Source organism: Canis lupus, chromosome 11 (assembly GCF_048164855.1).
Source record: "Canis lupus baileyi chromosome 11, mCanLup2.hap1, whole genome shotgun sequence".
NCBI lineage: Eukaryota > Metazoa > Chordata > Mammalia > Carnivora > Canidae > Canis > Canis lupus.
In genome coordinates, this window is record NC_132848.1 from 2973887 (window position 1) to 4094312 (window position 1120426).

Sequence of the window (1120426 nt, forward strand, 5' to 3'; positions counted from 1 at the left end):
AAGAGGGTCCTCAGCAGAATCTAACGGTGCTGGTAACCTGATCTCAGACTTCCACCTTCCAGAACTGTGAGAAATTTCTGCTTATAAGCCACGTAGTTTATGGTACTTTGTTATGTTTATATATTATATCTTTTTTTTTTTTTTTTTAAGATGGAGGGTGGGCACCTGGCTGGCTTGCTCGGTTAAGTCTCTCACTCTTGGTTTTGGCTCAAGTCGTGGTCTCAAGGTCATGAGACCGAGCCCCCCCTCAGGCCCTGCCCTCTGTGTAGAATCGGCTTGAGATTCACTGTTCTCCCTCTGCCCTCCCCCTGGCTAGCTCAGTCAGAGCTTGAGATTCTTGATCACAGGGTTTTGAGCTCCAGCCCCACATTTGGCACAGTTTCCATTATAAAAAAAAGTAAGATCTGTCAATAGCCATATTCAAAGACTTTTGGTAAGTCCCCATTCTGGATCTTTTGAAACATTTGACATAGTCTACCCACCATTCCTGTTTCTTGAAATGGCTTTCTCTGGGTTCTTATCAATCTCTGACTGACTGACCTTTCTCTGTCCTTCACAGACTGCTGTCCTTTAAATATAGGGGATTTCCCAAGTTCTGTTCTCAGATCTCCTTTCCATCACTAGTAGTGGCTAAACGTTCTTAATCACAATAACTTATTGGGGGATATATATATATATATATATATATATATATATATATATATATATATATATAGTTTATTTATATATATACAATAAGGATTCTCATTATTTATAGTAGTTATGTTCTGTAAAGTCACCACAAACACTGATTTAGTGAAAACTGAACCATTGCTCCTAGGAGAAATACAGGTTAGGTTTCTAAAAGCTTCTAGACAGATGCCTGGGTGGCTCAGCAGGTTAAGTGTGTCTGCCTTCTGCTCAGGGTGTGATCATGTGATCCTGGAATTCTGGGATCAGGTCCTACATCCTGCTCCCTGCATGGAGCCTGCTTCTGCCTCTGTCTCTTCCTCTTTCTCTGTCTCTCATGAATAAATAAAAGTCTAAAAAACAAGATAAAACCTTCTAGTCACATTTTCATTACTGATTGGTACATGATCTTGTTTTATATGTGTTTCTGTTTAAAGACACTTAGTTTGGGATGCCTGGGTGGCTCAGCAGTTGAGCATCTGCCTTTGACTCAGGGTGTGATCCCGGGGTATGGGATTGGGTCCCACGTCGGACTCCCTGCATGGAGCCTTCTTCTCCCTCTGCCTATGTCTCTGCCTCTCTCTGTGTGTGTCTCTCATGAATAAATAAATAAAATCTTAAAAAAAAAAAAAAAAAAAGACAGTTTAGGGCAGCCCCGGTGGCTCAGCAGTTTAGCGCTGCCTGCAGCCCAGGGCGTGATCCTGGAGACCCTGAATCGAGTCCCACGTCAGGCTCTCTGTATGATGCCTGCTTCTCCCTCTGCCTGTGTCTCTGCCTCTCTCTCTCTGTCTCTATGAATAAATAAAATCTTAAAAAAAAAATATATATATATATATATATACTGTTGATTCATTAACATTGAACTCACAACCAACAGTGCTATAACTCATGCCTGAACAAAGCTTATCTAACACCTGTATTTTCCCCAGAAGTTATGTCACAGCCTTCTTGCACCTAGGAAAGCTACACATCACTTCAATACACGTGAGGGCTACTTTAAACAGTGCAATAAAAGAATGCAAAAAATGTGTGACTATACCACAAAAACATGTTTGCAGTCTGAGATCTGAAACAAAACAACTGTGCCACAGTTCAGTATGTGCACATCAGGGAACTTTTTCACTGCTCTGCATGTCTGTGGATGATCATGAATTCACAGATGTGGAATCCGTGAATAATGAAGATTGACTGTATATGCATATGTATATTTACAAATTAAAAACTTTAATTTAGAAATTAAAAAAGCACCCAAGTGGTGCAGTGGTTGAGTGTCTGCCTTAGGCTCAGGTCATGATCCTGGGGTCGTGGGATGGAGTTCCACATCAGGCTACCCACAGGAAGTCTGCTTCTCCCTCTGCCTATGTCTCTGTCTCATGAATAAATAAAATCTTAAAAAAAAACCCAACTTGTATTAGCAGTTACTAATGTTATTAATGTACTTGTCTTAAGTACCTGCCTCCAAACCAAACCAAGCAAAAACTCTTGAATTCCTCGAGGCAGGGAGACAAACTTATTTTTATATCTCCATCCCAACAGCACACTACTGAGGTTTTGAGGGTGCTGTCATCTATTACTGTTATATATAATCCAAAGGTTCCTGAGAAGACGTAACAGTAGGGACCTACCATCAAATGCACAATATTTTTGAAAAGAGTAATCTTGTCCACTATCTTTACCTCATTTTTTAATCTTAGAGAAAATCCTACGGAGTCAGGTCCCTATTCCCTCTTCTCTGGGCCCTACACAGAGTTTTCTCTCTCTCTCTCTCTCTTTTATTTTTATTTTTTTAATTTCTTATTTATTTATGATAGTCACAGAGAGAGAGAGAGAGGCAGAGACATAGGCAGAGGGAGAAGCAGGCTCCATGCACCGGGAGCCTGACGTGGGATTCGATCCCAGGTCTCCAGGATCGCGCCCTGGGCCAAAGGCAGGCGCCAAACCGCTGCGCCACCCAGGGATCCCTCTCTCTCTCTTTTAAAGATTCCATTCATCCATCCATCCATGAGAGACACACAGAGAGAAAGGCAGAGTCACGGGCAGAGGGAGAAGCAGGCTCCATGCAGGGAGCCCGACGTGGGACTCCATCCCTGGGCCCCAGGATCACAGCCTGGGTGGAAGGCGGCCTCCCAGGCGGCCCTCTGTGGCAGCTTTAGTACAGACCATATTGTAATTCCTAGGTGGTTACATGGCCCCTCCCTGAGATGGAGGTTGGGAGAACCACTATAAAACTTCAAAATGTGATTATATTTTTTGTTTGCAAGGGGGAGGAGAAGGACAGCAGAAGGAGGAGCTTTGCGGGACTTAGGGGCAGAGGCTTGTGTGAACTTCAGCTACTTCGTTTCTAGGTCCCCTCTTTATGGCTTTCTCCAGGTCCTCTATTCTGCAGATACCTGTGACAACTAGAAGTTATCGGTGTTCAGTATTTGATGTTCTTCACCCTTCCTGGGACAAGAGTGAGAGCAAAGAAAGAGTTTTTAAGAAAGAAAGGGTGAGACACCTGAGTGGCTCAGTGGGTGAGCGTCTTCCTTTGGCTCAGGGCGGGATCCCGGGGTCCTGTGATCGAGTCCTGCATCAAGCTCCTTACTGGGAGCCTGCTTCTCCCTCTGCCTGTGTCTCTGCCTCTCTCTCTCTCTCTGTCTATGAATAAATAAATAAAATCTTAAAAAAAAAAAGTTCAGCAAATAAACAAATATGGCAAAATAATAGTTGTTGATTCTGGAAAGGAATATAGCTATTCATTGTACTAATCTTTTTACTTTATGTATAAAAATTTTCACATTATATGTAAATATATATATATAAACAGTTCTTACACATGAAGAAATCAAGAAAGTAATTCTCACACATTTTCCTATGCCTACTTTAACTCCCTCACAGAAGTGAGAATCCATTTTTTAAAAAGAACCATTTGGGGATCCCTGGGTGGCGCAGTGGTTTGGCGCCTGCCTTTGGCCCAGGGCGCGATCCTGGAGACCCGGGATCGAATCCCACGTCAGGCTCCCGGTGCATGGAGCCTGCTTCTCCCTCTGCCTATGTCTCTGCCTCTCTCTCTCTCTCTCTCTCTGACTATCATAAATAAATTTAAAAAAAATAAAATAAAAATAAAAAGAACCATTTGAATCGACCTACTTCCATCACCATTTCTCCCCTTCACATTTGTCTTTGGAAAGAAAGTCAATGCTTCTCCTTTGTATTTAAAGATCACCTTTTGGTTTTCCTTTCCTTTAGCCTCCTTTCCGCTACTTCATGAGAAACAACTCTCAATTTCTTACATTCCTTTTCTCTGATAATTGTGAGTAGGGGAGAGGAAGAAGAGAGGAATTTTTTTTTTTTTTTTTTTTTTTTTTAATTCAGACAGAGAGAGATTGGCAGAGACACAGGCAGAGGGAGAAGCAGGCTCCATGCAGGGAGCCCAACGTGGGACTCCATCCCCAGTCTCCAGGATCACACCCCGGGCTGCAGGCGGCGCTAAACCTCTGCGCCACTAGGGCTGCCCGAAGAGAGGAATTTTGTATCTTGATTTTGTCACAATCTAAATCATGAGATAGATAGCTAGTAAAGTTGGCACTCAGTACTCAAATTTTATTGTTGAAACAAATTTATTTTTAAAGATTTTATTTATTTATTCATGAGAGACACAGAGAGAGAGAGAGAGAGGCAGAGACACCGGCAGAGGGAGAAGTAGGCTCCCTGCAGGGAGCCCGACGTGGGACTCGATCCTGGGACTCCAGGATCACGTCTGAGCATCTAACTCTTGATATAAACTCAGGTCTTCAACTCAGGGTCATGAGTTCGGCCCCGTGTTGAGCTCCATACTGGGTGTGGAACCTATTTAAAAATAAATAAAATAAGGTGAATTTTTCTCCCCCTAATACTTTGGGGCCTCCTTTCTCTATTGGGCTTAAGGAGAATGGGATGTCAAATTTAATAACATGCCATGAGTAAAATATGAGAAAAGTGAACCTCAAGATATTCCAAAATAAAAACATTTTCCTCAGATAAGTTTTAAACTATATTTTACTGGCTTTAACTTCCATTATGTGGACAATTGGGAATTGACTGCAGTTCTAAATGCAGCTTCTAAGAAGCTTGATATTTTGGTATATTCTCCATCCTGTAAGTGTAGGCTTCTAACTCTCAGAGGAAGGAAGCAGCCTCTTTGCACCCTAAAGCCAAATTCAAGGAGTAAGAATGTTTATGTCAGACCACCTGTTTTCCTGTTTGGCTCAAGTCCAATAGATGGAATATTGGGCAAAATGAGACATATTCATATTTTCTTATATGTGGTCAGAAAAAAAATAAAAGACTTTAGTATCTAGTTTTCTTTTCTTTCTTTCTTTCTTTTTTTTTTTTTAAAGATTTTATTTATTCATGAGAGACACAGAGAGAAAGAGAGAGGCAGAGACACAGGCAGAGGGAGAAGCAGGCTCCATGCAGGGAGACCTTCAGCCTAGGTCTCCAGGATCAGGCCTTGGGCTGAAGGCGGCACTAATCCGCTGAGCCACCCAGGCTGCCCTAGTTTTCTTTTCTTTACGCTAGTCGATCCAGAAATGGATAAGACAGGCCCAAATCAGCCACACATTTTACTTCACTGCTTCATGCTCTTTTGTAGATCACAAAAACAGTCATCTCTTTAACTGAAGATATCTCCCAGTGATGTGACTGGCCTTTCTATCGAAATGTTTCTAGCCATCATGTTGCAGTTCAGTAGCTTTTGCAGCATAACAAACCACCACAAAGTGGCTTTAAACAACAATTTATTATTGTTATTTTGTGTGTTGGCTGGCTACAACTATGTGACTTTTCTGCTCTATGTGTTATCAGCTGGGTTTACTCATATGACAGTCATCTAGAGTCTTGACGAAGTCTGAGTGATACAATATGGCTCACACATTGGTCAGTAGGTTCTTGCTATTGGCTGGAACTTTTCTCTCCACCTAATCTCTCCAGCAGGATAGCTGGACTTCTCTACAAGGCTCCAAGAAGGTGAAAAGTGAAAACTACCAAGTCTCTTAAGTCCTGACTTTCAGGGCAGCCCCGGTGGTGCAGCGGTTTGGCGCCACCTGCAGCCTGGGGTGTGATCCTGGGGACCTGGGATCGAGTCCCACATCAGGCTCCCTGCATGGAGCCTGCTTCTCCCTCTGCCTCTCTCTCTGTCTCAATAAATAAATAAAATCTTTTTTTTTTTTTTTTTTAATTTTTTTATTTATTATTTATGATAGTCACACAGAGAGAGAGAGAGAGGCAGAGACACAGGCAGACGGAGAAGCAGGCTCCATGCACCGGGAGCCCGACGTGGGATTCGATCCCGGGTCTCCAGGATCGCGCCCTGGGCCAAAGGCAGGCGCCAAACCGCTGCTCCACCCAGGGATCCCAATAAATAAAATCTTAAAAAAAAAAAAAAAGTCCTGACTTTCAAATTGTCACAGTTTTATTTCCACCATATTCTCATGGTTAAAGCAAGTAGCAAGGCCAGTCCAGATTCAAGGGTTGGGGAAATAAATGCAACCTCTTAAAAAATAAATAAATAAATAAATAAATAAATAAATAAATAAATAAATAAATAAATAAGTGCAACCTCTTGATGAGAAGAATAGGAATGGCAGGAACTATATTGCTAGTCACCTTTGCAGACAATCTATCACACATGGGAAAAGAGAAGACTAAAGAGACAGAAAAGAACTTTAATTGAGAAAAGAGGAGAAATATGAGATGAAACAGAGAAAAAACAATATAGGTGTGCTTCTACAATGCTTTTGTCAGCTGAATTTCTCCAGGAAAACTAACTGAATGTACAAATGAATGAATATATGTTTGTCTTAGTAAAGGAAGGAAACATCATGCATTTTGTCTGTCTTGTTCTTTTTTTTTTTAAGATTATATTTATTTATTCATGAGAGAGAGAGAAAGAGAGAGAGAGAGGCAGAGACATAGGCAGAGAGAGAAACAGGCTTCATGCAGGGAGTCCGATGTGGGATTCGATCCCGGGTCTCCAGGATCATGCCCTGGGCTGAAGGCGGCGCTAAACGACTGAGCCACCCAGGGATCCCCCGGTTAATCGATTTCTGACAAGAGTGTCAAGACAGTTGAATGGGGGAAAGAATAATCATTTTTAAAATTTTTTTTTATTTATTCATGAGACACACAGAGAGAGAGAGAGAGAGAGGAGAGAGAGGCAGAGACACAGGCAGAGGGAGAAGCAGGCTCCATGCAGGGAGCCCGACCTGGGACAGGATCCTGGGACTCCAGGATCCTGCCCCAGGCCAAAGGCAGGCGCTAAACCGCTGAGCCACCCAGGGATCCCCAAGAATAATCTTTTTAATGAATGATGTGGGGACTACTGGATATGCAAAAAAAAAAAAAAAAATTTGGACCTCTACCTTATATTGTATATAGGGATTAGCTCAAAATGGGTCAAAGGCTTTCATATTAAGAACTAAAACTAGGGCAGCCCTGGTGGCACAGTGGTTTAGCGCCGCCTGCAGCCTGGGGTGTGATCCTGGAGACTAGGGATCCAGTCCCACGTCGGCCCCGTGCATGGAGCCTGCTTCTCCCTCTACCTATGACTGCCTCTCTCTCTGAATAAGTAAATAAAATCTTTAAAAGAAAAAAAAAAAAAGAACTAAAAGTATAAAATCCTTAAAGAAAAACATAGGTGTAAATCTTTGTGACATTGCATTAAGCAATGGCTTCTTGCATTTTACACCAAATGTGTAAGCAACCAAACGGAAAAAAATTTTATAAATCAGAATTGAGCAAAATTTGAAAATCCTGTTCTTCAAAGGATACTCTCCGGAAAAGTGACAAGACAACTCAGAATGAGAAAAAATATTTGTAAATCATATATCTGCTAAGGGTCTAGCATACAGAGTATATAAAGAACTATTCCAAGTCAACATTAAATACATAAATAACTGAATTTAAAAAATGGACACAAGGGGAAGTCCCGATGGCTCAGCAGTTTAGTGCCGCCTTCAGCCCGGGGTGGGATCCTGGAGACTAGGGATGGAGTCCCACGTCGGGCTCCCTGCATGGAGCCTGCTTCTCCCTCTGCCTGTGTCTCTGCCTCTCTCTGTGTGTCTCTCATGAATAAATAAATAAAATATTTTTTTAAATAAATAAAAAATGGACACGGGATTAGAAGAAGACTTATTCAAAGATGATACACAAATGGCCAGTAAACACATGAAAAGATGACATTAGTCATTAAGAAAATACAAATCAAAACTACAATGAGATACCAATTCATACCCATTAGGATGGCTAAAATAAAAATGAGATACAATAACAAATTTTGGTGACTATGAGGAGAAATAGGAACCCTCATACTTTGCTGGTGGGACTGTAAAATAGTGGAGCCACTTTGTTTAACATTTCAAGGAAGTGTTTTCCAGAGTTACCACATGATCTAGCAATTCCACTTCTAGGTATGTACTAAAGAAAGATAAAAACATATATTTATATAAAAATGTGTATGTGAATATCTAACAGCATCATTCATAGTAGTAAAAAAAGTGGAAACAACACAAATGTCTATCAACTGATGGATGAATAAATAAAATGTGGTATGTTCATGTAATTAAATATTATTTGGCCGTAAAGAGAAAGACATACTGCAATATAGATGAAATTTAAAACCATTCTGGTAAGTGAAAATAGCCAGACACAAAAGGCTACATATTGTGTGATTCTATTTACATTAGATGTCCAGGATAAACAGAGACAGAAGGTAGATTTGTGGATATCTTGGGTTGGAGTGGGGAGGGTTGGGTAGAAATGAGTAACTGCTATTGGGTATAGGGTATCTCTTTGGGCTCATAAAAACATTCTAAAATTGATTGTGGTGATGGCTGCACAATCCTTACTAAAAACCGCTGAATTGCACGCATAAATGAGTAATTTTTATTTTTGAAGTAGGCTCCATGACCAGTGTGGATGGAGCCCAACACGGGGCTTGAACTCACAACCCTGAGATCGAGACCTGAGCTGTGATCAAGAATTGGATGCTTACCTGACTGAACCACACAGGTGCCTCATAAATGTGCAAATCATATGATATATGAATTATGTCTTAAAATAACATAAGTCAGATTTATAGAACACTCCACCTAACTACACCAGAATACATACTCTTTTCAGATACACATAGAACTTTTACCAAGATAGACCATATTCTGGGCTGTAATACAAGGCTCAATAAATTTATAAAGATATCAGTATACAGGCTATTCTAGGGCCACAATAGAATTAAATTAGAAACCAGGAGCAGAAAGACATCTAGAAAATAGCCCAGTATTTTAAACCAAATAAAACAATTCTAAAGAACCCACAAGTCAAAGAAAAAATTGAAGGGGAATTTTAAAATAATTGAACTAAAGTTTGTGGAGATTTGTGGACTCCAGAAAGGCAGTAGGCAGTACTTTTGGAGGAAATTTGTTCTAAACTTACCAAATACTCAGTATTTAACAGAAACAAGCTATTGATTTATACATCAACATAAACGAATCTCAGTTACTAACGGTGAAAGGAGCCAGTCAAAAAAGTGTATCTTGTATAATTACAGGTCCTATTTTTTAAAAGATTTTATTTATTTATTCATGAGAGACACAAAGGGAGAGAGAGGCAGAGACACAGGCAGAGGGAGAAGCAGGCTCCATGCACCGGGAGCCTGATGTGGGATTCGATCCCGGGTCTCCAGGATCGTGCCCTGGGCCAAAGGCAGGCGCCAAACCACTGAGCTATTCAGGGATCCCCAGGTCCTTTTTTTTTTTTTTTTTAATTACTATTTTCTTTTTTTTTCTTTTTTTTAAATTTTTATTTATTTATGATAGTCACAGAGAGAGAGAGAGAGAGAGGCAGAGACACAGGCAGAGGGAGAAGCAGGCTCCATGCACCGGGACCCCGATGTGGGATTCGATCCTGGGTCTCCAGAATCGCGCCCTGGGCCAAAGGCAGGCGCCAAACCGCTGCGCCACCCAGGGATCCCCAGGTCCTATTTTTTAAAAAGGATTTTATTTATTCATGGGACACACACGGAGAGAGAGGCAGAGACACAGGCAGAGGGAGAAGTAGGCTCCATGCAGGAAGCCCGATGTGGGATTCAATCCTGGGACTTCAGGATCATGCCCTGAGCCAAAGGCAGACGCTCAATGGCTGAGCCACCCAGGCATCCCACAGGTCCAATTTTTAAAAATTCTGGAAAATTCAAACTAATCTTTTTTTTTTTTTTTCAAACTAATCTTTAGTGACAAAATAGATCAGTGGTTACCTGGTGCCAAAATTTGGGGTGGGGGGATCCCTGGGTGGCCCTGCCTTTGGCCCAGGGCACGATCCTGGAGACGCAGGATCGAATCCCACGTCGGGCTCCCGGGGCATGGAGCCTGCTTCTCCCTCTGCCTGTGTCTCTGCCTCTCTCTCTCTCTGTGACTATCATAAATAAATAAATAAAAATTAAAAAAAAAAAGAACTGCTTAAAACAAAATTTGGGGTGGGGAAAGAGGAAGGATTACAAAGGCGCATTAAAGAAGCTTTTTGGAGTGATTGGTATGTTTATTTTTATTTTGGTGATGGTGTGTGGGTGTATAAATATGTCGAAAATTATCAAATTAAACACTTTAAATATTAAATTGAAAAAGAGCCCAGAAATCTGTATAGAGATCTTGAATCTTCGATTGAATTCTAAGCTGTGCACATGAGAATAAGTTTCTTTCTTTCTTTCTTTCTTTTTTTTTTTTTTGTTTTTTTTTTTTTGAGGATAAGTTTCTACTTAGTTTTAGCTTTCTGTAAAACTTGCCTGATGTTGCTTACTATGCCTCCAGTGTTGATGTGATGCCAAGATTTGAACCACTCTTTATCCCTCTTATGGGACATGTATCAGGGATGCAAAAACCAATGAACTCTATTTCCACAAGGAGTTCTCATCAGAGCATGGACCCCAATCTTCAGGAGCCAGGCACGTATATATGTGTGTATAGCTATTAGGCAAGAAAGTATAAAGACTAAAAGCACTCTAGAAAGGCCAAATGCAAAAAGCAGTAAAATCCAAGTGCTATATTTAAACATCTCCATACTAATTAACTAATTAAACATTTCTGTGGCTGACCATTTTATCACTGCTGGTGTAGATGGATAAGGGCAAAAAGTATGGCAAGATCAAGGTATGAGGATATATCAGGGAAGAACATAGGCAAAGGATTGCAAAATAAAAGTTTGATTTAATTAAATAGTTTTATGTATTTGGGAAGACTGGAACATAAAGTATAAGTGAGAGGCCAATACTTGTTCCTTTATTTTTTTTAAAGATTTTATTTATTTATTCATAGACACAGAGAGAGAGGCAGAGACACAGGCAGAGGGAGGAGCAGGCTCCATGCACCGGGAGCCCGATGTGGGACTTGATTCCGGGTCTCCAGGATCACGCCCTGGGCTGCCGGGGGCGCTAAGCCGCTGCCCCACGGGGGCTGCCCTACTTGTTCCTTTATAATATATATTGAAATTTTCAATAGTTTTTGTAAGTATTTGCTTAGTTATGTCACCAGACTGGATGGTAACAGAGGAGGAAGGGTCTTGGAAATTCACAAGTGAGTTGTTTACCTATAGAAATACCATTCTGAATACTAATTTCATCAGAAGATGTTTTACGCTCATGAGCCATTCCTTCCCTAAGCCGGAAAACAGATGCCATTCTTGGATGATTAAATCAAACAACCTTGATATCTACTCTGGACAATGCTCAGAAATTGTGTGTCAAATCATAATTGGTCTCAATTGCTCTTGAATTAGTTCCACTATATTTTGAAAAATGGTCTGTATCCATATGTAGTATCATCAAGAAGCTTTAAAGCACTAACTTTTTAAAATTTTTTAATTTTAGGTGGTTACTGTATAGTGCAATACTGGTTTCTGGAGTAGAATTCAGTGATTCATTATATGCAACACCCAGTGCTCATCGTAACAATGCCCTCCTTAATTCTCATCACCCATCTAGCCCATTCCCCACCCACCTCTGTCCATCAGCCCTGTTTGTTCTCCATTATCAAGAGCCTCCTATGGCTTGTGTCCTTCTCTCCTTTTTTTCTTTTCTCCCTTCCCATATGTTCATCTGTTTTCTTTTTTAAATTCCACATATAAGTGAGAGCATATGGTATTTGTCTCTCTCGAGCTGACTTATTTCACTTAGTATAATACACACTAGCTCCATCCAAGTCATTGCAAATACCAAGATTTCATTCTTTTTTTTAGATTATTTATTTATTTATTTATTTATTTATTTATTTATTTATAGACACACACACAGAGAGAGAGAGAGAGAGAGGCAGAGACACAGGCAGAGGGAGAAGCAGGCTCCATGCAGGGAGCCCGATGTGGGACTCGATTCTGGGTCTCCAGGATCACACCCTGGGCTCAGGCGGCGCTAAACCGCTGCGCCACCGGGGCTGCCCAATATTTCATTCTTTTTGATGGCTGAGTAATATTCCATTGTGTGATGTGTGAGTGTGTGTGTGTATGTGTGTATGCATATCACATCCTCTTTATCCATTCATCAGTTGATGGACATCTGGGCTCTCTCCATCGTTTGGCTGTTGCTGATAATGCTGCTATAAACAATTAGTGCATGTATCCCTTCAAATCTGTATTTTTGTATCCTTTGGGTAAATACCTAGTGGTGCAATTGCTGGATGGCAGGGTAGTTCTATTTTTAACATTTTGAGGAACCTCCATACTGTTCTCCCAGTAGCTGCACCGGTTTGCATTGCAAAAAGCATTAACCTTTGAAGTTAAAGACTGAATCTAAATCCTTCGTTAATGTTATTCTATAACCAGATACACCAACTTGATTTATTACCATATCAATAATCACAGTATTATTCATTATATTTCAACTACAGTTCTCAAACCACACTTTTTAAAAAAATATTTTATTTATTTATTTTGGATTTTATTTATTTATTCACGAGAGACACACACACACACACAAACACACACAGGCAGAGACACAGGCAGAGGGAGAAGCAGGCTCCATGCAGGAAGCCCAATGTGGGACTCCATCCCAAGACCTCGGGAATCACAACCTGAGCCAAAGGCGTAGACGCTCAACCACTGAGCCACCCAGGTGTTCCTGAAAATCTCTCTCTTTCATTACCCCAACAGAAATAAAACAATAATTGGAGGCTGTTCAAATGCTGAATACTCCTTAAATGAATAGGTTAAAAGATGTGTAGAGAAAAATATGGAGACCAAGCTAAGGATTTAGAATTTCATTATTTGCCTTTCCCATTAGACTAATTTCCAGGAGGGCATATCCATGTCTTATTCTCTGTTGGATTCTCACTGTGTAGCTAATGGTAGGAATTGTGGAATTTATTGAATGAGTGAATACTGATTCCCATTTTTCAAACTCTATTCCAATGAGAGGGATATGTAAGGCTGAGTAGGCAAGGCTCCAGAATAGTTTCTTTAATCAGTTTGTTAGAATTTTAATTAACTTATATGGAACAAAGGATTTCGTGACTAAAGTTTTAAAGTTGCTGCTTTATTCAACAGAGCTTTATGTGGGAGAGGATTTTACTTTAAAATTTTGTTTTAGTTAATTAATTAATTTATTTATAGAGAGTGAGAGAGAACATGAGCAGGGGGAGGGACAGAGGGAATGGGAAAGAAGGAATCCCAAGCCAACTCTGCACGGAGTGTGCAGCCCAACTCCGGACTCGATCCCAGGACTCTGAGATCATGACCCAGCCAAAACTGAGAGTTGGGCACTTAACTGACTGAGCCAACCAGGAGACCTGGGAGGTTTTACAGTCAACCCACCTTACGGAGGTAAGTGTAGAGGGATTCTTAGTGGAAAGTAGAACAGTTAGGAAATTATGTCAATAGCCTGCTCAGGGTGGTCTTTCTTTCTTTCATTTGAGAGAGAGTGAGTGAGTGGGGGTAGAGACAGAAGGACAGAAGGACAGGGAGGAGAGAATCTCAAGGGGATTCCCCACTGAGCAGGGAGTCCAATGCAGGGCCCCCTCTCATGATCCTGAGATCATGACCTGAGCCAACATCAAGAGTTGGTCACTTAACTGACTGAGCCACCCAGGTGCGCCCTAGGTGGTTTTCAATTAAGGCATTAGGAATGAAGAGAGAGGGGATAGACAGAATTTTTTTCTTTTTCTAAAGATTTTATTTATTTATTCATGAGAGAGAGAGATAGAGAGAGAGAGAGAGAGAGAGAGGCAGAGACACAGGCAGAGGGAGAAGCAGGCTCCATGCTGGGAGCCTAATGTGAGACCGGATCCCAGGTCTCCAGGATCATGCCCTGGGCTGAAGGTGGTGTTAAACCGCTGAGCCACCTGGGCTGCCTCAGAAATTTTTTCTTAAAATAATTTTAAAAAGCCAAAACACACACACACACACACACACACACACACACACACACAAAGCCAAAACACTTAACATAGGGGCGCCTGGCTGGCTCAGTTAGTAAAGCATGTGACTCTTAATCTCAGGGTGTGGCTCAAGCCCCATGTTGTGTATACAGATTACTCAAAAATAAAAAATCTCAAAAAACCAAAAATCCCCCAACAAAGCCTTTAACATAAACAAATGATTACCATCCTAACCATTTTTTAAGTGTAGTTAGTTCAGTGAGATTAAGTATATTCACATTGTTGTGCAACCCTCACCCTCTATCTTCAGAACTTTTTCATCTTCCCCAATTGAAATTCTGTACTCATTAAACCAAATTCTTCCTCTCCTTTCTCCAACCCCTCGCAAACACCATTCTATCTTGTCTCTATGAATGTGACTAATTAAGGTACCGTATATAAGTGGAATCATACAATATTTGCCTGTTTGTGACTGGCTTATTTTACACAGCTTAATGTCTTTAAGGTTCGTCCATGTTGTAGCATGTGCCAGAATTTCCTTCCTTCTCTCTTTTTTTTTTTTTTAAGATTTTATTTATTCATGAGAGACAGAGAGAGAGAGGCAGAGACACAGGCAGAGGGAGAAGCAGGCTCCATGCGGGGAGCCCAATGGACTCGATCCCGGGTCCCCAGGATCAGGCCCTGGGCTGAAGGTGGCGCTAAACCGCTGAGCCACCAGGGCTGCCCAGAATTTCCTTTCTTTTTTTTTCTTTTTAAAACATTTTTTTTTTTTTTTAATTCATAGAGACAGAGAGAGAGGCAGAGGAGGCAGAGGCACAGGCAGAGGGAGAAGCAGGCATCACACAGGGAGCCCAATGTAGGACTCGATCCAGGGTCCCCAGGATCACTCACTCCCCGGGCCGCAGGCAGTGCCAAACCACTGCGCCACCGGGGCTGCCCAGAATTTCCTTTCTTTTGAGGCTGAATACTATTCCACTGTGTAGATATACTGCTTTTTGTTTATCAATTCATCTGTGAGGGTCATTTAGGTTGCTTCCATCTTTGGGCTATTGTGAATGCTTCATGGATATACAGATGTCTCTGAGGCCCTGATTCCACTGGAGTCTATACCCAGAAGTGGAATTACTAGATCATATGGTAATTCTATTTTTAATTTTTGATAACTACCATACTGTTTTCCATACCAAAGACACCATTTTACTTTCCATTAATGATGCACAGCAGGGAGCCTGGGTGACTCAGTTGGTTAAGCCTTCGGCTCAGGTCATGACCCCAGGGTCCTGGGATTGATGACAAGGAGCTCCCTGGTCAGCGGGGAGCCTGCTTGTCCCTCTCTCCCTCTGCTATCCACCCTGCCTCCCCCCTCCCTCCCCCCCCTCCGCCCCCTGTGTGGGCTTTCTGGCTCTGTCAAGATTTTATTTACTTGAGAAAGAGCGAGCACAAGAGGGGTGGGGAGGAGGGCAGAGGGAGAAGCAGACTCCCCACTGAGCAGGGAGCCCAATGTGGGGCTGAATCCCAGGATCATGACCTGAGTTGAAGGCTGAAGGCAGATGCTTAACCCCAACTGAGCCATCCAGGAACCCTTTTTCAAATTTTTGAAAAAGCTTTTCTTTTGATAGTAGCTATTCTAATGCGTGTGAGGTGCTCACTGTAGTTTTGACTTGCATTTCCCTAATGATTAGTGACAATGAGCATTTTTTCTTGTGCTTATTGCCGATTTGTAGAACTCCTTGGGGAAAGATCTGTTCATGTTCTTTGCCCATTTAAAAAAAAATTTTTTTTTGTTCACCTGTAGTTCTTTATATATCCTGAATACTATTCCCTCATCAGATAGGTCATTTATGAATATATTCTGACAATCTGAATGCTTTTTTTTTTTTTTTTTTAAGGTTTTATTTATCTGACAGAGCACAGGCAGGGGGAGTGGCAGGAAGAAGCAGACTCCCTACAGAGCAGGGAGCCTGATGCAAAAATTTTTTGAGGGGTGCCTGGGTAGCTCAGTTGGTTTAGTGGCTGCCTTTGGCTCAGGTCATGTCAGGTCATGACCTCCGGGTCCTGGGATCAAGCTCCTGTTAGTGAGTCTAGCAGTTAAGCAGTTAGAGTCTGCTTCTGTCCCACCCTGCCCCTCACCCCACCACATACTCTCTCTCAAAATCTTAAAAAAAAAAAAAGACTTTTTTCTGAGAGAGAGAGAGAGAGAAGAAAGCACAAGCTGATGGGGGTGGAGTGGGGTGGCAGGGTGGGTGTAGAGGGCTAGGGAGAAGACTTCCTGCTGAGCAGGGAGCTCAAGGCAGGGCCCGATCCCAGGACCCTGGGATCATGACTTGAGCTGAACACAGCTGCTTAACCAACTGAGCTGCCCAGGTACCCCTGTAGGTTGCCTTTTTATTCTGTTGATTTATGTCCTTTGTTGCAGAGAAATTTTAAATTTTGGTGAAATCTACATTTACTTTTTTTTTATGGCAAGAGATTTATATTTAGATTTATTGCCAGCTGGACTCAGTTCAGATGATCCCAATTTTGTTGGCAACATCCAAAGCATCAGTCAGGAGCTAGTGGAACATATGGTTTCTTCTCTCCATCAGGCTTGAACAGGGTGTTATCTTGGCCACAGCAATATTGTAGAGCTTCTTCACAGCCTGATCTGGTGCTTGTTGGCCTTAACATCCACAATGAACACGAGTGTGTTCTCTTCTATTTTCCTCATGGCTGACTTGGTAGTCAGGGGGGACTTGATGATGGCATAGTGATCAAGCTTGTTTCTCCTGGGGGTACTCTTTTGAGGATATTTGGGCTGCCTTCTGAGATGCAGGGTGTGTTGGGTCTTCGGAATGTAGGCATTGTGCAGATCTTTTTTTTGGATGCCTTTCAGCACAGCTTTCTTGGCTTTCAAAGCCTTTGCTTTGGCTTCTGCTTTGGGAGGGGCAAGGGCTTCCTTCTTCACCTTAGGGAACATCTTCATGAAAGTTTTTTTTTTTTTTTTTTTTTAAGATTTTATTTATTTATTCATAGAGACATAGCTGGAGAGAGAGGCAAAGACACAGCAGAGGGAGAAGCAGGCTCCATGCAAGGAGCCCGACGCGGGACTCGATCCCGGGTCTCCAAGATCACGCCCCGGGCTGCAGGCGGTGCTAAACCGCTGCGCCACTGGGGCTGCCCTGTTTTTGTTTTTTAAGGTAATCTCTACACCCAACGTGGGGCTTGAACTCACCACCCTAAGATCAAGAGTCATATGCTTTACCAACTGAGCCAGCCAGGCACTCAAACCTATTTTGCTATTGCCTATGCTTTTGGGATCACATAAACCATTGCCATATCAAAGGCACGAGGCTTTTCTCCTGTTTTCTTCTTAGAGTTTTATGGTTTTAGGTCTTATAGTTAGGCCTTTGATCCATTTGCAGTTAATTTCTTTATATGGTAAGGTGAGAATGCTTTGTCATTCATGAGCTGTGTTAACACAGGGAAAACACAGGAAAATTCTGAGAGGGTAGACAGATAATGGAATTAATTTTGGGGATGTCAAAACTGAAGATGAAACAAATTTAAGAGGAACCAAGGGGATGTTAAGGAGACTAATTTGAAGACAAATATAGCTATGCATCAAAGCCCATTGGAATTAGCAACTAGGTGAACTTGAGAGCTATTTGGTGGAAAGGTACAGATAAAAGCCTACTATGGACTAGAAAGGGAATGAATGTAGAGCTACATCTATCATCATAGAGAGATCATGGAAACAAAGTTGAAGTGAAAAGAAATCTGCAGGAAGATATATAATGTACAAAGTTTTTTCTTTTTTTCACATTGTTTAAAGTTTTAAAACTTGTAAATCACTAACTTCTTTGGGTATATAAATATGTATTGAGAAAATATCAACTTAGGTAGAGGAATTATAAAACTAGTTCATGATAGTGCTATCTCGGAGGGAAATAGATCTGAGGAAGGATATACAAGGGTCTCTATACCTATCTGTAATGTTTAATTTCTAAAAAACAAAATAGCAGGAGCCTGGGTGGCTCAGCAGCTGAGCATCTGCCTTTGGCCCAGGGTGTGATCCTGGAGTCCTGGGATCTGGTCTCACATTAGGCTCCCAGCATGGAGCCTGCTTCTCCCTCTACCTGTGTCTTTCTCTCTCTCTGTCTCTCATGAACAAACAAAGTCTTAAAAACAAAAAACAGGGATCCCTGGGTGGCGCAGCAGTTTAGCGCCTGCCTTTGGCCCAGGGCGCGATCCTGGAGACCGGGGATCGAATCCCACGTCAGGCTCCCGGTGCATGGAGCCTGCTTCTCCCTCTGCCTATGTCTCTGCCTCTCTCTCTCTCTCTTTCCGTGTGTGACTATCATAAATAAATGAAAAAAAAATTAAAAAACAACAACAACAACAACAACAAAATAGCTGATGTCAGGTGCACAGTTCTCTATCTGCACGTTTGAAGTATTTCCCCAAATAAGAAGAAAGTCTGCTAATGGAGAAACATGGTGAGAGAATACAGCTAACTGGCCTACTTTGTTTTCTTCATCTTTTCCTTTATAAATCAGAAGGGTCATTCAGTAAATAACCAGTGGGATCTAACAATCCTATACATGTTTTGGAAGTATCAGTTTGTTTTTATTCCCTTTAACAGATGAAGTCAGAGGTTACTTAAAATATCACTGTTGGGACGGCTGGGTGGCTCAGCGGTTGAGCGTCTGCCTTTGGCTCAGGGTCTGATCCCGGAATCCCAGGATCGAGTCCCAGGTTGGGCTCCCCGCATGGAGCCTGCTTCTCCCTCTGCCTGTGTCTCTGCCTCTCTCTCGGTCTCTCATGAATAAGTAAATAACTTTAAAAGAATATATCACTGTTAAATGGTCCTTCGGGAGCACCTGGGTGGCTCAGGTCTTGATTTCAGGTTTCTGAGATAAAGCCCCAAGTTGGGCTCTCTGCTCAGCGGGGATTCTTCTTCCTGTTTCTGCCCCCCACACCCCATACTCAGGCTCTTTATTGCTCTGCTTTAAAATAAATAAAACCTTAAAAAAAAAAAAAAGGTCTGGTGACTATTTGAACAGAGACTTAATCATTTTAAGAACCAGGAAAGAGGGGATCCCTGGGTGGCTCAGTGGTTTAGCACCTGCCTTCGGCCCAGGGCGTGATCCTGGGGTCCTGGGATCAAGTCCCACAACAGGCTCCCTGCATGGAGTCCGCTTCTCCCTCTGCCTCTCTCTGTCTCTCATAAATAAATAAAACAATCTTAAAACAAACTATATATTCCCTAACTTAAGAACCAAAAATTTGAAAAAAAAAAAAAATTTGATCATTCTGTGACAGAGGATGTTAGTGATACATTTCAAGTGTGTTGGAAAAAAAATGCTTGAAGGGAAGGAAATAATGGTTGAAGAAAAAAGTAGCGATAACAAGGTTCTTGAGATGGGAAGAAAGCACTATAGCACTAGTGGCAGTAATAGCCTTGAACAAGATACTTCTCTAAAAGTAACCAAGAATTGGCAGTTTAACACTGTAGAGAGGGAAAGGTGAGGGAACTAGGAGTTAATATCCCTGAATTTCTTCCTGAAATGAGAATTACAGAGCTAAGTCAGATTTGGCAACCAAGGGGCCTATCTTCAGCCTCATGAGCAAATGAACTCTTCTACCCCAGTAAAATGGAAGGTCACCATTCTTAGCGAGATATCCATTTGTGGTTCTTCAGTACAGCCTACGACTTCTTACAAATATAGCCTACCCCAATGAAAAGACACTACTATTCAGTGGCTGTCTTTGGGGGAAGTCATTTAACCTCTTTGGCCCTCAGCTTTCACTCACATCTGTTAAAATATCTACTCTTAGGAATCAAGAAGACTGAATTCAAGGGGCACCTGACTGGCTGTCAGAGGAGCATACAACTCTTGACCTCAGGGTTGTGAATACAAGCCCCATGCTGGGTGAAGAATCTTACATAAATAAACTAAAAAAAAATATTGAACAGTAATATAAATGTAAGTTTCGTCCCCAAAGCCTTCCACCATGTTAACCTCCCATCCTAACATTGCTTCGAGTTGTATTATCACTCGTTTTAGGATTCTTATCTCTACATTTACTTTTAAGCCTTCCTATTTCCAAATTTCAGTCCTCAGCTTTTCCCCCAAACCATTTTCTAACAATTCAAACTCAGAAGCTTTACCCTTCATAGGACTTCTATGGAATTAGGTATATTTTTCATATACTGGCTAATTATGTATCAATTTACCTGGTTTCCACTCACTGCCTTAGCGTAAATTATGGCTACTCTAATTATAATTTATTCTGTACATTAAAATGTCTGTATAATGAGAGCAGAGGATTTGCACTGTATACAACAGTCAAAAACTCCCTTCATGAGGTACCTTTTCATTTTTAGTCTTTTCATCTACATCCATTATGTTCCCTCTAAACCCTGTATCAAGGGATCCCTGGGTGGCGCAGCGGTTTGGCGCCTGCCTTTGGCCCTGGGCGTGATCCTGGAGACCCGGGATCGAATCCCATATCAGGCTCCCGATGCATGGAGCCTGCTTCTCCCTCTGCCTGTGTCTCTGCCTCTCTCTCTCTCTCTCTCTGACTATCATAAGTAAATAAATAAAAATTAAAAAAAAAAAAAAAAAAAAAAAAAAAAAAAATAAACCCTGTATCAAGCTTTTACGTATCAAGATGTAACCAGTGTGAACTGCTTCTCAAAGGCCAATATATATATTCAAAAAGATTGTGGGCCACCTGATTTTGGGCCAAAAAGAAGTGGCTGAGAGCCTCTGCCTTTGGCTCATGGTGTGATCCCGGAGTATCGGGATTGAGTCTCACATCGGGCTCCCTGCAGGGAGCCTGCTTCTCCCTCTGCCTGTGTCTCTGCCTCTCTCTCTCATGAATAAAGAAATAAAAATCTTAAAAAAAAAAAAAGAAAAAAGAGGGATCCCTGGGTGGCGCAGCTGTTTGGCGCCTGCCTTTGGCCCAGGGCGCGATCCTGGAGACCTGGGATCGAATCCCACGTCAGGCTCCCGGTGCGTGGAGCCTGCCTCTCTCTCTCTCTCTGTGACTATCATCAAAACAAAACAAAAAAGAAAAAAGAAAAAAGAGAAAAAAGAAAAAAAAAGATTGTAGGCCAGAAAAGAGGCTGATGATTATCAAATAAAGAAGAGTCACGGGCAGCCCCAGTGGCACAGCGGTTTAGCGCCACCTGCAGCCCGGGGTGTGATCCTGGAGACCCGGGATCGAGTCCCACACGTTGGGCTTCCTGCATGGAGCCTCCTTCTCCCTCTGCCTCTCTCTTTGCTCTCTTTGAATGAATAAATAAATAAATCTTAAAAAAAATAAAAAAAATAAAAAAAGAATCAGGATTTGCTAACAGTTAACACCTGGGAAAGAAAATGGAAAGGAGAAACTTTACATGTAAGTTGTATTCTCTGAAGACAAGACAGTCCTAACAGCCTAATATAGCATCTTCTTACAAGAGTCAAAAAGACTGAGATTTTAAGTGGGGAATATGTGGCTTTAAACCTTTTCAACTAAAGCTGAGGTCTGAAGAGTAATTATGGATTTTTCATTCTAGAACCTTCATGTTTTTTTTGGGAGGTGGGGTGGGGGGAGGGGGGAAGAGACCAAGCACCCACTGAGTTCATCCAACAAGAAGCCATAACTTTATTAATGATAGAAACAGTACAAATTTCAAACCAAGCTGCAGTTATTCTTTTGAAACACCAAAAAAAGTCCTCGTTTTCATACGGTTACATTGTTAATTCCTGTAAGAAAAGAGATCATTAGTAGTAGTAATAAGCAAATTGAGAATTCAGGCCATTAAAATATGAAGTAACTCAGAATAGGCTTTGGGATGAAGCTTCCTAACTGGCTAATATTAAACAGAGAAAATAAAGTCACCCATAACTGGTCGGGGCAGAAGTCAAGGAATAAAGGTTTGGACACTTACCATAATAGCATTTACAATATCATTACTGTTGTTCTTCAGGGCTCGAACTGCCTTTGCTCTTGACACATTTGCTTGTGACATGACCAATTCTATGTCCTTAACCTCTACACCCGTTTCATCAACCTAAGAGAGGGAAAAAAATACACAATAAATTAGAAGGCCAAGAACAACTCCAGTAGTTCTTTGGAGTCAGGAGTCTCTTGAACCTAGATAATATAATTCAGAAACTATTGAACTCCATTGAATTAGATAGTCTAAAGCAATACAGAATCCACTCATCAATACAAACATACTACTATCTGGAGAGGATGAAAAGTATAAAAGATTTCCCTATATACCTCTTCTTCTTCACTCTCCTCTTGTACAGTTGGAGTCTGTGTGTTTTCTTGAATGTTTGAGACAGCTTCACCTTGAACTTTGAATTTCTCAGCAGCTGCTAGTTGTGCTTGCTGAGATAAGTCCTCAATCTATAGGGCAGAAAATACAGATTTATGTAAATAGATCAGTCTGCAGTAAATGAAATACATCATTTTTATCTTTTCTAAACTCTCACTCTAAAACCATTTCAGGGTAACTTACTATATGGCTATAAATGCTTGCCCTCACCAAGATTATAGATCACTGTACAAAGAGAAGTAGTTTAGGGACAGTTGGGGGGGGGGGGGGGGGGGCTCAGCGGTTGAGTGTCTGGCTTTGTCCCAGGGTGTGATCCTGGAGTTTCGGGATCGAGGCCCACATTGGGCTCCCTGCATGGAGCCTGCTTCTCCCTCTGCCTGCATCTCTGCTCTCTCTGTCTCTCATAAATAAACAAACAAACAAACAAACAAACAAACTCTTAAAAAAAAAAAAAAAGCAGTTTAGGTATAAAGCAGTGGTTTACAACCAGGAGGTGGTTTTGTCACCAAGGGACATCAATGTCTTGAGATCTTTTTTTTGGTTATCACAACTGGGTAGGATGCTGCTAAACATCTCTAACACTCAGGAAAGCTTTTCTACAATAAAGAATTACCTTATCCCAAATTCCACACCAAAGAATTATCCAACGGAGTATCAATAGGGCTAAGGTTGAGAAACCGTGGTCTAGAGCACATCCAAGAAAACTTTCTTTACCTTGGCTTCCCCAAAAACTATGTAGGTATCTGAAGCTGGGCTCTTGTAGACATCTGGTTTTGTGATGACAAACAGGATATTCTTAGATTTCCGGATAGTGACTCTTGTAACCCCTGTAACCTGTCGAAGACCCAGTTTGGACATAGCCTAAGGAATAGAAAAGAACATCAGATCTTTAACTTCTCTAGAAGCAGGTTCAGAGGGGGATCTGGGTGGCTCAGATGGTTGCATGTCCAACTCTTGATTTCAGGTCAGGTCATGATCTCAGGGTTATGAGATCAAGCTCTACTTCGGGCTCTGCGCTTGGTGGGGAGTCTGCTTCTCCCTCTGCCCCTCCACCTGCTCGTGTGTGAGCTCTCGCTTTCACATAAATGAGTAAATAAAGTAAAATATTAAAAAAAAAAAAAAAAGAGAAGTAGCTTTAGAAAGTAAAAAACATAGTAATAACTACATCCAAAGCAAAGCCTTTTCCTAGGCTAACTTTATATAATACTGAATTGGTTTTCAGGACTCCTGTTTTTTTTTTTTTTTTTTTTGCCATAGTAATTTCTATCACTTTAAGTATGATTTTACTACTATGGTTCCTCCTCTCTAAAGCTGCTTCATCATAACTTTTAATCATCGTTTGTAACTTAAAAAATCTTACCTTTCGTGCCTTCTTTTCACTCCGGCTCTGTTTTGCTTTACTGACTGGTTCTTCATCGATTTCAGCTGCTGCTGCCAGCTAAGATAAAACAGCTATGAGTAAACTGGAATATAAGGCCTGGATAACAGAATCCCCATGAGGTTTTCCGTTTATTAAGGTTCACATTTCCTAATATTTAAGTCAGCTCTCAACCCTCGTTTTCCAATGCTTCCTTGACTCAAGTACTTTGACCAGCAAGTAAGAGAATACCCACCTGGGCTTGTTGTGTGGTTGCTTGTGTGGAATCCTGTTCCTCAAGCTCTGGTACTGATTCATCACTGTCAGATTCTGTTCCAGACCCTGAGATGACAAATAACTTTTATTATTTTATAATAGATTATAAGGAGGCACCTCACCACAGCCTGCCTGGATTAAAGGTCACTGGCTTATGCTAGACCTCACAAAGTTAAATGTAAACCAACTGACTTGTGTGAAGCCAGCCTGACAGCCTCCAACTTAGCTAAACTAGTGTGTACACATCCATTAAAGACCCAGCCCCAGAAATAAGAGGTGATAACTAGTTACAGCCAAGCAGTTTATCAACTGTAACTGCTTCCTTTCTCTCAAGGTCTTCACTTGGCACACGCCAACACCAATGACCTATATAACTCCAAATTCTACCCAACAGCTCAACCACCCCCCAAAGGTTCTAGCAGACAAGGTATCTCCAGATAAATAAGATTACATTGTGGAAGTAGACCAGGGAGGACACTTTCCCTTCATCCTTTATATTGGTTTGGGGAAGGCCAGAAGCAGTTGTGTACACACATTCAGCTTTACTTTCAAACTACTTACCCTAGCAATTTGGTTTCATCAATATAACTTGATGATTTTCAATGATTGCCAACCTACAATTCTAACAGTCACCTCTGTTAGAGCCTATCCTGTGACCTCTCCCATTTCTTCCAAATATAATTTACATATTTTACATTTACCTCAATCACAAGGCCAAGCATCAATAAAGACTACTGAGAGAAAAAAAGCATACACCTGCACCATTCTCAGGCTAGGAAAAAAGTCTTGAAAAGGAAGTCCCTTGGGCACTGGTCATTACTAAATCGAAGATGTGAAAAGAAATTCAAGTACTTCCATATTTCCCAACATTTTAGCAAATCCCAGGCCCAGGGACAAGGTTAGTTATGTGGTAGAGATTAGAGCAAATTAAAAGGCCTAATAGGTCTTGGTTTTCAATGTCAGATCATTCAGGTAGAAAAGATGGCAGATTCGTAGTTAGCTTGGACTGTATTATAGATGATGATACAAAACAGACTATCTGAGGTGATGAAAACCAAGATTATTACACATTCCTAGAGCTTTTGCATTTAAAATTATCACTCTATGTTCTATGTCCAAACACAAGCAGATATACTGGAGAAAGCGGCGCATCCTAGGGTTAGTATTGGTGGGTAGCCCCAGGAGGGGTGTGGGCGACACACCATGCACACAGCAAACCAAGGCAAATACCCTTGTTGTTCTTCAGAACAGGCTGCTTGGCAGAGGGGGTTGGGGCAGGGATCCCAGCAGGTTTGGGGGTGGGCATGTTGACGAGGACCGACTGGAAAGGCACTCCCCCCGAGATTGGTTCCGGGGGAATCAGAGGCGGCAGCTCATCCTCATCAGCAGGGGCTGAGGGCTTACAGGGTGATTCCAGCACCAGCCCAGGTGAGGACGGCAGAAATTGCTGTTTAGGAAGCAGAGGGGGGACTGGGGAGGGAGCGAGAGGCAGAGAGACTGATGGGGTGGGTGCTGGAGAGACAGGTGCTGATCCAGCTTTGGAAAGGACTTTCTCAGAGGAAACTGTTGCTAGAGGAGGAGACATCAGAGACTCAGGAGGAAGAGCCAAAGGGCTTTTTGGGGAATGAAAAGAATCTTTGCTTTTTAACGGAGAAACAGGGAGGGTTTTGGGAGTCTTTGAAGAGACTTTCTGAGCAGAAACGGTCTCTGTAGAAAGGGGTCCTTTAGTACCATTCTTAGCTGAGGGATCTGGGCACACAGGTGAAGCAGAATTCTTCTTGGCCAGGAGACCTTTCTCAGAGGGAGCTGTAGAGCCTTTCTTTACTGGTAGGCCTTTAGAAGCCTGAGGGGCAACGGACCCCAAGGGACATGTGACTGAAACTGGAGACATAGGGGCCTCTTTGGGTGAGGGAGGAATCTCAGATGAGGAAGTGGGGGCACCTTTGGATGGGGTAGCTGGGGCTCTCTTGGGGGATGGAGTTGCTGAGGCACCTTTGGAGGATGGGGTTCCTTTAGAGGATGGAGTCATAGCTGGGGGAATGGAGGCCCCCTTGGGAGATGGGGTTGCTGGGGCCCCTTTGGGGGCTGGAGTTGCCAGAGACTCTTTGTGGGAGGAAAGAGCCACAGTTGAGGGAGGGGGAACCCCTTTGGGAGGTGGAGTAGCTGGGGCATTTTTTGAAGGAGTCATTGCTGGGGGAATGGGGGCCCCTTTGGGAGGTTGGTTAGCTGGAGACTCTTTGGGGGAGGAAGGAGCTACTGATGAAGGGGTGGATGTCTCTTTAGGGGATGGGGCTGCCGAACCCCCTTTGGGAGAAGGAGGAGCCACAGCTGGGGCAGTGGGGGCCCCTTTGGGAGGTGGAGTAGCTGGGGCATTTTTTGAAGGAGTCATTGCTGGGGGAATGGGGGCCCCTTTGGGAGGTTGGTTAGCTGGAGACTCTTTGGGGGAGGAAGGAGCTACTGATGAAGGGGTGGATATCTCTTTAGGGGATGGGGCTGCTGAGCCCCCTTTGGGAGGAGGAGCCACAGCTGGGGCAGTGGGGGCCCCTTTGGGAGGTGGAGTAACTGGGGCTTTTTTGGAGGCTGGAGTTGCCTGAGACTCTTTGGGGGAGGGAGGAGCTACAGCTGGAGGAATGGTGGTCTCTTTAGGGGATGAGGTTGCTTGTCCCCCTTTGGGAGATGGAGCTGCTGGTGTTCTTTTGGGGGCTGGAGTTGCTTGGGGCTTTTTGGGGGAGGGAGGAGCCACAGCTGGGGCAATGGAGGCCCCTTTGACAGGTGGGTTAGGTGGGGCTCTTTTGGGGGCTGGAGTTGTTTGGGACTCTTTGGGAGAGGAAGGAGCCATAGCCTGGGAAGTAGAGGTCTCTTTAGGGGATGGGGTTGCTGGGCCCCCTTTGGGAGGTGGAGTAGCTGGGGCTCTTTGGGGGTCTGGAATTGTTTGGGACTCTTTGGAGGAGGGAGGAGCCACAGTTTGGGGGGTGGGAGCCCCTTTGGGAGACTGGGTAGTTGGGGATTTTTTGGGGGAGGAAGGAGTCATAGCTGGGGGAGTGGAAATCTCTTTAAGGGATGGAGTTGCTGGGCCCCCTTTGGGAGGTGGGGTAGCTGGGGTTTTTTTGGAGGCTGGAGTTGCTTGAGACTCTTTGGGGGAGGAAGGAGGTACAGCTTGAGGCGTGGTGGCCCCACTGGGAGGATGGGTAGCTGGAGACTTTTGGGGGGAGGAAGGAGCCACACTTGAGGGAGTAGAGGTCTCTTTAGGGGGTGGGGTTGCTGGGCCTCCTTTGGGGGAAGGAGGACCCACAGCTGGGGCAGTGGGGGCCTCTTTGGGAGGTGGAATAGCTGGGGTTCTTTTTGGGGCTGGAGTTGCTGGAGACTCTTTGGGGGATGAAGGAGCCACAATTGAGGGAGTGGAGGTCCCTTTGGGAGGTGGGTTAGCTGGGGTTCTTTTTGGGGCTGGAGTTGCTTGAGAGTCTTTGGGCGAGGAAGGAGCCACAATCGAGGGAGTGGAGGTCTCTTTTGGGGATGGGGTTGCTAGACCACCTTTGTGGGAAGGCGGAGCCACAGCTAGAGCAGTGGGGGCCCCTCTGGGAGACTGGGTATCTGGAGATTCTTTGGGGGAGGAAGGAGTCACAGCTGAGGGAGTGGAGGTCTTTTCTGGGGATGGGGCTGTGGGGCCCCCTTTGGGGCAAGGAGAAGCTACAGCTGGGGCAGTGGAGGTCCCTTTGGGAGGTGGGTTAGCTGGGGTTCTTTTGGGGGCTAGAGTTGCTTGAGACTCTTTGGGGGAAGAAGGAACCACAGCTGAGGGAGTGGAGGTCTCTTTAGGGGATGGGCTTGCTGGCCCCCCTTTGGGAGATGGAGGAGTTGTGGCTTGTCTGGGGGCTAGAGTTGCTTGGGACTCTTTGGGGGAGGGAGGAGTCACTGCTGGGGCAGTAGGGGTCCCTTTGGGAGATGAAGTAGCTGGGCCTCTTTTGGGGGCTGGAGCCGCTTGGGCCTTTTTGGGGGATGAGGTTGCTGGGGCTCCTTTGGGGGAGGAAGGAACCACAGCTGGAGGAATGGAGGCCTCTTTGGGAGATGGGGTATCTGAGTTCTCTCTAGGGGATGGAGTGGGTGAATGCTTCTTGGCCAGTGACCCTTTAGGGGCTTGAAGGGAAAGACTGGCCTCTGGAAGAAAGGAAGCTTCAACCGGAGAAACAGGGGATGATGAGTGATTTCCAGCAGGAGTATCAGGGATAGCAGGAACACTTTTAGAAAGAGAAGGAGAAAGAGTTAAGGTAGTAGGAGCTGAACCCTTCTTGGTTGGACGTCTTTTAGTTTGAGGAGACACCTTAGTCCCTAAAGGAGATGAGGAGTCACCTAAGTAAGTTCCTTGAGAAGATGCATTAACAGAAAGACCAGAGTCCTTAGTTGGGTGCCTTTCAGGAGAGGAAGCCACAGGTGCCAATGCTGAGGTATGAGAAATACCATGAACTTTCTTTGTACCATGAGGAAGAGAGGGAAAGGGCTCAGACTTGAGAATTTCAGGGGCTAGTGCCATGGCAGCTGGAAAAGCAGAAACATTCTGGGAGGATAAAGTCACAGCTGAAGCCACAGGGCAACTTTCTGACGCTGGAGGAACCAAAGGTAAAACAGAAAGAGTGAAACTACCCTTCTTATCTGGATGGCTTTTATGAGCTAAAGAGACATCTCCTAGATTAGGGCTGGCTTTAGCGGCAGGAGTGGAGGCATCTTTGGTAATTGTAGGGACCACCCCAACAGCTGCATCATGTTCCAAAGGAAATGTAGCTACGGCTGGGGTAGTGAGAGAACTTTTGAGAAGCAGACTAGAGGAGTCTGTGCTTGAACAAGGATCTGTCTTGATTACAGAGGTTGGAGAATTAACATCCAGAGGAGAGGGAGCAGTACTGGCTTGTGTAACTACAGAGAGAGGCTCTACAAGGTTTCTCTTTGCTAAGGTGGCTTCAGGAGAAAGAGTTCTCTCCAGAGATGATGATATACTTTGGGGAGTGGGGAGATTTTTAGGGGTTGCCAGGGCCAGTGGTATTAGAGTAGAGTCTTTCTTGGTAGGAAGTCCTGCCTGGGCTGGTGAAGCAGGGGTTCCAACAGCAGAGAGAGGTACAGTTTGGAGATCTTTTTGTGTTGGTAACTTTACCAAGGCTGATGCAGGGAGACTTTTGGGGTTCTCAGGGGCTGACAGAGGAGAGACTGGTATTCCCAGAGGGGTCACTTGAGGAATAGAAAATTCTTTGGGAGCCACAGGAGCCATAACCAAGGAAGCATGGGAAGCTGAGTCCTTATTACTTATGGGACCTGATGAAGTTGGAGGAGACACACAAGTAGTCACTTCAAAGGTAGTAGGTGCTGCAGAAATTTTAGAGAGGTTAGTCATAACAAATGGGGTGGTTGCAACAGAACAAACAGAAGTTTCTTTCAAGCTTGGACTCCCTGGAGGAGGAATTTGGGTCACCAAAGGCTGAGGATGAGTGACATTAGGAGAGCCTTTGAGAATGACAGAGCCTGTAGGAGATAATGGAGAAGAGGTATCTACACTTGAGCCAGAAAAGGAGGCTATGTCAATGATGGCAGAGGGATCTTTGTCAACAGAAAGAGCCAGAGGGGAAGCTGAAGCCCCCACTGGAAAAGTAGCCATAGCAGCAGGAGCCACCTCATTTCTAGAAGGCAGTGGAGGAATTACAGATCTCTGAGAAGGATAAGAGGCCCCTATGGGAGAATGATCTGCAGAAATGGCATCCACTTTAGGATTTGACAAAACATTAGGGCCTGTTTGACCTAAGGTCTGAAGAGGAGAACCAAGAGAACTCTGATGTAAAGGTGTAAGATGAGAGCCTGGAGAAGTGAGGGAAACTGGAGGGATACTAGGAGCCACAGATAGAGACTGAGTTGAAAGAGATAACACAGCAGGTGAACTAAGGGGTCCCTTTAGGCTGAGGCTTTCAGGGTTTTGTGGAGAAGTCAGAGCTGAGGAAACAGGGATGTCTTTGAACTGAGGAGGAGTGATGGGTGGCATCTGAGGACTTGAGGCTACTCCAGACTGAACAGAGGCCAAGGGAGTTCCAAGATGGGAAGGTACAGTACTGACTATACCTGGAGGGATGGGGGTGCCTTTTGGATTAGGGTCTACCTGCAAGGGAGCTTGAATAGGACAGGTCTTTGGATCTAAGAAAGCAATGGGAGGGGACAGAGATGTCACTGACCCAGATTCAGCCACAGCAATCAAAGGAGGAGAACTAAGAGGGTTAAGTGGATAAGCAGAACTCTTTTGAACTGAGTGGGGAGCCAAGGCCACCAGTGCCAAGGGAGCTGAAGAGGAATGGGCACCTTTCATTGTCGGAGTTATCATGGGAGAGGCCAGAGCTAAGGCAGCTGGGGAGATGGGAGGCCCTCTTAGGTTGGGTAGGAAAGCTGGGGTGTCAGTGGGGGAATGGGCAACTCCCAAAGGCAGGGTTGTCCCAGAGGATGACTGGGGAAAAGGAGCTTCCAAAGGGGTTGAGACAACACCAGAGGGAGAAGGGAATGGGGAAGGCTGGTTAGGGGTTGCCAGAGGGCATTGCTGGGGGGCCAGGGAACAAGGAGGGGGAAGGGTAGATTCAGACTGCCCTAAGGCAGCAGTGACACTCAAGGCTGAAGACACAGGAAGCACAGCTGGAGGAGAAAAGCAAAAAGGGGAATAAAAAAGGGAAGGAAAAAAACAAAGGTGAGTTATGCAGCCCAATTTGGTACAACATGCCTCATAGGAAACACGGAATTTTTAATCTGAGAATGAAAGTCACCACACAGGATTAGACAAAGGTGACAGGCAACAGCAACCTCCCCAAACATACTTCAATGGTTGAATAAGAATACATCCCTCTCTCCATCTCCCACATTTCCCAAGTTCTACCAAAAAGAAGCAAACTATTTTAAGGTGGAGATAACAGTCTAAGCAGCCTATTAGTCTCTAAATGGGGGAGCACCAGGCCTAGGAGTGGGTTGGGAATACCATGCTTTCCACCCTTTGTCAGATTTGCCCTCCCTTCCCTCCTTGAACAAACCCAAAGTATCTCTTCAGGCCATAGAATACCACTAGGATAGCTGCTCTACTGTCAAGGATGACAAACTGAAACCACATATTGAAAACTGGAACAAGGAAAGTAGGGACTGGTGATGATGGGAGTTGGATATGAATGAAACAACAAACAAACCTAAGTCTTTATATGCTCAGGCTTTTACTAGGTCAAGAAAAATCTGACTCGTAGAACAAAGTTTTAGGAAGGTGGTGTCGACGTACAATTCTATATGAACTATTAAATACTAAGTCACTTTGCCTCCCTGTGCCTGTTTACCTACTCCCCTAAAACAAACAAGCAAGCAAGCAAACAAAAAAAAACCCAACTCAACCACAAATGGGATGTACTTCATAATCTCTACCTACACACTCTCCTAGGTATAGTTAGCTCTTCAGACATCAATTTAAGATGAATCAGACTGCCAGGGAGAGAGTTTAGTCACAAGGGTAGGGACTCTATTATGAAATCGTAGCCCAACGTGTTAAACCAGACTGTGGTTCTATTTTGGAAGTAGGGAATTGGAGTGGAGAATATATTGGCTCTCCACCCCTTAATCTGGATAAGTATGTCATCCTGCCAAAATAGACCAATGTTCCACACTACAGTAAAGCTCAGCAAAAGATTTTCTGAATGATAAAAATTTACAATTTATTCAACCAGTAATCCTGAAATTGTGAGAGAAAAGACAAGTGGCCCAATCAGTTTTTCCCGGAGAGTAGGTAGGTCAAAGTCTTAGGATTAAGGTGCAAATGCCTCCAAACATATTAATCACAATTTGAAACTTAGAATGTTTCTTCTGACTAGAGTTCAAAATAGGATAAGGCCCAATTTTCTTGCTTTAGACACCATAACCAATTCCCGGGGCTAGTTTTCGCATTTGTTGAAAGAAAAAATTCAATGTTTTACCACTGGTACTACCTTAGTATTACAAAACCTATTGTGCAAGCTCAAACTATTCAGAAACAAACTTAACAGCACTAAGAATGACTTCAAAAGCAAATAGCATTTGTTTTGAGGCTTGAAACCAGATTATTCTACATTCATCTGAATTTCAGTCTCCACATTTGTAAAGCCAAATTGTTCAATAAGGCTCTGGTTAGCACTGAATTACAGGATCTTTAGAGACCAGTCCTTTATTTTCTCCTTCTGTTAAGTCCCTTGAACTTCAAGGATGTCATATAGCTTGTTCACTAGCTTAGAGGCCCCCTCCCTTTCTTTTCTAGCAGCTGTATTAATCCCTTCAGCTGCTAAAATCAGACAGGTGGGGAGAGAGAACCTCAATGCTTTCAACTATAAACAACTCTATTTTAATTCCAGAAGAAGAAAGAAATTGCCCTTAAGTGACAGGTGGAGTTTAAAAAAAATTTTGCATTAAGAAAAAATGAGTATGGAAGTTACAGCCTGAAGATTTCCTTATTTCAACACAACTGACGCAGCAAGAATATCATTAAATATTTTTCAATACCTCTCAAGTTTTCTAGAGAAGTATTTTAACCAGAATTCAAGACTTGCCTTTACACTACGTTTATATCCATCAATTTCAAAGCTGAAGAGCAAAGGAAAAGTCTTATTTCAATTTTGGGTTCCAGGCAAGCTGTTGATGCAGGCACTATTCCAGCACACTAGAAACATCTTAGCACCAACCCATAAAGTGAGTTAACCAACCTAGGAGGGCGGGGGGCCCAGCGGGGCACATTTACCTCCAGCACACATCTCATCCAGACATGTGATGAAGGCACAGTGCCAAACTCTGCCATCTAAAACCTTGATGCAACTTGCTGGCTGGAACTTCACAAAAGCTCAGGTCTCCTTGGCCTGCAAGTGTGTCATCCAGTTCCAATAAGTAAGAATCACCAAGCCCCTTCCCCGCTCGGTTTTTCTCTGTGGGTTGAGGGTTGGTTCTGCAGAACAGTCTGTGAGGCAGTTGTCATACACTACAAAGCAGGCCAGGGGGCTTTTAATGCTCCTGGATCTTAAATATACGGTTTATATTCCATTCCCTAATTACGTCCCTCCAGGACAGCAGTTAATACCATGGATTCTCCTCCCTGGTAAAGCTACAGCCATCGTCAAGGAGTTAACCCTCAAAGACCTCGTTTTACCCACCGAATGCTCTTAGGGTCAATCGTACATTTTAATGCACAGTAAGGGGGGGGGGAACCTACCTGTCTCAGCCTGGGGCTGTGGCAACTCCTGCTCTGTAGCAGGGACGGTTTCTGTGGCTTCACCAGGCATTTCTGAAGGGAATAAAAAGGAGGCCTGAATTGACTGGGATCCGTTCTGCTACCCAACCCAGAGTCAAATATCCTTTAAAAACTCTGCGAAGGGCTGTTAAGAAAAAACAAACAAACAAAACCATCAGGGTGTTTGGGGACAATCTTCCCCACAGCAGCCAGGAATACGTAAACAAGAAGCCGCGAGCCTCCGATCCCGGATCCAGCGGATCACCTTCCTCTACCTCTCTTCACTCCGCAGGGCACAGCCTGCTAGCGCCCGGGAGTTCCTTTCACACCGCACTCCACATGCCACAAAGGCGACAGCCGCCACCGCGTTCTCGGGCCGAGGCAGAGGCTCCTCGGACGCTGCCCTGCAGCACCTCCCCTCCGCCGCTCACGCCGCCGGGACGCCCGGTGGCCGACATCGCGCGCCTTAGGTCCCCGCACTCGCTTGCCACAATTAACGGCGTGTGCGTGTGCGCGGGGGGGCTGTTCCCAGGCTGTGACCCCCTTAACCTCCTTTAGGTCTCGTGAGGCCGGCCCCAGCCGCAGACGCGCTCCGCTTCCGCCCCCAACACCGCAGCGGCTCTCCTCTCCCCGGCCTCGGCCTGCGGGTCCGGCGCGCGGACCCCCTGCCCTGCTTTTGCCAGGACGTCAACCGCAGACCCCATTTTGTCCGGAGGCCCCAAGGCCACACTTCCCTGGGCCGAGCGGGGACCCAGTCATCCTGCAGAGCCTCCGGCTGCCCTTAGCTCTCAGGCCGCGGGCCGGCTTAGTCCGCAAGAAAGGCGGATGGCTGCGGATAGAGAGTAGCGGCGAAGACAGGACTTACTGTGCGCGGAACGCGGAACCAAGATGGCGGCGGAAAGAGAGCGAGCGAGAGCGTGACCCACGCCTGTTGCAGGAGGAAGCCTGGCGGCGGGGGCGGGACCACAATGCGATTCCGGGTCAGGAGCGGCCGCAGTCACTTCCGGTAACGGGTGACCCGTCCGAGTGTTCGCGGGTGGAGGTGGGACGAGGTCTAAATAAGGGTAAGAGCTGGGAACGCGGCGCGTCGGCCTGGCGGGACCCGTCGTCCCGAGCTCTGCGGCCCTTCCCGTCCGCCGCGTCCAGGCATGTTTGACACCCGAAGGGAAGCTGACGACGGAGCCGCCTCTGCGCGCTCGGCACTGAAGCCGCGCGGCGGTACTACGTACAGTGACTTTTCATTTCCCCTTTTCAACGAATGCAGGGATATAGGAGACACTAAATAATACCGGGTTCCACGGATCGTGGTCACATTATTGCAAGGCAGCGGTGACTTAGGTTAATCCTCCGCTATTTTACTTTTGGAATACACGGTTTAGACCGGTGCTGAAGCTAGTCGATTGCACTCCTCGGAAGAGCGATACTATTTTTTTTTTCTTTTTCTTTTTTTGGCCTCCTTTTAGGTAAACAGATACTATTCATTCTAGTAGTCCCAGCCCTCACGTTAAGAAATAATGCTTTAGGGGCAGCCCAGGTGGCTCAGCGGTTTAGCGCCGCCTTCAGCTCAGGGCTTGATCCTGGAGACCGAGAATCGAGGCCCGCATCGGGCTCCCCGCATGGAGCCTGCTTCTCCCTCTGCCTGTGTCTCTCAAGAATAAATAAAATCTTTAAAATAAGAAAATCAGGGGATCCCTGGGTGGCGCAGCGGTTTAGCGCCTGCCTTTGGCCCAGGGCGCGATCCCGGGTCTACAGGATCGAATCCCACGTCGGGCTCCCGGTGTATGGAGCCTGCTTCTCCCTCTGCCTGTGTCTCTGCCTCTCTCTCTCTCTGTGTGTGTGACTATCATAAATAAATAAAAATTAAAAAAAAAATTCTAAAAAAAAAAATAAGAAAATCATGCTTTACACGGTAAGAGTCTGGACAGTAGGGTGTAATTTCAGTGTTTGTGTTAGTGAAAGCCCATGGCGCAAGTACCCTACCGAAACCAGCCTGCGCTGTTCGCGTTGTGGCTGCCTTTTATTTTTTTTATTTTTATTTATTTATTTTTTTTGTGGCTGCCTTTTAAGGGAAGCAGCGACTATGCTTTGGAAACTACTTGTGAAGTGAGGATTCATAAATTAGAATTCAATTAAATAGTGGAGTTTACCGGGAATGAGAAATTCTGAAACTTTTTTCCGGTAGGGGAGGCAGTACCGCGGAGTGGTAAGAGCATGAACTCTGTAGGGGTGCCTGGCCGGCTCAGTTGTGAGCACACAAGACTCGATCTCAGGGTCATGAGTTTAAGCCCTACGCGGGGTGTAGAGATTGCTTAAATAAACTTAAAAAACATATATATAAAACATGAACTCTGTAGCCGTACTCCTTGTCTGAATCACAGCTTGTCACCTCATAGTGACCTTTCGCGATTTAACCCATTTGTGCCTCAGTTTCTTCATTTATAAAATGGGGCTATAGTAACTACTTCGTAAGATTGTTAGGAAGACTAGGTAATATATGTACATTACTTAAAAAGTGCTTGTATTACTTTTTATGAGTAAATATGTGATCTGGAAGATTTGTCAGCACAGTCCATTTATTTACCTTCAGAAGAAAGGGCCAGCAATAGCTTATCATCTCCTTAGACAAGTAAATATTTTGACCATTTCCTTTCCTTTCCAATCAAGCCCACTGACCCTTCTGTTGTGAATGACTAAGGAAGGATATATTTTCTTTCTTTGGATTTTTTAATAAATTGGCAAGTTTGGAGACGAAGACAGTTTTGTGCCCTTTGTTTCTACAATTCTCATATATGTAGGAGTTGGTAAAATCAGAGAATAGGGAAGTCAGTATAGTTTTTGAGCATGTTTCTGCTGTCTTCAAGAACCACATTTATTTATTTAGAAAAAAAGGACTTTATTTTTTAAAAATTCTTTAGGTTTTAAAAAAAATTTTTAATTCAATTTGCTGACATATAACACCCAGTAAAATGAGTGGGGAGGGGCAGAGGGAGAGGGAGAAGCAGGCTCTTTGAGCACAGAGCCTGATGTGGTGCTCAGTCCTGGGACTTGGAACACCAGTATCATGACCTGAGCTGAAGGGAGACGCTTAACCGACTCACCCAGGCATCCCTTTAATTTTTAAATTCCAGTTAGCATACAGTGTAAAAACATTTATTCTTTTACATGAGTACAATATGTTCAGCTTTATCCAAGAACTTTAATATTAAAGCATTAAAAGACTTTAAATGGTAGACATTTTGGAAGCTTGAAACCTCTCTTGTTGAAGCATAATACCAGTTCTTACACTCTTGTTCTGAAGTCTTTTTTTTTTTTTTAAGATTTTATTTATTTATTCATAGAGACAGAGAGAGAGAGGCAGAGGGAGAAGCAGGCTCCATGCAGGGAGCCCGATGTGGGACTCGATCCTGGGTCTCCAGGATCACACCCCAGGCTGCAGGCGGTGCCAAACCGCTGCGCCACCAGGTCTGCCCAAAGGTCTTTTTTTTTTTTTTTTTTAAGATTTTATTTGTTTATTCATGAGAAACAGAGAGACAGAGAGGTAGAGACACAGGCAGAGGGAGAAGCAGGCTCCATGCAGGGAGCCCAACGTGGGACTTGATCCGGGGTCTCCAGGATCATGACCTGGGCTGAATACGGTGCTAAACCACTGAGCTACCCAGGCTTATTCTGAAGTCTTAAAATGGACTGAGTCTTTAGTAATCTTGTATTCAGGAATTATAACTGACCCCTTTTCCAGACCTAGAAACTGAACAATATATAGTAATTAGAAGCTTAAATAATGAGGAATTTTGCACAATGGCCTTTAATGTTTTTTCTTAAAAAATTAGAAACGAGAAGGAAATGCAAGGCATTGCAATATGTTGACTGCATTGTAAAGTCTGTTTTATATATATAAGCCAAAAGATTAAGAAAAAAAAAGGCTGTGTGGGTATAGAGAAAACTATGTTAAAGGAAATGCAAAGGAAGGAAAATTTTCATAAATCACAGAATGCACCAGCCTGATAGCTTGACTTCTCAGTGTTTCTCAAAAGATGGACTGTAAACCAGAATGACTGTTTTGTTTCGATTGGTTGTAAAACTAGGCAAAAGAAATCTGACACTTTCAGAAAAAAAAATTTTAATATGGTAGAAAAAAACCTTTAAAATTAAGTATCTGGATATGTAGAAAGGGAAGTGTTTTGACAAGTATAACAAGTTTTATGTCGGTGAAACTGGTTATTCTAAGCTGCTGCTTTATGGTGCAGCCTAATCCAATTGTTTTCTGAGGAAGGAAGTTGGTAGCTACAAATGCAACAGTTGTAAAAAAACACTCTACTATCTCCTATTGTAATCTAGTAACATATTTTTTGAATTGAAGTTTCCGTATGTTTAGATGCCCAGTATAAAATGATTTTTAAAAGATGGGCAGTGGGGTGTGGGCTGACCAACAAAAATATCAGTAAGGCAACATTAAAAGTGATGAAATACACACTCCAGGTATAATTAAGTGTCTAAGACTTAAGGACAAAGCTCTCATGCACCTAGAATATTCATTCAGTTCATTAATTAGGAGGCTGTATCCAGTGAGCTGAGATTAGAGTCTTTGGGATATTACTGCTCACTTGCCCCTACATGTGGCAACTGGTAGAAGTATATCAAAATACATATGGCAACTGGTAAAAGGTATATAAAAAAAATCTTAGCATTATCTTTGTATGATATTAACTTTTACAAATGTATCTGCAATCCACTTATTTCTCCCATTATTCTTCCTTCCAGAAAGCTGGACACTCTCCTTTGGTAGTCTCAGGAATCTTTTCAACATAATCATTTTTCAAGAAAAGGAAATTTTGCTTTGAGCATTAAGACACATCTATGGTTCTACAATATTTATCAAATGGCTCTTGAAATATCTGATTCTTGGTTGAAGCTAGAAGTTATCTACACTGGTTTGAGGAGAGTTGTTATCTTCAGAAGTCTTTTTGTAAATCTGAAAGAGAATAGATTCTTATCAAAGGATAGTAAAGGAAAACAAGACAAATCCCATTTATTTTCACATTCTGATTTGCTTAATGCTTCCATTAAATTCACATCATGCATAAAGATTTGTTTTCACATTTGCTGAAGCCTACATTATAGGCTGAGCTAGTACAGAAAAAGAATACAAAGGACTTAACACAGCCAGTTGGAATGGCAGGTTCACTGAGGCTTTCCAAGTTCAGAGTCATCATTGTTCATTCAATAAGCACATATTTGAGTGTCTACTATGAGTTCAGCATTATCTTGGGCACTATTCTTTAAACATTATGCATATTATTAAAAAATGAAGTGGAAAGGGAGTTTGTATTTCTATAACCCTACTACAGTTGCCTATGGTATCTATCAATTTCCTGAATAATATTCACTGCTGATTTCATTTGGTTTATACATATGTTCACATCTCTCCTATTCAAAGAACTTTTTCCTTTGATACTGCTGTCCTCTTACTCTTAGTATCTCCTTTTAGTTTCAGTATCCAACAGGATCTTAACAGTTCTCTACTGCATTTGACACTTGATAATCTCCTTGAAGTTTTCCTTTTCCCTGGCTTCTGTGACACTTTTAACTTTCCTAACTTTCCTCTTTCATCTCTACTTCCAAATCATTACTAACTCTCAAGGATGGCTCTAGTATTTGCACCTTTTGGAGATAGCGGGTACTAGTGTCCTAATGGTAACAGCCCAACTGGCCTCTTGCTCTCTCTATTCTCTCCCCTTCCTCTCCTCAGATATATTGTTGTTAGTTTTATTTTGCTAGATAAAACTATAAATCATGGTACTCCCTCAAAAACCTTTGCTAGCTTCCTTGTCCCCGTTGAATTAAGCCCAAACTCTCAAGACTAGAATTCAAGGCCATTGATACTCTGGCTTCAGTCTGCTTTTTCAGAATTCTATCCTATCACTTCCTGACACATCTTTGTTCCAGGTTAGCTGTACTACTCGATGGCCTCCAGAGTTACCTGATGCTTTCCTAATGCCTTTACCTTTGCTATTCCTTCAAGAATGAACAACCTGTCTCCTTTTTCCATTCCTGTACCTTTATCAAATCTCTGCTTGTGGAAATCCTACTCATACCTCAAGGCATGGTATAATGGCATTGGGAATTAGAATCTGCATAGCAGCTCACTGTAAAGCATTCAAATACCACTCTTCATATGAAATCTCAGCTTCTCTCAATCAGATGAGATCTTTCTTAGCATTTTATACTTTTTTGTTTTTATCAGTGAGTACTTCCTAAGGGCAGGGAGGCATGGTGTGGAATTCATTTTTATAATTAATCTTTGTTTCCTTCATATTACCCAATACACAGAAGTGTTTAATGAATATCTGTTGAATTGAATTAAGGGAGCTCAATTTTTAAAACACCAAGGATAGTAAGCTAAATTATTAACTTATTTTAGGAGGGCAAAGGCTAGAGCTCTAAAATTACTCACTTGCTGGATGTTTTCAACTTCCCACACTAAGATCTAAATGGCTAAAAGGGAAAGGTATAGAGTCTTACCACTCTTCTTGAGAAGTTCTCCTTTTCGGGATTTATCCAGGTTTTCAAGAAACTGTTCAAAAACTTTTATATAAGGAGCTAGACTAGTCTTCTTATAATCTAAATCATAAAGGCCATGCATTGTAATTAGCATTTTGGAAGCAAGAATAACATGACAGTATAACTTTAAGTTTCTTATAAGAATTCTCTAGAACAACACAATTCTCTATTTTTTAAAAAAATATTTTATTTATTTATTCATGAGAGACACACAGAGAGAGGCAGAGACACAGGCAGAGGGAGAAGCAGGCTTCACGCAGGGAGCCCAACATGGGACTCGATCCTGTATTTCCAGGATCACACCCTGGCTGAAGGCGGCACTAAACTGCTGAGCCATCCGGGCGTCCCAACAACACAATTCTCTAGTACAGTACTTCCAACATAATGATAAATGTGTTGTTTAACTACTCTAGTAGCCACATTTAAAAGGTAAAATTAATTTTAATATTTAATCCAGTGTATCTAAAATATTATTAATACACCATAAAAATGGAAATATTTTACATTCTCTTTCATAGTCTTTGAAATCTAGCATTTTGTACACATCTCAATTTAGATGATACATTATGAGAAATATTTGATTTATATTTATATTTGAAGTGTAAAATAGTATAAAAGTAGGCTCATTTACCCAAATTTCCCAAACATTAAAACTTTTAAATTTTAAACATTAAAACTTTTTTTAAAAATTTATTTATTTATATTAGAGTGTGTGCACACACTTGTAAGAAAGTGAGGGAAAGGGCAGAGGGAGAGAGAGAATACTGAAACAGACTCCTCCTCACTGAGTGTACAGCCTGATGCAAGGCTTTATCCCCCAGATCCTGAGATCATGACCCGAGCTGAAATCAAGAGCTGGCCACTTAACCGTTGACTGAGCCACCCAGGCCTCTATCAGTTTTAAAATTTAAAGCAATTAAAATTAAATTAAAAAATATCAGTTCCTGGGGATCCCTGAGTGGTTCAGTGGTTTAGCGCCTGCCTTGGGCCCAGGGCGTGATCCTGGAGTCCCAGGATCGAGTCCCACATCGGGCTCCTGGCATGGAGCCTGCCTCTCCCTCCTCCTGTGTCTCTGTCTCTCTCTCTCTCTCTCTCTCTCTGTGTGGGTCTCATGAATAAATAAATAAATTAAAAAAAAACAAAAAACAAAAAACAAAACACAGGCCACAAAAAAAAAAAAATCAGTTCCTTGTTTATACTAGACATTTTTCAAGGGCTTGATAGCCATATGTGGCTACTGTATTTTAAGAGAGTGCTGCTTAAAAATATCCAAGTCACATGTACGTATCTACTTTAGTAGTCAGGCTTTCTAGTGTTAGACTGACATAATCTATTGCTCTTTGTTAAGTCTCATATATTCCTTTCTTTAGAAATTGTGGCTTCAGTAATAATTTTATTAACAGAGCAAACATTAAAAATGTGAAGCTAGGGCATTTTACCTGGGGACAAACTGAAGTTTATAGTCATAGTGACTTAAGTATAGGTATTCTTTGATTTATATAAAATTTAAAAGATGTACACAACAAAACTTTGAATACAGAATCTTATTCATTTATTTAGTTACACAATCTATATCTGTTAGGGGAGAAAATCTGAGAACAAGATGAGATTTGGATTTCGGTAGCATGCTATGACTGCATGGAATATTCCTCATAATGGTTCATTTCAGAGTGAAAAAAATTATACTTAAAAAAATTTAATAAATATACTTGGGACTAGAAAAGGAATTTTGATGAGGATATTAAGGATAAATATCTGAACTGTGGCAATTATAAAAGCACATTATAGTTTGTCTTAAACTTTTATATATGAATTTTCTTTTTTTTTTTTTTTTTTTAAAGATTTTTTATTTATTTATTCATAGAGACACAGCTAGAGAGAGAGGCAGAGACACAGGCAGAGGGAGCAGCAGGCACCATGCAGGGAGCCCGATGCGGGACTCGATCCCGGGTCTCCAGGATCACGCCCCGGGCTGCAGGCAGCGCTAAACCGCTGCGCCACGGGGGCTGCCCCTGAATTTTCTTTTAATAATAAAATGTATAACAAATAAACAGTTTAGTTTGGGATCAACCACATAAACTTTGAATCTTTAATTCAAGATTCTAAGCTCCTTGTATATAAGTCATATAGGACAACCCCAGTGGCTCAGCGGTAAGTGCCACCTTCAGCCCAGGGCGTGATCCTGGAGATCTGGGTTCGAGTTCCATGTTGGGCTCCCTGCATGGAGCCTACTTCTCCCTCTGCCTGTGTCCCTGCCTCTCTCTTTCTCTCTGTGTCTCTCATGAATAAATAAAATCTTAAAAAAAAAGAAGTCTATATGTTTACTTCACCATTGTGGAATATATAATAGACACTCAATAATTACTTAAATATTTACTAACTACCTATTACATATTAAGTACTATGCTAAATTCTATATGTGCTGCTGAAGTGAGCACCAAACTCCTTGGTTTTAAGAAGTTTTTAAATGAACTGGAAAAACAAGTCCCGTATGTAGTAATAGAAAACAATATAAAATTAAAAGACCAAACAGGCATATTGATAATTATAAGGCCAACTAATCCATCAGTAAAGGGTTACTGAGGTGGCTATGAAGTGGATCTTAGGAAAAAAAAAAATAGAATTAGGGACACCTGGATGGCTCAGTCAGTTAAGCATCTGACTCTTGGTTTCCACTCAGGTCATTATCTAAGTGGTATGACTGAGCCCTGGATCGGGCTCCATGGTCTGTGTAGAATCTGCTTGAGATTCTTTTCCTCTCCCTCTGCCCCTCCCCCAACTCATGCTTGCAACCTCTCTTTTTTTTAAATATTTATTTATTTATTTATTTATTTATTTATTTATTTATTTATTTATGATAGTCACACACAGAGAGAGAGAGAGAGGCAGAGACACAGGCAGAGGGAGAAGCAAGCTCCATGCACCGGGAGCCCGACATGGGACTCAATCCCGGGTCTCCAGGATCGCGCCCTGGGCCAAAGGCAGGCACTAAACCGCTGCGCCACCCAGGGATCCCCTGCACCCTCTCTCTTAAATAAATAAATAAAATCTAAAAAAATAATAATAATAAAAAAAATAAAATCTTTATTTTTTAAAAAGAATTTATTTATTCATGAAAGACAGAGAGAGGCAGAGACATTGGGAGGAGGAGGAGAAACAGGCTCTATGCAGAAAGCCCCATGTCGGACTCTGTCCTGGGACTCTGGGATCACACCCTGAGCCAAAGGCAGATGCTCAACCACTGAGCCGCCCAGGTAGTCCCTAAATAAAATATTTAAAGAAGAAAAAGAAGGGGCACCTGGGTGGCTCGTCAGTTAAATATCTGCCTTCAGCTTGGATCATGATCTTAGGGTGTTGGGATTGAGTCTTGCATTGGGCTTCCTGCTTCTCCCTTTCCTTCTGCCCCCTCCCCTCTGCTTGTGCTTTCTCTCTCTCTCTCAAATAAATAAAATCTTAAAAAAAAAAGAAAAAAGAAAAAAGAAAAAAAAAAAGATACAATGAGAGGAGAGGAGAATATTCCAGGATTTGGGAAGAAGGGCAGGAACAAATGGTACTAGTATGAAAAAGGACAAAGGCTTCAAATCACAGAAACTAAAACAATAGTAGGGAACTTACATATCACTTACTCCAACCCCCCACCATTTCTAAAGCACCTCTGTTGACTATTTATGAATACTTGAAATGATAGTTTAGTTTATTTTTGAATAGTTATATTAGAAAATTTCTCTTTAAAATATCTGAATAAAAAAGATGTCTATCAAGAGATTAATATTAAAAAAATTGTGTTAAAGTAATCTATGCATAAAATAATACTAACAGGCTGGAAAAAATAGCAGCTTCCTGCTCTAATTCTGACCTCTCCATCCTCTTGAATGGCAACCACTTTTTCTTTTCCAGTATCTACTTCTAGCAAATGAACACTTCAATTGTTTAGAAATTCGAGGCCATTCTTAGGTCTGTGGCTTTTGTGGGGACAAGTAGGAAGGGGTCAGAAAGCTCTTTTCTTAATTCTCAGTGTTTTGAGATTTCGAAATGATGTGCCTTGGTGCTGGTTTGTTTTCTTATGCTGAACCTTTTCAATAAAGGGCCCATTTTCACAATGGTTTCCTATATAATTGATATTTTTTCCCTCCTTGTTTGTTATTTTTCTGAAACAACAGGAGATAGGAGACCTCCTGAACCATTCTTCTGATTTCCTTTATCATTTTCCTCTTTAAAATAACAACAAACTTATCTTTATCTTTTTTGTACTACTTTCTTCCACTGAATTTTGTATTCTAAGGATTATGTTTCTGATTTCTAAGACCTCTTTGTTCTCTGTTTCTTTTCATAGTCACACACAGAGAGAGAGAGAGAGGCAGAGACACAGGCAGAGGGAGAAGCAGGCTCCATGCACCGGATGGATACATCTGATCTTGCTTCATGGATACTCTATCTTCCCTTATCCTCTGAGGATATTAATTTCTTAAAAAAAGGTTTTCAGGGTACCTGGCTGGCTCAGTTAGAACATAGGACTCTTGATCTCTGGGTGGTGAGTTTGAGCCCCATGTTGGGCACAGAGATGACTTAACCCATTACTTAAAAAAATAGGGGTTTTCGGGATCCCTGGGTGGCGCAGCAGTTTAGCGCCTGCCTTTGGCCCAGGGTGTGATCCTGGAGACGCAGGATGGAGTCCCACGTCAGGCTCCCGGTACATGGAGCCTGCTTCTCCCTCTGCCTATGTCTCTGCCTCTCTCTCTCTCTCTGTGTGACTATCATAAATAAATAAAAATTAAAAAAAAAAAAGACACACCAAAAAAAGACCGTGCTCTTTAAAAAAAATTAAAAAATAAGGGTTTTCTTTATTCCTTGCATTATCTGTTTTCTCTGAGTGCCTTTTTCCAGTTTATTCTGATTTTTCATGTTGGAGACATTTTTTAAATACTTTATTTACTTACATTAAAAAAATATTTATTTTTTCATGAGGCATACAGAGGCAGAGACATAGGCAGAGGGAGAAGCGGGCTCCCTGCAGGGGAATCTGATGCAGGACTCAATCCCAGGACCCCAGAATCGTGACCTGAGCCAAAGGCAGATGCTTAACCACTGAGCCACTCAGGTGCCCCTAACTACTTATTTTTTAAAAAGGTTTTATTTATTTATTTGAGAGAGAGAGAGAAAGTGTGGGGGTGGTGGCAGAGGGAGAGGGACAAGCAGACACTGCGCTCAGTCTGAGCCAGACTCAGCTCGATCCCATGACTGAGAGCATAACCTGAGCCAAAACCAAGAGTTGGGACACCCAACCAAATAAGCGACCCAGGTGCCCCTCAAATACCTTACACAGAATGCTTGTAATCATTCTACAAACATTAATAATGAAATGTACTATGTTTAGGTATTATGTTAGAGCTGGAATAGATGAAATGATTTTTTTTTTAATGGAGTGATATTTGAGCTTGGATTTTGACAGAAGGTAGCATCATTTGACCAAGAAAGGTCAGAGATCACAGATCTGCACTATTACAATAGTCACCAGCTACATGTGGCTATTTTAAATGAAATGAAATTGAAAATCCAGTTTTCACAATTCAGGTGGATTGTGCCACATGTGGCTAGTGACTACCACACTGAGCAGTGCATTAAATTTCCATCATCACAGGAAGTTCTATTGGCTTTGTGGCTATAGAGTGTCTCTTGGGTGTTGTTATATAAAGATTTGGCTTCTATTAGCAGAAGATTTATAAATTCCCTAGCTCCTTCAAAATCTTGAATATATAATTCAACCACAGTTTAGATATATATTACCATAACACTCATCTATCTACATCAAAAACAAAGAACAAAAGTACTGCATACATAGTAGTTGTTAAATAAGTAGCTGTTGAACCTAAGATTGTGAGAGTCAAACAACTATCAACACAAATTGACAATTTAATCTTATAGTATAGATCCTGGCATTTAGATGTTGCTTGGTAAATATCTGTTGATTAAATTGGATTCAACAGCACCTTCCGGCTAATTGATGAAGAATGGACATTGCTATGATATTATTTGTTAACATGATATCATGTTACATGATATTATGATATTATATATTATTATTTGGTGGTTTCAGGATAAATATTGATCCATTCTGGGCTGAATCCAAAGAGAATTAATTACTCGACTGACAGAAGGATGTCTATATAAGAAACATGTTAGGGCAGCCCTGGTGGCGCAGCGGTATAGTGCTGCCTGCAGCCCAGGGCGTGATCCTGGAGACCCTGGATCGAGTCCCACGTCAGGCTCTTTGTATGATGTCTGCTTCTCCCTTTGCCTGTGTCTCTGCCTCTCTCTCTGTGTGTCTATCATGAATAAATAAATAAAATCTTAAAAAAAAAAAAAAAAAGAACTGCTAAAAAAAAAAAAAGAAACATGTTAAAATGAGACTTCAATATATTAACGTACCTCTGGTTCTATGTTTGATATCAGATTCAGCTTCGTTTCCCTCCTTTCCCTCATCATTAGTGGAAACAGCATCCAATTCATGGCAGATAGAGCTACAAATAATAGAATAAGATAATTTTTTAAACTTTTTCTTAACTCTATACTTAATGTGGGGTTTGAACTCATGACTCCAAGATCAAGAGTCACATGCCCTACCCACTGAGCCAGCCAGGTGCCCCAGAATAAGAGAATTCTAATTTTTTAAAAGATTTTATTTATTTATTCATGAGAGAGGCAGAGACACAGGCAGAGGGAGAAACAGGCTCCATGCACGGAGCCCGATGTTGGGACTTGATCCCAAGACTCCAGGACCTCACTCCCTGAGCCAAAGGCAGACGCCCAACTGCTGAGCCACCCAGGCGTCCAATTTTTTTTTTTAAGTAGGCTCTATGCTCAGTGTGGAGCCCAGTATGAGGCCTAAACTTATGACCCAGGGATCAAGACTGGAGCTAAGATCAAGAGTTGGATCCTTAAGTGACTGAGCCACCCAGGCAACCTAGAATAAAATTTTTTAAAGTTGGTTCTTGGTCAACATTACCCAGTGTGTGATAGCACATGAATCCCACAAGATTTTCTGTAAAAAAGATGTGACCAACTAAATTTGGGATAGTCTAAAAATCACAATCTCTTGTTAGAATTTTCCATGCATAATGAAAATTAGGAAATCTTACAGTAAAGAACGTTTTATCTGTTTAAGTTGTTATTTCCCAAACTTATTTGAACTTGTAATCTTTTTATTAGAGAAGAGCAGCTTGTGTTCTGTGGAACTCACTAGGAAATGTTGCCCTACTAGGGCATCATCATATAGCCTCAGAACAGCTGCCTCTCTGGAAGGGATCTAATTCAATCTACTTCAAATTTAGAATAACAATCACAAATTTAAAAAAAAATCAATAATCTAGAACATACCTTATGGTTGGAACAGTAAATGGATCAAACTGATCTACTTTCTGTAAATCAATAGGCACAGAAATTCGACCTGTAAGAACCAAAAGTTATAAATTGATGATTGTAAAATACAATCTAATGTGTTATTTTGGCTAAACTTTAATCTAAGGCTTAGAAAAAGGGTTAGACTCATCTGTTAAAAAAAACAATAGTTAGAAATTACTTACACATTAGCTGCGCTTTTAATTTCTCTTAAAAAATAGGTATGAAAGACTGTTGAGCTATTACCTAGTGCTCTTATCTATCTATCATCTATTTATTTATTTATTTATTTATTTATTTATTTATTTTAATGAGAGACACAGAGAGGCAGAGACATAGGCAGAAGGAGAAGCAGGCTCCCTGCAGGCAGCCTGATGCAGGACTTGATCCTAGGACCCAGGACCATGACCCAAGCCAAAGGCAGATGCTCAAGCACTGAGCCACCCAGGCATCCCTCTACTTTTATTTCTATCTCCTTCCTCCTAATATCCTTTTATATATAAGTACAGAATGATATCAAATTAGTGAGTCCTGAAAATGAAATAACATAGTTATAGTTCATTTCATTAACTTGGTTTATTTGGTGAGATCAGAACAGACACCTATATGTTGGGCATCTTTGGAAAGCATTTTAGAGATAAAGTCGACAGCATTATACTACCATTTCATAATATCCACACCTGGGAACACCTCATAAAATTCATCACATCGCAGAAATGAGATAATGAATCTAAAAGATGCCAAGTAAATAGCAAGTAAAATAATTAGGAGAATTGAGAGTTGCTGCTTGAAGACTGCAGCTGCTTAATGGGAAAACGATATAATCAAAATGTACATACATATGAACATCATTATTTACCCAAACCCTGGATATTAGAATAAGGGGATACCCACTAAAGCTCTAGAATTAGGTTTAATAAATATTAACAAATATAGGGACGCCTGGATGGCTCAGTGGTTGAGCGTCTGCCTTTGACCAGGGCCTGATTCCAGGGATCGAGTCCCACATCAGGCTCCTACAGACAGCCTGCTTCTCCCTCTGCCTGTGTCTCTGCCTCTCATCCTCTCTCTGTCTCTCATGAATAAATAAATAAAATCTTTAAAAAAAATTAACAAATATATAATGAGCACTAGGTGTTATATGGAATTTATAAATCACTGAACTCTACTCTGAAACTAATCATATACTATATGTTAATTAATTGAATTTAAATAAAAAATTTAAAAAAAGAAATATTAAGCTTATTACCAAAAGAAGCTGAAAACACATAGTTGATAAGTTTGGAAAGGGGCTTATTCTAATATATGGACTAGAGAATCATTACAGATCATTAAAGGAAACTAGGCAAGTTGGGAGAATTGAATGTGTGACACTTTTTCCGAGCACTTTACATTTTAGATCTTCATAAGGGATCCCTGGGTGGCGCAGTGGTTTAGCGCCTGCCTTTGGCCCAGGGCGCGATCCTGGAGACCCAGGATCGAATCCCACGTCGGGCTCCCGGTGCATGGAGCCTGCTTCTCCTTCTACCTATGTCTCTGCCTCTCTCTCTCTCTATCTCTGTGTGACTATCATAAATAAATAAAAATTAAAAAAAAAAATCCATGGAGGTAGGTAGGTACTATATTATCTCCATTTACAGATGAGAAAACCAAGGCACAGAGAGAAATTTGCCTAACATCCCACACGAGTGACAGAGTTGGATTATTGATGCTAAAAAGGACAACTATATACAACTATGTATGTTTCCTGGGTGGATGATGCAAAGTTTATATCAATATAGCACCTTTTATATTTATTTTAAAGTCAGTTTCAGTCTATCAAAACATATTTAAGAGAAATGTGAAGGAAGAACGCTAAAACTGTGGAAAAAGAACTGAGGGAGGAGGCATAGTGGGCAAAGCACAGAACTTTGAGTTTTAAGAACTGAATTCTGTTCCTAGCTCTGACACAATTTATTTTAAGACAAGTCACATTAACCTCTTGGACAAATGTTTTCTCATCTGTACAAGAGCTGTTGTTCTGTGATTTCTAAGTTCCTCTATAATTCCAACACTAAACCTCAGAAACCCAGATGAAAATTATTATGTAGTGAAAACTCATCTGGTAGCTACTAATCAACAATTAAAAAATAATTTAGGTATTACCTAATAGTCTTTCAATTTTTCATATATCTCAGATGTCATAATGTATTCACACTGAGTGACATGCTTACTAAAATAAAAAAGAACTCATTTTTCTTCTAGTTTTCTTTACTTTCTTTATACTGTACCTGTTTTAGGATGAACACTAAAAGGGCTCTTCAATAAATGATTGATTCCTTTGCTAACATTGATATCCAGCCGTGGAAAACAGTACTGAAGCATGATTTCCAATTCAAGCCAGTGCCCACATTTGTCATTTTTGATATCCTAAAAGCAGAGGCAAGTCTAGTGTGAGGATCAGTTAGGAATTTTGAGGATTTCTTTAAAAAATGGCTTCCAATGCTCTTTAACTTCTTTAACTTACTAAGCAAAACAATCAGAATTTAATTAAGAATTACATTATTATATTTATAATAGAGATTTCAATGGAATATACCTGAGAGCTGATGGCTTTCTTTAAACACTCCCAACGCTGAAGTGAATTGTGATGCTTCTGGAAGTTTTGTTGAAGTTTCTCATGAATTGGTAATGAGTCATTAAGGAAACACTCATTTAGGGCACATCAACGAACAACTTGTTTTCAGTATGTATTACCACAAGGATTTCAAAAGTTTATTAGAAAGTAATTATGGTTTTCTAAAATGCAAATTTTAAGATTTTATTTATTTATTTATTTATTTATTTATTCATTCATTCATTCATGAGGGTCACACAGAGAGACAGAGAGAGAGAGAGAGAGAGAGAGAGAGAGAGGCAGAGACACAGGCAGAGGGAGAAGCAGGCTCCACACAGGGAGCCTGACATGGGACTCGATCCGGGTCTCCAGGATCAGGTCCGGAGCTGAAGGTGGCGCTAAACTGCTGAGCCACCTGGGCTGTCCTCTAAAATGCAAATATTAAACACATATCCTTAAAAAATTCCCTGTAAAAATATATACTGATATGACAGAAATAATGCCAAAATAACTATATGGTTTAATATAAAAGCCTTCCCTGATCTGTACATATTTTGACTAAATGATTCAGCATTCTTTAAGTATCTATTAATTCTATGAGGATCAACTTCCAAAAATGAAATTTATTTCCAGAATGGCCTCATTTCTTATTGTATTCCAGACTAGAATGCAGAAAACCAGTTTTGTGTAAAAAGATTAAACTTATAAGAGTAAATATATGAGAATATGTAGGCAGAACACATAATATCATAGATCAATACATATAGCTGACATAGAAATGGCCTTGAGAAAGGATATTTTCAGGAACAAGGGCTAAAATTTTATCCCAGGTTTCTTTATTTTCAAGAATATCTTGATCAACTAAGGCATATTCTTCAAAGTATTTTTTTATTATGTTTATAGATTTGCTGTAGGAATAATAATAGCACAGTCCTAATACTATTGGCAACATGTACATTGCGTAGTTTTTCTTGCCATTTGGGAGACTAGTGCTTACTTCTATTGAATTTTTTTAATGAGTATATACTAGTCTAATAAGAAAAATACAAACAGAAATTAGCTATGTAACGTGGGGATAATACACCTTCACAGGATCATAAGAGCTAACTAAGACATTCTAAGGGGGAACAACCTGGTACAGTACCTGGCTTAGAATAGATTCAAGAAATGTTTACTTCTAAAACTCCACAAATTAGAAGGTTAATAGCATCATAAATATGTAATAAGGTAGAAAGCAACCAGGCCAGGACAACATAATAATACATCAGTAGCAGAGTATGGGACAGAATCTGAATAGCTTCCACTGAGAAACAGAATAGTTTCTACTGAGGTACTTGCTTTAACACCTCAACAATTATGTAGTGCTTAGCAATTTGCAAATAGACGTCACACCTATTGTTTATTTAATCTGTGCCACAACTCTGAGATACATGGAGCAAATGTTATTTTCCCCAACATATATATATATGGAAATAGAGGCTCTAATATTTTATCATGGTCTTAGAAAGCCACAGAATAGAGATTCTTACTCTTAATACGATGCTCTTTTCACCTAGAGAAGTAATGAATTTAGTGGAAAGACTATGAGTTTTGAAATTAGGCAGACCAAGACATGAATCCTGAATTTAACAATTACTTGTGTGGTGCCAAACAAATTATATAATCTGTCTAAATCCCACTTTCTTCATCTATAAATGGAGATATCCCCATGTCCCTCATGAAGTTGTTGTTAAGGGCAATGAGAACATTTGTAAAGCATGTCATGCATACTGCAGCATAAAACAGCCATTCAATTAACTCTTGCTATTATTATCTATAAAATGCTACCCCAATAGAGAAAATTGGTAATAGTGTAACTGTAAAAGCATGTTAGGTAAATCAGACAAGAACTGCATGGAGTCTTTCCCAACAGACCTGACAAAAGGGTGAATTTTTTCACTTAGGTGGACTTTCTTTTTAACGTCCTGACCACCCTGAAAAATAAACCATCAAAAAAGAACTTCATATATATGACACAAATGAAATACTAAAAAAATTTCTTTAATGTGTTCTACAGATATGATTAAATTGTCAAAATACAAAAATTTACATGCTATTTTATATAGTTTCAATACCTGTAACTTTCTGGGTTAACTTCACTTGATATAATTGAACTAGAAAAGCAATTTTTTCCTTTTGTTACAAAGGAGGATATTTACAGTAAAATATGAAAGATCTTAGAAAATGTAGCTACTATGATTATTTGATCTGCTGGTAAGATCATCTACTCTGGAATATGCATATAAAAGATAGTTTCATTTTTTTCACTAAACATTTCAGGCTTGGAAATATCTGGCAAACAAAAAAATGTAAAATATCATTGAGATCTTACCTTTACAAGACTCAAATACTCAACTATCCCAGAACGTACTGCAGAGGACAATTTTCTAACTGATTCATCACAGACCCAACAATGAACACCTCTCCTTCCAGAATATACCCAGAGACGATGCTTAAATCCAAAGTCCTCTGAGGAGGGGAGAAATACGTTTTAAAATCTATAAATAAACTGGTTCTTGCTTACTTCCTTGGTTTCATTTTTACCTCTTATTCACATGTACTCACCTTAACTATACTAAATTACATGTAGTTTCCTGTGTCTATGGTCTTGCCTTCATGTCTATACGTATCGTGGTCTCCTCTCTCTGCCAAGAATTTCTTCACACTCCAGCATTTCCATTTTTCTCCTTGACCAATTGCCATTTATCATTTAAGACCATGTCTAGGGGGACGCCTGGTTGGCTTAGTGTGTTAAGTGATTGCATTCGGCTCAGGTCATGATCCTAGGGTCCTAGGATTGAGCCCAGCATCAGGCTCCCTGCTCAGCAGGGAGTCTACTTTTTCTTCTCCCTCTGCCCCGACCCCCACTTGTGTTCTCTCTCAAATAAATAAAATCTTAAAACAAAACAAAACAAAAAAACCCTGTCTAGGGACATTAAAAAAGTTAATAAATTTAAAGTGTTTAGAACAGTGCCTGTACACGATACACAGCCTATATAGAGTTAGCTTATTTATTTATTTATTTTTTCGGAGAGAGAGAGAGCATGTGTGTACAGGGGCAGGGAGGGGCAGAGGGACAGAGAATCCTAAGCCGGCTCCACACCCAGCACGAAGCCCAACGTGGGGCTAGATCCCAGGACCCTGAGATCATGACCTGGGCTGAAATCAAGAGTTAGAGGTTTAACCAACTGAGCTACCCAGGTGTGCTGAGAGTTAGCTATTTTTAACATTATTATCATCACCTTTTCATTTTTTTCTTTTTTAAAGATTTTATTTATTTATTCATGAGACACACACAGAGAGAGAGAGAGAGAGAGGCAGAGACATAGGCAGATGGAGAGGCAGGCTCCCTGTAGAGAGCTGATGCGGGACTAGATCCCAGGACCCTGGGATCATGACCTGAGCCAAAAGTAGATGCTCAATCACTGAGCTATTCAGTTGCCCCTGTCATTACCTTTTCTGATGCAGTCTCTTTCCATTCCTGTATGTACTCCTGCTGTTCTATATCTCCAGGGCACCCTGTGTGTATTACTTAACATAAATGTAATCCTCAATTTTGTCTCCTTCCTAGACTGTATAACCTACTTGAGGTAATCATCATCTTTCATATTTCCCTCATCTAGGACAGTTTGTAGCACATACAGCTGCTCGACAGATGACTGAATTGGGAAAAAACTCACTGGTTTGATCAATAGCTTTATTAGAGTTTCAACTACAACTTTATTCTAAAAATCTCTTATTTTCCGGCCATATGTTTCAAGGAAACATGTTAGAAATCTATGAGATTTGATTATAAAATGGTATAGACAGATAAATATTCACAGGAAAACAGATTATTGCATTTGACCCCACTGCCAATACTTGCCCTTCAGTGCTCGGTCGATTATGCGTATGGCCATCGTCATGAGGGTCCAGCACTTAGAACATATGTCTGCAGAACTGGAGCAGAGGAATCATTACTCATTGTCAGTGATATCACCCACCCTACCAGCAAGGCATGCGGCACTTACCTACAACATCTCCTCACATCGTCATAGTCTGTCATGTCAATGTCAAACACCAGTTCTTTTTCCTGAGCCTGGAAAGCTCCCAGCTTTACTGTATTGTGTTGATTGGGCTACAAGTAGAAAATATCAATCATTTTCTATAAGAGCTGTCATGCTGCCAATTATGCTATTTTCTAACCACACACAAAAAAAAGTGGCCGAAGAGCAATGAAGAAACCATACTATAATGCCAACTCTCTATCAGTTAAAATTCATTAATTCGGATTCTATGCATCCAGAATTGATGAGTGTAAATTTCATCTACCTAAAACAGGTTTTGATAAATATATATTACCATAGATATTTTTTCTAGTTCTACTGATATAATTGACATGTAACCTTGAATAATAAATATTTATTAATCAGTAAGAGATCATAATAAAGCTTTTTTAGGTTTCTGATTAGGAAAAGCACATACAAATAATGCCCTATTGCAAGCTGTCTTAAAGACCTTTAATTATTATTGGACATATAAGTAATAAAAATGTATTTAAAATATTTCAATAATTCAAAAGATCTCAATTAGTTTGAACTGAGCCTTTGGCTCAAGCTGTAAGTAGCCTCCTGGCTACTCTATACCTGGCTATGGGCCACCAGGTATAGAAAGTAGGCTACAGATACCTATCTTGGTCTTTCCAAACCTGCACAAAAATGATAGTAAAGGTTTTCTTAAGAAAGGCATAAATCTTTTTAAAAAGGACCAGAGGAAAAAATCTTTTTAAAAATCAAAAAGTTCCAGAGAGGAGAAAGTATTACCACAATTTTTATAAGGATACCCATAAGAGCTGAATCTTAAGCTCTCAATAAGGAAATTACACCTCAGCATCCCCCCAAAATTCAGGTGACAACAAGTATCTTAGAGTGAGAGAGTAAGAGTGTGTGTTTGTGTGGTAGAGGTGAAGCTATGATTAAAAATATTATCAGTTAAAAATCTATGAAGCAGTTAGTTCCTCAGATTCCTCCATTACTCTGCAGAGCTAGGTGACTGCACTTTTAGTTTCCTGGCAGATACCTAATTATTATGGGGAGAACCTCAAACAGTGGGTCTCTTTGGATTGGGATGGGAGGCAGGAACAACAGGTACTGTTGAAGAAAGTGTATTGTACTGATATACAGGGGATTAAGTGGGTATTTACATATGGAAAGCTGAGACCCAGTGCTCTTCTCCACTTCTATATCCTATCACTGCCACCCCAGGCAGGAGATCAGAAGATTCCTCTCTGAAGAATCTGATCAGGAGTGTCAGGCATTAGGAATAGAAGATGAGTGATCAAAACAAACATCTCTGTGCTAGTGGAGTTTTCATTTAAGCAAAGTTCTAGAGAAATTGACATCAGAACTTCCTTCCCCAAAATTGGTCCAGCCAGATCACTCTGTAATAAATCTTAGCCATGTATACACATCTTCCAATCAGCTTTTTTAGTACTTTATTTAAAAAACATTTTATTTATTTATTCATGAGAGACAGAGAGAAAGAGGCAGAGACACAGGCAGAGGGAGAAGCAGGCCCCCTGCAAGGAGCCCAACAGAGGACTTAATCCCTGAACCCGGACTACGCCCTGAGCTGAAGACTGATGCCCAACTGCTGAGCCACTCAGGCATCCTTAGTACTCTATTTTTAAATATAAACAACATGCAAGAAATTACCAGACTTGAGGAAAGCCTCTAATATGAAAGAGGAGTTAAAACGGGGAAAAAAAAGCAACTTTGAGAAAACACTGTATAACAAAAAACTTAAACTATCATTGATATCCTCAGAAAGATATGACGTATCAATGAAAAAAAGTATTGGATGCTCTAAAAAAAGTTCTTGGAAATTAAAATAGCAGAAATGAAAACCTCAATGGAAATTCCCCAGAAAGGAGAGCAAAAGGACAAAAAAATAGAAAATAGGATTAGAAAAGAAGTAGTGGACCAGTCCAAGACATATAACATCTGACTTAAGGATTTCTAGAGACATCAGAGAAAAATTATAGATAAAAAAAATTGTATTTAAGAAAAAAAATGGGGTGCCTGGATGGCTCAGTCAGTAGAGCATGAGACTGTTGATCTCTGTGTTTTGTTTTGTTTTGTTTTGTTTAAAAGATTTTACTTATTTATTCATGAGAGACACACAGAGAGAAAGACGCAGAGACACAGGCAGAGAGAGAAGCAGGCCCCATGCAGGGAGCCCAACATGGGACTCGATCCCAGGTCTTCAGGATCACACCCTGGGCCAAAGGCAGCGCTAAACTACTGGGCCACCCGGACTGCCCGATCTCTGTGTTTTAAGTTTGAGCCCCACATTGGGTATAGAGACTACTTCAAAATAAAACCTTTTTTTTTTTTTTTTAAGATTTATTTATTTATTCATGAGAGACACGGAGAGGCAGAGACATACACAGAGGGAGCAGGCTCCATGCAGGGAACCCGATGTTGGACTCGGTCCCTGAACCCCAGGATCATTCCCTGGGCTGAAGGCAGATGCTTAACCACTGAGCCACCCAGGTGTCCCCAAAATAAAATCTTAAAAGAGAAAAAAGAAAATTTCCTAGAATTGAAGGACATGAGTTCATGATTATAAGAGCCCATCAAGTATCTAGCACAATAGGTGTAAAAACATGCACACCAAGGCACATCATAGTCAAATTTTAGAACATTAGGGAGACGGGGGATAGGTAGAAAATCCTAAGAGCTTTCAAATCCAACATAGTGGAACAAAAATGAGAATGCATTAGTCTTTTTTTTTTTTTTTGAAGATTTTATTTATTCATAGAGACAGAGAGAGGCAGAGACACAGACAAAGGGAGAGGCAGGCTCCATACAGGAAGCCTGATGTGGGACTTGATCCTGGATCTCCAGGATTACACCCCAGGCTGCAGGCAGCGCTAAACCGCTGCGCCACCAGGGCTGCCCTGCATCAGTAGTCTTTTTTTTTTTAAATGCAGTTTATATAGATAGTTATTTTTTTTTATTTTATTTATTTATGATAGTCACACAGAGAGAAAGAGAGAGGCAGAGACATAGGCAGAGGGAGAAACAGGCTCCATGCACGGGGAGCCCGACGTGGGATTCGATCCCGGGTCTCCAGGATCGCGCCCTGGGCCAAAGGCAGGAGCCAAACCGCTGCGCCACCCAGGGATCCCCCTGCATCAGTAGTCTTAACAGCAACACTGGAAACTAGGGGAAACTGATTTACAAACTCAACCATTACTTAAGCCTAAAGGTAGAATGAAGACATTTTCCAGATACAGAAAGTGTCAAGTATTTTCTTTTCCATGCACCTTTTCTCAGGAAGCTCCTGAAGGATGTGCTCTACCCAAACCAGGAAGTAAACCACAAAGAGAACAAAGGATTCAGGCAACACAGGATCCAAAATAGGAGAGAGGTGAAAGGAAACTGGGGTGATTACAGGATCATATTTATCCATGAGGCTTAGAGGGAGCAATCAGTCCAGCTTGGAGGTTGGAAAGCTCCAGTGAAATTTCTTTGGGATGAAACTGACCAACTACCTGGTGTGTCTGAATACATTAGGAGATTAGACAATTGGCAAGAAATTTGGGGTTGACTTAGTGATCTAACCTGATTTTTAAAAAATATTTTATTTATTTATTTGAGAGAGAGAGGGAGAGCATACAAGTGGGGGGCGGCAGGTGCAGAGGGGGAGGGGAAGCAGACTTCCTGCTGAGCAGGGAGCCCAATGTGGGGTTTGATTCCAGGACCCCGGGAACATGACCCCAGGGAGCCCAATGTGGGGTTTGATTCCAGGACCCCGGGAACCAAAGGCAGATGCTTAACTGACTGGGCCACCCAGATTTTTAATCTAACATATTGGGACATGTGGAAATGGGAAGGTGAGGTGAAAAAAAAGCTAAATCCTCACTTGCCAGAGTAGAAGGTCAAGTACATTATGCTTAAAATGGAAAACAGAAGAAATACAAAAATATTATTTACACACGAGGGGCAAATACCTTAAGAATCAGCTAAAAGAAAGCAGTTGGCTCTGGGGAGCAGAAAATAATAGGAGTAGGAAACACTTAAAAAAAAAAAAAAAAAAAAAGCCTGGGGCGCCTGGGTGGCTCAGTCCATTAAGTGTCTGACTTCTCATTTTGGCTCAGGTCATGAGTTCAAGGTCAGAGGATTCAGCTCTGTGTTGGGCTCTACCAGTAAGTCGGCTTGAGATTCTTTGCCTCTCTCCCTGCTTGCACACCTGCACTGTCTCTCTAAAATAAATAAATAAATCCTGGGAAGAAAGAAAAGAAAAAGCTCCATATAAAAGCTATTATCCCATAAGCGTATTTCTCCCCCTCATTTGTGTGTTTTTAAGGAGAGAAAGAATGGCAATTTTGGTATGTTCACTCGTTCAACAAATGTTTATGGTGCACTCTCTCTGCCAGGCACTATTCTAGCATTTAGACTACATCAGTAGCGATGGGTAGGAGCGGCAGGTTACAGTAGGCCTCACTGAGTGAAGACTTGAGTAGGTGAGGGAGGGAACCGACAAGATACCTGGGAAAACGGGATTGGGCAGTGGAAACTGCTTGAGCAAGGGTTAGTGTGGCTGGAGTGGAGGGAGTGAGGGGGAGAGTGGGGCTTCTACTCTGAGTGAAATGGGGAGCCACTGGAGAATGGTTTTGAGCAGAGGAATCACAGATTCTGACTTGCTTTAAAAGGACTGCTGTTGGGCAGCCCGGGTGGCTCAGCGGTTTAGCGCCGCCTTCAGCTCAGGGCATGATCCTGGAGACCTGGGATGGAGTCCCACGTTGGGCTCCCTGTGTGAAATCTGCTTCTCCCTCTGCCTGTGTCTCTGTCTCTCTCTCTCTGTCTCATGAATAAATAAATAAAATCTTAAAAAAAAAATAAAAGGACTGCTCTGGCTACTCTCTGAAGAATAGACTTTAGAATCTATAGGGGCAAATTGTTAGAAAGTTTTTACCATAATTCAGATGAAAGATGATAATGGTAGTAGCACCGGTACCCGTGGTTGGATTTCAGATACTATTTTAGTAGAGCTAAAGGGATTTCCTAATGGAACAGATATAGAGTGTGAAAGAAACAGAGGAATCAAGACTCCATGGGGTGCTGGCCTGGCTCTGCCCATGGAGTAGGTGACTGTCGATCTCAGAGTTACATTGGATAAAGAAGTTACTTAAAACAAAACACCTCCAATGCTGGAAGACAATGTAATTGTTTAAAAATACCGTCCTTTAAACCATGCTGACTTCCTCGTTTACTCTTTCGGCCAGATACTCAATATTTTTGTCCGAGTGAGAATACAACCAACTCACTTCCAAATGTAGAGTATCAAGGAACAAAAAATACTGCAATTTACTTGCAAGAAAGTTAAAGTGGGGTTCCACTAGAATAAGCTCTAAAAATTAAATCTCAGAACGATGGGGGCACCAATCCATTCTTGGTTTATTTTACTTATTTATTTTTAAAGATTTTATTTATTCATGAGAGACACAGGGAGAGAGAGAGAAAGAGGCAGAGACGCAGGCAGAGGGAGAAGCAGGCTCCATGCAGGGAGCCTGATGTGGGACTCGATCCCGGGACTCCAGGATCAGGCCCTGGGCCAGAGGCAGGTGCTAAACCGCTGAGCCACCCAGGCTGCCCCGTTCTTGGTTTATTTTTTTTTTTAATTTTTTTTAAATTTTATTTATTTATTTATGATAGTCACATAGAGAGAGAGAGAGAGAGAGGCAGAGACATAGGCAGAGGGAGAAGCAGGCTCCATGCACCGGGAGCCTGAGGTGGGATTCGATCCGGGGTCTCCAGGATCGCGCCCTGGGCCAAAGGCAGGCGCCAAACCGCTGCGCCACCCAGGGATCCCCCGTTCTTGGTTTAAAAACAAAACTACAAAATACACAAAAGACTTCTTACTCTGTGGGAATATACCGCGCCTATATCAATCTTGTATGGGTTCATTTTCTGCATCTCCTTTTCCAGATCCCTCTGGTTGCTGAAGGATTGGTAGCGAATGTAAATATCATCTTTCAATGTGAATGAAAATTCACGGTGTTGAAAGTAATTCTTTATTACTGCAAAATAAATATACAATTTTAAAGTTAATTTGGTACTTTTTGTTTTGTTTTGTTAATTTGGTACTTTATTCAGCTCGGGGCATTATAACTCTGACCCATGAGAAGATAATTTTAATGAGCCCTCTGTGCCTAACACTGTGCTACATGTTTTTTTTTTTTTTTTTTTTTTTAATGATAGTCACACAGAGAGAGAGAGGCAGAGACACAGGCAGAGGGAGAAGCAGGCTCTACGCACCGGGAGCCCGACGTGGGATTCGATCCCGGGTCTCCAGGATCGCGCCCTGGGCCAAAGGCAGGCGCCAAACCTCTGCGCCACCCAGGGATCCCCTGTGCTACATGTTAAAAAAAAAAAAAAAAAAAAAAAAAAAAGACCTAGTCCCTGACTTGAAAGGGCTTACCATCCTGCATCTGATAGGAAAAGTAAAAATGGGGGAAAAGCAGAAATATTTAAAGGTGCAATGTCACCCGCGGCTCCTCAGCGGGCCGCAAGCAGCTCAGCTGCGAAGTCGGCAGCTCTCCCCTGCCGGGAGCTGCCCGCGCGCGGGCCCTGAGGCGGGAGCCGCCTCTGCAGCCTGAGGCTCGGACCCAGTCGTCGCCCGGGCTCAGGCACCGCGGCCGGCGAGCGCGGCCCTGACCGGAGTCCGACCGCGCAGGGGCCGAGGCTGCTTACGCTCGCCCGCTCGGCCCCTTTACACCCCTGAGGTGGTGGGAGCGCGCGACAGGACGCCCGGCGCGCAGGAGGCGCCCTCCCAGAGCCCCCTCCTCACCGCCCCCCGGACCACTCCCCTCTCCGCCCCCGGCTTCCATCACCTCCGCCATAGTTGAGCCAGCGGTAGTACTGGGCGTAGGGGAAAAGCCTCCGGTAATAAAGCTTAAGCAGCTCGGGCAGCTCGGCCGGGTCAAACGTCGCCATGGAGCACGGGACTCAACCTCTGCAGGATTATCGCAAGAATTGGCGGGAAGCACACAACCCGGGCTTCGGCCACTGCGCAGGCGCGCTGTGCCCACGCCCCGGCCTCTGCAAGGGCCTCTGGGAATTGTAGTTCCCTCTTGGGGGTTGGCCTGGGCCGGCGGGATCTCAGCGAATCAGCTGCCTCGCTAAACTCGGCTGCTCTGGTGGGCAGAGGAAAGCCGCTTCCGTTCCGGGAGGGATCCCGTGCAGAAAGGTGAGCCCTTGGGCTTCTGGAAGTAGGTGCTAAGATGAAGTAAGAAATGATGTTCCCCGCTAACTTTATGAATGTTTCAGAAATAACGCATTTAAACAGTGTAAGCCAGTATCTTTTAAAGAGGGTTTGGAAATTAATTCTTCATAGAATTACTAGGTCTAATATGTGGAAATAAACGAAGACCAAGCAAATAAGAAAATCAAAGCCTATTTACTCAGAGTTTGCTATATGGCAAGGGGTCAGCTGCAGACACTGGAGTTTTGGCAAAGACTCAAAGGCGGGCAGAGGCAAGGGAAAGCTTTACAGTGGGGGGAGGGGAGGTTTCAGGTATACCTCGATTCAAGGCTGTTTGCAATGGGAAAGCTGTAGTTGGGCTATCCAGGAGTAGGGACACATATTTGACTTTATCTGGTTGGTCCTAAATTGGAAGTGGCCACAAAATTTAGGGAAGCTGGTATTTATTAATCAAGGGCTGGCCATTTGGGGCCAGTTGTTATAGGGGCTATTGTTTGGCTTCCTGGACTATTACTACAGACAGTGATCTGACTTCTGCAAGTCTAACTTACAGCAGGCTGGCTTCCTGAGGTGTTTATTATAGATAGGGGGATTGGTTTTCTGGGTTGGCTTCTTCAGGTTGTAGGTCAGGGTTCTGTTTTTAAGTAAACTCTACACCCAACATAGGGCTTGAACTCCCAACCCTGAGTTGCATGCTCTTCCACCTGAGCCAGCCAGGGTTCCTCAAACTTCTGTCTTTACATATGGCCACTGTTTGTATACTCAGTCTCTCAAATAGAACACCCAGGAATCCTAAAATCTGAATTAGAGAAATCTTGCAGAATCATGGAGAGCTTTGAAAGGAGTCTGCTACTAACGTGCCGATCTGCCAATCAATCTTACCTGGTAAAGATACACCTCATTGCAAATGTGGAGTGGGGTGGGAAGTCTATAATTACAAAGTATGTTACTTGAAAACCATCATTTTCATGAATTTTATGTTTGCAGTAACAGTAGAAGAACAAGGAGAGAATAGAGTCTCTATTAGCCTAATCTCGAAAATGATCACAGTCTTTTAGCTTCTGTGGGCAAAGTGGTCAAAAATAGACTCTGGGCAGATCATACTTATTTGAATATTCCTTGAAATCTAATTTCGTGCACAAAGTTAGTTGATTTTCACAATCCTTATGCATCTTGTTTTGAGTAGGGTGAATTTTGTTACTGGGAAGATCTTCTCTCTAATAAGAAAGGCAAGAGTGCCATAGGGAGTGCTCTTTTCCAGAGCCGTCTCTCTCTGGACTTTTTTTTTTTTTAATATTCTATTTATTAACTCATAAGAGACACACAGAGAGAGACAGAGACATAGGCAGAGGGGAGCCCAACATGGGACTCAATCCCAGGACTCCTGATCACCACCTGAGCCAAAGACAGACACTCAAGCGTTGAGCCACTCGGGCTTCCCCTCCCTCTGGACTTTTTAATGGAGGTTTCTCAGTTTTTGCGTTGCTGCCTTTAGGAACTGACTTCTTTGGAATATTTGAGAGTCCCCTGTTTGAATTTCAGAACCACTAAGGAGCACAACACCTGAGAGAGCTAAGATGTAAGGGAAAAAAGCAAAGGAAGTTATATATATATATATAAATTTTTATTTATTTATGATAGTCACACACAGAGAGAGAGAGAGAGAGAGGCAGAGACACAGGCAGAGGGAGAAGCAGGCTCCATGCACCGGGAGCCTGACGTGGGATTTGATCCCGGGTCTCCAGGATCGCCCTGGGCCAAGGCAGGCGCCAAACCGCTGCGCCACCCAGGGATCCCAGGAAGTTATATTTTTTTAAGTTACTACTGTGTACTCAATTTATTTAACATTGATTTTCTCATCAGAAAAAGGGAATAATAATAGCTACTATTTATATAGCATTCGCTATGCTGTCAAGTACCCTTTTGAGAATTTATTTTTCTCCCTTACACCTGTCAGAAAGGGTAAAATTAAAAGGACAAGAAATAACAGGTGTTGGTGAGGATGTGGAGGAAAAAGAACCCTTGTGGACTATTGGTGGAAATGTAAATTGGTGGAAAACAGTATGGACTTTCCTCAAAAAATTAAAATTGAAATACCCTATGATCAAGTAATTCTATGATTGGGTATTTACTCAAAGAAAATGGAAGCACTAATTAGAAAAGATATGTGCACCCCTATGTTTATTGTAGATTATTTACAGTAGCAAAGATATGTAGGCAAGCCAAGTATCTAAAATAGATGAATGGACAAAGATGTGATATCACCTCACCCCCCCAAACACACACAGAGGAATATTACTCAGCCATAAAAGAGAGTGAGGTCTTGACATTTGCAACAACAGGAACGGACCTAGAGACTATTATGTTAAGTGAAATAAGTGAGACAGAGAAAGACAAATACCTTATTATTTAACTCATATGTGGAATCTAAGAAACAAAATGAAGAGACAAACAAAAAAAACCCAGACTCTTAAATACAGAGACCAAATAGTGGTTGCTGGAGGTGAGGTGGGTAGGGGGATGGGTGAAATGGATAAAGGGGATTAGGAAGTATTAACTTCAGTTATAAAATAAAGAAGTCACAGAAATGAAAAGTACAACATAGGGAATATAGTGAATAAGATTTTTAAAAAAGATTTTATTTATTTATTCACGAGAGATACAGAGAGAGAGAGAGGCAGAGACACAGGCAGAGGGAGAAGCAGGCTCCATGCAGGGAGCCCGATGCGGGACTCGATCCCAGGACTCCGGGATCATGCCCTGGGCCAAAGGCAGATGCTCAACCACTGAGCCACCCAGGCGTCCCAATAGTGAATAAGATTGTAATAACACTGTTTGGAGACAGACGGTGACTACACTTACTATGGTGACCACTGAGTAATGTATAGGATTGTTAAAAACAAAAAAAAAAGAACTTAATTGGGGCACCTGGATATCTTAGTCCATTGAGAGTCTGACTTTGATCCCAGTTCAGGTCTTGATTTCAGGGTCATGAGTTCAGGCTCATTGAGCCACGCTCGGCATAGAGCCTACTTTAAAAAATTTATCCCTCATAAGAACCCTATGTGGTAGATAGTAGTATTATCCTATTTTATAGATGGGGAAATATGCAGAGAACTTAAATTCTTGGTCCGAGGTCACACCACCTAGTATGTTGGGAAAGCCAGAAAGCTCTCTGCATTTAACTGCTAAGCTACATGTTGTGTCTCTACAAGGAGTTGTTGTCAGAATTAAGTGAAATAAAGTGAGAAGTCCCTAGCACAGTTCTTAGGCCACAACCACACTCTATCAGAAAGTTGTTATTCTGTAAAAGTGCCCTGCTTTAGAGGCTGTTATTTTAGGTGCCACTGGGAGGCAGTATTGCCATTCAGTTGGTTTCCCCTTGTGCTTTCATCCACAAAGGTGCAAAACCCCTTTGTCCTTCAAGCCATAAACCGTCTGCCATCCTGTTTTCTTTTACTACATACATCTACCATCATCCTCTTTGGGTAATCCATCAATCCTAGGTCTCCGCAAATTATTTGCAGACTTGGACACCTACTTCATGACTTCCTTTCTAGTTCGACTCTTGTTATTTCGGATGTTTTTAACATATAAAGGATGATCTATTTGATTGATAGATCCACAGATAGTTAATGAACATTTGTGTTGAGCACTTAGCTAGATTGTAGGGCGAAAAAAATTAATGACATAGTTTTTGTTTCTGAGAAAGTTATAACCTAATAGGGGCAATAAACACAAATCAAAAAATGTAATGAGGGATCCCTGGGTGGCACAGCGGTTTGGCGCCTGCCTTTGGCCAGGGCGCGATCCGGAGACCCGGGATCGAATCCCACGTCGGGCTCCTGGTGCATGGAGCCTGCTTCTCCCTCTGCCTGTGTCTCTGCACCTCTCTCTCTCTGTGTGACTATCATAAATAAATAAAAATTAAAAAAAAATGTAATGAAGTGTTATAGGTGTATTTATAACCCAGCTGTCTATAGGTATCAGCATTTTCCTTAAGAATTGGGTAGGATTGGTACAGGGAACACAGGCACAAAATTGTAAATGGCATGGCACTTTCCAGAAACTGCTTGAGTTCCATATGGACAGAGCTCAGACTCAGACTTGAAGGGAAGGCCTGATGAGAGGTGGAGCTAAGAGGCAAGCCATAGCTAGAGCATTGCATGTGGAAATAGAAATGATTTATCTTTTGTTTTTATTCTGCTTTGGTTAAAATTAAGATAAAATATTGATCATATTAAAATTTGATGAGCCGTCTTAGAGTAAATAATCTTTTTTTTCTTAAAGATTTTATTTTATTTATTCATGAGAGACACAGAGAGAAAGAGGCAGAGACAGGCAGAGGGAGAAGCAGGCTCTATGCATGGAGCCCAAAGTGGGACTTGATCCCGGAACTCGGGATCACGGCCTGAGCTGAAGGCAGACGCTCAACCGCTGAGTTATCCAGGTGTCCCTAGAGTAAATAATCTTGTTGAAATGAGTAAGTTGAACATTTGAAATACTCGGGGCACCTGAGTGGCTCAGTTGGTTGAGCATCTGCCTTTGGCTCAGGTCATGATCCCGGGTTCTTGGGATCGAGCTCCAGAGTTAGGCTCCCTGTTCAGTGGAGAGCCTGCTTCTCCCTCTCCCTCTGCTGCTTCCCCTGCTTGTGCTCTCTCTCCCTCTGTCAAATAAATAAATACATTTTAAAGGAGAAGTCGTCATTACCCTTCCTCTTCTTTTTAAAAAGATTTTATTTATTCATGAGAGACACAGAGGCAGAGACCTAAGTAGAGGGAGAAGCAGGCTTCTCACAGGGAGCCCAGTGCAGGACTTGGTCCCCAGATGGGATCACGCCCTGAGTCTAAGGCAGACGATCAACTGCTGAGCCATCCAGGTGTCCCATAAATAAAAATTAAAAAAAAAAAGAAATACCTCTGCACCAGTTGTTTTCCTCTTTAATAAGGTAAAAAGAAGTTTAGAGAATGTGTTCTGATGATGCAAGATCATAATAGAGACTTATCTAGTTGTGGCCAAGGTCATATTTAAGTTTAATTATGATAGATTTTGTCTCTTGTTATCATGAACTACTGAAAAATAATAAAGAGAACCTTCATAATTGTTAAGAGCAAAGTTTTAGTTTGGATGCTTCTTCTAACTACAAAGCAAATGATGACCATAAAGCCGATATATTATATATTAACATATTAAACATGCAGGTTTTTTTTTTAATCTCTACACTGGATTTCATATATAAAATTGATTTTTTTTCATCTAAACTGTAAATTAACCCATCAGTTTTTTGATAAGTAATCCGCCAGTGTGCATATTGTGTAGGTTTTCTTTTTTTTTTTTTTTAATTTATTTGTGATAGGCACACAGTGAGAGAGAGAGAGGCAGAGACACAGGCAGAGGGAGAAGCAGGCTCCATGCACCGGGAGCCCGACGTGGGATTCGATCCAGGGTCTCCAGGATCGCGCCCTGGGCCAAAGGCAGGCGCCAAACCGCTGCGCCACCCAGGGATCCCAGGTTTTCATGTTAGTCATGAAGCTACGTACTCTTTGGGTCTAGCTTTCTCTTCGCAGACTGCATAAAATAAAGGATGACAGATTCAAATGGAAACACATCAAGCCTTGTTCTTCCACAGGAATTTGGATTGGTGGGAAGACAGTGGGGAGCCTTGGAAGTCTTTTAAGCAGGAGAGAGGCATAAACAAAGTTGTGTTTTAGAAATAAATTCTGGAGCTCTGAGGAGGGCAGATAGGAGGGGAGAGAGCAACCAGAGGCAGAGCAGTCCCCAGAAACTGTTGCTGGAATCCAGGTGACAAATACTTGGGGCCTGAACTAAGACAGTAAAGTGTAGATGGAGGGGATTGGGTGGACATAACTGACTTAAGGTGGTAGAATTAATATTGATTGGGTGTGGGAGTGAGGAAGTGGTCTAGGATGATTTCTCAGGCTTCAGGCTTGGTCAGCTGGAGAGAAGGGGGTTGTCTGGCACCTAGTGTGAACTCATTACATTTGTTGAGTGGATTAGATTTAGGGATAGGAAATAAGATGAAAATGAGGAGGACCAGGGCAGCCCCAGTGGCGCAGCGGTTTAGCGCTGCCTGCAGCCCAGGGCGTGATCCTGGAGACCCAGGATCAAGTCCCACGTTGGGCTCCCTGCATGGAGCCTACTTCTCCCTCTGCCTGTGTCTCTGCCTCTCTCTCTCTCTCATGAATAAATAAATAAAACAAAATCTTAAAAAAAAAAAAGAAAAGAAAAGAAAAAGGAAATGAGGAGGACCAGATTGCAACGAAGCATCATTATTACAGTTTTGGAGAGTTACTGCTGTGATACTCCCTAAGCACCCTGTGCTTTTCTTTCATAGTTCCCATCAGTATGTAATGATATATTTATTTGTGGGATTATATATTGAATGTCTGTTTTTTCTGCTTAGATTGTAAATTCTAAGATTTCAAATATCATGTCTACTTACTCACCTCTAATCCCTAGCTCACAATAGGAACTCTGTTTATGGAATGTATCGGTGAACCCAGTGGAAGATGTCTAGCGGGCATTTGGATTTGAGGAGCTAAATCTCAGGAGTCATCCGGACTGAAGATCATAGTTGAAGGCGATGATTACTGAGGATGTGTTCAATGAGAAGAGAAGAAAGGCCAGGATAGAACTCTTAAAGATACTGACTTTAGAAACTTGGAAAAGGAAGAGGAGCCAGCAAAAGACAATGTGAATGAATAGGAATAGAAGCAGAAAAGAGCTGGGAGAGGGTGATTTCATAAGAGCCAAGGGAGGAGAGTTGTGAGAGGATGCTGATTCCCATTCCAATGTGGGTACAGAGTGTTTCCCACATATCCAAACCAATTCTTTAGACACTAGCTGGGTGTCCTACAATTCAACTCCATTACGACACTATCTACCTGGAGGTAGCATCAGATTCTGTAGGTTAAGGGTTCAATCACTTAAGACTGCCCCGCTTCAGATGCTGATTGCAAGCCCAGCTTGTCACTCGTGCTTCTGACCAACTGGCTACAAATCAGTGTCCCACAGATCGCTCCTTGGGTTTGATTAATTTTCTAGAGCTGCTCACAGACCTCAGGAAACCCATTTACTCACTAGATTACCAATTTATTACAAAGGATATGAATCAATAGCCAGATGAAGAGATACATAAGGCAAGGTACGTGGGAAAGGGCATGGAGCTTCCATGCCCTCTCCAGATTCTTCCTGAATCGAATCTACATGTGTTCACCAACCTGGAAACTCCCTGAACCTTGCCCTTTTTGGGTTTTACGGCAGCTTCATTATATAGGCACAATCAATTAAATCGTTGACCTTTGGTGATTAAACTATCTCTGGCCCCTTCTTTCTCCCTGAAGGTCTGGGAGTGGGACTGAAAAAATCCCAACCTTCTACTCCTGGTTGGCTCCCCTGGCAGCCAATGAAGTGCTTTTCAAAAATCACCGCATTAACATTAACCCAGTTGTGGTAGAAAGGGGGTTGTTAGGAATAACAGTATACCCACTTTACCTTCTTGACTCTGAAGTAATTTCAGGGACTGAGGAGAAAAGGCCAAACAATGTAAGGAAAGATGCTCCCGTTGCTCTCATCCCTCAGGAAATTCTAAGGGCTTTGGGACCTGTGAGCCAGAAACATTGACGAAGACCAAACATTTATGAAAAATATGTTTTTGGTCATCTGAAAGACCAAATGTATATTTCTTAACAAATTACAGTACTGCATACTGATACACACTACTGTGTGGAAGAAGCTTGAAACCATTCTACATGAAAGGAGCCAGTCATAAAGGGCCATGTATCGTGTAATTCCATGTATGTGACATTTTCAGAATAGGCAAATCCATGGACGTGGAAAGTAGACTAGTGGTTGCCTAGGGCTAGGGTAAGAAAGAAGGGTGATTGCTAAGGAGTACAGGGTTTCTTTTTGGGGTGAAGAAAGTGTTCTGAAATGAGATGCCCTGTGAATATACTAAAACCTACCAAACTGTATACTTTGAAAGGGTGAAGTGTATGGTGTGTGAACTTTGTCTCAATAAAGCTGTTATTAACACACACACACACACACACACACGCACAAAGGCACATATCCTGGCTGCAGGGCCTGAGACTAAGCAGCTGCAGCTCTTTGGAAAGGTGTCTGACTACTTGAAGGCTTAGATCCCAAGTGTGAAGCAGCTAATCTCAGGTTGGCAGGCTTGTGGGCTCTGGTAAAATTAGCCAGCCTCCTTACTCCTTACTCCAGCAGGGGTTTGCAGTGTAGTATTCCAGCTTAAATTGGAGGATGGAGGACTGAAGAGTATGGGAAATGCTCTGGTTAGCCAGGGCAGCTCTTTTCTTTCTGCTTTTTGTTTTGGTTATAACAGATGAGCAAGGATGACACTGGTCATCCTTGAGAACTGCGTGTCCAGCTGAGCAAGGATGACACTGAGTGTCCAGCTGAGCAAGGATGACACTGGTCATCCTTGAGAACTGCAAGCTTAGCTCAAATAGTGGAGTGGTCCCGGCTCTTCCCACAAGAGGGAGACGTTGTGAAAGCAGTGTATAAGGTGGAGGGTGGGCAGCACTGGGGTGGGAGGGGGCCACTCCCCGTGGGGATTCAGGAAGTCCTCTCAAGTCTCCGGGACTAGACTTTTCCTAAGCTGTGTGTGTATATGTGTGTGTGTGCTGGGTTGGAGACAGGGAGGAGATAAGGTCTGTGTGGAGAGAGGTCTTGATAATGATTTTTTTTATTTTCTGCAAAGATCTTTCAGCTTTCATTCCTGAAAGACATTTCATCAGCATTATTCTTTCTGCTTTTTAAATCTTTACTCTTGGGGCACCTGAGTGGCTCAGTGGTTGAGCATCTGCCTTTGGCTCAGGTTGTGATCCCGGGGTCCTGGGATCGAGTTCTGCATCAGACTCTCCGTAGGGAGCCTGCTTCTCCCTCTGCCTGTGTCTCTGCCTCTCTCAGTGTGTCTCTCATGAATAAATAAATAAAATATTAAAAAAATATTCAGTCCTTTGGAGTTTGGGAAAGTATTGTTTAAAAGTTGGGGGTGAAAAAAAAAGTTGGGGGTGATTTTATCCTTGCAAATAAGAGCTCCTGGGTATGTTCTATAAATTAAGATTCTTGACAGTGGGGAAAATCAACTCTTTCATAGTTAATACTGGTAGCTGTGAGGTAAGTTCATGAAACTGTGGGTAAGCAAAAGGAGCCTTCTCTAATTAAATCAAGAGAATTGTGTTGCTGAAGCTTGACAGTCTAGTTTGGGTCTTGCCTTAGCCAATCCCCACTCCCCCACCCCAAAGCCACCCTTTCTCCCATTTCTAGCAAGCCCTTTGTAGTGGGAGTGGTAAATTTATTCTTTCTTTCGTTCTTTCTTTTCTCTTTCTTTCTTTCTTTCTTTCTTTCTTTCTTTCTTTCTCTTTCTTTCTTTCTTTTTCTTTCTTTTTCTTTCTTTCTTTCTTCTCACTTGTCCAGTAAACACGGTTTAATCATCCCATTATTCTTTCCCACTTGTTAAATTTCTAATTCTGTAGGAAACAGAGAAGTAAAATTCCAAAGGCAGTTAAACAAGGAGTATTTGAAATCTGACATATATTCCCAAACAAGAATTCTTCAGGTAACATTTCTCCTTTCTCTTTGTGGAATCTTATATACTGATATGAAATGAAGTGTGATATTAAAAAAATGCCTGTCCAAGGCATCAGTTGTTGGAGTATTTGCTTATTTTTTCCCCTTGGCAGAGTGAAGTCAGTTTTTGGAATGAGGCTGAGATTGGAGAATCTTTTAAAGTTTTATTCTTGGACAGATGCAGCATCTTCAAAAAGAGTTTGAGGTAACCTAAAGTGAAAGACATATATACACTTAGGGATATTAAAATGCAAATTGAGTGCTCGCTTTGGCAGCACACATACTAAAATTGGAGTGATAGGGAAGATTAGCATGGCCCCTGCACAAGGATGACACGCAAATTCGTGAAGTGTGCCATGTTTTAAAAAATAAATAGCCAGTGGAGTACAAAAAAGAAATAGAAAATTAAAGTGATAGAAGAGAGAAGAAAAAGTGCTGTCGACAAAGGCTAAGAGAATTACTCTGATTGATCATTAATTAAATTTGGCTTTGAACTTTTTTTTAAATTTTTATTTATTTATGATAGTCTCACACACACACAGAGAGAGATAGAGAGGCAGAGACACAGGCAGAGGGAGAAGCAGGCTCCATGCACTGGGAGCCCGACGTGGGATTCAATCCCGGGTCTCCAGGATCGCGCCCTGGGCCAAAGGCAGGTGCTAAACCGCTGCGCCACCCAGGGATCCCTGGCTTTGAACTTCTAAGATAATATGAAAAACTAAGTAGTTTAAAAATAATCAGTAGCATACTCTTTACTTAGAAAAGACAAAGTCTCTCCTGGTAGTAAATGCATGACAGCATTTATTATGTGGGGTCTTGCATAGTGTACAGATGCATGCTGTTCTTGATAAGAATTTTTAAAAATATTTTTTATTTAAATTCAATTTGCCAACATATAACACCCAGTGCTCATCTCATCAAGTGGATAAGAATTTCATAAGCAAATGCAGAGGCAATTTTCTTCAGACTTTTTTTTTTTTTAAACCAAAGAAGTAATTTTATTTATCTAATTTGAGTCAAAAAGATGCAGGTCATAAGTGGACAATTCAGTGAATTTTTACAAAATTAATACTTCTATTACAGCCACACAGGCCAAGAAATAGAACATTACCAGCACCACAGACAACCCGTAAAACCTCGCTCCATCTTTCACACCACCCACCTCCCCATGGGTAATCAGGAATCTGATTTGCAGCAAGATAGATTAATTTTGCCTCTTTGTATTAAGTTTGTGAGATTCATACATCTAATTGTGTAGCTGTAGTTCATTTTTGTCACTATATAGCATTACATTGTATGAACATATTTCAACTTACTTAACTGTTGTTACATATTTGGTTGTTTTCAGCTTTTGGCTATTGCAGATAATGCTGCTATGAACACATCTTATGATGCACATGTGCACGTATTTTGTTGTCATTGTTATAATGTACCTAAAAGTGGAATCAATTAGTATAGGGAAGGTGGATCTTTATTTTTGGTAAATAAGGACAAACCATTTTTTCAGATTGATTGAATCAGCTCTTTGAATGGAAATGATTGATCCATATTCTTGTCAGCACTTGACATTGTCAGCTTTTTTTTTTCAGTTAAAACATTATAGTGGGTGCACAGTGACATCGGATTATGATAAACAGTTATTGACTTGAGCACCACCTAGTCTGTATGTCCAACATGGGAAGAAAGAATGTTGTGGTGGATCAGTCCATGATTCCATGTGGTGATTATAGACACATCATAGCATCAGGGACTAGACTGATAGGTGTCTATAGACAAACCCAGGTCTGAAGATTTGAAAGGAGGGAATAAAGGCTACTCCTTATTTTGCTGTGCACCATATTGCAGAGAGATATGTCCTCCGCTTGAGATTGAAGAAAGTCAGGGTGAACTGGCATTGTCTAGTATGGGGATAAAGGGCTGGTAGAAATGATGAAGGAAGTTGCAACACATGGAGTTTCGTGTACTGTGAAAAAATGGTAGCTGAATGCACCAGGTAGTTTGAGTTCTCATGGTGAAATTTCCTTCTGTTAAAGCCTGAAGGAAGAGGTAGGACTCATAGAGAAAGGTGTAGAATGGCACTGATAAAACAACAACAACCAAAATAGTGCTAATAATATCTAATAATTTTATACTGTTTTATGTGTGTTAACTCATTTAACTCAACAAATCACTGAGGTGTCGTTTTCCCATTTTGAAAATGAGCATCCAGGTATAGAGAGGTTAATTCACTTACCCAAGGTCACAAAACAAGTAAAGCCTGAATTTGGACCCAGGTAATCTGGTCTCACCATCCAGGCTCAAGACTTTATGATATCCACAAAATTAGGGTTGGGGGCAGGGGAACTCATGCAGAAAGATTCTTAGAAAGGAAGAAAAGGAAAAGTAGGCAGGGAATTAGCAGGTAGTCTCACTGGTATCAACTAACAGGCTCCCCCCAAAAATGTTCTGACAAATGGAATACATTCTGCACTGTTGCTGAAGAGGGACATCATGGAAGCTTGAAACATCGCCAGGTTGGGATGTGAGAGTTTTCAGAACACAGCAAGCACAATGGCTAGGTAGGGAAGCCCACACAGCAGGGAGCCTAACATTGAGGATTGCTAGTCTTCCCTCCTTCTCACATCTGTATCAGGTTTTTATGGTTGCTCTACTGAGGGATAGATATAAGAGTATCGCTGCTAGTTTCTTTAGGGTTTCCTGGTTGTAGAGAAACCAATCAGGGGCGCGATTGATACTTACATTTTTAATATCCATGCCAGTGGCTAGGGACCCTGTGGTTGTCCTAGATTCCAAGACAACTGGAGAGATAATTCATGGGGCTTCAAAGGAGCCCTGTCACTAAGACCTGGGCTGAAGGGTGGGATCTGGAGACTGGTAATGGGGAGAGAGGAACAATGGAGGGACAACCTAGTGGGTGCTTAGGTGTAGATTAGACCATCTCTACTTCTTCTTGGAGCCCCTGGACATGTCCCACTTCCCTACATCCTTTTATACCTTTGTTTCCTCTTCTGCTAGCTTTTCCCTTTTTTCCTTATACTTACATTGCCCCACCCAAAAATATAAATAACCTTCTCTGGGAGAAGAGCTCACTCTAAATGGGGAGAAGAGGAAGGAGATCTCAGGCTGGGAAATGGCCAGATGACCTCTGTCGTTTATGTGGATAGTCTCAGGACCAAGTCCCCAAGACAGAACAGGCCAATGACTGCACTGTTGGTAAAGAAAAGGCTCTGTAGGTGTTCCCTGCAGAGTCATGTTTGGACTCCAGCATCTCCAGCCCAAGGACGTAGCTCAGTGAAGACACTAAGCAGAGCCCGGCCCCACTGTTGCTCATCTCCCTGAGACTTCACTCAGGCTTTCTGTTCTCTCTTTCCAGCTTCCTTCAGGTTGTTCCCCATCCTTTCCAACACTTACTATTTCTTGTCTTTTTGGATCCTATATATATGTTGACTGTGTATATGTGGGTTTGTTTCTGGGCTCTTGATTCTGTTTCCTTGGTCTCTGTGTGTTTTTATGCCAGTAACATACTTCTTTGATTACTGTAGCTTTGTAGTATAGTTTGGAATCAGGAAGTGTGATGCCTCCAGCTTTGTTCTTCTTTCTCAGTATTAATTTGGCTATTAGGGTCTCTTTTGCTTCCCTAAAAATTTTAGGATTGTTTTTTCTACTTCTGTGAAAAATACCATTGGAATTTTTTAAAAAAGATTTTATTTATGTATTCATGAGAGACACAGAGAGGGAGAGGCAGAGGCACAGGCAGAGGGAGAAGCAGGCTCCATGCAGGGAGCCTGATGCAGGACTCGATCCTGGGACTCCAGGATCGTGCCCTGGACTGAAGGCAAGCACTCGACCGCTAAGCCACCCAGGGATCCCCCAGGATTTTCTATATATATTGACCATGCTTGCATCTCAAGGATTTGAAAATGGAAATCATCCTAGGACTCCCCCATCTAATCACTAGGTCCTAGGGCATCTGCCTCTTATATTTCTAATTGCTCCCTTCCTCTTCAGATCCACTGAATGCTTAACTCTTTCATCTCCTGTATATCTTTGTTCAGATGTTGCTTTCTCCTTGAGGCCTACTCTGACAACTAAATGCTATAAACTATCCTCTCTCCAGCCTTCTTGATCCCCCTTATTCTGCTCTTTTTCTTTTTTCCAAAGTGCATATCCTCTTCTAACCTATTTATTATGTCTATTGTTTATTTTACTTTTTTAAAAGCTTTATTGAGATCTAAGTCACATACACAGTTCACACATTTAAAGTTTACAATTCAGTCACTCTTAATATATTCACAGAGTTGTGTGATCATAACCAAAATAAATTTTAGAATATGTTTATTACTCTCTTTCACAGTCACTCCCCATTTTCCCTCAACTCCTTCAGCCCAACCCTAGGTAACTACTCATCTACTCTTTGTCTCTATAGATTTGTCTATTCTAGAAATTTCATATAAATTGAATCATGCAATATATAGTCTTTCGCAACTGACTTCTTCCACTGAGTATAATGTTTTCAAGGTGCCAAAGCAACTGCACCATTTTACATTTTCATCAGCAATGAATGAGGGGTGAGCACTTAATACAGTACCTGGCACATAGTGGGTGCTCAATAAATGTTTATTAGATGAATGAATGAAAAAATGTAGGACACAGTCTACATTTTTTAAGCATGCCAATTAAGGGCTTTCCTGATCAGGTCCCTACTATTTTTCTAGCATCATCTCCAGCCTTACAAACCTCTCTGCCTTCTCATTTCCTGTTCCTGCTGCCTGGGGTATACTTCTTGTCATTCTGCTTAGTGTGCTGAGCTTCTGTTCACTTCTAACACTACCTCTGCCCTTACACCTTTGGCAAAAATAGGTGCTTTCTCTTCCTGTCCTCTCCACATTTTCTTAGTGAGTTATTTCTATTTCTATATCCCCTACTTGTTTTGTGAGTTTCTTAAGGGTTGGCACTGTTCTACTCAGTGCCCTCAGTCCTTACCCAGGGTTTGGCACAGAGTTGGTATTTAATAAATGTCTGTTTCAGTGAATAAGTAGAGGAAATGGCAAGAGCAAAACCCCAGAGGGAGAAACTGAGTTTTTCAACTTGACTGTTAAAAAACAAAATTCAACAGAGTAAATTTGAGGATCTAATTGACTTTATTAAATAATTCATGAATCAGGCAGTATCCCATTTAGCAAGTAGAGGGGAGCTGCACTGAGCTTGGAAAAGGAAAGGTTTTTAAGAAGAAATTTTTTAGCAAGGAATGCATTCTTTAGGCAAGGTTGCCCTCCTAAGGGAGAAAGGGTCTATGGGAGATTATCTCCTAGTGTTGACCAGGAAATTCCATTTTGGCTGGTTAAAGGTTGCATTCCTCGGGAGGTTGAAACTGTAGTTAGCTTCAGTATTAAATCATGGTTTACTGACATGGGATCTTAACATAAGTGACTCCATTTGGGGCCTGAGGTTTTCTTTTTAACGTTCCCCCCTTTTGATCAGACTTTGAGTTTAAGTGAGAAATGTGATTTAAAAAAATTGTTTTTTGAGATGTGATAAAAATTTAAGGCATTAGCGCCACCCTCAACTACTATTCTGCAGTTTTTCACAGCTGTTAAAAAAACAAAATTCAACTGAGTAAATTTGAAGATTTAATTGGCTTTATTAAATGATTCATGAGTCAGGCATCCTCCCATCTAGCAAGTAGAGGGGAGCTCAGAGGAGTTGTACACAACGGAAGGTTTTTATAGAAGGAGGGTAGGGCAAGAAAATTATTAACAAAAGAAAAGGATTATTCTAGGCAAGGTTGCTTTCCCTTAGGGGGAAGATTAGGGGGGTTTATTATTTTTTTTTTATTTTTATTTTTTAAATTTATTTATTTATGATAGTCACAGAGAGAGAGAGAGAGAGAGGCAGAGACACAGGCAGAGGGAGAAGCAGGCTCCATGCACCAGGAGCCCGATGTGGGATTCGATCCCGGGTCTCCAGGATCGCGCCCTGGGCCAAAGGCAGGCGCCAAACCGCTGCGCCACCCAGGGATCCCTAGGGAGATTATTATAATTATTTTAAGGAGGATAATTTCCAATGTTTGAAGTGTACTTTGAAGCCATAGTCCCTGGGACCCAAACCAATCAAAATCAAGTAAGTCAAACAAAGACTTTATGGAAGGAGTCACCTTTTTAAGTCAAGTGGCTTATTCAGTGATCTTATGTAGTTGAGTTTTAGCTTTCCCACAAGTGTTAATCTAGATATCACATGTGGTGTTAGCCACAACAGAGACACCTTGTTCAGCTAACAGATAATCAAGGACTATCTTATTATGAAGAACAACTTTGAGAGTCTAAGGATCCTTGTTGGACAGCTGTTGTTTTAGCAAAATTTTGCAATATCTTCAAGAGTTAAGGAGAAGTTTCTGATCATATTCTCATTTACTTTTACTCCTAATCAGGGAAGTATGACTCTGACAAAGAAAGTGAATCCTGAGTCACGAATGCCTCCTGGTAGGTTTTTTCTAACTTAATAATGTCAATCCAGGGAAACCGATCATTGAGATGTCTTATTTCACTTGTGAAAAATTAGGGACACAGTTAGAAACCCTAAGAGGCATCGCCCAGCTACGCTATTTAGCCATTCATAGACTCAAGGGGAATGGTAATCACCACAGACAGAGGCAAACTCTGAGAAGGCACAAACCAATGCCAGTAACGTGGCATTGTTAATGGACAGATAGAAGATTTGATGACAAATCCAGTAGTCTGAAAGGTGAAGATTTCCACTCCTAGCCATGGCCTTTCCAGGTCAGCACCAGAGGAAAGAAAGGGAAGAAGAAAGCATTTCATATTTAGTTAAAGTATGAAGTCTTGATCTGATGTCTTAGGAGAGAAGCAGTCTATCTCAATGTCAGCTTATTTTCCTACTCACTTTCATTTGGAAGTCTCCACTGCTTGTGTAGGACCAGATGTAAGTGGGGCCTTCTTCAGCTGTGGATGCATTTTCAAGGTTTAAGTCCCTGAAATCTGGCTGCCCTTTAAGTAATGAAGAAGACCTGGTAAAGTCACTTCCAAGGAGATTCAAAAGGCAGTCTTTGCTCTTACCTGTTCCAAATCAGAAGGATGGAAGAAAATTGGAAGCTAAACAAAAAGTGTCTAGTCATGGGCCCCTGGGTGGCTCAGTTGGTTAAGCGTCTGCCTTTGGCTCAGGTCATGATCCCAGGGTCTTGAGATCGAGCCTTGCATCAGGGGCCCGGCTTCTTCCTCTCCCTCTGCCCATTCCTCCCCCTGCCTGTGTTCTTTATGTCAAATAAATAAATAAAATCTTTTTTAAAAAGTCTAATCATATCTGAGTCTAGGCCCATCTCTTTAAGATATGATATTCTGAAGCACCTGGGTGACTCAGTCATTTAAGTATCTGCCTTTGGCTCAGGTCATGATCCTGGAGCGGGGGAGGGGGGGGGTTCCTGCTCAGCAGGGAGTCTCTTTCTCTCTCTCCCTCTGTCCCCCGCTTATGCTCTCTCTCTCTCTCTCTCAAATAAATGAATAAAAATCTTTAAAAAAAATAGGATATTCTAGTCAAAGCTTTGGTAATACAACCAGTCTTTCTACTTGTGTCCTGTTAAAAGGAGAACAGATTTTCACTGAATTTATGTAAATGACTATTTTGTCATAAAAAGAATACTCAAGAGCTTTTGAACTATGGAGGGATTAGGTAGGGAGAGAAAGTAAATTTCTATATCTTACCAAATTTTTGGTAAGTTACAAGAAAAAGAGAAGTTTTCCTAAAATATGAAAAAGCAAAATTTTAGAGAATGAGTGATGTTTTAAACAAGAGTCATAAAAATTATAATAATCTTCTTTAGTTCATTAGTCCCATGTTATTAATTCTAATTCTTGTTCTGTTTAAATCCAGTTTTCCCACCAGTTTTGGAAATTCTTACTCAGTTCAGTTGTATGATCTGAAAGTTATCAGAAATCTGTATTCTAGAGTACTTGTCAGATTCCTTTCCATGAATTTCTCTGAAGATGAAACATTTGCTGGAAGCTTTTGTAAAGACATCTGAGTAAAGCAGTAACTGTTTGTAAATGGCTTAAAAAGGTCATGGTTAACAATAGCCAAATTATGGAAAGAGCCCAGATGTCCATTGACAGATGAATGGACAAAGAAGATGGGGTATATATAGTCAATGGAATATTACTCAGCCATCAAAAATGAAATCTTACCGGGACATCTAGGTAGCTCAGCAGTTGAGCATCTACCTGGCTCAGGGCGTGATCCCAGGGTCCCGGGATCGAGTCCTACATCAGGCTCCCTGCATGGAGCCTGCTTCTCCCTCTGCCTGTGTCTCTGCCTCTCTCTCTCTCTCTCTCTGTGTGTGTCTCATGAATAAATAAATATTTTTTTAAAAGATTTTATTTATTTATTCATGAGACACAGAGAGAGAGAGAGAGAAGCAGAGACACAGGCAGAGGGAGAAGCAGGCTCCATGCAGGGAGCCCGACATGGGACTCAATCCTGGGTCTCCAGGATCACGCCCTGGGCTGAAGGCAGGCGCTAAACCACTGAGCCATCCAGGGATCCCCTAAATCTTTAAAAAAAAAAAAGTCTTACCATTTGCAATGATGTGGATGGAACTAGAGGATATTATGCTAAGTGAAATAAGTAAATCAGAAAAAGACAGTTATCATATGATTTCACTCATATGTGGAATTTAAGAAACCAAACAGAGGATCATGGGGAAGGGAGGGAAAAATAAGACGAAATCAGAGAGGGAGACAATCATAAGAGATTCTTAATCAGGGATGCCTGGGTGGCTCAGCAGTTAAGCCTCTGCCTTTGGTTCAGGGCATGATCCCAGGATCCGGGATTGGGTCCCACATCGGGCTCCTTGCAGGGAGCCTGCTTCTCCTTCTCCCTCTGCCAATGTCTCTGCCTCTCTCTGTATCTCTCATGAATAAATAAATAAAATCTAAAAAAAACCCCAAGAGATTCTTAATCATAAGAAACAAACAGGGATGCTGGAGGGGTGGGGTGGGGGGATGGGGTAACTGGATGATAAACATTAAGGAGGACATGTGATGTAATGAGCATTGGGTGTTATATATACCTGATAAATCACTGAACTAATAATACACTATATGTTAATGAATTGAATTTAAATAAAATAAAAAAATTTAAGTCATTAAGGTCTGATTAGAGTTCATTACTATGTCATTGACAAGATGATAACTAGAATTACAAGTGATAGCATATACTAGGACTTCTCAAATTTCTAGGTTTCATACAATTTGTAGAACACTCATTTTCATAATGTATATCTACATAAATATAATCGACGAAGGGTTAGCATCACTTATTTTATAATGTTTCCCATGAAATATAACATACCAAATAAGCCTAATTAGTTTCATATCTCTCTTTTATGAGGAGATCAAATCTTTTGAAATGTTCCAGGAACCCTCAGGAAAACTTAAAAGTTAGTTTGTGATCAAAAGACTTCATTTAGAATTTGATTCTGGGAAAATTATCAAAAGATACTAAAGGGGCTTTAAAATACTTGGTCAAATAGGATCATAGGTCACCGCGAAACAGTACTTAGTTATCCATTTAACCGAAGTGACATTAAGACTTTATGGGCCAATACAGAAAGTTAAATAGTTGTAAAAAGCCTTAGCTCTTTTTTTTTTTTTAATTTAAGATTTTATTTTACTTATTCATGGAGGCAGAGAGAGAGAGAGGCAGAGACACAGGCAGAGGGAGAAGCAGGCACCACACAGAGAGCCTGACGTGGGACTCGATCCCGGGTCTCCAGGATCATGCCCTGGGCTGCAGGCAGCGCTAAACTGCTGCGCCACCGGCGCTGCCCCCCACCTTTTTTTTTTTTTAAAGAATTAAAAAAAAAAGATTTAATTTATTTATTTGAGATAGAGCATGAACTGTGGGAAGGGCAGAGGGAGTGGAGAAGCAGGCTCCCCACTGAGCAGGGAATTCTACACAGGGCTCAGTCCCAGGACCTGGGATCATGACCTGAGCCGAAGGCAAGCACTTAATGCATGAGCCACCCAGGGACCCCCTTAGCTCTTTTAATATTAAACTCAGCTTTTTTTTTTTTTTTTTTTTTTTTATTCATGATAGGCACACAGTGAGAGAGAGAGAGTCAGAGACACAGGCAGAGGGAGAAGCAGGCTCCATGCACCGGGAGCCCGACGTGGGATTCGATCCCGGATCTCCAGGATCGCGCCCTGGGCCAAAGGCAGGCGCCAAACCGCTGTGCCACCCAGGGATCCCAGACTCAGCTTTTTTCTTCTGAGTAATTAAAGATCCGATAAAGACAAAATGTAGAATCTTTGTTTTTCTAGGCAGATTACATTAAAGGTAAAGAAAAACCCCTTTTATCGGGTTTTTATTAAGAACAGACCAAAAAACAAAACAAAACAAAAAACAGACCAATAATCTAAGGAAATCATCCTTTAAAATTTTTTTAAATTTAAATTCCATTTGATTAACATATACTGTATTATTAGTTTCAGAGGTAGAATTCAGTGATTCATCAGTTTCATACAATACCCAGTGCTCATTACATTGCATGTTCTCCTTAAGGCCCATCACCTGGTTACACTGTCCCCCCACCTACCTGCCCTCTGGCAACCCTCAATTTGTTTTCAATAGTTAGGAGTCTCTTGTGGTTTGCCTCCCTCTCTGTTTTTGTCTTATTTTCTTCTTCCTTCCCATCCCTTATGTTCATCTGTTTTGTTTCTTTTTTTTACTTTTTAAAAAATTATTTATTTATTTGAAAGAAAGAGAGAAAGCATAGGCTGGAAGAAGGTACAGAGGGAGACGAGAAACAGACTCCCCACTGAGCAGGGAACCCAATGTGGGGCTTGATCCCAGGACCTTGAGATCATGACCTGAGCTGAGGGCAGATGCTTAATGGACTGAGACACCCAGGCACTCCTGTTTTGTTTCTTAAATTCCACATATGAGTAAAATCATATGGCATTTGTCTTTCTCTGACTGACTTATTTCCTTCTAGTTCCATCCATGCCATTGTAAAAAAAAAAGATTTCATTCTTTTTGATGGCCACTATTCCATTGTGTGTAGGCATACTTTATATACTTATGCACATATATATACTTTTATGTTAAGTGACTCCATTTTGGGTTTGTAGTTTTCTTTTTAAGAACCGCAGACTGACATTAGTAGGTTGGACTTTAGGTCCAGGGCCTGAAATCATCTGGTGAGGTTTATACTTTGTCTGGTGGGCCACTGGGGACTGCTGAAGGGGAATAACATGACTGAGGCTGGGCCTAAGAAAAATGAACCTAGCAGTGATGTGTAGAATGAACTGTAAGCTGGGAGACAGATTAGCTGGGTGAGAAGAGTGAAGGGAAAAATACCTTCAAAGGTAGAGTGTCAGGAAGAGCAGAGGAGTAAGAAATAGTAGTAGAGAATTTGTAGAATGTGGTTTCCTTTCCAACCAGGACCTAGCAGAGTGGCTCCCACAAAGAAGGACTGTTGTGCTCTCAACATGGTAGTGACCAGAGAACACACCATCGACCTTCACTAGCACATCCACTGAGTGAGTTTCAAGAAGCATCGCCTCTGGTACTCAAAGAGATCCAAAATATTGCCATGAAGAAGATGGGAACTCCAGATGTGTGCATGGACATCAGGCTCAACAAAGCTCTCTAGGCCAAAGGAATAAGGAGGAATGTTCCATTTTGTATCTGTTTGTGTGGTTGTCCAGAAAACATAATGAGGATGAAGATTGACCAAAATAGCCCTATATGTTGGTTAACTATGTATCCGTCATCACTTTCAAAAATCTACAGACAGTTAATGTGGATGAGAACTAACCAACTGCTGACTATCAAATAAAGATATAAAATGCACCAAAAAAAAAAAAAAAAAAAAGAAGAAGAAGCTGTATGGTTTGAAAAGCAACTGAGTGTGAGTGAGGAATGATGAAAATGGAACAGCCGAAGACTGGACAAGGCTTTGGACAAGCCCAGTTCCTGGCAGAGTGGTCAGGTTGAGTAGGAGAGTCTTGGCTTATTATATTTGCTTCCATGCGTCTTTGTGGAGTTAGATACTTTCTAACTATCTACAGAGGGGAAAAGCCTGTAGAAACACTATGTATTACCATTGCGGCCTTTAAGAAAAACAAAAAGGATCCCTGGGTAGCTCAGCGGTTTAGCGCCTGCCTTTGGCCCAAGGCGCGATCCTGGAGTTCCAGGATCGAGTCCCATGTCGAGCTCCTGGCCTGGAGCCTGCTTCTCCCTCCTCCTGTGTCTCTGCCTCTTTCTCTCTCTCTGTCTATCATAAATACATCTTAAAAAAAAATTAAAAAAAAAAAAGAAAAACAAAAATACTGCAGGGGATACATGACATATAATTATAGCCGATCAATTAGGTGCAGTGGCATTGTTTTTCAATTGTGCCGAAAACAACAGGCTGGGGCACCTGGGTGGCTCAGCAGTTGAGCGTCAGCCTTCAGTTCAGGGCATGATCCCAGATCCTGGGTCCGGGGATCAAGCCCCACATCGGGCTCCCCGCAGGGAGCACCTGCTTCTCCCTCTGCCTGTGTCCCTGCCTCTCTCTCTCTCTCTGTGTCTCTCATGAATAAATAAATAAAATCTTAAACAAAACACAAAAAAACAAACAGGCTCTTCCAGAAGTGGTAATTGTTTATTCAATTCAATTACATACTGGACGAAAGCCCTGAGGTGGCTGCTGTGTCACTTATAAAGATGAATCACTCACAGAACTGCACCAGGGATACCAGTCCTGTTGGAGAGATGAGTTATATGGGAGAGGTATGAATAGATGTTATGGGAGAACAGATCTATCTGCTGGTTGATGCTTCAGAGGGAGCTTTATATGGAGGAGGTATGAATTGCTGAGCATTGTGGGAGGACAAGATAGTATTTGACGTGCAGAGAAGAGCAACAAGGGCATTTACAGGAAAAGGAGTGGTAAGAGCATGGACAGACCAGAGCACAACTAGGTGGAGAGCGGCCAGTTCTTTCGTTTGGTTGCAACATAGGCTCTATGAGTGGGAGGAAAGGGAGATAAGTTTGAGGCCTAATCATGGAAGGCCTTGTACACCCAACTAAGGTTTTAGACTTAGAATATTTTTAGTAGGTTCAATGCTTTACATGGAGTTACATCAGCAGAGCCGTGCTTTGGGGAAGTTAACCAGACAGCACCATGTGGGTGAGAGGGGAAGGGACTGACACCATGGGGACAGCGAGAAGTCGTCTATGATAGGCAAGCAAGAGGCACTAAGTGTTGAAGGCTTGAACAATGGATGCAGCCATAGGAGTGAATAGGAGGGAACAGGTGCTCCAGACACAACAGAGCCGGACTCTACAGCCTCATCTCAAGGAATATATGTGGCAAGGAAGAGAATGTCAGCACATTAAGGCTAAAATGTAATACAAATAGAAATTGGGAATACTGGAGGAGAAGCACTTTTAAGAGAGAAGATGATGAGTTCTATCTTGGGTATATTGAGTATCGGGCTGGAGAGTACTTAAGAAAATTAGAAATACAGGACAGGGCCTTAGAAAATGGTCAGGTTGGGGATACAGATATGAGCAGTTGTGTGGAAGTGAGAGTTGAGAGGGGATAAGATTGCCCAGGAGAGAGTGAGGAACAGGCAGGGAAGGATTCTGGGACAGAACATTGGGGAATCTTTGCATTTAGGGCATAGGAAGAAGGGGAAGGGCAGAGGAGGAGGAAGGGAAGGAGCACTGTGATGGAAGCAGGAGAACCAGGAGAGTGGAGTATCTCAGAAGTCAAGGGAGGAACATGTTCCCAGAATTGGGTGGTTAAGATGGAGCAGGTGATGGCTTCTGCCTGTGAGAGCAGGGAGCTTAAATGGGAAAAGTAGACCAGGGCCAGACCATGGGAAGTCTTCTAGGGGAGAGAGAATACTTGATCCTGTCTCTACTACTCATTTTCTGTTTGACTTTGGACAATGCACTTAATTTTTGCCTTAATTTGTGCCTTGGTGTCCTCGCCTGAAAAATGGGCATAATGATTGCACATACCTCACGAGGTGGTCGCATGAGGATCACATATGTATGTGTTGCTTTGAACAGTGCCTGGAACAAGATAAGTTCTTAATTACTGTTCACTATTATAATTATTTGCCACGCTGAGGAGTTTTGACTGTATCTGTGGGTGATAGGGAGCCATAGAGAGTCTCCAACAAGGGCATTGGCGTGATCTGAAAGCAACCTCCTCCTTCACCCAAGAGCCAGTTGGAATCTGAGAATCAGGTAAGATTACTAGAAAAAAGGAAAGTGCTAACTATTGCAGTGATATCAGAGAAGGAGGAGAGATAAAAGGTCTTGAAGATTGGCTGCCAGGTTCTTGGTGAGCTCTGAGTTTCTGGAGAGTGATGGGAGTGGGAGGTGGAGTACAAGGGGTTGGGGAACACAATGGGTGGTGGGACAACAGAGGACCTGTTCATAGGCTTTTTGAATATTTTGACCATATGAGGTAAGAGAGGATGGTCATTTAGAGGGTAGCAGGGTAGCCTGGTCTCAGGGAGGAAGGAAGACAGAAGAGGCAGCCCAGAGGACAGAATCAAGAGACATTTAGAGTGGGGATGTCCTCTGTGGATGTGGCAGCCTGAAAGGAGAGGTAAAATGTGGGTATGAATTAGATTGTGCCGGCCATTGGTTCAATTGTAAGGAGGATGAGCTGGTCTGGATTTTGGCGGAGGCAAGAAGGGAGCTCATCTGTGGAAGAAGAACCCCGGTGAATGGGCAGTTGGGAAATTGAGAAAGTTAGAGAAGATTTGGAGTGGGTGTTATTGGGAAAACAGGAGGGAAGGGTCAGATGCAGGCAAACAGAAGGTCTGCCTTGTATCAGCGAAAGTCCAGCCGAGGAGGCCTATCATTGATTTGATAACAAATTGACAACAAATAACTTGTTTGTTTTATGGCCATTCCCTTGTGCCCTTTGACAGCCGCCAGTGAGGGAAGGCAGATGGTACAGGCTTTGGGAGGCCAGTAAAACATCCCTCAAGTGGCTGGCCGTGGGACCTACACTGAACAAGGCGGTAAGCCTTAAGAGGACTGTAATAATAGAGACGGAGGAAAGGGAGGGCACAGTAGGAGGAAAGAGACCGGAAGAGGTGAGGGAAGAAGGGGGAAGAGCCCTAAAGATACAAAGGGCTGTAGTCAGAGAGGACAGTTTCAGCTTTCAAGATCTTTGTGGGAGAGCAGCTTCAAATGCTGATGAAGACGAGGGTGGGGTGGGGGGTGGGGTTAGGCCTGGAGTAAATGGTTAGATCTTAGTTGTGCATGTGTTTAGGAAGGTGTTTTCTGAGTTGCACTTCAAAACTCCTTAAAGAAAATTAACCAGGTAGCATCATGTGGATGAGAAAGAGAGACTGACGATGTAGTGTGAGAAAGAGCTAAGTTCCCCTTACCTCAACAGGAAGTCGGTTGAAATTGTCTAGGGTTGATAAATCCAGAAATAGTATATCAGTCTATAAATCTCCTGGGTCAAAGGCGGAAGCCTAAGTGATTGCCCGGCTTTTGCAGATGGATGGTTGTAAAACAGGCAGACCACTTGGGGTTTGATATTTGAAGCAGTCAGGGCATCTTTAGCTCGCGTTTAGGTGTGGCCGGCGTCTGGCGATTCTGTTTGGCCTGGCATCTCTCTTCTGCAGCTGTCTTCTTGCTGCTGGGTATGCGGTGCTTGAAGAGTAGGACCCGGGGAGTCGGTGCAGCCTGAGCTGCTCTCTGATGGGGAAGTGGATTTTCATCTTTGATTAGCGTGAGGAAATTACTCTTTTAGTGAATAAACAGGCAGGCTGAAGCCATCCGTAGAGTGCACCAGAGAATGCCAGGAAGGCAGAACGGAAGCAAGGGCTAGAGAACTCAGAGCTCCCAGATTGGAAAAAGACCGAAAGCTGGGGGTGGGAAAGAGTGGGGAGGTGGAGGGAGAGGGAGAGGGGAAGAGAGGTGTAGAGAGGGAGGGAGCGTTAAACATCTCTGTCAGTTATTTTCTCCCCACGCATTGGCTCCTTCAGTTTTACTCCCCTACACCCTGAGTGGCTCTGCACCCAGTTACAGTGTGTTGGCAGGGGGAGGGGTGTTGTCCCCGCTGACAAGCAATTCTCTGTGACACCAGCTGGGTGTCCTCCAGTTCAGCTCCATTCAGACATTGATGTAGGAAAGATGTTGGGCTTCAGAGCCAACAGCCAAGGAAGAATTCTTGAGATGCCTTTGGGGCAAAAAGGTGGTTTTATGAAAGCATGGGGGCAGGGGCAGGGCCTGTGGACAGAAAGAGCTGCAATGGGGTTATTAGGGGTGGCAGTTTATATACTCTCAAGTTGGGAAGGGGCTGGGGATATCATAAGTCTCTAAGGAATTTTGGTAGCAAAGTTTCCAGGACCTTGAGGGGGCTATCTATTGTTGGGAAAAGGTCATTTATTACTGTCTGATAAAACCTGAGTCATGAGACCCTTCAGATGCTTACCAGTGGTTCAAATGGCTGGGGGATGATTGCCAACAAGTATCTTGGGAGGTAGAGATAAAGGACATTTCCAAAGGGATTTTTATATGTTAAAGAAGGCTTCAGGGTCCTGGGCTAAGATTGCCTTTTGCTCTTAGCAAAATACTAACATTTAGGCAGCTGAATCCCTAGAGGCACATCACTCTGTCTGTTTCAAGGACTTGTCAAGGGATTGTAAATAATAAGGAAATCTAATAATTTTCCTTCTGCTTTGTTTCCCACATCATCACTGTCTACCAGGAGATAGCATCAAATCCCAGAGGTTAAAGGTTCAGTCCTGCAAGACAGTCCTCCTCCCCCCCAACTGCAGATGCCAGTTACCAGCCAGGTTAGCACCCGTGCTTCTGACCGACTGGTTACACATTGGAAGTTCCAGTGATCCCCTTTTTGAGTTATATTAATTTACTAGAGTTCCTCACCAAACTCATAGAAACGCTTAACTATAGAGAACAAACTAAAGGTCACCAGAGGGGGGGTTGGTGGGGGTGGGTGAAATAGGTGAAAAGGATAAAGAGTACACTTAACATGATTAGCACCAGGTGATGTATAGAATTGTCGAATCACATATTGTATACCTGAAACTAATATAACACTGCATGTTAACTATACTGGAATTTAAAAAAAATTTGCAAAAATATTGTATGTACTAGATTACTGGATTATTATAAAAGGATATAAGTTAGGAACAGCTAGATGGAAGAGATGCCTAGAGCAAGGAGTGGGTAAGAGCTTGCATGCCCTCTCTAAGCATGTAGCCCTTCCGGAATCTCCCAAGTGTTCACCAATTCATAAGCTCTCTGAACCCCATTCTTTTGCTTTTTTATGGAAGCTTCATTACATAGGCATTATTGATTTAAATCATCGGTCATTGGTGATTGGACTCAATCTCCAGCCCCTTTCCCCTTCCCAGAGGTGGAGGAGTGGGTGGGGTTCCTTCCAACCCTCCAATCACATTATTGCTTCCCTCATCCTTAGGTGCGGTTTGCAAAGTAACCTCATTTACATGATAAGACAGCTTCGTGTTCTCCTCACTTAGGAAATTCCAAGTGTTTTAGGAACATTGTGCCAGAAATGAACAAAGACCATATGTATATATTTTATTATAAATCACAGTATCATAACCCTTCATTCCTCTAGAGCTATTGCCTTCTTTCCTCTCTTTCCCAGACTCTTTTGAAAGGCTCTACTTTCTGCCCTCCAGTCCATCCATCAGCCCACTGCAGGCTGGCGTCTTTACTCTTAACTCCCTAAGAGTCTTGTTTCGATCGTCAGTAACCTTCTAGTATTCAGTGAACCTCCATGCTGCGAAGTTGATCCTCATGAAGCCCCTCTAACGTTGGTTTCCTTGGGCTTTCTTTCTATTACTTCTCTGGCTCATTCTTCCTGTTGTTCTTTTCTCCCTTTGTCCCTCCACCCCCACCCCCACCTCGGGATATTTTCATTTAATTTATCTAACAGCATTTGTCTTAACAACATAGCACCGACTGTGTACCATTTACTGTGCCAGGTGCAGATGAATACACAACCCTGGGCTCTCCAGGGTGTTCATCTAAAAGTGGGAGGAAGCCTTGCAACAAGTTGGTGAGTGCCACGATCCACTCAAGTGCAGGCTGCGGTGGGGATGCCAGGAAGGAAGCAGTCCATTTTGTCAGACCAGGGGTCAGGTCAAGAGGGGTCAAGAAAATCTTATGCCTGGACCACTCTCCCCACCACTTTGCCTGAGCTATCCTTAATCTCTCAGTGCTCATCTATAAAGTAATGTGGCAGTTGTGGAGGTGCATTACTCAGATGTCTTTTTTGCTTTAAGGAGTGCAGTTGACTGGCAGCCTCCAGCTGTTGCTTTTGGATCGGCTATGGAATGTATACTGAGGCACACTTCTGGGCACCCCCAGCCAGTGACTGGGCATGGCAGCAGCAGTAGAGCCCAGCAAGTTCTGCCCAGTGCAGGATTCTACTGGGCAGTCTGTGCTCAAGGGCCCCCCTCTGGCCTGGTTGAGACCTTCCTAAAGTGTAGGCTGTCCTACACTTTAAGGAGTTTCCTCTCAAATCCTCCCTTCTCTCTCTCCTTTCACACCCGCATTACCATCTACTCCTGCACTCCTGCACTCCTCCCTTTTCCCCCACTGAATCACTTGCAATACTAATTGTTTTGGCATTTGAACCTAACACAGGGCTAGGACAGGACTGTGCCATAGAGTGCTGTTGTGAGAATTCAGTGAGTTAATATATGGGAAATGCTTAGAGAAGGTCCTGATACACAGCAAGTGTTATGCTATTGTTGTTAGCTATTGTATTTATTATTATTGTTTTATTATCCTTTAGATATCAACTTCTATTTTACTCTCTCAAGAAACCTCAGATCTGCCAAGCGCATCTTGTCCTTAATTCTGTTCCATTGCTTTTTCTTGTTGGCCTTCACACTTAGATGGTGAATTCAATGAATAATGGAACATTGTTGGGTTTACTGTTGTTTATCAGTGCCTAACATTGTGTCTGACTCGTAGTAGATATTGAATTGATGTTTCTTGAATGAAAAATGATGATTCAGCTAAGTATTAACAGATGAGCATTATTTGTCAAATGGATTAGGGCTGGAAGAAAGGAATTGTTGAGAGAATTGTCTACTGTGGTGTGAAAAGCCTGTACTGTGAATTGTGTACTGAAAGCTGCTAGTTATGATTGAAAAATAGGGTGCAAGAGAGATGTGGCAAGAAAGAAGCCTAAGGAGTAAGTCAAGGGCCAGACCGCTGGGAAGGCCTGAATGCCAAGCCAGAGATTTTGAATGGCAGAGTCACCTCATGCAGGTGTCATGCAGGTGTCATCCAGGCCTTCCAATGTCCTAGTGGGCTCACATCCATCTTTGTTAGTGGTTATGTGCTTACAAATCATATGTTACTTCACCCAACACTAAAGATTGCCCCCCAAATGGTGGCTCTTTCTCTAGAACTACATGAAGAAATGTGGGCATCTTTGAACACTTATTTTAACAAGGCATCTTAATTGGTCTTTATTTACAAACTGCTTTTTTTTTAAGATTTTATTTATTTATTAGAGACACACACAGAGAGAGAGAGAGAGAGAGGCAGAGGGAGAAGCAGGCTCCATGCAGGGAGCCTGACGTGGGACTCGATCCCAGGTCTCCAGGATCACACCCTGGGCGGAAGGCGGCGCTAAACCACTAAGCCACCAGGGCTGCGCTACAAACTGCTTTGGCTGCTCTATTTCACCCAAACAGTTGGGTCTCTTAACTGGTCTCTTTGCCTTCCTCAAAGCCCTGTTAAATATACCTTCTACTCCCACTGTGAGACAGATCTCTCTAAAGCTAAATCTGTTCATTTTACTCCTTAATTTAATACTTCCCAATAATAGCAACAAGATAATGTCCAGATTCCTTAGTGTGGTCCACAAGGACCATCATGGTCTGAGCCTTTCCTGCCTCTCTGTGCTCTGTACCGCACCGTGCTGAACTGCTCGTAGGCATCAGGAAGTTACGCTGCTCACCATTTCGTTCATGTACACACTACTGCTGCCTGGAATGCCCTTCATCTGGGTCTACTTTTTGAACTCTTATAGGAATTAGTTCCAAAATCACTGTGTCCGTGAAGCCATTTCTAACTTTGTAGGCAGTGGTCATACTCCTTTGCAGCCTCATTAGACTGCGTTTATATTGCTATGGCACTCACCTCACTGCATTGCACTCATCTGGTTACCTCCGATCCCCTCTGTAGATTGTGGCTCCTTGAGCATTAGTGACTATGGAGTCCCCAACACCTGGTGCAATGCCTGACATGTAGATAATAGATAATTGGTTAAAGAGAAAAGGACAAAATGAAATAAAAGCCATTCTCTTTCTTTTGAAGGGGAAGGAGGTCCCCTCACCATGTGGTGGTCCCTGGCAGTCCTCGTGGGCCTGTACTGCCTCCTGCGCTGGTACCGGGAGAGACAGGTGGTGAGCCACCTCCATGACAAGTACGTCTTCATCACGGGCTGTGACTCGGGCTTCGGGAACCTGCTGGCCCGGCAGCTGGACCTGCGAGGCTTGAGGGTGCTGGCTGCATGTCTGACGGAGAAGGGGGCCCAGCAGCTGAGAAGCCAGACGTCAGACAGGCTGGACACGGTGATCCTGGATGTCACCAAGACAGAGAGCATCTTGGCGGCCACCCAGTGGGTGGAGGAGCGTGTGGGGGACAGAGGTATGGAGAAGTATTTTCTCCTTTTATTTACTTGGGCATGAAGATGTTAAAATTTTCTCTCTCTATATAAAATCTCAAAAGCAGGGCTTAAAAGACAGCAGGCTGTCTTTTTCATTTGAAAGATGATCGTGCTCTTTGGTAGTGTTTCATTTCCTTAACAATGTTTACCTTGAAAAATGAGCTGAATAGATTTGAAGCTATTATTTCACCTTGTCAGTGGGGTATTTATAACATAGTTATTTATGTTTAAACAATTTTCAAGGTATTCTTAAGAAACTGATTCTTTCCCCCTTTGCTACCATTTAAAATATAGTCATTCCTGGGCCCCTGGATGGCTCAGTCGGTGAAGAGTCCAAATTTGGCTGAGGTCATGATTCCAGGTCCTGGGATTGAGTCTTGTGTTGGGCTCCCTGCTTGTTGGGGAATCTGCTTCTCCCTCTCTGTTTGCTCCTCCCATTGCTTATACTCTCTCTCTCAAATTAAAAAAAAATAATAATATATACATATATTTAGAAATACATAGTCATTCTTTGAAGTCAGCCTTTGGTCCATTTCTTTCTAAAAAATATTTTTTTCTGATCGATAGACTGTATTTCTTAGAGATATTGTAGATTGACAGAAAAATTCAAAGTGAGTACACAGTTCCCATATACAACCCCTCTTACAGTTTCCTCTATTATTAACATGTTACATTGGTGTGATACGTTTATTACATTTGATGAGCCAATATTAATATGTTATCATTAACTAAAGTCCATAGTTTACATTATGGTCCAGTTTGTATTGTACAATTCTGTGGGTTTTGCTGAATGTCAAATAACATGTATCCACCATATAGTATGATATAGAATAGTTTCACTGCCCTAAGATCCTGTGTTCCACCTGGTTGCCATCTGTGCCCTCCAACCCTGCGAATCCTGGCAATTACTCATCTTTTTCCTGTCTGCGTAGTTTTGCCTTTTCCTGAATGTCATTTGGTTGGAATCACATTGTATATATGGCCTTTTGAAATGGCTTCTTGCAACTAGCAACATGCATTTAAGCTTCCTACTTGTCTTTCTGTGGCTTGATAGCTCATTTCTTTTTATTACTGAATAATATTCCACTGTATGTATAGCAGTTTTTTGTCATTCACCTCCTGAAGGACATCTTGGTTGTTTTCAGTTTTTGGCAATTGTGGATGAGTCTTCACTTCTTTTTTTTTTTTTTAAAGATTTTATTTATGTATTTGAGAGAGGAGAGAGCAGGAACAGGGACAAGGGCAGAGGGAGGAACAGACTCCCCACTGAGCAGGGAACCCATGTCAGGGCTCTATCCCAGGACCCCTGGGATCATGACCAGAGCTGAAGGCAGACACTGAACTGACTGAGCCACCCAAGCACCCCACGAGTCTTCACTTCTAAGTTTAATTTTTATCCAGATCCTCTTCATTCCCCTTCCTGTCTCTCCCTCTTGTTTTCTGATTCCATAGATCTTTTTCATTGACCTTCCTAAACCTCTCTTCACCCCAGGAGTTGCAGACTAGCAATAACATTGTTTTGCTGGGTTGCAGGAGGTTTAATTTTTTAAGAGATTGACTTGAAAGTTGACTTCAACGTATTATATCCTCTCTGAGGATGTATCCCAGGCAGAGTCAGGAATTCTGGGGAGTTACAGCCTCTGTGCTGTGCCTTGCAGTTTATTTCTGTTGTATTGTTACTGGTTTCCCATCTGTTAGAGTGTGAGCTACCTTGAAGACATGGGCCTTCCTTACCCATTATTGTACTTCCAGTTTCTGGCATATTCTCTGGTACCTGTTAAGGGCTCAACAAATGCTGAATAGATCCTATCTACTCATAGTTGTTTGTTTGTTTGTTTTTTTAAGATTTTATTTATTTATTCATGAGGGACACAGAAAGAGAAGCAGAGACACAGGCAGAGGGAGAAGCAGGCCCCCTGCAGGGAGCCTGATGCAGGACTCGATCCCAGGACCCCAGGATTACGCCCTGAGCCAAAGGCAGATGCTCAACCACTGAGCCACTCAGGTGTCCTGAAGAAACTATTTTTTATTAGAATCCCTACCTTAGGTGGGCTCTGGACTTCATATCTTATTGAGGCTATAAATACCGAAACCCGTATTCACATTGGTTGGCAAATTCCCTCAAATCAAAGCTGGTATCAGTGTCCTCTTTATTGTTTCTGGATTCCCGCCTTTTCTTAGTTTTTGGCCTGACCTTTCTATACTTTCTTGTTATAAACTGATGGACTCAGAAACATTAGAGAATATATTTTGTCCAACATTTTTTTAGTTGTCAGCAGGAAGATGATTAAGGTAAAAAGTTTGTCAGTTTTGTTTGAAACTGAACTTCTGCTTTGACTTTGTTCTAGGTCTCTGGGGCCTGGTCAACAATGCAGGCATTTTTCACCCACATTGCTACAGCGAGTGGCTGAAGATAGAGGCCTATGTGGATGTCTTCAAAGTGAACCTCACTGGTTTGATTGAAGTGACCTTAAGCATGCTTCCCTTGCTGAGGAGAGCACGGGGGAGGATTGTTAACGTCTCCAGCATTCTGGGAAGACTTGCTTTCTTTGGAGGAGCCTACTGTAGCTCCAAGTACGGAGTAGAAGCCTTTTCAGATACTCTGAGGTAATGCTCTTAAGTTAAAACAAAAGCAACTCTTGAGCACTTAAATATGTTTTAGCCATTGTGCTGATTGCTTTCACCTACATTATCCCGTTTCATTACTCTAAAAATCTTGATTTGTAGATATTATTACTAGTCTGTTTTATATAGGAGACTGAGGCTCGTGGGCGCCTCGGTGGCTCAATCAGTTGAACGTCTGCCTTCAGCTCAGGTCGTGATCCCAGGGTCCTGGGATTTAGCCTCTCCCTCTGCCTGCCGCTCCTGCTGCATGTGCTCTCCCTCTTTCTCTGTCAAATAGATAAACAAAGTCTTAAAAAAAAAAAAAAAAAAAAGGAAACTGAGGCTCAGATTTAAATCTCTTTTCCCAAGTTCACCTGCCACAACCAGGGTTTGGCATAACTGTGTTTCGACCCTAGGTCTTTGTCTCCTGCCACCAATCACACTTTAATTCTCAAGAGTTATCTTTGATGAAATTTCATTTCTGAAGAGAAGGTGACTGTCCTCCTTCCTCCTTAACGTGAGCCTGGCCTTGTCTCTCCCTGGTGAGACTCTCTCTCTCTCTCTCTCTGGGCGCTCATCTCCTTACTCTGTATATCTTTTCTATTTTTTTTTTTTTTTTGTATATCTTTTCTTTATCTAAGAACTTCTTTTCTTAGGACTTCAGTTCACCACAGCCCTTAATTGGCCCTGCCTCTACCTCCTGGCTTTTTTTCAGGCAGTGTTTTAGCTTCATGTTGCTCTGTCAGCTTCTTCCTTTTTATATTTCCCTTTACATTTTCATTCCCAAGAGAGACGACTCTATCAGCTGTGTTTATTTTCTGTGTGTGCCAAGTGACTTCTTACGTGACATTTTTGTGTACTTATTGTTGTGCCAGACACTGTTGTAGGTACTTGACATCTAGCAGGTCATTTAATTTTCACAGCAACCCAATGAGGAAGGTATTATTTGTATCTTTATTGTAGGTGTGAGGAAACTGGGGCACAGAGGTTAGTAAGTCTTCATAGTCATAACACAGGTAATAACAGGCAGAGCCATCCCATCCCAGGCAGGGCTTTCCTCCCCATCCAGTACCTTCCCTGGTCCAGTTAGCTGTGGACATGATGGTGTAGTCACATGGCACGAAATATTGCTGCTTAGTCTCCCCATTAGTGGGGGCTGACTTTAGGGCAGTTATTGGATATGAGCTGTGAATATTTTTAGGCACTATGGATTAGCTTCCTATAGCTACTGTAACTTTTTTTTAAGACTTAACTTTTTTAGGGATGCCTGGGTGGCTCAGTGGTTTAGCGCTGCCTTCAGCCCACGTCGTGATCCTGGAGTCCTCGGATTGAGCCCCATGTCAGGCTCCCTGCATAGAGCCTGCTTCTCCCCCTGCCTGTGTCTCTGCCTCTCTCTCTCTCTCTCTCTCTCATGAATGAATAAATATAATCTTTTTTTAAAGAAAAAAAAGACTTAATTTTTTTTAGGTAATCTCCATACCCAACGTGGGGCTCGAACTCACAACCCCAAGATCAAGAATCGCATGCTCTACTGACTGAGCCAGCCAGGTGTCCCATACACATTGAAAGCAACACATATTCGTTTCCTCACAGTTCTGGAGGCCAAAGTCTGAAATCAGTGTTACTGGGCCAAAATCACGTTGTTGTCAGGGCCAGGTGCCTTCTGAAGGCTCTCGGGGAGAATCTGTTCCTTGCCTCTTCCAGTTTCTGGTGGCTTTCAGCATTCCTTGGCTTGTGACTACATCACTCCAGTCTCTGCCTCCAAGGTCACATTGCCTTCTCATCCCCTATGGGCCTTCAGATCTGCCTCTGTGTCGCTTATAAGGATAGTTGTGATTGCACTAAGGGCACACCCAAATTATCTAGCATAATCTCCCTATCTCAAGATGCTTAATTTAATCACAACTGCAAAGTGCCACATTGGGTGACATTTATAGGTTCCAGGGATCTCTGGGGGCCGTTACTGAGCCACCATGTGCCATAACTGGTAGATATCTCTTATAACACACACATTGTACTATCTGCCTAGGAAGAGAATAGGGAAATACCTGAGGAAGTCATGTGAGTCGTCACCGTGTAGCAGGCACCTTGCCTGGCCTGCAGCCTAACTGACGTTCTGCCTGCCCCCACGTGGCTGCTTCTGCTGGTTTACCACCACTCATGACTGGTGTCTCGGACCCCTTGACTCATTCGCAGACCAAGAGCAAAGAATGTCCTTCCAATGTTCAAATCACAAATTCCTTTAGAAAATTGCAATGTGCCTTAATTGTGCTAAGGCGGAACAGGGAAAGGAAGTTCTGTCCCACATTTGAGTTGGAGTTTTAAAGGGAATGTAGATGTTGTGTTGTGATGGGGATCACAGTGAGGAAGCTGCAAGGGGAAGTGAAATCTTAGGGCAGAGGTGCCACTGGCTTGCATAGCCCTCTCTTCTCCAGCACACGCTGGCACCTGGAGGATCTTTCACTGAGGCTCTACCACGGAAAGTTTTAGGTTTTGCTTTGATAAAGGGAGGCTTTTCCTTTAGAACAGTGGTTTTTAACCTCTAGGATGTCTCAGAGCCACTTGGACGACTTATTCAAACAGATTGTCGGGTCTCACCCCCAGAGTTTCTGACTTTATAAATCTAGACTAGAGCCCAATAATTTGTATTTCTAACAGGCTCCCAGATGCTGGTGTTGCCATTTATTTGGGGACCACACTTTGAGGACCAGTCACTCACTGCTTAGAGGGTCATGATGCTTTGTGTTTTACTGTCTTATGGATTATTATTTCAGACATTTCTCTTTTTTAAAAAAAGAGATTTATTTATTTATTCACGAGAGACACACAGAGAGAGGCAGAGACACAGGCAGAGGGAGAAGTAGACTCCCCATGGGGAGCCCGATGCAGGACTCGATCCTGGATCCCGGGATCACGCCCTGAGCCAAAGGCAGACGCTCAACCGCTGAACCACCCAGGTGTTCCTCAAACATTTCTTCTTGATATCAGCTTGGGCTTCACCTTCTCCAGTGAGGCTACTTGAACCTCTAGATTAGGGAGCACCCCTCATCACTGTCTCCTAAACACCTAGAGGATACCTCCACTGTGGTCACGATGCCATCTTCCTTCACTTGGTGAAGGCAGCACCTAGCCCCATACCTGCTACTACATACTCAGCCCCTGATAAATATTTTGGAACTGTTTGTTGAACTAACCTGAGTATTCTAGAGCGACCAGTGACTTGTAATCTTAATGCCCATGTCATATTCCACTAATGGTCTCTTGTAGTCTTTGAATATATGGCGATTTTTCAGAAGCCCATGCTCTTGTGGATACAATTCCACTACTTGGTATTATGTTCATCCCCTTTCTTTACTCAGAAATTCCCTCTTTATCCTTCAAGGCTCTACTGAAACATTCTCTCCTCACTGAAGCCTTCTCTGACTCCCTCAGAAATCTGTCTGCCTCCTCCTCTCTACTTATATAGCCCCCCGAATACCTCTCCTTTATAATTCTTTTGAGTTGTATGACAATTATTTGCTTACTTGTTGGACTCCCCCACTGTGAGCTTTTTGAGGCAAGCAACTGAGTCTTAATTTTCTGAGATCATGCATGTGAAATACTTAGCACAATATCTGTCATAAGAATGCTAACTTTCGGGATCCCTGGGTGGCGCAGCGGTTTGGCGCCTGCCTTTGGCCCAGGGCGCGATCCTGGAGACCCGGGATCGAATCCCACGTTGGGCTCCCGGTGCATGGAGCCTGCTTCTCCCTCTGCCTGTGTCTCTGCCTCTTTCTCTCTCTCTGTCTCTCTGTTACTATCATAAATAAATAAAAATTTAAAAAAATAAAAAAAGAATGCTAACTTTCTTTATTATGCAGGTACTTAATAACTCTGAAAAGAGTGGATGTAGAATTGAATGGTTATGGTAGTTTGTATGATCATGTCCCGATTTGTTGGACCTAGAGATACTAAAAAATTTTTTTCCTCTCCATTTCTTTATCCTTTAAAATATTCAGTAGAGATGTTTTTATAAACTTGTTCTTTTTTGTTTTCCTCCCTGAGAGCGTTGAAATTGTGGTGTCTTTCAATCAAAAGAGTTAAATCGAGGGTTTTTATTTTCAGGCGTGAGCTTCGACATTTTGGGGTGAAAATCAGCATAGTTGAACCCGGCTACTTCAGGACCGGAATGACACATGTGGCGTGGTGCCTAGAGAGACTAAAGCAAGCCTGGGAAGAAGTCCCCACGCATATTAAGGAAGCCTATGGACAGAAGTTCTTTGATGCTCGTGAGCTTTTTTTTTGGATGGGATAATAGATAACCTTGCATGAGAAGGGAAAAAGAGGGTTGGTGAGAATGGTTGGTAGGTCCTCTGAGAGCAGAGGTCCTTAAGCAAAACCTTCCCAGGACAGGAGGGGTTTGGGAAAGTCCCAGTGCTCTCATGGTTGTTGGTGATGGCTGCCATGGCTGAGGAAGAGGTTATTTATTTTTTTTTTAAAGGATTTTATTTATTCATGAGAGACACAGATAGAGAGGCAGAGACATAGGCAGAGGGAGAAGCAGGCTCCATGCAGGGAGCCCAATGCGGGACCCGATCCCAGAACTCCGGGACCACGCCCTGAGCCAGAGGCAGACACTCAACCACTGAGCCACCCAGGCGTCCCGAGGAAGAGGTTATATAGATAGCCAAGGACCAAGGCTTGTGCTGCTTTGTCACCTGTGGGCCTGGCCACCTGAGCAGGAGGGAGGGATTACATGGTTAGAGGCATGGTACCTCTGGATCTTGTGTGGCCCTCTGTAGTTTGGTGGGGCTGGTGTGAGAGGCCTGCACAACTAAAGTCCAGCCTTCAGTATTGTCCACCCTTTTGGTAACAAAGGGCCCAACCGCAAACTCCATGTCTTATTGTAGGAAGAGGAAGGCTGTGTGTGGGCAGAGGGAAGTGGGTGAGGGCTAGCTTTGCAGGGCCTTATTGACTGTGTCCAGAGACTAGACCTCATATGCAGGTCTCAGGAGCTTCATTGGAGTGAGATGGTTCAATTTCTTGTAAGAATGTCATTCTTATGACCTGGAAGAGAAGGCAGTTTGGGAGTGGGTGCAAGGCAGTCATCTTCATAGAAGTAAGTTAGGCACATTGGTGTGGGGTTCCATCTTCCTGGGAGAAGCAATGCTTTTTCTTCACACAGAGAAGTCAACAACTTGCCAAGGCCAAATGGAGCAGCTCTCCTTTCATAAAGGGACCCCGTGATGAGTAGGGTAGCAGCAGCCTTGTCGCTGGCTTTGAGTGGTATTGTCATCCAGCGAAAAGGAGGTAGACAGAAGTCGAACAGAAGACTCCTGACCTGCAGCACTGTCTTCTGGGCGCATACGGCCCAAGAGGGTCATCATTAGCACAGGGGAGAAAAAGTGGATCAGGAAAAAACTGGCACACAACAGTGCCTGAGCTTTTCCGAACTCGCTAGTTCCCAGCATGCCAGGGCCAGCCATAGCTGTAAACTCTTCCCCATCTAAGGTTTTAAACTGTGTATTGGGAATTTTTCCCCCTCTGGATACATACAGTTTGATGATAGAAATTAAGAGGAAAATAGAATTTATTGTAGTGGCTATACATGAAAGTATATATAGATATAAAAAGATATATATATTTCATGATTTAAAAGGAGTTGAAATGTTCATAGAGTTGTCATGGATCAGGATAATTTACAGTGCTATCCAATAGAAATATAACGAGAGCTGTATATGTAATCTTAAATTTTCTAGTTGCCACTTCAAGAAAAGGAAACAAGTGAAATTAATTAATTCTAATCCAGTTTATTTAATTGTACATATCCAAAATACTATCATTTCAGTATTTATTATCAATATAAAGTTGTTAAGGTATTTTATATTCTTTTTTCTTATTAGTCTTTGAAAATCGGTACATATTTTACATTTACAGCATATTTCAACTTGGATGCTAAATTTTCCTAGGAAATACTTCATCTATAGATTAAGAAAATTTAGTGTTGCCAGCAGTATTATTCATAATATCTCAAAAGCAGAAACTACTTAAATGTCCATCAACTGATGACTGGGTACGCAAAAGACAATAGTCATACAATAGGATATTTTTTGGCAATAAAAAGGAATGAAGTACTGATACATGCTACAGCCTGGAAGAGGCTTGAGAATGTTTGGCTTGAGAACGTTTTGCTTAGTGAAAAGAAGCCAGTCCCAAAGGATTACAATGTGTAATTCTATGTATATGAAAGGTCCAGAAAAGGCAATCCACAGAGACAGCAACCCTACAGCTGGGTTGGTGATGCTGAGAGGTATAAGTTTTCTTCTGGGGATAATAAGAATGTTGTACACTTAGACTGTGGTGATGTTACATAACTCTGAATATACTAAAAGCCATTGATTTCACTTTAAATGGCTGAATTTTGGGATGCCTGGGTGGCTCAGCGGTTGGGCATGTGCCTTTGGCTCAGGGTTTGATCCCGGGATGTGGGATCAAGTTCCGCATCGGGCTCCCTGCAGGGAACCTGCTTCTCCCTCTCTGTGTCTCTTATGAATAAATAAATAAATCTTAAAAAAAAAATAAATGGCTGAATTTTATGGTATATTAATTATATCTCAACAAGATTTAAAAACTTTCCAGTTGCAAAGGTAGATTCACATATCTCTGTTATTCCAAAAATACTAAAACGTTTTACAACAATGGATTTGAGTTTTAAAATTAAAATTTTTAAATTCCATTTTTAGTTATACTAGCTATATTTTAAGTTCAGTAACTACATTTGGCTAGTGGCTGTCACTGGGAAGCATAGATCTAATCAGCCTAATTCTTGTAGAAATAAAATGTAGTTAGACTTCTATGAGAGTATAACAGGATCTTAACATTAAAATGCAAAGATTGGGACGCCTGGGTGGCTCAATTGGTTAGGTGTCTTTTGGTTCAGGTTGTGACCTCAGAGTCCTGGGATGGAGCCCCTGTCCTGGGATGGGCTCCCTGTGCTCAGCAGAGAGTCTGCTTCTCCTTCCTCAGCCCCTGTCCCCCACTTATTCTCTCTCTCTCTCTCTCTCAGATAAATAAATAAAATCTTAAAAACCCAAAACCACAGGGAGTAAGATCGCTAACCGTCATTTCTCTTTTTGTATACAGATCACAATGGCGTCAAACAAGGGCTCTTGAAATGTAGCACAAACCTGAACCTGGTCACTGACTGCATGGAACATGCTTTGACATCTGTGCATCCCCGCACTCGATATTCAGCTGGTTGGGATTCTCAGTTTTTCTTCATTCCTTTATCTTATTTGCCTACATCACTGGCAGACTACATATTGACGAGATCCTGGCCCAAACCAGCCCAAGCAGTCTAAGAAAACTAGTTTGATGGCTCTTGAAATGAAGAAGAGGAAAGTCTGAAATTGATCATTAGTATCTCAGTAATCCTTATTTGGAATTAACATGTTTATATTATAGATATCCAAAGCATTTTCCTTTAGGTAATAAATTTTTACTATTTTAAGCGTTTTTTCATTAGAATATTTCCAAATACATCGTTTTTCTTTGCCTGTTAAACAGAGTGGACTGAAAACAATTGAACTTGTTTTAATATTATTTCTTTACAAAAATGAATAGTTTTCCTGTGCAATTATACAATTGCTTGAGGACTATTGAGAAATATATGGGCCTGTTTATTTGAAATGGATCTGTACTATGGTACTTTAAATAAATATTTCATTTATTTAAATGAAATATTTCTGCCTTCTCTCTGTTGCCAGCTGTTTTTGAGGATGTTTCTTCTTTGTTTAAAAATAAGTGGTTTTTAATGTTTTTAATTAAAATAATATACACAGGGGATCCCTGGATGGCTCAGCGGTTTGGCGCCTGCCTTTGGCCCAGGGCGTGATCCTGGAGTCTGGGGATCGAGTCCTGCGTTGGGCTCCTGGCATGGAGCCTGCTTCTCCCTCCTCATGTGTCTCTGCCTCTCTCTCTATTGTCTATCGTGAATAAATAAATAAAATCTAAAATATACACACACACACATAGTGAAATGTTCAGCTAACATTCAAAAGCTTAAAAAAAAAAAGCCAGCAGTTCCCAACCCTTCATTGCTGCTCCTCAGAGGTAAATGCTTTTAACTTTTAGCTACTTCTTCTGGTAGTAATCTCTGTATTTGTAAATAATATACTGTTACTTCTTGATTTATTAAGTTTAGACATTCTCAGTTGATTTCTTGTTAAGGAAAATCCTGTTGATTTTTCCTATTAGCTTATTTATACCACTTTCCTGGCCATTTCCTATATTTCCATATTTTTAATAAAGTTTTATCTTATTTTCAGTCAAATTAATAGTGTTGACTTTGTTAAGTATGTTACTATTGCGTACTGTTTAGTCAAATATTTTTCCTTTATAGTACCATGATTTTTTTGGTTGTTTTCTGAGAGTTCCTCATTGCCTTGGTTTTTTACTTGCACTGTTTTTATTTTTTACTTTTGGTTGTCCCAAATGTCAGAACACTATCAGTAGTATTTTTTAGATAGTTAAACAGATTATAGAATTATCTATTCCATTTAAACAGATCCAATACAGGGTCATACTTTGATTTAGTTGTTATCTCCCTGTACTCTCATTTACCTATAATAGCTTCTTAACTGAAAAAAAAAAAACAAAAAAAAACAAAAAACAAAAAAACAACTTTTATGATACTGATATTTTTGAAGAGTACTAGTTATTTTGTAAAGCATCCCCCCCATTTGGATTGTATGGCCTGTCCTCATGATCAGATTCAGGTTATGCATTTTGGCAAAAATGCCACAGAGGTAATATCGTGTCCCTCTCAGTGCATCATATCAGTGGTCATAGATGTCAGTTTATCTCATTATTGGTGATGTTAAGTTTGAACCCTTGGTTAAAACAGAGTCTGCCAAGTTTCTCCACTATAAAGTTAATTTTTTTCTTTTGTAATTAATAGGTAATTTGTGAGGATATTTTGAGATTATATAAATATCCTGTTCTTCATCAAACTTTTACCTACTAATTTTATAATTATTAGTGATTCTTTTTACAATCAGTTATTACTGTGATGATTACAAATGGTGATTTGTAACTCCCTCATTCCATCTACAACTTGAAATTTCCATCTCCTTTATTTTTTAATTTATTATAAGAATGGACTCATGGATTCTTATTTAATTAGTTATAAGCCATTGCTGTCATTATGTGTTTCATATTTTTAGAATTCTTATACCCGTACAACTTTTTAAAAAATCTACCAGATGGAGTTCAATATTTTTTTAAAATTTTTTATTTATTTATTTATTTATTTTTATTTATTTATTTATTTATGATAGTCACACACAGAGAGAGAGAGAGAGGCAGAGACACAGGCAGAGGGAGAAGCAGGCTCCATGCACCAGGAGCCCGACGTGGGATTCAATCCCAGGTCTCCAGGATCAGGCCCTGGGCCAAAGGCAAGCACTAAACCGCTGTGCCACCCAGGGATCCCTGGAGTTCAATATTTACGTGTGTGTGTGTGTGTCTGTTTGTCTTTAAACAGAAAATATATAGTCAAAGTACTCCTTGCAAACATTAGATTTTTTTTCTTCATTCAGTGTATTTTTATTCATTCAAAACACAGTTTGGTGTATTTCTTTCCTGTTAGTATTTAATTTACCTTTTTTCCCCGTGCAAGCTCATTGATTTTATTTTTTTAAAGAATTTATTTATTTATTTATTTATTTATTTATTTATTTATTTATTTATTTATTTGAGAGAGAGCATGAGTGGAGTGGGGGGAGGGGCAGAGGAAGGCGGGGAAGCAGCCTCCCCACTGAACAGGCTCAATCCCAGGACTCTGAGATCATGACCTGAGCTGAAGGCTTAGTGCTTCAGTAACTGAGCCACCCGGCTGCCCTGATTTTATTTTTTGAATATGTAAAACATTAACATGATTCTAAATTCAAACCTGGTTTATATTGAAGGAAATCTCAGACATTATATAGGAACTGTAATATAAAAAGCTATCATTTGCAACAGCAACAAAAAATATAAAGTACCTAGGAATAAATCTAACAGAAGATATGCAATGCCTTCACTTGGGAAATTATAAAATTTTATTGCAAGACATTAAAGAAAGCCTAAGTAAATGTAAAAACATACCATCACTATGAATAGGGAGTCTCAATATCAGAAAAAGATATATCAGTTTCTTTCAAATAACTTATAAATCCAATCCAGTTAAAATTCCAACAGCATTTTATTCAAATTAAAAAGCTGGTTTTCAAATTTAATAGTAAGAGCAAAAAGGTATGCACTACCAAGAGACTTTTGAAGAACAAGATAAAGGAAACTTGCCTCCTCTGAGCATTAGACTTACTATAAAAATAATATAAACAAATAAATGCAAAGCAAAGATAGACCAATAGATGTAAAGAGCTGAAAAAAAGTGGAGGGGCACCTGGGTGGCTCAGTGATTGAGCATTTGCCTCTGGCTCAGGTCGTGATCCTGGGGTCCTGGGATTGAGTCCTGCATCAGGCTCCCCATAGGGAGCCTGCTTCTCCCTCTGTCTCTGCCTCTCTGTGTCTCTCATGAATAAATAAATAAAATCTTAAAAAAAAAAAAAAGATGTAAAGAGCTGAGTGGAGGGATTTGGGTTAAAACAGTGGAGTAGTAGGACCCTCTATTTACCTCATCCCTAGGACATAATTAGACAAATATCAAATCATCTGAATACCCAGGAAATCAATCTGAGGAGTGAGAGAACAAATTGCACAACCAGGAGAAAAGAGGCCACACTGTGGAAGGTAGGAGATGCTGAGACATGATTTGGGGGAGAAAACAATCACTGTTGCTGCAGAGAGAAGGGTGTCCTGATCAGGGAGAGAGGGGAGAGTGACAAAGAGAGAACAGAGCTCAGGGCATTGCACAAGAAAAACACTTCCCCAAAACCACTGATGGGGAAAATGGAAGGGGCTGAGTATTGCAAGTTTTTACAAGCAGCAGAGCTCAAAGACTAAAGTTTTAGAAGTCTGCACATCGCTGGGTGGACCCTGGCAGATATATTGGTACTCCTGTGGAGAAGGATGGGAGAGGCCCAGGAGCGGATGCATGGTTTGAGGATCCCCGGAGTTGCACTGGGAAAAACAGTTCTTCTTGGAGTGCATTTGGGAGAGGTGGCACTGTCTCTCCAGGGGACAAAAGAGCGACAAAAGAGCGAGTGCCATTGAGCTGCCCCACTCATTAGCATATGAATAGAGATGCTAAGGGCAGCTAACCTGGACACCAGCTTTTTTGCTGCACTTTGCCACAAACTCCAAGCTCTGTGCATTCGTGTGACTGCCCTTCTAGGACAAATTGGCACCAGCTATAGTGCAGTGAGACTCTCCTCCAGAGAATCAGGGAGGGTCCATGCCTCCCTAGCTCTCTAAAATTTGTTTTTGTTTTTTTTTAAAGGTTTTATTTATTTGACAGAGAGAGGGAGAGAAAGCACAAGCAAGGGGAGCAGCAGGCAGAGGGAGAGGGAGAAGCAATCTCTCTGCACAGGGAGCCTGATGTGGGCTCAATCCCAGGATGCTGGGATCATGACCTGATCTGAAGGCAGATGCTAACCCCATGAGCCAGCCCAGTGCCCCAAATTTGGAATTTTGAAACCCAGCCAGTGGACCTGAGATAAAATGCAGGAGCACTGCTCTGTTGGGGGAGCAGATAGCTTAGACACAGACAGGGTGAAGGCAAGGATCTGAGGGAAGCCTGGGACACATGAGGGGAGATGGTTCACTCTTCTGTGAGGGCTTCCTGAACAGCAGGGGTATGAACTGCCTCCTTTCCCCACCCCATCAGCATAACACCCACAGTGAGGGCTTGAGCCAATTATACCAAGCTATGCCCCCTTAACTTGGGCAAGGGTGCCTGAGAGAGTAGCAGTGGGTCCTTCCCCCAGAAGACCAGCGTAAACCTGCGGGACTCACCAAGTCTACGAGCAGAGTGCTGCCAAACTTAAGCTCTAGGGGGAAATAGAATCTAGCCTCTTAACAAGCAAACCCAAGCACACCTAGTTAGAACTTGCCAACATTGGATAAGGTCCAAATACTCAACACTGCAGGCAAGGAGAAAGAAAATCCTAACTTACAAGGGAAGACAAATAAAGTTAGCGGCAGATCTCTCCACAGAAAGTTGGCAGGCCAGAAGACAGTAGCATGATATATTCAATGTGCTGACCGGCAAAAATAGGCAGCCAAAGATACTTTACCCAGCAAGGCTGTCATTCAGAATAAAAAGAGAGATAAAAGAGTTTCCCAGACAAACAAAAACTAAAGGAGTCTGTGACCACTAAACCATGCTCATGGATTAGAAGAACAAATATTGTGAAAATGTCTATGCTACCGAGAGCAATCTACACATTCAATGCAATCCCTATCAAAATACCATCAACATTTTCCACAGAAAATACAAAATACAATCCTAAAAATTATATGGAACCAGAAAAGATCCCGAATAGCCAAAGGAATGCTGAAAAAGAAAACCAAAGCTGGTGGCATCACAATGCTGGATTTCAAGTTGTCTTACAAAGCTGTGATCATCAAGACAACATGGTACTGGCACAAAAACAGACACCTAGATCAATGGAACAGAATAGAGAACCCAGAAATGGACCCTCAACTCTATGGTCAACTCATCTTCAACAAAGCAGGAAGGAATATCCAATGGAAAAAAAGTCTCTTCAACAAATGGTATTCGGAAAACTGGATAGCAATGTGCAGAGGAATGAAACTGGACCATTTTCTTATATTATACACAAAAATAAACTCAAAATGGAAGAAAGACCTAAATGTGAGACCGGAAACCATGGAAATCCTAGAGAACAGAGGCAGCAACATTTTTTACCTCAGCCTTAGCATACTTACTAGACATGTCTCTGGAGGCAAAGGAAACAAAATTGAAAATGAATGATTGGGACTTTATTAAGATAAAAAGCTTCTGCACAGTGAAGGAAAGAATCAATAAAACTAAAAGGCAACCAACAGGAGAAGATATTTGCAATGACGGAACTGATAAAAGGTTAGTATTGAAAATATATAAAGAACTTATCAAACTCAACACCCAAAAACCAAATAATCCAGTTAAGAAATGGGGAAAAGACATGAATAGACATTTTCCCAAAGAAGACATACAGATGGCTAACAGATACAAAAAAGATGCTCAACATCACTCATTATCAGGGAAAACAAATCAAAACCACAATGAGATACCACCTCACATCAGTTAGGGTGGCTAAAATTAATAACACAGAAAACAACAGATGTTGGTGAGGATGTGGAGAAAAGGGTGGGAATGTGAACTCTTACACTGTTGGTGGGAATGTGAACTGATGCAGCCACTCTGGAAGACTGCATGGAGGCTCCTCAAAGAGTTAAAAATAGAACTACCTTATGACTCAGGAATTTACCCAAAGGATACAAAAATACTAATTTAGAAGGGGCTCAAGCACCTTGATGTTTACAGCAGCATTATCAACAATAGTCAAATTACAGGGGCAGCTAGCTGGGTGGCTCAGTGGGTTAAGCATCAGCCTTCAACTCAGGTCATGATCCCAAGGTCCTGGGATCCAGCCCTGAGTAGGGCTCCCTGCTCAGCAGGTGGTCTGCTTCTCCCTCTCCTTCTGCCGCTCCTCCTGTTTGTGCTCTCTCTGTCAAATAAATAAATAAAAATCTTTAAAAAATAATTAAAAAACCCAAAAGTCAAATTATGGAAAGAGCCCAAATGTTCATCGACTGATGAATGGATAAAGAAGGTGTATATATACACAATGAAATACTATTCAGCCATCAAAAACAACAAAATCTTGCCATTTGCAGTGATGTGCATGGAGCCAGAGTGTATTACGCTAATTGAAATAACTCAGTCAGAGAAAGACAAATATTTATGATTTCATCCATATGTGGAACTTTAAAAACAAACAGATTAACATAGGGGAAGAGGCAAAAAAGAGAAGGAGGCAAACCATAAGAGACTTAACTATAGAGAACAAACTGAGGGTTGCTGGAGGGGAGGTGGGTGGGGAATGGGCTAAATGGGTGATGAGTATTAAGAAGGGCACTTGTGATGAGCGCTGGGTGTTATATGTAAGTGATGAATCACTAAATTCTACTCCTGAAACCAATATTATACTATAGATTAAGTAACTAGAATTTAAACAAAACCTTAAAAAAAAGAGCAGATTAGAGAGCTGAGACATGTGGAAGCTTGACACAACAGTATCATAAAAAGGTAGTGGGGAAACAATCTGATAACAAATATTGGAGAATAGTTTTTTTTTTTAATGGATAATAATAAAATTTGATACCTATTCCATACTACACACAAAAATGAGTTCCAGAGGAATAAATACCTAAATGTGAAAAGCAAAACTTTCTAATGATCTAAATAAAACATTGAGAGCATATTTATATATGTAGGCTAGGGAAGACTCTTTAAATAAGATATATATACACAAAAACACAGTCGTAAGGAGGTATTAAGTCTGACTGCAATGAAATTAAGGACTTCTCTATATCATAGGCCAAAAGACAAGCCACCAATTGGAGAGATGTATTTACACCATAGGTAACCACAAATACACCACAAATTTTTAAAATTAAAATTTTTTTCCAGTTTTATTGAGAAATAATTCACATACATGACTGTATAAGTTTAAGGTATATCGCATGATGGTTGAATTTACATATAGTGTGAGATAATTAACCACAATAGGTTTAGTTAACATCTATCATCTCATATAGATAAAATAAAAAGCAGTCTCCTTGCGTTGAGAACTCTTAAGATCTACTCTCTTAATAACTTTCCTATATATTATACAGCAACATTAGCATCATATTTATATTATAGTCTAGTAGTTATTTATCTTATAAGTGGAAGTTTGTGCTGTTTTTTTTTCATCCAAGGGAGGATATTTAAATTTTAATTATTTTATTTTATTTTATTTTATTTTAATTCCAGTATAGTTAATATACAGTGTTAAATTAGTTTCAGGTATATAATACAGTGCTTCAGCAATTCTACATATTACTTAGTGCTCATCAAGATAAATGTACTCTTTTTTAAAAAAGATTTTATTTATTTATTCATGAGAGACACACAGAGACAGGCAGAGACATAGGGAGAGGGAGAAGCAGACTCCTTCCAGGGAGCCTGATGCGGGACTTGATCCCAGGACCCCAGGATCACGCCCTGAGCCGAAGGCAGATGCTCAACCACTGAGCGACCCAGGTGCCCCAAGATAAATGTACTCAGGACTCTTGAGATCCACACTCCAGGCTCCACACTCAACCAGGAGTCTGCTTTTCCTCTTTCTTCCCCTCTGCTCCCCCACCCCCTGCTCATGTACTCTCTCAAATAAATACATAAATCTTTTTTTTAAAAGATAAATGTAGGGATGCCTGGGTATATATATACATATAAATAAATAATCATATAAATAATAATAATTATATATATAAGCAGGCATCCATATATATACATGTACCCATATATATAATATTATATATTATATATACATATCTCACAACTTTATCCATTGTTTGTCTTGGCCAATGTCAGTAGTGTTGCTATGAACATGAGGGTGCAGATACCTTTTCCATTAGTATTTTTTTTTTTGCATTAGTATTTTTATGTCTTTTGGATATATTACCAGAAGTGGAATTACTGGGTCATATGGTAGTTTTATATTTAATTTTTTTGTGGAGGTTTCATGCTGTTTTTCATAGTGGCTGTACCAACTTACATTCTCACCAATAGGACATAAAAATTCCCTTTTCTCCACATCCATGCTAGCATTTGTTATCTCATATCTTTTTAATGATAGCCATTCTAACAGGTGTGGGGTGATATCTCATTGTGGTTTTAATTGCATTTCCCTAGTGACTAGAGATATTGAGGATCTTTTCATGTACCTGTTGGCCATTCATGTATCTTCTTTGGAAAAATGCCTACTCCATTCTTTGCCCATCGTTAAAATTGGATTATTTGTTTTTTTTTTTTTTCCTATTGAGTTGAATGAGTTCTTAATATATTTTGGATATTAATTCCTTTTTTAAAAATTTTTTTATTTATTTATGATAGTCACACAGAGAGAGAGAGAGAGAGAGGCAGAGACATAGGCAGAGGGAGAAGCAGGCTCCATGCACCGGGACCCTGATGTGGGATTCGATCCCAGATCTCCAGGATCGCGCCCTGGGCCAAAGGCAGGCGCCAAACCGCTGCGCCACCCAGGGATCCCTGGATATTAATTCCTTATCAGATATATGGTTTGCAAATTTTTTTTCCATTCAGTGGGTTGTCCTTCCGCTTTGTTGATTTTTTTTTCTGTACAGATGCTTTTTAGTTTGATGTAGTCCCACTTATTTATTTATTTTTTTCTGTTGCTTGTGCTTTAGGTGTGACTTCCAAAAAAATCATTTCTAAGACCCATGTCAAGAAGCTTTTTCCCTTTGTTTTCTCCTAGGAGTTTCATGGTTTCCATCTTACATTTAAGTCTAATCCATTTCAATTTTATTTTTGTGGGTAGTGTTAGATAAAGGTCCAGTTTCATTCTTTACAAATGAATAGCCAGTTTTCCCAGCACCATTTATTGAAGAAACTGTCTTTTATTCATTGAATATTCTTGGCTCCCTTGTCAAATATAAGTTGATTGTATATCCTAGGGTTTATCTCTGGACTCTTGATTCTTTTTCACTGGTCTAGTTGACTGTTTTTATGTCAGTACCATACTGTTTTATTTTATTATAATTATTTTTTAAGATTTTGTTTATTTATTTGAGAGAGAAAGAGCCCAAGCAAGGAGAGCAGCAGAGGAAGAGGGAGAATCAGGCTCCCTACTGAGTAGAGAGCCCAATGTGGGGCTTGATCCCAGGACCTGAGATCATGACCTGAGCTGAAGGCAAATGTTAACCTACTGAGCCACCCAGGCGTCTCAGTATCTTACTGTTTTAAACCCTATAGCTTTATAGTGTAGTTGAAATCAGAAAGTGTGATGCTTCCTGCTTTGTTTTTCTCAGGATTTATTTGCCATTTTGGGGTCTTTTGTGGTTCCATATATATCACAGAGTTTTACTGTTAAATGGAGAGAATTTGAAATTATAACCAAGAGAAACAGTGATGGGGTACCTGGCTGGTTAAGTTGGTAGAACATGCAACTTGATCTCAGGGTCATGAGTCTGAGTCCCACATTGCGTGTAGAGATTATTAAAAAAAAAAGAAAAAGAAAAAGAAACAATGATAGAAAAATGGACAAGGGAAAAAGGTGGGGAGGGAGGGGAAGACAAACCAAAAAACAGACTCTTAACTATTGAGAACAGATGGTTACCAGAGGGGAGGTTGTTGGGGGTGATGGGTGAAATAGGTGAAAGAGATTAATAAGAGTACACTTATCTTAATGAGCACTGAGTAACACATAGATGATTGTTGAATCACTGCATTATATACCTGAAACTAATACAACATTGTATGTTAACTATACTGGAATTAAAAATAAAAAAAATAAAGAAAGCCACAATATAATGGATAGATACACTGTTTATGAGTAGGTCAGAAGACTCAGTATAATTGTTAATTCTCTAAAAAAAAAAAAGAAAAGAAAAGAAAAATGAACAGAGGAAATGAAAATATGAATGACTAATACATATATAAAATATACTCATTTTCACTAGTAACCAGAGAAATGCAAAGTAAAACCACAGAGAGATACAATTCCACATCCACGATACTGCCAAAAATTAAAGTCAGCCAATACCAAGCGGGAAGCTACAGATCAATGGTAGGTTCCACACTCCTGTGCAAGATTAAATTTGTAGGGATCCCTGGGTGGCGCAGCGGTTTGGCGCCTGCCTTTGGCCCGGGGCACGATCCTGGAGACCCTGGATCGAATCCCACGTCGGGCTCCCGGTGCATGGAGCCTGCTTCTCCCTCTGCCTGTGTCTCTGCCTCTCTGTCTCTCTCTGTGTGACTATCATGAATAAATAAATAAAATCTTTAAAAAAAAAAAAAAAGATTAAATTTGTAGAGCCATTTTGGTGAGCAATTTGGGAAATATCTGATAAAGTTGAAATGCAGTTGCCCTATGACTCAACAATTTCACTCCCAGATACAGATCATAAATATCATACATGCACACAAGAAGATCTGTACAACAAACTCCATTATTTTATTGTTTGAATTATGATAAACTAGAAACAACTTATCTGTTGATTTACAGGATAAATGGATAAATTGTAGTATGTTCATACAATGGTTGGATGACTACTTATCATCCATTCATCTATCATCTATCTATCTATCTATCTATCTATCTATCTATCTATCTATCCAACCATCCATCCATCTAACCATCCATCTGATGGTTAACATGAATCCTCATGAGGATTAAGCTACATATATCAATGTAGATAATATTTAAAAACACAATGAGTGACAAAAATAGGTTGCAGAAGATATGAACAGTAGTATGATATCTTTTGTTTAAAGTGTTAGAACTTGCAGAAAGTGCTCTATATTGCTTATGGACATAAATGTATATAGTAGAAGTACTAGCATGTTTACTACCTGATGGTAATTACCTTTGGGGATTGAGGAATTACTTTTGGGGATTGAGGAAGTGTATATTGGAGATGTCAATTGAACTAATGTTATATTTCTTAAGCTAGGTGTTATATAGGTGCAGGCATTAGTTAATATTCTTTTTAAAAAAATATTTATTTATTTATTTATTTATTTATTTATTTATTTATTTGAGATTAAGAGAGCAAGGCAGGGGGGTGAGGGGCAGAGGGAGAGGGAGAGAGATAATCTCAAGCAGACTCCCACTGAGCCTGGGAACCTGATGCAGGGCTTAATCCCAGGTCCCTAAGATCATGACCTGAGCCAAAATCAAGTGTTGGATGTTCAACTAACTGAGCCACTCAGGCACCCCTAATTAATATTCTTTATACTATTTTGTAGGACACAAATTTTAATAACAAAAATAAAATTTAAAGAAATTATAGTCTGTATAATCTCAAATTATAGGAACTGCATCTTTAAACACCTATTACTATACCTCATGTTCAGTAACAGTAAAAAAGTATTTGTTGAATGTAAAAAAAAAACCACATTTTTTTCAATAGGGAGTAATAATTTGAATCTACTTTTCTAGGTTCTCATTTTAGTAGGTATTGTTAAAAATTGTATTGTGGCCAAACACTGTTTCAAAAAAAATATGTTCAAGTAGATCATTTACAGAAACTTCTATTTATACTGTCAGTTGATTTAGTAAAGTGTAGACTGTTTAGAGGGCACCAGCATTACAAAATAGTTTAGTCCTTATAGAGGAAATCAATCAATAAATGTGTCAGTAAAACTTTAGGACCTTTCATCTAGTAGTCATTAAATAAATATTTGTCGAATGATGCAAATACAGGAAATATAAAATTATCTTTTTTTCTGATGCTTTGAGGGGAAGGTTTTCTTGAAGAGTTAGCAATTGTAGGAACAAAAATCAACTTAGATTGCTGACTGGAACTCAAAAGAGTGATAGCTCTCTCTGCACGTTTAGGAGTTTTTCCCCCATGAATTACACTATTTTGTACCGTTGGAAGCCTCTAGACATTCATTTAGATGTGCTGTACAGGATAAATAAAACATTAACCTTCCTGTTAGTGAATTGCTTAAACAAAACCTCTAAATCATCAAGTTTTTATCTACATAGAAAGCTGTGTGTAAGATATATTATCAATTAAAAAATATAGAGTAGCATGTATATTATGAAACCTCTTTAAAAATAAATTTATATATGTACATATACATACATGCATGCATGTGAGGGGCAGGTGTATGTGTGTGTAAGAGAGAAATAATCCCGGTTGTTGGTGTTTGTCTCAGAGGCAGGATGGGGATTGATTGAACCTATATTTTCTTTCTTTTTTTTTTAAGATTTTATTTATTTATTTGACAGAGAGAGAGAGAGAAAACACAAGCAGGGGGAGAAGAGGGAGAAGCAGACTGCCTGCTGTGGGGATCAATCCCAGGACCCTGGGATCATGACCTGAACCGAAGGCAGATGCTTGACCGACTGAGCCCCCAAGCACCCTGGACCTATACTTTCTGCATTGTACATGTTTGTAATGTTTTAATTTTCTATAATTTATGTTGTGTTTATGATAGGAGATATTTATATGTATATTTCTGGCAGGCCAGAAAACCAGTCTATTAATCAGTGTGATGAGGTTCCTGTTCTTAGGGAATAGGGGAAAGAAAGCACTGGGGTGCCTTCAACTAGGGGTAGATGATAGGATGGGAGTTGGGGACAGCATTACGCAAAGCCTCTGTAATAATTTAAGGGCCAAGTTGACATTCTTACCACCTGTATAGTTTCTTATTGCCAGAGGACAAAGCAGGCAACTCTAGATGTTTTCGTACTTTCACTTCCAGTTAAAGGAATGGTTTTCAGAGTTTTCCTTGACGAGGACTTCTCACCTCCGGTCCAGCAGCAACTAACAGTCTCCCAATGAGGGCAGTGCGTCCTTAAGGAAGCCTCAAGTCCTGGCTTAGGGCACTTTGACCCACTGCTTGTGAGAATGTAAATTGCTTCAAGCCTGTTGGGGGCTAGTTTGATTATACATCATTAGAATTTGTAATGTTATGAATACCCTTAAATCCAGCAATTTATTTATTTTTTTAAAAGATTTTATTTATTCATGAGAGACCCAGAGAGAGAGAGAAAGAGAGAGAAAGAGAGAGAGGCAGAGACACAGGCAGAGGGAGAAGCAGGCTCCCCACCAAGCAGGGAACCCGATGTGGGACTCAACCTCAGGACACTAAGATCATGAACCTGAGTCAGGCAGACACATAACCAGTTGAGCCACCCAGGTGCCCCTGCATTTGGCTTTTAAAAAGGAAACACCTGTGGGGCACCTGGGTAGCTGAGTCGGTTACTCGTCTGCCTTTGGCTCAGGTCATGATCTCAGGGTCCTGGGGTTGAGCCCTGCCTTAGGCTCCACCCTCAGTGGGGAGTCTGCTTGAGATTCTTTCTTTCTCTTCTGTCTTCTCTGCCCCTCTCCTCACTATCACTCTAAAAAATAATAATAATAAATTTAAAAAGGTTACACATGTGCATACATATACTCACACAAATAAAGAAAAGTCTAGGGATCCCTGGGTGGCTCAGTGGTTTGGTGCCCGCCTTCCGCCCGGGGCGTGATCCTGGGGTCCCGGGATGGAGTCCCGTGTCAGATTCTCCCTCTGCCTGTGTCTCTGCCTCTCTCTGGGTCTCTCATGAATAAATAAAATCTTAAAAAAAAATAAAGAAAAGTCTAAAAGGATACACATTCGAGTGTTAACATGGGTTCTGTCCAGTGGGATTACGGATTGTTCTTTCTCCATCCTTTGCCTGTCTGCCTTTATTTCTCATTTCCTTCCTTGTTTTATTCCTGTAAGTCATACTTTCTAAATTTTCTACAAAGAGCATTGTAAAAAATTAAAAAGAATCATTGTAAGAGTCTCAGTTCAGGTTGCACCATGTGGATATCCTTATTGCCACTTAACTCTATACTTAAAAATGATTAGAATGGTAAAATTTGTTACGTATGTTTTATCACATAAAAAACAAAATAAAATCTCAGTTTAGGTATCACTTCTAAGAACACTTCCCTGACTCTGTTCTCTTGCCCTTAGTCTGAGGCATGGCTTTTCCTCTGGTTGGAGCACAAAACATCAGAGGAACCGCCATCCCAGCGCTCACCACATTGTGACAAATGTGCAGCGTGATGTGGCTGTCTCTTCCCCGGCCTGTAAAATTCTGAAGACTTCAGTTTCCCCTGGAGTTAGTTGGTACATGTCACATAGAGGTTTGTTGAGGCAGTGAATAGAAAACAGAAGAACACCACCGGTTTAGTTATCCCCCTTACATCTTTTTTTATTTTTTATTTTTATTTTATTTTTATTTTTAATTTTTTTTTTATTTATTTATGATAGGCACACAGTGAGAGAGAGAGAGAGAGAGGCAGAGACACAGGCAAATGGAGAAGCAGGCTCCATGCACCGGGAGCCTGACGTGGGATTCGATCCTGGGTCTCCAGGATCGCGCCCTGGGCCAAAGGCAGGCGCTAAACCGCTGCGCCACCCAGGGATCCCTCCCCCTTACATCTATGGTAAATAAAGATTTGGAATTGGATTATGGTTTTAAGTAATATTCCAAAACCTGTACCTTCATACATGCTATCCCTGCCCTCTGGGAAGACCTGCCCCAGTGACCTCTCCCTCCTAGGGATTCTGGTGACACTTCATCAACACTGTAACTATTCCTGAGCTGTTTTTTACTGTTTTCTCTCCACAGACTTCTCTCTCACAGTGGATTATAACATTCTGGAGAGGTACCAGGTACACAGGGTACTTGGCCCTGGGTCTAGCCAGGTACAAACACGGTAAATATTTGTGGAATGGGTAGATATCAACAATTTTAGAGCACCATTACATCAGTTGAAAAGAATAAACCTTAACATGGCAAAACATATTAAATCTTTGTCTTTGACTTCCAGATAAGCTGTTCATTTTAAACTCTTAGGAAAGAAGGACAAGGACAAGTGCAGAGTGGCGGGTGTGCACATCTTCAATAGAAAACCCAATAGGACGTTTGAAGATTTTGGACAACATTTCCAATGTTGATTGGAAAAAGAAAAAACCCATGCAGTGTATATAATTCCAAATATAGGGTGACTGCATAATCATTGTTGAAACTGGGGCATTTTTGGGAATGAAAGTTGATGCTGAAATACTTAAAATTATATAATTTTGTGTTGGTTTGAAACCCTCACAGGAGCTTCCTGGGTGAAATCTGAAACCACCTCCGTACTCAGAAGGCAGAGAGAGCATCTTCTTTATCCATCATCTACTCTTGGACATTTGGGCTCCTTCCATAATTTAGCCGTTGTAAATAATGCTGCAATAAACATAGGGTGCATATATCTTTTTGAATTCGTGTTTTTGTATTCTTTGGGTAAAATACTCTGCAGTGGAATTAGAACAAAGTATTTACTTTTTTAAATTTTTATTTATTTATTCATGAAAGAGAGAGAGAGGCAGAGACACAGGCAGAGGGAGCCCGACGTGGGACTCGATCCAGAGTCTCCAGGATCATGCCCTCGACTGAAGGTGGCGCTAAACCGTTGAGCCACAGGGGCTGCCCCAAAATATTTACTTTTAGCATCAGTTTTGCCACAACACATTTGTAGTTCAGCTCCTCTGTATATAAATTAAAACATTTGTGAAAGTTGACAGAACTTTTACTTTGGTTGGTAGAAGATTCCAGCTTGTTTGGAAACCATCATTAATGATTTGTGTGCCACAACCGAGGCCAAGTGCATTTCTCCTCCACAAAATTTTAATTTAGTCAAAACATTGTTCTCATTATGACATTGGACTCTATCAACTTTTGTACTTGTAATTATTACCACCAAAAATAATGACTTTATCTTAACGTTGAACTTTTAAGCTGAATTTACAGTTATATTTACAATGTTGCATGTTTTCATCTTTCATAGTTTTGAATTAACTCCAAAAACTTTACTTTCATTTTATTAGTTTGATAAAAAATCAAAGCATTATTGTAATTTTTTTTATTTTTATTTTTTTAAAATTTTTTAAAATTTATTTATGATAGTCACAGAGAGAGAGAGAGAGAGGCAGAGACACAGGCAGAGGGAGAAGCAGGCTCCATGCACCAGGAGCCCGATGTGGGATTCGATCCTGGGTCTCCAGGATCGCACCCTGGGCCAAAGGCAGGTGCCAAACCGCTGGGCCACCCAGGGATCCCTGCATTATTGTAATTAATTCATCTTCTACTTGAATCACATGATAATACTGACATAAAGTGACATTATTAGCCATTTGTGAAATTCTTCTGCTAATGAGTTGACACATCAACAGCTTTGGCTTCATTTATCACATGTGGACAAGAAAACTTGGAATCAAAATTGTCATTTGTTCGAAATGCAAAGTGATTCTTCACAGAGTGATGTGGGAAGGTGTCATCTGCAATTGCAGGTGTTAAGTCTTTGTCTTTGGGTAGAGTCTTCATAAAATAATGGCTAACTTATTTTTTTTTTTTTAATTTAGGGATGCCTGAGTGGCTCAGTGGTTGAGCATCTGTCTTTGGCTCAGACCCTGTGATCGAGTCTGGCATCGGGCTCACAGAGGGGAGCTTGCTTCTGCCTCTGCCTATGTCTCTGCCTCTCAAGAGACACACAGAGAGAAACAGAGACATAGGCAGAGGGAGAAGCAGGCTTCTCGCAGGGAGCCCAATGCCAGACTCGATCTCAGGAGCCCAGAACCATGCCCTGAGCTGAAGCTGGACGCTCAACTACTGAGCCACCCAGGCATCCCTATAAATAAACTCTTAAAAAAAATAAAGATTAAAAAGATTTTCTTTTTAAGTAATCTCTACACCCAACATGGGATTCAAACTCACAACCCCAAGATCAAGAGTCTCATACTCTACTGCCTGAGCCAGCCAGGCACCCCTCCAGGTGCTATATTTAAAGAGGAAGAATTAGTAGTCAAAAACCAAATGCCCACCACATCCATTATGTTTTTTCATCTGGCTTACTATGGTCTTCTCCATCACAGTTTTATCATCAGTCTAGGTGTCTTCTGTATCCATGATGATGATATAATATCCTAGTTTCACACTTTTTTTTTTCTTTAGGGAGGGAGGGACTGAGAGAGGGGCAAGAGGAGAGAGAGAGAGAGAGAATCCCAAATGGGCTCCACACTCAGTGCAGAGGCTGGCTCGGGGCTTGATCTCACAACCCTGAAATCATGACCTGAGCCAAAATCAAGAGTCACTTGCTTAACTGACTGAGCCCCTCAGGCGCCCCCACACTTTCTCTATCTCCCCAACTTTAGTGACTATTTCTATTTCAGGCAGCCAGGTCATCAACTCAGACTTTTAACGTTCAGAGGCGTTTCTTCTCTGAAGCCTCAGTTTGTTTCTTTTACAAGATATTTCCAGGAGTCTCCATTTTCTCTTCCCAAATCCCTTGCTGTGGCCTCATGTACTCTGCAGGTCCCTTGACCCTTTCCTTCACTTCCTTCAATCAATCAACCTGTCCTTGCCTTCACTTTCTTCCCGGGAGAGGACAGACAGATGGTCCATTGTAATAGTCAATCTTGCTACTGTAATATTGAGGTTCCAGTAGTACACTGAGTTAGCTTACTGCAGCATCGTCTAAGTCCCTAACCACCTGTCTCCCATTTCCCTAGGAGTTCATTTAAACATTCGCCATTATTCTCAAGGCTCCAACCCCACAGTCTACTAGTTATACTGAAAATTGAGGAATGAGGAAAGTTAGAAATGAAGAACCTCTCCATTTCCTGTGTTTCCCACTCACTGACCAACATAATTTCCTTCCCTGTACTTTTATGGGAATAAGCGTTCCTCCTCTTGTTGTAAGGCTAATTCCTTCTCCTGTTCTGACTCCAATCCCTCCTGTATCTTACTCCCGCAGTTATTCCTTCCCTAGCCTGTGTCCTCAACCTCTCCTGTCCATAGGCTCTTCCTTCAGGCCTAGAGACACTCTTCTATCTGCCATCTTGAAAAGACTTCTTCTGCACTTTAGCATCTCTTTCTAGATATTGCCCTGTCTTGCTCTTCCCTTTGAATTCAAATTCTTCAAAAAGAGTAGTTTATATTCCACTCTCCACTTTTTTTTTGAAACAAATATTTCAATGACTCCATTTTATTTTATTTAACTTTAAAGATTTTTAATTTTTTAATTTTTATTTTTTTAAGATTTTATTTATTTTTTTAAAAATTTTATTTATTTATGATAGTCACACACAGAGAGAGAGAGAGAGGCACAGACACAGAGAGAGAAGCAGGCTCCATGCACCGGGAGCCTGACGTGGGACTCGACCCAGGGTCTCCAGGATCGTGCCCTGGGCCAAAGGCAGGTGCCAAACTGCTGCACCACCCAGGGATCCCAGATTTTTTAATTTATTTGAGTGAGAGAGATAAAGAGAGCACGAGCTGGGAGGAGAGGAAGAGGCAGGCTCCCCACTGAGCAAGGAGTCCAACGTGGAGCTCGATCCCAGGACTCTGGGATCATGATCTGAGCCGAAGGCAGACACTCAAACAACTAAGCCACCCAGGTGCCCCCACTCTCCACTTCTTTACCCTGTGCCCTCCTCAGCCTAGTGTAAGTTAGCTCTTTGCCAGCTCCTGTAACTTCCAGATTAAAAAACTAACGGATGCTAGTCAGCTCTGACGTCACTATAGTATTCGCCTGTCCCTCTTTCTTGAGGCTTCCTCTTAACACTTCACCTTCCTAAGTCTCCTCTGAGGAGGGCTCCAACCTCTGTGTGAGCCCAGGCTCCTCCACCTCACACCAACCCTCTTCTCTGCACAGAACCAACTCTGTACACTTCTTTATTGAGTTGGAAACTGAACTTCCATTTCTATGCAATTTAGTAATATGAGGAAGAGCGAAGCAATTTGTTACAGCAGCCAAGTTCTTCGGTTCCGCTGGTCTAAGGACACATTCTACTTCTCACGTATTGTAGTCACTTCTCATTAGCCATAGAAGCTGAAATGAGAACATACTATGACCAACAAAGTTTTCCTAAACTTTAATAACCTGACTTACAAATGCTGATTCTAGATGGCTTATATCATGCTTACAGCCCAAGTTAGAAAAGTTTAAAAAGCACAGGGAAAGCTGGGACTCAGGAAGTACAGGATGTAATCATTTTGAAAGCACAAATTGCAGAAGTAAAGCACCCTCATCCGTCATTATTCAGTGTCTGGGTGTACATTTATAATAGTGCCTTTGTTTACTTCTTGCATTGGGCCTCAGGGGGGTTGTGGGGGACGTCAAAAGACATTGTTCCTTGAACATAATAGTTGCTTAATAAATATTCATTGAATGAGACAGCAGAGACAGACATTCAGAGCTTCACAGATATGAAGAGTTCTTCATTGAGATATGCTGCAGGATTTTGGTGTGGGTGGAAGTGGTAACAAAGTGGTGGTTTTATGTGGAAAAGCCAGGGCACAGGGGTCAATGAATAGAAAATAGCGCCATGAAAAACTTTTAATGTGATTATGTAACAAAGTTGACGTCTCTTTAGTTTAGACCCAAGGACACCTGATGTCCCCTAAACCTTTTTTATATTATTTTAGCTTTAATTTTTTAAGTTGGCATCCATGTAACACAAATGAGCTCCTTGGAGCCAGGCAGTGAGGTCACAGAGGCAAGGAGACTCACAGTCTAGACCACACAGGAGGACTGAAGCTTGTTTAAATATGAGTGAAAATGCATATAAGGCCTCTAGTGTTTAGCAATAGGTTAGACTTGAGGACTTGTTTTTGTTGATGAACCCAGGTATGGTGGTCTTTTGTGCTCTTGCTCAGGTAGCCAGAAACAGTTTCTGCCCCACATAAATCCAAAAGCAGGATTCAGAATCCCTCCAATATTCCCCCAAAGAATCCATTTACAAAAGAGTAGTGAAGGATCTACTCTTCCTTAGGTTTCATTGAAGATTTTGTAGGGAGAAACTGAAGGGCCTTCACATGCCTCAAAAAAAGCAATTAAATATCCTTAACTGGCTTGATCCCCCAAACTTGACTTCTCTTTTACCTTTATCATGGGGCCTTCTCTCTCTGATGCTCTTCCACCTGCACCCAGCCTCTTGACTTCTTCCCATTGCTCTGGGGATTTCCCATGGGAATGTCAAAGTCTCCATCATGCAGATTGATTTAACTTGGTCCTATTTCCTGTTCCAGGTGTACAAATCCATGTCTCTCTTGGTGTTCAACAAACAAAAGTTTACTCAGATCTAATCTTATTTACTTATCTAATCTCCTATTTTGCCAGTTTTTACTCATATTGCCTCAGCATGATTATTAATATCCCTCTCACACTCTCAAAAATGACTTGGTTTGGATAATAAATTATATGTTCTAAGTTGTACATAACTTTTCTCCCTTGAGTAAGCTAGATCTTTCTATTTTCTCAAATGAGATTGATAATGCTTTATTCTTCTTTAAGTAGGCTCTACTGTCCAACATGGGGCCCAAACTTATGATTCTGAGATCCAGTGTTGCGTGCTCCGCTAACTAAGCCACTCAGGTACCCAGATATTGGCAACTCTTTAGATAAAGGACTCAATCTTCTATACATTTGTATCATTTATCTTGGTAGCTACTCAGTAGGTACTTGTCAAATTGGACAATGTGAGTCAAAGTGTATGAGCAGCCTCGTGCAAGGGTGTGTATGGACAGGACTGTCCTTAAAGAGAGTGTTCTTGCTAGGGAACTCTGGTGGGAGATCAGGTTGCTAGAAAAGGTAGGACCTATAGGGGGCAGGAACTGTTTGAAGATTAAATGAGATTGTGTGTGTGTGTGTGTGTGTGTACACATGTGCATGAATGTAGAGAGATCCTAGTACTGTGGCATGAATACCAAGGTATTCAATGAATGTTAGTTTCATTCTCTCATATTTGTATCCCATTAGCTTTTTCTTCTCATATTTGTATCCCACTAGCTTTTTTCTTTTTCTTTCTTTCTTTCTTTTTTTTTTTTTAAAGCTTTATTGAGGGACTCCTGAGTGGATCAACAGTTGAGTGCCTGCCTCTGGCTCAGAGTGTGATCCCAGAGTTCTGGGATCAAGTCCCACATCAGGCTCCCCGTAGGGAGCCTGCTTCTCCCTCTGACTGTGTCTCTGCCTCTTTCTTTGTGTCTCTCATGAATAAATAAATAAAATCTTTTAAAAAAAGCTTTATTGAATTATAATTGAACATAAGATCGTAAGATCTTTAAAGTGGACATCCTGGTGAGTTGATCTATTTCATTAGCTTTTTATGTGACTTTACATTTGCCTAATATTGGGCAGTTTCCAAAATGTTGGTAAAAACATTGTCTAATTTTAAGTCTCAACATCCCTCTGAGGGTGTATTATTATTATTATCCCCATGTTACAGAGGGGATAATAAGATTCAAAATGTAACAACTTTGTTTTCAAATAATCAATGGCTAGATTCTTTAAAAAACAATTTAGAAACTGCATGAACAGCATTCACTCAAATGAAAATAAAGAAAGATAATAATCCAACTAACAAGAGTTCAGTCACCCTAACAAATTAAACCATTTGATTTTTTTCCACATTTCACTATGCAGACATACTTTTAACATTTTAAGTATAGTGTCAAAACAATGCCCTTTTTTCACTTAATATACTGTCTCTCTACATAATCTTTATATATTTTAATGATTTGAATTTTAATCTGTAATTCATGTAATTCCTAGGAATTGGATATTTAGGCTGTTTAAAAAAATATTTGTTTTGGGGGATGTCTAATTTGACATTAAAGACCATAACTATTTTGATCACAATAATATCTCCTCTCTGGGCATAGAAGCTGTAGCAAATATGACAAACAAATACCTAATAGCTATGTCATATAAATGCCCACATATGTTGGTAGACAAAACATCAAGACTCCATTAGATAAAAGAGCACAGAACTGTGTACTGTGGGACAGAAAAGAAACGGATCTACAGAGACATCAGGCGCCTTTGCCATAATTTACAGGAGTTTTTCTATCTTCAAATTACCTGTTACGGAGCCTTGAAAATATGCTCCCTGACCTCCTCCCCTCCCAAATTAATACAAAACAGAGATCTAAAGTCCCAGTGCTGCTAATTGCAGTAGCATTTACAAACACAAATATATTTTTTAAAGATTTCTTTTATTCAGAAAGAGAGAGAGTGTGTGTGTTTATGTGTGTGTGTGTGTGTGTGTACAAGCTGGGGGAGGGGCAGAGGGAGAAGGAGAGAGAGAGAAAGAATCCCCAGGCAGACTCCCTCACCCCGCTCCCCACTGTCCCACCCCTGATCGCAGAGCCCCAACGCAGGCCTTAATCTTAGGACCCTGAGATCTTGACAAGAGCTGGCCGTTTAACCAACTGAGCCCCCCAGGGGCCCCAAACACAAATATTAACTGACAAAATGCATGAAATCCAGCCAAGGAAATATCTAGCTCAACTTACATAACACATAACACTGACACCTTTTTCCAAATATGATGTATTGACAAATGTATTGAAATAGATTATTTTGACAGTATTAGTCATGGGAGTCACATTGCTCTGGGCAGAGATATCACAAGGCATCATTTAAATTAAAGAGACTCTTTTAATATCAAATATCTATCAGGTTAACATTCAGAATTATTGTTTTCACAAAATGTCAGATCAGTGTAGTTAAGAAACAAATAAGGAACGGATTTGAGAAATATTCCAAAGTTTCAATGTGATTGAACATAACATCTCCCCTGGGGAAGTGATTGTACTAAAGTACTACTTATGTACAATCTGTTGACTCACCTGCTCAAAGGTACAGGCTGTTCTGGGTTAGCCTTGGGCCTGCTTCTATCTGCCTTCCCAGTGGAACTTAAAGGTCTTTTAGGGCCAACCAGTTCCACCAACCATAACCTTTAGTAGAGCCCGGTCCCCGCTCATATCAGTATCCAGAAACTGAATAGCATGACTTTGCATTAAATGCAAGTAAGAATGAATCAAAGAAGTCTGTGCTGATTGAGATGACTGGGTAATTGAAAAATTCATGATAGAAAAATGACTACTTGTGATGGACTTTGAAGAGGATTGGGATGGACTTTGAAGAGGATAGTGATTATGTCTCTTGGACAAAATTAAAACTTGATGGTGTTAAAAAGAAAACCACAGGCTCCAAATGCTGTCACTTATGTTGGGGGCCTATGTCATGAAACCAAGACTTAATACCTAATCTAACTGCAGTTTAAACCACCCCCACTCCAACCCCAAATGTAACCCTAACCAGCCAGAACTGAATTTTCTGATAGGTACTAGGAGGTAATTTCCTAGCAGCCCCTTTGATTCCCCTTAGGAGGGTGACATGCCTAAAGCTATGCATTCCTTGGTAATACATTCCTTTTTTTACATCCCTTCTCTGCTTTTAAAACCTTTCCATTTTGGGCAGTTCCTTGGAGCTCCCCTGTGTTTGCTAGATGGGATGCTGCCTCATTCATGAATAATTTAATAAAACCAATTAGATCTTCAAACTTACTTGGTTGAATTTTGTTCTTTAACAGTGGAAAATTGGGGAACAATTTGCCTAACCTAGATAATAAAAGCAAAAAGTCATAACCTTTTTTAAAATTTGTTTGTTTTTTAGATGAGCTGGGGGAGGCTGGAAGGATAAAAATGAAATGGGAGAACATGGAAATCTGTATTTGGAACATGGAAAAATGTCCTCAGCCATTAAAAACAATAATATTAATCCTCACTGTTTTTTATTTTATTTTATTTATTTTTATTTTTATTTTTTTAATCCTCACTTTTAACTACATCATATAACTTGACTACTTTTTAGAGAAATTGAATTTTGTCTAGACTATTGGATAATGTCTGGAAAAATAAATAATTTCTCCACATGAAGGCCTTGGATCATCAACTTCCATCTATGCTTTTGATCAAATGCTATTTGGCTGATACATTACAGGAGTGATTTAAGGTGTTTGCCTTTTATTATAGTCTCAGTCATAAGGTTGGTTTATTATTAAGTAAACAAATTAAAAGCTTCCCTGAAAATCTGAGAGAGAAATGTTGAGGAAGGAGTTCATGCCATCTGTGGACCATTGGTTGCACGATTTACTCTTCTTTTGCAGGTGGAGACATGTGTTTGCCATGAACATGGCAGCTACCAACATGACTCCACTGTCAGAGGAAACACTAAACTCGCAAAACCTTTGTTTCAGCAGCAAAATATATAACCAAAAAGTCAGGAGTGCAAAAAAGTTTTTAATTTGACATAATCCAATATATCTATTCTTTTGTTGCCTGTGCTTTTGGTGTCATACCCAAGAAATCATTGCCAAATCTAATGTCAGGAAGATTTCCCCCTGTTTTTTCTTAAAAGCTAAGAGTTTTATAGCTATATCTCTAAATCTTTTATTCATTTTGAGTTAATTTTTGTATATGGCATAAGGTAAAGATCTACCTTCATTCTTTTGCATGTAGATATTTAGATTTCCCAGCATCATTTGTTGAAAAGACTACCCTTTCCCCTTTGACTGGTTTTAGTGCCTTCATCAAAAGTCATTTGACCATGGGGCTCAGTCAGTTAAGTATCAGCTCTTGATTTCAGCTCAGGTCGTGATCTCAGGGTCCTGGGATGGAGACACCACCCCTCACCCCCTCCCTCAGTCTCTGTGCTCAGCAGGGAGTCTGCTTCTCTCCCTCTGTCTTCCTCTGCCTCTGCCCCTCCCCCTGCTTGTGTGAACACGCTCTCTCTCTTTCTCTCAATAAATAAACAAAATCTTAAAAAAATCATCTGACCATATATGCAATGTTTTATTTCTGGACTTTCTATTCCATTCCATTGGTCTATATGTCTATCTTTATACCAATACCACACTATTCTGGTTATCTTAACTTTGTAGCAAGTTTTGAAATCAGGAAGTGTGAGATCTCCAACTTCATATTTTTTTTTCTTTTTTTTTCTTTACCAACTTCATTTTTTATTAAAATTGTTTTGGCTAGGGGCTCCTGGGCGGCTGAGTGGTTGAGCATCTGCCTTTGGCTCAGGTTGTGGATCAGGTCCTGCACTGGGCTCCCTGCAGGGACTGCCTGTGTCTCTGCCTCTCTCTCTGTGTCTCTCAATTTTATTTATTTATTCACGAGAGACACAGATCGAGAGAGAGGCAGAGACACAGGCAGAGGGAGAAGCAGGCTCCCTGCGGAGAGCCCGACATGGGACTTGATCTCGGGTCTCCAGGATCACATCCTGGGCCAAAGGCAGACCCTAAACCGCTGAGCCACCCAGGGATCCCCAATAAATAAAATCTTAAAAAAAAAGATTGTTTTGCCTATTCAGGGTCCCTCAAAATTCCAACTGAATTTGGGATGGATATTTTTTTTTAATTCTGTAAAAAAACATCATTGGGATTTTGATGGAGATTGCTCTGATACTACAGATCTCTTTAGGTAGTAGTAACATTTTCCAATCCATGAACACTGGATGTCTTTCCTTTTAGTTATGTTCTCTTTAGTTTCTGTCAGTACCATTTTAGTGTATAAGTGTTTTGACTCTCTGCTTAAGTTTGTTTCTAAGTATTTTATTTTTTTTTAAAAAGATTTTATTTCGAATTTATGTATGTATGTATGTATGTATGTATGTATGTATGTATGTATTCAGTGGGGGAACAGAGGGAGAAGGAGAGAGAGACCCAAGCAGACTCTGCTCAGGAGCCTGATGCCAGGCTTCATCTCCTGACCTTGAGATCACAAGCTGAGCCAAGACCAAGAGTCAGATGCCTAACTGACTGTGCCAGTTAAATAAATAAATATTTGTTTATTTTAGAGAGGGAGAGCATGAGCAGGGGGAGGGACAGGAAGAGAGACAAGCAGACTCCCCCTGAGCATGGTACTAAATGTGGGCCTCAATCCCAGGACCCTGAGATCATGACCTTAGCCAAAATCAAGAGTCAGCCACTTAACTGACTGAGCTACCCAGGTACCCCCTAAGTATTTTGTTCTTTGTGATACTACTATAAATGGGGTTGCTTTCCTAATTTCCTTCTTGGGTTATTTATTGTTAGTGTATACAAACACAACTGATATTTTTTGTGTTGAGCTGTATCCTACGACTTTTCTGAATTTGCACATTAGTGTTAACGGTTTTTTTTGTGTGTGGAGAGCCTTTAGGGTTTTCTCCATATAAAATCATGTCATCTGCAAACAGAGATAATCTTACTTCTTTTTCTTTTCTAATTTGGATGCCTTTTATTTCTTTTTGGCTAATTGCTCTGGCTAGAGCTTCCAACACCACGTTGAATAGAAACAGTGCGATTGGGCATCCTTGTCTTGTTCCTGATCTTAGAGGAAAAACTTTCAGCATTTCACCTCCGAGTATGATGTTCGCTGTGGGCTTGTCACATATGGCCTTCATTATGTTGAAGTGATTTCCTTCTATCCCTAGTTTGTTGAGGGGAGAATAATTTTTTTAAAGGGAACTTTTTTTTGAGTACTCATTGTGTCAGATACTATGCGAAGCTCTTCACATGTGATCAGTTAAATTGATGCTTCCCAGGGTCTTTGGGCTAGGAAAGCTATTGTTGCTCTTTCAGCGATAAAGAGACTGAGGCTCAGGGAAGTTTTACAGTTTATCCAATGTCACTGGATAAACTGAGTGAGGAAGTTGGCTCAAGTTTGAATCTGGAATTGTGTTCCTATGTTCTGCTTATGCTACTACTTAAAGTTCTACTCTTTGATGTGTTTCACATACAAATCCAGGGGTTTGTGAATTTTTTTTATAATAAATTTATTTTTTATTGGTGTTCAATTTGCCAACATACAGAATAACACCCAGTGCTCATCCCGTCAAGTGCCCCCCTCAGTGCCCGCCACCCAGTCACCCCCACCCCCCGCCCTCCTCCCCTTCCACCACCCCTAGTTCGTTTCCCAGAGTTAGGAGTCTTCATATTCTGTCTCCCTTTCTGATATTTCCCACACATTTCTTCTCCCTTCCCCTATATTCCCCTTCACTATTATTTATATTCCCCAAATGAATGAGAACATATAATGTTTTTTATATGTTTTGTGAATTCTGAAGGTTTTGTGAATTCTGATGTGTGAGCTGCGGGCTGGGTTGTGCTCTGAGGAGGAAGACAAGTGCCTTGGGAAGGCCTGAGTTACCTCAGGGAGAAGCTACACCTCCGTTGGTTAGACCCAATTCTTCCCAGCTCAGCTCTGAGGAGCAAATAATCCGTAGAGCTAGATTTTAGAAATGAATTCACTCAGACTGTGGTAAGCTGACGTAAAGACAGTGTTAGAAGAGATGTGTTAACACATGCTTATGAAAGCAAGTAAGAAAAACGCTAAGAAACAAAACAAAAAATGTATCCTCTGGAGCAGGGAGAAAAGGAAGTTTATCTGTGTTCCAGGTCTAATGTGTGAGGAGAGGCAGCAGTATGCTGGGTTACAAGCACAGGCTTGGCAGTGAACGTCTGGATCCTATTCCTGACTTGGCTACTGACTTGCTAGGTGATCTTGACAAGTAACTCGACGTCTTTTACCTCAGTTTTCTCATCTACAAAAGAAGAATAATTAGACCGCCTACCTCAGGGGTTTGTTGTGAAAATGTACTGAGTTATTCTTATAAAGCGGTTATAATTGGCCTGACATGTAGCTCAAGTGTACTAGGTGTTGAGGTACCGGGAAAAGAGATCCATCAAAGCGTGAAGGAGAGGCAGCAAGTGAGCCTGGAAACAATGCTCAATAAATATTGTCCGAACAAATATGTTTGCCACCCCACTCTTGGGGAATTGAGGAGGGAATCTATAGCCTTCAGAGAACTTTTCTCCAAATTCTCCTTTGCCTCTGGGGATGCCTGGATCCAGCAGCCCTGGAATATCCTATATGTTGTCAGGGTTTGAGAGACCTGTTCTGGAGCTGCCAGGCTCTATGATAACCACATGAATTTCAAAAGGACAACTCTCCCTTCTGAGAGGTGAGGCAAGAGAATGTGAGCCAAGGTAAACCTGGGAGTAACTGTGAACAGTGCCAGTGCCAGCCTGTCCTCACAACGATGCTCAAGGCAAAGTGCTTGAGAAGAATAGGAAAGGGGAAACCTTAGAGGGCTGGGGAAGAAGTCCACTCAAAGGCATGAGATGGAAATAAGTTTCCTTGTCAAGCCTGAAGATACTTCAGGCCGAAGGAGGCATTAGTGCTGCCTTTTCCTGCCCAGTCACACACCTCTCTCAGGGACCCTCCCCCCACTTCTGTGACAGCCATGATGAGCACCATGTGGTTCCCTGGACTCATGAGGGCTTTTTCTTTTCTTTCTTTTCTTTTCTTTTCTTTTCTTTTCTTTTCTTTTCTTTTCTTTTCTTTTCTTTTCTTTTCTTTTCTTCTTTTTTTTTTTTAAGATTTTATTTGTTTATTTGAGAGAGAAAGAGCATGTACAGAGGGAGGAGTAGAGGAAGAGGAACAAGCAAACTCTGTGCTAAGTGTGGAGCTCAACACAGGGCTCAATCCCACAACCCTGAGATCACAACCTGAGCTGAAATCAAGAGTTGGGTGCTTAACTGACTGAGCCACGCAGGCAACTCTGTCATGAGGTCTTTTATTTTTTTTTATTATTTATTTATTTATTCATAGAGACAGAGAGAGAGAGAGAGGCAGAGACACAGGCAGAGGGAGAAGCAGGCATCATACAGGGAGCCTGACGTGGGACTCTATCCAGGGTCTCCAGGATCACGCCCTGGGCTGCAGGCGGCGCTAAACTGCTGTGCCACCGGGGCTGCCCTGTCATGAGCTCATTTAAACCTTCTTTCCATGTCTTTGCAACAGAGGTTTTCCTCTGCCCAGAATGCCCTTCCTCCCCTTGCCAACTTCTCAGCTTAGAGTCCAAGTCGTTTGTGAATCCTTTCTTGACCTATTGTCCCAAGGGAAATTTTTTTTTAAAAGATTTTATTTATTTATTCATGAGAGACACACAGAGAGAGGCAGAGACATGGGCAGAGGGGGAAACAGACTCCCTGCAGGGAGCCTGATGTGGGACTCGATCCCGGGTCTCCAGGATCATGATCTGAGCTGAAGGCAGATGCCCAACCACTGAGCCACCCGGGGGTCCCTGCACCAAGGGAGATTAAGTATCTTTCTCATTGTTTCTCTAAGGACTTGATATGTACATATCTGCATTTTTTTTTTCCAACAAACACTTGTATTCCTCTACGCTAGGCCTTGGGCCAGCGCCTAGGAGCAGTCACGAATCCACCCTCAGGGAGATGATTTTATGATTAATAAGCCAGAGGTCACACAGTATAGTTACCTTCTGAGCCATAGATTCTGTTTTCTGAGCTCAGGGCCCAGCTGGATTCAGACAGTGAGGGCTTGTTGCATAGCTAATTAATCATTGATCTGCTTGTCTCTTCTGTAAGTCATGAACTCCTCAAGTCCATGGGATTCATTTTCCAAATATTCAGCTGAACACCCAGCATTATGGAACAGCACCGAGCCCAATGCAACAACAATTGGAAGTGTCTGATGTCTGAAGCTCTTGTTTGATGAAACTTTCTCCTAAGATGGTCTATGAAGACGTGTGTATGTATGTCAGAGACTAAGGTCCAGACTGACGGGAGAATGACAGAGCCCAAGCCATCGCATCATGTGGAAGAAGGTGAGAAGATTGAGAGTGTTGAACAGTGCAAACCACATGTGTGGAAATACTGTCACCACCTCCATTGTACTGATATCCACAAAATATGAGTATAATCTGAGAGGAAAGGGTCCTTAGAGAATTTTGGTAGGATTAATACTTCAGTAATTGTTCTTCTAGAAAATCCTGACAGTCAGAACTTTGGTGAAGGACTGGATGGTTTCTTATTAGGAAAAAACATGAACCCTTTTCACAGGCAGATCTAGGTTCAAATTCCTACTTTGCCACATACTTAGATGGGAAGGACATCACACAATGAATGCACTGAGTTGCTGTGATGAGTAAAGAAAGTGCTTGGAATAATGTTTCTTTCTCCATGAAAACTTTGAGAGAAGATTAGACGTAAGATAGTGGCCTCCAAATTCCTTTGGTTATAGACACTAATCGGGTTGACATTTGAGCACCCCTGTGTGTATATTTATTTATAATTTATATACATATATTTCTGGAGACTTTTCTATAAGCATGTCACTGGTTACTAGGTACTTTTTTTTTCATGTCTAAGGGGGAATATCAAGAGTTGGGTTTTGGAAATGTGAAATTTGAGAAGTCGAGGAGGCAGCTGAAGTAGTTGAGGTTAAGCTGGGGAGAGAGGTGTGAGTCACAGATACAATATGAACTTGGAATTTGTCAAGATATGGTCAGTACATCAGCTCACCAAGGGAGTGGGTGAAAATACAGATGGAGAAGTCCAAGGACTGAGTACAGGAGTATGGCAACACTGGGAGCTGGAAGGAAGGACAGAGTCACCAATGGAAAAACCAGAGAAGAAGAAGGAAAACCAGGTGAAGTGTGGCATCCTGGATTCCAGGAAACAAAGCATATTAAGGAGGGAGTGATCCACTGTGCCAAATGCTGATAGGTCAAGTAAGATAAAGGACTATTCGATTTATCCATGGTGATTGGTGGCTTTGCCAGGAGCACTTACAGGGTAGCCGTGAGGCAAAGCCTGGTTGGAATAGGTTTAAGAAAAAATGGGGAGAGAGAAACCAGAGACAGTATGCACCCTTTGGAGGAGTGCTCGATATGGGAGGACAAAGAAGTAGGGTGGTTCCCAGTGGGGAAGAGTCAAGAGTTTTCTTTCTTGCTTGTCTTTTGTTGTTGTTGTTGTTGTTGTTTGTTTGTTTTGTTTTGGTTTAAGGTGAAAGAAACAACTGTGTTTGTGTGCTGACAGGCTGGCTCAAGTTGGAGAGAATGAAGTGTCATAGGAGTACCTGGGAAGGATTGGCTGACAGACACGTGGAGAGATCACCTCTGGTGACAGAAGAGAGGGCGGCATATGTGCTCAAAGATACTGAGACTATGAGGTCCTGGGAGTGGTGGAAATTCTTTGAAAATGCTTCAATTCACTAAGTAAAGCAGGAAGCAAGATCACTCCTTTAAAATGAGCTAGGGGAGACATTGGAAGTTTGAAAAAAGAGGACAAAGTGTAAAGTACTCGCCTAGGAGTGTGGGAGAGAATGGGCTAGGGCAGGATAATGTGCTAGCTGGGTAGCAGTCAAGGCCCAACAGAAGTTTGTCAGGTTTTTTTTTTTTTTTTTAAGACTTTATTTACTTATTTATTTGAGAGAAAGAGAGAGCAAGAGAGTACAAGCAGGGAGAGCAGCCTAGGGAAAGGGAGAAGCAGACTCCCTGTTGAGCAGAGAAACTGATGCAGGGCTCGATCCAGGACCCTGGCATCATGACCTGAGCCAAAGGCAGATACTTAACCAACTGGGCCACCCAGGGGCCCCAGAAGTTTGTCAATTTAAATACATCAGCTTAGCTCTTAGCTGTTCTTCAGCCATGTTCAGCATGTGGAGCAGACACAGAGTTGGATTCAACTAGAGCTGTGGTTTGGCTGAGTGAGGGCACTTTTCCTGAAGACAGACAAATGAGTTGAGGATAAAGGAAGGGATGATTAAAATGATTGTCTAAGTGGAAGTGCGGTTTCTTCCTTTCTGCTGTAGGCTCAAGTGGCTGGTGCTTAAGATGGGCGAGTTCATGAAAGCCGGGAAGGCGGTGCTGGTCCTGGCTGGATGCCACTCTGGATGCAAACTGGTCATTGTGAAGAACATTGGTGAGGGCATCCCAGACTGTCCCTATAGCCACACTCTGGTGTCTGGAATTGACCACTATGCCCACACAAAGTGACAGCTGCCATGGGCAAGAAGGAAATCGCCAAGAGGTCAAAGATAAAATCTTTGGTGAAAGTTCACAACTACAATCACCTCATGCCTATGAAGTACTCTGTGAATAGCCCCTTGGACAAAACTGACCTCAAACAGGATGTCTTCTGAGACCCTGCCCCTAAATACAAGGCCTGAAGAAAGGCCAAGATCAAGTTCAAGGAGAGGTACAAGACTGGCAAGAACAAACTTCTTCCAGAAGCTGCAGTGTTATATATGTATATCTGTTTTGTTTGCAGTCATTAAAAAAAAATTTTTTTGTTCATGCAATTTAAGCTGGAAAAAGATCAAAGTGAATACATCGTGGTAAGGAGCCAGGGAAGAGGCAGTAGACCCAATCTGAATGTATATCCTGGTGGGATCTAAGGAGATTTATTTACTGGAGGGAGTGAGCTGGAAAGATAGGAGTAGGATTCGTGGGTCAGAGATTGCAGAGGCTTCTCTAGGCCAGGGGGAAGTGATTCCAGGGCTACTGTGTTCGCTGCCAAGAGTGAGGCTGATCCTGTAGGAATCTTGCTGAGCTCGGGAAATTGTGGGAAATCACCACTGCAGGAGGCACATGGCTGGCATGCCTCCCCCCACCCCCCCATCCTTCCCAAAGGTGTCCCAATTCAGAGTACATTGGTTCTGGACCCAAACAGAGAAAAACCATGAGTTGAAACTTAAATAATTGTAATGCTGGTAGATGATTTGCTTTTAAAATAGGTGTTGGGGGCAATGTTCCTAGGGCAGTATGTACCTTGGATCTTCACTTTTCTCTCCAAGAGATGAAGGTCACGTATGTTACCTACATCCGGGGAATTTCCAGCTGTGTAATCTATAGCCCTCTCGTTTTTATTTATTTTATTTTTTATTTTTTTATTTAGACAGGCTTTATTTACAGTACACATGTTTTCGGCTCGTTATTCTGGAAGTGGGAATGGAAACTGGGCAGAGCAGGAGCTCTCCCCGTGAGCCTCACGTTTGGAAGGGGCTGAGGCTCGGCGCAGTCGAAGGATCCCTCTCTGGCTGGCGAGGTTCCCTAGTGAGAGGCTTTGGAGGAAGCAGGAGCATAGAGGGCGCTGGGGCGCACCCAGGGGGTCAACCCCTCCCGCAGGGCCACTCTTCAAAATGCAGAGCACCCCAGAAAGGTGACACACCCGCAGCTCATTTCACAGACTTCAGGGAGGGCGACGGCTGGCGGGTCACATGGACACCAGTTCAGTGAGGAAAGCAAGCGTCTTTAATTTCATTTCCTAGGCTGCCTCCTTATGCTTTGGACCTCCGGGGTGACCCAGATCCTGGTCGCTCTGGATTCTGTGAAGTGCCTTGTCCAAACTCCTGAGTGCAGGGTACAGGCCGGCCAGGCCGCTAGGGGGCCGGGGGTTGCCAGCCTGCAGTCAAGCCTGCTTTTTGGCAGCTGTTCAGTAAGTGGGGTGGGCCGGTTAGGGACTGCAGGAAATTGTCTGAGTTAGATTAAATATTTTACAAAACCTTCGGGGGGCCCACGGTTGACTTGAAGCTGGCAATGGTAAACCAAACAAAAGTTAACGAGTTCTCTCTCCTGACTTTTTAGGTACAGTTCAGAGAAAACTGAGGGTAGTGCTCTTTAGAGGAAGTAAGTTTAATGGCGTTTCCTCTCATTTTTCTCCACATTGAGATGTAGTCTTCCTGCTGCTTGCAGAACTCAGTAGCTTCTCTGGAGTTGGGGTGTAAGAAAGGCCTCTCTAGGGTCTCTCCTGGGGCAGGGGGCAGGGGGAGGGGTGCAACTGACTTGATCTCCCCTGGCCTCTGAATTCTAAGTCCTAGGCCCTTTGCTTGCTTCTGACTCCTGTAACCTGACCGGAGGAGGTGCTCCGGCCCTCGGCACTGCAAGGGACACAGTGCATACCCGGGAGCCCCTTCTCCCAGCCTTCCTATAACTCAGCCCCTGGGAGAGAATGGCCTACTCTTCAGGGGTCAAGGCCCAACAGCCTGTGCCTGGGTTTCTCTCCCTTTCTTCAGTTTCTGGCTGCAAAACCTGAATTGCTTTTTGGGGTTAGTCTGCAGGGTTCCCTTTTCTGAATCTCACATCCCTTGGTCCCTGCCCTCTGGCTTGCGGGGGGTGCTGACTTTTCCCTGGTGTGGATACCCACCCCAAGCCCATAACCAAGCTGCAGCATTTGAGCTCCGCAGGCCAGAAGTGAACCATGGTCCTGTGAGAGGAGATGGCTTGACCTTTGCAGGAGGGGAAGAGAATGGAGATTCACAGCTTGCTGCCCGCATGGCGGGGAGACCCAGTGTTGCACAGGGAGCCGCAGGCAGGCTTGCCACAGCCCTGGCGGCTGATAGGAGTCTGTAAGAGGAACCCAGCTCTGGGAGGCAGAGATCTTCTATGCCCTGGCGAGGTGCACAGACCACTCAGCCAGTAGAGCTGCTTGGGGGTGGGGGCTGTGGCTGCTGCCAGTGGAGCCGGGTACGTGTGTGGGAGTGGTTCACAGAAGCTGGGGCCAAGGTTGAGGCTGCAGTGGAGGATGGGGCCTCTGGAGAAGACAATGGCCAAAGGAAGCTGCTCTTGAGGCCCAGCCACCTGGAGACTGGCTCATTTGATGAGGGGGGGCCCCGCTGCAAGAGCCTAGGAAGGTTAGAATTGCCAAAGGATCTAGAGCCTGGAGCCTGGTTGGGTCTTTAAACATGAATATTTGGGGTGATGTCTTCCATACAACGCCTTTCCAGGGGGAAACAGGCCCTTTATCTGTAAGTCCCCAGAGACCTCAGGCACAATGACCTCAGGGCTAGCATGCAGGTCCAGGCACCCCTAAGGGTGTGTGTCTCAGGAAGGGGCAACCCATGCTGGATCTTTCCTAGGCTCTGAGGGAGGGGTGGGCAATGATGGGGTGCTCCCACCTGATGCTGAGGCTGCTGCCGTTGCGGGTGAAGCGGGAAGGTGCTGCCTTTAGCTTCGCTGCTGGAAACCATTGTTTGAGTCTGCACCCAGAGCTTCTCCAGCCGGGCTAATTCTCCACATGTCCAATTTTCATGTCGCGGGGTACGAGCCCTGGGCCCCCCAGAGTGGCGGCAGGTTTGTGGTTTCACGTGGTGGCTCTGGTGACGTTCCAGGCATGCAAAAGCGAGGTTCGTGTGTGCTGTGAAAACCCGCACATTTCCTGGGCCTTCCAGGAGGCCAGCTGACTGGAAGCCTCAGGCTCTAGGCAGCCCAGGGTCACCCTCTGTGCCCGGCACCCCTGAGAACCCAAGCATACACTCAACCACCGAACTCCCTGTCTGCATATTGTTAAATCACGTACACCCTTCTAATCTTCCCTATTTATTTCCTGGGCCTGCCTGGCCACAGATTTCTGCAAGACAGAGCAGTCTTCGGGTTCCTCCTGCTTCCAGAAGGGCCATAAAAAACAGATGGTCTCATTAGGAACAATTTATGCATATATATTTCGAAGAGTTCAGCAGAGCCGGGGTAGGTTTCCCTCTCTTGTTTTTAAAATCCCAAACAATCAAACAAACCGGATAATAAGCAAAAGAGGCTTATGTTGTTGATAAGTCTGCCTCCTGCTGTAGATTTGTAATTAAACACTGTAAATTGTGATACCACAACTACTTTTTATTAACCAATGTCTTGACACTCCAGCAACTGGGTGCAGTCATGCTATGCTTTCAGAGGCCCCCTTGGAGCATACCTGAATGGGCAGAGAGGACAGACCATTGGCCCTGGAAACAGCGTGGGGGTGTTATGAAGCGACGCTGCAGCTGGGGAGTGAGTCTGGGAAAGACTTTGATTTCCACAAAGATGTGGGAGAAAAATAGAAGAGAGAGAAAGAAAAGGAAGTAGGTGAAGCAGAAAGGAACGAGCAGAGGAGGAAGAAGAGAAGGCAAAGAAGGAGGAAGAAGAAACGAAGAAGGAGGCAAAAGAGGATCAGTCAGGATCCTAATCCTCACGTCCAATAGTCAGCCCATAGCATCCGTCCTCCTCATGACTGACAAGGTGGGGGTCGTCGGGGAGGAAGACCTCCCTCTGCTCTGTGGTCTTTCCAGCTGGACTTTGAACCTGATTGGCAGGAGACAGATTAACAGGAGAAAATCAAATTTAAAGTGTATACAGATGGGAATCCAGACAGACATGAAGCTCTGAAGATGATGAGGCAATGGAAACTCGTGTGAGCTTAAACTTAAGGCCTGAGGTCACAAAGGCGTGAAAAGAAGTGAAAAGGTGAAAGGAGATGTTTGCAAAAACAGGACTGTTCTATCAAGCAGCTGAGTTCCTTTGGTAAAGGGGGTCTTTGTTAGTACTTCTCTTCCTGGTACAAGCTGTCCCTTCTCTTCTTTTTTTTTTTTTTAATTTTATTTATCTATTCATGAGAGACACACAGAGAGAGGCAGAGACACAGGCAGAGGGAGAAGCAGGCTCCATGCAGAGAGCCGGACGTGGGACTCGATTCTGGACTCCAGGATCAGGCCCTGGCTCAACCGCTGAGTCCCCAGGTGTCCCATGGCTCTCCCTTTCAATGTAAATTTAAGCAGTGATGGGTTGGGGGCAGAGAGACTTTCCTGCATATGCTGGATTTTTATTACTTTTTTTTTTTTAAAGATTTTATTTATTCATGAGAGACACAGAGAGAGGCAGAGACACAGGCAGAGGGAGAAGCAGGCTCCATGCAGGGAGCCCGACGTGGGACTCGATCCCAGGTCTCCAGGATCACACCCTGGGCTGAAGGCGGTGCTAAACCGCTGAGCCACCCAGGCTGCCCGATTTTTATTACTTTTAACTAGAAATAATTTTTATGCCAAAGTGGCATATGTGGGGTATCTCATCCTGTACCCCTCCAAGATGGTCACTGGTGCTCAGATAGAGGATCCTCTCAGCTTGCTTTAATTTTTAAATTAACTGCCCTTCCCTATTTTCATTTTTGAAGAGTTAAAAATTCATAGGCCAAGAGGGCAGCCTCTTGCCAATGTATGGTTTTGGCTCTACACTCTCTCTAACCTCTCACCTGTTACTGAATTTTCTGTTCAAATGGGAAAGGACAAGGGGTCTTGTCCTGGTGTTGTGCCAGCACCAACCTGGGCAGGAGGTATTAGCTGATTGTTCTATGCTCAGCACCACTGAGGGCTCCTAAGAAAGACCAAAAGATTGTTTATATGCATATTAAACACACACACATATTTATGGCAACATTCCTTCTCTCAAAAAGATTACAACTTGCTTGAAATAACAGCCATATTAAGCAAGTACATAAAATGTTAATTGCTAGACTTGAATATGAGAGTTTTGAACAGGGTTATAGGCTCGAACCATCCCAGAGGTGTCAGAGGAGAAGGTGGCTTTTATAGGACAGACTGTCACCAGCTTTGAAATGACTTCACCTGCCAAGTCTCAAAGGAAGATATTTTACTTTCCTCAAACAGATACAGCCCCCGAGCTAACACTTTCACTTCCTACATCATGCTTGGGGCCCAGGGCTATTGGGGATGAAAGGCTTGTAGAGTGAGGCAGAGAATATTAATACCCTGTTTTCTTCTCAAGACTGGGAGTGAAAAAAAAAAAAAAAAAGACTGGGAGTGGAAGGGAGATGCACAGAAGGAAAATGCAAGAGAGCTACAGAGTGAATTGCAAAGAAAGCAAAAGTTTAACCAAGTCCTTGTGTCACTTGCCACCTGCTCCCCTACATCCCCCACATCCTGCTCTGGTCCTTGAGAAAGTAAATATTAACCTGAACTGAGAAAGTAAATTTCTGCTAAATTTCTGGCCGAACATTTTCCAAAGGACATGCTGCAACCGTGAAGTGTTTTAACAACCCCTTTGTTTGAGCGACTACTGTATTTTTCACTTACTGAGAAACCTTGTTCTCTAAAAGAGCATCGATTATCAAAAACCTTGCTGTTTAAAATTATATCAGTAAAAATGAATATCCCATTCTTACCTCTGAGTCACTTTGACACAGAAGCAGCTTCAATATACAATTCAGATGCAGAGTTTCAGATGACGGGGGCTAGACACAACATTTTGCAGCTATTTTAACTGTATGTTTGACCCTTGAGAAACATGGGTTTGAACTTCATAGTCTACTTATATACAGATTTTGAAAAATTTGATAAACACAGTATAGTACTGTAAATGTAATTTCTCTTACGATTTTCTTTACTTTTTTTGCAACATATAAAATTTATTTGAACATTTGCTATTCTTAAAATTAAGGGGGAGCACCTTTGGAAAACATTGGCATTTGAAATCAGATCCTTGAATTTACATAATAGAACCTAGGATTTGATATAGATGCCTGATCTGAACTGATCAGATGTCTGGAGGTGGGAAGCTCTGCTTTTTCCTTTACACCACCTGTAAAGTGATTCTTTTCCAGTGGAATTCAAGCCAGACCTTCAACTTGGCAGCTGGAAGTTGGTGTATCAAATGGCCTTGTGGATGTAGCAGGTATCTCCCTGTACCCAGGACTAAATACTCTGAAATTATGATATCTTCATTTGTAGCAGATTCTTTACCCAAGCTGGGAAGAGGCAAAATTGTGAACCCTGGAGAAAAGAGAGTGGTCCCCTCAGTTAATGCAATATTATGTATGGTATAAGCTTCCAGTTATGGAATAAATAAGTCATGGGAATAAAAAATATAACAGAGGGAATAGAGTCAATGCTATTGTAGTGTGTTGTCAGATGGGAGCTGAAGGTAGCCACACTTGTGGTGAACATAGCATAGTATAGAGATGATAAAGCACTATATTGTACACCTGAAACATTGTGTGTCAACTCTAAAGACTTTTAAAAAATGTATTCTGTAGGGTAGTCAGGATAAGGATATGACATAAGGATATTTTATTTGTAAATATTTATGAACCCATCATAGGATCACTGAATGCTCTAGGTATGAATCTGCTTCCAAGCCCTTTTACTTTGTTGGTCGAATTCACTTCTTGTGGTTATAGGATTGAGATCTTCAGTTTCTGGCTGGCTATCACTCAGGAACCAATCTGTGTTCCCAGACCTGTCTGTGTATGTTCTTTGGAGAAAGTCCTGGAAGCCTCTCTCTGCAGTAATTAATTGTACAGGGCTTACATGGTCTCAGAGCCATCACAGCATCTCAAATACCTATCACTATCGAAGTCTCCTTGACTGCTCTTCTGGCATTTTTTGCACTTCCCTTATGATTTTCTTTTCTTTTCTTTTAAAGTTATTATTATTTTTAAAAAATTTCATTTATTTATTCCTGAGAGACACACAGAGAGAGAAGCAGAGACACAGGCAGAGGGAGAAGCAGGCTCCATGCAGGGAGCCCGATGTGGGACTCAATCCCGGGTCTCCAGGACTATGACCTGGGCCGTAGGCGGCGCTAAACCGCTGAGCCACCCGGGCTGCCTGATTTTATTTCTTTATTCATGAGACACACACACACAGAAAGGCAGAGGCAGAGGGAGAAGCAGGCCCCCTGTGGGGAGCCTGATGTGGGACTTGATCCCAGGACCCTGAGATAACAGTCTGAGCCAAAGGCAGATGCTCAACCACTGACCCACCCAGGTGCCCTTCATTATGATTTTCTTAATAACACTTTCTTTTCTCTAGCTTGCTTTATTATAAAAGTACAGCATATAATGCATATAATATACAAAATACGTGTCAGTTTACTGTTTATGTTATCACTAGTGCTTCCAGGCAACAGTAGGCTATTTACAGTTAAGTTTTTAGGGCATCAAAACTTAGGTGTGAATTTTCAACTATGCAGGGGGTTAGCGTCCCTAAACCCCTATGTTGTTGAAGGGTCAACCTTCTAAGATGACCCTAGGTCTACTTTGCAATTCAGACACGAGATAGACCTCTTTTCACACAGCCCTGCTTGCTTGGAGCCTATTAAAACATTGCTTCACTCCTAAATCCTGTACTAACTCTTATCCTTTGTTTGGTGAGATGAGCCATGGGTCTCCTGGGGTGCAGCCTCCTTCATGGCAATAAGTCAAAAGGCCTGACCATGCTGGACTGCAAGTTGGTTCGGACCTCAAGCTGATTGGGCTAGGACACCTTTTAATTTTTTTTTAAAGATTTTATTTTTAAGTAATCTCCACACCCAAGGTGGGGCTCAAACTCACAACCCTGAGATCAAGAGTCACACTCTCTACACTCTGAGCCAGCCAGGTGCCCCTAGGACACCTTGTAGCTTTAAGACTCTCTCCATGGAGCTCTGTCTTTCTCCCCTCAGAGCACTTGTCCAGGATGCCAGCTGGCTCTCAGGCCTGTGCCAGGTTGGTGCAAGGATGAAAGAGTCATGAGAATGTGTAAAATTTGCACGTGGCACTCTTGACTGCAGCCGGTCCTGCTGGGTGTACTCTCTTCTCCTTGGAGGGCATGTCATGACTAGCTTTGGCATTTCTTGCAGGAAACTAACACCTGTGTCTCTCCTCAGTTGATCTTTGATCAGATCCACAACGTGTCTACTAGTTCCTTGGGCTGCCTCACAAATTCTCCTCACAACTCATGAGGAGGAAACACTATGCAGAAAAACAAAACAGGCCTTAGTGATCAAAATATAGCTGTGACTTGATGCCTGATACTAAGACTTTACCAAAGATACTTTTTGAAAATTAAAACTTCTTAAGAATTACCTTGGATTCAGTGGGAATGATTTACACAATGATCTGCCTTCAGGAAAACATAAAATAAAACGATCTGCTCACTAAGGTTAAAGCTGAGATGTCTCCTAGGCTTTCAAGTGGAAATGTGAGGAGGCCATTGGGAACGCGGGTCTGGAGCTCAGCAGAGAGGTATGGGTGAGATAGAAGTATAGCTGCACGGGGTGTTGAGGGCTGAGCCCCGAAGGCACTCTGCATTAAGGATCTGGGGAAAGTTGGGGAGCCAGCAAAGGAAACTGAGAGGAAGCATTGAGATAAGAGGAAATAAGTTCCAAGAGCTTGGTGTTATGGAAGCCAAGGGACACCAAGTCTATCAAGAAGGAGACAGAGAGAGTGGTCAAATGCTTCTATGTAAAGCAGGGTGAGGACACGAAGTGAACCCTGGCAGTCCAGATGGAGGTCACTGGACACCTCCGTGGAAGCAGTTTGGGAAGAGTGGTGGGTGTGAGTGCGTCACAGAAATATTCAATCGAATATGGGAAGAGGGTTTGGAGGCAGTGAGTATGGACAAGTCTAGAGAGGAATTTTGTGGCAACAGGAAAAAGATGTGGTCGTGGCAGTGGTGATGAGGGTGGTGAAAGGATAACAAGAGGGAAAAATAAATAAGTAGTGGAAGCAAGAAAGTGATGATTCAGGAGAGGTGGGAGAGGGTGGGATTGCTGGAGGGATGCTGCAGGGGCCCAAGCGGCTGTGCTCTACTGCATATGCGCAGACAGGGCTGCAAGGGTGGCTGGGAGAGCGTGGGAGGACCCTCCACCCAAGCGTGGAGTTCTCCTCCAACTGCTCCAGTGTTCCTGTGGTTTGGCCAAGTGAGTAGCGTTAAGAGGATTGGGGCAAGAGTCTCAGGCATGGCCAGTGGGGGAGAGGTCACAGTAACAGATCGGAGAGTGTAGGTGGGGAACAAAGGAAGAGATGAGGGTTAGTGGAAAGGTGGTTGTTGGGTCAGTGGCACTGGAGTCCGGGTGGGCTCAAGATCCTGGGGACAGGGGAGAGCTGGAGTGAGCTGGAAGGAGCTGGGGTGGCTCAGTCGGTGAGGCATCTGGCTCTTGGTTTTCAGCTCAGGTCATGATTTCATAGGTCATGGGATTGAGGACCCCATTGGGCTCGGTTTGCTTGAGATTCTCTTCCTCCAACGCTGCTCCCCCCATTCACTCTCTCTCTCTCTCTCACACACACACACACACATACATGCACACACTTTCTAAAATAGATCAATAAGTCTTAAAAACAAAAACCCACAAACCCTCTATTGATTGGAATGTGACCGACCTATAGGGAGTGAGGTCAGAGGTGACCTCAACTCCTTTCCAAAGTATCTTTTCTCAATGTATTTTTGAAGGGAGCCTGGACAACCTCTGCCGCTGCAATCTTACTTGTTAAGTAAGAAACTGCTGCATCTCCCCATGACTTGACACATCTCGGTGCTTTCACATGCCTCTGATTGAGAAATGCTGATGTAGGGCCACATGAGAGTGGACCCACCCAGGTGACAGGGTCCCGTCCTGGACAGTGACTCGGGCAAAAGGTGTCCAGGAAAACAGACCGTCATTTGCAAAACTGCACAAAGGGGCAGGGTCTCCATTTCCACATAGACCCGCCAGGTCACAACGGCCGGCCTTCTGGGCCCCAGCCTCACTGCCCCGGACCGCCCAAACTCCCTTGCTGCTTAGTGAGGCCGGAGGCCAGGAAACCACCCCCGGGACCGACATTGCCTTTCTTGTAGAATAACGACACCCTTTACCCTCGCCCCTCAGACTCTGGGTGTGCGCGTGGGCGTGGGCGTGCGCGGGCTGCCTCTGGCACAGCCTATGGCCCGGCCGGCTGGCTGCCCCAGAAAGGCCGTCCCCGCTGAGAGAGCCTTCTGGAAAGGCAGAGGCGAGGGCTGCTGCGGCCCTGCCAGCGCAGAGCTCCGGGGAGTGGCGGCTGCCTCGAGGGCCCAGGCCGCCCAGCCTCTTAGGGGAGCGGGTGTGCAACTAGAACGGGTGTCAAGCTCTTTGAAGACATCTGTCCCCTCCCGGGAGACCTAGAACTGCTCAGGTAACTCTTAGGACCCAGTTAGACGCCCAAGGAGCTAGGAGAGTGCGTGCAACTCGCTTTGCAGAGAAGGTTCAGGCTGCGGGCTGCGGGCTGCGCTTCAAGAGCAAAGTCTCTGACTCAGGAAGGCAGAAAGGGGCAAAGGTGACCCCGGGGCACTGTGGTCCCCAGCGGTCCCCAGCACATCACATTTAGCTCCTGAAGTGTAAGAGGCTTGTTTCAGACACATCGAAGGGGTGAACCCATGCAGGCGGGTCTCCGGGGAGCCAGGAAGGTCTTTCCCCTTCCTCTGTCTTCACTGCAGGAGACAAGGACAAGGGACACTTGGCAGGAGCCGCGCTTCCTGGGGCCTGAGGGCTTGTCAGTGTCTGACAAGTGTTCACCCCAGGATTTTGACACAAATTGCCGAATAGGACCTTTCTGAGATAAGCGACTGCAGGGAGGCCTGGGTGGCTCAGTCAGTTAGGTGTCTGCCTGCTGGTTTGGGTTCAGGTCCTGATCTCAGGCTCCAGAGGTGGAGCCCTAGGGAGAGGGGGTGGGAGCTCAGCAGGGGCGCCTGCCCCTCCCGCTGCTCACATGCTCTCTCTCTCTCCAAAATGAATCAATACATCTTTTTAAAAAATGAAATAAATGATTACAAAATATATGCCACCTCGTTAACAGTCCATTGTTCGGTAAATCATGTAGGGATTAAGATCTCTCAGGTCTGGGTCCCTGGGTTGCTCAGCATCCTGCTCTTGACTGGGGCTCAGGTCATGGTCTCAAGGCTGTGAGGTGGAGCCCTGAGTCGGGCTCTACACTGGGCATGGAGCCACCTTGGGATTCTCTCTCTGCCGCCCCATGTCCCTCTGCCCCTCTCCCTCAAAGTAAGTGAATGAAAATAAATACAAAATTTCTCATGTCAACAGAATTTCTGAGGGTGATGATTGCTACAAAGACATCGCCAACCACTGACTAACATGAATCATGGGTAGTTGTGATGATTTCACTTTGAGTTCCATTAATTTTTTTTTAATTAAGTAAAGTCTACCTGCAACGTGGGACACCCCCTCATGAACCAAGATCAAGAGTCCCATGCTCTGCTGATTGAGCCAGCCAGGTGCCCCTAGAATCCATTTTTTAAGTAAAACGCTGTTTTGTTTTATTTTTTAAAAAGATTTTATTTATTTGACCGAGAGAGAGAGAGAGAGAGAGAGAGAGAGAGCACAAGCAGGGGGAATGGGAGAGGGAGAAGCAGACTCCCCATTGAACGGGGAGCTGGATGTGGGGCTTGATCCCAGGACCCCGGGATCATGACTTGAGTCGAAGACAGACGCTAATTAAGAGCCCCTCAGGTACCCCTAAAACTCTATTTTAAAAGAAAACTGGCTGGGGCACCTGGGTGGCTCAGTGGTTGAGCATCTGCCTTTGGTTCACGGCATGATCCCGGGGTCTTGGGATCGAGTCCCGCATCGGGCTCCCTGAATGGAGCCTGCTTCTCCCTCTGCCTGTGTCTCTGCCCCTCTCTCTCTGTGTCTTTCATGAATAAAGAAATAAACTCTTTAATAAAATAAAATAAAATAAATAAAATAAAACTGGCTGAAGCAAGGCAGTATCACATGCTCTTTTGGGGGAGCCTCAGTAACCACGAAGCTCAGAGAAAAGATTGAAGCAGTTTCTTGTCTTGAATTTAAGCTAGAAAACGATGCCGCTCTCATCAACTGTGAACAAGCATTGTTGCCAAAGCCCCCAAGGAAGGCCTGGAACTTTGGCCCTAGGAGGGGGCCCAGTGCCTTATACCGAGTGGTGGGCAAGGGTTGTCTTCCTCTCCAGCTGCAGGAGCCCTTGGAAATGACTGGGGGGAGCCCCGGTGTGGGCAGAGGAAAGGAACTCTGCATTTCCTTCCAGAACTGGGAGTGGGAGGGCCCTGCAAGGTGGAGCAGTAGGCCCTGCAAGGGGGAGGGCTTGAGCGGGACTTGCAGGGAGCAGCAGGCCCCTCAGTGTGGGCACAGTGGGTGGGGGGGACAGGCAGTGTGCCCTCCCTGGTCACAGCCTCTGTCGGGGATCCCCGTGCTCCCACTCAGAGCTCTCACCTGGGGGCGTCGGGCCGGCCAGGTGAGTGTCAGGTGGGCAGAGAGACTCTGACAGCTGCTATCTGCAGGCTGCCTGTTGTGCCTGTCACTGCTGGGTGCCCCCCTTCTGCTCCCAAATGGTCCGACCTGGACTCTCTTCCAAGAAACAGGGAAATTTGGCTGCTCCCTTGCCAGGGGTCAGGAGCCTGCTAGGGTCACAGGAAGCTGTGTGTGCTATTGGCCTGGGCTTCCTCAGAAAGCCTTCCCGGGACTGATAAGAGGAGAAAACACACAGGGACTCTGAGTCCTGCTGACCAGATTAGGGGCATGACTTGGTCTCACTTATTTTCCTAGAATTGTCCCATTTTATATTCATTCATAAATGAATATTTTTATATTGATTTATATATGTGGGCTTTGACTAAGCAATAAAGTCATCCTAGAATGCTGCTTGGATGCAGGAGGTTTTCTGATTATCATCTTGTGATTGAGAAAGACAGGTTTATACTGTTCTCAGGAAAAGATAACACAATGACATGGGCAGCACAATGGCTTTCGGCTTGAAGGAAACCAGAGGAATATTTTCACCCTAGATTTTCAGAGGCTACCATGCATGCACCTTAGAGTTTCTACTCCACAGTCATCTCTTTCTTTTCCTTCCTTGCCTTTCTATCCTTTATCTACCTTCCCTTTCCAGGTACATATTCTTGCCTGTTAAACCTATTTCCTCACTGCTAGTAAACTTCCTTCCACCCTCCACCTTCCACCCTGAGACATATAAATTCCACGCAACCCGATTTTGTTTATGGCAGTCCCAAATATATTTACTCTATGAATACTAATGTATATGTGGTTCCTTTTTTTTTTTTTTTTTTTTTTTTTTGTGGTTCCTAATGTAAAGACAAACAAGTAAAAACCTCAATGTATCTCCATCCTGATTCCTGAGACTTTTTACTGGACATGTTATCTGGTAATTCTGAAACCTTGAGGCTCAAGCAGCCTATATAATGGACAGTCGCCCCCAGGTGTTTCTTTGTCTGTTGCGTGGCCATAGTGATGCTCTCTGTCTTGGGATATCCGTGGTCACCAGCTCCAGCCTGCCTGATATCTGGCTGCTTGGCCCCTTTCCCAGTCTGACAGTTCCTGAAAGCCTATGTCACAGCTGGTGATGAAGGCATACTGGTCTAGAAGGTGGCTTGCCACCTGCTTCCAGTACCAGGGCAGAAGGAGGTAGAGGCCCATGAGGTCCAGGTGGAGCCACATGGCCACGGTCTCTTTGTTACCCCTGAGAAAGAAGGAAGATCTTCTATACTCACCTAGTTAGAGTTTGGATTTGCCAGCGTTAGAGACACACATCTCAGGTGCCTACAATTTAACAGGTCATCTGTTCTAGCATCTAGCTATTAAATTTTGTTATTGTGACAGTTGTCAACATAATTCCTATCTTGTAATACTGGAAGTGGTACATGTAAACTGCCTAATTCCTAGGTTCTTTGAGGACTATTTCAAATACAGGAATGCAAACTAATTTCTTTTGGATTATATTGACCATAGAATGTCGTTTTGTGGTCTATTTGGTTTAACAATGATGTTTTTTGTCCACTGATTATTTCTGTTTATGTACAAGATGGCAATGCAGTAGGCAGGAAGAGATTGCTCAACACAAAAAGCCCCAACTTGAAATCTATAGAAATCAAATTGTCTAGTTTCTCATGCAATAAATTGACATTCTCTTCCTTCTTTCCTTTTATATGTAAACAATTTCATAGAAAAAACCTACTTGGAGCAGCCCAGGTGGCTCAGCGGTTTAGTGCCGCCTTCAGCTCAGGGTGTGATCCTGGAGTCCTGGGATCGAGTCCCATGTCAGGCTCCCTGCATGGAGCCTGCTTCTCCCTCTGCCTGTGTCTCTGCTTCTCTCTCTCTGTTTCTCATGAATAAATAAATAAAATCTTAAAAAAAACCCAACTAAATAGTCATTTAATTCAACCCAATTAAGATTTTTATTTGACTAGAAAATTCTCTTTAATGAATGTAGATTAGTTCCTACATTTTGAAGGCAGCATGGGGGAAGGAAAATGAATAAAATACATACTTTGTAATCCAGGTGTATAAAAATAACTATCAATGATTAGAATAAGTTAAATGTTAAGAGAAATGTACATCATTCAAAGGAGTAAAAGAGTAGTTTGTTTGTTTGTTTGTTTAATTCTTTGAATACCTTTCATTACCTGGCTTTTCCCAAGTAGGTTATCAGACAGCGCACAGGTCTTTTACACTCCAAACCTTGTGTAGCTCATTACCCAGCTTCATGCCTCCACTTCCATGTCTCGTGGGCACATCAATTCCATTCTTCAAAAAGTACAAAATATACCACACATGCAGACAAGGTGTAGCAAATTTAATTTGTGCAGAATGATTTCTTACTCTTCACCCTCCTGCATATCTATTTCTTCTGCAGTTTTCCCTTCTTAAGAAATGTCACCTCAGGACACCTGGGTGGCTCAGTGGTTGAGTGTCTCCCTCTGACTCAGGTCGTGATCCTGGGGTCCTGGGTTTGAGTCCTACATTGGGCTCCCCGCAGGAAGCTTGCTCTCCTGCCTCTCTCTGTGCCTCTCATGAATAAATAAATAAATTCTTAAAAAGAAAGAAAGAAAGAAAGAAAGAAAGAAAGAAAGAAAGAAAGAAAGAAAGAAAGAAAGAAAGGTTACCTCAATCCATTCCATTGGTAGGAGCCAAAACCCAAGGGGTCATTCCTACCACATTTCTCTCTCTTGGATTTCTACTCAATCCATCTCTGTGTCCTGTTTCTTATGTTTCTGAAATAAATCTGGATTCCCACTACTTCTTTCATCCCTGTGACCATTCATCTGGCCTTCTAACCAGCCCCTGTATCCTGCTATACCTCCTACAATCTGTTCTCCAGCCAGTGATTAAAGTGATCCTGTCAAGTGTAACGCATGTCTTCTTCGGTGGCTTCCCTTTGTCCTCAGCGTAAAACCCTCAGCCTCTCCTCACCCCTGTCTGCCAGCTGGTCCCTGCACCAGTCCCACTGGCCTCTTTCATGCTTAGCTCTTTGCCGTGTTTCCTCCTTCCCATCTACTTGTTTCTCTCTCTACGTTAAGCTGTTTATCTCAATTTTTTTTTTTTTACCTGATTTATCTCCTGCTCATTCCTCAATGGGCAGCTTGGAAGTCACTCCCATACCATAGCCTTTCTGTATTCCCCTCTATAGCAGGCAAAATTCCCCTTATTGCCAATTAATAAGCTTTATTCTCTTTATATCACATATCACAATTAAAGTTGGACATCTGTTTGTGTGATGACTTCTCTTTTTAAATAAAAATATTTGAAACAATTTCAAGCCCACAGAAAAGATGCAGAAATAATACAAATAACTCTAGTATCCCTTCATCCAGATTCCCTCTTAACATTTTACCATATTTACTTTATCATTCTCTATCTTCCTCCCTCTGGCGGTTTGGGGATAAGCTGAGAGTAATGATGCCCTATTACCCCTAAACACTTCAGTGTATGTTTCCTGAGATAAAGAATCCTTCCACATACCTACAGTAAAACCATCTACATCAGGAAATTGATATAAAGTCAATACTACCATCTACTTCCCATTCAAATGCTGTCAGTTGTCCTGACAAACTGGCATCGGTGTATATGTGTGTGCATACCTCCAGAACCCAACCCAGGATCATGTGTTGCATCTTGTTGTCATTTCTCTTTGGTTTCTTTCCATCTGTAGTACTTTCTCAGTCTTCTATCTTTCATGTCTTTTAGTTATGAAGAATATACGGCTTTTATTTTGCAGAATATTCCTCAATTTATATTTGCCTAATGTTTCTTTGTGATATGGTTCACCTTAGGCATTGTTGGCAGAAATGCCACAGAAAATGTAAGAAATAGTGAAAGGGACTATAAGGGAAAGAGGGGAAACTGAATGGGGAAAATTAGAGAGGGAGACCAACCATGAGAGACTCCCAACTCTGGGAAACAAACAAAGGGTAGTGGAAGGGGACGTGGGCGGGGGGGGGGGGTAAGTGGGGGACGGGCACTGAGGGGGGCACCTGATGGGATGAGCACTGGGGGTTACACTGTATGTTGGCAAATTGGATTTAAATAAAATGATTAATTAATTAAAAAAAAGAAATGCCACGGCAGCAATCCTGAGCCCTTAGAGGGTCATATCAGGAAGCACGCGATGTGAATTTTTACTATTATGGCGATAGTAACTTTGACCATTTGGTGCTCTGCTTTTCCGTTTTCTCAATGGTAAAATTTACTATTTTTCAGGATGCCCGGGGTGGGGGGTGGGGGGGTAGCTCTTGGCGGTGGAGCATTTGCCTCCGGCCCAGGGTGTGACCCTGGGGTCTCAGGATCAAGTCCCACGTCGGGCTCCCCACAGGGAGCCTGCTTCTCCCTCTTCCTGTGTCTGTGCCTCTCTCTCTGTCTCTCATGAATAAATAAAATCTTTTTAAAAATTTACTGTTTTTCTCTTTGTAATTAATAAGTATTTTGTAGGAGACACTTGAGGGCATGTAAATACCTGAATTCTCGTCAAATCTTCACCCACTAGTTTTAGTATCCATTTACCATCCTTGTGTGGATTAATTATGATGGTTGCAAAACCATGATGTTTCTAACACGATCATTTCTTCTGCGCTTACTAGTTGCCACTCTATATTAAAGAAGGGAGAGAATCAGGAAAAACAGAGTCAACACATACTAAGGCCTGGGCCTACAGACCCCTTACCTGACCGATGTCTCTAATTTCCCCAAGTTTGGTAAGGCCTGAGTCCTCTGTAGATAGTAGAGCAGAAGTAAGAGCCCCACCCGGACAGAAAGTAGGAGGGAGAATCAAGTCCTTAGGGAGATGAGCTTGCGCTCAGCCATGGCACCATGTCTCCTCAGGAAAAGGAGATGACACTGTTGTCTTACTCTGGCAACTACAAATGTGCGCCCTAGACTAGAACCCCCGGCCAGCATCATAATTCCTAGGTGGTGAAAGAGGGAACAAAGAGGAAGTTGAAGCCCCAGCCCGTCCCCTACCATCAGGCCTAGCAAATCCCTCCCCTCTTCTCTGGGTCTGTCTTGTTCCATTCCTACTCTTCCATTGTATCACAGGAAAATCCTAGTGCAACTTTCTGTCTGTTCCACCTTTAACCAACACATTAGTTGGGTCAACCTTTACCTTCAGGAGAGCTCAGCTTGGATCCTACTAAAGCCATAGCTTTTAAAGGCTTTTAAAATCTGAAATTCTTCAGGAAGTTATGCTAAATCTCAGGGATTTATACTCTTAGGGTCTCCCCTTGTCAAATGAAGTTTTCCCACATAATGCCTTGCATGAACTCAGCCAAAAGGATTGAATCCTCGAATCCTCAGCCAAAAGGATTCATTTTTACGAAAAAAGAATTAGTGAGCAATGTAGCTTTTATGAACGGTACGGACAATCTTTAAATGTCTCATGGTCTCTCAAACTGCTTGTTCTTTTATATTGATCTTGTCTTCTAGGATTGACTTCCTAATTTCTATACATATGGCAGAAATGCCCATCTTATCCCTACCCGGTCTCTTAGTCCAAGAACTCAGGAGAGAATTGGCTAGAGGCTCTGAATCCCAATTACAAGTCCTGGGATAGAATCTGATAGCCTGATCGTGGGAAAGGATTGACCAGGCAGGCTCACTGAGGAGACTCAGAGGCTGGGCTCCACAGCTAATGATGGGAGAAGAGGGATCTTGTGGCTCCTTCCTCTGTGGAGAAGCCAATAAGCGTGAGGGATGTGTTGACACAGAGAGCGAGGCATAGACACAGGCAGAGGGAGAAGCAGGCTCCATGCTGGGAACCTAATGCAGGACTCCATCCCAGGACCCAGGGATCATGACCTGAGCCAAAGGCAGACACTCAACCACTGAGCCACCCAGTCATCCCCTTTATGTTCTTTCTTCACTTGGCACCCTGGGTAAGTGCTCTGAAGGATGAGGATGGAAAACCCCGGAGAGAAGCTGCAGGTAATGGGTCAAAGCTGGACACAGGGAATGGTTTGAATGATACATCATATGGTCACTATGGTCAAAGCAAATGCAGCAAAAGTACATCCATGAATACGCAATATGTATCACCATTGTCAGGTGGGAGAGCAGGAAAAAGTTAAGATCTGAGACACATTAACATGCAATTAGAAACATTCCTACCAAACTTTATTATTTTCATACTTTTATAATGATTTCTCTGGTTGTACAGTTGTGGTTACTCTCAACATTGTTTTGCCAGGCAACTTTAGTCTAAGCCAGCATGTCTTTTGGGGGAGGTGAGGATGAGGGCATGTTACCTCCCAGCCTGAGAAAGGGACAGTAGGTCAGAAGCTAGTTATAATACAGCAAAAACTGCTCCGAGTCACTCCGGTGTCTCCCTGTGGGCATGGACTGTTGAGAACCTTAAAAGTCGTGGCCTCTGACTGTATAATTAATATCTACTGACTGCATGGGATTTTACTAAATGCAAGGGAAGCATACATGGAGATGACTGGTTTAACTCTAGGATAGGGGATCTGGGAACTTCACACAGGAGCTGAGCTAAAGCCTGAAAAGGCAGGCGAGAAGGTGCGAGGTGTTCCAGGCAGAGGGAACAGCCTGTGTAAAGGCATAGTGGATGTAAAAGGGCTCAGGTGCCCGAGGACCCAGAGGCGCTCCACCTGGCCCCAGGGTTAAGGTGGGTTAATGTGAGTGACACCAAACTGAAAGAAAAAAGAAGCAGCCCTAAAATCTCCCTCCACCTGAAGCATCTTCACTTCTAGTAAGAGATCTAGTGTCTTGGTTTGGATCATATTACACTGCCCATACACAGCTGTCTTTGTCTTACTAAAATGACCAACGCATATGATTGAGCTAATAATTAGTCTATTTGTGCTCTCCTTGGGCATCGTCTCCAGCTACTACGGGATTCATACTGTCACCTTCCCAGACTTCATGTTGATGTGCCTCATTATCTTCGAGATGGCAGGATGGAATTATTAGACAGACGCACATCATTCTCGTAATACTTTCTTTCTTTGTGTTTCAGAGGGGAGCTGGTCCTTTGGTCTTCATGTTCATGTCGGAGACAGAGGAAACCAAGAACGTCCATCCTTTGCCCTGACCATATATAGGACATATGCAAGGAGACTGTAGTCAGTGTCCTTGGTGGTGGAGGAGAGCTTTGGAGACATAACTGGAAGGTTATAAAATTGCCCTCAAGACCATCAGAGCAAGGAGGTAAATTCATTAATCTCATAAACCCTCCTGAGCACCTACCGTGTGCCAGGCATGGTTCTCAGTTTGCCCAGTGTGCTTCTTGCTGAGTGCCTACTTCTCCCTCATCCCAGTTAGCTCCCTGCCACCCACAGAGTTCCTTTACCTATGAGCCCTACAAGGGAGAGGGTTATGACTTTTTATACATGAGGACACTACAGGGAGGGAAATTGAGTTAATCCCCTGATGCTCCAAAAGGCAGGAAAGCAGGATTATAAACCAGGGCATCCTGCCCAAGAGCCCCCTCTGCACTGCAAGGTGCTTCCTTTCACACACTCTGCAGCCGGCTGGTCCAAAATCAGAACTAGTGTGAAGGGGAAATTCTTGGCCTTAGCAGTTTTCAGAGGAAAAAAATACCCTGCTTGGTTTCATGGTGTTTTCTGTTGCTTACGTCCATATCCCTGTGTTGACATATTTTGCCCAATTTTCCTTTGTGTTTTCTCCTCTTATCAGTCCCGGGAAGGCTTTCTGAGGAAGCCCAGGCCAATAGCACACACAGCTTCCTGTGACCCTAGCAGGCTCCTGACCCCTGGCAAGGGAGCAGCCAAATTTCCCTGTTTCTTGGAAGAGAGTCCAGGTCGGACCATTTGGGGAGCAGAAGGGGGGCACCCAGCAGTGACAGGCACAACAGGCAGCCTGCAGATAGCAGCTGTCAGAGTCTCTCTGCCCACCTGACACTCACCTGGCCGGCCCGACGCCCCCAGGTGAGAGCTCTGAGTGGGAGCACGGGGATCCCCGACAGAGGCTGTGACCAGGGAGGGCACACTGCCTGTCCCCCCCACCCACTGTGCCCACACTGAGGGGCCTGCTGCTCCCTGCAAGTCCCGCTCAAGCCCTCCCCCTTGCAGGGCCTACTGCTCCACCTTGCAGGGCCCTCCCACTCCCAGTTCTGGAAGGAAATGCAGAGTTCCTTTCCTCTGCCCACACCGGGGCTCCCCCCAGTCATTTCCAAGGGCTCCTGCAGCTGGAGAGGAAGACAACCCTTGCCCACCACTCGGTATAAGGCACTGGGCCCCCTCCTAGGGCCAAAGTTCCAGGCCTTCCTTGGGGGCTTTGGCAACAATGCTTGTTCACAGTTGATGAGAGCGGCATCGTTTTCTAGCTTAAATTCAAGACAAGAAACTGCTTCAATCTTTTCTCTGAGCTTCGTGGTTACTGAGGCTCCCCCAAAAGAGCATGTGATACTGCCTTGCTTCAGCCAGTTTTATTTTATTTATTTTATTTTATTTTATTAAAGAGTTTATTTCTTTATTCATGAAAGACACAGAGAGAGAGGGGCAGAGACACAGGCAGAGGGAGAAGCAGGCTCCATTCAGGGAGCCCGATGCGGGACTCGATCCCAAGACCCCGGGATCATGCCGTGAACCAAAGGCAGATGCTCAACCACTGAGCCACCCAGGTGCCCCAGCCAGTTTTCTTTTAAAATAGAGTTTTAGGGGTACCTGAGGGGCTCTTAATTAGCGTCTGTCTTCGACTCAAGTCATGATCCCGGGGTCCTGGGATCAAGCCCCACATCCAGCTCCCCGTTCAATGGGGAGTCTGCTTCTCCCTCTCCCATTCCCCCTGCTTGTGCTCTCTCTCTCTCTCTCTCTCTCTCTCTCTCTCTCGGTCAAATAAATAAAATCTTTTTAAAAAATAAAACAAAACAGCGTTTTACTTAAAAAATGGATTCTAGGGGCACCTGGCTGGCTCAATCAGCAGAGCATGGGACTCTTGATCTTGGTTCATGAGGGGGTGTCCCACGTTGCAGGTAGACTTTACTTAATTAAAAAAAAATTAATGGAACTCAAAGTGAAATCATCACAACTACCCATGATTCATGTTAGTCAGTGGTTGGCGATGTCTTTGTAGCAATCATCACCCTCAGAAATTCTGTTGACATGAGAAATTTTGTATTTATTTTCATTCACTTACTTTGAGGGAGAGGGGCAGAGGGACATGGGGCGGCAGAGAGAGAATCCCAAGGTGGCTCCATGCCCAGTGTAGAGCCCGACTCAGGGCTCCACCTCACAGCCTTGAGACCATGACCTGAGCCCCAGTCAAGAGCAGGATGCTGAGCAACCCAGGGACCCAGACCTGAGAGATCTTAATCCCTACATGATTTACCGAACAATGGACTGTTAACGAGGTGGCATATATTTTGTAATCATTTATTTCATTTTTTAAAAAGATGTATTGATTCATTTTGGAGAGAGAGAGAGCATGTGAGCAGCGGGAGGGGCAGGCGCCCCTGCTGAGCTCCCACCCCCTCTCCCTAGGGCTCCACCTCTGGAGCCTGAGATCAGGACCTGAACCCAAACCAGCAGGCAGACACCTAACTGACTGAGCCACCCAGGCCTCCCTGCAGTCGCTTATCTCAGAAAGGTCCTATTCGGCAATTTGTGTCAAAATCCTGGGGTGAACACTTGTCAGACACTGACAAGCCCTCAGGCCCCAGGAAGCGCGGCTCCTGCCAAGTGTCCCTTGTCCTTGTCTCCTGCAGTGAAGACAGAGGAAGGGGAAAGACCTTCCTGGCTCCCCGGAGACCCGCCTGCATGGGTTCACCCCTTCGATGTGTCTGAAACAAGCCTCTTACACTTCAGGAGCTAAATGTGATGTGCTGGGGACCGCTGGGGACCACAGTGCCCCGGGGTCACCTTTGCCCCTTTCTGCCTTCCTGAGTCAGAGACTTTGCTCTTGAAGCGCAGCCCGCAGCCCGCAGCCTGAACCTTCTCTGCAAAGCGAGTTGCACGCACTCTCCTAGCTCCTTGGGCGTCTAACTGGGTCCTAAGAGTTACCTGAGCAGTTCTAGGTCTCCCGGGAGGGGACAGATGTCTTCAAAGAGCTTGACACCCGTTCTAGTTGCACACCCGCTCCCCTAAGAGGCTGGGCGGCCTGGGCCCTCGAGGCAGCCGCCACTCCCCGGAGCTCTGCGCTGGCAGGGCCGCAGCAGCCCTCGCCTCTGCCTTTCCAGAAGGCTCTCTCAGCGGGGACGGCCTTTCTGGGGCAGCCAGCCGGCCGGGCCATAGGCTGTGCCAGAGGCAGCCCGCGCACGCCCACGCCCACGCGCACACCCAGAGTCTGAGGGGCGAGGGTAAAGGGTGTCGTTATTCTACAAGAAAGGCAATGTCGGTCCCGGGGGTGGTTTCCTGGCCTCCGGCCTCACTAAGCAGCAAGGGAGTTTGGGCGGTCCGGGGCAGTGAGGCTGGGGCCCAGAAGGCCGGCCGTTGTGACCTGGCGGGTCTATGTGGAAATGGAGACCCTGCCCCTTTGTGCAGTTTTGCAAATGACGGTCTGTTTTCCTGGACACCTTTTGCCCGAGTCACTGTCCAGGACGGGACCCTGTCACCTGGGTGGGTCCACTCTCATGTGGCCCTACATCAGCATTTCTCAATCAGAGGCATGTGAAAGCACCGAGATGTGTCAAGTCATGGGGAGATGCAGCAGTTTCTTACTTAACAAGTAAGATTGCAGCGGCAGAGGTTGTCCAGGCTCCCTTCAAAAATACATTGAGAAAAAAAACAAAACAAAACAACCACTTTGGTGCTCTTGTCCAGCAACCCAAGATGTTGAAAGAAAAGAAAGAGGAAGAAGGTAGCCCTGGCCCCTGCTGCTGTGAAGGAGCAGGAGACCAAGAAGATGGTTAGTCCCCTGTTTGAGAAAAGGCCCAAGAATTTTGGCATCATACAGAACATCCAGCCCCAAAGGAGCGTCACCCACTTTGTCAAACGGACCTGACACATCCGGCTGCAGTGGCAAAGGGCTATTCTCTTTAAATGTCTGAAAGTGCCTCCTGGGCCTGACCGGTTCACCCAGGCCTTGGACCCCCAAACAGCTATTCCACTGCCTAAGCCAGCCTGCATGTACGGACCAGTGACGAAGCAAGAGAAGAGCTTGTTAGCCCAGGCTGAGAAGAAAGCTGAGGGCAAAGGCGATTTCCCCACTCTGAGGCCGCCTGTCCCTAGATCTGGGGTTAACACTGTCACCACGTTGGTAGAAAACAAGAGAGCTCAGGCGGCAGTGATTGCACATGCTGCGGCTCCCCTGAGCTGGTTGTCTTCCTGCCTGCCCTGTGTAGGAAGATGGGGGTTCCCTGCTGGATTATCAAGGGACAGCCAGGCTGGGGCGTCTGGTCAGAGGAAGAGCTGCACCACTGTTGCCTTCACACACACGTTAACTCGGAAGACAAAGGAGTCCGGCAAAGCTGGTGGAAACCATCAGGACCAATGACCATGACAGATGCCCTGGGTAAAAGTCGGTGGCTCTCATTGCCAAGCTGGAAAAGGTAAAGGCTAAAGAACTGCTCACCAAACTGGGCTAATTGGATGCTGTTGAATTTTCTGTACATAAAAGTAATAAAGTTTACTTTCAGCCAGTGTCAATTGGCAAAAAAGCAAACACAAAAACTTTGGAAAGGAGTTGAGATCACCTATGACCTTTCTATAGGTCACTCGCATTCCAATAGAGGTTTTATTATTATTTTTTAAGATGTACTGATCTAGGGGATCCCTGGGTGGCTCAGCAGTTTAGCACCGCCTTCAGCCCAGGGTGTGATCCTGGAGACCCCGGATTGACTCTCAGTTCGAGTTCCCTGCATGGAGCCTGCTGCTCCCTCTGCCTGCATCTCTGCTTCTCTCTCTGTGTGTCTCTCATGGATAAATAAATAAAATCTTAAAAAAAAAAAGATTTATTGATCTATTGTAGAAGATAGAGTGTGTGTGAATGGAGGGAGGGGTAGAGGGAGAGAGAGAGGGAATCTCAAGCAGGCTGAGCGGAACATGGGGCTCAATCCCAGGACCTGTGAGATAATGACCTCAGCTGAAACCAAGAGCCAGATGCTTAACCAACTGAGCCACCCAGGCGCCCCAGAAGCCAAGAGATCTTATATGTGACTGAGTAGAATGGCTCTTTGGAGGGGATAGTTGGGAAATTAGAATCTGAGAATCACAAAAATTATTATTCAAGGTTCCTGGTCAGTGGCAATAAGAGTAAGGCTCTTGTATGAATAATGCCTTATCATTTACTAGGTGCTTTCAGATAGTTTCCCACGTGCTTTTTGACAACCACCCAGTGGGGGAAACAAGCCAGATGTTCTCTCTGAGGAGGAAGTTAGCCCCTGACCTGGTCAGGAGCTCCTGCCATCCTGTAAAGCATCCAATAGGGGGCGCCCGGGGGGCGCGTTGAGCGGCTGCCTTCTGCTCAGGTCAGGCCGGCCTCGCCCATCCTCCCAGGCCCTTCTCCCTCTGATCTCTGCTCAGCGGGGAGTCTGCTTCTCCCTCTCCATCGGCCTTTTGCCGCCTGCTGGTGGTCTTTCTCCCATGAGCTCTCTCAAATAAATTTTCAAAATCTTAAAACAAAAACAAAACCAGCCAATAGTTGTCCCGCTTCATTCCACACTTCCTCCCAGTGGGCAAGACCCATTCATTGCCCAGTTCATTGCCTGTCCAGGGAATGGCCAAAGCTAGCAATCTGAGAAGAGCCACCCAGCTCTGAGTGCCTTCCAATGACCTTCCCCTTGGAGGACTTTGTATTATCGAAGGAGATACGCTCGATCAGCTGATATCCTCAGATACTGTAGACCTTGGACCAGGTGACCTTACAGTTTTATAGTTTTGATTTAATAAGGCAACCCTCCCCCTCTCCTTCTCAAATTTGTCCTTTTATTTTTAAAAAGATTTTAATTAATTTATTTATGGGGGATGGAGCAAGGGAGAAGCAGAGGGAGAGGGACAAGCAGATGCCATGCTGAGTGTGGAGCCAGATGCAGGGTTGGATCCTACAGTCATGATCTAAACCAAAATCAAGGATCAGATGCTCAACTGACTGAGCCACCCAGGCACCCCTAGATTTGTTCTTTTAAATCACTAGTTCTGGGACGCCTGGGTGGCTCAACGGTTGAGCCTCTGCCTTTGGCTCAGGGCGTGATCTGGGGTCTGGGATCAAGTCCCACATCGGGCTCCTTGCAGGGAAGCTGTTTTTCTCTCTCTGCCTATGTCTCTGCCTGTCTCTGTGTGTCTCTCATGAATAAATAAATAAAATCTCTAAAAAGATATCAATCAATCAGTAGTTCTTCACTGGGTGTTATATACAACTGATGAGTCACTGGGCTCTATCTCTGAAACTAATAATACACTATATGTTCATTAATCTAATTTAAATAAAGTCTCATCCATCCATCAATCGGTAGTACTTTTTTAAATCTAAATTCAATTTGCCAACATATAGTGTAACACCCAATGCTCATCCCCTCAAAATCAGTAGTTGTTAAGGAAGTAATTTTGCTCACCAAGGAACATTTGGCACTGTCCAGAGGCATTTTTGGTTGTCACAGGAGAGGAAGTGGCCTACTGGTATTTGGTGGGTTAGAGGCCACAGGCGCTGCAAAAATCCTATAATATACAGGATAGCCTCCTACAACAAAGAATTATCTGGCCCAAAATGTCAATTGTGGCAAGGCTGAGAAAACCTTGCAGATTAACTTTATTATCAATTTGTCAAGATCTGAAATAATTCAAACTTGAATTCTGAATAGGATTGCATTAACTTTGTTTGTTCACTTTGGCAGAATGATACTTGTGTGTCTTCCTAGCCAGAGATACTCAGCTCTGCAGTAACTCAATACATAGCTCCTTAAAAATCACTGTACTAAAAAAAAAAAAAAAAAAAAAAAAAAAATCACTGTACTATGCAAAAGTACATGGTGCAATCCACAGGGCTATTGGGAAATGGGTTTAGGGACAACACTGAAAATCTTTTTCAAAACACATTTCTTAGAAAGAGGAATCTAACAAAAACGATAACACAGTTTAACACATGTGAAATGGCTAAGAAATACATAAATACTGCAATAAATATGGCACCTCACCTTGAGAAAGACGTGAAGTTTGCCCGTAGAAGAATTGTAGCTTGTGAGTTATTGTAAGTGGTGGAAAGAGGATTATCTGAAATATGATGGAAACACCACATCTAACAGCAGATGCAGAGGAGTGTGGCTCATTGCCCTTGGTTTGGCATTGAGGTTAAACAATATAGTTAAGCCATCTTTCCTAGCCTTAAATCCTGGGACTTTGGAATATAGGTTCTTTGAGGCATGCATTTATAATAAATAGCTGTTTCATAGAAATCGAACTTTTGATCCAATGTATAAACTTTGTCTCAATTAACCTCTGTATTAGTGCTGGAAATCCTTTCGTGGCTTTCTCATCTGCATTTTTGGTTTTGTCAGACAACTGACTGGAAGTTGTAGTGGGATCTGAACCCACTAAACCAGCCACTTGGAAGAGCCATTTCTGCAGGATTTTGTGATTTTTAATTTAATTATCTATTAAGTTCTTAATAGAAAATGCTTTCTCTTTGATTATTGGATAGGTATTCATGACTGTTGTTTGTGAGCATGTGTTCCTGTGTATCCTACGCAGCTGGGTTCCATTGGATGCGGTTTCTGTGTTCGCCTACTGTTTCTGGGTTTCTGGCACAGGACATTGTGCATTAGCAAATGAAGATTTTGGATTTTGTTCTAATTATCCTATAACATATTAATCTCATTGAAATAAATTCACATTTTCAAAACAAGTGTTCACAGCAGAACGGACTGTATTTTCTTTTTTATAAAAGTGAAATTATTTTTAAATGAAGTGTATTTTATGTTAATTATAAATTATGTATGAAATTTTGTATGTGCATTACAAAAAACACAAAATACAGAATAGTCGTGAAGAAAAAAATAATCTACAATTCTACTAGCAAGAGGTAATTATGATTTCTTTATTTTTATATATTTTTTTTAAATTTGGGGATATAGGGATGCCTGGGTGGCTCAGTGGTTGGGTGGCTGCCTTTCGCTCAGGTCGTGATCCTAGGATCCAGGATTGAGTGCCGCATCTGGCTCCTACGAAGAGCCTGCTTCTCCCTCTGCCTATGTCTGTCTGTCTCTCTCTCTGTGTTTCTCATGAATAAATAAATAAATCTTTAAAAAAATTTTTGGAATATGTTTTATTTATTTACCTTTAAAAAAAATAATTTTCTACACCCACCATGGGGCTTGAACTCACAACCCTGAGATGGAGTGCCACATGCTCTACTGACTGAGCCAGCCAGTTTCCCTGAGATAATTATAATTTAAATTTTGATATATTTCTTCCAGATTTCCTTATAATGCTTATGTTTATGTAGTTGAACTCATACTGTATACACAGGTTTATATCCTGCTGTTTTTCAGTTAACAGAAGCAATTCTCTATTTTAATATTTATTTTTTCATGCCATGAATTTAATAGCTGTATAATAATCTGTTAATAAGTAATATTTTTCTTTTCTTTTTTTTTTTTAAGAGGGCAAGTACAAGGGATGGAAGGATGGGCAGAGGGAGAAGACGAGAGAATCTTAAGCACACTCCACACCCAGTGTGACCCCAATGTGGAGGCAGATTTCATGATTCTGAGATCATGACAAGAGTCTAGCGTTCAATGGACTGAGCCACTCAGGCATCTCTAAGTATTTGTCTTAAAGTACTGTAGACTGGGACCCCTGGGGCCCCAGTGGTTGAGCATCTGCCTTTGGCTCAGGGCATGATCTGGGGTCCTGGGACCCAGTCCCATATCAGGATCCCCATAGGGAGCCTGCTTCTCCTTCTGCCTCTCTCTGTTTTTCTCTAATGAATAAATAAGTAAAATCATTAAAAATAATAATAATAAAGTACTGTAGACCATTTAGGTAATTACCAACTTTTCACTACATACATAATGGTTCAACGAATATTTTTGTGCAATTGTATATTTTGTCCATTTGTATATTTTTAAAGTTTGGATTACAGAAAGTGAAAATGCTGAGGCAAATGATAAAACATGAAGGATCTTGATGAGTGTTCTCAAAATATTTTTTTAAAGGATTGTACTAATTTACACTGCCTGTTGAGTTTAATTATACCAGTTTACCTCTGATTCATTGGCATTTAATTAAAGATATTAATCTGAATGGGCCTTTACTTTTCTCTTAGCCCTTCCCTGACCAGTTGAAGCCAGACCCAAAGGCTCTATCATTCTGCAAATCCTCAGGAAGAATATTTCACATCCTGGAGCCACTTGCCAAGGAAAACCCCAATTCCAATTTAACCCGTTGGCCCTCTTCTCTACCACAATCCCCACTGCTGAGTTCTGAGAGAGGAATATTGTATGTGGACGTCAAGGTCATTGAAAGTTCCTAGTAGGGACCTCAGTTGTACAATACTACCTCATGTGCCTAGTCAGGCTATCATATTCCCAAACACCAGTTTCTAATGTTCACTCTCCTTCCTTCCTCTCAACTCCACCACCCATTTCTCTTCTCTTTTAGGAGACAATTTGCCTTCTAATTCACTGAGAAATCAAAACCATTGGTTTGGATCTGTTTCCCTCCCCATATCCCACCACTTGTTAGCAGCTCCTCACACTTACTGGCTTCCCATAGAAGGAGGGAACAATAGGTTCTCTCTTCTATCCCCGGATATGGAACCCAAATTTTCAGGCTCCTTAGTGACCCTGACTGATTAATTCTCTCTTCCTTCATTGATACTGCCTCGTTCTTCTAATCCCCTATTTCAAATCCCCTCCTCTATCCCCTGTCGTTCTCCATTTTCACTCTCCACCCCCAAGGTCTTTATTATATAGATTGTTTTATGCTTTTTCCACTAATTTCTTCTCTTCCTCCTACCAGGCAGATCTATGTCCTTCTTTGCCCAGTTTGCAGGAATACATTGTTGTGGTAATAGGTTGACTTGATATTTCTGTAAAACAATTTGACAATAAATAACAAGGCTAAAACATGGCCCCTTGGCCGCTCTTTGTCAGATAAACACCATTCCCATCAAAACCTTGCTCTTTGGGGCACCTGGTGGCTCAGTGGTTGAGCATTTCCTTACTTTCTGGCTTTTCTGTACTTTCCAGCATCAGCCCTGAAATCAGTATCTTGTTTCTTTTTGGTGGAAAATCGTATTTAGAGCCAGGATCTGGGTGCCAGGTGCTTTATGGTTGTTGGGATGTTGCTGCTCCCAGGGCCCCACAGTGAGAGAATTAGGGAACATAGGCATATGTTCACATATACACACAAACATACTCATTTGAAAATTCTATCTATCTATCTATCCATCTATCTATCTATCATCTACCACCATCATCTATCACCTATCTACCACCTATTGAAAAACTTGATTTCACTCAGATACCTTCAATTATAGTCCAACATCTCAGAGTTCATTCTAGTTTTCTCCTTTTCCATATTTCTCACCCTCTTCTCAGTGAGAACTCTCATTTTCATTTTCCTTAGTAGATTTTACTTGAGCAAATCCCTTGTATATAACAAAATTTCCCTTTGTCCCTTCCCATCCTTCTTTGGGCTCCAATATTTCACACCAGTCAGCCTTCTTTTAACGATCCCCTTTTTAACTAGTTTGGGTCCTGCCATTTCTTTCTGGCCACTGTGGCTCCTGCAGTATACCACCACCACCACCTAGTGTGCATGCTTACCTTGCTTTAGGACTAAATTATTCAGGGATGGGCTGGTGCAGAATAGGAAAAGTGAAACTTGCTTTTAAAAATTGTTATTTTAGGGGTGCCTGGGTGGCTCAGTTGGTTAAGCATCTGCTTTTAGCTCAGGTCATGATTCCAGGGTCCTGGGATGAAGGCCCACGTTGGGCTCCCTGCTAAGCGGGGAACCTGCTTCTCCCTCTGCCTGCTACTCCCTGTGCATGTGCTCACTCACTCTCACTCCCTGTCAAATAAAGAAATAAGCATCTTTTTAAAAATAAAAATAAAATTGTTATTTTATTACTAATTTTAAAATCACAACTACATCTACATTGTTATGCTTTAAAATGGAACATTGCAGAAAAAATCAAAGGCTCTTTAGATCATCACCCCTAATTTTGCTCTGCTACCTCTGTCTCCAGAAGTAACCCACTATTATTAGTTGGATGTGTATTCTCCTAAACTTAAAAAAAAAATAGTTTTACATTCATGCATATGTTCCTCAAGAAAAAAATATGTTAATCTTTTACATTTTCTTTTCTCTATTTTAAGAAAAGCCACTGAGACCTTGAACAAGGCTTACCAGGAGCATTAGTCAGGTCTCTTTGTTTGCCAGTGACAGAAATCCAACTCAGAGTAGTGTAGGCAACAAGAAAATGTATTGGCTCATATAATTGGGAAATTCAAGGTACAAGGACACTGGGCAAATAGCAAGGACACAGACCAAGTAATCATGGGCATCTAGGCCAGCAGGAGTCAATGCAACTCCACCCAGAGCAGTGGGAGTGAAAGAGCAGTAGTAGCAAGATATCCACATACTGACAACATACAATCACATGGAAAGAGGATATGATAAACATTTATTAAGAAGAGATTTTGCAAATTCTAGTTAGTATCCCACAGAACAAGTTTTTGGTTTGCTGAATAAGGCTACCCCATTGTGCAATTCTAGGTGCACATTGAAAGGTTGGATTCCCAGGAACATTCCAACGCAGATAGTAGAGAAACCACAGATGAAGCCCTAAAGATCTTGGCACACAAGATTTTATGTTTTGTTGTACTTTGTTCAAAGAGAAAACATTTATGATGCTGATACCTGACTTTCCTAAATTATACTGACATATCTTAGACTTTCTAATTTTTGTTAATATCTTTCTAAGTTGTAAATCTTGGTGCCAGCAAATCATTGGATCGCTTAAAAATATCCCTGGTTTGACACCTGGATAGCTCAGCAGATGGGCACCTGCCTTCAGCTCAGGTCATGATCCCAGGATTCAGGATCAAGTCCAGCATCCGGCTCCCTGCATGGAGCCTGCTTCTCCCTCTGCCTGTGTCTCTGCCCCCCGCCCTCTTCAGTCTGTGTCTCTCATGAACAAATAAATAAATCTTGAAAAAAAATCCCTGGTTAAGTCTTCCTTTTAAAAAATTTTATTTTGGGATACCTGGGTGGCTCAGCAGTTTAGTGCCTCCCTTCAGCTCGGGTCGTGATCCTGGAGTCCCGGGATCGAGTCCCACATAAGGCTCCTCATAGGGAGCCTGCTTCTCCCTCTGCCTGTGTCTCTGCCTCTCTCTGTGTCTCTCGTAAATAAATAAATAAAATCAAAATAAAAAAATAAATAATAAATTAAAATTTTTTTCTTTTTGTACATGAGAATTAATCCATTTGCATTGAATGCTCTATTTTAGAGACATTTTTACTGCCTTCCATTCTTATGGTGGTTTGCTCTCTCCATTCATTATGTATTTTCTATATGGACTTAGAACTCATTTTTCCTTTCACACAATTATAAAGCAGGCTTGTCTGAACCATGTATTTTTCCATGTCAACTTCAAACATTTAAAAATAATCGTCATAATATTTTTTTCTAAGCAACCTTTGAACTTATTTCTGGAAATGATAAAGCACAGAGGTACCTTGGCAAGCTGGCCTCCCAGCCAACCGGCATCCTCTCTTGCCAATTGCAGCCTGGTAGACAGTTTGTCTGGGCGGCTCATAGGCTCGGCTCTGGGCGCAACCTCTCTGCCAAGTGCTTTGGCAGTGAACGCTCATCCCTCTCCTGCTGGTATTTCAGAGTCTTGTTTTTACTTTTGTTTCTTTTGGTGTCATATCCAAGAAATTGTGGCCAAGACGAATGTCAAGGAGCTTTTCTCTTATCTTTTTATTAAGGAATTTTAAGGTTTCAGGTCTCACATATATGTCTTTAATACATTTCAGGTTAATTTCTGTGAATGGTATAAGACAGGAGGAGTCCAATTTTATTCTTTTGCACGTGAATATCTAGTTTTCCCAACACCACTTATTGAAGAAACTATACTTTTGCCATTAAGTATTCTTGGTTCCCTGTCAAATATTTGGCTATTTATGTATGAATTTATTTCTGGACTCTCAATTCTGTTCCATTGATCTATATGTTGGTTTTGATTACTCTACCTTTATTAACAGTAGTTCTTATTTTCTCACTCCACAATATAGCAAACATTCCCATGAATAACAGTGGCTCCTACCCTCCAAAGGACCTATGTATTTCATTACACTATTACTAATTATGCCAGGACAATCATGAATCAGTACTATTCCAGGCACACTGGGACGTGTGGGCAGCCTAATTACAGTAGTGATCTTCAACTGGGGAAAGGGGTTTATCTCCTAAAAGAGTGTGTATGCCAGAAAAGCCAGAGGTATAAATATCAGTTAGGACCTTAGTAGAAAAATAGAAACCACTGCAGTTATTTTATTTTATTTGTTTAAAGATTTTATTTATTTATTCATGAGAGACACAGAGTGAGAGAGGCAGAGGCAGAGACACAGGCAGAAGCTCCTTGGGGAGCACAATGCAGGACTTGATCCTGGGACCCCAGGATCACGCCCTGAGCTGGAGGCAGATGCTCAACCACTGAGCCTCCCAGACACCCCATTAAAAGAGAGAATTTAACATACAGAATTGTTAACCAGTGATTGAGAGATGGAAAAGATGAAAGGGAACACTGAAATTTTCTGGAGGTGGAATTGCCTCTCCCAGGGCTGGGAAAGAAAAGATGTTGGGATAAATGTGGAGCTTCATGCTCCTAAGGAGAGACTCCCAAGGAGCTGGAACTCAGTTGCTGGGGGATGGGGCACTGGCTGGGTGGTGCTGGTGTAATTGGAGCTCTGACGAGGTCTCTGCGGCCCAACTGGCTGGTAGTGGTATCTCGGAAGGGGATAATCAGGCCTATTTAGGGAGTGTAGGAAAGGACGACGACCTACAGGCAAGTATTGCTGAAGTCAAGAGTTGATGGCACAGGGATCCCTGGGTGGCGCAGCGGTTTGGCGCCTGCCTTTGGCCCAGGGCCGGATCCGGGAGACCCTGGACCGATTCCCACATCGGGCTCCCGGTGCATGGAGCCTGCTTCTCCCTCTGCCTGTGTCTCTGCCTCTCTCTCTCTCTCTCTCTGTGACTATCATAAATAAATAAAAATTTTAAAAAAAAATTTTAAAAAAGAGTTGATGGCACAGTGCAGACTGGTTGCTAGGTGGCACTGACAGGAACAGAAAGCAAACAGAAAGGAACAAACCCTTCACCCCTCCAGCCTCCTAACCTCCCTCCAGAGCCTCTATTTGATGACCCCAACAGGGAGAGCTGGCAAAGAGAAATATGGTTTGCAGAGTTCCAGGTACAGCAACATAAAGCAGAGCACAGAAGGGTAGAAGCCTAGAGAAAGTAACTCATCACCAGCACGTTCCATCCCTTTAGCTACTGAGCATCCACTCAATCCTTCTATGTATATTGAGCTTCTTTCTTTCTCTTTCTTTCTTTCTTTCTTTCTTTCTTTTCTTTTTATTTATTTATTTATTTATTTATTTATTTATTTATTTATTTAACAGAGAGAGATAGAGAGAAAGCACAGGCAGGGAGAACAACAGGCAGAGGGAGAGGAAGAAGCAGGCTCCCCTCCAAGCAGGGAGCCCAAAGGGGGCTTGATCCCAGGACCCTGATATCATGATCTGAGCTGAAGGCAGATGCTTAACCTACTGAGCCATCCCGGTGCCCCTATACTGAGCTTCTACAAAAGAGCAAAACAACCTTATGCCTTGGATGACAAGATACAACTTCCTTTGTACAAATGAAGACATCCTCCTCTCTCTCCCTTAACACAAAGCCCTAACACTTACTGTATCCATCCCTGGGTGACAGATAGGTAGCCTTCTCTGGAAGAAAGTGCCCCTTCACCCCTATGCTATCTATACTTTGTTAGACTGAGGACTCAACTCACTTTCCATCTTCCAAGAGAGAAAAGGATTCCATTTTGAACAGGGTTGTCTCTGAAAAATAGCTTCACTATGCTTCAGGTGCTAGTGCACAGTGACTATTCCACTCAGATAAGGCTATGTTGACCAAACTTCGGCTTTTCTAGTTAGACACCCTGTCCTGAGAAAGCATTCCCTCCTTCTCTGGAACTTGTCCAGTGGAACTCCCCAACAGCTAATGATCTGACCCCAGGTAGCTCTTTAAAGTAGCTACTGCAGAGTGCACAGGAATCCAAGGAAACCTGGTCTCTGTCTGGTGCCGCTCTCCTCCATCTCGTCATGCCTGGTCCAGCACCCCTCTGACACCCCCTTGAACAAGGCCTTCTGCTGGTGTCCTTTGCCTCATCTAGTCGGCTGCGCACTGGCATCGTGTTTTGACTGAACACTCCCGCACGAGCACCAGCCCTGGCACTCTCCTGCAAATGGCATGGTTCTCTCTCTGTTTACGTAATGTCCATCTGCTCAGGTAAAAACCCCTCTTGCCGGGCTCAGCGCAGGACTCTTTCAGCTGAGTCAGACACTGACAACGTCCCTACGTCCCTACGTCCCTACGTAGTTTCACAGTGATGCTTCTATCCACACACTCCCCCTGCTTGCATTCCCAGACCGATTCTACGCAAGTGCTTTGCTCTTCACCGCAGCCATGGTTTGCAGTAAGTCATGTCAGCCAGGGGACTCTTATGATTTCTGCCCCCATGGCATTAGCTTGTCCGGCAAACTTGACGGTCTCCCTTACCCCAGATAATTGGCTACTCTTACTAGCCTTTAGATCACTGATGCCAGCTTTGCTCATTTAAGGTCAATGCACTCAATTTGTAGCTATCATCCCTATTCTTTTTTCTTTTTTAAATATTTAATTTATTTATTCATGAGACACACACAGAGAGAGGCAGAGACATAGGCAGAGGGAGAAGCAGGCTTCCTATGGGGAGCCCAATGCAGGACTTGATCCCAGGACTGTGGAATCATGACCTGAGCCAAAGGCAGATGCTCAACTACTGAGTCACCCAGGTGCCCCATCCCTTATTCCTAAATGCTATAGAGCTAAGAGCTGCATCCTTCCAGCCCTAGGAGATTTCCTGGAGCATACTTCCTCTCCCCTCCATGCCCTGAATGACCAAATTCAAATCTGTGAGCTTCTCTTTTAAGGTTTAATCTCTTGGGTCTGGAAGGGACCTGGATTTGAGAGAATAAGATGAATTTATTTTCAAAGCAGCGAGTGCTTCCTTCTAATTCTTAGAAGTCAAAGTGTTAGCAAAGGCAAGAGTGAATTGACTATTTTCATCTTTGTCAATATCGTTTACTTACCAGTATCTTATAATAAGAACCTATTCTTTCTTTTTAAAATTCAATTCCCGATAAGATGGATACGACATATATCACTTTTTTTGCTCAAAGTAAACTACGTCTGTGTTTGGCAATCTTTTTTGAGTAGCCTAGACAGTCTCTACCCTGCTAATTAGCATAATTATGGTCAGAGCTTGAAATCCCTGGACCTATTCTGGATCATCACTCAATTTGTGTGACTAACCATTGTTTCCCTTAGGTCATATCCCTAAGGATAGTTGTGTTGAATTTAAGGTGAAAGATCCTGGCCAATTGATTTTCAAACATAACTTAATACTGCTGAATTCATTGATAAGGACTATTGTTATGGACCAGTGCTTCTCAGCTTTTCATTTGGCTAGGAATTAGCTGGGGATCTTGTTAAAATATAGATTATGATTTAGGAAGTCTGATGCAGAGTCTGGGATTTTGCATTTTAAAATAAATTCCCAGGTAATGCCAATGATGCTGGCCTACACAACATGTTTTGAATAGCAAGATTCTAGACTGTGTGATAAGCAGCCTCTCCCTGCTTTTCAGCGTATTCAGAGTAGATGTTATGAACATCTTCAAAAGCAGTTTACTAGAACTTGTTTGTGTACATGTTATGACTTTTGTAATTGAGTAATAAGAAAAACAATAAATATTGACAGCTTTAGCACATTAATTTGTATCTGCTCTCTACTGAAAATCCACTAAAATGATAGTAAAATACCTTTTAAAATAAGACCATAAACCCACAAGAAAAAAGAGAAGACTCATAGCAATGAAATTTTATGAGAAGAATGCAAGTGGACAAGCAGTAAATGATTTAGCAGAACTGAAAATACTGACTAACATGGCAATGGGGAACCTAACAAGCAATTCAATTTAATGGAAGAACTCCCATAGGGCTGAAGAATTGGGGCCCTAGAAGTCTCTGGAAGTGGGAGTAGAGGAGGCCCTGAAAAAAGATGGTGTATTTGGAAAACCTATTTAAGAAACAGACCATCAGACCTCCTCTCAAATATGTACAGCCACTGTTCCTCTCACACTTGGGAAGAGGGGGTAAAAACAATGAGTATGTAGATAAGAGTGGGGGGTGCATTTGGCAGAGCTGAGGGAACGGATATTGTTCTGGAAACGGAATGAAGTGAAAATGTACATGCTGAAAGCCTGAGCTCAGTTTTCCTGTATTTGGCAACCAGAATGGTGGCAGCCAGACATATGCCTTCCAGCTGGGAGATTGGAGAAGTTTCTCTGGGGAATCTGACAAATCCAAGAGAAACAAAAGTTCTAGGACACTGGTATCAGGGATCCACTGAAACAGTCCAGTGACAACAAAACAGTGAAGATCATAATTGATAGGCACCACCAATTTGCAATTCTTTAGTTCCCTACCCTTAAATGTGAGCAACTAGCTAAGGATCAACAGACATGAGAAGAAAGCATCTAGTATGAAAGATAGAGACTAAAGTGACCTGACAGCATAAAGTCACCTGCAGGAAGCAGAAAATGCAAGGGGGAAACATACACAAAACACTCTCAACATCTTCAGAGAGATAAAATATTCCATACGTGAAACAAGAAGAGGATGCTGTTAAAAAAGGAACATTCAGAGAACAAAAAAGAGCTCTTGGAAATGAGACTAGCACAAATGAAAATTCAATGAAAGAGCCAGAATATTAAGTGAGAGGTAATTTCTATTTAAAATAGAAAGGTGGTTGGGGCAGCCCTGGTGGCCCAGCGGATTAGTGCCCACCTTTGGCCTAGGGCGTGATCCTGGAGACCCAGGATCGAGTCCCACATCGGGCTCTCTGCATGGAGCCTGCTTCTCCCTCTGCCTGTGTCTCTGCCTCTCTCTCTCTCTCTCTGCCTCTCATGAATAAATAAAGTCTTTAAAAAAAAGTTTTTAAAAAAATAAAATAAAATAGAAAGGTGGGACACCTGGGGGGGCTCAGTGGTTGGGTGACTGCCTTTGGCTCAGGGCATGATCTCAGGGTCCTGGGACCAGGCTCCTTGCAGAGAGACTGCTTCTCCCTCTGCCTGTGTCTCTGCCTCTCTCATGAATAAATAAATACATGAAATCTTTTAAAAAAATAGAAAGGCAAAGACATGAAATACAGAAGAGAAAATTAAAGGAGTAAGGCCTGCAAATCTAGAAATTCTAGAAAGAGGACACAAAAATAATGGAAGAGATCAAATTGTCAAAGAAATATTCAGTAGGATTTTCTAGAAATGAAGGATACATGTTTCCAGATTGATAGGGCCCATGAAGCATCCAGCATAGTGGTGAAAGTAGATGCTTACTGTGGCACTGGGGTTTATCAGAGTGAAAGTCAAGAGCAATGGAGACAAAGAGAAGATCCTACGACTTCCAGAGAAGAAAACATGATTCGTGTAAAGGATTGAGAGTCAGAATGGTGTCAGATTCCTCACCAGTGATGATGGAGGCTAAGAGCTATGCCTTAAAAATCTCAGAAAGAAAGGAATTTCCATTCTGGAGTTCCACATCCTGCCAAGATCAATTAAATATGAACATAATATAGACATTTTCAGACAAAATTCTCAAAACATTGTCTCCCAAGCAAGCTAGGCAGCTACCCCAAAATGAGGGAATTCACTAAAAGAGAGGAAGACATGAGGATCCTGGCAACAATGGATTCAAAATAGGAAAAAGGCAAAAGAAATCCCTAGGATAGCAGTAAAGGGAAATCCCAAGATGGCAGCTGTGTAGCAGGCCTAGAGAAATCAGTCCAGATTTGAGGAAGTCCAGAAGCCCCAAGAAATCATCCTAGAAGATGAAATTATAGAACACCTAAGGTGTTTGAACATACTGAGAGATGATTCACAAAATTGGAGGGAGAAGCAAGGGAGGTCAATTTAATGGTGAAGATATAAAAAAAACTGAGGAAATAAAAAGATAATTAACTCTAGAGAAAATAAAATGTTGTGCAGGGAATCAGAAGTAATTGCTTGCATCGTCAGCATATGTCAACAATGAGCATCAATCTGACCAAATTTCTAAGCAACTGAACTGGAAGGAGGGGTGAGGTACGATTGGAATGCACCTGGGGGATGGGATGGGAGTGGTGGTTAAATGGATTAAAGTCTTATCCCCCATGGTGAGATCCCACAGTGAGAATGAATAGAAAATATTCAAATCAAAATCGAGCAACATAAGCATGTTAGTGACACATAGGGAGATAAATACCAAAAATTGACTCAAAGAATCCAAAGTGGTGTCCTCAGTGGATTGATTGGGAAATAGGAGAGAAGGGCAAGGAAGTCCTGTTGGTTTTCATGGCAACTATTTGGTTGTCTGTGTGTCCATATAATTTTTGTAAAAATAAAAACCACAATTTAAAAAGGAATGAGATAGAAGAGTTCTCATTTCTATAAGCAATCATCTGCTTCAAAGACCAAAGCTGTGATTTGGGGGAAATATCAAAAGCATAAAGAAGAAAATAAAAAACACTAGAATCTCACCTCCCAAAGATAATTACTGTTAAGAGTTCAGCTATAAGATTCAGTATATGTCTTCCCAGTTGAGAATTTGACTTGGCACGCTTCTGTTGTACCCTGTGGGTTTAATTGAATGGAACAAGCACGAGCTGAGCACCTACTATGTGTAAGATGCTAAGAATAGAGACAAAGCCACAGTCCCTGGGCTTTAATTCTGTTATGGGTTAGAGTTGCTCTAATAGAGCCAAGAGCCACATGGAGTGTTGATTGCCTACAGAAGTCCCCCTCCTCTGCTTCTCGCTAACAAAACAACGCTGCACTTACTAAACTTAATCTTTGTAGCTCCAGAAGTTCCAGAAAGAGAAGAAAACTTTGCCAAGGCCAATAATATACATTCAAAATGAAACACACTACGGGCTAATCAGGAAATTACCAAATTTAATTCTTATTTCTACATTTGCTACAAGCGCCCCCGACCCCTCAAAGTGCCAAGTACAGTCAATGTTTCCAGTATAACTAAGGGGGACCTAGTTACCCCGGGGTGGGTTCAGCAGAGAGCTGGGGCAGAGCAGTGGCCTGAAGGCTGCAGGTGCTTTCTTCCTCCCAGCATTATAATCCTAAGAAGAAAATGAACTTCTGTGCACATTAAACCAACTTGGGCAAGGAAGTTGTAACTTCTCTTGCACCCATCTGATGAAGGGAAGAGTTAAACAGCGCAAGCTGGTGAGCAGATGTTTGGCACCGCTGGTTGGTGTTGGGCTCCAGCCTGTGTGGGTCACTCGCTCTGCACTTACAGTCCTGTCTGAGCGAGGAGGTGGGCAGAGCCTACCTGCTGCCCTAGGAAGCCCGCTCTCCTCTCTTTAGGTTCCTCATCTGTAGAATGGGCATGTTAATAACAGTGAAGGGGTATCGGGGAAGATTAAGTGAGTTAGTATTTGTAACCCACATACACCAGTGTCTGGCAACTGATAGATGCTGTGTAAGCATTTCCTGATTGTTTGAAAGGAATCCTGTCTGAATGGGCTGAAAAAAACTTAATGCCCTTTACTACCCCCAAAAGATTACAGATTTCTCCCTCTTTATGCCAGCTTCTTAACAAGCTGCTGGTTGGGTTTCTTTCCTATCTACTTCAGGAGAAATAAGCCATTCCACAATCAGCAGTGGATGACAATAGTGTATATCTTAGCAAACATCAGACACAGCTTTAAGCATTTTGTGTACATCATCTCCTTTAATCTTCCCATTTAATAAAACCAAAGCACGGAAAAGTTAATTCCATGCCTAAGCTGATGCAGTTGGTAAGTGGTGGAACCAACAACATTCAGTCGGAGAAAAGCTGGCTCCAGGGACCGTGAGCTTCACGGTTACAATGGACTGCCCCTCAGAGAGCATGTTCCGTTAGGGATAACATGCAATTTTCAATGCCACTGGTCTTCCCTTTGTCTCTACTGTTGATAAAAACCACTTATTCCCCAAGTCTCAACAAGGCTCACCAGTTCCCGACGTGATGGTGTTCTGACTGACCACACAGCCACCCAACTTCTTCCCTATCTGAATTATTCTTTCCACTTTCATCAAAATTGATTTTATTCCACAGAATTATCAGAACCTACTGATTCTGAATTCTATATTCACTAAGTTCATAGTCCAAGTATAGCTAAAGACAAATTAGCAGGGAGGTCAACTGGCCACTTGCCTCAGGTGGAACTCCATTACAGCAGTCCCAACCTTATCCATGCTTTCACTTTCTGTGGTTTCAGTTACCCTTGGTCAACCTCTGTCTGGAAGCAGATGGTCCTCCTTCTAAGCATCATAAGAAGATCAAGATAGCCTAGCACTACGTCGCATGCCTACATCATTCACCTCACTTCATCTCATCACATAGGCATTCCTTAGCTTCCTTAGGCATCAACTGGGGATTCAACATTTATAAGTCAACTGATAATATGTGATTGTGGTGATTTGCCTAAGAGAGAGGCAAAGAAGAAAGAAGGAGGACTCTGTGGTTGAGTTAAACCTGGATAGTTGTCAGTGATTACTTACTCAACTAACTTTAGAACTTTTGTATTTATCTTGTTTTATCTGCCTTGCAGAAACAAAACAAACAAAACAAGACATAATTTGTCATTCTGTTGTTACAAAAATGACCTTAGAATTGTTACCCTTGAGTAAGGCAGAGGTCAATTTAACAGAATCTAAACAGGGTCATTTGAATATCTGTAAGATTTGTAGCATTGCAGATAGGAAAAATATGAAAATAATACAGCTTATAGTATAACTGGAAATGATCTATTAGATCCACTCAGTTTGTGAATCAACATGGGTGGGTTGGCAGGCTTAAGTCAGATGTGACAATTAGAGGTTGCACACTCAAATACAGAGTTAGGGGACTGTACGAGATCCTCTTATCTGGCATAGAGATATTGAAAGAGCCTTCTTGTAGTACTTGTGGGCTTGAGATAGAGCCATATTTATATGTTGCTATTTGATTTATAAGGCTTATTTTAAGGTTTGTTTATCAGAGAGAATTAAATATGTTAATTTTCCTCTTCTTTTTTATTTATTTATTTATTTATTTATTTATTTATTTATTTATTTATGATAGTCACACAGAGAGAGAGAGAGAGAGAGAGAGAGGCAGAGACACAGGCAGAGGGAAAAGCAAGCTCCATGCACCGGGAGCCCGACGTGGGATTTGATTCCGGGTCTCCAGGATCGCGCCCTGGGCCAAAGGCAGGCGCTAAACCGCTGCGCCACCCAGGGATCCCTCCTCTTCTTTTTTTTAAAGTAGGCCTGATGTCCAGTGTGTAGCCCAATGCCAAGCTTGAACTCAGGACACTGAGATTAAAACCTGAGCTGAGATCAAGAGTCAGATACTCAATGGACTGAGCATCCAAGGCACCCCTAAATATGTTAATTTACTGATGCAGTTCAAATTTCTCAAGGGAGTTTAAATAGCAGAATGCAATATTAATCAAACTCCCCCTTAAAAACTAATAAAATTGGCTAAATAGTGTGGATAAAATAAGGTCTATAAATCGAATAAATTATTAAAGAAAAATGTTTGGGCAGCCTGGGTGGCTCAGTGGTTTAGGGCCCCCTTCCACCCAGGGCATGATCCTGGAGACCCGAAATCGAGTTCCACATCGGGCTCCCTGCATGGAGCCTGCTTCTCCCTCTGCCTGTGTCTCTGCCTCTCTCCCTCTCTCTCTCTCTGTCTCTCTCTGTCTCTCTCTGTGTGTCTCTCATGAATAAATAAATAAAATCTTAAAAAAAATTAAGAAAAATGTTTTTAATTGCAACTTTAATAAATCAGACATGAATTTTAATAACCAAAGTGAGGTAGGGAAGCTGAAAGGACTCTATTTCAGAAAGGCTCAGTCTCTGCTATTTTTCTGCTAGGCCCCATTTACTCGTGTTCTATAGTTTGTCTCTGAAGAAGCCAAAGAAGCTATGTTCCTACTTCAAGGGGAAGCAAGAAAGTTAATCATTCTCTGTGTTTTGTCCTAGGCCCCAAACACTGGATAACATCCAAGAAGAGCTGGATCCCAAACATGTTCCAGGACATTAGCTTTGAATAAACCTTGGCTGAGGTTGGCATCAACATCATCTACCTTCAGTGATTTATGAGATAACACCCATCTGACACTTGACACTTGCCTTTGATTGACCCTACACTGGATTCCTAAAGGTACACGTACCCTAGACCCCAATATAAACTCTTAACCCCAAGTTATGATGAGACTCCTTTCCTTTCTGAGTCTCCCAGACACTCATCCACTATTCTCCATCACTCACACTATTCAATAAACTCTGCTTTCACTTCTGCAGCTTGCCTTGGGTTTCTATCCCAGGAGAAGCCAAGGATTCTCTTGGCTGGTCCTGTAGGACCTCCTCTGAGTGCTCGGACCCAAACTGCCTGCATCAAAAGTAACCCCAGAAAAGTCTTTTCTGCAAAACCTCATTTAACACCTATCATTACAAAATGGGCTTTTATTCCAAGGGATCCTGGGTGCTGATCTCTCACCTATATGAAACAAGACATTCAAATTACTCAAAAGAAAAACTGCGGACACCTGGGTGGCTCAGTGGTTGAGCATCTGCCTTTGGCCCAGGATCCCCAGGATCAGATTGGGATGGAGTCCCACATCAGGCTCTGCTTCTCCCTCTGCCTGTGTCTCTCTCTGTGTGTCTCTCATGAATAAATAAATTTTAAAAAGAAAAGAAAAACAAAGGATGAGAATGCTCACTTTACAAATCAGGAAAGCATCCATACACATAGGAAAAGAAATGTAACCTCCCCAGTGTTTAAAGAAATGCCAAGTAAAAAAAAAAAAAAAAAAAAAAAAAGAAATGCCAAGTAAAACAAGAATGACTTTGCAATAAGCAAGTGTCTTATTTGCTTTGTTTTATTTTTAACATCAGTGTCCAAGGTTAACAACAACTCCGGACCATCAAGGCCTAAGGGGAATTTGGTAGCTCATTAAAAACCCATATAAACCTTTAAAAAAGTTTAATAACTTTTAAACCCATATAAATTATGTATGCCCATTGGACCAGTATTTTTATTCTCAAAAATTTATCTTAAGGTAACAATAGAATAACAACTTACACATTTAACCACCTTGCAGTGTTGTGGATAATTGCTAAGAATTGAAGAGAATGCAGCCAGCCAACAATAAAGAAAATGTGGCATATTAACACAATAAAAACGATGTGATCTCTATATGACATAAAACATATATAGTACTTAAATATATATTAAAATATATATATATTAAGAGAAAAAGTATCATATGAACACTGCAACCTATTTTATTTTATTTTATTTTATTTTTTTTGCAACCTATTTTAAAAGCATATACATACATAAAGAAAAGTCTGCATTTGTGGTCCAAAAAATAATAGTGGTTATCTCTCAGTGGTAGAACTACATTTATTATCATTTCCTCCTTTTTTTGTTATTCACGTGTTATAATGTCTTATGATAAGCATATATTGCTTATATAATAAGGAAAAACAATAAAAATGTATGCGTGCACGTTTTGCTTGTTTGTTCATTTGTGTCAAGGTATGAGCAAACCTTAAGGTCAAAAGGGAAAAACAGATGAGACCTCAGGATCGACAGCACAGGGAAGGTTTACTAAATGTATAATTGAGCACTCATTTTGAAATCTGCTCAAGAATAATCAGAAAATACACCTGACAATGCACTTTTCCCTCAGAAAGCAAATTAAGTGTGACATTTGCCCCACAAACATGATTGAAAACTTCCTATAAGCAGGGCATGGTGCTATGGATGGAGTACGGAAATGAAAACAATGTCTCCGACCTCAAGGAGCACAGAGTCTATAGAGGAAGAGCTTCAGGTGAATAAGTAAAGGATGACAAGCATGCAGGCTATGGGAACTGAGCAAATAGTCACCTCACATGGGAGGGATCCAGGAAGGCTTTCCAGAGTAAATGATGCTTAAAGGGACCCTCAAATAGCTAACTGGAAGGGCTTGGGTGTAGAAGACATTCTGGGACATGGTCTCCCCTACTGCAAATGTTGTCTAGGATAAGTTTTGATCTCCAGAATAGAGATTGAAAAGCGAGGTTGATTCTAACCTGACCTGAAGATCCTCCTTATGGAAATTGGACTCCTAGTCTCCCCAGGCTCCCACTGACAACCTTTCTAAAAGTAAATGAACGATGCAGGGGCAACGAAGAACCCAGCATATTTATGAATTTGCAAACCATTTTGGTTTCATGGGAATGAGAGATGGGCAGTGGTTAGAAAATTGGATGTTTTTAAGCAAACTCGATGCTCAACATGGGGCTTAAACTCACAACCCAGAGATCAAGAGCCACATACTCCACCAACTGAACCAGCCAGGTACCCCTAGACAACTGGAGTTTTAAAAGCCTGCTCCAGGGGCTCTTGTGTAGTTCAGTTGGTTAAGCATCTGCCTTTGGCTCAGGTTATGGTCCCAGGGGCCTGGAATCCAGTACCAACATCAGGCTTCCTGCTCAAGGAGGAGCCTGCTTCTCCTTCTCCCTCTCTCTCTGCCTACCACTCCCCTTGCTTGTGCTCTCTCTCTCTGTCAAATTAATAAACAAAGTCTTTAAAAAAAGAAAATAGGGATCCCTGGGTGGCGCAGCGGTTTGGCGCCTGCCTTTGGCCCAGGGCGCGATCCTGGAGACCTGGGATCGAATCCCACATCAGGCTCCTGGTGCATGGAGCCTGCTTCTCCCTCTGCCTATGTCTCTGCCTCTCTCTCTCTCTCCGTGACTATCATAAATAAATAAAAAATTAAAAAAAAAGATTTAAATAGAATCTTAAAAAAAAAAAAAAGAAAAGAAAATAAGGGACACCTGGGTGGCTCAGTGGTTGAGCATCTATCTGCCTTTGGCTCAGGGCATGATCCTGGGGTCCTGGGATTGAGTCCCACATCAGGGTCCCTCCAGGGAGCCTGCTTCTCCCTCTGCCTATGTCTCTGCCTCTCTCTGTGTGTCACTCATGAATAAAATATTTTAAAAAATAAAAAATAAATAAAACAAAAATGAAAGCCTACTCCAAAGACCAATTAAAAGAAAATTTATGGGAGAGGGAGGGGAGGGGAGGCACCTGGGTGGCTCAGTCAGTTAAGGGTCCTACTCTTGATTTCAGCTCAGGTCATGATCTCAGGGTTGTGAGGCTGAACTCCAAGCTGGTCTTGGAGGCTGCTTAAGATTCTCTCTCTTCCTCTCCCTATGTCCCTTCCCCACATCTCCCTCTCTTAAAACAAAAAATTATGGCATCCTAACTTTCAAGGGGAATTGGCTTAGAGCAAAGAAGTAGACAAAAACAGACACAGGTAATGGAGGCCCCAAAGAATCAGGAATAGGACTGATTGTCTTTAAAACTACCATTTAGCCCAAGCTTATCATGATGCTCTGCTCTGAGGGAAACTCTTTGCTAACATGTTCTCTCTTAATCCTCAGAATGACTCTGAGAAGCAAGATATAATTATCCTCATTGTACTCATGGTGACATGTGGGACATGATGATCTGAGATGGGGAGGTGTCATGAACCCTGAGGAAAGGCAGAAGTGGCCACTTGAGCAATGGGGTGTTCCAGCCCTGAGAGGACAGTGACCCCTGTATTTGCTCACGATCAAAGTACAGAGTGCCATCCAGACAAACTTGGCTCAGATCAGGGCTATTGTCTGTGTGACTCTGAACAAGTTATGCAACCTCTCTGAGTCTGTTTCCTCTTCTACAAAATATGAGAAATAAATCTCCGTAAGTCCAAAGATGATAATGTATGTAAATACTCACCCCAGCAATTGGCACATAGAAAGGGCTCAACAAATGTTGGCTGCTAGTATTATTTTCTTTTTCTCCTATCTTACTGAAGGCTTTCAAACCTAGGGCAGTAGGAGACTCCTACTTTGAAAGAGCTAGTGACCTGACACTAACTTAAAGGTATCCTTTTCTACTGGAGAGACAAAAAGATACCACCACTGGCAGGCTAGGATGAGTCTGTGGTAAACACTTCCTTGTATCATTGTCACTTATGAACAGCTCAGCCATTCACATTTAATTTTCCCCAAAAGGTATGAAAACCAACCTGACATTGCTTGTCCATTCCCTCTACCCCCCAACACGTGCTATTGGCTATGAATGTCTCACATTCTTGGGCTACTCCTCCCCTGCTCCCTGGATCATATCAGAACTCTGAGCTTATGCTGAATGAAAAGGTTGTCTACCATTTTTCACTCCCAGCAGGACTGTCAATAGGAAAGCCATTTATCCTAAAACTAGAAATTAGAAACCGGAAATGTTGAGTTGAATCTTCAAGCTTACTTAACATCTTTGTATTCATATCTGTTGTGGGATTTGTCAGGACTTGACGTTATATTGGTCACCAGTGCATTTAGCATAAACTTCCATATAGCATCTGGACCCCTTTAGGAGACCATAGAGTGGGTCTACCTCACTTTACCATATAGGTTTTTCCTAGTTCCAGTTAGACACAGGGGTTCTTCCAAGAAAGCTAGTGAGAGAGAGTGTGTACCATAACTTGATAGAGTAGTGAGTGTGGGGATATGAAACAGTCAATATCTGCCTCTTGCTGTCTGTCCCTATGGACAGATTGATTTGCTTCAATCAGTAACATTTATGAATAGGTACAATCTACAGGGACGCAATGGAAGTCTTCTTCAACAACATGCAAGAAAGAGACCTCTGAGAAAAAAGTATGGGATAAGCCTGGGAGCTGCTGGGGGTAGATTGCCAGCCCTTGAGTTCCATTCCTAAACCCTACCCTGGCACTGGAGGTAGATGCTTTCTCCTTTGAGTAGGGATCTCGGCTTGCTTTTCATGACACCACCCATTCTAGATCATTTCTAGTTAGCTTTGCAAAATAACCAAATTCACTTCATGTTAGAGGAGGAAGGTAACTGAGGACTGACTTACCCCTCCCTTTACACTAAAAGAAACAAACAAACAAACAAGGAAGCCCAGAGATGTTAAGAAACTTGCCTGACATCACCCAGTTAATCAATAGTAGACCAGAACTAGAATTTCAGGGCTATCTAGTCCAGCCTTCATGAAGGGCATGAATCTCTTCTTTAGATGGTCTGTCAACTGGTTTTACACAACATGCTCAGATGCTGCCAGGAAATAGGGATTTTGTTTCTCAATCATCAGGTCAAAGATTGTTTTAACTGCTGCATACTGATCTTTCTAAATCTATCTGCCTCCAATAAATATGAAAGTCAGCTGGCATTCCTGGAAGATCACAAAGCAAATTACATAGATAGAGTGAAGCAAGGAGGCAGAGGGCGATCTAGAAGAAAGATGAGTGGGTGGGAAGTTGAGTTAAACTTGACTCAGTTGGAACATCTGTGAACAATACAGTGTCAACTAGCTGCCTGCCCAACTCAACTCATTCTTTCGACTTGGTTCAGACATTCCTGCTTCCAAGAAGTCTTCTCTGATCCCCTAGTTGGTCTAGACTAAGTGTTCCCGTCTTATAGGAGTTCCCCTTAACAGTCTGTACCTCTGTCATTGAGCTCATCACACTTTAATATATATATATATATATATTTTTTTTTTTATGGAAGATTTTATTTATTTATTCACCAGAGACACAGAGAGAGAGACAGAGACACAGGCAGAGGGAGAAGCAGGCTCCCTGAGAGGAGCCCAATGTGGGACTTGATCCCAGGACCTGGGGATCATGCCCTGAGCCAAAGGCAGATACTCAACCACTGAGCCACCCAGGAACCCCTACACTTTATTTTTTTATTTTTTATTTTTTTTAAGATTTTATTTATTTATTCATGACAGAGAGAGAGAGAGAGGCAGAGATACAGACAGAGGGAGCCCAACATGGGACTCGATCCCGGGTCTCCAGGATCAGGCCCTGGGCTGAAGGAGGCGCTAAACTGCTGAGCCACCTGGGCTGCCCCCCTACACTTTAATATAAATGCTTATTTCTGTCTGCTCCCTAGATACTAAAAGTTCCTCGAGGGTGGGAACTGTGGCATGTTCACCATCATATCCGCAGCCCCCAGCATAGAACTGGGCTCCAGTAGGTGCTTCAACACAAACCAGTTGAATGAATGAATAAGGTATGGCCCTGGACTTTTGGCACTTGGAAGAGAATGTCTTCAGAGCCTCATCTAGGGCCTACATCGGGGCACCTTGGTGTTGACACTTTGAGGGTCTTAGCCTGACCCTCCAGGATGCTGTGAGTCTACTCTAAACATACAGAAATTCCTTTGGAGGCTCCATTCCACCACCACCCCCCACTCCCCCGCCCAAGATACTCATTAAGAATCATCCTCCAAGCATATTGAGTAAGGAACAGGCAGGACTGGTAGGGAGAGGAGATAGGTAAGGGGCTGTGTGATCAGGCTCGCAGGAATTCCCAAGATGTGTAGTGTAAGGAAACCAGAGATAGGGGAATAAACCAGACCACCCCGCCCTAGGTGTTGGGAGTGGGGGGGGGGGGTGATCTTTATCTTGTGACAATCACCTATGACCAAAAAAGAATAACCAGACCTGATGAAGTTTTGAAATATAGGTGAGGTCCAGAGCCAATGGCCAAGAAAGAATTCTTGAGACTTCTTTGGTGCAAAATGGTGGTTTTATTAAAGCAAGGGGGACAGGACCCTGGGGGCAGGAAGAGCTGCTGTCCCAGGCCTGTGAGGGGTGGCTGAGGGGTGACCAGGGAGTTGGGAGGGGTTTGAGGATAGTGTATTCTCTAAGGAATTTAGGAAGCAAGGTTTCCAGGACCTTGAGGTAGCTGGCTATTGTTGGGGAAAGGTCACTTATTACCATCTAATAAAACATGAATCATGAGACCCTTCCGATGTGTATCAGTGGGCCATGTGCTTGGGGGATGATTGCCAAAATGCATCTTGGGGGTTTAGAGATAAAGGAAATTTCTAAAGGAATTTTTATATGTTAAAGTAGACTTACAGGCTCCTGGGGGTCGGGCTAGAATCGCCTTCTGCTCTTAACAAAGTATGAACATTGAGGCAGTTGAGTCCATAGAGGAATGTCCCTTTGGGACTTGTCCATGTGCTGCCTCAAGCTCGTGCCTTGTCCTCAGCTAGCCCTGTGTTCCCTGATCAGAACCCTACTGTCTTTTCCTACATCGTATGTGTGTGTGTGTGTGTGTGTGTGTGTGTGCGAGCGTGCACACATAGGGGAAGATGGGTCAATGGGGGAAACCAACAAGTTAAAATATAAAACTTTAGGAAGCTAGTTCCTTGGATATTAACTCTTTTTTTTAATATTTTTTATTTATTATTTATGATAGTCATACAGAGAGAGAGAGAGGCAGAGACACAGGCAGAGGGAGAAGCAGGCTCCATGCACCGGGAGCCCGATGTGGGATTCGATCCCGGGTCTCCAGGATCGCGCCCTGGGCCAAGGGCAGGCGCCAAACCGCTGCGCCACCCAGGGATCCCTAGTTCCTTGGATATTAAACCAGCCAGTTGAGGGGCTTGTGCTACCTGTGATGTGAGAAACAAAGCAGAAGGAAATGTAGGTAAACTTAAATGTCCTTATAACCTGCAGCCCATTGACAAATATTTGAGGCAGACAGAGTAGAAGGTTCATCCAGGAAGCTCCCAACTGTCTTAATGTGAATGTCTTGCTTAGAGGGAAAAACCACCTTAGCTTGACTATAGCAAGTCCTCTAGGATCTTCCGGGTCTCCTTTAGCATATGAAAATCTTTTTGGAACTTCCCTTATCATTACTTCCCCCAACCCCAAAGAATCTAATCAATTGCTCCTCACAGTTTGGAGGGGGAGGGGGTACAGCAGCTCTTCCTGCCTGTGGGTCCTGTCCCCATGCTTCAGTAACACCACTTTTTTACAACCAAGATGTCTCAAGAATTCTTTCTTGCATTGGCTCTGGGCCCCAACAACACTACTCCAAAAAAATCACATCACTTGGATCAGAGCCCTGGTTGGGGCTCAGAATTAGTTGTTTTGAACCAAAGGTCAAAAATACTTGCCTGGGGCGTCTGGGTGGCTCAGTCACTTAAGTGTTCCAATTGGATTTCAGCTCAGAGTCGTGAGATCAAGCCCTGTGTTGGGCTCCACCTTTAAGGCGCTCTCTCTCCCTCTCCCTTTGCTCCCCCATCACCAAAAATGTACTTGATTGTTGGTAGAAGAGGGACTACAGTCTTCAAAGAACTTCTAGGGATCCCTGGGTGGCTCAGTGGTTTAGCGCCTCCCTATGCCCAGGGCATGATCCTGGAGTCCCAGGATCGAGTCCCACATCGGGCTCCCTGCATGAGCCTGCTTCTCCCACTGTGTCTCTGCCTCTCTCTCTCTCTCTCTGTGTGTGTGTCTCTCATAAATAAATAAATAAATAAATAAATAAATCCTTTAAAAAAATAAAATGACTTAGATAGAAATAAAAATTTATTTAAAAAAAAAAGAACTACCTTTAGTTTTCTGTGCTTTCCAGAGAAACGCATGATACGAGAGCTTGGTTCTTGTCTCACGGAGTCGAAGAATGAATCTCACAGACACAGGAGAGTGAGTGAAGGATGGAAGTTTAAGTAAAGATACAGAGAAAGCTCTCAGGAGTGAAAGGGGTCCCAACAGGTTGCCACTGAGGGTTTGTATGATTGGTCTTTTATTGGAAGCCAACCAGCGAACCTAAATCCTTTCAACATTATCTACTGATATCACCATGGAGTAAGGACTAGTGGTAACGTCTTTAAGGCCTTACTTCTTCTTTGGGATCTGGTTATTCTTTGTCGGTCACAGATGACTCTCCTCATAAGACACCTTCCCCACACACACCTTAGGGCAGGGTGCTCTGGCTTGTTCCTTTATCTCTGGTTTCTTTACACTTCAGCATTTGGGGATTTTTGTGAGCCTACTTCCATGGGCCCCTACCTAGCCCTGCCTACCCCCATTTGTCCCTAACTCACAAGGACCCAGATTTTCCCTAAGGACACTATTTACCCTTTTGGAGGTGAAGGTGCTGCTCTAAAGTTGCCAGGTTTCAGGATGCAAACTTTAACTCCGAAGTAGTGGGGGAACCTCCAACTATGGAATGAAGAGATGAACAAATCCTTTCCTCCAAAAGCAAGTGTAAAATTGGACAAAACTGTCAGAAACAAATTAACCAAAGGTAAACAACAAATTGAGAATCATTTATTCATGAAAAACCTTTAGCTCTTCAAATGAGATCAGCAGGAATTAGTGACCTCCTTGCCTGGGGCCATTCCCTCCCATTCCCCACTGGAGCTCAACAGGCTTGACTGGCAGAGCTGCCCGGAAAATTAGCATCGTTGCGGCCTGAGGGGGCAGGCTTCATTTCAGGTAGAAGACAGAAAGACACCGCAGCATTATCAGCAAAGCAGCAAACCTGGTAGGACAGGAACAGGGAAAACTCATAGCTCTTCTAACCTCAGCTTATGACCCCACTTGAGGCAAGCAGCAGACCAGCCAGAAATTTAGCAGTGAGGTCCTGGAAGTAAGAGAGCCACAGAAAGGCTGGACTAAGCTCTCCACACACAGGCAGCTGGCTTGGAGCACTACTCACATGGTGGGGAGAAGGTGGGAGCCAAGCTGAAAGCTAAAACCCAGGCTAATTTGACAAGTGATTGACCTCTGAATGCCCTGCCAGGCTGTGACAATGAAAAATGTCTGCAGACATTTCTGGATATCCTTTAGCAGGAATAGGGGAAGAATATTGCCCACAGTTGAGAACCACTGCTCTAATTATTTAGGAAATAGCATTTTTAAAAGTCTTTAAAAATTAATGGAATTAGGGATCCCTGGGTGGCTCAGTGGTTTAGCACCTGCCTTGGGCCCAGGGCATGGTCCTGGGGCCCTGGGATCAAGTCCCACATCAGGCTCCCTGCATGAAGCCTGCTTCTCCCTCTGCCTGTATCTCTGCCTCTCTCTCTGTGTCTCTCATGAATAAATAAATAAAATCTAAAAAAAATTATAAAAATTAATGGAATTAAAATGGTATACTAGGGATGCCTGGGTGGCTCAGCGGTTGGGCGCCTGCCTTTGGCTCAGGTTGTGATCCCCAGATCCGGGATCGAGTCCCGCATCGGGCTCCCTGCGAGGAGCCTGCTTCTCCCTCTGCCTATGTCTCTGTCTCTCCTCTCAATCTGTGTCTCTCATGAATAAATAAATAAATCTTTGAAAAAATGGTATACTAGAAACTCTTTTAACTTATGAAATGACAATAAATGAGGAAAGAGGAAAAATGACATAAGACCTAAGAAAATAAATAGCAAAATGACAGATAGGAATCCAATGACACTGAGGGGCATCTGGGTGTCTCAGTTGGTTAAGCATCTGACTTGGGACTTTGGCTCAGGTCACGGGATTGAACTCTGCGATGAGCTCTGCACTCACTGCAGTCTGCGTAAGATTCAATCCCTCTCCTCTGCCCCTCCCAGCCCCACTCATGCACGCATGGCGCATGCTCTCTCTCAAAAGAAATCCCAATAACAATAACTACATTACTGTAAGTGAACTGAACTTTCCAATCAAAAGTAGAAATTGTGGGACTGTATACAAAAACAAGACCCAACTATACACAGTCTATAAGAGACATTTTATTTATTTATTTATTTATTTATTTATTTATTTATTTATTTATTTATGTGAGTAAGCTCTATACCCAATGCGGGGCTTACGCTCATAACCCTGACATCAAAAGTTGTATGTTCTACCAACTGAGCCACCCGGGTGCCCCTGTAAGAGACATATTTTAGATCCCAAAACATAAACAGATTGAAAGTAAAAAGATCAAAAAAGATATATATACAAATAGTAATTGTAAGAGAGCTTGAATAGCTATATTAAGTGACTTTAAAAATACAAATATTACCAGAGACAAATAGAGACATTTTGTAATGTCATTCCATCTAGAAGTTATAAAATTTATAATGCACATGCACTGAATAACTGAACCCTAAAATAATAGGAAACAAAATGAGCAGAACTGAAAGGAAAAATAGACCACTGAAGAATTAGAGTTGGATATTTAGATGTTCCTCTCTTGAGTGCTGATAAAACAGAAAATTGGTAAGATAAGGAGACTTGAACATTATCAACCAATTTCACCTACTGGTAGCTATAGAATACTCAACAAATAGAATCATTTTCTTTTTAAGCACACATGAAACATTTTCTAGAATAAACAATATACTAGGCCAAATCTTGGTAAAATTTAAAAGATTGAAGTCATACAAAGATTGTTCTACAACAAGAGAAATTAAATTGGAATTCAACAGCAAGAAAAAATTTGAAAGCCCTCCAAATGTTTGGAAATTAAACAAGACAGGTATGAGTAATCCTTAGGTCAAAGGAAAAAATCACGTGGGAAATTAGAAAGGATCTTGAGTTGAATGAAAATATAAACAAAACGAAAAAAACAAAACAAAAAATATTTATAGGATGCAGCTAAAGCTGTGCTTAGAGGAAGATTTATAACTTTTCGTGTGCTCAATATCATTAATTATCAGGGAAATGTAAATTAAAACCATAAAGGGGGGCAGCCCGGGTGGCTCAGAGGTTTAGTGCCGCCTTCAGCCTAGGGAGTGATCCTGGAGACCCAGGATCGAGTCCCACGTCGGGCTCCCTGCATGGAGCCTGCTTCTCCCTCTGCCTGTGTCTCTGCCTCTCTTTCTCTCATGAATAAATAAATAAAACCTTAAAAAAAAACATAAAGGGATCCCACTGCATGCATACTGGTATGACTGTAATCTAAAAGACTGGCAATACTAAGGGTTGGTGAGGATGTAGAGAAAACAGAGCTCTCATACATTGCTGGTGGGAATGTATAATGACATAAAGTCTTTAGAAAACAGTTTGGCAGTTTCTTAAAAAGTTAAACATATCATATGATACAGCAGTTCCACTCCTAAGTGAAATGAAAGCATGTGTTCACATGAAGGCTACTTGAATTTCACAACAGCCTTATTTACATTAGTTCCAAACTGGAGGCAATCCAAGTGTCCACCACTGGTTAATGGATACAATGTGGTATGTCCGCATTATAGAATACAACTCAGCAATAAAAAAGAATGAACTATTGAGCTATGCAGCAGCATGGATAAGCCCCAAAACATTATTCTAAGTAAAAAAAGCCAGACACAAAAGACTACATGTTGTATAATTCCATTTATACAGGATTTCCAGAAAAGGTGGTCTCTATAGAGATGGAAAGTACATCAGTGGAAGTGGGAACTGACTTTAGGCACAAGAGAACATTCTGGATGAAGAACATTTTTTTTATTACTGGATTGTGTGATGGTTGTACAAACAGTATAAATTGAGTAAAAAAATATGGAACTGTACACTTACATAAAATTTAAGAAGTGAATTTTGTCAATTATACCTCAACAAAACTATTTTAAAACAAAAGGTAAGGATCTCTATCCTGCAAAGCAATCAACCTGAAGACCAAAGCTAATTGATTCTAAGAAATGTCTCCAAACTCTTCTCACTTCTCTGCTGTTAAGAGAGAGCTGAGTACCTAAGAAAAGAATTCCTGGAGTCTCCTAGAGACATTCCAATCATTTGACCCATAGATTCAGGAGTGTAATTATTAAACCCATCACACACCAAAGACTACATAAAGGAAGAAGCTGTTGCTGAAGATCCTCCAAGAGAATTGACTTACTCTGTGTGGCAGAGACTGCCAGCTTTCCCACAACATACATTCTCCCCTTTGTCCACGATAATTGGATTTTTAGCTGAATGCCTGGCTACTCAGAATGAGAACCAGAATTTCAGCCTGCCTTGTAGCTTCTGACAATGTGACTAAGTTCTGGCCAAGGTATGTGAGCACGAGCAAGATGTGCAAAACATCTGTGCTCTGCCCTTACGGGATAGAGACCTGTCCTTTCCCCGTTCCACTGCCTAGAGCCATCTTGGACTGTAGGATAGCAGAGCAGGAAGCCTAAAAACATCTGAGCCCCTGACAAATCAACAGAGAGGAGATACCATACATACCATGCCAGGTTTTTCCACAAGGGAAGAAAGAAATATCTGTCTTGTGTAATCCACTGTTAATTTTGGCGTCTGTGGCATGCAGCTGAAACTGAATCCTGCAATAAGAATATGATCTGTTGTATGCAATCCAGAGGCTGTAGAGTGTGACAGTTATTTCCAAATGTATCCATTAACCATTCAGAAGTAAAGAATGAGAAGGAGGGACAAGAAAAGGGGGAGAGTGAGAGAGAGGAGAGAGAGAGAGAAAGAGAGAGAGATTTTTATCCAGCCTTAATATCTGGAGCATTTTCCTGCTAAGCAACAAGGAGACCAGTATATACCTGGGCAGGATGGTTATGATTGGCAAATTTCTTTTTCTTTCTTTTTAAAATTATATTTATTTATTCATGAGAGACACAAAGAGAGAGGCAGAGACACAGGCAGAGGGAGAAGCAGGCTCCATGCAGGGAGCCCCACGTAGGACTCGATCCTGGGACCCCGGATCACGCCCTGAGCCGAAGGCAGACACCCAACCACTGAGCCACCCAGGTGTCCCCAAACTTCTCTTTCTTCATGTAAAGGAGAACAGAAGCCAATGTGAGAAGTTCCAGGACCTACGGAAGCTGCTCTGCCATGGGAGGGGAGGTTCTTTCGGGCTCCTGCTTCCAGGTCTGAGCCCCTATTAAAGAGGCACCCTAGGTCCTCCTCTGTCTTGTCCCCCCTCCTTGTTTTCCAGGCGCTTACTATTGCAGCTACTTGTCAATGGTTTCCTTGTTTTTCTAGTTCACAGTGAGACTCTGCGGGACACTGCCAGTAGACAGAGGTCCAAAGTCCAAGAAATTAGGTGGATTCAGAATGGACAAATGAAATTTGGGAAAGACCAGGAAAAGAACCACCTTCTTCCAGAAACTGCTACGGCTCCCCATTGCCCAGAAGACAGAGTACTCATTCTCTTGCTTGGCCTGTGACTCAAATTGCCAGCTCCTTTATCTGACTCCATCTCTCCTTTTCAAAGGTTTTCATGTACATCACCTCATGGATGCTTTACTAGCCCTTTGGGGAGGTGTTATTATTCCTACTTTACTGAAAAAGACATTGGATCATTGAGGGGTTAGATGACTTACCTGAGGTCGCACAGACTGGAGCCAGGATGTTTTGCAGGTAACCAGACTCCAACTCTCATCCGTTCCATTGCACCAACATGTGCAAGACCTGTGGGCAAAGACCTTGTATGTGGACAAGCAAGACCCATTCAAAAATGTTCAAATGAGGGGCACCAGGTGGCTCAGTGATTGAGCGTCTGCCTTTGGCTCAGGGGTTCTGGGATCGAGTCCCACATCGGGCTCCGCAGGGAGCCTGTTTCTCCCTCTGCCTATGTCTCTGCCTCTCTCTCTCTGTGTCTCTCATGAATAAATAAAATATTAAAAAAAAGAATTTTGTAAAATTATGAAGTGCTATACAAAGATGACTTACTATTAAATAATTTTTACCTAATGAAGCATGTTTATATGGCCATGGCTACATATTTTGGATCCAGATCATTGTTCCTTGTGGTCAAAGTAGATAATTAAGGGTAAATTTTGTAATGTAATAGTATCTCTCTCTTATTTAGTAGGCTGCTGTCATCTTCTCATGGGATCAGTACCTGGAATAAGAGGACATCTAGATTAAGAGAAATTTATCTTATGTCATACCTCTGTCCTCACATACTCCTTCACCCACTGGGTGCTCCAGTGATGCTCTCTGTCTTGGTGACATCCAGGACCACAGACTCGAGCCTCTCTGATGTCTGGCCTCTCAGCTTTTGGACCTTCTCCTTCTGACACGCAGCCAGCACCCTCAAGCCTCACAGGTCCCGCTGCCTGGCCAGCAGGTTCCCGAAGCCCGCATCACACATCACAATTAAGTCATTGTTGTCTTGGAGGTGGCCCACCCATCAGCTGCCTCTCCTGGTACTGGTGGGGAAGGTGGTGGAGCCTCACAGGGGTGGGGAGGGTGCTCCTCCTTCTTCAGTAGAAGGAGAAATTCAGACCTTTCCTTTCCTGGCAAGCTTAGGAGAGTTGGCATTTATTTTCTCCTTATTTCGAAGCCCTCTTGAAATTCCACAAGACAGTGGATTATGCAAGATTTCCAAGGAGAGTCTCATTTCTGCCTTTGAGGTTGTTTGCTTCCAGTTCATTTTCATATCCTGGTTGAAACTTGCCCCGACTACTAAAAAAAACACAAACAATTAAAAACAAAAAACAAAAAACACACAAACAATTTTAAAAATCCTTATACGGCGTGCTCCTCTGTCAGAAATTCCCAAAGAAACATTTTGTTTGTTGTTCCAAGTTTGGCATTAAAATTCTCTGTATCGTTTGTTCTGGTCCAGACGCGGTATTTATACTTTTGTTGTTCAAGAATGTTTTAAATGGTCTGGCCAGGCAGTACTTCAGTGACCAGCCAGCCCCCTGAGACTCTGGATCGCTCTCTCTTTTCCCACCTCCCCTGTGGGGTTCACTGGAGAGCCTGCTGGGCCTCAGGGGAAGGGCAGGGCCGTCCTATGGAAGGGGAGGCCTGCAGATGACAGAAGCTTCTCCGCCTTCGCAGAGAAAGAGCTGGAAGAGAGGCCCAAGCAAGGCTGGTTAGGGGAGGTTTCAGAAGGTTCAAGGGAGCAGAAGCGAGCCACACCGCAGCTGCTGGCCAGAAAACCCTGCAGCAGGTGTGTGCGTACAGGGACGCTCCCTGGGCTGAAATAAACAACGACACATCAAGGAATAGGATTTTAAAACTAGAAGGACCTGCTCTGCCAGTTGCCTATAGGGTATAGGGTATGTACTTATTCACTCTGGCCTCTAGTTTCCTCCTCATTAAAACTGGAATAATACCTATGAAGGTGAATATTAAGGTGCTTAGCACAGTGCCCGGCATGTAGTAAGTACTACGTAAATGGTGCTATTGCATTGTATGTGGGCTGGAATCCCGACTGCCACTTACTAGCTGTGTAATCTTGTGCAAATGACTTAACTTCTCCGAACCCTTGTTTGCTCCTCTATAAAATAGGGGTAACCTCACAGGGCTTGTCATAGAGATTAAATTAAAATTAAAACACTAAACACTTAAAACACTCCATGCTTGGGACTGAGTAATGTCCAATAAATGCTAATTATTTCTATTATTTTATTGGTATACTTCTCTCATCATCTCTAGTCTTGCTCCTCTCATGTCCCTCCAACTAGGTTCATTCCAATTAATTCCCTAATGGCAGCCAAAAGTGATCTTCTCTAAAAATAAGTAGCCTCAAGGGGAACCCTCTTACACTGTCAATGGGACTGCAAACTGGTGCGGCCCCTGCGGAAAACAGTATGGAGGTTCTTCACAAAGCTAAGAATTGAGCTACCCCAGAACCCGGCAATTGTACTACTAGGTATTTATCCCAAGAATTCAAAGGGGCACACCCCCCCAATGTTTACAGCAGAAATGTTCAAATAGCCAAAATATGGAAAGAGCCTAGATGTCCATCGCCAGATGAATGGATAAAGATGTGTTGTATATATACAATGGATTATTACTCAGCCATCAAAAAGAATAAAATCTTGCCATCTGCAGGGCACCTGGCAGCTCAGTTGGTTAAGCTTCTGCCTTTGGCCCAGGTCATGATTCCAGGGTCCTGGGATGGAGCCCTGCATTGGGCTCCTTGCTCATTGGGGAGTCTGCTGCCTCCTCTGCCTCTCTCCCTGCTCATGATCTCTCTCACTCTCAAATAAATAAAATTTTAAATAAAAAAAAGAAATCTTACCATTTGCAACAACGTGGCTAGAAGTAGAGGGTATTATGCTAAGCAGAATAAGTCAGTCAGAGAAAGACAAATACCATAAAATTTCATGCATACATGGAATTTTTAAAAAAGATTTTATTTATTTATTCATGAAAGACACACAGAGAGTCAGAGACACAGGCAGGGGGAGAAGAGGCTTCCTGTGGGGAGGCTGATGTAGGACTCGATCCTGGGACCCTAGGATTATGACCTGAGCCGAAGGCAGGTGCTCAACCACTAAGCCACCCAGGGACCCTTCATAAGTGGAATTTAATAAAATAAATGAACATAGGAGAAGAGTAGAAAAAATAAAATAAGATAAAAGTAGAGAGAGAGGTAAACCATAAATAACTCTTAACTATAGGAAATAAATTTAGGGAAGGGGAGGTGGATGGGAGATGGGGTAATTGAGAGATGGGCATTAAGGAGGGCACTTGATGTAATGAGCACGGGGTATTATATGCAACTGATGAATCACTAAATTCTACCCCCAAAACTAATAGTATATTAACTAAATTGTTTAACTAATACATGTTAACTAAATTGAATTTAAATTAAAAAATATTTTTTAAAGAAATGAAAAAAAGAAAGTAGCTTTAAAGCAAATCTATAGGGACACCAGGCACATCAGCATTCGTCTGGAACCCTGGCAGAAAGTAAGGAAAATAAACTACAAGGAGGCACCAGGGAGATTCGGGGATGAGAGAAATGTTCTATATCTGGACTGATGGTGGATGGTGGTTGCACAGGTATATTTATAAGTCAAAACTCATCAAACTTTATGAGGGCTTTTTTTTAAAGATTTTATTTCTTTATTCATGAGAGACACAGAGAAAGAGGCAGAGACATAGGCAGAGGGAGAAGCAGGCTCCCCATGGGGAGCCTGAGGCGGGACTCGATTCCAGGATCCCAGGATCATGACCTGAGTCAAAGGCAGGCATTCAACCACTGAGCCACCCAGGTGTCTCCAACTTTATAGTTAAAAAACATTCATTTTGTTTAATATCTATTTTATCTCAATAACATTGGCTTAAAAAAAAAGGTAAACAACCTCCCTGGTCATCTATTACATTACTAAATTTTCTCTTCCTTTTTTTTTTTATAATTTAGGAAATGAGAAACTTCTTTTTTTTAATTTTTATTTATTTATGATAGTCACAGAGAGAGAGAAGCAGAGACACAGGCAGAGGGAGAAGCAGGCTCCATGCAGGGAGCCCGATGTGGGATTCGATCCCGGGTCTCCAGGATCGCGCCCTGGGCCAAAGGCAGGTGCCAAACCACTGCGCCACCCAGGGATCCCTAAATTTTCTCTTCTTAATGGCATTATCAGCTTATAAAATTATTTCATTCATTTTTTTATTTGTCTATTTCCCTATAGCTCCACCCCATCAGAATATAAATTGCTTGGAGGCAAAGACTCAGTCTCCTTTACCACCCTAACCCCAACATCTAGAACTACACCTGGCACATGGTAGAAGCATAATAAATTCTTTTTGACAGAGTAACTCATTAAAATCCTTCAATGGTTCTGCCTCCAAATTATATACTGATTTCATCCATTCTTATCATCCTCACTACCACCTCTCTGACCTACACTACCATTATTTCTTGCTTGGATTATGTAATTGTTCCCTTGCTTCCACCATTGCCCCCTCATTTCAGTCTCCACAGAGCCCCTTTTCAAAACTTAGATTACATTACTTCCCTGCTTAAAATCAAAACAAAGCAAAACAAAAATGTGTGGAGCTAATTTAAGAGGCTGAATAAGTAAATAAGAAAAGGAGATTCACTCTGCCTTCAAATTGAAGACAGAATTGCCTAAGAAAAGGCAATTTTTTTTTTTTTTAGAAAAGGCAATTTAAAACTTCAGGAAAATACAAAAGCTATACAAGAAAAGTTACAATTGTAACAGGAAAGAAACTAAAATGTAATATTGGAGCAGATCTGAATCTCAGCCCACAAATTTAAAAAAAGCAAGCAAACTCCTTAACTGTTAATGATAGAGTCGGGGAGACAACCCCTAGAGCAAAAAAATCAAGTCTTCTATCTGCATGGGTATCCTCTTAAATGTCTGCCATTCCAGTCTACATGCTCTTTATATCTGGTGAATCTCTACTGCCTTCCTGCTATGGGAGGAAGTGAGACACAGTCTTATATGAAGTCACCCAGGGTCTCATCTGCCTAAGCACACAATGCAACTGTCACTCTTTTGAGTCTTGCCACCTGCCCAAGGTGCTTCCACAAAGTGAATGGTACTTCGTGCTTTGGACCGAACCTCACTCTCTTCTCTTATCAGCCAGAGTGAATCTCCTTCTTAGGGAAAAGGCCCTGCTTCTCTGAGACACTGTGTACACCCACAAGTCACAGTCCCTTTTGTTTCTTTCCCTAAATCCAATAATTTCTCTAAAAATATTAAGGTTAGAGAAAGAAACTAAAGCTGGAGAAAGTGCAGGAAATGTATTTCAAGTATCTCACCCTTAAGTAAAGAAGTATCAAATTATCTCCCCACTTGAGTAGGGAAAGGGGAAACGGAAGACAGGGAGCAAAGATCATGTGTAAATTAATGTCTCAAAATATCACCTAGTCATGGTCTACCCCTAGTATATTTTGTGTCTTTAAGAAAGAAAATTTGAGGGACGCCTAGATGGCTCAGCGGTTGGGCATCTGTCTTCGGCTCAGGGCATGATCCTGGGGTCTTGGATCAAGTCCCATATCAGGCTCCCTGCATGGAGCCTGCTTCCCCCTCTGCCTGTGTCTCTGCCTCTCTCTCTCTATGTCTGTCATGAATAAATAAAGAAAATCTTTATTTATTTTTATTTTTATTTATTTATGATAGTCACAGAGAGAGAGAGAGAGAGGCAGAGACACAGGCAGAGGGAGAAGCAGGCTCCATGCACTGGGAGCCCGACGTGGGATTCGATCCAGGGTCTCCAGGATCGCGCCCTGGGCCAAAGGCAGGCGCCAAACCGCTGCGCCACCCAGGGATCCCAAAGAGAATCTTTAAAAAAAGAAAGAAAATTTGGTTTTGACCTAGATTCAACCTTTTAAAAAAAAAAGATTTATTTATTTATTTATTTATTTATTTATTTATTTATTTATGATAGACAGAGAGAGAGAGGCAGAGACCCAGGCAGAGGGAGAAGCAGGCTCCATGCTGGAAGCCCCATGTGGGACTCGATCCCGGGACTCCAGGATCATGCCCTGGGCCAGAGGCAGGTGCCAAACTGCTGAGCCACCCAGGGATCCCCTAGATTTAACCTTCTTAATAGCAGAGTCTAAGTTTTGAGTTTTCCTGGGCAGTGACTGACTCCCCAACATGTCCCAATTCATCTAAACTATGTCAATTTACCTTCTTGTCAATGCTTGGTTCAGGGATGGACAAACCTAAGTCAACTTGGGTCAATGAGATTCAAGGAGAGCCTTGTTGAGGGCTCTGGGAAATAGACTTCCTTAATCTTTAATGCCATGGAAAGGCAGGCTCTTTCTTCTCTGTTGTGTGAATGAAAAAGCGCAGAGTTCCCAGTGCCACTGGCAATCATAGCACAACAATAAAGATAAGTGGGTTAAAGCCAAAACCGTGGATGGCAGAGCAAAGTAGAATGAACCTGCATCCTCGATGCCATCATTCAGCCACTGAATCCTGTCATCTTTCTTTGTTGTTAAAGCCAATGTGAGTTGGCTTTTCTGTCACTTGCTATTCAATGCATCCTACCTGATACACAATTTGGTGTCAGGAATAAAAGTGCTGCAAATAACAGACTGAGGGGGTTGTACAGTGGCCCCCTCCAAAGATATGTGCACATCCTAATTCCTGGAATCTGTGAATGTTATATTTTTTTATAATATATTTTTTTATTTTTTTTATTTTATTTTATTTACTCATGAGAGATACAGAGCGAGAGAGAGAGGCAGAGACACAGGCAGAGGGAGAAGCAGGCTCCATGCAGGGAGCCCGATGTGGGACTTGATCCCAGCACCCCAGGATCACACCATGGGCTGCAGGCGGCACTAAACCGCTGAGCCACCGGGGCTGCCCCTGTGAATGTTATCTTATTTGGAAAAGGGGTCTTTGCAGAGGTAATTAAGTGTTCATTTTGCTATTTTCGAGTTCAATTGGATATTGAAGAGACACAAACTGAGGACATTTTAATTTAAAAAATTCACATTTGACCTTTATTACATAACCACTCCTCAAAACCAAAAAAGTCTTTTCTTTTTTAAAAGATTGTATTTATTTATTTATTTGAAAGAAAATGATAGAGAGCATGGGGGGAGACAGGGGGTGCCAGAGGGAGAGAGAAGCAGACTTCCTGCTGAACAGGAGCCCGATGCAGGGCTGGATCCCAGGACCCTGGGATCATGACCTGAGCTGAAGGCAGACATTTAGCTGACTGAACCATCTAGGAGTCCAAAAAAGTCTTTTCAATAGAATTTCACATGACTTAGAAGTTTAAGGTGTTTTAATACAGTTTCATGACTTATTTGACAATGTTGCTAATGTCAAAAATGTATTAACTCTGCTTTGGGAATCTGAACCCCTGAATTTTGTCTTGGCCACCATGCTGAGAAGCCTTGGTCAGATCACTTCCTCCCCTGAGCGCTCAGTACTGCTATGGAGCTGTCAGTGGTTCCCAGGCGGCCATAGACATCGGAATTGTCACCTTGTTACGAACACAGATTCCTGGGGCCCATCTCAAGCTACTGAATCAGATATTTTAACATTGAGGCCAGGAATCTGTATTTTTAATGAACTAGGTGATGATGAGGTACAGTGGGAACTACTGGATCAGATGGCCTCTGGGTTCCTCATAGCTCTAAAAATGTGATTTTCTGATTTCTGTTTCTTCTATCACTGTTTGTCCTATCTCTGCTGCTAGATATCGTGCTAAAAAAACAAAACCACAAAATAAACAATAAAAAAAAACCAAGACCATGATTTAATCATCTTTAGATCCTTCCAGCACTTACACAGTGCCTGGAATGTTGTAGACAATAAATATTTGAAAAATTAATCAATGGCGATTAAATAAATAAATGTTATTTTATGTGAATCCCAATCACCTGTGAACAGAGAAATGTATATAGAAAGAAAATATGAACTTTTACCTGATACAATCTTGCACTCCCTGTCTGCCCTACTACATACTTCAAATAATGGGTTGTGGGAATGAGGCGAATACGTAGTTAGAGACCCAGGCGGAAAGTGGTTGACACGATGCCTCTGCGGGCTAGATTATCCTGCAGTGTTTCCCAGCGGTGGTGGTAACTGAGAGAGGCTCAGGATTCAGCAGGGGCTTGTTTTCCTCCCCTTGACATTTCCAGGTCCAGAAAAAGCCATATCTTGAATGAGTGACAGATGTTCTTGGGGTCTTTGCCCCTGGAAAGGCCACCTCAGGTGTCTGTGGAGGCCCAGCGAGTGGGAAGAGGCACTTGTCTTCTGCTAGAAGTTATCCATAAATTCTCCAGCAGTGGGTGTCACCCGAGCAAAGTGTCCACCAGAATGTCTGATACCACTCTTGTGGCCCTACAGACTCTTCTCCTACCCCTTCCCTCCTCCACACTCCCCAGACCACCCCTGGGCTTCCCCAGCTCAGACACTGTCCGCTGGCCTTGGAAGGTACCGGCTCAGGATGAAATCTGTCACAGGGGTGGGCAACTTCGCCAGTGGGAGGTAGAGCAGTTTGGCATCGAGGCCAGGGTTGTAGCGGACCCGGGGGCTCCGGGAAACGATGGCATGCTCCATGCTGTTGGTGACCTCGCGGATCCGCGGCTCTGCCGACTGCATCATGTTTTTTAACTTGTCAGTATCTGAGGGTACAGGAGGGCAGGAGAGTCAAGGCTCTGTTACTCTTCGGGAAAGACGGTTTCTTCTGAATTCTAGCCAAGCTCCCTTTCCTGACCCCTGAGCCCACATTTTGGGGCTCGGACCTACCACACCCTCCAGGTTGTCCCTCACGTAAACACCCCCAAATAATCCTATTTCTCTTCCTGAATCCAATAATTGTGTGTTGAATTCCTACAAGCAATGAGAACTGTGTCCAGTTCTGCCACTTATTAGTCATCTCTTTGAGCTTAAACCTCCATCACCTGTCAAATGAGGATAATAATACCCACTCTAGAGAATAATAAAGATGAATAATAGCAGAGTAGACAGTGGAGGAGGACAGAGTAGAAAACAAGTGTGTATAAGTGAATGGGAAAAATTGGAAGAAAATAAGTAAAAATACTGTCTGGCTGGTGGGATTCCTAATCATGGGAGGCTCTCTTTTTTTTTCCTCCTATGTAGGTCCTACAGTTCCCAGATTTTCTACAAAAGCATGTAAGAAAAAAAATGTTATTAAAAAATAGTAACAGTGCGCTCGCCTTGGGCTCCGGGGACCTAAGGCACAGGCAGGTATGTTGTAAGGCTCTAACAAATGTGAGGGGCTGTTCTGTTAGCCTTGAGCCCACAGGTAGGAGGAAACGGCGCCTGAGGGTCAGACTTCCCAATAAGGGATTGAGAGCAAAGGAGCAATAGCTGGCCCAACTTTGGGGATGGTCTAGGAAGGCAGGCAATTCACCTCCTCTGTGCAAAATACTTGTGGGCAGTTGATGAGGGCAGGACAGTATATTCAAAATGCCCTTCACCCCCAACTCCAATGAACCCCATTTTTGTTTCCTAGAGAAAACCACTGCAGTGAAGCAGCTGTGCTCTGAACAACCTCTCTGTACTCATGTCAGTGCATTTCCACCTGTTTGCCTGCAGAATAATGTGTGCCAGGTGCCAGGAGCGGGCCCCATCCCTGGGCAGCACCTCCCTAATGCTCTTCTTTCCACAAAAGCTATCTTTCTGCTGTTCTGAGCAGTTGGGCCCTTGGTCTCTATCCTTAAATCCCAGGCCTGCCACCAGTTGAGTGACCTTGGGTCCTTAATTCCTCTGAGCCTCCATCCCCATTATCTATGAAATGAAAATGAGTCAGCGATCCTCAAGATCTAGCTGTTCTCTCAGAGACCCCTCTCCCTCCTGGAGAACTCACAGTTGCGGAAGTACTCCTCTCCGTAGCTATCCTTGGTCTCCTGGGGCAGCCGCTCCCACAGCTTTCGCATGCGGGACACCATGTCCTCCTTGCCCAGGATGGATGTTCGATAGTTCCCTGGCTCAATGATGCTCACTTTCACCCCAAAGTAGTGGAGCTCACGCCTGGGAAAGGAGAGTTGGGCTCAGTCTGGGGCCCCAAGATGACAATGGATCATGAGGGAGGGTCACTTCTGACCCCTGTGTAGGAGCTTATGTCCCCAGGAACCTAGAAGAGCTCCCCTACTTCTGTGCTAAGCTGGCACTGGCCTCATGCAAATAAGGGCCTCAGCCCTTTCCTAAGCAATTTGCATTAGGCAAACACCCAGCAGGAAAGAAGTCAACAGAGAATCTAGACCAAAGCCCTGCCGGGTTCTCCCACTCAGCCCCACACCCAATACTCACATGGCAAAGGGAATGAGGGGATCTGAGCAAGGCCCGAATCCTCCTCTGAGCGTCTCCCCTGGGCATGTCTGCCCCCACGCCTCTCTGCTCGAGAGACTCTCCCTCTTACTCCCATAGGCCCAAACATGTTTTACTCATTTGGGACAGCTCAAGGAAAGGCAGGAAGACAGTCTCCTATCACTACCCCACCTCCTTTTTTTTTTTTTTTTTTAAGATTTTATTTATTTTTGAGAGAGAGCATGCACACAAGCAGGAGCACACACATGAGTGGGGGGGGGGTTGGGCAGAGGGAGAAGCAGACTCCTCACTGAACAAGGAACCCAGTGTGGGCTCGATCCCAGGACCCTGAGATCATGACCTGAACCGAAGGCAGATGCTTAACTGACTGAGTCACCCAGGCACCCACCACCCCACCCCTTCTCCTCATCCCTCTCTTGGTCCTTGGGAAAGGCCCCTTGAGGACTAGCCTTCTTCCTGCTATTGTGTTAGCTCCCTCCCTCCAGTGCTCCCTTGCCTACATGCTGTCGTCCCTAGCCCTCTCTTCCTGGGGTGAAACCCGCAGGACTCCCACCCAGAGTGGTTTGGCACTGGGGCCCAATCACCTGATGCTGTCAGAGAAGGCCTCGACACCAAACTTAGAGACGCAGTAGCCACCACCAATGAGAGCCACACGACCACCAGAGCTGGACATGTTGACGACCCTGCCCCGAGCTTTTTTGACCATGGGCAGCATATGGAGGGTCACTTCGATCAGTCCCACCAGGTTCACATTGATCACCTTCACAAAGTCCTCCTTTGTCAGCCATTCATTGGGTCCACTGGGCAGGCCTATACCAGCATTGTTCACCAGGGCCCAGAGGCCTGGGGGTGTGATGGAGGAAGAGAGAACCACATAGAAATCATTAGCATCTCTGGAAAAGCATTGGGGTCCACCACCCATCAGTTCAGGGCTGCCAGGGATGGTTGAGCAGGTATATAAGGTCACAAGATGGCCAGGCTGGTGGTGAGCAGTGGGGAGCTATGACAGCCCAGAAGAAGGTCTGCCTTTTACTACTAATTAGTTTCCCTAAAGGGCCATTTTTTCTGATTCACGTAGCCTGTCACTGTGCTAGCTGGGGCCCTGTACCAGCCACAGTCCAGGCCTTAGCTAATAGCACCTAAACCGTTAGCTCTGGGAAAAGAGATACCATTTTCATACCAATGAATTAATGGTCGAAGTCCTTCACCCCTCATGCTTCCCCTTCTCTAGTCACCTAAGTGTAAGAAACCAACTTCATTTTGTGCATTACCAAAAGCAGTTCATCCATTCACACATTCATCCGTTCACATATCTATTCTCTGTGGGTTACAGAGAGGAAGGTGCTAGAGACATAAAATGGACAAGATAGGGTCTTATCCCTCAAGGAGTTCACAAACCAGAGGACATTAATAATATCCGTAAGTAAATATATAACATATTTAAGTAAAACAATCATGAAAAATTGTGATAAGGGCTCTCTTGCAGATATTTGATCCGAGTTAGTATAAGTGGAGAGAAATAATGCTAAGTATTGTCATTCAACTCTGCAGGGCCTCAAGTTCTAGTCTTGGTTATACCTCCAGCTTTGGACAAGTCACTTCCTGTCTCTCGGCCTCAGGTCCTTCATAGACTCAGTGGAACAGATGCTTCCAGCCTGCAGTTTGCAATCCTGAGACCCTTCCAGGCTGAACCCCAGAACCTGCTCAGGAAGAGAGATGCAGGGGAGGCTTGACTTGCATTTGTTTTACATGTTGAGTCTCCAAGTGAAATTCTACTTGGAGGAGGATGTTTGATGAAAACATGTTGTAAAAGTCCCTAAATGATACCTAAGGACACTTTCCAGCTCTTTCAATCAAAGATTCCCTACCCTGGCTCTTTCCCGTCCCCTTCCCTCATCCCAGTAGCCCACCTTGACCCCTGCAGCCTGGAGATACTCCTCCCAGCACAATTCCACTCTCTTCCGACGGCAGGTCTAGATTTAGCACTGCTCTTGGTCCACTCCTCTTCCTAGGCCTGGGGTCCACACACTAGCCATGCCCCCATCATAGCTTCCTGCTTTCCTCCAACTAGAGAGACCCCAGGAAACCAGCTGGCTGGTAAGACTCGAACCTTTGCAGCCAGAGGAGGCTCTCTTGTCTTACAGAGGAAGAAATGAGGCTCCTGTGACCCAAAGAGTATAAAACCCAAGAGGTCTCTGTCCATGAAGAAGGGATACACACTTGCCACTACCTATGATCATCCTGGCAGGCAGCTGTGCCTGTTAGCAAACCAGGACTACCTTCATTTTGTTCCTGCAAAGAGCAACGAGAGAACTACCAGAGCAGTGTGAATAGCTTTAAGGCTGTGCCAACCTGTCATGTCCAGAGACTCTCAGGGGCAACAGCAAAGTGTGCCAGGAACCCTGCCCCCTCTCCTTTCCCAGTGCTTCTTAGACCAAGGGTGTTGCCCAAGGAGATAGGGAGAATAATGTCCTCTCAAAGATGTCCCCATATTAATCCCTAGAACCTGTGAGTACGGTGGGTTACATGGGAAACAGGAATTCAAATAGCAGATGGAATTCAAATTGTTAATCAACTGACCTTAAAATGGGAAGATTATCCTAGATTAGCCTGGTGAGCCCAATATAACCATAGGGGTTTTTTAAGTGGAAGAAGCAGGCTGAAGACAGAACCAGAGAGATAGCAGCGTGAAAAGGACTTGGCCCTACCTTGCTGGTCTTGAAGATGGAGGATGAGGGTCATGAGCTAAGGAACGCAGGAAACCTCTAGAAGCTGGGAGAGGCAATGAAATGAATTCTCCCCTTGAGCCTCCAGAAGCAACACAGCTCTGTTGACACCTTGATTTTAGCTCAGTGAGACCCATTTTGGACTTCTGATCTCCATAAGTATAAGATCATAAATGTGTGGTGTTTTAAGCGACTCAGTTTCTGCCTTAACTTACTACAGCAGGAACAGGAACCTAATATACCCAATGAGTCATCAATAACATAAGTGCCTCAAGGCTGGATGTAGGGCACAGGGCAGGGCGGCCTACTGAGAAAGAGACCGACTCTCATTGAATTATTCGTCAAATAGTTCATTCAACAAAATTTATTGAGCACCTCACTGGAAGCCAGACACTGTTTGGGTACCAAGGTTGTATAGTAAGAGAAAGGGACAAAAAGCCCCTCTCCCATCCCACCCCTGCCCCACCCTGGAAGCTTTATTCCAGCAGGGGAAAACAGACAATAAATAAGAAAAATAAGTAAAACATATTATAGGGGCTCCTGGGTGGCTCAGTCAGTTAAACGTCTGCCTTCGGCTCAGGTCATGATCCCAGGACCCTGGGATCGAGCCCCCACATTGGGCTCCCTACTCAGCGGGGAGCCTGCTTCTCCCTCGGCCTCTGCCCCTCTGCTCATGCTCTCTCCTCCCTCTCTCTCTCTCTCAAATAAATAAATAAAATCTTTTTAAAAGACTAAAGTATATTATCTTGGATCATGGTAAATGCTAAGGAGAAAAATAAAGCAGAGAGTTACTGTTTGACCCCTCCTGGGCCCCAGGGCTCTCCGGCCCTCACCTGTGGTGGGACCGCCAGACGAGTCCCCTTAGGGGTCAGAGCTTCCCTGAGGGTGCTGTTGCTCAACATAGCCACCCTGTTCCTCCTCTTCTGTGCCCATGCCCTGCGTGCAGGAAGCTTCCTGTGCAGGTCCGTATGCACGTCTGGTCCAGCCTAACCAGCCCAGTCTTTTTTCCCAAAAGGAGTGGTCACTCTGATGTCAGCACTTAACCTGAGGTCAACCCAGTATCCACCATGATGTGAAGAAGAGGACAGATCTCTCTCTCCTGCCTTCTAGCCTGACCCAGTCAAGGAGAACAAATGTCCCCACTCAAGGAGTCCAACCTCATGTTCCCTTCCCCTCCCCCATCCCGATCCCAGCAAAACGTGGTCCCATGTCTATAGGAGCTGATGGTTAGGAGACCCAAGTCCCAGGGAGGCCCCTCCGTCTTTGGTGGGTTGGGCATACAGCACGCACCTTCCCTCTCCGCATTCTATGCTGGTCTCCCCAACCCCTCCGAGTCTCTGGCAGAGAAAACCTCCCTGGGAAATCACAGGAGTGAACCCACCAAACCACACAACGGTTTCCAGTCCCACCGAGCAGGGCCCCAGCCCCCTTCTCTACGTCACCCCTCCCGCTGCACCTGAACCCGGTGGCCCTGATCACCGTCAGATGCCCGGGGGAGAAAAAGAGGGGGTAGCCCCAGAAAGCCAAAGAGGCCGATTTGCCCCACCTTGCTCGCCTACTTGGTCCCTCACCCACTGGGTCGCTGCCTGTATGCTCTCCGTCCTGGTGACATCCAGTAGGGTGGTCTGCAGCCGATAGGACGTGTCCCGTTGAAGCTTCTGGGCCCCCTCCTCGGTGAAGCAAGCCGCCAGCACCCGCATGCCCCGGTTTACCAGCTGCCGGGCCAGCAGGTTCCCGAAGCCCGAGTCACAGCCCGTGATGAAGACGTACTTGTCCGAGAGGTTGCGCACCAGATTGCAGTTCTTGAGCCAGCGATACATGAAGGACAGGTCCGTGATGGCCGCCATGGGGGGGAGGAGATGGCCAAGGAGGGTGCGGCTCAGCAGCCCGCAGGAGAGGCTGCTCCTCTGAACCCCAGGGGGTCTGCTGGGTCCCACTGAGAGCAGCTCTCCTCCCTCCACCGCTGGCAACAGACGCAGGGCTCCTGGGCGAGCCACTTTATAATTTCTCTAGGTGGATGCATCACCACGCCAATTAGCCTCGATGCAAGAAATTCAAGTCCAACCTGAAGCTTTGTGACCTCAGACAGCCCTGGTGGCTGCCTCCTGCTCCCCCCCAGCCCTGGTGGGTGAAGCTGCACAGGATGGGAAAGACCCTGCTGGTGATGTCGATGCCGAGACGTGGCTCATCTGGGTGGTCTGAGTGGGGTAGGTGAGAAAGGAGGACTCAGCCCAGAGAGCCTCCCCGGAAATCCCCACCTCCGGCTGGGGCTCGAAATCACTTGTCATGAGTGCAGACATGTAAATAAGCTTAATTTTTATTTTCGGGGGAAAAAAACTAAGACAAATTCATTAATGTAAAACAAACAAAATTGGTTTCATGCCCCCCCCCAAACCCCAAAAGAAATGAGTTTCAGAGTACTAGTTGTTCAGAATTCTCTGCCCTTGGGTGAATGTCCATTATAAGAAATGAAGAAAAAACGTAAAATCTTTAAGAAAAAAAAGGGGGGGGGGATCCCTGGATGGCTCAGGGCGTGATCCTGGAGTCCCGGGATGGAGTCCCACACTGGGCTTCCTGCGTGGAGCCTGCTTCTCCCTCTGCCTGGGTCTCTGCCTCTCTCTCTCTCTCTCTCTCTCTCTCTCTCTCTCTCTGTATGTCTTATGAATAAATAAGTAAAATCTTAAAAAAAAAAAAAGAAATGAAGAAAAACAAAGGGGCTCCCCTAGGGTGGATGTGTCTCCAATGTCTGAGGCCAGAGGCAGCAGGGCCCTCCTACAAGGAGGCTGTGTCTTGGGCAGCCCGGGTGGCTCAGCCGTTTAGCGCTGCCTTCAGCCCAGGGCCTGATCCTGGAGTCCTGGGATCGAGTCCCACGTCGGGCTCCCTGCATGGAGCCTGCTTCTCCCTCTGCCTGTGTCTCTGCCTCTGTGTGTGTGTGTGTCTCTCATGAATAAATAAATAAATAAAATCTTAAAAATAAAAAAGAAAAAAGGAGGCTGTTTCTGAAAACTGGAAAGAGGAAGGAGGAAGGGCTCCAGGCCTGGGTCCTTGGGAGGTGATACTCAGGTCACCAACAAGGAACCCCTGCTGCTCTCCAGGCAGAGCCAGCTCTCCTCACCCAGTGACCAGGCAAATGGACAAAGTTAAGGACAGAAGACACATCAGCACCACCAGCAGCTCCCCCACCCCTGCCCCACAGTGGGCATTCCCTTTGACCTCTGGGACAAGGCACATACTAGGTGATCTGGTGAGCTGAGAAGCCTGGAGGGGGTGCGTAACAGGGGAAGGAAGGGACTATGAAGCCAACTGGCACCGTGGCTAATTGGTTGTATTGAGATAGGGGAGACCAGGAGTCCAGGGGTTCTAACATCTGGGGCTGATAACAGGTAGAACCACAAGTAGCAAGAGAAGTTGGGGGTGGAGATACTTTGGGCACAGGGAAGGAAGGCAGGAGGAGAGAGAGTTATGATATAAACATCACTGAGATGAGGTCTGGCCCAATGATGGGGACAGGCCATGAGTTCCCTGGGCAGCTGTAGGAAGGGCCTGGGGCCAAATCTTGGCTCTGAGAAGGGATGACATTAGGAAAAACAGAAGACTAGAATCAGAGATTTGGAAAATTCTCAGTATCAGGACTTGGAGGGGAGGGAGAGTTTCCAGGAAGCGGGGCAAAGAACTCACAATAGTTAGGAGGGAAGCTGGTAAAGAAAAAGAAGTAGGGAGATGAGACAGAGAAGCCACATCTAGGAGCCTAAGATGCAGGGACACAAGGATGTTGAGGTCTATGGTGGCTCTTGGAATAAACCTCTAGAGACACAATTCCTCAAGATGAGCCTGGCCACCAAGGTATCCCAGGGGACTGGGGGGCAGCCACCCACACCTTCCCTGTCCAAACAGTCTGACAGAAATGGGGCCACGAATTTTCCAAGGTGAAGAGGCAAGGATGCATCTTCATGCTTCACTACCTACCAAGGTTGGTAAGCTCCAGAATAAAAAACAACAGGTGTCGCAGGAAAGGCCAGAGAGCTTGGCCATTCTATAACAAGGGTGGTAGGAGTGAGAGGTCAGATGGTGGGCACACCCCTGGGATGCAGATCCAAACCCTGTATGAGACAGAGATGGGAAGTGGTGGAGGCAAACCTTACTTCCGGCACACCCAGCCCAAGGCACAACACCTATGCTCAATCTGGGAGGCATGTCCTAACTCTACCTCCTGGTTAAGTGAACAGGGAAATCTTGGCTAAGGGAAGTAAGACAATGTCCTCAAGGGCTGAGCAGTCCCAGGAATATCCCTGTCCTTGAGAAGACAGGCGACATCCAGGGGTTGTCTCAGGATTTAGAAAAAGATGACTTAGAACTACCCCAACACAGGACCAGGCCTGAGTCACCATTTCATGGGCTTCTCTGTGCCTGATGGTCAAGGCAGTGCTCTCCTGGGTTCAATCTCCCCATATTTACAAACAGTAGGTCATGTAGTGGGTGATGGGAGGGCCGCAGAACCACGCGGAGGGGCTCTTTTCCTAAGGCTAGAAATGCCCCCTTGTCTCAGATGACAAGTCTCCCTGCTAAGTGGGCACCTGAGGCCACCAGATCAGGCTGGTGTTGCATTCCACCGTGCACACCTCTGTGCACTGTATCTTTCAGGAGAGAGGGGCCTTCTGCTCCTCTGGGCCATTTCCAGCAACTCCCACAGGGTGACAATGAATGACACAGTGACATCTGACCTCGCTTCTGTTTTCACCAAGAACACCGATGTCATTCTCCAGGATCAGATCCCCCTAAAGGCTCCACAGCCTGGGTTTGAACCTGAGGGAAGAAAACTAAGACACCTGCCGAGGCAGCTCCCAGCTCCAGTTTGTCCTCAGCTCAGGGACTTATGTCACGCTCTGCAAATGCTTTCTCTGTTTGGTCCATACTTAGGGCGTCGTCAGAATAGTGGAGATGCAGAGAGCCACGGGCTCAGGAAGTGCTGGGGGCTGAAGGGAACTCCTGCTTGAGCAGGTGCTCAACAAAGCTTAGCAGAAAACAAAAGATGGGTCCAGAAGTGACTCTTACTGCCCCCACCCCCCAGAGGATGTGGGAAGTGGGATCTGGGCTGGGGAACTTGAGGATGGCCACAGTTGGGGGCATATCTCTAAAGGATGGGACAAACAGAGGGGCACAAAGAGGGTGCTGCTGAGGGGAGAGGCTTGATGTCCCTGGGGCCTGGGGCCTGCCAGAGCCTCAGCAACTTCTCCTTGTCTGTCCATCCTTGGGTTTCCTGTGACCCCACATTACTTGATAAATCCTGGAAAGGAAACATTAGTCCCCCACTTCTGTGGAAGGAAGGGGGTGATCTAAAACTCCCTCCTTGGGATCCCCCCCAGGGCCATCACTATGAAGGCACCTGACTCCTCCTCTCATGGACCTACACCCGCTGCTCCCCAAAGCCACAGTTCCAATCACTGGACTTAGGTCAACTTTTCAACTTTTATTTTGAGGCAAACACAATCAATGAACATCAAAGTGTCAAGACAACTCAATAACTGGTTTCTGTGTCCTCTGTCCTGATCCCAATTATAGACACGTCCTTTCAGCCAAGGTCTGTGAGTTGGCCTTTCAGGCTAATGGGTCAGGCTGGTGGTCATCATTCACACCTCCATCCCTGTTCCTCAGCCACAAAACAGTTCTTTCCTCCTGATATCCCAGAGTCCTGAGTAATGTCCCCGGGAAGCCTGGGGAGGAGGTGGGAAGGTGGGAATGGAGGTGAGATGGGCATGCTTGGTGACAGGAGATCCCCTCTCTCCCTCTACCTCTCTCCCCCTGAGGTGTTCCCATCCTCACACGGTACCCAACTCCCTCCTACCACGCACCCTAGTCCTTCTTGGGTTACACAGCCTTAGCCGGGCGTGGAGAGTTCCAGTAGATCATGGTGTCCACCAGCAAGGTGGGCAGGTAGCTCATGGGGAGGTAGAGGAGCTTAGCATCCCAGCCAGGTGAGTATCGGGTACGGGGGTGGCAGGCTGTCAGGGCATGTTCCATGCAGTTCGTCACCAAGTATAGATTGGTGTCACACATTGACTTCAGCTTTTCAATTGGCTTCCTGGCTGCCCAAACAGAAGGACATATTCTCACATTCCAATCTTCTTGCTTTGGGATCAACTTCAGAGAAAAGTCTCTAAAAGTACCCCACCTCCCCACCTCTCCCGGGTCATCTCCCAATCCATGGATTCCATCCGAGGGCGTCCCGCCTCCCACCAGGGAACACTCTGGCGCTCGGCCCCTGGGCCCTACCCCTGCGCAGACGTGCTCTGCAGACACTGAGATGGCCACACGCCCTAGAAATCTCAGCCCCCGAGAACCAGCTCTTTTACCGCCAGCTTGCCAGGGGTCCGTGCGTGTCTCCCCCCCTCTGGCTGCACTTTCCTCCCTTAAATAACGAGGGCATTAGGGGAAAGTGCCGTCTCCAGGTCTAGCAAGCCTGGATCTGCCCTGAGGTCACCAGCTGACCACACGGGACCACAGGATGGCCCCACTGTGTAGGTGACTCTGGGCCTGGAGGGGGGTCCCGAGTCTGTAGAAGGCGCTAGTGATGGGCCAGGTTTGCTCCCCTCTCCCCAGTGCGCAGCTCACTCACCAGAGGCCAGGAACTCCTCCCCATAGGCCTCCCTGACCTCCGGGCTCAGCCGGTCCCATGTCTCCTGGAAGCCCCTGGAAATCTTCTCAGGGTTGGTCACGTTAGTGCTGAAGTAACCAGGCTCGATCACAGCTACCTTCACCCCGAAGTAGGTGAGCTCCCTCCTGCAAGCAGACAGGCAGAGGGGCCAGGGCTTCAGGGGCCTCACGGACAAACACAACAACAAACCTGCTATAAAACCTACCTCGGGGTTGGGGTGGGATAAACTCAGAAGCTTGGAAAGGTCCATGAGCAGCGGCCAGCGGGGCGGGGGGCGGGAAGAGCGATGCGGCCAGTCTGTGGACAAGGGGCCCCGTTTCCAGTACCGTCGGCCTCACGCTGAGGAGCTCCCGGGCTGCCCAGGCTGCTGCGGGCACCACTCTCCTACCCTCTCCACCCGTCTCCCCTGCATCCAGTGGGCTCCACACGTGGCCCATGTCACCTCCAGCACACCCCTCGGACTCCTCCCTTCCTCTTCTGCCTTCCGTTCTCTAAGGAATAGAGAACTGCCTACCTCTTGGCTCCCTCGGACCCAGAGCCAACCTCTGCCCTCCAGCCAGTGGGTGCTCCAGAGGCTGACTGGACAGGGTCGCTCCCCACAGGGTCCTGCTGCCAACGGCATGAAGGGGTGCGGCCTGCCCCCCCACCCCCGCCAAGGGCCCACCCATGCCCACCTGCCTGGCCGGGCCTTGTCTGATAGCCTGGAGGACCACCACCACCGTGGCTAGCTGACTTGGTCACAACCGCAAGAGATGGTCACTACATTTGGGTCTCTCAACTCTTTCTCAGCTGTCAGACTCTTTTTTTGTTTTTGTTTTTTTAAGATTTTATCTATTTATTTGAGAGAGACACGGCACACGAAGGGGAAGGGATAGAGGGAGAGGGAGAAGCAGGCTCCTCACTGAGCAGAGAGCTTGGTGCGGGGCTTGATCCCAGGACCCTTGAGATCATGACCTGAGCTGCGCGTAGATGCTTAACCGACTGAGCACCCCAGGGGCCCCTCAGCTGTCAGAACTTTTAGGTCGGGACCTAGTCTTGCTGTCCTCGGACATGTATGTTGTATGTTTATAGAAGTGCTGAGAAGTAACTATTGAACTGAGTCAAATGCTGGACCCCCACACCAGGGCCCCCGACACTGAATATTATAGGAATTATGGGCATGAGCTCTGTAGCCAATTGATCTCAGGTCCAGTTCTGCCTCAGTCGCTTCCTTGCTGTGGGCCCTCCCCCAGGGCAGTGATGGATGAAACCAGTTCTATAGCCCCGCGGCTCGTTCCAACACCCAGGACAGAGGAAGATGCTTCCCAGTGAATGTCTGGCACAAAGCAAGAGAGAAGCATCTGGAAGGAAGAGCCTCTGAGGCTGTAGAAAATGAACCCCCTGGAAAATCTGCCCCAGAAGCACGGAAGCAGGAGGATGGAGGGAAGGCCTCTGTCCCAGTTCATTACCTGAGGGAGTCCGAGAAGGCCTCGACACCATATTTGGAGATGCAGTAGCCCCCACCGCAGAGAGACAGTCGGCCCATGATGCTGGAGACGTTGACCACACGGCCCCTCGCCTTCCTCACCAGGGACAGCAGGCTCAGGGTCACCTCCACCAACCCCAACAGGTTCACGTCAAGTATCTTCATGAAGTCATCCTTGGTCAGCCATTCATTGGGTGCCGTGGGCCAAGAGATGCCAGCATTATTCACCAGGCCCCAGAGCCCTGGGCACAGGGTAGGGAGAGAGCAACATGGTCTGTGCGCCTGAGGGGGACGCAGCTGCGGTCCCAAGTCACCTTCCAATGCACTTTGTTACAGAATCAACAACAACATCTACATGGTATAAAGGAAAAGAGCACAGAAGAGAACTAAGGATGAGGCGGCTACAGAGCGTCCGGCTGTGCAGGCGCACGGAGCTGCTGGACCAGGAATGCTCCTTCTCATCCTGCTCACTGCTCCTCAGTGCCTGGCATGCAGTAGGTAACAAACCCATTTTTGTTAAGGGCACGCCCAGAGTTCCGGAGGATAGTGTGGTGTTCACAGCTCTCTGGGAAAGAGACACCGAGAGGTAGACAGGAGTGGGTAAGTGACAGAAATGAAGGGGGGACTGGAGAAGAAAAAGGAGAAAGACAACTTAAAAATAAAGAAAAAACATGAAAAATGCCTGCCCGTACTCTTGGGAAAGACAGCCGTGGAATCCCAGCAGCAGGTAATGCAGAGAACAGGCCTGCATTGGCCACCACGGACAAGCTTTGAACAACCTGCCACAACTGCAAGGCAGGATCTGCTCTGGAAGCCGAGTCCAGCCTTCGTGCTGGGGAATTCCAAAGCTCACCCTGCAGTGACCACCCAGGCTCGTCCGGGGTGGAGGTGACCAGGCCTCATGCCACACACTAGTGTAGACGGCACCTTAGCTCCAGAAAGTGTCACCCTCCCAAAAGGTGACTCTTACCCTATCCCCCCTAGGTCCCCAGCCCACTCAGCTTTCAGGAAACCCCTCCAGAAGAGATGAGGAGAAAAGTCACCATAAGAGATTTGAAATAGTCAGAGGTACAGACCCACAGACCTCAGGTCAGCAGATGCCAGGTCCTCAGTGACAAGGGGCTGGTGGGGGGAGGGGTAGGGTACACAGGGTTTGGCCCTGGGAATACTGGAAAAAGAAGACGGCCTCTTGTGATACTTGTCCCCCCCTTCAGAAACCTTCCCTGGCCTTAAAGAAATGCAGGATCTAGGGGCACCTGGGAGGCTCAGTGGTTGAGCGTCCGCCTTTGGCTCAGGGCTTGATCCCGGAGTCCTGGGATTGAGTCCCACATTGGGCTCCCCACAGGGAGTCTGCTTCTCCCTCCCTCTGCCTGTCTCTGCCTCTCTCTGTGGGTCTCTCATGAATGAATGAGTGAATGAATGAATGAATGAACGAACAAATAAATGAAATGCATGCTCTCTGATCCAATTATTTTACTTTACTTAACTTGACTGAGAATGGAAACAAAGCTTTATTACAGAAACCTTTACTGAGATGTTATTTCTGCCAGCAAAAGTGGAAAACATGTCAGCAGACAGCAATATGGGAGGGCTTAAATGAGTGGTGGCCTCTCCACATGCTTGGATATAAAGACATTGAATATTACGTTTTGGTTTCTTGTCTTTGTTTTTTTTTTTTAAGATTATTCATTTATTTGAGAGAGAGAGAGAGAGGGAGAGAGAACAGGAGCAGGAGGGAAGGGTAGAGTGAAAGGGAGAAGCAGATCCTCGCTGAGCAGGAAGCCCGATGCAGGGTTCGATCCCAGGACCCCGAGAGCATGACCTGAGCCAAAGTCAGATGCTTAACCGACTGAGCCACCCAGGCGCCCTGAGTATTACATTTTGTAAAAGATTGTCTGATGAAAATGTCAATCATTGGCTACATAATAATGTAGAGAGTGACTGACTCTGGAAACTGGGCTTTGGGAAATGTCATTTTATCTTTATCTTCTTCTATGCTTTCTACAATGAGCGTGTTTTACATTTTTAATACAAAAAAGACACCAATGATTTCCTCTTTCCCGAGAGGGGCAGGCACCATAAAAGAGGAGATAGAATAGGATCCCTCACCTGTATTTGACCAAAAGTCCCTTCAGCTCCCTGAGCCTCAGTGTCCTCATAAGTCAAGTGGGGCCCATCTTAAAGCCCTGCAGAGGGCCAGGTGTGAAGGAACCATCAAGAAAATGTGCACCTATTGAGATCAGGAGGCTGGGTCCAGCCTGGCCCAGCCCCAGCTGCCCCATAACAAGCCTGGAGAGCCCTATACCTCCTACAGACGATTGGTCCTAAACTCGGGCTGGGCTTGTCTAACCATGGTCTCCGACTCAGGCACTCCAGGCCTTCTGCTCAGGAAACTCCAGAGCCTTAGGCTTTGAAAATCAAAACCTCTTGGGAATCTTACCAGTTTCACAGAAGAGAGGTTTTCCCTGGGCAGAGGGAAGAAATACAGAGACACAAAGAGGACAATGGGCCATACCTCTGTCCCCCACATGCTCCTCCACCCACTGGGTGGCCGCCAAGATGCTCTCTGTCTTGGTGACATCCAGGATCACTGTGTCCAGCCTGTCTGACGTCTGGCTTCTCAGCTGCTGGGCCCCCTTCTCCGTCAGACATGCAGCCAGCACCCTCAAGCCTCGCAGGTCCAGCTGCCGGGCCAGCAGGTTCCCGAAGCCCGAGTCACAGCCCGTGATGAAGACGTACTTGTCCTGCAGGTGGCTCACCACCTGTCTCTCCCGGTACCAGCGCAGGAGGTAGTACAGGCCCACGAGGACTGCCAGGGACCACCACATGGCCTTGCAGGGAGCACAGGCTGAAATGCAACAAGAGCACAGCCAGTGTTCCGGCAGGACGATGTGAGCACGCACGTGTGTGAGCAGTAGGCCAGCCTCCAGACTCTGACATAGAGTCCTCGAGGACCTCCTGGTCACTTTCTCTAGTGAGTATTATTATTATTTTTTAATTTTTATTTATTTATGATAGTCACAGAGAGAGAGAGAGAGGCGCAGAGACACAGGCAGAGGGAGAAGCAGGCTCCATGCACCAGGAGCCCGATGTGGGATTCGATCCCGGGTCTCCAGGATCGCGCCCTGGGCCAAAGGCAGGCGCCAAACCGCTGCGCCACCCAGGGATCCCTCTAGTGAGTATTTTTGATACTGGCTCCAACTTACACACTCTTTGGTACACTTATGCCATTTCTACTGGGTGCTATTGGATTTCACAAAGAATCCTTTGACATGAAGATACTTTTCCTAGTCACCTTCTCCTGGTCCACCCACTCCTCCCATTTCCCCCTGCCCATCTACACACACACACACACATACACACAGAGGCACACACCCCTATGTCCTAGGTCTCATGGTTCAGAACTGTCTTCTTACCTTGTTCTTGTTCAAGGCTGGAAGCCGGGTCCGTCTCCCTGACTTACTGGACACTCTTACAAAGATAGGCTGTAAATCAACACTCATGTGATTTCAAAACACAGCTGTGCTACCAACCAGCTGTGTGACCTGGGGCTGCTGGCTCACACTCCATGCCCGGCTTCCTCATCTGGCTCAGGATACCGGGTTCACATCTCAGAAATCTAAGTCACTGGCGGCCTCTCTAGGGGGAGAAGAAGGCAAAGAGCACAAGCTCCCCTCCCGCTATAGAGGGTCTCTGGGGCAGATCGGTGTTCAGAAACTAATGGGGTACCTGCCCCCAGAGGTGGAGAAAGGAGAGAAGGGACGGGGTGGGCACAGCAGCACAGAGGCTGCCCCCAGTTGCCGGGAGGGTCGAGAGGAAGCGCTTGGCCAAGCGGGTCTCAGCAGTGCCACCCCCTGCTCCGTGGAGATGGCCTGTCCCCAGCCCTGGGTGGTGCTTGCATCCCGCCCCCCACGTCCAGAATCCAGAGAGCCAGGGCCGGACTCCAAGGGCAGCACAGGCCAGTTTGCCAGGGACCGCGGCCCGGGTGTCCTAGGCCTCCGAGGTGGGGCGGGGAGGCCCAGGGCCTGCACACATGGCCCTGGCCAAGTCTGGGAGCGGGGAGGGGGGGGAGCTGCCCGACTAAACAGGGAGGCCCCGAGGTGGACACAGGCTGTGCGTGGGGGGGCTTCAGGCTGACGCAGAGGCCAGCACTTCACAAGAGGAGGCGCACAGGGCTGGGGCTGGGGTGCCCAGAAGCCGGTCTGGCGGCTCTGTGTCTCCCCGACTGTCCACTGAGCCCTGGTCAGGGAGAGGAAGGGGCCCTGGGGAGCCCGAGGCTTCCCCGCAGTCAGAGGCCCAGCGCCCACTCCTCCCGGCACCTGAGGAACAGAGAGGGGCGCCCACTGAGCCTGTCTCTCAGGGTGGAGGCGGCTGCAGCAGCATGGCCAGGCCTGGTCCTGCAGAAAGCAGCCTGTCCCTGCTTCCCAGGTGTGTGTGTGCACGTGTGCCAGGACCCCCTACACGGGCTTCCCAAAGCCCAGGGAGGAAGAAGCCAAGGAGGTAGAGGGGAGCCCTGGAACCCCCCGGGGGGTCCAAGGCACCGTGCACATCCTCACTGGACACCAAACCCCACTGGGCACAGGGCCATGGTCTTTACCTGCAAGGAACTGGACGCCTGTCCCCTCAGTGACGACAAGGTCCTTCACCACCAATTTGCAAGCGGCCTTGCCGCGGAGACCCCTTCCAGCCCTCCCCTCCTGCGAGACCTCAAAGCCGGTGACGTCCAGGCAGGACAGTCACAGCAAGGTCGGAGGGGCCGTGGGACAACAGGAGGCTGGGGTGCCTCTCACGCACCTGGAGCCGTGGGACCAGAACGGGACGCCCCGCAGAGGCGCCGAGGCGCAGACTCGCTGCTGCGGGGGTGTCCCGGCGGCCGCACCGACGAGTCCCCGCGCGGCTGCACCGAGGTGTCCCCCCCCCCCCAGCGCGGCCGCACCCACGGCGTCTCCTGCGGAGGGGGTGGGTGGAGGCGGCTCCTGGGCGGCAGCCGGGCCGGGGCCGGGCGCCCCCTGGTGGTGCCCTGCTGGGGGCTCCGCGGGGCCGCGGTCCAGCCGGCCGCCCCCACCGGGTCCCCCTTCCCCACCCTGGGGGCCCGTCCGGAGAGGGGAGCCGTCGGAGCCGCCAAGGGAGCTGCGAGGGGCAGGAGCCTCATTGTGCAAGCTGCCTTCCGCTCCCTCCTGGACTGGGGACCCCAGAGAGTAGAGACACGACCCTGCCTTCAGCGGGGACCTGGCACGGGACTCCATCCCAGGGCGTCGGCGTCCCGCCTCCCACCAGGGAACACTCTGGCGCTCGGCCCCTGGGCCCTACCCCTGCGCAGACGTGCTCTGCAGACACTGAGATGGCCACACGCCCTAGAAATCTCAGCCCCCGAGAACCAGCTCTTTTACCGCCAGCTTGCCAGGGGTCCGTGTGTGTCTCCCCCCCTCGCTGCACTTTCCTCCCTTAAATAACGAGGGCATTAGGGGAAAGCGCCGTCTCCAGGTCTAGCAAGCCTGGATCTGCCCTGAGGTCACCAGCTGACCACACGGGACCACAGGATGGCCCCACTGTGTAGGTGACTCTGGGCCTGGAGAGGGGTCCCGAGTCTGTAGAAGGCGCTAGTGATGGGCCAGGTTTGCTCCCCTCTCCCCAGTGCGCAGCTCACTCACCAGAGGCCAGGAACTCCTCCCCATAGGCCTCCCTGACCTCCGGGCTCAGCCGGTCCCATGTCTCCTGGAAGCCCCTGGAAATCTTCTCAGGGTTGGTCACGTTAGTGCTGAAGTAACCAGGCTCGATCACAGCTACCTTCACCCCGAAGTAGGTGAGCTCCCTCCTGCAAGCAGACAGGCAGAGGGGCCAGGGCTTCAGGGGCCTCACTGACAAACACAATAAAGCAGTTTACCAAGACCTGATGTGTACTGAATGCGGGGGATACAAGGTAGGAAACGAATTTGTAGCGAACCACGAGGTATTGTTGAAGTGCTGAGAGCAAGACAGGCCCCAGCCAAGTCCCCCGCCACCAATGCAAGCCTCCAGGCAGGGTCCCCCATCTCAGCTCCTCCTCCAGAAAGTGAGCCTGCCTAATCCCTCAGCATCAAGAAACCCAGAACTTGTGCTGAGAGAGAGGGGACACCGAAAAGAGGAATTCTGGGAGGGCAAATGCTCCTCAGGGCACATTCTCCCCAAAACTCCAGAACTCCAAGGTCTCGAGGTGAGGAGCAGTGGAGAGAGAAGAGGCTCTGATGATGAGCCCCGTGAGGCGAAGAAAGCTCGTATGACTTCAGGTTCTGAAAAACACCCTGGGAATCTTCCCACTTAGCAGAAGAGAGGTCACCCTTGCACAGAGAGAATCAATAAAGAGACACAAATGAATCTGGGCCATACCTGTGTGTCCCCCACACGCTCCTCCACCCACTGGGCGGCCGCCAAGATGATCTGTCTTGGTGACATCCAGGATCACCGTGCCCAGCCTGTCTGACGTCTGGCTTCTCAGCTGCTGGGCCCCCTTCTCCGTCAGACATGCAGCCAGCACCCTCAAGCCTCGCAGGTCCAGCTGCCGGGCCAGCAGGTTCCCGAAGCCCGAGTCACAGCCCGTGATGAAGACGTACTTGTCCTAGAGGTGGCTCACCACCTGTCTCTCCCGGTACCAGCGCAGGAGGCAGTACAGGCCCACGAGGGCCGCCAGGGACCACCACATGGCCTCGCAGGGGACAGATGACAGGCTGCGATCAGAAAAGTCTGTGGCCTCCTCAATCTAAATGACTGTGAAGGCAGTCTGGCCTCCGGGCTCCCTGGCATGAAATCTAATTTCCCTCCTGGTCACTATCCATCTGGAACATTTTTTCCTCTCCCTGACCTGTCTGCTCTTTGCACTACTTTTATAAGTGCTGACACAGGCCCTTGACAATCCCAAATCCTGCCCAGAAAGAAAACATGCCTACCAGCAGTGCTCCCCGGCCCTATCACTGCCTTCTGCTGTGTCCCTGTGGCTGCAGGCTGAGCGACACAGGCCACGCTGCTCTGGGTTCCAGGTTTAGGACTGCCTCACTTGTCTGCTAACACGCAAGCTTCATATTCCCAAGCTCAGGAAGGCTCTTAGGAGGGAGATGCGCTTTGATTCAAGACATGTTTGCATTCAGCATGTTCCCTGAGCCTGGGCTTCCTCATCCGGCTCAGGATACGGGGTTCATGTCTCAGAAATCTAAGTCACTAGTGGCCTCTCTAGGGGAGAAGAAGGCAAAGAGCACAAGGTCCCCTCCCGCTGTAGAGGGCCTCTGGGGCAGACCGGTGTTCAGAAACTAATGGGGTACCTGCCCCCAGAGGTGGAGAAAGGAGAGAAGGGACGGGGTGGGGGGTGGGGGGTGGAGGGGGTGGGCACAGCAGCACAGAGGCTGCCCCCAGTTGCCAGGAGGGTCGAGAGGAAGCGCTTGGCCAAGCGGGTCTCAGCAGTCACCACCCCCCGCTCCGTGGAGATGGCCTGTCCCCAGCCCTGGGTGGTGCTTGCATCCCGCCCCCCACGTCTAGAATCCCACACGTGGCCGCGGCCGTGTCTGGGGGGTGGGCAGGGCGCCGAAGCTGCCCCCGGCAGACTAAACAGGGAGGCCCCGAGGTGGACACAGGCTGTGCGTGGGGGGGCTTCAGGCTGACGCAGAAGCCAGCACTTCACAAGAGGAGGCGCACAGGGCTGGGGCTGGGGAGCCTTCCTCAGGGCACCCCAGTGTCCTCTGACAGGGTTGGGCGCTCGTCCCTGCCCCCACACGCTGGGCCTCTCCCAGAAAAGAGGCCCGGGAGGGAGGGGAGTCATGGGAGGCTCAGAGGGATACTGAGGTTGGCTTCCTTGGGCCTCTTGGTCCACGTGGCTCTCCTGCCCTCTTGCTGGCCCTGAGGCAAGGCCCCTCAGGAGGCGTCAGTGTTGGTGTCCCTCAGAAAGCACGCGCAGAAATCAGCCACCTCGCTGTTGCACAGCTCCCGACACTCTGAAAAGACATCTAGCTGTGGTCCCAACCCTCTTGAACACCTGTCCCCAAGGGCCCGCAGCACGGCTGGATCATCACTGTTTGGGGGAAGAGAAACGGTGGAGATCCGGAAGCTCCAGGAGAAGGCTGAAGCGATGACTTCATGCGAATGAAGCGGGTGGGCCTCACTCCGCGCACGCCTGGAGCCCTGAGGCCGCACAGCGCCCCGCGGCCGCCAGATGAACGCGTGCGGACCTAGGTGACTCTGCCGCACCCCACTTTGCTCTCCATTTTCACCTGCGGTTCTCACGTTGGCCGACCATCTGAGAGTCCCCACAGCCTCCATTCCCTCTTCTTCACCACGGCGGAGACTCAGGAGGATCTCGTGAGTCCTCTCAACTCCGGCTCTTGGGGAGTCTAAGCACCCCTGTGTTGTCATCAGGCTGCAGCCCTAGGAAGTGGAGGCCTCCAGAAACACTGGAGAACTCAGGACTCCTTTCTGCCCAGCATGTTAGGTGCTCGACAAAGGTTAGTAGAAACTGAATAAATCTAGAGTCAGCAAGGGACCATCAGCACATGGACAGAGGCCCCCGGGAGGAGGTGACAGAAACCAGGAAGTGGGGGGCTCCTGAGGGAGGAACAGAGGCCAGGAGATGGATAGGAAATTGCAGAGCCAGGAAGAGCCGAGCCAGTTTCCCAGGGGGCCTTCAGCCTGCAGTCTCTCCAAGCCTCTCTTCCTTGCACTGACCTTGCACACCTCCACATACACTCTCTTGGGAAATCACAGGGAGGAAACAGTTGTCCTTCATCTTGTGGAGGCAAAGACAATTCACCTGCACTTTCTCAACCCCCACCCAGGTCATCCCAAAGGGATGTCCCCCAAAGGGGACTTTGCCCTCACTCAAGAAATTTCCCAGAATTCCAAAGGCTCAGTCCCTTCCATGGAAGTGTAGGCCATACCCCACTTTTTTTTATCCCAGCCCCATCCATGAGAGATGCTTTTTTTTTTTTTAAGATTTATTTATTTATTTATTTATTCATGAGAGACATACACAGAGAGAGAGAGAGGCAGAGACACAGGCAGAGGGAGAAGCAGGTTCCATGCAGGGGGCCTGACGCGGGACTCGATCCCAGGTCTCCAGGATCAGGCCCTGGGCTGAAGGCGGCGCTAAACCGCTGAGCCACGTGGGCTGCCCATGAGGGCAGTCATTTTTAACACTTTGGACATCATGGACCCTTTTGAGAATCTAAGAAAACTCTGCCCCATAAAAGTGACTTAACACAACATATGGGATTTTGAATATACTTTTTGGGGAGTTCACAGACCACCTAAAGCCATTAGGTGCCAAGAATCCAGGTCAAGAATCCCTGTAATAAGGGCTTACTGAAATACTAGCAGTGGGACTCAGGCAATTTGTTTAACCTCTCTGTGCCTCCTGATGTGATAGAGACCTTGTCTATGATGGTGGCCACCTCGTTAAGCTGTTATGGGGATTAGATGAGGTGGTACACGACAGCCAAACTATGGAAAGAGCCCAGAGGTCCATCAACAGATGAATGGATAAAGAAGATGGGGTGTGAGTGTGTGTGTGTGCACACACACACTTACACCCCGGAATATTACTCAGCCATCAAAAATGAAACCTTGCCATTTGCAAAGATGTGGATGGAACTAGAGGATATTACGCTGAATGAAATAAGTCAGTCAGAAAAAGACAGTTACCATACGATCTTACTTATATATGAAATTTAAGAAACAAAACAGAGGATCATAAGGGAAGAGAGGAAAAAGTAAAACAAGATGAAATCAGAGAAGGAGACAAAGCATAAGAGACTCTTTTCCAGAGGAAATAAACTGAGGGTCGCTGGAGGGGAGGGTGTGGGGGGACGGGGTAACTGGGTGATGGGCATTAAGGAGGGCACGTGGTGTAATGAGCACTGGGGATCATATAAGACTGATGAAAAAAATAAAAATAAAAAAAAAAATAAAAAAAAGACTGATGAATCACTGACCCCTACCGATGAAACCAGTAATACATTACACATTAATTAATTGAATTTAAATAAAATTTTAAAAGAAAGAAATGAGGTGGTACATATCAAGCACCTCGAAAGCATGCTTGGTGAATGATAAGTATGCGATGAATGTTTACTGTTAGTATTACTACATCTCTTTTGTGGTAGTTCGTAGTGGCACCAGGATGTTCTTGACCTTCTATGTAAGAAACACAACACCAAAAAAAAAAATTAAAAATTAAAAAAAAGAAAAAAGAAACACAACACCAGACAACTAAATAGAAGAGGAAGCCAGTGTCCATCCATTTCAGAGGAAAATGGCTCATCATGGTGAGACTAAGGACAGGTATATCTCAGGGTAATTCCACAAGAAGGGATCTCTTCTTCCTCATTCCCAAACAGTGGGAAAGGGACATGCTTATGCCGGGCACTGCACACATCTCATCTCACGCATCCCATACAATAACCCTTATCCTCACTTTGCAAATAAAGAAACTGAGACTCAGAAAGCAAGGTGGTTGCACAAGGTCACACGGCTACCAAGTGGGGGAACAAGGTGCCAAAGCCAGGTCTGGCCCCCAGACTAGTGTTACCGCCACCGTGGCTCAGAGAAGAGTGCTCAAGTAGGAAAGAGCTGAGCAGAACCAAGGACAGGCCCGCGGGACCACATCCTTCTTTGGGAAGCCGGGGAGCCCTTTATCTGGTGCTGTTGGGCAGACGAGGTGTGGGGAAGCTGGCGCAGGAGGGCAGAATGACTTCTGTGGCTGGACGTGGCTTCTGCCCTCGTGACCTCCTGGAAGCTAGGCTGGGGATGGAAGTACCGTGGTTGCCAAGCTCCTCTCAGCCTAAACCAGCCCACAATCCACCTGCCCTCCACACACGAAGGAGGGTCCACGGCCGTGCAGGCCGGCCAAGTGGGGGGATTCCTGGGACAGCCCGCCCAACCCCTCCCTCCAGGGTCCAGGCACAAGCCCTTGGCCCCCACCTGACCCTGGGAAGCTGCTGCTTTTATCTGTGTCTCCAATAACTCCTCCCTGGTACCTTCCTTCCTTTCTGATTGTTGATTACAATGTCTTGTCTACAGTTTTTGAAAAAAAAGTTAGAGGGGGGTAGGAAGGAGAAAGAGCAAATTTCCAGGAATTGTTTTGCTGCTGCTGTTCCTGTTACTTGGAGCAAAGCTATTTGCCACCCCCCACTCCTGCTCAGGTTGGCAAGAAGCCTGGGTCCTGCCCCCTCTGTCTTTCCCTTCCTTCCAATCTCTCTTTCCAGCTGCACACCTCCTCCCTCCAAAGAAAAACACCACATGAAAACTGCAGAGCTGTCACTTATTGCTTCCTGAGGGAGCAGCTTTCCCTCTGTGCCTCTGCCAGGAGGTACCACCGTCATTTCCTCCTGCTGCAAATTCGCATGCATTCAGTGAGATGGGGGAGGGGGGCCCGGGAGCAGGTGGAGATGAGGCCACGGGGAGTGATGTCTCAATGACAGGGGAGAAGGTACGGGGGTGAAAGATTGAGACCCAGGAGACATGAGCTGCTAAAATGCAGTCTTGAGAGGAATGAAAATGGCCTTGAGCCAGAATGTGTAGAGAGAAGAGAGACACAGAACGAGGGTCTTCCTGGAGGGTGCTTGGTCTAGTAGAGCCTCCATCTGCATGGGTCAAAGGCATGGAGAAGGAAGTGAGAATTCTCAGAAGGCTCCCTATTGACAAACAATACCCATAGGATAGAAATCGAGATCCTAAAGAGAGAGAGAGAGTAGAACTGTCTGGAAAAAAATCAAAGTAAACCACATTTTACATCATCATCATAGCTCATCATGACAGATTTCTTGATCAAGGCCGGGTCTGACGTTTGGGTAGAAGTGTGACATAATAAGAAACACATCTGCTCCCTGAGTTCCTAAATCCCTTAGAAAATTTCCTAGATGGCTTCAGGATGGGGACTGGTTCCCAGAAAGACCGAGCCTTGATTAGAAGCTTAGAACTTCCAACCTCACCTCCTGTCCTCCGGGGAGAGGTCAGAGACTAGAGATTAAACTAATAATAGATCATGCCTATGTACCGAAGTAGCCATAAAAATTCCTAAACTATAAGCTTCAGAGATCTGGGCTGGTGAACATATCTCCATGCCGGGAGGCCTATGTACGCCAGCTCCATGGGGACAAAGCTTGGGTGGGACCCTTCCCAACCTCACAACTATACCTCTTTATCTGGCTGTTTATTTGCATCCTCTACAATAAACCAGCAAACAAAGTAAATGTTTCCCTGAGTTTTGTGAACCACTCCAGCAAATTACTGAAGCTGAGGTGGGAGGATTGTGGGAACTTTGTAACCCCGTTGGACAGAAGTGTGGGTGCCTTGGGGACCTGTCGTTTGAGACTGGCATCTAAAGTGAGAACCATCCTGTGGGACCCAGCCCTTAGACCTGTGGAATCTGACAGTAACTTCAGGTTGGTGTCAGAAATGATAGATTTTAGGACACCCACTTTGTGCCCAGGGGTCAGGAAATTGGTTAGTATGGAGGGGAAAACCCTACATGTTTGGTGTCAGAAGTGTTGTGAGTAGAGAAACAGTTTTCCTAGAGGAGGCCTTAAGAAAACTGCAAAGGTAAAAACATCCCCTCTCATGGAGATGGCTGGTGGTGATGGTTGCGCAACAATGTGAACATAGTTATTTTATTATTTATTTAAGTAATCTCTGTGCCCAGCGTAGGGCTTGAATTCATGACCCTAAGATCAGGAGTTGCATATGCTCTACCAATTGAGCCAGCCAGGCAGCCCTTACTTAATGCTACTGAACTGTAAAATTAAAAATAGGGCAGCCCAGGTAGCTCAGCGGTTTGGCACCTGCCTTCAGCCTGGGGTGTGATCCTGGAAACCCGGGATCGAGTCCCACGTTGGGCTCCCTGCATGGGGCTTGATTCTCCCTCTGCCTCTCCCTCTGCCTGTCTCTCTCTCTCTCTCTCTCTCTCTGTCTCTCATGAATAAATAAATAAAATCTTTAAAAAAATTAAAATAGCTAAAATGGGGGCAGCTGAGTGGCTCAGTGGGTTAAGTGTCTGCCTTCAGCTCAGGTCATGATCTCAGGGTCCTGGGATCCAGCCATACGTCAGGCTCCCTGCTCAGTGGGTAACCTGCTTCCCCCTCTCCCTCTGCCCCTGCTCATGCTTTCTGTCCCTCTCAAACAAACAAAATCTTTTTTTTAAAAAATAGCTAAAATGGTAAATTTGATGTTATGTTTATTTCACTACAATAAAAAACTAATTAGCAAACCTTAAAAAAAAAAATCCCATCCCTGAATGGATACACAAAAGGTGGCACAGCCACACGATGGAATATTGCTTAGCTGTGAAGAGTAATGAAGTACAGACACATGCTACAGCATTGATGAGGCTCACAAACATTGTGCAAGTGAAAAAGAAAACAGACACCAAGGTCACACATTGTATGATTCCATCTATATTAAATATCCCTAAGAGGTAAATCCCCAGAGATGAAAGCAGAATAGGCATTGCCAGGGGCTGGGGGAAGAGGGCAATAGGGAGTACTTGATGGGTGTGGGGTTTTCCTTTGGGGCGATGAAAGTGTGAGCACCTACACAGAGGCGGTGGTTACACAACTATGTGAAGGTACCAAAAGCCACTGAACTGTACGCTTTGAGCCGGTTGATACTGTTACGGGCACTTCTACCACACCTGGTCCTCTGCAGCCTCGCCCTGCAGCCCACAGAACATGGGCCCGGTGCCGGGTGGCTCTGCCGTCTGCACCGTGTGGCCTGAGAGGCGACCTCTCTGGGATTCACAGAGGATAAAAAAGCCCCTCCTTGTCCCCACCGGGTATCTCAGGGATCCAATGATTAACTGAGGCAGAGGTGCTCTGAGAAGCAGGAAGCTCTGCTGACACCAGGTGTTCCCCACCACACAAATCCACCGGCCCTGAGCCTTACCCTGTGGCTTGGAAGGAGAGAGAAGCTTGGTGTCTGTCTCTCTCCAGTCGATTCTTTTTTTTTTTTTTTTTCTTATTTTTTGAGATTTTATTTCTTTGTTCATGAGAGACACAGAGAGGCAGAGACACAGGCAGAGGGAGCAGCAGGCTCCAGGCAGGGAGCCCGATGTGGGACTCGATCCCAGGACCCCAGGACCACGCCCTGGGCCCAAGGCAGATGCTCGACCACCGAGCCACCCAGGCGCCCCTCTCTGGACCATTCTTTTTTTTTTTTTAGGTTCTCTGGACCATTCTTGGCCACACCTCATGCTGCTCCCCTCTCCGCATCTAGGAGACTCCCCGAAGCTCAGCCCAGCCCTCCTCCCCAGCCCACCCTGTTCAGTCTTCCCTCTCTGTCTCTCAATTCCCCCTCAGAGCACAAGTGCAGGCCGGGAGACCGGCAAGGGGTGGGTGCGAGCCAGTTGGGAAGGGCAGGGTGGCTGAAAGCGTGGATGACTTTCAGATTTATTTTAGCCTGCCCGCCCCATCCAGTTCTGCTTTCGTCGGAATCGACAGACAGGGGAGTGGGATTCTAAGCCCGCTGGGAGTGGAAAACACACATACGGAAAGCACCTAGCACAGGCCTGGCCCTGTGCTGAGCACTTCACTTTGTGGCCCACTGGATTCTCCCAACACCCCCATTAGTGGACGTTACTGTCCCATTTTGCAGAGGAGAGAGCTGAGGCTGAAGGATGGACATTACGTAGCTAGTGAGTCAGGAGTCTGGGTTTTCAATGCTTGCAGCCCTGACTCCTCCCTGCCACGGGCACACTGGGTCATCTCCTGTGACTTCCCCTCTATCTGGATTGGGGGAAGGCAGGAAAAACCCTGACCCTCTCCCACAGAGCCTCAGCCAGTGATACTGCTTCCCGGATGAGAAGGACGGCCCCGAAGCCCACAGGCAAGCCAGGCCCACGGCCACGGTCCCTCCAGTCTCCTCGCAGCTCCCCAGCAGCCCAGACGACCCTGCGGGGACCAGAAGCACTCCGGGCAGAAAGGCAGGTGGGTGTCTCCCTCTCAGGAGAGAAGGGAATCTGAGCCTGAGGACAACTGGCTTTCATGCATGAGCCACTTATGTCCCCAGGGATAAAATGGGGGGGGGGGGGTGCGTGCATGTGTGTGTGTGTGTGCGTGCGTGTGTGTCCCACATCCATAACCCAAATGAGAGAGAGTAAGACTTCCTAGGAAGGCCCACGTCAAAGGGCCAAGGGGTGAAGCACCAGGAGAGAAGTGGAGAGCGGAACCAGCCTGTGGCTGGAGCTACCGGGGCACCTGGCTGGGGGCAAAGCCGGCCAGGGCGCCACGTACTATTTCCTACCGTCTGAATGTTTGTTTGTTTGTTTGTTTAAAGATTTTATTTATTTATTTATTTTTGAGAGACAGAGAGACACAGGCAGAGGGAGAAGCAGACTCCATGCAGAGAGCCCGACGTGGGACTCCATCCGGGGACTCCACGATCACACCCTGGGCCAAAGGCAGGCGCTAAACTGCTGAGCCACCCAGGGGTCCCCCATCTAAATGTTTAAACTCCTCCTCCTGGGACGCCTGGGGGGCTCAGTGGTGGGGGGACTGCCTTTGGCTTAGGGCGTGATCCGGGGTCCTGGGATCGAGTCCCGAGCCCTGCCCTTCCCTCTGCCTATGTCTCTGCCTCTCTCTGTGTGTTGCTCCTGAAAGGATAAATTAAATCTTTTTTTTTTTAATTAAATCTTTTAAAAAAAAACTTAAAAAAGGGACACCTGGGTGGCTCAGTGGTTGAGCGTCCGCCTTTGGTCCAGGGCATGACCCCGGGGGTCCTGGGATCGAGCCCCACCTGGCCTGCTTCTCCCTCTGTGCCTCTCCGCTATGTGTGTTCTCTCTCCCTCTCAAATAAATACATATTTTTGAAAAAATAAAAAGTCATGAATCCCTCTGTCGCCTCTTCAGACCCAGAATCGCTTCCCAAAGCCTCCCGGCCCCTGTGGCCCAGGGACTTGAGACGCCAGCCAGGCGGCTTTCGGGGTGTGTCTGCCCGATGCCCGCCCGGGAGGACGCGGGGCCTGCGCCCCCGGGGGCCGTCACCTCGGCGCCCGCCGGCGACCCTGGGGAGATCCGCAACTGGGACGAGCTGCTCTACTTCTTCAACCACACCCTGCCCGAGTGCCACGTGGAGCTCAGGGAGGACGCGAAGCAAGTGACGCTGTTCGTGCTGTACCTGGCCATCTTCGTGGTGGGGCTGCTGGAGAACGTGGTGGTGATCGGCGTCAGCTGGCGGCGCGCGGGCCGGGGCCTGCTCAGCCTGTACGCGCTGCACATGGCCGTGGCGGACCTGGGCATCGTGCTGTCCCTGCCCGTGTGGATGCTGGAGGTCGCGCTGGACTACACCTGGCTCTGGGGCGGCTTCTCCTGCCGCTTCACGCACTACTTCTACTTCGCCAACATGTACAGCAGCATCTTCTTCCTGCTGTGCCTGAGCGTCGACCGCTACGTCAGCCTGGCGGCCCCCGGCCCGCAGCCCCAGCAGCAGCGGCTGCGCCGGGCCGTGTGCGCGGGGGTCTGGCTGCTGGCGGCCGTGCTCCCGCTGCCCGAGGTGGCGCACATGCAGCTGCTGGACGGCGCGGAGCCCGTGTGCCTGTTCATGGCGCCCTTCGAGGCCTACAGCGCGTGGGCCCTGGCCGTGGCGCTGTCCACCAGCGTGCTGGGCTTCCTGCTGCCCTTCCCGCTCATGGTGCTCTTCAACGTGCTGACGGCCTGCCGCCTGCGCCGCGCCGGGCGGCCCGAGGGCCGGCGCCACTGCCTGCTGGTGTGCGCCTACCTGGGCGCCTTCGCCGCGTGCTGGCTGCCCTACCACGCCACGCTGCTGCTGCTCACGCTGCACGGCACGCACGTGTCCCTCCACTGCTACCTGGTGCACCTGCTCTACTTCTTCTATGACATCATCGACTGCTTCGCCATGCTCCACTGCGTGCTCAACCCCCTGCTCTACAACTTCCTGAGCCCCAGGTTCCGGGAGCAGCTGCTGAGCGCCGTGGTCCATTACCTGCCCAAGGCCCGGGCCCGGGCCCGGGCGGACAGGCGCGCCTCCTCCTCCTCCTCCTCCTCCTCCACCCAGCACTCCATCGTCATCACCAAGGAGGGCACCCAGCCCACCGCAGCCGGCGCCCAGGCCCACCCGGGAGGCCCAAACTAGCCCCCCCCCCCCCCCCGCCCTCCCTAGGGTCTCCCAGGAGGCCCGGAGAGCCCGGCTCCCAGGGGGGTAGAGAGCTGGAGGCCGAGGTGAGGGCGGGGGCGGGGGAAGGGTCCCAACACTCCTGGTCGACCTTGAGTGTGTCCCTCCCAAGAAATGGAGATGGGGAGGCGAGGCGGCGGGGAAGAGCGGGGAACAGGCCTTTGGTGGCGTCTGCCGGGTGTCCCGGTCCTCAGGAACATGGTGAAATAAATTACCCAGACAGCCACGACTCTGGCTCCTTCCAAAATCTGTACTTCCAGCCGGGACAGGCCAAAGAGACGCTGGCAGAAACCAGACGCACTCATTTCAACAGCCACCCTGGCCCGAAAGAGTGTGCTCCGTAGGGACCTCACACAGCTTTCCTTTTGTGTTTGTGCACTTGCCGACGCCCCCGCACACTGCGCAGGCTGGGGGGACAAGGGATCAGAGGCCGAGGAACGAGGAGGCGACGCAGGACATTCCCTAGCATCCTCAGTGACATGGTAAACAGAGGGAGTGAAGCACAGGGCTGGGTCCCGCCCTCTGCCCCCACCCAGATCCTCTCCCCTTCATCCATCCTGCTTCCCTCCCCACGAAGCAGAGGAGCCAGCCCACAGTCCACGCTCCTCACAGCCCACCTGCCCCTGCCTTCAGATCTAGGACGTTTCCAGACTCCCAGGAAGAGATGCTCTTGGAAATGCACCATCCCTCCCTTTCTTTCCAGATCGTGGGCAAACATCAAGGGACATCCATCTGAGAGCAGACCTTGGGACGGCCAGCAGCAGGCCCTGACACACGCTCTGTCCCTCAGCCCTTGTCCCTGCACGGGATGGGGAAGTAGAAATTTCTGAGCCAGTCACAGGGCAGAGCTCCAGTATTCCAAGTCATTCCTGACCCTTCAACTTCATCCTCCCTGGCCAGGGTCTTTCCATTAATTTTCCCGTCCAGCCACTTACTTCTAGTCACACTTGTCCTATAGATAAGAAAAGAGGTCTTCAGGTTAACAAGTAGGTCTTCTGGAAAATACTCATTTATCAGTTTGGGAACCTAAGAGCATGTCCAGGAAGGAAAAACCTATGAACAGGCCCCAGCCCACTAGTTCCAAGTCCTTGGCCTCCTAATCCCACCTGTGGAGAATGAAGGGTTTGTGAACGTAAGCACTGGGAGCCTCTGTCCTGATCGTGCACGCGGTATTTCTGGAATGTTTCACTTGGAGTAACCACTCACTGATCTGGGGCGCCGTCCCCTCTGTTCTTAGAAATCTGAAACCGTATTCATCAGATGCATTAAACATGTGCTCCGATAGTGCATGTGCCCGTTTGTCAGGAGCACAGTGGGAGAGACCCCGACAATCTTGCTCATTGTACCCCAATCTGAAAGGGTCTCAAGCGATACACAGCTGCTCTGTGGCACAGAGCCGAAGGCTTTTTCAACCAGGACAGTCCGGGGTGTGACTTGGGGTTGCAGTAAGGGCTAAACCCAGCAACACAGAAGATGCACTACAGACATTCCTCCTTTGTGCTCATATAAAAACCAAGCCATAATCGAATGTCCTTACTACTCCCTCCACTGACTTTAGGCTCCAGAAGTTTCCTAAAGGGAATCCAGTGTCACACGTGTCACATCCAGGTTGCCTCAGAGGCCAGCCCCCCGGGGGCTCACTCTTCTGATTTCTCTGGCAGTGGGTTACAACCCTAGGCCGCATGAATGCCTCCTTAGGGCCTTGGGAGGACAGAGGCCCAGCTCTGCTCACTACAGCAAGGCTGTTCCTCCGCTCAGCACTCACCGAGCACTGACAGGCACCAGCCTGGCCAGGGGCTGAGACCACATGGCCCACGTCACACCCCAACTTCTGAGGTCTACCTCCTTCTCTGTGGAGTTACATTTGTTGTCGACCTCGTGGCACTGGCAGGACCATCTGAGGCCGGACCTCGAGTCCACCTAGATAGGAGCAGAGTCCACTACTCTCTGTGCCAACCCAAGATCCCCTCGGGGAGGCTTCCCCTGGAAAGGGTGGGTTATTGACTTGATTTGCCACTAAAAACAGGTCAACAGGTTAAACCTGGGGAATTCCAGCTACAGGAAAGGAAACTGTGCTACCTGAAAGAATCTTGGCATCGGGGACGCCTGGTGGCTCAGTCGGTTAAGCGGTTGCCTTTGGCTCAGGTCATGATCCCAGGATCCTGGGATCAAGCCCTGAGTCCGGATCCCCGTTCAGCAAGGAGTCTGCTTCTCCCTCTCCCTCTGTCCCTCCTCTCCACTCGTGCTTGCTCTCTCTCAAATAAATAAAATCCTTAGGAAAAAAAAAAAGAAGAAAAAATAAATAAAATAAAATAAGAAAAGAAAAGAAAAAGAATCCTGGCACCTGCTGAGCAGAATGCTGCTACTACCAGGTGTTGGGCCCTGACCTTCTGAACTCAAGGGATAGCATAACCCCAGTCATAGGAAAAGAATTCCCGTTTCAAATTTCCTTTTTTTATTCTAAATAAAAACCACACTTTGTGCCAAACAATGGAATATAAAAGAATCAGATGTACAACGATTTTAGACATCTACTATTTGGGAAGAGAAGTTTACAAAATATACAAAACTTTACAGCAATAGATAGTAAACACTTAAATATTAGGAGGTCAGTACTTATTAATTTAATGGAAGGAAGTTAGACGTCAACAACTCTTGGTTTTATAAGAGACTTTCGCTAGTGGAGGTGGGAAGGGGGTTGGACTGGACAGGGGCAGGGTGTTAAAGAAACATCGAAATCAAAACAGTTTCATTTTCATTCTGATGTTAAGTTTTACGAAGAGTGATCACCAACGGTGTGTGTGCCCTGCACGTCCCGGGTCTCCGTGCGGGGCTGAGGCAAAAGGACACGTGGGGGCCTCCAGATGGCACAGACTTCTCCGCACAGCCCACTCCCACGCCAACAAAATCAGTGTCCACCTAGAAAAGGATTTCAATTCACTTCCAACGTTGAGTAGTCTCAGGGATAGGGCATGGCAAGAGGCCAGAGACGAAGAAAATTCATCAGTAGCAAAACCTGACTGGGGAGAAGGTAGTTAAGCCCAGAGGTCTGTCCTGGAGACAAAGGGGTGCTGATGGGGCAGAAGGGAAGAAAGTCCAAAAGAACTTTTACCCATTTCCTGGTTCTTAAGGGTCACCGGGGCCCAACCCGCACCTCCTCTCTCTCCACCTGGCCGTGAACTATAGAGACCCCCTCAGTCTTAAAACATAGAACCAAATACTAAAATACAGCAGAGCTTCCCGGGGGGCACAGTGGCATCAGCGAGCCACCAGGGGGTCACAGGAAAAGCGGGAGACGGGTCCCCTCCCGTGGCCACAGGCAGCCTCTGCTGTTGATCCAATGCGCCACACGAGTATCACCTTCTGCCCTTAAGAAACGGGTTGGGAATAGCCTCGTGCTTGCTTTAATGCTCTACAGTCGCCACCTTGAAATTCTTCATTTTTAAACAGAGGGCTCTGCAAATTATGTAGCTGGTCCTGAGTGCAGAACAGGAAAGAGGAAACAGGGAGAAGACGAGACATTCAGGGGACAGACAGAACCTCAGAATGACACAGCAGGCTGCTAAACCGGGCTCCCGAGGCACAGGGGGCCCCACAACAGGGGGTTGACAAAAATGTTAAAAACCCAAGATATAACGAACACCTTCGACCAGGTATCCCCAGAGTGCCCTTTGCCACAATACCAAGTTTCAAGTAAAACAGTTGAGAAAAGGGTGAGCTGGAGGCAGAGGCAGCAAACATGGACCCCAAGCAGAGGGAGGGGTCGGGGGCGAACAGGGGGACAAGCAGAGGAACAGGGTTCGGTCAGTGAGCCTCACGAGCTACTGACCTGCTACATGTCTGATTGCAACCAGCCAGGCCACCCTGATCAACCAACCACGTGGCCTCAGGAGGCTCAGGGGGTGCAGTTTTTTTTTTGTTTTTTTTTTGTTTAGTGTTTCGGGGGCAAAGGTTCAAGGATTTGCTTTTTTGGTTTACTGGCAAAAGGGAAAACTTCACAGTTTCGGATTAAGTACACAGACTACCCAGCATCCAAGATGCCACCTGCTAAGGAAAAGGGTTTCTCTGGCATGCTGACGCACTCGCAGCCACCTGGCTGGGTTCCAGTAAGTACCGCCTCTCTCAAACCTGACCACTGAAAAATCGGTCCTCATCGACGGTCTGGGAGGAATCACTTAGACTCGAGAAGCTTAGCAGATACTGGACTGTGGTCCCTTGCACGTTCTCCTTCTTAAATTCCCAACGGTCAGTGTGGGCAAGAAAGGGAGAAGCCCGTCAGGAATGAAAGGGCTCAGCACTGCTTTCCTGCCAGGAATAGGGTGTAGACGGTGAGAGGTGGCCACTCGTACAAATCCCTTCGTGTACCAGTCACCAGAGAGCCACGCACCCCAAATGGGAGGCTTCCCGACTTAGGGCCAGGGAGGAAGGCAGCCAGTCCGACGGGGACGGAGCTCTGGCTTGCCTGTGTATCTCAACAGAGCTTCCCAAGTTTAGGAAGGATGAGGCAAATGTGCAAAAAAGGTCCTTCAGTTAACTTGTTCCCCTCAACCCAAACCCCAATCTACTCCATCGCAGGGAGGAAGGGCCTAGGAATTCAATCGGCCCCAAGGGTCTAGGACTCACAGCCATTACCTACGGGCTTCGTTGGGCTTATTCTTCAAGAGACTATCTGGAGAGAAAGTAGAGGATTTGCTTATTTAAAGGCATGACACCGCTCCCCTCCCCCCCCCCCCCCCCCCCAGTTCTAGCCCCCATCTCCCAAATCTCTGGCCAAGACTGTCCCCAGGAATATGGCTACTTGCTGGGGACAAACTCCTTTTCCTGAAGTCACTTATCTGAAAGAGATGCTGGGTAACATGTATATAAAAGCAAAAATAAATAAATATCAATGTCCAAAAAGGCTTTGTGAGTTAATTAAAACCACTTGCTTGTGAAACAGCCCAGGGTGCTGCTGAGTCCCACCAGGGGCAGTGTCAGGGCCTAGGCCAGGGACTCTCAGAGCTCCCCGGGGCAGCGTGAGGTAGAATGAGTTACTGAGGTGCTACCTTGTGAATATGCGAGATCCGAGGGCCTCTCCCTCAGGCTTTCTTGGGGCAGGAATGGAGCCCACCAGCCCCAAGGATTGGGCCCACTCCACCCCAGCCACCTCGGGTGGACCCGAACCAGCTGCCGTCCTGTGGCGCCCCCTGGTGGCGATGCAATGACAGATCAGGATAAATTCCAGCAGGTCAAAGGTGAGCTGCCAAAGCTGCGGCCAGTTAGCACAAAGTAAACAACAGGTTACCCTGGGACAGACAGAACCGGAACGCACATCCCGCTACACACCCCCAGTTACTCGGGTCCCTCCCACCCGGAAGGCCTCACAGTCCATCACTCCTCCACCTCACGGGGCTTCTCGTCTACACCACAGGTCAAACACACTTCTAGGTGGGAGACTGGATGTCGGTTAAGGCAAGGCTGCTGCTGTCGAGAGACATCCCCTCCTCTCCACCAGGAAACTCAAGGTCGACGGAGGTAGCCAGATGGCAGATGACCTATCAAAGGGGCTCCCTGTCCTCTTGGCCACACAGGGAAGGCTTGACAGCCTGGCTATAGCTCCATAAAATCAAATTTCTTTGGAATTGAGGAGAAAAGAGACACCTCCCTTCCTGTCCCAGCAGGCTGCCACTTCCGGCGGCGCCATAGGACACCTCTTCTGACTGGCAAGGACTCATCCTGAAGCTTTCTGACCTAAACAGAAAGCTCTGTCCCCAGTTTGGATCTAGCTGCCGAAAGATTTTACCATCCCGTCAGCAGATGGGAGCAGGCACCTCCGGCCCACCTGCCCTTCCCCTGCTGAGGGCGAGGCCTAGACCCGGAGGCGAGCTGCCCTGCTGACGAGTCTCTTCTCAATGACCACATTCCCAAAATCTCTCATAGCTGGGTGTCCCAGTTGGAAATCTGGCGAGAATACCCACAGTGAAAACCTCTCTCCACCTTCCTCTATTCAGTGAGGCTGTTGGTTGGATTCTTAGCAGCATAAAACCTATCAGTAAACTAAAACTTAAGAGGCTGGGAGAGGGGATCCAGTTGACACCAACTGCCTGACCAGATCCCAAAACCATCCTCCAAAGAATAAAAAACACGGCCCTTCGTGGGCAAGAACAGGTAAGGAGGTAAACATGATAGGGCCGTTGCTTCTCAAAAAACAGTAACAGCTCGTGTGCTCTTTCTTCTTTTTTCTTCTTTCAACACAAGACAGAACAGAACTCCTAGCAAGGCAAAATCGAAACTTCGGCTGGAGGGGGACCAACAGCCATTAGAAAACCTACGTCCTGGCTGCCGCCTGGGAGCTCCCCCCAGCCCTGCTGGGACCCAGTCAGCTGTCCGGGTTCTTTTCCGCCTCTTTGGAATGGATAATGTACATGAAGGTCTGCTCGATGGTGAAGTCGGGCGGGAGGCTGCCCTTGTGCACGCCCACATGCTTGCTCATGAGGTTCAGGGTGGAGCTGTAGTGGCCACAGACAGTGCAGCGGTACATGAGGGCCCCTGAGTGTGTCTTCAGGTGGCACTTGATGGTCGAGCGGCCTCGGAAGAACTTGTGGCACACCTTACACTGGTACGGCTTCTCGCCCGTGTGGATCCGCCGGTGGTAGTTGAACTCGCTTGTGTGGGCAAACCTTTTGCCACAGACCTTGCAGCTATACTTGCTGTTCCCAGGCTGGCCCTGCAGAGCCAGCTCCTCACTCAAGAACTCCTCTGCTGGCAGCTTCCGCTTCTGGAAAGCTGGGTGCTGTAGCCCCAAACCGGGCCGCGCGTCAAGGCCACTGTTGCATTTGTGCTGGCTGAGATGGTAGCGATAGGCAGCCTCCGACTTGAAGCTCTGGCTGCACAAGTGGCAGCGGAAGAGGGCGTCTTCGAGGCTTTGATGCACGGCCATGTGCTTCTCTAGGAGATGCCAGTCCACAAAGCTGTTTGCACACACAGAGCAGGAGAAGACTGAGATGCCCAGATGGGACAGCGTGTGCCACATGAGGCTGCAGAGGTTGAGGTGGCGCTGGTCGCAGACGCTGCAGGCCTGGCCCTTCAGGTTCAGATGGTCAAGGACGTGCCCCCGCACCACGTGGAAATCTTTGGCCAGCGCCTTCCCACAAGCAGCACATTTCAACTCTGCCGAGGCCGCCCCCGAAAACAAACCCAGCTTCCCAGACAGGGGATCGTTGGGGTGGACGATGATGTTGTTCTCAAATATCCCATCCCGTCGGTGGAGGGTCAGCTGCCACTGGGTAAAGAACTTAGTTTCACACATGTCGCAGGAGAAGAGGAAAATGCCAATGTGGGACAGAACATGGGTCACCCGGGAGTTCCGGTCCTGGAAGTGGGTCTCGCAGACCTTGCAGTTGCCGGTCAGCAGGTCCACGTGGTCCCGAGCATGCTGTCGGATCAGCTGAATGTTGGGCTCTAGAACTTTCTTGCACACCTGGCAGGGCATGGCCTTATTCTCTCGGTTGTCATTCTCTCCAAAAGTCAGCTCATCCTCACTGTCATCACTCAACTCAATCACCTCCTCGGCTGTGCCTATCTCCTCAGTGGGGTCTTCAAACTGCAAGTCATCATCCCCCAGGTCGTCCAGCTGGAGCTCATCCATCTGACCGAAGCTGGGGTCTTTGGAGTGGTCGCTATTGCTCAGACAGGAGTTGGTCCCGGTGGTAATGTCGATCGCGTTGTCCGGGGTGAAGAAACTGCTTTTACTGAAGTCTCCGTTGCTCTGAACTTTGTATGGCTGGCAGGAGCTCGTGCTGGTTTGGATGCTCATGTTGACAGTGCCCAGGACCGGCTGGGTAGTCACCACACCAGGAGCGGGGGTGAAGGGGGCAGGCGCATCGTGCTCTTCCGTCTTTGGCGGCAGTGGCTGCTGTGGCAGAGGCAGGCTCTGGTTAATGTCACCGGTGACGTTTCTCTCTTCCTCTTTACAGCTTCCCCCACCATCACTGGGCAACACATAGTTCCTATCAGGCCCAAAGTGCTCCCCCGCACCCCGGAGGTCTCCGAGGGGATAGGCGGGTTCTGCTGAGCTACAGCTCTGGGTACCGGGGTGGCTCTCACCGGTGCCGCTCAGGGGCTTGGCCACGGCAGTGCTCTCCAAGTCAGGAAAGGTGGAGTGACAGGCCCGGAGCAGGTCCTCCATACCCAGGCGCTCGGCAACCTCGTAGATGACCCCAACGTTGATCAGGTCTGTGAAGAGCTCTGACGTGTAGACAAAGCTCAGGATCTTCTCAAAGTTGGCGGGCGTGATGAAGTCTACCACGTAGGTCCTGGCGGCATCGAGCCCCGTATTGAGGAAGAGGTTCTGGAAGTAGCCGGCCGCACAGGCCAGCACGGCTTTGTGCGCCGGGAAGGAGCGGCTCCCCACCACAATGGTGACATCGCACATGGTCTCGGAGAGCCGACACTTGTTGAGTTCCTTCAGCAGGTTGTTGGGGTGGTTGGTGCTTTGCAGTTTGATCCGCATGCCCATCTTAGCAGCTCCGATGAAGTTGCCTCTGTATCAGCACAGTTCATCTGCGGACAGTAAAAGGAAGAGATGGATGGCCAAACACATCCCTGCAAGTGAGGAGCTTGGCGGAAGAAAATACCACCGGGTCGGAGGGTCTCCAAGCCCTGGGTGGGGTAGGAGTGAACGGGCTCGGGGTTCGGGGCTTGGGGTTCGGGGCATGGCTGAGCCGCTCAGCGTGCACAGCAACCCCTCTCCCCGCATACTCCCCAGGGCAGAGCTGTTACATCGAGATCCCAAAGTACTAAAACAAATCGGACAGCGTCTTTAAGAGTCGGGAAGAGAGGTGGTGGGCCTGGGGGGACAGAAGCTAGAGCCCCGGACCCTGGACCCCGGCCACAGGCAACCGCCCAGACACAATCTTTCACTTCATTACCCGTCAGGGGGCTCGAATTAATGTCCTAACTTCTTCCCCAGTGTGAGCCCTCCTATCTCACTGGGCACATTCACTTCTCTTACGATGCCAAATGCCATACAGGTACTTGAACACGATTATTAAAGTTCCAGAGCTGCTGAGGGCAAGATAAGGTCGCTTTCGATCTTTCCGTTTCTTATCGATGCTCTGTCCTTGCAGTCCCTAGGTCAACCTCTCACTCATTCAGGAGTGTCGACCTCTCCCTAACCTAAGCTACCTGCCTCGTTTCTTGTCCTACCATAACCCAGGGCCGTCCGGATACTGCCGTGACCGCCTCCCGACGCTGTGGATGAAGCCAAAGTACCCGGGGCCCAAAGCAAGCAAGCTGCATTCACCACTGATGGACTCCGGTTTTTTCCTGCCCACCCCTTTTGGGATCTACGCGTATGTGGACCAGAACTGGAGACTTACTAGATGCCCTAGGAAGGGCATCTAATCCTACAGGCAAGACTCCTAAGGACCTGCGGGGTCCCACTGCCCCCCTTGGAGTCCCGCCTGCGGACGAGCTCGTCCCGCAGCCTCGCCGCTCGCCCGCGCGCACAGCCCCGCACCTCACCACCCTCTACTAACTCCCAACTTTTTCTGGGGTCCAGGAAGCTTCTGCGCATTGCTGGGGTGGCAGCCAAGCAGCTCCCCGACCCCCAGGCCGCAATCAGGCGGGGCCCCGGGAAGCGGGGGGCACTTCCGAGCGGGCCCCCCAGCAGCCCGCGGTGCCGCAGGCTCCCCCCGGGGGCTCGAACCCAGGAAGGCCGCTGGGTCGGGCTGGGGCTCCATCGAGGGCCACGGAGCACCTCGGTGCGGCCGCACTCGGCGGGGCCCCGGGCGCCCCCGGAGCCAGGGGATGCGCGGCGGGGCCGGCGGGGGGGGGCGGCCTGGGGCGCGCAGGGGGAGCGCAGCGGCGGGGAGCAAGGCCGGGCCGGGCGGCGTCGGCGGGGGCAGCCCTCGGCCCGGCCGCGCTTACCGGCTCCGCGGGGCCCGAGCACCATCGCCGCCGCCGCCGCACACAAAGGCCCCGGCCCGCCGTGCCCGGCCCGACGAGGAGGCGGCGCCGCCGGCCGCGGCCAGACTCTCCATCCGCCGCGCCGCTCGCCGCGCCGGCCCGGGCAGCCCCCGCCGCCCGGCCCGCAGCGCCCCCCGCCGTCCCGGAGGAGGCAGCGCCCCCCGCCGCTCGGCCGCAGCGCCCCCCGCCGCCCGGGAGGAGGCAGCGCCCCCCCACGGCGGGGCCGGGAGCCCAGGGGGCGGCGCCGCGGCCCCACACTCCGCCGCCCCCAGCTGCGCGGCCCGGCCCCCGCGCGCCCCGGGACCCCCGCCCGGCCCCGCCTCCCCCACCCCGCGCGCCCCGGGACCCCCGCCCGGCTCCGCCTCCCCCACCCCGCGCACCCGGGGACCCCCGCCCGGCCCCGCCTCCCCCCCCACCCCCCGCGCACCCGGGGACCCCCGCCCGGCCCCGCCTCCCCCTCCACCCCCCGCGCACCCGGGGACCCCCGCCCGGCCCCGCCTCCCCCCCACCCCCCGCGCACCCGGGGACCCCCGCCCGGCCCCGCCTCCCCCCCACCCCCCGCGCACCCGGGGACCCCCGCCCGGCCCCGCCTCCCCCCCACCCCCCGCGCACCCGGGGACCCCCGCCCGGCCCCGCCTCCCCCCCACCCCCCGCGCACCCGGGGACCCCCGCCCGGCCCCGCCTCCCCCCCACCCCCCGCGCACCCGGGGACCCCCGCCCGGCCCCGCCTCCCCCCCACCCCCCGCGCACCCGGGGACCCCCGCCCGGCCCCGCCTCCCATCCGGCACCCGGGGACCCCGGCCTCGCCCCCTTCCCCTGCCCCCCATCCCCACCCCCACCCCGGCCCCGGCCCGGCCTCGCCACCGCGGGGACCTACCTTCCCACCCGTCGCGCTCTGATCTACCAGGCGGCGGCCCTTCCCTCCTGACCCCGGGCCCTGGAGGAGTGAGCAGCACTATCCCGACTCTAAACTCTCATCCTCTACCCTGTCCTACGTCTCATAGTACCAGAAGCTTCTCAGAACGTCCACTATTGTGGTTTTTTGGGGGAAAAAGATTATTTGATTAATTCGTGAGCGCACTGGACTGAGAGCGTCCTGGAGACAGGGCTCCGTCGTTCCGGTCCTACTCGTCGAGGTGCGCACCACAGCTTCCTGGGCCGCGACAGGTGCTTCGGAAAGTGAATGAACAGGTCGTTGAGGCCTGGGCCCCTGGTTCACCCCCTCCTGAAAATTTCTGACGCCCCTCCTCCCACCTAGCTGGCCAAGGAAGGAGTACGCGGGGTCCCACTGCACCTCGAGAGCCCAACCCTGTTTCCTGAAGCCTGTCCTCCCTAAGGGGAACAGCATTTATCACCCCAAATATGCCTCTTTGGCATAAGGACTATTTTAGGCTGCTTATTTTTAAGAACCAGCAGACACAGGAGAAGCTCTGAAATCAGAATAAAAATTACATTTATGAGGGAAACCTCCATTTGTAAGGGTGTCTCTGCCCCGGAAGAGAAGGACCACTAGATCTCTAGAAACTCTCCTCGTTGGAGAAGGAGAACTTCAATCTGCATAACCACCATCCCCTTATTTGCTGTGCTTGGCCTGAAAACCCACCTTCTCGGGCTCCCCACCCCCAATATCTTCTTTTGTCTTTAACTAGATACGGTATTTAAGGTGGTGACTTAGGCCATTTTAGGGCATTGCAGAGTTTTCCTGAGCTTCTCCCATGTATATAGGAGGTATACTTGTCACTAAACTTCTGTTTTTCTCCTGGTAATCTCTCTTTTACTGCAGCATGTCTCAGCCAAGAACTTAGAAGGGTAGAGGAGGGTGGCCTGGATGGCTCGGTCAGAGAAGCGTCTGATTCTTTAGTTTCAGGTTCAGCCCTGGTCACCATCTCAGGGTCTTGGGATCCAGCCCCATGTAGGGCTCCACGCTCATCATCCGGGAGTTAGCTGAGACTCTCTCTCTCCCTCTCCCTCTGCTCCTCCCCCCACTCATGCTAGAGCATGCACACTCTCTCTTTCTCAAATAAATAAATCTTTAGGAACCCTGGGTGGCTCAGCGGTTTAGCGCCACCTTCGGCCCAGGGCCTGATCCTGGAGACCCGGGATGGAGTCCTGCATCCTGCTCCCTGCTCCCTCTGCCTGTGTCTCTGCCTCTCTCTTTCTCCATGTCTCTCATGAATAAATAAATAAAATATTTTTTAAAAAGTTTATACAGTTTATACTTGCGATACTATGATTTATAATAAGAAATATATATATCTGATGTTTGTGCTCATTTCTGACAAAGAGCTCCTAAAACCATTGGAATTTCCTAAGTGATGAATATCATAGAAGTGTCTTTTGTTATGTTGTTGGGTGGTTTTGGGCACCCAAGGATGGGGCTGGAGGTTGAATCAATTGCTAATGGCCAATGATTTAATCAATCATAACCATGTAATGAAGCCCCATAACAATCCAAAAGGATGGAATTCAGAGAGTTTTCTGGTTATGAACACATGCATGTTCAGGGAGGGGAGAGTGGTGCACTCAGAGAGAATGTGAAAGCCCCATGCCCCTTTGCCTGTGCCTTGCCCTATGCATCTCTTCCATCTGGCTCTTCTGGAGTTACATCCTTTTATAGTAAACTGGTGATTTAGTAGGTAAACACGGTCCCTGAGTCCTGTGAGCCACTCTAGCAAATTAATCAAGCCGATGGGGGGAGTTGTGGGAACCTCCAGTCTGTAGCCGGTAGGTCAGAAGCATGGGTAATAGCCCAGACATGAGATGGCGTCTGAAGTGTGAGGGGTGGTCTCAGAGGACTGAGCCCTTAACCTGTGGAGTCTGATAAAATCTCCGGGTAGATGGTGTCAAGGCATTGCTTGGCGTGGCGAAACCATCCCTCCACGTACATTGGAAGTAGTCCAGAACCTTTAAGACCGAAGTCTTTTTAAGGTAAATCACCAAACAGGGCTCCAGGATGGCTCAGTCATCAGACTTTGACTCAGGTCGTGGTCTCAGACTCCTGGGATCAAGGCCCTGCCTTCGCATCCTGCTCCTCACCCAGCTCCATGGGAAGTCAGCTTGTCCCTCTCCCTCTCCCTATGCTCCCCTCCTGCTAGTGTGCACTGTCTCTTCTCTCTCACAAATAAAAAAATAAAATATTTAAAAATAAATAAATAGGGCAGCCCTGGTGGCACAGTGGTTTAGCACTGCCTGCAGCCCGGGGTGTGATCCTGGGGACCCGGGATCGAGTCCCACATCAGGCTTCCTGCATGGAGTCTGCTTCTCTCTCTGCCTCTCTCTTTCTCTCTCTCTCCAAATAAATAAATAAATAAATCTTTAAAAATATATATTTAAAAAATACTAAAAAAATAAAATAAAATAAATAAGGAGCACCTGGGTGGCTCAGGTCACGATCCCCGAGTCCCCAGATCAAGCCCCACAGTGGGCTCCCTGTTCATCGAGGAGCCTGCTTCTTCCTCTCCTCCTGCCCCTCCCCCCACCCACCCTCATGCATGCGCGAGCTCGCGCTCTCTCTCTCACCCTGGCTCTCTCTCTCTCTCAACTAAATCAATAAAATCTTAAAAATAAATAATAAAATAAAATAAGTAAAGTCAATCACCATGCAATCCCAGTAACGCACACACACAAAGCTAAGTGGAGAAGGGCCAGAGATTCAGTCAAGGTCTTTTGGGTCAGGTCTCCTTAGGTACAACCTCTTAACAACAGGAAGAGAGCCAGGATTTCTTCACACATTCTCCAAGTACAAAAACAAAACAAACAAACAAACAAAAAAACCAGGAATCTGGCTTAAAATTTGGCTTCATTTTTCCTGGAATCCCCAGGATTGCAATTTTTGTCAGTCCCACCAGAGAGCAACCTTTCTGCATTTATGCTCCTACTTGGCAAAGCACTCGAGTCCTCTCAGCACACACGCCCATCTCCTGAGTCTGAGCTGTACCAACTCTTGAAGCTTTCATGACCCAAATAAATTCCCTAGAATCTGCAAAAGCTAAAACCTTGTAGATAGATACTTTTGAAAAGCCAGCACGATGATTCACTGAAGAAAGGCTTGAGGCTCCGACAAGAACATTCTTTGACCTCTAGCAATAAACCTGACCCAGGGGACACTGAGTTGGACTTTCTCTCCACCTCCCACCCCACTGTACTGCCGTAGGTCCAAAGTTGCCCCATTTAGGTTCTTGGAAGAGAGAACTTTCACTGGGGTGAAGGACCTGTGGGAAGTGACCTTTGGCTCAGTGGCGCTGTCTCCTCACTGCCTTGGGCGAGTGCAGTGTTGACATAGTATCAGGCGGTTTGAGAGCATGGCCAGGCCCTGCACCAGGCTAAAATAAGGAGTCTGAGGATTTCCCAGGCTTTCCCTCCGGATACAGAACACCCCTTCGGATCCCTGGGCTGTGGTAGTTGGCACATGAGATACGTAAAAGACACTCACACACCTCATCTCAGTGCCTTGCATATTCTGTGGACCTCTAGACCAGCGCTACGGGGGCTGGTATCGGTTGCATTGCAGAGGAGTCTAGAACAAATGTCTTCCCCTTCAAACAACTAAGATGGCCAGTTAACACTGAAGACAGCTGCTCCCTTCTTTCTCAGTCTCTGTAGTCACTTCCCAATCCACGCCCCATCCTGGCAAGACCAAGCGTTGTTTGTTCGTCCACAACCCCACTATACCATAAACCATGTATGGGTCACTGTCTGTTCCATGACCTGTTCCCGGACCCCTGCTTGACATTTGGAGACAGAGAAATGGTGCAATTCTATAGATTAATCCTCCTCTGTGGCTGGGTTCTTGCACAGCCTTGACCGCTTTGCACCACCCACGCCTTCACCCTTCTCTACCTAGAGTCAGATTCAAGATTGCTGTCTCCTAGTCCCATCCTAGAAATACAGACAAGCCATTCGGAATATGTTTTTCCTTTATCCAAAGCTAATCTGTGAAAGTCTTTGAGTGCTAGACACCATCTTCCAAATTCACTGATTTATTTTTTAATTACTAAATAGGTCTTCTAATACTACCTGTATGAAGCACTGACTAAGGCACTGTTGGGGAAATCAGTACATGTAGAAAATAAAGATGCTTCCATTTATATATGATACATGTATGTGTGCACATCATAAATGTGTATGTGTGTATGATGTAGCTGGAAGAGTCAAGAAAGAGAAAAACCCACCCACTGGCCAAACAATTGCATCACTCTAGGTCACATGTGAAAATTCTTTATTGTTGAGTAGAGAGAGACATCATATTTTTAACAAACGACACTCCAGAAACCCCGGGGAAATGTATAGTCAATGCCCGCTGGGGCCAAGGATGCTCACTCTGCGGTTTCTACATCACAGCAGGATAGAGGGATGGAGAAGGCATCAAAGCACAGCCGTGTTACAAGAATGGGGAAAAAGGGAAGGAGGAGCGTGTGCAGTGGCAGTTGGGAGAGCGTAACAGGTGTCTTCATGATGCAGTCCAGAGGTCCAGAAGTAGAGAGCTGAGGACAAAAAAAAAAAAAAAAAATGAAATCACATGTTCTGTCTTGTAAAATTCCCACCGACCACCAGCTGGGGAAGTAGGGGTATGTGAGTGGCAGGGGAGATATGTAAAGGGAGGAAAAGAGAACAGAAGAGAACAGAAGTCTTAGCCCTCAGCTTTCCCTGTAGTCTTTGAACTAGAGGACTGAACCCTTCTAGCCACAGGAGCTTGCCCTTTCCCTGTTCTGTGTTTACCGTGCTACTTAGAAACACCCCTGTGCATGGTCTGTGGGTCCCTACACTAGGTTCCTATCATACTCGCATCCCTGTGAGCCAGGCATACACACAGCCCTATCCAGTGTGCTCTGGTGCTAATGCTCCCCCCAGGCTCACCCATGGCCTCCTCTTTTCAGAAACCTCCCAGGGAAAGCACAGGCCCAGGGATCACCTCCTGTGTTAGCAGTTTCACATGAATGAAATAAGATGACACAATGATCTGTGTTGCTCCGTCTCATCTAATCTTAAATGCCAGGCCCCAGGGACTTGACGTGCTGTTCCTCCTGGCGCCTCACGGGTTGAGAACGCTCCATCGGTGGTGAGATTATGCAGGCTGCGATTATGCCAGCGGCCCCTCTGAAAGAGCCTGGATTCACCAGCGAGCATTAAAAGAAAGTTTCTACAATGCACTTGTTTTCACCATTTTTATAAAATACTACGGCAAAATTGCACTGTAATTATCTTTATGGTCAATGCAGAGCGCCGGGGAGAGTGTGTCATCCAGATATAGCTGCCCGTGTAATTATCTGGCGGTCGCAGCACTGAAATAAGCATCTAATGAGAGCAAAATGATACGGTGAGTACCGTGTAATCAGCGAGTTACGGTTATTACGGCTGCGTGGCCCTCTCGCCCGACCGAGCGGGGCCAGACCCGGTCTCCGGGCCCAGGGGCTGTGCGCCCGCAGCCCAAGCTGCCGTGGAGAGCTCCTGCTCCTTGGGTCTCCCCTGAGACCGCAACATGCATGCCCAGGCCCCGAGGGGGGGGGGTGCAGCGGGAGTCTCCCCGTGGCCACCCGGCTCCCACTCCCGCGCTTTCTCCCCCCACACCTGCTCCTTCGGATCTACTGCAAAGAAGCCGTGGGCTGGGCTGCGAGGCCTGGGGGGAGCTGGGGCCGCGACAGCCCTTCCGTGCTGTGACTAGACGCTTCCCGGGGACTCGCCGACAGGGGACCAAGCGAGACATCCGTCAGCCCACTCGAGCCCAGGGTCCAGCCCAGACAGCTCCACGCAGACAGACCAGAGTCCGCCAGGGGCGACACTGGGGCTCCCCCAGCTCCGGACTGATTCCAATGCTGCCAACACACAGCGCCGTGCTCCGTGTGCCAGGCCCCATCCTGAACACTTTACCTACGCTCCGTCCTCAAAACCACAAGCCTGCAACCTAATATGACCCTCATTTCTCAGATGAGGAACCTGTGGCACAGGAGGGTTATGTAACTTGGCCGAGGGGACACAGCCAGGGAGCTGCAGATCCCGGATTTAAACCCAGGCTATGCTCTAAGGCGTTAGGCTACGCGGAGGTACTGAGATACGGTTTCTGATTACTCCCCATTAAATTTCAGAGTTCCTTGCATTTCTTTCTAAATCACCCTTGTGACGAATTACACACTAGACCCAGTCACCCGAGATTCTGAATGATCCGAACAGTTTCTGCCTACCTAGGAGGCCGAACACTCAACCCCTGTGAGTTGGATGTGGTGCCTGTTACTACCGGGTGCTGCTCCCTCCAGCTTGTACAAGACGATTCGAGAACGGAGCCCGAACAACAGGAGCTGACCATCCGAGAAGCCACAGGGTCAACCCCTCGCTCCCGTGGCCCACCACCCCTGCCTACTCGGGAGTCAGCCAGGGTCCATGACTCAAGGGAAACAGGGGCGTGTGTGCATGCATGTGAGTTCATGTGTTCTTGCAGACAGGTTCGCAGCTCTGGGGGCTGGCGTGTTGGACCAACAGTGTGCTGGCCGCTGGCCATGTATTTTAGGGCAAATTTATGACTATAAATGCCTGTAGCATCAGACGAAATGTCTCTCCGGCTCCTCCCCCCTTACACATGCACAGTCCCCTCTCCTAACCAATAATCCTTACCTTATTCCGCACTGGGGGGATACTGGAGGGTGCCAAAGCTGGGGACCTTCTCTTGGTTTACATCAACAGGAGTGTCTGAGGTAAAATAAACAGTGTAGTTAGGAGGGGTTTTTCTGAATGTGACCTTCACCCTGACCCTTTGATATTATCAAAGGGGCTAGCCATGAAGGGCAGCATCAGGAGACAGAGTCGGAAAGCAGAGGCATGCTGTGTTTGGGAGATGGGGGCAATAACAGCCCCCACCCCTCCAACTCCTTCCCAGCTGCAGCAGGACTATCTTATGAAGGTCTCCCCGTTGTGTTCCTAGGGACATCTGGACTGTGGCTCCAACCTGATTGGGTAGAAGGGCCGAGGAGCCCTCACTATAGCTAAGAAAAGTCCTGTCTTTCCCTCTGGTGACAACTATGAGGCACTTGACTTCTGCCGAATCTTTGCTAGTACCCTAACCCCTCCTACTGTGCCCCCACACGCTCCTACCTGGCTGGATGTTCCTCTTGCCCATAAGTCCCACGAAGAAGTCATGCATGTCACCTGTAGAAGAAGGGCCAACATTGCCAACAGTGATAATGGGGGTAGGGGAGTGTCAAGACTTCCAAGATTGGGTTTCTTGGGTCTTTATCATGCCACAACTGGACTCCCCAGTCAGCAGGCTATTAGCCACCCTCTCTGCCCACCTCACCCTCTCCACAGTGCAAGAATTCTCTGCCCCCCAGGTGTCTGGCTTAGAGTCTTCACAGCCACCAAGAGGTTCTCTTGCTTCTCAAAGACCAGCTGATGGAGAAAAAGTCCACCACGCTCATCACACCTGTTTCCTCCTGGTATCCAGTGGAGCCCATGAGCCCATGCCTTGGTGCCCATGAGCCGTTGCAGCTGGCATATTGTTTGTGCCAGCTGAGACGGGGCCAGCCAGAATGGCCACTGGGCCCCATGCCCATGGAGCTCTAGCAAACGGTCAGCAGAGACAGGGAGGGAGAAGAGGCTACTCACGTTTCTGGGGAAGTGGCGATTCCTTAGGATCTGTGAAAGCAAGAAGAGTGTGTCATTGGGGAATGGAACCTGGAAAGGAATGGTCAGAGGGTGTTCAGAGCACAACCCCCAATTATTCACCAAGCCATCGCCCGTCTCCATCCCACCTGAAGGCTCTTCTCAAGCCTATTTAATCATCAGAATCCTGCCCCCCACCCCCTTCTCCCCAGGGCTGCTTCCTACCCACGCTAGCCTTGCTCAGCATTTTGAGCAATCCTTCCAGAGAGACTGAGCCGCTGTCATAAAGCTTCCGGAGCAATGACGGGGGCAACTGGTAGAGGTCCGAGTCCTTTTAAGGGACAGAAACAAAGAGGGCTGAGGCAGGAGGCTCACACCTGATCCATTCACCCCTCCCCACAAACCATGGCCTCTTCTTGAGCCCATCACAATTGAACCTGACATCCTGTATCTTTTGGGATTTCTTCTGGTTTACAATGGAAGAGAAGTGGGCTCTCAAAGTGTGGTCCGGGGACCAATAGCATCAATAGCACCACTGCCATAGGCTTCTTAGAAATTCCTAATCTGCATCTCCGTCCTACCTGAGACCTACCGAGAAGATCTGCATTTCAACCCGGCCCTTGCGGTTATTCACCTGCACAGCAAGATTGGAGAAGTAGGGGTAGAAGGAGCACATCAGGCATCCCTGTAGGCACACCAACTGTCCCAGTTTGCCTAGGACTCAGAGCTTTCCTGGGATATGGGCTTTTCAGTACTTAAACAGGTGGTCCTGGGAAAATTGGGATGGTTGGTCACCCTATCTCCCAAGCTCAAAGGGGACTGCGTCTTGGGGCTCTCTCCCAACTGCTGCCACCTCCCAGTGAGAAGGGCCATTGGCTCTGCTCTCCTTGGCACATCAGGAGCCAGTTGCCCGGGGATATGGTTGCCCTGCTATGTGAGGGAGCCACAAAGTCCGCCACTTTCAAGAAAGGAAAGGACAAATAGATAAATTTATTTATTTATCTTCTCCCCCACAAATAAACCCCATTCTGGACCTGCTGCCAGGCAGGGGCTCTTCATTGTGTTGGTGATTTTTTTTTAGCAGTTTGGGCACCGCAGGATGGTTGGTGGGCACACATCCCACAGCCAGTTAACTGCAGCTGCAGAGAGACGATGCCAATGATCACGTTCGGAGATCCTCACCTTAGTCTCAGCAGTGCCTCCCTCTCCAGAGCCCAGCTGTCCTTGGGCTGCCGAGCACAGAGCACATCTACACAGGATGCACCCGTGCACACACCAACCCCGTTGCCCAGCACACATACCTCCTACCCTCTCCTCACCCCCACTTCCCCCGTCCTCATGCACCACTGGGGAGAAGGGGTAGGATGACAACCTCTCCCTTTCATTGACCAAGGGGAACCAGGTCTTGAAGTAAGCTTGTCTTAGAAAAATATATCCAGGGGTGCCCAGGTGGCTCAGCGGTTGAGCGTCTGCCTTTGGCTCAGGTCATGATCCCGGGGTTCTGGGATCGAGTCCCACATCGGGCTCCTCCTCGCAGGAAGCCTGCCTCTCCCTCTGCCTCTCTCTCCGTGTTTCTCATGAATAAATAAATAAATAAATAAATAAATAAATAAATAAATAAATAAAATCAAGAAAGAAAGAAAGAAAGAAAGAAAGAAAGAAAGAAAGAAAGAAAGAAAGAAAAATATATCCAGATATTCCGACTCTCTCCAGATGAAACTTTGGGCTCCAAACATAATGTCCAATGCATACTTGGCATTCCTTGTGTATTTTTTTTTAAGATTTTACTTTTTTTATTTTTTATTTTTTTATTTATTTACGATAGTCACACAGAGAGAGAGAGAGAGAGAGAGAGAGAGAGAGGCAGAGACACAGGCAGAGGGAGAAGCAGGCTCCATGCACCGGGAGCCCGACGTGGGATCCGATCCCGGGTCTCCAGGATCGCGCCCTGAGCCAAAGGCAGGCACTAAACTGCTGCGCCACCCAGGGATCCCTAAGATTTTATTTTTAAGTAATCTCTACATCCAATGTGGGGCTGGAACTCAAGCCCGAGATCAAGAATCGCATGCTTTCCCGACTGAGCCAGCTGGGTGCCACTATTTTTTTGTATTTTTGAAGTGGTTCTAGTCTTTTGGATCTGGTGCAACAGCCACCGCCTATATGTATGCATGCCTATCATGCCCTGGGATGCGTAGGGTTGAAGACTGACTCCTCTCTTTGCCCTGCATACAGCTTCCTAGGCAGCCACTTTTCCCAAATTGTTCAAATATCCTGCCCACCTCCTGTAATGAGATGCTAAACTGATCCTAGCTGGAGAGGCAGTTGGACTTCACACACTGAATTTGTAATAAGTTCCACCTATAATCATCTTAAAAGCATGTGTACCAATCTAATTGCTGTCATTTCAAAATCTTAAAAAGAGGGACAGAGGTTCTTACAGACGTGCCTAGAGACACCCTCAGATGGATACATAACTCAGGTGGCCCCAAGCTGCCTCCCAGCCTCCCCTCAACAGCCACAGGCCAGGCAGAGTGCAGCTCTCTGCCAGGTGGGCACTGCAGAGGGGCGCCTTACCTTGCTGTGGCCCCCACCAGGCACCACTTGCTCCTGTGAGTCCTCACAGACAGCCCCAAAACTGGAAGCCAGGCTGATGGCCAGGATGGCTGCAAACAGCAGGGCACTCCGCATGGTGCCTAGGAGGGCAGAGGGTCGTGACAGGAATGAGGGGAGGAGGTTACAACACAGGTGCAAATGCAGGAGACAGTTGGCACCTGTCCCGAGCCTGTTTCCCCAGCGCCCCGTCTCTCTGGCCAAGCCCTGGTCTGGGGGAGCATCTCTGAGCAGGCGGGCCAGCCCCTGGGCTCAATTGCCCTGCTCCCCCATCACGCATCTCCCGACGCTGAGCACCTGGCAATGGGCAATGTGGCAATAGTGCCAGACTCTCATCTCCAAGCAAGAGAGATTCGCAGGACACGCACGGTCTGGTCTGTCTTCTTAGTTAGCCTGAGGAGGGACTCGGGACTCTGCTTTCCAGCACCAGGTAACCCAGGACTTAGGCAAAAGTTTCTAGGATGGGAGCAGTCTGAAGCCACAGGCTCCAGACAGTCCTGGTTCTCTGCCCCTGTGGGCGCTTTCTTCTCGTACCAGGGCCCTGCTCCCGGGCCCTGCTCCCAGATCAGAGGCCCCACCTCTGTTCCCTCGGGTCCTTTATCGTCTCCCAGCTCTGGCCTCTGGCCTCTGGTGCCAGCCCCAGCCCATCCAACATTCTCCCACTCGTGCCTACCTGTGGAGCAGTCCTGAGCCGAGGGCAGCTGGTCTAACAGGATGGGGGGCCGACCGGGAACACTGGCCACTGCCCACGCACAGCACACCACCTGGGTGGAGAGAGCCCAAGTGGAGGGGATCTGAGGATGTGGCAGGAGCTCCCGGCTCCCAGATAAAGGCTCTGGGAGGGTCTGGGGGAGCCGGGGGAGGGGCTGTGAATCACCAATCCCAGGGTGGCTGGAGGGGAGGGGGGAGGCTGGTGGAGAAAAAGGAGGATATAGGCTGCAGACACACACACACACACACACACACACACACACACACACACACCCCACACCCCACAAAGCCTGCAGCGTCCTGGAGTTAGCCAGCAGCCCACTTTCCAACAGCCCCTGAGCTGGGCATACTAAGGAATGATGTCGTCTATGCTTTGTACCAAAATTTCCACGCTCAGTAGGAGACGACTCTGTTTCCTCATTATTCACCCATCAGCTCCTCGCCCTTTAACCCTTCAGACTCTACTGCCAGGCCCGCAGAATTTCAGACAGGTACTTCTCTGGCCAGGACCACCCCCAGGACAACCAGACCCAGGCCCCTGAGCAGTGGGAGGTGAGTTTGGCTTCCCTTCCCGCCCCCATTTCTCCCTCTGTCCTCCTTCCAGCTGCAGCTGACCCCTCATCTAGGCCCTCAGACCAAGTGAAGGTCGGTACTTCTCCCCTGCTACCAATGCAGAAGCTTCCAGTGTCTGTCTCCCTCCACCACTTCTCCAGAGCTAACACCTCCTTCCCATGCCACTGCTTCTCGACCCCTGAATCAACCTGATTTAGTCACATCCTTCTAGAATTCTACCTTCTACCCCTCCTGCTAGGAAAGGAGGAACAGAACACGGCGGCGAGCTGTCTCCCCATCCTCCCCGCCCTGGCCAGCCCAGCACTGATCTCGCATTGCCTCTTTTTATCATACGGTTCCGTGTTTTCTCCTCTCTAATCTACCTCCCCGCAGCTCAGGCATCTTCTCCCTGACATTTCAAGTCTCTCTTTCATGGCCCACTCTGTTGAGGGGGCTCATGGGGCTCCCTTTGTACCCAAGGTAGAGCCCCAGGGGACAGTCAGAGCCAGAGTTGGGACAGAAGGAGAACCGGAGAGAGAAGACATGCTCAAGGGAACGGGCTGGGGGTGGGGGCAAAGTGAAAGCACTTTCAGAGCCATTGGGCATTTCCTATTTTTCAGGTGAGGAAATTGACTCCCTCCAGAGAAGGTGAGACTCTTGATCTCAGGGTTATGAGTTCAAGCCTCACGTTGGGGAGAGAGATTCCTTAAAAATAAAAAAAAAATCTTTAAAAAGTTCAGTCCTGTGCTCCACAATATATAGCTACTGGAGAAGAGCCACAAATTTGGGGGGTGTTGTTGTTTTCATTCCAAACCTCCCCTTCATTTTACTGCACTGGTAGGAACTTTGACCAGTAGGAGAACAGTTAACTCTCCCAGAGGGAGTGGTGGACCCTTCTCTGCGAGACCTGGAGACCTGGACCTTGTGCTCTTCTACCGCTTGGGCTGGGAAGAGAACCGGCCGTTGCGTATTTGCTACAGAGACTCCCGCTCACCACTGCCTTCCCCAGTTACCCTACTTAATATGACCACCCTTTCACACTCCATATCCCTCTTCTGTTTCTTCTCTTCATTTATTACATCCAATATTCTAAATGTTTCACTTATAGCCTGTCTACCCGCACACCCCCCTCCCCACCTCCCAGAATGTCAGCATTACACTGGCAAGGACTTTTGTCTGTTCTGGTTACTACTGGATATCCCTAGCTCTATAGTGTTTGGCATATTTTAGGTGCTCAGTAAAATTGATTTAACAAAACAGGAAGCCCGAGCCTGCCTTCTTGCTCTGCAGCCCACAGGGTGGATCCTCCTTAGAGCCTCTCAAGGGCTGTTAGGGTCCTGAAATGCCCTCTACACTCCCAACACCCCCACCCTGGGACTTGAGCCATACGGAAAGAAGTCACTCTGTACATGGCCCCATGGTCAAGCCGCAGTGAGGGCAGCAGCTGAGTCTCAAGGCCCCTTTATTATGTGAGAGGCTAATGGGGTCTCATTGGGAAGCCCGAGTGGCTCAGCGGTTTAGCGCCGCCTTCAGCCAGGGGCTGATCCTGGAGTCCCGGGATCGAGTCCCACATCAGGTTCCCTGCATGGAGCCTGCTTCTCCCTCTGCCTGTGTCTCTGCCTCCCTCTCTCTCTCCCTCTCTGTCTCTCATGAATAAATAAATAATATCTTAAAAAAATAAAGCTTCCCATTTTCCAGCTAATTACAGCGCTGTATGGGCCAAGCATGGGCCAGGACCCCAGGTTGGGAGCCTTTGGTGGGATGAGGGGTAGAAGCTAGAGCCTATTTACATGTAAATGGCATGATAGGGTCATGCCTTTGAGAAGCTCAGGTGCAGTCCTAATTGGATGCAGCCATCTCCTACCTCCTCTCCTCCCCCTATCAATCTTGGGAAGTCCAAGCTGGTCCGGCTGGATGGAAGGGGAGGAAGCAGGGAGGGGAGTGTTCGACAGAGGGCTGAGGACGAAAGCCTCCAGGGTCCCATCTCTGAGGTCTGAGGCAGCCTCTCTCCACCCCCAACCCCCCATCCCTGCCGCCATGCCCTGAACCAGACAAGCAGGGCTTCAGCAAAGGTCCGCCATGAATAATGTCCTTTGATGATGCAGCATCTCACAGAGGATGGCAGGAGCCAAGGATGGGGGGAGCAAGGGGATGGCAGGGAGAACTGGTCACCCCTTGATCTCTGGGATTAGCAAAGACTTGAAAGAGCTAATGCTAAACTAAGCCAGAAAGGTGATGAGGAAGGGAGGCTTTGAAGGCCTAGGCAGGGCTTCATCCTGCCCACAAACCGTATACCAAAGGCGTGGAAAGTGCATGTTGCAGCTCCAGAGCACCTAGGTGGTTTTTCCCTTGACACTTTTCCTTTGAGCCACATCTCAGACAGCTGTCAGTGACCTAGAGGAGCCGGGTCCCTAGCAGGTCCTCCCTCTGGAGCTCCCCCTCTTCGTTGCTGGGGTGGGCTGGAGATGAGGCCAGGAAAACGTGTGTTCCTTGAGTTGCGCTGTGATGGGGTTTGTGGCCCTTCCTGGGGTCAAAGCAGGCGAGGTGAGCATGTTGTGCAGGCAGGATGACCCGCAGACGTCCAGCACATACACAACCAGGGTGCAATGGGGACGGAGGCCTCGGCATCCTGGGGGCAGCCTGGGGGGAGCCGTGGGGTGGGGAGGGAGAGGCGGGCGCGCAGGACCAGGAGAGTGGGAGGAGGGCAGCTTCGGGATGGGGCCAGAGGCTGTCCACAGCCCTCAGCAAGGAACTGGAGGAGCCTCTGCTTTCCTGCAGAGGAAATGGGCTGAGCCAGGGAGACCGAGGAGAGCTGGCCTGAGCTGAGGTGGAATGGCTCCCCGGGGGGGGGGGGGCTAGCCAGGCCTTGGGGTCGCAGAACTGCACCTCTGGGGAAACGCTGCAGTGACCCAAGCTCTGCAGCACAGGTGGGGCACCTGAGCCCCTGGAGGCTCCCCCCTCAAGTAGGCCCCAGAAGAGAAGAGGGGCAGAGACAGGAAACTCAGGAGCCCCCAGCCTTCCTCAGAGGAGCACCACCGGGTGGAGGGAGGGCAGGGGAGACTCCGCTGGCCTTCCCACCCCCCACCCCCACCGCCTTCCCCAGCCCGAGAGCCCAGGAAGGGCAGCGGGATGGGGAGCAGCAGCTGCACAGCCTCCTGAAATTGCTTCTGCAAATGACCAGACACTTCACTGGGTAAGTGACGACAATTTGGTCCCTGGGAGCAGGAGGCGAGGCAAAGCGGGGGCGGGCAGGCTCTGGTGGGCACCCCTGCCACACTGGCCCTCCAGCCCGGTTCTGGGAAGTCAAGGGGGGGCTGCGGGGAGGCTGACTCAGGACGCAGCCCCCCGTAGGCCGGGCTGAGCCGGCTCGGGCTGCTCCTAGTGCTCCCGGTGCTCCCAGTGCTCCCAGTTCCGGGGGGGGGGGGTGCTGGCAGGGGGGCTCGGCGGGGCGAGGCTGAGGTGCAGGCCTCAGGAGATGCTCCTTGGGCTCCCGCCGCCCAGGCTGCAGGCAGAGGGAAAGCTGGACCTCAGGGCTCCGAGAGCTCGGTGGGGGAGACGGGGAGGGAGGGAGGGATGGCGCCAGGAAGGAGAGACATCCAGAGGCAGGAACAAAGGCCTCACGGAGCAGGAGTCTACATTTTACTGCAAACGCAGGAGCTGCTTGTTCCCTAAAGGTAGCGACGACAGGGGTGGGAGAGCCTGAGCCGAGGAGTGTCTATAGGAAATGGAGATTAAGGGGGAGGGGAGATGTTCAAAGCATTATACACGACATTACGTGTCACTATTAGAGCCCACGGAGACGGGACAAAGAGATGGTGTGAGACAGCTGAAAATCAAGGAGAAAATAATGGCGATGATGATACAGAGAAAATAAATAAATGAAGACAAGAGGGAGGAGACTCGTCATAAGGGTGGGAGCGGCTGGGTCCAGGAGACCCCCCCCCAGCCGCAAGTGGCAAGTGCCACCAGCTGCAGCCCCAGCTGCGGGGGCAGAGATTAGCAAAACTGTGGGCAGAAGCCTGGCATCGCTGGTGTGTGGGAAGGAAGAGGATGCTGGGGGCAGAGCCCAGGGATGAGCTTGAGGATGGAGGGGGCAGGGAGCTCTTGGGTGCAGGGGACCCTGCATTCCCCAGCTCACCTCAGCTCACATAAGCCCTCCAGCCTTGGGCCTCTTTTCAGGCTAAATCTCCAAAGGATCCTAGTTTCCGACAAGACAGGGATCCTCACTTCTTCCCTCCAGGGACACACTTAATGAATCAGCCCATTGGCCACCTGGGACCTGAGCCCCATAGCTAGCTGCGCCACCCCCACCCGAGTCTCTCCAAACCCTGCCAGAGCGCAGCCGGTCAAGGAGCCCGGAGACAATTTCCCTTCTTTTCCATTCTTATTATCTGTATTTGCTAGCTCCAAGGAGCCCAAGGAGGGGAAGGGGGTGAAGGCAGACAAAATACAAGCCCTGCAAAGGTGGGGGAACAGGGACCCACCCACATTAATCAAATGTTTGGGAAGTCACTTGTTTTATTAGTGAGCAAGGAGGTTGAGGGTGGGAGGAAGCTAAGTTCTAAGGGAGAGGGGACTGGAAGAGCTTGGGAGAGGAAAGGTCCTCTTCAAGGGTTCTTCAGTCTCTGAGCCCCATACAAGGGTCAGAGGGGTTGGACATGAGATCCCCCCACAAACGTGGGTGGGTCGGTGGGTGAGTGGGTGGGTGGGATTGGCCCTGATCCAGGAGACAAAGCTGCAGTCTCTGTGTTAAGCCTCCACCTCCACGCTATACAGTCACTTCCAGGCAACGGCTCCCTTTCTTCTTGCAGCTTAGCTTGCCATTTTTACCACCCTCAGGGCCCTGGATGACCTTGACATCCACTCTGTTCTCCTTGAACTTCAGTGAGAATCTGGACGGGGAATAGAGAGGGGTAAAGCCCATCCCCCCCATCCCCTCACCCCTACTCCCATATTTGCACTATGGCTTTCCCTCCCCTTCCTGAAGGTAGTACATCTCCTCCCCTCGAGTCAGAAGACTCAGGGCCCCAGAGAACTTGGGTGGGGAGACTAAGAAGCACCTCCGAGCCTTGCCCTGACGGAGTGTGCTTCAGTTTCTGACTACACAAATTCTCCTGGTCACAATGACCAACAGCTTGGTCATCTGTCCCCAAGCTGGCCCTCAGCACCAGCTCATGGCCTTACTTCTCAGTCACGGTGACTGGAAGCTGCTTCTGTGTGGCATCCAGCACAGCCTGGTACATTTTGGTTAGTAGTTCAATCAGATGTTCGCTGACCAGCAGGAAATCCCCCTTGGAACCCACTGATGATATCTTAGGAAGGGGGAAAAGAATGAGGAAGGGATTCATTTTTCTTCCATAGGAGCAGGCTAAGAGGTATTGAAGGCCCAGAGTGAGGGGTCTGGGCCCCATCACCTCCAGCCCACCCCGACCCTGGGATGCCTACCACCTCCAGTGTGAGGGCCTGCACCCCTGGAGCTCTGATACCTCACTCAGATGTAAGCTGAAAAGCCCATCCTTGAAGCTGGTGACTGACACCCCAGCCACATTGTCCAGCGCAATGACAGTTCTGGCCTGGGAACTCTTGGTGTCTATGAGAATCACATGCCCCTTGGTCAAGAGAAGAGTTCGAGAGGAAGTCTAGGGACAGAAGAGGGAAGTGTGAGGAAGGGTGAGGGCTAACCCCCACCCCTCCAGCTAGCAGCCCCAAGGCTCTGGAGCAGGCTCAGGACGCCAGCCTTCACCTTGCCGTTGCCACGATTGACCTTCTTCACAGTCTCCGCCATCAGAATGGGCCCTTCCGCCCCACCCTTCAGTTTCTGCAGCTTGGGGTTCCCTTGCAGCCCAATGTAGTCACCGTGGAATGGGATCGGGACACTGAGGACACACAGGAGGTATGCAGTGGAGCCTCAGTCCTTGCCCCTGACCCCCAAGGCCCAGCACCTCCTCACAGTGAGGCCCCATCCTAGTCCTCTTGTGCTTCTTTTCCCATCCTCCACCCTATCCTCTATCTCAGTGGTTCTCAGAGCATGGTCCAGGACCAACAGCTGCGCCCCCTGGGGACTTACTAGAAAGGCAAATTCTTGGGCCCACAGCCCCAGACCTTTTGATTCAGAAACTTTGAGAAGGGGGTGGAGCAGTCTGGGTGTTATCAAGCCTGCCAGGTGGTGCTGATGCACATTCAAGTTTGGGAACCACCACCCTATCCCACCTGGAGGATCCTCTCTGTGCTCTCAATGGACATGCACAGGGCCTGAGGGGCTCTCACCTCTGGGGGTAGGAAGCCTTCTTGTCCTTGAACAGTTCGCTGGCACAGAGCTTCTCCTTCAGGATCTCTACCTGCTTCAGGGACAGCCGATCCCGGAATCTCTTGCACTGTGAGGGGGAGGGTCGGGGCTAAGCTCAGGGAGGCAAGGGGCTGGGGGGTTGGGGGGGTACTCAGAGGTGGAGGGAGGGCAGGGACTGGAGAAGAGGAGAGACAGGGAATGGAAGAGGCTCTAGCACTTCAGAGAGGGCAGGGCTGGGGGAGGACTGGGGGCTGAGGGACTCTGGGGGAGACGGATGGAGATGATCAAATGCCAGCCCTAGGAGGGAAGGCTGTATGCCCAGCACACAGCGCAAGGCCTAGTCTAGAAGGTGCTCGATAAGTATTTCCCGATGGCAGAACACTGTGCTGAGTGCAATAAACCAGACATAAAAGGACAAATGTATGATTCTACTTATATGAGGTGCCTAGAACAGTCGGACTCAGAGAAAGTAGAGTCTACATGCCAGGGGCTGGAGGAGTGGGGGGTTACTGGTACCGGGTACTGGTACAGTACTGGGGGTTACTGTCTAATGTGTTCAGAGTTTCAGTTTGGGAGGATGAAAAATAGTATGGAGATGGGTAGTAGTGATGGTGGCACAACAATATGAATGTGCTTAATGCCACGGAACTGTCTACTTAAAAATGGTTAAAATGGCCAGGTTTGTCATGTATGCTTTAAAGAAAAAAAAAAAGTGGAAGAGGGAGGCAGAAGAGGAAAATCAGAGGGAGGAGGGGAAAAAGACAAATGAGAGGAGAGGCTCCCCGGCCCCACTCACCTTCCAGTGGTAGAAGAGCTTCTGCAGCTCCTGGTTAGCCGTGTGGAAGTACCTGTATGGGGCAGCTGGCCACGTTCTGTCCAGGATGTTGGTAGATGGCAAATTGTTCTTTAGCCCCAGCAGGAACTTCTGTGTCTAGATTGGGAATGCAGACGGTGGGGGCGGGGGCGGGGGGAGATTGGGAGTGGACTGATGAGAAGAAAGACCTCCCAACAGACAAATTCTCATCCAGATCCTGCTACTAAAAAAGAGGGAGGCCACCCAGAGGGAGAAGCATGGAGGCTGGCTAGTAAGAGCATGCATGGGAGACCGAAGGGAGGGAAGGATTAGTTCCAAGTAGAGACCTGCTGCCCAGGGTCATGAGGTGAGAGGAACCAAGATGAAAACTGGCCTCCATATTTTGCCCCTATGGCTGTCTCACTTCGCACATGCCTACAGCTGGCCGCCACTGTCTGCAGTGGCCATCTCCCCTCCTCACTCATCAGTCAAGCCCAACACCTCAATCTGGCATTAGAAGTCTTCTACTTAGAGCCCAGCCTCGTGCTGCAGGATCCCCTGCACCATCTCGGCACACCTCTGAGACAGGACTCCTCATCGTGGCCTCCGACCAGCCCATGCATCATCACTCTGTGCCTTAGCCCATTCTACGCTCAGCTCAGCTCTGCCCACTCAGATCCTACCTGTCCTTTGAGATGTAGTTCAAAGTCCTCCTGGATTCCCCAAACCAAGGCTGCCTCTCCTTTCTCTGAAGCCCCATGGCACTTGGTCTATACTTCTGTGTTTGGACTACTGTTATTTGCATGGAAAACTTTTTCCTCTTCTAGACAGCGAGTCCTTGGGGGTCTGGATCCCCAGCTGAGTTTTTTTTCCCTCACCATTCCACATTTATTGAGTGTCTGCTCTATGCTTGACACTGTTCTAGGTATGGAGACACAGCAATGAACAGAGCAGGGTCTCTATTCCCATTGAGCTTACTTACACTCTACTGGGGGTGGGAAAGGAGACAACCCACAGCAAGTGAACATATCATGGAATGTCAGATAAATTTATATGCTATGCTGCAAAAAAAAGCTGGCCCTGAGACAGAAAATGAGTGACAGCATATTCCAGAAACAAAAAGAGTGACTGGATTAAATCGAGCAAGAGGAGATCAGAGAGTTGGCTGGTCAAGTACAGGTCATGAAGGGCCTTGTAGGCTGAGATAAGAACACTGGCTTTTATTCGGAGTGAAACAGAACACCATAAAGGATTTTAAGGGAAAGAGTGATATAATCTGACTTAATTTTTAAAAAATTTATACAACTTATTGTCTTATTTTGAAAGCTTTTTAAAAAAGATTTTATTTATTTGAGAGAGAGAGAGAGAGAGAGAGCATGAGCAAGGGGGAGGGGCAGAGGGAGAAGGAGAAGCAGACTCCCCGCTGAGCAGGGAGCCTGACACCAGGGTCTCCATCCCAAGGCCCTGGGATTACAACCTGAGCTGAATGCAGATGGCTTTACCAAATGGAGCCACCCAGGTGCCTCTGAAAGTTTTTAAACTTACATAAAAGTTTAAAAAAACATTACAGCAAACAATTGTATACCATATACTCCTCCCTAAATTCACCAACTGATATTAACACCTTGCCCTACTTGCAGGCTCTCTAACACATGCACACATATATAACCAATGAGTATAAATATATAAATACACACATATGCACATATAGATAAATCTTTGCCACCATATCATCCTAAAGTAGGTTATAGAAATCATGACATTTTTTTCCCTAAAACTTAAGCATGTATCTTCCAAGAACTAGGACATTATCCTATACAAATCATAATTCCACCTCCAATGTAAGAAGACTAACGTTAATTAGATACACTCATCCAACAGCGATGCATGTGCAAATTTTTCCTAATGTCCTTTATAAACTTCTAAAAATGTCCTTTTAAAAAAAGTTTTGTGTTTATTTTTCCTGTTCTAGGATCCAATCAAGTTTCACCCATGGCATCTGTTTAGTCTCCCCCAATTTGAACAAGGACCCCTAAGTCTTTATAGCCCAGGGAGCACCCAGCACTCTATTTGTGAGGTAGACTTGAAGATAAAGAAAATGGCTTGCTCTTGGGGCGCCCAGGCTCAGTAGGTTAAGTGGCCAACTCTTGATTTTAGCTAAGGTCATGATCTCAGGGTTGTGAGCTCGAGCCCCACGTCAGGCTCCACGCTCTGCTCAGAGTCTGCTTCAGGATTCTCTCGCTCCCTCTGCCCCTCCCCCACCTCTCTCTGCCTTACTCACTCATGCTCTCTTTCTCTAAAAAAAAATAAATTATTTAAAAAATGACTTGATTTTTGAGCACTTCCACGTTTTGGGTATTTTTATAAAAAATGTTCTACTAAGACATTAGTTTAGAAAAATTATAAGAGAAAAAGGCAATACACTCAGTATATTGCTGTACCCCTCTAAGAACTATCCAAGCTCTTTGATTCTTCCACTACAAAGATCTAGCAGGCTTGGTCTAATCACCTTAGACCTTCGTTTAAATCCCCAGTCCTTGGTCTGGTCTAGTTTGATTTAATTCAATAAATATTCCTAAGCATTTCATGCAATCCCCCATGTTCTAATTGATGTGGAACCTCTGAGGGTTTTCTTTTTTTAAGTGTTTGTTTTTTCTAGATCTAGAAAGTCCTGCCTTTCCCTTTATAGCCCTTCTGCCCCGAGTAGGCCTCTATGGGTGGTGGTGGGGGGACAGTGTGGGGAGACAATCTCAGGCAGGCGTTAAAACTCTGGAGTCAAAGAGTTTGTATCCCAGCTCTCTTGCACTTACCACAAGTGGGACCCCTAGTGAGTTACTCAGCCTCTCTAGGCCTCAGTTTTTTACCTACAAAATGTGGGAAAGACAAGAATCTACCTCACAGGATTTTTGACAGCATTAGAGTTAATGCATGTGAAGGGCTTAGCGCATAGTAAGTGTTCAAAAGATAATAAGTATCAGCATTGGTTATAGGCAAGGCAACAGCAGAATACAGACTAGTTAGAAACACTGGAGGAATCGATGCCGAGTGGCCCCTGTATGCATGCTTCTGCAGGGGTTGTGATTCAATGAGATATTAGTCTAAACCCAACAGCTCCTGGGGTGACATTCAGCAGATGCCTGATAATGTACAGGTGAAAGAAAAGGTAGAGGAGGGATCAGTCTGGAGATAAGTGTCAAATCAGATTGCAGGCCTCAGGTATGCAGCAAGACAGCATGTCCTCTAGGAAGGCAGCCGCCCTACAGCCAGCTGGAGACACAGGCAATGGAAGAGGGCTGGGAAGATGGAACCTCCCTGGGGCGAGAGAGGGGCACAGTGAACACTTAGGGAGGTGATAAGGAGACCAGAGACCTCATTCCACAATTCGACCTAGGAATCCCGCCTCTCCAACCACAAAGGGGAGCTCCAGTGTGTCTCTCAAGCATAATTAGTAAGAGCCCTAACAACTGTCAAAAACAGAATCAGCAGAAGCCAGTTCTCTTTTACCGCAGCCCTCTGTCCAAGATGTCTTGCTCTCCCTCCCTCTCTCTGGCCTTTCTCAAGGTTTTGCTGGAAATGCTCCTAGCTACCTGTCTGCCGTCCCTCACCACTCTTCAGGAGCACCGTCGCTATTGGGTGGACATCTCCAGAAACCAGCCTCCTCTGTCTGCTTTCCTCTCACTGGAAACTGCCCATAGTTTGATGTCCTGGCTTCGTCTTGCCACCTGGAGTCAAGTCTTCCAGAATTAAGATCTTTCCTGAGATTTAATTTTTGGACTCACTTGCTCTAGTTTCAGAGGAGGTGGAAAAGAGATATGATTCCTCCACCTTCACCCCAACCCTAAAATGGATCTTGGAAGGCTGGGTTAATTCACCCTGTGTGCATCCTCACAGCACTCTTCCACGAGGCTCAGACTCTTCCACTGTTGTTAACCACCCAGCCCATCTCTTCTCAAAACTATTCACTATGGACCAGTGAGGGTGTGCTGGGGCCCCTTCCCGCCACAAGGTTGCCTGCAGTGTCCGCTCATGCCAGAATGCACGAGGGGACACTGGAGCCTGCTCCCTGTGGGTTGCTGCCCCGTTACGTTGTATCCTAGGACTTAATAATTAAGTACAGGGCAGCCCGGGTGGCTCAGTGGTTTAGCACTGCCTTCAGCCCAGGGCCCAATCCTGGAGACCTGGGATCGAGTCCCACGTCGGGCTCCCTGTGTGGACCCTGCTTCTCCCTCTGCCTATCTCTCTCTCATGAATGAATAAATAAAATCTTAAAAAAAAAATTAAGTACAAGCAGAGTGGAGAAGCTTTTTGGAGGAAAACTTTGAGTCACATCTTCTCAAATCCCTCATCTTCCTTTTCCAAACCTGTCCCTCCCTCCTCAACCCCCCACCTTCCACTTTTGACCCCTACCACTTACCATGCTCATGTAGATGAAATTTGCCAAGGTGAGGGCAGCCCCTGATCGGAAGTATTTTCGATAATTCTTGCGGGCCTGGCAAGGACATTCAAGAAAGGAGCCAAAATAAAGATAGACAGTTAGACCTAGAGGAGGTTCTAGCGGAGGTTCTACTGTCTCTCACCCACACAAAGGACACAGAAAGATCAAGAGCCGAGCTGGTGCTGGAGGGAGAGTGTACAGGCAGACACGTTGGCCAAGAGGAGGGCGCTTAAAGCAGCAGGCAGAGCTCTGCCGCCAGGTGGGAGATGCATCCAGGCATACATACTCTCTCCCCAATGCGCACCCGCACTCCCAGACACACATCAGTGCACCCGGAAACACACCCAGACTCAGACATGCCATCACATCACAGGACGTCCTGGGTGTGGGCAGGACTTGCTTTCTGCTACTATATTTCTCCCCAGCAGCTGGCACAATCCAGGAGAAGCCACATGGGGGAAGGGCCCACGTAGGGGAGGAAACCCCTCTGCAATTCCCCATTACCTTCCACCCTCTCACAAAAGCCTGGATCAACACTGCTGATGCCTTCATCTTCTCGTATCGTTGCTTTTGCTGCAGAAAAGAATAGGACTGTTAGAAGAAACTCCATGTCCCGAACCATCTCTCTCCTGCTTCCAGCCTCTTATCGGAGTGATGGGGATCAGACTGGGGGGTGACCAATACCATGGTGCCCCGAAACCAGGAGGAGATGAGGATCTGACTCTTGCGCATCAGCTGGTAGTGAGTCCGGCAGCGCCAGCCTCTGTAGACCTTCTGTATGAGCGTGGCCAGCTGCTGCAGGCGCAGGCGCCGCTGCTCTTCCAGGAAGAACAGCTGCAGAAATGGGGAAAGAGGGGCAGAAAGGCTGGCCTGGGGAAACTGTGCTACTCTCCGGTGCCGTGGGTGCCAGGGCCTTCCCAGCCAGTGCTTCCTTAGCACCTTCATTCAGCTGTTCACTCACTCAACAGGCACCTACTAAACTCTGTCCCAGGCCTGTGCTAGGTTCAGACACTCAGACAGGAGTGGCACATCCCCCGGAGCCTCAAGAGTCCTAGTTCAGCTAGAGGCACTCAGGGTGAACCGTGCAAGCACCTAACTGCCAGGGCTCAGGGCAGGGTGGTAGCCCGAGGATTCAGGTCCCAGGGACAAAGCCCCTGCCGAGAACAGACTTCCTCACCCACCATCTATCTCCAGTTACAGATGCTGCCCGTTACCCCAGCATCTCACTCGTGGGCTCTCCAACCCTCTGCCTCCCACCCCCGCCAAACACAAGGGGCCTCTCCAACTCACTGTCCTGGGGCTTCTGATGAAGATCTTTGTCTTCCCGAAGGCCACCTCTGAGGACAAGTTCAGGTCTCCCAGGACCTTCTCGACCCCCTCCCTACAGGAACAGATAGGGAAAGCTGCTCAGGGGCATCCCAGGGAAGGGTCTTCTTTCACCTTTCGTCAACTCCATATACCCAGGGAGAAGAGTTCAGGGCTTGAATAGACTTCAGAACTTCTGAAAAGTGATCATCCATTTCCCCAGGTATCTATTCACAGAGCTTTGGTGATTTCCATGGCACTCTCTGCTCTCTCCCCAGCCCCCAGATGGTTCCCGCCCTGCCCTTCCCTGCTCCCCAGTCTTCCCCAGGGGCCTTACCGGTCTCCCCCATTCCAGCGAGGCCATGTGCTCCGGCTCAGCAGTCGGTACCGTTCCAGGAAGGGCTCGTACCTCTGGCGGTAGGCGTAGCCCGCCCGTCGCACCCGCACATTTTCTAGCAGTCCCAGGTACTGAGTCTGGATGGCCACCAGATCCCAGGAGAACTGACCTCGCTGCTGATGTTCATTGGGCTTTATACACCTTGGGGTAGAAGGGTGCAAGGCACAGGCCTCAGGAGCTTCACCTTTGCAAGCATGACCCATCCTGGTCTCTGGAACCCTATTCTGCACATATTCCCCTTAGTAGAAAAATTTTCAGAGGAAGTGAACACACTGGCCTTCTGAGCTTCGCTCACTATAGCATGCATGGTCCCTACCAAAGTCTGATGCTCTCCCTGCTATAGGACTCTCAGCAACTTATCTGGCTTTATATTTTATGAGGAAAGGGCCTCTGATGAGGCTTTTCCAGAGACCATCCCACCCCTGCTGCAATGGACAAATTCTATAGCGCACGGATACTGCATGTGCCATCGTGTATGCTGCATGTCATGTCCCTATATGCCCAGCATGTCACCTGATGTAGTTGGGGTTTTTGGAATACAGGTTCTTCATGAGTATAGCCACAGAACTCTTGAACTGGGCCCCAGCAGTTGGGGGGCGCTTGAGAGATGCCTGCTTGGGATCTCCCTCAGGGAACAAGGACCGAAGGAGGGGGTGCTGGGCCTTCCACATGGCCTGGGACAAGTCCCGGAAGAGTAGGTCATTGTTCTTATCAATGAAGCTGTTCACATTGTAAGTCACCTGTAGAGGAACAGCTATTGGTCTGGAGGCCCATGACCTTGTCCCAGCACTTGGTGCTCCCAGTCTCATCATGAAGAATTCCCAAATATCATCTCCCAGCAGTTTCTTCCCCCATTGCCTTCCACTCATGTCCAGCCCTAGTCTCTACCCTCCAGCCCTGCTGTGTCACCTTGCCCGCATAGTGGCAGATGCGGAAGCAGCTGAGGCCCATGGTGTGGTCATACTGGCGCTGGGCATTCTGGGTGACTTTGCTCTCATAGTGATCATGCTTGGAGAAAAGCTGGTTCAGCTTTGCTAAGAAGGTGGAGTCACTGACCACCCCAGGCCGTAGGCACTCCTCATCCAACATGGCCAGGATGCCTCGCTGATTCTGGTCAGGGAAACAAGATCAGCCCAACGTAGGCCAGGTTCTCCAATATGTCCACATCTTCACTGCCGCCCCACTGCACCTCATCCTTTGTCCTCCTTACCATCCTTACCAAGTGGAGCAGTGGAAGAGGATGGGAGAGACAGGGCAAGGATATTCAGGCAGTTTCTGGAAGAGGAAGTAGGTCTCAGAGATGAGAGAAGGGTAACTCACATGCTCAATGAGGTTGCAGATAATGCCATTATCAAAGTAGTCCACCTTTGTCCATGGTATGCCCTGGCAAGAAGAGACATGACAGGTTACAGGAGCAGGTCCAAGACAAGTCTTCGAAGACCTCATGGGACTCAGGCTTCCTTTCACCCACCCCACAAAGGGCTCAGAAAAATCCTATAGTTAAGAGGGGTGCTTGGTGTGGTTTCTGTTTAGGTTCCCATCCCTTCTACGTTGGTGGAGAATTGGTGAGGTGAGTGGATAGACTCATGGGAGGACCCAAAGCAGCTGTGAGGGAGTGGGAGATGCTGCAGAGAGCCCTGTAGGTGCTGTGGTGTGGAGAGGGAAGTGTAACACGTTGAGTGAAGGCTAGGATAGGGATTACCCCAGTGTGGGAGGAGGGAAGGGTCCCTGAGTATGTGCAAGATCAAATGACTGCACTGCTCTTGCAATGACCTATAAAACCAAAGCACATGAGCCAACTTCATCAAACAACACACCTAACTTGATACATCTTCAAAGACCTACATCAGTGCTACTCCCACTTGCATCACACTTATCTGGGGAGCTTGGGAAAACAGACTGCTGGGCCCCACCTGCAGGGTTTCTGATTTAGCATGTCTGGGACAGAGCCCAGGAATCTGCCTTCCTAAGAGGGGTTGCTGATGCTACTGGCACAGGACACAGTTTAAGAGCCACTAATCCACCTGATACTTTGGGATTGTATAGTTTAAGAAAAAAAAAAAGAAACAGCAAGAATAGGGGCACCTGGGCAGCCCCAGTGGTGCAGTGGTTTAGTGCCGCCTGCAGCCCGGGACATGATCCTGGAGACCCGGGATCGAGTCCCACATTGGGCTCCCTGCTTGAGCCCGCTTCTCCCTCTACCTGTGTCTCTGCCTCTCTCTCTGTGTGTGTCTCTATGAATAAATAAATAAAATTTAAAAAAAATCCTAGCAGCCTAACCTCAGATGTATTAAAAAAAAAAAAAAAAAGAATGGGGGCACCTGGGTGGCTCAGTTCGTTAAGGTGCTTCGTCTCCTTTTTTTTTTTTTTTTTTTAGATTTTATTTATTTATTCATGAGAGACATCAAGAGGCAGAGACACAGGGCAGCCTGGGTGGCTCAGCGGCATAGCGCTGCCTTCGGCTCAGGGCAGGATCCCGGAGACCCGGAATTAGGTCCTGCATTGGGCTCCCTGCATGGAGCCTCCTTCTCCCTCTGCCTGTGTCTCTGCCCCTATCTCTCTCTCTCTCTCTCTCTCTCTCTCTCTCTGTGCCTCTTATGAATAAATAAATGAAATCTTAAAAAGAAAGGAAAAAAGAGGCAGAGACACAGGCAGAGGGAGAAGCAGGTGCCATGCAGGAAGCCTGATGCAGGACTCGATTCCAGGACCCCAGGGTCACACCCTGAGCTGAATGAAGCCAGATGCTCAACCCCTGAGCCACCCAGTTGCCCCAGCTTTTTGAATTTGGAAGTATAGGAATGTATTCTGTATCTGATCGTTTAAATTTTTAAAATTAAAAGATACAACACAACTAAAGAAAACCCTTTCCCCCGCATCGTGACCACGCTGTCTGAAATTCTGCACAGGAAATTTCTGAAGGCTCACAGGCAGCCATCCCTAGGAGGGTTTTGATGAGAGACTTCAGCTGTTCACACTTTGGGGTGGATTAGCTCAATTAGATAGCTTTTCTAACACCTAGCCATAGAAAACAAAGGTCCTCGCGAACCAGGGAAGGAGTGTGGAAATGTTGAGCCACGGGGCACGTCTGAGGAGGAAGTCTGGGATCAGGGTGCTACAAGAGGGGACGCTGACATCAGCCAGGGCTCGAGGAGACAAAGAATTCTGTAACATTAGAGAAAAGCACCGAGAGGGATGTGGTAGGGTGACAAGGCCAAGAGAAATGTCCCTGCTAAATCTGGCTCACAGCGTGCCGCAGGCCACGCACAGCTGTCACCTTACCCTTGTGAGGTCTCCCCACACACACCCTTCCATCAGTGTGACCCTTCTTTGCGTGGCCTACAGGGGGTGGAGGAGAGGAGCAGGGGGACTGGGGGATGGAGAATAAAAACCAGGACTTCAGGACGCCTGGGTGGCTTGATGGTTGAGCCTTTGGCTCAAGCTGTGATCCCGGGGATCCGGGATTGGGTCCCGCATCGGGCTCCCCATAGGGAGCCTGCCTCTCCCTCTGCCTGTGTCTCTGCCTCTATTTCTGTCTCTCATGAATAAATAAATAAAATCTTTAAAAAAATAAAAACAACCAGGGCTTCTGGGTAATGCTAGACTGTTGTTCACCTGTGCAAGGGAAACTTTTTGTCCTTTGTGTTCCCATCTGGGGACAAGTGAGAGGAAATTGTGATGGAGGAAAGGACAGATCTGGCACATGCCCAGAAGTAATTTCCAAGAAGGTAAGTGGGGGAAGGCTCAGCGTACCTCTCTCTCATATTCCTCTTGCTCCTCTTTCAGCGTCATCTCGATGAACACCTGCTGCAGCTTCTCATTGCAGTAGTTGATCACAAACTGCTCAAAGCTATTATCCTGAGGGAAGGGACCCAGTGCAGAGAGGGAGCAGCTCAGCCCAAGACCCTTCCCTCTCGGCCTTACACCTCCCCTCTCTCAAACCACCCCCTTTGAGTCTACACATTCCAAGCCCAGGGGAGCAGGGTGTTGCAATTGGGTGAAGCTCTCTCACCTCTAAAATTTCGAAGCCATAGATATCCAGGACCCCCATTACCTTCTTCTTCTCCCCAACGCCCACCTGAAGGGAAGGAAAAGATAACTCTAAGGATGGGCCTCCTCTGTACACCAGGCCAGGGCCATCTGGAGGGAGGTGATTGGAGCAGAAGGCAAACTCGAGTGAGATTGACCATGCTGGGGGACACCTGGGTGGCTCAGTGGTTGAGCGTCTGCCTTTGGCTCAGGGACCCCGGGATCAAGTTCTACATCAGGCTCCCTGGAGGGAGCCTGTTTCTCTCTGCCTATGTCTCTGCCTCTCTCTCTGTGTGTATCTCTAATGAATATATAAATAAAATCTTTAAAGAGAGAGAGAGAGAGATTGACCATGCTGGGAAAGAAATGTTGTGATTTTATTCTTCCTTCCTGCTAGAGGACAAGCAAAGGAAGGGAGAAGGGAGATATGAACAGATTCCAGGCTGGTGCTCCCAAGGGTGGGAGTCAGGAAGACATTAAGATCCTCTCAGGAAAATAATCATCTCTTAGATTTGTAGAGCATTTTACAAAAAATTCTATGCTCTTACTTCATTAAACCTCACGATAACCCGTAAGGTGTGATTATTCCCATTTTACAGATGAACAAATCAAATTTCAAGAGGGCTAAGCGTTTACCCAAACCTAGATTCAAATCCTATTTTCTCCTGCTGCCTTTCAGTAATAGCTTCTGAATTGATGGCATTTTCATGTACAGAATTTTTGAACAATAGCTCTATTTTGATCCAATTCACATTCCATAAAATTTACTTTTAAAGGTATATACTTCAGTGAGTTTTTCTGGTATATTCAAAAGGTGTATGACCATCACCACTACCTAATTCCAGAGCATTTTCATCATCCCCCCAAAAAATCTTATACCCCCCCCAAAAAAAGAAAAAGAAATCTTATACCCATACCCATTAGTAGTCACTCCAACTTCCCATCCCCTAAGTCCCTGCTAACCATAAATCTATTCCTAATCTCCATGGATTTGTCTATTCGGACATTTTATATAAATGGAATCATCCAATATGTGCCCTGTGTCTGGCTTCTCCTCCTTGTATGTTTTCAAGGTTTATCCATGTTGAGGATGAATTAGTACTTCTTTCCTTTTTATGGCCAGATAATATCCCATTATATGAATATACCACATTTTGTTTATCTATCATCAACGGATGGACATTTGAGTCATTTCCACTTTTTGGCTAGTATGAATAATGCCTCTATGAACTTTTGGGTACTGTTTTTTTTTTTTTTATTTATGATAGTCACACAGAGAGAGAGAGAGAGAGAGAGAGGCAGAGACATAGGCAGAGGGAGAAGCAGGCTCCATGCACCAGGAGCCCGATGTGGGATTCGATCCCGGGTCTCCAGGATCGCGCCCTGGGCCAAAGGCAGGTGCCAAACCGCTGCGCCACCCAGGGATCCCTGTTTTTTTTTTTTTTTTTAAGATTGATTGATTGATTGATGAGAGAGAGAGAGAGAGAGGCAGAGACACAGGAGGAGGGAGAAGCAGGCTCCATGCCAGGAACCCGACGTGGGACTCAATCCTGGGACTCCAGGATCGTGCCCTGGGCCAAAGGCAGGTGCTAAACCGCTGAGCCACCCAGGGATCCCCATGGGTACGGTTTTTAAGTGGACACCTGTTTTCAAATCTCTTAGATATATATCTTAAATATATATCTGGGTGTGGAATTTCTGATATCTGATCCTCATCTGATCCTCACTAAGCCCTGTGAAACAGGTAGGCATTAGTGTCCAATTTTCCAAATCAGGAAACTGAGGCTCAGAATCTCTGTGAAACTGAAAGGCCACACAGCTGGTAAGTAGGGGATCCAGAGAGTCAAACTCAAAAAACCAGAGATGTTTCCACAACAATGCACTATTGGGAGGAACTGTATCCTACCATTCATCCTTCTTACTCTGTTCATCTCAGAACCCAAAGTATGGGAGTGGTGACCAGGGCAAGAAAGGTGAGGCAGACAGGAGGGAGGAGAGTAATCTCTTACCTTGATACTCTCATTAATTCGATTCACTATCCAATTGAAAAGGCGGCTGTAGATGTTCTTAGCCAGAGCATCGCGAGCGTACTGAGCCTGCAGGGCAGAGCCAGCTCATTAGGATGGCAGCCACAGAAGGGTCCCCAAATCACCCTCCTCCCATAGGGACCTTACCTGGATGACATTCAGGGCAGTGACTACCTTCTCTTTGGCTGTTTTCATGGTCCTTGAGCACAAAGCTTTCTCTAGTTCCTCTGAATTCAAACCCACCATTTCCCCAATCTCCTGAATACCTGGGGTGGGGAGGAAATACAGCATGGCCTGGAAAAGGGATTCCCTCCCAGAGAGGGAGGGGGGCTGAGACATGACACTGCTGGGAGACAAGTGCCCCTGGGTCTTGCTGAGAATGTCCTTACAGCCCATCCAGAGCATGGCCCAGGAGAAATCTCTGAGGAGGAGAAGAGAGAGGGAGCTCTGGACACTGAGTGCATTATCTGCTTTACGAGGAGAATCTCCTGAGGTTCTTTGCAAAGACTCCAGGGAGACTCAGAGAGGTCCCAGAATGTAGGTCTATCAAACTTCATAACCTCATTCCCAAATGCCTCCCTGGGGATTCTCCATGAGTGTGTTTGGGGAAGAACTCAGGAACAGGCTGAGTGACACCGAATGGGAGTGAAGTCAGTTACACAGGAGATGGTGAAAAAATAGAAATTGTAGTAGGAGCTTCAAGGAGCCACCTGGTGTTGCAGGAGACAGGTACCAGCAGGGCGGTACAGACCTTTCCCATCCCGGATGCTACTGGCTGACACGCCATTGGCCTGGAACTCGTCTGCCAGCTCCACATTCCCGAGCTTCAGCACCAGGGCCGTCACCTCTAGCACCCGCTGAATCTCCTCCTCCGAGAACCCAATCACCGTCATCGCACTCTTGAGGACAGAGCAGAAATCAGAAGCTGAACTGTGCGGTGCCAGCTCAACGCCTCCCTTCTCAAAGCCAAATCCTGGGCTCCGGGGACAGCCTAAGGGCCCACCCCAGGCACCCACCTGTACAGCCTTGAAGTTGGCAGCGTCGTCCATGCCGTCAACTCTGGACACTTTCTGGTTTAGGTAGGCATAGCCACTTGTGTCTCGCTCGAGCTTTAGAGCCGCTGGGAGGGCCAGTGTGAGGAGAAGGTTAGTACTCGGAGCTCTCAGGAGTCCTCTGGCCTTGACGCTCACAGCCCCTGCCCTGGCTTGGTTTACTTGCTCATTCAAAGGAACCATTTTCGTTTTAGGCTCTGCCCCAGCCTCCTTTGTGTGGGGATCATTAGTTTCCACAATAATAGACTAAATTTTTAAGCAGTATTTAGGGTTTGCATGTTCTTAATTGTTGGGGTTTTCTTCCGACTTTTATGAAAGAAAAGACTCATTCCACTCTTCTTCCCACCTTCAGTTTCTAAACAATAAAAATAAATAAGCAAACTCTCCACCCTGCTCAGTTCTCAGAGGCTCTGAGAGGACAAAGGTGAGGAAAGAAGGGCGGGCGCATATCTCCTATCCAGCCTCAACATCTTACCGTTGGCCAGAGTTAGCTCATTCATTATTTGTTCACTAAGCGCCAACAAAAGGCAGATGCTATGTTCCCCAATCCTGACCCCTCTTCTGGAAGATTTTCTCTGACGTTGTGGGGCTGAGCCGTTCTCTTGTGATCCCCATGGTGGATCTCTATCCCAACCCATAACACATGGGCTAGGTTTTTGTTTTTTTCCGTCTCTCCCACAAATGAACAACTTGAGCATTGGGACATTTTAATCTTCATACTCTGTGTGCCTGCCTGGCATGTACAAACTTCTTTCTTTTTAATCAAGGGAACAGTCAAAGCTGTTCACCTGAGATGGGAAGGAATAGGTTAAGCATGGAGCTTGAAGGATATCAATTATCTGTTATTCAAATGATCTGAGAATCAGGGAATATCCCTCAAACTACAGTTTAATGGCAGCTTCCCCAGAAACACAAATTTTGAAACAGGAACCTACTAAAGAGAGGTATCTGGACAAAGAATGAGTCAGAAAGGGATGATGACACAAGGGAGGTCCCAGCCAGACTTAGCTTACATCAATGGGTAACAGAATCAACCAGAACAAGGTACTAGTGCCTATGATTCAGACACACTGAACACAACCAAGACCACTGAGCCAGGAAGGAATAATGAGACCTGCAGGGGCTCTCAAACCACGGAAATCCCCAGGAAGGGAAAGGAGATAGATACAAGTCCAGCAGAAAACAACCAGAAGCCAAATCGACAGGTCCTTGGGGCCAGATACCCACAGTGCTCACAGCTAGAGGCAGGATTGGGAGGCAAACTCTGGCAAGGCCTGAAGTCCCACCAGACTCTGCAGTGATGCCCACCCAGAGCCACCTTGGGCCCATCGAGGATCCAGGGCTCCCTGGGACAAGCAGAGTGTTCCGTGACTTCCCCTCCCATAGCCACCTGCACAGACCTGTTGGCACTCGATCACACTGTATTTTGCAGTGTTTCTGCTCACACATCTGCCATCCCTGGAAGACCACAAGTTCTCGAGGACACGGTCCATGTCATATTCACTTCTGAATCGCTAGAGACTAGCACAATGTTCCATCACAGTAAGTGTTCAAGAGATGTTTGATGAATGAATAAATGGAACCCCCATAAAACCATCTAAGAAGAGTAAACCAGGGCCAGGGCCTGGATGAGGTGGAGGTAGACCCAGAACAACTTCAACTCCAGCTCATCAAAAGTTCCTGACCACTTATAATATCCTGCATGATTTTCTGCTGAGCTATCAAAAAAGTCCCTTAAATTGAAGGTAGGAAAGAATGAAAAATGGAAATAAGTGTTCTGCTTTTAAAGCCAGCCTGGGGAAAGAGGAACCCAAGCAGGAGAGAGGAGTAAGAGGAGGTCAAGAGGCAAGAAGGCTTCTTCCTAGCAATACAATCCCCGAAAAAGAAGAGAACACAGAGGTCAGGGGATTGTTCCCAACAATGAGCAGATGAGATGCTGAGTGAGGAGCGCAGGAAGAGGAATGAGGGCTGCAGGGACCCAGAGGGGCCCAAGGCTCTAGGGACTGAACGGAGGTTGGGGCTCTTCTGTTGTGTGTCTGGGACAGGCACATACTCAGCAGGTGTGCATCCGCTCCGGCCAGTAGCTGATAGAAGATGTGGAAGTTCCTTTCTCCTTTGAGCTGCTTCACCACTCGGGATTTCTCAAGCAGATCTGGCAGAAGGGGTTAGAAAATAGCATCCTGAGGAACGGGGGGACGCCACCGCTTCCCTCCAAGTCTGCCCTCGGCGCTGGCATCCCCCGTGCCTGGGCAGTCTCCTGCCAGCCTACTGTTCCTTCCCACGATAGCAAATGGGCAAAGAGGGAACTGTGGGCCAGGGAGGCGAGAGAGGTGGTTGGCAGCATGGGGAGACACATACAGTTTGTGATGACACCACCGAGGGGGGATCCCTTGAAGTCAAACTCAACATCCATGTATTTTCCCTTCAGAGGTGAGAGAGAGAGAGAGAGAGAAAGAGAGAGAGACCTTGCTTCTTCCTCTGCTCACCACCCTGTCCGGCAGGGTCTGTGCCACATCCCTCCTTCTCAAGCCCCCACACCCTCTCCTCTCAGGCCAGGGAGATGATCACTCACAAATCGAGAGGAGTTGTTGTTGCGAATGGTCTTGGCATTGCCAAAAGCTGCAGAGATGGAGAGAGGGGAGGTGAGGAGATCGGAGGGGAGAGGGGGGCTCTGGAGAAGGGGAAGGAGGAAGGTCTTCTAGCCATCATGCCAGTCTCAGATTTTCCAGGCAGAATGAGAACAGGGCTGAGTGTCTCTGGGGCCAGTAGGGTAGGGCTGGGGTGCACAAGAGAGACTGGAATCCTCACCCTCCAGCACCGGGTTTGACTGAAGCAGCTGTTCCTTCACGGAGTTCACCTGCTCCCCTTTCCCACAGACAGCCGCCACGTAAGACATCACCAGCTTACTAGCCTCTGTGAAAGAGAAACCTTCACATGGATCCCCACCACCCTCCTTAATGCCCCTTAAGTCCCGCACCTCACAGCCCTCAGGATCAGACAAGCCGAGAAGGAATTTCTGGGGTGGGGCAGGACCAGGCCTGGCTTGGAAAGAGAAAGAGAAGAGGGAGTAGTTCTAGCAGGGATTGCACAGCCTCCCCTAGCCAGGCGCCTCACCGGTCTTGCCAGCTCCGCTTTCGCCTGTGATGAGGATGCACTGGTCTCGGTCTCGGTCCCTCAGCGACTGGTATGCCACATTTGCCAAAGCGTAGCTTGGGTGGAGGAAGCAGGTGATGACCAAGGTGGGGTTAATCTAAGACACCAGCTTTCACTCCATCTCCAGCCCCCAGAGTCATCCTCCCTCCTCACTTGGACTAGACTGAGGCAGTGGTAGGTCTAGGAAAGGGGCTTCCTGGGGCCAGGGGGGAAGGGGGAGGCTGGAGAGCCCCCCCTCAGGAGAAAGGATGAAGGAAACTAGGGTGTGTCGCTGTCAGGAAGCTGGGGCCCGGTCAGCCTTCCCTTGGCCACTTTACATACATATGGGGCTTCAGCTCATAGAAGGTATAGTCCTGGTATTTGGCAATGAACTCCGGGCCATAGATGGGCAGTTGTTGGTAGGGATTCACTGAGATCAACACATTCCCAATGTAGGTCTAGAGCCAAAAAAAGGTAAAGAGAATGAGCAGGGGTGGGGGGGTAGGGGGTGTTTGGAGGGGGAGGAAGGGATAGGAGCCCATGAACTCTCTGGCCACACACCCCCAGCCAGGGGCACCCAGATGCACTCACATAAATCTCCTTGCTTTCATAGCGCAGCTGGAGGTTCTTGAGCAGAGGCTCCTGTTCTAGGGGTTCCAGGAGCACAAGGTCCTCCACCCCCACAGAGCCTTCCAGGAGATTCATGGCCAGAGGATCCTGAGAATAGAGGAATCAGTTTGCTGAAGTCTCCTCAGCTTTAGGGGCCAGTAGCTGTGTGGGGGGAAGTGGGCAGAAGGACCTAAGAGCCTTCCTCTCCAACTCTTAGCCCTAGAGAGTCCTCAACCCAAGGTGGACTCTGGACTAGCCCAAGCTAGCTGTGGGAAGTTGTGGAAACTCTCCTCCAGTGAGGAGAATCTCCTGCTCCTTGGGGTGCCTGGGTGGCTCGGTGGTTGAGCGTCTGCCTTTGGCTCAGCTCATGATCCCGGGGTCCTGGGATCAAGTGTCACATCAGGCTCCTGCAGGGAGCCTACTTCTCCCTCTGCCTGTGTCTCTGCCTCTCTCTGTCTCTCATGAATAAATAAGTAAATCTTAAAAAATAATTAAATGGAGCATCTGCCTGCAGCTCAGGTCTATGAGTCCCAGGGTCCTGGGACGAGCCCCATGTCCAGCCCCCTGCTTAGCAAGGAGTTTACTTGTCCCTCTCCCTCTGCCCCTCCTCCCTGCTCACGTACATTCTCTCTCAAATAAATAATAAAATATATTTTTTAAAAAAGATTAGAATATCCTAAACAAACATTAGGTTGGTTTCTCCAACATCAAGTAGCTGTCACGATCTCTGTATATGCCTATATGTCTGTCCCTGTTTTTCCATCTCCAGCTTTTACACCCATTGCTGTAACCTTCCGGCATGGACTTTGCCCCACAGGGACACACCTAGCTTTTTAGTAGCTGGTGGGAGTGGGCTAGGAGGAGCAGAGTCATTGTGAGGCTCAGTCCCCATGCAGTGGGCACATGGCAGTTGTAACCTCTAGAGGAAGCCCAGCCCCCCTCAGTCTTTCCTGTGGGACTGAGTAGGTGGGGTGGCCTGGTGCAGAACAGAATCATTAGTACAATGGTCAGGGCTACTCCCTAAGAGAAATAAAAAAGCCACATCCTTCCAGTCTCCAGCAATGCTAAACCTGGCGGGGGAGGGGAGGGAAGAAGAAATGGAAGGTGGGGCAAGAGGGGAACACTGGCTACTTTCAGCCTTCACTCTGCTTTCCCCAAGTTCCAGAAAATGAGAGCACTTGTCACTTCTTGGAAGGACAAAACTAAGAGCAATAAGAATAGTGACAATAGGGACGCCCGGGTGGCTCAGTGGTTAGGCGTCTGCTTCTGGTTCAGGGCATGGTCCTGGAGTCCCCGGATCGAGTCCCGCATCAGGCTCCCTGCACGGGGCCTGCTTCTCCCTCTGCCTGCGTCTCTGCCTCTCTGTGTGTGTGTCTCTCATGAATAAATAAAATCTTTAAAAAAAAAAAAAAAAGAATAGTGACAATAGCAATCTCTGACAATCAGGTACCATGGGCCAGGCAAGGCTCTAAACACTACATATATGAATTCATTTGATGCTTACAAACAATATTCCCTTGAAGTAGTTATTATTATCATCCCACATTTTTCAGATTAAAAAATAAAAGTTAAGTTCTTAAGTAACGGGGCAGGCAATGGTGAGCAGTAGAAGCAGGGCTGGAAGAAGCCATCTTCCTTGGATTTGGATTTGGATTTGAGGGGAGTGGGAATGTGATTGGTTGGAGGGAGGGAAGGGGAAAAAGAAGCAGTCCCCAGAATAGGGCACCCCAAGATGTGCAGAGCAGTGACAGGTTAGGGTAAGACTCACCCAACACCGGAGCTAGGGTGTCCCTTGGAGAATGGTGAATGAAATCCCAATTTGACAGGAAGGGGGCATAGGAGTCTCAAGGCCCGGAGAATGGAGAGGTATCCTCGTTAATGGGAGCTGTCCATGGTGTCCAAGAGGCCAGGAAAGGGGTTTCCCTCCTCTCGCCAGTGTCCACGCTTCTGACCTTCCACTGTGCTGCCTCCTCCAACCAAGGCTCCCTGTGCCAATCAAGCCAGGAGAGGCCAGAGATGGCTGCTCAGCACAAAGTCCGAGGCTGTTCCTGCTGAGGGTGTGGCTCGATTAACCCTTCCCAGGCCTGAAGCCCCAGAGGGAGATGCTCGGTGACATGAGAAAACCCCTTCTAGGTAGGAAAGGGTATTTGGCTGGGCTCAGGTAGACATCTTGCTCCACTGCCCCCCAAATTTGGAAATAAGAGCAAGAGTGGGATTTATAGCCAAGGGAAAGCTTTTCCAAAAAGTCAGAAATGTTGTCAGAGGAAGGTAGGCTGGGGTGTCTTCCTAGCAAAGAAACAGTACTTGCCTCAAACCTTCCTATCTCATTGGGAGTCAGAGGGTTTTTTTGTTTGTTTGTTTGTTTTTATGATAGTCACAGAGAGAGAGAGAGAGAGGCAGAGACACAGGCAGAGGGAGAAGCAGGCTCCATGCACCAGGAGCCCGATGTGGGATTCGATCCCGGGTCTCCAGGATCGCGCCCTGGGCCAAAGGCAGGTGCCAAACCGCTGCGCCACCCAGGGATCCCAAGTCAGAGGGTATTAATGACATTACCATTACTTGGGGGAACCAAGCAGATAAAATCCCCAAATTCCCCTCCCCCCCCACGAGTCAGCCCCCACAAACAGACCCAAACACTATAGTTAGTAATACCACCCAGCATTTGTATCGATGTCAGCTCACCGATTCCCACCTGTATCATCTCACTGAATCACACCACCCTGTGAGCTAGGCAGTGCAGCTACTCACTCCATTGAAAATGAAAATTAGCGGCAGAGACTGAGGCTCAGAGAGGTTCCACAGACAGTATGTGGCAGGAACAGAATGCAGCTTCCTGACCCTCAGTTGGCCACAGCTTTGAGCCCAAATCTTGGTATTCCTAATTTTAATCCTTCTGTATGAGGAACCTGAATGAGACCCTGATATGCTGCTTCCCGGGTACTAACCCAGCTGGAAATAGCTGCCTCCAATAGATAAGGAGCTTATACAATCCTATTCACCAGGGTACCCCCTCATCCACCCAGGAAAATTCCTAAACAGGCTCCCTCTGCCTACCGTACTCTCTCCCAGGCATGCACAAAGAGCAAATGGGTCATTACACACACTTAGCTGCAAAGAGACTGGATCCTCCAACTCCCAGCCACAGCTGCTTGGTTCAAGGTCCAAACTTTACTGCTCTCATAGAAGCACTCTGCAGATGACTGGCCCATCAGCAGTTCCATTATCAACCTGCCCTTACATGATTTATTGATCTCCTATATATATCTGAAGGGAGAAAAAAGGCAAGGGAAAGAGAAAGTGAGGAGGAAGCCAGTGGAAGTGCCATCAGCACATAATCCCAGGTGTAAGTGGAAGCAGCCTCTGTGTCAGAGGCAAAAAGGACTACAGATCCTCTGTTTCACAGGGAGAAAACAGACCTAGGGTGAGAAGCCCCTTTCCCAGGATCACACCACTGCCAACCTGGCGGAGCTGGAACCAGAACCCAGGTCTCCTGTTCTCCAGGCCCGGAATCCGCAGCTGCCTACAGCTTGGGGTGTATTTCTGTGTCCACCCACTCACTCATTTTCTGAGTGCCTGCCATGTGCTCACACAGGAGAAGGGATTCTAAAATGAGATGGCATCCTCAGGCCGAGAGACAATGGCATGAACATCACAGCTGGGGTGACCAACCATCCTAGTTTGTCTCGGACCTGCAGAGTTCTCTGAACTAGGAAGATTCTGGCCAAACCGGGATGAATGGATCACTCTAAATTAGTGAGGTACAAATACACATCCAAGTCAGTGGGGATTTCAAGATGTGTCAAAGCATTCCTGGGATGAGAGGAAACATGGAGGAGGCAGGACTGTGATTTGATCCTCAGGCAAAACTGAAGTAACTGGAGCTGACAAGTCTTCTCCCACCATTGATTCTGAAACCCCCTTCCTCTTCTCTCTCCATTAACATTTCTATAAGGGGCATGAGGGAACTTTGGGGGCAATGGAAATGCTCTGAATCATGGCCCTGGTAGTGATTACACAACTGTCAATTAACTCCTCTTGTCAAAACTCAGCAAAACTTGAAACTAACGAATTTTACTGTATATAAATGATACTTCAGGGGCAGCCCTGGTGGCGCAGCGGTTTAGCGCCGCCTGCAGCCCGGGGTGTGGTCCTGGAGACCCGGGATCGAGTCCCACATCAGGCTTGTTGCATGGAGCCTGCTTCTCCCTCTGCCTGTGTCTCTGCGTCTCTCTCTCTCTCTCTCTCTCTCTCTGTGCCTCTATGAATAAATAAATAAAATCTTTAAAAAAAAAATAAATGATACTTCAGTGAAGCTGGCAAAAAGATAAGTTAAAAAAAAGAAGAGGGCAGCCCAGGTAGCCCAGCGGTTTAGCGCCGCCTTCAGCCCAGAGTGTGATCCTGGAGATCCAGGATGGAGTCCCACGTCAGGCTCCCTGCATGGAGCCTGCTTCTCCCTCTGCCTGTGTCTCTGCCTCTCTAGCTCTGTGTCTCTCATGAATAAATAATAAAGTCTCTTTAAATAAATAAATAAATAAATAAATAAATAAATAAATAAATAAATAAATAAGTAAAAATAGAAGAAAGATGAAAATTCTAGATCCTTCAGTGCCGATGACTAATGGCGTTAGGAAGGCAGGAGTCTGATTAAACTAATTAATATCTTTTTTAAAATGATGCTATACAATACAAACACAGAAGTTTTCAGATATGGTGAAGATGTTTGGTGGTAGAGGGTCTTCTTGACTGTCACAAATTATTTTGTGTCAATTAGTAACATTGATCAAATACTGTGTGCCAGGCAATAAGCTAAGTGTTTTACATCCTTGCTATTCAGAAAGGACCACACCCCACACCTGAATCACATGGGAGCTTATTAGAAATGCAGAATCTTGGGGCTCAAGCCAGATTTACTCTATCAGAAGTCTGCATTTGAACAAGCTTCCCAGATAATTCCTATGCACGTTCAAGTTTGAACACTTTTTATTTTTTTAAAGATTTTATTTGAGAGAGAGAGAGAGAACTAGTGAGGTGAGTGGCAGAGGTAGAAGCAGGCTCCCCGCTGATCACGGTGCTCAATGTAGAGCTTGATATCACGATCATGACCTGAACCAGCAGCAGATACTTAACTGAGCCACCCAGGCACCCCAAGAACTTCTTCACACACATTATCTTTCTTTGTCCTCACTAAAACCCTATGTTGCATACCTAGCAAGTATGCTTTAAGCTTTTAATAATTTGATGATTAATAATCACCTCCATCTCTTCTTTACCTAGTATAGTTATAGAAGGGAGGGGAGGAAAAAAAAAAAGAAGGGAGGGGAGGAAAGATGCCATTAGTATGCATAAATTTATATAAATTTACATATGGACTCCATCCTGATTCTTCCTATTTTACCATCTTTGAGAACTGAACAATAGATTTCTATGTAGTCTGAATAACTGAGAAGAGAGGACACAGGGTCAGAATTAATGTAAATACTATAACAGATCTTCAGAACAAAGGATATAGCTAAAACATAAAAGAAAACGGGAGGTGCCAGACTTCTGCAGAAGCTGGGCCTAGACATAATTGAAGTTATTATTCCATGGCCCTTAATATTCACTATATCCCTGCCCATGCTCCTCCCTCCCCCCAAACAAAGCTCTTGGCAGACATCCCACAGCTGGATCTCCAGGTCTTCTCCTCACTCCAGTGGAGAAACAAAAGATATTTTATGCCATTAAAAAGAACCAGGGGGGAATCCCTGGGTGGCTCAGCGGTTTAGTGCCTGCCTTTGGCCCAGGGCGGGATCCTGGAGTCCCGGGATTAAGTCCCATGTCAGGCTCCCGGCATGGAGCCTGCTTCTCCCTCCTCCTGTGTCTCTGCCTCTCTCTCTATGTCTATAATAGATAGATAGATAGATAGATAGATAGATAGATAGATAGATAGATAGATAGATAGATAGATACACCGACCTAGGTGTGCTTGGGTGGCTCGGTCAGTTGAGTGTCTGACTCTTGGTTTTGGCTCAGGTCATGATCTCAGGGTTGTGAGATCGAGCCCTGAGTGGGGCTCTGTACTCAGTGGGGAATCTGCTGGAGATTCTTCCTCTCACTCTGACCCTCCCCAGTGCTCATGCTCTCTCTCTCAAAATAAATAAATCTTGAAAGAAAGAAAGAAAGAAAGAAAGAAAGAAAGAAAGAAAGAAAGAAAGAAAGAAAGAAAGGAGAAGAGAAGAGAAGAGAAGAGAAGAGAAGAGAAAAAAGAAAAGAAAGAAACTGAAGTACAATCAGAGTAGCTCCCTGGACTAGGAATAACCTATACATGTTTTTTCTGGAGACAGATGGTCTAACAACCTGCAACTCCTGCAAAAATACCCCTTAGAGATCTGGCATGCTAGGAAATCATCCAAAGGATGGAAGTAGACCAAGACAGACCCAGGGTAAAGAGTGGTGGTTCAGAAAAAGAGGAAAATAGATGGCATGCAACACCATCTCATCAGAAAGATGAAACTTAGAAGCTAATTGCTTCAAGTGATCCAAATAAGAGAAGTACACGTTCATTAAGAGACCACTAAATCGTCTATAAAACTTTATTAAAATTGGGATTACTTACAAATTTGTACAATAAAAATGAAAAAATATATAATAAGACATTGTTATTTTTTCTTACAGAAAAGAGTGAAAATGAGACCCATGACAAAGAGCCATCCCTGATCATTTTGTTCCTTTCAAACATTTGTGAACATTTATTTTAAATATAAATGACAAATCTTTTAAAACAACACTAAGGCATTACCCACAGGCTAAAACTTACCCAAGAATTCCTTAGTCCTGCTATTTCACCATCAATTCCACAAACATGGGAAACTGAGGCAATGGCTGGCTTTAACAGTCCTAATACTCACATCACATTATGAGCTATCTAGTAGGTTAAAGTGATACGAATGCTGCCCATGCTGTAGGAAAGTTCAGAGAAGATGATTTCACCATTTTCAAGTTACTGTCAAGAGTCAAGAGTATAAAGAGGAAAATGACACACACAGGCAGGGGATGTGGGAGCCCAAAGTCCCAAATTTGGGGGAGGCTGTGTGCCATTCCCACCCCCTACTAAAGCTGTGTGTTGATGTGGACATGAATCTGCTTTGTTTATTCCCAGCAGGCTCTGGCTCCCATCACATAAGGCACCAAACACCCTTTTTAAGGTAGTAACCATCTAGAATCCACCTCAACAGCAACTGAGTCCATAAGCTAAGTTACCAAAAGATACCACTGATCACCATAACTGCATAGGTTTGCCTAAACATAATAATATATTTCTGCTACATCAAAACATAAACAAGAGGTTTTGGGTGCATTTGCCTTGTACATATGGCTATTTTTATATGTTTATTACTTGGTTTCAGTGCCTATGTAATATGAAGGCATAATAAATCTGTCAAACCATCCTCTCCTTGGTTGAAATAAAGTTCTTGGCATTTCAATATAGGTTATTATCTCATATGTCAGACCTAAGTCCAAAGGAATACTAGAAGGACATTTAATTTCCTTTCCTCCTACTTCAACTTTCACTACTCAATTCAGAGAAAAGTTATGAGTACACAGCTAAGAACCATTTTTACGCAGGCATCCATCTGAGCCCATCTTTTTTCTGGAACAAAAAGATTAAGGGCAATTGCATAATCCATTTCCAAGCTTTTTATGGATATCAGGGCCAGGAAGGACTATCTGGCCTATTTGGGTCCTTTCATTCATCAAATCTCTAATGTATATGCCAGGTGGGAATTGGGTTGAAGGGAACACAGTGAAGAAAGGGCTAGGCCTTGAATGGGATGTATCAGCACAAAATAGAACACTGGGACCCAAAGACTATGAGCAGCAGAAACCTCTTTGTAACAGACATAAAAGTCATGAATTTGGGGGGAGGAAATAAGCCAGTTCTGGTGGGATGATGTGGCTGATAGGACCTTCTTCTTAAAAGACACCCTAGTTGCAAAACTGCCCTTATTTTTGGTGATTGGTTCCATTGTTCTCATGAAAGCAATCTGTGTGGAGAAGGGAAGGGGAAATGTTTTAGGCCAGCTGGCTCTCATATTCCAATTAATGGCAGTCATGCTCTACATAACTTGGTCAGACCAATTAGCAGCGACAGATTTCCAATGCTGAAGAGACCTTGAGCCCTAGGGCCAATTTACAGCTGCATATTTGCGAGCAAGACGCTGACATGGCAGCAGACATGGCTCCAATGTTCAGCTCACTCCATGGTTATCCCTTCAATCCTTTTCGATGAGATCAGTCTGAGAGATGAGACTATGCTGAATTGCAAGAGTTGTAACTGCCAGAGAAAATTAAGTGGGGGTTTCAAGTAGTGACTGAGCCAGCAGACTAAGTGGCCAAGAGGGAGACAAGAGCAGCTCCGAAGAAGGTTTATGGAGTCAAGCAATCTGCGGGCCTATGGAGGCTCTGAAGCATCTGGGGCAGAGCCACACAAGCAGGCAGGGCAAGGACACGCAGCACACCAAAGGCACCGTCGTCCTTCACTGTCTCAGAGCAGCTCTCATTGCCGCAGGACCTCCACTGCCTACAGCTCGGGTCTCTGACTACAGACATGGAGTAATAAACTGAGTTTGATTTTACTCACCCCAAGTTCAAACATGGTGAAAAGAAGTGGCCTGGAGATGGAAACTATATTTCACAAGGAGTTTAAGCAGAAAAAGAGGAGACTCTTGCCCTGCTTCACAGTGCTTTCTCACTGAGATAAAGATAAGAGGCAGGGAAAGTCACCCTGGAGGCAAGCTACCACCTCCCCAACAAGCAATCTGGGGGAAGGCACCGAAGTCCAGGTAATCCTGAGACCACTTGTACAGATGAATTATTTTTTAAATCAACTGCTGCTCAAATATGCTAGATCTTGATTTCTATAAATAAAGCAAAAAATACTATATTCCAGGGGTCCTAACAGTTCTTTGCAGAGAGATAAAATTTTACCATGTACCTAATTTACAAAGGCATAAAAGTTTCCCAATATAAAGCTCGTTTGCCCTGCAACTTTAACCCCTCAGCATCTGCCCAAATACTGCTTTTTCACTTTCTACTATATGTGTATTTGCCGCCAATTGAGGTAGTTATCACATTAGGACAGTTTAAAGCTATGGGAAACACTAGTGGTGATAATCAACTGGCCACCTGGAGGGGCGTCTCAGAGCTGACATTTTGGAAGTCAGCAATGAGCCCAGGGCCTTTCAAGATTATCTGATAAATGGCTGGTCTGAAGGAGACATTACAGCTTTTTAAAAAAAAATCATCTGCCTTCTTGATGATCATGGTAAACTAGTGAGCCTGATGCTGTGCTCCTGCTATCAATGTCTATATTCCTGGCTAAAGTAATTACAGCTTCTTCCAAGGTACAGGGGTGAAGATCACCAAGACAGAACCAAGCAAATGAGAGACTTGGGAATTTGCTCCCTCATAAATGCCATTGCTGGTCTATAAAAGTACTTTCCAATGGTAAAAGAATCTGAAACTAATGGCACTGTGATAAAAGGCAGCATGAATCTCTGGTCAGAAATGGAGCTGCAAGTAAGTATAGAAAAATGTGTCTGATCCTGATAGGTGAATGAAGAGGCATCAAGATTACCTGGAGATCTATTTTGTAGCAATGCAAATTGTGACAGCTACATAGCTACAACTTGTATGTTGTAGCAAGGAAACTTCACAGATAGTGTCGGGGCTTACAAATTAGCTAGATTGGTGGGGGGGGGGGGGCCTAAAAGTGATAAAGGCTAAAAAGAATGGTTAGAATGGGTAGACAAAGGAAGAGAGAAGAAAAGGAGAGTTTCTTGATTCCATAGCAACTCAAAGATACATGTTCCACTGACAGGAAAAACAGCATGTAAAAAGTATTTAAATTCTCTAAAAAACGATCACTTCTCCCAACTAGCAGGAATAATGCTACCAACCAAGGGGAAGAGAATATAAGAAATGAAACGAACCCTAAATTGTACATCACAGTTGAGGAAATAGACACTTCCTGAAAGAGCAAAGGGAACAAGGAGGAACGGGAAGGGAAGAATGCAAATGTCTTAAGATAGAATTAAAAGTTGGATATAATAAAAACCTCCCCCTACAAAAGAGTTCACAAGAATGTTCCTAAAAGCAAGTGATACTTAGAATATCATATTGTGAGAACTAATTCAAAGCTCAACACAATAATTCTGGGGCGTTAATGGATAATCCATATCAATAAGCATGTAGAGGCCTATGGGCTTGTCAATCTGGAACACTTGCTGGTTCTGGAACATGAGTTTGTTACATTTTAAAAAAATATATCCATTTAAAAAACAAGACAGAAATAAAAATCTACTTTCCTCTTAAAACAGCTAAAACAAATATTATTCTAAAGTCATTGAAAGAAAAGAAGAAAAGGAGGCTCAGATTTATGGGTTTCTCTCTGGAAGATGCAGCCGAGGGTCTGAAAACATTGCTGCAACATGTAACAGTTCTCACTTTTGAGTGCCAGTGATGGTGCCAGAAATGCTATCACCGAGTCAACCTTTAAGAGGCGCTAGAATGCCATGCTAGGTGTGGCCATCCAGTTTTTTGTTTTTGAAACATAAACGTGGGCCAACAACCAATGGGAAGCATTGAAAGCATTCACTACTTTACCCACTCTCCCTCAGAGATCCCACAGAGACCACCAAGACCATTTCCAAAGGGATGCCTACTCAGGCCTGTAATTTCAGTGGGAGGATTTCTATGCTATCTCATCCTGTTTCAAAGAGTTGAGAAGCAATGGTGCACAAACGTAACATGGACCATTGAGATACCAAGCCAGTCCATATAAAGATAACTGACCACCACCTAAGTCAGGAGTTGATCTGTTGTGTGATAGCAGGATACTGAGGATCTGAGTCCTCCTCTTCAGTGGATGTTTCTTCATAGATTTCATCCTGGGCAAGGATGCTCCCTAATCCATATTCCTGCTCATGGACAGAAACCTCATTTGGTGTGAGGTGAGAAGAACCTTCCACAAAGTCAGCAAATCTGGAAAAGAGAAGATAGTACTCATTAAGAACCTGCCTTCTGTCCTTTCTGGTTTCCTTTCAAAATAAGAACAAATTGAAACTCCTGATACACTCACAGCTCAAATTTTACAGTCTATCCTTACTCTGGCAGGTAAGTAGACTAAAAGCAAGAAACAAGGAGAAAAGGAAAGCTGGGATCATAAGCCAACATCCCCTGAAACCCCATCCTGCTTAATAAGCACTAGCCTATCCTTTTAGTTAGGAAAGTGCTAAGGTTCTTTTAGTCATCTGTAATCCTGATAAGATTATAGGGCATTACACAGTTATTCATGTTTATGGCCCTATAAACATATGGCCATCAGGATTCCAAATTGGAAGCTTCACAAACTCATTGGTACAGTTGCTCCCAAATAAAAAGGGAACACCACTGCCTCCTGCAAAAAACCCACTCAGACACAGGAAACTTAATGTGATACTGGAGTCTTCTCCTCTCAATACTACAATCAAATCCAGAGGAGATGGTTCCTTGAGGGAGCAGAAAACAGGCTACTATTTAACATAGATGATATATATATATCTTTTTCTCAACCACCCCTACATGAACAGGAAAACAAAACTACCAATACAAAATGTTTATCTACAAGTATGATCTCTATTAAAACGCAAGGTCAAAATTATCCTGCTAGATACCTGGAATAGCTGGCCAAGACTTTACCTCTTTGGAGACTGGATTCGAGAAACAGTCTTCCAAGCAGAGCAGTCTGGACTGTTACAATATTCTCGAAGCTCCTCTAAAGCCTTTCGGGTCTCTACCTCTCCTTGTATCCGATATTCTTCTTCTGTCAGGAGACGAGGGGGCACAGTCTTTTCTGTTGCCTTACACATCTTTCTGTGCTCACCAAAATAACATCATGAATAATTAATCAGTAATTTCTATCCAGCCTGCCCTCTAGCTCCCTTCAGTGAGCCAAGTATATAGCAGAGAGCCTGGACATTAAGAGTCATCATTCCCACCTTTCTTCTTTAGAAATCTTTACTTATAATACACTCCTGACACGCTAGACTAGGAATGACAAGTCAGAGTAATCAATATTATTCACTAACGTGAATAAATTCACTTATTTCCAATAAATGATAGACAAAATATGTATTTTCTAATAAGTGGAAAAATGACAAGAAAATGATGGTATAAGATTATGGTCCATTAACTTGGGATTCCCCAAACTAAAGGTATCACCTTGACTATGTATAATAGAACCACCACTGACAACTTCAGAATCTATGACCATTCCATGTTCACTATGCAAGATGATATCATGCTTTGAACTACATCTTAGAACTCCCAGAGCAACCTGAGAACCAACATGAAATAATCTGAGACCAGGTGACCCTGAGGCATGTGGCATAAAAGTGATATACTCTGCACCACCTAGTGGTAACAGGTACACATGACACTTTACTGGATGCTTTTTTAAATATAAAATGACTAAACTAAAATTATAAATATGCCTATAGAGAGTCTGAGAAGAAAGATTTGGAAAGAACAAAAGCAGAAGCATAATGCAATCAATTTCCATTAGCAAAGAGGCTCCCAAGTCAATGCCTCTATACCCTTTTGCTGGCAACTGCATCCCACATGGCATGTTCCAATACAAAGTTATATTGCATTTCAGTCACCTGTAAGTGATGTACAGCCACTGAATAGGGTACTCCAGGTTCTTAGTACACAGTGCAATGATGATAATTGCAAGGGCAATATGTGGTATCTGGATACCAGAATACATGAAAAATAGGCCCATCAGCTGCAAGGTCCAGGTCAGCAGGTTGATACTTCGTTCATTCTCCAAGGGCCCATACTTGTAACAGATTGCAAAACTCATGAATCCAACCGTGAGGACATAGCCTATGAGAAGAGTCATCAGAAAACATTCTTTTTCATCTATAACTGGTAAAAATAATTTGTGTGGGGAGCAGTAGTGCATTCACGACATAGCACCTATTGAACCAGGAAAATGGACAAGATCTTTACCCAGTTATTCACACTTTTTTCATTACTCAAATATATTATTCTAAGTTCTATCCTTTCCATTATCCCCAAATTTATTTGGTTCAAATGGAGAATTAAAGGTACATGTTGAACAATGCTAGAAGAGTCTATTTTAAAAAGCCTAATAATACAGAAATCCAGATTAAGCACTTCTCAAAAGGTAGATTAAGGGTCACAAACTGTGCAACCAAAGGATCTTCACTTTACAGAAAGATTCACTGTAGAGACCTTTACTCCTAAGGTCTTCAAATGTACTTAAAATATGATTATATATATTAATAAAGTCAATTTATAGCTTTTCAGAAAGATGCCTATTGTGTAGAGAGGTGTACTTATAAAAACACCAACCAATTAAAGTCTTTTCCCTGGCAGCCTGATTTTCATTTATTTATTATTTTTTTTTTCTGATTTTCATTTAATGTGACAACTGCACAGGGTTAGAAATAAAGTGAAGAACTATTATTCTTAAAGATTAATAAAATGGCATGGACTCCTGTAAACAGGCAACATCTTTTCATGATCAAATGAACTAAAACAACCTATAAACATATAAAAAGGAAAGCAAAACCAACAACACTTACTTAAAAGATACTGCCAGTAACACCTCCAGATCTCTTGTAAATTTTTTAAAACTAGCTGAATGAGGTACAGAGAAAAGGACCAGCCTCCCACCAGGATGACGTAAATGGGACTTTTCTAAGATAGAGTAGAAGTGAAAACAAAAAGTTACAACAGGCTTTCCATACATAAAAGCAGCAAAATGGAACTATGATTTTTAAAAAATTCAACCTACTAAAAATGCCCAAAAACCATATCTCTTAAGAAGACATCCTTTATATTTAAAATGGCATAGTGTGCAAAGAACACTGGGAAAATGAGGTGCTAAAATACTTAAAAGCCTAGCTGTGTAATCAGCAAACAAGGAAGGAGTCTTAATTCCCCACTGTGCACAGGATTTTAAATATAAAGGGGGAATTTGTATATAATCAGGCTCCAAATTTCATCATGGAAAGTACCTTTCTGAATCAAGGAAAAAGTCAATGAAAAAGGACACTGACTTATCAGTCACCAGCGCAAATTTTCAGTGCTGTAAGATTATCTGAGAAAACAGTCCCTCAACTTTCTAAGATCCTCCTGACTACATATGAGGACTCTGCAACTTACCTTGGGCATAAACTTGGACAGTATGAAAATGATGATTAGTAGAGAGGCCGCAATTCCCACACTCACCCCAGTAGAATAGTAGAAGATTTGGCTTCTGCAGAAAGAAACATTATTTCATGACTATGTGGTCTTCATACATGGCACTGTTCGAACAAGAACTATCTCAGCCAAAAGACAGAAAAAAAGTATAAGAGTAGAGCAGATTAGACACGACTGGTACAACGTAACTGCGGCCAGCTTATGCGGATTGGTATGAGCCCCTCAAATATATATACCAATAAGCCTCTGCTTGGTCTCAAAGTCCCATTGCAGCACCTCTTCCAACCCAGTTTTCTTTTTTTAATTTACATTTTTAAAAAATATTTTATTTATTTATTCATGAGAATACGCAGAGAGCAGAGAGCAGAGAGAGAGAGAGAGAGAGGCAGAGACAAAGGCAGAGGGAGAAGCAGGCTCCATGCAGGGAGCCCGACATGGGACTTGATCCCAGGTCTCTAGGATCGCGCCCTGGGCTAAAGGCAGCGCTAAACCGCTGAGCCACCCGGGCTGCCCCCAACCCAGTTTTTAATGAGAATCTTTCTTCTAAGGAACTGCCCCATTTCACGGGGAAAAGAAAGGTGCAAGGATACTGCCTGAGTGGACACTGAAACTGGAACTGAACTGATTACCCAGAAAGATAAAGCAGATGCAGGCTCTTTCTGCCAGACATTCCTCCCTCACTGTGAGTTTCTCTCAGGATCCTCAAAATAAGGAACTTTTACCAATCTCACTCCAGCCCAACTTCAAACTCCAATGTGTAGCTTTCATTCTCTATTCCACAAATATTTTTTTTTTACTTGTGTACAAAGTTAATGTCGATTCTACATTTGTTCAGTGTTTGTTATCTATATGTTTTCTTATTTGTACATGTCAGTTTCACCTAGCTTAGCTAGGTTCCTAAAAACAGGAAATGAATAAGTGTTTGTTCCTTTACCTCTGAATAGCATGAAACTCACCAACACATGCCCCTGTAAAAATGAGGACTTAATATGTTATTTCGAAAGGGATGTGATGTATTGGCTAAATCCCCTCACATGATGGCTCAATCCAATGGGAGAATTTCATTCTTGCCAATCTTGTTTAATAGAAGAAAAAAGCAAAAATCATAACATGTACTGAAGTATTTACAATTTTTTCCAAGGAGGCAATGTGCCTAGTCATAAAACTCATAGAAAAGGGAAGGGCAGCACTTTATGATAAAAGCCAAGCAGGGCGGGTCTAAGTCTCATCATTCTGCACTCCAGCCTTGGAACCTACCTGCTCAGCAAATCTCCACAAAAAAATAGCATAAGTCCAAGGAGGAACATGAAGAAGAGTTTGGGGTCAAATCCTGAAATAAATAAAGACTTCTGTTTCAAAGGGAAAACAAAAGTTTAAGGCATTATAGAACAAAAGACAACGCTGGCATTATTGGTCAGCTAATAAAATACAATTGATCCTTGAACAACAGGAGTTTGAATTGCACGGGTCCACTTATACACAGACTTTTTCTGACAAATTCATCACAGTACTGTAATGAATTTTCTCTTCCTATGGTTTTCTTAGTAACATTTCCTTTTCCCTAGCTTACTTTATAGCAAGAATACAGCATCTAATATGTGTAACAAACAAAATATGTATTAACTGACTATCTATGCTATCAGTAAGTCTTCCAGTCAACAGCAGGCTATTAATAATTAAGTTCTGAGGAGTCAAAAGTTATATGCAGATTTTCAACTGAGGCAACAGGGTAAATCAGCCAGTACCCCAACCCCCATACTATTCAAGGATTAACTATAAATGCAAACCACCTACCTAAACAGTATTGTAAATTCCACACAAAGCTTGGGAACCTTTCCAAACAGAAAATAGAAGCAGGTCTCTGTCTAACCTGTACTTTTCTGGAGATCTTATTTTTATTTTGGCTATCTATGCTAAGGCTAAAAGAAACTAGGCTTTGCTTTGGATGGAGCCAGGAATGCCATCAGTACTTCATGCAATTGCCCACAAGGGGTCTCTACCACTCTGGCTTTTCTGCCGAAAGTCCCTCACAGGTTCGGATTCAGCAGATTTGCCTAGAACTTTGGGTCTGGGCCCTCTGTTGTTCTCTAACTGGCTGCTTTTCTTGCCCAACACCACCACCTACTTCCTTCTGCTATACATTGTGTTGGAAAAGCCTACACTCAAACACATCTCACCCGGGACCAGGGGACCCAAGCAGAGGTCCCTCAGTGACATACCAGACACTCCCACAGCATTCACATTCAAGAGCTCTGAGTCTAGGGGAGGCCCACAAACCAAAGAGGAGCAAGAAGAATCAGTACAGGTAAAAGGAGCATAATAAAAAAAAAGGCAAAAAAAAAAAAAAAAGGCAAATACTTATACAACAACAAAACCTGTGGAACCATGGGACAATTAGAAGGGCACAATATATTTTGTAGCAAAACTCAGGAATGTTTCTGCTATTCACAACATCCCAGAACCCTAGGTGGTAACCAAGGAGGGACCAAAAGTCAGAAAATTCAACAGGATAACAACTCCAGTCCTCTGTGAAACTTTCTCAGACATATTTGGAAAAGAAAACTCCCAGTTCTACTGAACAAGCCTTCAACTTCAGTGATTTTCATAGTTACTTACAATTTCACAAATCCTCTTTTTACTTATAAAATATTAATATCCAGTTCTACCCATCTTTAGTTTCTATTATTCAACCATTCAGGTCTTCAAATGTAGGTCTATACATTCTGGACATGTAACTTTTCTAGAAATGCCCAGAAGGCAGGAATAAATCCATCTTACTCTGAAGAACAGTAGGCATTATCAGCTCAGGGCCACTGAAGTATTAGGAACACAAGTCTTCACAAATCTAGATAAGGAGGTACACAGAATGACCTACAGTGAAGTCTCTCTTCTAGGCCTAAAGGGTTTTATGTGGGAGAGAGACTCTCTTAACTGTTTGAAGCAGTGGTGTACTCAGGTTATAATTAGAAGCAAAAAGGAGCTGTCTTGGGCTAACTAACTTCTCTGTCTCACTAATTACACTCTCCAAAGCTCAGTCCCTTTTCACTGTAGAATCTACCAGAAAAACAGAGGTAAGACTTACTCCGGGTCACAATGACACTGTACATCGTGTCTTCCTCTATAATCTCAACTTTGAGGCAGGTTTTTGTGCTGTATAGACCCACGTTAACATAGGTGTCATTCAATTTCTCTTTTAAAAAGGAGGAAAAAAAGTTCCAGATACTAAACTGCTCTAACTCCTTCAGTTTCTCTTCATTCTCCACCTGGGTGACTCGTACCAGTTTGGAACTATTTACCCGGATCTGTAACAGAAGTAAAATCAGGATGAGGATGAGAAAGAAGAAGGGATTTTAAATTTTCGTAAATACAATATTTTAAAAACCTCTAAACAGCTAAATCAGTAATAGTGTCAGTTTTCCACAAGGCTTATAAGAAATACAGAGATGCAGTGGCTTAAACATAATTGGGCAAGTAACATTGCACACGGTACACAGAGGCAGCTGTTAGAATGTCTCGTTGTTAATATGATCTGAATCTACTTTTTTTAAAGATTTTATTTATTGGGCAGCCCCGGTGGCACAGCGGTTTAGCGCCACCTGCAGCCCGGGGCGTGATTCTGAAGACCCTGAATCGAGTCCCACATCAGGCTCTCTGCATGGAGTTTGCTTCTCCCTCTGCCTGTGTCTCTGCCTCTCATTCTCTCTCTGTGTTTCTATGAATAAATAAATAAAATCTTTAAAAAATAAGTTAAAAAAAAAGAGAGGGAGAGAGGCAGAGACACAGGCAGAAGGAGAAGCAGGCTCCAGGCAGGGAGCTCGATCCCTGGACTTGATCCCAGGACTCCAGGATCACACCCTGAGCCGAAGGCAGACGCTCAACCGCTGAACCACCCAGGCATCCCTGAATCTACTAAGCCAGAACAACATAGGGGGAAAAAAAAGACTTCCAAGACTTCCAAGCTGAAGTTATCACTGTAGCTATTTGTGGGAGATCATACAAAACAAGGCTCTAGAATATTAAGAAAATTGCCAGGCAGAAACACCCCCAGAAAACGAAAAATGTTTCCTATAATGACAGGCTGAGAAGTTCAATCCTTTGTCACCAATCACTGATTATGGGTAAATGTTGGTTATAATGTGTCTCAGATGGAATATGATCTTTATATCAGACAATAAAAAAAAGAAAATTAAAAAAAAAAAGAAAACCACAAGCTCACCCTTATGTTTTGATGTGAACCACAAATGCTCTTATCAGTAACTATGCTTATAGATGCAGCAGCATTTCCAAAAGGACTCATTTTGTTCAATCATTATTACAGCCAGACATTCTCACTTGCAAGGTGGCTTAATAGTGTTATGAAATAAATGAAACCAAAGTCAGGGGGAAACTTTAGGCACAGGGTTTATGAAACATTTCATGTAGAATCAAAATAGAAAAGGAACAGCAAGGCAAAAGAGTTTACATCCCAACAGGCACGCAACAGTTTCCAGGCCAAAGAAGGCATAAGAAAGGCCTTTGGGGGAGCGGCGGGGTGTGCACGTGTCCATGTAGAAGAAGAAAGAGGACAAGGCATAAGAGAGGCCTTTAAGGGGGCAGTGTGCACATGCATGACTGCACGTGCGTGTGTGCGTGTGTGTGTGTGTGTGTGTGTGTATAGGAGAGAGAGGACAAGAAGGAAGCTTCTTTGGGAAAAAGAGGAAGGAAGGTTACTTTAGGGTCAAGTATTATAAGCTACTTAAGGGAACAGAGGCAGAGAGGAACACTAAGTATAAATGCTTACTAATGAAAACACAATTCAAGATAATCTGAACCCTAACAAGGATGCTGACAATACTTTTTTTTCTTTTCCAATTGTGTGTGAAGGAAGAAAATGTGTCAAGGTACTACCTAATCACAAACAGACAAGATATTCACAGAAGCTGCCCCAGCCAGAGGCCTCCAAATTATTACCTGTATCCGTGTCCACACATCATACCACTTTGGGATAAGCACATTTTTATAACAGAATTGTTGCCTGTTATCCATATAATAAAGTTGGGATTCCTGAAGCATGACCACACCATCAGTTCCAGCTTTATGCAAAGAAAAGAAATAAGAATTGAGTATAACAGAACAAGTTAATAACTATAATTCATTTCATAAAAAGAAACTGACCACTTTTTTGGTTTTTCTTTTTCAACTGAAGTATATTACAATATAATATCGTATATACAACATAATATTGTAATATATATTACATATAATATTACAATAGTATCAGGTGTACAACACAGTGATTCTAAAAGTCTATCCATTATGCTATGCTCATCACAAGTGTAGCTACCACCCGCTGCCATACGATGCCATCACAGTACCATTGAAACTGACCACTTTCTTAAAGTTGGGATTAAAATGTCAATGACTGATAAACAAGAAAACTGAAATGAGAGAAGAAATAAGGCAGAGTCTTATTTCTGTCAAATTTAATTATTTAAATATTATAGTCACTAACCCAGAATAAGCAATAATAAAAGCAGCTATTAAGTATTTATTAAGACAGTATGCTGTTTTTCATTGAACTCTCCAACAAGCTAGGAGGCAGGCACTCTCCTAATCCCTGTTTCACAAATTTTAAAAAACTGATGCTTAAGAAGGATTAAGAATTTGCCCAAAGTCACACAGCTAGTGAATAGCTTCACTGAAAATCACACGCAGGTCCTGCTTCCTTAATAAAGGCATAGCTAAAAAAAATTAAAAATAAAAAAAAATTAAAAAATAAAGGCATAGCTAAAGTAACTCCATTTATTTCCTCTATCCTTGAGTTGGATGAAGAGATGTGGCAATGTTTTTGTATACACAATACTTTGAGAAGATACTAAAAGGTCACAAAGTTGCTTTTTTCCAGCTGTTTTAAAAGCAGTCAATTACTATATGCACTTCCTTTGATTTTATCAAGACAGAAGATTCTCCATTCAGAAGTTTGTATTCAATCCCAGCCAATTCAAGGCTTAAAAGTGACCACCCTCTTGTACCTTCCCACTCAAGTTTGTACAAGCTACCTTCTTTACCACAAATAACTTTTCTCTAGAGTCCTACATTGTACTTACCAATCTATGAAGTGTTACTAAGTGGAAATTTTGTTATTATTCTGGTCTAGATACAAAGATAGGTAGATTTAAATAAACTAAAAAACAGCCCAAAAACATTACAAAAACTTCAGCCAAACCTTAAAAAACCAAAGTTACACACACAAAAAAGGCAATGATACTTGCCAGTCCAAAATGGTTTTTTTTGTTTTTTGTTTTGTTTTGTTTTTTTAAGACTTTATCCATTTATTCATATGAGACACATAGAGAAAGGCAGAAACATAGGCAGAGGGAGAAGAAGGCTCCCTGTGGGGAGCCCAATGTCGGATTCGATCCCAGGTCTCTGGGATCCTGACCCCAGCCAAAGGCAGAAGCTCAACCAGTAGAGGATCCCTGGGTGGCTCAGTGGTTTAGCACCTGCCTTTGGCCCAGGGCGCGATCCTGGAGTCCTGGGATCGAGTCCCCGGCATGGAGCCTGCTTCTCCCTCTGCCTTTGGCCCAGGGCGCGATCCTGGAGTCCCGGGATCGAGTCCCCGGCATGGAGCCTGCTTCTCCCTCTGCCCCTCCCTCCACCTCATGAATGAATGTGCACTCTCTCTCAAATAAATCAATAAAATCTAAAAAAATAAAAAATAAGAAATTCAGTCTTGATATTGTAGGGGAAGAAAAATTTTCTTTGATCCTCTTAGGGCCCCTGGCTGGGCCCAAAAATTTAAACTGACAAAGACAGATTAACAAGGGAAAAGCATATATATTTACTTAATAAGTTTTACGTGACATGAAAACCTTCATAAGGAAATGCAGACCCAAAGAAACAGACCTACATCCTATTATGCTATGTGTGATGAAGAGTGGACACTTGTGGAGGAATATAAGAGGGTAAAGAGTATGTGGTCATAGTAGTAAACTGGGGGAAACTGAGTAAGGCCTATTTGCTTGGATTCCTCTTGCTGTCCCATTGCCTGCATTTCCTCAGTATAGGTAGGGAAGGCACCTCGCAGGACTTTATGGCCGGTTTCAGAGAAGGGCGAGGTAGGGAGGTCAAAGACACTTCTTGCATCCGTTTTTTTTATTTTTTTAATTTTTTTAAAATTTTTATTTATTTATGATAGTCACAGAGAGAGAAAGAGAGAGAGAGAGAGAGAGAGACATAAGCAGAAGGAGAAGCAGGCTCCATGCACCGGGAGCCCGATGTGGGATTCGATCCCGGGTCTCCAGGATCGCGCCCTGGGCCAAAGGCAGGCGCCAAACCGCTGCGCCACCCAGGGATCCCTGCATCGGTTTTCTTAAACTCCCACAGCTTCAAATATTCAATATGCCAAGATGCTATATTTTGAGGGAGCACGCCCTGAACTCCCATCTATCAGCTTTCTCACTAGGGTTTACTCCCGCAGTAATTAGGATTTCCTCCTAACTTATCTTTTATAAAATGAAACCTTTTCAAAATCCTGTCGACATCTGTCTCACTAGCAAGCCCGCAAATGTACTGAAAGAGGGACGCCTGGGTGGCTCAGTGGTTGAGTGGGGACTGCCTTTGGCTTGGGTTGTGATCCTGGGGTCCTGGGATGGATGAGTCCTGCATTAGGCTCCCTGAAGGGAGCCTACTTCTCCCTCTGCCTATGTCTCCAACTCTCTATGTCTCTCATGAATAAATTTTAAAAATATTTTTTAATGTACTGAAAGAATACCCACTCACAGATATGGTTCAAGAGTTTATTTTCTTGGAATGCCTGGCTGGCTCAGTCAGAAAAGCATGTCAATCTTGATCTCGGGGTTCTGAGTTCGAGTCCCATGTTGGGTATAGAGATCACTTAAATAAATAAAATTTTTTAAAAAGTTTGTTTTCTTCTGGAGAGTATAAGAGTAAGGTTATTAAGTTGACTACTGCATTGACAAATTCACTGGGGTATGCAAAAACATTGGGAAATATTTTTTAAAATGCTGTACAAGAACCTATCACTTCCTTAAAAGAATATCCAGTCTATGTACAAAGCCCAAAGTAAATACACCTGTCCAATAAAAAACAAAAAGAATCACACTTGTTAGCCCCTTCTCTCTCATAACACCAAGTAACAGAACACTATACTTTTTTCCCCCAAGATTTATTTGTTCATGAGAGACCCAGACAGAGAGAGAGAGAGAGAGAGGCAGAGACACAGGCAGAGGAAGAAGCAGGCTCCATGCAGGGAGCCTGATGCGGGACTTGATCCCAGGACTCCAGGATCACACCCTGGGCCAAAGGCAGGCGCTAAGCCACTGAGCCACCCAGAGATCCCCGAACACTATACTTTTTAAAGCTCGCTATTATTTTCAAGAACATAGTAAGATACAAATAATGTCAATAGCAGAGGGCACTTGAAAAACTAATGCCAAGAAAAGACATCAGTGTCTTGAAACTAATTTTAAAATTTCTGATGCCATATTCCTAAAGAAATAAAATGGTTTTATAATAAGCAACATCTTTTAAAATCTAGTTCTTTGTTTTCCCAAGTAACATAACATTCTAGGGAAAGAATTTTGAGTACGTAAATAAATAAATAAATGTCCTTAACAGCAACCTCGTATGGAAATCAGCACCTTGGCCAGCCACATCTTTGGAAATTCACTGAGGTAAAACCCACCGATTCAGCCAAAAGGGATAATTAAACAATCACCACTCCAGTTGTCACTTAAATTGTTAGCAACACAGAACTAAACCAAATGACCTTAAACATACATAAGTTGTCAAAATGCTCATTTAAAAATTTTGTGCTTCCTGTAACAAAAGGACATACACCACCCTTTTCCCTCTTCCGCAAAGTGAGTTAGCTAGCATATTAAAAAAGCAGAATGACTTCAACACTCAAGAAAATGCCTTCTGAGCCCAAAGATTTTGGAAAATGCCTTCATGGAATGTAGTGAATCATTACTTGCTTATTCCATTTACCCATAAAGCAGCTGTTCAAAGGCTAATAACTTCATACTTGATTACAAGTCATTACAAACTAGTCAACAGCACTGATCACCTAACATCTACAGGTAGAATCAATGAAAACTATTCATAGTATGTGAGGACTGGAATAGACTCTAAAAAGTCATGAAAACAACCTCTTAAATAGCTTCTGTTCCTGTCTTTCAGGAGGTAACACAGCTCATACTTTAAAGCCTTCTTAAAAACTGGCATCTTAAACAGTGCACTTAGTAAAGCATCATTCAATGGGATGCTGGTTATTTGGAAAATAAAACTATCTAGATTCTCACCTTACACCAAATGCTAACATTAATTATAGATTAAAAAGTAAAATTAAAAAAAAGTAAAATAAAAAAAAGTAAAGTGTACCATAGAAAATGATATAAATTCAATTTTGGAGGGCTCTCTAAGCCATAAAAGTAATGGAAATAACTCTGAAGAATAAAATTAAGTGACTCCATAAAAACATAAATCTATTTAAAAAGGTAAAAGGGACAGTGCCTGGGTGGCTCAGCCTGTTGAGTGACTGACTCTTGGTTTCAGTTCAGGACTCTCGGTTTTGACTCAGGTTGTACACTATAGTGAAATCAAGCCCCACTTAGGGCTGGCACTCAGTGTGGCGCCTGTCTTGGATTCTCTCTCCCCTTCTCCTCCTTCCCCATTTGTGCTCTCTCTCTCAAATAAATAAAATCTTTAGGGGATCCCTGGGTGGCTCGGCGGTTTAGCGCCTGCCTTTGGCCCAGGGCGCGATCCTGGGGTTCCGGGATCGAGTCTCACGTCGGGCTCCCAGCATGAAGCCTGCTTCTCCCTCCTCCTGTGTCTCTGCCTCTCTATCATAAATGAATAAATAAATCTTAAAAAAATAACAAAATAAAATCTTTTTTTTTTAAATTTAATTTTATTTTTTATTTATTTATGATAGTCACACAGAATGAGAGAGAGAGAGTCAGAGACACAGGCAGAAGGAGAAGCAGGCTCCATGCACCGGGAGCCCGACGTGGGATTCGATCCTGGGTCTCCAGGATCGCGCCCTGGGCCAAAGGCAGGCGCTAAACCGCTGCGCCACCCAGGGATCCCCAAAATAAAATCTTTAAAAAATAATAAAAATTTTAAAAAGTTAAAGTAATATGGTTTCACTCATGTGGAATATAAAAAATAGTGAAAAGGACCATAAAGGAAGGGGGAGAAATGGAAGGGGGAAGAATTTGAGAGGAGACATACCAAGAGAGACTCTTAACTCTGGGAAACAAGAGTTGCAGAAGGGGAGGTGGGTGGGAGGGAATAGGGTAACTGGGAGACAGGCATATTGAGGAGAGCATGATAAAATGAGCACTGGGTGGTTTTTTTGTTTTTAAGATTTTATTTATTCATGAGAGACAGAGGGGGGGGGGGCAGAGACACAGGCAGAGGGAGAAGCAGGCTCCATGCAGGGAGCCCGACATGGGACTCATCCCAGGACCCCAGGACCATGACTTGAGCCGAAGGCAGATGCTCAACTACCAAGCCACCCAGACATCCCTCAAGGGTCTTAAAAATGTTTTAGCTTGTGATCTAAGAAATCTATTTCTGAGAATCTATTCTAAAAATATAATCCAAATTCAGTAAAAAGAAATTCACATGCAAAAAGTTCACAAAGTGTTACCTACAACAATGAAAAACCAGAAACACCACAAATATCCAACCAATGGTAGAAACACCGCAAATATATAACCAAATGTTTACCTCTGAAACATTAAATAAATGGCCTGTCCAAAGAGTAGAATAAAGTAACATTTATAAAGCATTTTAAATGATACAGGAAAATGCTTATACTACAAAATCAAATGAGAAAATGATTTCGGTAATAACTGGTGGCCTCCAAGGAAGAAAACAGGAGTACTGACAGGCATATGAATGTATTACCAATTTTTTTAAAAAGGTTTTTTAAGATTTTATTTTTAAGGGACGCCTGGGTGGCTCAGTGGTTGAGCATCTGCCTTCCACTGAGATCACGATCCCGGGTGTGGGATCTAATCCTGCGTCCGGCTCCTTACTTCTCCCTCTGCCTATGTCTCTACCTGTCTTTCTGTGTCTCTCACGAATAAATAAATAAAATCTTAATTTTTTTTTATTAACTAATCTCTACACCCTACATGGGGCTCAAACTCACAATGGTGAGCTCAAGAGTTACATGCTTTGCCAACTGAGCCTGCCAGACACCCCCCTCATTTTTTTTTTTATTAGAAATACATGGAAAAAGACCAGGAGAAAGTGTGGTAAAATAGATTGCCCCCTGAATGGAATAAACAGCGAGGGTTTTCCCTACTTCTTTATACTTAATTGTTCTTGCCAAATAGCCTAAAATAAGCTCACAATATTTTTTTTACAATAAAAAACTTCCAGTGAGAAAAAGCCACCTACCTTTTGAAGTACTGCATTTTATCGTTAGGTACCTTTGGCTTTTAGAAAGTTCTTCTCTACTGGATGATGTCTCTGTAGCTGCCACCCACTTGCTACCAGGTCACACAGAATATCATGCCAAATTTACCCTTCTCCAAGTTAAGTCGCCACTGTTCTCATTAAGGAAACTTAAGTGTCTGCTGATCCAGCTTCAACTAGGTAGGGACCTTTTCACATACATTCTTTCTCCCCCACAATCCACACAGCCCCATTTTACAGGTTAACCACCCGGCCCAAGTTCAATCAGATCCTAAGTAGCCCGTCAACGTCACTCTGGGCCCCTCCGCTGCAAAAGCACCTTCCTGGATACCTACCTGCCCCCCCCCCCCAAAAAAAAAAAAACATTTCGGAGGACGTTACACTTTGGAACTAGATCTACGGGTCCGAGGCAATCTCAAAGCTGCAGCTAGACATAATCGCAAGTGACAGCGCGAGAGGCAGCAAAGGTGAGCGCATCGGCCTTTACGAGATAGGGTATCCTTAACCCCATCTTCCAGCTCCCTCCGGCCGAACCGGGAGGCCTCGCCAGTTTTTCTGTTGTGCATTTGATTGATAAGAGGGCTGAAGGTTTTCTAGCAACATTCTAGGTGTTAGGAGTTAGGGCGTCCGCGGTGAAGGGCTTCCTTTCCGTCCAAAGCCAGTCGCCCAGCAAGCGGTAGACGGCAGCGAGTCGCCGCGAGAAGCGAGTAATTCCCCAAAAGAACTATCTGACGCTGAATGATGGGTTTAGCTGGTGGTGCGGTTTCTTTTTTTTTTTTCCGGAAACGCGAACCGGACGGCGACACGTTGTTTCTAAAGGGCCGGGACCTCACTCACAAGGACGGCGCCCACTCCCTCCCAGCCACACCCGGCCCCGGTCCGGCCCCGAGCCGCGCGGCGGGGGCGAGGGCGCGGGGTCGGTCACAGCGCCGGAAGCCGCGCGGCCCCGCACGTCCTCTCCCGAGCCGGGCCTCTCTCGGTCTCCCGCGAGCCTCCAGGCTCCTCCCCGCTCCGGGGACCCCGCAGGCCGCCCGGGCCCGGCGCCCCAGGACACCCCCACGCCCCCGCCCCGCCCCCCGGCAGCCGCTGCCGGTGGTACCTGCGCTGCAGGCCAAGCAGCCGGAGACAAGCAGGAGCAGCCGCACTGCCCCGCCGCCCCCACGGCCCCCGGTCCCCCAGCCCCAGGGCCCGGCACCAACTGCCGGCGACACCGCCACTTTCATTCCTCCCGCCGCGATCGCCTCACGCCGCCGCCTCCTCACGTGCCTCTCCCCAGCAACTAACCGGAACAGGCAGGGCCAGCAGCCTATCCGCTGCAAGACCTGCCCCGCGCCGACCAATCGCATGGGCGGAGCCGCGAGCCCCGGGCCTCGACGAACTCCAAACCCCGCCTCCTAGCAACTGCGGCGAGAGGGCGGGAACAGGAGCTTTCAGCCTATTAGAGACAGAGCCCTCACCTTAGCAATGGCGACAGGAAGATCCCACCCCTTAACAACATGCTTCCGCCTCCCGTTTATTTACAACTGGTGTGATTGACGGTAGGCTCAGCCAATAGAAAAGCAGAATGGGCGAGGCCTCCTTGACCAAATTTGATTATCTCCATCAAAACTGTCTCAAGTTCCTTCTGTTTCCTTTCCTGTTTACCACGATCATTCTGTTATGGGAAACTAAGCCTTGAGACCGCTTTATAAGTAGGATCCTGACAGGACAATTTTTAAGACGATGTGTTCTCCAAAGTCCTACATTATTTAAAACAAGTTGTACACAGAAAATTGTGTCCGTTTTACGGAAATAAGCATTAGCATTTAAAAATATAGGCCTATAAAAAAAAATCTATATGTTTAGGCCTAGGGCGGTCCTGGCTGGTTCCGTCCCTAGAACATGAGAACCTTGATCTCGGGGTCGTGAGTATGAGCCCCACACTAGGTGTAGAGTTTACTAAAATAAATCCATAAACTTTTAAAAATAAAATTAAAATGTAAGCATAGGGCTTTGGAGGGTAAATTTTTATTTCTTTATTTGTTTATTTACTTAGGAATCTATACCCTTAACTAGGGCTCAAACTTAACCTTGAGATCAAGAGTCCCTGATCTTCAGACGGAGCCAGTCAGGTGCCCGTGAGGATGGCAGAGTTGGAAGTAAAATGAATGTGAGGATTAGGAGAAAGTTTTTTTATTCCTTATAGCATCTTGGGAGACAAATATCTCCATTTAAGAAGCCAAGATTAAGACAAAGAGCCTGCCCAAAATTGCACAGTTGGGATGGGCTGTGGTTTCAACCCAAGGCTTACTCAAAAGCCTGAGTACTTTCTATGCATTGGGCTGTTTCCCATTAAATGATTTTAAACAGTGAGGGTCTAGAAAGGTGCCTGGTCATAAACAGATGTTCAGTTAATGTTAGTAGAAATTGAAGCATCTTATTATTTTTTTTTTTTTAGAGGATCTGATAGTGGTAGATAGGAGCACTAGAAATAGTAGAGCCTAGCAAGGAAATTCAGGAAAGGCAGGTTACTGCTCGGAAAAGTTCAAGCTTTCAAAAGAAGGTATTTTTAAAGAGTCAAAACAGGGGCAGCCCGGGTGGCTCAGCAGTTTAGCGCCGCTTTCAGCCCAGGGCCTGATCCAGGAGACCCGGGATAGAGTCTCACGTTGGGCTCCCTGCATGGAGCCTGCTTCTCCCTCTGCCTGTGTCTCTGCCTCTCTCTCTCTCTCTGTCTCTCATGAATAAATAAATAAAATCTTAAAAAAAAATAAAGAGTCAAAATGGATCTGAGCCATAGGCAGAAGAAATTTCATCCTTATACAGAAAAATCTGGGCTACCCCTGCTGCAGTAGTTACCCTGTGTCTCTCACGCACATTCCCTTGGCTGACGTGAGAAGGATAATATCAAGAGTAAGAATCACATTGATACTATGTACAGGGGATCCCTGGGTGGCTCAGTGGTTTGGCTCCTGCCTTTGGCCCAGGGCATGGTCCTGGAGTCCCAGGATCAAGTCCCACTTCAGGCTCCCTGAGTGGAGCCTGCTTCTCCCTCTGCCTGTGTCTCTGCCTCTCCCTCTCTCTCTCTCTCTGCGTCTCTCATGAATGAATAAAAAAAAAAAAAGATACTATGTACACTTGATGTCATGCAATGACAGCCCACACACCCATAAACCTAAACTAATTATGAGAAAAACATTAAATAAATTCCAATAGAGGTCCAAATCATAAAATACCTGACTAGTACTCCTCAAAACTATCACAGTCATCAAAAACAAGGAAAGATTGAGAACCTCTAAGAGCCAAGAAGAGGCTAAGGCAACACAAGAACTAACTGAATATGCTATCATGGATGGGATCCTGGAATAGAAAAAAAAAAAAATAGGTAAAACACAGAAAATCTGAATAAACTGTAGACTTTTCATTAATAAAAATGTATGATTACTGGTCCATTAATTGTGGCAAATGCACCATACCATACTGATATCAGGGAAGAATAATAGAAACTGGATATGAAGTTAGGAGAACTCTTTGTATTATCTTCTCAATTTTTCTGTAAATCCAAAAGTTTAAAAAAATAAACTTGTAGACACACATGTGCACATGCACACACATTCATTTTTACCAGGTCCCAAATTGTCACCATTCAGAGCTCACTCTTGATTTTGAATAAAGGTCAGGGAACAGAAGAACTAATTCCAGATTTGGGAAATAATTCCAGAAGATCACTATCACTGACTTTTAACACGTAAAAAGGAGGTATATAGGAACGAGACTGCATTGTCCATAAACACATTACACCTTACCACCCAAATAACTTCTGTCACTTAAGGGAATTACGCAAGAAGCTTTTAGCCTGATTTTTATCACGAGGACACTGCTCAAAACACTTCAAGAATCATCTTCGGGAAGTGCCAGGCTGGCCCAGTGCCATATGGCCCATAGAGCATATGACTCTTGATCTTGGGGTTGTAAACTCGAGCCCCACATTGGGCATAGAGATTACTTAAAAATAAAATCTTAAGGGGCGCCTGGGTGGTTCAGCTGGTTAAGTGTCTGCCTTCAGCTAAGGTCATGATCCCAGGGTCCTGGGATTGATCCAGTGTCCGGCTCCTGGCTCAGTGGGAAGCCACTGAGCCTGCTTCTCCCGCTCCCCCTGCTTGTGCTTTCTCTGTTAAATAAGTAAATAAATATTTTTATTTTTTTAATTTATTATTATTATTTATTTTTTATTTATGATAGTCACAGAGAGAGAGAGGCAGAGACATAGGCAGAGGGAGAAGCAGGCTCCATGCACCGGGAGCCCGATGTGGGATTCGATCCCGGGTCTCCAGGATCGCACCCTGGGCCAAAGGCAGGCGCCAAACCGCTGTGCCACCCAGGGATCCCCTAAATAAATATTTTTTTTTAAATCTTTAAAAAAATAGAATTATCCTCAGAGTCTCCAGCACACAATGCAATGAATATTCATTATCTGCAGGTGGATCTGATGTATGCAAATAGCCAAAAACTCAGGCCAAGACCATTGTGCAAATGGGGTGGGAAATCTGGATAATTAATGTGTTTTAGAATATTTTTGGATTTTAGAAAGGTAATATGTTGCATATACAAGGTATACAGCAACAATCACAATGGGGCCTGGGACAGCACTCTATAATTAAACAAATTAATTTTTCTGCATTGAGACCTAAATATTCACACTAGGATAAATGAAACTATAAATAACTTCATGTATGGGCACCTGGGTGGCTCAGTGGTTAAACACCTGCCTTTGGCCCAGGGCGCAATCCTGGAGACCCAGGATCGAATCCCAAGTCGGGCTCCCGGTGCATGGAGCCTGCTTCTCCCTCTGCCTATGTCTCTGCCCCTCTCTCTCTCTCTCTGTATGACTATCATAAATAAATTAAAAAAAAAAAAGAAAAAGAAAACATGTAAAGAAACCAACTACAATTGTGCTATTCAAAGCTTGTTACAAAACTGCAACAAAAGCATTTCAGAAGGAAGGCTGGGTGGCTCAGTGGCTGAGCACCTGCCTTTGGCCCAGGGCATGATCCTGGAGTCCTAGGATCCAGTCCCACATTGGGCTCCCTGCATGGAGCCTGTTCTTTCTCTGCCTATGTCTCTGCCTCTCTTTGTGTGTGTCTCTCATGAATAAATAAATAAAATCTTTTGTAAAAAGGCATTTCAGAAAGTAAATGTAAGCATTTAGAAACTTTTCTAGCAGTTTGACAGAGAATCTTTATTGAGTCTATTTTTTTTAAGATTTTATTTATTTATTCATGAGAGATACGAGAGAGAGAGAGAGAGAGAGAGAGAGGCAGAGACACAGGCAGAGGGAGAAGCAGGGCTCATGCAAGGAGCTGGATGTGGGACTTGATCTAGGATCCCAGGATCATGCACCTGAGCGGAAGGCAGACACTCAACCGCTAAGCTACCAGGCATCCCCAGAGAATCTTTATTGAATCTAATAAAAATGTGGATTTTATTTTACTTTTCTAATAATTCATATTTAGTGTATTTTATAAAAATAGGGGACAATAGATTGGAATTTTTAAAATTGGTCCTTTACCACAGTTTGAAAAGCACTAGGTTATAATACACTTAATTAAATGGACTTGCAAAAAGAAATAAAATAAAATAGACTTGCACACCTCCTTGAGAAATTTTTTTTACATTTTATTTATTTATTTAGATTTTTATTTATTTATTCATGAGAGACAGAGAGAGGCAGAGGGAGAAGCAGGCTCCATGCAGGGAGCCCGACATGGGACTCGATCCTGGGTCTCCAGGATCACGCCCTGGGTGGAAGGCAGCACTAAACCACTGAGCCACCCGGGGCCGCCCTATTTATTTATTTGCAAGACAGCAGGTGTGAGTGCTAGCATAGGAGCACAGGGCAGGGCTGGTGGTAGTGGAGGAACAGAGAGAGAGGGACAAGCAGACTCCACACTGAGCACAGAGCCTGACACGGAGGTCCGTCTCACAACCCTGAGATCATGACCTGAGCTGAAACCAAGAGTAGGATCCTTTAACTGACAGAGCCAAGCAGGTGCCCCTCCCTGGATTGGATTTTAACCACCACCATAGCCTATCCAGCAATAAGGAACAATTTCTAGTTTCTGAAACACATTGTTTCATATCTCCATGCAAGTTTACATTTGGCTCTGACCCTTTCTCCTAGAAATCTATATACATTAATATCCTAGGCTACATCATCTGCCCTTTGGATGCCTGTCTAAACCGGTTTCCTACAACCCCAGGCAGGAGAGACATCACTTGCCCCCTCTTCTGTCATCATTTTGTACCCCTATTATTGTACTATCTCCGTACCTCCTCCTTAAAGGCAGAGATCAGGGTTATTTGTAAAGTGACTAAACTGCAGGACAACACTCCTTACACTGCAACATGTTACAAAGAAAACAAGGAGTATCTTATGCTGTATTCATATTTTTCTGTTACTAGCAAGGATTTTAGTCTTCTACCTTTCCCATCGGGTATGAATTAATTTACCAGAACACTGAAGATTCTAGTTTCATTTTTTTATCTAAGGAAACTCTACGCCCAACGTGGTCCCGGAGCTCACCACCCCAAGATCGAGAGTTGCATGCTCTATAGCCTGGGCCAGCCATGTGCCCCACAGGAGTGGATATTCTTGAAGACCAAAGAGCCAGACTCGTGAGACTCATTGGAAACTTTAAGAAAGGAGACCTCTCCACTTCACAGTGTTGCCCAGGTTCAGCCCCTTTTGGAGTAAAATGTGTCAATTCAGCCTTTTCAAGACTGCTCAGACCAGGAAATAGCATCATCATTCATTCATTTCAGAGGGCCCACCACATAGCCCACCTACCCTGGAGAAGTCCTGGGTTGAGGGAGACAAGCAACTGTAACTGAAAGGCGTACAAAGAGCCACAAAGCCGCCGAGGGAGGGAAGAAACGTGCCTAGAGGGGGTGCAGGAAGGTGACATGTGAGCCAGACCTTGCTGAGTGAACTGGATTTGGCCTGGTAAAGACATAGGGGAGGGGAATGTGAGCAGTGCAGTCTGCTAGACGAGAATCTATCTACACGTGCCCAGGAATGACAATCCTTCTGGTTAGCAATTTCCTCACTCCTCTTCCACCCACTTCTTCACAATCTTTTCCCTTGTTCTTGGAATACTGGGACTGGGGATACGGTTTCCCTTCCTGGAAGAGACCAGGGTAGACAATGACTTAATCCTGGATTAAATGGGATCTGTTGCTGTGCTCTGGGAACAGTCAGATGGAGGAGGGGGGAAGCAGGTGAGTCAGGTAGGGAAGTGGTCCCGGACCCACACTGGGGAGAATGGGGCTCACGGAAAAAAGAGAAGAAGCAAGATGTTTGTATTTGTGCTATCCCTTTTTTATCATCCCCCCCACACGCACCTATCTTTTATCTTTGTTTTTCTATAGCTTCTCATAGTCTCAGTCTCTTTGTCTCTGTCTCTCTCCATGTGCAAAAGGCTGGAAATTCCTAGTTCTCAGCGGAAGGGAGTAGGAGGAGAGTTGGGGGTGGTAGGAGTGGGAGGCAAACGAAGAACAGACATCTCAGCAGCTCCGGCTGCGGGGGCGCTCTGGGCCTCTTGCGGGGCTTCACAAGTCAATGATTTTTTAAACGTATATATTTTTAAATCCACACATAGGGGCTCAGATACAAACCTAGAGAGAGACAGAAACACAGATACACAAGTCGATGTAAAGAAACATATAAATACATTATCTCGGGATACAGAGGCACAAACTAGCAAGAACGTCTTAAATTTGCTTGGCACTTCACAGAGTTTTCGTATACATCCTGTCACTTGAACCTCACGACAACCCTAAAAACACCCGGGAGTTTCACTCTCGCAGCCAGGGAGACCCCTTGAATCCCCTAGGGGACCGGGCGAGCCCGGGCCTCGGCGCTGGCCTCCCTTCCTCCCCCGCTGGACGCGTGCCCGCCCCGGGCCGAGCGCTCGGGCCCCGGGCTCGGCTCCTCCCCCGTCCTCCTCCCCGGCCTGGGACCCAAGCGCCCGGCGCCCAGGCGGTGACCCATCGCGGGCTTCGCTCCCCCCCTCCGCCCTCTTCCCCGGACCGGGGGCTCGGCGCCGCCCCAAAGGGGCCCGGGTGGGAGGGAGGGGGGCGCCTGGAACAGAGGCTGCGTGGGCGGAGGATGTGCGTCACGGGGCGCGTGGGCAGGCGGAGGGAGGAGGCACGTGGAAACCCGGGGCCAGCGGCTGGCAGCCCGAGCTCCAAAATAACCAGAGGGTGGGGGAGGGGCACGGCGCCCCGGGGGTCGGGGGCGCCCCGGAGCAGCCGCTGCGCGCGGGGCGGATCCCGCCCGTTGCCGTCTCTCCTTCGCGGCGTCTGGGGCTCAGGGGGAAGGAGACAAGCAGCGCAGCTACCGAAATCCCACCCGGCGGCGCACCCCCCCAGGCCGAAAGGTCCCCTCGCGGGGCCGGAATTCAGAAGCGGCCCCCGCCCGCGCCGCCCCGCCCCGCCGACCCCGGGCCACTCACAAGTGCGGAATGGCGGGGCGGGGCTGCGGCTTCGGACGGGGGGGGGGGGGGCTCCCGCAGCCAGGCCGCTCGCGCCCCAGCCCGGCCTGGAGCGGCTGGACCGGGCCCTGGGAGCCCCCGCCGGCCCCCGCCCCCGCCCCCTCCCCCTCCCCGACCTCCGGGCCGTGGGCGGGAGCGTAATGGGAACCAGATGGGGCTAGGAGAGACACACGGGAGGGGGCCTGCGGGGGGGCTGCGGGGGGCCGGCTCCCGCAGAGAGCTCCTCCCTGCAACTCCACCGCCGGGAGCCACGTCGGACTCCCCGGCCTCCAGCCCGTCTTCCGTTAGACTCTCTGGAGTGCAGTTGGTCCCCTAAAAACATCCGCGGAAGGGCCATCCTCCCGGTCCCGGCCTTGCCACAGAATTCCGCGGAGCAAAAGAGATGCGACGCGCTGAGGCAGGAGGGGAAGCCCTCCCCCCGCCTGACCCCCGGCCACCCGGCCACCCGGCGCGGTAGCCGCGAGCACGGCCCGCCCGCTCCTGCGCCCCGAGCTCCGACCGGGAGGCGAGCAGGGTGGAGGCCCGGGCCCCCGAGGACCGCCCTCGCGAGGCCGCCCGTCGCAGCGGGGGAGCGCCGGGCCCGCCAGGGGATTCCTGCCGAGCCCCGCGCGCACGCGGGCAGCCGACGGGCGCACCCCGAGCCCGCCAACTCTCCCCGGCTCCCGGCCGGCGGGCCGCGGACTTCCCGCGGCGCGTGTGCACGCGTGTGCGCTTCTCCGTGTTCCGTGTGCCCGCGCGTGGCGGTGAAAGTCCGCTCCCCGCCCCGGGGTAGGAGCGGGCGGCGGGGGGTAGGAATGTCGCCGGCTGGGCGCTCACGTGGGTCCGTGGGCGCGGAGAGGGCCTGCTGCGCATCCGGCGGGGGCGGCACCGCGCGACCTCGCCCCGCCCCCCGCGGCCCGGCCTCGGCCCCCCCGGCCCCCCGCGCCCCGCGGCCCCGCCCCCGCCCCCCGCTCCACGCCCCCTCCCCCCGGCCCCGCCTCCCGCCGTCGCTCCGCCGCGGCGCCTGCACCGCGGCCCGGAGGCCCGGGCGCCCGCCCCCCGCCCCCGGCGCCCGCCCCCGGCGCTGCCCACGCCCTCCGCCCGCCCGGCAGCCAGCGCAGCGCCGGGCCTCGCTCCCCGTGCGTCCTGCGGGGGCGGCGGCGCGGAGAGGCGGCAGGCGCAGCCGGGGAGGGGGGGGCCGAGGCACAGAGGCGCGGAGGCTCGCCGAGAGGAGACGTGGAGGGAGGGACGGAGCCCGGACCGCGGCCGCGGCAGCGCGCGCCAGGCGCCGAGCGCGGGGCACCGAGAGGGGCAGCCTGCGGCCGCCGGCCGTCCATGCGCAGGGCGCCCTCCCCCACAGCCGAGCAGCCGCCGGGCGGAGGGGACAGCGCCCGCCGGACCGCGCAGCCCAGACCCAAGTTAGTGGGCAGAGGAGAGCGGCGGGAGTGGAGATGGGTGGAGCCGGGCTCGGGAAGGGGTCCGGAGGGCGGAGGTCGGGGAGACGGGAGGGGAAGCGGGACGGGGGTGGGGGGTGGAGACTGCTTGAAAAGGGGGTGCGTCTTCGAATTAGGGGGCCCGGGGAGCAGGGAGGGAGCGGGTGAAGCTGGATGTGAAACAGTGAGACCTAATCCTCCATCCCCCGTTTACTCCGCCGCCGCGGTCTGGCGCGTGAACCCCTTGCGAGCAATGTGGGGGCCCCCGAGCGCCAGGGGAAGTCCTGGAGCTCTGGCCGGTCACGGGGCCGGGGAGGGCCGCCGAGCGCCCCGCTCTCCGTCGGTACGGAGTGCGCGGGCCCCAGGGTCCGGGAGGAGCGGCGCCGCCGAGCCCGAGCCCCGGAGCATCCGCAGGGCCGTGGAGACGCGGGGCTGGCCGTAGGCGCCCCTTCTCCTCTCTAGCTTTATTTACGGCCCGCGGAGGGGAGTTTCGGTGTGCAGCCCCTCCCTCGGGGGCCTCGAGCGTCTCCCCCGCTCCGCTTGGAGGTGTGGGTGGAAAATGAGGGAGAGGAGAGAGGTGGGAGCCCCCAGGCGGTTTTCGCCCACGGACGCTGCCACTGTAGGAGTGTGCGTGGGCGGAACGGCCCCAGAGCAGAACAATTGAGGCACTCCTCCCTGCCGTGCCTGAGCCGAAGGGACCGGACCGGCCTACCTACCCAGCAGGTGGAGAGGGTCACTGCCCAGAGAGGGGCCCTCGGAGGGGCCCTGGGCAGCCCGGACAGGGGAGGGCCCGAGCAGTCAGGGGAGCAGCTCAGGGGAGCGCAGCCGAGCTCGCCGAGTGGGAAAGGGCCACACCCCTCCCTCGCAGCCACCTGGGTAGGATGCCACCAGGCAGTGAAACTGGCCGGCAGTGGTCCCAGGAGCCCACTGTGGGGAGGCCACGGGGTCCTACGTGCACTTCAGTTTGGAAAGTCACCTTGAGTAATGCTGGAACTGCCGGGCGTTTAGGGCGGAGGGTGAAGACCCGTGCTGAGGGGAGGAGGAGGCCCAGCCATCCCGGGGGCCGTGGCTGGCCTCAGTGCTCCTGGTCTCCTTGCCCCAAGGCAGAAAAGTAAAAACTGAGAATGGTAGCGAAGAGTCTTTGGTTTCAGCCTAGACTGGGCTGACTTGTGGCTAGTCTGGTGTGGCACTGGGGTGTTTCTGCCTCTGGGTAATGCCCAGTTCTCATAGTCTGTGTTCAAGCTTGGGTATCCAGCAGAGCGAGCCTTCAGAGGAGGGGGATGAGAAGCAGGCAGGGAAGAGGATGCAGGATGAGTGTTGGGTGGGTACCCAGCAGGGGGACCTGTACTGACTGCCTCCCTCTCTACCGCACTCCTCCTTTCCAGGCCCAGTGCCCGAGCCATGGCACTGCCTCGGACACTGGGGGAGCTGCAGCTGTACCGGGTCCTGCAGCGCGCCAATCTGCTTTCCTACTATGAGACCTTCATCCAGCAGGGAGGGGACGATGTGCAGCAACTGTGTGAGGCTGGTGAGGAGGAGTTCCTGGAGATCATGGCCCTTGTGGGCATGGCCACCAAGCCCCTCCATGTCCGACGCCTGCAGAAGGCCCTGAGAGAATGGGCCACCAACCCAGGGCTCTTCAGCCAGCCTGTGCCTGCTGTGCCTGTTTCCAGTATTCCACTTTTCAAGATCTCCGAGACTGCAGGCACCCGGAAAGGGAGCATGAGCAACGGGCACAGCAGCCCAGGGGAAAAGGCAGGCAGTGCCCGCAGTTTCAGCCCCAAGAGCCCCCTTGAACTTGGAGAGAAGCTGTCACCGCTGCCTGGGGGACCTGGGGCAGGAGACCCCCGGATCTGGCCAGGACGGAGCACTCCAGAGTCCGACGTTGGGGCGGGAGGAGAAGAGGAGGCAGGCTCACCCCCCTTCTCCCCACCTGCAGGGGGAGGAGTCCCCGAGGGGACTGGGGCTGGGGGGCTGGCAGCAGCCGGGGCTGGGGGTGGCCCAGATCGACTGGAACCGGAGATGGTGCGCATGGTGGTGGAGAGTGTGGAGAGGATCTTCCGGAGCTTCCCCAGGGGGGACGCAGGGGAGGTAACGTCCCTGCTGAAGCTGAACAAGAAGCTGGCTCGGAGCGTAGGACACATCTTTGAGATGGACGATAACGACAGTCAGAAGGAGGAGGAGATCCGCAAATACAGCATCATTTACGGCCGCTTTGACTCCAAGCGGAGGGAGGGCAAGCAGCTCAGCCTGCATGAGGTGAGGACCCCACGCAGTATTGTGCTCGGCTCCCAGGTCTCAGCCTATTCGCCTTAGAGAATCTTTCCGCTCCCCAGGTTTGTTTCACTGCCCCTTGACCAGGACCCCACGCCCCCCACCCCAACGGCCCAACCCCAGCCACTGCAGTGCTGCCCTCCTCAACTAAGGGGGAGGTGCAGGCGAGAGCCCGGGTGTCCTGCTCTGTGCCCCTCAGGACCCCACAGGTGGAGGGGGCTCCCGGCGTTCCTAGGAAGCTGTGGGTGCTGGCCTCCGTCTTGGTCCTTTGGGAAGCCACGTACTATCATCTTCAGCAACACCTGAGGGGTGGGCTTCGATGTCCGATGGTGAAGGGTGAAGGGTCTGGGCGAGGCAGTGGGGAGTCAGGATTCTGACGCTCGGGTGGTCCTCTCCACAGCTGACCATCAACGAAGCCGCTGCCCAGTTCTGCATGAGGGACAACACGCTCTTACTGCGGAGGGTGGAGCTCTTCTCCCTGTCACGCCAAGTGGCCCGAGAGAGCACCTACCTGTCCTCCTTGAAGGGCTCCAGGTGAGACTCTCTTCCCCAGGTCCTTCCTAGGTTAGGATTCTGCCAAGGAGCGGGTCACAGCCTCATCTGCTGCTTGGGTGCATCTAGGCCTTATTCCTACCCACGTGTACGTCCTGTCCTGCTTTCGCCAAGCTCGCTTGTCTGAGGTCTGCTCCCTCCTTCCGTCCGCCTCAGGTTGTGTCGGCTCCCCCACAGTAGGCTCCCCCACTGTAGCGGTGTGGGAGCTGCAGACTCCTGGAGTCTTGAGATAACGCGTGCTCCTCACCCAGTTCTGCGTTCCGCCCGTTGTGTCTCCCTCCCCAGCTTCACCTTCCTTATTGCTCTGGTCTTCGCAGGCTTCACCCCGAAGAACTGGGAGGCCCTCCACTGAAGAAGTTAAAACAGGAGGTAGGTTTCCAGGGTGGCCGCAGGGGGTTAGTGCAGCCTCCCTCAACCCCCTCCCATGCTAGGTCCTCATTTCCCCATTTGGGGCATCCACAGGTTGGAGAGCAAAGTCATTCTGAACTCCAGCAGCCTCCCCCAGGCCCCGAGTCCTATGCACCCCCATACCGCCCCAGCCTGGAGGAAGACAGCGCCAGCCTGTCTGGGGAGAGTCTTGATGGACACTTGCAGGGTGAGTGTGCATCAGAATACTTTTCTTCTCACTCTGGGGGTGGAGTAGGTGGGAGGAAGGAGCCAAGAGACAACTGCCTGGAACAGGGTTGGGAGGCCCGGCTGGATGGGGGCAACGGGCCTGGGCCAATGGGTCTGCTTTGTGGTTGAGGGTGGGGGTTCCGTTGACTGTAGTCCCTTACCTGATCCATGCCCATGCCCACAGCTGTGGGGTCATGCCCAAGGCTGACGCCGCCCCCTGCTGACCTGCCTCTGGCATTGCCAGCCCATGGGCTGTGGAGCCGCCACATCCTGCAGCAGACACTGATGGATGAGGGGCTGCGGCTAGCCCGCCTCGTCTCCCACGACCGCGTGGGCCGCCTCAGCCCCTGTGTGCCTGCGAAGCCGCCTCTCGCAGGTGAGGCAGCAGCAGTGCTGTCCCCAAGCACCCCTACCACCCAGGCCCCACCCGGCAATCCTGGTGTCCTGGGGCCAGGTGGGAGGAAGAGGGATGTAGTCGTCAGAGAAAGCAGGCAGTAGGATGGTTGGGCTTCAGCCACTCAGGCCTTGGGTTGAGGAAAGGAGGATCCTGCAGGGCAGTTCCCACTGGGGAGGGGCTGATCCTAATGGAGACTTGTGAAGGGGGCACTAGGGTGAACAGGGGAACAGAAAATGGGGGACGAGGGGAACAGAAAGGGAGGCCACCAACAAGGGAAATGGAGGTAGAACTGCCTCTGAGAGGGAAGGGGAGAGTAGAGCAAGCGATAGGGTGGGGTTGCCTAGCTTGGATAGAAGTAGAGTTGCCCAAAGGGGGATGCTTTGTGTGTGGATGGGGGAAGGGAGTAGTCCGCCAGAGGGCCAGAGCGGCTGGGCTGAGAGTGATGCAGCAGACAAAGCCACCAACCCTGGCTTGGTATTTTTAAACTGTGCGTGGGTGGGAAGTGGGGGCGGGGACTGGAAAGGGGGCTCTTCTTGGGGGAGGAGCTGGGAGGCTGGCTTCCTGTGTTCCCCCTTGATTTGGCTTCTAAGAAATTGGAGGGGCATGGTAGGGTAGGTGGGGCCTGGGAGGGGGCCAGGGATGAGTGGGGGCGGCAGAGCCTGGGAGGGGGGAGGGGGAGAGGTCAGAGCCAAGCCACCCCCACAGCTCCTGACAGAACCAGAAATTCCAGCAGAACGGAGGCGGGAGAGACAGAGAAGGAGAGAGACACACAGAGAGCACTACACACAGCCAGCGAGGGGAGGGGGATGCGCACACTTGGCTACCGAACCCCCCCACACCTGTAAGCGTGCGGTGAGCAGGAGGCAATCATTCACATCCAGCGGGTCTTCGCGGTCTCCTCTGCTCCCGCCTCCTGTCCAGCCACCTCTCTGCATCGTCTACCCCGCAGCCTCCTGACCTGCCTACCCCTTCTCCCCACAGAGTTCGAGGAAGGGCTGCTGGACCGATGCCCTGCCCCGGGACCCCATCCTGCTCTGGTGGAAGGTCGCAGAAGCAGCGTCAAAGTGGAGGCTGAGGCCAGCCGGCAGTGAGGGATACACTGGTGGTCTCAGACCCAGGATTCGGGACTTCTGGCTCACACAGACTCCTACATTCTCCATCCCTGGCATCTAGTCACAACCCTGGATCCTTCCGCTGCCCTTCTCCTGCCTCCCCACCTGCTCCATGGGCGTAGAACTATGGGGCTTCAAGCAATAACGAGCAGGGGCCTGGCAAGAGGACACAAGGAGGGTGCGTGGTGCCCCTTCACCCTTGCCCAGAGCAAGGGGGCAAGGACTCTGGCTCCAGGGTATTTGGGGTTCTCCCCTCCCTTACACAACACACTCCCATTCTCTGTAGCTTCAACCAGTGGTATGAGCAGTTGGATTCAGTTTGGACATGGGGGAAAAGGGGACTTCCCTGGTAAGGTCCAACAGCTAAACATGGCAATGCTTCCCCCCACAACTGGGGGCCTGGGAACACTGGACCTGCTCCTCCCCTCTGCTCCCCCATTTTTGTGCTTCTAGTTTGTTTCTTTAATTTAACAAGTGCTGCGGTGTGCCCACCTATCGCCATCTTTCCCCCAAGTCCTCAGCAACTTTTTCCCTCCTGCCCTTTCTGGGGATGATGGGGAGGGTGGATGCGGGGTCCCCTCGACCGGCCCCCTCAGGAGGCCTGGGTTGGACTCAGGGTCTCCTGCAGCTGGGGGCTGGACCGCAGCACCTGTCTGAGCAGTTAGAGCGTCTTTCTTTTCAGATCGTGTACAGTAGATTATTTATTTTGTTATTTTGGAATAAAATTTATTTTATGGCTTAGGATCGATGACCACCCCCCCAGGGGAGAAAGGGTGGCATGGGGATGGGGGTGTGGAGGGAAGCTGGCAGTGGATGGGGAAATAGAAAAGCAGCAGCAGGTAGGGCCCCCTCATACACTCGGAGGACCAAATACCTGGGCCTGGGTCCCCGACTCACCCCCTGCCTCTGGGGAGGATTGGCGTGTTGAGGTACCAAAGCTAGAGCCACATACAGATGTCACGGCCATGTAGACCCACCGGGGCCACAGTCATGCCAAAGCCGAGTACATGTGGGTGAGCGTGCATCAGAGAAGCCCGCACACTCGCCGGTGTCTTGTTCAGTGTTTCACACTTCCAAACTTGTGTCGTCACGCAGGCGAGATCACATAGATACAGGTTTTTTGTGGCCCTAACGACTAACGTGTGTGATCTCGCTCAAGTTCACACGCTTTCACCCAGCTGGCCGTGAAGCACGGCCCTTGGGCTTCTGCGCCATCTCCTACACGTGACCTGACAGGAATTTGGGGCTGTTTGAAATTTGTTTTTTTAATCTGGGCATTACCCACATCAGTAACCTGAGTGTACAGATTTTGCCACCTCCGCTGACCCAGGTTCTGAACTGCTGCTCCATCCCTCCGCCCCCCACCCCAGCCAGGACCTGAGCCCATCCCTCAGTCCCCAACCTCTAGTACAAATGTGTGCACGTGTCTGCGTGTTTCTACATGTGTGTCCTGGGCTCTTTCCGAGGTGGGCGGAGAAGTCCTCCTCCGAGCCCTCACCTATGCTCTTGCCCAGCCCCCTTCCTACTCAGCCCCATCTTCCAGGGAGAGCTGCGTGTGTGTGTGTGTGTGTGTGCGCTGCGTGTGCAGGCGTGTTGGGGCGTGTCTCACTTTGGAACCTGAATTTCCCTTCCAGCGTTGGAAGGAGGAGGACAGAGGTGTGTGGTAGGAGGAAAGGAGTGGATAGGCTCCACCCACTGTGCATTTTCCTGGCAGTCTTTTCCTCCTGCCCAGGGAGTAGGTGGGGATAGGAGGACACTCTCCCCATCTGCTGCTTGGCAGGAGCATGGGCAGGTGTCCAGAGCAGGTCCGTGGGGATAGAAGAGCTGTGTCTCTGGGCTCTCTTTGCAGCTGGTATCACCAGCTAGGGTTGGCCCTTAGGTCCAGATGGGACATTGAAATCCCAGACTGCCCATAGTGAGAGGGCTGCAGGAGGGGCTGGGTTCCCAAGGACCCTCCCCCTGATTCCCCTTGCCCCTCCAGGAGAAGCTTGGTGAGGTCCTGTTCAGTAGGAGGCAGCAAGGGTGGGAACATGTCTTCACCGACCCTGCGAGGAAGAAGGGGAGAAGCAATAGGGTGGGTATGGCACCCACTCCTTCAGTCCCCACCCAGCCAACACCCCCAGGCGGCCACTCACCAGGTGCCCTGAGGGAACCCTCCCACCGGCTGGCTCAGGCAGCTGTCTTCTGTCATGGGCACATCTGAGCAGAGCAGGGGCTCAGGAGTGGACACGGCATGCTCCTGAGACTGGCATGGGAGCAGGCCCCTGCCAAGACCAGAAAAGGAATTAAGATGCGGGAGGGGGAAGGCATGGGGAGCACAGGGCCAGGAGGGGTGCTGTCACTCACTGAGGGTGAGGTTGGTCAAAGGGCAGGTTTATCTGGCTCAGGTTGGGGGGCATCTGCAGGTGAGATCTGGAAACAGGAAAGAGGGCACAGTCAGAGAAAGGAAGGCTAGGCAAGGGCACAGTTTTGCAAAATCAAGGTCATTAAATAAGGCAACAATTTCCAGTTCCTTTTCTTGACTCTATAGTCTTGGGTGAGCTGTGGGGCTCAGTCTTCTCATCTGTAAAATGTGTATGTGTTGGGGATTGGACTGGGGGAGGAGAGGAGGGCTGTATTAGCAAATTTCTTTATAGTTTGGGGGGAGCAGAGGGAGAGGGAGAGAAGCAGACTCCCTGCTGGGGGTGGGGGAAGCTCTCTGTGGGACTTGATCCCATGACCCTGAGATCATGACCCTGAGATCATGACCTGAGCTTAAACCAAGTGTCAGATGCTTAACCGCCTGAGCCACCCAGGCACCCCTGAATTAGCTAATTTCTTTTGGACTCCGGTGGTTTTAAGCACCCCAGTCTCCTCCCTACCTCAACTCCCAGGAGGGGAGATGTCGTGCCTTATCTACACGTTTTAATAAGCACCTGCGGTTATAATAAAAGTGTTACTTGGGGAAGAAAAGTGTCTAGGCCACTTCAAGGCCAAAACAGATGAATAAACAAAAATCCAGACAGCAGATAAATAGTGGATTTCAAGGGCAAGAGAGGTTATGTTAATTCTTAACATAGCTCTTGCTATGAGCTTTACAGGTATCACGAACTCAACCTTCACAATAATCCCCAAGGAAGGTATTAGTAGTGTTATTATCAGTATTCCCCATTTGGCAGATGAGGCATCAGAGGTAGGCAACTTGGCCAAAGTCAGTAAGTGGTGGAGCTGGAATTTGAACCTGGCTAAGTCTGGACTTATCTTAACCACTTACACTTAACCACTAACATCTCAGTGGGGTGGACAGAAGAGAGACAGTGCTGGCCTTTCGCTGCCCCTTTCTCACAGAGGAGCCTCTCCTAACAAATGCAAATGCCCATCCCCCTTGCGGGTGGATATCCTTGTCCCCTCCCCAAAAGGTTCTTCCACTTACTCCTGGAAGGTTGGCAACACATCTTCCCTGGAGAGGGCTTGGAATGAGGGCATGGAGTGAGAGTGTGGTGGGTACACCTGGGACCTGGAGAAAGAAAGCAGACCCCCCCTGATGCCAGCCCTTTTCCTGGACACCCCCAACCCCCTGTCTCAAGATAGGGAATCCCTTTCACAGAAAAGGAAATTCCCTCCCAGCCCCCGATGCCAGCTCTCCCAGCTGCCCATGCTAAGCACCTGTGTGTGCACAGACCACTCCCATTCCTGTCCCTCAAGCTCCTTACACCATATCTGGGCTGAGCTGCATATTCATGGAGGACTCAGTGGCCATTCCAAGATCGTAAGTGGGCACCATGGTAGGCATTTGGGGCTCCAGGGTGGGAAGTGGCTGGTCCCTGGAGGAGGGAAGGAGGTATGTGTGACTGACCAAGGGTTGATGCCACCACTTCTTCCAGTAACTAGTACCAGGCACAACCGCCCACCACAGCACCACGCTCACCTTTCCACAGTCATCTTGATGGTAGCTGGGACGTAACCCCTGCCATCCTTACCCATCTGTTCAGCTGTTGTGGGGAGGAAAGGAGAGCCATGGAGTGCCCCGGGACTGGGGAGGAAGGGATGTGGGAAAAGTGGGCATAGCTGATGGGCAAGTTGGACAAACAGGGCTCCGAAAACGGAGAGGTGAGTCAGGGATAACATACAGTGTGTAGGGGGAGGGGCGGTATGGAAGAGATGGGCAGAGGAAAGGTTCAGAACTGCCAGCCCCAGCTCACGCTTGTAGTGGCTCCGGAAAGCTTCATCCTTGGGTTTCTTAGGGTAGAGGTTTTTGAGCTGAGCAAGGTCCCGGATTCGGTCTCCCAGTGAACGAATGGATAGGTCTTTGGCCGAAAATGGCTGGATGTTCTCTATCTGTGGGGAGCCTACAATAGAAATGAGACCCTGAGCCCCTCTGTCCAGACATTCTTCCCCCCATCCAGCCCCTCTACAGGACCCACTCTCAATCTACCAAGGTGAGGAAGAGGAGAGTGAGGGTGGGAGTCCTGGCGGAGAGAGACCCACCCATCTCCATCCCCACAGAGCTCACAACGAGAAGGTAGGCCACAGAAGAGAGGAAAGAAGGTGGATCCTGAAGATCAGGCGTGGCATCAAGGAAGGCCAAGATATTTCCTTCCCAGAAGAAACCCCAGAGGGCACAGGCACAGAAACAGAGGACCGGCTGGGGTGACCTCACCATCCTGGCCCCGGATGACATGGGCAATGGTGATGCCCCCAATCTCTGAGTCGCTGAAGCGAAGGAGGAATGTTCCATCAGGCTCGTTGAGAAGAAGGCTAGTGACGTACTGTTTGCTGATGAAGCCAATGATCAGCCTGGCCAGGATGAAGGAGAGGATGGAGGGTAGGGATCCTGGCTGTGGAGGAGCTAGAGGTACAGCTGCTCGGGCCATTGGGGCAGAGACTCACCGATCTGACCAGTAGCTCCGGAGACAGCGCTTGGTGAGGTCCAGGACACCATCAAACCACTGCCAAAAGGTGAAGCCACGACCCAGCAGGATCTCCTGGGGAATGGGGTGGGGAGCTAGTGTGAACATAGGAGGACCAGAGCTAGGGTTTACTTAGAGCACTGGGCTGTGAGGGCTCACGCAACAGAGTCACAGAGCTGAAGGACCAAACGGGATCTGAGATCTCATTGATGACAATGGCCAATCCTCTCGTTTACCGCACCAGGCCGTACTCCAAGCCTTTTCCATTAATTAATTTATCTGACCTTTACGAGCCTCTGGAAGTAGGTCCTATAAGTATTCCACCTTACGGATGAAGAAACGAAAGCCCAGAAAGGTCAAGTAATTGCCCAGGTCTACACGCTGGTGACAGGCAGAGCTGGGATGTAGCCCAGAAAGTCCAGGCCAGAGTCCCTCATTAGAGCTGTGCTCCACCCATCGTTAATTAGGCCTCGTGGAATTGGAGTCCAGAGAAGGTAGTTTGCCAAGTGTGAGTGTCCTGCTCCCTTTGCTAACATGTTCTACGGTCATGTAGACTTTTCTTTTCTTTTCTTTTCTTTTCTTTCTTTTTTTTTCTTTTTTTTTTAGACTTTTCTTTCTTTTGCTAAGAGAGCAAGCAGTACCTGACTGCATTTACCCAGCTGGTTATCAACCGCGACATTCAGATCTTTCCCGCCCCCGCCCCCATTTCTTGTAACAGACCCGATTCTGAGCCACCTCATTTTGGAGGCAGTAAAATAGGGTAGCTAAGAGCAAGAAATATGAGGTTCTATCTCAGCCTCACCTGCTGGGGTGGGATAGAATGTTTGACAAACTACTTAACCCCTTTGAGCATCACGCTCCTTGCCTGTAAAATGGGGATAATACTAGTACCTACCCCAAAAGGATGTTGGGAGGGGTAAGTGAGAAAACACACATAAAGTCCTAGACATTAAAGTGCCTGGCGTTTATAAGGTGTCAGCACATGGTAGCTGGTATTACTGTGTATGTCCCTGTGGGATTTCATCCTGGTTTTTGCAATAGGAACGATTTTCCTGATGGGTCAAAGTCATTTTGAATCAGAGCTGTGTTTACACACAATCTGGATGAGTCATGCAAGTCACTGGTAAAGAGGGAGGACAGAGGGCCCCGGGTCCAAAACATGAGGGACGTCTCTGGGCTTATCGGCCAGGCTGAAGGGTTTTCCCTGCCTGGGGGTGACAGAGGCCTCCCTGGTGGACATGATGGGCCTTTGTGAAGACCCCAGCAGTCAATCTCTGGACCAGGATGGGAAGGCCCTGAGCGCCTCAGGGACAAAGAGCTTAGGGGCGGGAGGTCCGAACAGCAGGGGAATGACCTTGTTGAACTGTGACCAGGACACAGAACGGTGCTGGAAGGCCTCCATGCTGAGACTGTTGTCATTGAAGATCTTCTGGGCTAGGAAGAGGAAGTGCTCTGGGAGTAGCCCCCGATTGGTCCCCACTTCGGCCATGAACTTGAGGTTCAGAGTTTCACACATCTTCTCCCAGGGCACCCGCTCAGCTACCACAAAGGGCACACGGTCCTGGGGTGAAGCGGGAAGGACGGGGCACTTCAGGCTATCATCGTCCCTCCTCCTCTGGAGGGGCCTTTATCCCTCCTGCCCCTCCAGAGCTGCCCTTCCCAGGCATTACCTTCCCCCCCTCCCCCCAGCTCGCTCACAAACATGGTGCTTCTCCAAAAACAGTTTAGGGGGCTACAACATGCTAGCTGCTAAGACTGGCATGAGAAGACATCCGAAGTATAAAAGCATGAGGTTAGAGAGTATGAGGAAGGAAGGAGTTGTGGTCGCTCCCATTTGATCATAGGCCCTCCGCCTCCCCCCACAGTAGAGCCCACCTTGCCCCTGTTCCTCCCCTCCCTCCCTCCATCCCTCCGTCCCCCCACTGCCACTCCAGGTCTTTCCTCACCATCTCAGAGAAGGCATTGTCCCACAAGATGGTGGCTTTGGCATTGTTGTCCTGGTTGCCGTGGACAATGACCACCAGGGGCAGAGACAGGGCCTGGCAGGGTGAGAACAGGGGGATCTTCTTACTGGATCAAGGGGCTTCGGGGGGGCGGGGGGGCTGGCTCTGAGAATGCAGGGAAGCTACTGGATTCCCACGACATAGTTAAAAGCTGCCGGTGTATCATCAAGGGGTCTCTGAAGCAGATTAGGGCCTTACTGTAGGGAAGTGGTTGTGAGTCAGTGCTTCAGAGCCAGACCCCCAGGTTTCAAATGCCAGCTCCAACACCTGGCGGCTACGTGACCTGGGCAAACTACACAACCTCTCTGTGTTTCAGTGGACTCATGTGTAAAATGGAGCTAATAACAGTACTTACCTCATAATGTTAGTGCGCAAATTCTGTGTGAATGTGCATGTGAGAGAGAGGGAGAGACACTTAAAACACTGCCCTGGTCGATAACAAATGTCCACTAAGTGCCAGGCACTGCCACACCGCGACGCCTCAGGCCCCAGGGCTTTCCTGAGGAGTGAGGTCCAGGGCCCAGCTCACCTGGAGCTGGACGGGGAGTTTGTTGGGGCCGAGCGCGAGGCTGGTGGAGAAGAGCACGGCGCACTTCTCCTCCGTGACCGACTCGGTGCCCTTCCGCTCACAGCGCTTGATCTTCTTCAGAAGCTGCAGCGGGCGGCGAAGGAGAGCAGGAGTGAGGACAGAGGGTTTCTCCTGGGTTCCCAATAGCCTCTCGACACCTCCCTCATCTGGGGAGCCCTGCCCCCCTCTTCACCACCACTGCTCCCGGAAGCCCTCACCAGGTTCTTGAACAGGGCCGAGCAGCAGTTCCCAGGAATGCTGTTCTCCAGGGCCACCGTGTTGTTGATGATTTCCCCGGTGCTTTCCCTGGGGGGGGGGGGGGAGTGGGCCAGTTGGGGGAGGAGCCTGTGTCCAGGGGTGAGAGGCAGGAACTACGGCCCCAAGTCTCCATCTCCCTGTGTGGATTCTTAAGGAGAGTCCTCATTGTGGCCGAATCATGATTCCCCATCCCATTCCAGCCCTTTTGGGTTCTTCCTTTCCTCTGCCTAGACATCCAGGGTCCACACACACCCTGGCCCTCCCTCCTCATCACCCTGCCCTTCATGGTACCCCCCACCCCAGGCTCCTCCGGCCTCCACCAACCCCACAGGCGTCTGCCAGCCCGACTTACGCTCCAGCCCCCGGCCCCTGGGGCATGCTCAGCTCCCTTGCTTGCTTCTCAGTCACCATGTCGGCCCTGACCAGCGGAGGCTTGGCGGGGGCCCCCAGGAACCGCAGGCCCAGTAAGAATCGAACCCCAGCCTGGAACTTGGTCTGAGTCTTCAGAACCTGGGGGGGCTGCTTCTCCACCAGGAAAGAGCTGGACGGAGTGAAGACCCGGGGGAGTTAGTGGCTGGGCCCCTCCTGGTACCCTTCCTTCCCACAGCTCTAACCCTCTTCCTTTCGTGGGCTGTGCTCTAAGCCAGGCTGGGGGCCTGCGGGCATACCTGGTGACGAGGCTTCGCAGGACTTCATCCAGCCGGCTGCTCAGCACCGCCCGGGCCTTGGGCTCAAGCTCCCCACCAGCCGCCCCCACCTCCTGCTGCAGCTGGGAATAGATGTCCACCAGGCTCTCACACCTGGGGCCAGGACAGTGGTCAGGGGGCACAGAGCTCAGGCTGCCCGCTCCAGCACAAACCCCCTGCCCCTAAACCCAGAAAGAAAGCAGGATAGTGTACGCAGAGGGGTGGAATGTGCAGTAGGCGTGGCTGCAAGTCACCTGGGCTGAAGGAGCTAAGGAACCTGCCTTGACTCTGGGTGTGAGGTTCCTTCTCTGTGCCTGGACCCCTGCAGAAACCCAGCTGCCTCTTCCCCAGGACTCTGGTACCCAGGTCAGCTGCCAGCGCGTATGGTACTTTTGCGCAAATTGAAAGGTGCCTCCACCCAACAGACCAAATAGGAAAAGGCTTCCCATTCCTCTGAGCAAGGGGCTTGAAGAGAAAAGCATGGGCCGGATGAGCTCCCGCTCACACCCCCGGCCCTGGGCACACTTGTGCAGGCCGTGACCTGACGACAGTGGGCACGGCCCTGCTGGGATTGGCTTCTCTGAGTCTTGGCCATGCCAAGGCCCGTTTGCCTGGTTTATCTCTCACACCTGTGGGTCCTCCAGCAGGGACAGCAGGCACTCGCCCCCAGTCCGCCCTCCAATCCCGTCAGTCTTGCCCCAACCTCTCTTGTAGTGGTGCCAGGCTTTCCTCAAAGGGTGCACCATTCCCTGCCAGCTGCTGCTGCCGCTTCCAAATCTGGATTCTCTTCAGCACCAGGGCCTGGGCTGCCTCCAGCTCCCCAACAGTCTCCTGCAGCAATGTGGCCAGGGCCTGCGGGCAGGGGAGGCCTGAGCCAGGGCTCCTCACCCGGCCCCTGAGGGCAGGCCTCTTTCCCACTGCTCAGGCCCTCAGACTGTCCCCTACCCAACCGAACTGGTGTCTCTCTGACACCTAATCTCCATCCCTCCACAGAGTTGAGATCCCTCAAGCACTGTGCTCTGAGCTCAAACTCCACCTCCCCATTCATCACGTACCTCCCTTGGCCCAGTTCCATTGGCAGGAGCATCTATCAGGCTGCGCAGAGACACTGAGGGTGAGGGCAGAAATCCGGGGTACACATAAATTTGAGGTTCAGTCAAGGGTAAGGGCCAAGAGGGCATCCTACCCACCCACTCCCCAGAACCCTCTTAGGGGGCCAGCCCCGAGCTCCCACCTTGGCCAGCCTCAGCCCCTGGCTGCAAGGCTTCTCGGAGAAGGCGAGTTTCCCCCACCCGGTGCTGCAGCCTTTGCAGTGCTGTGTTAAACTTCAGTTCCTCCTGCTTCCAGTGGAAGGGCATTGGCAGGTGGCGGAACTGCATGGGAGGGACAGACGCCCAGAGGTGAGATACTCTGTCCATCTGTCTACACTAGGCCTCCACTCCAGAAAAGGGTACCTGCTGCCATGCTCCGCCAGAAGGAAACAAACTACCTCTCTTGTCTGGCTCCCTTCCGCCTTGGAAGGATCTCCCTGACCTGGAATCTCTCACGGATAGAACTCTCTCCGGGCAGAATCAGCTTCTTAGCCCTTACCCTCTCCTCCCCAGGCCTCTCTTCCTTCAGTCCCTCCTTCTGACACTTCCCTGAGTGTGGCTTGGGGGGGTGTTCTGACCCCCAGAACCTCCTTTGGTCATCCTGGGCCTAAAACATCGAGCCATCTTGTAGTTCAAATTCCTTCTAGTTTCTCATGGCTCAGGCTAAAGTCCCAGGGAGATGAGCTGGGGTGGGAGGTGGGGTATTAGCATTACCTGTTCCATAACAGCTTTTTTCTCCCCTTGAAGTATTTGTCTAAAAGTGGCCACCAGCTTCAGGGGGTCCCTTTGATATATGCTCTAGAGAAATGAAAAGTGGCAGGCTGGGTTAGGCTGGCTCTCACCCATGTCCTCCCCCTCCAATCCACGCCCCTCCCCTCCAATCATAAGCACACCGCACACAACTCCGAAGGGCAGCACCACTGTAGAGGCCAGAAGTTTTCATGCATTTGCATGCTTTTAAAACCCAATTTGCATGCTAGCTAACAGCTAACCAGGGGAACACCAATTTGCTTCCAGCATCCAAACAACTTCTTCCAGTGTCCAAGGCTGACCCCAGCTCCACTCCAGCCCCACCCAGCCTCATCCCCTTCCCTCCTGATCCCCGACCCCCACCTCCAGGGTGCTGATATGTTGCAAGATGGTGCTCCCCTCCCCCTGCTTCCCCGCTGAAGCCTGAAGACGCTGGACAGTGGCGGAAAGTAGGGCGCTAGCCATGTTGCAGCAGAAGGTGTCTGAGCCGACCAGGAACTCCCTGTGGGAAGATCAAGATGAGGTGGCCTCAGGTCAGGGTTTCTTCAGCTCTACTGACCTTCCGTGCCTCAGCAAAGGCTCAGCGGCTCCTTCCCAGTCCCAGTCTCCATCCAGGCCCCGTACAGCCTCATCCAGGCCCCGTACAGCCTCCATCTAGGCCCCGTACAGCCTCATCCAGGCCCCGTACAGCCTCCAACTGGGCCTTTTCCCCCAGTTTTCCAGCTACTATGGGAAGTGCCCTTGCCCCAGTCCCGACCTCCAACCCCTTTGGCTGAGGCTCCTCAGAGGGGCCACTCCATGTGTCAACGTGCACTTCTGCTTGGTATGCCACAGACTCCCCACTAAATCTAGGCCACCACGTAGGGAATAACACGTCCCAAGTCCCAAAATGGGACAGAGAAAACCTACTGAGAGGGAAGGTGAGTGGGAGGACCTGGAGGATGAGCATGGGGCAGATAGGACTCACCAGGGCTGGTTCTCTAGCCAGTCACTCAGGAGATGCCGCAGGTGTTGGGGAAAGTCGACATAGAGCCGCTGCAGTTTTTCTGGGGGCATCTTGGAGACCAGACTCCACAGAGACATGATCTGGGGTTTGCAGGGTGCCTTCTGGAAAGGAACAAGGCCACTCTGAGAGGCACCCAAGAAAGTTGGCCTATGTTCTGGGGACAGCCAGCAATGTCCTGCAGACCCCAGAGGCCATCCCCACCACCCCTCACAGCCAGACAATCTCAAACTGGGGACATCTTCAATCAAGGCCTGAAACAAAGTAATCCTTTCAGTGGTGGACAAAGGGGTGAAGGGGTGGGAAGAGCTGAGCTGCAGCCAGAGGGCTGGGAAGACAGAGGAGGTGGGGAGAATACGGAAAGCTCTCTGAGAGAAGGCTGAGGACATGAATTGCAGTTCTGAGCTGGCTCTGGTTCCGTGGGCAAGGAACCTCCCCACTGTGAGCCTTGATCTTCTCATCTCATAAAATATGAGGCTTGGAGGAGTGTAGAACTTTCCAAAAATTTTTAAAGTAGTAGACAATTTTGGTTTTTAATCTGTGGAATCCCAGTTATATAAAAGGTATAAAACTGGGAGTTCCTCTGTTGAAAGCAAGTGTGGTTGGCCTGGAACTCTACTGCTTCTACTTCCCTCTCCCTACCTCCTGACCCCAAAGGTATCCCTAGAGAAACCCTTCAAAATCCCAGGGCTCCACGAGAAAATTTGAAAACTACCAGGCTGGATGATGAGACAGAGAATGGGAGAGCATTAATAGCTACCGTTAATTAAGCACTTACTATGTCTGAGGCATTACATAAAGCTTATTATCTATAGCTTTGCAGTGATTTTTAAAATATATGACTATGCCTTTTCATAGGTGAAGAAATTGAGTCTAGAGGAGGTTCTCTAACTTGCCAAGTCCACTGAGCAAGTGAGTTTGGAAATCAGGACTTGATTCCAAGGAGTAACCAACCCCGTGCTGGGGGCGCCTTCCACATCCAGATGCCATCACCCTAAGAGGAGGGGCTGTGGGAGGAGAGTTGAAGAAGCAAGGTGGAGATGGAGGAGAGGGAGAAGCAGAGAGAACTTGGGAAGAAGGTGGGAGAGACTGGAGAAAAAGTAGGGTTAGCAAACGCCTGGACTGAAGAGCCTAGAAGCTGGGAAGAGGAAGCTAGAGGCTGGGCTACAGGCCAGGGGCAGAAGAGAAAAGAGGGAGATAGTTGAAAGGAGGAGATGAGAAAGCCAGGGCAGGGGGTTGCAGTCTCATTTCTGGGTGGGCTGCAGGGTGAGGAGGGTGTACTAGAGTTTTCCCAGGGGTCTCTCAGGGCATGTTTCCCATAATACCCCTTTCTTAGAGAGGAGAGAGAGGATGGGGATGGAAAGTCCCCGAGTCACCCCCTACCCTGTACCTCCAAGGGATAGAGGGGCCTCTTGTCCGGAGGCTCTTGCTCCCCCCACCTTCTGGCCCCTCTGGCTCTTTTCCACCAAAAGCACAATCCTCCCTGCGGCTCAGGGTCTTCCAACAGGCCTTTCCCTACCACCTCCCGCCCTGGATTGGGACACCTGTGTTTCAGATTCGAGGGAGGACTGCACTCCTCTCTTCTCTCTTCCCCTCCTGTCCCTCAAGGCGCTCAGCCCTTTGACCCTCTCTCCCTACCCCAGTGGGGACTGAGGTAACCCACGAGCAGAGCAGAAGGCAGTGCCCCCTTCCTGTCTGCACCCTGGTTGAGTGACACCCCCCTTTGCTCCTCCGGGCGAGGCCTCCTCCGGGCAAGGCCCTGGCCTCCGTACTGCATCGCCAGACCTCGGAGGCCACCCTGCAGCAAGGCCGGGCGGCGGGCCCCCCTCGGCCGGAGCCCCCCAGGACCGCAGGGAGGAGGAGCCGCGGCGGAGGGGCGGGGCCAGCGCGCCCCAGCACTGCCCACCCGGGGAGGCGCCGCGCGCGGCCACCGTCCTCCCCAGCGCGCTTGGTGGCCCCGACCCCATCACCTCGGTCCCTCCGTTCTCGAGCCCTCGGCCCGCGGGACCCGAGGATCAAAAGTCCAGAGCGCTCCTCAGAGCCGCGCGACCGGCGGGGGCGGGGGCTGGGGGCCGGGGTCGGGGGGTCGGGGCCGGGGCCGGGGCCGGGGCCGCGGCCGGGGGCGGGGCGGGGCGGGGGCGCGGAGCCTCCCGCGCGGGGAGGGCTGAGCCGCGCCGCCGCCGGGCAGCCTCGGCGTCTACAGCAGCCAAGCGTGGAGCGCTTTTCAGGGGGAAATTCCCCCTTCCCCGGGGCACCATGAGGTCTAGGTCTGGGGCTCGCTCACCCCCAGCCACGCCCTGGGCGCCGAGCTTTGGGGGATCGGCAGGGGCTTGCCAAGGACCCCCTGCCCCGGGCCGCAGCCGCCTCTCCTCCCCCGGCGCAGGGCCGCCTCCTTGCCCTCCTTTCCGCGTCTCTGCGGGCCCTGGAGGGGCGGGGGCGGGGGTGTGGAAGAGTGGCCCACGCGGGGAGGTGGGAGCGCGCGCCCTACCCACCGCGGCCCCCCGACTGTTGAAGCCTGCCCGCCCGGCCCCCGGGGAGCAGCCCCCGCGCCCCGTGCGCCCCGCCCAGGCAGGCCCGAGAGGACCCCCGCCCGCCCGCCCGCCCGCCCGCCCGGCCCCCCGGCCCCCGCCCCGACGCCGGAGCTCCCCCGCCGCCCTCGAGGCATCCCCTCACCTTGGCAACCCCCCCTGCCGTCGTCTCCCGGGCTCAGCGGCCACCGCCAGGCCCCATGGGGCTGCAGCTCCGTCCGGCGGTTCCGGGCTGGCCCTGCTCGCACCCCCCTCCACCGCCACCGCCAAACAGCGCACACACACGCACACGCACACACACACACACACGCACACACACGCACACGCACACAACCTCTCCCGTCCTTCCTCCTCGGTGTAAGCACTGGCCGCCCCAGCCCGCTGTTTCCGGCTTCTCCGTCTAACCAGGTCCCTCCCTGGAGCTCTGACGACACAGAGAAGAGAAAGTGGGCTGGAGGAGGAAGAGGAAGAAAGTGGGGTGAGCGTGTGTGCCCTCCTGTGCCGAGTGGGGGAGCACGGGGTCGAGGCAGCCAGGGCTGGGGCTCCCGGCCTGGGACCAGACTGGCGGGGCGGCTGATCCCCACTTACTGCGTCCCCTCAAAAGCGATTAACTTTTCTCCAGAAAGTCACCTAGTGCCAAACAGAGCCCCGTGGCCCCAAACTGTGTCTCCCATACTCGAACTTTTGCAGGGGCCCGCGGTCTGGGCTCAGGAGGAACTGGGCACCCCAGGGCCTCTGGAGAAGCAAATCCCTCTGGGCTCTGCGCTCCCTCCAGTGGAGGACCCTGAAAAGCAGCCAGGGAGCTCCGAGCTGCCCGGAACGCCTAGGTCCTCCTCCCCTGGCGGCGGGGCGCCTTGAGGTCGCGTGACCACTGGTGCAAGGCAGTGGGGGAGGGAACCTCACGACTCAGAATTCTGGAAGACTCCAGGAGGAGTTTCTTGCCCTGAAAACCGTCTACAGCCCCCTCCCTACAGGGTCCTACTCCTCAGACCCTGGTGGGAGCCAGCACCACCCGGAGCTGCTGCCTGCAGGTTCCCAAGGGCCAAGTTTGAGTCGGAATCTGCTGTGCAGCCTTGGCAAAGTTCCTGTTTCTGTGGTAAACACTGAGACACACCCAGAAACAAACACATACATGTACAACTTCCCTGCCCCCCCCCCACGCACACACACGTGGGGGCACGCTCACAGACATGTCAGCCCTCCGAGCCACAAGCAGTCACAATGAACACAAACTCACAAACACAAGTCGCGCTCAGCTTCTGAGTCATCGTCAGAACTAGTGGATGGTTTTTGCAGCTTTTGCTCGTGGAAGAGCCGAAGGAGGCCAAGGGGCCTAGAGAGGCCTCCGGGCCCCCAAACGTGAGAGACAAGATGTATAGAAAGGGTGTCTCTGGGGACCCCCCCGGAGATGGGAGGAGGTTTCTACTCCCCTCTTCCCTCCCTAAACAGGGCTGGGCTGAGGGGCCAAAGCTAGGCCTATGCTGCCCCCTGGTGCTTGAACTGACTCCTAGACCCCAGCTCCCCCTCCCCCTCCTCTCCTTCCCCATGTGGATGAGCATGTGTGTGCAAGAGTGCACGTGTGCATAGGGGCCCCGGCCAGGCAGCAGAGAGTAGCAGTTAACAACTGGGAGTCTGGAGATAGGCAGATTGGGTTCAGATCCTGCCAACGCTGCTAATTGCACAACTCTGAGCACGTTACTCTTTGGGTTTCAGTTTTGTCATCTGTAAAATGGAGCAAATGATAGTCTTAACTCATAAGGTTGTGGGATTGAGATAACAATGATATACGTGCAGGCTTAGAGCAATGCCTGGCATGCAGTGTTAGGCACTACTGTATGGGCCAGAATAAGGCAGATGTGAGGAAGGCAGACGGGCTTCCCTCCTACACAGGTGTCCCGGGTCCTGGACTAATAATACTGCCACAAAGACAGAGATATCTGAGGTGTGTGTGTTTCCGTGTTCACTGTGTCTGGAAGGCAGTGAACCGAAGACACTGTAGAGCAGGGGTGGAGATGGCAGGCAGGGAATCTGCCCATGGGTTTGTATGACCAGCAATGCTGGGATTGCGGTGTGGGCACAAGGGTGCTCGAGACACACGTTCCCGGGTGCCCACTCTGCCTGCGGACATACACAGACAGTGGTTGAATTCCTAAGAGTCTCAGAAGGTCCAAGTTCCCCCGAATTCTGGCAGGAGAAGGGGAGGATTGAATGAGGTCTCTAACTTTGGCTCCTTTTGCAGGGTAAAAAGATGAGCAAGTGCTGGTTGGAAAACAATATTTATTGCCATCCTCTTTAACTGATTGCACCAATGGGGACACTGTGGTGTCATGGAAGAACCTAGAATTAATGAACTAATTAACTAATTAATTTCTTATGGATGTAGACTTTAGAGGCAAATCTGAGTCCACGTAAGACTTTTGTGACTGTGTGTCAACCCCTTAAATGCAGACAACAGTTTAGCAAAACTCAAGGGGGCACTCCTCTTCAGGTTGTGCAATTGTAGGGTTACCTAGACTTTTAGTAATAACACTCCCACTTGGGTGACCCTGGGAGTGAGTGCCTTGCTTGCCTCACCATCCTCTGGGCCCTGCCATTCCACCAGGTGGTCATATATAGATTACCCCAGAGGGACTCCTAGGTGGCTCAGCGGTTGAGTATCTGCCTTTGGCTCAGGGAATGATCCCAGAGTCCCGGGATTGAGTCCCACATCGGGCTCCCCGAAGGGAGCCTGCTTCTCCCTCTGCCCTTGTCTCTGTGTCTCTCATGAATAAATAAGTAAAATCTTTAGAATAAAATAAAATAAAAAACTTGAGGTCTTTAAGGGGCAGTTGGTAAGCCAATAGCGAGTCACAAAATCAATTCGTAGAGTGTTTTCGTTTGCTAGGACTGCCATACAAAGCACCACAAGTTGGGTTGGCTTAAACAATAGAAATGTTTTATCTCACAGTTCTGAAAGCTGAAGGTCCCAGATCAAGGTGTTGGCAGGGTTGGTCCCTTCAGAGAGCTGTGAGCAAAAAAATCTGTTCTCGGTATCATCCTTTGACTTATCTATGGCCGTCTCCAGGTTCACATTGTGTTCTCCCTATATTTGAGCCTGTCTCCAAATTTCCCCTTATCATAAGGACACCAGTCATATTGGCTTAGGGCCCATCCTTAATGACCTCATTTTAACTTGATTCCCTCTGTACAGTCCCTATCCCCAAATAAGGTTACATTTTGATATACTGGGTGAACCTCAAGTGAAGATGCATTTTTGAGGGACATAGGAACTCAACACATGAAAATACAAATTAAAACAATTTTTGAGGGGTGCCTGGGTAGCTCATGCAGGTAAGCATCTGACTCTTGATTTTGGCTCAGGTCATGATCTCAGGGTCCTGAGATCGAGCTCCCAAGTTGGACTCTGTGCTCTGTGTGGAGTCTGCTTGTCCCTCTCCCTCTGCTCCTTCCTTTACTCACTCTCTCTTGAATAAATAAATAAATAAATAAATAAATAAATAAATAAATAAATAGGCTATCTTTTAAAAATGTTGTTTTTTTAAAGAAAGATTTTATTTATTTATTCATGAAAGACACATAGAGAGAGGCAAAGACATAGGAAAGGGAAGGAGAAGCAGGATCCATGCAAGGAGACTGATGTGGGACTTGATCCCAGATCTTGGTATCACGCCCTAAGCGAAAGGCAGGTACTCAACCGCTGAGCCACTCAAGGGTCCCTAAAAATGTTTTAAAGTAATTAATTAATTTAAAGTAAGCTCTACACCCAATGTGGCACTTGAACTCAAGACCCTGAGATCAAGAATCGCATGCTGTGGGGCACCTGAGTGGCCCAGTGATTGAGTTTGCCTTTGGCTCAGGTCGTGATCCCAGGGTCCTGGGGTCAAGTCCCGCATCAGGCTCCCCACAAGAGCCTGCTTCTCCCTCTGCCTGTGTCTCTGCCTCTCTCTCTGTGTCTCTCATGAATAAATAATACAATCTTAAAAAAAAGAAAAAGAATCTCATGCTCTACTGACTGAGCCAGCCAGGCACCCTGAAAACATGAATTTTTTTGAAAATATGAATTTTTGAGAGCCACAGTTCAACCCGTCACACTGATTCTTGACCATTACTTTTTAAAAACAAAGTAGAATAAAATAGAAAATATCAGAATGCATCACACACACAAAAAGATAAGTATTGGGTTTTTTTTTTTAAGATTTTATTTATTTATTCATGAGAGACACAGAAAGAGAGAGAGGCAGAGGAAGAAGCAGGCTCCACAGAGGGAGCCCGATGCGAGACTCGATCTTGGCACCCCAGGATCACGCCCTGAGCAAGGCAAATGCTGAGCCACCCAGGCATCCAAATAAAACTTTTGTTTCAGTTTTATATTGCTATCTGAGTTCTAGGTCTTCAAATAAAAGATATTTTTTATTGCAGGCTATGATCATAAACAAAGCACCATTTGGCTGTTGGTAACTATCATGTATCACTTTGCATTGCTTTTTAATTATTTTATGGGTATTTCCTTCTTTGACAAAAACAGAAGCTCCCAGCGGGCGGGCGGGGATTCACACCGCGGGGCCACATTGCTCTGCAGCTGGACCGGCCTCGTGCTTTCCTGCTGTGAATAGGGGACTACCACTTACTGAGTCTTTACCAGGTACCTGGTGCTGGGCTAAATGTTTTACAAGCTCTCTTATATAAGGACTAAACTTCCTTATGGACTGATGGCAGGAGCTCAGTGCATTTCACAGACAAGATGAATGGGGGTGCCATGTTCCGGAGCGCTGGGGTGTCCTGGGATTTGTGGGGGATTGAGGGATAGAAGGAAAGGTCACAGAAGAAGCACATGAGAAGCTGCTGCGGGCTCCTAGCCAGCTCAGGCCTTTGCCATTCTCCCTGAAATTTTCATCCACCTTGACACCAACTCAACACTTAGATGAAACAGAGGCCATGAATTGCAAACTCCCCCAGTGTCTCCTAGCCAACACATATATTCATCAGCACCTGCCCCTTTCCTGGAGGCATGGAGGAAACGGGGCCTCCGTCCTGTACCTGCCTCAGGTATGTCTCTCCACCTGCCGTACCATTCCCTCCGCCTCCTCAGGCACCGTTCCATTCATTGTCCCCTCAATCCTCCAAATATCCAACTTCTCATTCTCTAATTATTACAGCTCTTTAGTCTCAGCATATACACTTGTTCAAATCCCCCCATCTTTAAAAAAAGTAAAATCAAACTGATAACAAACATAAAAAAACCAATGCTCCCAGAACATGTGTTAAGTCAGCAAAAATTTGTTGGGTGTCTGTTCTCAGTTTCTTACAGCTGACGGGGGAGTCAGATTAGTTAGCAAATAGTGATATTATGGAATAATCAGGGCTGTGAGTCCAGTGAATCACAGGGCGCAGTGTGGCACACGGGAGAGGGATCTAAACTGGGGGGCGGGGGGGGCACCTGGTGGCTCAGTGGTTGAGTGTCTGCCTTTGGCTCAGGGCATGATCCTAGGGTCTTGGGATCAAGTCCTACATTGGGCTCCTGCCTGCTTCTCCCTCTGCCCATGTCTCTGCCTCTCTGTGTGTCTCTCATGAATAAATAAATAAAACATCTTTTAAAAAGATAAAATAAACTAGGTAGGGGGTAGGGGAGATCAGGGATGGCTTCCTATAAGGGGTGATGCCTGAACTAAATCTTGAAGGAAAAATAGGAGTTATTCATGCAAAGAAGAAAAGGGGAGTTAAACCGGAAAGAAGGTCTAGCATTTGCAAAAGGATAGCTACTGCTGGATCATGGTACCTTCTGGAAGTGGGTGGTAGTTGGCAACGGGAAAGCATTAGAAAATTTAGGCAGGTGAATAATATGATGCGGTTTATCAGAGACCTCTCTAGCTGCAGTGTAGAGGATGGATTTAAAGTGCAAGTCTGGGGATCCCTGGGTGGTGCAGCGGTTTGGCACCTGCCTTTGGCCCAGGGCGCGATCCTGGAGACCCGGGATTGAATCCCACGTCGGGCTCCCGGTGCATGGAGCCTGCTTCTCCCTCTGCCTGTGTCTCTGCCTCTCTCTCTCTCTATGACTATCATAATAAATAAATAAATAAATAAATAAATAAATAATAAATAAAGTGCAAGTCTGAACCAGGAGAACAGTTCAGAAGGTTAATAATAAAGGAGGAAGAGATCATTTCATGGAGGAGCAGAAGTGAAGCATTGTGGAATCAGGTGGGTTAGGCAGAGAAGTAAAGACATGAGGAACTGGTGGGTAAGGAAAGAATAGAGTCAGGGAACTGTAAGTCTCAACAGACCGGAAGACCAGCCTTCCTGAGAGCAAAGGCAAAAAGAGCTGGAGGGCTGTGAAGTTGTAGTTGGAGACAAGGGGGTGAGATTTCAGTCCTGCTTTCCTGGGAGGGTAGCGTGTAGGTCATGGCTCTGGGAGCGGGTGGCTGTGGCAACATGACAGTGAGTCACTGGAGTTGAGCGTGGCAAGGAACCAAGAGGCCAGGGTGCTGGCTGGACCTGCATGAGTAGTTGAAGCCATCTGGGTTTGCAAAAGACCTACGGTGGACAGAAATACAGTGGATTAGATGCCAAAGTCTTCAGGGAGTGTGGGCAAGTGACCAGGACATCAGCGGATAACAATACAAGCTAACATTGAGTGAGGGCTTATGCGCCACTTCAGTTCCTACCTAAAAATCTAAATGCTGTGCATTTTATCCTACAACGGTACTGTGAGACAGAACTATGTGCCCGAGAGGACCACCACTAACCACATGTGGCTGTTTAATTTTTTTTTTTAAGATTTATTTATTTTAGGGATGCCTGGGCAACTTAGTGGTTTAATGCCTGACTTTGCCCCAGGGCGTGATCCTGGAGACCCGGGATGGAGTCCCGAGTAGGGCTCCCTGCATGGAGGAGCCTGCTTCTCCCTCTGCCTGTGTCTCTCATGAATAATTTTTTAAAATTTCTTTTAAAGATTTATTTATTTTAGAGAGAGGGGAGGGGCAGAGGGAAAGGGAAAGAGAAACTCAAGCAGACTCTGCCCTGAGTGCTGAGGGAGGAGCCCGACATAGGGCTCTATCTCACAACCCTGAGATCACAACCTGAGCCAAGAGTCAATCACTTAATAGAGTGAGTCACCCAGGCTCTGCATGGCTGTTTAATTTTAATTTAAAAATTCAATTCCTCAGATCCACTAGCCGTATTTCAAATGTTCAGTAGCCACATATGGCTAACGGCCGCTCTATTAGCACAGACATGGATCATCACCATCATTACAGGAAGTTCTGCTGGATGGCGCGGATAGCCCTCATTTTACAGAGGAGGAAATTGCCATGTGGAAAGGTTAAGTAACCTGCCCAAAGTCAAAATGAGAGAGCTGGGATTTGAATCCAGTTAATCTGGTGTCATCACTGCTGCCCTCAAGCAAGATGCTCCTCATCTTCTCAATAGAAGGTGAAATCGCTGGTCCTTAAAAGGTAGAGGAATTTATAGGACTATCAAGGCAAGCGCTGATGGTGCCCACTGGGCAGCAAGCCTTTCTCCCTTGTTGGCAAAGTCTGGATTCCGTGCAGGTGGTCCCCTCCCACGCATTCAGGGGATGAGTCTTATTGGTCTAGCCAATCTCAGTACTTCCTTTCCCCTGGCCAGGAGGACCTTAGGGGGCTCTTGGGGGAAGATTCTGTTCTTCTTCAATCCTAAGTCCACATATGAGGACTGGAACGGGTGACCATGGATGGCACTTAGGATGGAGTGGCAGTGTGAAGAGGTAGAAAATTGATGAATCCACCAGCCCCGGGTCTGCTCTAGAACTCCTCTGTGTTCAATTTATCCTAATTGGAATTTGTGTTACTTGCTGCTAGACGCGTCCCTAACTGAGACCCGGGTGGAGCCATACTGACTCTTGGAAACGGACAGCCCCAAGTACCTAACTGCCCTATGCTCCCACACTGCCCATCTTCTGCACCTGGGAGGATAAGTGATAGCTCATTAAAGGACGAGTGTCCTCAGGGAACAGGCAGTTTTCAGATGAGCAAAGAGGGGAAGGGACAATCCCAGCGAAAGGTGATTAAGGGTTTTCTGCAAGGAGGGGGCCAGGGAGCAGTGCAAGGGTGGTCAGGAAGAGGAAGCGCTGAGCTGAATGGAGAAGGGTGGACGCCCAATGAGGCCTGCCAAGGATGACAGGATGTGAGCAATGGCATGGGCTCAACTGATCTCAAGGTTCCAAATGGAGCCCTGAGGCTGTCAGAGGCTTGCTGTGGCCAACAGAGGAACAAGTGGCAACCTTGGTGGGTGGGCGAACATCTCTGGAAGGAGTCAGCTGTGGTCAGGATTGAGCAGGAATCAGAGGCAAGGAAATTCCAGCCCTCAACTGGCCCTCTAATTACTGTCTTGCCTCTCTCTCTCTCTCTTCCCCTGTATAGCCAAATTCTTGGGAAAGCTATTGACATTCACTGTCTTCCCTTCCTCACCTCCTCAGGACACTGCCAGTGAGTGGCTGACCCCAGCAGTCTACTGAAATTATTCTGGGTCACACATGGCCACCAACACGCTGGGGACAACTTCCCCTGTCTTTCTCTGGCTGGGCCTCTCAGCAGTATTTAACACTGTCAGCCACTCTTGAGTAAGCTCTCCCCTCATTGATTTTCCTGCCCCCTCTCTCCTAGTCTTCCTCCTACCCCTTGGGGGGCTCCTTCTCAGTCTCCTGTCATCCCAGGCTACTCTTCCTGTATAATCTCATCCACACCCAAGGCTGAAGCATCCCAGCAGCAAAGCAATATAATATGGTGGTTAAAACCATGGCCTCTGAGGCCAGGGCACCTAAGTTCAAACCCTTGCCCTACCGCTCCATTGCTGCGTGACATCCAAACCCCTATCAAGATACATATGGTTATTCTCACCCCGGCCCCCAGGGGGAGCCACTGTTCTGATTTTTTTTTTTTTTTTTTTTCCTTCTCTTTTTTCACTATGGGTAGTGAATTAGTTTGTTCTGGAATTCATACAAATGGAGTAAAACAGGACGTGCTTTTTAGGTTTGGCTTCTTTTACTCACTTCTTTTACTCAGAATGCTCTGAGATCATCCATGTTGTGTGTATCCATGGTTTGTCCATTTTTATTCCTAAGTAGTATCCCATTGTAGGGATATACCACAGTTTGTTTATCCTTTTATTTTTTTTAATGATAGACACCTGGGCTGTCTAGCAACAGTTTTTGGCTATTATGAAGAAAACTGCTATGAACATTCTTTTTAAAAAAAAAAAGATTTTATTTATTCATTCATGAGAGACAGAGAGAGAGAGAGAGAGCAAGGCAGAGACACAGGCAGAGGGAAAAGGAGGCTCCACGTAGGGAGCCGGACGTGGGACTTGATCCCAGGTCTCCAGGATCATGCCCTGGGAGGAAGGCGGTGCTAAACTGCTGAGCCACCCAGGCTGCCCAGTACTACACTTTCTTGATTACTGCAGCTTATAAGTCTTGAAGTCAAGTAATACACGTCTTCTATTTTTTTTTTTAAGATTTTATTTATCTACTCGTGAGAGACAGAGAGAGAGAGGCAGAGACACAGGCAGAGGGAGACACAGGCCTCATGCAGGGAGCCTGATGCGGGACTCGATCCTGGGACTCCAGAATCACACCCTGGGCTGAAGGCAGGCGCTCAACCGCTGAGCCACCCAGGCGTCCCACTACAAGTTTTGTAACGTTGGGATTTTCAGGTGATTCTATCGGGCGGCCAAAATTTGAGAACATTCTAATGTGAGCAGAAGTCTCTAGTACTAGCTTTCTGCGTCACTACCATCTAGGCTGACATGATAAAACGATTAGTATACTTGATTTTTTTTTAAAGATTTTATTTATTCATGAGAGACACAGAGAGAGAGAGTGAGAGGCAGAGACACAGGCAGAAGGAGAAGCAGGCTCCATGCAGAGAACCTGATGTGGGACTTGATCCCGGAACTCCAGGACCATGCCCTGGGCCGAAGGCAGGCACTAAACCGCTGAGCCACCCAGGGATCCCGAATATATTTGATTTTATATCCTTAGTCTGGAATAGTCTTCCTCTTCCCCTCTATGGCTGGTACATTAGGGCTTCATCAATGTCTTACCTGGGTCCCCATTACTTCTAGAAACAAACATTCTAACTACTTAGTGTGGCCAAGATCACCCTTCGTGATCAGGTTCCCTCATATTTCATCCATTACCCTCCCCAATAAGTTTCTTGAACTTCAGCCATACCATATTTGCCATTTGTGCTTTAAATTTCCTCATGCCTCTATGTCTTTGCCTATCCTCCAGCCTAAAACACACTTTCCTCCTGTCATTGCTTGCCATCTTCCTCTCTTTCAGTAACATGTAGTTTGCCATCATACACCCAGCTCTGCTTTGATCCCTTTATCTGGAATAGTTATCATGCTCTGGTTCCCTCTGTGATTGCCTTTATCATAGGCATTCGTCAATGTGTTGTGATTGTCAATCATCAGGTTGAGCAATCCTACTAAATTGTAGGGTTCTTGAAGGCTGAGACCATGTGTTCCCATCTCTTGTCTCAAGCAATGTGTCCAGCACATATGAAGTACCTAATAAATATTGGTTAAGTGAATCAAAGTGGGCTCCAATCTGCACTGTGATTTGGGGGAGATTGTTTAATCTCCCTGAGCCTCTATTGCTCTATCGGTAAACTGGAAATAACACCTATGCCATAAGGTGGTTATGAGATGTAAGTGAGCTAATCCATGTAAAATCCATCGCATGGGCTTTGTACATGGTAAGCGCTCAATAAATCTTGTTTCTTGGGCTCAATCAGTTAAGCATCCCGCTCTTGATTTTGGCTCAAGTCATGATCTCAGGGTCATCTCAGGGATGGAGCCCTGCATCAGGATCCCTGCTTCTCTCCCTCTCCTGTCTCCTTCTGTCCCTCCCCCTAAGTGAGGGCACTCTCACTTTCTCTCTCTAAAATAAACAAATAAATCTTTTTTAAAAATGAAAATAAATCTTGGTTCTTTTCCCAAGGTCTGTAAGACCCTACCCAACACCCTTCCTATTCACACTTCTTCAACTGACCACTAGGTGGTGGCAGTCTCTGGCCTGACATTCAGTCCCAGCTTTAATGCCCCATCCCAGTGCCTGTTATACTCAGACAAGAAAGGGAGATATTTAATAATTTACTGGGAGATCCAAAAGGGAGATATCCTCTTTCTACTAGGATAGCTTTCTACTACTAATGTCACCATTCTAGGTATCCCAATCATGGATTGCAGAGCACTCCTTCTTGATTTCTTGCTATTTGGGTTATGATTCTAACCCAAGGATTTAAAGATGAAAGAAACCCCCTCCCCCTCCACCTCCTCCTCCTTCACTACTTAAGGATAAAAGGGGAGTGGGGCACCTGGTTGGTTCAGTCCATAGAGCATGCAACTCTAGATCTCAAAGTTGTAAGTTCAAACCCTACATTGGGAGTAGAGATTACTTAAAAATAAAAATAAAATGTCTTTTAAAAAAGAATAAAAGTGGGGTGACAAGAAGCCAAGGCAGAGAAGGCCTGAATAATGAGTACTATAGGAGAAAGACAAGAAAGTTGTCTATAGTCATATCTCATTGGACAGTGATCAATTTGATTGTCTCCTCTCCCAGGGCAAGCACCCTAGTCCTAACACTTCTATTAGCCTCCTCTAATCAAGAGCTTCTCATACTGGGTGGATACAAAGAAGTAAAAGATATGATCTTTGCCCCTAAGGAGTTTATGGTCTCCTGGCAGGCACAGAAATCCCATATTGAATGCTAAATTCTAGGTATTGAGGCTATCTTGAGTCCAAGTTTGGAAGAAGATAGGAGAGCTTTTCTGAAGATGGTAGGGAGGAGCTGGAAAGACAGTATAATTAAGGGAAATATTCATTCTCTTATCTTACAGAGACACCCTCAGCAGTTCACATACTGGAAATAACCCAAGAGCCCAAAAGTCCCAAGCAAGGAGATTCTAAGTAACCAATATAAAGAGTGCGCTAGATGTCTGTGTTTAATGTGGAAAGGGAGCAAGGTGAGTTAACTGAAAAAAGTAAGTTCCAGAACAGTATATATTGTATGAACTTATTTGTGGTTTTAAAGGATGTCTATTCATATTTGTCATTAAAACAATTTTAGGGGCAACTGGGTGGCTCAGTCAGTTGAGTGTCCGACTCTTGATTTGGGCTCGGGCTGTGAGATCAAGCCCCATCTTGAGCTCTGTGCTGGGTGTGGAACCTACTTAAGATTCTCTCTCTCCCTCTGCCCCTCCTTCCCTAAAGAAACTTAATTTGAAAATTATAAATAAAAAATTTTAAAAATACCTTCTGAAGGAAGTCCAAGGAACTCTTAAGAATTCTTACAAGTGGTTCTTCTTAAGAGTGGTTACTGTGACAGTGGGACTGAAGAATAAGATCTTGGAGCTTAGCAAGTTTACTTTCACCTTCGTATACTTCCTATACTCTTCCTGTACCTTTCTATACTCTGAGCTTTTAAACTAAGTGTTACCATGTTTCAGCAGGTAAAGAGTTTCACATCTGATCCGCTGTCTATAGATACCCAGCAGAGTTTCACCACCCAGGAAGAGACACAGGGAAAGCAGTTTCAGGAAGATTCCCTTATGAAAGACACCAGAGAAAAAGGAATGAAATAACCTCTCACAGCTCTCTTGGTCACCCCAGATATCTTTTTCCTTTCATTTTTTAAAAAGATTTTATTTATTTATTCATGAGAGACACAGAGACAGAGGCAGGGACACAGGCAGGCACCCTATGGGAAGCCGGATGCAGGACTCGATTCTAGGACCCCAGGATCACGACCTGAACTGAAAGCAGATGCTAAACCACTGAGCCACCCAGGTGCCCCAGCTTTTTTCCTTTCAGAGCTGCCCTAAGTGTGTTTTGCTTGGACCACAACATTGGGAGGGGAGAGGGTCCCGGGAAAGCAAGAAACCTAATAGACGCTCATTAAAAACGGTGAGCCCCCCAAAAATAAAATAAAATAAAAAATAAAAATAAATAAAAACGGTGAGCCCTGCAATGTGCCTATCACAGTGTTAGCCCATGAAGGCTAGATTAAAAGATGAATACGCCCCCAACCCTGCCCAGGGAAACTTTCTGGCAGTGGAAATGGAGGAAATCTGAGCTATATTTCAAAGGACAAAATGACAGGCCTTGAGCAGAGGCTTTCAAGATCAGATAGAGAAGAGAAAGCCTGATGAGCAATCAGCGAAATGTCCGAAGCTTCTAGCCCAGGAGACTAAAAGCAGGTGGCCCTGGCCGGGAGTGAAGCGAGCTAGGGGGAAGCTCTGGTTTGGGGAAAAAACAGTTCCTTCTGGATTCTTCTCACTCTCATTGCCATCAATGGGACAAGTCCTCCATGCTGCTCTGCTTTCAAGCCTGGTGTGAGGATTTGGGGCCCTTCCCTCTCCTCGAGTCGAGTTTGCAAAGTGAGAAGGGTGGTGCAACCGTCCCTCCTGTCTAGCGTCAACCTCGGTCTGGAAGCCCCCCGTTGCCTGCTGCCCCCCTGAACTCTGACTTCCAGAGACCAGAAAGTCGGAGACCGAAGGTACGACGTTAACGCAGCGCCCAGAAGGGGGCAGTGGCCAGAAGCACACTCCGGGCTCCGGGAACCGCCCGGCGCCTGCAGGACTCCGCGCGGTTCCCGGGCGGGCTCGGGGCCGGGACAAAGGTCCGGCGGCACTCAGCGGACCCCGCGGACCCCCGGGCCTGGAGGCGGGGGTCCAGGGCCCCTCGTTTTACTCCAAATCCCTGTTGCTCGGAATCCAAAACCCCGACTGGGGGCAGGGGAAGTCTGTCCGAAGGTATAAAAAACAAAACATAGAAGAGCCCAGACCTCGGGGTGAAGGGGTGGCCCTCCCCCAACCCCACCCGCTGGTGACTCACCTCCCTCCAAACCAGGGCCTGCCCCTCCCGCGCCCGGTGCCAGGCGAGCAGGGTGGGGCGGGCAGCAAGGTGGGCTCCATCCCCGAGCCCCGGGCGGCCGGACAAGCTCCGGCGTGTCCCCGCGGGTGTCCCTGTTTACCCGGAGCCCGGGCGGGGGGGGGGGGGGGCGGGCCCCGCAGCCCCTCCCCCAGCCCTCCCCCGAGGGCCCCGATCCAGGTCTCGCTTTTCCAGGCTCCGGACCAAACCTCAGCCTTTCCCCGCGTGTCGCTCGCGGACTGGCGACCCCCGCCCCCACTCCGGGCGGCAGAGGCGCAGCCAGGGCCCCCGAGGCGATCGGGCCGCGGCCCGGCTCCCGGCCCCCGGCCCCCGGCCCCCCAGACGGAGCCCGAGCTCCCCGGGCATGACGCCGAGTTTCCAAGAGAAGCCCCCAGCGCCCGCCCGCCCGCCCGCCGGCAGCCACGGGCCTGCCGCTCTGCGAGGCCGGGGACGAGGCCCGGGCGGGGCGAGCGCGCGGCGGCCCCACGGCGGCCCCACGGCGGCCCCACGGCGGCCGGGGCCCCGCACCTCCACTCGCGGCCCTGAGCTCCCCCTCCCCGGGGCAGCGCGCCAGAGCGGCGCATGCGCACTCCCGGGCCTGCCGCGTAGCTGGCTCTCCCCCCCCTTTCCCCGCCCCTTCTCTCCCTCCCTCCTCCCGCGTCCCCTCCCTCTCCCCCCTCACCCCCCCACCCCGTCGCGGCACCTCAGTCCGGGGAACAGTGGAGCGAGCTCCAGGCCCGTGCACTGAGGAGGCGGAAACCGGGGGAGCCCCCCGAGCTCCATCAGGCCCCCTCCGAAGGCTCCCCCACCCGGTCCACGCCCCCCACCCCCTACCCCGCCTCCTCCCAATTGTGCATTTTTGCAGCCGGAGGCGGCTCGGAGATGGGGCTGTGAGCTTCGCTCGGGGAGGGGGAAAGAGGGGAGAAGAGAAAAGCTGGGGGTGAGGGGTTTGGGTTTGGGAGCAGGGGGCGGGCGCGCCCCCGTCGGCAGGCCCTCCCCAAGGGGCTCTGAACTCTACCTCTTCACCCACGCCCCTGATGCTCTTTGCTTAAGGATAGGATAAGAATAGAGGAGGAGGAGGGGAGAAGGAGGAAAAAGGGGGACCCCCCAATTGGGGGGGCGACGGCAAGCAGGACCAGAGGGGAGGGGGCTGCCGCTTGCATCGGCCCGCACCATGCTGACCCCGCCGCCGCTGCTGCTGCTGCCCCTGCTCTCAGCTCTCGCCGCGGCCGCTATCGACGGTGAGTGAGATTCCGCGGCCCCCTCGGACCCCTGGGGACACCCACTCCCCTGCCCCCACTCCTGCGCTCAGATGGGGAAGGGAGACGCGGGAGGGGGTGCCTTTTGTTATCCCAGTCCAGCTGACACAGCAGCGGCCCGACTGGGGGCGGGGATGGGGGTCCGGTTTGGAGGGTGGGGGCCTTGGGCCAGTGATGCTTCCGGGACCCCCCAGCCCAAACAAAGACCAGAGGCCTGGGAAGGGAGAGGAGGGCTCCCCTTTTTTCGGATTCTGGGATCCAGAGGCCTTCTCTTCCCATATCTGCTGGGGGAGGGCCTCCGCCTCCCCTACATCCTCCACCCCCCACCCCCCATCTGAAATGTGAAGGAATCCGGATTTGCGATGTGCCGCCCGGCCGCAAAGGGGGGCGCGGGGTGGGGGGGGCTTTTGCAGTGGCCTCTGAATCTGGAAGGGGAGCTGGGTCAGGGTTGCCCTGCTGAGCAGAGGGCAGGCAGGCCCGGGAAGCCTGTGGGTGGGGAGAGGGAGGGCCTGGGGAGGGCCCCCTGCTTGGGTGTGGAATCTGGGCCCGGGAGACCAGGCTGGAGGCCTGGGTCCAGGATCCAGCGGGGCTGCCCGCCTGGGTTCCTAAGTGGGCACTTCCCCCTCTCAGGGCCTCTGTCAGTAGCCTGGATAGAGCTGGGGGTGGGGGTGGGGGGGCAGCGATGCTATGCGACTTTGAATTTTCCTTCTTAATTCCTGGGAGCTTTGAGATGAAAAAACGTCAGATGTCATCATTGGGGAAGGGGACTAGAGAATGGCCTGGAATGCTGAGGTGGGAGGGAGGAGGAAGGCTGCTTTCTCCCTGACTTCTGGCTTGATCACAGTTTGGACTGGAAGGAGAGTTGGAGGTTGGATGCAGGTTATGTCTGTGCCCCTGCCCCCCCAATTCCCAGCTCCTTTAGGATATGTGTTTCCATCATTTCCCTGTCTCCCCCCTCACCATACACACAAACACTTTGTATACTGCAGTTAGGCTTTGGTTACAACAGAGTCCTTTTGGGGAAATGGGGTGCCCCCTTTCCCCCCTATGTCAGCTATTTTTCTTTTGCTTGTGAGTCACCGGTTCAAGTCTTGCTCAAGCTTTGAGCTAGGATCATGGGGTTGGGCTGGGCTGGGCCCCTGATTTGAGGAGGCTGAGATCTCATCCCTTCCCGTCATTTTAGTCCATCCACCCAGGGAAAAGACTGGGCCCAATACCATCCACGCACCCCTCCTCCATCTTCTAAATTTTGCCAGGTTGGGATTGGGAAAGTTTTTCTCTGAAACCAGATTGTCTCTCCCTCCCTCCCCTCCCCCCAACTTGCTTCAATTAGAGGAGAGAGGTTAAGGGTTCAGGAAGTAACTGTGCCCTGAAAGACAGGATTTTCGGTGACCCCCAATGATGCCGTCTTGGGGACTGTCTGTCCCCTTCCCTGCCACTACCTCAATAATCTGCCCGAGAAGGGGAAAGAGGCTCTCTCCTGAATATTCTCTAGACCAGCCCTGCAGGCAGCCCGAGCCCATGACTTCCTTGTTGTTTTTTCCTCTTTTTTCAAATCTGTAAGGTGGGAAAGGAGACTCAGGCAGAGGGGTTTAGGTGCATGACTTCTAGGAGGAATAGAAAAAAAATTAGAGAGAGAGAGAGAGCCATCAGGAACCCCGTGATGGAGGGTAGATGGAGTTAGGCAGAAGCAAGAGGGGTCTCCATGGAAAGCCAGAAAGGTCCCCGGCCCATTCAGGAAGGGGGCCAGGTTGCTTCACCCCCAAGGTTCTAAGGGGGCTCTATTTGCCACACTACAGGTTGGCTGGTGGTGAGTGAAAGGGGCAGATGCCGGTCATGTTCTCCTTAACCGTTTCCCTACCCTTTCTTAAAATTTCCACTGAGCCCATACCTGTGACCCAGCTCAAACTAAAGTGTACCCAGAGTCCCAGGCAGAGGACCCTCCTCAGACACACTGCTGCGCTTACCTTGGGGATGGGAATATGAACCATTGGTCCCACCCCACTCTAAAGGGTGGGAAAGGGGAATTGCTCAGACCTGTAGGGCCAGTGCTATCCAGGGCAGCCTAGAGGATTCTCTTATCTCTACCCCTGCCCTCATGCCTTGGGCCCACAGACATGGAACGTTCTTTGCTTTCCAAAGAAGGAAACCTCCTGACCCCAGATACCTTAATGTCTAACCTTCCTCTCTGCTGCTGCCACAGGCCTTGCTGCTTTCCCTACTTCTTCTGTCTTGTCTGCTATGCCTGAACTCACATGGGGTTCCCTTCTCTTTGGGGAGCAGTGTCACCCCCCTAGGAAACAGAATTGAGTGTTTTGCTCCCAGGGAGGAGGAGGAAGCAGCTGAGGTGGGGGATGGGCAAAGGGTTATTGAGGATCCTGCTGAGATTAGGAACATTTTGGTGTGGGGAGGGCAGCCCCAGCAGACAGGGCTCAGGGAAGTCAGGGAAGGCCAACCGACTGCTTCCCTCTCCACACCCCTCTCCACACACCCCTCTGAGCCAGCGTATTGCCAGTTATCAGACAAGCGGCACAGTTGAAGTGAGTTATGAGGCTGAGGTGTTTGCTGGCTCTCTGAGAGAAGGTTCCAAACTCCTTTTTTTCCCCAGTCAGACCCAGATCCTTGAACACCTCCCCTCTCCCTTGGTCTTCCAAAGCAGGGATGTGTAGTGCATTAATTTGGGGACTGGAGGGGTATTTTGATGTTTGAGGTTGCTTCACAGGACTTCCTATTCTCCAGTCTTGCTCCCCTTTCCTCCATTTTCTCCTTTTTCTTTTTTGGCCCCCAACCTCTCCACTGTCACTGAGCTTCTTAAGGATGTCAGCTGGGGTCCTGCCCAGAGCCAGACCCTGTCCAAATCCCCCCACCTCTTCCAAACTTCTCTAGAGAGCCCTTCTTTATGGAGTCCAGCTTTCTTTCCTCCTGCCGCCGGCTTAGCCTTTGCACGTAGAACCCCAAGCTTATTGCCTTTTAGTAATCTCTTGTCAGGGTTCCCCCACCCTGAACCCGCCAGCGTTCAAGCCCTCAGACTCTGGATGGGGAGTGGGGTTCATCGCCCTTGGGGAATCTGGGTACAGTTGATTGGGGCCACACTAGGGTCCTTGACCTGGCAGGGCTGGGTGCAGAGTGTGAGCATTCGGAGAACTTAGTCCCACCCCACTGTGTTCAGTCCCAGAATTTCAGCCCAGTTAGCAGGATCTTGCATTGTTTGGAGAAGGAAGCAGTTGGCTCTGGAGTGCTTCCGGTGGGGTGGCCCCAGGCACCAGTGTGAAACCTCCCCAGGAAAGAGGTGAGGGATAAGGGTGGGGGAGAAGAGGCATTTGTACCTCTTGCTCCCTCGGGGGAGGTGAGAGTCGCTCCCAGGCCTTGGCTTCCCTGGTTGAAGAGCTCCAGTCTTCTTCCCCCACCTCCCTATCCCATGGGATGCACTGACCCCCTCCCTGTTCTGGGTATCCTTTGGGTCACATACTGCTAGTGCAGGGGCTCTGTCTCCCTGAGTCAGGATGTATGCTGCCCCCACCCTACTCTGAGTCTCAGGGGGCTTGTTATTTTCCGGGTTCATCCCAAGACAACTGTGCCATTATTTTGGCATCTTCTGGGCTAAGACCCCTTCCTGTCTATTTTTCCTCCATCTGCTCTTCTTGGTGTATGCTGCCTTGGCCTCTCGGGACCTCTGTCTTTCATCTTGGTCCATCTCTCTTTGGTTGCCCACCCTTTGTGGCATTCCCTGTCCCTCTTAGTCTCTAGTACTTGATTGGTCTCTTCCTGTCTCCATCCACCTCCATCCGGGCCTGTTGGTGTCCACAAAACTACGTGGGAACAGGCATCTCTCCTGGGCTTTCCCAACATGCTCTCCGATTCCCACCTCATCATTTTGGAGTTGTTCTCATTCTTCTCCTCCCAGGTTGGAATCAGAATTTTCTCTTCTGCTTTCCTCCAAATTTTTCTCTCTTCTTCCCCCTCCACTAAGTTTAGGAATGGGTTTTGGAGAGAATGTTTCTGGAGGAAGGGAACTCGATACCCTTTGTGGGCTGAGTAACAGGGGAAAAGAGATATTTCAGAAGGAAAGGGGGAGGTTAGACTTCTGGCAGAACTTCCTTCTGAACTGGAGAAAGGTATGGGGAATGGGTCAGGAGCTTAGAGCTTCTCCTTCTGCTGGGCATAAGCCGTGTGTGTGTGTGTGTGTGTGTGTGTGTGTGTGTGTGTGTGTGTGTGTTTTGGGGTTGGGAGTCGGTGGAAAGGGCTTATAAAGGCCTGGTAAGAGATACGATGACCTCTGGAGGCATTCGAGGGGTCTGAATTTTGCTTGTGGGGAAAGGAAAAGATGGTGAGGAGGTCACTGGTCAGGCTAATGTCCTGCTGAGTCAATATTGACTCAGGATGGAGGGGGAGACCCTTCCCCTCCCCTGGCAGTCCAAGCCATCCCAGTCTGTATGTCTGTCCAGGCCGCAAAGCAGAGGCCCAGACTCAGGAATGACAAAAATGTGTCTGAGCCTCACTGAGCTGCGGGAAGGAGCCACCGGGTAACACCCAAAATACATAAAATTCAGTGAAAAGCTCTCGGTTTGGGTCTGGGAGGCCCTGCTGCCCCACCCCCATATGTTTGAAAGCCTAGATTCCTGCAGGCTCTGCGCCCCCAGCCCCTGGCCACCCCCTGTCTCCTCTGTTCCCTTAGATATCTCATGTGGTTCCCTTTAGAAAATATCCCCCTGGCCAACACAGCCTGTCTCCCCTCTGCTGTGTCTGCTCTTGAAAAAGGCCTCAAGGGTCTCTTTCATGCTGTCCTGGCCTCAAGACTCCTGGTCTTTTAGGAAGAAGCACCATCTGAGGTCTCAGCTTCCTTCCTCACCCTCACTGCTCCTGCCGGGATCAACGGATGGGTCACCTCCTCTGGAGAAGACTCCTCCGGGGTCTGTTCTTTCCTGTCATCCTCCCTTCTCTGGCCAGGCACTCTTACCCCCCTTCTCCAGACCACCCCCCAGGTCCCAGAATGGGACAGAGGACAGCAGCCAAGGCCCAAGCAGGGCAGTGGGGTCCATGTTGTGTCTGGATGCACACCCAAGCCTACACCTCCTGTCCTGGCTCCAGCTTGGTGGCCCTGGGGGCCATGGCTGGGCTGGGTGCCTGGGTTTGAGGGGGGGCAGGGGTGTTGGCCAGAGTTAGCATGGCGGTCACATTCATCTCCAGGCAAAGCTGAGAACAGACGGCCCCTGTGTCCTGGCGTTCTCGCTGCAACCTCGCTCACTCTCCTCCCTTTCCAGTCCTCTCCTCCTTCTTCTCCTTCCTCTGTCTTCCCTCTCTGTTCCGTTCTTGTCCCTCTCTGCCTCCTCCACCACCCCCTCCTCTCCAAGGAGCCCTGAAGGTCACTGCCGCCCCCTACCATCTCTTTCCCCACTCCTCGTGCCAGAGGACCAAAATATTCTCCCTGTCGGTTCCTTTTCTTCATCCTTTTTCATCTGGCTCCATCCTCATGGCCACTGAGGAAGCCACCTGTTTGTTCAGTTACTAACCACTCTGTGCCTCAGTTTCCTCATCTGCGTGACGGAGATTGCAACAGTGCCCACCACCCAGGGTTGTGAGGGTTTAAATGAGTTAACATGTACAAAGTGTTTCAGATCTGTGGCTGACACATAGTGACCAGGTTGAAAAGTGCTCGCTTATGTCACCGGACGCCCCAGTTCTCAAGAGGGGTGGGAGGCCAATGGTTGGTTGCTCCTGAACTTGGGACCGGGTTGTTCCCTCCATAAGCGGCAGGCCTCAAGGATGGGTTTTCTGGGTGCTGGCGTCAGATGCACTGGCTCAGCCGAGGAGAGTGGGGCTGGCTGGCAGTTCTAAGCAGATTACAAGTGCCCTACCCCACCCCCACTGCAGCTCCCTCCCACCTCAGAGGGAGGCTTCTCTTGGCTGTGTAGACTGCCCCAAAGTAGGTTATTTGTTTCTTTCCTCCCCACTCCCCCTGAAGGAAATCAAAGACAGGCCTCAGCCTTCAAACTCCAGATTCCTGGAGCTTTATCCACCATCCCTGACAGGAAGGAAGTGCTTTCACATATCTCTCCAAGATCCTTTCGCTGCCCTGTCCCTTGGGAGCTGGGCAGCACCCCGCAAGGTCCTTCTGTCCTGGGCCCCGAAAGGTGCTGCTGTGCCCCGGCCCGGCACCGGGCCTGAGTGCTCCTCTTCCTTTCCCTCCCCCCACCCCTCCCACTCCCCTCCCTCTGCAAGAGCACATCTGGTTTGTGAATCTCTCTCATTCCAGCTTTCGGAGTTTGCCAGCTGCTGTTTCCTCTGCCGAGTTCAGGCCAAAAAGGGGGGTGGGGGACAGCTGTGGGGGGGAGCAAAGTGAAGGCCAATGGAGGGGAGATCGTGGCCCGGACATGGAACGGAGGGGAGGTTGGAGTGGCCAAGCAGTGACCTCACGGGGCTGCGAGCTCCTCCTGGGGAGGAGTAGGGGCAAGGACTGAGTCCGTGTCAAGGGGTGGGGGTGGCATGGGGGGCCATTTCTGGGCTCCAAACCCATCTGCCTTTAGTCCCATTCCAGTCCGTTCTGGCCCCCCCCTCAGCCAGTCTCGGGCTGGCCAGGGGAAGAGGACCGGTCTCCGGCATGCTAACTAGGCTGGCGGGCTGTTTCCCGGGAAGACCTCACAGCTGGCCCAGTGGGGCAATGAACTCAGCATTATCCACCTCCTCAAGGGGCCTTTATTCCCTGCTCAGGGTGGGAGGTAGGGGAGGGGGCCGCCGGGGGTGGGGGAGCCTGGCCAGGCCATCCCTGATGTGTTTCCTGAACTCGGCTCTCATCCTGGCCAGGGGCCTGAGTGCAATCCCCTCTGCCAGAGATGGGGGTGAGGGAGGGAGGACATCGTCTCCGTGTGGCCCTCCTCAGACTCTATCCCTCCCTGCTCAGAGCCCTGACATACTTTATGCTCTGTCCCAGCCCTGAGCTCATTCTGCCCTGCATCTGAGTTAGTTGTGTCCAGCTGTCTTCCCAGGGGGACTGGGCCTCCCAAGGGGGCACCTCACTCCTCCTTGGCACCCCAGCACTCAGTGCAGGACCTGGCACAGAGCTGGTCTTCATGCATGCCAGCTGAATAGAGATGGAATTGACCTCTGGCCGAGGAAAAGGCGACGGAGGGCCGGGAGACTGAGGACCCAGCCCTGGGTGGGGAAGGAGGACAGTAGGAGGCTTTTCTTCCCATGGAGGACACGGCGATGGGGTCGGAGGAACAGCTCTGAGTATCTCTCAGAGGAAGCAGGAAGACCCCACTGGTTAGAAGCATAGAGTTGGCTCAACTGGTTTCAGTCCTGGGTTTGTCACTTGCCTGCTATGTGACCCCACCTCTCTGTGGGGCTCGGTTTCCTCATCTATGAAATGGTGGTATGAGTGGTACCTATTTTGTCATATTGTGGAGAGGATTAACTGAGATGATACATGGAAAGAACTGGTTTACCACAGTTCTGATACACACGGAGCCCACAATAAGAGTTAGTGTTACCATTCTTAATTCCTCCTTGAAGAATGAGGTAAGAAATCTGAGTAGGAGCAGAGGAAGGCTGGTGGGGGTGAAGGATGGGGCAAAGAGGCCCTGTGCTGAAACCAGCTCCTGTAGGTCACAGCAGTCCTCCTCCTGCCTCAGCTCTCCCATTGCGGAGTCCTGAGCAATCTTTGATGCGTTTTATCTCGCACAACATCTACTGAAAGTCCTCCCTGAGGTCTAACCAGCAAGGGAGGCTGTGTCTTTAGAGAACGAGGGTGGAGGCAGGGCACCCCACCCCGCCGGGCCATGCCCTCCTGTACCTGTGCTGATACAATCTCCAAGCCAGTGCTGTGCCAAGGGCACCCCTCAGCACTTCCTGTCTGGGGGCCTAGTGGTTAGGACTTGGAGATGGGCAGAGTGATGGGTTGCAGGGACCGGGAGCGTTCCAGAAGACTCACTGAGCAGAGAGGTCAGAGAAGGGCAGCTCTTGGGGCACCTGGCTGGCTCGGCCGGAAGGGCGCGTGACTCTTGATCTCGAGGTAGTGAGTTTGAGCCCCACATCGGGTGTAGAGCTTACTCAAAAAAAAAAAGAAAGAAAAGAAAAGAAAAGAAAGAAAAGAGAAAAGAAAGAAAAGAAAAGAAAAGAAAAGAAAAGAAAAGAAAAGAAAAGAAAAGAAAAGAAAAGAAAAGAAAAGAAAAAAAAGCAGTTTTGGGCTTCTAGTGGGAGGGAAAGGAAGATAAAGAGAAAATATGTCAAAGGCCTAAATGCCCCATCCTTCACTGTTCCTCTCTGTGTCTGCAAAGCCAGGGCTGCTGGTGTCCGACCAGAGTAATGCAGACCAGCGAGGGCTTTGGCCCTGAGGACTGGAAGAGAGGCACGCTGGACAGCATATGGGGCTGGGTCAGGGGCTGTAAAATATGGGCCCTGCGTCCTTCCCCTCCCCCCACCACAGGTGCACGGTGTTCCAGGAGCGACCCACAGCTACCTGCCCTCCTTGGCTCCTGGATTTAGCTCAGAGTCTGGGCCAGATGAGGACTGGTGCTGGGGAAGGAAGAGGAGCTCTAGAGGACTTTAAGACCTCCATCCCTCATTTTACCCCGTTGTTTTCTTTCCTTACTCCTAGCCCCGAAGACTTGTAGCCCCAAGCAGTTTGCCTGCAGAGACCAGATCACCTGTATCTCAAAGGGCTGGCGGTGTGACGGTGAGAGGGACTGCCCAGATGGATCCGATGAGGCCCCTGAGATTTGTAAGTACCTTTTCTGATCCTTCACCCTGAACACCTTTTCCTTCTGGCCCAGGCAGTTTGGGACAAGGACAGTTGATCCCTAGCCTGGGGTGGACCTTGCTCTGTGATTGTTTGCCCATGACACAGCTAAAACCATTCTCTCTCCTCTTCAAAGTGCCGACATGGTGCCTGATGTGCTCAGAAATGGCACCTCTGATTGTTCCGTTAACTGCTGCACCCCCAAGCGTGCTGGAGACTTTGTTATCTGAACTGACAGCTTTGCTGGAAGGAGAGAGCCTGCTTCCCTGCCCTTCTGGCTCGGTCCTCTTCTTCCCATCTCTGAGACCTCTGACTCTTGATAAGTGCCCCCAGGTCTCATTGGGTCTTCTTCCTATCCTCAGGCTCCCAGGCCAAAGGCCACTGGCTCGTGCTCAGTCTCTGTACCAGAAGCCCCACCCCTGCGCCTTTCCCGCCACCCCCGCCTTCCCTGCCCCAGTAAGTGGTGTAATCAGAGGCAGCTGTTTAAACTGGGAGAAAGGTCTCCACCCAGCCTTTACCCTGCCAGTAGGGGGTGGAGGACTTGCTGGCAGGACCCCAGAGTCCTGGGCAGCTGGCAGAGTCCTGGGGTCTCCACCTTCGGTCTCTCCCTGCTTGGCTAATCTGGGCCGTGATCTAGGAGACCCAGCCTTCCTAGGTCTGTCCCTAGGAAGGGACCTGTTCTCTCTCATAGGTTTATCCTGCTCCAGCTCCATCTCCTGTCTTCTCCCCATACCCTCACCCTCAATATCAGCGGTAATTTTTAGGCCAGTTCTCTCTGCCTCACCCCCATACTCTGCCCTCGAGGGGTACGGCCAGGGATACTCTGCAAGCATTTCTATGGTGAGGGTGGTTCAGCCTGGAATGTCTTCTTGACTAATGCCACCTTAATGCCATTTTTACCCTCATACTTCATGTTGGGGTGATGAAAGCCACGCAGAGGGGCCAGATCTTCCTTTAGTTTGATGCAAACCCCACTTTATACACATCCCCATACTGTCCCCACTCATATACACTCCCAGACCCATCATACTCACACGCAGCCTCTCCGGGGCCCCGATGTGACCATCCCCCCACCCCGCCCCCAGATTAAGGCAGATGTCAGCACAGACACATCCTCACAGCAACAGAGTCAACACTCTCAAACGAGGACGCGGAAGCCCAGCCTCAGACAAATGCCCCCAGACACTCACATACAAACTCAGACTTACTCCAGAAGGACATGGAAACGCACAGACCGAGGCCAGGAGCCCTGGCACGCAGAGACATGCAGACACGCCCTCCCTCCACACTCCTCGGTCCTCCCCTCCCTCACCTGTGCATGTGTACTTCTCTGTGTCTGTGGATAGATGCTCTCACATGTAGACACGCTCTCGCTCACACACCCTGTCCATTGTGGGAGCCAGTAGGTGGTGGTCCACCTTCCAGCTCGCAGGCTCAGCCAGCATCCCAATCTGCGTGGCCTCCCTAGGATTCCCTGAGCGGCTCTACCTTGCTCATCCTGGCCCATCATCAGTGGGCCACAACCTTTGACACTTTGCAAATTCTTCCACCAGGCAGGCTGCTCTGAGGTAAGGCACCTAGAGTGGTGCTGTCCCGTAGAAACAGGATGCAAGCCACATATGCAATTTTGAAATTTTCTAGTAGCTACATTAAAAAAGGTAAAAGTAGGGGTGCCTGGGTGGCTCAGTTGGTTGGATGTCCGACTCTTGGTGTCGGCTCAGGTCTTGGTCTCTGGGTTGTGGGTTCAGGCCCCTCATTGGGTTCTGCACTGGGCGTGGAGCCTATTTAATAAAAATAAAAATAAAAATAAAGTAGTTAAGTAATTTTAACTTTATTTTACCCAATGTATCTGAAATATTATTTCAGTATATTAATCATATAACATTAGTAATGAGATCTCTTGAATTCTTCCGTGTGTGTGTGTGTGTGGTATTAGGTCCTCCAAAGCCAGGGTATACTTTATACTTCCAATTCGAACTAGCCACACTCAGGTACTCGAGAGCCACACACGGCTGTTGCTATGCATTGGACAGTGCAGTTCCAGAACACTTGGTCTGGCTCTCAGCCCCAGGCTCTGTGCCCTGGGGAGCTAGGGGAAGGAGGTGTTCTTTCACGTTTGAGCCTCTCTGCTGTGGACTCTGCTTTCCTCTGCTCATCAAAGCCTCTCACCTCTAAACCTCAGCCTGTCTCCTGAGTGCACAACATGGCAGTATTGGGGCTCACAGGTGTCGGGCATGTGGGGAGTGGACTCTGCTGAATGCCTAGTTCCCCCCCTCCACCTGGCTGCTTCCAGGTGTGTAGCTACTGTTGGGAATGGTGTAAAAGAGCCCAGGTAGAATAATCTAACCAGTCCCTGAGGTCTCCTGAGATCTAAGAAACGCAGGTGTCTGAAACCCCACTCCTGGTTTCCTCATCCCCTCTGGTGAACAGCTGGCCAGACAGCCAGTATAGCCAGCTTGCTCATGCTAGGCTTTCCTTTGGCCCCCAGGTCCACAGAGCAAGGCCCAGCGATGTCAGCCGAATGAGCACAATTGCCTGGGTACCGAGCTGTGTGTTCTCATGTCCCGCCTCTGCAATGGGGTCCAGGACTGCGTGGATGGTTCAGACGAGGGGCCCCACTGCCGAGGTAAGGGCTCTTCTACTTCCCTTGCCCCAGGAGATGGATGCAGTGAGTTCTTAGCCATGCATGTGGTGGGTTTGGACGGGGCACACCGTCCGAGGACTGTCCTCAGACCTTCAGTGGGGATGAGGCCTTGTCCTGCTCCAGTGCAGATTTGCCACCAGATAGCTGCCAAATCAGTGCGCCTTTGGGTTGGAACTTGGGCCACAACCCTGTGGGGATCAGCAAGGGCCTGGGCCCAGGCACTTGTCTTTGGCCGTGTGTGCTTAATTAAGCAAGTCACTACCTCTCCACAGACCCCAGTATCCCACCTCTAAAGTGAGAGCTCTGCGCTTAGATGGGTATTTTCATACTTTGTCGTTGTTGTAAATAATGGGATCCCTTCTCCAAACGATTTCTTATATGAAACCTGAGTATGAACAGGGAAGAGCAGATGTTGTGACTGAAGCCAGGGGGTGGGGATGTGGAGTTTGGGTCACCTGTCTCCCCGCCAGCACCCCCGAAGGCATCCCCCCAGGAAGTGCAGATCTTCGAGACACTCTAAAGCAGCTGGAATGGGAAGGGCTCCGAGGCTGAAGAGGGAATGTTAGGAGGATAGGTCCCTTCCCCTGTGTGGCTCAGGTCACCAGCTCTATTGTTCTTCCCCTGAAGGCCCCTGGGCCAGGGAGAGCCCGGTCATTGGTAAGCAGTGGGGGAGGATTTGTCTGTAAGGCAGAGCCTCAGGCCTGCAAGGTGGGGACTAGGGAATGGTGGCTTCTCCATTCTACTGAGCTCAAGGCCTCCCCAGCCCGAGCAAGCCCCTGGGTGAGGGTGGCATCCCGCGCCTGTATGCATGTCAGAAACATCTGCCTGTGGGAGGAGACACATCTGGATCCTGTTCACTGAGGGCAGGGAGTGTGGAGTAAGGAGTTTGTGGAAGATTTTTATCCTTTCCTTGGGTCAATTTTGCATGTTTTTGTCTAGAGCTCCTGGGATGGGATGCAGAACTTGGGCCCAGGGGCTGACTTTAATTACCATGCCCATTGCATCTTATTGCGTGGTACATGTTCAAGTTTGCTTCTTCTTGAATACTTTGTCAGCATCCAAAACAACAGAGAACCTCGAGAACCTATGGTTTGAACTCCCTTCTCTGATATTAGAGAAGCTGGGCCTCCTTATCTTCCTGCCACGTGTCCAGAAGATAAATTCTGTTCTAGATTTTTCCAGAACAAATAATATTGTCCCCGCACCCACTCCCCCCCCACCCCATTTTGTGGGGAAAGGCTGGCCAAGCAGCACCTTTGGGCTCCTGGGTGGAGGTGGAGAGGAGAAGAAATAACTGGGGCCTGGCCCCCCATCCCAGCTCCTCCTGGCAGGCTTAGTGCCTCTAAACATCTTAGCATCTTGGGCAGCTCTCAGTCCTAGGTGCGGGGGGGAGCGGGGGTGTGAGGCAGCTGGACAAAGGGGGCTTTGTGGCCAGGCCGCCTGGCCCCACGCAAGGCCATTAATTGGGTCGCTGGTCTGGGGGGGTAGCTGCTCTCCCACCTCTTCCCCCTCCTGTCTCATTCCCTTCTGTCTCCCCTGTGGAAGTGGGTCAGTGGCAGGAGGAAGATTAGAGAAAGGTCCTGAGGGAACCAGTTTTGCTCCTCCTCCCATCTTCCACCTGGACCTTGGACCTTCTCCCTGGGGCCTCCAGGGCTTAAGCGATGGGCTGGAGGGGTACTTCCAGACCGGAGCTGGGACCTGAGGGGAAAGACCCATCCCATGCCCACTCCTCACCCTCAGCCCCAAAGCCAGCTTTGTAGTTCCTGGGCAGTGCAGATAGGAGGCAAATGAAGGGGCTGAGACTACTGTCCTCGCTCTGCCAGTGACCCCCACAACTGCCAGAACCTTTCCCCCCGGGGGACAGAGGGAGTCCAGAGCAACCGGAGCAGGGGGATATGGCCCCTAAGCCATAATTGGCTATGGGATCTTGGGCCCATCTTACAACCTTCCTGGGTCTCAGTTTCCTCACTTGCAAAACATATTAGATAACTCCTGAAGCCTCTTTCATCTCTGACGCCACGGGGCCTTGGAAGTGGTTCCCAAGGGTTGACGGGAGTCGGGGGAAGGTGACAGTCTGGGTGCAGCGGCTGCCAGGTCTGGGGGCGTGAGAGCATGTTGCCTGCTCCCCCCCCCCCACAGAGCTCCAAGGACAGTGTTCTCAGCTGGGCTGCCAGCACCACTGTGTCCCCACACTCAACGGGCCCACCTGCTACTGCAACAACAGCTTTCAACTGCAGGCAGATGGCAAGACCTGCAAAGGTATGTGAGCGCTTGTGCTTGTGTGTCTGCGTGTACGAGCTGCAGGGGGTGCAGGTGGGGGCGGGCATGGGGCAGGGCCAGTGGGTAGAAGAAAAATGAGACGGAAGGTACTAGAGAGGAGGCATGGCTCCATGCCCTACAGCCTCAAAGTGTGACTGTGAGCCTTGACCACTGGCTTCCACCAGATTTCTAAATTCCTCTCAAAATTTCATAGGTTGAGGGCACCTGGGTGGCTCAGTTGGTTAAGCATTTACCTTCGGCCCATGCATGATCCCAGTCCTGGGATCAAGTCCCGCATTGGACTCCCAGTTGAGTGGGGAGTCTGCTTCTCCCTCTGCCCTTCCCCCTGGCTCATTCTCTCTCTCTCTCTCTCACTCTCTCACAAAAATAAATATAAATGAAATCTAAAAAAAAAAAATGCATAGGTTGAATATGCGAATTTTCTTGTAAAAACTTTAAAACATTATAGGTAAAACCAAAGTCCCCTTTGACAAATCCTCTTCAGTTCTGCTCCCTTTCCCATCTCTGAAGGTCAGCTGTGTTATCAGTTTGCTACCTCTCTCTCCAGGCCTTTTTCACGTATGCATGAATACATGCATAATATCCAGATAATCTAACTGGAAGTATTGTTTATGTGCACATAAAGTTTATGTGCATATTGTTATGTTCACACAAATATCACACTACATACCTTTCTTCAGTCTCTTCACCCAATATATTCTGGAGATTTTTCTGTATTAATATGTAGAGATAGGGATGCCAGGGTGGCTCAGGGGTTGAGCATCTGCCTTTGGCCCAGGAAGTGATCCCGGGGTCCTGGGATCGAGTCCCGCATTGGGCTCCCCACATGGGGCCGACTTCTCCCTCTGCCTGTGTCTCTGCCTCTCTCTGTATCTCTCATGAATCAATAAATAAAATATATTTTAAAAAAATATATAGAGATCTACCTTGTTCTCTTAGAAACCACTATGAAGTATAACCATTACCACAGCTTACTCGGCCCTCTGCCTATTGCTGAGTGAAACGTTTCAATTTCTCACCATCACAAACAAGGCATCCCTTTCTGTTTTAGATTTACCTCCCTCGGCTCTTTGCACAAGCACCACTTTCTCAATGAGGCCATCCCTCAAATCACAGCCCACTGCCTGCATTCTCTACCCCCTATCTCTGCTTAATATTTTTCCACCAGTCACTTTCCACTGCACTAAGTACCTCTAACATATAATTTACTTTTTTGTTTTATTTATTACTGAAACACCAATATGTCATTTATTATCAGCATTTAAATTTCATGAGGGCAGCAATTTGAATACATCTGATTCACGGATGTATCCTCAGAGCCTAGGATGGTACCTGGCATATAGCAGGTACTCTTAAGATCTTTTCTGAATGAACGAATGATGCACCCATGTATGGATATTTCACTAGGGGCAGACTCCCAGTCTGGACTTGCTAGGTGATGGAGTTTGTACATCTCTCATTGTGATAGAGTTTGCCAAATTGTCCTCCAAAGTAGCTGCCAGGATGGATGGCCCCACCAGTGGTGTCTGAGGGCACCCACTTTCCTGCCCTCATTACATTGGAGATGACCACGCTCTTGCCCTTTCCCTGGCAGACTTTGACGAATGTTCAGTGTACGGCACCTGTAGCCAGCTATGCACCAACACGGACGGCTCCTTTACATGCGGCTGTGTGGAAGGGTACCTCCTGCAGCCAGACAACCGCTCCTGCAAGGCCAAGAATGGTAGGTGGGGTCACCTGTGGCCACAGTGATAGGCGGCCCCCACATTGGGGGGTGATCTCAATGGTCCTGGAGCCCCTTGCCGCACCGACTCTTCTCTCCTCCATCTGTAGAGCCAGTAGATCGGCCCCCTGTGCTGCTGATTGCCAACTCACAGAACATCCTGGCTACGTACCTGAGTGGGGCCCAGGTGTCTACCATCACACCCACGAGTACACGGCAGACCACAGCCATGGACTTCAGCTACACCAACGAGACTGTGTGTTGGGTGCATGTTGGGGACAGCGCCGCCCAGACACAGCTCAAGTGCGCCCGCATGCCTGGCCTGAAGGGCTTCGTGGATGAGCACACCATCAACATCTCCCTCAGTTTGCACCGTGAGTCGCCTGCTCCTAGCTTGGAGCGTGAGGGAGGGAGGGGAAGATTGGGCAAGCTGGAGCCTGTCCAGGAGAGGGGCAGAGGATTAGACAGGATGACCCATGTCTAGGTTAAGAGTCTAAATAAGAAGCCCTTCACTGAGGCCAAGGCTGGGGGCCCCAAGGCTGCACAAGATGACATTTTCTGGGGGCGGGGGGGCAGGGACAGATCGATGGCTAGGCTTGCTTCTCTCTCAGCTGGGTCTCTAGATGGCTCCTGATTTTTGGCCCAGGGCTGAGGAAGAGGGCCAAGGGGGCAATGAGCAGTCAATCTCCAGAGAGCAGGGACTGTCCCTTTTCAGAGAGAAGAGTGATGATTAGACCGCAGAGGGGCTTTCCCATGTAGCGGGAGTCAGGGCAAGGGAAAGAAAGGGCCTGGAGCTCAGTCAGAGCCTTGCTAGGTTGTGGCTGAGGGCAAAGATGCCAGGGCCTGCCTGGTTCCATCTTCATGTTCCATCATTCTCCTTGGGGACATCCTCAGAATGGACTCAATGCTGCAGGGTGGGTGTGGGGGTCCTGAGGCTATTTGGGGGCTTTGTAGCAGAGAATGAGACTAGAGGAGGAGCACTGAGGCACAGGAACATTTTAAAACCTCCCAGATGTTCCCACTTAAACTCCCTCCGTGGGCTGTACTTTGCTGTCTTAGGGGTGGAAGAAGGGGTATACCTAGGGATGGGGCCTGGGCATAGATCCACTGCCTGGAGCAGCCCTGCTCATCTCGGATGCTGTTACACAAACAAAACATCTGGCACTGTCACATTTCCAGGAAGCACACCACAGGGGTGAGGGGGAAGATCTGGCCTCGGTTGATCTGACCTTCAGGAGGGAGGGTAACTTGATCTGTGACCTTGAGTAAATCAGAATCCCCTGCGCCTGCTTTGGTTTCCTAATCTACATCATGGGTTTGAGCTTGCCTGTCCAGATCAGATAAATTGAAGTGAAAGCCAGAACCCACAAGGTTTAGGATTTTGAACCTTTGGGCCTGCTAGAAGATCTTCAGATTCTTCATTGCATCTGCATCTGATGATTACTGCAGAGAACAGGTCCCAGGAGGACATACAGGCTTAGTTCTGGGCTGGCAGGTGTCCTTGCCCTCTGCAGCCTCAGTATATGGTCCACACCTCGGCCCTAGCTCCTCCAGAGCCTCCCAGTGGTGTCCCAGCGGTGTCCCTTGGTCACCAAGGCTCACATGTGATGGGACATGCCTTCCTTGGAATAATGGGCTGGGGGCTGCCACACTTGGTTGGCCAACCTCTCGAGGGGTGGGCAGATCGGGAACCCAATGGCAGTTGGGGTGGCACAGGGCAAGGCCCCCCCAGCCAGCTGCCCTCTCGCTGCTCCTTGTAGATGGCCCCACCCAACAGGCCTGTCTGGGCAAACAGCTCTGGCAGCTCCCTCCCTGGCCCTGCCTCAGGGCCAGACGATGGGCTCGTGGGTAGGCGGCTGTCAAGGGTGCCCTGATGGGAAACTTCTCGGCTTTTGCTCTGGCCTGGCCCCCTCTCCTGCCTTCCTCCCAAGGAGAAGCAGGAAATAAGCTCAGGCGGGTACCCCTCCCTTGGCAAATAGAGCCTTGCCTCCCAGTCTGCTAGATTTCACTGGGCCCCTCTGGGGCAGAGTCCAGGAGGCAGGAACAGACCCAGTTTCCTGGGAGAAATGCTAGCGGGGTAGATGAGTGGGTTCCCATTGCCCCAGCCTCTGCCCCTCCACCCTGCCCTGCCGCCTGAATGTCTGGCTGTCACCCTGAGGATAGTTGTTTTGCTCTCATCCCACAGACTAATTATGGGCCCTGAGATGAGGAGGTCGGAAGTGTCTCTCCCCTAGCACCCTCCCCTAGCCCTAGCTCAGCCCCCTCCCAGGAGACGCTGAGTGGCCTGTCCTGGTGTGCGGGTGGCTGGTCCCAGGCACTCACCTGTGCAGTGGGCTGCTGGCCTGTAATTAGCTCCCAGAGGGGGATGAAGAAGAAAGGCTGCTGCTTTCTCCTGCTTTCTCTCTGCCCCGTAGGGGAGCCCTCCCTACAATCATCCCATTCCTGGCTGTGACCATGACCTCCTTTGCACCCCTGGGAGGGAGCCTCATGCAGGAGGGAGGAGTCTGACAATGGAGAGGTGCTGGGGCCCAGAGGCCAAGAGGCAGAGATGCCGAGAGAAGCCTGCGTGCTGATATGGGAAGAAGGGGGAGCCTGCCTCAGAGAAAACTCTGGTCACAGAAATAGAATAGAAAAAAGGAAGGAGGCCAGGAAGTGAGCCTGTTTCACATGGGTCCTAGGGCATGTGTGCACCAGACCTGCCCTGGGTCCTGAGGGCCCTCAGAGGGCCCTTCCTCGACCCTGCCATGCTCAGTGGTCGGAGCAGCTTCCAGGAGAGGCTCCGCGGAGCCAGCTGGGGATGGAAGCTCCTGCTTTTTCCTGTCGGGACCCCAGCTCCTTCCCTGATTCTACTCCTTCTAGAGTTGGGGGGATAGTTTCTGACCAACTTCCTCACTGTTCTGGAGGGGTGTGCGTGTGTGTGCACCCGCTCGCTCCTGCTTCCCTCACTGAACAGAGCCCCGGCTGCCAACACTTTTTTCCCTCACTGTGACCTTCACTGGCCTGGACCGGGGCGGGGGGGGGGGGGGGGGGGGGGTTCGGGGGCTGAGTCCTCACCCCTTCTTCTCCCTCCTGGGATATAATCCCAGGGCCCAAGGGCCCATCCTCCCCTCTGCCGCTGTCCCAGCAGCATGGGGGAGGGGGGTTCTCTGTGGATTCTGGTTCTTGGCTGGAGAACATGGTAGTGAGAGCCGGAACACCCTTAAGGGAGGACGGAGGCTGACTCCTTAGTGCTTAATACTGCCTTTCCCAAAGCAGGGATGCCTTGATTTTAGGTCGTACGTGGATGTGCATTGTTTTATTGTTATAGCTTTGGTTTTTTTATGTAACGCCTATTAGGAAACTCCCATAACTAGCAAATCAAATCTAGGATCTCACAGATTGCTTTAGGGTGCGGCAAGATGAGAAACGCGAGGTGACTTACGGAAACAGTAGGTAATGGCAGTGCGAGCTGTGTGTAACCCTGGCAAGCATTTTGAAAGTGACCCACAAACGCCTGAAGTTCTGGAAACTGAGACCCAGAGGGGCCAGTAGCCTGGTAGTACCCGAGCGGCCTGGCCCGCCCCTCTGCCTCTCACCTCTGACCACCCTCAGGGAACCGTAGGCTCCGCCCAGCCCCCTGCAGGGCTGCCCCTGGGCAGGGCTGGAGGTCAGGCCCGCAGTCCCCTCCTCTCCCCCCACCCCCGCCCCAGCCCTGCTCGGCCTTAGCTGTGCTCCTCTGACCTGTCTTCCTTGGCTTTGAGGATGTTTCCACCGGAGAAAGAATGAGGGCAGCCTGCAGGAATGGGGCCCCAGGAAGGGGTGTGTGCGGGAGGGAAGGTCCTGATGCTGCACGCAGAGGCCCTTAAAGGAAATAAGTTTTGCCCAAGGCACTTAGTTATGGACGGTGTATGAGGGGATGCTGTGGAGGGGCCCTCCGGGGTCCCAGGGTTCCTTCACTGTGCCGTACTGTGTGAGGGAAGGCGGGGGCAGGCAGGAAAGGCCCCCTAGGCCGCAGGCAGCAAGGTTGCGAAATGAGTCCCCAAGTCCAGCTGGCCAGCTTCACTTATCCCTCCCTCTTTCTTTGTGTGCATGTGTGCATGTGTGTATGTGTGTGCTTAAAATCACAACAGGAAATGGGTAGTGGTGTGTCTAGAGGGAAGGCAGAGAGGGGGCAGAGAGTAGCCCCCCTGAGTCTCCGATGGACTGACTTCCCTGGCTGGAAGGGGAGCTGTCTTCCCACTGAACTGGGCGGCCCAGGCCCTCTCGGCCTCCCACCCGATGCCAGTGGAACCCTTCCAGACTTTATGTACGAAAGCCAGCCGCTGCTCCCCCTCCGCTACCACCCTCTCCCTTGGCCTTCCTCACCCTCAGGGTGTCAGAATCCTGGGGGGCTCTTGCCAGCACACCCTTTGGCCTTGGGCCATCCGTGTCCCGGTGCTTTTGCTCTCCGCTCCCACTCCCGCTCCTGTCCCAAATTTCCGAATCATTTCACAGCCCTTCTCTCCTCTCCCTGGCCGGGCCAGCCCCACGTCTCCCGGCTCAGCTCCAGCCTGGCCTCTCCTCCCCCGCTGTCTCCTTGAAGCTGCCTCTCCACCCAGCCTGCTCCCAACACCCCCCTCCTCCCTGTTTTCAAGCCACAGGAAGTAACTTAAGCAAGAGAGAACCCAGCAAAGATTTCTCAATAGTGGGAAGACCCTGGTTCTGATTCTGAATCAGAGCTGCAGAATCCAGGCATCTCATCCCCGGCTCCAGGACTGACCACCTTTGTGGACCTGGGCCAGACAAGGGAAGGAGCTGGGGCACAAGCCCCAGGTCAGAAGTACCAGCAGGGCAGGAAGGGAAGTCCAGGAGACAGAGGTGATGTGCTGTGGCTGAGCCCTGGCCTCACTGGGAACAAGAGGAGCTCAAGTCAGGACGCGGCAGGAAATAGGAGCGTGAGGACATGCCATTTGGCAGAGCTTCTCTGCCTGGCAGACCGGGCAGGCCGTCTCTTACCTACTTGCAAAGACCCCAGACTCCTGATCATCTCCCCCAGGGCTCCTTCTCCCTGCCAGGCCTCAGGACAGGATCCCTGAGGGCTCTAATAAGCAGGAGGATTACCAGAGAGATGTGTCTTCCCACCGTCTTGGGGTGTCCCAAGGCCAGAGAAGGAAGCTCCTGGCATCAAAAGGAAGGGAAAAAGTGATGTCCCAGCGCTAGGACAACTGAGTGAGGACTCAGTGCTCAACAAATATTTGTTGAATGAATCAGTATATGTGTGTCAGACACCGGGGACAGAGATGAAAGACAGCACCCTGCCCTCACAATATTTGTAGTCAGGTAAACAGGCTGTGATAAAAGGAATTACTGGGGCTTCTGGGAGTCAGAAATCTTTCTTCTGAGGGCCTGAGCTGAATCTTGAATAGTAGGTGTTAGCCTCAAACTGCCCACCTGGTGGGCCCATCTTTAGTTAGGAGGCCACAGGACTCTCACTGAAGGCATAGATGGTAACTTGCTGGAGAAGGTAGGGAAGAATGGGGTTGAGGTGAGGGAGGATGATGGTACGAACAACAGCTGCCATTTGTGGAGTATTAATATGTGCCAGGCCGTGTGCTAAGTACTATTAATGTACCATGCCATTTTACAGATGAGCAAACTGAGACTCAGACAATAAATAACTTGCCCATTCCCATTTACATATGAGCAAACTGAGACTCAGACATTAAGTAATTTCCCCATAGTCCTACAGTTGGAAGGCAATAGAACAAGAATTCAAACCTGCTGTCAGTGTCTGGAAAGCTGGCTGGGCCCGGGGCAGAGCAGAGTGATGGGAAAGGTGAGGAGGTTCCTGAATAAGGACCAGAATGCAGTCTGTTCATTGGGGATGTGGTTAAAGTGGAAATGAGATTCATCCTTGCTCATCCTTCCTCATCCAGGGACCTCATGCCTTGTCTTACAATCTCTGGGTATATGGATGCATTGGGGATATTTCCTCTGGGCACAGAGGTCCCCTTCCTCCCCCAGATTTATTTTAGGGAGAGTGACTGGAGTCCTGCAGCAGAAGCCAGAGTTCTCCTTGGGAATGGCAGCGGGGGGGGGGGGGGGGCGTTCTTTCTGGAAAAGAAGCCACTGCTTAAGGAAATACTGCTTGAACAATGTGGATAGTAGAGAAGTTGAGAAAAATTGGAGTTCTGGGGGTGCAGAATGCTGAGCTTTGGCCAGTGTGGGGGGTGCAAGGAAAACTCATCAGTTAGAGACACACACCCCATGCCACACACCCCATGCCTATTCTGGAGCCTGGAAGTGAAAGTCTTTCATGACATCACTGGCAAGCTGTGGTCTGTTCTCTGTCTCACCCACCTCCTAGCTTCCTAGCCTCCTTCTCTAGGCTGGAATCCCTAACAACTTGACCCCAGACCCTTCCCACAATATAGCATTCTTCCCCTTAGGTTTACTTGAGATTCTCCTGTCTTCAGGATCTGGGGCCCTTGGCCGGAGCCCCTCTGGAGGATGCCGGGGTCAGCCCTAAGAAGGCTGGGCCTCAGGGGACAGCTGCCCTAGAGTGCATAGACCCAGAATGTATAGGTCTTTTGGGGTCAAACCCAGGATTCAACTTGCCCCCCATGCCATGAGACAAGGGCAGTGGCCCAGCCACTCCCATAGGGGAGCCCAGGAGGGAAGGTGCCCCTTCTCCTAATCTGAGCCCATCTGTCTATACCGGCCTCGGATAGGTATGAGCGGTCAAGTATGTATGTGCGTGTGTGAATATGTGTGCATGTGTGTGAGTGTGTGTGGTGGGGCGGGCAGAGGAATCTGGACTTCAGGAGAGAGGAAAATAATGTGGTGGAGGGGGTTGGATAACAAAGGATTTTTGCTTGCGGACTAATAGTCTCCAGCTGCAAAAATACCAAAGTGGAGGCCAGGCCGGGCTGGGGACTCCCATTCTTGCCAACTCCTCACTGGCCTGCTGAGTGGGGCCCTGCCTGGCCTTTGGGAGGTGGAAGGGGAGACCGGCCAAGGGTAAATAATCTAGAGCAAGGACGATCCTTCTGCCTTCTTTCCCGGAATTGGCAGGGAATCCAGGCCAGGAGGGAGACTCGAAGGTTGGCCACTTCCTGGGGGCCGGGGGAGGGAGCTTCCAATCTCTTCAGATTTCTTCTTCCTTCCTTCCTGCTGAGAGAAGGGTGGATGGGGAGCAGGGGCAGGGTGTTGCCAGCCCCGAGCTGGGCAGTGACTCAGGGAAGCCTCGGGAAGTTAGAGAGAAGGACGCAGCTGCACCAGCTGGTGCCGGGGAGATAGCTTCCCCGTGAAGTCCCCCCGCGTGCCAGCGAGCGCCCCCCATGCCCACCGAGGAAAGGGCAGGCAGCCCGCTTTGCCTTCCAGCCTACTTGCCTGCTGGCTGCTCCGCGCCACGGCAGGTCCCCCCCATCCAGAGGCGGCCTAGTGGCATTCATTTTATTCTGTTTTCTCTGTGTAACAGTGTGTGCGGCGGTGTGATCGCCTTATCCCGGCACCGGGCCCTCTTCCTACGTGGCCTGGGCCCCACAATTCCCAGGCTGCTCTGCCCCTCTCTTCTCTTGTCACCAGGATGAATGACTTCTAGGAGCCCAGAGGAGACAGTGGTTGGGCCTGGGGGTGCGTCAGCGATCACAGGGGGGTGCCTCTTCCCTGTGGCCTCTTCTTCCAGTCACCTTGAAATGAGGTTTAACGGGGGGGGGGGGGGGGGGGGGGGGGGGACACATGAAGAGGAAACTAGCTTGATGACAGTCTCGAATTGGCTTTTGCCCTTCCTCCCGCAGCCTAAGTCCCGTGACTGTGAGTCAGTGTCAGGGCCTCGCCAAGTTCCCTGGGAGCCACGTTCCTGTTCCCTTTGCCCCCACCCCCACCCACTGTTAGGAAACAGCCCCTGGATCCCTGTGGGGAGGGGGGAGGATTAGAGAGGCATTGAGCGAGCTCAGCTCGGAGCTCGTAGTTATTATACCTACAGCTCGGTGGGGGCAGAATAATCCCTCGTGGGTGGTGTGTGGGGGTAAGTTGTGGCCAAAGGCAGGTGGTCCAAAGATCTCATTACCTATTGGGGCAATCGGTGAAAGTGGAGGGGGTGCAAGGCAGGGGTCCTGAGGAGGCACTGTCTTCGGAGATTCCCAATTTGCAGGAGGCATTACCTCTGGTGGTGGTAGTTGGAGGCGGCAGTGAGTGGATGGAAGCCAGTGGGTCTTGGAGAGGAGGCCATTCCCCATTGCCCGTGCCCTACCCCTACCCTCTTCAGTCCTTTTTAGCCTTTTCCATCTCGCCCCAGAGATGGCATAGACTGAGTGTAGGCCATCCTACACCTGGTCTCCATCCTCCTCTCCTACTCACCTTTCTGGAGCTTCCCTTCTTTCTGAACCATGCCTCAATTTACCTTCAGAGTCCTTTTATGGCCCTTCTCCTGTGTCTCTGTCCTCTAGTCCTACATCTTATTCCCTGCTCCTTCCCACCCTCCCTAGGATATGAGGAAATTGGGCATAGGGACATTGAAGAAATAGGAACAGAGCTGAGTAGAGGAAGTTTGGCCTATGTCAAATCAAAAGATTTGATTCCAATCTTTTGACACCATGAGCTTTCCCTTTGCCATCTCTATGGGCACTATATTTTGACATATTTTTCTCTCACATTGAATTTATTTTTTTATTTTTTTATTTTTTTAAATTTTTATTTATTTATGATAGTCAGAGAGAGACGGAGAGAGGCAGAGACATAGGCAGAGGGAGAAGCAGGCTCCATGCACCGGGAGCCCGACGTGGGATTCGATCCCGGGTCTCCAGGATCGCGCCCTGGGCCAAAGGCAGGCGCTAAACCACTGCGCCACCCAGGGATCCCTCACATTGAATTTATTGATGGTGTGCTCTGCTTTTCTATTTTTAAGATTCATACAACATGTATGTATCTGGTCAGTGTCCTGGCTAGCATGAGATAACTTGACTTACCATAGAATGTTGATGAAAATCTACCAACATCAAAGATGTGTGATGTTTTAGTTAGCCTGAGTGCTGGTATCTCAAGTAAAAGCATATCTAAAAATATTGGAATGAGGGACCCCTGGGTGGCTCAGCAGTTGAGCGTCTCTGCCTTTGGCTCAGGGCCTGATCCTGGTCCGGGGATCAAGTCCTACATCAGGCTTCCTGAGAGGATCCTGCTTCTCCATCTGCCTATGTCTCTGCCTCTCTCTATCTTTCATGAATAAATAAAATCTTAAAAAAAATAAAAGTAAATTAAAAATAGATAAAAATATTGGAATGAGCTAGTAGACCTGTCCTCACTGCCTTTTGGTACCCCAAGAAGATGGTCCCACTTGAGGAAGGACTAGAGTTGGGGAAGCTGGTCCATCAACTAGCCAGCCAACACTTACGCAATGCCTCTTGTGTCCTGGCCCTGAGCTTGGTGTGTGGAGCAGGGATCTGCGGGGGGACACTCAGACACTTCTCTTTGGAAACACCAGACAGAAACCGGTTGGGAAAGATGGCAAATAACACAAGGCAAAATGTGCCCCTGCCAGGAACTCCCATAGGAGCTCGGAGAGGAGAGACAGCTATAGCCTAGGTGGGGAAGGGGGTCGCCCCAGAGGAGGTGGGCTTCCAGGGATGGGTCCTGCATCAGCCAGGGTGGGCGTGTCTATTGGAGGATCTCCTCCTATAGCTCTTTCATTCACTTTCCAGATGTGGAGCAGATGGCCATCGACTGGCTGACAGGCAACTTCTACTTTGTGGATGACATCGATGATAGGATCTTCGTCTGCAACCGCAATGGAGACACGTGTGTCACTTTGCTGGACCTGGAGCTCTACAACCCCAAGGGCATTGCACTGGACCCCGCCATGGGGTGAGAGGGGCAGGCGGATGCCGTGGTGGAAGGGAGGGTACCCAGTGTCCAGAACCCAGTAAAACGTGCCCTCTGCCCACAGGAAGGTGTTCTTCACTGACTATGGGCAGATCCCAAAGGTGGAGCGCTGTGACATGGATGGACAGAACCGCACCAAGCTGGTTGATAGCAAGATCGTGTTTCCTCACGGCATCACGCTGGACCTGGTCAGCCGCCTCGTCTACTGGGCTGACGCCTACCTGGACTACATCGAGGTGGTGGACTACGAGGGCAAGGGCCGCCAGACCATCATCCAGGGCATTCTGGTGAGGGGGATGCTCTGGCGGGGCAAGGGAGAGCCTCCCAGGGAGAGGGAGGAGGGTGTGGGGGCACGCTTGCCCTCCCGTGGGAATCGGGGCGGGCCTGAGCCCTTCAAGCAAGGGAGTGGTGTGGCTTCCACTCTGATGGAAATAATCATTTTATTTGTTTCTTAAAGATTTTATTTATTTGTTTGAGAGAGAGAGCATAAGCAGGTGGAGGGACAGAGGGAGAGGGAGAAACAGACTCACTGGTGAGCAGGGAGCCCGATGCAGGACTCGATCCCAGCACCCTGGGATCGTGACCTGAGCCACTCAGATGCCGCTGGAAACAGTCATTTAAGAGACACCTTTTACTTCTTTTTTCTTTTCTTTTTTTTTTTTAGATTTTATTTATTTATTCATGAGAGACACAGAGAGAGAGAGAGAGGCAGACACACGCAGGGGTAGAAGCAGGCTCCACACAGGGAGCCTGATGTGGGACTCGATCCCGGGTAGCCAGGATCACACCCTGGGCTGAAGGTGGTGCTAAACCGCCGAGCCACCCGGGCTGCCCTTACTTCCCTTTTCTCACTTGATCTTTACAACAACCCCTGGGAGATAAGCGGGCAGGTGGCTCAGTTCCGTTCTGGCATGAGAAGAAGCACAGTTCAAAGAGGTTAAGTGATTTGCCTGAGGTTACACAGGTGGGAAGCAGCACTGGGATCTAGTCTAGAAGTCCTTCCAGCTCAGAGATGGCATCTCCATTCTGGGATCATTAAGGTGACCCAGCATCCTTGTTTGTCTGGGACTGTTCCAGTGTGAGCCCTGGACGTCCCACAAGCCAACAAATCCCTTGGTCTGGGACAAGCTGGGACAGTCGGTTACCTTGGATAAGTTATGTGGGTGGTGAGGGCTGTTACCAGGCTTGCTTGGGGCAAGCCCGTCCTCTCAGCCTTCCCTAAGCTGGGCACCAGAGTTGAGCTAAGAATGTCCTCCTGTGGACACAGTTTAGGGCCCCACTCCAACTCAGTCCAAAATTGTTCCTTATCCACTGGGTGCCTGAGTCTGTGGGGGACGTGGTTCCTGCTCTCAAGGGGTTTGAGCAGAGTGGGTAGGGTAAGCCTGCAAATCACCAGCCAGTGGATAATAGCCAGAGAGATGGGGTGTGAAAGGAGAGCCTGTGTCCACTTAGAAGATCCCAGGAGCTCTTCAGAGAGATGCTCTCTGAAGGATGAGCTGGATTTTGACAAACAAAGATCTTAAGAACAGGGAAGTCCAGCCGGAGGAGACAGAGCGGAGCATGGAGTTAGACAGCTGTGGAATGAATTTGGGGAGTGCAGAGCGAGTAATGGAAGTCAGATGGGAAGCTGAGGGGCTCTCCAGGGGCAGAAGAAGGATTCCCTTCTCCTCTCACGCTGACCATTCCTGCCTGCCCATCTCAGATTGAGCATCTGTACGGCCTAACCGTGTTCGAGAACTACCTCTATGCCACCAACTCAGACAATGCCAACGCCCAGCAGAAGACGAGCGTGATCCGGGTGAATCGATTCAACAGCACCGACTACCAGGTCGTCACCCGTGTGGACAAGGGTGGTGCGCTTCATATCTACCACCAGCGGCGTCAGCCCCGGGGTGAGTGGGCCCCGACGTCCCTCCACGGGCCCTCCTGTGGGAATGCCTGGTTCTCTCATATCGTGACTACTTCTGGCAGCGATCCATCCCGGGCGAACCCCGCTGGCCTCTCAGCTTCCCTTGCCAGCCCCTTCCTGCCCCTCACCTCGATGGAGCCCCCGCACCCAGTTCTGCTCAGGACGGACGTAGGTTGCTCCTCCCAGCCCCCTGGCTGCTTTAGAGTAGAAGCACCTGACCGTGGGCAGTGGTGTGACTCTCCTCCTGACCACAGCGGGAGGAAGTGCGGTCAGACTTCAGGAAGCCTTCTCAAGGCCTGGGCCCGGGGGCCCTGAAGGGTCTTGACTAGCTCTCTCCCCTGCCCGCAGTGAGGAGCCACGCCTGTGAGAATGACCAGTTTGGGAAACCAGGAGGCTGCTCTGACATCTGCCTGCTGGCCAACAGCCACAAGGCACGGACCTGCCGCTGCCGCTCCGGCTTCAGCCTGGGCAGTGATGGGAAGTCATGCAAGAGTGAGTGACAGGGGAGGACGGGTGTGCCCGCTGGGATGGGGTGGGACACTGTCCTTCTCTGCCTCCCACAGCCTGGCTGTTTCTGTCTGAGAGGCCGAGAAATGAAGGAATTTACCCAATAATTCACCCCTAGTGAGGGGCAGAGATGGAATTTGGACCCACATCCAAGAATAAGGCTTTTCCCATTACCCTACTCAGGCTCCATAGAAGACTGTCAACTGGCCCGTTCAATTCATTCATTCATTCATTCATTCCCTCAACAAATATCTTGTGAGCGTGGACTAGGTGTCTGGCACTGTCCTGGCGATGAGCACTCAGCAGTGACAAGATAGATGCTGTCTCTGCCTTATAGAGCTTATAGTCTGGCAGGGGAGACAGACAAATAAAAATAACTGCAGGTGGTACCTGATGTTAGAAAAAAAATAGAGTGGAGCGTAGACTTGCCGATGACAGTGAGGGCTCCAGTTTGGATGGAGGGATCAGGGAAGGCTTCTCTGTGGAGGTGGGATTTGAGCCAAGCTCGCTGTGAAGAGAGGAGCTGAATCATGGGACCACCTGAGGGAGGAGCACTCTGGCAGAGGGAAGCTACAGTGCCAGGCTTGAGGGCTGAGAAGAGCACAGCGTGAGTGAGGGGAGACGGGAAGGAGAGGCTGGACGGGATTCTAAATGGGATGAGGAGCTCTTGATGACTTTCCAGCAGAGAAGTGACGTGATGTGCTTCACATTTGTAAAAAGATCATGCTGGCTGGCCGCTGGGTAGAGGGCGGACAGCAGGGACGTGACAGGAGGCTCCTCTTGCAGTGGGAGCAAGGAGCCATGTGGCTTAGATAAGGACGGCAGGAGCAGAAGGGGTCCAAAGTGATCAGATTCCAACATATTTGAGCCACTAATTTTACCACTGAGCAGGGAGCACCTAACTGAAAACGTGCCACTTGCTACTCTTGCCCCATCTCCTACCCCAGGGTGCTGTCCCAGGGCTTTACGTGTTCATCTGTCTGTTCACGTGACCCAGAGCCCCTGCCACCCCATGTCCCCTGAGCCGGGAGAACTGGGACACTCACTGCAGCCCCTTAGGCCATGACCCCGGAGGCTGGGTGGGAGTCTGTGTGAGCGCGTGTGTGTACACACGTGCACCTGAATTTGTGCCTTTCCTTATGCCTGCCCTAGAGCCAGAACACGAGCTGTTCCTTGTGTATGGCAAGGGCCGGCCAGGCATTATCCGGGGCATGGATATGGGGGCCAAGGTCCCAGACGAACACATGATCCCCATCGAGAACCTCATGAACCCCCGGGCCTTGGACTTCCATGCTGAGACCGGCTTCATCTACTTTGCCGACACCACCAGCTACCTCATTGGCCGCCAGAAGATTGATGGCACAGAGCGGGAGACCATCCTGAAGGACGGTGAGGCCCCCCAAAGTGAGAGGTGTGCAGATGGCACTCCCGAGGGACACCCGCCTGGGATGGGAAGCTCTGTGAGGCCTGGGCCCTCTTGGCATGGAGAGCCCCCTGCTGACCGGCTGGCTGAGCTGGTTGGCATGGAGATGAGGGGATAGACAGGTTGACCCCTGTGTGACTCCCTTCTTGGCTGAGCCGAAAAGAGGCAGGAGGATGGATGGGTTAGGCAGCGTGGGCTGTCCTTGCCAACCCTTGGGAAAACCCGGGGTCTCTCTGCCATTGGCTCGGAGCCCTGGAGCTGCACGCAGGACACAGCCCAGGGGAGGCCTGAGGCCTTGAATAAGGAGCAGCCCTATGAGCACATGGGTGCACACAGAGGGTTTGTGCAGCCAGACCTCACAGCCAGCAAGAGCTGCTTGCTCACTTGTCCCGAGAAGAGTATGTTTTGTGAGTCAAATCCAGGTTTTCCCTCGGAGCTGCTGGAGCAGGGCCTCAGCCTCGTCCGTTGCCTCCTGAATATCCAACTCTGTGGAGGCTCTGAGCTCCTGAGTTTTCTCTGTTCCTGCTGAGTGTCAGGAATTCCCAAAACTGCAACTTGGGCCCTGTCCTGGGGTTAGGGAGGGTTTAGCGTTAGGGAGCCCTTAACCAGTGAATCTGGCTGACAGCCAGTTACTGCTCCCCACCCTACCCCCCACCCCCCACCCCCCGCTGGTACTGCTACAGAACCTCAGCAGTCAGCAATCATAAGACTTTGGGGAAATCAAAAGTAACTCATCAGGAAAATATTGGGGTTCCCTATATCAGGGGAGCTGTTATTTAAGCTTGAGATGAAGCCTTTGGCTAAGTGAAAAATCACTTCCTAATTTATTCATTTTGTTAGCTCAGGACTTTTAGGCCTGGGATGTTGTGTCACACTTGTGTGACATGAACATTGCTTCAGCTCACTCCAGCTCAGGCTCAGACATGCCCTCGCAGGGGACCTCACGTCTGCCACAGAGGTTCATGGGTTGTAGTGTTGAGTTTTGAGAGACCGTGGGCCTTCACACAGTCTCCCCAGCTCCTTTTCCAGCCTCTCACCCCATCCCACCCACCATCCAGGGCACAGGGTAGCTCCATGCACCTCCTGCTCATCAGGTTGCTCAGAGGCAGGCAGTTTTGAAGTTCCTTTGAGGCTCTCCATCATCACTCCCTTCACTCCCTGCAGGGATCCACAATGTGGAGGGGGTGGCTGTGGACTGGATGGGGGACAACTTGTATTGGACGGATGATGGACCCAAGAAGACCATCAGTGTGGCCAGGCTGGAGAAGGCTGCTCAGACCCGCAAGACCTTAATCGAGGGCAAAATGACACACCCCAGGGCCATTGTGGTGGATCCCCTCAATGGGTGAGTCTTTCCAGGGCCCGGGGGAAGGAGGAACCAGGAACCGTGGATCTCAGAACTGAAAAATGAGACAAGGAGTCAGCAGGGGAGAGCGGCCTAAGTGGGATGCTGAAGCAGGAATCAGAGGCTGAATGGGGGAAAGGTGCCCTGTCTTCAGGACAAGGGAAGGGATTCCTCACACACACACATGAGATCTGGTCCTGTCACTCCCAACTCAAGGCCCTCCACTGGCTCCCCTTGTCCTTGGAGTGAGACCCACAGTCCTCATCTGGCCAGGGTTCCCACAGGATCTGCCTGCATCTCTTTGACCTCATCAGCATCTTTCTTCTACCCCTGGAAGTTCTGTCCCTACTGCTCATTACCTGTTTCTCAGACACCCCAGCTCTTCGTGCCTCAAGGCTTCTGCTCTAGGAGTTGCTTTGCTTGGAGCTCCCAGACATTCACAGATCTAGCCCCTTGTCTGCATTCACACCTAGGCTCAAACATCCTCAGAGAGGGCTTCCCTGCCTGCTGCCCAGTCCACTGTCGAGGTGTTCACCCTATTTCATGTTCTTCCTGGGTTTTCTCAATCCCCCATGTATGTAACCTTCCAGTTGACTTGTTTCTTGGGTGGGTTGTGATCTCCAGGAGATCATGAGCCTTGTCTGCCTTGATCTCCACTGGGTCCTCAAGTGCCAGGACTGGGCCCAACTCACAGTAGGCACTCGACAAATACTTGTTGAATGGAGGAATGAATGAATGAAATGTTGGGACAAGGGTTGAGTGGGCAGGAAGCCCTGTGGGAGGAGCTATGGCGTAGCACACATGGATTGGGACCACATAGGAGGCTGCCAATGATGGCAGGGGTGGTCCACGGGATGCTGACCAGTCCCTGCCCACAGGTGGATGTACTGGACAGACTGGGAGGAGGACCCCAAGGACAGTCGGCGAGGGAGGCTGGAGAGGGCCTGGATGGACGGCTCACACCGAGACATCTTTGTCACCTCCAAGACAGTGCTTTGGCCCAATGGGCTGAGCCTGGACATCCCAGCTGGGCGCCTCTACTGGGTGGATGCCTTCTATGACCGCATTGAGACCATACTGCTCAATGGCACAGACCGGAAGGTGGGCAGGCACGCACCTGTGTAGGGGTGTTCATGTGTGCGTTGCTAGGACACATTTGTGTGTGGACTGTGTGGGCATCTCTGTATCTAGGCCTGTGTGCTTCATGCATGTCTCCCTACGTACCTATGGGTGTGTGCATCTCTGTGCTGTGCGTCTTAGGTATCCTATTACTTGAGGATCGCCTCTCTATGAGGGATTGTCGGTGGGCTCGACCACTCGTGTGCATACCTGAGTGTACACCTCCTGTGCATCTCTGCATGGTTGTGCACATACACACAGTACACTTCGGTGTGTGCCTCTGTGCAAGTACACAATGCCTAGACATGGCGGATACATGCGTGGTTTCATTTGGGTGGCCATATGCTTTGTGAGTCATGTGCATCTCTAGGCGCGTGGACTGAGCTCTTTCCTGGTATTTAAGGCCCTTTATGATATGGCCCCTGACTATGTGGTCTTATTTCTCCACCAATCCCTGTATCCCAGCATTTGAGCAAGCAACACTAGACAGCTTGGAATTGCTGGCACATAGTGAACAGGGTCTGCCCCCTGTGCTGTTGCGGATGGCGTTCTGCCTCCACCCCCGCTCCTCTTCACCTGTCACACTGCTCAGGAGCCCCCTTCTCCAGGATGTTGCCTCCAGACCCTCGTCCACCCTGGATTACCATGTGTCCCCTCCACGAGACACTCGGCAGCTTCAGGGCAGGGACCGTGTTTTTTTCAAGCCACAGCTTGGCCCTTAACAGATCCTGGCAAATGTTTGTTGAATGAAGAAATGAATGGATGAATTCTGGTTGTCTGCTCAGAACTCTGTGTGTGTGTGTGTGTGTGTGTGTGTACATGCACACACATGCGCGTTGGAAGGATATGAATGAATATGAATGAATCCAAGGGAGGACAGTGTGGACAAGCTCCCCCTCAGCATCCTGCTGGGTCCAGGGTCTGGCACCTCACTGTGTGCAAAGCTGTCACCCTCAGGGTCTCCCAGGCTAGTGGGGGAAACAAGACCCACACCCAGGACATGGATGAATGAATGAACGAAACGGTAATCCCGCTAGGCCTTCCTCGGGCACCCCATTTGTCCTCAGCTCCTTGGCAACCTCCCCTCCATTCTTAGATTGTATATGAGGGTCCTGAGCTGAACCACGCCTTTGGCCTGTGTCATCATGGCAACTACCTCTTCTGGACTGAGTACCGGAGCGGCAGTGTTTACCGCTTAGAACGGGGCGCAGGCGGGGCGCCCCCCACCGTGACCCTTCTGCGCAGCGAGCGGCCTCCCATCTTTGAGATCCGCATGTATGATGCCCAGCAGCAGCAAGGTATCCCCTGGTGCTGGGGCCAGTGATGGGGTGGGGCCTAGATGGGGGGTGAGGCTACTCTGGGTCGGGGATGGTGGTGAAGCCACTCCCCAGGGATCCTAGGCTCTGATTGTTGAGGCCCTCGAGAAGAGAGGCCCCCAACCCATTTGATGGTGTCTTCCCCATCGCCTTCCCTGTCCCATGCCACCATGTCCTCTTCTTCAACATGCTTATCGTCCTTGTCACCACTACTCCCTTTCTAACTCCTCACTTGAATGTGACTTTTCCCTGTCCTCTCTCCTCCTATCCCTGGCCTTTGTGGCCCTGCTACAACCATCCCTCTGCTTTTTCAGTGGGTACCAACAAGTGCCGAGTGAACAACGGTGGCTGCAGCAGCCTGTGCCTGGCCACCCCTGGGAGCCGCCAGTGTGCCTGTGCTGAGGACCAGGTGTTGGACACAGATGGTGTCACCTGCTTGGGTACGTATGAGGAGGTGCCCAGCGGGGTGGGAGGCCTGGGAGCAGCCCTCATCAGGAGGGGGCCGACGTGTCCAATCAGTGATTAAGGAGGCAGAGAGGGTCCTGTGGGGGCAGCAGGAGACAAGGGACAGGATTCAGGGAAGGCCCTGGGGAGCAAGAGGGGGTTTGGGGAGGACCAGGGGTGGGAGGAATTTGAGAGAGCACAAAAATTAGGGGAAACCGAGCAATGATCAGGACAGCTAGGAAAGAGGAAAATATTCTTTTACATTTGCTTCCCCCTTGATTTAAGTAATATAACAACAGTTCTAAATATTGGAAATTAGAGAAGAGAAAAAAACCCCAAAGCCCACCAACAGACACCAGTATATTGTTAGCACTGTGGTAAATGAACACCATCTTTCTATGGCCAGGTGGGTTACATGGTTGGGTGTATGCAGCTGGGATCAGACTGTATATAAAATGTCTTCTGCCCTCTTAGGGTGTCACGGCATTTACTGTGTCATTGTTGCTTTTTTTTTTAATTAAATAGCATATTTTAAAATAAAAGTAGGTCATGCTCATTGTAAAAAAATAAATAAATGAACAATATAGAAAAACATAAGGAGAAAGTACAAGTCACCCCAAATACCACCACCCACGGGTGTCACCGTCATCACTTGGGGGCACACCCTCCCAAAGATTTCTCTATGCTTTTGCCTTTACTTAAACAGAATCGTGCTACACATGCTATTCTGTTTTCTGCTTTTCATCACTCGACAGTAGGTCATAGAGATGGAAGCAGATTTTTAATGACTGAAAGATATTTCATTAGTGAACGTTCCATCATTTTCTCAACCATTTCTCTATTGTAGGGTGTTTAGGTTGTTTCTCCCTTGTTATAATGACAGCTAACATTTATTTCTTAAGCACAGACAAGTATTATGATTATTATGATTATAAGCACTTCCCATGCAGTAGCTTGTTTATTCCTTAAAATATTCCTATAGGGAACGTATATATTATTATCCCCTGTATACAGATGAAGAAATTGAGGCCCAAAGTTCAAATAGGGATTCGAGCCCAGGAAGTCAGCCCCAGAGCCTGTTTTTTCCACCACTTACTCTGCTGTTTCCCACACCTTCCTGCCTTCCCATATTCTGGATGGCTTCCTTAAGATAGAATCCCAGAAATGAAAATGGGTCGGTGGGGCCTTAGCAGACAGCTGAGAATAAGTGACTGAGGCCAGGTGGGGGGCAAGAGCATCGGCAGAGAGGGGAACCGAGTGGCCAGGGTGATGGAAGGATCCACACGGACACTGAAATCACCAAGAATTAGAGCAGGAGAGAATTGGGGAAAAGTGACACTGAGTCAGCCGCTAAAACCCCTTAAGATGCCTGGGGGCCCGTAGAAGCCGGGGTTGGTGTAGTCTAATAGCACGAAAGTCAGCACTGATTTTTCCAAGAGGAGAGAAGAACAGTTGGGAAGCAGTACCGAGGAGCGAGGTAACACATACCAAAGCCCAGTGGTCCAGGGCCGCAGGAGAGAGAGTAGGCACCCAAGGGGGTGCACAGAAGTTTCCAGGATTAGAGCAAGGATGAGAGATGGGTGGGTCAGAAAGGCATCTGGCAGAGGTGCAGGGTGCAGGGTCAGGGGCCGACGGGGTTGCTGGGCTTCCTGATGTCACCCATGCAAACGCAGACCAAAGACCTAGTGGTTTTACTGCTGAGAGCTCAGGGCAGACGGATGGGGAGGTGGGAGTGTGGGGGGACAGGAGGCTGGAGCCTGCAAGCTCTGGGGCCTGTGTTCACTCCTTCTGGTGGAGTCGATACATCTGGGAAGGAAAAAGCCCAAAGACCAGGACATGGCCCTGGGGTCCCAGAGGCGATTTCCAAGAGGCAGCCTGTGGAGGAAGCGGGTGAGGCGTGGTCTTCTCAGGAGGGACGAAAGTAAGCAGGGGCGGTGGGGGGTGAGGGGGCTCTAGGCTCTCTTGCAAGCGGCTGATTCTCAGGCCACACTGAAATACTGAAAGTATTCAAGTAAACATCACCCTTGTGGCTTGAGAAAGAGCTGCGGTTTCCAGCCAGATTATTATTTGTTGGTGAAGAATTACACCCTAGAAAAAATGACTCTCGGTATATGATTTAAAATAATACGGCAGGCAAGCCTAGCACAGAGCGCTGAGCGCCTGTCCCACGGCCTGGTCTGACTCTCCCCCCAACCCCTTGTGGCGCCCACAGCGAACCCGTCCTACGTGCCCCCACCCCAGTGCCAGCCGGGCGAGTTCGCCTGCGCCAACAGCCGCTGCATCCAGGAGCGCTGGAAGTGCGACGGGGACAACGATTGCCTGGACAACAGCGACGAGGCCCCGGCCCTCTGCCGTGAGTCGCTCACCGCCTCCCGGGGATGGCAGGCCCGGGGCAGGGGCGGCGGGGCGAGCTGGGCCCTGCCTTCCACTGACCCGCCTGCCCCCCCAGATCAGCACACCTGCCCCTCCGACCGGTTCAAGTGTGAGAACAACCGGTGCATCCCCAACCGCTGGCTCTGTGACGGCGACAACGACTGCGGGAACAGTGAAGACGAGTCCAATGCCACTTGTTCAGGTGTGGGGTCCGGGGTGGACTGGCAGGGAGGTGGGGGCGGGGGGCCCCAGCCGGGGAAGACCGTGGCCTCGGGAAAGAAAGGAGCCCGGGGCATCAGGGCCGAGAGGACGGGACTGCGGGCAGGAGAGGGGTGCTCTCTCCCTTTCCCCAGAAGAACGGGGGTGGCTCGGAGATCTGAGCTTGCGGGGAACAGTGTGGCTTCAGGTTGGAGACAGGAGCAAGGAGGGTGGATCTCCTCGGAGGATACCAGGGACCCCTTGAGAGATAGGGTGAAGCAGATGGGTGTCAGACCACACAGCTGGCTTTTTTTTTTTTTTTTTTGTAAGATTTTATTTATGCATTCATTTGAGAGAGAGACAGAGAGAGAGCAAGTGTGAGCAGAGGTAGGGGCAGAGGGTGAGGGAGAGGGAAAGAGAGAACCCCAAGCGGACTCCTTGCTCAGGGCGGAGTCCAGCACGGGCTCCATCCCACGGCCCTGACACCAGGACCTGAGCCAGAACTGCCAGTCTGACGCTTAAGCGACTGAGCCAGCCGGACCCCCCACGTAGATGGCTTTGAACTTCTCTAAGAGAAATGGCTTTGTACCCTCGGGAAGACTTCCTGAGAGACAGGATAGGAGGAAAGAACGGGAGATTGGGGGGGGGGGGTGCAGAACTATGAATGCTCGCACCATCCCTGTCTCCAGCTCGCACCTGCCCACCCAACCAGTTCTCCTGTGCCAGCGGCCGCTGCATCCCCATCTCCTGGACGTGTGATCTGGACGATGACTGTGGGGACCGCTCCGATGAGTCGGCCTCGTGTGGTAAGAGGGACAGGGGTGGGGGGGCCCGTGAGAACGTGCCCTGGGGCCAGGGTGCTGGAGGGCCCCCGAACCTTAGTCCCTGGGTGGCCGTGAGCAAGTTATGTCATCTCTGTGGCCTCTGTTTTGTCTGCACCAACATGGGGATTCAGTGAGGTCAGGCATAGGACCCTCAGCATGGGGCAGGCGGCTGGGAACTCTATAGAAGCTCAGGAAAGGGAGGCTCAGAGGGATGGGGATGAAGGAGCAGAGCTTCAGGCTCAGCTCCCACCACTAGCTTTCCCGCCCCTGGCTGGCTGGGCTATGGCTGCTGCTTCCAGGAGGGACCCTGCACCCCCTTCCCAGGGGTGTGATGCTGTATAAGCTGGAGGGCCCCACTCAGTTGTTTTTTCTCCCTGACAGCCTATCCCACCTGCTTCCCCCTGACTCAGTTTACCTGCAACAATGGCAGATGCATCAACATCAACTGGCGATGTGACAATGGTAAGAGCTTACCCCTCTTAACCTGCCCTGCTTCCTAGGAAAGCTAGAAGCCACAGCCAGGTCCTGGTGGGAAATAAAGGGGTTCTAGAACCAAGCTGGGCCTCCTTACAATTCACTAAAGCCCTGCCAAGTTGGCTGAGAGAAATGAGGACAAGCCAGAAATGCCATGGGGGAACCCTCCCCGTCACCCATCTGAACCACTCCTCCCCAGACAGGGCCTGTGCTGCCCATTCTCTGGCAGAAGCGTGGGGGCCGGGGAGAAATGAGTGAGAAAGGCTAAAAGGGCAGAGTGAGAGGATCCCAGTGCCCAACTCCCTTCTCCCTGCAAACTCCAGCTCCTGGGGTTCTTGGTACACCCTCCAGGCTCTGGCTTCAGGCTCGGGAGCCCACCTGGCGGTCAGCCATGGACCATGTGATGTCAGCCCTGAGCCGTGGGGGCAGTGGATCGTCCTGTGTGTGCCGTCTCAGGGCTCTGGTTGTGTCTGTGTGTTGTGTCGTGTTGCACCAGTGGTTCCAGCCCTAGCTAATGTGTGAGAGGATGTACTGGGTCAACGCCACGTTGCCCCTCATCTTTGCCGTGTCTCGTGTGCCAATGGTTGCCCTGGCGGTTTCTGTGTTTCAGAGAAGGATTGTGGGGACGGCTCTGACGAAAAGACCTGTCCTGAGCCTGCCGGTCAGTGCATAGAAGCACATGCACCATCACCCCAGAGCCCCAGCTGGCCTCGGGCCACTTCTCAGGAACCCCAGGCAGCTCCCCTCTCCAGAGAGCTCCTAAGACATGAAGAGAGAGAAGGGAGACAGGAGGCGACAGAGAGAGACAGACAGACAGTGGAAGGGAAAGAAGCAAGGAGGGCAGGGAGAGGAGGTGACAGGTGGAAACAAGAAGACCAAGACTCAGAGGGGAGGAGAGAGAAGCAAATCCAGGTGGAAAAGAGGCAGGAACACACCTCAAGGGGGAAAGCCATACCCCAGTCTTCTCAAGCGTCCTGAAAATGTGGAGGGAAGGCCCGTAGCCCCCACCCACGAGGCCTGGAAAGCAGGACCGTTCATTCAGTGACCCTCAGATGCCTTCCAGAGGTGACCCCTGACCCTTCCCAGCTGCAGGCAGTACCCCTTGTGAGCTGGGCATCCCCAGCGGGGCCCAGCAGTGCCTGAGCTCAGGGCGGCCCTGCTTCGGCCCTTCCCTCCCCAGCAGGGCAGCCTCACTTACACTCCACCCACCTCACTCCCCGCCAAACCGGAGAAATCTCTGCCTTTCTCCCAAAGCAAGCTGACCCCTGTTCCCACACCCTGCCTGAAGGAGAAAGGGAAAGGACCATGTCCAATTCCCACCCACCACCTAACAAGACTCAGGGAAAGGCCCTCGTGGGGCCTGCCCCACGTCTACACCTCTCCTCAACCCGTCCCCCCCGCCCCGTCCCGTGGGCCATGGTGCATGCTGCAGTCTATGCAGTTTCTGTGTCTTTTCTGTTTGTTATTTTCTCAGTGGGGGAGCGGGGAGGGACGCTGGGGTGGGAAAGGGGAGGTGGGCGTGGGGGCCCCAAGCTGGGGTCACAGAGAAGGCTGCTTGCTGACCTGCTTCTCCCCTCTCCCGTTCTTGCTTCCCCCCAGACAATGACTGTGGGGACAACAGTGATGAGGCCGGCTGCAGCCACTCCTGCTCCAGCACTCAATTCAAGTGCAACAGTGGGCGCTGCATCCCTGAGCACTGGACCTGTGATGGGGACAATGACTGCGGAGACTACAGTGATGAGACCCATGCCAACTGCACCAACCAGGGTGGGTGCCTGGGGGCCAGCAGGTGCAGCAGGACCATCATGTGCCAGTCCCTCTGTCCCTCCATCCCTTCGTCCCTCGGTCGTGCCCCCCCCCCCCCCACTGTGTGCCATTGACATCTGGGAACCAGAGATAACCCAGACACAGCTCTTATCCTCAGGAATTGCCCATCATGAGGGAGAGAGAGATTGTCAACAAACCATCGTCACACGCTGGTGTGATTACGGGCTTTGCAGTTGGGTGGCCTTGGGTTTGAGCTCCAGCTCTGCAGCTTACTATCTGGGTGGCCTTGAGCAAGTTACTTTATCTCCATGGGCCTCTGTGAGTTTCATCTGCAAAGTGGGATAATAATAGCATCCACATCACAGCGCTGATGTGGGGGTTCAGTGAGATCATGCACAAAAAGCATTCGGCATACAGCCTGTGCTCGCAAGCTGGTAGCTTGAGAAGGGGATGCTCAGGGGGTAAGGATGCATGAGCACAGTGGGGACCAAAGGAGAGTCCCCTCTGATGGCTCCTCAGAGTACTCTGGGCCCAAGCCTCCAGGGCCCAGCTAGGGGGCAACAGGGGCCGAGTTTCCGGAAGGCATAGACCCTCTCAAGGAAGGTTGGTTTCTCGGCTCTGGCCTGTTGTTTCCATGGAAGACTGCAGACCCAGGGTTGCCCTGGCTTTGAGAGAAGTCAGAAATGCAGATTATTTTTTTAAAGATCTTATTTATTTATTCATGAGAGACACACAGAGAGGCAGAGACCCAGGCAGGGGGAGAAGCAGGCTCCCTGTGGGGAGCCTGGTGCAGAACTCAATCCCAGGACCCCGGGATCGTGACCTCAGCCGAAGGCAGACGCTCAACCACTGAGCCACCCAGGCATCCCAGAAACACAGATTTTTATGTGAAGCCTACCCATTTCTAAACACTGTTGTATTAGTTTCCTCTTGCTGCCATAACAAAGTACCACAAGCTGAGTGGCTTAAACAACAGAAATTTCTTGTCTCAGTTCTAGAGGCCAGAAACCCAAGTCCACAATGTTGGCAGGGTTGGCTCCTTCTGAGGGCTGTGAAGGAAAATCTATTCAGGCCTGTCTCCTAGCTTTCGGTGTTTGCAGGCAATCTTTGGGATTCCTTGGCTTGCATGTGCTCCACCCCAATCCCTGCCTTCTTCTTTATGTGGCTTTCTCCCCGCCTGTGCACCTATTTCTGCATTCGGATTTCCTCTTTATATGAGGACACAGACATATTGGATTAAGGCCTACCCTAATGACCTCCTCTTAATTTAATCATTTGCAAAGACCTATTTCCAAAGATCACTTTCACAGGTACTTTGAGTTAGGACATCAGCATCTCTTTAGGGAACACAAATCAACCCATAACAACTGGCAATGGACTTTAAAAGCCTTAAAAATACTGCAGGCCAAAGTCTTTCCTTTTACCGCAGACCTTATCTGGCCCCTGGATCTCCAGCTAACAACCTGTGCTTGTAGAGCAAAGGTGTACACAGTGAGAGCAGTACTGAGAACAGGAGCTCCCACGCTGGGCCCAGGACTGAGAGGGAGGGCAGGGAGGGCAGGGAGGGTCACCTGAGGCCCAGGAAACAGTCGCTGGTTCTCAAGGGCCATCTCAGAAGTGCTGGATGGGTGGGACAAGTAATAGTCCCTTGGGATTCTGAGAAGAACCACGGGAGGCCTGCGCGGTGGTGGGAAAAGCACTCTGCCCTCACGTACAAGCTGGGTGACCTTGGACCAGTCATTTCCTCTGAGCCTTGGCTTCTTCGTCCATGAAATGAGAGATGTGTGGGGGCCTGGCACGTGGGAGCGGACCTGTCATGACTGGCAGCGATTGTGAAGCATGGTGGTGAGCTAAAGTGGTCTGGGGCCATTTAGGAAGAGGAGGGGTCTGAACTGGACCCTGATGAGGGATTGGACGGTGGCCAAATGGACACAAGGGAGGGTCCTCAAATGGAAGGCAGGTAGGGGTGGAAAACCCAGTAGCAAGAGGGTGACACTGAGCACTTTGGCGCCTGCCCTGTTGGGACCCCTGAGGCTGGAGGGGCCAGCAAGAATGAGGCTGTGCCCAAAGGGGCTGATGACATTAGCAGTTGAAAGTCAAGCACTGAGGCCTTTGAAGGACTTTGAAGCTGGAAGATGGTAAGATGTAGGAGGTGCTTGCAGAGGACAATCCTAGAAGGGAATCCAATTAGAAAGAGGCTCAGGGGCCCTGAGGAAGGAAGCTCAGCTCAGCTCAGCTGGGAGCCCGGCTGAGATGCAGAGATGCTGGCATTGAAATGAGAGCATTGACCGTATTCCTGGCGTATTCCTGGCGGGCAGGTGGGAGGAGCAGGCGGGCAGCCTCTGAGAGTGAGGTGTGGCTCCTGCACCCTCACCCGTGCCTCTGGGTGCCGCTCCTTCCCAGCCTCCTGAGTCAGATCTCCGTGCAGCAGCCACAGTGATCCTGCGGAACATGAGTCACATCACACCCCGGCCCTGCCCTCAAGCCTGCCCTGGCTCCCCACACGCTTGAACCAATGCCAGGCCCCACTCCGTGGCCTGCAGGGCTCCCGCCACCTCTCTGACCTGTGTTCCTGCCACCCGTTTCTCCTTCACTCTGCTTCAGCCGAACAGCCTCAAATATGCCTTGGGCATTTTGCAAATATGCTCTGCATCGTCCTGTCTCAGGGACTTTGCACTGGCTGTTCTGTCTGCCTGGGCTGCACCTCCCAGGTTCTCATGGCTCGTGCCACTCAGGCCTCTGTTCAAACACCTACCTGCTCAGAGGCCTTCTTTGACCGTCGGTGGCATCCTCATCTCTCTCTCTTGCCTTGACCCAGCTGCAGCTCCATGGTTTTGATCACTCCTTGCAGTTAGGTATCTTCCCCGCTAGAACTTCGGCTCCACAAGGATAAAGACTTTATCTTGCTCCCAGTGACACCTGAACAGTACCTGGCACACCAGAGGCACCCGCTGAGTGTGTGTGGAGTGACTGGCTAAAACGGAGGCTAGGCGAAGGTGGGGGCCTTCAAGCTCTGGCCTAGCAAATTACTTATCCAATAGACCACTGGTGTGTAAAATAGACGATAGACTAGCCGATGGCTGGGGTCCCGGGAGGTGTGACCTTGCTGACTCCTAGTTAGCTTCCAAGAAGTGTCAGCGGGGCTCAGAGAACTCTCCGTCCCTGCCTCAGCTCATAGCTCTAGGACAGAGCGAAACAGGGCGGGTTGGGAAGGCAGACATGGGAATGGCTGACCTGGAGCCCCTACCACCCCCTCCCATGCCGTCCCTCCTCCCCCTGCAGCCACAAGGCCTCCTGGGGGCTGCCACAATGATGAGTTCCAGTGCCGGCTGGATAGTCTCTGCATCCCCCTACGGTGGCGCTGTGACGGCGACACTGACTGCATGGACTCCAGTGATGAGAAAAGCTGTGAGGGAGTGACCCATGTCTGTGACCCCAATGTCAAGTTTGGCTGCAAAGACTCTGGTAAAAAGAAGGATGGGCGGGAGCGTGGTCTGGGGCAATATGGACAGAAGGAGATCGTCCTGAGTGCAGAGGAGCGGCAGTGAGGGATGGGGGTGGGGACACTGCAAGGCAAAGGCCTGCACAGGAAAAGCTTGCGTATGATGCACGGGCTGGGGGTGGGGTGGGGGGCGGAGGGAGGGGTGATGAAGGAGCCAGAGCCCGCACTAAGGGCCCTGGGAACCGAAACTGACACCAGAGCTGAGCTTCAGCACCCTCCTCAGATTCTTGCTTTCTTTGCTGCCTGCGTGAGTCTGGCAAAGAAAGCCTCAAGGTTCCTAGTGGACCCCACAGCATTATAATCATGACCCTATGCGAGAAGCCCCACTGGGTCTGGGGAGAAAGGCATGGGGAGCCCTCCTGCCCAGGCCTGGCCCCTCACGCTATGCCCATCCCTCAGCTCGATGCATCAGCAAAGCATGGGTGTGTGATGGCGACAGTGACTGTGAAGATAACTCGGATGAGGAGAATTGCGAGTCCCTGGCCTGCAGGCCACCCTCGCACCCCTGCGCCAACAACACCTCAGTCTGCCTGCCCCTCGACAAGCTGTGTGATGGCAACGACGACTGTGGAGATGGCTCGGATGAGGGAGAGCTCTGCGGTGAGGCCCAGGCCTCCAAGAGGCCCCATGAAGGAGGGGGGGGCCTGGGGAAGGGGCCGGGGCTGGGGCCGGGGCCGGTGCAGCCAGAGCAGGACAAGCTCTGTGCGGGGAGAGGTCTCAGGGAGAGCAAGGGCAGCTCCCGCTGCCGGGCAGGACACGCCGGAGCAGTTGCCAACAGCCCTGTCGAGTTCAGACTCCCCCGGGCAAGAGGCTGTGCGGGCACACCACACTGTCAGAGCGTGCTACTGCACCAGACAGCCTTCGAGGCGGGTGGAATTATCGTCTCCATCTTACAGATGAGAAAACTGAGGCAGAGGGATTAAATAAGTGGTCAGGGTCACAGGGCTCCTAAAGTGTTGTCAAGATGGCGCAGGGCAACCCCTTCTTGTAGGCACGAGGCCTCCCCCACAGCCAGGCGGCACCAAAGCACAGAGCTGGCTTTAGAAATGAAGACAGCAGGGCTGTGTGCTGATGTGGTCAGGGCAGGCTTCCCAGAGGAGGAGGGATGTGACCGGGTTCCCAAGGACGGAGGGTTAGACCTCGCAGATGGAGAAGGTGGGGCGAGGAGGCCCTGCGCTCAAGGATCAAAAGAAAGAGGGGTCAGGGAGGGCCGCGTGGTGTGACAGGGGGATGAGGAGCAGAGCGGACCTGTCTCCTCCTCCCCAGGCAGAGCATCTGTTCCTGGGGGGGTGGGCAGGGGGGAGGGCAGGCTGGGACTGGCCCGGAGGACTGCTGATGGGTCATCAGTCAGGGCGGGCAGATCTCAGGGTGTGTCAGAGAACCCAGCAGGACGTTCCCGGCCACACCCTACCCCAGTCACACCCAAATCGGGGGAGATCGAGGAAAGGGCAACCCTCCAAGACGGGCAAAAAGCTGCCCTCCCCTACCATGGGCTCAAGAAGGGACAGGGAAGTAGAGACCAGGTACTGCCCTGATGGGGTGCTCCTCCAGGGGAGGAGGAGGGTGGTTCCCGTGGGGGGTGCTGGGCTCCCAACCCTGGTCCTGAGGGAGCCTGGGAAGTGGTGGGACAGAGGCTCTGCCAGAAACGGAAAAGAAGGGTGCCAGGGGCAGGGGGCCAGGGCTGTGTCTGGGCTGCCCCCCGCCCGGCTCCGCCTGACCCCGTCTCCTGCTGTGCGCCCGCAGACCAGTGCTCCCTGAACAATGGGGGCTGCAGCCACAACTGCTCGGTGGCACCTGGCGAAGGCATTGTGTGTTCGTGCCCGCTGGGCATGGAGCTGGGGCCCGACAACCACACCTGCCAGATCCAGAGCTACTGTGCCAAGCATCTCAAGTGCAGCCAGAAGTGCGACCAGAACAAGTTCAGCGTGAAGTGCTCCTGCTACGAGGGCTGGGTGCTGGAGCCCGACGGCGAGAGCTGCCGCAGCCTAGGTGACCGGGCGGGCGGGCGGGCGGGGCTGGGGCTGCGGTTTCCGTCGGCCCCAGGCCCCGGCCAGCGGGGACCCCTGCTCCCGCGCTGACCCCCTGCCCACCCCCCCAGACCCCTTCAAGCCGTTCATCATCTTCTCCAACCGCCACGAGATCCGGCGCATCGACCTCCACAAGGGGGACTACAGCGTGCTGGTGCCCGGCCTGCGCAACACCATCGCCCTGGACTTCCACCTCAGCCAGAGCGCGCTCTACTGGACCGACGTGGTGGAGGACAAGATCTACCGCGGGAAGCTGCTGGACAACGGAGGTGACGCGGGCGGGAAGGGGCGCCAGCGCAGAGCGGCACCCCACACCCAGGCCGCGAGCCCAGGCCCCTAGCCCCCCCACCTCCCCGGTAATTGGGTCAGATTTTGTGTGGGTCTCAGTTCCTGACGCCCCGTAATTATCGTCAGCAGAGCTGCTAGCCTGATAATTAACAAAATGATCAGCCTTTCTTTGGAATGGCCTGGAGCTCCCCAAATCCTAGAACGGCAAGCTTAAAAGGAAAAAGCCATTTAGGGACGGGCTACCTGAATCCTGCCTTCTGTCCAACGGCAGCCTGACCCATCACTGACCTTTCATTAATAACACACACACACACACACACACACACACACACACACACGGAGCGTCTGCCACGCACACAGGGCCCCGGGGAGTCGCAGCGATCAAAACAGGCCGCGACGTCCGCCCTCATGGCGCTTAGGTGACAGGGGAACGAACCATCAGATGTGAACAAAACAAATGAGTACGATGCGGAATACAGCAGAAGGGGATAGCTGTGGATATAAAGGGAGGCAAGGGGGCCAGGGGGAATGGGGCCTGGCATTTTAAATTGAGTGGTCAAGGAAGGCCCCCGAGAAGGCATCTGAGCAAAGACTTGAAAGAAGCACATCAAAAAAAAAAAAAAAGAAGCACATCTTACTAGAGGAGCTTGTCTTGTTTGTAATAGAGAAAACTTGGAACCATCCCAAACGTTCATTGACAAGGGGATGGCTAAGTAGATGGTGATAATGTTCCCATGATGCAATAGTTTTTAAAATACTTTATATATGTATTCCCATGGAAAAATCTTCAAGACAGTTTATGAAATAACTTCTGGAAGTTCTGCGCTCTTCATATTGACTCTATGCCTGTCCCCCAAAGCCTCCACCCTCTGCTCTGCTCTGCCCTCCTGCCATGAGTTAGCCCTTCAGAGAGCTGCAAGCAGAAGAAAGCTGTCACCTCCCCTTCTTCAGGGCTGTGGAAACTAGGCCTCTTCTCTCCTATTTGACCTCCTGGGGGTGGGGCAGGGGGCCCTGGGTGAGGAGGAGGGGTATCTTTGAACCCTAGACGAAGCCAGGGTGCATCAGAGATATTGGCAGAGGCATCAGGGTTGAGGGCGAGTCATCCAGGCTCCCTAGTATATTGTAATTTCACGCCCATGATTTTCTCTTCACCAGCCCTGACTAGCTTCGAGGTGGTGATTCAGTATGGCCTGGCCACCCCCGAGGGTCTGGCTGTCGACTGGATTGCAGGCAACATCTACTGGGTGGAGAGTAATCTGGACCAGATTGAGGTGGCCAAGCTAGATGGGACCCTTCGGACCACCCTTCTGGCCGGTGACATTGAGCACCCGAGGGCAATTGCACTGGATCCACGGGATGGGTGAGGACCCTGCACAGCCCAATTCTGGCCCCATGGTCCCCTCTGAAGCCTCATTCAGCCGGGTCAGGGACATCTGCCTCTTCAAATGCTATTCACCTCTTCTGCCCTTTACCAAAGATCCTATAATAGCCCCCCTCCAGGTCCTCAACCTTGGCCCTCCCCGACTCCCTCCCCATTCCCCAGGATCCTGTTTTGGACAGACTGGGATGCCAGCTTGCCCCGCATCGAGGCCGCCTCCATGAGTGGAGCTGGGCGCCGCACCATCCACCGGGAGACAGGCTCTGGGGGCTGGCCCAATGGGCTCACTGTGGACTACCTGGAGAAGCGCATCCTCTGGATCGATGCCAGGTCAGCACCCCCACCACATGTCCAGAGACCTCAAGCTTCTCCCTCTCCTCCAAGGATAGGGTGGGGCCAGGAGTCCCAGGGCCTGGTAGCCAAAAGGCCTGGGCAGCTGGAGCCAGAACTGGGGCCACCAAGGGCTGGGCCCGGGAGGAGGTCCAAGGTGAGGGGAGAGGCTGGGCAGGGGGAACAGATGTAGCAGGAAGAGGGTGGAAGTAGGGCTGTCACCCTGCACAGGGGTGCCTGGCCAGGCATGGGCAAGGCTGGAATGCCACGTCTTGTCCTCACTCACGAATCTGTGCACTCTGCTAGGGCACTTTATCTGCCCAGGGGAAGATAATTGGTCTGCTCAGAGGGGGTGCCTCTTTCCAACCCCATCAAAGCCCTCTGTGTGCTTACCGTGGCCCTATGGAGAAGCGAGCCAAGAGATTCAGGGCGTGTGAATTGGGATCCTAGACCTTGAACCACTCTGGTTCTCACTCCACGTTGTTCTGTTTGCCTTCCCCGGCCAGCAAGGCCCAGGAAGAAGGATGGACTGCTCTAGTGTGCTAGGGTTGGGGGGAGGGCTTGGGGGGAGGGCGGCGGGCCCGGGCATGGCCCCAGCCAGCATCCTCACTCTGCCCCGACTACGCTCTCAGGTCAGATGCCATTTACTCAGCCCGTTACGACGGCTCCGGCCACATGGAGGTGCTTCGGGGACACGAGTTCCTGTCGCACCCGTTTGCAGTGACGCTGTATGGGGGGGAGGTGTATTGGACGGACTGGCGGACAAACACGCTAGCCAAGGCCAACAAGTGGACCGGCCACAATGTCACCGTGGTACAGAGGACCAATACCCAGCCCTTTGACCTGCAGGTGTACCACCCCTCCCGGCAGCCCATGGGTAAGGGGCCAGAAAGGGGCCTGCAGCCTCTTTAGAAGCCCTTAGGAGAAGAGGGGGCCGTGAGAGCATGAGGGGCTTGCTAGGAAGGCGGGGGGTGGGGGAGTCTGCCGACAGAAGAGGGTCTGGCCACAGGTGATGCTGGAATGGGGAGGGCACGAGTCGGGGAAGAGGTGGTGGTCCAGGTGAGAAAGGCCAGGTAGGGGCCAGCAAGTCACAGGATCTCCTCACTCCTCTCCCCGGCCCCCACAGCTCCCAATCCTTGTGAGGCCAATGGGGGCCGGGGCCCCTGCTCCCACCTGTGTCTCATCAACTACAACCGGACCGTCTCCTGCGCCTGCCCCCACCTCATGAAGCTCCACAAGGACAACACCACCTGCTATGGTAGGAGGCCCCTCCTTCAAGATCCACTGGTAAACTGAAGCTGCGGGGGAAGGTGTCAGATACCCAGGCTCATGGCTGTAAGTGAGGGAAGACAGTCCCAGCTAGGAGGGGCCCAGTGGCAGAGGCTCCAGAGACAGCCACTGCAAGAAGACGCAGGAACTCAGGCCGGGAGATGACGCCCAACGGGAACACTTCCTGATGACCAATGGCCAGCAGCAGATGGAAGGAACCAGGAGAAGGAGGGACCCTAACTTGGGTGGGTAGGAAGCACGAAGGTAGAGGGCTGCCCTCAGTGACCTGCCACGTGCCCCACAGAGTTTAAGAAGTTCCTGCTGTACGCACGTCAGATGGAGATCCGGGGGGTGGACCTGGATGCCCCCTACTACAACTACATCATCTCCTTCACGGTGCCTGACATCGACAACGTCACGGTGCTGGACTATGATGCCCACGAGCAGCGCGTCTACTGGTCCGATGTGAGGACACAGGCCATCAAAAGGGCCTTCATCAATGGCACGGGCGTGGAGACCGTCGTCTCTGCAGGTCCTGCCCTTGCCCTGGGCCCCCGCGGTGGGTGTGGGCGCCCCCCACCTGGCCCTTACTCCATCTCCACTCCCCCCTGGGCCTGATAGTCCTTTTCCAAATCTTCTTCTCACTGCTCCAACCCTGGTCTCCCAATCCTCATTCTCCAGCCCCACCACCCCCCAAACCAGGCCAGTCCCCGACTTCCTCCCACTTGCTGACCTATGCCCGGCAAACACCCAATCTCCAACTCCCCGCTGTGTCCCCCCCAGACTTGCCAAATGCCCACGGGCTGGCTGTGGACTGGGTGTCCCGAAACCTGTTCTGGACCAGCTATGACACTAACAAGAAGCAGATCAACGTGGCCCGGCTGGACGGCTCCTTCAAGAATGCAGTGGTACAGGGCCTGGAGCAGCCCCACGGCCTTGTTGTCCACCCGCTGCGTGGGTCCGTCCAGGGCCCGGGGCTGGGGAGCGTGGAGGGCGGGGGAGGAGAAGAGGGGCCTGACTCACTTTTCCACACCTTCCCAGGAAGCTCTACTGGACGGATGGGGACAACATCAGCATGGCCAACATGGACGGCAGCAACCGTACCCTGCTCTTCAGTGGCCAGAAGGGCCCTGTGGGTACGAGCTTGCCTTGCCTGCGCTACGGCTCTTCCCTAATTCCTCACTCAGTACAGCCCCGGAGTCCCTCAGTCGCCGCTCTGCCTCCTGAACTCCTAGCTTAGTGCTTGTCCTCACCACCCTTCCCCAAGACCTCACATCCCTCAGCCCCCAGCCCAGGTGCCAGGCTCTCTGGCAGTGACACCACCCTCTCCCAGGCCTGGCTATCGACTTCCCTGAGAGCAAACTCTACTGGATCAGCTCCGGAAACCACACCATCAACCGCTGCAACCTGGACGGGAGTGAGCTGGAGGTCATCGATGCCATGCGGAGCCAGCTGGGCAAGGCCACTGCCCTGGCTATCATGGGTGAGGGCTGCTGGGTGAGGGCAGGGATGGGGTGGGGAGCCCTGGGGGAAACCAGGTTGGGCTGGCCTGGGGGTGGGGCCCTCCCCAGGGTCTCATCCCCTCCTGCCTCCCCAGGGGACAAGCTGTGGTGGGCGGATCAGGTGTCAGAGAAGATGGGCACCTGCAACAAGGCTGACGGCTCGGAGTCCGTGGTCCTGCGGAACAGCACCACCCTGGTGATGCACATGAAGGTCTATGACGAGAGCATCCAGCTGGGTGAGGCAGGGGGCCATGGCCACGGCCGGGGGTGGGGGGGGTGGCGGGGGGGGCGGTGGCGGCTAGCACAATCCCTGGGCAAGGTGGTGAATGGGAAGGAACATGGGTCAGAGATTCCACGCAGCCCCCGGGGGGTGGGGGCTCCTCCCTCTCATTGTCACAAAGGTACCGTGCGTGCTTACAGCCACCCGGTCACAAGAGCCAAGGGGCCTTCGAGGACGAAAGACCTGGGTGTGGGTTGGGTGGTGACCCCGCACAAGGTCCAGGGTGAAGGCGGTGACCATCCTATCCCCAAGTGGTGCATGCCTGACAGTGAGGTCCCAAGGAGGGCCACCTCAGTCCTTTCCCTGTCCCCCTACCCTCACCCCAGAGCACGAAGGCACCAACCCCTGCAGTGTCAACAACGGTGACTGCTCCCAGCTCTGCCTGCCTACGTCTGAGACGACCCGCTCCTGCATGTGCACAGCCGGCTACAGCCTCCGGAGTGGCCAGCAGGCCTGCGAGGGTCAGTGCCCACCCCCTGCGTGGTCCGGCTCCCCAGCCTCGACCCCTCCTACCCTACGGCCCCACCTGCCTCCCCTCACCTGGGGAACAGGACTGTTTTTATCACAGATGATTAGGTGCCTTCTGGGCTAGATGCTTGGGAAGTCCCCCCTGTGCTCGGTGCCGCAGGGGAAGCCACGGGGTAGAAGGGCCTGTCCCTGTACCGCGCAGTCTTAAGCAGAGACGGGGCCAACACGTAGGGGAAACCAGACTGTGAAGTGGCTCTCGGTGCCTACAGGAGAATTTTGGAGAAATACATGTCAGCAGCGCCACGGCTGGCTTCATGGAGGAGGTGTGCCGTGAGCTGGGTTCTGTAGGACAAGTAGGATTTGAGTGCATGGATCCAAGGGGAAAGGACAAGTAAGGAAAAGGTCCAGAGCCAGAGGAGGATCTGTGCAGGGGCCCTGAGGTGCCAAGCCCAAGGGGTGGGCAGGAGGTAGGGGGGACTCCTAGGTGTTCAGCTGTTGGGTAGGGCGGGCCTCCTGCGGGTGCTCAGCAAGGAGTGCCTGGAAAGTGGTGTTTGGGGCAGATTAACCTGGCGGCAGAGAGCCGGCTGGGTGGGGGAGGGAGAAACCGAGGCAGTTAGACCAGTTGGGAGGCTATTAGCGTGAGCCCAGTGTTAAGAGATGGGGCTTAGCAGCTGGGTTGAATAGAAGGATGAGACTCAGACATTTCACAAGAACTTGCTGACTGATTTATGAATTTGCCCCAGGACAGCACTTCCCAAAGTGCGCTCCTGGGAACCTCCCTCTTTGATGTGGGTAGATGTTACAGAAAGCAGCACTGGGTTGAACAAAGTTTAAGTGTTTTTTGCTGCAGAACTTCTCAGAGTCTTGAATATGCTCATGTGCACTAAGAATGATTCTCGAGAGAAGACTCTAATGTTTGGGGTTTCCCCAAACTCCCTTGACCACGAATCCTTTTTTTCATGGAGCCTGAGAAACCAGAGCCTACTGAGGAATTCATTCAGGGACATGCTGCATCAAGGGCTAAAGGCAGTGGAGGCTCTGGCTCACGTTGATAGTGGGGCCTCAAGACAAATGGGAAAACAACAGGGCCCCTGGGTGGTTCAGTCAGTCAAGCATCTGTCTTCAGCTCAGGTCATGATCTCGGGGTCTTGGGATCGAGCCCCACGTCAGGCCCCTTGCTCAGCGCAGAGCCTGCTTCTCCCTCTCCCCCTGCTCCTCCCCCCACCCCGTCTCATGCTCTCTCTTTGCTCACTCACTCTCTTTCTCAAATGAATAAATAAAAAAAATTTTAGAATCTAAAAAGAAGGGCACCCCGGGTGGCTCAGCAGTTTAGCGCCACCTTCAGCCCAGGCCGTGATCCTGGAGTCCCAGGATCGAGGCCCAGGTCGGCCTCCCTGCAGGGAGCCTGCTTCTCCCTCTGCCTGTGTCTCTGCCTCTCTCTCTCTCTGTGTCTCTCATGAATAAATAAATAAAATCTTTTTTTTTTAATCTAAAAAGAAAAAGAAGTGGGAAAACAGAATGAGACTGGCTCAGGAGTGAGGAGTCAGGGATATGGAGTTTCAGGTGTTTGAGAGAGGGTGTGGTGGCACAGGCCACAGCGGAGAGGACGAGAGGACCCCAAGGTGGAAGTCTCCATGGAGGAGTCCTCTAGTTCCACTGTGTCCTCAGCCTCCCCAGGTTCTTCCTAACAGCTTTTCAGGGTGCTGGGTGGTAGTGAGCCAGCCGGTGACAGGGCCCCCTCTGAGGGCGAGAAAGTCAGGTCTCTCCTGCCCTCTAGTGGGGGCCAGCAGCCTCGCAGGCACTTGCCCAGAGCCGGCGTCTGTCCCACTGCCGCACCCCTGCAGCCAGGTGACCTCCCAGGCCCACTACAGGCCTCAGGCTAAGGTGTCTGTGTGTTGAAGGGGGAGGAGTGAAGGCTGGGAGAAGATGCCGGGACGAAGGAGACAACAATAGGTTTGAGAGTGACAGACCCCAAGTTTAAAGGGGTATCGCTGAGGCCCATGCCTGAGAGTCCTTGTGTTTCAGGTGTGGGTTCCTTTCTCCTGTACTCTGTGCACGAAGGAATCCGGGGAATCCCCCTGGATCCCAATGACAAGTCAGATGCCCTGGTTCCAGTGTCGGGGACCTCCCTGGCTGTCGGCATTGACTTCCATGCTGGTGAGTGATTTGGTGGCAGGAGGGAATAGGACATGCCCTTGGGGGTGCTCTGCTCTGGGAGCCCAGGGAGAGGCCGCCGACCACAGCTGGAGGGGGAGACACCACAGCGACCCCCGCCAGGGGGGTCTTCCCTTCCAAACCACCTGGACCCCCAGCACTCACCTCTATCTTGAATGCCTTTTGGTTCTGACCGCCTGCCTGTCCCCTGTTGGACATCCCCACGTTGTCTCCTCTGCCTCCAGAAAATGACACCATTTACTGGGTGGACATGGGCCTAAGCACCATCAGCCGGGCTAAGCGAGACCAGACATGGCGTGAGGATGTGGTGACCAACGGCATTGGCCGCGTGGAGGGCATTGCAGTGGACTGGATCGCAGGTGAGCCATGAGAGGGTCCTGGGCGGGCTGGCTGCCTCCAGGTGAGGCAGAGGCCCGGTTGGGGGTATGTGGGATCTTAGGAGGAGTCTGAGGAGGAGTAGGCAGCGACAGACCAGGGAGCGGCAGGGATCTGGGGGCTGGCAAGGGACCGGGTACAGGGATCCCACCCAGTCCCCCTAATCTCCACCCACTCCCTCCTCAGGCAACATCTACTGGACGGACCAGGGCTTTGACGTCATCGAGGTGGCCCGGCTCAATGGCTCTTTCCGCTATGTGGTCATCTCCCAGGGTCTGGATAAGCCCCGGGCCATCACTGTCCACCCAGAGAAGGGGTAAGAAGCTAGACAGGCTGTCCATTTCCCAGCCCTGGCTCGGGTCTGGCCTGTCACTCTACACAGCCCACGCCGATAAGACCCTCTCTCCTCTGTGCTCTGGGGACTGACCCCCTACTTCTACCTCTTCCACCCCACAGGTATCTGTTCTGGACTGAGTGGGGCCAGTACCCACGGATTGAGCGGTCTCGGCTAGACGGGACTGAGCGAGTCGTGCTGGTTAATGTCAGCATCAGCTGGCCCAATGGCATCTCGGTGGATTATCAGGTTTGGGTGGCTTGGCCCTGGAGCCCTTGGGATATCTGGGCCCTATGCTCTGGGGGGAGCCTCCCCTTATCCTCTGCTCTGCTCCCCATTGACTCTCCCCGTGATGAGCCCTGGTTCGGTGGGGTGATAGGGACCCAGGGTAGTCGTGGGTCCTCTGGCCCAGCTCCTGACCCAGAGTAGGACTCCTGCCACCCCAGAGACAGTAGGGGGACTGTCACTGGGAAGTGAGGACGGAAGGCATGCCTAGAGGTGATCGGATCAGCAGGTCAGAGGGCAGGGATGACACGGAGAAGAAAGAGAACGACACGGGAGGCGGGAGTGAGTGGGACATCCCTGTTGCCCAGGACACCCGGGCTGGTGGGGAGCACTGGCCACTGGAGGTGAGGTGGGTGCCTCTGGCCTATAGGATGGGAAGCTGTACTGGTGCGACGCCCGGACAGACAAGATTGAGCGGATTGACCTGGAGACGGGAGAGAACCGTGAGGTGGTTCTGTCCAGCAACAACATGGACATGTTCTCGGTGTCTGTGTTTGAGGATTTCATCTACTGGAGTGACAGGTGAGGGCTTCTGCCCTGGTCTTCGCCTCCGCCACGTGTTCCCTCCCTCCTGGCCTCTGCCAACACCCTGCTCATGGCCTGGCCCTTCCCTTCCCCCAGGACTCATGCCAATGGCTCCATCAAACGTGGGAGTAAAGACAATGCTACAGACTCTGTGCCCCTGAGAACAGGCATTGGTGTCCAGCTCAAAGACATCAAAGTCTTCAATCGGGACCGGCAGAGAGGTGAGGCTGGGACTCTGGGCGAGCCCCATAGGGGCCCCCATCCTGGGAGTGATCCCCCAGAGTGAGAGGGCCTAGGAGAGGTGCCTGGCCCACAGGGGGACTTTCCAAAGGCTCCAGAGACCCGAGAGCGGTAAGGAGAGGCTGAGGAGCCCTAGGACACACCCGGGTGCTGAGGGCGGAGGCCTGGAGGGTCGTCTGTGGAGGCAGAGTAGTGCACCAACCAGAATCTCCCCCTTCAGCTGAGGTGTCAGAAGCACCGGGGAGCCTCTCCCCAGGTGGGCCCTGCCCTCTGTAACCATCTCCTTCCCTGTGCCCCCCCCCAGGCACCAATGTGTGTGCAGTGGCTAATGGTGGGTGCCAGCAGCTGTGCCTGTACCGGGGCGGCGGGCAGCGGGCCTGCGCCTGCGCCCATGGGATGCTGGCTGAAGACGGGGCATCGTGCCGCGAGTACGCCGGCTATCTGCTCTACTCGGAGCGTACCATCCTCAAGAGCATCCACCTGTCTGACGAGCGCAACCTCAATGCACCCGTGCAACCCTTCGAGGATCCTGAACACATGAAGAATGTCATCGCTCTGGCCTTCGACTACCGAGCAGGCACCTCCCCGGGCACCCCCAATCGCATCTTCTTCAGCGACATCCACTTCGGAAACATCCAGCAGATCAATGACGATGGCTCGGGGAGGACCACCATTGTAGAGAGTGAGCCTAGACCCCGATCTTCCCCAGGAAGGGGGGTAGGGAGGACCGGCACCGACTCCAGGTAGAAAAGCCCTCAGCCATCAGCCAGCCCACCGGGCCCCAGCCCTGAATCCCAGCTGGGACTGCATCCCTGGCAAACAGCCAGCAAATCACACCACACCCATTACGGTTACTTGGAAGTTTCTCCTCATTTGGAGTCAGACTCTGCTCCCTTCTTACTCTGCCCTCTGGCCCTAGTTTGCTGCCAGGCTGCACAGAGTAAGCCCAGGCTCTCCTCTTTGTGGCGGGTACACACAGCACAGTCTGCAGCCACAGGCTGGGTTCAACCCCAGACACAGGCTTCCAGGCACTGGGGCAAGTTTCCTATGCTGTCCAAGCCTCGGCTTTCTCGAAGGGCAGGTGTGGAAGCTGAGCTCAGCACAGCACAGCACCCGTTGGGCGCGCTCCACGCAGAGTAGTGGGTGCTAGAGCTGTCATCCTGGGGATGGCCTTTCAGCTCTTTGGAAATTGCTGTATTCTTCCCCTACAGTTTTCTCTTCTCCAGGCTGGATAACCCCTAGTCCTTTGACTCGCTCATTTGCTCATTTCCTCATCCATCCTGTCTGCAAAGACCTGCCAGACCCTGAGCTAGATGCTGGTATACAGGGTGATAAACATAGATCCGTCCTTTGAGCCTCCCTGGACATGTTCTGCTCCACGCAGTCCAGTCCGCATGCCTGTCTAAAGATGTGTACCAAGCTAAACTAGACGTCTGTAATCTAGCTCCATCAGGAGAGACCGGCAAGCATTGTCCCCTCCTTTTGGGCCATCGCTTAAGCTACAGCACTTCTATTAACGCAGCCTTCTGGCAACCACAGCGTCACACAGCGAGGAGCCACCCAAACCCCTGAGTCTTTTTCTCTTAAGCTGTGGTTCCATTACTCGGGCACTTAATTCTTTAACGTGAGTTTAAGATGCTTATGAACAATCTGTTCAAGTCTTGTTCAGTTGGAAGCTCCCAGTCGCACCCAAGTTGGACATGATTTACCAAAATCCATAAGGCCAGTTCTACCCAGCGGTGGGGAGATGCAGGAAGAAAGGGTCAGGGTGTTGGACCATGGATCATTTGTGTAGAAAACAGGGGAGGACAGGAAGGTGGGGGGTGCCAAGGGCTGTGCTCCCACATGCTCCTTGGCTCCCACACATCCCCTTCCAGCCCCACATGTGCCAGAGGAGCGGGTGTCCCAGGCCCTCCCCTCGAGGGCCTGCCCAGGCTGCCCCCTCAGCTCTGCTCTCTGGCCCCATCCCGATGCACGACTGCTCCTCTCTCCTTGCAGACGTGGGCTCTGTGGAAGGCCTAGCCTATCACCGTGGCTGGGACACTCTCTACTGGACAAGCTACACCACATCCACCATCACCCGCCACACGGTAGACCAGACCCGGCCAGGGGCCTTCGAGCGCGAGACAGTCATTACCATGTCCGGAGACGACCACCCGCGGGCCTTTGTGCTGGATGAGTGCCAGAAGTGAGCTGCTGGGTGCAGGGAGCAGGGAGGGATAGGCCCCAGGGTGGCCGGAACTGCTCCAGGCAGCCCCCGGGTGGGGGTGCAGCAGCAGGAGAGGCTGGGACGGGCTACTTCCTTGCTGTGTGACCTTGGGTCAGCCGTCTGAACCGTCGGAGCTACCGTTTCCTCATCTGTAATGGGACAATGATATTTCAGGTGCCTGAGCCTCGGGGAGGACCAGGGAGACTATGGAGGCAATTCTGGCTCAGTGATTAATCACTTCATGTGTTAGAGAGCCGTGTTCAAGGCACGTAGTAGGTCCTCTGTGTTTCTGGCACTCCAAGCTTCAGGCAGGATTGCTTGCTGAACACTTGCCATATGGAAGCCTTGATCTGGGCCCATTCAGACCACCTGGCTGGGGAGAGGAATCAAAGTGGTGGAAGCGCCGAGGCCGGTACAGGACCGTATGTGAGGACCAAGGGCACTGGGCCTAGAAGTAGAAAGGCCAGGGAACGGCAGCCCAGACATAGGGCAGCACTTGGAGCAACAGCCAGAGGAGGGAGTGCTCTAGGCAGGGAAGGACTGCCTAGAGGGGGCAGTGAGGGGGCCCCCCATGCCCAGTCAAAGGGCTCCCATGCAGGAGCAGGCCCGAGGATGGCCCGGGAGGCTGGGCTCAGGTGGCAAAGGAGTCCAGAGCACAAGTCAGGAGAACTCGGGAGGAAATGCACACCCCCGCCTGCACCTGCTCTTCTCTTCTCTTCTTTGGGGCCAGCCCCCTGCCCCACACCCCTGTTTCCAATCTATGGGTCTCTAGCGAGCCACCCCCTCGCGTTAGAAATCCTGGCTCACATGAAAGGAAAACTGTTTTCCCTGGGAATCAGCAGCACTCGGAATGTTTTCCCAAACCTTTGCTAGGAAACTAAGGCACAAACAAAACCCCAAAGCAGCTACTTAGAAACGGAGAGTGTACAGAACCTAGATTCCTTACGTCCAGCCCCAGCCTGATGTCACTTACGTCCAGCCCCAGCCTGGCTTGCCTGGCCCTGCAGACCAGCACAAGGGCTCTCTGTCCCCAGTCTGCCTCACCCTGGCCCGCACATACGTGGCTCATGACAAGATCCTGTCTCCCTTCTGGACCCTTGGTGACTTCACCTGTCTCGGGCTGGCCCAGGGCCTGTCTCTCATGGCCCTGGAACCTCTGTGGAGGAGTGGTACCACCGGGCACCCCTGCCTGTCCCCCAACCCAGAGGTGATGGAGCACTGTGGCTTCAGAAGCTCCCTCATGGCTGCCCACCACATTCCTTTGCTCTGAGCCCAGGGGATCCCATCATTCACTCAGCAAATGGCTTTTGAGAACAAATGATGTGCCCAAGAGCCGGGGAGGATGAGCTGGACCTTGGTTCTGCCTCGGGCATATTTGATGTTAGCCATGAGGCTGCAGGGAGCTTCATGGCTGTGTAACGAGGACCCAACCCAGCTTCATATGCAGGACCGCGTCCCTGAGGAGACAACGCCTGAGCTGGGGTGTGGAGGATGCCGGGTGGGTGGTGAACTGAAGCCAGGGCAGGGTGCAAGAGCCGAACGGTCTGGGCGAGGTCCTCTCTTGGCCAGAAGGAGCGAGTGCTTTGGGGCAGTGGGGGCATGTGCACCCAGATGAAGGGGACAGGGACCTCCTGCTGAGCTGAGCCTCCCTTACAGCAGCCAGCCCTCCTCCTCTCCTCCCAGCCCTCCCCGCACCAGCCTCTTCCTAAGGAGTGGTTTTACCAAACCTGGAATCCTCAGTTGTGGGACATGTCATTCTTCCACATATGACAGTTTGTCACAGTCAGAGGAAAGCCACTCCCCACCACATGGTACACTGGGGCCTGGATGAGGGTATGGAAGTCCCTGGTTGGGGACCGGTAAGGCCAGGAGGATGACTCCAGCAGCTGCACCTGGGGCAACCATTTTCTCCCGTGGAGGCCAGAGAGATGCCGCCGTGCAAACTCCCATCCTGATTCCCAGAGAACCATCCAGGACCCCCACCACTTCCCCCAGGATGAGGGCCAGTAAAATCAGAGCCTTACTGTCATGGGCTCCAGTGGCTGGGGAGTAGCCAGCAGCCCCTCCCTACAGGGAAGCGAGTGTCCTTTTCCTACCTGAGCGTAGTGGCAGGGGGCCATGGCTCAAAGGCACCGGAGAGTGGGGGACAAGGGGTGTTAACAAGAGAAAGACCTGGGGAGGTCCACCAGCCCAGAAGACAGCTCTGTGTCCAGAGCAGCAGAGGGCAGAGGACTGGAAACATCGGGGCGCGGGGCAGGGGCAGGTCCTGTGAGGTAGTGGGAAAACAGAACGGAGGCTTCCGCGGCTTGGTGATTCTCCAACTCCGGAGTGCGCGCAGCTTGTCTGTGCTGGAGAGTGCTGGTTCCCTGACCCCGCCCCAGGCCTAACCCAGTGTGAATCTCCGGGACACAGGACCCAGGAATCAAGATCCAATGCAGGTGGTCTGAGGATCTGTCATACCTGGTGCAGGTGCCTGACCAGCCCTTAAGTGATGCACGCCGGTCTCTGAAGCCTCACCACCTCCTTTACTGAGAGGAGTCAAGGTGCAGAGACAAGAGGCTGGTTCAAGGTCAGAGCTAGTAAGGGGCAGAGCTGGGGTTCACAAAAGCCTTACATTATAGAGAAGGTGATTTTCAAGAGCTTCTTGAGGGTAGGATCCATGTGTCCCTAGGACTGGGATCCAGTAGACACCCACAAGGGTTTCCAGGATGCCGGGTGAAAAGCAGGTAAGAATAAAATAATGGGTATAAATATTCATGTGGTATTTACCAGCTGTCATTAGGTGAATATTAACTCTCAATCCTTCAACCACTCTCTGAGGCAGGTAGTAGTAGTATCCCCCTCCCATAGAGAAGGAAACTGAGGCTCGAGAAGTCACGTCACTTGCTGAGGTTCCTAAGTGGTAAGCGGCAGAGCTAGGATCGGACCCCAGAGCCTGCCTTACTTGGCTACACTCTCAGTAAATGCAGATGGTCATTTCGTAGACACTGAGAGATACGTGTGCACACGTACACACACGCAGACTATGTGGCAGCCGGGCCTGTCCTGGGCAGGGGGCTGTGTTGGCCTTGGTGGCTGTGAGGTTGCCTGTGGTGCTGGCGTCTGGTTCACACCCTGGCTGACCCTGGGGTTCTGGTCAGCTCCTTGTCCTGGCCCAGGCCCTCTGTGGCAGGCTCCCTGGCCTTGACTCCTGATCCCATGGCTGTCCCTTCCCCTAGCCTGATGTTCTGGACCAACTGGAACGAGCAGCACCCCAGCATCATGCGGGCAGCCCTGTCAGGAGCCAATGTCCTGACTCTCATCGAGAAGGACATCCGCACCCCCAACGGCCTGGCCATCGACCACCGTGCCGAGAAGCTCTACTTCTCCGATGCCACACTGGACAAGATCGAGCGGTGCGAGTATGACGGCTCTCACCGCTATGTGAGTCTGGGAGGGGGGTGTCAGATGGAACAGGTGGCTCGAGGTGGGCTGGGGTCAGGGGACGGCTGGTCAGCCAAGAGGGAGATTGCCCAGGCATGGAGCAGAAAGGGAGGCCACGTGGTGGGAAGGTTTTGGAGGAGAAGGAGGCGCTGACATCGCCACCTAGCTGTGTGGCCTCACGCGGCCCTCATCCTGTCCAGGCCTGGCTTCCCATCAGTTCAGTGAGGAAATAGCAAGATGCCTCTGTGAGTCTTCCCATTCTGAGCCGGTGTCCGGGGATCTAGGCCAGGCCAGGCGCCCTTGGCCCTGGGGCCAGTTGCAGGGGGTGCAGTTGGGGCGAGAGGCCCGAGTCTACCCCTGATGGGCCCAGTGCTGTTGCCACAGGTGATCCTGAAGTCGGAGCCAGTCCACCCCTTCGGGTTGGCTGTGTACGGGGAGCACATCTTCTGGACCGACTGGGTGCGGCGAGCTGTGCAGCGGGCCAACAAGTACGTGGGCAGCGACATGAAGCTGCTGCGTGTGGACATCCCCCAGCAGCCCATGGGCATCATCGCCGTGGCCAATGACACCAACAGCTGTGAGTGGGGCCGCTGCCACCAGCCTCGCCTCCTGCCCATGGTGCAGCATGCGTGCGCACGCATGTGCACACACACTCTACCTTCTGGTCCTGTTCTCCCAGAGTCTCCGTGTGCAGACACACACTTGTACACACCTTCACCCCGAAGAAACTCCAGAGCACCTGACACTCCTCTACTCCAGCTTCATACCACCCCACAACTGGTCTCACCTGAATCCTCAGACACCCAGCACGCGCCCCGGTCCTCCTCCCACCCAGGACCACACAGGCCCCCAGAGCCTGATCACACACATCCCGGGCTCTCCCTACCCCATGCTCTGCATGCATGTCCCCTCCCACACTGGACCTGCCTTGCCCAGGGGCCCCCACACGGACCCGTAGCTTCCGCAGGCCTCTCACACATGCTCCGGGGCCCTAGCACGATGCTCCTTGACTCCCCAAGCACACAGCGAAGCCCACGTCTTCCCCTGAGAACACCCAGACCCGCAGCCTCGGGCCCACCCCAGGCACTCCCCCTGGCCCTCGCGTTGCACCTTTTCTGCTCCCCCAGCCGTGTGCCACTGTGCCAGGGTGGGGGCTGGGAAGCTCGGGGAAGCTGTGCGAGTGGGTGTGGGCATCTTGTGTTGTGCACAGCCAGGAACACTCCTAGCCCCTTGTCCTCCGTCCCCGTTTCAGGCGAGCTCTCCCCTTGCCGCGTCAACAACGGGGGCTGCCAGGACCTGTGTCTGCTCACTCACCAGGGCCATGTCAACTGCTCCTGCCGAGGGGGTCGCATCCTTCAAGAGGACTTCACCTGCCGCGGTGAGGGAGGGGATGGGGGGGGGGGACACAGGTGGGGGACCATCTCCTCCCAGACTCCAGCAGCCCGGCCCCTCGAAGCCTGTTACCAAGGAGAAACTGAGGATGACCTGAGTTCCGGGGGGCAGAGGCGTAGAGGCGCTTGAGGCCCCTGGCTCATGAAGCCCCCTCCACATCCCCTCCAGCCATGAACTCGTCTTGCCGAGCACAGGATGAGTTCGAGTGTGCTAACGGCGAATGCATCAACTTCAGCCTGACTTGTGACGGTGTCTCCCACTGCAAGGACAAGTCTGACGAGAAGCCGTCCTACTGTAGTAAGGCGCCTCCCCCGGCCTCCTCCCTTACCCCTGGCCTCCAGGGTCCCCAGCCTCAGCGCCCAGGAGGGCGGGCCGTGCGAGTGAGAGGAGCAAAGGCCCCAGGACCCACTCCGTGGCTGGGGGGTTTGGGGAGGTCGCGAAGGCCAGAACCACCGCCAGCTCCGGGCCAGGCCCAGAGTGGGGCTGGGCTGCTTGTCAGGGAACAGACACGTGGCGTCTCGTCAGATGCAGCCCTGCCCGTAGCTGCTGCTGACTGTGGCCCCCTCCGGTCCACAGACTCACGCCGCTGCAAGAAGACTTTCCGCCAGTGCAACAACGGACGCTGTGTGTCCAACATGCTGTGGTGCAACGGGGCGGACGACTGCGGGGACGGCTCAGACGAGGTTCCCTGCAACAGTGAGTGGGATGCTGGGCCTGACCCTCGGACCCCCACCTCCGCCCACCCCACCCCTGTTGGGCTCTGGTCCCCGGGCCCCAGGGGGTCTGCTCCAGCGCACTCTACAGTGAACCTGGGCCAGCGCTTTGGCCCGGGACCTCTGCCGGGGTCCCCCACCCCACCCCTGCAGGGAGAACTCCAGCCTGACGGTCTTGGGGTGGGTGCTGTTCTAGAGACGGCCTGTGGCGTGGGCGAGTTCCGCTGCCGGGACGGCACCTGCATTGGCAACTCCAGCCGCTGCAACCAGTTCGTGGACTGTGAGGACGCCTCTGACGAAATGAACTGCAGTGAGTGGCTCCCCGGTGCCTCCTAGTCGCCCCGCGTCCTGCCCCCTCGCCTCCTGCCTGGCATCCTCTCTGCTAGTCCCCGTGGCCTGCTTGGTGGCCTGGGTCCCCTCACACACAGCCTGTCTGCCCCCGCCCCCGCCTCCAGACCTGGGCTCCCAACGACAGGAAGGTGGAAGGCGAAGGCATAGGCAGTGTCTCTCCTCCCCAAGGTCACCATGTGACTTTCTAAAACACCAAGTGCGCTGTATGGGCCAGCGGCCCGGAGGGAGTACGGAGGTAACCCGGTGTCACCTGCATCCCTGCCCCCTCCAGGTGCCACGGACTGCAGCAGCTACTTCCGCCTGGGAGTGAAAGGTGTGCGCTTCCAGCCCTGTGAGCGGACCTCCCTCTGCTACGCCCCCAGCTGGGTGTGTGACGGTGCCAACGACTGTGGGGACTACAGCGATGAGCGCGACTGCCCAGGTCTCGCCTTGGGCCGGGTGGGCAGTGAGCGGCGCCCCCCCCCCCGGCCCCGGCGGTGCTGTACCCTCATGCCTCCCTCTGCCCCCAGGAGTGAAGCGGCCCAGATGCCCCCTGAATTACTTCGCCTGCCCCAGTGGGCGCTGCATCCCCATGAGCTGGACGTGTGACAAGGAGGACGACTGTGAGCACGGCGAGGATGAGACCCACTGCAGTGAGTGACGGACCGCAGCGCCCACCCACCGTTGTCCACACCCCACCCTTCAGTCCCGTCCCCGGAAGCGTCCTCTTGGAAGAAGAGCACCCAGGCCCCCCCACTGGGTGCTCTCCCTAGCTCATGCTGACCCCTCACAAAGGGACACCTTGGGTCCCTCCCGTCTGTCCTACACCTGCCCGCCCAGAGGAGTGACCTGCCATCCTCCCCTCTGCCGCCCCCACATCTCACCTTGTTTTCCAACCGCCCCAGACAAATTCTGCTCGGAGGCCCAGTTTGAGTGCCAGAACCATCGCTGCATCTCCAAGCAGTGGCTGTGTGATGGCAGTGACGACTGTGGGGACGGCTCAGACGAGGCGGCTCACTGTGGTGAGGGGGGCTGTGGTCAGCTCTGGGAGGGGCTCCCGGCAGGGACAGGCCCACCCACCATCTTACAGGAGGGGCGGCACGATGGTAGGGATGTCACCCCAGCTGCCTGCCCCGCCGTGCCCGCTCCTGAATCTCTTGGTGGCTCCCTGTCCCCCCAACAGAAGGCAAGACATGCGGCCCCTCCTCCTTCTCCTGCCCCGGCACCCACGTGTGCGTCCCCGAGCGCTGGCTCTGTGACGGTGACAAGGACTGTGCTGATGGTGCTGACGAGAGCGTCACAGCTGGCTGCTGTGAGTGGCAGGGGCCTTGAGGAGCTGGGAGGCAGGTGGCCACAGTCCCACTCTGCAGAAGGGGAAACTGAGGTCAAGGAGGGGACGTGCTGGGCAGGGGTCGCTCAGGTGGTTAGTGGTGGAGCCCTTATCCGCAACCCAGATGGGAGTGTGGACTCTGCGCCGGCGCTCTGCTCTTTCTACCGCTCCGGCCACAGGGAGGTCCCGGGTGACAGCCTGCGGCTGGTCAGGTGGGGCTGAGGCCACGTCCGTCTCTGTCCACAGTGTACAACAGCACCTGCGACGACCGCGAGTTCATGTGCCAGAACCGCCAGTGCATCCCCAAGCACTTCGTGTGCGACCACGACCGCGACTGCACTGATGGCTCCGACGAGTCCCCCGAGTGTGGTGAGCTGAGCTGGCGGGTGGGCCATGGGGGGGGCGTACGCTGCCCCCCTGCGCCCGGCCTGTCCTGCGGAGCCAACCACCTCTCTCCCCACAGAGTACCCGACCTGCGGCCCCAACGAGTTCCGCTGTGCCAACGGGCGCTGCCTGAGCTCCCGCCAGTGGGAGTGCGACGGCGAAAATGACTGCCACGACCAGAGCGACGAGGCCCCCAAGAACCCGCACTGCACCAGCCCAGGTGGGCCTGATGCCTGCCCCGCCCCGCCCACCTCGCCCCACCCCACCCCCGTGGTCCCCCGCTGACCTGCCCTGCACCCCCACAGAGCACAAGTGCAACGCCTCCTCACAGTTCCTGTGCAGCAGCGGACGCTGCGTGGCCGAGGCGCTGCTCTGCAACGGCCAGGACGACTGCGGGGACGGCTCCGACGAGCGTGCCTGCCACGTCAACGAGTGTCTCAGCCGCAAGCTCAGTGGCTGCAGCCAGGACTGCGAGGACCTCAAGATTGGCTTCAAGGTGTGCCCCACGCCGGAGTGGGAGCTCCCACGCCCCCCCAGGCCGGCAGGAGCCCCTTTCCCCACCCCCTGTCCATTCAGTCACTCGCTCATTCATTCGTTCGTCTGTCCATTCACCAAGGGCTCATTCACACCTAGTCTGGCAGGTGCTGTTCTGGGCCCCGGGGACCCATGGGGAACAGAACCGAAAGCTCTGCTTGTTTGGGTCCTGCCTCTCTTTAGAGGGTTCGAGCCAGCAAGGGCCACGGGACAAGGAGGGATGTGCAGGTGGCAGGGAGGCGCCAGGAGTACGGGTATGCTGCTCAAGGAGAGGCCAGACAGGAGCACAGAACCTGGGAGTTAACTCCACGGACACACTGAAGTCCACGGGTCTGGAGAAGACCCCCAAGGGAGCGAGTGTAGCTAGAAAAGAGGTGCAGCCCAAGGCCTGAGCCCCGAGCTCAGCCACATGGAGGGCCGAGGGCCCGGAGGTGAGGGGCCGGGGGATGGGCAGCTGCGGGCGTGAAGAAAGCCTTGGAGGAGGAGCACGACCAGCTCTGTCAGGTAGTGCTCCCGGGTCACAGGAGAGTCCTCAGCCTCGTCCTCTGGGGGTAGGAACGGGGTGGGCACCGGGCACTGGGCATGACGGCCGGTTTGCTGCCTGCCCCCCCGCACTCCACTGGCCTCGGGGGTGGAGGGAACCAGAGCCCCAGGCTCCAGCGCGGGAGGCCCCGGCCCCAGCCCAAGGCTCCCTGTGCCCCGCAGTGCCGCTGCCGCCCGGGCTTCCGGCTGAAGGACGACGGCCGCACGTGTGCCGACGTGGACGAGTGCAGCTCCACGTTCCCCTGCAGTCAGCGCTGCATCAACACGCACGGCAGCTACAAGTGTCTGTGTGTGGAGGGCTACGCCCCCCGCGGTGGCGACCCCCACAGCTGCAAGGCTGTGACTGGTGAGCCGGGCTCGTGGAGGGCATCTGATGGCCCGGGCAGCTGGGGACCGGGGGTGCAGGACGGGCCCAGCTGGCAGCGGAGCCACTGAGCCACGATGCTCTGTCTCCAGACGAGGAGCCCTTCCTGATCTTTGCCAACCGGTACTACCTGCGCAAGCTCAACCTGGATGGCTCCAACTACACGCTGCTCAAACAGGTGCCAGGCCCGGCCCTCCTCACCCCACCTGGCTCCCGGGCCCAGAGCCACTCTCCCGCCCCATATAGCCCCCGCGTTCTCCCCACTTGGGCCCGTGCTTGTCACCCCTTCCACTTCACCTGCCACCCGCGTCCTGATTCTGTCAACCTCCTGCCCCCCTCCCCCCACATCCAGGGCCTGAACAACGCCGTGGCTTTGGACTTTGACTACCGAGAGCAGATGATTTACTGGACGGACGTGACAACCCAGGGCAGCATGATTCGAAGAATGCACCTGAATGGGAGCAACGTGCAGGTCAGCCGGGGAGGCCAGAGATCTGCCCGCCCGTTCGCCCTCCCCAGAGCGCTCCCTCCCAAGAGGGCTGTCTCGAGGCCATCTCACCTTCACCCCACGCATCCCACTGAATTCTTTCTTCTGCCCCTTCCCCACGGAGTCCCTGCACACTCTGCTCGTCCTGGCTTCTCCCTCCCGTCCAAGCTCAGAGAGTGAAGTCAGATTCCTTCTGCTCTTCTCCTAGTTATCAGTAGCATCCCTCCTATGGCTGACCTCTCTTAAGTTGATGTCCCCAGGCACTGTGGGGTTTGGGGTGCAGTCTCTCTCATCTGGAGACCCCTGTCCTAGAGCCTCCGCTGACACCAGGCCCGTTGCCCCCCCTGCCAAGCAGGGGGAGGCAGCTCTACTTCACACCTGAGGGAGGCTGGGCCCCAGAGAGACTAGGCCCCAGAGGTCCTACCCCAGGTCACCCAGAGCTCTTCCTTCACTGCTCCTGCCCACAGGTGCTGCATCGGACAGGCCTCAGCAACCCCGATGGACTGGCTGTGGACTGGGTGGGCGGCAACCTTTACTGGTGTGACAAAGGCCGGGACACCATCGAAGTGTCCAAGCTCAACGGGGCCTACCGGACGGTGCTGGTCAGCTCAGGCCTCCGTGAGCCCAGGGCTCTGGTGGTGGATGTACAGAACGGGTATGCGGGCAAGGAGGGTTGGGGGAGCCCCTGAAAGCAAGCAGTGTGCTCAGGCATCCAGGCCCAGCCTCCCCACAGGCTCCCAGTGGGACCAGTCGCTGGATCTCTTGGGGCTCACTGCCCACCCACCTGCCAGGTACCTGTACTGGACAGACTGGGGTGACCACTCACTGATCGGCCGGATAGGCATGGATGGGTCTGGCCGTAGTGTCATCGTGGACACCAAGATCACGTGGCCCAACGGCCTGACACTGGACTACGTCACCGAGCGCATCTACTGGGCTGATGCCCGTGAGGACTACATTGAGTTTGCCAGCCTGGATGGCTCTAATCGCCATGTCGGTCAGTATGCCAGTGAGGCTGTGCGGGCACCACAGACCTGCGGGATGGGGGGGGTCTGCAGCTACAGAGGATCGGGCCTTGGGGGCAAGAGTATAGGATTAAAAGTCAGAGGGCATAGTCTGAGGACACCACACCAGGGGTTATGGGGGTCGAGAGCACCCCAGCTGATGCCCCCTGGACAAGCCCAGCCCCGAGGCCTCTATCTGCTACCTCGGGAAGGAGAAAGAGAGATCCCTTCCTATGCACAGTTCAGGGCCACGAGAAAGGCAAGAGTGGGAAGTGGGGTATCAGGGAACATCAGCACAGGGAATCCTATATTACAGAGTAGGAACGTGCTGTCAGAAGGCCTGAGTTTGAGTTCCAGCTCTGCCACTTACTAGCTACGCAACTTTGGGAAGCCACTTAACCCCCTGGACCCAGGGCCAGCGGCCAGAGGGCTGTTGTGGGGTTAAGGGCGTCTAGCAGGGAAGGTACTGACCAGCTGCTGGGTCTGTTCCCTCCCCTGTCTGCAGTGCTGAGCCAGGACATCCCGCACATCTTCGCGCTGACCCTGTTTGAGGACTATGTCTACTGGACCGACTGGGAGACAAAGTCCATCAACCGAGCCCACAAGACCATGGGCACCAACAAGACGCTCCTCATCAGCACCCTGCACCGGCCCATGGATCTGCATGTCTTCCACGCCTTGCGCCAGCCAGACGGTGAGCGGCCAAGGGGTGGGAGCAGATGGAGGGTGAGCCTGGCACGAGGAGCCCCTGCAGGAGGGGCCCAACAGGACTGGTTGCCGCCCACCCCTCCTCCAGCATTGCCTGAGAAGTGCTTGGCAGACCCGGGGAGATGAGGGAGGCTGTGGATGGGCCACGGCCTGGCTCTCAGGAGCTGCCGCCCAGCCCGGGTGCAGCCCACCAGTCCTGTAGCAGCGAGCTCCCAAGGCCGGTGAACCAGGGAGGGTCCGGGTGCAGGACCCCAAAGGCAGGCAGGCCATAACTGAGGGAGGGCCCCGGCGAGGCAGCGTATGAGGCTGCAGGGCTGGCCTGATCCTGGGACCTCAAGAAGAGTCCTCGCCTTTCTCTGGCTTCAGCCTCCTCTTAGATGAGCAGGATTTGGACCCGTCCTACCTCTGCCAGGATAGGGTGGGGCTGAGCAGCCTTCAGGACCGGAAAATGTGGCACCAGTGAGTGCCGCCCTCCCTCTGCAGGGGCCAGTGGCTCGGGGAGCCGGGGCCCATAAACTGGGCCCAGTCGGCTGGCGCTTTAGCCACTTTGTCTCCGGCAGTACCCAATCACCCCTGCAAGGTCAACAATGGTGGCTGCAGCAACCTGTGCCTGCTGTCCCCTGGGGGAGGCCACAAATGTGCCTGTCCCACCAACTTCTACCTGGGCAGCGATGGGCGCACCTGTGTGTCCAACTGCACAGCAAGCCAGGTGAGGCTCGTCCCCTTGACGCCCATTCACCGACGCCTCGTTCCCCGAACCCCCACACCAGTACCCCCACTCCTCCTCGGACCCCAACACCCGCTCTAATGTCCTCATGCATCTGGTTTTTCCACGCTAACGCCCCCACATTTCTTGCCTACCTCTTGTCTCCCCACAGCAATATTTTTATACCTGTCACCTCACACAAACATCCCCACATCCTAATCCTGACCCTCCCTCACCAGTGCCTCCCACCCTGAGCCCCGCCCAGATACCCCCTCACCTGGCCTTCCTGCATTCGTCATACCCCAAACTTCCATCCAGCTCAGCGCCCCCACAAAATACCCTGATCCTCCCAGCCCCTCAAAAGAAAACCTCCTGAGTTCCCCAGACCCCCACCAACCCCTCTTGCCCCCACCTGCCCTCCAGTTTGTGTGCAAGAACGACAAGTGCATTCCCTTCTGGTGGAAGTGTGACACGGAGGACGATTGCGGGGACCACTCGGACGAGCCCCCGGACTGCCGTAAGTGCCCAGAGCAGGGGTGGCAAGAGGGTCCTGCGTTGGGGCAGCCTAACCACCCTACCCCAAGCTCTGAGGGGCCACGCCCGGCCCCAGCCCTTCTGACTCTGAGGCTCCCCTCCTGGCAGCTGAGTTCAAGTGCCGCCCAGGGCAGTTCCAGTGTTCCACAGGCATCTGCACAAACCCTGCCTTCATCTGTGACGGGGACAACGACTGCCAGGACAACAGTGATGAGGCCAACTGCGGTAAAGGGCTGCCCGGCCACTGGCTGCCCTCCTTCTTCCCCCCACCTTCTCCCTCCCTGGGGTTTGGAGGTTTCATACTACACTCAAGGAAGCTCAGCCCACAGTAGCCTCCTCTCCAGGCTGGGCTCTGGCTGAGGGGGTGGGGTGCCCCCTTCCTGCCCCCCCAATCCTCTGCCCTCCCATGGTTACCCTCCCCTCCCTCCTACCTCCCACAGATATCCACGTCTGCTTGCCCAGTCAGTTCAAGTGCACCAACACCAACCGCTGCATTCCTGGCATCTTCCGTTGCAATGGGCAAGACAACTGCGGGGACGGGGAGGACGAGAGGGACTGCCGTGAGTGCCTGAGGCCGTGGGCAGGGGGCGGGCTGGTGACACAGGCACAGGAACACACCGGTGACATCTACCTGCCCCTCCTTCCAGGGCCGTGCCGCCCTCAACTAAAGTTATCAGATGGGCCACATGAATGATACTGGGTGTGACACGGCTTGCTCCTGAAATCATGGCACTGGGCATAGGGTGTGCAGACAAAGAAGCACCAAACAAAGTTGGGGATAAACCATCTCCTTCTCCTAAGAAACTGCTGGCGGGACCAGGGCCAGAGCTTGGAAGAGGGAGGAGGTGGTGATCCTGAACGGCGGTGGGGGTGGAACGGAATGGGCGGAGTCTCATTCTCTCTCCGCTCTGCAGCCGAGGTCACCTGTGCCCCCAACCAGTTCCAGTGCTCCATCACCAAGCGCTGCATCCCCCGAGTCTGGGTCTGTGACCGGGACAACGACTGTGTGGACGGCAGCGATGAGCCCGCCAACTGCAGTGAGTTGCCTGGTGCCCCCGGACCCCACCTTCCCTCCGCAGTGTCTGCTGTCCCCCCCACCCCACCGCCCTCGCGGCCCGGCTCCTGCAAGGAACCGCCCCCTCACCACCCGCCACCCCTTGCAGCCCAGATGACCTGCGGAGTGGATGAGTTCCGCTGCAAGGACTCGGGCCGCTGTATCCCCGCACGCTGGAAGTGTGACGGAGAGGATGACTGTGGGGACGGCTCCGACGAGCCAAAGGAAGAGTGTGGTGAGGCTCCCCGAGACCCAGCTCTCAGGGGAAGGCCATCCGGCCCGGCCTCCTGTGCCCACCACCTCCCATCTGAGTCCCCATCCCTGCCCCCTCAACAGCATACACCTGTGTGGAATCTTCTCTGCCCACCCACTGGGAGCTGTGTGGGTCCCCTCCCCGGGGTAGCTCCTCCCGGCTCCTGCCCCCTCCTGCCTCATAACCTCCCCGGACCCCACGTCTCAGAACGTTGCTGGGCCTCCCCCTTGCTGTCCTTGCTCCCACTCCCGGCCATCCTGCCCAGGGCTGCCTGAAACCTTCATGCCTGCCCCCACTCAGTCCCTGACTGCCCCAATATTTGCCCCCCAATCTTGCCTCCCGTAGACGAGCGTACCTGTGAGCCCTACCAGTTCCGCTGCAAGAACAACCGTTGCGTGCCAGGCCGCTGGCAGTGCGATTACGACAACGACTGTGGGGACAATTCAGACGAGGAGAGCTGCAGTATGTCCCCACCCTGCCCCGCAGGCACCCCACCCCACCCCCGGACCGGGGCACCTCCCTCCTCTGCACCCCTGCTCCCAACAGGCCACACAGGGCAGGTGGCCACCTCCCAGGACTGGGGGTCAGGTGCCCCCTCCCTGCTCACCCCACCCCACCCCGCTCCATGTCGTGTATTTGAGTTTGTGCCATTTCACCTCATCTCATGTTTCTCTCCATTTTCACACTGTCCTCTCGGGGTTACAGAGGTAGGTGTCTCTGATGTGCCCGTGCTCCCACCACACCCCGTGCCACTGCCCCAGAGCCCCCCATCCCTGTGCTGTGCCTCAGCCCATCATCCTTTACTGGCCTCTCCTGGAACCCTGGTGCTTGTCTTCGTGGTCTTGTCCCTCTCCTGTCCCCTCGGCCCCCCCACAAGTCTGTCTGAGGGCAGAGCCAGGGACCCATGCCCTTTCTCGTGGGTCTAGCCCAGAGGGGTAAGTGTGAGCCCCCTCCGACCCAGCTGGTCCCATGAGGGCGGCCAGTTCTGGCTGAGCATCTTGGTCATTATGCCAGTCACCGGTGGCTTTCAGAGACACAGGGATGGGTGATATTGCTCCCTCGAGGGCTGGAGAGTCCCCACGCCCACCCTCCTGGGCCCTGTCTCTCCCCTGTCCTCCTCCAGCCCCTCGGCCCTGCTCCGAGAGTGAGTTCTCCTGCGCCAATGGCCGCTGCATTGCTGGGCGCTGGAAATGTGATGGGGATCACGACTGTGCGGATGGCTCCGATGAGGTGGGTCCGGTGGGTCCGGAGACCAGGAGGAGGGAGGGGGAGGGACAGGACGGCCAGAAGGATCAGGGCGGGACTGGGGGGTGCGGATCTGACCGGATACCTGCTCCTGTGCCCACAGAAAGACTGCACTCCCCGTTGTGACATGGACCAGTTCCAGTGCAAGAGCGGTCACTGCATCCCCCTGCGCTGGCGCTGTGATGCAGATGCCGATTGCATGGATGGCAGCGACGAGGAAGCCTGTGGCACTGGCGGTGAGCCCCTCCCCCCGCCCCAGCTGTGGCCCAGTCACTCATTCTCTCTCTCCTACAGTCACCGTTCACGCAAAATCTTTCTTAAGCACCTACCGTGTGCCAGATACTGTCCTGGGCTTTGGGGATAGAGCAGGGAGCCAGGCCCAGGGCACCCCGGACACTGCTATGCAAGCTGTGCCCTCCACAACAGCACTTAGTCAGGGGGCCAGCTGGGCCAAACTCCAGCAGAAAGCCATCGGCGGTGAAAGCCATCCGGGCTCCACCCCACAAGTTCCCACAAGTTCCCACAGGGCAGGCCCTGCTTAGTTCCCTGTCCCGGGGTAACGAAGCAGCGCCGGCCCTTGGCTGACCTGCCGGGGCTCAGTGGCCCAGGGACACTGGAAAGCTTGGGTAGGAGAAGTCTGGGGCTTGGAGCAGAGGTCTCTGCGACAGCGAGGGCAGACACTGGCTCTGCCCTGGCGGGCTGGGACCTATGCCTCCTGACTCCTGGCACAGCCTGCCACTGAACTACAGTAGGCCCGGATGCCCTGCCATGACCACCGGAGAAAGAGGGTCCTCTGGACCTCTCTGGACATGCTTCCCCCAAAAGTCCTCTTCTTCTCCCCTAAATACCAGAGGAGGCAGTTCTGCTCAGCTGCCTGGCTGGTGGAAAATTAGGAGCCCTGGGCTCTTTCGGGCTGTACACGCCCCGGTGATCCCTCTGGGCCTCCACCTGTGGAGGGAAGGGAGGCGGCAAGGCCCTGCCTCCAGCAGCCAGCCTAGGGCACAGGGCTCATTCTTGGCTCTTTGCCCGCCGCCTCCGGTGCCCAGTGCGGACCTGCCCCCTGGACGAGTTCCAGTGCAACAACACTCTGTGTAAGCCACTGGCCTGGAAGTGCGACGGCGAGGACGACTGCGGGGACAACTCCGATGAAAACCCCGAGGAGTGCGGTGAGACGGGGGCGGGGCCCTGGGGCAGGGGCCGGGCTCTCACGCTCCCCACTCCCCCGGGGCTCCAGGCCTGCCTCCCCAGCTGATTCTGGCCCTGTCGCCTCCCACCGCTGCAGCCCGGTTTGTGTGTCCTCCTAACCGGCCCTTCCGTTGCAAGAACGACCGCGTCTGCCTGTGGATCGGGCGCCAATGTGATGGCACCGACAACTGTGGGGACGGGACAGACGAGGAGGACTGTGGTGAGCAGGGAGCCCGGGGAGGGAGCCTGGCGCCGGAGGGCATGGGTGAGGCAGTGCTCGGTAGTTTGGGTGCTGCACAGGGATGGGGGTGGGCCAAGTGGGAACTGCGCCTGGGGAGGGGGAGCCTGGGGGCCCTTCCTTAGGAGAGAGAAGCCCCTGGAGGCTTCCTGGCACCTAGGTCTCTAGGTGGAGACTAGGACTCTGAATGACAAACAGCCCCGGGGTCCCTGGGCCCTGGGGCGGGGTGGGGCTGGGGTAGGCCGTGGTGGTGAATAGCCAGATCTGAAGCCCCCACCTTCCCCAGAGCCCCCCACGGCCCAGACCCCCCACTGCAAAGACAAGAAGGAGTTTCTGTGCCGGAACCAGCGCTGCCTTTCCTCCTCGCTGCGCTGCAACATGTTCGACGACTGCGGGGACGGCTCTGACGAGGAGGACTGCAGCATCGGTAAGCCGCCAGGCTGGGCTGCGGGGCAGGCGCCTGCCGAGGGGCGGAGGCCCAGGCCGAGGGTGGCTCAGGTCAGGGGACCCGCTCTATCCCCCACAGACCCCAAGCTGACCAGCTGTGCCACCAACGCCAGCATCTGTGGGGACGAGGCCCGCTGCGTGCGCACCGAGAAAGCCGCCTACTGTGCCTGCCGCTCTGGCTTCCACACCGTGCCTGGCCAGCCCGGATGCCAGGGTAGGAAGGCGGGACTCGGAGGGGGCGGGCGGAAACCCAGACCCTCTGTGACCCTCCCATGTAACCCCCAGACATCAACGAGTGCCTGCGCTTCGGCACCTGCTCACAGCTCTGCAACAATACCAAGGGTGGCCACCTCTGCAGCTGCGCTCGCAACTTCATGAAGACACACAACACCTGCAAGGCCGAAGGTACCACCTACACCTACCTGTCTGCGGAGAGAACCGAAGGAGTGGGTGGGGCTGCGAGGCACCAGGGTGTATAAGGGTGCTGATGTGGGAGGGGATGCGGATGCTTCCCTGCTGACACTGTGCGGACACCTGTCCAAGCACCAAACCCCAGACGCATCCGCAAAGGTATCCGCACAGCTGCCGGCTCCCAGGCTGGCCACGGTGCAGAGGGTGCTGGTTCGGGGGGTTGGCTCATCTGAGGAAGTTTGGGGCGGGGCAGCACACCTCTATCCCACAGGTGCCTCCTCACCCACTGTCCCCAGGAGGAGAGCACACAGACGCATCACCACACAATTCACATGGACCCCTTTTGCTTTTTATTTGAAAATAATATTTTAAAATATTTGAAAAAGCTTTATTGGGGTATAATTGACAATTGTCAGATATTCGTAAGGTGATGATTTGATATATGTACACTTTGTGAAAAGTTTCTTTTCATTGAGTTAACACAACCATAATCTCATATATTTACCTTTTTTTAAAGATTTTATTTATTTATTCATGAGAGACACACAGAGAGAGAGAGAGAGAGGGAGAGACACAGGCAGAGGGAGAAGCAGGCTCCATGCAGGGAGCCCGACACAGGACTCGATCCCGGGTCTCCAGGATCACATCCTGGGCTGAAGGTGGTGCTAAAACGCTGAGCCACCCGAGCTGCCCCCTATATTTACCTTTTTGATGGGCAACGAGAACATGCCAGATCTACTCCTCCATGTGCTTTGATGCACACCTACACCCCCGAGCCCCCATGCACACACATCCACGTACACATGTACATATGTGCAGCCCCACTCTGCCCCCAATAGCACATATCAGACAGCATGTAGCAGAGTGGTGAGGCCAGCCAGTGGCCATGCAGAGACGAAGTCCCTGGGGCTGGAGCGGCAGAGAAGGTTTTCTGGAGCAGCAGGTCATCCCAGATTAGCTCAGGGAAGGAGAGGGGAGGGAGCACATCCTGGCACCAGGCTCGTCATCCCCCACCCCGGCCTCCTGCCTCTGCCTCCCCGCTCCCCGGTTCTCCCGACCCGACAGCTGGCCTCTTGCCCCTGCAGGCTCTGAGTATCAAGTCCTCTACATCGCCGACGACAATGAGATCCGCAGCCTGTTCCCCAGCCACCCCCATTCGGCTTATGAGCAGGCCTTCCAGGGTGATGAGAGCGTCCGCATCGATGCCATGGATGTCCATGTCAAGGCTGGCCGTGTCTATTGGACCAACTGGCACACAGGCACCATCTCCTACCGCAGCCTACCCCCTGCCGCGCCTCCCACCACTTCCAACCGCCACCGGCGACAGATTGACCGGGGTGTCACCCACCTCAATGTGAGCACCCTGCCTGGGATGGGACCTACACAGATTGGATGGCTCAGAGCAGAGTTTGGAAAGGATAGTGGCAGGGGGCAAAGGGTGAGACTGGAGGGCAGGGCCATCAGGATTACATTGTGGGCACAAGGACAGGCACACAGAGCAAGGCCAGTTGTGAGTGGTTGGCCCTGTCACGCTGCAGCCCCAGGAGGCAGGGTACAGTTCCTTGAGCATGGCAGCCACATTCAACTCCTGATTGATTGGCACTGCTGCCCACCGTGTCAGTCTTGGCCACCTATTTGACCTCTTTGGTTTTTGTTTGAAGATTTTATTTGAGAGAAAAAAAGAGAGAGAGAGAGAAAGAGAGAGAGAAAGTGGGGGGAGGGGCAGAGGGAGAAGCAGACTCCCCACTGAGCAGGGAGCCCCGATGCAGGGCTCCATCCCAGGACCCCAGGATCATGACCTGAGCTGAAGGCAGACACTTAACCAACTTAGCCACCCAGGTGCCCTTATCTGACCTTTTTGGGCCTCACTTTGTTCCTCAGTAGAGCAAGATAATAATATCTAATCCAGCAAAACGGGAAAGCTCTGAGTATGGCCCGTAAGATGAGGGTCAGTGAATCTCTTCAAACTCAGAGAACTGGCTCTCCGTCTGGGATGACATTTTAGCAGGGACAAGCTGACAGGTGGTGGTGGGGATAAGGAGCAGGAAGCCAGAAGGTGGCAGGCCCTGAAATTGTCAACACCACTACCCCATTCAGATTTCAGGACTCAAGATGCCAAGGGGTATCGCCGTCGACTGGGTGGCTGGGAACGTGTACTGGACTGACTCGGGCCGAGATGTGATTGAGGTTGCACAGATGAAGGGCGAGAACCGCAAGACACTCATCTCGGGCATGATCGACGAGCCCCACGCCATTGTGGTGGACCCGCTGAGGGGGTGTGCAAGGGACCCCTGGGGGGGGCACCGGGTGGTGCTAGGAAGCCCCTGGGATGGTGGGGGTGGGGCGGGAAGCCAGGTACCCAGCATCCCCAAGCACATCCTTCCCCTTCCAGACCATCTTGAGATTAGAGTCCTCCTCTGGCCTTGGGTCTTCAGCCGCCCCCAGTGCCGCCCCTCCCCAGTGCTGCCTTTGCCCGGAACTCCCAGTTGGCCTGCTCGGGGAGGGGCCTGACTTCCACTTGGCTGGCTCTCATGTGGGGCCAGGTTCCAGCTTCTTTGCTCCAGGGGGCAGCTCTGACCACTTTGATGACCCCAGATTAGCAGATAGTGGTTTCAGGGTAAAAGATCCTTAACCTGGGTAGAGAGCTGACCCCCCTGGTTTTCTCTGGAGGAAGTAGAACACCCCCCTCCCAATACCCAGCAGTCCTGTTCCCAGGCCATAACCTGGTGGCCCACATTGCTCAGCCTCCTTTGGCAGCCTCGGGTCCTACCCACACTGACTTCTCCTTCCCCAGCACTATGTACTGGTCAGACTGGGGGAATCACCCCAAAATTGAAACAGCAGCAATGGACGGGACCCTTCGAGAGACACTGGTGCAGGACAACATCCAGTGGCCCACAGGTCTGTGGCAGTAGGGGGCAGGGGGTGGAGGAGGAGTGTGCTTGTTGGGCCTGAGGTCCCATAAAAGCTAGGAGGAGAAGGCGCTTGGACTGGGATGGACAATGAGTTGTGGGGCCTTTTCCCAGAAGTGACGAGGAGCAGTTGTGGGAACGGGACAGAGCTGCCCAAGCATGGAGACAGTTCTGCTTTTCCTCAAGCCCACGGTGGGGAAGGCTGGGCCTTCACAGTGCTCTCTGCCTCCCCCCAGGCCTGGCTGTGGATTATCACAATGAACGGCTCTACTGGGCAGATGCCAAGCTCTCAGTTATCGGCAGCATCCGGCTCAATGGCACGGACCCCATTGTGGCCGCTGACAGCAAACGAGGTCAGCATCGGCGAACAGCCTCCACCAGCCCTGCCCTTGGGCCTCTTGTCCTCCCCACTGAGTCCAAGGCCTCACCCAGCACCTGGGTCATCCTCCTCATTCTGGTGTCCAGCCGTCCGTCCTGCAGTGCCTTCCAGCCGCGGCCGCCCCCCGCTGCCACCCACCTGCTGGACTCCCTGTGTACCAGCCCTGCACCCTCCAGCTCGCTTGCCCATGCACTCATTCTACAATGAGTATTAAGCTGCATGGAGGCAACAGAGGCGGAGGAGGAGCTTAGTAAATGTGGGGAGAGGGAGCAGAAGTCGGTCCTGATCCCGGAAGTCTAGGACTGATGAGGCCTTTAGCCAATAGTGGCCACAGGAGGAGGAATGGGTTGGGGGGAGTTCTGTTTGGGATGTGTTGAGTTTGGGGTGCCTGGGAGCCATGGGAGCCACGGGAGCCAGTGACCTGGGGAGTGACCAGGGCCCGAGTCCCCTCTGAGTCTACCTCTGTCCCCAGGCCTAAGTCACCCCTTCAGCATCGATGTCTTTGAGGATTACATCTATGGCGTCACCTACATTAATAATCGTGTTTTCAAGATCCATAAGTTTGGACACAGCCCCCTGATCAACCTGACGGGGGGCCTGAGCCACGCCTCTGACGTGGTCCTGTACCACCAACACAAGCAGCCCGAAGGTAGGCGTAGCATCCTGGGGGCAGTGTCCGGGCTCCAGCTGCAGGTCCTGGTGAGTGGGGGGAGGCTCTGGGCCCACAGGCTCAGCATCCTGCCACCCCTGCCCACACCTGCAGTGACCAACCCCTGTGACCGCAAGAAGTGTGAGTGGCTCTGCCTGCTGAGCCCCAGTGGGCCTGTATGCACCTGTCCCAACGGGAAGCGGCTGGACAATGGCACCTGTGTGGCTGTGCCCTCGCCAACGCCCCCACCAGATGGTACGCTCGTGCCCCTCCCATGTCCCCACTCCCTGGCCCCAGGACCCCCTGCCCTGCGACCCCTGAATCCCCCCCTTCCCTGGCTCTGTGCCCTGATGGTCCTTCCTGCAGCGCCTCGACCCGGAACCTGTAACCTGCAGTGCTTCAATGGTGGCAGCTGCTTCCTCAATGCGCGGAGGCAGCCCAAGTGCCGCTGCCAGCCCCGGTACACAGGCGACAAGTGTGAGCTGGACCAGTGCTGGGAATACTGTCGCAATGGAGGCACCTGCGCTGCCTCCCCCTCCGGTAGGGCCATCCGTTCTCCTGCCGAGACTGCTTCCGGCTCCTTGAGCCCAGGGCCCCAACCTGTCAGCCCCCCACCCCTGGGCCCAGCATCCACATCAGGCGAACCCTCAGCCCCCGTCCCCCCTCATTCACCTCCCTGCACCACTCCAGCCCGTAGCCCCAGGGCCCGGCCCTCTGCCCGCCGCCGTCCACCTGGGCGCTCCTAGGCCTGCTCTCCCGCACGGGCCCGGCGCCTCGGGGGCCACCGCCCTGCTCACACATCCTCTCCCGCCAGGCATGCCCACGTGCCGGTGCCCCACGGGCTTCACGGGCCCAAAATGCACCCAGCAGGTGTGTGCGGGCTACTGTGCCAACAACAGCACCTGCACCGTCAACCAGGGCAACCAGCCCCAGTGCCGATGTCTACCTGGCTTCCTGGGGGACCGCTGCCAGTACCGTGAGTGAGCCATCCCTGGGCCCAGAGGAGGGGACGGGTGCACCGGGGGACCTAGCGCCTCAGCCGGTGGTCACAGGGGCATACTTTAGGGAGGGAGGCCAATCGCGACTCAAGCAGCCTCAAGTTGCACCCCCATAGGGGTATCTGCACGCATCCCCCGAGGTGGTGAGCCTTCTGGCATCGGGATTATTCCAGGGAAAGCTGTGCCCTGTCAGGATGCTTGGGGTGTCCTCATGCTCTGAGTCTGCGACAGGTGGGGCCATAGGAGGCTCAGGAAGAGGTGGGAGTCACCTAAAAGACCTGGGGGGTCCCCTCAGGTGTCCAGCCCCCACCCAACCTGTGCAGGGCCCTCGTGAGGGTGGCGCTTGAGGCACCTCCTCTCCGACCCGACCACAGGGCAGTGCTCCGGCTACTGTGAGAACTTTGGCACCTGCCACATGGCCGCCGACGGCTCCCGGCAGTGCCGCTGCACCGCCTACTTCGAGGGACCAAGGTGTGAGGTAAACAAGTGCAGCCGCTGTCTCGACGGAGCCTGTGTGGTCAACAAGCAGAGTGGGGACGTCACCTGCAAGTGAGTGGGGCCCGCCCCCTGGCCTGCCCCTTCCTGGGCACCTCAGACACCCCTTCCCAGCCCACCCAACCTGTCACTCCTTCCTGCAGCTGCTCTGACGGCCGGGTGGCCCCCAGCTGCCTGACCTGCGTCGGCCACTGCAGCAATGGTGGCTCCTGCACCATGAACAGCAAAATGATGCCCGAGTGCCAGTGAGTTGAACCTGAGCCTTCCTGAGAGCTAGCTCAGCCCCGCCCCTCCCCACACCTGAGCGGGACACTCGGGACCCTGTGGCCCCTCCCCGTGCCCTGGCAGCTGTGGCTGTGGAGGTCATGCCTACTTAGGTCTGCCCCTCCTGTCCACAGGTGTCCACCCCACATGGCAGGGCCCCGGTGCGAGGAGCAGGTGGTCAGCCAGCAGCAGCCTGGACGTAGGTGGCAGGGGCTGGAGAGACGGAGGCTTGGGGGCCTGGAGAAGGGGGATTCGGGCCTCCTGCTTCCCTGAAGCTCCCTGACTCAGTTTCCCCCCTCCAGATATGGCCTCCATCCTAATCCCTCTGCTGCTGCTGCTGCTGCTGCTGCTGGTCGCTGGAGTGGTATTCTGGTACAAGCGGCGGGTCCGAGGGTGAGTTGTGCAGAGTCTGGAGAATTCTGGCTATTATATTACCCCCCTGAGCCCTGCCCCACCCCAGGATCCCCGAGCCCTCATAATCCTGCTTCCCCCAGGGCTAAGGGCTTCCAGCACCAGCGGATGACCAATGGGGCCATGAATGTGGAGATTGGGAACCCCACCTATAAGATGTATGAAGGCGGGGAGCCTGATGATGTGGGGGGCCTACTGGACGCTGACTTTGCACTGGACCCTGACAAGGTGGGCCGGGAGGACAGGGGAGGAGGCTGCCAGGGTGGGGACAAGAGGCTGTGGGCAGGGTGACTAAGGGCACTGAGTTGGATGACGGAATGGAGGTGGGGGCAGGGTACCGGGGCCACAGACCCCATCCCCCGAGCCCCACTTGAACCCTCTGTCACCTTGCAGCCCACCAACTTCACCAACCCCGTGTACGCCACACTCTACATGGGTGGTCACGGCAGCCGCCACTCCCTGGCCAGCACGGACGAGAAGCGAGAACTCCTGGGCCGGGGCCCCGAGGACGAGATAGGGGACCCCTTGGCATAGGGCCCTGACCACTGGACTCACCCCAGAGAGCCTCCTGCCCCCTGCCAGAGAAGTCCTTCGATGAGCCCCCCTCCTGCCCAGCCAGCCCTTCCCCGGCCCCGCCGGGGTGTATAAATGTAAAAATGAAGGAATTACTTTTTATATGTGAGTGAGCAAGTGAGCAAGCGAGCACAGTATTATCTCTTTCCGTTCTCCTCCTTCCTGCCTGCTCCTCAGCACCCCCTCATGCTGCCTTCAGGGAGGGGGGCAGGGAGGGCCCAGGGCTTTCCTGGGGCTCACAGGTACCTGCCTCCCACCTTCCACCCACATGCACCCCCACTGGGAGAGCTGGCGGTGCTGCCTCCCCCCCAGACCCTTGGTCGAGGCTCTCCCCTGTCCCGCCCCAGCCCCACTCTCCCCCCTCCCGCCTCCCTGAGGGCTCAGTCTGGGGAGGGAGAGTCCCTTGCTGCCCCTGCCTGGAAGACTTGGCTCTGGCTCAGGTAGCAAGGAGAGGATGGAATTTTTTGGTTCTTCTCGAGGGAGGCCATTTCTCGTGCCAGCCCCCAGTCTGGGGCACCTCTGAGATGGCCATGCTCAGTACCCCTCCCGGCCCGCCCCCCCCCTCTCCAGTGCCCCCACCGGGGCCCCCAGGGCTGGAGACTTTCTTTGGTAAACGGTCCCCCCTTCCCCCGCCACCCCCCCTCCCCCGGGGATGAGGAGAAGGTGGGGCACACCCAGAAAGGGCAAGCGGGCAGCCCCGCTTTGGGGACATGAACGTTTTAATAATTTTTGCTGAATTCCTTTACAACTAAATAACACAGATATTGTTATAAATAAAATTGTAAAAAAAGAAAAAAAAAGAAAGAAAGAAAGAAAGAAAAAAGCCACTGTGTCTACCTCTGCGTGTGAGTCTGGGCGCTGGGCTGTGCCTGCCGGCGGCGGCCACCAGAGGGAGGCCTGCCCTGTGCCGAGGCGGCTGGCCAGCCTGGTGGTCGGGGCGTCCCCGCAGCTCCCTCCCCGTGCATCTGGCCGCGCCGGGAGTGGGGGTGGGGGGTGGGGGTGGGGGGGTGGTGATGATGGGGAAGACCTGCGCCTCCTGCCAGTGTGACCTTGAGCCGGTAGCTTCACCTTTCCGGACCTCATATTCTCTGGCTGGAGGGCGCTCCGGCCGAAATCTGTTTCTGGCCTGTCACTTGCTGGGCGACACCCACCCGCCGTGCCCAGAACCCGTCTCCCACAGTGAGGAAATCCAGCGAGAGCACGGAGCACACTGGGGGTGTGAAGGGTTTCTAACCTGCAGCGCGTTCCCACCAGCCCTCTGCCCGAGTCTGCTCTTGGGGGGCTGCCGTCCTCGGGGAGGCTGATCGGACGCCAAGAGTAGAGCCCCACCTTCAGGGCAGGGGGGCGCGGGTGCCCTGCACCGAGGGAGAGCGGGGAAGACAGCTTGCCAGGCCCCACCGGCCACCAACCCTCGGAGCCGTCCCAGGGGCTGGCGGGAAGGGACTGCCACAACCCAAGGGTGCCAGGCCTACCTCGACGGTCACCCAGAGAGGGGAGCCTCTTGCAGAACGTCACACAGCCTTACACTGCCCAAGGCTCAGGGGGAGCTAGGGCGCCGCTCTGCCCTCACTGGCACGCGTAAGCTCAGTGGGGACACCTGCACACCTGGAAGAACCGCCCCACACCCAAGGGATGGCCAGAGGGTGGCCGCTCTCCCAGCTTATTCCTGCCCCGAGGAAGCTCCGGGTCTAGCACCTCTAGAAACAGGAACTCTCCCCTTCCTCTTAGCCCTGAGAGCCCAACTCCAGCCTCAGCCCCAAGGCAGTTCTGAGATCCTCCACCGGCTCTGGGGCACCCCGAGCCCCGGTGGAGTCCCCGCCCCCCAAAAAGAGGCCTCCGGTTGCCTAGCGAGGTTTGTGGCCGCATCTGTCCGCCAGGTGGCGGGCGAAGGCCTGCGCGCCGCTCACCCCGAGCCCAGCACGGCCCCTCCCCGACGCTAATTATGCACCTGCAGGCGCCCCCTGCCCGGCCGCCACCGCCTCCCCCCGGGCTCCTCAGCCACACCCCCGCCCCCGCCCCCACCCTGCGCCCCGCTCCCCTCCCTCCCCGGCGCCCGCCCGCTCCCCCCCAGCCCCACCCCCTCGCTCCCTCCCCCTGCCAGCCGTGCATCTGGCGCCCCCGGGGAGCCACTGATTCTCTGCCTGTCGCCTCAAGATCCCGGGCAGAGCGCGAGGGGCCCCCAGCTGCGGCCTGGAACGCACGGCCCTCCGGCCAGCGTCCCCTCGCGCCGCCAGGACGGCCGGGGAGGGCCCACCGGGAGGCAGTCCCGCCCCCACTCCTCACCTGGCAAGGGCGGGGGGCCTAGGACAGAGGCAGAGAAGCCCCGGGGCAGAGGCTGGTACAGACGGAGGGAGAGACAGAGATGGAGAGATGCAAGGGCAGAGGCAGAGACCCAGAGACAGAAGGGGGTGTGCGCGTGTAGCTGGGCACACGAGGGAGTGACCTACGACTAGCAGAAGGAGAAGGGGTGAGGTGGCCCAGGGCCCCAGGAGATGCAGGCCTAGTGATGAGCTGCTGCCCGGGTCCCAGGCCCAGCGTGTCCGCCGCCGCCCACGCCACCAGGTCACAGCAGCCCCAGGCGGGCACCTGGGCTCAGGGTGGGCCCTTCCTGCCCCTCCTGGCCTCTCCTCTCTGCCCCTCTGCGCCCGGGGTCCCACCTCCTGCTTCTGTCTGTCTGTCTGGGTGTCTCAGCGTCCGCCTCATCTCTTCAGCATCACTGATCCTTTTCTGGTGTCCAGCACATCTTTGCATCCGAATAGCTCTTTGTATGTGGCTGGGCTGGTCTTTGCACCCCGGTGCCCGCGTACACCTGTGCGTGTCCATCTCGGCCTTTGGATGTTTGCCTCTCTGCCAAGGCGAGGAAGGGGTCGCCTGGGGTCTGAGTACCTGGCCGGCTGTGTTTGTCCCTTGAGCGAGCGTGCATTTGTCTCTCTGTGTGCAGACTGAGTGTCCATCTGCGTGTGTCAGTGTGCCTGTAGGTGTGCACCTGTCTGCATGTGTGTGCCGCGCTCTGCATGCCGCCCGGGTGCTCACCTCTGTGGCGGGGCCTGCCCCTGTGAACGCGTCTTCGTGCATGCGGGGGGTGGGGGGTGGACTGGGGTCAGGAGGTGTGCCTGGCTCTGTCCCCGACCCGTCGCCCCGCCTAGGTGCCGGTCATAGCACCACCTCAGCCACAGCCTAGTGCATAGCAACAGCTGACAGCTGAAGCCTCCCGGGCAGGGAAGAGAGCGAGACCAGGGGGAGGAGGGAGCCGAGGAGGAAACAGCCAAGAGGATAGGGACAGAGACAAGGCTGGGGACAGAGACAAGGACAGAGACAGAGGAGGAAGGGGACGAGGGCGAGGGGAGCTGAGGGTGAAAGACGGGACAGTGAAAAGGCAGGGACGGAGACCGGGCGGGCGGCGCTGGGGGACTTCCCGCCCCCCGCGGGGGTCAGCGGCGGGGGCGGGGGCAAGCGCGAGCGGCCGGTGGCGCGGAGGGGTCCGGAGCCCGCGGGGTGCCCTGGGGGCGGGGGCGGCGGGCGCCGTTTGTCAGCCCTATTGACAGACGTGATGGGGTTTCCGTCCGTGATCAATGATTCTCATCTCCGGGCCGAATGAGCCGCGGGGCGCCCATCCATCCCCGTCAGCGCCGCGCGGCCGTGGCCGCCCGAGGCCCCGCCCGGCCTCAGCCCGGGGCTTGCAAGGGGCCGGGCACAGGGACCCCGGCTTGAGGGGCCGCCGCGCACCCCTGCGGGGACGGGGTCCCGGAGCCTGGAGCCCCGCGCCGCGGGCCGCTCTGGGCGGGGCACCGCCGAGCCCCGCCGGCCCGACCCCGAGGCCCCGCGACCCCGCGCTCCGCACCTGGGCCGGGGGCGTGGCCGGGGCGTGTCGGGGTGAAAGTCACCTTCGGTGCCCCCGGCCGGGCGGGAGGGGGCGCGCGGGGCGCGGCCAGGATTGGAGCGACGCGGAGCCCCGCCCCCGCCCGCCCGAGTCCGACCCAACTTTCTCCCCCGCCCGCGCCCCGCCCCCAGCGCCGGCTCCGCGCCTCCCGCTCAGTCCGCGGGCCGCGCCGCCCGCTCCCGCCGCGCCGGCAGCCGCCCCTCGGCGCGCCCCGGGCCTCGCCCCAGGCCCGGCTCCGGCCCCCGGACCCGTCCCCCGCCCCGCGCCGCCGGGAAGATGCGGCCGCTCCCGGAATGGCTTCTCCTGCTCCTGGGTCCGTGGCTCCTGAGGAAGGTAAGCGCACGCGGGCCGGAGCGGGAGCGGGGTCCGGGACGCCGAGGTCCCAGAGTGCGGGGGCGCCGGGCGTCCCAACTTTGCGCGGCGGGGGGACGTGGACGGACAGACGCCCCGGCCCGGGACGCGCGCTCTCCCAGCCCAAGTTGGTGGAGGCCCGGGGGGGGGGGGCGGCGTGGAGCCCCGACTCGGATCTGGCTCCGGGCTCGGCGGGGGAGGGGACGGAGCCGACCCGCGAGTGCGCCAGACTGAGCGGGAGTGCGAGACAGACAGACAAGCCAGCGGGGTGTCAGCCTCGCCGTCTCCGGCGCCAACCTCGCTCCCTTCCTGGCGGTCTGTCCTTCCACCTCTCCACCGCCCGCCCGGTTCTCTTCTCTGCACTTGTCACAATGCCACGGGGGCGCCCTGTGCCGAGCACACACGACCCGCACACGCGCGCACAGACACGGCCGAACTTGGCTACATCTCCCATCACATTTCCCGCGGAGACACCTACCCTGCACAGACCTCCCAGACACACCCCTCTCGCGCCCAGCAGATGGGGGGGGGGCTGTCTGGAAGGGGAGTCTCTCTCCCTGTGCTCTCCTTGCTCCCCCCTCCCAGGGCTGCCTCTTCCCCGAGGCGCTGGGGCGAGGACCGAGGCACAGGAGGCCCAGATTTCATCTGCCTCCCTCCCAACTTGGAGGCTTCAACTCCGGAACACGGTGTGCTCAGATGTGCTGGGGTGGAGCGGGGGTCAGCGTGTGCACCAGCGTGCATGCGTGTGTCCGGGGCCCCCAGGCTTGTGCATCCAGTGCTGAGGTCCGGGGTGCATGTGTAAGCTACAAGGTGTGTGGTGGTGCCTTTGAAGGGGCGAGTGCAAGCGCCTGCTTCACAGTGCAGCTATCTGTGCCCTGCTGTGTGTCCCACAATGGGGGCCTAGGCCCTGGACCCTGTCTCCTTTCATTGCCTCCTTGCCAGTGACTTTTCCATTTCCTGCACCCTAACTGTGACCTACCTAGCTTGGAGGCAGGCGGGTAGCTTCCCAAACCCCTACTCCCTGCCCCCCAGCCCCTAGCCCCTGCAGAAGCTGGAAGGGGTGTAGGCCCCCCACCTTCCCCTGCCAACACTGGGACCCCACCTGCTCAGCCAAATCGAACTCAGCAACTCCAGCGGGGTAGGGACTGCCCTCGTGAAGCTGGTGATTGAGCTCCCTGATTCTCCCAAACACGCCTGGGGTGACCTTGAGGGGCTGGAATGGGGGCAGAGGGGCCCCCCTCCATGAAAACTGTTCCCAGGGCAGGAGCTCCATTTGGACTTGCTGCTCAGCTCTGCTCTTAGGGTACTGCGGGGGGGGGGGGGTGCTGGGCCCTACGACCCATCTGTGTTTGTGAAGGCCTGGGGGGCGGAGGTAAGGATGCTACTGCCTTGCCCCTCCTTTACATTTCCTCCCCACTCTCTTCTTCACTCTCCCCATCAAATAAACTCCCCTGTGGACAGATCTGGTTTAATTTCCTTTGCCCCCTGAAGGGGAATGAAACATCTGGTGGAGACTTGAAGGAGAGTAAGCGGGAGGATGTGAGCAATGGGGACCTATCTGAGTGTGTGTGAGCTGCAGCTGTGCGCCTCCGTGTTGGATGGAGTCAGTGGGGGAAGAGTGTATCTACCATTTAGTCCAGCTTGTGTGAGGGGAGCATCAGTGTAAGGACTGTGGTAAGGTGTGTAAATATGTGTAATTGCATGGCAGAGCATGTGCAGGGAAGTGTCTCTGCGTCCAAATGCCTATCTCTGTGTGCCTATGCGCACTTGTGAGTACAGTGTGCCTGTGCATATCCCACAGGAGGTCTCCAGGGGCGTCTGGGTGCTGGGGTGCCTGTGTTGCCTGTAGGTATGTCTCTGGCATTTGTGAGTGTCTGTGCACTGTGGTTTTGAGTGCCTCTGACTGTCAGTATGGGCTTGTGAGTCTCAGGATGTGTTCATGTATCTGAAGTGGCTTCTGTGTGTGTGCACTCAGGGCCGTCTCAGTGCCAGGGCTGGGAGTGTGCTGACTCGGTAGGAGGCTGGTCGGGGACAGTGGACAAGGGAGCTCTTTGGAAAACCCTAATTGTCTGAGGCTAACAGCCCTGCCTCCCCACACACACCCTGCCCTCCCCCACTTGCCCCTCCTCCTGGGCCTGGACTGGCTGCCCCTGGGGCTGTGGCCTCATGGGCAGACCTTCTTCAGGATCTTTCTGATAAGGTCTCTGACTTCCTCTCCCTGTGTCTGTCTCCGTCTTCCCCACCCCTTGCCGAAGGAGCTGCCTACTGGGAGAAGCAGCAGGCGATCAATAGTCACTAATCACTAATCACTAATTACTAATTAGCTGGGGGAGGGCAGGGGCGGGGCCCTGTGGGACCTTCCAGCTCCATCCTGCCTCAGGGAAGGATTAGGCCTAAGCAGCCTCCTGGAGCTGGCGGGCCTCAGACCTGCAACTAGCCACCCTCTCCTGCCTCATACCCCTCTCCAGCCCCCCAGCTAATCTCTGCTTGGGCCACTTAGGCACGTGCAGCCTGGGCTAGGGTCCAGAGCCTTGGCGGGGATTTGGGGGCAGTCAGGGGCTGCAGCTGGGCCGGGGGCTCAGGAGAAGGGGGGGCGCTGGGCCGGCTCCCTTGGGCCAGAGCCTGTATGTATGAGAGAGGTACCCAGCGGAAAGGATTTAGAGGGTCATGGGGTTCGGTGGGGGGAGGAATTGGAGACCCAGGACTGGGAAGAGGTGAGGTCATTGGGAGACAGCAACAACGTAAGGGAGGGTCACTGGGGTCAGAGGCGGGGTCATTGGGAAGGGGCGAGATCACCCAGGTAAGTGGAGGGGGCATCCCAGGGCTCAGGGATGAAGTCATTGTCAAGGAGATGGGGAACTTTGAACAGAGCCCTGCAACTCCACATGGGCGGGGTCCAGGAAGGGGACCGGGTAACCGAGAGAGGGCAGGGTCATGGGTAGGGGTCCCGGGCCTCCAGCACACTGGGCGCGGTGGGGAGTCGCGGGGTGCGGGGTGGGAACGGGGAGCAGCCAGCGCTAGAAATTGGCGAGTCTCCCCTCTCCCTCCCCGCCCCTCCTCCACCCCCACCCCGCCCACTCCCCCTCCGGCTCCGGCTTCGGGAAATTACATCCCCGCTCCGCGGCTCCCGCCCCCCCACCGCGCCCCGGAGCCCGCGCCTTTATAGGCACATTTATTGCAATAATAAAGTGAGGCGCGGGGCGGAGGGGCGGGGGGCGGCCGTTCCCGGGGGGACCGCGCCGGCTCTGGGAAGCAGGGAAATAAAATAAAATAAAATAAAATCAAAATTCAGATAACGGTGAGCCCTGCGCTGCAGGCCTCGAGCAGGCGGGAGGCGGGCCGGGGGAGGGGTGCCCGGCCCAAGGGCAGAGCCCGCCCCGCCGGCGGCCCCGCCCCCTCGCGCTATGCGGGGGTCTGGAGGGAGGCGTCCTCGCCGCCACCTGCCGGCCCCCTCCCGCCGCGCGTCCGGCCCGGCCTCGTGCTCCGACTCGTCCCCGTACCTGGCCTCGGCTCCGGCCTCGGCCCGTCTCCCATCTCCCCGCCCGCTCCCCCGCCGCCCGCGGGCTCGCAGCTGCCACCCCGTCTCCCGGGCCGCAGCCCTGGCGGCCGGGTTCCTGCCCGGGATCCACGCCCCCTCCCCCACGTCTGTTCCCGCCCCCGGCCGCTCCCCCTCCTCGTCTCCCACTTCCGACCCCGATCTCCGCCCCGCCCGGCCCCCCAGGGCCCGTCCCTCACCCACCAGCCCTGCCCTCTCGGCCCCCAGCGCCGGCCCCGCCGACATCCCGTCCGCCCAGCGCCGGCCTCGGGAGGAGCCCCTCCTGGGCCCTGTTCCCGGGCCTTCCCCGATGCCGGCTTCTCTCTGCACCATTGACCTGCGTCTGCAGTCCAGGCCTCAGGCCCCTCCGCCTCCGTCCCAGCCCGCACCCCGGCCCGTCCTCTCCACCCACCCCCGATCTGCCCTTACCCCATGCCTGTGCCCGGTTCCCCGCCCTGTCTGGGTGTCCCCCCCCAGGCCCTAGGTGCCAGGGCCTAATACGCCGGCCCCTGCCCTCCCCGGGCCCAGGCCTGGAGCTCCGTTCCCTCCCGGGCGGGGTGCCGTTCCCTTCCCCCAGCGGCCCCGCCTGACCCAGGCAGCCGGAGAGAAGCCAGGGACCGGTCTGGAGGCCCGGGGAGGTGCACCCTGCAATGCGGCTGGGGGGCCGACAGCCCGAACCTCCCCCTTTCCCCGCGGTCCCATCCGAACCCACCCCCCTCCCCGCACACACAGTGGAGTTTGTTCAGCAGCAAGAGGCAGCCTCAACTCCCCTCCATTGCGTGGGCTCACTGCCTCGGGGGCACAGCGCTCCTGGCTGGGCTCCCTCCCGCCTGGGCCCGAGGCGCCTGGGGAGGAGCACCCCCCACCCCCGCCCCCACCCCCGCCTGCCTCCAAGCACCTCCGCCCCCTGAGCCGACTGCCAGACTAGCCTCTCCCCTCGGCAAATGTCACCGCGCCCAATTAGCTTAATTAAACCAGCTCTGGAGTGAGAGGGACCCCTCCTCGGACAACACCCTGCTCCCACTCTCGGTCCGGAGGGTGAGGGACAGCACCGTGGATCTGGGGTAGGGGGGTTCCTCCATCACCCTCTTTTCCCTCATTCCCACCCCACCCACAGATGGAGACGTCGGCCTGAAGGATAGAGGGAAAGAACCAAGAGAGACAGACAGAAACAGGGAGCAAAACAATCACAGAAGGAGAAAATTCGAGACACAGTGAGGGACTGAGAGGAGTCGCAGAGAGATGGGAAAACAGTGAAAGGGAGCGCGAGAGAGGGAGAGTGCGCGTGCAAGCGAGGAAGCCAGAGGGAGGATTTTGATTTTATTTTATTCCATGTTCCCATTTCTCGGCTCGTTTCCTCACAGACTCTCACCCCTCCCTGTCCAAGCTCCCCCCAAGGTCGCTTTGGCCGCCCCCCCCCAACTCTTCCCTTTTATCTTGGCAGTCTCCTGCAGCTGGTGGGGGGTGCGGGCGCCCAAAGCCCAGGGATTTGCCAGGATCGGAGAAGCGAAGACAGCAATTTGTCTGGGATGGGGGGGGCGGCAGTGGGGCACCCAGCACCCCTCACCACGAGCCAAACCTCCTTCCCTCTCCCAGCCCCTGCCTGAGAGGAGTCACTGGACCAAGCCCTGGGCTGGGTGCAGGGCAACCGGCCCTGCCGGGGTGTACTGGGAGGGGGTCTCAGAGGCATCGTGGTCATAAGAGCAGGTGCTTGGGGGCTGATGGACGCCCCTGGAAGGCAGTGCTGGCCCCAGAAGGGTGAGATTAGGAGTCAGAGTTCAAATGACTCCCCTTTCTTGACTTTCCCTGGAAGCTTCTTGCACGCCCTCCTCCAGTGCCCTCTCCAAGCCCACCTCCTCCGAGGCCTGCCAGGCCCCCCTCCCCCTCTGCGTCCCCCCCCCAGGTGGCCTGGGACCCTCCCCACCGTCCCTCTCAAGCCCACCCTCCGGAGTTAGCTGCCAGCTGCAGCCTGTCTGTCTGAGTCAATCACTCTCGCCGCCCCCGCCCCCCTCACCTGAGCTGGGAGGAGGGAGGGATGGACGGGAGGGGGATGAGGGGGGCGATAAATATGTATGACGAGCGGGTGGCGGCGGCATTAATAACCCGGGATCGCAGTGCTGCGGGGATGGGGACCAGGCGGTGGAGGTTCTAGCCTAGCAGCTTGACTCTGGCATTCCTGTCCCTTGTGGCCTCGCGCTCGGTGTGTACACAGGTCGTGTGCAAACAGAGGGGGCACCCATGCTGCCAGGCCTCTCTACGCACCCCCCCCCCCCAAGCTCGGCCTGCAGGCCGCTGCGGAACCCCCCAGGGACCATTCATATACAACTCCCGCATATGCACCCCGGGGGACAGGCTGTACTCATTCTATCCTTGTGGCTATACTGACACACACACCCTTGTGGGAGAGCCTGACACATGGACAGCGGATGACAAGAGCTCACACAGGAAAAGTAACACCTCCAGAGAACCAGACACAGCCACCTAGGCATACGACGACACCAGTCACACAGTCACAACCACCACAAACTGATACACAGCCTCACTCGGATCAACACACAGACACACACAGCCAACCCAGGCCCGTCTACAACCCAGGCATATACACACAGCCATCGCAGGCGGACACAACAGACACTCAGCCCCACAAGCAGACCCACACACACACAGAGGCTCCTCAGACTAATACACACACACACACACACACACACCCTGCACAGCCACTCCAGGCCGACACGCACAGCCATAACCATAGACTGAGACGCATGGTAAGCGTGCACACGCACACAGGCTCCCACATACACCATTACTCCAGGTACACAGACACACACACAACCACCCAGGCCTCCGTGCACAGTGCTCCCTCCCCGCAACTGAACCTACGCGGTAAGGGCCACACTTAACAGCCGCAGCCAACAGCCTGACTGACACACTCTGACACTCACGGCTCCTCTGACTCCCGCTCCCTCGCGGGAGCGCCATCTCCATATTTCTTCCCTGGCACTCACCCGTCTCCTCCACTCCCGGCCACCCCCCACCCCGCCCCACCCGCCCCAGATAATTGATGGCCCGGGCCTGGCCCTGCCGCTCCCGCCTCTCGATCCATCTTGTACTCGCGCCCGCGCTGTCTCCCAGATCGGTGGCCACCTGAGACCAGCAGCACGCGGAGGGCGGCCAGGGGCGGCCCTCCGGCCCCCCACAGGCAGGGTGCTGGGGGCCGAGAGGGGTGCCCGCCTGGCCCCTTCCCGGGTCCCTCCCCACAGGGCAGCGGAGGCCCAGGCCTGGCTGGGGCTTTAGCCTCCGCAGGGGTGTCGGGAGGGCTTCACTCCTCCACGCTGGGTGTCGCCGGTGCTGACGGCTGGCTCCCCGCGCCCAGCTCCCCCTGGTCCACCATCCCTCGGAACCAACCGGGCTCCAGGCCAGGGGGGAGACGGTCCCGGGCGCCTCTCCCTCCTCACATGCGCGCAGGCTTTGCGTGGCTTTCTCAGCTCTCATCGGAGTGGTCTGAGAACACAGGGCTTCTCGGTGTCACTTGACAGGTGGAGAAGCTGAGTACGGGCCAGTGACTTGGCCAAGAGCACAGAGCCGAGAAGGCTGCAGGCCCGCGCCAGTCCGTGCTCCGACCCACTGCCCATTCCCTTCGGGCTCCCGGCGCCGGGGGCGGGGGGCGGGGGGCCCGGACAGCCCGGGGCGGGGGCAAGGACACCCCAGCGTCTCTCTTTCTTGGTCCCCAGGTCGTCAGTGCCCAGATCCCCGAGTCCGGGAGGCCGCAGTACGTGGAGCTGCGCCCCGCGGCCGGAGGGGGCGCCCCTGGCCAACCGCTCCCGGGCCCCAGGGCGGCGCACGGCCTGGGCGCCGCGCGCGCCTGGAGCTGGGCCTGGCCGGCTAATCACACCGGGGCGCCGGCCCGGGCGGGGGCGCTGCCCGCGGCGCGCACCAAGAGGAAGCCGTCGGTCAAGGCCGCCCGCGCCAAGAAGATCTTCGGCTGGGGGGACTTCTACTTCCGGGTGCACACCCTCAAGTTCTCGCTGCTGGTGACCGGCAAGATCGTGGACCACGTGAACGGCACCTTCAGCGTGTACTTCCGCCACAACTCGTCCAGCCTGGGCAACCTCAGCGTCAGCATCGTGCCGCCCTCCAAGCGCGTCGAGTTCGGTGGCGTCTGGCTCCCGGGGCCCGCGCCCCACCCGCTGCAGTCTACGCTGGCCCTGGGCGGGGTGCTCCCCGGGCTGGGGCCCCCGCTGGGGATCGCGGCCGCGGGGCCCGGGCTGGGGGGGGCGCTGGGGGGCGCGCTGGCCGGCCCCTTCGGGGGCGCGCTGGGAGTGCCGGCGGCCAAGGAGTCCCGCGCCTTCAACTGCCACGTGGAGTATGAGAAGACCAACCGCGCGCGCAAGCACCGCCCGTGCCTGTACGACCCCTCGCAGGTGTGCTTCACCGAGCACACGCAGAGCCAGGCCGCCTGGCTCTGCGCCAAGCCCTTCAAAGTCATCTGCATCTTCGTCTCCTTCCTCAGCTTTGACTACAAACTGGTGCAGAAGGTGTGCCCAGACTATAACTTCCAGAGCGAGCACCCCTACTTCGGGTAGCGCGCCGCGCCCTCGCCTGGGCCCTAAGCTTCCCGCCTCGTCCCCACGTGGGGCCCCTCCCTGTGCCCGCAGCTCCCGTGGCCGCGCCCACCCCCTCCCTTCCGAGGGCGACGGGAACAGCCCTCCAGGGACCGTCAGCCGGCGTCGGTCCCCCCTTTCCCTAATGGGGAGCGCCCGCGAGGCGGGGGCGCGGCGGGGGAGAGGTACCCCCGCGAGGCCCCCCCAAGTGAGAGGCGGGCGCGCAGGCCTAGAGTGGGCGGGGCTTGGGGCGGTCCCAGCGTCCCCGGCGTATGCTTTGGGTCCCCTCCTGCCCCAGGCGCTGGGCTGGAAGTTCCCTTTGTCCGCTCCCTTGATGCTGCCTGGCCTGACACCCTCCTCGAACCCTTTCTGACCCCCAGGCGCTCGTCCTCCCGTGCCACCCTGACCCCACCTGAAGACTCTTAGGCCTATAATTGCGGCCTGTCCCCAGCCCCTTCCGCCTGCGGTATGCCTGTCTGCCTCGCCCCAAACCCTAATTAGGGTGGCGGGAGCAGAGCTCTAGGGTCCTCTGCCCGCCCCCTATCCCCCCTTCCTGCAGTCCTGCCCCCCCCCACGCCCCTTTCCGGCTGCTTCCTCTTGGTGATATTTTTTCTACGCCAAAACAGACGGGAAAGGGAACAAAATAAAGTGAAATCCAATACGTGTCTACGTGAGAGACCTTTGTAGGGACGGGGGTGTGGGGGGGGCGGGGTTAGGTGGCAGAGACCTGGCCGGCCTCCTCCCGGGCGGCCGGCGGACACTGAGGCAAGCCCTGGCGGCGCTGGCACCCGAGGTCCTCGAGACCCACCCGGACGGAGGTGCGGGCGCCCCGGGGGTGGGGGCGCTGGCCGCGTGGGGCCCTCGTCCCCGGCGCGCGGGCGGGCAGGCGGGCGCGGCTGCGGCTGACCCCATGGGGACGAGGCCGAAGGGGGCCGCGCGGCCGCCGGGCGGCCAGGGGAAGAGGCACAGGGCCTCGAAACGGGATCGAGCTGCAGGGACGGCGTGGGCCGAGCGCTGACAACCTGCTAAGCTCCGAGGGGCTGGCGGGAGGCGGCGGTGGGGGAGGGGAACGGTGTTTGCGGCATCTGGAGTCATCGATCTTCCTTTTCCTTCCTAATTTCGTGGGCGCTGAGTTTGCAGACGGCTGCGCGAGGGAGGGAGGGGGCCAGGCCCGAGCGGGTGGGGGAGGGACGGGCGCGAGTTTGGAGCGGCCGCCGCTCGCCGCCGCCGCGGCCCCTGCAGCCCCTGCAGCCAGCTGCCCGCCCGCCCCCGCCGCCGGCTCCCTCCTGCCGCCGCCGCGGCTAATTTTATCCGCCCCCAAGCCCGGCCCGGGCGTTAATTGGCTGCGGCTTCATTAGCAGTTCTCAGGCTCAGCCGCCCCCCTCCCCTGGGGACCCCGACTGGGGCGACGGAGGGGGTAGGGACAAGCTGAGGCACCGAACGACGCCTCGACACCTCGCGTCTGCCTTTCTTCTTGAGTCCTGGGCCAAGATGCCGACTCAGAGTGCAGTACTCTCCGGGGGACTGCTCACTGGTTCCATCGGGAAACTGAGTCACAGGTGAGTCTGCCCCAGACATGCGTGGGACTGAAAAGTCAGTGAGGGGAAAATAAGTATTGGATGGATGGATGGATGGATGGATGGATGGATGGATGGATGGATGGATGGGTGGATGGATGGGTGGATGGATGGGTGGGTGGATGGATGGATGGGTGGGTGGATGGATGGATGGGTGGGTAGGTGGATGGCTGAATAACAAGATCAAGCTGAAAGGAAGAAGGAGGCAGAGGTGGTTCTAGGTCAGAGATTGGAGGAAGAAGAACCCCAACCGAGGGCCCATTGCTGGAAGGACCTCAGAACACCTGAGGCTAGAGTGGGAGGGAAGGAGGTTAGAGCCAAGCAGGGACTTCTGAGGCCTGGTATGAGACCCAAGTGGGGAAATTTGGAATAAGCAAGTTAGCCTATCTGGGCCTCAGTTTCCTCGCCTGTAAGGCAATAATAAAATAGCATATTCTGGAGGTTAAATGAGACATTGCGGGTATCCGGGTGGCTCAGTCCCTCAAGCATCTGCCTTTGGTCCTATGATCCAGTCCTGTATCAAGCTCCCTGCTCAGAAGGGAGTCTGCTTCTCTCTCTCCCCTTCCCCCCTGCTCGTGCTCTCTCTCACTCTCAAATAAATAAATAAAATCTAAAAAAAAAAAAATGAGACTTTGCATGTGAACATGTTTTGTGATGGACGGCCTTTCTCCTCTTCCTCTGACTCACAAACTGCCTCTGCAGCCATCCTCTTCTCCTCCCCCACCCCGCCCCCCTGAGGCATTGGACATCTGGGAGCTGAGTTGCCCCTGCCCATAACTGCACTTGTTGCATTTTGTTACCTGATCACTGCTTGATGTCCCAGCAGTCAGCGATTTATTCTTACATCTCCAAGGCTAGGGCATGTCTGGCACAGAGTAGAAGCTCAACATGTCTGTTGAATGAGTGAATGAATGAATATGTAATTTTGCTAAGTAAGGCAATGGTTCTTAAAAATTACTGCTTGAGAAATCACAGTGAGAAATGGTTCTCTAGAATCACTGAGGAGGGATGCCTGGGTGGCTCAGTAGGTTAAGCATCTGGCTTTGGCTCAAGTCATGATCCCTGGGTTCTGGAGTCCAGCCCCAAGTCAGGCTCCCTCCTCAGCAGGGAGTCTGCTTCTCCCTTTCTCCCTCTGTCCCTCCTCCATGCTTGTTCTCTGGCTCTCTCTCTTTCTCAAATAAATAAATAAATAAATATTAAAAAAACAAATAAATAAAATCTTATTAAAAACATAGAATCAGGGCAGCCCCGGTGGCTCAGCGGTTTAGCACTGATTTCACGTGGGGTGTGATCCTGGAGACCTGGGATCGAGTCCCATGTCGGGCTCCCAGCATGGAGCCTGCTTCTCTCTCTCTCTGTCTCTCATGAATAAATAAAATAAAATCTTAAAAACAACAACAACAACATAGAATCAGGGCAGCCCAGGTGGCTCGGTGGTGTAGCACCGCCTTCAGCCCAGGGCCTGATCCTGGAGACTCGGGATCGAGTCCCACGTCAGGCTCCCTGCATGGAGCCTGCTTCTCCCTCTGCCTGTGTCTCTGTCTCTTTGTCTCTCTGTCTCTCTCTGTGTGTCTCTCATGAATAAATAAAATCTTAAAAAATATATAGAATCACTGAGGAGAAGTTTCACTGTCACCACGAGTGGGCAAATGTCTACTCATCCATTGAATTAGAAGAGAAGCCTCCTCACATTCATATGTTTAGATTACATTTCCCAGACAATTCCAATACCCAGCTTTGGGGATCTACTTCTAGAGGGGCTAATGAGTCCCGACAAAGTCAGACTAAAATGAAGATCCTTTCCAGGCCCAAGGATCTAGAGCCCCAGGGATATAAAGAGAGCTCGCTTACTGCTGGAGCAGCAGGAGGTGAACAGGTAGCAAAATTCAACAAGTGCAGCAACAGGCAGGGACATGTCACTCAGCTCCGGGGTGTCCCAGGAGGAGGAGACAACCATGGAGGAGGCAGGTCAGAGGATGAGGGGAAGGTGATCCATCCCAGACCATGTTTACATACAGACTCACTTAATCCTCACTACATGTTATTTTTGAATCACGGATGAGGGCCAGATAGGCTAATTTGCTAGTTTGTCCCAGAGGTGGAACTTGAACTCAAGTCTCACCTTCTGAGCCAGGTGCTCTCCAGTGCACTACGGCTTGCAAGCTCCAAGAGGAGTCTTCATATTTTCAAAAAGCCTAATAATGCTAGGTTTTCATTAGGCACCCAATAAAGGGCTGTTGTCTGGACTATGGAAAAAAAACCCCACTGAGCTTGAGGACAATGAGGCGGTTGTACGGCACCGGATCTCTTTTCTTTCAGGGGAGAGCCTCTGACCGCGGGCTACAGATGGGGAACCCGCGGGTTGGGGGCGGGCGGGGGCGGGGAACTACAACTCCCAAGAGACCCTCAAGGGGCCACCGCACGCATGCGTAGGCCCCTCCCCTTGATCCGGTGGCTGCCCGGGCCGTTCTCGCGCACGCGCTGTCGGGTCAGGCGGCTTCCTACCCCGCTCCCCCGGCCGGAGTTGGCGGCCAGACCTCCCGCGACCCGGGCTGCGATGCTGCCCTTCTCTTTGCTCTGGGCCACTCGGGTAAGAATGGGGCTCCGGAGACCGGGGGCCAATAGAACGCGAGCTCCCCTCCGACCCCGGTTCCCATTCACCAGCCCCGGGGTGCCCCCGGCTTCGCGCACGTGGTTTTGGTCCCCCGGGACGGGCGTGCAGCTCGGCAGTGTTCGGGAAGCCGCGCCCGGTGCCCGGGGAGCGCTGGGGCCCCTCCGCGTCCCGGCGACCGGGCGCCCCGGGGCCTGCGACCGCCTCCTTCACGTGGCGTTGGGGGAGATGAGCGCTCAGATGCCCCGCGGACCCTGGGGAGCGAGCGGGGCCCCTGGACCGGGGGGCTGAGCCCGTCCAGCCAGCCCCGAGCCGTGCAGATGATGCAACCCGGCCCCGCTGCTTACATCAGGGGTTCCTTGGCGCTGCGGACTGACGGACGGGACGGGTCGGGGCACAGAGGGCGGGAAGTTGGTTTTGGCTTCCCTGCCTGAAGGCTCCCGCCACCACCAAACCCCTTCCCCCAGAGGTCGCTAAAGGTCCGCTCCGCCACCTCTTGCTCTGGAAACCACGTCTGCTGTCTGCAGCCTGAGTCCTTGCTAGCTCAGCTCCAACCCCCTGACTGCCACGGAGGCCCTGCAGGGGACCCTTTGGTACCTGTGGGTTGGGGAGGTTCTGGAACCTTGGTGGATTGCCCCTGAGCTCCAGAGACATAGGCTTCTAGAGGACAAAGTTTACCCCGTGGCTTTGCAGAGTGGTTCATGGGTCGAGGTGGAGGGAAATTCTGAGGTGAAATAAATGGACCAAATCAGAACCACCCCCTGGACATTGATCTCAGCCTTGGCTCTAGAACTGGCTTTTTGAAGGTGGAGGCGGGGGTGGTAAGAATTGGAAAGGCTGGCTGGACCACTGGCTGTGAGGTTTGGAGCCAGAAAGCCTGATAAGCATGGCTGAGGGTTGTTGGGCGACTGTTTGGATGCTTTTTATCTGACCGTGGTGTTTCCTCTCCTAGCCTCTGCAGAGATGTGGGCGGCTGGTCAGGATGGCCGCCCGGTGCCAGCACAACGAGGTGGCCCAGACCCAGACCAGAGAAGTGGCGAGCAGGGGCTGGACAGGCCAGGAGAGTCTGTCAGACAGTGATCCTGAGATGTGGGAGCTGCTGCAGAGGGAGAAGGACAGGCAGTGTCGTGGCCTGGAGCTCATTGCCTCAGAGGTGGGGCTTGGGGAGAGGGCCCAGGCATAGGCCGCAGTGGGTGCAGGAGATAACAGGTCATCATACTGATGTTTCTCCAGATTTCCCTCTCGGACTCAGGGCCTTTCTGCTGGGCCTTATCTCCTTCTTTTCTTTACTGAAGAACAGGCAGGGCCAGTCTGGATTATGGGGTGGGGACATTAGAGAGCTTCCAAAGCTGTCCGGAGCCCTTCTAGTCTAGTCTGGCCCCTTCCCCTTCCCGAGAGGAAAGAGGGGCCTGGAAGCACCGGTTCGAGTGGACGGGTGGCCTTGCTGGGGACAACTATCACGGCAGCTAGGTGTCTCAGGATGCTTCCTCTGGCCTTTCTTCAGGCCCGACAAGGAATGCCGAATGAGCAAACAGCTCTCAGTGGAGCCCAGCTCCTTCCTCCCTGCAGCCTGGGGTTCTGGCAGGAAGGGGCTATGGGAGGCTCCAGGGAAGAGGGCTCAATACCTTCTGACATTACCCCCCACCCCCCTCACCCCAGAACTTCTGCAGCCGAGCTGCGCTGGAGGCCCTGGGGTCCTGTCTGAACAACAAGTACTCGGAGGGTTATCCTGGCAAGAGGTGAGGGCTAGGTACCAGAGGGCTGGGAGGCCATCCCTGACGGGCGTGCCCTCAGTATGGATAGAGGAGTGGCCTTCCCAGCCCTTTGCCGCTGGTTGCTGAGGATACTGGGACCCTCTCCAGGTGCCCTGATAAACCCCCATCTCATGGCAGATACTATGGAGGAGCCGAGGTAGTGGATGAGATTGAGCTGCTGTGTCAGCGCAGAGCCCTGGAGGCCTTTGACCTGGATCCTGCACAGTGGGGAGTCAATGTCCAGCCCTACTCAGGCTCTCCCGCTAATCTGGCTGCCTACACAGCCCTCCTGCAGCCTCATGACCGAATCATGGGGCTAGACTTGCCCGATGGGGGCCAGTGAGTACCGGGGTGGGTGAATGGGCTTGGTGGACAGGATGGGCATGGGACAAGAGTTGTTTCCGAACACCACCGTGTGCCACACAGATGGCGCATGCAGGTGTCTCCGTGCCCTGCATATCAGTGGATGAGGAAGAGAAGCCACCAGTAACCAGTGCTCACCGTGCAATAGACCTGGCATGTGGGTGGTGCATACCAGGGCCAGTGTTCTAGGGACAGAGGCGTCGGAGCTGGGCGGGAGGGGTGTGGTTCACTCCGGGCGTTACTCGTTTCTGAAGCTCTCTTACCCCTCTCAGTCTTACCCATGGCTACATGTCTGATGTCAAGCGGGTCTCAGCCACGTCCATCTTCTTTGAGTCCATGCCCTACAAGCTGAATGTGAGTGCTGGGGCTCTGCTGGCGCTGTGCTGGGGAAGGTGAGGGGCTGGAGTCCTGGGCCGGAGTCGGGGAGGAGAGGAAGCTGTCCTGCTTCCTTCTCAGGGCTTCAGCTTTTTGGTTTGTCCATGCAGCCTAAAACCGGCCTCATTGACTACGACCAGCTGGCACTGACCGCTCGACTTTTCCGGCCGCGGCTCATTATAGCCGGTACCAGCGCCTATGCTCGCCTCATTGACTATGCCCGCATGAGAGAGGTTGGTGGAGGGCTGGCGTACCAGCCACTTCCCAGGGGGTAGTGGGGAGATTCTGGGAGGGAGGCAGCCTTGGGGAGGCCTCCCGAGGCTAAGGCCTGTCTCTGTACCTGCCCAGGTGTGTGATGAGGTCAAGGCACACCTGCTGGCAGACATGGCCCACATCAGTGGCCTGGTGGCTGCCAAGGTGATCCCCTCACCTTTCAAGCATGCGGATGTTGTCACCACCACCACTCACAAGACTCTTCGAGGGGCCAGGTCAGGGTTCCCTGAGGTCAGGCCTTATCTTTCTCTGCCTTCACGCCCTATTCCAGGGGCGTGGTTGGGCTGCATCTGAGAGGAGTTTATTCCCACCTGAAACCCTGAAGACTTTGGCCCAGTCTGTGATGACTTTCCTTGTCTTGCCCATGGTGCAGTTCCCTGCTAGGGGATTTGGGGGTGGGGCTGAAGGGCTGCTCTCCTTGACCACTGGAGTACCACACCAGCCCAACTGAAGTAGATTCAGAGAGCACGGGGACCCAGGTCAGCCTTCTCTGCTTTCACCATCCCTCGTCCTTTCTTCTCCGCTTAGATTCTGATCACCTGCTTCCCCCATAGGTCAGGACTCATCTTCTACCGCAAGGGGATGCGGGCTGTGGACCCCAAGACTGGCCGGGAGATCCCTTACACGTTTGAGGACCGAATCAACTTTGCTGTGTTCCCATCCCTGCAGGGCGGGCCCCACAACCATGCCATTGCTGCCGTGGCTGTGGCCCTAAAGCAGGTTGGGGAGCCTACTCTCCTCCAGGTGGGGGGAGGGGCAGTTGGCCTGGAGGTTTAGCCCGGCTCCTTGCTGAATGAATTGGAGCTGATAAAAGGGAAGCTCCCGGGTGGGGTCAAGGCTGGAGTTCCAACTACACTGGAAGTGGAAGGGCAGCAGGAGGTGGCGCTTGGGGTCATGTTGCTACTGTCTCATCTCCAGGCCTGCACCCCCACATTCCGGGAGTACGCCCTGCAGGTTCTGAAGAATGCTCGGGCCATGGCCGATGCCCTGCTAGAGCGAGGCTACTCGCTCGTGTCTGGTGAGCCAGGGGGGTGGGTGAGAGCCTCTGAAGCCTCAGGCCGAGGCCCAGAGCCCCCCTTCCCGGCTCACTGCCCCTCTCCCTAGGTGGCACCGACAACCACCTAGTGCTAGTGGACCTGCGGCCCAAGGGCCTGGATGGAGCTCGGGCTGAGCGGGTGCTGGAACTGGTATCCATCACAGCCAACAAGAACACCTGTCCTGGGGACCGAAGCGCCATCACACCTGGGGGCCTGCGGCTTGGTGAGACCTGGGGTTTGCAGAAGGAAGGATGGCTGCCAGGTGGGCTTGGACTGGGCTGATCCTCGTCTGCCTCCCTCCCAGGGGCCCCAGCCTTGACCTCTCGACAGTTCCGTGAGGATGACTTCCGGAGGGTCGTGGACTTTATAGATGAAGGTGTCCACATTGGCTTGGAGGTGAAGAACAAGACGGGTGAGTTGGGGCAAGGCCCTCCCTGAGCTCACTCTGTGCCCCTCCCCCTGGCTGGCCTGACTGCCTTCCCTGGAGTTCTGACCTTGTGTTGCCTCACCCCCTCCAGCCAAACTCCAGGATTTCAAATCTTTCCTGCTCAAGGACTCTGAAACAAGTCATCGGCTGGCCGACCTCAGGCAGCGGGTGGAGCAGTTTGCCAGGGCCTTCCCCATGCCTGGTTTTGATGAGCGCTGAGGGCGCTTGGGAGGTGGGGCCCACGGACTGGAGTTTATTCTCCTCTGTCTCCTGGGACCAATGGAGGGGAGTGACGGTTTCAATTTTTTGCCGGAGGAGGGGAGGGCTCTTACTTAGGGAAACCCAGCTCTATCCTGGACTCTGTAGCTGAGATTTCTTTCCGTAACTAGACTTAGAAGGAGGAGGCCTGGGGCTTTCTGCCCTGAACTCTCCCATTATTTCAGTGTTATAGACTCCTTGCTCTTACCTGGGGAGAGGGCAGTTGCCCCTGTGAGCCCGAGGAAGGGGCGAGTAAGCACCCACCTTTCTGTTTTTATCTAATAAACTGCTACCCTGCCTGGATCTCTCCTTAACTGCGGGAGGGGTCCCCTGGGCCAGGTGGTGGCGTGTCTCCCTCTACGTGTTCCCTCCCACCACCACCACAAGGACCCCCCCGGGCGGGGGGGCACAGCCTCCTTTCTCTGTCTCTGATCAGAGCCGACACCAGACGTGATTAGCAGGCGCAGCAAATTCAATTTGTTAAATGAAATTGTATTTTGCCCACGGCTGCTTCTGTTTGATCCCAGGGGACTGAGGGGAGCAAGGGAGGGGGCGGGGAGGCCCAGGTGCAGGGCTGTGGGAGGGGATGCCTGTTGGCTCTGGAAGCAGTGGGCTTGGGCACAGGGAGGAGCTCGGCTCCGCGAGCGAGCGAAGGTGTCGCATCCAGGGCAGGCCGGGCGCAGGCAGCGAGCCCAGTCGAGCCAGAGCAGCGCCGCCCCTGCACTGGCGCCGGAGCCCGGCTAACGTGGGGCCCGCCACGTCACTTGGCACTGGGAGGCCTCCGCTTGCTCCTGGCTCACGTTGGCCACGCTCAACACGTAGCCTGGGCCACACCCGGCCGGCCTGGGTAGGGGGGCAGAGGGGCGGGTTTGAGCCTTTCCGTCTACACACTGCCTGCCCTCTAACTCCTCCCCCCCGCGTGGGACTGGAGCTGAGGGTCAGAGGCGCTTCCGCTGCTGGGAGCAAGGGAAGGGGGTGGGGAGCTGTCTCCCCTCCTGTGGGAACCAAGCCTGTGTAAGCAGCAGCTGGCCGGGGTGGCGAGAGTGGCGCCCTGGGGGCAGGGGGCAGCGAGTGGAAGAAATGAGTCGGTGCTTCACTTCTCACTTGCAACCCGGCCAGCTCAGAAGTCGGGCCGGTCCTTCTTCAGCTTCTTATAGTCCGTGGAAACTGCAAGAAACTACGGGAGGGAAAGGGGCACCTAGTGCCTCAGGCCTCCCCTCATGGCCTGGGGTGGGGGTGGGGTCCTGGGACCCAGATGAACAGATGGAGGAGGTACCTTGTATTGGTCATTGGGGCTCAGGCGGTTCCATGGCTCTGGGTTGTTCTTTCTGTCCCAGCTACAGAGAGGGAGGGGGACGGTGAGGGGTTGCTCCCTGGAAGCTAGGACCCTGGAACCCGAAGCGACACATAGGGTCTCCTGCCCCGCAGCAGCACCCCTGCCCTATCCTGGGAGGCCCATTTCTCAGAGACCCACTGGGGTGGGGGCAAGGTAGTGGGTGGTGACCAGTAGAACAGGAAGGCTGTCAGCGTGGGGCCGGTAGGACTGACAACCCAGCCCAGGGCCTCCCCCACTCCTGCCCCCCGAGGGTCACCCCCAGAGCAGGGCAGCGGAAGTCAGGCGGAGACCCCAGGGGCTGGGGTTTCAGTGATGCGCCGACCCCGACGTCGCCCAGGCCTCCCGCCGCCCCCCAGCCCCCTCTCCCTACCTCGCCCCTGCGGAGTCTCCGCCGCTGCAGCCCCCACCGCGGCGCCCCTAGCAGCTCCCCCGGCCGGGGCGGGAGGGGGGTACCCGAAGCCGCTCGCCGGCGGCGCGTCGTCATGGCAACCGGGCCGGGAGCGGTGCGGGTTCCGCGGCCCAAAGCGGGTGGAGTCTGGGCCCAGGAGCGAGAGGTGGGACGGTGGGGGAGAGCGGGCCCCAGGTGGAGGTGCCCGGCGGTGCAGACGCGGGGGGCTGCCTGGGGGTCCCCGCTGAGACCCCTCCCTGGCCTTCCCACCCTCCCCCTGCCTGCAGCCGACCCGCCTTTACCAGACGTCGGGGCTGCGCAGGGCGAGTCTCAGCAGGTACAGCGCGGCGCTGCCCATCCCCAGGCCGATGAAGCCGATCATCGGGATGAGCTGCGGAGAAGACGGGGCCCGGGGTCACCGCCCTCCCCGAGGGCCCCGACGGCCCGCTCGGCCCCCACCCGGGCCTGGGCTCCCTCTCACCCTCACCCGGGGAGGGGACCTGGGACCTCCCGCTACTCTGCAGCCTCCGTGTCCCTCGCCCGCCGCGAGCCGGTCCGGGGGGTTCGAGGGTCGGGGCCCATTGCAGGGATAGGTTGGGGGCGCCTGGAGAGCTGAGGGCCCTTGGGGGAACTGGGCAAGAGGCAGGTCCTGGGAGGTCTGCGGGCCACCAGGGAAGCGAGAGTTGGGAGTTAGCGACAGCGGCTCTGGGGACCGAACTCACCGCGGGGTGTCTCTTGATCTGCCGGTAGAAGCGGGCCCCGGGACCTGTTCCCGCCATGTCGCCTCTCCAGGGTCTGAGGCTCCCCACGGCTCTGCTCCCTTGCTCCTCCTGGGGTCCCGCCCCCGGCTGGGGAGGGGTCAGCCCGGCCCGGCCCAGCGGACCCGCTCGGGCAGGCTCACCCCACCCCCCTCATCTCTCCTCCCCCGTCCCCGCCCGAAGCGGGACAAATGTCGGGAGGCAGAGGGCTTTCTGCCCCTCCACTCCTCCAGGTGGCTGCGCCCTGGCCCACGGACACCCTCCTGCCTGGGGCTGGGTCCTGGCCTGAGAGGCTGAGGGAGGATCCAAGGTAGGGGAAGGACCCGCTGTGGGCCCGGCAGTCAGCTTGCAAGCCCAGTGCGGGGGGCGGAGTGTTGGGGGGGCCAGGAGGGGCCCCAAGCACTTCCCGGACACCCCTAGGGCTAGCAGATCCCGAGGGAGCGGACAGGTCCCAAAGGCCCCGCTGAGCCTCCGTACACAGTGTAGAGGGAGGAGGAGAGGAAGGACAGACCCACAGCCCTCCAGCATCCCCAGCCCCACCAGTCGTGGGAGGGTCTTGGAGTCGGGGTGCGGTTGGCTCCAACAGCCAGCGGAGGCCGGGATCCGGGGTATTTAACACCTGGCTGAGCTTGGAGTAAGTCCGCTGTCCAAGTTTGGGGTTTTGATAGACTTGCTTGCTCTGCCTACCTCCTGTAGGGTGAAGTCAGAGCCCCCCAAGACGGCTCGCTGTTTCTGGCCGCGCCAGAGAGGAGGAGAATGGGGTAAGGGCAGGAGTGGAGGAAACGGGAAAGATGGAGGAGGAAAGAGAACAAGACGCCCGGGGAGAGAAGCGCAGAGCGGTTGCCTCCCTTTCTGCAGCAGCCTAGGTGTCTGCTATTGTTGGGGTGGGAAAGCTCCTTGCCATGTCTCTGGGGAACTGGGGTGCTAGGGACCCGGCAGCCTGGCCCTAACCACCTCTCCCCACTGCCAGGCTACCCGCCCCCCCCAGTCCCCCTCGGTCCAGAGCCCTGAGGCGCCTCGGGCGGACGGGGTGAGTGGCTGCGGGGTGGGGGCCGGCGGCTGCCCTTCCTGGGCCCCCCCCATCCCTGCGCTGGTCCCTCCTCCGCCCCCTGCGCTGACAAGAGCGGCTGTAATTAGGCTGCGGGGTCCCAGGCTCTCCGCCTCCCTCCGGCGGATAATGAGATAAAGTGTCAGAGACACGGGAGAACAAAGAGACAGAGACTCGCTGCGGCGTGAGGGGGGGCTCAGGGGGACTGACGGGATGTCAGGCCTGGAGCGGCGCAGAGCCCGGCACCTCCTCGGGGACGGCCCAGTGGCCTGTCCTGTCACTCGAGCCCCCCAGACCTCCAGTCTCCGAGACTAAGAATCAGTCCCGGAGCTCGGGCTCCCGGGGCTGCACATCTGGGCTGCACATCTGGCTCGGTATGCCCCAGCTGGGCCGCCAGGCCGCAGACAGGGGCGTCTGGCCCCGTGCTTCCGGGGCCCTCGCCCGGGCTCTTGGACCATTTCTTGTGACTTCGGTGGCCAGGCGCGTTCCGGACCCTCCGCCCCGCTCCTTCCCTGGAGCCGCCGGCTGTTCTGCTTGGCCTCGGCGCCCCACTTCGCAAGCGCCTTATTTCCTCTGGCCTCTCCAAGGCTCTTTGACCCCGCACCCGTTTCTGACCCGTCGTCTAAGCCCCCCCCCCCCCCCGCATCTCTGGGTCGCGATCTCTGGGCCTGAGCTGGGGCGCGGAACTCGGAAATCCGGATCTCATGTCCCATCCCCCCCGCCGCACTTTCCCATCAGAAAGACTCAGGCCGCGCGGACCAAGGCGCGCGAGGGATGCAGGAGCCGTTAGCTGCGGATCGGGCGTGGCCCAGGCCGTGCGGGGCTCCCGCGGGGACCAGCGGCTGCACGCGGACTTCACCAGGACACCGACCGCGCGCCGGCCGCGGGGCGAGGGGCAGCAGCGGGGCGGGGCGGGGCGGGGCGGGGCGAGCGGGCTGGGGCCGGGCCCGCGAGCGCCCCCTGGAGGTCGAGCTGCTCCCAAGCTCTGAGGGGCGATGCCCCGGGCGCCCCCTGTCGGGCCGTGCGGGCGCTGCGCCCCGCTGCTTGGGGCGGGAAGCCCGTGCCCGGAGCGCCGGCCAGGCCCCACCTGGCCAGGTCCCACCTGGCCGTTCCTGCCACTCCTGCCAGGGCACTGGGTCCCATCTTTGGGCCTGAGGTGGGCCCGCGGGGTCTCCCACCTCGCCAGGCTCCGGCTGGTCCCTCTCGAGGGGCTGGTGGGCCCCAGATGCCCCGGGCCGGGTCCCGCCTAAGACGGAGCGCTGCCCTCGGCCCTGGGCCCCTGCCTGCCCCGTCTCTGGCTGCCCTTCTTTCTTCTCCAGGCTCTGTCTGTCTGCCTCCGTGTCTGTTTCTTACCACCTGGCTGTGTCTGTCTGTCTCTCCCTCTGCAGCTCGGGCAGGCTTTGTCCCTGCGCATCTGTTTCTGCGTCTCTCCGCGGCTGTCTTTCCCTCTACATCTCTCTGCCCTCCGCGTCTCTCCTTACGGACGCCGGTCTCTGTCTTCATCTCTATCCACCCCCACCCCTCGGTTCCAGCCCTGGTCTCCGGCTCCCTGCCCCTGGGGGGCTGCAGCAGTGCGGGCAGCCGGCCTGGGGACAGCTCCGGGCACTGCCCGGGGTCCACTTCGCGGTCACCTCCGCGTGCCCGTCGCCTCGGCGCGGACCCCGTCCTCCCTCCGCAGCTGCGGGGCGTGGAGGGGGCGCCCGGCATCCGCTCGGGAGCCCCGGAGCCCCAGACCCCCTCTGCAGCTATTAAGGGCGCGGGGTCCCGAGGCTCGGGGAGATGATCGCGATTGCATCAGCCAGACAGCCGCGGAGCCCGGAGCCGCGCCGGCGAGCGAGACAAAGACGCCCGCGCCATCTGTTTATGCAAAGCGCTCTCCGCCGGGGACCCCGGCGTCCCGGTGCCCGGCCGGCTCGGGGCGCGGGGTCAGGGGCCCTCTCTGCCCGGAGCCCCCGCCGCGCCGCGCCCCCCTCCCCGGGACCCAGAGGGGCTGCGAGGCGAGCGGAACGGAGGGGGGCGGGGGGTGTTGATGTGATTGGAGCGGACGCGGCTGTTTCTTCAATAATGGATGGAGATGATGCGGACGGCGGAGCCAAGCCCGCCCGGGGAGGAGAGAGGAATAGAAATGGGGGGGTGGGTGCGGGAGACTCACCCAGGCGCGCGCCCGCGCGCACACACACACACACACACACACCACCGCGCGTGCGTCACACTGTCATCCGAATACACGCTGTCGCGCGGCTCACACCCAGGCACACGCCCCCGCACTGTCACGGAGACACACACACCTGCAGGCAGCGATGCCAGAGCAACACACTCACCGGCGGCTCTTCGTGATTCTCACTCATACACAGTCTTGCAGAGACACGCGGAGATGCCCACACTCGGGTCACACCCAGCCGTGAAGATGGCACAGACACACAGACACGTCAAAGCACATATCCCCTAGACGCCCGGGGCCTAAGCTAGACAAAAATGAGGGAGATTGGCGGGGCGGGGGTAGAATGGGGACAAGACCAACTAATCCGTCCTTAAGGGCCCGGACGCTCAGAGCAGCTTACACTAACACTCCTGCTCTGATATACGCACCTCCCACCTCAGGGCACAGGCACCCTCAGTCTCTAGGGACACGGAGGGACCCCACCAATCTGCACGCACACCGGAGCTGCTGCCAGTGCCCCCGGCCTGGAGCAGGCCTGCTGGCAGGGTGCTAGCTTCCTGCCTTGGCCCCCAGGGTGGATGGTGCAGACCTTGGGCCACTCGAGCCCAGCACCTGGGGCGGGGGAGCCACAGGGGATCACTGGTGGCTGCGCGGGGACTGCCAGGGTTTCCCATGCAGCCGTGAGGGGTGTGGAAGAGCCGAGCCTCCGTCACTCATTCGGGTCACCGTCGCCGGCGAGGCGGCCCAGTCCTCCCCCGGTAGGTCAGAGAGGAGCAGCCGCAGAGGGGCAGGGGCAGGTTGTGTCCTGGCCCCGGGGAACCTGGCCCCTCCTCCGGTCTGTTTTCAATTCAGTCCGTTCCTTGGCCCAGACTTATGACCTTTGCTGTGTGTGGCAACATCATCCATCACCTCGGCGGCGTGGCTTGCGGGAGTGAGGGGCGGTGGGGTTCACCCAGGGCGCTGTTGCCGCCGCCTCCCAGCAGGAGCCCTGCCCTGGGCGGCGGCCTGGGCTCGCGGGGGGCCAGTGCTGGGGGGAGCGCGGCCAAGAGCGATACTGGCCGTCCCCAGCCCTGGCACCCAAGCGCCGGCCTTCGGGCCGCACAGCCGGCCTGCCCGCTCCTCCCGCCCTCCCTCTCTCGGGCCCTTTGCTTAATTTCCTATTAACTGCTGATAAATCCAATTAAACCGCCGCTCTAATTAGGGACAGCTGCCGGCTCCGCGAGGCGGGGGGGTGCCCCCCGAGTGTAGGGGGAGCACAGCAGCTCCCTCTGCTTCTCGGCACCCCCACACCAGCATCGCCGCCCAATGAGCCAGTAAATTGGTTTTGCTTCTGCGTCGTGGGGGGGCCCTCCGAGGATCCGGCGGCTCTGGTTTTGAGTCCCCCAGATCTCTTGATGGAGACACGCGGCCCGAGTCCTGGCGTCGCGGCCCGGGACCTGCGACCACCCCGCGCCGGGCCTCCCTGGGCAGGCGTGGCCCGGGCGGGAAGGGGGCGACCGGCGTGTGTGGCGGTCGGGGGCTGCCGTGACCTGCTCCTCTGCCGGCCCAAGCGCGATTACGGGGCCGCCGCCCCCAGGCGCCCGGGCCAGTCAAGGGCGCGGGAGCGGGAGTTCCCCGCGCTTCCCCACCCCCACCGCGCCTCAGCCTTCGGCCAGGAAGGGGGGCGCGGCCGTCCGGGCCCTCCTCTTCCCCAGCCCAGCTGAGCCTCTGCCCTCCCCCCGCCGGCAGCAGATGGTGCCCGGGCTCCCGCTGCCAACCTTGCCAGGCGGTGCCAACCCCAGGCCTGGCAGACAGCGGGCAGAGGAGCATCTCCTGACTGGCGGGCCGGCCCTCCCCCATCCGCCATCGGGCTCCAGACCCTGCCGGCCCGACCCCAGGGACCACCCCAGGCCGCCTCCCGCTGCTCGGCTCCCAGGTCCCCAAACTCCTCGTAGCCTTCAGCTCCCTTCCCTACACCTTCCCGCTCCTCGCCACCTGCCACCCTGACCGGGGCCGGCGCATTTGCATATTTGCATATGCAAACAATAACATTTGCATACGGCGCGCCGCGGGGGGGTCTCCGCGTGAGCCGCTCTGCCGGCCGCCCGGCGCCCTCGCACCCGGTACCTGTCGCGAAGGGCTGGGGCGGGGGCCGCGCGGGAGGGGTGAGGCCCCCCGGCCTCGCTCGCTCGGCTCCCGGAGGACTCGAGGAAGTGTTGCCATGGAGACGGCACGCACCCCGCCCCCTCCCCGGCCCAGGGTCTCCGGCGCGGAGTCTCAGGTTCGCTCCTCCCGCGCCCCCTCCCCCGCCCGGGCCTCCGCTCTCCAACCGAGATCGTGCATCGCCCCCTGGCGGCGCAGCTCGGCACTGAGCCGCCTCCGAGACGGAAGGGCGCTCCCCGCCGCCAGGTGCCGCGGCCGCCGGGGCGCGGGCTGGGGCTCCGGGCGGGGCCCCCTTCGCGGACGGCACCTGTACCCCCACCTGCCACCGGCCTCAGCCCCGGGGGAAGGCAGTGTACCCGACGGTGGTGAGGGGACACAGCTGGGGGGGACCCGCCGCCGCCTCGGCCCCCAGTTAAAGAATAAATTTTGCTAACTTTTTTCAAAACTTTAATACATTCGCAATATTCGACAGTTCGCCTCCCACAGCCCCGGGCGCCTCCGGTAGCGACGCGGTCTTCCTTTTCCAGCTCTCACGGGCTGGGCCGGGAGGTCGCAGGCGAGGCTGCTCCGCGTCCCCGGCATCCCCGCCCGAGGCCGGGGTGGGGGGGGACACCAGTCCCTTCCCGGGAGCCCCGTCACGCTCTGCGGGCCTTCCCGCCCCTCCCGCCCCCAGCACGGCTGCTGTCGCCCCTTCCTCCCCAACCTCCCCTGGGCCCGCCCAGAGTGGGGCCTGGGTATCTCCCGGCCGCAGCGCCCGCGCGCCTAAATCTCCTCCAGGAAGTCGGTGGGGAACAGCCCCACCTTGCGGCCGGTGTAGACCTTGACGTAGCCGCCGGCTTCATCTCCTTTCTGGACCACGATCTGAATGAAAGATTAAAGGTTTAGGGAGAGGAATCAAGGGAAAAGGTAGAAGCGGGAGAGCAGTGGTGCCTGGATTTATGGAGGCCTATCCTAGCCCCATGAAGAGGTTAAGATCTGTAAGGAGTGTGGTTTGCCGAGGAACCCTGGGGCCTGGGATTGGACTGGGGCACCAGGGCTACCTGGTGCGTCCCTCCCTCCCTCCCTCCCTCCCTCCCTCCCTCCCTCCCTCCCTCCCTTCCTTTCTTTCTTTTTATTTATTTGAGAGAGAGCAGGAGCACAAGCAGGGGGAGGGACAGAGGGACAAGCTGACTCCCCACTGAGAGGAGAGCCCATTGGGGCTCTGTCCCCAGACCCTGAGATCATGACGCCAGCCAAAGTCAGATGCTTAACTGACAGAGCCACCCAGGTGCCTCTATCTTTATTTTAAAGAGAGAGCACAGCAGGAGGAGCAGGGGGAGAGGGAGAATCTCAGGTGACTCCACCCTAAGTGCCCAGTCCATGCAGGGCTCAATCTTCCCACCCTGAGGGGAAACCGGGAGTTGGTTGCTGAACCCACTGCGCCCCCCAGGTGCCCCTACCTGGTCCTTCTTGAGAGTGATCTGCCCTATTTCACGGTTTCCCACGAAGGATCTGGTCACTCGGTGCACACGCTCTCCAGCCCGGACCCGAATGATGAAGTTTGGAGGAAAAAATCCAACCTTCTCCCCTATTTTCCCCTAGAGGAGATGGCAGGGAGACTCAGTCTCTCGGTCTCAGATTCTAAAGTCAACCAATGTCCCACCCTAGCCTCAGCCAGTTCTCTTACCCGCCACCACTCCTCATTGGAATCATCAATGACTGTGATCTTCTCTCCAGGCCTGGGAGAGGAAGGGAGAGGCCTCTGAGATTTAGGGGGCTTACTTACCTATCTGGCCCAGGTCCAGCCCTAACAGGCTCCAAGCCCTGAGTGCCCCCTTTTCCTTTCCCATAGGGAGCCAGGCTCTCCCTCTCCACTCCCAGTATACCCCCGTCCCAGTCCTAAGGCCTCTCACGGGAAATCCAGATCGTCCTTCTCCAGGGCTTTGAATCGATAGAGAGCCACAAAGTAGTGAGACTGCTGGAAGCCAGGCTGCTTGTGCTGGGGGTGAAAGGAGGTGATGAGTCTCTGGGCTCCTCTGTCCCACATTGAGGGTCAGGAGTCCAAGGCAAGGACATTCTCCAGGCACACTACATTACAACTCTCTTCCAGGTCCCTGAACTAAGAGGAATCTGTTGTGTGCATGAGTGTGGTGTGTGTGTGTGTGTGTGTGTGTGTGTGGTGGAAAAGGCAGGTTAAGGGTGATGGGAACCCATGGAGTAAGTGTGAGCTTTTGCTGAGGCCCAGGTGGTATCGACCTGGGTTGGGGAGAGGATTGGGGTCCATGCAGGGAGAGAGGAGTCTCACTTTGTCATCAGGTGTCTTCTTTTCAGCCTTCTTATCCCCTTCAGGGTTTCCTGGGGTGGGAAACACCGACAAACTGTCTCTAGCTTCTGGAAGGTAGTCCTCATTCTTTTACTCTTCTGTTGCAGAGCCACTTTTATCTTCAAACACTGGCATACCCTTTGGCCCTCCATTCCCTGTACCAGAGCAGAGCCCCTGATCCTACTCCATTTCTAGGGATGGAGGTGGGTGACACTCACCATCCTGGGGTTTGCCTTCCTCTGGTCTGGCAGGCTCTGGCTCCTCTTCCATCACGGCTGCTAGAGGCTGGAGGGGGTACAAGAGTTAGGAAGATGCTCTCCTGGGAACCCATGCTTGCCCTGGCTCTCCAGCCAGGCCAGCCAACTATAGAATAATAGGATCTCAGGATTGGAAGGAGCCTTGGAGGAAATACCCAGTTCAACCACCAGCTTAATGCCTGAGCTTCCTGTAAAACATCCTGGCAGGTGGACCATCCACATTGTGCTTGAATGCAGCTAATGACAGGAGCTCACTACCTTACAAAGTAAGCTCATGCAATTTGAGGGCAATTCCCTAAATTTAACCTATTCAGTCTCCCTGTAACGTTTAGTCATCAGTCCTGATTTGGCCTCTGGAGCAACAGAGAACATAGTCCCTTTAAATCATCCCCTCCTCCATGATGCCGATTCTAGGATTTTTACTATGTCTGCTCTTAAAAATACTCCAGTGTGTAAGAGAAAAATGGGCAGCATGGTTTTTATAATTCCCTTAAGAGAAGAGAACCTGAGTGTGCTTGCCTTTCTGAAAGCAGTCAAATCACATTGCTAGGGCCTTGTAAGTCTTAGTTCATTCTACAGAAATCGCTAATTTGTACCCAACTTCCATATCAACTACTCAGAAGCCAATTCCTACAGTTTTTGTACAGTTGATTTCTTTGATCCAAGAGCAGACATGTTCATTTTCCTTACAAAACTTCAAATTATTGTTTTTGAGCTTTTCTTCTAGTCTCAAAATATTTGAATATACTATTCAGTGTATAAGTTTCCCCTCCTAGGTTTCTCACAGACTTAAGGGATAATACTATTTATATATTCATTTGTATCAATGAGAAAAATCTCTATAGATCAGTACTGAGGACCAACTCATGTTATAAGGTATCAGAAATCTCCCTTTAGCTAGGCACTCTCTAAAGGACCTGGATTCTTTGGGCATAGTCATTCATCCAATTTTAGGACTCCAACTAACTGTTATCCACATCAGTCCATCCTGGTTTTCCAGAAAGATATAAGGATATGCTAACAAATTCTTTGCCAAACTGAATGCAAGTCTATGGCATCACCAAACTAGTAACCCTATTACGAAAGGAAATGAAGTTGCTTTTGGGTGCTAGCCTAATGCTTCAGTTTCCTCATCTATAGGATAAGTGAGTAAGTTCAGATGATATTCATGGACCCTTCATGGCTCTAGAATTGATTGCTTGGCATGATAGGTTTGCTTCCCCAAATCCAAAAGCATGGCTCTTGCCTCTGTTGTCTAGCAATGCCAGGAGCCTGGGGACCTAACCTTCAGTAGGTTATGGTGCTTAATCTGACAATTCCAGAAGGGAGTTTCTAGAGAAAACACATGCTATGGCAGGAATTCTCAACCCAAGGCTCTCTAAAATTGCATGCAAAAATTTGTTGGGTTATGTGCAATTTTAGGGGAAGAGAATCCCTAGCTTCTGTCAGCTTTCCAGAGAGGAGACAGGACCTGCTCTGCGGAATCTCTTGGAGGGACCTCAAGAGGAAGGTATGGTGCTCACATTTTTCTTATCTGCCTGTCCTTTCTTCCGTTCCTTGTTTGCCATGATCACCCCAGTGCGCAAGGTTTCAAACACAGGATCATTGTGACTGGCCGCAGCTAGTGGGAATGGGAGAAGAAAGAAGCCATTACTGGGGAAGCAGAGAAAGACTTGAAGGAAAGAGAGACCTTCTAAGTAAGGGAGAGGTGGGATTAAGTAGACGGATACGTGTGTGTGTGTGTGTGTGTGTGTGTGTGTGTGTAGGATTAGGGTGGGGTCAGCTGGGCATATCTAGGTCATCAATCTATAAAGAGCTATAAAAACATCACTGGGAATGTAATGTGATGGAGAAAAATACTTACCAGCACTCCTTCCAGGCAGAGCATTATATGATGTTGGAAAGACAACTTTGCTAATAAGTTGCTTGGGAGTTGGGGAATGCTCACAATCACTATTCTCCTTTTAAGGAGAGTGGTCCTTTAACTGCTGGCTTTTCTGCTGAGTGGCATGTGCAAGCTGGAGTGCTGCCACCAGTGGGTTCTTCTTTTTTCCACCCATGCTCCTCATAAAGATCAGCCTCTCCTCCAAATAAATGTTGAGTAAAATTGTCAACGAATATGTTTGTAAGGGTTGCCAAATTATGAATCTGCCCAGGATGCCCACAGCTCTTGGTCTAGCCCTGAGACTGGTATTACTCTGTCACAAGGATGAGGACAGTCAAGAATCCTTGTTCTTACTTAGACATAGTTTTACATATGAAGAGCCCAGAGTTTGAAGCTAGGCAGATGAAGGTTTCAGTCTTGGCTTTGTCTCCTGCTAGTGGTGTGGAGCCCTCGCTAAATCTTATCTTCCCTCAGCTATAAAACAGGAATACTGACTCTGTATTCAAGATGGTAGGTTGAGCAAGAACCATGGGAAATAGAATCTTTCTGTTTCAGAATTTGGCTTCCAGATCTAGAGGTGGTGCTGGAACCATCTCTAGGCTTGCCCTTTCCCTCGGGTCCCACATGGAGCACTTACAGAGATCTTTGACACAAGCGTACTGCTGGTTGCTGTAGAGTGGGGAGCTATAGGCCCGGTGGAAACCAGGGGGCTGTAGGGTGGGATGGGAGAAAGCATTAGAGACAGCAAGCTATGGCCCAGAACCCCATCTCTCCCATGAGTAAACCCCTTCTTGGGGTAAGAGATGGGCTGAGAAAGAAAAAGCAGGGAAATGGATATGACGACTTGGGAGGGACGGAGGGACTGCAAGGGGGGAGCTGGCAACACGTCCCCTCCCTTCCTTCTCGCTCCCCAGAGCCTACTCACGATCTTGCCGAAGCATCTCTGCATCTCCACATAGGACTGACAGTGCTCGTGGATGTTAGTTTTGCAGTTCTTACAGCGAAGCCCAAATTTGTTGTTGACTTGGGAAAAGCAAGAACATTTGGGTCAAGTTCTCCATTGCCCCTTCCTTTTTGTACCAGTGCTGCTACTCTAGCTCTCAGGTCCCTTTTTGGTCTAGGACCACATTCTCGGGTTTTTTTGTTTCTTTTTAAATATTTATTTATTCATGAGAGACAGAGAGAGAGAGAGAGAGAGAGAGAGAGAGAGGCAGAGACAGAGACAGAGGGAGAGGGGGAGGGAGAGGGAAAAGCAGGCTCCATGTAGTAAGCCCCCTGTGGGACTCAATCTGGAGACTCCAGGATCATGCCTGAGCCAAAGGCAGACAGATGCTCAACTGCTAAGCCACCCAGGGGGTCCCACACTCTCTTTCTAATGGTGTTGATTTTTTATTTTTATTTTTATTTTATTTTTTTGGTGTTGATTTTTTATTTTTTTTTTAATTTTTTTTTATTTATTTATGATAGTCACAGAGAGAGAGAGAGAGAGGCAGAGACATAGGCAGAGGGAGAAGCAGGCTCCATGCACCGGGAGCCCGACGTGGGATTCGATCCCGGGTCTCCAGGATCGCGCCCTGGGCCAAAGGCAGGCGCTAAACCGCTGCGCCACCCAGGGATCCCTGGTGTTGATTTTTTAAAGATTACTTTTTTATTTGACAGAGAGAGAGCGCGCACGCAAGAGAGGGAGGAGCAGAGGGAGAGGGACTCTCCCCCTCAAGACCTGAGATCATGATCGGAGCTGAAATCAAGAGTTGGACGCTTAGCTTAGCCGGCTGAGCCATGGCTAAGCCACCCCTGAGCCACCCGGGTGCCCCTCTGCTAGCGTTTTCTTAAAGCTGCCTCTTGCTCCAGTCTGCCTGCTATACAAATGCGCCTCTCCTGAGCCCATTCCCCCACCTCCTGCCTTCAACATTACACTCTCTCTACTTCCCTTCGTGACTCACGCACAATCATCCGGGCACAGACATCACAGAACTTGGGCTTCTTGAAGAAATGATCTTTGAATTTGTGAGGCTTATCATTGACAAGCTTAGGAGGTTCTGGGGGTGGCTCTTCCTCCTCTTCTTCCTCCTCCTCTTCCTCATAGATGTAGTAGATGGGCCCACCCCCAGCTCCCACTGCCTCCCCATTGGCCTGGGGCTCTGGGGGAAGCTCCATCTCCTTTGTCCCGGGAGACTCCTTCCTGAATAACTGCTTCAGCCGCTGTAGCTGAGGGTGGAAGGGGATGGGGGAAGGGAGGAAACCCAAAGTTAAAAGATCTGTCATGCTCTCCAGAGCAGGTAAGGCTGACTACTAACTACACATTTTTCCAGTGTGGGCAAGGGGCACACCCCAGGATTAGGAGGTATTGGGGGATGCAGGTGCTGGCTAGCATTCTGACAACGGATCAGTCACATACAAGTGAGATTAATTCAAGCATTCTTGAAGGGCCGCAGTGGCTTCCCAGCTCCCCATACCCAGTGGTCACAGGCCCAGACTCACCCCACTTTGCCGAGTCTCTGCTGGGAAGGAGGGCTTAGAGGACTCCAGCACCTCCTTTTCTGTCATCCTGCAAGAGGTTGGACCCCACTATGAAATCTAATCCCTGACTGCTGTTCTTCCTGTCCTTCACTGTAGGGTGGTTCTTGAAAGGGAGATTTTAGGAGAAATTTGCTTAAACAGAAATCCTTTTACATAGGCTTATCGACAGATTCCATGGAGGTCCAGGGAAAAGCACAGCCGACTAAAGAACTTCCCAACCAGCTCCTGATATCCATCCTTCCCCACTGAGGGGCAACCCAAGTTGACAGCCCCAACACTGTTCAAAGCTGCATGGCTTAGAGATTTTCCTGGTTTCTCCTGGGAATTTGTGGGCAAGAGGGATGTGACACACACCTTCCCAGATCCCTTTTCTTCAAGAGGTTTAATGTGTCCAGAAGCATGCTTGGAGGGATGGGCTGGGAACATCTGTTCACCCATACCCCTTTCTTGAGTCCCGGGGGCCCAGGGCCTAGTTCCCAGCCTGCCTGTCCTCAGCTATTTTAAGTTTTCAGAGTAATATGAGCCTTTCTTTCCCTTACTACTCCATTCCCTTGACCCCACCTCCACCCCACCCTCCAATCCTAGCTCTTGTCCTGGAATAATAATTTCACTCCTAAAACCCCAACTACTCACAAGCAAGAGAGAAACGAAGACATTGAATAGGCTACAGATTGGGGAAGCTGCAGGGAGCAGTTCTGGCAATGGACAGAGGACGAAGAGGCAACTTACGTTTGGGATTCCCTAAGTCAGCCCACAGTCTGTGGAGGGAAGAGGGAGCCCCTGGGGTCTTGATGGTGGTGCTGGGGGAGGACTGGTCCTCTTCCTTGGGGGCTAAGCCCCCCCAGTACCCTCTGTACTCACACCGGCTACCCAGACGTTATTTGTAGACCTCCTAGTCTCTCGCCTTGGTGTCACAGCTGAAATGACAGGGCTGGAGGAAAGTGGACAGCTGAGCGACACAGCTGACACAGAGAAATTGGACACGGGGAGGCCTGGGCTGGGCTGGACCCTAACTCCTCCCATCCCCCAGAGCTGCTATGCCCTGGTTTTTTTTATCTATGGTGTACAGGTCAGTTTTGGCTAAATTTAAGAAGGGACAGTGTCTGTTCATGTTGCATACTTCATTTAGGTGATTTTGGATGACTGAAGATAAAGATGAAATTGTAAACAGTTTTCCCCAAGGTCCAAATACATCTCCAATTCTACCTTCCCTGGACCTACTTTAGAAACTAGCTTTTGATTTTTCAGCCATTGGCTTCTTGTGGCCATGTGTTTTTACACCCTCAAGCACTCATCTAGCTTCAAACCTTTAGGAAGGAAAGAATTTGAATTCTCAGAGGTTTCCTATCAGCCAGACTAGACTGCATCCTTATCCAATAGTGGTGGGAGGGGTACCCTGCTCCGTCCTGAAAGGTAGTGAGGAACATGCATAGTACTGCTTTATTCCCTCCAGTACCCCAGGAACATCTTCCCTCCATTCTAAAATCTTGTCCTCAGGGTGAAGGGAAATCTAAGAACTACTGAAAAAATCCAGGCTGGGACTTCCATCTGAGGGGCTCTGGGGGATTGCGGGTCTGATGGTCAGGTAGGTAGAGATGGTCTTGTTCAGACTGGACAGAAGGCCATAGCTACCACACAGGGCGGGTTTTATCTTCAGTAAGTAACGTCTGCTTCCCCATGAGGATTGCAAACTTTTGGAGATAGGATAGCTGAGCCCCACACTTCGAAATCATTTTGATTCCCTGATTCCATCTCCCTCATCTGATGCCCCAGTATATGAACTTATGGGTCAATGAGATATCTGGCATCTTATCTCGCAGGGATGCAGCCTTCTCCTACTCTGGGCTGTGACATGGCTGAAAGAGAAGATACTCCCATCTCGGAGGACAGCCATTTGGATGTGGTCATGTAGTGCTGCTTTATCCCTTGTATCTGTAAGAAGTAAAGGATTATGTTGGAGGCTGGGTCAGACAAGCCTCAGAGGAGCCTGGCTAGAGATACTGCTACCCACACCCAAGAGATTTCCAGGGTAATGTGCTTTGTCATTTCTGTCACTGCTCTTTTTTCTTTCTTTAAGGGGTGGGTGAGATCGAGCAGGGCCTGCGGGATGGCTCTTAATGGCTTTGGTCTGACAGGCTGCACAACAACAGGGCTAGCTTTGAGAAGCCTCAGCGAGAGGAAAAGCTCCATCCATATGGGGTGGGTAACGTCTGCTTTTCACCTTTCTTCAGTTGCATAGGACAGGGACTGCTGAGTATACCTGGATAATATGGGATCTCGGCACTGCAAGTTCAACTGACATAGCTTTTATTGTAAGAAACATCCACTTCTGTCCTACCATGCAGAACCCAATGGCTTTTGTATTAAAGAAGGACCCAAGTCCTCCATCCCTGAAGAGTTTTCAGAAGATCAGATTCTGGACACATATAAGGCCACCATCTCAACCCAGTTCTGGACCTCGCTCACCCCTCCCAGCTCAGCCACAAGGGACCCTAAAGGAGTATTCACAGAATTAACAAAATGGAAGGAACCTCAGAGGTAGGCCAGTGAGTCCAAGTCTCTTATTTTACTAATAAGGACTCAGAGGTCTGGAGTTGAGAAGTGATGTGTCTGATGAAACCACACTTGGAGAGTTAGGAGAGCCCAGAACAAAGGTCCCATTAGAGACCCAGCCATCTGTCAGAACATTATGTACAAGGACCGGGGTGGGATGCATGGAACAGTGTTAGGAAGATATGTGTGCATAGGCTAGGGAAAGCCATCCTACGTGAAACCCCTCCAATAGCTGTGGGATTGTACCTACCCAGGACCTCCAACCCCCACCCACACCAGGGCAGCAACAGAGAAACAGGGACTGACGTCCAGTGACAGATTTTTTTTTTATATTTAAAAACAAAGTCAACCTCCCCCCAAATAACCCCCCAAACAAACAAAAAATCAGATTAAATAAAATTTACAGTGAATATACCCAGCAAACATCTGTATGTGCAATTAAATACTGTCTGTTACTGCGGCACGAACCTCAAACAAACAATATACAAGTGTTCTGGGAGGTGGGGGGGAGGCCCAAGTATTAACTCTTTGGGGTTTGGGGAGACAAGATGGGGGAAGTGAGAGAAAGGGGAAATCAATTTTGCTTTTCTTAATTCTGTCCATATAAATATATTCATAAAGACCAGAAATGAAAAGGGAGCTTGGGATGGTAAGGGGATTGAATAGGGGAGTGTGGGACCCTCCCAATTCTATCTGACCAAAAATATGAAAAAAATTAATTTCATGGTGGGAGAAGAGATAAAAAATGACAGAAGAGGATGGGAAGGAGAGGGAAGCAAGGGGGGGCCAACCAGGGAAAATGAGGGGACCCATGGCGGGGGGGGGGGGCGAGAAGGAGTCCAGTGCCAGTGTGTCTGTTCCGTCTTCATCCCCACTGTCTCAGGCTCCAGTTCAGTGTCTGTCACCTTCCTTTCTGCCTCTGTCCATGGTCTGTCAGGATCCCTCGATCCCCTCCACCCTGCTTCCACCCCTACTGTGCCGGACCCTTCCCCTCCTCCGTTTATTGGGAGCTGGCTCGCTCCAGGATCCTCAGGTCATAGTTCTTTTTGGCCACTCGAAGTTTGAAGCGACTCACAGAGTTGTTGAGGCGAAGGGAGGCATTCTGGGCAGCCAGGGGGCTGGGAAACACAGCCACGATGGTGTACAAGGCAGCGAGGTCCGCGTGGCGGCCGTTCTCAGCAGTCCCACCGTTGTCCCCCCCGCCCCCGCCAGGCAGCCCCTGAGCATCCTTGAGCCATTGAATCTTGGCGCCAGACATGGCGAGCTGAGTGAAGAGTTTGTCCGCCTCAGTCCGAGTGATGCCCTCAGGGAGATCTGTTACCTCCAGCACCCGGCCCAGTACTGGAAGGGGAGGAGAGAGGCCACGGTTATGAGAGGTAACTGTATGAAGGCCCAGCAAGCGGCCAGCAGAGAGGTCTGCAGAGCTGACCCAAGTCTATAGATGGCGTCCTCAAAAACTTGGCCTCACCCACTTAGCCCATCCCTCCTTCCCTAAATCATCCCAATACCCCACCATCGAGGCAGCTAAGAGAAGCCAAGAAATCTTTTTCTTTTCTTATACCAAGAAGAAACTGGGGATCAGAATCCCAGCTTTCTTCAGATCTGGAGACCTACACCTCAGTTCTTGCGCCAAGTCAGTAGCCCAATCTGAAATATATCCCACAGTCGTCTCCTTGCCAGAGGCTGGCCCAAAGAGATCCTACTTCCTTATCATCTAGGGAAGTCCATTTCCCTGTCTTTCCTTGTTTAGCAAACCACTCCAAGTAGGGGGTAATCTGAGAGATCTTGTATGCCTAGTGGGGAAGGCCTGCAGGGGGATTACTCCCTCATATTCTCTTCTCGAGCTTCTCCTAAAGGACTAGGAGGACTTGGAACTACCAAGGCAGACATTCTAGATTAGGGTCAGGACCACTCCTACAAGACTCTTTTGTTAACAGGCTCAGCATCTCCCACCATTGTTATACTCAATTTTTATCACCACCTTTCCCAGGACCTGAAATGGCTTAATAAGGAGGACTGAGACACTTCAATTCTTCGGTTTCTTCTTGCTCTTGAGTACAAAAGGGTCTTCTTTCTTTCTTTCTTTCTTTCTTTCTTTTTCTTTTTAGAGATTTTATTTATTTATTTGAGAGTGAGGGAGAGAGAGAGAGAGCGCGCACAAGCAAGGGGAAGCAGCAGGCAGAGGGAGAGGGAGAAGCAGACTCCTCACTGAGCAGGGACCTGGATATGACCTGCGCTGAAGGTAGATGCTTAACTGACTGAGCCGCCCAGGGACCCCAAGAGTCCTACTTCTACTCTCCACCCTTAAGCTGGCTCTTCTCACTTGTTCTGGGCTGGTAATGCAGGCTGGAGAAGTGAGCACCTTCACTCACCAACATCTGTTGTCCCCAGGTCAGTGGAGGCAGATTTGAGTGCTTGTCTCTTGCTCCGGTTTCCATGCTTCAATCCACTCTGTCCCTTCAACATTTGAAAGATAACTCTCATCCTAGGTAAACAACACTGAATGCGCGCATCCCTAATGTCTGTCTGAGAGATTAAGGAGCAGCATCCGCCCTTGAAGACCTTGCCCCATCAGGCAGGCAGGGTGGCCAGAGTGGCCCCTGAGAAACCGAGTCCTTCACCTCTTGGCACTGGGGTCAGATGGGAAGAGTGAGTCTGAGTCTGAGAGAGGGGTAAGGCCCCTCCCACTTTGTTTACTTTCACTGTCCCATCTCCCCTGTCCACCCCACTGGTTGAAGTGGATGGCTCCGAGATAGGGGCCTGATGAGAAGACGGATCTGATGGCCCTCAGGCTGATGGAAGACACCCTTACCTGGTGTACCGTGTAAGTTGACTGGCCATGGAGCAAGGGAGGGCAAATAGACAGATTGTACTGTAATGGCTGGCCCAAGAGGGAGTAGCGCCCATCACCTAGGAAGGAAGAGCAGATGGTTTTCTGGGAGTTAGAATTTCATGATATGACTTTTATGAGACTTCAGGGGACTTTGGAGATAGATGACAACAATGCATACTTTTTCTATGTTAGGAGTGCCCATGTGACTGACTAAAGAGTTTTCTCTTTTCCTAAACCCCTTGGCTCTCAGCTCTATCTCAGACAAATGGGGCTTTTACTTCCCTTACCCTTGAAGAAGGAAGGCCTCTGTCTACTGCAGATGAAAGGCCCTGTGGGAAACCTACAGATCCTTATGAATGTTTTTCATTTCTTCCTTTGCTTGCTTGCTTCCTTCCTTCAAGTAGTCTCTATGCCCAACATGGAGCTTGAGCTCCAAGCCTGAGATCAAGAGTCACAGACATGCTATACTGACTGAGGGCAAGCCCCATACCATTAATTTCTTATATAGACTCTCTGCCCCAAATGCAGGGCTGAAGTTTCTGACTCCTGTTGCGTGGCAATCCAGTGAGTGGATAAGAGTACAGGCTTGGAGCCAAACTGCATAGGTTCAAATCCTGGCTCTGTTACTGGAGGTGAGAGATTGGGTATGTTTTCCCTTCATCAGTGTTGCTGAGAAGGTTGAATAAATACAAGACACACAAAGCACGTATAGTTAAGCACTGGAAGGGTTACTTTATTATTGATAAATGTTAGATTTCAAAGCTCTTTAAAGTTTTTAAACCATACTCTCATCTGATTTTTAATACTGCATGTGACAGCCAAGACAGAAACAGATATATTAGGTCTTTACAGATTTTATAGATTAGGAAATTGAGTTTTGGTTCCAAGTCGAAGTAACATGTTCAACACCACAAAGCTAGTTAGTGGCAGAACATGAACTTGAACCCAACTCCAGTGTTCTCTCTTCTAAAACCACAGTTTCTGACACAGCCCCATATTCTCAGCCCTCAGACTCAGTACTGAGGAGTTCAACTCTTGGGTTTGTTAGAAAGTTCACTGAGTTTCTTCTCTGGGCTCACAGTCACCTACCTTACTTGGTAGTAAGTACTAAATATGTAAAGGAGGTCTGCAGTCAGCTGACTATGGGTGGCACTAAAGAGGGGCAAGTGTGCTTGGCCTAAACAGGGATATAAAGGAAGAGATGGCTCCCAGAGTTGGATGACCAGCCACACCAGTTTTCCTGCCTGTTTCTACCATCTAGATCTTCCCACTTGGGAATGGACTGCAAAGGGTGAATTTGGTAGCAGCCAGCCCTAATCTAACCCCTTACCCTGTGCTGGACCCCCAGGCCGGGGGAACTGTGTGAGGACAGGAAGGGGACTGAGTCCTGTGCAGACACTGCTGAGGCTGGTGACAGGAGAGGGTGCTGGAGACTGGGTAGGAGATGTGACGGGGCTGCTGCTCATTTGAGTGTTGGCCTGTGGGAGAGAGGAGCACGCATCATACACACTAAAAACGATTCTCTGGATGTTCCTATGGCTTGGCTTAGAATTCACCTTGCTCAGAACACTTCCCTTGCAGAACTCTGTCAAAGTCAGATTGTTCCTTCCAACAGCCCCCTTAGTCCCTACTTAATCTGTATTAATTAATTAAATTAAAAGATTTATTTATTTTTTTTAATATTTTATTTATTCATTCATGAGAGAGAGAGAGAGAGAGAGAGAGAGAGAGGCGCAGAGACACAGGCAGAGGGAGAAGCAGGCTCCATGCAGGGAGCCTGACATGGGACTTGATCCTAGGTCTCCAGGATCACACCCTGGGCTGAAGGCGGCGCTAAACCACTGAGCCACCAGGGCTGCCCAAAATTTATTTTAAAGAGAGAGAGTATGCATGGGGAGGAGTTGGGTCAGGGAGGAGCAGAAGGAGGAGCAGAGGGAGGGGGAGAGGAGGAAAGAATCTCAAGCAGACTCCTCACTGAGTTCAGAGCCCCATGTGGGGTTCGACCTCATGAACCTGAGATCATGACCTGAGTGGAAATCAAGGGTCAGATGAGCCACCTAGGTGCCCCAATTTGTATTAATTTAACAGCCACTTTTTGACATAGTGTTTTAAGTATTCTCTTGGCATTTTCAAGTGTGTGTTCCTTAGATTTTGGGTTCCTTGAAAAAAGATGCTCTCCTCTATTTCTTATGATTCTCCCTGAAGAGTGCCCAGGGAAAGACACATAGAAGAGGCTGTTTGGTCAATGGCAAAGATGATTCCCTGAGAAGAATCTGGTCTTCTCCTTGCTAAGACAACGCTGGGTTGCAGGACTCACCTGGGGGCTACTGTCAGGATTGTATAGGTCTCCAGGTTTCTGCCCACGCTGGTCCATGCTGTAATATTTACAGTGACTCCACTGGACCATGGATGGGTTCTGGGGGGGCTGGGGTCCATTAGGGACATTCAGCTGCATGACCACCACGCCTGGTCCAGAAGGTGACACTCCTGAGTGGCAGGAAGAAAGGGGTTAGTTGTGAATTCAAACTATATTTTGACCTTCCAACTAACCCTGAGTGTGAAAACCAGTAAGCAAACCTACCCGCTAGCCTCAGGGTCACTTAAACTGTGTCCTGCCAAGAATCTGAGATAGTTGATTTAGTTTCTTACTCCCCTCTCCTCAAACCAGTGAAAGTTTGAGACATGGGTCCCAGATGCCAATGCTCCCCTGGCCTTCACCTGGCGAGGAGTACTTTGGTACGCTTGGCAGAAAACTACTCCATTTTGTCAAAATCGGGTATTACCAAATGCCCAGGTCAGATTGCTTAAACGTCTGGGCATGGTACACGTCCCAGTCTGGGGCTTGGGCCAGGGCTGCAGGCACGTGCAGGCTTTTCTGGTAATGACTGGTCAGAGATCACTGATCTCTGGTTGCTCTGGAGAACACTCATGCACACAGATTCCCTAAGCCAGGCCAGGAAGCACTTGGATTGGGAATGGCACAGAGCTGTATGTCACTTTCAGGATATGACAAATAATTGGAGGTGCTAAGGCACAGGGTTTATATAGCGGAAGTGGGAGATGAGATATGTTTATTCATTTATTCAACATTTATTGAACATTTACTATGTGCCAGTTCCTCCTATGCTGGGCACTGTGTGTACAACAAACAAAAGTAGTCCTTGCCCCTATGGGATGGACAGTCTATCAGGAAGTCACATATTAAGCAAACAGCTGATGTCAGAGTTTGAACCACATTCTAGTAAGCGTCTTAATCCCACAGGTGTTCAGAGAGCTAACTCAAGTGGCTGATGTAAAATGGCTGAAGGAAGGGAGGGACCAGAGGCAGGAAGATAAATTAGAAAGCCACTGAAAAAGAACGAGGAGGTTCTGAATTAGAGCAGTGACTAGGGGAATGGAGTGGAGGGTCAGACTCTCGAGTTTTCGCTGACAGGTTCAGGTGACTGACTGGAAGTGATCCTGAGGTTTTAGCACAGACAACCATGGGTAGCCTTACCCTCCCACAATCTGGGGGAAGCAAAGAGTTCAGTGTGGAAGAACATTAAACCCTGAATCTTCCTCATGGTGAAAAGCAAGGTAAGGGATCATGGAGAAGCGGACTGAATGACAGTCCCTGCTGGGAGGGATGGGCAGGAGCTCTGCTTCCCCACAGGGGACTGTCCAGCCTGAGAGTTTGCTCTTGACCTCTCAGGCTGTATTTCTGTTGGGGACAGGCTGAGTTCATGTGTGTGTGGTGGGAGAGGACGGGACTGGGGGTAGCTAGCTTGGAAACCTGCTGCAATGCTGCCGTTTTCATGGCTCAGTGCTCCGAGGTTGCCACTGCTGCCGCCGTCACATTGCTTCCTGTGACGGGAAATGTTGCAGCCTCTGCCCTGGGCACCAGTCATGCTGGGAAGTGACTATGATTGCTTTTCTCAGGTAGCATCGGTCAAAGGCAAGGAAAAGAAGCGGCGGGAGGCCAGAGAGAGCAGCTCAGGAGACACAGCATCTGTCGTACCCTGTTCTCCAGTCAATTTGTGGCCTCCACCCTCTGGGTTCATCTAATCAGAGAGCACAAATACTCAGAGCGACAGGCTCGCCTCTCCCCATCCTCTGCCACAGGGGACGGGGTATTCATCAGCGTGGCTTGTAGAAGGGCCACCAGAAAATCGAATAGTTGTGGAGTGTCATGCATTTAACAACTCCCCCCTTACTATAGTTGCTCTGGGCATTTTCTTTCCCCATCCTAAGAGCCCCACCTGCTCCAACATCCTCCACCAACAAAATTGCAATTGACCTTATTCAAACACCTCATTGCTACCTGAGGGGGCCAACGCAAAAATAATCAAATCTACAGCTTTCTAGAAGGCAGCTCATAATCTGAGCCTAGTGCCTCAGGCCAGGAAAGAGTAGGGGGGGACATGTGAGTGTGTAGGGTGTGGGCATAAGCAAGGCAGTGGAAGCTCTTTCTAATACTAACATGAGCCATAAGGAGCTATTAGAGGGCTCAAGGGGAGGGGGAATGACAACAAAGTCCTCATATTATTTTCTCTAATCTTGACAAAAACAAAGCCAGGGTTTTCAGTCCCAGCCTTAGTCCTCCCCACACTGAGCCCTCCCCCACTGGCCTGGAGCATTGTTCCTTCACTCAGCCGGGACACAGAGCACTACGCTGATGAGCTGATTTTTATGCTTCTCTTCCTCAAGCCAAAAGCAGGTGGCATCCGTTAACAGCTGAACTGTCGCTACTTCTTAATGGACGTGGCAATAAAAAAAAAAAAAAAAAAAAAAGGGAAAGAAAGAAGGGAAGGGAAGGGAAGGGAAGGGAAGGGAAGGGAAGGGAAGGGAAGAGAAGAGAAGAGAAGAGAAGAGAAGAGAAGAGAAGAGAAGAGAAGAGAAGAGAAGAGAAGAGAAGAGAAGAGAAGAGAAGAGAAGAGAAGAGAAGAGAAGAGAAGAGAAGAGAAAAACCACCCCAGTGACAGCACTTTCACATAATCAGGTTGGGGGAAGGAGCCTGGGTTGAAGTGGGAAGGGGGAGAGGGGGGCTGAATAAGGAAATCAATTTCAGCCTGAAAGCTCTGAAAGGAGAGGGGATGTGTGAATGGCTTTTTAAGTGGCATCATTAAACCTGGGCAGAAAGGTCGATTGGGCAGAGCAAACCGCATAAATACAAACAGATGACATTTATGTCTAGCAGAATTGGTTTTTGTTTAGTTTTTTTTTTTTTTTTAAATCACTGAGGTAGAAGACTGATAAGGCTTCTTCCTTACCACCAGGAATCAAATCTATGGAAAGGAACGTCCAGAGAAAGAATATCCACAGGCATCTTTCTCATATTAGAACAGGATACAATCCAACAGTATCTTAGTGTTTTTCCCCTTTTTTGGTGAAGGAGAGGAATATCTTCAGGGAGTAGGAGAGAAAAGAGTTACTTTCAGCTTTGGAATCCCCTCAGCTACAAAATGAGCCAGTAAGTATGTGAGAGGCTATTTCTGTATATACCTCACTCTGGCCATGGTGCTGTGTCACTGTGAGTTGGGAGTCTGTGTATATGTATCCCAACCATTTCAGGTCTGTGTGCATCCTCCCCAAAAAGCACCTCTGGAGAAACCTCAAGGGACCTATGGGCCATCATCTTAGTGGGAAGAAAAGTGTTTCCTGACGAGATAGTGCTAATATCACAGCGGAGGACTTAAGGTCCAGGCCTGGGGGTAAACTGGACAACTACAAAAATGTATTAATAAGCCAGAACAGTTGTTCCAGGAACAGCCAATCTTAATCCCTGCCTTTATTTTTGGAAAAGTGACCATGTTGCTACATGGGAGAAGGGCGGGTGACTGTCCTCTGAAGGTGACATAGCAGTCCTTGTGGGCTATGCTGGCTTTCTATCTTCCCAGTAAAGGGTAAACTGGAAAGGAAGGAAGAAGCAGCACTTCTTTTCTTCCAGCTCCTCTTATATTTCCATAAGCTGAGATTGAAGAGTTTTGAAATCAATGATAAGGTAAATATGGTCTCTTAGATGACATGGGTGGAACAGAGGGTTCCATCACCTAGGAAGAGTACAAGGGATCAGTCAGAGAGGCCTAGAATCAATCAGGGCAGCCTGGAAGAAAGGACATGTAACAGGAAATTCCAAAGAAGTAAGGGAACCAGATAATGAAGAGGGCTTCTTCCATTTCTGTTGATTTGGGAAGAGCACAGATGACCTCCTTCCAATACCAGCCCAGACTTCTAGTGCTGCCAACTTTCAGAATAATAGCTGTTCCAGTTTGCTTAACCTAGCACTAAGTCCAGAGTAGATAGTAAAAAAATTCTTTTTACTTGCTTTGTTTCTGATTCAAAGAATTTGTATTTGAAGATGAAGAGATACCACCCCAGAGACCCAGTATATATACTAAGATACCACTAAGGATTCATATAAAAATGCACATACAGGTATACCCATATGCACATGCACACAGTTGTTTTAACAAACAAGAGAAAATGCCCTGCAGTAGCAAGCACCACCAGAGGCTACAGCGGTTCTTGGAGCTGGCTTCTACAATTTCCATATCCCGCTGGGAATTTCAGGTCAAGTGCCCCTGGCGGACACTAGGAGAAACAACTAGAGAAACCAGTAATGTAATAAAGGGTAAAAGGCTATTGAATTTAAAACCTCAGCCTATGAGAGAACCATGTTCGATCTGAAAGAAGGCAGAAGTCATTATTCCTTGAAGGTAACTGATCATGTCTTATGAGCGAGACTAATTCTGGAATCCACTCTACAGCATCTAACATGGATGGTGCAAAAACTCTTAGGTGAAAATCTTATTTCTAAAATGGAAAACTGTCAAAATACTTCCCTCTCACCAGAAGAGGGCATTCTGATATTCCCACAATGGACGAGTGGGGATGGTTGGAGGCTGCATTAAGCCATGTCTCCCCTTCCCCCACCCGAGAACCCCTGAAGTTGCTTTAGCTGCAGTGTAATGCTGTGTCAAGGTGGGGGAAAAGGGCAACAAACAAGGGTACCTGTACTTGGGATGTTGGGAGAATTACTGGCAAAGGCAGAAAATGAGAGGCTGCATGGCACCAGCCTATTCACCTAACAGTTGCCCCTTCCAAGAAGGCCTTTAGCTATTGAACATGATATCCATTTATTTTCCACTGGAGGGAAAGGAATAGAGTACAGAGACTTGTTGAAAGTGTGATATTGAGCATGTAGCATGGGTTATGAAAAGGCAAAAGACCCAAGTTCAAGGTCTAGGATCATGACCTCAGGCAAGTCATTTATCCTCTTTGAGTCTTAAATCTTGTCTTCATAGAGTTGTGGTTGAGAATTAGAATGACACAATGTATGTGAGCACATAAGAAAAACTGCCAAACAAATCTAAAATATGACTTAAAAAGCATTTTATCAGCCTCCCTTACACTCCCAACAGAAAAGTAAAGCTGTCTGTAGGAAAAATGAGGGCAGGAGACAGAAGTAAGCACTTTGTGTCTCAAAGGCATGGGAGTAGTGACTGTAATGCTGGATTCAGGGAGGAAAAAAAAAAAGCAAAAAAACAAAGAAACAAAGAAAGAAAACAAAGAACCCAGTGAAGGATGCTTCCCAGGAATGGAGATAGGACAACCAGCCTCACCTCTCAACAGGTCAACCTCAGCACCTCTGGAAAACACCATCAGGACTGGTCTTTCCTTGTGGCAGCCTTATAGGTGGGGACAGAGCCAATCCCTGAACTAACTCTCTTGTTGTTCCCAGCTCTAGAGCACAAGTCTTCCAGCAGTGTTTGTGCATGCCGGTACCCAAGACCTCCCAAGTCCTCTTACCTGAGTACTGCTGTGGCATCTGTGGTGGGCTGCAGGGAGAGGGAGACTGAGGCATCTGGTACTGCTCAGAGCCGGGAGGTTGCAGAAACCCCACGGAAGGGCTGGAGGATGAAGAGAGTAGTGTTAAAGTAGCAGAGGGAGGAGCACAGCTCCTGGCAAACAGCTGCTGCTTCCCAGGCCTCCCCTGTGGGAAGCAGAGGCAGCAGCCAGTCATTCCCAGACCAATTTGCCATGCAATTTCTAAAATCACTCATCAGTTCAAAGTTAATTATATATATTTGTACTTGATCATCTTTCAATTAGAAAGCTGCTAATCAGTGCTACAGATGGAATGTTAGTGACACATGCTCTTTCCAACAGTGTGGAAACACCAGACACATACACGTGCACACATGCATACACACACACACACACTCTCCAAGAAACACAAAGTGCCAGAAACAGACACACAGTGCTAGAGAGAGATGGGTAAAAAGAACTAAGGAAGGCAGCCCGGGTGGCTCAGTGGTTTAGCCCGCCTTCAGCCCAGGGCATGATCCTGGAGACCCAGGATGAGTCCCCCGTCAGGCTCCCTGCATGGAGCCTGCTTCTCCCTCTGCCTGTGTCTCTGCACCTCTGTGTGTGTGTGTGTGTGTGTGTGTGTCTCATGAATAAATAAATAAAATCTTAAAAAAAAAGAACTAAGGAGGTGTCTGATTCAGGATATTTATGCAATGGCAAACAGTGTTATCTAAAGACAAAGGGTGAACACCCCCCAATACTCAAGATAACGGGGAGAAATACACACAAAAAGAAGTAAACACAGACACTGGGAGAAACACACAGAAATACATACAAATAGGCCCAGACCTGACTTCCAGTTCCAGCTCTAACTAGCTGGTTGACTTTGAGTAAATTTCTTAATCTCCCTAGCTGGAATTTTCTCATTTGTAAAAGAAGGGAGAAAAATGAAACAAGGGGAGTAGACTAAATATTTCTAAGGTGGCTTCTACCTCTAAAATTCTATCAGCTACTACCTATACTAAGAAATATATATATATAGAAATAGACATATAGAAATAGACCATCTGAGATTCATCCATGAATATAAAGTACACAGAAAAAATTACATATATATTCTCCAAACTTCTTCTTTTAATGATGAACAGTCTCTATCTCATAGTTCTAAATCCCACTGATTAAAAAAAAATGGGGGACATCATACAGCCTCTGTCTCTGAAGCAGGAATTTTTTTTTGTTGAGCTCTTATTTAAATGTCAACACACCAAGGAGAAAAGAAGAATGACCTCCTTCATATTCTACCTGCTTTAGGGCACCACTGGAATCTTTACCCCTGCCTTTCTTTTCTTAGGTCAGTGGAAAGTTCCTGAAGGTCTATGGGAAATGTGCCCCAACTCTCTGGGAGTCCTCACCTCGTACCATTCTGCTGAGCCGGTGGGATCACACTGTAGTACACTGGTACGCCCCCTGTGGGGAGGCCCCCTTGCACAGACTGGCTCGCAGGGACCAGCATAGGTTGCTGGAAAGGCGGCTGGACCACATTTTGCGAGTCATTACCCACTGGGACCTGGGTAGAGATGAGAAGATAATGACCACTTATACTCCCAATGAGCTCATCCAAAGAATGGCCAAGTAAGTCATCACTAGACCAGGACACTGACTTCATTCCCTTCCTTTACACACTCCTCCTACTCTCCTCCTCTGCCTAAAGAAAATGTGTACAGAGCTATCTGTACTTCTCTCTTCTCCAAACACCTCCTTTGAACATTCTGATATAGGGAAATGATCCTGATTTCCTTTAGATCCTACTTTTCTGGGCCATATACTCATTTGCATGGCTGTATAAAGACCAAACAATTTAATTAAAGATAATCTTCTCCAACTCTCTGGGCTTTATCTCAGGAGAATAACACATACAAATTCTAGGGGGAAAGTGAACAGTATTTTAGTGTTGGAGTTGTCACACTGGATGATGTGGGAGACTGTCTTCCTTTTCCTCATCCCAAGGACTGGGTGATCTTTCCCAGTGCAGAATGCACCCACTTGGTAAGAAGGCAGTGGAGTGTACTGAACCACCAGGCCTTGCATCTGGCCCCCCATGCTGCTCCTCTGGTTGCTGAGCAGGCCCTGGTTCTGTGGCTGCTGGACCCCAATCATGCCTTGGTAAGCCGCCTGCTGCTGGTTAGGCATCATGGGCTGTAAACCTAGGGATAGTCAAGGCAGAGAAGACATTAGCATGGTCTCAACAATGTTTAGGAGGTCACACTCTCTGTAATTTTCCTTCCATCTATTTTACCTTTTATTTTTCTGGAGATCCTGGGTCTCTCTTAGGACTAATCATTCCTGTGTCTTTTTTTTTTTTTTTTTTTTAAAGGAAGGTACTTCTCTCTTTCCCAGTCTCTGCCCTTCCCCTAGTCACTGCTTCCCTACCCCAGCAGTTCCTCTTACCAGGCTGCTGGGATGGCTGAGGCAGCTGTTGACCACGTTGGGGACTATAGGCCACCGGGTGAGAAAGAGGTCGATATTGCTGGTTGGAGTTAGGATACTGTCCAGGGGGATAGTAAGAAACCTGGATCTATGGTGAGAGGAAACAGATATGTGAGAAGGTCCCTTAAATTCAACCCCAACATCTCCAACTATAAAATGCACAAGGGTCGGGGCACCTGGGTGACTCAGTTGGTTAACCATCCAACTCTTGTTTCTGCTCAGGTCATGATTCAGGGTCATGAGATCAAGCTTATGTTGGGCTCTGCACTCAGCATGGAGTCTGCCTGAGATTCTCCTTCTCCCTCTGCCCACTGCCCCCACCCCCAACCAATCAATCAATACATGCATGCAGGCAACAGAGTCAATGGCCAGAGATCTGTAAATAGACATATTTTGAACCTGCAATTGGAACATTAATATATGGTTTTTTTTTTTCAGATTTTATTTATTTATTCATGAGAGAGAGAGAGAGGCAGAGACATAGGCAGAGAGAAGCAGGCTCCATGCAGGGAGCCTGACGTGGGACTTGATCCCGGGTCTCCAGGATCACACCCCAGACCGAAGGCAGGTGCTAAACCACTGATCCACCAGGGCTTCCCCTAATATACAGTTTAAAACAAAACAGGAATGATTTATGTTATATAGAAGGATGACCTTCTGACTAAAAAGACAATTCTCAAGTACAAAGTGGGGAAATGGAAGTGGGGATAGGTATCACCTTTGATCTACCTAAACTACGGGAAGAAAGAAGGATTATAATAGCAGACAAACTGAATTAGTGCTTTAAGCTGGGAACTCATGCTGCTCACCTGTTGAGGGGGCTGCATATAGCCCTGGGGCTGCAGGACTTGCTGAGTAGGTGGCGCATGGCTAGAAGGGGAATAGTTGGACGTGGGGAGGGGCTGTCCCGTCGAAGCCATGATGAAGCTAGTCGGCTGAGGGTGCTGGGAGATAAGTGGGGGCTGGAACAGAGCTGAAGATGGGTCAGCTGCTTCAGTAGAACCTTGGCGGCTAAGGCTCATTTGTCCAAAGGGGTTGCTGAGGTCATCTGCCTGTTGAGACAGCAAGGGAGACTTGAGGACTCAGGTCCTATCAAGGCCTTGTATTTGGCTTAAATACAAAGACAGATAGACAGACAGAAATAACAACCCTCTCTATAGTCTTTTTTACTGACACCAATTTGGGATACTCCTGCCTCCATTCCCTGGGAGGTACTTTTTAGCCCTAAACCTCTGTCATGTGGTGTTTGAAACTGCTGTCAACTCGGGGCACCTGACTGGCTCAGTCTATAGAGCATGTGGCTCTTGATCTTGGGGTTGTGAGTTCAAGCTCCACATTGGGTGTGGAGTTATTTAAAAATAAAATCTTAAAAAAAATTGTTATTAACTGAACAGGTGTTTAAAGACCAACTCCAGAACCAGACTCCTTACCACATATGAGTAACAATGGCCACTTTCATTGACTTTTATTAGAATTAGTCCTGGAGAGATGGGAGCAACAACACAACTTTCTATATATAGAAAAGACAGAACAAACTAATGGATTAAAAAAAAAAAAGATTCTAAGTCCTTCTCTATTTCCTGTCTTCCTCATATCTCCAACTATACAAAAGGCTCTATGTTGCTGTGTTTTTATAATAAAAGACCTAGCTAACACCTTGAGTGGACTAGGGATGGCTAGGTTCATGTGGCTTCCCAGCTTTGCCTATGTAGTGAAGGGACTGGTGGGCTCCGCTTCCTGCTGCTTATTTCCTTACCCCCTCCTCTCGAGGTCATTTCCACCTCTGTTCTCTGACACTTACCTAGAGTTCTCCTGCCCTTCAGGAACCACTTCCAATTCTCACCTCTGAAAGAGGCCAGGATGAGTGGCTGAGCTGGAGGGCAAGGAGACTGACATGCTAGTCTGTAATTGCCTCCTCTCTCAGCCCTCTTCTCTAGGCAGCAAGAGAGACAGTGGTCCGCCGCTCACTTGTATGATGATAGGTCAGAATTTGTTAGCTTCCTCATTCCTTCTGTTTCCCGGATAATAAACACACACACACACACACACACACACACACACACACACACGGCAACCCCTTAAGTAGGAATTCTTTTGAAAAAGAAACTAGTAGAAAGAAAAGACAGTGCTTTCCTGTGGTTTCACTTATTTTCAGGAATCTGATCAAGTTAGCTGTTTTGCTACCTTAGTGAGCAGGAAGAGATGACAAGAGGACTGGACTGCAGATTATTTTGAGGTCCATGTTCCAAAACTTTTCAGAATGGAGATGAGAGGTGGAAGCAAAGAGTGGATTCTAGTGAAAACTCAGATGGTGTGATTCTCACACACACACACACACACACACACACACACACACACACACCCAGGGCTCTCATAACCATGATAGAAGTTATCAACTATGAGGTAAATCAGGTCTTCACAGGATTTGTAGTCTGGGTACAAACAATTTAAAGAGCATGTGTTATGCAGTAGAAGTGGCTATTTTTTATATAAAATAACACAGTAAGATAGAGGAACATTTTAAATTTTTACCAGTGATGCCAGAGAAATCTGCAATTGTGTTTTTATCTTCAAAAGAAATTATAGAAAACCATCCTATACAGGATAAACTGGGTTCTTCAAACATGTCCGGGGAGAAGAGGAGATGAAAGATGCACATAGGAGAGAGACGAGGAGCCCAGGTTAGAGCAACACCCAATTCTGTCCCCCTCCTGAAACTCAGGGGGAACTCAGTGCTACTCTCTTACATTTAGACATCTTTCCATGCCTGAAGTGCTGTGATAAGGCCACTAGAATAGAGTATAGCGCAGCCTGTGCTAGCCATTTGCTCTAGAAGAAATACCTTTTAACATGGCTATCCAAAAAGTGCAATTGCTTTGTCCCAGATGGACCCCACAGACATACCACAGATACAGGCCACACATGGACATGACAAAAAGGGGAACAGAGTTTATACCATGTTGTACTGCTGGGGCGGAGAGACTGGCAGAAGGACTTGGGGACAGGAGCCTGGAGAGAACTGAACAGGCTGCGGAGAGGGCTGCAGAGCCGGGACTGGCTGTGGACCAGCAGAGAGACATGTGGAACAGGGAAGAGAAAAGGGAGGTATGGGGAGAGGCAGGGGCAGGGGAGCAGAGGCGGGGAGGGAAAGGGGAGGAACAAGAAGATTAATCATAAAAAAAAATGTCACATGAAGAGCAAGGCTGCTGAGCAGACTGGAGAGCAAGCCCAGGATAGCTTGTGGCTTTCGTTATCTCTAACAAATAAGCAATCTCTCCTTATCAGGAGAGACCCTTGGCAGTGCACTCCACCCCGTTAGCTACTGAGAACTCTGCAGCTGTTGTGAGCAATCTTAGGACTCTCAGGCCCAATGTCTGCTGCCTGGTTCCAAACACAGCTTTTTCCAAAGCATTTTTTCTGAACCCACGATTCCCGGGGAGCATGATCGTAACCCTCCTGAATGCCCACTTGAGAAGGAATTCCTACTCCTATGGGGGGGGGGGTCATCTAAGGTCTGGCTCAGCTTTCCCAGCCACGCTCCTGATTTCACACCACAGCTCTCCCGGAGGAAGTGCTCATTCACAAGGATCGTCTCCCTCCGGAGGGTGGAGAAGGAACAAACAGCCAGTTCACGCCTGGTTCCAGCTACTTCTTCCTGCTCCATGATTGTTCTGTGCTCCTCCAGGCTGTGAGGGCAGTATGAAAAATGCCCCCATGAGCAAACAGGGAGAGATTTGGAATAAAATATAAATAGCTTTGCTGTAGCTTTTGTTCCTTCAGTCCCTTCACTAGCCTCAAGCAGGAAGATTTGTTTATAAGGAACATGATGTGTTCTAAACCAACTAATGGAGAGTTCTTTTTTCTGTCTCTCTTCTTCCCCTCCAGCCATTTCAATCACTTCTCCTGGAGAACTGGTTCTCCAGCCGGCCGTAGCCCCTGGTGGTAGATGGGGTGGGAGAAAGGAGAGAGGCTAGGGAAGAGGGGGAAATAACGTTTATATATATTGTCTCATTTACATATGGTTCTCATTACAGACTCAAAATAATCCATAGGGAGATGTGATAACTTGTATTTGCAGTGAAGATAGTAAGGCTCAGAGGAATTCAATCACACATCCAGATCACACAGCTAACACGGCAGAGCTGGGATGGGAACATAGTTTGGCCTATGTTCCCATAGGAAAGAATATACTCTTTCTCCTCCACTCTAACAGTAGAGAGCTGGTAAATGAAGAAGTTGAACAAACATTTTTTCGTTTGTATGATTCTCCTCCCTCCTTTCAAATTTAGAGGTATGGAGGACCAAGCGCTCAATATCATCATTCTGGCACCTGTAGTAAACTCCCAGCTATCCTGGCATAACCGATTTTTGGAAGCCAGTCTCATTTCAAATATGATTTTGGGCCAGGCTGCTCATGATGATTTACTTGTGCTGGTAGCTTTTTAAACCCATTTTCTATCATCCTAATCCTCTTCTTTCTCTTGGGAGACGATCTATTGTGCTTCAGGTCTTATATCCAGGGGAGAAGGGGTCGCACAGGTATAGCTGCCTATTTCTTCACATTTCTGAGTTCTTAGTAAAAAAAAGAGGAAAGAAACGATGCTCCTCTCTTAGGCCTCTTCTGTCTGAGGAAGGGTAATGGTAAAAGTAGGGGTCTCGGTGCTATTTCCCCACCACTATCCTCAGCTATAGTTCTCAGAGAATCTCAAACTCCTGGGCCAGGGAACTTCAAAAAACCATGGGGAAGCCAAAGACTGGCCCTAAGGGATATGACTGCCACCTGCTGGTGAATTCCGGGTAAGATAACTGGCTCTCGGCTGACTAGACTCCCAGAAGCCTCCCTCTCGAGAGGTCCACGTCACCTCAGGTAAATAGGGCAAAAGGTACCCATTGGTCCTTTAATCCTCAGCCTCACCCGTTGGTTTCCTGTGTTCTACTGACACATGATAGGGAGGTCTGCTCTGACAGTGGAAGCCTGCCAAGAAAGGAAAGTTTAGCATAGTTTAGCCAGCACCATTCCCCGGCCTACTGCAAATGGCTCTTGCTACAAATTTCTGAGGGAACAGAATCTGTAAGGAATAATGTTTCCCTGTTTCTAAACTACAGGGCCTAACCTAGTACTGTATATCCTGCAGGAGATCAGTCAATACCAATGACTGACCCGCTGACCCTTGTGATCCAGAAGCAGGGCCAAAATCTGAGTAAAAGTTTAGAATTCAGGGCCAGTCAGCTAAGCACCCTAAAATTTTTTTCAGTCCCAAATGGTTATTCCTGTTATCTCTTTATTCTCCTCCCACTCTTGTTGTCTGTTTCTAGATATGGATGGAAGGAGGAGCCAGATGAAGACTAAGAGGGAGAAAAGGGAACAAGACTGTATTACAAAAAAAAAAAAAAAAAAAAAAAAGACTGTATTAAAACACACACATATTAGAAAACTCAAATACTGCGACCTTAGAAAAGTGAAGCAGGCACAGAAGCACAGCAGGAGATAGAGAGAGAGAGAGGCATATCGACTTACAGGTCTGAATGAAGACACAAACAGGGAAAGTACACACACATGCCACACTTCAGTATGGAGCGAGATAAGCTGATATGAATGGGACTTAATGAGGCAGACAATGGTAGAACAAGAATGAAAGTAACGACTACAGAGAAACTGATTTAGGGACCAAGATAAAGGCCTGGAATGATTTGCATGTGGATTATATTAAGACACAAAGCAGGGTTTCCTAGATCAACACAATATCAGAATGGGGTAGTACCGGGCCATCCTGGGCTCCTTCAGTCTAGTTTCCAGTTCCTGGGGAATGTATGCCTGCAATTTACTTGTGTTACCTACAGAAGAGACAGATCTGAGGCCAAGCTGGACTAACGGAGCACAGAGGTGAGGAAACCTGGGAGGTGAAATGAGAAAAACTGCAGTGGCAGAGTGCAGACAGGGGCTTCCCAACTAGCAGAGAGCACCACCAAGGATAACCTGGGACAGAGGATGGGCTCCACCCATGGGCAGCTCTATTCATGGAAAAAAATATAAGTGAGGCACTCAGAATAGCTCTCCTCAGAGTATTAAGGATACTTAAACCTAGAACATTAGGGCAGCCTGGATGGCTCAGCGGTTTAGAGTCGCCTTCGGCCCAGGGTGTGATCCTGGGGACCCGGGATCAGGTCCCGCGTCAGGCTTCCTGCATGGAGCCTGCTTCTCCCTCTGCCTGTGTCTCTGCCTCTCTCTCTCTATATATATATCTCTGTCTCTCATGAATAAATAAGTAAAATCTTAAAAAAAAAAAAAAACCTAGAACATTAATGTTTTAGTTTAGAATAGGGACTAATGCTGATGCTGATGACTTGTATGACCTCCACAAAAATAAAACTACACCAAAACCTTACTTGGTGTCAACCTCTTATCAGTCTAACAACAGAAGGATACAGAGCTCTTTCACCGCACAGAAAACAAAGAACAACTTTGGGAGGTTTTGTCCCTTATGGGTTATATATGGCAGGGGTCTTGAGTATATTTCCTTTCCTCAAACCCCAACTCCTACATATGCGTTATTGGTTCAACAGTCACATGAACACATTCACAGTCAGTTATGGTGGGAGCTGTGATCTTTTCAAGCTCTATATATGGATACAGTGAATAAAATTGTCTTGCTAATTACACAGGACGTAGAGGGAGATGGGGTACAGCAGAAATGTGGAACAGGGTAAAAGATCCCACTGGCAATTCTCAGGAAGAAGAGGAAGAAACAGAAAGCAAAAAGTCCCAGGCTGACTCTAACAGCATTTTGGCCAAACCCTTGCCCTTACTCTTCTCTCCCCGCAACTAACAAACAAGAAATGAGGAGGAGGGAGTGGCAGGTCTCCAACAGATCTTTCCTGCCACCCACAGCATAACAGACATGACTGTACTTCCAGAGCTTTCTTGAATGGGAGCGGAGGGGGCTCACACTGAGTGGTGACTCACCTGTGAGATCATGTGATTATTCAAGGGTGGCTGTTGCTGAGGCGTGGGTGGAAGAGCAGGAAGTTGCGGCTGCTGTGGCTGCTGTGGCTGCTGCTGGGCAGTACAAGGGAGAAGGCCCCGGACAGACTGGGATGAGGTGACCTGGTTGCAAACTTCTGGGGCACCTAGCGCCACTCCTAAGGCAAAGAGGAGACCCATCAAGAGTTGTAAGCGCCAGCCATGAACATGCCGCCCTTGGAGATGCAGGGCTCTACTCCTTCCCTGCTTCTTTGCCTCACTTCCCTCCTGTCCATTCCCCCCAGTCTTGGGAAAATCCATGCCTGAGCACTAATGCATTTCAGCTGCCCTTCTGATGGGAATCCTCATCTTAGCAGGTTTCTGCTTCCCAGGGACAGTAAACACCTTTCCCATCGATGCTGGATGCTGGAATTGAATAAAATTTGAGGCTGCCAAGGCACCTCCCCTGAAGTACCTAGAATCTGTCCATCATGACTAGACAACTGAAAACATAAATGTGTGCTTCCTGGGAAGGTGTAGATTCCTAGTCCCTTAAGAGACCTTATTTCTTTCTGATTTCTTCTCCACTTGCGGCATTTCATAAAAGTTGCTGAGGGGGCAATCTTGCCTCTCCAAGCACTTGCCTGTGCACACACAGAAGCACAATTGTCACCCAACTATTCTCATTTCCAGCCTCTCTAAGCCATGCATGCCTTTCACATAAAATACTTTTACTATTTGCTGTGTGCTGGGCATTGTATAATGAACTGAGAACACAAAGGTGAGGATAACACAGTCCTTGGCCTTATGCAGCACAGGATCTTCTGACTGGAGATGGACACCCACACGATTACAATCTGATAAGGAAGGATAAGGGTCACATTGGTGATATGAACAAAGTTCTATGGCAGCAAAGATGAGGACGTAGTAACTCACTTAAAGAAGTGAGTGGAGAGGGATCCCTGGGTGGCGCAGTGGTTTGGCGCCTGCCTTTGGCCCAGGGCGCGATCCTGGAGACCCGGGATCGAATCCCACATCAGGCTCCCGGTGCATGGAGCCTGCTTCTCCCTCTGCCTATGTCTCTGCGCCTCTCTCTCTCTCTCTCTCTCTGTGACTATCATAAATAAATAAAAATTAAAAAAAAAAAAGAAGAAGGGAGTGGAGAAATGGATTTGAAGGATGAAAAGAAGGCTTGTCAGACCAAGAGGGGATGAAGCTATTACCATATTCAAGAAGTGGCTGGAGGGCAAGAGGAAGAAGGATATCTGGAAGCAAGACTAAAGTGGCAAGCTGGGGTCAGGAAGAAATGCTGCATTAGGTCATTTGGATTTTATTATACATGGAATACAGAAACATGAACATTTTTAAAGAGAGGACTGACATGATAAGATCTATGTTTTAGATTGGAAAACTGACTCTAAAAAGGATAGAGCAGGGAAACCAGCTTGGGGGCTAGTGCCATAATTAAATAAAAGAAGACAAAGGCCCAGATAAAGGCAGAGGCAGTGCGGTTAGAGAGGAGATAACAGAAAAGGGCAGTAGAGACCCAACAGAGATCTTCACGACTACTGAGGTCTTCTGAGGACAAGACCTACAGAACTTCTGGGATGAGAGGCAAGAATTTTTTAGAGGCAGGAGGGTGAAATGAGGGCCACTGGGTATAAAGACCTGAATACCCCCTGCTAAGAGCACAAGAGGAATAGATGGAGAAGGTTACACAGAATGTCAGGAGAGCTGAAAGGTGGTTACAGGGCTGGCATGTGGAACATATGCTCCTTCTCAGTGACTGGGCTCTAGAGAAGCAGTCACAGCACTTCTTGCAGTTCTGGCCTATTGGCTGCTACCAACTTATTATAAATAGCTGAACTCCAAGGGTTTTTTCTGCTCTACCAACCCTCTATAATCTGAGAGATCACAGAATGAGAGCATTATCATTCTCATCCTAGTATATAACCTGAACTTGGGCTGACAGGGATGTCTAACCTTGGTCAGAATGAAGATAAAATAATCTAATCCCACACTTTGTTTGTTTGTAATTAGGGGAAAAGATATGAAAGAAAATCAGAGGGGGGAATTAAAAAAACAGTGGGTCCAATAAATCAAATTTTTCCTCATGGGGCTGTGTTAGTTTTTCAGGATACTATACTGGACAAGTGTTTTGTTAGAAGTAAACATCAGTGATGTTTTGCAGAAGACAAGCAAGAAATGATGAGCATGACACGAAGGACAGAAGCTGAGTACCTGGCCTGGAGATCCTTCCTGCACTGCCACCTTTACTGCTCCCGATGCTGTCCCCTCGGGTGAGGATAGAGATTCCACTGAAGCTGCTGGCTTTGGTGACAGGGGGCCGCATGCTCCGGACAGAGCCATCAGAGTCTGTGCTGCTCCAAGGCCGTGGCTCCAGGGATTTGAGTTCGCTGTCTGTGCTGCTTTGGCGGCTACTTGAGGTTCGGCTGGGCCCCTCACGGTTCCCCCTGCAGAGACCACAGTGGTCAGAGCACCCCCCACCTACCACTTCAGCAGAAGAGCTAGGAGAGAGTTCATTTCTATTCTTTCAACGACAAAGGAGGGGTGAGGGTTGGGAGGAGGATGGACACCCATTTCTGGTTAGTTGGTTGGCCAACCACGACTTGCTGGGAGCAGACAGAGCAAGATCCAGTACAGTAACAAAGAACACAGAGGCAAATCTGGAAGACAGTGCACTGGCGACTAATTCAATACATCAGACCAGAGGTGGATGGGAAACCATATACATGATGCTGAGATTGGCTGTGGTCTTTTCCCCTGCCCCCGCAGGGATCCCACACATGCAGGAGTAGTGGGGAGCAGAGAGGTACCACCTCCTTCTAGGAGTTCTTAAAACAAAAGGGCTCTTGGAAGTTCCTACTGCTAGAAGGCAGGGGTAGCCAAGACATGGATAAGTATAACAGATCTTCCATATAACACGTGTCAAAGCCAGCAGAGGTACGACTTTTCCAAGGGTGGGAAGAGGAGTATAGATTAATGGGGCATTCTGGAAAACTTAGTCTGACAGTCTGAAATTGACCCAACCTGTCTGTGGAAATTCTGTGTTGGTATCTGGGAACAACTGGTTCCAGGGTCTCTAAGGGCTAGTCTTCAACATTATCAAGCAAATATGCCCTTGGGACCTAGGACTGCAAGGAGCAGGGGCTGGTTGCGCCTAGTTGCTGCCATATTAACAATCCTATTGCCCTAGGCAAAGCACAAGGCTATTGAGAAAAAGGACTCCTCTCTTATTTTGCTCTGGAAACATCAGGGTTATCCTGATGCTGTAATTACTGCCTATGATTATAAACACTTGTAGCCTGGATGGGACTGACCTAAAACCCCTAAGTCTTATTGAGCCTCCACTGCTTCTTAATCAATAAGCAACCAAGAACCAGGAATTTTCCTTTCCTATCTCCCACCCCCAACAACTACTGACCTAAAGAAACCAAATGACAATTACAAAGATTTTGGTATATGTACTGGGGTGCCGGTGAGCAAAAATCATGTAACTCAAGGCTCCCTCCTTTTCACTATCATCCTGCCTAAAGCAAATAGAAAACCCCATCCCAATCCCCTTAGCTTCAAAGACACTAGGCTCAGAATTATTCCAATAAAGAAAGGTAGTTTTCTTACAAGGGTAATACCCTTCTTTATTAGAGAATATCTGCTCCAAGGGTACTATAGGAAAATGGACAAAATAAAAGCTAGGGTCACTATTTTAGTTTTTAAGTCAGGCCAATCATGGTGAGCTAAGAACAAACCAACCAGCAAAGCTGGTTAGGGACACGCTACATCTTCTCTGAATCCCAAGTAGATGTGTCTATAACCTCAGTGCTTCCCTCTCTATAGTTAAGATAACTGGAAATATTCCTGTCTCCTTAAAACTTTATCCCTTTTTCTTGGGAATGTCAAAAGCAGAATGGGATACAAAGAAAGAAATATAAATCAGGTACTCTCCAGGAACAGAATTCAACCTGAAGTGAGAGACAAAAGCCGTGACTTAATGGCCAAAGGCAAGTCTACGGAGAGGACTCAACAAAGATGTGTCTGTTTCAGGGGTAGGGGATAGAGCAAAGGCAATGGATGAAGCTGTTCATTAGATATTAGAGCCTGAATTTTATGAGACAAGTCCTAATGGACTTTTACACCCTAATCAAACACAGCACTATTAGGACAGTTGTGCCATTTTCTTTGTCTTTCTACCAGAGGTAAACAGTGAATGAGTGAACTTTAAACCAAACATCCTGGGAAGCTTAAGCCAAAGTGGCAGCGCTTCTGTACTCATCCAGCTCCCCCAAGACAGTGATGGCCAAGTGTTCAAAATGTGGCTAGTCTAATGATTTAACCTGAATTAGTACACTACATCCCCAAGAGCTATTAGAGAACTTAAGTTGAGTCTTGGCCAGGAAAGAGATCAGTTTTCTTTCTCTACAACTAAACCTAATCTCTAGCCATGTCGTTCCACTTCACTAAACATGTCAACTAGGGAAAACTCCCACACTCAGTTCTAAGCACTGGACTGGGGTATGTTTGTGTGTTAGAGAGATGGGGGTGCAGGACAGAGAACATTCACACTTTATACTCCTATAAAAATCAAAGCTGACTCAGCTTTCACAAGTAGATTTATGCTGATGAAAAGTTCAGTTTATTGGGTCTAGGGAGTCGGTAGGGAGGTCTGTGTAAGAAGTGATAGTAGGGGTGCCTGGGTGGTTCAGTGGTTGAGCATCTGCCTTCGGCTCAAGTTGTGATCCCGGGGTCCTGGGATCGAGTACCGCATCAGGTTCCCTGTAGGGAGTCTGCTTCTCTTTCTGCCTATGTCTCTGCCTCTCCCTGAGTGTGTCTCTCATGAATAAATAAAATCTTAAAAAAAAAAGCAATAGTAAATGCAATAATGGCTTATTTGTCAATGGAGTAGAATCTTCCAAAGAACCGGGAAGCTGCCCTAGTTATTGCCAATGTGGATGATGGAATGTGGTGTATCAGTATCTATTTCACACACTTGGGAAGAAAGGTAAAAAGCCGTTAGAGAAGACCAGCTTCTCATCACTAGAATTCTGGGCCAGTACCCAAATAGAAGAAGTTGCCCCCTTAAGAGTCCATAGTGATACATTTTAGATGACCTAGATCTTTAACCAACACTCAGTATGGAAAGCAGTGACTTAAAAGGAAGTCTGGATAGGAGAGACTCACTAGATCCTTAGAGCTGTTATCTGCACTGTTTGATGTAGTTTGATGCTCCACAGCACTAATAAGGGCATCATTCTTAGCAGTGAAGGCGAATTAGGGCTCCAAATGGAACTCAGAGAGAATGGGGTAATGTTTCTAGAGAGCTGGTCTGGGGTGTGGTGAAAGAACACCAGACAAAGAGTTGGTCCCAGTTTTGCCACTAATAACCATGTCAACTTGAATTGGCTACTTAATTTCTCTGCTTTTGTTTTCTTACATGTAAACCAGCTTACCAAATCAGACACTGAGAGACCTGAATCAGTATGGTATACTTTGGTAACTATGTATTAGCATATGTATAGAAGTTAGTTTCTAACTAACTAACTAACTAACTAACTAACTAGTTTAAAACTAACTAGTTTAAAACTAACTAAATAAACTAACTTTATTATAGGTTTCTGGGATGATTTATGATCTTAAAGCACAAAATATGGGATAGGTTTTTTTTTTTTTTTTTTTAAGGGAAGCTCTATATCAACCATCATGAACAATGCAGAGCCCTCACTGCTTTCAGATGGACTTCACAGTGGGATGATCTAGGAAAAAGAGTTCAGAGATATGGAAAAGGAGATAATGCCCCCTTCCAAGAAAGAGAAATCTTGTAACCCAAATTTCTATGTGGTTTGACTAGCTTTAGAAAGGATACAGGGGAAGGGACAACTGAGGTAGTGGGAATGAGAGCTCTGACTAACCTGAGTTCCCATCAAGCTTAGGATTCAAAAAGAGATAAACCCTTTGGAAAGTGTTGGACCCAAATCCTAGTATTGAATACTGAGGTTTTCTCTACTCTATAGTTTTTCTATTGGTAAAATGAGAAGAATGTACTTAATGAGTTGGTGCTAGACAGGGTCCTAATGAAGTGCTTCTCTCACTAATGCCTTGTGTAATCCTCTGGAGTGGGACTGAGAAAATCAAATGAAAGGGAGATTCTCATGACTGCTTTGTTGGAAAATGGAGACTATTAGGCCTGAAGAAGTTAAATTGTAGCTTTTACCAATGTTAACAGCAAGTCATGGACAGTCATCAAAAAAAGATGTGCTCAAACTTCATGCCAAGGCAGATAAGTCTTTTTCTGAGGCCATCTTACAGATTATGTTGTCCCAAAGAGAAAACTATATAGACAGAGATGTTTGTGTTTTTTATGTGTGTGTGTGTGTGCATACTATTTTTTCTTAAAGATATAAAACATTCCCTTGCTGGGTCAGGGATAAGCTCTTTGCATCTTTCATAGATTCAGAAAAGGTAGCCAAGAAGATACTCATTCTTTTACCTTAATATAAATATATGTTGAAATCTTCCCCACATGCCCAATTCCAGAAAACTTTTGGAAAGGAGCAGTACTATCTCAGACACACCTATCTGGTCCCCTTCACCACCTATCCATGACTTAAAATGAAATCAGCAACAACAAAAATAAAGTCATTGAGCAGGAGCCATTTCTTTTTTAATGGAGAAAATATCCAATGTTGCAAAAACCACAAATTGAAGTATTCCACAAGCAGCCATGCATTGAGCAAACTCACTCCGCTGAAAAGATTACAGCAATACAAAATAAAAAAACAAAAACAAAAACAAGGAGAGATATAGATCACACAGAGGTACCTAAAAATCTGCCTTCTCTTGTGAGAGCTAGAAGAAAAGGCTTCTTTGGAGAGTCTGTTGGTTAACATCAAAGAAAAGCATCATTACAGGATTATATTAACCTCACTGACAAAGCTCAATGAGAAGCAGGGAACATGCTAAGTGGTACTAACCTGATGTCATTTAGATATCCGTTCTGGCCAGTCTAGGTGAAGGGGAGAAAACGGAAAATAACTTATAAGAAAACAGCATGGCATAACCGAAAAGGGTGTCCGTGATGCTATGAATACCCAAGGTCCTCAAACCAAGCTCACCCCCCAACAGGAGAGAGGGAGCAGGGACAGGATGACCCACACCCACACACCCAATCTGACCTCTCACCTTTAGCAGGAAAGAGCATTCAGTGTTTTTAGCTTTCCCACAGTGTGTTTAAAAAGAGACGCTGATAAAGGTGGGAGAATGGAAAGAAGGAAGAGGAAAGTATTAACCTATTATTTCCTTTTTAATTCTAAATTTATTCTGTCTAGAGGTAAGTTGAGCGTAATATTGGTGTGCTTGGTCCTATAGAGTGTGATCAAGGGAAGGGCAAAGGGAGACAAGAGAAAGAAATTTAGTTTTTCTGGAAGTCATCTCAATGACTATTCCATTTCTGTCCTCCACAGTGGCCAAAATGAAAGACATTCTGACCTGACCTGAGACCCAAGGAGAGTAAGAAATTGGGGAAGCAGGTACTTTTCGGAGCCTAGAAAAAATGAAAGAATTAAAAGCCTGAAACATTCCTTTTGGGGATCATTTCCTGACAAAGCCACTGAGCTGAGTGAAGTGAGCATTACGATGCACTCCCAAGCCTTAGAAAAAGGCACCAAGAGTGTCCAGCTGCTGAGCAGTGGGGGATCCACACGGAGCAGAGCCTATGTGGGGCAGCTCTCCCAGTATGCAGCTCAGGCTCCAGAGAAGGCTGCGGTGGCAGCATTTCCATCCAAACACCCTTCTTGCCACTTCCCTTTCTTGTTGGCCTGCCTCTTCCCCTCATCCATCCACCCCAATTTACAGCTCCACCCTTGGTCAGCTCCCTCTGACTGACTGGGTTCCTCTCCACAATGGAATCTCTGGAGTGTGGGGTGGGCTTTGGCCATTTTTCCTGGTCTAGACCTTCTTGAGATTCCTGATGCCTCTAACACAGCAAGAATTAGGAAGTGCTGAAATGAAAAGTGGTAAATCCGCAAGGATTTAACAAAGAATACATATATTAGTAGAGGCCTGAGAGACTAGAAATCAGGAGAAAAAAGGAGAGAAGAGCTAACTGTGATTTTGTTATAGCTGTACCCAGACATGTTCCAGTGTTGTCCCTAATTAGCCCCAATACCTTATTAAAAGTTACTTGTGCTTTCAGAGTATCCATGGCTTCGCTAATGGCTGGCATGGTGGGACAGTCATTTATCATGTGTCAGTGAAACAGAGCAGCATATCACAGATAACTATGCTGTGATGTCACTGGTACTTCCTAATCTAAAGAGCCCAGAGCAGAGCAAGCTATTGAGAGGCGGTTTACTCTAGGGGTCAAGAGCATGGTCTCTGGAGCCAGACTGCTTGAGTTCAAATATCAACCCTTTCACTAACTAGAGGTGTGATCTGAGATTACTTAACCTTTCTATGTCTCAGTCCCTCATTTATAAAATGAGGGAAATAATGCAACCTACCTCATAGACCTAGTGTGAGGATTAAATTATGTAAAATGCTAAGAGCAGTGTATGAAAGATAGTAAGCACTATATAAATGTTTGTTATTATCATCTACCAACCTGCTCTGTCCACAACTTAAGGTCATCACCGGCCATAGCCATGTACAAGTGACCTCTCTCCTCTCATTCCACCCAAGTGGTTTGCAGGAAAAGGTAGAGAACCTCTTTGGGCTATGGTTGGATAATTTGGAGGACAGACTTTTTTTTTTGACTCAGAATGGAAGTCTATATAACAGAAGGTAAGATGATTCCTTCTCTTTGGACTTTGGGCCAGGAGGTTTGTTGTGTATCTGTCCCCAGTGAGGATCCTTGGGACACCTGGGTCTCCTGAGACAATGAAACAAGTTCACAGAGGAGTTCAGTTTTCTTAAACTCAGAGATAACATTTTTCTGAGCTAGGTGATGATGGAAAGATAATTTGGGGGGAGGGGTCTTGCTGACAGAGGGAAGAGCAGGGAAATGAGAGGAGTGTAGTGTTCATCAAAGTATACTGATTAGAACTGGCCATCTTTTGACTACAGGGAGGCTGGCTTTTCCTCCTTTGTTTGCTAACTCTACTGTAAGATAGTGCTATCTGAATCCTACATTTTCCAGAGATCTGTTCCTCTCTTATCTACAGCCTTTCCTGAATTTCTGCTATTCTTCTCTTCAGTCTTGTAGGCAAAGGCCACCAAATACAGGGGTACCAAGTATATTTAATATGGCCCACAATTCTTAAGAATAAAGTTGCCTAAAATGATCATGTTGCCTTTTGGCCCACAGAGTCCATCTTATTCTATGAAGCAAGGTAGGAAATATAGGAAGAAAGAGACTTCCTATTCAGATACAGATTGGAGGGAATAGTAAGTGGTACCCTCTGTGCATGTGGAATGTGGAGCTCAGAGAATGGATGCTAGATCTGTGCTCTAATCATCATCAACATATCCTAAAAACGAGGCTGGCCAAACAAGATGGATGTATATAGGCTGTGTGGACACACTAAGTCTTCCACTTAGAAGCAAAGATGCCTAAAATGGATAGTGGAAGTGAAAGAGGGTAAGCGGGAGAAGGGATTGACAGACAAGAGTCAGGGCCCTTCCATAAACCCTGCCAAAACCATTTCTATTTTCAGTCTAATCATATCTCTACCAAATTCAGCCATTCCATTTGTTCTCTTTGTATGCCATACAATAAATTGTATTGAAAATAATACAAATAAAAATCTGTAGCTTCCTAGTAAGCCACATTTAATTTGAGAGACCAAACTGGGGCTGGCTGATATTGGTTAAAAAAAAAAAGACAACAACAAAACATTTATGGAGGGTTCATTCCAATCACAGTTCCAAAGATTAAGAGCTAAAAGCTATGGGCTGACAACTCTCAGAAGCTACACTTACCTCTCGGGCAAATATTCTCTCTCGGACCCTTTGATATTCCTCCTCTCTCTCTTCTATTGACTTGCTCCTCCTTCCATCCTGCAATGGAACTCTGATCTAGATCGATGAGCAGAATTAAGCTAGTTAAGTTCTCCTCGTACTGCAAGCTCACTGCACACCAGCAAGGAAGAGAAACCGGGAGAGTTTATAGTTGCCATCAAAAAAATGGAAAAAAAAAAGAAATAAAAATTTCCAGTGTTGGACAGGTTTCACTGGGTACATCTGACCATGCAGTTTGGGAGATCAGGTTTTCTGGATGATTGGAACCTCTTCATCTCCCCACCCCCACCCAGAGTGTCAAGAGCAACAACTATTTATAAGGATTGGGTTTCTTCCTTATAGTAATCAAATACTAAGGATCAAGAGAATAGCCCAGGGAATAAACAACATTGCTTTGGAGGGAAAGAAAGGGATAGGAGGAAGCTAGAGAGGGAGAAGAAACAAGTACTTAGCAGAGCTGAATGTAGAGAAGAGTTTTTCAGAACTAGCACCTGATATTATCCCTTTTTTACTCACTAATGTCATGGCCTGAAGACCCAAGTCACACACAGCTCAGCGAAGAGGGCCTTGGGAATGAAATCCAAGTGAAGCTAACTTCAAAGCTTAAACACTTTTTCTTATCTTAACTATAGCCACTGGAGGGAGGGAAAAAGATAGAAATTACAGAAATAGAGAAGAGAACAGAGCAACATAAAGAGGAGAAGAGAAAGAAAAGGAGAATAGAACAGGAAAAAGGATGGACAGGGAAAGGAAGAGACAAATAAGGTATGATAGAAGGAGGAGAGAAAGAGTGATAGAAAGGGAAAAGAAGGAAATGCTGGATAGAGAACCTTATATTCTCTGACAAGTGCGGAGAGGTGATGAGGGATGGCTGGGCAGATCACCACCTCTGTCTAGCCTACTGCCCAACTCTCCATCATTGTTTTTCTCTCTTGGCCCGGGAGTTGTGAGCACTGTCCCAGGTAGGGTGCACACAGTGTCCTTTTCCATACTGCTCTTGAAGGCAAGATGCTCTGAGGGAGACAGCCCATCAAATGAATGTCATTAGGTATAAAATTTTCTGACCTTCAATCCAGAGGCTCTGAAAGCTTCAGATGAAGCAACCAAGTAGGCTGCTACTCTAGGCCGATCTTCCTGATCTTCACCAGAGGTAGGCATAACTTGAGGAGCATTAGCTCTTGATTTACCTCACTAACCTTAAGAACCTAAATCATACTCAATGTCCTTTGATAAATCCCATTCCAAGAAGATGTAGGACCTCAAGTGCCCCAAGCACTGGTGAACCAGTCATAGAATATAGAAAGAGCATAATGGGCTTTGAGGTCAAGGTAGATCTCCGCTCTCTACTTCTGAGTAATGTTATTTCAGGCAAATAACTTAACATCCCTTAGCCTCAGTTTTCTTATATTTAAAGTGGAGCTAATAACCCTATTGACACTGGGTTGTGGAGACGATTAAAAGAGATAATGCACACAATGTGTTTAGAACAGAGTCTAGTTCAGGGAAAACACTCAACAGAAATAACAATTACTGTATTCATTACTAGTATCATAGACAGAAAATGCATGAAGCCTATCCTATATGGATCGAGCCTGAAGCTGAGAGATGAAAAGTTTATAAGGACAGATTCCACTCTGCCCCAATGTGTCTCTAGGCCTGAATTATTCCTGATCAACAGAAAAAGGGTTTTGGGAAAATGGAGAGAAGGGCATCAGGATGGAAAGGCTCTTTCTTGTTTTTTAATTTTTGTCTTTTTGTATGTTTCATTGTTTTCAATCAGACCCAGTGTATTTGTCCACAAAAGATAATAGCATTTTTCTCAAAAGGACTCCCTCAAATACTCAAGTAGCAAGCAGGAAAAGTCCTGGTCTCAAAACCATACAATATCCCAAGAAAGTTAATTTTTACTCTGGAGGTAAGATATTATAGTTATCATTAATTAGCAAGATTCATATTGGCTCTACCCGACCATGCTTTTCAAACTTTAATCCTGGTTCTCCACCTAACCTCTTTTGGAGGTCAAGCAGAAGCTGGCTGGATCTAAACCCTGTATGTGGCTGGGAAAACTAATCCCCAAACAAAAACTTACTACCTGCAGGCCAGAAGTCAGGGCAGCAGCCAGGCCCAGTGTGAGGGAGTAGAGAACTGTTCACCTCTTATTCCCACAGGAAAAGATTAAAAAGGGGATACTGCCTGAGATTCCCAGCATCAAATGTTAAATTAACTCACTCACCTTAGTGGAAGGAGTTGGGAAAAGAATAAGGAATTTGCAGAAAGGGATCAGAAACATCTTTATAAGTGGGTAAATTACATCACAACTTTGCCAGTCCAAGGCTAGCCCTGAGCTAGGATAAGATAGAAGTGGGACAAAGTAGCTTTTGGTGGTTCCCAAAGAAATTCCTAACTATTAAAGAAAAAAAGAATGAAGCCATCAGCTGAATCAAGGCTGAAGCAGGGAGGGACTGCTGTCTGTCCCAAAATGACATAGAGTTAGAAGTCAGTGGCAGAACCAGGGAGTTCTAGGCCAAATGAGAAAACCCAGCAAAACTCAGCACCATGTCTCTCTGGGGCTAAGAAGGTGGCATTCAGTTCAGTAAGTGTAGTCAGTCCTCAACATGAAGCCAAAGCCAACTCAGTATAACTCAATACATTTTTCCATACTAAGATATTTTGAGTTTTCTTTATCCCACAAAAATTCTTCTCCCCTCCCAGTTTCTCTTACTGCAATCTCTCTCTATACGCCCACCCCTTTCCATTCTTCACCTGGTTATCATCTCGGTCCATACTGGCATCATCTCTCTTGAGAATGAATCTCTGTTGAAATTCTGTATTCTTCTCATCCTTTATGTGTTCTGAGAATCTCTGTTCAGGGCTGGGATTGGGAGAGAAATGTAGAAGGAAGGAAGGAAAAAGACACTTTTGTTAGAAAGCAAAACTGCTAGTATAGCACTCTTAAATTCCACAACTCCCTCTCAGGGGATTTCTGAAGTCAGGCATCCAAAAAGTCACAATGCAATCCTCAAGGTCTATTCATCTTCCTCTAAAGTTATACATTTCCCATCACTAAAGGTGAAGAGAGGCTAAGGGCCAGTCTTCACAAAACACCAGTGCCTCTAGAATCTATCTTCAACTCCTCGTGAAGAGTAGGAATCAATAATATAACCCTCCCCACGGTCTCCTCCCCAGAAAGAGACATCTTGATCCTACACCTTTCTCTTCTACCCCATAGACTATCCCAGGAAAGTCTTCCAATCTGTGGTTCCTCCCTTACATCCTTGTGTTACTGGTTTTGTTGATGATGACAGCTTTTCCAGTTTGATCAACATTGTGGTCCATCCCAAAATAGGCAGCTACCCGGTGTAATAGCATCCGGTGATATGAGGTCATCTGAGGGAACTTCTTGAACTGGTTACTGAAGAGAAACCAGGGAGAAAAAAGTGAAATAAGGACAAACAACAGCAATAATAGCCAATTGTGATTTTTCTTACAAAGGTCTTAAGTGGAGAATCTCTTAGGAGAAACAGACATATTATAAGGAAGATAGATCCTTACTCAAATGGGAACCCAAAAAGGTTCTCTCAGCTTCTTCATCTATAGCATTTTATAGATCACTCTGATCCACTACCCTCATTTAAGACTATTCCTTAAGCTCTAGGTTTCCCCCACCTGGATGATATTCTACAGAGAAAAAGGGGAGACATTTAAGAATAAATATAGGACAAGGGCTAGCTGCTGAAAAGATAATCTTTTCAACTCAATCTATGCAGTAACTTAAAAACCTCACTTGATTTTCACATATACACTCTTTAAATACATCTTGGTTACTTCTCCCCAATTCCTTTTAGTTCATAGTGAGTAATTACTTCAAAATTCAGACTTTAAGGGAGAGATGAAAGAGGAATATCCTAAAATACTATCTGAATTTCTTTTCAGTGCCCCCTCCCACCTCTAAACGTGTATTTCATTCAAGTAACTTACTTGTTGTCATTAATAAATTCCAGAATCTCCTGTTCTAATTTTAGCAGCATCATTCTGTCCCTGTTTAAAAAAGATTAAAACAAAACAAAACAAAAAGCAGCCCTCCCATAGACATTGAAAGCATTGAAACCTGCACACTAACAGAAGCTGAAGGGAGGGACAGATCCAAACCCCAATAGCAGACAAAAATGCAGAGGCTGCCAAGACTCAGTGGCCTGTATTATATTACTTTAAAAAAGAAAAACAATCAAGTATACATTTTGCAGATCCTCCTAATCATGTACTTTGTTTTCCTTATCAGAAACTTAATTCCACTGGCAGCCATATTAATTTAAACACATACTTTATATTTATAAGTCTAATCAGTAGTCTATATTCCATCTGGTTATTTATACAATTTTAAAACAATTATGATTTAGCTTATATACATATCAATTATTTTTCCTTCTGTGCTTTTAAATGGTACTCCCAAGCCTTCATTTTTCGTTGTCTCTGCATTCTCCTTCCACAGAATTTTTCTCACCTCTTCTGAAAGCAGACACCTCAACACAAGGATTCTCTGAATCCCTCACAGAATAGAAAACTATACTAGGGGGAACGGTGGTGGGGGGTGGGCATCATAGATTTGAATAATGGAAAAATCCTGAGAAGCTACTTTTCCTCTTAGGTATCCTGCTAGGCCCTACTATCCCCCTTCCATCAAATAATGTTTTTACCTTGGGTTCTTTTTCAGTGTATTTACAAGAAATTCATGTAGGTCTATTCCAGTGGAGTCTGTATATTCTTGGCTGGAGTCTAGAACCACCACAACAAAAGAAATTTAAAATAAATGAAACTGCCTTGCATGAAATCTAATCCCAAGCAGAAGCCCACAACCCAATCAGGAGAGATAACAGGAAAATAAAATCAAATTTCAGGGCTTTTAGCTTAAAAACCAGAATGACGCTTGATTTGCCAGGCCTCTTCCCCCTGCTAGATTCCCCATGACAGTGATAGAAGGTAGAATCTGGGTCATAGTGCTACAGCAGTATCACACTGAGAGAACTACCTTACCATAATTAAATATTTGCTGAATGTCCTGACCAAAACAAAGCAGATTTTATTCAAGTTAAGGAAAATAAATTCCAGGTAAGAGCAGTCAGGACTCAATTTTCCAGAATCTCAGCAAACAGATTCAAATGTTGATTATTTATTATTTATTCATAAAATCTTAATCCCAAAGTTGTCTTTTTCCTCCCAACTATCATTTTTATGGACCAGGTCTTTTTGCTACTAGCCCAAGGGTGTAAAACCAAAGAGAGCTTAATAATTAGATGCAAGTGTGATTTAAAAAAAAATCACTCCAAGCATTCCAAAACCAAAATATAGTATATGGATGATCTGCTACTAGTGATGATTCATGTCACTACTTATTTCACAGCAGAAATAAAATCAGAATTAACTACAATGTCCTCTTATAGGTAGTGCCAAATGTTAACGGAGTAGCTCTCTGCAGTATATGAGCCCCTAAGGCAGGGTTAGCTAAAGCGGCAAAGAAAGTAACCTAGTTAGGCACCTCCCCATGCAACCATGAAGTCAGCAGAACACTAGGAACTGTTGAGCCAGTAAGCTTAGTAGGTGCCAGGCTCCAAGGTGGAAGGAAAGGGTACTGCAGAGCCAGACACTAGGATATATGAGAGGCAGGGGAAGTTCTTACCTCTAGAAAGCATCTTCCTTGGGACCTTTTCTTTGTTTTTGTCCTTATCTTCCTTTTCAGAGACATCCTTTGTGGATTTTTCTTCCTCCTTGTCAGAAGGGCAGCTGATGTGCAACTGAATTATATCCTTGGATAAGGAAAAAGAGGAATACAATCAAACAGGAAAAAAGGATTTTAATTCTCCCATAAGATTTTACTCTCCCTTAAAATCTCAAAGAAGGAAAATCTTGGGTGGCAGTATTCTCTTACAGAAAAGAGTATTTTGTTAATTAAATTGTTTAAGCTTTTGTTCTATGAAAGGGGCAGAAGGCCAAGCCTTTTCTGCCAACAATCACAACCACTATATGGACAGCTCAAGTTACACTGGCTGTTCTTGGCAATAGGAACTGGATGGAAATGCTTCTAACTGCCAGAGGGAAAGTGTGGGTGGGAAAATAAGATTGAACCCTGGGATCTCCTTGTCTGCATCATCCCAGGTGGTCCAGGTGTGAAGACCTATACTTCACGCTCTCACTCACGTCCTACTTTACTGCAACCACTTGTTTTGAAGTTTCTTCTACCCTGATTTCCAAGCCTAATGTTGACGCTATGGTTGTGGTACTACAGTTTTTACCAAACAACTAACTGCCAAACTCAAAAGTTACTATTCTTATAAAGGACCTACCTGGGTTTCTAGTGGTCCATCAGCAAATGGGGCAGAGGACTCCTCACACACTGCCAGGCTGCGCACCAACTTCAGCTTGGAATTAGACTAAAAAAAACAAATATATATGTTCCCCTGGTGAACATTCAGAAGCTTTTCACTGAATGAAGGGTATTGCTTTTGGCTCTGTTAGTTGCTGCTTCCATTAAGTAGGGTTTTTTCCCCCCCAAAGAGGACTTACTCACCAGTTCCTGATTTACTTCAAAGATAATTTCCCTACTTACATTAGTAAACATATTAAAAAAAAAAAAGACTACTTTGAGCAGATGATAGGAAAACTTAGCCCTCCCCCCTTTTTTCTAGCCCAGGCTCCAATTTCAGACTTAGAAGTTTACTTAGAAGTTCTCTCAGTAGTAGAGCTTAGTAGACATTGGATTTAGGAGCCAGAAGTCCTATCTTAAACTACTGCTTTTATGCTTATGAGCTAGAAGAGACCTTGGGTAAATAACCTGACTTCTCTGGGTCTCTGTTTTTTTCCCAATAAAATGGGGATAAAAACACTTAAAGGATGACTTATGAATTATGTGACATAAAGTATATAAACATATTTATCACAAATAGTACCTAGATGCAGTAGACAATAAATGCTAAATGACTCTAAGTGTGGCAAGGGTATGGAAAAAAGTATCTAAGAAAAGAGTAAAGAGAAAGACAGAAAACTTCCTAACATTTGGGATTTAATGTGGTAAGAAGCTAATACAGTTGGTTTACTTTTGCAGGCTGGAGAATACCAAAAGAATCTGAAATCCACTTTGCAAATCATTGCTTTCCTAGGGATCCTCAAAGCCAAAACTTATAGAGTGACTCATTAGAATTCTACCTATAAACATTTCCTAAGAGTTCTTATAATAAAATCAAGGATTGTTGTGAATACAACAGCACAAAACATGGCATGTGTGTTCGTGGTTGTGCAGTATAATGAAAAAGAACTTGCAAGTCTGAAGAACTGACTTCCTGCCAAGCTCTGCCACTTACTAGTGAATATCCTGTCAAATTCACTCTATCTCTATAATTCCAAATTCCTTCATCTGTAAAACAGACACAAAAACTGTCTTACTTATCTCAAAAAGTTTGGGTAGAAGTGAGGTAGAAGTGAACACTCTCTGTTGTGAACTTTAACATCAAGCCCGTCACTGGGGATCAGGCCATGTCAGCAAGTCCATGTATTCTGATGTTGTGGTCTTCTTCAGATCCAAACCACATACTGGCTGAGCCACTCCCAAATTCTGCCATTGTCTTTTAGGGGGGAATGGGGTAGACACCCTTAATTATTACTCTGGTGATGATTCTCACTGCAAGAAAGGTTTACAATTTTACTATTCAAGCGCCTGGGTAGCTCAGTGGTTGTGTGTCTGCCTTCAGCTCAGGTAGTAATCTCTGGGTTGTGGGATCAGGTTCCCTGCATGGAGCCTGTTTCTCCGTCTGCCCGTGTCTCTGCCTCTCTCTCTGTGTCTCTCATGAACAAATAAAATCTTTAAAAAAATTTTTTTTTACTGACTAAAATTAAAAAGCTGGGGACGGCTGGGTGGATCAGTGGTTTAGCGCCTACCTTTGGTCTGGGGTGTGATCCTGGAGACCTGGGATGGAGTCCCACGTCGGGCTCCCTGCATGGAGCCTGCTTCTCCCTCTGCCTGTGTCTCTGCCACCACCCCCACTCTGTGTGTGTGTGTGTGTGTGTGTGTCTCATGAATAAATAAATAAAATCTTAAAAAAAAAAGCCATCACACATTACCACATATAGTCCTCCCTGATAATGCTGCTTAAAATAATCTGTGATGTGCTAATTTTATTTTTTTTAATTTTTTAAATTTTTATTTATTTATGATAGTCACAGAGAGAGAAAGAGAGAGAGGCAGAGACATAGGCAGAGGGAGAAGCAGGCTCCATGCACTGGGAGCCCGGTGTGGGATTCGATCCCGGGTCTCCAGGATCGCGCCCTGGGCCAAAGGCAGGCGCCAAACCGCTGCGCCACCCAGGGATCCCTGATGTGCTAATTTTATCATAAAATGATTAAAAACAAAATCCTCCTCCCTGCCCCTACCTAAAAAGTAACCCCACTACCACCAAAATAGGCTTTATTTTTAGGATGTCCAAAAGTGTTGAGTCATTTCTATTAATGAGGCAGGATTTATGAAGGATAAATTGCTAAAGGATAAATGGGAAAAAAGTTTGGAGGAAAAGACTACATTCATATAGTACTCTTAGAGAAAGCAGAAATGAACAGAGACACTGGTTTACAGCAGAACCAGTACCAATTTGCTCAGGCTTTGTGAGAAGGTCTGGCTGGGTATCATAAATAGACTCTGACTGAACTAGAGATAATGGAGAAAAATACAGCCAAACCTTTCAATAGGAAATGTGTGCGTGTATGTACATTCCTAATTAGAGTATAAAGTACAGGCAGAAAATTTTTGCTTGTATACAATTCAAATAAATTAGATGAGGTTCCTTTCAGGACCCCCAGTGGATACCACGCCTGAAACTATGGATAGTACCAAACCCTATACATACTATGTTTTTTCCTACACATATATAACCAAGATAAAGCTTAATTTCTAAATTAGGCACAGTAAGAGACTAACAACAGTAACAACAACAATGAAATAGAACAATTATAATATACTGTAATAAAATATGTATAAATGTGGTCTCTCTCTCTCAAAATATCTTATTGCATTGTATTCACTCTTCTTCTTGGGATGATGTGAGATGATAAATTGCCTTTGTGATGAGGTGAAATGAGGTGAATGATACAGGCATTGTGATGGAGCGTTAGGCTACTACTGACCTGATGATATGTCAAAAGGAGGATCTTCTGCTCCTAGACTGGTTGACTAGGAGTGAGTGAAACTGTGGAAAGCAAAACCTCAGATGGGGGCGGGGGGGGGACTACTGTATACAGAAAGGGCTCTCACCTTGGCTCTTTTCCTGGCATGACCATGGTTGGATGTCCGCCTCTGTTAGAATGGGATTAGAAAATATTAAACATGTAGGAAAGCAACATTTAGGTTAAAAATGATACAAGTTTACAAAGAAAAAGCACTAATTATAAAACCATTACAATAGCTAAACTATGATGAGACTCACTTGGTGTGGTTGTCTTCCCTTTGCTACAACTCCAGGACTGTGACACGAAAGGTACACAGGCTACTTACATACAAACCACCACTTACCATGAAGAAAATAAATAGGAAGACACTGACTGGTTGGCCTACTTCACAGAACAATAAAAATTACTTTTGGATAAGCCAAAGAATCCTCTCCTGATTAGGTGGCTTCTGGAAAGGCACTACCAGAGCATGACAGTGTGTTTTTACCCAAACACGATCACAGGATCCTATTTAACCCATAATGGACATGCAATATGGCCTTTAAGTATCACTTATGGTAACATCTGTATGGGATAACACATTCAGAGTTCTAACTTGAGAGACCCAAAGCACCAGTCTCTATGGCTGCTGACGGCATGAAGACCCTTCTCGCCAACTGCCTTCCTCCTTGAAGATGAGGATTTTCCCAGTTCTAAGCTCCTGGTGGTGGCTCTTATAGCTTATATGGGACACAATAAAAATAAGGGAGCAGGGAACATATGGACAAGACTTCCAAGCAAAGGGAGGGCAAAAAGAGTGGGTGAGGTGCAGAATAGAAGCGGAAGAAGATGAACGATGAGGGCCAATGGTAGGATGAGGGAAGAAATGACTAATTCATTGACAGGGCTTCTGAACAGCTGAGAAGTCAAAAAGGGGCTTTAGGGAAGAGGTGGGATGGGGTTTTGTATGGGAGGAAGCATCTGGGGCTTATCAGATGTCTGGAATGGATTCACTGCCCACTGGGGTGTGGAGAGAACTGAAGTTGATGGGTGGGGAAGTGGAAACAAGACAGGGGCAGAACACCAAGCATGGTCCTGGGTAGGTGAGGATTTCTCTTTTCTTTGTCCTCTTCACTAGTTACCAAACAACACTGCCACAACGCAAAATGCAGAATGGGGGAAGGTGGATGGAAAGAATAAGAAATGATGATGGATCTGGTCAATGTAAGAGATGTTACAGTAAGGAAGAGCCATAGTCTGGGAATATGAAACAATATTGGTCACTGTTTTTTAGTTTAGTTTTGTTTTTTTTCTCAAAAAGGTAGTAACATACACAGAGCACAAACATTCAGGAGGTAGAATGGGGGTATAAAACAGTAAGTCCCCTTTCATATTTGTCTCCTAGCTACCAGGTCCTCTCCTAGAGGATCAAGTAGTACTGACTTTCTTATAATCTTTTCACAGATATATTTTTTTAAGATTTTACTTATTTATTTATGAGAGACACAGACACAGAGGGAGAAGCAGTCTCCCTGCAGGGAGCCCGATGTGGGACTTGATCCCAGAACCCGGGATCATGTCCTGAGCCAAAGGCAGATGCTCAACTGCTGAGCCACCCAGGCATCCCTTTTCACAGATTTTTTTTTTTTTTATAAATTTTTATTTATTTATGATAGTCACACAGAGAGGGGGAGAGAGAGGCAGAGACACAGGCAGAGGGAGAAGCAGGCTCCATGCACCGGGAGCCCGACGTGGGATTCGATCCCGGGTCTCCAGGATCGCACCCTGGGCCAAAGGCAGGCGCCATACCGCTGCGCCACCCAGGGATCCCTCACAGATTTTTTTTTTTTACGTATATAAGCTTATCGTACATATGTACACACAGGGTTTTTTAAAAACCAAATGGACATATATTCTATGTGCTTGCCTTTATACTTTTTTCCATGAATATTATTCTACAGAAGATCTATAATTTTTATTAATGTCTAATATGGTATTCCACTCTGTAGTTGTACTATAATGTATTTTACCAGTCCCTGAAATTGCACTATTTAGGCTGTTTCTGATCTTTTGTTAGTATAAACAATACTTCAATGACCATATCATTGAATATATCTACAAATAAAGTACATCTACGTATAGTCCATTTAAAAATTTTATAAAGTATTGTCAAATTGCCCTTCAAAGAGGTTACACCAATTTATAGTTCTACAAGCAATGTATGAATCTGCTTACTTCCCAGAATGGATAGTTTTCATTTAATAGTCAAACACATATTGAAAATCTAATATGTACCAGGCACCATGCTAACTACTGGAGGATACAGAGATAAAAAACACAAACCTTGTCCAAAAGGGACTCATAATCCTGTTGGAGAAGACAGACAAATAGACAATTATAATACAGTATGTTAAATCATTACAGAGGTAGTCACACAGTGCTATAGAAGCACAAAGCCAACTCACAAATTCATACATTCACAGATAGTGCCTGTTCTTTGAGTGTCTGCAAAGAATGGTGTCAGGCCTTAGAGAAACAATGCTGAGCCCAAACTGACCTAATCCTGGGCCTCATTGAGCTTATAGTTCTGTGGAGACAGAAATAGACATTAATTGAAAAATTATACAGGGTAGACCTGTAATAGGTTGTCAAAGAAAGCTTCCTGGAGAAAGATATATCTGAACTGAGTTTTGAAGGATAAATAGGTATTAGGCAGATGTTGGCAAGAGAGGTTCAGTGGTTGAGGGAAGCCAAGGAAAAAGTACCAAGGAAGGCACTCGAGGGAGAGAAAGCATTTACAAAAGCATGCTTCCCCCAACTTTTCAGCTCTTATTTATAACAAGGACCAAGGAATCAGATAATGCCGAAGCAGAGGATGCCAAGGGTGGATGGCTGGCAGGCAAGGGACTAGGTCACAATATTCCATGCTAACAAATCTGAGTCTTAGCCTAGGACAAAGAAACACACAAAGTTTGAAGAGAATGAACATAATCATATTTTTATTTCATGTCCATCTTTCTAAAGCAGTATGGTAGATGAATTCAAAAGGATCACAAGTTTCAAGGCAGAAAGCCTAGCTAGGAAGTCATACCCAGTTGGTTGGTTGAAGGACCCACCTAAGTTCAGTAGGTCAGGATTAATTTGCCATTCTAAACTGAATCTCAGAATCTGCCTTTTATAGCACTGTTTTCATGTGAAAGATGTTCTGAGTTCCAACTGTTGATTCTAAGAATATGTCTCACATAGTACAAGTAATGAAAGTCCCCTTTCTGCAAACTTTCCAGCTCCGATTCATAACAGGCACTCCCTTGACAGCATCAGTAAGATCCCTGGGGAGACTTCTAGGGTATGAGTGGAGTGGGATAGGGGAGGTAGGAGAAAGAGCAGAATTTTTAGTGTTGTTGAAGGGGCACATGATCTGTTGGGAAATAGTGGAGAGGAGAGGGCTTCTGAAGGGTGGGACAAGACTAAAGACTATGTATGTAGAAGGAGCAGGAGCTCCAGTAGATGGCAGCAGCAGCTCCCCCTGCTCTAGCAGCAGCAAAAAAGCCAGAGGAGGCAAGTTCCCTTCCAACCTTCCCAAAGACCTATTTGTATATACGATACCCAGGGGAAGACACTCTTGAACTGAGTGTCCATAAGGTGTGTAACACCTATACACATCCTTTCTTTTCTGCTTATCTTCAAGGAGTACATACAACGGAGTTCAGAACACCACTTCAAATAGTCTCCTGAGACTAACGTGGACCCAAAAGTTCATTTAATTATCATCTTCCTTATGACATGACAGCACATAATTAAACATTCATCACTTATCTGTCCTGAGGATTTAAAATTCATTATTGGTATCATTGGAGGCTAGAAGTATAGCTGGAACAGTGGCAGATTGTCTCTACAAACCCTGGAAGGATGGGCAGGGAATGACAACTCACATGCAAAAGAAAATGAAAAGAAAAGCAACCAGGAGAGAGAAATAGCAAACTGTGAGAGGAAAGACAGTAGAAAAGCAGGCAGCCAGAGAACAAAATATTTCAGAGAGCTGTCTGATTTTAATTTGTCCCTTTATGTTGTTGCTGTTTTAATCTTTTAAGAAGAAAAAGCCTAAAAAAAAAAAAAAAAAAAAAAAGAAGAAAAAGCCTAGATGAATTGGGTTATCAAGAGAAATTATGTGTCAAGTTTCTAAATCCTTCAAAATGTTGCCACTACTGCTTTTTAAACTAAGTTACTACCCTTAGTCTAACTCCTTAGCACCTAAGAATGACCAGTCTAATCCTGGACATGAAGGAAAGAATTTATGTAATTTGGGTCTGGGTAACAGAAGAAACTAGCAGTGACTACAGAGAAGAGAAGGACTGAAACAGGTAAACTAGAGAAGGCTCAGAGTATGAGCTGTCTGGGTACCAAAGAGGAGCCATAAAGGAAGCTCGGCTGGCCACCTACTGCCATCATATCTGCACTGTACTATGAATTTGGATGGAAAACAACATGGAAACCAAAGAGTGAAATTCCTCTCACTTATCAAGTGGCAAGTTCAGAGATTATTTCTGACCCAGAAAATGCTGACTGCTTTAACACAACCAGGATATGAATTTAACACTATGTGTAAAGCCAGGCAGCTATAGTTTTATGAGTTTATTGTATGAGCTATATTATGACTTGTTAAATATGTGTTTGTATACAGTTCAATTTTTGATAGTTAAAAATTACCAAAATGTAGCAAGAACCAGTGTAATTCAGGTCCGAGTGGATTAGGAAATTACAGTCTTCTAGGCTTCACTGTGGACTCTGACAAAAAGGAGACAGTTCTCGAAAGCTGAAAATTGGGTTTTTGGGGTGAATCAAGCGACTGGCTTCTTACAGACTCCCAATGCCAATTAAGATGATGTTTCTATTCAGGTCTAATGAGTGTACATATGATGCACTTCTAATCCTTACCTGTGTCTCTTGACGCAAAACAGTATCTTCGCTCTCTTTCTCAGTTTCTTCCTTACTTGGGGTCTTAGAAATAAACTTGTTTTTGTTTACAGATTCTTCCACCAGTTTTTTTTCTGATTCTTTCATTATTTCCAGGGTCTCTTGAGTAGTGTTACTGTTAGACATCTTCTTCAATATAATACAGTACAGTAGCCTCTATGGACTCCTAAGGAAACATCAAATGCATTAAACAGGAGGTATTTATCCATACTTCACATACACACAAGACTTGCATTTCACATCTAGTCTGCAGCAGCTACCCTGTAACCAGAGAAGGGTCCTTGGATAAATGCTGACCCAGGATTAATTTCTTTCTTTCCTTTTTATTTATTTATTTTTTTAAGCTTTATTGAGGTAGGGGCGCCTGGCTGGTTCAGTCGGTGGAGTGCACGTCTCTTGATCCTGGGATTGGGAGTTCAAGCCCCATGTTGGGTGTAGAGATTACTTAAAAATAAAATATTTTTAAATTTCTTTTTTTTTTTTTTAAGATTTTATTTACTTGGGATCCCTGGATGGCGCAGCGGTTTGGCGCCTGCCTTTGGCCCAGGGTGCGATCCTGGAGACCCGGGATCAAATCCCATGTCGTGCTCCCGGTGCATGGAGCCTGCTTCTCTCTCTGCCTGTGTCTCTGCCTCTCTCTCTCACTCTCTCTCTCTCTGTGACTATCATAAATAAATAAAAATTAAAAAGAAAAGATTTTATTTACTTATTTGAGAGAGAGTGAGAGAGCATGAGAGGGGAGAGGGTTAGAAGTAGAAGCAGATTCCCCACTGAGCGGGGAGGCCAAAGTGGGACTTGATCCCAGGACTCCAGGATCATGACCTGAGAGCCAAAGGCAGAGGCCCAACCAACTGAATCACCCAGGTACCTCCCCCCGCAAATAAAATATTTAAAAAAAATAAAAAAATACTAAAAGGTTTACTGGGGTAAAACTTATATACAATAAATTGCATATATTTAAAATATACAATTAGATGAATTATGAAATACACATATAGTTGTGAAACCATCATCACAATCAAGATAGTGAGTACATTCATCACCTCAAAAGTTTCCTCCTGCTCTTTTGTAAGCTCTTCCTTCCCTCTCCATCCCCAGCCTACTACTGATCTGCTTTCTGTCATTACAGATTAGGTTGCATTCACTAGAATTTTATACCATACATTATCTGGATTCTTTTCCTGGGCATAATTCTGGAGATTCACCAGCTCCAGTTCTAAAGCAGTTAGTATGAGTCCACCTAGTACTTTATTTGCCCTCCTGTTCCCTACAGAAATTTGCTAACATTTTCAGCTTGAGCACTAGACTCTTCCCAGAAAGAAGAAAAACGTATTATAAAGCTCTATTCACTACCAGAGACAACCACTCTCCTTTCCCAAAGGAGAACTGCCACAGCTACCACAAACCACAACGTTACCAACTTCAAGTGTCTCCGCCACCAAAAGGCAGCAAAATCAGATGATGGTTATAGACTCTTGTTTCCTTTATCTTAAGCAAACTGAAAAAGTAAGAGAACTTGGTAGAGTAAGCTATGCTTCAGAAAGATTGGGTCTCTCTCTGAAGGAAGAGAGAATCTTTGTTTTGTTATTCACTATTTGGGTTCAGTCACTCTACTGCCTGCCAATGTTGCAGAGCTTCTGTACTGTAGGAGTAGCCAGCTCTTGATCACTTACTATGGCTACCTGGGAAATCCTGTAATGAAGTGAACACAGGAAATCCATGCACACACTCAGAAACAGAAGTTTATAGACGTTTCTCCTTACATAGGTTACAGATTGTCCTTCAATCCTGAATACTTCTCTTTTCTCTTTTCCTACTTTAAAAAGATAAGACTAGAAACCCTCCCAGACATTATATCTATTTCATGTGGCCCTAGAAACTGAGCCAAAAAAACAAATAGCAATGATTCAAAAAAACCTGTCACATCATCTATTCTTTCCTCCTTCAAATGAGTTTAAATGATAAGAGCCTGAAGCCTCCTTAAGAAGCACAGGTAATCTCATCCTGGCATAAATTAGTCTATAAGATTATTGCTTTGTTCACCTTGTGGTGACTCTTGCACAGCTGCTTAGAGACTTAGTTTGCATAGGGCTAGATAACGGCCCTTTAAAAGGCCAGAGTCATTCATACAACCATAGTCATACAATTAAATTTAAGATGACAAATACTGGAAGAAAATGACTACACGAGAAAATGGCTGATATTCTATTTCTTGATTAACTGGATCTAGTAGTACCTAGAGGATTCAATAAAAAGAGTTATAACCTATGGAGCTTTATGAATCATAAAGCTGTACATGGGAGACTGCATATATACATATTATTTATTTTTTCTCCCATGGGTAAATCAAGCACCCATTCTCTTCAGCTTGGAGTATAATAAAACTCAGCACATGCCTTGTCCGTATCTCTTAGCTGGGAAATACCAAGAGATCAGAATTGGAAGGGTTCTTAAAATGTGCCTTCATGCAATCCACCACCTCCCCCTGCTCCAACGGTCTCCCCACATTAGGACTCCTTTCTGTAAATTCCTGAGAGGGGCCTGAATGCCTCTCCTAGAAAACTCCTGGCAAGGGATCATCTCACTATTTCTTAAATAGTCTTAACTGTTACAGAGTTGCTCCCTATAATAAGCTATGCACTGTTTCAATCTTGATGCTAAATCTGTTTTCAAGTCATAAGAAATTAAGCTTACTTCTTTTACCACATAATAGACCTTCAGTATTTTTCTTTTTCAGGCTTAAATAGCCTCAAACATATTTCTCTGTCAGAAAGAGAATTGTGAGGGTTGGAGAATGGGGAAACTGGGTAAAGGTGGTCAAAAGATACCAGCTTCTAGTTAGAAGACAAGTGAGTACTGGGGATACAATGTATAACACAATGACTACAGTTAATAATACTGCTGTATGGTATATCTGAAAGTTGCTAAGAGAGTAGATCCTAAAAGTTCTAATCACAAGGAAAACCTTTTTCTTTTTAGCTATATAAATGTTAACTAAACTTACTGTGGTAATCATTTTCAGTATGCATGTATGTGATTAGGTAATACACCTTAAACTTACACAGAGCTATAGTTAACTATATCTCATTAAAAAAAAAGGGGGGGGAGAGTGGGATCCCTGGGTGGCTCAGAGGTTAAGTGTCTGCCTTCTGCTCAGGATGTGATCCTGGAGTCCCAGGATCAAGTTCCACATCGGGTTCCCTGCATGGAGCCTGCTTCTCCCTCTGCCTGTGTCTCTGCCTCTGTCTCTCATGAATAAATAAATAAAATCTTTTTTTAAAAGGGGGGGAGGGTGATATGGAAAAATATAAAGCAGCTGGGTGTTTCTTCTTCCAGGTCTCAATTACCAAATAGGTATATTCCTTCAAATCAGAATGATAACTTTGCAGTTCCTCTATACATCTAACTCAGAAAAGGGTCAACTATCTGGATACCTAGACTAACTATATAGTGTCTGAACACTGTTTCTAGCCAAAGCACTAAGGGAAAAATCAAACAAAAAAAGGTTTTTCATAATAGCCACCTGTGGAATATTGTCACATATTCCAACTGCAGTTTTAAGGAGCTACATGAGGTTTCCTTCATTCACTGGGAAACAGAAAAACTTGAGCTTTAGATTCTTAGAAACACTCATGAAACAGTGATTAATGATGCATTCCCTTTTAAGAATTTTGAAAGCCATTTCCATTTCTTAAAGTTCCTCTTTAAGAGACTACCGGCTTCTTAAAGAGCTGTATAAAATAAACTAATTCTTACTCCCAGGAAAATGTGGGAGCAGAGGAAAAGGTACCCTAGCATACCTTTTCTTACACACATACCAGTCTAGCCCAGATTTTCTTTTGGTGTTTGCCTTCCTGTAACGACATATGATTAGGGAAAGTGATCCTATCCCTGAATCCCAGAAGGTGGATCTTAATTAGCTAAATAAATGGTGGTAGTTCGTTTCCTTCTTGTGTCTGGTTTGGGGACAAGTGACTCAATCATCACCAGTGAAATATGAGGACTTCACAATGAGAGGACTTTACCAGGGAGTGGCTTCAAAGAAAGGGTATCCATTCTATTAAAAAAAAAAAACAAAAAACAAAAAAAGCCACTAGAGAAAAAAATGGTTATCATCTTTTGCTGAAGGGAGTCTTCCGTGCAGATGATGCCTGGACTGCAATATTCTATCAACTCATGGAGGATGGTGGAAGAGCTAGGAGGATCCTAGCTGTTAGGATCAAGCTGTGCTTGATATGTGAGGTCATAAATCTTATCATCATTTAAGCTATTCTGAGTTGAGTTTACTATTTCTTTTAGCCAAAAGCATCGAGATAATCAGAAAGGGTATGTGAAAAGTGGCACTATCTGGACCAGACAGACAGGCATAGCTTTATAAGTAGAAATAACTGACACAGAGAGAGATGCGATAATCATCAGGTAAAATTTTTGGAGTACTCACACTATGTTAGGCACTATCCTAAAGTGTTTTATGTATCTCATTTAATCTTACATCAATCGTATTTGATACAAATTTTATTATCATCACTATTTTATAGATAAGTAAACAGGGGTACAGAGAAGTAAAGTAAAGGTCATACCACTGCTACATGGTAGAGCAGGACTCAAAACCAGGAAATATGGCTCTAGCACTTGCTTTGTTAACATTTATGCAATACTTCCACTAACTAAGGAGACAGATGTTCAAAGACTAGGCAGAAAATGGAAAGTCTACCAAAGATACAAAAGAATCATGGACTCTCATAATTGGAAAGGGGCTCAGAAGCTTTCTCATTTAGCTTCATCCTTCTATATCCACAGTCCTCCTCATTCAGGTTCTTGAAATCATCAATAACTCTGAAGAATGGTTGTTCTGACCCTGTTTGCATACTTCTAGAGAAGGGGAAGTCTTCTCCAGATACAAACTTTCTTTGGTGGGAAATTATAAAGAGGCAAAATTTACCTTCCTGTTATTTCCTGCCACTGGCCCCAGTTTAGTTCTCTGTATAACTCATAAAGAATAAGCTTAATCTCACTTCCATGTCAGCCCCTTACAGGAGACAACTGTATCTTACTTCTTTCTCTAAACACTCCCAGCTTAAGTCAGGTCTTCAAATCACATGGTTTTGCTCCCTTGCCATTTTGCTTCTAGGATAAAAGAAGCTATCCTCATGTTAACAATGGTTAGTTATGAAAAGTAGAGTGTTACTATTCAGAGTCAAGATCCACTGGAACATATACTGAGCTCAAAATCATATTTCTTGAGCTGAAGCTCTCTTTTGCCTTTAACTATGGCCTTTAACTATGGCCATTTCCAGTCCTGCATTTCTATGTAGAAGTCATGCATTTCCAGTCCTGCATTTCTATGTAGAAGTCTTTCCTTTCTCTTGGGGCAAAAGATTCCTGGAAACAAATTTTTCAATGCAAAAAGCAAATGTTCCAGATGAGGGACAAGACAAAGACAATTTAACAACAACAACAACAACAAAGTCTCAAGGAGCAAGAATAAAGCTAGTAGAAAAGGGCTAAAAGCAGAGAAGTAATTTCCACTCTTCCTGGTTTATTTGGTATAGAGAGGAAATGACGGGCTTGGGGCAATCAGAAGAAGAAAGGAACTATTTCATATGTAACTCGACTAGAATAAAGACATTAATGTCCCAGGAGAGCCAAGATATGTGCTTCCCTACAACCTATTTGTGTACATTGTACATTTCATCGAAGCAAACAGCACAACTTTAAGGCAGAATGTCTCCTGAGGACACTCAGTGGCTCAAAGCTGCACAGAGGAGACTGTCACAGTGGGGGGCAAGAAGAGGGAATGAGGAAATAGGATGATACAGGGGAAGATGATTAGGAGCCAAGATTTGGCAATTTTTTTTCTGGGAGAATACTGCATATTCCCCATAAATTTTTTGACTGCCAAGGTAAGTACCTTCCAGAGTACAGTGAAATTATATATCCTTCCATCAACTCACAAACAACATTCTAGGCATTAGGCCAAAAAGAATATATTATATAGGGGACACTCAGAGGCAGAAGGGTATTTTCTCCCTTTTAATCCATGGCCAAGCAGAAAAAATGTAAGCAAGAAGACAAGAGCTACAGGCTAAAAATTCTGACCTAGAGACACCTGGGTGGCTCAGCGGTTAGGCATCTGCCTTTGGCTCAGGGCGTGACCCTGGGTCCCAGGATGAAGTCCCACATTGGGCTCCTGGCATGGAGCCTGCTTCTCCCTCTGCCTGTGTCTCTGCCTCTCTCTCTCTCTCCCTCTCTGTCTTTCATGAATAAATAAATAAAATCTTTTAAAAAATAAAAATAAAAAATAAAAATTCTGACCTACCCTTTGGCAAAATTCTTGTAAACTCATCAGTCCTCTGCCAATTTGTATATCGAGTAAATTATTCCCCTTTGATACTCATATTTTTAAAACTGTTAAAAATCTAGGGGCTCAGAAAAATAGCTCAACAAATTGCTGTACGGTCATAGAATAAGGTGCTACGGGGGGTTGGGTGGGGGGAAGAATGAACTTTTGGTGTTTGCCTTCTTCTGAAGACACATGATCAGGGAACGTGATCCTCTTCCTGAGCCCTAGGAGGTGGACCTTAATTAGGTATACCAATTATGGCAACTGTTTCCTTTTTGTGACTGGTTTGGGAAGGGACAAGTGATTTAATCATTAGTAGTGAGACTAGGAGACTTTGTTGGATATGTATTGAAATACACAAAAACATGGATGGATCTCAAAACTATTATGGTAAGTAAAAGAAAGCAGAACTACCTTAAAAATACATAATTCTACTTATATGAAGTTAAAGGACAGGCAAAACTTAACTACAATGATTCAAAATCAGGAAGCACTTGCTTAGGATTTGGTGGTAAAATATTGGTATAAGGGATCCTTCAAGAGTGATGGAAATATTCTATCTTGTTTGGGGTTGTGTTTACATGGGTATATGCGACTGTCAAAACTTATTAACTGAATGCTTCAGATGTGTATTTTATTGTCTGTTATTTAAAGACATACAGACAAACACACACATAATGCTTTTAGGAGCCAAGACAATGGAGACAAAAACATCCTTACAGTTAAAATGGCAGGGTAAAAACAAAATAAAACAAGTCTGTGCTCATGCATGGTAAGGCTATTTTTACATTCTTTAACCGGAGTTAGGAGAAAAGGAAAAAGCACTAATGTTTACTAAGGACAATTATGAACCTGGTACTTTCTGCACTTCAACTCACATCCACCAAGAGTAGTTAATCACCTTTATCACCACTGAATAACAGAACCAGACCAGAACTCCGGTGTTGTCTGATTCCAGTCTACATTCTTTCTTTGACTCCGATTTATTGTTCCTACACATTACTTTATTTAATCCAAACAAAATTCATTTTTCAAATGAAGAAACTAAAGCTCGGAGGAATTAAATAACTTTCCCAAGTTAATACATGAGGGGCAAGGGCAAGATTCCAACCTGCTGTGTCTGATCCCAAAGCCAAAGTTGTACATGTCCCAAGGTGGACTTTCAAGAGTGTTCTGGGGCATGAAGTGTGGGATGAGAGGGGCCTAAACCTGAGGCCTTTCTTTAGAGAGTGTTGGTGGGGCACAAATTTTGGGGTTCAAAAATTAGGTTTCTAAATTCTCCCATCTTTCTCCTTAATCTGGGTCACCCCTCACAACTTTAAATTTTTCATAGTTTACAGAGAGTATCTTATTTGATCTTCTCAAGATATAAAATATTATTTCCATTTTTGAATAAAATAACCAACAGTAAGAAATATTAAGTGAATTGCTCAGGGCCATACAATATGTATAAGGAGGCAGAATTCAAACTCAGGTCTTCTTGATTGCAAAATCCCACGTTCTTCCCACTACCATTCTAAAAGGACAAAAACCAATAACTGCATGCCTGAAGAGGTAAAAGGCTCAACAGCCCTGGGCAGATGGGACAGGAGACCCTATTGAGTTATAAATAAGAGATATGGGTCCAATACTCCATTTTCTTCAAAGAGAGAAAGCAGAATATGGGGGAATAGAGAGTAAAGTACTTATAGAATGTGTAAGTTATGTGAGTCACTAAGTCCTTTAAGGACTTCAAGAATCAATTGTCATAGGTTTCACTAATACTAGGCCAATAAAAATAACAATAACAACAATTGTATCAATTTTCAAAATCAGGGAAGTATTAAGAAAACCATTCTGCTCTACAAAGTCAAAAGGATTCATTGGTGTATAAGGAAGGCCACAGGAGTTGACTGATGTCCAGAGCAATTCCTTAGGCAAGGTAAAGAGAGAAACAAGACTAAATGTGCTGGACATGTACCCTCTTTCTTTGTTTAATATCTGTTATGCTTGTACTTGCCCTGAAATGAGAACTACAGGTGCTTTTGATCAATGGACTGAAACGTTGGGCTTCATTATAGTTTCTCTCAGCTTCTCTACATTCTTGGCCAAAAATGCCCATTTTACTTTTGTGAGCAAAACAGAACAAACCAAATTTCCTCCTCTTTCAAGCAAAGAGCAGCAGTGGGTGGGTGCCTTTCCTTCTGCTGCTTCCATTTTCTTTAGTGTTATCACAGTAATGCCACTATGTAGAAAATATCACAGAATCTTAGGGATGGAAAGGACCTTGAAAGTTCACACTGTCTTCTCCCACGCCCTGGCAAAAGTGCTCCTAACTGAATCCAGAAAAGACATTCTGGCAAAGAAAATAAAAAAATCACAACTTACCTACTGTTCATAGCATCTCAGGATGCCTTCTATTACTAACTTAAATGGCATGCAGGTAAGTCTATCTTGCCCTACTGTGATGCCCTTAAACATCAATGCCACCGCTTGTTAGGTAGGGAGGACACCTAAGCCAACAATACAGTATTAAAAGAATATTTCAAAATATAAAATGAAATGTGAGATTGGCCAGGGAAATGAAAAAAGAACAATCTAATTTCATATGAAGGAACTGGAAACCGTTAAGAATCATTATTGTTTAAGCTTCTGCTGCAAAGGAGAGTCTGTTATTTACTCCACGATATCCAATTACCTCTTCCTTTTTTATTTTATTTATTCATGAGAGACACAGAGAAGACAGGCAGAGACATAAACAGAGGGAAAAGCAGGCTCCTTGCAGGGAGCCCAATGCGAGACTCGATCCCTGGACTGGGATCATGCCCTGAGCGGAAGGCAGATAGATGCTCAACCACTGAGCCATCCAGGCATCCCCAATTACTTCTTCCTTAATAGGACTACTGGTTTTTAGGGGGCGCCCGGGTGGCTCAGTTATTTAAGCATCTGCCTTTGGCTCAGGTCATAATCCCAGGGTCCTGGGATTGAGCCCTTGTGGACTCCCTGCTCAATAGGGAGCCTGCTCCTCCCTCTCCCTCTACCCACGGCTCACACACGCGCATTCTCTCTCTCTCTCAATTAAATAAATAAAATCTTTTTAAAAATTTACTGGTTTTTAGTTGGGTACATGGCTGCCTGGAAAAAAGCTACACATATTCCAACCTCCAGTGTAGCTAAATATGATCAAGTGACTAAGTTCTAGTCCATGAGACATAAGTAGTGTTATGAATTCAACTGTGTCCCCCTTCAAATTTGTAAGCTGAAGTCCTAACCCGTCATATCTCAGAATGTGAATGTATTTGGAGATGGGGGTCTTTAAGGAGGTGATTAAATTAAAATGAGGGTGTGGGGGGTAATCTAATTTGACCGATAGCTTTATAAGAAGAGGAAATTTAGGGGCACCTGGGTAGCTCAGTTGTTAAACATCTGTCTTCGGCTCAGGTTATGATCCCAGTGTCCTGGGATTGAGCCCCACATTGGGCTCCCCTGCTCTGTGGGGAGTCTGCTTCTCCCTCTCTCTCTGCCTGCGGCTCCCAATGCTTATGCTCTCTGTCAAATAAATAAATAAAATATTTTAAAAAAAGAAGAAGAGGACATTTAGACACACGAAGAGACATCAGAGATACATGGGCAGAGGAAAAACCGTGATGATATAAGAAGGTGGCCACTTGCAAGCCTAGGAGAGAGACTTCTGGAGAAATCAAATCTACCAATACCTTGATTGTGGATATCTAGCCTCTAGAACTGAGAAAATAGATTTCAGTTGTTTAAGCCATCCAGTCTGTGGTAATTTGTTATGGTAACTGTACGAAATTAATCCAAGTAGTAAATACAACTTCTATGAAGTAGCCTTAGAGGAAGAGGGTAGCCCTTCTTTATTTATTCTTAATTCCTGCTGGCTTAAATGTAGAGGCATTTAAGTCCCCATCTGGGACTGTGAGATGATACTAGGATTGAAAACTATAGATCATGAGGCAACAGACAAAAGAAATCCGGATCTTTGACTAGAATATTCCCAAACTGGACTATCTCTAGATTTCCTGATTGTGAGAAAAATACACTTTACTCTTATTAAAGATATATTTAGGTATGTGCATGTGCACACAACACACAAAGTAATTCTGATAAAAACAGTAATTCCTCAATTTCTAAAAGCAAGAATCCTGCAGCAACACTCTGAAGCTTACATGTACTTGGAAGGGAAGAAGTAAAATTAGAAAAAGTTGGCCATTTAAAAAAAAAATTCTATTTTTAAGTAATCTCTACAGCCAACATAGGGCTTGAACTCATAACCCCAATGTGAAGGGTCGCATGCTCTACTAACTGAGCCAGCCAGAGACTCCAAAAGTTGGCATTTTATGAAGAATATAAGAGCATCACCCTTGTGCTTTAATACTAATTCCTTCCTGCTGCAAGGAAAAGGCTGAAAATAATAGGGTGAGTTAGGGGCAGCGCCCATCAAAATAAAGATCATTCAATCTCCAGAGTGTAGAATGGAGCAAGCATGCTGTAGTGGATAAATCTATGAACTTTATAGTTTGACATGAATTTGGCTACGAGAGTCCTGTTTCCACAACTTAGTAATCACGCTACTGAGCCTCAGCCTCCTCATTCGTAAGATTAGCATGATACGTACCTCACAAAGCCATTGAAAAAACATGTGAGATAACAAATGCGATGTTCCTGCACACACAGATGCTCAGCAAATGTTATTCCACATTAAAGAAGGGAGGGAACGATAACTGAGAGACCTCTTTCCCTTGCTGTTCACTGGTACTTTTTTCTCATACAAATGAACATATTTCCACTCAGAATTGGCATCTTGGATACATTCTTTTCCCAATCAGTACAGAAGCCATGTTATCCTGTATAGAGGAGATTCTTATCTATTTTAATGTTAAGTAGACAGTAAAAGACTGCAAAAAAAAAAGAAGGAAAATTTTATTTACCCGTTTCTGTTGGCTTCGTATTTTCCTTGGTACTTTGATATGTTAAGAACTGTGTGTGTGTTTTTTTTTTTTTTTAAAGTCAATTTAGGTAAATGCTCTTCCAAAAGAAAGAATTCCAATGTTTTGATATAGCTGCAGGTGTAGGCCCAAAGCAACACATCAATCACTGAAGGGTGGCCAGCTCTGCAGACTGTGACCCATGATGGCTGGTCAGATGTACCCAATGTTGGATGACACAGACCCTTAGGAGCCCTCTCTTCTGGAATGCTTATCACTCAGCACTCTGTTGTGTGCACAGAGCTGGACACTTTACAAGCAGGTATTATTGTTCCTTTTTTATGGAAGAATGAACTGAAGATCAAAGTGATCAGAGAGCAAATCTCACGGACTCTAATTTCAAAGTACATCCAAAATCTGATCACTTCTCACACGTCTGCTGCTACCACGCTGGTCCAAGCTGCCATCTTTCTCAGTGGAATGATTATAATAATTTTCTAACTGGTCTCTTACTTCCAATCTTGCTCCCCTACAGTATTTTCTAAACGCAGCAGCCAGAGTGATTGTGAAAAAACATTTCAGATCATGTTACACCTTTGCTTAAAACCATCCAACGGCTCCCCATCTCACTCAGAGCAAAAGCCAAAGTTCTTAAAATGACCTACAAAACTTAAATAATCTACTACCAGTTGGCCCTCTGACCCCATCCTTACTACTGCCTGACCCTGAACCCCACTTTTGCAGGTCCAGCCATACTAGCTCCTCCCTATGCCCTAATCCCACTTTACTGATTATTTTTGCTGTTCGTTCCTTCAGCCTGGAGTGATCGTTTTCCAGATAACAGCATTGCTTGCTTAGTCTCTTCAGGTCTTTACTGAAATGCCATCTCAGTGAGCCTTTCTCTGGTCACAATAACTAAAATTACAGGGCAGCCCAAGTGGCTCAGCGGTTTGGTGCCACCTTCAGCCCACGGCGTGGTCCTGGAGACCCGGGATCGAGTCCCACGTCAGGCTCCCTGCATGGAGCCTGCTTCTCCCTCTGCCTCTCTCTCTGTGTCTTTCATGAATAAATAAATAAAATATTTTTAAAAACCTAAAATTACAAAACCCCAAATACTTCTTATCCGACTCCCCTAAGGTCTCCTCAACAAGAAGTTATTTAATTAGACACCAAACAAACTTTTTGCTTTTCTTTGCGTAACAGATAAATCTGAAGTTTGTTTTCTTCCTCTGACACAGAAAGCAACAGTATAATGAAAAGTTCACATATCATTCAAAGAGATGCAAATACCTCAAAAGAGGAGAACAAATTCATGGACCTCTTTAGGTCTCTTTCAGTCCTTTAAATCTGTAAATAGTCAAGTATGGAAGCACTACAGGAGAGGAGAACAAGACCTACCATACTTTCTCAATTATCTTTGATGTAAAATGTAAGAAGAGGAACACAGTATTCTTCTTTCATTTATAAGATCTAGAGGGGGAATTTTCTTGGTATGAATGACTCACTCTCATTCTCCAAAGCAATAGGTACAGGAGAAAATACATGCCATGATCTACTATAACAAGGAACTATATAACATTGAGCTGAGTGAAATCTCCCAGACCTACGTCAATCAAGCTAGGAAAGTGAAGATGGAAAACACAGAAGCAACTCCCAGCTAATTCTCTAATTCTGCACAAATAGAGTGCCAATATAACACTGATAGGGATCTACCATGTTACCGTATCAGAGCAGAAGAGAACAAGGAAAAAGCAAGTAAGAAAAAAGTTGTCAATTTCGGACTCAGCTTTTAAAGCTAAAAATAATAAAGGCACCTCAAGATATAAAGACAAATTTCCTCTGGTATAGAAGGCCAGAGTTTCACTTAGAGCTGGCCTAAGTTCAATTATTCAGCAGCAGCTTGATTCACAAATAGGTGATAGGTGTTGCCCACCATATTTTCTTCCAATCAAATCATATGAAGAATATAATGTATCATTACAGTGTTTATATTAAGCTGCAAATTTTCAAAGAGAAGAAAAAAACACCTTATACCATTCTTGAAACATTTTATTTCCCAGCTCTATATACAGTTATGGTGTTAATGTCATATATCATTGAATACATGAATTCTGCAAGGTTAAATGATGATGTGTTTATGTTCTATCTGCTCATTGGTCCCCAGGTCAGCCAATCTGATCCAGGACTCCATGGCAACAGGCTCTATCACTAAGAGCTACAAGACAAGATTTCCTTCTGCCTTTTTTTTTTTTTAAATAAAGCATTTTCCACAGAAACTGCTGCAAATACTGTCAAAAAATAGTCTCTACAGACAAATAAGAAACTCTGCCATTCTGATACGCTAAAAATGAATAGTGGGGAGAAAGAATGAATAGCAATGACAATGAATCTATGCAAATAATAAGGGATCCCAAAAACTCCAGAAATTTTCCCTTGTTTAATTTCAGTAGAGAAATTCAGGGATCCTTGAACTGTGAAAAACCTACACCAAGATAAATTGAGGATTAGTATTAAGGAGTGCTGCCCAGCTGAAATTATGGTATTGAAGATTCTGATGCCACAACACACAGGGAGAGCTAAAAGCTTTAACTTAAGACAGCTAACCTTTTCACATAATTTTTTTTGAACTGTTAAAATAAGCCTCAAAACTTATAGATCTCAAGTCCTTATTTTCCATATTTTGCAAATCACAGCTCATACAGTCCTTCAAATTCTATATGTCTGTCTTCTTCTCTATATTCCCAGCCCCTACCACCCTCCACTATGCTTAAAGGAAAAAACTGCCATGTCCAAATGAGGAAATAATACATTTTCTCTTCACGTACCATATGCCCCCATTCCTTCTCCCTCAGCTATAGACTTCCTTGAAGCAAAGAGGAAACAAGATAATTACAAACTAGATAAGGAGACTAGACTGAAACAACCCATCATTCTCCTCAGTGGTGCTCATTAACATTCTAAAATCCACCTAACATATTACAAGGTATTCTGCTTTCCTGGCATGCTTTTCACCAATAACTGATACAATATCTCCGGATGCAACAAGCAACTTTGGTCCCCACCTTGTGGTATATGGTGGTAAGTGAACGCTGAGAAGTAGAATCTGAACAGTCAAGGGTCAAAATTAGCTTGGAAATTCTGCATTTTCATCTGGCTCATTTTTGTTTTGTTTTAGTTGTGCTAAATACACACGACATAAAAATTATCATTTTATTCATTTTTAAGTATATAGTTCAGTAGCATGAAGTACATTTGTATTATCGTGCATTATAGGAGACTGGTTTCAGACACAAAAGCCACAGCAAGACACCACAATCATTCTTTCTGTGACTAATAAACATGTATTTCTTGTACAAGTCACTTATTATTAATAAGGATAGCTTATGAAGAACACTCAAATGATAAAAAAAATCTGACACTAATGCCCACTAAAAATAGCCACCTACATGTATATTTCCAGTATGTTTTTTACATGCTGAATACAGTTTCTTACATGCACATCTCAGTTCCCAAATAAGTCCAAAGTAGATGGAAGTCTACATCTCTTTTGTCAGCACTGAGTTCCAACGGACCCATAAGAGCAGACTAACATGAGAAGCAATAGACAGAGTTCCAGAAATTCCTAGAACAGAAAAAATGTTTCCTGTTACACTGTTTCAAATTTCCCAAGAATTAAAGAGATATTAAGGTTGTTAAGGAGACAACCCAGAAAAGAGGTAAAATGTAACTTGTCATGGGAATCATAAATAATATCAAAAATAAAAAAAGAAATCACTGCCAAAAGAAAAAAAAAATCACTCCTAGGTTTCTCTTTACATCAGTTTCCTTTATACCTTCATAACAGAAAACCCAAACATTTTACTCCAGTCCTACAACTCTCCCCGCCTTTTTTTTAAGATCCTGGGCCAGTACATATAGAAACACAGCATATTTACTGACCTCAGAAGCACAAGAAGTTGCATGAATAGGCTATTTTCTTAGTATGACCGCCCTGGGCTCTGGTCAAAGGAAGCCATCTTCCTCAATTTCCAACAACAGCCATAGCAGCTCTCATTTATTGTGTACCTACTCTGTTCCAAACACTATACTCAGGAATTTATATAAGTTACCACATTTATCTTCACTTTAACACAGTCTGAAAATTTACTTTCAGGTACTAACAGTAAGGATTAAATATTTTTCATCCTCATTTTAAGATCAGAAAGTATTATAAACTTTATACTTACAGAAAACACACAAAAAGAAAAGAAAAATCAACCATAATCTATAATTAAGAGATAAGTTCTATTAATAACTGTTTTCAGATAAATTTTTCTAAATTTTGTTTCCATATTTGTATGGAATTCATATCCACATTGTATATATTTCCATATCTAAATATTTTTATATAGTATACTTTATACAGAACATCTTTATACTATGATTTCTCTTACTACTAAAACTGTGACCACCCCCAAAACCAACTGTAACCATTTTCTCTATTATTACTTTTAAGTTATTTTAATAGCTATCTAATATTCCACTATATATAGTTATCATAATTTTTAAAATTTCATTTTTAACTAATCTCTACACCCAAAGTGGAGCTCAAACTCACAACCCCAAGATTAAGAGTGGCATGCTCTAACTGACTGAGCCAGCCAGTACACCACATGTACCATAATTTTTAACCATTTCCCTACTATTGGATAGTTAGGATGCTGTTAATTTTTATAATAAAATAATGCTGTGATGAATATCTTTATACTTAAAACTTTATTCATATTTCTTATCAATTCCCTAGAATAAATACATTCATGAGTTTTGGAGGTAAAAAATTTCTTCCTTAGTTCACTCCAGTTAGTAGAAGCAAGGATAGCCACACTATGTAATTATAGCGCTTTTCAACTGTTCCTCCAGGAACATATAATGCCCATTTAGCACATCCTATGACAGTGCCTGGACTTTAAGTTAGATATTTACCCAGTCGTGCTTTTTACTTTTCTTCAACTCATGCCCCATTTTAGTAATATTAAATCTCCTCTCCTATATATTCCACTAGAAAAGATATATACCCTGTATTCTTTTTTTTTTTAATTTTTTAATTTTTATTTATTTATGATAGTCACAGAGAGAGAGAGAGGCAGAGACACAGGCAGAGGGAGAAGCAGGCTCCATGCACCGGGAGCCCGACGTGGGATTCGATCCCGGGTCTCCAGGATCGCGCCCTGGGCCAAAGGCAGGCGCCAAACCGCTGCGCCACCCAGGGATCCCTACCCTGTATTCTTTTAGACTCACTGGCCTAAGAAAATTAATAGGGAAGAAAAGGGGTGTCTGACTAGCTGAATTGGTTAAGGTTGATATCAGCTGAGGTCACGATCTCAGAGTTGTGAAATAGAGCCCTGTGTCAGGCTCTGTGATAGGAGGGGAGCCTGCTTAAGATTCATTCTCTCTCTCTCTCTCTCTCTCTCTCCCTCTCCCTCTGTCCCCTCACCCCAAAAAAGGGAGGAAAGGATAAGAAGTCACACAGGGAAATATTCTCTTTCATGTTAATGTTTTATACCACCTATTAGCTCCTGTGAGTACATCTAGATATTAGAGAGAGGTCCAAAAGATGAAGCTTCAAAAACCACAAAAGAAAAACTCTCTAAGTCTTTAATATGAAACTATAAGAAAGTAAAAGGGAATAGAGACATTGAATATCTCAGTATTTGTTTGTAATTTGACATTTGGTCAATTTAAGATCTTAGATTTTTTTTTTAAAGTGAGTTCTATGCCCAACATGGGTCTTGAATTCATGACATGAGATCAAGAGTTACATGCTCGACTGACTGAGCCAGCTAGGCACCTCAGATCCTAGAGTTTTTAAGCTTGTGAATTTAAGGATTCTTTCTATTTAGTGCTTTATATAAATCTTACACTCTCATAAATATATGGAGGCGGAATACTACTTCATCAACTCAGAGAAAGCAGAGGATACAAAGTTTCAGAGGTGGACAATAAAGGCAAGTGTCCTAAGATTTTTTTTTTTAAGTACATCAGAACCAACAGTACAAAGTAAACACAAAACAAAAAATAAAAAAAGCAACCAACCATCATCTACAGAAGTCAAAAGATGAATGATGGCCAAGGAAAGAAAAAGAGAGCTATTAATCTGACTTAAAACGTTCAATTTGGCCTCAAGTAATAAGTATCAAATTAGAGAAGATACTTCCTAAAAGGATCAACTGTGTTAATTTTAACCTTAAATATTTAGATTATATTTAAATTATATTATGGTCTTTTAAAAAAACTCAGTATCCAAAAAAAAAAAAAAAAAAAAAAAAAAAAACCTCAGTATCCTAAATGGCTTTAAAATCACTTCTAGCTTCCTCAAAAAAATACTATCCTACATGGCTTTAAAATCACTTCTAGGGATCCCTGGGTGGCGCAGCGGTTTGGTGCCTGCCTTTGGCCCAGGGCGCGATCCTGGAGACCCGGGATCGAATCCCACGTCAGGCTCCCGGTGCATGGAGCCTGCTTCTCCCTCTGCCTATGTCTCTGCCTCTCTCTCTCTCTCTCTCTCTGTGTGACTATCATAAATAAATAAAAAAAATTTAAAAAAAATCACTTCTAGCTTCCTCAAAAAATACTGGTGATCTTAAGATATAAATGGTACATCCCTGTTTAATTTCTAAACATTATTAATGGCTAATGCTAAGTAAGCTTTAAAGATGACCAGGAACTATCTTAAAGGCTTTACATGCATTAACTCTTTTAAGCCTTAAAACAACCCTAAGAAGTGGATACTGTTATTCTCTTCATTTCATATATTTTACATATGTAGAAAAGGAGAGGTTAAGCAATATGTCCAAGGTCAGAGAACCAGCAATTGGCATAGCTGGGATTTGAGCTCAGGCAGCCTAAATCCAGAGTCCAAGCATTTAAACACATACCTTTAAAAAAGAAAAAAGAAAAAAAAAAAAAAAAAAGCTCCTGACAGGCTTGGGAGTCAGTAGGATAGGAGAGAACATCCGAGAAAAATACGTATAAAGTTTTAGGCACAGAAATAGTCTCTATCAATTTTGCCAGCAAGTTCTTTCAACATATATCACATTTTACATTACCCCAAATAGGGTGACAGTAGACACCTTTTGCAAAAGCAGTTCTTGACCTATTCCTCCCCCTTTAAAAAAAGAAAAAGTGAGAAAAGAAAGGAAGGATAAAAAGAAACTGAAATCTTACTTCTCCAATACCTTTCAACAGCTTTTCTTGCCTTGACCTTTTCCAAAACCTTGATAGTTAGAAAACAAAGATGAAAAAGAAGGCACTTTCACTAGAAACAAAAAGATCTCTTAGTAATTTTTCCACTGCTAATGACTGAAACATTTAAGAAAGACTTAGGTAGATCCCACCCACTCCCAAATGGAAGAGAAACCAAGTTAACGAAACCGTCATCTTTTAATTTCACAGCAGTTTTCTTCCCCCTCTATGGCTATTCCTGTCCTCCCTGCAGACGGGGAACTGCTCCCAATGACGTCAGAGCAGTCTCCCAGCAACGATTAATAAGGGCTGTCCACCACAGGGGTTTCCTGAAAAGCTAGCAAGAAATTATCCACATATTTGTTGCAATACGGAGATGCAAGGATGTGGTGGAATTTCTCTTTTAGCTCCAATGTCTGGCAAACTTCAAAATAAGTTATTTTTCTAGAATGCTCTAAGTTTACCCTAGGATTATCTTTCTTCTTCTCCCCCACTTCTCTCCAAATAAAATTTTAATTTTGTTAGTTTGAAATATTTATGTCTCTATAGTAATTTGATAATATGGATATATTTGAACTACCATAAAAAATAGGACTGAATATAAGTCTAGCAGACATTACTCTTTTCACTTTATACACAGAACTTAGAATAAACGAAAAGCACAGAACAGAAAAGAATTTCAGGACAGAAAACAAGCCAGCAAGTTCTTAAAGGTTCTTTTCCACATGTTACCCAAACACATCCAGACAGGCAAACCTGAAATTTTCCTGGGCTCTAGTCTACTGGATTTTTTACACTGACCTCTGCAGGCAGCCCTCCAGAGATCAGTGGTATTAAAATGGAGTTGCATAAAAAAGAACTAGAAGCTCAGATACTTAATCCTGAAAAGGGTAAGTTAGATTCATACCCAAGAAGGTATCTGACAATTTCTTCCTAAAACTTTGCTTTAGCTCCATACATTCAAAATGAGACTTTCAGTCTAACTACAGAGGCAAGAAATTTCATCCAACTACCCATTTTTGAAGTCTGAGAAACAGCATACAAACTGCCTGCCGAGGACCAGTGCCAATAAGGTAGAAAAATTCCAAATTCTAATGCTCAACCTAGAATTACTCATGGATGCTAGGTTCCAGAAACCTGCTTATGAGCCCTTTCGCATTCCATATTTTAAAAAAGCAATTAGGTAAAATTCAATAGCAGCAGGACATATAGGGTTAATTCAGGCACTATGCTTCAGCAGTCCCTACTTTGGCCCCAATCTATTCTAAAAGGAAACAAACAAATAGCATTGCTATCCTTAACAACATCCCATTTTGGCTTCCGCTCTGTTCAGTAGAACCCAGTTATCATCAAGGCATAGATGGGAGAACGCACCGCTTCCGATGGATTTTCTTCTTCTTTCTCTCTATCCCCTCCCTCTCAGAAGAAAAAAGACTGCAAACAAAATCACTACGTCACTGGAGGCAGAGGGAATCCCATCTCCGCACTCTTTAGAAACCAAGGCCAGCAAACAAAAATAAGCCAATTACAAGAAACAAGTAATCCAAAATAAGAAGCAATAAACCCACAGGAAATTCTTATGATAAAGCTCAATATGTCAAAAGGCACGTTTCAGTAAAAAGGCTGAACAAATTCTTCCTAGATGTTCATAATCAAAAAAAAGGTTCCTAGACACAGCAAAGGCGACATATTTCTTATCTTCACAGTTAAAGACTAGGGGGCAGTTACATAAAGACATAGGACACAGAGACATATTCACCAGCCGGGTGTGGATAGCTGTGGAATGACACAGTGAAGGATATTTATAGGGGATTCCCTGCTTCCTGCAATGTGCGTCAACAGCATCACCAAAGGAACAGAAATCACCACTATTCTCATAAGCTAAATCTGAATGAAGCATCACTTGAAATAGCCATGAAAGAGGTAGAATCTGAATACAATGAAAGTTCTGGCAAACCTAATTTTTAAAACATTTTAAAGGTAAAAATCAGCAAATGAAAATGCCCACAAAACTCAACATTTGGTAATTCTCTAATTTCCTAGTGTATTATACAGTTAAATTGACCAAGATAAAAAAAGGTATCTATTTCTCTAGCTTCTTCCCTACCCAGTCTATGGAGTTCAAGGACTTTTATATAAAGAAAAAAAATTATCCAAAACTCACCCCAGATGGATCTGCACTTAAACCAACAGCAAGCTCACATTATTAATGGAGACCTCATTGTAAGATCTGTTCTGCCGGAATTTTGCAGGAAGAAATTTCTTCTGGGAAACCTGTGCCTCTTCCCTCGCCCACGGTACCCTCCCGCCCCCTTCACCCTTGAATGAAATGCTACTGATCCTTGCTGCTGCGTCTCCAGCAGGCTAATTGCTCCGACAAGCAGCTCTGAAGCAGACCACGGCCCAGCTGTTCAAAGAGATGTCACCTAGAGCTCTGCCAACAGTCACACCTCACACGCGCGCGCGCGCGCGCGCGCGCACACACACACACACACACACACACACACAGAGGCAGGCTGCAAGAGCATCCCCTCCCAACTCCTCTTTTCGCTCTCATTCAAGCACTTCGGTGACATGCCTGCCTCCACACTGCTCTGAGGATAGCTTTTAAAGACACAGCAGCAGTTCCTTCCTGCTGCATATGTAGAGATGCCAAAATAAAGTCTTATTAAATAAGAATAATGAGTTGCAGATATGTATGGAGTTGGAAGTTCACTTTTAAATCTACTTTACCTTTTTCTCACCTGTAAAATGACTAAGGACAGAGCAATGGTCTTTGCTTAAAAGCTACTAGGCTAGACTTCAGAAATAAAGACAAAACCTAGAAACAGAGGATTTTCTTTCCAGTGAGCTATATTTGTCAAATCATTTTCCACTTGGGGGAAGAAGGTAGGCAACACAGAATACTAGTAGCTATCTGTTCCTCCTTCCATATGTGTCTCCAAAAGGATGGAAGAAGAGATTTTGGCTATAAAATGGGAGAATGAGGAAACTGTGAAGGCATTTTACTGATAAAACTGATGAAAAAGGATAAGAATAGAGTGTAAGAATGTGGATGAGGATAAATAACAAAAAGGAGATAACAAAAAGGAAGTGGTACAAAAGACACCTGAAAAAAAGAGTAATGGCTCTGGGGCACCTTGGTGGCTCAGTCGGTTAAACATGACTCTTGGTTTCTTGGGATCCCTGGGTGGCGCAGCAGTTTGGCGCCTGCCTTTGGCTCAGGGCGCGATCCTGGAGACCCGGGATCGAATCCCACGTCGGGCTCCCGATGCATGGAGCCTGCTTCTCCCTCTGCCTGTGTCTCTGCCTCTCTCTCTCTCTCTCTCTCTGTGACTATCATAAATAAATTTAAAAAATTAAAAAAAAAATCTTTAAAAACAAGACTCTTGGTTTCAGCTCAGGTCATGAATTCAGGATCTTGGGATGGAGCCCTTCTCCAGCTCCTGGCTCTGCACTCAGGAGGGAGTCTGCTTGTCCCCCTCCCTCTGTTCCTCCCCCCCACTAGTGCTCTTTTTCTAAAAATAAATAAATAAAAATCTTTAAAAAGAAAAAGTATGCATGGCTCCAAGACAGAAGACATGTAAGTGACCTCAGGTCCTGATTTTTAAGAGCCCAAGGAAAGGTTGTAATAATCTCTATTGCTACAGGAACTAATGGACAGTACAAGTGGTACAAGGTCTTCAGTAGCACAAAATAATATATGGGTTGAGTCTAGGCATCCCAAGGAAAACAATAAAATCTGTCACAAAGACAACTAGTCATTCATTCAAAAATATATTTGTTGTGTGCCTGTGTTCTTACTATGGGCCAGACTCTATGATAAGCTCTAGGAATATGAGATAGATTCATTAAGGGTCAAACAGGAAAAAAAAAAAAAAAAAAAAAAGATCTAGCTTTTACTCTGAAAGAGATGAGAGATGATTAGGGGGTTAGAAAGCTGATCCTGAATGGCCAGAGACCATTGACAGAAATCTGGCTTTTACATTTAAAGAGGCAATCTCACTTGAGAGGCCACTGGGGGTTCTTAACCAGAGGAATGGCATGTTTTTGACCTACATTTCTTTTTTGCTTCCAAATTTTTGAGAAATTTCTAACATACAGAGAATTTGCAAAACTAGTACAATAGCTACCTAGATTCATATACAGGTTTAGTATATATGTGTGTATACATCCATGTATGCAATTTTTTTCAGAGATATTTGATATGTTTTCATAATGACCTTTTACACATTAAATAATTCAGCATGTATCTCCTAAGAAAGCCACTCTGAACTATGAAATAACCAATGGTCAAGTCCCAGATGGGTTAATGGTTAGTGCACCTGCCAAAAAATCTAAATAGCACTGCAAAAGCTTAGAAAACTCAAATGAAAAAAAAAAAAAAAAAAGAAAAAAAAAAAAGAAAACTCAAATGACTTTGAAATCACCATACACTGAAGGCTGGACAGAACCTGCAAGCTGAAACTAACCAGTTCAGATATGTGCTAAAATAAAAGTCAATGTTCACCATGGCATTTAAACCAGACCCAGAACCTTGTAACATAATATTCGTATTTTCCAGGATACAATTCAAAAATTACTTGGCATACAAAAAGCAAAGCAAAGCAAAGCAAAGCAAAGAAAAGAAAAGAAAGAAGAAAGAAAGGAGAGAGAGAGAGAGAGAGAAAGAAAGAAAGAAAGAAAGAAAGAAAGAAAGAAAGAAAGAAAGAAAGAATTTCAATTTGCATAGGAAAAGAGAGGACCAGATATAACACTGAGATGACACAAATATAGGAAATCTGACCTCTATTAAAATAGCTATTATAAAAATGCTCCAACAGCTGCATAAAATGTGTAGACAAATCACTATGTTGTACACTTCACACTAATGTAACACTGTGTGTCAACTACACTTAAATTAAAAAAAAAAAAGTATTCAGGGCAGCTGGGTGGCTCAGTGGTTGAGCAACTGCCTTTAGCTCAGGTCATGATCCTGGGGTCCTGGGACTGAGTCCCACATCAGGCTCCCTATGGGAGCCTGCTTCTCTCTATGCCTATGTCTCTGCCTCTCTGTGTGTTTCTCATGAATGGATAACTAAATTCTCTTAAAAAATTTTTTTTCAAAAAGACTTTGTAGAGCTAGAAAGATAATCTGTCACCTGACAATTATGTTTAAGCATAATAAATGCCTATATTGACCTAATAATACCTAATATCCCTATCCATGATTGAAACAGTAACTTTCTTCTATTAAAAAAGAAAAGTAAGTCTTTCTCTAAATAATTAGGGAAATATTCTTGAAACTAATAGCAAGATAGAATATTTTAAGAAAAAATAGAGGATATAAAGAAGAACCAAATGGAAATTCTAGAACTGAAAAATATAACAACCAAAATATAAATACTTCATGGTTTCAGTAGCAGAACAGAAATGACAGAAGAATCCAGTTAATTTTCAGAAAGATCAAATTCAAACTGAATACAGATAAAATTGAAGACAGGTCAAATCTCAACAGCAAGATCAAATAGAAATCAACATCAAGGGATCCCTGGGTGGCGCAGCGGTTTGGCGCCTGCCTTTGGCCCAGGGCGCGATCCTGGAGACCCGGGATCGAATCCCACATCAGGCTCCTGGTGCATGGAGCCTGCTTCTCCCTCTGCCTGTGTCTCTGCCTCTCTCTCTCTGTGACTATCATAAATAAATAAAAATTAAAAAAAAAAAAAGAAATTAACATCAAATGTGAACAATAAAGAGAAAAAACACGGGAGGAAATACAAAGAACAAATCATCAAAGATCTGTAGGGCAATACCAAAATATCTAATTTTGGGCCATCAATATCCTAAAAGGAGAGAAGAAACAGAGTCCAGTGAAATATGTGAAGAAATAATGATTAAAAACTTTACAAATTTGACAGAAGACATAAACATATATAGAGTCAAGAAGCTCAGCAATTCATAAATACAATAAGTAAAACAAAATCCACTCCTGGAGTCATAATAATCTCACAGCTAAAAACTAAAGACAAAGAAAAAAATAAATCTTGAAAGCAAAGCAAGGAGAGAAAAATGATGTGTTACCCTATTAAGGAAACAATGATCTGAATGCCTTTATATTTCTCATCAGAAAGGGGACTAGAAGGAAATAAAACAACATTTTTAAAGTGCTGAAAGGAAATACAGCTTTCTATATCCAGAAAAAAATATTCTTCAGGACTGAAGAGGACATAAAGATTTTCTCATGGGATACCTGGTGGCTCATCGGTTGAGCAATCTGCCTTTGGTTCAGGGAGTGATCCCCTTTGCCTATGTCTCTGCCTCTCTCTCTCTCTCTCTCTTTCTCTGTCTCTCATGAATAAATGAATAAAATCTTTAAAAAAAAAAAAACTTTCTTAGACAAGGGAAAACTAAGAAAATTCATTGCTAACAGATCTATTCTAAAAGAATGGCCAAAAGAAAGTTCTTCAGAAAGATGAGGAATAAAAAAAAAAAAAAAAAAGAAAGATGAGGAATAATACAACTAATCTTGGAACACCATTAACAAAGAAAAATATAAATGCTAAATATTTCATTACATATAATACATTTTTCTCCTCTTGAATTCTTTGAAGTGAAATGTTTGATGCTTGCAAACAAAAAAATGTACGATGATTTAACGGAATTTTCACTGCATGTCAATAAATGTTATAGATAGGACAACTATAACATTAAGGGGAGATAGTACAGGAACCCATATGGTGGTAAGGTTTCAACATTCTACCTAAAATGGCAAAGTATTAATTCTAAGTACACCATTAAAAGTTAGGTGTGGGGACGCCTGGGTGATTCAGTGGTTGAGGACCTGCTTTTGGCTTAGGTCGTGATCTTGGGGTCCTGGGATTGAGTCCCACATTGGGTTCCCCACGGGGTGCCTGCTTCTCCCTCTGCCTATGTCTCTGCCTCTCTCTTTGTGTCTCTCATAAATAAATAAATAAATAAATAAATAAATAAATAAATAATCTTAAAAAAAAGTGAGGTGTGTGTATTGAGAAAAAGAGATGCCTAGAGCAACCAATAAAATCTACATAAAAAGGTACAGTCAAAATCTAATAGATGAATTTAAATGATTAAAATAGAGTATCACAAAAGGTTCAAATGACTGAAAAGGTAGGAAAAGGATATCATAAGAGGATTAAAAATAGGAAGAACAAAAAAACAGTAAGATAGCAGACTTAAATCTAAACATATCAAAAATTACATTAAATGTAAATGGTCTAAAAATGCCAATTAAAAGACAGGTTGTTCAGAGATGCCTGGGTAGCTCAGTTGGTTAGGCATCTGCCTTCGGCTCAGGTCATGATCTCAGGATCCTAGGATGGAGCCCTGCCTTGGGTTCCCTGCTCAGCAGGGAGACTGCCTCCCCTTTCCCACCCCTTACCCTGTTTGTGTGCACTCTTTTTCAAATAAATAATTAAAATCTTTGATTTTTTAAAAAAGATTTATTTATTTGTTCATGAGAGACACACAGAGGGACAGAGACATAGGCAGAGGGAGAAGCAGGCTCCCTGTGGGGACCCTGATGTGGGGCTCAATCCGAGGACTCCAGGATCATGACCTGAGCCAAAGGCAGGTGCTCAACCAATGAGCTACCCAGGTGCCCCAAATGAAATCTTTTAAAAAAGAAAACTGGTTGTTCAAATATATTAGAAATGTCAAATATAAGTTAAAATCATTTTAACTTAGGCAGGTTGAAGGCAAATAGAATAAACTACTTGGTATGGTACTTTAATAGTGGATACATGACATTACATGTTAGTCAAAAGCCACTAGTCAAAACCCACAGAGCTGTACAATACAAAGAGTTAAACCTAATATAAATAATGGACTTAACTTAATAATAATGTATGAATATTGGTTCATCAATTTTAATACATGTATCACCCTAATGCAAAATATTAGGAGAAACAGTGTATTTTAGGGGAGGATGGTATATGGGAACTCTATGCTTTCTGCTCAATTTTTCTGTAAACCTAAAAATGCTTTAAAAAATAAAGTTTGTTAGTTTAAATTTTTAAAGACTTTATTTATTTATTTATTTATTTATTTATTTATTTATTTATTTATTTATTTTTATGAGAAAGAGAGAGCATGAGCATGGGAAGAAGCAGAGGGAAAGAGAGAAGGAGAGGGAGAGAGAATCTGAAGCAGACTCCACAATGAGTATGGAACCCAATGCAGGGTCTCAATCTCACAATTGTGAGTTCATGACCTGAGCTGAAACCAAGAGTCAGATGCTTAACCAACTGAGCCACCCAGGCACCTCTACTAATTTAAATTTTAAAAGATAAAAAAAGAGGCACTGTACAACTAGTTACCAAAGAAAGTTGGAATGGCTATATTAATATTAGACAAAATAGACTTTAGAGCAAAGAAATTATCAGGGATAAAGAAGAATATTAGATGATGATAACAGGGACAACTCACTAAGCTGACAGTTTTAGACACCTATGCACCTACAACTGAGCTTCAAAATTCACAAAGCAAAATCTAAGAACTGAAAGAAAAAATAGACAAATGTACAATACAATTACAGGTGGTTATTTCAAGACCCTTCTTCCAGGAAGAGACAGACCCACTAGACTAAAACTTAGTAGGGATATAGAAGAATTGAAATATATCATCAAATAACAGGATCTAATTGATATTTATAGAATACTGCAGGCAGCCCCGGTGGCACAGTGGTTTAGTGCCACCTGCAGCCTGGGGTGTGATCCTGGAGACCTGGTATTAAGTCCCACATCAGGCTCCCTGCATGGAGCCTGCTTCTCCCTCTGCCTGTGTCTCTGTCTCTCTCTCTCTGCCTCTCTCTCTCTCTCTCTGTGTCTCTATGAATAAATAAATAAAATCTAAAAAAAGTATTATAGAACAGTGCAAATAAAAATAGAATATGCATTTTTTTCAAGTGCTCATGGGACATTCAAAAAGAGAGACCATCTATCCTGAGTCATAAAACAACCTTAACAAATATAAAATAATTGAAATCATACAAAGTACATTCTCTCATCATAATGGATTGAAATTAGAAATCAATAACAAATATATTACAGGGAAACCTCCAGACACTTGGACATTAAACAACACACTTTGAAATAAGCCATGGGTTAAAAGGTAATCTCAAGAAAAATTGGAAAATACTCTAAACAAAATGTAAAATATCAAAATTTGTGGGAAGCAAACTAAAGAAATACTTACAAGGATATATATATATATATATATATATATATATATATCACTAAATGCTTATATTAGAAAAGTAGAGTCATGTACTCACTATTTGTATTTCTCCACAATTCATATGTTGAAGCTCTAACCCAGTATGGTTGTAGTACAGAAGTTTTTTTTTTTTTTTAAGATTTTATTTATTGATTCATGAGAGACACAGAGAGAGAGGCAGAGGCACAGGCAGAGGGAGAAGCAGACTCTATGCAGGGAGCCCAATGTGGGACTCGATCCCGGAACCCCAGGATCACACCCTGGGCGGAAGGCAGTGCTAAACCGCTGAGCCACTCTGGCTGCCCAGAAGTAATTAAGGTTAAATGAGATCATACAAATGGGAGTCCTGATCTGATAGGATTAGTGCCCTTATAAGAAAAGACATCAGAGAGCTTGTTCTTTCTCCATCTTCCCCAGTGTGTATAAGAAGAAGTCATGTGAGTATACAGCCAAAGGGCAGCTGCCTACAAGCCAAAAGAAGAGGCTTTAGAATTAAACCCAGTTTAGACTGGGAAGTCCAAGATTAGGGTGCCAACAAACTGGGTTTAATTCTGAAGCCTCTTCTTTTGTGAGAAATCATTTTCTGTTGTTTAAGCCGCCCATTCTTTGGTATTTTGTTATGGCAGCCTGAGCTGTCTAATATAAGTAGAAAGGTCTCTGTCACTAATCTAACTTTCTATCTTAAGAAATCAAAACAGGGGCACCTAGGTGGCTCAGTTGATTAAGTGTCTGCCTTTGGCTCAGGTCATGATCCCAGGGTCCTGAGATCGAGCCCTGCATCAGGCTCTCTGCTCTATAGGAAGCTTGCTTCTCCCTTTCTCTCTGCCTGCAGCTCTGCCTCCTTGTGCACTCACTCTCTGTCAAATAAATAAAATCTTAAAAAAAAGAGGGAGACAAACAAACAAAAAGGATAAAATAAATTCAAAGAAATCAGAATGAAGATGATAATAATAAAAAGCAAATCAATGAATTCAAAAGCTGGTTCTCTCAAAAGAATAAAATCAACAAATCTCTACGAAGACGGACACAAAAAAGAGAAAACACACATAAGAGGAATGAATAAAAAAGATAAAAGTAAGATCCCATTGTCATTTAAAAAGTAATAAGGGAGTATTACACACAATTCTAAACACACAGATTCAACTACTTAGTTGAAATAGGCTGCTTCCTTGAAAACTACAAATTATCAAAAGGCAGAGATAAATTAGATACCTGAATAATCCTATAACAAGGAAATCTACAGGCCCAGATATTTTCTCTGGTAAATTTTAGCACACATTTACAGAAGAAATAGTACCAATTCTATATAATCTCTTCAGAAAATAGAAGAAAAGGAAACATCTCCCAACTCATTTTATGAGGCCAACACTACCCTGATACCCAAACCACAAAGACATTACAAGAAAGTACAGACCAATATCTTCATAAACAAAGATGCTAAATGTTTCAACAAAATGTTAGTAAATGATATCCAGTAATACATGAAAGAAAATACATTACAACCTAGTGGGTTTGTCACAAGAATGCAAAGCTGATTCATTTTTGGAAGGCAATCAATCTAATCCATCCTGGAACGTCTGGGTGGCTCAGCAGTTGAGCATTTGCCTTCAGCTCAGGGCGTGATCCCAGAGTCCCGGGATCGAGTCCCACATCAGGCTCCTTGCAGGGAGCCTGCTTCTCCCTCTGCTTGTGTCTCTGCCTCTCTCTGTGTACCTCTCATGAATGGATAAATAAAAATCTTTATATATATATATATATATATATATATATTTATATATTTATATATATATAAAGATATATATAATCTTATATATATATATATATATCCACCCTATTGAATCTAAAGAAAAAAAAACCCAAAACACATAATCATTTCAACCACTGCAGATAAAGCATTTGACAAAATTCAACACCCACTCACAATTAAAACTCTCAAGAAACTAGGAATATAAGGAAATTTCCTGAGTCTGATAAAGGGCAACTATAACAAACTTAAAGACTGATGACTTCTGGGGTACCCACTTGGCAGAGCACTGATTGGTAGAGCACTGATTCTTGATCTCAGGTCATGAGTTCAAACCCCATGTTGGGCATGAAACCTACTTACAATGAAAACAAATAAATGGAGGTACCTGAGTGTCTCAGTCAGTTGGGTGGCCTACTTTTAATTTTGGCTCAGGTCATGATTTCAGGGTTTTGGGATTGAGCACCACCACAAGGCTCCACACTTAGCAAGGAGTCCACTTGAGGATTTCTCTCCCTCTCCCTTTTCCCCCTTCCCCCACTCACATTCTCTCTCTTTCAAATAAATAGATATTTTTTAAAATTAAAATAATAAATAAAATCTTAAAAAAAAGACTGATACCTTCCCCTTAAAATCAGAAACAAGACAAGGCTGTCCACAGGAAAAAATTACTATTCAACACCATAGTGAAAGTGCTAGCCACTAAAACAAGCAAAGAGAAAGAAATAAAAGGCATACAGATTGGCAAGGAGAAATAAAAACTGTTTCTCTTCACAGACAATACAATTGCATACATATAAAATACTAAGGAATGACCCCCTACCCCCAGAAAACCCTAGAACTAGTAAATGTGATTAGCAAGAATACAGGACATAAATCCAACACTGTTAAATTAAATTTCTTTATTTTTTTAAAAGATTTTATTTGTTCATTCATGAGAGACCAGAGAGAGAGAGAGAGAGAGAGAGAGAGAGAGAGGCAGAGACACAGGCGGAGGGAGAAGCAGGCTCCATGCAGGGAGCCCAACGCGGGACTCAATCCCGGGTCTTCAGGATCGTGCCCTGGGCCAAAGGCAGGGGCTAAACCGCTCAGCCACCTGGGCTGCCCTTAAATTTCTATATACTAGTAATGAACAATTAAAAACCAAAAAAAAAAAAAAAAAAAATTAAATACCATTTATGACTCCTGCCTCAAAATTAAATAACTAGGCACAAACTTAACAAAATATGTACAGGATCTGCACCCTGAGAACTACAAAAACACTGAAGAATGAAGCCAAAGACCTAAACAAATGGGAAGACAGGCTATTTTTATGGGCTAGAAAACTCAACATAGTAAAGATGTCAATTTTCCCCAAACTTATCTATAGATTTAGTACAATTCTTTCAAAATCCGAGTAGGATTTTTTGTAGATATGGCAAATTAATATTTATATCGAGAGGCAAAAAAGCAAAATAGCCAAAATAATTTTGAAGAATAATTTGTAGGAGTCATAGTACCCAATTTTAAGACTTATTATAAAGTTACAATAATCAAGACAGCATAGAATCAATGATGGGAAGAACCACAGATCAATGGAATAGAGTAAGAAATCCAGAAATCCATATAAATAAATGATTTTATGTAGGTACAAAAACAACTTGGAGAAAGGACAATCTTTTTAACAAATGGCACAGAAACCACTGGACATCCATATACAAAAATAAATGATTATCAACCTAAACCTAACACAAAAACTAACTTAAAATAGATGGTTGATCTAAATGTAAAATGTAGAACTATAAAACGTAAGGAAGAAAACATAGAAGTAAATCTTTGTGACCTGGGATTAGGCAAAGAGTTGTTTTTTTTGTTTTGTTTTGTTTTGTTGTTGTTGTTTTAAGATCTTATTTATTAATTTGAGAGGAAGGGGAGGGACAGAGGGACAGAGGTAAAAGCAGATTCCCCACTGAGCAGGGATCCTGACACTGGGCTCAATTCCAGGATCTTGGGATCATGACCTGAGCCCAAGGCAGATACTTAATGGAATGAGCCATTCAGGCACCCCATAGGCAAAGAGTTCTTAAATAAAATACCAAAAGTACAATCCATAAAAGAAAAAATTTGACAAGACTTTATCAAAATTAAAAACTTCTGTTCAGCAAAAGTCACAGCTAAGATAAAAAGACAAGATACCAGATGGAAGAAAATAAATGCAAATTATACATCCAGCAAATGACTGTATCCAGAATAGAAAAAAGATTTCTTAAAACAATAAGAAAATAACCCAATTTTAAAAGGGGCAAAAGAGTTCAATATAAAATACTGATAGGGATCCCTGGGTGGCGCAGCGGTTTGGCGCCTGCCTTTGGCCCAGGGCGCGATCCTGGAGACCCAGGATCGAATCCCACATCAGGCTCCCGGTGCATGGAGCCTGCTTCTCCCTCTGCCTGTGTCTCTGCCTCTCTCTCTCTCTCTGTGACTATCATAAATAAATAAAAATTAAAAAAAAAAAATAAATAAAATAAAATAAAATACTGATAGTACTAGTGAAAATACGGAGCAACTGGAACTCTTATACTTGAAATTCATACATTAGTACAGCCACTCTGGATAACAGCTTCATAGTTTCTTAGAAAGTTAAAATACATTTACCATATGACCCAGCAGTCCCACTCCTACTATTTCAAAACCAGTACCAGTATATTTATAGCTGCTCTATTCTTAATTGGGGAAAAAAAAAAAGAGAAAACCTAAACATTTTTCAGTCAATGGGTAAACTGTGGTACATTCATCAGTGGACTTCTACAGAGCAGTAAAAAGGAATGAACTGATACATGCATGGAGCAACTTGGATGAATCTAAAAGACAGGCTGAGTGAAAGAAGCCAGTATCAGAATGTTACATACTGTGTAATACCATTTACATGACATTCTATTTATGTTGTGTCTACATTGTGGTGGTTACAAGATTGTATCTGCTTGTCAAAATTTTACAGATTTGTTAACCTGAAAAGGTAAATGTTACTGTATGTAAATTGTACTATTTAAATAAGACTTTTAGAAATAAGAAAAATCATAAATCATAAATAGGGGTAAGCTGGAGAACCTGGGTGGCTCAGTCAGTTAAGCATCCGATTCTTGATTTTGGCTCAGGTCATATCTCAGGATTGTGAAATCAAACCCTGAGGACAGGTCTGCACTCAGCAGGGAGTCTGCCTAAGATGCTCCCCCTCTCTCCCCCTCCCCCTACTCCCACCTTCTGTGTGTATGCCTGTGCTCTCTTTCTCAAATAATTAAATCTAAAAAAATCGTTTTAAATAAATAGAGGTAAGACAGGATCCCTGGGTGGCGCAGCGGTTTGGCGCCTGCCTTTGGCCCAGGGCGCGATCCTGGAGACCCGGGATCGAATCCCACATCGGGCTCTCGGTGCATGGAGCCTGCTTCTCCCTCTGCCTGTGTCTCTGCCTCTCTCTCTCTGTGACTATCATAAATAAATAAAAATAAAAAAAAAAATAGAGGTAAGAAATGGCTGGAAGTAAGTATAGATTAAACAAAAATACTACAATGTTGATGATTACTGAAGGGTACATGGGGTAGATTCATTATAATATCGTACTTACTTTACATTTTTAAAATTGTTTTCATTTAAAAAAAGAAAAACGGGGATCCCTGGGTGGCGCAGCGGTTTGGCGCCTGCCTTTGGCCCAGCGTGCGATCCTGGAGGCCCGGGATCGAGTCCCACGTCGGGCTCCCAGTGCGTGGAGCCTGCTTCTCCCTCTGCCTGTGTCTCTGCCCCCCCGCCCCGGTGTCTATCATAAATAAATAAATAAATAAATAAAAAGAAAAGAAAAAAAAAAAAAAAAAGAAAAACGGCCAGGAAAACTAGCAAAGTAAACTAAGAAGTAATGGCCAGTGAAAAAGGAAAGTGTTGGGTGGCCCGGGTGGCTCAGCAGTTTAGCGCCGCCTTCAGCCCCGGGCGTGATCCTGGATCCCCAGGATCGAGTCCCATGTCAGGCTCCCTGCATGCAGCCTGCTTCTCCCTCTGCCTGTGTCTCTGCCTCTCTCTTTCTCTCTGTGTGTCTTTCAATAAATAAATAAAATCTTAAAAAAAAAAAGACAAAGGAAAGTGTGATGTCTGGGAAGCCAAATATTTAGAGGAAAAGGCATGAACAATGTCAAATACTGATAGGTCAGTAAGATGAGAATTTACAAATAATTAGTGGATTTAGAAATAGAGAGCAGTGGCAGTAAAAGCCTAAATGAAGTGTGTTGAAGAGAGAAAAAAGAGAAATTGGTGATAGCAAGAACAGATAACTCTTCCAAATAATTTTGTTATGAAGAGAAATGAGGTGGTAGCTGGAGCAGAGAAAGGATCAAGAAGGGGATAAGATGGGACAGACTGTAATATATTTGAGTCCTAATGTTCCTTCACAAAATTATTCTCTTAAAGAATCACTAGCTAAATCCATATAAAGTATGTTAAGACACTCTAGTTACATTAAGTGATAAAAGCAAGTTGCATTTGCCACAATCTTGAGTATTTTTTTTAAGATATTATTTATTTATTCATGAGAGACACATAGAGAGAGAAGCAGAGACACAGGCAGAGGGAGAAGCAGGCTCCATGCAGGGAGCCTGATGCGGGACTCGATCCCGCATCTCCAGGGCTGAAGGCAGTGCTAAATTGCTGAGCCACAGGGGCTGCCCTTGAGTACTCTTTTTAACAGTTTATTTTATTTTATTTTATTTTTCTTTATTTATTTATGATAGTCACACACAGAGAGAGAGAGAGAGAGGCAGAGGGAGAAGCAGGCTCCATGCACCGGGAGCCCGATGTGGGATTCGATCCCGGGTCTCCAGGATCGCGCCCTGGGCCAAAGGCAGGCGCCAAACCGCTGCGCCACCCAGGGATCCCAACAGTTTATTTTATTTGAGAGCGCAAGCGAGGAAGAAAGAGCATGAGCAGGGTGAGAGACAGGGGAAGAAGCAGGCTCTCTGCTGAGCAGGGAACCTGACTGACGTGGGACTCAATCCCATGATCCTGGGATCATAACTTGAGCTGAAGGCAGATGTCCAACTGACTGAAGAACCCAGGCACCCCTCTTTTTGAGTATTTTCTATGGTTTAGGGACCTCTCTATGCATTTTAAATACTTTTAATTCAAAAAAATAAATAAATACTTTTAATTCATATCTCATTCTTCAATAATCACAAGTAGTAAATATTTGTATATAAAAATGTTCCCAAACATTATACATAACAGGAAAATCTGGGAATAAATAGCCAATAGGCATAATAACTGATAACAAATTCAAGGAAATCAATGTAAAGTCATTCTGATGTATTTATAATTTTTTTAATGACAAGGAAACTATTTGTGATAGCCTAGACAAAAATCTTATGCAGGGATCCCTGGGTGGCGCAGCGGTTTGGCGCCTGCCTTTGGCCCAGGGCGCGATCCTGGAGACCCGGGATTGAGTCCCACGTCGGGCTCCCGGTGCATGGAGCCTGCTTCTCCCTCTGCCTGTGTCTCTGCCTCTCTCTCTCTCTCTCTCTCTCTGTGACTATCATAAATAAATAAAAATTAAAAAAAAAATTAAAAAAAAAAATCTTATGCAAATCTATATATACATTATGGTATTAACTTAAGTATGAAAAGATAATGATTAAAATAACAAAATTTTGACAAGTGTCTCTTAGGAATGAGATTACAGGTGATATTTATTTTCTTTATATAGTTTTACTCATTTGTATTTTGTTTCTTTTTTTTTTTTTAAGATTTTACTTGAGAGAGAGAAACAGAGTTAGTGACAGAGACAGCAAGACAGAGCAGAAGCAGAGAGGAAAGGGAGAAGCAGGCTCCCCACTGAGCAGGGAGCCTGATATGGGGTTCGATCCCAGGACTCTGGGATCATGACTTGAGCCGCAGGCAGATGCTTAATCAACTGAGCCACTCAAGCGCCCCTCATCTGCATTTTCTAAAATGTCTTTAATAACATGTATGGACAGAAATCTCACAGAGGAAGACACAGACATGGCCAACAAGCACATGAGGAAATGCTCCGTATCACTGGCCATCACAAATCAAAACCACAATGAGATCCCACCTCACACCAGTGAGAATGGGGAAAATTAACAAGGCAGGAAACCACAAATGTTGGAGAGGATGTGGAGAAAGGGGAACCCTCCTGCACTGTTGGTTGGAATGTGAACTGGTGCAGCCACTCTGGAGGACTGTGTGGAGGTTCCTCAGGGAGTTGAAGATGGACCTTCCCTACGACCCAGCAATTGCACTGCTGGGGATTTACCCCAAAGATACAGATGCAGTGAAACGCCGGGACACCTGCACCCCGATGTTTATAGCAGCAATGTCCACAATAACCAAACTGTGGAAGGAGCCTCGGTGTCCATCGAAAGATGAATGGATAAAGACGATGTGGTCTATGTATACAATGGAATATTCCTCAGCCATTAGAAACGACAAATACCCACCATTTGCTTTGACGTGGATGGAACTGGAGGGTATTATGCTGAGTGAAATAAGTCAATCGGAGAAGGACAAACATTATATGGTCTCATTCATTTGGGGAATATAAAAAATAGTGAAAGGGAATAAAGGGGAAAGGAGAAAAAATGTGTGGGAAATATCAGAAAGGGAGACAGAACATGAAGACTCCTAACTCTGGGAAACGAACTAGGGGTGGTGGAAGGGGAGGAGGTCGGGGGGTGGGGGTGACTGGGTGACAGGCACTGAGGTGGGCAATTGACGGGATGAGCCCTGGGTGTTAATCTATATGTTGGCAAATTGAACACCAATAAAAAATAAATTTAGGGATCCCTGGGTGGCGCAGCGGTTTGGCGCCTGCCTTTGGCCCAGGGCGCGATCCTGGAGACCCGGGATCGAATCCCACGTCGGGCTCCCGGTGCATGGAGCCTGCTTCTCCCTCTGCCTGTGTCTCTGCCTCTCTCTCTCTCTCTGTGACTATCATAAATAAATAAAAATTTTAAAAATATATTTAAAAAAATAAATTTATAATAATAAAAAATAACCATGTATGGATTCAGTAATCAGTTATTTTTTAAATAGTCATTCCTGTACTGAACTACATGAGCTAAGAGATGACAACAATGAGGAAAATATAGGTAACTAAGAATTTTCAGGTCCCTCCATGCTTAGCATATGGAGGCTTAAATGTGAGTTTTACAAACAAAACAAAATCTTTAAAATTGAACTTAAGATTAACTAAGAATATCAGCTATTCACTAGGTCACAGAACTGTGACAGAACTGGATGTTTTCAGGTCTTGGTAACTGCAAATAACACAAGTCAGTAAGTTTTAAAACAGTATAATTCCAATAAAAGTCCCCTAGTTCTTCTAGACTGCATCACAAAATAATTCAACTACAGCATTCCTAAATAAACACTAAGGAAATCTCTGGTTTTTACAATTTATTCAACTAAAAATAAGTTTAAATGCATGCTTTGAGTCCATATTCACACAATTATAAGAAAGGTTACTTTGAAGACAATTTGGAAAACCAAACATGAACTCAGTTTTGACTCACATTAAGTATTACTGTTAATTTTGTGAAATGTGAAAAGGTCTCAAGCTTGTTTTTTAAATTTTTTAAATTTTTATTTCTTTAATTTTTATTTTTTAAAAGATTTTATTTATTTATTCATGAGAATACACAAAGAGGAGAGAGAGAGAGAGAGAGAGGCAGAGACACAGGCAGAGGGAGAAGCAGACTCCATGCAGGGAGCCCGACATGGGACTCGATCCCAGGTCTCCATGATCACGCCCTGGGCTGAAGACGGCACTACATCACTGAGCCACCCGGGCTGCCCGTTGTTTTTTTTTAAAGTCCTTATTAGGGGGATCCCTGGGTGGCGCAGCGGTTTGGCGCCTGCCTTTGGCCCGGGGCACGATCCTGGAGACCTGGGATCGAATCCCACGTCGGGCTCCCGGTGCATGGAGCCTGCTTCTCCCTCTGCCTAGGTCTCTGCCTCTCTCTCTCTCTCTCTCTGTGACTATCATAAATAAATAAAATTTAAAAAAAAAATAAATAAAAAATAAAGTCCTTATTAGTTATGGATGCATCCTGAATTATTTACAGGTAAAATGACATGTGGATTTGCTTTAAAATATTCCAACTTCAATAATAACAATAACAAAAAAAGTGTGGGGGGAGATTTTGTTGAAACTGAGTATTGGGTTCATGGTGGTTCATTAGACTATTCTCTACTGTATTTGTTTAAATCTTCAATCAGAAAATTTCTCAACATTTTACATGAGTGGGGATGTTGAGACTTTAAATTTCTAAGACATTTCCTACCTCTGGATGGCAAGTAAAACCAAATCAAATGTCTAAAGAAACAAAAATGAAATATAGAACAGGAAGCTGCTGGTGATTCTGACAAGTGCCTATGTAGTGAATAAGACCTTCTGAATTAAGTCACAAGACTAAAACAACAATAGTGTTCATTCATAACAACAGGACATAAAAGATTTCTACTGATTTCTAGCTGGCTTTCTACTCACTACTCATTATGTAACTGGCAAACAACTACCTCTTTAAACCTCTTCTATAAAATGGGGTAACTAGAGCTGCTTTGCAAGATATTACAAAAATTGGAAATAAATCGCTGGCACAATACCTGGTGCAAAACATGCAACTTAATAAACTGCAGCTAGTATTATTATTAGAGTTTAACAGGAAAAAAGAATATCCATTAGAGTCAGGAATCATATAAAGAGGCTCACCATTACTGCCTCTATTCAATATTAAATTGGAGGGCTTAGACAAAAGAAGTAGGATGCAAAAAAGAAATAAGAGGTGTAAGAACTAGAAAGCAAGACAAACTGTCCTAAATTTAGAAACGACTGTGTAGAATCCAAGAAAATCTAAGGACTAACCATTTAGCATCAAAGAGCTCAGCTTGGGCAGCCTGGGTGGCTCAGCGGTTTAGCGCCACCTTCAGCCCAGGGCGTGATCCTGGAGACCTGGAATCGAGTCCCGCGTCAGGCTCCCTGCATGGAGCCTGTTTCTCCCTCTGCCTGTGTCTCTGCCTCTCTGTGTCTCTCATAGATAGATTAGATTAGATAGATAGATAGATAGATAGATAGATAGATAGATAGATAGATAGAATCTTAAAAAAAAAAAAAACCCACACAATTTATCTACTGTTGGTAATATCTGGGTTTCTAACTTTTGACTATCACAGAGATGGTATAAACATTCATGTTCAAGTCCTGATGTGGACATATGGATTCATTTCAAAAGTGAAATGGCTGTGTCATTATGATAACTGTATGTTTAATTAAAAAAAATCAAACTTTCAAAGTGATTTTACCATTTTACATTTCTATCAGTAATATATAAACTCTAGTTGCTCCACATCCTCACTAGCATTTGATTCCACCACACTTTTTCAAAATCAGCCATGCTAAATAGTTGTGTATGGTACCTTGTGGTTTTCATTTGCATTTCTCTAATAACTTATGTTGAAACATCTTTGCCAATCCCTTATCTTCTTTGGCAAAGAGTCTGTTCACATCTCTTGCCCATTTTTTTTTAAATTTTATTTATTTATGATAGTCACAGAGAGAGAGAGAGAGAGAGAGAGGCAGAGACACAGGCAGAGGGAGAAGCAGGCTCCATGCACCAGGAGCCTGACGTGGGATTCGATCCCGGGTCTCCAGGATCGCGCCCTGGGCCAAAGGCAGGCGCCAAACCGCTGCGCCACCCAGGGATCCCTCTTGCCCATTTTTAAACTGAGTTGCCTTATTATTGTCGAATTATGAGCATTCTTCATACATCCCACATTCAAATATTTTCTTAAACTTACATTTTCTGCCAGTCTTTTTTTTTTTTAAATAAGCTCTATGCCCAATATGGGCCTCGAACTCACAACCTTGTAATCAAGTCACATGCTCCACCAACTGAGCAAGCCAAGTGCCCTTCAGCTTGTCTTTTTGTCTTCTTTACCATGTCTTTATATATTTTTTTTAGATTTTATTTTTAAGTGATCTCTACATCCAACGTGGAGTTTGAACTCACAATCCTGAGATCATCAGTCACACACTTTACTGACTGTGCTAGCCACGCACCCCTACTCTTGTCTTTAAAAAAGAAATTTTATTTTTCAGTTGTTTTCTTTTATACATTGAGCTTTTTGTGTTTAACTTCTGAAATCTTTCCCTAACCTATGATCACAATGATTTTCAGATGTTTTCTTCTAGAATTTAATCCTTTCAGCTCCTATATATAAGTCAATGATCCATCTGAGTTAATTTTTGATGATGTGAAGGTTGCAGGGTTTTTTGTTTTTGTTTAAAGATTCTATCCATTTATTCATGAGACACACACAGAGGCAGAGGGAGAAGCAGGTTCCCCACTGGGGGGCCAATGCTGAACTCAATCCCAAGACCCCAGGATCACACCCTGAGCCAAAGGCAGACCCTCAATCACTAAGCCACCCAGGTGTCCTTGTTGTTGTTGTTTTATGGTGAGGGATAGCAGAATTTGCCACCCTAAATGTGCCACCTGGCAGAGGATTATTTTGAGCAGAAGGAAATTAAGAAGCAGATAAAAGAAAAGCTCACTGCCCTCCCTCCATTTGCCTAAAAGCAGACATAAATTTACAAAGGTGTCCTCCCCTTTTTACCAGTAAGGACAAAAGTAAATCACAGGAGACAAACCTTATCACCATGAAGATGGCACCAAAGGGTTCTACATAACAAACCTTACTAGTCTTTTTTTCAAAAAAGATTTTATTTATTTGAGAGAGACACAGAGGAAGAGAGAGAGCAAAAGCAGGGTGAGGGGTAGAGGGAGCAGCAGACTCTCACTGAGCAGGGAGCCCTGTGCGGGACCCTGAGCTGGAACCCCAGGATCACAACCTGAGCCGGAGGCAGACACCCATCTGACTGAGCCACCCAGGTGCCCCCTAACTAGTCTTTATCTGCCATTAGTTTCACATATATTTGCCTTCTCACAAGTTGCCACCCCTAGACACTAAAAGGTCCCTTTCCTTTGTCTTAGCACTTCCGTGAAAATTTGTTAAGCCACTAGCTATATAACCTAACTTCTAACCAAACCTTTGAGTTACTCATCCAGGCATTTTTTTCATGTATATACAAAATACATATTTCAATAAACTTGTTTTTCTCCTATTAATCTCTTTTGTTACAGAGATTCAGTTGGGAACCTAGAAGAAAAGAATGAAAAGATTTTTCTTCCCTTATAAAATGTTTATTTGTTTAAGGACAACTTATTAAAAAGTTCTCCTTTCCACTGAAATGCCGTGGCAACTATCAAAAATCAATTGATCATACACCTGTGGATCTATTTCTGAACTTTTATTCCCTTCCACTGATCTATATGTTTATTTTCACACAACACCATCTTAACTACCAAACCGTTATAGCAAGTCTTGAAATCAGATAGTACAGGGGCACCTGGGTAGCACAGTCGGTTAAGTGTCTGACTCTTGGTTTCAGCTCAGGTCATAATCTCAGAGTTGTGATCTCTCAGGGTCACGAGATGAGAGCCCTGCCTCAGTCTCTGCACAGAGTCTGCTAGAGATTCTCTCTCCCTCTCACTCTGCCCCTTCTGCTCATGCTTGCTCACACTCTTGCTCTCTCTCAAATAAATAAATCTTTAAAAAAATAAAATAAAAAAGGAGGGCAGCCCCAGTGGCTCAGCAGTTTAGTGCCACCTTCATCCCAGGGTGTGATCCTGGAGACCCGGGATCGAGTCCCGCATCGGGCTCCCTGCATGGAGCCTGCTTCTCCCTCTGCCTGTGTCTTTGCCTCTCTCTCTCTCTCTGTGTCTCTCATGAATAAATAAAATAAGATCTTAAAAAAAAAAAAAAAAAGGAAATCAGGTAATAGAAGTCCTTCAAATTTGATCTTTGTTTTCAAATTTGTTTTGTCTATTCTAGACTCTTGTGTTTCTAGGATAAATTTTAGTCAGTGTGTTGACTGACTGGGATCGTGCTAAATATGTAGATCTGGGAAGAAGGACAATTTTACTAATATTGAATCTTCCAATTCATAAATGTCTTATGGTTTTCAGTATACAGCTATTGCATGTCTTGTCAAATTTAATCCTAAGAATATATTTTTATGTTATTAGTAAATGACATACTTCTTCAACCTCAATTTCAGATTGCTCTTCCGAGTATATAAATCTACAAGTGATTTTTATATAATGACTTTGTTATCCTGCAACCTTCCTAAACTCAACCTAATTTTGTAGATTCCTTATGTTTTCCTATACAAATGAATCTGTCCTCTCTAGTGGTAAGTTTTACTTCTTCCCTTTTTCAAATTTATGCCTTTTATTCTTCTCTTCCCCTCTTAGCTGACTGCACTGGTGAGAATCCTCAATACAATGTTGAAAAGAAGTAATGAGGGATCCCTGGGTGGCATAGCGGTTTGGCGCCTGCCTTTGGCCCAGGGCGCAATCCTGGAGACCCGGGATCAAGTCCCACGTCGGGCTCCCGGTGCATGGAGCCTGCTTCTCCCTCTGCCCGTGTCTCTGCCTCTCTCTCTCTCTCTCTCTCTCTATGTGACTATCATAAATAAATAAAAAAGAAAAGAAGTAATGAAAGCAAGCATCTGTGCCTTGTCCTTAGAGGCAAAGAATTTTTTCTTCATCACATACAGTATTTGCTGTTGGTTTTCCAAAGATGCCCTCTATCAGACTGAGGAAGTTCCCTTCTAGAGATACCTGGCTGGCTCAGTCAGCAGAGCATGCAACTCTTGATCTCAGAGCTACAAGTTCAAGCCCTATGTTGGATGTAGAGATAACTTAAAAACACAGGTTGGACAGGCAGCCTGGGTGGCTCTGCGGTTTAGTGCCGCCTTTAGCCCAGGGTGTGATCCTGGAGACCTGGGATCGAGCCCCATGTTGGGCTCCCTGCATGGAGCCTGCTTCTCCCTCTGCCTGTGTCTCTGCCCCTCTCTCTCTGTCTCTCTCATGAATAAACAAAATCTTAACAACAACAACAAAAAAATGCAGGTTGGGGGCAGAGGATTGTTAAAAAAAGAGAAAAAAAAGGAAATTCCTTTCTAATTTGTCAAAAAAGTTTAGAACATGAATGGAAGCTGAATTTTCCCAAATGCTTTTTCTGCCTCTCTTGAGATAATCCTGTTACTTTCTTTTTTAGTCTGTTAATACATGTGAAGGATATTGCTTGAATTCTGAATGCTAAATCAACCTTGAATTGCTGAGATAAAACCTACTTGGTCACAATGTATTATCTTCTATAGAAATTACTGATTTCAATTTACTAAAATTTTGTTAAAGATTTCTGCATCTATGTTCATACTGAGTAATAGTGTATTGTTTTCTTATGTCTTTGGTTTTGGTATCAGGGTAAGGCTGGTCTCATAAAATGAGTTCGGAAGTGTTCCCTCCTCTTCTGAGTTCCTCAAAAGTTCATGTTAAAATGGTATATTAATTCTTCCTTAAATTGTTGGTAGAGGGATCCCTGAGTGGCGCAGCGGTTTGGCGCCTGCCTTTGGCCCAGGGCGCGATGCTGGAGACCCGGGATCGAATCCCATGTTGGGCTCCCGGTGCATGGAACCTGCTTCTCCCTCTGCCTGTGTCTCTGCCTCTCTCTCTCTCTCTCTCTGTGTGACTATCATAAATAAATAAAAATTTAAAAAAAATTGTTGGTAGACTTCAGCAGTGAAGTCATCTGAGCCTGGAGTTTCCTTTGTGAGAAAGTTTTAAACTACAATTCAATTTCTTTAATAGATATAGACCTAATCAGGTTATCTGTTTCTTTCTGATTGAGCGTTACCAGTGTGTGTTTTTCAAAGAACTTGTGTATTCAATGTAAATTGTCAAATTTACTAGCATAGAATGATCGTTTGTGGTACTTATATCTTTATAATGGCTATAAAATCATCATTCATGTCCTGTTTCTCATTCCGATACTGGTAATGTGTTCTCTTTTCCCTAAGCCTGGCTAAAAGTTCATCAATTTTGTTAATCATTTTTAGAAACCAACTTTGGGGGGTTCCTGGTTGGCTCAGTCAGTAAAGCATGAGACTCTTGGTGGGGGGGTATCGTGTGTTCAAGCCCCATGTCAGATATAAAGCTTAGGGAAGAAAATAGGGAGACAAAGAGGAAGAAAGAGAAAGAGAAATCAGCTTTTCGTTTTGATAACATCTATTATTTTTCTACTTTTAAATCGATTTTTGTTCTGATCATCACAGTTTCCTTTCCTCTGCTTATGTGAAGTTTGCTTTCTTTTTCTTATTTAAGTGGAAGCTTAATTATTGACCTAATAATAATTAGAAATCTATTTCTAACATATGCATTTAATGTTTTAAATTTCCTTTTAAGTACTACATTAACTGCATCTCACAAATTCTAAGTCGTGTCCCAATTTCCATTCTTTAAAATTTTTATTTTCTAAAACTTTCTTATCATTCTTTGACTGATGCCTAATCCAGATTATGTGTAATTTCCAAATATTTGGAAGTTTTCAGATATTTTTCTGTTGCTGATTTCTAATTTAATCCTTTATGATAAAAAAACATACTTAAGTAAAATTTAAACTCTAAATTTATTGAAATTTCTTTTATGGCCAAGAATATGTTCTATCTTGGTTAATATTCTATGAACACTAGCAAAGAATACTATCATACCATTGTTGGGTAGAGCAGTCAGCAAATGTCAATGAGGTCAAGTTATTTACTGATTTTTTTTTAAATTTAACTGTTCAATCAATTATTGAGAAAGTACTGTTGAGTATCTCCAACTATACTGATAAGTTCTCTACTTCTTTCAGTTTTATTACTTTTTGCTTCATAAATCTTGAAATTCTGTTATTAAATGCATAAACATTTATAATTGTTAGTCTTCTTGAAGAACTGACCCCGCTTTCATCATGAAATCACCTTCCATATCTGTGGTAATATTCCTTGCTGTGAAATCTAGTATCTAATATTAATAAGGTAATTCCTTTCTTCTGATTGGTGTTCAAACAGTATATCTTTTTCCATCCTTGTACTTAGTGTGTGTCTTTAAATGTATTTGATGTGGATTTTCTTGTGGATGGCACTGTAACTAGGTCTTGCTTTTAAGTGCAATCTGATAATTTCTACCTATTAACTGTAATGTTTAGATCATTTGCATTTAATGTGATTATTTATATGGTTGGATTTAAGTCAACCATCTTGTTATTTGATTTCTACTTGTCCAATCTGTTCATCTTCCCTTTTTTAGATGTCTTCTAGATTAATTAAGCATTTTATGATTTAATTATCTCCTTTCATGGGCTTATTAATTATACCTCTTTGCTTTTTTATATATATTTTTAAGTGGCTTCTTTAGGATTTAAGGTACAGAGGTGTCTGGGTGGCTCAGTTGGTTAAGCATCTGCCTTCGGCTCAGGTCATGATCCTGGGGTCCTGGGATTGAGCCCCACATCAGGCTCCCTGCTCAGTGGGGAGCCTGCTTCTCCCTCTCCCCCACTCATGCTCTTTCTCTCACGCTCTCTCTCTGACAAATAAATAAAATCTGAAAAAATAAGATTTAAGGTATAAACCTTTAACATAGCACACTCCATCTTCAAATAATATATTATTTTGCATACATTGTAAACTTCAGAATGGTGTGCCTGGGTGTCTCAGTCAGTTAACCATCTACCTGCCTTCAGTTCAGGTCATGATCTCAGGGTCCTGGGATCAAGGTCCACATCAGGCTTTCGGCTCAGTGGGGAGTCTGCTTATTTCTCTGTCTGCCCCTCCTCCCACTTGTGCCCTCTCTCCCAAATAAATAAAAAATTTTAAAAAATTAAATTAAAAAAAAAGAACTTGGGGATCCCTGGGTGGCTCAGCAGTTTAGCGCCTGCCTTTGGCCCAGGGTGTGATCCTAGAGCCCCCGGGATCGAGTCCCACATCGGGTTCCCTGCATGGAGCCTGCTTCTCCCTCTGCCTATGTCTCTGCCTCTCTCTCTCTCTATCGTGAATAAATAAAATCTTAAAAAAAAAAAAAGATTGTTTATAAAAAAAAATAAAATAAAATTTAAAAAAGAACTTTAGGGGGCGGGGCAGGAGCCTGCAGGCTGGGACCCCCCCGCCCCCCCCAAAAAAATAATAAAATAAAGAACTTTAGAATAGTATACTTCCATTTCACCTCTCATCCAACATTTTGGACAATTACTGTCATACATCTTCTTTCTTTTCTTTTTTTTTTTTTTTAAGATTTCATTTATTTATTCATGAGAGACACAGAGAGAGAGGCAGAGACACAGGCAGCGGGAGAAGAAGGCTCCATGTAGGGAGCCCGACATGGAACTCGATCTGGGGTCTCCAGGATCAGGCCCTGGGCCAAAGGCAGTGCTAAACCGCTGAGGCACCCAAGCTGCCCCATACATCTTATTTCTACACAGCTTATAAATCCCACAATATACTTTTATTTTTGTTTTGAACCAGCTATCTTTCAAGTGGCTTTTTTTGAATAAAAGAACTCTTAATAGTTTCTATATAGACTGTTATTTTTAGATTTATTTATTTATTTTAGAGAGAGTGGGACAGAGGGGGAGAGAGAGTCTTAAGTAGACTCTGCTGAGTGCAGATCCTGATGTGGAGCTTGATTTCACAACCCTGAGATCACGACATGAGCGAAAACTAGAAATTAACACTTAACCAACTGCACCACCCAGACATCCCTCTATATAGATTGGATTCTCTTCATTTTTTAAACATAGATCTAAATTTCCATCTGGTGTAATTTACTCCTGCCATTAACATTTCTTGTAGTCTCTTGAATATTTTGAAAGGCTTATTTCATCTTCATTATTTTCACTGTGATAAAATTCATATACCATAAAATACACCCATTTGAAGTCTACAATTCACTGGCTTTTAGTGTATTTAGAGCTGCGTTTCCACTACCAAAATCAATTTTAGAACATTTTCATCACCCCTAAAAGATAACCCTATACCTATTAGTAACTCTCCATTTTCTCCCAATCCTCAGTCCTAAGCAACCATGAATGTACTTTCTGACCCTAGAGATTTACCCATTCTGCACATTTCCCTCTTCAATTTTTAAAGGCATTTTCACTGCATATACAATTCTAGGTTTATGGGCTTTTTCATTTAGCACTTTAATATTACCACTCTAATGACTCCTCTGGCTTGCAATGATTCTGATGAAAAGTTTTGCCATATAATTCTTACCTTGTGTATTAGACAGGGCTGCCATAACAAAATAGCACAAATGAGATGGCTTAAACAAGAGAAATCTACTTTCTCACAGTCTGGAGGCTAGAAGTCCAAGATGAAAGAGTTGACAGGTTTGGTTTCTCCTGAGGCCTCTCTCTCCTTGGCCTACAGATGGCCACCTTCTCACTGTGTCTTCATATGGCTTTGTCTCTATGCACTCATGCCCTCCATGTGTTCACATTTCTTCTTTTTTTTTACATTTCTTCTTTTTATAAGGACACGAGTCAGATTGGATTAGAGGCCACCCTAACAGCTTCATTTTTTTTTAAAGATTTTCTTTTTTTAAGTAATTTCTAAACCCAAGATGGGGCTTGAAACTACAACCTCGAGATCAAGACTAGCATGCTCTACTGACTGAGACAGACAGGCTCCTATGTAACAGACTCATTTTAATTTTATTATTTATTTATTAAAGATTTATTTATTTCTTCATGAGAGAGAGAGAGAGAGAGAGAGAGAGAGAGAGACAATAGGCAGAGGAATAAGCAGGGAGCCCCATGCGGGACTCTATCCCAGTCCAGGATCCTGGGATCATGCCCTGAGCCAAAGGCAGACACTTAACCACTGAGCCATCCAGGTATCCTGACTCATTTTAATTTAATTGTCTCTTTAAAGACTTTTCTCCATGTACAGTCACATTCTGAGATGACCGGGGATTAGGATTTCAAGCTACTAATTTGGGGGTACAAATTAATTAATTCCAACCATAAACCCTCTGTATATAATGTGTGTTCTTTTCTCTGTCTGCTTTGAGGACTTTCTCTTTTTTCACTAGTTTGAAGCAATTTCATTAAGATGAATCTTGGTATAGCTTTCTTCATGACTGTTCTTTTTGGATTCTCAAGGATCTAAACATCTCAAGGAAACTAAAACAGAAAAATCATGAAGAGAACTACACCAAAGCATATCATAATCAAATTGTTTAAAACCAGTGATGAAGAAAAAATCTTAAATGAGCTTTTTGGATCTGTGAGTTTATAGTTTATAGTTTTCATTAAATTTAGAAAATACGGGTGCTTGAGTGGCTCAGTCAGTTAAGCATCTGCCTTCAGCGCGGGTCATGATCCCAGGGTCCTAGGATTGAGTCCCACATTGGGCTCTCTGCTCAGTAGTGAGTCTGTTTCTCCCTCTACCCCTCCCCTTGCTGTTTCTGCTCTTTCTCTCTCCCTCCCTCTCTCCCTCAAATAAATAAATCTTTTAAAAAAATTTAGAAAATATTTAAGACATTATTTCTTCAAATATTTTTTTCTGTACCCACTCTCATATTCCTGACACTCCAATTACATGTATTCTTAAGGCTGCTTGATGCTATCCCACTATTAATTTATCATTCACTTATCACTGTATATTTTCAATATTTTTCTTTTATTTCATTTTGTTTATTATTTTTTAAGTAAGCTCAATAGCCAATGTGCGGCTTGAACTCACAACCCAGAGATCAAGAGACACATGCTCTACCAAATGAGCTGGCCAGGTTCCCCACTTATATTTCATTTTGGAGGTTTTTTTTTTTTAAGATTTTGTTTATTTATTTGGGAGGGAGAGATAGGGAGGAAGGGAGAGAGTGCACGCGAGCACATGAGTAGTGGGGAGGGGTAGAAGGAGAAGCAGACTTCCCACTGGGAAGGGAGCCTAATGCAGGACTCAATCCCAGGACCCTGAGATCATGACCTGAGCCAAAGGCAGATGCTTAACCAACTGAGCCACCCAGGTGCCCTCATTTTGGATGTCTCTATTACTGTCTTCAAGTTCATTATGTTTTTCTTCTTCAATGCCTGCTATTAATATACTATATACTATATTTTTCATTTCAGACATTGTAATTTTCATCTTTGGAGGTTTGATTTGGGTCATTTTTATCTTCCATGTCTCTACTTAACATGCCCAATCTTTCTTCTAGCTTTTTGAACATAGGGAACAGTTATAACTGTCACAATGTCCTTGTGTACTAATTATATCATCTGTGTAATTTCTAGGCCTACTTCTATTGCCTGTTTTTTCTCCTCATCATGAACTGTATTCTGTGCTTTTTATACTTGATAAATAGCAAATGGATGCCAAATGTCAATTTTGCATTCTTGGCTGGTGTTATTTTTTTAAATCCTTTAATTTTGAGCTTTGTTTTAGAAGTTATTGATTCAGAAGCAACTTCATCCTTCTGACACTTGCTTTTGTCTATTTTAAAGATTTTATTTATTTATTTATTTATTTATTTATTTATTTATTTATTTATTTATTTATTTATGAGAGACAGAGCGAGAGGCAGAGACACAAGCAGAGGGAGAAGCAGGCTTCTTATAGGGAGCCCAATGCAGGACTGGATCCCTGGTCCCCGGATCACATCCTGAGCTGAAGGTGGATCCTCAACTGCTGAGTCACCCAGGTGTCCCCTGAGACTTGCTTTTATGCTCTACTAGCCAAGTCTAAGGTAAATCCTTTAGATTAGAGCTAATTTGACCCCTTTACTGAGGCAATACACTTCTAAGGCCTCCATTCAATGTTCCAGGTGTTAGAAGGTGTTTCTACTTTGGCTAGTGGAAATATAACATATTTGTAGCCTTGCATTCCAGGGACTGCTTTGCCTAATGCTTTCTAGTTGTCTTTTGTGAGCCTTGGGTTAATTTCTTCAGTACTTATAAATTGATCAGCACTCAGCTAATGAGTCTAAGATAGTAAAATCCAACAGAACTTTCTGCGATGATGAAATTGTGGCAGCTGAGCATTCAAAATCTATCAGTGCAACTGAAGAACTGTATTTTTAAATATCCACATGAGGTTAGTAGCTACTGTAACTGGAAAGTTCAGGTTTAGGTAAAACCTCTACACATCTCTAGAGTTCTCTCTTGTGTGAAGCTTTTATCTGTCAAATACTCTGCCCACAAATTCTAGCTGTCTTGGCATCCTTGAACTTTTATGTCTATCTCCTCAAACCTGGGAGACTATCAGTTCTGTCTGGGTAACTCTTCTCATCCTAGATATCTAGAAACTTTCATCAGATGGGGCCATCAGAGGGTTCAACTTGTTTGTTTCCCTTCTCTGAGATTTCACTGGTCTGTGTTACCTTCTGTCCAATGTCTAAAACAGTTTTAAAAAAATGTTTCATCCAGTTATTCATTTGTTTCTATTTGTTTAAGGCAGACGCATTAATCAATTTCTTATTACTCCATCATGATCAGAACTAGAAGTTCTCTTCTTCCACTGAGTTTTTAACTTTTTTTTTTTAATTTTTATTTATTTATGATAGGCACACAGTGAGAGAGAGAGAGAGAGGCAGAGACACAGGCGGAGGGAGAAGCAGGCTCCATGCACCGGGAGCCCGACGTGGGATTCGATCCCGGGTCTCCAGGATCGCGCCCTGGGCCAAAGGCAGGCGCTAAACCGCTGTGCCACCCAGGGATCCCGAGTTTTTAACTTTGAATTATTATTTTTATTTCTATGAGTCTGGATCAATTGTTTCTGCAGATTCTCATTTGTAGTGACTTGAGATATTGTTATATAACTCTTATTAGTGCTTATTTGTTGGCAATCTATCTTTAGGAATTCTCTGAAGCTAGGGTTGAGGTATGTTCCACCAGGGATGATTTGAGTTTGCTTTTCTCAGGGGCCTGGGAGCTCTACCAACTTGGAAGGAGATCCACTTAAAAAAAAAAAAAAAAAAGGAAAATTGGGCAGCCTGGGTGCCCCTGGCACCTGTTTAGCATTGCCTTCAGTCCAGGGCATGATCCTGGAGATCCGGGGTCAAGTCTCACATCGGGCTCCCTGCATGGAGCCTGTTTCTCCCTCTGCCTGTGTCTCTGCCTCTATCTCTTTCTGTGTCTCTCATGAATAAATAAATAAAATCTTAAAAAAAAAAGAAAATAAATTTATATGTATTAAACTTACTGATCAAAAAACAAATTTGCATGGCTCAAAAAAATTTAAATTAGTTCCCTTTCCCTTCCTCTTGGTTGGGCCCAAAGACTGAACTAGCACAGTGTATATTAATGGCCAAAGACAGAACTGGTCTTTATCTTCAGCTCCCTGGAAATAAACCTAAACTGTGGAAATGTCTATTGTTAAAAGTCTTTGTTTACCAAGGGATTTGAGCTGTGCCAAAGGGTTTAACATTGTGATTTATAGTGGGGGCTCTGAGTCACACAGGATAAGCACAACTTCAGGAAGAGCTGGAGACTAAAGTCAGCTATGTTGGCAATCAACTATATTTACATGATAGAGTCCCAAAAAAACTTGACACCAAGGCCTGGGTGAGCTTCTCTGGTTGGCAATATTCTATGTGTATTGTCACACATCACTGCCAGGAAGAGGTAACACTGTCACTGTGCTGGGAGAGAACAAACAGAAGCTCAGCCTTTTGGAATCCTCCTGGACTCTGCTTCATGCATCTCTTCTGTTGGCTGTTTTTAATCTGTATCCTTTTGCTAAAATAAACCATAACTTTGAGTATAATAGCTTTTAGTCATTCTATAAGTCTTTCTAACAAAGTACTGAACACAAAGGTGGTCTTGGGGACCCTCAAACTCTACAAAGTGCCAGAAGTAAGGCTGGACTTAGGGCCTGTTTCCTAAATTTGCAGTCAGTAGCACTAGGACTGAAGACTCAGGGGTATAGCTGGGGAGGGGCAAAGAAGGCAACACAAACGGTCAGAAGACTGGGCAAATAAGTAGTCTTAAGTAGCTTTCCTCTTAGCCTTCCCTCAAGAACTTTCATGCTGTCTGCCCCTACCTTAACACCACCAAGTAATCTAAAGTGTCAGAAAAATGAAACATAGCTCTCCTCTTAAAGGTCAAGGACCCCACTTCTGAATTAAAATCTCTAAAATAAAATTAAGATCTCATGCAAAGTGTCACAGGGAGTTGCAAGGTCAAAAGCCCTGAAGATAATATGCAATTTTGGTTCTGAACGTTATCTAAAAGACTTTTACAGTAGACTAATGTGAACTCAAATTTATTAAGGAGGTACAACACCACCATCAGACAGTCAGGGATAGACTTTTGCTCAAGTAAATCATCCTCCCAGCATGCCAATAATAAATTTGCTCTAACTTTGTTAGGCAGACAAAATGTGGATGGTTATTTCAGAAACCACGTTATGCCTTTTTGGACTTTCAATTTTTAGTCTGCGTCATTTTAGTCTCCAAAATATAATTCCAAGTAAGACTATAAAGTCTTCATATTCTTACCATCCTAAAATATACAAAATAGAGAACCCCCAATACTTAGGATCCCTCTTTCCCTATACTGATACTCTATTATCTAATGAGTCTACCCTGAGGTAAGGCAAGTAGCTACCTATCATGTGCCAAGAGCAGTAGAAACAGTTCATAAGATTCCACAGAAAGGAAGATAATTGCTCCTGCTCTTACAGCTGAAATCTGGGATTTAAAGATATATGTGATATCAAAAAACCAACAGAAATTCAAAATAATGAGAAAAGCAAGTCCATTTACCTCTGATTTTCCTCTAAGATTAGACCCCCTTGAACATAGGGATTGTGCTTTAAATCATCAGCAACTTGAAAATAGAAGGCTCAGGGTGCCGAGGTGGCCAAGGCCAGTAAAGTGCCCAACTCTTGATTTCAGCTCGGTCATAAGATCAAGCCACACATCGCACATCAGGCTCCTCACTCAGTAGGGAGTCTGCCTGAGATTCTTTCTCCTCTCCTTCTGTCCCTACCGCCTCTTGCACACATGCATGCTTTCTCTCTCTCAAATAAATAATAAAGAAAATAAAAAGAAAATAGAAGGCCCAAAATATAAAAATTAAGACTATAAATTAATAAGTTGGGTAGCCTGAATCATAGACAGTGTCCTAAAAAAATGTTAATTTTACACTGGATTTTTTTTTTTTTTTGAAGGATCATGGAAATTTATTGGCAAAGAGAGTTGAAGATAACTTGAAGGAAAGCAAAAGCACAAGGGAAAGATAGTATAGTCTCGTTCAACTTGGCTGAGTCAGTCCAAAGAAATTAGTTTAATGAAATATCAGAATAGTCAGTGAATGGGGCTGTCCTAAGGTCCACTGAAAAATGTGGGATTTATACAACTAGGAGCCACTACCACAGGGGAGTGAAATGATAATGATGATAATAAATGGAATCACTGAGCAGTGACAGGCCGGTTCTCAGCCAGTAGCACTGACCAAAAGTAGCAACAGAGGCCAAAAAGCTTGTTCTAGTTCAGAATTTATAAGTATTTCAGGGGCATCTGGGTGGCTCATTCAGTTGAGCATCAGATTCTGGCTTAGGTCATGATCTCAGGGTCATGGGATCAAGTCCCAAGTCAGGCACCCTGCTCAGTGCACAGTCTGTTTTGAGATTCTCTCCCTCCCTCGTTCCTTCTGCTCCTCCCCTTGCTCATGCTCTCTCTATAATTCATTCATTCATTGATTCATTCATTCCTTTTTTTAAACAAAAGGTATTTCATCCCTGGTCCAAGAACAGGACTCAAATCTATACTATATATATATTTTTTTAAGGTACAAGCAAATTCAGATGGCCAACAGGATTTTGGGGAACAAAAATGGTTTTTCCTTCCCCAGTGTCCAAATGATTGACAGTCACCCTTTCCACTTACAATGATGTGAAAAAAATATATATATGTTTACATATATATGTATATATTTAAGATTTTATTTATTTATTCATGAGACACAGAGACAGAGATATAGGCAGAGGGAGAAGCAGGCTCCGTGTGGGGGGTCTGATGTGGGCCTTGATCCCAGGACTCTGGGATCATGACCTGAACCAAAGGCATATGCTCAACCACTGAGCCACCCAGTTGCCTCCAGTGTGGGTTACACTGACCAGGAATACCCAGTTAACCCTTTTTTTTGCTTTCATTTTTATAAAGGAAAGGGGGCCTGTCTGGTGAGCAGCCCCACGCTACATGATTCTTTATGTTGTATTGTTTTATTTTGTTTTGTGAATTGTATAATTTTTAAATATCTGAGTTTTAAAAAAAGAAGAAAAAAGTACAAAAAAAAATTCTTGTTAAGGCCTTAAGAAGGAGTTAGTGCATCTTTCAGGGGTCACTCTGCCGTGGGGATAAAATAGCTGTTTCACAAACAGTTTTATTTAAAAAAAAAAAAAAAAAATCAAAAAATAATAAACTTCATTTTAACCTTGAAAAAAAAATACATTTTTGAACTGTGAAAATTCTTTTTTTTTTTTTTTTTAAGATTTATCTATCTGAGGCAGGGGGGAAGAGATAGTATGCACATGAGCAGGGGGAAAGGCAGAAGGAGGGAGAGAGATAGCATCCCAAGCAACTCCATGCTCAGCTGGGAGCCTGACCTAGGGCTCCATCCCATGACCCCAAGATCACAACCTGAGCCAAAATTCAGTTGGGTGCTTGACCAACTAAGCCACCCAGGAACCCCAGGGAAAATATTTTTTTAAGTAAGGAATATCCAAGTAGTAATGTTTTTCTCTCTATCAAAGAGAAAAAAAAAACAGCAATGTCAAGAAAAATATATTTTTTAAAGATTTTATTTATTTATTCATGAGAGACACAAGCAAAGGGAGAAGCAGGCTCCATGCAGGAAACCCGACGTGGGACTCGATCCCGGGTCTCCAGGATCATGCCCTGGGCTGAAGGCGGTGCTAAACCGCTAAGCCACCCCGGCTGCCCAAGAAAAATATTTTCATGAAAGATACAATGCAGGGGAAAAAAGCATAGGATGAAGACAAAAGAGAAACATCAGTTCTGATATACCAAAAAACAGAAAAAGGAAGAAATATCATTCAAAATAATTGCCTCACTTTTAGATTTTGCCATCCTCCTCCAAGCCTACAGTATGTAAGAAGGTGAGAGAACAGGCAATGAGTTAAAAATACTCCCAAACAAAACAAACAAATGCCCCACAACCCATATCCCAAGGCTAGAGATTTTTAGTGACCGAAATAATGAAAATGAATCTTGATTTAATGCTATGCTTTTCATAGGAATTCTTCACTCATCTTTCCTAAAAGTGCAACAATTACCATAAAAACATAAATGCTATCACAAAAACCAGTATAACACAATCTCTGTCTTAGCAGAGTCTACGGGAAGAACAGGGCATAGCTTCTATCTTTCCCACTGCTGACAAAACAAAATAACAATAACCAAAAATCTGAATGCTCTTACAGGATATCAGATTGTGGCCTGTTCCCTGCCTTGCAGCCTTCCCAGAATGGACCAGTGGGATTTAAGATGAACCAAATCTGTCAACCAAGTTGAAGACAGACACGTGAGTTCTAATGAGCAGTGGTGAAAAAACATACTGCTCCATTCAGCTCCAAACAATGATAAATAATTCAGGAAAAGAACTGCTGCATATGGAGCATAGCAGCAGGATTTAAAAATAGACCATAGGCTATAGGACCTAGGTAAGGGAATCAGAAGTCAGAAAAAATGGATTTCTGTCAACAAATTCCCAAGCCTTTACAGTACAGGATGCTGCTGAAACTGTCACTCAAAACTGATGCCAGAATTCTAGTGTGCTTTTTCAAAAAAAAAAAAAAAAAAAAAAAAAAACAAGTATTTTTCAGGAATTTGGCAAATTTGGTAACAAGAACTAATAAGCAATAGCACTATTTGGCCATAGCAAATCAAAAAAGCAAATCAAAATGACATAGGGAAGACACGTTCTTAAGAAAAAATTAGAAAGAGGTTAGGAGTGCCTGAGTGGTTCAGTTGGTGATATCAGGGTTGTGAAAGCGAGCACAAGTCAGGCTCTATGCTCAGCCTGGATTCTATGCTCTCTCTCTTTCTAAAATAAAAAATAAATAAAATCTTATAAAAAATTAGAAGATTAAAATCCTACTTTCTGTACCACCATGTTAAAAGTCTAAAATCAATTTAGACTTTTACTTATTAATTATGCCTCTAGTATCAAGGGTACACCCAATATTTCTCTATTCATTTTTACACCTCAAAAGGATCCAATTAAGCAGACTCTTTGCCAAGGAGGGAGCCCGACGTGGGGCTTGATCTCAGGACCCTAGGATCATGACCGGAGCCAAAGGCAGATGCCCAACCAAAAAAGCCACCTAGGCGCCCTTGTTTTCACCAGATTTAAATTAAACCTGAGTCTGAGAGAACTGATGAGTTTATAATTAGACAGGATAGCCCAGGATCCCAGGTTCATGTAGATGGTGAAGGTTTCAATGTACTCAAGTGTGCTTCAAGTAGGGGATCTGACAAATAGATGGCTGACTGTCAATCTTAAGACTGGTGTCTTGAGGACCATAAGAATGAACAGGACCCAGATGTACTCAAAATATTCAACAATGTATATACGAAGAAATAAAATTCTATATCCAAACTGCATTTCCCCATAGCCAGTCTTTTCATAGGTCTGAGATCAATTTCAGAAAACCAAAAATTTTAAGACCACACAATGATGGCTAAGTCATAATATATGATATAAAGTACCAAATATGTGATATAAAGTACCAAATAAACCACAATCTGGTTCTTTTATATACCACTTTAACCTAACTAAGTAAAATAGGACTGAAGAAGTTCTTGTTCAGTATAAACTATAGACCATTACATAAATAGACTAAAATGCTTATGCACCACCTTTTTTTAAAAGAAAAATAGGCTGTTTCCTTATAACTGTGTCATTCAACTTAAACTACACAAAGACCAGAATGCACTTTGTAATAAGATGAAAAAATTTTTTTCGCTTCTTAATTCTCTAGTTTCTAAGTGTAAACACTAAATAACATTTAAAAAAATATTTTATTTATTTATTTAACAGAGAGCACAAGAGGGGGAAGCACCAAGCAAAGGAAGAGGGAGAGAAAGAAGCAGACTCCCTACAGAACAGGGAGCCTAACACAGGGCTTTTTTTATTTTTATTTTTATTTTTTTATTTTTTTTTATGAGAGAGAGACAGAAGCAGAGACATAGGCAGAGGGAGAAGCAGGCTCCATGCATGGAGTCCGATGTGGGACTTGATCCCAGGACTCAGGATCATGCCCTGAGCCAAAGGCAGGTGCTAAACCCCTGAGCCACTTAGGCATCCCAACCAACACAGGGCTTGATCCCAGGGCCCTGGGGTCATGACCTGAGCCGAAGGCAGATGCTTAACCAATTGAGCCACCCAGGTACGCCCTAAATAACATTTTCAAGACAAAAAGACTGGTTCATTTAAAAGATGATCCATCCTAAAGCACTTCTCCACGCCTGACATAACATGGTCAGATCAGCTGTTTTCCATCCCTGCTCCACTCACCAGACAATAAGCCAACACTTCCTCTCTCTGCAAATCCAGGCTTTCTTACTATTAACAACAGACAATATGGTCAGACAGATTTGGATTTGAGTCCTGCCACTAGTACCACTCTTGGTTATAGTAAAGGGACACTATTCTGGGTCTTACACTTTAGACAGATCCACTCTAACCCTATTCTGACCTGCCTACCCCTTCAGGGCAAGATGTTCATGGGACCGAGTGGACATATCTACCTGAAGACACTGACTCTATTACTCCCAACTATGGTCTAGATCCCAGAACTCCCTGTCCAAGCAGTTTTGAGCCCACTTCTAAGACCTTCAGTAGATCTCCTCTCAATCTCTATCCTGCCATAGACAATATCCACTATCGTACACATTCCATGGTCTGAATTGTGGCCAAGGGACAGATGATGAAAGGGTGAGGATGGAGACTAGATTTAGAGGGTACCCCTGCACTATCCCATCCTGTCTCAGAACTTTGAGGAGTCCAAGAATTCTGGCCTTCTTGGTCACTAGGAAGACATATGTCTAGGTAGTAGGGGACATTTTTTTCTAACAGTTTTTTTAATCTTGACTTATAACTTAAATATATAGATATACAGAAATTTTGGGCCACCTGGATGGCTCAGTCAGTTGGATGTCTGCCTTCAGCTCAGGTCAGGATCTCAGGGTCCTGGGATCCAGCATTGGCATCAGGTTCCCTGCTCTGTGGGGAGCCTGTTTCTCCCTTTGTCTCTGCCTGCCTTCCCCTCTTTCTCATGAATAAATAAAATCTTAAAAGAAAAAAAAAAAGAAAGAAAGAAAGAAAGAAAGAAAGAAAGAAAGAAAGAAAGAAAGAAAGAAAGAAAGAAAGAAAGAAACTGCTCCCATTCATGATCTTGTCCTGAAATTGTTAGGAGCAGGACTATCTAGTCCTATCATATACCAGCTACGTGATCTGGTTTGTTTGCTTTTTTTTTTAATGTGATCTGATTTATAACCACCTCTGTAAGTTTCACTTTACTGACCCATAAAACAATCTCCCTCATAGGATTTTAACATAATGAAATAATTCTTGAAATAATTTTCAGGGTGCCTGATGCACAGCAAATCTGGAGAGAAACTAAAGCTATTACTATATGCTCTGCCAGCACTCTCCTCCCTAGGATGGGGAAAATGGGGACCAAAAGGGCAAAAAGGTAGGGCCAATTTCAGAAAAAGTACAATAAATTATAAATCTTTATATTATTTAATACATTTTAATATATATTTTATATATAATATATTTATATATAATATATTTATATTAAAATTATTTTTATATTAAGATTATTTTTATATTATTTAATATATTTTAATATAAATATATAAGATATATTTATATTAAAATTATTTTTCTATTTTATATAGAAAGATGAATGCCAACTAAACTTATCTATTGTGGTAATCACTTCTCAATATATGTATGTAAAGTCACTATGTGATACACCTTAAACTTATAACAAGCTGTACATCAATTATATCTCAATAAAACTGGGGGGAAAATGTAAGTTCTTCAAGGGCAGAGATTTTTCCTTTTTCTTCACTGCTACTTCCCTTACTTTCAGACAGTTTTCTGCACAACAAATAAGTATTTGTTAATAAACTATTAACTACATGGACGCCTGGGTGGCTCAGTCAGGTAAGCATCTGACTTCAGCTCAGGTCATGATCTCAGGGTCCTAGGATCAAGCCCTGTATGGGGCTCTGCACTCAGCAGGGAGTCTGCTTCTCCCTCTCCTGCTGCCCCTCCCCCTGCTCATGCTCTCTTTCTCAAATAAATAAAATCTTAAAAAAAAAAAATTAACTACAGGGACGCCTGGGTGGCTCAGCAGTTGAGCATCTGCCTTTGGCTTAGGGCATGATCCCGGAGTACCGGGATCGAGTCACACATCGGGCTCTCTGCAGGGAGCCTGCTTTTCCCTCTGCCTGTGTCTCTGCCTTCTCTCTGTGTCTCTCATGAATAAATAAATAAAATCTTTTTTAAAAATTAACTACAAAAAAAAAGTATAGAGCGGTTAGCCGACACCTCAATATTAATATAATATGATAGCAAGCCCAGTTTAATCAGAAAATGATTTATTTCTATATGACCACTTTATTTAGCTGTTTCTTAGAATTTCAGAAGTTTCCTTAAAAATGAAATTACTGGAAAACAGAAGCATGTCTTTAATAAGAGGACATTTCTGCTCTCTTCAACTTTGCTTCCTCACCTGCTTCCAGAAGGATACTAATAATACTCAGTAATTTCATACATAATCTTACCAGAGAGGAAACTCAATTAGCTAAATTATGCTGAAGCTCTTGTTTTTAAGCTTCCAATAGGATGGGATCTAGTAGAAGAAAAAATCTAAAAGAATACTTTAGGCAAAAGGTCCCTTTCTGCATGTCTCATGTTATTTTTTTGTTTTTGTAAGACTTTATTCATTTACTTCAGAGAGAGAATATGGTGGGGGGGAGGGCAGAGGAAGAAGAGATAAACAGACTCTCAGCTAAGCGTGCAGCCCGATGTGCATGTGTGGCTCCAGGCTCAATGAAGGGCTCAATCCCAGGACCCTAGACCATGACCTGAGCCAAAGTCAGTCGCTTAACTGACTGAGCCACTCAGGCACCCTGTATGTCTCATTTTTTATCCTCAACTCCCTTGAGTCTTGCATGGGTCAATCCTATCAATTCCTAAGAACTCAAAGCAAGTCTACAAACTATATCTTACACCACATCACAGTCTCAAAAACATATTATGGTTTTCAAATTTCCTTAATCCATTTATCTCTCTGATGAATACTCCATTTATAAACTAAAGGTCATAATACTATAGCAAAAATAGGTAGTTTGGAATCAAATCTATTCTGAAACAGATTAAAATGACCCTGGCAACACTATACATGAAACTCTGGGTATAGAGAATGATGACTGGTAAAAAGACAGCTCAACAGCACATTCTGTATAAATAAGAATTAGAAGTATGTCAAAAGAGGGGACATGTTGCAGATGTGCTTTCTGTATCACACATATTCCCAAATTACCTGGCTACTTATTCAAAAGCTTTTTTGAAGAAAACTGCATCCTCCATATTGGTCTGATTCTGAAACTCAACTACAACATAAGGAATCAGCTTAAAAAAAAAAAAAAAAAAAAAACCTAAACTAAAACTACTCTTAGTGACCTCAAGATACTATTAACAAAATACAAGCATGATATTCCTGAGCACTGATAAAATAAACTCTCAATAGTCCTAAATTCCATGACTGAATTTAGATGAATGAACTCCTCCCTAAACAAAATTCAAAGATTTCTTTTAAAACACACACACACACGCGCACTCGCGCACAAGCCTACAGCTCCAATATATTCTATTCTATACCAAAATTACAAAGCTATAAATGTCTAGAAATGCCTCAAGGTATGTAACTACTGAAGCTAATTAACAATCCCAAAATTAAACATCCACTGCAATGCTCAAAGGAATTAGGGGCACAGAAAAGAGATAAGGACACACAAATCCCACCAAAAAGATAAAGTTCAAATGTGTCTAACAAATAAAGAAAACAGGACTCTGGAATTAACTAATGTAATTTGCTGAGAGAAGAAAAACTACCAACCCTGTAAGTGTCAAATAAAACATAAAACTTTTTATTGCGGCATTCACTGGGAAAGCAGAGATTAATTGGGCTAGAAGCTCAGAACCATGATAATTTTGTAATAAAGATCCCATGAAAGATTTTTTTTTAAGATTCTTATTTTTTCATGAGAGACACAGAGAGAGGCAGAGACACAGGCAGAGTAATAAGCAGGCTCCCTGCAGTAAGCCCGATGCGTGACTCGATCCCTGGACTCAGGGATCACGCCCTGAGCGAAAGGCAGACATTCAACTGCTGTGTCACCCAGGCATCCCATCCTTTCATCTGAACCAAAAACATTGTGTTTTAAAAAGAAAATTCACTTTAAAAAAATCTATACTAGGGCAGCCCCGGTGGCTCAGCGGTTTAGGGCCACCTTCAATGCAGGGTGTGATCCTGGAGACCCGGGATTGAGTCCTGCGTCGGGCTCCCTGCATGGAGCCTGCTTCTCCCCCTGCCTATGTCTCTGCCTTTCTATCTCTCTCTCTCTCTCTCTCTCTCTCTCATGAATAAATAAATAAAATCTTTAAAAAAAAATCTATACTAAATCATCTTATCCTACACTATCACCACACCAGAGTTGTGCCATATAACTTTACCTCTAATCCTCACTTATCTTTATCCTAACAAGGAATACAACTATGGGATTTGGGGCAAAGAAAATTCAATATTTTATACAGTATAGTTTTTAGAGATTGAATTCCAAGCTCTGCCACTTACAAGCTGTGTGATCTTGGGCAAGTTACTTAATCTCTTGGTGCCTCAGTTTCCCTTAGGTAATAGTAACCATCTCATGAGGCTATAAAGATTAAATGAGTTAATATACTAGTAAAATGCTTAGACACAGGGAAAGCATTTAAATAAATGTTAGCTATTATTTTTTATTGTTCTTATCTAGTCTTCTCCAAACTAATACAAGAAGACCAAAGTCAGCATATTTAAAATTTGGAAGATGTGGGGTACCTGGGTAGCTCATTTGGTTAAGCATCTGACTCGATTTTGCTTCAGGTCATGATCTCAGGGTTGTGAGACTGAACCCTGTATCAGGGTCCACACTATGCATGGAACCTGCTAGGGATTCTCACTCTCCTCCCTCTGCTCCCCTACCTCTCTTAAAAAAAAAAAAAAAAAAAAAAAAAACTTGGAAGAAATAATATTATCTGCTTTGTGGTTCCTCTGAAACTGAGGGATCTGCTTGCATAGAGGCAACAGACTAAGTAGGCCCAAAGTGACATTAGGTTTTAAGGTCCTCAATATACATTTTTCCTTTAGAGACAAATATAGTAGGATACAATCTAAGATTCCTATGCCAGGAGAATGAAGTTCCCTTTCTGTACCTACCAGGAAAATCAATGGTACAAGAAACAAACAAGTAAATTATAATGTATTATGTTAAGTGCTAGCTAGAGCTGCTCACAAGGTTAAGTGGGAATAGAGGGAATAGGAATATAGATCATACTGAAGAAAGGCTTCTAGAAGGAAGAGGGATGTTTAAGCCTAATCCTCTAGGATAAAGAGTATTTATTTAGTCAAATAGAGAAATGGAAAAACAGACCTAAATTCTATATTCATCTGCTGGAGATTTGAGGAAGGTTACTTAATCTCTCTAAACCTGAGTTTCCTTTTCTATAAAATGGAATGATTACAGTATTTCTTTAGAAGGCTGTGAAGATTAAATGATACATATAAAGTTCTTAGAACACTGTGCAAACCAAACAAATAGTATCATTAACACAGACATATGGATCACCTTGATGCATTCTCAGAAAAGTTTTTTTTTTTTTTAAGATTTTATTTAGTTATTCATGAGAGACACAGAGAGAGAAAGAGGCAGAGACACAGGCAGAGGGAGAAGCAGGCTCCATGCAGGGAACCCTATGTGGGACTTGATCCTGGGAATCTGGGATCACACCCTAAGCTTAAGGCAGACACTTAACCGCTGAGCCACCCAGGCGTCCCAGAACAGTAAGTATTGCATACAGAAAGCTAGAGTATAAGGCATTCACAAAAAAGTGGCTTGAGAAAAAGCTAGAGATTACTGGAAACAGGATACTAAAACATCTTGCATACTAACTAAAGCTATGAGAAACTTGTAAAGGACTTTTTAAAATGAGTTACATCATCATATTTCTATTTTATTTTTTTTTAATTTTTTTTATTTATTTATGATAGTCACACAGAGAGAGAGAGAGAGAGGCAGAGACACAAGCAGGCTCCATGCACCGGGAGCCCGATGTGGGATTCGATCCCGGGTCTCCAGGATCGCGCCCTGGGCCAAAGGCAGCCGCCAAACCGCTGCGCCACCCAGGGATCCCACATTTCTATTTTAGAAACACTTTTGCTACAAAGTGGATGGCTTAGAAAGTAGATAAAATAGAGGCAGACACACCAGCTTGGAAAAAGATACGAATTCTGACTGTAAAATAAGGGGATTGTGACCCTAAAGGTATTAGGAGGTAGAATCATTAAGACTTAGTAAAATATGAGATATGTATGATGACTGGGAAAGAGAACTATAAGAAGATATATTTCTATCCAAGTGATTGGATAGAAAAGCAGCTTCTCAAAGTGTGGCCTGGGAATCTCCAAGACTTTTTTCTACAAGGTCAAAACCACTTTTATAACAATACTTTATATATATATATATAATTTATTTCATATATAATATAAATATATAATTATTTGTATTATTTATTATATTATAGATTATATTTATTATAGATTATATATTATGTGAATATATAAAATAAATGAAATAATAATATATAATACAATAAGCCCTTGTTTGCCCTTTTCACGCTCATGCTCTCACAGTATGATAGTATTTCCCAGAAACTATATAACTTGTAATATTGCAAACAACTGAGTGATCACAGGCAGATATGAGAATCTATGTTCCATTAACCCCAACATTAAATTAGATTTGTATAAGTGAAAAACAGTAACACATTTACCACTAAATTTTATTATTACTGTTTTGAAGAATTGTTTTCATAAAAAATTTGCTTTTATGTTAACATGTAATAGATTATCATTTTTAAATGAATTAATACATGTTTTTAAAACTTTTCAGTTTTAATTTCCAATACGCTAATATTGATAGATATAATCCACATAAACAAAAGCTCTTTTTTGTGGCCTCATGAGAGTGTGAAGAAACTCTGATACCAGGAAGTCTGAGAACAACTGGGGTAGATATTTCTATCACAGAAATCAGAATACTGGGAACCCTGGGTGGCGCAGCGGTTTAGCGCCTGCCTTTGGCCCAGGGCACGATCCTGGAGACCTGGGATCAAATCCCACGTTGGGCTCCCGGTGCATGGAGCCTGCTTCGCCCTCTGCCTGTGTGTCTCTGCCTCTCTCTCTCTCTCTGTGACTATCATAAATTAAAAAAAAATTTTTTTTAATTAAAAAAAAAATCAGAATGCTGATTGAAACCAGTCTGAACAGAAAGGTAAGGTAATAAGGTCCAGTTTAAAACATGGTAAAATAAATAAATAAAATAAAATAAAATAAAATAAAATAAAATAAAATAAATAAAACAAAACATGGTAAATGGGATTGAGGGGAAGACAGTGGCAGAGTAGGAGGACCCTAGGCTACCTTGATGCGTGAATACAACTAGAGAACTATCAGATCATCCTAAATAAGCCAGAAATTTATGACAACTGGCAGAACAAACCATAACTAAAGGTAAAGAAGAAGCTACATCAAAGAGGGTAGAAGTGAGGATATGCAGCTTCAGAGAAAAACAGATCTTGGCTGCTAAGTGGGGAGGCAGGCACCACTGTGGAAAAGGGCAAGAGAAAAACTAACACATAGGGGAATGGACTGGGAAAACGAATCCCCACAGCAAATGGCTTGGAAAGTGAGAAGGGCCATTTTTCATGCCTTTTGGCAACCAGTGAAGCTTAAAGCCTGGAGGGTTTTTTTTGTTTTTTTTTTTTTTAAAGCCTGGAGTTTTAAAGGTCAGAATGCTTTTACTCTGATAGAGCTCAGAGGACATTAGGGCCACTCTTGAAGAAAAGGCAGGGCAAACAGCCCATTGACATACAGCATGGAAACAGTAATTTGAAGTGGACCCAGGGCACACAGTGAGGAGGTTACTTGCTCATCTTAGAGCAAGTCCCAGAGAAGCAGTATTTATGGAGAAACTCCTCCAGGAACAAAAGAACGGGCCAGTCCTATTTCCCTTCCCCACCCCTCAGCATAAGCACAGGGTGATCTGCAGGAACCAGTCCAGCATGGACATTTGCTCTCTAACTTGCTTATCCCAAGCCCCACACCCTATGCTCTGGTAGAACCACTCTTCTCAGTCACATTTGGCTCAGTCCCTGCTTGACAGGTCCTCTCCCTGATAAGACTAGCCCAAACCCCTGCCAACACCTCATCTCCTAACTAGGGAGTTTTGTGAAGCTTCAGTTCTGGTGGTGGTGGCAACAGGACTCATTTTACAAGCAGACCAAAACACACCTAGTTAAAACACACCATACTGAAGCCAGGGACCAAACACTGCCCACAACAGGCAAAGAGAGCATCTGCAGACAACTGGCCTGCAGGAGAAAGCAGCCAGGACACGACAGCAAAGTGCACAAAGCACACACTTGAAACACTCTCAGAAGTACCAGGCCCTGGGGAGTAGGGGACACTATATCACTAGGTACTGTAAGACTTCTTCATAAAACCACTGCCCTCAAGAACAGGAGATGTAGCTGACTTTCCTAATACAGAGAAACAGGCACAGAGACTTAGACAAAATGAGAAGACAGAGGAATTTGCTCAAAATGAAAGAACAGGATGAAGCCATGATAGGCAATCTAAGCAAAATAGTTATAAATAACATGCCTAATGGAGAATTTAAAGCAATGATCATAAAGATTCTCACTGGATTTGAGAAGAGATAACAGCAGCGAGACATTAATACAGAGGTAAGGAATAACAGCAGAGATAAAGGGCTCAATAAAGGAAATGAGAAACATGCTTGATGGAATGAACAGCAGACTAGGAAAGGCAGAGGAACAAATTAATGACCTAGGAGACAGGGATCCCTGGGTGGCGCAGCGGTTTGGCGCCTGCCTTTGGCCCAGGGCGCGATCCTGGAGACCCGGGATCGAATCCCACGTCGGGCTCCCGGTGCATGGAGCCTGCTTCTCCCTCTGCCTGTGTCTCTGCCCCTCTCTCTCTCTCTTTGTGACTATCATAAATAAATAAAAATTAAAAAAAAAAAATGACCTAGGAGACAGAGTAATGGAAGGTAATCAAGCTGAACAAAAGAGAGAAAAAAGAATTATGCAAAATGAGAACAGACTTAGGGAACTCAATGACTCCATTAAACATAATAATGTTTGTATTATAGGAGTCCCACAAGAACAAAAAAGAGAAAAAGGGGGCAGAAAATGTATTTGAAGGAATAATAGCTGAAAACTTCCCTAATTTGTCAAAGGAAACAGATATCCAGATCCAGGAGGCAGAGGAAATACCCAACAAAATCAACAAAAGCACATCAAAACAAGGATATATTGTAATTAAAATGGCAAAATAGCAGGGCACATTGCTAGTGTGGTTGGTGGAGAATGCAACTCTTGATCTCAGGGCCATGAGTTCAAGCTCCACACTGGGTATACAGCTTACTTTAAAAAAATGCAATAAAAAGGCAAAATATAGTGATAAAGAAAAAACATTAAAAGCAGCAAGACAAAAGAAGACAGTTACACATAAGGGAAACCCCATAAGCAGACAAACAAAAACAAAAGAAGATCATTACCACTAAACCAGCCCTGCAAGAATATTAAAGGGACTCTTCAAGTGGAAAGAGTCAAAAGTGAAGTGACCGTATGAAGTGAGGAAACCCAAGGGCAGTAAAAATGAGTATCTGTCTAAAGAATCAGTCAAGGAACTGACAAAATAAAAGGATATAAAATATGATACATACATACAACATGAGGAGGAGAAGAGTAAAGAATATATTCAAACTTAAACAATCATCAATTTAGGGATCCCTGGGTGGCGCAGTGGTTTGGCGCCTGTCTTTGGCCCAGGGCGTGATCCTGGAGTCCCGGGATCGAGTCCCACATCGGGCTCCCGACATGGAGCCTGCTTCTCCCTCTGCCTGTGTCTCTGCCTCTGTCTCTCTGTGTGACTATCATTAAAAAAAAAAAAAAAAAAAAAAAAAAAAAGGTTGAGAGTTATCTTGTGATGGTGGTATAACCGTGAGACCTGATGAGTCTACTTAGGAAGGGAACAATCATTAAGTTCAAAACTGAACACTGGAAAAATTCCGAAGTTGAGTTAAGTGGAGAACCAGCAAACGAGATAGAAAATAACCTCATTATAAAGTGAGGCAGAAAAAAAAAAAAAAATCATCAATTTAATATAGACTATCTGCAGAAGATATATAAAAATATAATAGTAAAAAATAATAATAATAATAACCACAAATCAAAAACCACTCATATGCAAATAGAGAAAGAAATCCAAATACATCACTAAAGAAAACCAGCAAACCATGAAAGACAAGAATCAGAAAAAATCATCAGAAACAACCACAAAGCAAGTAATAAGATTATAAAAACTACATATCTATAAATAATTACTTTGAATGTAAAAGGACTAAATGATTCAGTCAAAAGACATAGGGTGACAAAACGGATTTTAAAGAAAGAGCCATCTATATGCCTACTCATTTTAGACCTAAAGACACCTGCAGATTGAAACTGAGGAGATGGAGAAACATTTATCATGCAAATGGATGTCAAAAGAAAGCCAGAGTAGCAATACTTACATGGGACAAACAGACTTTAACACAAAGAATGTAACAAGAGACAAAGAATGACACTACAGGGGTGCCTGGATAGCTCAGTTGATTGAGCATCTGACTTGATTTCAGCTCAGGTCATGATCTCAGAGTCCTGAGATGGAGCTCAGCTTCAGGCCCCATGCTCAGCATGGAGTCTGCTTTTGATTCTCTCTCTCCCTCTCCCTCTATCCTACTCCTGCTCACGAACTCTCGAAAGGAAGGAAGAAAGGAAGGAAGAAGGAAGGAAGGAAGGAAGGAAGGAAGGAAGGAAGGAAGGAAGGAAGGAAGGAAGGAAGGAAGGAAGGAAGGAAACCTTAAAGGAAAAAAAAAAAAGACACTATATAGTAATAAAGGCACCTGGGTGGCTCAGTTGGTTAAGCATCTACCATGGGTTCAGGTCATGATCCTGAGGTCCTACAATTAAGCCCTACATCAGGCTCCCTGCCTAGCCTGCTTGTGCCACTCTCCCTACCTCTGCCACTCTCCCTGCCTCTGCCACTCTCCCTGCTTGTGCTCACTCACTCTGTCTCTCTGTGTCAAATAAATAAAACCTTTTTATTTTTTATTATTTTTTAATAAAACCTTTTTAAAAATTAAAAATAATAATAAAAGGGGACAATCCAACAAGAATATATATAACAATTGTAAATACTTGTGTATCCAACATGGAAGCACCCAAACACATAAAATAATTAATAACAAACATAAAGGAACTAATTATTAATAATACAATAATAGTAGGGGACTTTAATACCCCACCTACATCAGTGGACAGAGAATCTAAACAGAAAATCAACAAGGAAGCAATGGCTTTGAATGACATACTGGACCTCACAGATTTAACAGATATACTCAGAACATTCTATCCTAGGGGTACTTGGCTGTCTCAGTCCACAGAACACACACCTGTTGATCTTGGGGTTGTGAGTTTGAGCCCCAAATAGGGTATAAAGATTAGTTAAGTAAATTTTTCAAAAGTTAAAAAAAAAAAAGAACATTCCATCCTAGAACAGCAGAAGGTCATGTCATGCATCTCTTCTGACCACACTATGAAATCAGAAGTCAGCCACAAGAAAAAATATGGAAGTACCACAAATACATAAAGATTAAATAACATGCTACTAAACAGTGAATGAGTCGACCAAGAAATAAAGAAATTAAAAAGTACATGGAAACAAATGAGAACAAAAACACAATGGTTCAAAAACCTTGAGATGCAGCAAAAGCAGTTATAAAAGGGAAGTTTATATCAATACAGGCCTATCTCAAGACATAAAATCTCAAATAAACAATCTAAACTTATACCTAAAGAACCCAGAAAAAGAACAACAAACAAAATCTAAAACCAGCAGAAGGAAGGAATTAAGAAAGGTTAGTGCAGAAATAAATAATATAGAAACTAAAAAAAACAATAGAACAGATCAGTGTAACCAGAACCTGGTTCTTTGAAAAAAATCAGCAAAATTGATAAACTACTAGCCAGACTTATCAAAAAAGAGAGAGAGACAGAGAAGGGACCCAAATAAGTAACATCACAAATAGAGAAGAAAAATTAACACCACAGATATGTAAACAATTGTAAGAGAAAATTATAAAAAACTATATGCCAACAAATTGGAAAACCTAGAATGGATGGATAAATTCCTAGAAACATATAACCTAACAAAACGAAAGCAGGAAGAAACAGAAAATCTGAACAGACCCATTATCAGCAAAGGAACTGAATCACTAATAAAAAAACTCCCAACAAACAAAAGTCCAGGACCAGATGGCTTCACAGGTAACTTCTACCAAACACTTAAAGAGTTAGTATCTTTTCTTCTCAAACTATTCCAAAAAATTAGAAGAGGAAGGAAAACTTCCACAAATTCATTCTATGAGGCCAGCATTACCCTGATACCAAAACCAGATAAAGACACCACAAAAAGGAGAACTACAGGCCATTATGTCTGATGAACATGGATGCAAAAATCCTCAAGAAAATACTAGCAAATCAAATCCAACAATACATTTAAAAAATCATTCACCATGATCAAGTGGGATTTATTCCTGGGTTGCAAGGTTGGTTCAGTTTTCACAAATCAATCAACATGATACATTATATCAATAAGAAAAAGGATAAGAACCATATGATTATTTCAACTAACATGGAAAAGCATTTGACAAAATACAACAGCCATTCATGATAAAAACTGTCAACAAAGTAGGTTTAGAAGGAACATACCTTAACATAATATAGACCATATATGAAAAAACCTACAGCTAACATCATCCTCAATAGGGAAAAACTGAGAGCCTTTGCCAAAGATCAGTAACAAGACAAGGATATCTACTCTCCCCACTTTTATTCAACACAGTACTAGAAGTCCTAGCCACAGCAATCACACAAATATAAAGGCATCCAAATTGGTAAGGAAGAAGTAAAACTATCACTATTTGCAGGTGACATGATACTACATAGAGAAAACCCAAAAGCCCCCACCAAAAAACTGCTAGAACTGATAAATGAATTCAGTTAAGTCACAGGATACAAAATGTGCAAAATCTGTTGCATTTCTACATGCCAATAATGAGCAGCAAAAAGATAAATTAAGAAAATAATCCCATTTACAATTGCACCAAAAATAATAAGATACTTAGGAATAAACCTAACCAAAAAGGTGAAAGACCTGTACTCTGAAATCTTTAAGACACTGATGAAAAAAATTCAATACAACACAATGAAATGGAAAGACATTCCATGCTCATGAACTGGAAAAACAAATATTGTTAAAATTTATGTACTACCCAAAGCAATCCATATGTTTAATCTAATTCCTATCAAAATACCAACAGCATTTGGGGCACCTAGCTGGCTCAGTTGGTAGAGCCTGTGACTCTTGATCTTCGGTTGAGTTTGAGCCCCATGTTGGGCGTACAGATTACTCAAAAATAAAATCTTTTAAAAATAACAAAATAATAAAATAAACAAAACATGGTAAATGTGACGTGCCTGTGGGTTGACTAACCAAAGTGCCCAATAGGCAGTTACGCTGTTCAGACTAGATATCTATACAACCAAACTGTGATATAAATTGAAACCCTGGATTTTAAAGGGAAAGTGTATGGTGAGAACAGTGGCAGATTAGCAACAGAGAAAGCTAGAAAGGTGAGCAGAGAGACCTCAGGACACACCAGTATTTAAAGAATAAAGAAGAGAAAGCAAAGTCCCTCTATAAAAAGGAAAAGAAAAGTTATAAAAATTAGAAATAAAATTGAAAAGTTAAAGACCATATCACGAGCTAGAAGTTAAAAAGAGAAAAAGCGGGATCCCTGGGTGGCGCAGCGGTTTAGCGCCTGCCTTTGGCCCAGGGCGCGATCCTGGAGACCCGGGATCGAATCCCACGTCGGGCTCCCGGTGCATGGAGCCTGCTTCTCCCTCTGCCTGTGTCTCTGCCTCTCTCTCTCTGTGACTATCATAAATAAATAAAAATTAAAAAAAAAAAAAAAAGAGAAAAAGCTGGTTAGGGCTTTGAAGGAAAGCAAAAAACTTTCACCGTTAGTAATGGCAGGGAAAAATAGAACAGAAAATGAAATCCAGCATTAACTCCAAAATTTCAATTTAGGCAAGTGTTTCAATCACTTCTCATATAATACTTTTTTCTCATCAGAGTTACTCATAAGCAACAGAAAGATTCTAAGTTCTTCTTCTTTGCCTTCTTTGTTCATTCCTCCAGAGGAAATACAAACACATAAGAAAATGACCAAAAGGATGAAGATGGAACGATCTTGGATGAAATTTATATAAAGGGGGTTGACCGAAGCAGTGACTCAATGAGACATTCGTTCATCCAACAAATACTCGCTGAGTAAACCACTCTATGCAAGGCATCAGGACAAGAACTGCTAAAAAAAAATAGCTGACTAATGTAACAAACTATGCCCTTGGTTCATCAGCAGAAATGATAGACTGGAAATAGAAATAAATCTTTCCTGATAAGACTGGCACAAGCAGTGGCCACTCTATCCCAAAGGTGCCTCTAGCAGATTCTCAGAGCTCCAAGTCACCCAATTACTGAAATGTGTCCTAATTCCACAAAGTAACTCCAAGGAAATATTTTCTTCAAGTGTTTGATATCTATGTGGTTCTATAGCAATATTCCATCTCTCAGAGATTTTACACAGATAACTACAGTTCTGAAATATAGAGATAAATCTTTTTTTTTTTAAGATTTTGTTTATTTATTCATAAGAGACAGAGACAGAGTGGCAGAGACACAGGCAGAGGGAGAAGCAGGCTCCATGCAGGGAGCCCAACGCAGGACTCAATCCCAGGACTCCAGGATCACACCCCGGGCTGACAGCGGCACTAAACCACTGAGCCACCCAGGCTGCCCTAGAGATAAATCTTTAAGAAATCCTAGCATATATTTTTCAAATCATCTTAAATGCTGCTTTAAGCTGCAAAACTAATAACAGAAGTTAAAGGAGAATTACCTAGTGAGAAGCACTTAGGCTGGAAAAGCTGCTTTAACTGGTCAACTCTATCCTTTAAATATAGGAAAATGTGATTTTATAAATATAGCTATTCTTTTGAGAAAAGGACTGCATGGATAAGAATAGAGAAAAAGCATATGAAAGCCAGAATCTAGCATTACATCCAGAGAACCCTGAACAAGAAAGGATATATTATCACACACAAGCTGTCACTAAAATCTTTTCACACCATCATCTTGTGCTATGGTAGCTAACCTATTTCTAGCTCTAAGCCTGTATCTGATTGATTTGCAAACTCTTGGAAGTAGCTGGGCCTCAACAGACACTGAACAACATCAGAAGTATCTTTTTGTCTGAGTTATATTTAGGCTCTATTCCTCCCCCCCAACCTTTTCTGTTTAAGAACTTGAGAAAGAAAGAATTAATGGACAGTAGTTGCTAACAATAGGTGTTGCTGTTATTGAAAGCTTTGGTGGGTGGGGGGTGGGGGGGTAGAGGAGGAAGATTTCATTTCTGACTAACATGGAATAACAGATTATATTTACCGTCCTCACAGAAACAAACAAACAAAAAACAAACAGAAAAAATGGGAAAGACGGGGGTTTTTAAGATACCAGACATCAGGCAATAAACAACAGTGATTCCTGAAACAGGAAACAAATAAGGTAAGCCCTATGATTACCCAAGCTTAATGCCTGGAGACTGCTTCCAAGTAATGTCAAAAACAAGGGGGGGCGGGGGGCGGGGGAGTCCAACATGCTCCTTGAATGAACATCGAAGTGAAAGTCTGAGAAAGCAAAGGAGTCTAGAGTTCACAGAACAAAGAATACCACCAGAGAGAATATTTGCAAACCACTTATTTAACAAAGGAATTTTATCTAGAATATATAAGCAAGTCTCAAAACTCAAAGAAACAATAAAAAAATGGGAAAAAGACATAAGCAGACAGGTTAAAAATCATTAGCCATTAGAGAAATGCAAATTAAAACCACATGAGATATCTCTACATACCTACCGTAATGGCTAAAATAAAAATACTGGGGTGCCTGGGTGGCTCAGTTGGTTAAGCACTGGACTCTTGGTTTTGGTCAGGTAATGATCTCATCAGTTGCATGGCTTGTGGGATGGAGCCCTGTATCAGGCTCCATGCTCAGCAGGGAGTCTGCTTGAAGACTCTCCCTCTGTCCTTCCCCCACACTCTCTCATGAACTTGCACACTCTTTCCCACTCCCTCTCTAAAATAAATAAACAAATCTGAAAAAAAAATTTTAAAAATATTGATAATATCAAATGTTGACAAGAATGCAGAAAAACTGGATCACTCATACATAGCTGATGGATATGTAAAATGGTACAGCTACTCTGGATGACAGTTTGGCAGTTTCTTTTAAAATGAAATATGTAGGGACACCTGGGTGGCTCACTGGTTGAGTGTCTGCCTTTGGCTTAGGTTATGATTCCAGAGTCCTGGGATTGAGTCCTCTGTTGGGCTCCCTGCAGGGAGCCTGCTTCTCCCTCTGCCTATGTCTCTGCCTCTCTCTCTATGTCTCTCATGAATAATGAAATAAAATCTTTAAAAATAATAATAAAATAGGGCAGCCCAGGTGGCTCAGCGGTTTAGCGCCACCTTCAGCCCAGGGTGTGTGATCCTGAAGACCTAGGATGGAGTCCCACGTCGGGCTCCCTGCATGGAGCCTGTTTCTCCCTCTGTCTGTGTCTCTGCCTCTCTCTCTCTCTCTGTCTCTCATGAATGAATGAATGAATAAATAAATAAATAAATAAATAAATCTTTTTAAAAATAATAATAATAATAAAATAAAATATGGAATTACCTTACCACTCAGCAATTGTACTCTTGGGCATTTATTCCAGACAAATTAAAACTTATGCTTACAGAAAAACCTGAACATGAATGTTCATAACTACTCAGCAATGAAAAGATACAAACTATTGACATGTGCAATAATTTGGATGGATCTCAAGGGAATTATGCTGAGTGGGAGAAAAAGTCAATCTCAAAAGGTTACGTATGGTATGATTCCATTTAATTGACATTTTGACAGGATAATATTAGAGAGCTGGAGAACAGATTAATAATCCCAAGGTTACAGATTCATGAATGGATGTGGTTATGAAAAGGCAACAAGGAAAAATTCTTATGGGAATGGAACTGTTCTGCATCTTGACAGTGGTTGTGAATATACAAATTCATACATGGTGAAATTCCATAGAACTCCCCCCTGAACATACACACCCATGCAGAGGAGGAGTGCATGTACAACTGTCAAATCTGAATAGACTCTACAGATTGAAACAATATTGATTTCCCGGTTTTGATATGGTACCACAGTTATGTAAACTGTCACAATTGGGTGAAAGGCACATGGAATGGAATACTGCTGTACATTTTGCTTTGTAACTTCCTGTGGGACAAATTCCAATTGCCCAATATATGTATTAGTGGCATTTCCAAAGAGACAGGGGAAAAATATTTACTAATAGCTTCCAAGTTTCCAAACTGTAATAAAACTATACATACACAGATCCAAAAGCTGAAAGAACCAAACCAAGACACACCATTACCAAACTACCTAAAATCAAGAATACAGTAATACAGAATAAAGTTAAAAGCAGCCAGGAGGAAGGATATATTACATATACAGAAACAAAGATGAGGACAATAACAGGATTCTCACTGGAAACTATTCTAGTTAGAAGAAAATGGATATATTACATATACAGAAACAAAGATGAGGACAATAACAGGATTCTCACTGGAAACTATTCTAGTTAGAAGAAAATGGATTCATATCTTAAAAGACTGAAAGAAAAAAAACTGTCAACCATGAATTCTATACTCACAGAAAGTATCTTTCAAAATTAAAGGCAACAGTGCCTGGATGGCTCAGTCAGTTAAGCATCTGCCTTCAGCTCCAGTCATGATCCCAGGGTCCTGGTATGGAATTCCACATCAGGCTCCCTGCTCAGCATTGAATCTGCTTCTCCCTTTCACTCTCCCCCTCCCCCCTGGTCATGTGTGCTCTCTCTCATGCTTTCTTTACTCATTATTCAAATATTTTTAAAAACTATAAACTATTCAAAGCAATAATTTAAGATACATTGTAATTTATATATACATACAAGTATATATATATGCATTTGTGTGTGTGTACATATATATATATATATATATGTACACACACACACACAAAGTGTATAACCAGAATAGGGCAATGGCCAGGAGGGAAGAAAAAGAAGTATACTATTGTAAAGTTCTTATACTATACATGAAGCAGTATAACATTACCATGAAGTAGAATGTATGGCCCATAACTGGAAAAACTGTAATCAATAGAAACTCACTTAGGAATCCCAGACATTAGATTTCTTAGATAGACTTTTTTTTTTTAAGATTTTATTTATTTATTTAGAGAGAGAACATGAGTAAGGGGAGAGGCAGACGGAGAAGGAGAGGCAGACCTCCCGCTGGGCAGGGAGCCCCAGGCAGGGCTCAATGCCAGGATCCTGGGATCACGACCTGAGCCGAAGGCAGACACTTAACCGATAAGCCACCCGGGCATCCCCGGACTTCTTAGATACTTTAAATTAGCCAATTTAAATAAGACCAAAAAAGGAAACCATGACTAAAGAATTAAACAAAAAATATAATAATCTTTCAGAAACATTAGAGTAATAAATAGAAATTATAAAAAGGAATCAAATAAAAATTTTGGGAGTTGGAAAAGTACAATAACAAAAACAAAAAGCATAAATAGAGGGGTTTGACACAAGATCTGAACAGGCAGGAAAGAATCAACAAATCTGAAGCTGACTCAGTTAAGAATATCCAGTCTGGGGGCACATGGGTGGCTCAGTCAGAAGAGCATGCAACTCTCGATCTCTGGGTTGTGAGTTCCTGCCCTGCGATGGATGTAGAGATTACTTCAATTTAAAAAAATTTTAAAAACAACAAACAAAAAAAATCCAGGCTGAGGAACAGAAGGAAAAAACATAGCTAGGGCAATGAGGCAATAAAAAAAAAAGAAAAGGCATTTAGTCTGGAAAAGAAGTAAAACTTTTTCTATTTAAAGAGCACTCAGGTGGTGCTATCAGATGGGTGGCTGACACTTGATTCAAGGTCAGGTCATGATCCTAGGGTCCTGGGATCCATCCCTACATAAGGCTCCTTGCTCAGTGGGGAATCTACTTGAGGATTCTCCTTTTCTCACCTTCTGCTCCCCCTACTCGTACACATTCCCTCTCTCTAAAATAAATAAATCTTCAAAAACAGAAAAAAAATTTTTCTATTTGCAGATAACATGATCTTATATATAGAAAATCCTAAGGAAGCTACTAAAAACTAATAAATAAGTTCAGGAGGTTGTAAGATACAAGGTCAACATACAAAAATTGATTATATTTCTATACACAGGTAATGGATATTCCAAATATGAAAGTAAGGGGAAAATCCACTTACAGTAGTAACAAAAATAATAAAATACTCAGGTATAATTTTAACCTTTTACATTTAAGGAAATGTAACCCTAATAGACTAGGATTTAAAAAGTGTAAGGCTTATATATTAAAAATTACAAACACTCACTGATAGAAATTAAAGAAGTAACAAATAAGGGGAAAGATGTCCCATGTTCATCTGAAAGATTTAATACTGATAAGGTGGTAACACTCACAAAACTGATCTACAGATTCAGTACAATCCCTATCAAAATCCTAGCTGGCTTTTTTTTAAGAAATTGACAATCTGACCCTAAAATTCATATGGAAATGCACGGAACTAGAATAACCAATATAATCTTTTTTTTTTTTTTAAGTAATCTCTACACCCAACATGGGGCTAAAAACTCACAACTCTGAAATCAAGAGGCACATGCTCTACCAAATGAGCTACCCAGGCACACCAAACAACATAATCTTGAAAAAGAAAGACAAAATTGGAGGACTCACATTTCCCAATTTCAACTGACTACAGAAACTGACAGTAAGTAATCAGAACAGTGCTATAGTGGAATAGAACTGAAAGCCCAGAAATAAAACTTTACATTTATGGTGAACTAATTTTAAACAAGGAGGCCAAGACAATCAAATAAGCCAAGGACAGTCTTTTCAACAAATGGTGCTGGTTTAGTAGACAGCTAAATATAAAAGAATAAAGGTGGAACCATACCTCATGTTATACACAAAAATTAACTCAAAATAGATCAGACCTAAATATAAGACCTAAAACTATAAAACTCAGTATAAAACACTGAAATAAACCTTCATGAAGTTGGGTTAGGCAAACTTTCTTAGACACAGCACTAAAAGGATAAACAACAAAAGAAAAAATAGATCAGCAGACTTCATCAAATTTAAAACTTTTGTCTTTAACAATACCATCAAGAAGGTGAAAAGATAACTCACAAAAGAGGAAAAATATCTGTAAATCATGTATCAAATAAGGAACCTGTATCCATAATTAAGAATTCTTACAACTCAGTTAAAAAAAAAAAAAAAAGACAAGTTACTCAAAAAAAAGCAAAGGATTTAAATATACATTTCTCAAAAAAATATACAAATGGCCAATAAGTACATGAAAAGAAGCAAAGAAGCTCAATGCAACATCATTAGTTATCAGGGAAGTGCAAATCAAAGCCATGATATTATTTGACACCCTCTAGGATGGCTAGAACCAAAAGACAGATAATAAGTTTAGTAAGGATAGGCAAATTGGGACCCTTGTACATTGCTAGTGAACATGTAAAATTATGTAGCCACTATGGAAACAATTTGACAGTTTTTCAAAAAGTTAAACAGTTACCATATGATCCAGGAATTACATTCCTAGATATACAACCAAAAGAAATGAAAACATATATCCACACAAAAACTTATTAATGTTCATAGCAGCACTACTCATAGTACCCAAAAAGTAGAAACAACTCAAATGCTTTCCAATTTATGAATGGATAAGCTAAATGTGATATATCTGTATGATGGAATATTATTCAGCCACAAAAGGAACAAAAGTACTCATACATGCTACAACTTAATGAATCTTGAAAACATTACCCTAAATGAAAAAAGCCAGACACAAAAGGTTCATGTATTGTCAGAATTTTTTTTTTTATGATAGTCACAGAGAGAGAGAGGCAGAGACACAGGCAGAGGGAGAAGCAGGCTCCACGCACGGGAGCCCGACGTGGGATTCGATCCCAGGTCTCCAGGATCGCGCCCTGGGCCAAAGGCAGGCGCCAAACCGCTGCGCCACCCAGGGATCCCTGTCAGAATCTTTTTATAAGATATATCCAGAAGACGCAAATCCAAAGACAGCAAATTTGTAGTTACCAGGTAATGGGGGAAGTTTTGTTGTTGTTGTTTTTTTTAGAAAAGAAATTAACTTGGGGGGGGGGGAGGAGTGTATGTCCATACAAAAATTTAACACAAATAATCATAACTATTTTTAATTGTCAAAAACTAGAAACAACCCAAATGTGTATTATCAAAACATAAATGGATAAACAAATTGTTATAGTTCCACAATGGATCGCTACTCAGCAATAAAAATGAACTACTGATATATACATCAACATAGATGAATCTCAAAATAATTATGCTTAGTAAAAAAAGGCCAAATGAAGGACACCTGGGTAAGTTACCCAGGTCATGATCTCTGGGTCCTGGGACCAAGCCTCGAGTCGAGCTCCTTGCTGGGCAAAGATCCTGCTTCTCCCTCTCCCTTTGCCCACCATCCCCCTCATGCTCTCTTTCAAATACAATCTTAAAAAAAAAAAAAAAAGGCCAAGCAAAAAATAAATAAATGTGAGCTTATATGCAATACAATTCCATTTATATAAAATTCTAGACAATATATATTATTCTATAATGACAGAAAGTTGATCGGTGGTTACCTGGAGACCACAGAAGTTGAGGGAAATATTAAAGGAAACTCGTTGAGGTGGTATTTTCACTATCTTGATAGTGGTAGTAGTTTCATGGGTGAACAATACATATGTCAAAACCTAACAAACTGTACACTTTTAATATGTACAGTTTACTATATGTCAATTACAGCTCAAGATCTATTTTGAAAAAGATACAGAAAGGGGAAATAGGACAATATCTTCATGCTGACTACTCAATAACTGATAAGGGAGTGATAAAAAGTTTTACTTTACCTTGATGAGTGTACAAACAACACCTGGCATAACTGAACATGGAGAATCACTCACAGTAGCATATAAATTTGAGTATTTGTAAATTTACAAATACTTCTATTAACCAACATTGTATTATTTTCTTTTTTAAGATTTTATTTATTTATTCATGAGAGGCAGAAAGAGGCAGAGACATAGGCAGAGGGAAGAGAAGCAGGCTCCATGCAGGAGCCCAACGCAGGACTTGATCCCAGAACTCCAGGCAGAAGCTCAACAGCTGAGCCACCCAGGTGTACCTTTTTAACCAACATTACAATTTCAGAGATGCTGAATCTTCATTTTTGACTGATTTTCAGTCAACAGTGCTAAAAACACTCTCAGTTCTGGCAAGTACTACTATTAATATGATTTGTAAATAAACATTTAGACATACCAAGAAAGCTCCTACAAGAAGCCCTAATAAGGTTCCTTAAAGTTAAAATACCTGTCAGCAATACTTCAAGTATGACAAAAACAATAAAAAAGATTCCTATTACCCATACTAATAATTTTTTAAGAATACCTTTGTTCATATCTATTTACCTTTTGTAAGATAAATAAATATCTATTTTGTAAGGTAAATATCTATTTACCTTTTGTAGACATTTACTCAAATAAATTTAAACTATTTCAAACTTATTATCTATTTTCTAAAAAGTCAGAAAAGCTTTAAAGTTAAAACTCTAAATTAGGGATCCCTGGGTGGCGCCGCGGTTTGGCGCCTGCCTTTGGCCCAGGGCGCGATCCCGGAGACCCGGGATCGAGTCCCACATCGGGCTCCCGGTGCATGGAGCCTGCTTCTCCCTCTGCCTGTGTCTCTGCCTCTCTCTCTCTATCATAAATAAATAAAAAATTAAAAAAAAAAGATTAAGAATGCTTTTAAAAAAAATAAAACTCTAAATTAAAACTCTAAATTGGATTTTTCTTTACCAAAAAGTATGCCCACTGTTTTAAAGACAAACTATGATGTATTCACTAGTGGGAAAAAATTTTGGAAATCAGAGTGAAGCTCAGTCAAAACCACTTTACATTCATGTATTTATGACAGGTGAGAAATGGCATTATCTAATCTAAGCTACCATCATCTCTCACTTCAACCACAGCAGTAGTATTTTTTATTTAATTCAAGTGAACTCAATCTTGATAAACTCTAGTCTGTTTCTTCATCTATTAAATGGGTACAGTTACACTTCCAACTTCATGAGGTTGTGTGACAATTAAATAAAAATACAGGTATAGCACTTAGTCGTTGCGTAGCACACAGAAAGTGCTCCATAAATGTTACCTATTATTACCTGAATAAATGTTCAGCCTCCATGAGTCCAGTGCTGGAATGGCATCACATAAGAAACAAGTCTAACCTCAAAAAACAAAACAAAACAAAAACAAAAACAGAAATGAAAAAACAAAAAGTTAAAAGCAATTTAAATCTTAATATATTGACTCCCAAAGAAAATAAAGACATCTATTTCAAAATCCACAGCAGCTTCTTTTTTTGTTTTTTAAAATTTTTGTTTATCTGAGAGACAGAGAGGGCATGTACCCAAGCACATGAGCGGGGGTGGTGAAGTGGTGGGGCTTGGCGGGGGTAGAGAAGCAGACTCCCCAATAACCAGGGATTCCCAACTCCAGGCTCGATCCCAGGACCTCGAGATTAAGACCTGATCCGAAGACTGACGCTTAACTGACCGAGTCACACAGGCAACCCTCCACAGCAGCTTAACATCTTCTTTCCCAATTCCTTTTGCTCACAATGTTTCTTATAACCCTACACATGTCCTGAACCCTCTATATCCATTCCTACTTTTTTTTTTTTAATCCACTGCTTCAACACACAGAAGTGTTTTGTTTTAATTTTTATTATTTTTTAAGTAATCTCTACACCCAGTGTGGGGCCTTAAACTTACAACCACAAGATCAAGAGTCACATGCTCTGGAACACCCAAGTGGCTCAGCCGGCTGAATGACCGACTCTTGGTTTCCACTCAGGTCATGGTTTTGGAGTCCTGGGATTAAGCCCTGCATCAGGCTCCAGGCTCAGTGAGGAGTTTGCTTGAGGTCTCTGCCTCTCTCCCTCCCCTCACTAACACTCACTCTCTTTCTAAAATAAATAAATCTTAAAAAAAAAAAAAAAAAAGTTTCATACTTTACCAACTGAGCCACCCAACTGCCCCTACCGATTGTTTTTTTTTTTTTTTTTTTTTTAGATTTTATTTATTCATGAGAGACAGAGAGAGAGAGAGAGAGAGGCAGAGACATAGCAGAGAGAGAAGCAGGCTTCCCGCAAGGAGCCTGATGTGGGACTTGATCCCCGAATCCAGGATCATGCACTGGGCCTAAGGCAGACGCTCAACTGCTGAGCCACCCAGGTGTTCCAGCCCATTGCTATTTTCTTTTTCTTTTAAGATTTTATTTATTTATTTATTCATGAAAAACACAGACACAGGCAGAGGGAGAAGCAGGCTCCATTCCCTGCAGGGATCCTGACGCGGGACCCAATCCTGGGTCTCCAGGACCACACCCTAGGCTGAAGGTGGCGCTAAACCGGCGCTAAACCACTGAACCACCCGGGCTGCCCCCATTGCTATTTTCTTTTCTTTCTTTTTTTTAAATTCATTTATGATAGTAACACACACACAGAGAGAGAGAGAGAGAGAGGCAGAGACACAGGCAGAGGGACAAGCAGGCTCCATGCACCGGGAGCCCGACGTGGGATTCGATCCCGGGTCTCCAGGATCGCGCCCTGTGCCAAAGGCAGGCGCCAAACCGCTGTGCCACCCAGGGATCCCGATTGCTATTTTCAATTCACAGCACAACACTGCTCACTTGGCTCTTTCTCCTCTAACAATCCCCTCTTCTTGTAAGTAGTTCTTGGTCCACTTTCTAATATAAATAATCATCCAGTCCTCCTCTTATCCTTTTATACAAGTCTAGAAACTGAGCTAGCAGATAGGGAATCTCAGTAGGTAAGAGATAATATAGGGAAGTCAGAGACAGAATTTTCTTCTGTGAGTAGAAATAAATATTACAAACATATAATTTAAAATCTCCTCTCTCCGACTATAATGTTATTGTTATTGCTATTAAAGGACTCTGAGAGTTGGCTGCTGCTTAAGTCACAGCAGAAACTCTTGAGTGCTGAATGTCACCACTAGAACTCTTAATATGCCAAGCCAGTCTGTGTTCTTGGAATCCACAAAACACCTAAGCCCCACTGTGTTCTATGCTGAAGTGAAGAGTATCCCTAACTCTTCATTTTGTTTTACAACTCTATCCCATGAGTATCATATTGCTAAAGTTTGCCTTCCCAATATTGTACTAAGATTTCTATAAAAAAGCTCTTCCAGTTTCTCTATAGCCCCCACACCTCAGGGTTTTGGTAGATGTGTGGTAGTTTGGTTAGGGTTGGGAGGCACGATCAGGATACTGTCCTCCCCCTTTTACTACCAACGTTGGGGTCCTGAAACACTATCTGAATGGTGATCTCCACCACCACCACCCCCGTCCCCTGGAAAAGCCTTATTCTCCCCTATGCAAAGAAATTACTAGTTGCCTCTCCCCACAGGCCCTCAAGCCATGCCCAGATGTGCCTGATCTTTAAGCAGGCATAGTGAGTTCATGCGGAGAGCCTTGCCATACCAAGCGGTCTCTCTCCAACTCTGAGTCAAAACCCACACTAGTCCTTATTGATGTTACGGTTTTCTTGCCCTATTTGTAATCTTAACAAAATTGAAAATGGAATATTTTCTAAAAGAGGTTCAATTCCCTTCTACCATCCATCCTCCATAATCTCCATATAGTTTGCAGGTTTTTAATAAAATGCAACAGTCTCTTAACTAATCTTTCTACTTCCTCTCTGGGCACTCTGTACCTGTCCTCCCCACAGAAGCATGAGTGATCTTTTAAAAATGTAAATCAGATCATTTAGCTTTCTTGGTCAACAACCTTCTTTCTACCAATGGTTTTCCATCATCCTAAGCAAGGTCTATGGAGTCCTATAAAATCTGGCCCCTGCCTATTCTTTTTTTTTTTAAGACTTTATTCATGAGGGATCCCTGGGTGGCGTAGCGGTTTGACACCTGCCTTTGGCCTAGGGCGCGATCCTGGAGACCCGGGATCGAATCCCACGTCGGGCTCCCGGTGCATGGAGCCTGCTTCTCCCTCTGCCTGTGTCTCTGCCCCTCTCTCTCTCTCTCTCTGTGTGACTATCATAAATAAATTAAAAAATTAAAAAAAAGAAAAGACTTTATTCATGAGAGACACAGAGAAAGAGAGGCAGAGACATAGGCAGAGGGAGAAGCAGGCTCCCTGTGGGGAACACAACACGGGACTTGATACCAGGACCCCAGGATCATCCCCCGAGCCAAAGGCAGACGCTCAACCACTGAGCCATCCAAGTGTCCCTGGCCCTCACCTATTCTTGAACATACCAAGCCACATAGTCCTCATGAGGCCTTTTATTTATTGTTCCTCCTGCCCAGAACACTCCTCTCCCATTAGAAAATGCTGGTTCTGCCTCCTTCCAGGTAATAGTTCACACACCACTACAAAAAGGTCTTCCCTGACCACCTCATCTTAACATCCCCTTCTCCCTTACTCTCACAGTCACATTACCACATCTATTTTCTTCATAGTACTCACCATAATCCGTAATTATTTACTTATTTGGAAATCGTCTATCTTCTCAAATGAAAATGTAAAGCTCTTTGAGGGCAGAAATCTTGAGTGTCTTGTTCATATCTATACCTCCAATGTGAAATAGTGCCTGACACATATGCACTGTTAACAGTTTTCAATTGATTCATTTACAAAGCTAAGTACTACCTCGAGGTAAACTTCAGGTTTTGTTTTTTTTTTTTAAGATTTTATTTATTTATTCATGAGAGACACAGAGAGGCAGAGACAAAGGCAAAGGGAGAAGCAGGCTCCATGCAGGGAGTCCTATGTGGGACTCGATCCTGTGTCTTTAGGATCACACTCTGGGCTGAAGGCAGGCGCCAAACCACTGAGCCACCCAGGTATCCCTAAACTTCAGTTTTTAAAGGAAAATTTAAACTTATTTGTACAGCCAATAAGATGGCAAGCCGTCAAAACTCTGTATTCTTGTCTTCATTCTAACAATCTGCCTGTGTTCTCAGGTCTCTTGCTTTCTCTGAAGATAAAATATGGGCTCAGAAAATAAGATGGCAATCTTATCTGGTAACACTGTTCTCTGGATCTGTAAGACCCAAATCCAAGGTTCTCAGGCAGCAGCAACTGACAAAGATCTGGTTACCAGTACTGCACTAAGGAGTGCCTCACAATCCAGAACAACCAGGCTAAACTGACACAAGGTGCAAATGGCTGCAAGAGAACACAGCTGACAAAGTGTTCTATGAAGCACTCCAAACACCTTGGAGATAACCTCCCAAGAGTAGAAGATTCAGTTCAGCCATCTGACTAGTGGCGTGTTCTATAAAGCCTCAGTAATGACCCTGTCACCAGGAAAACAGAAACTGTGCCCTAACCTTCTAATCAGCTGCATTTAGCAGCCAATATCCATCTTTTGCAATAAAATGCCACCTCGAGAGTTCCTATTTCCATCAAATTACCACTGGTTTGGGCAACAGATAAATTAGAAACTACAGTTAATAAATCTACTTGTCTAGGGCCCAAGACAATTAAACTTACTTGGAGAAGCAGAATAAACAGCCTCTAGTCACCTCAAGACAAGTTTTAAAGATCCTAACAACTGTTAACACTCAGGCACACCAAAATGGCTGTAATCTGCAAACCAGCCACATGTCACTTCCAATAGTACTCATACACGAAAGGTGACCTTCCCCCTCCAAAATAAATAATGTTTAAAGTCAGGGAATCTGGAACAATGACTCTGACTTTTCTCTAAAATAAGGGCTATGACAGCTACCTTAATGAGAGGCCCAATAAATTCAGGGTAAGGGGCTCATTGTGCTGACATTGTCACCTTATCTAGGACTTCAGCTGATTCATCCTGATGGGCTGACAGGTCACTGACATCTGCACCTTGCCCAAAATTCTTGTTTATTTCACATATAAAAACACTGTCTCCTCAAGACAACTGCAGTCCACACTCCTCCTACTGTGGAGCCTTCTCCTTCCTGACTTCACTGAGCACCTTGGGGAAAAAGTTTGTCATTTTAGGGCCATGTTAGTAACTCTAGACAGCTAACAAGTCATGGAAGAGCTGGGAATAGAGCTCATAAAAGGACCAGTGTTAAGATTCAGGTCTTACCAATTTTTTTTAAAAGGATTAAAAAAAAAGATCAAGATTACCTGGGGAAGAAACTGCTATCTTCATCATTAACAGATGTTTGGTATTATAGTAATAGTCTTAAAGTCTGGACCTAAAAATGTCTGGTCCTTAACTACACCAAGCAATCACAGAAAACATCCTTTAAGTAAAGTTTGTTCTAACATAAACTTTAAGAAGAAAGACAAGTCAAGGCAATTAAAAAACAAAAACAAAAACAAACCCCATAAACTATCCATTTCTTTAAAAGGCACAATGGAAGGAAGGGAAGAAGAGAGAGAAAAGGAGAAAGGAACAAGGAAAGGCAATGCCCAATGTAGTAGATTAAACATGGCCACAAATTATTTGCAGCAATTCTCATCAAAAAGTGGAGTTCACTTCCTCACCCCTTGAATTTGAACTGGCCCTGTGACTTGTTTTGTTCAAAAGATTGTAGCATGAATGACACTGCACAATTCCTGAGCCCAGGCCTTAAGAAACCTTGCAACTTCCACTCTTGCTCTCTTGGGACCTAGTCACCATTCAAGGTAGCCAAGACAGACTGCAGGAGACAACACGGTACCCTGGATGACAGCTCCAGCCTAATGATGGACAGTCCTAGAGTGAGGCTATCTAGGTATAACCAGTCCCTGGCCAACCTGACAACTGACCACCAGCACGTGAGTAAGCCCAGCAAATTCCATGTGCAATAGAGGCAAGCCAGATGAGCCCTGCACAAATTGCCCGGCCACTTAATCATGAGCAAATAAATAGTTCTTTTAAACTACTAAGATTTGGAGTGTTTTGGTTGACAGCAATAGGTAACAGAAATACCTGCAATCAGCTAACACTAATTCAAAACATCAACACTGATACACTCAAAAGCAGCATGTGCATTCTCATCATGTAAGGAAATTAGAATCTCTAAATAATAATATATAAAACCACTCTTCGGGCAGCCCCAGTGGCGCAGCAGTTTAGCACCGCCTGTAGCCCAGGGCGTGATCCTGGAGACCCTGGATCGAGTCCCATGTCAGGCTCCCTGCATGGAGCCTGCTTCTCCCTCTGCCTGTGTCTCTGCCCGCCCCCCCCTCTCTCTCTCTGTCTCTATGAATAAATAAATAAAATTTAAAAAAAAAACACTCTTCATAGATAAGACATATATCACAGAATCCCAACAAAACACTCATATTATTATTTATTCCTGCATTTATCCCATGTGCAAATACCTGTAGAAGATCTTAATTTTGATAATAACACTAAGATGTTATTTACCTTTTTCACCATAGTGAAATGGTAGGTATAACTGCCACTGCTGTAGCATAAATCACGGCAGTGATATAAAACTGTACATATGCCACAAAGTACATTTTGTGTATGTGTATACAAAATACACAAAGAATTTCTACAAATCAATAAGAAAAAAACAAACAGCCCAATTTTTTAAATGGACAAGAGTTAGAAGCACTTCACAAAAGAGAATCCTTAAAAGGCCAATATGCATATAAAGATATTCCATATTTGTGGTCATCAGGGAAATGCGAATTAAAGCCACAAAAAGACATCACTACATCCCCAACAGCTACAATTAAAAGCACTGACAATACTAAGTATAGTCAAAGACATGGCACAACCAGAACTCTCACACATTGTTGGCAAGAGAATAAATTAATATAACACTTTGGAAAACCGTAGTACTTATATCCCATGAACTAGCAATTCCATTCTTGGAATTCCCAAGTGCTTTACGTCTATGAAAAGGCATGTACAAAATGTTTACAGCAGTATTATTCCTGACAGTCCCAAACTGTAAACAACTTAATGGAAAACTTATGGTATAGTCAGAAAAAGTACTACTTAGCAATGATAAAGAACAAACCATTGCTATATGTAACTAAATTCATGAATCTCAAAGATAACGTTGAACAAAAAAACCACAAGAGTATATGATTCTACTAACATGAAATTCAAAAACAGATTAAAACTAATCTATAGTAATAAAAGTCAAATTAGTAATTCTGCTGATACAAGTGTATTTGAGTGGATAGCTTATAAATGACATGATGATGGATGCAGTTGTGCACCTGACCATCCACCCACCCAACCAACAGATGATGCTAGGCTTAGTTCTGCTTTAGGAAAGACACATTCGAATTCCTGTACTGGTTTGTACAGCCTGGCCTTTTGTGGCTCCATGACCAAGCTAGTGCCTTAGTTTAAAATCTCATCATTTTCCACTGGCCTCCTTACCACAAGATACACTATGATAAAGGTGATCCTTAAAAAATACAAATATGATGGCATCAAAGACCCACATCCCTACTATACACACACTCCCCTCCTTAAAAGCCTTCAAAGACTCTCCATTTCTTATAGGATAAACTCAGCATTCCTTGGCAGGATACTTAAGTTCCTTTATGATCCGGTCCTGACCACCATTCTTTCTCTCCACAGATCCTGAGTTCCCTAACAAAGTACTTGCAGTTGACGGAGAAACCTATGCTTTTTTCTCACCTCAGTATCTCTGGCTACATAATACATGCTCTACCTAGAACAGCAGTTCTCCAAATACGGTCTCAGGAGGTCTAAGAGGTCCACTATTTTCACAACAACAAGATGTTATTTCTCATCACACTATGATGTTATCTACCTTTTTCACCATAGTGAAATGGTAGGTATAATTCCCACTGCTTTAGCATAAATCAAGGCAATGGTATCAAACTGTACTGGTACTATCATAGTCTCCACCACCCCATGCCTGCAGTTTAAAAAGGAAAAATTAGGACACCTGCGTGGCTCTGCAATGTCCCCTGAGTGTCTCCCTTCGGCTCAGGGCGTGATCCTGGGATCTGGGATTGAGTCCCACATGGAGCTCCTTGTGGGGAGCCTGCTTCTCCCTCTGCCTGTGTCTCTGCCTTTCTCTCTCTGTGTCTCTCATGAATAGGTGAATAAAATCTTTAAAAAAAAAATCAAAATAGGGATCCCTGGGTGGCGCAGCGGTTTGGCGCCTGCCTTTGGCCCAGGGCGCAATCCTGGAGACCCGGGATTGAATCCCACGTCGGGCTCCCAATGCATGGAGCCTGCTTCTCCCTCTGCCTGTGTCTCTGCCTCTCTCTCTGTGTGTGACTATCATAAATAAATTTTAAAAATTTAAAAAAAAATCAAAATAGGGATCCCTGGGTGGCGCAGCGGTTTAGCGCCTGCCTTTGGCCCAGGGCGCGATCCTGGAGACCCGGGATCGAATCCCACGTCAGGCTCCCGGTGCATGGAGCCTGCTTCTCCCTCTGCCTATGTCTCTGCCTCTCTCTCTCTCTCTGTGTGACTATCATAAATAAATGAAAAAAATAAAATAAAATAAAATAAAAAATAAATAAAAATAGAAAAATAGAAAAATAAAAGGAAAAATTTTACTTATAAATGTCCTTGATAGGGGTCCCTGGGTGGCGCAGCAGTTTGGCGCCTGCCTTTGGCCCAGGGCACGATCCTGGAGACTCCGGATCGAATCCCACATCGGGCTCCCGGTGCATGGAGCCTGCTTCTCCCTCTGCCTGTGTCTGCCTCTCTCTCTCTCTCTCTATCATAAATAAATAAAAATTTAAAAAAATTAAAAAAAAATTAATGTCTTTGATAAAGCAGTAAAAATAATTTTATTAAATTTCCACTCTTGCATACATGTCTTTTTAATAATCAAAATGGCAAAATGGGAAGTACAAACCAGTTCTGCAGCATATCAACCAAAGTACAGTAATCGTCTCAAGTTGGGATGCCTGGGTGCCTCAGCACTTGAGCGTTTGCCTTCAGCTCAGGGTGTGATCCTGGGATCCGGGATCAAGTCCCACGTTGGGCTCCTCCCTGCAGGGACCTGCTTCTCCCACTGCCTGTGTGTCTGCCTCTCTCTGTCTCTCATGAATAAATAAATAAATCTTTAAATATTAAAATTATAATTGTCTCAAGGAAAAGCAACTGAGCTGCAAGCTAAACTAGCCACTTTTTTCATAGGCTATTATCACTTCTTGAGTAAGCAACTGACAAACTATGGTTATGTGTCAGTGTTCTTCACAAAAAATGAACAAAGTGAGCCTGTCTTTTCAAAGAAAATAAATGATAGCATTTGTTGTCAGTGATAAAGCTTTAAGATAAAATCAAAATTATAAAAAAGTCTATCTTCTGTGGGCCTGACAACTTCTTAATACTTAAGATTTTTCTGGATCAAATGACAGTGATATTAATGAGTGTGATTTTTTTTTTTTTTTACTTGTATAATGAACTGTGTCAAACATCTGGAAGATCTGCATAACTCAGTGAACCAGTATTTTCCAACTGACCAATTCATGATGATTCAAAATCATACATGGGTAAAAGATGCATCCAAAGTACGAAAAAAAAAGAATTTTAATGTCACCACATACAAAAGTTCATTAATACCGTTTCAGATTCTACACTGCAACTAACCTTTAAAGAACGTATGTTGAGTTTGGGTATAGTATCAAAGAATATCCGATTACCCAAAGATATTAAAATACTTCTCTATTTTCCAACTACATTATCTCTGAGTTTGCACTTTTCTCTTCAAATAGTTCAACCAAGGGGATCCCTGGGTGGCACAGCGGTTTGGCGCCTGCCTTTGGCCCAGGGCGTGATCCTGGAGTCCTGGGATCGAGTCCCGCATTGGGCTGCCTGCATGGAGCCTGCCTCTCACTCTGCCTGTGTCTCTGCCTCTCTCTGTCTCTACAGAGAGAGAGAGAGAGAGAGAGAGAGAGAGAGGCAGAGACACAGGCAGAGCGAGGCAGGCTCCCTGGAGGGAGTCCAATGCGGGATTCGATCCCAGGATCCCAACCTGAACCAAAGGCAGATGCTCAACCATTGAGCCACCCAGGTGCTCCCATAACCAAAGTTTCTGTCTCAAATCTGGAATCAATTGCTGGTAGAAATGTAAACTATCTATATTTCTTTTTCTAAATGCCTGTATTTTTAGAAGGCAATTATACACCATGTTTAAAAATTACAAAAGTAGGGGATCCCTGGGTGGCTCAGCGGTTTAGCGCCTGCCTTCAGCCCAGGGCGTGATCCTGGAGACCCGGGATCAAGTCCCACATCAGGCTCCCTGCATGGAGCCTGCTTCTCCCTCTGCCTGTGTCTCTCTGCCTCTCTGTGTGTGTGTCTCTCATGAATAAATAAATAAAATCTTTTAAAAATATAAATAAATAAAATTTATAAAACAATCATGGAAATATAACCATCAGATATAAAGAAATTATTGTTCGTTATTTTAGATGTACAAATAGTGTATTATGTTTTGGGGGTTTTTTTTGGTATTATGTTTTTTAAAGCCCTTATTTTTTAGAACCATTTAACTGAAATATTTATGAATGAAATAATATGTCATAGATTTGCTTCAAAACAATTTGTAAAACGGGGTTGATAGGAGCCATGTTAGCCATAAGCTGGTAATTGTATACAGGGGTTCATTTTACTATTCCCACTGCTTTTGAATGTTTGAAATTTTCCATAATAAAGTTTTTTAGAAAGCAAATCTCAAGGCACGTGGGTAAGTCAGTAGGTTAAGCATCTAACTCTTAGTTTCAGTTCAGGTCATGAGTGGTGGGATTGAGCCCCACATCTATCGGCTCCATGCTCCATCAGGGGGTTTGCTTAAGAATGCTCTCCGTCTGCCCTCCCCCCGCCCTCCCAAATAATCTTTTTTAAAAAGTTTTTTTTTTTAAATAAAGAAGAGGGGTGTCTGGGTGGCTCAGTCAGCTAAATGTCTGCCTCTGGCTCAGGTCCTGATCCCAGGGGTCCTGGGATGGAGCCCTATATCGGGCTCCCTGCTCAGTCAGGAGCCTGCTTCTCCCTCTCCATCTGCTACACCCCTTCCTACCTCGTTCCTGCTCTGTCTCTCAAATATAAAATCTTTTTTAAGAAGAATAAAATTTGGGCAGCCCTGGTGGTGCAGCAGTTTAGCGCCGCCTGCAGCCCAGGGTGTGATCCTGGAGACCCGGGATGGAGTCCCACATCGGGCTCCCTGCATGGAGCCTGCTTCTCCTTCTGCCTGTATCTCTGCCTCTCTCTCTCTGTGTGTGTCTCTCATGAATAAATAAATAAAATATTTTTAAAAAAGAATAAAATTTAAAAATAAAATTTAAAAAAAAGCAAATCCCAAAAATGAAATATATTTATATATATACACATTTATATACATATATATACATATATATATGTATATAAAATCTGAAATACAACCACTGAAATGAATTTGGATACTTCAATCTTCCATTGAAGCCCAGTTCAATTCCTACCTCTTTCCCTATCTTTCTATATTGGTTTCTCTTTCCTTCTGCATTTCTTTATACTAAACAATTAGACTCAAATAAATTACACTGCATTCTGTTTATATTACAGAATCTAACCCATTATATCTGTTGTTTCTTTTTTTTTTTAATTTTTATTTATTTATGATAGTCAAAGAGAGAGAAAGAGAGAGAGGCAGAGACACAGGCAGAGGGAGAAGCAGGCTCCATGCACCGGAAGCCCGATGTGGGATTCAATCCCGGGTCTCCAGGATCGCATCCTGGGCCAAAGGTAGGCGCCAAACCGCTGCGCCACCCAGGGATCCCAAATCTGTTGTTTCGATCATTAAATGTTCATGGTTTATCTTCACAGCCAGCCAGTAAGGTACTTTAACACGCACAAAAATTTTAGATCCCATAGCCCTAGAATGATGCTGAACATTCTAATAGTCCTAAATACCTTATGTGACACTCAAGTTGCCTCTAGAAAAACTCTGGGACCTACAGAAAAATGTAATACTCTTCTTTGGCAACCTACAGGCTACTTCGAGCTAAATTAAGTTTTTATTCTAGTAAGAGCAATAATATTTTCTTCAAGTTTTATAGGGATCCCTTTTGTGACATCAAAATGCTATTTCTAGCAAGTTTAGGCAATCTAATAAACACAACTTTTCCTCCCAAAATTCATATATTTATATTCTTTCAAAGAAACAGAATCATATATTACTAGAGGTTTTTTCCTAAAGATTTTACTTACGCATTTGAGGGAGAGAGAGCAAAAGGGAGAGAAAGAGAGTGAGAGTGCACAAGCAGGGGGAGGGGCAGAGGAAGTGGGAGAAGCAGACTCTGCACTAGGGGCAGCAAGACTCCAGGCACCCCTGGGATCATGGTCTGAGCTGAAGGCTCATGCTTAACTGACTGAATCACCCAGGCACCCCTATATTCCTAAGTTTAAATACAAATTGTTAGTTTAGTGATTAGTTAAGTATGCTGAAGTTATTTAATAAAAACTTCAGCTGTAATAGAAAAAGACAACTTACCCCCAAAAAAATAGTCTAAAAAAAAGGAGTCTCAAAGCCCTTAAAAAAAGGAACTCACTACCTGACTGGAGACTGATCAACAGTGCTTGAAAATAAGATTACTGGACTATACTTAAGTTTTAAGAATTGAGTTATAGCCCCAACTGATTTTTCCTCTAATTATAAAAGAAATTCATGTTCTTTTAAAACAGGTAAGAAAGGGCATCTGGGTGGCTCAGTTGATTCAGCATCTGCCTTCAGCTTAGGTCATGATCCAGGGGTCCTGGGCCCAAACCCTGCATCGAACTCCACATCAGGCTCCCTGCTTAGCAGGGAGTCTGCTTCTCCCTCTGCCCTACACCCCTGCTCTTGCTCACTCTCGCTCTAAAATAAATGAAGTCTTTAAAATAAATAGAGATAAGCAAAAAGAAAATAAAAATCGTCCTGCTACCTCCTTCATAACATTTTGTCTCAATAAACAGTAAATTCTTAAATTTTTTTTTAAATTTCTATTTATTTATGATAGTCACACAGAGAAAGAGAGAGAAGCAGAGACATAGGCAGAGGGAGAAGCAGGCTCCATGCACCGGGGGCCCGACGTGGGATTCGATCCCGGGTCTCCAGGATCACGCCCCAGGCCAAAGGCAGGCGCCAAACCGCTGCGCCACCCAGGGATCCCTAAACAGTAAATTCTTTGAGGGCAGCTCATTTCTCCAAGGAACCAGGTCCCTCATGTCTAGAATTCATCTATGAAAGCCCCAGAAGAAAGGAAAAGGAGGGGGGAAAAAGCACACAGACAGGCTTAATTCATTGAGAGTAATATATAGATGTGTTGTCAATTTTTTTACATTTTACCATTTGTATAAATCTAGGGTCAGAAAAAAACATACATTCCATTTGTATGGATTTTTCTTGGTTTATAATAATTTTTTGGCATTTTCCCAGCATCCTTAAAATTTGTTACTATAGTAGCAACAAAGTCCTACCTTTCTAATTGCCAAATCCGTACCAAATACATCATATTCACTCTATATGTAAAATCTTACTCTATTACTTACTGAAATTAGTTAAAATAAATAACCATTCCTTTTATTTTCTATTTCTTTTGTTGAAGTCCAACTCCATCAACAGATTTTCATATTTCATGTACAGTTAAACATACATGGAATGGAATTAATTTTTCCTCAAAACATCCCACAAGGGCAGCCCGGGTGGCTCAGCGGTTTAGTGCTGCCTTCAGCCTAGGGCATGATCCTGGAGACCTGGGATCGAGTCCCACATCAGGCTCCCTGCGTGGAGCCTGCTTCTCCCTCTGCCTGTGTCTCTGCCTCTCTCTCTCTCTCTCTCAATCTCTGTCTCTCTGATGAATAAATAAATAAAATCTTAAAAAAAAAATTCCCACAAAATTCTGAATTCACACACAGGCAAAACAATTCCAGTGCTCTAAAAGTACCTATAAGGCTCACCTGATCTCTAGCTCAGATGTACTGCCCCATCCATCCAGGTAAAGTATAGGAAATATACTTATCAAGCATAAATTGGGGAGACACTAAGCAAAGAATAGCTTCCAGCAATTCAGCTGGGGGTGGAAGGCGGGGGGAGAATTATCCCTTTCATACCCATATCCTAGGCTCAAGTTTTTAGCAAGAGTCAAATAAAATTCTCAGAATAGTCCTGACTTTTCACTGGACTTTGTGTCTTAAGTAGTCTGAGTGACAGTAAAAAATTAATTTGAAACTACCTTACCTCTTCTTTACTCCAAAAAGCTGAATATTGTCTGTCTTGACTATTAAAATCCGCAGAGATTTCAATTCTGCAGAAGCTCTACATAGTTCTAAATTTAGACAAGTAATAGAAATAGTTGGAAGGCATGCAATTCATTTTAATATCTGAACTTTTATGTTGCCAGGCAGCTAATTTCTTAAGTAATCTTACAGCAGTCATCCATATAAAAGAATATATAAGCCATAATATCACTGACAGGTTAGTAACGGTGTTAATTAAAATACTATCTCTAACTTCTGGAAATGACCAACACCCCTCTCCCTCCAAAAACCGGCTCTATTTCCTCCACAGGGAAAACAGGATTTTAAATATTTCAACAGAACATGTTAACACATCATTACTTTCCTTACAGCTTACTTATGTTTCCATATCAATGGAATGTATAGATAAGTTTAATGGATTTCATCTTCAACATAAAATGTTTTTGTGGAAGGAACTGATGTATCTCATTTCTTGTAGAGTCCTAGAGCAGGAAGTTCTCGAAGCTGTTGGACCATAGTGATTGAAGCATACCAGATCCCAATTCTAAGGCCAGCTATTTTGGATTCTCTAAAACATCAGACCTCATAAGGAGTCAGTCATAAAATCATACTCCAAGAAATGTTCAATACAATAAATACCCTAAGCAAGTTAGTGTCTTAGATTGTACTTAAAGTTCAATTGTGAGTATATATATATAGGTGAATGCAAGTTCAAGTTCAAAGCACTAAGTATGAAAGTCCTGGTTTGGAGTTTCCTTATCCAAGGACATTTTATTCAGACAGCAGAAGATACAAAGAGGGAAATAACTCTTAAGTGACTGCACTACAGGAAGAAAAGATCTGGGTTACATGAGAGTGAGGAGGATACGAAAGTTTATTTTCACCTTCACAGAAAGTTAGGGAAAAAAAACAATACAATGCCAATTTTCTGCACAATACCTTGCCTCCCATGGTAAGTCATCAGACCTACCTCTAACAGACTTCAGTCTGAGAAATAATTCAGGTAATGGATACTTTATTATCAGGTACATCAGTGAAGACACAGAAGAATCTCAGATCTGGAATCCACTCTGTTTTTTTTTTTTTTAACTGGAAATAACTGATACCAAAAAAATAGCAAAGGATAATTCAGGATAATTAAGAAAAGGAAACGGTTCCCCTTTGGGACGCCCAGGTCACAAAAGGGAAATGGCTCCCCTTTAAAGGAATCATTTGCCACTAAAGGAATCAGGATTCCTTGCAGAAATGATTGATTCCAGGTCTGGAGCAAGTAAAGTACAAAGTGAGTCCAAAATACCTTATAGTGCCAGAGTGTAAGGAAGTGCTCAAAGCCTGACTGGGTCATGTCAAAGGACGTAAGAGTCAGTTTAATGGGGCTCCTACTGATCAAATTTACAGCTGCAAATTTACTTATTTATTTACCTATTTATTTATTTATTTATTTTAGTAATCTCTACACCCAATGATGTGGGGCTCAAACTCACAACCTCAAGATCAAGAGTCACTCATTCTTCTGACCAAGCCAGTCAGGTACCCCACTTTATACTTAATACTGAATAGTCAGTATTTTTTACAGTAATGAATTGTAATATATTAATTTTTTTAAAATACCAAATCTACAATGATCCTCAAAAACAAAAAAGGAAAAAAAAAAGAGGAAAAGTAAAAGGTCTTCCTTTTAGAACATCATCAAGTAGAAAATGTAGAAGTAACAAGAGAATCAACATTTTGCAACCATCAACGTAATAACCAATTTAGGCAAGAATCATGAGTGCATGTTAATACCACTGGGTAAAACATTAACGAACATGGGCACCTGGGTGGTTCAGTGGTTGTCTTTGACTTGGTCATGATCCCAGGGTTCTGGGATCAAGTACCACATCAGGCTCCCCACGGTGAGCCTGCTTCTCCTTCTGGCTGTGTCTCTGCCTCTCTCTCTCTCTCATGAATAAATAAAATCTTAAAAATATTGAGGAATAGAAAAGTCACACATTTTTAAAAGTATCATTCCACAGACTTTCTTAATTACAAAAGGAAAAAGGTACCTTTACAAAGAAGAAATATAGCTGACATCAACTTAACTAAGTGATCTTTGTATCACCACCAATGGGTCAAAGGGACATTATGTGCACAGACACACACATCTTGCCAAAAATGCTTAATCGGAATCTAATAATGACAAATCCAAATTGCACATTCTTCAATATAACTACCCTAACTACAAAAATATCAATGACATGAAAAACAAAAGAGGGGGAGAACCGCTCTGAATTAAAAGACTTAAAAAAAAAAAAAAAAAAAAAAAAGACCGTTAAATGCAACATATAATCCTTGAATAAACCCCGGATTGGAAGGAAAACTATAAAGCAGTATCTCAGTTATTCACACAACTAAGGAAATTTGAGTATAGACTATACATAAGTATTATATCATTAAAATATTTCAAATGTGATGAGTTTGATAATACTATTGTAGTGATACAGGAAAACAACTGTTCTGAGGCAATACATGTTTAAGAAATTTTGAGGTGAAGTTTTCTTTTTCTTTCTTTTTGTTTTTTAAGTAGGCTCCATGATAGGTATGGACGTGGGGCTTAAACTCATGACCCTGAGATCAAGACCTGAATTGAGAGATGCCTAGGTGGCTCAGCAGTTGAGTGTGTGCCTTTGGCTCAGGGCATGATCCTGGTTCAGGGATCAAGTCCCACATCCAGCTTCCTGCAAGGAGCTTGCTTCTCCCTATGTCTAGTCTCTGCTTCTCTCTCTGTGTCTCTCATGAATAAATAAATAAAATCATAAAAAAAAAAGAGAGACCTGAGCTGAAATCAAGAGTCAGATTTAATTGAGTAGCCACTCAGGGACCCCAGGTATAGTTTTCTGATGCCTGCAATACACTAATAAAAGTTCCCTGGGATGCCTGGGTGGCTCAGTGGTTTAGCACCGCCCTCAGCCCAAGGTATGATCCTGGAGTCCCAAGATCGAGTACCACCTAGGGCTTCCTGCATGGAGCCTGTTTCTCCCTCTGCCTGTGTTTCTGCCTCTCTCTCTCTCTCTCTGTGTGTCTCTCATGAATAAATAAAATCTTTTTAAAAAATCCCTAATATACAATGAAACATAATGTATATAAATGTAGGGAAGGAAGGGAGAGAGAAACGTGGATAGACAAAAGGAGAGAGAGGAAGGGGGTAAATAGAGCATGAGAGCACAAATGTGGTAAAATATCATAAAATGATAAAATGGTAAAATGTCATATTGGTATTCAGTGTATCACTCTTTCAACTTTCTCTAAGTTCAGAATTCTTCCAAATAAAAAAGTTGGGGTGCAAAAGAAACAATATTAACCCAAGCTCTTAGCTGTCCAATATAAATTTTGCTGTCTTGAAAAGCAATTCCAGGTGTAGTTACAAGCCCAGACCTCACCTCTCTGCTATAGTCTGAATGAGTCCTCCCAAAATTCATGTTGAATCCTAATCCCAGAAAATGACAGTATTAGGAAGTAGGGCTTTGAGATTAATGCCTTATAAAAAAGGCTCCAGAGAGATTCCCTATCCCATTCTACCATGTGAGGCCATAGTGAGAAGCAGCAGGCTATGAACCAGGAAGAAGGCCCTCACCAAAATGGGATGGACTATCATGGTGCCTTGATCTTGGACTTCCTAGTCTGTAGAACTATGAAAAATAAATTTCTGTTGTTGGTAAGCCATTTAGTGCATGGCATTTTGTTACAGCAGTCTGAACAGACAAAAGACACTCTAAACTTCAACTGTAAAACAGGGATAGTACAGTACTACTCCATGGGGATTATTCTTCTCAGTATTAAAGGATCATGTGTTACTATCATATTTACATAATATCACATTCTTTGTTCACTTAACCATATGTAAGTATGGATAAACGGGACCAATTTTTAGCCCTTCTGTGTCTTGGCAACTAGTTTACAGCCTACGGTAACTTTACTAAAATTCCGGGCATTGCCAAATATATCCATATAAAAGAGTTAAAATGCACTCCATCTAAGACCAATAAAAGTAAATCCACCATTAGCACAAATAACAGCACGAACATACTCTGAAGCACCTGTCAAATGGTTCAAGCAACAGCTTCTTACAGCGTACATTTGCTCCTTATTCAAAATACTAGTCACAGGGGACTCCCAGGTGGCTCAGCAGTTAAACGTCTGCCTTCGGCTCAGGGTGTGATCCTGGAGTCCCGGGATCGAGTCCCACATTAGGCTCCCTGCATGGGGCCTGCTTCTCCCTCTGTGTATGTTTCTGCCTCTCTCTATGTGTCTCTCATGAATAAATAAAATCTTAAAAAAAAAAAAATAACTAGTCACAGGCTTGACTTAGTCCAAAAAATGTCAATCTTTACATTCAAATCCAAAGCCATCAGGCCAGAAGTGCCTCTTAAAATTCTATTTCCTGGGGCTCTCATCACTCCACAAGTTTGCCCTGGTGATCTCATACTGTATCCTTGATTGAACTCCCTTCAGATGCAAATCCTAAACACCCCTGCCTCTCTTTAGAGCCCCAGATTCATTTACAAAATTAGCTGATACACATTTCTAAAAGTGAACTTTCTTCCAACTCTAACTCCAAACCTGCTCCCCCCTTTTAGTGATATAATTGACATATAACATTAGTTATTATTTTTATAAGTTATTAGTTCACTGATGTAAAACATGACTCTCCCTATATATATATATGGTGCAAAATGATCAGAGTAAGTCTGGTTAAATCCATCACCAGACATATTTACAATGTTTTTCTTCTGATAACTGTTAAGATCTACTGTTAATAACTTTCAAATATATAATACAGTATCATTAACTATAGCCACCAAGCTGTACATGAAATCCCCAAGACTTTTTTTTTTATATAACTGGAAGTTTATACCTTTTCTCCACCTTCACCCATTTTGCCCACTTCCACTCCTACAACCACCAAACTATTCTCTGTGTCTATGAGGGTTTTTTGCTTTTTTTAGATTTCATATAATTAGTGAGATCATAGAGTATTTTGTCTTTCTGTGACTTATTTCACTTAGCATAATACCCTCAAGGTCCATCCACATTGTCACAAATAGCAGGATTTCCTTACTTACAGCTGCATGGTACTCCATTGTATATACATTTCACATTTTCTTTATCTGTTCATCTGTAGCCAGGCACTTAGGTTGTTTCCATGTCCCATGTCATGGCTATTGTTAAAAATGCTACAATGAACATGGGGATGCAGATCTCTCTTTTTTTTTTAATTTTTATTTATTTATGATAGTCACAGAGAGAGAGAGAGAGAGGCAGAGACACAGGCAGAGGGAGAAGCAGGCTCCATGCACTGGGAGCCCGACATGGGATTCAATCCCGGGTCTCCAGGATTGCGCCCTGGGCCAAAGGCAGGCGCTAAACCACTGCGCCACCCAGGGATCCCTAGATCTCTCTTAAAGATAGTGGCTCTAGGGCAGCCGGGGTGGCTCAGCAGTTTAGCGCCGAAAAAAAAATAGTGGCTCTAATCAGGGCACCTGGTTGGCTGAGTTAGTTAAGGTATCCAACCTTTTTAATTTTTATTTATTTATTCATGAGACACACAAAGAGAGGCAGAGACAGAGGGAGAAGCAGGCTCCTTGCAGGGATCACTCGATCCCCGGAACAGGATCACGCCCTGAGCCAAAGGCAGACACTCAACCTCTGAGCCATCTAGGCATCCCAGCATCCAGCTCTTTATTTTAGCTCAGGTCATGATCTCAAGGTCATGCGACTGAGCCCCACACCGGACTCTGCATTGGGCAGAGTCTGCTTGGGATTCTCTCTCCCTTTGCCCCTCAGAGCTCCCTTTTCTCCACATTCTCAACAACAGTTATTAGCTCATCTTTTTGATGATAGCCATTGAGGTGATATCTGTGATTTTGATTTGCATTCCCCTGATGATTACCAATGTTGGGCACCTTTCCATGTACCTGCTGGGCATCTGTATGTCTGCTTTAAAAAAATGCCTATTCAGTTCCTTTGCCCATTTTTTTTTAAATATTTATTTATTTATTTATGATAGTCACAGAGAGAGAGAGAGGCAGAGACACAGGCAGAGGGAGAAGCAGGCTCCATGCAGGGAGACCCACGTGGGATTCGATCCCGGGTCTCCAGGATCGTGCCCTGGGCCAAAGGCAGGCGCCAAACCGCTGCGCCACCCAGGGATCCCCTGCCCATTTTTTAATAAGAGTGTATTGTTTCTATTGAGTTGTATGAATTCTTCATTATTTGAGGATATTAACCCTTTATTGGAAATATGATTTCCAGTTTTTTTTCTCCCATTCAGGTCATTTGTTCATTTCATTGACAATCTCCTTTGTTGTGCAAGAGCTTTTTATTTTTTTCATTTATTATTAATCTCTATGTCCAACATGGGGCTCAAACTCATGACCTGAAGATCGAGTCATGTGCTCTACTAACTGAGCCAGCCAGGCATCCCCCATGCAAAAACTTTTTTTAGTTTGATGTAGTTCTACTTGTTTATTCTTGCTTTTGTTACCTTTGTTTTTGGTGTCAAATCCAAAAAAATCATCACAAATACAGAAGTCAAGGAGCTTACTGCCAAGGTCTTCCTCCAAGAGCTTTATGGTTTCAGGTCTAGTTTTCAAGTCTTTATTCCATTTTTCAATTTTTATGTATGACATAAGATAGTTGTCCAGTCTACCCAATCTCCATTTATTGAAGAGACTTTCCTTTCCCCATTGTCTATTCTTGGCTTTTTTTTTTTTTTTTTAATTTTTATTTATTTATGATAGTCACACCACAGAGAGAGAGAGAGAGGCAGAGACACAGGCAGAGGGAGAAGCAGGCTACCTGCACCGGGAGCCCGACGTGGGATTCGATCCCGGATCTCCAGGATCGCGCCCTGGGCCAAAGGCAGGCGCCGAACCGCTGCGCCACCCAGGGATCCCTCTTGGCCTCTTTATCATGAATTAATTGATCATATATGCCTAGGTTTGTTTCTGTGTATTCTGTTCCATCAATCTATATATCTGTTTTTATGCATTACCATACCATTTTGATTACCACAAGCTTTGTAATATAGTTTGAAGTCAGTAAGTATGAGGCCTCCAGTTTTCTTCCTGTCTCAAGACTTGTCTATTCAGTCTTTTGTAGTTCCATACAAATTTTAGGATTGTTTGTTCTAGCTCTGTGAAAAATGCCATTGGAATCTGGATAGGGATTATACTGAATCTATGGATTGCTTTGAGTAGCCTGGATATTTTAACAATATTAAGTCTTCTAATCCATGAGCATAGAGTATCTATCTTTCCACTTACTTATATAATCAGTTTCTTTCATCAATGTCTTAGAAGTTTTCAGTATACAGGTCCTTCACCTCCTTGGTTAAATTTATTCCTAGGTATTTTATTCTTTTTTTTTTAATTTTATTTATTTATTCATGAGAGACAGCAAGAGAGGGAGAGGCAGAGACAGAGGCAGAGAGAGAAGCAGGCTTCATGCAGGGATGCTGTTTCTTTCTTTTTCTTGTTCAACTGCTGGAATTAGGACTTCTAATACTATGTTGACTAAAAGTAGCAAAGAAGGGATACAGTTGGTTAAGCATCTGACTCCTGATTTCAGCTCAGGTCATGATCTTGCAGTCATGGAATCAAGCCCCATGCTACATTCTGTGCTCAGTATAGACTTTGCTTCAGATTCAGTTCCTTCTCTGCTCTTCCCCCTGCTCGCTCACACTCTCACTAAAATAAAATCTTTTTAAAAATTAAATTAAATTAAAAAGTGGCAAAGAAAGCTTTCAGTTATTCACTGTTGAGTATAAGCTGTGGGGTTGTAATATATGGCCTTCATTATGTTGAGGTGCATTCTTTCCATATCCACTTTACTGAGTTTTTATCATAAATGGATGCTGAACTTTGTCAAATGCTTTTTCTGCATTTATTAAGATGATTATTTTTTAGCTATCATTCTGTTAAAGTGGCATACCACACTGAGTTGCAGATGCTGAACCATCTTTGCATCCCTGGAATAAATCCCACTTGATGACAGTATATGATCCTTTTAATGTATTGTTGAATTCAGTTTACTATTTTATTGAGACTTTTGCATATGTGTTCATTGGGAATACTGGCCTGTAATCTTTTCTTATAGTTCCCTTGTCTGGCTTTGGTATCAGAGTTCTGCCTCTGATTTTTTGGAACAGTTTGAGAAAGATTGGTATAAACTCGTCTTTAAATATTTCACAGAGGGATCCCTGGGTGGCGCAGGGGTTTGGCGCCTGCCTTTGGCCCAGGGCGCGATCCTGGAGACCCGGGATCGAATCCCACGTCGGGCTCCCGGTGCATGGAGCCTGCTTCTCCCTCTGCCTGTGTCTCTGCCTCTCTCTCTCTCTCTGTGTGACTATTATAAATAAAAAATAATAATAAAAATAAAATAAAAATAAATAAATAAATATTTCACAGAATTCACCAGTGAAGCCATCTGATCCTGGATTTTTGTTTCTTGGGAGGTTTTTGATTACTGGTTCAGTCTCTTTACTAGTAATGGGTCTGTTCAGATTTTCTATTTATTCATGATTCAGTCTTGGTAGGTTATATGTTTCTAGGAATTTATCCATGTCTTCTAGGTTGTCCAATTTGTTGGAATATAATTGTTTGTAGTATCTCTTAGGATCCTTCTTTTTTTGTGTGTGGTATCAGTTGTAACATCTTCTCTTTCATTTCTGATTTTAAGTCTTCTCTCTTTTCTTCTTGGCAGGCCTAACTAAAGGTTTATCTATTTTGTTTACCTTTTCAAACAACCAGTTCTCTGTTTCATTGATCTTTTATATTATTTTTTTTAGTCTCTATTTCTGTTCTGATTCTCATTTCCTTCCTTCCTCTAACCTTGGGCTTAATTAATTCTTCTTTTTCTAGTTTCTTGAGGTATAAAGTTGGACTGTTTGACATCTCTCTTGTTTCTTAATGTAGACATTTATCACTATCAACTTCCCTCTTAAAATTGCTTTTGCTGCATCCCATAGGTATAGTATTTAGTATATTGTATTTCCATTTTCATTTGTCTCTGGGTATTTTTTTTTTTTAATTTCTCTTTGGATTTCTTCTCTGTCCCAATGGTTGTTCAATAGCATCTATTTATTTACATATTTATAAGTTTCCCAGTTTTCTTCTTGTAATTGATTTCTAGTTTCCCACTGTGGTTGGGAAAGATTCTTTTTTTTTTTTTTTTTAAGATTTTTATTTATTTATTCATGAGAGACAGAGAGAGAGACAGAGACATAGGCAGAGGGAGAAGTAGACTCCTGGCAGAGAGCCTGATGCAGGACTCCATCCCAGGACCCCAGGATCACAACCTAAAGGCTCAACCACTGAGCCACCCAAGTGCCCATGGGAAAGGTTCTTAATATCAATCTCCTTAAATTTATGAAAACTGTGGCTTAACATATTATCTATCCTGAAGAATATTCTGTGAACACTTGAGAAGAATGTTTCTTCTGTTGATTTTGGATGGAATGTTCTGTGTATATCTGTTAAGTCCATCTGGTCTAACATGTCCTTAAGGGAATGTTTCCTTATTGATTTTCTGTTTGGATGTTCTATCCCTTGATGAAAGTGGAGTAAGTAAGGTCCCCGATTTCTCCCTTTAAATTTATTAATACTTGCCTTATATATTTAGGTGCTCCCAAAACCTGACCCTCTCTTATTTCAGTTAACTCAGTCACCCAAGACAGAAACTGAAAGTCATTTACTCACAATTCCTTCCCTCTCCTCCCACATTTAACCAACTTCCAAATTCTAGCACCATCTCCTTGATCCATCTGAGCTTTTCAGCTCCTACCCCCTCTTCTCTGTTTCCTTTCTGGGCAAAGAATTTATATTTAGTTAATGAGACAAGACCTCTAGGGCTCTTTTTTGCCTCCCACAGAGCAAAAGACTATGTTCCTAATGGTAACTTCTCTATCAGCCTCTATCCCTGAATAACTAAAAGCCTCTGACCTACCCTTGATGGACATGTAATGCAAATGAGAAATACACTGTTGTTTCAAGCTATTGGGGGGGGAGGGAGCAGTTTTCTTACCCAGCATACCCTGGTCTATCTGGATTTCAACATCTTCTGCACAGACTACTACACCAGCTTCCTTTTTTTTTTTTTTTTTTTTTAAGATTTTATTTATTTATTCATGATAGTCACAGAGAGAGAGAGAGAGACAGAGAGAGAAGCAGAGCGAGAAGCAGGCTCCATGCACCGGGAGTCCGATGTGGGATTCGATCCCGGGTCTCCAGGATCGCGCCCTGGGCCAAAGGCAGGCGCCAAACCGCTGCGCCACCCAGGGATCCCTACACCAGCTTCCTAACCTGGGTCTCCCCCCTCTACTCTACATCCCCTGTAAACATTTCCCTAAATTGCTACCAGAGTCACTTTTGTAAAACAAACATTACATTTCTATGATTAAAATCTTCTAGGACACCTGGGTGGCTTAGTCAGTTGAGCATCTGACTCTTGGCTTCAGCTCAAGTCATGATCTAATGGGTTATGGGATGGCCCCATGTCAGGCTCTGTGCTCAGTGGGGAGTCTGTTTGAAGATTCTCTCCCTCTGCCCCTCCCCCAGCCCACATGTTCTCCCTATCTATATCTCTCTCAAGTGAATAAATAAATCCTTAAAAAAAATCTTTAGAGGTTTCTCTTTGCCTCAAAATATTCCAAATTTCTTAATATAGCTCTTAAAGTCTACCAAAATCAGGCTCTCTATACACCCTCCTCCAGCTATTTAAAATAGTGCTGTATCTCCATACATACCATATTCTTTAATATTCCAAGCTCTATCCTCAGGCTATTCTAACTACTTGAAATGCCTTCCCATCCTCACATCACCTCCCCTTTGCCTGCCTAATCATACAAGACCCCTAGTCAGCTATCCTTCCCATTCTCTCAACAGCTCTTCAAATTTGGCTCTCTCCTCAAGGCTCCTATTTTTTACCTAAGATCTCTATTTTAACAACCCTCTTTAACACCTCAGGTCCCTAACACAAAAGGATAAATCTCCTGTATCACAAGGAATACTAAGGCCCTACGGCCTTCAAATTCCTTCATTCAGATACCAAAAATTTGTCCCCATCCTTTTCTTGACCTTTTTCTATCTTAACAAAGGAGGTAACAATTCTACCTTTGTTCCACATTTCATCTTCTCTACAGGCTCCATTATCACCACTCTCTATCATCTTGCTCATTCCCCAAACATATAAATATGCTCAAGTCTCTTATTTTAAAAAACTCATCCTTGAGGGATGCCTGGGTGGCTCAGCCACTGAGCATCTGCCTTTGGCTCTACTGCTGAGCCACTCAGAAGTCCCTGAATAAATAACTTTTTTAAAAAAACAAACAAACAAAACTCTTCCTTGAACCCCACAATCCCTCACTACTATCCTGTCTCCAATTCTTTATAATCATCTTGAAAAACAGGGCTTATTTGCCTTTATTTTCCCATCTCCTTCCCCAATCCAATACAATTTGGCCTCTGCTCTCATTACTCCAGTGACCTGACTTTCACTGATGCCACCAATGACCTGAGTGCCAAATCCACTAGGTTCTTTTCTGTCCTTACCATTTTTCTATCCTACTTGACATGATTGCCTCCCTCCACCTCCAAACTCTGTTTTCTAGGTCCTATCACACATATTTTATTGGTTTTCCATTTACCTTCCTGACCTCCTCAATTTTCTTCCAAGACTCCACTGCCACTCGTCACACCTTTATTTTTTTTTAATTTTTTTTTTATTTATTTATGATAGGCATGCAGTGAGAGAGAGAGAGGCAGAGACACAGGCAGAGGGAGAGGCAGGCTCCATGCACCGGGAGCCCGACGCAGGATTCGATCCCGGGTCTCCAGGATCGCGCCCTGGGCCAAAGGCAGGCGCCAAACCGCTGCGCCACCCAGGGATCCCTCGTCACACCTTTAACTGTCAGTGTTCTCCAAGGCTCTCTCCTCAGCCTTCAACTTTTCAGTTTCAAAATGATCTTTAAATGACCGAACTCATCACTTCAACTACAGCATATATACTGTTGACTCGCAAATGTCTCTCCCAACTCCAAATTCTCTCTCCAACTCCAACCTCAAATTTAATCAGTCCAAAACCAAACACCTCACCTTTATTTCCAAACACACAATTTCTGTATTCCCTAACTCATAAATGTCACCATCCACCCTGGTATGGAACACAGAAAACTAGGAGCCATCCAAGAGTTCATCCCTCTCATCACTATTCATTCTCTTTCGTGCATGTGCACGTGCATGCACATACATGCATGCACACACACCTCCAAGTCTAACTGATTCTGCTCCCTAAACATCTCTTGAATCTGTTCATCCCTGTGCACTTGCAGTACCACTTCAGAGTCTATGTCTTATCTGGATTATTTTGACTGGCCTTAAACTGGACTTCCTCATCCAGTCTACTTTCCAATCTAGTTCCCAAATTGTCACAAGTGACCTTTTAAAAAAATAGGGGATCCCTAGGTGGCGCAGCGGTTTGGCGCCTGCCTTAGGCCTAGGGCGCGATCCTGGAGACCCGGGATCAAATCCCACATCGGGCTCCCAGTGCATGGAGCCTGCTTCTCCCTCTGCCTGTGTCTCTGCCTCTCTCTCTCTCTCTCTCTGTGACTATCATAAATAAATAAAAATTAAAAAAAAAAAATCTTTAAAAAAATAAGTCCTTCAGGATCCCTGGGTGGCGCAGCGGTTTGGCGCCTGCCTTTGGCCCAAGGCACAATCCTGGAGACCCGGGATCGAATCCCACATCGGGCTCCCAGTGCATGGAGCCTGCTTCTCCCTCTGCCTGTGTCTCTGCCTCTCTCTCTCTATCATAAATAAATTAATTAATTAAAAAAAAAAAAAAAGTCCTTCAAGGGATCCCTGGGTGGCGCAGTGGTTTAGCGCCTGCCTTTGGCCCAGGGTGCGATCCTGGAGACCTGGGATCGAGTCCCACATCGGGCTCCCAGTGCATGGAGCCTGCTTCTCCCTCTGCCTGTGTCTCTGCCTCTCTCTCTCTCTGTGATTATCATAAATAAATTAAAAAATTTAAAAAAAAAAAGTCCTTCAAGGGGTGCCTGGGTAGCTCAGTTAGTTAAGCATCTGCCTTCAGCTCAGTTCATGATCCCAAAGCCCTGGGACCAAGACCACATCGGGCTCCCTGCTCAGTGGGGTGCCTGCTTCTCCCTCTGCCGCCCCCCCCACTCATTTTTTTTTTCTCTAAAATCTTTCTTAAAATAATTTAAAAATAGGGACACTGGGTGGCTCAGCAGTTGGGAGTCTGCCTTTGGCTCAGGTCAGGATCCCAGAGTCCCGGGGTTGAGTCTCACATCGAGCTCTTTGCAGGGAGCCTGCATCTCCCTCTGCCTCTGTCTCTCTCTATCTCTCATGAATAAAGTCTTTTAAAAAAATATTGGGCAGCCCCGGTGGCGCAGCGGTTTAGTGCCACCTGCAGTCCGGGGTGTGATCCTGGCAACCTGGGATCGAGTCCCATGTCGGGCTCCCTGCATGGAGCCTGCTTCTCCCTCTGCCTGTGTCTCTGTCTCTGTCTCTCTCTCTCTGAATGGATAAATAAATAAATCTTAAAAAAATAAATAAACATTTTTAAAAAATAAAATAAAAAATTATTAAAAATAATAATTTAAAAATAAATAAATAACCTGGCTTTTTTTACTGTGTAGGGGGTTGGGCCCCTAACCCCTATGTTGTTCAAGGGTTAACTAAATTTTTCTGTAATCTATAATAAAACAGGATAGGAACAATGTCACTTTTTTTTTTTAGATTTTTTTTTTTTTTTTTTTTTTTTTTGGTATATAACACAATACCTAACAAATAGGCACTTAATAACATCTGAATGAGTTAGTCTCTTCATAAATTTTCTTGATGTTAGGTATTACTTTGGAAGCAGTTCTATAAACCTCACTTGAAGATCCCCCTTTCTATTATAAAAACACTGAAAGACCAGAAGCTAAAAGATCTTCTAATAGAGAATCACTGTAAGAAGAAAACATATAGGTGACACTTATTTTAAACACAGACTAATAATAAACACAGTTTCTCTGATTTCTGAGTTAATACTATATAATAGGCTTGTTGTACACGAGTCAGCTAAATAACAGGATTAAATCTGTGTTAAGTCGGGATCCCCGGGTGGCGCAGCGGTTTGGCGCCTGCCTTTGGCCCAGGGCGCGATCCTGGAGACCTGGGATCGAATCCCATGTCGGGCTCCCGGTGCATGGAGCCTGCTTCTCCCTCTGCCTGTGTCTCTGCCTCTCTCTCTATATCTGTGTGTGACTATCATAAATAAATAAAAATTAAAAAAAAAAATCTGTGTTAAGTGAAAAAAGCTGGGCTGGTAAAACGAAACAGTAGCAAGTGAGTTCCTAGAATTCTATTTTTTTTTTCCCTCCTCTCCCCATCCCCGCCCTACCTCCTTGTAATTATTCTTCGTTAAAAATCTATCATCTTTTTCAGGGGCCTCATTTGGCAGAATGCCCTTATTGTGGACATTGAGCAAAACACAGGTCAACAATAAAGGACAGGATGAAACAGAGAAAACAGAATCTTGTGGCCTAGAACACATTATGGATCTGAATACATTCTATGTCTGAGTCCAGCCAGTCCACTAAATTGAAAAGACAACTACCATTTCCCAACCAAGAGACAGAAAAGCAGTTGTAAAAGCAATGTTAATTCCAAAGAGAAAAAAAGGAAGAAAATAGAGCACACAGAAATAAAGCACCATTTTCTCACAGCCAACATTAATTTCAGTGCTGTTGTGTTATTTAACAGCACTGGAGAACATTATTTAGAGACTAGTAATTTGATCACATTTAATACAGACGGTCCTATGAGGTAGGCTAACATTCTCTGACTGTGGCCACCAAGCTGGTATAAATACAACTCAGCTACATGGAAAGTGTGCTCATCATTAATATCTGGAGATATCTCTGTGTCCCTCTTCTGTATTATTACCTAAGTACAGGTGAAGTAAAATATTAAGCTAGCTTAAGAATCTATTAAATGCGGGATCCCCGGGTGGCGCAGCAGTTTGGCGCATGCCTTTGGCCCAGGGCGCGATCCTGGAGACCTGGGATCGAATCCCACGTCGGGTTCCAGGTGCATGGAGCCTGCTTCTCCCTGTGCCTGTGTCTCTGCCTCTCTCTCTCTCTGTGTGACTATTATAAATAAATAAAAAATAAAATCTTTAAAAAAAAAAAAAAAGAATCTATTAAATGCAACTTCAGTCTCAAGTATCCACATTTTAAATCCATAAATGTATCAAAAAGTATTACTGTACCTATCCCTAAGAGATACCTCCAAAAGTAAGTCTTCCTCTACCCTAAGAGAAAGCAGACCATCAACTCCATTCTATATATGAAGATACTGGTTCAGTGGAATTAATGAGATTAAACTCAGAAAAGCATCAGAGAACTTCAGAGTTAAAAATTCAGAGTTTTAAGCAGTGGCTCTGATTTTACTTCTCATAAAGCCTAGACAGAAACCAAACAGATTTGTATTCTTTTGATAGTCCTATCTTGCTAGTCAAATAGGTAATTTTTCAGCCATCACATTCATTCAAAAAGAAAGAAAAAGTATTTCTGCATTACCATAAAGGGAAAATACAGCAAGTATAAAACCCTACTTTGACTTCATAATCAAAAATACTGACAGGATGGAGAGTAAAACACAAAGAATAAATTTTAAACCAAGTAACTCTGAAGGGAAAATAAGAAGACTGGAAAGGGGCATAAAGTTGAAGATACTATAATAATGGGAAAGGTAAAAACTTTGATGGTACAAGCAAGAACGGCAAAAGCTTAGTTCAGGGTTTTAGTTACTGGCCTTAATATAGCTCTGGACCAAATCAAGATTCAATGATCTCTCTTCAGGATGGCATTAGCTAGGAGAGGCAAAACAACTGGCAAAATCTCAATCTAGAACATAGAACCTCAAATCATCTAGTTTCTTTCTTTCCTTCTCTTCCTTACAGTTAGTAGAGGAATAAAACAAAAATCACATGTTCTAGAGAGCTCTTTTGGCACAGAAGAGATCACGATCCTAGCAAATATAACTTCAGTGTGAGCAGAAACTCAGAATGGAATATAGAGAAATATGGTAAAGACAAAGGGGAACCTAGCTTTGTGGAAACTGGTTCAAAAGAGGCAGACAAAATGAGGTTTAGGATGCCTTGAAAGGGTTCCAGGACATGATACCCAAACCAGTGAAGGTTTCTGTTTTTGTTGTTTGGGGGAAGAGAAGCATTCAGGGAAAACAATGGTTTATCCAAGGCAGCAAGGTGAGAGAACAGGAAGGGTGAAAGAACAAGTAATTGATCTGTAGCTGATGCGTAAGCCTGAAAGCAAAGACAGCAAAATATAAGGCAGACGAGGTTAAAACACCCACGTTAAAACAAAACAAAACACAACCTTTGTACTGGGAGCAAAAAAAAAGATATTAAAAGGTTATAAGCAGCAGAAAATAATAGATTTTAGTCTTCTTATGGCTGAAGGGTACAGAATTAAATAAAAGATTAGTAGAAGGAGCAAGACTAGAACAGGAAAGCCAGTTAAAGCCCATCACAGTTATCCAGATGAGAGAGGATGGCCTCCGGAACTAAGAAAGTAGCAATGCTGATGGAAAGAAATAGAAAGATTCAAGACAGACTGAGGGCTTAAGAGTCTACATAACTTACAATTATTGAGCGTTAAAGAGTAAGGAGTCAAATATAACATTGAGGTTTCTTGGCTTGTGCACCTAGGTGGTATCATTAACAGGAAAAAAGAACTTAGAGGAAAAAAATTTCCATGGGAAGATTGTTTGCTTTAATCATGCTGAATCTGGGAAGCTAGATGGCAATGAAATGGAGATGTTGAAGAAACCACTGAAGAAATGAGCCTAGAGCTCAGGCGAGAGATCTGAACTGGAGACACAGACTCGCAAGTTGTCAAGTTTATAGTAATAGATGCTAAGTGAAGTCACTGGGGTATATGAGCCTGACCAATGTCATCCAAGACAACTGACCAGAAACATCAGAAATACTTGGAAGGTTTGTTAAAGTACAAACTCCTAGGCTCCATCCCAAACCTACTAAACCAAAATCTCTGGAGATAAGATCCAAGAATCCACATTTCATTCATTCATTCATTCATTCATTCAACAAATGTGTACTGAGTGACTACGGTAGCCCTTAGGAACATAGTAGTTGTAAAATAAATAAGGTCCTTGTTCTCATAGGGTTTAAGTTCTAGGTGTGAACCAGACCACATACAAGAAAACAAGATAAGATAGTGGTTAAGTGCTGTGGAGATAATGAAACAGAAGACTGAGATAAAGCACAAAGAGGAGGTTAATTATTTTGGATAGGTGGTCAGGGAAGGCACACAAAGGAAGCCTTTGAGCTGACCTGAAAAATAAGATGTAACAAGGGAAAATCTGGGAGAATGACATTTCAGGCAGAAGGAAGCTTAAGCACGAAGGCCTGGGGCAGAAAAAGCCACGATGGCTACAGCATGCTAAGAACAGGAAAATGTAATACAAGTTAGGTCAGAGAGGCTGGCAGGGCCCAGATCAAGACAGCTTTTTTTTTTCTTTTTTAAGATTTTATTTATTTATTCATAAGAGACACAGAGAGAGAGAGAGAGAGGCAGAGACACAGGCAGAGGGAGAAGCAGGCTCCCTGCAGGGAGCCTGATGTGGGACTCGATCCCAGGATCACACCCTGGGCTGAAGGCAGCGCTAAACGGCTGAGCCACCGGGCAGCCCTCAAGACAGCTTTTGTAAGTCACATTCTTAAATTCTCCAAGAGACGCTTACGCCATTAAGGTCTAAGAACCAGAAGTAGAGAAGCAGAATTCAACAGAAAACTTAAGGAAAACACACACTAGGAGATGAGAGGGAGAGAGCCAGGAATCCAAGTGGAAAAGAAATTAGTGTCAATGAAACATCCCGAGAGGTCGACAGTGACAAATGCTGCAGAAAAACTGAAAAGAAGGATGAATAGAGGTCCGTGAGACTTACCAAGGTCTATCATGTTCTTCCCATTGATTCTGATGGCTCTCCCGGCACAGTGGAGAACCGGCTTCTCCCTTTCCCTCTGCCCCTCCTCACCCCAGTTTTTTTTTAAGATTTTTTATTCATGAGAGACACAGAGAGAGGCAGACATAGGCAGAGAGAGAGGCAAGCTCCCTCTGGGAAGCCCAATGCAGGACTTGATCCCAGGATCCTGGGATCACATGAGCCAAAGGCAGACGCTCAACTACTGCGCCACCCAGGTGCCGCCCACCCCAGCTCTTGTGCATCCTCTCACGAGCATACTCTCTCTCTCAAATAAATAAATAAAATCTTTTAAAAAGTAATTTTAGGGATCCCTGGGTGGCGCAGCGGTTTGGTGCCTGCCTTTGGCCCAGGCGCGATCCTGGAGACCCAGGATCGAATCCCACGTCTGGCTCCCAATGCATGGAGCCTGCTTCTCCCTCTGCCTATGTCTCTGCCCCTCTCTCTCTCTCTCTCTCTCTCTCTCTGTGTGACTATCATAAATAAATTAAAAAAAAAAAAAAAGGTAAAAAGTAATTTTAAGGGGATCCCTGGGTGGCTCAATGGTTTGGCACCTGCCTTCGGCCCAGGGCATGATCCTGGAGACCCGGGATCAAGTGCCGCATTGGGCTCCCTGCATGGAGCCTGCTTCTCCCTCTGTCTGTGTCTCTGCCTCTCTCTCTCTCTCTGTGTCTCTCATGAATAAATAAAATCTTTAAAAATAATAATAATAATTTTAAAAAGACTGAGAGCTAGGGCAGCCCAGGTGGCTCAGTGGCTTAGTGCCGCCTTCAGCCCAGGGCCTAATCTCGGAGACCTGGGATCAAGTCCTGTGTCAGGCTCCCTACATGGAGCCTGCTTCTGCCTGTGTCTCTCATGAATAAATAAATAAAATCTTTAAAAAAAAAAAAGACTGAGTAAATTATCTCCAAAAGATCTAGACAGAAGTTGACCAAAACTTGACCAGCATTTTTTTCTCCTACTACAGACTCACAATTAACAAATACCAACTAGAAATAAACTGAGTTCTTTTAAAACCTGCTAATGCTTCACTTACTTTTACACTTCTAGCTCTGCAGGATAAGGACTTAAGCTGATTTCTTTCTGAACCTCTGGGTAATTGTATGGGTACCAAATTATATAGCTTTCACTTACTTGCAAAGATTTTGAGATATTCAATGGGGGGGGGCTGTAAAACATACTATTAACACCTATAGGAAAATGGAAGAATCACAACACTGGTCTCAGGAAGAGACCTTACAGGAACACTTAACAAGTTTCATTTTTCTCCCCAAGAAAATACCCCAAAAATTACTGCAAATAGTTTCCCAGGAAAAATCGAAGTCTTTGACAATTTAGAAAAGTCAGAGTGTGACAAATAAGCAAGCAATTAAAAGGAATGAAAGACTTTTGATGCTTTTGTGGTTAAGAAACTGAGGAATAGAATAAAATGAGCTCTTTAAAAACACCAGAAGTGTTTTGACTATTGGGAGACATGACTAACTGTGGCTTTTGCACCTTTTCCCTCATCTCTAGCTGGAGTTCCCAATTTGATAAGTTCTTTTTCTTATTTTTTTTAAAGATTTTATTTATTCATGAAAGAGACACAGAAAGACACATAGGCAGAGAGAGAAGTGGGCTCCCTGCAGGAAACCCGATGTGGGACTTGATCCCAGGACCCCAGTCCAGGATCATGACCTGAACCAAAGGCAGCCTCTCAACCACTGAACCATCCAAGTTCTTTTTTTTTTTTTTTTTTTTTTTTAAAGCACAGGAAAACACTCTAGGAAACTTAGTGTCAAAATGAGAAAGCTGTAAGAGCTTTCCCAGTATGGGCTCAAACAACTGAACAACTCACAAGAGACCCTGCAGAAAAGCAGAAAGAACACTTGAATTTAGGAAGCATCCCAGATCTTGCCTATCATACCTCCCAAGTGGAAATGATGAAACCACCAGGGACTATCTTAATTAAGAGCTTTCAACATCAATTTTCTCTTAAGTGTGAGAAAACAGATACGTGCTAAGGAAATCTAAGGGAATTCAAAAAGGAGTTAAAACAGATCAATGTTAAAAAATCTTTCCATCTCTATTTTCAGAAATAAACCCAAAGTTAGGAAGGAATGGAGAGAGTAACTTCATTGGAAAGATGGAACGTGTGCTACACTGCTAAACTAGCAACCATGGTAAGGCAAAAGTTAACCAACCACTGAAAGGAATTAAGTGAACTGTTAAAGGTATGAAGTAGAAATGTTTTCTACACAGAGAGTAAGAAGGATACAGCTGGAGGAAAATACTGAGGCCACTGTGTATGAAGAAGGTCTCTAAAATTAGACCCACCAACTGTATTCGTGCATACACATTCAAGCCATGAGTCCGGTTATTTTTCCTACTTGTAAACTGGCAGCACATTCCACACAAGGACACTCAGAGTCCCTTATCCAGTCTTACAAGGAGGCAAAGAAAAACCTTAAAAAAACAAAACAAAACAAAAAACCATACACACAGTTTCACAAAATTCTCTCCTCTGCACCTCCTGGGACCATGCAACCAAAATGCAACGCTTTTTATCCCTTCCTCAAAATACGCTTTTTCCTGAAAGCTTTCCTTGAGTTCCCAAAGAGATCTGGCACAGAAATAAGCACTGCATCATTCAAAACCATTACCTAAACTAAAATATTGTCAGAACTCAGTGTTATCTCCCAGAGGTGAGACTGTGACATAGAGATGTTTAAGAATCTCTGTAGCAAGAGAAAGACTTCCTAGAAACGTTGTGAAAGGATTTAAAAAAGGGGACAACAGAAGCATAATAGAAGTATTTATTAATCTGCCCATATTATGTCAGAAATTATTCACATAAGAACTATAATACATTTCTGCTGCTGCTACTTCTTTACACTAATATCAGAACCACATCCAGTCCAACAGATATAAGACCCTCAACTTTTCCACCCTCCTACAAACCATTCTCAAAATAGGCCTGGCAGCTTCCACTGTCCTGGCAAAGGTTTAAGCAAAAACTTTAGGCTTTGCTACCAGCATTCTCACAAAGTGTTAAAACCCCCTTCTCACCCCCCTTTGCCTTCCTAAGCTGGAGAACAGTGGCCAGGACTACCACAAAGAGAAATCTCATCTAGGCCATTCTAGCCAGAAGGTCAACGAAGGTAACAAATGTGCCAATCAAGATATGAGAAAGGAAAAAATAAATAAGGGATAAGCCACAGAATTCAGGCCTGCTCCTTTTCTCCTCAGACTTCATATAGAATTTAGTTGCTAAAAATGCCCCCCACCAAATGGATTTGTGAAAAAAAAGATCAGATGTTCCCCAGAACGAACCACTCCATCACTGTTAGAAAAAACTATTCTTGGGGATCCCTGGGTGGCGCAGTGGTTTGGCGCCTGCCTTTGGCCCAGGGTACGATCCTGGAGACCCGGGATCGAATCCCACATCAGGCTCCCGGTGCATGGAGCCTGCTTCTCCCTCTGCCTGTGTCTCTGCCTCTCTCTCTCTCTGTGTGACTATCATAAATAAATAAAATAAAAAAAAATTTAAAAAAAAAAAAAGAAAAAAAAAGAAAAAACTATTCTTGGGCAGCCCAGGTGGCTCAGCAGTTTAGCACCGCCTTCAGCCCAGGGCATAATCCTAGAGTCCCCAGACCCCACATCAGGCTCCCTGCATGGAGCCTGCTTCTCCCTCTGCCTGTGTCTCTGCCTCTGTGTGTGTGTGTGTGTCTCTTGTGAATAAATAAATAAAATCTTTAAAAAAAGAAAAGAAAAAAGCTATTAAGTTTTTTAGCTCAACTTGCTCCACATGAATGGGGGGGAAAATATAACCCATACAGCCCAACTGTAAATATCAACCACCATCTTTGGTCTACTGAAAAATTCAAAGGGGAACCGGCCTGATTCAGTGCTCTGGGGCCAAAGAGGTAAGGATGGTGAGAGTTGTCTCATCAGAGTGAACAAACACCACTTGACGGGATGAGCACTGGGTGTTATTCTGTATGTTGGTAAATTGAACACCAATAAAAAATTAATTTATTAAAAAAAAAAGAGTGAACAAACATCAAGGGAAGAGACTAAAGCGAGAGGTAAAAATTCTAGTCACATAAGATCTTAAAACAATCTTCCTCTAGGACCACCAACACCAAAGATCCCCTATACTCCATCCTCTCTGCCTTCGAAGTGCTTTCATTCAAAGACCTAAAAGCACAAGACTTCTGTCAAAAAGAGAAATGTGGTGGGCAGCCCAGGTGGCTCAGCGGTTTAGCCCCGCTTTCAGCCCAGGGCGTGATCCTGGAGACCCCGGATCGAGTCCTGGTCAGGTTCCCTGCATGGAGCCCGCTTCTCCCTCTGCCTGTGTCTCTGCCTCTCTCTCTCTCTCTCATGAATGAATAAATACAATCTAAAAAGAAATGTGGCAAGAAATGACAAAAATAATCTCAAATTTTTCCAATGAGTACCTCACAAAATCCTAGTGAAAATTCATTCCACCTCTCCAAGAACACCAACCATGATCAAAAAATCACAAGGAAAGGAGAAAACCATTGAGCACCCAACGCACATTCCACTCCTCCAAGAACAACCAACCATGATCAAAAAAATCATGACAAGGAAAAGAGAAAACTATTGAGCACCCAGTGCACATCGTCAAGTTCTATGCTAAGGGCTGAGAACATCAATTAACAAAACAAGACTATTCACTCCCATTAAACTCACTTTCTAGTGGGGGACACCACACCCAAGTGTGCTATCCCTTGCTAAGGGGTAGAGAGAGAAAAATAAAGCAGAGAAGTAGGATAGGGAATTATGTAAAATGGGGGGGGGGAGGTTTTGCAATTGAGATGGCCAAGGAAATGTCACTGTTTGAGTGCCATTTAAATAAAGAACTGAAAGAGATGAGGGGACAAAGCTATGCAGCTTTATAGTGAAAAAGTGATCCAGGAAGATCTGGGGAGTAAGCACATAGCCCCTGAGGCAGAAGTGAGCCCAGGTTACTCAAGGAAGGGCCAGGAGACCAGAGGAGTATGTTGGGAAGGAAAGAGTGTTACAGATCTAGGGCTCTAAAGGCAATTGTAAAATCTTTGGTTTTTATTCTGAAAAAGCAAGTAAACTATTATCCTTTAGACTCTTTTCCTTTAAAAAATATCAGGCACCTTATTTTTACATACGCAAATTTTTATTTTTTTTTAAAGATTTTTATTTATTTATTCACGATAGCCACAGAGAGAGAGAGAGAGAGGCAGAGACACAGGCAGAGGGAGAAGCAGGCTCCATGCAGGGAGCCCAACGTGGGACTCGATCCCGGGTCTCCAGAATCGCGGCCCAGGCCAAAGGCAGGTGCTAAACTGCTGTGCCACCCAGGGATCCCTACATACGCAAATTTTAAAAATTGTTTTAAATTGTGGAGGTCTTGGGACGCCTGGGTGGCTCAGTGATTTGGCACCTGCCCTGGGCCCAGGGTGTGACCCTTGGAGTCCCCAGATCAATTCCCACATTGGGCTCCCTGCGTGGAGCCTGCTTCTCCCTCTGCCTGTCTCTCATGAATAAATAAATAAAATATTTTATAGATAGATATAGATAGATAAATAGATAGAGGAGGTCTACAATAGATCTTACTGTGGACACAAAGACAGCTAGAACTGCAACTCTCAAATTAAATTTAACTTTCGCTGACAGTTCATCAGATATTCCAGACTGTCCCCTCAACCTTATGGAGAACAGCAATGGGGGAAGAAACATATAACTAAAAAGTTAACTGAATTAATCTAACCTACCACTCTGCACCCCTATTTAAATCATTTTTGTCTTGGGGCGCCTGGATGGCTCAGTCTGTCAAGCCTCTGCCTTCAGCTCAGGTCATGATCCCAGTGTCCTAGGATCAAGCCCTGCATTGGGCTCCCTGCTCAAAGCGGAGCCTACTTCTCCCTCTCCTGCTCTCCCTGCTCATTCTCTCACTCTCTCTCTCCCGAATAAAATTTTTAAAAATAAAATAAATCATTTTTGTCTAAAGGCTTCACAAAGGGAAAAAAAGGAAACACGGAGAAAGGGGGAAAAAATGCATGAGAAAGAGGAGCCACTAAAACTAATTCAAGTGCCAATTTGACTATCTAAAAATACAATAAAATGCTAGGAATGTGTGATATTCCTGAAGTAAAAACCTGTCACCTCCTTCTTCCCGAGTCTCCATGTTGCCCACCAAAATCAGACAGAACTCAGGCTCCTCTCTTTCCGTTAAATCTATCTGAAAAAAAATGTACACAAGAATATTCATCCAACTGGAATCTGAATTTAAACTTTCCCACACCAACAAAAACACTGACTCTGAGAGGTATCTGCACCCCCGTGTTCATGGCAGCATTATTAACACTGGCAAAAACAGGGAAACAACCTAAATGTCCATGGATGGATGGATGGATGGATGGATGAAGTTGTGTGGGGTGTATATGTGTGTGTGTGTGTAATGAAATATTAGTCCGCCATAAAAAAGGAGGAAATTGTACCATTTGAGACAACATGGATAGACCTCAAAGGCATGTGAATCAGAGAAAGACAGTGTAGATCTCACTTCTGTGTGGAATCTAAAAAAACCAACCAAGCTGCAGAAGGAGATCCGACTTGTGGTTAGAGAGGCAGAGCGTAAGGTAAGGGGGCATTGCAAGGGGGTCAAGAGGCACGAATTTTCTGTTATAAAATAAGGAGTAGGGAACGTGACCTATAACGTGACTATGGTGGCCACTGCTATGAGATTTTTAGGAAAGTTGTTAGTAAATCCTAAGAATTCTCATCACAAGGGGAAAAATTATTTTCTTTTTCTTTCTTTCTTTTGATTGTAACCATACAAGAGGACGGAGGCTAGCTGAGCCTATTTTGATAATCATTTCACAATATGTGTAAATCCAGCCATCAAGCTGCGTGCCTTAAATACACACGGTAATACATGTCCATGATTTCTCAATAAACCTGGAAAACACGTCTCCTCGTTATCCCAGAACAATCCATTGAGTGGATAGTTATTCTGCGGAGTTACCAAGAGTTTTAAGAGGCTAAAGAGTGAGTGAGGAGCCTGATGCAGGCCCGACTTTTAGGCTCCGGAAACCTCGTCCTGGACGCTCCGGCTCGGATCCGCGTCCTCCAGTAACTCAGGCACCGGCTGAGCATCGGGAGGCTCCAGCCCCCCCTCCCCCGACACACACACACACACACACACACACACACACACACACACCTTTCCAAGGCTCAAAGGAACACGGAGACCCAAGAAACACATGGAGCGGGCCTGCCCCACGCCGCAGGGCGCAACAGTTCCCGGCCGGGCACAGGCCACAGGTGGCGCCCGCCCGCGCCCGCGCCCGCGCCCCCGGCCCCGCTCCTCGCCTGCGCTCCCCGCGCACACTGGCGGCGCCTCGGGCAGCCCCGCACGGGGTTCCGGCCCCGACCCCCCGCCCCCGGCGGCACCCAGGCCGCCGCCGCCACGCCCCCCCCCCCACGGGCCGCCCGCGCCGCCCGCCCTCCCGGCCCGGAGGTGGCCTCACCTCGCGCGGGCCGCCGCGGGGAGGGCGCCCGCGTCTCCGCCCGCCGCCCGGGCCCACGGCCGCTCGGCTGCGGCTCGGCCCCGACGGCCGGCGGCGGCGCGCTCCTGGGGGCGGGCTCTTCTCGGCGGGGGTTTCCCCGGGGCCCAGGGCGGGGGAGCAGGGGGGACCGGGGCGGGGGGGGGAAGGGGCTTGGGAAGGAAGGGGGAGAGGGGAGAAGAGGGGGAACCAGACCCGGAAAGGGAGAAAAGGGGGAGGGGGGACCAGAAGGGGAAGAAAGGCCCGGAGTCCGCCCCCCGCTGCGGCCTGCGCGCTACGTCAGCACGTCCGGCGTCGTCGTCAGCGCGCCCTGCGCCCCGCGCGCCCCGCCGCCTGGGGGCCTCTCCCCCGCGGCGGACGCCGCCGCCGCCCCGCCAGGCCCCCGCGCCCCGCCAGGCCGCCGCCGCCGCCCCGTCGCCGCCGCCTCTCTGCGCCCCGCGCGCTTGCTCCGTCGCTCGCCCGCGCTGTGTGTCAGGCGGGCCGCGGCGCCCTCAGCCCGCGGTGAGTCCCTCAGGACCGTCGGCGTCGCCGCAGCTCCGAACGTGCTCCTGACTCCGGGACGAGGCCGGGATTCAGCGAGCGCGAGCGCGTTCAGAACAGCCTCCCGCGCAGGGCAGCAACCCCGCGATAAACGCTTGTGGGATAAACGGGCAAGGGTCGGGGCGAGGCGGACACCCGTGTTTTCCAGATGTAAAAAATTGAGTTCTCTCTAAAGCAGGTGTAGGGGCGCCCCGGGGCTCGGTGGGTGAGCGGCCGCCTTTGGCCCAGGTCGTGACCCCATGACCCCGGGTCCCGGATGGAGCCCCGCTGGGGCTACCCTGCGGGGAGCCTGCTTCTCCCTCTGCCTGTGTCCCTGCCTCCCCCCCCCCCCCGTGTCTCAAGAATAAATAAAATCTTTTAAAATAAATACATAAATGCATACATAAATAAAGCAGGTTTAAGTCTATCCTATTAAACTCACTTACACCCCATTCCAAGATGTGGTTCTTTCCCTTGCCAGTCATTTGAGTCTGCAGCCTCCCCCATTGGGCCCGTTGGAGGCAGAATCAATTTAGTTATCGATTAGATGTATGTGGGTCATTGACTGACCAACTCCCTCAAAGAAGCACTGTAGTCTTACATTGATAGAATTTGACTATTACATATTTACTATGTCACAAGAACTGCAGTAGGCAAAAAATAATTACAGTACAATGTAAGTGCTATAAATAGAGACATGTTCAATGTGCTGCGGGAACCAGGAGGAGCAATTCGTTCCCAGAGGTAAGGGAGATTGAGTGAGCCCCGGAGAGGTTAGTGCTGCGTGCCTTAAACATACACAGTGATGGATGTCAACTAACTCTCCATGACACGGAGGAGGGTATTCCCACACCTTTAGACACTGATAGATCATGGGGACACCTGGGTGGCTCAGAGGTTTAGCGCCGCCTTCAGCCCAGGGCATGACCTGGGATCGAGTCCCACGCAAGGGTCCCTGCATGGAGCCTGCTTCTCCCCCTGCCTGTGTGTGTGTGTGTGTGTGTGTGTGTGTGTGTCTCTCTCTCTCTCTGTGTCTCTCATGAATAAGTAAATAAAATCTTTAAAAAAATAAAAATATAAACACTGATAGATCAGGCCCTGTGTGTGATGCTGGGAATACAAGGAAAGCAACAGACTGGCCAAGTGCACTGCAGACCAAGATTGGGGGCATGGCATCTAAGAAAGAAGAGCTCAGAACAGCAGATATTGGCAGAATTTCTTCAGCACATCTAGAGGTGCAGGTACTCGGGCCCACAAAAAAACCTGCATAGCAGAAATAATAAAACTTTTGTTAAGCACTTGCTGTGTGTCAGCCACTGTATTTTTGCTTTACAAAATTATTTAAATCTCAAAATTCTGAGATATTACAGATCTACAATTCCCTATTCAGAGTCCATAGAGTCAGACATGTTTCAGAAATCAGAAAATTTCAGGTTTTAGGAAGGTAAAATGATACATATACTGTGTATTATAGAATACCCCCAGGGGTATCCCATAATCAAATAACTGATATTTCTGGAGTAAAAATGTACAAATAGTTTCAGTACAATTTTTTTTAAGATTTTATCTATTTATTCACAAGAGACACAGAGAGAGAGAGGTGTGCAGAGACACAGGCAGAGGAAGAAGCAGGCTCCATGCAGGGAGCCCGATGTGGGACTCGATCCCAGGTCTCCAGGATCACAGCCTGGGCCAAAGGCAGGCTCTAAACCACTGAGCCACCCAGGGACAGCCTTCAGTACAATTTTTAAAATGATCATAGATAACCCTCCCTCTGTTCGCGTCACCATATGAGTTACAAAAAAAAAATAGTGGATTATGAGGTTTTTTTGGATTTTGGAATCAAGGGTGATCATTTTTCCCATTTCTCCAATGAAGAAATGAAAGCAAGAGAGGTCAAGTAACTTGCCCAGAGTCACACAGCTAATAAAAGGAAGAGACAGAATTTTGACCAGCATCATCTGGTTTAAACACCTATCCTCCTAATTCCACCCACCATTCCTGCCCAGTAAAACCCTGCGGTGGCAGAAACACTGGTCAGGACCTTTGGAGGACCAGGGATTCCGAGAAATGTCAAAATTTCTTTTCCTAAATAGAAGAATCCTCAAAGGGTAAGCAAATCTAGCTTTCCCGCCTTCAGACATCCCCCCCTAAAGCTACAGAAGACCTGGCTGGAACATGTTCCCTCCTTTCTCTTAATCTTCATGGCTAGTTTCGAGTCCAGTGGACAGGGGTAGAGGAGGGGATGGTGAACAAAGGAGTCTGCATTATGAGCCTCAGGGAGAGAGAAAGGGGGCAGAGGGGCTTTGAGAAGTACCAGGCAAAGGAAAGTGAAACTCCCAATTATCCATATGGCAATGACATAGAGTGCCCTGCCGGGGACCCTCTGGCTTGAGAGGCACTCTTTAACACTCTGTCTTAAAACCTCTCGCCTCTCCCTCTTCCTCCAGGCTTCCCAGCAAGGCCTTTGAGCTGAAGGGGAATTTCATCTCTAACCTTTGTCCCCGGGCCTGGCAGCTTACGTGGGTAACCCACAGTCTCCCGACATTGGCCCCGGGACATTTCTTTCCCCAAACAAAACAACCTCCCCTCACATCCCCCACTCTGTCCGTTCACTGACTATGTGCTGGAGGCTTCTGCCAAGTTCTACCTGCAACTGGCTTCACCTCTCAAGTCAGATGTTTGGCTGCTCTGACCCCTGCAACAAGGAGTCATGCCAGCTGGACGCATTCTCCTTCCAGGGCCCCCGGCGGCCAGGCTGGAGCGGAGACCACAGCTGTTGAGATCCTGAGCCCCGGTTTTAGGGCCCTATCTCCACCCTGTCCCTAAAAGACGGCCTCCCTCAGCAATGATCTCCCCATTACTCCTGGCCTTCCTGTTCCTGGCGCCAGCTACGGTGGCCATTCCCAGGGCTGACAGTCAGTGTCTGGCATGTGGAGGACCCGCCGTGGACGTGGAGCGCCAGCGAGAGCTGCTGCTTGACCTGGCCAAGAGAAGCATCTTGGAGAAGCTGCACCTCAGCCAGCGCCCAACACTGAGCAGGCCTGTGTCCGGAGCTGCTCTGAGGGCCGCCCTGCAGCGCCTCCATGGGCCCCCGCAGGGGATGCTTCCGGAGGCTGACGGAGAACAGGAATATGAGATCATCAGCTTTGCTGACACAGGTGGGTTCCTGTTCTGTAGATCTTCCCCCAAGGAAGGAAAAGTCTCCTCCCCAGCCTAACCCCTGCCTCCCTCCCCCAAACTCTCCCAACTCTTGCTTCCCATGGTCTATAATCTCCTAACCCTATGCTCCCACCCCACCCCCTGCTTTCTCTTAGTTAGACTTGACCAATGGGCAGCTGGGAAGTGGGTAGATTTCACTTCTTTTGAGACTGCCTGCCTGCATCTCCTCTGGCTCCCACAAACTTCCACAGGCTGTGGTGTGAGCTCATCCACTTCTTGGGCCTGCACCCAACTTCAGCTGGGAGCTAGGCAGTCTGTCCTTTCTCTGGCCCCTGTCTCCCCATCCCCCAGATGCCTCATCTTAGTGAAAAGGGAAAAAGTAAAACACCAGGACTACAATACCTCCAGCCTACCCCTGCTCCCTCATCTTAATACCTTCGGCCCTCACATCAGAACGGGGTCAAAGTGGGGAATAAAGGATAGAAGATAGAGAAGAAGGGAGAGTTAAGTCCAGAGAGAAAAGAGGAGTTGGAGAATTTACAGTGGGTAGCTGGAGAGAAGGTCAAGAATTTGGAGACAGGACCCTAGGAACAGAACACCAAGTGATCTCTTTGGCCTCTGAGCTTCTTGCGAGCTCCTCCATGGGTCTAGAAGGTCCTTCCCATTCCTGACCCCTTTCTCCTGGTCAGCACCCACTCTCCTTTCTCTTCAAGACCCAGCACTCCTGGAACGCCTGGGTGGCTCAGCAGTTGAGCATCTGCCTTCAGCCCCAGGGCATGATCCTGGAGTCCTGGGATCCGGTCCCACATCAGGTTCCCTGCAAGGAGCCTGCTTCTCCCTCTGCCTATGTCTTGGCCTCTCTCTCTCTCTGTCTCTCATGAATAAATAAATAAAATCTTATAAAAAAAAAAAAAAAAAAAAAGACCCAGCACTCCTGTCTTGAAAAAACCCACCCTGACCTGAGGGTGAGGAGCTCCCTCTCCAGTGGCTCCCCTGCCCTCGCCCTGAAACTAAACTCCATGAGAAATTGCCTCCCTCCAGGTTTCCTGGGAAGTCCATTTCCTATTAAATGTAGACCCCTTGAGGTCAGGAACTGTCATTTATTCCCCATGTTATCACCAGAAGCTAGCGTAAAGTAGAAATAACTGACACCTACATAACATCTCCGTTATCCTAAGCTTTTTACATACGCAAACTCCTTGAGATCATCCTCACAACAACCCAGTGAGGCAAGTACTATTGTTATCCTCATTTTAAAACTACTGAAAACTGTGGGGTGCCTGGGTGGCTAAGTCAGTAAAGCGGCCCACTCTTGATTTTGGCTCCAATTCAAGGCACCCCTGCCTATGATGAAAAACACAAACTTTGGAACCAGATAAGCCTGGGTTCAAATCCTTGCTCAGCTGCTTATTAATGTGTGACCTGGGTTGTTAACAGTTTTCTCATTTGTAAAATGGGGTTAATGAGAGGATAGTTGAGAGAATTAAATGAAGTAAAACAGGTAATGTTCTTAGAAGGTTAAGATGGGGGAGAGCAAGAAATCGAAGATTCCCTCCTTCCCATGAGGGGTGTAGTTGCTGCTGTTGGGAATAAATGAATTAGAAGGTAAGGAAGAATGAAATAATGCTAGAGGAGGGCACAGATCTTGCTGGGTCAGGAGTTATTCGTTGGGTCCTAGTGAGTCAGGGAAGTCTTTCAGAAGATTGCAAATGGACTAGTATTGTAGAACATGTTTGACTTTAATGGTAGAAAATGGTAAACAACATTTTTTTTTAAGATTTTATTTATTTATTCATGAGACACACACACACAGAGGCAGAGACACAGCCAGAGGCAGAATCAGGCAGCTTCAGGGAGCCCAACGTGGGACTCGATCCGGGGACTCGAGGATCCTCAAGGATCCTGCGACTTGAGGATCACATCCGGGCACAAAGGCAGGCGCTAAACCACTGAGCCACCCAGGGACACCCCCCCCTCCCCGTAAACAACATTCTAAAAGAAAGAGAAATGTGCGTTAGAGTCTGAACGAGCAAACTGAATTTGGAGTTGAAAAGTAGCTTGGAGACCACCTGGATGGTTCAGTTGGTTAAGTGGCCACCTTCAGCTCAGGTTGTGATCCCAGGCCCTGGGATGGAGCCCCACATCAGGTTCCTTGCTCAGTGGGGAGCCTGTTTCTCCCCTCTCCCTCCCTCTGCTATGTTCTCTCGTGCTTTCTCTCTCTCAAATAAATAAATAAAATCTTAAAAGACAAAAAAAAAAAAAAAAAAGAAGGAAAGAAAGAAAAGTAGCTTAGAATGGATGAGCACAAGGTGGACAGATGACCATGAACCATGGCTCCCTTGAACACCAAGATCCTGGTTGGGGTTTTGGTTTTTTGGTGTTTTTTTGTTTTTTGTTTTTAGTTTTTTTCCACCTTTGTATCCCTGACACCAGTTCCTGGCCACATTGTGACAATAAAGATGGCTACCAGGTATTTAGTGTGCCTGTCTCATCTCAATGAATCCTCACAACTACCCCGGCTGTAAAGCAGAGTTTATTATTCCCATCTTATGAAAGCAGAAACTGATACTCAAAGAAGATCATTTACATGGTCAAGGTCATCCAGCTTGCAAGGGGCAGAATTCAAACACCGTTCTCTCTGACTTCAAAGTCTATATACTTTCCACATATTTGCTAATCAGTGAATGAGTACAACATTCAGCCGGAGGGGGCCTGATCTGGGATGACATTTGGAAGTGAGAATGACTGATACCCAGATTCTACCTTTTGCATTTTGATATGTTAGCTTGGAGCTTTTATTCCAATTTAAGCTATCATCCACACAATAGTGTGAAAGCAAGACCTGTGTACGTAGGAAGAGGGAGTGTGAGGCTCTGCGGAAACTGGGGTAGGGGCCCTCAGCGATGTCCTGGAACTGCTCATGCCAACACCTCCCAAGTCTGCATCCAGTGATGTCACATTAATAGTTTGAAATCGGCTGTGGTGGGAGAATTTATACCACAGAAACTGGCAAACACTACAAATCAGGATTTATTTCCCTCTGGAATCCAGTTGTTAAACATTTACCAACATACATACTACTGCCTGTGACCTAAAAATGCAAGGTATCTGCCTCCCACACACCTAACATACATTGCTGACACAGGGACAGGATAACCATAATAGATACTCCTGTTCGATGAGGAAGACGGGGGGATGGGGGACACAGAACAGTCATTGATCCATGAAAGTTCTGATATCCAGCCAGGCATATATCTCAGTCTACCCCAAATCCAGAATTCCTTCAGGGTTTAGTCCTGGTCCCTGGTAGGATTTTTCTCTCAGTGCTCTTCTTCTAGATCTACTGTCTCAGCGCTTGGCTCCACCCTCTGAGATGTCTTTCGTTTTAAATAGGAAGTGACCTGTGTCTGTGGCTGAGCAGTTTTCTCAGCCTGCTTCCTGACCAAAGAAGTTAGGGGCCCAGAGACCTCTTTTCATTTTGAATCATCTCTGTAGCTTTTAGTCCAAACTGGTGCTGCTTTCCCTACTAAAATCTTCTGTGAAGCCCTGTGGGCCTTCTAAATAATAAATTATAGTCTGCTCAATTAGACAAAAAGGCAGTCAACTTATTCAAGACAGACCCCTCTTTAGGTTGGTTACAAGTCAGGGTGTTGTGAGTCGATACACTTTAAGATTCTTAGAAGCCCTATTGTCTAGTTAAGAGGATCTACAGAACATCATCTTAAATTTTTAAGATTTAACAGAGGCGTTAGATCTTTTTGTAAAGATTTTATTATTTATTTATTTATTTGTTTATTTATTTATTTATTCATGAGAGACACAGAGACAGGCAGAGACACAGGCAGAGGGAGAAGCAGGCTCCCTGCAGGATGAGGAACTCCATCCCAGGACCCCAGGATCACAACCTGAGCCAAAGGCTGATACTCAACCACTGAGCCTCCCAGGTGTCCCAACAGAGGTGTTAAATCTTAACAAAGGGTCTTACAATTAACCCTTTATTAAATGTTTTGATCTTCGCTCTGAGACCATATTTTACTGACAATGCCCTGGATGTGATTTTGCCCTGAGACTATTTCTCACCTTAAGAATCTTGCACCAGACACATAGGTGAGGAATGAAAAAAATATATTATTGTTCAATCTAGCAAGTCCTGTTGGAAATATTTTCTCTAAATTCTGCTTGAAAATTGAACAGTTTCTTTTTTAGTTCATCTCACGCCTGAAATGCCTTATCATAGGCAGCTAAAATAAGCCAATTGGCACTTTCAACATTCTGCCTGGAAATATCTTTAGCTAAATTCACAACTTTGTTAGATACCATTTCTAGCTTCCAAGTTGCTGCAGATGATAGCCAATACATAACACAGGTTCCCCTTTCTCCAGCTTCTGATAGCAATTTCCTCACTGTTCTCCCTACCTTCACTAACAGTCTCCTCACCATCCTTTCAACCTCTGCCTGCCACCCAGTCCCAAAGTCAAAGCTACATATTTTAGGTCTTTGTTATGGAATACACTACCTCTATTACTAATTTCTGTTTCAGTTACCAGTTAATATAAGTAACCAGTGCAAAGACAGAGGCTTAAAACAAGAAATTAGGTATTTCTGATGGTTTTTGTGCTTTGGGCTTATCTGGACAGTTCTTCATCTCCATCTGAGGAGTAGCTGAAGTCACTGAAACAACTACATTCAGTCAGGAGTTTAGATGGTGCTAGAACATCTGAGATGGTCTCTGATCCTCAAAGTGTCTCTCCACATGGCTTCTCATCATTCAAGAGTCTAGCCCAAATATCTTTAAACCTTTATCAGGTTTCTGCTTGCACTGTGCTTGCCTGTCTCATCGGCCAAATCAAGTCACACAGCCATGCCCAGGTTAAAAACAAAAACAAAAACAAACAAACAAACAAAACAAGAAGTCTACAGAGAGTAATAGTAGCTACAATGACAGTTAAGCAGGATGGTGTATTAGAGAGACAGAGATAGAGTTGAAGGCTGCTTTAGATAGGTTAGTCAGAGAAGCCTCTACGAGCAAGGGACATTTGAACTGAATGCCAAAAAGAAGCCAGTCAATCAAAAATCTTGGAAAGACATTTCAGATTGGGGGTGGGGGGGTGTTGCCTGGGTGGCTCAGGGTTAACCATCTGCCTTCATCTTGGGTCATGATCCCGGGGTCCTAATCCTGGGGTCCTGGAATTGGGTCCCACGTTGGGCTCTCGGCTCAGTGGGGAGCCTGCTTCTCCCTCTCCCTCTGCTGCTCCTCCTTCTTGTGCTCCCTCTCTCTCTCAAGCAAATAAGTAAGATCTTTTTTTTTAAGACTTTATTTATTTATTCATGAGAAACACACAGAGAGAGAGGCAGAGACACAGGCAGCCGGAGAAACAGGCTCCACGCAGGGAACCCAACGTGGGACTCGATCCTGAGTCTCCAGGATCACACCCTGGGCTGAAGGCCGCACTAAACCGCTGAGCCCCCTGGGGATCCCAAGATCTTTTTTTTTATTTTTATTTTTATTTTTTTTATTTATGATAGTCACACAAAGAGAGAGAGAGATGCAGAGACACAGGCAGAAGGAGAAGCAGGCTCCAGCACTGGGAGCCCAACGTGGGATTCGATCCCGGGTCTCCAGGATCGCGCCCTGGGCCAAAGGCAGGCGCTAAACCACTGCACCACCCAGGGATCCCCTCCAAGATCTTTTTTTTTTTTTTTTTAAATTAAGACGTTTCACACAGGGGGAAGAGCAAGTGCAAAGGCCATGAGGTGAGTCCATGTTTATTGAGTTCAAGGAGTGGAAAAGAGCCAGTATAGGTAGAACATAGCCATTAAATAGCAGAATGCCTGATCATATGAGTTTTCTGTGTTAAGGGGTTTAGATTTGGGATCCCTGGGTGGCTCAGCGGTTTAGTGCCACCTTCGGCCCAGGGCGTGATCCTGAAGACCCGGGATCGAGTCCTTCGTTGGGCTCCCTGCATGGAGCCTGCATCTCCCTCTGCCTGTGTCTCTGTCTCTCTCTCTCCTCTCTATGTATTTTCATGAATAAATAAATAAAATCTTTTTTTAAAAAATGGGGGGAGGTTAGATTTTATTCAAATAGCAATGGGAAGCCTCCAAGGGGTCTTAGGCTAAAGAGATTAAGCTGATCAAATTTATATAATAAAATGCATTCTGGCTGATATATAGAGAATGGTTTGGGGGACAGCAGTGGACCACTTTGGAAGCCATTGCTATAATTCAAGAAAAAGGTGACTGGGTTAATATGTAGTAGAGGAGGTAGGGATTAGTGAAATTATTTCATGAATTAGAGGTAGAGTGGGCAGATCTTGCAGATAGCTTATTTTTTATTTTGTTTTTAAAATTTTTTTGGCAAAGATTTTATTTGTTCATGAGAGACACAGAGAGAGAGAGAGGCAGAGACACAGGCAGAGCGAGAAGCAGGCTCCATGCAGGGGGCACGACGTAGGACTCGATCCCAGGACACCGGGATCATGACCTGAGCCGAAGGCTGACGCCCAACCGCTGAGCCACCCAGGAGTCCCTATTTATTATTTTTTTAAAGATTTTATTCATTTTCTTTGAGAGACAGAAAGAGCATGCACAAGTGGGATGGAGGGGCAGAGGCAGAAAGAAAGGAAGAATCTCAAGCAGACCCCATGCCGAGTGCAGAGCCGGGTGCAGGGCTTGATCTCACAACCCTGAAGTCATAACCTGAGCTGAAATCAAGAGTTGATGCTTAACTGACTGAGCCACCCAGGCACCCCAGATCTTGCAGATAATTTTAAAGTAGGGAATGAGAGCAATAAGATTTTGCCTTAAGCAATGCATGTATAGGGAATTAGGTAGGAAAAGGAATAGGTTTGGGCTGGGGGGATAAATCTTGAGTTTATCTTTGAAGGTGAAAAGTTTAAAATATCACTGGATATCCAAATAGAATATCAGATCAGCAGCAGGATATACAAGCCTGAAAATCAGGGAAAGGTCAGGGCCAAGGATATATATTTGGGAGTCATCAGCATACAGATGGAATAGAAAGCTATGGGAATTGATGAGATGCTTCTCAAAAAGAATATAGATAGAGAAAAGAAGGGAGTTCAGGACCATCAACAACTAGAGGTCAGGCAGAGGAAGAAGAGCTGTCAGCAACAGACCAAGATAGAGTGGCCAGAGTCACAAAAGCCAAGAGAAGGAAATATTTCAAGAAGGAGGGAATGATTAAGTGTGTCAAACACTGCTTAAAGGTCAAGTAAGATGAATATAAAGAGGTGAAACCATTGGATTGGGCAATATAGAAAGTGTCGGTGATCCTGACAAGAGCAGTTTCAGTGGAGTGGAGGGAATAGAAAACCAGTTTTAATTGGTTTTTCAGTAGGGCAGGTGAGGGATGAAGAGAGAAGACTGGACAAGAACAATGGTGATAAGGAGAAATACATAGAATCACTGTGCTGAGGGACTGGATATGGGGATAGAGGGGGTGCTCACAGAGGGGGGTTTCTGGAGATGATAAAGAGGGTAGTGGTGCCTCCAACTCGAAGAACAGAAAGAGGGGTATATAAGAAGGAAAAGAGTGACTTCCGTTTGGGAAAAAAATGATTTTTTTAAAGATTTTATTTATATATTCATGAGAGACACAGAGAGAGGCAGAGACATAGACAGAGGGCGAAGCAGGCTCCACGCAAGAAGCCCAATACGGGACTTGATCCCGGACCAGGATCACGCCCTGAACCAAAGACAGATGCTCAACCACTGAGCCATCCAGGGGTCCCCAAAATTTGATTTTAATGTACTGGCAGGACAGTCATGTGGCAAAATTAAGCAGTTAGAAATTTATTTTATTTTTTAAACCTTTTTAAAAAAATATTTATTCATGAGACACACAGAGAGAGAGGCAGAGACACAGGCAGAGGGAGAAGCAGGCTCCATGCAGGGAGCCTGATGTGGGACTCGATCCCGGGACTCCAGGATCACACCCTGAGCCAAAGGCAGACGCTCAGCCACTGAGCCACCCAAGTGCCCCAAGCAGTTAGAAATTTAGACCTAAAGTTTGTTGATTCCCAAATCTATACGTCCAGTCCAGAGGTGCAGAATTAGTCTGAACTAGACATCCAAATTTGGGAATCACCACATAAAAACTGTGTTGGCTGAGCATGAGTGTGGATAAGAACTCCCTTGAGTAGAGAGTAAAAGGAAATGAAGGTCAAAGACAAATTTTGGAGGACTCTTGCATTGAACAATGGTCAGAGAAAGAAAAGCCAGCAAACAAAATCAAAGAATCATAAAGTTGTGTCATAGAAGCCAAGAAAGAAAAGATTTTCAAGAAAGAAAGGGTGGTAAACTATGCCGTATGCTGCAGAGAGTTCAAGTATACTTGAGAATTAAGAGGTAGCTGGTAAAATTGACACTCGGAAGGCCACAGTGACTGGGGCTTCTTGTGTCCACAGGGCTCTCCGACATCAACCAGACTCGTCTTGATTTCCACTTCTCTGATAGAACTGCTAGTGGCATGGAGATCCAGCAGGCCAGCCTCATGTTCTTTGTACAGATCCCTCCCAATACCACCCAGACTTTAAAGCTGAAGATCCTCGTGCTAAGCTCACGTGACACCAACCTCACCTCGGCCACTCAGCACCTGCTGGACGTGGATGCCAGTGGCTGGCACCAGCTCTTCCTGGGGCGTGAAGCTCAGGCTGCCTGCAACCAAGGGCACCTGACCCTGGAGCTGGTACCTGAAGGCCAAGGAGCCTGGAGCTCAGTCATACTGGGTGGGGCTGCCCATAGGCCTTTTGTGTCAGCCAAGGTGAAAGCTGGTGGTAAGCACCGGGTTCACCGGCGAGGCATCAACTGCCAGGGTGGATCCCGGATGTGTTGTCGCCAAGAGTTCTTCGTGGACTTTCGTGACATTGGCTGGCACGACTGGATCATCCAGCCTGAGGGCTATGCAATGAACTTCTGCACAGGGCAGTGCCCACTGCATGTGGCAGGCATGCCTGGCATTGCTGCCTCCTTTCACACTGCGGTGCTCAACCTTCTCAAGGCCAACACAGCTGCTGGTACCGCCGGAGGGGGCTCATGCTGTGTGCCCACAGCCCGGCGCCCCCTATCTCTGCTGTACTACGACAGGGACAGCAACGTTGTCAAGACTGACATACCTGACATGGTGGTAGAGGCCTGTGGGTGTAGTTAGTCCCTGTGCCGACAGGCAGCCCAAGTGGGGCAAGTGAACATGCCCTCATAGAGGCACTCTTTCTTGAGAGGTGGGAATGACACCCCATTACTGCCTCTGTCCCGAAGGAGAGCTCCCTCTTCCTGAGCAACCTATGGAAATGATCCCAGCTATGACTTGAGGAGATCTTCGTCTAAGGACAGTCACCGTCCCATCTTCATGACCACCAGTCTCCTAGGGTGTAGTCTATCTGGCAAGCCTCTCGGGCTCCACTGCCACCCTGGGGACTCTAATCCACCTGCGAAGGTGAGCAGTGCTGTCTAGTTCCCAGGCACAGACACCCATAGCCCACTCTTAGTCCATCCCATAATCCACTACCCTTCTTTGCTCTTCTGACTTGATAGCCATAACTCTAGGATGAGCTGACCAGCCCCTTGCCCTGATTTTCTGGATTACCAGAGAGCTCTTTCCCCGGATTCACTGAAGATTAGATCACCGCTGTCCACAGCTACACTTCTCTGTATCTCAAGCCCCTTTCTTATTTGCCCTGGTGGGCTGCAAAGGCTCTCTTGGCATACCCTCATCCATTCTTTGTCCTTCTCTGCCCTACTCAATACCCTTAAGGACTGACTCACCTGAACTCCTTTGGCCTCTGGCTTCCTGCTGAATTTGTCCCCTTACAGGTAGACACAGGCAGGGGGTCAAAGGATAAGAGGAGACGGAGGTCAAGATATTTCTTATTCCTGTTCCCTCTGCCTCCGTGCCATGTATCTGTGTGACAGAAGCTGTGGTCTGTCCCTCCAGCTCCTATCTGGCCGCCCTGACCCCATTTCTACCTACATTCCAATATCTTCCGCACTAGGGACCTGTAAGGGCTTTCCACTCTTGCTAGTCTTTGGGGCTTCAACGCCCCTCCTTGGTTCCCTTAACCCTGCCTACACCTGTATAAATAAGTTCTTCATTAAGGCTTGTTAGTGATGCAAACACAGACAACTGAATGTGTCTTTTGTCTCTTGCCAGGACCCTGGCCTACACCAAGGGTGACCCAGAGTCTACCTGCCTTGCCCATTTCTGCTCTCTCTCCCACAGGCTCCTCAGGGCCGAGCTATTGTGTCCATGCCACACTTCATGCCCCTTCCTTTCCTAGCATGCCTCCTCTTCTTCCTTAGGTCTCCTCCGCCCTCCCAGAGCCATCTTTGCTGGTCTCAGAGCTGATAGAGGCTTAGGTTGTATTTGCTCTTCTCTTCCCTCCATGCTCACTCCAAGAGATGAGACAGATCACTGCTCCATCAGCAAGTAGGCTGACGATCCGTGAGCACACATGTGGGGGAGGGGGGGCCAGAGGCATGGCTCAGAGCTGGCTCCCTCCTCTCACTGACCCCCAGGACTTCATCCAGGAGACCTTCCTGGAAGCTGGAACTGGCCTAGGGCCACTTGCATGGGACCAGGAGAAGAAAAGGAAGGCATGGAATGAGGAGGGGAGGTATTTGCTCTGAGACTGGGTCCTCTCTAGACCTTTGCACTTCTTTCCCCATCATCCTCTCCCTTTGGTTGGACAGCCTTGAACCATGGGATCGATATTGTCTGCAGCCCAAGGCCGAGTTTGCGCAAAACCCAGGTGTCCTTTGGGTAACGTGATGTCTGTGTTTGCTCAGCTTATGACCCCCCCCTCCAGAGCCTGAGGTCCCTGAAGAGGAACCCTAGAGGAGAAAGTTTGAAAGGGATCTCCTCAGGAGACCTGCAGATCTGAGCTGTGGGGCTTCCTAAGCAACCCACAGAAGCCATGCCATTTTTGCCTTGAGGAGATCCTCATCTAAGGGGAACATCTAAGGAAGTCTTCTGTGCTTCTTCCTCCCCCTTCCACGGCCGCCCCACAAGCCACCCCTCCCCTAGATCTAAGCTCTCTCCCTTCGGCTACAGCCTTAGTTCCCAGGGCCAAGAGTAAGGCGAGGTAAAGTACAGCAGTCACTTTGGGGGCAAAATTGTAAGGGACTGCCAAGAAATTCATCGATTGAGATCAATAATCAATGCAATATTTTTAAGACAGCAAGATGAATGCCGAAAAATCCATGATGAACAAAATTACAAATTTTAAAATAAATACTGAATCGGTATTACTCCCTCTCTTTTTGGCTCCACCTTCTGTTAAAAGGGGAAAGAGTGGATCTGTCTTCTTCCAAACCTTTGCTCCCAGAGCCTCTTGGCCCCTAACCCTAGACTGTCAGGCTTTTCTCATTTGGGCAAGATAATCACTAGGGCTTCTTCTCCTTTCTTACCCGCCCCCAAGCCTGTCCCTCCCCCCCAGCACCCAACCAGGTTGGTGGTAGGGCGGGCCTGTGAGGCAGATGGCTGGGGTATTTATAACCTGGGAGCACTTCTTGGGGAAAGTGACTAAGATGCTAAGAGCATATTTATAGCTGGGTTCTGACGTAAGTGTCAGTGGGGAGGTAGGGCCAGGCCAGGCACAGCAGCAAGAGGGTAGGAAGAGCTGAAAACTGGGGGCACCTGATAGAGGGTAGGGGAGAAGTGGGGTCAGCGACTCTTGCAGCCACTTTGTGCTGCTTCCCTGGACTCTTGTGTCTGGCGCCAACAGGTAAGCCCTCTGAGACTCCACCATGGGCAGAAACTTCTTTGCAGTTCGATGTCCCAGACTCCAGGGGTAGAGGGCGGTCATTCACCAGCCTCCACCAACAGAGAGGTGGCGGAGAGCTGGGGGAGAGAACTGGGCAGAGGGGCTTGAATGTTTCCCCCCCACCGGGGGAGAAATGTAGGGAGAACAGGAGGGTCTAAAACCTCCTTGTCCCCCCCCCCCCCCGCCCCCACCGCCACCACACCGTTTCTGGGAAGGGCCTGACACCCATCACCAAGCTCCACTGCCACGTGTCAAAGTGACGAGGTCTGAAACCAAAGGTAGCAGCGGCGTGGGGCCTGACGACGGCTCTGCGCCCCGGTGCTGGCGGAGGGGGCGCACGGGGACTGGCGTCTGCTCCGCTGGGAGAGGCTGGGCCTGGGGACCGAGGGGCTGGCCGGCTGCGTCTCGGCTCCCGGCAGCTCGGCGGCGGCGCCCAGCGGCCCGACACCGCCACGTGGCGGACACCAGCGGTACTGAGGCCCCGCCCCGGGGCGCGCCCTTCCCGTCCCGCTCCCAGGTGCCCCATCTGCTGGGCTCTCGACAGCCCCCACTGGGCTAAGCGGGGTGGGGGGGGGAATAAAATGCAGGTGGGGCACAGTTCCAAATCACACGCCCTTCCTTCTAGCTTCTTGAAGAAACCCGGGGCATCCGGAGAGAGGCTAGCATGAAGTCTACCGTCGGAAGTGCAAGGAGGAGGGACCATGGCCCTCCCGTTAGCCAGTGAGGAGTGTGAAGAGGGCCAGATCGGAACTAAGGTCGCCCGCACTCGCGCTTGCTCTTCAAAGTTCTTAAACCTCCCATTTCCTGCCCCCTCTCACAGAGGCCTCGAACCACTTCTAGGATGCCCCGATTTAGGTAACTCTCACAGTCCTCTTACCTTAAAGAGACCCAGCCCAAATCCCATGCCCTACTGCCAGCCTTGATGGACTCTGCCCTGCTGTCAGATTGCATCACCACCACCCCTACCTCTTTGGGTTTCCCCAGACATGCATGTAACATGCACCCCACCCCCCCACCATGCTCCAGCCCTCCTCCACGTTGTGCTCCAGTCCAACTGGACTCTGGGCAGCCAGCACAGGCAGGGTCAGGAGGTGACTTCCGTGCCCCCTGGCACTGCCACCTTGGCCTGGGCAGGAGGACTCCATTCCTCTCCCCCCTGTCCTAGCCCTATTGCTAGGAATAGAGAGACCAGAGTTCTGCTTCTGGCCCAGAGACCCTGGGGAGATAACCAGTGGAACTCACAGCTGCCTCAGAAGCTGCTGCAGCAGAAGTGGCTGCGTAAGCTAGAAGGACTAGAGGTATGGGGGGAGATCGCCCTCCCCACCTTGCTCCTATGCGTCCCTCCCCCGAGCCCCAGACCTTGGGGACTGAGCATGTGAAATCATTCTCTTTCTTGCATCATGTGTGTCCACACTGTCCCCCCACCCCCATACCCCTACCTCAAACTCAGTGACCAGGGCCAGATGGTGAAACCCGAGGTGGGGGGGGCCTCCACCCCCTGCAGGGACCTGATGGGCAGCACAGGTGGCCAATCCAGGGGCTCAGAGGGTAGGTCTGCTAGCTGACCACTAAGTGAGGGTGCCCCAGCTTACGGCTCTAAAGAGGCCCCACTCAGGAGCCAGCCGTGAGCTGTGAGGGCCAAACTGGCAGATGCGCTATATGCAGCCACCCATAAGACCATCCACATGCAGCCTTCCTGAGTCCCAGGCACTAGAAGACAGGTGGCTCTACCCTTGGCCAAGGGTAGGTGTGGCACTGCTGTCTGCTGCTGCTGTGCCCTCATTGGCTTCCACGCAATCATATCAACAGAAGGAGCAACTGCCATCCGAGGCTCCTGACCCAACCCAGGGCCACTCTCCAGGAGCATGGGGCTCCCTGATGTCCAGCCCCAGCTGGTGCTGCTCTGGGCACTGGTGTGGGCACAGGGGGCAGGGTCTGGATGTCCCAGCTGCGGAGGCCCCACGCTGGCACCCCAAGCAGAACGAGCTCTGGTCCTGGAGCTAGCCAAGCAGCAGATCCTGGAGGGGCTGCACCTGACCAGTCGTCCCAGGATAACTCACCCTCCCCCCCAGGCAGCGCTGGCCAGAGCCCTCCGCAGACTACAGCCCCGAAGCATGCCTATAGCAGATGGAGACGAGGTCATCAGCTTTGCAACGGTGGCAGGTGGGTAAGGGAGAGGCGGGTGAGGGAGGCCTCCCCGACAGGAAAGGCAGGCGAGCAGGGTGTGGGAGGAGGAGAAGTTGGGGCAGGGACCGGCTGAGCAGGGCGGGGGACACCAGGCGGTCCCCGATTCTTGCAGACGAGCGAGTGGCGGGCTGGGCCTGCAGGGCCTGGAGCAGCGCCACGCCGCTCACGTGCTTGCCCCTTGCCGTCTCCCGGGCAGACTCCACCTCGGCCTGCAGCTCTGTGCTCACCTTCGACCTGTCCACGGCTCAGCCCCACCAGCTGTCCCGGGCTCGCCTCTGGCTGCACGCGCGGCCCGCGCCGCCCGGCTCGCTGTACCTGAGGGTCTTCGGGCGGCGCCCGGGCGGTGGGCAGCGGGGGGCGCGCACCCTCCTGGCCGAGCAGCACCTGCCGGCTGCGGGCTGGCACGCCCTCGCTCTGCCCTCTGGTGGCCTGAGGGCTGAGGAGTCCGCCGTCCTGCAACTCCAGCTGAAGTGCAGGCTCCTGCCAGGCAACCGCACCTCTGCCCAGCAGCTGGGGCGGCGGCTCCTGGACACGGCCGGGGACCGGCGGCCCTTCCTGCAGCTCCAGATCTGGCCCAGGGAGCCCGGAGCGGGCCGGGCCAGGAGGAGGACCCCCACCTGCGAGCCCGAGACCCCCTTGTGCTGCAGGCGAGACCACTATGTCGACTTCCAGGAGCTGGGATGGCGGGACTGGATCCTGCAGCCCGAGGGGTACCAGCTAAACTACTGCAGTGGACAGTGCCCCCCGCACCTGGCTGGCAGCCCCGGCATCGCCGCCTCCTTCCATTCGGCCGTCTTCAGCCTCCTCAAGGCCAACAACCCTTGGCCCTTGGGCACGTCCTGCTGTGTTCCTACGGCCCGGAGGCCTCTCTCTCTCCTCTACCTGGACCGTGATGGCAATGTGGTCAAGACAGATGTGCCAGACATGGTGGTGGAGGCCTGTGGCTGCAGCTAGCACGAGGACCTGGGCATTTGGAGTGAAAAGATCAGTTGGGGGTTCCCAGGCAAAGGGCATCTGTGGCGGGCCACATTGCATTCCTGACCCACACCCCTACCCAACGGCAGGGTGGCAGTGTGACCTGGGTGACCCAAATGGGCACTTGTTCATCCAGAATCTTGCCTGTTCCAGGCTGGCTGGTGTGTGGGGAGATGGGAAAAGTGTGTTCTCTGAAAGAGTCTGCCCAGGAAGCATGATTTCCTTCCCTAAGCCCTAAGGGAAGGTAGCAGAGGTGAGGGAGGGATGGAGGGAGGGCAGAAGGCAGAGAAAATTTACCTAGTCTCTCCCAAGAAGAGAAAGTCCTCGAGTAAGGGAAGCAGGCCTCGGACAGGGGAACCAGGCTGGCCAAGGGCAGAAGCAGCGGAAGAGCTTTAAGGGAGGGCCAAGAAGGAGATGGGCAGGGGGCTAAGAGGAGGTGTCTGGGAGGGCCCCAGAAATGGGAGCCAGGAGAGAGGAGTGCTGGGCCTAAGAAGTTTCCTGGTTTTCCCCAGTGGGGGACAGGACCCACCGAGGAGACAAATGTTTATACTTACCCAATAAAAATGAGGGGAAAAATCAATCAACAAATTTGAGTCATAAAGAGGGGCTGCGGTGATGACCCAGGGGGGTGGTTTTCAAGGTAAGGTCTGGGGACCCCTGGGAGGTCCCTGAGACCCTTTTCAGGAGTGTTCGCAAGTCAAAACTATTTTCATAATAATATTAAGATGCCTTTTTTATTTTCATTATCTCAAAAGTACACAGTGGAGTTTTCCAGAGGCTACGTGGCATGTGATTACATCATCTTTCTGACATCATTGTTAATGGGATGTGTGCTTGTGTATTCTTGTGTCACAAACTTTTTTCGGTTTTAATTTCTAATATAGTAAATTGATATGAAACACATAAACAAAAAATCAATAAATTTTAAGAGTGTAAAGGCAGGGTGCCTGGGTGGCTCAGTGGGTAGAGCAGATGACTCTTAACCTTAGGGTTGCGAGTCCAAGCCCCATGTTGGGCAGGGAGGCTACTTAAAAAAAAAAAAAAAAAAAGGAGTGTAAAGGGGTCTTAAAGTCAAAATTTTGGAGAATCACTAATCTGGAGACCTAGGTGAGGAGGAAAAAGTAGCGTGTTCTAAAAGAGCTTCTCTGTGGGCGCCTGGATGGCTCAGCGCTTGAGCATCTGCCTTCAGGTCAGGTCGTGATCCAAGGGGTCCCGGATCGAGTCCTGCATTGGGCTCCCCACATGGAGCCTGCTTCTCCCTCCACCTATGTGTGTGTGTGTGTGTCTCTCGTGAATAAATAAATAAAATCTTTTTTAAAAAAATAAATAAGATCTTTTTTAAAAATTTAAAAAAAAGAGCTTCTCTGAAAGAAAGGGCAGACGGCTGAGGCAGGAGAATGTGTAGGGCTCCTTCTCCCGTTGACCGCTGGTCTTGCCTGACCTCTGGGTATAACTGGTGTCTAGGCCAAAGTCATATGGGGGAGGGACAGTGAAACAGGACTCTGTATCTGTTCCCCCACAATTACAACCTATATTTGCAGGGCCTCAGACCTCTTCCCACTTTCACCTTTTCCCCTTGACCCTCAGTCTTAATAGCTGACCTACTAACTCTCCAGGCCCAAGAAGGTGCTTCTTGGAAGCAGAGCTAAGATGTGGGAGGTCTATCTGAGGGGTGACAGGAAAGGAAAGGACTCCTTTTCCTCACCACGTTTTTTCCCCTTTCTCATAAAGAAAGGTCACAGAGACTAAAATAGCTGCCCCTTCCCCTGCATCCAGTCACTATGGCAACACAGATCCGAAGGGACAGGGCACTCCCCTCTCAGACGCTGCCGTTCCGCACTGGCAGCCTCTTCTAGGGTGCCCTTCTGTTTCTTTGGGCTGGTACACCCCTCCCTGGGCTCCTAACTGGGGTTTGGTGGGGGGACCTAGGAAGCCTCCTACTCCTGCAGCTCCCCCAGTCTTCTCCGCCTGCAGCCTGCGGGAGTGTGCCATGTGCCAGAGAGGCCAGCAGAGGGAGCAGACAGCCTGGAAGAGCAGAGAGCCGGCGGCCTCGAGGTGCGGAGGTGCCCGCAGTCTCCAGAACTTAGAGACGCAGGACACCGGGCGGGGGGGTGGGGGGTGGGGGGTGTCTCCGCGTTACAGCGCTTGAGTGCCTCCCCAGGGTTCCTTAGTGTGAACCGCACACTCTGCACCCGGAGCCTCAGCCGCTGCCCTCTCTTCGATGCCCTATAGACCCTTCACTTCTAAGCCAACTCTGTTCCAGTCCTGTTTGCACCAAACCCCAAATCTGTCCTAACCCCTTCATGTTCCCCTGAAAGAGGGAGGTCAACAGATAACCTGCAGGATGACGCAATACTCGCAGCACCAACCAAAGTCGGCGGCGCTACCCTCCAATATTATCTTTCTTGGATGAACTTTTTCATCGCCCCCCACCTCCCAATGTATTTGTTAGTTTTTTTCTGACTGTGGTTGGGGTGGGGGTGCCGCTCCGTGGGCAGCCGATCCCAGGATCCATGCCGGGATTTATTGCCCACCAGCAGCAGCGTGTTCAGCGGGGGGGGGGGGGGGAGGCAGTATAGGGTCCCTCCAGGGAGGGGGAGGATCCTGGGGGTCCTGGGGGTGCAATAAGCCCGGCACCCCCTCTCTAGCTTTTGCTACCCCGCCTCATTCTCCAGAGCGGCAAGAGGGAGGGAAGTGGAAGGGAGGTGAGAGGCGAGCGGGAAGAGCGGCGGCGCGCCAGCTGCCTGAGCGAGAAAAAGTTTCTGCAAAAGGGAAAAAAAAGTTTGCGCTTCTCGCGGGTGGTCCCGGCTCGCGGCCCGGCGGGCTGGGCCGGCGGGAGGGCTGGCGGCCAGGTTAGGAGGGGGTGGGGGTGGCATGAGGCTGCGCTGCCGTGGCCCTGTGCGCCCCCCCTCCCCACCGCACACCCCCCAGCCCACACTCCAGCCCTGGACCGCGCATCCCGAGCCCGGCGCCCAGAAGGAGGTGAGAAGGGGGGCGGGCGGGGGACCACCTGGGAACCGTAGGGGAGGGGGCGAGGGGATGCCCTGCTCGCGACGGGCTCTGGCCAGCCCAGAGGGAGACCCGGGGCACCCAGGCACAAAGGGGGTGGGAGAGCCCGGGCCGAGATCTAGAAAGTTTGAAGGACTTTTTTCATTTGTATCTCCCTTTCTCTGTATCTTTTTTCTTCTCCTCCTCCTTCTCCTCCTTCTCCTTCTCCTTCTCCTTCCTCTGACAGCCTCTGTGTCTCTGTCCCAGGCACCCGGGGATCTCTTTGTCTGTCTCCGCCTCTCCTATGTATTAGGGACAGGTTACTTCCAGGAGGTTGGCATGAAGAGGCAGGAGGGACGGCTAGCTGGAGGTCTGCGTGGTAGGGACGGAAGTCCAGGTGTGTCGGGGCCGCAGGAGACGTCAGGGTTTCTGAAAGGAGGGAACAGCCACGGAGAGAGCCCTGGGTGGGGTGGAGACGGGTGTGTGCAAGGGGACAAACCAGTGGGGGATGGCTCGGCTTGAACCCCTGACCTGTCTTATGACAGATGCGATTGCTGGTGCATGTGTTCTCGGGAACGGAGCGTCTTCTGGATTAGGAAGGGGGCTGGAGGGGCCGGCGTCTTGTTTAGGCCCTAGAAGGCTCCTCAAGGAATTAGGACTCCTGAGTCCCCAGAGCCGTGGTCAGGGTGCCGAGGCGGAGCTGAGGAGACCCTGGCTTGACCCTCTGACCTCAGGACCACCGGGACAGCTGGGCCAGCCGCAGGGAGACCCCTACTGGGACTGGGCGGGACCACTGGCCACTGCCTGCCTAAGTATCCCGGTTGGACCCCCCTCCCCAACGGGAGCTGGGGGCCGAGGCCCCTCCTCTGCCTCAGACCACCCTGCCTGCCCTTGCTCCCCGCTCTGAAGCCTCTTTCAGGCCCGGTGACCCCGAAACAATCCGCCCTGGGCCGCTGGCTTTGGGGACAGGATTAGGAAAGGGGATCCCATAGTGACTAGGGACTTAAGGTTTTGGGGGCTGGAGAACTGGGGGTCTTCATAGGATAGATCTTCACTGTCCAGTGGGAGGGGAAGGCGGGGCGATTTCCCCGGGGAGTTGTAAGGGCCGGAATTAGGGTGGTTTTCCCTATGGGGGCGGGGTCCAGAGACACCCCCCCAGTTATCTCCCCGGCATCCCTAGCCAGGCAGTACAGACCCCGCCCTTGACGTCACTAAGGGGTTCCCGGGGGTCTGGAGGGGTTAACCCTTGGGAAGCCGGCTGCGAAAATCAAAACCCAAGGTGTCCTGACCCCTCCCTCCTCCCATACACACCTTGTTTTATTTACCCAGGCACCTTCTTTCCCTATAGTTTCTGGATTCTTCTTTCCTTTCCACCCAGCCACGGGGACCCCCCCCCCCTCCAACAGTGCCCGCCGCCCCCCGGGCGCCGCTGCCAGCTTTCTGGCCGCACAGAGGGGAGGAGGGAAGAATGCGTCCCGCCCCCCGCCCCCCCGCCCCCTCCGCCGCGGCTCGCTCCACTGGGCTCCCGGGCGGGCGGGGGAAGCGGAGCCGTCTGCAGCCAGAGCCTGCGGCGGCGACTTGGGTGGGCCGAGGAGGCACGGGGGCGGGGAAGGCGGGACCCGGAGGAGGGGGCGGGGCCTACTCCTGGGAGTTGGGGAGCGGGGGTGCGAGGGGGCCTCCGGAAAGTAGGGAGACGCCGAGGGTGATTCAGGGCTCCATCAGGGCGACCCTCAGCCCCCTGCCCCGGCCTGCGCTCTCATCCACACCCCAGCAAAAGACGTAACTGAAGCTGGAAACGTTGGCGAAATTTTCCTGTCGCCAGGGCGAAGGGGAGACGTGGGTGGGCTGTGGCACGCGTGGGCGAGCGGGGATGTCGCCCCGTTTAGTCGCGGCCCCTCGGCGGCGGGCAGTGGCGCGGGAAGATGCCCGAGTAGGCACGTTTGGGGGAGTCTCCTTAGTATTGGGGGGTCGTCTGCGGGCCCCGCCTCCTTCCCCCGGTGAGTCATAGAGGAAGGAGGCGGGAGAAGTGTCCCCCTATCCAGCTGCCAGCCAGCTGTGCCCCCCCCTCCCACACACACAAAGTGCCAAGGTCGAGTTGGGAGGTCTTGGATGCGGGGCCCGGCCCTGCGCTGGGAAAGGAGGAGTTAGGAAGGGTACGGTCCCGGCTGCGGGGCTCGGGCTGCGTCGTGGGGTCCGGGTTCCGCTCCCCATCTCACCCCTCCCTTACCCTAAATCCCAGCATCCCGGGATCACCCACCGCGCCGGCCGGCCCGCTCCCGAGCGCTCTCCACCCTACCCCGCCCCACCCCACCCTCGGCCCCGGGAGGCGGGAAAACCCGGGCTGGAGCCGAAGCCGGAGTTTGAGGAGGGAAGCGCCGGCCCAACCCTCTCCTCCCGCAGCTCTTCTCCCCTGGATGGTGCCTGTGCCTTCCCTTCTCCCAGGGCCTTTCTCTTTCTGGCCCTTTCCTGCTCCCCCCCAAACAGAGCAAGTTAGGGGGGCGCCCGAATTCATTCTGCCCCAGGACAACACCAGTTTCCATTCTTTGTACCCAACAGACCCCGGAGGCTCCCCTCAGAAACCTTAGCCCCTTCTCTACAGTTTTCTGCCTTAAAGAGAGAAGGGCCGCTCCTCCGTGCTCCCTCCCGGCCCACCGGCCTCCCGGCGCGGCCCGAGGCGAGAGCTCCCTCTGCTGGGTGCCGCCGAGATTGGAGACGGGCGCTCCGGGGCAGGAACGGAGGACGGCAAAGGGGTTCCCCAGGGGTTCCCCATCCCACCCCTCAAGGCCGGCCCCGGGTCAGAGCCAGAAGATGTGGAGGGAGGGCCCAGGCATAAAATCACCTGAGGCTCATACAGGCTCATTAGGTTCATAACCCTCCCCCTTGCGCGCGCGCGCACACACACACACACACACACACACACACGCGCGCGCGCGCGCGCGCGCGCGCGCGCGCGCGCGCACACACACGTGCACTTAGACCACTCAGGCAAAGATGGCACTCCGTTCCCACAAGGATCCCCAGGACTGCCTCTGCTTCTTTGGGGCTCTTTTCCTCCCCCTGCCCCTGGCTGAGGGATGCTCATTTCACATTGATTCTCCATGGCAGGTGTCTTAGAGGGACCCTGCCCAGGGTTCTAGATCTTAGTTATCTGACCTTCCTTATCTCCCTCCTGCCTCTGTAACTTGCAGATCTCCCTTCCCTTCCTACAGTGTCCCCACACTCTCCTCTGAGACACCATGTTCAACTCGATGACCCCACCGCCAGTCAGTAGCTATGGAGAGCCCTGCTGTCTCCGGCCCCTCCCCAGTCAGGCCCCCAGCATGGGGACAGAAGGTCAGTGCAAATACCAACCTCCAGGTCCTGAGGACTGGCAGCGGCTCTCTCAACCAGCCCCAGGCATCCCTCTTCCATCTCCCACCCCACACAGGCTTCTAATCCACAAGAAGACTCAAGCCTCCATGTCATACAGGCTTGGGATAGAGGATGGAGTCTCTTCTGGGGTGTGAAGGTGAGGCCTTGTGTGTCCCCCATTCCCATTCCCCATGCTGGCTGTCTCTCTTTTCTAGGACTGCCTGGTCTGCCCTTCTGCCACCAGGCCAACCTCATGTCCGGCCCCCACAGTTATGGGCCAGCCAGAGAGACCACCAGCTGCACTGAGGGTGAGGCTTCAACATCTCCTCCCTTTCTGCCCCTCTGGTGCTTGCTTTTATTTTTTAATTTTTTATTATTTTTAAAGATTTTATTTACTTATTCATGAGAGACAGAGAGAGAGAAAGAGAGAGGCAGAGACACAGGCAGAGGGAGAAGCAGGCTCCTTGCAGGGACCGGGATCCAGTCCCCAGGACCAGGCCTAAGGCAGGGGCTCAACCGCTGAGCCACCCAGGCATCCCTTGGCACTTGCTTTTAAAGAGAAAGTGGGTGGGACAAGGGGTGGGGGATCTAACTTGGAGGAGGAAATGCTTGGAGATTGGAGCAAGGGGTCTGGGCATGATGCGGAGGTCACAGATGGGGTCAGTAGGGCAAAACAGAGTCACGTGTCATGTTTTTTGTTGAGAGTCAAGACCCATGGGTTGAGTGCGTGAAGACATGCCCCATTTACCACAGCTGTCTCCCCTGTTTCCTGCTCCAGCCCCACTCTTTCCTCCTCCCCGAAGTGCAGTCAAGTTGACCAAGAAGCGGGCACTCTCCATCTCACCTCTGTCAGACGCCAGCCTGGACCTGCAGACAGTTATCCGCACCTCACCCAGCTCCCTTGTGGCCTTCATCAACTCACGCTGTGCATCTCCCGGGGGCTCCTACGGTCACCTCTCCATCGGCACCATGAGGTGCAGAGAGCCTTGGGCTAAGAGGCCCCTAAAGACCCTACCAAACCCCGTTAAAAGCCTCAAGCCCTCCAAAGCACCTGGCCCTATTTGAATCCTTATCGTTTCAAAGGTGTTGAAGCCCTCCTCAGTGCTTCCCCGAGACTGCCTCAGCCACTTCCCATACGTCTTTCAGACACACTCCAAAATAGCCCAAGAACTCCTGAAACTTTCTGAGATGATGGTCCTAAGTAACTGCCTCTCCTCCTCCTCCTCCTCCTCCTCCTCAGCCCATCTCTGGGATTCCCACCCCAGATGAATCACCAAAAAGGGACCTCGCCTTCCTTCGGGGTCCAGCCCTGTGGTCCCCATGACCCTTCTCAGGGTGGGATGATGCCGCATCCTCAGTCCCGGGGACCCCTCCCGACTTGCCAGGTGAGAGTCCTCATACTGCTCCCCAATTTCCCTCAGCTCAGGGTGGGTGGGCGGCGGGCCTTATGGGAAGGGGTGAAGGAAGGACAGGGCAGATAAAAGTTTTCAGTAGCACAAAAATAAAGGGGTATGGTTGCTGGGGTTCACTCCTTGGGGCTGAATCAGACTCTCCAGATGAGATCCCACCTTTTGCCCATCCCGGTGCTGTCTGAGGAGGAAGTCTCTTCCAAACCCAAGGGTTCCAGCTGCTTGGGTGGGGGCACTCAGGGCAGGAAGACCTGGCTGGGCTCCCTCTTCCTTCTGCTCACTTCTACCTTCATCACCCTCACCTCTTCCCCTGGGGAAGCTAAAGTCTGAGCTGGACCTGCTGGTTAGCAAGTGCCCAGAGGAGCCCTTGGAGGGTGATATGTCCAGCCCCAACTCCACAGGCACACAGGTAAGTGAGGGGAGGGTGACTTTAACTCTGAAACCTGAGCTAAACCGAAGCTGTCACCCAAGTGACCTAGGATTGCCTCTTCTGCCCTAGGATCCCCTGCTGGGGATGCTGGATGGGCGGGAGGACCTGGAGAGAGAGGGGAAGCCTGAGCCCGAATCTGCCTATGAGACGGTCTGCCGCTGGGCCGGCTGTAGCCAGGAATTTGACTCCCAGGAGCAGCTGGTGCACGTGAGCCCCAGGGGGTAACAGGAATGCTGGCTGGATCTTGTAGGACATTCTGGTGGGACACTGTGGGGTTAGGCTGAGGGCCGGAGTTCCAAGGGTACTGAGGCCAGAGGTTGAGTGGCCAGTCAGGTAGGCAGAAACTCAGGAGCTGCAGCTTTGTTTTAGAAACCTGGAAGGACCGGAATGTTCTTTCTGCCGCTTCTTCCCCCATGAGGGGGAGCCTTGCAGGCATAAGGCGGGCTGGGGAGGTCAAGGGGTCAAGGTGTCTTTTGGGCCTTGGGGGCAGAAGGGAGCCTCAGAGAGCCTCTGTATCTCCTCCTCAGCACATCAACAGTGAGCACATCCATGGGGAGCGGAAGGAGTTCGTGTGTCACTGGGGGGGCTGCTCCAGGGAGCTGAGGCCTTTCAAGGCTCAGTACATGCTGGTGGTGCACATGCGCAGGCATACGGGCGAGAAGCCGCACAAGTGTACGGTGAGGCACCCCCTTCCCAAGCTCGGGCTCCCTCCCTACACTGGTGCTCCCCACCCAGGCAGAGCTCCTAGGACTCCTGGATCTTAGGAACTCTTGCCTCAGGGAACCAATATTCAGATTTGTATTTTTTGACTGTGTTTGTAGAAAGATGAACATGTGGATACTGGGTATGAGAACACTCTCTTAGACCTAAACGCTCTTCTTCCCTTGCTTTTAAAAGAAATTAAAACACTTTTGTGGGCCCCCTGAAGTGCTCTGGGCCCTAGGCACTGTGTCTGCTCCTCTGCCTAATGGAGAGAGGCTCAGTGTCCCAGAATGACCCCATCCAAAGAAAGCGTAAGGTTCTCCAGCAGGGAGATGTGCTCTGCCTTGACCCCAGCTGCTCACTGCCATCCCCACGTCCCCGCAGCCCCGGATGGATGCCAGGATGGATGCCACGGGGCTTCTTGTTTCCCTAGCTCCCCCTGCCCTCCTCCCTGGATTCTGGGGAATCGCTCTCTCTCCTTGAGTCATAGCCCCTGATGGATGTCCCTTCTGAAATTTATGGTTCTTCTAATCTCCACATCCTTCTGTCTGAGAGCTCTCTTTTGACCCCGACATTCTCTAGTTTGAGGGGTGCCGGAAGTCATACTCACGCCTCGAAAATCTGAAGACACACCTACGGTCACACACGGGTGAGAAGCCATACATGTGTGAGCACGAGGGCTGCAGTAAAGCCTTCAGCAATGCCAGTGACCGAGCCAAGCACCAGAATCGGACCCACTCCAATGAGGTGAATGCCCCACCTAAGAGACCCTCCCCACTTGAGAAGCCAGCTCCTGGGGAGGTTCCCTCATAAGAAATCCCTTAGCTCAGCACCCACTCCAGAGGTGAGTTCCCCCCACAGCCTAATTCACCCAGATATGGTCTTTTCTGAAACCAAAAATTTCTACTTACCACCCCACTCCACCCCTACCTCTAACCAGCCAAAGGGCCAACCTAAATAGACCCATTCCACCTGGAGAAGACCCTGGTCTCTTCAGCTCCTGACTTCATGAGGCCCCCCAGACCTGGCCTGTCGGTTTTCCTAATCTTTCCCTTGATCCTCTCATTTTTTGCTCTGAGGATCCCACTCTCTCCTTAATTCCTTGGGTGCTGTGCATTCCTCCCTGACCCCCTCTCCCCCAGCTGACGGCATCCCTTCTTCCCATTCCTCTGGCACACTCCTGCTCTGATTCCTTTGCCTGCTCTCTTCCCTGTCCACTCAACAGAAGCCATATGTGTGTAAGCTCCCTGGCTGCACCAAACGCTACACGGATCCCAGCTCCCTCCGGAAACATGTCAAGACAGTACATGGTCCCGATGCCCATGTGACCAAGCGGCACCGAGGAGATGGCCCCCTGCCCAGGGCACCATCCCTTTCCACTGTGGAGCCCAAGAGGGAGCGGGATGGAGGCCCCACCAGGGAAGAGAGCAGACTGACGGTGCCGGAGGGGGCCATGGTGAGCTGGCCTCTGTGCCCACGTCCTTCCAGTCCCCTCCCAACTCTTCTGTGTCCCCCTCATAAAGCACTCTCTTGTGGACGGTGCTCCAGTCTCTTATCCCAGTGGTGGTCCTTGGGTTACCCCAAATCAAAAGATTTTAGTATAATTAATTATTTAATTGGCTCAACAAACTCTTACATGGGATTTAGTAAATTATTCTAATTTATGTATCATTTACACGTACAATCCACACGTAATATGACTGTAATTTCACAAAGTCCTCACAGCAACTTCACGAAAAGGAAACTTACTCTCCACATTTTCAGATGACGAAACTCAGGCATAGAGACAAATTATCCAAGGTCACAGAACGAAGTGCGGATTTGAGCCTTGAGCCGAGGCAGTCTGTGCTCCAGCCTAGGCTCTTATGGACTCCTCTCCAGTTTGCCCGAAGCCCTCATCTGCTCGGCCCTCCCTGTGCCTGCCAGCTTGCCCTCAGTCCCAGCAGTCACTGGGGCACAGGCTTTGGCCACTCACCACGTTCAGGGAACTGTGGCCGGGTGGGGGGATTGTAGGGGCCGCCCTCAGCCCTCATTTCCCCCACAGAAGCCACAGCCCAGCCCTGGGGCCCAGTCGTCCTGCAGCAGTGACCACTCCCCAGCAGGCAGTGCAGCCAATACAGATAGTGGTGTGGAAATGACTGGAAATGCAGGGGGCAGCACCGAGGACCTGTCCAGCCTGGATGAGGGGCCTTGCGTGGCTGGCACCAGTCTGTCCACTCTTCGCCGCCTTGAGAACCTCAGACTGGACCAGCTGCATCAACTTCGGCCGATAGGGCCCCGGGGCCCCAAACTCCCCAGCCTGACTCACACTGGTAAGACCTTGGTGTAGGGGTAGTTGCTGGGCTGAGATCTGGACCTTCTCTGAGGTTGGAAGGAGGACTTCACTCCTCAGGGCTGCCTTGTAGCACCTTTGTACAATTAGAAAAAGGTCCCCCTTCCTCAGAAAGACACTTTCCTTCCATCTATCAGGTGATCACGATATACAAAGTATAATGGGAACGCCGTTCCCTAGGGCTGTGTAGTGTACAACCTAAGCAACCGTTCGCGGTGGTTCTGCAACATAGAAAGGGCATGGAAGGAGACGGAACTGGGTGGTCAGAGTTAAGGAGCCTGTCCCTGGGATCCGAGGCCGAGGCCATCCCGTGGGGGAGGCAGGGTGAGGTTCAGAGGGCTCCCTGACCACCCTGCCTTTTCTCCTCCCTTGTAGGCACCCCTGTGTCCCGCCGACTGGGCCCCCCCGTTTCTCTTGACCGCCGCAGCAGCAGCTCCAGTAGCGTCAGCTCAGCCTATACCGTCAGCCGCCGCTCCTCCCTGGCTTCCCCTTACCCCCCTGGATCCCCACCAGAGAACGGGGCATCCTCTCTGCCCGGCCTCGCGCCTGCCCAGCACTACCTGCTCCGGGCAAGATATGCTTCCGCCAGGGGAGGTGGGACCCCACCCACGGCAGCACCCAGCCTGGATCGGATGGGGAGTCTCCCAGCACCTCCCTGGAGAAGCCGGGCTGAGTATCCAGGATACAACCCCAATGCAGGGGTCACCCGGAGGGCCAGTGACCCGGCCCGGGCTGTTGACCGCCCTGCCCCAGCCAGAGTCCAGCGGTTCAAGAGCTTGGGTTGTGTCCACACACCTCCCACCGTGGCAGGAGGAGGACGGAACTTCGATCCCCAACTCGCAACCGGTGTGTACTCACCACAGCCCCCCAGCATCACTGAGAATGTCGCCATGGATACCAGAGGGCTACGGGAGGAGCCAGAAGGTGGGACCTCCATGATAGGCAGTGGTCTGAATCCCTATATGGACTTCCCACCTGCTGATACTTTGGGATATGGGGGACCTGAGGGGGCAGCAGCTGAACCTTATGGAGCTAGGGGTCCAGGCTCCCTACCTCTTGGGCCTGGCCCACCCACCAACTATGGGCCAAACCCCTGTCCCCAGCAGGTCTCCTATCCTGAACCACCCTCTGAACCATGGGGTGAGTTCCCTTCCCACTCCGGGCTATACCCAGGCCCCAAGGCTCCAGCTGGAGTCTACAGCCAGTGTCCTCGTCTTGAACATTATGGACAAGTGCAGGTCAAGCCGGAACAAGGGTGTCCAGTGGGTTCTGATTCCACAGGACTGGCACCCTGCCTCAATGCTCACCCCAGTGATGGGCCTCCTCACCCACAGCCTCTGTTCTCCCACTACCCCCAGCCTCCTCCTCCCCAGTATCCCCAGTCAGGTGCCTATACCCAGCCACCCCCTGATTATCTTCCCTCAGAACCCAGGCCTGCCCTGGATTTTGATTCCACCAGTCACTCCACCGGACAACTCAAGGCTCAGCTGGTGTGTAATTATGTTCAGTCTCAACAGGAACTGCTCTGGGATGGTGGGGGCAGGGGAGATCCCCCAGTGCAGGAAACTCTCTACCAGAGTCCCAAGTTTTTAGGGGGTTCCCAGGTTAGCTCAAGCCCTGCCAAGGGCCCAGTGGCCACATATGGGCCTGGCTTTGCACCTAACCTGCCCAATCACAAGTCAGGCTCCTATCCTGCCCCTCCACCGTGCCATGAAAATTTTACAGTGGGGGCCAACAAGACTTCCCATAGAGCAGCAGCACCACCCCGACTTCTGCCCCCACTGCCCACTTGCTATGGGACCCTCAAGGCAGGAGGCACCAACCCCAGTTGTGGTCATCCTGAGGTGGGCAGGCTGGGAGGGGGTCCTGCCTTGTACGCTCCTCCCGAAGGGCAGGTGTGCAACCCTCTGGACTCTCTTGACCTTGACAACACTCAGCTGGACTTTGTGGCTATTCTGGATGAGGCCCAGGGGCTGAGTCCTCCTCCTTCCCATGATCAGGGGGACAGCTCTGAACACACCCCACCTCCCTCTGGGCCCCCCAACATGGCTGTGGGCAACATGAGTATCTTACTGGGATCCCTGCCTGGGGAGACACAATTCCTCAACTCCAGCGCCTAAAGAGAGGAATCCCAGCAATCACAGATCCATTGCCTAAGGGGTTTCCATCCCCACAGAGAAGGAAAGGAGGAGGAGCCATAGCTCCCTGGGATGCCCCAGGGATGGGAGGTATGGGTTGGGGCTGTATACTCTGGTCTGTATATGTTTGGGGGAGGAATTTGACAATGACACTGTTTCTGGATAATAAAGGAACTGCATCAGAAAGTGCCCTCCTTTACCTGTTACTATCTTGGGGGAGGAATGATGACAAGCAACAGAAGAGAAGTAGGGGTTAATCTACTCACTTCCCTTTTAGGGAGGCTCCCCCACCCTATCCCAACCCCTCAAGTCAGACTCACAAAGACAGTCCTCTGGGAGACACAGGATTTAATGGGATGTCCTCAAAACAGAACATCTACTATCCTCACCCCCCACTAAAGGGTACCCAACAGAGATCAGTGGAAACACATTTTGTCTTCCTCCTTGCCCCAATCAGGGGAAAAGGCTGCTGAAGTCAGTGAGCATGAGTTGGACTAGCTGCCCAGGGTAGAGAGCATGGGCAGCTGGGTCAGATGTCTCTTGCTCTGGCCGAAACAGGGTAGGCCCAAATACGATTCCCAGGTTGTGGGGGGTCATGCGGTTCTTATCTGAGTGTGCTATCACCCTGTGAGCAAAGATCAGGAGAAGGGGCTGTAAGGCAGCAGCTTCACCACTTCAAATAAATCTAACCCTTCAAAGGTCAGAGCAGGAAAGAGTTCGCTTCGGGACCCCTCCGTGTGGTGGCTGAAGGAAATGAAGCCGAGAGCCCCACAAGGGGAATGGAGATGAGACCCTTGGGGAGAAGGGTCCCATCAGGATACAACTTGGAAGATACAACCCAAGATTTGCCAGCCTCTTCCCAGCTTCAGAGACCATTCCTAGAGTCTCATAGACTGGGCAACTCTAATTCAAACGGCTATCCTCTCTCAGAAGTCACTGCCCAGGCCCAGCTCAGCCAAATAAGCCACGACCACTGTCCCAACAGGAGACAAAGAGGCAGGGAGAAGGGAGAGGTGAGATCGCCCTCATTTCCCTCACAGCATCCCTGGGCCTCTCTTGATCCCCGCTTCCCCACCTGATGCCCTGCACAGAGGTTGCCTGTTTCCTCCATCTGCCTGCGGAGCAGGTGAGAAACATAAGTGTCCCCTATCTTCACTGCATCTGAACACAGTCCCTGCTGCATGCCCCGCTCTACCCTCCCTCCACGTGCACAAAGATGTTCAGTCTTCCTGACCTGCATAAATGTTCCAGGAGGTACCGCAGAGTGTCATGGTTGGGCCTGGGCATTGAGCCTATTAATTCTCGGATTTGAGAGATGCGCTGTTCTGATTCGGAGAGTGCTAGAGGGAAAGAGTGAGGGAAGGGCACAGGGGTGAGGCTAGGGTAGACTCGCTACTCTTTCCCACCCCCACGGAAGGCACCATTAATCTACCACAGCTTTCTTTTCCACTGAGCCCAACTGCAGCTTTATTATCATTTTTTTAAATATTAAGTAATCTCTACACCCAGCATGAGCCTCAAAGTCCTGACCCTGAGATCAAGAGTTGCACACTCTACTCTACACTCTACTGACTGAGCCAGCCAGGTGCCCCTAAATGCAGCTTTAGACTTTTTATTTTTATTTTAAGAGTTTACCTATTTATTCATAAGAGACAGAGAGAGAGAGAGGGAGAGAGAGAGAGAGAGAGGCAGAGACACAAGCAGAGGGAGAAGCAGGCTCCCTGCAGGGATCCTGATGTGGGACTCGTCTGGGACTCAGGGATGACGCCCTGAGTCAAAGGCAGACCGCTGAGCCACCCAGGTGTCCCTAAACTTCTTTTTAACTCAGCCCTCTAAATATTCCATTCTCACACACACACAAATAACTGGAGTTGGTACAGGAGTTGAAACCTGTTTTCCACCTCTGTGCTCAGGATGGGATCACAAGGTGTAAGGGAAACTCTAGTCTTGACCCTATATGCCTCACCCCTATACCTAAGAGTATTGCCCAAAGCTCTCGTCCCTTACCAAGGGCAGCACGAAAATCCGGCAGGAGCGGTGGAGGCACCAGAGGCTGGGGTAGCTCCCTGAGAAAAAGCTTCAGGGCTCCTGTGACCACGTGAATATCATCCCACTCAGCACTGTCCAAATCTAGTCGGCCTTCTGGGAGGAGAAGGAGGTACAGAGGGGCTCGGGGCTTATGGAGGACCAGAGAGACCCAGAGACTGGGAGGTCATGAGTTTGGGAGGAGATCCAGTTAAGGTGGACCACTGGAATACCTAGGAGATCCACACAGAAGCAAGGCAGCAGAGGTGGGGGATGGGGACAAGCCACCCAGGAGCAGGACGTAGAGGGATCCAGAAGGAGCAGGGAGGATGTCGGATGTTTTAGGGTCTGAGGGGCCTTCCATGTAAGTACCTTGTCCTGGCTGTTCTGGGAACACGTACCGCCCATCGGAGGTGATCGCCCGCTCTGCAACACGGATGAGAAGAGGTCAAGAGGTAAGACGCAGTTTTAGCCAGACCTCCCTGTTCTCCCGGGACCCTGAGAAACTGCCTGTGGTTCTGAGACATGAATTCTTAGTGCTCACGTGCCCACTAGCCTCCTCACCTCTGTCCACCAGGAAGCGAAGTTTCTGGACCACAGCCAGGTTCCCGCTCACCCGGTAAATGCCATCCACGTCTAGACCTAGGACATGAGGCAGGGAGCAGATAAGGACTCTTGCTCTAAGTTCTGTAAGGGGGGAACGGGCGAGAGTTGCAAGGGTGGAGAGGAAGAAGGCTGCAGGAAGACTAGGGACGGGGACGGGGGACTCCAGGCTTTGGCCTGTTGGAAGGGGAGGTTGTGGGGTCTCTGGAAAAGTGACCTCTCTTATCCACAGCAGCAATGCAGAGCCGCACAAAGCTGGGCACCGTGTCCCCTTCCCGCTGGCACAGTGATTCCAACTGGCAGCCGAACACCTGATCTGGAGACGCACAGAGTGAGGTGGGCAGCCTGTGGCAGCATCACCCATGGAAGCTCTTCTCAGCACAGGTTTTCACCCCAAAGTTGGGCTGGCCCTCCCTGCTGCCTTTCCTAGGCTTGGGCAAGGAGCTACACCCTCACCCCACCCCACCCCCCACCCCCGCCAAAAAAAAATAAGCAGTAGAGGAGCAGAAGACCAGTGATCCAGCTTTAGGGCGCTCTCCCCTGAGTCTCACTGAGGCTTGCTCACCCACGAAGGGAGCTGATGCCCAGATCAGGACCGAAAAGACGCTTTGCTGAAACATTGCAGGGGCAGGCAGGAGGGCGCGGGGTCCACTCACCGCGGAGTAGGCCGCGCTCCTGCAGGCTCTGCAAGGGCGGTCTCTTGGCGATGAGCCGCTTCAGCTTGTTCCGCACGCGGTTCTGCTCGGTGCCTTCGGGACAGCGCCCTGCGGGAGGCAGGTGGACGGGCGTGAGAGCCGCCCCGGAGCCCGGGTCGCCCCGGGTCCCCCGGGTCGCCCCGGCCCTGCCCTCACCCGAGCTCCGGCGGCCGCTGAGCCGCAGTAGCGGCTTGGACACCGGCTCCGACTCCTCTTCGTCGTCCTCCCCGCCGCTCAGCTCCTCCAGCTCCGCGGGCCCCGACCCCGACAGGCGCAGCTCCAGCGGGTTCTCCCGGTCCTAGGCCCGGAGGGGGCGGCCCGAGTCGGAGATTGGAGAGGAGACAAACCTGCCGCTCCGGGCGACGCCAGGGGACCCGGCCCGGCCCCGGCCCTGCCCCGGAGCGCCGGTCCCTACCACCGCGGAATCCCACGGCGCCCCCCAGCCTCCCGCCGGCGCCCGCCACCTGCCACCTCTCCCCCCTCACCAGGCGCTCGATGACCGCCCGCAGCGCGCGGTGCCAGGCTCGCAGCTCGGCCTCGTGGTCTGACTGCAGCAGGAACTCGTGCCCAGGGACCGTGCGGATCTGAGGCACCAGCGCACAAAGGGCTGGAGTCAGCGGAGAGGAGCCGAAAAGCCGGGGGGCCAACGGCCACCCGCGCGCACCTCGGGTCGGGTGGACTTTGGGGTACACGCGGGAGGGCACTCACGTGCAGGACGTTGCGGCGGCTGGACAGGTGGCGACCGTGGGCCAGGGCTGCCCCACGCAGGTCCACGCTGCTTTCGGGTCGGCTACCCGCTGGTCCCTGGCAATCAGGAGAAACTGAGGCCCGGGCACGGCTCCACCGTAGCCTCGCTCCCACCCGGGGGACTGCGAGGACACGGCCGGGCTGGCTCCTCTACCTCCCTCCCCCACCCCCGCCCCCGCCCCCGCCCCACCGGCTTCCCGAACCCCTGCTGCGACACCCCCACTCACCCAGAGGGAGGAGGGCGCGGCGGCCGGCGGCTCCCGGTAGAACATCAAGCTGTTACCTGCCAACACCACCCAAGACGGGCTCCAGTTCTTCCTGCAGGGGCGGAGGGGGCAGGGGGCAGGGGGAGCGGTGCGAAGGCCACTCAGAGCCGCGGGCGGCGGCGCGGTCCGCACACTCGGCCCCACGACCCCGCCGCCCAGGCCCCGCTGCGTTCGCCCCGCTCACCTGAGCTTTCGCCCCCCCTGGGCGATCTTGGTCACGTTGAGCAGGCCAGACTTTTCCACCTCCTGCGGAGTGGAGCGAGGGGTACTAATGAGCCCCCCAGCCCTCCCCCCCCCCCCAGCCGCCAGGGCTTTCCCAAGGGGGTGGCCCAGGAGCGAGGTCCTCTACGGTTGGTGGCTGGAGGCGGCTGTGCAAGAGAGGATACCCAGAGAACCTCAGAAAGAGGAAGACGTTTCTACTGGAGCAGGAATTGGGGGTGGGGCGGGGCAGCGAGGACCTTGGTGGGCCCAAGGAAGTGGGTGACCTACGTGGGGGTCGTCCAGGACCTGCGGCAGAGGTCGGGAGGGCTGCAAGGCTGAGGGCAGGTCTGCCGGCTGGAGCTGGGAGGTGCGCTGGCGGAGGCAGGGTGAGCCCTGGGGGAGGGAATTGGGGGGACAGGTGGAGGAAACGTCAACTTCAGAGTCGCTGCTATAGGGGGAAGAAGGGTGCGGATGTGGGTGAGAGGCAGGGGGTGTGATGGGTAATGAAGAAGGATGTCTTGCATAAAAGAGTAGTAAAAAGAAGCCTTTTCCTCCCGGCGACCAGGAGGAGGGGGGAATCTCACCTGGGGGCCGCACAGTTCTGGGGGCGCTGGGTCAGCTTCGGAGCCCTTTGCCTGAGGTGGCAGGAGGCCATTGTCCCGACTCAGGGTCTGCATCCCCTCCATGGAGCCGGGGTTCTGGGGGGTGGGGTGAGGTGCAAAGCGACAGCCAGATGCCACCTCAACTCGCTGTCAACACCCTTCTCAACAATTTTCCGATAGCAGTCCCAGGGAGAAAACATGCTCCTTTGGGGATCAGGAGGGGAAAGGAGGGGATTGAGGGGACAAAGGAGCGGGCAGGGGGGAGTCTCACCATCTCCCGCAGGCGAGTGCGGCGTGGGGGCTTCCAGGACTTGCAGCCAGTCAGCGAATGTATGTAGAAGCAGCGTCCGGAGTTGAGGTCCAAGTGCTGCTCCCAGGAGTCCAGCCTCTGCAGCGGGGCGCACGCAGGGCTTGTGGGGGGAGACCGGGGGCAGCGGCGAAGGTCCACTAGGTTGCAGTAGACAGGGTGCTCTGACATGAGGGGCTGGGGTCTTGCCTGCCAGGAAAGGGGGGAGAAGAAGATAGTTATTCTGCCTGTGTGCCTCCCCAGTCTTCTCTCCACCTAACCACCTCCTCCTCTCTCCCCTACTCTTTCCTCACCCCCAGCTCCTGGCTGGGGTGACCCAGGTACTGGGGAAGAAACCCTAATCCCCAGCTAGTTTTTTTTTTTTTTTTTTTAAACTCCCTCCCTCGGCTCTGCTTTTCTCCTCCTCACTTCCTGTTGCCAACTTCCCTTCTCCCCCACCCCGCCCCTACCCCAGGGCCTCAGGAAAGGGGAACAGGCTTTCTGTGTGTTGGGGAGGATGGTTGAGGGGAGCGCCCCACCCTCACCCTCTCCTCTGTGAAAGGGAAGAGAGGGAGAGGGCTCAGGGACCCTTACTAGGGGAGCATGAGAGAGGAGGGGCCGCTTTAATCCACCAGTAAGTAAGAGAGGGGAGGAGCTAAGTCTTCCAGAAGAGCGAGGAAGTTACATCTCTAAATGGGACTTGCTGGTGACCTGAGCTGGCAAGAGGGGACACAGGAAAAACCCTGCCCTGGGCCAGGAGTCAGGAGGTAGAGAGAAAAACATAGCTGGTTGGCCTTCTTTCAGGCCCCCGTCACCTGCCAGGTTCCCGTATCCTCGGGACCTTTGCCACGTGCTATCCCTTGGCTAGAATTCCTTCTCATTCCAGAGTTTGTTTCCCCGCTATTTCCTCCTTCTCCTTATTCAGATTCAGCTAAATGCCATTTCCTGGGAGACGCCTTCCCAGATCACCTCCATCACTCTCTTAGCCCATTTATGCTTCTTGGTAGTACTTAGCAGCACCATCCAGTACGGATCTCTGTTTGTCACCCCCGTGGGAATCCCGTGAGGGCAGAGAGTCTGTCTGCCTTGTCTGTGGTGGCGTCTAGAACAGGCCCGGCAGTCAATAACCGCTCATTGTGTTCAGAGGGGCCTGTGACTCACCTTGTTGGCACCGGCCTCTGTCAGTAAGTCTTCCTGTGAGAGGGATCTGCCACTTGCTCCTTCCTGGAAGGGCTTCAGGAGGCTAGGCCTCAAATTGGTAACACTGACACTTCTACACATTTTGGGGGGAAGAGGAGGAGGCTGCTTAGAGCTTGTTTGCGTTCTGCCTGGGGCTTCCTGAGGCAGGTGCAGCTCCTCCCTGGAGTCAAGATGCAACTTTGGCCCTGGAAACAGAGAAATGGAAAGGGTGAGGGTAGGTGATCAGAGGGGTGATCTTGGCTGGATCCCTCATCCTGGGAAGTCACAAGGAAGACAAGAGCAGGGGTGGCTATGGGGAAGTACAGGAGACCTAGAAAGTTTAGGAAGAGAGGCAATGGGGACATGGTGATGGGGGTGAAGTGTAAGCTGATCAGAGGGAAATAAGAGAAGAGGGTCACCAGATGCTTGGAGGAAGGGAGATCCTTCCAGAAATTCCTGGAAGCCATGGAGGTAGGAAGGGGAAGAGAGTACTCACCAGGAGTCCAGAGGGATTGGCTGGGATTGGTGGTGGTTGGGCTCTGGGAAGGGCTAGATTCCTCTGTCACGTAGGCAGCTGGGACAAAGATGGGTCGAGAAGTGGCGGGTGCTCCCAGGCGCCTTGCCAACCACCAGTCTGAGTTGGTCTTTCGAAGCAGTAGAAACCTATCCCCTTCAGCCAGGGACACTTGTCGGCCATCTGCCCCAGTGTAAGTGAAGGCATAGAGGGCACACAGCTGGGATCCCTGAGAAGGGTTTTGGGGCCCCAGTCCAAGGTTCCCCCGGGTACTTGACCACCACCGGCCTGACAGCATTGCAGGCAATACTGTCACCTGTGGGAAGAAGGGGTGCTGGAGATCCAGAAAAGGACACGACTGGCTGCTTCCAAGCAGAGAGACATGGTTCAAAGAGCAGCGTTGGGGGGGGGGGGGAATGTAGGGACAGAAACCTCGGAATGAGAGCAGAGGGTAAAGCAGAGAGCCTGGGTAGGGGTCAGTGGCAGGTTTAGGGGACTGAGAACTCCTGGGTGATGTGACTGGGGAGGAAGTATATAAGTAAGGTGGGAGAGGATGTGGTCAGCAGAGCTCTGGGGCCAGCAGGGCAGGAAATCAGAGGAGACAGGCTAGCTGGTGATTTTCCTCCAAGTACCTTCTGGGGCCCATCAGGAGATCCATGGGCAGGAGCAGGTGGTCCCGGGTGGCGGTAGGACTTTTGAGCTGGACGCAGGAAGATGAGGAGAAAGAATCAGGTCCAAGACGGAACACAGAGGCAAAGAGGCAGGAATTAAAGACAAAAATGGAAACAAAGTTTGTGACCTTTATTAAATTTACACAGGCACCAGTGTTTCCGTTACCAATAGCCTCAGACCTAAAGTTGCGTGCTTCCTGTGCAGACTCGGAAAGAAAGAGCGACAGAGAAACCAGAGCCAGAGAAATAATAAGACCAAAGTAGAGAGAAAGAGAAAGTGGCTGGGAGAAACACAAAGGGGCTCCATGTCAGAGGAAGAGGTGGAAATACCACCATCCTCTCAATCCAAGCAAGATGTGTTTGGGGAGCAGAGAGGCCTTGAAACAATCCTTTGTACTTAAGCGTCCTGGGCAGAGCCCTACTTCAGCGTGTGGGCCCCTTCTTTCATGCTCTGAACAAGGATTGGCTGAGCGCCCCCTGGGTGAAATGAACAGTGTTACCCACTGAGATATGGGGGGGGGGGCGGAGATAGACACAGGTCTTGCCCTCTTGGAGCTTAGGGACAGCTCTTAACTAATGACACAATGCATTTATTAATTATGACTGAATCAGGGCAGTCCCCGTGGCTCAGCGGTTTAGCACCTGCCTTCAGCCCATGGCCTGATCCTGGAGACCCAGGATCGAGTCCCACGTCAGGCTCCCTGCATGGAGCTTGCTTCTCCCTCTGCCTGTGTCTCTGCCTCTCTTTCTCTCTCTGTGTGTGTATCTCTCATTAATAAATAAATTTAAAAATTAAAAAAAATAAAACTAAAAAAAATTATGACTGAATCAAGGACTCTGGACACACATTACAGGGTGCTCTCACAGCATATGGGGGGATCGGGGACTGATGTTGGCTTTTCCTTGCTGGAAGGTGGGAACTGACTTCCCCTGTTGATTGTCGGAGCTTTAAAACACACATTAATGCTTCCACCTTACCTAACGACTCTTGTTTTCCCCTTTTGTCAGTTTCCCCACTGCACAAGGTGAGGCTCTGTCTGGCTTTGGAGAGGTAGGGTAGGGACTGCCCCACCCCCCTTGGTGACATCAAAGAGCCAGCTCTCCTCCCCTGACCTGTGATCTGAGGGCTGGTTCCCAGTACTGGGATTCGTACTGGGATTCGGCCTCAGTGACCTTCTGTCCTCAGTGGGCTCCACTTTCAACATATGGAGAACCCCACCCCTCAGCTATTCCTTCCTGCCTCCACAAGAGTCAGCGACTTTATCCCATTCGCTCATCATTCATTCATCTGGGGTTTGTAAGTGCTCAGAGCTCTTCCTCTCTGTCTTATCGGTGGACTCTCTTGTACTTTATCCTCTCCCTTTTTATTGCCTCCTTCCCCTTGGCGTTTGAACATATTCAAGTCTCAGCCATCTTTAGCCAAACTTCCCTTTACTATCCTCCTTGGTTACCACCCTATCCCTCTCTTCTCTTTACAGTCAAACTTCTTTTTTTTTAAAAAAAAGTTTTATTTATTTATTTATGATAGAGAGAGAGAGAGAGAGAGAGAGAGAGAGAGGCAGAGACACAGGAGGAGGGAGAAGCAGGCTCCACGCCAGGAGCCTGACGTGGGACTTGATCCTGATCCGGGGACTCCAGGATTCCGCCCTGGGCCAAAGGCAGGCGCTAAACTGCCGAGCCACCCAGGGATCTCCCTACAGTCAAACTTCTTGAAAGAGTTGCCTACATATGGGGGGTCTCCATTTCCTCTCACCTCTGCAAGGTCCCTCCTCACTAGGATCACTTTCACTTTACAGGGATACTTCGCAGTCCTTAGGTTGGTTGACATCTCAGCGGCAGCCAACACAATGGTCTATTCTCACCTTCTACAAACACTGCTGGTGTCCTTACCTTCTTAGCAGTCCCTTCTCCAATGCCTAAGGAAGAACTTCACTTGTTTCTTAGGCCCCAGAGGTCTGTCATAGATCTTGTGCCCTTTGCACTCCATACACTCTGTGTGGTCTTATTTTCTTCCCAGCTTAAATGACCTCCATATGCTGCTGAGTACCCTATCTCTGGTCCAGATCTTTCTCTGGAGCTCTAGTTTAATCCACTCTCCACTGAAAAACTCCACGTGGAAAAAAAAAAACTCCACGTAGATATATCACAATACCCAAAGTAGTACAAACACAGTATGTTCTAAACGGAACTTGTCCGCTTCCCCCACAAAACTGTTTCTCCTCCAGTACCACTTTTTGGTTAAATTTAAGTTCAGGGGCAGCCTGGGTGGCTCAGTGGTTTAGTGCCTGCCTTCAGCCCAGGGCCTGATCCTGGAGACCTGGGATCAAGTCCCACATCAGGCTCCCTGCATGGAGCCTGCTTCTCCCTCTGCCTGTGTCTCTGCCTCTCTCTCTCTCTCTCTCTCTCTCTCTCTCTGTGACTATCATAAATAAAAAAAAAAAAACAAAAATTAAAAAATTTAAGTTCAATAAATATTTGTTGAACACTTGCTAGCATATGTGGTAGGTAGGAACCAACGTGCTAGGCATTGTCAATTAAGAGGATAAATATGGCCCCTGCCATGTCATAAGAAAATGCATCATGATAATCACTATGATAGGGCAAATGGTGCACATGCAGGGTATACCCAATTGTCCATGCCAGAAGCCTGGCAGCCAACCTTAATTTCTCCTGTTTTCTTACCACTCCTATTTAACTGATTACTATATCTTTTCAATCTACCTACTTCCTTTAATCTCTACAACTATCATCTTTAGTCTGGATGATATAGCCTCCAAACTAGTCTCTCTGCATATGGTTCTGCTCACCTCTAGTCCATTGTCGGCATAGCAGCCAGAGTGACCTTCCGAAAGCACAAAAATGCCTTGCCATGTATGTCCCTGACTTAACCTTTTAAAGGCTTCTCATTGTCCTCAGAGTCAAGTCCAAATTTTACAGTATGGTTTACAGAGACTTTCTCCCTCGAGCCTAGCCTTTTTCATGCTTCCTACCACAAACTCCATACTCTTGCCACACACTAATTCCTCACATTCCTAAAGTGCACTGAGGTCTCCTGTCCTTTCCATGTTTTTTTTCCTTCTGCCTGAAACACTTCCTCTCCAATCCCACCAATCTTCACTGGCTAACTCTTATCATTCTGATCTCAGCTGAAAGGTTATTTGCACAAGAAGGCCTCTCTTAACTACTTAGAATTGGGTAGGGGCCCTAAATAGGAGCTCCCATGGCAAGTTTTACATTACCCATTATGACTTTCATGAAACTTAAAAAAAAAATATATATATATATAATTTTACTTATGAGGAAGTCTATGAGCGCTGCCAAGGCATAAACCTGTATCTGTTTTGTTGATAATTGTATCTTCAATGCTTCATACAGTGCCTGGCACAAAGTAAACTCCCTGTGCCTCAGTTTCCTCATCTATAAAACAAGAATGAGAGAAACAAGCTCATTGTTTGTATTTTCTTAAATAACCTTTTTCTTATATCTCACAATTTCATGGAACAGAAGTTTGGATAGGGCTCAGCTGGGTGATTCTTCTATCCCATGTGGCATTGGCTAGGGTCGCTTAGTGATATTCAGTAGGCAGATGGGTTGGTCTGGAGACCCTCACTCACATATCTGACTCCTTGATCGGAATGGTTGGAATGCCAGGATCAGCTGGAGCTGTCAGCCAGAGTGTCAACATGAGACCTCTCCAGCATGGCAGTCTCAAGGTAGTGAGGCTTCTTACTTGGCTGCTCAGACCTACTGGAGTGTTCCAAGAAGCCTGGGCAGAAGCTGCAAGGCCTCACTTCAACAGGTCCAGAACCTCCACGGGGTTTTTTGAGAATTAATATATACATTAAAGTACTTAGAACAGTGCCTAATTCATGAGCACTATTAGGTATTATTCTTTTTTTCTTTAAGTTTATTTATTTTTTTAAAGATTTCATTTATCTATTCATGAGAGAGAGAGAGAGAGAGAGAGAGAGAGGCAGAGACACAGGCAGAGGGAGAAGCAGGCTCCCTTCAGGAAGCCTGACCTGAACCCGGGCCCAGGATTCTGGGATTATGTCCGGAGCCAAAGGCCGACGATCAACCACTGAGCCACCCAGGCATCTCTAAGTTTATTTATTTTAAGTGTATTTATTTAAGTAATCTCTACACCCAACACGGGGCTGGAACTCATGATCTCAAGATCAAGCCATGTGCTCGTCTGATTGAGCCAGCCAGGTGCCCCAGATATTAATCATTCTTAAAGGGATGCAAAAATGAGTAAGAAGGAGCCCTTTCTCAATTACTGATATGTGCCTCCTCATAAAATATATACTTACTGCCAAACTCTTAGCCTTCTTACTTCCTTCCCTTGGTCTGACCTTCTTGCTACGTGAGCTGCCCCTCACCTTCAATGAAACTGTCTAGCTGCAGAATGGTATCAAATCAGTATTTAATAGTCCCATGCTTTCTTGTTAACAGGATACCTACTTTAATTTCCACTGTGTCACTAAAGTTAAGTTCATGGTGAGTCTCGACTGTATAATCCCCCTCCCCTTTTTAAAGATTTTATTTATTTACCTGACAGAAAGAGCAAGAGAGTACAAGCAGGGGGAAACAGCAGAGCGAGGAGAAGGCTTCCCACTGAGCAGGGAGCCAGATGTGGGGCTGCGTTTCAGGATCCTGGGGTCACCCGAGTCAAGGACCGACACCCAACCCACTGAACCACCCAGGGGCCCCCAACTGTATTTTTTTTTTAATTCAGGGGCGACACAGAAAGAGAGGCAGAGTCATAAGCAGAGAAGGAGCCCGATGCGGGGCTCCATCCCGGGTCTCCAGGACCACGCCCCGGACCAAAGGCAGGTGCTCAACCGCGGAGCCACCCGGGAGTCCCCCTCAACTGTATTCTTATTCTTTTTCTTTTTCTTTTTTTTCTGTATTCTTATTCTTATGACCCTGAATCGAGAGTCAGCCTCGCCGGCAGCCCCCGTCAGGTCCACGCCACTCCAGCAACACTAGCAGCCGCCCAGGCTTCCCTCATCGCCTCTCAGCCGCGGTAGAGACCCACCGCGCGGGGCTCTAGGCGGAAACGGTTCCTCTGGCCCGCCCACCCAAGAAGCGCCACTCTAGCACAGCAGCCTCTGCGGCCTCTCCATCTCTGTGATACTCTGGGCCTGTTTCCTTGTGTTGCATGATGGGAGATGTAGTCTAATTTCCAAGAACGGTGCCCCGGGCTTGGCCGAGGTCGGAACTCCATTTCCCGGCGAGCGTCGCCGGGGACGCTCAACCCACCAGCCGGAGGCCGGTTCCGGTTGCATCAACGTGGCGCACACGGCGAAATGAGACTGTTCGTGAGCGAGGGCGCCCCGGGGAGCCTCCCGGTGCTGGCCGCGGCGGGCAGGGCCCAGGGCAGAGCGGAGCTGCTTGTCAGCACCGTCGGCCCCGAAGGTAGTCGGGCTGGCGCTGGTGGGCGGTGGAGGAGGGGGCCGACGTCCCTGCCGCCGCGGTCCTCCCCAGACCGTCCGCCGCCTCCCCCGTTATTCCTGGTCAGCCCATCCCTCTGTCCCTGCAGCCCTTTCAGTCGTCGTTCCCTTGATTACGCTCCGTATAGCCCTAGCCTTCTCTCCGGTACCGCCCGCATCTCCTCGTGCCCCGCCTCCCCCCGGGGAACCTCTGCCTCCTTCCCCACTTTCTCCCGCACGCGTCAGGCACCTCCAACCCCCGTTCTCTCTGGTTATTCATCACAGCCCTCGGGCTCCCATTTGCTCTTAGGAAACCCTGGTCTCCTCTCCTGAAACAGACACGCATGCATTCCTTTTACTTTACCTCTTCTTCCCAACCGTCTGTTTGGGTGACTTAAAAAGTAGTTCTCTGGGCCGTTTTCTTCCGGTTTACTCTGTTGCTCTCGGGTGTCTCACTCAGTGTTTGGCGACAGCGCTATCCCGGTACCACCACTGCCACCCCTCTGCAATGCCCATCTGTTGCTTCCAACTGGCAGTCTCAGCTGAACACCTGCTAGTCTGTCCAGCTCATGCTGGGCCCGCCCCCTTTCAGCGTCCTATCCAGAAATCTTTCCAGCGTCTCTCTTCTTTTTTTCCCTGAACAATGCAAAGTCGTCCTTCTAAGTTAACAACGTTTTTTTTTTTCCATTTCCTTGTTTTCTGACTCCTTTTCTTCTTCTGCAACAGAGTGTGTGGTCCCCTTCCTAACCCGGCCCAAGATCCCCGTCTTGCAGCTGGATAGTGGCAACTACCTCTTCTCCACTAGTGCAATCTGTCGGTCAGTACTGGATCTTAAGGCCGGGAGGTGGCCAAATAAAATCAGGGCTTACCGTCCGCTGATTTACTGTGGCTTCATTTGCAACCACTATTTCACTATCGTGTGAGAAATAGGCTAGATAGGTGGGTGGGCCCTGCTAATTCCACCTTCTGTTGCTCTCTCCCTGGGCAGGTACTTCTTTCTGTTATCTGGCTGGGAACAAGATGATCTCACCAACCAGTGGCTGGAATGGGAAGCTACGGAGCTGCAGGTGGGAATGAGACATGGGGGATGGCAGGCAGGCCCTTGCTCTGCATGGCCATCCTGACCTGTGTCCCCCACATTTTAGCCAGCTTTGTCTGCTGCCCTGTACTATTTAGTGGTCCAAGGCAGGAAGGGGGAAGATGTTCTTGGCCCAGTCCGGAGAGCCCTCACTCACATTGACTACAGTTTGAGTCGTCGGAGCTGTCCTTTCCTGGCTGGGGTGAGTTGGGCTTTGAGATGGGGATTGGGGAAAATTGTATGATAGAAGAATTAAGATGGAAGGCTATATTCAGAGTGCAAAACCCAATCCTGCCACTTGCTAGCAGTGTAATCTTGAAAAATCACCAAACTCTAATCCTTGATTTTTGTTCTCTTTGAAATGGGATAATATTAGTAGCCAACTCAGTGGATAATTGTGAGGATTAAGTACATTGCTTAACAAAGTGCTCGGCGTATAGTAAGTGTTCAGGAAACATTAGAGATTATTGTGTGTACTGGGAAGAAACTGAGTATTTGACCTGTGGACCTTTCTCTTTTCTTTCTTCAACAAAGGACACAGAATCCCTGGCCGACATTGTTTTGTGGGGAGCACTCTACCCGTTACTTCAAGACCCCGCCTACCTCCCTGGTAAGAACTGCGCATATCACTTCATCCTCAACCCCAGCCTAGGAGCTTGGTGGATTACAGAATGGGCTCTACAAAATTGAGGGTCCTCTCTGAGACATAGCTTGATGGGGCAGTTATAGCATAAAGGTGGTTGAGAGAACTGGGGAAGATAATTGGAGAAACTTCATGAAGAAAGAGAGGAGGTCCATTCTTGCCTGCCCATTCCAGGTCTTGCTGATTCTCTCTTTTCCCCCATGCCCACAGAGGAGTTAGGTGCCCTGCACAGCTGGTTCCAGACCCTGAGTTCTCAGGAGCCATGTCAGAGAGCTGCAGAGACTGTGCTGAAGCAGCAGGGTGTCCTGGCCCTCCGGCCCTACCTCCAAAAGCAGCCCCAGCCTGGATCCTTTGAGGGGAGGGCTGTCAGCAATGAGCCTGAGGTTTGGAACAGAGCAGTGGGGTCCCTACAGAGCCTCAGTACTGGGGGTGGGGGGTGGCTTGGAGAGGGACTTTGAGCATGGCCATTAAGTCTTTCAGTTGTTGGAGAGCAAGGGGAGTTTCTTTAGCCTATGGGCCCCCTCACCTGGTAAGGGACTGTATACGCTCTTCATAGGAGGAGGAGTTGGCGACTCTATCTGAGGAGGAGATTGCCATGGCTGTAACTGCTTGGGAGAAGGGCCTGGGAAGCCTGCCCCCACTTCGGCCACAGCAGAATCCTGTGTGAGTAGGCACTGATGAGTGGGGCTTGTTTTTGTGTGTTTTTTGTTTTGTTTTGTTTTGTTTTGTTTTGTTTTGTTTTGTTTTTTAGGTAGGCCCCATATTGGTGTGGAGCCCAACACAGGGCTTGAACTCATGACCCTGAGATTGAGACCTGAGCTGATATCAAGAGTCAGATGCTTAACCTAATGAACTGCCCAGGCCCCCTAGGCTTGGCTTCTAAGTGTAGATTATTGATAGAGCCAATATCTGTCTGACTGGTGCCCCTTGCTGATCTCCTTAATGTCCATCTTTTCCTTTGGCACTTTGTGCCTCTCACCTCGTTGATCCCAGTCACCAGTTATATAACAGAATGCAACCCCCTGAGGGAATCCCGGGCATACTCACCTTTATGTCTGCCAGAGTAGGAAGCACACTCATAATGGAGAGAGAAGTCACAGAGTGACCCATGAGGAGTACCACGTAGTGTGCTACAAAGTGCTTGGGGACTCGGGATGCAAGGATGACTAGGTGAAAGGCTGGTTGTTCGTGAAGGAAGGCTTCCCTGATGGAGCTGATTTCTAACCTAGATGTCAGAGAAAATTATGGTATTCAGGTACAGGGAGCAAAGTCAATGAATGCAGGAGAAATCAGTGAGGTCTCCTTTAAGGAAATGAGCTGTAAGATGGTTTAGGAAGTAGTTGGAACCTCTAAGCAGAATACATATTAGCAGGGAAAAGGGGTGTGGTTAACAAGAAGAATCATTTGAATCTTTGTTAACAGTAGAAACCATGGGACTCTGAACTCTCAGGATGCCCAGGGTTGAAGGACACAGTAAATGGTGGGAGCCAGTGATTATAGGTTGAGAATGGTTGGAAAGATCAAAGGAGCCCTGGTGAGAGGTCAGTGCCAAGGAGGGGCTAGATACAGGATGTGTACAGCTGAGTCATCAGGTGTGAGACACAAAAAGACAGGAGTGGATTGAGTGACTTCAGACAGCAGATTGAATGGAAGGCAGTCGCTGATGCCTGCTGGTTTGAGTAGAGCCACAAAGAAATGACCGACGGGTTAGGAAAGGGGAGTCAGGGGTCCAGAAGAACTGGGGAAGACGTGAAGCTAGGGTGCCAGGCTGTGAGTACTTCAAGTAGTGACTCGAGGTAATGCTTCCATAACACTTGGGAAGAAGGGAAGAGGGCAGTGCTGGGAAAGGGTGCCTGGGTGGCACTGGCGTCTGGGGGCAGTGGTGTTTGGACAGAACCAGGAAGAGTTGTGTCAATACCCAGGAAGTTAAGCCTGAGAATGAACTGAAAAGAAAGAAGTGGCCATGATAGTAAAGTGAGACAGAGGTCAGTGTGGAATGCAGCTCCGTAAGAGCAGTACCTGGACTTGCTCACTGTGGCAGGGCCCTGCAGTTTCAGCTTTGGGGGTCTTATGGCCCTTAGGAGGGATTCATGATCCTATGGCTTCACGTGAGGAGAGACTTAAGATGTGCCTTGGTCTGTGGCAGTAGAACAGATCTGTGTCTGGGTGTCCTGTGCATTGTTGGTCCCTCTTGACCCTTGCTTCTCCTCCATGGACTCTTCTCTTCCTCTTTCCCTACCAGGCTGCCTGTGGCTGGGGAAAGGAATGTGCTCATCACTAGCGCCCTGCCTTATGTCAACAATGTCCCCCACCTTGGAAATATCATTGGTTGCGTGCTCAGTGCTGATGTCTTTGCCAGGTGGAGCCAGCTGCTAGGGAAGGGACCTTGTGAGGGAACAGTGGGCCCAAGGGAATAGAACACCTCAAGGGTGGAGGCTGGGGGGATCCTAGGGACATGGGAGGGGCCTGAGATGGGGCCCCTGTGATCACCATATCCCCTTCCAGGTACTCCCGCCTCCGCCAGTGGAACACCTTCTATCTGTGTGGGACAGATGAATATGGTACAGCGACAGAGACCAAGGCTATGGAGGAGGGTCTGACACCCCAGGAGATCTGTGACAAGTACCATGCCATCCATGCGGACATCTACCGCTGGTTTAATATCTCGTTTGATATTTTTGGTCGTACCACTACTCCACAGCAGACCAAGTAGGTTTCCTCGAATTAGGCAAAAACAGGGTAAACACTGGGGCTGGGGGCAATGAGAATATCCTAGAGATGGAAGGAACCAAAAGTGTTGTTAAGGCATCCCCCCTAAACCTAGGATCTGAATATTGCCCTGAAATGTATCCCAAGCATGGGGAGTCCGTGGATGCAGAAGGCTGCCTAGGGGCTGAAGGAGCAGCGAGGCAGGAAAGAAATAGGACTTAGGCTCCTGGGAAGTATCTGGCTTCCCTCTGCCACCATCCTGCGTTTCCCTGGCTGCTCTGGAATTTTAGAACATTCTCGCTCCTATGCAGGTTTATTTATTTATTTATTAAGATTTTATTTATTCATTCCTGAGAGACACAGAGAGAGAGAGAGAGGCAGAGACACAGGCAGAGGGAGAAGCAGGCTCCACCCCATGCAGGAAGCCCAATGTGGGACTCTATCCTCGGCCTCCTGGATCATACCCTGGGCCGAAGGTGGCGCTAAACCGCTGAGCCAACCTGGCTGCCCCCCTATGCAGGTTTATAGCAAATACACTCATTCTTCCTCCGCGTGATACTCATCCTTACAAAAACTAGGTAGTGGACAGGCTGCCAGCTTAATAGTGTTAAGCAGGTTAGCAGTTGGACTGGTTCATTTTGATTTTAGGACGTATTAAAAAGGAGTATGGGGGATCCCTGGGTGGCGCAGCGGTTTGGCGCCTGCCTTTGGCCCAGGGCGCGATCCTGGAGACCCGGGATCGAATCCCACATCAGGCTCCCGGTGCATGGCGCCTGCTTCTCCCTCTGCCTGTGTCTCTGCCTCTCTCTCTCTCTCTCTCTGTGACTATCATAAATAAATAAAAATTAAAAAAAAAAAAAAAAAAGGAGTATGGTTCTGTCCTTTAAGAGATTTTTGTTAGCAAAGAGTACAAAACTGTTAAGTTTGTATTTGACAAATTCGTGGGGGGGAGTCGGGGAGTATGTATGAGGGGTCTGGGTCATCCAGGAAGACTCCCCGCAGGTGATTGCATGGCCTTGGCCTTCAGGGGCCTTCTGTCTGATTTCCTCGGCCCTGGGACTGATTTGGGGCCTGGGTGGAATGACAGGAGGGAGGGGAGCATCATTTCTCTGAATTCCTCTGGCTTCCTCTGACCTCCCCTGACCTGGCACCCCTGTCCTTGACTCGCCTTGCCAGAATCACGCAGGACATCTTCCAGCGGTTGCTGACCCGCGGTTTTGTGCTGCAAGATACCGTGGAGCAGCTGCGGTGTGAACGGTGCGCCCGTTTCCTGGCTGACCGCTTTGTGGAGGGTGTGTGCCCCTTCTGTGGCTATGAGGAAGCCCGAGGTGACCAGTGTGACAAGTGTGGCAAGCTCATCAATGCCATTGAGCTCAAGGTGAGAGGAGGGTCTCACGGAAGCAGAAGGGAAGGAGGAAGGAAACAGTCTCTGTTGTTCAGGGACCCCCAGGCTTATCCCATTCAGGATTGTTATTTTAGCATTCAGGACCTTTCACCAGGGCCTCTTTCTACCCCAGCTCATCATTCAGTTCATCCGACGCTTACTGAGCATTTACTATGTGTCTAGCATTGTGCTGGGAAATAGACAAGATGAGACTATGCCTCCCTGCCTTTGCTCCTGCTTCAGATCACCTCACCTGCATTTATTCTTTTTCTCTTCTGTAAACATGTCTCTTCTGTGTTTACTCATTGACTCATTTATTCATTCATTTATACAGCGCTTATTTCTTTGAGTCCTTCTGATAGGGTAGTCACTGAAGACCACTGGGGATGTAGCAGCGAATAAGACAGATTTTTTTTTTTTAAGATTTTATGTATTTATTCATGAGAGACACACACACACAGAGAGGCAGAGATACAGGCAGAGGGAGAAGCAGGCTCCCTGCGGCGAGCTCGATGTGGAACTCAATCCCAGGACTCCAGGATCACGCCCTGAGCCTGAGCCGAAGGCAGGCACTCAACTGCTGAGCCATCCAGGCGTCCCAAATAAGACAGATATTTATCTAGTGCAGGGAGGAGACTCTTAAAGACACGAGTTACATATAGGATAAACCACTGGGAGGATGTGACAGTGGCTTCTGGGGCAAGATTTTAGCCAGGTGACTTGGGAAGGTTGCTCAGAGGTGGTAACTTGTGAACTGAGAGTTTAACTGAAGAACAAGAAGGTTCACACCAGGCGATGAGAGGCTGAGAGTGTTCCAGGCAGAATTAGCAAGAAGTGCAAAGGCGCAAGGCAGCAATAGCTGTAAAGGCAAGGTGGAGAAGGGCGGCAGTGAGAGGGGTGTGGATTGAGATGAGATCAGAGAGGTCTGTGGTGAGCAGATGACCAGGGCCTCGTAAGTCATTGTGGCAGCTGAAAGGGAGGCTGCTCCATGGAAAATGAATGGGAGGGAAGCAAGAGAGAAAGTGGGGAGACCCGTTTGGAGGCCAGAGTGGTAGCTCAGAAATGTGATGGTAGGTTGGACTAGGTTAGGACAGCAGAAGTGTGGAGGAAGAAAGGATTTGAGCTAGATTTTGGAGGCAGACGCTGCAGAACTGGATAGGTCAGTTCTGGGTGAGGGAAAGTCAAGAAAATGATGACTTGAAGTTTTTGGCTTGAGCAGCTGGGGTAGACGGTAGTTCCATCTACGGACACGGGCAGGCTTGGATGAAGGACCTGGTGCAGTGCAGTGATACTGTTGGGTTTTTCAATTTGTGGTGCCTCTTAGACACCCAAGCAGAGATGTTGGTAGGCAGTTGGAGACAGGCATGTGGAGTTCGGGACAGAGGTCCTGAGAGAGTTCTAATCCCTGCTCACCTTCAGAAGCTCAGATGCCTGGCTGGCTCAGTTGGTAGAACTTGTGCCTCTTGATCTCAGCGTCGTGAGTTAAAGCGCCATGTGGGCCGTGGAGCCTACTCAAAAAAGAAGATTCAAAAGCCCACATCAAAACTCACTGGGAAACTTTCATTGATTAGCCCTCCCTCTGACTGTTTAGTCCTCTTGCTATCACCTGCCAGTGTTTGCATAGTCAGTTTGTGCTGTGAAAATAAGTATTTTTTAAAAATATATTTTTAAAAAGATTTCATTTATTTATTAGAGAGAGCAGGAGTGGGGTGAGGGGCAGAATGGAGAACAGACTTCCCACTGAGCAGGGAGCCCAATGTGGGACTTGTTCCTGGGACTCTGAGACCATGATCTGAGCGGAAGGCAGATGCCCAGGTGACTGAGCCACCTGGGTGCACCGAAAATAAGTATTGTTTGATGTTTTGTTTTGGAAAGGTCTGCATAGGGACGCCTGGGTGGCTCAGTGGTTGAGCGCCTGCCTTTGGCCTAGAGCATGATCATGGGGTCCCGGGATCGAGTCCCACATCGGGCTCCCTACATGGAGCCTGCTTCTCCCTCTGCCTGTGTCTCTGCCTCTCTCTCTGTCTCTCATGAATAAATAAATAAAATCTTTTTTAAAAAAGTCTGTACATGTTTCTTTTTTTTTTTTTCTGTACATGTTTCTCATGGGACTCACTCCCCCTAACTGGACTATAACTTCCTCAGGAAGAGGAACTGTGTGTCTCCACTCCTTCGTCCCCTCATGCAGCTGTGCATCCTTAGCCTATGCTCAGAGATTGCTTTTTCCTACTCTTTGCGGTGATAGGACAGAGTCATGAAACTCTAAGTAACAAATGTCATGCTCTGTGGACTTGAGTCCAAGAACGTAAGCATGAAGTCCAGTGAGATGGGAGACCTGTGAGCTCATCGCTCCGTGTATCTCCTGTAGCCTGCACAGCTCCCCCAGGCCTGCAGTCCTGATCCTGACTATTTCACCCTGGGTCACCCCTCCTCTTGAATTTCCCTTCGCAGAAGCCTCAGTGTAAAGTGTGCCGGTCGTGCCCTGTGGTGAAATCCTCTCAGCACCTGTTCCTGGACCTGCCTAAGGTAAGTGGGCCTTTCCATCAAGCTGGTCTGCATGGCCTCTTGGGCCTCCTCTGCCTCAGCCACAAACCTATATCAAGCCACATTCAAATGTTTTTAATTTCCCTTTAAAAATATACAGGCTTTATTGTAAAAGAGATACAACATATTAAAGGGGACACAGTGAAAGGCCTGGCCTGTTCCCCAGAGGTATTGACTATTGGCTCATTTTCCTTTGTGTCTGTTCAGAAATAACATATGCATATGAAAGTATTTTTATGTCTTTTTTTCTAATACAAATTAGAGGGATCCCTGGGTGGCGCAGCGGTTTGGCACCTGCCTTTGGCCCAGGGCGTGATCCTGAAGACCCGGGATCGAATCCCACATCAGGCTCCCGGTGCATGGAGCCTGCTTCTCTCTCTGCCTGTGTCTCTGCCTCTCTCTCTCTCTCTGTGTGACTATCATAAATAAAAAAAACAAAAAAACAAAAAACAAATTAGATCATAGTATTCATAATGTTCTACAGTCTACTTTCTTTTACTTCATAACATGTTTTGACTGATTTTTTGTATTAGTAGATTTGCCTCTTTAACTTTTGGAAATAATTTTAAGCTCATAAAAAGAGCTGCAAGAGGAACTCCTGGGTGGCTCAGGAGTTGAGTGTCTGCCTTCGGCCTAGGGCGTGATCCCTGGATCCTGGGATCGGGTCCCACATCGGGCTCCCTGCATGGAGCCTGCTTCTCCCTCTGCCTCTCTCTCTGTGTCTCTCTCGTGAATAAATAAATAAAATCTTACAAAAAAGGGTTGGGGGGCACTGCAAGAATAAACAGTTGCCGGATCAGAGAACCTCAAGTATGCATTATCTAGGTTCACTAGTTTTTGTTTGTTTGTTTTAAAGATTCTACTTACTTGAGAGAGAGAGAGAGAGAGAGAGAGAGCACATGAGCAGTGGGGAGGGGCAGAGGGAGAGAGAGAAGCAGACTCCCCAGTGAGCAGGGAGCCCAGTGCAGGGCTTGATCCCAGGACCCTGGCCTTAAGACTCAAGCCAAAGGCAGATGCTTAACTGACTGAGCCGCCCAGGTGCCCCTAGGTTCAAGAGATTTTGCTCTTTTTTTTTTTTTTTTTTTTTGCTCTATTTATTTTAACGTAATTTTTTGTTTTTCCACATATGCACATATGTAAATAGCCTCTTTGCTTTCTCTTCTTTTTTTAAACACTTATTTAGAGAGTGTGAGTGTGCACCCGCAGTGGGGAGGGGCAGAGAGAGAAGAGAGAGTCTTAAGCAGACTTTGTGCTGAGCATGGAGCCTGATGCAGGGCTTGATCCCATGATCCTGAGATCACCACCTCAGCCAGATGCTTAACCAACTGCACCACCCAGGCAAACCTATATGCCCTTTACTATTTTTTTTTCCTTTTTTAAGATTTTATTTATTTATTCATGAGAGACAGAGAGAGGCAGAGCCACAGGCAGAAGCAGAAGCAGCTCCCTGCAGGGAGCCCGATGTGGGACTTGATACAGGACCCCAGGATCACACCCTGGGCTGAAGGCAGATGCTCAACTGCTGAGCCACCCAGGCTTCCCTATTCTCTTTACTCTTAAATACTTAATCATGTTTCCTGGGGCGGGGGGGAGACATTCTTGTATAACCATAGTAAACAACTTCAAGAAATTTAATTTTGATGTAGTTATGTGATCTACCATCCATATTTCAATTTTGTCAGTTATCCCAATAATATACTTTATAGGGTTATTTTTCCTTTAGTACAGAATCTAGTTCAGGGTCATGTATTGCATTTAGTTTTTCTGTCTTTAGTATCCTTTGTTTTTCTTTCTTTCTTTTTTTCTTTCTTTGTTTTAAAGACTTTATTTATTTAGTTGAGAGAGACAGCATGTGAGAGAGTGAGCACGAAAGAGGGAGGAAGGGCAGAGGGAGAAGCAGACTCTTGTTGAGCAGGGAGCCCCAACATAGGTCTCCATCTCAGGGCCCTGAGATCATGACTTGAGCTGAAGGCAGGTGCTTAACCGACTGAGCCACCCAGGCACTTCTCTAGTTTCCTTTTAATCTGAAACAGTTCCTCAGCCTTTCCTATTTTTTTTTTTTAAGATTTTTTATTTATTTATTCATGCGAGAGACAGACAGAGAGAGAGAGAGGCCAAGACACAGGCAGAGGGAGAAGCAGGCTCCATGCAGGGAACCCAACGCGGGACCTGATCCCGGGTCCCCAGGATCACACCTTGGGCTGAAGGCAGCGCTAAACCGCTGGGCCACTGGGGCTGCCCTCAGCCTTTTCTTTTCTTTTCTTTTCTTTTCTTTTCTTTTCTTTTCTTTTCTTTTCTTTTCTTTTCTTTTCTTTTTTTCTTTTCTCTTTCTTTCTTTTTTAAGATTTTATTTATTCATGAGAGACACAAAGAGAGAGACAGAGACACAGGCAGAGGTAGAAGCAGGCTCCATGCAGGGAACCCAACGTGGGACTCGATCCTGGGACTTCAGGATCATGCCCTGGGCCAAAGGCAGGTGTTAAACTGCTGAGCCACCCAGGGATCCCAGCCTTTGTTTTTTATGACACTAATGGTTTTTAAGACTGCAGTCCCTAACCCGCCCCCCTTTTGCCCCCAGTAGAAGATTCCTCATATTGGATTTGTTGGCTGTTGCCTGATTAAATTCAAGTTATGCATCCTTAGTTGGAATACTACAAGAGTGATATTGCGTCCTTTCCAAGGGGTACACAATGGCCATTTCCCCCTCATTGGTGATGTTAATTTTGTCTAGGCAAGGTGTAACTCAGTTTCTCCACTGTATAATTAACATTTTTCCCCCTGCAACTTATAAGCAGTTTATGAAAGTATAGTTTTATTTTTTACTTATTTTTTTGTGGGGGGGCAGTATATTTTTAAAACATAGAAATAACCTTGCTCATCATTAAAAGGTGCCCTAGGTTTGGCATCTGTTTGCTTAATCCTTATCCTGAACCACTTTCCATGAAGCTTTTCTAGCCCTACCACCCCTATGCATGTACCCTTCTCCTTTGCTCATTTATTAGTTATCCGTTGTCAGTGTGGGCTCATGGATTCCTGTTGTTTTCAGTGGTTTATAATTCATTCCTGTCACAAATTATTTTCATGTTCAAACTGTCCCTTATTTGGCCAGCAGGAGCCCCTCTAAGATCATTTCTCTGTGTTTTTGACATCTCCCACCTTTTTCTAAGTGCTTCCTTATTTTCTGGCATACCAAGGTATCTAGGTTCATCTATTCCAGCCTCAAAGTCAACCATTTCTCCAAAAATCCCTGGTTCATTTTATTTTTTTTTTTTTTTTTTTTTTTTTTTTTTTTTTTTTTTTTAATTTTTATTTATTTATGATAGTCACAGAGAGAGAGAGAGAGAGAGAGAGAGGCAGAGACACAGGCAGAGGGAGAAGCAGGCTCCATGCACCGGGAGCCCGACGTGGGATTCGATCCCGGGTCTCCAGGATCGCGCCCTGGGCCAAAGGCAGGCGCCAAACCGCTGCGCCACCCAGGGATCCCCCTGGTTCATTTTAGTAGAGAATGGTACTAGGTCAAGTCTGAGGTCTGCTCATTGCTACTGGGGTATCTTTGCTTCTAGGCTCTTCTCGCAAAAAGAGTTAGGCATTGATTTGCAGTTCACACTGATCCTGCAATTCCAGACTATCCCTACCTGGTTCTTCCTCACCTTTCCTTATTTCATTGTTGTGTCTCCCTTTTTCCACAGGGAGTACCCTGGCTCCCAACCTGTACTCATTTGCTCAGTCCTACAGTACACTGAAAAATAATTTCAGAATTACTTCACCTATAACACTACAAAAAAACCTGCTTAAAAAAAGTTTAGGGTTTGTTGGCAGCCTTGCCCCTTCCCTACTACTGAAGGTATATAATCAGATCATGTGTTCAAAATTGTTTCAGTTTTTTCCCCCTTCAGTATGGTTATGTTACTAAAATAAGTTAGTAAGTTTGGTTCATTTGCTTTTAGTTGTTTTTTCCTCTCCTTGTCCTTATGAATTTCATTTTTTAAATAATCAGGAGAACATCGGTCTGCTTTTAAAAGTCAAAACTGAGCACTGGGTGTTATTCTGTATGTTGGTAAATTGAACACCAATAAAAAATAAATTTATTTTTATTTATCTATTTTTTTAATTTGTATTTATTTATTATAGTTGCACAGAGAGAGAGAGAGAGAGGCAGAGACATAGGCAGAGGGAGAAGCAGGCTCCATGCACCGGGAGCCCGACGTGGGATTCGATCCCGGGTCTCCAGGATCACACCCTGGGCCAAAGGCAGGCGCTAAACCGCTGCGCCACCCAGGGATCCCAAAAAATAAATTTATTATAAAAAATAAATAAAAGTCAAAACTGGGGATGCCTGGGTGGCTCAGTGGTTGAGCATCTGCCTTTGGCTCAGGGCATGATCCCGCAGTCCTGGGATCAAGTCCCATGGTGGGCTCCCTGCATGGAGGCTGCTTCTCCTTCTGCCTGTGTCTCTGCCCCGCTCCCCCCCGTGTCTCTCATGAATAAATACCTAAAATCTTCCAAAAAAAAAAAAATTAAAACCATACAAAAAGGTATCTTCAGAGAAGTGTCATTCCCTTTCTTGTTCATGCCGCCTTGTTCTCCTGTCTCCTGTAGATGATCAGTTTTGTCTTTGGTTTTATTCTTAGTGTGTTTATTTTTGTAAACATATCCATAAAGCAACTGTGTGTGTGTATGTGTGTGTGTGTGTGTGTTTTATTTCCTCTTCTTATTCAAAATACAGCATTCTGGGTGTATACTGTGTTGCGTTTGTTTTTTTCACCTGACAATATGTTCTGGAAATCCTACTGTATCAGTTCATAGGTACCCTCATTCGGTCAGTTTTTTGTTGTTGTTGTGTTTTAAAAGATTTTATTTATTCATGAGACACAGAGAGGGAGAGAGAGAGGCAGAGACACAGAGGGAGAAGCAGGCTCCCTGCAGGGAGCCTGATGCAGGATTTGATCCTGGGACCCTGAGGTCACGACCTGAGCTGAAGGCAGGCGCCCAACCGCTGAGCCACCCACGTGTCCCATTTGGTCAGGTTTTTTTTTTTTTTAAGATTTTATTTTATTTATTTATTCATGAGAGAGAGAGAGAGAGAGGCAGAGACACAGGCAGAGGGAAAAGCAGGCTCCACGCAGGGAGCCCGACGTGGGACTTGATCCCTGGTCTCCAGGATCACGCCCTGGGCTAAAGGCGGCGCTAAACCTCTGGGCCACTGGGGCTGCCCGCTATTTAATTTTATAATGATAGGATTGCATTATATATTATTGTCTTGTGATTTGCTTAATCAGTGTATCTTGGAGATCTGTACATGTCAGTACATACAAATCTAACTCTTTAATGGTCTTATAAGTATTTCGTTGTATCGATATATTTCTTTAAACTCTATTGAACCATGGAAGTTGGTTGCAATTTTTTGCTATGATGAATACTGTACTTCCTCATACACATATTCATTCACTTTTGTGTATTTCTTTTTTTTTTTTTAAGATTTTATTTATTCATGAGAGACACAGAGAGAGAGAGAGAGGCAGAGACACAGGCAGAGGGAGAAGCAGGCTCCCTGCAGGGGCTCGATCCTGGGTCTCCAGGATCACGTGCTGGGCCGAAGGTGGCCTTAAACTGCTGAGCCACCCGGGCTGCCCTGTACGTGTATTTCTGTTGCAAAAATTCCTAGCAGTGGAATTGCTGTCAAAGTCACAAATCTTTTAATTGTATTATTACCAAACTACTCCAGAGAGGTTGTTGTACATATTTATCCTTATGTGAACCATGTATGAGACTGTCCTAAATTGGCCCTATGACTTTCTCTGCCATCTCAGCTGGAAAAACGACTAGAGGAATGGTTGGGGAAGACATTGCCTGGCAGTGACTGGACACCCAATGCCCGGTTCATCATTCGTTCTTGGCTTCGAGATGGCCTCAAGCCACGCTGCATAACTCGAGATCTCAAATGGGGAACCCCTGTACCCTTAGAAGGCTTTGAGGACAAGGTAAAAACTCTATGCTTTATTCCTATGTCATACTATTTTGCCTTTGGGTTGAGATCCTGGGCTAGCAAAATAGACTGTTAATTATGTCTTGCTTCAGTCGAAGACTGGCTTGGTGAGGTTTTCCCAGTGTTCCTTCATCCTATTCTCTCTCCCTCCTCTTGGCCCTCCAGGTATTCTATGTCTGGTTTGATGCTACTATTGGCTACCTGTCCATCACAGCCAACTACACAGACCAGTGGGAGAGATGGTGGAAAAACCCAGAACAAGTAAGCAGTTCTTGGTTACCCTGTCCATGGGGAGGGTATTGGGGTGGTTAGGGTTGGGTGTCTGATTTTTCTTGGTCCTTTGAAGATCATCTCAGGAGTTTTGTCTCCCAACTGTATTCTGTAGGTGAACCTGTATCAGTTCATGGCCAAAGACAATGTTCCCTTCCACGGCTTAGTTTTCCCTTGTTCAGCTTTAGGAGCTGAGGACAACTATACCTTGGTCAGCCATCTCATTGCTACAGGTACCCTGGAAGACTGAAGATGGGGAAGTTCCTAGGGAATGAGGGCTGAGGCAGTATTTGGAAGGAGAAATAGGAAATAGGAAATAATTAGAACACGAAAACTTAACCTAGAAGAAGGGAACAAGAACTGAGGAAAACAAAAGTCTGAAGTTAAAAGTTTGTAATGCATACAAGCAAAGCAAAAAAAGACTACAAGAATAGAAGAGATCCCCAAGTTCTTTGCAGGCCCACTACTCAAGGAGAAGTGTTTCTGGACACCCATAGTTGAGGTTGAGGGAGAGGAAGGAAGAGTTAGTGGGTCACAGAGGGAAGGGTGTGCTTTGACCACATGGTTATTCTACTTCTCTGTCCAGAGTATCTGAATTATGAGGATGGGAAATTCTCAAAGAGCCGGGGTGTGGGAGTGTTTGGTGACATGGCTCAGGACACGGGGATCCCTGCTGACATCTGGCGCTTCTATCTGCTATACATTCGGCCTGAGGGCCAGGACAGTGCCTTCTCCTGGACAGACATGTTGCTCAAGAATAATTCTGAACTGCTTAACAACCTGGGCAACTTTATCAACAGGTGGGACCTGGGGAGGGGTGGTGGTCAGAGTTAGCAGATGGGCTGGGGGTGGGGCATGTGGGGTGGTGGCTAGCTCTGCTGCACTAGGTGGGAGAGATGGAAGAGATGGGGTTGCCCAGAAGGCTTGAATGAGCAGGAGCTGTGAGGGATGGGGAGGACAACATGGAAATCCATACGGAAAGTGGATTTCTATCAATTGGTACCTGATTCTAGAACATAGTAGGATATGTTTGCTGGGGTGAAGTCAGTTGTAGAGGTGTGATTTAGCAGAGTTGGTCACAAAGTGAATTTTTGCAAATTGTTTTCTTATTAATGTTCTTTATAGAATTGGAAATGTGTCTTTCCTAGCAAAAAAGTTTACTTGCAGACCATTGGAATAGTTTGGCAGAAGAAAGGGATTGTTTTAGCATAGGGGTAGGAGATGTTTACTATACTTTTGGAGGTTTTTGTTACTTTAGGCTTACACTCTTTATTGGTCTCCGTCTCAGTTATTCTGCAGTCTAAAGGATACTCCATGGCTACACACCCTTTCAGATTTGGTTGTTAACTGCGTTACACAGATTGTCTCTTGGAGTGTTGGATAGCAAATAACATTTTAACTTGATCATACCTTGTATTGATTTCTTAAAAATAAAATGAAGTTGCTTAACTTTATCAGGTTTCTCATTCTTAGGGGAGAGAGAGAACAAGGAATGAATTAGTTAAGCTTTGCCTTTTAGCTTGAGGGAGTCAGATGTCAGTTCTAAGAGAATGGAGAATTATGAAAATCAGGTCAAATTTCTATAAAGAGACTGGGCAGTAATTCCTCTTTTCCCTCTCCTTCCTTACTCCTATCAAGAGCTGGGATGTTTGTGTCCAAGTTTTTTGGGGGTTACGTGCCTGAGATGGTGCTTACTTCTGATGATCGGCGCCTGCTGGCGCATGTCACCTTGGAACTCCAGCACTATCACCAGCTGCTGGAGAAGGTTCGGTAAGTAACCCGCACCTTGGTCTCATCTCTGTGGTCTGTGCTGGCATGTTGAGAGCCTGATACTGGTCCCTCTGGGACTTCACACGTTGGCCTACCTCCTCCCTTCCCAGGATCCGGGAGGCCTTACGCAGTATCCTCACCATCTCTCGCCATGGCAACCAGTACATTCAGGTGAATGAGCCTTGGAAGCGGATTAAAGGCAGCGAGGCTGACAGGTAAGTTTGGTGGCAGGAATAAAGTGGCGGTGGGCCCTGTCATCCTGGAAATTCTGACTTCTCTCTCTTCTTCCCCAGGCAGCGGGCAGGGACGGTGACAGGCCTGGCAGTGAATATAGCTGCCTTGCTGTCCGTCATGCTCCAGCCGTACATGCCCACGGTTAGCGCCACCATCCAGGCCCAGCTGCAGGTCCCACCTCCAGCTTGCAGCATCCTACTCACAAACTTCCTGTGTACCTTGCCAGCAGGACACCAGATTGGCACAGTAGGTCTGGGCGCTGGACGGTCTGGCCTCTGAAAATTCTTGCCTTTGCCATGCAGCCTTTGAGGTGGGGTCAGAGAACCTGGATATAGGACTCTTACAGCTGTTCTCTGAACCCCTTCCCCACTCCCCCCCCAACTCTGCACTTAGGTTGTTTCTGATAGCAAGTCCTTGGTACTAGCTCACAAGCCCAGTAGGTCATCTAGCCCGTCTGCCACCATCGCTCTTCATGCCAGAACCCAGGACGTGGCACATAAAACTAATTGGCCTACGGTAGATGTTTGAGAAACCCCACGGTCCCCTGGTCTCCATAATGCCAACAGGCAGACAGGGAGAGTACGGGATAGTGTGTCCTCCTTGACACGAGAGATGATAAAGTAAATTCATCTCTAACTCTCACGTCAACTGAGCCTCCTTAAATAGTTTAAATGGTCTCGGGCCTTATGAATACTCTGGGCTTTCAGAGGGAGCTGCCAGTGCTTTATCTGGATGCTTTACAGAAGCCAGCAGGTATTTGCTCATTTGTTTCTTCTAAAACGTGGAGTTCCTGAACGTCAGTGACTGGGGTAGAGAGGCTCTCTGAACAGTCTGGGAGGGTTTTTACCTAATCAGTGGGTGATTATGGAATTTCTCCTTCACAGGTCAGCCCCTTATTCCAAAAATTGGAAAATGACCAGATCGAAAGTTTAAGGCAGCGTTTTGGTGGGGGCCAGGTGAGAAAGCTCAACTGTGCTGTCACCCAGCAATGGCCACAGTGTCGTGTCCTTGGTGTCTTCAGGTAGTTCTCACTCAGGTTCCACTGCTTCCTTCCTTAGGGTTTTTCTTTCCTGTCTTAGCAGCAAGAGCCCTTGGAAGTGAGAGGTCATCATAGTCCCCTGAGATGTTACTTACCAAGCAGGTGGTGACTGTGTTTTTTATTCTCCAGGCAAAGACACCCCCCACGCCAGCAGAGGCTATGGCCGCAGCTGCCCCACAGCAGATACAAGTGCTGATGGATGAAGTGACAAAACAGGTATGCAGTGGGAGCCCTGTGGGAACCCAGAAGAGCGGACTCCTAAGTAGGTCCTTCCTGGTCTGACTACTGCTACTCCCCACCCGCTCTTAGGGCAACATTGTCCGAGAACTGAAAGCACAAAAGGCGGACAAGAACCAGGTTGCCGCGGAGGTGGCTAAGCTCTTGGATCTGAAGAAACAGCTGGCTTTAGCTGAAGGGAAACCCCTGGAAACCCCTAAAGGCAAGAAGAAAAAGTGAAAGTGAGAACCTGGCTCATAGAAAGTTACTTTAATGGATATGGATAATAATAAATAAATGTACAATCTCTATATACATGCTCTTGCCTACCCCAAGCTTTCCCCCTACTGAATAGATGGGGTTGAGGGTCACATCGTTGGCACTGGAGAAGATGATCAGCAGCCACGTCTGTGAAAGGTAGGTAGTGGCCCAAGGGGGGAAGTGATGGTCCCAGCTGTTCATGCTTGGTGCAGATTAACCATTCGGTCAATCAGAGCCCGGCGAGTCGCCTCTACTTCCCTGGTCAGGCGCTCGATTTCCTGCTTGAGCCGTTCATTCTCTTCGGCTAGCTGTGCCACTTTCCTCTCGTTCTCTTGTTCTTTCTCCTTCATGCGTTGCTTTCCAGCCCCAGCTGGGGACTGGCCACTCTGTTTCCGTTTCCTAGGTCTTTTTTGGTCTTCCTCTTCCTCCTCTTGAGCCAGGGAGCTGTGACTGGAATCTGGAGAGTGAGGGCTCTGGAAGGTGTTCGTGACCTCTGCTGGTCCTGGCTCCTCAGTCAGCCAAGCCAGAGAGGCAGGGTCGAGAGTGGTGAAGGTTTTTGATTCTTCCTTCAAGGGAAGGAAGAAAGGCAGGGTAGACATTAGTTGAGAAGGGAACAGCAATACCCTCCCACCCTGCCAGCTTTAGGCACAGCATTCTCACCTCCTTGTTTCCAGGGGGTGAAACACAGGTACCCCCATGTTCATCTGAGGACAGTACCTCCTGCAGGTCCTCATACCAGGCTTCCAGCTCCCAGCTGGACAGTGCCCCGAAGGAAAAAGGCAGTGACTCAGCTGCCATCTCTGCAGTTGGATCAGGCTCTGGAAAAGGACATACTCAGGATGGCGTGGGGGGTGGGGGTGGCCGGGTGGGAGTGGAACAACTCCGCAAAGCAGTTAGTCTATACAGGTTGGCAGACCGGCCTGGTACCTGTTTGCAGGTCAAGTTTTATTGGAACATAACTATATTTATTTACATACTGTTTATGGCTGCTTTCATGCTGTAAGAGCAGAGACCTTAGCATCCAAAACATTTACTGTTTGGCCCTTTAAAATTTATCATTGGTTCTTTTTATTTAATTTTTTTTTTAAAGATTTATTTATTTATTCATGAGACACAGAGAGGCAGAGACACAAGCAGAGGGAGAAGCAGGCTCCTCGCAGGGAGCCTGATGCGGGACTCGATCCCAAATCCTGGGATCACGACCTGAGCTGAAGGCAGATGCCCAACCGCTGAGCCACCCCGGCGTCCCTAGCAGTTCTTTCTTTCTTTCCTTCCTTTCTTTCTTTTCTTTCTTTAGATTTTATTTATTCATAGAGGCACAGAGAGAGAAAGAGGCAGAGACACAGGCAGAGGGAGAAGCAGGCTCTATGCAGGGAGCCGGACGTGGGACTCGATCCAGGTCTCCAGGATCACACCCCGGGCTGCAGGCAGCGCTAAACCACTGCGCCACCGGGGCTGCCCCTATCAGTTGGTTGTATACTAGTATTCCCTCTCTGCTGCTTTTGCCCGGCATTTGAAGCAGCATGGGTGTAGAATACACATTCTTATGGGATCCTGGTAAAAGTCCTCAGCCTTCCTTGGGGGACTCTGTTGGTAGTTTCCAGGGGGCAATTATCAGACCATCTTGTGTTCCTTTCTCCTGTGTGGGGAGTCCTTTGGGTGAGTCTAACCTTGATGGGGACTGAGGTTTGTAAGACAAACCAATTCTTTGTTGGGGCTGACTGCTCACTCAGCCAGCTTTCAATTAGGACATGCTCTAAGAATAGTGATTTGGTCACCTAGTTAGGGGCAGGCCAGGAGGAGGGATGTGGCTGTCAGCAAAAGTCTGCTCAGATTCAAACTCTATCTTATCTTCTCTAGGTGTTTTCATAACTTATTAGGGCCCCAAGACAGGGACCCTAAGCGGCATCTCTTAGAAATTGGTTCTAGGAAAGGGATGGTTAAGTTTTCCTGCTCTCAAAAAAAAAAAAAAAAAAGTTTACCTGCTCTCAGGTGTGGTGATGTATGAAGATACACTTCCTTCTGGAACACTGTGGGGATCAAAGACAGAGGTTAGCCATTTTGGGAAGGGAGAGGGGCAGTTCCTTTTATCTCCAGCCTCCTATCGGTCTTTCCTCACTTCTGTCTTACAGGGTATGGACAGTCAGTGGTCCCTGCAGCCGTTTCCAAGGACAGAGGAGAGCCTGACCTTTATTTTTAGTTGCTGACATTTGCAGTCCTGATTACATAATAGAAAAATCATGGCCAACTTGACTTTCTCTAAATTTAAGGTAGGCCTCAAACTGCCAGGGAAAAGACTGGACGACAGGGAAGGGAACAAATCAAGTTATTTTCCTAATTCCATTCCCACACTGACATCCTGGAAATACACATTTCCAGCCTCGACCTCTCCTGGGACCTACAACTGTGTTAGCTGCTTATTGCTTTTGGATATCTAAGAGGCATCTCAGACTTCATATATCCAAAGACAAATTCTGCTCACCTCTTCCCTCCATCTTCCCCATCTCAGTAAATGGCAACTCTACGTGCTTAAGCCAAAAGCATTAGTACTGCCCTTCATTCCTCTCTTACACCCAATTCAAACCACCAGCCCAATTTTTAAACTCATTCTTCAAAAACCAGAACCTGAATACTTCTCAAGAATTCCATTGTTTGCAATCTAGGTCAAGTTACTCTCCTCTGCTGGATTACTCAGGTTCCCGGCTTCTGCTCTTGCCACCCTGCCCCAAGTCTGTTCACAACACGCAGCTGGAGTGAGCCTTTTATTTTATTTTATTTTATTTTATTTTATTTCAATTATTATTATTTTTTTTTATGATAGTCACAGAGAGAGAGAGAGAGAGAGAGGCAGAGACACAGGCAGAGGGAGAAGCAGGCTCCATGAACCGGGAGCCCTACGTGGGATTCGATCCCAGGTCTCCAGGATCGCGCCCTGGGCCAAAGGCAGGCGCCAAACCACTGCGCCACCCAGGGATCCCTGGAGTGAGCCTTTTAAAACTCTAGTCAGGTCCTGTCAGTCTGTTCAAAACTCTTCAAGGACTAAAGTTCATGAATATTAAAGGCTAAAGGTCCTTAATATGGCTTAGAAGGCCCCACACAATCTCCTTCCCTGCCCTGGATTTCTCATTGACCACTCTCCCTCTAGTCCGTCCAGCTGGCCTGCTCCCTAAACTCTGCACACTCCCACCTTAGGACCTCTGTTCTCACTGTTCTTTCTCCTGGAAAGCTCTTCCTTTCACAAATCTGCACAGCTTACTACTTTGCCTCTTTTCAGAAGTTTCATTTAAATGTCACCTCTGTGAGAGAATCTCTAATGACTCAAGGTAAACATCCTGGGCATTCACTACCCTTCCATGCTTTGGTTTTCTCCTTGGCACTTCTATATTTGTTCGCTGTGCACCTTTTCCCACGAAATGTAAGCTCTGTGAGAACAGGTCTTTTCCTTGTTCGTAGATGCATCCTGGGCCTAAAATGTGTGGCACATAGCAGGTGTGTAATAAGTAATTTGTGAAGAATGAAAGAATTCTCCCCAGTGTCTCATAGGGAAGGGAGGAGGAAGCCCAGAGGCAGAGCAGCAGCTGCCCAGCCCTGGGGACTGGAGATGCAATATCTCCCAGAGTGTTTCTCTTCAGGGCTGTCCTCCCTGGGGGACCCTCCTTGCCTTCCAGCGTGTGGGATGCCGCTTTCATCAGCAGTGGGGCCCCAGGCCAGAGGGCTGCAGAGCCAAACAGGGGGCTGGCCTGATGCAACGGTTACACAGAAATTAGCTGGGAGGCAGGACGCGGGGAAAGCAGCAGGGACAAATCCCTGCGGAAGGACCCTACACTGGGGAGACCCCAAATGGCTTCCCACACTTAAGGGATCCAGAATGCTCTCTTGTGCAGGAGGCCCCCGGGACCTCTGGGGGAATGGGAAAACCCATCTCTGCTCCCTAGCCATTGGCATCCCTCCTCCTCCCAAAGTCTGGAGTCTGTCTCCTTAAGGTTCTCTTCTCCGTTAGGGTGTGGAATGGCTGTCCTGTGCAGGACCCAGGAGCTCCATCCACCGACGTGGCCACTCTGGCCCTGAGACGCTGGGCTGAGACAGGATTGGGGGTGGGGTAGGGGCAGGGCCGCTGGTGGGAAAGTGGCGGCAAGGGCGTGAGCCAGAGCCATCCAGGCGTCTCGGCGTGGGGGAGTGTCCTGCCGCCCCGCCTCCCACCGGACAGGACCAAGGAGGCGGCCTAGGGCAGCAGCGGAAGACAGGGAGTCTCCCGAGGGCATCCGGACCCCTTAGCCCGACGGCCCAGAGCCGGGCCCGCGCTCCGGGCAGGGTGGGGCGCCGCTCCCGTCCGAGGGAAGAGAGGTCTGTAAGCACCACTCCCGGATAAAGGATGCTCCCCGTCCCTCCCTCGAACTGTCACTAACTTCGTCGGGGAACGGGTGGGGCCGCATCCTGAGCAGCTGATGCCCCAACTTCGAAGGGACAACCAGCATCCCCGAGGACTAGAGGGTAAAGAGCAGGTGGGATCGGTACTCGCCTCTCTCCTCAGGTTCCGGCTCTGACTGTGGCTCTGTGGCTGCCACCCGCTCATCTTCAACATGATCCGCTCTGTGCCTTACACTCAAGCCTCTGACCTCGGAGGCCCGAGCGCGGATGTTTTAAGGAGGCCCTGCCCTCCCCTCGGGGGCGGGCCCGCAAGCCTGCCAATCAGGGCGCGGCACGCCGGCGCTGGCCCCGCCCCGCCCCCCGCGCCCGCCACTCAGCAGCCCCCGCGGCGCCGCCCCCTTCGCTCCCGCCGGCCCGTGGGTAGAGGTGGTGTCGGACCCGGAAGTGGCTTTGGGTCACGAGGCTCCGCGGAGGAGGCGAGTGAGTCATGCGCGCGCGCGGAGGGGAGAGCTGGGGGGGAGGGGAGGAGGGGAGGAGAGGGGGGCGGGGATGATGCAATGTTTGGCAACCGGTGTCTCGGCGCGCACGCGCAGGGGCCGACGAGGGTGGTGGGCGGTGCGGGGGGGTGGGGGAGAGGAGAGGGCGGGGCGCCAGCGCCGGGCTCCCAACGGCCCCAACGGCTCCCAACCGTGGCCGCCCTCAGGCTGCCTGCGAAGCCGCGCTGCGGCTCGTCCTCCTCGGCGCCCTTATTCCGCCCACCTGGCGTTAGCCCCCGCCTCGCCGTCTGCATGGGGGGCTCCCATTTTGCTCGGTCCCCTCCTAGTTAGTGGGCGCGAGGTCTTCTAAGCCAATCTCTTTTGAAAGTTTGCATGCAGCCACAGGACCGCCTAACGTCTCCTCGAGTAGGCGCATAGAAAGATCCCGTTTAGCTCCCTAATTCCCCCAGAAGGGGCCGAGGAACTTGAGTACTTTTGATGGTCATTTTCAGCTCCTCGCCGAAAAGCACCCCTAACTTTTATCTTTGTGAAGTTTCTGATGAGCGCTCAGCATGCCAGGATTCAGGACTTGGCCCGGTGGACGCGATTCTCAGCCTCCCCCCCCCCCCCCGTACTCTGGTGCCTCCACCAAGGATCAAGACCCGCCCTTTTCGCTGTACCAGCCGCGCAGGTCCTGTGACTCCTGCGTGAGGAGCCGTGCACCCGCCGCCTGCCGCCTCGGTGCTCGGGCGACCTTAGAGCCTCGTTGCCTGGGACGTTGGGTGCACTTGAGCGCGCAGCCGCCTTGCACCGGGTTGTCAGGAGCCCAGAGTCTGGCCTCACCTGCCCCTTTACTTGCCCCCTAATATCCGTGCCACAACCGTTCTTGTTTGTAAATAAAGGATGACGAGTTGTGAAGGTAAAACGAGAGCACTATGAACTTGGAGGCAGCTTAAACAAAAGTGAAAAGCATCGCTTAAAATGCAAACGTTTTTCTTGTGCCATTAGAGAGAAAAAAGATGCCATGTGGCGGCCGGTTGTATTCACTGTCATACCCTCACGGGGGCAGCCAGAGTTAAGTAGAATCTGTCACAAGGCCGGTTGTGGCTGCAAGGAGGTTTAGGTGGTGGTGTGACGGTGACAGGTCCTCGGCCGGGCCTGCTCCGTTGCTCCAGACCTCCATTTCCCCTTCAGTAGATGGGGGTGGGGGTGGGTTGGACCAGATGGTCTCTCCTGGCCCAAAGACATGACCAGGTTGTCAGTGACAGGCAGAGGTCATGTGACTTGACAGGCGGAGGTCCTGTTGTGACATGTTGACCTGGGGAGGCGGGTCAAGTCCCAGCACACTACCCGGGAAGCCTTTGGGGCGGGGCAGGGCAAGTCGCGACTTTCATCTTTTGGGGCCGGCCCCTCCCGGACCCGGCATTCCTGGCTCCCCCGACAGACTGTGGCTTTGGAAGGGGCCCCTCCCCGGGGAGGGCTGGGATTGGCCGCCGGTGGCCTGGGAAGAGGCTCAGATCCTTCCGCGGAGGGCGGGGGGGCCGCGTGGGGTGTTTGTTCTCTTGGGGATTAATGGGGGGTTGTGGGGGAGGGGTAGGCGCGCTCCCGCATGCGCACTGCGGCCCCTCCTGTTGGCTCGTCGTTGTCCGCTGGGCGGGGGCCCGGCCCCGCCCCTCTCCCGTCCGGGCAGCGGCGGCGGCGGCGGCGGCGGCGGCTGCGGCGGCGGCGGCGGCAGCGACGGCGGCGGCGGCGGCGGCAGCCTGCGCGGTGCCTTCTGGGAACGGAATCCCCAGGGCTGCCCCTGGCCCCCATGGCGCATGCGCGGGAGGCCGCTCGGTGATCCGCGGCGGCGGCGGCGGCGCTTCCTGCTAGGACCGGCCGGGGCCGTACCGGAGGCTCGGGCTCCGCCGACCCTCCTCCCACTCCCTCCCACTCACCCTCTGGGCCGCGACTGCGCAGGGCGGGGCCGGCCGAGCCATGGGCCGCGGTGAGTGCAGGGCCCGGCCCCCCCGCCCCTCCCCCTCCCCTCCCCTGCTGTCCCTACCCTCTGCCCCCCGCGTCCTCGGCCCCTTTCCCGGCCCCATCCCCGCCCCCCCGCCCTCACCTGCCCCCGCCGTCTCTCCCTCGCACTGCTTGACTTTTGCCTTCTTCACCTCCCTCCCTCAGTGCTTCGCCCACCCTCCGCCCGCCCTCTCCCCAAGTTCCTTCCTACTTCGTGCGCCTTCCCCTCCTCCCCAGGCAGAGGGAAGCAGGCTGGGTGACAGGGCGCCTTGTTACGAGAGGGAAAGTTTAGGAGCCGCCGGTGTGGGGTGGGAGCGATGGTGAGGCTGGGGGGCTGCTTGCAGGCGGGGGGGGGGGGCTGCGTCCCCACTTGGAGCCAATTTGAAGCCGGTGGGGTAGGAGGTGCTGAAGCCCCTTGCCTCGGGCTTGGGGGGAAATCAGGAGCTTCTCGGGATTCTGGGAGAAGACAGAGCTAGGTTGCAACCCTTCCTAGGAAGATCAAGTGAAGCAGATCAGTGATCGTCTCATGGGGCGGGCATGGGGGCTTCTGTTCGTACCACCCTGAGGGCCGTTGGGCGACCGCCTGGTGACCTGTGGGGCAACCCGTACTTTTATATGATCTTCCTGGGGGGTAGGGAACAGCAGGGGGCCAGACGCTCTGGGAAGCTCCTAGTGGCCTGGCATTATGGGAATTTGCCCATGTTCCAGGATGGATTCTGTCTCTGATGGGACAAAGGGGCTTTGCCCTTTATGTCCAGGGGTTGGGCTCTGATTCCTTGGCCCCGGGGAGTTGTTGAGGCTTGGATCCTCCGGTTCCTTGGGCGGTACCTGGAAAGGACGGTTGTGGACTCACCAGCAGATCCCTGAGATCTTTCCCTGGACAGTGTCCTGGGCTTTGGTGCTCTCGGAGTTGGGCAGATTCCCGACAGCCCCCCCTTTCTCCTGTGTTGCAGGTGTGGGCTAAGCCGGAGGCCCCGGCTCTAGACTGGACCCCACAATGTTTGCAGAGATGTTCAGGTAGCCACCGCGGGACGGCAGACAGCTCTCAGTTTTCTTTCCCAGCTCCCTGAGGGTTTCCCAGGCCCCTGGGTTCTTTCGGGTCTCCCCGGCATCCTGGCCCTGCTGGAGAAGTCCCGCAGGTACCCCGCGCACCCTGATGCCCGCCCGGACATGTGTGTTACCAGGCACGTGGGAGCTGATTACACACAATGAATGGGGGCAATGAGAGCAGTGGAGCAGACAGAGCTGGGGGCCCTGTGGCCACATCTGTCCCCGTCGGCTGGCAGCGCTGCGTTCGAGAGGGTGCTGTGCTCTATATCAGGTGCGGATCCCCAGCGCTCTCGCCGCCTGTCCTCCCGACGCCCGGTCTCTGGTAGCCCGATACTCCTCCCTGTCCTTCCTTCCTCAGCCTTTCTTCTCTCTGTGTCGCGGGCCCTTACATCTGTCCTCCCTCCTCGTCCCACACCCTTCATCCTCCATGCTCCCTAGGAAGGTCTCTGACTAAGGAACTGTCCTTTGGGCATGTCAACTAACTCCATGCTCTCTGACCCTGTGCTCTCCCAGCCCAAGTGGCACAGAGCTGTCTTCCCTGGAGCAAACCCGGAGCTACCTCCTCAGCGATGGGACCTGCAAGTGCGGTCTGGAGTGTCCACTCAATGTCCCCAAGGTCAGAGTGGTGAGGGGAGCCGGAGAATACAGGGATAAGCCAGGAGACCTGCGACCAGAGTCACTGACCGTGGTAGCTCTTCTCACAGATTCCGCTCTCTCAGGGTCCCTGTCCGTGACTCCCGCCTTACAGGTTTTCAACTTTGACCCTTTGGCCCCGGTGACCCCGGGTGGGGCTGGGGTGGGGCCCGCATCAGAGGAGGACATGACCAAGCTGTGCAACCACCGGCGGAAAGCCGTTGCCATGGCAACTCTGTACCGCAGCATGGAGACCACCTGCTCACACTCTTCTCCTGGTGAGTCTTCTCCACACGCTCCTGACAACTGAGGAAAACTTAAGGGCCTGGAGGAGGGACGGTGGGAGGAGCTCCAGGAGAGGGAGCAAGGAGGGGTGGAGGGGGGAGCCACCCGATGAGACGAAGGCGCAGGGAGGTTGCGAGGTTATGGGAGATGGGATGGGGAAGACAAAAGAAAGGGGTTGGAAGGGGAGCCACCGGCTGACCCTTCTTTTCTCATTTATTGCAGGAGAGGGAGCGAGCCCCCAAATGTTCCACACTGTGTCCCCAGGGCCCCCCTCTGCCCGCCCTCCTTGTCGAGTCCCCCCTACAACTCCACTTAATGGGGGCCCTGGCTCCCTTCCCCCAGAACCACCCTCAGTTCCACAGGCCTTCCCCCCTCTAGCAGGCCCTGGGGGGCTCTTCCCACCACCTAGGCTTCCTGACCCTGTCCCCTCCGGAGGCAGCAGCAGCCCCTGTTTCCTCCCAAGGGGCAACGCCCCCTCTCCAGCCCCACCTCCTCCGCCGGCTATCAGCCTCAATGCTCCCTCCTACAACTGGGGAGCCGCCCTCCGCTCCAGCCTGGTGCCCCCTGACCTGGGCTCTTCCCCAGCCCCCCACACCTCCTCCTCACCACCTTCAGACCCCTCTCTCTTCCACTGTAGTGATGCCTTAACGCCCCCTCCTCTGCCCCCGAGCAATAATCTCTCTGGTCCTCCTGGCCCCCCTGGTCCTGCCACTCAGCCACCAGTGTCTTCAGCCACTATGCACCTGCCCCTGGTCTTGGGACCCCTAGGAGGGGCCCCCACGGTGGAGGGGCCCGGGGCACCCCCCTTCCTTGCTAGCAGCCTACTCTCTGCAGCGGCCAAGGCACAGCATTCCCCGCTCCCCTCTCCCAGCACTTTACAGGGCCGAAGGCCCCGTGCCCAGACACCCTCAGCTTCCCACTCCGCATCACCCCGTCCCTCTCAGCGTCGTCCCCGCAGACCCCCAACTGTACTGCGATTGCTAGAAGGGGGAGGCCCTCAAGCCCCTAGACGGAGCCGTCCTCGGGCCCCTGCCCCTGTCCCCCAACCCTTTCCTCTCCCTGAGCCATCCCAACCGATTCTCCCTTCTGTGCTGTCCCTGCTGGGACTCCCCACCCCTGGCCCTTCCCACTCTGATGGAAGCTTTAACCTTTTGGGGTCAGATGCACACCTTCCTCCTCCCCCAACCCTCTCCTCAGGGAGCCCTCCCCAGCCCAGGCACCCTATCCCGCCCTCCCTGCCTGGGACCACCAGTGGCAGCCTCAGCAGTGTGCCAGGTACGGGAGTGTGGTAGGGCTCTTCCTCTGAGGCACTTAGGGGAGTTTAGTGAGCTCTTTGGTGGTTTTCTGGGTTGGAGGCGCGAAGGTTGGGTTCTTTGGATGCCGGGGATAAAGGTCCTCCCTTGAGCTGAATTTCTCTTTTCCTTTGCAGGTGCCCCTGCCCCACCAGCTGCCTCCAAAGCCCCCCTAGTCCCCAGCCCTGTACTTCAGAGCCCGTCGGAAGGGCTCGGGATGGGGGCGGGCCCAGCCTGCCCTCTGCCTCCCCTGGCTGGTGGGGAGGCTTTCCCTTTCCCTAGTCCTGAGCAGGGCCTGGCGCTGAGTGGAGCCAGCTTCCCGGGGATGCTAGGGGCCTTGCCTCTGCCTCTGGGTCTGGGGCAGCCTCCACCATCTCCGTTGCTCAGCCACAGTTTATTTGGCGTGCTGGCTGGGGGAGGGGGACAGCCTCCCCCTGAGCCCCTGCTCCCCCCCCCTGGGGGACCCGGCCCTCCCCTAGCCCCAGGCGAGCCTGAAGGGCCTTCGCTTTTGGTGGCTTCCCTGCTTCCACCAGCCCCCTCAGACCTCCTTCCACCCCCTTCTGCACCTCCTAGCAACCTCCTGGCCTCTTTCCTGCCCCTGTTGGCCCTGGGCCCCACAGCTGGGGATGGGGAGGGATCTGCAGAGGGAGCTGGGGGTCCAAGTGGGGAGACGTTTTCAGGTTTGGGAGACCTGCCCCCCCTACTGTTCCCCCCACTTTCAGCACCCCCTACCCTCATAGCTTTAAATTCTGCGCTGCTGGCTGCCAGCCTGGATCCCCCCTCGGGGACGCCCCCCCAGGTGAGGATAGGGGCTGAGTGGGTGGGACAGGAGGAGGTAGAATCAGGGATGGGAGCAGGGAATCAAAGGCTTTCAGTTTCATGCCTGAGCTCTTCCCTGGGGCCTGCGGGGAGGGCTTAGTTCTTGGCTGGGGGTAGGATGGCTGCAGGAACTGGGTCTGTATTTAATAAGCGTGGCCTACTTCACGTGAGGCTCCGGTGAGGTGGTACGTGTGCAGGTACTGTGCGTTCACGAACTGCTTCACGAAGAGCGTCACAGCCGTTCTTTCTCCTTAGCCCTGTGTCCTGAGTGCCCCCCAACCTGGACCACCTACCTCCAGTGTCACCACGGCAACTACTGACCCGGGGGCCTCCTCTCTGGGCAAGGCCCCCTCCAACTCAGGGAGACCCCCCCAACTCCTTAGCCCTCTGCTGAGTGCCAGCCTGCTGGGTGAGTCTGAGGGGAAAAAAACTGGTGCAAAAGAGACAAAGAGGAAGCAGTGACACTTGGGAGTAGAGGCCGGATGACCTGGGAAGAGTCTGACCCCAGGGTTACGCCCAGGAGGTAAACAGGGTCAGTGCAAGGGCTCCTGGTTTGCCGAGGGGCCTCCTGATCCTCCAACTCCTCAACAGGTGATCTGTCTTCGCTGACTGGCAGCCCTGGAGCCCTCCCCAGCCTGTTGCAGCCTCCTGGCCCTCTTCTCTCTGGCCAGTTGGGGCTGCAGCTCCTCCCTGGGGGGGGAGCTCCGCCACCCCTCCCGGAGGCTTCTAGTCCCCTAGCCTGCCTGCTACAGAGTCTCCAGGTGAGGGCGCTTCCCGGCGGGGAGGCGGGGGCTTCAGGGGCAGGTTTTTTCCTCAAATGGAAGTAGAGGTTTTTTGTTCCCGACACAGAGGCACTGGCTGGGACTAAGGTGCTACTGTTTGTCTGCAGATTCCCCCGGAGCAGCCGGAAGCCCCCTGTCTGCCCCCCCAGAGCCCCACCTCAGCCCTGGAGCCGGAGCCTGCCCGGCCTCCCCTCAGTGCCTTAGCCCCACCCCGTGGTTCTCCTGACCCCCCAGTCCCTGAGCTGCTCACTGGGAGGGGGTCAGGGAAACGGGGACGGAGGGGAGGAGGGGGACTTAGGGGCATTAACGGTGAGGCCAGGCCAGGCCGGGGCCGAAAGCCTGGCAGTCGGCGGGAGCCTGGCCGACTGGCCCTCAAGTGGGGGGCACGTGGTGGCTTCAATGGACAAATGGAACGGTCCCCAAGAAGGACCCACCACTGGCAGCATAACGGGGAGCTGGCCGAAGGGGGTGTTGAGCCCAAGGATCCATCCCCTCCCGGACCCCATTCTGAGGACCTTAAGGTGAGCGCAGGGTGATGAGGGTCTGGGCTGAAGGGCTCTGAGGCAGGCTGCAACGTTCTTCCTCTTCCTCATTTTTCCTACACATACAGTCCGTGTTTTCCCAGGTGCCCCCAGGGGTAGTCAGAAAGTCTCGTCGTGGCCGGAGGAGAAAATACAAGTGAGTGTTGGCCTTTCCCCACTTCTTGATGCTTTATAGAAACCTCTACAGAGTGGCTGACTTTCAAAAAGGCACAAATCTATTTAATACGAATACAGATAATCTGCCTTTTTTATCCCGAAGTAGAAAGTTTCCCGCCCCAGCTCTGAGCCTCCCCCGGGCTTGGGGAGGTAGCGCTGATCACCTGCGCCCTTACTGGCCCTTATTGCAGCCCTACCCGGAACAGCAACAGCTCCCGCCAGGACGTGACCTTGGACCCCAGCCCTACAACCCGTGTAAGTGTGTATCAGGGTTGAGGGGTGTGTAGGGGACGAGGCAGAAGAGGAGGACTAGAGGGAGGGAGTGGGGAGAAAATAAAAGACTTCCCGGTACCTAGCTGTTTGATCACTTCTTTCAACTTCCCCCTCTCACACAGGCGGCTGTCCCTCTGCCTCCCCGGGCCCGCCCTGGCCGTCCTGCCAAAAACAAGAGAAGGAAACTGGCCCCTTAGCAGCCATACCTGGAGCTGGATCTGATCCTGATTGGGGAGAGCTGAGTGCTGAGCCTTGGGAGCCCCTGCCAGCCACCTGCACCTGTGGACAGTGGGTGGGGGCACTACTCCCCACTCAGAGCACAAATGCAAGCCCTTCCCCTACAATCCCATCCTGAGCCATTGCAGGGGGTAGGGAAGCTCACCCCCTCCCCCCCAAAGCCATGTCACTGAAAAGGCCTGGGGGGGGGTGGTATATGGCCCTCTCCCCACCAGGCTAAGGGGAACACCCCCTTCCCCAGGTCTTTTATTTGTTTAAGTTATTTTTGCACAAATGACTCTTTTATATTTAATTCGACTTCATTGCCTCCCTTCTTGAAGCCAGCAGGCTCAGTTTACAAACCTGTGAGCTACTGTTGGCTGCTGCCCTCCTTCCCAGTGAAAGGTACAAAGCAATAAGCATCATGCATTCCCCCCTCACCCCTCCAACACCCCTCTGCCTCTGGCTCAGGTTGCTCAAAGCACAGATCCCCTCTTACCCCCGTCCCCAGGTTTGAAACACATAGCCTCATTTCAAGGTGTAGCCAGCTTCCCTCTACTTTCCTCTGGGATCTAACAGGGGGTAAGGGGGCACAGAGAGCCTGCTGGGCCTCTCCTCCCACACACACTACACTGCCCCTTCTCCCCCATCGAAACGCTCAGAGACGTTGTGATGATGCGACTGAGGATTATGCAACGTGGTCCAACCGGAGCGGCCAGCACGACCCGCTGTCCAGGGGCTGCCTCCTGCCTTTTCTTTTGTAAAGACAAGACCGTTGGGAGTTTTAATTCTGTTTTGTACTTGCCCTGTGGGGCCTCCACTGCTTTTCTATGGGAGACACTCTTAATTTAACAGATGAGAATATTTTGAAACTCTGGCTCTGGCTCTGTACTCATTTTTTCCTTAATTCCTTGGTAAGAACAGGTTATGGTTTAAATCTTGTTGGGGCAGAGAGTGGCTCGGGCTGCCCGTTGGGCTGTGAAGGTCCATCTCGGTGCTGCCTCTTCCCCAGGAAACACAGCAGGGGCCACACAGAGTACAACAGCATTTAATGGTCAGAAACAGTTGTACAGTAGTACATCCAGCCACAGGAGCTGTGCTGGAGGACAGGACCCAGTCCTTCCCCACCCCAGGCAAAGCAGTACTGGACAGGAGCTGCCCTGTGGCTGGGCCCACGTCCCCAGGGCCTGAGGGGAGACCACCATCTAAAGTCCCCCAGCTACCACTCTGTATTCGTCGGAGGAGGGGTGTAAACCCCACATGCAAGAAGAACCCCTTGACCCCAGTGTCAAATGGGATGGGGGTGCGAGAGTTATAATGAAGGGGGAGCCCTATGTAAGCTGTTAACAGAGTTCAAAGGGGCAGGGATTACCCCTGTTCTCCATCTCCTAAAGGTGCTCACTTTCCCAGCTGCTTCATCCGCTCATCAATGTTGGCAAAATTCCCCTCAATTGTGGACAGGTTCTCACGCATGGTTGTCTGCACCTAGAAGGTGACAGAGATGGGTTACTCCTGGTCAGGCCCAGGTACTGACTTGGGCGAGGACCTGAAGAAATGCTCCTAGAGAAGACAAGGAACGGAGGCATTGTTTGCGGGCCCCAGAGCGGGTGGGCGATGGCAGCAGCTCTCAGGCTACCCTCGGGTGCGGCGGGTGGAACTTAGGGTCTGGCCAGCAGGCCGTGCTCACCCAGAACCATTCTCTGATCCAGGACACGTAACGAGAAGCAGGTAAGATTTTCTTGAAATATGAGCTTTACTGGCTCAGAAGTTTAGAAGACTGCTGTGGCGGTACAACATACTCTCTATATTTTTTCATTCTTGATGGTCCTGTGGTATCGGGCTTTGAACTGTAACTCTGCCCCCAGCACTGAAAACCGTGCCTCCAAGAGAAACTGAGGGCCAGGGGCTGGCACTGTTAAGCATGTGTCAGGAGCAGTGGCACGACAAGGCCGGGGCCCGCTATTCAGTCTGTATTCCTCCCAGCGTGCTGTGCTCTGGACATAAGCACGTCTGGATAAGGACCCAGGAGGGGAAAGCTAAGCTGAAACTCCACAGGGACGGGGAGGCGGTCAGGAAAAACAAGTTCACTCAACTAAAAATTCACCCACAGAATTTCACCTAATCCATACGAGCCCGGGGGCAGGTGTAGCTCCCCAGTACTAAGATAGAGGTTCACTGATGAAGTAAGTTGTCAGAAATCGCACGACCGCTGGAACAGTGGAGACTCGGAACAGGCCCCTGCCACCGAAACAAACCTGGGAACTGAGAAGGGAGGCAGCAGACCAATAGAGGGCCACGCACCTGGGTCAGGAGGGCGGTGTTGTCCTTGAGGGAGCTAGCAATCATCTGCTGTGTGGTATCCAAGTGTGTCAGGAGCTGACCGAACTGCATGGCTACAAAAGGAGGCAAGAACCGCATGGGTGAGGTTAGAATACAAGCCAAGACAGAAGGAAGCAAAAGCTGCCCACTTTCCAGTTCCTCTTGGTTCCCCTGACAGCTGGCCTCCCACCTTGCTCATGCAGCTGCTTGATGGTGACAAGTCTCTGCACCAGCTCAGGCAGGGTGGAGGCGATGGGGCTCCAGCGCTGTATGGTTTCATAGAGCTGGTGCACCTGGGGGGACACAGACGGGGCCCGATGGGACGGCCGAGCAATGTGCACACTGACCGCGGGGGCGGGGGGGGGGGGCACATGTGAAGCACTGTCCTGTGTCAGCTGCTGAGAGCTCATGAAGACGGCACTGGGGCCAAAGCTCTCCCGCTCCAGCAGGATGTCCAGAATGACTCAGGGAGTGGGAGAGGGCGTGAAGATGGGGGAGAGGGTGTGAAAATTGGGGAAAGGGCTCCTCCTGACCTTGCTTTGTGTATCTGCATCCTCTACAGAAGCTTTATGCTTGGCAATCTCGTTCACCTTGCCCAGGACACTCTGAAAACACAGATTTTAAGGCTGACGGGGCACCCAGGGCTTTAAAGCTACCTGTAATCCAGTCTGCCCTCCATTCGATACCTGTAGCCGAGCCTCCACTTGGTCCAGAACTGCGAGGTCCAGGGCGTTCACCTTTGCTTGCAACAGTTCTACAGTCTCCTGGGGGAAGGGGTGGGGACAAGCTTCACCAAGGGGAAAGGCTCGCTTTTCACTAGGAAGAGGCCCCGCTAGTAGTCCAGGAGGTAACTAACATGCAGCTACGGACCCAAAACCAGTTCTCCACGCAAACCCAAGCCCTGTATCCCTCCTGCAACCCAACGCTCGGGTTCCTCTTATACTCACCATAAGACAGGCTCCCTGTAGACCTGCTGAAAGGGGATTCTGGTGGGGGAGAGGAGGAAAGAAATCAGTGGTTCTTCTACCTCCACGCAATTACGCTTTCCTCCCATCCTTTCTGGTTCTAGCTGGCGACCCACGGGCTGCTGATACCTGAAGCCCTTCCCACTCTTCCCAGGGTTCTGTGGAATCTACGGATGTTAGGGATAAGGGAGCAGGGTCAGACTAAGTAGAGGAGAGTGCCTGACCTGAGCGTCCTGATCACAGCGTACAGTGGCTTCCAGCTCTGTCAGGCGCTTCTCAAGTTCTGCAACCTAGGGCGAGGAAGGAAGTGAGATTCGCCATCTGCTTCCCTGTCGCTGCAGTGGGTACTGAGAGTCTGCTCTTCTCTGCTGGTCTGCTTGCCCTTCCCTTCCCTCCTCTCCGACTCTACCAAGGGGCTGCTTTCTCTGGAACTCATCCCTAGTCACAATCTTAAAGTCTTAACTGGAAGTAGATGGCTGAGGGAAGCCTGGAAGATGGACATCAAGAGGAATGAGAAGCATTTCCAGCACCCTCTCCCCAGATCAGATCCCTTGGAGGGAGGTAGGAAAGTCTTCAGGGCCACGTCACCCTAGCCCCCCAACCAACCTAGACACGTACTTACTTTGGCAGCTTGAGAGAACTTGTCCTGTTCAGGCCGAGAATGTAGTTCGTAAGTGACAAGGTTACTATCTACGGGAGTCCCACCGGTGGTCTTTCCCCCTGAACCAGTTCCTTTGCTGTTTTTTGTTGCTTCCAGCTGCAGCAGCAGGCGCCTGGGCCAGGAGACCAAGTAATAAGGCCCACTTGAAGGATGTGGGCCAGCCCAGCCACTCTCCTTTCTGCCACACATTCAGATTGAGGAACAGCTAGGCTACCTCTCCCCTTAACCAGTACCTGGCTGAGTCTCCCTATGCCCCAGTCACCAATGATTTCCCAACAAAGTAGGGCACCCACTTAGCCAGAGCTCCATCAGGGTCAGTAAGGTTGATAGCTGCATCTGGTCCCAGCAGCTTCTCCAGGTGGGAAGCAACCAGCTGCTGCTTCAAGGCTGCCAGCTGCTTAGCCAAAACCACTGGGGTCAGCTTCTCTTCAGTGGCTGACTCCTTCACCGATGTCTGGTGTGAAAAGAGGTAGACAATGAAGGGTGGCAAGGATGAATCAAGACCAAAAAAAAAAAAAAAAAAAAAAGGATCAAGACCTTTAAGAAGGGCTCTGGCTGGAAGTTACTGGATGGTTCTTACCCACCTATGGCACCGAGTGTAGATTTATGTATCCCAAACCTAGGAACCTCTGCTCCCTTACCCAGAAGCTTTGGGAATCTTTGTCCTCCTGCTGTGAGGTCCTCCTCCACTATGTAAGTCAGAGCAGAATGGGGAGAAGGGATTTTATAGTTACCTTGATTTTCTCAACTTCAGTTGTCAGCTCTTGGACCTCATGCAGTAGTCGCTGGTACTTTTGCTGGGGTGTCTCCTTCACTCCTAGACCCTCTCCAAGCTAGAGAGCAAGCACACACAGTGAAGTTCCACCTCTTCGTACAGGGAGCCTCCTCAAGAATTTATCCAAACCCTGAGCCTAAGCTGTAAGGGTATCCTATGCAACTCAGAACCCGTAACACCCTGGTATAGAAAAACCGGAGGTAGGTGGAGGCCGGGAGACTCTCCAGGGCAAACAGGAGGGGGACTAAGCATCCTCAATTGTATCCTGCGGGGCTTCTTAGGACCCCCATCAAGAGAGAAACTCATAAGCCTGACTGTTCCCCTGATGCCCCTCCTAACTAGGATCACTGCACCATTCCCAACACACACACACACACACACACACAACAAACCATCTCATATTCTCCAGATTCATATCCTGTTCTCTTGGTTTTTCCAATACGATCTGAGAAATCTGCGAAGAAAAGAAGATGGAATTGAGGGCCTGATCTAGGCCCAGGGCAGTCATGGTCTCAGGTGACTATTAGGGCTACCACGAAAGATCTCCATGAAGGACCCTTTCCCCAAAGAAAAAGTCACTATGCCCTGGGGATAGGCCTCCCCCCAGCCAGTTTCCAGCCCAGTCTCACCAAGTCCCTTTGTCCCCACTCTCTTGTCTTTGAACTTGTCATAGGCAGCATTGGGATTGACAATGATGTGTTCCACACTTGTGCTCGTCAGCTCCTCCTGCAGGAATAAGTAGTTCAGCCCAGGGGCAGATTCATTCTCACCCTATACTTCCCTGACCCCACAAAATCCCCAAACCACTAGAGGACACTGGGTCCTACGTTCCCAAGGGAAGAGAAGGGCAGCTCCATTCCAAGCTGCTGACCCAGGCTCAACCTAGGAAACGGAAGCTTCCTGGTAAATTTGGAGTCTCAGTTGTATAAATATTAACACCCTGATTCAAGGAACAGTGGTAGTATAACCTCCCCGCCCACTCTGTACATAAGCCTCCCCCTCCCCACACTCCACCCAGTGAGGCCCTCCCAGTTATCTGGCACACACCATGCACTCAGGGCAAGAAACCAACCTGACCTCTTTTAACCTCCCCCTCCCAAAAGTAAAGTTCCTTGCTGCTGAGGAAGGACACTTGAAGCTGGCCTCCCATCCTTGCTGAGGGGAAAGAGGAAGGGTGGCTGACAGTCCAACTGCTAACTCTGAGGGTGAGTATGCTGCTGTAGGGAAGACACCGGCTCTGAGATACAAAAGGAAGTCTGAGACAGGGCCTGACCAGCAGTCCTATGTCCAGGATGCCATGAGGCTGGGGAGTTCAGGGTATAGAGAAAAGAGGCAAGAGATTACTATATTATTTTTTTAAGGGACATCTCAGAAGCAATAGGCATAAGCACTACATGCTTCCCAAGGAGACCCATGGGTGAGGGCCACGCCCAAGTCCTGACATGGAAGTAGCCTGGCAGCTTCTCGAAGAGATGCTGTAGCACCTGCCTCTTCTCCCCGAGCCCTCTGCGGTGTCTCAAGCATTGATGCTATTCCATTAGCAGGGAGCATGGGAAAGAAAGTGATAAAGATAGTTTACTCGAGAAATGGAAGCAAAGAGGTTCCCTCCTTACTAGATACTGACTGGCTATTCAGATTCCAGTAACTACACCAAGACTGGGCACTTTGGACTACATGTCTCCTTTCCTCATCAGCAGTCCAACAGCTCTCACTACATTACTGAAGGAGGCGGAAGGAGACCCAGGAGTCCTTTTCTTTTGGGGATGACCGCTCCACCTTCTACAGGAGGCAGGCAAAGTGAGTCTTCTTTCCTTCAACTAGAACAACAGTTCTCAACCCTGCTTGCACAATGTCACTTATGAAATGTGTAAAAATAAAATTTAAAGTAAAAAAAAAGAGGGGGAAAAGGGGATGGAAGGGGGGGAAAAAGGACTGGGCTCTCATCTGTAGATTCTGATTTCATTATTGTTCTGTGGTAGGGCCAAGATAGTAGGTAGGCCAGCTGAAAAGCTACCCAGCTGATTCTAATGTGCAGCCAGGACCCGACGGTCTCGGCTTGTGTGTGGGTATCCGGGGTGGAGGTGAAGGACGACAGTGGAGACACCATGAAGAGCAGCAGACAGAAGCTCCATCCTTCATTTCTGGTCTGCTATTAGACAAAGAATCAGTGTGAGCGGCAGCTGGGTGGCTCAGCGGTTGAGTGTCTACCTTCAGCTCAGGTCGTGATCCCAGGGTCCTGGGATCGAGTCCCGCATCGGGTTCCCTGCAGGGAGCCTGCTTCTCCCTCTGCCTATGTCTTTGCCTCTCTCCGTGTCTCTCATGAATAAATAAATAAAATCTTAAAAAAAATAAGGGAAGGGAGGAAATAAGGAGAAAACATCAATTTTGGTCTTTACCTCTCCTTCAGGGAAGTGCTGAGCAGAGAGGCAAGAGCTAAAGATTAAGGGAAGACAAAAGGGCTCAATATCCCATATGCAAGGGCAAAGAGACAACTGAGCTCCAAATTATCATCTCTTTAACCTTCCCCGAAATGGATGGCTAGAGCACCCATAGGCCAGATAACTAGGTGGTCTCTGGCCTCTACAAAGTGTTTGTCTGAGAAGGACTCCCGATCAAGAGAGATGACCACCACCTTCTCTTAAGTTCACAATCAAGAGTATGCCACTCCTCTCCCCGTGATTGCCCCAGTCAAGGCCAATGAAGCAGAAATCCATTTTTAAAAAATCCCCTTAAAAAAACAAATGGGAAGTGTAGTCTACAGACCAAGGAAGGAAATTAATCATGGCTGCCATCTGTTAAGCCCTCATTATGAGCCGGGCACTATGCTGATGAGAACCTACTTTCCTACATACTTTTCTAAATAGGGAAGGGGTCGGTTGAGTAGAAAAGGGACAATGCACAGAACGTGGGCTGCAGTGGTCCTGGACAGTGACGGGGATGAACAGTGCTTTCATCGCATTATTCCCACCGAGGACAACATCCTGGGTCAGGAGAGCTGCCCGACGCCAGCATCCCCCCCTTAGAGCCTCTCCATGGATGTGGCCCCAGGGACTCAGTCCTCCAATGGCACCCACTCTGCCAGTGCCTCAGAGATCTGGGAGCATGGCCTGGGGGCAGTGTCATTACAGTGATTCGTAGGATGGGAGAAGGCTGTCAGCTGGGGGTGGGGCTGGATAGAGGGATTAAAGATTTAGTGGAGACAAAAGGACAGAGAAACAACTGCCCATCACAGCACACCCCATTAAAAAGCAGATGAAAGGTCAGGCTTCTTACCAGCTCCTTGTGGTTTTCCCCAGAGGTGAGAAAATCAAAAGAGTTAAAAGGAAAGGGAGAGGGGAAATGGGGGCGAGGGAGGGGAAAAAAAAGACAAAATTGTTATTAGCAAATTGTCACATGCACTATATGATAGCTTCAAACACACTGCACCATAGGGGCCATGGGAGCCTAGCAAAATTTGGGGGCCAAGAAATTTCAGCTAGAGTCACTACACACCCCGAGAGAAAGAAGAGCTTGGGACCCTTTCCTCTCTGGTGGTGAGAATGTCATGAAGCTCTGCCGTGAGAAGCAACGTAAGACCATCTGAGAACTGGCGAGATGCTGCAGCTAGTGGCATGGAACAGGAAAGTTGGGAAGAGGCAAGGCAGAAAGTGAAGCAGAGGCTGTGGGGACTCTAAGGACATGGAGCTGACTGAGGGCCCGTAATTCTCCAGGGGGCTTCATGGTTCACATCTCGCTGTCTCTCCTCTAGTCTCGAAGAATCAGACATTTGGATGGTTGAATGGGTCACGATGAGGTGACTGCATGGGTGGTCCGACAGGACTTCAGGTTAAGCAGAACAGAATACGTCAGGAGACGGTGAGTTTCAGGAAATTCCAGGTACCCATTCTCACTCTCTACAGCCAGAGGAGAGGCAGGGCAAGTCTCAGGCCCTTGGATAGTCCAGTGTGTTTGTACCCATCTCGACTACTTGGTAACTCCCTCTGCGGCACCGAGGAAACCAGAGCAACTCTGCCACAATGTGCTAGCACATAGGGTACCAAGATTCAGAGCTACCAGCCCAGGTGCAGAAAATGTTTCTTCCACCCTCTGTTCACAAGATTCACAGAGGTTAGAGGGTGGACAAGGGGAAAAGGTGAGAGTATTTCAAAGAGGCCTTCTTTTAGTACAGCCACAGAGTAAGGCTCTCGCTTCTAGGCAAGATCAGTAAAAAACTGCCAGAAGGGGGAATCTAGCTGTATGCCCGCCTCTCCAGGAGCTCTACTGAGGGGCACATAAAAATCGTGGAGGGTTGAAAATGGTTATGTATATATGAAAATGCACGGTGGGACAAAGACAAGTGCTTCCTGCCCCAGAGATTTCAGCTAGATACACCTGAACCTCAACCTCTCCGTCCCCCGTCTGATGCCAGGGTCCAGCTAAGCCAAGACTCCTGTTTCAATGCAGGGTCAAGGCAGATCCAGGCCCTATGGTCTACACTGGGATGTCTCTGCAGAGTGAGTATAAGCGCTCACAGGTGCACACATGCAAACACACAAGGGGAGGCACTCACACACTACCTTTCTTATACTTGCCCCCCACCCAAGCTAAAACCAGCTTGGGAGAAACTCAAGGAGAAAGAACAATGAGCTGTAAGCTCCAGTTCAAATCATAAGGAACAAGCAGGATGGGGGAGGACAGAAAATCAAAGAAAAGGAAAAATGGTATATTAATTTGTAAATAGGTGTATATACCACCTCCAGGTCTGTCCTATGGGTGCACTGTGGGATGATGAGCTTTTAGGCATAATTCCTATAACCTAGAGTATTAACAGTCACCACGGAATCCGTATATCCAATCACCTTGATTAGAAAATTCTAAATGCCCTGATCTCAGGTACCAAGCTTACCTGGTACACAACTCCCAGTACCTCTCACTAATGGACCCCCTGATGCCCCTGGGCTGTTTGGCTAAACGGCTGTGCCTCAGAGGGCAAGACCTGAGGTTCTAGATCAGACAGGGAAAGAGGCCACCGCTGCTCTCTGAGCCTTTCAGGCTCTATGCCAACACTGCAGCCAAAGGGACTTCAGAACCATGATGACAAGGAAGTTGGGAGAGTGCTGTAGAATAAAACTGTCCAGGATGGACCAACATAATGCTGACCATCCATTCATTTCTAAAGGAGGAGTACAGAAACAGAGAGACTCATGAAAGCACAAATAACACAAGTTATTACCTTAAAATTACATATGACTCTCCTTCCCCATCCCATTTACCTTTATCTAAAAGCTTAGCACAGGGAACGTTAAAATGAGTTTTCCCCAGGGATAATCTACATACAGCTAAGAAGTTAGGACTGTGACTGTCCCCCTTATTCTCCATCCTTGTCTAGAATGGCTAAGAGTTATTTCTTAACTCTATTTCAGTCTGAGGAGGAGAAAGCCAACCCCTTCGAACCCCAGCCCCTAAATGCCTCATTTAGGCCTAGCATTCCTAGCCTCCGTGTTTCTGTTCCATCCTCCATTGGACAGTTTTATTCTGCAGACCTCATAAGGGAAAGACAATGATTCGTGGATCATAGCTGTACTTCTAAACCTTGATCAATGATTTTTAAACACAAGGCCAGCAGGCCCCTTAGGGACCCAGCTAGGGACTCGATAGAATTTAAAAATGATTAGCTACAACAATAGTACAGTGGCAGAGCATTGCATGCGAGATGGCAGATGAAAAAAAAAACATGCAGAGAAGAAGCATCGAATGGTCTTACTTGTGCAAACTAGTGTCCAGGCAAGGTGGTGAGGAGGGAGGATGGGGGAAGCATTAGGAAAAACTCAGGTAAGTTCAAGAGCGCCAACAGTCAATGAACACAATCAAGCAAACTCTATGATACCTCAAACTATAAAGAGGAGAAACGATATGTTCTCAGGCTGGTGGAGTGTCCAGCAGTACCTACCCTTTGGAGAACAGCCTCTGCCAGGGCCCCATCAAAATAGGTCACTGTGGCTAGGTCATTTTCCCCCTTTCACATGGCATTTGAGATGGATAAGGCATAAAGGGAGAAACTAACTATATTTTGTTTCTAGTGAGTTTTGTTATTGTTGTTGTTGTTTTTCTAAATTTACTCTCCTTGCTCCAGCAGTTCAAAGCCAGGAGCAGAATGCCTCATAGACCCAAAGTAGACTGTGGGCCCAGGAGGGAGGAAATCCCCGTTGGGTATTAGCTTTCCTGGAGACATTTTGAGAGAAGTCCCCAAACAAGCCCATCACCCAAATCAACCTAGGAGTGTCTGAAATGCAGAGGGGAGATTCTCCTACATTGAAGAAGAAAGGGTCAGCCTATGCAGTTGTCTGGCCCGTTCATTTTAGAACACTTTACTTCCTGCTAAAATTATTTTCAAGGAATAGTAGGAAAATCAGGATCATCTTTAACAAAACTAAAACCTTTTATATTATTTTCCTCCCCCATCCTCTCCACTATGGGAATTGCAATACTTTTATGTTTAAACTACCAATTATAATCTTTAAGGGATATTAGAGGACATTATTTCCTTCAGCAGCTCAATTTTTTCCACAGTGGAGCAATCAGAGGAAGGTTAAAAGACAGTGAGGGTCAACACTCTTTGATTATTCTTTTAAATAAAACTCTGGAGACCAGAAGAAGCTAGTCCTATTGGTTCTCTCCAAGGAAGGGAGCTGAGTGGTGGCAGGCAGGGGTAGGAAGAGACTTTTGCTCTATGTGCATATATTATCTATTTTAAAAACTAATAAAGTTAAAAATAAGCTGGAAACTAAGGCAGAACATTCTGTTGCCAGTCAGAAGGTGACTGAAAACCTCACGGTTCAGCCACAATACTGATGATGTACATTGTCATCTGTGCTAGGTCTGGGGAAGTCAGGCGAGAGACTGGCTGCTAGTGAGAATCCAGGCCTTACAGGCATGAGGTTTCTGGACTAAGTACAACCCACTTCCCTTCAAGCTGAACATTTACATCAATATTAAGAGCAGTAACAGAACCATTACTCAGCTGACTTCCCGAAGGCTGCCCTTTTAAGGCCCACAGGGACATCCAGAGGCCAGAGACATTAGCTGACATCAGTAAACATCTCAGCACCCCACCCCTTCCTGAAGACGCTGAAGGTCCCCTCACCTTACTCACTCCTGCCTAGAGAAAAAGAGTCATTTAGCTGAGCCTTAGGTGATGGAGGCAACTCGACCCTTCTTGTATTTACCGCCCAGCTCCTATGCACTCCTATGCCGTCATCCTGGGTAATATGCTGCATATGAAATGAACACTTCCGGTACCCCTGCCTATCAGTTACCCCACTAGATACTACTGAAATAGGCTGCTCAGGCTCAGTGGGGAGAAACAGCCAATCAGGGTTGCACATTCAGGTGCTTCCATGCCTGTCATCTTCTTATTAAAAAATATCCCTATATTTTCAAAAGGAAAACTACAATGTATTTTTTGTTTTGGAATGGGGATTGTTGTCATGCTGCCCGTTTGTATCACAGCCAGTGACAAATGGAAAAACTTACATTTATTATCTCACCATGAAGGCTTGATACTTTATAGGCAGAAGCCTAGGCCAGAGTTGAACAGTCTCTGAAATGGGTCAGAGGACTGAGCTTATATACTCTTGTTCTGTGAAGTTAAGGCAGCTTCCTAGTAACATACATCTTGGAGTGATAGGTGTACACCCAGGTCCTTGAGCAATGACAACATCTGCATTATCTCCAGATACTCAAGCTTGGGGGACAGATTGACATGCCAGCAAGTACAGAAGCCACAAGGAACACATCACTGAGGAGACAGGGAAGGTGTTCCCACAAAGTAGGAAGCACTTCCACATGGGGAAAATCAAATAAGGAATAAGTGAGTACGCCAAGCCATACATTATGAGCCAGCAGCCAGCATTCTTCAGGACTAACCAGCCCCACAGACATAGCCACAGGACTTACAGACACACAGACGGAGCCTGCTTCATCAATGTGACCTTAGCCCAGCTCTCTTTGGAATAGAAGCCTAAAACACATCTTGTAAAAAAAAATGCTAATGGAACTTTGTTCCCCTTGGCACTTACAAACAAATGTTTACTATACTGATTTCCATTCACTCCATTTTGTTTATTCCACATATCCTGCATGTATCCTAACTCCCCCATGAGCCTGGGGCATCCTGGAAGGCAGGGACATTTCCTCCTCTGCATTGCACAAAAACCAACACAGAACGAACATATTCAATAAACAGTGCTAAAGCGGCTCCCCTCATGGTTTAAAATGAGTTCCCAGTGAATTTCTTCCTTAGAGTTCTTCTTGTATCTGAAAGTGCTAAGGAATCTCCTTTGCTCCTAGGAAATATTTATGTTTTCCCTCACATTTGTTTTACTCTGACTAGATCCCTCATCTTTCTAAAATCTCCACATCACTTTCTCACTCTTGGCTTGACAGATATTGGCTATTCATGTAAAAAAGCATTCCTCTTTACTTCAAAATCTAGCTCCTGGTAGGATACTAATGAACATGTCTCGAGTGAAACAGTTTATGAAATCAAAGGTCTAGTTCCTAACCTCAAGTAGTTTCCAAGTGTTCAGGCTTCACGATTCATTACCGTAGCCTAGGACCCGGGGGCCTGCCTAAATCACTAGCCCCAACTAAACTGTTTTGAGATATTTCGACTTTATTTAAAAAGACCCAAGAATCAGGTCTTGTTAATTGTAATTCCCTCCTTCCTGGCATTGTTCACTGGTGGCTGTAAGCCTGCAATCTACATACATCCCAGGCTGGGTTGGCATACCCGCTTATTGCTGTGGCTCGCCAGGAAAGGGAAAAGGGTCTGCCTGGGGGACAGAGGTCAGGGTCCGTAAGAGTCCTGAAGCAGCACATAGCCTTACCGCATCAAACTCTGCTTGATCATCTTCAGGTAGGTCGCTGGTTTCATAAACATCTGGCTCGTTCCTGGCCTGCAGACAGAAGCAGTGACCACCCTACCTCACTACCCCGCATCCACCAATACCCCTGACCCACTCCATCTGAGCAGGCTAACAGAGAAGGCAGGCTGTGCGGCCAGGATTCGGTCCCTTGTCTTCCCCCTGCCCAGTGAACCCTATGCCAGTTCCCATGTCTTAAAGGCTGGGGATGACAGGAGGCACAACTGGGACCTCATGATAAGTGGTGAGTGTCAGTGATGACAAAGATGTTACCCTGAATCTGACTGGGGGCGGACCCTTGGCAACTATTACGTCCGAGGTAGAAGAGGGCTGTCTTTGCCTTAGGCCCGTATCCCACTACCCTGGCACACAGGTGGAGAGTGACTCAGGACCTTAGCCCTCAAGGTCCTGTGGCCCAACCCCCACCCTTGAGAATGCAGGCAGGGCAGCCCAAAAGGAGGGTAACAGGCCGGCAGGTGCGGGCGGGGCGGGGGGTGATGGGGGCAGAGTTCTCTATCGGGCACAAGAAGGCTGCTGCCGCGGTCACCTCCTCTTCGGCAGCGTGGAGGCCACACCAAGTGGCCTGGTACGTGTGTTCGGGTGGGGGTGGGGGAGATCTGGGGAGACACGGGCGGTGCTGACACGCACGGCAGTAACACTCGGGCGCAAGTGGTAAGCGCCCCGAGACGGTTTCTGGGCGGAGAAATCGGCGAGGGCCGGGAAAGGGGCCTGGTAAGCCACTCCGCGACCGGCCAGGTCGGGAGGGAAGAGTCCGGACGGTGCTGGGGGCCGTCGGGGAGCCGGCGGCGGCCCGGGGCCAGGCCGGGCTGCAGGCCGGGGGGTCACGGGGCAGCGCCTGACGGGGGTCCTCGGAGGTCGGGGTGCGGCCCTGGGGAGCCGGGGCTGGCCCTGTACTCACAATGCCGGGAAGGTCGGCGTATTTGGGGTCCGCCATGGCGGCGGCGAGGCGGGGTTGGGGGACCGGGGCCTCGGTGGAGCCGGGGCCGGTGTTCGGGTAGGGGAGAGGCTGGGTCCGAGTCCCGGGCTAAGGCGGCGGCAAAGGGAGCGGCGGAGGAGGCGGAGGAGCAGGAAGTCTCGCGACAGGAGTCGCACAGGAGAGAGACGGGGAAGGCAAAAGTCGCGAGAACAGCCCGCTACCACACCCCTAGAGAGGCCGGGATTGGCGAGAACGCGGCCAGGGAGTGAGGTAATGGCGGGGGACGCCGCCTAGGATTGTGGGATTTGTAGTCTTGGCCCATTCCCCGCTTGGACGGAGAACGGCAATAACGCACCTTGGGGAGTTATTTCACACAACTTCTTTTCTTTTCTTTTTACATCAAGTCTCTGAAACACATTTTATAATTCCTGTTTTTCAGTTGAATACATTTGGGTTTCCAAAGATTAAATGACTCGATAAAAATAACGCATCCTGTTATGCCGTGGCACAGACAGGGCTTCAAAAACAGTAATAGCAAGTAAAATTTAGTAAAAGCTTAGTCATGTTAGGAATTTAAAGGATAAGTAATCTTCTCGAGTTGGAGCTATCAGATAAAATACAGGGCACCTAATTAAATTTGAATTTCAAATAAACAACTACTAGTTTTCTTTAGTGTAAGTATGCCTCATACCATATTTGGGACAAACTAACACACATACACTATTAGTTTTTTTTCATCTGAAATTCAAATTTAACGGGGCATTCTGTTTTAGTTTTTCAAACCTGGCAGTCTTATTTCAAGCTCAGAAAATAGTCAAGTGGTGGCTGTATGTCTGTCTGAACACCCCCTGTGCTCTTATGCACTTCACTAATAGTTTTCAAACTTCTGAATTTCACAGTTCGATAAAATTAAAACAACAGCAAACCTTTTTGAGGATGGACATAGCATTGCTACCTTTTAATTTTGCCAACTAACTGCATTAGAAAAAGAAAGGCTATTGTTTAACCATCATTTCTTACTAGAAAAGTAGGAAGAACATACTCTCAAGAAAGTCCTTTGACACTTTGTAAGTCTAGTTTGTGAAAAACCTACTGCATTGTGTGTGGGTGGGTTTTCTTGGGGGGGGGCGTACCCAGTAAAGTTTTTGTCCCCGACCCTCCCTAGACAAGTTTTTTTTCCCCCCTTTTTTTCTAGATAAGCATTTTTTGTTTTGTTTTGTTTTGTTTTTTGAAAGTCCATTAAGGCTACCACCCTAGAGTCCCTGGGGGCCTGAGTTTGGGATGTTTTCCAGAATGTTTCCTGAGCTTGCAGGATGCTGCAACACTTAGAAATAGTGCCAGACCAAGTGACTGGAGAGATGCTTGTGTTCCTGAGTTTGGAACTCATTGTCATTCTATGCATACTCTCCTGGCTGCTCCCCAGACCTCTACCTCTGTTTCTACGTAGTCCTCCTGGCTTGTCATCCAGTTTCTTGCGCTGGACCCATTTCCTTCAATTTCCATAAGACTCAAGGTGGGTGAGAGGTATAGGCCTGATGTGGGGAAGCCCTCAGCTGAGTTCTGAGCGGTTAGCTCTTGTCTGACCAGGTCACCATCCTCTCACTCTTGCCTCACAGTGTCCAAGTGACCTTAGACAGTTGCTAGGGAGAACCTCCATCCCCTCCTCCCTTCTCCCATCACCACACTCCTTCCCTTGGCCTGGAGCCTCAACTCTTGCAGTCCAACTCTCTGTTGGCCAGCAGAGGCCTGTGACGTGGAGCAAAAATCAATTTGGCCAGCTTCTAGGTGGTTCTGCCCAGGGGCTGCAGCAGGAGTCTGACCCGAGGGGAGGGGAAGAAGGACAAAGACTCTCTAAGGCTTGGCTTTTTTTTTTTTTTTTTTAACTAGGTAAGGGGGAGAAACAAAGCAAGCCCTGAGAAAGGGGCCGGGGTGTTGGGACCCTGTCCAGTGGTAACCTGCACAGGAAACACACTCACATAGGCGTGGAAACCTGTCTGAAACCTGAATGCAGATGTCTGCCCTGTCGGTTCTGTCTCAGGGAGCCCGCAGCCTTCCGCATCCGCACCATTCCCCCTCCTTCACTGTTCGCTACCTCCTTTCTCCTGCAAAAGCTTCTCCTGCCCACCTGCAGCCCAGCCCCAACCTCTGAGGCAGGAACGAGAATTTCAGGTGTTTCTGAACTCTGGTAGCCCACAGTCGGGGGGGGGGGGGGGTGTCTTCCTTCACAGGGGGGACCTGCTGCGTGTTCTGGGAACAGAGCGCACCTGCGGACGGAGCAGGGGAGGGGGAGAGCCCCTGCCCCGACACTCCTGTCTGAAAACTAGGAGCTGGCCGCCCGCCCCCACGGGGGTGCAGGCAGCTGAGTGGGCTGGGAATCGGCGTGAGGGGGCTGGGGACCGGGAAGGCCAAGCGTGCTCCCGATCCGGAGAGGCTGGTGACGGGGCGGGGCGCGTCCCGGAATAAAAGGGGTGGGAGCGCCGTGGACTCCCTTCCCGACGCCGGCGCCGGGCCCACCGCTGCCCCCTCCGCTCCCAGGGGCGCCCCGAGGGAGGGCCGGGCCGGCCGCGGGGCTGAAGGCGGCGCCCGGGGCGCGCGGGGGGCTGAGGGCGGGGCCCGGGGCGCGCGGCGAGCCGGGGCCCCGCGCAGGAAGCCCCGCCCAGGCCCGCAGCGCGGCGCCGCAGCGCGAGGGGCGGAGAGGCGGGCGGGGGGCGGGGGGCGGAGAGGCGGGAGGCGGGAGGCAGAGCGCCCGGCAGCAGACGCCCAGGTCGCCCGCGCCCCGCGCCGCAGGACCAGCCCGCGCGCCGGCCCCGCTCTCCAGCCCTCGCCCGGGCGCCCCGCCTGCCTCCCGGCCCCGGACGGCGAGCACCCGCCCTCCGCCTCGGCCTCCGCTGAGCCCCCCGGCGCCGCCCCTGCCGCCCGAAGCGCCCAGCCCGCCGCCGGCCCCACCATGGCGGAGACCAACAACGAGTGCAGCATCAAGGTGCTCTGCCGGTTCCGGCCCCTGAACCAGGCCGAGATCCTGCGGGGAGACAAGTTCATCCCCATCTTCCAGGGGGACGACAGCGTCGTTATCGGGGTGAGTGTCGGCCCGGGAGGGCGACGGCCCCGCCGCGCCCGGCCCCCCTCGCCCCTGCCGCGGGCGCTGGGTGTGGCCGGCCCGGCGCGGCCGCGTCTCCGCAGAGCGGGCGGGGGCCCCTTCCTCGCCGCGGGGGCCCGACGCCCCGGGCCGCGCACCCCCTTGCCGCGGGGCCAGGCCCGTGTTTTTCTCCTGTTCTCCGTCTCCCCGAGGGAAGCGCATCTGCCCTTTGTTATTGGCTCAGATCTCTACCCCCACCTCCCGGGAAGGGAGGGGGAGGCCAGGGGACGGGCTGCAGGGGAGGTGGGCAGTCGGGGTCTGGGCGGGAGGGGGTCCAAACGAGATCGGGCTCCAGGACCAGGCCTGCGTGAGCCCCTGAAGGAGGTGCAGCCTAGACTGGGGCGGAGGGCGGAGGGCGCAGGGCTGATGGGTTTGCCGAGAAAGGAATACCTCGATGCCACACCCAGTCAGGGAAGGGGGCTTTGGGGTCCTAAGGAAATGTCTGCCTTTTCCTCCTCCAGGTACAGTAGGAGGAGGATTTCAGACACCCCAGTTCCCCCTAACAAATAAAAATAACCGAATCCCGAGGTCTTAATAGTACTTGCTTATTCATCCTTTCTCTTGATGATCCAGTAAAAAGTAGCAGGCTGTCTACCTCATCATGCCAGCTCTGCCCTTGGAGGAGATCTTATTAAGCAGGAGAACTAATAGTTACTGTGGTTTTCTTACTCCGCATGTATTATTTGTCCCCCAAAACAGCGCTCTGAAGGAGGTATTAATATTTCCATTTTACAGATGAGGAAATTGAGGCCCAAAGAAGTTGAATGACTTTCTCAAGGTCACCCTATTAATTCATGGATCTGAACCTAAACCTATAACTCCAAAGCTCCTGGCTTTTCCTCTATATCGCACTGCCTCCGCAGATTTCTCTTCTCGACCTTTATCTGCGATGGCCCAAAAGGAATTCCTAGAAAGTTCCTTACCCCTCCTTTCCCAGGTTGGTAGGGATTGTTACGCTATGGGGTGAAAGGATCTGAGGTCGAGTCCTGTAGGGCTTGCAGGGTGCTGTGCCAGGAGACTGTAGCCAATTTGAGAAAGGAGAGGCACATAGGACGGCTGTCCTCAAGGTCAGGAGCACTGTTTATATATCTTTGGTCCACGGTGCTTGGCACAAGGCATGCTTACGAAGGGAATGAAGGAAAGATGGGGAGGGAGCGTGGGCCCTCTGAATCAGTGAGAATGGGACTTTGAGTAAACATGCCTTAGGAAGAGCCTGCTTACGTGTCCCATCCCCAGGGGCTCCAGTCTGTCACCATGCTGAGCTGTCACCCACTGAACTCAAATGGGTGCTTCTGCCTTGCATGTGTGCTTACATATGTGTGTGTTCACCACATAAAGAGGGCCACTGTCTTTGCCTCAAGGACCTTAGGCCTTCCAGTCTGGTCAGTCTGGCCAGGCTAAAACAATCAGTTCTGGGGGCTTCTTTCCAAGTAGTCTGGATAGCAGACATTAGCTGTGAGAGTTGGAGCTTGAGGTTCCCCTGAGACAGGGAGGCTGAGAAACACGGTGGTCACAGGAGAGCACATCCACAAAAGGCTTCTACGTTGCAGTCTAGCTTCCTTGGTTTAGTTCTTTCAGGTAAGTCTGACCCAACTCCTTTAGGTTCTCGGGCCATCCTGGTGTGGTGGGCCCGTGGCATGGGGGTGATGTTGGGAGAAGGAGTGGTGGTATTGATCTGTCCAATTCGCCAAACGGGAAAGACAACCGTAGAAGGTGGAGAGGGGGAGAGATTGAAGAAAGGCCCAGGGCCCCCTGCCAATTCATATTCTATGTTAGTTCCACAGCTGCTCCTTCCTTGCCTGTTTTGCCTGATATTTGCAGGGCCGCACCTTTGTCTCACTGTGTATCTTCATTTGCCCCAGCCCTTCCTGTCAATCTCTCCAGCTGAGGTAGATGCTTATGGGGGGCCATTTTGTCTCACACAGTGTCCTTGGAGCTCGTGCGTTCAGAGCCTATTCATTGTTCATTTGGGAGGAGGAAGGCTATAGGAGAAGGAATTTTAAGGCAACCCTTGAGGGTCCCAATGAGGAAAGGAAATCTCGTACCCCCCTCTCCTCTTTCCTCCTCTAGCTCCCTTTGGGGCTCAGCGTCTGAGGAATTAATGGAGGAAGCTGTTCCAGGAAGGTGAGGGAAGAGTGAAAAGGGAGACAATAGTCTCTCCAAACCCAGCCCCTGCTCTTTTCTCCAGTGGCTCTCCTCTCTGCCTCTGCAGCACTGCGGCTAGCTCAGGGCTTCAGAGTCTCAAATGTTCGTGGGCTTTTTCTGCTTCATAAAGGGTAGGAGAATAAGCTGGAAAGACAGCTCTTTCAGCCTTATTCCACCCCCACTCTCCTGACTTCTCCCAGGAATCTGGGGGATGGGGCTTAGCCAAAGTTAATGGCCTGAGTCATACTAAAAGGGTGTCTGGGTCACTGTCTGTGTGCTGTGTACCTTGTTTTGCTCTTTATGTCACTCAGAATCCAGTGTGACTTTTTTACTGGACCCGTTTAAGTGTCTTTTTGCCTTGGTCTTGGTGGGCAGAGTGTCCTGGTGTCTGCTGTCTGGGCTGCTGCCTCCCTACCAGGCATGGGAGGGATGACAGTAACGGAAGACACGTACATTCTCTCTCCCTCATTCATTCAAGTGTTCACCATATTCTTTCTCCCTCAGGTCTCCTAATGGGTTAGTGGGTTCTTAAGCAGACAAAAATTCAGGACTATCAAATACCTCATTTGGAAAAGCTAGATTGGGACCTGGCAGGATCATTGAATTAGAGTCAGTATTGTTTGGGGTGGCCCAGGATTCCTTTGATACCTGAAGAGGGGGAGCAGGTCTCCCTTTGAGGGAGTCTCATAAAGGGAAATGGAGAGGGGAGGTAATGTTCATCGTGGCCAGTGTCTCTCCAGCATTACCATGGCAACCATCCCCAGGGGTGTCACCATGGAAATCAGGCCTGGTGTTCAGAAGTTCAGCCTCTACCAAGTGCTTTACTGAGGGTTAAAAAGGTTGGACATCCTGGGACCCCTCATCTTAGGCCCTCCCATTAGCTACAGTCAGCTCATATAATGGAAAACTGCTGAAAGGTGCTGGGAGATACAAATGAACAGGAGGCTTGGAGGGGGTGGTGGTTTAGGGAGAGCAGAGCCCTGGGCTGCAGGACTCTGAAGGGGGGCTCTCTGGAGAAGATTGTGAGGAGTGCTTAGATTGCTGTGGGTGGGGGAGTGGATCTCAGGGGTCTCCTCAAAGGTGGAGGGTCTCTAATGAAACCAGTCTTCTAGTCTTTCAGTCTCCAACGTTGACATGGTGAGGGGACTTCCTGGGGGAGGATGGGTGAGAGAATCACATACTTCTTAAGATGGGGTTGAAGTCGGAAAAAGGGAGTGATGAAGGGCTTCAGTTCTGTCCAGAAACATTTGAAGAAATGTCCAAATGCGGGGGAGGGGGGTTGTGTGGGGAAGGGGAAGGAAAAGCCATGATAAGGATCTGATGCATTGTTCAGGCACTTGAGCTCTTGGATCACTATAGCGCTGTGGGTAGATTCAGATTGCTTGGGTTTAAGACCCGTGTGCTACCATTTCTCAGCTGTGTGTCTGTGGGTAAGCTACCTTACCTCTTTGAACCTCAGTTTCCACACCTATAAAATGGAATAATAATTGTACCTGCCTTATAGGATTGCTGTGAGCATTAAACAAGATAATACATATAAAGTGCTTAGTGCAATGACAGGCATGTAATAAACTTCTGATAAGAATTCGGTGTTATTATTTTTTTATATATGCTGTTTCCTCATGAGCTAGCCTTTGACACACTGGGAAGTACTTAACATCCCCCCCACTTTTAAAAAGATTTTATTTGAGAGAGAGAGAGAGTGCACAAGCAGGGGGAGCAGTAGAGGGAGAAGGAGAAGCAGGCTCCCTGCTGTGGAGCTGGATGTGGGGCTCCATCCCAGGACCCTGGAATCATGACCTGAGCCAAAGGTAGATGCTTAACTGAGCCACCCAGGTGCCCCAACATTTCCCCTTCTTACTGGTTATTTCATCCAAACATCTAAGTCTCTAGTATTTTCTTGCTCTCTTCCTCCATCAATATCTGTGTTTTTGGCAGATATTTATGAAGAACATTCTATGGGCCAAAGACTGTGCTTGATATCGGAATTTACAGGGAATCCCTGCCTTTAAAAAACTCTTGGTCTATATGGTGATCCAAGCTGTGGAGTGGTCAGGGCAGAGGCCTGAGAGGGGGCCTCAGAAATGGCTTTAAAAAAATAAGTGGTTTTTGCAAGTTATACACACAACCCCCCAGACTTTGGTAAGAAATATGCCACAACACACTACAGTCCGACTCAAAGTAATTGTGTGTCACGAGAAACATAAATAGTGGTGATGCTTCCCATGTGAGTAGTCTAGAGGCAGAAAAGTTAGAAAACCACTGGTCTAGTTATTCTTCTCAAAAGATCTGACAAATTCATCTTGGGTATAATCAATAGCAAATTAAAAAGAAATTTACAATATAGTAAATGGTGAGGAGCACTGAGGAGGGCACATGATGAGATGAGCACTGGGTGTTATACTCTTTCAAGTTGGTGAATTGAATTTAAATAAAATATATATTTTAAAAATATTTTATTTATTTATTCGTGAGAGACAGAGAGAGAGACACAGAGACACAGGCAGAGGGAGAAGCAGGCTCCACGTAGGGAGCCCGAAGTGGGACTCGATCCCAGGTCTCCAGGATCACGCCCTGGGCTGAAGGCGGTACTAAACCGCTGAGCCACCTGGGCTGCCCTAAATAAAATATTTTTAAAAAGAAATTTACAATGTGACAGAAATAAAAATCTTAAGATAAAGTAATGAACTTTGGAATTTAAGGGCCTAGCAAAGAGTAGAGAAGTGCTAATAGGCCTTTCCAGACCCCTGAAATAACAATCTGTGTCTGGCTTTCCCTGCTGATGAGTTTACTAAGTGAACCCATTTTTAGTTCTTGGATGTCTTTTACCCTTACAGTACCGAGAACACCACCATTTGACCCTCTCTGATCTCTTCTTCCCAGCCTAGGCTGCAGAAAAGGGATTCCTCAGGCAGTAATTGCCTTCAGCATTTGGAGAGCGCCCTCCATTTTAATGCATCCACGGCTTTCTCTGGGAATGTTTGTGAGAGAGGAGGAGAGAAACGGGGAAAGGCAGAGAATGAGTTGGTGCCCATGTTCCCAGAAGGGAAGAAGGGAGGGGCAAAGTTGGCTTGAGAGTTATATTTAATCCCCTTTGGCTGCATTCCTGGCTTCAAGAAGCATAGATAGATATCATTGGTGGAGAAGAGGCGAGAGTCACTGGCTTGAGATAGACGTGTTTTGTTTGTTTCTGTTTCTTGGCCACTGGATGGGAGCAGCACTGAATTAGATTACAATTCAAGAATCAAGTTTCAACAAAAAATAGATTCATTAGATTAAGTTTAAAAAGAAAGATATTGCCACTGAGGAGGACAGGCATTAATGCCACTTTAAAGCTGTTTTCTTCTAACACTGTAATAAGGATTTATTCTTTGTAATGAAGTGTAATGATGAACCGTTCATATAAAAAGAATGAAAAATTCCCAAAAACCCTATGAATAACCCATAAATTCACTCAAGCCTTTAAAAAAAATTAAGGTAGGGGATCCCTGGGTGGCTCAGCGGTTTAGCGTCTGCCTTTGGCCCAGGGCGCAATCCTGGAGTCCCGGAATCGAGTCCCACGTCGGGCTCCCAGCATGGGCCTGCTTCTCCCTCCTCCTGTGTCTCTGCCTCTCTCTCTCTCTCTCTCTCTCTATGTCTATCATAAATAAATAAATCTTTTTTTTAATAAATAAATCTTTAAAAAAATTAAGGTAGATTTTTCTTTAATAATATTAAACATAGTCTGATTACAACACTAATATACTTTAATTGTTGACAAAATTAAAAACAAAGAGAAACACATACAAGAAACTAAAAATCACTTGAAATCCCACCACCCCAAGAAAAACACTGTTAACAATTTATTTCTTTCCAGTGAGTTTTTGCTGCATATATACATATATTAATTTTAATAAAACTGTATCATAAACTATATATTGTTTTATAACTTAATTTTTTCACTAACACATGAGTTTTTCGCATTTGTTAAATATTTTACATAATTTTATATTTTTTAAATGTTTAATTTTTGCATAAGCTTTAACGTACACATGTGACATAATTCAATGATATAAAAAAGTATACAATGAAAAGTAAGTCTCCTTCCTACCTTTCTTTTCTAGCCACCCAGTTCCCCTTTAACAACCTTATTACCAGTTTCTTGTGGGTTCTTATAAAAGCATATTATACATTTTTAAGCAGTTACATATATACGTGCATGTACTTTTTAAAATATTTATTTTTTTAACATGTTTTAATTAATCTATGCAATGTGGGGCTTATAATGTATAGTTTAAAAAAAGCAAAGTACAGAACAATATGTATGAATTCACAACCTCAAGATCAAGAGTTGTATGCTCTTCCTACTGAGTCAGCCAGGTTTCCCTACATGTACTTTTTTTTTTTAACAAGAATGGTAGCATAGTATACATATTGTTCTATTATGTACCTTGCTTTTTTTTTTTTTTTTCAACTTAATGATGAGTCTAGGAGATTTTTCCTTATCAGCACATAAAGATTTACCTCATTCTTTTTAACAACTGTATAGTTTGTTGTAGGGATATGTCATAATTTAACCAGATCCCTATTGATGGACTTTTAGGGTTATCCTAATAAATTGCTATTACAAACATACAATGAGTGCACAAATCTTATGCAAATAGTTTGATGAATATTATAACGTATTTTGACACCCACATAAGCACCACCCAGATTGAAATCTAGAGTATTTCTGTTGCCCCTGAAAGCTCCCTTTTGCCCACACCTGTCATATCACTCCAGGCATCCACTATTTTGACTTCTATCACTAGCTAAGTATTGTTGTTTCTTCAGTGTTATACAAAAGGAATAAAACAGTATGTGCTCTCTTGTGTATGAGTTCTTTTACTAACACATTTTTGAAATCTATTTATGTTCTTTTATGGCATCATTTTATTCTATCTCATTTAATTTTTTTTAAAGTAGGCTCCATGCCTACTTGGAGCCTAATGCAGGGATTGAACTCACAACCCTGAGATTGAGAAACCTGTACCAAAATCAAGAGTCAGACATTTAACCAACTGAGCCACCCAGGTGCCTCTATTATGACATCATTTTAAATAGCAACAAAGAATAAAAATATACACATGCCATTATTTAATCGATTCCTTATGTTAACCAGTTTCCTAAATATTACTCCTTTCAGTTGTTTTCAATTTCTTGTTGTTATAAGCAGTCTGATAATAAACATTCTTGTAACTAAATATTTGCTACAAATATTTTCATGGCATAAATTCTTAGAACATCTGAGTCAATGGATATGTGCAATCACGGCTTTTGATTATGTGTTTCTGAATTGCCTCCATAAAAGTTGTATGGACATACTGTTCCTACCAGAAAAGGACAAAGGTGCTTATTTCAAGGAAATTATACCTCCTTAAGGCCTTATCTACACTGGGTATTACAATTAAGCTTGTGTTTTTCAGTTTGATAGGTGAGTAACAATATTACTGTTTTATTTTTATTTTTTATTTTTTTTAATTTTTATTTATTATGATAGTCACAAAGAGAGAGAGAGAGGGGCAGAGACACAGGCAGAGGGAGAAGCAGGCTCCATGCACCGGGAGCCTGACGTGGGATTCGATCCCGGGTCTTCAGGATTGCGCCCTGGGCCAAAGACAGGCGCCAAACCGCTGCGCCACCCAGGGATCCCAATATTACTGTTTAAATTTGAAAATATTGAACATTTGTATTTATTTTTCTGTTGCTAGTACCTAGCCCTTGTTTATTATTTTTCTGTTGAGGTTTATCTTTTTTGCTATTAATTTATGAGGGCTCTTTATAGTAAGAATATTAATATCTTTGAAAATCTTAAATTTTTTTTTATTTAAAAAATTATGCATTTTCATTTTAGAACAGTTTCTTAAAAGTTTATTTATTTAAGTAATCTCTACATCCAGCGTGGGGCTTGAACTCATGACCCCAAGAGATCAAGAGTTGCATGCTCATCTAACTGAACCAGCCAGGTGACCTTAATTTAGAAAAGTTTTCAATCTAAATAGAGAAACTCCTAAAATTCTACTGTCCAAGATACCACTATTAACATTTTTTTTAAAGATATTTATTCATTTGAGAGATAGAGCATGAGCAGAGGGAGGAGCCAAGGGAGAGGAACAAGCAGATTCCCTGTTGAGAGCAGAGCCCGACATGGGGATGGGGCTGGACTGTGGGGCTGCATCCCAGGACCCTGAGATCATGACCTGAGCTAAACTCAGATTGAGTCACCCAGGCACCCCTTAACATGTTTTTCTAAGCAAGGTGTACCTATACATTTTTTTTTAAAACAGAAATGGAATCATCCTTTTTGCATTTGTTTTTTACACTGCATACTATCTTATGTATTTATTTTTTGCATAGTATTTTTTAATTTTTTAAAAAAATTTTATTTATTTATGATAGTCACAGAGAGAGAGAGAGAGGCAGAGACATAGGCAGAGGGAGAAGCAGGCTCCATGCACCGGGAGCCCGACGTGGGACTCGATCCTGGGTCTCCAGGATCGCGCCCTGGGCCAAAGGCAGGCGCCAAACCGCTGCGCCACCCAGAGATCCCTTTGCATAGTATTTTTTGAAGATTCTATTTATTTATTCATGAGAGACACAGAGAGAAGCAGAGACATAGGCAGAGGGAGAAGCAGGCTCCCTGCAGGGAGCCTGATGTGGGACTCGATCCCCAGGACTCCAGCATCACGCCCTGAGCCAGAAGGCAGATGCTTAACCACTGAGCTATCCAAGCGTCCCTGCATAGTATTTTAAAAACTACTTTTTTGCCTGACAGTATTTTGTGTATACCTTGTCTTGTCATTACATATTATCTTATGACATCATCTATAACATTTTACATTTTTAAATTTAAAAATGATATGTTGTCACTGTAAGACATTTAAATATCACAGAAAAGTATTGCAGGCGTAAGCTACTGTTATTCTGCTCTCAAGTGATAACCACCATTAGCAGGTCTCTATACAGCCTTCCATTTCCTTTTTCTAAGGCTATTCTGTCCATATGCTTTTAAAAAGATATAATCACTTTACACACACTGTTTTTACTTTTTCACTAAATTGAGCTTGAACATGTCAGAACATGTAAACCACCCTAACTCTTTTTAATGGGAGTAGAATATGGAACTATCATAACCAACATCTTGTTAATGAGTGTTTGAATTATTTCTAGTTTTACTTTAATACAGATTGAACATCCTTCTACATAGATCTTTAAGTGCTTGAGTAAGGGCTGTAAAATGAATTCCTAGCACTGGACTCACTGATACAGAGTACAAACAGAATGGACATTTAAATATTTAATAGAATTGTCCTCCAGAAAGACTCTATCAGTTTACAGTACTCCCTCCATTGGAGAGCATCTTCACAACTTATTTCTCTTTGTGGATTCCGGTTTTGGGGTTTCAAAGGCTTTTACCAAAGAGAGATCAGACAAATATTTCAGGTAGATTTTTTTTTCCCCATAAGCCAGACTTTTCAAATCTCTTAAATATTAAAAAAATATATCTACTAGTTTTCCTTTATGCAACGAAGTAAAACAAAGGAAACAAAATGAAACACACATTAAGAAATTAAGAAAAAATACTTGTACATGGTTTAAAAATAGAAACAATCCAAGGGCACTGGCTGGCTTGGTCAGAAGAGCATGCAATTCTTCATTTCGAGGCTGTGAGTTTGAGCCCCCCCTTGGATGTAGAGATTATTAAGTAAAATAAAACTTAAAAATTTAAAAATATATGTAAGTGGGACACCTGGGTGGCTCGGTGTTGAGCATCTGCCTTTGAATCAGGGTGTGATCCTGGCATCCCGGGATCAAATCCCATATTTGGCTTCTGCATGGAGCCTGCTTCTCCCTCTGCCTGTGTCTCTGCTTGTCTCTCTCTGTGTCTCTCATGAATAAATAAATAAAATCTTTTAAAATGTGTGTGTGTGTGTATACACACACACATATATATGCAAGCCAAGATACAAAATGTAAAATAAGGGATCCCTGGGTGGCGCAGCGGTTTAGCGCCTGCCTTTGGCCCAGGGCGCGATCCTGGAGACCCGAGATCGAGTCCCACATCAGGCTCCCGGTGCATGGAGCCTGCTTCTCCCTCTGCCTGTGTCTCTGCCTCTCTCTCTCTCTCTCTCTCTCTCTCTCTGTGTGACTATCATAAATAAATAAAAATTTTAAAAAATGTAAAATAAAAGACTTGTCTCTCTTCAAAGTAATCATTGTTAACATTTTTTGTATAATTCCTTCTAGAAAAAAGTTCTATGTATAGATGGAATATTATGAATATTCCTAGAGCCGTTATCTCCAGCTCTGACCAATTAAAATTTTATGACTTCCTTAATTAGTTGAAACATGTCTCCCCAACTCTGGTGACCATAGACCTAGGAGCTTTACATTTCAGTTGGATAAAGATGGGGTCTATAGTAAAACAACTTGACAACTAAGTCATAATCTCTTTATACTGAATGGCAGGAAAACATGACTGAGAAATTTGTCATTTGTGATGGAGAACAAGCATAGTCTTATTTAATCTTACCAGAAAAAAAATCTTACCAGAGATCTGCACTTTAGTATGATTACATAGTGAATATATTCTTTGTTTGGTTCCCCAGGTTTTAAATATTTTGTATCTTTAGCATGCTTGTTAGCACATGATTTGTAACATAACCTAAATGAAACAAAGTACTTGTAGGTCAGTAATTTGTTTCAGTATCTCTTTGCTAAAAGGAGGCCCATGATTCTGATTTCATATATTTCTTTCACGGAGAGAGAGCTTGTGTTAATGTTTGAACAACAGCTCAGCATCTTGGTGTACCTGTATTTCATTTACACAATAGGGAACATAACCGACATGTGCCCCTAACTTTGCATCTTTCATTTAATGCATCTTGAAGATTCGTCCGCATCAGGACATATGCATCTATTGAGGAAGATATTTTTAAACCTAGAGGTAGATTTTTAATGTTAATGAATTGTCTTTCACTCTTCACGGCCTGCGGCCCTACTGTCTTTTCCCATTGGTTTCCCAGGGAAAGGCCTGGAGTGGTGCAGTACTAAGTCATCACACCAAGACTGAGATCCCCTCACACAGTCTGAGGCTGTGACACTTCTCAATGGTGCTCTCTAGCGCACAGGAACAGCTCCTGGTGTCAGCACCAACTTTTGCTACTCTTTGTCTGGTTTCCTTCATCCCGCCCCCCCCCCCCCCCCCCGCCCCAAACTGTCCGTGGATATAGATGGCTGAAAAACAGGTACCTTCTCAGGCTAATGGAAGGGGGCTGCAGCATTTCTTCTTCCTCATTTCCTGACTCCTGATGTCTGCCATGTTTTATTTCCATTCTAGGGGAAGCCATATGTCTTTGACCGTGTGTTCCCCCCAAACACGACTCAGGAGCAAGTTTATCATGCGTGTGCCATGCAGATTGTCAAAGGTAGCATGTATTATCTTTGTAAGATGTATTTTTAGAATGTATATTTTCTGGTTCCCCATTCCCTACTCCACTTCTTTCCACCAATGCTCTTTCTTGGCTATGTCTTCCAGATGTCCTTGCTGGCTACAATGGCACCATTTTTGCTTATGGACAGACATCCTCAGGGAAAACACATACCATGGAGGTGAGGGCTCTGACTTTCATGAGGGGTGAGGAACTGTGAGTGTTAATGAGAGGCCAAGGAATCTCAGGCAAGATCTAGGAATCAAGCTTGCTTGGTCTGGAGGATGAACTGAGGGGCAGGATTATAATGGAAGCTTGGTGAAATCCCTCTAGCCTGCTGCAGTTTCCCATCCTTTCCACTACTCCAGTTTGCTTCTTTTGATCCAGAAAAGCAGCTGCAATAAAGGTCCAAAGGGACCCTCAGTTCTCTCCTTGTTCTCGGTAGACATGGCAGTGACTGCCTTGTACCTTCAGATGATCCTCTCATCAACTATCACCTTCATGTTCACCTGTTGACCTCTTGTGTGGCCTCATTGTTTTGAGTTCCAGTCTCAGTCTCAGATACTCTTCCTCTCCAGGGAAAGCTGCATGACCCCCAGCTGATGGGAATCATTCCTCGAATTGCCCGAGACATCTTCAATCACATCTACTCCATGGATGAGAACCTGGAGTTCCATATCAAGGTGATCACGGTTTAACAGCTGGGTGTCGTCAGAGAGGGACTAGGAGGAGAAGAGCTAGTATGAACTCATTGAGAACCTGGGCACCCCAACTTATTTTCCTGCCCTGCTTACCACAGTTCTTCTGCTCTATTTCTCTTCCTCCTACTGGTTGAGTGGGTCACATTCACTTGAGATCCCTATATCAGACTTATGATAGGCCCTCTTCACTTTCTCCCTGACCAGGTTTCTTACTTTGAGATTTACCTGGACAAAATTCGCGACCTTCTGGATGGTGAGTGGTGTTTAGCCCCATTGGATGGGCAGGGGTGGGAGGAGAGCAAGGAAAAGAAAGATCACATTGTTCTTGGCAAGAGATGCAGAGGAATCACACACTCATACCCCTGTCCCTTGCCTCCATTCACCAAAATTTCTAAAAGCAAAAAGGGTCAGAAGATGAGCTGAAATACCTAGGCCTATATAGAAACACCCTGAGACCAGCTGGAACCTTAAGGCTAGAATCCTGGAGGAGGAGAAATTTAAGCTTTCAGGGTGTGGGGATTTAAGCTTGATGGGAAAGTCTTTCTCCTTTTTAAAAATTTAATTTATTTGTTTGTTTGTTTGAAAGAGGGAGAGGGAGAGAGGACACAAGTTGGGGGTAGGGGGGGCAGCAACGGGAGACAGACAAACAGACTCCGCACTGAGTGCAGAGCCTGAAATGGGGCTCGATCTCATAACCCTGAGATCATAACCTGAACCGAAATCAAGAGTTGGATGCTTAACCAACTGCACCACCCAGGAGAGGGCTTCTTTTTTGCATGTAGAAGAAACCACTGTCTCAGCAGACTATAGGGTACGGGGTTGGGGGTGGAAGTGCTAGCCTTGCTTACTCTGCATTGTTTTGATTCAGTGACCAAGACAAATCTGTCTGTGCATGAGGACAAGAATCGGGTGCCATTTGTCAAGGTGAGTGTGGGGACAGGGGTACCTGGGTGTGGGTCACTGTACTAAGAGTACAGGAGGGTAGGCCAGAGGCCCAGAAGCTGGAGGGCAGATGTTTTGGAGGAGTGAGATGTGCCGAGGGGCTGGGGAGAGTCTGAGGGCTTGGAAAAGACATTCTTAAAAGGTCATCTGATCAGTTTTCAGGTAATATAATTTGCAGATTGCCGTTTATGGGTCACTCTCCCTTTGAACCCTGCAGGGTTGTACTGAACGCTTTGTGTCCAGCCCAGAGGAGATTTTAGATGTGATTGACGAGGGGAAATCAAATCGTCATGTGGCCGTCACCAGTGAGTGGGGATATAAGGGGCTCTTGCACCTGGGAGTCTGGTGCTTGTCTGTGTCCTCTGGGAGCTGAGGGAATAGAAGTGAGCAAGGGAAGACTGTGTCCTCCAGAAGAAGAGGCTATTACTGTGTGTGCCACCCAGCTGCCTGGGAGACACAGTGACGGGGCTAGTCCTGGCAGGTGCCCCCTCTCTCTGGGTTGGCCAGTGTCAGTGGAAGCTGGGGGGTGAGGGCTTCGGCTCCATAGGTGTTAGTACAGGGACCGCTTCTCCCTTGGTCCTGCAGACATGAATGAACACAGCTCTCGGAGCCACAGCATCTTCCTCATCAACATCAAGCAGGAGAACATGGAGACCGAGCAGAAGCTCAGTGGGAAGCTGTACCTAGTGGACCTGGCAGGGAGCGAGAAGGTTGGGGACCTGGGAGTGGGGCGGGTAGGGAAAGAGGTCTGGGCAGGGGGAGCTTTTAAAAATCAAAATAACGGGGATCCCTGGGTGGCGCAGCGGTTTAGCGCCTGCCTTTGGCCCGGGGCGCGATCCTGGAGACCCGGGATCGAATCCCACATCGGGCTCCCGGTGCATGGAGCCTGCTTCTCCCTCTGCCTGTGTCTCTGCCTCTCTCTCTCTCTCTCTCTCTCTGTGACAATCATAAATAAATAAAAATTAAAAAAAAATCAAAATAACTTTTTTGGGGGGAGTATAATTCACATACCATTAGAGTTCACCATTTTGAAATATAGTTCAGTGGGTTTTAGGATATTTTTGGAAGGTGGTGCACCCATAACCACTGATTCTAGAATATTTTCATCACCTGTTAGACACTCACGCCCTATACCTCCCTCCACTAGCTCCTGGCAACCACTAATCTTATGTTTTGTCTCTGTGAATTTGCCTTTTCTGGACATTTCATATAAATGGGATCATATACTATGTAGGCAGGAGGGGGTGGGTTTTGGCAAGAGGGTTTAGGGTAACAGGAAGGGCCTTCTCTGTTCTCTTTCCCTGTCCCTTCCCCTCCTTGGACTGAATCCCCTTAGATGGGGAAGAGGCCATGAGATCCCTCTCTCCCCCTGCAGCTGCTCATGACACACTCATCCCTTAATGCTCTGGTAGGTCAGCAAGACCGGAGCAGAGGGAGCTGTGCTGGACGAGGCAAAGAATATCAACAAGTCACTGTCAGCCCTTGGGAATGTGATCTCTGCACTGGCTGAGGGCACGGTGAGTGTCCCATCTCATCTTCTATTGCTGCCCTCTCATCATGCCCAATGCATGGGGTGTGTGACCCCTAGTCAGCAAGTACACTGTTCCCTTGTTGAATATTTTTCTGATTCATGGTCTCCCTCCTCCTCCAGAAAAGCTACGTTCCATATCGTGACAGCAAAATGACACGGATTCTCCAGGACTCTCTGGGAGGAAACTGCCGGACAACTATGTTCATCTGCTGCTCACCATCCAGCTACAACGATGCAGAGACCAAGTCCACCCTGATGTTCGGGCAGCGGTTAGTGGCAGGGTCCCTTTTCACTGTGCCAGCTCCCCTCAGTGTCATGCAAGGCTTAACGGAGCTCTCATCTCCTTGTTCTCCTCACCCAGGGCAAAGACCATTAAGAACACTGCCTCTGTGAATCTGGAGTTGACTGCCGAGCAGTGGAAGAAGAAATATGAAAAGGAGAAGGAGAAGACAAAGGCTCAGAAGGAGACAATCGCCAAGCTAGAGGCTGAGCTCAGCCGGTGGCGCAATGGTTAGAGAGGGTTCTACTGGTCGTGAGAGGCAGTGGGAGGAAGAGGCCGAGGGACCAGAGGCGCCCTGTCTGGGGTGGGCCTTCAGGGTGGGCCAGCCTCCCAGGAGGGATGTGTTTCTGGAGGGGTGCAGTAGAGCAGTGATGAGGGAAGGGGAGAGGGGGCTGACCGCCCTTATCCCACCCCCTAGAAAAGGTTGAAGGTACGTTTGGCCACAGAGATAGAGGAAGGACTCCTAGATGCATCTTTCTCTCTTCCTGTTCCTCACCTTGTTCTGCCCCTCGGCCAGGAGAGAATGTGCCTGAGACAGAGCGCCTGGCTGGGGATGATGCAGCCCTGGGATCTGAGCTCTGTGAGGAGACCCCTGTGAATGACAACTCGTCCATCGTGGTGCGCATTGCGCCTGAGGAGCGGCAGAAATATGAGGAAGAGATCCGCCGCCTCTATAAGCAACTCGATGACAAGGTGAGGACGCCCAGGGCACAGAGGGGAGGCCTGTGGGATGAGAAGTGAGGGATTAAGGAATTAGTTTGTATTGCCTTTTTTTTTATTTTGAAAGAGATAAATTATGCTCATTGAAAATGGAGAAGAGAGCACGGAGTAACATTCAGGATTACGAATCACTATATTATATACCAGAAACTAATAACGTAACCCTGCATGTTAACTATACTGGAAATAAACCCCCCCCCCAGAATTAAATTTAATAAAAAATTATATTACTAAGAAACTTAGAAGCTAAATAAAAATATACAGAAGAAAATTTAAGTCCTCTATCATTCTGCCATTTAGAAATAATACTATGACGATCTACTTTTCTCCATATGTAGAGCATGCAATCGAGATACACTGTATCTGTAACTTTGCATCTAATTTCTTCACTCCACATTCTATAAGGAGCGATTTTCTACTTTGTTAACAATTCTTCATAAAAGTATTTTTTAAATGCTGCCTAACAGCACATTTATCAAAATATATTTAACCATTTGTTTATTCCAGGGCTTCTAGTTTTCCTTGTTTTTAGTAGTTTGTTCTTGCTCTTGTAAGTAAGTCTGAAAGCACTATCTTTGCTTCTGATGCATAAAACTTTGCTTTTGAATGATTTGATTAGAATGTAGCACTAAAGTGGGACTTCTAGGTTAGGGGATATGCACTTTAACCAAACGGCTTTTGCTGTGTATGGTCAAGGTTATACCACCTTCCGGGAAGAAAGGAATTTGAAACTGAGGGCAGGAGTGAGGCAAGAGCCTGAAGGAAAAATTTCTTTTTAGGATGTGGGGTTTTTAACTCAAAGCCAGAACTGTCTGGATTTTTGTCAGGATCCTACCTCTGCCTCCAACCCTGTAAGTCTAGACTCTGGAAGGAACAGCTTCCCTCCATTCCTTTTGTCTCCCAACAGGACGATGAGATCAACCAGCAGAGCCAGCTCATAGAGAAGCTTAAGCAGCAGATGCTGGACCAGGAAGAGGTAATGGGAAGGAAGATGAGACATGAGAGGAGAGCAGTGTGTCCCCTTAAAAGGCGTAAAAGACCTTTTACAACCAGATGGAAGAAGAGCTTACTCTTTTGCATAGGGCTTGATCACCCTCCAGAACTATGGAAGTCTGGGGAGGACTTAACTGGGGCTTTCTGTAAAGGATCTCAGAGTCTGGGTGCTGCTTCCTTCTGTTGTCCTGCTTCTGTGACGCCTAGAACCCACTTCCTCTTGACCCTTGTTTTGGCCCATGCCCCTCTCCTAGAGCTCTGAAGGTACCAGAGAGACCTGTCTGGGGCCAGGGAACCATAGAGGGGCCCGCTGGCAGCAGACCCCCTCACATGCCTTGCCTCTTCCTCAAAGCTGCTGGTGTCCACCCGAGGAGACAATGAGAAGGTCCAGCGGGAGCTGAGCCACTTGCAGTCTGAGAACGACGCTGCGAAGGATGAGGTGAAGGAGGTGCTGCAGGCCCTGGAGGAGCTGGCCGTGAACTACGACCAGAAATCCCAGGAAGTGGAGGAGAAGAGCCAGCAGAACCAGCTTCTGGTGGATGAGCTGTCTCAGAAGGTGGTGAGTGGCTGACCGGGGTCCCAGAGCACCGTTGCCTCCAGAACATGTTCCATATCCCAGGGGACCTCCACATCCTGGGGCCGCAGCACATTTGTACCTTTGCCCCTCTGTGCCATGGGCTGTGGGACCCTCCCCAGCCCTGTCACCACACTTTGCCCTTCTGACCCCTATCTCTTCCAAACCTTTTTGCAGGGCCTCTGTTCTCTTTGTAGCAGCCCTTGGGGTCACGGGTGAGGCGGAGGCTCTGCCTGGGTTAGGGAGGGCAGTGGGAAGATGGCAACGGGATGACGTGAGGGGCTGTCCCCAGGCCACCATGCTGGCTCTGGAGTCTGAGTTGCAGCGGCTACAAGAGGTCAGCGGACACCAGCGCAAACGGATTGCTGAGGTGCTGAATGGGCTGATGAAGGACCTGAGTGAGTTCAGTGTCATCGTGGGCAACGGGGAGATTAAGCTGGTGAGTGGAGCTGGAGGCAGTGGCAGCCTTGTTCAGGTCATTCTTGCTCTGGGCACTGGTGGGAGATGGTGGGGGTACAGGGGAGCATCACCCATGCCCTCAGGGATACTGAGGAAGGCAGACCAAAGAGCCAGGAAGCAATCCTTTAGACTGGACCAGGAAAACAAGCAGAATTTTGCATAGACTCAACTGTAAATTCACCTTCCAAAGGGTGCTGAATAAAGAGGCCACAGAGATGTGCTTGCAGCAGGCTTTAACAATGAGGCACAGAGTTGGGAATGACACATGCAAATCTGTGGCAGTGACAGTGACCCATCTGGGTGACCACGCAGATCAGTTTGACTACAAATCATGTTGCTTTATAAGATGGGAGAGGGCGACTGTCGGAATTGTATCTTTAGGTGTAGGTAGAGTTAGTATGAAATGCCGAGTGGGGATCCCTGGGTGGCGCAGCGGTTTGGCGCCTGCATTTGGCCCAGGGCGCGATCCTGGAGACCCGGGATCGAATCCCACATCGGGCTCTCGGTGCGTGGAGCCTGCTTCTCCCTCTGCCTGTGTCTCTGCCTCTCTCTCTCTCTCTGTGACTATCATAAATAAATAAATAAAAATTAAAAAAAAAAAAAAAAAAAAAAAAAGAAATGCCGAGTGATGGCAGCCAAAAGTTGTTAGAAACTATGTGTGCCACGCAAATCTCCACGTGTGTGGGTGTACAGGGATAGGCAGGATGCAGAGGAATGGGTAAAAGCTTCCCTGCAGCAGAGAGGCACCTCTTCCTGCCCTCCCTCACCCTGCAGCCGGTGGAGATCAGTGGAGCCATTGAGGAGGAGTTCACGGTGGCCCGACTCTACATCAGCAAAATCAAGTCGGAAGTCAAGTCTGTGGTCAAGCGCTGCCGGCAGCTAGAGAACCTGCAGGTCGAGTGTCATCGCAAGATGGAGGTGACTGGGCGGGAGCTCTCATCCTGCCAGCTCCTCATCTCTCAGGTGAGCGCTGAGCACTGAGAGCCTTTGCATGCCATGGGAAAGACGATGATTTTGTGGCTATGGGATAAGACTTCTAGCATCCACCTAGGGCCTAGGGTCGACCACAGTCAAAGACAGAAGAGTCTGGGGCAGCAGGGAAGGTCCAGGCCAGGGCAGTGAAGGTTCAGAGAGGATACCACTCTTTGTGCTGATGGGATCTAAAGGTTAGGTCTCCGAGGTAATGACCCCTGGCCCCATATCTTCAGGCAGGCGCAACTGAAGGGGAGGGACTGGGAGGAGAGCTGCTGAGGTCTGCACTGCCTGGAGCTTTGTCCTTGACTCCATTCCTCTTTTTCCTCTCTCCAACCCTTCCCCCATTAGCACGAGGCCAAGATCCGCTCGCTTACAGAATATATGCAGAGTGTGGAGCTAAAGAAGCGACACCTGGAAGAATCCTATGACTCCCTGAGCGATGAGCTGGCCAAGCTCCAGGCCCAGGGTGAGACCTTCTTAAAGTTCTAAGCTACTCATCCTGGGATCTGAGACCCCAGAGGGGGCAGGGAGGAAAAGAAACAAACATCCAAATAAACCACCCAACATGCACACTCATCCAATGCATTAGACTGAAATCCAGAAGCTTTTGCATGTAGCTTATTGTACATAAGCCACAAACCCTCAATTCGTCCCTTTTCTGCTGTGTCAAATCAGACTGTCCTAACCCAGTAGAATATCCCTGAGGCCCATACCGGGTAGATGTCCCCTGCCCTGCCTGGAGCTCTGGCCTCAGAGGGAAGTTCTTTCCAGAGGAGGTAGATGTGATGTAAGCTGCCCTCCCCATCTTTCCCTCAGAAACTGTGCATGAAGTGGCCCTGAAGGACAAGGAGCCGGACACACAGGATGCAGATGAAGTGAAGGTGGGTGGGGAAGGTGTAGGAGACAACTGGGACCCAACCGGGCTGCCCTAGCCCCTTCTGAGCTGCTGCCCAGGAGTCTGGCTTTGAGCATGGGATGGGGTTGTTTGCAGAAGGCCCTGGAGGTGCAGATGGAGAGTCACCGGGAGGCCCATCACCGGCAGCTGGCCCGGCTCCGGGATGAGATCAACGAGAAGCAGAAGACCATTGATGAGCTCAAAGAGTAAGAGTCCCCCCCTCCTCCCCCACCCCGGGAGGCTCGGTGGCCTCTGTTGTTCTTCTTGCCTTGTAGCCACACATGTGCTCCCTCTTGGCCCAGGGTCTGGTTGGTTCACTTCCACGTGCCACTCCCCCAAAGCTGCCGCAGCTTTGTAGCCCAACTCCAGGAGGCACAGGAGTGAGGACTAGTTCTTCTCCTTGAGCTCTTATGATTAGATAGCCCATGGTTCCTCACTGTGTTGTGCAAACGGTGGCGTGCACCTGCCTCTGATAATCCAAACGTAGATGCACCAGTCCTGACTGGACCCACTTGTACCAGAAGGAAACAATTTGCAGAGCCAGTCTTTCCTTAACCCCTCATTAATAGCTTCTTGTTCTCTCCAACACCTCCTTGCCCTCTGCAGCCTGAATCAGAAGCTCCAGTTAGAGCTAGAGAAGCTTCAGGCTGACTACGAGAAGCTGAAGAATGAAGAACATGAGAAGAGCAGCAAACTCCAGGAACTGACGTGAGTGATGGTCCAGACTGCTACTCACTCATACCAGCAGAGGGAGGGTGCGATGGAGGTGGGGGTCTGGTGTTCCCAGGAAGTAGATGCCTCGGAAGAGTCATATGACAGGGTGGGAAAGGACACACCAAAAAACAAAAAACAGAAAGGAGACTTTCAGAAATGACTTCTATTGAATATTAGCTGCCCCAGCCTAGAAAGATCTTTGTGATATTCTGTTAAGTGTGAAAAGCAGGCTACAAAACAGGTTGAATGGTATGATCCCATGAAATTTTTGTGGGATGTACCTGCATAGAAGTAAGAGTCCAAAAAGACGGACACCAGAATGTCAATGGCAGTTTGATCTGTAAGTAACAGAATTATGTGCTTTTTATGAAACTCGTCTTACTTTTTTTTTCTTTTCTAATTTCTGCACAGAGAATGTGGGTAACTTACAAAATAAATAACAATAAAGTATAGACCAAAGGAATGGAGAGGGAGGAGAGAGGGAAGAAAGGTAATCCTGAGGGACTCTTGCATTTCCTTCTTCCCCTCCAGATTTCTGTACGAGCGACATGAACAGTCCAAGCAGGACCTCAAGGGTCTGGAGGAGACAGTTGTGAGTAGTTTCCCTCTGGGCCAAGTTAACAGAGTGAGGTGGGGGCTTCATTTCTTTCCCTGATTCCTTCATAACCCCATTCCTTATACAGAGTCAGTCCGCGGCATAATCAGGACACATCTTTTCCTAAAGGATGAGTGACTCACCTGACCAGATAGACTGACAATTCCAATAGTTTTGGAGGCAAAAGGTTGAGCTGGTATTTGGCCAGTCCCAATTTGTCATCATTCTTTCTAGGCCCGGGAACTCCAGACCCTCCACAACCTTCGCAAGCTGTTCGTTCAAGACGTCACGACTCGAGTCAAGAAAGTGAGTGCCATCCTTGACATCTTCCCAGCCCTCATACTGTCTGCTGGCCTCAGGTTTCTCCAAGCCCTGTGGCCTCCAGTGTAGCTGGCTTGGCCTGGTCTGGGTGAGGCCTCTTTGGCCGTGGGACAATCACATCTTTTCTCCGTCTTTAATCAGAGTGCAGAAATGGAGCCCGAGGACAGTGGGGGGATTCACTCCCAAAAGCAGAAGATTTCCTTTCTTGAGAACAACCTGGAACAGCTTACAAAGGTTCACAAACAGGTAAGAGTAGGGGAAGGGGTGAAGAGAACTCTTGAGGCCAGGTGCCTTGGAGACCCAAATCCTCTGAGCTCCCTTGGATTTAGGAAAATCTACTTGCAAGTTTTCCTCACTTTTCCCTTTTACTTTCCTTACTAATCCCTTCTTTATTCATGTTTGGTTCCACTTTACCTTGTTCTTTGTTCCGTGCCTGTTCTCCCTTCTCAAAGCTCCCGACCTGCCTCTGCTCAAAGTGAGATCCCCCAGGCCTATGGATTTGGAGGGAGAGATTGGAACTGGTAGAGGTCTCAGAGGCAGGGGCCTGTAACTACAAACGAGGGATACTGGGCAGAGATAGGAAGCAGTGGGACAAGGAGAAGCCAGGGAAGTTGGGCTTTCCCTCATGGAGAGAACTCCATCTGCCTAGGCCTGGGGCAGGCATGCAGGGTAATGAAAGGATGTCCTCCAGATGGCCCAACCAGGCCCTAGTAGGGGCTGGTTGAAACTCCTGTGTATTAAGTTGCTGCCTCTCTGTCCCCCTCCTTGCTGCTGCGGCTCCTTAGGTGGATGACTGGGTTTCAAAGGTATGGGGTGGGGAGGTAGACGGGGCAGTCCAAAGGAGTCAGGACAGGAAATGTTTGGTGCGTACAGAGCAGGAGCCCCCTCGCTAGCGCCAAATGGCTGTGCCTTGAAGACAGGTGCCACCACATGTCAACTGGCTCTTCTAACTGACTCATAAAATAAACCCTAATCTATACTTCATTCGCTTTCTTTCAAACCCAACTGAACACTTGATTTAAACTCATATTCTCACTAAACTGGAGATTAGATTCCTCAGTGCAATGCCCAGCATATTTAGCAAATACTTGGTACATCTTCTTTCTTTTCTTTCTTACATCTATAATGAAAAAAAAAAAAAAATCCCAGAATGGTCAGGATCTGCAGAGTTCATTTATTTTATTTGGGCCTGCAGAAGGCTATACTATCCTCTTTCGCCCTTTGTTTATTATAAAGCAGTGTAACAACATAACAACATTCCAGAAAAGTTGAAAGTCAAGGGAAGAAACATTTGTAATCAGTTCTACCACTCTGTTTCCCTTTCTGTGTGTCCACTTTCCTTCTCTGTTCAAATGCACGTCATATTGCTTATTTCCCCCCAATATTTGTGTTATGATAAAACAAAACCAAACAAAACCCACATAAAATTTACCACCACATAAAATTTACTTATCTTTAAGTTCAGTGACATTAAATGCATTCATGCTGTGGTGCAACACCCCTACCATCCTGCCCCATCACTGTCGTCTTGTAAAACTGTTTAAGGGAATCCCTTAAACAGTAACTCCCCATTGTGCCTCCCTCCCAGCCCCTGGCAAACACCATTCTTCTTTCTGTCTCTGTGATTTTTACTCCTCTGAGTACCTCACATAAGTGGAATCATCCAGGATCTGTCTTTTTGTAACTGGCTAACTGCACTCAGCATAATGTCCTCCAGGCTTATCCACAGTGTAGCATGTGTCAGGAAACCAAGGGCTGGGCTGTTTCCGTTTTCCTCATTGAAGTGGCTGCCTCTCTCTGCTCTAAGTCCCAACGACCAAAAGCAACTCCCCTAGACGATGGAGGACTCCTCATAATGTCCTACCTCAGCAGACACAAGACTAGAAAGGAAAATGAGAGAAGTGTAGAAACTTCTCAATTAACAGAAACTTAAATAGCCAGGCCTTCAGCCCTGTTCCTAATTAAGCTGAACCACTGTGACAGCAAAGCATTGTTTATGATCCTTAAATTGCCCAAAGTGAAAGAGGCACAGATGTGTTTTCAGCTCTGCCCTTTCTCCCTGGGCTCCCTGCTACACCAGCTTACCTGGTATCTTCCAAGGCCGGCTCCTGCAGGCTGGAGAGCCCCCAGTCATTGTGTGAAACCCTATAAAAAGATCAGGGAGTCTTTTTCTGGCTGCAAGATGGTTGCTCTCTAGCTTAAATCAAATGGGAGAGGGACACCCCAGGAAATCCCTGAATGTGAAGGTAATGAGCACAAATGTTTGTAAGACCTCAAACATTTTCTTTCCTTCCTATGGGGTGCTGTATGTGTGTGTGTGGGGGGCGGACGAGGGGATGAGGCGGGTGCTCCCACATTCCAGCTTCTGCTCCTGCTCTGCACTGCAGCTAACCTGCACTCAATACCGTATCCACCTTCCAGACTGCTCCTATGCTCTTGCCGCCCTGCCCCATGCATGCCTCCAAAGCCATCTCTGGGTGAGGGGTGCCTCATGGTTGCCCTGGGGCTACTGGTCTGGCACAAGCTATGAGATATTGGGCATGGGTAGCTAGGCCAGGAAAAGACGGGAACAGGACACTGCCACAAGAGTTCTGAGCTACAGTGGAGTTGGCACGTTTTACTCCTCAGAAAATGATGTGACTTTTTAATGCCTGACCCCTGTTTGCTCAGGGAGAAGGAGAGAACCAGAGGACCAATTAGGTGAAGGGAATGAGGCCTTTCGAAGAAAGAATGCGGTCTCTGTCTTGTCTGACTTGATTTTTCTTTATTCTCTCTCCCTGCCCCGCACCCCCACGCTCCACTGCTGGCTCTCTCTTGGGTTGCTGGCTTTGCTTTGGCCTCTTCCCTTGGGCTTACCCCACAGCTGGTACGTGACAATGCAGATCTGCGTTGTGAGCTTCCTAAATTGGAAAAACGACTTAGGGCTACGGCTGAGAGAGTTAAGGCCCTGGAGGGTGCACTAAAGGAGGCCAAGGAAGGTGCCATGAAGGACAAGCGCCGGTACCAGCAGGAGGTGGACCGCATCAAGGAGGCCGTTCGGTACAAGAGCTCCGGCAAGCGGGGCCATTCTGCTCAGATTGGTGAGTGGGAGTAGGTGGCAGCAGATGAGGTGGGATTACCCCTGGGGGAGATCGGCAAATTCCTAAGTGTCCAGCACCTAGATGATCGCTTTTCACCCTGCCTCTGCCCCAGGATCACCCCACTACCGTCCCCCACATGTATAAAAGTGAGTGATGTTAGCTGAACTCAGTTCAGCTCCAGCTAAATGACTTCAGGAACCAGGGCAACTGCAGGGAAACAGCCTCCTCACCGTCATTTTCCTTTCTTTACCACAGCCAAACCTGTGCGGCCTGGCCACTACCCAGCATCTTCACCCACTAACCCCTACGGCACCCGGAGCCCTGAGTGCATCAGTTATACCAACAGCCTCTTCCAGAACTACCAGAATTTGTACCTGCAGGGTGCACCAAGCTCCACCTCAGACATGTAGTGAGTGGCCCAAGGCGTGGGCGGGAGTCCTGACCCAAGGCTCTCTACACTCCAGAAGGCCTAGGTTGGGTCAGTTATTGGCTGACACTTAATTCTTTCCCTTAGTGGCTTCATAGCCTCTTCACACCTCTGTTTAGACAGTGGGCATTGCCTTCCCAGCCTGTGGCCATCTTGGTTGTCCTCTGTTCTCTGGGCCTGGGAGGTGTGTATGGCTCCATCCCTGAGGGGATTATGGGGCACAGTGGAGGGAGGGTGCCAGAGGCTTCTGCATCTCTCTCCTTGCTCCATCCAGCTTTGCAAACTCCTGTACCAGCAGTGGGGCCACGTCTTCTGGCGGTCCCCTGGCGTCCTACCAGAAGGCCAACATGGACAATGGTGAGTGAAAAAGATGGGTGACCAGCCTTTGGGATCCCCAGGGAGAGTTGAAAAGTGTAAGAGAAGTAAGTGACCCTGTACCTACAGCTTGAACACTGCCCATCCCTTTGGGGTCTTGGACTCTTAGAAGTGAGTTCCCCCTGTTGCCGTGCCTGTCCTCACCTCCCCTGCCGCCCCTTCTCCTTTCCTTCAGCAGGAATCAGGGAGACCTTTCTCAAACAAAATGGTCGTGCACCCGGGGTGGTGGAGAATAGAGTGCCACAGACCCAGGTGGCAGCTGTACTCCAAAGTCGTACCTTTATCTCTAAGGGGTAGGATGAGAGAGGGTGTGGGGAGACGGCCTCTAACACCCAGTCTCTTTTTTCTTCTCCTAATCCTGTGTTCTCACTGATGATGCCTTCAGGAAATGCTACAGATATTAATGACAACAGGTACACCAGTCCCCATGGCTCTTGTGTTCTCTGGGTGGGACCAGAAGAAATGGTTAGATTCCCCTCGTGCCCCACTTAGGGGTTCTCTGGAGCCTTCAGGAAAGGAGGAGGACATGAGAAGCATTCTCACCGTCCCCCTGTCCTACACATCCCCTGCCTCTCGGTGCAGAGAGCACGTCCCCTCCTCCGATCCCCTCTGTGGCTTCTTGCCACTCCATTCCGGGGGCTGGGAAGTGCCGTGCCCATCTGATGACCTGGTTTCTCTCCTTCCTTCAGGAAGTCTGTGACTTTGGGCAAGTCTGTGACTTTGGGCAAGTCTGTGACCTTGGGCGGGTCAGCTCCACCTCTCTAGTCGTGGTTTTCCTTGTATTCCCGAATAGTCCCTGCCTCTTGTCCCCCAGGGATGCTATGAGAGCAGAGTGACTGTAATGTTTTCCTGTATACGGAGCTGACACTGCTGGGTCTCTTCTTTTAGGAGTGACCTGCCCTGCGGCTACGAAGCTGAGGACCAGACCAAGCTTTTCCCTCTGCACCAAGAGACGGCAGCCAGCTAATCTCCCTCAGGACTGCCACATACCTGCACTTTCAGGTAGCTTCGGGCTGCTTCCACTGACCAGCCTTGGTTGCCTCCTGTCTTGACCTCAGCCTCTTTGTCTCTCCTGCTCTTTTTCGTCATCTCAGAACTTTTAATAGTTGTCCCTCAGCTCCTGCTTTCCCTTCCCAGGGGCTAGGGCGCTACTGACCCACAGGCTCCACCCCTCAATCTCATGCTTTCCTTTTGGCCAAAGCAGTAACCACAGTACTGCCTTTCTGCCACTAGGGGACACTGTCACATGTCAAAAACAGTGAGCGAGGGTGATGCCCACCTAGTGCCACACCCAGGTCAGGGAAGGTGGTAGATATTAATTAGTAGGAGATCATCTCCACCCCCTCTCTGCCTCCACTCTAAAATAATTTTGGATGGGCAGGTATTTTCTGAACCAAGATATCTCCAGTAAAGGAGGTGTTTGCTTTATTCCTGTACCAGCATCCCACATACCTCCTATCTATGTACGAAGTCACCAATAAGCTTTAGGAAATGCCCCAGGAGGTCTGACTTTTTGTCTCTACAGAGCAGTGTCAGCACTCCCCTGCCCCCTTGCTCAGTGGTGGTAGAAAATAGCTGTGTTCCCCCTCTCTGCCCCCATTATTCCACCTCTGTGCCCAGGTCCCCTCTTCCAGCAGCTCAGGCATCTTCCTGGTTCTTGGGTGTCACCAGGCTTCTCACGTGCTTTAGGACTGGACACTAGGAGCCTGTTTTATGGTCCACTCTGGATCTTTGGAGAACTATAAATGAGAGAATATGGCCAGTCTCTTCCTGGGCTGCATCCAAGCCAAGCCCTCTCCAGGGGCTTTCCAGGACAATAGGTCAGGCACACATGGACAGAAAGGCATGAGGAGCAAGAAGTAGGGATGGGGAAGAAAGAGGAAGGGCTAGGTAGAGGAGCAGGGGCTGGGAGAGTCGTGTCCATATTAAAGGAACAAGACAAGTCAAAGTTTGTGCAAAATGCCATCCTGTTCCTGTTGAGTGGCTGGACTGCAAGGTGGTTCCTCACAACCTCTTTCTCTTTCTTCCCCAGTTTCTAAGAGGGACTGAGGCCTCTCCTCTCAGCATGCTGCAAACCTGTGGTCTCTGATACTAACAACTCCCTCCCAACCCTTGTTGTTCAACTGTACTGTTTGATGTCTTCTCTTACTCTGTATCTCTTTGTACTCTGTATCTATATATCAAAAGCTGCTGCTATGTCTCTCTCTCTCCTCTCTGTCTCACTCTCTAAGTATCTAATGATGTATTTAGCAATTTCTAAGCATAGTATACTCTCCTCATTTGGGGCAATAGGGAGGAGGGTGAATGTTTCTTCTTTCAAACATGCGTCTCTCACACTGAGTGGTATTAGTCATGGAGATGATAAAAGGAAAAAATGGGAGCTAGAGGGCTGTGATCCTTCACGCACACACACATACACACACATGCACACACACACATACACACACAAAGCCTTAAACAGAAGAATGTCTTAGCATCATAAGAAGATACAGAAATAGATTCTTCCTCCTCTTTCACATATACACAGGGGAGGGTAAAATGGAAGAACTGCTAAATTACAGGTAGAAGTTTCTTCATATAACCCCTCGACTGAACCGAGGGGGTTTGGGTGTGCAACTCCACCCTCCAAAGTATACCTTTTGCCTTTCTCTTCCTGTCCCTCTATCCCCTGCCCCAATGACCCAGGACATGGATTGTTCAAGGGACCATTTCCCTTTCTCCTCAAAACTCCTTTTGATATTCTCTGCCCCAGAACTCATGAATAGAACCTAGAGTTGCTTTAAAATATTTTGAATATGAATATTTGAGGAGGCGGACCCTGTCCAACAGTCTGCCAAATGGATGCTCATCTGTCAGGTGATTGCTTCTTTGGGTTTGAGGGTGAACAGGCTGGGAAATTCCAAGTATTTTTTGCCACAGTGATGAGCTGGATTCCTTTCTCTGTCCCATATTGGGCTGCATGTTCTTCCCATCTCCATCTTTTGGTTTGGGACCTTCCAGTTCATTGGCAAAATATCTATCTCAAGATGCCTTCCTTTCAGGCTAGAGCCTGACTTTTCCCCATAATGCATTAAAAAATTTTTTTGGACAGAATTTCTTTGATAATGTCCCCATCTGGCATTAAGTGCACTTTAAAGAAAGAGGCAGAGCAGATTTTCTAGACTGGGGGAGGGTAGTTAGAGGGGAGTACCCTCCTCCCAACACTGCCCCATATAATTGATAGAACTGTTATTTTAGTTTCAGATGTCCTTTCCTTCCACATGGTGCTAAGGTGGTTTTCTAGGTAACTGCAGGGATGGAATGCGGAGGTCACAAGCCAGTCAAATCAAGGAAGTCTGGTGTCCAGATACCCAGTCTTACTTACGTAGGATGGAAGAACAGGATCCCCCAGCAGCAAGGCAACCATCACCTAGCTTCTAAGGGAGGAAAGAAAACTTGGTGTGAATGCCAGCTTGTAAACACAGGCTATATTGGCCTGGAACTCCTTCAAGGAAAAAGTTCTTCTTCCTTTACCTGTTGGGCCCCTCGTAGCAATTATAGAAAAATGCAGGGAAAAATCTAAGAGTAAATCCAAGGCAGTGATATTCAAACATTTTTTAAGACAAATCTTATATAGAACCCTGATATAAAAAATAACCCAAAGTGATGCAGACCTGAGCAGTTTACATTTTCTTTATTTGGTGGAAAATGCTTCATTAGTGAAGGAGCTCTTGAGTGGTCTTAAGAGTTCAGAACCTGAAGGCAGAGTAGTTTGCAAACCACTGCTCTGAGGGAAAGGGGTTCAGCCTGGCTCCTCTGCCCCAAGCACATAACTCAGAGCAAAGAGGGAAAGGCCCAATGAGAGAAGAAGGAAGATGTCTGTGCACCTGTAGACTTGAGCTAATATTTGCCAACAGGGCACCTGAGAAGCCAGTGGATTTTATGTAATCTTGCCACCAAATGATTCTTTTAAAACACATAAGAAAACGTGAAGGTGTCAGGCAGATGAGGAGAGAGATGTAAGGGAAATATAATTCACTTACATAAATAAGAAACACACACACAAGGCCTTCACCAGAAGCTTCACTCTACATCCCCCCCCCCAACCCTTCCTGCCACTACAGCAGCCCTTTCCAGAGAGCCAGGGTCACCACAAGGGACACCTGGCCTGCCCACTCACATCTGCCAAAATGTTGCATGCCAGCGTGGAAGACAAACCAAACCGCACAAACCCCAGTGTGTATTTACTTGATGTACATAGATACCTTGAAAATAAAATAAATTCAATGATGATTCTGTGGTGTTGTCAATCTTAATCTCTCCTCAGCCTCACTCCCTGATTTGTATGTAATGGCATTTGACAGTGTGGTATATATCCTTCTAGATGTTTTTCTATATATTTACAACACACATTTGTTTTCTTCCCCACCTGACAGTATATTCTGGAGATCTTTTCATGTCATTATACATAGATTTATCTCATTAAAATAGGGGCGCCTGAGTGGCTTAGTTGATTAAGCAACAGACCCTTGGTTTTGGCTCAGGTCATGATCTCTGGATCATTGGGGCTGCACTCAGTGGGGAGTCTGCGTAAGAGATTCTCTCCCTCTTCCCCTCCCCCTGCTCACCCATTCTCTAACTTTCTCTCAAAATAAATGAATCAAAAAAATTTACCTCATTAGAAAAGATGTAATTTTTCAGGGGCAGCCTGAGTGGCTCAGCGGTTTAGTGCCACCTTTGGCCCAGGGCCTGGTCCTGGAGACCTGGGATCAAGTCCCACGTTGGGCTCCCTGCATGGAGCCTGCTTCTCCCTCTGCCTATGTCTCTACCTCTCTCTCTCATGAACAAATAAATAAAATCTTTGTTAAAAAATGGTATCCTATCCTCTTCATTTTCCCCCCAGACCATCACCTCAGTCCCAGTGTCAATTCTGTCCCTCTCCAGTGGGACTCAATCCCTCCTTTGCCAACCACTCAGTTCTCTTATCCCAAGATCATCTACCACAATCACCCTTCTAACATTTTATTTATTTTTATTTTATTTTATTTTATTTATTAAGTGAGCAAGCTGTATGCCCAATGTGGGGCTTGAACTCATGACTTGAAGGTCAAGAGGCACATTGCTTTACCCACTGAGCCAGCTGAGCATCCCCTAAGCCCCATTTTAGAGCACAGGGCTCTGTGCCCTCTCTCTTCATACCTTGGAGCTTCTGAGACAATGGAGAAAAGTGTACAACTAAAACTCCAGGGCCACTGAAAGCCTAGGAAGCTAATTGGCCCTGTTTGCTACTCACTGCTTCTCTGTACCTCTACTCAGTTTCCTCCCTTGCTTCCCAGAGCAGGTGGTCGAAACTTCTAAAGATCCCTTCTCCCCTCCTCTCTTAGGCAAACAACTAAGGCAACTGAGCATGAAATTCCTTCATCTGCCCTCCATACCTACTCCCTTACCTATATTTGCACCAATCCTTTACTTTCTTTCTCCTAACAAGTGATAAATCTGTCTTTTCTGGACTAAAGCAAGTTCCTTCTAGATTCTTCATTCTTGAGATACTTACATAGACCCATTATATACGGTATCTAAAAGTGATGCAGGTGGGCAGTTTGCATCTTTGTGATTTCCCCCCTTCTTGTAAAGCCTCCCTGAAGAGTGCGTTTCTTTTATATGTTTTTAAGTCATCTCTCCCCCCAACGTGGGGCCCAAACTCACAATCCTGAGGTCAAGAATCACATGCTCTACTGATTGAGCCAGCCAAGTGTGCCCTGAAAGTGTGTGTTTCAACTGTTTCTCTATAAGTGACTCCTCATCTTGTTTTTACAGCCAGATTTCCTGACCAAAATTCCAAGCCTCCCCTCCCCACTTCTTCATCTCCCATTCATTCCTCAGCCCACCTAGAACTGGCTCTTGTTCTGATGAAACTGCTTTTTGAAGGTCACTCGTTGCCAAATACAATGGGCACTTCTCCATCCTTGTCTTGCTTCACCTCCATGACATGTGACTCTGCTCGCCACTCCTTCCTTCTGGAAACTCTACTCCCTGGTTTCTGTGACCCTGCTCTCCTGGTTCCTTTTGCTTCTCAGTCTTCTCCCACTACCCTCTTAATTGCTGGTCTAGACCAGGGTTCTTGCTTTCTCTGGAAGGGTGTCATCCATGGCCACAGATGCCACAATTAGTCTGTGTGGGCAGCCCAGATTATTCTGCTGAGTTCTGGGCTCGTATGTCCAGTGGCCCTCAGGTCCCTCAAACACATTCCAAACCGAACTTTTCACCAACCTGCCCCTTTTCATGCCACCAGCACCGGTCTCTTGGCCAGGAGCCTGGGATTCAGTCTCAAGGTCTCCCCTTCCCTCAAGTCCCACATCCACTAAGAATTTTCCAGACTGACATCAAACTCTCCCTTTAGCTGCCACTCTTCTTTCCATCCCAGCAGCCACTGTTCTAGTTCACCGCTTCGTGTCTACTTTCGGAATAGTCCAGTCCCCCTGCGGAATGATGCCTGGCGGTGCCCGTGAGAGACACACACAATGCCTGGAAACCACTTGGGGGTGGGCCACTTCGTAAAGTGACACTTCTGGGTTAGAGCCTCGGGCGGGAGGTTACTCCTAAAACTCGGTAAAACCGGGAGGCAGCGGCGTTGCCGCCAAGGAGCCGCCGACCTGGAGGGAAGCCGGGCGGCCCAGGCCGGGGACCGAGGCAAGCCGGGGCCGGGGCCGGGGCCGGGGCCGGGCCCGCCCGCCGCCCGCCGCCCGCAGGGAGCGCCAGGTGAGCCCCCACCGCGCGGGGGGCGGGGCGGGGCGGGGCGGGGCGGGGCGGGGCGGCGGGGGCGGAGCCAGCCCAGCCCCGCCCCCTGCGCGCCCGCGGGCGGGCCTCCGGTCACGTGACGGCGGCCCAGGTGAGCGCCGCTTCCGGGGTCGGGAGCCCGCTGCGCCGGCGGCTCGGCGTCCCCTCGGTCGGTTGCGCGGGCGAGGGAGGCTATGGCGTCCTCCTCTGTCCCGCCGGCCACCGTACCGGCGGCGGCGGCGGCAGCGGCAGCGGCAGCGGCCCCGGGCTTCGGCTTCGCCTCCAAGACCAAGAAGAAACACTTCGTGCAGCAGAAGGTGAAGGTGTTCCGGGCGGCGGACCCGCTGCTGGGCGTGTTCCTGTGGGGCGTCGCCCACTCGGTGAGCCCGCCGCGCCCCCAGCTCCCGCCTGGAGCCCTCGCCGCCGCCCCCGCGCCCCCGCGCCCCCGCGCCCCGGCCCCGGCCCCCGCGCCCGCCCCCGCGCCCGCCCCCGCCCCCGCGCCCCAACCTCAGGTGTCCCCGCCGCGGCGCCTCGCTGGAGGCGGCGCCGTCGTTCCTTCCGTGAGTCGGGCCCTGGCCCCCTCCGCGCCCCGGCCGCGCCGCGTCCGCCGCTCGAGCTCCGCCCGCCCCACCTGCCCTCCTGCTGCTCCGGCGTCGCGGCGGGCTCGGCGGGAGGCCGGGCGGGCGCCCAGGGCGGCGGTGCTGCGGCTCGGGAGGCAGCTCGGAGCGGCGCGGGTCGCCTTCCTCTCCAGCTGCCGCCCTGGTGCTGGAGCCTCGGCCCTGGGGGACGCTCCAGGCTTCCTGCGCGCCCCTGCCTTTGCCTTCCGAAGGTACAGCGTCCGGGAGAAGCCACCCACCCGGGCCTCGTTGACACTGTGTATGGGATATGCCTTTGGTTTTCACTGCATCCCCGTGGCTGGCCGCGGAGACGCTGTTCGGGGTCAGCGGGGGGTCGTCTGTGACCAACAGGATGGCTGAGGAGTGCTGCTGCTGGGGACGCTGCTGGTGAACCTGAGGAACAGGTGGCCGGTGTGGCCTGGGAGGAGGCCAAGCAGCCCAGTGCGTCGCTTTTCCTTCACTCAGGTGAAGGAAGCACAGCCATTGTTCCTCCACCCTCAGATTTAGAGTGGGAGGGATGCGGTGACCTTGAATGTAACAGGCAGTATTTTATAAATCAGTCTCCTTGAAGTGTTGTAGTCAAGGCGGAGTTGGACAGGTGGAAGGGAGTAAGGAAGAAGACCATTTTTGTCCCCTTCTTGATTTGTGGTTTAGAATGTCGGGGGGTGGGGGGGGCTCTTTTGTATTTGTGGTTCTATGGACCGCCCCCAGCTCCTGGGTGGTAATGTCTTAGAGGTAGGGCCGCCTCTCATATGGACTTTACAGGTGACCCATCCATCCCTTTGGGAAGCTTACCAAGGAGGATTTTTCTTTGGTAAGGATTGAGGAGTTACACATGAGAGCTGGCTGCCTCAGCTTCCCTAGGTATATATACTTTAGCTTCAACACCCCACCCTGTAGCCAACCCACATTTACTTCAAGTGTCTAGAGTGGAGAATTCCTTGAACATATGTCTTAATGATGATTCAGCCTGCTTAACAGCAGGTGGCGAGGAGGGGGCATGAAGAACTATAGCTGAATTTTAGGCTGGGAATCTCAAGTGGCTTTTCTTTTTCTTTTTCTTTTTTCTTCTTTCTTTCTTTCTTTCTTTCTTTCTTCTTTCTTTCTCTTTCTTTTTTTTTTTTTTGGTTCCTGGAGGAAGACGTTCTGTCCTCCTTTTCTTTCTTTCTTTTTTTTTTTTTTTTATGATAGTCACAGAGAGAGAGAGAGAGAGAGAGGCAGAGACACAGGCAGAGGGAGAAGCAAAAAAAAAAAAAAAGGGAGAAGCAGGCTCCATGCACCGGGAGCCCGATGTGGGATTCGATCCCGGGTCTCCAGGATCGCGCCCTGGGCCAAAGGCAGGCACCAAACCGCTGCACCACGCAGGGATCCCCTGTCCTCCTTTTCTACTGAGAGTGAGAGGAGCACAGTTTCACTGCAATCTGTGGATTTGGGTTAGGCTGCATTTCATCACCTCTGTTGAATGATCAAGAGAGGCAAGGCCTCCGCTTATTCATCTAATACACACTTCAGGACCCCCTGTGCCAAACTTTATGCTAGCTCAGCACCTGAGACATGCAGACAACTACAGCTGATCCTTGCCCTTGAAGAGCTCACAATGTAAATGGTGAACTTACATAAACTAGCCATTAGAGTCATGTGATAAGCGCACTGTTAAAGGTGGGTGAACAGTATTGCGGCAACGCTGGGGAGGAAACACATCTTCTTGGGATTTCTTCGTGCAGGAACTCCCTTCCCACCCAGAATTAGCAGATGGCTGATTCTGGGGGCCAAGGAGAGCGTGTGTTGCTTGCATCCTTTGGGCCATGGCCTGACTTGACTTTTAGGAACAGACAGCTAATGAGCTCATATCCTCTGCCTGCCTGCATGCACCCCCTCTGAAGTCAGCTGCTCTTCTTTTACTTGACACTCAGGCAGGTGAGGACCTACTGGAGAGACCTGGGTCAGGGTGGTCTGTTTGTAAGGAGATGCCTCCTGCAGGATGTGGACATCTCATTCTGGTTGCTGCAGGCTCCTCAGAGTCCCATTAACTCTCTTGTGTACATTTAAAAAAAAAAAAGCGCCTTTTGTTTTGTTTTTAATGGAGCATGGAACTGTTTGTCTTGAGTGTTTTGAGTCTGCTGAGGGTATTTTTTTCCCTTTAGAACTTCTCACAGCTTTAAAAATAGTGCTGAGCTGCTTACAGGGTTTGCCTAATATAAAATGACTGCTGCGAGCATGAAGCTCCATGGGGGTGGAGTGTGAGGGGCTGTGTGTGGGGGCTGCTGACTGCAGTCCCTGCTGGGCAGCAGAAGGGGTCAGATGCATTGTCTCACCTCTGGCAAGTAGATGCATAACTCGGGTTCCTAAATGAACAAGGGTTGAGTTGCCCTTTTCTGACTTTCGCCCAGAAGCAGTGTAGAAGTAGCTCTCCACACCCCTCCTCACTGGCTCCCTGTTCTTGTTTTGGTTTATCAGATCAATGAGCTCAGCCAGGTGCCTCCCCCAGTGATGCTGCTGCCAGATGACTTTAAGGCGAGCTCCAAGATCAAGGTCAACAATCACCTTTTCCACAGGTATGTGGAGATCCCTGCTCTTCTTTTGTCAACCTTCCTAGAAGAGAGTAATACATAATTTTAAGAGTTAAGATTCAGTGAATCGAAGGTTTTAGATTTGGAAGGCAGTTTGCAAGTTCTGCATTCTAACCCCCTTCCCAGAGCAGAAATTCAGTATCGTGCAACAAAACCATTAAAGTAACTTCCAGTGTTCTCTATACTCTGGTATATTTGTACTACTTTGTTTCTCATCTAGCCACAGAGTAAATACATTTAGATGCCCTTACCATTAGCTTCTGATAGAGACTCCCTGAAAGAAGTATCTTAGTCTCCTAGGTGCTTCTGGTATCAGAAGATGCCATTCGGAACAGTCGCACCTATTGCGGATTTTAGGATATCTCGAACTTGCATGAGATTTGGGAAATGATGCTGTTTAGATGGGCATTAGATCCTGGTTCTACTTAAGCTACTTATCAGTTCTCTGTTTGAAGCAGGTCACTCAACCACCCTGAGCCCCAATCTCTCCTGTAAAATGGGAATAATATACCTTTAAAGGCCTTCACAATAGTTTCATGAGAATCATATAGGGTAAATGTGTTGAAGGTGCTCTGTAGATTGTCAAGCCACATATAAATGTAATACTGTTACTTTGTTTTCTTACCCTGAAAACCCCTATTTCAGAGAAAACCTGCCTAGTCATTTCAAGTTCAAGGAGTACTGCCCCCAGGTCTTCAGGAACCTCCGTGATCGCTTTGGCATTGATGACCAAGATTACCTGGTGAGAGTCCTTTTCGGGTGAGGGGTGTCCTTTCTCCATGACAAGCAGGGAATCCTGGGGCCAGTCATGTTTAGAGAAATGAGAGCTTTGGTAAGTCTGATTCTTTACCTATTTGTGGTCACAAGGCCTCTTCAAAAATCTGATGAAAGGCGTTAACCCAGTCCTTGGGGAAAAATGTAGCTACATTAAAATTTTTGCTTTCACATTCATTCAGTCCAGGTGAAGAACCCCTGCTCCACCTTTCATACAAGAGTTTTATCTGCTTTCGGATACATTCACTTGACCATTATCCTATGATTGTATCTCCATTCAAAGAGGAAAAGAGCCTCTGACCTATTTATGTTCCCAGGTATCCCTCACCCGAAGTCCCCCGAGTGAAAGTGAAGGCAGTGATGGTCGCTTCCTTATCTCCTACGATCGAACTCTGGTCATCAAAGAAGTATCCAGTGAGGACATTGCTGACATGCATAGCAACCTCTCGAACTACCACCAGGTTAGGCGGCTTTCCAGCTTCGTTCTTTCCCTCTCCTCTCTAGTCATAGCTTTGCTGCTGGAGAACATTAGGAAACTTTTCTCTTTTCCCTACAACCCATTTTGCTGCCCAAGGAGCACTTGACATCATGTTTTTGAAAACTAGGAATTTCGGAAAAAGCCTCTGCATACCTCTTTGTGTTTGACCAAAAAGGAGAAGTTAGACATGTTCCTTTCTCATTTGGTATTTACGATCCCAAACTGCTGTGGATTGATACATCAGGGGCACACATATAGCGGTTATCAACTGTAGACTAAGCCAGAATTAGGTGAACTGTTAACACCAATATACTGTCAGGAATAAATGTGGTTTCGAGGAGAAAAGCAGGATAAGTACACAATTGGGAATAAACTGAAGGGGAGAAGCATGATCATATCCAGTCCTGAGTGGGATTAGGGAGGCTTTTCTGTCTGATGAGATTAACCTGAAACGTGCAGTTTCCGGAATATTTCAGTGATAAAAACACTGCCTGAATATCTTTCTAATGGGAAAAAAAAAAAATCCCCCTAAAGTCAGTTAGCAAGGAATAAATGAAAGACTAGAAAAATAATTGGTTTAGTCAACAAACATTGAATCTCCGTTATCACTAGGCCCTACATTAGGCAGTGGAGAAAGAGGTGACTGAGGAAGAGGCCCTGGAGGATCTCTCAGCCTCACGGCAGAGGCTAGGAAACCAACATAAACACAGTGGGATGTGTGCAGTAGTAGAGGGATATACAGAGTGCTGTGGGGGTGCTTAGGAAGAGCATCCTAGCTTACCTGGGGAAAGAAGTGCACTGGGAGGTTCAAGGAGAGTTTGTTAGAGCAAGGATTATAGGAGTCGGTTCTTGAAAGACTAGTATGGACTCCTTAGACAAGGTGGAAGAAAGCATTCTAGGCAAAGGACAACTTGCAAAGGCACAGAGCTGAGAGAGCGGTATATTATTTAGAAATAGTCCCATGACTGCATTTTCGAGAATGGGTTGGATAGGGGAATGCTAGGAGTGAAGATTAGCATTACCAGGTAGGAGGTAATGCTAATAGTCTGGGTGAGGAATGACAGAGGGTGGAGGAACGATGGCAGTGGAGAGGCAGAGGGACTCGTGGGAGACTTGGGGGAATTAAGGCAAAGGTGCCTCCAGATTCCTGGCTGGGGATAACCGGGTGTCTATTCACTAACAGTTGGGAAGCACAAAAAGAAAGCGGTTTTGGGGAGAAGACAGTTCTGATTTAGACATGTGGAATGTAGGGTTTCTACAGTTCATTCAGATGTAGATGTTCCATAAGTGGTTGGGGAATGGAGTTCAGGAAAGTAGAAGTGTAGATTTGAGAGTTACAGGTAATAGATGGTATTTAAAACTATAGATACAGACTATTGACAGGAAGTGTTATGGAGAAGAAATGAAGCAATTAGAAGAGCCCATAAAGGAGAGTTTGAGTTGCCAGGTACCCTCCTTTGTTCTGTATGGGATTTGAGGAGAGAGGGGAAGAGAATTGGAAGAGTGGCATAGGGGGAGCCCAGGGTGAAGAGAGTTCTAGGGAGAGTCTGGTTGGGAGTATCAAGTGCCCCCAAGTTGAAATACAACAATAACTAAAATGAATACCAAATGATTTGGCAACAGGGATTTGAGGAAGGGAGTAGTAGATTTCAGAGGAAAGATGAGAGTATGAGTTTGATTTCACTGGCTTAAGGTGTGAAAGGAAGTGGATTCATTGTGGACTACTTTTCTGAGAAGGCTGGCTCTAGGGGAAGAAGGCAGCAATGCTGACAGAGACAATAGCATAAAAGATGAGTCATTTTTTAAGAATCCCAAATTATAAGCCATCATGCAAACATTTTTACTATGGGAACGTAGCCCACCAGGAAATGTTAGTCTAGGTAAAATCATTTCGTGGTAAACAGATGTAATCTCTAATCCTGGTTCTGTGACCACTTGTACTTGAAGAGTTTAGGGATGCCTGGGTGGCTCAACGGTTGAGCACCTGCCTTTGGCTCGGGTTGTAATCCTGGGGTCCTGGGATCGAGTCCTGCAGTGGGCTCCCCACGACAAGCCTGCTTCCCCCTCTACCTATGTCTCTGCCCCTCTCTCTCCCTCATGAATAAATGAATAAAATCTTTTTTAAAAAAATAGAGAGAGGGACACCTGGGTGGCTCAGTGGTTGAATGTCTGTATTTGACTCAGGGCCTGATCCTAGAGTCCTGGGATTGAGTCCCGCATCGGGCTTCCTGCATGGAGCCTGCTTCTCCTTGCCTGTGTCTCTGCCTCTCTGTGTGTCTTTCATAAATAAATAAAATCTTAAAAAAAAAAAAATAGGGAGTCTAGTGGCTCTTGGGGGACTCACTTGATTGAGCATCCGACTCTTGATTTTGGCTCAGGTCATGGTCTCTGTCTTGAGATTGAGCTGGGCTCCATGCTCAGCAGGGAGTCTACTTGCCCCTCTCCCTCTGCCCCCTACCTGTGCACGCGTGCATGCTCTCTCACTCTCTCTCTCTCTCTCTCATAAATCTTTAGGGGATCCCTGGGTAGTGCAGCGGTTTGGCGCCTGCCTTTGGCCCAGGGCGTGATCCTGGAGACCCGGGATCGAATCCCACGTTGGGCTCCCGGAGCATGGAGCCTGCTTCTCCCTCTGCCTGTGTTTCTGCCTCTCTCTCTCTGTGTGTGTGACTATCATAAATAAATAAAAATTAAAAAAAATAAATAAAAGCTTTAATATAAAGAGACATTATACAAATGGAATAAATCAGGAGATGGGGATTCAGAAACTTCATGGATACCACAGATGCCTTTAACAAGTCTCCACCACTTTTTTTTTTTAAGATTTTATTTATTTATTTGAGAGAGAGCATTCACGCAGGGGTACGCCTGGGGGTGGGGGTGGGGCAAGGCAGAGGAAGAGGAAGAGAGAAAGAATCCCAGCTGGGCTCCATGCTCTGCAGGGCTCAATCCCACAACCTTGAGATCATGACCTAAGTGGAAACCAAGAATCAGATGCTCAACTGACTGAGCCACCCAGGCGCTCCCCACTCACACTTTTGACCTTGTAATCTCTCTACTTGAAGTTGTCTGCCCTACTCTGGAATGGTGGTGTTTGAATTCCCATCCCTGGGCTGGTTGTGCATTTACTCCTCAGCTTCTCCCCATTCCTTCCTCCCTTCTACCCCAGTACATTGTGAAGTGCCATGGCAACACACTGCTGCCCCAGTTCCTGGGGATGTATCGAGTTAGCGTGGACAATGAAGACAGCTACGTGCTTGTGATGCGCAACATGTTTAGCCACCGTCTTCCTGTGCACAGGAAGTATGACCTCAAGGTAAGGAGAGGCTAGCTGAGGGAGAGGCTCCTGATAGCCTGAGAGTGGGGAAGGGCCTGGGAGGGCACTGAGATGGTTCATTTCAAAGGAAAGAAGACTGTGGGTGTGAATATTCCTCTTAGGAGCTGGATCCTAACTTCTTTTAGCCACTTCTGCTGACTTGGTCTTTGGGTCTCTCCACAGGGCTCCCTAGTGTCCCGAGAAGCCAGCGATAAGGAAAAGGTGATACTAATTTTAGGTGACAGGGTGAGGGATGAGGGAGGGCAGATAAAGGGATCTCCTTAGGATAGAGGTAGGGATCACCAGCTATTTCGTCTTATCTTAAACCACCAAAAAGAAGAGAGGTGTAAACTTGTGCTGATGCTGGGATTAAGTGTTTGGAATGGGCAGCAGGAGCAGCTGCTTTCTCACTGGCATGGGTTAGCCCATGTGGAAGGTGTGGCTATGGATAAAGACAAACTTTGAGAGCGAAATGCTTACTCTCTACCCCCCGCTCTGGGTTCTTGTATTCAGGTGGCTATTTTCTGCTTAAGAAGAATGAAAGGCGGTATGTGAGGTCTTGACTGGAAACCATAAGCAGACGGTAGTGGGATGTGATTTGGGGTACCGCTGCAGTGACTGAGTTTGGAGAAGCCACAAGAGCGGAGAACGGCCTCTGGGCAGCATGGCAGTGTGCAGTTAGAGGAGCTGTGAGATCTCTCTCCCCTCAAGGCCACTGAGTTACAGAGAGCCCTAGGAAGAGAGCATGGTTCTCTGAGACCTTGAGGGAAGGGCTGTATTCCCAAGATTCCCCTTACCTATTTTCAGGTTAAAGAATTGCCCACCCTTAAGGATATGGATTTTCTCAACAAGAACCAGAAGGTTTATATTGGTGAAGAGGAGAAGAAAGTATTTCTAGAGAAGCTAAAGAGAGATGTGGAGGTGATGATCGGGGTGCTTTGGGAAATGGCTGTTTCCTGTTGCTCCCCCCCGGGGCAGCTGTCTCTCCCGTTCCCTTTATTCTTTGGGTTTTCTGCATGTAGGGGAGTTGGGTATGGGACATAAAAAACCCTTAGAGGTGACCCATGGAGGGGATGGCTAGAATTGACTAAAAGGATGACCTCAGGTACCAGGACATTGATGTACTAAAGGGCAGTGGTATACTCCCAACCCTCGATTTTCATCCTTCCTTTCCCCAGGAGGGCCCCTGAAGCTCAGAGGGGAGGTATAAGGGTGGTGTGGTGCTGGGAGCAGGGAAGGAGATCTGAGGTATCTGATTTGTCAGTGGGGTCTCAGTTCCTAGTGCAGCTGAAGATCATGGACTACAGCCTTCTGCTGGGCATCCACGACATCGTTCGGGGCTCTGACCCAGAGGAGGAGGGACCTGTGCGGGAGGAGGAGTCAGAGGGGGATGGAGACTGTGACCTGACAGGGCCACCTGCTCTGGTGGGCTCCTATGGCACCTCCCCTGAGGGTATTGGCGGCTACATCCATTCTCACCGGCCCCTGGGCCCTGGAGAATTTGAGTCCCTCATTGACGTCTATGCCATCCGGAGTGCTGAGGGTGAGAGAAATCCTGGAAATATTAAGGGTGTTGGTGGTGGGGAGGGTTGGCCTTGGGGGAGTGAGGGGACTGAGACCAGCCAGGGTGGTGGGAGAGAGGCCAGTTAGCTTTTCAAAACAGATCTGACTGGTTCTTGGGAAGAGGGAATTGGGACTATACTTGCTCTTCCTCGCTTTCTTTCCCCAGGGGCCCCCCAGAAGGAGGTGTATTTCATGGGCCTCATTGACATCCTGACACAGTATGATGCCAAGAAGAAAGCAGCTCACGCAGCCAAAACTGTCAAGCACGGGGTGAGGGCTCCCCAAATCCTTTCCTATCTTTTGACTGGGAACAGAGGGAGCCTTTTGTACGGGAGCAATGGGGTGGCAAAAGGACGAAGGGCTGGGAAGGGCTGGGTGCGGAAGTGGTGTGGGGAGGACTGGAGGCTGCGGAGTGGGATGGGGTGGTGGGGTGCCTGACGCTGTGTTCCTACCTCCTCTCGCAGGCTGGGGCAGAGATCTCCACTGTCCATCCTGAGCAGTATGCTAAGCGGTTCCTGGATTTTATTACCAACATTTTTGCCTAAGAGACTACCAGACTCCGTGCTGCTTTATGTTCAAGGTGGCAGGGTTCCGAGAGGCTTGGGGAGCTGTGGATATGTTGACCACTACTACTTCTCTTCCTCTTTTGTTAAATTCCAGCTACAGGCTCCTTCTACCCACACAACTCCATCTTGTTGACTAGGCTTTTCCTGACCCTCAGAAATACACTGTCCTGTCCCCCCCTCCCCACCCGCCCACTTTTCTTCCATTTCTCCCTCCCTTCCAGCAATTCTGCTTGCTTCATTAGAGTGTTACTGTTGACTCACTCCCAAGTGCCTTGATCTTTGTAAATGTCCTGTTGTTTCTAGAACATAGGAGGAGATGGGGGAAGGGGATTACTTGCCATCTTCAGGAACTGACTGGACGGATGGACCTGGCTCAAGCAACTACTCTGGATGCATTTTGCTGTGTGGGATGAACTAAGAGTGTCTGAATTTTGCTGATAACTTTATAGAACTCACTGTGGCATGCCTCCTTCCCGGTAGACCCTGGGATGGAGGACTTTTAAGATACTACAGGTGTGGGTGCTGGCATGCACACATATGATGGGTTATGGCCCATTTTACACACTAATGGGGTGGGGAGCGGCGAGCCAGCTGGTGCCTTACAGAGGTGGGACCCAGGAGGACTCTTGAAATTATTCAGGGAATTGGAAAAGGTGTCTGTCAAGAATTGACTACTACTCTCCAAACTCTTCCCTCACCCTACTTCCAACCCCTGCCCCTGTACTTCTGGGCACAAGAACCCAGAGATGGCCAAACCGTTCAAGCCTGGGTGAAGATGTTTGACTGCTGCTGCTCTTCACCAGGACCTTCCACACCTCCCAAGGCTGGAACCCTTCAGCGGGGGACGAGGGTGGGGGCAGTTTTGGAGGCTGGGATGATGGGCCAGGGTGTAAGGTTCACTCCCAATGCTAAATTTCCTTTCTTCACGTGTAGCCATCTCTGAGGTTTTATCCCCAGCAGGAGGAAATATCTCTACCTGGGTCCATCCTGGTCATTTCAAGAGGATGGAACGTCTCAAGTGCGGGAACCTCCTCTACTCCTTGGAGATGTGCACCTAGCATACTTCCTTCCCAACCCCTTCTCAAGCCCTTTTTCCAGTTGGATGTGTTATTCTGTTCTTTTCTGTCTTATACTGCTACTATGTCTCCCAGGGGACAGATGGACTTCTTTGTCATCTTCACTCTCCACCCCCAGAGAGGAGTCAGAGCCATAACTCAATCACTGGCCCCCTCCCAAGAGTTGAAATGACAAGTGGTAGTCTCAGAGTGTAGAGGACCCTGAGGGCCCAGATAGTGTCCTCCCCACCCCCTGATACCTTTGGGGCTAAGGCAGCCATTCTTGCTACCCTCCATCCCCTTTATGGCTTCTGCACTTTTTTAAAACATAAAGATGGGCACCTGCAACTGGCCTGTGGGGATGCAAAGATTCTTTGCTCTGTATCTAGCTGGACTGATCTGTCTCACAGGAAGTCATACAGTCATAAAGGAGAATTTCTCTCTCCCCTTCATCTTCTCCAAAGGAAGTAACAAGACGAGTCCACAGTTAAGAATTAGAGCCCCTATAATATCTTCCCATCAGGGGCCTGCTGATCTTTTTCATTCCAACCATCTACCTTCCCCTTTTGAATGCAATAAAACTCCATGACACCAGCAGCTGTTGCTCTTTAGAAATTGGTTTTCTGACCATGTGGCTGATGTATCATGAGCAGAATGGTCTTCGTTTTGTTGCTTCTGTTTTTCATCTTTTTTGTTTTATTAATTAATAAAGATCTTGTGTATTTACTCCCATCGCTGTCACTGTATAGGAAATAAATTATTGAATCCATATTCCTTCACAGACATGCCTCCTCCCCCCCTCTTTTCTGAGGAACCCTGTGCTTAGGGGTGCAGAGACCAGATGAAGAATTACCCATCTTTAAAATGTGGGGCCCCTAATTAAGGATGTGGGTTTCTAGTTAAAAGGTGGTGAGGGGTGTGCATGGCAATGGAAAACTTACTCTCCAGCTCTGTCAGAGTCCACGTATGGGGGGGCCAGGGAGAAGGGCTGATGGGGTGCTCCCTCTTCCCCCCCGGAGTTCTGGGCCTGATGACACAGTCACTCCTGTAAAGGTGAGTGAGCCTCAGAGCACGCTCCCTCACTTGTACTTGCTCACAGGAGCTAAAAGAAGAACGGGGTGTTCCCCCTAGGCTTCCTGGGAAAGATGTCCTGTTGTTTGGAGAGTAGGAAGAGTACAGCAGGGTCCTGGGAAAGTGGAGAAAGCGACCAGCCCTCCAGCCCAGGGAGGGAGTGAAGAGAGGGGTGGATAAATAGAGGCTGCTGCCAGCCTGGGAGATCCAGTGCTGTTTGGCTGAGGAGGCCTTTGGCTGGTGGAAAAACCTGGCTTGATGTGGCCCCAGGGAAGTGAGCTGGCCCGGGGGCGGAGAGCGCTCTGATGTGGGAAGCAGAGCAGAGCAGAGCAGAGCTGTTTGTTCTTGGAGCGTTTTTAACTCTACTTGTACCAGAGACTTCGCACCCCCACCCCCACCCTCACCCCCATCCCCATCCCCCCCAAGGCATTTTTTTGAGGCCTGTATTCCCTTCCCATTCTGCACTAGCCTCAGGATCCCTGTGGGTGGAAAGGAAAGTCGGAGGCGCTCACCCAGCCCCGCCTGCGGGCAGGTTGCGGGGGTCACAGAAGGTCACAACCTAGGAGAAGGCGAGCGCCCCGGGAAGGGATGGAAATAGTGTGGGCGTGGGGGTGGTTCTCCTCCTCCAGGACCAGGGCTTTCCTTACTGTGGCTCTGCCCGTCCTAGATTGTTCCTCGGCGCTTCTAGCAGCAGCAGGCGGATCACAGAGAACCGCCCCCCCCCCCCCCCCCCCGCGGAAGGCGCCCCGCCGCGAGGGCCGAGGGGGGCCCGGGAGGGGAGCGGCCCAGGCCGCGCCCGCCCCCGCGCCCCCGCCCCCGCCCCCGCGCCCCTCCCCGCCGCGGCCCGCGCTCCGCCCCCGCCCCGTCCCGTCCCCGTCCCGGGGCGCAGCGCCCGCCCCCCGCCGCCCCGGGGCCGCCCTCGCGCCGGCCCGCACCCTCGGCGGAGCCCCCCGCCCCCCGGGCCGCCCCCCCTTGTTGCTAAGGCCCCGACCGTCATCCCGGCAACAGCCTCAGTCATGTGACCGGCAATGGCGGCGCTGACGGGAGGTAGGTGAGCCCGGCGCCCCACACCCCCGCGCCCGCGCCCGCGCCCCCCGCCCGCCCCCCGCCGGCCCCGCGCCCCCCGCGCCGCGGCCCGCACCCGGGCTGGCGGGCGGCGCCCCCGCGGCAGGCTCCCCGCCCGCGGGCCCCGACCGGGCGACAGGCCGACGCGGGCCTGCTTCCGCGCCTCGCGGGTCCGGGCCGCCGCCGAGCAGCCCGCGCCCCCGCCCGCGCCCGCGCCCGCGCCCGCGCCCCCCGCCCTCCGCCCCCCGCCCCCCGCCCCGCGGGGTCGCGGCCCAGCGCCCGCCCCGCCCGCCCCGCCCGCCCCCGCTCCCGAGCCGGCGGGACCGAGCCAGGACCCCGAGGTCCCGGGCCCCGCGGCCTTGGATGCGCAGGACGAGCGGAGGTTCCGGGGCCGCAGCCTCACCCTCTGGGCCTCGAGGTGCCTCTGGCCCGGAGGGGACTGGGATGGAGCCGCACAGCCGCTCCCCTTGGGGTCAGTCCAGGAGTTGAGGCCACACTGGCGGCCCCTCTTCTATTTGAGCCACCTTTGGAGGCGTTGTAGGGACAGCTCTGTAGCCGCACCCGGTAAGACTCGGGGGAGCCCCGGCTCCTCCAGCCGAGCCCCGCGGAGCCGCACCCTCCCGCCTGCAGACCCGGTCGCTGCCGGCCTTACTGCTCCAGGCGCGGGGTTACAAAGGCGACAGCAAGAACCTCGTTACTTAGGGGCTGTTGCCACTTTGCCCGCCTCCAAACAGACTTCCGCAGAAGGGACCCTGGGCTGGCCCGCAAGGAAGGCTCCCTAGCGACGGGGGCTGAATTGTGGGGGGACGTGGGGCAGGGTGAGGACTTGGGGAGCGTAGGAAAGCTTCTCACCCGTGTGATCCGAGGCAGGTGGCAAGAAAGACCTCCGTGGGGGGGGGGGGGGGGCTTTTCCCTTCCTGACTTCTCTCATCTGCGCCCTAGGCCTTCTTGAGAGCCTCAGAGCTGGGGAGGAGAAGAGGAAAGTTAGCTTGCTGAAGTTCCATCTTTAGCAACTTGGGAGAGGCTGGGGATGCAGCTCTGCAGGAGAGAAGGAGAGGAAATGGAAGAGGAGTTTTTGTTTTGTTTCTGGGCTGCTGGCGGAGTGGGGGTGAGGGGGGCCGGTCACCTTTGTCATCATAACCCTTTCCTTTCTACTCTCCCCGCTCCCCCCAGTCCTAGTCAGCTGAGTGTGGCAATAGAGGGATTTCTACTGCTCCCGTCCATGGGCTTTCCAGGTATCTGCCTCCCAAGGGGAACTCAGCTTTCGCCTTTAAATTGGTTTCCTCCATTCCATGTGCCAAGTAATCCCATTCCCAGTAACTTACACCCGGGTTCCCAGTCTTCTGTTACCTGGGCTGCTGGGTTGGAGCATGAGGAAAGTGGGTAGGGGGGTATCTCACCTTCCCTTCTTTTCCCTTCCACCCACCAGGTCCCACAGCTGACAAGTAGGAAGCAGGGACAGTGGAGCGAGCCTGCATGCCAATTCTAAGCTGTTCAGGATCAAAGTGAGCAAAAAAGTCTCCCTCCCCTTTAAAGAAGCTGGTCCCCCCCCCCAGAGGGAGGAGGGCCAGATTGTTTCTGTGATCTTGGGAGGAGTGGAAACAGAACCAAGACTGCTGCTTGGCCCAGACGATGATAATAATAAAGTCATAGAAACTTTCTTGCTCTTTAGTGGGTGCTAGGATTTGAAAGATAAGAGCTCTGAGACAGAAAATCAGCTGGGGTGGCTAGGAGTCAGGGGTTGGACTGTGGGACAGTAGAGGTGATAAAGGGCCTGAAAGCAACCTGAGGTAGTAGGCACGGATTTTGTCAAATGGGGACCCCCCACCCTGAGTCCCTTTCACCCTGGGGGCAGTGTCGTTCGTCCTGTCCAGAATGGCAGCCTGTGGAGGCACCTGCAAGAATAAAGTGACTGTCTCCAAGCCTGTGTGGGACTTCCTGAGCAAGGAGACCCCAGCCCGGCTGGCCCGGCTTCGGGAGGAGCACCGCGTGTCCATCCTCATCGATGGCGAAACTTCTGACATCTACGTCCTGCAGCTATCCCCGCAGGGTCCTCCCCCGGCACCCCCCAACGGGCTCTACCTGGCCCGGAAGGCGCTCAAGGGGCTGCTAAAAGAGGCCGAGAAAGAGCTGAAAAAAGCTCAGAGGCAGGGCGAGCTTATGGGCTGCCTGGCTTTGGGGGGTGGCGGGGAGCACCCTGAGCTGCACCGCCCAGGGCCACCCCCTCCCCCTCTGCGAGCAGCCCCGCTCCTGCCCCCAGGGGCTCGGGGGCTTCCCCCTCCTCCTCCTCCCCTCCCCCCTCCACTTCCTCCCCGCCTTCGGGAGGAGGCTGAGGAGCAGGAGAGCACCTGCCCCATCTGTCTGGGGGAGATCCAGAACGCCAAGACCTTGGAGAAGTGCCGGCACTCGTTCTGTGAGGGCTGCATCACCCGGGCCCTGCAGGTGAAAAAGGCTTGTCCCATGTGTGGCCGCTTCTATGGGCAGCTGGTGGGCAACCAGCCCCAGAATGGGCGCATGCTGGTCTCTAAGGACGCCACGCTCCTACTGCCCAGCTATGAGAAGTATGGCACCATTGTCATCCAGTACGTCTTCCCGCCCGGTGTCCAGGGGGTAAGAAGACCTGCCGTGCCCTTCGGTTTTCCCCAAGCGTGTTCTCTGACCTAGGAAACCTGGGTGAAGGGGAGTGTGTTTGTTAGATGTGATGTAGTCTTGCCGCCTCCCAGCATGCCTTCGCACCCGGTGCCCTGGAGCTAGCTGGTCCCCCCACCTTCAGGCCCAGCTTTTCTAGCCCACGACTCCACGGCACATATGAAACTCAGGTAGGAGAGAAAGGCTCTTGCCTCGGTGAACTTGGATGGATGACGACAGCTATTCTTGGCAGAGGTGAATTCTGTGGAGAAGGTGGCTCAGGTGCAGGCAGGCCTAGCGGGAAGGGATCTGACCCTCTTCACAGAGCAGTGAGTGCTGCTTTGTTCCAGACTGCTGAGAGGAAAATCTTGTTGACAGTGGGAGGTTAAACCAGGAGTGGTCGAGAGCCTCTAGGTGTCTCCTGCTTGACCATGCAAGGGTAATTTCCAGGCCTGGTTTGCAGAGGGCTGAGGAAGCTCTGAAGGAGAGTAATGGGAAAGTGGCCCGGGCTAGGCAGGCTTAGAAGCGCTGGGAGTGTTTTCAGGTGGAGAGGGGAAGACAGAGAGAGATTATTCTCAGTCTTCACATTTCTGCTGACTTATCTGGTGAGTGAGGACTAGCGAGCGGCTTGCCATCACTTTTGAGAATCCATTTGTTGCTGAACTGAGACTTGAGAGATTGAGGCAGCAGAAGGAACTTCCTTAGTAGTAAGGATTTTGTCCAAAAATGGGCTCCTGCTGTCCAAACCTTTCAAGGAAGTCTCTCCCTCCTTGAAAGGCTGTCGGCCCGTTGCTGCCCCATCAGCATTAGGCGGCCAGTGGACCAGGATGACCCTCGGTTGGCATCACGGGCCTTCACGTGCCCAGCTGCTCACTGTCCTCTCTGCTTCCCCTTCGTCCCAGGCTGAACACCCAAACCCAGGAGTTCGGTACCCTGGCACCACACGGGTGGCCTACCTCCCGGACTGCCCCGAGGGCAACAAGGTGCTGACCCTGTTCCGCAAGGCATTTGACCAGCGTCTCACCTTCACTATCGGCACGTCCATGACCACAGGGAGACCGAATGTCATCACCTGGAACGACATTCACCACAAGACCAGCTGCACAGGAGGACCCCAGCTGTGCGACCCTCCTTCATTTCCTTTCCCTCCCTTGGCTCCTCCCCTTCTCTCTATTTTCACTCCAGGGAATGACAGCAACCCCCTCTCTCCTAGAGCCTCCTAACTAGAGAGGACCACCCCCAAACTATCCCAGCCATCTCTTCCATCCCAGCGTCTCTACATTCCACCTGGCCCAATATGCCCAGCTTAACCTACAGAAATAAGCAGAAGTGGGCTAAGTTATCTCAGGATTGGCTATGCTCAGGGGAAGTGGGGAGCGGCTGGAACTGGGCCCCCAGAATGAGGGAGAGCATGAGGCTAAGATGAGTCAGCTGGAATGGCTAATCCTGACCTTCGTCTCTCTTTGCTCCCAGGTTTGGGTACCCGGACCCCACCTACCTGACCCGGGTGCAAGAGGAGCTGAGAGCCAAGGGTATCACAGACGACTGAAGGACTTCCCCTCTGCCAAGCCCTTGCCTTTCTCCATAGGACCCAGCGGAAGCCTCTGTTCTCTCTCCCTCTGCCCCCCCCACACCACACAAACAGGGGACCAGTCTGACTGGGGAAGGAGTTCAGAGAGGGAGGGGGCAATCCCTTCCCCTGTCCCCTCCCCCAGGCCAAGTGCTTCTGTGCAGTGAGAGCCGCTCCCTTCTGGGAGGGGGATCTCCCAGGCTCTGCTCCCCACCTCCCCATGTACATACTCCCAGTCTCCCTACCCCCTCCTTTGCCCTTGGCTTTTTCTGGTATGTGCTGTGCTCCAGTGACTAAGCTGAGAAAGGACCTGGGTGGGGAGGGAAGGTCTCTCGAGCCCCCTGCTCTACTGCTGAGCTTCGGCATGGGGGAGGGGCAGTGGGGCTGAGGTGAGCCCCCCCATCCCCCGGAGCCGGCCCTGTGTGTTTCTCAGAACCAGTCCCCCTTCCACCTTAACCTGTCCTTTCTCTCCTGTGTCTCTGTCTCCGTCAGTCCGTCAGTCCGTCTCCTGCTCTTCTCTGCCCCCTATAAGGAGCCTCCTTACCCTGTTCTGGAATCGCCGCCAGACTGTAGCTTTTAATTTAATAAAAATAAAGTAAAATATGCAACTCTCTCTGCCACACCCGTTCTGTTCTGTGGCCCCGGGTGGGGGTGGGGTGAGGAGCGGAACCCGCTGAGAAGGGGAAGGGGTGGTGATCGGGTAAATCCCCGCGCGTCTCCCCAGTCCCGGCCTCCAGAGAGCCTGGGACACGGCAAGTGCTCAGTGGGCTCCCGACGCATCCACGTCGGAATCGGGACTACGGGGGGGTTGGCTCGTCGTGGAACTTGGGTTGTGGTAGAGAAAGGAACAACCCTACCCCTTTGAGAAGTTTGGCTGGGGTGGGAGTGGGGGCGGAGCCGGGCAGGGGGCGGATTCCACAGCTGCAACTCCCCGGACGCACGCAGGCCGAGAGCCCCCCAGCTTCCGTGCCCCCTCGGCCCTGAAACTTGGAGCAGGGTAGGGGTCCAGCATGAAGCCCCCGGACCGCCCCGCCCCTGGCCGCACGGACCGGATCCTGGGGGTCATGGGGGGCATGCTGCGCGCATGCGCCCTCCCAGGGCCGGAGGGGGTAAGAAAGGGGACCACGGTGGAGTCGGGAACCTTTAGGGGGCCTCAGGAGGTCTGCACCCCACAGCTCAGTTTACCCGGTCGCCGCACCCCGGGAGTTCGGGGCCTGGGTCTGGGCGAACGGCTCCCTGCAGCCCGGCCTAGGCGACCCTTTTACAACAATGTGGATTTGACAGGAGGAGGGCGACGCGGGAGGTCGAGGCCGGGTGCGGAGGGAGGTTCCCTACCACCAGTCTTGCCCACAGCCCCCGAGCAGAGGCCCCCTAGGGCCGGGAGGGACCGAGACAGAGTCGGACTGTCCCGAGGGTGATCAGAAGGGGGAGCGCCAGCGTGGGGTCCCCGCCTGGGCGCCGCTGCCCGGTAAGAAGCTGGGGGCGGGGTGGGGCCCAGCTACCGCCCTGCGCCCAATTCAAGTAATGCCGCCCTTGCTCGCGTGAAGGTTTGCATCCAAACTGCGCGGGACCCATCTAAGTGCCGAGCGCTCCACGCTTCTCGCCCCCTAGTCCTGTGTGGCCCCCACATCACCCGATCCCGCGGCTGTGTCCCCGCGCCCCACCCCTGGCCCCCCGCCAGCCCGGCCGCCGGGACTTCGCCTTAATTGGTGATTAGCCTCAGCCAGAGTCCCGGGGCCTGGAGGGGAGCAGGGTCTGGCGGGAGGGCGGCACCTGGGCCGTGTTCCCCGCAGAGCTCCCCATTCCCGCTCCCCGAATGGCGGGGGGGGGGGCTTGTCCACCCCTGCCGGGCTGGGGACAGTCCCAGCCCCCAGCACGTCTCCCCGCGGGCCCGGGCCCATCCATCCGCAGCCCTCTCCACCGCCGAGGCGGAGGGGCGACCTGGGCAGACCCCGCCGCCCGGCTCGCCCCCACCCGGCTCTCCGCAGTCGGGAGCCCGAGAGGGGAGGGAGGGGGACGGGGCGGGGAGCCGAGGCTGGAGAGGGGAGGCGGAGGCGGTGGGGACGTGGAGTGGGAACGCGGCGGTGCCTGCGGGAGGGGGATTGGGGCCGGAGCCCGGCGCAGGCTGGAGGGGGAACCGGAGGCAGAGGGCGGAGCCGGGCCGCAGAGGCCCCTCCCCGCGGCGGCACCGCGGCCCGGCCTGTTATTCGGCTCGCCGCTCGGCCGGGACCCGCGCAGCGCCCGGGACCCGGGGAGCCGGCCCCCGCCCCTCCCAGCCCGGGCCTAGAGCCCCGCCAAGCCCGAGGGGCCGGAGCCGGGGCTGGAGCGGCCGCCGCAGCCCGGCCCCGCCCCGCCCCGCCCCGCCCCGCCGGACCGCTGGACCCCGGGCCCCGCACCGCCTGGGTTCCGGAAACCCTCCCCGCCGCGCTCGCCGCCCGGCCCCGCGCCGCCCGCTCCCCGGGGCCCCGGCGCCCCCCAGCCCCGGCTTCCGCCTACCCCTGGACACCCCCTCCCGGTTCCCTCCCTGCCCCCTCCCCCAGCCTGGAGCGGGCTAGGAGGGAGGGGGGTGTGCGCCCTGCGCCGTCCCCCCGCCCCCCGTGATTCCCCCTGCATGGCCGGCCCGGGCGGGGGGTGCGGGGGGGCCCGGGCGCCATGCGGGGGGGGCACAAGGGGGGTCGCTGTGCCTGTCCCCACGTGATCCGAAAAGTGCTGGCAAAATGCGGCTGCTGCTTCGCCCGGGGGGGTCGTGGTGAGTGAGAGGTCGGAGGGCCCAGCGTTGAGCGGGGGCGGGCCGAGGGTTCAGGGCCGCAGGTCGACCTGGCGCCAGGGATTGAGAGGCTGGAGACTTGTACCTGCGTTTTCCAGGAAAGTGACTTAGTAGACCTCCAAGATCCCTTCTGCCTGCAAATTTTTTATCTGTTCAAGTTAAAAAATTTGGGGAAGGGGCAGGAAACTCTTCTCTCTGTCTTGTAGTCAACAGGGTATGAGAACAATCCATCCACAATCCCCTGGGCCTAGGACCGGATCTTCCTTAAATCCTTTTGCTGAGAATCTACTTCAGATCTGAAGACAGACAGAGGGATGGAGGATGAGGGTCTCCCAGGGGCTTTATGACAAATCTCAGATCCTCTGTTCCTGAGCCCAGGGCAAAGATAACCCTGATGAGCTCTCCTCACTTCCCCCCCCCCCCCCCGCCCCCCACCCCATTGGGTTTGTGCATGTGTTGGGGAGATGGGCTGCAGAAGTCTTTTTATAGTGACTACTGCAATTGGTGCAGGAGGGGTCTGGGGGTGGCAGATGGGCTTTTAGCTCTACCCCCCCCACCTTCTCAGGGAATGGTCTGTGCCCATTGGAAGGGGGCGGCTGGTAGGAGAGCAGATGGCTACCCCCAGCTTCCAGTGGCTGCCCAGATGGCTGCCCCTCCATATCTATGGCATGCTCAGGATATGGGGAGCCTCCACATATAACTGGAGGTTCCGGGCCTTGAGAGCCCAGGTGTTTACTGTCCTTCCTCCCAAGGGTGCCCGGGTGAAATTTTCTATCCTGGCGAACTCAAATGAGAATGACAAGAGAGTGGGCCCTGGGAGAGAGGGCTCAGCATCATGAAGAGGAGTCTCTGGGAGCTCCCTGGGGACCCTGAATCTCGAGCTGGAGTAATATCTATGGCCCCTTTTCTCCCCTCCCCCCACCCTCACTCCCCATTAGAATCCTATTCCATTGCTGGCAGTGAGGGGAGTATCTCAGCTTCAGCTACTTCGGGTCTGGCTGCCCCCTCTGGCCCCAGCTCTGGCCTCAGCTCTGGCCCCTGTTCCCCGGGCCCCCCAGGGCCAGTCAGTGGCCTGAGAAGATGGTTGGATCATTCCAAACATTGTCTCAGTGTGGAAACTGAGGCAGACGGTGGCCAGGCTGGACCATATGAGGTGAGCAGAGAGTACCACAGAAGCATGAAGGACATCCATGAAGGACCTTGGGAGAGAGGGCAGGCTGGGGGCCACTGGTCACTGGGGAGGTGTAGCTACTGTCCGTGACTTCTGACACTTGACTTCTGGCTCCCAGAACTGGGTGCTGGAACCAGCTCTAGCCACAGGAGAGGAGCTGCCCGAATTGACCCTGCTGACCACTTTGTTGGAGGGCCCTGGAGATAAGACGCAGGTATGAAGAAGTGGGTCTGCATGGCTCCCCAAAAAGCATCCTTTTTTTTTTTTTTTTTTTTTTACTCTAGGATGTTCTTTCCTTCCAGCCACCTGAGGAGGGAACTCTGTCCCAAGCCCCTGAGAGTGAAGAAGAACAGAAGAAGAAGGCTATGGAAAGGAGTATGTAAGTGTCCCCACACACTCCCTCTCCTCTGCCCCCCACCCATTGTGCAACTTCCAGAGAACTATCCCTCACATTTTAGATTTGATACTTGGAATTTCCTCTGAGGTTGGCTGTGGTAATGAAGGGGCTTCTAGTCCAGGAGGGAGGAAGTGGCTAAACCAAGGATGTGCACTCCTGCTCTCTTCCCAGGTATGTCTTGAGTGAACTGGTAGAGACAGAGAAAATGTATGTGGACGACTTGGGGCAGATTGTGGAGGTAGCTCCCCGTTCTCTTCCCAGCCCTAGCCCAGCCCTTTCTCTCTGCTCAAGGCTAACTGTAGGATCTGCCCTAGTGCTCCTCTGTGCCACCCTCCCCGCACCCCGGCCTCCTGGACTTCTGGAGGGAGGCGGTTTTCCCACCAAGGCTGGCCTCCCACACTCTTGCCCTCCCCCCGCCTCCCAACCTTCCTGCAGGGTTACATGGCCACCATGGCTGCTCAGGGGGTCCCGGAGTGTCTTCGAGGCCGTGACAGGATTGTGTTTGGGAACATCCAGCAGATCTATGAGTGGCATCGAGAGTGAGTGGTGGATCCCCGAGAGTGAGGGGGAAGGGCATGTGGCTGGTTGTCTCTGTGACCTACCCATGGGCCTGTTGTCGCCTGAGGAACATTTGGAGTGGCTTAATGGCACAACTAAGGTAGACAGCTTAGTTGAGTGGGGTGGGGGTATTTGACCAGCCTTTTCCTTGCCAACCCCTCCAGCTATTTCCTGCAGGAGCTACAGCGCTGCCTGGAGGATCCTGATTGGCTGGCTCAGCTGTTCATCAAACACGTGAGGCCTAAGGGGGTGGGGCCGCGGGGGGCGGGGCTTGGGAGTGGGTCAGGGCCCTGGAGAGGAGCTCTGGTTCCTCACCCATCCTGCTCCCCTTCAACTTGACCCGTTAGGAGCGCCGGCTGCACATGTACGTGGTGTACTGTCAGAATAAGCCCAAGTCAGAGCACGTGGTCTCAGAATTTGGGGATAGCTACTTTGAGGTCAGTGGCCGAGGTACCTGGGGGGACCAGGCCGGAATCCTCGGGCTCTTCTGGCTGCATAACCATTGGTCCCTGTCCCCAGGAGCTCCGGCAGCAGCTCGGGCACCGCCTGCAGCTCAACGACCTCCTCATCAAACCAGTGCAGAGGATCATGAAGTACCAGCTGTTGCTCAAGGTCGGAGCCACCTGTTCCCTGGGGGTTCTGCTGGCTGGCACACCCCTTTCCTCATTCATCGCCCCAGGGTTCCTAAGACTCCTCCCCCCCCCCCCCCAGACTTCCTGGGCATCCTCACCTGTGTCCTCAGGGGAGGATGTCAGAGTCTCTGAGGGTGTCCTCAACACCTCCCTGAGCATTTCTTTTCTACATCTTAGGATTTTCTCAAATATTATAGTCGAGCTGGCATGGACACGGAAGAGCTGAAGGTGAGGACCCCCATATCTGCCAGGACACACACCACGTACCTCTTAGTTTTCCAGTCTCCTGGGTTCCCACAGCTCCTCGGGTGCGGATGCACCGCCTGGTTTTTAGGGGGAGGCTGGTCGAGAGTTGAAACATGGTCTGAAGAGGCCTTTTTCTCCACAATGACAATGCTCGTTTCTTCACCTGTGACCCAGCAAGCTGTGGAGGTCATGTGCTTTGTACCCAAGCGCTGCAATGACATGATGACCCTGGGGAGACTTCGGGGGTTTGAGGTATGGGGATAGAACAGGAAATGGGAGGTACAGGGGATAGAACAGGAAATGGGAGGCCTGAGGCTCTTTTGTCCCAGTCTGAGCCCTCGAGGAGAAGTCCTCATGGGGAACTGTCCTCCCCTGGACCTGACCCCATGGTTGGTTGGGAGCCTCGGGGGAAGGGGGGAGGAGCAGAGTGTGGCGCTTTTCTCTTCTTGCTCTTTTCTCAAAATCGCTGCCCTTTGGTTCTAGGGCAAACTGACTGCTCAGGGGAAGCTCTTGGGCCAGGACACATTCTGGGTCACCGAGCCCGAGGCGGGGGGGCTGCTGTCCTCCCGAGGTCGAGAGAGACGTGTCTTCCTCTTCGAGCAAATTGTCATCTTCAGTGAGGCCCTGGGAGGAGGAGTACGGGGTGGAACACAGGCCGGATATGTGTACAAGAACAGCATCAAGGTGGGGAGGAGGCCACTAGGGAGGGGCCTGACTGGGATGGGGTGAGGCCTCTGAGGGAATGTCTGGCTCTTGGACTTGTTGGAGGGGGCAGGAACCACAGAGGGCCTAAACAATTTGGGCGCCATCTCCTATTTGCCAACCCAGGTGAGCTGTCTGGGACTGGAGGGGAACCTCCAGGGTGACCCCTGCCGCTTTGCACTGACCTCCAGAGGGCCAGAGGGCGGGATCCAGCGCTATGTCCTGCAGACCGCAGACCCTGCAGTGAGTCAGGCCTGGATCAAGCAAGTGGCTCAGATCCTGGAAAGTCAGCGGGACTTTCTCAATGGTGAAGCTCTCACCCTCCCTCCCTCATGGGGCTCCTTTGGCCCTTTGACCTCCCGAATCCCTCACTGCCCAATCTCCTATCCTTGCCCTCTGGCCCCAGCTTCTCCCCATCTCCCTGGCAATTTACTTTGGCTGACAGTTCATGGGAGGGGGGCCAAGTGGGAGGATGGTGTGGGCGGAGCACTTGGGGGAAAGGACATGTCTGTGTTGTAACCCTTCCTTCTGTTCTCTTTGCCCAGCGTTGCAGTCACCCATTGAGTATCAGAGACGAGAGAGCCAGACCAACAGCCTGGGGCGGCCAGGAGGGCTTGGGGTGGGGAGTCCTGGGAGAATGCGCCCTGGAGACCGGGCCCAGGTCAGCACACATGCACCCATCAATGGCTCTCTCCCTTCCCTGCTGCTGCTACCCAAAGGGGAGGTGGCCAGAGCCCCTCTGCCCCTGGACACACAGGTATGAGGAGTGGAGTTCCCTTGTTATAGGGGCAGGATGGGGAGGGCCTCTCTTATTATGGGGTCCCTAGATCCCCCTCCACCACATCCACATCATTTCTCTCTTCCACCACCTGCCTTTTGTCTGTCCCTTCCCACTTCCCTGCTTGGACCCTCCCTTCTCCAGTTTAACCCCTGGAGAAGCTGACTGTCTTAGATAATCTAAGGCATCTATCAAGAGGAGGTGGCATGGGATCCCTGGGTGGCGCAGCGGTTTGGCGCCTGCCTTTGGCCCAGGGCGCGATCCTGGAGACCCGGGATCGAATCCCACGTCGGGCTCCCGGTGCATGGAGCCTGCTTCTCCCTCTGCCTATGTCTCTGCCTCTCTCTCTCTCTCTGTGTGACTATCATAAATAAATAAAGAAAAAAATATTTAAAAAAAAAAAAAAAAAAAAAAGAGGAGGTGGCTTGGTTAGGGACATACACCCAAAAGAAAGGAGTGAGGGTGGATTCCTGGAATTCTTTTTAATCCTCTGACTTGAGTCTTTCTTCAGGCACCCAGTGACACCCCCCAAGCTGCTCCCGACCCTTCTCCAGCTCCGCCAGTTCCAAACACCCCTCCCTGCCAAGCCAGACTTGCCAAGCTGGATGAAGATGAGCTATAAGTGGCGCAGGCCTGGGGTGGTGCGGACGGGGCCACCCCATTTCCCAAGGAACTTCAGGGCAATCCTTCTGACACCACCTCAAGATTCCTTCTTGATGTGTCTGGATGGGGGGCAAGGCTGGGAGTGATGTTGACGTGGAGGAGGATACCTAGACTCAAAAAGATTTCTTTCTGCTTAAGGAACACAGGTCCCTTCAGCTCCCACCCCTATGCATGCATCACAGGTCCCCCCCAAAGGAGGATATGTGGGTGGGTGGGTGGGTGGGAGGGCTGGGGCAGGGGCCAGATAAAAATTATTTGGTTTGATTTTGATTTTTTTTTTTCAGTTTTCTGAGATTAAAGGTTTTGTGATATCTCTAAGGCTGTTGTCTCTGCCAAGGGAGGGGCAGGGGAGGGGCGGTGAAGCAATGGGGAGAAATCAGCTGGCCCGAAGGTGGTCTGGTGGAAGGTGGTCTGGTGAGAGGAGGACACAGCGGGAAGACAAAAGATGTCACTCTTTGCCTCTCACCTGCAGTTGCAGCATCTCATGGTCCAGACCTGGAACTTGATAGATCCTCCCCTTTCCCTGCTTGCTTTCTCTCCCATCTGGCCTCCGTTCTAGAGCCCACCGAAAAGCCCAATGTAGTGTGACTTCCCACCGTTCCCCCCAACACCCAGATTCTAAAGCACTAGATGCCCAAGTACCTTTCCTTCTGAGGCCTCCATGTTCAGCTGAGGGAGAATGGGAAGGCAGAGAGGATGCTGGGGGCTGTGGACCTTTGTGGCTCCTGGGTCTCCTTTTTGCGGTCTGCGAGGTCATAAGGCATATCCATAGTGAGCAGGAAGAGGTTCTTCTTCGAGGCACAGACCCAAGAGTGGACAGCCCAAAGGAGTCTTCACCCCTTCCAACTTCTGGGATAGCCCCTGGGACAGAGAAAGCCAAACATGCGGAGATCCATATCCAGATGCCCTGTCCTGGGTCCTGGGGCATCGCTGTGTCCACTGTGTCCATTTGTCCCCTGGGCTTGGTCACGTGTACTTGGGCTTCCTCAGCAGACAATAGGCTGCTGGGGTGGGAGGGTGAGGAGGAGCTGGAGCCTCCCTGTGGGCCTGAGGTCCCTCTGGCCGACAATGGGGGGAGGGACTGCTAAGGGGGGGGACAGGACGTCCAGCCCAGATAAGACTTCTGGGGAACAATAGGAGGAATTGAAGAAGGGAGACCCACCCTCACTGTACCCCACCCCCAGGGCTTTGGGGTCAGGGACTGGGGACCAGAGGGTGATGGGGAGGGGTGCCAAGTATTCTTGTAAATGGAGGAGGGGATGGGGAAAATAGGATTCTGGAGCTCAGAACCTTTGTCTCTTTTGAGGGACCACAGAGGTACATGAGGTGGGTGCATGACCCTTTTGAACTTAATTTAACCACAATGTGGTTTTGAGTGCCAACTTTGTAATTAGCACTGGACTGTAATACATGGCACTTCATGTTTTTTTGGCTCCTAAGAAGTAAAATCCAAATTTCCTATCTGTTCAGTATCTCCCCTGAGGTCCTGAACTGGGAATTTAGGCCCAGCTCCCAGTAGAGGTGTGGGTGGTGCTTCTTTGTCATCCCAATCCGAAAAGGTAGCTGCCTCCGATCTTAGCAGTCTGTGAAACTGCTCTGCCAACAGAGCCCCCTTACACTTTCTTGGGGAAAGCTGTATACCCCATGAGCATTGGGTCTGGGGGGACACTTTCTTGGGGAAAGCTGTACGCCCCCATGAGCATTGGGTCTGGGGGGACACTTTCTTGGGGAAAGCTGTACACCCCCATGAGCATTGGGTCTGGGGGAAAGCTGTATACTCCCATGAGCATTGGGTCTGGGGGGACACTTTCTTGGGGAAAGCTGTATACCCCCATGAGCATTGCATCTGGGGGGACACTTTCTTGAGGAAAGCTGTATACCCCCATGAGCATTGGGTCTGGGGGGACACTTTCTTGAGGAAAGCTGTATATCCCATGAGCATTGGGTCTGGGGGGAGAGGCATGTGTGTGTTGGGGGGACACACTGAACTTTCTTGGGGAGAATGTAGAGGCCCTGGGAATGAGGGGTGACACTCAAAGAGGCAGCTGCCTCCTCCCAAAGGGCCAATGCAGAGAGGAGCCCAGAACAAGGTGGCCAGAGTCTCAAAAGGCTTAGGAATGGTAAAAAGGGGGTGTTGGGTGTTGAGAATGCGCTGGTCTTCGGGCCTTCGTGTCTTGTCCCTACACCTTTCCACACCCCCGCCGTCGCCCCACCCCAGCAAGCTCCAGAGCCAGCGACCCTGCCAAGGATGTCTCAGGACACGCCTAACAGGGATGCCCTCTCCCCAAGCCTCTGCTCTCTCCGGGCCCTAGAAGGTCCCCAAGAGAGGGCGCCCTCGGGGCGGGATTGGACCCTGCCTCTCGGAGGCGGGCCTCGGGGCAGCGGGCGGAGGGCTATTTAAGACCCGGCGGCGGTGGAGGCAGCCGAGGGCACAATGAGTGGGCTCCCGGGCGCGGGGACCTGCCCGGGCCTGGGAGAGACCTCGGACCTCAAGTCCCCTCTGGGCGCCAAGTTCAGGGAGCCTCTCACGGAGGCTCGGTTCCAGCAGCTCTTCGGGGACGCCGAGCCGGAGCCCGAGCTGCCCGCCGAGCCCCGCGGGTCGCGGCCGTGCGGGCGGTGGGCGCGGTGGGCGCGGTGGGCGCGGCGGGCCGGCGCGCGCTCGGGGCCGGGGGCAGGGCGCCTGCTGCGGGCCCGGCTGCCCCCGCTGCGCTGGCTGCCCCGCTACCGCTGGCGGGCCTGGCTGCTCGGGGATGCAGTGGCCGGAGTGACCGTGGGCATCGTGCACGTGCCGCAGGGTGAGCGGCCGCAACGCTCGCCGGCCAGGGGTCCGGCCCCGGAGGGCGTCGGGGAGGCGCAGGGGCTGGGGACCCGCGGGGCCGAGGGTGCGGAGACCGGATGTGAGACCAAGTTCTGGGTAAGGACTACGGGGCTGCGGCAGGTCCCCACCCCCAAGCTCCCCTCGTTTGCGCAATCCTCCCAGAAGTCTTGGACACGTCTCGGGTCAGGGACCTGGAGAGAGGCACAACACCCGCACCCCGACCCCCCAGCGGCCGACAAGGATCTGTGACCTTGGCCGCCCCACGACCTCCCACCGAGCCTGTTAACCCGTCGGTTCCCTCCTGCGGGATGATTTAGCGCCTCCCTGCCAGCCCCTAAGAGTGTGCGCCGAGGGCTGTCTCCCGGAGGCTGCTCACCTCCCCCGGCCCGCCCGGCACACACCCCAAGATCTTTCCTCCTCCTTCTCCCCCAGGCATGGCTTTTGCCCTCCTGACCTCGGTGCCTCCAGTGTTCGGACTCTACACTTCTTTCTTCCCCGTCCTCATTTACACCTTGTTGGGGACCGGGAGACACCTGTCCACCGGTGAGTGACCCGGTGACTCCTCTCCTCTGCGGGGTGACAGTGGACAGCGGGCTGAGGCTGCGGTTCCTGTGAGCTCCTTAGCGCGATCCCGTCCTTCCCCTCCCTTCCCCCCCCTCCGCCTGCCGCCACCCTGTCAGGAAAGGAACCTGGGGAACCCCTTGCTGGGGGCTGAGTGGGTGCAAACAGAAGCGGTGTTCTTGGACTTTACTTCCCCCGTGCAATTAGCTGCAGTGAACGTCTCTGGGACTTGGGAGAGGGGGAAAGAGACGCGCGGTCACCCAACGGGGCGCACAGCCGGGCTCGGCAGGAGGGGCAGGATGCGGCTGTGCCCCCCGCCTCCGACCTCGCGGCAGGTCCCGACTGCGGCAGCAGCGACCCCGCTCCTCCGCAGAGCAGCCCCGTCTAGGAAGGCGCGGCCCCAGGCGGCGGCGCCGTTGATCTCTGTCCCCGGCCCTAGGGACTTTCGCGGTTCTCAGCCTGATGACGGGCTCGGCCGTGGAGCGGCTGGTGCCCGAACCCCTCGGGGGCAACCTGAGCGCAATCGGGAGAGAAGAGCTGGACGCGCAGCGGGTTGGCGCGGCCGCGGCCTTGGCCTTCGCGAGCGGGGCTCTGATGGTGAGGGGGGTCCTGGGGGGGAGCTCGGCCGGGGAGCTGGGCAGGGAGGGAGCGAGGGCCCAGCGCCGCGCGGGGGCGGCGGGCGGGGGGGGTGCGGGGAGGGCCCGCTCCTCGGCCGCGCTGACGCGCCCCTCCCCCCGCAGCTGGGCATGTTCGCGCTGCAGCTCGGCGTCCTGTCCACCTTTCTGTCCGAGCCCGTGGTCAAGGCGCTGACCAGCGGGGCCGCGCTGCACGTGCTCGTGTCCCAGCTGCCCAGCCTTTTGGGGCTGCCCCTCCCGCGCCAGATCGGCTGCTTCGCGCTCTTCAAGGTGGGGGCGGAGAGCAGCGAGGAGCGGTTTCCAGCGGTGCGGGAGGGGGACCGGGAGGGGAAGGGAGGCCGGCGAGTGGAGGGATGCGGGGGCGGGGGGTCGCGGAGGCGGGGGCCTGCTGGGAGCCGGGGCGCCTCGCCCGGGCCGGGGGTGCGCGCTGGCTGCAGGCGGCCCGGCCCCGCGCACCGCCCGCTCACGGCCCGCGCACCGCCCGCCCGCAGACGCTGGCCGCCGTGCTGACCGCGCTGCCCCGGAGCAGTCCGGCCGAGCTGACCATCTCGGCGCTCAGCCTGGCGCTGCTCGTGCCCGTCAAAGAACTGAACGTGAGATTCCGAGACAGGCTGCCCACCCCGATCCCGGGGGAGATCGTCATGGTGAGGATGGCCCCGCGCCGCCCCGCCCCGCGCAGACCTCGCCCGCAGGTGGGCGCTGGCCGCTGCCGCCCCCTCGTGGAGGGTCCTGCGCTCCCGCGGCCTTTCCCGGGCCTTTCCCCGGACGCCGGGAGCCTCGGAACCCCGCCGCGCGGTCCCACCTCGCCCTCTCCCTAGGGCTCGTCCTGCTCGCGGCGCCCCCAGCCACAGCACCGCCACTGCGCGCCCTCCCCGCACCCATCGGGCCTTCGGGTCACGTTCCCCTCCCTCCCACGCCCCTCCCCCCCGCTTTTCTCTCTCTCTCCAACTGAATACGCGTCCTGCGGCCCCACCCTACGTCGTATGTGCCTGGATATAGCCCGGCTCTCCTGCCGAGAAAGTCTCGGCCTCCTCGCGGCCTCCAGTGCCTGGTGGGAGGCCCTCTCCTTCCTCCCGCCCATCTCTTTCCATAACCTCGGGTGCACCTCGCTCCTCTCTCCCATCCCCACCGTCCTCCACTCTAAGTCGGCATCAGGCACCTCCCGGCACCTCCCAGTGGCCCCAGGTGCTGGGCCTCTGCAAACACTAACTGCCTCGGGATCCTCTCTCAGGTGAAGCTCTTTCTAGCCTCTGCAGGGAAGCCCATCTCGGCCTTGCTCTAATTTGTTCTCTTTCCCAGGTGCTTCTGGCCTCTGTGCTCTGCTTCACCTCTTCCCTGGACACAAGATACAACGTCCAGATAGTGGGGCTGCTGCCTGGGGGGTAAGAGAATCAAGACGCCAGCCTGCTCTGCTCACACTGCTCACACCCAACGTGTCCTCTTGACCTGCCCCACCCCATTTTCTCTGTCTCCCCCATATCCTCCTGAGACCCAACCCATCCTCACCCCACATCCCTCTCTCTCCAGATTTCCCCAACCCCACCTCCCTAACCTGGCTGAGCTGCCCAGGATTCTGGCTGACTCGCTGCCCATCGCACTGGTTGCTTTTGCTGTGTCTGCCTCCCTGGCCTCCATCTATGCAGACAAGTATAGCTATACTATTGACTCCAACCAGGTGGGACCCTGAGGACCCCCATTTCATTCAGGAGACAACTCCCTCATCTGATGGCCCCCCCCCCCCAAATGCCTTTGTCTCTCTCCTGTTCATCTCACCACTTCCCTCCAGGAGCTCTTGGCCCATGGTGTCTCCAACCTCATCTCCTCCCTCTTCTCCTGCTTTCCCAACTCTGCCACATTGGCCACCACCAGCCTCCTAGTGGATGCTGGTGGGAATACACAGGTGAGAGCACGTCCTTGGGTGAGAAGAAAGCGGTGCGTATCCAGGTTGGGGTGGTGGCGCAACAGGTGGAGGGTTGGGAGATACCCACAGGGCAGCCGTATAGAGGAGGATAGGAATCTGAAAGTGAGTGAAGGGGTGGGATTTTCTAGGTAGGATAGAAGATGATAAAGCTCCATTAAGACCTCTGTAGACTATAAGCACCGAAAAAATTTACAGCGCCCCGTATGTAGTTCAAAATAAAAACAAAACTAAACTGTAAAGTTGAGAGATTTCCCTCCCCCATGAGGACATTTTCTTTTAAAAAAAAATCACAGGGCAGCCCTGGTGGCACAGCGGTTTAGCACTGCCTGCAGCCTAGGGCATGATCCTGGAGACCCTGGATCAAGTCCCACATCAGGCTCTCTGCATGGAGCCTGCTTCTCCCTCTGCCTGTGTCTCTGCCTCTCTCTCACTGTGTGTGTGTCTCTATGAATAAATAAACAAATAATCTTAAAAAAAATCACAGAGAAAAAAATCACAGAGGGTATGTGTGGCTCAGTCGGTTAAGCGTCTGCCTTGGGCTCAGGTCATGATCTCAGGGTCCTGAGCTCGAGCCCCACACCCACACCCTGCTCAGCGGGGAATCTGCTTGTCCCTCTCCCTCTCACCCCCACTGTCCTCTCTCGCATGCTCTGCTCTCTCAAATAAATCTTAAAAAAAAAAAAAGAACATATGAAAATCTACCCCTTAATTTCTGGTTTCCTACTTTGCCAGTTCCCTAAAAAATGTGGTTAGCCTACTTTTAGAGTAATCCAACAGTGGCTTTTAGGATGGACACGGGTTACAAAATAGGGAAGTTGAACTCTATCCAGGTAGAGACTGGTGAAGAGAGGCGTTTGACTGGGAGAGGGGAGGTGGGTGTGAGAGGCGGTATACCAAGAAGGGAGCTGCAGACTGAGGAGTATCTTCATGGAAGGGGCTTTGGGAGGAGCGAGACTTCCAGGGAAGATGAGGCAGAGGGGCAGGGGGACCAGCTTTCCCAGGGGGGTGGATGAGGTCCCCTTCCTTCTCTGCTTCCATCCCTCCCTCCTTCTAGCTGGCAGGTCTCTTCTCCTGCATAGTTGTCCTGTCAGTGCTGCTGTGGCTGGGGCCCTTCTTCTATTATCTGCCCAAGGTAAGGAGCACAGGAGGGATGGGGGGGACCAGGAGGAGTGGTTACATTCCGGGGCGTCGGGCCTCAGCTTGCCTCCTCTGCCCCAAGGCTGTCCTGGCCTGCATCAACATCTCCAGCATGCGCCAGATGTTTTTCCAGATGCAGGAACTTCCACAACTGTGGCGCATCAGCCGCATGGACTTTGTGAGAAGTGGCAGCGTCACGTAACCCTGGACTGCCCCCTCCCATTCCCCAGCATCCCCAGCCTCTACCCCCCAGGTTGGAGCTAGCTGTCCCACTCCTAAATTCTGGTGCCCTCCCCACCCCCAACACGCATATTTCCTAATCCCAAGACTCAGACACAAGGTGGAGGATGGGATTTGAACCCTTCAGGCCTGAATATCTGCGACTCCCCAGCGGCTGCACGGGTGGGGTCATTATATTTGACCTATATCCCCATTGGGTTGATCCTATTCCTTCCTATTCTTCCTACCTTCTCCTGGGCCACCCCTATCACTGGCCTTGGCAGTCCCTGCCCCGGGACCTCCTGCCCTAGACGCGATGGCCTGGCGTTCACTCCCATCCATGTCCTGCAGGCCGTGTGGATGGTCACATGGGTGGCCGTAGTGATCCTGAGCGTGGACCTGGGCCTGGCCATAGGTGTGGTCTTCTCCATGATGACCGTGGTCTGCCGCACCCAGAGGTGGGAGGACAGATGAGAGGAGTCGGGGAGAGGGCTGGGGGAGAGAACAGGTGCTTGGGGTGACTCTCCAGCCAGGCCAGGCTGGGAATCTGACCCCAGCTTCCTGCCCAGGGTGCAGTGCCTGGCACTTGGACTTGCCGAGGGGACGGAACTCTACAGGCCACTCAGGGAGAGCCACAAGGTGGGTGGGCTCCAGACAGAGAGGGAGGGCAAGATTAGACCCACATGTTTTTCTGACCCTCTGACATCTTAGCTCCGCAAGGCCCGGGGGCTCTGCGTCCTGAGCTATCCAGCGCCACTCTACTTTGGGACCCGTGGGCAGTTTCGCCGCAGCCTGGAGTGGCAGCTGGGACTTGGAGAAGCAGGCAAGGTGAGAGACCTGGTCAAAGAGAGTGTGGCTTCCCTGGCGGTGGGGGGCACGTGGGTCTTCTGAAGGGGGTCATTGTGAGGGGTGCTCGTTCACGCTTGCGTCTTGGAGGAGGTAACTGCCCTTCTCTGCTCACAGGAGGCTCCGAAGGCAGATGGCCCCCCTGATGCAGGTGAGATGGGAGGACAAGGAGGGAGACTTGGGTATGAGCCCTGGAGGCGGCTGGCTACTCCTGCCTTCTCCCATCCTAGCTGCTGAGCCCGTCAGAGTGGTGGTCCTAGACTGCAGTGGTATCACCTTTGCGGATGCTGCTGGAGCCAGAGAAGTGGTACAGGTGAGGGACAGGGTAGGTTGAGGACAAGGTCCCATATGGTCCCATGCATATCCTCTGTGGTAGGATTTAACCCCCTGCCCCATCTCCGCAGCTGGCCAGCCGATGCCGAGATGCCGGGATCCACCTTCTCCTGGCTCAGTGTCATGGTGAGGGAGGTGTGGAGGGCGGAGGGCCCTGGAGACTGGGGAGTGACTGGACACTTGGTGGTGTGGGGGGTGGGGGAGAAGGACACAGTGTCGTTTTGGGGCCTAAGAACCTGACCCGCCTTTCTTCACAGCCTCAGTGCTGGGGACACTGACCCAGGCAGGACTCCTAGACAGAGTGACCCCAGAACAGCTGTTTGTCAGTGTCCAGGATGCAGCTGCTCATGCCCTGGAGAGACTGGTGAGGACGCAGTAGCAAGTGAAATCCAGGAGGCGCTGGGCTATGGCAGGTCACATGTGAGTCAGTGGCTGAAGATCTAGGCAGAGGGCTTGGGGAAGGGGACTGAGAAGGGAGCTGGAGGGGGGCGGGGAGGAAATGATTCATCCATCTCAGGCTAAGCCAGGGGGCCTGGGCCCTGCTCTGCATGAAGTGAGGAGCTAAGGTTTCAGTTGGGTGGTGTGCCCCTCAGAGGACTGCCAGAGGCTGAGTGAGGGAGGAGAGCACCTGAGCTATTCCTGTCATGCCCCCTCTCTTTTCCAGGAGCTACTGGTCCAAAGACTTGCACAGTGTGGGTCTGACCCTGTCATCTGGAGTGCGGAGGGCCCCAGCAGTATGTGTGTGGGGAGTGGCCTTACTTCATATAACTAATAAAACAAAGCTGAGAGCCTCTGGGGTCCATGATGTGAGTGTGGGTGTCCGCACGCTGACCCTTGGTGCCCCTTTCTCCATGCCCACAGCATTGCAGACACGACTACGAATGGCTTTCATGAAATGTGTGTTCACCAGGCCTCACTCCAGCTCCAGAGTCAACCGTTGTCTCCATGGGGGGTGGGGCTAGAGCCGGTGCGGAGTCCTGGATCCAGAGATGAGGAAGAGGAGCACAGCCCTGGGAATACATGTTGGGGGCTTCCCCAATCCCTCAGTCCCAAGAAGATGAGAGAAGAATAGTTCCACTTTAGTTTTCTTAGGGTCCCCATGGGCTCTTTGGCACTTAGAAAGCGACCCCCCCCACACTTACTGCCCCATGAGAAAGGGGTAGGGGGAGGACTTGGCACTGGCTGTGGGACGAGTTATGGCTCCATCACGTCCCTGGGCACTCGCAGAAAGGAGGAGTGTCACCAGGACAAGTCCCTATTTGGGATCACATTCTGAAGGGGATCGGGGACAGTCAGTGGAGTGGTCACTGGGTGGTGGGGTTTGCTAGAAATTCCTGGCAGGGACGAGGCGGCAGGCCCAGCCTGACAGTCTGAAGGCCCTGAGTGGCCGTCATTCTGAAGTCATGCACTGCAGCCGGTGTTTGAAGAAGAGTAGGCGGTGTTTGGCCACCTGACTCTCATCCAGTGATCCTGGGTAACGGTACCGGGCATAAGTCTCTGCCCCCACATCCCTTGATGTCCAAGGCAGCTTCAGCTTAGATGCATGATCCACAACGACGTCTGAGCAGGAGCCCACCCGAAGGGAACCAAGCCCATCCAGGAAGAATTCTGGGGGTGGAGGGAGGGAGAGTACTCAGTGAAGGGTCTGAAGGGTACAGAAAGCCAACCCTTCAGGGAGAACTGAGATTTGGGGTATGGAGGGTGCACATGAAGGGGCCCCATTTCCAGGGCCCTTGGGCTAGTAATTAATTCTTTGGGGTCTTAGTTTCACTCTTCCATAAAATGGACTCCACATTCTTAACCTTGTGCTTTGATAACGAGCCCCACCCAGGCCTCCCCAACACACACCTAAATGTGCACTAGGTGCACTGAGCGGGCTGCTCTAGAAGGGTGGCCTGAACAGGGGACGCAGCTGGCCGTGGAGTAAAGGTGGCGGGTGGCAGTGGCTGTGCTGGGCGTGGAGGCTTGAGTGGTGTGCGGCCCGGCAGGGTGGGCTCTCGGTAACTCTTGGTGGGTGCGGGATACGTGGTGCCTCCAGCGCCCCGGGGGCGCGGTGTCCCTGCGGCCCGGCCGGGAGGGGGCGCCACTCACCCAGATGCGCCACGCGGCTGAGGCGCGGGTCGAAGCCCACCTCGCGCACCTTGTCGGTGCGCGCCAGGAAGAAGTTGACCACGCCGTCGGTGACCACGCAGCCTGGAAAGCCCACGAGCTCGTGGTGGAAGCCACGCCTTTGCCGGAGGCAGTTCCCGTGGCCTGGCGCGCCGGGCTCCACGCTCAGCAGCTGCCGGTAGGTGGTGGCGAAGCCCGAGATCTCGCGCACCGCGCCGCCCACCTGCGGGCAGTGGGAGGGTGGCCCGGGGGCGCAGGGACACGGGGGTGGGGTGGGGGCTGGACCTGCACACCCCCCGGGTTCCCGGCCCGTCCTCTCTCGCTCCACCCCTGCGGGCCCCAGATCGCCCCAGGCTCCGCGGGCGGGCTCGCAGCGTGGTCCCCCGTGGGCCCGTCCCAGGGCCGCCCGGGCCCCGTCTCCCACCCACGTCCGGCGGGCCCGCCCCTACCAGGTCCAGCGGCGTCCGCTCCAGCACGTCCACAAGCCTCTCGAGCCGCGTCCGCGCGGTGAAGACGAAGTCGTCGTCCACCCACAGGACGTACTTGGTGGTCACCTGTGATACGGCCAGGTTCCGGCCTGCAAACCAGCCCTGGGCGAGCGCATGGATGGTTGGTGACGCCGCAGAGGAGGGCCCCGCCCCGCTGCCACCTTTCCCTCTCTCCTGACGCCTCCCTGCACTTTAGTCCAGAGCTGTTTTCCTATTGCCAGGGCCCCGAGTCACCGTCCTGGGGCAAGGTGTTAGTGCCCCTCATTCATTCATGCATTCATCCCTCACCTATTCAGCGAGCGCTCACTAGGTGCTAAGCACGTTCTAAGAACGCAGTGCGAGCAAGGCAGGCGCGATTCCTGCTCCGCTGGAGCTCACGGTCCCGGAATTGCCATGCCTAACAGGCATCCAGTAGTTCTGGAATCACTACTCTAGGGACTTTCAGACACTGAAGGCGCCCTCTGGTGCTCAGCGGTTCACCCTCCCTGGCTGCGCACCTTGCCAAAAGGCATGAGATAATGCTCGATGTGGGGGCCTCTGATGCTCTCCGGCTTGTCGCTGTCGTCGGCGATGACCACGGTGACCGTTGGGTAGAAGCGGCGGATGCTGGCGATGAGCGCCCGGAGCCGATTGTAACGTAGGAAGGTCTTAGTGGCAATGGTGACCAAGGCGCTGATGTTGTACTGGGCTGGGAGTGAGGGGCGGGGTTAGGTGCAGAGACCCCGAGTGGGAAGCGGGGAGCAAGAAGAGTCTTCCCCCAGGGTCGCCCTCTCCCAACTTCTCCCCACCAGCGCTGGAGTTAGGTCCCCACATGCATGAACCTCACCTCCCTGGGGTAGAGATCCTGGTGGGTAAAGCCGAGGGTTGGGAGGGTGTCTTATGCGGATGGTAAAGACAGCCTCATGTCCCTCCGTGGAGAACCGGACTGGGAAGAAAGGATACAAAGCCGTGCTCCTTAAGGCTGGGATAACATTCCCTTGTAAGTAAATCAATATTTACGTGCCTAGTCTGTGTACCATCTTTCTGGGCCCTGGTGGACAGGAATGCAAAGTTTTTAGGCCCCTGGCACCAACATTCTAATGGGCGGGAGAAATAAAATAAAGTATTTAATTTTAAAAAACAGATTTAGGGGATCCCTGGGTGGCTCAGCAGTTTAGCACCTGCATTCGGCCCAGGCCGTGATCCTGGAGTCCCGGGATCGAGTCCCACATCGGGCTCCCTGTGTGGAGCCTCTTTCTCTCTCTGCCTGTGTCTCTGCCCCCCCCCTCTCTCTCTGTCTCTCTTGAATAAATAAATAAAAATTTAAAAAAGAGATTTAATTAAAAGCTAACCTTATTGAGCATTTACTATGTGGCAGGCACTTTTTAAGTTACCTTAAATATGTGAACTCACTTAATCCCCATGAGCTATCTATTAAGTAGATTCCCACTACAGAAAAAGGCATAGATAATTTAGGTAACTTGTCTACATTTACACAACTATTAAGCAACAAAATTGAGATAGGAACCTAGTCAGTCTGGTTTCAAGCTAAGTAAATAAAATTCAGACATTGGTAAGCATTGAATGGAAAATAAAACAAGTAATGTGATCATGAAGAGGAGACATCTGAGCTGAGATCCAAATGACAAGAAGGAGCCAGCCATGCAAAAATCTGGGGGAAGAGCATTCTAGGCAGAGGGAACAGCAAGTGCAAAGGCCCCAAAGTGGGAGCAGGTTTGGTGTAGCAAGCTTTGGAGAGCTGTGCCTCTTTTGCTAGAGGAGAAATGGGAGCTCTGGGCTATAAAGCCCTTTGCCCTCTAGTAAGTGGTGGGTTGGGAACAGAACTTGAGTTGGGGCAGGTCACTTCCTGGGCCCCCATGGTTGGCCTGAAGGGGGGTACACACCCAAGGCTCGGGTTTCCCTTTGGCCTGCTCTGGCCCCAGATGAACAAAGGCCCCTTCTCTCCCTCCCTGGCCCTGCTGGCCTAGTTGAAATGCCCATTGTGTGACTGGGCAGTTCTGGCCATTGCCCGAGTGTCTCCCACATCCTCTGTCACTTGCCCGCTCCAGCACTTCTGGGCTCTCTGTTCACCCAGCCTGCTCATGCCTCCACCCAGGCCTCACACCTGTGTCTGCTGTGTTTGCCTGGTAGCTTTGGCTGCTATAAATGACCAGTTGTAGCTGCCGGTTGAGATGGTCCAGCCCTGGGCTGGTGAGGGTGAGATCTGGCTGGCCTTCTCCATTGAGAGTCACTCCAGTCACTTCCCCTGCCACATTCCAGGTGCCCAAGGAGGCAGTCAGGTTCACCTGGGGGTGGGGGTTGGAGAGCACAGGGTTAGGCCTCGGACCCTCTTGCCTCCCTGGTTCCTCCATCCCTTCTTTGGGCAGCCTGGGCTCCCTCCAGCATCCTCAATGCCCACCTGGCCTTCCCAGCATCGTGTCCTCTTACCTGGTAAAGCTCCTGACCAGAAGCTGCCTGCAGGCTCAGCCCTGGGAGGAAGGAGAGGGAGTAAGAATCACAGCCAGCCTTCACTTTCTCTTCTCTCCCTCATCACACACAGCACACACCTTCTCACCATCCCTCTTTGTTGAGGCCACAGCAGGGCACATGCTGGGCAGCAGCCTAAAGTAACTGACTTTTTACTCCTTCCCATTAAAGCAATAGCTCTTTATGGCCTGGGACCCCGGGATCATGACCTGCGCCCAGGCAGACACGCTTAACCAACTAAGCCCCCCAGGCACCCTCAAGTCCCTCTCATCAGGAGTTCCCCCGCTTCCCATCCCAACCTTCCTTCATTCTTCCTCACCCAATCTTGAGCTCTGTCACCCCCAAGTGGCTTGGGTCATCCCCTAGGCTCATTCTCCCCACCTGGCACCAAGATGCTCCGGAGGGGCTGGACCTCCACACCCTGCAGGGGGTACTGAAGAGGGGAGTTGGCGGAGGCTATGAGCAGCTGGTCAGCGGCGGACTGGCTCCTGGCAGCGGAGGACAGAGAAGGAATCCTATGCGGAGGAGCTCTCCTTCCCATCAGCCCTCCCTCCCGGCCTCCCAGGCTCCACAGCTGCAGGGACACGCCCTCCTTTCAGGCTGGTACCTTGAAAGGAAGGCCTGGAACTCCTGCTCCCTGGAGGCAGAGGCAGCCAGCAGCTCCTGGGGGTCAAAGGCCTTGGTGAGGTCAATGGCTCGGACCTGCCTCTGGAAGGGGAGGTGAAGGCTCCCTCCGCTGGACTCACAACTGCAGTTGTTCCCAGAGAGCAGCCTGGAGGAGGGACGAAGGGTCATCAGAGCCCAGCCATACAGCTGCAGTCGCCCCACAAAGCATTTACACAGTGCCCTGCACGCTGGCTTTCAACCCTGCCCATCCCATGTCTGTCCCCTTAAACACTGCTCTCCAAATAGTTTCCAGGAGGAGAGACCACCCATGGCATGACTCATCCCCCAAATCTGGATTTTACAGAGTGTAGAACAGGGCCAACTGCTAGAATTTCAGAGTTGCCTACTCACCGTTCAGGACCCCACATGGGGCCCCTTTCACGTGGAACCGTCAGGGCATCAGAAAGTCTTTGAGGGCCCTCCTCCGCCTGCACATCCTCCCCTCCCATCACCACAACAAGGTTCTGGGAGGAGGGATTGTTTTTTCCCCAGCTCAAGACTTAGAAACCCCCCACCCCCCACCCCACCCCCGCTCGTCAGGAGAAGCCAGACACCAGAGCTCAGCAGTGCGGGGAGACAAAGGCTGCGCACGCCACCCCCCGCGGGGGCCGCTCTGCCGCCAGCACTCCTGGCACTCACCCCACCACTTGCTCCTTGATCCTGACGGGGATGTGTGCATAGCGGGGCTCAGGCGCGAGGTCCGGCAGTTCCGGCCTGGGGGGGCCCTGCAGGGGCGCCCACAGCGCCAGGGGTGCCCGGAGGCCCGGCGCGTCCCGGGTGCTCACGTACAGGAGCCCGAGCGAGGCGCAGGCGAGCAGCAGCACCAGCGCGTAGAGGGCCCGGCGGCCCAGCCGCATCCTGGCGGGCGGGAGGGAGGGTGAGAAGGGCGCGGCGGAGAGGCGTGGGCTGGGACCCCGCGGCCGGTGCTCCCCGAGCCTGCGGCCGGCTCCCGGCTCCCCGCGCCCTCCGCAGCGGCGCGCCGGGCTGCGCCCAGCGAATGGTTCCCCCGCCCTCCTCGCTTCCCTCCCGGGCCTCGCGGCTGCAGCCTCCTTTATTCTCCTCCCGCATCTCCGTCTCGGTGTCCTCCACGCCCAGGCCCGGCGCGTTGATGCAGGGGCCGCCGGACGCGGTGCCTGCCGGGGAGGGGGGGGAGCGAACCCCAGAACGCCCTGCCTCCGCGGGTCCTCGCCCGGCCGGCCCCGCCGCCCCCGCCCGAGCATCACCCGGCCCCCGGTGAGCTCCACACCTTGCCTGTCATGCAAAATGCAGAATCGCGGGCGCTGTGGGTGCGGCGGGCGGTGTGACCTGGGCGCGGGGCGGCGAGCGCGCAGCCTCCCGCCGCAGCGCGACCCCATCCCGCGCGGGCACTGACCTGTCTAGGGCTGCAAGGCCGCCGCAGGGCTTCCGTCCGGGCTGCTGGAGGCTCTCGGCCCCGGCCGGGGGGTCTTCATGGGGCCGGAGGCGGCCTGGGCGGGGAGCCGGGCGCGAGCCTGTGTCCGGGGGATCCTCTCCCGTCCCGGGCTCGCCCAGCCCCTCCCGCGCTCCGACGCTCCGGGCTTTGTGGGCTGCGGCGCGCGGCGGTTCTGGGCGTTTCCTGCAGCGGCGAGGGGGGGTGGGGGCGGGGGGGTGGACGGAGCTGAGAAACCGTGCACCCCAGCCCGGAGCTCCGCGGGGCTGCCCGAGCCCGCGCGCCGCTTGCCAGGAGGGGAGGCTCAGGCGGCTCCCGGCGGCTCGGCTCCCGGGCGCGGTGCGGCGGCGGCTCCGGGGGCGCGGGGACCGCGGGCGCCCGGGCGCCTTCTGGTGGGCGCCGAGGACACTGCGGGGCGCCGCTCGCTTCTGGGCGCCCGGAGCCTCCGTGTCCTCCAGACGATAGACCGGGACCCGCCAAGAGGGCTTTGGAGGCGACGGGGCGGGGCGCCCTGCCACTCCATGTTAAGGAAGATTTGGGTGGGTAGGGTGCCATAAAAGAAACCAGACTAGGTCCTGGAAAATAAAGACTTTGCGTGGCTAATAAGGACAGGTTCACACTCTCCCTCCCGTCCTCCCCCCACCCCAATCAAATAGCAAACCTCCAGCAGTGATCCAAAGGCCTGCTTCCCCCAACTGCCCCTTACAGCAGACCTGCCGGAGGGAGAAGTGGCTAGGTCGGCTCCCGGCTTCCGCACGCAAGCCTCGGACCCATTTAGACTCCCTGCGCTACAGCAGGACTCACGGTACTACCCAAAGTCCTCTAGTTTCATGGTTCTAATAAAAGATGTGTCAAGATCTAGTAGAAAAAGAAAGACACCTTAAAGAGGGTAGAAGACAATGAGAACGCGGGGGGGGGGCGAGGATGGGTTGTTCAATGAACTGACTGATCAGACGGAGGGAAGGGGGGTTTCTCACTCTCGTTATGCCAAAATAAATTCCAGATCTATCAAATTTTAATGTTAAAAACGAAACCAGTAAAGGAAATCATGGAGTTTTTGTGTTCTGTTCTGTTTTGTTTCTTTTTACAATCTTGCAGAGGAAGAAAAACTCTCTAAGCAAGATATAAAGGGAATAGTAATAAACTTGCCTATGCAAAAACCATGGGTGAAGGAATTTCTATAAGCAAACTTAAGATATAAATGACAAACTGTGAAAGGAACTTTTCCAACATGTAAGACAGATAAAGCTCTATTTTCCTCAAGAGCTCTGAAACATCAATAGGATGATCAACTACCTGAAAATGGACAAAAATCACGATTAGGCAGGTGACAGAAAAAATAAAAATGGCTTTTAAATGTATAAAATTATACTTGACCTTATTCATAATAAATGAAATGCAAAATAGAAAGACTGAAATTTTTAACACAATTTTTGCAACATTGACTATATTCTCTATGTTGTGCTTTTCATCCCAGTGAATTATTTATAACCAGAAGTTTATACCTCTTAATCCTTTTCACCTGTTTCACCTATCACACCACCCCCTGAAATGTTGGCTACCAAGTTAGTGAAGGCCAAAGAGTTTGCTAACACACTGCATGGTCACAGGTATGTGGAGAAACAGCCTGTGCCATACATTGTTGTGAGTGTAAATTAATACAACTTAGGAGAGCAATTGGCAAATCTATTAACATTTAAAGTGTTAGTCTTTTACATTGTAAATATTAATCATTTTAAAATTTAAAGATCTAGCTCACTCAGACAATGGGACACTGGGCTACACTATATCTACTGATACTGAATGATCTCCAAAGTTGCTAAGCAAAAGCAAGCAGATTCAGGACAGTGTATATAATTGGCTCCTATGCATGGGTTTTAGCTTTTGGGCTGGGCCGAAGTCTGGATATGAGGTGCTGCCATAACAGAAACCTGAAATTGTGGAAATGGCTTTGGACCTGGGGCTTGGCAGAAGCAGGAGGGAATTTGAGGAGTGTCAGTGAAGATCAAGAAATATTGAAGAGCTTGTGAGAAGTCAGATGGCCTTTGAGGATGTTGCAGTTGCAGGGAAGTGGGCAAAGTAAGAGAACCCAAGGAACGGAGATCTTGCTATGTTTGGCAATTCTGGTACCTGTGGTGGGGTGGGAGGTAGAAACCTCACCAAATGAACTGAAGATCTCACTGAGAAGATGTCTAAGCAGCATATTGAAGGTGCCATCTGGTCTCTTTTTGCTGCTGACAGTCAAAATGAAAAGCAAGAGATAAGCTAAAGGAAGGCATGTTGAACAGAAAGGAGCTGGGGATTGCTAGGTTGGACACTGCTTAGCCTCCCCAAGGACCAGTGATACTAAAATCCAAAGATGGCTTCCAGGCAAAGATCATATCTAGGGAACTCTCGAGAAAACAGATCTGAAAATAATGCCAAGGATGTGAATGCAAATTCTTTGTGAAGGGATGCCTGGGTGGCTCAGTGGTTGAGTGCCTTCAGGCTCAGGTCGTGATCCAGAGGTCCTGGGATCAGTCCTGCATCAGGGGTACCCCCCAGCAGGGAGCCTGCTTCTCCCTCTGCCTGTGTCTCTGCCTCTCTCAGTGTGTCTCTCATGAATAAATAAATAAAATCTTTAAAAAACCCACAAATCCTTTGTTAAGAAAGATCTGAGGCAGTGCCTCAGTGGATGGTTCCATCTGATAATAAGACTTTTAAGAAGGCGTTGTCTGTCCACAGTCCATGCAGAAGCCCAAAGTAGCTATGGTTTTCTTGTAATTAGTGAGTTAATCTCAGTAAGATTCATAAAATACCCATAAAGATTTTAAGAGAACTGTTCGCAGAATTTTATTGTGATATGCGAATTCTCTTATCATTCTGATAGAATACAGTTTGCTGTTTCACGGCCCCAAATTTGTGGTAATGTATTACACAGCAGCCAATAACTAATACAGACTATTCTATAGCACTGAGAGTGGATGGTCTCCAACGATACACAATAACTCATGATGCTGAAAGAAAACACAAATTACGTATTACAGTTCTGTGTGATACTATTTATTAAATGGTATGATAACTACTTACTAAATACATGCAAAACTAATGTATGATATTTGTAGTAAGGGCAGCCCTGGTGGCGCAGCGGTTTACTGCAGCCTTCAGCCCAGGGCCTGATCCTGGAGACCCGGAATCGAATCCCACGTCGGGCTCCCTGCATGGAGCCTGCTTCTCCCTCTGCCTGTGTCTCTGCCTCTGTATGTGTGTGTGTGTGTGTGTGTATGTCTCATGAATAAATAAATAAAATCTAAAAAAAAAAAAGAAAGATGATATTTGTAGTAAGGATTATAATTCTCTCCAAAGGAGGGGAATATTATCTACAAGGGGGTAAAGGCAACCTGGGTCCTGTTATTAAAATTATGTTTCTACATCTGAGTGCTGATGATACAAATGTGTTTATTTTGTGAAAATATGCTGAGCTGCACACTTACAATCTGTATACTTTACTGTAGGTATATCATACATGAATAAAAGTTCAAAAATATGTGAGAACAACAATTGTAGTCTGCTTTTGGAAATATTCAGAAAGGATTTTCTTTGGGGCGCCTGGGTGGCTCAGTTGGTTAAGTATCTGACTCTTGATTTTGGCTCACATCATGATCTCAGGGTTGTGAGATAGAGCCCCCACATCGGGCTCCATGCTGGGCAAGGAGTCTCCTTGAAATTCTCTCTCTTCCTTTCCCTCTGCCCCTCCCCCCTCAAAAATAAAGGATTTCCTTTTTTAAAATTTAAAATTCAATTAATTACCATATACTGTATTACTAGTTTCATCGGTGGAGGTCAGTGATTCATCAGTCTTTTTTTTTTTTTTTATGATAGTCACAGAGAGAGAGAGAGGCAGAGACACAGGCAGAGGGAGAAGCAGGCTCCATGCACCGGGAGCCCGACGTGGGATTCGATCCCGGGTCTCCAGGATCGCGCCCTGGGCCAAAGGCAGGTGCTAAACCGCTGCGCCACCCAGGGATCCCGATTCATCAGTCTTATATGATACCCAGTGCTCATTATACCAGGTGCCCTCCTTAATGCCCATCACCCAGTTACCCCATCCCTCCACTCCCTCCCCTCCAGTGAGCCTCAGTTTGTTTCCTCTGGTTAAGAGTCTCTTATGGTTTGTCTCCCTCTCTGATTTCATCCTGTTTTATTTTTCCCTCCCTTTCTCTATAATCCTGTTTTGTTTCTTAAACTCCACAGATAAGTGAGATCATATGGTAATTGTCTTTCTCTGATTGACTCATTTCACTTAGCATAGTACCCTCTAGTTCCATCCACATCATTGCAAATGGCAAGACTTCTTTTTTTTTTTTTTGATGCTTGAGTTGTATTCCATTGTATATACATACATACCACATCTTTATCCATTCATCTGTCAATGAACATCTGGCCTCTTTCCAGTTTGCCTATTATGAACATTGGGGTGCAGGTGTCCTTTCAGATCACTACATTTTGTATCTTTGGAGTAAATATCTAATAGTGCAATCGCTGGGTTATAAGGTTATAAGCTCTATTTTCAACTTTTTGAGGAAACTCCTTACTGTTTTCCAGAGTGGCTGCACCAGCTTGCATTCCCACCAACAGTGCAAGAGGGTTCCCCTTTCTCCTCATCCTTGCCAACATCCATCGTTTCCTGACTTGGTAATTTTAGCCATCCTGACTGGTGTGAGGTGGTATCTCATTGGGGTTTTGTTTGTATTTCCCTGATGCCGAGTGATGTTGAGCATTTTTTCATGTGTCTGCTGGCCATGTGGATGTCTTCTTCGGAGAAATGTCTGTTCATGTCTCCTGCCCATCTCTTGATTGGATTATTTGTTCTTTGGGTGTTGAGTTTGATAAGTTCTTTTTTAAAAAGATTTTATTTATTTATTAATCACACACACACACACACACACAAATACAAACACAGAGGCAGAGGCAGAGGCACAGGCAGGGGGAGAAGCAGGCTCCATGCAGGGAGCCTGATATGAGACTCCATTCCAGGACTCCAGAATCATGCCCTGAACCGAGGGGAGACACTTTAAGCACTGAGCCACCCAGGAGTCCCTGATAAGTTCTTTTTTTTTTTTTTAAGATTTATTTATTTATTTATCATAGACAGAGAGAGAGGCAGAGACACAGGAGGAGGGAGAAGCAGGCTCCATGCCGGGAGCCTGATGTGGGACTCGATCCAGGGACTCCAGGATCGCGCCCTGGGCCAAAGGCAGGCGCTAAACCGCTGAGCCACCCAGGGATCCCCCCTGACAAGTTCTTTATAGATTTTGGATACTGGCCCTTTAAGTGATAAGACATTTGCAGTTATCTTCTCCCATTCTGTCAGTTGTCTTTTGGTTTTGTCCACTGTTTCCTTTGCAGCGCAAAAGCTTTTAATCTTGATAAAGTACCAATAATTCATTTTTGCCTGTTTCCCTTGCCTTTGGAGACATGTCTAGCAAGAAGTTGCTTGGCTGAGGTCACAACAGAGGTTGCTGCCCATGTTCTCCTCTAGGATTTTGATTCCTCTCTCGCTCTTAGGTCTCTCATCTATTTTGAGTCTATTTTTGTGCATGGTGTGAAAAAATGGGCTTGTTTCATTCTTCTGCATGTGGCTGTCCAATTTTCCCAGCACCATGTGTTGAAGAGACTTTTTCTTTTTCCATTGGATATTCTTTCCTGCTTTGTCAAAGATTGGTTGACTAGAGTTGAGGGCCCATTTCTGGGTTTTCTGTTCTGTTCCATTGATCTATGTGTCTGTTTTTGTGCCAGTACCATGCTATCTTGATGATCACAGCTTTGTAATACAGCTTGATGTCCAGAATTGTGATGCTATCAGCTTTGGTTTTCTTTTTCAACATTTCTTTGGCTAATTGAGGTCTTTTATGGTTCCATAAAAATTTTAGGATTATTTGTCCCAATTCTGTGAAAAAGGTTGGTGGTATTTTGATAAGGATTGCACTGAATGTATGGATTGCTCTAGGTAGCATAGATATTTTAACAATATTTGTTCTTCCAATCCATGAGCATGGAACGTTTTTCCATTTCTTTGTGTGTTCCTCAATTTCTTTCATGAGTTTTCTATAGTTTTCTGAATACAGGTACTTTGCCTCTTTGGTTACATTTTTCTGAGGTATCTTATAGTTTTTGGTTCAGTTGTAAATGGGATCAACTCCTTAATTACTCTTCCTTCTGTCTCATCATTAGTGTATAGAAAGCCAACTGGTTTCTGTGCATTGATCTTATATCCCGCCACTTTGCTGAATTCCTGTATGAGTTCTAGTAATTATGGGATTATTTGTCCCAATATTTGTCTTTTGAGTTTTCCAGATAGCATATCATGTCATCTGTGAAGAGTGAGAGTTTGAGTTCTTCTTGGCAATCCAGATGCCTTTTATTTCTTTTTGTTGTCTGATTGTTTAGGTAGGACTTCTAGTACTAATGTTGAACAGCAGTGGTGATTGTGGACATCCCTGCCATGTTCCTGACCTTAGGGGAAAAGCTCTGTTTTTCCAAGAAAGGATTTCCTTTAAGCAGGACACAAAATTGCAATTGGGTGGTTTTTCTGATAGTCGCCTTGGGTTACTCATGTAGCTGCAGCCATCTGGCAGCTCAGCTGGGGCTAGATAATACAAGTTGCCATCACTCCCGTGATGGGAGGTTGCTATTGGCTCTTGGTCAAACTTCTCTTTTCATGTGGCCTTTCACCCTCCAGATAAGCTAACATGGGGCAAGGCAATCTCAGGGCAGCAAATGGGTAAGAGTGGAAGCTATAAAGTCCGCCTTGCTTGTAGTTCACACAGCATTCTCTCTCTCTCTCTTGATATAAATATAAATATATATATTTTATTATTCATTTGTCAAACAAATCACCTGGCTATCTCAGATTCAATGAGTGCCTAAGCCCCACTTATTGATGAATGTGGCTGTAAATAATTGGTGACTTTAGAAAATCTACCACTATCACTAATAACCAAATTTTGCAAGTCCAGGAGCTGTTGCTTAATTGGTACTTTTAGAAAGGAAAGGTGTCTTAATAACTGTGCCAACATTACAAGGAGTGATGCTCAGAAATGGCAGAGCTATGTACATAAACATTGCCTAGAAGTAAACACACGCTAGTAGTAATCAACAAAAGACCCAAATCTAATACTCCTTTCCACTAAAAGGAACATGCCTCCTTGGATGCATTCCCAGTTTTATCCCAGGGTTGGTACAGGAAAAATTAAAGATGAACCTGCAATGTCAGAAAGCAATGAAGTACTATAAAAAAAGGAGGGGGGAGCATGTTAAAAGGACGTAAATAGGAGTCAGCTTGAAAGGGCTTCTACTACATGAATATGGGAAAGTTTGAGCACCAAAATAATTTAGGATAGGAATGAATTATAAACCATTCACAAAACAGAAATCCATGATCCACACTGATAATAAATAAATAAATAAATAAATAAATAAATAAATAAATAAATGAAAATGCCAACCAATGCATACAAACAAAGGGATGGAATGGAAAATAATTTTGCAGCTATCATAGTAAAAATTGGGTTGGGCTAGAATCATCAATGAGTGCTAACTCTAAGCGGCAGGGGAAGTTTGCTATTATCGATGAGGGGCAGACGCATACTGTGTGCCTGCAGATGTGTTACCTGGAGAAAGACAGGGCATCACCTCTGTAGTTTTCTGGCTGGGATGTATAACTGGATCCTAAATGTGAGCAAACACACAAACCCCAAGTGAGGAATATTTTAGATATATGAAGGACACTAGTCAGTCTTTCTTTTCTTTTCTTTTTTTAAAGATTTGTGGGTATTCATTTATTTGAGAGACAGAACAGAGAGAGAGAGCACAAGGGAGAGGGTGAGGGCAGAGGGAGAGGAGGAAGCAGGCTCCCCACTGAGGAGGGAGCCAGGATGCTCAACCCACTGAGCCAGCCATGAGCTCCTAGCCAGTCTTTTTTTTTTTTTTTTATGTCAATGTCATGAGAAATAAAGGAGAGCTGAGGAACTGTTTCGGGTAAAAGACTAAAGAAGCAGCCAAATGCAACATGTGGTCCCAGACTGCATCCTGTCCTTGAGGGGAAAAATATTATAACAGATATTTTGGGGGACACCTGATCAAATTGGACTGTAGGTCATAGCTTAAAGTTTGGTTTTCATTAAAAGATAAATGGAGGGGCACCTGGGTGGCTCATTCAGTTAAGCATCTGCCTTGGGTTCAGGTTATGATCCTGTGGTCCTGGGATCTAGCCCCTCCTTGGGCTCCCTGCTCAGTGGGGAGTCTGCTTCTCCCCCTCCCGCTGCCCCTCCCTCCCGCTCATGCTCTCTCTCACTCCCTTTCTCTCTCAATAAATAAATAAAAATATTTTTAAAAAGAATAATGGTAAACATTAAATCTCCTGAAACTGATAACTGGTTACCTAAGAAAATACCCTTGTTCTTAGAACACACACCCTGAAGTGTTAAGGGATAAAGTGGCATGATGTGTGCAATCTACTTTCAATTTGCTTGGAAAAAAATAAATGATACAATGTGTAATGTGTATGTGTTGTGTATATATATATATGTGTATATATATATAGGTACATGTGGTATACATAATATATAATTTATATTGTATTCATTTAATAACTATTCATGACACTTTATATGAGCTGTATATCATATGTAATACATTAAACAATAATTTGTGTATATGCGTATGTATATACATATAAAGAGAGAAAGGGGAAGAGAGTGATAAAAATAAATATGACAAAATGTCAAAAAAATGGTGAAGCTACGTGGAGACACTGTATATATTTTCCAAGTTTTGAAGTTTGATATTATTTCAAAGCAAAAATTTATTTATTTTTTTTTTCAAAGCAAAAACTTATTTTATTTTTTAAAATTTATTTATGATAGTCACAGAGAGAGAGAGGGAGAGGCAGAGACACAGGAGGAGGGAGAAGCAGGCTCCATGCCGGGAGCCTGACGTGGGACTCGATCCTGGGACTCCAGGATCGCGCCCTGGGCCAAAGGCAGGCGCCAAACCGCTGCGCCACCCAGGGTTCCCCCAAAGCAAAAATTTAAAAAGAAAGTCTTGCTTCTGCACTATTTAAGTGGAAAGTGAGCATCTATTTAGTAATTCAATTATGGTCTGAGAAATTGTTCCAGCGCATTACTGTCACATGTTTAAAAATTGAGTAGTAAAAAATTTTAACAGTGAAATTATAATAATTAATTTCTTTTTTTAAAAAGATTTATTTATGATAGAGAGAGAGAGAGGCAGAGACACAGGAGGAGGGAGAAGCAGGCTCCGTGCCGGGAGCCCGATGTGGGACTCGATCCCGGGACTCCAGGATCGCCCCCTGGGCCAAAGGCAGGCGCTAAACCACTGAGCCACCCAGGGATCCCCTAATTTAGAATTTCTAACAGAACTTGTGCTAGTCCTTGTATCTCAGCATTTCTTTCTTTGATGGTGATATTCAGCCTCGGCTGAATAGTGACTTTCTCTCTCTCTCTTTTCTCCTGCACTTGCACACGTGCACACACATACACACCCATTCTTATTGCTGAGTTCATTGCAGACATTGTGACTTTCTACCCCTAAATATTAAAATATTAAAATACCTTAAAATAATTCCAGTCAACGAGTGCTTATTGCATTTCTTTTTCATGCCTCTTTAGTTTCCTTATCTTTGAGGATGTTAAATATATTTATTTCAATTTTTGGGGGGGGGAGTTGCTCTATTATTTCCATTTACTCTAGAGTGAATTCTCTTGTTCCCTGAGCTTGTTGACTACCTGTTATGGTGTTAATGCCTGGGTGGCTCAACCCATTAAGTGGCTGCCTTCTGCTCAGGTCATGATTCCAGGGTCTTGGGATCCAGCCCCGCATCGGATTCCCTGCTCCGGCCTGCTTCTCCCTCTGCCTGCTGCTCCCCTGGCTTGTGGGCTCTCTCTCTGTCAAAAATAAATAAAATCTTAAAAACAAAACAAAACAAAACAAAAAAAACAAAACTCAATTGAAAACGCTGCTTTAGGCAGAACTTTTAGAATCACCTCCCAGTCTCCAGAATCATACAATTCTTTTGGTATCAGCAAAACTGCGGTCACAATCGCAACAAACTTCCGAAAACAGGAAGCTACAAACTGCAGAACCCTTGGCCTGTACTACAATTTACATCCCACAAAGTGGACACTTGCCATTCGGGGTCATCCCTCCTCTCCCAATTTAGGGCTTGTCTCAATTCATGTTTCCTCGACACGCGTTCGATTGATAAAGGAGTATTAACTGCAAGGAATTCAGAGAAATGTAGTTTTTAGCAGTCCAGCTTCTGCCGCACACCCCGACACATGGGAAAGGGCTGTAATGGGTACGAAGTACGCCAGTCCGTGTTGGAGCTGGAAGCTTCCCTCTCTCTCCGCTGCGTGTCCCCAAACCGAGTGGTTTTATGACTGTCCCCCCAGTCCAGAATGCAGGTTTATATTGAACACACAAGGGATCTGGATCCAGGTGTGATGCAGCCAACTGCAGGCCTAGTCTAATCCAGCGTGGTAGCCTAGAGGGCTGGGTAGCCTAAGTCTCTCTGCAGTCTCTCCAGGCAAGCAGCTCTACGTGCATAGAGCCCAGCCTGGTCACAACCTCATACAACCACCTGTCACACCGCAGAACATCCGTTGACTTTCCAAAGAGCTGGCTCCTGGGCTGCTATTTCTTTCCCCTGTGATGTCAGCCCCTAGCCCGCATATCTCCATTTCCAGTTCAAGGAGATGCTTTTTTTTTTTTTTTTTTTTTTGGTTTTGGTTTTGGTTCTTATCATGGATTCTCTTTTTAATATATATTTGGAATATATTATCTCATTTTATCTGAAGGGAAGGGAGGATTTTCTCTTGAATTCTCTCAGTCCTATGATGGGAAGTGACCCTATAAAATCTGTCTGCTTATAAATTTCCTCCTTCTTTTCCATGAAATAACTTTCCTCTCCTTTGTTTGCAGAACCAGCTTATGGTTTTTGCCATAGCCTGCTTGTCCCAAATTGCAACTCTCTGCTATTCCTGAATAAACCCATATTTACTGGTAAAATAACAGTTTAATTTTTTTGAACAGTAATTTAAAGTAACAGTTTTATTTTTAAGGTCAATATTACTTGATGATCAGAAGTGGGATCCAGAAAAGACCCCCAACAATCAGAGGCTGGTGAGCATACAGGTGCCAGTACCCACAGAACTTTCTTGCCCACTCTGGAGTTTGAGAGTGAGTCTCTCCTGCATCTCAAGCTCTGCTCTTTTTGTCCTTTGATCTCTCCAGGCTTTATTCAGGATCCATCCTAAGGCTTTGTCTTTCCTAAGAGTACTCTTTCGGCCATTGGTCCTATACTCTTTTGGAACCAGACAGTTCCTGCTATTTAGGATTTTTTTTTTCTTTTTGCTCTACAGAAAAACCTCTAAGAAATGATCCCAGGGGTGCCTGGGTGGCTCAGTCAGTTAAGGTCTGCCTTCAGCTCAGGTCATGATCTCAGGGGCCCAGGATCCAGCTCTGCATCAGGGTCCCTGCTCAGTGGGGAGCCTGCTTCTCCCTCTCCCTTTCCCTCGGCCTCTGCCTCTGCCACTGCTCCTGCTTGTGCTCTCTCTCTCTGTCAACTAAATAAATAAAATGTTAAAAAAAAAAAGAAAAAGAAATGAGAGATTCTGGTCATCGAAATGCTTTGAGGGCACCCTCCCTTCTGGGCCTCTGGCCAGTTTGACAATTAAAAACTGTTGCTTTGGGGTGCCTGGCTGGCTTAGTCAGAAGAGCATATGACTCTTGATCTCAGGGTTATGAGTTGGAGCTCCATGTTGGCACAGAGATTACTTAAAAAAAATACAAACCTCCCCCCTACCTAGCAAAATTCCAACAAAAAAAATCCCTGGTTTTTCCTTGTGTACATTGCTAACTAAATGGACCGATTTAACTAAAAGTAATTAAGGAACACCAATGGCCGTTATAGGGAACTTTCTATCTCCCTACATTTACTTTTCTCCAAGCAGAATTGGGCAGCAGTAGCTCTAAATGGTTAAAACTGAACAGGATGACTGTTTTGGTTGGTACTTTGAAGCTTCCAAGAGTTACTAGGAATCTAAAATTGCCTCTCTGCAAAATACAATTTCTAGATTAACAGAGGGAAACAAACCTTGTAGAAGGACAAAAAAGGCTTCTGAGGTCTTTTTCTCCCCTCTCATTTTCTTTATCTTCAAACACTGAGCAGCCACCACGTGCCCAGGGCCCCTCAGGGGGCTGTCACCCACCTTCCCTTCTGCACCACCTCCTCCTTCTCTAGATGCTCAGTTTCCCCATTCTAATTCCTTCATCGAACTTCCCCACCTTCCTAACCTCTTCCCCTTCCTATTCCTCTGAACTCATTAGAACCTGTCCCTTTAAAGTTAAGTCTTCTGAGGCTCCAAATAAACCCCAATTTCTTATGTTTCCGAATTAAGGAGTTTCTTTTTTTTTTTTTAAGATAATAGTGATTTATTTCTTACTATTAAAAAAATTATTGGAGTTCAATTTGCCAACTTTTAGCATAACACCCAGTGCTCATCCCCCCAAGTGCCCTCTCAGTGCCCATCACCCAGTCACCCCAACCCCCTGCCTGCCTCCCTTTCCACTACCCCTTGTTCATTTCCTAGAGTTAGGAGTCTTTCATGTTTTGTCACCCTCACTGATATCTTCACTCATTTTCTCTCCTTTCCCTTTATTCTCTTTCACTAATTTTATATTCCCCAAATGAATGAGACCATATAATGTTTGTCCTTTTCCGATTGACTTCTTTCACTCAGCATAATACCCTCCAGTTCCATCTACATGGAAGCAAATGGTGGATATTTGTCGTGTCTAATGGTCTAATGGCTGAGGAATTTTCCATTGTATACATAGACCACAGCTTCTTTATTAAGGAGTTTCTTTTTTTTTTTTTTGATTTTTTAAATTTATTTATGATAGTCACAGAGAGAGAGAGGCAGAGACACAGGAAGAGGGAGAAGCAGGCTCCATGCACCGGGAGCCCAACGTGGGATTTGATCCCGGGTCTCCAGGATCGCGCCCTGGGCCAAAGGCAGGCGCCAAACCGCTGCGCCACCCAGGGATCCCTATTAAGGAGTTTGTTAAAGTGACTGAGGATCCCCTTAGGTTTGCTGAAGAATTTGGCAGTTATTCAAACTTACCAACCTGGGTTCTCAAATTTATATCAGGTAGTCCACATGCTTGTTGGTGAGGGCCAGGCCAAACACTGGATGAAACTTGCCCAATGGGAACATCATGAACAGGATTTAGAAAAACAAGCCCCTAACTTTGGGCAAAATGCTAGAACCGTCGCTGAAAACCTTCACCAAGCAATTGCAGTTGTTTTTCCAAAGGCTGTTGATTGGAACAAAGTTTAGGATTTCTCACAAAAATCTGATGGGTCTCTTTATGACTATTATAATCAATTTCAGATTGTTTTCAGAAAAAAATCTGGATTTTCCTTAGACATACTTTTAAATATTTTATTTATTTATTCATTAAAGACACACACAGAGAGAGAGAGAGAGAGAGAGAGAGAGAGGCAGAGACATAGGCAGAGGGAGAAGCAGGCTCCATGCAGAAGCTTGATGCAGGACTCGATCCCAGGACCCCAGCATCACTCTCTGATCCAAAGGCAGACACTCAACCACTGAGCCACCCAGGCGTCCCTGGATTTCCTTTAGATATTGAATCCACTCTGGCAGCCTTTGACTCTATGTTTATTAGTGGGCTGAACTGGGAGCTTTTTCTTCATTAAAAGAATCAGGATGAAAAAAAATAAAATAAAAAAAATAAAAGAATCAGGATGGAATGGGAGACTATGTCCACTCCAGATTTAATTTGGCACATTAGCTCACTCACATCCTGGATGAGACACCTAAAGGACAGATTGATTAAGATTTTTAATATTTGGGGATCCCTGGGTGGCTCAGTGGTTTAGCACCTGTCTTTGACCCAGGGCGTGGTCCTGGAATCCCATGATCGAGTCCCACATCGGGCTCCCTGCATGGAGCCTGCTTCTCCCTCTGCCTGTGTCTCTGCCTCTCTCTCTCTCTCTCTCTCTCTTTCTCTGTCTCTCATGAATAAATAAAATCTTAAAAAAAAGATTTTTAATATTCAACTCTGGCAAATGGAGGGCCCTAAACAAAACAAAAACCTCAGAGTTTCTGTAATTATTGCAAAGAGCCAGGACACTGGCAAAAAGATTGTTACAAATTTTTTAAAATTTAAATTAAAAAAATAAACTAAAATTTAAATTCAATTAATTAAAAAAATTAAAAAAATAAATTCAATTAATTAACATATCGTGTATTATCAGTCTCAGAGGTAGAGTTCATCAGTCTCATATAACATCCAGTACTCATTACATCATGTGCCCTCCATAATGCCCATCACCCAGTTACCCCGTCCTCCCACCCCCTCCCCTCCAGTGATCCTCAGTTTGTTTCCTCTGGTTAAGAGTCTCTCATGATTTGTCTCTCTTTCTGATTTCATCTTGTTTTATTTTTCCTTCCCTTCCCCTATGATCCTCTGTTTTGTTTCTTAATTTCCACATGAGTGAGATCACATGATAATTGTCTTTCTCTGATTGACTCATTCCACTTAGCACAGTACCCTCTAGTTCCATCCACATCATTGCAAATGGCAAGACTTCATTTTTTGATGGCTGAGTAGTATTCCACAATATATCTATATCTATCTTTCTATATCACATTCATCTGTCGATGAACATCTGGACTCTTTCCATAGTTTGCCTATTATGAACATTGCTGCTATAAACATTGGGGTGCAGGTACTCCTTCAGAGCACTACATTTTGTATCTTTGGAGTAAACATTTAAGAGTGCAATTGCTGGGTCTTAGGGTAGCTCTATTTTCAATTTCTTCTTAAAAGATTTTATTTATTTATTCACGAGAGACACACAGAGAGAGGCAGATGAAGAAGCAGACTCCCCGCGGGGAGCCTGATGTGGTACTCCATCCCAGGACCCCGGGATCACGTCCTGAGCTGAAGGCAGACGCTTAACCACTGAGCCACCCAGCAGTCCCTATTTTCAACTTTTTGAGGAACCTCCATACTGTTTTCCAGAGTGGCTGCACCAGCTTGCATTCCACCAACAGTGTAAGAGGGTTCCCCTTTCTCCGCATCCTTGCCAACATCCATCGTTTCCTGACTTGGTAATTTTAGCCATCCTGACTGGTGTGAGGTGGTATCTCATTGGGATTTTGATTCATATTTTTCTGATGCTGGGTGATGTCGAGCATTTTTTCATGTGTCTGCTGGCCGTGTGTGTCTTCTTCGGAGAAATGTCTGTTCATGTCTCCTGCCCATCTCTTGATTGGATTATTTGTTCATTGGGTGTTGAGTTTGATAAGTTCTTTACAGATTTTGGATACTGGCCCTTTAAGTGATAAGACATTTGCAATTATCTTCTCCCATTCTGTCGGTTGTCTTTTGGTTTTGTCAACTGTTTCCTTTGCAGAGCAAAAGCTTTTAATATTTTTTTTAAAAAAATTTATCTATTTACTCATGAGAGACACACAGAGAGAGGGAGAGACACAGGCAGAGGGAGAAGAAGGCTCCCCCTTCGAGGAGCTGAACCCCGAGATCATGACCTGAACCAAAGGCAGATGCTCAACCACTGAGCCACCCAGATGCCCCCCAAAGCTTTTAATCTCGATGAAGTCCCAATAATTCATTTTTGCCTGTTTCCCTTGCCTTTGTTTTAATTTTTATTTATTTATTTATTTATTTATTTATTTATTTATTTATTTATTTATTTATGATAGTCACAGAGAGAGAGAGAGAGAGGCAGAGACATAGGCAGAAGGAGAAGCAGGCTCCATGCACCGGGAGCCTGATGTGGGATTCGATCCCGGGTCTCCAGGATCGCGCCCTGGGCCAAAGGCAGGCGCCAAACCGCTGCGCCACCCAGGGATCCCTCCCTTGCCTTTAGAGACATGTCTAGCGAGAAGTTGCTTGGCCAAGGTCACAGAGGTTGCTGCCTATGTTCTCCTCTAGGATTTTGATGGATTCTTGTCTCACATTTAGATCTCTCATCCATTTTGAGTCTATTTTTGTGCATGGTGTGAAAAAATGGGCTTGTTTCATCCTTCTGCATGTGGCTGTCTGATTTTCCCAACACCATTTGTTAAAGAGACTTGTCTTTTTTTATTTTTCCAATGGATATTCTTTCTTGCTTTGTCAAAGATTGGTTGACTATAGAGTTGAGGGTCCATTTCTGGGTTCTCTATTCTGTCCCATTGATCTATGTGTCTGTTTTTGTGCCAGGACCATGCTGTCTTAATTACAGCTTTGAAATATAGCTTGAAGTCCAAAATTGTGGTGCCACCAGCTTTGGTTTTCTTTTTTGACATTCCTTTGGCTACTTGGAGTCTTTTCTGATTCCATACAGATTTTAGGATTATTTGTTCCAACTCTGTGAAAAAAGTTGATGATATTTTGATAGGGATTGCACTGAATGTATGGATTACTCTAGGTAGCATAGATATTTTAACAATATTTATTCTTCCAAGGAGAATTACAGATCAATATCCCTGATGAAGATGGGTGCAAAAATTCTCACTGAGACACTAACCAATAGGACCCAACAGTACATTAAAAAAATTATTCACCAGGATCAAGTGGGATTTATTCCTGGGCTGCAAGGGTGGTTCAACAGCTGCAAATCAATCAATATGATATGCTACATTAGTTTTTTTTTTTTAAAGGCAAGCACCACATGATCCTCTCAATAGATGCAGAAAAAGTATTTGATAAAGTATAGCATCTTTTCTTGATTAAAACTCTTTACAAAAAAAAAAAAAAAAAAAAAAACAACTCTTTACAATGTAGAGATAGAGGGAACATACCTCAATATCATAAAGCCGTATATGAAAAGCCCACAGTGAATATCATCCTCAATGGGGGAAAACTGAGAGCTTTTCCCCTAAGGTCAGGAACACGGTAGGGATGTCCACTCTCACCACCTCTGTTCAATATAGTACTAGAAGTCCTAGCCTCAGCAATCAGACAACAGAAAGATATAAAATGTATCCCAACTGTCAAAGAAGATCTCAAACTCTTACTCTTTGCGGATGACATGATAGTCTATTGGGAAAACCCAAAAGACTCCACCCCAAAAGTGCTAGAACTCACACAGGAATTCAGCAAAGTGGCAGTTGGATTTCAATATACTAATAATGAGACAAAGGAAAGAGAATTAAGGAGTTGATCCCATTTACAACTGCACCAAAAACCATAAGATACCTAGGAATAAATCTAACCAAAGAGGCGAAGGATCTGTACTTAGAAAACTCATGAAAGAAATTGAGGAAGACATAAAGATTGTTACAACCTTAACCACTCCAGACACCTTTAGCCTTTTAGCCAGCTTTTCCAATGTCCTCCCAATTCTTCTTCTTTTTTTTTTTTTTTAAGATTTCTTTTTTTTTTTTCTTTTTTTTTATTTATTCATGAGAGACAAGAGAGAAGCAGGCTCCTGACAGGGAGCCGGCTGTTGGACTCAATTCCTGGACCCTGGGGTCATGCCCTGAGCTGAAGGCAGACACTCAACCACTGAGCCACCCAGGAGTCCCTGTCCTTCCAGTTCTTAATGATGGTGCTCTGAGGAACTACTGGGGCTTTTCCCAATCCTCCCTCATAATGGACTTGGATAAACCATTCTCCTGGGTGGGAATGAATCTTTCTCTGTCCTTACTGACAAGGGAGCTATACTCTAGGGTGTTCAACCCAAGCCATTGTCAAGCCTTCCCTGCCTTGACTAAAGTGGTTCAAACAGTGGGGGCCTCTAATAAGCCTACACAGGTTCCTGTGTCTGAACCTATTCCCTTTTCTTTAGGCTTCTCCTTTTGGGAGATACCCACCTTTTTTTCTTTAATTCCTCCACCCCTATTTATTTATTGGGCCAAGGTTTTTCTTTTAAGATTTTATTTATTTATTCATGAGAGACACACACACACACAGGCAGAGACATAGGCAGAGGGAGAAGCAGGCTCCATGCAGGGAGCCAGATGTGGGACTCGATCCTGAGACTCCAGGATCATGCCCCAAACTAAAGGCAGACACTCAACTGCTGAGCCCCCCAGGCATCCCTGGGCCAAGATTTCTTAGAAAAATACCATGCTGGAAATATCTTTCTCCCAAAAGGAGAAATAATTCTAGAATTTGACGGTAGTAATCAAAATTGCCAACTAGGTGAATTAAGTGACACATCTTTTATTTGCTGTGTCTCTCTCTATAGTATAGCTGAGTCTGGGGACACTGACCCTCTGTCCCTATTGGATCAGCTACTGTGGTCTTTATGGGCAAATCTTCAACCGATATTGGCAAGATCCACAGTACACATCTCATTCAAGATTCAAACAGATCCCTCAAAATCTCTCTCCAGAATAAATCAATAGTCTATAAATAAAGAAACTCTTCCAGTCATCAGCCTGTAATAGAAGATTCTAAGGCTCAGGGCCTTTCTATCTGCTGCCCTCATCCCTGTAATACCTCCATTTTACCAGAGAGAAAGCCCAAGGGGCTGATGATGGAGGTTGGTCCAGGAACTTGGAGCAATAAATAACATTGCTATCCCACAGTACCCTGTTGTTCCTAACCCCCACACACTGCTGACATCCATTCTCACTGGATGCAAAAATTTTTTAAGGGTTTTTATTTATTTGAGTGAGAGGAGGAGAAAGCGAGCAAGCGAGAGAGAATGAATGGGGATAAAGGGGTAGAGAGGAGAGGGAGAGTGAGCAGCAGACTCCCCGCTGAGCTGGGAGCCCACGTAGGATTATCACTCAGGACCCTGGGATCATGACCTGAGCCAAAGGCAGATGCTAACAGACTGGGCCACCCGGGTGCTCCTGGAAGCAAATTTTTTTTATTGTAATTGATCTATGTAGCTCAGGTTTTAGTATTCTAGTGATAAGGATAGCCAGTAAGTCTTTGCTTCCACTTGGGAAGAACAGCAGTACAGCGGGGTGGTGATGCTCTGGGGTCACACAGACAGCGCTTGCCTTTTACAAACCTTAAAAGCTTATTTGAATGATATAAAATTTATTTGCTTCTCTGCTGCCCTTCTCCAACCGCTTCACGGAGAGAGCATCCACCTGTTAAAACTTTTAGCCGTAAAGGGACATAAAGCCTGGAAAGAAAAATTACAGTTTCTTGAAACTCAGGTTCCACACTTAAGGCATCTAATCTTGAAACAAGGAGTACATTTGGATCTAGGTAGGCTTCATGACATCCTGAACTTCCCCACACCTCAAACTAAGCACCAGTTATGAAATTTCCTTAGACTGGTTATTGTTGAAAATGAATTCTAAACTTTTCTCCTATAGTTCAAGCTCCATAAACTTTACTAAAAAAAAAAAAAGAAAAAAGAGACAAACTTGACTTTATTATTTGGGGAGACCAGAATGACATAGCTTTTGGGACTTTAATAAAAGTCTAACCAAGTCCCCCGCCCTCAGACATCCTAGTCAGCAGTTCCCTTTTTTCTTCTTTGTATGTGAGAGGGAAGGGCATGCCCTTGGAGCACTCACCTCCAAACACGGGACCATCATTGCTCCATAGGGCACCAGAGTCAGCCACAGGGCCCTGCGGCTCAGCGACATCCCCCTTGCTTCAGACATTCCTGCCACTGTCCTTTCAGTTAAGGCCCCTGAGGAAGTCATCGCAGGACCCCTTTTAACCGTCCTTGTGCCCCATGCAGTGGAGGTCCTCCCGAATTTTCCCCCTACCCAGCATCCCACCTTCTGGGACATCCTCCTGCCAACGGTCCCTCACAGAGCGCTTTCTTGCTGCAAGAAGCTTAACCCTGCTGTTCTCCCCTCCTTCACCAATGATAATGCTGACAGATCACCTTTGGACTCCCTGTGACAATTTACAGGAAACTCCTCTCACCACAGCAGATTTTTCATGGTTTACTGCTGGCTCTTATTTAAAGGATGAAAATGGTAAGTATCAAGCCGCACATGCTACTGTAGCTCCTTTTGAAGTTATTCAGGCAGCACCTTTCCCTCTGGCTACTTTGGCTCAATAAGCTGAGGTATGCGCCCTAACTTGGGCTTATACCTTAGCCAGGGGTACAATCACCATTGTCTGTACGCCTTTGGGGTAGCTCATGATTTTGGAATGTTACAGAAGCATAAGGTTTCCTTACCTCCAATGGGGGGTAAAATTAAAAATGGACCCTATGTCCAATTTTTTTTCTATGTCCAAAATTTATTAGGTGCCTTTGCAGTTGCTCTATTACTAAACTTCCAGGGCATTCCAGACTCAAATCCCTGGAGGCCAAGGGAAACCACCTTGCTGATATTTCTACCAAAAATGCTCTTCTCAAGGAAGCCAATAGCCAAACCTCTGTCATGGTCCAAAGGGATGTTCTCTAAATGATAACTTGGAAAAACTGACCAGAGATGCCCAACGATTGGCCCCAGAAAAGGAAAAATAATATTGGGAATCTAAGAACTATTGGCTCAATAGAAAGAGAGAACTTGGATTTGGATCAAATAACAACCTGACCCCACCAGAATTCTAAAATTCCCACTAGTTACCACTGTACATACATTAAACCATTGGCTTACTGACAAAATGACAGCATTAGTGAGCTAATATCGGTGCAAAAATAGTAATAAGGGGGATCCCTGGGTGGCTCAGCGGTTTAGCGCCTGACTTTGGCCCAGGGCGCGATCCTGGAGTCCTGGAATCGAGTCCCCCGTCTGGCTTCCGGCATGGAGCCTGCTTCTCCCTCCTCCTGTCTCTCTCTCTCTCTCTCTCTCTCTCTCTCTCTCTCTGTCTATCATAAATAAATAAATAAATCTTTTTCTTTTTTTTGGCGGCCGCCCCCTCCGCGTTCCCGCCGCGCTCCTGCTCCCTAAATAAATAAATCTTTAAAAAATATTAATAAACCTATAAAATGTGTCTGCCTTGCTTGTCCCACCTGTCCATAATACCATCTAGGGAGACTGTTTTTTTACCCTTCTTCCAGATACTTTGAGCCACCCTATGGACCATTTGAGGTTTTGCAAATGGATTTCATACAGTTCCTCCCCTTCTCATGGTTATAAATATAGCTTAGTCATAGTTTGAATGTTTTCTCATGGGACTGAAGTTTTCCCTTTTACACAGGCCACAGCTTCTTTTGTAACTAAAATTCTGTTCAATAAGGTGTTATCTACTTGGGGAGCCCCCCAGAATTTCATAGTGATTGGGGAATCCATTTTACTGGTCAGGTGCTTTGCTGAGTCTGCGCTGCTTGGCTGGGTTTATGACACTTTCATTGTGCATACACCATCTTCAATCCTCATGGTTAGTCGAACACACTAATGACGCTATTAAGACCCAACTGGCAAAATTTGCAGAGACCCTCCAAATACCTTGGCTGGAAGCACTGCTGTTGGTTCTTCTAAAACTCAGATCTAACTTCTTTGGAATTTTTAGACTCTCAGCCTCTGATACGGTCACAGCATTTCCAATGTACTTGGCCTCTGCCTCCTTTGACCCATAGTTGATAAAAAGAGATATACTTCAGGGGCACCTGGGTGGCTCAGTCAGTTAAGTGTATGCCTTTAGCTCAGGTCATGATCCCAGAGTCCGGGGATCAAGCCCCATCTTGGGCTTCCTGCTCAGTAGGAGCCTAGTTCTCCTTCTCTCTTCTGCTCATGCTCTTTCTCAAATAAATACATTTTTAAAATAATTTAAAAAGAGAGATATACTTTAATATTGTAAAGGCCTAATTGCTTCTCTTAAAAATAACTATGCTTTGAAAAAAAATAACCATGTTTTGATAGAGCACTCTTTTCACAGCACACTCCCAGGAGACAAAAGACCTTAAGCATCACACCTTGCAACCTGGAGATTTTGTCATTGGAAAAGATACCTTCAGGATTCCTGGGTGGCTCAGCGGTTTGGTGCCTGCCTTCAGCCCAGGGCGTGATCCTGGAGTCCCAGGATCGAGTCCCGCGTTGGGCTCCCTGCGTGGAGCCTGTTTCCCCCTCTGCCTATCTCTGCTTTCTCTCTCTCTCTCTCTGTGTCTCTCTGTGTCTCTCATGAATAAATAAATACAATCTTTAAAAAAAAAAGGAAAAGATACCTTCAAAAAGACTCTTTTCAACCTCACTGGAAAGGCTCCTTTCAAGTACTGCTAACCAAACTTTGTGCCATCAAGCTCCAGGGAATAGACTGATTTGCATAACATATCTAAAGAAAGCACCATCAAACCATGACCAGACCTGCACATCCACTGGCAACCTGAAAGTAAAGATTTTCTGGAATTGAAGCAGACCACAACTGACTTGAGACAGCTTTTCTAAGATGTCTGCACCAGGCCAGTTAGAAGGTTCAGGATTTATAGAAGTCTCTTCTCCTCACCTTGAACTATTTAGTTGATTCTGGATTCTTAACCAAATTCATGGTTTCTGAACTTAACTTTATAGACTGTATTATTTGATAACACATTTGGCTCCAATTGGTTGTTTTGAGATAACAATACTGTTTAAAACACCTTTGAAATGGGCAGCCTGGGTGCTCAGCGGTTTAGTGCCGCCTTTAGCCCAGGATGTGATCCTGGGAACCGGGATTGAGTCCCACATCGGGCTCCCTGCATGGGGCCTGCTTCTTCCTCTGCCTGTGTCTCTGCCTTTCTCTGTGTCTCTTGTGAATAAATAAATAAAATCTTTTTAAAAATACCTTTAAAGTTTGTGGTTTTGGAAAAAGTTAATCAGTTATTACTTCATATTTATATCTATGCTGTATCTCCCTAAATGCACTTGGTTATTTCTTTCAGTCACTCTCGCAACATTCACAATTCTGTGTTCACGGCCACTTTCAGCAGGGACTTTCAGGAAGCATGCATGACTCCAAGTTTGCCTGTGTAGGGAGACCTTTCATCCCCTAAGTCAGAGTAAGTGCCAATAAATGTTTTCATTTGGCTACTTTCAGTCCTAGGGTCCTGGTTTAGAACCATCATACAATATGGAATTGTGTTAATTTTGAGTCTGTACTTGTTGCGTCAAACCATTGTAAAAATGGGGTACCCAATAAGGAGATGATTTCCAATTTTTGTGATCTAAAAGGACTATAGATGGGAAGTGCCTGAGAATTCTCCCTCCTACCCCTACTTGTTACTTGAATGTGACCTCAGCAGGTTTCCAATCTGTACAATTTCCCTCCACCATGGGACATGACATGCAGGAAAGGCCCTTCCTGGCACTGAAGGACAAAAGGCCACTAAATTAAGAAAACCTGGGGACACCTGGGTGGCTCAGTGGTTGAGTGTCTGCCTTCAGCTCAGGTCGGGATCCTGGGGTTCTGGGACTGAATCCCACACCTGGCTCACTGCAGGGAGCCTGCTTCTCTCTCTGCCTGTGTCTCTGCCTCTCTCTCTGTGTCTCTCATGAATAAATAAATAAAATCTTTTTTTTTTAAATAAAGAAAGAAAACCTGACTCTTTATCGGTGATGCTTTTAGAGAAAGATCATGATCAAAAGGGGAAAATGTGAAAAGTAATCAAGGGAAACTTTATTAAAATGGAGTTGGGAGACCAGAAGGGGGAGCTCTCAGGCCATACCTCTCAACCTTAAGAACCTCCATTAAGGACCCCCAACAGATGCCAACAAGGAAAAAATCATCAGTTACAGGACCCAACAGGAAAGGATGTGAGTTGCCTCTCCTACAAGAAACTGACCCCAGCAACTCAGCCAATGAGAAACCAGTATCACCCTGAACTCCTGCCTTTCTCCAATGTAGTTTTGTTCAAAACAACCTCTCCCAACTCCCTCCTCAATAAAATAACATTTCTCTCCTTTGTTGGACTAGCAGATGGTTTTTGCCACAGCTTTCTTGTTCTGAATTGTAATTTTCTGCTATTGCTGGAATAAGCCTATTTTTTGGCTGGTAAAATAACTTTTATTTGTTAGCTCAGCACCCGTTATTAGATCCATGATTTGCAATTTTTTTCACCATTCAGTAGGATGCCTTTTCATTTTGTTGATGGTTTCCTTTGCCGTGCAGAAGCCTTTTAGTTTGGTATTGTCCTGCTTCTTTATTTTTACTTTTATTGCCTTTGCTTTTGGAGTCAGATCCAAAACTTCAACATCATAACTGATGTCAAGTTTTTATTGCCTATATTTTCTTCTAGAAGTTTCATAATTTCAGGTTTTACATTCAAGTCTTTAGTCCATTTTGAGTTAATTTTGGTGTATGGTGTAAGATAATGATCTAGTTTCATTCTTTTTTTTTTTTTTAAAGATTTTATTTATTTATTTATTTATTTATTTGAGTGGCAGGGAGCAAAAGGAGAGGGACAGGCAGACTCCATGCTGAGCGGGGAGCCCAACTTGGGGCTCAATCCCACAACCCTGAGACCAAGACTTGAGCAGAAACCAAGAGTCAGATGCTCAACTGCCCAAGCCACCTAGGTGTCCCTAGTTTCATTCTTTGGCTTGTCGCTGTCCATCCCAGCACCATTTATTGAAGAGACTGTCCTACCCCCATTGTGTATTCTTGGCTCCTTTGTCATAAATTAATTGACCGTATATGTGTGACTTTATTTCTGGGGTCTATATTCTGTTTCATTGATCTCTGTGTCTGTTTTTATGCCAATACTGTTTTGATTGGCATAAAAACCAGCTTTGCAATATAGTTTGAGAGCAGGAAGCATGACATATCCGGCTTTGTTCTTTTTTGTCAAGATTCCTTTGGCTACTCAGGGTCTTTTGTGGTTCCATACATACAAATTTTAGAATTATTTCCACCCTAATCTTTATCTTACTTCCTTCTTTTTTTTTTTTTTTTTGGCAGCTTGATTTGATGTTATTTATGCGTTTTAAATTGAGATATAATTGACATATATTAGTTTCAGGCATAAAATATAATGATTCAATATTTTCATACATTGTGAAATGATCACCACAGCAAGTCTAGTTACAATATTTATCACTACACATAGTTACAAATTTTTTCTTGTGATGGGATTTTAAGGTCTACTCTCTTAGCACCTTTTAAATATATAATATAGTATTATTAGCTATATTTACTCTGCTCTACATTATACCCCCAAGGCTGGTTTGCCTATTTATTTATTTATTTATTTATTTATTTGATTTATTTTATAACTGGATTCAACTTTTTGTTGTTGTTGTTAAAGATTTTATTTATTTATTCATGAGAAAGAGGCAGAGAGAGGGCAGGATCCATGCAGGGAGCCTGATGTGGGACTTGATCCTGGGACTCCAGGATCACGCCCTGAGCTAAAGGCAGATGCTTAACTGCTGAGTCACTCAGCTATCCCTGAATTCAACTTCTTGAAATAAGGCTTAGCTCATTCATTTTTGGCTTTTCCGATTTTATAATCATCCTTTATAAATTTCTCATCAAGTAACACTTTAGGTATCACAAAGTTTTTATGGGTATTTGAATTCTTTTTTTAAATGACTTTTATTTTTTTAAGATTTTACTTATTTATTTAAGAAAGAGAGAGAGAGAGAGAAAGAGAGAGAGAGAGAGAAAGAGTGCATTCATAAGCAGAGGGGAGGGGAAGCAGGGAGCCTGGCACAGGGCTCCATCCCAGGACCCTGGGATCATGACCTGAGCCTAAGGCAGATGCTTAGCCAATTGAGCCACCCAGGAGCCTCCTTGAATGCTTTATATACTTCCAAAATGGATAATACTTCCATTATTTTGAATAATGATTCAAAAGACAAGTATAAAAAGGTGCACAATGAAAATTCTCCCTCCTGAACTTCTCTCCAACTTGCTCAGTTCCCATCCCTACAGGTAACTTTGCTCTTTGTTTTTTGTGTGTCCTGCCAGCCTTTCTTTGTGGTTCACAAGACTAGAGAATCTTATTTACCGTTTCCTTCATTCACAGGCAAATATAGGATATTAAATCACTGTTAATCAGTTTGTTTTTATTTCCCTTAGTAAATAGGAATTATATTCCCCTTAGAGACTTTTCAATAGCAGCATATGTAGAACTTTCTCCTTTGTTTTTGTGGTTGCATATTATTTTACTTAGGAACATTCCATCATTTTTTCCACCATCACTGTTTTGATTAAAATTATTTCTCCCTAATCTTTTGTTATTACAAAAGATTATTATATTGTACATGTGTGCATGTGTAAATATATCCATATGAGTATAATTACTGGGCAAAAATTGTACTTATTTAAAGGCTGTTTCAAAAAATATTTTAGGGAAGGAAGGAGGGAAGGAGGGAAGGAGGGAATCCCTGGGTGGCTCAGCAGTTTGGCGTCTGCCTTTGGCCCAGGGCGATCCTGGAGTCCCAGGGTCAGGTCCCACATCAGGCTCCCTGCATGGAGCCTGCTTCTCCCTCTGCCTGTCTCTCTGTCTCTGTCTCTGTCTCTCATAAATAAATAAATAACATCTTTAAAAAATATATTTTATTGGGCAGCCCAGGTGGCTCAGTGGTTTAGCGCCGCCTTCCGGCCAGGGCGTGACCCTGGAGACGCAGGATCCAGTCCCACATCGGGCTCCCTCCATGGAGCCTGCTTCTCCCTCTGCCTGTGTCTTGGCCTCTCTTTCTCTCTGTGTCTCTCATGAATAAATAAAATCTTTAAAAAATATATTTTATTGGGGCGCCTGGCTGGCTCAGAGTGTGTGGCTCTTGATCTTGGGGTCATGAGTTCGAGCTCCTTACTAGGTATAGAGATTACCTAAATACATAAGTAAACTTAAAAGTAAATAAAACAGGGGCACCTGGGTGGCTCAGTTGGTTAACCATCTGCCTTCAGCTCAGGTCATGATCCCAAGGTCCTGGGATCGAGCCCATCCAGCCCCACGTCAGGCTCCCCAACTGCTGGGATCCCAGCTCTGCAGGGGAAACTGTTTCTCCCTTTCCATCTGCCTGCCACTCCCTCTGCTTGTGCTCTCTCTGTGTCAAATAAATAAATAAAATCTTAAAAAAATAAATAAAACAAAATATTTTATTCAAAACAAATTCAAAACATATATAAAGTTAGAACTATTATAATGACTCCCTCTGTATCACTTAGCTTCAACAATTATGTCTAGACCCATTTCATTCATCCCTTGCTTATCTCCCTGCACTACACTTACCACTCATTGATTATGGTGAGGCAAATCTCAGACATCGTATCTTTTCATCCACATATGAAATGTATCTCCACACTTATCTAAAAGATAAAGCCTCTTTAAGAACATTACCACATACCATGATACACTAAAAAGATAATTTTTAATATTATCAAATATTCAGTATTTTCCCATTTTCCTGATTAACTCATAATTTTTTAAAAAGATTTATTTATTGGGGCAACGGGGTAGTCCAGTAGGTTAAGCATCTACCTTCGGCTCAGGTCATGATTTCAGGGTCCTGCAACTGATCCCCACGTTGGGCTCACTGCTCAGTGGGGAATCTGCTTCCTCCCAATGGGGAGGAGGGACTCTATCTCCAAGAGTCAGGTCCTCAACCAACTGAGCTACCCAGGTGCCCCTATCTCATAATTATTTTATGAGAAAATTATGGTTGGCTTTTTTGAATCGCAATCCAAAAAAGTCCATTTGGTCCATATACTCTGTTAGATTGTTATAGCTCTTTAAACACCTCCTTTAATCTACAGACAGTTCCACCAACTTTTTTTATTTCTTTACAGTTTATTTGTTGAAGAAACTAGATGACTGCCCCCTTGTTTTCCATAGTCTGATTTTGCTGATTGCATCCTCAGGATGTCTTTAATGTGTTTCTCAAGCCCTCTGTGTTTTCTTATTTATTTATTTATTTATTTATTTATTTATTTATTTATTTATTTATTTATTTGAGAGAGAGAGAGGAGCAGAAAGAGAGGGACAAGCAGACTCTGCACTGAACCCGGCACTCGGCAGGGGCCTCAATCTCACAATCCCTGACATCATGACTTGAGCTGAAATCAAGAGTCGGTCACCCAGCTGACTCAGTCCCCCAGGCACCCTGCCTCTTTGTGTTTTCTTTAAATCAGTAGTTATCTCTTGATCAAATTTGGATTTTTTTCTTTTATTTTCATTGCTTCCACATATTTTGATATACCAGTATTTCCATTATCAATCAGTTACGTTTTCTAACTATATTATGATTTCTACTTTGAACCATGGAGTTTACAAAGGAATGACAAGAGAGAACATGGATAATTACACAGAACATTTATAGAGCCAGGCCTGAAAGTGGTGCACATCACTTCACCCACAGTTGGACAAAACTCAGTCACACAGTTGCAGCTAAACACAGCAGAGACTCGGGGGGTAGTTTAGCTGTATGTTCAGAAGGAAAATGAAATGAGTTTGGTGAACACATGACATGGCCTCTACTGGAGTCTGCCATTTTTTTTAGGGTTTTATTTATTTATTCATGGGAGACACAGAGAAAGAGACAGACTCCAGTAGTAGAGCTCGATGTGGGATCCAATCCCAGGACCCTGGGATCACAACCTGAGCCGAAGGCAGGCAGACGCTCAACCACTGAGCCACCCAGGCGTCCCTGGAATCTACCTTGTTGATCACCAAACTGTCATTCTTAATTTTTTTTAAATTTATTTATGATAGTCACACACACACAGAGAGAGAGAGAGAGAGAGAGTCAGAGACACAGGCAGAGGGAGAAGCAGGCTCCATGCACCGGGAGCCCGACGTGGGATTCGATCCTGGGTCTCCAGGATCGCGCCCTGGGCCAAAGGCAGGCGCCAAACCACTGCGCCACCCAGGGATCCCCAAACTGTCATTCTATTTTTACTCACACATGTAATCCATGCACTGCCAAATGAGAGAACTCAAATTCTCACCTAAACCTCGCATCAAGTTCAACCCAAAATCTCAGCGTTATTTGAACTCTCCTCTTCCTTAGGGGCACCTGGGTGGCTCAGTCAGTTGGGCATCTGGCTCTTGATTTTGGCTCAGGTCATGATCTTAGGTTTGTGAGATTGAGCCCAGGTTGGGCTCTGCGCTGGGCTTGGAGTGGGCTTAGGATTCTCTTTCTCCCTCTCCCTCTGGCCCTCTCCTGCTGCTGCTTGTACACACGTGCTCTCTCTCAAAATAAATAAGTAAAAAATTTTAAAAATGAAATCTTCTTCCTTAGTTGCAGATGTGGCTCCTCTTTGTCTCCTCACCACCACACCTAATACATGGTAGAGCAGGTGTGGAAGAGAGGACCAAGTGCAGTGATACTAACTCTCAGTGATACTAACATCCAGAAGGGCAGGCATCGTGAAGTTTCCTGCTGTTCAGTGGAGAGTTACTCTGGTTCCATTATTTGAAGGAACATTGTTGTCTGTTTTCTCCAAGACCTGTGGTCCACCTTTGGTGTGAGTGATGGCTTACTTTTCCTTATCCTCCATGATCACATCTCAAGTGGGCTTTGGAAAATATTCCCTCCTTGGTGCCATACAAATTTTAGAGCCCACTTCCAATATGTAGAAATTTGGAAGCCTTATGGTGATTTTACATTTAAGCTGTCAGAGACAGTTTGTGGCTTCTTTGAAATGCAATGCTTCAAAAATTTAAAGGAGATTTTTGGGAGTGATGGATCTGTTCATTCCCTTCATTATGGTGATAGTTTTATACATATGTTAAAACTTAAATAGTAAACATTAAATATGTTTAGTCTGTTGTAAGTTAATTATACCTATAAAAGATTGTAAAAACATGCTCACACACACATATGCATTCACACAAAACAAAACAAACAAAGCCTAGTTTCTGGCCTATATACTTTGAGTGAGATCCATTTTACTCCTACTAACCGTATTCAGAGTTTTTTCCTAGTAATAGTTCTTTTTTTTTTTTTAAGATTTTATTTATTTATGAAAGACACAGAGAGAAAGAGCCAGAGGCATAGGGAGAGGGAGAAGCAGGCTCCATGCAGGGAGCCCGATGTGGGACTTGATTCCGGGACTCGGGGATCACGCCCCAAGCCGGAGGCTGACGCTCAACCCCTGAGCCACCCAGGCCTCCCCCCAGCAATAGTTCTTAAGTGTCCTTTATTTCTTTGCTTCCCCATCCCTATGCTGCTCTCTACTTTATCTGCTTTTGGCCATGAGGCTGGATATTTAGTGAGGCTTTCTCGTCAGTGCCTTCTCAATTCTATTTCTCACTATTTTGAGTCATGAAGCAATTGTCTTCCAGGACTTCAAGGCCTGATGTTTCTGGACACATGATTTCCTTTTACATTTGCTTGCAAAAATAAAAGGCCAACTCTGCCCTGAGCTCCTCTCTTTCTTGTAATACAGCCAAAATTTGCCAGTGCATGCAGGCCATTTGATTCTCTCCAACCTCTTCCCTTAGAGCTTAATAACATTTAGACCTGTGTCCAAATTATTGCCGGCACATTTTATCAAGTATTTTGTCATTGCATAACATGATGTTCTGGATAATTTTTGGCCTCTGAACTACACATTTAGCTTTTTAGAACATCCTCTCTAATGACTAGTAGAAATACTTTAACTACACTTCTCAGACTTCCTAAACATCTGGTTTCTTGTTGGGTTCTGACAGTGGTAGAGGGAGATGCAGTGGTGACAGAGATGGCCATGGGATCCTGAGTCCTGTTCAGGCAGCCCAGTTTCAACAGAAGCAGCCATAGCAGCCAAGCAATGATGGACTCCTAGCGATACTATTTTCCTTTCTATTTTACTGGCCCTAGAGTTAGTGACGTCCTGCATCTGCTAATCATTGAGTCATCTTATCTTCCTCTTTTTGCTACTCCATCTTTGTGACACTTTCGTAAATGATTATTTGTATTAAATTCCTTCTATTTGAAATACCCATAATTGTTGCTGTTTTCTTACCAAAACAATATTTACAGTCTTTTCTACTAACACAAATAGGTTGCCATCCTTTGAGCCTCTGGTATAATTTTCTCATTGCTTGCCACCTGATTGCTATGTCAGTGCCGTATGTTTAATTCTTCTTTTTAACAGTAGTGTTCCACTTCCTGCCTCTTAACCCTGATACCAAAGTCAGATAAAGACACTACAAGAAGGGCAGCCCTGGTGGCCCAGCGGTTTAGCACTGCCTTCGGCCTGGGGTGTGATCCTGGAGACCCTGGATCAAGTCCTGCATCGGGCTCCCTGCATGGAGCCTGCTTCTCCCTCTGCCTGTGTCTCTGCCTCTCTCTCTCTCTCTGTGTGTCTGTCATGAATAAATAAATAAAATCTTTTAAAAAAAAGACACTACAAGAAAAGAAAATTGCAAATATTCCTTATGAACATGATACAAAAATCCTCAACAAAATACTAGCAAGCAGCATTCAGCAGCATATTAAAAGGATTATTATACACCAGGACCAAGTGGGACTTATTCCAGGAACGTAGGGATGATTCAACATATGAAAATTAATGAGTGTAATACAACACATCAGCAAAATAAAGGGAAAAAAACACATGATCATCTCAATTGACACAGAAAAAGAATTTTACAAAATTTAACTCCCTTTCATGATAAAAACATTCAACAAAATAGGGATAGAAGGCAAGTACCTCCACATAATAAAAGCCATATATGAAAAACCAACAGCAAACTTCATACCAAATGGTGAAAGATGGAAAACTTTTCCCCAAGATCAGGAACAAGACAGAGATGCATGCTGCCTTCGGCTCAGGCCATGATTCCAGAGTCCTGGGATGGAGTTCTGTATTGGGCTCCCTGCTCAGTGGGGAGCCTGCTTCTTCCTCTTCCCCTCACTCTGGCTCTCTCTCTTTATCAAATAAGATAAAAATCTTAAAAAAAAAAAAAAAGAGGAAGAATGAAACTAGATGTGTCACAATTCCCATTTGAAAATTTACTACAAAGCAATAGTAATCAAAATAGTGTAGTATTAGCATATAGACCAATTGAGTAGAACAGAAAGCCCAGACCTTGCATATATGGTCAAATGATTTTTTTTTAAGATTTTATTTATTTATTCATGAGAGACACACACACACAGAGGCAGAGACACAGGCAGAGGGAGAAGCAGGCTCCATGCAGGGAGCCCGACAGGGGACTCAATCCCGGGTCTCCAGGATCACACCCCAGGCTGCAGGCCGCTCTAAATCACTGCGCCACCAGGGCTGCCCTGGTCAAATGATTTTTGACAAGAATGCCAACACTATTTAATAGGGCGATGATAGTCTTTTAAAACAAATAGTGCTGGGAAAACTGGATAGCCACAGGCAAAAGGAGGAAGTTAGACTCTTACTTAACACAAAATACAAAAATTAACTGAAAATGGATCAAGGACCTAAATGTAAGATCTAAAACAACAAAACTCTTAGAAGGAAACATATGATGAAAGCATCATAACATTAGATTTAGCAATTATTTCTTGAATATGACACTAAAAGTTCAGGGAACAAGAAAGAAAATAGAGAAGCTGAATTTCATGAAAACTTAAAAAAAATTATACATCCAAACACTATTCACAGAATAAAAAGGCAACCTTACAATGGGAGAAAATATTTGCAAATCATATATCTGATAGAGGATTAATACCCACAGGATGCCTGGGTGGCTCAGCGGTTAAGCATCTGCCTTCGGCTCAGGGCATGATCCTGGGGTCGCAAGATCGAATCCCACATCGGGCTCCCTGCATGAAGTCTGCTTCTCCCTCTGCCTGTGTCTCTGCCTCTCTTAATCTTTATTTATGAATAAATAAAATCTTGAAAAACAAACAAACCAGGAGCGTCTGGCTGGTTCAGTCAGTAGACAATGTGACTCTTGATCTCAGGGTCATGAACTCAAGCCCCACATTGAGCCTAGAGCCTACTAAAAAAAAAAAAAAAAAAGAAGAAGAAGAAGAAAGAAAAGTCATTAAAAAACAACAACAACAACAACAACAACAGAAAACAACAAGTGTTGGTGAGGATGTGGAGAAATTGGAACTCCTGTGCCCTGTTGGTGGGAATGTAAAATGCTATAGCTGCCCTGGAAAACAGTTCCAGAAAAAATTAAAAATAGAATTACCATAAGACCTAGCAATTCTAATTCTGGGTACACATCCCACAGAATTGAAAGCAGGGTCTCAAAGAGATACATCTCAAAGATGCTGCTATAAACTCATGTTTATAGCAGCATTATTCACAATGGCTAAAATGTGGAAGCAATCCAAGTATTCATGGAAGGATAAATGGATAAGCAAAATATGGCATATACATACGATGGAATATTATTTAGCCTTATAAATCCTCCAATATGCTTCAACATGGATAAACCTTGAGGACATTATGCTAAATGAAATAAGCTAGTCACAAAAACACAAACACCATGGGTCCACTTATATATGAGGTACTTAAAATAGTCAAATCATAAAGACAGAAAGTATAATAATGGTTGCCAGGGGCCAGGGGAGAAGATAATAGGGAGTTATTGTTTAAGAGGTATGGGTATCACCCACTTTTTGAAAGTTAAAAGGCAAAACATGAAAATAGCGTTCAGTGTTCATTTTGCAGCAGGTGTTTTAGAGGCAGCATACAAGCCAGCAAAAGGGGCCCCCCCAAGCTCCTTCCCTGGGAACTACACTGAGCATCTCAGTATCAAGCCACCATATTTTGGACTCTGTGAGCATCTGTGCTTTATCTCGATTTATTTTGTGCATCCGTTAGCAAGATGTGTCCTAAGGTATCAAAAAAGCTTAAGAAAGCTCCTAAGGGTGTTACACTTAGCATAGAACTGGATGTAATTAAGAGTTTTGAGGGGTACCTGGCTGCTCAGTTCTGCCTTGTTGGCTCAGTTAGTAGAACATGCAACTTTTGATCTCAGGGTCATGAGTTCAAGCCCCATGTTGGGAATGAGCCTACTTTTAAAAATAAATAAACAGGAGCACCTGAGTGGCTCAGTGGTAGCGCGGGTGCCTTTGGCTCAAGTCATGATCCCTGGGGTCCTGGGATGGAGTTATGCATCAGGCTTCCCGCAGGAAGCCTGCTTCTCCCTCTGCCTATAGCTCTGCCTTTCTGGTGTGTCTCTCATGAATAAATAAATAAAATCTTTAGGGATCCCTGGGTGGCGCAGCGGTTTGGTGCCTGCCTTTGGCCCAGGGCGTGATCCCGGAGACCCGGGATCGAGTCCCACATCAGGCTCCCGGTGCATGGAGCCTGCTTCTCCCTCTGCCTGTGTCTCTGCCTCTCTCTCTCTCTCTCTCTGTGACTATCATAAATAAATAGAAAATTAAAAAATAAATAAATAAAATCTTTAAAAACAAAACAAACAGATAAATAAATAAATAAATAAATAACCCTTTTAAAAGGGTAGGGCAGGCCCCTGGCTGGCTGTGCAACTCTTGATCTTGGGGTTGTGAGTCTAAGCCCCACACTGGGTGTAGAAATTACTTAAAAATAAAATCTTTTTTTAAAAAAAGAGTTTTGATTGTGTTGAACAATATAAAGACACTGTGTGTGTTTAACTCACATATATCCACTGTTCATACTGCATACATACAGAAAGAATCTTGAAAGGTGCTAAAGTTACTGGTGATTCTGTTAGTAGCAAAGATCTCTCTTAGTAGGCATCCACTAGTCAAAGTGGAATCTACTGCTTGAGTGAATTTACAGGTATACAAAATGTGGTGTTCAGTTGTCTTAAACTTATGGAGAAATAAATCAGTCTTTTTAATAAGTTGAAACTGAAAGCACTGAATAATGGCAATGAATGTGTTTTGAATTTAGGGGCGCCTGGGGGGCTCAGTTGGTAAAGTGTCTGACTTTGGCTCAGGTCATGATCTCAGGGTCCTGGGATTGAGCCCCACGTCAGGCTCCCTGCTCAGGAGCCTCTTCTCCCTCTCCCTCTCCCTCTGCCTCTTCTCCCTGTTCATGCTCTCACTCTCTCTCATATAAATAACATCTTAAAAAAAGAGAGAGAGAGAGTGGAATTTAAAGGTAGTTATAGGTGGTTTGGTTGGTTGGTTGTTGTTGTTTTTTTTATTTATTTATTTTTTTTGGTTTGGTTTGGTTGGTTTTTGAGGCAAGGGCAGCTTCACAATTTAAAGGGTACTGAAGATAGTGCTTTAGCTGATACCGAAGCCATTGAAAAGTTCCTGGGAGAACTCAAGATACTAATTAGAGAAGGTGGCTATTTGTGTAAGCAAGTGTTTAACTGTGACAAATGTAATGCATAGGAAAAAACTGCTATGCAAGACATGCATTTTAATAGAAGAAAAGCAGGCTAAGGGACACAAGGCATCAAAGGACAGGTTTACCCTAATGCCTACTATTAACACCACTGATATGCTGTCCTTGGGCCTCTACTAGTGTGCCATTCACAAAATCATAGGGCATTTAAAGGGATTGATAAGAATACACTTTCTGTTGTGTTTTGTCCACATCAAAGTGGTTGTAACACTCAGGTGATTTTTTGGAGTATATGAGTGGATACTAGTCCTTTTGTTGAAATATACTATAGAGAAAACAACCTCCATAATAAGTGTCTTCTGATTGTTGATAGTTGTGCTGCTTAACCACCTGGTATTCCTGAGTATGGCAGTAACATTTGTGTTATGTTCTTACCACTGAATAGGACATCATTGCTGCAACTGTGTGACCAGGCCTGACAGCCACAATTAAGGCTTACCATATACAAAACGTGATGCAATTTATTGTGAGTGCCACTGGCAGAGCGGGCAACTCTGAACCATCTCCAGAGAGATCTGGAGACTACAGTGTAAAATTGGCAATTACCAACCTTGGAGATGCTCTGGATAGGCCAACAGTCTCAATTAGGCATGGCACATGGAAGAAACTGTACCAACGTAGTGAATGATGTTAAAGTCTTCAAAGTGATCGTAAATACGGCAGTAGTGACTTTGCCTAAGGGGGCTGAGTTTGTGAAAGTTAACGAAGGTGATATTGAAGCGCTTTGGGCATCCCATGACCAAGAGCTGACAGACGAAAAGCTGAGGCAATTGCAAGAGGAAAGGATATCAATCCAAAGTGAATGCAATAGCAAAAGGCCTGAAAGTGAAGTCCTTCAGGAACAGAAAGTAAGGCACATGTGTGAGATTTTCACTACGATTGTGCTGCAATAAATGCAGAAACACATGCTTTTCATTTTGAAAGGGCATGTAAGTTTAGGACAGGTTTGTAGGATGTTTTGAATGCCTACAAAGAATTGTATGATACAAAAATATGTGAGGCTAAGCAGTCGAGCATACAGTCATATTTCAAGCCTTCCACATCAGCCATCTCAATCACAGCAGATGACAGACTCGATCTTTGACACTGAGGCAGAAAGACATAGAAAGTGTAGACATTAGTAATCTGTCTGCCCTGATGGATTTGGACGATGGTGAGATATTCATAGATGAACCTCTTCCTCTCTATCTTATACTCTGTGATCCTATACTTTCCACCACCCTGCCCTCCAAGGAATGACTTAACTATGATTAACCCCTCTCAGTTTCGTTTCTGAGTGCTCTCTTTCCAATTCTCCTAAGTGAAACTACACTGTACATGCGTTATTTCTATTTTATATAGGTTGTGTATTTATCATATCATTCTTGCTTTTGTTATATTTTAGTGTTATTTTAGGTTTCACATGTTATTTGGTATGATTTAGTAGGTTGTTTTTTGGGTCTAGGAACACTCAAAAAGGTTTCCATATAAATTAATGATAATTGCTTCTTCGCTTTACAACAGTTTGGCATATGAAAGGTTTATAAGAACACTCTAAGATAGCAGGGAGTTTCAGTTTTACAAGATGAAAAGGGTTTATGAGATGGGTGGTGGTGATGGGTGCACAACAATGCGAATGTATTTAATCCCATTAAACTGTACATTTGAAAATGGTCAAGGTAGTAAATTTCATGTTATATGTATTTTAACACAATAAACAAAGAAGAAAGTCAATTGCTTGCCTACATACCAGCAATGAACAAGTGAAATGGGAAATTAAAAACACAGTGCCATTATATCACCATCCCCCCAGTGAAATACTTAGGTATAAATCTAACAAAATGTATATAATATCTTTATGAGGAAAATATAAAATTCTGATGAAAGAAATGAATGAAAATTAAATAAATGGAGAGATAGTACATATTCATGGCTAAGAAGATTTAATATTGCCAAGATGTCAGGTCTTCCCAACTTAATCAATACATTGTTCAATACATTCCCACTCCAAATACCAGCAAGTTACTTTGTGGATATTAACAAACTGATACTAAAGTCTATATGGAGGGACGCCTGGGTGGCTCAGCGGTAAGCATCTGTCTTCAGCTCAGGGTGTGATCCTGGGGTCCTTTTTTTTTTAAAGATTATATTTGTTTATTCACAAGTGATACAGAAAGAGGAAGGCAGAGACACAGGCAGAGGGAGAAACAGACTCCTTGCAAGGAGCCCAATGCGGGACTCGATCCCAGATCCTAGATCCTGGGGTGATGGCCTGAGCCCAAGGCAGATGCTCCACCGATGAGCCACCCAGGCGTCCCGATCCTGGGGTCCTGCATTGAGTCCCACATCGGGCTCCCTGTAGGGACCCTGCTTCTCCCTCTGTCTGTCTCTCTCTCTCTCTCTCTCTGTCTCTCATTAATAAATAAATAAATCTTTAAAAAAATAAAGTTTATATGGAGAAGCAAAAGACTATAGCCAGCACAATATTAGAGTATAAGAACAAAGTCAGAAGATTAACATTACTTGAGTTAAGTATTCCTATAATGACAATAATCAAAGTGTAGTGGTATTGGTGAAAGAAGAGACCAATAAATCAATGGAACAGAATAGAAAGGCCAGAAATAGCCCTACACATATAAGTGAAACTGATTGCAAAGGCAATACAATGGAGAAAATGTTCAACAAATGGTGCTGAAACAACTGGACATTCACATGCAAAAGAAAAGGAAAAAAGGATCTAGACACAGATTTTACACCCTTCACAAACATTAACTCCAAAGGGACCATAAACCTAGGTGTAAAATGCAAAACTATAGATTCCTAAAAAAATAATATAGAAAATCAAGGTGACCTTGGGTATGGCAATAACTTTTGAGATACAACACTAAAGACACCATCCATGAAAGAAATAATTATAAGCTGGAATTCATTAAAATTAAACATTTCTGCTTTTTGAAAGACAACGTCGAGAAAAGAGAATAAGAAGACAAGTCATTTAGACTGGGAGAAAAATATGCAAAAGACATGTCTGATAAAAGGAAGTTTTTCAAAATAAAGAATACAACAATAAGAAACAAACACCTAGTTAAAAATTGGGGAAAGGACATGAACAGACACTTCACCAAAGAAGATATATTAATCGGAAATAAGCATATGAAAAAATACTCCGCATCATACGCTTCTAGGAAATTGCAAATTAAAACCGCGATCAGATACCACTACAACCTATTAGAATGGCCAAAATCCAGAGCACTATCAATACCAAATGCCAATGTGGAGCAAAGAGAATTTTTCATTCATCGCTGATTAGAATGCAAAATGGTATAGCCACTTTGGAAGGCAGTTTGGCAGAGTCTTACAAAGTTAAACATATTTTGGGATGCTTGGGTGGCTCAGCGGTTGAGTGCCTGCCTTTGGTCCAGGGTGTGATCCTGGGGTCCTGGGATCGAGTCCGGCATCGGGCTCCCTGCATGGGGCCTGCTTCTTCTTCTGCCTGTGTCTCTGCCTCTCTCTCTCAGTCTCTCATGAATAAATAAATAAAATCTTAAAAAAAAAAGTTAAACGTATTTTTAGCATACAATCTAGCAATTGCGATCTTTGGTATTTACCCAAATGAATGGAAAACTTATGTGCACACAAAAACCTGTACATGGATGTTTATGGCAGCTTTATTCATAATTGCCAGAACCTGGAAGTAACCAAGGTGTCCTTCAGTAGGTGAGTGGGTAAATAAAATGTGGTGCATCCAGACATGGATTGAGGGGTAAAAGGAAATGGGCTATCAAGTCATGAGAAGATATGGAGAAAGCTTAAGTGCATAATAGTAATCTGAAAAGGCTACATACTGTTTGAGTCCAACTATATGACACTGTGGAAAAGCCAAAACTGTGGAAACAATGAAGAGATCAAGGTTTAGCAGGAGTTAGGTAGGAGGAAGGAGGGATGAATGATCACAGAAGATTTTTAGGGAAGTGAATCTATTGTGCATGAGACTGTTAATGTAAATTAATGCCAATATTCATTTGTCAAAGCTGATGGAATTTATAACACCAAGAGTGAACATCATAGTGTAAACTGTGAACTTTGAGTGATAATGATGTGTCAAGTAGGTTCATTGATTTTAACAAGCGTATCACTCTGGTGTGGGATGTTGACAGGAGGGGAGGCTGTGCATGTGTGAGAACAGGGCTTATATGGGAACTCTCCGTACTTCATGCTCAATTTTTTGGTAAACCTAAAACAGCCATAAAAAATAAAGTCTAGGGATCCCTGGGTGGCGCAGCGGTTTAGCGCCTGTCTTTGGCCCAGGGCGCGATCCTGGAGGACCGGGATCAAATCCCACGTGCGGCTCCCGGTGCATGGAGCCTGCTTCTCCCTCTGCCTGTGTCTCTGCCTCTCTTTCTCTCTCTGTGTGACTATCATAAATAAATAAAAATTAAAAAAAATAAAGTCTATTTATGGGGTGCCTGGGTGGCTCGGTTGGTTGGGTGTCTGCCTCTGGCTCAAGTCATGGTCTTGGGGTCCTGGGATTGAGCCCTGCATTGGGCTCTCTGCTCAGCAGAGAGTCTGCTTCTCCCTCTCCTTCTGTGCTCTCTCTCCCACCCCCTCTCAAATACATAAATAAAATCTTTTTAAAAAATTAAGTCTATTTAAAAAAACAAAACGCTTTTCAGAATAGTAGCTCCAGCATCACTGTGATATATAGAAGGGTGGATGTGAAGCTTGAAAGACATAGTTTGATAACCAGCACATCCTCCTTGTAGACAATACAAGAAAACTAGAACAATTTAATTTTAATCATTAACCTCCCAATGTATGGTATTATTTTGGTGTGTTTTTTCTATCTTGATAGTTATTAAACTCCCAGAAGACATAAGTATTGTTTTATACTGCCTATGATCATGCAGGATTTTTACCTATTCTCCACTTCATTCCCTCTTACATCTCAGACCTTCCATCAAGAATCCTTGTCTTTTTTGCCTGAAGTACATCTTTTAGGACTTTCCTTAATGAGACCTTGCTAATTGTATACCCTCATGGGTTTTTACTTCTGTTTGATTTGAAAATATTTGTATTTTGCCCTCATTATTGAAATAAATTTTCACTGGCCATAACATTTCCAGTGGAAGTTATGTTCTTTCATCACACTGCAAATACCATCTATTGTCTTCTGGCTTTCATTACCATTGAGAAGTCAGTTCTTTTTTTTTTTTTTTTATGATAGTCACAGAGAGAGAGAGAGAGAGATTGGCAGAGGGAGAAGCAGGCTCCATGCAGGGAGCCCGATGTGGGATTCGATCCCGGTTCTCCAGAATCACGCCCTGGGCCAAAGGCAGGCACCAAACTGCTGCGCCACCCAGGGATCCCCGAGAAGTCAGTTCTTAATCTTACTGTTGTTCCTCTGAAGCTAATCTGTTCTCTGGCTGCTTTTCATCTAATTTTATTTTTATTGTGGTAAAACTTAAATGCATAGGCCTTATATGTTGTAGGTCAATGAGTTTCAATAAATACATACACCAAGTAGCCCACACTCTGGATGCTTTTAAGATTTGCTGTTTTTCTTTATGTTACCCAGTTTCACTGTGATATGTCTGTGTGTAGACTCCTTTTCACCTATTCTGCTTGAAATTCAGTAGACCTCTTGAATCTGTAGATTTGTATCTTTCATTAAGTTCTGGAACATGCTCAATCATTATTTTTGCTCTTTTATTCCTTCTTGAATTCCAATTATATTTCTCACTTTACTCTATGTCTTATTTTTCTCATTCTTTTTAAAAAATATTTATTTATTCATGAGAGACACACACACAGAGAGAGGCAGAGACACAGGCAGGGGGAGAAGCAGGCTCCATGCAGGAGCTGGGACTCCAGGATCACGCCCTGGGACAAAGGCATGCGCCAAACCACTGAGCCACCCAGGGATCGCCTTATTTTCTTTCATATTCCTCTCTTTGTTGCTTTGTATTTCATTCTGAATAATTTCTTCCAATCTATTTCCTAATTCATTAATTCTATTTTCAAGTAAATCCAATCTGCTTTTCAAGTTCTTTAAAAAAATGTAAATGAGGGATCCCTGGGTGGCGCAGCGGTTTGGAGCCTACCTTTGGCCTAGGGCGCGATCCTGGAGACCCAGGATCGATTCCTACGTCGGGCTCCCGGTGCATGGAGCCTGCTTCTCTCTCTGCCTGTGTCTCTGCCTCTCTTTCTCTCTCTGTGACTATCATAAATAAATAAAAATTAAAAAAAAGTAAATGAAAAAATTTAAACACAATCAAAAGTAAAGTATAATGAGTCTCTATGTACTTACCATCCTGCTTCAACTATTATAAAATATGGTCATTTTGTTTCATTTCTCTCCTTACCATTTCTCTCAGACTCCCACAGAATTATTTTAATGCAAAGGCTAGACATTGTATCATTTCTTTTTTTTTAAAAGATTTTATTTATCTATTCATGAGAGACACAGAGAGAGAGAGAGAGGCAGAGACACAGGCAGAGGGAGAAGCAGGCTCCCTGCAGGAGCTGGGACTCCTGGATCACACCCTGGGCCAAAGGTAGGTGCTAAACCGCTGAGCCACCCAGGGATCCCAACATTATACCATTTCATTGGTAAGTACATGAGTATATATCTCTAAGAGATAAGGACAATTTTTTTTACATAACCATAACACCATTATGGCATCCAGCAAAATTAACAATAATGCCTTGATACTATATAATATCCAACAAGTATCTAAATTTCCCTAATTGATTCACAAAAGTCTTTCTATAGATAATTTGATTCAGGAGGCAAACAAGATCTACATTGCATTTGATTGATACATATATATATTTTTTAAAATAATAAATTTATTTTTTTATTGGTGTTCAGTTTGCCAACATACAGAATAACACCCAGTGCTCATCCCGTCAAGTGCCCCCCTCAGTGCCCATCACCCATTCACCCCCACCCCCCGCCCTCCTCCCCTTCCACCACCCCTAGTTCATTTCCCAGAGTTAGGAGTCTTTACGTTCTGTCTCCCTTTCTGATATTTCCCACACATTTCTTCTCCCTTCCCTTCTATTCCCTTTCACTATTGTTTATATTCCCCAAATGAATGAGAACATATAATGTTTGTCCTTCTCCGACTGACTTACTTCACTCAGCATAATACCCTCCAGTTCCATCCACATTGAAGCAAATGGTGGGTATTTGTCGTTTCTAATGGCTGAGGAATATTCCATTGTATACATAAACTACATCTTCTTTATCCATCATCTTTTGATGGACACCGAGGCTCCTTCCACAGTGTGGCTATTGTGGACATTGCTGCTATAAACATCGGGGTGCAGGTGTCCCGGCGTTTCATTGCATCTGTATCTTTGGGGTAAATCCCCAGCAGTGCAATTGCTGGGTCGTCGGGCAGGTCTATTTTTAACTCTTTGAGGAACCTCCAGACAGTTTTCCAGAGTGGCTGCACCAGTTCACATTCTCACCAACAGTGTAAGAGGGTTCCCTGATACATATATATTTTTAAGATTTATTTATTTACTAGACAGAGAGAGAGGAAGACAGTGAGAGAGAACATGATTAGGAAGAAGGGCAGAGGGAGAGAATCTTAAGCAGACTCCCCATTGAGTGTGGAGCCCAACATGGGGCTCAATCTCACCACCTGAGATCATGACCTGAGCTAAAACCAAGAGTTGGATGCTTAACCAACTAAGCCACTCAGACCTTCTGGTTGGTATTTTTTTTTAAGATTTTGTTTATTTATTCATGAGAGACACAGAGAGAGAGAGAAAGAGAGAGAGAGAGAGAGAGAGAGAGGCAGAGACACAGGTAGAGGGAGAAGCAGGCTCCACGCAGGGAGCCTGACTGGGACTTGATCCCAGGACTCCAGGATCACGCCCTGCATCAAAGGCAGGCGCTAAACCGCTGAGCCACCCAGGGACCCCCTGGTTGGTTTATCTCTAAACCTCTTATAATCCACAATGCTTCTCTCCCCTCCCCATTTTTCTCTACATGTATTTGTTGAAGAAACTGGGGCATTGATTCTATTTTATTTGATTACATTCCTGCTAGTGTTGTTCAATATACTTTCCTATTTCTCATATGTCCTGTAAGCTGATAGTTATATTTAGAGTTTTGTTTTTTGGCAAGAGTCCTTCATAGATAATGCTTTGTACTTCCTATTGTATCTCATTAAGAAGCAGATAATGTTTGGTTGTTTCTCTTTTCATGATGTTAAGTTTTATCAGCGTACACACATGGAACCAACTTAATTCACCTATAAGCCTCTTAGATAATGTTTCTGACAGTCATTGATGACTATTGTCTGGGTTAATTATTTCATTGGAATTGTAAAATAATAACAGTAATTTATTCCCTCTGCATTTATTAGCTGGAATTCTTCTACGAAGAATAAATTGCTTTTTAAACTATTTAGTTACTTTATCTATTTGGTTTTTAGTTTAAAATGTTATTTTTGGGAAGCCGAGTGGCTCAGTGGTTTAGCACTGCCCTCAGGCCGGGGTGTGATCCTGAGACCTGGGATCAAGGCCCATGTCGGTTTCCCTTCATGGAGCCTGCTTCTTCCTCTGCCTGTGTCTGTGCCTCTCTCTCTCTCTCTGTGTCTCATGAATAAATAAATAATCTTTTAAAAATAAAATGTTATTTTTTTCATTTCTAGAAACTAATTTTTATTTTTTAAAGATTTTATTTATTTATTCAGGAGAGACACACACACACAGAGGCAGAGACACAGGCAGAGGGAGAAGCAGGCTCCCTGCAGGGAGCCCAATGTGAGACTCGATCCTGGGTCTCCAGGATCACAACCCGGGCTGAAGGCAGATGCTCAACTGCTGAGCCACCCAGGCTGCCTGCATAATTATTTTATAATCTGTGTTAGACAATTACAATATATGAAGTCTTCAGTGCATTTTTTCATTGTCTTCTACCTTCCAGTGTGGTAAGCCTAAGGCTGTGCTGATTTTTTTAAAAAATATTTTATTTGTTTGAGAGAGAGAGCGCACAAGTTGGGGGGGCGGCAGAGGGACAAGTAAACTCCCTGCCAAGGGCAGAGCCCAATGTGAGGCTAGATCCCAGGACCCTGAGATCATGACCTGAGCTGAAGTCAGATGCTTAACCGACTGAGCCACCCAGGTGCCCCTGTTCTGATTTTTGATCCTGATACGCAACTTGTTCTTTCTCTCTGGAAGCTTTTAGAATTATTTCTTTGTGTCCAGTGTCCTGAAATTCTATAATGACGTGTCTTGGTGCGGGTCTGATCTGTTTTGCTGGATAGCGTGCCTTTATAATTTAGTCCCAATTGTTCATTTCAGGGGAATACTTTTGAGTAATTGCTTTAATTGTTTCTTCCCTTCTGATTCTTTGTTCTCTTTCTATAACTCTCATTATTCAGATATTCAATCTTCTGGACTGGTCCTCTAATTTTTATTGATTTTCTCCTTAAGTAGAGCAAATTTGATTTTCAATTTTATTCTCCAGTCTTTCTTTTTTTTTTTATTTCCCTAGGCAAAGAACTTTATTAACCTTGTTTCAAACTTTATTCCCAGGCTTCTTCTGCTTAATTAGCCGCAAAGAATGAATTGTGTATAAGCAAAAACTGAAAAGAGCTGCAGGGTTCAAGGGGCTTGGGATTGAAAATATTAGAGATGTAGATTTGATCAGATCCATGAACATTTTTAAAAGCAGCCATAATATAAAATAGCAGCTCCCAGTAACTTCTTCAAGTTTTATCTTCTTCAGAAGTTGACTCAATTCAGTTTGCTTCATTCTTGGAAACATCATCAAAATTCTCCACAAGATCTGGAACTTCATCATCATCATCCTCTCCAGTAGCAAGAGGTGCTTTTGCATCCACAGATTGTGTGGCCAGAGCTTCACCCAGTCTTCTTAAACTAGTCAGACTGTTGCACCAAGCTGGTTTAAGATCCTGGGTAGCATTTCTGCCAGCTGCTTTGTCTCCACATGGCCTGGGGTGGTGAACGTGTTCCCTGCCAGAGATGCCTGAGTTGTTAAAGTGGATCACTGTTTCTTGGCTGGTGAACATATTCACTTCTTCAATACCAGAGATACTGTTTATTCCTAACTTCTTTAAAGAGAACTGAAGTTTTTTATCATCTGCTATAGCTGTTCTATGAACCTTCTTTCGTTTTTAAATTTTTTTAAATTATTTTTTAAAGATTTTATTTATTTATTCATGAGAGACACAGAGAGAGGCAGAGACACAGGCAGAGGGAGAAGCAGGCTCCACGCAGGGAGCCCGACATGGGACTTGATCCGGGTCTCCAGGATCACGCCCTGGGCCGAAGGCAGACACTTAACCATTGAGCCACCCAGGTGCCCTGAACCACCTTCTTCCTGTGAGCAGTTCCTTTGCCACCAACGTGCACGAGTGCTTGCAGTCTGGCGAGTTTCTCCGGGTTCATGATAGTGTCTTTCATCTTGCTGGAGGGGAAATGGGACCGTGAGAGGGAACAGGGTTGGTGCTCAGGTGGTGTCGGGGGGCCCAGATGAGATTAGGTGCACACACTCGGGGATGCAGGATGGCAGCTAGAAGGAGGCTGGAAGTTCTAGTCTTTCTGTTGAATTTTTGTTTCTGCAATCGTGGTTTTGATTTTCAAGAGTTTTTGTTGTTGTTGTTGTTGTTGTTGTTTTCTCAATAGCACTTCCTTTCTAGGGATGCCTGGGTCGCTCAGTGGTTGAGCATCTCCCTTTGGCTCAGGGAGTGATCCTGGGGTCCTGGGATCGAGTCCACATTGGGCTCCCCACAGGGAGCCTGCTTCTCCCTCTGCCTGTGTCTCTGCCTCTCTCTCTCATGAATAAATAAATCTTTTTAAAAATAGTAGTTACTTTCTAAATAGCTTCCTGTTGTTGTATTATGATAATATATTATCTCTCTGAGGATAGTAATGATAGATTTTGGGGGTTTGTTTTTTATTTTATTCTCCCTTGTAATTTCTGCTTCTTCCAAATTGCTTCTCCCCCCCGCCCCCTTCTGGTCTGTTTTGGTTTCTTTCTTGTACACTAAGGGATTTCCTTAAATGTCTTTGATCCTTGGCTGCCTACTTATACTTTAGAGGACATTAAAAAGCTGATTGGAAAAACCATGTGAGAGCTGGGACATGTAGGCCAGGAGCTTAATTGTAGAATTCCTTCGACTCTTTCATTAACATAACCCTAATGAATCTCTGGGACTTCTCTTTTGGACTGGTCATATTCCCCAGAGGAGTTTTTCCAAAAGTATAACCATGCTCTTGTTGATCTTTGTTTAGGAGTTACCATTCCTTCATTTGTTTTCTAGCTTCTAAAATATTGCTGCTGTTGTCTCCTTTCCCTTTCGGGGCCTGGAGGATAGTGCGGGCATTTGCCCCCCCCAGCCCCACCCCTAGGCTTTAGCTGGAAGCCTCCGTTATTTCTTTAGGATCATTTCATTGGAGGACAACTATGGGATCATCGTGTAGAAAGGTTTTGACACAGATTTCTAGATTGCCCTAAAGTTGTATGTATACATGAAAGGAGAATGCTTTTACATAATAATTGTTTTTGCAACAAGTATTCAGTAACTTTCATGGGAATTGCATGCACTCACCCATCGGCCTCAATCCTCCACCTGGCGCGGGCAGGCTACCATGCAAGAAACGACTAAAAAAAAGAGAGGAGCGGGAGAGATAAAGACCTGCGCGTGACAGCTAGGCGAAAACAGAAAGAGGACTCCAGGGGGCCAGCGCGTTAGACCGCGCCTCCCTGGCAACGGGGGAGGGTGGGAGGCGGTCTGCCGCCGTCGATAATTGGTTGGGCTCCTGGCCAATCACGAGCAGCGAGTGGCCTTGCTCACCGTCGGGGTCCACCTCCCCGTGGGCTCCGAGGCCACGCTAGCAAATGGGAACGGGCCTGGCGGGAGGGACAGGCCGCGCAGCCAATGAAAACTCCCGGCGGCCATGGGCGGGGTGAGGCCGCTGCCAGGTTTAGGGCGGAAGGAGCGGCGCCGGGTAGGAAGGTGAACGAAAGATGGCGGCGGAGTCGCTGCTGTCCGGTCTGTTGCGGCTGCTGCTTCTGGGGCTCCTGTTACCCGCAAGTCTGACGGGCGGCGTCGGCAGCCTGAACCTAGAGGAGCTGAGCGAGATGCGCTATGGGATCGAGATCCTGCCGCTGCCTGTCATGGGAGGCCAGGTGAGGAGGCGTGGAGCAAGGGAAAGGGGAGAGGGAGAGCGAGAAGGGCCGCCGTGCAGTCCGCCGCGGGCGCCAAGAGCAGCCGGGCGGGGTAGTGGGGGTCACGATGACGGCGGAGGGTCGTTGCCTGAGACCGCTCGCCCCGGGGCCGGGCCTGGGAGCGGTGGGGGCTCCCGCTGTCCGCCTCGGCTCCTGATCTGCACCCAGACTGCGCCGCGGAGAAGCGGGAGCGCTCGGCCCCGCACCGCCGCAGGACCTGGGGCGCGTTCTGACGTGGCTGGGCTCTTCCCGGGTCCGGACGGGGGTCCCCTGGTTGTCGCTGACCCCGCCTCTCTCTGCCTCCCTGCCCCCCGACCTCCTTCTTTCCCAGAGCCAGGCTTCCGACGTGGTGATCGTCTCCTCCAAGTACAAGCAGCGCTACGAGTGTCGCCTGCCGGCCGGAGCTATTCACTTCCAGCGCGAAAGGGAGGAGGAGGCACCTGCCTACCGAGGGCCTGGCATCCCCGAGTTGTTGAGCCCAATGAAGGATGCTCCTTGCCTGCTGAAGGTGAGAGGGGTTGGGGAGAACGGAATGCGGCCCGGGAGCTAGCTATCCGTGTGGGAACCAGAGTGCCCCTGAGCGAAGAGGGTCGAGAGGACCTGTGGGAGTTAAGGCGATTGGAGGAGTAGACATTGTACAGGCAGGAAAGAAGCAAAGGACCGGCAACCACTGATGACACTTTGCTGAATGAAGAGGAGGGCTAGGATAGAAGAGCTCCGAGTCATGGCTAAGCCAAGATTGAGGTGCCTGAAGGGGGTCACTGTGGGCAGGAGAGAAGCCCTCCCCGTAAAGTCACCCCTGCCTCTGTCACTCTCGGCCCAGTGTCCTATTTTACTTTCATCATGGCAGTTTTCATGATCCGAAGTCATCTTACCGACTGAATCGCCAGCTTATTTATTTTTGGCCTGGAATGTGGGTACATGAGGAGGTCAGAGCATTTATCTTGTTCACAGCTGTATCCCCACTGGCTAGAACAGCCCACTGAATGTTGTAGAAGTTCAATTAATGTTTGAATACTCTATATTTTCCTGGTCCGAGTGCTTCGCGGATGCCATGATGTCTTACCTTTGTGGAAGGCAAAGAAGGATTTTTAAAAAGTCTTTTCAAAGGAAGGAGTGAAAAGACCACAGGTAGAAAACATACCCTGGAGGTATTTCTTCCAGTCACAGAAGGAAAGCAGCCCTTCCTCCTCACTGAGATTCTGGAGAATTGAGTGTGGAGGCAGAGGGGATGAGAAGTAGTTGAGAGGCTATGTGTCTTGGAGCCAGGAGAGATTCAGGTTCCAGGCAGAGACGTCCTGCACTCTATCCCCTTGATTGTTCATTTTTTTTATTGTCAGACCAAGGACTGGTGGACGTATGAATTCTGTTATGGACGCCACATCCAGCAGTACCACATGGAAGGTGACTCACGCCTACATTTTCCCTAAGCCCTCAGCAACACGTCATGGAAGGTGACCTGCCTCCCCAGTCCCCTTCCCTCTTTGTCCTCTTAGAAGGGAGTAACGGTGCTTCACTGTGGTTTCTCTTACAGATTCAGAGATCAAAGGTGAAGTCCTCTATCTCGGCTACTACCAATCGGCCTTCGACTGGGACGATGAGACAGCCAAGGTGGCAAGAGTTTGGGATTGGGAGAGAACAGGGTCCTGGCTGTAGACTAAGCGCCCTGACAAGAAGGGGTGGGTCAGAATTAGCTGACATGTTGCTTGGGGCTTGGTGGCCATTAGGACAAAGTGCCATTCTTCCTCTTTGCTTTCTTTCCTTCCACCCCTGCCCTCCTCCTTAATGTCCTCCCCAGGCCTCCAAGCAACATCGCCTGAAACGCTACCACAGCCAGACCTATGGCAATGGATCCAAGTGCGACCTCAATGGGAGGCCACGGGAGGCCGAGGTTCGGGTGAGTCTCAAGAGAGGGAAATGGACACTCCCTCAGTGATAATTTAGATTCTAAGGGAAGAGGGCGGGGTTGCAGGTTACACTCTAGGAGGTCTCTTGCAGACTCCAAACTCTAATTTTAAGACTCCTTTTTCCAATTGGTAGTTGGACGCCACTGCCCGGATAGTCCGAGGCACTTCACATCTGCATTTCCCAAATCCTCTCCTCAGAACTCCTAGCCATGCCTATTCTTTCTTCCATGTTTCATCTCTTTATCACCCAAGCTAGAAAGCTGAGCATCATTCCTGATTCTTCCTTTCTTCGTTTAACGTCAGTGAGGTTGTACTGGTGTCGGCATGGGCCTCTGCTCTGGGGATACAGTGATGGACAAACATGCAGACCCTTCCCTAGATAGGAAGACATGTTAACAAAAAAAATCAGAAATGAGGGAACCCTGGGTGGTGCAGTGGTTTGGCGCCTGCCTTTGGCCCAGGGCACGATCCTGGAGACCTGGGATCAAATCCCACGTCGGGCTTCCAGTGCATGGAGCCTGCTTCTCCCTCTGCCTGTGTCTCTGCCTCTCTCTCTCTCTGTGTGTGACTATCATAAATAAATAAAAATTTAAAAAAAATTTTTAAAAAAATCAGAAATGAGTCTGTGACTACAAACTGAGGAATGGTGTGAAAGAAAGGAATTTAGTAAATCAGTTAATGACAAAGCCAATTCATTTTACCTCTAGATTTCTCTGACCACTCTCTTCTTTCCTATGGTTGGTGCCTTCATCTCTCACCTGCATTACTGCCATCAGCCTCTTTTTTTTTTTATTTTTTATTTAATTATGATAGTCACACAGAGAGAGAGAGAGAGAGGCAGAGACATAGGCAGAGGGAGAAGCAGGCTCCATGCACCGGGAACCCGACGTGGGATTCGATCCCGAGTCTCCAGGATCGCGCCCTGGGCCAAAGGCGGGTGCCAAACCGCTGTGCCACCCAGGGATCCCAGCCATCTGCCTCTTAACAGGTGTTCCTGATCTAGTGGCCCTTAACTGAATTCAGGCAGGCAGATTTATGGTGGGAAAGGTTCTTCAGGTGCTTTTAATGTGTATTCACAAACATAAACACCTATAGAGACCAGAATTACACACCTGATCACACAAGAATTCTCTTTCTGTAATACAGACTTGCACATGCAATTGTGTGCTGGTAGATGTTGAACACTAATCACCAGTATAGAGCAGTGGAGGGGGAGCCTTGATTTGTAACATTTGTTGATATCTGTGGTATAAATATTCCTACCATGGCCAGATTCATGCTATCAATGTGTTGTCAACCATCTTGCAACATTCCTGAAAATTTACCAGTTGGCTGTTGTGAACTAGTGTGAGCTGACTCCCATCATATCAGTATAGCAAGTATTACTTCTCTGTCCACTCCTGGAAAACCTTCAGTGATTCTGCTTTGGCACAAAGGCTAAGATCCAAATACTTCAGCAAGGTGAGGGTGGCAGGGGAGTGGTGGGAAGCCCTCAGATTCTGGATGTATTTTGAAGGTGGTTCCAATTAGATTTGTTGATGGATTGGATATGGAGTGGAGTCGGGTATGACTCCAGGGTTTTTTAGCTTGAGCAACTGCCATTTGCTAAAATGGAAAGGAATAGGGGGAAACAAGGTTGATGTTAGACATGGGAAGGTCAGAACGACTATAGACACCCAGTGGTGATGTCCAGTTGGTAGTTGGCTCTGTAATTCTGGAGATATAAATACTCATTGTGTTTCTTCCCCACTGGCCTTCTTTCTGCTCTTTGAATCAGTGAGTCTCCTTGTTCCTTCTGTGTAAAGCTGTCTTCCCCCAGGTTTTTGAGTGCTTGGCTCCAACCCCTCATTCAAGTTATATATCCCTGTGACATCTTCACAGGGAGCCCTAATGCAGGCATACACAACACACACACCCTTCTGCCCCCATCCTGGTAAACACCTGCAGTGTTTTATATTCTTCAAAGCATGTATCATTTCCTGAAATTATCTTATTTGTTGAGTTTAATATTTTTCTTGGTCTACCCCGACTAAAATAAGTTCCAGGAAGGCAGGGACTTTTTTTTTTTTTTTCCTTTTATTTTTTGTCTGTCTTACTTTGTGCTGTATCTTTGGTGCTTGGAATAGTGCCTGGCACCAAGAAGGTGCCCAGAAATTATTTGTTGAATGAATGATAAACCAATTCAGATGGGTTTTTGTTTCTTTTTTTTTTTAAGATTTTATTTATTTATTAATGAGAGACATACAGAGAGAGGCAGAGACACAGGCAGAGGGAGAAGCAGGCTCCATGCAGGGAGCCCGATGCAGGTCTTGATCCCGGGACTCAGGGGTCACGCCCTAAGCCGAAGGCAGGCGCTAAACCACTGAGCCACCCAGGGATCCCCCAATTCAGATGTTATTTATTTCATGTGAACTTTTGGCTTACCCAGAAGGTTAGTTAGGTTTCTTCAGCATTTCATATACACATATCCATGTCCACATATATCCATGGCCTAGTCTGTTTGGGCTGCTAGAACAAAATACCACAGACTGAGAATCCTATAAACAGAAATTTTTTTCCTTCCAGCTCTGTAAGTCGGAGATCAGGGTGCTAGCATGTTCGGGTGAGGGCCCTCTTCCAGGTCATAGACTTGTTATTTATTCTCTCATGGTAGAAGGGGCTAGGGAGCCTGTGGAGCCTCTTTTATAAGAGCATTAATCCCATTCGTGAAGGTTCCACCCTTATCACCTCAGCACCTCCCAAAGGCCCCACTTCCTAATACTATCACATTGGGCATAGATGTTTAGGGGGACACAAACATTCAGACCATAGCAACCCACAGGCATTTATTATCTTTTAACATATATAATCTATTATAGCACTTGCTTTATTATATTCTTTTTTTCTTGAGATTTATTTATTTATTCATGAGACACACAGAGAGAGGCAGAGACATAAGCAGAGGGAGAAGCAGGCTCCCTGCAGGGAGCCTGATGTGGGACTCGATCCCAGGACCCCAGGATCATGACCTGAGCCGAAGGCAGACGCTCAACCACTGAGCCTCCCAGGCATCCGTCTTTATTATATTCTAATTATTATTTTTTAAAAGTGGACTCCATACCCAACATGAAGCCCAGTGCAGGGCTTGAACTCGAGCCCTGAGATCAAGACTTAAGTTGAGGTCAGGAGTCAGATGCTTAAACAGCTGAGCCACCCAGGCACCCCTATTTCTTGATTACTATCCATAGCTTCAGTAGGCCAGAACTGAGGGCAAAGACTGCATTTTCCTCCTATCTGTTGAATATATGTCCTAGGCCAAGGACTGTATAGAAACTGGGGATAAAATGGTGACTGAAACACCTAGTCCTGCTCTCAGGAGATGGATATTAAATAAACAACCACAACAAGTGGGATAAAATCTAACCTGTGAAGTACGTGTCATAGGGGGCCACACAATAAAGGAACCGGCCGAGTCTAAGTAAAGGGGGGGCTGCCTGGAGAACGTGACCTTTGAACTAACAGTTGAAGGCTGAGGAGTTGGTCCAGCAGGTGTAGAGGAGTGAGAGAGGGAAGAGACATACCAGGTGAAAGGTATGGTAAGTGCCAAAGGCCTGGAGACAAGGGGCAATTGATAGCTCTTCACGGTGACTGGAGAGAATTGTGGGAAGGGAGTGTGGGGCGTGAGGCTGGGCAAATGTTAGGGGATAGTTTACATGTCATGAAACTCTCGAGCCATGTTGAGGAGTTTGGATGATCTGAGAAATAAGGGAGGAAACCAAATGAAATATTTTAAGTGGAATGATGACATATCCAATTTTGGTTCTGAAGGCTCACTCTGGCTGGAGTGTAGCAAATGATTGGGAGGCCAGTTAGATGTTTGCACAGTCCAGGTGAGAGAAGAATGTGGCCTAGGGATGAAGAAATGTGAATTTTGGGGGAACTTTAGGGGCCAGAGTCAATAGAATAAGATTCATGGGTTTCTGGCTTGAGCAACTGCATAGATGGTGGTTCCATCTATAGTATCTGTAGCTTGAGTAGGCCAAGGTATGGAGTAGAGAGAGGAATATGTCTGGTGGAGGAAAATGATGATTCTGGTTTTGAGTATGATGATTTGGGTGGCTGCAGGCATCCACGTAGAGATGTCTGAGGAGGCTGTTGGATCTGTGGGTTTGGAGCTCAGGAAAGGGATCGGAATTAAACCTGGAGGGCTGGGAGTCATCAGCATATTGGCTATAATTGGAATCATGGGCTGGATAAAATCCTCCCAAGGAAACAGTACCTAGTGAAAAAAGTGGAACAGAACATTGAGGAAGCCATCATTAAAAGCATGGGCAGAAGAGGGCTTTGCCGAGAAGAAGGGGCCAGAACGGAGACGACAGTGACATATCTCAAAGAGGGACTGTCCATGGCCACAGGTGGATCTGAACCTTTCGGGAAGAGGAAAATTAAAAACTGCTCGTAGATGATCATAGGAATTATTATTTTAATAAAAGCAAAAGCAAAGCAAATAAATGCACAAGGAAATAAGAATTCACACAGTAGGCGTGGGAACCAGATGGAAAGTTCTAAGTCCTCTACGCCCAGTCTCTGGGACTCAGACCTGTGAGCAGAGGTCACTGGCGATCTTTGTTCCAGCGGTGTTAGTAGGGGTAGTAAAGAAGTGGAAGCCTTTGAAGAAGTCTGGATATGAAGGGGAGGGAAAAGGCGAGCACTAGAGGGGTTATGAGGTTGGGGAGACTGGGGCTTCGTTGTTGTTGTTTAGTGTTTTAAGATGGGAACATGTGTAAATGCTGCTGGGTGGACCTGGCAGAAAGGAGAAGGAGAATTAGAGGAGAAAGAAGGGGAAGGGAACGTGGGCAGGCCGGGGTAGGGCATTGCAGGAGCGCCGTTACCCTGAGAGCATCTAGGGTTGTCACGGGAGTGAAAGGGTGTGGTATTTGCTGGGGGGTCTGGAGGTTTCAGTGGCAGACAGTTGAGGGCATTCCTGTCAGGCTGTTTTTCATTTCTCAGTTCTCATATCCTGGTAGACCACCCATGTTCATTGCCTTCGTGATTGAGCAAACTTCCCCCTCCAGGGCAAACAGTGAAGTTCCATCTTCTCAATGCCTCCTGGGTGGGAGCGGTGTGTGTCGTGTTTGGTAAAAGTGCAGCTCCCGTGGGGTTTGGGAAACTAGCCTTCTTGAATTGAACGAATCTGGATCCCTAATCTCAATTCTTAGATTAAGTAAGATTTCACAGAGATCTAAGATTTCCCCTTTCTAATCTCTAATTATGAAACTTTTCAAACTTACAGAAAATAATGGCCTGAAAATCTACTGCCAGGGGACACGGATGTTAACATTTTGCAATATTTGCATCAGAAAGGAATAGGATGCTAATGATAGAGTTAAAACCCACCCTCTCATTTCTTCCCTCCCCCTCCTCTCCAGAAACAACCACAACCATGTCTGCCCTTGCTTTGTACTTTTTTTTTTTTTTAAGATTTTATTTATTTATTCACGAGAGACACAGAGAGAGGCAGAGACATAGTCAGAGGGAGGAGAAGCAGGCTCCATGCAGGGAGCCTGATGTGGGACTCGATCCCGAAACTCTGGGATCACGTCCGGAGCAGAAGGCAGATGCTCAACCGCTGAGCCACCCAGGTGTCCCTTGCTTTGTATTTTTAGCGGTTGTACACATATCATAGGCACTATATATTGTTTTGTATTTTAAAATTATACATTAACAGTATCAACTTGCTTTTCCACTAATCAGGGTTTGCCATCCTGAAGCATAAAGCAGAGATCTAGTTCAGTGATTCTAATGGCTGCGTTGTGTGTCATTGTTTACTTACTATCCTCTACTGAGGAGCAGTTGGGTTTGAACTCTGCACAGTGATGCAGTGGAGGGCTTGTTGTGAGTATGCAGGAGTTTGCCTGAGGGAAAAGCCAAGAGGGACAACAACAGAGTTACAGGGAAGGCATATCTTATTGGTGAATGTGATGCATTTTTCAGTCTTTAATGTGTATGTATTCTTTGTTTATTTTTATTAATATATTAATTTTTGGTTATGGTAAAATAGACACAAAAATTACTATTTTAGGGGCACCTGGGTGGCTCAGCTGGTTAAGCATCTGCCTTCAGCCCAGGTCATGATCCCAGGGTCCTGGATGGAGCCCCATGTCACGCTCCTGGCTCAGTGGGGAGCCTGCTTCTCCCTCTACCCCCTGCTCGTGCTCTTTCGTGCACTCTTTCTCTCAAATAAATAAAAATCTTTTAAAAGAAGTTACCATTTTGGGAACCCTGGGTGGCTCAGCGGTTGAACGTCTGCCTTTGGCTCAGGGCATGATCCCCCAGTCCAGGGATCGAGTCCCACATTGGCCTCGCTGCGTAGAGCTTGCTTCTCCATCTTCCTGTATCTCTGCCTCTTTCTCTGTCTCTTCTGAATAGATAAATAAATAATATAAAATAAAAATTAAAAAAAAATAGGGATCCCTGGGTGGCGCAGCTGTTTGGCGCCTGCCTTTGGCCCAGGGCGCGATCCTGGAGACCCAGGATCGAATCCCACGTCGGGCTCCCGGTGCATGGAGCCTGCTTCTCCCTCTGCCTATGTCTCTGCCTCTCTCTCTCTCTCTCTCTCTCTGTGCAACTATCATAAATAAATAAAAATTAAAAAAAAAAAACCCTATCTTCAAAAAAATTAAAAAAATAAAAAGTTACCATTTTAACAATTTTTAAGTGTACAATTCAGTGGCATTAATTGCATTAACAGTGTTGTATAACTATTACCACTATCTATTTCCAGAACAATTTCATCATCCCAGACAAACTCTATACCCAGGAGGTAATAATTACCCATTTCTCCCCCTTCCTCCAGGCTCTGTCCTGCTTTCTATCTGTATAAATTTGCTTGTTCTGGGTACTGCACATAAGTACATCACACAATATTTGTCCTTTAGTGTGTGTCTGGCTTATTTCACTTAGCATAATGTTTTCAAGATCCATCCATGTTGTAGTATGTATCAGAACTTTATTTCTTTTTATGGCATATTCCTCTTGTGGAACACTTAGTAATATTCCATTGTACGTATATTCCATATCTTATTTATTCATCTGTTGATGGATGAATACTCTGGTGTTTCCACCTTTTGGCTATTGTGAATAAAGCTGCACGGAACATTGATGTACAAGTATCTGTTTTGAATCCGCTTGAAATTTTTTTTTAATCAGACAACTATCTAGCTCTCTTTTCTTTTTTAAAAATTAATTAATTTAAATTCAATTAGTTAACATATGATGTATTATTGGTTTCACAGGGAGAGGTCAGTGATTCATCAGTCTCATATAATGCCCAGTACTCAGCACATCACTTGCCATCCTTAAAGCCCATCACCCTGTTACCCCATCCCCCTCCCCCCTCTCCTCCAGCAACCCTCAGTTTGTTTCCTATGACTAAGAGTCTCTCATAGTTTGTCTCCGTTTCTGATTTCATCTTCTTTTATTTTTCCCTCCTTTTCTCTATGATCCTCTGTTTTGTTTCTTAAATTCCCATATGAATGAGATCATATGGTAATTGTCTTTCTCCTATTGATTTATTTCACTTAGCATAATATCTTTTGGTTCCATCCACATCATTGTAAATGGCAAGATTTCATTTTTTTTTTGTAATGGCTTGAGTCATATTCTATTCTCTCTCTATACACACACACACACACACACACACACCACATCTTCTTTATCCATTCATCTATCAACGGACATCTGGGCTCTTTCCATAGTTTGCCTATTGTGGATATTGCTGCTATAAACATTGGGGTGCAGGTGCCCCTTCAGATCTCTACATTTTGTTTCTTTGGGGTAAACACCTGATAGTGCAATTGCTGAGTCATAGTGTAGCTCTATTTTCAACTTTTCAAGGAACCTCCATACTGTTTTCCAGAGTAGCTGAACCAGCTTGCATTCCCACCAACATTGTAAGATGGTTCTGCGTACTCGCCAACATCCATTGTTTCCTGACTTGTTAATTTTAGCCATTCTGAGCTGGTGTGAGGTGGTATCTCATTGGGGTTTTGATTTGTATTTCCCTGATGCCGAGTGATGTTGAGCAATTACATTGAATTTTATATTAATTTGGAGAGAATTGATATTTTATGATACTGATTCTTCATTCACAATGAACATAATGTATACTTCTATTTACTTATTGCCTTGTATATTAGTAAGATTTTAATTTTCTCAAAAAAAAAAAGATTTTAATTTTCTCTACAAAAGCTTTTGTATATCTCATGTGAGGTTAGTTCTAGATACCTTGTAGCTTTTATTTGTCTTATGTGTATAGGCAAATGTTTCAACCGTACAGGTACCTTATAGTTTTCGATGCCATTGTAAATAGCATCTTTCATTTTTTTATTTTTTTAAAGATTTATTTATTTATTTGAGGGGATCAGGGGAAGCGAGAGAAGGAGAGAGAGTGAAGCCTGATGCAGGGCTTGATCCCAGGACCCTGAGATCATGACCTGAGCTGAAATCAAGAGTTGGATGCTCAACTGACTAAGCTACCCAGGTGCCCCGTAAATGGCATCTTTTAAAAATTAGTTTCTGATTGATTGTTGCTGGGGTAATAGTCACATTATTAATTTTATATATTAATCTTATATTCACAACTTTACTGAACTTCCATTTCCAATAGTTTGCAGGTTCTCATAGACTTTCTATGTGGATAATTATGTTGTCTGCAAATAGGGAAACTTTGGCTTCTTCCTTTCTAATCCTTTATATATTTTATTTTTCTTATACCTGTAGTGCAGTAGAAGTGGTTATGGTGGGCCTCTCTGGCTAGTTCTGACTTTATTTATTTTTCTTTAAAGATTTTATTTATTTATTCATGAGAGACACAGAGAGAGAGAGGCAGAGACACAGGCAGAGGGAGAAGCAGGCTCCATGCAGGGAGCCCACTGCAGGACTTGATCCTGGGACTCCAGGATCACACCCTGGGTCAAAGGCAGGCGCTAAACCGCTGAGCCACCCAGGGATCCCGGCTTGTTCTAACTTTAAAGGAAATGCGCCTGAAGGGTAGACCCGGTGGTGCAGCGGTTTAGCACCACCTGCAGCCTGGGGTGTGATCCTGGAGACTCGGGATTGAGTCCCACGTCAGGCTTCCTATATGGAGCTTCTCCCTCTGCCTGTGTCTCTGCCCCTCTCTCTCTCTGTCTCTATGAATAAATTAAAAAAAAAAATCTTAAAAAAAAAAAAGTGCTCCTGAAGTTACACTATTAACATGATATTTTCCGGGGATCCCTGGGTGGCGCAGTGGTTTGGCGCCTGCCTTTGGTCCAGGGCGCGATCCTGGAGACTCGGGATCGAATCCCACGTCGGGCTCCCGGTGCATGGAGCCTGCTTCTCCCTCTGCCTGTGTCTCTGCCTCTCTCTCTCTCTGTGACTATCATAAATAAATAAAAATTAAAAAAAAAAAAAAAAAAACATGATATTTTCCTATAGGCTTTTTGTAGACACCCCTTATCATGTGAGTGAAGTTCCATTTTATTCCTAGTTTCCTAGTTTGTGGAATACTTTCATCATGGGTAGGTGTGGAATTTTAACACATGTTTTGTCTATATCTATCAAGATGATCATATAACTTTTCATCTTTATTTTTTAATATGGTGAATTCAAACTAATTCATTGTCTAAGGTCTTTTTTACCCTTGCATTTCTGGAATAATTCATGGTCATAAGGTATTTTTTTAAAGATTTTATTTTCTTTAAGTATGTAATCTCTCTACCCAACGTGGGGCTTGAACTGACAACTCTGAGATCAAGAGTTATGTGCTCTATCAACTAGGCCAGCCAGGTGCCTCTTGAAATATTCTTTTTTTTTTTTTTAATTTTATTTATTATTTATGATAGTCACAGAGAGAGAGAGAGAGAGAGGCAGAGACACAGGCAGAGGGAGAAGCAGGCTCCATGCACTGGGAGCCCAACGTGGGATTCGATCCCGGGTCTCCAGGATCACACCCTGGGCCAAAGGCAGGCGCCAAACCGCTGCGCCACCCAGGGATCCCCCTCTTGAAATATTCTTAATACATTAACATATTTGGAACACCTGGGTGGCTCAGTGGTTGAGCATCTGCCTTTGGCTCAGGGCGTGACCCCGGGGCCCTGGGATCAAGTCCCACATCGGGCTCCCTGCATGAACTGCTTCTCCCTCTGCCTGTGTCTCTGCCAATCTCTCTGTGTCTCTAATGAATAAATACAATCTTAAAAAAAAAATGCATTGGCATATTGTTTCCTAATATTTTAATTGATTTTTACAGCTCTTTTCTTTTTTTAAAGATTTTTATTTATTCATGAGAGACACACAGAGAGAGAGGCACAGACACAGGCAGAGGGAGAAGCAGGCTCCATGCAGGGAGCCTGACATGGGATTCAATCCCGGGATCTCCAGGATCACGCCCTGGGCTGAAGGCAGCGCTAAACCGCTGAGCCACCTGGGCTGCCCTACAGCTGTTTTCATAAGTGAATTGGTCAACAATTTTCTTGTATTGTTTAGTCTTGTCTTGGTATCAAATTGTATTAGCTTCATAAATGTCTTGAGAAGTTTCTCTCTTTCCTTGTTCTCTGGAAGAGTTTGCTAAGATAGAGATTATTCATTAAAGGTTTGGGAGAACTCTGTAAAACCACCTCATCCCAATACACCACAATACTATATATTGTGTATTGTGGGGATGGTTTTTACTACTGATTTAATTTATTAGATGATAATAAGAGTCTTTCATATTAATGCATGAAGCATTAACAAGTTACAGTTTCATAGGCCATTATTTAGTTGTCTAAATTTTCAAGTGTTTTAGTATAAAATTGTTTTATGTTTATTTTTAATAATCATCTTTTATAGATTTGTGCCCTTTTTAATTCCTTTTTATTTTTGAAATTTTATTTATGTATTCATGAGAGACACAGAGAGAGAGAGGCAGGGACACAGACAGAGGAAGAAGCAGGTTCCGTGCAGGGAGCCCGACGTGGGACTCGATCCTGGGTCTCCAGGATCACGACCTGGGTGTGAAGGCAGACGCTCAACTGCTGAGCCACCCAGGCGTCTCTTAATTCCTAACATAAACTTTGCCTTTTCTTTTTGTTGTTCTATCTTGCAGAAGATTTGTCTGTTAGTCCATGAGCTGCTTTTTGACTTTGCTTATATTCTCTGCTATCTTTATTATTTTCTTTCTTCTCCTCCTCTATGTTTATTATCTTCTCTTTCAAACCCTTGAATTTTTATCACACTTAAAAAATTCAATATTTAATTTTTTTGATTAGATAGTACATTCTCATAGCTCAAATATAGAAATGCCTATATATATATATATATATATATTTTTTTTTTTTTTTTGCTTATATTCGTTTTATAGAGAGAGAGCATGTGCGTGGAGGGGAGCAGAGAGAGGTAGAGGGATAATCTTAACTCCAAGACCAGCACGGAGCTGACATGAGGCTCGATCTCGTGACCTGACCCTGTGATCGTGACCTGACCTGAGATCATGACCTGAGCCAAAATCAGGAGTTGGGTGCTCAACCAACTGAGCTGCTGAGGTGCCCTAAGGGTCTTTTTTTTTTTTTTCTTAAGAAAACTACCCCCCCAATATGGGGTTTGAATTCATGACCCCAGGATCAAGATCTCATGCTCTACTGACTGAGCCAGCCAGGTGCCCTGACTCAGAGATTTTTTTTTCAATGTTCATAAAACATTTCTCCTTGAGCTCTTTCCAAATACATATATAAATAGCTTCATTTTCCTTCCTTTTTTTCTTTTTGTCTATTGTATAATTGACATATAACATTATATTAGTTTCAGGTATACAATACACAATGTTTCAGTGTTATATATATATATTGCAAAATGATCACAATAAGTCTAGTTACAGTTTTTTTTCTTGTCATGAGAACCTGTAGGACCTACTCTCTTGGCAACTTCCAAATAGGCTATATGGTATCATTAACTAAAATCACCATGTTGTACATCCCCCTGACTTATTTATAACTAGATGTTTGTACCTTTTGGCCTCCTTCACTCATTTTGCCCATTGCACCATTGTTTTTTTTTTTAAATTTATTTGTATTATTTAAAGATGTATGTATTTATTTATTTGAGAAAGAGAAAGCACAAGAAGAGGGAGGGGCAGAGGGAGAGAGAGAATCCTCAAGTAGATTCCCCACAGGGTGTGGAGCCAGACACAGAGCTCTATCCCAGGACCCACGGATCATGACCTGAGCTGAAATCAAGAGTTGGATGCTTAACGACTGAGCCACCCAGCTGCCCCGTTCTTATTCTTTTTAATAGTTGTTGTTATTCTCATACAGTTTGCTATCATTTGGCTAAATAGTTCCCTGTGGATGGACATTTAGGTTATTTAACTCTTATTAACACATAAGTGCTATAGTGAATAACCTTGTACCTATAAAGTATATGTAGGTTAAATTCCTGGAAGTAGACTTGGGTGATTTTTATACATACTGCCAAGTTACCCTGCTTAGGTAAATTACTCTCCCTCCAGCAATGTATGAGAATGCCAGTTCCCCTACAGCTATGCCACCTAGTGTATTTTTAAACTTGTGGATTTTGGCCAATCATCAGATAGGCATCAGGTAAACAATGATTTCTTAGTGTGGTTGTAATTAAGTAAAGGTAAATAATCTTAGGCCTGTTTAAGAGCCATTTCTCTTTTCAGCCTTTACTCTTCGTTCAACCATCCAAATTCTTTGCTCATTTTCCTAATAGATTGTTGCTCTTTTTCTTTTAAACTTTGAATAATAGATTGTCCGTTGTCCATAATAGGAATTGTGGGATGTTTCACTCACTTTCTCCTTTCCTAATTATGCATTGTAAATGTAAAGCTCCATTTCACTCCATGTGGGTTGCATCCCTCAAGTTTTGATATGCAGTGTTTGCATTTTCATAAGATTATTTATTTATTTGAAAGAGAGCATGAGTGGGGGGGAGGGGCAGAAGAAGAAGCAGACTGCCTGCTGAACAGGAAGCCTGAAGGGCTCAGAGCTCAGAGCTGGATCCAAGGACCCTGAGATCATGACCTGAGCTGAAGGCAAACTCAAAGCCACCCAGGCATCTCTCCATTTTCATTGTTTTTTGTACTTTACTTGAGAACTTACTTTAGATTTAAGCTTATTATATTTCTAAACAGATGTGTTTTATTTTTGTGGTTTTTATATAATTGTTATTGATTTCTAATTTTATGCTATTGTGTCAGTGTTTTGTTGGTGATTATCGACTTTGTCTGGTGAACTTTAAAAAATGGTCTGGGTGTGCCTGAAAGCATGTGTTTTTCTCTATTCAGTTCAAGACTAATGGTATTGGTCAAGTTTTCTACTACTTTTTGTTCAGGTGGCCAATTATTGAAAGAAGTTTATTAAAATTTTCACTGATGATGGTGGATTTGGCAATTTTGTTAATTTTTCCTTCATATATTTTGAGGCTGTTAGATACATATTAAATTTAGAATTGTAATATATTCATGGTAAATTATTCCTCTTATATTTCTCTTGTTCCTTAATATTGTGGTCATTTTTTTCCTAATTACATTTTTAAAATATTGTGGAATATACCACAATACATAAGATGGCATAAAACGTGCATGTATTGTGTAAGGATGCATAAAGGGAGTACCCATCTAATGGCCTTAGGTTATGGAAGAATACAGGCAGTACTGTAAAAGTTCCTCAGTGCCCCCACACACCACATCCCTCTCTCTGTCTTTATCACAGAGGTAACAGCTATCCTAACTTTATGAGAATTTCTTTGCTTTTCTCTATAGAGTTTTGCCATCTGTGTATGCATCTCATTTAATTTATCCTTCTTCTGAACTTTATACAAATGTATTTTGTGACAACTTGCAGAGTGCATACAAGGAAGTCTGGGATTTTTTTTTTTTCTTTTGCTCAGTACTGTGTTTGACATCCAGCCCCGTGCGGGGTGGTAGCTGCAGTGCACTCGCCTACAGGCCTGTAGCATAGTCTTTTGTATATAGTTCATCCTCTGTTCATCAGTTACCTTTCACAGACATTTGGGTTGGTTCCAGTTTTCTGCTGCTACTAGGTACAAAATTCTTTTAAGTATCTCCTAATATAATGTGCAAGAATGTTAAAGGAGAATTTTGCCCGGGTATACAATTGCTGGGTCATAGGATGTGAAGGTAAGCCCCAGTTCTAGTTTATTTGGCATTGCAGGATATTTTCCTAAGGTTTTGTTCCCATTCGTATCCTTATTGCAATACCACTTCCCAACATTCCATATATATATATTACTAATATATATTACGGGACTTTGAAATTTTTATTAATTTGTTGGGTATATAATGGCATTTCATGATGAATTTCTCATTTCACTGATTCCTAAAAACTGATCGTTTTTTCAAGTATTTATTAACATGAAACTGATTTAAACTAATATACTTAGGGGATCCCTGGGTGGCTCAGCGGTTTAGCACCTGCCTTCAGCCCAGGGCGTGATCCTGGAGTCCCGGGATTGAATCCCACGTCAGGCTCCCTGCATGGAGCCTGCTTCTCCCTCTGCCTTTCTCTCTCTCTCTCTCTCTCTCTGTGTCTATCATGAATAAATAAATAAAATCTTTAAAAAATAAATAAACTAATGTACTTAATTGATATCCTAATTTTAGGCCAAACTTTCATTAGAAATTAAACAATTTATTGATCCTCTAATGTTAAATCAATTTTGCGTTCCTGAGATGAACCTAGTTTGATCATATGTATTATCTTTGATTATCCTTTTTTGATCTTGCTGGATCCAGTTTGCTACTTTTTTAAAATTTTATTTATGTATTCATGAGAGACACAGAGAGAGAGAGAGAGAGGCAGAGACACAGGCAGAGGGAGAAGCAGGCTCCATGCCAGGGAGCCCAATGTGGGACTCCATCCTGGGTCTCCAGGATCACGCCCTAGGCTGAAGGCAGGTGCTAAAACGCTGAGCCACTCTGGGATCCCCCAGTTTGCTACTTTTTAAAGAACTCTGTATATATCTTTTGAGAGAGGTTGACTTGTAGTTTTTCCTTTTAGTGCTGTCCTTATCATGTTTTGGTAAGAAAGTTATGCTCTTCTCAAAAAAATGAGTTCAAAAATGTTCTGTTTCTATACTCTGAAGAATGTCTAAGATTGCAATTTTTTTGTTGTTATTGTTGTTGTTAAGTAGGCTCCATATCCAGTATGAGGCTTGAACTCACTAGCTTGAGATCAAGACCTGAGCTGAGATCAAGGGTCAGACACTTAACCAACTGAGCCACCTAGGTGCCCTAATATTTCAATTTTTTATTCCTGGAGTGTTTGCTGGAATTCACCTGGAAAATCATGTTGGTCTACATTTTCAGTGCAGGAAGATTTTCAATTTGATTTTCTTTAGTAATTTTAGGTATATTCAAAGTTTTCTATTTCTTTGTGTCAGTTATAGTAAGGTGTATTTTTCAGGAATTTGTCTATTTCATCTCATTTTTCAGATTTATTGTCATAAAGTTGTTCTTGATTCCCTTCTGTTATCTTTTTAATCCCTCTAGCATCTGTGATTAGGTTCCTCTTTTCATTCTTCAGAGTTTGTTTGCCTCCTTTGTTATTGGTCAGTCTTACCAGAGGTTGGTCAGGTGCATTACTCCTTTTAAAGAACCAGCTACTTTGGCTCTGTTGAGTTTCTGCATAGCATTTGGTTTTTATTTTATTAATGTCCACTATTTAACTTCCTTCTGCTTTCTTGAGTTTATTTTACCATTCTATTTTTCATTTCTTTTTTTTAAGATTTTATTTATTTATTCATGAGAGGCACAGAGAGAGAGAGAGAGGCAGAGACATAGGCAGAGGGAGAAGCAGGCTCCATGCAGGGAGCTCGACATGGGACTCAATCCCAGGTCTCCAGGATCACGCCCTGGGCCGAAGGTAGCCCCAAACCACTGGGCCACCAGGGCTGCCCCTATTTTTCATTTCTTGAAATGAATGTTTAACTCCTTCATTTTCAGCTTTTCCTTTTTTATAAACGTTTCTCTCCAAGCACTACTTTAGGTATTTCTCAAGTTTTCATGGCTTTTTAAGTGTCTTTATCTAAATTTCGAGCAGATAATACTTTCCCATGATTCCAAACCTAGGAAATACAGAAATTTTTGTGCAAGGAGAACTCCCCCTCCCGAACTTACCTCCCATCTGCTCCGTTCCCATCGTGCCTGTGCCCATTGTGTCCTCCCACCTCCCACAGGTGACCTTGCTCTTGGTATTTCATGGATACTTCCAGCCTTTCTTGGTGGTTCACATGCAGTTATGACTAGCGAATCTTATTTTTCTTTTTCTATACACAACATATGGTATATTAAACATATTTTGCACCTTGTTTTTATATATCTTGGCAATAATTTCTTTTTTTTTTTAAGATTTATTTATTTATCTGTGAGAGACACAGGGAGAGAGAGAGAGGCAGAGACATAGGCAGAGGGAGAAGCAGGCTCCTCACAGGGAGCCCAATGTGGGACTTGATCCCGGATCCCAGAATCACACCCTGAGCGGAAGGCAAATGCTCAACTGCTGAGCCACCCAGGCGTACCTCCCCTTTTTTTTGACAATAATTCTTAGACATTCTTTCAGTGGCCTTATATCTAGAGCTTTATATTTTGTTTTTACGTCTGCATACTATTCCATTTCCATCATTTTGTCATCATTGCTGTACTGAGTAAATAGTTTTCCCTCCTTTTTGTTGTTATTACAAAAGATTATTATACATATATTCATGTTTTTTTTTTAAGACTATTTATTTACTCATAGAGACAGAGAGAGAGAGGCAGAGACACAGGCAGAAGGAGTAGCAGGCTCCATGCAGAGAGCCTGATGTGGGACTCCATCCAGGGTCTCCAGGATCACGCCCTGGGCTGCAGGCGGCGCTAAACTGCTGCGCCACCGGGGCTACCCTATATTCATGTTTAAATTACTTACTTTTAAGTAAGTAAAAGTAAAAAGTGCTGGGTACAGATTATATATATTTAAGATTGTGTTGTAAAACCTTTATTATGGAAAGTTAGAAACAAAAAATCAGAGATGATTGTGTTAATGACCCCCTGTGATTGTCTAGTTTCAACAAATACGGCCAGTCTCTTTTTTTTTTTTTAACTGAAATCATGTTTTTATTTATATGTATATTTTTTATTGGAGTTCGATTTGCCAACATATAGTATAACACCCAGTGCTCACCCAGTCAAGTGCCCCCGTCTGCCCATCACCCAGTCACCCCACCCCACCCCACCCCCACCCACCCACCTCCTCTTCCACTACCCTTTGTTTGTTTCCCAGAGTTAGGAGTCTCTCATGTTCTGTATCCCTGTCTGATATTTCCCACTCATTTTTTCTCCTTTCCCCTATAATCCCTTTCACTATTTTTTATTTTCCCCAAGTGAATGAGACCATATAATGATTGTCCTTCTCCAATTGACTTACTTCATTCAGCATAATACCCTCCAGTTAGCCGGTCTCATTTTATCTATCTTCTTACTCACCTCCCAGAGGTGAGGTCAGGTGCATTACTCCACTCCCAGACTACTTGGAAATAAATTACAGACATCATTTCATCCGTAAATATTTCTGTATTTATCCCTATAAATATAAGGTGAAAGCTCTTCTAGGGGACCCTGGTGGCTCAGTTGGTTAAGTGTCTGACTCTTAGTTTCAGGGGTTGGGTCATGATCTCCACTGACTGCAGAGTGTGCTTGAGATTCTCTCTCTCTCTCTCTCTCTCTCTCTCCCCCTGCCCTTCCCCCCTCTCACATGTGCATTTTCCTTCTCTCTCTCTCTCTCTCAAATAAATAAATCTCTTTTATTTTTTAAAAGATTTTATTTATTTATTCATGAGAGACAGAGAGGGAGAGAAGCAGAGGGAGAAGCAGGCTCCATGCAGGGAGCCCGGTGTGGGACTTGATCCTGGGACTCCAGGGGCTCACCCTGGGCGGAAGGCAGACGCTCAACTGCTGAGCCACCCAGGCGTCCCTCAATAACAGTTTTAGAGAGATTTAACTTACATACCATACAATTCAGTGTACAGTTCAGTGGTGTGGTATATTCACAGAGTTGTGCCCCCAGGACCACAGTTATTTTTAGAACATCTTCATCAGCCTAAAAGAAAGTCCCTATTCTTTGGCAGTTACCCTCCATCACACTGTCCCCTTGACTCCACCCTTCGCTCTAGACAGCTGCTCATCTCTGTCTCTACAGATTTGCCTCTTCTAGAAATTTCCTGTGACTGGAAACCTATAGTGTGTGACCTTTGTGTCTGGCTTCTTTCACTTACTTTCTCAAGGATCATCCATGTGGGGGGCATCCCGGGTGACTCAGCCGTTTAGCGCCGTCTTCGCCCCAGGGTGTGATCATGGGGACCCGGGATCAAGTCCCATGTCGGGCTCCCTGCATGGAGCCTGCTTCTCCCTCGGCCTGTGTCTCTGCCTCTCTCTCTCTCTCTCTCTCTCTGTTTCTCATGAATAAATAGATAATTTTTTTTTTAAAAAGGATCATCCATGTGTAGTATGCACATTTCTTATATTTTATTGCCGAGTACTATTCCCCATTCTGTTCATATTCATTCATCACTTGGACATTTGGGTTATTTGCCCTTTTTAGTTTTATGAACAATACTGCTTTTAACATTTATGAATAAGATTTTGTGTGAACATAGGTTTTCATTTCTCTTGGTATATAACAAGGAGTAGAATTGCTGGAACCATATGGTAAACTTTTGGAGAAACTGCCAGACTTTTCCCAAAGCAGTAGCACCATCTTAAAATCCAACTAGTAGTGTGTGAGAGTTTCTCCATATCCTCATCAACATTTGCTTTTATCTTTTCAACTTTAGCCGTCTTAGTGAGTGTGAAGTGGCATTTCATTGTGGTTTTGATTTGTATTTCCCTGATGGCTAAAGAAATGGCACATCTTTTCATGTGCTTTATTAGCAATTTGTGTATCTTCTTTGGAGAGGTGTCTTCAGATCTTTTGCCTTTTTAAAAAATTCCATTATCTGTCTTTTTTTTTTAAGATTTTATTTATTATTTATTCATGAGAGACACACAGAGAGAGAGGCAGAGACACAGGCAGAGAGAGAAGCAGGCTCCATGCAGGGAGCCTGACGTGGGACTCCATCCTGGTCTCCAGGATCAGGCCCTGGGCTGAAGGCGGCGCTAAACTGCTGAGACACCTGGGCTGCCCAGCATTATTTGTCTTTTTATTATTGAGTTGTAAGATTTCTTTATATATTCTGGATAGAAGTTTTATGAGATACATGATTTGCAAATATTTTCTCCTGTTCTTTGGATTGTCATTTCACATTCTTGATGGTGTCCTTTGCAGCACAAAAACTTTTAATTTTGATGAATTCCAATTTACCTATTTTTTGTTGCTTGTGCCTTTTATGTCATATCAAATAAACCATTAGGTCATCTAAATCCATGAACACTTATACCTATATTTTCTCTTAAAAATATTATAGTTTTACATTTAGGTCTTTGATCCATTTTGAGTTAATTTTTGTATATAGTATGAGGTAGGGGTCCAATTTCATTTTTTTGCACATAGATATCCAGTTGACTCACCATTATTTGTTGAAAAGATGATTCCCATTGAATTATCTTGATAACCTTTCAAAAAATCAAATGAGAATAAAAGTAAAGGTTAATTTCTAGACCGTAAATTCTATCTCATTGGTCTATGTATCTGTCTCTAAGTCAGTACTACACTGTCATGATTATTGTACTTTTGTAGCAAGTTTTAAAATCAGTGTGGGTTTTCCAACTTTTTTTTTTTTCCAGATTATTTTGACTATTTAGAGTCCCTTGAATTTTCATGAATTTTAGGATCAGTTAATTTCCAAAACAAAGCCAGCTGGAATTTGGTGAGGATTGCTATATTAAGTCTTTTAATCTCTGAGGTTGGATATCTTTACATGTATTTAAGTCTTTGACTTCTTTAAGAAATGTTTTGTAGTTTTCAAGCATTTTGCTACATTTATTCCTAATTATTTTCTCTTTTTTTTAAGATTTTATTTATTTATTAGAGAGAGAGCATGGGCAAGGGGGAGGTGCAGAGGCAAAGGGAGAAGCAGGCTCCCTGCTGAGGGCTCTATCCCAGGATCCCAGGACCACAACCTGAGCTGAAGGCAGTCTCTCAACCAAGTGAGCCATGCAGGCACTCCTAATTATTTTATTTTTTGATGCTATTATAAATGGAATTATTTTCTTTTTACTATTTTATTATTTTATTTTTGAATTGTTCTTTGAATGTATAGAAATACAATTGATGCCTATATCCTGCAGCCTTATTGAACTTGGATATTAGTTCTATAGCTTAATAGATTCTTTAGGATTTTCTTTCTTTCTTTCTTCCTTCCTTCCTTTCTTTCCCTTTCTTTTTTTTAGTAGGTGCTATACCCAACATGCAGCCCAATGAGCAGCTTCAACTCCCAACCCCAAGGCCAAGACCTGAGCTAAGACCAAAAGTCAAACATTTAACCAATTGAGCCACCCAGGTGCTCCTAGGATTTTCTGTATATAAAATCATCTGTGAATGGAATAGTTTTACTTTTTTTCTTTCCAATATAGATGCTTTTTCTTCCCCCCCCCCCCCCTTTTGTCCTGGTCAAAACCTCCAACCCAATGTTGAATGGAAGTGGCAGAAGCAGACATACCTCTCTTATTCCTTTTTCTCTTTTTTGAGAAAGAGAAAGAGTGCAAGCATGAGAAAGAACTAGAGTTGGGGCTGGGAGGAAGGGGCAGAGGGAGAGGGAGAAAGAATCTCAAGCAGGCTCCATGCCCAGTGTGGAGCTGATGTGGGGCTTAATCTCATGACTTCAAGATCATGCCCTAAACTGAAATCACACTCAACTGAGCCACCCAGGTGCCCCATCCTTGTCTTATTCAAGATCTTAGGAGGAAACTATTCAGTTTTTCCACCATTAAGTATAATGTTAGCTGTGGATTTTTAATAAACACTTCTTATCATATTGATGAAATTCTCTTTTCATTCAAATTTGTCGCATGCTTTCATCATGAAGATATGTCACATTTTGTCAAATGCTTTTTCTGCATCCATTGAGATGATCATGTGGTTTTTATCCTTTATTCTGTTAATCATTTACATTAATTGATTTTTTTATGTTAGCCCAAGTTTGCACTCCTGGGATAAATCCACTTGGTCTGGTGTGTAATACTTTTTATATGTTGCTAAATTTGTTTAGCATTTTGTTGAGGATTTGGGGTCTTTATTCATAAGAGATACTGGCTTATAGTTTCCTTTTCTTATTATATATTTGTCTAGATTTGGTATCAGGGTGATAATACTGGCTTTGTAGTATGAGTTGGGGAATATTGTCTCTTCTTTTTTTCTGGAAGAGTTTGAGAGAGATTGATCTTTATTGTTTTTGTTTGTTTGTTTGTTTGTTTTAAGATTTTATTTATTTATTCATGAGAGACACACAGAGAGAGAGAGGCAGAGACACAGGCAAAGGGAGAAGCAGGCCCCATGCAGGGAGCCCGATGCGGGACTTGATCCCTGGTCTCCAGGATCACACCCTGGGCCAAAGGTGGCGCTAAACCTCTGAGCCACCAGGGCTGCCCTTTATTGTTTTTTAAATATTTGGTAGAATTCACCAGTAGACCCATCTGGCCAGGCTTTCCTATGTGGTTAGTTTCTGGATTACTAATTCAATCTCCATACTGGTTATGGGTCTATTCATATTGTTTACTTCTTTTTGAGTCAGTTTTGGTAGCTGTGTCTTTCTAGAAATTTGTCCATTTCATCTAAGTTAATCTGATTTGTTGGCGTGTAGGTATTGATAGTCTTTCTTTACAATCCTTTATTTCTGTAAGGTTGATAGTAATGTTCCCTCTTTCATTTCTGATACTAATTTGAGTCTTTTCTTTTTATTTTCTTGGTAAGTTTAGCTGAAGTTTTGTCACTTACTGATCTTTTCTTTTTTTTTTTTTTCACTTACTGATCTTTTCAAAACAACTTTTAGTTTCATTGATTTTTCTCTATTGCTTTTTTGTTCTCTAGTTCACTTATTTTTGTTCTAATCTGTGTTACTTCCTTCACTCTGCTTGCTTTGGGTTTAGTTTGCTTTTCTTTTTCTAGTGTTTGAGGTCTTTTTTTCTTTTTTAATATTGTCTTTTTGCAGGGAAAAATTTTAATCCTATGCATACACATACATGTGTACACACACAAAAAGAATATATGTTTCAAATACATAGAAGTACAATTGACCCTTGATCAACAGGTTTGATCTGTGTGGGCCCACTTATAAGTTGATTTTTTTCAGTAAATATATTGGAAAATTTTTAGGAGATTTATGATAGTTTGAAAAAAACTCACAGATGAACCACATAGCCTAGAAATGCTGAGAAAATTAAGTTAGATCTATCATGAATGCATGAAATATAGGTAGGTAGTAGGCTGTTTTATCATTTGCTACCATAAATATACACAAGTCTATTATAAAAAGTTAAAATTTATCAAAATGTATGCACAGACTTATAGACCATATATGGTGCCATTCACAGTAGAGAGAAATGTAAACAAAAGGGTGCAGAATTATATAACAACAGCATAAAACTGTAGAACATACTGTACTACTGTAGTGCTTTTGTAGCCACCTCCTGTTGCTATTGGGATGAGCTCAAGTGTTGCAGGGATCTGCTTAAAACTCCACGACAATCATCTCTGCATGAGCAGTTTGTCTCCATAAATTGCTTTTCACAGTAAAAAGTGATCTCTTGTGGCTTTTGCTATTAGTAGTTAAGTTGGGGAGTCAGAAGTTATGTGCAGATTTTTGACTTGGGCAGGTGGGGAGGAGGGGGAGGTCAGCGTCCCTAACCCCCTGCAATGTTCAAGGGTCAACTGTGTCTGTGTGTATCTCAAATACATACAAGTATGTATACACTGTATTTATATAAAGCAAGAATGTGAAACAAAAATTGGCTCTACAGGGAAGCTGCCTGAATTCAGTTCCCTGTTTTTACCACTTACCAGTGGTCAACCTGACCAAGTCCCTTATCTGCATCAAACCTAAGTTTTTTGAGCCACAAAATTGAGATATTAATCCCTCCCTCACTAGGTTTTTGTGATCATTAACTGAGCTAAAGTACATAAAGTGTCCTATACACAGTGTCTGCACAGAACCAGATACACAGTAAGTGCTGAACAAAAGGCAGCTGCTCGAAGAACGAAAGCTAATCCCTAGTGGTAATAATTTGTTCACCCGTCTGTCCTGGCAGTTCCTCTGTGACGAGGGTGCTGGTATTTCCGGGGACTACATTGATCGTGTGGATGAGCCTTTATCCTGCTCTTATGTGTTGACCGTCCGGACTCCTCGGCTCTGCCCCCACCCTCTCCTAAGGCCCCCACCCAGCGCTGCTCCTCAGGCCATCCTCTGTCACCCTGCCCTGCAGCCTGAGGAGTACATGGCCTACATTCAGAGGCAAGCTGGTGAGTAATTAGAAGAACAAGGAGAGGGGGCCCCTGGATGGCTCAGTGGTTGAGTGTTTGCCTTTGGCTCGGGTCATGATCCCTGGGGTCCTGGGATTGAGTCCTGCATCAGGCTCTCCGCAGGGAGGCTGCTTCTCCCTCTGCCTATGTCTCTGCCTCTCTCTCTCTCTCTGTTTCTCATGAATAAAGATATAAAATCTTAAAAAAGAGAAAGGAGAGGAAGAAAAGACACCAGGAGAGACAAGCGGAAGATAAGGTAGGCATGTGGCCTTGTCCTGCCCACACACTGTTTTTCAGTAGACTCAAAGCAGTATGGAGATAAAGCCCTAGAGGAGCTGCAAGACCTGGAGCCGCAAACATGGGGTGAGGCCCAACCCAGAGCGGTGCCCTCAAAGAGAGGAGGTAGGATCTTCCTGCATCTGTTCCGTGAAACTTCTCCACTTCTTCCCTTCCCCAGTCCTACTGACCTGCACTGACCGTTGGGGGTGGGGAGGAAGTCCTACGGGCCTTAATTCCTTAGTAATAGTGAAGGGGAATGTACCCCATTCTACTTGCTCCCTTCTGTTTCTCCCACCTTTCAGAGTCCTCCCTGTTCTCTGTATCCCAGGTGCACATCCAACCAAGGATGACAGTAAGGAGTCCGATTTCTGGAAGATGCTTCCTGAGCCACAGGAGCAGACCCCTGGGGCAACGGAGATGCCGGCTGAGGTGAGAGCTGGCTTCCCAGCTATTTCTCTGATGAGGCTGACCCTGGGCGAGCTGAGGTCATCATGAGTTGACCTACACCTATCTAGGGAGGCAAGGATCTACCCAGAACCACTGCCTTAAGAATGTGGTAGGTGTGAACGAGCCTGTGGACTTGACTCCGCCCTTTTCTCATCAGGAGCAGGAACCAAACCTTGAGGCCGCAGATCCAGCTCCGGCCCCTCCCCATGGTGAGCAGAACCCTCCACCTCTCCTTTACCGCTTGAATGTATTTTGGGGCTGGTGGGGGTGGGGTGGGGTGGAACTAAACACTGGTGGGGGAGGTTGGGCGGCCAGGCCAGCAGTGAATTCATCTTTATTGAATTGGAGGCAATACTATTTACAGACAGCAATGCTATTCTAGGGAGATAACGGAACTCGGTGGTTCTGCTACTTGCTGACTTTGTAATCCTGGGTGATTGCACTTAACCTCAATTTCCTCACCCCCAGCAGTGGGTAATCCCCCTACCTTACAGGGTAGTTGTGAGGTTCAGTGAGAACGAGTCTGTAGTTCACAGCAGAATGCCCCGAACAGAGTAGACCAGAGTAGACAAGAAATGGTTTCTATTTGGCAGAAAGGAGAGAACAGTATCCAGGGAAGAGAAGGCTGTGGCCCCAGAATCTCTTCCGTAGTCCTCAGAACTGGAGTAATTGCCAGCAGGACCCAGCAGCGCGGGTGCGAGCAGCGTGTTAGCATCCCCTGTCTCATCTGTGGGTCCACCTTAGGACAGCACCCTCCAGGGGCCTGCGTCGGCCCCTATCTCAGTGACCAGACAGGTGGCTCCCGGACGCAGGGACCATGTCCTTCCCTGGTCTCCTCATCTCCTCTCCTTAGGAAATCAAAATAGAATTTAGGACAGAACTGCTTCATCCCTGCTCTTTCATCTCAGATTTTCAGAACAACGTACAGGTCAAAGTCATCCGGAGTCCTGCAGACTTGATTCGATTGATAGAGGAGCTGAAAGGTGGAACCAAAAAGGTACAGGCCCCTGCTCAACAGAGGGGGAGAACCCGCCTCCCTGCTAGGAGCGCTTAGAGAACGGCCCCTGGAGTGAGCCCAGGAGAGCTGACTCCCTTTCTTTCCTCCTCCAGAGTCCCCCCACTGCCACACTCCAGCCACTGTCTATCTGTGGCCCACACGTCTCTACTGAAACCCCAACTGTCCGTCTCTTTCTCCCGATCCCCGTCCACCTAGGGCAAGCCCAACGGAGGCCAAGAGCAGCCTGTAGGTGAGGCAGCAGAAGTCCCTCAAAGGGAAGCAGAGGAAAAGGACAAGAGTGACATGGATCATCAGAACGAGGTGGAAGAGGAGGAAGAGGAGGAGGAGGATGAAGATGAAGATGAGGATGAGCAGCAGTTACTGGGAGAGTTTGAGAAGGAACTGGAAGGGATACTGCTTCCGTCAGACCGAGACCGGCTCCGCTCGGAGGTGAAGGCCGGCATGGAGCGGGAGCTGGAGACCATCATCCAGGAAGTGAGCACAGCCCTTACCCTGCTCGCTTTGGCAGCCGGCTGCTCCTATGGACTAGGGCAGGCTGGGGGGGCAAAGGAATGAAGGGCGGCCTGCGGCTGGCACAGGGCAGGGAACAGTGTGCTCAGCTGCCACTTGTTTCCTTAATGGAAGGAGGGGACGGTAGGGAAGGGGAGACCAGAGGGAGGGCCAAGACTTAGCCGTTGCTCTCCTGTTAGAGCACGGACCACTGAGCTGCACTCCCCCGCCCCCTGACTCCACTCTCCTGCCTTGGGCATTCCAGACAGAGAAGGAGCTGGACCCAGACGGGTTGAAGAAGGAATCTGAGCGTGATCGGGCAATGCTGGCCCTGACCTCCACTCTCAACAAGCTCATCAAAAGGCTGGAGGAGAAACAGAGTCCAGAGCTGGTGAAGAAGCACAGGAAAAGGAGGGTTGCCCCCAAAAAGCCTCCCCCCAGCCCCCCACCAGCAGGTAAGAGCTGTTGGACAGGGTCCCTCAGCTGGTGTACCCTGGTGGGCATCCCGTTTTGCTCTTCCGAGGGTGTTCACTCCCCTCCATCCTCCTGGAACGCAGCTCTCCTGCCTTCTTCCCACTGCCTCCATCCCTTTGCCTGGTTACCTCCTACTCAGTCATCCCTTCAGGAAGCGGCTTTTAGAGCATGTCTGTCCGGTTTTCTGGCTGGCTCCCGTGTACCCAGCGCCTAGCACTTCCACGGCGCATGGTGGGTGGTCGGTAGAAACTAATGGAACGACTGGGAGCCAGCCCTGTGTGCAGAAGACCACACACCTGTGAAGGACGCAGCGTATCAACAGTGAGCCCCGTGCGCTGGGAAAGGCCCCCACTGGTAGGGTGTGAACGGGCAAGCCTGGCTGGTCAGAAGCCAGTTGCCTGGCAGGACAGACGTGAAGTTATTGCTTCCTCCTGCACCGCTGAGCTCCATGCCACGGGGTCATATGAGATTAGACATTCCAAATGGAATGTTCTGTTTTCACATCTTCCATCCCACCATCTCTATAAACATTAGAATGTCTTTCGAGTACCAGCATGTGGAACAAAACCACAGTTTTCCAACCTGCTTTCCTAAAACAAAACTCCTCCGTTGGCCCAGGTGACCTGATTTTTGCTTCAGAAAACACAGTGGTTTTTCCTGTAGGGGACAGGCAGGATGATTGGTCCAGGAGGGGAAAGGGAGGCTACGGTTAGTGGAGGGAGCTTTATAGGCTGAAGGGGGACGGAGGAAGGGGGCACTTACTCTGAGCCCCGGTTCATCCATGCGTGTGATGGAAAACTGCCAGGACCAGTTGATGGCTTAAGGAGAAGTTACCACCGCAGCCCCTAACCTGGAATCACGGCTCTGCTTTGTGTCTCCCTGTATGTCTCCCCCTCTAAGAGGAGGATCCTGAACACAGAGTCCGGGTCCGGGTCACCAAGCTCCGTCACGGAGGCCCCAATCAGGATCTGACTGTCCTCGAGATGAAACGGGAAAACCCACAGCTGAAACAAATCGAGGGGCTGGTGAAAGAGCTGCTGGAGAGGGAGGGGCTCACGGCGGAAGGTGGGCCCTGGGGCGGGCTGGCTTAAGAGTTGTTGGCAGGGCCTGCTGCCCAAGGTGGAGGGGCTGGGTCCAAGTGGACTGGAAACCTCGCTGGGGACCTGGGAGGCAGAGGGCCCTGCACGGACGCTCCCACCTTTTCTCTTCCTCTCACTGCCCACGTGGCTCCTTTCCAGGGAAAATTGAAATCAAAATCGTGCGACCAGGGGCTGAAGGGGCAGAGGAGGACTCACACTGGCTGACTGATGAGGACACGAGAAACCTCAAGGAGATTTTCTTCAATATCTTGGTGAGGGGCAGCCTACGCCCAGCCCTGGATCTCCAAGCCTTGACCCCGGTTTAGCCCGCCATGGAGATGAGAGCATGGCTCAGGCCCTGCTGGCCAGTCCCAGCCTCACCACCTCCTGGGCTGCTGGAATTTCTGGCGGCTGGGCGGGTGTTCCCCTGCGAAGAAGCGCTGGGCCGGGTCCCTGCCCTCCACACGTGCGGGCCCCGGATCCTCCAGGGCCCAGCGCTGCCCTTGGCTCTCCACCAGCAACCCCGCTCACCGCACCCCCGCCCGCCCTCCCCGCAGGTGCAGGGAGCAGAGGAGGCGCAGAAGGAGCGGCAGCGCCAGAAGGACCTGGAGAGCAATTACCGCCGCGTGTGGGGCTCTCGGGGCGCAGAGGGCACAGGGGACCTGGACGAGTTTGACTTCTGAGACCACTTCTGCTGTTAGCCGGCCAAGGAGTCCAGAGCCTGCCTAGCCTGGCCCTGCCTCCTCCCGCCCTGCACCCCGGGGCCCCTAGGGCAAAACAGCAGAGTAGGGCTGAGCGGTGGACCTGGCTTCCTCCCGCCTCCTGCCGCCTCCTTCTCTGGGAAGGGGTGGGGGGAGTAGAGGGGCCCCGTGGGGTGAGCGTGCTGCTGCTGCCGTCACCCCTGCTGCCCAGAGCCACCCAAGACCTCGCAGGCCTGTGGGATTTGCTCTCCCAGGCTTCTCCCCACAACCCCTTCCTTTTGTCCCTGGCTCCCCATACCAGTCCCCTAACTTGTTGGTTCCTCTCCCCTCCCTCCCTAGAGAGTTGGTGAGATCTTTTGAGCAAAGGAGGGTAGGGGGAGCAAGAAGAGTGGGGCGGCTCAGCAGGCCCCCCACGCCCTGCCTGAGCTGCTCCTCGGGGTCACCCCCTTCCCTTGGATCAGCTGGGGATTCCCTGCTCCTTCCCATGCCCACATTGTTCCCTACAATACGTGCTTCCAAGTTGAGGTGCCTTTGCCTCTGTTTCTGAGGAAATGGGAGAAAGTTGCCCACCACCTCTGACACGATCCCACTGAAAAGGGTGGGGTACGGAACCACCCACCATGTTCTTGAACAATCAGGTTTCTCAGTAAAGAACTGGACTATCGATCCATCAATCTGTGTTTTCTTCTTGGGGTAGGTGGGCTGGGGGCTGTAGCAGGCATGAGGCTTAGTGTTCTCAGGGTGGAGTGCACACTCTCCTATCCCATCCTGTGCTCCACAAACCCCCACCCAGGTGCCACCAGTGGTACTAGGGCTCATGGGAAGAGACCAGGACAGAGAAACAAAGCCCACTGGCCTGCCAAGGGCGGAAACACTTGTAGTACTGCCGTCCCTCTTTTCCTCATCTATTTCCATTCCTTCCCTTCTCCCCCTTCACATCCCGGAAGCCGAATGCACCCCATGCAGTTACCCCACCGCAGGGATCCTCCTGCTGAACTCCTGCAGCGTGCTGCAGCTGCCGTTTGCCACCCACACCCCGTGCCCACCTGGCCACACCGCTTCATTTCTGCCAGAAAAGACTCTCCTCCTCGCCACGCTCAGAGAGGGCGCTGCTGCCCTCGGAGGCCAGCCTCCCACCGTGCTGGGTAGTAGGTGGCTCTGGGTAGGTCTCTCCGTGTCCTCCTCCTTGTGGAGCGCAGACACGGGGCCCCTCACCTCCCCCTTTCTCCTCTTGCTTCCCATCTCTGAGCTGTACAGTCTTCTCCTGCAGCCACTGCTCACAAGGTAGGTTAGAGGCCACTGAACTGGGTCTCCCAAAGTGCCAAGTGAGATTCAAGTGTTCTGGAAGGAAGTCGTCCGAGACGGACCCTCTTCTTTCTGAATGTAGACAGGTGCTTATTTTTCATGTTATGCTTAGATTGTTTTATGTAGAAATGTAAACGGGTAGACTTGTGATATCCTGCTTCCCCAGGTCCATTTGAGTGTCTTGCGGGGAGGAATGCTTCATCGGTGCAAGACCTGTGGCACCGCCTGGAGCCCAGCTGCAGTGGGGAATGCTGGGTTCAAATCCTCCCTCCTCTATTTACTCAGTGGGGCCGTGAACAGTTAACTCTTCAAGTGCTGTTTCCTCACCGTAAGTTGTGGATAATCACACTGGCCTCCCACGGTGGTTGGGAGTATGGAATAAAACCTGCTGTGTGTATGTATCATGCTCTTGGCACAGCACCTGGCCTCGGAGAGCGTTCGAGACGTTCTAATGAACCAGCTCCTGAGTTCTGAAGAGACTAGATGGTACTTGGAGGCCAGAGTCTTAGATGGAATCTCAAAAGCTGATCTGAAGCTACAGTGGAATCTTTCAGAATGGGAGAGCTGGGAGAGGCTGGGGTGGGAAAGTTTGCCTTGATGGGGATAGACTCTTAAGATCAGAAAACTGAGTTCTGGAAACCTTGCTAGATTTAATCATCCTGTACTTTCAATAGTAAATTACTTTTTGCTTTCCTTTGGCGCGTTTGGTGGGAGTTTGGTGGAACCTCCCGTGGAGGAAGTCGGTCTGCCCCAGCTGTGCTAAGTCAAACAAAAGGAGGGGAGCAGGAGGTGTGGGACGTGGCAAGGTTGGCGGGGGTGGAGGGGAATCCAGGCGAGGACACCTATGAATTTGGATGTAAAATGGCAGCAGCTCCCCTCAGCCCCACAGGGAGTCTCCTAGAGTCCTATTCTGCACAACCTGGAGGGCTTGAAACTTTGTCATCCCATCCACTACATCCTTCACATTTCCCACAAGGCCAGAGAGGCAGCCCATGACAAAAAGCATCCAGTGGATTACTTAGTGTTGGGATTTGCTGCGGAGATTGCTGACCCCTTGACTACCTTTCATTGGCTGGAAATGAAATAATCTCGTGCTCTCCAGGGTCCCTGCTTCCTCCACAGACTCTCCAACACTCGAGCTTCTGAGGAAGAGTGTGACCACCAAGATGTAAAGTGGAGAATGGCTGGGTCCAGGGTCTCTGAGCTGAAAGCGGGAATGGCCAGGTGTTCCACTTGAGTCTTTTTTGCTATTTCCCATTTCTTTTCTTTCTTTCTTTCTTTCTTTTTGGGGGGGTGGAAAGACGAGGAAGAGGGAGAGAGAATCTTAAGTAGGTTCCACCCAGCAGAACCCAACTCGGGCCTTGATCTCAGAACCCTGAGATCAGGAACTGAGCTGAAATCAAAAGTCAGATGCTCAACCTGCTGAGCCACCCAGGTGCCCTCCCCCTTCCTTTTGATTTGCCTTGTATCCCTGAGTTCACCTCTTCCAATGTCAGGCTGCTGTGCTGGGTGGTCACCAGCCTAGGATCCTGGAAGGCCTCCATGTGAAAGGAACCTGGACCCACTGCTGCAACCACACCTTGTTAGCTTGATGGTGCACCTGCAGCTCTATGTCGTTGTGGGGCTGAGAGGCTCCGAGCCTCTACCAGAGGCTCTACCAGAAGACTCAAGGCTATTGACTGAATGACAACACGTTGGTGGCCGTGCCCAGCCTGCATTGGCTGCTGGCCAACACCACTCCACCCAGCCCCTCTATCAGGGCAAATGCTTTCCGCTGCTGCACATGAAAAACAGCAGGATTGGCTTCGTGCTGAAGCAGGAAGCACTGCAGCTGTCGGGGGCAGCACTGGCCTCAGTGGCCTAGGTGACAGGGAGGTGGGCAGATGTTTACATCAGCTGGGCATGGAGTTTGCGGACACTGAGGACTTTCGTGGCTGCGAGATTTCCCACCTCTTCTCTCCAGCCCCCTACTATAATGAGCTCTAACTTCTGGTACCAGGTTCCTAGGGCAGTCCCTCCATGGCCAGGGCTGGAGTCCTTACCGGGTCCCCTGAACAGATGTTGTTCAGATTACAAATAAACAGATGCCACCAGAGTAACCTGCCCAAGGCCACCTAGCCATGACGTGGAGGGCCCAGTTTCAAAATCAGATCTGACTCCAAAGTTCTGCTCTAAACCAAAGCTGCCCCTGCTTCTCACCTCTCTAAACAGCTCCCCACTACCCCATCCTCTCCTCTGAGTTCCACACCCCAGCTCCTTCCTAGAAAAGGGGTCATCTTGGGGATCCTGACTTCAGCTCCCTGGATACCCCCTGTTGCTCTGACCTGCCTGTTTCCTTTCACTGCAGGACGAAGTATCTGACCTACCACCTGGTTGCCCTGGCACCAGCCCAGCAGAGACACCCTCTGCTGGCCCTCTCCCCGCCGCACGTCCCCACCACGACCAAGTCCATTCCCTGACCCGCCTCTTCAAGAACAAACCAGCAGCTCACCCCCTAGACAAAATCACTTCCTCTTTAATTGCTGTTGAAGAAGATTCACACCATCTGCCTCAGAGGAGATGGGGGCATTTCCCTCTGCCCCGGTCCTTCTCCCCTCCCTAATTACCTGGTCCTTTGCAAAATATTTTAGTCGAAGAAAAAAAAAAAAAAAAAGACCGGAAACCACTGACACAGACGGTCCAAGGGCTGGATTGATTAAAGGAAGCAGGGCTGGGCCAGGTAAATCCACCCCACCACCCCCTTTTTCCGGGGAAGGGGAAGGAGGCCTGGAAACCCTCCCAGCCAGCTCCCATCCTCTTAGCCCTGGCTGGGAGGGATCACGGGGTTGAGGGACGGGTCTGGAGCTGCTCCAGGGGGAGGGTGGGGCTGGACAGGAAGAAGAGTGGGGGAGGGGTCCCACTGTAGGGGTGCCCCCTACCCCAGATCACCACGGGCGCTGCACAGTCACAGGTACGCAGTCACGGTCACAGACACTCACAACCCGAGAGCACCCCCACCCCACCCCACCCTCTGCCCACCCCCGGCTTCCCCTACCCTGAAACGCCCTCCCCAGCCCCTGCCCGCCCCCGCCCCCTCGTTGGGGAACAAAGCAATAAATTACAAGGTCTCTCCCCAGTCCCCTTAGCCCGCTCGGCTCCGTCTCTCCTCCCTCCCGAGCTGGTGGTGAGGAGGGGCCCAGGCTCTTGGCTCCCCCGGCCCTTCAGCTTCCATCCATGGGTGGGTGTGGGGGGACGTCCTGGTTTCCACTCCTCATGGTCCCTTTCACGGAAAGGGTTGGGGACCCCCCTACCCCCTTGGGCAGCAGGGGTCCTGCCCCTCGCTGCCCTTCCCCCTTCACTGGGCAGTGAGATCAGCTTGGAAGGGGTGGGGGCCCCGGTCTCGGCCCCGAGTCCCAGGGCTGGCTCCCGCACGCGCCAGCCCCCCTCGGCGGCCCCAGGAGCCAGCCTGGGTGTGCGCTCCCGCTGGGACTGCCGGTCCCCCCAGCCCACCCCAGGGGGCGCACCCCGCGGGGGGCCCAGAGCGGTCCGGGTGGGGCCGGTGGCCGGGCTGTGGGTCGCCGAGCCTCGCTGGGCGGGGGGCGACTCGTGTCCTCTGGGAGCGCGGGGGCCGCGCCTGGGGGGACAGGTGCGCCCGGGGCGGGTGCGGACGGGAGCGGCGCGTGTGTCCGGCGGTGCGCCCGGCCTGCTCGTGCCGGCCGCGGGAGGGGCGCTCCGCCCGGGGCTACACCAGCGCCACGGCGGCGTCGGCGCGGCCCATGCTGGCGGCGCTGCTCCGGCGGCGGGGGCTGGGCGTGGCGGCGGCGGCGGGGGCGGGGGCCGCGCCGGGGGTGGTGGCCGCGCTGCCGCCCTCGCCGGGACAGCCGTGCTGCAGGAGGATGTCGGCGCACAGCTGGCTGCCGGCCTGGCGCGCGTAGAAGAGCGCGGTGCGGCCCTGCGCGTCGCGGGCGGCCACGTCGGCGCCGTACTGCGGGGACGGGGACGGGGACGGGGACGGGGACGGGGACGGGGAGGCGCGTCACCAAGCGGCCCGCGGGGCCGACCCCCGCCCGGGGCCCCGGGGACGCGAGGGCTCCCGCCGGCCCCGCCCCCGCCCCCGCCCGGCCCCGCCCCCGACCCGGGCCACGCCCCCGACCCGGGCCACGCCACGCCCGGCCACGCCCCCTCCACGTACCCACAGCAGCAGCTGCGTGATGACCACGTGGGCGAGCTCGGCCGCCAGGTGCAGGGGGGAGCGAAGCTGCGGGTCCTCCACGCCGGAGTCGAGCGGCCCGTGCCGCGCGTGGGCCAGGAGCAGGAGGACGGCGGCCACGTCCTGGGCCTGCACGGCGGCCCACAGCCGGCGGCCCAGCGGCTCCTCGGGGGCGCCCAGCGGCGCCAGGAACAGCAGCTGCTCGTACTTGGCGCGGATCCACGACTCCCGCTCCTCCCTGCGACACGGCGGCTGCAGCGAGGCCTCTGGGACCCGCACCCAGGACCCCCGCCCCCCACTCGGGGAGGCCCCCAGCGCCCCTTGCCTCCCACGTACCGCGAAGAGTCCCGCGTGGGTTTGCTGCGGCCCCGCGTGTCGCTCTCCCACACGCGGTTGGCCACGTCGTTGCCGATGGCCGTCAGCACCAGGGTCAGCTCCCGGGGCCAGTCGTCCAGGTCCAGCGAGCGGACGCGGGACAGGTGCGTGCCCAGGTTCCGGTGGATGCCCGAGCACTCGATGCAGATGAGCGCGCCCAGGTTCAGGCTGGCCCACGTGGGGTCTGCGGAGGGAGCGCGGAGGTCGACCCCGGGCGGGGTACCCCGCACCCCCGCAACCCGCAGCCGCCAGCCCCCGAGTCCCCCACGCCCTGCCCCTCCGCTGCCCGCCTGCGCTCACTCGGGGCCCCGCAGTCCACGCAGATGGAGTTCCCCTTGGCGTTCCGGATCGCCTGGATGGCCACCGCCTCGCTTTGGCTGTCGGTGCGCAGCTGCGGAGAGGGTCGGGTTGGGGCTCGCACGGAGCTTCTGCAGGCGCTTCAGACACTCGCCTCTGCTCGCCCCCGTCCGCCCCCCCCCCCCCCCGCCCCATTACCTTGACTTTGCTGCTCTCACAGCATTGCAGACTGGCTAGGATCTGACTTTCGATGGCCTGGACCCAGGCATCCCGCTCCTCAAAACTGGCTGCCTCGAAGTGCCACGTCTGACCAGTGCTGGACACGATCAGGAATTCGAAGTTTTCCTCTGGGTGGGGGGATGGGATGGGGTCATGAGGGACGAGCTCAAACAGCGGTGGCGGCCTTCCCCAGACCCTTCCCCCCTGATGTCCATCCCAAGCCCCTGGGAGTGGGGCAGAGGGGTTGGGGAAGCAGAAGGTGGGGGAGAGCAGGAAGCCCGAGCACATGCAGGGGAAGGCAGGGGCACCCCCACCCCTCTGCACCCCAGCTGAGCGCCCCTCCCAGCTCCCCGCTTGTTACCTGCTTTATAAATATTTCTTAAACTACCAAAGGATTTTAGTTTCCACATTTTGCGCTTGGCTGGTTTCCCGAAGCGAAGGAGATAGAGATAGAATGGAGAGCAGAACAGAGAAAGAGACCAAGAAAGGAGAAAAAGAGAGGCAGATGGAGAGATGGAGAGAAGTAGTGACAGAGTGCCAGAGACAAAGCAGGACAGACAGATGGGGAGAGAAAGCAGAACTAAAGTCAGTGGCCCCGGAGCAGAGTAGAGCGGAAGCCAAGAGCCATGAGAGTGCAGATCTGGAACCTGGGTCTGAGCACCCAGCAGAGAGCAGGGCGTGGGGACCAGCTATCATGACCAGTGAGGAGCCAGGTCTCTGGGGAGGGAAGGGACGGTCAGGAACCCTAGTGAACACAGGGAAAGGGGACAGAAGCTGGGTCTCGGGCCTGGGACAAGGGGGTCATGGGGTTCCAGAGGAGTCTCGGGGGCCTGGGGAGGTCACTGGGGGCAGGACTGGGGATCACTGTGGTCAAGGGCGGTTGGGGGAGCTTGGTGATCATGAGAAGCTCTTGGGAAGAGGGGCTGGGTGGTCAGAGTCTGGGAGCTGAGGAGTCCATGGGGGACACTAAAGTCAGGTGTGAGTCACCAGGGGTCACGGTGGGGGGATGCTGGGTGCAGGCCTTGGATGACAAGTGGGGCTGGGGGCAGGAACAGAAACTAGAGGCTCACTAAGAGAGGAAGCAGGACTGCTGGGAGTCCTTGGGAACGGGAGTGGCAGGACTGGGAAGTACTGGGGGGAAAGGCATTGTCTGGGAACGGGAGGAAGGACGGGAGCTGCGGGGTCTTCGTCCACTTCTCACTAAGTTATGTGCAAAGTGAAAATGATAGTCAAGCACTCAGCTCAGGCACTTTGCCTCCTCCTGCAGGAGCTGGGCCAGGGATCTGGAGTTGGGGGTAAGGGTCCAGGGTGGGAGTGGAACTGCCCGCCGGGGCCTCACCTTCAGCCTGCCCAGCCGAGCCTTCAGTCTTGGACGGTGTCGTCAATTTTTTCCTCCTCTGCTTCTTCACCATGGGAGAAGGAGGGGGTTCCCGACTCAGGGGGCTCAGGTCTCCAGATGGGGTACAGTCTTAGGGAGGGGGACACAGCTGCCTCAGTTGCCCCTGCCACAGATTTCCTGATTTCTCCAGAGCCCTGTCTCCTCCCCTGAACTAGCTTTGGTCCCCGTCCTCTCCAGGAGGTCCCCCTTGATCATCCCTGGGGAGGTAGGCAGATGAGTGGTCTAGAGTCAGACCTGCACTCACATCCTGGCTCTGCCACTTACTGGCCTTGAGACCTTGAGCAAGTCACTTAATCTTCTGAGCCTCAGTTTCTTCATCCCTAGAATGGGGATAATAATCTTGACCTGACAAGGTTGCTGTAAGGACTGCCATTACAATTTACTATATATACCTCCAAACGCTCTAAATACTGACGGCTGACTAATACTGACCGTTTAAGCTTCAAAGCCACATCTGAGGTAGAACCTATTATCTCCATTTTACAGAGGAAGAAACCGAGGCACAGAGAGGTCAAGTGCCTTGCCCGGTGGCAAGCTAAGATTTAAGTTCAGGCAATTTAGCTGTAGAACCCACTCGTGTTAACCACTAGATAATCATAGCATGACTGAGCTTGGTGCCTGGCACCCAGCAGAGGCTCAGTGTGTCCACTCGTGCACTGATTCCAGTCTCCAAGCTCCCGCCCCAAGTTCATTGCCCACCCACATCCTGTTCACATCTGAAAGACAGTGGGGTGGAGGGTGGGACCTCACTGACCAGTGCTGAGGGCTCGGGCCAAATTCCGGTCTGGTTTCAGCAGGTGCTTGGACGTCTGGTCTGGTGGTGGCTGCAGGGAACTGGGGCTGGGGCTTGGGCTTGGGGTGGGAGTGGTGGCTTCTGTTGGGAGGGGAACAAGATAAAGCTTCAGTGAGCCCTTCTGTCTTTGGGACCCACTCCTTACGTAGTCCATCTTTATCACCCACCTTCCTGCTTATCCAGCCCACTCCCACTGCCCTACTACCCCTCCTCATCCCCAGTTCTGGCCCCTCAGTCATGAGCCCCACTCACCAGGACCTTCACCCATCTGCACGGTGCTCATGTCCTTGACCAACCCATTGATGCTGGCTGAGGGGCCAAACGCAGAGATGGCTCTTGGGGGCCTCTTGCCAGGGACTTTGACTGTTGTTCGTAGCAAGTCCATCTCCTTGCCATGGGTGCTGTGGATGTAATCCTGGAGGGGTACAGGGGTTGAGAACGTGGGAAGGCTGAGGTCCTTGGTGGTACTGGAAGCAGCCAATAGTATGGGCTAGAGAGGACCTGGAGAGGGGATCCTAGGGGCTGACTGTGTTGGAATGAGCTTCTAGGGCAGCTCGGGTGGCTAGCAGTTTAGCACCGCCTTCAGCTCAGGGCCTGATGCTGGAGACCCGGGATCAAGTCCCACGTTGGACTCCCTGGATGGAGCCTGCTTCTCCCTCTGCCTGTGTCTCTGCACCTCTCTCTCTCTCATAAATAAATAAATAAGTAAGTAAGTAAGTAAGTAAATAAATAAATAAATAAATAAATAAGTAAATAAATAAAATCTTAAAAAAAAAAATAAAGAATGAACTTCTAGGGGAAGGGTTTGGCCCAAAACTGTCTCCTCCAGGAGGATTCCCTGAATGGCAGACCAGGGGGAGGTCCTTCCTCCATGCTCTCCCATGAGACTGCAAGTTCCTGGGGACGTATCTTTACTCTCCCCTCTCCAGCATGGGTGTGTAGTGGGTGCCTAACACGTTTGCTGAACTTAGAAGAGGGGGTCTGGGGCTTCCCGGAAACCACATTAATATCCGTCAGAGGCACCGACTGGTAGAGGTGGAAGGGTGTCCAGGGCCAGCCGGGGCGGCCCAGCCAACCCGACACTCACATTAATGCTCGGGTGGTAGAGTAGGAAGCCGTTACTGGACAGGGTCACATACTTCTTCTTCCATTCTTTGTTCAAGGAGTTGCCACTTCGCTTCAGGAGGAAGCTCTGGGGTGTGGAAAGAGACACGGGAGAAAAGCCAGTCAAGGACCAGCTACCCCCACCCTGCCCCCAGCCCCTGGACCACCCACCTGTTTGATGGGGATGGCTCGCCCACTCCCCGTTGTCTCTCCCCGACTGTCCAAACTCCGCTTCTCCGAATCACTGCCCCGACGATTCTGGAATGGTTATTGGCACCAGTCAGAGAATGAGCAGAGGGATACGCTGATGGAAGGACAGGGAGGGCAACGAAAGTGGGCCCCACCGCGGGCTCGAGGGACCGGGAAGATGGGCAGGTAACAGAGAACCGGAGGATGGGGGAGCCATCCTGTCCAGTACCGCGAAAAGGCTGGTCCTACGCTTGGCTGCCCGGTGCAGGGACCCTGGGGTGCTCAATCCAGCCACCGCAGCCGCCTCGGCTCGGAGCTCCCGGTGACCGACGTTGGGTGAGGATGGGAGGGAAGAAGAGTAATCGCTGGTGTGGCCCCCATTGCTAGCCTGGGGATGGATGAAGGAGTCAGCAGGACAGTTGAGATACCCCCACCCAGCAAGCTATCGTCTGTATTGTCATTAATAATAAAACTCTTGTGGGCGCCTGGGTGGCTCAGCGGTTGAGCATCTGCCTTCGGCTCAGGGCGTGATCCCGGGGTCCTGGGATCGAGTCCCGCATTGGGCTCCCTGCATGGAGCCTGCTTCTCCCTCTGCCTCTCTCTCTGTGTCTCTCATGAATAAATAAAATCTTTTAAAAATATTAATAGTAAGACTCCTCACTGCCATAGTGCTTTATATTTCGCAAGTATTATCCCATACAATTTTCTTAAAACCTTGGGAGGTTTAAGTGACTTGCTCAAAGACATTCCAAACAGCATTTTGCACCTGGTTGATCTCTAGTCCAGAGCACCCTCTAAAAATGGTGTCACTGCCATTTCCATTCGCCCCCTACCCCCAACCTCCTTGGTACCCTGAACCTGTTCTTGGGTCACCAACCCCTCTGCTGCATCTTACCAGCCCCTCTGTGGACCCTGAAACCCCAACTCACCTGCCCAGCTACAGGAGTGGAAGCAGCCGAGTGGCTTGGGGAGCTGGGCAGGGACTTACAGGCAGCCAAAAGCTGTTGCTGTTTTCGTAAGGTCACCACCTTCTGGGCCACTGAAGGAAGGGGGAGAGGAAGGACACATGAACCGGGCAGATACCCGAGACCACCCTTTGTTGCCCAACTTTGAGAAATCCCCAGGAGATAACATGGGCCCCAACTCCCCTGTCACTGTGGCTTTCGTGCCACCTGTAGTCTTGGGAGCTCTTCCTGCCCCGGAAACACACCACGTGGTTATTAAGCAAACCTTCTCTGACCTCCCTGGCCCCTCCTCCCTCCCTTGCAGGCTAAGTTCCTGTCACTCAGAGAGGCCTGGATGCCCTAAGAGCACCCCAGGCCCCTAGCTCCTCTGCTTCCCACGTGTGCCGGGCCCCATACTCACCCTCCTGGAAGACGCGGTCCACGTTGAGCCCATAGGTTGCACATGTCTCGTAGTAGCTGCAGCGCTTCATGTCTGCACACAGAGCCCTGGCACGAGCATCGCCCACCACTCGAGGGGAGGAAGCACTAATCCTGTCTGAGGGGACAGGAGAGGATCGGGATTGGATGAGGGCGCCTCTTCCCCACTCTTGCTACTTTCTTTTCCCTTCGGCTCCAGTCCCAGGCTGGGCACACCAAGGACAGGCCGTGAGAGAAGCTGCCCTTCTCGGAATGCTGGGCCCAGCTCACTAGCCCAGGAGCGGGATGCGTAGGTTGGGTGAGCTCTGGGTGAGGCCTCCAAGAATATTCGAGAGGTGAGGACTTCTTGACGAGGTCTGAAATGCCTGAGACTCACAAGTGACAATCACCCTGCCCTGCAGACAATCACCCTGCCCTGCAAATACACTGAACGCTGAACTGAGTGGGAGTTCACCTCGCAAAAGGCTGAAGGGGGAACAGGTGGACCGTTCACTCTGCAGCAAGGAGCCAGGAGGCAAGTGGCGGCTGGAGGGAGGCTCCTGCAGGACAGGCATCCAGACAGAAGGTCGTGCCAGCTCAGTACTGGTGCGTCCTGGCAAAGCTCTTCCTGGCCCTGGTGGCATCTGAGAGCCTCTGAGTCACTTTGAGAACTCAAAAGTCTCTGCCCTCTGTATTTTCTCTATCACTTCGTTTGTGTTTTCTCTTCTGTAGATCCGTTCCTTTGAAAGGTGTCAGCCTGACCCAGCTGTAGCCTAGGGAGGATGGAAGGCTTTCTCTCCACACTAGAGCCTGAGATTTTCTGTGTTTGCCATGGTGGTGACAGGAAGTGGCAGTGAGAACACAAGGTAGGTGACATCTCGGAGGATTGGAGACTGCTATGACAGATGTCCCTTCCTTTCTAGAGGGTTCTCTTTTCTCTGCTCAGACCCTGGGAAGTTTTTTGTTTTGTGTGTGTGTGTGTGTGTGGTTTTTTTTTTTTTCTTAATAACTCCCTTATTTGGAGACGAGGCTCCTTCCAGAGGGTGACTGCAATCCAAGTGGCCGTGTCCACATTTACCAAGCTCTCGCCTATGTTGGCCAATGTCTCAGCAGCCATGTCAAGAACTCCCCTGAAGGCAGTGCTTCCCCAGGCCCACCTTACCTTGTGTCCCCACCAATGCCAGTGCCAGGCCTCCACGTCCTTCCCCCCGAAGGGAGGTGAGCTGCCCATGGAGATGGCTCACAGCCTGGAAACTGTTTTCATCCTCCAGGCTGAAGACCAAGATGACAGCATCTGCCCAGCCTGAGAACTTGCGGGGGGTGAGGGAAGCAAAAGGGAGGGTCAGACAAGTCCACTCCTCTGGACACTATGCCCACTGAGGTCGGAAACTAGAGCTTCCTCCCATGGCTAGTGCTGACCCCAACCAGCCCATCTACCCCAACACCTCACCCCTCACCTTGGCATCAGGTGCCCCAGCTTCTTCTCGGATCAAGACTAGATGAGTCTGTCCATCCACCAGCATCTCTTTCTTGTGCTGCTCACCTGTTGGGAAGGGGTGGAAGTGGTAGTAGGTCAGAGGTCACAGATCTCCAAGTTTCCCCACTGCTCCCTGTACTTCAGCGATCGGATCGATGGATTGTGGCTTCATCCTTTCCTCTGGTCTCCATAGCGGCCTACTCATTGATCCCAGCTTCCTAAACTCTGGCTCCTGAGGACTCACTTTCTGTCTTCTCCAGCACTTGGTAGGAACCGGTCAAGAATCGGTGGATGAGCGATGACTTCCCACTCCTGGCGTCGCCCAGCACACCCTGAAAACAAGGTTGTGGAGCAGAGATTGTGAGACTCAAGAGGAGGCCAAATACTTGGGTCTGAACACTCAAGAGAACTCAGAGAGACTGGCAGTGCTTAATCATTCAAGCAGGGGCCTGCAGGGACTGGATGATGGTTGGTCAGGAGAGAGCATTCCAAAAAAAAAAAAAAAGTAAAAAAAAAAAAGAGAGCATTCTGGAAGATCAGGGGAGTGTGGCAATGATCCCAAGCTCAAAGTGGACCACAGGCTGAAGATTCCCAGCAGCCCAGTACCGTGTGGAGGGAAGGGGGAAGTCATGCCACAGCCCTAGGCACTGGTTAGAAAGTGTTAGCAATAGAACATGAGGGGCTAAGAGGGAGATGCCAGGAAGGAGGAGAAGCCTGGACCAGGCCCACGGACAAACAAGACAAAAGAGGCTAAAGAAGAAAAAGTTGCAGGATATACCGAGCCCCAGGACGGTGCTATGAAGGTAGGATCTCAGGAGTACTGGAAAACTCTCCCTCACTCCCAGCGAGAGAGGGAAGGGAAGAGGGGGAGGGGAGAGCTGAGCGGCTGGGAGGTGAGCGTCCCCACACACCAGCGGATGGGTGACCTACCAGGCGCAGTTCAGGAATGGAGCGGCTCAGAGTCCACTCCTGGCTATTGACCACCGCCTCTGTAATAGGAAAGGAGCCATAAGAGAGAGCGCTCCAGGCCCGGGAGCACCCCACCCCTCAGCCACCCTGCTCCTTTGGCGGCTCCCCTTTCCCCCCAGGACTCCGCCTGGGCTGGAGGACTGCGGGGAAAGGCCAGGTTCCAGAGTGGTCCCCAGGCCTCCCATCCCAGCCGCTCTCCCCGCAGCTGTTGCTGCCGCTCAGTGGTTGCTTAGCAACGGAGCCAGCTAGACAAAAATACTTCGGTTGGCATCTCCCTAAAAGCACATCCCCAAACGTAAGTGCGCCCCAGACCGGGGACCGGGGACCGGGGTCTGACGGCGGCGGGTCGCTCCCTCTGGGAGGACCGGAGAGGGTCTCCTGGGAAGGATCCCACCCGCCAGACTCGGATTCCAGGGCAGACCCCGGGAGGAGGGGCTGGGACGGGAGGGCGCGGGCCTTCCTCAGTCTCCATTTCACAAGAGAGAAACTGAGGCGAGGGCTATCCCCTCCCCTCCTCAAGGTCACCAGCGGTGGCCCTGCCGCCTCCCGCGGCCCCAGCAAGGGAGCTGGGACCTTCCCCGGCCGCGTCTCCCGTCCCTTCCCCCACTGCCCCCACGAGACCCCAAGCGCGGGCGAGGGCCCGGCTGGCCGCGAAGCCGCGGGCCTGGGCGGGGGCGGGATGCTCCTTCCGCCGGGCGGCCCCCGCGCCCGACACCGGCCGGACGTTCCCGGGGCGCCGCAGCTGCGGCGGGAACTCTGGGATCCGGAGCCATCTGCTCCCACCCGCTCCGGAGCCAAACCCCGGGGCCGCCCCCGCTCCCGAACCGCCTCCCCTCCCGGGAGTGCGAGCCGCACCAAGAGTCCCTGCAGGCTCTTTCTGCCAGAAAGAAAAAAAAAAAAAAAAGACACCCCCACCCCCCGCCCCGGGGAAAAAAACCAGTACCTTCTGGTACCCCCTCCCAAGTCTCCGGGGGTAAGAATTGCCTTTGCAGCAGTTCGTCCCCCTGAGTCACTCGTGGGCCGCCCCCCGGGGTTTCAGCGCCGCGTGGGGCCGGGGGCAGGGGGGGTGAGGCTCCCAGCCGCCCCCTCTCACTTCACAGCCAAGTATTCATCACGTTCCAGCCCCCACGCTCCCGGCCTGCCCAAGCCACCTTCACTGCACGGAAAGAAACGAGAGTCCCTCCCTGCTGCCTCACCAGCCCGCCTGGGCCCAGGGAAGACCCATCCCTGGCGAGGAGCTGCCTGCAAGGTCACTCTCACGCCACCTGCCCCAAGTGCTCAGGAGAAACTGAGGCTCCCTCATCGCCTCCACCTTCAGTATTCCTTCAGGCAAGGCAAAGCTCTGTTCCCAGGCCCCCGGAGTCCAACCGAGGCTGGGAGTGGGGTCTGGGGCTCCTCCACGAGACATTTCCTACAGTCACTCTGACCAAGGGCATTATCTTCCCAGAAAGCTCTGAGGCTTTCTGGGTCCCTCTGAAATCGAGTCACCTCTCCTGTCGCCAATGTAGCTACCCACCCCCGCTCGGGACCTCTTAGTCTTTGCCCCAGGCCTTGGCGGAGGAGTGAATTCGGTTCATCCACCCCCACCGGCGGCGAGAGGCTTCCCTAGTTCAGTCCTGCACACCTCTCCTCCACCCCAAGCTGAGCATTCCACTGCCCTCCCCTCCCTGTTCTCAGGCCCTGGTCCTACTCACTAGGGGAGGCGCGGAGCTCTGCGCCCAGCAGCTCCCTGGACCCGCTGCCAGAAGACAGGCCCGGGGGTCCGGGAGGGGGCCCCGAGCCAGGAGGCCCCCCTGTGCTCTTGGTGAAGATGCCGCTGATAAACTTGAGCATCTTGCGATCTCGAGTGGATGCTCGGCCCCCCTCCCGGCCCCGTTTCAGCCCTGGAGCTGGAGGCTCCAGAGTGATTGGAGGTGCAGGCCCAGTGGGCTGCGCGGAGGCGGCGGTGGCAGTGGCGGCTGGAGCCGGGGTTGCCGGGAGGGTTAGCGGAGGAGGAGAGCCAGCAGGCGGTCCCGGGTGCAAGTCACTGTTGTCCAAGGTCTTACTCTTGCCTTTCCGAGGGGACAGCTTCCCTCGGGCTCCCGACCCAGCGCCGACCCCACCAGAGGTCGTGGCTGCGACTCCTCCTCCCGCGGCGGCGGCGGCGGCGGCGGCGGCGGGAGCTGCAGTCCCCGCGCTGCTCTTTGACCCCTTGACCCTGGGCTTGCCTTCGCTTTCGGGCCATGACAGGCGGCTCCCCGCGCCCTTGGCCCCGCCGGCTTTGGCGCCACTCGTGGTCACGGTCTTGCAAGGCTTGGGAGCCGGCGGGGGCGGCGCCACCTTGAGCCTCCGACTGCCGGTGCCGGGGTGCGGGGAGGACGAGCCGGGGACGCCGCCGCCCGCCCGGCCTTCGGGCTCCGGGCCCCCCCAGCTCGGGCTGCTGAGCAAGGGGCGCCGCGGCGTGGGGGCGCCCCCGGGCTTGGGCTCCGGGCTCAGCGCCCCGGACAGCGGGGGCCCCGGCGGGGCGGCCCAGAGGGACAGGCGGCGGCCGGGGGCGGGGGACACGGGGCGGGCCGGGCTGGCCGGGGCCGGGGCCGGGGCCGGGGCGGGGGGCTCTGCGCCCCCGGCGCCCGCGCTGCTCGTGCTGATCCACAGCGCATCCTGCCGGTGGAAGAGACGCTCGTGCCGCTTCTTGCCCGGCTCCTCCGCGCCCCGGGGGCTGCCCGGGTCCCCGGTGTCGGCACCTCGGGCCCCGGGGGCGCCGGCGGCGGCCGCGGACGGAGACGGCGGCGGCGGCGGCACCGACTCGAGCTTGACCAGGGTCAGCGAGATGAGGTAGGTCGTTGTCCGGCGCTGAAGCGCGCCCGCGCCCCGGCTCATGGGGCCCCGCGACCCCCGAGCTGGGGAGGGGAGGGGACTCCCCCGGACTGCCTCAGGGGGGCCCGGCCATGGGGCCGCCCTGCCCGCTGCCCCCAGCCCCCGGCCCCCGCTGAGCCCCCGGCCCGGCTCCGCTGTCGCCGCCGCCGCCGCCGCCTCCGCCTGCGCCCCCCTCCCATCACACGGGGCGCCCCCTCCCCATGCTCCCCGCCCTGCGCCCCCACCCCGCGGAGCCCCGGGACCTTGGTGCTGCTCCGGAGGCGCGCCGGACCCTGCGCCCCGGCCTGGGTGGGGGCGCCGAGCTGGGCGGAGGAGGGCGGGGAGGACGGTCGTGGGGGCAAACGGGGGAGAGGGAGGGAAGCGGGCAGGGAAGAGGGACCCGAGGAGGCTGGGGGAGAGGACGAGCCGGTGCGGGGGAGGCAGGGGCGGGGAAGGGGCTCGGGGGCCGCGGGCCGGGGGTCCTCGGGAGGCGGGGAGCTCCTGGGCTGCTCGTGCGGGGGATTCGCAGGGGCGCGGGGAGGATGCTGGGGATGGAGATGCGGGCGCCGGCGGGGGAGGAAGGAGGGAAGCCTCGGGGGTGGGAACCCGCGGGTCTGGGGTCTGGGAAGGAAGGGGCGTGAGATCCGGGCGACGGGTCCGGGGGGCTCGCCGGGGCTCGGCTCGGTCCGGATGCGCGCTGTGTCCGGGCGCTCCCCTCACATTGAGGAGGAGGCGGCCCCCCGCCCCCCCCCAGGCTCCCCCCCACCTTCTCTCCACCGGCTCGGCTGTCGGAGAAGGCGGTGCAAAATCCAGGACTGGATTTCCCTCCCAAATCCCGGGCTGGATTTCCGAGAACCCGGACTCCCCTACTCCGACAGTCCAGCCCCCTCCCCTAGCACCCCGCGGTTAGGGAGCGCGACTGCCGGGTGTGGCCTGTAGGGACGGGGTATAAAGCAGTAGGCGGGTGGGCAGTTCGCAGGAGGAACGGGGCGAATTCAGGGGGTCACTGCGGGTTCTGGGGAAGTTGAAATGGGGAAACGGGGAGTCCTGAAATCCCTTCCCCAGGACCCCTTGTCTTCCCCAGGTAATTGGGCGCATTCTTTTTCCCATCACCCGGCCGCCCTGCCCACCCCACCCCACCCCACCCCAGCCCACGCCCACACGCAGTATATTGCGGGGGCCACGACTTGAGCCCAACTGTCCCAAAGTGAACTTGCAAAAGTGTTCCCTGGGGATGGGGACAAGCACGGAACTTAGCAGAGTAGGAACGAGGGGGGTGCCTTAGGAGGGGAGAGGGCTCCTGCAGCCCAGGCCAAGAAGTGAGTGAAAGGCTCCAGCTTGAGGTGGAAGGAGAAGGAGTGTGTCTACAGGCTGACACCCCCCATACCAAAATGCATCCAGTCTCCATAGCAACCGTAGCTCCAAGAGTGCCTCAGAATCAGCGGGGATAAGCGGAGAGGAGAATCGCTGAGTGGGGTGGGTGGGGGGGACCTCCCGGGGGATTAAGGGTGGACGGAGACACATCCTCAAATCTGGTGACCCACGTGGGGGGTATTTAGTACCCCTGAATATGAGGAGCCCTTCAGTTGAGGCAGGTGCCAGCCTCTTTCGGGTTCCCATTCAGTCTCCTGAGGTTTTCAGGGTGGAGCCTTTTTAGAAGGTTAAAGAGGAGATAGAATGGAGAACGTCTGTCTGCTCCCAGTCCACCACCCTTCTAGGGACCCTGGAGTTCAAGACTCACTGTCCTCTACCCTGAGGAGAAGCTTGAAGGGGTTGGGCCAATCGAGAACAGAGGCTGAGACCCAGCAGCGATGGGCCAGAGTGGTGGGAGGCCTTCATGCAGGCTTGGAGACCCCTCCCCGGACCCAGGGAGTCTCAGCATTCCCCTAATTTGGCGTCCCACCCTCCTGACGCAGCTGAGACTATAATAAGTGCTGTCGTGGGCGGCTCTCGGAGGCAGAGGCAGGAGCTGGGAGCGTGCTTGGCCTGGTAGGGGGTGAGGTGGGGGGGGTGCCAGGATGCTGGATGCCCTTTGTTTTCCTGAGACCCCTATACCCTGAAACTCTGCTAGGGTCCTGTCCTGAGGTCAGCACTCCCCTCTCCACCCCACCCCAGGACGACACCTTTCCAGGGACAGGAGACCCTTCAGGAGCCTTCTCTGAATTTTCGGAAAACAGAGGGTGTAGGTTGATTTGCTGCTTCTGCCTTAATTTTTCTTCCTTCCTTTGGTGGCCTCAGTTTTCCTTTATGTTCAGTGGGAACGGAATCCTGACTCTTAGAGAAGAGTGCAACAAATCACTTATGAACAGTGGAGTCTTCGGAGATTTCAGCCTCCAGCCCTCCTCAGTCCCTCCTTCTCCAGAGCTAAGCAGAGCGATTCCACCTGCACTAAACCTTCTTCCTCCTCCTTTTTTTTCCCACAGGGGTGGGGCTTGGAGTTCCTCCCTAAGAGGCCCCATGGGCCACTCCCCCTAGGTCTGCTTTTCCACCCACCGAGGCTGTAGGAAAGGTGTCAGCCATTGTTCTTGGCAAAGGGTGGAGACCGGAGGCAAGAGGGCCACTAGCCTCAGAAAGGCAATGCTAAGGGGATCAGACTGTCCCCTTAGGAACCGGAGCCAAATTTTCCTTCCCCGGTTATGGTGTGGTGGCCTCCACCATCAACAAGGTCCGGCAGGAGTATCCCCCAATAGGAAGAATGGTCTCTTGAACCCCCACCCGGCCCCAGGGAGACAGCTAAGACTGGAGCGGCTGGGAGACCAGGATATGATGAAAGATGCACTTCTCCCAGACACCTTTCACGAACCACGTAGCTGGCTTTTGTCAGTTCTTTGCCACCCCAGAGGTCAATGAGAGGACAGTAGGCCGGAGACGGCTTTCAGCTCCACCAGCTCCTTAGTGGTGGGGCCCTGTGGATAGAGAGAAGCTGTTCCTGCCAGGGCCCCACCACAGGACTGAAGGCTGGGTGGGCAGGAGGATGTGGCGGATGGTGTTGCCATGGCAGCACTTCCTCCCTGTGTTGTCATCACTTGCTCTAATGGCACTAAGGAGGTAGAGCGGAAGGTGTGTTGGGGCGGGGGGGGGGGGGGGGGGGGCGGGAGGACAGAAATGGGAGCGTGGGGAAGAGAGGGGACCAAAAGAGTCCTGGGGACTTCTTTACACTTTGGCTATGCAAAGCATGCAGTCTGAGCAGTGGTGTGTGCCTGGGAGCCTGAGATTCTCTGCATGGTGTGTTCCAATGTGTGTTTCTCTCTACAGCTGGAGAACAAGAGGTCACTGATCCTTTGCGGGTCCTGGGAATGAAGACATTATCCAGTCCCAGAACCTCCTGCCCCACACTGCTTCCTGCCCTGGACTCCCCAGGCAGGGTCCGAGTCTACCATAGGTCTGTCACGGCTTCTCTTCCCCATGCTCACCCACTTCTCCATTGCCAAGGTCAGCTCAGCAGGGAATTGTATTTTGCTCCCCTGGGAGCAGGACCAGAGTTGGGGAAAAGGGAAGAACACCACCTCCTGTATTTTTTCCATCCTGTCCAAATGTATTCTTCCCCCGAGTCCCAGCTCCATCTAGAGAACTAGGAAGTGGCTGATTGGGAAGTGATGTATGACACAGCAAGCCCTTCTATGCTACACACCATCCCCCGCCCCCCCTCGCCCCTGGGGTCCCTGATACACCGAAGTTGGGAGCTAACCCTTCTCTTACCATGCAGTCTGTCCAGTGAGGCCTGGATGCTGTTCCGAAGTTCAGGGTCACCCACCCTCTCTGCCAGCTTCCTGAGGCGGCAAAGAGACTGCTTGGCCACCTCGTGTCGTCTGACTTCTGCTCTCACAGCAGCTCCAGCCAACTGCCTCTGGGCATGCATGTTGCCCCGACCTGTCTTGCCGGGCTAACAGCAACCTCTGGCCCTGAAGCCCATGGCCCCGTAGTCCCTCAACACCAGAAGGCCCCTTCTTCTGTGCCCCAGAACTCCCTGCTCCTGCCCGCCCTTCCGTCTGTCGGCCTCACTTCCTGACTGGTGAGTTTCAAACCCACAGCCTGGGACAGCACTACCTCCTGCACCTCCCACCCCCTCTAGCGTTGGCCCATCAGCTCTGCCAGCCAGCCCCTGCTAGAAGTCCTCAGCCAGGTGCATGGAGAGGCCTTAACAAGCATCCTAGGGCCTCCTGTGGGAGGTGGCTAATTAAGATGGGTGTTGGTGCTGGGGAAATGTGTCATGCCAGGCCCCAGATGCAATCCCCAACTCTTGCTGACCTACAGATTTATGTTCAGTGTCAAACTCTGACAGGAATGTATACACGTTTGGTCTCTCACCCTTCTAGCCCCGCATTCCAGCTCGCAAGTGTTCTCACCACCCACTCTACACATCCAAAGAGCTCGTTCGCGTACCTACATCTTGCTCCATAACCCTCCCACAGGCCGCCAGCCCCCTGTAACCACCTCCTGCTTAAAAAGGCCAAGTAGTTATACAGAGAACAGGTTATGGAGGAAGACAGTAACTATAACCAGACACCACCACCAGGCTTTCTCAATTACTTTCATAATAATTGTCTATAACACTTAATAGTTTATGACACTCTTTCAAATATACACGGTCTTTATGACAGGCCCGAGGGGTGCAGGAAAGGGAGCCAAAGCTCAGAGGCCAGGAAGAGGTGAAACAAATCTATGCGTCTAGGTCTTTTTTTTTTTTTTATTAGATTTTATTTTTAAGTAATCTCTATATTCAGCGTGGAGCCTTAAGTCACCACCCCGAGATCAAGCGTTGCATGCTCCACTGAGCCAGTCACGCGCCCCTGTGAGTCTAGGTCTTCTGATTCCAACTGATACCCTTTTCACTCTACCACCCAGTGGAGATGCCTGCCAGCCAGTTCGCCTTATCCCTAATACCCTTGTCTTGCCCTTGATGTAGGACCCGGGAGAGAAGAGGGTGTATGAGGAATTGACGAACAGAATGAAGATGCAGGGGGTACATAGCTGCGGAGTGGGTGATCTGACCTAATCACTCTGTTTCAGGACTCAAACCTTTCTGGCGCTGCCAAATGTCCCTTCTGCATATGTTATTAATTACGAAGAATATTATTTTATGAAGGATAAGAGAATTATAACTATGCGACCATGTGTATAGTTCCCGGTCCCCAAGGGAATTGGGGGCTGGGATCACCCGTTGGAACTTGTAAAATAGCCTGACTAAAATAGGGAACACTGAGTGTTTACTATGTGCCGGTACGGTCCTAAGCACTCTGCATATATCAACTCATTCAATTCTCACAAGAGCCGGAGAGGCGGCTGTACTGTTCTTTAGCTCTATTTACAGATGAGGAAACAGGCACCGGAGCTTAGGTAGCAGGCCAAGGGTCACAAGGCCAGAAAGTGGCGAAGCTGTAACCCAGGCGGGCTGGCTGGCGAAGACTTGCAGGGCTTTGCCGTCATGGAATCGCAGTACACACAAGCTGAAGTCCTCCTCTGGGGTCGAAGGGAGGTTCCCACTGAAACGGTTTCTCTTGGGGGAAGGAGGAATTAGGCCTTTCCCCATCTCCATGGAAAGCATTTATCCAATAATAAGCATATTGCTCAGCCCTTGTGCCCTTCCACAGAGTGAAAATGCAGAGACGACTCCTTCCCCTCGTATTTATTCATATTCCAGACCCCTTCCTTTGACTTTTTTTTTTTTTTTTGCAAGCCCCGGACCAGGTGCCTGCTCTGAAGATACGGAGCACACTCCTGCCTGCACTTGTGGCTTTGTCACATTCAGGAAAGCCCTGGCTCGAGGCAGCTGTTTTTCACACCGAATTTCACTAGCACACTCACACCCAGCGGGGGGGGGGGGGGGGGGGGGGGATACGGGAGAGAACATGTGCACTAGGGAACACACCTGCAATGTGTGGCGATTTGCTGGATGTTGCTGTGCCCAACCCAGGGCCTCGGTGGCCCGGCTAAACAGCTCGCTGTCTGTTCCTCTGGGTGCTCCCGAGTGTGATGCGATGACGACCAACGATGGCGTCACCGTGAGGTCACCGCGGGGCAGGGGCGGGGCGCGGGGAGCCTGCCGCGGCCCTCGCAGCCGCCCCTTCTCCCGCCTCCACGGGTTCTCTCCCGCGCCTCCTCCCCCGGCGGCCGCACAAAGCTCCGCTTTCAATCCGGGGTCTTGAAGTTTAGGCTCCGGTCCCCAGGAGAGCCGCCAGGAGAGCCGATGCGAGCCCTACCCCGGCTTTAAGCTTCGTCCAATAAAGAGCCGCGAGGCGGGGCCGGCCGGCGGGCACCCAGGCGCCGGCGCCGCGGATTAGCCCCGAGCCCCGCCAATCCAGGCGCAGGGGTGGGACGGGGCAGGCGCACAGGACGGGGCTTGGCGGGACTCGATTTAAAGAGACAGAAGCTGCCGGGGCCCAAGAAGACGGTCCCCAGGACCCTCCCCCCGAGTCCTTGGGACCGCCTGGGTCCCCAGAGCCGGGGAGATGGTTTGCGGTGGCTTCGCCTGCTCCAAAAATGCGCTGTGCGCTCTCAACGTGGTCTACATGGTGAGGCGGCGGGGGCGGGGGCGGGGCGGGGGCGCCGCAGGGCGGAGACGGGCGCGGAGGACCTCCGGGGGACTTCCGGCGGGAAGAGGGGTGCGCCGGGGTTCCGGGAAGATTCCCGAGGACTTCCGGCGAAGAGGGGATTCCGGGGGACTTCCGTGGGAAGAGGGGAGACTTCCGGTGACCCGAGGGGGGGTGTGGGTGGGGGGTGAGCTGAAGACGGTGGGCCTGAGGGCCCATCAGTCCCTCCCCTCCCGTGAGGGTTTCTCCCACAATAGTAGCGATGGGGGAAGCCAAAGGCCCCGTGTTTATATTCTTAGGCTCTACTATCCCTGCTGCCCCCCATCGCAGCCACGCCAACGGTGGGCGCATACACCTCCTCCCCGTAGTTCACACACACCCCGATCTCAAGAACCCCCGTGTGACTTTCGGCCGCGCTGCGCGCTGGGGTTCTCTGGAGATGTAACCCGCTCTGCTTCCTGCAGCTGGTGGGCTTGTTGCTCATTGGAGTGGCTGCTTGGGGGAAGGGCCTGGGCCTGGTGTCCAGCATCCACATCATCGGAGGAGTCATTGCCGTGGGGGTCTTCCTTCTTCTCATCGCCGTGGCTGGACTGGTGGGTGCTGTCAACCACCACCAAGTCCTGCTCTTCTTTGTATCCTGACCTTAAGTGATGGGGGACCTGGGCCTCCAGGGGGGGCCGAATTGGCTAGAAATGTTCTAGGAAGTGTAGACTTGAGGGACTTGGGGGGAACAGGTCTCCCTGCCCTGCCCTTTACCACACTTCATGAAACAAGAGCTGAGGATTTCGTTTTCAACTAGCATGGCTATGTAAGTGCTATGAACGGGTGAGATCAGGTGGTTATTATGGGTGCAACATAAAGGAATCTAGGATCCTTTTTTCCCGTAACTCTTCCTCTCAGTATATGATCATCCTTGGTTTGGTCTTCATCTTCCAGTTTGGAATCTCTTGTTCATGTCTGGCTATTAACCGAAGCAAACAGGTAAGTGGATGCCCTCTTAAGTACTTTTCTCTATCCTCCCAACTCCCTCCTTTCAGTCTGTACCTTTTAGTGGGCCTACTACTTCCAGAACCCAAGGTGGGTTTGTATCATTTTCTGCATGATACTACTTTGTTTCCGAGGGATGTAGACTGCCTTTGCTGGGATAGGGAAATGAGGCACTTTAACTGAGGTCAGGATGTAGGGGCATTCTTAAGGTTAGCAGCATCCAGTAATTTCCCTCTGCCTATTTTCCAGACAGATGTCATCAATGCTTCTTGGTGGGTCATGAGCAACAACACCAGGGATGAACTGGAAAGAAGTTTTGATTGTTGTGGCTTGTTCAACCTTACAACCCTGTATCAACAGGATTATGCTTTCTGCACTGCAGTGAGTTGGTGCAGAGGCGGGGCAGGGGCAGGAAGGCAGGAAAGCTAGTTAAGGACAGTGCCAAATTGGCAGATTTAAGAGTCTGAATGTGCTTGACTTCTCTAGCAGCTCTCTTGCATTGGAGCTGTGTGTTGGTAGGGGAAGGGGGGGGGGGGATACAAAGGTTAAAGAATTAGTGAAGTTGAGATTTCAGTCTGTAGGATGCTGATAAGAAATGAGAAAAGAATTTCCGGGGCCCTTCACCATAGGTGTTGGGATAGGGCAGCCTGAAAACTTTGCATCCTCCAAACACACACTTTTTTTCCCCTTAGATCTGCAAGAGCCGGAGCTCCACATGCCAGATGTGTGGAGAAAAGTTCCTCAAGCATTCAGATGAAGCACTGAAAATCCTGGGGGGTGTTGGACTCTTCTTTAGCTTTACAGAGGTAATGTTCTTCAGTTCTCTCATACATACCCTTTCTCTGTCTTAGCTCCAGAGATTCGGAATCGCTGATAATCCCTTTCCCTTTGTTTTTTTTAACAGATTCTTGGTGTTTGGCTAGCAATGAGATTTCGGAATCAGAAGGATCCTCGAGCTAACCCCAGTGCCTTTCTATGAGACTCTGGACCCTTCTGACTTTTGCTCTCTGTTCTCCCTAAGCTTTTCTTCCTCCCTTAGGGAAAACGTAGGGTCTGTAGCCCTTTTTGTTTGAGAAAAAGGAAAGGCCCTTTGCCACACATCCCAAAAGGACTGAACAGCCAGGCTGTGTGCCTTGACATGTTTAGTGGGGACAAGATCGTAAGGAATAAAGAACTTCCTCCCTCTCTCCCTAAGTGGATATGAGAAGCTCCTGGGAGCGCATGAAGTGGGATATGGGGTTGGAGTCCTTCCTGGCTCTGTTTCCCTTTTCCCTTCCACATGCTAGACCAACTCGATACATTGTGGCCTGGCTCCAAGGGTAAATCAGGGACGGAATCAGGGAAAAAAAAAACCACTTTCTTACAATAAGCAAGACCCAGTTTGGGGAAGTTCAGTGAATATAAAAATAAAAGCCACTTAAGCTCCGTATTCAAAGAAGCAACTTAAGTGCCTTTTCTTCTCTTGCCAGTTGAGGGGCTCCAATTGCCTACATAGGCCCTAGGACCTAGGGAGAATGTTTTCAGATTCTACGAATGATTTTTCCAAGTCCCTAAATGGCAATACCCATCAGAGGAAGAAACAAACAAAAAAAAAAAGACCATATTTCTTTGTTTTGTTTTTCCTGTATAAAAAAGATCCCAATATCAAGATAGAAAGGGGAGAACAAGGGACATACCCCCTTGGTGTATGAAAATGGGGAGGAGGGGGCAGGAGAAGGATAAGCCTCAAAAGGAGAGGTGGAAAGGGAATGTCATTAAGGCAGCAAAATATTCTCTGTAAAAAGTGGGAGTTGTTTCCACAGCCTCAGAGATGAAGGTCAAGACTGCCTTCTTAGTTTGGGGAGCTCTCCACTCAAGTGTTCAAAGGAAGAGAAAAGACAGCTTCTCTCCTCTTGCTACCGTTGCAGCCATTCCACTGCTCACTCTGGGTTACCTTCTGCCTTTTGTAGATAAGAGTGCTGCAGGGCTCGGAAGGCAGAGATTCGCTTGTGTGGGTTAAAAGTCAGCATCTCCTGAGAAGGGGAGGCAAAGATCAAAAGGTCATGAAGACAAAACAAAAAAAAAAAGAAAAAGACTTCCGCTCACCCCCAACAATACCTAGGATGGGCTATTTTCTACATCCCTCTTTATGGATGGCCTATTCACTGGCGCCAGTAAAAACTAGCCCATCCACCAACCAAGTCTTAGTAACCGCAATGCTAGTGCTCGGTCTTCCACCCCATCCTCAGCCTGTGCCCGTGCCCACGCCCAGTACCAGCAGCAGCTGTGCTCCAGACTCCTCCATCTCAGGTACCACTGTCTGTACTGGACGGGGCCCTCTAGGGGAAAAGGCTCCTCGGGGCAGAGACACATCTCGGGGCCAGTCATCCTCTGGGGGCAGCCCGATCAGACTATGGGGAACAGGAGAGCTCTGGTCAAGAGGGTCTTTCTCTAGCCCACATCTCCAGGGGCAGAGCCAACTGCCATGTGGGGCTCAGCAGAAAAAAGATTTGGAATGGAAAGTTTTTTTTTTTCTCCCCTCATGCTGGTCACTTACTCAAAGATTTTGCCTAACTGGTCAGCTTCAGAGTTTCCACAGAAGAGAGGCCTAAGGTGGAAAAAACACAGAAGTCATGTCCAAAGATACAGTAGTGGAATAATTACTGGTAGGTAATGGCTCAAAACAGAGAGTGTGGGGGAATACAGGGATGTGAAGTTCCTAACTTTGGGACATTTCAGAGTTTCTGGTTAGGGACAGAACAGTCAACAATACTTAAGTGAAAGATTGGGCAGGAAATGGATGTGATCTATGACTAAGAGATTTGGTTTGGGAAACTCAAAATAGTTCAGGATGCTTGGGTCCCATACTTGCGACGAAACATCTCTGCGAAGATACAGCCGACACTCCACATGTCCACGGGTGTTGCATACGTAGACTGCAGAAGAACTTCTGGAGCACGATACCAGAGTGTAACAACCTAATAGGAACAAGAAAAGTGGATGAAGACCCCATGGGTTACCATGAACCATAACTGGTTGACTAAAGTCACAAAGTGCCTGACTTCTCAACTGCTACGGTCAACCCCTCTCCTACTCCCCTCTTGCTACTGACCACAGGCGTAAGTGCCATCTGGTAGCTGTAGATTCTGGCCAGGCCAAAGTCAGCCAGCTTGACTGTCCCACCACTGGTCACCAGAATGTTCTCGGGCTTCAGGTCTCGGTGAACGATGCAGTTGGCATGAAGGAAATCTAGGCCTCTTAGAAACTGGCGCATCAGATCCTGGTTTAGAAGGGGGAAGAACAGAGGACCTGGAAACTAGGCACCATACCTGAAATCACAGCAGGTTCTGCCACAAAGGTCTCAATCTACTCCTCAGTGTCCACCCACCCTACTCACCTTGATGGTCTCCACTGGCAAGCCCGGTGGGGGTGCCTTGTCCAGGTACGTTCTCAGGTCTTGGTCCACGTGCTCAAACACCAGGGTCACTTTGGTCTCCCGGTCGGTTCGGGCAGTGGCGCAGACGTCCATTAGCCTGGCCAGAACAAGTGGTCACTCACTGATCAATCCCTCTGGACCCGATGCGGCCTTCCCCATTTCCCCAGAATCCCCACCTACAAGTTGTCTTTTCCCCTTTACTACCCACTCCCCACCCCCCACCTTCTCACCGGACAACGTTGGGATGCTCAAAAGCCTCCAGCCGCCTCAGCAATGCCACTTCACGAACTGTGCTGATGGGAAGGCCCCCTCCGGCACCTCCTCCATTAGGGACTCTAACGCTCTTGAGGGCCACGAAGTGGCCGCTGTGCGGATCACGGGCCTTGTACACCGTTCCATAGGCACCAACCCCAATCTCAGCCACTGGCTCGTACCGAGGAGTAGCCATTCTCGGATCAGAGAAGACCCTACAATCACAAAAGCCTCCTGCCACCGAAAATCCCTCAAGAGTTCAGGTGGTATGAGCCTGCCGCAACGAGGTGACTCCCCCACAAGGCATCACAAAGACCCCCCCTCCACCACCCCGTCCCTCTCCCCAGTTCCGTGAGGCTGGCTCCTCAGCTGACACAATGGCTCTAACCCCAACCCCGCCAGCCACGTGAATCCCTCAAAGAAAGAATTCCTCTTCCTCGGGGACGGGCCGTCGCGCCCCGCACGGGGCAGACCGCACACGACACACCCCCTGCATCGAAGACTCGACATCCGTCCCTACCATTACATCCCAGCTGACCACAAAGGAACTTTGCGCGGGCCGCACTTCCCGCCCTCGAGCGACCCTCCCGTAACCTGCCCGCGTAGGCAGACGCGAGGGCGACAGCGGTCCCGTCCCCGGGAAGGCGCCACGCTCACCTCACTCGGCGCCGGGTGCTGCGGGGGCGGCCCGTTATCGGGGCCCCGGAGCCAGAGCCTGCGGCGCCATACACAGGAGCTCTGTCCGGGGCAGCTGGACGCTCCGGGCCCGACCATAGACAGGCCGCAAGCTAGAGCGGCCCCCGCACCCCCACCCTCACCATGTGACCAGCTGCCAAAGAGGCGCGCGGAAACTGGCGGGGCTGGGCGAAAGCCGGACGTTCGGGCCACGTGACGAGCCGCGCGTGCGCAGAGGGGCGGCCAGAGCGGCCTCGGCCGGGAAGGGGGCGGGGAGGGGAGAGGGCAGGCGGGGCGACGGCGGCCACGTGATCTGTTGCTATCACACGTGACCGCCCGACTCCGCTCGGAGGAGCAGAGGTGTGGCTACGCGGCGGGGCACGTGACCGACTGCCAGACACGGCGGGGGTGCGGGGAGACGGGGGAGGGTGGAGTCCAGGGCGGTGCCATGGCAACCCGGGCCACCCGGCTCCAGGGCCGAGCTGCAGGCCGAGCCTGAGCGCTTCTGGCGCTCGCTCCTCGCTCCGCGCCTCCCTCTGTGCGCGGCGGTCAGGGAGCTGGAGACGAGGCGGGGGCGGGACGGGCGCTGGAGCCTTTCGGCCTCACTGCCGCGGGGAGACCTGGTCTCGTTTGTGTCTTTGTTTCATTCATTGGCTCATTCAACAAATTTTTACCGAGTGCTCGCTTCCTGTGTGCATGCGGGTTTTTTTTTTCCGGTGTCTCAGTCGCTGGCCCTTTAAAGGAGTGATGGGGCTGTCTGGAAAGACGTAGCCCCCGGTGGGGACAATACCCGTCTCAGGGCACAGCCAGCACTAACGGACTGACGGAAGGCACACTAATGCAGTGACCCAACCGGAGGAGTGTCAAGGTGATGCCCTCCCATCTTTCCAACTTCCACCTCTTCCAGGGAGCGTTAAAATAAGACGGTGCTTTCTGGCGGAGAAATTACCAATGAGCAAGAGACAGAAACACTTAACCTGCAAGGTTCTTTGCAACAGGGAGAGGCAATGATATGCGCGTTTGTGTATGTGTGGGTATTTTACACATTGTGTACAGATGGACAGATACAGGAGTGAGCGTGTGCAGGGAGGTTACCTCCACCACCACCTTGGACCTCAGCACTGCGTGAGAATGATTTGTGCTCTTCCACAAACCCTGTGACTCCTTGTTTGGGGTCGTTCTGCTTCCCTCTTTCCCCCGGTGCGAGCTTTCTTAGTCCTTGCTCCCGCCCAGAACTTGGACTTTCCCAAATTGCTTCTGCTCACAGACACTTAGGTCGACAATAGACAGGTTCCTCTGACTTTCCTTATTTCCTAGCCCTTTAGGGGAATGAGAGTAAGGAGGGAAGAGATCAGTATCTCGTTCGGGACAACCTGTCTAAAATCATTTCATGACTCTATTTGCCACTCCTTCCACCTTAACTTCTATTCTCCTTAACCATCTAGTGGAGGATGTAAGAGCTCAGGCTCGAGATGACTATAAACCACGTTCTAGGACAAAATGGAATACAAGTCAGTACAGATTCGCCCTCTTTGCATTCTGATAGTTGTAGCTCTGGGCCCTGCTGGCAAGGGCAGCTGGAACACTAGAAAGAAAAACCTCAAGGTCTAAACTGGCAAAGGGGCTTCTGAGGTCGCTGTTTTATTGGCTCTCTTGCGGGGACTGGTTGGTTTATAAGCCTTCTGGCAGGCAAAGTGTCTGAGTCTGTCAAGCAGGGTCCCCGTCAGCTCCACTTTCCGCAGCCGACTGTCTTTGGAATAGAAGTCCTCCTCTGTGTTGTTTCCTTGGGTTCCAGCCCCCTTTCTGATTCATTCATCCATCCACCCAAAACATTTGAATACTCATAAAAGCATTACTCTCCTTAATCACTTTTATTGAGGAGACTTAGTTTGGCAGTCTATCCCTGGTTCCATACCCTCCCTCTCCTGTTAATTACTTTTTCACTAATTAATTTTTTTCCAGTGTGTTTGACCCAAAGGGCTCCTCTGGAATCCCTTTTCCCTCAGCGTTGGAAGGGGAGGATATAACTGTAAGGCAGAAATAATGTGATGAGGGGCTAGAACTGGTTCTCAGGGTCAAGGCCTCCATAAAAGCAAAACCAGAGAGCTGTGTGTGTGTGTGTTAGTCACTTCAATGCAGTGTGGTGGGGCAGGAGAGTACCAGGCAAGACACTCTCATCCCCGTAGCAGTCTTGTCTCCCTTGCTCTCTCACCTCCCTCACACGTTACAATTACACATTTCTGTTTTTCACACAATCTGATTACATGCCTTACACACATCTGTTTTCCAGTGTCCCACGCCGTGCACACTTGTCGGTCTTTTGTATAAAGTGTTTATTGCTTGAGTCCATCTCTTATCTTCCTCACACCTCAGACCCCTGCATAGCTCTTTTGCACACTCCCATGTTGCACAAGCTTGTCCCCCCCCCCCCCCCCCCGTGCACCTGTGTCTTTGACCGCTCACCTTCCATCCTCACCGGCTCCCCACCCCCGCCCCACACCTATTCTCCCACCCGGGTGCACACCCCCCTTCCTTGGCCACTCCCCTCCCCCCGCCCTCCCCGGCTCGCACACTCGCCCCCGCCCCCGGGGACACCTGCTCGTGCGGGGCAGGGCGGGGATGCGCAGCCGCGGCCCCTGCTCCTCGCCCGCTTCCCGCCCCGCCCCTCCCTCCATCCCTCACCGGCTCCCCGGCGCCCGCCCCGCCCGCCCCGCCCGCCCGCCGCTCCGGGGGGGTCTCCGCCGCCGCCGCCGCCGGAAGGAGCCGCCATTTGCCACCGCCGAGCGCACGGGCCGAGCCGAGCCGGAGCCGGGAAGCCGCGCGGGCCTGCGCCCAGCAGCACGGCGATGGGGGGCGGCCCCGCCGCAGGAGGCCCGGGGCGCGTCACCCCGGGGGCCCGGCCCGCGCCGGACCCGGACCCGTGGGGCGCGGCCCCGTGAGCCCCCCGCCCCCTGCCCGGGCCATGGCTGCCCGCCCCGCCGCCCCCGGGCCGCCAGCCGCCGAGCCCCGGCCGCGGCCGCAGTGAACCGAGACCCCGGCGGCGCTCGGCCCTCCGGCGCGCGCCCCTTCCCGGCCCGGCGCCTCCCTTCCCCCCGCCGCCCCCCGCCCCCGCCCCCGGCGCCCGGACGATGCTCAAGTCCCGGCTCCGCATGTTCCTGAACGAGCTGAAGCTGCTGGTGCTGACGGGCGGGGGGCGGCCCCGGGCCGAGCCGCAGCCCCGGGGGGGCGGGGGGGGCGGCTGCGGCTGGGCGCCCTTCGCCGGCTGCTCGGCCCGGGACGGCGACGGCGACGAAGAGGAGTACTACGGGTCGGAGCCGCGGGCCCGGGGCCTGGCCGGCGACAAGGAGCCGCGGGCCGGACCCCCGCCGCCGCCCGCGCCGCCGCCGCCGCCCCCGGGCGCGCTGGACGCCCTGTCGCTCAGCAGCAGCCTGGACAGCGGGCTGCGGACCCCCCAGTGCCGAATCTGCTTCCAGGGCCCCGAGCAGGTCAGGCCCGGGCGCGGGGCCGCGGGGGGGGCGCACCTGGGCGCACCTGGGGCGGGGGGCGGGGCCGGGGGGGCGGGGCGGGCCCGCCCGGCCCCGGCACCTGGCGCGGTGGGGGACCGGCCGGGGCTCCCGGGAGCGCACGCTGGGCGGGGGTGGCGGCGGGTCGCGGGTCGCGGGGGGCGGGGCTTCCTCCCGCGGGGGCTTCGGATCCCGCCGCCCACGGACGGAGACCGCCCGCCTTCTGCCGCGCTTCCCCCGCGCGGGGCCTCGGCGGGCCGAGGGGCCCCCACTCGGGTGGCCGGGGTGCCTCTGCCCCCCCGGAAGGCAGGGCCGTGCTGGCGCCCTTGCCTCGCTCAGTGTTTCTCTCCGTGGGGCACTTTTCCTCGCTTCCCATTCCGTAACTTTCCATCTCATTCCAGAGAGTACTCTTTGTTTAAATGTTATGGACAAAGTTGTCCCGCCATAGTGCTGGGGGGGGGGGCGGGGGTGTACCAGTATCGTGCGAAATCATTCCTCGATTAAAGGGGAACACCCTCCGTCCCCACGCCCAGGATCTCTCCCCCTTTTTGCTACTTGGAGACTGAGGACAATAACCCATCCCGGTCTGCACCACATCTGTGAAATAGTTGGTAGCGATGGGAGGGAGGAGGAAGGCATGGCTCAGAAGCTCTGACCCTCCTGCCCCTCCAGATGCCAAGGGGTGGCCTTCCATTTGGGAAGCTTAGAGAGCATCCTCCCCAAATTTTAGGAAAGGAGGAGACCCAGTCCTCCCCCCACCCCACCTCATTTCTTTTTATACTTCGTCTATTTGGTCAGGGAAGTTTACCTTGAGCTCTTTTTTCTTTTTTGCTGCGGCCTTAGCCTCTTGCCCTATTTTGGGTGAAAGTCCTGAGTTTTTTTTTTTTTTTTTTTTTAATGTTGGAGAATGACCTGGAGAGGTTTCCCTCTCTTGGAGCCGGGCGGTGACAGCTGACAGGGACCCTCCTCACTCTTCCTCCAGGGGGAGCTCCTGAGCCCCTGCCGCTGCGACGGCTCAGTGCGCTGCACACACCAGCCCTGCCTCATCCGCTGGATCAGCGAGAGGGGCTCCTGGAGCTGTGAGCTCTGCTACTTCAAGTACCAGGTCCTGGCGATCAGCACCAAGAACCCGCTGCAGGTGAGGTACAGGGAGAGAACTTCCAGACCTGGGCAAAGGCAGCAGTCAGATTCAGGGACTCTCCAGGGAGCCCATCATCCAGTTAATCTTTTCTCAAAGTTACCCTCCCCACCATTACCACAGCCTGTCTGCCTGTAAATCCTCCCTTCCTTCATGTATTCACATTTATTGGATGCCACCTGTATTTCAGGCACTGTTCTAGGCACTGAGACAGTAAAAAAGCAGAAGATGATAATATGATGGTGATGATGATGATGGTAGCAAACGTAGTATTTTCTATGTGTTACACTCTTGGTGTATAATAACTGATTTAATTTTTGTAATAATCCTATTAGCTATGTGCCATTATTATCTCCATCTTAAAGATGAGGACACTGATGCACAAAGAAGCGTAAAAACTTGCCCAAAGTTACTCAGCCCATAAGTGATGGAGTTTGGATTTGGAATTCAAACCTAGATGGTCTGGGTTCAGAGCACTTGCCTGATCCTGCCTTTCTAAAACAGGACAGACAAATGGTCTCAAACAATGTGAAAGTGCTCTATTAAAAAAAGGGGGGGGGGCTCTCTACTAGGTTTGATCAGGACATAGAGGAGACAGATTGCTAATCTTGCCTGAAGGGTTTCAGGAAGGCTCTGGAGCATCTTCCTCTTGAGGGCCACTCATCAGCTGGCCCTTCTTCTCTTTCTATGACCTTTTGGAGCTCTTTCTCCCACACAGTGGCAGGCCATCTCCCTGACGGTCATTGAGAAGGTCCAGATTGCAGCCATAGTTCTGGGCTCTCTCTTCCTCGTTGCCAGCATCTCCTGGCTCATCTGGTCCTCACTCAGCCCTTCAGCCAAGTGGCAACGGCAGGATCTGCTCTTTCAGATCTGCTACGGCATGTATGGCTTCATGGATGTCGTCTGCATAGGTAAGGGCACCTCTCTCCCCCTTACTTGCTAAGCATTTTCCTCCAACTCACACAAACCTTCCCTGCCCATTCCCTCAGCTCCATAGCCACATTTTCTACCATTGGGAGCCTTTAGGGCTATCTTGGTGCCCCTCCCTTCCCTGCTTTTTTGGGCCCTTTGCATACCCTAGCTCCTCACTCTGGAGAAATACTCACTTAAGTACCTCCAGCCTAGGTCTGGGCAGCAGGTGACTCTGGATTTCTTATCCCTTTTGCTCAGGCCTCATCGTCCACGAAGGCTCCTCTGTCTACCGCATCTTCAAGCGCTGGCAGGCAGTGAACCAGCAATGGAAGGTCCTGAATTATGACAAGACCAAGGACATAGGAGGAGATGCAGGGGGAGGGACGGCGGGGAAGCCGGGCCCCAGGACCTCACGGACGGGCCCCCCCTCTGGGGCCACCAGCCGCCCCCCGGCTGCCCGGCGCATGCGGACGCTCTTGCCTCAGCGCTGTGGTTACACAATCCTGCACCTCCTTGGACAGCTGCGGCCACCAGATGCCCGTTCCAGTTCCCATTCTGGCCGAGAGGTTGTCATGAGGGTCACCACGGTGTGAAACTGAATTCCAGGAGCAGGGATCTTGAGTCGATGCATTGGCCAGAAATATGCTGTCATGGCTGCTGGAGGTACCACCAGGACAAGGTGTTTGGGGCACCCTGCCCCTGCCACTGAGGATCTCTGTGGGCAGCCTCAAGCTGGAGACATTGTCTGGCCTCTACTACCCATTGGGTAGAGACACCTGGATGACATTCCAGCCCCCGCCGATAGCTCCTCACACTCATCCTGGGGCAGTCAGTGGGCAGGTGGGGAGAACATCTTTTCTTCCCTAGAGAACCGTCCTTACCTCAGCTCCTAGGGCCTCCAGCCCCCCAGCTCCACCATGGTGACTTGGTGAAGGGGGACCAATGCCAGAAGAAAGGGATTGTAGACCCTCCATTCCCCACCCCATGGCCACAGGGCAGCTGGCAATAAGACTAGTATACATTGACCTCCCGTTCCCTGCATGAGGGCGGGGGGGGCACCTCCCCCTGCTCCACCCCCCATTGCATGGGGGGAGGGCATAAAGAATCATTTATATGCACGTGGAGACTCCTTTCTCATCTGGGGTTTTTCTGGAGGGTTGGGAGGTGTGGGGAGGTTTCTCTGCAGAGGTTTCAAATCCCAAATGCAGCAGTGGTTCTGAGTTGGAGGTGTAACTCCCACTTGCTGGCGAATAATTCACATTGGCTGCTAGGTGGCAGTGCTCAGAGGTATCTAAGGGGTGGACCTGCCACCTGCAAGTTGTGTGATTTAGAAAGAAAAAGATCTCTCCGCCGCCAGTGGTTTTCCTGTCTACCTCATAGGGTTGGAATGAGGATAAATGAGGGACAGGTTGAATGCCATTGCAAAGAAAATTAGTGAGAGCGTAAAAAGATTTCTAGACTAGTTGATGGTCCATTTATTTCAAATAGTAGCTGGTTAACAAATTCCAGAATGTGTTTTTTCATCTGGAGTTGCACAGAGCCTTGGAAAATTTGTGTTGAGTGTCATTATAGATATGGAAATATGAGGGGAAATGGATATTGCAAATGTGAAGGATGGTGGTTATTGGCAAAAATGAGAGCTCCTCCAACCCCCACCCCCAACACTGGGGGTTGGGGGGGAGGATGGAACAATCCTTCGTGCTCTGGGGTTCTTGTGGGTTCTAGTCGTCCTTCCCAGGTAATGTGCTCCCCCAGGGAAGTGGTGTGAAATGAATTTGGACTCATTTGGAGTGAGACAGACAGAATGTCCCAATGTTATGAATCTCCAACCCCAGCTTAAGCTGCTCCTATGGCAGTTGAGGGCCACAGGTCTGATCCTGTGCCCCAGCTTAGTGGTATTAACTGGAAGGTATTGTGCTTGGAGGCAGCAGTGTAGAGGGCTGTTCATAGAGCAAGGGTTTGGGAAGGACTGGTTAAAACGTGGGTCAGCCTGAGGCCTGCTCCCTTTCTCCTGAGGCCTCGGGGCTGTGTATTATATGAATGATGGTGTCTTTTAAGTGAACTATTCATCAGCAATTAAAATAATTACTTCATACATTGTTAAGTCAGATCCAGATGCCTTTCCTATTATCGGTCATTTTCTCAGGAAGGTTCTGCTCTGCCTCCTCTCTGGGGACGTTTTGGGGGAAATGCTTCTCTGCTAAAGGTCACACATCCTTGTCCTAGAAGTGGTCCTCCCCCTCCTTCTCTAAAAGGGGGGGGGGGGGGGTCTTGGCTGCTGTCCATGGTGCTGGCACCCAGACTCGCCTGGAAATGTTCGCATTGAAGCAAGACTCGGGTTTGAATCACCTGGAAGTATTGAAGTGTATCCCCTCTAACCTCTGAGGAGATCAAAGAGAGGGGGTAGAGGCCAAGCGCCCCATTTTTTTTTTCCAGTGAGAGATTGTTTCCCCAGAGAGACAACCCTCCACATTCTCCACTTGGGAAGACTGAAGGGCTAGACTTTCCTGTTTCGCTATTCACAAAATAGCGGGTAGGGGCTAGAAGGGAGACAGCAAATCATAGTGACCACCAGTATCTGTCCTGGCAAATAGGACAGGTAGGTCTGACATGGTTGGGGTTTCTTGTGCCAACCCTGGACTGTCCCTCATGAGGCCCTCCATGGAAGCTTAGACATACCGAAGAACATACATACACAAATACACCCTCTCCAGTTCCACTTTGGGTCCTAAAACTAGGCCAAGCGAGAGCCAAGCGAGACGGTAATGTTTCCCTCCCTTTCAGTACCACTGGAGGTCTCGCTTCGTATGGGGGTTGGGACCAGCAATCAGTATGGTCCCCTCTCATCCCCTTTTTCCAAAAGATTCTTGTTTGGGAAAGAGGTCACGGAACTGCTGCCCTCCTCAAGTGAGCAGTCCTACTTGCTCAGTGAGGAATGTGGGTGTACAGAATTCTCATCACTGATTCCAGTGGAAAGGGTGTGAGAGGAAGCTGGGCTTTATTCTCCCTCAAAGCTCAGATCTGTCAAAAATCAGGTCACTTAGGTTCAAGTTAAGCTTAGTGATAGGGCAGTGGGGGTGGACCCAGAATCCAGTAGAGGAGTGGAGGGGTGGAGCAGTAAAGGCACACAGACCTTCGTGTCTGCACAAGGCCCTGGGTATACTGTGCCCCTCTGTAGCTCTTACAAAAATAGATACCCTCAGAAGGCCTGGTGGCAAACAGTGTCTGTGGTCAGGGAGCCACGTCTAGGGCAGGGGGCCAGGATGGTGGGGGAGGAGGAGGCAGTGTGAAGTCTCCATCTTCATCCAGCTAATTGGCATGGAGAGGAGCAGGAGGCAGGGGGGCAAGTCCTGACATGGGGAGGGTAATCTGGGCTGGAGAGGGGTTGCAGGGAGTGTGTCGAGAGATTTATTTGTATGGAAGATGAGTTAATCTATATACATCACAAGGGGAGAACTGTGGCCAGCCCCTTGGGGGGCCAGAGAATGCTGACTCAAGGAAAACAGAGGCTCCCTCTGCCCTCCCTTCTCCTGCCTCAGTGCCCCAGGGCTTCTGGCCACCCCCACACTCCACTTTAATCCTGTCTGTCTGACTTCACTTCTGTGCATGTATCCCTGTCTTTCTTGGAAGGAAATTACCTTGGAGCAACTTTTCCAGAGAGGGCAGATATCCTTTGGTCCTGGCAATCCAGGTTCCCAAAGCACTTCCACCAAAGTCAGTTGCCTCTGGCCATCTCTGCAAATCCCTAGCTCCCCAACCTGTTTTTACAGCCTAGCCCTTGGAGTTACTTTTCACCACCACCCCCTTAATCTCTTACAGGGAGCCAGACTCTGGCTGTTCCCAGTACAGATAGAAACGTGTTGGGTTTGTGATGCAAACCACTCTCCCAGGTGTCTAGACCTCCCATTGTTACAGACATCACTCAAAGTAGGGGGTTGGGGTGAGGATTCCTCCAGAATTTGTAGGAAGTAGAAGTGGAAGAGAAGTCAGTCAAAAGTCAAGGATGGAACATTTGATTCTTTTATTTCAAAACTATGAATATTAAAAAATTCCATATATAAAAGGAAGGCATAAGTACACATAAGCCCAAAGATGTCTCTGCCTGGGCACTAAGTGGTGGGACAAGCCAACCTCGAATAGTGACCAAAGAGTCAAGGAGTTTCAAAACATCATAACATCATGAACATGATGTTCATAACATCATAAACCAGGTGAGGGCAGACTCACTTTGCTAGGGGCAAGATGATGAAGGAGGAGAGTAGATAGGGCCTGGCAAGCCGCGTATTCCTTCTGCCACATGGTCCAGATTCAATAGGAGAACCTGTATGGCATCACCCAGTCGGGGGTAGGCCTTGGCAGGGGTTATAAAGACTGAATAAGGTCTCCTTCTTCCACTCAAAGAGCTCACATGCAAGGAGAGAAATCAACCTGGTGCAGACCAGACGTACATTTACTTAGCTCAGGTGGTGATAAGTGCTTACCCAACAACCCCAAAAGGGAAGCCCCAAAAGGGCAGTGGTTGAATTCTTTCTCAGGCCACCCAATATTATTAGTTAAAATCTGAGTTGGCCCTTGCCGGATGCATGTGATATGGCCAGGAGAAAGGCTGAGCAGGCCGAGGGACCATGGTTTTCCCAGGGCTTGATGGGTCAGGCCAATGCATACTTCACACGTTGGTCAGGGCTGCCTCGACCAGTTTGCTATGGTCCTTCTAAGCAGTCTGGTCAAATAGACAGGTCTTGGGGGAATACATATCTCTTGGTCTTGTGCCTAATAAATCCCTCCAATGAGGGGAAGGGTGACTACGGTAGCTTCTTCCTATGGGACTATCTGTCCACAAACTGTAGGTTGATGCTCCTCTCGGGTACCAAGACAGTCCGGGTCATTGGCCTGATCGGGGCAGCACCTGGCTCAGGCTGCACCTCAAAGTGGGTCAGGATCTGGAAAGGGAGGAAGAAGGCTATCACTATAGGAGGGGTCTGGGATGGTAGGTTTGATTGGTAAAGGGTATAATTAGCTTTAGGTTGGTTGATATTGAAATGGTACCTGTGGTCACTAGAGAATTTCTTAAGGGATCATGGCAGGGGGAAGAAAGTCCAAATACCCTTGCTCACCCTCAAGACTTAAAACTGGATTGCTATATTTCAGAGGATTAGGTTTATCAAGTCATAAATTTTGCTATACTTGTCAGAAGAACTCACTTGTTAGAGGGTTAGGATCTCTCATGTCTGTGGAAGGTATGTCTAGATCACTCACCTGAGCCAAAGCCATTTGCAGCTCAAGCTCTGCCAGGCGTCTCCCCATGCAGCTGCGCTTGCCAAAGCCAAAGGGAAGAGAGGCAAATGGGTGGGGGGCTGGACCTTCCCCCAGCCATCGAGCTGGACGAAAAGAATTTGGCTCTGGGAACTGGGCAGGATCCCTTGAAGTGGCATAATGACACAGTGTGACCAGTGTCTGGGAGGGAAGGAACATAAACATGTCAGTTTGGACCCACAGATGGGGGGGGGGCACGGAAAAGAGGATATATGGATTGGAGCAAAGGCAGGCTCTGGCTGGTGATGGGGACGTTTTCTGGGGCTACTTTTTTTTTTTATTTTAAAGACTTTATTTATTCATGAGAGGCACAGATAGAGAGAGAGAGGAGCAGAGACACAGGCAGAGGGAGAAGCAGGCTCCATGTTGGGACCCCAATGTGGGACTCGATCCCGGGTCTCCAGGATCACACCCTGGGCTGAAGGCGGCACTAAACTGCTGAGCCACCGGGGCTGCCCTCTGGGGCTATTTTTGGAATGATTTCTCCACTGCCCCATTACCTCCGAGAGAGAGGCATTCAGGCCAGAGGGAGGGGGAAGGGCTTATATGGAGTGTAGGAGAGGATGGGGCCCAAGATAGTGAGGGATGGCTTAACCAAAGGGCCCATTCGCTCTACTCACATTTTTGGGGATAATATAGTCACCCACACGAATGTCTTTGTCTGGGACACGGGAATTTCCAGGTACCACAGGGTACAGTCTGGATTGCAGAAACAGCAAGGTGAGGCTGGGGGCTATAGCCTCTGTCTTGTCCCCAAGCCCCCTATGTCCAAAGCCATTCTTGGCCAGGAGCAGATCATCATTTTCCTGTGCTCTCTCTCCTAGCTCCCATTCACTCGCTGCTTCCCCAGCCCTTCCCAACATTCTCTTTAGCTCCCCCTCTCCTGTCCCCTCACCTCAGCACCTCCTTGACCACTGCCTTCAGCAGAGGCAGCTGGGATAGAGCCGCAGCTGAGGGGTGGGCACTGGAGCCAGGGCCCAGGGCAGCTGTGATCTCAGAGTGGAGCGCAGTCTGCACGTCCGGGTGCCGAGCGAGTTCATACAGCGCCCAGGAGAGCGTGTTGGATACCTGCGAGGACAGTTGAGAGCCTCAGGGGTGCTGAGGGTGCAGACCTAGTGCAAGGAGCAGGATGGGAGGTAGCCCGGAGCCCAGGAGTGTTAAGCAAGCCGGCCGGAGGGCCACGGCGCACCCCCCGCGGCAGCTAGGGGGCCTCTGGGGCCGGGGAGGCTACGCCCTGGAAGTGGGGCTCCCACCGTGGAGAGGAACCTCACCGTGTCCACGCCAGCCAGTAGCAGCTCCGTCACGTTGCCCAGGATGGACGGGGCAGGCAGCTCTTCCCGGAGCAGGAAGTAGGTCAGGTGTGCCCCAGATCCCACATCCTCCGCGGCCTTCCCCTCGCTCCTCAAGGCTACCTCGGCCTCCCGCCTCTCCACGTGCTGCTGGGCTGGGGGCGGGGAGAGGGGACAGGGGTGCCTGGCGTCCCGAGCCGCTTCAGTCCCCCCGTCCCGCTTCTACTCCGTGCCTTACCAAATGCAAACATCTGGTCCCAGTCTCGGCAGAGGCGGCCCCAGGGCCCGGGCACCAGGCGGTGAAGCCAGCCGGGCATCGCCATGGTCAGCAGCGTGGACACAAACACGGACCCCACGGCGCGGATGAAGGCGTCGGTGTCGGGGGGCACTTGGGCCTCCAGGCAGCCCAGGCGGGAACCCAGGAGCACGGCGGCTGTGCCTGGGCGGGAGGGGGCGCTGTCAGGGCGCGGGGAGACCCCGCGGGCGCCTCCGACGCCGGCCCGGTCCCGGGACCCACCTTCTAGTCCAAACTTGTAGAACTCTGCGGCCACGTCCCGAACCAGGGCGGGCGGCCCGGCGCCGCGGCCCCGCTGCTGCCGCAGGCGCCGCACAAGGTCGCGGACCACGTCGGCCAGGGGCGCGGCGTAGCGGGCGGCGGCTCGAGGCCGGAGGAGCAGCGGGGCCAGGAGGCTGCGGAGCCTCTGCCATTCCTCGCCTTCCCTGCGGGTGCGGACGCGGTGTGTGGGCGCGGGGAGGCTGGGGCGGCCCCCTGCGGCACCGAACCCCGCTCCCGCCTGTGCCTGCTCCCATCCCCCTTCCTCGTTGCTCCTCTCCTGGCCCGGGGGCTGGTTCCTGGGTAACCGCTGTCACGGACTCACATCCCATCTAGGTCCTGGTGCCTTCCCCTCGGCGGACCTCCAGGATTCTGGACCCCCGCGAGGAGGAGATGGGCCTGGGACAAAGGCGGGGCTCGTCCCAGGCGGGTGGGAAGCCCAGTTCGCCGGACGGGCGGGGAAGGCCGACCTCCCTCCGCACCCATGCCCGACGTCTCCAGACCAGCCCCAGGCGAGCGCGCGGGGCGGTTGGGCTGCGGGGCCAGCGAGGACTCACGCGGTGAGCAGCCCGCAAGCCCGCTGGCGGTGGCGTCGGTGCTCTGCCCAGGGCGAGAAGCTGCAGCGCTCCGGCCGGGGCCCCTCCTGTCGCAAGAGCTGTTCGACGAGGGCAGGGGCCGCCACGTACACGGTGCGCACCTTCCCGAAGCTGGCCAACCACACAGGCCCGAAGCGCGCAACGCCCTGCACCTAGGAGAGCGGGCACAGCAGGCGCTGGAGACCGAGCGGGGACTTCCAGCCTCGGCGGCCAGCGCCAACCGAGCCGGCTGGGCTCCCAGCTAGTACGTGCCCCTAACCTGCAACCCTCTCCTCCTCTTCTTTCCCCCGCTTCCTGTCCCCAGAAGCTCGACAGTGACGGGCAAAACGGAGGAACTTGGTACAAGGCAGACACTCAGGACCTCTCCTAGGTCACCTGGGCTGAGCCGAGGCAAGAAATCCCTGAAGGCTCCTGGCATGGAGTAGCTCAGAACCACCCCCCAGGGATCGAAGAGGAGAGCCTGTGGCTTTAAGGCGGCCCGCGGGGAAGGCACCCTGCGTCCTGCCTCCCGTGCACTTGTTCTGGACCCACCGGCCCCGACTTCGGCCCTTTTGAGCCCACTCTTCTGCTGGGTGTGGGGGGTGGACTCCCCGCGGCTGGAACTGCCGCCCGCAGCCCCGACTTCCCTAATACCTGGGCATCTGTTCTCGCTGGCCCTCCTCCTCCACTCTGCACTAGCCTGTGCTTTCTGGTGTTGTCAAAGCCAGTTTCCCCAGCATTCATTCCCAGAAACATTCCCCCACTACCTGCAGCTCGTGTAGCCGCGACAGACCGCCCTTGCAGAAAAGTTCAGCAAGGAAGACGGGTGTGGAGGGGCCTGGGATGTCCGCCAAGCTGCGGGGTGCTGAGTCGGAGCCTCTGGAGCCCAGTGAGGAGCCCAGCTTGGGAGCCCAGTGGATGCGATGGAACACTCTGGAGGCGAGCTTGAGGGCCTGGGTCATGGCTTGGTTTGGGGAAGCCACAGAGGAGAGCACTTCTCCAGAGCATCTTGCTTGCTTGCCTGAACCCCTATTTAACCTTTGGGCGAGGTACTGGTGACGCCCCCTCTTTATGTTCCTCAGCCAATCCCCTCTCCCGAGTGGTCGAGCTGGGGATCAGCACCCAGGCACAGTAGGCGGGGCTGGGTTGCCTGGCAGCTCTCCTGGGTCTCAAGTTGCAATGACCCTCTTGTAAAGGAAGGTCTGCCTTAGTTTCCCCTTCTGCACTGGTGCCCTCATCCAGCAGCCTAAAGATCTCTTCCTGGTAAAGGCTCTTTGGTGAAGTTCAGGATTACTAAGGTACAGTCAGTCCCTGATATTCCCACTTCCCTAGGGAGCCAGGCCCTCTTGGGACCATCCTCAGGAATTCCCCATCCTTCAGCAGGGCAGGGAAGAGCCACAGCTGTAGCATCTCCATATTTTTGGCTTATGGGGCTGCACCTTCTTTGTAGGCAAGAACTTCCTGGCACTACCCCATCTCCCCCCCATCCCCTCCTATACCTAACACTGAGCAGATGGTGGGTGTTAATGGGCCAAAATGGCTCCAGAAGCCTTCATCTTTGTTCCTTGGGAGGAGGGGGTGGTCTTTTAGGTCAACAAGCTCTGTCCTTCCAGCCACAGGGAACTTAGGGCTTAGAGCTAGAGGAACAGAAACAAAGGACCCTTATGCAAATTAGAAAAGTTTAGAGATTTCTCTGGGCTCCTGGGTGGAGCACAGGCTAGGTGAGTGCTCTGAATCTCCAGCTGACTCTGTCTTCTTTGGGGGGGGGGGGGTATTTCTAGTCAGTAGCCCATTTTCGCTTCTAGCCTCCAAATCCTGCACGTTAGTTCTCTGCTCCTCACTCTCCCACCCTGCCCCCACTGGACTCTGTGCCAGTCAGTTAGCTCTGAAGTTCTGGAATCGAAGGTCAACACGAAAAATGAGAGGGTCTCCACCACCCCGACCCAAGGTTCTCCAGAGACAGCGACCATAAAGACAGCAGATTCCCCAAGTCAAGTCTCAGGCAGGGAGAGGGTGCGGGGGATGGGAGAAGGCACGTGATACATGCTCTAGCCTTTCCTGAGAAACAGCAGCACGGGCATGTGCACACGTATACATGTTATCCCCAGGACTGCAAAGTAAACACAATGGACAGGCGGTTTGAGTCTAGCAAGCAGTTTAGATGGACAGTGGAGACCTGCGTTCCTCATTCCAGCTGAGGAGGAGAGATCCCAGAAGGAGAAGGGGGTGCTAAGGGAGAGCAAGACCCCACATCCTTCCAAACATCCCTTTTGGTCCAAGGTCTGCTGACCCTCCTACGTAGCTTCTTCTGCTTTCTGTTGGTGGTAGAGGGGCAAGAAGGTGAGAGGTCGGGGTAGTTGTGAATCCCAGGCTTCTGCCCTGGGCAGTTCCCCAACTTCTTTGAAAGACTGTCGCCTCTTGGCCCTGGCAGCTCAGCTGGGAAGGTCCAGGGGTCACGCTAAGGCAAGGCAGGCCGGCAGTGGCCAAGAGGGGTGGGACTGGGGGTCATTGCCTGGAGGGTGGGATCCTGTATTCTTCGAAAGATGGCTGGGAAATTCTTGCCTCCGTTGCGTAAGACTTTCTTTCCTTCCTCAGTTGAGGTGCCCAGATGTTCCACAATGGGGTCTTCACTCTGAGGAAAGGAAGAGTCCAATAAGTCCTTGCCCTTGGCCCTGAGACCCCCATCCGATCCTTCTGGCACTGAGCTGGGTTCAAAGAATACAGAACCGCACTGGGAAAGGCCTGCGTCCTCGCCACTTCCCTCAGGCCCCCTACTTACCAGCTCCTCCAAGGGCACACGCTCAAACAGGGGGTGCCTTTCGAAATGGGTGCACATCCAGTCATGCAGCTCCAGCACGTCAGTTATGGTATACACCAGCCCCTGCGTAGGCAAACGCACCCTAGACACTGCGCTGCACGCAGTGGAGCAGGGGTCCCCAAGGCACCCCTGAAGCCTCTGCGCACATGCTCACCCTGCCCTCCCTCCCGCCCCGGCTCACCCCGACTCCAAGCACGTAGGCATACTCTGCCAGCAGCGTGGGACTGATGATTCGCCACTTGTGCTTCGTCCGCTTGAAATGTGGGTCAGGGAAGAGGAAGAACATCTTCGTCAGCTGTAGACAGATACACAGACGTGCATCGAGGCATCGATGGGGCTGAGAGCCCGGCTTCAACGCCCCACCTGCCCTCCAGCCCGCCCCAGGGCCCCTCCCCACCTGGCCCTTGCGGAAGAAGTTGGGAAGGTGTTTCATGGCATTGCTACGGAGACAAGCAATGTTCTGGAAGCCACCTCCAGGAGCGGCTCGAAGGGCCCGAATCCGGTCTTGTACGTAGTCTGAGACCTTCACCCGGATCTCCAGGCCCAGAATCAGTGTATCTGGGAACAACGGTGACAGTTCCACTGGACACAGAAATGGGAATGGAATCGTCAACCTCACATTTGCAGGAAGTGGAAAGGCGTTGACAGAGGAAAGGAAGCATCCTTTGGCAACGACCAAAATCAGGAAGGGCAAGTGTGGACAGAGATCCCTCTACGGTGGTCCTCTGCTGGAGGAGAGGGTTAAGGTTAGGGTCCGGCTGAGATCCCAAGACTGTCACCTGGACTGGAAGTGGGAGGGCCTGGGAACACATGTACGTGGCAAGTGCTTTGACGTTTTCAGTGTTTCCACACATTGCCTCAGTCCTCCTAATGCTCTGCGCTAAGTTGATAAAATGAGGATACGAGGTCGGAAATGCCCAAGGTCACAGGGCTGAGAGGCAGAACTGGAACTTGAACCAAGGTTTTCTGTCCCCGGGGTACCATGCTTTTCCTCTCTCTGTCATGCTGTTACCTCTATGGGAAGATCTAAAAATAGAGACATGCGGATCCCTGGGTGCGCCTGCCTTTGGCCCAGGGCGCGATCCTGGAGACCCGGCATCGAATCCCACGTCGGCTCCCGGTGCATGGAGCCTGCTTCTCCTTCTGCCTATGTCTCTGCCTCTCTCTCTCTCTGTGACTATCATAAATAAATAAATAATAAAAAAATTTAAAATAGAGACATGGCCTGACACATGCTGGGACCACACAGACAATAAAAGAGGAACTTGAAAACACGAGTAGACCGCAGAAACAATGGGTTCTGGTGAAGAAGGGGGGAGGGGAAGGAAGGTGGTGGAATCCCTCAGAAGGACAGTTCAGGATCACTGGCTACAGTGACTAATCTCTGACGCTAGTGCTGACCAGCTCACTGACCCGGGACCTCGCAGGTGAAATGGCTCAAGTAGGGGCTGAGGCCAGGGGTGGGACCAGACAGGACAACCCACGTTCTAAGAGGCATTTGAGACAACACCCTCCCTTCTTCAGGACAAAGGCCACAGACCCAGAGTACAGGGAAGGCAGAGGCTCTCCGCACTGATGTCACAGCGCTGGTGTCTGGTCCGAAGGGGAAAGGCCAACTCCGGCCCCCACCAAACCTGCTGAGGTAGCAGGACCTAGACACTGCCTGTCCCTGCCCCTGAGAAAAGGCCAGAGTGTTACCTAACAGGCCACCATAGCCACAGCCTATGTCTGCAAACTCCACTTGAGCCTGGGCTCGCTTTTCTTTCTTATCCTTTGGGTCATCGTGGGTCTTGTTTTGAGTCAGTGGAGCGAAGAACTCTGGGTATAGCTCAGACCAGTCCATCTCCTCAGGCTTCACGGGGCTATTGGAGAGAAGACACGAGAGACACGAGAAGGTTGGTCAGGACATTGCAGAAGCTGTTCTACATGTGTGGGGGCGGATGTTTAAGGGTGGGAGGTATAAATGGGAAGAATGTTTCTCAAAAATCCTGTAACAGTGGGTCCTGTGGTCTCCAGGACACACAGTGGAAAGCACCCTTAACGCCCGTGTGAATCACAGGCCATCATGCGGCTCATGACGCTGGCCTGCCCATCTCCATGCCTAGGAGCGGATGGGGCAGCCCTCCTTCTGGGGTAACGAGCTCCCCTCCCCCACAGGCGGGGGCCTCGCCCTGCTTATGTGCTTGCTCTGTGGGGAGACGACGGACTGAGGCGCGGGCAGGATTTGTGTATGTTTGTCTCTTTAGTAAATCCGATCGCCGAGGCTGAAAGGCGGCCACGACGTCCCGCCGGCGTCGCTCCAGTCTCGGTTCCCGGCTCTTCCCGACCCGGGGCGGAACGCCACGCCCCCTCCCTCCCCTCCAACTGCGCCCTCCGCCAAGGCTGACGTCACCCAGCCGGCCCGCCCCGGTCCGCCCGACACCCTGCCCGCCGGCCCGGCACAACCGCCCTCCCAGGCCCCGCCCCGCCCCGCCCCTCCCCGCCCGGCTCACTCACTAGCGCAGCGTGTGGTCAGCCATGGGGTTGGAGTGCGCACGTTGCCGATAGTAGCGCTTCTGGGGCTGCGGGGCCTCGGCTCCTGCCCCGTCCCCCGCCGCGCCCCCCGTCTCCGCTCCCGCCATGATCCCCAGCCCCGGGTTCTCCTCCGAACCCACGTGGAGGCCGAGGCCCGAGGCGCACGATGATGACGCACCCCGGCACGTTGGGGGCGGACCCCGCCTCTTAAAGACCCAGGAGTGCGTTCGGCCTGCGGGGCGGGGGCGGGGCCGGGGCGGGAGGGCGCCTCCGCGGCGCGGGTCCCCAGTGGGCTGCCAAGGCCCGACCGGGCACCGTGCCGCTTCCGTCGGCGCGCTTCCGCGTGGTCTGCGCTGCTGTCCTAGTCGCAGGCACCTGTGCACCCCGCAGGTGAGGGGCCCCCGGGGCCCGCTTCCTATAGCCAGCCCCTCACTCGTCTCCCCCGTCCCCCGGGCCCGCCCCGCGCGGTCCGAGGGGGGCCGGGAGCGGGAGGGGCGGCTCCTCATCCCACCTCCAGGAAGCCGGACTCGGGGAGGCGGGGCCCGGAGCCGCGGGCCGGGGGTGCGGGCGCTGGCGGCGGGGCCGGGGCGCGCTCGGCCGGATGGCGGCCCCTGGTCCGGAGCGGGAGTCCGAGCCCGAGGCCGTGTTCCCGCAGGAAGTCGGGCTCTTCGCGGACTCTTACTCGGAAAAGAGCCGGTTCTGTTTCTGTGGGCACGTGCTGAGCATCACACAGAACTTCGGGGCCCGCCTGGGGGTGGCGGCGCGCGTGTGGGACGCGGTGAGGCGCGGGCGGAGCTGGTGGGGGGTCCCGGGCGGGGCGGGGGCGGGGGCCGGGCGGGGCGGGGCGGGGGCCGGGCGGGCGGAGCGGCCCCGGGCCCTCGCTGCGCCGTAGGGAGCCGGCCCCGCCACGGTGTCTCTCTCTCCCTTTTGACCCCCCGTAGGCTCTGAGCCTCTGCAACTATTTTGAAAGTCAAAATGTGGACTTCCGAGGCAAGAAAGTGATCGAGCTGGGAGCAGGGACGGGCATCGTGGGGATCCTGGCGGCGCTGCAGGGTGCGTGGGCAGCCCGGGCGGTGGCCACGTGTCGCTCCCGCGCTTCTTGGGAGCGGGGAGTGGTTCGGGACCGGACCAGTGGCTTGAACGAACCGTGTGCCTGCGAGTGCGTGCGCGTGCGCGAGCGCTTCCTCCGTGCCCTAGAAAACACCCGTGGGGTCCGATTTGGGGGCAGGCCTTAGTAAAAGGAGCTTTTTCTATCTTTTCGCGCTTTTTTTTTTTTTCCTGCCTTTTTGCTCTTTGTGGTTTCATGGACAATGCTGTCCCTTAAAACCGCCTTTGCTTTCAGCATGGTACTTTGTAAAAACGCATCTTTGGGGGCGTTCTGTAGGGGGCGCAATCTGCATGTACGAAATCTGAGGAGCGCTTTATAACTTTATTATGAAAACAATTTTCGATTTTTATCGAATGCTTTTGAATGCTTGGGAGAAATAAGCTGGAGTTCTTGAGGTCTGGGGTGTGCTTTGTCGGGCTAATGGGGCTAGAAATTAAGCACCGAATACTTGGGAAAGGAAAAAGTAAGGACAATTTTGCTTCTTTGGTGGAGGATCCAGAATTACAAAGGAAACTCTTTCTCAATTTATAATCTAATGGGCAGGCAAAACCTCACACCCAAAACATTCATTTGAAACCCTTATGATGTCATCTCCTTAGTAATGCAAATGTCTTTGTTCCTGAGAACACAGCTAGGTCACATTCAGGGAAGTCTTCCCAGAGGCAGGCATTCATTTTTCTATTCATTCAATCAATATCTATTTGGCGTCTTCTATCATGCCGGGTATTGGGATACAACAGTGACTAAGACACATTTCCTGTTCCTAAGGAGCTTATGGTCTAGCGGGGGAAGGTGGGGGAAGATGTTACAGTACTGGAATTATGGTGTTGTATACACAGAGCCAGTGGACGTCCTCTGGCTGTGTCTCCCCTGACTCCCTGGGAATTCAAGAAGCAGCTCTGTCAGATGAGAAGGTGAACAAACACAGCAGGCTCATAAAGAACGAAGGAAGTGTTAAAAAGCAATTTTCCACAAAGGATGAGTGGAGGAGAGGTGTGCAGTTATGCTAAAACGGGAGAAAAGCGTGTAATGTGGTTGGGAACACCTACCTGCATTTGCTCAAAGACCTCCTTTGCCTCCCTATTCAGATGCCAAGTAAGAAATCTGGGTGTCATCTTGCCCCTTGCCCTCTCCCGGTCACATCCTGGCAGTCAGACTTGTGGATCATACGTCTTTAACATTTCCCCACTTGTCTGCTCCTCTTCCTACCATCTCTGGTTCAGGCCACTGCTCGCTCTTTTCTTTCTTTCTTTCTTTCTTTCTTTCTTTCTTTCTTTCTTTCTTTCTTTCTTCCTTTCTTCCTTTCTTCCTTTCTTCCTTTCTTCCTTTCTTCCTTTCTTCCTTTCTTTTCTTTCTTTTCTTTCTTTCTTTCTTTCTTTCTTTCTTTCTTATGATTTATTTATTCATTCCTGTTAGACATAGAGAGAGAGAGGCAGAGATACAGGCAGAGGGAGAAGCAGGCTCCATGCCGGGAGCCCGACGCGGGACTCCATCCTGGGACTCCAGGATCATGCCCTGGGCCAAAGGCAGGCGCCAAACCGCTGAGCCACCCAGGAATCCCCTCACTGCTCTTTCTTCCCTGAGTTTTCATAAGTGTCTTCTAGCTTTCCCATAGGAAGGTTAGCATGTGGAATCTAGATCTTGTGATCTTCCTGCGCCTGGGCTGTTTCTCCTTCAGGCTTTCCCATCTCAGTTAATCACACCACTGTCTATGCAGTGGGAAACCTAGATATCACCTTTGACGTGTCCCTTTTTCTCACTCCCATATCCATTAGTCAAGTCCTACTGATGATGTTTTCTCCTAAAAACCTCTTAAATCTCACTTTTTTTTTTTCCCATTGACACCGATGGCTCCCCAGTCCATACCACCGCTGTCACTCTCCGCCGACTACATCCAGGCAAAGTTGTCTTCTTGCTTTGACTTCTTGCCCCCACATTGACCTCTACCCACTCCTGTGCAGCAGAGTGATCTTTTCAAAGTGCAATTGTAATCACCTCTCCCTCCCATCATCCACTTGTGCTTTCCAGATCAAGCCAATACCTTTAGCGTGGCCTCCAAGGTCCTGCCTCCCTCTCTGGCCTCTTTCTGTGCCTCTGCCTCCCTTCCTGTACTCTTCATGCTCTCTGTCAGTGCTTCAAGTCTGGATGTTTCCATCCATGGAGTCTCCCCACAGACTGTATGTCTGGAATCCTTGGGCCACCTTGTTAATTCATACGCATCCTTCAGCGCTCAGCTCAAACATCACTTCCAGGGGAAGGCCACCTCCAGGCTAGCTTAGGCCCTCCTAGTATATAAACCACCGTGCTGACTGGTTTCATTTTGAATGTGACGAACCTTAGGTGGGTCCTTAAGTGCTGCCCAGCTAGTCTGTTACACCTTCCTTGTCCACATATTCCTCCACTCTCCTAAACATGTTTCTTACCTTCTTGCCCTTCAAACCTCTAAATGCCTCCTCTCCTGTCTTCACCCTCAGCTGATGACTTTGTTCCCCATCTCTTCTGATTGCTTCTATTTTCTTATAGAAAATGCTCACACATTCCTATTGGAATGTTTACTCACCTCACTCACTGTTTCAAGGGCTTTCTCTTCTGCTACCATGGATAAACACCGTGATCCCACCTAAGGTCAAGCCCTCCACTTGTTACAAGACCCCAAACCTTCTCATCTACTTAAAGACATTGTTCCAGCAGACCCCCTCCCCATCCCCACTCCCCCCTGCATTATCACCTTTTCCTTTTCTCTGGAACATTCTATATAGGCACACACACATCTATATACATCTATAAATACACTATATTTTCTCTTAGAAAAAACTCTTGGCCCTACATTTTTTTTTTTAAGGATCTTTATTTATTTATTTATGAGAGACACAGAGAGGCAGAGACATAGGCAGGAGAAGCAAGTTCCCAGGAAGGGAGCCCAATGCGGAACTCGATCCCAGACCCCGGGATCATGACTTGAACTGAAGGTAGATGCTCAACCACTGAGCCACCCAGGTGTCCTGGTCCTACATATTCTTTTAGTTACCACTGATTTCTCTGTTCTGCTTTACAACAAAACTCAAAAGAGTAATCCTCATCGTCTGGTAGTACCTGCCTTACTCTTCTTCCCTCAATCTTTTCCCCATTTCCATCCTCAGTTGCAGCAGTCAAAGTGGTGAGCTGCATTTCCAGCTCCATCTTGGTAAGTACAGGAATCAGTTATGAGCCCACTCGACTTGACTTTGCAGCATTTGACTCTCCCTCCTCCTTGAAATGCTTCATTTCCAGGATACCACACTTTTGCTTTCTGCCTACCTCACTGGCATTCTTTCCAATCTCCTCTCTTGGTTCGTTTCGTTTCATTTTGACAACTGGAAGTTTGAGTGCCCCAGGGCCCCAGAGTGGTCCTTAGACCCCTTCCCTTTTCTGTCTACCCTCACTCCCAAGCAATCCCATCACCTTATGGCTTTAAATCCCCTTTCTATGCTCATGACCCCATAACTCTCCCATTTCCATCTCCAGATTTGTTGGTGGAACCACCTACCTACCCGATACCTTCATGTGGTTGTCTGATGGGCATGTCACACTTAGAAAGGAACTCATGATCTTCTTGTCCAGTCCTGTACCTCCTACAGCCTTCCTCCTCCGGAGTAAATAACAATTCGGTCTTCTAGTTGGGCCAAACCTCTTGGGAGACATTCTCAACATCTCCCTCTCTAGTACTTCATGTCCCGTCTGTCAGCAAATCCTGTTAACTGTACCTTCAAAATCATTTTGGATTTTGGCATTTCTTAGATGTGGCTACTGCCCTGGTTCAATTGAGCATCACCTCTCCCCTGGGTCACTGTAGCTGCCTCCTAACTGGGCTCTTTGCATCTGACCTCGCCACCATGCAGTCCTTTCTCGTCACAGCAGCCAGAATGATCCTTTTACTGATTTGTTCATTTTAAGATTCTAGTTATTCATGAGAGACACAGAGAGAAAGGCAGAGACATAGGCAGAGAGAGAAGCAGGCTCCCTGCGGGGAGCCTGATGTGGGACTTGATCCCAGGACTCGGGATCACGACCTGAGCCAAAGGCAAACACACAACCACTGAGCCACCCAGGTGCTTCTCCTTTGTTTATTTTAAAGATTTTTACTTATTTAGGGATCCCTGGGTGGCGCAGCGGTTTGGCGCCTGCCTTTGGCCCAGGGCGCGATCCTGGAGACCCGGGATCGAATCCCACATCAGGCTCCCGGTGCATGGAGCCTGCTTCTCCCTCTGCCTATGTCTCTGCCTCTCTCTCTCTCTGTGTGACTATCATAAATAAATAAAAATTAAAAAAAAAAAAAAAAAAGATTTTTACTTATTTAGAGAGGAGGGGGAGGGAGAGAGCATCTCAAGCAGACTGCTCCAGCCACTGGTCTTCCTAACCTTTTTCAGACCTGCTGACACACTCCTGCCTCAAGGTCTTTGTACTCGTTGGTCTCTTAGCCTGTACCTCGTTGGTACATTTAGCCTGAGTGGTCCACATGGTTTGCTGCATCATTTCCTTCAGGTCTTTGCCCAAACATAATCTGTTTAGTGAGGCTCTTCCTAACCACTCAATGTAAAATTACATTCCCTGCCCCGTCCCTGAAGCAATTCTTATCCCCCTTCTCTGCTTAATGCTTCACCATAGCATTGGATGTACAGTGTATTTCCTTTTATTTGTTGCCCCCCCCTTTTTTTTTTTTAATTTTATTTATTTATTTATTTATGATAGCCACAGAGAGAGAGAGAGGGGCAGAGACACAGGCAGAGGGAGAAGCAGGCTCCATGCACCGGGGGCCCGACGTGGGACTCAATCCCGGGTCTCCAGGATCGCGCCCTGGGCCGAAGGCAGGCGCCAAACCGCTGTGCCACCCAGGGATCCCCCCTTTTTTTTTTTTTATCACTAGACCATAATCCTTGTGAGTGGAGGGATTGTCTGATTGGTTCACTGCTATATTCTCAGCACCTGGCATATAGGCAGATAATAAATATGAATGAATTCTTGGTACCTTTTGTTTCTTTTTCTTTTTTCTTTTTTTTTTTTACCTCCTGTTTCTGTAGTAGTCGTCCTGATTACGATGAGTTTTGCAGTGCCTAGTGTGCCTCTACTTCTCTGATAAAACTCATGGAAGGCTGAGGTTTTGTCTTGCTCACTACTGTACTGCCAGAACTTAGTAGGTGCTCAGTACATATATTTCTTGCATGAATGAAGCATTCCGAGGTGCTAATCTGATTATCTGCTTCCATCTATTAAAACCTACCACCCTCAGGATCAAGCCTGAGTCTCTTCAGCATGTCATTATTATTCTCCGGTCTTGACATTTTTCTCCTCCTTTCCACATCCTCTAAGAGTCAGTCTTCCTCGAATATGCCATGCTCTCGCCCCCGGGCCTTTGTACTTTCTGTTCTCTGCTTGGAAAGCTCCACCTAACTAACTCCTACTTGTCCTTTAAGGCTTGCTGAGGCCATGTCTTCTGGGAAGCTTTCCAGACCCACAAAGTTTGGTTTGGGTCGGTAGGGGCTGGGTGCACAGCTCATCTCCAGCTTGGTCCTGCCCAGGCTTCTGCTGATACCTGATGGTTGTGTGTTGGGCAGAGAGGTTGCAGATTAGCCCAGAGAGAATGTTGATGCTGTTGAACTTAGAATAATGAAAACAACAGTGGGTGAGATGGTGGTTAGGGTAACTAAAAGCCACGGTGCGCACTTTGGGCTGTAAAAACACTGTTCTCTAGGCCCTGCGGTCTCTGGACCTTCTGGGTAGGAGCCGAGACCCCTTGGTTGGTCCCTCTGACTTGCATTTCTCCTCCTTCCTCTCTCTCAGGGGGGGATGTTACCATCACTGACCTGCCCCTGGCCCTAGAGCAGATCCAGGGCAACGTCCAGGCCAATGTGCCGGCTGGAGGCCGGGCCCAGGTCCGCGCCTTGTCCTGGGGGATTGACCAGCATGTCTTCCCTGGAGACTATGACCTGGTGCTGGGGGCTGATATCGTGTACCTGGAGCCCACCTTCCCACTGCTGCTGGGCACCCTCCAACATCTATGCGGGCCCCATGGCACCATCTATCTGGCCTCCAAGATGAGAGAGGAGCACGGGACAGAGAGCTTCTTTCAGCACCTCCTGCCCCAACATTTCCAACTGGAGCTGGCCCAGCGGGATGAGGATGAGAATGTCAACATCTATAGGGCCAGGCACAGGGAACCAAGACCTGCTTGACATCACCTTTCTGCTCCTCTGAACTCCTTGTCCTAGGAAAGGAACTGCTCTGTATCTCCAAAGCCACAAACACGAGGAAGAAGAGTATGGGTTTCCCTTGCCTTTCCCTTTCCTCCTTCCCTCTCTGTTCCCCCAGATACTCTTGGGCAGGTGCAGGAAAGTGCCTGCTTGTTGGGAATCTTAGAGCACTAGGATAGAGCACAAAAGAAGTTCCCAATTCCTGTTCTCAGAGGAGGAAGATAGGAAAGGTGTCCAGGATTTTTAGGGGTAGGGGTGGCAAATGGGAGGTGAGAACAGTGGCTGCAGAGAGACTGGCCCTGAACCCTTCCAGTCCTGCTGTTGTTTTTCTATATAGAATGGACTCTTTTTTTCCCTGCTAGATTCTCATGGAGTTTTTTTTAAAGGGAAGGAAGGTCATCTCTGCATCCAAAGAACTCAGGCTTTTGCTGGGGGGTTAGAGAGGAAGAAACCTCAGGCCACCCACTTCTTGCTTCTGGAGGCAGAATCTGGTGTGACCATGGCTCTAACTGGGGCAAGTCCTCCCTGCCCGGAAGCTGGGACAGGCAGCAGAGCTGTCCTTTGGGCTACAGCTTCTTTATCCTTTTTTGGAGCTGGAGCCATGATCACCAAGTACTAGGTTCTTCTCATCTTTGAGTTTTCTTTAGGTTTCCAGGCCCTGTTGGTCCTTCCTTACTAGTGTTTTGTCTTTCACCTCTTTTCTCTTCCCACTGTAGGGCTTGGGGCTCTCTTTACTCCTTGGGCCACATATCTCTTCCTCTGGACTCCTGGCCTCCATTCTCTCTCCTTTAAGCCATTTATCAAACTCTTTTGATCTTCCAAAATCAGCTCTGACCAGCTTCTGTTGCCTACTGCAAGAGTAAAGCTCCTTGGCTTGGTACTCAGTCTATCCCATGTGATCCCAAATGACCCTTCTATTTCATTTTCAACTGGTTTCCTACATGTATTGCAACCTCTGGACAAATTCCAAATGTCTACTCTTTGTTCCCTATTTCCACACCCAAATTGCCCTGTTTTCTTCATTCTTTTTGATGATTCCCTGCCTGGAAGAGCTCTTTCTACCTCTCAAAATCTTTATTACTCTTAGCCGCTTTCCTGAAGAAAGCTTTTACGGAGCCTCCTGTTTTTTTTTTTTTTTTTTTTTTTTATTTATGATAGTCACAGAGAGAGAGAGAGGCAGAGACACAGGCAGAGGGAGAAGCAGGCTCCATGCACCGGGAGCCAGACGTGGGATTCGATCCCGGGTCTCCAGGATCGCGCCCTGGGCCAGAGGCAGGCGCCAAACCGCTGCGCCACCCAGGGATCCCTGAGCCTCCTGTTTGGATGTGATTTCTCTCTCCCTGGAGACCCTTTCACTGGTCATCTTAGGGCCTTACTCGGCTTGCATGGTACCGGTCTGTCCCCTACTTCTCACCCCTAGACTACCGGGAAGGGCAGGGGTGTGGCTCACGCCTTCCTAGTGCTCTGAGGCCTACAGCGGGTCGACGTGCCACCCATACTTTGCTTGGTCAGCGACTAGCCCCGGGGTCTGGTGAAAGGGCTCCCCCCCCCCCCTGCCTGCCCCGCGGCCTTTGGCCACATTCCTGAACCCACCCGCCCACCCGCCGGGGCCGCCGAGAGTCCCAAATGGATGACGACTGTGAAACAGGACTGGAAATAAAGGAACGTGAAGTGTGTCCGCGTGCCTCGGAGCGTTATTTCGCGACCCCCGTGCCCCGTGGCCTCCGTTATTCACCTGCGGGCGGGGCGGGGCGGGGCGGTGGCGGCGGGGCGGGGCGGGCGGCGGGGCGGTGCGTGTGCCCGCCCGGCCGGCAGGTGGCGCCGTCCGCGCCTGGCGCTGGCGCCGGAGCTCTGGCCCCGCCGCCGCGCCGTAGCCGGTGTCCTCGCGCGCGGGCCGCGGACATGTCGCTCCTGCGGCCCTGGCGCCTCTTCGCGGCCGCGCGGGGCTGCTCGGTGAGGGGCCTGGGCCCCGGCCCCGCGCCTTCGTCCTGGGACTTCCCGGTGCGCTCGGGACGCAGCCCCCGTCCCCTCCTCCCTCCCCATCCCCCCCGCCCCGGGAGCCCCGGGTCTCCTAGGGCGGCCTCCCTGCGCGCTGCCCCGCCCGGGCTTCCCGCGGCGCCCGGCCTTACCCCCATCCCCCCCTCCCCCGTTCCCGCCCCATCCCCTCCGTCCCCCCTCTCCGTCCCCCCCCCCGGGGCTCCCCCCATCCCGCTCCCCGCGGCGCGGGCGGCTCAGGCGTTTCCTCCTCCCCCGCAGGCCGGGCCCCCCCCGCCGCCGCCTCGGCCGCGCCCCTTCCACGCGGGTCCATGGCTGTGGTCGTCGGCCCCGAGCAAGGACGCCCTCGTGAAGCTGCGGCGAAGAACAGGCTACTCCTTTGTAAACTGCAAGAAGGCTCTGGAGGCCTGCGGCGGGGATCTCAAGCAGGTGGGGGGCGGGGGCCGGGGCGACCTCAGGGGCGGGGACGTGCTGCCCAGGGACCCTAACCCAGAACCCTGGGCAGCATCCTTTTTTTTTTTTTTTTTTTTTTAAGATTTTATCTATTCAGGAGAGACGCAGAGGGAGAAGCAGGCTCCACGCAGGGAGCCCGACGTGGGACTCGGTCCCGGGTCTCCAGGGTCGCGCCCTGGGCCGAAGCCGGCGCTAAACTGCTGAGCCACCCGGGCTGCCCCTATTTTTAAAGATTTTTATTTATTCATTCATGAGAGACCCAGAGAGAGAGGCAGGCTCCCCGCTGGCCCCAATGGCTGACAGACCCCAGGATCCCGGCCTGAGCCCAAGGCCTGAGCCCAAGGCTCGGCCACCCAGGCGCCCCTCGGGGTAGGATGCACACGTAAGTGCCGACCTCACCCTTTGACTCCGAAGCAGTTGACCAGGATCCCGTGGGTAACACTCTTCCAAAAACCACTGCTCTGCTGTTTGCTGGTGCTTGGAGCCCAAGGCCTTGTGTGAACCTTGGGAGCCTCACGCACCAGGACTCACACTGTGGTGCTCTCACACTAACCCTGTGATCTTGGACACTTTGATCTTTCAGAGTCACGTTGTTCTTGTCTGTACATAATAAAAAAAAAAATACTGCTGTCTGCTCCATAGGGTTGTTGTGAAGATTAAATTTATCCGAAGCATCAGGCACAATGCCTGGTATTTGGCGTTCAGTGGTAGGCTGCCAGTAAACGATAGACTGCTTTAGTTTCCGTTATAGGATTGACGAGAAACAGAATTAGGGAACCTGAACATATTTTAGAACCCCATTCAGTTCTAAATTCTGTGAGTTTGTCATCTGCCCTGTTTTCAATTTATAGGCAGAGAGCTGGCTGCACAAGCAGGCCCAGAAGGAAGGCTGGAGCAGAGCTGCCAAACTCCACGGCAGGAAGACTAAAGAAGGCCTGATTGGGCTGCTTCAGGATGGAAACGCAACCGTGTTGGTAGAGGTGAGCTGTCAGGATTCCAGATAAATCAGCTGCCCTTTGGGTGGAGAGCTGTGTGCTAGACCCTTCGTAGCCTTAAAGAAGAGGTGTTTGCGAAGTGCACACGGTTGTTGGGAGAAAACTGGTGAGACCACGGTTATTGTGAGCTCACTTAAGTATAGGAGTGGCTGGGTGTGTTGGCTGTTAAAGGCCTAGAAAGTCAGAAATGTTACAGATACCCCCACGTTTCAAAAGTTCATGTTACGCACTTTGCTTTTACAAAAGACCTACAATCATACGCCTGTTTTTGTTTTTTGTTAAATCCAAAGAGTACTTTTCACTTTTATGAAAAAAAAAGGCAAAAAGTGAAAATAGCAGTTAGTGTTGGTTTTGCACTGATTCATTGTAGAGGCAGGGGGCACCCTCGCAGCAGGAGTTGCCCCCCCCAACTACTCTCCGCATCTCAGCATCAAGCCGCCATAGCTTTGAACTTTGTGAGCATCTGTGCTTTCCGTTGATTTATTTAGTACATCAATTTGTTTTGTACATCCATTTCCATATAAGTTAATGGTAATTGATTTTTCACTTTATGCCATTTTGGCTTACAAAAGGTTTCATAGGAACACCGTACGTTCAGATAGTGGGGCAAACCTGTACTTCTCAGTGGGAGTCTCCTGCAGCCTTATACCTCGTCACTGATTGTTTCCTGGAACAGTTAGATTTTAAAGGTAGGAATTCTATTAATTAGTCGATGGATAGTGTGTAGCTGTTTTAGAGGAGGTGTAGGGGCCTCAATTGCTGAAGAATCAGATGTGGGTTAGTATAGAGTGAGAAAGGGAGATAAGCAGGCTGACTGCAAAAGTGGTTTGGTGTTGGAGGAGTCCGGAGAACGAGGTAGTGATGGCCCACAGCTACGGGCAAGTGGTAAAGGTGTAATGGCTCCATGGGACATTAGGGAACCATCTTTTGAATATGGGGGTCAGTTGCTAACTCATTGGCACAGCAGGAATCACCCCATTGAGTTTCTGGCCTCAAGCTAGGAGAGGAACTGCAGCCTTAAAATTCGAGGGTCATTTATGTCTGTTTTGTTGAGTCTGAAGCTTCTTCTGTAATACCTCGGTTTACTCTGATTTTAAGGCACTTTTGCAAACTGTCCAGAAGCAGCTTATACAGCAACATCAATTTGTTCCCGCCAGGTAAACTGTGAGACAGATTTTGTTTCCAGAAATTTAAAATTTCAACAGTTGGTCCAGCAAGTCGCCCTGGGAACCTTGTTGCATTGTCAGAACCTAAAGGATCAACTCTCCACATACAGTAAAGTGAGTTTTGGGATTGTCTCTCAACGTGCTGGATTTACACACACACTCCTTTCACAGGGTCTTTGCTATTTACTTTTTTTCCACACATTCTCATATCTCACTCCCTTACTTCATGTTCCTGCATAAATATTATCTCTTTGGAGACGGGTAGCCTTCCTGTTGCACTATCCCCTTATTTTGTTTCATTTAAAGATTTTTGTTATAATTCTATATTTTATGTTTTTACTTATTCGTATGTTGTTTAATCTCCCCAAAGAATGTGAGCTTCATGAGGCAGAGATTTTGTCTTTTCACTACTGTGTCTCTGGTGAAAGAGGAGTGGGCCTAGCATTTGGTTGGGGGTCATTAAATCTGATGAATGAAAGAATGAAGGACAGTGCGGTAGAGCCTGTCAAATAAGATGAAGCTTTATTCTTTTCTAAAGACTTAACTCGTGGGGCACCTCGGCGGCTCCAGTGGTTGAACATCTGCCTTTGGCTTAGGATGTGATCCCGGGGTCCTGGGATTGAATCCCACATCAGGCTCCTCGAAGGGAGGGGAGGAAGACTCCCAAGCCGACTCCCCACTGAATGCAGAGCCCTATGCTGGACTGCACATAGGGGGCTCAGTGTGGGGCTTGATCCCACAACATGACCTGAGCTGAAATAAGTGTCAGAAACTTAACCAACTGAGCCACCCAGGCGCCCAATCAGGTGAAGCTTTGTATTCAGAAATCTAGAATGGCCTGAGGGAAGGAGTTCTTTTTTCTTTTTCTTTTTCTTTCTTTTTTTTTTTTAAGGAAAGAAATTCTAAATACATCTATTGGAGAAGGTAGAATTTAGGAGAATAAGCGTGTTTTTGTCCATAGGAGGACCAGGATGGAATTATATCAGTGTACCTTTGATTCACCCTTACTGTCAACAGTTATTTTGTGTTTAGTACCACCTCTTTCCTCCAGTTTATCCTTCTCTTGAGAGTTTGTGGAAAATGTTAATTATTACTGACATTAGGGATGCCTGGGTAACTCAGTGGTTGAGTTGGCTCAGGTTGTGAGCCTGGGTCCTGGGATCGAGTCCCACTTTGGCTTCCTGCAGGGAGGCTGCTTCTCCCTCTGCCTGTGTCTCTGCCTCTCTCTGTGTGTCTCTCATGAATAAAAAAATAAAAGAATCTTAAAAAAATTATTACTGGCATTAAATAGTCATTATATGGAAAACCATGTGAAGAATGTTTTTTAGAATTGTGTTGAACAGATGAGCCACTTGAACTAGAAGTTCTATTTTCCTTCCTTCCTTGGTAAACTCTACCCTCAAAGTGGGGCTCAAACTCACGACCCCAAGAACAAGAGTCACATGCTCTGCGACTGAGCCTGCCAGGCACACCGCGAGGTTCTGATCCTGACTTTGCGAGGAACTCTATTTGTCACCCAGAGCCATTCACTTACTTTACTCTGTGTTTCATTATCAGTACAAGAAATTTTGGTTTTCTTTAGCTTTATTTATTTTTTTCCCTTTTGATCTTTAATTTTTTTTAACTTTTATTTTGAAAAAAATTCGAACTTACAGAAAAGGTTCCCATTGTTCGGCGATAAGTTACATTGTACTTTTATTTAGATTCATAGTTTTTTTTTTTTTTTTTTTTAGATTCATAGTTTGTTAGCATTTTGACTCATTTGCTTTATCACTTTTTTACATACCTATATTATCATTACTGTTTTATTTTATTTTACTTTATTCTTAAGTAATCTTTACATCCAGTGTGGGGCTAGAACTCAACTCCAGGATCAAGAGTTGCATGCTCAACCAACTAAGTCAGCCAGGCGTCTTATCACTATTTAAAAAAAAAATTCTGTAAGTGTGTTGCAGACATCAGGACCCTTTTTCCCTTGAATGTTTATCTCCTAAAAACAACATTCTCTTGTGTAACTACAGTACAGTAATCACATTTAAGAATTTTGACACTGATAAAATATTTTATATAGTATATATGCCATATTTTGTCAGCTAGCACTTCTTTTTTTTTTTTTTTTTTTTTTTTTATAAAGATTTTATTTATTCATCCATGAGAATGCACAGAGGGGAGAGAGAGAGAGAGGCAGAGAGAGAAGCAGGCTCCATGCACCGGGAGCCCGACGTGGGATTCGATCCCGGGTCTCCAGGATCGTGCCCTGGGCCAAAGGCAGGCGCCAAACCGCTGCGCCACCCAGGGATCCCTCAGCTAGCACTTCTGATCCAGAATCCAGTCCAGTATTGTGTGTTGCAACTACTTACCATGTCTCTTTAGTCTCTTTTCTGTATTCCTCAACCTTTATTTGTCTTTCATTACATTGACCTTTTTTTTTTATTTATTTTTTATTTATTTATTTTTTTTTTTAAATTTTTATTTATTTATGATAGTCACACAAAGAGAGAGAGAGAGAGGCAGAGACACAGGCAGAGGGAGAAGCAGGCTCCATGCACCGGGAGCCCGACGTGGGATTCGATCCCGGGTCTCCAGGATCGCGCCCTGGGCCAAAGGCAGGCGCCAAACCGCTGCGCCACCCAGGGATCCCTGACCTTTTTTTTTTTAAAGATTTTATTTATTTATTCATGAGAGACACAGAGAGAGAGAGAGAGAGAGGCAGAGACACAGGCAGAGGGAGAAGCAGGCTCCATGCAGGGAGCCCAATGTGGGACTCGATCCTGGGTCTCCAGGATCACGCCCCGGGCTGAAGGCAAGCGCTAAACTGCTGAGCCACCCAGGGATCCCCACCTTAAAAAAAAAAAAAAAAAAAGATTCTTCTATTTTTAAATAATCTCCACACCCACGGTGGGGCTTGAATTTACAGTCCTGAGATCAAGAGTTGCATGCTCTCCTTGACTGAGCCAACCAAGCACCTGGCATTGACATTTTTTTGAAGAGTATAGGACAGTATTGTAGAAGGTCTTTTAACTTGGGTTTGTCTGATGCTCCTTCATAGTTAGACTCAGAGTGTGGGTTTTTTAGCATGGATATTAAATAAATTATCCTGTATTTTTTTCAGAATATCACATCAGGAGGCATGTAATGACTGTTGGTCCCATTATCGGTGATGTTAATTTTTATTTTTTTTATTTTTATTTTTATTTTTATTTTTTTTTATTTTTATTTTTTTTTTTTAAAGATTTTATTTATTTATTCATGATAGTCACAGAGAGAGAGAGAGAGGCAGAGACACAGGCAGAGGGAGAAGCAGGCTCCATGCACCGGGAGCCCGATGTGGGATTCGATCCTGGGTCTCCAGGATCGCGCCCTGGGCCAAAGGCAGGCGCCAAACCGCTGCGCCACCCAGGGATCCCTAATTTTTAAAGATTTTATTTATTTATTTATTTTTAAAGATTTTATTTATTAATGAGAGACACAGAGAGAGAGGCAGAGACATAGGCAGAGGGAGAAGCAGGCTCCCTCTTGGGAGCCCGATGCCAGACTCTATCCTGGGACACTGCTATCATGCCTGGAGCCAAAGGCAGATGCCCAATCAGTGAGCCACCCAGGTATCCCCAAAATTTTATTTATTTTAGAGAGCGGGAGAGTGAGATTGAGCATGTCCCCGAGTGAGTGGGAGAGGGACAGAGGAGGAATCTCAAGCAGACTCTGCACTTAGCGTGGAGCCCGACCTGGGCCTCGATTCCCCCAACCCCAAGATCATGACCTGAGTGGAAATCAAGAGTTGGATCCTCAACTGACTGAGTCACCCCCACGCACCTGATAATGTTAATTTTTGATCTCTTCTTGGTTAGGGCAGAATCTTCCAGGTTTCTCCACTGTAAAGTTATTCTGTTCCTCTTTGTAACTAACAAGTAATCTATATGGGAGATTGAGACTGTGTAATGTCCAGTTCCCCAAAAGACTTTTACCTGAAGGTATTAGCATCCATCCATGACTCTTGTCAGGATCTGCTATTACTTTGAGAGTTGCATGATGGTTATCTTTCTCAGTCTTATAATTTCTTTTACATGTATTAGTTTTATTAGTTGACATTCTACTGTAAGAAAGACTTCTCTACTCCCTATGTTAGTACTTTACTTAGTACGCATTAACTCATGGATACTTTATACAGTGTGTTATAATTATATAATCTATTTTTTAAAAGATTTTATTGATTTATTTGACAGAAAGAGAGAGAGAGTGCACAAGCAGGAGAGTGGTAGAGGGTGGGGAGAAGCAAGCTCCCCACTGAGCAAGGAGCCTGACATGGGGCCCGATCCCAGCACCCCGGGACCACGACCTGAGCCAAAAGGCAGAGAAGCCAAAGGCAGAGGCCACCCAGGCGCCCCTATAATCCATTATTCAATTTGATGCTCAAATTATACCTGGATTTGGCCAGTGTAAGCTGGCTCTGTTGACTTTTTGGAATGTATTTATTATTTTCAAGTATTTTCTTACTTTTTGGCATAACGAGATACTCTGGGCCTATGTCATACTTTCCTTGCCCTACCTGTGGAATTAGCCACTTTTCCAAGGAGTCCTGATCCTTTTTAACGGGGGGAATAGTTTTTAGAAACCTAGATCCTTGCATTAAATATGCTTATTTCTACTGAGACGTCATTGCTGCTTGCTCTTTCAGCAGACAGATGCAGGAAGTGTGTGTGTGTGTGTGTGTGTGTGTGTGTGTGTGTGTGTGTGTTTCATTTCTAATCCTGCACACAGGGTTCTTCTTTTCCTTCCCCCATTCTATATTTATGTCTTCTTTACTCACTAGTATGCTGGCTCTTAGCAATTTTAGTGATTACGTATTTTCTCACTGTTCTAATACAACACTGAATTGTTTTAGTGACTATACTTGACCACTGCAAATAACAAACCTATAAAGGAGTTCAAGATTTCTTTGGTGTCCTTTTTGTCTTTACATTGTAGTTATATGGTCAAAGGACTATATTGAAAGTTACTTGGATTAGTTTTTCCCCCCTTCCGTGAAGTTGCATTATTCATATGAAATACAGTTAGAGTCTTATGTTTCTGTGTAGTTAATTTTGGTTTTACCTCCAAATTCTCGATAATCTAATTTTGAATATGTAAAACATTAAAATTCTGAAAATTAAAGCTGTAACATGCATACACAGATGTCTCACTCCTTCTCCTTTCTACCTTATTCTTGTCCACTCCTGTAGATAACCAGTTTCATTGGTTTTGGGTATCTTTTAAGTCGTTTTGCAAAAATAGCATATTTATATAAATACTTTTTTTTTACTTCTTTTTTTTTTAATTAAAAAATTCTTTGTAAAGATTTTATTTGATAGATTGAGCACACATGAGAGAACAAAAGTGGCAGAGAGGGCCAGAGGGAGAGAGAAGCAGACTCCCTGAGTAGGGAGCCTGATGTGGGACCAGATCCCAGGACCCCAAGATCATGGCTTGAGCTGAAGTCAGACACTCAACTGACTGAGCCACTCAGGCCTTTTTTTTTTTTTTTTAAGATTTATTAGAGAGAGAGTATGTGTGTGCACAGGGGGAAGGTACAAAGGCAGAAGGAGAGAGAGAATCTCCAGCGGACTCCCCGCTGAGTACACAGCCTGATGCAGGCGCCCCTATAGATGTACTCTTTTAATTTGCTTTTTTCACTTAATGTAACCTGGCAATACTCTGTAGCAGCTCAAGCACATCTTTCTTTGTTTTCCTTTTCCCAACAGTGTAGTTTTCCATTATATGGCTGTGCCATGGTCTGTTTATTCAGCCAGTCTTTCAGTTCTAACATTTTATGATTGTTTGAAAATACTGTTCCTGATTTCTAGGAAACTACAGTTCAAGAAGTTAGGCGGGATGATGGGATTGAGATGGAATTGTGGGTGGTGTAGTGGTAGGATAAAATACTCATAAAATAAAATGCAGCTGTTATCAATATGTAACATCTTTGTCTTAATGAAAACAGTCATTTAGGGGCACCTCAGCGGAGAGCCTGCTTGAGATTCTCTTCCTCTCCCTTTGCCCCCGCCCTCTGCAGGCATGCACATGCGTGTGCTTGCTCACTCACTCCCTCAAATAAGGAAGAGAGAACGAGAAAGAAAGAAAGGAAAAAAGAAAAGAAAGAAAGAAAAATCTTTTTTTTTAAATTTTTTTTTTTCAATTTTTATTTATTTATGATAGTCACAGAGAGAGAGAGAGAGAGAGGCAGAGACATAGGCCGAGGGAGAAGCAGGCTCCATGCACCGGGAGCCTGACGTGGGATTCGATCCCGGGTCTCCAGGATCGCGCCCTGGGCCAAAGGCAGGCGCCAAACCGCTGCGCCACCCAGGGATCCTGAAAGAAAGAAAAATCTTAAACCCAAAAAATGTATACTTGATGGTCTTAAATCGTTTTTTGAGGAATATACTTTTTGCCTAGTCTCTTGGTAATTCAAGTAGGACAGAACTGATTTGTTCGGTTCCTTTGTGCACTTAGGGCTTCTTGAATTCCTCTGAGCTCTCTGAACTTCCGGCTGGGCCTGAGAAAGAAGGCTGCCTCAAGGATCAGCTAGCCTTAGCAATAGGTGAGTATTTGTAAGGATGGGGGGAACTGGGAGTTAGGAACTGGCCCTCCTGGGATCTTTGATAATCCTCCGCACCTAGGTCAAGAATTGCAGGCTCATGTACCCGCAAGGATCGGACAGTATGAACGTGAGGAGTGGGCTCTGTGGTGCGTTAGACACAAGTGAGCAGTGGGTACCCTGAAAAGCTCACCCTCTGCTGAAAGAAATGGTTACCAAGCTCTAGCCAGTTGTTACTTTGGGGTCCCAGCATTGTCAGATTTTTAAATTCCTTTAAAAGAATTTAGCTTTATGTGTAAAAACTTCAGTTTTTAGATGTTTGTAGCTAATTAAAATCATTTCAGCACTCTGCAGGCTGACCAAGCAAAACATGTCTTTAGGCAGGGATTGCCTTTGACCTTCCAGTTGACACCACCCTGTACGCTGTGGGAGACATAGTACAGCACAAGTCATCCCACCTTCTTTATAAAGGGACCCAGGAATATTTGGAGCTTCATGTGTAGGATTTGATCTCTTTTTAGAAAAATCTCATCCTGAATTTGTGAAGGTTTATTCATTAAGAACCCCTGGCTACAGGAACCACATTCCAGATCATTGTGCCACAACTACTGGGGATTTTGCTCTCTTCCTACGTGTCCTTGATGGAAGGAGGGAAGTAGGACTGGGTGGGAGCTTGCTGGGAATTTATTGCTCATCTGATGTTTCCAGTCAAGACATCAATTCTGTTTTTATCAGATTATCGTGAAGTATGTATGATGTTTGAGTGAGTCATAGCTGAGAAACCAGGCAGACAGCTGTGAATGAGACTTATTAAGAAATTCTGGAAGAGCTGGGTATTGCAGCCTTGTCATTTTCTGAGAATTAACAATTGTTTAGATGCTTTGAGTTGTTTTAAGATTTCTTTTGATTTCTGGATATCTGGATTTTCTAGATATAACTATGGTTAATGCAGGGATATTTACCCAGATCCCTTTTGGGGTCCCCTAACCCCTTTCCTACCTTTTGGCTTATTTGGACCTATGTTAGAGAGGATGGCATCCTGAGATCGGGAAAACTGGAATTTGTTTTGTTTTGTTTTTTAAAGTATTCGTGAGAAGAATTTAGCTTTGAGAGACACAGGCAGAGGGAGAAGCAGGCTCGGTGTAGGGAGCCCGATGTGGGACTCGATCCCGGGTCTCTAGGATCACGCCCTGGGCCAAAGGCAGCGCTGAACCGCTGAGCCACCCGGGCTGCCCTCTAAGCCTAAGATTAACATAGTAACAATTGCCAGCATTTGAGTGCCACCATGTGCTAGATAATGTAATGAGTCCTCTTACATATGTTACTTTGTCTCCTAAAAACCCTGCTTTCAGGTTATTTTAAGTGATACCATCTCCATGTTATGGAGGAGGAAAGAAAGCTTGATAAATTCATAAGTGGGGTTATGTCATGAAGTCACTTACTGCCAGTAAGGTGCAGAACGGACACGTGAGTCCAGGCTCTGTGTGACATCACAGCCTGTGTTTTTAAATACTAGTGTGGCACGTTGTTGGTGTTCCATAAAGATATTCATTATTTCTCCTACCCATACCCTCTCCTCCCACATACCTTTTTCTTCTTTAAACTGCAAACGGTATCTCTCCATCTTACAGCGTATCCACAGTGTAAATGCAGAGCACCGTCTCCCAGACTCAGCCACCTCTATGCATATTTTGGTACTATGACATGCGTCATATTCTGGAAGTGTGTTACTTGTTTTTGCTTTTTTATAGGGAAACTGGGAGAAAACATGACTCTTAAACGAGCTGCATGGGTGAAGGTGCCAGCTGGGTTCTATGTTGGCTCCTATGTCCATGGAGCAATGCACAGCTCCTCCCTCCACAACCTGGAGCTCGGGAAGTATGGGGCCCTGGTGGTCTGCGAGACATCTGAGCGCAAAGCAAGCCTGGAAGACCTTGGCCGCCGCCTTGGGCAGCATGTGGTGGGCATGGCCCCTCTCTCTGTTGGCTCTTTGGATGATGAGCCTGGGGGAGAGGCGGAAACCAAGATGCTGTCCCAGCCATACTTGCTGGATCCCTCCATCACATTGGGACAGTATGTGCAGCCTCAAGGGGTGTCCGTAGTAGACTTTGTGCGGTTTGAATGTGGAGAAGGTGAAGAGGCAGCAGAAACCGAATAGGTTCCGGAGACTTGGCCCAGGAGATGTTTATTCTTTGCTCTGGACATCATTCCGAGAAGTTATTTCCTCAGCCTCTACAAACCCAGAATTTGTTTTTCATTGGAGTTTATAATGCAATGATATCCTCAGTGGGAAGAGTCATTAAATAAAATTGCTATATAATAAAGAGTGTAGAATCTCTTCCTTGCTTGTGTAATGCTGGGTTTAGCTCTTTTGCGCCTTGTGACCAGCTGTAGGAAACAGCAGGCAGGCCGTATGGAGGTGGCCGACGGGGTCTGAGAGAGCAGGCATGAGCAGTTGTGCTGTTGCTTACCGATTTATCATGGTACCCCTAAAATTTCTACCTCAGTTTCTCTGTGACCCAGCACTCCTATTCTGCTTTCACTTTGGGGTGCTTCGGGCTGTGCTGCTCTCCTGGAACTTCCCCAGTTACATTACTTGGGCCACACGGATTCCTTGGGAATTGTTGACTCAAACTTCGAGTCGTCTGGAAAATGTGGTTCATTTGTTGATGTCTGTAGCGTGCTTTGATGCTCTCTGCAGTGTACACGCTGGTTCTGGCCTCATGACTGAAATTAATAACACATGGCCCTGTTTCTCTTTTGGATGACGGGGTGGAGGTGGGTGGGGCCTGAGGTTTCCTGGACAGCTGTGAGGCACATTTTGGCATTGTTGTGCCAGAAACAGGTCTCACCGGTGGCCCAGTTATCCAGAGAACTCACTCAGCAGGGCCTCTTAACTACCCCAGTACAGAGACGTTTCTCCCAATGTAACAAAATACCGTTAACAGGCAAACCCCGGATACTGAAGAGAACTCCCGTTTGCTCATACAGATATCTTTATTTGAAAAGTAAAAAAATCTCTGGCAAGTACAGCTCTCGGCATTTTGATTTTGCCCCTGGGGTATATATGGAAATAGCTTCAGTGATTGGTGGGTCAAATAGATTCTGGATATAGTGATCTTACTATTTATTTATTTATTTATTCATGAGAGATAGAGAGAGAGGCAGAGACACAGGCAGAGGGAGAAGCAGGCTCCACGCAGGGAGCCGGACGTGGGACTCCATCCCAGGTCTCCAGGATCATGCCCTGGGCTGAAAGTGGCGCTAAACCGCTGAGCCACCCGGGCTGCTCATGATCTTACAATTTAAAACAGACTCACATCCTTGTCCCATTATTAAATACTTTAAACTTAGTTATTTTCTTTTTCCTCTGACTGCTCTGGATTCATGCAACTGTAGTGCTTCTGCTGAGACTTTAAGCCCAAAGGTCACAAAAATTGAAAAGTAGGTAGTTAACATATTAGGTATATAACAACTAAGGAATGCAGGGATGAGGATGGAGAACATGCCGTGATTTGCAGACCTCCTTGTATCTAAGTAGCAATTATTAGGCAAAATTGGTAGATAAATTTTTTCCTGTTATTGGCACGATCAGCTGTCTTCTGTGGTCTCGTGATAGGCATGGAGCTTCTTGCCTTAGAAAAGCCCCTTTTCTTTCTTCATTTGGAGCTGCTTCCAGCCAGGCAGAGCAGCAAATTGCCCTCTTGTGATGCCAAACACAGAAATAAAATCCTGTTCAGAGAGGTAATTCTAAGAGAGAAGACAAAGTCTCTAGTTAGGAGGACAACATGGCACCCACCAATGCCAACAGAGGTGGGGAGGGGAGAGCCAAGAGAGTGTCTTTGAAGAGAGAAGAAGGATGAATTTTTCAGAGTCTGTAGTGGACTTAAATTATTCATTGGAGGGTTCTTGGGTTGTGGACTCCCATTTTGGCCTGAGCAGAAGCCAACTGGGTTTGCTGTTCTCAGGGTCCCACCCAGCACCAATTTTTTTGCCGGAAGAACAAGAACTGGGTTATATGTGATGAATTCTAGACATTAGGTTTTGGCTGAATGGAGAACTAAATCGAGTGCTGGTTTTCCTTGCCTCATGACCTTACCAACCATTTTTATCCAGACTTTTTTTTTTTTAATTTATGAGAGTGTGCGAGCATGGCAGGGGCAGAGAGAGAGGGAGACAAGCAGGCTCCCTTATGGGGAGCCCAACATGGGGCTCGATCCCAGGAACCTGAGATCATGACCTGAGCAGAAACCAAGAGCCACTTAAGCCACTGAACCACCCAGGCGTCTCAATCCACACATTTTCAAATGCAAAATCAAGTGGATCTTGTTCAGAGCATAAAATTCTCCTAACATTTATTTATTGATGCTTACTGAATATTCTGAGTAAAATTCTTAAGAGATGGCCTCTGTTGTCAAGAAAGTTGCAGTCCAGATCCGTAAGAGCTGGCTAGATAAGACATGGTGGAAACCCCAGAGACCCTTCCCACATCAATTCCTTCAAGGGGAAAATAAGTGAATTCCTTCAACATTAAAGTGTTAAATCATTCAACCAAAATGTGAAGAGGGCCTCTATCTGCCAGGCACTCATTTTAGGTCCTGAAAGCAGAGAATGGTGGTGAGCAAGACAGAGAAGGTCCTTGCTCCTAAGCAGTGTTCGAGGGCGGTCAGGCGGGGCCTTCCCGGGGAGGTGGCTATTCTCAGGGAGACCCAACAGCGAGGGGGCGCTGGCCCTGTGATGACCTGAGAGAAGAAAGGTTTCTCAGGGGGGAAGTAGCAAGTGTGAAAGGTCAAAGGCTGGAAAGAGCGCTTTTGAGACCGAAAGGGAGCCCCTGGCTAGAGGCAGCAGAATGAAGAGGGCAGCGGGGTAGGAGATGGAGTCGGGTGAGCGTGGGCCAGGTTGTGAAGAGCCACGGCGGCCACAGAAAGGATTCTGGATTCTTCTGTTGCCTTGGGAAGCCATCTGAGGTGTTCTACACAACAGCGTTGTCTGTTATAAAAAAGCCTATTGATGGTTACTGGCGAGGGGGCAGTGGGGGATACTTGTAATAGTCCAGGATTGCTGGGCAGCGGAGGGACGGGGAGGAGTGGACAGAGGCTGACGGACGGATGTGGGAGGAGGAGTCCTGGGCTTTTGTCTGGAGCTACTGGGAAGCTCAGAGGTCCGCTGAGGGGCCTACGGTGTCCCAGAGCTGTCCTAGGCCGCGTACAGGTGCCTTGCTCATGGAGCGCGTCACTCTCCTGACAGTCCCTTTAGCCACTCACCTCCTTTTTGGCAGGGTTCACGTCCTCAGGCAGCTCCTGATTCTGGTTTTTCAGCAGAACTTCTATAGGGTAATACTTCAGCTCAGAATTCAGGGAGAGGGTTGCATTCCTCATGTCCTACGTAAGATAAGAATGTAGACAGGATAAAAGACCGTTCGGGGTCTATGCAGTTGAAGTTCCGTGCGTATAATACTTAATATTTTGGCTTATAGCGTGGCACCCTTTGTGGTCATCTTTTAGAACAGTGGTCCCTAAAGCTGGCTGCGTGACAGCATCATCTGGGAATCTAAAATATTCAGATTTGGGGTCCTCCTTGGGAAAGCTGATTCATGAGTCCAGGGTAGATTCCTATGTAGCCAGTTTGGCTTCACGCTGTGCTGAAATCTCATTTAAATGCTGTGATCACATACTTTCTTTTGGCACTTGTATTTATTCTCTACATTTCCAGCCTTTAAATGACTTCAGATTGAAGTCACACTGTTTTTAAATGCGTTTTAAAGATACGACATCGCTATTAGCTCTGGAATTTTGAATATGTAGAGCACAGAGGGGAGGACTGCAGATGGTTTGGACACCCACTACCATGCACTCATCCTGATGTTAAAGAGCTGTTGGATTCCTGGCTGGAGGTTCCACTTCTTTTCACCCTTAAACTAGGGGTGATGGCCTGAGTTTTTATGGACTTCACTGTCAGAAACTGGTAAGCATGTCATTTGGGTTAGAAGCTTATTATTTATGAAAAATGCTGCCAGTCAACTTAATCTGTCCTAAATGATAGAATAATAAAATTAGTTTTTGGTTTTGTAGTTTTTGTTTGTTTTTTACCTTAAACAACAAACATTTATTTCTCGTAGTTCAAGATCAAGGTGTCTGCAAATCCTGGGTCTGGTGAGAGCCCGCTTCCTGGCCTGTGGATGGCTTTTTCCCATTGTGTCCTCACACGGCAGAGGGCGAGAGAGCAAACCCTTGTAGCTCTTCCTTTGAGGGCACTAATCCCATTCCTGAGGGTTCCACACTCATGACCTACTTGCCTCCTAATTCTATCACATTAGGGGCTAGGGGCTCAGTCTGTACTACTAAGCGATTCATAGGTCAAAACTCCCAATATTTATATTTAAAAATGTTTTTTTTTTTTTTAACCAGCAAGTCATTCTAGGTTCTAGAAGGCTGTAAAATGAGGAACTTGGCTTTCAGACCTGCTTTTCTATTGATTAAAACGATCTTAAATCAAAGTAGACCACTAGAGTGATGCTAAGAAGGGCATGATAGGGTTTCGCCCATTTGGTGTCTGGAGCATTTACGGTTGCCCCTCTGGCTTGCTTCTCCACAAGCAAACCCAACTCACGGCCGTGATTCTTGTGATTGCAGCAGCATCTCCCAGCTCTTCTTTTAATTGTTCGTATGATTTCCCTGCCTGAAACAAAGAGAAAACAGGACGAGGTGCTGCGTAGGCAGGGAGGGACATCTCAGGGCTAACCTACCCTTGAGGACAGCAAAGAAGCCAGAGAATCGGAAGACACAGGGATAAGCAGGAATGAAAGTCCCTTCTTCTGGGCCCATGCCAGGCTGGACGGGACCGACACACGGTGTGGATTAGGAAACACCCTCAGATTAGTAAAAACCCTTTGCTGGTGTTCCCCAATCGGTGCGAGACCGAAGGAGACACAGCAGTTGACTAGGAGTCAGAAAACCCTGGCTCCTTCCTACGGGTCAAATGTGACTTTAGACCAATCCTCTCTCCTCTGAACTTCCTCATTTTTAACACGGGAAACGACGTTTGCCCCAGCCGTCAGGGTGGCTGTAAAGCTCAAAAAGGAGACCGTTTATCACTTCCCCACGCTGCTTGTGCCTGACCTGAGCCGTGAATTCTCTAACCGGACTTAGAGCCGTGGCGGGTGGAAAAGAGACGGAAAGTCAAAAGCGGGAGTGGAGAGGGGGCGAGGGAAACGTGGTCCCGGATTCACCCAGCCCCTGAGTCAGTACCCCCTTCCCACTGAGCTATTCGTGCTGAGCCGCTGGGCCGTAGGCAGGTCTCCCCCGTTCTCTGCACTTGTTCTTACACTCCACATATGAGGGTCCCAGGCCAAGAACCAGCCCGTGAAGATGGGAGGCTCAAAGCCCTGTTTTATGATCAGGATGGCTGTGTCAGCGTCCCGGCCACTGGGGTGAGTGTGCAGGTACTCCTGGGCCGTAGAGAGGGCTCTCTCCTTCTCCGTGGCGTTGGCCTCAGCCCCAATCCACAGGAACACCTGTCGCGGGAGAGATGCAGGATGAATGGGTTTGCATCTAGGACTGAGTCCTGTTCTTTCGCCCTCAGTGCATCACAGCCTCATGGCACTTACCTAGCCTCATCCATTCAGCAGAAAAGCTTTCCCAGACTGAGCTGGGTATTTGTGATTTTTTTTTTAAAGATTTTATTTATTCATGAGAGAGAGAGGCAGAGACACAGGCAGAGGGAGAGGCAGGCTCCCTGCTGGGAGCCCGACGTGGGACTCGATCCCTGGACTCCAGGATCACACCTGGGCTGAAGGCAGAAGCTCAACCGCTGAGCCACCCAGGGGTCCCGGTATTTGTGATTTTAATTACACCTGTATCTCCTAAATCTACATTTCTAGTCCTGAGCGCTCGCTGAACTTCAGCTTCCTGAACCCAACTTCTTGCAGGATGTCCCCTCGCGGCTGCCTCTAGGAACCTCACATAGAACATCTCCCCAGCGTAGCTCTGCTTTTCTGGACTATGTCTGTCTCCGTTCTTGGTGAATGGCATCCCCCTGGTCACTAGGGCAGTGCCCGGCAGTCCCTATATGCACCTGTATCCAGCGAGTGAGCAAGGCCGCCGTCTGCCTCCTGTGCACCCCCCCGCCCCCCTCCCCTGTGCAGCCCCTGCTGACTCTTACTGGACGGTTACGATGCTCCCCTGACTGGCCTCCCAGCACACATTCTCTGTCCTTTCCCCCCATCCCTCCTGTCTTACACTTTGCCAAGTAATCCATTGAAAGCACAGTGACCATGTCACTAATCTGCTTCAATTCCAGTAGCTTTCCAGGATAAAATTCAAACTTGGCAAGGTAGGTAAGGCCCATTCCTACTTCTTAGCTTCGTCTCTAACTCCTTTACTCTATCTCATGGTCTCATGATGCTGCGGGTAGTTCCCTGTATACTAGACTACTATTCCATGCCTTGCTTTTTACTGGTGCTGTTTCCTTTGCCCAGGATGCTCTCCCTACCTGAGTAATGCCCACTGATCCCGAGATTCAGCCTGGGAGCCATCTCCTCCAGGAAGTCTTCTCTGAACCCCCAGACGGTGTTGGGTGCTCCTAATTTGTGCCCCCATGGCCCCATAGCTCCATCATAGTAAAATGGTGTTTCTATGTCCAGCTCCACCTTTAGCCTGTAAACTCTGCGATCAAGGGCCCCTCACCTGGGTGACACTGCACCTAGCACACTGACTGGCACAGAGGAAGTGCTGACTATGTTTTCTAAGCTGAAGAAAAAAGGCTGTTGGGGAGGGGCTGCCTTGAAGATATCCCCTTTACAGCCCTGTATTCCCTATGAGGCCTGCATCTGAGTGTGGAGCCTGCTGCTGTCGATCCTAGGAAAAAAACGTGTGGGATGATACGATGGACTGCTTTTCCCAAGGCAAGATGGGGAACTTCCCAAGGTGGTCACTTTTAAACGACACCTGTTCTCTCCATCCCTGGTGAAAAGTGGGGTTACCACGGACGGGTGTTTGGTTGACTTGGGGATGGGCCAGGGCTACATTTGGCAGGGGCAGACGGGGGGTGTCTTTGTCTCTTTGTCACTTGTTCAAGCTCTCTGGCTGTGTCTTACCTGGTCCCAGGTATCCAGAAGCATCACATCACCTGGGTTCAGGTCATCCTGGGTGAAGTCTGTGATCTCAGTGACGAGGAAGCGCCCAGTCTTATTGGAACATTCAAAGAGACGAGGCTCCACATCCAGGATTTCCTGCTGTAGTCTGCAATACAGTCTATTTAGAGGAACTGAGCTACTTAGAAATCATGTTTTTTTGTTAAGTTTAAATTCTAGTTAGTTGACATATAGTTTGATATTGGTTTCAGGAGTAGAGTTCAGTGGTTCATGAAGAAACCACGATTTTATTTTATTTTATTATTTTATTTTATTTATTTTATTATTTATTATTATTTTATTTATTTTTTTATTAAAAAAAAGAAACCACGTTTTTAAAACTGAAAGGCAAAAAAATAAATAAATAAATAAAAATAAAATAAAACTGAAAGGCATCTCAGACTTGCACAGTTCACAAGACTGGGCGGCAGGGGGAGCCCGGAGGGGCCTTCGTGTCCCATACCTTTTGTCGTTGGCATAGGCAGTCTTCCCTCCCAGCAGGTCCCAGAACTCAGCCGGCTCCTGGCCCTCGGCCACCGTGTCCTCGGTGCCCTCGCAGAGAAAGCTGGCCAGCTCCTTAGCCATTGCCCGCTCATCCCCACTGGACCCCTGAGAGCGGGGTGAGGAGAGCACAAGCGTCAGTTGGAACTGTAGCACCTACTTTTGATTTTTTTTTTAATTTTTTATTTATTTATGATAGTCACAGAGAGAGAGCGAGACAGGCAGAGACACAGGCAGAGGGAGAAGCAGGCTCCATGCACCGGGAGCCCGACGTGGGATTCGATCCCGGGTCTCCAGGATCGCGCCCTGGGCCAAAGGCAGGCGCTAAACCGCTGCGCCACCCAGGGATCCCTGATTTTTTTTTTTTTTAAGAGAAAAAATGTAAATGTATTCTTTCAATTACATTCGAGAAAATCCACTTTTTGGGTTCTACGAGTCTTGACAAACACGTAGAATCACATTACCATCATCAAAATGAAGACACAGAGCATTGCCTGGGCCCTGCAGAACATTCCCTGGGGCTACCCCGCTGTGGCCAGACCCTCCCCAAATCCTTCACCTCTGGCAACCGCCACCGTGTTCTCTGTCACTACAGCTTTGCCTTTTCCAGCATGTTATAAATGGAGTCACGTACATACAGCCTTTGCCACTGACTGCCTCCACTTGGCACAGTCCCTGGGATTCAACCTTGCTGTGAGGATCAACAGCTTTTCTTCTCTGTGCACTGAGTAGCATCCTACTGTATGAATATACCGCGGCTTTTTCAGTCATCAGTTGAATTGGTTCCCATTTTTGGTGATTATGAATAAAGGTGCTGTCTGTATTTGTGTCAAGGTAGTTTTTTATCTCACATGGCGTGGGATTGCTGCCTCACAGGTGTGTGCTTTATAAGGAAACCGTCCAATCGTTTCCCAAAGTCTGTATTTGCGTCCCCACCAGCAATGAGCGCGAGTTCCTGTTGTTCTGCATACAGTAGGATGCAACTGATACTGCCAATTTTTTTTAGCCTTTCTGCGAGGCTTGTGGGGGCATCTCTGGTTTTCACCTGCATTGCCCTGAGGACTGTGGTACTGAGCACTTTTCCTGTTCAGTTCTCCTTTGTAAAAACGGTTTTAGGGCTTTTTAACGTAGAGGCCTCTGAATTGACAAAATCATATTTTTAGTGCTTGTGTTTGAGGTTGAAGCCTGTCCTATGCAATCCACCAGGCTGGAAAGATCGACTTATCTGGCCTCCATCTGTGTGGTTTATGGAGTCTCTTGGGTGTGGGCAATGGTGTCAGTGGGTTTCTAATTGTGGGGAACACCAGCAGTTCCTTTGAAGATCCTTTAGGAAAAGGCTCATCTTTATGAGGACTGCTCCAGCCTACGTTTTAGTGGCTTTGCCCTTGCTGACAGGCAGGTGGGCACAGGGCTGGGCTCCAAGGGGCTGGTGTGACCGCCAGGCCCAGCTGTCTTACCTTGCCGTACCACAGGTAGTGCTCTCCCTGGGTCCGCAGCAGAAAGACATCATTAGAGTTTAGGGAGGAGGCATAGGCTGGAACCTCCACCGCTTTGGTGTTAGATTTGTCGTTTCCTTGAATCTGGAAGAGTCTTACTGGAGGATCGGGCTCAGCATTTCCCGTTCTGGAAGTCCCACCCTAGCGAGAAGGAGAAAAGCTGAATCTGGTTCTAAGGAGCACCAGGTGAACAGAGCTCCGGCTAAGCCACTGGAGAGATTATGGAGGAATTTAACGCTGCTTCTGCCCTTGAGGAACTTCCATGCCAACCGGGAGAGGTGAGGTAAGCTGGAAGTATGGCACCAATAATATCAGCTCTCATTCTGAGACTTTTATTTTATGCTAGACTCTGTGGTGGGTGCCTTGCCTATTGAGCCTCAGAATAACTGTGAAATAGGTATTTATTTATTTTTATTTTTATTTTTAAAAAATATTTTATTTGTTTATTCATGACACACACACACACACACACACACACACACACACACACACACTCACAGAGGCAGAGGGAGGAGCAGGCTCCATGCAGGGAGCCAACGTGGGACTTGATCCCTGGTCTCCAGGATCACGCCCCGGGCTGAAGGCGGCGCTAAACCGCTGAGCCACCTGGGCTGCCCTATTTATTTATTTTTAAAGAGTTATTTATTTGAGAGAGACAGTATGTGATGTGTGCACATGAGCACATGAACGGGAGGAGGGGGCAGAGAGAAAGGGAATCACAAGCAGACTCCCTGCTGAGTGCGGAGCCTGATTGGGCGGGCGGGGGCGGGGGGCGCTCAATCTCACAACCCCGAGATCATGACCTGGGCTGAAATCAGGAGCTGGACACTTAACTGAGCCACCCAGGTGCTCCTGAAATAGGTATTTATTATCCTGCAGTAGAGATGGGAAAACTGAGCCTAAGCAACCCGGTTAACAGGTGGCAAGGCTAGGACTTGACCGCAGGCTTGTGTGATGTCAAGCATACGACATTAAACATTCCTGCTAGTGCTTCAGCCCGGGCGTCACAGGAGAAGTGGGACTTGGATTCGGAGCAGCACGTCCGGGGGGTCGGGGGGCATGATGCGGCCCACGTGAGGTCTAATGAGGAGACCCACCTCACTACAGTGCGGTAAGTTAGGGCTCTGAGGGTAACACACCTGCAGAGGTACTATGGGTCAGGTTAGGAAAGGACCTTGAAGGCTCATTGGGCAGTGGTTTGGTCTTGCCCTGAGGCAGCTGGGGTGCATTAGAACGTCTAGATTAAGCTGCGTCTCCCCCAAAGCCTGGTCTCCATCCCTCCCCACTAGATGGGGGCCTCCTGTTGCCTTATTCATCTGAGTGATCCCACTCATGGTGTCATTTTGTGTGAGGGTTCTCACCTCAAAGATCACCAGCCTCCCTTTGAAGATGGCCATGAAGTGGCGTGGCTCCTTCCCCATGGTAACGCGGACCTGTACGGGCGCCCCGTCAAATTGCCGATCCACCTCCACCGCCTGGTAGGCCGAGGCCGCTAGCTCATCCTTGGAGGCGTGGCGGCCCTGCAGGGGTTACAGGGGAGGGATGGTCCCTGCTACCCCTTGCCCCCACTCTGTGGCCGGAGGAGGCGTCAAGATCCAAAGCTAAGAGCCTGCTTCAGGCCTACCTGCCAGATGTACAAGATGTAATGTGGCTTCCCGCTCATCTCATACGTGTATAGAACCAGGTAGCAGTCTCCCCCGTAAAAGAAGCCGTACCACTGACGCTCCACGGGGACCAGCTCCAGGTTCTCAATTCTCCAGACCTAGACACAGAAGGAGACACAGTTTCCCAGAGATGGGGTTCCAGCTGCCTGAAGGGCCACGCTTAGCAGAGAATCCAGGTGGGTAAGGCACCAACAGCCACCCCAAGTACACCCTCCCTCTCTGGCTCTCGCCCAGCGGGTGGGGGCTTATCCTATTTGCATGATTTGAATCCTGAGAAGAACTGGATCATTCCTGCTCAGGTGCATCCCCATCAGGGCTCTGAGCTGATTTGAATATATCTGCCGGGTGAGCTATTGATAGCACACGAGGGTAGCAGCCTTCCACTTCCCCGAGGGAAGGTGGGACCGCTTTGCACACTGCGGACACCTCTAAGGGACTACTGCTGAGGTCGCCAGCGGGGGACGGAAAGCCGAGCAGACCAGAGTCCCCGGCTCCCTCTTCTCCAGCGGAACAGCTGGGAGAGCCGGGGCTGCGGGCCTGGGGTGTGAATCACTGACCTACCTCAACCTTTCCATTGCCATCATCCACCATTCTTTCCTGGGCAGCTACCTCTGGCTTGCTGTGCAGCACAGTCACGTCAAATTTATCCTGGAAAACTTTAGCTGCAGGGAAGGGGTTGGGAGAAGCCAAGTGAGTGGAAAGCATCCGTGGCTGCCCTTCTAGAGCCCCAGCAGCGGGAAGGCGGAAGGCGGTCTGGGGAGCAGCCTCACCGATCTTGCCAGCACCAAACGTCTTCCCCAGGCCCACGGCCTGGTCCTTCACGGACCACTTCTGGAACAATTGCTTGAACATGGCCGACTCAGCACCGTCGTTGATGGTCTCCACGTTGGTGCTGCCAGGGTAGCCCTTCATCTGGATGAAGCTCTGCAGACCCCCCCGCCCCCTAAGGCAGGTCAGTGGGGGCGGGCGCCGGGTGCTCTGCCCACCTGGTGACTCACCCCTTGAAGCTGGGGGGGGGGGTTGCTCCCTTCTGAAGTCAGAGTCAAATGCCAACTCGCTGACGTCTAGGGACCCAGTTACCTGCCTCAAGCTAAGGACTGAGGGGCCATTTTCGCATCTCTTGGTTGGCCTGTCATGATTTTGACTATTTTTCTCGTGTTTTTGCAAGATCCTCTCTACTGTGTTCCTGCAGCATGCACGTACCCCACTGATTTCGTGTCCCGTTTTGCTTTGTAAGCGCATCCCCCTGGGTTCGTCTACACGGGTCTGGAAGACATCGTAAGATCCCAGAGGACAGGGCCGTGGACCGTGCTATCCCCTCCCATAGCAGCAGCCGTGTTTACTGAGCAGGTGTAGGGGCCAGATGTTGTTCTAAGCACCTTACGAATGTTCCCGAATCCTCAGAACCACCCCAGGAGATGTATGTTAACCCCGGATTCACTCCCAGGTCGTCTGACTCTAGCCGAGTGTGTAACTGTGATGCCAGGAGCTCGAGCACCCCGTCTGGCTCTCTGGACACCTCTGAAGCGCTGCGGATGGGCCGTTTGGGACAGGGTGGTGCCGGGCCTGGGGCTCCTACCAGGGCTTTCGACATGGCCATCTGCTTTTCGGTCTTTGTGGCTCCTCTTCCTTTCCACACATAGATCTTGGTTCCGCTCTGGTCTAAGATGTAGCAGTCCTGAAGCAGCCAGGGACAGAAGTGGTTACTGGCGCTCGGCACCCTCAGGAAGGTCCCAGAAGCCAGGTCTGGCCCCGGAAGGCCCGCCCTGCCTAGCTCCACTCACGTCATGGTTCAGGAGGTCCTGCACCAGTGGCCTTGCTGCTACCTCGGTGACCGCCAGCTGCCCAGCAGCGTCTGAGACACTGGAAAAGGGGAGGAATTAGCCTGGGCCTGGTCTTCTATAAAGCGTCTTGTAGTCCTTTGGCTATTTTGCCTGCTTTGTTTTCGGGTGGCGCCTCTGGGTAACGTTTGACCTCCTCGGGCAGGTGCAGCTTGAATGCAGACAGGAATGCAGTGGCCTGGGTTCTCGAGAGGGGACTTCGATGCGCCTGTCTCCCGAACACCAGCTCCTCCACTTCCCCAGGTGGGTATGGACCCAGGTAAAGGAAGGGTCTCCTCAAGAGACCGGGGAGGGCTGCTGACAAGGAGGGACTGTAGCTGCCCCCCTTGAGCGGGGAACACCGAGCTCCTTCTAAAAGCCGCATTTGAAAAGGGTTAAAAGAAAGCCAGACGCCTGTCTGTACCCAAACCAGGAGGCAGGCACAGGTGCTTGGTTTTCTAGGGGACGGCATCCCCCTGCCCCAGCTTCCAAGCAGCAGCCAGGTTTAGTTACTCACTGATACAGCACGATGCTTGAATTCTGCTGCTGATCTATGAGCTCATCGGGCACGGCTGGCTTGATGATGGAGCGCCGGCCGAGGGTGTCCTGCAGGACCTTCACCAGCTCCGGACTTGCTGCCTCCTTGTCCCCCTCGATCACGCCGATTTCAGCACGGCCTCCTCGCTCCCTGTCCCGAATGTCCTTTGCCAGAAGCATGGCCTGTCAAGAAGCCCAAGGAGGCACTCGGTCCCTGCTGGGCCCCAGACACAGGAGTTGTTCTGGGGCTTAGGACCCCAGGGTGAGGGATGCCTGGGTGGCTCAGCGGTTGAGCATCTGCCTTTGGCTCAGGGCGTGATCCTGGAGTCCTGGGATCGAGTCCCGCATAAGGCTTCCTGCACAGAGCCTGCTTCTCCCTCTGCCTGCGTCTCTGCCTCTCTCCCTGTGTCTCTCATGAATAAATAAATAAAATCTTAAAAACAAACAAAACCCCCGGGGTGAGCCACAGACTTATGCACTTTGCCTGTCCCCGAAACAGATTCCACTCAGAGGCAGGGGTCTGTCTCCGCAGCTCCCGGAAGACCCCGTGGGGAGGGAAGAAGACACAACAGGCAACTGAGAGAGCACAAGCCCCGCGACCAGGCAACCAGGCGACCAGGCCCGAGGTGGAGGGGAAGGTGACGAGCCTGGGAAGAGCCACACCTTCAGGCGCTCTCTGCTGTTGCTCTCTGGGCCATTCCACTGGATGATGACCTTCCCAAGGTCCAGCAAGAAGACGTCACCCCGGTTAAAGCTGTCCCAGCTCACCTCCACCTGCAGGGGAGAAGCAGGCGTTGGTTGAGGGGGACTCCTCGGGTGCCAGGGCCGGAGCCCCGGGCCCAGCAGACAGTGGGCGGGACTTACCTCGGTGGCCCTGATGTGGCTTTTCCCCTTGACGTGTAACAGCCGCCTCACGTCATAGGTGTTGGTCTCCACGTGCTTCATCCCAGAGGCCACGCCCCCCTTCTTGTAGCTGAGGGGACATGCAAAGGGCACCCAGTTACGGATGGGCTAGGCCCGGGTGACCCTTGGCAATTAGGCAGGTGCAGCCCCTGCCCGTAGGGGCGACGGCGGGAAAGGAGGCCCACGGAGGTGGCGGTGACGGAGTGGTCAGGGCCGTCCTCGCTGAAGGAGGGACTGTCAAGCTGACATATGAAGAGGACTAGGAACCGACAAACAGACGACGGGGGTTCCAGAGGGTGCAGCAGCGTGGAGGGCCCCATAGCACAAGCTTGTCTTGTCCCAGCAACTGTCTGGAGATCAGCGTGTGACAAGGAGAGGGGCATGAGTGGGGCAGCAGCAGAAGCATTCGTGACATGGTGGCCGTGAGAGCAGCCCCCTGGGAATCGGCCCTGCGCCCCTGGAGTTTACCCCAACCCCGCCTCCATCCCAGGTGTCCTGCACTGAAGGACATGTGAAGCCTGTGGGGCTCTGTGCCCGGCGGGTCCTCGGTCAGGGCCAGTGCCACCGTGCAGGGCGCTAGCCTGGGACCAGCCTGGGAGTCCCGGGCTCACTGGGCTTCTCTCTTGGTTTCCGATCTCAAGTGCAAAGCCTCGAGGCAATTAGACTCCTCAGTTCCCGGGACGCCACCACCCCGGCCTTTCAGGCCCCCTGTCCTGTTCGCAGGTTCGCGGGCACCTTCGCGGGTGCGTGCCCGCCCTCGGCCTCCGCTCCGCACGCAGCCCTGCCAGCAGCCGGACAGCTGTCTTTTATTTTCATTCTGCTAAATGTGTCCCGTTGTTTTGCGGGCATGTATTTAAAAACAAAACAAAAAATCCCCCAAAGACAGAAACTGGCATTGTCATGTGTTTCAAGTCTGTCCCTCACTTTGTTCGCCAAGTACCCGTGTTTTAAAGACCTGTCCACAGGGCACCCGTGTCTGGTCCCCTGCGTGCGGCTGCTGCCCATACTCATGGCAGTATTTTTTCCTGTCCCCTGTCCCGGCGATGGGCACTCACGTTGCCTACAGCTTTGCGCCACCACTCGTGATGCTGCTGTGAACTCTGCTTCATGCGCCCTCGCGGACCTGGGTGCACGGGGAGCCCTTGAGTTGCACACCCAGGGGTGGGATCTGCCTCAGTGGCAGCAGGCTGCTCCTCAGGCTGCGCGCTGTCCTCGCTGCCCCCAGTGGGGCACTGGGCTGTTTCCCCGTAAGCCTTGCCACGGCGCCTCCACCCAGCTCTCTAATCCGCCCTACTCTGATAGCAGGTGCCAAAGCCTTTTTGTGTGGTTTTTTTTTTGGGTTTGTATTTCCCTGGCTCTTCCTATACTTGGCCCTCGTGCTTTCCTGTTTGGCAGCCTGCCATCCGGACCCTGGCTCCGGTGCCACTACTCACATGATGCCCTGCTTGAAGTAGCCGTGGAAGGTGTCAGACTCGTGGTACTGGACCTCGCGGTGCTGCACGGGGCTGCCCCCCAGGTAGTCATCGAGCTGCGTGCTGTAGATGGCCGCGCACGTCTGCTCATCCTGGGAGGAGTCCTTGCCGATCCAGAAGTGGATGTCCTGGGACAGGAGACTGCCCGCTCTCCGTGTCTGGGCGTCCAGGGAGACGGGGTCAGGGGCCGGCTCAGCCCCGGGCGCCGGCCCTCGCCGCGGGAAGAACACAGGCTGCCGGGCCGGGTGGGTGGCCTGGGCCTCTCGCTGCGCAGCGCCCCTGGGCAGCCCTCACGGTCCTCCCACGTTCGGGGACGCCGACAGCTTGCAGCCATCCAGCTGCGTGAGCCCGGGGAGGGCCTTTCCCAAGCTGGGCTGCGGCCTTACCGTGCTCCCGCCGCCCTGATCCGTGGCCAGTGTCTCCTCAGCTAGGACGAGCCCTGGAGGCCGGCCTGGTATTTATCTGGCCTTCCTCCACAGCACTTTACTGTTCTTTCTTTCTTTCTTTTTTTTTTTTTTAAAGATTTTATTTATTTATTCATGAGAAACACACACAGAGGCAGAGACACAGGCAGGGGGAGGAGAAGCAGGCTCCACATGGGGAGCCTGATGCGGGCCTCGATCCCCGGACCCTCGGATCACACCCCGGGCCGGAGACAGACACTCAATAGTGGGGCCACCTGGGGGGCCCCCTCCATGGCACTTTAATGTGGGGTCTGGGCCCCGGGAGGGGGAAATGCTGCTTGCAGGCTACGCTGAGGTTCAGGCTGAGGCCCATCCCCTAAGAGTGGCCTCTGAGAGTCAGACCGAGGCCTGCTCTGTTCCACACCGAGGAAGAACCCAGGGGCCGGCGGCTCCCAGGGCAGGGGCTGGTGCTCCCGGGGGCTTGGTGCTCACCGAGAGGATGACGTAGCAGTCCCCCTCGTAGAAGTTCCCGTGGGCGCTCAGGGGTACCAGCGCCAGCTCCAGTTTCTGGAAGGACAAGGGGGGTGCAGCGTCCGCATTCCAGTCCCCACCTGCCAGCCTCCCTGTCGTCTCCATCGTCTGGCTCAGGGGGCGGGGATAGGTGGGCTGGGGTCCCCAGGGACCCACAGGGTGGCTGGCCACAGGATTAGCGGGGCCACCCCTCCGGCTTCCGCTGAGCTCTGTCGCACAGTGCCCTGTCCTCACCCTGGTGGCCCCCTACCTGCTGGCCTCACCTCCCGCAGCCGAGCCTCCAGCACTGCGCTGCGCCCTGACCTGGGGGCGCTGGGGGCTGCGACACGTGGGGGGGCAGTGTGTGGGGCTCTGCGCCTGGACTCGGGTGCAGGGGGGAGCTTGAGGTGTCACCTGCACATGCGGCTTGTCCCAGGAGAGCCAGTCACATGGCCTGATATGGATTTTCATCACTCTCTCCAAGGGACCTAAACCTGCAGTCACACCTGTGTATATTCTACGTACAGTGTGTGTGTTACATGTAAAAATGTTAAATATACCACACATGTAGCTGGTATATGTGACTTAGTACCTATTTCTAAATAAACAGGGAGCCTTAAGGGTTTCCTGAAGCCGACTCTCCCTGGGCCTCAGCAGGAGAAGCGGATGCTGGCAGGGGCTCCTTCCAGGGGAAGCGGATGCTGGCAGGGGACTGGGGGAGCCCCAGGGGCTCTGGCCGGAGGGGAGGGGGGCGCGGTGCCCCATCTCCGCGGTAACCCTGCCCCTCCCACTGCAGGGGTACGACTGCCCTGCGGGAGAAGGTTCCCTCTTCTGACAGAAACGGCCAGGGTCCTCGGTCTGGGGGGGGGTGGGGGGGTGGGGGGGCCCACCCATTTCTCCAGGGCATTCCCTGCAAGTGCAGACTCACTGAGCAGATGGCAGGCTAAAGGGCAAGCTGACTTTCGCTTGGAGCCCCGCTCTCCAGGCTAAAATCCTTTCCTCCACCTGCCACCACCTGCTTCGGGTACCCAGACAGGGTCAAGGGTAGGAGAAGGTGACCCCGATGCCGCCCCTGGCCGTTCCCAAAGGCAGGAGACTGAAGGCGTGCAGGGGTGACCGGGCGACCAGCGCCGGCCGGCCCGAGTGCGGAGGGGGCCGCCCCAGCCAGCTCACCTCTATCCTCCAGGTGATGAGCCCAGGGTCGTTGCCCACAGCCCTGAAGGCGCTGCTCAGAGACATGGCGCTCGCGTTCCTGGGCCTGCAACACCGACACAGCCAGGGAGGTGACGCCGGTGGCGGCCGGCATCCCTGCGGCTTTCCCCTAAGTCCTGTCCTATCTCCTGTGGGCCACCCTGCAGCATCCTCGGGGCGCCTGCACGGCTCCGCGGCGACGGGGCAATGACCTGCCCAGGTTCCCACGTGCGCCCGAGAGGGTCAGGAGCCCTGGTGGCAGCCCGGTCACCTGCTAAGGGCTGGTAAATGCGGCAGGCCCTGGCGGGGTCACTTTGTCATCGGATTCTATGAACTGAGTACATTTTCATCGCACATCGTAGGCGGGTTGAGGCTTGAGAGGTTCAGTAACCTGCCCGGCGTCACGCACGGCAGCCAAATCCATGTCTGGCCCTACACCCTGCGCTTTGGGTTCGCTGAGGTCCTGCCGCCCTTCCTACGCTGAGCTGAGGCCCGAACGTTCCCAAGTGTGACACATCCCCAAGTGTCATACACAAGTGTGACTGCGGCCTTCTCTGTCATCCGTCGGCTCTGCCCAGAGCCCTCACTTGCCAGGTCCTCTGCTCGGTCAGCGTGTCGACTTCTCCTCTGGGCTTTGCCTTTCCAGACTTTTCCCTTTCAGGTAAGCTATCCTATACTCAAACAGCCCATCTTGCGTTTGTCCCCCGACTGCGGAGTTGGGGGTGCCAGGGGGAAGGGCTGGGTGTCCCCCCACCCAGGCCCTCCCTGTCCCCTCCCACGGCCGCCCACAGGGCGGGGTGGGAGGAGGAGGAAGCCGTGAGGTGAGGGCCAAGGGGGTACCGTCTGGATTCAAGGCACCTCTTGGATTATCGGTGTTTACACACACCCGAGCTCACCTGGGGCCTCGTATATACGTGAAATGCCCGCCTGGTTCTTGCTCTCAAGGAGCTTGCATTCGGATAATACCTATAACTGATGAATGCTCTCAAGAGGCAAAGGAAAAAAGATGGATTTGCATAAAGAAAAACAAACAAACCCAAAAGCACAACCCACCCAGAAAGGCCGTGTGGGGCATCTCGCTCTCGTTGAGGAGCGTGTCTGGCCCTTCCACCCTCGGTGGATGAAGCCAGGTTTGGAGAGTTTGTGCCATTATCTAACATGGGCTTTGGCAAAACAAAAACCCAGACTCCCTTTGTGTACTGCTGTAGCAAGACCAAAGCAGGGCGGCCACTCGGAGCAGCCAGTGTTTGAGGATTTAATTTGCTGACTCCTGCTGCCCCACCCGCCTGCCCTGTGCTGCCAGGAAATATTTGTTCAGGTTTTTTTTCAGACCCTAGATTTCATTCACTGAAGGCAAATGCCGTGACCCAAGGAGGGGAAGGGGATGAGGGCCAATGAATTCATTTCTTGAAAACTGAAAAGTTTCAACCTGGTAAAAGCAAACCAACTGGCATTACCTCGGGCCATGACTCTCAGAGGCCAAAAGCCGTCCTATTTCCCAGCAGGGACTTAGCGATCGATGGGGAAGGAGCTCCGGGGCCAGGGCCCACCAACCAAGGAGAGGACACGCTCAAAGCAGGGACTTCCTGCCACACTGGAGCACCCAGAAAATGACTGCGTTTGTGACACTGAAGTCCCCCAAAGCTCAGCTTCATCGTCCCTCTTCCCCAAGTCTGTTAATTCGGCACCGGCACCGCAGAAACCGCACCGCAGGGTGGGATGCGGGTTTGAAACCCCAGGCAAGCAGCCAGTGGCCCTTCACTCTTCCAGAGAGCCCCGTGAGTGGACTCCAAGCCCAGGCCCCTTCTGACCCGTGCCTTGCCCCAAACTCCATCTTTCTGAGGTAGGTGGATGAGGCAGTCTCCTTATTTCCCAGCTTTTGAAAAGGTGCCCTATCTGTTCAGTGGTTTCTAAAAAAGGGCTTTCACTGCTCAGCGGGACGTTTGCACAACTGGTTACAAACTCCTGGTTGAATCTTTTAAAAGCCTCATGCAAGAAGACAAAGGCACAGAAATTTCAATCTGCTCTTCCTTCCGAGTTCAGTAGGATTGCTCTAGTGATGTGCACCCACGCACCAGGCCGACCTTACCTTGCCTGCTCTCCGGCCGGGCTCCCACCGGGTTTCCAGGCGGTATCCAGAGAACCACTCCGGGGCGGGAGGCGCCAGCTCCTGCTGCCTTAGCTTAGCAATGGCTGCACAGACTCCGGGTTATATTTGCTTGTGTTTGCATCTTAACCTAATTTTCCCAGTGCTGGCCAATCACGGCCAACCTAGCCCTGGGCTTGACTTATTCAAACCAGAGGGGAAGCTTTATCTGCTCCTATTCAAAACAGCAGAAACAAGAAGAGCGGACTTTTAAAGGCCTCCCTTTTCTTTTGATTCCAGTTCCACACCCTGATCTAATTGATTTTTTTAAAAGTGCATAGCCCATCAATAATGCAGGGAAAGAGGGTGGGAGGATATGAAATTTGCCATATTGTAGATATGGATGCATTATGCTGATGACAGGAGGCAGGGGCCGGAGCTGCCCCTGAGTGCCTGGGCTGGCAAGTGCCTCCCTGAGAAGCTTCTGGGTATTTCTCAGAGGCAGAGAGGTCTAGGGGAGGGGCCAGGATGTGTTATATTAGGTCATCCTGTTTTGCTCTTTAGGGCTTCCCTTGGGGTCCATACAACAGTCCAACCAGAATCTGAGTGCCTACTATGTGCCAAGAATCATGGATTCTAGGTTCCGGGGATCCCAGTCTGGGAGAAGCAGTAAGGGGCACAGAAGACTCCTACTCCCTCGGGGCTCCTGGTTCATTCCCAGAAGTCAATGGGACACCAAGCGTATGCTTATCAAGCACCTGGACGGCAACGGAGCTGCTTCCACACGGGGGGCCAGAACAGAACTCATGTAGTGCAACTTCTGTAACCTTGAGCGGAAGCCGAGCCGAGTCCGTAGCTGGCCTCCCGGCCGGAGCAACAGCCTGCCCAGCCTGGGTGCGCAGCTCTGCCGTGACACAAGGGGTTGGATGCACGGGAAGAAGAGTGTGCCGGTGACTCCCGAATGAACGACACCAGGGTCAGGAAGCAGCTCCCATTCCTGGATGGGGTTTTTAAACCCGCTTTTATTAATTAATTGTAAGTAATACAAATATTCCAAAAATATAAACAGACACTTAATGGCGTCCTACATTTCAAGTTTTTGAATACAACAAATTTATCAAACCATGAATCCGTAAGCAAGGTAGTCAGTGTCCCATAGCCCAGTCACAGTGGGAAGCAGACCCCCTGCCTTCCAAATGGCATCTTGAGGGGGAAAGCGGCAGGACATGGAATGTGTCAAATGTGGGGAGACTATAAGCAAAGCTCTTGGGGCCCAGAGAGGAGGGTCTGCCCCAGGGGGTCACACCCTTGCCTTCTCTCCCCTGCTTGAATGAAAGTATTTATTGGCGTTTAAAAAAGAAAAGAAAAAAAAAAAGAGACAAAACCAACCCCATTTTTACAAAAAGTGACTGAGGAACAACAGTGGTGACAGACTGAAGAGCTGAAGGGGCAAACAGGCTTACCTTCCACAGACACTTGGCCTGGCTGGGACATGGGGTTCAGGACAGCCTTCCGTGGGTGGGGGCTGCCCTCCTGAATGAGGCTTGGGGAATGGGGCAGGGGCAGATCTGAACGGGATCCATCTCCCAAGGAAGGGCTGCCTGGATAGACTTCCCATGCTTTTAGCACAAAGATGCTTCTGGGCCACTGTTAATAACAGAGGTGAGTTTATACACTTACAAAATGGTCAAAATCTTTGGGAGGCGGGAGGGAACGAAACAGAAGGTCCCGGGTTAACTGGAGGCAAATGTGCTGAACCTCTCTTAGGGTAAAGGCCCCACGGGCCTACAGAGCGTCCCCTCTACAATGTGCAGAGTGGAAACTCTCACCTTGACCGTTTCCAGACTGGTCCTGTGTCCAAAGCTCCCCCTATGAGAGGGACACGAACATCAGGCTTTGGATTTAGAAGCCCAATCAGAGAGACACACTGTGTCCCCGAAGAGGCACCTTACAGACCCGAACGTGGCGGGCATGGCGTGAATCGGGGCTGACCAGGCACAGCGGCCCCCCACCTGCTGAAGACAGCCTTCAACGGCGAGGGCCGGTGGGGAGCCCCAGAACAGATCCTGGGCTAAACTGCTTCCCTCCCAATCGTGCCCTCCTCCAAAACGGAGTCTGGCCAGGTTCCTCCGAGGAGCAAGTTCTGCAATCATCACTTGCCCCTAACACTATGAAACTGGAAACCAGACAGCATATAATGACTTCAGGCTGGCTCCGGTCCACACGGACGGACCCGGTTTAGGTTTATTTGGCCAAGCTCCTTCTCTGCAGAAGGCAGGAGAAGGGGGAAAAAGGGAAGAGGATATTCCTGTTGAGGACCTGCCGACTGGCAGGGCAGGGCACGGTTCTGCCGGGAACAAGGCCTAGAGGGCAGGGGTTTCATGCGGGGGCAGTGGGCAAGCCTGCCCAGCTATCCTGGGCTCCGGGCACGAGGCCCACCGAGGGCTTTCGGACGAGCCTGATTGGAAAGGGGGTGGCACGGGCTCTCCCTTCACCTGGAAAATCACGGAGACCCAAAGAGGGCACAAAGGGTCCTAGGAACTGGATCAGCTTAGAGCCTCTTATTGCTTATTTGGTCAGAAAAACTTGGCTGGGCCCAGAGGGCGGATGTGGCCCAGGGCTAACCCTCAGGGTGGGGGTTGGAGAGAGGCCCCTTCCAGTGTGAGGACAGAGGCCTAGCCAGGACCCTAGGATCCGAAGCTGTCACTCTCCCGCAGGTGGCATCGTTCCTGGCTAGCTCCGGAGCCCTCTTCCCCTGCCTGCTGGACCCCAGTGACCACACATGCTTCAGGGACTCTCTTCCACTGTGACACCACTGACCAAGACCACACAACCTTGGGACAAGTAGGGGAGGTGGTTCCACAGCGCTAGAGGAAGATTCTAGTCGGCCCACTACCACTCAGAACATCAAGCTGCTGCTCCACCGCCTGGTCTGCTCAGAACAGGTCAATTCCTCAGGCTGACCCCGTGTGTGGACACTGAAAAGGATAACAGGGGGGGGAGTCCTGAGTGGGGGTGTCCTCACCTGAAGCAACTCACAAATGCTTTGTGACCCTTGTCCTCAGTGAAAGCAGAGATGGGGAAAGGAAGTGCCTCCTGCTTCGGAGGGAGGGAGAGTTGGAGGGAGGGAGGAGCGAGGACCTCAGCCAACCCCAGGGGAGCCATAATTAAGGCAGTGATGCTGAGGTGGGGCTCCCTTGTGGGGGGCCCTTGTGCTCCCAACTACAGCAGCACTTCTCCTTTTCCATCCTCAGAAAACTTCTGTTTCGTGGCTCTGTTTTAAAGAATTCGCTACTAAGAAACTCTGGAAGCAAGAGCCACGTGAAGCGCAGGTGTGTGCCGGGCTCGCTCGCACCTGCGACAGGAGGCGGCAGCATATGCGTTACGCTGGCAAACAGAAGATGAGAACGCCGTTCCCAGGAAGAGCAGGAACGCCTCAGAGGCCCTGGAGCGACAAAGCAACAGCCAGGAGGGACAAGCCAGGAGCAGAATGAGAGGCACTGCCAGGCCCCGGGGAAGACACAACAGGAAAGAGCCCTGCCCCGGACACAGGAGGGGCCGGGCTGGGGCGCCCTTCCCAGACTTTGGAACAGAAGTCCTCACACCAGCACCAGCAGAGAATCCCTGAAGAGCAGACGGAGGAACACAGTCCCGAGCTCAGCTGATCTATAAGCCAAGGGGACACACATTCATGGTTTGGGGGTTTCCTTCCTCCCTGTACCCCCAAGGCTTCCCACATTCATCTCAGGCCCTGGACTGCAGCTTGGTCAGAAACAAAACAGGCCCAACGCTCTGTGTTTAGAAAGAGAATTTTAAAAGAGTCTAAAGAACGGAAAAGTTACTTGTCCTCCTCCAGGGCGGGGAGAAGACCTCCTTCCCCACAGGTTCGAGGCTATGGCTAGGTGATGAGGAAGGCAGGCCCGGCGCCCACACCTCGGGGAGACAGAGAGGGCCCATGCCAGGCACTCGGCTGGAGGCAGGTGGACCTGATGGCTGCAGGCGCCACTGGTTCTGGAAACAAGCTTTCATCTTTCCAGACGTGTTGTCTTCTGTCTGCGGTAGCTGGCTGGAGAAAGGTTTCAGAAAGGCGTGTGCGTGGGACACCGGAAGGCAGCCTCTGATTCACCCTTTCTCCTTGGCATGAGCCTTCCGACACCGAGGAAAGGCCATGGCTTTGGCAACAGAGCCTTCAACAGTCCTCTCTGGATCGAGCTCAGGGGCTCTCAGGGTGACTGGAGAGGAGACACGCTAATTTGGGGAGTCTCCATCTTTCAGTTTCTCTCTCCACCTGAGACACTTCTATCGTGGGGCCACCACTCAGGGTGAGACACACAGACACACACAGTCACACGGACACACACACACTCACATTTGGGAACCCAACTCAGGAGCAGACAAGCTGTGGGTCTGGGTCTGACACGTGCCCACCTCGCATCTATCCCGTCCTAAAGCCCTGTGCGGCCACTTCTACCCCCAGGCCCCGTTGGGTGAGAGGCTCAGCTTCTGCTCCGTCAGGCTGGTCATAAAGGCACAGTGTAGGAAGGTCCCCTCCTGGGATGGCCATCGCTTGGAGCGGGGAAGGCTAAGGGGCCCGCAGCTGCCCCAGGCTGGTGTAGACATCCTCTGCTCCGCTCAACTCCTCAAAGATGGGGATCAGGTTCAGCAGCTCCGTGTCTGCCATGTCATCGAACCACGACTGCACGGGCACCTGCGGCAGGAAAGGGGTGGCGTCAATCTGACTGCCTCTTCCCCAGGAGGCCGGCAGGGTGCCGCGAGTGTGTGTGTGTGTGTGTGTGTGCGCGCGGCACACCTTCCCCTGGGGGTGCCTTCCCCCCCCTTCCCGCAGGTCCCGCCCTCATCAGCTCCCCTCCTACAGGCCCCATCCCTCCCACAGACCCCGCCCTCCCCTCCAGCCTCACCCCTTCCCGCAGACCCCGCCCCCACCATCCCGCAGGCCCCGCCCTCCTCTCCAGCCCCGCCCCCATCCTGCAGACCCCGCCCTCCTCTCCAGCCCCGCCCCACCCCCGCAGGCCCCGCCCCTCCCACAGACCCTGCCCTCCCCTCCAGCCTCACCCCTTCCCGCAGACCCCGCCCTCCTCTCCAGCCCCGCCCCCACCATCCCGCAGGCCCCGCCCTCCTCTCCAGCCCCGCCCGCGGGCGGGTCCGACCACTCACTGCATTCTCCGGGTGGAAGATGTAGGAGGCGGGCGAGTTGTCCAGAATGAGGGTTTTCCTCAGGTCCCTTCCCAGGCGGCTGAGGTCCTTGACGTAGCAGCCCTGGTGGAACACGCAGGACTCCCGGAACAGGCGGGCCCGGAACACCCCACACCTGTCCAGCAGGTCGGTCACCGGGTCGGCGTACTGGGAAGAGAGGAGAGGAGGAGAGGGGGTGCTGGGCGCTGACGCCATCCCGCCCGCCCCTACCCTGGAGGGGTGCCGCCCGAGGCCCCACCACCCGGAGCTGCCGCACCCGCACCCGCACCCGCACCGCCTCCCCTCCCACCGCAGGTACCTTGGCCAGGCTGGCAGTGAAGAGCACACATTCAAAGAGTTCCCCCATCCGTCGCAGGAACTCATCCACATAAGGCCTCTTAAGCACATACACCTGAGGGAGGGCAGAGAGGCTTGCTGGGGCCGTGGGGTGGGGGGGCAGCCCCGGACACGGTCACCATCACCGCGTCCACCAACGGCGTCCGGCAGGTGGGCACCTCACTCTGTGGCCCCTACATCCCAACCTCTGGGGCCGTCTGGCTGGACACCTTCTTCCCCACAGGCTGGGGCACTGGTGTCACCTCACCAGGCTTCTGCGGGCTGGACGCCCCACCCTGACCCCACAAAGGAAGAAACGCACATGCCCGGGTCCCAGAAGCCATCTCTGTTTCAGGCGGCGGACCATCAGCTGCCTCCAGAAACAAGTAATCAAGAATAGGCCTCACAGACGGAAACAGCCTATCCTGGATTACTTGAATCCAGCCACAGCCTCTGTGGGAGCTTCCTGTCCTTGGCTCTGGAGGGGCAGTCTGTCCAGGTCACCAACAGGCAAGGTCACTGGCACTTGTGAAACCTCATGTCCTCACCCAGCTTCTCTGAAATGTGCCAGGGAGAAATGACTCCCTCAGTGACTGCAGGTCGTACACCTTGCACGTCTTGCTCTTGTGTCCCACACCGGTCTGTGTTGCCCAGCCAGCCATCCCTAACGCTCACGTCCACCTTTCAGGATCTTGTACACGTTGGCCTAAAAGGTTCACGGGCCTGCCCCTCCTCACTCCGCATGCTACTGTCTCCAGGATCTTTCCTGCGCACCAGCCTCCATGGGAGTAGAGGCATTCCTTCAAAGCTTCTCATCCATGTGACTCCCTGCTCAATGAACACCTGCCATGCCTCTCTCCCTCCTTGGAGGTGGCCTTAACTGGCCACCAAGTCCCCAGGCCCCTGGTGGCTCTGCAGCAGAAACCCTCTGTTCCAAGTAGCCACAACTTGGCTCCCTTGCATCTGCCACTTCTTCAACCTTTAAAAGGTCCCTTCCCCTCTTCCCGGCTGTTCATCAAGCTTGGCATCTCCTCCCCACTCTTTGCTGAAAACCCACCTTTTGAAGGGAGCCACCCCACAATGTTAATCTCAGCCCTTTTTCAAGATGCATGCTTCTCCCTGTCAAGCCAGGAGTTCACAGTGCATATTGGCCTGTTTGAAAATATGCCTTCATCTTCTCTCTGCAGGCTTCGTACATCTTCATACCCTCAACTGGACTGTGAGGGGCAGCTGCGCAGACCTGGGCAGTCCAAGGGCCAAGCCTGGTCCTGAGCAGGTGCTGGGCCTCAGTAGGGAGGCGGTGGTGTTGGGAACTAAACTTCTAAGGGAGGGACGCCCGGATGGCTCAGTGGTTTAGCGCCTGCCTTCCGCCCAGGGCATGATCCTGGAGTCCCAGGATCGAGTCCCACATCAGCCTCCCTGCATGGAGCCTGCTTCTCCCTCTGCCTGTGTCTCTTTCTCTCTCCCTCTGTGTCTCTCATGAATAAATCTTAAAAAAAAAAAATGAAGTTCTAAGGGACACAGGATCGTGGTGACTCCTCAGGGGAACCTCCATCCTCACCCTCCCTATAAGTAACTTTTCTATTTGACCAGGCCATGCCAATAGGTATCAGCGCTACCAGAGCATTGTTCCTGATGTCCTCAACTCCCGGGCCAGTTGGCAGGCCTTCTGGGCAAGCCTTTGGAGTAAATGTTTTCTCACAGTCACCACCACAAGATCCCAGACTGAGCCGGTTATGCAGGGCCAGAGCCTGAGCTTACTTGGATTGAAGTGCTCATTGATAGCATTTCCTGGGGCAGAATCCAGTGCAGGGACCTAAGGGGAGGGGAAGTGGAGACGCTTCACAGAGGAAGAGATGCCAGGGCTGGTGAGGAAGAAAGTCACTAGCTAGACCGAGTGGGTGGGCCAGGAGGAGAGAAGACAGCTAGCCCTGGCTTCCTTGCCGGAACAGGCAGAGACAGCAACTCCTCCAGATTAGTGAGAACGCCATCACTTAGCACTGGCCCCCCTGGCCAGGGGGTGGTATTCAGTAAATGACAGCTATTTCTCTTATTGAGTGACATTTGATTTTAAACACAGCTTGGCTGTAAAGCAAAAAAAAAAAAAAAAAAAAAAGGCAGCTAGAAGGGGATGAGAGGCTGATTTTTTTTTTTTTTTTTAAGATCATAAAGCCCTGTGAGAGGTACCAATAAAGGAGAGGCTGAAATTGCAGGAAAGGGACAAACTGATGGAGCAGATTGGAGGGGGCAGAGGACTGCAGGCCTCTGGGCTGGCTGAGGCCTGGCAGGCAGCTCACCTGGTGGGTGGTCCCCTCAATCTCTACAGGCACTACGAAGTCGGCATTGTTGATTGGCTGGAAGGCAGAAAAGTCAATGAGGTCAGCATGGTGGGAAGGAGACAAGAAGCTCCTGCCACAGCCACTGCACTGTCCCCTGGGAGGAGCCAGCAGGGACAGATCTCGGGGACCCCAGGAAGCTCCTCCCACCACCCCATTACAGTATCCCCTCCTGGATTTCCCTGCTTACCACCACCCCCGATTCTACCTGAGAGTCCTAGGGCCTTCCTGAGTTAACCAACACCCTGACCATACGCGAAGTGGGGGGGGCAAGGTCCAGGGCTGGTTCAGACCCTCCGACAGGGCTGCCCTGTTCAGAGCCCCAGTGGCTCTCTGGGCTGCATGACCAGGGGCAGCCCAAGACTGTCGGCAGCGGCCGAGGGGAGCGGGGATTCCTAATCCACGTTCTTTAGTGCGGCCTCTGAGTACCTGTCATGCCAGCAGGGCCAAAATGCCAGAGGCGCCCAGCTGCAGGTGCACGGAGGAAGAACTCCAGATGTGGAGTTACCTTAAAGGAGCTATGCACAAGGGTTTCATCCAAGTCAATGACCACGCAGATCCTTCCTTGATCTTCCTCTGTCACCTCTGGGAGCAGGCAGGTCCCCGGGATCTGAAACCAGAGCCAGGTTGCTGAGGTCAGCCACCAAGAAAGCCCAAGTGTTCTCCTCAGAACTCTGGGAAGAACTGGGTTCATCGCAAGGTACAGAAAACCCCCAACTTCAACCCAGATGAGGCGCCATCTGAAGGCCGAGAGCTAGAGGAAGAGACAGAAATGGCTTGGCTCCAGCCTCCCACTGGACTACGCAGTGACCTGCATGTTGAGATGCAGGCCAGGGCTGGCATGGGACAGAGGTCAGCTGTCCCCCGAAATCTAATGCCTTGCACAGAATGGGCCCTCAGCAAGTATCTGGGACAATTGGCTCCCCAAGATGGTGGCAGCTAGGCACTAAGGAATGAGGGCACCACCCTAAGTGATCACGGGGTCTGGGGCTTCTGAGTAATGTACCTTGTTCGATTTACATACCTGATAAAACTGGTACTGGAGGCAGTGGAGCAGATCCGACTGTGGGAGAAGAGGAGGCAGTCAGTGCCAGGCAGCCAATACTATCCCAGCTAAAGCCCACTGTTTCCACCTCAGGCCTGGAGGATGATTTTCTCCCCAAGACCCCAGCCCCGTGGAAGGGCCTGACATAAAAAAGTGACATTTTTATTAAAGTAAGCTCTATGCCCAACATGGGTCTTGAACTCATGACCCTAAGGCCAAGAGTCTCACGCTCTACTGACGGAGCCAGCCAGGTCCCCTGTAAGTGACTTTTCCTAAGAGCTGGACAGGTAAGGGGGGGGGCAGTGCTGCCTTTCATCACTAGATTTGATGAAGATGAAGGCAGTGTCTCCATCCTCAGTTGCCACTCCCTCTAGGTTGGACAAACTGAGCAACAGGGCACCCCAGTGGCTGACTCAGGGACACGGAATCAGAGGCAGAAGCAAAACTGGAACTCCTCAGCGTGGTGGTTCAACCTCTTGCTGAGTCCTGGAGCCCAAGCTTCCCTTAGAGAACACATGTTTTCTGTACCTTCTTTTGGGGTGGGGAGATACACAGTGCGGGGAGGGTGCTGGGCCCCTACAAAACATCACGTATGCCAGTGTGAACCCACACTGTGGGGTCTGGAACGTGAGGAGAGGCGGAGTACAGAGAGGTCAGAAGGCTTCCCTGGCATTTTGCTAGTAATAAAAATGTTGTGAGGGCTATACAAAGTGATTCGTGTCTTTTTTTTTTTTGATTCGTGCCCTTAATGGAAGCCCTGAAAAAAAATGAAAATCCTAGCGTTTAGGAAGAGTTAATGTTGGCATTTTAGCGTATTTCTTTCAGGTCTGCTTCAGCGGCTTCTACCCGCGATAGGTAATTTCATATTCTGCTTTTTGATTTAATGTTGCAACTCGATACTTTTCCATGTTATTGTGAACTCTGTAAAAATCAATTGCTAAGTAATACTGTCAGACTACACTTTATTAACCCATTTTCCCCTACTGGATAACACACTGACACATACACGTCTTCAGTCTTGGTTATGAGAGAGGAAAAGGACAGCAAGGCCTTGATCTTTCTGAGAGAAGTACTCAAGGGCCTTAGGGGCAGGTGGGGTTTTGGTCTGGGCTGTCCCCACCCTTGAGATGCAGACAGACCTTCTGTTCAGCCTGAGGCTCAAAGACATCCATTATCCGCATTATTCTATGACACCCCCCCCCCCCCCCCCCCCGGGTGGGAGGGCTGGAAGAGGGTGTCCAGGGTGTGGCAGAAATTCAATTCCTTGCTTCCCGGGAAGTCAGGTAACTTGGAAGACAGCTTTGGATAGTACGGACAACAAACATAAGAGCTGCAGCCAGAGACCTTAGAGCTTGGACTCTTTAGGAGCCAGTAAGTCTTTGGGGCTACACAAAGCCTCTGGCTCAGTTTCCAGGTGTGTAAGTGGGAATATCTCGTGAACCTCCCAGCAGGGCTGCCCTACAGATAGCCTAAGATAATGTATGCAAAGCGCCTTGCAAAGTTCCTGGAACCTGGAAGGTTCTGGCCTGAAGGGGCTCTCAGAAACTCCAGGGAGGGCCAAATGGCCCACATGGCAAAGGGAAGCCAGGAGAGAGGAGATGGACTGCTTCGGGAAAGACAGAGGAGGGGCCTCTGAGCCAGAGACTTTGAGACTTCAGGGCAAACTACGCCGCGGCTGCCGGGGCGCCCTTGCTGGCACCGCACCAGCCTCATCTAGCTACCTTAGCAATGGTGTTGGCTTCCTCCTTGTATGCGGAGAGCTCAGTGGAAGAGCTTGACTGGCCAACATGCTGGGCACGAAAACAGCAGAAAAAGGCCTTGAAGATGTTCCGTCCACGAGGTTTCTTAGGAGAGGACTTGGAGACCAGGCCTAGAGCAGACGGAAGATGAGCCATTAGCTACAGGGCGACTGTCCAAAGGGACCCTGTGCACACATCCCCTCCGAACTGTAAGCCCTGCCGCGACACAGCACATCCGCTCGTCCCGCAGATGACAGACCCTGAAGTGCTCAGGCTCATTCCAACATGTCTCTAAAGAGGAAACAGCAGGCTCGCTGGCTTGGGAAATGAGATGCAGAGAAGTTGGTCTTCATCCCATGGCAGGGGAGAGGCACTTGATGAGGGGGCCAGGTCCCGGAGCCGGGGGTCCTGCCGCGCTGCCCCCTGTAGCAGCACAGTGAAGGTACCCTCAACAGTGATGCTGACCAAGGCGAAAATGCACCCCCCCCCCCCCGGACAGACCCCAGTTCGCAGAACTAGCTGCTCTAGACAAGGGAGAGACCTAAGGCCCCTTCGTTAGTGGGGCTGCGGTTCTGCTCCCCAGGTGCCGAGTCAGCGGCCGCAGAACGGAGGCCAGGCCGGGGCAACAGGTGAGAGAACTGACACAGCGGCAGCTGCAGGGAGGCGGCCACACTCTCCCTCACCGCCCCGACCGCACGGGCACCCCGAGTGCACGGGCACGAGGCCTGACCCATAAACCGCGGGCAGGCCAAGCCCCTGGGAGGCACCCTAGGCTGAGGGCCCTGCTTCTAGGCTGCAGCTGCGCGCTCCTGCCCTGCTAATCCAGGCTTTGGAAACACAAGGCCATCTGAACGGGAGGCTTGGCAAGGCGGCCCCAGAAAGGTCAGGCCGGCACGCAGAGCCACGGGCATCACAGATTGCCGGGAAGTGGGCTTCAGAGCACTTTTTGGTGCCTCCTGCTTACAGGAGCTGCCCGGGCGAGTGCAGGAGGTGGTGAGGGCGCCGCGGCCGGGAGGTGGCGCCGCGGGGCCGCTGCGGGAAGGCCCAGCCCCGGGCTGTGGGGTGGGAGGGGCCTCGGGGATGGTGCCGCCGGCTCACCCCCCGCGGGGCTAACCCCGGTGCGGGGAAACAGAGGGGATCTGGAAACCCCTGTCCTGGGGAGCGTTGCGGAGGCAAACAGAACCGGCAGCAAGGGCGACTTTCCTGAGCGCTCCCTCCACAAAGGCGGCAGGGGCGACGTGGTGGCCTCCGGGAGGAGAGGCGCAGCCGCCTGCACCCTGGGGAGCGGAGAGCCAAGCCCCATCCCCCAACCAGGGTGACGACCAGGGTGACGACTGGCCACTGAGCGGCGGCGGGGGCTCAGCGCCGCCCAGGACTGCCCGCTTGCTCTGACTCCACTGAAGCCAGGCTTCCTGCAGGTGCAGGCCGCCTTCCCGCCTCAGAGCTCTCGCGCTCCCAGGGGGACAAGCCCCCCAACACTGGCAGGACCCCGAGTGAGCACCAGGCTGTCCCAGCCTCAGCCCGCGGACCCGGTGTCACTCTTGAGCCCTTGGCCCAGAGGGAAGAGCCCAGGTTGCCAGGGCCTGGGGCCGGTGCCTTCCATGCAGGAGCTGCCCCGGCCCCCCCCCCCCCACCCCCCGAAGGCCCCTGTGCCCAAGAGCCCAGCCTTAGAGCGGAGCCCAGCACCCGAGAGCAGGACGGGGCACCCCTGGACCTCCCCCAGACCTCCCCGACTCTCCCCGTCCTGCCCGTGGGGCCCACGTTCAACCCCGGGCGGGGGACTCAGGCAGACGCTGACACAAAGCTCCGAGACCAAGCTGAACCACCCCTTTTCCTTTGGTTTATGGTTTCTCCACGCAGAACCACAATCAGAGGCTTAACCCGGGCACGGAGCCTTTCTTAAAAGGCCACACAGCCCGAGCCTTTCCTGAAGAGAGGCCGTCAAGAATGCTCTCGGCATCTCGGTGACAGGCGCTGTGAAGGCTGAGTAATCCCGAGAGGCAGGGGTGTGACAGGGGCAGCTGGCCGGGGCCACGGGGAGGCCTCGCGGTGCCCACTGCGGGAGGCCCAACAGGCAGAGGCGGTTCAGCCAGAGACGGAGCCGGCCCGGGGCGGGGGGGCTTCACAGCTCGGTTTGGACTCAGCAGGTGACGCAGGTCTTCTCAAAAACACGAAGTCACCAGCAGCCCCCGGGGCCTCAGAGACCACAAACGCCTTGACCCCTCTGGAGCACAGAGTGTGGGCCTGCGGAGGGACCGCGGGCCATGGCAGCAAGGTCAACACCCCACAGGTCCTCAGTCCTTCCCGGGCTGTCTGTGCCCCTGCCTTTATGGACGCTGCCTCTGAGCATCCATCACGGCCTCTTTAGCCTCCCCCCAGCACGGCTGCCTCCCCGCGGGGCCTGCAACGGCCTCGGCCGGGCACATTCAGCAGCCAGGGCCTGCGCAGAGCAGCTGCTTGGTGGCTGTGACCGCTGAGTGGCCCAGGGCCTGTCGTTTCTACAGAGCCAGGACCTGTGGAAGCCTTCACCGGGGGGCAACGGCCCGGGGGGGTTGGAAACAGGGAAGCCTCCTTTCTGCGGCAGGAAGGTGCTGAGCACGGGCCACTCGGTCCTTCTGGGCCTCGGTCATGTTTACTGTGAACTGAGGATGCGCCAGCCCTGTACGAGGACACTTGCATCGTCGCCCCACATAATCCTCACTACAGACCCATCCGTAGGCACGGACTCCCCATTTCACAGAAGGGAAACCAATGCAGAGAGAGAGCACACGGGATCTGAACCCAGATCTGCCAGGAGTCTGACCCACTGCCCCCACCCCCGCCCGCCGGCCCTGACGGCTCCGGGGGATCATGTATCTTTATTCCTACAACACTCGAGCAGCGGTGGGGGAACGCTCAGTCTCTCAGAATGTTTGCTCCTCTCTAGGCTAGGAAAGTAAAGGATGAGTTTGGGGCCCAGCACCCTTCCCAGCTGTCCTCCTGGGTGGGCCATGAAAGGTGCAAGAGGTAAAGCAATTCAAGGCTCTGGGATTCCACTCCAGGGCTGGCTTCACCCCATCCCACCCTGCCCCTGCTCTGACAGGTACCTCTGGGAAATCAAGAGGACAATGGGGGAGGGAGAAGGGTAGGGACTGGAGACAGGAGCTTTGGCCAAAGACCTGCTTTGTTCGGTGGCTTTAAGGGTGAGCGGGAACATTCGTCAGAGTGGGATCTGAAACTGGTGTCAGAGAGCCTTTCAGAGGGCTCCTCCAGTGTCGTGTCCGACAGCCAGGTGCAGGCCACCCCTGACCCCTCCGCTCCGTGTGTGATGCAGAGGCGCACCGGCCCCCCTCCCAGGACAGGAGCACCGGGCACAAGAGGATTTACAGGCTGCGTATGGTCTCCCAACCAGGGAGGGCAGGGTTCCACTGGGTGCCATGGAGCCCCAAACCAGCTGCTCCCCTCCTTCAGCCCTCCTGCTACCGCGCTTTGTGGACGCCCCTCCTCTCCTGGCCAGCTGCTGACGCGCACCTGCTCTCTCGGCTCCCAACTTCTGGCGAGGACCAGCCAGACCTCATGAGGGGAGCTCTGGCTTACGGGTCAGGTCGGGGTAGCTGAGAACCGGGAAGCCAGGCCGCTCCCCCAGGTCCCTGCTGGAGGCTTCCCAGAGCCGGGCGGGGCTGGGGCTCACCTGACCGCAGCCTCTGTGAGCCCTGCCGTCCTCCTCCACTACTTGCGATGACACCCCAGCCTGACTCCCCAGTGGAGGGGCAAACAGTGACGCGCTGTGCGACGAAAGCTAAGTGCTGGGCTCGTTTTAACTATCTGAGGGGAGAGGACCACTAGTTAGCAACAACGGGACCTGGCCGGATGAGGCCGGAGGAGGCCAGCGGCAGGGGACCCCCCCCACCCCCAGCATGTGCAGCTGGAGGAGAGAGGATGAGCGCAGGGGGCCGGAGGAGCGTGATCGTGAGCAGTTCCACGGGTGGGAATTGCCCCTCCTCTCGCATCCACTAGGAAGCCGCGGTCTCGGGCTGGCAAACACCCCGGCTACCCTCTGCAGGCACAGGGCCACCTCCCCTCCAGCCACCGCCGCCTGCCAGGGTAGGAGCCCGTGCGAGGAGGGGCGGCGCGGGCACCCGCAGACCGAGGGCTGCCTTTGCCGGGCCGACACTATTTTTAACCTTGTTCTGAAGGTCAGGTTCAGACACCACTGTTGCCAACGCCACAGCCTCGCGTCCCAGCAAAGGAAGTCCTCGGGTCTGCCTGGGAGGGGCAGGCAGGCCCGCAGGCCGGGCAACAGCCCGCTCAGGCGAGGCCGCCTCCTCGGTTCCCTCCTGGGGCGGCCTTCCCTCCATTTCCCATCCCCCGAGCAGAGGCTCCGGCGTGGCCATCACTATAAAATGGCCTCTCCGAGGGGCCTCCCTCCCCCAGCCGGCGCAGGAAGGAGAGTATTTGGAGCATTTCCGGCCCTTCCTGGCCAGCTGCCTGGGCCCAGCGGCCAAGACACGTCTGACGGGGGCTCCCCGCAGAGGCGGCCTCCCAGGCCCGCGGCGAGCACAGGCCGCCCGCGCCAGGTGGATGGAGGGGCACCCCGGGCACAGGTGGGCAGCGGGGGGGGGGGGGGGGCAGGCCGCCAGTCCCGCTCAGCTCAGCCCCGCTCCGCTCCGGAGGCTCTGAAGGGCAGTTCAGCCAGGCTGCCTGGCTCCCACAGCGCACTGTGCATGCTCCCCGCCGCCGGCATCCAGGCCCTTCTCCCGGGGCTGGGTCTCCGTTAGCCCCGTCTCTGGGCAGGAGGGCTCCCTGCGTCTCCTGCTTCTAAGAAAGAAGGGCTTTTTTCAGTCCCGGGGCCTATAGGCCACCTGCAGGGTGCGGCTGGGGTCACAAGCTGCCCACCCCTGCCTTTTCCCAGCCCCCTTTGGCAATCTGGTCCCCTCATCTCAACACCGAGCTTTGATTTTAGGGACATTCCCTTCAGAAGGACTTGCTTTGGGACCAGGGGATTCTGGGCAACTTCTAAAACATGATCAAGATACCCTATCACTCAGCCTTTATACAAGTTATTGCCCAAACGCCCTCCTAGGCGGCTCTAACAGACTTTAAAATCCTACTTCAAAAATGTGCTGGGGGGATCCCTGGGTGGCGCAGCGGTTTGGCGCCTGCCTTTGGCCCAGGGCGCGATCCTGGAGACCCAGGATCGAATCCCACGTCAGGCTCCCGGTGCATGGAGCCTGCTTCTCCCTCTGCCTATGTCTCTGCCTCTCTCTCTCTCTCTCTCTGTATGACTATCATAAACAAAAAAAAAAAAAAAAAATTAAAAACGTGCTGGGGTGGGGCTGGCGTGCCCAGAAGCAACAACAGGTCCTGGACTAGGGATGGAGGGGCCGCTTCCTCACACGTGGCAGCAGCAGGCTCGGCCCCCAGGCCCAGTGGGCTCTCCGTGGATGTCAGGGAGCGATCAATGGCCCAGAGTGACAGCTGAGACAGACCAGAGATGCCAGCCAGGAGAGCCCAGAGGGCTGGATCCTGCTCCTGCCTCTGCCGGAGGCCTCGCCCCAGCATGCCAGCTAGGGCAGAGACGTCATTGCGGGGGGAGGGGGGGGGCAGTTGGAAACCACCCCATCCCACCTCGAGCCTCCCTCTCCCCAGAAGGAGGTGCCGAACAGGTCCCTCGGGAGGCTGGGAGGCTAAGAGAAACCTGTCAAGCAGGACACAGACACCTTCTTGGTGGCTGTTGAGGCCCTTGCTTTGGCTCTGGCTGACTCCTGGAATGCCTGATTTGGTAGAAAGCCACGAAGAATCTAGTACCTCTTCCCCCTCCGGTTACGTAGGCCCGCTTTTGGTGACTCCCGCACGAGTGAGATGCAGAAAGAGAGAGGTGAAGGCACAGGACAAAGGGACCCTCAACCACCTCTCCTCCAACCAGTGAACAATAGAGTGCTTACACAAAGTGCTGTGGACTTGGGTTTCAATCCTGACTCTACCACAGAGGTGTGTGGCCTTGGGCCTCAGGCTCTTCATCTGTAAAATGGGAAGACTAAATACCTACTCCACAGAGCTTTGGGAATTATAGGAGCCTTAGGGCCTGGCCTGTCATTAAGCACAGGGTACTTTCATAGCCTACCCTCAGTCTCAATCTCCAAATGTTCACACTGGTCATACAGATTTCTTCTCATTCCAGAGGACGTGCAGAGGTGGTAGCAGGGCCAAACCTAGGAACTGACCTTTTCTGGGACTCCACAAAAATGAATCACAGTCTGTCTCCATCACACACGCACACTCTCTCTCTCTCACTGAGGTTGGCCAACCAGTTCCTTCTTCCTCCAGTGGCTGGTCTCTGCAGAAGGACTGGAAGAAGTCAGCCAGGGAGTCTGTCCTACCACACCTCTCAGCTTCACCTGGATCAGCCAACCAGTGTAGGTGTGTCCACTTGAGAAAGCAGTGAGCCAGAAGTCAAGAAACTAGCTGTTGCCCCACTTCAGCCTCTCAAACAGCGCTGTGGTCTTGCCTAAGGCACAACCTCTCTGTGGCTCAGTTTCCTCACAGGCCAGTGGGAGAAGGTCTATATTAGGGGATCCCTGGGTGGCTCAGCGGTTTAGCGCCTGCCTTTGGCCCAGGGCGCGATCCTGGAGTCCTGGGATCAAGTCCCATATTGAGCTCCCGGAATGGAGCCTGCTTCTACCTCCTCCTGTGTCTCTGCTTCTCTCTCTCTCTTTCTATCATAAATAAATAAATAAATCTTAAAAAAAAAAAAAAAAAAAGAAAGTCTACATTATAGGGTCCCTTACAAGGTGGTTTCAGCTTACCTGGAGCTTGCACTATTAAAAAGTGGAATGCACAATGCCAATGAGAGGCAGTGTAGGTCCTGGTTAAGGCTCGACTCTGGAGTCCGGGTCCTGGCTGACACTAGCTAGCTGTGTAGCCTTGGACAAGGTGCTTCAGCTCTCAGCAGAGGTTTCCTCATCTGGGAAGCAGGGATTAATTACTATCTCACAGGTCACTGTAAGGATTAAGTGAGATACTAGATATAAAAAGCTAGGAAGAGTATCCAGCCCATGGTAAGTGCTCTATAAATAGTCTGTGATCTCTCCTGGGGGAGAATCGTTACTCTGTTCACACTCAGAAAACTTCAGGAGCCCCCTTTAGGAGCCACAGGATCTTTAACAAACAGCTAAACTGGATCCCTCCAGGGGACGCTTTCTGCTCCGGGCTAAGCAGGCAGTTGGGGCCACTGCTGTGTTTACCTGGCTCTTCTCCAGGGACACTTGTCAGAATCATAGGGAGCGTTTGGAACACACACATGCCTGGCCCACCTGCTCCGGCTCTGATTCAGCAGCACCCAGGTAGGGCCTATATTTTTAGTAAGCGTCACAGGAGATCCTGATGTGTGTCCCTGGCTGCGGGCCAATGCCTAAAGGTTGCCAGTGATCCTTGACTAACCCTTCCGGGATTGAAGAGTGCTTCAGCCAGTGTCCCCTTGGTCCCTTTCCCCACCACATCTCACTGGCTGTGTTTCTGTCAGTCCCAGAGGACTTGTACCCCAGGGTCTGGTTCTCCTTTCTAGGAGTACTTGCTCTATCACTGAGTCAAAAGACCCAAGGCTGCTGTCCCCTCTTGCAGGGCCCTGTTCCTGTGGAGGAGGGGCCCCAGCCCCATTCTGCTTTAGGAACAGAGGAGCTGGGATCCATCATACTGGGAAGGCATTTCCACAGGCCTGTGTTCTACGATTTGAGCCTTCCCATGAATCTGCTTGGCTCTCACTGGGAATGGGGCCACACTTGTTCCCTGAGAACAGTGCGGGTGGGGGAGAGCAAATTCTACAGAATGCAAAAGCTAGTCATACATCGAGAGAGTTAAAAAAAAAAAAAGTATAGAATAAAAAGAGAATAAGGGCAGAGTATGATTATAGGGGGCAGAGGGGAGGACTAGGAGCACCTGCAAAGGGAAAGGAAATGTCAGGAGGTCTATTCAAAGATCAAGTTCAAGGCCAACCCCTAGAATAGCTGACCCATAAAACAAGACATCAGCAGCTCCTGCCTGGAGGGAGGCTGGGTGCTCCCTGGAGTACCCATTCTGTAGTAACAGACCTGGTGCAGGCACACAGACATGAGAGGGCTGGGCATTTTGCTGGACAAAGAAACCCTGTTCTAGTTGGCCTCTGGTCCGGAGAAGCTTCCAGTTCTAAGTCAACTTCTCCACTTTGATTTCTACCAGTTCCTTTATAAGAGTTACACATTAATGAGCTCATCTACATCCCAGGTGGGAATTATGCCTCCATTTCAGAAGAGGGAGGGTATCATGTCGGCCACACCCAGCCCCATGACCCCAAGACAAGTGAGTTCATTCTGTGCTTCGCAAGCAAGCTGGCCCGAGACAGGATAAAAAGCAATTTAATGCCGCTTTTGTGCTTTCTCAATGTTGCACCCCGAAACCAAAGCAGCAAAGACATAGCTTAAGAACATCAATTTCTCTTCAAAACCCCAGTTTTTTAATCTCTCTCCTTGTTACTAGAATTCCCTAAAAGAAATGTGAATCTCCTTGGGCCCATTAACTCTCAAAGCAAACACAGCCAGGGTGAGCATGCAGCACAGAGTTGGCTCAAGCGTTCATTATATCCATTTCTGAAAGGCTGAGCAACTGCTTTAGAAGGTTTAGGCTTCAGAGACTCTTCACAGGAGGTGCGCGGCCCCCTGGCCTCCTCCCACCGGTACCCAGATGCCCCGGCACCAGGCAGGGCTGCAAATGCCCCAAGGCGCATGCTACTCGCATTAGTGCAGATAAAATCCCATCCCAAGTCACACTGGTACACAGAAAGGGTCTGCGCAGCAAGGCTGTTTGCAAGCCTCAGAGGTTGATCCTTCCAGAAGGCCCAAGCCCCCACACATCAGTGTCCCCTCTGACCCCCAGCCACCTGTCTTTAACAATAAAAGCCACATGACCCTGTGCTGTTTGCACTGTGTCCTTGGGGGGAAGGAGGAACAGAGTGGTGGTCTAGCTGCGTAAAAAAAAGAAGGGACAGTTCTCAATCACCTCCTAAGTACTAGGCATTAGGGAGCGGAAAAATCAACATTTCTATTTCACAGATAAGTCACTCCAAACACTAAAATGATCTGTTAAATCTCGCCATGAATAGGAAAAGTAGGGATGTGCACCAGGCCTGAAGCAACTAACTCTGCTCCTGGAACAATTCTCTGAAGTAACAATGAACACTTTGCCTGGGCCCCCACCCCTTCCCATTTCAGCCAATCAAACAGCAAACCTCTCAAGATGGGGATAAAGACACGAGCCTAAATTACCCAAAAGCTGGCAGGAAGAAGGTGGAGAAGGGGAAGGGATATATATCTGTCCCTAAGTACGTGTGCATTTACAGATCGTCTGTCTTTCCCGTTTCCTTCCTGCAGTCCTCCACAGAAAGGCACCATTCACCTTGGCTTTGGGTTGATGGGCCCTCGCCGGCAGTCACCGTTCTGGCAAAGTCCACTATCATAGCGGATGTGGATGTTCCCACGGAGGATGAACCCGCCTTGCTGTAAACCCCGACAGCTGAGGAGGGAGGAGACAGGACTCCCCGCCCCCCCCCCCCCCCCCCCCCGCCAGCTCCGAAGGCTGGTTCAGGGGCTTGCAAAGTCCTGCTCCCCTGAGAGTTCTGCAAGTCAGAGGCAGCAGCAGAAGCACAAGCTGCTTGGGATGTTAGGAATTTACCAACTTTGGGGCGGAGTTAGCAGCTCTCTCTGGGGCTCTCCTCGAGGGAGCAAACACAGCCTCTGGGTCACCCCCCAGGCCCTACCCCCTTCCAAGATGGAGGAAAAACCCCAAAGGAGACTTGAGAGGAGCCACACAGGGGCCAAGACCGCCCCCTGCGCGCCCACAAAGGGTGAACTAAGGAAGGGAGCCCCAACAACACCTGTTCTAAGCTTTTCAGGTGAAGGGCTGACCTACAACGACAATGAAAGATGTCTGAGCTTTTTCATGAGAAAATAAGGCAGAATTTCTCCCTGATGGAAAGAAAGCAAGAGCTAGAAAAACTCACCTTCACCCTCTTAGGGATGGTCAGCCACTGGCACCTGTGCAGTCTGACATATAAGAAGCCAACTCAGGGCAGCAGGATTCCTCTCTCCCTGAGAGGAAGGGTCATTGGGTCTCACGGAAAACAAAAAGGGTTCTGCCCCCTGCCCCCCCCAGGACCCGCGGGTCACAATGAGCTCTGGATGAGGCTGCCTCCACCCTCTCACCTCACACGGGGAGGTTACAGGGTTGGTCCTGTTTTCTCAGCTCCCCCCATCCAACTCCAAAGCTCCGGCACCACCTCCCAGCAATGGGGTTACACCCTCGTATGGGGCTCTAATAAATGGCCATTTTCTGGCCAAACTGATATTAACTTTTCTTTTCTACTTTTGATGTTACACACAAGCCTGTCCTTGCTGTACCAGGAAGCCATTTCACCCATCTGTCTGGGAAGATGATCCAATTTTGGTCCTTTTATCATCAATGCTTTCAGTAACTTTGTTTTACTTCCCTTACTGTAATTACTTTTGAATCATCAACACACCCAGACAGCCTTAAAGCTCCAAGAACAGGATGCTAAAAAGGAAAAAAACAAAACAAAAACAAAGAAACAACCCTGCAATGGCAAACTACTTCACTAAAAGTCACCCAGACTAGGAAAAATTTGGCTTTTTCTAGAAATTTACTTCTTAATAAACTGCCTCACACCCCTTCCCCTTTTTCCAAAGGGAGGCAGGGCATAGAGATGGGATGCTGGAGGTAGGGGGGGTGGCACAGCAGCAAGGAACTAACTCCTAAAGGAGATCATTAAAACATCTACTCCCCACCCCTGCTTTAAAAAAAAAAAAAAGGGATGCAGGATTTGTAAATAATGAGACTCAGAAAATTGGCTTGCTGGTTGCTGGGTGCCCAAGCGCCCGGGAAAATAGTATGTCTTCTCTGGAATGCAATCAAATTACATGGAGGGAGGGAGGCGGAGACGGGGGGGGGGGGGGGGGGGGGGGGGGGGGAGAGGGGGAGAGAGAGAGAGAGAGACCCATGGCTGCTGGCTTGAGAATTCAGATTCCTCCACGGATAAGTCTGAAGGACAAACCACACACAAAAAAGAAAACAAAAAGCGGAACTCCAAGAAAATCCAACCAACATCGGCGACTGAGCACTGTCAAGAAGCCAGCTGCTCTGCTTCCTGCTGTCATCTATTCTGTTCCACCCCCCCCACCCCCGACACTAGCCCTGCTGGCTGAAACTTCCAGCTGATGTGTGAGATGCCCCTTCAGCAATCCTGCTCTCACTCCTGGTGGTGTGAGTCCCTCGCCAGGACGGCACCCTCCAGAGGCACCCTCCAGAGCCGCTTGGACAGGCGGACCAGAGCAGGGAAGCACGCGATCGTTCTTCCCTTCTTTCCACTCGTCACTAACAGGGACCCCTCTGGAATCTTCCACACCTCAATCTCCTCACTTCTGGCTGCCTCCTGGAGTCTTTTCCTGGGCTGAGATTGGGAACAGGCAGGAGTCAAGTTCTCAACACAGGAAGCCTCCCCGTTCAGGCCTCAGCACAGCTGGGCAGCCAGCAGAGGTGAGGTTGCCCCTGGGGTCACAAGGCCTAGTCAGTGATGCAGCCAGGAGAGCAAGGGCTTTTTGGGAGGCTGGGATCTGATTAGGCAAGGCTCCCCCCTCCTCAGGGCAAGCTTATTTAAGAAGGGGCCAGCAACGCAGGAAGCATCCGCTGCCCCTCCACCCACTCCACTCCAGGAATGGGAAAGGCTGACACCACAGCTGCCTTGCCCCTAGGCAAGTTGGGGGAGCTACTTGGGAACTGAACCCCAGGAATAAGCGACCTGCTGACTAATGTTTCCAAATAGGGGGATGTGGGCCATAGTGAGGAGCCCCAGCTGACAGGTCTAGGCCTCAGTATGTTCAACTGCGGTACTGACCCTGCGCATCCTATCCTGGGTGGGCCAGCGAAGGGCAGGAAGGCTCCGGATTTGGTACGAGGAGCCTGCTCTCCCCTGTCTGGGGGGAGGGGGGTGAGTTCTCCAGAAACAGCCCCCCCGCAACCCAAACAAACAAAAACAACAAAACACCCAACACTAGTCCTTACTCCCTACGAAAATTCTGTCCGCTATTTTGGACACATTCCTCAAGGCTCGAGGAGGAGCGTGGGGGAGGGGAAAAGAGTTTCGGGGCTTGCAGCGACCCAACTCCGGGACTCCGCGCGCCCCCGCGGGGCCTCGGCCCGGCCGCTGCCGTCCGCGCCCCCCCGCGCGGCTCCGGCCCTCGGAAGGCGGGGGCGCGCGCCGCTGCCCACGGAGCACTCGCACTTTTGCGCTGCGCGGCTCCCAACCACGCCGGGGCCGATGCCATCCGGCGCATTATGTAACCAGGGACACGGCTCCCGGGCTAAACAAACGCGGCTCTGTGTGCAGCCGCGGCCCCGGGGAGGCGCGCCGGGGCGGGGAGGGGCCCGCCGGGCCTCGGGGTCGGGCTCGCAGGCTCCGCCACGGCGGCAGGACGCGGCCCAGGGCCCCGCGGCCCCCGCCCGGCCCCTCCCCCGCGGCCGCCCCCGCCTCCGGGCGGTGAACTTGGTCCCGAGTCCCGCGGGACGCGGTCGCCGCCCGCAGCCGGAGGGCCCCGCGCCGCCTCCCGCCCGCCCGCCCACCTCCCGCCTCCCGCCTCGCGCCTCGCGCCTTGCGCGGGGACGGGCGCCGCTCGGCGGGGCTGCCCGCCGGGGGCGGCGGCGCGGGCCGGGGTGACAGCTGCGCGGGGCGCGCCCCTCCCCCCGGCCGCCAGGAGCCGGGCCCCGCGCGGCCCCCGCGGGGTCTGGGCGCGGACCGGGCCGCGGGCGCGCGCGGGCGGGGGGTCGGGTCGGGGTCGTGCGAGGTCGGGGACCGGCCGCGGCTCCCGGGCGGGGCCAGCCCCCCACCCGGCCGGGGGCGACGCAAAGTTTTGGGAAGTTGCTGCCCCTACCTTGCTTGGCGAGCACCAGGGCGTCTTCCCTCCGCGCCTGGGTGATGATGGAGCCGTGTTCCATCTAACAACCCCGCGGGCCCGGGCTGGCTGCGCGCGGGGCCGGCGGGCGCGCAGGCGGGGCTGGGCTGGGGGCCTGGGCGGGGGCCCGCTCCGGCTCCGGCTGCGGCTGCGGCTGCGGCTGCGGCTGCGGCTGCGGCTCCGGCTGCGGCTCCGGCTGCGGCTCCGGCTCCGGCTCCGACGCTCGCGCTCCCACAGCTGCTCACATCCCCGCCCTCGCGTCCTCCCCGGGCCGGGAAGGGAGGCGGCCTGTACGGAGGGCGGGCGGCCCGGGCAGCGGCTCCCCCGGGTGCCCCCGGCCCCGATCCCCCGGCAGCAGCTCCGGGCTCCTCAGTTTGGGTCCAACATGGAGAATCCGGAGCGAAAACAAGAGGAGGAAATGGGACACGGGGCGGTTTCCAGGCCCCCCCCTCCCCTCCGTACTCCGGATAAACAACCCGCGGCCGCGGCGCCCACCCCCGCGCGCCTCGCGGCTCGGGACGCCGCGTCTCCGCGGCCCGCCAGCGCCTCCCTCTCCGCGGCCCCGTCCTAGGCCCCAGGCCCCTCCACCTGCTAGCGGCCGGGGCCGCAGAACATCCGGAGCTTTGCTATTTTGTTACGGAAAAAGCGAATCCCCGAGGGGGGTGGGGTGGCGGGCGGGCAGGCTGGCGGGGGAGACTTGAAACCGCTCCGGCGCTCCGATTGGCCCTCGCGGAGAAAAGGGGCGTGGCCCCTCCTTACTATGCGGTGCGAGGACCCAACAACATTCCAGGCGCTGCGGCCCCGCCCCCGCCCCGCCCCCCGCGCGGCCGCGGCCTCCCCGGCCCTCGGCCACGCCCCCTCCCCAACTACTTAAAAGGACCCTCGGCGCGCTGGCTTCCCTCCTCCGGGCGGGTGTGCGCGCGTCTGGGCGTCGCTCCTCGCGTAAGGTGCGCTGGCTCCGCCCTTCGGGTGACCAGGGAAGCCGCGGATCCTCACCCAGGTCCGGCCAGGATGGGAGGGCTCGGGGCAGTTTTCCTACCTCCTGCTTGGCCCTCGAATCGTGGACGCACAGTTTCACATCAAAGTACAACCACTGAATCCCGAAAGGGATTTGGGGCAGGGAGCGGGGGCGCCGGACTCGGGACCCCGGAGCATCAGAACTGGAGATGACCTCTGGACGGTCTGACCCCTACAGTTCAAATGAGGCTTGAGTTGCAGGGCTTTGCCCAAAGTCGCTCGCTCGCTCGTTCCCATTCGGGGCTCACATGCTGTCCCCCCACCCTTCTCCTGTAGTCCCAGCCTCAGGTTAGATGGATAGAAGTCTCTAAGGGAAACGCTCTTGCTCCAGGGGCTCAATGCTGCCCCACCTCTTTGCTCTTAGGCCTCAGGCCCCCGGACCGTCATGGCCTTAGGTGAGGAGCATACACACACACCTTCCCTCCCAAGAAGTGAGAGCTCCAGAAAGGCAAGTTTCAGCCCAATATCAGGCCCCTTCCAGCGAGCTACATCTGTCCACAGGTGACAGAGGCTGCCTTCGGAGGAGGGGGACTAGGCTGGCCAGAGTGATGTAGAGTGAGACTGCACTAGGTGACGTCTGAGCTACTCCCAACCCTAATAGTCTATGATTTAATGGAACTCACATACCAAGGAAGGGGCTTCCAGAAGGGGTCTGGACTTCTCTGGTCTCTGGCAAGTTGGAGCAGATGATGGCCTTCCCTCTGCACTTCCTATTGCCCAGCCTGCACCAGGCCTCATGGCGGGTGGGGGTGGGAGGGGGGTGGGAGAACAAGTAGGTCACATCTTAAATCTCAAGGTACCATCAAATAGCTGCCCCGCCATGGTCCCTCCTTCAGGAGTACACGTGAGGTTGTGATGTGTAGCAGCCTGTGTGCCTTAATAGTGCTCAACAGTGCCTGGTTCTTCTGTTCCTACACACACACATACACAAAACCCTTTTATATAACACCATATTAATGGAAATGCTTTTTTTCCCAAAATGAAAGCTGTTACAGAAGATCTGAATGATGCTTATGTAACATTAAAAACTGAGTTTGGGTAGATCTTAATTCATTAACGGAAAAGGAAAGGGAGGAGTTCTTTTTTTCTTTTTTTTAAGATTTTATTTATTTGAGAAGGAAGGGGAGAGAGTGCACGCGTGAGCACATAAGCAGGGTGAGAAGCAGAGGGAGAAGGACAAGCAGACTCCATGCCCAGTGTAGAGCCTGACTGGGGGTGGGGTGGGGGGGTGGGGTGGGGGCGGCTTGGTCTCACAACCCTGAGATCATGACCTGAGCCAAAATCAGGAGTCAAACACTTAATGGGACACTTAACCCACTGAGCCACCCAGGTGCCCCAGGGATGCATTCTTACATATTTATCTCCCATCATTATTAAAAGATCACTAAATCAGTAGGGTTCTTAAAGATAAAGCTTGAATAGTCAGGTTATGGTGGGGGGCCACTTTTGAGGCCACCCCGCCCCCCTTCAGCAAGGTAGTTCGGTTGGGATGGGAGGAGGAAGGGTGCAGGCAGGAGCTGAGAATAGAGGGTTGAGAGAGACCTGCTACCTCCAGCTGTGTACTGGTGGGTAGGACACTCCATCTCTCTGGGCTTCTGTTTCTCATCCATAGAGACCATCCCTCCCCCCTTCATAGTTTACAAAGTACTTTCACCTACACTCTTCTGTCTCATTTAATCTCTCATTTCTTTGAGGCTGACAGAGCAGTTTTATGCCCATTTTGTCCATGAGGAGACAGGGTCTGGAAAGGTTAATTGACTTACCCTAAGGTTTCTTACAAACTTATTTTTTTTTATTTTTTTTATTTTTTTTATGATAGTCACAGAGAGAGAGAGAGAGAGAGGGAGAGGCAGAGACACAGGCAGAGGGAGAAGCAGGCTCCATGCACCGGGAGCCCGACGTGGGATTCGATCCCGGGTCTCCAGGATCGCGCCCTGGGCCAAAGGCAGGCGCTAAACCGCTGCGCCACCCAGGGATCCCTTTTTTTTTTTTTTTTAATTTTTTTTTTTTATTTGTCTTACAAACTTATTAAGAGGAGGAGGCAGGACGAGAATTTGTCTTTAGACTTTTAAGACTAGAACTCTTGAACCTTTTCCAGAGTTCTTTTCCTATGTACAGGAAATAGGAGGAAATATTAGAACCTAGTCACTGTCTTTTCTTGCTAAGAACTCTAATTGCATCACCTCCTTGGGAAATCCTCCCAGATACCCACTCTCACATTAGCCCTTTATAGCCTCCTACACACTCTCTTAGAGCACTTAACATTTTGCCTTGCCACTGGCAGTTTGCTTATCAGCTTCCAAGCCAGAAGATGGGTTGAGATTATTGAGACTAATGAATTATGTATTATTTATTAGTGTGTCTCTTGTATCTAGCATGGTACTTGCCACAGGGCAGGTAGCCTTACACGCCTGCTATATAAGTCTTGATTCTGTGTCTTAACCAGTGCTCTTTTGCACAGGAGTTCAGAGAACCACAGCAAAAAACACATTTAATATTGTAAGAGAACTGAAACAAGTTTCATGGAACAGCACTTCCCCTGCTGTGTACATGCACTCTGATATTTTCTTTTCTTTTTGAAAAAAGATTTATTCATTTATTCGAGGGAGAGAAAGAGAGAGGGAGGGAGGGTGAACATGTGTGAGTGCGTGTGTGTCGGGGGAGGTGGAGCGGGAGAGACTCTTCAAGCAGACTCCTCGCTCAGTGGCCTCGACCTCACAGCCCACGGGATCATGACCTGAGCCGAAATCAAGAGGTGGACTTAACTGACTGAGCCACCCGGGCGCCCCTTGATAATTTCTACTGTACTTCATGTTTTCAAGATGCTGGCCATGATCCCCTAAGTTGATTTCATGACCCACTACCAGGTAGTGACTTAAAGTTGGAATAATACTGCTTTCATCTCCTGTCCTAGAAGCATTCTTTGTGTAGGGTCTACTTGTCCCTAAAAGATGCGGAGGAGATGGCATTCAAGTACCCATTTTTCTGAGGTCAAGGAGGGTCTTATATATAAGAAAATAGATAGGGGCGCCTGGGTGGCTCGGTGGGTTAAGCGTCTGCCTGCAGCTCAAGTCATGCAGCCCCTGTGTTAAGCTCCCTGCTCAGCAGGGAATCTGCTTTTCTTTCTCCCTTTGTGCTCTCGCTCTCTCAAGTAAATAAATAAAATCTTAAAAAAAAAAAAAAAGAAAAGAAAAAAAGAAAAGAAAAGAAAGAATGAAAATAGAAACCTTTCCAAGATTAGAGAGAGGCACAAGGGTGCAAATAGAATCTAGGGTGGGGCCAATAGATGAGGGAAGGTCCCTGAGAGGCCTGGTGGGAACCTTTCTGCCTCCAGAAATTAAAAGGTAGTGCCAGCTTTACTAGAGCCTGGAACCCCCAAACACCGGTAGGCCGTTGGCCTCTTACTGCTCTGCCCCCAGATGATAGGTTTCCACCGGAGAAAGCTCTCTGTTAAGGGGGTGGGGAGCGTGGGAGGCAAGTGGCCATTCCCACCTCCGCCTAAAACAGCCTCTTCATTAACCTCCTGCCTCTAGGCCCCAGGCCAGTTGCTGGCTGTGTGACTTTGGGTAGGCTTAGGGGGAGTTTAAGGGTGACAGTTGCAGCCAGGGCTCTCTGGGCCTGACAGCTCCCCCAAGAGAGCTCACCTACCTGTTTCACCCCTTTACCTCACCTGGAGGGTTGGTGAGAGGCATATGAAGACAGAAGCACCCCCCTTCCCCACTCCCACCAAGTGCCAGAACACTGGGGTGGCGAGGGTGGGGCTCGAAGGAGCAGCTGTCCCTGTCTGTCTGTTGTGGCCACTGTGAACTGGACCCAGTAATCCTGACGCCAGGCTTTGGGAAAGGGAAACGGAGCTGGAGGCCCTTCCTCTCGGGGAGATCATGCTCTCCAGAGCCCTGCCCCTTCCACTGCAGAAAATAAACACAGGGTTGGGCCCAGGGAGACCTTTCATGACCTTCTGATGTCACTGAAATGTTCCATTTAAAAAAAGGTTTATTTTTATGACAAACGGAACACATCCATTTTCTTGGTTTCTCTAATTGTTCCTGCAGAGTCTCGGTTCCGTTTTGTATTGTAACTAGGAAGGTGGGGTCTCAGTGCCAGGGGTCCAGAGCCCCGCGCCCTCCTGCCATGAGGCTTGTTTGGTCCTGTCCCGCTGCTCAGGGCAAGGTTCTGAGGGGGTGGCGGCGTGGGGTGGGGTGGGTTGGGTGGAGGGAGGGAGAACCAGTTACCAGTTGGTGGGGATGTCAGACCCTGGGGGGGGGGCACTGGGGAGGAGCTAATGGCAGTGGGTATCGCTTCTCTGTGGAGCTCCTGGAACACCTCACTGGGGAAGATGTGTTCTGCAAGGTGCAGGCGTGCGCATCTTCCCGACCCTGCCATGCACTTAGCCTCTTGACGGCCTTCCTCATATCAAAGGGGATAACACTAGTACCGACCTCATAGGTTACTGCGGGACTTAAAGGAGACGGGATGTGAAGAGTTAGTGCCTGAAATGGTGGAAGTGATGAGTAAATATTACTCTTACCGTCACCCCCTCTCCTCCAGGCCTGTTCCTTCTGCATCTGCTCAGTTCCCTGAGCCAGAAACCTGAGGTCACCCAAGACTCTTCCTCCCCACTCATGTCTACCCCCAACCAGTCCTGAGGACCAAGGACTCTTCCCCTCCCAAGTTCTGTTACTGAGGCCTTGCCTTCTTTCCCTTCCCTGAGGTAGAGGCTGGCGGCAGGCTCCTAACCAACCTCTTTCCTTCTCTAGGTCCCAAATTCCAATCCTGGCTCTCCTAGAAGATGCAGATCTCATCGTGTCTATGTGGAACTTTCGGGATGAAGTTCAGGTGTCTAGCTGGGCACAGATGGTCCCGAAGATCTGGCTCCTGTTGGCTTACCTGCCCCTTCTACCACACCTTCCACACACCCACCCATGCTTCCGTCCAGAGGAACCAAGCACCTGTGATTCTTTGACACCTTTTGCCTCCATACCTTTGCACACATGGTTCTTTCTGCCTGGATGCCTTGCTTCTCTGTGGATGACGACTCACCCTTTCAAATACGTTTCAGTTGCCCCTTCTTCCTCAAATCCTCTCATGTCTGTGTTAGATGCTGCTTTGTGCTATTTTCATTCTGGTTTTCTGGACTGCCTACCCCCCCTCCCTCCAGCATAAGTTCCTTGAAGGCAGGCACTGCCTTTCTGCAAGCCGAGTGCACGCAGTAGGCTCTGTGGGAAGCCAGTCCCAGTAGGCATCTTCCTCCTTGGGCACTGAGCCGCGAAGGCTGGGAGGCAGGATGCCAGCCTCCTGGCACTTTTTCTACCACCCAGGAAGTGGCACTCTGGGACCTAGAGTGGATCTAGCCCTGAGGAGCCTAGGACTACCCGGAGCTTCGGCAGCTAGATGGAAGCCAACAGGGGCTTGGTGACACCAACAGACACACCTGGCCCAGGCATTCGGAAAGGGCCCCAGAGGGCTTGTTAGGGGGACGGGCCTGCGCCAGGGCAGCCCCTAGACCTCTTTGTCCCTTGGTCAGTGAGCAAGAGAGTGTGAGATGAAAACAAATGGGACTATTTGGGGCGGTGCTGGCAGGCCTGCCCTAGCCTCCCGCCTCCCTCAATCCAGGGTCCTCTGGGGCACAGCCCCCCCCTTTCTTATCACTCAGTCCTAGGTGGCCCTGGGGCCTGCGCCCCCCTGCAGCCACTAATCACCAGCTCCACCCTTCTCCCGAATGGGGAAGCCACTGGAGCAGATTGAGCTTCTGGGCCGCATGTACAGGTTCCTTAGGCGAAGCCCAGCGTCCTGCCTCCCTCACTTCCCACCCTCCCTGCTCGCGGCAGGCCCCCAACAGCCAGTAGGGCCGGTGGGAAAGGAAAGAGGGGGCCGCTCCTGCGCCCCAGCCCCAGCCATCCAGTCATTGGGGCCCAGGTGTGGCCCCTCCCTCCACAGCCCCTCACCGGCCCTCCCCGCCAGGGGCACAGCTTGGGTCCCACATCCCCCACCCCAGGAGCACAGCTTGGGTCCCACACACCCTCCCGTGGCCCTTTGAGGTCACGTGGCATGGCATGGGGGTGGGGGGGGCAGGACGCCCCTGACCCAGTCTGGCAGCCTCGAGGTTTTCAGAATCAGCGCTGCCGATTCTGGGCCTTTCTCCCCAGACCTAGCGTGGGCCAGGTTGGCTTTGGCTTCTGGAGCCCAGGGAGTGCCGCCCGGCGGGGGTTTACCTTCCAGCACCTACTATGTGTCTAGCTCCTGCTTGGCGTCCCCAGGCCTGGTGCATATCCTTCCTTCTGAGAGGCACTAACAGGGAGTGTCCGAGGCAGCCCTGAGGCCTGGGATCTCCGCTCCGAAGACCCGGTAGGGCCGATCTCTTAGCTCCGGGCCGGCGTAGGTATCCTGTTAGGCCAAGCCCAGGACTAAGCGTGTTCCCTCTGGTTAGCCTGGGTTCCAGGCCTCGGAGAGCTGTACTTTGGGTGGGGGGGACAGGGAGACCAAGAGGGAATAGCTTGCTCCTGGGCTGGGCGGGCGGTCCCTAGACTGCTCACTCCATCCTAGTGGCAACTCCTAGTTAGAAAGCCCCGTACTGGAGCTGACCCTGGTCACACCAAGAGGCTTTGGCTTCTTTTTGGGGTTGAGGTGGGGAGCGAATGGCTTGGAAGGAGAGGTATGGGCCACAGCCACTGGGCTTGGGAGATGGGACCTTGGAGGAAGGAGCACAGTGGGAGAAGGGCATTGGCAGAAGGGAGCCTCGTGTTGAATGCAGGGAGAGGCCTGCATTTTTTTGTGAATCATTAATTCACTCGTTCAAATATTTATTGAGCCCTTCCTGAATGTGGTCCTTAACCACTTGCATACTCATTGACTTGCATAATCATCAGCCTGTCTCCGGGCTTCAGTAAGTAAGACAGGATTCCCGCCCTCCTAGAGTTTACAGTCTAGCGGGAAAGCCAAGCACAGGGGGGGCATTCGCAGTGCCAAGGGCATCAGTAGGGAAGAGAGGCTGTGGAGAGGAGGAGGGCTTAGACCAGATTAGGGGGAGGAGGAGGCTAGCTAAAAAAGTGTTATGTAAGCTGAGGCCCAAAGTATAAACCATCCTTAATCTGTTGCGCTGAGAGTGGAGAAGGAAGAATGAATAGCCTTCCAGGTAGAGGGCACAGTGCATGCAAAGTCCCAGGGGCACATCCTGGAAGCTGCCAGTGAAGTAGGGTCGGCATACGGCCCCTCAGTTTGCTGGCTGACAAAACAGGAGATGGGGAGATTGCATTTGGGAGAGGAAGAGGGCTGAGCTGATAAATAATGCCACCTGGGAAGGTGCCCCTTGGAGTCCACACAGAGTCCTGCAGGAGTGCCGTAGTGGAGGATGTGACACCTCCTTTTATAGTTGCTTTATAAAATCAATATTTATTTTTATCAAGATCCTACATACACACAGCTTAGAAAATCAAATAGTTCTGAAGGGCTGTAACAAAAACAGAAGTCCCCTGGCCTTTTTCCCAATCTTTATCCTTCTCCCTTGGGGCAACCACTTTCAACTGTTTCAGCTGTTTCTACTGGTATTTCCTTCCTTATTTCTAAATAATATATGCACTGCCATTCTGGATTCATCGAGCTAATTGGTTGACTTCTTGTTTCGGTAGATGCGGATTTTGATTCCTGCTCTCCGCTTCCCTACCCCACCCCCTTTATGTCTATATCATAATTTATGGTTCAATCCATGTTCAGTGATTGCATTATTGACTTTGAAAATGTTGTTTACTTTTGAGACAAGTATTCTGGTTATATTTCCTCTTCTAATATAACTTTTTGTTGCATGCTCTGTTTACATTTCCTTTCTTGTACAACTTTCTTGTTTTTCCTGGAGTTAATTGCCTCATTTTTTTCTGTGCTTGGTTTTCTTTGAATCTCTGGTTCTGTCTTCCCACACCCTTCAACAGTTCTGTAAAACGCCTTCTCAGTACAATTTTGCATATGGCCAAACCTGTCACATAATCTTACCGGTTCTGTTTTGTTTTTCCTTGGAGACTTGTGTCTCGGGGTGCCGCATCCTTCCACTTTTCTCTGGATGCATTGCTCTCGAGGTCTGTAGCACATCTGTCACCCTCGGACTTTCCCTTTCCATTGCCAGTAGTTAAGAATTCCCTTTGCCCTTTTCCTCTTTCAAGGACTCTGTGTCTTTCTCTGTTAACTTCCTTGTTTGGATGAAACACATGCTCCAGTAGCTTCTTCTGAGAGTGCCTGGGAGGTATAACATTTCAGAGACTTTTGCATACCTGAAGCGGTTTTGTCCCACCCTCGCTTTTGATTCATAGTTTTGGCTGGGTATAGAATTTTAGGTTGAAAATAATTTTCCTGCAGAATTTTGAGGATGTTGCTCCTTTGCCGTACAGTTTCTACAATTTTGCAGCTGAGACGTCTCATGGACTTTGAATTCACCTCCCTCCCCCACCCCGCCCCCACTTTTAGGATTTTCTCTTTTATCCCTGATATATTAAAACATCACAGTGTGGGTCATTTTTTATGGCACTCTATGGGACTCTTTAATCTAACAGTGGTTTTCAAAGTGTGGTCCCCAGATTGGTAGCATCAGTGGGAACATGTTAGCCGTCTATGCGGATTGTGAGCCCCACCTCACATCTAATGGATAGAAGCTCTGGTTAGGTCCCAGCAAACTGTGTTTTGTTATTGTTGCTATTTTATTGAGAGATATTTGACATATTACATTATGTTAGTTTCAGGTGTACAAGATAATGATTTTATATTTGTATACACTCTGAAATGATCACCACATGAAGTCGAGTTAACATTTGCTGCCATACAGAGTTACACATTTATTTCTGATGAGAACCTTTAAGATCTACTCTCTTAGCAACTTGCAAATATGTGATACAGTACTATTAGCTGTAGTCACCACGCTGCACAACGTGTCCCTGTGACTTACTTATAACTGGAAGTTTGTACCTCTTGACTCCCTTTACCCACTTGGCTTACTTCCACCCCCAGCCTTTGTCTTTTTTTAAATTATTTTTATTTTTTAAAGACTTTATTTATTCATGAGAGAGAGAGAGAGAGAGACAGGCAGAGGGAGAAGCAGGCCCCATGCAGGGAGCCCTATGTGGGACTCGATCCTGGGACTCCAGGATCATGCCCTGGGCTGAAGGCCGTGTTAAACCGCTGAGCCACCGGGGCTGCCCCACTCCCAGCCTTTGGCAAACAGCAGCCTGTTTTCTGTGTCTGTGAGCTTGGTTTTTTTGTTTGCTTGTTTTTTTAGATTCCATGTATAAAGATCATACAGCATTTGTCTTTCTCTGACTTCTTTCATTTAGTGTAATGCCGTCAAGGTGCATCCATGTCACAGATGGCAAGATTTCCTTCTTTTTTATGGCTGAATAATATTCTATATTAATATATATTTACACATAAAATCTATGTTTTAACAATCCCCCCAGGTATTTTTGTGCATGCTAAAGTTTAAGAACCTCTGTTTTAGCAATTTATGTCTTTACTTCTGGGAATTTCTTGATTTTTTAAAGATTTATTTATTCATGAGAGACACTGAGAGAGAGGCAGAGACAAAGGCAGAGGGAGAAGCAGGCTCCCTTCGAGAAGCCTGATGTGGGATTCAATCCCAGGACCCTGGGATCATGACTTGAGCCAAAGGTAGATGTTCAACCACTGATTTCTTTATTATTTCTTTGAAATGTCTGCAACTTCTATTATTTGGATACTGGATCTCTTGGATTGATCCTTTAACTTTCTTTCTTTCTTTCTTTCTTACTTTCTTTCTTTCCTTCTTTTTCTTTCTTTCTTTCTTCTTTCTTTTTTATGATTTTATTTATTTATTTGATACAGAAGACAAAGCACAAGCAGGGGGAGCAGCAGAGGGTGAGGGAGAAACAGGCTCTCTACCAAACAAGGAGCCCAATGTGGGGCTCGATCCCAGGACGCTGGGATCGTGACCTGAGCTGAAGGCAGATGCTTGACTGACTGAGCCACCCAATTCCCTTGATCCTTTAATTTTCTTATGATTTCTCTTTTATTGGCCATCTCTTTTTTCTGTTTTCTGGGAGATTTTGTCAATGTTCTATTCCAATCCATTTACTAAGTATGTTGTTACCAACAGTTTTCTTTTTTCTTTTTTTTTATTAATTTTCAAGAGTGCTTTCATGTTCCCTGTTTTTTCTTTTCTTTTCTTTTTGAATGGTTTCATGTTCTTGGTTCTCTGTATGCATGCAGTATCTTCTCTCTGAGGATATGAATTTGAAATAGTCTTCCTCCTATATTGTTTGTTTCCTCTGATTTCACTTTTTTAAAAAAAGGTTTTCATTTATTTATTCATGTGAGACAGAGAGAGAGAGAGAGAGAGAGGCAGAGACATAGGCAGAAGGAGAAGCAGGCACCCTGCGGGGAGCCTGATGAGGGATTCAATCCCAGGACCCTGGGATTAGGCCCTAAATCGCAGGCAGACGCTCAACCACTGAGCCACCCAGGTTTCCCGGATTTCACATTTTCTGTTTTGGTATGTATCACATTGGAGACTTTCCACAGAGGTCTGGTCTTCCTTGGCCATCCATTCATATTTGAGAAGAAGGCAGTGACGCAGTCAGAAACTCTCAGTGTGGGCTCCCTGAGGCCAGGGAGGTGGCTGGCTGGTCTCTTTCACTGAGGAGCCCCACCTGTCAGTATCAGTGGCACAGTTTGGTTTTTCTAGAATAGAGTCCTTTAGTCTCCAGCTTGAAGGTTATAAGCCCACCTGCCCAGAGTCCTAGAGCTCGGTGGAGCCTGGGAAGGGGGGAGCAGTGTGTGGCAAGTGTGCTGAGTGACACAGTTCAGAACGCTGACTTCCACTGAGTCTTTGCTGCCCTTCCTTCTTCTCCACTGCCTCCCCCAGGAAGGTTCAGTATCTCCAGAATCCATCTTCCTGTTTCCTGCATGAGTGGGGAAGGGGACACAATAAATCATTTGATGATGTTGGATACAGCTGACTTTCCTGACTGTCGAATTGCTCTTTAAATAGATCTTTGAACAGGCCCCCAGTTTTTAGACCCCCATCTAGTAACTCTAGTAAACTAGAGTTTACTTGCAACGTCCAATTCCCAAGCTTCTCTGGGGTTCTGAAAGAAGAGTCAGCTTGCTGCTGCTTCTTCTCCTTTTTTTTTTTTTTATTTTTATTTTCTTTATTTATTTGACAGAAAGAAAGAAGACAAGCAGGGAGAGCAGGAGAGGGAGAAGCTGAGCAGAGAGCCTAGTGCAGGGCTTGATCCCAGGACCCGGGGATCATGACCTGAGCAGAAGGCAGACACTTCACCACCCAAGCCACCCAGGCACCCACCTCATCAGCTTGCTTCTTATGGGTATGTGCCTCTGGACATTTTGGGCCTGCCCTTCTTAGTCATTTGCCACTTTTGCATACACCTTCTGTTTTCATATGATGTGATTTGGGATTTTAAATGTCTCCTAGTTTAGCTAAAGATGGAGTTTGGGTTTCTATTCCTTATTCTCCATGTCATTTTTGGGGGGGGGGTGATTTTTGAGGAAAGAAGGAGATGGAAAGAGCTTTCCTCCACCATCTTATGACCAGAAGTCAGAGCTGTCTCTTGAGGTAGGTGATAGTGATGTCTGTGCCCAACACTCTTGCTGCTCTGACAAAGAGGGAGTGGGTTATCTGTAGGAGAAAGGTGAGCAGGGGGCAGAGAGGAGCTTCCAGAACTTTGAAGAGCTGCTCTGGGAACTTGACTGGAGATCCCTCAGGTGTGACAAGGATTCCTGGGCCCCAGGGAGGTCTAGTCGAGGTGAGACACTGAGAATCAGTGGTGAGTATAGCATGGGACAAGGATGGAGGTGGTGAGCAGTGGGAAGTAAGCTCCAGCTCACAGGAAGAGCGGGAAAGAGGTGAGGATGGGGGAATATTCTAGAGCCAGAGAAAGAGGCAGCAGAGTGTCTGGCCTTGAGGCGGGCTATTCACCACGAGGCAGAAGAGGATAAGACAAGATTGAGAACCTCCAGTGAGATGTTGATTGTGGGCCAGGGACTGGATCACGTTCTTCAGGTGCAGGTGGAGCAGTGGGGGCAGTGGGAGCAGTGGGGGCAGTGGGAGCAGGGAAACAAGAGGAGGAAGGAAAGGAGTCTAAGGTCCCCGCAGGAAGTTCTGACTCTCAGGACTAGGGGGGTGGGGCAGGTCTGAGTGATGATGGAGGAGGGGGAGCTGCTCAGGAACAGAGCCACAGAGCAGCGTGTCCCCAAGGGTGAGAGGGGAGGGGGACGAAACAGCTGTGCACCTGCTCAAGGTTCCTGAAGGGAAGGCAGCCGGTGGGAGAGGCCCGTCATCTAGATGCACGGCCCCCGGAGAGGAAGGAGAGGACTTTATTTTATTTTATTATTATTTTAAAGTATTTATTTATGTATTCACGAGAGACACAGAGAGAGAGGCAGAGACCCGGCAGAGGGAGAAGCAGGCTCCATGTAGAGAGCCCGAAGCGGGACTCGATCCCGGGACCCCGGGGTCATGCCCTGGGCTGCAGGCCGACTGGACCACTGAGCCCCCCGGCGCCCTGGAGGGAGAGAGTTTCACGAAGGACGGTGGTCCCTCGAGTCCAGTCCAGTGTGTACGCGCCGTGCCCGGGTGCCCGCCGAGGGCCGCGGAGCTGGGGTGCACTCGTGGGCCACCCGCCTGAGCTCCGACGGCCCACCTCCCAGACCCGCTGGCATCTCCAGGCCTTCCGCCGCCTTTTTTTCTGTTGCTGTGAGCCCTGATTTTGCTCCTGGACTTACCCTGCCCTCCCGGGGAAGGAGCCCCCCTCTGCCCCAGGAGAGGAACACCAATGGGTGGCAGCGGCCCGTCGGGGTGCTTCTCTCTCTCCCAGCAAGTGGTTCAGGCCCTGGTGTGGGGTGCAGCCTGGCCTGGGAGCCCCACTAGGCCGGGGCTCCTGACAGGGCCACAGGCTGCAAGTTTGAGTGGGGTCTGGACTTTACAAAAGGTGGGATTAACTCTCTCTGCCTCTGGAAAACGAGGCACTTGCCCATGGTCTAAGTCACTTTGCATTGGTCTTCTGTGGCTTTCAACCAAGGGCCCTAACTCTCACATAAATACCAAGCGTCTTCCTGGGCATTTGAGGGAGGTGATCAAGGGGGAAATAGGCTGATGGCTAACAGGGTAGCATTAATAGGATTTCAAAATAAAGGAGGCCGATGGATCTTTTGGAGACAGAAGAATTACCTAATAGATGAGGATTGATGTGAGGGGGCGCTGGGTGGCTCAGCCGGCTAAGCGTCTGCCTTCTGCTCGGGTCATGATCCCGGGGTCCTGAGACTGAGTCTGCTTCTCCCTCTCCCTCTGCCTGCTGCTCCCCTGCTTGGGCTTTCTTCCTCTCTCAAACAAAGCTGAGAATTGACCGAAAGGGCTAGAGAGAAGGGGAACAGCCCAGGGAAGTGGTCACCACTCATTAAGCAGACATTGCTGTATCCTGGGCACCGTGAAAGGGGCAAGGATGTAACGAGCAGAAGGCAAGCTCCCCTACTGTAGCCAAACCTTCAGACCATGAGCACACAAATAACAAACAGGATAAGATGATGTAAGGTAATTGTAGGGGTGGTGGTGGTTAATTCTGAGAGATGGTAGTCAAGGATGTCCCCTCTGAAGACGAGACCCGAAGGGAGAATGAGCCAGCCATGTGAATAACAACATAGAGATTTCCCGAAAATGGGGATCCCTGGGTGGTGCAGCAGTTTAGCGCCTGCCTTTGGCCCAGGGCGCGATCCTGGAGACCAGGGATCGAATCCCACATCGGGCTACCGGTGCATGGAGCCTGCTTCTCCCTCTGCCTGTGTCTCTGCCTCTCTCTCTCTCTGTGTGTGTGACTATCATAAATAAATAAAAATTAAAAAAAAAAAAAAAAAAAGAGATTTCCCGAAAATGTTTCAGGCCAGCAGTCAGGAGTTGAGCGACCGTTCCAGAAAGGGAAAAGGCGGCAGTAAAGCTGGCCTTGGAGGCTCGTGTGGGCCAGGAGTGACCGAGTAGCTGGAGACCTCCCTGGTGGCAGGACAGGCTGGGAACTTCAGTGTCACTGACTTTCTAGAGGCTGGAATGGTTTGAATGGAGTATTTGGAGCGAGAGCCTGCGGGTTGAAGGAAAGACATTTGGGGCCAGCGGATGACCTGGTCTCTGAGTGCTCAGCGACTTCCTTTTGCCCATCCGGTCCGGAGTTCCAGCCTGTTCCCCAGTTTTAATAAGTCTTCGTTGGGCTGCTGTCACAGAATGCCACAGACTGGGTGAGACGTGTATGTCTCCCAGTTCTGCAGGCTGGGAAGTCCAAGATCATGGTGCTGGCAGCTGCAGTGTCTGGTGCGGGCCTGCTTCAGACATGGCTGGCTTCTGTCCTCACATGGCAGGAGGAGCAGGAGAGCTCTGGGGGGGCAGGGGGGGTGTCTAATCCATTCATGAGGCTCCTGACCTAATCACATCCCCAAGGCCCAGCCTTAGGATCTCAACATATGAAGCTCGTGGGGAGACACATTCAGGGCACAAAACACAGCTCTGCTGGGTCAATAAGCACCTCCAGTGTTTGCTCCAAGTGTGGCTTCCGCTGGTTGGTGGTGTGGGGTGGATACCCCAACAGAAAGACCTGGCCTCCAGGAGCTTCCTGGTCAAGGATTCAAGAATATTGCATCCAAAACAATTAGAAAACACTTTATCAGCAGAAAATCAAGAACACCCGTAGGGTTCTAGACCATGGGTGGCCATCCCAAGCCCCCTACTGCATTGGTCACAACCTGCCAACCTAGCACCAGTAGCCCTCTCTTCTGGCCCACTGCTCCTTCTTCTCCTAGGGCCAAGGGTGGCCTATTTCTTACTGAGCCCCCCGCTCCAGGCCCCTATAGGGGTAATTCATCCAGTTGGAGCCTGACACATGATTTCTGCTCATTCACTGCTGCCTTCCTCTAGTCTCCTGGGGATGTGAAGGAGGAGGACGGAGGTACCAGTCAGCCGGATTCGGAGTCCTTTGCCCAGAGGTGACATCGCCACGGTTTGCTCTTCAGGAGCCTACCTGGCACAAGGTCCTAGGTTTGGGGGTCCTGTAGCTGAACAAATAAGAAAAATGTTGATTGCTTACCATGTTAGTCTGTTGAAGAGGCAGGCTACAGCATTTTTCTTGTATTATCTCATTAAATTCGCACAACAATCCTAGAAGGTGGGGACTTTATTCTACTTCACAGTTGAAGACACTAAGGCATGGGGAGGTGAAGTCACGTGTCCTCGTCAAATCACCAGTAAGTGGTGCAGCCAAGATTTGAACCCAAGCAGCCTGACTGCAGCATCTCGGGTTGACACCATTGTACATGCTGCCAAATTGGCTCATTCTAGGAATTTCCCTTCTTGCCACAACATTGAGAACTGAGCTGGAGGCCATTCTGAGCAAGGACCAGTTCCCCTCCTCCCTGTGTGAAGGGAGGGAGTTGGGATCCAAGAGAAGAGGAATTCCAGAAAAGACACTGCCATATTGGCCATTTTTCCATAATGCTCCCCAGGCAGGGGATCTTACTTCTGATTTGCCAGGTGTCTCTCTGTTCTTCTAATTAACACCAGAGTCAGCCCCTCGCCAGGGTCCTGCCTGTAGCTGGATGCATGACCCTGTGGCTCCTGGGGCCAGTCTTCTGGGAGAGCCAGAGAGGACAAAGCAGTACCAACTCGGGTGGAGTTTCCTGTGGTGATGATCCCTTTGCCTCATCTATAAAAAGCTCTGGTATGATCTACCCCATTTATGGTGGAGGCCGGGATGGCGGAGTGTGCGGGAGGAGGAAAAATCAAGCTGAAACAGCTCCTCTTTGCCTCCCTGGATTCTCTTCCAAAATGCTGTCAGCACTGCCAGTTGGAAAATATTTTTCTCCCTCCCTTTGTCTTCTTTCTTATTTAAAAAAAAAAAAAAAAAAGCCATCTGGTGTCAAATTCACTCCTGGCACATCATAAAGGGTAGCACTAAAAATGTCCCTGAAAAACTAAAAGCAAAACCGCAGCAGTACACGCGGGATGGAATCTCAGCAGCCCAGAATTTCCGAGGTGCCGGGGGCCTGGGAGAGCAACCGTCTGGCTGGACCGAGGAGGAAACTGAGGCGGGGCGGGGCGGGGTGGGGGTGGGGGTGGGGGTGGGGGTAAGGTCACTCTTTCCAAAGGTTCCTCGAGCGCCTCTGGCTTCACGCTGCGCCCTGCAGCGTGGGGGCCCGAGCGTCCCCGGCAGACCCCTAACTGTCCCCCCATGGCTGCGGCCCGGCGGGGGCTGGGGCGAGGTGCGCCCGGGAGCCCCCGCAGCCCCCGCTCCGCGTTCCTCCGCCGCAGCCACCACTCCCCGAGGGCGCTGGGCCCCGGCCAGGTGGGCGCGGCCGGCTCTCCTCCTCCTCCTCCCCCCGCCCCCCCCCCCCCCCCGCGCAGCCCCGCGGGGGCCGCCTGCAGAGCGCAGCGAGGTCCCTGCCCCCCCACCCCGCCCCCCGCCCCCACCGGGAGAGGACCGGTCCCTGCGCCCCCCACCCACTGGGAGAGGATCGTCCCTACACCCCCACCCCCGACCTCCCACCGGGAGAGGACCAGTCCCTGCGCGCCCCCCACAACCACCGGGAGAGGACACGTCCCTGTGCGCCACCCCCCCGCCCCCCCGCTGGGAGAGGACCAGTCCCTGTGCGCCCCCTACAACCACCGGGAGAGGACCAGTCCCTGCCCCCCCAGCGGAGTCTGCCGCGGGGGGTGGGGGGTGGGGGGCCTGGCGGATTGCAGCGCCGACCTCCCCGCCGCTGTGGCCAGACTCCTGAGTGCCCGGTGGGTGCGTGGGCTTGACCTTGGCCGTGTCCCGCAGCTGGTGGTCCCCGCCGGCCACCACCCCGTCTGGCGCTCTGCGCGGGGTGAGCGTGCAAACTTGGAGTTGCTGCTCCAGTTCTGAGGATTCTGTGACGCGGAGAGAGGAGGGTGTGCAGGACCACAGAAGAAAGATCTAACCCAGTTCTTGGCCTGAATGTAAATATTTACAATCCTATTAATACTGGCGCTTTAAATACCCGCTCCTGCCCATTGAGCACCAGCGGCTATCTCTGGGGCAGAGCTGGTTTCTCACCATTTCCCCTATTTTAGGAACTCGAGAGCCCAGGCACCTAGTGCCACGAGGAGTCAGAAGTCCCTCCGGAGCTAGCCCAACTGAGCACCCTCCCCGGAGCCACCTGGGGCTGCTGACCTCACAAGTCAGGCAGAGCCCTTCCTGCACCCTGACCGGACCAGGAACAGGCCCGGCTTCCCCTGCTCCTGTGCTGGAGCCTGGAGGGTGGAGTGGGATTAGATAAAATTAAGCTCCCAACCCACTGAAATAGAAGGTCCGGCTGGGATTTGGCCATTTTGTTTACGGGCATATCCCTGGCCCTGAGAACAATGCTTGGCGCATAGTAGCTGCTCAGTAAATATTTGAGCGGCTGAATGACTATAATAAAAGTCTTCAGATTCTTAAGAATTAAACACATATCCTCTCTTCTTGCTCCTTTACCCTCCATATAAATTCATGCTTTTTTTTCTCTTCCTGCCTCTTAAATCTCGAGCTTCGGTTTTAAAGACCTTGTGTGTTGTGTTTTATTTTAGCTTATCTGGAATAATTTTAGACTTGCAGCAAAGTTGCAAAGATAGCATAAAGACTTCTCATGTACTCTTCATGCAGCTTCCCCCACAGTTAATACGTGAGGTCACCATGGTGCATTTGCCACAATGAAGAAATTAGCATTGGTACATTACCATTAACCAGACAACGTACTTTACTTGGATTTTCGTGTTTTTCCACTCATCTCCTTTTTCTGTTCCAAGATCCAATCCGGGAATAGCTCCTTGAATTTTAGACTGGAAGACTTTTTTTTTGGAAGATTTTTAATATGTAATCCAGATCTTACCGTGTAGGGTCTCTCTCCTTGGCACTGACCCAGGGGACAGAGTCCCTGGCACTAGGCTGAGCTTCCTGTCCTGGGGGCCTAGGAAACACCTTGAGCCCTGGATTTCCTGAGAGCGATATTAAGGGATTCCTCCTGGGTCTGCTTGCCGTCTCTGGTAGCATCTGGTACAAATCTGGACCCTGAGGGCTGCCCTGGGTCTTCCTCCCTCCCCCCACACCCCCACCACGCACATCCCAGAAAGAAGATGTACATGCTGCTCCCCGTGACCTGCCCCAGGTCTCCATTTCCTTTAGGACCTGACCCTTCCCTGTGTCCCTCATTACTTGGCATCCATTCCTCCGTCTCATGAGGGACAGACCCCATTCACTTCTCCCAGCCTCACTCTCCTTTTCCTCCATCCTGGAATCATCTTCTAGCCTGAAGTCCTCAGAGAAGCAACTTCTGGTTTGGACTATGTTACTTGCTCACAGCTCACCATCGAGCTAGCCTTGGGATTGGAGATGAGTGGAATGAGGGACACTCCATTTATTCAGTTGGCAGGAATTATTGAGCCTGGCTGATTCACAAAGATGAATAGTTCTGATCCTTGCTCTCCAAGATCTTACAGTCTGGAGGAAGAGACAGGTAATGCGAACGAATAATTGGGAGACATGCCTTTATAGAGATAATATGTGTACACACTTTGGGGCAGCACTTAGGGGTAGAGCCCGGGCCCTTGGATTGTGCTGGAACACTGGGGCAGCTCCTGAGGTCATGCTTGAGTTGGGGCTTGAAAGATGGATAGGAAGTGGTAGGTGCCCAGGAAAGGGGCAGGGGGAGAAGAGAAGACACTCCCAGCAGGTGTACCTTGAGAGCAGAGCATTTTTGGGAATCTGCAGAGTCACCCAGTGTGGCTGGAACAATGGGGGTGTGAAGGAGATGACAGGAGAGAGACAGGCTGGATAAATAGAACAATCAGGTCTTAGGTTCCAGAGTTAGGAGTTTAAACTTCATTCAGCGGGTGGTGAGGGCTATGAGCCCATTTAGTTCTTAGGTCACTTGGGCAGCTCTTTGGAGCCGGGACTCCAGGCGAGAAGTAATGGGGTCTGAAACAGGGTAGTGGAATTTGGCCAGAGGGACAGACGCCAGAGAAAGTCAGAGGCGGGGCTCAGTGGATAGTGGAGTGGGGTAAGGGGAAGGGGAGTTAGGGTGACTTTGGAGTTCTGGTTTGCAGGATGCAGACGAGAGGGACTGGGGCAGGGGAGCGGAATGAGCTGGAGTTGTTTTTGCCCCCCACACGTGAGCACCCTTAGCAGAGGAGAGGATGGGTATAGTGCATGTGACAGGGCTGGGCCCCAACCTCCTGGCCTGGAGGAGGACTGTCTCAGGGCAGGGGGACAGTTGCTGGAACAGGCCAACTGAGGCTTGTAGCTCTAGGGGGAGCTGACCCGGGAGACCTTGGTGGGAAAGTGGAGGATGAGGAGGAGAGGAGATGGAGTGGGGAAAGAGAAGGGGTGCCGTTTGGTTCAGGGAACTAAGGAGAAGGTCACCACGTCACTGCAGATGCGGAAGCCAGAGGAGGTCTCAGCACCCTCCTCTAACCTGGGGACAGACTAGATGGGGGCCAGGCAGTCTGTGGGGCCCAGAGCGAACACTCAGAGCTGAGGAGGTGAGGAGGTGCTGCAGCTCCCCTGTCTTTGGGCATTTCAGGACCTGCTGGAATTCTGGAAGGGGCTGAAGTTCACCCCGAGACTGCTTCTTCCGGTTGTGGGAGGGGCAGGGGCACCTGAAAACACTCATGTGGACAGTTCAGGTGGTTAGGAAGGGATGTATGGCAGATTTTTAGTCACTATCGCCACAGAAACCCCGATTCTTAGCTGGACCCTGTCAAGAATTATGAATGTCTGTGATATTATCCTAGTCATAAGCTGACGAGTTAGCCCATGTCGTAGCTGCTGGCAGGAGCCGAGGCTCCTGAGTCCGAGACTAGGGACATTTTGTTGTTCACAGCAAGGCAGTGGAACCGTGGCAGCCTCGGTCCTCACAGGGCTTCACAGATGCCTGGACGCATGTGGGTTGCGTTTCAGGAGATGGACTCAAACTTGGGGAAACCAAATCTTTTATAATGGGCGGTATGCCTGCCCCTTGCTGTGGAGGGCGGCACGGAATACCTTCCATGGAAGTTCGCCATCCTGGAAATGAAATCTGGAAGAAAGGACAGTCAGTGGTTCACTTGTGAGACATGAAGGAGTGGACTAGAACCGTGGGGAATTGTCTGCCTCCAGACGCATGGCCCTAGACAACCAGCAGTATGCTTCCAGGCTCCCTTGCAGCTACGTGAAACCGTCGAACTAAGTCGTGGTCTCCTGAGTGTGCGCTTTTGCGTGGCCTCTTCTGGGAAATTGCAAAAGCTGGGTGGCATGGCCCTGGGTTCCCTCCTCCCACCTTCTTCTGTCCTGGTGGCTGCCTTGGGGACAGGGTGTTGGGGCGGGAGCGCCATGTGGGGCCAGGAGGGGCGGGTGAGGGCCAGGGAGGCCGGGCCCCGGGACGCAGAGGCCTGGGTCTCTGACGGTGGTGGAGCTTACAGATTACGGTGCTGATGATCTTCAGGCTGCTTCACGTGAGGGGAAAATAAACCCCATCCTCTGTCAAGTGTTGCTGTTGTTGTTGTTGTTTGCTTCATGCAGCCGAATTGGATGCTGCAGGAGGAGGACGCATGGGGGTTAAATCTGTCAGCGGAGAGAAGGGTGAGGGGCACTCTTCCCGGCCCCCTCACTCAGCCTCGGCGGTGACGGGGGAGGGGTGGGGAGTCGCCTCTGGCTTGTTCGCCACCCAGTGGTGTCGCCCCATTCACAGGGGGGCCCGGGCGGCCACGCGACCCAGCAGCGCCCACTTGAAGACCGCAAGCAACAAGCTGACTCCATTCACAAACCCTGTCCTCCTTTGAAAACCAATCACCGTGCAAAGCGTGACGGGGTGGTGGCCAGCGGCGGCCCATCTGTCACGCCCTTTCAGCGGCCAGGCGCAGGCGGCCCTTGCCTTTGTACCCGGGACACGCACCGTAAGGAGATCACAGCGCCTCCTGAATTATTCAGGGCTGCCCGGGTGTCGGTTCTATTATACACGTGCAGATCGCTCCAGCCTTCCGACCTCCAGCCCTGCGGCCCCGTGTCCTTCCAGGCTTTTCCACTGGCTGCTTTGGGCCTGTGGCTGCAGACCCCCAGGCCCAGGTGCTCTAATTTGCCTTGGCCTGCTTCCTACCTGCCCCTGGGCGCCAAGGCCGCCCTGCAGGCCCCGGTCTCTGCCCGGCGACTGTCCTCCCCGCCACCCCAGCAGCCCGGCCTCCTCCCTGTCTCTTCGGGCCTCTCCGCCGGCCGGTGACATCACTCTCCCGAGTGCCTGCCCGCTGGGGACATGGCAGCGGCGGGAGCCTGGCTTCTGCGGGCCTCCCTCGAGGCCTGGTGCTCGTGGGCCTTACGGTCTCCCCGCCAGCGCCCTGGTCCGGCCCCAGGCCGGCCTCTCCCCCTCCCCTGGGCTCCCAGGCGCCCAGCTCTCCCCGGAGCGGGCCCAGAGAGTCCCCCCAACTGGTAATGAGGCAGAGATGGTAATGCACAGTTAAGAGTAATGAAATGCAGTGATATTTCAGGCCTGACAGACCTATTTCTGGCAGCCTTAGAATTAAAGTGTGAGGCTTTGTACTGCAGCTGCTACTAGGAGCCTTCAGAGTTTTTCTAAAGATGTGAATAAAGCTTCCAGGGTTTCGGCTCAGATCACTGGGGCTATTTATCCTGCTGCTGCTTTCATTGTACCTTTTTATTTGAAATTTTAGAGCTTTTAGATGAAGGAAACACAGCAGCAAGTGCAAAGCATACAAAATATCCTGGTGGGGGGGAATGTCCTGGTTTTCCTCTGCGATTGTCCACGCGGCTCTGGGAGGAAGAGCTGCTACAGGGCGGCCTGGCCCAGGGAGCCGTCCCTGGGTCCCCCCGTGCTTGCCGTCCTCCTGGGCTCCTGCCCCGCTGCATCCCTGCCGCCGAGATTGATGGGGCCCGTCTGTGCCCCTCTCGCTTGGGGGGGGTGTGCTAGGAAGAAGCAGATCCGCCCGGGCCCGGCAGCCACAGCTCATTTTCTAGACTCAGCCAGAAAGGCCAGCCGGCTCATTCCCATCTCGCCCCCAACCCCATGCCACCAGGGCCACCAGGAGGCTTGCAGGCCTCAGCCAGGAGGGCCCGCAGGGCTTGGGCTCTGCTGTCCCATGCACCGGGGGTGCATCTCGGCTCTGTGCACCACCTGCAGCGCCCAGGGCGGGCCATCTACTCTCTTTGGACTTTTGTTTCCCCGCCTGTGAAATGGGGACAATGCTGCATCATCTACTGTCCTTGTGCTGGACGTGAGGTGCCCCCCACACATGGAGTGGCAAGGCCTGTTGGTACCGTCGAAGGCGTCTCAGGAGTCAGGATAGCTTGGCTTCCCTCCGGGCGTTGCGGCTCCTAGGCCAAGTCCCTTCTCTGGAAGCTCCACAGCAGTGGAAAGAGAAGGGGCTTTGGGGCCAGAGAGAGCTAGGTTCCCACCCAGCTCCTTCTTTTTCTGGTTTGTGAGCTTGAGCAGGTTGCTTCACCTCCTCCATCCCCGTTTCCTCGTCTGACAAACAGCAACGATGAGCACTCCCCTCAAAGAGCTGTGGTGAAGGTTCAAGGAGATCACGCTCCTGCACAATCCGCACGGGGCCCTGCAAACGGTAGTGTTGGTCAGTGATGGGCCCCCCGCCCCTCCCCTTCTCCTCCCTCTGCTTCTGTTCAAAGGAGGGACATTGCAGATCCAGCCACCAGCTCACCGGAAATGGAGGAGGAAGGCAAGCATGTCAAGTGGCAGCAGGGGAGACCGTTGGCAAAATCCAGAATTTGGGAAATTCCCGAGGAGAGATGACCCAGAATCTTCCATGAGTAAATGACAGGAGGGAGAAAGAGGACCGAAAGGGCTGTGTAGACCCCATGGGGATCCAGATTCACACAAACCACCCGAGGGAAAAATAAGAGACCAGTAAGGAAATTGTGCTAATGGCTGGATATTTGATCACGTTTAAGTGATTGCTGTTGATTTTTCAGGTGTGACAATAGGTATTGTGGTTGGGGTTCAGAAGCCTTCCTCTCTTGGAACCCATACAGGAGAGATGACAGATTAAGCGATAGGGCAATCGAGGTTTGCTTTAAAATAATGCGGGGGTGGGGTGGGGGGAGGCATCCCTGGGTGGCTCAGCGGTTTGGCGCCTGCCTTTGGCCCAGAGCCTGATCCTGGAGTCCCGGGATTGAGTCCCGTGTCGGGCTCCCGGTCTGGAGCCTGCTTCTCCCTCTGCCTGTCTCTCTCTCTCTCTCTCTCTCTCTCTCCATATATATATAATAAAATAAAATAAAATAAAATAAAATAACGCAGGGAACCAAGCGGTGGGAGGGGGGCCTCGAGGAAGCGAAACTGGTCCCTTGGTAGAACGATTAAAGCTGGGTGGTGGTCCATGGGGGTTTGTTAAACTGTTTTCTCTCCTCTTGTATATGTTTGAATATTTTCATTAAAAAAAAAAAAGGCAATGATCCTTTGTAGATGGAAAGTGCTTTTCCCATCTGTTTCTTCCTCAGCCCCAGCCCCACCTGGACCGCCTGTTACCAGGGCCTCCCTGTCCTCCCAGACTTCGGTCTCTCCCTTCCAGTCTCCTGGCCACTCTGCCACCACGTTATCGCCCTCAAACACAAATCAGATCGCGTTATCTGCTTGCTTAAAAACCTCCTGGTAGCTCCCTATTGCCAATCATCTATCAGAGTCTAAAATCCTTGTTGTTGTTCAGAGCCCTTCACGGCGTAAACTCAGCCCTCCTGCCCGGCTCCTGTGCTGGCCCGTGCTCACCCCTGCATGAGGCCGGGCTCTGGTCACACGGGTCAGGCCCTTCCTGGCCTCCCTGACTTCCTTGATGCGGCTCTCTATTCGGCAGCTCCTCTCCCTTGACCCTAACTTCGTTTATTGAAGACTAAAGTGTTTTTCAAAGCTCGGTTCAAATGTCATCCGTCTTCATGCTTTCTGGAAGTCTTTACGCCGCTCACCAGATATCTCTGCCTCCCTGCCTTCTGGCATATCTTCTGGTAGGATCTCACTTCCTGGCTTTCTGAGGTTGGATGGGGCCATGTGACCAGTTTTAGCCAATGAGGTGGAAGTGGAAGTCAGACATTTCACTTCTGGGCCAAGAATTCAATTGCTAATTCAAAACCCTTTGGATCTGTCTTTCCCTCTGGCTCAGCAATATCCAGATATCAGCTGCTCCATCAAGCTGGGTTCTGGCTTGAGCACAAGGCCACGGAATATAACCTCCCGTCCACCGTGAGGGCGACCTAGTGTGGGGCAAATAAATCTGAGGGGTTATTTGTTTCTTTGGCATAACCTGGTCTATCCTGACTAATAATGCTTCCTCTCTGACTTGGAGTCAACTGTGCAATTCTCTGTAGTTTTACATTATCGTCCCGTGTAGGTAACATGTTGGGATGATACAGCCCTTTGGGTAAGGAATTCTGTTTTATGGTCTTTGCATTTTTGTCCCCAGCACTCAGCATGGTGCCCTGCAGAGCGGAGGCCTGAACTGAATGTCCGTAGTTGTGGTTTGTCTAGGCAGATTATGTGCAGGGGTTAAGATGTCCCCACTCTTGCGCGGGGCCCCCACACTTATTAGTCATAGAACCGTGATGGTTTAGAGATGGAGCCGGAATCATTCTCAGTGGATGGTATGCCCAGCCCCAGGCAATGGATCAATACTGGCCTAAGGCTGTCATAATAATCCCCTTCCCTTGTGGTTACGATTAGTTTACACACGGGCACACAGGCTGGCTCCAGCTGGTGAGATGTACAGGGAAGTCTCGTTCCATCCCTGAAAAACAGAAAGAGATGAGAAATGCAACTAGTCTGTCCTAATTTGGATCTCCCTGAAATCAGAGCCTGAGAGAGGACTCGAATGCTAATAGTCTATGTGGGAGCGGACCCGGGGTTGCAGGGGAGACAGAGTGGAGAGGATGAAACAGGAGAGGAAGACAAGTCAGTAAAGGGTTTACTTCTGAACTTGTTCTACTGGGGCTCAATCCTGCTGAGGACCCAGTGAGGGACGTCAGGATTGTCCCTCCAAATGGCGGGTGGCAGGGCGTTTATCTAATGAGTTTCATTGGTTGCCTGTTACCCCTAATTATACTGAAACTGGAGGGTCACCAGTGACTTCTCAGTGACCAGAAGCCAATGGGTGCATTCCATCCAGTTCCTTCTTTGCTGTGTCCCCCCTACTTCCTGCTCCTGAGCCCTCTTCTGTCCTGGTTTCTAGGACAGGTCTCCCTCCGATACCTCTGCAGCTGTCTCTCTGGCCACGTCTTTTTGCTTTCCTTCCCAGGCTATGGTAATTTCTTAGAATGAGACAGTAATAAGGTTTGTTGTGTCATTTGACTCTTCCTTTCATGAATGATTTCTCTGTAGCATGTGATGCTGCTCGCTAGCATTTTACCCGCAGTAGAACTGCTTTCAAAACCTGAGTCAATCCTCTCAACCCTGCTGCTGCTTGATCAACTAAGCTTACGTGATATTCTAAGTCTCTTCAGCTATGTTATTCAACAGTCTTCACAGCATCTTCACCAGGAGTTGATTTGATCTCAAGAAACCACTTTCTTTGCTCATCCATAAGAAGCAACTACTCATTCGGGGAAGTTATGCCATGAGATTGCAATGATTCAGTCCCTCTTCTTATTCTAGTTCTCTTGCTATTTCCACCACATCTGTAGTGACTTCCTCCACCGAAGTCTTGAACCCCTTGAAGTCATCCTTGAGAGTTTGAATCGACTTCTTCCAAACTCCTGTTCGTGTTGATATTTTGACCTCTTCTCATGAATCATGAATGTTCTTAATGGAATCTAGAATGATTAATCCTCCCAGAAGGTTTTCAATTTACTTGGCCCAGGTCCATCAGAGGAATCACTATCTATGGGAGCTAGATAGCCTTTCAAAATGTATTTTTTAAATAATAAGACTTTAAGTAATTACTCCTTGATTTGCAGGATGGATTTGTGTTAGCAGGCATGGGAACAATGTTGTCCAACAGCCTTGTTGGCCATCTCCATCAGAGCTCTTGGGTGGCCAGGTGCACTGCCGATGAGCAGTAATATTTTGAAAGGAATCTGTTTTTTCCTGAGAAGTAGGTCTCAACAGTGGGCTTAAAATAGTCAATAAACCATGTTGTAAACAGATGTGCTGTCATCCAGGCTTTGTTTTTCCTTTTACAGAGCATGGGCAGAGTAGAGTTGGCGTAATTCATAAGGGCCCTAGGATTTTCAGAATGATCAGTGAGCATTGGCTTCAACTTAGTCACCAGCTGCATTAGCCCCGACAGGACGGTCGGTCTGTCCTTTGAAGCTTTGAAGCTCCTCACTGACTTCTCACTAGCTATGAAAGTCCTAGATGGCATAATCTGAGAAAGGCTATTTGATGTATATTGAAAATCTGTTGTTTAGTGTAGCTGCCTTCATGATCTTAGCCAGATCTTCTGGAAAACTTGCTGCAGCTTCTACGTCATCACTTGCTGTTTTGCCTTGTACTTGTATGTTACGGAGACAGCCTCTTTCCTTAAAGCTCATGAACCAACCTCGGCTAGCTTCAAACTTTTCTTCTGCAGCTCCCTCACCTCCTTCAGCTTTCATGGAATTGAAGAGGTTTACAATCTAGAATTGCTCTAGATTATGCTTTGGATGAAGGGAATGTTGTGGCTGGTTTGATCGTCTAGCTGAACCACTAAACTTTCTCCATATCAGTGATGAGGCTGTTTCATTTTCCTACCATTCATATATTCACTGGAGCATCGCTTTTAATTTCCTTCAGGGACTTTTCCTTTGCGTTCACGACTCAGCTAAATGTTTGGTGCACGAGGCTAGCTTTCAGCCCGTCTTAGCTTTTGGCATGACTTCCTTACTAAGCTTAGTCATTTCTCCCCCTCTTCCTTTCTTTTTTAAGATTTTATTTATATTTATTTATTTATTTATTTATTTATTTATAAGAGAAGGAGGGGTGGGGAGGAGCAGATCCTCACTGAGCAGGGAGCCCAGTGTGGCGCTCCATCCCAGGACCCTGGGATCATGACTGAGCTGAAGGCAACTGCTTAACTGACTGAACCACCCAGGCGCCCCTAAGCTTAGTCATTTCTAGTTTTTTATTTAAAATGCGAGATGTGCAGCTTTTCCTTTCACTTGAACACTTTAGAGGCCATTGCAGGGTTATTCACTGGTCTAATTTCAATACTGTTATGTCTCAGGGAATGGGGAGGCTGGAGGGAGAGGGAGAGAGACAGGGGAAGGGCCAATCAGTGGAGCAGTCAAAACACACACCCCTTTTATTCATTAAGCTTGCCATCTTACATGGGTGCAGCTTGTGGCACCCCCAAGCAATTACAATAGGACATCAAAGATCGCTGATCACAGATTAGCATGAGAAACCAACATGTGAGACCAGAGACATGAAGTGGAAAAATGACACCAACGGACTCACTCGATATGGGGTTGCCACAAACCTTCAATGTGTAAAAAAAGCAGTATCTGTGAAGTGCAGTCAAGCGCAGTGCTAGAAAATGAGGCCTGCCTGCCTCGCGTCTGTCCTCCTAGGCCATGCAAGTGCAAGGGCCATCAACTTACTAGTGTGAGGATGAGAACGAAGGCGGGTTGTGCATGAGATAAGGCCCGAAGAATGCAGCGGCCAGGGCCAGTGCAGCAAGGTGAGCATGCTTTAATCAAATCCGCAGGTGATGCGGACTTAGGCTTTTGCACACATTTGAGAGCAACTGGGTTGCAGAAGAGGCTTGTCATTGAAGACAAACTCCAGGGCGTCTGGGTGGCTCAGGCCATGATCCAGGGGTCCTGGGGTCGGGCCTCACGTGGGCTCCCTGCTGGCTCGCAGGCCAGAGAGCAGAGATGTGCGGGCCCGAGGGGACGGGGGGGGGGGGGGGGGGGGGGGGGGGGGGGGGGGCGCATGTCTGCTGCCCAACCACAGGCGGGCCCCGGGACACGTAGTGTGCAGCTCCTAACACCTGCTGCAGCTCCTGCCACCTAGATATGATCTGAACTCCTCACTGTGACACTGGCCTCCCTTTCTCACCCAGTCCTGAAACCAGCGAGTTGCTCTCTTCCTGGTTTGCCTCTGCTGTCACCCCCTTAGAACAGATGGTCATTGCTCGAGGACCAGAATGATGACCTCTTTACCCCTTAGTAGGTATCAGTGATACCAGACAAATGATGGCCTATGAAAAGTTCAAGGCGCTCTAAGCACAAAGGAGTCTGCAGAAGAGGATCTAATTCAAAACCAGAGGCTCAGGGAAAGCTTTCAGGAACAAGTGACAACTAAGCTGGAACCTGAGGCCGGGCTAGGAATTGGCTAAACCTAGAGGTTTCAGACCAAGGGAAAAGCCAGTGTGAAAGCTCAAGAAGATCAGAGCAAATTTAAGACACTGAAGGGAGGTCGGTTTATTTCAAGCGTGAAGGAGCAAGAGAAGAGAGAGCGATTGGAGGTAGACAGTGGCCAAATCATGCAGAATCTGGCAAGCCTTCTGAGCAAGTACTGACTTTATCCTAAAGGAAATGGGAAACCTGAAGGACTTAAAGCAGGAGACTGTTGGGACGGAACTGGAATTCTAGTAAAATCACTTTGATTTAAATATGGAAAAAAAATAAACGGATCGCACAAGATTAGAGGAAGAGAGCAGTTGGGGGAGAGTGACAGTTGACCAGGCAAGAGGATGATGTACGAGACCAGGGCAGTGGCAGTGGAGATAGAGAGAACTGGATGAGTTGGAGAGATACACGGAGGTAGATCCAAGAGGACACGGAGGTGGGAAGTGAGAGCACGGGAAGAGCCTGTGATGGTGGCCGGGTTTCTGGCTCGGCAAATGGGTGGCGCATCAAAGCAACAAACATGCCCCCAATCTCAGTAGCTTAATAGGACGAAGGTTCACTTCTCATTCTTGCCATGTGTCCCTCACAGATTGGCAAGAGAGTTTGTCATCCAGAATGAGTGTGACAGAGGCTGTGTCTCAGTGCATGCTTCCACGGTCACTTGAGGCAGCAAAAGGGGATGCGGCAAATCCCTTACAATGAACTGTGTTCTTCTTTTTGTTTTTTAAGATTTTATTTACTTATTAATGAGGGATACAGAGAGAGGCAGAGACACAGGCAGAGAGAGAGGCAGAGAGAGAAGCAAGCTCCGATGTGGGACTCGATCCCGGGTCTCCAGGATCACGCCCAGGCCAAAGGCAGGCACCAAACCGCTGAGCCACCCAGGTGTCCCCTCTCTGTGTTCTTTAGCCAAAACAAGTCCCATGGCCTCCCCTCATTTCAAGGGGGCAGGGGAATGCAGTCCTGGTGTGTGACTGGCAGTGGGGGAATTGCACCTGTTAGGTGAACAACACCAGTGACTCCCATGGATGGAGAGTGACGATGCCAGTCACTGAGAGGGGGAGATGGGTGGGACCAGGTCTGGGACCTTGCACCTCTCTAATACGTCCTGCACTCTGTGGCTAGGATCCTTGTTCTAGAACAAAAGTCTCATGTCCTTCCTCTGTTCAAATCTCTTTAGAAGCTCCCTGTCACCTACCTGGTGACTCTGTGAACCCACGGTGTGGCCGGGGGCTTAGCACTTGCCTACCGGGCCGGCTCCATCGGCGGGCATTCCTCTCCATCCCAGCCACCCCTCCAGCAGGACTCGGAGTGCCCTGAATGTGCCTCACTTTCTCAGCCTCCGTACCCTCATCTATGCTTTGTTTCTTGGCCTGGGATGCCCTCTTCCACCCTTTGCCTCCCTGTGTATCTGGAAAGCTGCTATTCCTCCTTTGAGAAAGCCTGTCTACATTTCTCCAGGCAGACGTCAGTGCACCTTCTTTTATTCCGCTGGTTAATGTTGTCCTCACTTCTGTTATAGTCCTAACTTCATTTTGATAATAGCATTTAGGTGTCTGTTTCCCTCTACATGTGGCTCCTAAATTTATTTGTTGTCTACTCAGTGGCCATTCCATACGCCTGCCACAGTACATGGCTTCCCCTTAGAGGATTTCACTTATTCCCAGCCCAGGGATTCAGGGAGGATGGACTCTTGTCCCCAGTCACCCCCTAGCTAATCAGTGTACTGGTCAGAGTGGCTGGCTCAGGGATGGGCACTTGACCCATTTCAAATGAAGGGGAGAACAGGAGTCTCAGAACCTGTAAAGCAGTTACTAGTATGAAGATGTGAGTCTGGGATTGTGGGCGCCACTTTACGACTGCAGTGGGAGAACCTGGAGCTGCTGGAAGGCCACTATATGAAACCGCACTGTGACAAAACCATCATGAAAGGCTGTGTGGCAAAGGGGGGAACCGAGTCCTTGGTGGCATTGTGTGAACTCTTGGATCAAGCCTTGCTCAGGGGCAGCTCTTCCTCAGGAGTTTAGAGTAATGTGAGCAAATAAATTCTCTTTACTCCTTGAGCCAGTTGAGTTAGATTTTTGTTTATTGTGACCTAAGAGACCTAACTAGTAGAGAAATTAGTACCATGAGTGTGGAGGGATTTCAAGAGGCAGGACTCCCTCCTCCCCCGCCCACCAAAATGGAATTAATTTAACCAAGGAGGCAAGATGAAAAGCAGTAAGAACCCCTGTATCTTGGGCTGAGACATTGGTGATCTGTTACAGCTAGTTATCCGGTATCGTATTATATCTTGGGATGCAGATCATACACCTACTGTGGCTGTGGCTGAGATTCTGGAAACTGGCAGGACTGGAAAATCCCAAAAATTTTGCCCCGAGGTATGTTACTATAAGCAGAAAAGGGGGGGAATACATGGCATGAGATAAAACTGGGATATGGATTAATTCTGCTCTCTAGCCCTTTCTTAAAGACCTCCTGTTTTTTTACCTCCAGGACACAGGGATCTATCAACCCCGCCACTCCCCCCAGAGATGTAGGCGGGGATATAGCCTAAAGGCAAGGACCATATTTAAGGTTTCTCCCCAGTTGTTCTAAGATATAGTCTAAGACTAAATGTCAGGCTGAACGTCTGGAAGGCCTGTTGCATACCAGACTCTAGACCCAGACTAGTCTCGGCGAGATCTCTGGTTTTATATACTAGCTCATAGAAGACACCGCGGGCAAAACAGACTGGAAGCCTACCAAGGGACATATAGTGCTGTAAGAAACTCTTTAAGTCTAGAGACTTTCTGACTCTCAGGTCCCCAAACACAGGGAGTCAACCTTCTTCTATGAAGGCCATAGAAGTTTTATGTTTCATAAAACATAGTTCTGTGATTCATAAAACATGAAAGCCACAATTCTGACACTTCTTATGTACATAAGCATTTTATCAGAAGTATCCAATTTTGGGGTTCATTCCCCCCCAAATATGACTCCTTTTATCTGGTATTGGGCTCAGGAATAAGCATTTTTAACAAATGTCCTCAATGATTCACAGACAGGTGATGAGGGAATCCCACTTTGGGAGACAGTGCAGTTAGGGAAATATTAAATTCCTTAAGGACTCACAGCAGCACTTCTTCTGTCTTCACGGTCACTAGCACCATGTAGGCACAGCATGGGAGCGTCACAGAGCCTTGTCTACTAGATCTGAAAAGCACGGGTTTCCAGAGCCAGCATGGATTTGGGAAGTGTGTAGACTGTGGATCTGGCCTGGATTCCTGCTTCCTGATCCTTGTTTCTGCTTGATCCTGCTTTGCACCTACTGGGGTAGCCATAGCCCCACTGAGCTGGCAGTGAATATGCCTGGGATCCTCTGTCACTGCCTCTTAAGGAAGCAGAGAGTTCTGGACACATCCGTAGGGGTGAGGAATGTGTCACAGGTTGGAGAGAGTGTTTACTGGGCTTCTCATGTTTATTTTCTTCCTTCCACCACACCTCAGGACAGGGAGTGTTCTGAGAGCCTCGGTGAAGCAATTATACTTTTCTGGCACGTTGGGTGACTCATGTGTCTCAACTCCACACATCATCAAAGGCCTTGGAATTGCCAAGGTCAGGATATTTAAAACCACATTCTTGGGAGGGTTCTGGACACTGCCAGTTCAGCTCAGGAAAAGAGAAGTGCCCGGAGGACAGCTGTCAGGGTTAGTGCCCACTGTTTACAGCAAGTCTAACAGCACACAGCAGTTATAGGTATGGCCATATTGTTGTTTAGTTCTGGCTGGTGATTGCCAAGTGACCACGGATTTCTCTTTATTCAGTCTCCTAAATAGTTAATTCAGCACCTACTGTATGCCAAACATCAGGGAGGCTACAAAGATGTGTAGGCACAAACCTACCCCAAATGAGCTCACAGACTAGAAAGGAACATAGTGGTTCTGCAGAGAGACTCATGGACAATAATCACACCCACAAGTAGGGTATTATAAGCTCACTAAGGAAGGGCATACAAGTTGGAGTGGTGGAGATGATGGTAGGGTATAGGGAAATCTTTTGGGAGTAGGATCCTGGCCTGAATATATAAACTTAAGTGGAAGTTAACCAGGCCATCTTCAGTATCTTGCCAAGATGGAATAATGGATGGAATTTACCCTACCACCTGAAGCAATGAAAAAGTTGTACAAAATATGTAAAACAATTGTTTCAGACATGCCAGACAGCACAGGACAATGATCCTCAAGAGAGGGAAAACAACCAGGGTGAGCCCCATGATTGCTTCAACCTTCTTTCTTGAGAGAGTTCCCAGGCTGTGACACAAAGAGGGGGAAGCCAGGTAGACCCCAGCAATCTCTCAGAGTTGAGGAGATGGACCAGGGAGTCTAGGGAGGCCAAGGCAGCAACTAGAATTTTCAGGGTGGAATACCAGAGAAGAGTGAGACATGAAAAGGGGAAGAAGGAGAGGACAGAGAAAGAGAAACAGAGAAAGAGACAGAGGGATCCGTGGGTGGCTCAGTGGTTGAGCATCTGCCTTTGGCCCAAGGCGTGGTCCTGGGATCCTGGGATTGAGTCTCGCATTGGGCTCCCTGCATGGAGCCTGCTTCTCCCTCTGCCTGTGTCTCTGCCTCTCTCTGTGTGTCTCTCATGAATAAATAAATAAAATCTTAAAAAAAAAAAGAAGAGACAGAAACAGAGATATTCAGAAAACTGCAGAGGGTTCCCTTGAGTCCTTAGCTGAATACTGGTCAGAGCATGTGAGTGAGGAAACCACCTGAATCTGGGGAAGGAACCACGAAAAAGGAGCAGAGGAAATAATCTCTGGAACGCACACAAGGCAAAAAATAGTTTGTATTTTTACTAGTCAGAATGGCAAACCTCATACATCACAAGACATCAGATAAAGTACTCAGAAGAGGATTACCTTGATAGTGGGGCAAAATTAGCTCTAGACTAATGAATATGCTGGTCACAACTAACAAAACTTAAAAGCAAGCCTTGAAAGTATCAAACTGTTTTCAAGTAACTTAACTGTGCCCCAAAACAAAGCTCAAGGGTATTTATAGGAATACAAAAATGTCCAGCATCAAACAAGGGAAAATTTGCAATGTTTGCCATTCAGTCTAAAATCACCAGGTATGCAAATAATCAGGAAAACATGACCTATAACAAAGAAAAGAAATCAATCAATGGAAGTAGACGCAGAAATGACATAGATGTTAGAATAAGGACATTAGTAGACAAAATCATATAATGTTCAAGAATGAGAGATTAATTATGTTAAGTATAAGCATGGCAGGTATAAAAAAGATCCAATCAAACTTTTAGAGATGAAAAAATAAATTTATTAAAAAAAACAAAACTTTTAGAGATGAAAAATATAATATGAAGGGCAAAAATACCTTGGAAGGAATTAGACACTGAGGAAAAAAATACTAGTAAACGTGAAGACATAGTTATAGAGACTATCCATAAAGGAGAAAGGGGGAAAAAGAAAAAAATAGAATATCAGGGATCTCTGAGAAAACTTGTGGGGTCTAACATATGTGTAATTGGAGTCTCAGGAAAATGAGGGCAAAAAAATATATTTAAAAAAATAATGACCAGGGACCCTGGCTGGCTCAGTTGGAAGAGTGTGTGACTCTTGATCTCAAGGTCATGAGTTTGAGCCCCACATTGGGTGTAGAGATTACTTAAATAAAATTTTTAAATGACCAAATATATTCTACATTTGATGAAAACTGTAAACCCATGGATCCAAGAAAGTCAATGAACCCCTAGCAAAAGAAACCAAACTATACAAAGGTGCATCATAATCAGATGGCTTAAAAGCAGTGCTGAATAGAATATCTTACAAGCAGCCAGAGGGGGGAAAAAAAAAGACACCATGTATAAAGGAACAAAGATAAAAATGACAGCAGACTTCTTTTAAAAATAATGAAAGTCAGGGCAGCCCAGGTGGCTCAGCGGTTTAGTGTGGCCTTCCACCCGGGGCCTGATCCTGGAGACCTGGGATCGAGTCCCACATCGGGCTCCCTGCATGGAGCCTGCTTCTCCCTCTGCCTCTCTCTCTCTGTGTCTCTCATGAATAAATAAATAAAAATTTAAAAAAAATAATGAAAGTCAGGAGTCAATGGAGCAACATCTTTAAAGTACTGAAAGAAAAAAATGTCACCCTAGAATTCTATACCCAACCAAAATATCTTTCAGAAATTAAAGTGAAATGAAAACATTTTCAAGCAAAATGTGAAAGAATTCATAACCAGCAGACGTGCACTACATTTAATGTTGACAAAATCCTGCAAGTAGAAGGAAAATTATACTAGATTGAAGTCTGGGTCTGAACCAGGCAATTAAGAAATGAGGTGCTCCATAATAAATGAAGGAGGAGTAAGATAACTAGAATATCACAATTTTGAAACCTCTAATGTATAGTGGATCTTAGTAATCATGAACAACGGCTGACAATATGGCAAAAAGGGAGACAACCAGATGTCACACACATCGAGAGAGACACACTTCAACACCTGTATGAAATAACCTTGACAAAAATGCAGAAACAAAAAGTGGTCATAATAGTCAAACTTGATTCTGGCCTCTAGATCTAACTAGCAATTTACAGGATAGATAAGGGACAGAAAAACATTTAAGTGACACTGCTTGGTCTTAGTAAAAAAAAAAAAAAAATCCAGATTTGGGAAATTCTGTAGGATAAACCACCAGATTTTTTTCATTAAAAACAAACAAATGTGGATGCCTGGGTGGCTCAGTGGTTGAGCCTCTGCCTTTGGTTCAGGGCATAATCCTGAAGTCCTGGGATCAAGTCCCACATCAGGCTTCCTGATTCTCTTGCTGCCTGTGTCTCTACCTCTCTCTCTGTGTCTCTAATGAATAAAGAAATAAAATCTTTTATTTTTTATTTTTTAAAAATCTTTTAAAAAAAGAAAAAGAAATAAAAAAAACCCCAAATGAACAAGCAAACAAACAAGCAAACTTGTAAGGAGAGAGAAAGAATGAGAAAGACTGACATTTCTGTGGAGGGGGAGTCACAGACTTCAGGAAAGTTAAGAGAGAAAGAAGAATCTTCTTTAAGATTCTCTAATTCTAACTAAAAACAGAAAACTTGGCAAGGCATTCAGGAGAACATGAACACTGACAGGTATATGAAGCAATTATTGGAGAGAAAATACAGTTACCCAGGCCAAGAGAGGAGGAAATTCACTCCAGAGGGTGGGGACAGCAGGCGCAAAGGCATGCCCTCTTAGTGAGAGAGGAGTTGTCTGGAAGTTTCCTGCTACCAGGAATGTCCTCCCTTACCTCCGGGCGAGGGCTGGCTCTGGTGCTCTGGCTTCTGAGGCAGCAGAAGGCAGAATAATGACACGGAGACTATTCCTGTCGACCTCTCTGGCCTCCCTGGGTATCAGGCTGCCGTGGGAGGAAGAAGCCCAGGGTTGTCAAGGCCACTGTCACCAGCAAGGGACCAGGAGCCAGCAGTGTGGGTGAGACAGAGGCTTCGAGCCTCCACCCTAACCTCATCATCACCTCCCAGCTGTGTCTGGGGGTGGAAGACCAAGAGGGGGAGACCTAGCGAGAAGAGGGAAGAGAGCAGGGGAGGTGGGCATAGAGCTTGGTGTGCGCCCAGGGCTTGAGTGCCCCTGGGCTTCCGGCTCTGATCAGGCCGGGCGCTACCCTCCTCCCTCCACCCCATCTGCAGTTGAGGCCGAGGCAGAGCTTCCAGAGCTTCCAGAGAGAACGGAGGGATAAAGGGGATGCTCTGGCCGCAGAGATGAAGGAGTGCTCAGGTCACCAAGCAAGTTGTCGTGATGAAACGACTGCAGGACAAGCGGGGGGACCTGACCTTGGCTTATCCACCATCACTCGGGGCTGGACCAGGAACGTCTTGGTGCCTCTGGCCTGTGCTCGCTCCACTGTTGCACCAAGTGCTCAGTGGGAAACAAGAACTTTTTTTTTTGTTGTTTTTTTTTAAGATTTTATTTCTTCATGAGAGACATAGAAAGAGAGAGACCCAGGCAGAGGGAGAAGCAGGCTCCATGCAGGGAGCCGGCCGTGGGACTCGATCCCGGGTCTCCAGGACCAGGCCCTGGGCCAAAGGCCGCGCTAAACCGCTGAGCCACCCGGGTGCCCTTTTTTTTTTTTTTTTTTTTTTTTAAGATTTTGTTTATTCATGAGAGAATGAGAGACACAGAGAGAGAGGCAGAGACACAGGCGGAGGGAGAAGCAGGCTCCCTGCAGGGAGCCCGACGCGGGACTCGATCCCGGGACCCCGGGGTCACGCCCTGAGGGGCAGGCAGATGCCCAACGCCTGAGGCCCCCAGGCGCCCCGAAACAAGAACCTTCTGAGCTACCATGACTGAGGGTTTACCTATTCATTTCAGCTCCTCGGCCTCCCTTTGAGGAAGGTAGGCTTGTTAAACCCAACTAGGAGACAGGTGACAGCCCGAGAGGGCACCGAGCGGCTAGCGGCCCGGCCCCGAGGCCCCTGCCCCGCACGCCTGCCCCGCGCCCCGCTCCCCCACCCCGGCCCAGCAGGACAGCGCCCCCCCCAGGCCGAGCTCGGAGCGCGGGCCGCGGGGAGCGTCCGGAAGCCCAGGCCTCCCTGCGCCCACAGGTGCTCGGCCCCTCGCCCCCCGCCCCGGGCGGGAGGGGCTGGGGCGGCCGCGCTCCTACCGCGGAGCCCCGAGGCCCGGGGGGCGGGCGGCGAGGGCAGCGCCCCCCAGACGCGGCCCAGGCTCTGGCAGGCCCCCGACAATTTAGCCTGAAATAGCAAAGAACTTCTTTCCCGGCTTTTTTTTTTTTTTCCAGGCTTTTGGATGAAGTTCTATTTTACAAATGACTCATTATTATATTTATAGCTTCTCTCCAAATGATTCAAATTGTGGTTTGTCGCCTCCCTGTCTCTCGACTCCCCCCGGCTCGCGGGGGCCGCGCTGTTTACTGCGCCCCAGGTGCGGCGGGAGCGGCTCCGCCGTAATTAGGCCTCAGCCCCGCCGGCGCCCCACGTCCGCGGCCTTTGTTCCGGCACGTCCTGGGCCGTCTCCGCGCTGGCGCGGCCTGGGCTCCGCGGGGCGCCCGTGCGCGTGGGGCGCCCAGGGTGGCCGGCAGGGTCGCGGGCAGCCTGTGGGGGCAAAGGCGCGAGGCCCGGCGGCGGGGCCCCCGAGGCCCTGGGGGAGGCCGGGGCGTGGGCCTGCTCCCCTCACGCACACCTGCTCCTCAGACCCCGGGGCTGCGCCGGGCCTGCGCCCCCACACCTGCCCCTCAGACACCTCGGGCTGCGCCGGGCCCGCCCCCCCCCCACCTGCCCCTCAGACACCTCGGGCTGCGCCGGGCCGCCCCCCCCCACCTGCCCCTCAGACACCTCGGGCTGCGCCGGGCCCGCCCCCCCCACCTGCCCCTCAGACACCTCGGGCTGCGCCGGGCCGCCCCCCCCCACCTGCCCCTCAGACACCTCGGGCTGCGCCGGGCCGCCCCCCCCCCCACCTGCCCCTCAGACACCTCGGGCTGCGCCGGGCCTGCGCCCCCCCACCTGCCCCTCAGACACCTCAGGCTGCGCCGGGCCTGCCCCCCCCCCCACCTGCCCCTCAGACACCTCGGGCTGAGCCGGGCCCGCTCCCCCCCACCTGCCCCTCAGACACCTCAGGCTGCGCCGGGCCTGCCCCCCTCCCCACCTGCCCCTCAGACACCTCGGGCTGCGCCGGGCCTGCGCCCCCCCACCTGCCCCTCAGACACCTCAGGCTGCGCCGGGCCTGCCCCCCCCCCCACCTGCCCCTCAGACACCTCGGGCTGCGCCGGGCCTGCGCCCCCCCACCTGCCCCTCAGACACCTCAGGCTGCGCCGGGCCGCCCCCCCCACCTGCCCCTCAGACACCTCGGGCTGCGCCGGGCCGCCCCCCCCCACCTGCCCCTCAGACACCTCGGGCTGCGCCGGGCCGCCCCCCCCCCCACCTGCCCCTCAGACACCTCGGGCTGCGCCGGGCCTGCGCCCCCCCACCTGCCCCTCAGACACCTCAGGCTGCGCCGGGCCTGCCCCCCCCCCCACCTGCCCCTCAGACACCTCGGGCTGAGCCGGGCCCGCTCCCCCCCACCTGCCCCTCAGACACCTCGGACTGCGCCGGGCCTGCCCCCCCCCCACCTGCCCCTCAGACACCTCGGACTGCACTGGGCCCGCCCCCCCCCACCTGCCCCTCAGACACCTCGGGCTGCGCCGGGCCGCCCCCCCCCCCACCTGCCCCTCAGACACCTCGGGCTGCGCCGGGCCTGCGCCCCCCCACCTGCCCCTCAGACACCTCAGGCTGCGCCGGGCCTGCCCCCCCCCCCACCTGCCCCTCAGACACCTCGGGCTGAGCCGGGCCCGCTCCCCCCCACCTGCCCCTCAGACACCTCGGACTGCGCCGGGCCTGCCCCCCCCCCACCTGCCCCTCAGACACCTCGGACTGCACTGGGCCCGCCCCCCCCCACCTGCCCCTCAGACACCTCGGGCTGCGCCGGGCCGCCCCCCCCCACCTGCCCCTCAGACACCTCGGGCTGCGCCGGGCCCGCCCCCCCCCCCACCTGCCCCTCAGACACCTCGGGCTGCGCCGGGCCTGTGCCCCCCCACCTGCCCCTCAGACACCTCAGGCTGCGCCGGGCCTGCCCCCCCCCCCACCTGCCCCTCAGACACCTCGGGCTGAGCCGGGCCCGCTCCCCCCCACCTGCCCCTCAGACACCTCGGGCTGCGCCGGGCCTGCCCCCCCCCCACCTGCCCCTCAGACACCTCGGACTGCGCCGGGCCGCCCCCCCACCTGCCCCTCAGACACCTCGGGCTGCGCCGGGCCCGCCCCCCCACCTGCCCCTCAGACACCTCGGGCTGCGCCGGGCCTGCGCCCCCCCACCTGCCCCTCAGACACCTCAGGCTGCGCCGGGCCTGCCCCCCCCCCACCTGCCCCTCAGACACCTCGGGCTGCGCCGGGCCCGCCCCCCCCCCTGCCCCTCAGACACCTCGGGCTGCGCCGGGCCCGCCCCCCCCACCTGCCCCTCAGACACTTCGGGCTGCGCCGGGCCCGCCCCCCCCCACCTGCCCCTCAGACACCTCGGGCTGCGCCGGGCCTGCGCCCCCACACCTGCCCCTCAGACACCTCGGGCTGCGCCGGGCCCGCCCCCCCCCACCTGCCCCTCAGACACCTCGGGCTGCGCCGGGCCCGCCCCCCCCACCTGCCCCTCAGACACCTCGGGCTGCGCCGGGCCCGCCCCCCCACCTGCCCCTCAGACACCTCGGGCTGCGCCGGGCCTGCGCCCCCACACCTGCCCCTCAGACACCTCGGGCTGCGCCGGGCCTGCGCCCCCACACCTGCCCCTCAGACACCTCGGGCTGCGCCGGGCCCGCCCCCCCCCCACCTGCCCCTCAGACACCTCGGGCTGCGCCGGGCCCGCCCCCCCCCACCTGCCCCTCAGACACCTCGGACTGCGCCGGGCCCGCCCCCCCCCACCTGCCCCTCAGACACCTCGGGCTGCGCCGGGCCCGCCCCCCCCCCCACCTGCCCCTCAGACACCTCGGGCTGAGCCGGGCCCGCTCCCCCCCACCTGCCCCTCAGACACCTCGGGCTGCGCCGGGCCCGCCCCCCCCCCCACCTGCCCCTCAGACACCTCGGGCTGCGCCGGGCCTGCGCCCCCCCACCTGCCCCTCAGACACTTCAGGCTGCGCCGGGCCTGCCCCCCCCCCACCTGCCCCTCAGACACCTCGGGCTGAGCCGGGCCTGCCCCCCCCCCACCTGCCCCTCAGACACCTCGGGCTGCGCCGGGCCTGCCCCCCCCCCACCTGCCCCTCAGACACCTCGGACTGCGCCGGGCCCGCCCCCCCACCTGCCCCTCAGACACCTCGGGCTGCGCCGGGCCCGCCCCCCCACCTGCCCCTCAGACACCTCGGGCTGCGCCGGGCCTGCGCCCCCCCACCTGCCCCTCAGACACCTCAGGCTGCGCCGGGCCTGCCCCCCCCCCACCTGCCCCTCAGACACCTCGGGCTGCGCCGGGCCCGCCCCCCCCCCACCTGCCCCTCAGACACCTCAGGTTGCGCCGGGCCTGCCCCCCGCCCCACCTGCCCCTCAGACACCTCAGGTTGCGCCGGGCCGCCCCCCCACCTGCCCCTCAGACCCCCCGGGTTGTGTTAGTGTCAGGCTTTCTTGCGAGGAGCAGCCAGTCTCTGGCCCCTGAGGAGCGGGGAGGGTTCCCGGGTTCCCTCCGCTTCCAGAGAGCTGCCCCCCCTGCTGCCCCAGGGCGCGGGCGCGCGTGGTCAGGTGCCTTAGAGGGGAGCAGCGGGCTCTGGGGGAGGGGAGGGCAGTGGAGACGAGGCCCTATCTGCAGCCTCCTTTATCCGCTGGGTGCCCCTGGGTGGGCGTCCCCTGGCTGCTCGGCCTGGGCGCTAAGACAAGGGGAGGCCCGGAGAGAGCCTTCTGGAGCTCCTAGTGGCGTCGCGACGGCCAAGTGCCTCTGCGGGGCGGTGCAAGGACCGGGCGTTGGAGGGCGCCCCTGGCCCGGCCCCCTGGCCCCCCTGCGCTGGCCGAGGTCGGGGCCCTGGGCTCTGGTCGCCCCCCCCCCCCCCGTGCTTCCATGCTCCGTGGGTGGGAGGGAGGGGCGCGGGGAGGCCCGTGGGAGCGGGTGTGGACGAGCATGACGTAATCCTTGGTGAACTCAGCGTGAGGCCGTCACCAGATGACTTCCATCTGGGCTGAGCCGGTCCCTGCAGAGGGGGTGAGGCAGCCAGGCGTGGGCCGGCGTCCCGGGTCCCCCTGTTCTGTGGAGGAGGGGAGGGTGCTGAGTCTCCCCGCAAAGGGAAGGGGAGGCCGAGAGGAGCAGCAAGGGGGGCGCGGCGGGGGTGGACTTGCCTGGGCCTGGGGACCTGGAGACCTGGGGGAGAGAGACACTTCCGGCGGGCTCAGTCGGTGGAGCTTGCGACTCTTGATCTCGGGGTCGTGGGTTCGAGCCCCATGTGGGGTGTAGAGATTACTCAAAAAAATAAGGTCTCTTATGGGGTCTGTGGTCTGTAGCCGGCTCCTTGCCGGCCCCCTTCCGTTAGTCTTCCGACAGCCACGCCAAGGTATTAGGGTGCTCTGAATATTCTTAGACGGTGCCGTTTTTGAAGGGGTGCTCACGGGCCACGCCTTTCCCCCCGGCTTCTCTCATGCTCCCCACCCAGCTGGGCTCCTCCTTGGAACCCCCTTCATGCTTTACCCAGGCGTGGGCAACGCTGGAGGCTGGCTCTGAATGAAAGCTGATCACGGAGCAAATAAATTTCTCAACCAAGGGGGGGTTTGGTGGTGGAGAGGCCTATGAGGGATTTGCTTCACTGCACGTAGGATGAGGACGATGATTTGGGGACGTTGACTGGAGCTCGAAGTATTACTTTAGGTTTATTTGTGTACCTCCTAACTTTTAGGTCGCAACTTCCTTCTTATGTTGGAGATGTTTTTAGTCTGATGAAGTGAAATGAGAGACGATGAGACCAGCCTGCACACCCTTCTGGAAGTGTGCTCGCATCCCCTATCTCACTCAAGGCCTCTCACTCAATGCTCTTCTCCATTTTCTTTATAAAGATCCTGGGATAGATTCAAGAACTCGCTCAAGAGGGCACAGCTAGTGAACGACCGAACTGGGTCTGGAACCAAGGGCTCTGGTTCCAATGGTGACCCCCTTGTGGTTCTTCTGTTTTCCCCAATTTGAGGAGGGAGCGTATGCGTACAGCAAGACAGGCAGCGGCAGCAGGGGTGAGCGCCGAGTCTGGGAGCGGGTCAGCGCCCCCCCTTAGCTCTGGAGCTCTGCGACAGGTGTCCCCAGAGCAGCTGTGACCCAAGGCAGCAGAGGAAAAGCCTCCCAGTTGTTCATTTAGCTGCAGATCTCTTATGGGGTCAGAGTGAATGTTGCTGACCCTACTTCTTTATTGTGGTAAAATGTACATAACCGAGAGTTTCCCGCCGTGTGTAAGCTCTGCGTGTGGCATTAAGGACATGCACACTCGGGACACCTGGGTGGCTGAGCGGTTGAGCGTCTGCCTTTGGCTCAGGGCCTGATCCCAGGGTTCTAGGATCGAGTCCCACGTCGGGATCCCTGCATGGAGCCTGCTTCTCCCTCTGCCTGTGTCTCTGCCTCTCTCTCTCTGTTTCTCTCATGAATTAAAAAAAAAAAAAAGAAAGAAAGAAAGAAAAGAAAAAAGGACGTGCACACTGTTGCACAGCCATCATCACTCCCTGTCTTCAAAGACTTTTTCATCTTCCCAAACTGCAACTCCACACCCACTAAAGCCATAACTCCCATCCTCCACCCTCCTCCCCCAACCCCTGGCAACCGTTATTCTCCTTTCTATCTCTGGGAGCTTGACCACTCGAGATGCATCATGTAAGTGGGAATCATGCGGTATTTGCCCTTTGCTCTCCACCTTACGCTGTCTTATTGGTCAAGGGACGGTCCCTTTCAGCTACGACAGAGGTGCAGGTTAGCAGCGCTCCATGCCCACAGAAGAGTAGGGGAACAAAAACCAGAGAACACCACAGGGAGAGACAGAACCAGAGTGCTTCGGGGTGGATTTCTTGACTGTCAGGGGTACCAGATGTAAGGGGGCGGTGGTGGCGGGTGGATGGGAAGAAAGTGTCACATGGAAAACAGAGTGCTGCGCTTTACCGTCCCAGGGGAGGGGTAGCTCCCTTCTGGAGGAGGTGCCTGCCTCTTTTTTGAGGCTGACGCTCTGATGGGCCCTGATGGGGAAGCCACTCCAGTGAGAGGAGGGTGGCCCTCTGGCCAGGTTGAAGGCAAGACAAATGGTTCTGCAGGAGACACCCACGGGGACTTGGAGGTGGATAGAAGGGTCTGGAGGAGAAGAGAGAGGCTGGAGGAGACGGCGTAGTTGGGACTTAGGACAGAGTGAGGAATATTTCGGGGCAGGGGAAAGGTTGATGAAGTTGCAGAACAGGAAGGTCTCCTCGTGGATTCCAATGTGCTTACTGTGGTCCCCCTCCAATACCCCAAACTTTGAGTGTCTGCTTCTGCGACCATAAGCCTTCTGGGGGTCCAGGGGCAGCTGGGGGAGTCAGGAAGGGAGCAAGGGGGCGGTGCCTGAGGGAGGGAGGGACAGTGGCTGCAGGAGGTGAGATGCAGATGAAGGAAGGAAAGCAGGGAATCCGAGCCAGAGGTCCCCAGAGGAAGCACAAGCCCTCTGTGAATCCCGGGCACAGAGACGGTGGTAGCGGCCGGAGTAGGACTGCGAGGTTGAGGGGACACAATGATGGGGTCCCTACTATTAGTGGGGTGGGGCCCAAGTCATTTTCTTGAATATTAGGTGGCAGGCAGTCCAGGTAGACAGCCCGAAGGAAGGCATGGTTGTGGATCTCATCTTCTTGGGGGACCTGGTGGCAAGATCTAGCCGGGGCCCAGCCGGGTAATTTGGGAATTACCCCAGGTAATTCTCTGGGGTCCCCTCAGCTCAACTCACTGCCTCCGGGGTTTCTGTACTCATGGGGAAGGGTACCACTTTTTGAGAGATGGTGATGGAACTAGAACCGAAGCCAAGCCCAGAACACGTCTTGAGCTTTCAAAACACCATTTTCTTTCAAAATCGTCTGACAGCAGAGATCAGGGGCTAGCATCGGCTCCGGCTCCAATGGAGATGGAGGCTTCTCGGGCCTCCCAGCCAGAGAAGCCCAGCGGGAGGGCCGGTTGCTCCCACCCACAGGCCCCAGAGAAGCCAGGCATGGAAAGGGAGCCTCATGCTGCCGGGAAGCCCGGAGTTCGCCTGCTGGGTCCTGGGCCGAGTGTGGGCTGGGGTGGAGCCCTGCCTGGAACTAGTGATGCGCCCCGAGAGCCCGGGACCAGCCCGCGCGGTGGCGGTGGGGCCGACCGAGGACACTTCCCTCTGGTCCTCTCCAGTCTTGGCCCAGGGAGCTGAGGCTCAGGGCTGGTCTGGCTGGACCTCATTTCTGTCCCTGCCCAGTAACCCTTCATCAGTGGGTCCCGGGGAAACGGGCCTGGCTTGCCTCCCATTTGAGGAACGTTTGCCAAATGTGTTACAAGCCACTAAAAGCTTGTAAACTAGGGTGCAGGCTGCCACGGGGCCTGGGCTGGCCAGAGGATACGCTCTTTAGAAGTTCCAGAAGCTCCCTGCCCATTGGGAGGGAGGAATGTCCCTACAGAGTCCCAGGCGGGTCTGTGCTGGGGCCTGGCCAGCTTTCCCTCTGGCGGGCCCCTCTGCTCCGGGGGAGCTGTGTGTTCCCTTCTCTGGCAGCTTGGGAAAGACTAGGGGCCCTTTCAGGGAAAGGAGTAAGAGGAAACGGGCCTGAAAAAGCTGCAGTGAAAGCCTAATTCTGAGCTTCAGCTGCGGACCGAGGCCTGGGAGTACAAATGCATTTTCTACCCAGGAGAACAGGGAGTGTTCGGAAAGGTTGTTTGGGGGAACTAGAGCCCCAGAGCTTCGGTGCTGGAGGATCTCAGACATCAGCTAGTATAGCCCCCCCCAGAAGCCCCCCCATTTTACTGGAAGGCTAATCTGAAACAGAATGGAATTTGGCAGGGGCTGGGATGCCTTTTCTCTTCTGAGGCCCTGTTTCCTGAAAGAGTGTCCAGAGGAGCTGATTCCCCCCTTCCCCGTGGCACTCCTCAGGGCCTTTTTAAGAAAACCCAGAGGTCTGATCTGGCTTCTCTGAAAGTAACAGGGTTTGTGGCTTCCAGGGGGTTTTCGGTTTGGAGCCATAATTTCTGTTTGTTCATCTGACATGTTCGTGCACTGCAGGCTTGTTGCCAGGTTTCCCCTCGCACGTTATCAGGCCGTGCTTGTGCGTGGAACAAGCACAACTCAGGAAGGGACCGTACTAGGGCAGGGGCTGCTGGGGTCTGGGGGCGTCGGGAGGTCGAGGTCCTCAGGCCTGTGGTTGGGGATGAACCGGGAGCCTCCTGGCCCAGAGTCCCCAGTGGGCATCTGCACGGGCGGAGGGCTCAGGCCCCTGCAGGAGCCGAGAGGCTGCCTCAGGAAGAAGCCACCTGGGCTGGCCAGGGAGGCTCCGAGAATGCGCAGGCCCCGGGCTCTGGAAGCTTCGGGAAGGGCTTATCGAGAGGGCGGCAGCCGGCCCCGAGCAGAAAAAGGGCGAAGGGAGACAGAGAAAGCAAGTGGCACTGAGTGAGGTGGGGCCTGAACTAAATTCTAAATTTTGGGAGCGGCCTGGGGGGCTGCCAACTTTGATCTCATTTTCTTGGACGGGCCTTTGGTTCCTTCTCATCCCCACCACCCAGTCACCAGAGAGTCAGCGCCTCCTGACAGCAGCGGCTCTTGGCGACTCGGGAGGCACACGCAGCTGGACGTGGGGGCACCCTGAGCTGGGTGAGGGCAGGGGAAGGGCCACACTGATGCTGGGGGAGGAGAGGAAGGCCTTGGGGGGGGGGCTGGGGTGTGTCCTGTCCCCACAGGGTCTCCCTCGGCCAGCAACCGCCCCAGGCCCAAGGCGCTCACTGAATAACTGAACTCCTGCAGTCTCTTCTCTTGAATCCTCAAGTTACCTTATATTTTTCTTCTTCGGGATTGGAAGACTAACAAGGATGTTTGCCTCCCTTGTGCTTTCTCCTTCAGGAAGGACCTTCTTGCTGCTGCTGTGACCGAGGCACTGAGGCACTGTTCTGGAAGCTGCCTCGGCATAAAGACCCTCCATCTGGGGAGGAAGGGAGACGGGAGGAGGGCCAGGGTGCTCTCTCGGGCCTGGCTCTGGGATGCCCAGCCCAGGTGGCCGTGGCCTGGGTGGCAGTGAGAGGAGGCAGCCTCAGCTGCGCTGTGGTTTTCCTCCGTGTGACAGCACGACCACGACACTCATGCCCCAGCTCAGCCGATGACCGACGAGGAAAATAAAATGGAATTTATTATTTTTTTTATTTATTTATGATAGTCATACAGAGAGAGGGAGAGAGAGAGAGGCAGAGACATAGGCAGAGGGAGAAGCAGGCTCCATGCACCGGGAGCCCGACGTGGGATTCGATCCCGGGTCCCCTGGGCCAAAGGCAGGCGCCAAACCTCTGCGCCACCCAGGGATCCCTAAAATGTAATTTAAACCACATCTCGGACAGGGTTTCAGAGCCGTCTTCCTGGTTATGGAAACGGGGGCTGCACTGAGGGGGACCCCGGCTCTTTCCCCCAGAAGGCCCCCCCTTCTCCCGGGCTTGGTTTTGGAGGTGAGCTTACTCCCGGCCCACCGTAAGCACCTCCTGGGGGCTTGTGTGGCCTTCGGGAGCCGGGATGGCTGCCGTGCCCTCCCCCACGAGGCGGCCTGGATGTTTCCTCTCCTTCAGAAGCTGTAGGGGTTACCCCGCGTGGGCGTGGGCCCGGGCCCCTTGTATCTCAAGGATCTGTGCCTGAGTCTTGTGGTTCCTTTCCTTGGCCCTGAAGAGGCCACGTGGGGTCCCCCAAGCTAGGTCCCCGGGGCTACCCTGGCGGCTCTCAGACACGGCTGATTCCCATCCTGCGTCCGCAACAAATTATGTCTCAAATCGCCCTCCGCCCCCGGCCCCCTGCTCCCGCTCGGGTGTTCCGGGGACGGGGACGCAAGGCCCGCCGTGGGCTCCCGCTCCCCGTTGGGGGGAGGCCTCAGTTTCTCCCTGCACACTTTGGGGGGGGAGGTGGAGGGGGGCGCGGGGGAGGGGCGGGAGGGGCGGCGGGCGCCGGGACCGAGGCGGTCGGGAGCCCCGCGGCCGGGCCCCTGGGGAGGGGCTGGAGCGACGCGGGGAGGGGGCCGGGGAGGAGGCGGCGTTCCCGCAAATCACATGATTTTCCCGCTTATATAAATCACAGCTTGTTTTTCTCCCGGCCGCAGACTTAAAGGTGCAGCGTCTTCTTTCTGTCCCGGGGCGGGCCGAGCTGCGCCGGGGTGCTTCGCCCTCGAGGGGGCGGGCTCGCGGCTTAGGGGCCCCTCCCCGCAGCGACCCCGGGATGTGTCGCGGTGGCGGGAAACCGGGAAGGGCCCGGCCGTCCGATCAGCCCCGAGCCGGCGGGCCGACCCCCCCCCCCGCTCCTCCCGGGGCAGCGGCCCCCTCGCGGCCCCGAGGCTCCTGCCTCCCCGTGGTCAGCCCGGCGGCTCGAGGTCAAGGTGTGGGAGACAGCAGGTGTGCACAGGTGTGCAGCGCCCACGGCCTCCCGCCCGGCGGGAGACGCCGCGACCTGCTGGCCTCGCCTTCAGGGGCTTACACGGCGGGGCGACGGGTGGGGACCCGGGGAGGGCGAGGGGCCTGGTCCATCTCCCGGCGGGTTCCGGGCGGCACCCCCTTACTGCCCGGCGGCCGGCGCGGGTGACGAGTCCTGCGGGCTGGGGGTGGGACAGGGCGGCGGGGAGCAGACGGGCGGCGGGCACGGGGGCGCCGGGCTGTGCCGCCAAGCGACGACCTGGGCACCTGGGCAGGGCGGGGAGCGGCCCGAGGGGTCAGCCGCGGGCACGGGGGGTGGGGAGCGGGCAGGCGGGGACCGCGCGGGGGGCGGGCGGGAGGGGCGGGGCGGGGCCGGGCCCCGGGGGGGGGGCACGGGGCGGCCCCCGCGGAGCCGCAGCACCCACCGAGCCAGCGGGAGGTCTCCGCGGGCCGCGGCCGAGGCTCGGAGAAAAAGTAGAAACGGAAAGTGAGGGGAGGAGGCCCTTAGAAGGGGCGGATAAAGCCGTGGCTGTGTATTCGGGGCAGAGAAGTGACCAAAAGGGCTGGCCCTTGGGCCGGGGGCAGGGCGAGGGGGACGGGGTGCCGGGGGGGTGGGCGAGGCCCCTCTTCGGGGCCGGTTCGGGAGCAGGTGGGCCTGCGGGCAGGTCCGTGACCGCGGACGCCGCCGCCTGCGCCGGGTTCTCCCGGAGGGGAAGCGCGGGGAGCGCGGGGCCGCGGTGCTTGGCCCGGCAGGTGCGTCCCCTCCTTCCCTCCTCGCCGCCTCCCTCATTTCCTTAGTTGGCAGGCACCTGAGCAGAGTCATTTGCTCTTCAAAAATGACGACTGGGCTGTCGTTGCTGTTGTTTTTCTTCTTCTTACCCCCCTTCAGCCCCCCCCAACCACGTTCTTCTCCTTGTTCTGCCGCTGCTGCTGCTTCTCCTTTTCCTCCTAAAAGAAACCTGCAGGTCTTGCTTGCATGACTAATTATTTGAACCGGATATACCCTCCATTAATAGAGGAAGGAAATAATAAATTTGTTTTCTAAGGGCCTCTTAGCTGAAGATGGCTATTACCTCACTTGATCTTTCCAGCAGCCTGGAAGGTTCCGGAGGGCAGGTATTTATGAGGCCCTTCCCCACCCCTATAGCTGATAAAAATAGAAGAATGGTTGTAAAAAGTTTTGTTATGTGGGAGAACCACCTGGCCACCAGTACTGTCTAGGTCAAATATTTCCAAACTTTTCTTTTTAGCTTCTTATTTTTGGAAATAGATTTTACCTGGCAGTCAAATAAAATAGACACAAAACACAGAGTCCTGGTTTCAGTGGACTGGGGAGGTTCTGAGGCTCCATTGCCTGGCTTGGCTCCCACTCCTGGCCCCCAGGGCAGCTTGGGAAGTGGCACTTTGCTTCTGGGACAACCCAGAAGCACTCAGAGAATTCTTTCTCTACGCTCAGCTTTTTTCTCTTCCTTTTCAGCCACAGACTTCCTGACTTCAGAGGCTAGGCTGGAGCCCAAGAAGGCTCTGTGGACCCCGGGCGGAGCTCATCTCTGGTGGTGATGCCAGCAGGGCGGCTGTGCCCGGGCGTCAGCGGCCGTGCTTGTGGACCAGCTGAGTGGGACCAGCGCCACTCCAAGGCCGGGACAGTGTCTCCAAGGCTCAGGAACTACCTTGGCTGGGGTGTGCTGGCCTGCTCAGCCAATGTGCTTCCTTTTTGAATGTGTTTCTTGAAAAACAAGCTTTTTGATGTTGAAAAAAAAAAAACTATGATTTTTAGAATGTTGATTTGAGATAAAGCAAAGAAGGTGACATGCTCTGCAGATAGTTATAGAAAGCTGTGAAAGAACCACAAATAATTTTCTCTAACTGCAGCATTAATTGTCCGGTACAAGGAAGCCACCATTAGGATTCATTTGAGTGTTGTCAAATTCCCCAAAAGATAAGCATTAAAAAGGATTAAAATAATTTCATATGACTTTTGCTGTGAAAATAAAATCTCGGGGGGGGATCCCTGGGTGGCTCAGCGGTTTGGCGCCTGCCTTCGGCCCACAGCATGGTCCTGGGATCGGTCCCGAGTTGGGCTCCCTGCATGGAGCCTGCTTCTCTCTCTGTCTCTCTCTTTCTGTATCTCTCATGAATAAATAGAGAAAATCTTAAAAAAAAAAAAAAGAAAGAAAAGAAAATCTCGGTAAACCAGCATCCTAATTCTATTTTTTAAATTTTTTCCACCAATTTACCTATTTATAGAGGTAATACACACTAGTGGTAGAAATAGAGATGCAAATCATTCTGAAGGGTATAAAATGTAGAAGTTCCCTCTCATTCTCCATTCTTATTCCCCTGAGATGACTGAAGTTAATGGTTTCTTGTGACCCAGAAATGTTTTGTTATACATATATATGTGTGTATACAGCTAATCTAATATTTTTCCACAAATGGTCTAGTCTCATGATTTTTTCCCCTTAAATATGTACCTTGACATACAGGCCTAGCTCATTCTTTATAATGATCCTCTAGCTGTGGTGTTTCATTGGGTATTGTATACAATATTCCCACATTATGTATGCTTCCATTTCCCCCCTTATAAGCTGCTACAAAGAGCATCTTTGTATATATTGTTGCACACTTGGACATAAGCTAATACACATGTAAGATAAATTCCTAGCAGTGGAATTAGGGGAAAGTATGTATACATTACACTTAAAATTTTTTTTTATTCTGTACTATGTAAAACATACACAAAGAAAAAGTCATAAAGAATAAATAGAGCCCAAAAAAACAGCACTGTCAACACAGGTAAATGCTCCTTCCTCCAACCCTGGCTGTCATCCCTCCTATCTCACTGAAAGAATGCCAGGATCCTGAACTGGTATTTACCATTTTCATGCAAAGATTTGAATGTTCTTACATTTTGCATTAATGGTACTTTTCTGTACATATTTCTCCGAGACTTGCATCTTTTCCTCAGTATTATATTTGTGACATTCTTCCGTGTTGATAACCATTTTTGAGTTAATTTCTTTTCAGTACCAAATAGCTTCAAATTATATGAATATACCAAAACTTCTGTAGCTATTTTATGGTTAATGGACATTACATTTGTATCAGTTTTTTCTGTTAACAAACAATGCTGCTATGAACATTATAATTTTTTTAAAAAGATTTATTTCACAGAGAGAGAGAGAGAGTGTGTGCACAAGCAGGAGGAGCAGCAGGAGAGGGAGAAGCAGGCTCCCTTCTGAGCAGGGAGCCTGATGTGGGGCTTGATCCCAGGACCCTGGTATCATGACCTGAGCTGAAGGCAAAGGCTTGACCGACAGAGCCCCCAGGTGCCCCGATTCTTTTTTTTTTTTTTTTTTTAAGATTGTATTTTTAAGTAATCTCTACTCCCAACGTGGGGCTCAAACTTACAACCCAAGATCAAGAGTCCTGTGCTGTACCCACTGAGCCAGCTGGGAGCCCCTACTATCTCTCAGTTGTCAGTATGTGGGGACTTCTCTAGGGTATTTATTTGCCTCGGAGGGAATGGCTGATTCTTGGAGAATCTGCGATGATTTTAGAAGTTGTTCTTCAAGGTGCTTTCACATTCTTTTCTGCCTTTAGTTACCCCACATGCTCACCAACATTTGCTATTGCCCAACCTTTTAATTGTTGTGAATTTAATAGATGTGAACTGTAGTTTTCATTTACATTTCGCTGGTTACTAGTGAGATTGGGCACCTTTTTGTGTATTTTGTGGCTATGCATGTTTTCTCTTATGTAAATTGCTTTTGCCTATTTTTTTTTAAAAGATTTTATTCATTTATTCATGAGATACACACAGAGAGAGGCAGAGACACAGGCAGAGGGAGAAGCAGACTTCCTGTGGAGAGTGTGATGCAGGACTTGGTCCTTGGACCCCAGGGTCACAACCTGAGCTGAAGGCAGATGCTCAACCACTGAGCCACCCAGGCGTCCCTTTTTTTTTTTTTTTTTTTTTCCTGTGGGAGTGTTTGTCCTCTCCTTGTTGACTTATAGGTTTTCGTTATTCATTGTGCTTCTACTGGTCCGTTATGAGTCAAATAATATATTGATTATCCTTTTACTTTTATTTTTCAAGGACTTCCTCCCTTTTATTAGTAGGCTCCACTAATAAGCATGGAGTCCAACGTGGGGTCTGAACCCACAACTGTGAGATTGATACCTGAGCTGAAATCAAGAGTCACATGCTTAACTGACTGAGCCACCCAGGCACCCTTCAAAGAGCCCATTTGTAAGTAAGCTCCACATGCAACCTGGGGATTGAATTCACAACCCTGAGATCAAGAGTCCCGCACTTTACTGGCTGAGCCAGCGAGGCACCCCGATTATCTTTTCAGTTTTTAAATGGGTAACTTTTGATACACAGGAGTTAATTTAATGTAGTTGAATTTTGTATTTAAATTTTCAATATTGTTAACTGTCCAAGTTATACTTCTGTCAATAGTGTGTATGACTGCCTGTTTCTCCCCACTTCTGCCAACACCAGGTATTATGGGTTTTTATTTTTGTTGATCTCATAGGTGAAAATGGTGTCTGGTTGTTTTGATTAGTTTTAGTTGTGAGTAGGCCTGAGCATATTTTCACAGAGGTACTGACCTTCTTTTGCTGGTTTTGTTCTTCACTATTCTATTGGGTAGTTTGCTTTTTCCTAATCGATTTTCCTAATTGATTTGTAGGAGTTTCTGAATGTCAAAATTTGCCTCTGTTCTGCCAAGTGTGTGGCTGCATGCTGTATGTATGCTCCTAACTGCAGCCCCTTGATGACAGGATTGGGGAAACCTTGGCCTGTATAACCCATTTACCCTTGAACACTGGGCCATATTGACAACAAAGTAAAAAGCTGTTATTGGAGACTTCGTGGGGGTGGCAGGGGGCCAGTGCAGTTCTCTGTTAAGTAGGGAGGAGGTAGAGAGAGTGTGTGTGCCTGTGGGTGTCCATCTGAAGTTAAAGCATAATAAATATGGAGACTGGAGAGGAAGTTTGAGTTGGGGTGGTTGGGGAGGGGCCTATAATCTCCCTTCTCAAGCTGGAAGTTGCTAAGGCCTGGATGAGGAGGTCTGAGGTGTCTTGAGTAGCGCGGCCCCTCTGGGCTGGTGGGGAAAGTAGGGGAATTGAATAATTCCTAGGGCCCAGCATGAGCCAGGCACAGTCCTGAGGGAGGCCTTACTAGGTGGGGAAGAGCAAGCTCCAGAAAGCTACCCCAGGCCGGAGACATGGCTGTAAGCGGGCAAGCTGGAACTCAGCTCGGGACCAGCTTACTCCTCAGTCCAGCTTGGCAGTATACGAATGTCTCTACTGTGATTAGGCTCAATTAGAACTTTTTTTTTTTTTTTAAGATTTTATTTACTTATTCATGGGAGACACAGAGAGAGAGAGAGACACAGAGGGAGGCAGAGACACAGGCAGAGGGAGAAGGAGGCTCCATGCAGGGAGCCCGACGTGGGACTCGATCCCGGGACCCCAGGATCACACCCTGGACAGAAGAAGGCGCTAAACCGCTGAGCCCCCCGGGCCACCCAGGACTTCGTTTTTATTTTTTTTATTTATTTTTTATTTTTTATTTTTATTTATTTATGATAGTCACAGAGAGAGAGAGAGAGGCACAGAGACACAGGCAGAGGGAGAAGCAGGCTCCATGCACCGGGAGCCCGATGTGGGATTCGATCTCGGGTCTCCAGGATCGCGCCCTGGGCCAAAGGCAGGCGCCAAACCACTGCGCCACCCAGGGATCCCTGGACTTCGTTTTTATAAAGAGATTTGTCAGAACCTTCTAACAAGAGAGTAAAATTAGGACATATTTTAAATGGATTGCCATCTCAACAGTGAAATGTCACATTTCTGTGTTTTAATGCTAGTAATTGGCTTAAGTAGTGCTTCCAGGAGAACACAGTAAATGAACAGTAATTATAATTGGACTCTATTGAAAAAGAGCAATAGTCTTAATAGTCCTGTTCACTCCTAAAAGAATGTTCAACATACAAACCAGCCAGGATTCTGTTTGTAGAATTTGGATGACACTAACTTTCTCTTCACTCATTTCTTCATTCAATAACTATTTGCTAACCACCTGCTTTGTGCCATTTTGGTAAGAGCCGAGGGGGTGAACAGAATAGACCCAGGCCCTGTCCTCATGGAGTTTAAGGTCTAATGGAGAGGATAATCAATAAACAAGCAAAACAAACAAGCAAACAAAACCAAATGAAATACCAACTGTCCAACTTAGGGAGGACATATGGGGACGACTTTAGGCAGGGGAGTCAGGGGATGTCATATACATTTTGTTGGTGGTTGGGCACTAACACTTATTTTTTGGTTGGAAATACCTCCTATAATCAGACTCCTTACAAGCAGTTCTCTCTTCTCTCTCTTTTTTAAGATTTTATTTATTCATGAGACACACACACACACACAGACGGAGACACAGGCAGAGGGAGAGGCAGGCTCCATGCAGGGAGCCTGATGCAGACCTGATCCTGGGTCCCCAGGATCACGCCCTAGGCTGAAGGTGGCTATAAACTGCTGAGCCACCGGGGCTGCTCATCTCTCTCTCTTAAAAAAGATTTATTTATTTATTTTGGAGAGGGAAAGAGAGAGAGGAAGAGCGTGTTTTTTGAGTGGGGGAAGGGACAGAGGGAAAAGAATCTCAAGCAGACTCTGTGCTGAGCAGAGTCCTTTGTGGGGCTCAATTTCAGGACCCTGAGATCATGATCTGAGCCAAAATCAAGAGTCAGATTCTCAACGGACCAGAGAATGAGGTGGGTGAGGAGGTGAGGTTTGGAGGTGAGGTACCCCCAAACAGTTTTTTTTAGCACAGGAGAAACAGCACCAGTTGAAGCAAAGCAGGGCATGGAATTATTTCTTCTTGGTGCTACAAAATGAAAATAAGGATGAAGTTCCCTAAAGACAACTTCTCCTGCTTAGTTCTTCTGAATGAAAGTACCATGTACCCCTAATGCAGTCTTTTCCTACTGTCTGGGTGTGAATCATGATTTTTTTTTAAGATTTTTAAAAATTTATTCATTAGACACACACACACACACAGAGAGAGAGAGAGAGACAGAGACAGAGGGAGAAGCAGGCTCCATGCAGGGAGCCTGACATGGGACTCGATCCCGGGGTTTCCAGGATCAGGCCCTGGGCTGAAGGTGGCGCTAAACCGCAGAGCCACCTGGGCTGCCCGAATCATGATTTTTGATGGTAATGTCTTATGTGGAGCAAATAAATAACCTCTCATTTTTAATGGGAGGACTTGAAAGTAATCATGGAGAATATAAATTCCAGAGGTCTGTCTAGAACCAGCAAGTAAAATCCCTCTCCTGAGTTTGCTGCCCTTCAAGATAAAGCAGATTTGGAGGATTTGCTTTCTGCATCCCACCTGCCACTCCCCTGCCCACATGCCTGTCCACAAGGGCTGGGAGCAGGACGTGGCTTAGATGTTTTCTTGGCCCAGCAAAACTGTCTCCTGCAGCGACTGTCTTCCTTCACAATGCTCTCAAGAATATAATTTGATGATCATGGTTAGGATTCACTACCCATCTATCTCCTAGGAATTTTGGGGGGGACTTTTGGTTAGCTTTGCTTTTAATTATATATTTTTTTCCTTTTCTTTCTTTCTTAATTTCTTTTTTTTTTAAGATTTATTTATTTGACAGAGAGAGAGAGTACAAGCATGGGGAGCAGCAGAGGCAGAGGGAGAAGCTGAGCAGGGAGCCCGACGATGTGGGGCCTGATCCCAGGACCCCAAGATCACAACCCCAGCCGATTGCAGTCACTTAACCGACTGAGACACCCAAGCGCCCTCATTATGTTATTTTCTTAACAAAACATCGTTAACACACCTAAAAAATTCATTACAATTCTTTGGACTCATCTAATCCTCAATCCACAAATTGCTGGTTCTTCTATTTGGGCTTGAAGAGGACCTCTCATTCTAACTATTTAAAAAAAAACTCTTAGTGGTTCTCTTTTTTCCCTTTATTTCCTCTTCCTAAGCAAAGTATCTCTAGACAATTTCCAGGTTTATGGCTAGTCACGTGTGGGTGAGGTTTTTACTTTTCAGGAAGAAGGAATAAAGGAAAACGGACCTAAATTCAAGTGCACCTGATCTAAATTAAGCCTTCGCTTCCATTAAACTGGTGTTTGGGGTCCATCTGGTGGCCGGAGGGTGTGAACACGAATCGGGTCTTCCTGTTTCCCCCTTGTGGCCACGGGTGGCACGACACCCTAGGAATCCTTGGCCCTGCTTTAGGATTACAGAAATAAAGATCACATCAGCAAGGGAGTTAACGGCCGGTTTACTTAACATGCATAAGGCAGATAGGGCTCAAAGGTGAGCTAGTAGAGTCCTGGCACTGGCACGGTATCTGTGGTTGCTGCCTGCTGCCTCAGAAAATCCAAATTTACAATTTTATGTGAAATGGGGTGTGAATAGATGACACACTCTCAATTATTAATTTTTTAAAAAGATTTATTTATTTTTTTATGATAGAGAGAAAGAGAGAGGCAGAGACACAGAAGGAGGGAGAAGCAGGCTCCATGCCGGGAGCCCAACGTGGGACTCGATCCCGGGTCTCCAGGATCGCACCCTGGGCCAAAGGCAGGCGCTAAACCACTGAGCCACCCAGGGATCCCCCAATTATTAATTTTTGATCTTAGCCTGTGCCTGAATCACAGAATTTTAAAGTTGGAAAATATTTTAGAAATTGTCCAACAAAATTTTATTGAATTTTTACTATTAGCCTCTATAATAGTGCTGTTAGGTACGAAGATGAATTGGACATGTATAAGCCTTGTCCTTAAAGGGTTAGAAGTGTAATGGTAAAGACAGATGGCAATGTAGCGTGTGATCACAGTGGAAGGGCGTAGCATGCATGCTGTGAGGACAGAGATGTAGAATGGCCACCTCTACTTGGAAGTCTGTAAGGGCTTGAAAGACAGGAGGTAGCCCCTGGTCAGTGTTTTGCAGAATAGGGGAGTTTTATTGGTAGATTGGGTGAGGGTAGAGTTGGGAGGGGGAGGCCCAGGCAGTTGGAAAGCTTCATCCAAGGTGGCATTTCATTGGATGTCCAAGTACTGCAAATATGGCTGTGGCATATGGTGTAAGGTGCCTAATAGTTGCTTCATAAATCGAGTGAATGAATGAATGAATGAATGAATGAATGAATGAATTAGGATGGTGGTGGTGGGAGTAGTGAGAAAGGAGGGTGAAGAGGTTATATGGTGTGGTGGGCGGATCCTAACACTAAGGAATGTGAGTTTTATGCTCTAGGAGGTGAAGGAGAGTGATCTGGAGAACCACTGAATGTTTTAAGCAGCAGAGTTACAAGATCAGATTTACGTTTTTAAAATAATTTGGGTAGCAGTAAGAAGGAGGCAGAGAACTAATTAGCAGGCTACTATAATAATTCACTGAACAGTGATGCATGCCTAAGATGGTGGAAATGAGAATACTGAGGAAGGAATGGGTTTGAGTAGTATTTATTATTTATATTTTTATTTTTCCAGTTTTATAGCAATATAATTGGCATATGACCTTATGTTACTTTTTAAAAAGATTTTATTTATGTATTTGAGAGAGCACGAGATAGAGAGATCACAGATGAGGGAGTGGTAGTGGGAGAAGTGGATTCCTGTGGAACTTGATCCCAGGACCTGGGGATCATAACCTGAGTCCAAGGCAGATGTTTAACCGACTGAGCCACCCAGCGGCCCACCTTATGTTGAAGTTTGGAACATAATGATTTGATATATGTAGATGCTATGAAATGATGACCATAAGTCTAGTTAAAATCCATCACCTCCCACAGTGACACATTTTTTTGTCCCGTGTTAAGAATTTTTAAGAGCTACTCTCTTAGCAACTTTCAAATATACACTATGGTATTGTTAACTACAATCATGCTGTACATTACATCCCCAGAACTTATTTATTACTGGAAATTTGTACCTTTTGATCACCACCTAATTTCCCCACCTCTCATCCCATCTCCTCACCTCTGGCAACCACCAGTCTGAACTTTCTTTTTATAAGTTTGTTTTTAAGATTCCAAATATAAGTGAGATTATATGGTATGTTTTTCTCTCTCTGACTTATTTCACTTAGTATAATGCCCTCAGGGTCCACCCATGTTGTTGCAAATAACAGATTTTTCTTCTTTCTATGACTACATAATAGTCCACTATGTGTGTGTGTGTGTGTGTGTGTGTGTATATCATAATTTCTTTATTCATCCATCCACAACACTTAGGTTGTTTCTATGTCTTGGCTATTGTGAATAATGCTGCAATGAACATGAGGGTGCTGATATTTCTTTGAGATCGTGACTTTGTTTCCCTCAGATATATACCCAAAGTGGACTTGCTGGATCACACGATAGTTCTATTTTTAATTTTTTGGGGAACCTCCATACTGTTTTTACAGTGGCTGCACCACTTACATTCTCATCAGCAGTGCACAAGTGTTTCCATCCTCATCAACATGTTAACATCCTTCTTGTTAGCTCTTGTCTTTTTGATGATACCATTCTAACAAGTGTGAGGTGACTCTCATTGTGGTTTTGATTTGCATTTTTCTGATGACTAGTGATGCTGAGCATCTTTCTTGGCCATTCATATATCTTTCCTGGAAAATGTCTATTCAGTTTCCCTGCCCATTTAAAATTTTCCTATAGATTTATTTACTTGAGAAATCACATGTAGGTGGGGATGAGGGGCAGAGGGAGAAGCAGAGCAGGTCGCTGAGCAGGGAGCCTGATGCAGGACTCAATCCCAGGACCCTGGGATCATGACCTGAGCTGAAGGCAGACACTTAACTGACTGAGCCACCCAGGCACACTCTCTACCCATTAAAAATGTTTTTGTTTTTTTTTTTTTTTTTGCTACTCAGTTGTATGAATTCTTTATATACTTTGGATATATTATATATATTATGTAATATATAAAACATATATTACCTTATAATATATTATATATTTATAATATATATTTTGGATATCAACCCCTTGTTAGACAAGTGATTTGCAAATATTTTTTCTCATTCCATGGGATGCCTTTTTATTTTGTTGATGGCTTCCTTTGCAGGAGGCTTTTCGTTTGATGAGGTCCCACTTGGATTATTTTCACTTCTGTTGTCCTTGTTTTTGCTGTCAAATCCAAAGACATCATTGCCGAAACTGATGTCAAGGAGCTTATTCTCTAGGCTTTCTTTTAGGAGTTTTGTAGTTTCAGGTTTTACACTCAAGTTTGAAATCCATTTTTTTTTTAATTTTTCAATTTTTATTTATTTATGATAGTCACAGAGAGAGAGAGAGAGAGAGAGGCAGAGACACAGGCCGAGGGAGAAGCAGGCTCCATGCACCAGGAGCCCGATGTGGGATTTGATCCCGGGTCTCCAGGATCGCGCCCTGGGCCAAAGGCAGGCGCCAAACCGCTGCGCCACCCAGGGATCCCTGAAATCCATTTTGATTTGATTTCTGTGTATGGTGTAAGAAAGTGGTCCAGCTTCATTCTTTGGCATGTGACTGTCCAGTTTTCCCAACACCATTTATTAAAGAGACTATCCTTTCCCCATTGTGTATTCTTGGTTCTTTTTTTTTTTAAGATTTTATTTATTTATTAATGAGAGACAGACAGAGAGAGAGAAGCAGAGACATAGGAAGAGGGAGAAGCAGGCCCCATGCAGGGGAGCCTGATGTGGGACTCAATCTTAGGACCTGATCTTATGACCTGAGCCAAAGGCAGATGCTCATCTGAGCCACCCAGGTGCCCCTATTCCTGGTTCTTTTGTCATAAATTACTTGACCATGTTTCTTTCTGGAATTCTCCATTCTATTGCATTGATCTGTATGTCTGCTTTTATGCCAATACCATACTATTTTGATTACTAGGTACTTTGTACTATGGCTTGAAACCAGGAAGTATGGTACCTTCACCTTTGTTCTTCCTTTCCAAGATTGCTTTGGCTATTCAGGTCTTTTGTGTTTCATGCAGATTTTATTTATTTGTTTATTTATTTATTTATTTAAAAAATATTTATTCATGAGAGAGACAGAGAGAGAGGCAGAGACACAGGCAGAGGGAGAAGCAGGCTCCATGCAGGGAGCCTGACATGGGACTCGATCCTGGGTCTCCAGGATCAGGCCCTGGGCTGAAGGCGGCGCTAAACCGCTGAGCCACCAGGGCCCCCCTGTTTCATGCAGATTTTAGTATTCTTTTTTCTATTTCTGTGAAAAAGGCCAATGGAATTTTGATAGGCATTGCATTGAATCTGTAGATTGCTTTGGGTAGTATAGACATTTTAACGATATTAATTCTTCTAATCCATAAGCATGGAATATCTTTCCATTTATTTCTTCTTCAATTTCTTTCATCGGTGTTTTTAGCACTCAGATTTTTCATCTTTTTGGTTAAATTTATGTATAGGTATTCTTGATGCAATTGTAAATGGGATTATTTTCTTAATTTCTCTTTCTTATGGTTTGTTATTAGTGTATAGAAACACAACTGATTTTTGTATATTGATTTTGTATTCTGCAACTTTACTGACTTAATTCTAAGTTTTTTTGATGGAGTCGTTAGGGTTTTCTATATAGAATATCATGTGACTTTCAAATAGAGATAATTTTACTTCTTCCTTTCTGATTTGGATGCCTTTTATTTCTTTTTCTTGCCTAATTGCTCAGCTAGGAATTCCAGTACTATGTTGAATAAAAGTTTTAAGATGGGCACCTTTACTTGTTCATGATCTTGGGGAAAAGGTTTTACCTTTTTACCACTAAGTATAATGTTAGCTGTGGGCTTGTCATAGATAGCATTTACTATGTTGAAGTTTATGACCTCTCTACCCATTTGGTTAAGAACTTTTATCATGAATAAAACTGTTATTTGAATTTTGTCAAATGCTTTTTCTGGTGAGACAATCATAAGATTTTTATACTTTATCCACATTATTTTGTTAATGTGGTATATCACATTGATTAACAGATGTTGAACCATTCTTGCCTCCCTGAAATAAATCCCATTTGATCATGGGGTGGGGATTAGGAATGAAGAGTGGGTTGAGATCTGGGAATGCCATGAGGAACTGTATGAGGTAATCAGAGGCAGAACCAGGTTTTGTGGGGCTGAAGCATTTACAATTTGAGGGGCTGTTTAAGAAAAAAAGCATGTAAAATTATGTATAAAATTGTATCTAACTGCCATTTAGATACCCATTTAGGATGAAAAAATAAATCACAACCAACTCCTGATGTTTTAGAGATTCAGAATACTTTCTTTTGATGTATTTTTAGGCAATTTTTCAGAATTTCACATAGAAATCCTTTCTGATTGCAACCTGGCTTTGCATCCCTACCAAGATCCTTCTACAACCTCCAGCAACTCCCAGAGGCCTGCAAGTGAGGGGTCCAGAGGTTGCAGCTTTGTTAGGTTCCCTGTGAATCACCTTTGGATCACACCTAGGGTGTGGGGTGAGGGATGGGGTACATATCAGGGTTGAGATATAAGGATTGGAAGAAGGATTCTATACATTACCTGATGATAAAAAATGAAGGGAGTGGGGGCAGTGTGTAAGGAGAAATGGGGTTTTATTTTTCAGATCTTATAAAGAAAAAGCCCCACATAAAAACTGCTGTGTTAAAGTGTGATGTCCCTCCTTCTACGACAGTGAACTCTAGTAGATGAGGAAGTATTGTGCTGAAGAGGCCTTGACATCTTGTCTCTAGAGTCACGGAAATGGTTTAATGAAAGGGATACCTAGAAACAACAGTTTTACTCTTTTTTAAAAAAAAATATTTTAAAAAGATTCCATTTGAGAGAGAGAGAGAGAGAGAGAGAGAGATCATGAGTAGGGGGAGAGGGAGAAGTAAGCTCCCTGCTGAGCAGGGAACCCCATGATGCAGGGCTCAATGCCAGGACCCTGGGATCATGACCTGAGCTGAAGGCAGACACTTCACTGACTGGGCCAGGGTCTCCAGAAACAGTTTTACTTTTTAAATTTTCTTCATTGCAACCACACATAGAAGAAATAGTCATTTGTGTGCCTGAGAGAGAGAGAGAGACAAGGGGAGAGGGAGAGAGGAGGAGAGAGAGGGAGCTTGTAAGGAAGCCACGGTTTGCCATCTGAATGTTTTTCTTCATGGCTTTTTAGATTGGCTGCTACATCTTGTCTTAAACTAAATATAAAAAAAATCATCTAGGGATCCCTGGGTGGCATAGCGGTTTGGCGCCTGCCTTTGGCCCAGGGCGCGATCCTGGAGACCCGGGATCAAGTCCCACGTCGGGCTCCCGGTGCATGGAGCCTGCTTCTCCCTCTGCCTGTGTCTCTGCCTCTCTCTCTATCTCTGTGTGACTATCGTAAATAAACAAATAAATAAATAAATAAATAAAAATAAATAAATAAATAAAAAATCATCTATACCGATGAAGATAGTAATTCTAAATACCTTTTTACATTTGATTATTTCTCTAAAAGACAAGGATGCTATGAAAAAATATCTAGGTCAGATTGCCTTTACAAAGGGGACAGTTAAAGGTGGTCGAGGCCTAGAAAGCCTAACCTTTTCCTCTGTAGTGTCTGTACGTTTACTGATAGGCAGACTGATATTCTCTTAGAGACCTGTGAGCTGGCTGGTGCTGAAGGTCTGGCACAAAAGGTGAATCTCTTAGAAAGGAGAGGGATGAATGATAGTCCCCACAATAAAACCTAGTGAGTGGAGTTGATTGATAATGATAAGAAAACAGAAGACATGTGTGAGTGGACATATTTAATAAGCCTTGGACACAGTGTACTTGCAATTTATAGAAATGTAGTAACATATTTTCTATAAGTTTTAATTTTGTTAATATATCTAAGATTATTAGAGAAGGGTTATGACCTATCAGTCTTTAGCAATTTAGAGAGGCTTATTTTATCAGATCCTTTCCAGACAGTACTGTGGGACTTATTATTATTATTTTAAAGCAGGAAATGTAGAGAGATGGAGATCACAATCTGGCCTGAGGAAGAGGAGAAGGGGGATGCTGTTGAGGCCCAAGTACACTGAGTTTTTAAGTGGGGGGCCTGGTGGCACTTCACTAATGAGTAACAGAAGGAAGACTGAGGAAGCTGTTGAGGACAAATATGGCCTCACACACTTTTTGCTGAGGAACAAGAGGGGCTAGTCAACCAGCCTCACATTCTCTATGCTCAGAATGGAGCAAGTAGCACAAATGTGGGTGGAAAGGTGTGATGGGTAGAACAGCGGCCCCCTAATCCCTGGCATCTGTGAGGATGTTAAATCATATAGTGAAAAAATCCTTTGCAGAGGGAATTAAAGTTATGAACCTTAAAATAGGGAGATTATCCTGGATTATCCAGATGGGCTTAATGTAATCACAACATAATCACATGAGCCTTTAAAAGTGGAGAGGAAGGGAGGAAAAGGAGTTAGAGAGATGTGACTGAAGGAGAGGAAGGAGACTTGAAGCTTGAGAAGGGCTGAAACCTTGGCTTTGAAGATGGAGGAAGGCGACCATGAGCCAAGGGATGTGGGCAGACTCTAGAAATGGGGAACAGCACTCAAATGGCAACCAGCAAGGACATGGGGACCTCAGCTGTACAACTGCAAGAAACAGAATTCTTCCAACAGCCTGAATGAGTAAGGAAACAAGCTGCCCCTAGAGCTTCCAGAAAGGGATGCAGCCCTGCCATACACTGACTTGAGCCTGGGGAGACCATGTCAGACTTCTGACCTACAGAACTGTGACATAATAAATTAATTTTAAGTTCACTAAGTTTTTTTTTTTAATTTTATTTATTTATGATAGTCACACAGAGAGAGATGAGAGAGAGGCAGAGACACAGGCAGAGGGAGAAGCAGGCTCCATGCACCGGGAGCCCGACGTGGGATTCGATCCCGGGTCTCCAGGATCACACCCTGGGCCAAAGGCAGGCGCTAAACTGCTGCGCCACCCAGGGACCGCTGCGCCACCCAGGGATCCCAGTTTTTTTTTTTTTTTTTAATTCATGAGAGACACAGAGAGAGAGAGAGAGAGAGAGAGAGAGAGAGAGAGAGAGACACAGGCAGAGGGAGAAGCAGGCTCCACTCAGGGAGCCGGACATGGGACTAGATCCCAGGTCTCCAGGATCACACCCTGGGGCGAAGTTGGTGCTAAACTGGTGAGCCACCCGGGCTGCCCTTAAGTTCACTAAGTTTATGGTCATTTGTTACTGCAGCATTATGAAACTAATACAGTAGGTAGGGCAGTACTTAATTTCTTATGTCCGTGGTCCTTTACTTTTTTCCCTTTGAGAAACTGAGGTGAGCTACAGATTTTCTTTTCTTTTTTTTTTTTTTTTTTTAATTTTTTTTTTAATTTATTTATGATAGTCACAGAGAGAGAGAGAGAGAGAGAAGGCAGAGACGCAGGCAGAGGGAGAAGCAGGCTCCATGCACCGGGAGCCCGACGTGGGATTCGATCCTGGGTCTCCAGGATTGCGCCCTGGGCCAAAGGCAGGCGCCAAACCGCTGCGCCACCCAGGGATCCCGAGCTACAGATTTTCTATATAGAATTCATATACACACAAAACTGAATACAATTTCAAGTGGTTCATGGATGCACCAAAGCACATCTTATGGACCCAGGTTAAAATTCTTTGCAGATGATAATGTTCGGAGGAGATGAGCAGGGTAAAAGGAGGCTTCCTAGTGATAGCCTTGTCATTTCCCACCAAAGGCTGTCACAGAACCTGGGAGAGCACTTAGCTGGGTTGCACTGAGCTAATTCAGTTTTAATGATATGAATTTCCTAGATAATGAAGCTGAATGAATCACCTCAGCCTGATGTTTTACTGATGGGCTCCTTAAAATGAGGCCACACTGCGAGTATGACAAGTCAGTCTTCACCAGATAGCTACTGATACCTAGTGATTTGAGAATCACTCCAAAAAATTCAAGTGTAAAAGTCACTAAGAATGGGTATTGATTTTGCTCCCCAAAGGATATGCACAGGAAAAAACTTTCATGTTCCTTAGTAAATTAAATTTACTAAAAATTAATGACAATACTGTTTTGGAAAATTTTAAAAAAATTTTTTATTTATTTATGATGGTCACACAGAGAGAGAGAGAGAGAGAGGCAGAGACAGAAGCAGAGGGAGAAGCAGGCTCCATGCACCGGGAGCCCGACGTGGGACTCGATCCTGGGTCTCCAGGATCGCGCCCTGGGCCAAAGGCAGGCGCCAAACCGCTGCGCCACCCAGGGATCCCTGTTTTGGAAATTATTAATGTTATATAGACTTCTCATTTGTTTAGAGCAGTCCTGTTCAAAGGAACTATAATGTGAGCCATGTAGGAAATTCTAATAGCCACATCCAAAAAGGTAAAAAGAAAAGGTGAAATTAATTTTAATATGTTTTATATAATCTATCTAGAATATTACTTCAATATGTAATCAATATAATAATGTCAATGACATATTTTCCATTCCTTTTTTGGGTCAAATTAAGTGTTAGGAATCTAGTGTGAAGATTATGCTTATAGCACATCCTCAACTGGGACTAGTCACATTTCAAATTCTTAGTGGCCATACATGACTAGTGGTGACCATATTAGATGGTACAGGTTTAGAGAATAAGGAAGTATTGAAACTGAGTTTTTAAGGCATAAATATTACACATACAGACACATATATAGGCTCTTACCATGTAGTGACAGCACTGGCAATAATATATGAAGGAAGAAAAAGAAAATCTAAAGATAATTTTCTCAGCAGATTTTCATTTATCTGGTTGACCTAAAGAATTTGTTGTATATGATCTTCTCTGTACATAATAGGCCTTTAATATACATGGTTATTTTTTCCCATTAAAAATAGAATTTTAGTATTGGAAAAGACTTTTTTTTTTTTTTTTAGATTTTATTTATTTATCTGAGAGTGAGCATGAGCAGGGGTGATGGGCAGAGGGAGAGGGAGAAGCAGACTCCCCACTGAGCAGGGAGCTCCATGTGGGGCTGGATCTCAGGACCCTGGGATCATGACCTGAGTCAAAGGCAGACACTTAACTGACTGAGCCACCCAGGTGCCCCTGGAAAACTTTAAAATCACTTACTCCTTAAAGTGAGGAAGCACAGGTTAGAAGATGGAAAGAAAACAAGGAGTAAAGGTACCTTTCTGGCCTTCCTTACATGGGCTTTTTATGTACTAGTTATTATTTATCAAGCTACTAATGTGTCAGACACTAAAACCATCGTTATTAATCCTATAACAACTCTACAAAGTAGATCTTATTTTCTCCATTTACAGATGAGGAAAAAGCGACCTAGGAGTCTCATAATGTGTCCAAGGTCATAAAGCTCATTAGTACAGAGCCAAGGGGCAAAACTACCCTTTCTTAGTCCAAAGCCCACGCTTTCTAATATGCCATGCATCTGTCAGGCTGGGAAAGGAGAGGACCATGAAGTATTTGTGGACGATCAGTGAAGCAGCCAAGGGAAGGAGGGGTGAAGGGTAAGAGAAAGAGCAAAGGAAAGACAGTAGAGGTGTGGCATAGGTGGGGAAATGTGGTCAGATGAAGTGTTAGAGCTGGTGGGGTGGTTTCTTCCCCCCCTCCATAGGTCCATAGCTTGGACCTTGACAGCCAGCCACCCAGGCAAGTGGGCTTTTAGAAGGTGGAAGAGGAAGACTTGGTGAGCTGCTTGACTCCTTTAAAGAGGAACTTTGTGGCTAGTTACACAATCTTTGCCCACTGACAGATGTGCTTTTTCCTGCCTGGGACTCTCAGGATGATAAGAACAAAGTGAAGTCTAAAGGCATGCACCCCGTATTCCCGCAACGGCCCTGAGCCTCTTGCGACTTGCAGCATGCACTTGGTCAGATCCAAGAAATGTCTGGTATCTGCTGGTCCCTCCCCGTATACATCTCTTGTTTCTTTGTGCTAAAGTTTCCCAAAGTGGATAATTATGTTCTTGGGACGCCTGGGTGGCTCAGTGGTTGAGCGTCTGCCTTTGACTCAGGGCCTGATCCCAGGATCCAGGTTCATGTCCTATATCAGGCTCCCTGTGAGGAGTCTGCTTCTCCCTCAGTCTCAACAACAACAAAAAGCAAAAAAAGAGGGGCAGCAAAGTCCAAATAGAAAATCCACTTGATAAAAACAATAAAAGCAAGGGATGCTTATAGTTATATGGACTTCCACCTAAAATTCTTTTGGGAAAAGCACCAATTTTGGGATATGTATGGTGGTTATGATTGCATTTTTTTTTAAATGAGTGTCACTAGTGGTTTAAAAAACACTGAATTCTGTTGGTTAGGTTGTGGAAAACCAGGCATTCTCATCTATTGCTGGGATGAAGCAAAATGATATAATATCCCTGTAGAAGGGAATTTGGCAATATCTAAGAAGGCTGCCTATGAATTTACCCTTTGACCAAATTCTGCAGGAATTTATCCTGAAGAAACATCTTCAAGAATACAAAACTACACGTGTGGATTTGTAACTGCAAAATGTTGGAGATAATCTAAATATGTACACATAGGAGAGAGACTGAATATATATATATATATAAAATAGAGTAATATACACATAATAAAGTACTAGGCAGCTTTTATGGAGTAATTTTCAGGATTTACTGCTCAGTAGAAAAAGCAAAGAGCGGAAGAGTATATAGTATGCTACTATTTGGGTAAGAAATACGGGAAATAATATACAAGTATCTGTTCATTTTTTGCAAAAATATATACTGGAAGAATAGACCAGAAACTAATAAAATTTGCCAACAGGGGAGAGGGGACAGAATGGAAGGGATACAGTAGAGAATGACACTTCTCTGGATAAGCATTTGTGTATAGATTTGACTTTTGGAACCATGCTAATATTTTACATATTTATAAAGTAAACTAAAATCAACAAGTTTGGGGGAGAAATCCTAAAACCAAATACAAACAGAAACAAGGAAAAACAAGGAAACTAAACTGCATAACAAATGGATAATCATATAGAATAAAAAAGAACTTATTCAAGTAATGTTTGAATGTAGTACCTTGACCACATGTATACCCTCAGTGTAAATACAAAAAAAGAAAACCTGCAAAGAAATCTAGAACTCTACTTAACAGGTTTATTGCTGTTAGTGGTACAGATGTAGCAATTTTGGAATTCTTTTGTGTGTATTATAGTACTGAGCAAATGAGAAACCATACTGATGTTGCTGGGAGCCAGAGTTCTCACTTTTGGAGAGAGGATGTACAAATATGGAATAGGGAAAGGAAGAACCTATGGTGCTGGACTGGTAAAAATTCAGGCTCCCCCCCCCCCTACAAAACAAAAAACAAAACAAAACAAAAATTACTTCCTGGTATGTTTGCTGAAAGAGTGTGTAGCAACGAAGAGACCTGGTTCCCAAATCTTGGTTTCCCTGTGGGAAGCCTGATGTGGGACTTGATCCCAGGACCCCAGATCACGACCTGAGCCAAAGGCAGACACTCAACCACTGAGCCACCCAGGTGTCCCTAAATCTTGGTTTCTAAGAATTATTCTCTTCTAAAAGAAACAGAGGGCTTCTTGAAATGTTGGCTGTTCTATGGCTAGGGCAAGGAAATACAACACAGGTCTAGAGCATTTGCTATGCCAGGAAGTAAAGAATGAAGAAGCCAGTTGATGGGTCTCCTCTGGCCAAACCAGGGATGATTTCAGTATCAAAATGAGTAGTGATGTGAATGGATTATATCTCACTGAACAAAAAAGAATCCATGAGTTTATACTGACACTGAAAACAAGCAAGCAAATGGCAGAGGGAGAAGGAAGGTTCTTTATGGCAGAATGCCAAGTAATAAATGTAGGAGGAATGATAAGAGTTAGAAAATCACCATTTATGCATTTAGCATAGTAATAATTTATTTAGGCAAGAATCTTCAGTAGATGCTAAAGTTTGTTGTAGAAAATTTATTGGGGAACAGGATATTTATATAGTCTCAAAGTATATGTTTATAGTTATTTATTAAATAAAAACAGAAAAACAAGATAAATTTAACCGAAACCACTTTCCCTGAGAGATCAAGATCAAAAACATCATCATAAATGATACAAGCTGAGGTCTCTTGAAGTGATGGCCATATATTGCTTGTGTACTGTTTCTGCCCCAAATGTAAAATCTGAATGGACTCATGAGGAAGCAATAGGAACAAAACAGTGGTCCTATATTCTTCAAAAATGTCAGTCGTGAAAGACAAAGACAGGCTGAGGAATGGTTTCAGAGTAAAAGAGACTAAAGAGACATGTTAATATATTAAAAAACAAACAGGGGTGCCTGGGTGGCTCAGTCAGTTATGCATCCAACTCTTGATTTCAGCTTAGGTCTAGTTCTCAGGGTTGTGAGTTCAAGCCCTGCATCGGGATCCATGCTAGGCATGGAGCCTACTTAAAGTAAAAAAAGGGGGAAAAAAACCTACATAAAGATGTTATTATAAAATGAAAAAAAAAAAGGGATCCCTGGGTGGCTCAGCGGTTTAGCACCTGCCTTTGGCCCAGGGCGTGATCCTGGAGTCCCGGGATCAAGTCCCACATCGGGCTCCCGGCATGGAGCCTGCTTCTCCCTCCTCCTGTGTCTCTGCCTCTCTCTCTCTCTATCATAAATAAATAAATAAATCTTTAAAAAAAAAACGAAAAAAAAAAGGATAAAGAGACATGAAAACTACATGAAATATGTGGTTCTGGAATGGGAAAAAATATTTCTCTAAAGGATACTACTGTGAAAATTAGCAAGATTTGAGTATGGATGGCATATTAGATAATAGCAGTGTCTACATGTGAAATTTTCTGATTTTTGCAATTGCTTTGTGTTTAGATAAGAGAATGCTATTGTTCTATTTTTTTTTCTTTTCTTTTCCTTTTTTTTTCTTAAGTAGGCTCCACACCCAGAACAGAGTACAATGTGGCGCTTGAACTCTTGACCCTGAAATCAGAACCTGAGCTGAGATCTTCGAGTCAGACCACGGAACCAACTGAGCCACCCAGGCACTCTGAGAATGCCATCATTCTTAGGAGATACATGTTGAAGTACTTAGAGAGAGGGTCATAAATTTCTGCAACTAAGTCTCAAATAGTTCAGCAAAAACAAAATAAAAACTTGAAAAATTCCAAATGACTATAATATCTTCCTGAAAAATTTAAGATACTGTAGACATTTCTGTGAAGGTTTTAGGACTGATCCCACATTTTCCTGTCAAATGGATTTTTTGGGGGCTTCTTCTTTAGTTTGTTATAGGGGTAGCTAAAAAGTAAAATGTAGTATAATGCATCTATTATCCTTTTAAGGCTAGAGGTAATAAAGTCTATATCTTTTTTTTTGAGGAAGTGGGATATTTTCCAAGGTACTAACTTTTCCACCAAATTGCTCTAATTAGACTCACTTGGTTACAAGAAATAGACACTCAAGCTAAAGTGCTTGCAACAAGGGGGACAAAATTTCCTGGCATGCTACACATGGGAGACATCCTGGGATTAGGCCTCAGAGAGACCAGAGCTGAACAGTGCCTCTGGATTTAAGCAGAAATGTGTAGGCCTTAGCTCTATGCTTGGCATCAATTGATTGAGTGATACTTTACATTTTTCTGTGTCCAACTAGTCAGCCTAGGGCTTGGTTACACTTGAGTCAGGAATGTACTTTTATCAGTTGTGATTCTCTTGGCTGAAAGTAATAGAAAATCCAGTTTAAAATCCTTTAAACATTTGCTAAATTATGTAACAATAAAATGGAGACAGGGCATGTCCTCGGTGACCTCATCAAGGACCCAGTTTCCTTCTATCTTTTTGTTCTGTCATCCTCAGTGTGTTGGCTTTTCCTCTGGAATCATGAAAGAAGCATGTTGGCTTCTTTCATGATTCCAAGTTAGTTGTCTGTCACAGCTTCAGGGGTTGACAGGACTAGGAGACAGAAAGTCAACTGTTCCTAACTTTCTAAGAACAAGGAACAACTTTCATAAAAGGCATTCAGCAGACTTCTCCTTGGCATCTCATTGGCAGAGTTGGCAAGGGAAATGGCAGTCATCACAACTGACTTAAACTGATAAAGACTGATCCCCTTAAGGTTAAGGAGGAGGTGTCATGATGCATCTGGACACAGATATCTAAACACATAAATTTTTCCATTAGAATAGAAGAAGGGAAAAGGGGGACTGACACACTGCCACATTCCCTGGCCCAATCAATGATTGTGACAGTAGGTAGTATTGTGGTCCAGTAAATGGCCTTTTAAGGAAAGAAAATCTGTAGAAAAAACAAGTTCCCTTAGAAGATGTGAATTGTCAGGTTATTATTGGCATCTCTCAGATGTTATTTTGCCATATCTCTTAGCCAGTGATGAAGGTAATTATGTGATTGGTATAATATTTTATTTATTTCAGAATAAATAATAACTTTGTTCAATTATACAAATATATAATACTTGTGAAAAATTTAAACCATAAGCTAAGAAAATAATTGCAGTTGTAAGGACAAATGAAGAATATGTGTATTTACTACAATGGAATGATCCTCAGGTCTAGTGGTAGGTAAGTTAAAAAGAGCAAGGAGGAATTTAAAATTAAAAAACAATTCCCTTTACAAGAACACCAAAAAGAATATTTGGAAAGAAATTTAACAAAAGTATAAAACTTATACTCTGAAAACTACAAAATACCGTTAAATTAAATAAGATATAAGTAAATAGAAAGACATCTAAAATTCATGCATTGAAGATTTAATATTGTTAAGATGGATGACAATATTCTCCAACTGACCTACATATTCAATGCAATCCCTATCAAAATCCTTGTTGGTTTTCTCTCAGAAATTGATAATTCATATGGAAACACAAGGGATTAAGAATAACTAAATTATCTTGAAAAGGAAGAAGAAAATTGAAGGACTCACACTTCCTGAGTTCATACTTACTGCAAAGTTATAGTAATCAAGACAGTATGGTACTGGCCTAAGAAGAGATATATAGATGGATGGTACAAAATTGAGAATCCAGAAATAAACTATTATATTTATGGTCAACTGACTTTCAACAAGGGGTCCAACACAATTAAATCAGGGGAAGAATAGTTTTGTCAACAAATAGCTCTAGGGCAGCTGGATATTCACGTGCAGAAGAATGAAGTTAGATTGCCATACATAAAATTCATAAACGTGAATCATGAACCTAACTGTAAGAACTGAAATTGTAAAAGTTTTAGAATAAAATATCAGAATAAATCTTTGTGGCCTTGGGTTAGGTAAAACCTTCTCAGACATGATGCCAAAAACATAGCAACAAAAGAATAAGAAGATAATTTAGACTTCAACCAAAAAAGTACATCATAAAGAAAATGAAAACAGAATGGGAGAGAACATGTTCAAATCCCATATTGAAAAAACAAAACAAAACAAAACAAAAAACAAATCCCATATTGATAAGGGACTTGTATCCAGAACATATTTTAAAAAACCTCATATAATAACTTAAAGACAAATAACCCAACTGATATATGGGTGAAGGATTTGAATAGACATGTCTCCAAAGAACATATACAAATGGCCAATAACCACATGAAAAGATGCTCTACATCATTAGTATTAGGGAAATGCAAATCAAACGCCCAATGAGATATCATTTCACTCCCACTAACATAGCTATTTTATTTTTTAAAAAGATTTTATTTATTTATTCATGACAGACACAGAGAGGGAGGCAGAGACACGGGCAGAGGGAGAAGCAGGCTCTCCGTGGGGGGCCTGAACAACACTTTTCTTAGCTCCACCCACTGTAAAGATCTAGAAATAATGAACACTCACTAGCAATAAACACCCTTGCCAGATTGTGGCCTCCAAAATACCATTTCCCATTAAAGAGCACCAGGATTCCTTGGAGAAATGGCTGGTTCCATATCTCCTACAGGAAATATTGAAGGCAAGTCTGGAACAACTTGTCATTTAGAAGGGAAGGAAGTTATCAAAGACTTAGAGCCTTGTGTCAAAGAACTCAGAAGCTAATCTGAAGAGCTCTTCATTGGCTAAAAATAAGACAATTTGAGCACTAACAAAAATGATAACTGAAATAGATTCAGCACAACAAATATATTTAAATTCATGAGTTTATAATAGTTCTGAGACAAAAACCCCTTCTCACTGTCAGTCTTTGATGGATGTGAGAGAACATTATTTTGAAAATTGGTAAATAAAGAACTAAGCATTACTCCTGACTTTCCTATATGAACTGTATTTCAGGAAAACCAAATGTATTTGAAGGGAATTTTCTATTTATAGAAACATTTCAGCAAATATATAAATACTAGAATAACACCATTTCATAAACCCTAATCAATATGTCTAGGTCATGATAGTCAACAGTTGCTAATGCACAAAAAGCAACTGGAACTTTCGTACATTGTTGCTGGACATGTAAACTGGTAATAAGCCACTTTGCTTTTTTTTTTTTTTTTAAAGATTTTATTTATTTATTCATAGAGACACAGCTAGAGAGAGAGAGGCAGAGACACAGGCAGAGGGAGAAGCAGGCACCATGCAGGGAGCCTGATGTGGGACTCGATCCCGGGTCTCCAGGATCACACCCCGGGCGGCAGGCGGCGCTAAACCGCTGCGCCACCGGGGCTGCCCTAATAAGCCACTTTGAAGAATGGTTTGATAGTTTCTTTTAAAGCTAAACAATCATTTTCACCCCTAAGAATTTACCCAGAAGAATGAAAATGCCAACAAGATAAAGTGTACAGGAATGTTCATAGCAGCCTTATTCCTCAGTAGCCCCAGGCTCAGCAGGTGGAGGGAAGCTAAATGTAGACTCATGAGAAAACTTTCTGGGGTGATGGAAATATTCTCAATCTTGTTTTGGGATCAAGCTAAACATGGGTATACCTAATTGTTAAAACTAATTGAACTGAACAGTTAAGATTGTGCATTATATTTTATCTTAATTATACTCCAATTAAAAAGAAAGAGCAGATTTTATGTGTCTCCTGATGGATGAACCTAACACTCACATATAAAAATATTCTTGCCAAAAACATTGAACTTGAATCTGATTGTGCTCCTCAATATAATTATCAATTTACAGGAAATAGAGGGAACAAAGAAACATATTTACTAACATCTTGGGGATGTGATCAGCAAAATCTAGACTATGGGGAACTTTCTTGCAGCATTGTCCTTAGACCCAGATAAGGGGCCCCTGCTCTGACCCTCCTCTAGCTATACTGTTCCAGATGGGGTGAGAAGTTCATGGACTTCCCACTTAGTGTCTTTCCTTCCAGACCAGGTTCAGAGCTTCCCAGTTTATGCAACCTATGCCTCATTTCAGGACCTGCATGGGCCTGTTCTTTGGTTTACCTTCCCAAGTTTGAACTGTGCAGCCAGTGGTGGGTGTCTGCAGACCATGTGGATTGAGCTCGGACATGTGGGCAGGAGTGTCCTTGAGAAGGAGATGGAGCCAGGCAGGGGTGGAAAGAGAATGGGCCAGCCTGTGGGCCATGTGGCAGCAGCTCTCCTGTGCAAACACAATCCAGTGAGGAACAACAATCTGAGGATTCTGAATCTTCACTTGGCCTTACAGGTCATTAAGAGGATTTGTCAAGGCAGGAACATAGAGCACATTAAACTGTTAGCTGGAATGATAGCACTTAAGTGTTCAGATGCAAGGTATTTGGGGCTCTATTTGTACTGTTGTCCCAGGTCTGTAAATGTTAGGGTCAGGTCTACTTTTAAAACTCCTAAGCTCCAACAACCCAATTACTTACCCAAGTAAATTGAGAGAGGGAGGAAGGAGAGAGAGGGAAAGAAAGAAAGGGAGGGAGATCTATAGACTAGGAAATATATGAATGAATTATAATGTATGGACCTCAATCTAACCGTAAAACAACGTGTAAGCATAAAAAATTGAATATTGATTGGATATAACTGATTTCATAAAGGAATTGTTAGGAGTTTTTTAGGTATGATAATGGCATTGAGATTGTTTTAGAATCACCTTTATCTGTTAGACATATATATTAAACTGTAGATAAAATGTTTTGGATTTGCTTCAAAAATTGGGTTGAGTGAGGCAGTGAGTGGGAATATAGATGAAATAGGAGTTGATGATGAATAGGGAGGTACATAGGAGTTCATACTATTCTCTGATTTTTGCATGAGCTTGAAACTTATTTGAAATCCTACAGAAATTTACGTTAACATTTAAAAAATAGTTTCTATGTGTACTTATACATAATTTATATAAATAGTATTACAATGAACATGAAAGCTCTTTTCACTCAAAAAGTACATTTAGACTTTTATTTATATAACTTTAAGTTGGTTCCAATTTTTAACCAATATTGTAATGAACATTCTTACACATGCATCTTTTCTGGTTTATCTGATGATTACTTTGGATATATTCCTAGAAGTATCACTGCTGATTCAAAGGTATTCATATTTAACATTTCGATACATGTTGCTAGACTGTACCTCAGAAGGGCTGAACCTATTTATACTCTGACAGAGCCCTATCTCCTATCTCTGCCAACATCAACCTTTCTAAACCTGGCCAATCCAATGAAAACATGTTCTCATCATTGGGATTATTTTTATTTCTTAAGAATACAAATAATTTCTGGGTTCCTGGGTGGGTCAGTGGTTGAGCGTCTGCCTTTGGCTCAGGTCATGAGCCTGGGGTCCTGGGATTGAGTCCTGTGTTGGGCTCCCCATGAGGAGCCTGCTTCTCTGTGTCACTCATGAATAAAAAAAAAATAAAGAAAAAAAATATTCATATGCTTATTTGCTGTGTGTATCTGTGTTTGTGTGTGTGTGTGTGATTTGCTTGTTCATGGTCTTTACCAGGTGTGTTTGTTAGGGTGTTAAACTTTTTTATTGACATGTAAGAGCTCTTTATATATTAATGGCATATACTTTTGTCATGTATTTTGCAAATATTTTCTCTTGGGTTATTGTTTCAACTTTAATTACAATGTGTGCATGTGTGTTTGTGTGGAGAGGGTGGTGGGTAGGCTTTTTTTTTTTCATGCAGGAATTTTAAATTTTGTGTAGTTTAACCTAAGCTTTAATGATGTTAGGCTTTGGAGTCCTGTTTAATAAGCTCCTTTTTCACCACTAAAAAGTACACACTTTGTTTTTCTAAAACATCACGCATCTTGGGTATCCTCTTTTGTTAATACACATCTACCTCATTCTTTTTAACAGTTGCCTTGTAAAAACAACAACAAAAAACAAAACAGTTGCATTGTAATGAATTAAATAGATCAGATTTTCTCAGTCTTTTTTCCCATTGTCACAAGAAGCCGGGTTAGACATTTTTTTTCCATAATCATCCTCTCCATGAAATTTCAATACCACATATAAACTATGTATTTATGCATTCTTTATGCATTTTTATGTTTTATATATAAAAAATAAGGAGTTTTTTTTGCCTTCCGCCCCAAGACCTGATTTTCACTTCCTTGGTTGTGATATTGTTCCTTTGAGGTTGCATGGCAGAGGTATTACAAAACTTAACTATTCCATTGTATATACTATTTTTGATATTCCATTGCTCTATTATCATACTTATCTTTATACACATATTTTGTTTCTATAGGATAAATTCCTAGAATTGAAAAGCTGTGTCAAAAGGTATTATTATTTAAAAATTTAGCAGATATTGCTAAAGATTGTATCAATTATAAACCAACCAATATATAATTGAAAATCAATGTGGCTTCAATTTTCATATTTAAGTCCTGAATCCATTTGGAATTTATTCTGGAATGATGAATAAAGTAAAGATCTGATTATTTTTCTCCCTCAAATCTGGCTCATTGTCCTTAAAATATTAAATATTTTATTGAGCTAAGCATCTCTTGGTTTATCATATACTAAATATGGCAAATATTTATGTTTATTAACTATGTACACTCAGGCTTTGGATTCTATTCCATAACTATTGATGTGTACTCTATTACCACCCTATATTTATTATTCTTGTTTTATAGTATGTTTCAGTATCTGAGTATATCCTCCTATTTTTCTCGGTATTTTAATGTTTTTATTCTTTCAGTGAACTCTGGAGTAACTCTACCTAGCTCCAGAATAGGCAAACAACAACAACAATGAAGAGCTATTAAAATACCATTGGGGGAATCCCTGGGTGGAGCAGCGGTTTGGCGCCTGACTTTGGCCCAGGGCACGATCCTGGAGACCCAGGATCGAATCCCACGTCGGGCTCCCGGTGCATGGAGCCTGCTTCTCCCTCTGCCGGTGTCTCTGCCTCTCTCTCTCTCTCTCTCTCTCTCTCTCTGTGTGTGACTATCATAAATAAATTAAAAAAAAAATACCACTGGGATTAAGATTGGGATTGTAGTAAATTTGTGGATTAATTTAGTGAGAACTGTGGAATATATTACACATACATTCTAGAGTAACAAATTTAGAATAAGCATACAGGGGCGTCTGGGTGCTCAGTTGGTTAAGCGTCTGCTTTTGGCTCAGGTCATGCGGAGATCCAGCCCTGCTTTGGGCTCCCTGCTCAGCGGGGAGCCAGCTTCTCCCTCTCCCTGCTGCTCTCCCTGCTTGTGCTCTTTCTCTGTCAAATAAATAAAATCTTTAAAAAATGAGGCATAGAAGAAACAGAAATAATGTTGACTTAATGAAGTATACCTGTATTAGGATGTTTTCAGTAGTAAATGAAAAAAGTCCAGATAAAACCCAAGTTTAAGCACAAAAGAAAGTTTATTGGCTCATTTAACTGAAAAGTCCAGTGGTAAAACTAGTCTTGAGGCATGTCTGGATCGCTGGGCTCAAACAATATCATCAGGATTTGGTTTCTATCTTCCATGTTGGCTTTTTTAGCTTTAATTTTAAACAAGCCTCCACGTGGTGGCAAAGGTAGCCTATCAGCTCCAAGTTCACCTGGCCTTTAGCACCTGCAATGTCAGAGAAAGATGGTCTTTTTTCTTATAGTACACGTGAAAGTATCAGTGATGATTGTCATTGGCCAGATCTGGGATCAAGCATAGGAGTGGGGGCTGGGTGGGGATTTGGGAATCAACCCCACATGAACTACACAAGTTATAGTTGGGGAGGAGTGGTTTCTTGAATGGATGTGGCGTAACAAAAAAATGAAGGAGTTTCATACTATAAAATACCTATTTACTTACAAAAAGGGGATTTTTAGGAAGCATTAAGAAATATTATGAAGCTAAAGTTCTATTACTATTTTTCAGTATATCAAAAGTTACTTTGGAGCCATAAAGATAAAAAGAAACTAGGTAAGTAGGGAAAATATTTTGAGAGATTAACTAATATATTCTTTGCTATTTTTTTTAAAGATCTTATTTATTTATTCATGAGAAACACACACACAGAGAGAGGCAGAGACATAGGCAGAGGGAGAAGCAGGCTCCATGCAGGAAGCCCAACGTGGGACACAATCCCAGGACCCCCGGGTCATGCCCTGAGCCAAAGGCAGACGCTCAACCACTGAGTTACCCAGGTGCCCCTACTGAGTAATCTTTGTTAGAATTAAAATGCCATGACTCTTCTCTCTTTTCTTGTACTTACTACTGTTTAGATCCTCTAAAATCTTGCTTTGTGAATTTATCCTTTTTTTTTGCAACCTAATCCTCTCCTCTTCTAGGTTTTCCCCCTGCTCCTAAGTAACTCCATTCCCTTCCTCCCTCAGCAAATCAAAAGTATCTTAATTCTAATAGTCTTTTACGCTCCTCTCCTTTTAGTAACTGGTCAACTATAAAGAAGTTGTTTAGTTGAAAGTCATCAATGATTTCGTTGTCACTAAATCCAACGGCTCTTTCTTGATGGCCTGCTGTCTCTATAGTATTTGACAATACCGATTGACGGCTTTCTCTTGAAACAGGGATTTTAAGTTCTATGTAACTCACTCTCCTGATGTTTTGCTTGGCTTTCTGATAACCTCTTCTGTTTACTTTGCTGGTTCTCCTTCCTTACCTTCTTTACATTTGAGTGATTCTCAAGGTTCTGGCTTCAAACTATTTCTCCATTCCCTATTTGGCAGTCGCAAACACTTCTCTACTTCTAGAAGAAAAGTATGCACCTTTAATGTACATGCTTCTGATCAGTTCCTCCCAACATCTGCATGATCCATCTTAACTATCCATTATCAAAGCCCCAGTGTAACTTCTTTTTAAAATACTTTTTCTCTTCTGAATCGCATGGTGCCTTTAAAAAAAATGGAAGTACTTTCAAACTTAATTATATATAAGTCATTTTCTAGCCTATCAGCTTCTTTGAGAACATTTTCTAATTCAACCCTGTACCTTGTATACTGTGAAGCACATGGTATATTTAGTATTTATTCAACATACATTAAGCACCTACCATGCGTTATGCTAGGTGCTGGCTAAGTGGTGAAAAACACATACCTGGTTTCTGCCCTCATAGAATTTATAGTCTTAAGAAATAACAAATACATATTGTGATATATGTTTAATGAAACTTTGAGAGAATGAATCTTACATCTTTAACTCCTGTTTTATCCTCTCTCCCCAAACTCCTGTCTTCTATTTCCTGCACCTTTTTGCCCTGATAAATCTCATAGATTTCTCAAACTCAACAGCTTAATTTGATTCATGTGCTGTGGACATCTATGACTGAGAAGTTTGTCCTGTATTCAAAAAACTCACAGCCAAGTACCTTCCCTCCAAACCTTCTACTGATTTTAGTATTTATCTTAATGTTACTGCCTCCCCCTCATTACCTAGGGGAAATCTAATATTTAGTTCTTTTCATTTAAACACTTATTATTTTTGTTTAGGCCCTTTTATCTATAGCAGAGGTTGAAAATTAGTGATCCATGAACTGTATCCAGCCAGCAGAGGTGTTTTGTTTCTTTTATATAATATTCCTAAAAATATGGTATTCTTGTTTCTTATGAAAATTCAGAAAACATGACAACATTGGGTCCTCACTCATGCAAGGATTGGCTGGAGTTTTAGATAGGACATCTTTTTTTTTTAATTTTTATTTATTTATGATAGTCACACAGAGAGAGAGAGAGAGGCAGAGACACAGGCAGAGGGAGAAGCAGGCTCCATGCACCGGGAGCCCGACGTGGGACTCGATCCCGGGTCTCCAGGATCGCGCCCTGGGCCAAAGGCAGGCACCAAACCGCTGCGCCACCCAGGGATCCCCCCCCTTTTTTTTTTTTAATTTTTATTTATTTATGATAGTCACACAGAGAGAGAGAGAGAGGCAGAGACACAGGCAGAGGGAGAAGCAGGCTCCATGCACCGGGATCCCGACGTGGGACTCGATCCCGGGTCTCCAGGATCGCGCCCTGGGCCAAAGGCAGGCACCAAACCGCTGCGCCACCCAGGGATCCCCTAGATGGGACATCTAAGCTACCACTCTAATCTCTACCACTCCTCATTTTTCTTACATCAAATTCATTTACTCATTTATGAAACATTATGAAGGAAATGAGTTCTCATTCTCTGGCCTATGTAATCACAGGATGTTAGTATTAGAAGAGATATTAAGAGATCATCTTGTCTGACAGTCTCCTTTCTCCTCCTCTAAGAGATAAAAAAAATTGAAGTCCAAAGAACTTACATTACCTGACCAATTTTATATAGTTAATATGTAATAGGATTCTATTATTTGCCATTAGATCCCTTCCTCACCTGGCTGAGGTGAGCCCCTAATCTAGACCTAGTATCCCTCAAATTCTCCATCTAGGGCTCTCACATAGAATTTTCAGGTTCAAGGTCTCTGTGCTTATCTTTTCTTGCTTTATCTGGCCCTGAGAACTGAGTCTTTTATTGGGTGAACTATGCCCTAACTCTTAAAAATTAAAAAAATCTGTACCAAACTTCACGTTGCCTTGATTTATAGTTATTCATATTAGTTATTCTAGTACTCATCATGCTAATTATTTGTCTTACTAGGTTTTCATTATATATTGTAAACATGCTCTTATATATTATTCTTTCACAAAAGATGAGGGCAGAGACTTTGTCTGACATGTGTTTCTATTTCTCACAGTACTTTTTTTTTATTTCTCACAGTACTTAATGAGAGCTTGTAGTTAATAAATAGGAGAATAACCTTTCTTAGATGTTTTTTTTTAAAGATTTATTTTTATTTATTTGTGATAGACACACACACACAGAGAGGCAGAGACACAGGCAGAGGGAGAAGCAGGCTCCATGCACTGGGAGCCCGACGTGGGACTCGATCCCGGGACTCCAGGATCGCACCCTGGGCCAAAGGCAGGCGCGAAACCGCTGAGCCACCCAGAGATCCCAAATATTTCTAAATTCTATCAAAATAGAATAAACACAATAGTAATAGACAAATCTCATATTATTCCCTTATAAAGACCTTGGGAGCAATTTTTCTCAGGTTTCTATATCAAACTATATTTCTCTTAAGCAACTTAAAAAAATCTCTTACAGGGTATCCCTTGGTGGCTCGGCGGTTTGGCGCCTGGCCCAGGGCACGATCCTGGAGTCCTGGGATCGAGTCCCACGTTGGGCTCCCGGCATGGAGCCTGATTTTCCCTCCTCCTGTGTCTCTGCCTCTCCCTCTCTCTATCATAAATAAATAAATAAATCTAAAAAAAAAAATCTCTTACAGATCATGTGAAATTTTGAACAATGTTTTCCTTCTGTTTTAGTTGTGAGGAACATCAGAGACTAATTTGTGTGTACTCTTCTTGCAATTATGAAGGATCTGTCAGCATGATTTTTGGGGGTATTAACAAACGCTTGCCTTTGTTTGATTTTATTTTGTTTTCCAGTTACCTTTTGCCTGTTCTGATCACTTTCTCCTACTATGGTGTATATCTCTTTTTGAGCACAATCCTTTGTGAGACTGGTGGGACACTGATAAATATGCATCTATGAAATACATTAAAAAAAAACAGTTCTTACAGCTTGTTAAAGCATCTAATTTCTTTTGATTTCCTACTTTACAGAGAGCCATCATCCATTTCAAGATTATCAGGAGAGTGCTTCCCCAACTTCCTCCCTCTTATAAAGCTATTCACATCTTTAAAAGAATGACTTTTATATGTCCTTATAAAATATACATTATGTATAATAGAGATAAGCAGAATATCTAAAAAGCAAAAAAAAAAACCCATCATGTGGTAATAATCCATATTTCATACCCTACTTTTCTCTCGTAACAATGTATTTTACATATCTTTCTTTATCATTAAATAGTCTTTTAAATAATTTTTAATGGTTTAAAGCATCCCCCTGATTGTGTATCAGGGTAGTCAATCAGGTGGCAACTCCACATTCCCTTCCCATAAAATCTGAAGATCCTCTTACTGAAACTAATATAAGTGAATTTCTCTTATCTGAATCCATGTTATCCATGTCTCTAAGAAGTATGGGTATAATATATTTCACTCATCTTTCATTGGTGGACAAGCTGAAATGAACTCCACCCAGCTTAATACATGTGTGAGTTTTGATTACTTCCTAGAAGTATACTTGCTTAGTCAAAGTATGCACACATTTTAAGGATATATATATGGTTCTAAAATCCCTGGGGGAGGGGAGAAAAGTCCAGTTTCTATTCCCGCCTGCAGTGTCTCTTTAACTGATCCCCTGCCCAACACACATATTATTTGCTTTTTAATCTAGGTCAATTTAATAGGTATTCCATTTATATTCCATTTATATTACTATTCCATTTATATTCCATTTATATTACTACTAATGTGGCTAAGCATACCTATTATTGGCTCTATCTATCTATCTATCATCTTTATTACTCTTGCCAACTTGTAATAGTCTTAAAATTACTAACACCCATAATCCATCTTGACATCCTCCTACCCAGTTCCACCTCCTAAGCTAATTTTATGTTCTTGATGTGTGGATCTTATCCTATCCTATTTCTTCAGGGAATCATCCAATCAGTTATTCTCTTTCTTGGCAGTATTTTTCAGCTCTGACTACTAATCTTTACGCTTGTATTAATAAATGTCACCGAATGTTCTCTTCTTCAAGAAAAACTCCAACTTTTTAAACTTGCCATTCTTCTCTGGCTACTGACCTTTCTCTGTTCCTTTCTGTCAAACTTCTTGAAAGAATTGTCTTCATGTGCTGCGTCCATTTCATCTCTGTCTCTTCAATTCACTACAGACTTACATTAAGATCCTCCAGGCCTATCCCGGAAATACAAATCCAAACCACAATGAGATCCCACCTCACACCAGTGAGAATGGGGAAAATTAACAAGGCAGGAAACTACAAATGTTGGAGAGGATGTGGAGAAAGGGGAACCCTCCTGCACTGTTGGTGGGAATGTGACCTGGTGCGGCCACTCTGCGTGGAGTGGAGTGCATGGAGGTTCCTCAAAGAGTTAAAAATAGACCTGCCCTACGACCCAGCAATTGCACTGCTGCGGATTTACCCCAAAGATACAGATGCAATGAAACGCCAGGGCACCTGCTCCCTGATGTTTCTAGTAGCAATGTCCACAATAGCCAAACTGTGGAAGGAGCCTCGGTGTCCATCGACAGATGAATGGATAAAGATGTGGTCTATTCCTTAGCCATTAGAAACGACAAATACCCACCATTTGCTTCGACGTGGATGGAACTGGAGGGTATTATGCTGAGTGAAGTAAGTCAATCGGACAAGGCCAAACATTATATGTTCTCATTCATTTGGGGAATATGGGAATAGAAGGGAAGGGAGAAGAAATGTGTGGGAAATATCAGAAAGGGAGACAGAACAGGAGAGGCTCCTAACTCTGGGAAACGAACTAGGGGTGGTGGAAGGGGAGGAGGGCGGGGGGTGGGGGTGACTGGGTGACGGGCACTGAGGGGAGCACCTGACGGGGTGAGCACTGGGTGTTATGCTATATGTTGGCAAATCGAACTCCAATAATAATAAAAAAAAAAAAAGATCCTGCAGGCCTTCCTTGTTGCTAAGATTTTAACAGCAATTATATCCTATATATGATACATACATACATACACATACACATATGTGATATATATGATACAAAGCAGGATATAAAATGATCGTTCCCAAATAAACTCAACTGTAAAAAAATATATTTGTGCTGGGGAAAAAAGTGATAGATTATACATGAAAAATTTAAGTCCCTGCTAGGTAGTTGGGATGACTGGTGAGTTTTCTTTTTTCTTTTGTAATTTTCCTCAACTGTAAAAAAATGTACTTTGCTGTCAGAACACACTGCAATGTAATATTGCAATTGCCAACTTAGGTTTTCTAAAAGGCGGAAGAAGATCAGAGAAGCGGCAGGAGCCCCTGGGCCACACTTACTTCCAGGGCAACGCGCAAGAGCCGGGTGGGCGCGACCCAGGACAGGTGTTCCCGCCGCGGGCACGACCGGATAACCTCCTGATAGGACAGTCTTCTCTTAGGCCCTCAGGCCCTTTTCGCTCACCCCAAAGACCTCCGAGCATCTCAGCCTCTGCCGCTTAACCGCTTCAAACTGCGGAAAACCGCCAATCGCTTCTAGTTGCCCCGGTAACAGCCAGCAACCCCCGCCCCGAGCCGCCCGGCTTCCGTAGGTCTTCCCAGAATGCCGCGCGCCGTCTCTCTTCCGCTTCCGGTGGGGAGGGCAGGCTCCTTCCGGAAGTAGAGTCCTGTCTGACGGCGGCCGGAGGGGCCTCTGAGCGCGGAGGGTGACGGCGGCTGGTTTGTTGTTTCCCCGCGTTCAAAATGGCGGGAAAGCTGCGGAAAGGCTGTAAACTCACCGAATTCTTGTTGGCCTCGGTGGATGGATTAGACATTATTAAAGCGGAAAGACGCGCGGAAGGGGAGGTGGGCGGGGCCACGCGGTGAGGGGGTGGCGGGCGCTGCGGGGGGCCTGCGAGATGACCCTGGGGCGTGTTGGCGGATCCAGCGCCCACCGCAGCAGAAGCCGAAAGATGGAAAGACCTTCGAGAGGATATGCAGCTTCGTGTGTTGCGAGATAAACAACTTCCAATAAAAAATAGATTGTGTTTTGCTTTAGAAAACGAAGAGAAAAACAAAAAAAAGAAAACGAAGAGAAGCCAAAAGAAAACGGGACACCCAAATCTGGTCCGCAGCGTGATCGCCGGGGTAGCCTTCCGGGCCCTTCCTGCCCCTTCCTGCGCTTGTGGATCTGAAATTTCACAGTGGAAATACTGGTCATGCTGTTCTTCTGGAGCTTAATTTTTATGAATATACTTAGTTTATTTATTTTTAAGATTTTATTTATTTATTCATGAGAGACCAGAGAGAGAGAGAGGCAGAGACACAGGCAGAGGGGGAAGCAGGCTCCGTGCTGGGAGCCCGACGTGGGGCTCGATCCTGGGACCCCGGGGTCACGCGGTCACGCCCTGGGCTGAAGGTGGCGCTAAGCCGCTGAGCCGCCTGGGCTGCCCTGCGCTTCTTTGCTTATTCCTGTAGCTGAATAATATTTCAGTAGTATTTCATGTGCTTACAGGCCCCATCTTCTCTATCTAGCCTTTCCTGAGTATTGCAGACTCATTTCAGTAACTTGTAATAGTATCGTTTTAGCTAACACTTGTTAGCTCTCATCTTTTTGATAATAATAGCCATTCTAACAAGTGTGAGGTCATATTTCATTGTGGTTTTGATTTCCATTCAATCTAGATATTTATTAAGCACCCATGACATAAAGCACTGTTGATAATCTTCAAGGTCTCTTGAGCCTAAATTATTTTTATATGTTTCTCACATGAATCATTTGTTACTCCTTAACCTCATCAGTTCTCTTATTGCTTCCTCAGTCTCTGCCATTATGCTTGGTCCCTCAGAGTAGGTGCTGAATAAACGTGTGAGCTAAACTGAGTAGTGGGAAAAAAGGGTCTGGGTGGCTCAGTCAGTTGACTATCTGCTTTCGGCTCAGGTCATGATCTTAGGTTCCTGGGATCAAGCCCCATGTTGGGTCTCCTTTCCCCCTGCCCTTTCCCCTGCTTATGCTTTCTCTCTCAAATAAATAAATCATAAAAAAATTTTTAGTGGCAAAAGAGAAACACAAATTAGTTAAAACCTGGGTGGCTGTGATGAGAATGATAACAGATGTAAAATGCTTTGTACATTTGGAGATCAGGAGAGGATAATTTTTTTTAAAGATTTATTTATTCAAGAGAGAGGAGGAGGCAGGGACATAGGCAGAGGGAGAAGCAGGCTCCATGCAGGGACCCCGATGTGGGACTCGATCCTGGGACCCAGGATCATGCCCTGAGCCAAAGGCGTCAGACGGTCGACCGCTGACCCAGGCGTCCCAGGAGAGAATAATTTTGATTAAGGTGTCTGCCAATGCCCTTTGGGGTAGGTAGACTTGATCAGGACCTGGATCATAAGGACTGAGGAAAGGGGCTTAAAGATGGTAGCGAGTTAAGGGTTGGAGTTAGAAGTAAACTGGTTGTACTTTGTTAGCAGAAAGTTACTTGGGGTGGCAAGAGAGTAGGATGGGCCAGCGGGCCCAGGGCAGGCAGGAAAAAAGTAGTTGGGTCTCACATTTGGAGTTTTTTTTTTTTTTTTTTAAATTTTTAAATTTATTTATGATAGTCACACAGAGAGAGAGAGAGAGAGGCAGAGACACAGGCAGAGGGACAAGCAGGCTCCATGCACCGGGAGCCCGACGTGGGATTCGATCCCGGGTCTCCAGGATCGCGGCCTGGGCCAAAGGCAGGTGCCAAACCGCTGCGCCACCCAGGGATCCCTGGAGGGTTTTGATATACCCAGTAATTATAATTGCAGCTTTCAAACGTTTCTGAAAAGTACTGCTGTTTCCACGGCTTGGGACGTCAGGAGATAGGTGGGGAGATGGCCATCGGCCTGCAGGTGGAAAAGGGGTGGGGGCGCCCGAGATCGTCAGGGCGCGAGGGGCTCCTGGACAGTACTGAGGGCGGAGGGCCCGTGACGAGCCCGAGCCACCTTGCGAGGTCCGGACCGCCACGCTGAGGGGCGGCGGCAACAGCGGCGGCAACAGCGGCGGCAACAGCGGCGGCCCGCAGATCCGCAGACCCGCGCCCTGTTCTGGCCGGCGCCTCCCCCCGCCGCTCGCCCCGCCCCGCCCCGCCCCGCCCCGCCCCGCCCCGCCGCTCGCCCCTCCCCGCCGCTCGCCCCGCCCCGCCCCGCCCCTCCCCGCGTGCTGCTGGGCTCCGAGGCCCCGCGGCCCCAACGTCCTCAGCGGCGCTCTGCGGCGGGGCCCGCCGGGCGGGGGAGGACCTGAGCGGCTGGGGGCGGGAGGGCGCTTGGCGGTCCCAGGGCTGGTGCGGGCCGCCGCGGCGGGGGCCAGAGCGGCCAGGCCCGGGCGGCATGGCGGGCGCGGCGGGGGCCCCGCAGCAGCAGCAGCAGCAGCAGCAGCGCGTCGCGTGCCAGGTGTTCCCCGAGCGGCGGGCCCAGGGGGGGTCCGGGCAAGGGCTCCTCTCCAGCGTCTTCTCCAACGACCAGGGGTGCCAGCGGCTGCTCCTGAAGACGCTGGAGACAAGTAGGAGCGGGGCGGCGGCGGTGGGCCCCGGGTCGGGCCGGAGGGCGGGCGGGCGGGAGGCCTCCGCGCTCGCGCAGCCCGGGCAGCGAGGGGGCAGCGAGGGGGCAGCGAGGGGGCAGCGAGGGGGCAGCGGCGGTCGGGGCGGCCGGGGTCCGGGGGGCGGCTTCCGAGCAGCCGCGTTCTGCCAGCTGCTCTTGGCTGGGAGGCGTTATTTTATTTAAATTTCACTTAATTATTTAATTTTTTAAATTTATTTTTATTTTATTGATTGATTGATTGATTGATTGATTGTGAGGCGTTCTTAACCTTCCTACGCCTGCCGGGCTGCCGAGGGTAGAAACCTCGGAAACGGACTATAAAATCGTGTGTGCGCACCAGAATGCATTTTTCTGGGGAGAAAGTTCCTAACTCCGCCATAGTCTCGAAGAGGCCCGATCTCCAAAGGGTCCAGAACCTCTGCTGTGGGTTAAACAGGACCTCGACTCCCTGCTGCCCGGGTCGCCTGGGGGGCTCAGTGGTTGAGCCTTCAGGTCGAGTTCCTGGAGTCCTGGGCCATAATACATTTGGCTATATGATATAAACCAAAACATAGAAAAAGAAAAGGAATCAAAGTTGGGTGTTTTTTTTAAGTGTTGAAAGCAAAAAACAGGTGAGTAAAAAAAAAAAAAAAGTAGTGGGAGATGAGAAGGATAGGTATAGGTTACTGCTTTATTATCCTGCCCCCTCCTAAGAGTGTTAACAGTAAAATAATTATTAGTACTGAGTATTTTTTTAATGTATATCAGGTGTCAGGATATATGCTCACACTTTACATTCATAAAACCTACTTCTCACAACCCTAAGAGAGAAATTTTTATCCCCCAACCCTTCCCTCTTTGTGTGTGCAGATAGGGATGGAGGGGATCAGGAAGTTAAGCCAGTCTTCCACACCCGATAAGGGAAGGGATACGAATTTGAACCCATGTCTAACTGCAGCCCATGCTCTTTCCACTGAGTTCCACTTCAAACCTCTAAAAGGCACAGTCCTGGTCCTTACTCATCTTTGAATTTCCGCACACCAGAACCTAGGAGGCGTTCCATACACATTTCCACAGGGATACAATCTCATCATTCCCATAACCCCGCTCCTCCTTCCCACTCCCTTGATTCCCCAGTATGCAGGTAACCTCAAGAAGATTGGAAAATCTTTGGGTGCTTAACTTTTGAACTGTGATTGGCAGCTATGAAGTAACCTTGCTTTAGGACAAGTAGGTTTAAGACTCTTAAGGAGTTAACAAAACTCTAGTGCAATGTCCCTGAGACTAGAGAAGTTGTGCACCAGGTAGTTGTTTGTTTTTAATTTTACTTATTTAGTCATGAGAGACACAGAGCGAGGCAGAGATACAGGCAGAGGGAGAAGCAGGGTTCCTGCGGGGAGCCCGATGCAGGACTCAGTCCCAGGACCCTGGGATTGAGACCTGAGCTGAAGGCAGATGCTCAACCGCTGAGTCGCCCAGGTGCCCTGGCTATTTGTCTATTTTATTAACACCTTTTAATTGTTGGAAAAATCCTTTCTTGTTCTGTAACTTCTATTCTTTGGTCCTCGTTCTGCCTTTTAAAAAAATATTGATGGGATTTATTCCCACATGGCACTCCTTCAAATACTTGAAGCCATTGTGGTCCTAGTTAAGTTTTTTATTCTCCTTTCCAAATCCACAGCTCCTTTCTTCTTACTGATTGAAGGCCTGTACTGTTCTAGTTGCCTTCTCCCCATGGAAGAGCTTCAGTTGGCAGTTCCTGTTTAGAGCGTGGTACTTAGAAAGGTCTACTGTTAGCTTGTGGTCTGACCAGGAAAGATGCCAGTGGGGCTACTTAACTACCTTCTTCTAATCTGGGTACCGTGCTGCAGTTCGTTTCTACGGATGTGACCCCAAATTCCCGCATTATTTCGGTATATGCTTTAATACAGTGTTTTCGATCATGTAGCTAAAAATGGGCTTTAAAAATCATTTTTTATATTATTGAAGATGTTTAATAGTGCCCATCTTGATATTTGTATCAGTGTTTTATTTCATTAAAGACTTGTTTTTATGTTAACTTAAGCTGGTCTTTTCATATCCATTTTTAACAATTTTAAGATAGTATTACTTCATTAAGATTTGTGCGTTACTTTTTGATAATATACTGCTTTTTGGGTAATTTAATTGGTGCTATTTTTCTAACTAGCATATTTAATTGAATCAATATCTTTTTAGATCCTTATGTCAAACTTCTGCTTGATGCCATGAAGCACTCAGGTTGGTAAGTAATCATTTTTATACTGCTCGTCTCTGTTCTGGTTGCTAAAAACATGAAAACCCCAAACTGGAGCTACTTGCAGTTTTTCACTTTAGGCCACAAAGCCTTTTCCATATGGTAGGTGGTGATGGGCTATTCTTTCCAGGCAGGTGGTGTTCTCTTCCTACATCTTCTGCCCTAACTCTTAAGTCTCTGGCTCTACCATTACCTCCAGTGTTTAGTAAAGACCACATGTAAAGTCTTATAAATAATTACCGAACCTGGCTTTCCCGTTCTTCCAGCCTCAGCATTGTCCTTCATGGAGAAGAAATCTCAGCTTGTTAGGTAGGAGCCTTCCAGGTGTTGTTTAACTTTGAGATGATTAGAGGAGGTGACGTCTGAGGTCCACTTCTTAACCTCCTGGCCTGAAGGTAGCAACTCTAGCGTATTTCTAATGCGGTCTTAATCAGTGGACCAAATGCATTATGGGATCATGTCATGGAAGTTGATCGAGGACAGATTTTGCAGGGATGATTTCCTTATTTCACAGATGAGAAAACTTAGTCGTGAAGATTTCCCAAGGTTTCTTATGTGTTAGTGGTGGAGGGGGTGTTGATTATGTGGAGCTCCTGATTCCTCGCCCAGGGCTTTTCCCCCTGAACCACATGCACACTGATTTGGATGCTGTTTCTTTAATCCATTCTTGCCTTTTAGTGCTGTTAACAAAGAAAGACACTTTTCTTGTGAAGACTGTAATGGCAATGTCAGTGGAGGTTTTGATGCTTCGACATCTCAGGTAGGCATTTTTGCCAAGTTGTTCTCTTTCCCGATAATTGCTAACACCTTGGCATGTTGGCCATTCTTTTCGGCCACTAAAATGAATTAGTTACGGTTCTCACTCTTAAGTAGCTTATGTTCTCACAGGGGAGATAAGACAGTCATAAAGTTTGAGGCAGGTTAAACTATTGTAGGGGATGTGGTTACCATAATGGGACAGTGATGTGATTGCAAAATACCCACAGATTCAGCAAGTGCATGTAAAGCTTCTTCAGGGGCAAAGAAGATGAAGACTGTTGCCCGAAGAAGGGGTAGCATGAGCAAAGGTGGTGTGTTGGGAAAGGACAAGGCGTATTTGGGGAGTGGCACATTGTTTAGTGTAGCTGGGGGGCAGGAATGTGTGGGGAATATGGGGAAATAGAATTGGAAAGAAAGGTAAGCCATATGGTGGGAGGCTTTGAATACTGAACTAAAGAGTTTTACCTTTACCTGGTGAGAAGGGATATACGTTTACATATTTTTGATTAGGGGAATAAGTTTCTCATCTGGAAAATATGGGTAATGATTATATCTATCTTATAGTATGGTTATGAGAATTAAATGAGATACTTTGTGTAAGGTGGTTATCATAGTAAGCCTAGTTAAATGTTCAATAAATATTAGTTTTAAGTAATTGGAGGGTTTTGACAGCATCTTGGAGTTGGTAGAAGAATTAGGACCTGTGATGAGGGTGGATGAAGTTTTCATAAGTAACTCTTTCCATCTTGAACATATACCCCTGTTTAATGATACTTACTTGTTTCTTCCTGGGGAATTGTACATGTATTTTGGTTACTTATAGCTGCTTCACAGTAATCATGAGAAAAAGAAACATGGCATAAGAGCATAAGAGTGAAAGGGCTCGGTTTTGGAGTCTGGTAGAGTTGAGTTCAAATCTAGTTCCCCTGCTTATTAGCTGTGGAGCTTGGGCAAGTTATTTGCATTATTCTCAGTTTTCTCATTTGGAAGCTGATAATAATAATACGTATAGCTTTCAAAATGGGTCTAGGTGAATTCATTTCCCCCTTGGGGTTAAATAGAGTGGACATTTTGAACTTTTATCTTCTCAGCAGTGTTGAGCATAGTTGGGCACTCTCTCCTTTTATTTTCTTTCTTTTTTTTTTTTTTAAGATTTTTATTTATTTATGCATGAGACACACACACACACACACACACACACACACACACACACAGATAGGGAGGCAGAGACACAGGCAGAGGGAGAAGCAGGCTCCACGCAGGGAGCCCGATGCGGGACTTGATCCTGGGTCTCCAGGATCCCGCCCTGGGCTGAAGGCAGGTGCTAAACCGCTGAGCCACCCAGGGCTGCCCATCTCTTTTTATTTTCTTAAGTTATATTTGTATTATGAGGTGTCTCATTCATACAGAAGAGTAAGAAACCTGTATGTATGCTTTTGGTCATAGTAATAAAACAAATCCCTGTCTAACTGCCACCCAGATTTGAGAAATAGAACACTGCCAGGACTTCAGAAGATTGTGTGCCCCTCTTGGACTACATTTCCTCTCCCTTTCTTAGTCTGATTCTTGTGATAATCATTTCCCGCTTTTCTGAATGGTTTAACATCTCTGTATACAAACAACATGTTATTTAGTTGCCTTGCTTTGAAGTTTTATACATGGAATACTTTGAGCTCTATGTGATACTTTGTGGTTTTGTGAAATCATATGGTATATAGTCTTCTGTAACAATTATTTTGTTGAGTGTGGTGAGATTCTTCTATTTTGTTGTACAACACCTTTATGTAGTTGGACTGCTGTATACTATTCCACTGTATGCCTGTACTGCAGTTTACTGTATTTAATATTGTTTCTGACTGTTATTATGAACAATGCTGCTGTGAGTATTTTTCACCTTTTCTCCTGGTGCACATGTGCAAAAGTTACTCCTGAGTATATGTCTAGGAGCAGAATTGCTGGGTCATATAGTTTGCATACACTTGATTTCAGTGGTGATAATGCCAGACACTTTCTTCCTCTCGTTTCCAGTATACGACACTCTGCTGGTTACTCCTGTGCTAGCTCACCTTCCTGTGTCAGCTGTTAAATGTTGAAATCTCTTAATCCTTGTGTTAAATCCCCTTCCTTTTTTCCTCTATTCTCTGCCAAGGGGATCTCATTTATTTTCCTAGGTCGGAGCTCTCTTTTTTAGCTTCACATCTGTATATTCAAATGCTCACTTAATACCTACCTAATACCTAATTGTGAGGCCCCTGAGGCCTCACAAATTTGTCCAAGTTCAAACTGATGGTTTATATCATCCCTTGTCCCCACCCAACCTGGTGTTGTAGTTTTGCATATCTCAGTGAATGGTACCACTATCTATCCTATTACCCAAAGCAGAAATGTAGAGATCATCCTTGCACCTCTGATTCCCTTCCCATATTCCATATCCATCACCAACTTTTATCCAACTTACTACCTAAATATTTTTTGAGGTATCCTACTATCCCTGCTCAGATACCATTATCTCTTGCCTAGAACATCTCCTTAGTCTTGAGCTAGTCTCTCTCTACATCCAGTTTTGGTCATCTTCTGCTTATTTTTCCAACTATAGTCAAAAGGGTAAAAACAAACAAAAGGATTCCCCTGTTCCACTCTTCCCTTTCAGTGACTACCCACTATTCTCAGGATAAGGTGATTGGGCTCTAGCCAACCTCACCAGCCTTATTTCATGCCTGTCACTTACAGTTCTGTGCTACAGCAGTGCAGGCCTGTTTTCAGCGTCTCAGACATTCTATTCCTTCATGCCCCTTGCCTTTGCACAGGTTGCTTGGTCTGAAATGCTACCTTCCCCACCTCTCAAATTTAACTCGTTCTCATCGATGAGATCCCATTTTAAACATTCCTTCTGCAGAGATGCCTTTTCCAATCCTCTAGACCAGATCAGGCATTCTCATTGTATGCACTGATGACATCCTGGGTTTTTCTTCGTGACAACTGTCATTGCATGTCTTTAAACATTTTGGTAAATATTTGTTTAATTTCTAGTGCCATTAGAAGATTATACATTATTAAATTATAATTACAGATGATAAATTATAAATAGACTCTGCATCTACTAGTAGGTTGTAAGAAATATTAGTTGAAAGATGAATGTTGGATGAATGTATATAAAATATCTGGCACATACCCTGGTGTCTGGCACATAGTAAGTACACCACAAGTGGTAACTATTGTTATTAGGATCCCTCATGTCTTTATTATTCTTATAGGGTCCTGCTCAGTGTGCTGTTGGCTTTTTGCACTTCTTTCTGAAGGTCTTTCTGAGGATTTTCCCTGGCAATTCTAGTAGAATGAGACAGTGGTGGTCATTCATTGTTGATTCATTGCTCATTCAGAAACTTGATAAGAAGCAGTTTACATGTATTCTCATTTAATTCTCACAATTGTATGAGGTAGGTACTCTAATTATCTCCTTTTTATGGTTGAGGAAACCAAGGCACAGAGAAGTTAAGAAACTTGCCCAAGGTCACTGAGTTAGTAAGGAGTGGGGCTGGAGTTTGCATCTGCTTCATTCCAAAGCCCACTCCTAATATGATGCTGTGGAGTCCAGCAGCCCACTGAGGATGGCATTTAAGTGCTATTGTAGTTTAGAGAGAAGAGGGAGAAGTTGGTTACTGGGAAGGTTTGTTGGAGCATGTATGTTAGGACCAGGCCTTGATGGATGGATAGGTGTGGGGTTGGAGGAGAAGGTGGGTGGATGAGATAGAGAAGATGGGATTTACAAAATAGAGTAGATGTTAGAAATAATGGAACTTTTCTTATTTTGGTGCCTCCTAGATTGTTTTGTGCCAGAACAACATCCGTAATCAGGCCCATATGAACAGAGTGGTCACCCACGAGCTCGTTCATGCGTTCGATCACTGTCGTGCTCATGTCAACTGGTTCACTGATGTCAGACATTTGGCCTGCTCAGAGGTGAGTTTTATTGTAAAGGATACTTTTTTCTCCTGGAACACTCTTAAGTTTGAACATTTAATTGAAATATAATGCTTAAGACTCTCCCTTTGCCCCTCATCCCCCCCTCAAATATTCATGAGAGACAGAGAGAGAGGCAGAGACACAGGCAGAGGGAGAGGCAGCCTCCATGCAGGGAGCCCGATGCGGGATTCGATCTTGGGACTCCAAGATCACGCCCTGAGCGAAAGGCAGATGCTCAACCGCGGAGCCATGCAGGCGTCCCTATGATAACCATTTTTAACCATTTAACCAAATAAGCAATTTTCCTGTGGAGTAAACTATAAATGTAAAAACTAATGCTGGTTAACACTGGCTGGGGACTGTATGCCAAACACTGTTCCTTTTGTGGATTCTTACTGAGTCTTCTCAACAGTCCATCCAGGTAGATGCTATGATCTCATGTTCTACATGTTGAAAGGGAGACATTTATTGAGGTCCATGGTTAATAAGTGGCAGAGGCAGGATTACAACCAGGGTTCTTTTTTTTTTTTTTTTTAAGATTTTATTTATTTGAGGGAGAGAGAGAGAGAGACAGATAGTGACAGAAAGCACAAGTGAGGAGGAGAGGAAGAAGCAGGATCCCTATTGAGTGGGGAGCCCAATGAGGGACTCAATCCCAGGACCCCGGGATCATGACCTCAGTCAAAGGCAGACATTTAACTGACTGAGCCACCCAGGTGTCCCACAACCAGGGTTCTTAACCAGCCTGCTGTCTGCCTTCTGTAGGCAAAGCTCCTTGCTTGCTCTAGAGTAAAACATTTAGTCTCAAAAACATATAAAAAGTTTTTTATTGTTAAGCACTTTGGATTGCTCTCAGAAGTGCAGTATATTTATGCTCTTAGAGAGACATATGTATTTAATACTTGCATTTCATTAGTTGAAGAGTGCAGTGTGCTGAGAAGTAAAAAAAAAAAAAAACTAATATAAATTTAAGCTTATACTTTATAACTTGGGTTATTTTCTCTTTCCCTTGAAACTAATAAGCAGCCCCACTGCATTTAATTATAACTCATATTATTTGGAGAGTAGACTGAAACCTGAGTTTTTAAATAGATCTCTCTCGGGTGTTATGAGAATTAATGCCTGTTAGCTAGTTACAGTGTGTTAAGTGCCTTCCACTCCTCAGAGGAATGAGACCATGTTATTGTAGAAGTAACAGGAAGTGGGCCATTCTGTTTGCAGTATGTCAGCAAAAATGTGGCCAGTTTGGCAGTAGCATCTATGTAGGTAGTTCTAAGACTTTTTTTTCATCTATCGAAGCTAAAATTTACCTTAAAAATATAGTGAATTAGAAAATATATCCTAACTTCAGGCTGTCCTGCCTGACCAGTTTGGAATGTTCTTGTTCTTGGAATGTTCTTGGTTAAGTTTCAAGAACTTAATTTTTCATAGGAAAATTGAGGCCCTGGAGGAAAGCATGAATTTACAGAGGTTTAAGAAGGTTCCAGGAGAGTTTCAGTATTTTGGGCTAAGGGCAGGAGGTTCCTATTCTTAAAGTGTCTTGGATACTAATGTGTTTAATTTTAAGCTTACGTTGAAATTCAGTTTGTAGATCTTTGGAAGAATGCTTTCTTGCAGTCCTTTTGGTAATTTCTAGAAATGTTTGTATCTCATAGAGAACATGGACTTTTCCACTCTGAGGTCCAACTTTCTGATTTTTGGTTTCAAAAGAAATTAGTTCTTTCAATAAGGTTACAGTGTAAAGTTTTGAAGATTCCCTTTGATAAATGGTTGACCCTCTCCCGACCCACAGTTTATTTTGCATTGTCTAGCCCATGGATATCAGCTCTTTTTCTTAATGTAGTCTTATGTCAGAGTTTAAAACATCCTTTAAAAAAAGTCCTGTGGGGATCCCTGGGTGGCGCAGTGGTTTAGCGCCTGCCTTTGGCCTAGGGCGTGATCCTGGAGACCCAGGATCGAATCCCACGTCGGGCTCCCAGTGCATGGAGCCTGCTTCTCCCTCTGCCTGTGTCTCTGCCTCTCTCTCTCTCTCTCTGTGTGACTATCATAAATAAATAAAAATTAAAAAAAAAAAAAAAAAAAAAAGTCCTGTGGAGGGGATCCCTGGGTGGCTCAGCGGTTTAGCGCCTGCCTTTGGCCCAGGGCGTGATCCTGGAGTCCCGGGATCGAGTCCCACGTCAGGCTCCCGGCATGGAGCCTGCTTCTCCCTCCTCCTGTGTCTCTGCCTCTCTCTCTCTCTGTCTATGATAAATAAATAAATAAATCTTAAAAAAAAAAAAAAAAGTCCTGTGGATACTCTATTCTCAGAAAGGCATGTTAATTTTAAATTCTTTTACAGAGTTTTTAGAGCACAAGCACTTAATTTCTTTCTGTTTGCCTCTCTGTCTTTGTGATAGGTTCGAGCTGCTAACCTTAGTGGAGACTGCTCACTTGTAAATGAAATTTTCAGGTTGCATTTTGGATTGAAACGACATCATCAGGTAAAACTAACATATGAAATCACTTACCCTCCAGAGTGCTGTGAGTGGAAATAATGCATAAAGAGAAGTACATTTGGTATTTGAAATGTGAAAGAACTACTGTGGAAACAATTCAGAATATATACTGTTTATGCCAAACAGGTGGAATTTAGTTCTACTTTTTAATTACAGGCAAGCTGTGTGACTCAGTGAGAGACTTTAATAGTGAAAAGAACTATATGATCTTGTTCTTGGGATCCTTTTGAAAGCAGGTGGATGAAGAATGGACACAAAATCACAGCCTAACTTTGATCCCCGCAGTCCTGGACTTCTATTCTGCGACTCCCACAGTATTCCCGAGACAAAAAAGTAGTACTTTTCAGAACAGAGACTACCCTGCAGCACAGGTTATGGCTGCATACTAATGTGCCTTTAAAGGCTGTACGACATAATAGCAAAGCTTTGAATTAGCACAGACTTGACTATGATAAGTCTCTCCTCTTTTTCCCTTGGGTAGCAGCAGCAGAAAGTGAATAGAACAGGGGTGCCTGGGTGGCTCAGTTGGTTAAGTGTCTGCCTTTGGTTCAGGTCATGGTCCCAGGGCCCTGGGATCAAGCCCCGTGTCAGGCTTCCTGCTCAGTGAGGAGCCTACTTCTGCCTCTGCCGCTGCTCCCCTTGCTGTGCTTTCTCTCCCTCTCTGTCTCTGTCAAATAAATATATAAAATCTTAAAAAAAGGAAAATGAATAGAACTAGCAACAGGTTGGAAACTATGTGGAGGTAGTAGGGGCTCAGTTGAGGGAGAACAGTCTGAGAGAATGGAGTCCCTGCTTTTGTACAGCATGTACCCCAAAGATACAAACATCAGTTACCATAACTGATGGTAAAATATGGTAGACTCACATAGTTTTAGCAGAAACTTATATTACATTTGGAAAGAAGTAAGCCTGAACTGTGGTGCCTCCCAAACTTGTAGCTCCAGGAGACAACTTTTTACCATCTTTTTTTTTTTCCCCCTGGAAGGGAGAAACTTCCTCTTAGTGGCAATTGCTGTCATAATTCCTTATGGCTCATCCTCTCTTTCTTACTCTTTTATGCCTGGGGTTTATTTTTAAAATCAATGTTTAGTGTAATTTAGGTTGAGAAGCACTGATTTATATTCTAATAGTAGTGAGCATCTCCAGCTCAGGCGTGCTGCCCAGGGTGAAGTGAAGCAGGGAACACATGTAGAAAATGAATGAATGACGATTATTTCTCATGAAAAGGTTAGAAGTCCTTCTTTTTAACTTTAGTTTGGGGTTGTGAAGAAATAAGTGGATTTAAAGCTCTCTAAGAATTGAAATGATAAGACCTTCTGTTTCTTAACATATTTAGAATACTGAGAGATTCTAACCAATTACTATGTAACTAGATAATTTATTTTCTTAGGTAGACAATTTAATACCTATGCAAAGAACACTCAGGAAAAAAAAAGTTGTTTGATTTTTTTTCTCCTGAAAAATCAAAACACCCTCAGATTTTGTGTATATGTATGTGTAGCTTCCTAATGCCTCCATGGGACATGCAGGATAGGTTATCTAGTATTAGTCAGCTGGAAAGTAAAGGAAGAAAAAGGCATAGAAGTAAAGTATATTTTAAATCTATTTAAAGGGATCCCTGGGTGGCGCAGCGGTTTGGCGCCTGCCTTTGGCCCAGGGCGCGATCCTGGAGACCCGGGATCGAATCCCATATCAGGCTCCCGGTGCATGGAGCCTGCTTCTCCCTCTGCCTGTGTCTCTGCCTCTCTCTCTCTCTGTGACTATCATAAGTAAATAAATAAAAAAAAATTAAGAAAAAAAAAATAAATCTATTTAAATTTTATTAAAAATCCAACCAGAACCTTATTTGTAGAGTTTTGTGTGTTTGTTTGATTTTTGCAAATTGGGAGTTACTGTTTGTTGGACTGCCTACAACTTCAGAGAATGACATCTGGAGAAGATGAAAAAATGGAGGTCTTACTTATACCTAAATAATTTTAGATTGAGCTAAAAATATTCTATAATTTAAGAGTTATGTTTCTACTTCTACTTAGAATGACAGAAATTAATAAAATAATATGGAAGGGAATTAATTCTTTTTTTCCATTTATTTTTTAAAATTTAAATTTACATATTAATTAACATATAGTGTATTACTAGTTTCACAGGTAGAGCTCAGTGATTCATCAGTCTTATATAATACCCAGTGCTCATCACATCACATGCCCATCACCCAGTTACCCTATCCCCCTACCCCCTCCCCTCCAGCGACCCTCAGTTTATTTCCTATGATTAAGAGTCTCTTGTGGTTTGTCTCCCTCTCTGATTTCATCTTATTTTATTTTTCCTTCTCTTTCCCTGTGATCTCTTAAATTCCACAGATGAATGAGATCATATGGTAACTGTCTTTCTCTGATTAACTTATTTTGCTTAGCATAACACCCTCTAGTTCCATCCATGTCATTGCAAAATGGCAAGATTATATATATTTTTTTGATGGCTGAGTCGTATTCCATTGTATATAAATCCTACATCTTTATGCATTCACCTGTCTGTGGACATCTGGGTACTTTCCATAGTTTAGCTATTGTGGACATTGCTGCTATAAACATTGGGGTGCAGGTGCCCCTTCAGTGATCTGAAGACAGGGTGCAAAATACAAATTTTGGGGGTAAATACCTAGTAGTGCAATTGCTGGGTTGTAGGGTAGCTCTATTTTCAGCTTTTTGAGGAACCTCCATACTGTTTTCCAGATTGGCTGTACCAGCTTGCATTCCCACCAACAGTGGAAGGGGGTTCGAAAGGGATTTAATTCTGATTATGGGGCGGCCCGGGTGGCTCAGTGGTTTAGTGCCTGCCTTCAGCCCAGGGCCTGATCCTGGGGACCCAGGATCGAGTCCCATGTTGGGCTCCTTGCATGGAGCCGAGCCTGCTTCTCCCTCTGCCTCTCTCTCTCTCTCGCTCTCGCTCTCTCTGTCTCTCTCATGAATAAATAAAATCTTTAAAAAAAATTATGATTATGGTCAGACATTATATAAAATGTCATTATTTCGTGATGAAATTGCCACATAAAATTAAAGCCACATACTTTTCTTTTTCCTTAGACTTGTGTGCGAGACAGAGCCATTCTTTCTATCCTGGCTGTTAGGAATATCAGCAAAGAAGTAGCCCAAAAGGCTGTTGATGAAGTTTTTGAATCTTGTTTCAATGACCAGGAACCTTTTGGAAGGATCCCACATAACAAGACTTATGCAAGATATGCACATAGAGACTTTCAAAATCGTGATCGGTATTACTCAAATATATGAAGACAATGACATTTTATATTACGGAGCTTCTGTGATCATGAAGAAAATATGGTTCTTAAGTGGACAAACATATAAAATATAAATGATCAATTAAATAGAGGTAAAACACAGAAGATACTGATTCTAGCATACGATCAGAAAAAGTAACTGTGGTAAAAGGGAAACTGCCTTAAACTCCAAGGCAAAAATTGTAACTTTATAGTAAACCATTTGATAAATAAGGCAAATAAATTACATTTTTGTATTTTCTGTGTTATACTTGTGTTTTTTATTATTTGTGTGTTTTTTTAAGATTGTGAGTTGTTTTTGTTACATATTAAAATTTGGTTATGAAAACTGTGAAATGTGTCCTTATATGAAGTTGACTACTGTTGATATATGAAGGTGACTACTGTTGGTATTTACATTAAACGTAAAGAAAAATGTACTGATTTTATTATAGGATGTTTATCGAGATATTATGGTAAAAAATGCAAAGAATGAAAATTGGGAATGATTCATTCTATGATCAATGCCTCCCTTCTCCCTCTTCTTTCAACATATATGTGGGGACTATATACATGACTTAATTTTCTGAGGACAGTCCTGATTAGATTTTTCTTTTGTAAAGGCAGTGCATTAGATTTATAATGTAATTGAGGTTAATTTTTATGTATGTATAAGATTTTTCGTATAATCATTCTCAAATCTTTTGTCAGGCCCTGTGTCTGAGTTTTAGATTCAGAAAACACGTCATCTTATCTATTCCCCTTAACTGAGAGCTGCATCTTCCACCTGTCCCTGGCAAATGTCTCCTGGCCTATGTCCAGACTGAAAGACAGTGATGCCTGTGTATACATGTGGCATATTAAGGGTTTAAAGACAAGGAAGTTGGCAGGATTATTTCTTGGGAGTTAAAATTTGATTAAATTGTAAAGTGATACCCAAGCTTGATAACTTACTAAACATTAAAAACAAAGTTTGAGGATTCTGGGAAGACAGCAGAGTAGGAAACAACAGAAATCTGTCTCCCCACCTAGACAAAATTACACTGGCAGAGTCTTATATAAATACTCTGAAACTTGAGCCTGAAGGCTCCTAACTTGGAGGGAAAGGCTTAGGTGGGAAATTGTCAATTTTGGTCAGTTGCAGCTCTTAGCCTAGCACAGTAGCCCCATCTCGGAGCACTCTGCCCTGTGGCAGACGGCTGTATGTGTGTTCCTGGAGTAGCTTGTGCACAGACTGTGGAGCCAGCATAGGCAAAAAGCACCCTGTCTTCCATGTTTTTGGGACTTGCTCTGATTACTGCTTCTAAACATAGAGGTTCAAAGAGAGGTGGTGACATTGTTGTACCCCCCTTCCATTTTTGCAAACTACTTTGCATCCGGCTGAAGTGACTTTCAGGGTCTTTAAAGGGCTGGTGCCTTTTTTTGTTTTTGTTTTTGTTTTTTTGGTCCTTCATTTTCCTCTTTGGTATCAGACATTGAAAATTAGACCATTGAAAAACAATGGCAGGAGCGCCTGGGGGGCTCAGTCAGTTAAGCACCTGCCTTCAGCTCAGGTCATGATCCCAGGGAACTGGGATAGAGCCCTGAGCAGGGAGCCTGCTTTTCTCTGTCCCTCTGCCACTCCCCCTGCTTGAGCCTTGTTGTGCTCGCTCTCTCAAATAAATAAATAAATAAAATCTTAAAAACAAAAACAAACCCCGCCCAAAAGGAAAACAGGGGGAGTTAGGAAGTCATCAGGCATGTCTGGGGAAAGGCACAGGCTCAGAAAAATACAAGACCCGAGTTTACACCTCAGGCTGATCCCTTGACACAGAGACAGCCTGTACCAATTGAAAGCAAAACCAAAAACTAAAACCCAAAACAACAGCTAGCTCTGGGGAAGCAGAAGAATCTGATTTCCAGAGTTACCACATTATTAGATTCGAATGTCTAGTTTTCAACCCCCCAAATCACAAGGCATACAAAGGATACACAAGATATACACAAGAAAGTATGGCCCATTCCAAGGAGAAAATAAACTAACAGAAACTTGCCCTGGAAAAACCTGATGGTGGATTTAGCAGACAAAGAGTTTAAAACAACTGTCTTAAAGATGCTCAAAGAACTAAAGGCAAATGTGGAGAAAGTCAAGAAATGATGTACAAACAAAATGGAAATATCAATAAAGAGAAAAAACCAAAAAGACCTAGAAAGTACAATAACAAATGACAAAAATCCACTTGAGGGATTCAAAGGCAGATTTGGGCAGGCAGAAGAAAGAATCCGTAAACTTGAAGAAAAGGAAAATTATTGAGTCTAAGGAACCGAAAGAAAAAAGATTGAAGAAAATGGAACAGAGCATAAGATACATTCTGACAGATACAATCAAGTTGGCCAACATATGCATGGTGGAAGTCCCAGAAAGAGAAGAGAGAGAGGCAGAGAGAATATTTGAAGAAATAATGGTTTGTAACTCCACATTTTCTTTTCTATATAATATTAGATACTAATACATTAAAAAAGTTATTAGTTTTAGTTTGGGTCACACAATGAATAAATGTGTAATTCTGTGGCACCAACAACTGAAAAAGATAAAGACAGTTTTAAAGGAGTAGAACTTTTGTATGTTGTTGAAGTTAAACCGGTATAAATTCAAAATAGTGTTAAAACTTTATGATGCTAAATATAATCCCCATGGTAACTACAGCAAAATAGCTATATGATATACACAAAAGGACATGAAAAAAAGCATATTTTAATTAGAAAAATATGTAGCAAGACGCCTCAGGTAAATTTCCTCTTATCAGTAATTATTTTAGCAGATTGTATTTATTTATTTTAGAAATAGCATGAGTGGGGGGAGGGGCAGAGAGAGAATGGCAAGCAGACTCCATGCTGAGCATGGACCTCCAGGCGGGGCCCAATCCCATGACCCTGAGATTATGACCTGAACCGAAATCAAGAGTTGTATAGTCTGAGTCACCCAGGCGCCCCTCAGTTATTATTTTAAATGTAAGTGGATTAAACTCTCCAATCAAAAGATTGGCAAGATACTGGCAAAATGGATTTAAAAAAAAATAGCCCAACTATAAGATGTTTACAAAAGCCTCAGCTAGGATGCAAACACAAATAGATTAAAAGTGAAATGGTGGAAAAGGAATTCTATGCAAATAGTAACCAAAAGAGAGCAGGGTTGGATATACTAACAGACAAAATAGACTGTAAATCAAAAAAGTTTACAAGAGAGACACTCGGGTGGCTCAGTGGTTAAGCATCTGCCTTTGGTTCAGGTCATGATCCTGTAGTCCTGGGATCGAGTCCTATATCAGGCTCCCTCTAGCCTGCCTCTCCCTCTGCCTGTGTCCCTGCCTCTCCTTGTGTCTCTCATGAATAAATAAAAAATCATTAAAAAAAAGTTTACAAGAGACAAAGAAGGATATTGTATATTAATAAAAGCTTCAGTAGAGCAGGAAGATATAACATTTACATGTCTAATAACAGACCACCAAAATAGGTGAAACAAAAGAGACATAGTTAAGGGGAGAAATAGATAGTTCTACAATAATAGCTGGAAACTTCACTGCCACACTCTCAATAATGGATAGAACAGCCAGATAGAAGATCATCAAGTAAACAGAGGACTTGAACCACAAAATAAACCAACTGGATCTAACAGACATACACAGAACACTAACCAACAGCACGCACCTTCTTCTCAAGCGACGTGAGGTATTTTCCAAGGTAGACTCTATGTTAGGCCACAGACTAGTATATCAATATATTTTAAAAGATATAAAGTAGAATGAAAGGGATGAAAGTAGAAATCTATAGCAGAAGGACAATTGAAAATTTACAAATTTGTGAAAATTAAAGAACACGCACACAACCAATGGATCAAAGAAGAAGTCGCAGGGAAATTAGAAAATACTTAAGGCAAATGAAAACAAAACCACAAAATAACAAAAATTATTTTTATTTTATTTTATTTATTTATTCATGATAGTCACACAGAGAGAGACAGAGAGGCAGAGACACAGGCAGAGGGAGAAGCAGGCTCCATGCACCGGGAGCCCGATGTGGGATTCGATCCCGGGTCTCCAGGATCACGCCCCGGGCCAAAGGCAGGCGCCAAACCGCTGCGCCACCCAGGGATCCCAAAATAACAAAAATTATAGGGCACAGAATAAGCAGTGCTTATGTTTACAGCTATAAATATTTATGTTAAAAAACAAGAAAAATCTCAAATCGGCAACCTAGCTTTACAACATAAGGAACTAGATAAAGAAACTAGACCCAAAGTTAGCAGAAGGAAGGAAATAGTAAAATTAGATAAGAGACCAGTGAAATAGAGAATAGAAAAATAATAGAAAAAATTAATAAAACCAAAAGATCAACAAGATTGACAAACCTTCAGCTAGATGGACTGAGAAAATAAGAGAGACTTCAAATTACTAAAATCAGAAAGTGAGAATATTACTACCAAACTACAGGAATAAAAAAAGATTATGAGAGGACTGTGGACAAATGTACACACACATATTGGATCACTTAGGTGAAATGAACAAATTCCTAGAAATGCAACACCAAACCATAAATAATAGAAACATCTGATTAGACCTAAACTAGTAGGGAGATTGAATCTGTAACAAAAAATCTTCAGACAGGGGTCCCTGGGTGGCTCAGTCAGTTAAGGGTCTGCCTTTGGCTCAGGTCATGATCCTGGGATCCTGGGATGGAGCCCTGCCTGGGGCTCCCTGCTCAGCGGGGAGCCTGCTTCTCTCCTCCGCCCCCACCCCTGCTCCCTGAATCCCACCCCCCACTCATGCTTTCTCTCCTGTATGCTTTCTCTCTCAAATAAATAAATAAATAAATAAATAAATAAATAAATAAATACAATCTTTAAAAAAAATCTTCAAAGTAAAACCCTGGACCTGTTGACTTCACTAGTGAATTCCATTAAACATTTAAAGAAGAGCTAATACCAATACTTCTCAAACTTTTCCAAAAAAATTTAAGAGGAGAGTATACTCCCCAACTTATTCTGAGGCAGAATTATCCTGATACCAAAGCCAGACAAAGACATTATAATAAAAGGAAAATATAGACCAAAATCCCTTATGAGCATCGATGAAAAGATCTTCAGAAAAATACTAGCAAACTGAATTCAGCAGCATATTAAAAGGAACACATACCATGACCAGATGGGATTTGGTCCTGGAATGCCAGGATAGTCCAACAGGTGAAAATTGATCAATGTAATACACCAAATCAACAAAATAAAGGGAAAAAGCCCACATGGTCATCTCAATGGATGCAGAGAGAGCATTTGACAAAATTCACCACCCTTTCAGGATAAAAACATTCAACAAACTAGGAATAGAACAAAACTACCTCATCATTATAAAAGCCATATATGGGAAGCCCACAGTGACCATCATACTCAATAGTGAAAGACTGAACACTCTTCTCTTACAGTCGGGAACAAGGAAGGCAGGATGCTTGCTTGTTTTTCCCACTTCTATTTAACGTATTACTGGCAGTCCTCACCAGAGCAATAGGCAAGAAAAAGAAAGGAAAGACATCCAAATTGGAAAGAAGAAATAAAATTATCTTTGCAGATGGTATGATTTTGAATATAAAAACCCTCAAGGTTACACATACACACATGCACGCACACATACTATTAGAAGTAATATGAAAATTCATTGAAGTAGTAGGCTATCAGGTCGGCACACAAAAATCAGGTGCTTTTCGGGTCATCTGGGTGGCTCAGCAGTTGAGCATCTGCCTTTGGCTTAGGTCATGATCCTGGGGTCCTGGGATCGAGTCCCACATTGGGCTCCCTGCATGAGGCCTGCTTCTCCCTCTGCCTGTGTCTCTGCTTCTCTCTCTGTGTCTCTTGTGAGTAAATAAGACCTTCTAAAAAATTCAGATGCATTTCAATACACTAAGAGTGAGCAATCTGAAAAGGAAATTTAAAGAAATAATTCCATTTACAATAGTATCAAAAAGAATAAAATAGTCAGGAATTGATTTACCTGAGCAGGTAAGACTTGTATAATGAAAACAACAAATCTTTGCTGAAAGATACTAAAGAGGACCTAACTAAATGAAAGCATGGGGAGGTGGGTGGTGGGTTGGGGTAACTGGGTGACAGGCACTGAGGAGGGCACCTGATGGGATGAGCACTGAGTGTTACACTGTATGTTGGCAAATTGGATTGAAATAAAAAAAATGTAAAAAAAAATGTAAAAAAAAAAATGGAAGCACATCCCAGATTCACGGATTGGAAGAACTTAATATTGTTGAGATGTCAATGCTAACCAAAGCAATATACAGCTTTAGTGCAATGTCTAAAAAGATTCTTTTTTCAAGATGTAGAAAACCCTATCTTAAAATGCATATAGAATTTCAAGGGAATCTGAATAGCCAAAACAATATCGGAAAAAACAAACCAAACTGAGGTCTTATAGACTAATGGGATAGAATAAGGACCCCAGAAATAAACTCTTAGGTTTATGCTCACATGATTTTTGACAAGGGTGCCAAGAACATATAATGGGGGCAAAGATGACCTGTAGGTGCTTTTGGGAAAACTAGATATCCACATGCAAACTAATGATTGGACCTTTATCTAACACTATAAGCAAAAATTAACTCAAATTGAATCAAACTGGGTTAAAGATACAGGAACTAAAAACCATAAAGTGTTTCTTTTTTTTTTTTGTTTTTTTTTTTTATTTTAAAATTTTTATTTATTTATGGTAGTCACAGAGAGAGAGAGGCAGAGACACAGGCAGAGGGAGACGCAGGCTCCATGCACCGAGAGCCCGATGTGGGATTCGATCCCGGGTCTCCAGGATCGCGCCCTGGGCCAAAGGCAGGCACCAAACTGCTGCGCCACCCAGGGATCCCCCATAAAGTGTTTCTATGTGCTAAATTAGACTTCATTAAAGACTTTTGCCCACTGAAAATATTAAGAAAATAAATAGGCAGACATCATACTGGAAGAAAATATTCATTTGTCTGACAAGGACTCTCACATGAAAATATAAAGCCTTTCTATAATTCAATGATAAAAAGATAACCAAATAAAAAAGAAGACAAAAAATTTGAACAGACACTTTACAAAGGAAGATACATAATTGGCCAAAAAATATGTGAAAAATGTCTAATATCATTAGTCATCAAAAAATAAATGGAAATTAAAACCACAGAGAGAAACCACTACACACCCTCTAGAGAAGCAAAAATTGAACAATATTTGTTAGGATACAAAGCAAATGGAACTTTCATATACTACTGGTAGGAATGGAAAATAGTACAATCACTTTGGAAAAAGGCTTAGCAGTTTTGAATAAAGTTAAATATATACCTATCCTTTGACTCTCCTATTTCATGCTAAATATTTTACTTAAGAGAAATGCAAACAAATCCACAAATAGATTTGCACAAGAATGTTAGCAGCCTTATTTATAATACCTAAAAAAAGGAAACAACTGTCTCTCAGTAAGAGAATGAGTAAGAAAATTGTGATATATTCACATCATTGCACTTCTCAGCGATAGAAAGGAATGTATTACTGATACATGTAGTAAGATGAATGGAGCTCACAGACATTTTGCTAATTAAAAGAAGCATAAGATACAAAACAGTACATATTTGATGGTTTTGTGCATATGAAATTATAGAATGGCCAAATATGTTTTTGAAAAAAAACGTCGGAACTGTGGTTGCCTGGAGGTTTGGGGAGAGGACAAAGAGTTAATGGGGAAGTGGAAGTAATTTTCTGGGGTGGTGGAAACGTCCTATATTTTCATTTTGATGTGGGCTACATAGATTCACCCATTGCCAAAGCTGTACAGTTAATATTTGGGCAGGTGGAGAGTCAGCGGAGGTATAGATGAAAGAAAATGGCAGAGTGTTGATAATCATTAAAACAGAGTGATGGGTCCAAGGATATTCATTATACTATTCTGTGTACTTAGTAATTGTTGAAAATTTTCCACAATAACGTCTTTTTTTTTTTTTTAAGGGAGAAATGAGTTAAAGATTAGTATGCACTGAATTCTAAAGGCAATAATCTTTCTTTTAAAAGAAATTATATGAGAACTGGTGTAACCACACAGACTTTGCTGAGCAGAAAATTGAATCCTAAACAATTAGGAAACCATTGTTTTGTTCCTTTCTGCCCTTGGGAGAGAGAAGGAAGGGCAGACAAGAATGGAACAGGATAATCTTAGTCTGCAGCAGTCAGACCACGCTATTTCAACGAATCAACCTCCCCTTCTCAAGGGGATAGAGATATCCAGCCAACATATTACCAAATCCTAGTTATTTGCTAATTAAACCTACTTCAGAGCAATACCCTGAGTGCATAATTAATTAAATGTTAATTTATGTTGATGATAATGTTGCACTTGAATTTTTAAACTTTTTTTCTGAATTTAAAATATTTGAGAAGCAAAAGGCAAGCATTCTGCTAATAACCTGTACTTTTCTCTTCTTTTTCTTCCCTGTGAATTTCTACTTCTAACTTTTACAACGTGAGTGTTAGAATCTCAAACAGCAGGATTTGGTTCTACAGAAATCACCCAGTAGAATATCTGGGATTTTATAAGGACAATAGTGTTCGTTCAACAGGTACTAACGCTAAGTTAAAAGGAAAAAAAAAATCATGCAACCTTCTAAGTGGTCAGTGGCAGCTTCTCTGAGTCTAACTGCATTCATATTGCTTCACATCCAAGGTAGTAAAATAAAAGGGAAAAAGTTCAAACTGAGCCTTGTCTCCTGCTATATGCTTCTTTTTCTGAGAATTAGTGAGTCACAGAGCCCTAGTGCAAAGGCCAAAGCTATACGCACCCTTCCTATCTGATCTGTAGGGTCAAAGCCAGACATGCCCGGAGGGGCCAGGCAGGCTGCTGGAGTGGCCACTTACCAGCACCAGGCCTTGAGAAGCCTCAGAAGAGTCACAGTGCTGGACTCAGGGCTCACTGAGGGAACCACAGCTGCCCCTCATTCTGTAACCACTGCATGAGGAAGAGAGTCAATCTGGGGAAAAATAAACATTGCACTCATTCAGTAAATATTTATCAAGTATTCACTGTTTATTATGTACTGATGCAGGTAGTAGGAGCGCTGAAGTGACCAACATGGATTGGACTCTTATCACTGGGGGCGATCCAAAAGGAAAAAATATGGGGTGATTTGGGAATATGTAAGATGGCACCCAGCTCAGAGAAAGTGACATATAACTGAGGCCTGAGGGTGAGGAGGGGTAGCAAGGGTTGAGGAAGGAGACTTCCAGACAAGAGGAGATCTTTTGTGTGAAGGCCTTAGAATATAGAGCAGGGGTGATGGGAGAAGGTCTACAGAAAGGGATAATGTTGAACAATGTGCCTGGTCACCAAGGAAACTTGCACCCAGTTCCCAGGGAGAGGAGAAGCTATGTGACCTGAGTACCAAATCAAAAAGGTAAACAGCGGGAAAGAATGAAATATTCTGTAAATGGTCTGGGGAAAACTGGAGATATCTGAAAAAAATTGAGTTAAATCCCTATATCATTCCTATACCAAAATAAATCTCGAGATATTGAAGATGTTAATAGAAAAGAAAGCCATAAAAATACCAGGACATGGGAAAATTTTTTTATTATCTTAGCATGGGAGAGCCGAAGGCAACACAAAAATCATGAAACCATAAAAAATAATATTGATATCCTTAATGGCATTTAAAAAATCTTCAAAAAATAAAGTTAAATAAAAGATCATATTTTCAACAATATATCACAAAGATTTGATATCAGTCACAATAAAATGATGTCTATAAATTTTTTACATTTATATAAAAAACCAACTCAAGAGGAAAGTGAGCAAATGACATGAATAGAAAATACAAATGAGTGCCTCTTAAAACATAAGCCTTACATGACCTTGTTCATAATAAGACATGTGTAAACTATGAAACTATATTTTCACGTATGAGATTTATAAGGTTCAAAAAGGGACGCCTGGGTGGCTCAGCGGCTGAGGGTCTGCCTTTGGCTCAGGGCGTCATCCCAGGGTCTGGGGATCGAGTCCTGCATCGGGGTCCCTGCATGGAGCCTGCTTCTTCCTCTCTCTCTCTCTCTCTCTCTGTGTGTCTCTCATGAATAAATAAATAAAATCTTAAAAAAAAGGGCTCAAAAATACGATGCACATCAAAGTAAAAAGAAACCATCAACAATGTAAAAAAGCAACCTGAGAGAAAACAAAATATAAGGTTAACATTCAAAATATATAAAGAACTCCTATAACTCAACAGCAAAAAACCCCACAATCAGATTAAAAATTTTAAAATAGGCAGAAGATCTGAGTAGATATTTTTCCAAAGAAGCTATACACATGGCAAATAGGTACTTGAAAAGATGCTTGATATCGCTCATCATCAGGGCAAAGCAAATCAAAACTACAATGAGATGTCCACTTCCTACCGGGGAGAATGGCTATTATCAAAGAGGTCAGAAATAACAAGTGTTAGGATGTGGAGAGTAGGGAAACATTAGGCACTGTTGGTGGGAATGTAAATCCGTATATATCGGGAAAATGTGTGTGTGTGCGTGTGTGTGCGTGTGTGTACTGAATGTATATATACATATATATACATACACACATATATGAATATTACTCAGCCATAAAAAAGAGTGAAATCTTGCCATTTGTGACAACACATATGCACCCAAAGGGCATTATACTAAGTGAAATAAATCAGACCAAGAAAGACAAATACTGTATGATCTCACATATGTGTGGACTCTAAGAACCAAAAACCCCATTCACTTACTGTTATTCTTCATAATTTTTTCAAAATTGTTATATCAAATAACCAAAGAGTGTTTGTTCTGAGTTTGAACAAATAGTTGGCAGTGTTAACCTGGATTTTGCTAAATATATGATAAATTTATTTCCATCAAATTAGTTTCACTTTTCAAGCTGTAGTTCCAGGCACATCTTTTTTTTTTTTTTTTTTTTTTTTTTTTTTAAGATTTTCTTTATTTACTTGAAAGTGAGAATGAGAGCAAGAGCGAGAGAGAGTGAGAACGAGAGAGAGCGAGCGCACAACTGGTGGGAGGGTCAGAGAGAGAGGGAGAAGCAGACTCCCCACCCAGCAGGGTGCCCTGGCATGATACCAGGACCCTGGGATCATGACCTGACATGAGAAGGCAGATGCTTAATGGACTGAGCCACCCAGGTGTACCTGCTTTTAACTATGTCCTAAAAGTTCCCATTTTAATTGGATTCTCTTTGAGTAGTCTTAGTGCTGGCGCAAGTTATCTGTGATAGTGAGGAACCTCAATACCCGTTTCCTGCAGTGCATACTATATCTGTACTGTTTGTTCTTATTGTGCCACCATACACATAAAATTCCCCATCTTAACCATTTTAAGCATACGGTTCAGTGGCATTCAGTACATTTGTACTGTTGTGCCAACACTACCACCCTCCATCTCCAGAACTATTTTCATCCTGCAGAACTGAAACACTAGACTCATTATAACTCACAATAACTCCTCAATCTCCACTCCCTGACCACCCCCTGCAACCAACATTCTACTTCCTGTCTCTGTAATGTTGACTAATGTATGTACCTCAGAAGTTCACTGTGAGGATTAAATTATTTTACCTATGACAGACCTGCAGAGAGCCTGGCACTTGTATTACTGGCTGTTGTCATCTAGGTATCACTGTCCAGTAGAACTCTCTGTGAAGATGGATATGTTCTTTATCTGAACCACCTGATATGGTGTACACTAGACATACGTGGTTGAGTATTGAAATGTGGCTAGTATGACTGAGGAATGGAAGTTGAAATTTTATTTAATTTTAATTATGTTTATTAGCCACTTGTAACTAGTAGCTCCCCTATTGAACAGCATGGATGGGTCTCAGCCTTGGAGGTCTGGAGTTACAGATGGACTTATGAGTGATAGTTGAAGCCATAAAGAGAGGGGAGGATAAGTAAATGGAAAGGGAAAGGGCAGAGGATAAGAAACTGAGGAATACCAGCATTTAAGGTTTTGTCAGGGAAAGGAGATGGAACAACTGTGGTCAGAGAGACGAGAAGGAAGGGTGTCCTATAAGAAAAACAGAAGAGAGTTCCAAGAGGCGGAGTGGTCACCTGTGTTACATACCATCAACCGAGTCGTTAAAATGAGAACTGAAAATCTCATTGACCATCCCTGTGTGCTCCAAGTAGGCCTCCGTAGCTTTGACAGTGGTGGGATGGGGAGCTTGACCATCTAGTGGAACCTGGGGCACCATTTGTAGCTCCTCTGCTTTCTCTGGTGAACACATGCAAAAGGCCTTAGATAGGCATTAGCTTTGATTGCTTTAGAGTGCTTGAGGAATAAATATTTTAATACCGATTCGATTCTCATGACTAATTTGGGAGAGATTTTAAAGACAACACTCTGTGCGCTGCTTTCTACAACATATCCCTATAGAACATTATTAGAAGGCATTGAAAGATTATGGTGGCTGTTTCCATATTAAAATATTAAGGTCTGAGTCAAATAGATGGTTTTTGAACCTGAAGGATCAAATAGTTTCATTTAATTGTATTAACCAAATTGATTTTTTTTTTTTTTTAACCAAATTGATTTTAAACCAGCAGAATTATTTGCAGTGCTTAAGAAGTCATTATGCTCCATCCAAGCGAGATAAATGGGTCACCTTGGGATTCGCAGCTGGAGTCTTCCTTTATGACAATACATTGAGAGCCAAGTCATTTGTCCTAAAGAGACTCTCTCAGCGAAGGTTCACCAAACCTGTCTTGATTAATTTTTCAAAAGCACATGAGGAGATTTACCAATTACACTTTCAAGGGTTGATTTGATCAGCTTCACATGGTTGCACAATCTGCATCTTGCTGCTTTAAGCTCCGACAGACTAAAATGGTTAAAAAAGGTCCAATGGAAATGAACTATGAACTAAATTCCAAGACTTTCTAAGTGTGTATGCTTTGCATTACTGCATGTTTGAGATGATGCATATAAAATGATCTAATGCAAATCTCATATGGTTTCTGAAAAAGTGGCCAGGGAGCAAATGTTAACTCCTTTTGGCCTGTGAAGGATGCTGTGACATTAAACTGTAACATAACAGGAGACGACAGTCACCCACCGCAGAGCTGTTACGAGAAGTTTTCTTTCACTGTCCCACCCCTCCTTCATTTCTGTGGCAGTTAGCATTATAGTAATCTGGTTGTTAGTAATCCGCATTTTCAATTCAAACAGACGTCATGACTCCATATCGAAACAAATTGCCTTTTCTTTTCTGGCCTCTCACAAAATCTTGCTCCTCAAAGTGTGGTCCCTTGCCTGGCAGGTCAACTGAGAGCTAGTTAGAAATCCCACATTCTACTGAGTCAACCTGTATTGATTCACAGGCCCATCAAAAGCAAGAAGCATTCCCCAAAGGGACTTGATGGCCTCAGGACAGTGGTTGGCCACCCTGGCTGCATATTAAAATTGCCTGGGCTGCTTTTTTTTTTTTTTTTTTTCTGGGCTGCTTTTAAGTCATCAGGTTCCTTGGAATTCCAACCTCGGGGTTCCGATTTAATTGGCCTGCAGGTGGAGCCTGGGGATCCTTGAGTTTTAAAACTTCCGCAGGAGACTCTACTCCACTCTGCCGGCTTGATTGAGATTCACCGTCTTAAAAGCATGATGCATCTAGGTGCCCTTATTTTCAAATTTACCATTCTAAGAATGAAACAAACAAAAAAAAACCCTTAAAATATATTTTATGTAGTATCTCTGTTGCTGCTGAAAGGAAGCCTGGGAACTCAGGATTTCTCTCATTCAATCCATTCATTAATTAAATAACTTCTTTTTAATGATTTTTAAGATTTTATTTACTTATTTATGAGAGACACAGAGAGAGAGGCAGAGACAGGCTCCATGCAGGGAGACTGATGTGGGACTTGATCCCAGAACTCCAGGATCATGTTCTGAGCTGAAAGCAGATGCTCAACTGCTGAGCCACCCAGGCATCCCTAAACAACTTTTTTTTTTAAAGAAAAAAAAAGTTTTTTAATCTCATGCCTAGCTCACCCAGCTAATTCAGTCTTACTTTAAGCTTTGATATATTAAAACCTATCTGGTGTCTCACAAAATGTGAGGGAAGAAATAGAAAACAGAGAAAGAGGGATCCCTGGGTGGTGCAGCGGTTTGGCGCCTGCCTTTGGCCCAGGGCGCGATCCTGGAGACCCAGGATTGAATCCCACGTCGGGCTCCCGGTGCATGGAGCCTGCTTCTCCCTCTGCCTGTGTCTCTGCCTCTCTCTCTCTCTCTGTGTGACTATCATAAATAAATAAAAAATTAAAAAGAAAACAGAGAAAGAGATGTCTTGCTTTTATTCATTATTTTGGTAGGGCAAACTCTGATTATTACAAGAGAAAAGAATTTCAATTATAAAATTCAGAGTGCATGTAAAAATAGGTTAAGTTTGCCAGATAAAATATAGAAAACCCAGTTACATTTGAATTTCAGATTAACAGTGGATGCTTTTTTGCTCAAGAATTTAGTAATTTTTTTTGTATTGAGTATTTAGTATGAGTATATCCTACGCAAGTGCATGGGACATACTTTTATTTGTTAAATCTGACAACTGTCAGAAATAGGCCTTGTAAAATGTGGAGTAAATCATATCTATAATTAGTAAAAATTGGAACCTATATCTATGCTAGCAGAATGCCTATGCAAAATGCCTTTTATGAAATATTTTACAATTTACACAGCAGTAATATATGCCCTGATGATATAGCTCAATAGGAAATTTTTTTTTGACTAGAATACCTCTTTGAGGTGATGATTGAAGCACAATTCTTTGCATTCTGATTACCATTCTACTGTTGATTTTTACTAATTTATGTGTAAAAAATTGGAACCAAAGCAAAGTGCTGCATGTTCTTAAAAGAAGACAGAAAACAAACAACAAAAAAAAGGGAAAGGAAAAGATGGTATTGAACAATCTGAGCTGTTGGAAAATCTCGCCAGCAGAGGGTGCCAATGTATCACTGATAAATTTTGAGTCACAAAAGACTCCTTTTTGCAATGCTTTGTGCAACTTAGATTTTATTGAAATATTTATTATAGTCGACCTCACCATGCAGTGTTGCTAAAGCAGATCAGAAACTAAACAGAGTGCCAGTGTGCTGTTGCGCACTTGCATTGCCATAAATGATCTATTTCTTTTGTCCAAGATCCTTGGCTAAGAAATGTATTTTTTAGCTATTTTGGGAATTGGAAGCACTGTGCTTCTGGGTTAAGCTTGAATGCTTGGTATGCAAGTATGTGTGACTGTGGGAATGATCAGAGGTCTAATTAGCCAAGGTGCTGGCTGGTGGAGCTTTACCAGGTGAAGGAAGCAAAGATCCCATTTGGGTGGGAGATGGCCATGGCAGGACTGCCTTGACTCCTAAACCAGAGAATGGAGTGTCACGTGCCATAGTTCTGTCTTCAAAAGTGTGTTAGGTTAGTTAAATTTGGGATAATTTTATTTTCGCCACAAAACTGCTATACAAACAGAGAAGGAGCATTCATTGTGGGTCTGCGTTGTGATTTTTGGCAGCTCACATGTTTGATTTCATTTTGATTTCATGACAACTCTGTGAGGTAGGTGTTATTTTCATCTGTTTACAGATAAAAACAAAACAAAACAAAAACACTGAAGCTGTGGGAAAGGACACATGTCTATGGACACTATTCTTGCAAACAGTGTATTCATTTAACATTCGTCTAATGCAGCGTTTCCCAAACTTGGTTCTGAAAGACACTGGTGCCTTTCAAAGTTTCTTCAGTTTTCCTTATGAAATAATTTTTGGAAATGTTGCAAACCTTAATCGTCTCTTAGAGTTTCACAATACACGAAGATGTTCTTATGCTTCTTAAGAAATTCTGTGGCAGTGAAGCATTTAGCTTTGTACAACTCAGGTTTCTTAATCTTGATTGGCTAATGAGCCTTTTCTCCCTCTATCTTTAATAGAACACCCTTAATATTGCAAGACATGCTGTACCTTTTGTGGAACATGTTTTGAGAAACATGGGTCTGATGACTACATATAAGGAATATATTTCATAGTAGGAATTAAGGAAATTGGTTCATTATTCTCATCATCTTCTCCAAATGTATTCAGCTCCTGTCTGTAGGGCATTGAGTTAGGATCCAGAGGTATGCCACAGACCTTATCATAGAAGACTCTACAATTCAGTTAGGGAGTAAAAATGCTGTTAGTTTGGATGGGGATGTAACTTTAATTCCTGTGATCTCATTCTTCCAATTTTTAGGGTAGGGTGGTGTTAGCGGATAACAGAGTTCCCAAGGAGTTCTTAATGTGGCATTCTGTTTTGTTCCCCTAGTGAACAATTACCTTTTTCTTCCATTAATTTAGTATGGCTCAGATGCTCGGAAGATGAGAAATTTCAACATTTGATTATAAGTAAATCCTAGATAGAAGTCATTAAGAGTCATACATCTTTGACACACCCTGGGAAAACAGATGTTTTCCTTTTCACACACAAGTGCACACACACACACACACTCAATTTCACCTCAATCAGTGAATCATATCTTCATGTCATTTGTTAGACGAACGAAAGCAAATGAAGGATGTGGATATCTGTATCAGGGGATCCGTCAAAGGATTTGGAGTTTGAAGAATGAAGAACTGCAGGTGCTTTTCAGTAATTTCGGTGGCTGGGAAGCTCTAACTAAGCCAGAGTAATCCATAGTGTTTCTTCTCTAGAGATGTGGTATTTCACCTGAGTCTGGCACCCTTTTCTAAGAATCTGTTAAAGCCTTATCAAGCAAAGGAGCAGGCTACCAACAGGGAAAATGAAATTAATTCAGAGTTGTACCACTAATAGAGGAGTTGGAAATGAAATATTCAGTTGTGATTAGATATGCAAAAGGAAATGTAAAAATGATGAAATATAATCCAGATAATTCTATCTTGAAATATATTTTTCTGAGGCATTCAGATGCCTAGACTAAAAAATAGATTTTTCCTCCCGAGTCACCTTATGTAAGCCAGTCCCCTGACTTCACCCTCTGTATCCCTTTGAAGCAGGGCTCTGGGCACACAGCCCTGCTTTGGGAACTATCATGACCTATGACCTCTGACTGTCATGACCTCCCTCTAACCAAATTCATCTACTTGGAGAGAATAGACAAGAGGTTTTATCTTTGCTTCTACATATCTTTGCAGCCTTCTCATCCTATTAAACCAGCAGACCTTATTTATTCAGGTCTCAAATAACCGAGCAGTGTAGAAATAATAGGATACTGGTGGCAAATTGTGTTTTTCCACATCATGACTGTAAATAAGTTACCTGAGACAACTTTTCAGAAGCCAATTTCAGTACAACAGTTTAAACCAAAATCCAATGAAAGGAAGTCATTTTTTCACATAATGCAGTCATGATTAAGAATGATTATTTTCTCTTTATACTGACAACACCTAATCCTTATTCTCCTTATGAGATTTACTTTAATATTGAAAAATAGTGGACATTTCTGGAAACGTGCTTGCAATGGAACTATGAACTCACTAGGAATTGCAGAGAATGTCCACATGGGTGTTTTTTATATAAAAGTGGCTCATGACATTACTACTCTGGATAGTTTCCTAGGGGAACGAGGCACATATCTGACAATATAAATAGAATAATTTGTGTCTTGATCCAAATTGGCACCATTTTCAGGCTTTCTGCCTTGATATCTCTTTGTTTCATATAAGTACACTGTGCCAGGAAGATACAGATCAGTTCATCTATAAACATTAAAATTCCCTACATTAAGAAATTGAGGATGCAAAACAAAAAGAATTGAACCTGAGGGTTAATGACTGCAATCTCTTCCAGCACCACTAGTAAGTCACAAATCTGATGTAAACTTGTTAAGGGCAACTTGAGTGATTCAGGACTCTGTAATCACTTGTCTAAGAGAAGTTTTTAACACCTGTAACTCTAGTGGTGGGATAATCATCACTAGATTCAGTTAACCAAAAATCTTTTTCCTATACCTGTATTTGTTTCTTTGACAAATACTTCTTGAGCACCTATTTTGTGCTAGGGATCATTTTGGGCACTAGGATATGGTGAATATGATGGATGAAGTCCTAGCTCTTTTAGAGCTTATTATCCAGTGGGAATAAAGACAACAAAGTTTATATAAAGTCTATGAAGAAGATAAACTAGGTAATGTGGTTGAGAATGAGGGGTGTGGGTAAGAAAGAAAAGGCCTCTCTGAGGGGGTGTTATTTAACAAGATGGAGTCCGTTATAAGAAATAAGGGAGAAGAGCATCCTTAGCACTGGAAACAGCAAGTGCAAAGGCCCTGAGGCAATAGCAAACTTGACATGTTCAAGGCACTGGAGGGAGCTCTTATATACATATTTTTAAATTTATTTTTTATTGGAGTTCAATTTGCCAACATATAGCATAACACCCAGTGCTCATCCCATCTTAATCTCTCTGTGCCTTGTTTCCTCATTGAAGAATGGGTGTAATCCTAGTACTGACAAATTTGGGTGAAGATTAAATAGTTCTGATAAAATTCTGGAACAGTTCCTGGCATGTAACCAGGACTCCACATCTGTAATTGCAAGAATGGTCTTTGAAGCTCCTGTAGTGTCTGACTTGGGGGTTGGTGCCCTAAGGGAACTAGTGCGGAATGACTGAACAAAGTGACCAAACAGAGAACATGGGTTATTGCCTAGATGGCTAAGTAGACCACAGATAATAATATTATTGCAGATGATCTTAAAAAAAAAATAAAACTTCTGGGGAGCCTGGGTGAGTCCTGGGATTGAGCCCCGCATAGTCTGCTTCTCCCTCTGCCCCACTGACTCCCGCTCCCCATGCTTTCATTCTCTCTCAAACAAACAAACAAACAAAAAAACAAACAAATCCTTTAAAAAATTCAGAAGTAAACAAACAAACAAACAAACAAACAAAAAACCAAACCAAAACAAAAATTCAGAAGTTACACATAAAAGCATTCTTCTTGTAAAAGGTCCAAACAACAGGGATGCCTGTCTGGCTCAGTTGGTAGAGCGTGCAACTCTTGATCTTGGGGTTGTAAGTTTGAGCCCCATGCAGTATAGAAACTATTTAAAAATAAAATCTTAAAAAGAAAAAAAAAATCCAAACAGTGAAGAATTATATCAAGTAAGAAGAAAAAAATTCCCCACTCTTTCCCCAGTTCATCACTTCCTCACATATAGCAATATTAAGTTTGGTGTGTAGCCTTCCAGCTGTTATTATTTGCCACATTTATAGTTTACTCTTCATGGCTCAGGTGTGTGACCTCATGTCTATGGATTGAAAAACAAAATCTATTGCCCATTCACCAAAAGTATCTGAGATTACTTAACTAATTAAAAATTAGTTAAAAATTAATTAAAAAATAATTCTAATTTAAGTTAGAAACTATTACTAACCACCCATTGAAAAAAAATTTCTTTATGCCCTAGGTGAACATTTGGTTTCCTCTTCAAGATGGTTTGTGTGTAAAGAGATTGCCCTTGAAGGAGTGTTTAAAGACAAGGAGAAGCAATTCCTTACTCAAAAATTCTCTCCCACTATATTCCAAGCTACTATCTGAATAGAGTTGAAGTTTGTGACTTAAGCTATTATTGCCAGAAAGCCCCTGCAAAGTTGCAAGTAAGCACAGTTCCTGGCCAAGGCAGTTTATGGGGAAGGAGAGCCCTGAGAATCTCGGGGAGCCCTTTGGTGTCAGAGTGTGGCCTTTGGCTCATCTCGCTCAGGGCATTGGAGACCCAGCTCTGACTTGGAAGTGTTAACTCTCTTGCTTCCTACTCCTGGTCATGCTCTGGTTCTTCAGTGAAAGCTCTTCTCTTCGGACTCCTTTTATATTCTGAAAAAACAGTAGGAGGAGCTCTTTGGATGAGCTGAGGCTATAGCCATCCTTTGATAATATATACATTTTTTTTATTCTAAGGGACTGTGCATAGACCCAGGAGCATTTTACTGTGGTAGGTTTTTATCTCTTTTAAAAAATAAATAGAAGGGGACACATGAATTTTTATTAAATCATTGATCTAAAAACAAAGCCCATGGTAACAGAATGCTGCTCAGTATTTTCTAATAATGCTCTATTCCTAACATTTTTTATTATCCTAAAAACTAGTTACTTTTCTTTTGATTGTATGATAATGTAAAATGACTGGTTGGCATATATTATAGCTGTTTCAGATTTGAAGATTTATTTTGGGACTGGGGTCACATTGTTTGGGAAAACATGATTGTATGTATAGTCATGGCTATTGCTGATTTCCTAAATAAATCTCTTTATTTGGGTGATATTTTAAGATTTTTATCTGCTTAAATGTTCAAATTATCAATAGGCCAAGGCTTAGAGCGTAAGAGTCATTGTGTTTAGGACAATAATATCAGTAATTCAGGGATTCCCACCTGGTTGATCATAATAAGTTGTGAAACCTCACTGGTTGAAATCTGGGTAGATTTTGCTGTTATGTTTCTCTCTCTCCTCTGTGGCTAGTATTTTGTTTTGTTTTGTTTTATTTTATTTTTTGAAGATTTTATTTACTCCTGAGAGACACACAGAGAGAGGCAGGGGGAGAAGAAGGCTCCCCGAGGGAGCCCGATGCAGGAGTAGATCCCAGGGCCGCGGGATCATGACCTGAGCCTAAGGCAGACACACAACCACTGAGACACCCAGGTGCCCCTGTGGCTTGTATTTTATGTAGAAGTTAGCAGCCATTAAACTCTACCCCTAACATTTCAAATGATTATAGTGTTTTAATGAAATCAAAAGCAATTTTCACAAAGAGGTATAATTGCAAAAGAAGTCCATTCAGTTATGCATCAATGAACAAATATTTCACTGAAAAATAGAGCTGGGCACCACACTAAGTGTTGATAAGATACAAAGTCACAGCTGTCTTAGCTCGTGTTCCCTCTAAGAGCAGAGACTGACAAAGGCTTGGTAGGAAGCTTTAGTTTGGGAAATAAATGAGAATGGAAACTGGAAATAATAAAATAAAGAAATTCAGTGTTCCCAAGCTGGCTTATTACCATGGACAATTAGGGTCCAGTCCCTCTAGGGCCTCCCAAGAACCATAAGGAGGCCCCTCAACATTGCCCCTTTGAATTATGGAAGTGGGCAATATTCAATCCCTTGAATAAGGATCATCTCTGAGGGTGTTAACTCCCTCCACTTCTAAGTTTATGTAAGAATAAGAATGGTTGAGTGACTCTTGGAGTCGTCTAGCAGAGGCTAAGAAATCCCCTTCCACCAATAGAAAGTGAAGAGAATGTGCTGTCAGTTTTCATCTGCTAGTTGCCATGGCCAAAGCTGGACTAAAAATTGGGCCAAGAGGATGAGAGATAAGTCAAAAGAGGAGTCTGATAAAAAGAGCCATGTGTTTGTGAATCTTAGTTGCTGGTGGACTCAGACTATAGGTAATTGCAAACTATTAAATGTGATAAGTGATAAGAGAAAGGGAGAGTTTATTAGCCAGAACTGTGTTTGAATACATATAACAGAAACCCAACAATGGTAGCTTAACCCAATGGACGTGTATTTTTCTCTTGTAACAAGAAGTCCAGGGGAAGGCAGTCTGGGACTGGTCCAAATGCTCAAGGAAGCCATGCAACACCAGGCTCTATCTAACTCCTGCTCTTCCATCCTCTGTGTCTAACTTTCATCTTCATGTATACAAGATGATTGTTCTATTTCTGGGTGCTCTGACCATGTTCTGGGCAGGAAGACAGGGAAAGGGTAAATGACAAGGGCAGGGCCAGCTAAGTCTGTCTATTTTTATTAGGAAAATCATTGCTTTCCAGGAGCCCCACCCAACAGAATGCTACTGACATATCATTGACCAACGTAGGTCATGTGATCTCTTCTGGCTCAAAGTAGTCTGAGGCAATGAGTATTTTTAACTGGACACATTGTACACTGAAGAGAATTGGAGTTCTGTTAGAAAGAAGGGAGGAAAGGATATTGAGTAAACTTACAGTTTCTGCCTCTGAAGTCCAGAGTGCCACGGGAGCATGAAGGATGGACCCCAAACCTGGACTAGGGTGGAGAGAGGGTGGTCAGAGAAGGTCCTTGAAAATGACTCTTGAGCTAGGTCTTGAAAAATGACTTAGAATAGCTAAGTAGACAATATGTATGCTTGTGTTGGTGTATGGTGGCAGGGGGCAGGAGAGGGGATGAACAGAAGGACTTTTTAGATATTATGTAGATGAAGTGGAAACACAGTAGACCATAGGCACTTAAGAGTAATTTTAGGGGAAGTGCCTGGGTGGCTCAGTCGGTTAAACATCTGCCTTCTGCTGAGGTCATGATTCCAGGGTCCTGGGATGGAGCCAGGACAATGCTTCTCCCTCTGCCCCTCCCCGCTGCTTGTGCTTTCTGTCTCTCTCTCAAAAAAAAAATTAAAAGAATAATTTCTGGGAAATACAACATAGCTAAAGAATTGAGTGCAAATGAGTAGTGGTGAGGTATAATTCTGATCCAGGTGCTCTAGGACCAGACTAGACTAGGAACAGTCTTGTAGTCCATAATAAGGAATTTGAATTTTATCTGGAAGGTTTTGGGAAATAGTTGAAGCATTTTAAGCAAGAAGGTAATGTGATAAAATTTATATTAAAAAAATCTGAAAAATTTTTGGAGAATGAATTGGAGGACACAAGATGTGTAATTATTTGCCATACTCCAAAGGAAAAATGGTGTGGACTTGAACCTGCAGGGCAGAGAGAAGCGGACAGATTCATGAAAGATTTTAGAGACATGATATATAGGATTTGGAGGACAGCTGTGTGACAGTAACAACAGCAAGAGAAGTAGATTTTGAGGGTAGTAGGATGAGTGCACATGGTGATGTGGGGATTCCTATGAGACAGTCAAGAGGTGATATCCAGTAGGTGGTGAGAATGTTGGGACTGAAAACCACGCAAGAGATCCAAGCTGGAATTACAGATCAGAGGTCACTGGCATATAGGTAATGATTGAAACTCAGGCACGAGTGAGTTCCTTCAAATGGAGTGAGTATAAGAGAGAAGAACATTGAGGGCAACACCAAAGGGCACACTGACACTACAAGATAGACAGAAGAAGAGAAGCCCATAAAGGACACAGAGGAGGGTAAGGAGTTGAGTAACTCCAGGAGAATGATATAGTGAAAGCCAGGGAGGAGAGAGATCCAGTGTATGGTGGTAGTAGTAAATAACATGAGCTTCAGAGTCAGACAGACCTCTTTCCAGTGTAGGTTCTACCCTTTACCAATTGTGTGATCCAAGTTAAATTTACTTATTCCCTCTATGCCTCATTTTCATTCCTCAAAATGAAGAATGTTTGCCAGCCTGTTTCCTCATTTTGAAAATGGGGATCCTAATAGTACTTATTTCAATAGTGTTTTGAAGATTAAATGAAATAATGTATAAAAAGTGCTCAGGATTGTACCAGGAGTAGAGAAAATTCTCAAAGAATGAAAACAAGTTGGAAAACATCCCTTGGATTGTGATTCAAAGGAGGTCATTGGAAACTTGATGAGCTTCAAAGGCATGGTGGAGGCAGAAGCCAGAATTTACCCTAAGGTCGTAAATGGATTGTGAATAGATAGATGGTGATGGGGATATGGGAGTTCACTGTACTATTCCTCTCTTTTCAGGATGTTTGAAAATTTCATAATAAAAATTTTTTCAAGAAGACTTAAAGATCATTAATTGTAAAAACCATTTAATGTTCCTCCAAAATATTCAGCACTTGATAGAAATAGCAGAAGCCCTTAGTAAGTTGGAAGACTCAGGACTTTGCCTGATGGAGAGAAGCTGGCCATAGCCCAAGGAAGATGATTTCCAGAGTTTTGATGTTACTAAAAGGAAACTCGATTGTTCATATGTATTAATCAAACTCAGAGTATGTGTGTATCAATCTCCACACCAGCATGAGCGTTGGAGTCAGACTGCTGTATTGAAATCCTGGCTCCACCACTTGCTGTGAGATCTTATTTAATCACTCTGTGTCTCAGTTTTACAAATTTATAAAATAAAGATAATTCTTCCTACATCTCACATGGTTGTTATAAGGAATTCATATAAGGTGCTTTCAGTAGTGTTGGCATTGTACTAGAATACTAAAAAATGTATTTTTTCTATTCATAATTCTATATTTCTATCCAATATAACACTTTTCTACTTAAAAAAATCTTATATTGAATACTTTTTTTTTTCCTTAAGGGAATTCAGAAGTTATGTTATCTTTCATGCTATCATCCTCCTTGGGACAATGGCAAGTGTAAGTGATGTTTTCATGATACATATGCTCACACCCACCCACCATGTACAGATACATAAACAGACAAATTGCGAAGACACACTAACTCCTCCCTTAAGACTCCCTCCCTCTCCAACAACCACTATTGAAGCTAGTTCCACTTTCAAAACTGTCAGAAATTTTTGTGGTGAGGGCACAGGGACAGGTCTTTTCAGGTGGAAAACTGATCTTGGTCTAGCCCAACTCCCTTTGGGTGCTATGCATTCACACAAATACTCAAGAAGCTGGTTTGACATAATCATATGTCTTGACATAGTCATGTGTAGGAAGGGAGGAACTCATTCTTTTTTTTTAAATATATATATTTTAAGTAGATTCTACACCCAGTGTGGGGCCCAACATGGGGCTTGAACTCATGACCCTGAGATTGAGACATGAGCTGAAATCAAGAGTTGGACACTTAACAAACTGAGCCACCCAGATGCCTTGGGAGAAACTCTTTCTAATGAACAAATCCATGGAGAACATCGGCCTGTGGTTTGTGATTGTTCATCCAGGTCCTGTCACTTGGAGGACTGAGTTGGAACTGGGCATCTTTCATTTTCATCGGCAATTTTCAGCAAAGAAATGTGTTTACTAAGTCATACTATTTCCTGCAGTGGTCAGAATAACTCAACCAGTTTCTGTGGTGTGGAGTGCTCTCTTCCCTTTCTTCATCTTTCCAAGTCTTATTTATCCTTTGGAGTCAATCTCTGGTCTTGAGTGGGAGGGAGTAAGTGAAGATGACTTTTTCCATGAGAATCAAGCAACAATAGCATAGAAGTCATGAAGAAGGAATTCCTCCGAGATGTACATCACTTAATTGAGACAACTGCTACCTTGTTAGTCAGGCTAGGCTCTCCTCTGCTACAGGAACATATTGGTCCAGAATCTCAGGAGCCTACACCATAAAGCTTCTTTTCTTGTTTAAGCTACACATCTAATTTGAGTAGGGTACAGAGTGTGGAGTAGGGTAGTAGCAGAGCTCTGCCCATATAATCACTCAAGGACCAGCCTGATAGCACCTCCACTGTCTGGAATGTCTCTGCCCCAGCTGGGCAAGAGACAGACTGGAGAGAGGCTGAAAAATTGCATAGTGTCTTGCCACCTCCTCAGCCTGCAAGTGACACAAATCACTTCTCACATTTTATTGGCCGGAACCAGTTGTATGGCCCCTTCTAACTGCAAGAGTGCTGGGAAGTCTAATTTTTTGAGTGTTTAGTAAGAAAAATAAGTCTATATATGGATGAGGTTGGATGATGTCTATCAAAGCACATAAATATTTAGGCTGCAGAGGTTGTGCTTATAGGTGAAGGGTGTGATGTGAGGGATGATGGGTTTTACTCTCAGAAACCACAGAAACATCACTGAGACTTCTGGGTACTGCCTAATGTACCTAGGTATAGCTGGCTTTTGGATAATGAGATAAACTAGAGCCAAAACCAACTTCACAATCTATGGAAGCCCAAGACCTCAAATAGATGGCCAAGAATGGACTGTGCACACCAAATAAACATGTTAAAGCATGCAGCAGAAGAAAATTAGGATCGGGACGCCTGGGTGGCTCAGCAGTTGGGTGCTGCCTTCGGCTCAGGTTGTGATCCTGGGATCCCGGATCAAGTCCTTCACTGGGCTCCCTGTGAGAAGTCTGCTTTTCCCTCTGCCTCTCTCTCTAAGTCTGTGTCTCTCATGAATAAATAAATAAATCTTTTTTTTTTTTTTTTTAAAGAAGAAAAAAAAAAGGAGAAAATCAGGATCACCCAGTACTCAATCATGGGCCACAGGAAGTGTTCTGAACTCAAAAACTAGGGCGGCGACCTCCCCTTCCACCACCCCTAGTTCGTTTCCCAGAGTTAGGAGTCTCTCGTGGGGAGGTGGGCGGGGGGTGGGGGTGACTGGGGTGACGGGCACTGAGGTAGGCACTTGATGGGATGAGCACTGAGTGTTATTCTATATGTTGGCAAATTGAACACCAATAATAAAAATAGATTTATTAAAAAAAATAAATAAAAAGATACCTGGCAAACAAACAAACAAACAAACATACAAAAAACATACAAAAACAAAAACAAAAATAAACAAAAAACAAACAAACCAGGGTGCCGACATACCATTTTTTGGTTAGTAACTTGTCCTTCACCTTAACATTTGGCTTCATTTGGCAGACAGAACTCTGCACAATAATAAATCAATTGGAGTCAGCTGTCCAATAGTTTAGATTATAAGATTTAAATGTAGGGAAATGCTAATTTATTCATTTATGCCTGTCTAAGTGCTAAGACATGGAAATACACCCTTTCTTGTAAATAGAAAATAGCAATCAAAGTGCCCTTGGCAAAGAAGCAGGTCCTCCTCTCCCCAAGAGATAACTTTAAAATAGGACTTGAATTGGCTTTGAATATTTACATAAGAAGCTTTTCAAAACCAAGAAATTTTTTTGAAAGTTAAAAACATTATTAAAGTAATGAACCAGGAATGAAGAAAGTCTGGGCAGAGTGGATTGTGTTAGTAGAAAAGCATTTGGATAATTTCATTACATAATTGAGCCAAGAATTCTACTGGTGTGGAATCTTCAGAGGCAAGGTCCTTTCTAAATATGATTCCCTGTTCTTTTTTGATGACACAAATCCTTTCTTTATGCTGTTAGAGAATGATGGTGAGAAGCATATGCCCTGCCCCATAGGAAACCCATGGAGTAATGTTTGGGGCCTCTTCCTGGAAGATATTTTACCCAGCCCAAATCCTCAGTGGGCCAATAAACAATAACACATTCATCCATTTTTTTCCTTCCAAATTACTTAGTAGCAGAGAGATTAGGGGTCTCCAGACAGGGTATCAATGTAGCTCATAGACCTTTTACTGCTGAAATGACTATAAATCCAATTTCTCTCTTTCCTCACTTTTAAACATATGAATTTGAAAACAATCTAGTCTAGATGAAAATCTGAAGCTGATCCCATGCACAAATGAGCTGTAACCCCAGCTGACTGCATTTTATGTTTGCACCAGAACTTTTCTTTTCCATGTGGCTGGCAGAAAGAATAAATTTTACTGAGGCTTAATATTTGTGAATCATCCATTTCAGTATTATGTAGACCAAAAATGGAACTTCAACAACTGTTTGGGCTGTGGATATATGGGCTGGCTGGGTAGATCTTGGGTCCAAACAGGCAGAAACACTGTTTCTTTGGAAGGTTCTGATCTGATGGGCAGGAGTCACCCTGGTGGCTATGAAAATTTGAAATTTCAAACTAATTTTTTAGGTGGCCAGTTTGTTAGTGGGTTGCTTCTAATTCTAATGGTTTTTGCTTCTCTGGTAACTGAGGTTTAGAATGAATATTCTGAAAATGAGGACTCCAGTAGATCATGATATGGCTGCTCATATTCTATTCTAAAGCAAGTCCTTTGGTCATTCCTAAAGTATACTCCATCTGTGGAGATGGTGGAGGAGGGAGGGAACGTTTCTGAGCAATATTCTAAACAGCATTGAAAGCCACAGATGAGACACACAGAAGATGCCCCTCTAACCTCTCTGCAGAGCAGAAGATGTTTGGAAGCAAGTCCTGGGGAGGTGGGGCGGGATGTAGAAAGCTTTTTAGTGGCCCAGTGTGGCTCAGTGTGTCTCTCCATACTACAACACTGTAGCCATGAGCAGCACTCGGGGGACCAAAAATTGTTAATCCCTATATATGAATATACTAAGGCTGCGCTTACATATAGAAATATCACTTATTGAGCCCCTGCAACATGCTTGGCATTGTGCTAAATGATTTTCATGCTTATTTCAGAGATCAGCAGATTTCTTCTACTAAGGGTCAAAGGATAAACAGTTTAGGCGTTGAGGGTCACACGCAGGCTCTGCTTGAGTTACTCAACCCGGCCGTGGCAGTGTGAAAGCAGCCACGCGGGTCCAAAAGCCGACAAAACAAAAATGAGTGAGTAGTAGCTATGTTCCAATATCACTGTATATATGGACCCCGAAATTTGAATTTTACATAATTATCACATGTCGTGAAGTATCTTTATTCTCTTGCTTTCTAAAAACGACTTAAAAATGTAAAAACTCTTCTTATGTGGTGGGATGTAAAAAAGCAGGTGGTTGACCGGATTTGGCTCATGCTTCGTAGTTTGCTGATCCCTGATTTATCTCATTATATCTTCACAATAAACCTCGTGAAGTGGTTACATGATCCCCTGATATAGGTGAATAATACTGTAGAATCTTAGTACAGTGGTCCCCCCTAGTCTGTGGTTTTGCCTTTAGTTACCTGCGGTCAACCACAGGAGATGAACCTCCTTCTGACGTATTGTCAGAGGTGAATAGTAGCCTGGCGCTGTGCTGCATGCCTACATCATCCGCCTCACTGCAACCCATCACGTAGGCATTTGGCCATCTCACAGCATCACAAGAAGTGTTAGTATAGTACGAGAAGATATTTGACAGAGGGAGAAACACAAATTAATACAGCATATTGCTATTATTGTTGTATTTTATTATTAGCTATTGGTAATCTCTGTGCTTAATTTACAAATTAAACTTTACCATAGGTAAGTATGTAGAGGAAAAAACACAGTACACAGAGAGTTCAGTGCTATCTGTGCTTTTAGGCATCCACTGGGGGTCTTGAAACATCTCCCACCGTTAAGTGGGGGACTACTGGATTTCTGCTAATCTCTGGCAATCAGATAATATCACCTTTTTTTTTTTCAGATAATATCACCTTAAGAGGTTAGTGTGATTCTTTTATTTTGCTTGACTAATGACAGTTCATAATCTGTAACAGAATTATAGAGTTTCCAATGTTTCCTGAGTATATTTTAAATATCGTATATACCACAGAAGGTATATATGATATTTATCTTATTTTTTTGTGATTTTAAGCACATTATGGAGGCTTAATTTATTTGATTGTGCTATATAACAAATAATTACTTTAAACTACTCTTCCACTCAATTATGTTTTGTTTGGGCTAATGTTAAAAATACTGATTTCTCCTGAATATAATTGGAGGAAAGAGGAAGGTGGCTCTAAATAATGGCAGGGGAAATCAGTGAAAGATAAAAACTTGGTCATTTTGCATGCAGTTAATTGAGAGATGGCTACATGTAGACAAATATGAATGTATTTGTACGCGCGCATGCACACACACACACACACACACAAACACAAACACACACACGTACCCTCTAGAGAAAGAATTCCCTTTCTGAATTTGGCAAAAATCTGGAAAGGTTACAAAAAGAGGTTTTCTCTCTTTCACATACTCAGTGTGGTGCATTACTGATGCCTCAGTGAGTTTAAATAAAACAACTGGACTCATAAGAATTCATACATATTTCCAGTGTATTGCATTTTACACTATAATAAAATTCCTTTACAATATGGTTTTTTTGGTTAAATGGGTTTAGATAGAATATGAGCCAAATAATGTTCCTTGAAACACAGTCTCTGCATACAATAAAGCTCTGATCCATCACAGATATTAGTTTTAGCTGCCAGGGCTCTTCTATATTTAAAATTTTGAAACTTCTAATTTAAATAATAGGCAATTAAAAAATTCCAGAATGCATCCATTGTATATGACTGAGACATTTAGCCAAGAAGGCTATGTACAAGGACTGAAGAATCTTGTGTGCTAATGAACAACATATCCACTACTTACTTGTATGTTTAAAAAATCTAAGTTGCCCAGCATGGCTGTGTCTAATTGCATATCACAATATCAGTGGGTAATTGTGCTTTCTATGAGAAAAATTTGTTGCAAAGTCAAAATGTCATCCTGCTGTCAAATAATCCCACAGATTACTATAAACAGGGCTGGAGAATTGTGCTGTGACCGAGAAGATGTGATGTGAATTGTGTTCTGTTACCCAAGACACGACTTCCATGGTAATTACATAGCTCCCACAATAGCTTCCTTCTGCTATATCCTGCTTACCTGCTGCCACACATACAACTTATTAACATTTGGTCAATACAACACCATTCATACAGTTAACCTCTGAGCCCAGTGAGGTCATTACTTCATTATGATGGATTCTGTATTAACACAACAACTTGCATCAAGGATTAATATTTCCCTTTTCTTCATTTATGGTTAAATTAGTAATTAGTCTAACACCTGGGTTCATTATATTCTTATTTGTCTGGTCTTGTGTTGAGAATTCAGTAGGCTTACAGGAAACTTCAGAACCCTCTTGCCAAGGAAGAGCTACTTTCCTCTCTGGCTACATCTGCTTTCAAAAAGTAGAAAAAAAAATTGGCAACAGGTATAATTTGAATATGAAAAACATTGGTGATACGCAATGAACCAAGGGAACATATGGTCTAGAAAGTGCACAGTGATTTTTGGAAATTGAGATTAAACTACATGAAAGTTCTAGAAATTAGTTTACTGTGATGGGAACCTTGAGTCTGAGATCATTCTGGTGTTTCTAACCGAAGTGTAAGGATCTCATGTTGAACCTTTATTTTAATGATCCTTTCTCATTCTGTTTGGTGAACTGTCATCAACAGCTGCATTCTATCTAAGCTTATGCCTCATATTCCTATAAGTAGTTATTTGAACTTTGAGAATAGAATTATTATAGCAAGACACTTTTAAGAGGAAAGAAAATTATACTTAAATTATACTTTTTTTTTTAGATTTTTTTTGTTAAGATTTTTAATTTATTTATTCATGTGAGACAGAGAGAGAGAGAGAGAGAGAGAGAGAGGCAGAGACACAGGCGGAGGGAGAAGCAGGCTCCATGCAGGGAGCCCATTGTGGGACTTGATCCTGGGTCTCAAGGATCACACCCTGGGCTGAAGACAGCGCTAAACTGCTGAGCCACCTGGGCTGCCCAGAAAATTATACTTTTAAAAAAATGGTCTCTCCTCATAAAGAATGACAAAAGTCAGGAAAGGCAGCAAAGGGGGGAGCTAATGTTTCTGAGAATCTCTATTAACCTTTGATGTCTGTGCCAATTAATGTTTTTTCCCCCAACAACACTGGATATTGTTTAGAAGTTCTATGGTAATTAGTGGAACATTTTGCAAAATTTTATTTTGTGCTTTTGTGGCTGTCTTTGGAATGAAAGTTTAAATTAACTTGGCATGCTTACAATTTTCACCATGGGCAGTTGAATAAAATTCCGAACAGATAAAAGAGCAGTGAAATTCACAGATCCAGGCTATGTTTTAAAATAGATACTTCTAGGGATCCCTGGGTGGCACAGCGGTTTGGCGCCTGCCTTTGGCCCAGGGCACGATCCTGGAGACCTGGGATCGAATCCCACATCGGGCTCCCGGTGCATGGAGCCTGCTTCTCCCTCTGCCTGTGTCTCTGCCTCTCTCTCTCTCTCTCTCTCTCTCTCTCTGTGTGACTATTATAAATAAATAAAAATTAAAAAAAAATAGATACTTCTAAAAAAAAAAAAGGGTACTTCTCTGGGGCAAGTAGTCTACCAGTTGCTCCAAATAGTCTTTTCAAACCTTGCCAAGGCCAAGTGGGTACTGTTGTCACAGTTAGAGATGAGGAAACTAAAGTTCATAGAGATTAAGGGATCTGCTGAAAGCCACATAACCAGAAAATGGTGGATTCAGAATTTAAGACCAGGTCCTGCCCGATAAAGAGCCCGTGCTCTCTCCATCATGGTCTACTGGGCCATTTATTTCATAATGCATCCAAGTAGAAGAAGACGACAACGATTGTGTGCTTATTCAGGAAGAAAAAACAAAGGCAAATACTAAGAGGCAAGTATTTAAAGTGGAATAAAATCAATTACTTTTTTGATTATATAGAACCACATGCACCCAGGCCTACACTAGGTATTATTTAACAAAGGGACTTTCCAATGCCCTAAATAGATATTCAGGCATTTTCTAAGTGTAGAATTTTAAGAATAAATAGACTACATTTTGTTTTTCAGAACCTGGAGCTTCACCCTTGGGTATGTCTTTGTATTTTTTTTGGGTAGGAGTATATCTTGCATTAGAAAGTAGCAACAATTCCAAAAGTGTAATATTGCAGTTCATCAGCAGTTTATGCTGTGAAGATTGCATCCAAATAAAAAAAGCTGGCGTGCCGGTTATCAATTCATTGCCTCTTAGCTTCAAGTCTATCCATTACAGCCTGCTCTATGAAAATAGAGTTGGGCTCTTGAAATATTTCTCCATTGCCAGCTGGCATGATGTTAGCTTTGTCGGTAGAGGGTGCTAGAGGGATACCGGTGCAGAGAGTTTTGTCTAGTTTTGTTTTGGTCCTGGTTCAAGTGTGTTCTCTTGGCAAACTCCTGCTCTGTGACTTCTCCCTCATAGGCTGGCAGCGGAAGGCATGACTTTCTTTACCACTTGCGACCAGCAGCATCCTGCACCTAGCAGCTTTCCTCTGGTAGCCCCTTAGGCAGCTTTGCAGCAAGTTCTAAGGCATGGTATTTCTCTGTCAAAGGCTTTCTCTTGCAATCTGGAGGATGGGTTTCCAACAAGTTCCATCAGTATTGCCAACTCAGCAACTATCCAGTGAGCTATGATGGAGCTCTCCCAGGTAAAGTATGGATCTCAGCACTAGGAGGAGGGAAGCTCTTCCTTGGGTACTCTATCTCAGCCCGAGGGGTAGTAACTGCTCCTTTTATCTGCAATTCTTATATCCTTTAGTTTCCTTTACTTCTTACTAGCTTATGCCCCATTATTGAATCTTCTATTAAACTTTGCTTATTAAAATTACTGTGTAGTTTCTATCTTCTGGTTGGACACTGACTGATACAGATGAGTAGTAATGTTCTGGGAGTTAGACAATGCCTAGATATTGCAGAAATCTTTTTTTTTTTTAAAGATTTTATTTATTTATTCATGACACACACACACACACACACACACACACACACACACACACAGGCAGAGACACAAACACAGACAGAGGGAGAAACAGGCTCCATGCAGGGAGCCCAACGTGGGACTCGATCCTGGGACTCCAGGATCACACCCTGAGCTGAAGGCAGCGCTAAACCGCTGAGCCCCCTGGGGCTGCCCAATATTGCAGAAATCTCTAGTCATCTAGTAAATGTGCAGATAGGCCTTGAGAGCCAGGGATAAAAGAATGTGTTGATATTTAATAGATTTTGGAATAGAAAGATGATTCAAGGGAAGGATGAATTCTTAGTTGGGGCATTAATTCTGTGTGGTGTGCAGTCAGAATGGCTAAAATTAACAACTCAGGAAACAACAGATATTGGTGAGGATACAGAGAAAGGAGATCCCACTTACACTGTTGGTGGGAATGCAAACTGGTGCAGCCGCTCTGGATGACAGTATGAAGGTTCCTCAAAAAGTTAAAAATAGAGCTGCCTTATAAGCCAGAAATTGCACTATTAGGTATTTATCCAAAGGATACAAATATAGCGATTCTTTGGGGGCATAGGTGCCCCCATGTTTATGGCAGCAATGTCCGAAGTAGCCAAAATATGGAAAGAACCCAGATATCGGGATCCCTGGGTGGCGCAGAGGTTTAGCGCCTGCCTTTGGCCCAGCGCGCGATCCTGGAGACCCGGAATCGAATCCCAAGTCGGGCTCCCGGTGCATGGAGCCTGCTTCTCCCTCTGCCTGTGTCTCTGCCTCTCTCTCTCTCTCACTGTGTGCCTATCATAAATAAAATAAAATAAAAATAAAAAAAAGAACCCAGATATTCATTGACAGATGGTTGGATAAAAGCGATATGGTATAATATACAGAATGGAATATTACTCAGCCATCAAAAAGAATGAAATCTTCCCATTTGCAATGATGTGGTTGGAACTGGAGGGTATTATGCTAAGTGAACTAAGTCAGTCAGAGAAAGACAAATATCATATGATCTTACTCATATGTGGAATTTAAGAAATAAAGTAGATGAACATAGGGGAAAATAAGGAAAATACGATGAAAGCAGAGAGAGAGAGACAAACCATAAGAGAGGTTTAACTCTAAGGAAACAAACTAGGGTTGCCAGAAGGGAGGTGGGTGGGGCAATGGGATAATCGGGTGATGGGCACTAAGGAGGACACATGATGTAATGAGCACTGGATGTTATATAAGACTGATGAATCACTAAATTCTATCTCTGAAACTAATAATATACGGTATGTTAATTAAATTGAATTTAAATAAAAAAGAGTCTCTGGTGTGGTTTCCCCATCTCACTTAGAGAAAAAAATCAGAGGCTTCCAGTGGTCTACAAGGCCTGTTGTGACCTGGCCACTCTCTGACCTCACATCCAGTCCCTCTCCCACTGCTCACTTCAGGGGCTCCAGCCACACTGGCCTCTTCATGTTCCTTGACCACCCCAGCTATACACCTGCCTCAATGCCTTGCACCCTACTGCTCCTTCTTCCTGGAAGGTTTTCCTCCAGATACCTGCCTGCCTGACTTACTCTCTGCCTACAGGTCTTTCCTCCATGGTCACCTCAGTGAGGCCTTCCCTAATCAATCTCTTTACATTTGCAAGCTTGACCTGGTACTCCTTACCTGCTATCAGTCTTCTTTTGTTTATTTTTTTCTATAGCACCTTCTAAGATGCTACATAATTTACTTGTTTATTTTATCTCTTGTTAGTCTCTCTCCGACTAAAAATATAAGTGTCATGAGGCAGGAATTAAAAACATCTTTTTCGGTGCTGTATCCTTAGTATCTAGAATAATGCCTAAATACTTGTAGATGAATGAATTGAATGAACCCCTTATATTTTTAGGCTGAATATGATTCAAACTTATTTACTTTTCATAATTTTTATTTATACTTTTGGGTGGATGTGTGTGTGTGTGTGTGTGTGTATGTTCATTTACATGACCATGACCAGAATTAAAGACATGCTAGCTTTTGTGTCTTGAAGGCATTCCTATAATTGACATGCTTTATGTGGTATTTTGCCCATGTTTTAAAATTAATTTCAGTAGAGATTTATCATTTTTGCCTCCCATCTGCTATCCTTCTTCTTAACAGCATCCCAGTTTTGCTTTGATGGGACTGTCAATCAGGGACATGATGACTCCCGACCAGGTAGCTGGAAGGCGTTTACATTCGTGAGAAGAGTGATATAAAGGCCTCACGTGGCTGACACTACTGATGTCTGCAGCACTCCCCAAACTGACCATTTCAGGTGAGTCTTGCTTCTGTTTTTCTGGGGTTGCTCTAGTCTCTGCTGGTCCTGAGTCTGTTCCATATTTTGTTCCATTGTGTGAGTTACCCTATCTTCTTCCCACATTATTTTTTTTTTTCTACTTAAGTTAGCCAGGCAGTTTCTATTTCTTGTAACCAGATCATCTTAACTGATAAAATAACTTAGTTTATCATTAGGGTAGGATCTGTATCTTGTACAGGTTGGACATAATATGCCTGGATCAGTTATTCTGTAAGGAATAGGCTTTTTAAGATATGACTGTATAACATAAAAATGACAGCTTTTGGTAACATATTTCAATTCTCATGGACTAAAGATGTTTAGGAAAATCAAACCAAGAAATAGAAATGATGTAACCTCTGCTCACATTATACTAGATACAACATGTTTTGGATGGTTCCTCTAGATTCCTTGTCACCGTCAATAGTTTTAGAATAATAATTGATATAGCTAGGTGCTGACAAGGATGATTACGGAAGGATGAGAATAAGTAATGAATTTATACAACAAAATGACAACATACAGAGTGTTTTGCCACACAGAAAGCATTTTCATTCTATAATAGCTAGTATACATTTTAAAGAATAATGGAGAAATGCTCCATATACTTAATTTCCAAGACAACAACAAGCTATTTACTGGCATATGGAAGGTTAAAAAAAAATCTGTTGGTGATGAGGTTGAGAAATTTGGCACATTTTTCAATTCAAATTAATTCAAGACATCATAATAATAAATACTGTGAATCATTGTTAAAATGTCACAAAATCTGGAAAATAGTATCTGATAAAACAAAGTAGAGTACTAGGAAAAATATTTTTTTTTATGAAGATGTAATTGTCAAATGACGTTAGTTTTAGGTGTTTGACATCATGATTTGAGATCTGTATATATTGAAACATAGTATGTTCTTGATAATAGAGATGTTTCTAGATCAAAGAACTTATTTTTTTCCCTAAAAAGTTGTTGAAGATGTTTAGCAGATGGTACATAAAAAAAATAAACTTTTAGTGGGTTAAATGTTGTAATAATAATAATAATACTAAAAAAAAGAAAGTCCAGGACTATACAAAGATGTGTGTGTGCTAGTCATTTGTTTTGAGTTAACTAATAGAGCTAATGAGGATTTCGAAAGAGGTTGTTTCATTTGAATTTTTAAATTCCCCTGCTTCAGCAATGTATCATACTCTATCTAAAGCTATTGTTATTTCCCAAAAGGGACTGCTTGTCTGGTATGGCCACTTTGGGAATCAGATGAAAAATACTTTTTGCTGTGCAAAATTTCAAACACAGAAGACTACAAAGAGAGAGAAACATTAGTGTGCATTAGAATCACCAGGAGGGCTTGTTAAAACAGATAGCTGGGGTCCACCCCCAGAGTTTCTGATTCAGTAAGTCTTAGGTGGGGCCTGAAATTTGCATTTATAACAAGTTTCCAGATGATGCTGACCCTGATGGTCCAGGGACCATGCTTTGAGAACCACTGATATAATGAACTCCCATGTACTCATCCTCAGCTAATTATCAACACACAACCAACCTTGTTTCATTTATACTGCTCACTCACATTCCCCTCCTCTCCAGTGGAAGGTTTAGAGCCAAACTCCATCCATCATATATTTTCATCCATAGGGTCTTCTGAATATATCTCTAAAACAGAGGTTGACAAAATCCATCCTGTTGTCTGTTTTTGTAAATAATCTTTTATTGGAATACAGCCACAGCCATTTGTTCTATGTTGTTTATCGCTGTTTTCAAGCTGCAGTGACATAGTTGAGTAGTTGCAACAGACTGTAGATCCACAAAGCCTAAAACACTATCTGGCTTTTTACAGACAAAGTTACTGACCTAAAAATTTAACACAAAGGTCTTTTTTTCAAGATCTATTTATTTATTTTTAGAGAGAGGGAGAGAGAGAGAGAGAGCGCGAGCACAAGCACGAGTGGGAGGGGCAGAAGAAGAAGGAGAGAGAATCCCAAGCAGGTAGCCTGACATGGGGTTCAATCTCATGACCCTGAAATCAGGACCAGAGCTGAAACCAAGAGTCCGATACTTAACCGACTGCCCCAACACAAAAGTCTTAATATCATCAAATATCTAGCAATATCCAGACTTCTTTGATTGTCTCATAGTTTTTTTCCACTCTTGGCTTGTTCAAATCAAAATCCAAATCAGGTCCACCATAGTGCATTGGCTGATATGTCTTTTATGACTCTTTTAATCTGTAGATTTCTTGTCCTATATTATTTTCTTATAATTTATTTGTTGGAGAGAGTGGGTTATTTGTCCTGTAGACTTTCCCACATT

At 48.3% G+C, this 1120426-nt stretch overlaps 43 protein-coding genes, 16 long non-coding RNA genes, 1 other non-coding gene and 1 pseudogene across 224 annotated transcripts; 31 read left to right on the forward strand and 30 right to left on the reverse strand.

Annotated features, from left to right (window-relative positions):
- Positions 1 to 21653: 21653 nt before the first annotated feature.
- On the reverse strand, positions 21654 to 34256 carry NACA (nascent polypeptide associated complex subunit alpha). Of its 14 annotated transcripts, none has more exons than XM_072842811.1 (9): positions 34096 to 34256; positions 33213 to 33375; positions 25223 to 30643; positions 23973 to 24058; positions 23720 to 23797; positions 23074 to 23220; positions 22302 to 22430; positions 21964 to 22086; positions 21654 to 21778 (listed from the first exon to the last, which is right to left on the reverse strand). In XM_072842811.1, exons 2-9 carry the CDS (start codon positions 33280 to 33282, stop codon positions 21764 to 21766), a joined length of 6069 nt encoding a protein of 2022 aa, XP_072698912.1. In that variant the 5' UTR covers positions 33283 to 33375; positions 34096 to 34256; the 3' UTR covers positions 21654 to 21763. The 14 variants fall into 14 exon arrangements, with proteins under 14 accessions (XP_072698912.1, XP_072698914.1, XP_072698911.1 ...); XM_072842813.1 differs by having other exon boundaries at positions 33213 to 33284; positions 34096 to 34252; XM_072842810.1 differs by having other exon boundaries at positions 33213 to 33284; positions 33965 to 34104.
- Positions 33831 to 101731, forward strand: HSD17B6 (hydroxysteroid 17-beta dehydrogenase 6). 9 transcript variants are annotated; one of them, XM_072842832.1, is made up of 6 exons: positions 33831 to 34236; positions 70593 to 70675; positions 91057 to 91389; positions 93757 to 94015; positions 98117 to 98280; positions 101135 to 101731. In XM_072842832.1, exons 3-6 carry the CDS (start codon positions 91077 to 91079, stop codon positions 101350 to 101352), a joined length of 954 nt encoding a protein of 317 aa, XP_072698933.1. In that variant the 5' UTR covers positions 33831 to 34236; positions 70593 to 70675; positions 91057 to 91076; the 3' UTR covers positions 101353 to 101731. The 9 variants fall into 9 exon arrangements, with proteins under 9 accessions (XP_072698933.1, XP_072698934.1, XP_072698930.1 ...); XM_072842826.1 differs by lacking the exons at positions 33831 to 34236; positions 70593 to 70675 and adding exons at positions 61003 to 61053; positions 82141 to 82690; XM_072842835.1 differs by lacking the exons at positions 33831 to 34236; positions 70593 to 70675 and adding exons at positions 61010 to 61053; positions 88704 to 88777.
- Positions 36365 to 60878, reverse strand: PRIM1 (DNA primase subunit 1). Its single transcript, XM_072842825.1, has 13 exons — positions 60698 to 60878; positions 59727 to 59884; positions 53829 to 53935; positions 53684 to 53757; positions 52151 to 52287; positions 51694 to 51752; positions 50578 to 50687; positions 49762 to 49850; positions 49454 to 49592; positions 47163 to 47232; positions 46215 to 46306; positions 39750 to 39848; positions 36365 to 38199 (listed from the first exon to the last, which is right to left on the reverse strand). The coding sequence occupies exons 1-13, from the start codon at positions 60798 to 60800 to the stop codon at positions 38180 to 38182; spliced, it is 1257 nt and encodes a 418-aa protein (XP_072698926.1). The 5' UTR covers positions 60801 to 60878; the 3' UTR covers positions 36365 to 38179.
- Positions 70946 to 71050, forward strand: LOC140600569 (U6 spliceosomal RNA). Its single transcript, XR_012003767.1, has one exon. It is a non-coding gene; the product is annotated as a U6 spliceosomal RNA (small nuclear RNA).
- Positions 101732 to 114973: 13242 nt separating the features above from the next.
- On the forward strand, positions 114974 to 116968 carry LOC140642119 (uncharacterized). Its single transcript, XR_012038670.1, has 2 exons — positions 114974 to 116716; positions 116821 to 116968. It is a non-coding gene; the product is annotated as an uncharacterized lncRNA (long non-coding RNA).
- A 35133-nt stretch (positions 116969 to 152101) lies between these two features.
- Positions 152102 to 157712, forward strand: LOC140600493 (large ribosomal subunit protein eL8 pseudogene; annotated as a pseudogene).
- A 6172-nt stretch (positions 157713 to 163884) lies between these two features.
- LOC140642381 (uncharacterized) lies at positions 163885 to 191847 on the reverse strand. Of its 4 annotated transcripts, none has more exons than XR_012038831.1 (4): positions 191104 to 191847; positions 190534 to 190621; positions 189431 to 189525; positions 163885 to 164133 (listed from the first exon to the last, which is right to left on the reverse strand). It is a non-coding gene; the product is annotated as an uncharacterized lncRNA (long non-coding RNA). The 4 variants fall into 4 exon arrangements; XR_012038830.1 differs by lacking the exon at positions 163885 to 164133 and adding an exon at positions 183744 to 183939 and having other exon boundaries at positions 191104 to 191842; XR_012038829.1 differs by lacking the exon at positions 163885 to 164133 and adding an exon at positions 185581 to 185816 and having other exon boundaries at positions 191104 to 191836.
- Positions 191848 to 197352: 5505 nt separating this feature from the next.
- SDR9C7 (short chain dehydrogenase/reductase family 9C member 7) lies at positions 197353 to 205581 on the reverse strand. Its single transcript, XM_072842643.1, has 4 exons — positions 204958 to 205581; positions 201270 to 201528; positions 200225 to 200388; positions 197353 to 199016 (listed from the first exon to the last, which is right to left on the reverse strand). Exons 1-4 carry the CDS (start codon positions 205256 to 205258, stop codon positions 198799 to 198801), a joined length of 942 nt encoding a protein of 313 aa, XP_072698744.1. The 5' UTR covers positions 205259 to 205581; the 3' UTR covers positions 197353 to 198798.
- A 3282-nt stretch (positions 205582 to 208863) lies between these two features.
- Positions 208864 to 218367, reverse strand: RDH16 (retinol dehydrogenase 16). Of its 8 annotated transcripts, none has more exons than XM_072842836.1 (7): positions 217895 to 218356; positions 217180 to 217343; positions 214044 to 214376; positions 211512 to 211770; positions 210025 to 210188; positions 209261 to 209494; positions 208864 to 209122 (listed from the first exon to the last, which is right to left on the reverse strand). In XM_072842836.1, exons 1-6 carry the CDS (start codon positions 218029 to 218031, stop codon positions 209277 to 209279), a joined length of 1275 nt encoding a protein of 424 aa, XP_072698937.1. In that variant the 5' UTR covers positions 218032 to 218356; the 3' UTR covers positions 208864 to 209122; positions 209261 to 209276. The 8 variants fall into 8 exon arrangements, with proteins under 8 accessions (XP_072698937.1, XP_072698943.1, XP_072698942.1 ...); XM_072842842.1 differs by lacking the exon at positions 217895 to 218356 and adding an exon at positions 214945 to 215013 and having other exon boundaries at positions 217180 to 217293; XM_072842841.1 differs by lacking the exons at positions 217180 to 217343; positions 217895 to 218356 and adding exons at positions 214945 to 215013; positions 216323 to 216457.
- A 7870-nt stretch (positions 218368 to 226237) lies between these two features.
- On the forward strand, positions 226238 to 228896 carry GPR182 (G protein-coupled receptor 182). Its single transcript, XM_072842846.1, has 2 exons — positions 226238 to 226464; positions 227386 to 228896. The coding sequence occupies exon 2, from the start codon at positions 227474 to 227476 to the stop codon at positions 228626 to 228628; it is 1155 nt and encodes a 384-aa protein (XP_072698947.1). The 5' UTR covers positions 226238 to 226464; positions 227386 to 227473; the 3' UTR covers positions 228629 to 228896.
- Positions 228897 to 231105: 2209 nt separating this feature from the next.
- ZBTB39 (zinc finger and BTB domain containing 39) lies at positions 231106 to 238715 on the reverse strand. Its single transcript, XM_072842845.1, has 2 exons — positions 238577 to 238715; positions 231106 to 237208 (listed from the first exon to the last, which is right to left on the reverse strand). Exon 2 carries the CDS (start codon positions 237162 to 237164, stop codon positions 235026 to 235028), a length of 2139 nt encoding a protein of 712 aa, XP_072698946.1. The 5' UTR covers positions 237165 to 237208; positions 238577 to 238715; the 3' UTR covers positions 231106 to 235025.
- A 5101-nt stretch (positions 238716 to 243816) lies between these two features.
- Positions 243817 to 278363, reverse strand: MYO1A (myosin IA). Of its 8 annotated transcripts, XR_012038833.1 has the most exons (34): positions 276908 to 277047; positions 275122 to 275247; positions 274873 to 274988; positions 274513 to 274607; positions 274207 to 274311; positions 273971 to 274017; positions 273757 to 273820; positions 273452 to 273550; positions 271363 to 271466; positions 271098 to 271245; positions 270494 to 270612; positions 270329 to 270415; positions 268303 to 268368; positions 268044 to 268148; positions 265614 to 265676; positions 265203 to 265403; positions 264807 to 265033; positions 264234 to 264434; positions 263882 to 263972; positions 263276 to 263425; positions 263096 to 263164; positions 262571 to 262645; positions 258160 to 258294; positions 257345 to 257451; positions 256821 to 256953; positions 256564 to 256716; positions 250488 to 250578; positions 249779 to 249897; positions 247430 to 247535; positions 247208 to 247237; positions 246698 to 246751; positions 246221 to 246295; positions 244527 to 244721; positions 243817 to 244098 (listed from the first exon to the last, which is right to left on the reverse strand). XR_012038833.1 is itself a non-coding variant. In XM_072842851.1 (33 exons), the coding sequence occupies exons 2-32, from the start codon at positions 275233 to 275235 to the stop codon at positions 246222 to 246224; spliced, it is 3348 nt and encodes a 1115-aa protein (XP_072698952.1). In that variant the 5' UTR covers positions 275236 to 275247; positions 278242 to 278363; the 3' UTR covers positions 243817 to 244098; position 246221. The 8 variants fall into 8 exon arrangements, 7 of the variants coding, with proteins under 7 accessions (XP_072698952.1, XP_072698950.1, XP_072698949.1 ...); XM_072842851.1 differs by lacking the exons at positions 244527 to 244721; positions 276908 to 277047 and adding an exon at positions 278242 to 278363; XM_072842849.1 differs by lacking the exons at positions 244527 to 244721; positions 276908 to 277047 and adding an exon at positions 278194 to 278250.
- On the reverse strand, positions 278266 to 308757 carry NEMP1 (nuclear envelope integral membrane protein 1). Of its 7 annotated transcripts, XM_072842856.1 has the most exons (10): positions 301925 to 302181; positions 294343 to 294464; positions 292475 to 292694; positions 290650 to 290722; positions 289354 to 289447; positions 288771 to 288885; positions 287820 to 288045; positions 286858 to 287031; positions 285979 to 286161; positions 278266 to 278403 (listed from the first exon to the last, which is right to left on the reverse strand). In XM_072842856.1, the coding sequence occupies exons 1-9, from the start codon at positions 302169 to 302171 to the stop codon at positions 285984 to 285986; spliced, it is 1449 nt and encodes a 482-aa protein (XP_072698957.1). In that variant the 5' UTR covers positions 302172 to 302181; the 3' UTR covers positions 278266 to 278403; positions 285979 to 285983. The 7 variants fall into 7 exon arrangements, with proteins under 7 accessions (XP_072698957.1, XP_072698963.1, XP_072698956.1 ...); XM_072842862.1 differs by lacking the exons at positions 278266 to 278403; positions 301925 to 302181 and adding an exon at positions 308203 to 308757 and having other exon boundaries at positions 281698 to 286161; XM_072842855.1 differs by lacking the exon at positions 278266 to 278403 and having other exon boundaries at positions 281698 to 286161.
- Positions 308758 to 310535: 1778 nt separating this feature from the next.
- NAB2 (NGFI-A binding protein 2) lies at positions 310536 to 316459 on the forward strand. 2 transcript variants are annotated; one of them, XM_072842866.1, is made up of 7 exons: positions 310541 to 310750; positions 312151 to 313024; positions 313440 to 313573; positions 313909 to 313960; positions 314054 to 314186; positions 314391 to 314582; positions 315585 to 316459. In XM_072842866.1, exons 1-7 carry the CDS (start codon positions 310668 to 310670, stop codon positions 315692 to 315694), a joined length of 1578 nt encoding a protein of 525 aa, XP_072698967.1. In that variant the 5' UTR covers positions 310541 to 310667; the 3' UTR covers positions 315695 to 316459. The 2 variants fall into 2 exon arrangements, with proteins under 2 accessions (XP_072698969.1, XP_072698967.1); XM_072842868.1 differs by lacking the exon at positions 314391 to 314582 and having other exon boundaries at positions 310536 to 310750.
- STAT6 (signal transducer and activator of transcription 6) lies at positions 316399 to 330888 on the reverse strand. 3 transcript variants are annotated; one of them, XM_072842863.1, is made up of 23 exons: positions 330729 to 330886; positions 329637 to 329942; positions 326928 to 327067; positions 326324 to 326462; positions 325925 to 326008; positions 325354 to 325492; positions 325175 to 325227; positions 324823 to 324971; positions 324102 to 324233; positions 323786 to 323974; positions 323394 to 323481; positions 323137 to 323259; positions 322551 to 322643; positions 321959 to 322165; positions 320585 to 320679; positions 320355 to 320491; positions 319897 to 320043; positions 319623 to 319686; positions 319408 to 319518; positions 319128 to 319211; positions 318062 to 318127; positions 317851 to 317979; positions 316399 to 317760 (listed from the first exon to the last, which is right to left on the reverse strand). In XM_072842863.1, exons 3-23 carry the CDS (start codon positions 327041 to 327043, stop codon positions 317571 to 317573), a joined length of 2535 nt encoding a protein of 844 aa, XP_072698964.1. In that variant the 5' UTR covers positions 327044 to 327067; positions 329637 to 329942; positions 330729 to 330886; the 3' UTR covers positions 316399 to 317570. The 3 variants fall into 3 exon arrangements, with proteins under 3 accessions (XP_072698964.1, XP_072698966.1, XP_072698965.1); XM_072842865.1 differs by lacking the exon at positions 330729 to 330886 and adding an exon at positions 330080 to 330219; XM_072842864.1 differs by lacking the exon at positions 329637 to 329942 and having other exon boundaries at positions 330729 to 330888.
- Positions 330889 to 344112: 13224 nt separating this feature from the next.
- On the forward strand, positions 344113 to 424833 carry LRP1 (LDL receptor related protein 1). Of its 2 annotated transcripts, XM_072842869.1 has the most exons (90): positions 344113 to 344643; positions 353255 to 353377; positions 355884 to 356021; positions 358179 to 358298; positions 359914 to 360042; positions 360153 to 360416; positions 369699 to 369861; positions 369944 to 370166; positions 371582 to 371771; positions 372137 to 372280; positions 373448 to 373684; positions 374883 to 375063; positions 375942 to 376164; positions 377279 to 377480; positions 377813 to 377938; positions 380155 to 380295; positions 380392 to 380517; positions 381203 to 381319; positions 381719 to 381799; positions 382422 to 382472; positions 383411 to 383578; positions 386861 to 387043; positions 387480 to 387680; positions 388824 to 389069; positions 389179 to 389376; positions 390551 to 390755; positions 390939 to 391103; positions 391736 to 391980; positions 392230 to 392361; positions 392677 to 392904; positions 393156 to 393330; positions 393414 to 393508; positions 393706 to 393855; positions 393970 to 394110; positions 394481 to 394615; positions 396648 to 396779; positions 397022 to 397156; positions 397359 to 397488; positions 397629 to 397755; positions 398162 to 398313; positions 398413 to 398537; positions 398861 to 399238; positions 400555 to 400744; positions 403984 to 404188; positions 404573 to 404765; positions 405441 to 405566; positions 405749 to 405877; positions 406157 to 406276; positions 406490 to 406603; positions 406916 to 407065; positions 407154 to 407276; positions 407529 to 407645; positions 407807 to 407935; positions 408200 to 408322; positions 408417 to 408557; positions 408643 to 408833; positions 409577 to 409760; positions 409871 to 409956; positions 410131 to 410250; positions 410733 to 410920; positions 411057 to 411262; positions 411775 to 411963; positions 412538 to 412686; positions 413107 to 413200; positions 413326 to 413442; positions 413658 to 413777; positions 414132 to 414254; positions 414381 to 414506; positions 414870 to 414986; positions 415648 to 415754; positions 415873 to 416005; positions 416816 to 416935; positions 417052 to 417174; positions 417479 to 417619; positions 417719 to 417853; positions 417925 to 418044; positions 419136 to 419404; positions 420148 to 420326; positions 420845 to 420951; positions 421199 to 421315; positions 421814 to 421990; positions 422105 to 422245; positions 422357 to 422530; positions 422805 to 422966; positions 423363 to 423537; positions 423627 to 423728; positions 423882 to 423946; positions 424050 to 424140; positions 424242 to 424386; positions 424552 to 424833. In XM_072842869.1, the coding sequence occupies exons 1-90, from the start codon at positions 344577 to 344579 to the stop codon at positions 424690 to 424692; spliced, it is 13686 nt and encodes a 4561-aa protein (XP_072698970.1). In that variant the 5' UTR covers positions 344113 to 344576; the 3' UTR covers positions 424693 to 424833. The 2 variants fall into 2 exon arrangements, with proteins under 2 accessions (XP_072698970.1, XP_072698971.1); XM_072842870.1 differs by lacking the exon at positions 382422 to 382472.
- A 3972-nt stretch (positions 424834 to 428805) lies between these two features.
- On the forward strand, positions 428806 to 437757 carry NXPH4 (neurexophilin 4). Its single transcript, XM_072842871.1, has 2 exons — positions 428806 to 428944; positions 436229 to 437757. The coding sequence occupies exons 1-2, from the start codon at positions 428888 to 428890 to the stop codon at positions 437078 to 437080; spliced, it is 909 nt and encodes a 302-aa protein (XP_072698972.1). The 5' UTR covers positions 428806 to 428887; the 3' UTR covers positions 437081 to 437757.
- A 459-nt stretch (positions 437758 to 438216) lies between these two features.
- LOC140642411 (uncharacterized) lies at positions 438217 to 441998 on the reverse strand. The gene is made up of 3 exons (XR_012038845.1): positions 441884 to 441998; positions 439476 to 439567; positions 438217 to 438684 (listed from the first exon to the last, which is right to left on the reverse strand). It is a non-coding gene; the product is annotated as an uncharacterized lncRNA (long non-coding RNA).
- On the forward strand, positions 441127 to 446277 carry SHMT2 (serine hydroxymethyltransferase 2). Its single transcript, XM_072842944.1, has 12 exons — positions 441127 to 441265; positions 442239 to 442439; positions 442946 to 443025; positions 443179 to 443379; positions 443676 to 443757; positions 443889 to 444011; positions 444127 to 444266; positions 444606 to 444771; positions 444970 to 445069; positions 445156 to 445311; positions 445393 to 445500; positions 445607 to 446277. The coding sequence occupies exons 1-12, from the start codon at positions 441233 to 441235 to the stop codon at positions 445732 to 445734; spliced, it is 1518 nt and encodes a 505-aa protein (XP_072699045.1). The 5' UTR covers positions 441127 to 441232; the 3' UTR covers positions 445735 to 446277.
- NDUFA4L2 (NDUFA4 mitochondrial complex associated like 2) lies at positions 446245 to 449901 on the reverse strand. Of its 4 annotated transcripts, none has more exons than XM_072842951.1 (5): positions 448220 to 449901; positions 447800 to 447888; positions 447050 to 447161; positions 446878 to 446950; positions 446245 to 446616 (listed from the first exon to the last, which is right to left on the reverse strand). In XM_072842951.1, the coding sequence occupies exons 1-4, from the start codon at positions 448274 to 448276 to the stop codon at positions 446894 to 446896; spliced, it is 315 nt and encodes a 104-aa protein (XP_072699052.1). In that variant the 5' UTR covers positions 448277 to 449901; the 3' UTR covers positions 446245 to 446616; positions 446878 to 446893. The 4 variants fall into 4 exon arrangements, with proteins under 4 accessions (XP_072699052.1, XP_072699054.1, XP_072699051.1 ...); XM_072842953.1 differs by having other exon boundaries at positions 447050 to 447110; positions 448220 to 448407; XM_072842950.1 differs by having other exon boundaries at positions 446245 to 446950; positions 448220 to 449892.
- LOC140642409 (uncharacterized) lies at positions 447560 to 464455 on the forward strand. Of its 3 annotated transcripts, XR_012038843.1 has the most exons (5): positions 447671 to 448565; positions 448952 to 449016; positions 457588 to 457675; positions 462391 to 462599; positions 462916 to 464455. It is a non-coding gene; the product is annotated as an uncharacterized lncRNA (long non-coding RNA). The 3 variants fall into 3 exon arrangements; XR_012038841.1 differs by having other exon boundaries at positions 447560 to 448565; positions 462391 to 464455; XR_012038842.1 differs by lacking the exon at positions 457588 to 457675 and having other exon boundaries at positions 447665 to 448565; positions 462391 to 464455.
- Positions 454040 to 461440, reverse strand: STAC3 (SH3 and cysteine rich domain 3). 4 transcript variants are annotated; one of them, XM_072842947.1, is made up of 12 exons: positions 461300 to 461440; positions 460532 to 460673; positions 459994 to 460258; positions 458976 to 459073; positions 458688 to 458760; positions 457689 to 457786; positions 456127 to 456193; positions 455891 to 455940; positions 455499 to 455584; positions 455273 to 455324; positions 455046 to 455183; positions 454040 to 454467 (listed from the first exon to the last, which is right to left on the reverse strand). In XM_072842947.1, the coding sequence occupies exons 2-12, from the start codon at positions 460595 to 460597 to the stop codon at positions 454369 to 454371; spliced, it is 1092 nt and encodes a 363-aa protein (XP_072699048.1). In that variant the 5' UTR covers positions 460598 to 460673; positions 461300 to 461440; the 3' UTR covers positions 454040 to 454368. The 4 variants fall into 4 exon arrangements, with proteins under 4 accessions (XP_072699048.1, XP_072699047.1, XP_072699046.1 ...); XM_072842946.1 differs by having other exon boundaries at positions 460532 to 460598; positions 461300 to 461439; XM_072842945.1 differs by lacking the exon at positions 461300 to 461440 and adding an exon at positions 460925 to 461119 and having other exon boundaries at positions 460532 to 460598.
- Positions 461361 to 627389, reverse strand: R3HDM2 (R3H domain containing 2). 38 transcript variants are annotated; one of them, XM_072842910.1, is made up of 29 exons: positions 627254 to 627347; positions 587648 to 587708; positions 507286 to 507490; positions 504694 to 504717; positions 502457 to 502498; positions 499503 to 499589; positions 498839 to 498965; positions 497859 to 497937; positions 497143 to 497202; positions 496436 to 496576; positions 495928 to 496036; positions 493126 to 493203; positions 490182 to 490213; positions 490030 to 490083; positions 485434 to 485666; positions 483196 to 483371; positions 479188 to 479289; positions 477041 to 477283; positions 476193 to 476319; positions 475788 to 475948; positions 475157 to 475311; positions 473745 to 473845; positions 468274 to 468443; positions 467287 to 467434; positions 465936 to 466033; positions 465496 to 465580; positions 464199 to 464464; positions 462410 to 462502; positions 461363 to 461501 (listed from the first exon to the last, which is right to left on the reverse strand). In XM_072842910.1, exons 3-29 carry the CDS (start codon positions 507448 to 507450, stop codon positions 461463 to 461465), a joined length of 3195 nt encoding a protein of 1064 aa, XP_072699011.1. In that variant the 5' UTR covers positions 507451 to 507490; positions 587648 to 587708; positions 627254 to 627347; the 3' UTR covers positions 461363 to 461462. The 38 variants fall into 38 exon arrangements, with proteins under 38 accessions (XP_072699023.1, XP_072699011.1, XP_072699004.1 ...); XM_072842903.1 differs by having other exon boundaries at positions 493126 to 493221; positions 627254 to 627346; XM_072842907.1 differs by lacking the exon at positions 587648 to 587708 and adding an exon at positions 625887 to 625962 and having other exon boundaries at positions 493126 to 493221; positions 627254 to 627324.
- Positions 467841 to 474546, forward strand: LOC140642410 (uncharacterized). The gene is made up of 2 exons (XR_012038844.1): positions 467841 to 469532; positions 469875 to 474546. It is a non-coding gene; the product is annotated as an uncharacterized lncRNA (long non-coding RNA).
- Positions 627390 to 630268: 2879 nt separating the features above from the next.
- INHBC (inhibin subunit beta C) lies at positions 630269 to 642235 on the forward strand. The gene is made up of 2 exons (XM_072842872.1): positions 630269 to 630969; positions 639400 to 642235. Exons 1-2 carry the CDS (start codon positions 630657 to 630659, stop codon positions 640140 to 640142), a joined length of 1056 nt encoding a protein of 351 aa, XP_072698973.1. The 5' UTR covers positions 630269 to 630656; the 3' UTR covers positions 640143 to 642235.
- A 260-nt stretch (positions 642236 to 642495) lies between these two features.
- Positions 642496 to 647242, forward strand: INHBE (inhibin subunit beta E). Of its 3 annotated transcripts, XM_072842875.1 has the most exons (5): positions 642496 to 642714; positions 643379 to 643608; positions 643919 to 644051; positions 644826 to 644916; positions 645137 to 647242. In XM_072842875.1, the coding sequence occupies exons 2-5, from the start codon at positions 643595 to 643597 to the stop codon at positions 645892 to 645894; spliced, it is 996 nt and encodes a 331-aa protein (XP_072698976.1). In that variant the 5' UTR covers positions 642496 to 642714; positions 643379 to 643594; the 3' UTR covers positions 645895 to 647242. The 3 variants fall into 3 exon arrangements, with proteins under 3 accessions (XP_072698976.1, XP_072698974.1, XP_072698975.1); XM_072842873.1 differs by lacking the exon at positions 643919 to 644051 and having other exon boundaries at positions 644563 to 644916; XM_072842874.1 differs by lacking the exons at positions 642496 to 642714; positions 643379 to 643608 and having other exon boundaries at positions 643916 to 644051; positions 644563 to 644916.
- A 1287-nt stretch (positions 647243 to 648529) lies between these two features.
- Positions 648530 to 659454, forward strand: GLI1 (GLI family zinc finger 1). 2 transcript variants are annotated; one of them, XM_072842954.1, is made up of 12 exons: positions 648530 to 648897; positions 652113 to 652236; positions 652470 to 652562; positions 653033 to 653228; positions 653495 to 653639; positions 653983 to 654072; positions 654163 to 654300; positions 654621 to 654770; positions 655378 to 655542; positions 656021 to 656251; positions 656840 to 657107; positions 657503 to 659454. In XM_072842954.1, exons 2-12 carry the CDS (start codon positions 652140 to 652142, stop codon positions 659245 to 659247), a joined length of 3318 nt encoding a protein of 1105 aa, XP_072699055.1. In that variant the 5' UTR covers positions 648530 to 648897; positions 652113 to 652139; the 3' UTR covers positions 659248 to 659454. The 2 variants fall into 2 exon arrangements, with proteins under 2 accessions (XP_072699055.1, XP_072699057.1); XM_072842956.1 differs by lacking the exon at positions 652113 to 652236 and having other exon boundaries at positions 648531 to 648897.
- Positions 659455 to 659596: 142 nt separating this feature from the next.
- ARHGAP9 (Rho GTPase activating protein 9) lies at positions 659597 to 672995 on the reverse strand. 6 transcript variants are annotated; one of them, XM_072842968.1, is made up of 19 exons: positions 672854 to 672995; positions 667016 to 667083; positions 666366 to 666699; positions 665852 to 666075; positions 664676 to 664900; positions 664387 to 664500; positions 664091 to 664195; positions 663786 to 663847; positions 663563 to 663653; positions 663297 to 663392; positions 663074 to 663172; positions 662745 to 662886; positions 662550 to 662657; positions 662111 to 662209; positions 661855 to 661932; positions 661663 to 661716; positions 661273 to 661407; positions 660500 to 660605; positions 659597 to 659890 (listed from the first exon to the last, which is right to left on the reverse strand). In XM_072842968.1, the coding sequence occupies exons 3-19, from the start codon at positions 666679 to 666681 to the stop codon at positions 659719 to 659721; spliced, it is 2226 nt and encodes a 741-aa protein (XP_072699069.1). In that variant the 5' UTR covers positions 666682 to 666699; positions 667016 to 667083; positions 672854 to 672995; the 3' UTR covers positions 659597 to 659718. The 6 variants fall into 6 exon arrangements, with proteins under 6 accessions (XP_072699069.1, XP_072699070.1, XP_072699066.1 ...); XM_072842969.1 differs by lacking the exon at positions 672854 to 672995 and having other exon boundaries at positions 667016 to 667090; XM_072842965.1 differs by lacking the exon at positions 672854 to 672995 and having other exon boundaries at positions 661273 to 661404; positions 667016 to 667066.
- On the forward strand, positions 668202 to 690673 carry MARS1 (methionyl-tRNA synthetase 1). 2 transcript variants are annotated; one of them, XM_072842964.1, is made up of 21 exons: positions 668202 to 668351; positions 671793 to 672475; positions 673216 to 673306; positions 673478 to 673556; positions 673635 to 673769; positions 674102 to 674177; positions 674421 to 674593; positions 674767 to 674873; positions 676716 to 676919; positions 678096 to 678297; positions 680755 to 680829; positions 686658 to 686828; positions 686999 to 687094; positions 687219 to 687336; positions 687690 to 687903; positions 688742 to 688873; positions 688984 to 689088; positions 689167 to 689353; positions 689992 to 690063; positions 690276 to 690362; positions 690456 to 690673. In XM_072842964.1, exons 2-21 carry the CDS (start codon positions 672367 to 672369, stop codon positions 690600 to 690602), a joined length of 2580 nt encoding a protein of 859 aa, XP_072699065.1. In that variant the 5' UTR covers positions 668202 to 668351; positions 671793 to 672366; the 3' UTR covers positions 690603 to 690673. The 2 variants fall into 2 exon arrangements, with proteins under 2 accessions (XP_072699065.1, XP_072699063.1); XM_072842962.1 differs by lacking the exon at positions 668202 to 668351 and adding an exon at positions 676453 to 676569 and having other exon boundaries at positions 671982 to 672475.
- On the reverse strand, positions 690618 to 691421 carry DDIT3 (DNA damage inducible transcript 3). Its single transcript, XM_072842974.1, has 2 exons — positions 691284 to 691421; positions 690618 to 691189 (listed from the first exon to the last, which is right to left on the reverse strand). Exons 1-2 carry the CDS (start codon positions 691419 to 691421, stop codon positions 690821 to 690823), a joined length of 507 nt encoding a protein of 168 aa, XP_072699075.1. The 3' UTR covers positions 690618 to 690820.
- Positions 690618 to 695205, reverse strand: LOC140642419 (DDIT3 upstream open reading frame protein). The gene is made up of 4 exons (XM_072842975.1): positions 695143 to 695205; positions 692606 to 692653; positions 691284 to 691441; positions 690618 to 691189 (listed from the first exon to the last, which is right to left on the reverse strand). Exons 1-2 carry the CDS (start codon positions 695203 to 695205, stop codon positions 692612 to 692614), a joined length of 105 nt encoding a protein of 34 aa, XP_072699076.1. The 3' UTR covers positions 690618 to 691189; positions 691284 to 691441; positions 692606 to 692611.
- On the forward strand, positions 692835 to 704393 carry MBD6 (methyl-CpG binding domain protein 6). 9 transcript variants are annotated; one of them, XR_012038848.1, is made up of 15 exons: positions 697243 to 697454; positions 698422 to 698485; positions 698653 to 698789; positions 699032 to 699134; positions 699267 to 699429; positions 699659 to 700711; positions 700866 to 701527; positions 701803 to 701956; positions 702139 to 702308; positions 702437 to 702850; positions 702940 to 703007; positions 703219 to 703282; positions 703423 to 703592; positions 703858 to 703921; positions 704179 to 704393. XR_012038848.1 is itself a non-coding variant. In XM_072842960.1 (13 exons), exons 3-13 carry the CDS (start codon positions 698677 to 698679, stop codon positions 703495 to 703497), a joined length of 3039 nt encoding a protein of 1012 aa, XP_072699061.1. In that variant the 5' UTR covers positions 692835 to 692893; positions 698422 to 698485; positions 698653 to 698676; the 3' UTR covers positions 703498 to 704393. The 9 variants fall into 9 exon arrangements, 5 of the variants coding, with proteins under 5 accessions (XP_072699061.1, XP_072699059.1, XP_072699062.1 ...); XR_012038846.1 differs by having other exon boundaries at positions 703858 to 704393; XR_012038849.1 differs by lacking the exon at positions 703858 to 703921.
- Positions 704394 to 704548: 155 nt separating this feature from the next.
- On the reverse strand, positions 704549 to 719555 carry DCTN2 (dynactin subunit 2). Of its 3 annotated transcripts, none has more exons than XM_072842972.1 (14): positions 718059 to 718266; positions 717104 to 717172; positions 708866 to 708962; positions 708629 to 708690; positions 708196 to 708294; positions 707755 to 707915; positions 707423 to 707573; positions 707025 to 707090; positions 706783 to 706821; positions 706522 to 706596; positions 706369 to 706440; positions 706026 to 706128; positions 705818 to 705909; positions 704549 to 705001 (listed from the first exon to the last, which is right to left on the reverse strand). In XM_072842972.1, exons 1-14 carry the CDS (start codon positions 718092 to 718094, stop codon positions 704915 to 704917), a joined length of 1209 nt encoding a protein of 402 aa, XP_072699073.1. In that variant the 5' UTR covers positions 718095 to 718266; the 3' UTR covers positions 704549 to 704914. The 3 variants fall into 3 exon arrangements, with proteins under 3 accessions (XP_072699073.1, XP_072699072.1, XP_072699074.1); XM_072842971.1 differs by having other exon boundaries at positions 706522 to 706599; XM_072842973.1 differs by lacking the exons at positions 717104 to 717172; positions 718059 to 718266 and adding an exon at positions 719508 to 719555 and having other exon boundaries at positions 706522 to 706599.
- A 1360-nt stretch (positions 719556 to 720915) lies between these two features.
- On the forward strand, positions 720916 to 750660 carry KIF5A (kinesin family member 5A). 3 transcript variants are annotated; one of them, XM_072842878.1, is made up of 30 exons: positions 720916 to 721152; positions 732716 to 732803; positions 732914 to 732987; positions 733385 to 733489; positions 733712 to 733760; positions 734376 to 734431; positions 734667 to 734754; positions 735035 to 735159; positions 735862 to 735966; positions 736101 to 736249; positions 736342 to 736490; positions 736778 to 736953; positions 737888 to 737956; positions 738326 to 738532; positions 738840 to 738986; positions 739781 to 739969; positions 740330 to 740447; positions 740798 to 740862; positions 740976 to 741082; positions 741483 to 741584; positions 742122 to 742182; positions 742420 to 742491; positions 742648 to 742752; positions 743292 to 743312; positions 745370 to 745586; positions 745842 to 745995; positions 746288 to 746370; positions 746774 to 746801; positions 747277 to 747390; positions 748421 to 750660. In XM_072842878.1, exons 1-29 carry the CDS (start codon positions 721024 to 721026, stop codon positions 747353 to 747355), a joined length of 3117 nt encoding a protein of 1038 aa, XP_072698979.1. In that variant the 5' UTR covers positions 720916 to 721023; the 3' UTR covers positions 747356 to 747390; positions 748421 to 750660. The 3 variants fall into 3 exon arrangements, with proteins under 3 accessions (XP_072698979.1, XP_072698978.1, XP_072698980.1); XM_072842877.1 differs by having other exon boundaries at positions 720918 to 721152; positions 740973 to 741082; XM_072842879.1 differs by lacking the exon at positions 743292 to 743312 and having other exon boundaries at positions 720920 to 721152; positions 740973 to 741082.
- On the reverse strand, positions 736149 to 748437 carry LOC140642394 (uncharacterized). The gene is made up of 3 exons (XR_012038834.1): positions 744592 to 748437; positions 742329 to 744386; positions 736149 to 736983 (listed from the first exon to the last, which is right to left on the reverse strand). It is a non-coding gene; the product is annotated as an uncharacterized lncRNA (long non-coding RNA).
- Positions 750661 to 753236: 2576 nt separating the features above from the next.
- PIP4K2C (phosphatidylinositol-5-phosphate 4-kinase type 2 gamma) lies at positions 753237 to 764812 on the forward strand. Of its 5 annotated transcripts, none has more exons than XM_072842886.1 (10): positions 753249 to 753524; positions 756219 to 756316; positions 756977 to 757073; positions 757423 to 757566; positions 760750 to 760896; positions 761080 to 761118; positions 761704 to 761817; positions 762172 to 762439; positions 762626 to 762729; positions 762924 to 764812. In XM_072842886.1, the coding sequence occupies exons 1-10, from the start codon at positions 753339 to 753341 to the stop codon at positions 763002 to 763004; spliced, it is 1278 nt and encodes a 425-aa protein (XP_072698987.1). In that variant the 5' UTR covers positions 753249 to 753338; the 3' UTR covers positions 763005 to 764812. The 5 variants fall into 5 exon arrangements, with proteins under 5 accessions (XP_072698988.1, XP_072698987.1, XP_072698990.1 ...); XM_072842889.1 differs by lacking the exon at positions 753249 to 753524 and adding an exon at positions 753860 to 753973; XM_072842890.1 differs by lacking the exon at positions 753249 to 753524 and adding an exon at positions 754204 to 754226.
- Positions 764506 to 770495, reverse strand: LOC140642398 (uncharacterized). The gene is made up of 5 exons (XR_012038836.1): positions 769057 to 770495; positions 767617 to 768885; positions 767069 to 767179; positions 765022 to 765125; positions 764506 to 764821 (listed from the first exon to the last, which is right to left on the reverse strand). It is a non-coding gene; the product is annotated as an uncharacterized lncRNA (long non-coding RNA).
- On the forward strand, positions 766061 to 771027 carry DTX3 (deltex E3 ubiquitin ligase 3). Of its 4 annotated transcripts, none has more exons than XM_072842891.1 (6): positions 766061 to 766198; positions 767390 to 767451; positions 767646 to 767721; positions 768091 to 768826; positions 769747 to 769964; positions 770318 to 771027. In XM_072842891.1, exons 3-6 carry the CDS (start codon positions 767693 to 767695, stop codon positions 770391 to 770393), a joined length of 1059 nt encoding a protein of 352 aa, XP_072698992.1. In that variant the 5' UTR covers positions 766061 to 766198; positions 767390 to 767451; positions 767646 to 767692; the 3' UTR covers positions 770394 to 771027. The 4 variants fall into 4 exon arrangements, with proteins under 4 accessions (XP_072698992.1, XP_072698995.1, XP_072698993.1 ...); XM_072842894.1 differs by having other exon boundaries at positions 766062 to 766198; positions 768072 to 768826; XM_072842892.1 differs by lacking the exon at positions 766061 to 766198 and adding an exon at positions 766552 to 766780.
- Positions 771028 to 771315: 288 nt separating this feature from the next.
- Positions 771316 to 778646, forward strand: ARHGEF25 (Rho guanine nucleotide exchange factor 25). Of its 6 annotated transcripts, none has more exons than XR_012038835.1 (16): positions 771316 to 771523; positions 771768 to 771882; positions 774120 to 774334; positions 774471 to 774566; positions 774655 to 774731; positions 774921 to 774987; positions 775185 to 775288; positions 775472 to 775541; positions 775655 to 775744; positions 775827 to 775919; positions 776117 to 776167; positions 776360 to 776437; positions 776669 to 776869; positions 777014 to 777194; positions 777433 to 777866; positions 778086 to 778646. XR_012038835.1 is itself a non-coding variant. In XM_072842882.1 (16 exons), exons 1-16 carry the CDS (start codon positions 771425 to 771427, stop codon positions 778285 to 778287), a joined length of 1764 nt encoding a protein of 587 aa, XP_072698983.1. In that variant the 5' UTR covers positions 771316 to 771424; the 3' UTR covers positions 778288 to 778646. The 6 variants fall into 6 exon arrangements, 5 of the variants coding, with proteins under 5 accessions (XP_072698983.1, XP_072698981.1, XP_072698982.1 ...); XM_072842882.1 differs by having other exon boundaries at positions 777433 to 777548; positions 778177 to 778646; XM_072842880.1 differs by having other exon boundaries at positions 771317 to 771523; positions 777433 to 777644; positions 778177 to 778646.
- Positions 773308 to 777851, reverse strand: LOC140642399 (uncharacterized). Its single transcript, XR_012038837.1, has 2 exons — positions 774381 to 777851; positions 773308 to 773477 (listed from the first exon to the last, which is right to left on the reverse strand). It is a non-coding gene; the product is annotated as an uncharacterized lncRNA (long non-coding RNA).
- Positions 778647 to 780739: 2093 nt separating the features above from the next.
- Positions 780740 to 787589, forward strand: LOC140642400 (solute carrier family 26 member 10-like). 3 transcript variants are annotated; one of them, XM_072842896.1, is made up of 18 exons: positions 780740 to 781123; positions 781579 to 781689; positions 782147 to 782304; positions 782448 to 782612; positions 782834 to 782986; positions 783642 to 783724; positions 783870 to 784017; positions 784129 to 784242; positions 785318 to 785395; positions 785483 to 785578; positions 785971 to 786077; positions 786189 to 786258; positions 786331 to 786447; positions 786583 to 786616; positions 786696 to 786778; positions 786870 to 786924; positions 787056 to 787162; positions 787463 to 787589. In XM_072842896.1, the coding sequence occupies exons 1-18, from the start codon at positions 780763 to 780765 to the stop codon at positions 787568 to 787570; spliced, it is 2148 nt and encodes a 715-aa protein (XP_072698997.1). In that variant the 5' UTR covers positions 780740 to 780762; the 3' UTR covers positions 787571 to 787589. The 3 variants fall into 3 exon arrangements, with proteins under 3 accessions (XP_072698997.1, XP_072698998.1, XP_072698999.1); XM_072842897.1 differs by having other exon boundaries at positions 780741 to 781123; positions 787056 to 787218; XM_072842898.1 differs by lacking the exon at positions 780740 to 781123 and adding an exon at positions 781130 to 781242.
- Positions 787590 to 787680: 91 nt separating this feature from the next.
- On the reverse strand, positions 787681 to 794121 carry B4GALNT1 (beta-1,4-N-acetyl-galactosaminyltransferase 1). Its single transcript, XM_072842899.1, has 11 exons — positions 793900 to 794121; positions 793167 to 793385; positions 792469 to 792633; positions 792243 to 792349; positions 791823 to 791863; positions 791500 to 791680; positions 790222 to 790320; positions 789893 to 790083; positions 789357 to 789497; positions 788890 to 789130; positions 787681 to 788406 (listed from the first exon to the last, which is right to left on the reverse strand). The coding sequence occupies exons 2-11, from the start codon at positions 793382 to 793384 to the stop codon at positions 788189 to 788191; spliced, it is 1602 nt and encodes a 533-aa protein (XP_072699000.1). The 5' UTR covers position 793385; positions 793900 to 794121; the 3' UTR covers positions 787681 to 788188.
- Positions 794122 to 794132: 11 nt separating this feature from the next.
- Positions 794133 to 840825, reverse strand: LOC140642402 (uncharacterized). 3 transcript variants are annotated; one of them, XR_012038838.1, is made up of 4 exons: positions 840660 to 840825; positions 825512 to 825702; positions 801588 to 801645; positions 794133 to 796931 (listed from the first exon to the last, which is right to left on the reverse strand). It is a non-coding gene; the product is annotated as an uncharacterized lncRNA (long non-coding RNA). The 3 variants fall into 3 exon arrangements; XR_012038839.1 differs by lacking the exon at positions 801588 to 801645 and adding an exon at positions 821057 to 821133; XR_012038840.1 differs by lacking the exon at positions 801588 to 801645.
- Positions 840826 to 841038: 213 nt separating this feature from the next.
- Positions 841039 to 871812, forward strand: OS9 (OS9 endoplasmic reticulum lectin). Of its 6 annotated transcripts, none has more exons than XM_072842982.1 (15): positions 841039 to 841240; positions 841611 to 841787; positions 842620 to 842683; positions 842814 to 842890; positions 843078 to 843176; positions 866441 to 866651; positions 866949 to 867053; positions 867259 to 867359; positions 867535 to 867586; positions 868286 to 868374; positions 868591 to 868869; positions 869150 to 869339; positions 870259 to 870423; positions 870597 to 870709; positions 870995 to 871812. In XM_072842982.1, exons 1-15 carry the CDS (start codon positions 841079 to 841081, stop codon positions 871118 to 871120), a joined length of 2010 nt encoding a protein of 669 aa, XP_072699083.1. In that variant the 5' UTR covers positions 841039 to 841078; the 3' UTR covers positions 871121 to 871812. The 6 variants fall into 6 exon arrangements, with proteins under 6 accessions (XP_072699083.1, XP_072699085.1, XP_072699084.1 ...); XM_072842984.1 differs by having other exon boundaries at positions 866949 to 867014; XM_072842983.1 differs by having other exon boundaries at positions 866952 to 867053.
- A 3126-nt stretch (positions 871813 to 874938) lies between these two features.
- Positions 874939 to 891638, reverse strand: AGAP2 (ArfGAP with GTPase domain, ankyrin repeat and PH domain 2). Of its 5 annotated transcripts, none has more exons than XM_072842980.1 (19): positions 891350 to 891638; positions 884777 to 884835; positions 884091 to 884178; positions 883827 to 883912; positions 883532 to 883679; positions 882374 to 882508; positions 881938 to 882047; positions 881238 to 881396; positions 880991 to 881077; positions 880803 to 880907; positions 879968 to 880130; positions 879677 to 879796; positions 878863 to 878991; positions 877885 to 877944; positions 877503 to 877651; positions 877308 to 877398; positions 876969 to 877191; positions 876615 to 876870; positions 874939 to 876407 (listed from the first exon to the last, which is right to left on the reverse strand). In XM_072842980.1, the coding sequence occupies exons 1-19, from the start codon at positions 891507 to 891509 to the stop codon at positions 876165 to 876167; spliced, it is 2571 nt and encodes an 856-aa protein (XP_072699081.1). In that variant the 5' UTR covers positions 891510 to 891638; the 3' UTR covers positions 874939 to 876164. The 5 variants fall into 5 exon arrangements, with proteins under 5 accessions (XP_072699081.1, XP_072699080.1, XP_072699078.1 ...); XM_072842979.1 differs by lacking the exon at positions 891350 to 891638 and adding an exon at positions 886867 to 887805; XM_072842977.1 differs by lacking the exon at positions 891350 to 891638 and adding an exon at positions 886510 to 887805.
- On the forward strand, positions 887416 to 893249 carry LOC140642425 (uncharacterized). 2 transcript variants are annotated; one of them, XR_012038851.1, is made up of 4 exons: positions 887416 to 887629; positions 890906 to 891032; positions 891357 to 891662; positions 891967 to 893249. It is a non-coding gene; the product is annotated as an uncharacterized lncRNA (long non-coding RNA). The 2 variants fall into 2 exon arrangements; XR_012038850.1 differs by having other exon boundaries at positions 887418 to 887629; positions 892557 to 893249.
- A 525-nt stretch (positions 893250 to 893774) lies between these two features.
- Positions 893775 to 896596, forward strand: TSPAN31 (tetraspanin 31). The gene is made up of 6 exons (XM_072842989.1): positions 893775 to 894162; positions 894645 to 894812; positions 895081 to 895161; positions 895417 to 895548; positions 895860 to 895973; positions 896072 to 896596. Exons 1-6 carry the CDS (start codon positions 894100 to 894102, stop codon positions 896144 to 896146), a joined length of 633 nt encoding a protein of 210 aa, XP_072699090.1. The 5' UTR covers positions 893775 to 894099; the 3' UTR covers positions 896147 to 896596.
- Positions 896597 to 896759: 163 nt separating this feature from the next.
- On the reverse strand, positions 896760 to 899702 carry CDK4 (cyclin dependent kinase 4). The gene is made up of 8 exons (XM_072842988.1): positions 899492 to 899702; positions 898813 to 899049; positions 898544 to 898679; positions 898259 to 898426; positions 898015 to 898124; positions 897704 to 897754; positions 897422 to 897557; positions 896760 to 897179 (listed from the first exon to the last, which is right to left on the reverse strand). The coding sequence occupies exons 2-8, from the start codon at positions 899028 to 899030 to the stop codon at positions 897087 to 897089; spliced, it is 912 nt and encodes a 303-aa protein (XP_072699089.1). The 5' UTR covers positions 899031 to 899049; positions 899492 to 899702; the 3' UTR covers positions 896760 to 897086.
- A 2920-nt stretch (positions 899703 to 902622) lies between these two features.
- MARCHF9 (membrane associated ring-CH-type finger 9) lies at positions 902623 to 906180 on the forward strand. The gene is made up of 4 exons (XM_072842902.1): positions 902623 to 902994; positions 903995 to 904150; positions 904869 to 905061; positions 905321 to 906180. The coding sequence occupies exons 1-4, from the start codon at positions 902638 to 902640 to the stop codon at positions 905653 to 905655; spliced, it is 1041 nt and encodes a 346-aa protein (XP_072699003.1). The 5' UTR covers positions 902623 to 902637; the 3' UTR covers positions 905656 to 906180.
- Positions 906181 to 909059: 2879 nt separating this feature from the next.
- On the reverse strand, positions 909060 to 914776 carry CYP27B1 (cytochrome P450 family 27 subfamily B member 1). Its single transcript, XM_072842998.1, has 9 exons — positions 913560 to 914776; positions 912775 to 912965; positions 912182 to 912384; positions 911903 to 912103; positions 911647 to 911819; positions 911271 to 911443; positions 910996 to 911074; positions 910319 to 910516; positions 909060 to 910002 (listed from the first exon to the last, which is right to left on the reverse strand). Exons 1-9 carry the CDS (start codon positions 913752 to 913754, stop codon positions 909889 to 909891), a joined length of 1527 nt encoding a protein of 508 aa, XP_072699099.1. The 5' UTR covers positions 913755 to 914776; the 3' UTR covers positions 909060 to 909888.
- Positions 914777 to 914930: 154 nt separating this feature from the next.
- Positions 914931 to 918278, reverse strand: METTL1 (methyltransferase 1, tRNA methylguanosine). Of its 5 annotated transcripts, none has more exons than XM_072843009.1 (7): positions 918107 to 918278; positions 917309 to 917472; positions 916008 to 916192; positions 915792 to 915905; positions 915572 to 915673; positions 915355 to 915424; positions 914931 to 915107 (listed from the first exon to the last, which is right to left on the reverse strand). In XM_072843009.1, the coding sequence occupies exons 1-7, from the start codon at positions 918229 to 918231 to the stop codon at positions 915022 to 915024; spliced, it is 846 nt and encodes a 281-aa protein (XP_072699110.1). In that variant the 5' UTR covers positions 918232 to 918278; the 3' UTR covers positions 914931 to 915021. The 5 variants fall into 5 exon arrangements, with proteins under 5 accessions (XP_072699110.1, XP_072699113.1, XP_072699112.1 ...); XM_072843012.1 differs by having other exon boundaries at positions 914931 to 915113; positions 915311 to 915424; positions 918107 to 918277; XM_072843011.1 differs by having other exon boundaries at positions 914931 to 915424; positions 916008 to 916168; positions 918107 to 918277.
- LOC140642428 (EEF1A lysine methyltransferase 3) lies at positions 918215 to 938963 on the forward strand. Of its 8 annotated transcripts, XM_072842999.1 has the most exons (7): positions 918215 to 918514; positions 918780 to 918902; positions 927716 to 927883; positions 928759 to 928887; positions 930060 to 930182; positions 936555 to 936642; positions 938391 to 938963. In XM_072842999.1, exons 1-7 carry the CDS (start codon positions 918230 to 918232, stop codon positions 938795 to 938797), a joined length of 1323 nt encoding a protein of 440 aa, XP_072699100.1. In that variant the 5' UTR covers positions 918215 to 918229; the 3' UTR covers positions 938798 to 938963. The 8 variants fall into 8 exon arrangements, with proteins under 8 accessions (XP_072699100.1, XP_072699103.1, XP_072699102.1 ...); XM_072843002.1 differs by lacking the exon at positions 930060 to 930182; XM_072843001.1 differs by lacking the exon at positions 918780 to 918902.
- A 788-nt stretch (positions 938964 to 939751) lies between these two features.
- Positions 939752 to 959282, reverse strand: AVIL (advillin). Of its 6 annotated transcripts, XM_072842991.1 has the most exons (23): positions 959112 to 959282; positions 958357 to 958588; positions 957164 to 957251; positions 956250 to 956334; positions 955059 to 955133; positions 954124 to 954320; positions 952652 to 952760; positions 952451 to 952561; positions 951768 to 951970; positions 951215 to 951293; positions 951010 to 951108; positions 950634 to 950696; positions 950201 to 950354; positions 949992 to 950092; positions 949391 to 949528; positions 949128 to 949286; positions 947728 to 947907; positions 946233 to 946378; positions 945734 to 945890; positions 943964 to 944152; positions 943249 to 943317; positions 941904 to 942020; positions 939752 to 940389 (listed from the first exon to the last, which is right to left on the reverse strand). In XM_072842991.1, exons 4-23 carry the CDS (start codon positions 956313 to 956315, stop codon positions 940276 to 940278), a joined length of 2526 nt encoding a protein of 841 aa, XP_072699092.1. In that variant the 5' UTR covers positions 956316 to 956334; positions 957164 to 957251; positions 958357 to 958588; positions 959112 to 959282; the 3' UTR covers positions 939752 to 940275. The 6 variants fall into 6 exon arrangements, with proteins under 6 accessions (XP_072699092.1, XP_072699095.1, XP_072699094.1 ...); XM_072842994.1 differs by having other exon boundaries at positions 945734 to 945878; positions 958357 to 959199; XM_072842993.1 differs by having other exon boundaries at positions 958357 to 959199.
- A 60-nt stretch (positions 959283 to 959342) lies between these two features.
- On the reverse strand, positions 959343 to 982112 carry CTDSP2 (CTD small phosphatase 2). 2 transcript variants are annotated; one of them, XM_072843014.1, is made up of 8 exons: positions 981953 to 982112; positions 968985 to 969133; positions 967243 to 967281; positions 966727 to 966828; positions 966180 to 966236; positions 963866 to 963958; positions 963529 to 963714; positions 959343 to 963061 (listed from the first exon to the last, which is right to left on the reverse strand). In XM_072843014.1, the coding sequence occupies exons 1-8, from the start codon at positions 982014 to 982016 to the stop codon at positions 962936 to 962938; spliced, it is 816 nt and encodes a 271-aa protein (XP_072699115.1). In that variant the 5' UTR covers positions 982017 to 982112; the 3' UTR covers positions 959343 to 962935. The 2 variants fall into 2 exon arrangements, with proteins under 2 accessions (XP_072699115.1, XP_072699116.1); XM_072843015.1 differs by lacking the exon at positions 981953 to 982112 and adding an exon at positions 978408 to 978483.
- A 684-nt stretch (positions 982113 to 982796) lies between these two features.
- LOC140642431 (uncharacterized) lies at positions 982797 to 988068 on the forward strand. The gene is made up of 2 exons (XR_012038852.1): positions 982797 to 982973; positions 987748 to 988068. It is a non-coding gene; the product is annotated as an uncharacterized lncRNA (long non-coding RNA).
- A 10893-nt stretch (positions 988069 to 998961) lies between these two features.
- LOC140642121 (uncharacterized) lies at positions 998962 to 1000463 on the forward strand. Its single transcript, XR_012038671.1, has 3 exons — positions 998962 to 999029; positions 999817 to 999974; positions 1000089 to 1000463. It is a non-coding gene; the product is annotated as an uncharacterized lncRNA (long non-coding RNA).
- A 4204-nt stretch (positions 1000464 to 1004667) lies between these two features.
- LOC140642433 (uncharacterized) lies at positions 1004668 to 1019322 on the reverse strand. The gene is made up of 3 exons (XR_012038855.1): positions 1018606 to 1019322; positions 1006760 to 1007768; positions 1004668 to 1005593 (listed from the first exon to the last, which is right to left on the reverse strand). It is a non-coding gene; the product is annotated as an uncharacterized lncRNA (long non-coding RNA).
- Positions 1019323 to 1027527: 8205 nt separating this feature from the next.
- On the forward strand, positions 1027528 to 1029170 carry LOC140642432 (uncharacterized). Of its 2 annotated transcripts, XR_012038854.1 has the most exons (3): positions 1027528 to 1028441; positions 1028550 to 1028637; positions 1028884 to 1029170. It is a non-coding gene; the product is annotated as an uncharacterized lncRNA (long non-coding RNA). The 2 variants fall into 2 exon arrangements; XR_012038853.1 differs by lacking the exon at positions 1027528 to 1028441 and having other exon boundaries at positions 1028453 to 1028637.
- A 901-nt stretch (positions 1029171 to 1030071) lies between these two features.
- LOC140642435 (uncharacterized) lies at positions 1030072 to 1032386 on the forward strand. 2 transcript variants are annotated; one of them, XR_012038859.1, is made up of 2 exons: positions 1030072 to 1030413; positions 1031899 to 1032386. It is a non-coding gene; the product is annotated as an uncharacterized lncRNA (long non-coding RNA). The 2 variants fall into 2 exon arrangements; XR_012038858.1 differs by lacking the exon at positions 1030072 to 1030413 and adding an exon at positions 1031181 to 1031537.
- A 27746-nt stretch (positions 1032387 to 1060132) lies between these two features.
- On the reverse strand, positions 1060133 to 1068072 carry LOC140642434 (uncharacterized). 2 transcript variants are annotated; one of them, XR_012038856.1, is made up of 3 exons: positions 1066712 to 1066973; positions 1065471 to 1065582; positions 1060133 to 1060345 (listed from the first exon to the last, which is right to left on the reverse strand). It is a non-coding gene; the product is annotated as an uncharacterized lncRNA (long non-coding RNA). The 2 variants fall into 2 exon arrangements; XR_012038857.1 differs by lacking the exon at positions 1065471 to 1065582 and having other exon boundaries at positions 1066712 to 1068072.
- Positions 1068073 to 1069578: 1506 nt separating this feature from the next.
- ATP23 (ATP23 metallopeptidase and ATP synthase assembly factor homolog) lies at positions 1069579 to 1082920 on the forward strand. 5 transcript variants are annotated; one of them, XM_072843017.1, is made up of 6 exons: positions 1069579 to 1069880; positions 1072115 to 1072160; positions 1072851 to 1072932; positions 1076754 to 1076891; positions 1079291 to 1079374; positions 1082473 to 1082920. In XM_072843017.1, exons 1-6 carry the CDS (start codon positions 1069709 to 1069711, stop codon positions 1082674 to 1082676), a joined length of 726 nt encoding a protein of 241 aa, XP_072699118.1. In that variant the 5' UTR covers positions 1069579 to 1069708; the 3' UTR covers positions 1082677 to 1082920. The 5 variants fall into 5 exon arrangements, with proteins under 5 accessions (XP_072699118.1, XP_072699120.1, XP_072699122.1 ...); XM_072843019.1 differs by having other exon boundaries at positions 1069753 to 1069771; XM_072843018.1 differs by lacking the exon at positions 1069579 to 1069880 and adding an exon at positions 1070174 to 1071810.
- Positions 1082921 to 1120426: the final 37506 nt, after the last annotated feature.

Bases quoted from the DNA above. Each gene is read 5' to 3' on its own strand.
- CTDSP2 (XM_072843014.1), bottom strand. From the start codon at position 982,016: ATGGAACACGGCTCCATCATCACCCAGGCGCGGAGGGAAGACGCCCTG. The intron at 966,237-966,726 runs GTAACTCCACAT...TCTGCCTTCCAG, and splicing joins TTGTGCATAGCTCCTTTAAG to CCAATCAACAATGCCGACTT. The intron at 963,959-966,179 runs GTGAGCTGCCTG...GCCCTCCCTCAG, and splicing joins TTGAGGGGACCACCCACCAG to GTGTATGTGCTTAAGAGGCC.
- CYP27B1 (XM_072842998.1), bottom strand. From the start codon at position 913,754: ATGACCCAGGCCCTCAAGCTCGCCTCCAGAGTGTTCCATCGCATCCAC. The intron at 912,104-912,181 runs GTGGGTCCCGGG...CCTCCCGCCCAG, and splicing joins CTACAAGTTTGGACTAGAAG to GCACAGCCGCCGTGCTCCTG. The intron at 911,075-911,270 runs GTGAGGGGACAG...TCTGCAATCCAG, and splicing joins GTGGTCAAGGAGGTGCTGAG to ACTGTACCCTGTGGTACCTG.
- RDH16 (XM_072842836.1), bottom strand. From the start codon at position 218,031: ATGTCTGACGGAGAAGGGGGCCCAGCAGCTGAGAAGCCAGACGTCAGA. The intron at 211,771-214,043 runs GTATGGCCCATT...CCCTGTGCCCAG, and splicing joins GGAGCATGTGGGGGACAGAG to GGCTCTGGGGCCTGGTGAAT. The intron at 209,495-210,024 runs GTGAGTGAGCTG...CTGTTTGGGCAG, and splicing joins GGAGGAGTTCCTGGCCTCTG to CCAGGAAGCCAATTGAAAAG.
- R3HDM2 (XM_072842906.1), bottom strand. From the start codon at position 507,450: ATGTCTAACAGTAACACTACTCAAGAGACCCTGGAAATAATGAAAGAA. The intron at 497,203-497,858 runs GTAAAAACATTA...TTTTTTAAACAG, and splicing joins ACACTGAAAAAGAACCCAAG to GGACAGAATGATGCTGCTAA. The intron at 475,949-476,192 runs GTAAGAGGAACT...GACTATCCCTAG, and splicing joins TCAGCCATCCCAGCAGCCTG to GTTTACAGCCCATGATGCCT.
- B4GALNT1 (XM_072842899.1), bottom strand. From the start codon at position 793,384: ATGCGGCTGGGCCGCCGGGCCCTCTACGCGCTGGTGCTGCTGCTCGCC. The intron at 790,084-790,221 runs GTGAGGTTCATG...CCTCACTCCCAG, and splicing joins AGGATCTCTACCCCAGGGAG to CCCAGTACAACATCAGCGCC. The intron at 789,131-789,356 runs GTAGGGGCGGGC...CACTGCCCGCAG, and splicing joins AGCGGACGCCGCTGGACCTG to GTGGGCGGCGCGGTGCGCGA.
- ZBTB39 (XM_072842845.1), bottom strand. From the start codon at position 237,164: ATGGGCATGCGGATCAAACTGCAAAGCACCAACCACCCCAACAACCTG.
- DCTN2 (XM_072842971.1), bottom strand. From the start codon at position 718,094: ATGGCGGACCCCAAATACGCCGACCTTCCCGGCATT. The intron at 707,574-707,754 runs GTGGGTGCCCTA...CTCCTGGCCCAG, and splicing joins CCTGATGGAGCTCTGGCTAA to GCGCCTGCTGCTGCAGCTGG. The intron at 706,129-706,368 runs GTCAGGAGGAGC...GTGTCCCCCCAG, and splicing joins ATGCAGATACACAAAGCAAG to GTGCACCAGCTCTATGAAAC.
- INHBE (XM_072842873.1), top strand. From the start codon at position 644,619: ATGGGGCTCCCTGATGTCCAGCCCCAGCTGGTGCTGCTCTGGGCACTG. The intron at 644,917-645,136 runs GTGGGTAAGGGA...TCTCCCGGGCAG, and splicing joins CAGCTTTGCAACGGTGGCAG to ACTCCACCTCGGCCTGCAGC.
- LRP1 (XM_072842869.1), top strand. From the start codon at position 344,577: ATGCTGACCCCGCCGCCGCTGCTGCTGCTGCCCCTGCTCTCAGCTCTC. The intron at 380,296-380,391 runs GTGAGTCGCTCA...CTGCCCCCCCAG, and splicing joins CGAGGCCCCGGCCCTCTGCC to ATCAGCACACCTGCCCCTCC. The intron at 416,006-416,815 runs GTGAGCCCCTCC...TCCGGTGCCCAG, and splicing joins GGAAGCCTGTGGCACTGGCG to TGCGGACCTGCCCCCTGGAC.
- SHMT2 (XM_072842944.1), top strand. From the start codon at position 441,233: ATGCTGCCCTTCTCTTTGCTCTGGGCCACTCGG. The intron at 444,012-444,126 runs GTTGGTGGAGGG...GTACCTGCCCAG, and splicing joins ACTATGCCCGCATGAGAGAG to GTGTGTGATGAGGTCAAGGC. The intron at 445,312-445,392 runs GTGAGACCTGGG...CCTCCCTCCCAG, and splicing joins ACCTGGGGGCCTGCGGCTTG to GGGCCCCAGCCTTGACCTCT.
- ARHGAP9 (XM_072842968.1), bottom strand. From the start codon at position 666,681: ATGCTGTCAGGCCGGTGGTGGTCAAGTACCCGGGGGAACCTTGGACTG. The intron at 662,658-662,744 runs GTGAGGGCAGGG...TGCCTCCCGCAG, and splicing joins CAGCGGCCGCCGGAGCTCGG to GGCGCTGTCCCGAAGGCACC. The intron at 662,210-662,549 runs GTGAGTGGACCC...GTGCGTCTCCAG, and splicing joins GGAGCGCGGCCTACTCCGCG to ATCAGGTGTTCGGCTGCCAG.
- NACA (XM_072842810.1), bottom strand. From the start codon at position 33,989: ATGACTGGGTCCCCGCTCGGCCCAG. The intron at 24,059-25,222 runs GTATTTGCCTTG...TTGTCATCTCAG, and splicing joins TGTTCTGAAGAACAACAAGG to GGTCTGGAACAGAATCTGAC. The intron at 23,221-23,719 runs GTAAGATTTTTT...TCTATTCCTTAG, and splicing joins GTGAAAAGAAGGCACGAAAG to GCTATGTCCAAACTGGGTCT.
- MBD6 (XM_072842960.1), top strand. From the start codon at position 698,677: ATGAATGGGGGCAATGAGAGCAGTGGAGCAGACAGAGCTGGGGGCCCT. The intron at 702,851-702,939 runs GTGAGCGCAGGG...CTACACATACAG, and splicing joins CCCATTCTGAGGACCTTAAG to TCCGTGTTTTCCCAGGTGCC. The intron at 703,008-703,218 runs GTGAGTGTTGGC...CCCTTATTGCAG, and splicing joins GGCCGGAGGAGAAAATACAA to CCCTACCCGGAACAGCAACA.
- CDK4 (XM_072842988.1), bottom strand. From the start codon at position 899,030: ATGGCTACTCCTCGGTACGAGCCAGTGGCTGAGATTGGGGTTGGTGCC. The intron at 898,125-898,258 runs GTCAGTAGCAAG...TGTTCCTATTAG, and splicing joins AGATGGCACTTACGCCTGTG to GTTGTTACACTCTGGTATCG. The intron at 897,180-897,421 runs GTACTGGGCGTG...TCCCCTTCTCAG, and splicing joins CTGGAGCACAGCTGCTGCTG to GAGATGCTGACTTTTAACCC.
- LOC140642428 (XM_072842999.1), top strand. From the start codon at position 918,230: ATGATCCCCAGCCCCGGGTTCTCCTCCGAACCCACGTGGAGGCCGAGG. The intron at 927,884-928,758 runs GTGGGGGGCGGG...TTCAATTTATAG, and splicing joins GCGGCGGGGATCTCAAGCAG to GCAGAGAGCTGGCTGCACAA. The intron at 928,888-930,059 runs GTGAGCTGTCAG...TGTTCCCGCCAG, and splicing joins ACGCAACCGTGTTGGTAGAG to GTAAACTGTGAGACAGATTT.
- TSPAN31 (XM_072842989.1), top strand. From the start codon at position 894,100: ATGGTTTGCGGTGGCTTCGCCTGCTCCAAAAATGCGCTGTGCGCTCTC. The intron at 894,813-895,080 runs GTATCCTGACCT...TCTTCCTCTCAG, and splicing joins ACCAAGTCCTGCTCTTCTTT to TATATGATCATCCTTGGTTT. The intron at 895,549-895,859 runs GTGAGTTGGTGC...TTTTCCCCTTAG, and splicing joins ATTATGCTTTCTGCACTGCA to ATCTGCAAGAGCCGGAGCTC.
- MYO1A (XM_072842851.1), bottom strand. From the start codon at position 275,235: ATGAATCTCCTGGAAGGCTCTGTGGGGGTGGAGGACCTTGTGCTCCTG. The intron at 274,989-275,121 runs GTGAGTGCATCT...TTTTGGCTCTAG, and splicing joins ATGAAAGCAAGGAGATTTAT to ACCTACATTGGGAATGTGTT. The intron at 265,404-265,613 runs GTGAGTTACCCT...TTCCCTGACCAG, and splicing joins TCTGCAACCTCATTGAGCAT to AATCAGCGAGGCATCCTGGC.
- LOC140642419 (XM_072842975.1), bottom strand. From the start codon at position 695,205: ATGTTGAAGATGAGCGGGTGGCAGCCACAGAGCCACAGTCAGAGCCGG. The intron at 692,654-695,142 runs GCGAGTACCGAT...TGATCCCCACAG, and splicing joins GCCGGAACCTGAGGAGAGAG to TGTTCCAGAAGGAAGTGTAT.
- INHBC (XM_072842872.1), top strand. From the start codon at position 630,657: ATGATCTCCCCATTACTCCTGGCCTTCCTGTTCCTGGCGCCAGCTACG. The intron at 630,970-639,399 runs GTGGGTTCCTGT...TTGTGTCCACAG, and splicing joins CATCAGCTTTGCTGACACAG to GGCTCTCCGACATCAACCAG.
- MARS1 (XM_072842962.1), top strand. From the start codon at position 672,367: ATGAGACTGTTCGTGAGCGAGGGCGCCCCGGGGAGCCTCCCGGTGCTG. The intron at 676,570-676,715 runs GTGGAGCCAGCT...ATCCCCTTCCAG, and splicing joins AGTGCTGATGTCTTTGCCAG to GTACTCCCGCCTCCGCCAGT. The intron at 689,089-689,166 runs GTAAGTTTGGTG...CTTCTTCCCCAG, and splicing joins AAAGGCAGCGAGGCTGACAG to GCAGCGGGCAGGGACGGTGA.
- NXPH4 (XM_072842871.1), top strand. From the start codon at position 428,888: ATGCGGCCGCTCCCGGAATGGCTTCTCCTGCTCCTGGGTCCGTGGCTC. The intron at 428,945-436,228 runs GTAAGCGCACGC...CTTGGTCCCCAG, and splicing joins GTCCGTGGCTCCTGAGGAAG to GTCGTCAGTGCCCAGATCCC.
- NDUFA4L2 (XM_072842951.1), bottom strand. From the start codon at position 448,276: ATGGCGGGAACAGGTCCCGGGGCCCGCTTCTACCGGCAGATCAAGAGA. The intron at 447,889-448,219 runs GTGAGTTCGGTC...TCTTCTCCGCAG, and splicing joins AGATCAAGAGACACCCCGCG to CTCATCCCGATGATCGGCTT. The intron at 447,162-447,799 runs GTAAAGGCGGGT...TTCGGGTTCCAG, and splicing joins CTGCGCAGCCCCGACGTCTG to GGTCCTAGCTTCCAGGGAGC.
- SDR9C7 (XM_072842643.1), bottom strand. From the start codon at position 205,258: ATGGCGGCCATCACGGACCTGTCCTTCATGTATCGCTGGCTCAAGAAC. The intron at 201,529-204,957 runs GTGGGGCAAATC...TCACACCCCCAG, and splicing joins GGACCAAGTAGGCGAGCAAG to GCCTCTGGGCCCTGGTGAAC. The intron at 199,017-200,224 runs GTGAGTTCTCCA...CTGTACCCTCAG, and splicing joins AGAGGAGTACTTCCGCAACT to ATACTGACAAGTTAAAAAAC.
- PRIM1 (XM_072842825.1), bottom strand. From the start codon at position 60,800: ATGGCGACGTTTGACCCGGCCGAGCTGCCCGAGCTGCTTAAGCTTTAT. The intron at 51,753-52,150 runs GTAAGATCTCAA...TTTATTTTTCAG, and splicing joins AGTATTTGAGTCTTGTAAAG to GGTGGTCAGGACGTTAAAAA. The intron at 50,688-51,693 runs GTCTGTTGGGAA...TTATTCCTACAG, and splicing joins AAAATTCACCCTTTTGTCAG to CAAATCTATAAACATAATAA.
- STAT6 (XM_072842864.1), bottom strand. From the start codon at position 327,043: ATGTCTCTGTGGAGTCTGGTCTCCAAGATGCCCCCAGAAAAACTGCAG. The intron at 322,644-323,136 runs GTGAGCTGGGCC...TCACCCTGCCAG, and splicing joins AACTCCCCGTCCAGCTCCAG to GCCCTGTCTCTGCCCCTGGT. The intron at 319,687-319,896 runs GTGAGCTGGGGC...TCCCCACAACAG, and splicing joins TTTCCGGAGCCACTACAAGC to CTGAACAGATGGGTAAGGAT.
- KIF5A (XM_072842877.1), top strand. From the start codon at position 721,024: ATGGCGGAGACCAACAACGAGTGCAGCATCAAGGTGCTCTGCCGGTTC. The intron at 733,761-734,375 runs GTGAGTGGTGTT...GTTTTGATTCAG, and splicing joins AATTCGCGACCTTCTGGATG to TGACCAAGACAAATCTGTCT. The intron at 746,371-746,773 runs GTGAGTGAAAAA...TGATGCCTTCAG, and splicing joins GAAGGCCAACATGGACAATG to GAAATGCTACAGATATTAAT.
- METTL1 (XM_072843008.1), bottom strand. From the start codon at position 918,231: ATGGCGGGAGCGGAGACGGGGGGCGCGGCGGGGGACGGGGCAGGAGCC. The intron at 917,473-918,106 runs GTGAGTGAGCCG...TCTCTCCAATAG, and splicing joins GCTGACCACACGCTGCGCTA to CCCCGTGAAGCCTGAGGAGA. The intron at 915,425-915,571 runs GTAAGTAGGGGG...TCCTTTCCTCAG, and splicing joins GTGTGCCCTTGGAGGAGCTG to AGTGAAGACCCCATTGTGGA.
- LOC140642400 (XM_072842896.1), top strand. From the start codon at position 780,763: ATGAGTGGGCTCCCGGGCGCGGGGACCTGCCCGGGCCTGGGAGAGACC. The intron at 782,613-782,833 runs GTGGGGGCGGAG...GCCCGCCCGCAG, and splicing joins GCTGCTTCGCGCTCTTCAAG to ACGCTGGCCGCCGTGCTGAC. The intron at 786,925-787,055 runs GTGAGGGAGGTG...CTTTCTTCACAG, and splicing joins TCTCCTGGCTCAGTGTCATG to CCTCAGTGCTGGGGACACTG.
- DTX3 (XM_072842891.1), top strand. From the start codon at position 767,693: ATGCCAATTCTAAGCTGTTCAGGATCAAA. The intron at 767,722-768,090 runs GTGAGCAAAAAA...CGTCCTGTCCAG, and splicing joins CTAAGCTGTTCAGGATCAAA to AATGGCAGCCTGTGGAGGCA. The intron at 769,965-770,317 runs GTGCGACCCTCC...CTTTGCTCCCAG, and splicing joins TGCACAGGAGGACCCCAGCT to GTTTGGGTACCCGGACCCCA.
- MARCHF9 (XM_072842902.1), top strand. From the start codon at position 902,638: ATGCTCAAGTCCCGGCTCCGCATGTTCCTGAACGAGCTGAAGCTGCTG. The intron at 902,995-903,994 runs GTCAGGCCCGGG...CTCTTCCTCCAG, and splicing joins GCTTCCAGGGCCCCGAGCAG to GGGGAGCTCCTGAGCCCCTG. The intron at 904,151-904,868 runs GTGAGGTACAGG...TCTCCCACACAG, and splicing joins GCACCAAGAACCCGCTGCAG to TGGCAGGCCATCTCCCTGAC.
- GPR182 (XM_072842846.1), top strand. From the start codon at position 227,474: ATGCCCGCCCGGGAGGACGCGGGGCCTGCGCCCCCGGGGGCCGTCACC.
- PIP4K2C (XM_072842886.1), top strand. From the start codon at position 753,339: ATGGCGTCCTCCTCTGTCCCGCCGGCCACCGTACCGGCGGCGGCGGCG. The intron at 757,074-757,422 runs GTGAGAGTCCTT...TTATGTTCCCAG, and splicing joins TTGATGACCAAGATTACCTG to GTATCCCTCACCCGAAGTCC. The intron at 761,119-761,703 runs GTGATACTAATT...ACCTATTTTCAG, and splicing joins AAGCCAGCGATAAGGAAAAG to GTTAAAGAATTGCCCACCCT.
- AGAP2 (XM_072842977.1), bottom strand. From the start codon at position 887,674: ATGAGCCGGGGCGCGGGCGCGCTTCAGCGCCGGACAACGACCTACCTC. The intron at 884,836-886,509 runs GTGAGTAGGACC...TTCCTATTACAG, and splicing joins AGAGCTCCGCGCCTCCCCTA to AGGCGGTGGTCAATAGCCAG. The intron at 883,680-883,826 runs GTGAGGGGTGAG...ACCCCCCGCAAG, and splicing joins CTGGGGCACCTGATGCCAAG to TTCTCAGGCTGGGCAGATGC.
- GLI1 (XM_072842954.1), top strand. From the start codon at position 652,140: ATGTTCAACTCGATGACCCCACCGCCAGTCAGTAGCTATGGAGAGCCC. The intron at 654,771-655,377 runs GTGAGGCACCCC...GACATTCTCTAG, and splicing joins AGAAGCCGCACAAGTGTACG to TTTGAGGGGTGCCGGAAGTC. The intron at 657,108-657,502 runs GTAAGACCTTGG...CCTCCCTTGTAG, and splicing joins CCCCAGCCTGACTCACACTG to GCACCCCTGTGTCCCGCCGA.
- NEMP1 (XM_072842856.1), bottom strand. From the start codon at position 302,171: ATGCGATTGGTCGGCGCGGGGCAGGTCTTGCAGCGGATAGGCTGCTGG. The intron at 294,465-301,924 runs GTACCACCGGCA...CTTTGCATAAAG, and splicing joins CTGCTTGGCCTGCAGCGCAG to CTGGAACTGATGGTGTGGTC. The intron at 289,448-290,649 runs GTAGGTTCCAAG...TTCTTTCTGCAG, and splicing joins TGTGGAGATTTGCTGAGCAG to AAGCCAAATCTTCTACTATT.
- NAB2 (XM_072842866.1), top strand. From the start codon at position 310,668: ATGCGCAGGGCGCCCTCCCCCACAGCCGAGCAGCCGCCGGGCGGAGGG. The intron at 313,025-313,439 runs GTGAGGACCCCA...TCCTCTCCACAG, and splicing joins AGCAGCTCAGCCTGCATGAG to CTGACCATCAACGAAGCCGC. The intron at 314,187-314,390 runs GTGAGTGTGCAT...CCATGCCCACAG, and splicing joins TCTTGATGGACACTTGCAGG to CTGTGGGGTCATGCCCAAGG.
- HSD17B6 (XM_072842826.1), top strand. From the start codon at position 82,621: ATGATGAAAATGGAACAGCCGAAGACTGGACAAGGCTTTGGACAAGCC. The intron at 82,691-91,056 runs GTTGAGTAGGAG...TTTCTTTTGAAG, and splicing joins GTTCCTGGCAGAGTGGTCAG to GGGAAGGAGGTCCCCTCACC. The intron at 91,390-93,756 runs GTATGGAGAAGT...ACTTTGTTCTAG, and splicing joins GGAGCGTGTGGGGGACAGAG to GTCTCTGGGGCCTGGTCAAC.
- AVIL (XM_072842991.1), bottom strand. From the start codon at position 956,315: ATGTCTCTGAGCAGCGCCTTCAGGGCTGTGGGCAACGACCCTGGGCTC. The intron at 944,153-945,733 runs GTAAGACACAGC...CTCCCGCGACAG, and splicing joins TTCTGGATACCTGGGACCAG to GTGTTCCTGTGGATTGGGGC. The intron at 940,390-941,903 runs GTGAGTGGCTAA...CTTCTCTCTTAG, and splicing joins TGAACCCTGCCAAAAAGGAG to AATTACCTCTCTGAACAGGA.
- STAC3 (XM_072842945.1), bottom strand. From the start codon at position 460,971: ATGCTTCTGGACACATTAAACCTCTTGAAGAAAAGGGATCTGGGAAG. The intron at 456,194-457,688 runs GTGAGCACCATA...TACCCCCTCCAG, and splicing joins GACAGGCAGATAAGAAAAAT to CCTCTAGCAGCCGTGATGGA. The intron at 455,941-456,126 runs GTGAGTGTCACC...TTCCCACCCCAG, and splicing joins GGAAGGCAAACCCCAGGATG to GAAACCCTGAAGGGGATAAG.
- DDIT3 (XM_072842974.1), bottom strand. From the start codon at position 691,421: ATGGCAGCTGAGTCACTGCCTTTTTCCTTCGGGGCACTGTCCAGCTGG. The intron at 691,190-691,283 runs GTGAGAATGCTG...CTTCCCTTGAAG, and splicing joins CACCCCCTGGAAACAAGGAG to GAAGAATCAAAAACCTTCAC.
- ARHGEF25 (XM_072842880.1), top strand. From the start codon at position 771,425: ATGAAGCCCCCGGACCGCCCCGCCCCTGGCCGCACGGACCGGATCCTG. The intron at 775,289-775,471 runs GTGAGTGGTGGA...CAACCCCTCCAG, and splicing joins ATCTATGAGTGGCATCGAGA to CTATTTCCTGCAGGAGCTAC. The intron at 775,542-775,654 runs GTGAGGCCTAAG...TTGACCCGTTAG, and splicing joins CTCAGCTGTTCATCAAACAC to GAGCGCCGGCTGCACATGTA.
- ATP23 (XM_072843017.1), top strand. From the start codon at position 1,069,709: ATGGCGGGCGCGGCGGGGGCCCCGCAGCAGCAGCAGCAGCAGCAGCAG. The intron at 1,069,881-1,072,114 runs GTAGGAGCGGGG...ATATCTTTTTAG, and splicing joins CCTGAAGACGCTGGAGACAA to ATCCTTATGTCAAACTTCTG. The intron at 1,072,161-1,072,850 runs GTAAGTAATCAT...CTTGCCTTTTAG, and splicing joins GCCATGAAGCACTCAGGTTG to TGCTGTTAACAAAGAAAGAC.
- OS9 (XM_072842982.1), top strand. From the start codon at position 841,079: ATGGCGGCGGAGTCGCTGCTGTCCGGTCTGTTGCGGCTGCTGCTTCTG. The intron at 842,684-842,813 runs GTGACTCACGCC...TTTCTCTTACAG, and splicing joins CCAGCAGTACCACATGGAAG to ATTCAGAGATCAAAGGTGAA. The intron at 868,375-868,590 runs GTACAGGCCCCT...CCGTCCACCTAG, and splicing joins TGAAAGGTGGAACCAAAAAG to GGCAAGCCCAACGGAGGCCA.